This window comes from Anolis sagrei, chromosome 2 (assembly GCF_037176765.1).
Source record: "Anolis sagrei isolate rAnoSag1 chromosome 2, rAnoSag1.mat, whole genome shotgun sequence".
Classification (NCBI taxonomy): domain Eukaryota; kingdom Metazoa; phylum Chordata; class Lepidosauria; order Squamata; family Dactyloidae; genus Anolis; species Anolis sagrei.
The window spans coordinates 34,494,328-35,581,282 of NC_090022.1; the positions used below are offsets into that span (position 1 = coordinate 34,494,328).

Consider the following 1,086,955-nt stretch of genomic DNA (forward strand, 5'->3'; position numbering starts at 1 on the left):
GATTAAGACCACAAACCCATGAGGTAGCCACAGTTGGGAAATCTGTTCCTCTCTTAATGCTGTCGCTTCTTTTATTTGGTCTTGACAGCTTAAAAGGAATTTCACAGAGTGCAGACCCTCTACTCCCCCTGAAGAATACCCCCTGCTCAGGGGTTTAAGGAATCCATATTAGCCCCCCACCATTCTTCACCCTGGTAGATGGGACATGGTGGAACACACTAGTCTTTGGCTATTCCTTGGTTCCCAGGGCTCATAAAGGTCTCCTGCGTAGCTCCAGAATACAGGAAATGCAAAAGTGGTTTAAAGCCACCTTAATCCCTATTCTTGTCTAATTCTGAGCAGGGAGCCAGAATGAAGTAAACTGAGTAGCTAGCTTGGGGAAGGGGCTCTCTTTTCAATAGAGGAACCATAAATTGACTACATTGATCCTCCTCACTCTCAGCTCATTCATTCATAACAAATATCCTGAGGAGGGGTGTGTTTTTTTAAAAAAAATGCTCATTTGCATATCCATTTAGTATTGAATGAAGACCAGCATCTGCACATGCAGTCAGGCTCTTGTGTCAAATGCGTGGATACACAACATTCTACAAATGGGAAAACCCCTTCCCTATCGACTTTTGCCTAAGGGGATTGCATAGCTTCACTGAGAGATGAGCCAAAAACACTGCTCAAGATACAACTTTGGTCTTCTGAGGCGGAAGACAAGTTTCAGGAGATATTTCCTGGCTGGATTGTGGCCAAAACCATTCAGTCACTCATACTTTAAAGAGCTGTCATGTCCTCCATAGTTTCCAGGTTGATAAAATTAAGAGAAAGGAAATGAATAGCCTAAAAATGGAAACAAAATGATTGCTTAAATAAAAAACTTTTTAAAGATATTACAGCATACTTGGAATATATTCTGGACTGGTAAGTCTTTTTTTTTTCTTGAGAAATACATGAATATTGTTTCAGATGTGTAGAATGCCTTATTTTATACACAGATGAGACTGCTCCTCATTTTTCATTCAAGTCAGAAAAACTGTGACTTGGCAAGGCTGTGTTATGCAGATCCGCAACCTTTACAACTGTTGCTGTAATTTGATAGGGAAAATCCCTGATTCAGGGGCTGTATACTAACCTTAGAATGCTATAAAGAGAAAACATGATATATAAATGCTAGCTGTGTCTGCTTAACCCTGCAGACCCCTTGGATGTGCACTGTGGGCCTGAGAATGAGGATTTTCAAAAAATAGCTTAAGAACCATGACTTTTTTACTCTTGTGTTCAGGTCTGGTGCTTCAGGTGCTTTGAATGAGATTTCCCCCCTGCTTGGCAGGGGGTTGGCCTGGATGGCCCATGAGGTCTCTTCCAACTCTATGATTCTATGACTGCAGTATTCTCCCATGTTTAGAACTGCAGCTCATAACAAGAATTAGGAAAATTTAGGACTTAGGAAGATTTTGTTTTGTCTACATAGAAAAGAGTACCAGAATGATCTGAACTTCTTAGTCTTATGTGTAGTTCAAAATCTGTCTTAATAAATTACTCACATACATAGTGTATACTATAAAACACATTTAGACACATGTTTCTTGTTGATGGCCATAAGATCAGCTTCATTTACAAGGCCTCATTCATTCATCCCATGAATGAAAGACCTGTCATCAATAGGTCTTGCAAAATTAGGGCCACAGCTTCCTTGATGAGGGTATCCATCTGGAATGCGGTCTTGCTCTTTTCCTACTGCCTTGTACCTTACCAAGTGACATTGTCTTTTCCAGTGACTCATGACTTTTCATGATATGTCCAAAATATGGCAGACCAATTTAGCCACCTAAGCTTCTAGGGAGAAATCATGTCTGATTTGTCTAGCAAACATTTATTTCTCTCAGTTCTTGTGGGTTTTTTCGGGCTATATGGCCATGTTCTAGAGGCATTTCTCCTGACGTTTCGCCTGCATCTATGGCAAGCATCCTCAGAGGGTCTGGTTGCAATTAGTACAATGGGTTTATATATCTGTGGAATGGTTGGGGTGGGGCAAGGAGCTCTTCCCTGCTGCAGTTAGGTGTGAATGTTAGCTAATCACCTTCATTAGCATTTGAAGGCCTGCCTGAGTCTGGGAAAATCTGTTGCTGGGAGTTGTTAATCTGTGCCTGGTTTCTTCCTCTCTGATGTTTAGCTGTTAAAATTTTTGAGTTTTTTAAAACTGGTAGCCAGATTTTGTTCATTTTCATGGTCTCTTCCTTTCTGTTGAAATTGTCCACATGCTTGTGGATTTCAATGGCTTCTCTGTGTAGTCTGACATGGTGGTTGTTGGTGTGGTCCAGCATTTCTGTGTTCTCAAATAATATGCTGTGTCCAGGCTGGTTCATCAGGTGCTCTGCTATAGCTGACTTCTCTGGTTGAAGTAGTCTGCAGTGCCTTTCATGTTCCTTGATGCGTGTCTGGGCGCTGCGTTTGGTGGTCCCTATGTAGACTTGTCCACAGCTGCATGGTATACGGTAGACTCCTGCAGAGGTGAGAGGATCCCTCTTGTCCTTTGCTGAACGTAGCATTTGTTGGATTTTCTTGGTGGGTTTGTAGATAGTTTGTATGTTGTGTTTCTTCATCAGCTTCCCTATGCGGTCAGTGGTTCCCTTGATGTATGGCAGGAACACTTTTCCTCGGGGTGGATCTTCATCTTTACTCTCGTGGTTTGTTCTTGGTCTTGTAGCTCTTCTGATGTCTGAGGTGGAGTATCCATTGGCCTGGAGAGCCCAGTTGAGGTGGTTCAGTTCATCTTGGAGGAGGTGGGGTTCGCAGATTCTTTTTGCACGGTCTGCCAAGGCTTTGATGGTGCTTCTTTTTTGACTTGGGTGATGGTTGGAGTTTTTATGTAGATATCTATCTGTGTGTGTGGGTTTTCTGTAGACGGTGTGACCCAATTGTTGATCTGGTTTGCGGATGACTAGGACATCTAGAAAAGGCAGTCTTCCTTCATTTTCTTTTTCCATGGTGAACTGGATGTTTGGATGGATGCTGTTAAGATGGTCCAGGAACCTGTTGAGTTCTTCATCTCCATGGCTCCAAATGGTGAAGGTGTCATCCACATATCTGAACCATATCGTGGGCTTTTTCGTTGCTGTCTCCAGGGCTTGTTCTTCAAAGTGTTCCATGTAGAAGTTAGCTATGACTGGGCTGAGAGGGCTCCCCATAGCTACTCCATCTTTCTCTCTTTAGAAGTCCACAGGCTCTACAGAACTCTTATCCAAGACTACATTTCAAATTAGCTGATGTCCTTCCTATCACCTTTCCTCACTGTCCATTTTTCTCAACCATGCATAAAATTTGAAACTATGTTGCCATGGACAAATTTATTTTTCAATTATATATCTTTATACTTAAAGACGTTGTCTAGTACCCTGTTCTTCCAAGTCCTAGTTTTCTTCAGATTTCTTGACTGTGGTCTCCATTCGGAATAATTATTTTATTTCAATGTCTTCACTAGCTGCTTTACATGTATGCATATAATTGGACTGGATGGCCCATGAGGTCTCTTTCAACTCTTTGATTCTATGATTCTATGAATACAGTCTATGCAGGACACTCAGGCTTATTTCTTTGAGAGAGAGAAGCATAGTTTTTTCCATGATATCTGCAAAGCAAAGGTCGATTTTCTTCCAAAATGCTTTGGTCCATGTCATTATCCAACTTATGCTTCCAGTTTGGTCCTTAGTATTGCTATCATGCCTGAACCCAGCTTGATCATCTCATTTCATATATGGTAGAAATCTTTGTTATAGAAGTTTGATCTTTACTTTGCTTGCATGGAAGATTAATGTAATGGCTTCATGCTTACTGCAATTCATGGTGATCCCTTTTTGGGGGAACTGGAATGTATTTTGAGTGTTTTCTAAACCATGGATGGCAACAGTCTTGGACAGCAATGGCTCCCAAAGTGACCCATTTAAGGTGGAATCAGGTGTCAAACAGGGATGTGTTATTGCCCCAACTTTATTTTTCATCTTCATCACTATGATACTTCACCTTGTTGATGGGAAGCTTCCCACCGGAGTGGAAATCATCTATAGGATAGATGGCAAGCTGTTTAACCTCAGCAGACTGAAAGCCAAAACCAAGGTTACAACAACATATGTTATAGAACTCCAGTATGCTGATGGCAATGTCATCTGTGCACATTCAGAAGAAGATCTACGAGCCACTCTAAACACCTTCGCAGAAGCATATGAGAAGCTCGGCCTGTCATTGAACATCGAAAAAACCAAAGTGCTGTTCCAGCAACCCCTCTCCAATGCCAGAGATACAGCTTAATGGTGTAACATTAGAAAATGTTGACCATTTCCACTACCTTGGCAGCCACCTCTCCACCAAAGTCAACATCGACACCAAAATACAACACCGCCTGAGCACTTCAAGTGCAGCATTTTTCCAAATAAAGCAGAGAGTGTTTGAGGACCGGGACATCCATAGGGATACCAAGGTGCTAGTTATAAAGCTAATGTCCTCCCAACCCTGCTATATGCCTGCAAAACGTGGACTGTCTACAGACGTCACATGCAACTCCTGGAACGATTCCATCAGCACTGCCTCTGGAAAATCCTGCAAATCTCTTGGGAAGACAAGTGGACAACATCAGCATGTTGGAAGAAGCAAAGACCACCAGCATTGAAGCGATGGTCCTCCGCCATCAACTCCACTGGATCGGCCATGTTGTTCAGATGCCCGACCACCGTCTCCCAAAGCAGTTGCTCTACTCTGAACTCAAGAATGGAAAACGGAATGTTGGTGTACAGTAAAAGAGATTTAAAGATGGGTTCAAAGCAGAATTTGAAGAGGCACAAATGGAGGGTGAAAGAGAGAAACTTGTCAAGAGGAAGGCGTGTCAAGCCAACCCCAACCGACACTGCCTTCCACCTGGAAACCAGTGCCCTCACTGCAGGAGAAGATGCAGGTCATAAATAGGGCTCCACAGTCACCTACGGATCCACAAGAATACTGATCCTGGAAGACTATCCTACTCGTCCAATGAGGGATCGCCTAAGTAAGTAAACTATGGATGGTTGAATTTGTGGATACAGAATTCATGGATACAGATGACTGACTTTAGAGAAGATTATCATGAGAATGACTGAGATGCATTTAGTACCATCCATTTCATGTTATGAAAAAGTGCTCTAAAGTCAGCCATGCATGTTCCGTGTTAAATACTCATTTGTGTTGAAAAGGCAGATATTATGAAAGGAAGGCACTTACAGTACTAATTTTTCACACACCATTTAGTAATGAGGGTGAAAGGAAATTCCAGCAGGAAAAAACCCCCTCACAGATCCTTATTTGATTTTTTAAAATTGGCACGAGGTCCATCATTACTCCTTTTCCTAAACTGCATGTTCAGTCCCTTTTTAAACCCACCCAATCTCAAAATAATCCCACTCAACCAGATACCACATAAGTGACATCAGAACAGACCCCCTTAATGACATTTCAAACCACAATGTAGGCAATATGTGTTGTTCTCACTCTGAATTATCATCCTTGAAGGCAACTCATCTGACTGATTCTAAGAAAGAGCCCTCTTGCCATCCATTTGTCTGGTCATTTCCCAAACATTTGCCAAGGTGAGGAGGCATTTCAAGGGAGTTGGGGTGACTTTTTAATTTCAATGTGACCTTGTTTCAGCTCACCCTTAAAAATAAAACAAACTTAATTATTCCAGGAATATGTACAGTTAGCTAGCAAAGCCCACTTTGTAAATCTAGTTTTATAAACCAATTTAGCTTTCATCTAATAGGAGCTTTTCCTTCACTATAATCATATTGGTCTGCATTTTAGGTTAATAGAGATGAATATTACTGCCAGAATTTGTTTTTTTTTCCTTGCATGTAATCTAATGCCAGATGGTTCTGAACGGGTATTAAAACTCCTATGCCCATGACCTCCCAGAGGTTTTTTTATCATTAGAAGTTCAGCATAATTCAAGGAAGTTTCACTGCTCAGCTCTTGATCATAAATCTTCCTAATGAGGCACTGAAGCCAAAAAGAAAAATATTTCCATTAATTTCAGTTGTTCCGGTTTCATCAAATGAGTGAGAATTCACAACATCAGATATTGTTTTAAATAATATTAATGGAAACTGTAGTGATTAAACAGACAGGTCAACAGTTCAGCCTGCTACAGGGAGCTGGAAATGAGGAAAGGGCAAAGACCTGACCCACTGAGTACATTGCATTACTGAGCGACATCCACTGGTGATACAAGCAAATTCTGGAAATGGGAATGAGAAGGGTGTGATCCTCTACCACTTGCAGTTTTCTGGGGCCCTCAAATTTTTGAAGGTTGGTAAACCCTCCAGAAGAAGTTCTGGGAGGCATGGAAGAAGAGGAACAATGAATGGGGAAGAAAATTAGACTATTGGAAGTGTTGCTCACTTAAAAAGGGAAAGAAAGGAACACGGGATGAACTATTGCCCTTTCCTATAGCTTGTTTCCTCTTCCTTAATCATAACTCTATGATTGAGTTCCCCTTAGGGAGATAAAGTGGTGTATTATTATTATTATTATTAGTAATAATAATTTCAGTTATTTAAGCAATACTCTAATTTTGCTTTGCCACACATATCCTGGTTTTAATTGTGAAATGAAACAAAAGTTTGCCACTGTTCTGCCATGAGATGCCTAAGGAATGCAGTGTTTGTGATTTCTGATATGAACCCATTTACACATTACAAGCTAATGTGATAATGGGAATGCCATTATCCTTTGTGTTGTTGTTTTTTCTTATCTAAGGATGTTCCAATCAGTTTTTTCTGATTTGTCCATCCTGAGATAAGAACATAGTTTAAAGGATAACAGCATTCCTCCATTGAAGTTCTCTGATTTTTCGTTTCAAACCATTCTGATTAAAGCCCATGACACTTTGTGTCTGTTTTCAATGCAGGGAGGCTGATGTTTATATTGCTTTGTACATTTTTCAAAAGGTATACATTTTTGTATGCATCCTTCAAGTGTATGCACACTTTGATCCCATCTAATAGAACCGGCGTTGGGAACCTGTGGACTTCTCTCAATGTTGGCCTTTCTGACTAAGCTAATGGGAATTGTTGGGTAAAATAATGAAGGTCATTCAGCCTCTACAATTCTGCATGCATGTTCTTTCAACTTGTTATTTTGTCCACATTTTTCAAGTATACAATTATTCATTAAATAGAAATATATACTTTTGGGGCAAATCACACCAGAGTCTTATAATAGTGCAGAATTCAATATCTCAGTAGTTCTATTCAGCTCTGTACTTTCTTCTAGCTCACAAAATACAGATATTTTTTTTAAAAAAAACATGGCCAGTTCATGCCAAAATGGAACAAATGCTTAAAGGAACATATGTGAGACTAGCATAGTCAGGACATAGATTGATACAACCTTTCTAGTTCTTCCTTATTTACTGTTAGAAAACAGGTATTCACAGATCACTCATAAAAGTCAGTTTGAGATAAGATGTGCCTTCTAAAGTATTAAGTTACTCAGAATCTGAGTGCTAATTTTCTACCAGCAAAGTTTTTCAAAGGGATTTGTCATAGGACAAGTAATAGCCCAGAAAATAATCAGCAGGCAGTGCAGATCTTTCAGTATCAAAGTAATGATCTTGATATGATGCAGCAGTTAACATTTTAGCAACAGCATTTTGCACTGAAACTGCCACTCTTTTCAAAGGCAGTCCCACACAAAGCCCAATGGAGATATTACAGAGCCAAAGTACTTCCTCCTTTTCCCTTTCCACCACCTTAGAATGTATAAAAATATCTCTGTGTGTATGTGTACCTTCAATTCACCTCTTGACTTAAAGCAATCCCAATAATTTTTCATATAATTTCCTTAGGTAGTGAACACTAAAAAAAAATGGTTTTGCTAGTTCTTTCTTCTCCAATATGATTTCATTTTTTTTTTATTTTTTGCATTTGGTGGTTTGGCTGTCCTTGTACTGTTGTTTTTAATTCGATGTATCTGGCAGTAGAAGTTGTGCAGGGCAGTGGGAGATATGGTGATGGTAGGGTAACATACCCTTATAGAGGAGGAAGAGAAAGTTGTTTAGTACCTATTCCACCTTTCAGTTATCCTGCCAGCCTGAGGAACTTGGAGAGTGAGCCAGACCACCCACAAAACCTCACCTTGCTCTTAAGTCATGCCAGGTCAATTAAGAATAAGACACACATAATCTATGATCTCCTCAAGGATGAAGGGGCTGACCTGGCATGCTTCACTCAAACCTGGCTGGGATACTGTGTGTCACCTAAAGGATCACCTTTTTGGTACAATCCACCCTGCACACTTAGATCCTCTGGGAGCAGTTACTCCAACTAGCAAAATCCGACTGGCAACCACCACTCAGAGGACCTTTTCATTGGTCGCTCCATGACTAAGGCATGACCTGCCAATAGAGCTCCAACAGCTGGATCAGCTCCTGGAATTTCAGATTCAAGTGAAGTCCTATCTCTTCCAGCAGGCCTACCCAGACAGTTTTAATGATTAATTTCAAACTACACTGTATACCTAATTTCTATTTTGGGTATTTTAATATACATATTATGGAATATGTTTTAATATATGTATTTTATGGAGTGTTTTAAAATGTGTTTATGTTTTAGTGATGCTGTAACCCACCTCGAGCCATGAAGAGAGACGGGCAAGATATAAAATTATTCTTATTATCATCATCATCATCATCATCATCATCATCATTATTGCAGAGAAATAAATTCAATTTAATTCAGTGGAACTTCAAAGACAGAATATTACATCAATAATGTTGTGGGCATCTCTGTTCTTCAAGTAGTCAGAAGTACTCAGTCTCCTTTGTACTGAAGGTACTGGAGGTTTAAATACATCCAGCAACATTTATGTTTATTTACAAATACAGAGGTTGAGCACATATAGGTTTGCAGCATTAAACTAACAGAAGCCCCAAAGATTGGGAAATACTCATTTTATCCCAAAATTCAATAAGATGTATAGTGTGTTAGATTTCAGGAGATGTTTTGATTATTGGCCTGGGGGACATAACTTGGAAGAAAGATCTTAACTATTGTTGATTGCAAGATGGTCATACACTAGCCAGATGTGCTGAGATCAAAAAGAGAGCAAACATAATTCTTAGATACACTGGGGAAGACATTTCTAGTAGGCACAGAAACACATTAATTCCTCTGTAGAAAGCTAATTGACCAGAACAATATAGCTTGGTGGAAAACTTGCTTGCAAGCAGAGAATATAAGTAAATCTGTTTAAAGCCGGGGGGGGGGGGGGCTATGTTGGGAAAATATGCTATTGCTCTCATATGCTAGACATGCTTTTAATGTATTGTGTATGTGAGATTTCTCCTCCCCTTGGCACAATACAAAAAAAGCCCACACATTAATTCATCCCTGTAGTCCTATGCTTCCTGTTTATCCTCTGCCTCACCTTTCCTCAATTTAGAAAGATAAACTTATAAGAGAATGGAAAAGAGAGAGTTTAAAACTATATCCAGATTTAATAGCTTTTTATCCTGATCTTCAATTAAAATTCATCAAAGATGCTCCCATACAATAGAACTACAATATAGCATCCATGTAACATGCAAAAATGGAATCAACAGTATGTAGCTTTTTAAAAACAACAAAATCTGCTTGTCCAAGATCAAAATATCCTTTAGATGGCCTGGGCTCAAGTTACACTGAAGTTCAATATTACTTTTGAGATGAGAATCTAGAATAGATGGCAATCCAGTATAGTTGATTAAGAGACAAAAAGGTGGGCAGGAAAGATAAGAGAGAAATTGATGCTGTCAGATAGAAGTGTATGGATGATATTAATACATTCCTTAGCACAGTAATGATATAGCTTCTGTCATATGCTTCATTATCTCTTTTTGTATTTCTTGGGAAGCTTTAGGGATCCATATCTATTAGGCTTGTTTGATTTTAAAAAATGGTTCAAAACTAGTTTCGGATGTAGGGGGCGCTGGTGGTTTGATTCTAAAGTAAATTCCAATTTTCACAGGAAAAAATGTTCAAAACTTTTTGAAACTACTGAGACTTCCGAATCTTTCCTTAATGGTTTGAAAGTGTTTCATTGGGTGGTATTTACTTTGAAAGCAGTTGTTTTACTGCAGAAGCGGAGGGGGGGGGGGGGAGAGCAAAGGGAGGAAATTCATCCACTCTGGTTTAAAATGCTTCCCAGGCTTGAGACAGAAGTGGGGGGAGAAGAAGAGGGAGGAAATTCATCCATTCTGGCTCAAAACACTTCCCAGGCTTCAGACAGAAGCAAGGGAAGAGGAAAGGGAGGAAATTCATCCACTCTGGTTTAAAATGCTTCCCAGGCTTGTGACAGAAGCAGGGGAGAGAGAAAAGGGGGGAAATTCTTCCACTATGGTTTAAAACGGCTTCTCTGGCTTGAGCCGAGGCCAGGGATCAGAAGCGGGGAAAAGCTTAATCATTTCCGACTCACTTACTGCTTCGTAACAGAAATGGCAGAAAAAGCTTTGGAAGGGCAAAGGGACTTCCGGTTTCCTTAAAAACTTTGAAATCACTTCAAAAAAGAAAATCATTCCGAACGTATTCCAAATTACGAAGATTCCGACCAAACCTAACCATGCCTAATATCTATATGTCCCCTGTTGACTTTTTACAGACTCCATGAATTTCATATGGTTTTCTTAGGTAAAGAATACTCAGATATGGTTTTGCCAGTTCCATCTTTTCCCAGTTATACTGGAATCACATCTGAATACTTTAAATACAACCCACAGCAACTGGCAGTTATTGACAGTCTCCATCTACATACTAATCAGGGCTGAACTAGCTTAGCTTCTAAGATCAGATGGAATCTGATGCCTAGGGCCATTTAGGTTGGACCCATAGCTGTCTTTCAAATCTCTTATCTTGGTATGTCAGGTACATTCCATTGCTATTATCTCATCCCCAGTGGAATTATTTTTACAGCATTGATATTTATTATTTGACTGCTAGTTGTGCCCATAGGAGAAATAACTCATGATGCTTTGTTAGAGTATCTCAAGTTGCAATCCTATGAACTCAAGGTGACTTACTTCCAAGTAGTAAGGTAAAGGACTGCATTGTTAACTTTCTAGAATTTGAATCCCTTCATTTTTAGGATACAACTTCCTATTAGTAAAAAAAAAAATGTCTGGGGAACATGAAGGTGTCATAACATGCATCAGAACAGAGTCTAGTGTTGTACATCCTGAACAGTACTTTTATAATTAGGTAACTTTATTTCAGTAAATCTTTCAATTCTTGCACATTGGGATGTGGCAGGGGGTGCCTAAGTTGGCTATCTATTATTTGCTATCTACATTGAGGTGAAAATACTTCTTTAAAATTGCACATATAAGAAGTGTGAAAATTTTCTGATTTTGAACCTTTTTTTCAAATATTCATTTCATAAGCAATATTATCTCAGAATCATGTTATTTTTATCATCATTTTTGTCCTGCTCATTTGTTAATGTTCTTAGGGCAGGTAACTGTATAGATCAGGAAAAGAAAGAAGAAAATATAATACTGATATGCAGAATAGCTACCTTACTGAGCATGTCAACCAGTCATTAAAGTTTGATATGATCAAGACAGGATCAAAGAGCAGGCAATTATTTACAAGAGTAACTTGTCATGATATACATATACCTATTATCTACTAGTAAGATGATCCACTGACATATTTTAAACCTCCTGACATAACAATACCACACAATTGTATCTTGTGATTTCCATGGCAGGGAGACACTGAAGCCACTTTGGGCTTTATTCTGAATTTTAGCTGAACTAACCAAGGTGCTGAACCTCATTTCTCAATTGCTTCAGCATTTTGGATAGCTCACGCAAAGTGAAGTGAAACCCAAGTGGATTCACTATGCCACTCATATGGGTGCCATTAAACAGCACCGCCTTCATGCCAGATCAAAAAAAAAAAAAAAAGACCAAACAGGAGAATGTAGGAGAGATTGGTACAATGCTCCATAGAAGAGAGTGAAATCATCACCTTGTCCAGGGTCAAATGTTTTCACTCATATGGCAGGGAAAGATTAACCCATTCCACATTCCCCTCAACCAACCTGTTTGCATATCATGGAATGACATGTTAAGAATTTATTTGTTTCTCCAGACTGAAGGTAGGCTTTCAGATATGTGAAAATACATGATCTCACCAGCATGGAGTTTCTTGGGTTCCTTATACCTGTGGGTTTGGATATCAGCCCCTCCAAATTATTTGATGGCAATCAGTACAGAAAATCCTCAGGAAGCAAAATACATTTTTATAGCTCCATCTTTATTCATGACCATCTTTGAAGTATGGTCAGCAGCTTCAGTTTACACAGTTCATGTCCTGGTTGTGTTTTTCTTTTATTCTTCTAGTTAGCTATTGATGGACAGTTGATGAATGTTGCAATGTAACAATGTACAAACTTCTCCACCCTTGTTACATGTGTAAGCTGTTAACTATAAATTCATTACAGCTACTGCATAAAAGCAATAAACAGAGACAATAATTAACTTAGCACTACAAGGGATGACTAACCCCCACCATGTGTTATATGCATCACTGACTGGAATCTTGTTGGTTAATTCCAACCAAAGTAGAGCTATTCAATTAAAGGTTGAATAGTGATTCAACCTGGTAGTAAATCTAGGTGATTCAATGGCTCAGAGGCTGTTCTTTAAATTGGGGGGATTGGCATTGGGTGCTGTGATAGAAGAATATCACTCTGCACAATACCCTAAAAGGGTATAAACAAACCCAAAGGAAATTTATGCATACCCATCTCCCTTACTTAGGTGATCCCTTGGAAATACTCGTCTGAGTATGATGGCCTTCCAAGTTCTTGGAAGACACCTGTGTGAGAGTTTTTTTTAATGCATGGAGATCAGTGCACAGCCAATCAACACACAGTCTTCACATGGTTAACACGACGACAGTGGCTTCTCAATCTGTTGCACACTTCTTCCGCCTCCACAGCCATTATAATGTGCACTATGTTATGTTCCATGTGATACGCCTTTGAGGTCTTCAAATTGTGCTCAGTCTGGATCCTCCCCTACAGCTCCCCATGGGAATGCATGACTCTAGTGGTTACACCTGCAGGTTCATTGGAACACACAAGCTACCTCACCACAACAAGGTGACAATCCATAGAGGGGACCCATGTCCCTACTAGGGTGCCAGCCATAGTATGGTAACTTTTATTTTTTAAAGAATCCTGTAAAAGAGGTCTGAGACAAAGAGAGAGAGGGAGGGAGGGAGAAGGCGGGGGGGGGGGGGGAGAAGAAAGATAGACTGCTCCAAAGAATAGGTCAGGCAGATTGCCATAAGGGTTAATAAATGTCATGATCAGTCCTAATATAGCAGAGTGGGACTATCAGATTTTTTTTTTAAAACACACACACACACACACACAAATATTTGCAACATGAAATGTAACTTGGAAAGTGAAGAGTTCTTTGCAATACTAACCTATTAAATTCAGGCCTGGTGTGCTCCAGTGAATAGCATCTGGAACCCCTCTTGGGAACAACTGCTTTACTCATCCACAGTTAAAAAGGGCTCCAGTTATCAATGCACTCATTGCTGCATCTTAAATTATGTACTTATTGACAGGAATAAATTCTTACCCTGAGTGTGGGGGAAAGGTATTTTCAGAAAATTTTCCCTTTCCCAGATACCAAATTTCAAATCCTAAAAATAACACATTTGGTTCAGTCTTAAAGTTTGTCTTCATATCCCTTGGTCCTCAGACAACCAGGTACCCAGGCATAGAGTGTGCAGAGAGTTAACAAGTAAGTAAAGAGGCCAATAAATATAAAGAGTGTAGAAAAATCAAGGTTAGAGCAGGAGTAATTTATACCATCTGCAGCTCATTGTACCTTATCCTGCCCAGACTTGTGCTGAAGTGCTCTATGCTTAAAGCTATATATAGCACCTCAGCAAGACTTTACTGGGATTGTCCTTTAGCACAGTCCTTTGGAAACATTTCAAAAGATGTGCTTCTTCATCCCCACCCTACCCCTCCTCTTCCCCTGCTTTTGTCACGTCTTGAAATGTTTGTGTTTGGATTTGATTGTCTGATTGTGTGCACATCCATTCACCAATTGTTGGATCTTCTTCATTGAAAGTAAACATGTTATGAACTGCAGCAGATGCAGAAAATGAACACCCATTTGCTGTACAATTCATGTAATGGCACGGGGAAGTTCTGCTGGCTTTTCCACATCAGCAATCCCTATATGCACCATATGCTTCACCACTCCCAAAGGTCTTCAACAGAAGGAACATTTGGGGCGGAGGGGGGGGGGATTCAAAGTGATAGAGATAAAAGATTAAAGCAGGAAGGCCTTATCATCAATACAGATTCTGTTCCATTAGCAGAAAAAATACTAGGAGCCAAGCCAAAGCATCTTCCAAATTTTTTAAACAGAATTTGCATTTCATATAGAATACATCAGACATTGATGGCCATTTTTTCTGGTGGTGGTTTATACAAAATTAAAGTGAATAAGCTGGTTGTACTTTCCATTTTACACAGGCAAAAGAACCCTGTCTGTGCCAGGGCACTGGAGTCAGCAATTGCATTCAAGGAGCTGTAAATACCTCCTTGCTTTGATTGTATATTGTGGTAACACTGCTAGCAGTCTTTCATGAGACTATGAATTGGTCAAAAGAATGGTTAAGGTTCTCCCTGCAGTTTGGCACCTATTTGTTTACCTCTGCCATTTGTTGACCACTTAAGTTTAAAAGGGTTGGCAGTAAAGTGGCATGAAAACCACCTTTAAAACACAACCCTGTCCAAAGTATAAGAAAAAAGACAAACCACAAGTCTAACCTTCCCACATAGAACCACTACAGAAAGCTACCACATCCCAACAATGTTAAAGGCTGAAGCAAACAAAGCAAAGCACTTTGCTCAAAAATCTTGCAAGAAAGAGCCCAGGTAGAATCTCATTTGGTAATTGATTCCCCAAGGCTGGGGCTGCCCCTGAAAAGGCCTCTTTTAGGATTTCAATGGGGTTCATGGTATTCAGCTGTCAGGCCTTGACAGTGAACAAGATAGACTCTTAAGGAAAATAGAAGACATCATTAAAATACATATTTCTGTGCAATGATAATAATAATTATTATTTTATTTTTAATCCACCTCTCCTCATGACATATCTTATTTCCTGCATGGAAAGTACTGTTTCCTGTGTAGGAGATTATCACAAGCCATATTGGAGGCTCCCTAAACACAAATAACATTTACTACTACATGGTATCATCCGAATCTTGTCACAAACCAAGCTTCAACTCTGGTTGTTCTTGTTACGTTTATTAGGTTTAATTATACCTCATTTTGTCTCTTTACAAGGAGATATTTATTTACCATATTTTTTATATTTATTTACCATATTTGTATACCCTCTTTCTCAGTCCGGAGGCTGAGAAAGTCATATTAAATTAAAACAGCTTTCCTTCCTCTTTACCTGTTTTTCAACTCCTGAATATGCTTTCAAACAGAAAGTGGCTTTTATAATACTGTAAGACAAATCAATAAGAAGGCAGTCTTTAATCACTTAGAAAGGAATGCTGTGATTACTAAATCAACATGAATGTCTTAAAAAGAAGTCATGCCACACTAATCTCATCTTTTTCCCCCAATAGGGTTACAAGCTTGGTAGATGCAGGGAATGCTGTGGATGTAGTATATCTTGATATCAGTAATGCCTTCAACAAAGTCCCCCATGACCTTCTGGTAAGCAAACTGATCAAATGTGGGCTAGACAATACTACTGCTTAGGTGGATCTGCAATTGGTTAAGTGACCAAACCCAAAGGGTGCTCACCAATGGTTTACTTTATTATTATTATTATTATTATTATTAGTAGTAGTAGTAGTAGTAGTATGTTTATGTTTATTATGTTTATTTATATCCCGCTTTTTCTCTCCATACGGAGACTCAAAGCAGCTCACAACTAAAAGCATTGCAATACAACTTAATATATACAAATATACAAGTATTAAAACAGTATTAAACACAATTAACAGCATATAAAATTACAGCAGCCCCTGATGATATTAACAATCTTCTTCTTTAAAGCCTGTCTGAATAAAAAGTCTTTAAGCTGCCGCTAGAAGGACAGCAGGGAGGGGACCATTCTGGCTTCCCTGGGAAGAAGGGTGTTCCAGAGTCAAGGAGCAGCTACCGAAACAGAAGACCCACTATCGTTTTCCTACCAACCAAGCTTGAGATGGAGGTGGGGTTGAGAGAAGGGCCTCTCTTGAGGATCTCGGGGCCCTGGCGGGATCATACTAGGGGATATGGTCAGCCAAACAGCCTGGATCTGAACAGTCAAGGGTCAATGTGCTTTGAGCTTTTTCAAAGTACATTTGAAGATTATTTCTGCAATAAAAAGCGGCTAGATATTCATGCTCCCATCTTAGGCAAGATGGGTTTACCATGGCAGAAGCCATTTTAGGAACACATGTGATATGGTCCATAGTTTGAGTCATATTTTACAGAAAATGTGCATGTGGTTTGTTAGAATAGAAAGCAGCATTTTCACTGCAGGAAAAACCATCTGCAGTGCAGAAAATATGGCATCTGTGCAGAAATAATAGTTTCCATGCAGAAATTGCTACTTCCCGTGTTATTTTTTGTATTAAAAAGTGCAAATTTTGCACAGAATAAGTTTCAAATGGCAAAGATTCATGTCAGTCAAGGATTATCCTTCTCAGATCTTCTGTCACTCACACTTTCTAAACTATATACACACACACATATAATGAGAATATTATTTCCATATTTTTCCCACTACACATCCTGGGAGTTGCAGTTTGGTGAGGCACCAGCACTCTTGAAGAGAAGGCTAAAGATCTGTAAAGCCACAATTCTCATGAATCCATAGGAGTTAAAAAGGTGTCTAACTGCATTACTTCTACAGTGTAGATGCATCCTAGCTGTTGGCCAATCATGCCTGATAAAACAGTCTGTAAGACTGTGTATGCTCATTCTACCTTTGTTTCACAATTTTAATAGTCCAGATAAAAGGTATTTCCCAACTCAGCATTTGGATTTTGCCTGTGGACCACATGGTTACTTTTATGTGTTAATAGAGACAGCCATGTTTGTGGCATGCTCTGAAATTCACCACAAATTTGGCATCTGTTGCCGTTGCTGCTACACTCTGTTCTCACTTGCCAAAGCAGCACTACATGGGAACAACTTCAAATAACATTCCTTCCCCTAGAAGACATTAGACAATGAGTTTTGTGAATGATGTACCAATTTGTAGAACACATGTTGGTGATCATAAGAAATCCTGCCATTCCCCTCCACCCCCCAAAATGTTCTGATAGCAATGAAAATAACAAGTTGATTACAAGTTCAGAAGGAAAGCTGGCCTGGCAAGGGTCTAACTCTTAGAATAACGCATACTTGAGGCCTAAAGAGGGACAAATTACCATTTTAGTTTGATTGGTCTAACCACAAATGACCAGAGCTCTAACTTTCTCTTTTCTTCATCTCCAAATTCTGTATAGGCTGATGAGGTACATACTGAGTCAACCATTTAACATTTTGCATTTGGCCAAAGAATTGAGAAAGGAGGACATCTTTCAAAATGCTTTGATGTATTAATTAAAACCATGTTTTTTTCTGATACAAGACAGAATATGAATTTTCCCTGAGAATGGTGCCAGTGGAGTACATGACTCCCAAATGGAGCCAGCTGAATCTTGGGAGATTATCTAATTTAGCATTCAATGGAACCGTCTTCCATGCCTTTCCCTCTATTAGAGGGAATGCAGAAGACATCTCACTATCTGCAAAGGGAGGCCAGCTAGTCCAGAACTCTCTGAGACTTGTCTGAGGATGAAGAAAAAAGTTTAACTGAGGGCAAACCACTTTTCTAGGAACAATGGCATTTGCACGATATTAGAAGTGAATCTAAGCAATTAAAAACCTTTTTGTACAGGCTGATCATCTCTTATCTGGAATCTCAAAATCCAAAATATTCCAAAAATCCAAACTGTCCACTTGGGTCACTGAGCTTTATTTTCTGGGAGTTCACTGTATGCAAAGATTCTTTCACACATATATTTATTTTAAAATAGTATATAAAGTTATCTTCAAGCTATGTGTATATGAAACATAAATGAATTGTGTCTTTATCCTCCATCTCTAGGGTATCTCATTTTATGTTGTTGTTCATTCGTTCAGTCGTCTCCGACTCTTCGTGACCTCATGGACCAGCCCACGCCAGAGCTCCCTGTCGGCCGTTACCACCCCCAGCTCCCTCAAGGTCAGTCCAGTCACTTCAAGGATGCCATCCATCCATCTTGCCCTTGGTCGGCCCCTCTTCCTTTTGCCTTCCACTTTCCCCAGCATAATTGTCTTCTCTAGGCTTTGCTGTCTCCTCATGATGTGGCCAAAGTACTTCAACTTTGTCTCTAGTATCTTTCCCTCCAGTGAGCAGTCGGGCTTTATTTCCTGGAGGATGGACTGGTTGGATCTTCTCGCAGTCCAAGGCACTCTTAGCACTATCTCATTTTATACAGATATGAAAATACAAGTATTCCAGAATCTAAAACAGTTGTGGTCTCAAGCATTTTAGATGAAGAAGTAAGAAAATGGTGGCCATATCCATGCAAGACTGTTTCCTGTTGGTTTGCTACAGAAACTAGAAAAAATAGGATAGTGATACAAAAGAAGGAATTTCTTCTACAGCTATTTCTATAGAGATATCTGTCTCATAGGCCCAGTAGCTGCTGGCAACAAACTTTAAAGAGCTATGGCTGTGCAGCCTAGTGTGCTTACAAGACTCCGAAATCATTATATATTTAAAAATAGAGAAAAAATGAGAGAGCATAGGTTAACTCTAAACCATTTTGCAGACTTTATTTACTTCTCTTTGTGGAATGCTAGAGACCCCAAGGGGCTGGGGTAGGAGAAACTTTGTCCTGTCATTTCCAATGAAACTTTTCTCCTAAATCCCAGTGTACAGATCTAATTATGTTTATGTGTTACTAAGAAAGAAGGCAAGAAAATGTGATTTTTTTGGCAATTGCTGTGAATCTTTTGTAATGTCTAGTCCTGATTGAAGAACCAGTGAAGTCAATGACTAAAAGTACGTAGCCTGGGTTTGTAAAAATGGGTTAGTAGTAGTCATCCTTTCATAGAATCATAGAATCATAGAGTTGGAAGACACCTCATGGGCCATCCAGTCCAACCCCCTGCCAAGAAGCAGGAATATTGCATTCAAAGCACCCCCAACAGATGGCCATCCAGCCTCTGATTAAAAGCTTCCAAAGAAGGCACCTCCACCACACTCCGAGGCAGAGAGTTCCACTGCTGAACGGCGCTCACAGTCAGGAAGTTCTTCCTAATGTTCAGATGGAAATTCCTTTCTTGTAGTTTGAGGCCATTGTTCCACGTCCTAGTCTCCAGGGCAGAGGAAAACAATCTTGCTCCCCCCCTCCCTATGATTTTCTCTCACGTGTTTATACATGGCGATCATGTCTCCTCTCAGCCTTCTCTTCTTCAAGATATACAAGCCTACCTCTTTAAGCCGCCCCTCATAGGGCTTGTTCTCCAGACCCTTGATCATTTTAGTTGCCCTCCTCTGGACACATTCCAGCTTGTCAAAATCTCTCTTCAGCTGTGGTGCCCAGAATTGAATGGTATTGCTTTGCAACTTCCATTCCATTACCTCTAGCCCACATTCTCAATAATATCCTGATGCCCATTCTTGCTATACTGCTTATATACCTCTTTAGATGCAGGTTCATCTCCCTCCTATATTATAGTCATTCCATTAAGCTACAAGTACTATTTAAGACCTAGATCTTGTCTACATTCAGAGTAAAGGGTTGAAGGGAAAAGGAGATTACAATGAAGGTTTGTCTGCTGAATGTAAACACTGCTTGAATCTGGTGGGAGTTTTGCTTGCATAATAGCTGAAAAGGTCAGGTCTATAATTAACTAGGGAAGGGATAATTTTTCTCATCTCATTTCATGCTGAGAAGAAAACTAAGCAAATACCTAAGAGAGGTTCAAAATGCTGGGCTGTGTCAGTGTATCTGTGCTCAGTACAAACCAGCTCCTGTGAGGCTCCACAGGTAAAAGCATTTTTCTCAAAGCAGACTCTATATCAAGAGACAATGAGTTCACAGTCATAATCTCAGTTTATGTGTACAATATTTTACCAATTCCCAATGGGATTCCATCTTTAAAATATATGTATGACTGCTGACTAAACAAAACACATTAGAAAAAATCTGAAATGTTTAATTTTATTTCTGACACTGTTGCATTTTTTCTTGGTTGTATGCTTTGTATTTACATATTTTATTATGCAAATTCCCACTGCCCTTTTGTTGGGAATCATTTGAATTATTGTGTGTAATAAAGCAGTGAAACGAGCACATCTTGTGTTCTAGAAAGGCAGTTGTAAGTCACTAAACTTGCATTCTGTCTCCTCCCTTTCCATACATTCTGGTTTCTTTAAATGAGTTCTCTGTAGCAACCAGATTCACCTTAAATTGGTAGCAATAGTAGCACAGCTGAGTTTGATTTTCACTCTCGAAGTGTAATATAAAAGACTTTTTAGATATATGTTCCTCAAGGAAATCTAAAAACCATGCATTATTTAGTAATGCAGCTTGTTTTTTTTTCCTTCTTCTATGTAAATGCCAAGAAGAAAGATAAAAAAAAAACAATCTGTGAGTTGCAAAATAAAAATCTCAACCAAGTTCAATGTTGTCATTGCTATCATAGAATCATAGAATCAAAGAGTTGGAAGAGATCTCAAGGGCCATCCAGTCCAACCCCCTGCCAAGAAGCAGGAATATTGCATTCAAATCACCCCTGACAAATGGCCATCCAGCCTCTGCTTAAAAGCTTCCAAAGAAGGAGCCTCCACCACACTCCGGGGCAGAGAGTTCCACTGCTGAACGGCTCTCACAGTCAGGAAGTTCTTCCTAATGTTCAGATGGAATCTCCTCTCTTGTAGTTTGAAGCCATTGTTCCGCGTCCTAGTCTCCAAGGAAGCAGAAAACAAGCTTGCTCCCTCCTCCCTGTGGCTTCCTCTCACATATTTATACATGGCTATCATATCTCCAAGTAGATCTCCTTTGCAAGTGAGTGGGGCATCTGAAGGGCAGCCACCTCTACTGGAGAAATAATGTTTGTAGACAGTGTCAACAGCATTCTAAGCATGCACCAGTACTCCATGCTGTTTGTGGAATGCATTTTCCCAAACCTCCCAAGTGTGTCATACTAACCTGTATGACTTGCAATACAGTCTTGTAACACATGTGTGGGTGGGTTGAATTCATGAACTTCTCTAACATCAGAATTTGTACTAGTGAATTCACCTTTGTCTTGTATTGCCCCTATTACTTTCACAATTTCTAAACAGGGTAGAGGTTCAACTACAAGCGAGAAAAAATAAGGGCACTGCCTCTCCAAATGAGAATCTGGCTCCAAAAAGGAATTTTCATTCAGCCCCCACAACTTTGAAATTGCAGCGAGTGAGACACTAAAAAACATTCATACTCAGAACACTTCTATTTCTTTTGTAACACTTCCATTTCTTTTGTAACTTATCTGTTTTTTTTATTCTTACATTCTTCTTCTAAATGACTTAAGTTGCTTCAATGCTAGAAATTTGGGAGTAACTTAAGTCATTACAATGCTCCTGTTACATCTTGAATAGACTACTACAATTCACTCTATGTGGGGTTGCCTTTGAAGACTGTTCAGAAGCTCCAAGTAGACCAATGGGTAGCAACCAAAATTCTCACTGAAGTGATGTACAGGGAGCATACAACCCTCCCCCCCCCCCCGTTACATCAGCTCCACTGGCTGCCAGTTTGCTACAGAGCACAAATCAAAGTGCTGTCTTTAGGCTGTAAGGCCCTAAATGCTTCCAGCCCAACTAATCTGTCCAAACGTATCTCTCCCTAAGAACTGGTTAGAGAATTAAGATCTGCTAGGAAGGCCCTGCTCTCAATCCCACCCCCTTCGCAAGTGCAACTGATGGGGACGAGAGACAGGTCTTCTCAGTGGTGACCCTTCAGCTATGGAACTCCCTCCCCAGTGAGATTAGACTGGTCCTCTCCTTCCTAGTTTTCAGGAAAAAGTGAAGATGTGGCTTTGAAATGAGGTGTTTGGGTAGCACAATACGAGTTTGGCATAATGTAGCAACATAAATGATGACTGCAGGACTAGGAATCACATTTTAATAGTTTTGTGGTATTTATATGTTTTTATCTGTTTTATTGTTTATATAATTCTTGGTATTGTATCTTTGAATACGCGGCATTGCATTTTTGCCAATCTGCAAGCCGCTCTGAGCCCCCTTTGGTGTGAGAGAGAGTTGGATAGACATATAGTATTCTTTATTTATTTATTTATTTCACTTGTATACCACATTTCTCACCCTGGCGTGCGAAGGGGACTCAAAGTAGTTTCCAACATACGTATATATGGCAAAATTCAATGCCTCACATACATTAAAACCTAACATAAAACATTAATAACATACAACTATCAATTAAATCATAAAAATGCAATGACATTTAAATGTGGAGTTAAAAACATATTAATATAAATGTTAAAATAACATGATTCAACAATACTGGTGAATAAATAAATAAGTAAAGGGAAATTTAAATGGGAGTCAAAATTCATATGGGAAAAGGGGTGCCCTCATTGTTTCTCATCTCCCCGTACTCCACCCCTGGCTAGTGTCTGATTACTATACATGACTACAGCAATTCCATTTTTTCATTAATAAAATTATTAAAATATTTTAGGGTTATTATCTGCTTTAAGTCCCTATGGGAAGAAATATTAATTGTGCATACTAATTTTTAATTGCATAATAGTCACCATCACATAATCGTTTTAATGTGTTTTTATAATCTTGTTGGTTTGCTTAATGTTAATTGTTTGTACTGTGTTTTTTTGTTGGCATCTGTAATGAATCCCTTACCTTGGCAAGCTAGCTTAGGCCTAAGGAGAGTGGACCTGGTGAAGCCACAGCATCCATTTTGGAGAAGGGAGACAGGGAGACACCATCTTAGGTTTGCCTTAAGGGGCATGTTCTAGTCTTGGAGGGAAAGCTAGAAGGTAGGATTGATTAAAAGGATGGGGCGGAGCTTAAGAGATCTGGAGGAAAAGTTGACTTTTAAACTGAGGCTTGAGTTCTCAGATTGCCACTTGAGAGTTGAGAGTTGGAGCTTGGAAAGGGTGTTAGTGAGAGCAGTTTGGGGTTTTGGAGAAGAACTTTGGGTCAGTCTTTTGTTTAATATTTAGAATAGCTATGGAGAAGGATAGCTAGAATACTGTGAGGAGCAGCACCCCGTTAGTGGTCTGTTATTTTCCTTAAGGAAAGACTAGTTCTGGTTTTGGCTAGATTCTTAAGGAGGATTTTTGTGGGAGTTACTTTTCTGTGTGGAAACTTTAAGACTTGTAACTCAGAAGTTTTTAAGATCTCAAACTTAACCACAAGCTTTGTATGCCAGATTTTGTACCTAAATATTTGAAACCTGTTCAATGAATGTTCTTGTTATTTTTACCAACTTATACCAGCCTCAGTGTGAATACTTTTTTGGTAAAAGTGTTATTTAAGTCAGCTTTTTACTAGCCTCTAAGAAAACTAGAGTAACACAGAGTGTGTTACTGAACAACCTCTCAATAGTACCTCAGCCTGTTCCTTAGTAATATGGTGACAGCAGAAACCTTTTAAAGAATCATTTTTTTAAGTCTCTCAGTTCCGGTGGTTCCCAGTTCCTAGCTTGTAAATATGCAGTTGGTTCAACAACTATTCTCCCTCTATATTTTTGATGAGCTATTCTGGAGTGGTGTCATTGTTATAATTTGATAAGCTGCTGTGTGGTCATTATATTTTTAGTGAAGCAGCGTTGGGACTTTTATTATCGAATAGAGTTCCCTACTTTTCCCCACGGATCATTATAATTTGGTGGTACAGCGGTGTGTTCGTTATAGCATCTAATGATTGCCAGTTGTAAGCTGCCGTGAGTCCCCCTTCGGGGTTTGATAAGGATGGGATACAAATGTTTGAAATAAATAAATAAATAAATAAATAAATAAACTAACTTCTGGTCCCAAGCATTTTGGATAAAGGATACTCAACCTGTATTGCATTTTTTTCATCACTTGGGAAAGATGTCAACATTTTTTTTAAAAAAGTCTCACTCCAAGGTAAGAAGCATTATTTACGTTAGTCTTAGAGAAATTTTGCAGATTTCTAAGACTCTTTTTGCACAATGCCATAAAAGGCACAGTTTCATTATGAGAAATTGTGCATAGTCAGTAGAAGCATTTTATATTAAAACTAGAAAATGACAACATTCATATTTCTAATGCATGTCAAATATCCTGATTTCACAGTCCTATATAATCCTCTGTCATCCTACCTTTTCAACTGCTTTTAAAATGCCCTAGTTTTTCTCTTATCAGACTGAGGAGTCTTATCATGCATGTAAGCATTTTTGGATTTGCTTGGACTTGTGGGCTGATGAGGAATGCCACCTTCTCTCATTAATTTGAAATTGTTTATCTTGGCTTGGTAGATTTTTAACCAGTTGCAGGGGGAGTTTATAATTGCTAGAAATGACAAGGTTGTTCCCATGAGAGACTTGGTGCAAGAATGGAAATGAATAACTCCTGGGAGGTTTTGGTTAATAGTTGAATGAGGAAAAACCCCATCTAAAGAGGGAATGGTTTTGCTCATTGATAAATGCAAAGGGAGCCCGAAAAAAAGTGGAATTGCTTCACCTATATTGTGTATTCATCCTTCAGACCCAAAAACAAATGTACCAAAAACAAATGTACCATGATCAACTCTTCTGTCTTAGGCTGGATCTACACTGCCAAATAATGCAGTTTAAGCCCATATAATACAGTTTGAACTGTTATGAACTGCATTATAGTGGAACCTTGATTTTAAAGCATTTTGAGCTAAGAGCTGTCACTCAGCCCAGGTTTTCCTTTGACATACGAGCAGCATTTTGAGTTAAGAGCTGGTGCTAGAGGGAGCACTGGCTCCAGAGAGAGCACTAGCATGACAGTACAGGGCTTTAAGGAAGCAGCCTCCATGTCTTGTGCCTCTGTGCCTCATATTCTTGTCTGCTTTGGGAGATTGCTGTCTGGTTTGCTCTTGTCTGCTTTGAAGAACATTGGTTAGATGATTTTGTGTGGTTTTTATTCTTGGTAAGTCCTGCTTCATGAAGAGAGAGGAGAGAGTGAGCAAGAGAGGGAGGGAGACTAGAATGAGTGCAGTCTGAAGAAAATGATGCTTCTGCCTCTTCACTTTGTGCTTCCTTGCCACAACATTGTGCTTCTACCATTTAAAAGTTGATCTTTCTTTTGTTATTGTTCCATGTTAATGTGCAGGTTTTGTCTTGCTGTTACCCTGGCCAACACACATTTTGTTGCCTTAAATGTGTTGCCTTGCCACAAATGTGTGCTTCTACCATTTTAAAGTTGATCTTTCTTTTTTATTGTTACATATGAATGTGCATTTATACATTATTTGTTATTTATAAAATACATTTTCTTATTTAAAACACATAACAAAAATGTGGGGGTGTTCAGGGGTGGAACTGATGAATAGCATTTCAATTGGCAGTTTTGCTTTGAGATAAGAATTATTTGAGTTAAGGACTTTGCCACAAAAAGAATTAAACTCTTTACTCAAGGTATCTGTGTATATGGGTTTATACTGACCATGTAATGCAATTCAAACTGCATTATTTGGCAGTATAGGTCCAGTCAAAATAAAACTTCTAGGCTTTTAAGAAGTTTTGTTTTCTGAACTGGAATTTGTACATAACAGAGGGTGTCCATCTATGGCAGTGGTTCTCAACCTGTGGGCCCCCAGATGTTTTGGTCTTCAACTTCCAGAAATCCTAAGACCTGGTAAACTAGTTGGGATTTCTAGGAGTTGTAGGCCAAAACACCTGGGGACCCACAGGTTGAGAAACACTGATCTATGCATTTAACATAGGCTGTAGTTAGTCCCTTCAACATTAGGTGTTTTTGAAAATGCTATATTTTAAGAAGAAGTTGTGGGGGGTTTGAAATAACATGGAAGCAAAAAGTCACAGAGGCATCTAAGCAAGGGCCCTTGGGGAAGAACAGGGTAAATCCTTTCAAGAAAGCAGGATTTACTCAGAGCAAATGCATTTAAGACTGGGCTCAGAGAATGTTAAGTACATGAAATTCTGAGGATGTCTAAACAAACTGGATGCAATTCTCACAAATGCCAATGCATTGCCTACATTTATTCCTTTTACTGTTCAGTGTGCATAAAAATGAAGATTACTCAGTTCCTCCCACAAGTTGCATACTTCAAATTTCCCATATAAACCTGTAGGTTTGAACACAAAAAAGCACTGCTTTGTTTTGTGAGGCATTCCCCATAACTTGCTTTTCCTCACGAAGAATAGTACAAAGCATCATCTTGTTCTATATTGGAGGGAGGAGGAGGGAAAGAATGAAAGAGGGGAATCCTGCTGAAAGTTTACTTTGCTAAAAAAAGAAATAGAAATGAGTAGTGCATGAAGTAAAAGTAAAAAAGAAGTAGCAGTAGATTCCACTCAAAAAGGGTTGATAGCATATAAAAGTGGGAAGATATGTGGAGATAAATGGCCCTGCATTTGAGCTTACATAAATATCTATTTCAAAAGAACAGAGACCTAAAACTAACAGCTATTTCCAGAAAAAGTAAACCCATTGAATCAATCCCAAGTGGTAAGTCAACAGTTCCATAAATCCCATTGATTCAATGACTAAACTTTACTTGAGACTAGCAGTTGGATTTAGTCCATTCTCCTTAGCTGGGTCTGGAAAGAAGTAGTATGAGGCCAGATTATTCTTATTTAAACCTTGCTTTGCTTTCTACAATCTGCCACTTTTCTTATGTGTGCTTGTGCTAGAGAAAACTTAGTGGAATGTAATGGCACACACAGCCCCAAAGGCCCTAACACCACTACCTACTGGCATCTGTAATGAAAATGAAAGCAAATAGAACACAAATGATACTACAGTGAATTCCGCAAGCAACCAATCTGAAATAAACAGCAAAGAACAGAAAAAAATAGAAATGTGAAGAGTTTGATTTGAAGATCTGCTAGGATTTTCATACAGTAAATGGAGAAAATCCACTCTGTAACTCAGACCCCACCTACACCGCCATACACAGTTCAGTGCAGTTCACCAGATCCAGCCAGAGCCAGTAATCAGTTTTATTTAGCCAACAAACAATCTATACTAGTGGTTCTTAATTTCTGTGCCTTCAGATATTTTTGACTTCAACTCGCAGAAGCCTGAGCCAGCTTGACTGTCTGATAGTCAGAAATTCTTACAACTGAAGTCCAAAACTTGTGGAAGAGCAAAAGTCCATAGATCTAGAACAAGAATATAAGTTACAGCTTCAAACTGGGTATAGTGCCATGTGTAGTTGACTTGTAACACTTCAATTAAGGTCTACATTGCAGCAAGTACTCAATGATTTATTTGCTTTGGAAGCTGCCTTGGTTTCACATTGAGAAAAAGGCACCATACAAACTTTACTTTCTTTCCTTTTCCCCCTTATCCCTTTTTTCAAGCTGTTTTGCTTTGCAATATGTTTATCGGTAATGAGTTGCAGTATTTCTTACGAGAATAATGCAATATTAAATTGTTTTCTTCCGAGTATTTTGAGTTCACAATGTATCTGAAGAAATATTGTTGGGGTTCATTAATAAAGGAGATCTTTCTATCTTAAAAAAAAGAGAAAGAGAAAGGCACCATACAAATGCATTAAACAAAGAAATAATGATTCACCTCAAAATATACCTGCACAGATAAGATTGTCTGGGCATTTTCATATACTGTATGATATTATATGATTTTCTAATATTTTTATTTTATAACTTTATAATAAAATATTTTATAATATAATATTTTATAATAAAATATATGATTTTATAATATGAGGTTGAATGTTTTTAACTGTATTTTATGAATGTATGGCATAAAAGTCTGCCAATTCTGTAAGCCACCTTGAGTTGCTGTAAGGCTGAGAAAGGCGAGCTACAAATGCTGTAAATAAATAAATAAATAAATAATATATCACGAGAATTATCGCTTCTTCTATTGGGTGCACGTGTGAATGTCCGTGCTTTCAATGTCCGTGCTGGCCATTTATGATGATGATGATTATTATTATTATTATTATTATTATTATTAAACTTTATTTGTACCCCGCTAGCATCTCCCGAAGGACTCGATGTGGCTTGCCAAGGCCTCAATACACAACATAACAATACACTTAAAGCAAATTAAAAACAATTAAAGCATCATTAACAACAAGAACCACAAGCAATAAACAATATATCAAACAAGATAAAAACTGGGCCGGGCCAGAGTGAGGGGTACAAGATTAAAAAGTGCTGATGTGGCAGGTGATATGTAAGGATTATAAGGCAGTGCAATGTGCAGTGAGCGGCAGTCTTAATTCTAATAAAGTGCATCTGGGACTTGGTATTGGAGATTTCCTAACCGGGAAAGGCACATTGGAACAGCCAGGTCTTCAAGTTCTTTCTAAAGACTACCAATATAGGGGCTTGTCTAAGATCCTTGGGGAGAGTGTTCCAGAGACGGGGGGCCACCACAGAAAAGGCCCTGTCTCGTGTCCCCACCAAACGTGCTTGCGACGCCAGCGGGATCATGAGCAGGGCCTCTCCAGATGAGCGCAGTGAACGCGTGGGTTCGTAGACGGAGATGCGGTCACGCAGGTAGGCTGGTCCCAAACTGTTCAGGGCTTTGAAGGTAAGCACCTGCACCTTAAATTGGGCTCAGAAGATAAACGGCAGCCAGTGGAGCTCCTTGAACAGGAGGGTTGACCTCTCTCTGTAAGGAGCACCAGTCAACATCCTGGCCGCTGCTCATTGGGCAAGTTGGAATTTCCGAGCTGTTTTCAAGGGCAGCCCCACGTAGAGCGCATTACAGTAATCCAACCTAGAGGTGACCAAGCCATGGACCACTCCGGCCAGATCAGCCTTCGCGAGGTAGGTCGCAGTTGGTGCACGAGTCTTAGTTGTGCAAAGGCCCTCCCAGACACCGCCGACGCCTGAGCCTCAAACGTGAGCGATGAATCCAGGAGGACTCCCAGACTGCGGACCTGTGGTTTCAGGGAGAGTGTATTTCAACACAGGTTGCCACCCTATACCCCGGTCAGGTTTACGATCGACCAGGAGGACCTCTGTCTTGTCGGGATTGATCTTCAGCTTGTTCCTCCTCATCCAGATAGACACAGCGGCCAGGCACTCGTCCAGCACCCGAGAGGCCTCCTTGGAACTGAGTGGAAATGAGTAGTAGAGTTGTGTGTCATCTGCATAGAGATGGCACCCAACTCCAAAACTCCGGATGACCTCTCCCAGCGGTTTCATGTAGATGTTAAAAAGCATGGGAGACAGAATAGAGCCTTGCGGGACCCCACAGGTCAAGGGCCAGGGGTCCGAGCAGGCGTCTCCCAGCTTCACCAACTGGGATCGACCCTCCAGGAAGGTGGAATATGACTGCAAAGTGATTGCTAGCCACTGGACTTGTTGATTTTAACTTTAAAAGCACACATGGGAGACATATTTTCAGCACATTAATTTGCTGAGAAATTAGGAATTGTTTCTGTTGTCTGTGAAAACCCTATAAAATTCATGGGATTACCTTACGTTGGCAGGTGACTTGTGGCACACCCACAATCATATACATCAGACATGGACAAACTTCGGCCCTCCAGGCATTTTGGACATCATCTCTCACAATTTCTAACATCTAGTAAGTTGGCTGAGATTTCTGGGAGTTGAAGTCCAAAACACTGGAGGGCTGAAGTTTGCCCGTGCCTCATATAAATAATCTCAACTTTTTGCTGTACCTTACTTCACATTTTGATACTTGCTTTGAGTCCTAGGGCTGGGGGAGTAAAAATGGTTTAATAAAAGCAGAAACGGCCACAGAAGCAAATGGCCAAAACAAAAGCTAAAACTATCTGGTAAACTACTTCCAAAAAACATTAATTAGAGCAGGTGGTCCGTGTAACCTATTTCAGATTTGGATTGCTGCTCTTGAAGACTTCAAGGAGAGGTAATTCAACATTATGTGCTTATGTTTGGGATGTGTATGTGTGTGTTTTCTAAGGAAAAAGTCCAGAGACTCTGAAGGGAGCATGGGCTCAGAAACCCCTCCAAGGGAAGGAGGAACATATTAACCCAGGACAGCATTTTGACCCTTCTCCTCCTTGTTTTAAAGGGAAGCAAACTGAAGTGGTGTTGCAGGGAGGGATCTGTCCCTTTGCCTTAGGGTAAACTTTCATTCATTCCCTCCTTACTGTCACATTCTATGGGTGATATATCTGTTCTGAGCATGATAGGTTATCTAACAAATATTAATATTCACCAATACGGTACCAATACGCTATCAGCTTAAGGTGATGTGTAAGGTGTACAGATAAAGCTTCTCAGTGTACTCTGCAAATAAAAATACACATACATATATCTGAAGTCTAGTACGTCTTAAATGATTTCCAGTCTGATACTGGGGAAGGACAAGAAGGTAAATTTATAATTTTTTCCAAGAGTCATTCTAAGCTCTGTGGCTGTGGAAGTTTCTCTGACATATTCTTATGAACAATGAGTAGTTTCCATTTCTACCCAAAAATCTCTGGTTATTTCTGAATGATACCCTATTTTCATTCTAAGTCACACATTTTTCCTATATAAGCATTTCTAAAAATGGTGTGTGTCTTAAAATCACAGGTCTTTTCCCTATATATGCAGTATAAATAAATCTTTTTTTCCTCTGTTGGTCATACTGAAATAAGAGTGTGTCTTACAATCTATGGCATCTTGAAGTAAAGGTTTTCCTCTGACATTAAGTCCAGTCGTGTCTGACTCTGGGGGTTGGTGCTCATTTCCATTTCTAAGCCAAAGAGCCAACATTGTCAATAGACACCTCCAAGATCATATGGCCAGTATGACTGCATGGAGCACTGTTACCTTCCCTTTGGAGTGGTACCTATTGATCTACTCACATTTACATGTTTTCGGACTGCTCAGTTGGCAGAAGCTGGGGCTAACAGCAGGAGCTTATGCCACTCCCCGGATTCAAACCTGCAACCTTTTGGTCAGCAAGTTCTGCAGCTCAGCTCAATAACCCACTGCACCACCAGGGGCTCCTTATAATCTTGTAATCAAAGAAATACAGTAATATATCATTCCTATAGGAAACATGGAAAATAAAAATGGTGCCTGCCATTCACCCAAAAATTGCAGTTGTCAGTTTGCTTTTTAAAAAATGCACAAATTAAAGAGGGCATTGAAGAGGCTGGTGAAGGCATTCTTAAAAGTAAAGTTTTCCTGGGAGCAAATATATTGCACATATTCATATATACATCTAACTAGACATATATGAGATTGCATTATTACTTTAATTGTAAGAAAGAAAGGTTCACTCTTATTGCAATATATCTTCTAATATCTAAATTTTGCAGTCAGCTGGAGAACCAGGAGGAGGAGAGCCAAGGGTTTTTACTGCAATGAACTAATCTGAACTTTGTGAAAAATTCAATGTGTGCCAATACCGCAGTTTAAGAGAGAACTTGTAGTAACAGGACTGACGGAAGTTAGCCAACATGAACAGTCGCTGGCAGCCTCCACACTGCAGCTGTCATTGGGCCTTCCTAAAGTTACAACACAAGAACAGCAACTTTGCAATAAACTTGTTTTCTGGCAAAGGAGAAGGAAAGCAGCCACAGAGGATCTAATACAGTTCACCTCTTTTCTTCTCATTGAAATGATTATTATAATTACAGATCTGATCACATTACACTGTCATGAAACAGGATGAAGACAGAAGGATACACAATATCTGTGCATAGAAAAGGTACAGTCAAAAGATGAGCCAATTTTTAAATAAGTTTATCCAACAGACATAACTGCTTTCAGTGTAATAAACTATAGCTGTAGTTTATTCATGTGGAGCCATTGTCACAAGGCAATCATCTAAGACCATTGTTTTGTATCCAACCAATTTACTTCAGAGGCACGAGATAGATTTTTGACAATTTCTTCAAATTGCCGAAAACAAAATCCTCAGTTTGCACCAGCTGATTTGAATAGGTATAGCTATCCCAGACATGAAAACAATCACTTTATACCCACTTGCTGGAGAGGTATTAAAGATGAAGAGGAAACAGGTGACAACCCAAGCCAGCATCATATGATTGAAAGTCTCATGTAGACCTACTGAATCAGTTGAGGAAAAAAAGTCAACATGAATATAGATCCCACATAAATGGAGATCCCACATTAATAAAGCAATTTAAGCAAAGGATTCAAATATCAAACTAATATACTGTATTTACTTGAATCTAATGCTTACCTTTTTGTCTAAATTACCTTCCCAAAATTAGGGTGCACATTAGATTCTTGGTGCTGAAACAAAGCAAAAGACCACCTGGAGCTCCTATTTGAGGGATGTCATATTTAATTTAATGGTCATGGCTCAATCCCATGCAATGTTGGGATTTGTAGTTTGGTGAGGCATCAGCATTCATTGGCAGCCCCCATGATCCCAAACTAAACCTCATAGTATTGCGCCAGGGCAGTTAAAATTGATTCATTCTACAGCATTAGATGTATCCCAAGGTTTTCTTTTCCATTGCTGAAAACTTCAGTGTTCTAACACTTTGGTTTTTAAAGAAGGAATTATAAGCAAACAGTAATTATAATGGCCAAATTACAAACAGAGCACTTTTTGTTAATGCACATTACATTCACGAGAAAATACTGGTACTTTTGTTGTTTGTTTCAAAGTTTTGAAAATTGAGGTGTGCATTAGATTTGAGTGCATTACACTCGAGGAAATACAGGTAGTTTTGAGGTCATGGATTACAATATAGACAAATATCCTAGACTTGGAAGAACAAAGTTGATAGTTATGGCTTCTACAACACTTAAATATCTTATCAATTGGTATTGTCAAAAATATGAATTGTAATAAAGTTAGCACATATCCCAGAAATAACTGTCCAAATGAGGAAAAATAGGCCTGACTCCTATACACTCAATACTTTATAAGGACTCACATGCTAAGGTCATCTTTGAGTGCTAATATTAAAGTTTCACCACCATACAAATGAAATGAGAAGCAATTGGGATAAGGGACTTTTTATGGATGAGTCTATATAATGATATTCCCATAGAAGAGTGGTTCTCAATCTGGGGTCCTCAGATGTTTTTGGGCTACAACTCCCAGAAATCCCAGCCAGTTTACCAGGTGTTAGGATTTCAGGGAGTCGAAAGCCAAAAAACATCTGGGGACCCCAGGTTGAGAACCACTGCCACAGAAAGTCCACTAGAGGAAGCATTATTATCATCATCACCATCATTATCATCATCATCATCATTTTTAGTGACACATTTCGTTTTATTTTAATTTGATTAGCCTTTAGAATAAATCCAGCTCTTAGGCCTCCTCTTAACTGCCATATAAAATCCATATTATCTGTTTTGAACTGGATTATATGACAGTGTAGACTGATATAATCTAGTTCAAAGCAGATAATGTGATTATCTGTTTTGATAATCTGGCTTATATGGCAGTGTAGAAGGGACCCAAGTCTTCACTAGAGTAAATCCACTAAATCTGTGGAGGGCTTGTAAGTCAACAATTATGCAAATCTCACTTCTTCAGTAGATCCAGTTTAGTTCAGATTAACAATTGTTTTACACTTTTTGTTTTCATTTAGGACATTATCATAAAATGAAAACAAAGCTGGTTTGCCTGCATCAAAGCAAGCAAACCAGTTTAAAAACTTTTCCTTTCATGCACATCCCAGTACAAATCTACCTCTTCTCCATTATTATACTGCCCATCAATATTTTCCAAATCCACAATGTTCCCATAACTTACCTTGGTGTGATGGGTCCCTTCCACTTCTGTGATCGGACACCAACGGTAAAGTGATGTCAAAGGGCGGGATTCTTCTCCTCTCCCCCCTCTCCTTCACTTTTTTTTGTGACCGTGATTTTTTATTTTAAAATTGTAATATACCCACCATATACGTACAAATATATACACATGAACATACATTGACAACCCACCACCCACAGTACAATTACCCTTCAACCCACCCCCAGCCAAGGTAGTGGGTAGTACTGGGGGTGAGACTCTTTCACTATTAAAAACTTTTTTATTGGACTGTTTTGGTTTTCATGGCCAATCAGAGATGCAAACCCTCATCTCCAGAGTCATGCGGTCTCATCACATTGAGAGGGGAAAGCATGGGTGACCATTTGTTTATCATAGAGAATTGCACCTCTTATCAATCCCAGTTCGAGTTCTGTCTCCACTTCACACCCACACATGGAACCTGAAGAGCTGGCAATACAATCATCTTACATTCATTACAGGGTCAGTTTTTCATTTTTTGTTAATCAGAAGTAACCACAATATCCAAAAACCAAAAGATCCTTTACCCTGCCCAAAGCCCCTTACATTAAAGGGGACTGACACCAGTTTCAAACCATTGCTTTCTATGGGATCAAATAGTTCTTCCCCAAACCCCAAATGATACAAGAGGCAGTGATCCAGGTTAAAACTATTGCTTTCCATGTGGTTCTATTGTTCTGCATCAAACCCCATAGGATACAAGAGACTGTTGATGGTTGGGCAATGAAACAGAACTGAAAGAGGATGGGAAATCTTGATGGTTCCCACCCACCTGTTTTTTAGTTGTAATGATGGTAGTAAAGTAGCATAGGAAGTAGGAACTCTAAACACGATTGCCGGCCCGTGTTCAGAGCTTCCTCCATTCAGGACATTTCTGCCTCTTTTCAACCTTGGACCATGTGATCAGCTCTGTGCTTCTACTTGCTTGAAAAGCGGCTGAAGTATCCTATGAGGGGGAAATTTCTCAATGTGATGAGAATGTCAATTGCCAGAGTTCCCTTCTTTAAGGGCACTTCTGCCTCTTTTCAACCAAAGAGGGCTATGAATGACAGCTGGAAGTAATTCAACTCATGTGATGAGCTCAGTGCTTCTCCATGCTTGAAAAGAGGTTGAAGTGCCCTATTGTTGTTGATTTATTCAGTTGCTTCTGACTCTTCATGACTTCATGGACCCAGCCCACTCCAGAGCTCCCTATCAGCCATCACCACCTCCAGCTCCTTCAAGGTTAAGCCAGTTCACTTCAAGGATACCATCCATCCATCTTACCCTTGGTCAGCCCTTCTTCCTTTTCCCTTCCATTTTCTCCAGCATCATTATCTCCTCCAAACTTTCCTCTCTTCTCATTATGAAGTGTCCTACGACTGTAAAATTTCTCAGTGTGATAAGTTGCTTAGTCAATACTTCCAAACACATTCATTGACAATTTCAAATCTATTGATACTGATAGAAATAACTTTCAAGCAAACTTGCACAGGACTGCAGACTTGCTTAGATTTTTTCAAGGGAACTCAGCAAGACATATGTTTAGGAAGTGATGGTATTCACATGAAAAGTATTTTTTCCATACATTAGCCACTAGGGCACATTGTTTGTACTTGTTTGGAAAACAATGGATATTCCAGGAAATGTATGGCTTAACTTGGGGGAGAAAGAGTTATAAAAAGAGCATCAAAACCTAAAACTGTTGGAGCGTATTTGATTTGAGAAAACAGGCCCTTTCATCAGGTCAAGACTATGGGCAAAATCTTGAATTAGCCAGAGATCAGAAGTTTTGGTAGAAAATAGTATTTAGTACCAAAACCAAAAACAAATAAGAAATAAATAACAAACCACAGAGTAAAACCAAAGGCTAGTCAAGGATATATGGACCTTTTGAAGCTCTGGAAACTCTTGAAGGCCCAATTAACACAGGCAAGCATTTTGTGTCTCTTTTTCCAATAGGCAATGTCAACCCAAGGATTGAAGATCCATGATTGACAAGCTGCCACATTTAGTATAGTGGTTCATCACACAGGGCAGTTGTCCAAGGATCTTCATAACGTCCAACACACTCTTTTTAATACTGAACTATTTTTAACACCTTCAGCAACACAGCTGCTTGCTAATTAATTATTTTGTATGCAAACATTTCCCAGTCCCTTGGGTTGAAGGAAGTAGGGCAACATTTTAATGAAGACCACAGGTGTTTCAGAAACTTAATTAAATCTGGTGTTGTTACCCGATGCAAATGAGATTGTTTCCTATAGATGTCAACCTATCATTAGGTTCCTCACTCTCTGTGGTATTTAAAGGTATTTCCTCAACTCTATAAGAATATTAAATATATCTGTATATCTATAAAATGATTCCCTAATGTCTTATGCTTGCACTGCTATGGCAGTCCTTTAGCTGCTTATTTATTGTTTAATAACATATATTTTCTCCTAACACGGTCCACAACGAAACCTATTTGTTGCTTAATATTAGAAATGTCTCTCATCTAAGCTAACAGTTATAGACTTCTGTACATCTTGAAGGAGTACTTGAATGTACGTATCTTTCAACCAAATGATTATTCTGCCAGTTCTGTAACCAAGTAAAATAAAAAAACAGGTGTTTTGACAGTGTCCAGAAAAATAATATCACACCAAGGAGAAAAACTCTTTTGACTCTCTACCAATGAAAACTGAAACATAGTGGCTATTTGCAGCAGCCATAGCTGTAAGCAGAAACTATCTTTTCATCTACACAAATCCATTCTTCTGAGTAAACCTATATGCCTCAAAACACTGCAGAATATTGCTTTGAATTATTTCTCATTTGTTGCCACCACTGGCAGAGGTAGGCACAAAGGACAATTTTTCCATCTCAAGACATATTGTGTGCCATGCCAATGGGCAAAAGTAAACACAAATCCCAATAACAGACTCGAAGTCTGGCAATGGTTTGCTTGATGGTGGGTTAGGTTTGCAGGGGGGAGGGGCGTTGTGTTAAGTTTTCACATTGTTGCTCAATATGGTTTTCCTGTGAAAGGGGCATTGTGATATTTCAAGGAAGGGAGTAGCACAGTGGCACATGTCATCCGTGAGTAGCACTTTGCCGACCCAAATGGTTGTAACTAACTTTTCTCGCAAATCATTGTGTCTTGGAAACACTGACAGAATATGCAGCCTGATCTTTCACATATTTTCTCAAAATTAGGTGCCAATACACAGGAGGCCATTTCTAGGCAAACAATCATAAAACTGCAGCAAAATCAAATGATAAAGGTTCTCCATGCTTGATAGTAGTCTAGATGTCTAGCCACATGCAACTCTTGATTCTTCACTAATAGGGGCATGTTTTAGCTACAATTCCCTCCATCCTGTACAATGATCTGAGACAACTCATGTGTTCATCTGTTTGAACTTGGGAATCACAGAGAAGTAGAAGCAGTCTAGCAGGGTCCCTTCTAAACTGATCAAGATCATTTGGATCCTCTCTTAATAGACTACTGATATTTTTCACAGTGAAATCATTATCCTAACTATAGAAAATGTTGTTTCACCACAAAAGCCATATAATATAGATCTTCACTACCTTATCACATTGGGGCTTTTTGCCCCTTTGCAGCACTTTGGAGATGGTCCCTGTCGAGCGCCATCAAATGAAGCTCAGCAGGCCCTACCCTCCAAGTGCTGAGGAAGTACTGCAAGACACTTCCTTGGCAACAACAGAAGGGTAGGTGTGTTTTGGGTAGCTCCATTGGAGGAAAAAGCCAAAAAAAAAATGTGGGTAGCTCCATTCGAGTTACCTACATTTTTTTTTGCCCTTTCCTCCATCTGATAGGGGGGAGGGCAATGTGTGTTGCCATCCTTTCCTCCATCTGATGGGCACAGTTTCTAACTTGGGGATGGCCTGTATTTAAACTAGTGAATGTCCAGCAGACATTCCACATCAAGTTCCAGAAGTTTATGAATTTGCTTAGGTGATTTACTTAGGTGGGTTTAATCATATGAGCTCTTAGTTTTGATGTTATTTGGTTCTATAATTATCTTTACAGTTTCTCCAGTTTTCACCACCTCCTCTTTCCCAAGAATATTCCTCTAAAAATATTCATCTCCCACCCCCTTGATTAAGGGTTTTTTTTATTCAAACAAGTGGAAACATCACTATCAAAACTCAATAAGGAGAGGCTTTCAGCTGGAATCTTTTCTTTATGCTTTTAGCGAATAAATGTTTCAGCATGGTTAGAATTCAAGTCACTTTGGAAGATGGGAAATGTTTCCCTCATGTGAGATGAATCCTATTATATTACTGTCATCTCTGAAATTAACAATTTTCCCCTTTAAATTGAAATTCAAATGCATTTTTCCTTTGAATTATTTATTTTGCTCACTGCAAAGGTAAGGTATAATGCATATTGTCAAAATATCAGCTATGAGAAAATCTCTTGTGTGTATTCACACAACTCTCATCCCACCCTGGAATCATGTATTCAGCACACATACAGCTATTCACAAAGACAGTCATCCAGGAATAAGTGTTGAGGAATTGCTCAGATTTTAATTCTGTTAAAGCTAGAATTTTGAACCAAATCATCATGTGTCAAAAGCACCATAGTAGCCATTGGCATGGCTTGCTGATCATTTTCATAGTGTGGGAATTCTCCTTATTCAACTCCTGTTTTGAAATAAATGAGCTTTGATTTTGATATTTTGCATACCACACAATTGACTGTTCCCAATGATGCTTGTTGGATCAAAACAGTATTACATTGTTGTTTTAAACTATGTGTAGGTACTAAAAAGAACAAAACTAAGAAGTGGACATATTCACAATATAAGAGTAAATATTTTAAAGTTCTCTTTAACTTCACATGAATACATATGATTCACTAGAAAATGTTAAACAATGCAGAATGCTGTCTCTGAAAAAACATGGTAATCTCTGATTCAATATTACTGGCTGAGTATCCCTTATCCAAAAAGCTTGGGACCAAAAGTGTTTTGAATTTCAGATTTTTTCCAGATTTTGGAATACCTGTACTTGCATATGTATATCATAAAATATTTTAAAGATGGGATCCAGTCTAAATATAATTTATGTTTCCAGTGCAGTTTAAAAACATGGCCTGAAGATAATTTAATGTGCTGTTTGTAATAATTTTGTGCATGAAATAAAGTTTGTGTATGAAAGCAAAGATATCACTATATGCATACTTTGGGTTAATTGCCTCGACCTCCTAGATCTGAACACACCCACCGTTCTCAGCTACTGGTTGATGGTGATTGTTGTTTTTGTTTTTATGATGTCTGTTCTTCAGTTTTATTATTTTAATTATTGAAATGCAATGTATTTTAATTGTGCTATAATTTATTCTGTTTTTGTTGGGCTTAGTCCCCATGTAAACTGCACCAAGACCTTTCAGGGAGATGGTGGTGGGATATAAGAATAAAGTTATTGTTGTTGTTGTTATTATTATTATTTTACTGACACAAAACTTTTATTATTATTATTATTATTATTATTATTATTATTATTATTATTATTATTATGGTTTCTAGATAAGTATTGCTCATTCTGTACTACCAACCTTAATAATCCCAGGAGGAACATGCAAATATTTTGCTATATCTGCAAATAGATAACATAGCCATAATCATGTTCTATTTTCTGAACTGGAAAGTGAGGTTTAGTAACAAGAAGTCTCCAAAATTCCTTCCATACTGATTGAGGAATTTTGAGAATTGTGGTCCAAAAAGATATTTTTTCAGAAACTTACTATTCTATGGCTCCATTTCATTGGAGGCCTTAGTATTTGTTTGTTTTGTTTTCTTTTTATCTTTTTATGGAGACATTTATTCTGTGAAATATATAATGTCAGTACCATTGTTCAAGTTAAATTATTCCAGAAAATATTTCTTGCCATATGGCAGATGAGAACAATTGCAGGGCATTCTTATAGCATATGATAGACACTATGTTCCTTTGCCCTCATCATAAAGCTATGGCATCTGATATACTCTGTTCATATTGATGTTTAGGCGTATGATTTTCAGTGGAACAAAACTTGGATGCAGATGTGCATGTCCATTTTCTTATTTCTGTTATTATAGGCACCATGACAAGTACTACATGCAACAGTGGCAACTGGACCCAATCAGAGAATCAAGTCCAAAGGGGTTCTGTGGCATTTTATAAGGATACTGGACTGGAGATTGAGGTAACCACACAAAGAACTCTTGGCCTTTAATTCTTTCCAGATTCTGCTTGAAGTTGGCAGAGTATAAAGGTCAGTCAATGAACCAACATGAAGTCCCGAGGAGCTGTCTCCATTCATTCCTTTGGCCAATCACTTGCTGCTTGGGTCAACAGGCAGAATTGTGTCCCTGCTGCTATCTGGAAGCTGTTGTGCTGCTGAAGGTAATTTTATCTGAATACAATATTACAAACTGTAATCTAATCATACTAGTAGTGTAAAACAGTTCTATTCAGAGTGATGGTCCATGAAGTGGTGCTGGTCTGTGAGATCTTACATGCCGGTCTGCAGTGAGTTTCCAGGAAGGACAGAAACACTTATGGTTAATGGGCACAAATATGCTGGTCCTTGACATATTGGAGAGGGGGGGGGGGGCTGTCAGTCTTCCATATCAAGTAACTTAAGAAGCACTGAGACAATGTGTTTTATTGAGCTAAAGGTTTTATAGACATTTTACACAGCTTTTGATATCTTTTTTTGTTGGGCAGAGGAAGAAAGTGCTACTCTTTACAAATTCCTGATTGCTTTACAGGAGCACAGTATGCAGCACTATTCATCAATAGTGGTTTTCTATTCTTTTTTGAATTATATGGAGACCCACAATTAGAGCCACCATGTAACAGTAGAGGAGAGATGATGTATATGCCCCCTGACTTATTCAGCCATACATACTGAAGTTCTGTGTCTTGAGTGCATGCACAGTGGGCCCTTAGTATCTGCTAGGGTTTGGTTTCAGGATCTCTCTATGCACACAAAATATGTGGATGCTTAAGTTTTATTATATACAATGACATAGTAAAGCTTTATCCCTTGTATCAAATGACAAAATCAAAGTTTACTTTTTTTTTATTTTGAACAAATGTTCCAAGCTGTGAATGGTGGAATTTGTGGATACAGAATCTGTGGATATGGAGAACTGACTGTATCAGCAGGAATATGATACCAATGTTTGATCAGAAATTAAAAGTCCCAGTAGCAGATTTAGAGTGAAGGGGAAATATCAGGTTACATGAATTTATGGGTATAAGTCGTGCCAACGAGCACATAGAACTTTAGCATGATCAAAGTCATTTTCCCACATGTACAGTTCAAACCTGTTCATGGAAGATCTACTATGATCTGTTACTTGTTAGTCTTTCCCTTCGGTTCAATAGGCACTGGACCATAAGCTTCTGTTTAGTATACAATTTCTCTATTCTCCCTTCTGTTCTGAGATTTTTTTTAATATTAGTTTTTACTCATAGCATATGGGACTCAATGTTACATTCTGGTTCTGGAATTCAAACCAAGCTTTTGGGGATTACGTGTCCTAGGCTAGCGTCAGCTGTTTAGAATTACTTCTGAATTTGGTTAATGTAGGTGAACTAAAAAGAGAACAAAGGGTTTTGTATGGTTCTGTTTCTTGCTATTTTTCTTTTTAGAAAAACCTTCCCCTCCTCCTCCTGCTTTGTTTTTATTGGATATTGACTGGTATGCTTTAATTCAACAATATAAATGAAAATTCCAGGAAAGGGCGAGGAGAGCAAAATACTTAAAAGAGTTAAAATCACTTCTGCTCCAATTGGGAAACCTACTAATGGTAGAACGGTTTTTTTTTAAAAAAAATCTTAGCAGAAATTACCTTCATTTGTTCAAAATTTAAAATTGCAAACATAAAACCTGATGCTGCTGCATCAAACAATATTGTAGCTTGTTTTCAATTTATTTTGAAAATATTTCTGCAAACACATTTCTTCCCAACTTGTTGTTGTTTATTCATTCAGTCACTTCCAACTCTTAGTGACCTCATGGACCAGCCCATGCCAGCGCTCCCTGTCGGCCATCACCACCCCCAGCTTCTTCAGAGTCAAGCCAGTCATTTCAAGGATACCATCCATCCATCTTGCCCTTGGTCAGCTCCTCTTTCCTTTTTCCTTCCATTTTCCCAAGCATCATTGTCTTCTCTAAGCTTTCCTATCTTCTCATGATGTGGCCAAAGTACTTCATCTTTACCTCTAACATCCTTCTGTCCAATGAGCAGTCGAGCTTTATTTCCTGAAGCATAGACTGGTTTCTTCTCATGGTCCAAGGCTCTCTCAGAATTTCCCTCCAGCACTACGGTTCAAAAGCATCTATCTTCCTTTGCTCAGCCTTCCTTATGGTCCAGCTCTCACATCCATAGGTTACTACAGGGAATACCATTGCTTTGACTATGTGGATCTTCGTTGCCAGTGTGATGTCTCTACTCTTCATAATTTTATCGAGATTTGCATTGCTCTTCTCCCAAGAAGTAAACATCTTCTGATTTCCTGGCTGCAGTCTGCGTCTGCAGTAATCTTTGCACCTAGAAATACAAAGTCTGTCACTACCTCCACATTTTATCCCTCCTTTGCTGGAGCTTCCCAACTTGCCTAAATATAATAGTTTGTGATTGCGTAGAGTAGGACTACTTAATACTTAAATATGTTGATCCCAAGGACAAAAAGGAAGGCAATTTGCAGGGGAGGAAAGTTGTATATATGCACATTTGGAAATAATTACTACCATTAATGTAAAATTGTGATACAGCTCGCTATTCTCTGTCTCACCTAACTCAAAAACCTGTCTGTGTATTCTGTCTGTTGACCAGGTTTCAAACTGTGAAAAGCTATCTTCAAGGTCACTGCTCTCCCTTGTTATGATTCTTTCTCTTTAAATCAGACAGCTTCAAACAGAGAACTATCACCTGCCCTGTGTCCCACATGCATATTGATAAGTGCCTTCGATTCCATACTGTGAGCAAAAACATAAATAAGCAAAAGAACACCTGATCATCCCAAGTGAAAAAGAATAGCTTTATTTGAAGGAAGAACTCTAGCCATCCTCGCCGCTTTAAATTAAATAGTTCAGCACCAGAACCCTAAGTCTAGAAACAACTAAATTAAAGGTTTGGAAAAAGGATGAGGAAGAGGAGGAGGAGGAGAAGGAGAAGGAGGAGGAGGAGGAGGCTATTTCTAAACTCAGAATGGGATTGGGAATCACATGGCTCTCCAGATAATCATTCTATAACCCTAGTTGTGAGATGGAGTAGTTAGGAATACTGGGAATTATGGTCCAAAATTACTCTGAGGACTGCAGGATCCCAATTCCTGCTATGAAAATGCTAGCCACTGGAATAAGCATATTCACCAGACTAGAGTGTTACAGCAGCAAAGGAATTAATACATTAAAAATAAACAAAGGTTCAGCAGCCACGATTGCAGATATAGGCAAGGGACTTTGCACAGTCCTACAGCAGAAATGGCATTGGCCATGTTTCATCCCAGGGCACCACAAGGATTAAACGGGAGGTGGGAGTGTTGTTTTGCAGGTAAAGAATGCCTTATCTGAAATGCATAGTACAAGAAGTAGTTTGGGCTTCAGATTTGTTTCAAATTTTGGAATAATAGCATGCTGTTATCTTGGAGTCCAAGTCTAAACACACAGTTCATCAGTTCATTGATGTTTCATATACACTTTATACATATGGCCTGAAGGTAATTGTATAACCAATATTTTTATAGTTTTGTGCATGAAATATAATAATAATATAATACGAATTGCTTATATCCCACCCTATCTCCCCATGGGGACACAGGGTGGTTCACAGCAAACAGCGGCAAACATTCAATGCTGTAAAGTGCAATCAAAAATAAAACAACTATAAGTCAATAAAGCATATTAAACAAACATCAAGCAATAGTGAGACATTACAATAAATTAGGGTTGAAAAGGTTTGTGTACATTGAATTATCCAAAACCAAACATCTCACTCACTAAGCCACACATGTGGACAATTTGTATTTTGGAATTTCCAGATTTCAGATATGGAATACTCAACCTGTAATAATTGTTTTTTTTATTTTTTATTTACATTTTAATTGTATTTTAATTAAATTGTTTAAGAATTCTACTAGTTTAATTCTATTTTAATATTTACTTTTTGCATGTTTGCATAGTTTTTTAAAGATTGTGATCAGCTTTGGATCTTGATTCCTGAAAGGAATAATGGAATTATAACATCATAGAGTTGGAAGAGGCCACAAGTGCCATACAGTCCAACCTCCTGCCATGCAGGAATACACAATGAAATATAAATTTTGGGTATATTTTTAATAAATAAATAAATTTTTAAAAGATAATCATAAAAAAATAGTCAAATTATTTGTACTGGCCTGCCAAAATGAGATTTCTGAAGGCTTGCATCCCATTTCTCCATTGCTGCACTGGGAAACTAAGAACTGTAAATGAAAATATTTACACTTTAAATATTCATATTAACTAAGATTTTTTTTTTAAAAAATGACAGTCTTCTGCATTAATGGTCTGTGAAATTATTAATGAAACTTCTTTCTCAGGATTGGAAGCAGTAGCAGCTGGTGATTTCCATGTGAATGGAGTAGCAGGTCTGTCCTGGGTCCCAATCACATATTTATAGACATTATCCAAGGTGTTGATGAACAACTGCCCCAGAATAGCTTCAGCACCTTGGATAGTTTCTCTAAAGTTTAGGATTAAATGCAAAGCAGATACAGAAGATACATTCTGTATATTGGAGTATTTTGGCATTCTGGCTAAGGGGTGTTCAACCTGTACTTTGATGGGAGACCACCAAGAGTAAAAGCAAACCTAGGAAAAATGGATTCAAATGTGGAGTTCTGGAAGAGGTTAGTTGGAATATTTGTGTGAGCATCTATGGAAGAAAGTTTCACAATGTGCCAGAAAGTATGAGCAAATAAGGACAAGAGTTCAAAAAGTTCCTCTTTGGCATGGTAATTTCCAGGATCCCCCTTCAATTTCTGAGAATTATAGTCTTTTAAACCGCCTACTAATGTTTCCAAATTCTGGAAGAGAATACTAGTGGGATTGTAAGGAACACAATAGAGTTTAGCAAGAGTTTGGGTGCAACTCCATTTCACAATGTGCTATATAGGAGCATTTTTCCTCAGACTTCTGAAAGTAAAGCAATTGGGACAGACATTTCATTGAACTGGGGACTGATGCCTGGTGAGCCATAGACCAAATTCTACATAATGTAATTTAATCTTAATTTTAGTTTTTTGAACTATATACCTTTGTGTAAGAAGCATTGAATTCAGCCCAGGAGAAATGTGTAATATAAATAAAGTGATGATGGATGCATAGATTTTATAATAAGGCAGCTGTTTCTTTTTTTAAAAAAATGATTTTTATTAAAGTTTTCACAAATCCACACAAGGAAAGAGGGGGAACAATAACAAGAAGATAGAACAGTAGGAAAGGGAAAGATATACGAAAAAGACAACCAAAATATAACAAACACCTAATACAAACAATATAACTACCTAAACTATTCTAAAATGACTTCCACTCCAGCCTCAGGATCTTCTCAAAAAATTTCTTCTCCTTAATGTCTATTCTCATCCTAATACTTTTTCAACTTTCTTTTCATAGTCATATACAGAGGACCAATCTGTCCTCCTTAAAGTTTTTCCATTGTTCCTTCTCAACAGAAAAGTTAATTCATCCATATCTCTTATTTCTTTGATTTTCTTCCACCATTCTTCGATAGTTGGAACACCATCATTCTTCCAATATTTGGCAAAAACCATCCTAGCCGCCGTTGTACAATATGTAAATAGTTTATCTTCATTCTCTTCCAGTTTAAAATCAGAATCTGTAAATCCCAGAAGGTAATATTCAGGTTTCTTTTTAAATCTTTTTTTTAATATTTTTTGCATCTCCTCATGGATAGTTGACCAGAACTTAGATGTCTCTTTACATGTCCACCACATGTGGTAAAAAGTACCTACTTGCTCACTGCATTTCCAACACTTGTCTGATACATTTTGATACATATGACTGAGTTTACTCGGTGTCAAATACCACCTATAAAACATTTTATACCAATTTTCTTTTAGGTCCATAGCATATGTATATTTTAATTTTTTATTCCATATCGTTTCCCATTCCCCGAAGTGAATGGGCCTTCTTATATTTTCAGCCCATTTTATCATACAGGCTTTCACCTGTTCAGTTTCTGTTAGCCACTGAAGCAATTTATTATATAATATTGTAACTGTTTTCTTTTGTGTTTTTAGTATTTTGTCCCATATATTCTCCTTCCAATCAAAGCCAATTTTTTGGTCTTGTTTGAAGTATTCTTTGATTTGTAAGTAGTGTAACCAAGTTATATTGCCATATAAGATCTTTAATTGTTCAAAGGATTTAATCTCCGATTTCCCTTTCACTAGTATATCCTTATATCTTGGCCAAGTCCTCCATCCTAGTAATCTTCTTTGGTGTGCCTCCATTGCTGAAATCCATAATGGTGTAGTTTTATAAAAAAGTGCTTTATATCTCATCCATGTCCGTAATAGGGAGGCTCGCACAAAATGATTACCAAAGTTTTTTTCCTTCATCTCTCTATTATACCAAACATATGCGTGCCATCCCACTCTTAAATCATAACCTTCTAAGTTTAGGCACTTTTCTTTATCCAGAGTCATCCAATCCCTAATCCAAGATAGGGCACAGGCCTCGTGGTAAGTCTTCAGGTCAGGAAATCCCAGTCCTCCTCTCGTTTTCTTATCTATTAAGTTTGTATAGTTAATTCTCGGTCTTTTTCCTTTCCATATAAATTTCAATAGGTCTTTCTTCCAGTTTTTAAAAAGAGTTTGGTTTCTTATCACCGGTATATTTTGAAACAAAAATATGAGTTTTGGTAAAACATTCATTTTTATCAAGGCTATTCTGCCCAGGAGAGATAGATTCAGCCGGTCCCAATTCTGCAGATCCCTTTGAACAGTCTTCCATACTAATTCATAGTTATTCTTCAAAAGTTGGCCATTTCTAGCTGTAATCCAGACTCCTAGATATCTAATTTTCTTGACACCTTCTATTCCCACCTGTTGTTGAATCTTTATTTGTTTCTCCTTATTCACATTCTTGAATAAGAGTTTAGTTTTCTTCATATTCATTTTAAAGCCTGCCACTTTTCCAAAATCTTCTATTTTATTTATCCAATTTTGTAGGTTTTTCTCTGGGTCTTCAATTGTGCCTATTAAATCATCCGCAAACGCTCGTATTTTATATTCAAATTTACCAATTTTTGCTCCTTTAATCTTTTCATCTTCTCTAATTTTCTTCATCAGGATCTCCACTGCCATAACAAAAATCAATGGAGAGAGTGGGCAACCTTGCCTCGTACCTTTTGTGATTTCAAATTCTTGAGTCACTTGACCATTCACTTTCACTTTAGCCTTTTGAAATTCATAAATAGCATTGATTGCATTGTTAAATTTCTCACCCATGTCCAATTCTTGTATCAAAATCTTGAAGAAATCCCAATTCAAGTTATCAAATGCTTTCTCAGCGTCTATTGACAAAAGGGCAAATTCTTTCTGATGGTTAGTCTCATAGTATTCCAAAAGATCTAAAACGTTGCGTATGTTTTCTTTCATATGTCTATTTGGGAGAAAACCTGTTTGTTCTTCTCCAATCCACTTGCTTAAAAAAGATTTTAATCTTGTGGCCATAATATTTGCAAACATTTTATAGTCCGTATTTAACAAGGAGATCGGTCTATAATTTTTGATATCAGTTTCTAGTGAGCCTTCTTTATGTATCACAGTAATTTCTGCCTCCTTCCAGGAGTCTGGCACCTTTCGATATTTCAATGCTTCGTTCGCAATGACTTTGAAGATAGGTATCAATTGATGTTTAAACGTTTTGTAAAATCCTGCCGTGAACCCATCCGGTCCCGGGGCCTTGTCTGCATTCATTTTATTTATGGCTTTCTCTATTTCCTCTTCTGTTATTTCCTTGTTCAATTCTTCTCTGTCTTCATCTGTTATTTTATCTAACTTCATTTGACCGATATATTCCATAATGTCCTCTTTCTTTATATACTCCTTTGTGTATAGTTGTGTATAGAATCTCCTAAACTCCTCCAAGATTTCTTTATCCGTCTTCAGATCCTTTTCTTTGGTGCTTATTTTAGCAATATGGTTAATTTGCCTTTTTTTCCTGACCTGGTTTGCTAACCATTTACCTGGTTTATTGGCATTTTCAAAAGCCTGTTGCTTTAAGAATTTCATTTGTCTTGATTGAAGTTCCAACTCCACATAGTTTTTCTCTTGTTTCAGTGTCATCAATTGTTTCTCTATTCGTTTCGATGGATTTTTTTTTAGTTCCAGTTCTTTAGCTGCTATTTCTGCCAACAGCTCATTTATTCTTTTATTCCTTTCTCTGTTCCTTCTTGCTCCTTGTTGGATAAAATGCCCTCTCAAAACTGCCTTAAAGGCATCCCATACCACTCGTGGCTCCATTTCCTCCAATTTGTTTATTTGTAAATAGTCCTGGATTATTTTCTTAAAGTGTTCTTTATCCTCTTCCGTCTTTATCAGATTCTCATTTAATCTCCATTTTCTATGATAATTTTTATGATTTATAACCATTTCTAAAGGGCAGTGGTCCGATAAGTCTCGTGGTAAGATATTAATCTCTTTGACTTTAGTAGAGAGGTTCTTAGTGGTCCAAACCATGTCTATCCTAGACCAGGATTGATGTCTGTTCGAGAAAAAGGTATAGTCTCTTTTATCTTTGTTTCTACTTCTCCATATGTCTTCCAGATCAAAGTCTTTTTGTAAATCAATAAATTTCTGCGGGAGTTTACCTCCTTTAAGCTTCTTTTTCTTCCAACTTTTATCTATTTGGCAGTCAACGACCCCGTTAAAATCTCCTGCCAGAATCAGTTCATCAAACTCTATTTCTTTTAACTTGGCATTTAAGTATTCCGCAAATTTTCTCTTTGGTCCATTGGGCGCGTATATATTGCAAACCAATATTTTGGAATCTCCAATTATCATTTTCACTGCCACACATCTTCCTTCTGTATCTCTAAAGGCCAGTTCTGAATCTATTGAATCTTTTACATATGTTACCACTCCTCTTTTCTTTTTTTCATAAGCCGAATAATATTCCTTTCCTAATTTTTTATTCGGAAGGTGTGCCACGTGTTTATCACAGATATGGGTTTCCTGTAGCATTATTACATCAAAATTCTGTTTCTTCAAGCTCCTCCATACTTTCTTTCGTTTCTGAGGGGAATTCATACCGTTAATGTTGTTTGAAAAGCATTTTATTTGTCTCTCCATCATTTCATTTATTCTGATCTAGTCCCAATCCTGTGTCGCCAAAAGCCAATTCCCGGTTACCGGTTGTTCCAAACTCTGACCTCCTTTTTCTTCCTTTTTCCGTGGTGTCATTCTCTGTGGTTTCGGTTCTTTTCCCAGAAAGCCATAATCTTTTGGTGATTTATATCTTGCCTTTTTTGCCTTTACTCCTTTCCTTGGAGTAAATAATCTTCTTTCTTCTCCTTCCTCTACCTCTACTTCTCCTTCTTCTTCTTCTTCTCCTGATCCCTCTTCTTCTTCCTCTTCTCCTTTCTCTTCCTCTCCTTCCTTCTGTTTCATGAGCTTTTCGTAAAATATCTTGGCCTTATATTCAGATGTCAACCAATATCTTTCTTCATTATATGTCACCATTATCCCTTCTTTTCTTTCCCACCTAAATCTTATCATTCTTTTCTTCAATTCTTCTGTTAAGAAAAAATATTTTCTTCTTCTTGCTAAGGTCATCTGTGGGAATTCCTTCAGTACCGCAACTTTCTTTCCTTTATAAAAGATTGGTTTTTTATTGTTATTATAGAGCACATCATCTCGTACCTTCTTTCTTGTGAATTTCACTATCACGTCTCTATCTGTCTTATTTCTCCTGGAATAAAATGATGATATCCTGTAGACTTGATCGACCTCCTGTTCCAATTCATCTCCCTCACACTCCAAACAATCTGCCAGAATTTTGATTATCAATAATCTTATATCTTCTTTGTCATCTTCCATTATATTTCTAAGTCTTAGTTGAAAATCCATTTGCATTTGCAACAATCTTTCTTGTTCTAGTTCCATTTTTTCTCTTTGTCTGTCCAATCCTTTTATTTTCTGTGCCATCTCTGTTTGTGTTCCCTCGATTTTCTCTTTAGAAGCTTTCAATTCTTTCACTTCTCCATCTAACTGTGTTATATCTTTTCTTATCTGTCCGAATTCTTCTTTTATTTCTGTTTTCATTACTTTGAATTCTTCTGTCATTTTTGTAATTATTTCTTCTTGTTTCTTATAATATTCTTCATGTTTAGTCTTCACTTCCTCCTTCAGTTCTACTTTCAGAGCGTCTTGTTTTTCTGATATCTTTTAAATCTCTTTTAATAGGTTATCCATTTTTGGGTTTATATCCATTGATCCTCTTCGTGACTCTGGTTTACTTGGAGTTGTCATTTCAAATTTACTTCTTACTTTCCAAGAATCTTTATTCTATTAATATCTGCTTCAAATTATAGTGCTTTGATTCCAAGGCAAAGCCGTTAGTTAATTAATTAATTACGTGATCAATAAAGATATAAATTAATTTCAAACTTCTTATAATTCTTCAATTCAATTATTACAACTTATAAAACTAATTCATTTACTTATAATATATTTTCCCACTAGAATTTAATATTTGATATTTTAATTACTGATAACAGACAGTCTATTATTAGCCCTAATATTTTAGTAATTAATTTTATTTATTTAATTTTAATTTTTCCCCCTTATTTAAAAAAAAAAGAAAATATATACTTGATGAGATGACACTATTTTATATAAAATATAAAATCAATTTCGTGTGGTACTTAATATTAACTTCACTTCAATTTATCAATTTATCAAAAATACATAGTTTCTACTGGAAAGTACTATCTTCTTCTTCTTTTCCTCCACTTGGAAAAACCAAAATATCAAATTAATCCTTTACTTATCTACTTCTCTCTATATTTGCTCCTCCAATGGTCAGTTATCGTCTACTTCTCGTCCTCGTTATGATGACTTTTATCTACTTCTCTTCCTTGTCCGATGTCGTCTTCTTCTCTTCCTGGTCCGTCGTCGTCTTCTTCTCGTCCTCGTATCTCCTCTCTGTTACTTCTACTCGTGATTCTTATCCTTGCACCGCCGATCCTCTGCTCCTCTGCTCCTTCCAGGTCTCAATGTCTTCAAAATACACCAGTTTCTTCCCTGCCGATCTATAGCGTTTTTTCTCTATGATCCAAGATGGCGCCGTCTCTCTTTCCGCCCCGTCACTTCCTCCTTTCCATCCCTTCCGACCCCTCTTAGTTCCCTCCCTGTTTCTTGGTCCGTCGCTATCTCCTGCCTTCCGGTTCTGTCACTTCCTTTACTTCACACAGCCAGATTGTTTATAAAGAAGGCTGGGATAGACTCAACAATCATGGCGTCAAGGTCGGTGTTGTTTACATTTATTTCTTCAGTCTCCGGGTCCGAAAGATACCACGGGTGAGATTGCGTGGGGAGGCTCTTCGTCCTCCTTGCTTCTTTTATATTAAATTATGTTATATTTAAAAATTAATTCCCATAGATCGGCTTATTTTCCAATTAATTTAACCGAATTTCGCCAAATTTCCACTTGTCCAATTTATCAATTCACCTAAATATGGTTTATACTTCCTTAGTTCTCTTTGTTTCTCTATTTCTTTGTTCTTTGTTCTTATTACTTATTACTTCTCCAACCTTCCTTATCTTCCTTTTCCCTCTGTTTCTCCCTTCTTTCAATTGTTATCAGATTGGGAGCTCTCTCCCGTTACCTGAGGGTGAAGTCTTTCTTTTTTCTTTCCCCCCACTGGGGATTTCTTCAATCTTCCTCTTCTTCTATTTTGGAGTGGGTTGGCGGCGGTAAGACAAGCCTTGCGGCTTGATCCTTGCGGGGTGGTTCGCTTCCCCTATCCCGCTCAGACCCTCTCGACCTCTCCTCCTTGAGGGGGGAGAGATCTTCGGGGTCTCAAGCCTCTTGGGGTTCACGACACCTTTGCACTCAATCCGGCAAAGGGGGGAGCTTTTTAGCTCAACCTAACCACCACAACGCCGGTCCTCGTCGGGAGCTCTCTCTCGACGAGGCTATCCCGTCGCCATGTCCACCGGAAGTCAATAAGGCAGCTGTTTCATTTGTCTTTTCTGTAGGGGAAAATGTGATCTTAGCAATCAATGATTTTCTGAATTCCTTGTTTGAACACCTCAGCAGGTGTTGAAGTACATTTTAAATCCGTTTCAATGTAATTGAGAACGGCCACAGTAGATGAGATCATGACTCCAGCTTTCCAACTCAAAAGAGGTGCAATTTGCAGCAAGTACTGTACTAGATTTCTTGAGGGCAGAGCAATGACTAGAAACTCTGATGGTTGCCAGCAATAATTCAAAGCACTTGTTCCATAGTTTGCACTCGGGCAGTGTAGATCACAGCATAGTCAAAATTCTTTCACTTGCATCTCAGAGAACTTGCTAAAGTTGTAAAACCTTACACAGCAGGGATTGTATGGGCAAAGAATAACTTTAAAATAACAAGATTGAAAATGCCACTCTACTCCTCTGAAGAAGAAGCCTAGAACGTTTTAGTGAACAGGTATAATGAGTCATCTTCAACTGAAGGCAGAAAATCCCACAATATCTGCTTTGAACTGGGATATCTGAGTCCATATCTGCCACTGCCATATATTCCAGTTCAAAGCAGATAATGTGGAATTTTATTCAGATGTGTGGAAGGGGTCTGGGTCATTTAGCAAATTTCCCAAAAACTGAGGAGAATCTGCATTTCTCTGGCAAAAGCAATGTAGTCACTATTTCAGGTTCATAAACATTGTGCTTTGTTCTAATTATCAAAGGCTTTACTTCTCATTTGGTCATGGATAAATGGAATATAAGATATTCAACTGATTTCTCCTACCAGTTACAATGAGTCTACTTTAATTATGTGTGTGGTGGGAGTCGGAATCCAGTCTACTAGAAGTAATAATAATAAACTTTATTTATACCCTGCCACCATGTCCCCAATGGGGATTCATGGTGGCTCACATGAGGCCAAGCCCAGATATGCATTACAACAAAATAAAACCAAAAACACAAAATAAAGTAAGTTACAACCTTCCTATTTCTAGAGAAGTTTAGGGGCAAATTCAAAGCATATTGTTAACATTTTCCCAATGATCCCTACATGAAAAAATTATACATCAGTATTCAGTTCTCCACATGGGACGTCTGAAGAGACTGGGGAAACTGAAAAGCAGTAGCTTGTCTCAAACTGAGGTGGGTGCATCTCTACTGCACCTACTGTTTCTACTTCTCAGGGCTTGATCCCAGAAATAGCTGTGTCTCCCAGGTTAGCTGGGCACCAAATCCACCTCTGATTTTAATCCAGACGTTAAAGGCACTGTTTATGGTTCTGAACATCATTGCCAAAATATGTTGACTACCCTCTTTGAATCTATTTGAAATCTGAGGCAGATTCACTGCTCCCCCAACATAGGAGTCGCCAATTGCTTGCCCTGGGTCTCAATACATGAGCCCTCTTCTCTAGTCCTTCGGAAGAATGGGATGAATCTCATAGTGAAAGCAGTGCCTTGAAAAGTGTACATATTCCATCATTTTTAAAACTTGATATTCTTTATTTTAGTGGCGTGTTCTGTGCAAGTGTGAATGATGCTTAACTGTGGTGGACCCCTATTGTGTCTAATTGCATTACTGATTGTTGTGTCCTCTAATATCAGCCTTGTAGTATCACCAGATCCCACTTCCTGTGTCATCAGCAGGAGATGATTGTTATATCTCAGATTTGGCCCTGAAACCTCATAGCCGGGTACAACCATAATATAGAAATGCTAGGTTCACTAGATGTTGGGAGCTGCAAACTTCTTTATGCCTGACCATTTCCATGTTGGCTGATTATGATCTAGATTTGTGGACTATGATCTAGATTTATGGACTCATAATTGATTGTGTTAATATTTTAAGGGCTTAATGCAGCCCTGCAAGGGCATTTACCCAGCCACCATCCTTATCCTTTACCTTTGGGTCACCCTGAGTCTGAAATGACTTGAAGGCACACAACAACTGCAATCCTAATTAATTTGACTATCTCATCAGCCAAAGCAGGGCCACACTTCCCATTGAAATATTAGTAAGTTTATGTTGGTTTCATTTTAAATATTGTATTGTTCATTTATTTTTACACTACAAATAACATAGGTGCAGTGTGAATAGACATTTTTTCATTTTTTTTTCTGAGTGACTGTGAACTGGGCCTCTGCTCAAAACGTTTAAGGAATACACATTAAATGAATGCTGCTTTTACCTGGATGAGATCTCTGACCTCTGTATTGTTGTGTGATATACATCTCTTTGTGAACAGTCAGTTCGGAAGTACTAGTAACCAAAAACTTAAAGCCAGCTGCTTGACTCCTGGAAGAGACCAATCCATTCCTCCCACAAGGTGTGAACTGCCCTTAGGAAACCCGCTTGGATACTGGATAGATAAAGTTTCAAAAGACAGCTGCACAATAAATGTAGTTCCCAATGGATAGATGGGGAGGAGATAGTGTTTTCATTCCCATAAGACATTCAGTTCAGGAATGTTGACTAGTTTTCTGTCAAAAGCATTGGTAAGGCTTTTGTTGAAAGACAGAAGCTAGTGGGGGAAGGGATAGCCCTTGACCACCTCACATTTATAAATAGAAGGCTTCCCCCAAGCATTTTAGGCTGGCACCAGGCATGTAGCTGGGGGGGGGGCTCGGGGGGCTTCAGCCCCCCCCCCCCGAAATTCTCATGGTGGTTCGCGAAAAGGCCTTACTGGTACATTATTTAAACTGTTATGTTTATTCATATCATGATCTGATCACCATACTCAATATATCCCATATGCATGGGGGTATTGGGGTAATGATACAAAAGGTTTGCTAGGCTAGACCCTCTTTCACTCAGACTCAGCCCCCCCCCCAAAACCCCCCCTGAAATTTTTTTAGCCCCCCCCCCCCCCCCGAAACGAAATCCTGGCTATGGGCCTGGCTGGCACACAAACCTTGCAACAAGAATTATTTTATCCTTAGAGGGTAATTTCATTGCCAGAAATGAAACAAATATTTCAGTTCAGATTCTTTTTCAAGATACAATATTTGGTCCAAATATTTATTTCTTTGAAAGTTTGCATGATGTAGTATTTTGAGTGTTGGACAAGGACACTGGGAGACCAGAGATTGAATTCCTGCTTAGCCATGGAAACCTACTGAGTGATTTTAGGCATGACACACTCTCTCAGAGGAATTCAAGGGCTATCTTCCCTGAACAAATTCTGCCAAGGAAACCTCACAAGAGGATTGCCATAAGTCAAAAATTACTTGAAGGCACACAAAAACAAGTTTCTTTATCAGATAAATAATCAATACTCTATTTGTTGTTGGTTTTTTTAAAAAGCAACAAGAAAAACAAATACTATCTGTTTAGGTCCATTAAAAACGTGGTCCCAAGCCATTTAAAAACAAAACAAGATCTATGAGTCATTTCCCTCAATAAAGGGCTTCCTGGAAGCTTGTTGGGATCTATATCTGTTATGCAGTGTTCTTTTTTGTCCTGAGATCTTTCTACAGCAATTATTGATCCTCTCTATTTGCATATAGATGGACTTTCCTCACAAAGCACAGAAAAGCACCACACTTCCTCTCCCCATTATGATCTGTTAAGTACTCTGGTTAAGCACCCAGCTCAGGTGAAGTCGTGATTATGTGCTTCCAACACCTGTGAGCAATTCCTCAATTTATACTGCTGCCTTTTCTGTTCCTAGTCCATTAGAATCACCCATATAAGTCCCTTACGATTAAATCTCCCTAATTTGAAGGAGAAATATTAATCTCTGGCAACCAACAAGTGAATGGACAAATAATACCACTTCTTCTGTCCTCCCTGCCATACATAATAGTTTACTTGGTGACAAAAACTCACTCAATGGAGTATTTCTATTCCTCTGTCTCTGAGCTATGAACCCACCTAGAATTCCAAATATATACCTAATAGAATTACTCTTGTTTTGTTCTCCTGTGGAACTGAAATAGACACCCACAAATAGCAACCCAAATATTCAAAGGCTTGAAACAATATCCCTATGGGGAAATGAAGCACCACTTGGAGATCTTCAGTTAGATGGAGGAGAAGAAGAGGGAGCACAATGCATAGAATATAAGAAGAGTTTGTGCTTGTTTTCCAAGGATTTTACTTATTTCCACACCATACCCTTCCTTTTCAGTATTAGCTTATCCACTATTCAATCACAGGGGATGTGATATTTTTCATGGGTCAAGAAATAGGAGGACAAGCCTGCTTCCTTCAGCCCATTTACATGAATCTAATGACTTTATCACACAAGGCTTCTAATGTGAAATCACAGCAAGATAAATATGTCTGTTGATGGATTTACTGCTCAATGCTGTGGCTGTCCCATATTGTACTTGAATCATAATAGGATCCTCTGTTTTCACTGACAAGAAAAAAAACTTAACAATGAATCCAATAATGCTGTTATTCAATAACTTTCCCTGTGCTTCATCTGGAATTCCAGCATTGCAAAATGGAGACAAATGCTGAAACTGTGTGACTGTGCAGTTGTGAAAACAGAATAAATAAATAAATAAACACAGTGTGCATGTACTATTAGGCAACCACAAGTAGGAAGTGCAGTTGTGTTGAAGACTGGTTGAGGAAATTCAGATTAACACAATGGTAGCATTATGAAATTGCACTATGGTATGAAAGAGACCATTCTAATAACAATTTGTTTCCATTTGTTTAAGCAATGTAATTGGAGTGAGACAACAGGCTGGTCTGATAAAGGCATAACCTTATGTTTGGAGAAGCATGGGGAACTATGAAGTGCTGTTGTAGAAAAGCAAGTCAAGCCAAGTACTATAATGCCCAGTCTTTGTGATTTTCTATATTTGTTGTAGCATTATAAGGTCAATATATATGTCAGCCATATTATCCTAACTCAATAAATTAGTGTCAACAAGCCATTAACTAACTCCTAACAGGTGTGATTCTTAATAGAATAATTTATAACATGAAGTACAATGAAATGGTAACCTTTACCAGTGAGAATTTCAGAAATCTGAATAGCAAAGACTAGGAAATTGGTTGTAAAAACGTAGTGGAATATACTGAATAGATACGAAGGAGCATAATGACCTTGAAATAAAAGGATAACTTAGCAAGCACAGAAGGACAATGATGATTTATCTGGTTGCCTTACACAAATATTGCAAATCAGTTTTGAGGCATATGATAAATTGTGAAAAGACTTTATTAGATTCACAAAGAGAGTGTTTTTATAGGAATTCTATAGAGAGAAGAATTGTTATTTTTTTCTCCCTTCCCAACATAGAATCATAAACTCATAGAGTTGGAAGAGCCCACAAGAGCCATCTAGTCCAGCCCCATGCCACGATGGAAAACACAATCAAAGCACTTCTTACTGATGGTCTTCTAGACTCTCCTTAATAACCTCCACCATACCCCACCACACTCCAATATACTTCTCTTTCTTGCTTGTTTGTGGTGTTGTTGTTTTTTTTTGGGGGGGGGGGATACCTTTTGCTTGAAACTTTGGATACAAATCTATGCCTCGTTACTAAATTTCAAGTGGCTTATTCCAAACTGCATACCTATAGGAGTGCAGACTTATTAAATTGTATCAGTGTTGGCTATTAGGCCTGTCGGTTTTAGTTCGTTAATTCGTTTTTTCGTAATTTATTCGTTATTTTTAGCATATCCGACGCGATATCAAAACACTTTTTTAAACCCGGAAGGGTTTAAAAATATCGAAACAGCAGCCCCATTTTTTTTACGAGCTTCAGCTCGTCTCGTTAATGGGATGGAGGCTGCTGTGCTGCTGGTGCCTGGGAGCCAATCCGGCGCTCCCAAGCACCCCAGCAGTAAATGGGGCGGGCGGCGCGAAGGGGCGGCGCGAGCAACACAGCTGGGAGGAGGAGGAGGAGGAGGAGGGCGCAGCAGCCGGAGCCGATCGGATGGCGCGCGCGCTCCTGCGCTCTCCTCCTCCTCCCAGCTGTGTTGCAGGAAGTGTCAGGAGGAGGAGGAGGAGGAGGAGGAGGGCGCAGGAGCGCGCGCGCCATCCGATCGGCTCCGGCTGCTGCGCCCTCCTCCTCCTCCTCCTCCTCCCAGCTGTGTTGCAGGAAGTGTCAGGAGGAGGAGGAGGAGGAGGGCGCAGGAGCGCGCGCGCCATCCGATCGGCTCCGGCTGCTGCGCCCTCCTCCTCCTCCTCCTCCTCCCAGCTGTGTTGCAGGAAGTGTCAGGAGGAGGAGGAGGAGGAGGAGGGCGCAGCAGCCGGAGCCGATCGGATGGCGCTCTTGCTGTGAGTTTTCAGGCTCTTCTTTTGCTGTGAGTTTTCAGGGCTGTATGTATGACCATGTTCCAGAAGCATTCTCTCCTGACATTTTGCCCACATCTATGGCAGGCATCCTCAGAGGTCTGTTGGAAACTAGGCAAATGGAGTTTCAGTTTATCTGCTACTGCACCATTAGCTTCCACTTCCCAATAATTCCTCTCACTCCCTTTCCTCCCTAGCAACCCAAACAGCGCCTTAGAACTACGTTTCCCATGATGCTTTAGGGCACCGCTTGAGTAGCTCAGTGGAAAAGAGGCTGGGTTGTCTCTGGTGCCTCGGAGCTGCCTTTTTAGCCTCCCCGTGCCCCTTGGAACTACGTTTCCCACAAGGCACCGCTCCAACAATTCTCTGGAGGGAGGGGCGGGGGACGGGGGAGGGAATGGCTAAGATGGCGGCCGGTCTGAGGGGCTGTGTTGGGAGTCGGGGGCGTCGCGGCGGTCGGCGGCGCTGCTGAGGGGCAAGCAGCGCTCGGAGCAGCCGGCTAGCCATGTTCCAGAAGCATTCTCTCCTGACATTTTGCCCACATCTATGGCAGGCATCCTCAGAGGTCTGTTGGAAACTAGGCAAATGGAGTTTCAGTTTATCTATTAGGCCTGTTTGATCAAGAAAAAAATTGTTTCTAAAATGTTTTGTAAATATTTACGAAATTTCGTAAATAACAAAACATTTTTTTGGAAAGTTTTGTAAATATTTTAAATATCGAAACAAAAAAACACCCCAATTACAAATCGATTTTAGAAACAAATTTTTTCTTGATCAAACAGGCCTATTGGCTATGGTAGGTGCAGAGTAACAATATGTTTATTAGGGTAACTCCTGCAAAAAAATCCAGTCCTGCTAAATTTTAGTTGTAAAGTCATAGCAGCTTAAATCTCTCCTTTGCAAAAGTGGCAGATATTTCATTCCAGATCATCAAAAGCAAACACATCAAAATTATGAGCATTTCATTAGTATGTTAGATATGTGAGCTAAAGGCACATTACCTGCTTCTGAACAATCATATTTCATCTTCAGCCATCAATATGTAAAAAAGTGTCAAGATCCCATGTGCTGTTTCATCTTTTACATGGGCATGTGAACAAACCAAGAAGTCTTCACTGGTTATAGTTTCCTGTTACACCTGAACCAGGAAACTATGATGAAAAGGATATGAAGCAGTGGTTTTACGCTGGCTTAATATTGTGGCTTCACTGGAGGCCAACAACCTAGGTTCTTTTATTCCGATATAATAGTCTACTGTAACAAGTTGAAAACTTCATGGTTTTGGCCCTGGCTCACACAAAGGCAGAATAGCAGTGGTCCTATGTGGGAGGGTGGGCAGAGACAGTTTCAACATAGTGACTGTATTATGGGCTATTTTTCCTATGAGAGAAATAGCATAACTGTAGGTTTCCCTGAGCCCTGAACCTTAAAGATTCAAGTATATGTTGTCCAAGCAGTGAACACAGTCGGTGGTATTAATTAAAGAACTACAGCACAAGGACTCTAATTTGTCTGCATCACATGCAGTCTACTAAACTTTGGTGAGAACTTCATTGTGATAATTATGGACTGGGTCTACTTCATCAGATACATACAATGAAGTAGATCGAATCAACAAAACATATGCTACAAACTTCATTCTTTCGGGACCCTTCCACACAACCATATAATTCAGAATATCAAGGCAGATAATCCACATCATCTGCTTTGAAATGAGTCCACACTGCCATATAATGCAGTTCAATGTGGATTTCATATAGCTGTGTGCAAAGGGCCTCAGTTAGTTGCTACAATTTCTTCTTTATTATAGAGTTGGGAAACATTTATATAAATCAAGGAAGTTGAATAAATGTGTGTGTAACTAAATAAGGTTGCAATAGTATATAACTGGGAGACCACTGAATTCAATATGTTTTTACTTGTACACACAGGGCTGAAATTACAAAATGAAAATACATTTCAGAGACCCTTTCTCTGAGGCCATAAAGCTTTGCTCATCTTAATAACAGTTTGGATCATGCTGGATATCAATCACCTGAACCCTTGACTAATAGATTCAGCAATACAACCATTAAAAACTAATACAACTGACCGCAGGCATAATAAGCACATTTAATTGGCAGCATAAATAGCTTCCATAAATATTGCAATTAACTTCTCATAGCTACCTCTGAAAGGGAGGAGAAAAGCTTACCAGGGAAAAGGACCAGAAAAACCATTTAAATGGAAGTTATTCTTGGATGCAATATGATTGCACGAAATGGTTTCACCAGAATTGTAATTTCTTGTAATATTAATGTAACTATCCAAAGTATTTAGTTCTATATTTTAAATAGAATTGCTTATTTAATGGAATGGAAAACAGAATCACTATTATACAGATAAACACTTTTGGCTGCTTTAAAAGTGGGACAGTGAATGCCCTTTGATTCTTGTATCAACTTTGAGGGAGTCATCCTCAAAAATAGATGAATGGGTGGTTTGATTGATTTAGCCATTATCTTCAGAGACCAGCTTAACCTCCCATGGAAGGAGGTTAAGCTGGTCCAAAGCCTGAGACCACTCACTGAAAAAAAAATCTGTCTTCATCAATTGTGCCAAAGAATATCCAAAGATTCAAACAAAGTATGAGAAAGGAATTTCTCAAGTGTCCTGAAAGCTCACAGCCTTTTTCTCTTTTTATTCAGTACCCAGACTAAACCCAAGGTCTACATTTTAACCATCCCAATCATAAGGTCCCATGCAGCTACGTAGTACAGGAAGGTAGGGACAGATGACCAAATACTGCTTCCACCAGTATAGCCCATTTATCATGATGACATGATTCTTCAAGACATCCAGAGGAAGGTCCCAGAGTCTCAACATCAATGTGGGCTGGCAATAACTGCCAACATCCCTCCCTTGGACTGCCCCCCTCCCCACCACCTATATATCATCAGCAACGTTTACAAAGATGTTCATGCAGTGGAGAAATGATAGTTTACATTACTTCTTCTCCACTGCAGAAACAAATACTTAAAATCAGCACATCCCTATAGTCAACTCAGACCAAGCAGGATTTTATAGATCATTACCACCATCTGCTAGTATTGGGGAATATTCTATCTACTCACTAGGGAAGCATAAAGCTCTGTCAGTGGTCCAATGGATGAAAGCTCCTTTTCCTTCTGCTGCTTCAGAATCGCAGCTGGACAGCTTCTCAGTGTAGATCACGACATAGCTCCCTCCCCCAAATCCTACTCATCCCAGCCTTAGCAGTCTGCCTCTCATTAGCCTCTTTTTTATTGTTGCCCCAAAGTAACAGATTTCGGAAAAGGTTATTTATTTATATATCTCTACCTAATTACAAATACTACAAAGCCAACATCAGTTTCCAAAGCTGTCTTCTCTTAAAAATCAGCAACAGTGACAAAAAACTAGCCCCTGTAATGCTGTCTCCTGTTCCTTATATCACTAGTGTCAGAAGTGAAAAATTGTTCAATTGACAGAAATTGAGACTGAGTAGGATTGAACCAGGAAGGAGAAGACAGTGAGCTCATTCCTTGCAGAAACTAAAGTACTGCAGTAGCATATGAAGGATCTTAAAGTACAGTAAGTTCGAAGAATATAAAACAGTATTGAAGGAGAGTCTGAAGTCGGTTGCTCACAGTAGCAGTGGAGAATGAGCCATGGCTCATATAGCTGCTACAAGGAATAAGAATTCTCCTGGAGTCCAGCTACTCCGCATCCAGTTGCAAAATGTGGACAGCAGATCCCAGAATTCCTAAGACAGATTTTCTATGAGAGGAATGGGGGGTGGGGGTGGAAGAATGACCTTCCATTCACCCCCTTAAGCCTAATTCACAAGGGCTCTTTTTGTTTTCTTATCAAGTACAACATTAGTTTTTTCCCTGCACTCAACCAAATACAAGCATGACAAACCCTTTTATTTAATGTTCTCCAGAAATGGCATAGAGAAATATACTGCTTCTAAGGCTAGATCTACACTGCCCTATACCCCAGAATCTGATCCTGGCTTTGAACAGGATTATATGCGTCTACACTGCCAGATAATATGGGATAATCATATAATCTGCGATCAGATCCTGGGATATAGGACAGTGTAGATCCAGCTTAAGTTGATGCGTATACTGCCTGATTAATTAATGGTGATTACTTGATTAATTACTTGACTAAGTTTCAAACAGCCCTGGTCTGAGGCAATTAACACTGTACCCTAGTGGTATTCTCTAAAGAAGTAGGCCCATTGGATCAGTTGTTGAATGGTGAATCAAACTAGTATAAAACTCATCTGTCCAGTAGGCCTACTTTAGTTGATACTACTAATTGGATTAAACCACTATAATAAGCTTCTTATGCCCCTTCATCCAAGAATCTCCTCTTCCAAGAACTGTAATGACTTGGTAGGTAAAATCTCCATATGACAACTAAAAGAAGAGGAATACTTACCTACTTACCTTTAGGGGTGGGAAAAGGTTGCCTTTCCCTGTTGAGTGTGCCTGTGCCTTCAAATTGATTGTCAATGTATGGCAACCCTATAATTTTCATATGTTTTCTTAGGCAAGGAATACACACATATGGTTTTTCCAGTTTTGTCTTCTGAAACTAGCCAGACCTACAATACCAGGTAGGCATGTAGCCCCCAAATTATCAGGATGGCCCGCGGGAAGGCTTTACTGGTACATAGCACAGTGGCGTCCTTGTCCACGCCTGGGCCCTCAGCACACTCTCTTTCCTTTTCGGTGCCCCTGGTTTCAGCCTTCGGTGTCGGGAGAGGAAGGGTAGTGCACTGACAGCCCAGGTGCCAAAGAGGATGCCACCACACCACAGACCAATTGGAGGCTGCAATAGGCCTTTGCGGCCATGCACTTGGCAGGTCTTCATGCCTGTGCATTGAAGTTTTGCCACACTCGTGGCTGAGAGTGGTGTCAAGCCCGTTGGCTGCCTTCTGGGACTCTCTGGATCCAGGTAAGCAACAATTCCTATTTGAAAAAGGGCAATCATTCCCCAATTCCTGCCTCTATGCACAGTTGGGCACATTGGTTCCATGGGCCAAGTTTAGTCCAGATCCAGTGTTCAATGCCTTCTGGATAAGGGCACACTGCAACTCCCAGATCCAAGGTCAATTACCCCCAATCCCCGCCTGTCCTGTATGCACAGTTGGCCATGTTTGGTCCAGATATGATGCTGGCTGCCTTCAGTGCTTTCTGGATCCAGGTAAACAACAACTGCCATTTGTAAAGTGCAATCATTCCCCAATTCCTGTCTGTATGCACTGTTGGGCACATTGGCTCTATGTGCCAAGTTTGGTCCAGATTCTACTATCGGTCAATAAATTTCCTTTTGGCTGTGATAGCTACTCTACCAGTAGTGACATGCAATGTGGAAAGATTGTTTTCAACCATGAAGAAAGTGAAAAGTGTATCTAGAAATTTAATGACAGACCAGAGAATTAGTGGACTAGCAATGATTTTCATCCATTGGGATATCACTATCAAACCAGAAAAAGTAATTGACAAAATGGCTGGGGAGAAGAAAAGAAGACTGTTGCTGAAAAGTAAAAAAATAAGTCAAGTATTCTAAACATGTTGTTAAAGTAAATAAATAACATTTATTATTTAAACTGATATGTTTATTCATATCATGATCTGATCACCATGCTCAATATATCCCATATGCATGGCGATATTGGGATAACGATACAAAAGGTTTGCTAGGGTAGATCCTCTCTCACTCAGACTCAGCCCCCCCCCCCCCCCCGAATCCTGGCTACGGACCTGGCACCAGGTATCCACTGCCATTCTATCCTGCCTAGTTTTCAGAATTAGATGGCACCTGATAACTTTAGGGTATTTATAGAATTAGATGGCACCTGATAACTTTAGGGTATTTAAACCGGATGATACTAAACTACTATTCCCCTAGCCTGCATATCATATGATGAATGATTATTAGAGTCCAGGACTGCACTTTCCACATTATGTCATGGGAGGAGGGGGAAAGTATTGCTTACAACACTGCACTGCATAGGGATGTCAATGTCAGAGCTGTCCCTCTTGACAACGTGAACCTGCGCCAAGACTTGGATACATACGGAAGTAACAACTATAGGTTTTCTCAGTGCTTTGTGGTCTTGTGCCCATTCCCTTCACACGCCTAAAATCTATATCCGAGCATGAGCCCGTAACTCCTTACTTCTGTTCTCCGTACATTGCACTAGCCTTCTCCTTCCTGCTCCCAGCCCTCATCTATTTGCAGATTCATACCACAAAAGAAATATGAGAAAAATAAAACAAGCATTTATTTTAACTACATTTTTCCAGAAGCTACTGAAGGGGTAGAGAAGCAACAGAACCTAGAAAGTTGTGGTTAGTTATGAGTAACAGTACACATGCCCAAATGTTGGTGGATAATGCAAGGGATCTTTATGGCCCAGTACAGAAACAATATGATGGATTTCCTGGTAAATGAGATGTCCATATCGGCTATAATAATTTGGTATGCACTCTGCCACTTGGTTACTGTTGCCCTGGTTTTTTGCAAAACACTGTCCCCTTAGAAAAGTATCCAAGACATTTGGCTGGCAATTCAGCATTCTTTATTTAGAGCCTGATTGTTTTTCTTTCACCATCCGTTATTTTGCATTTTTGACAATATCATAAATATCCTAATGGAAAGCAAATTAATGTTGGAGTGATAGGGTAAGGCACAGTGATAGGAAAAGGCACAGAAAGTCCTTTGTGTTTTAGGGTTAGCAACAGGAAGCATCCCTCCAGCTGCTTTCTTATTTCTATTTTCAGATGCCTGTCTCCCTCACAGTCCTGGGAACAACCAAAGAGTGTACTGTAATCCTCCCAGCTGCCTTTTCCTCCTATTTCATGCTATGCATAGCTCAAATGTATTGCATAGCTCCAGCAATGACAGCAGATGCCTTAATGATGGATGTCTTTCTGCTACTAAGGATGGCTGACACAAGAGAGGCAAGAAAGGAGGGGTGGCAGCAGCAGCCCAAGGACTCATTTCCAGGACCAGGATGTTCTAAATCTTCCTCAGATTTAGGACAGAGACTCTCATGAGCCATTGTCACGAAGGGGTATATGAAATGCAATTTCCCAATGACTCCCACATCAATCTGTTGAATGGGGGGGGGGGGAGCAGCAAGTCTTAAAACTCTAAACATTTCTGGCCCAGACTATATGTTTGAACATCTCCTACTATGAATCATCATGAAGTTTAAGATCATCTGGAGAGGCCCTGCTCTCGATCCCACCTCAGTGGCAAAGACAAGTGGAGACAAGAGATGAGGCCTTCTCAACACTGGCTCCCCGTCTGTGAAATTCCCTTCCCAAAGACACCAGATTGGCCACTTCCTTCCTGTCCTTTAGAAGGAAACTGAAGACTTGGCTGTGGGACCTTGCGTTTGACCATTGAATAGCGGCTTGTATGACGAAGACATAAGCAATTTTGAAGTGACAATGAATTGACCCAGACCCAGATTTTAATTGGCATGTTTTAACAATTATTTATATGTTTTGTTTTAATGTATTTGTTGATAGTTTTTATCATTATGATTGCACCAAATGGTGTTTGCTGTGAGGCCGCCATGAGTCTTCCTTCGGGGGTGAGAAGTGTGGGGGGGACAAGTATAATAAATAAATAAATAAATAAATAAATAAATAAATAAATAATGTTCCCCAGTCTGTGTTGTGGTGGTAGTCTTCTTAGCCAACCAAAAATGGCAGGAAATTCTTCATGTGGGCATTTGAAGTTTCATAGCAGGCTGCATCATACTAAGCTGGTGAAAAAGCATACAGAGAAAGCGGAAGAGAGGATGAAGATGTTACAAGCACCAGGTCTACATAATGCTTTGATATAACACAGAGAAAGGATTTAAGTGGACTATAAAGAACGACCAACCCTTACCTCCCCCTCTTTTTATATAAAAAGGCTATTGAATGTTAGTTCCTCCGGCTGAACAGTTCTACCTCTGTACAATTCAAGGCTCAGTGCCACTTAAGGAAAAGTCTGGTGAAATTTTCTCATATCAATAGGACTAGAGAAAAAACTAGGCATACAAAAAACTTGCCAATATTAACCAAACTGGATTGTTTTATCTATAGGAGGAGAGAACCCAACTTGAGAAGAATAAAGTCCCAGTTTAAAAGAGCATAAGTTACTGTTCTGTCATTGTAGGATTTCTCTGCTGAATGGCTAAATTGGATATTCTTGAGTAATACAAAAGCAGGAGTGCTCATGTTCACCATTAGACATATTCCAAAGCCCATAGAAGAACCATTCCAAGGTTCATTAGGTTAACAAAAAGGGTGTGAAATTCCTTGTGCTAGCTTTCAAAGCTTCATAAACTTTTTCATCAAGTAAAGGTGGTTCGGAAAACATGCTGGAGAAAGAGAGGGAGTAAAAGACAATGAAGTGGTTACTGTCACCACGTCCAACAGGAATCCTCAGTGTGAACCACTGCTCAATGTTTGCATCTACACTGCAATTGCTTCATTGCTCTTAACACAGAACCAGGATTTTCCAGTTGCTGTACCTTCCCTGCTTTTTGCAAGAATAGTTTTTGGGACAAGGGATGTTAGTCTTTGGAAGGCTCTGGGAGAAGGCGGAGTAATGACAAGACATGTGAGCTTAGTTTGTAATGGCATAGTATTCCCTTGAAGCAGGGAGGCTTCTTTTCAGCCTCTCACCTTCATTTTGAATTTGGTGGTGCTATGGGTTAAACCTTTGTGCCAGCAAAACTGAAGACTGACAGGTCGGAGGTTCGAATCCAGGGAGAGCATGGATGAGCTCCCTCTGTCAGCTCCAGCTCCTCATGCAGAGAAGCCTTCCACAAGGTTGGTAAAGCATCAAAACAGCCGGGCGTCCTCTGGGAAATTTCCTTGCAGACGGCCAATTCTCTCACACCAGAAGCGACTTTCAGTTTCTCAAGTCGCTATTGACACACACAAAAAATACTGAAATTGGTTGCCAACAGTTGGAGTGATATGTATCTCCAGTGATGTTTTAAGGCATATGTATTAAACTCAAGGCTCATGAGACAAATCTGGTTTGCCATGTCATTTTACATGGCTCTCCAGATGGTGGACTACAATTCCTGTATTTCTCATCATTACACATAATGACTAGAGCTGGTGGGAGTTGAGATACAATAACATCTGGAAGACTGCATTTGATTCTATTTGGTCAAGATAGTGGGATCTGAATTTAGATGCAAGTCTTGTGGATAGGATGTCTCACTTTAAAATGTCCTTTATTTATTTTTCTCCAACCTCAGAGCCACAAGGGCTATTGAGTTGCAATTCCCACTATCTGAAATCTGCATGGCAGATAATAAAAACTAATGACAGCTGTCATTCAATAACATTTGGGCACCCAAACTGGGTAAAAACAAAAGAGCACTGACCACTATGTAAAGAAATAATAGTTGTTTCTCTGTCCATGGATTCAATTATCCTTTGAAGGCAATCATAAAGCTGATATGTGTTTTAATGAAAATCAGTTTGAAATACCCGCCTTAAGGGATTTCTTCATTTTGCCCAGGAGACTGTACGCTATTTCACCAAATTCCTTTGAAAAATGCCAGCTTCATCCATACTTCCAACAAGATTTCAAGAGGAAGTGCACAGTGACTGAATAGCATCAAAACACTAAGTGTAATGCAGAGGCAGACATTAAAAGATCCTTTAGTTTGGCCTTCTGCTCTAAACATGAAGTAGGAACAAGAGATGTTTGAGGAACATGATAATTCATGTTTATATGCCAGAGCTGTAATAGATTCAGAAGCAACCTGTAGTCAAAAGCTGCTATCATGAATATCTGACCCAGGCTAGGATCTGCACTGGGATTGGCTGCAAGCTCCATTGATATCACTACCTTCAGGTGTGGTTTCCTGTAGTAGAGAGAATGGCATCTTGGGATTGGTCAGAGTGAAGGACCAATCAGCTGTAAAGAAACCTCCTCTGGATCTCCGAGAAATCTATATAAATAAAAATGTAATGTTTGTTTGTGGGATTAACATAAGTCAAAAACCATTGGATGAGTTGCCACCAAATTTGGCCACAAGACACCGACTAACCCAAGGAGTGACCATCACTCAAAAAATTGATTTTGTCATTTGGGAGTTTTAGTTGCTGGGATTTATAGTTAACCTACAATCAAACAGCATTCTGAACTCCATTAATGATGGAATTAAACCAAACGTGGCACACAGAACTCCCATGATCAACAGAAAACACTAGAAGGGTTTGGTGGGCATTGACCTTGAATTTGAGAGTTGTAGTTCACCTACATCCAGAGAGCACTGTGGATTGAAACAATGATTGATCTGCACCAAACTTGGCATGAATATTACATATGCCCAAATATGAAGACAAATGGAGTTGGGGGGAAATAGACCTTGACATTTGGGAGTTGTAGTTACTGGGATTTATAGTTCACCTACAATTAAAGAGCATTCTGAACCCCACCAACGACAGAATTGGGGCAAACTTCCCACACAGAACGCCATGACCAACAGAACATACTTAAGGCCATCCAGTTCAACTAGCTTCACCAGGGCAAGAAAACATAATCAAAGCCATCCTGACAAAGAGCCATCCAGCCATAGATATACACAGATATATATGATTCACACACAGAGATATAGTATCATAGATTTGAAAGAGACCCCTAAAGATGGACATTTATATGTTGCATGTTCCAGAGTAGGCAAACCAAACAATCTCCACATCAACACTGACAAAGAAACAGCAGGAAATACTGTTCACCCACAAGCATAAAGAAATTACATATATTAGAAACCAACACTTTCTCATTACTTTATTTTCCAAATCACCAGACTAGGCTACAGCAACGTGTGGCAGGGGACGGCTAGTGTTTTTGAATAAAAGGAAAATCATATATTTATTTGTGGTCTCTTAGTGAACTATAAATCTTTCGAGCGGGGGGGGGGGGGGGAGGGGAATGTTATCATGGTTCAATAACACAAGTACAACAAAGCTAATACAGGTATACCCCTGACTGGCTACAGAATCCATCAGAAACAGATGTCCATCTTTCTTTCCTTCCTGAGCAACGTTGCCCTAACTGTGTAGATGTGACAACCTCATCACTTGTCCACCGAAAGTGTCCCACATCACTCCACTTCACCATGGGGCATGAGGAAGCTGATATTCCACACCTCATCACCGGCCTCCTCCTGCAGCTGATTCCATGGAGAGAATCATGGTGCGTGCATGGAACATACAGCTTTCCCCCATTAAAGTAAATGACAACACGGGAAGCTTGGTGGAGGCCCCCTTTTTGGAAGCTTTTAAACAGGAGCTGGATAGCCATCTGTCAGGGGTGATTTGAATGCAATATTCCTGCTTCTTGGCAGGGGGTTGGACTGGATGTCCCATGAGGTCTCTTCCAACTCTTTGATTCTATGATTCTATGGTTCCCATGTTGCTTCAGTAGCAGCAGCATGCTGGTTCACCCATGGAGCCAGCATGACGTATGCCAGCAATTTTAGCCCTGTATTATGAGATCACTAGTCTGTCATACAAAGTGTTTTCTTGGGAGATTGAGAAAATTGCTAATAGGAAGAGCTGCCTAGAATTGGATCAAATTCTCCCTAGCTATGTTTGAAGACTGGCTGTGGGAGGTGCGAGATTAGGTTCATTCCTGGGTATATTTTAAAATTTCTGTGATGCTTTTCACCTCGTCCCAGTTTTGTGTTCTACACATTTAATCTTTTTCTGTGTTAAAAATTAAGATCTAAAAATTAAGATTGCTGTTTTTTATGTGTCTCCTTGAGACAATATCATCGATGCTATTATTTCTAATGATAGAAAAGAGATCTTAAAATGCACACAAACACACATATTCTTAATCTGAGCAAATGTAGTAAAGGGGAGGTGGGTCAAAATGAGGACAGAGAGCGTCCTTTTTGCTACTATAGTGGGTTTAAAAGCCCTAACAAATTTCCTTTGGAATTTAAACTAGAAGTCTTTTTTTCAGTTAGGGAATGTATGTGTTTTGCTCATTTGGGCAAATTTTTCCATTATATAGAAAATATTTTCCATTAGTTTCTAAGGCCTCCAGTAAGAATGACTCAATGTAATAGAGTTCATCTCCAGGAAGGTTAGTGGTGTTTGTGAGGTTGCCTTGGCTCAAGAATCATAGAATCATAGAATCAAAGAGTTGGAAGAGACCTCATGGGCCATCCAGTCCTACCCCCTGCCAAGAAGCAGGAATATTGCATTCAAATCACCCCTGACAAATGGCCATCCAGCCTCTGCTTAAAAGCTTCCAAAGAAGGAGCCTCCACCACACTCTGGGGCAGAGAGTTCCACTGCTGAACGGCTCTCACAGTCAGGAAGTTCTTCCTAATGTTCAGATGGAATCTCCTCTCTTGTAGTTTGAAGCCATTGTTCCGCGTCCTAGTCTCCAAGGAAGCAGAAAACAAGCTTGCTCCCTCCTCCCTGTGGCTTCCTTTGTTTTCTGCTGCTCTGAGGACTAGTATATGGAGCAATGGATTCAAATTGTAGGAAAAAATTTGCTCTGAAAAAGAGAGATATACTGCACCGTGATTAGAAAACGGAGACACCTTCTGGAGTCAGTTCTACATTGCTTTACTTGGATTAAAGAATCTGGAAGTTCTTTACTGTGATCTGCTTTCTTCAGAGTATCCTGATGGGAATGGTCATGTTTACTCTAAGGTGAACAATTCAAACACACTGCCAAACCAGAGTTCGAATTCATATTATGCTGAAGAAAGAGGAGGAGGAATAATAGAATCATAGAGTTGGAAAAGACCACATTGGCCACCCAGTCCAACCTCTTGTCTTGGAGGAATACACAATCAATGAACCCCAACCAAATATCCATGCAGCCACTACTTTAAAACCTCCAAAAAAGGATACTCCACCACACTCCCAGGCAGCATTGTCCACTGTTGAAACTGCTCTTACTGTCATGAAATTCTTCCTAATTTTTAGGTAGGTAAAACGTAAAGGTAAAGATTTTCCCCTGACATTAAGTCCAGTCGTGTCCAACTCTAAGGGGTGATACTCATCTCCATTTTTAAACCAAAGAGCCAGTGTTGTCCATAGACATCTCCAAGGTCATGTGGCCAGCATGACTGCATGGAGCACCGTTACCCTCCCGCTGAAGTGGTACCTATTGATCTACTCACATTTGCATGTTTTCGAACTGCTAGGTTGGCAGAAGCTGCAGCTGACAGCTCATGACTGCTCCCCAGATTCAAACCTGTGACTTTTCAGTCAACAAGTTCAGCAGCTCAGAGCAAATTTTTTCCTACAATTTGAATCCATTGCTCCATATACTAGTCCTCAGAGCAGCAGAAAACAAGCTTGCCCCATCCTCAATACAACATCCCTTTGAATGGAATGAATTGCCATCCCTTTGAATGGCTATCGTGTCCCTTCTCAGCCTTCTTTTCTCCAAGCTAAACAGACCCAGCTCCCTAAGACACTCCTCACAGAGTTTGGTTTGCTGGGCACATTTTAGCTTGTCAATATCCTTCTTGAATTGTGGTATACAGAACCTGGATGCAGTATTGCAGGTAATGTCTGACCAGGAGGAGGGAAAAGGAGGAGACAATAAGCAAAAATAAAATCTGCTTTGACAGCAGAAGGAAATATTGGGGTAGTTCTACACAGCAGTCAAATCTGCTTCAATCTGGGTTTAAAAAGTTTGGGTTGGGGCAGACTGTAGTCTGCACAGCAGTGGCAAAAGCCTGTGCGTTTGCCACTGACTGTCTTGATTCACTTCTGGAACCTTCCAGGAGAACACCAAGACACCCTAAATTAGCCCAGAAGATAGCAAGGACACCAATCCCCCCCCCCCCCAGAAAAACCAATTTAAGGCTGGGTATGCAGATGACACCACCCTGATGGCCGAAAACGAGGAGGAGCTGAGGAGCCTTCTAGTCAAGGTGAAAGAAGAAAGCGCAAAAGCCGGGTTGCAGCTAAATGTCAAAAAAACCAAGATTATGGCAACAAGAATGATTGACAACTGGAAAATAGAAGGAGAAACCGTGGAGGCCGTGACAGACTTTGTATTTCTAGGGGCAAAGATTACTGCAGATGCAGACTGTAGCCAGGAAATCAGAAGACGCTTACTTCTTGGGAGGAGAGCAATGTCCAGTCTCGATAAAATAGTGAAGAGTAGAGACATCAGACTGACAACAATGATCCGCCTAGTCAAAGCCATGGTATTCCCTGTAGTCACCTACGGATGTGAGAGCTGGACCTTAGGGAAGGCTGAGCGAAGGAAGATCGATGCTTTTGAGCTGTGGTGTTGGAGGAAAGTGCTGAGAGTGCCTTGGACTGCGAGAAGATCCAACCAGTCCATCCTCCAGGAAATAAAGCCCGACTGCTCACTGGAGGGAAAGATACTAGAGACAAAGTTGAAGTACTTTGGCCACATCATGAGGAGACAGGAAAGCCTAGAGAAGACAATTATGCTGGGGAAAGTGGAAGACAAAAGGAAGAGGGGCCGACCAAGGGCAAGATGGATGGATGGCATCCTTGAAGTGACTGGACTGACCTTGAGGGAGCTGGGGGTGGTAACGGCCGACAGGGAGCTCTGGCGTGGGCTGGTCCATGAGGTCACGAAGAGTCGGAGACGACTGAACGAATGAACAACAACAACAAAGTTATTTTATTTTACAAAGGGGTTGGGGGCGGGGGGTTGGTGACCTTTCCATTTTCTGGGCTAATTTAGCCCAGAAAAATGTGGGACTACTGTCTGGACTGCCCCCTCAAAAGTCCAGAACTTTTGAGGGAGGAGTCCAGACAATGGAAATAGTAGGTTTGCCCTGTGCCTTCCAAGAAGGTGTGTAATAAATCCACTGACAAATTAATTTGCAGCAAACCAGGGTTTTCCTGGTCTGTGGTCTGTGGGATGTCATCTGGATACCCCACTTTAAAATGTGAGAACTCCCACTTTAAAAGGTCTGTCTGGATGTGCCCTTGGACTAAGCCAAAATATCCAAAGCAGTCAGTTATCTTTTGAGCTGTAGCTCTTCCATCAAGAACTTTCATGTGATATCACTCTTCATGCATTGTAATTGTTTTAGTAGTAGTTGATAAATGTTCAGACCATAGGCCATTCATGTACAAAATAAGAAAATGCAATATACAATACAACACAAAAGTACTACATATAATAATTGGAATATAGATCTTTCTTATTTTAAAAAATTAATACAGTTAAAATACAATACAATTAAAATACATTAAATATAAACAACAGTACAAAATTTAGATTAGATAAAAGTAAATTACATCAGCAATAGATTTTGCTTGAGTGTTCATTGCCTCCAGGGTAAAAAGAGAAACCTTGCAAATTAACATAAAATTGGTAACAGGCAGGAGATAGAAAAACTTGATTGTTGTGATGTGTATTGGAATTGTTATGATTGTTGGTCATACCTTGGGGTATGAGGAATGTGTACGCCAAGTTTGGTGAGTTTTCCTCTGGGGGCTTTCCCATTTTTGGGCGCCTAAGGACGCCCTTTACAGATTATTATTATAATATATATATATATATATATATATATATATATATATATATATGGCATGGGCAAACCTTTGGACACAGGGGCTGCATGCATTTTAAAATTTGATGGACAGTCTGGGCTAGTGGCAGATGGATGGTGAATGTTTGTGAACTAACTGAAAAACACATGAAAAAAATCCTATGCATACTAAATATATCTTGTTTGTAATGCAAAAAAGAAAGAAAGAAAGAAAGAAAGAAAGAAAGAAAGAACAAGCAATACAATATTTAAAATGAAGAACAATTTTAACCAACATAAACTGTGGAAGATCCCAGGAGCCATCCTTCTACCATGCACAGTGAAAGCACCCCCTTACCAGTAGGAGGGAAATATGGTTCTGGAAGCAAGGAAGGTGCTCCCACTCCCAGAAGAAGAACGAGGAGGAGGAGGAGGAACAGGAGGAGGAGTGGTGCTTTGCTATCCACAGTGGGATTTGTGAGGCCCTTCCAGTGGCCATATCCAAGCATGTCTCACCTCCCTTCTCCTCCTTGGTGGTGTCTGGTCAGGTGAGAGAGCAGAGGTAGGAATCAGAGAAAGGAGTAAGAAGGGAGAAAGAAGAAAGAGAGGCCCATAGCATCATGGCACAGAGCCCTCCTGCCTGCCACTGGCAGGAGCATGACTGGCCCTCTTGGCCCCCGCCATGCACTGAGCCTTGGGGAGTGCCTGGACCTCAAGGAAGGAGCAGGAGAAAAGAGGGCGGAAGCAGTGTGGCAGTGCTGCTGTGCACCCTTGGAGCTGAAGGAGGGAAGAGGAGAAGGAAAGCATGGAGCCCCACAGTATGCCTTGTAGAGTACACTTCAAGAACTACTGGTTTATCCACTTAGGTCTCCTCAGAGGTGACCCTAGGTAATTTTCAATGGTAAGCAAACAGTATTTTGGCGCCCCTCCCCCCCAACCAATCACTGATATATATTTTCTGTTCGTCGTTGGAGTTCTGTGTGCCATATTAGGTTCAATTCCGTCATTGGTGGAGTTCAGAATGCTCTTTGATTGTAGGTGAACTACAACTCGCATAGGTCAAGGTCTATTTTCCCCCCAAGAGCGCCTCAAGAGCGCCCCTGGGCAAAATCAACTATACTGCAAATGCTTACTTTGCGTAATGGGTTGAGCCGCCCCTGGGTCTCCTGCAAGATTCACCTAGGATCACATGAGAGATCCCTTGCACATTTTAATCTGCCCCTGAAGAGAAAAACCAACTCAAAAGCATGGAGAAGCTATTCCTCAGCAAATTATTGATAATAACAGCAGCCCTATTTTGAAGAGACCCATTGAAATGTTTAACTTCTTCTCCTTTAAACTGATCAAACCAATTAATATTTATTATGTACAAATCACCTCAAACCCTCAACACTGTACAGTTATGAAATTAAAAAGAACAGACCCTGTTGAAAGGCTTGTGAGCTGCAAAAATTATACAAATTGAAGAGAACAGAGCAAGTAATCCTCATTTTTTGCATTATTTAAACAAAACGCACTGTAGAGGCCGGCTGGGCCAGGAGGAGGGAGGAGAAATCCCCTCTGCTTCTTAATTAAGAAGCCAAGACTGCAACCTAATGAAGACTCTGATAAAGCAAATTGGTTCCTAGTCTAAACATTCCCACACTAGTCTTGAAATATCTGAATCAGCATAAACAAATGTGCAGCTACTGAGACAAGGGCAATGGCAAGTCAACTGGCCCCAAACTGTTCCCAGTGATTTTGCTTATCATGAGCAACTTATTGGGAAAGTATCCTCTGGAGAGAGATCACTGCAATATAATGCATCTCTGAGAATTATATTCTGATTCGCTGCCACTGCATTGCAAGGAAATTAGAAGACTGAGACTGTTTGTCTTGGCATCATGTGCTTCAAAGATTAATTTGTCCCCCTGAAATAATCTTTTCTTTTAAAAAAAATAAAATATTGTGTTCCTGATCAGCTAAATGTTGCCTAAATCCTTCATTCTCACTGGCTTTGATGTAAGCAATGTCTTATCCTATATATGATGACATACAAAAGACTGAAGCATCTGATTCAGGACTACTGAATCAGTACTCCACTCATTCTTTTCTACAAATGATTCCTTGCTCTCCCTATGGATGCCATGATGGTTGAATGCTGGCTCCTGAGTTATCCTCACATATTGGGCACAATACTATTAGTGACTCATTGCCTTCCATTTATAACAGTCTTTACGTAGTTCACATTTGAAATGTGGTGCTCAAGAAGAGTTCTGCAGTACCATCGACTGCTGAAAAGACAAGCAAATGGGTCACAGTGGTATTAATTATTATTATTATTATTATTATTATTATTATTATTATTATTTACAACATTTGTATACCGCTTTTCTCACCCCAAAGGGGACTCAAAGCGGTTTCCACATAAGTAATGGCAAAATTCAATGCCAGCACAAACAATTACAATTATACAATTACAGTTAGACATAAATCAAATTAAAATACATCCATAAACAGTAAAACAATGATTAAAACAGTAAAACAGTATTGATAAATAGAACTCCCAAATTATGAAATATATAAAATTATATTAAATAGAAACCACAACTCCACAAAACCCAGCTAGCCGCACTTTTGTCTTATATTAACCTCTTTGTGTAAATAATTTTGAAATGCAGTCTGGTCACATCTTAATGTCTATCATCGCTTCACAGTGGACTGAGAGATGGGGAAAATTACTCAGTGTACATACGTCAAAGCTACCCAAGTTTGTTTCTGCTCCTATTGATAAGAACAGAGCTATCTGTGGAAGAGATCTGGCATCCATGTCTCAAGCCAGCTTCACTTATTGAGATGAGCATCACCCCAAGTATTGGTTGTGTATATTGAACTAACCCTATTGTGCTAACCAGAACTAGCCCATGTTGCCATACTGCATTCCTTTGGGATTGGGCCCCTTTCAGAGGCAGACCATTAAATGGACCGACACTTCAAATGATCCAATTGAACTTCCTGGCATCCAAAGGGACAATCAGCAAAGACATCCAATGAAGTCCTCAGTCATTCAGGATGCAGATCCTAACTAGATGGTTTTTCAACCTGCCATGGGTTTCTTGGATTGCAGTCAAATGAAATAAAAATGCTCTGTAGTCATAATTGTGGTATGTCAGTACTTTAATTTCTCCACTGACATCCTCTTTGGCCATTGAGAACAAACTTTCTATCCTGTCTGCATCTTATTGGCCTTCTGGATTAGCCACACCAGGCTTCTGAGCCCATGAATATTGCGGTAACCAAAATCACTCAATAATAGAGCAATTCAAGTCTGAATTCTCCCTAGAAGACTAGATGACTAAACTGAAATAGCTGTACTTTGACCATATCAAGAGAAGGCATAGCTCTCCATAAAAGACAATAATGTTTGTCAAGACTGAGGGCAGTAGGAAAATATGAAAATCACATTTCAGGTTATAGCAGAATCCCTAAATCTCAACACCTGAGCAGGACATTAAGAAAAGGGTGACTTTGAGGTCTTTCATTCATAGGGTCATCATAAATTGAACATTTGTTGGCAGTTAATAACAAACAACAAAAATGGAAGTATCGGACGGCAGTATGGCAAGAATTAGATACCAAGTGAATATTCCATTTAAAGAAATATAAGCCCTACGGGAAATGGCTGAGGGAGCTGGGTATGTTTAGGTTGGAAAGGAGAAGACAGCAAGCTTTCCTCTGCTTCATATACAAGGACACAGAGCAATGGATTCAGATAACAGGAAAAGAGATTCCCCCTAATTGGGACAGCTGCTATTCTAGATACAGAAGTTACAACAATCCTCAAATACTTGGCACAGGAAAAGGAAATAAGACTGCTTTATACAGTTGATTGAGCAAAGAATTCATGCAACAGGGACAAGCTACATATATTTTCATATTTTTTTCATATATCATGCAGATATACCATCAATATATCTCTAGGAGATAAGTTTTAGGATAACTATCCTTCTTCTGGCCTTTGAAAATGGATATACCATTTCCTATTTAAAAACCACATACGTACTATCTGTAGTTGGAGAACAATGGCCTGAACCTTCCGAGTAAAATAGACTAATTGAATCAATTCTTGAATGGTGAAAATAGCAAGTAGGAAATTTTCTGTTGATTCAGATGAACTATTTTAGTTGGGAATAACAATTAATTTCCCGCCAGTAGGTTAATAATTCTGCAAAATCTGAAACAGAAAAAAAAAACTACTTTAAACTTAAGAATACTAATCAGCTGTTTAGGAGGTGGTCAGGGACAACTGACCAGCAAGATTGCCCATTATCCTATGCAGGGAAGACATCTTGGTTGCTGCAAGATGAGGTGGTGAACATAAAAACAGCACCTGGAGACTTTATTATTCCAACCTGCTGTTTTGCAACAGTTGCATTAAGAGAAGTATGGGGGACATGCCAAGTTGAGCACTGTGCCCCTCTTCAATAGTGTGATTGCACAAGTTCACCAATATTTGATCCCACAGTCGGTTCTACACCCCCTCATAACCTTCTTGTACTATTCCTCCCCAGCATACTTTGGTGTTCATTTATTTTTATTATCGTTATTTTTGGCACAAATGTGCCAATCTAACATTTTAAAATATGATCAAAGAAAATAAATGCAAAGCAAACATTTTGACAATAATGAGGAGGAGGGAAAGAGGAAGAGAGGAGAATAATCATATTACTTTGCAGCTGGGATGCCAGTACAGAAGCAGAAGGAACACACCACACTATGGTAGGTAATGTCAACATACTGAGATGGAGAACTATTGATGGGTTTTACCCATCAATACTTATGAATAGAGAATCCAAGTGGGGGAAGGTAAACCAGTAGTGGCATAGAGATGGCACCATGTGATAGAGAGTGCCACCAAAGGTGATGGCTCAGCTGCAATGCAGGTTTACCTATCTTGTGTGATAAATTCCTCAGTTTGAATGATTCCTCTGCTCAGCTAAAATTTGTGCACTAAAACCTATGCCTCCATGAACAAGACTGTTACCTGAAATTTTGATCATGCACCACTGCCTACAGCATTTCAGGCCCCAAAGTATAAGATTTGGAAAAGACTCCCGAGGCCACACAAAGTCATGAATCCATTTGGGCAGTGCATCATCATTACAGCTGAGAGCAGCAGCAAATTCTATACCAATCTGATTTGCAACTCAGCTGAGTTCCCCTGACAAAACACACTGTTAGGAAATCAGTGAGGTGGTGAAACAAATCAGGATCCCCCTGCTCACTCACACATCTAAGGTGGAGATGGGGCTTTGGGTTGGTGTGTGAATGCAATGAGTTATCAGCAGAGAAATGGAGAAACTGGCAGTCATGATGGGCTGGCACAGACAATAATCAGATGCCTCACTTCTTCTTACTCCTGGCTTCTTTCCCAATCCATCCAGATAAAGGTACCTTGAGTACAATGAGCAGCAGCAGACTTTATGCCAGCAAAGTAATGGATCATCCCAGCACTATCACCCTTTGAATGTATGAAGAAATGTTGTCCCCAACACCTTTATGAAAATTAAGGGTTATGGTGGTAAATATGGTGTCCAGTTTTATTGTGCATGTTATTTTCAGAGGATTTTTCTTGGCCCCTGCTTTGAAAAGTATGGTGAAAGGAGTTCCTTTTTGAAGAGCATTTTAGATGTCTTTTAAAGTTTTTTATATCGATGTATTCATTTAAATATGTTTATGTATTTATTAGGCCCTGGTGGGCTGAGAGGAAATTTTAAAATGGCAGAAGAAGAAGAAGAAAAAAGGAAGGAAGGAAGGAAGGAAGGAAGGAAGGAAGGAAGGAAGGAAGGAAGGAGATACTCTTTGGAAATTTCAGAATATTACAAACAATGTGATTATTTTAATTTTTAAATCTTCTGTCTTTCTCTCAGATTTAAGATTGTAAGATGTCCCTTATTTTAAGGAATGGAGGAGCCAGAATATTTGCCCTTCGTAAGGCTGGTGCTTGTTCCTTATTTTATGGAATACTTACTTACTTACTTACTTACTTACTTAGGCGATCCTTCGTAGCCCGAAGATGATGATCCTCCAAGTCTAGTTTCTTGGCAGTGGGTTTGTAGGGGAAAACAATTTTTGATCCGCATGTTCTCCCGCAGCAAGAACATTGGTTTCCAGGTGGAAGGCGGTCCTGGTCAGGGTTGGCTTGACATACCTTCCTCTTGCCACATTTCTCCCTTCCTCTCCCACCCTCATTTGTGCCTCTTCGAATTCCACAGCACTGCTGATCACAGCAGACCTCCATTTAGAGCGCTCAAGGGCCAAGGCTTCCCAGTTCTTGGTGTCTATGCCACAGTTTTTAAGGTTGGTTTTAATCCCTTTTATGGAATATCCCTTATTTGACACTGGAAAGGGCTTCCTTTTATGTAGACTGAATGAGATGCAAAAAATAAAATATTTAGGGCTGTGGACCCTTCAAAATGCTTAACTTCCCTGGAGTGTATATCTAGAAAAAAAAAACAAGATGATTTCAGATATGGAAACCAAGTCTTACAAAAAAAAATAGCTGGATATGTTTACTTTGGAGAAGACTGAGAAGTGACATGATAGCCATCTTTAATATCAAAAGTGATGTCATGTAGAAGTTGGGGTGAACTTGTTTTCTGATGCTTGACAGATGAGAACAGGAATCAAATTACAGAAAAGAGGTTCCACTGTAATATTAAGAACTTATTTGCTAGAAAAAAAACTGTTTGACAATGGAATGGTCAATGTGGAGGGCTCTCCTTTTTTGGAGGTCTTTAAACTGAGGTTGAATGCAGCTTCATTCAGGACTGCTTGAATTGTGTATTTATGCATGGCAGTTGTTGGACTGAATGGCCCTTCTATATCTAAGATTCTATAATAACAGAACTGTGTGCATTATCTAGGTTATGAATGTGGACAAACATTTCAAGATGTATTGTGAATAGTGTTCCTAGTTTTTCAATGAAGTAGGAAAGAAAAATCTTAAGTTTAGGTTAAAATCAGCATAGTTTAGATTTTCAAAGTAACAGTAAAGGGAAATCAACATTTTTCATTTTGACTTCCCTTTACTGTTACTTTGAAAATCTAGGAACATTACTCACAGCACATCCTGTAACTTTGCTAGCAATAGTCTATGCTGGAAAGAATGGCCTGCCTAATAATCTTAACCTCTGTGGCTGGGTCGGGAAAAAACGTTTCCAGCTTTAGCTTTAGAAATAGTCTGATAATGCTGAAGAAATAAAGACTGGTATAGCACCACAGTCTATGAAACACAGCTTACTGTTCCGAATCATTTGCCAGTACTGATGACTCCCAATTAGCAGTCGCTGTTGATTAAACTTCCCACTTCCTGGCAGAGCATGTGAGTTCACAAAAGGCAATTAGACTGGGATGCCTTTGGCATCCTGCTTCCTTCCTTGATTTGTTCCAGTTCTAGGACCTTGCTTTTGTTCTCCTATTCAACCTAGCCCTGAGTCCGTTTTGGCCTGACACCTCTTATGACTGTGGAACATAGGAAACAGTCTTAGATTAATGTGGGGACAATCAATGCCAGGCCAGGAACAAATTCAGAGAAGTTCTTGTTGGGGCTGTTCCCAGTGGTGGATAAAGCCAAAAACAAAACAAACAAAAAAATGAGGCACCATTTTTTTTGGATCAAAGTGCTTACTACCAGTAACTAAGTCTTTGGGGAGGTATTTTGGACTTTCAGGACAAGTGGGAAAGCAAACAAAATCTGGGAAACCATCAAATGACTGTGTCATGAAGAGTTAATAATGAAGCCATCTGGGGAATTCCCAGATTCCAAACTGCTAGATTGGGACCTTAGGAGGGTGAAATTCACTTCCAATTTCCTCACTCACATCGGATACCATAACACTGGCCAACCTTCTCACTCAGTATATTGTCCACCCTAACTAGTAAAGGTTCTCCAGGGCTAGAGAAAGTTTCCTTCAGTCCAACCTGAAGAAGGCAGAGGCTTAATCCAGGCTCTTCTGCATGCTACTGAAGTCTATCAATTCCAAGGTGGCTATGGGCTGTTTGTCATATAGGCAATCTACTATTGCAAGGGCTTCCATGTTTTCATATTGACTTATCTGCTAATATTCAGCTTTATTTTAACATATAATCTCTGCTCGTGGTTTGCTTAGCTCACATTCAGAATTCTGCATTGCTGCTGGCAAGTACATTGATCAATAATAATAATAATAATAATAATAATAATAATAACAACAACAACTTTATTTATATACCGCTCCATCTCCCCGAGCAGACTCAGAGTGGTTCCCAGGTAACATCACAAAACATACAAAGTAAAAAACAACATAACCATAAGATTAACAAAACAAAATATAAGCATAAAAATTGTTGTCATAACACACATATATTAAAAGAATCCTGCCAGTTCAAGGAAATTTAAAATTTTTAAAAGGCCGGGCCAGGATTTATGCAAGCCCAAAAATTCTATGTGAATGGACAGTGTATCTGCACTTCTCAGTGATAGCAGTTTGATGCCACTTTAACTATGAAGGGATGAAGAAGTAGAGTACATTTTCCTCACCTCTGTCCAAGATTATGCCCAATAGTCTTCTGTGAGTGAACATAGACTATGGAAAGCAAGTTTATATCAAATTATATGAGGCAGCCACAGTGCCATAATGGGTTAAAAACCTTGTGCCAGCTGAAATGTTGATCTGAAGGTCAGTGGTTCAAATTCATGAGACAGGGTGAGCTCCCGTCTGCCAGCGCCAGCCTCCTATGTGGGGACATGAGAGAAGCCTCCCACAGGATGGTAGCATATCTGGGCTTCCCCTAGGCAACATCTCTGCAAATGGCCAATTTTCTAACACAAGAAGCGACTTGCAGTTTCTCAAGTCTCTCCTGACGTGATAAAAAAATCAAATTGTATGTGCTCCCAGTCATCAAGCAACCCCTGAAAAAATTCCAACTATCCTTGGGCACTCCTGGGACAGTTTAAAAACTACTGGACTAGTTGCTGCTAGAAGGAAATACAGTCGGTCAAGCTCCATTTAAGCCTTGTGTTCAAGGACATTTATAGCTGAACTCCTGAAGTGATTTATCAGAGTAAACTATGAAACAACCTTAGATCCATGATTTATTGCTGGTGTATGTTGTGTATGTTTGGGAAAGATTGGGTTTTGGACTCAAGGGAGAGTGTAGTAGGCATTTTTAACATTAAGACAGGATGGCAGATTTCCAGAGGTGCAGAATAAAGTTTTCTTGTCAAATTACACTTCAGGGGCAGAATCCCATCTGCATTTCAGTTGATATTTCTTCCCTTCTGTTTCTCCAACAACAACAATACAAAACAGACCTTGTATAAGCAGCCATCAGTATAGCTTCTTCAAACCAAAGCTGTGCCACATGCCTCAGAGAATTATTATACAATCACTATATGCCATTGGATGCAATTTATAAATGCAAAAGGCCAGTTGTCCTCATACAAAGGGCTTAGCAGTTCTTCCCAAATGGCTTGTTCAATGCAAATAAGATCTCTTTCCCTTGCCCTTGTTCACCACATCTTTCTTGGCATGTTCTTATGATTCCCCCCTCCTCCCGCCGGCTCAAGTTTGCAACAGCTGTGCATAGTTGGCCATGCAATCTGCGTTGTTTTCCACATTTTTTCTCTTAAGGCTTTTCATCTCTCTATCCCAAGAAAGCTGAATATAAGTCAACCTGTTGCTTTTTACATAAGCAGATTAGTTCAGAACCCAAACATGCAGGCTCAAGCTTGGCAGGGTTTTTAGCAGCCAGAATGCAGAGTTCAAAAGAACCCATTTATTTTTCCACTGAAAGGATGTGACACTGACCGATATTTTGGGAGTAACATATTCAAACTTGGATATTATGCTCCTTACAATGCACAATGAAAATCCTTTCAAACAGGAATATGCAATTTCCTACTGGTTTGTGGTTTGACAGGTCAAAAGCTTCTAGCCAAAAAAATTCAGACATAAAAGGCAGATTGTCAGATACAGAGGTTCCTCAGAGAAGCATCTTTTAACCATAGTTTTAATTCAGAATCATTCCTCCATTTGTACATCACTTGGCAGTGGAATGAGAGACAAACAATTTGCATAGTTCTTTGTTTAAGGCATTTGAGTTTGCAATTTGTTTATTATTTCAGTTAATATTTTCCTCCAATATACCGAATGATTGCCTAATTATTTTTCTTCACATGATATGCATTTTATATTCTTCATTTCATAGAAAAGTGCTGTTTTTCTTGTACATCTTAGAATTTGGTCTTCAACCACTATCCTTGGGCTGTACTGGAGTAGAGACAGATCTAGAATATATAGAAAAGCATAAGATATTAATAGGCCAGTGTGATGAAGTGTAAATTTTAATCTACAGTTATGTATAATTATATATAGGTGTTTAGAAAGGTAAGCATTTAAACTAGCATAACTGGGGGAGATGGTAGCTAGCTCAGCTCACTTTGAGCAGGGTTGCCATGGAAAAAGGGGTGGAGCAACTGCCACTTGGCAAGGCAGCCATTTTAAAATAGTCAGTATGTAGTCAGCGAACTACAGGGAAGGCTGGTTCTGTTGTGTGTTGAGAACCAGGAAAGGTAGTCTGTAGTCTAAGAACTATAGGGAAACGCTGATTCTACTGTGTTGAGAACCTGAAAGGTAGTCTGTAGTCTAAGAACTATAGGGAAACGCTGATTCTACTGTGTTGAGAACCTGAAAGGTAGTCTGTAGTCTAAGAACTATAGGGAAACGCTGATTCTACTGTGTTGAGAATCAGGAGGATTTAGGCTGTGAGGTTTAGATGGGTCAGGTTGACTTATTTATATTATTAGTCAGTGTATGAGCAAAAAGGGTAAGAGAAACCCTAATAAGAATATTTACTGCAACACAAATAACATAAAGAAAGAATAAGCTTGTACCTGATGTAATCTGTTAAGTAAAGAAACACACTTTAAAGGAAAATAAGTTTAAAACCTGTTTAATGAAAGGAACAGTACTCTCAAGAGTTGTTTTATGAAATGTTATAAATGTAACCACTGAAGAAATATGCCTCTAAGAGTTAAGAAACATTGAAACCATCAAGCTTCTTCTATACTTCAATAAACTTGTTACAGTTTCTTCTAAAGCCAAGTCTCTGTTACAAATACTTTCAAGTTAAGCCACGCTACACATTGAAGAAAGCACAAATCAATATTACAAGCTATTAGTTGTGTTATCAATTTAGCAAGTCCTTACAAAGTGGTGGCTCCTTTACAAACCATTACAAACTGGTGACCTCTTTAAAGCCAGGTTTCCAGAGCAGCAGAAAAATGGTGTGATATAGTAATCCCTTATCTGAAATGTTTGGGATCAGAAGTGTTTTGGATTTCAAATTTGTTCAGATTTTTGGAATAATTAGACATCTTGGAGATAGACCTCAAGTTTAAACACAAAATTAATTTACACTTCACAGACACCTTATACACATAGCCTGAAAATTGTTGATGTTGTTTATGATGCCGTGCCTGAGCCTTTGGGGAAATTATATTGTCTGGCTTTACTCGGGGGCTATCTGATACTTTTTGTTAAGATTAAGACCTTTGAGGCAAGGTGAAAATATAACCAAATGAATTTACTGAAACAAGATGAATAAAAGGTTAACTCCACCCGGGGCTATGATAGAATAACTTAAAACTATATATTACAAAAGGAGAACTTGCTGGTTGCAGGCATCTTTCTGGGGTCTTTCCTGCCTCTGGTGCAAAGCGATGGTTAAACTGCCTTAATCTTCTTTCCTGTGAAGCTTGGCTGGCCGAAAGCTTCTTTTTATCCTTTGGACTGTTGGTATAAAATACTGCTAAATGCAGCAGCAGGAGAAAGTGCTAAGAATGACTGTTTTGAATTGCTAGGCCTAAGATTCCAAACAATATCCAGGCCTCTAAGGCTCTACTTCAGAAAAGAGGGGGAGTCCAGCAAAGACCTCTGTGCGGAAATGGAACAAACAAACTGAGGCAGGCCTCTGAGGGTTGTTTTAAGCTCCACCCAAAAAACTAATACAGAGGAAGGTCTCTACACTATTGGGAAGGCCTATAAGCAGGGGGAACTGAAGCAAAGGAGGGGAGGGCAAACTCAGGCACGGCATCATAAACAACATTATTATTATTATTATTATTATTATTATTATTATTATATACACAATATTGGTAATGAAGGTAATAGTGAAGGTAATGAAGGTAATAGTGTAGGATGAGCCTCTGTTGTAGAAGCTTTCTTCTTGGCATAAGAAGACTTTTATAGGACAAAGCTGAAGGCGTCTTGTCTTAAAGGACAATACGGAAATGGACCCAATGACCCTGAAGTCCATGCAGGAAAGTATCCTGGCAACTACTATCTAAGAAGGGCTTGCTAGTAAACCAAAGCCTGAATCTGTTTGGATGGGAAAATGTACTGAAGAGTTTTGATCAAACACATGGTGGAGACTTCAGGGAGACATAAGGCTTTGATTTCACGGTTCGAGAGAAGGTCACCATCACAGATGAAATCAGAGCCAAAAAACAAGCTTACACTATTTGTTGCAGAAAGAAATAGTAATCTTTGGCAGCACACTCTATTTAATTGAATTAAGATTTTCCTTCATCTCTACAATTGGACCAGCCACTATTAAAAGAAAGGGCACAATAATAATAAAATGAGGAATGAAGATTTCAGTGGTGTTCACATGTTTCCACAGAGGTGAAACTACACAACCATGACCTACTCAAGCTTGCCAGCTCTTTGACTTGTAGACACTTTTCTAGTAAGGCAACAGAAAGATGTGGAATCAAAGAAAATCTAATTTATTGTCAAGCAGGACTGGACATTCTTTATAGGTACAGTGGGCTGGGTTTTGTTAAGAGCTATGCAATATTTAAATCACAGTTTCATAAACTTGACTTTCAGGTCTATTTCACTGACCTTACTCAATCAACAATGCCAAGTTCATGTGCATCACAGATTTTTACCTCTGAAAGACGGCATGACAATTGGTTTCTATTCAAGTTCCATTCCTTAATTGCGAAATTGCTTCAGTGCTAGACTTTTCCTTATAACATCTTGGTAGTTGTTATTATTAATTTATTTATTTTAGTCATTTCTATGCCACTTCTCCTCCCCTCAATAATGAGTCATGAGAAAGCTTACAGAATATAAAAAAACCAGATTAAATTAAAATATATGAAAACACAAATAAAGTAAAGATAAATGATATGTTTACAGCAATTATCAGTATAGGATTTATAGAATTAAAAAAATCCACATTAAGGAAAAGACAGGATATAAAACCAATAACAGAACAGTTAACAAGCAGTTAATAAAAAGCCCATTGCTGTCACTTCCTAAAAACCTGTTGAAACCGGTAGTAGTCAGCGCTTCACAATCACTAGGGGCACAAGACTGCTGTGTGAGTGGGAAAAAAGCATTATTTTTACCTGAGAGAAAACCTTTCTAAAAATTTCTAGGTCCTCCAGCATGATTTTTTGGTCAAATTCCAGTGGAATCTGGCCATAGAATTGCACTGGAGGACCTGGACATTCCTAAAGATAACATTTTATTCAAACGTGCAAAAGCCGTTCCTGAAAATGTGGGTACTGGCTGTATTCACTTGATAGTGGAAGAAGCACAAGGGGTGAGCAATCATAGCTTCCCTATGAAAGGAATTCCAAAGTCTGGGAGCGGCCACTTAGAAGACTTTCTCCTTTGTACCCATCAGAAATGGTGGGATTGTAGGAATGGCCCAATGATCTTAGAGCTCTAGGAGACTCACAAAGAAGATACAGCCCTACAGACTATTGTATTTTGCCTTGGTTACTTGGTTACTTTGCCATGCATGTCATCTCTTCTACTTCCATCCCAGCATTGAAAGTTAGCTGTACATAGATGCATCAACAGAGAAATGTCATCTTTGGCTACAGGAAGAAAATAAGATAACTGAAAAAGAAATCTCAGAAAGACGTGTCAATTCATACAGAAAAGAATTTAATGAATTCTATCTGTTGAATTTTAACTACATGTGGGAATAGTTATTCATGCTGTGTGTTTTGGATCCTCAAAAGCCTGAAAGGGAAGACTACATCCATCCAGAAACCTGATAAGGCATTTATAACACCTTGCCCTCCCCTAGTCATGTCTGCTATGGAAATCTGTTTACCCATCTTGGACACAAGGCAAAGTGTTAATCCATTTGCTGAGGTCAGGTGCATGCAAATCCCATCAAATCCTGCAGTCAGTTTGAACTGGGATCTTAAAAGTGACTTGGTTGTGAATAATTATTCTGGTTCTGTACTTGGAATAGTGTACGATTAGATTAGTCAAGGTTATTTAGCATGACTGGCCATGTTTTGTAAAGAGATAAGGAAGAATAATAAGAAATGAGGAAGAATAATTTTGATGAGCTATACTAACATACTTATCTTTGATAGTCTGCACCACATTCGACAAGTTAATGCTTTTAATCCTCTTGTACCATGCAGAGATGACTAATTCAAGTACCTTTCCTCCCCTTTTTGTTTCCCTGTTAATAACACTCATTTTGCCAACTATGCAATATTTATGCTGATTGTCATGGCTTGAGTTGCTGTTTCTTTCATCCTGTTTTAGGAGGGGGATCAGAAATGACACAGTATTTCTTTTTTTAGACTCAAAGGATCTTTAATCTTTGGCACCTTTTCCGAAAAACAAACCATCGTCATCTTCTTACCAGTCCTATATCTTATGAATTTGCAAGCTGCAGCAACAACAGGAATAATACCATCAAAGCCATGTTATACCAAAATCTCAACTTCTATCACTATTTACAGTATTTTAAAGTCTGCTTGACTTTAGCTTTTACACAGTAATTGATAGAAATAGTCTCTGGGAAGGACATATGTTAGAGCACTTATTCATATTCAATTTGAATCCTCTCCTGATCTCTCATAGATCAAAATGTTTTCTTGACAAATAACATTTCAGCAGAGGCTGGTATTTTTCTCATTATTGTTTAGATTGAGTGTAAGTACCATAATGTTGCTGTTATTGTGTGTGCCCAAGTTGTTTCTGACCTATGGAGAACCACATGCAATCATACCACTGGGCTTTCTTGGTAAGATTTGCTCAGAGGGGTTTTTTTCCACTGTCTTCTCTAAGTGTGAAAGTGTGTGCCATGGCAGCTAAAGTGGAATCATAGTGCCATAGTTGTGTAGTGTGTTGAGACTCAAGAAGTAGTGCAATAATAGAGGATAGACACAAAGCTATTCAGTGATAGTGCACAGTGGGCTGGTTTGGCTGAAGACATGATAGAATAGGCAAGGCATTCAACAAAACTGAACAGTCACTTGTGAACTATCTCTCTTTCATCACAATTCTGCTCTCTTGCCTGGCATCATCATCTATGTCACTTACCTTCCCTTTGCTAGAATAGTACCACCAACATAAATGTTGTCACTGTACCTCGCTTGCCACTCTGGAACCCTGGCACTCTGCATGAAAACCCAGTGTTGCATTCAGTGGCCTCTGTGATGAGGAGAAAGGGAGGGCATGGTAAGGGTGGCTGTCTGGTAGTGCCAAACCAAACTCAGCATTGCTGGACACAGTGAGGACTCTATCCTCCGCATGGATGGGGGCTGGGTGTGGGGGTGGGGGTGGCAATCTAAACTATTCCGGGGCTAATCCAGAGTTTGCAATACCAGATCAGACACAGAATAAGAGGTCAGTGTGAACAATTCACACACTCGCAGGGCCCTTCCACACTGCCCTTTATCTCAGGATCTGATCCCAGATTATCTGTTTTTTTTTTGTTGTTGTTCATTCGTTCAGTCGTCTCCGACTCTTCGTACCTCATGGACCAGCCCACGCCAGAGCTCCCTGTCGGCCGTTACCACCCCCAGCTCCCTCAAGGTCAGTCCAGTCACTTCAAGGATGCCATCCATCCATCTTGCCCTTGGTCGGCCCCTCTTCCTTTTGCCTTCCACTTTCCCCAGCATAATTGTCTTCTCTAGGCTTTCCTGTCTCCTCATGATGTGGCCAAAGTACTTCAACTTTGTCTCCAGTATCTTTCCCTCCAGTGAGCAGTCGGGCTTTATTTCCTGGAGGATGGACTGGTTGGATCTTCTCGCAGTCCAAGGCACTCTCAGAACTCTCCTCCAACACCACAACTCGAAAGCATCGATCTTCCTTCGCTCAGCCTTCCCTAAGGTCCAGCTCTCACATCCGTAGGTTACTACAGGGAATACCATATCTGTTTTAAACTGGAATATATGAGTCCCCACTGCAAGATATCCTGGGACAAACAGATAATCTGGAGTCAGATCTGGGATATAGGGGCAGTGTGGATGTGCCCTCGGTCTAAGAACAAGGCAATCTAAAACAAGGCTGCTGTAAGTCAAAGTCAACATAAAGTCACATGTCAACAACAAGCACCCCCTTTTTAAAAAAACTGCCCCTTAAACAACCTTCCATTCTGAAAGTGTGCTAAGATAAAAGTCCCTTTATCTTTCTACATCCTATTTTCTTCATTGCTTGTCCAAACACTAATTAGCACACCAAGATTGTTAACTACACTGAAGTGCATTCCCAGAAGGGAAGAGTTAGGTGGCTCCAATGGCAGATTTGAGTAATACGGTTCATTTCAGGTCAACCTTCCCATAATAATCTGTTCCATTAAGAGGTGACCACCATTAGAACGTGTGAAAAAACAAACAATTCTGAGCCAAGAATGAGTTCAACAACGTTAGAGCCCATTAGTCTTTCTGTCCTTGAAAGAGTGATAACAGAGGACCAGAAATCAAACCCAGAATTAATAAACCATTTATCTCAAATAACAGGGTAGAAAGTTCATTACCCCATGCACTCTACGGCCTCTTTGTTGAGCCTTAAAGCCAAGGTTATAGCTTGGTTAAGCCAATTAGCAACTAATGTGCTATAGGACTGAAACAAATTCTTCATTCCATCCATCTTTCTTTACTTAAAACAGATATCTCCTCTAATCAGTTTGAAGGCAGTTTGTCACAAGACTTGATTTTTTCATGTGTATTATATTCAGAGTTACATTGCTGAACAGATTTGGCCTCCTTAAGGTACAAGTTAATAATTTTGGTACAGTTCCATTAGCCGGGTGGACTCCAAAAGGGGGTCTAGATAGAGAAGGAAAGTCCATTTTAGGAGGGACGGGATTTGAAGAAGGAAAACCATTTTCCCCATTTTGGTAGGTTATTCCCTCTCCCCATTTCAAAAATGAGGGTTGTTTCCATGACATGGGTGGGGGAAATAACAGGGAAACAGGGGGAAATGGTTTAACTTCTTCAACACCCTTTCTCCCTCTCTATTCTTCTCTGTGTAGTGCCTCCTTGTGGCCTCTGCCTGGATAATGAAACAGTACCATAGTTTTTTAAAATGCTGTCATAAAATTGCCACGTGCTTCCTGCATAAATATAAATAGCTCCCTGAATAGTTGTAGTAATCTAGTTTAGAGAGCTATCATGATATGGTGGTCTGAACATTGGACAACTCTGAAGACCAGAGTATGAATCCCTGCTCAGCCATGGGAACTCACTGGGTGATTTTGGACAAGTCACACTTTCTCAGCCACAGAGGAAATCATACACTTATTGACTAACTCTTGTTAAGAAACCCCCATGATGAGTTCATCTTACAGTCTTCATAAGTCAGATCAATATGAACATATCAGTGACAAATCTAGATTTGCCAATTAATCGAACTCCATGTATAGATTTATGAGGACCTGGTAAAAACTCCAGGAATAGAAAAAATGGGTTCCTTACCATGCAACTCTGCATAAAAATAATATTCCAATAGACCAGGCTTACCAGTGCAACTATCACTGCAAGCAAATGCTTTGGAAGATACCATCAGGGAGCATGGGATTTTCTCTGCTTCCAGAGAAAACTATTGTCAAAGCCCCCCTCCCCCCCCCCCAAAAAAAAAGCTATGTTTCTGAATCCATTCGAATATCATTTCCAAGGAATGGGCTTTTTCAGAGAAAGAGTTATGTTCAATCTGTCTTTCAGCTTTTGTTAAGAGTACTACCTCGAGGTATTTTTTCCCCTAATTATTACCCATGAAAGTTCACTGAGGAGTGTTTTCTCGAAGAAAAGCTGGGGATTGTATTACATTTCAGAGCAATCTCCAACCCCAGTTTCCCAAGGAACATTTTAAAATGCCATTTCCTCTTATCCATACGACATTTCATATTAAATAGTACCATGGCCATTAAATTTTAGATATTTTCCAATGACAGCCTTGTTTATCATAGTTGTCTCATTTACAGAGAAATGTAGATAAGTGAATTGTTTCAAGAGCCCTGCAACAAATAAACAGAAATTGCAAGACCACAGTTGCATTTAATTTACAACTAACTGTGGGTTCTGCCTTTATTTTTTATTCTTTATTTTTGCTGCGTTGGCCAAAATGTGCTCTTTAGCTCACTTTTTATTACTGCAGACTCAGCACTGAATTCCACAATGTATCACAGTCTTTTAAACTTGCTATTGTTCTAGTTGAGATGTGCCTTTATTAATCCAATAAACTGTTTTTGGAAAATGTATTTCCTTGAGGTGCGGTTGTCTAGCAACAACAGGGAAATAGTGGAGAGCTTGCGAAAAGTTTAAGAAAAGGGTACAGCCAAAACAGGACATTTTATTGAACAGATGGGATTTCCCCCTCCAAGATACCAACTAAAAAGGGATGTTCAATAGCAAGCAAATGAAAACCTCTAATTTTCTTTGATAAGCAAAGGATTCAGAATGCAGTGGAGTTTAATTAAAATTGTTTGACCCCCCAGCCATGATTATGATTCTAGAAACCTCAATATGATTATGATTCTAGAAACCTCAATACATTTTGATGTGCTCCATCATTCTACATTGAGAAGTATACTTAATAGACAGTATTTGGATCTGCTTCAACATCACAAATATCCCACTACTATGATGCTAATTTAACCTTTACAAACAGCATTTTCTCCTCTGCTGTTACAAAAAATATGATCTAGTATTCTACATCAGCTACGTAGTGACATATACTTAACTAAGTAACCTCTCCTGGCTCAGCCCACACCTCAAACCTGATGGAAATGCCATTTTCCAATGAGCAACAGAATGGACATCCTTCTTCCTCTGCAGCCCATGCCTGGTAAAGAGCAATAATCAATACAGAATAGTTACCCAGACTTACTCATTCATATCTGTTCCATATTCATGATCACTTAGTCACTTTGTGTCATCACTGGTACATTGTAAATCCCACATCTCAAACTACTTTATCATGTATCATTGTATGGAGGGGATTAGGCCCATTCTGCCAGGGATCAGAGAATGGGTAAATGATTGAATGGGAGAGGTTGCTAGGTTAAGTATACTTAGCATAGATATATTCGTATACTCAACTAAGTAGCTGGTGTAATATAGTGGTCAATATTATTAGCTGGTAATAGCATTAGAAGAGAATTTACCATGCATTACGTCATTGAGTTGTGATAGCTGAGGAGCCAGCATGGTGTAGAGGTTTGAGAACTGGACTTTGAAGATCAGAGTCCTTACTCATTCATGGAAACCCACGGGGTAACCATGGGCATGTCACACTCTCCTGGCTTCAGAGGAAAGCAAAGGAAACCCCCGCTAAACAAATGTTGTCAATAAAATGCTATGATTGGTTCACTTTAGTGTCATCATAAATCAAGATTTCATCAAATGGTCTTTCAGGCCCCACTTCAATGCATTTAGGAAACAGAGCCCCACAGGAGTCCCACAGAAGCCATCACATGACACTTCCATTGGGACTCTATGGCACTCTGTTTCTTGTCTTCAGGAAGTGGTGTTACCCGATTCCAAATTGGAGAAATCAGGGAGAAGAAGGGAAAGGCACAGAAAGGATGTGAGATGGCTGGCCATACCAGAAGATCAGGGGAAACTGTTCCCTTTGCTTTCACCCACTATCTTCTTGCCTGACTGTTGAAGTCCTCAATAATGACTTGAAGGTAAGCAACAAGGCATTATGATAGCTAAGCCAGTTCTGTAATAGATAGCAAGTCTGTACATCATTCTATAACTTGGGTTTACATAAAAGTTAATTATTAAACTTGCATTGATGCAGTCTATTTTAGTCAAATTGTGAATTGGAGTTAGGTCATTATGTCCATTTAGGGAGATTCAGTCATTCTACCGCAACAAATACATAAAGTCTATTCAGTGGGGCTGCTTTTTGCCAAAGAGAGCTCCACTGACTATTAGAAGACTGCAAACCCTGTAACTTAGCCACTCATTCAGACATCGGAGACAATCCCCCTAGGTTTCCCATCAGTAGACAATTCCACACGGTTCAATAAAGTTCCACTGAGGCTTAATAACCTACTGAGCATGCTTGAGTTCTAAATCTGCATAGCCATTTTTTAAAAAAATTAAAGCATAAAATATTTTTAATGCATGTTTTAAAATGACCTAGCAGTCAGCAGGTAAAATCCCTCTGGGGTATAACAGCGAATTGTCCTAAATTTCCATAGCACTGCTTTCCATTTCTTCATAGGATATTGACAGATACGTTCCATCTTTCTTTCTCTCTTTAGATATTTAAAGGATAGGATGTTTTCTCCCCAGATTTAAAAAGGGAGAAATTTCCACATGAGGAACTTGTTTAATGAACTCATCTATTCCATATGAATGCTTACTAAGCTTCAAGGGAAGGTAAAATGCTACAACAAATTTGGAGAGTACATGTCCATATTTACGTCCTTGTTTCATCTGCCTCTGCTAGTCATGTTTCTTCTTTCACATTGGTGGCTCATTAAAGGAGATCCACTGTACTGTTCAGAAATGTCCCTCTCTCACACCTGGCTATCTTATTTTCTGTAAGGTGCTTCTTAACTCTTAAGCAGCAGATTTCTGTGCTTCATTTTGGGAGGACTGTTAATATTTGTTTAAGCAACCACAGCTCGAAGTAACACAAGGATAACATTGGGCTACCTGAAACCATGATTCAACCAAAATGTAGCCCAATCATTCAAGGAGAAATAGTTTCATGAAATGATTCACCATCACCTTTTTTTCTGTCAGGACCAGCTGAAAATGGGAATAAAACGTCCATAAATTGTGCTCTTCCACCGTACTTTTCAGAAGAAATTTAAGAAAGGGTGTTCCTTACATTTAAGAAACAGATTGACTCATACAATTTTTCTGATTAAAAAAAAAAGTTTTACTCGTGAATTTTAACTGGTTAACCAAATCCCCATGCTACGTCTGTGAGAAGCAAAAATTAAATGAGTCCCCCCAGAACTGCAATAACTATCTCAAGCAAATTTTGACAATTTATTCACACTGTCATTACATGCAGCAATAGCTGATATAGTTGAAGCAACCCAGTTGGCCCACCCATAACTGGCAGGCAAAGCCTAAGACATGAGTGGTGGGTTTGAAGGCCTTCATAAAGGAGACCAGACTTGATGGTGGGAAGTTGACAGGGCAGAGCTGCAGGCTATTTCAGGCTGCTCTGTTCCCCTGTTGTGCTCTTTGAGGTAGGAGGCAGATTCCTAATGGGGAATTAGTCCAATGAGGCAAGAAAGACTGACTGGACTTGCACTCTTGATTGTCCACCAAAGTTTATCAATGGAGTCTAATTTCTGTCAAAATATAATGACACAGTTTTCAAGTGTTTCCAACAGATGTCATGGCATTTTTTGTAACTATAAATTACCAATTAACCATCATTTTTTCAGTTATTTTCAGACTTGAAACTATAACTTAAATAGAAAATTGATTTAATTTTGTCTATATAAAATATATAATGAATCATGCTATTTATTTTATGTTATGGAACTACTCTTCATGATTCACTAAAAACACAAATCACACACACACACACACACACACCCCACCACCACCATTACCACCACCTCCTCCCATCCATTTTTATGGCTATGGCCCTGATGATCACCATGTTTAAATATCTGAAAGGATGATATAAGGGAGAGCAAGCAGACTTGTTTTCTGCTACCCTGGAGACTAGGTGCCCTTCCACACAGCCCTATATTTCAGAATATCAAGGCGGAAAATCCCGCAATATCTGCTTTGAATTGGGCTATCTGAATCCACACTCAGATAATGTGGGATATTCTGCCTCATTATTCTGAGATATAGGGCTGTGTCGAAGGGCCCTACAATTTAGAGAAGTGGGTTCAAATTACAGGAAGGGAGATTCCACCTGAACAGTAGGAAGAACTTCCTGACTGTAAGAGCTGTTCAACAGTGGAGCTCACTCCTTCACTGTATGATGGAAGCTCCTTCTTTGGAGGTTTTTAAAAAGGCCATATATCAGGGGTTCTTTGAGTGTGCTTTTCATGCATGGAAGGGGGGTGGAGTAGATGGCCCATGTAGTCTCCTCCAACTCTATGATTTTGTGATTCTATGAGGCAGCCAAATCAAGCTATATAGAGTAGATTTGGCTAGATCTATCTCATCAGATCCAAATTACAGAGACAGATAACCAACCTAAATGACTGCATTTTCCAGAATCACTATTAATGAGGACAAAGTCTGCTGGTAGAGTCACATTATTTCACTGCAACAATGGGCATCAACAGATTTAGTCAAAGATCTGAAATACCAAGTGGAATTTGAGTGTTTCCTTTGAAATATGCATCACTGCCCTTTTCCTGTTTCAGAATCTGGTCTTGGTTGAGCAGTTCTGAATTTGGTCCTTTACTCATAACACAAGTGTTAACGGGAAGCTCTATGTCTTCAGGAGAAAAAAGCCCGCCTCACAGTACATTCCAATCCTGGAAAAAAGCTATTATAAGAGTTTGAGTGTGAGGACTGGTTTTTGGAGAAAGGTAATGCTTTAACTGCAGTAAAAGTTGAAACAAAGTGATTCAGCAGATTGATGGACTGGGTACACAGGAGCCTATTGTTAACCTTCCGGCTTTCTACTTGGAGGAAGCCTGGAGCATTTCCCTGCCAGTAATGGGATTCTCCCATTCCCTTAGGGAGATTACATATCCTCCTCACAGCTCATTAAAATGCCCTTGTAATGGATCCACTCCACCAGCTGGTCAAGGCATTCTCCCTTTTGTATACTTATTTATTTCACAATAATACATTTTCTATTAAAAAGACAATCTTTGCCTGCTGCTATCTTTGGCCTCAGAGCTTTAGTTGTTGTTTTCATTGTTACAATACTTTTACACATAATAAAAATACAAAAAAAAAACCCAATCTACATACTACATAAAACTGAGGGGGTGGGAGAGAGGTTGAAATAGAGGGCGGGGGGGGGGGGAGAATAAAGAAAAGAAAAAGAAAAGAAAAAGAAGGAAGAGTAAGAAAAAGATAAAATTGACTTCCAATCTTTTGCACAACTGCTGTAACTAAATCCTAGTTAATCGTCTCATTTTTTTATTTTTAAACTTAAGATAAAACCAAAACATTAAGCTATAAGCCAAAAATATACAGTACTCCTTTTTAAATTCTTTCAATTTTGTACACATATAAAAGATGCCATACTAAGCAATTATCCTACAGAAAGTTAATAAAACAACTATCAATTAGTAATAATATTAATTGTATTGTCGAAGGCTTTCATGGCCAGAATCATTGGGTTGTTGTAGGTTTTTTCGGGCTATATGCCCATGTTCTAGAGGCATTTTCTCCTGATGTTTCACCTGCATCTCTGGCAAGCATCCTCAGAGGTAGTAAGGTCTTCACTACCTCTGAGGATGCTTGCCATAGATGCAGGTGAAACGTCAGGAGAAAATGCCTCTAGAACATGGGCATATAGCCCAAAAAAACCTACAACAACCCAATAATATTAATTTATGTATATTGAAAACTTTAATTCTTCCAACTTTTATGATCTTGAAATGTAATGTTGAAACCTTAAAATGAGCAGTTTAGTATGCCAATTATCTATTATACTAATACCACGATGTTAATGCCTTCTCTATAACTAAAAGCGATTGCTTCCCCTCCCCCCCCTTTGTTTTAAAAGATTTTAAACACCAAAGATCAAGGAACACAACATTTTGAGCAAAACTGAGACGAGATTGGTTTTCTGATGCTGTCGCCCTCTATTTAACAACAGTTACATCTATTCTCTTTCAGTTCAGGAAGTTAGCTTTATACAGCTTCTCTCTCTCTCTCTCTCTCTCTCTCTCTCTTTCTCTGCAGAATGCACCAGTACTTTAGCCAGCAGCACAAAACATATATCTAACTCATATATCTTGAAGTCTTCTCCTAAAAAAAGACACACATTACCAGTTCAGCTGTAGTGGAAGGTCATACAATCCTAAACCACTCAGAGTGTTGACATACTCTTCTTGGTAACAAGAAGTTAACTAGCAAAGATACCCAAGCTCATGACCACCCAATTTTTTTTCTTCCCCTTGAATCTTCTGTGCATAAATTGGCCAGTATGTGAACATATAAAATCCTTTGCTCTGTCACAAAGGAACAAAATTAATTTTGCTATTATCTCATAGTAATCAAACTGGAGGACATAGCATTAATGACTTATGAAGGTGTGCCTCCAATTTACATCTGTGTCATAGAGGAGAATCCTTTATCAACCGCACAATGACTAACTACTTCATCACACTAGAGAAAAAATCCACTTAAAATCCGGTTTCTGCTCCTGCAGAATTCTGGGGTTTGTAGGTTAGGGAGGGGGCTTTAACAGTCTCACTAAACTATAAACCCCAGAATTCTGCAGGGGGCAGAAACCAGAATTTAAGTGTATTTTTTCTCTAGTGTGATGAAGTGGTAAATTCCTAATATGGCCCTTTACCGGCCAAGGGAATGAAGGGCCTCTGAGTGGATGCAAAGCAATAGCATCATCTCTTGGCACCTTCAGAGATCGCTTGAGAGGTCCCTCGGGATGTTTCTTGCTGGGTGTCCAACTAAATGGCCAACTTATTCTTCTAAAGGGTTACAAGATCTCTTTGTATATAAGTTAGTGATTCTCAACCTGTGAGTCCCCAGGTATTTTGGTCTACAACTCACAGAAATCCCAGTCAGTTTGCCAGTTGTTAGGATCTCGAGTAGTTGAAGGCAAAAAATTCTGGGGACCCAAAGGTTGAGAACCACTGCTATAGGTATAGTTTCATTCATGGTAATATTGGGCTCATTCAACATTCCATGGAATACATCCTGATGGTTTATTTGACTTGTAGACAAAACCACAGGATTTGTTATTAAAATAACTTTGATTAGTTAAAATTTGTGGCCAGACCAAAGCTTTGGCTTCAAACTATCTGGAGAAAAATTGCATATAGATTGCACATAGTTACAGGGAACCCAAGCATTTCCTTCCTGCTTGTTATTACAAAGAAACAAACAATTACTTGAAATGGTGTTATTTTACACTGATTAAGATTTATTCTTTTACTCTGTGAAAAGCATACATTCTGCCCTAAACATAATGACTAAATTGTTGATGATTTTGTTACAAATTATAAAATGAGCCATGATAAATTCTACTTTGAAAATAGGGTGATTTATATAGGTTTTCTTGAGAATAAAATATTGTAAAATTGACATAAAATTAATTACAATTTGAAAAGTGGGGCACGAAATCAAGGTTTATATAATGGTTGTTATACTTTCAGACCACCCACAATTTTGTCCAATTCCATTATAACCTACACACAAATAAAACTGCCAAATACATAATGAGAAAGTATGGGGGTGTGCCAAATAACATCCTAGTGTCATCGTTCACTGATTGTCTGAGCAATAAATAATTCATAAAACTCTATACCACTATGGCATTCTTTTTTGCTCACAGCTCTGCAATTCAGAAGTAGCTCTGATTTTATGACAACCACTTATTATGTGTAAACTGTTTTCTGTCCTCACCATGGCAGTACCTTCCTGCCACGGTGGGATTGGGTACTCATGCCAAGCAAGAAGTTATATGGATAGTAGAAGTGTCCCTTGTAAGACAGGCTTTGTTGAGCAGGTAGAAACTCGTGGGGAGTGGCACTGAAGGAGAATCTTTCAAAAACCATTGGCACTGACGCTATAGCTAACACTTGTTAGTGCTGTGCAAAAGGAAACACCAGTAAAGACTTTTGAATGTATTTTACCATATACACAAATCTACGTTGAGACAATTCGAAATTAAACAAATTAGTTCTTGAAGATAAGCTGATAGCTAACACTTGTTAGGATTGCACAGAAGGAGACACCAGTGAAGACTTTTGAATGTCTTTTAGCACATACATAAGTCCATGACGAGACAATTCAAAATTAAACAAATTAGTGTGAGAAGTTGACCCTCTCATGTGAGAAATCACTCAGGCTGGAATCTACACTGCCCTATATCTCAGGATCTGACCCCAGATTATCTGTTTAGAACTGGATTATATAAGTCTACACTGCCAGATGATCTGGGATAAGCAGATAATCTGGAATCAGTAGTAGGAAAAGAAGAAAACTGCATTGTAGATGGATAGACTCAATCAAGGAAGCCATGCTCCTGAATCTACAAGTACTGAACAGGACTGTGGATATCAAAGTGACTTGGAGACCTGGGTCACCATATGTCAAAGTCAGCTTGATGGCAGCTGACAACAACACCTGATTTTTGCCTGAGCTAACATATAGAAATTCTTTATTTTTTTATTTATCTATTACCTACTTTAAAGTTATGTAAAGAACCTGTGGTTATGACTTTTGGGTTGTTGTAGGGTTTTTTGGGCTATATGGCCATGTTCTAGAGGCATTCTCTCCTGACATTTCACCTGCAACTATGGCAAACATTCTCAGAGGTTTTGAGGACCTGGTAATGTGGTTATGAATTTTGTTTTCTTAATATTCATTGGTAACCCTGCTTAAAAACCTCTCGAGAAGGGCACTCTACCACACTTCAAAGCAGACTATTCCACACCCAAACAGCTCTTACCATCTGAATGTTCTTCCTTATATTTTGATGGAATCTCTTTTGCTGCATATTGAATCAATTGCTCCCTGTCACTCACCAGAGCTGCAGCTTGCCAACTCCACAATGTGACATCCTGTCAAATATTTAAACATAGCTAATCATGCCTCCTCTCAGCCTTCTTTTCTCCAATCTAACATACCCACCTCCCTAAGCCCTTCCTCATAGGTCTTGTCTTCCAAAGGGGACACCCAATTTTTTGATGTTTTACCATCCTTGTGGGAGGATTCTCTCATGTCCCCACATGGGAAGCTGAAGCTGACAAAGGGAGCTCATCTGCGCTTTTCCGGATTTGAACCTTTGACCTGTCAGTCTTCAGTCCTGCCAGCACAACCCACTGAGCCACCGGGGACTCCATACTCCATTTGGTGACCTCGTATAGAAAAAGTTGTTTGGGAAATTATATATCTATCTTTATAGAACAAAACAGACAAATCCTACTGGCATGCAAGGCAGCGGGGTGGAAGGAGAAACATATTTATGGACTCATTATGTGATAATCATTTTCTTATGTTCTTTGTAGAAATGCTACAGTAAGCATTTAAATATGTGGAAGCATTGCCTTAAAATAATGCAGTAATGAATACAGGTCAGCCAATTCTCTTCTCATATCTTTAGCAGCATTTCATTTGAAGGTTTGCAAGAGGCAATTAATCATACTTGATTTAAACAGCATGTTGTACATTTCCCCCATTTGATCTTCCACTGTTTTCTCTTACCTCCCCCAAAACATTGGTTTGAATCAGAAAAAAATGCTAGGGTAGGCCTTTCCTCACAGGCCAGAATTCCTGTTATAAAAGGGGGGTGGAGGTAGTGTTAGTTGCCTCCCGGTATGCTTTTAGACCCATTTATTTTGGGGGTTGTTAATGCCACAGCCATTTTTTCTCAATATGTTTTTCCTATTGAAGTCAGTGCCAGTTCATTTCTAGTACTGCCAAACGCAAATCAGGAAACTGCCCTCAAAATGAATTTCAAAACATTATTTCATTTTGTAAACCTTTAGGGCATAGTAACAACAAACTAGAGTCCCAAAATAGTTTGAAACTCAGGGACTGGCACAGAAAATCTGTCTTAGCAGAGAAAACAAGAGAGACGAGGATAATTGTGGTCCTAATTGGTAATATGATTCCTGAATTACAGAGTCTAATTCTACACCAAAATTACAATGGTAGCCCAAAGTTATAGACAACTCATTTTAAACATGAAAGTATAAACACTTATGTTTTGAGAAACAACGCGACCTGATAAAAAGTATGCATAAAAGTAACTTTTTATTGTTTATGTATGAGTTCTTTTTGGAACTACTGGCTGGGTTTTTTATAAAACAAAAAACCCTATAATTAGAGTGGTTACTTGAAATTCCTACACCTCCAACACACTTGGTACTTATTTTATGAGAAGTCACCAGCATAGTAATAGACATATAATTAGATAGCTGCCTTCTGACGAATATTATATTGTAATATAATATAATATAATACACACACATAACAACATACCATTTTTTGTAACCAGTGGCAGGAAGGGTCAAGAAAAAGCAGCTTTCCTTCCTTTTCATTTTAAATTCTAATTAGATTTGAGCATGGGAAAGAGTTGGAGAATTAATGCAAAGATAATGAATGCAAGGGCCTGCTGAAGCCATCCATAACTGAGCAGTGGTAGCACAAATGATCTGGATTTCACAGCATCAACATACCACTATTCAATTATTCACAGCTTTAAAATATCATTATATTGATTCCTTTTTTAAAGTAATTTTCCAAATTCTGCAGAGATGGTGGCAAATGGGATCTGAGAAATGTTTCTGAAATGTTGGGGAACTTCTTTCCCCAACCATTTAAGAATTACACAAATGGAATCCTAAAGATAACTATCAGCACCTCTTCTCTGTGTTTGCATATTTTGCCCAACTCACCTTTCCATCAATGTCTTGTGGGGTGAGTTATGGAGGCCTATCCATGAACGTATATAATTTTGACAGCTGATAGCTCCTATGTAAGCGGGGCAGTAAATCTGTCTGCATTTTATTCTGACCATAAGAGCAATACAAAATTTGTTGGACCTAGTTTTGAAGAAGATCAAACATGTTGGATAACATTTTAAAAGGTTGAGCCAAAACCTGGGCCAGAGTCATTGACTATTGAATTGAGGGCCCCCAGTCACTGCTGAATTTGGAGCATGAACCAATTGTTTCATTCTGAATTATGATTGAGTCATTCATCTTTCTAATAGTAGGAACAAAATGACTCAGGGGAGTATGGAGTTTTCTTTTCTGGCTGGCATACACAGGATTACTTTTTCTCAGATATGCAGTGTTCTTGTAGGACCTTTGAGATTAAGTGAGAGAAACACTGCTGCTTACAGATTTTTGCTACTGAACAGTGGCAGTAGCAGTGGCAGTGATGGTGGCAAGAGCCACTATCTCCAAGTCACATGGGCATCTTTATTAACATTGGTCAAGGAGTGTAGCAATGGCCAGGAGCTTTCCAGAGCTCCATGGACAACACTGTGATGATAAAAATGTCAAAGGTAAGTACCGTCCCTTTTTTTCCTGTACCATGTAATACAGGAAAGCTGAATGGTGGATTCTGGCCCATGTAAACATGTGGTTAGTGGAGCCCCCGGTTGCGCAGTGGGTTAAACCCCTGTGCCAGCAGGACTGAAGACCGACAGGTCGCAGGTTCGAATCCGGGGAGAGGCGGATGAGCTCCCTCTATCAGCTCCAGCTCCTCATGCGGGGACATGAGAAAAGCCTCCCACAAGGATGATAAAAACATCAAATCATCCAGGCATCCCCTGGGCAATGTCCTTGCAGATGGCCAATTCTCTCACACTAGGAGTCACCCATGAAATGACCAAAAAAATGTGGTTAATTCCAAATCAAATCCAATCCAGCTGTCCACACATACACCAAAGTGTATGGCTGCTCTATAACTTCAGGGAAGCTACAGAACACTCACTGACTTTTCCTAACAATGTATATATCTCAGGTATGTTGTTGTTACATCACCAAGCCACAAGGAATGGGATTTGGATTTAATGTCAATCAAGTTACTTCTATCTCTGTTTTTATTTTTTTTTAAGTCTACCATGTGTAGACTTACAAAATCAGTCATTCCAGGACAAAATTGGCTCTAGTTTTCTGAGCTCATCAGTCATTCTGAGACCAAGTTGGCTCTAGTCTTCTGAGCTTGAATTTGAGACACCACTTTATCAGTGTGCATGTGTGAAGTGTTCTAAGTCGAGCCAAATGAAACTAGATCAACCAGAAGTGTAAAACCAGTCCAATGTGTACATGATTTGGAACAGATTTTTTTCTCATTCTATAACCCATATTAATTGATAGTGTGTTTTTTTAAATTCTACAGAGAATATGGATTCTAAAGGATTCCAAACATTCCAAAGTTATTGCTCTTCAACAAATAAAAATTGAGTTCATTTGGTCAAATATCAGCTTCCATCTTGCCACTGTAATCTGATCGTTGATGACGTTTATATTGTGGCCCCATTCCTCTAATCAGGCTTTCTAAATTCATCCATTTCTATACAGAAATATGCTATTCAAACTGAAGAAATTAATCGATTCACCTTTATAAAGAATGTTTTTGAGGCTTCAAAGTGTGGTTGAGGTTGGGTTAGATGTTGACCTGCCCTATATGTTGAGATGTTATGCACTACCCTGTCCTACCTTTGCCATTTTTCCATTTTCCAAATAAAAATATTAGGAGGACAAAATATTATAAACTGGCCATCAAAAGAGAAGCGGTGAATAGAATCAATTATACTGTACCATTAATTCTTGATAAGGTAATTATTATAATCATTTAAATGAACAATATACAAGGTCTAATGGTGGCCTGATAATGCCACACTAAAAGATTAAAAATGTTCTGTTCACAAGTCTTTTATCTATGTAATTATGTGCCATTTCACTGAAATAGCAAACTATCTTTTTTTTCCAGAGAAAGATAATTTCTACCACATTTTTAAAAAGATGTATTGCTAATTCATTTCAACTTTATCCAGATAGCTCTTTACATATACATACTGTAATAAAATATATTCTTGCACTTACCATTTTCTGTGTTCTAATATACTAATCCACAGAATGATTTAACATAGTCACAGTTCTCTACAAAAACCTGTAAGAAATCAGATCTGGAGGCTTTGCATCTGTAATGGTTATCAGTTTTCAGTCTATAAAATATGTCTGTCTACACAGAGTTAAATACCATTGATGCTTCATTTTTTAAAATTTAAAAGTGTGCATTAATCTGTGCAGATAACAGAGTGCCCAGATTGTTACTCCAGACCCAATGCCATTTATCATCTAAGATGAAATAATCCTTTCTCCATTACACAAAATCCTTATCTCATATATTGTTTAAGCAACATATGGTCAGTTGTTTCTTACTCAGAAATACATGTTAAGAAGTGCTGTGCTGCATAGATTGCCACCTCAAGCTTTTCAGAAAATTGAACCAATATTTTTTTTAATGAGAGATAACTCCCAACCATGTATCAGTTTGACCCATAGAAGTTCTGTCTAGGCTACAAGGGTTTTTTTTTCCTGCTGTGGTCTCCAACCAGTGATTGGAGATCACTAATCTCCAGTAACCTTCAGAAGGAAGAGGAAAATTAAAGTCCAGGAAACCGAGCTCTGGTTTGCTCCCTTGGACTTACTTATGAGCAATCATGCCTACAATTCAGCTTCACTTTGCTGTGGGAGGAGAGAATGTCCAAATTGGAAAAAAAAATCATCCAAATTCAGCAAGTGCCATTAGTCATATTCCTGCATTCTTGGTGCTGGAGTGTGGCCCACAAAAGCCTTCTCAAATTGGATTTGGATCCTTGAGGCAAAAAGGCTGGTTAAGGTTGTAAAAGCACAGTCTTCTATACAGTATTGCAACATGGAATTAATCTTTCATTATACGATATCTCCCTGTTTTTCCGTTTACTGCTTTCCCAGGTTAAGATATCTCTACATAATATTAATCAAAGTTTCCTCTTTATGTTGTGTACATTTTAATAAAATAAGGGTGTGTGTATCTTTGCAAAAGAAGGATGGATTGGGTTGACTGGATTTGTTTTCTGCCTTTCTCCCAATATAGGTTCTAAATTGGCTTACAATGTAAGTTAAATAAGAATTGCTAGAATAGTATATTGTGCAATTTTTTTTAAAAAAAAAAGCATTAAACTCCCAATGCCATTAAAACACTGGCTTGCATCTAGTTGCAAATTTGCAACATCATACACCAATCTATGATTGTGCAGTTTAGAGCTCCAAAGTTGTACTTCCAGGAGAGGAGTATTGTCATATCTGTGCCATTCGAAGCTCTGCATAAAGGAAGCAAATGACATAGCAGATGCACAGTGGTCAAAATGCTCAATAGTACACCACTTTGGGAAACAACTGCCCATGTGGAAAGACAGCACAAGGGGGAGAAGAAACCGCTTCCAACAGAGCCATATTTCACTGCTAATTCAAAATAGAGAGCAGTAGAAATTTACGGGTGTGCTATTCTGGTTGGGAAAAAATGTTCCTAATTTTTGCAGAACCCTTTTGTGTGGTGAGAGTTCCCCCTTGTGCCTTTGTATAGTGCCCCATTTAAGCAAGCAATGAGAGCCCATCTGTTGCATGACAGTGTCATGTTATACTTTCTCTAATGAGGTTGAATGTCATATAAGTGATGTAGCTCCAACACTACAAAGTTACACATCACAACATACAATGTAGGATTTTGGCCATTTTTTTTTAAAAAAAAATACTTTTTAAAAAACTAAAATCATATAAAACTCATATTACATGCTCATCTTGTACTGCAAGCCAAATAAGCTGTTAATTATTGGTGTTCATTACTGAAAATATACTTTTTTGGGAAAGGCAGTGAATCCAAAGTCAAGTAGAAACTTTATTCAATTTGAATTGTGAATATTGTTGGCTTTGGGATGACTAACAATGGGAGAGTTTTTTATACCAATGCCCTCCAGGATATGTTGCCTGACATATCCTCTTCACTCTACCTGATGGCAGAGCTGGCTCTGCTGACATGGAAGTTATTTCCCACATAGAATATTCCCTTTAGGTATTCCCATGGGTCCTCCTCTGCGTTTCAGCACAAACAAAAAAGACAAATGTTGGCACTGTCTCCTTACATGGAATCTGATTCTCTGGTGGAAGCTTATAAAAGAGGCTGGATGGCCATCTAGTGGGGGTGATTTGATTATGTATTCCTGCATGGCAAAGAACTGGACTGGATAGCCCTGGTGATATCTTCCAACTCTATGAATGCATGGTTTTGATTCTTTAGATATTATGAGGTACTGCAGTGTGTCAGTATTGTAAGAAGAGGTTCAGCTTTTAAGATCCAGTGAGTGTTGTTGGTGGAATTCTTCCTTACCTCTTTTTAGAAAAAAACAACTTCACATACAGGAGGACGAAGTTACTGATAGGCATAAATTAAATTGTATTGCTAGTCTTGAGTATATTCATTGATTCAATAGGATTTACCTATGTGTTGATTTTCTAATCAACAGTTCATTCAATGGGTCTAACTAAACTCATTGGGACTAACTGTTCCATGAGTTACAAACATCTAACTTACAAATGACTCATAGTTTAAAAAAGTGGCTGAGACAACACGAAGTGTTAGAAATCTACTCCACAGAAGGGAAATTCACTCCTGAAAGTGTTATATATTGTATATACTCGAATATAAGCCAAAGTCTTTCAGCCTTTTTTTAGGCAGAAAAAGACCCCCTTGACTTATACTTGAGTCAAAGTTATTTATTATTTTACTCTAATATTATTATAATTACATTTATTATTTTCTCTATTTATTATTGTTATTACATGTATTATTTTACTACTATTATTATTACATTTCCATTTTAAGCAACTATTTTATTATTTATTTATTATTTTATTCTGGTATTATTATTATTATTACATTTATTATTTTACCCTCATTATTATTATTAGGATACATAAGAGAAGGTTAGAATAATGATTTAATCAGAGTTGGACAGTCTTATCTTAAATTATAGTTTTATGGAAATATTCAAAAACATTTAACCTACTGATGCCTCAATTAATGTAATTTCATTGCTATCTATTTTTATTTTGAAATGTACCAATAGCTGCTGCATTTCCCACCCTTAGCTTATACTTGAGTCAATATATTTTCCCAGTTTTTTTATGGGAAAATTAGGTGCCTCGGCTTATATTTGGGTCATCTTATACTCAAGTATCTACAGCGTGTGTGTGTGTGGCACTGGCTGGAGTAAGATTTTAATAATGTACCTGTTCAACTTGATAACAAACATACCAAACCTATCTTGTTCATAACTTGGGGACTGCCTGTAATAAGATTAAGGCTATGACATGTTTGCCCGAGAAATTTTGAATGGCAATGAGTAACTAGAGACTTTACATAAACAGTGCCAGGAATGTAATAATTAGCAAGAAGTAAAACTCTTCTAGACTTTACATGCACTCTGGTGAATGGCGCTTTCTGTTCCAATCAATACAAACAAGCACTTTTCATCCTTCATCTTTACATTTCCATGCACTGCATTGATTCCTTGGGGGCAAAGGAGAGTTACCCAATGCTTATAATCAGTGCCAATGGATGCAGTTTGAATTTATTCTCTGCATTACAAACAATAATTCTCATAATCTAATTAATTAGTTGACTTCCCTTGAGTGTATGTGTAATTACTTATTTGTAATACATATGCTTTCACTGGCTCTGACAGGGCTGTTTAATAGTATGGGGTATGCATGTCAGATTAGATGTTATTGCCAATATAACTACTTCAGGCAATATGCAGAAGTAAGATTTACTATTGGGAACATTTTAATATGAATTTCAAGATCTCAGTGAACTTTTGGTGTATTTTATTTATACATCCCCCCTCCCGTCCATTAAAAAGAACAGTAAATGGCAGGCTGAAACTGTCAGCAATAATCTTCAAAACAAACAAACATTTTTAATTACCATATATACTATTGTCCAAATTGATCTCATATATAAGTTATAGGCAGCACTGAAGGACAAAATTACAGATTTTGGTATTACCTGTGGATAAATTACAGGTTATTGCATGAAGAGGGGAAAGCACCAAAGACATGTCGGGGGGGGGGGGGGGGGGGAGAGAGAGAAAGCCACTGCCGTGGATACAACTGCTATTTCCCTGCCAAGATGTTCAAAAAACCCAGAACAGACAACACAGTGGAGAGAGTAGAGGAGGTCAGTGCTTCTTTTGCATTTATTTATTTATTTACAAGTATTTCTATTACACCCTTCTTCCCACCCCCCACCCCACCCCACCGAAGGGGACTCAGGGCGGATCACAGAACATATATAAAGCCAACATTCAATGTTGTTTATACACTGACAATGCAGACAATTGTATATAGATAGAAATAGAGGTATATAAGCTTTCCCCATCTTCGGCATCTTGGAGGCTTGTGCTCAGTTTGCACCATGGGAAGGGTAGGGTGGTGTTGCTCCATCTCCCTGCTGAAGAGCTTTGTTCGTAAACTTCCTCCCTGATTGAACTGCCAGCATTTTTCAGGCATTTCCTTATGGGTACCTTAAATACCTCCACGCTTTTGAGCAATACCTATTTATTAAGGTTGGTTAGGTTCTCTTTGTTTAAAACCCCAAAGTCGTAAAAACCTACCGAATTTGGGCTTCCAAATCATTTTTGAACCTTGGAGGAAAAGTAGGAGATGCAATTCCGAATTTAAACCACTTACCTTTTTTATTTGTAAATATTCCATAATGTTTGGATGTCTCCCAAGATTATTTTAATTTTCACAATCATTGTAAAGCCTAACAGTTTTAAAATCTCATGCTTCCCCTCCTGGGACGATGCAAGGGAGGGATGAGATGGGCATGACTAAGCACAGCCATTGTTGTAGTTTGTGAAGGGAAGGCCCTCAATGGTAGAGATTGCAAAAGGCCCTGTGGTTAAACTACATTTCCCACACTACCTTGCTGCTCATTAGCCAAAATGGCTGAGCAGCAGTCTTTGTCTAATACGGAGGTGGAGGAGGCTCCTCCTCCTCCGCGTAACAGCTGGATTCTCCCTCCGGAGCTGCTTGGCTCCTGCTGCCAAACTTCAGCCTGACTGAGGGGCTCTTCCACTCCAGGCCTGCCTCAGCTGTTAATGTGAAGGAGAAAGAGGAGGGAGAATCCAGCAGCAGCGATCACAGACACAAATGAGAGAGATGGAGAGAAAGAAATTGATTTGTGTAGCCTGAGTCTATAGGAAAGCACACTCTCCAGTCAAACCCCATCATTTCTTCGCAAAGCCCCCTCAGGATGGTTACCTCCCAATCTGATTCGCTTCACTCCCTTTGTGATAACCCTCCACAAAAAACAAAACAAAAAACAAAAAAAAACCACAACTCACCCTTCTGTTGCTAACTTTGGAGAAAGATAGTAAGAAAGGCAGAAACCAGCCAGCATGTCTCCCCCTCTTCTCTTTCTTCCCCATCCCAATTTCCAGATTAGAATGAAAGTGAAGAAAGGTGGATGGTTTTGGAGAGAATAAAAAAATGACGCTCCATGCAGTCATGTCGACCACATGACCTTGGAGGTGTCTATGGACAATGCCGGCTCTTCGGCTTAGAAATGGAGATGAGCACCAACTCCCAGAGTCAGACATGACTGGACTTAATGTCAGGGGAAAACCTTTACCTTTTTACCTAAAAAAAAATTGATCTAAGGATTCATGAAGGAGAAAGGAAAGTCAAGCTACCATTTATCAATTGTGAATGGCTCCCATGTAAAGCGATTTGCATGAGTCCTTCCCTTGAGAAAGATCCACAAATGGGGAGGGAAATGGGTTCTAAAGACCTCCAGTGTTCTTTTCCCTGGCTCTGAGGTTCAGCAAGATGCAATAGAAGGAAGGAGAGGAGGAGAAAGTGGCTTTGTTTGCATTCAAACTGAGCTTTCCTCACTCCCCCCCCCCCCCCGCCTTCTCACCCCAATCTCAAGGCTTGGTACCTGGGAGTTTAGGCAGGCAGGAGGCAGCCAACGCTCAACAGGATCAAGCCAATGCTGTATTTAAAAAAGGAAAGGGGGAAGGCAGGAGAAAATGGGGAAGGGAGAAAGGCGATGGTGCTTTCTGTCCTAGATCAGCTACACTAAAGGTGGATTGGGATATTGGCTAAAGAAACAGATTTTGGAAAAGAAGGAGAACCTGTCAGAAGCTCCTTCGGTCCAGGCGGATCAGGCAGATCTTATCGAGGAACTCGTTTACATGAAATTTGATGACCACTTCCAACTGCTTTGCCTCAATGCTACACAATCCTGGGAGCTGTAGTTTTGCATGGTTTTTGAGCCTCCTTTGCCCAAGAGCGCCATACTACAAACCCCAGGATCCCATAATATTGAACTTTGGCATGGTGCATCTAAACCAGGCCTGGGCAAACTTTGACCCCTCCTGGTGTTTTGGATTTCCACTCCCATTATTCCTAACAGCCTGAAGCCCAGCAGCGAGAGCCAAGTGGCACCTGAGGGGCGCATCGCTTCCTCCTCAGAATTGACAGTTGAGGCAAGCCTGGAGTGGAAAAACCCCTCGGTCAGGAGTTGCCAGAGTGGAAGAGCCCCTGAAGTTTCCCCAGTGCCAGTGCAGTTTTTTCCTATTGCACATGCATATCTGCCATTAACGAAGCTGTGTCGGAAGTCTCAGAAGTTTCAAAAAGTTTTGAATATTTTTTTTCTATGAAAATCAGAATTGATTTTCAAATTGAACCACTACATCTGAAATGAGTTTTGAACATTTTATCAAACAAGCCTACTATTTATCTCTACATTTTGCTTTTGAACTGCTAGATAGGTAGAAACTGGGCTAAAGGCCAGGAGCTCACCCCAACCCAGGCTTTGAACTGTCAATGTTTCGGTTGGCAAGATTTACTGCAGCTGATGGTTAATCTGCTGTGCTAAAGCTCGGTCCTCTTGGGACACAGATCTTACCTTTCACCATGCTAGGATGATTCCTTTTCAATAACAGCACTAACATTGACCCATAGTCAGTTCAGATTTTTTGGGTATAGTTTTTTTACTGTAATGTAGAGTGTTATACATAAGTATATAGGGTATATTGATTTGTTGTATAATACAGTACTCAAAACTCTAGTTTAAACCAGAGGGATAATAAAGGGAATACAAAATCCTAGAATGCTAGAGTGGGAAGAGACCACCAGGGCCATCCAGTTCAATCTACTGCAATGCAGTAACACAATCAAAGCCTTTCTGACAAATGGACTCTGTTCAAAAACCTCCAGAGAAAGAAATTTCACCAATGACTCTATGTCGGCTGAAACAATGGGCTGACAGAAGATTAACTAGGACTATTCCTGCTAAATTGGGACAATTGGGAGGTATGGTGCTGAATTGTTTGAAAATAGATTGAGAGGTATTTCTCAGTTTGTATGTCGGGAGAGAATCACTTGTTATGAGAGCCACTGTGGTGTAATGGTTTGAATTTTGGATTATGAATCTGGAGACCAGGATTCATAGCCCGGTTCAGCTATGAAAACTCATGAGTGACCTTGCCCAGACACACTATCTCAGCCTCAGAGAAAAGCCATGGCAAACCTTTTCTGAAGAAAACTGACAAAGAAAACCCAAGACAGAAAGGTCAGCACAAATCAAAGTCAATTTGAAGCTCCATATCAGCACAAGAAAGAATCACTTGACTATTTTAGAGACAAACTTTCATTAGCATGAATTATCTCCCCATATTTCAGTCTAGTGTGTTTGTCTGCCACTTTTTTCCCCTCTGTATTCTCCTCATTCTGTTATTCAGGTCACAATGGGAAAGTCTGCATTAAATTTAACCTTAGGACAGAAAGAGTGAGGCTGACATGTATTTTTTTCCCAGTCATTTTTCAGGACAAAGTAAAGAGGAATCACCTGACTATTAAGGATTTGGGGAGACAGAGGGAGGGGGAGAAGAGGACGCAGCACACAGCTGCAACTGGACAAAGGGCTATTTATAAAGAAATGAGTCATGACAGAATGACACTCGCTCTCTCCCCACAAGGCTTTATATGCCAAGCAGGCAAATAAATTGTGTAGATAATGTGCCTGCTTCAAAATGCATGGTAAGAGAATACCTTCTTTTTGTCTCCTAACTTCCCAAACAAGATGCCAAAAGAGTGGTAGAGTAAATGGTTCCTTGACTTATGTGGTGAATTAAAATTATGACTCCACTCTCACACCCCCTCAATGTCTCCATCCACAAAACCAAAAGTTTGTCATCTGGCTGCCTCTACTCTCCAAACAGAGCAGATTACAAAGGGGCTGAAAGGAGATACTTAAGGCCACCAATCCTTTTTAAAAACAATCTTAATGGTTTTCTAGTTATGGGTGGGAAAAAAACTTTTCTTTTCCTAGATTACAGTAGGAATTGTTAAAACTTTTTCAGTTAGGCTATAGTTTGTCCAAATGGTTGGATTGTCATGCATTCTGCTATTGATAATATAATAACAGAATAGTGGATTCCATTCATACTTCAGTTATCAGAGGCTGTTTCTACACAGCCATTTAATCTGAGTATGGAGGTGGATTAAAGAGAACCATTTCAGTGCAGAGTGCCTACATAGACACCCCATGAATCCAATTATTTTTCCCCCGACCTCCTCTGGCAAGACGCACTGATAAGAAACATTCTGACTGCTCCTATTGTAGTTTTGTGTGAACTTATGTTATTTAACATCTACGTCCGGCCACTTGCTGGACTGGTGCGGAGCTTTGGCATAGAGTGCTACCAGTATGCAGATGATACCCAGCTACTCTTGTGTCTCGAACCTGGGACAACCGCAATTCCTGAGAACTTTAGGCTGTGTTTGGAAGCAGTGATGAGTTGGCTGTGAGCGAGCAGACTAAAAGTGAATCCTGCTCAAACTGAGATACTCCGGCCTGGCCAGCTGCCAGAATTAATCCAGTCTCTGCCTGATTTCGATGGGGAAGCTCTGGTGATGGAGGCCCAGATAACTGCCAAAAGTAAGCAGGCCTTTTTTCATCTTCAACAGGAAAGAAATTGGCATCCTAGAAGCATTGGCAACACCACCCCCAGCTCCTTCAAGGTCAGTCCAGTCACTTCAATCCACACGACAGTCACCACGAGGTTGGACTATTGCAATGCCTTATATGCCGGCCTTCCGAAGTCAACAACACAGAAGATTCAGATGGTCCGAAATGCAGCGGCCAAGCTGCTAGTGGGATCATCTATTGTTGTTGTTCATTTGTTCAGTCGTCTCAGACTCTTCGTGACCTCATGGACCAGTCCACGCCAGAGCTCCCTGTCGGCCGTCACCACCCCCAGCTCCTTCAAGGTCAGTCCAGTCACTTCAAGGATGCCATCCATCCATCTTGCCCTTGGTCGGCCCCTCTTCCTTTTGCCTTCCACTTTCCCCAGCATAATTGTCTTCTCTAGGCTTTGCTGTCTCCTCATGATGTGGCCAAAGTACTTCAACTTTGTCTCAAGTATCCTTCCCTCCAGTGAGCAGCCGGGCTTTATTTCCTGGAGGATGGACTGGTTGGATCTTCTTGCAGTCCAAGGCACTCTCAGAACTTTCCTCCAACACCTCAGCTCAAAAGCATCGATCTTCCTTCGCTCAGCCTTCCCTAAGGTCCAGCTCTCACATCCGTAGGTTACTACAGGGAATACCATGGCTTTGACTAGGTGGATCTTTGTTGCCAGTCTGATGTCTCTACTCTTTACTATTTTATCAAGACTGGACATTGCTCTCCTCCCAAGAAGCAAGCATCTTCTGATTTCCTGGCCACAGTCTGCATCTGCAGTAATCTTTGCGCCTAGAAATACAAAGTCTGTCACGGCCTCCATGTTTTCTCCCTCTGTTTTCCAGTTGTCAATCATTCTTGTTGCCATAATTTTGGTTTTTTTGATGTTTAGCTGCAATCCAGCTTTTGCGCTTTCTTCTTTCACCTTGATTAGAAGGCTTCTCAGCTCCTCCTTGCTTTCGGCCATCAAAGTGGTGTCATCTGCATATCTGAGGTTGTTAATGTTTCGTCCAGCAATTTTTACCCCAGCTTTGCATTCATCAAGCCCCGCACATCGCATGATGTGTTCTGCATACAAGTTAAAAAGGTTGGGTGAGAGTATGCAGCCTTGCCGTATGCCTTTCCCAATCTTGAACCAGTCTGTTGTTCCGTGGTCAGTTCTTACTGTTGCTACTTGGTCCTTGTACAGATTCCTCAGGAGAGAGACAAGGTGGCTTGGTATGCCCATCCCACCAAGAACTTGCTAGAGTTTATTATGATCCACATCTATAAGATCCCATATTACACCGATTCTGCAACAACTGCATTGGCTACCAATAGAACATCAGATCTCTTACAAGATACTGATCCTGACATTTAGAGCTCAAAATGGCCAAGGACCTTTATATCTTAGAGACCGCCTCATTCCTTTTCTCCATCAGTCGTCACCTTGATCCACCCAGGAAAATCTCCTATATATGCCGGGCCCTGGAAGCTACAAGGCGTAGAGCGTAGAGCTTTTTCGACCTATGCTCCAATTCTGTGGAACTCATTGCCTCCATACATTAGAGCAATGTCGGAGTTGCGACCTTTTGTAAAGCCACTCAAGACTTGGCTGTTTGGTTGTGCATTTAAGTAATCAGATCTAATTTGCCAAATAGTCACTGTTGAATGTTTTTATGTTGAATGTTTTTATATTGTGTAAATGCTATTTTAGATTGTAAGTTGCTCGGAGCACCTTGGTGGAGAGTGACTAATTAAGAAATAAAGTGAAGTGAAGTGAGGAGTGAAGTAGAGATGTAGGGTATTTATTGTGCATAAGTTTATTATTTTACGTTCAAAGCTACATATAAAGGTCTAAGTTATTTCGTAAATTGTCACTGTTTCTAAAATTAACATTACATCATCAGCAAAAGCTCTTAATTATACTGACCTTCAAATTCAGACCTTTAGGGTGCATCCAGACAGCCCTTCATTGCAATAAAAAGGGGCTGTCCTGGACAATCCCGAATTAATTTGCTGCAAACCAAGAAAAGCCTGGTTTGTAACGAATTAATTAGATAGTGGATTCATTTTGTGCCTTCTTGGAAGGCGTGGGATAACTCACTACTGCAGTCCAGACACCATTCCCACAGTTAGTCCGGAAAACTGTTGGAATATCCTCCTCCCCCATAGCCCCTAAACCCCTTTGAAATGTAAGGAAAGCTTTCCCGGCCTCTGGTACAATGTTGTAGCAACTCCCCAGGCATGTAGAAATGATATGCCAGGAGGGCGGGGGGCGGGGGAGGAGAAATTTTCCTCCCTCCCCTCTCCAGACTCATCATGCTCTTTCTGGGGTGGATGTGGGCAGGCCCCCAGGGATAACTGCCTGTCTGAAACCACCCTGAATCTTCCTTCCTGCCTTTTGTTATTTATTTGCCAAAATGAATAACAATGGCAAAAAGTGGACAGACCTACCTTGTTTCTTTCTTCACTTCATAGTACATTTGTTAGCTTTCCATTGATCAAAACATCACTGTCTGATGTGCATAACTTACTTTTGTCCAGATTATGTAATTGCAAAATTCATTTTCTCCAAAATAGCAAACATAAAATCCCACGATAAATTGTCAAATGCTTTCTCTGCATCTAAGAAAATTAGTGCAGTTTCTTTCTCATTACATTTATTCAAATTCATTCATTTGCATATGAAACATATTTCAACTTGTTTCTTATTCCTTGCTAGGAAGTCAGCTTGGGTCTTCATTGATAAATTCTTGAAGTATCACTTTCATTTTTTCAGCTAAGACAATCATTGTCCAGCAATGAAATCAGCACATACTCTCTCTGGTTTGGCTTCATCATGACCTTGGATATAAAAGTTATCATTGCTGCTCCCCAGTAGTTTGGGATATCTTTCCCTTAAATAATTCAATTAGAAACCTGTTGTAATTGAATAGAAAGTTGTAATTCAAACTTCTTATAATAGTCTGCTGGCAAGCTGGCAGGTCCTGATACTTTTCCACTTCTCATTTTCACAATTATAGCTGAGACTTCTTCCAAACTAGTTGGTCTATTGAAGTGCTATTGTGGAATCTTTGTTTGATGATACAGGGTGCATCAACACTGTAGAATTAATGCAGTTTGACATCCCTTTAACTGGTGTTGCTCAATGCTACAATGCCTTGCTACAATGCCTTGTAACTGGTGTTACAAGGTTTTCAGCCATTGCTTATCAAACTACAAATCTCATGATTTCATCACATCGAGCCATGGCAGTTAAAGTGGTGTCATGCTACATTGATTTTACAGTGTAGATTCAGCCATAGAATCTGTTCTCTCAGATAATTACTCACTTCACTTTTCTCAATATGTTTCTTTTGACATAAACCAAACTAAAATCTAAAGAAAGGACTAACATTTTTCCATTATCTGTTATCAACTCTGTCACATAACTTTGAAACAGTTTTCTCTTTTTCCTTCTTTAAAACCGTATGTAAGCCATTTCCCCATTTTGCTTGTTTTCTCAGAACCTAAATTTCATGTATTTCATTTTTTCCCCACTGCAATCTTTGATCACTGTGCTTATAAGATCTTTAGTTCTTGCTATATGTTTCAATTGTTGGGGTCTTTTCAAAGAACATCTTCTTAATTCATTTCACAATTTCTTGATATTTATCTTGTTTCTTTTTCTTTCTGATCTTTTTTTATTTTTTTAAATGCTGTTTGGAAAGCTACTTTGCTGGCTTTGATATCTAAGCCTTTATCTAAGATATCAACAAAATATGATTGTAGTCTCTTTTTGTCTTTCTACTATGCTTTCATTATGTGAGATAGAAACATCCAGTCTCCAATTGAAGGAGGAGCAAATCTCCTTCAGTTGAAAAAAAGTCCTTGGCAGTTTAAGAGTTCTATTTGTGAACAATTTTGATAGCTATTCTTGAATGGGAATTTTATCTTGCTGAAAAGAAGGTGTATTCCATAGTCTTTTCCACCAATCAATTTTTTGGGGGGCAAGTTATCCTAATCCACATTAGTGTCTGTAATTGAGCTACTGAATGAGTTATATTAGAAAGAACTTTCTGAGATTCAAGTGTGAAACATGCTGCCTTCAAGTGTGGTAGACTCTCCTTTTCTGGAGGTTTTTAAACAGAGACTATATGACTACTTGTTGGGATTGCTTTGCTTGTGCATTGGAGTTGGACAATATAGCCCTTGTGGTTTATTCTATGATTTTGAGAAATTCATGATTCTAAGCAGTTTCAGCAAAACAAAGAAATTGCTTTTTGGTTTCATATTTTAGGAAGAAAAATTCTCTGTAGAAATCTATTTCACAGTGTAATCCTCTACAAAACATACTCAGAGGAAAGTTCCATTGACTTCAGTAGGATTTACTCCCAGGAAATGTATATAGAGTTGTAGCCTCAATTGCCTCATTATCATCCTTGAAAACCAAGTTCAGCAAAATATTCTAAACAGCTCAGGGAAAGCCCAACAAGTATTTTATTTAAAAAGCTGGAGACACCATGCTGTGTTTGGGCGATAAGCATGAAAGACAATTATTTGACCAAATATTTACACTGTAGCACTTTGGTGTGTTGCTTTTGTGATGAAATTTAACCCCCATGGGTCTTGAGAGAAGACAGTTGGTAAACCAGGGCAAAGGTACCACCTAACATTCTAATAAAATGATGCAAAAATATTCCTTTAAGAACCAAGAAAATGTTCCATTATAATCCCTCATATGTTTGTTTGTAAACAGAAATGAGAAAACTCTTTTTAAAACAAATCTGTGTGTGTTTTTAAAGATAATCTTTAAAGAGGTTGGAGATTTTTTAAATAAAGTGCTATGCAGGTAATCCGACAAGTGAAATTCTCAGAAGGGACTTAGAGAGAATTTTTGAGGTAAGACAATACAGTATAATAAACTCAGAGTTTAAAGAAGTTGATTTTTTAAATCTCTGGATCTTCATCTAGCATAACCAGTTGATCAAGTATTCACATGCTCTGAATGAACACTCTGTGCATATCTAAATGGTATTTGGTTCATTTTCCCACATATATACTGAGCAGAGCCTGCACAAGGTGAATATTTTAAGAAGCAAATGGAACAATAATGATATGATTGTTCCTGTAGGCAATATTGTATTTCTGCTTTTTTTATATTCTTTAATTTACGCTGAATCTACTTTGTGCTTATTTGTATTCTGTTTGCAGTCATTTAAATTGATAATGGCCCACATTGCTCTGCACACAAACTGACTTTGTTCAAGCTGAGTTGCAGCCCTCGGGAAACACTGACAATGTACGCGGAGAGCTCATCAATACCAGGCGGCTGATAGTTCCGCATGAAACAGTCAATGAACAACCCAAAGAATAATGACATCGGAAAATCCTTTTCCTTGTTCTTATCTCTTTTAGCCTTCCTCTCCATTAATCCTTCACCTGCCATTTGTGTATGTATTTAAAGGATAAAGCACAGCTTTAACTCTGTAATTTATTTGTCCAAGTTGTCTTTAGATAGTGTGTGAAAAAGTGTGCTCATGTGTATATCTCTATCTACATCTATCTTTTCAGGGTTACATTTAGATAACTATGAGTGAGAAAGAACCATTAACCAAAGTAATATATTTGCCCCCCTTCTAGTTTGAAAGCATTTTAGTAAAAGCCAACTTCAGAAAATGAATTGGGGCACTTCACAAGGAAGTAGATTGGCTTAATCATGGCAGAGTAATCCTAAATATATCTACTTAGACCTAAGCCCCAGTGAGTCCAGAGGATAAACATGCATACTATTACATCCTTAATGTTACATGTATCAAGAAAATGCATGCCTGTCTTGAGAAAGGATGCAGTAGGTAATTGATAGGGTCAATTAATGTTCCCAGAATAACTAGGAATTATTGTTATTATTTAGAGAGTCAGTATAGTGTAGTGGTTTGAGTACTGGACTACTGGAGGCAAGGGATTGATTTCTCACTCAGCCATGGAAACTAAACTCATTATGTGACCCTGGGCCAGTGACACACTTCCAGCCCCAGAAATCCCCATCATCTTAGGGATTCCATAAACCGGAAATTACTGGAAGACATGCAACAACAACATCATTATTTAATCCTTGAATTAGTAACCATTACATGCTTGTAGAATTCAAAGACATAGCCATATTAGTCTGGATCAGTATCAAAGGACTCTTGAGTTAAGTGTCATACTTCTCTTCATGTATCTGACAAAGAAAACTTGAGTCTATGAAAGTTACCAATGCCTCTCTCTAAATTAGTCTGAAAGATGTTACTTGATGCCTTTCCTTACATGCTCATCAAACTAGTTGGTGAAACAAAGAGGTGAATATTAATGTGTGTGTGACATTAGTTAAGATGTATATGAAAATGGGATAGGGGAAGTCCCAGATCTTCAATCACTGCCTATCCCTACTCTATACAGTTCAATCCCTCATAGATTTTATGTTTTTAAAACATGTACACATCCAAGAACAAATCAAGCCTCAAGCCTCGCTAGAAGCCAAGATAACTAAGTGAAGACAGCCATGCTTTGGACATATCATGAAAAGACATGACTCAGTAGAGAAAAAAAAACATACTGTTTGATAATATAGAAGACAGCAGGGAATGATAATACCCTTCAGATGGATAGATTTGAACATGAAAGTCAGCTCTGAGTCTGGAAAACTTGAGCTGGGGTGTTGACAACAGGGTGATCTGGTAGTCTCTCATTCATAGGGTCACCTTGTGTCAAAATCAGCTTGAAAGCAATTAACAACAATAATCTAATATTACTTTCCAAACAATTTCAGGATTTTACATTTCTCTTGACAAAAGTTTCTCTATTGCTGACTTCTGTGTCTTACCCTTGTTATCTCACAGCTCTCCTTTAGTTGTCATATGCGCTTGTGTTCTTCACCATTTCAGACCTCAGCAGACAGATGCAAGGTTCCAATGATACTTGATTTCCAAGTAGCACAGTCTACTCGTAGATGTTATTTACTAGAAACAGGAACCAGAAACTTGTCATTGTCCCTGATAAATAGGGTCAAGTGGAATGAGTAACACACACAATGTTCCTCTTAAACAGGTAATATTGGAATGTACATTGCAGCAATGGGAAGCATTTGCTTTCCTGGTACAAGCACTCCTGAAAACAGTGGGTGATATAATGAGCTCTCAGCAATAGTGGTAAACACTGATGAACATTTTATTAAGTGAGCAATAAGAAAATACTTTATATTATCATTTGGATAAGAATACAAAACAAGGAAACATCACAGTTTCAAGATGGAATCCTACTGGGAAATAATTACGCTAATGATGGGAGGATATAATATAGAAAATGAAGTCAAACTTTAATGTAAAGTTTGCTGACAGAGGTAGAGTGGCCATCTTATGAAAGGACTAAGAGCTGAAATGTGAACATCAGATCATAGAATTTTTTTTAGTCCTGCCTCCTGTTTCTACAGTGGTAAAGCAAATGCTCACAGGAACCCTCCCAACTGCTCCCCAGAAATTAGCATGTATTGGCAATCTGCCTATAATACACAAGGTAAGATATAGCTGTCATGAGTTGTAGCCTTATCTTCTCCTAAAGCCACCAGTCTCCTTTCAAAGCTGTTAACTTTGTGACCAAAACAAGGAAGAAGCAAAAGATTCCGTAGTCTGACTAGGTGCTATGTGAAGAAGTACTTCCACCTATCTTGGATCTACTACCATTCAGCTGTTGTGGTTTTTCAAGGACAACTGGATCAATGACTACTGGATGGATGCCATCTCTACCTGAAAATATGTTTTTCTTTAAGGTCAGAAAGCTTGAAAATTTTGATTCTTTTCATCACTATTTCCTTCAGGTACACTATTCCTCAAAACATTTTATATCTCAACAAGTTTGTGCTGTGTAAGGGTAAGCTGTTTGCTCAAAGATGCCCTGTAAGCTTCATGCCGAATAGGGATTTGTATATGGCTGTGAAATCCATCATTTGCTAAATCCAAATCTCTTTCTAAGTCATATGCTCTACACAAAAAGTCGCCAGCCTTTTCAAGGTCAGGATTCACCTTTTATTAAACTCCTCAGCACAGGAGCCATTTCTATGTTTATTTTAAACCAATTACGCCATCTTCATGCTTTTGATTTTAGAGTATACTGTTATAAGGATGTTCAGAAAATCTATGTCTTTAATAGTTGCATTCAAGGGAACTTTGACAGCTTTTAATGAATAGATAAGGAAAATCTCTACTTGATAAACCCCAACCCCTTTCAATAACTGTTAAAAAAGTAAGGTGCAGGAGGTTTATTCATTCATACATCTGATCATAGCCCAAAGCACAAAACAAATGCATATCCCAACACATTAGCTAAGTGTGTGTTCAGAGTCCTTCCTAAAAAGGTGTGATTTATTAGTTGTGTTTTTTTTCTTGCAACATGCAGTTTATTCCCACTTCATACTACTCTTTGTTTGTTTCCAAATTAAACATTTTTTGGATTTCATATCAAGCACTGGTATTAATAGACTACAATAAAATTGTGTTATAAAGGATGTTCCTAAGTAAAATAGAAATCCATGAATGTATGAGTTTATCTAGGTAATAATATAGCTAAGACACATTATTTCAACCCCAATAGCTTAATATCAATCAATTTAGGGCTTTAAAATGACAAATTGTGGGTGAAATGGCCATGTAAACCTTCTGCTAATCAAAGCTGGTGCAGAATCAGTATTATGAGTTATTTTGAGACCCATGGAGAAAAGTTAGAATAGAAATATTAATCAATGAATAGATAACTGAATTTGGTAGGAAAAAAACTGTATGTAGTGACAAGTTCTATTTGCTAGCATGGTGTGCCTTTTGCACTTCTACCATCCTACTAAGTGCCTTTCCACACAGGCCCAAAACCTGTGATGAGTTGTGGATTAACCTGACACCTCAAATTAATCTGGGTTAATCCAGAGTAAAGTGGGATATTCCAGTTTACTCCAGATTTTGGGCCTGTGATGGTTGACTCTCGGGACCGCACTCCATGATCCCAGGGTCAGTCCCCATTGCCATTCTGGTCCTTCAGGCTCTAAGAGCCCAAAGGAGTAGGTTGGCATCCCACTCTCCCCTCCCAGCCCCCGTTTTCCCTCTAAACTTACTGAAGGTGCCTGGCTAGATCTTCAGGCCCCTCAGAGGAAACTCCTGACATGTCAAAATGATGCATCAGGAGCTATGGAGGGAGAGAGCTTTTTCCAAGGGGTCTGAGGATGAGGCCAGACCCCTCCAGTAAGTTTAGAGGGATATCAGGGGGCTGGGGCCGGCTAGCAAAAATCCCCAGAGCAAAATCCCAGTGTCTGGGGCTGCTGTGTGGCCTCAATTCCTAGAGGAACTGGGATTTAAAAGCCCAGTTCCTCTCAGGATTTGGGCTTGTCTGTATGGCCACTAAGATCCAACTCAATGTACACAGTAGAGCCATCAAGTATTCTTCATTGTCATTTCTTGTTCCCCTGAGCTGGGCTATGGCCTTAAAAAAAATATCTGGGATTAAGCCTTGGCTCAGGCTGAAGGACACAACAGAATTCAAGTAAATCTTAGTAAAACATCATAGAGATGCAAATTATCAAACATTATCAAATCTCAGAGCCCAGATGGTTTCAAAAGGCATCTGGCAACAGTTAGGGCATGAGATTAGCAGACAGGTCTAAAGCTTTAGAGGGTAAGCTTAGCAGCCCTGACTAATAAGATACTGTGTAAGCAGCCCACCATCAAAGCCAAAATAAACTCTTCAGAAAAAATCCAGAGGAGGCACAGCTGGAAAGTGCATTGTGAACAAGCAGAATGCTCTTGCAAACATATTTCCTCCCTCATCACCCTGAATTGTTACGCTCTTTCCCAAATACTACCATTCAATTGCCTTTTTTATTGACCCAGAAGTGCTTTTTTCTGTTCCATTAGCACCTGAGTACCAACAACCAAATCGAGAAGAAGTTATACGGAGCAGCAAATGCTGGCAAATGTTATCCTGTCACAATAAAACAAAGCCTGACAAGGATTTTGAAATAAAGAAAAGAAAAGGTAGCCAAGGAGTGGAGATGCAACCAGCATTCCAAGTTTTAGGGTATTGCTTGAAAGGAAAAAATAGTCTTCCACTGAAGTTTGTAAAGTGCTGGTTCTAAAAGCAATGAAAAGAGAACATAGACAATCCCTGGAGGGCCAAAAAATCTAGAAGGCCAAAATTATAGCAACTAGAGAACTCTAGTTTCTCATCAATTCTCAGAATTCCATAAGATGGAACCATTACTACCATTATCAAACTGCTACACTTGTGCAGTATAGATACAACCTGTCATTCAAATTAATAAATGTAGAATCCAGGAGAAGGAAAATATTTCAACCTCTTCACACACTGGATGTGTAGGTAAAGACTGGACATACACTCTGAAATACGATGGTGACTGTTTAACCACAAATTCACAATGTGTCAAGGTATTTCTTTTCAGGGCAAAAAAAAAAGCTATTTGAACCATATGTAGAATGCATAGACATTATTCCTTAAGCTGAAATGTTGACCATTAGCTCTTAACAAAGTCATCCAAAAAAGCAGAAGAGAAGCATAAATCACAGGTAGTTCCTGCTTTAAATCTGATTTACCCCACAAGAGAGAAACGCTATGGGGTGGAGAGTGATTTGCTGATCCTTTCCAACAGGAAAGGGTCAGATTTATGTGGTCCTGAGCTTTTGAGTATTTAGGTCATGGCCCATCCTTCTGCTTTTCCTCTTATCTGGATCTATGGGCATCAACTCTGCTCTAAGGATTGCTGGGAAGGAAAGACTGGTGGCATTTCTTAATGCTTGTCATTCTTTTTGGAGATATCTACAGCAGCTCCCCTGTATGGCTGTTTTTCATGCATTGCAAACTTCCTGGGAGCAAAATTGATAACGTAGTTCCTCTCAGGGGCTCTGGTGCTTTTGCCCAGGGGGAGCTGGAAGATTGTTCGAAAGATTGTTAGGGTCTTGGTATCAAAGGTACATTTGCATTGTATTAAAACAAACAAACAAAAAACACAAAGTTTGAAAACTTAAATGTCCTTTGACCAGTAGTTGGCCACTTGGAGTGCTTCTGGTGCCGCTGTGAAAAGATCCTCCATTGTGCATGTGGCAGGGTTCAGACTGCATTGTAGTAGGTGGTCTATGGTTTCCTCTTCTCCACACCCACATCTCGTGGACTCCCCATTTCTTAAGGTTGGCTCTGCATCTCGTGGTGCCAGAGAACAGTGTGTTCAGTGCTTTCCAAGTCACCCAGTTTTCTGTTTGCCAAGGAGGGAATCTTTCATTTGGTATCAGCCATGGATTGAGGTTATGTGTTTTAGCCTGTCACTTTTGAACTCTTGCTTGCTGAGGTATGCCAGCAAGTGTCCCTGTATATCTTAGAAAACTATTTCTTGATTTAAGGTATTGGTGTGCTGGCTGATATCTGAACAGGGGATGAGTTGCCTTGGTTACTTCACTATTGGTTGCTACTTCCCAGTGGATGTCAGGCGGTGCAATACCAGCTAAACAGTGTAATTTCTCAAGTCATGTAGGGTGCAGACATCTGTGGTAATGTGGCACGTCTCATTAAGAACCACATCCACTGTTTCAGCATGGTGAGATGTGTTCCACACTGGAACACATCTCACCACGCCCCAGCTGCTCTCGTGTTAAGTTGATCCTCCCCATCCCCCAGTTATGCACATGAATAGAAAACCTGAAACAAAGGTAAAGGTAAAGGTTTTCCCCTGACATTAAGTAGAGTCATGTCCAACTCTGGGGTGTGGTGCTTATCCCCATTTCTAAGCCGAAGAGCCGGCATTGTCCATAGACATCTCCAAGGTCATGTGGCCAGCATGACTGCATGGAGCGCCGTTACCCTCCCACCAGAGCGGTACCTATTGATCTACTCACATTTGCTTGTTTTCAAACTGCTAGATTGGCAGAAGCTGGGGCTGACTGCAGAAGCTTACGCTGCTCCCCGGATTCGAACCTGCGACCTTTCGGTCAACAAGTTTAGCAGCTCAGTGGTTTAACCCACTGTGCCACCGGTGGGCAATTGTTAAAACAACCTGGCCCATATATTTCAATCCATATCTTGTGGTCTCTTTGTTCTGTTGGTTGGTCAGCAATGGGATGTTTTATGGCAGCCTTTGTGCTCCTAGAGCCACTCAAAGCACACAGAAATATCAGATTTGAAATCTCAAAGAAAATTATATTTGTCTAGTGCTAAAATCATTCTTTGGTCTCTTATTCAACAACTTTGAAAACCAAGGAACTGATTGGAGTGGTGGGGCAATGAACCACAATAGCTGACATAACTATATGTAGTTTAACAAATTTGGAAAAAAAATCTAAGCCTATGGCTATCAGTAACAGCATTAAAATGGAGCTTGGCAACAAGGAGATTAGCTTTAAATGGATGGTTGCTCAGGTTCTTGTCATCAAGGTGTGGACTCTGCAGACACTTTATCTGATTCCTAAGCTCAATTCCCATTGTGATAGAATGCTGCAATCTGAATTCTATGCAACGTAACATAAATGCAAAACTTAGCATTCCACACAGGGATTTCTGGAGATCTTGGTTTGTAACCACTAGTGCAATTCTCCTTTAGCATCATCTGAAGGTGATACTGTAGGAAATCACTTCTGCATGCCAAATGATCAAATACATCAGGTACCATTATGTACATTTAGACCATTCATAAATCACATCTCACTCTGGAGGCAAAAAGGAAGCCAGTACTCTAGTCCTGATGCTGAATTTGGATCTCTCTTTTGGCTTATGAACTTCAGAGGGGTCCATTTAAAGCAAGGACATATTTTAAAGGAAAAGAAATGGTGAGGGGATGGAAATGTGATGTGGAGAGAGATCAGTATGTGTTCTTAGTGATATCCTAAGGAACAGAATATGCATTTAATGTTATGGCCAATTATTGGGGTAAGGAGCACATATTTCTTGTAGTAAAAAGCAAATGTAAATAGAAAAGACTACTGTAATATATATCATCTCTTTCAGAAAACAGACCCTAAGAAATGGGACTGCTTTGACTCACTGACCAAATTCCTGGAAAAGGGTCTGGGAAATACCATTGCTGACAGCAGCAACAGGAGCTCAGTTTAGCCCTCTTCTTGTAGAAACATAACTATACTAAGAAAAAAATGTCTCTGTGTGGCGTTTTAACAGCAAAAATTGCTGAACCAGCACTGGTCACAGGCCATAGCTTTGTGAGGAATAGTGTTTGGGTTTCAGGGCCTGCAAAGTATCTTCCGGGCTCCAGGGGATTCCAAACCATTTAGGTAAAATAATTTCAAACATTACTGGTGGTGACCACATGACTTCAGAAGGCAAATGTCTTCAGGCTAAAACAATGCAGGTTCAGCTTCACAACTGACCTCTTCTCGATTTTATATTCATTCAAATTCCTCTAATCTCAAAGGTCTCCGACATAGATAGAAATGTTTTTTCTGAACCCATTTACTGACTGTCCCCATCAGCAACTATTTATTTTTCATTTTTTAAACATCCATGCTGTGTTTCAGTCAAAGGTTTCTCAAGTCAGCTTGTAATGCAACAATAACAGACACAAACCCTCCAAAATTCTTTTGCACAACCCCAAGAAACACTAGTCCTTTTTTGTATATGAGACCCCTACACACAAACACACACACATTTGGATTTTGCATAATTAGTGCTGGGTTTTTTTCCAGGAAGGAACGTATTCTGTAGAATTAATGCAGTTTGACAGGACTTTAACTGTATGGCTCAATGCTGTGGAATCTTCAGAGTTGTGGCTTGTTATAGCTCCAGGATGCATTTGAGGAGAAAGTTAAAGATCTTGTAAAACTACAACTTCCAGGATTCCATAGCATGAGAAGGGCAGTTAAAATGGTATAAAATGACATTACTTTTACAGTATAGATGCACTCTCTGAGCAGTAGATGTACCAGTGAGAATCATACCCTTTCCACATTGCTCTTGCTTGTGTTCTCTATGCTTTCATTGTATTGTATTTAGAGCTAACATGTGAGAGTTGAATGAAAAGTAACGCCTCCACCTTCGTAACTCCTCAACAGATGGCAGTACTGGTATGCAGCAGGTACTGGCTTGTTCAGTAGACTCTCCTCTACAGTTCCATTTTGGCAGGAAGCCTTAGCATTGAACAGTTGTGTTGTTAAAGTGCAAAGTATAGAATTCTGTGCAGATGGTCAGTCAATGCGATTTAAGCAACGTTCAGTCATTGAATTCTTGACAGCAGGAGGTGTTACCCCAAAGGAGATTCATCAGAGATTGCAAGCTGTTTATGGTGATTGTGTTGATGTGAGTACTGTGTGGCATTGAGAGAGTAAGTTTAAAGATGTTGAGGTAACACCTTCTGCTGTCAAAAATTCAATGACTGCACATTGCTTAAGTCTCATTGATCAACTGTCTGCACAGGCTTCCATATTTTACACTTTAACAACACAAGCGTTCAATGCTAAGGCTTCCTGCCAAAATGGAACTGTAAAGGAGAGCCTACTGAACAAGCCAGTACCTGCCACATGCCAGTAGAAGAAGAAAAAGAAGAACTTTAGTTTTCTACCCCACCTCTATCTCCCCAAGGGGACTCCGGGCAGCTTACATGGGGCCAAGCCCAAGGCAATAAACAATTAAAAACAGAACAATATCATATTAAAATAATATAAAACTGCATAAACAATAAACAAGCATCAAAAGCAACAACAGACTTGTTTTTGGAGAGGGGCCAATATGCGAAACTAGTTAAAGGATACGATGGTCAAAGAGGTGGATAGAAACGTATAGTGGCATAGGAATAATAGCATAGAAATAGAACAATTAAACAGGATCAATTCAGCTTAACTTAAAAATGTAGTAATGAAATATAGGAATTTGAATTCAGGCCATGATTCAAGTCATGATTCAGATCATCTGTCACAGGAGTCGTCAACGAAACATCTATGTCTTTAGTTCCTTACAGAATGTGGATAGGGAGGGTGCCAGCCTAATCTCCCTGGGGAGTTCCAGAGACCGGGGGGGGGAGGGGCACCACCGAGAATGCCCTTCTGTTGAGGAGTTATGAAGGTGGAGGCATTACTTTTTATTCAACTCTCGTATTTCAAATCTGCATGAGGCATCTCTACGTAACAAAAGTCACCAGGTGTGGCTTATTATAAAATGCCCCTTATTTGAGTGATGGTGTTGTACTTGTGTGCCTTCAAGTCATTTCTGACTTATGATGATGCTAAGGGGAATCTAGCACAGCATTTCTTGGCAGGATTTATTCACATGTTTGTTGCTTTTCTCTGATGCCAAGAAAGTGAGTGTGGTTCTGTGCAGATTATTTATCCTGGGGCTGATCCGGATGAGCAAGTACGAGATTGGCCGCAGGATGGTTTTGACCACCAGTACTCCTTGCACTGTGGAGGTTAGAGGGAGTCCTGCAACAAGAAAACCAGTTCAGATGGTCATCCTTATCACACAGATACACCCTGTTCTTGTCATTGCAGCTGCCAGTGAGTGTGACATTACTAGTTTCAGTCATTCTTCAACTGGCGTGTCATTGGCCAGGTCACGAGAGCAATGTGGACAGGGAGAGAGGAGGATTGACAGATGTTTTCATTTTATACAAAAATGAATGAGAAGCCCCAAAAATGTGATGTTTGTTTCCATTTGTTGCACTTTGTGAAGGTTAATAGATATAAATTAAGTATATCAATTTGCAGAGCAACTTAATTTTTAATGAGGAAAAATATGTTTCTCTCTCTGCATGTGTGTTTTGAATGACAAGATGGAAGCAACTGCATTTGTTACTTAATGCATAATACTTAATGACATCCCCAGGCCTTGCCCCATTATACTACAAAGACTTATCTCTCAGTCTCAGATTTTTACCACAGAACTCTTAAAGCCTGTGATGATCCTTATCTATCAACCCTAGTTGTTCCAAATCATAGATTCCAAATTATGGGGATTCCAATTCTGCTGTGATATCCACTTCATTCTTAATTCCTGTGGCTCCATGCTATGGAATTTACTGTCCAAACCCCAAACTTATGCTTCACCAAACAACAGATCTCAGTGTCAAGGTACAGATGTCACAAAGTCAGTCCCAAGTCCAAAGTAACAACAGTTTATTGAAGGTACAGCTCAAAAGAATAAAAAATGCTTAACAGCAGCAAAATAGTTTTCCAAAACAAAACACAGACCAATTGGTCAAAAAGGAGGCAAATCAGAGAGTCCCAAAGTCCTAAAAATCCCAACTCACTAACCAAAAAACACAGAAAAGCAAAGGACACTCACTATTGTTTCAGCAAGCACGTTCCAGGGTGTAGCAGAGTCGTAGTCAAGCTGGTCCAGGGGTCATCCACAGCAAACAGGATACCACAGCGTCAAACGTCCAATTCAAGGTCAGGGAAGAAGATCTAACGTCACCAGTGTTGAGGAAAGCCTTTACAGCTCTGCGCTTCCAAACAATGCCCTCAAACTGGCTAGAAGGGAGATATAAAGGGATCCCCCATGCCCAAAGGCTTTGCATTTGTGGCTCTGGGGATAAAGAAGATCTAACACACTATCTATTACACTGCTCTCTGTATAATGATCCCAGAAAAAATCTCCTGGGAACACTCCTTGAAGAAAGGGCAGCATGGCAAGAATCGGCCGTGATCGGTGACTTGCTAGCAGATTATGACAAAAATATAACACTAAAAGTAGCCACATTTGCAATTGCAGCCCAAAAGATCAGAGACAGAGTAGCAAAATCCTTGTTGGAGACCAGATAGGGAAAGGGAGAAGGTTAAGGAGGACACATACTACTGTTAGGTTTCTGCCAGCAAAATTTTAAAGATCTAGTTTTTAAATTTTGAATGGGTTTATTGTTTTATTGTTTATATTGGAATGTGTTTATAAAGGTTGTATGTTATTGATGTCATGGCCTATGGCTAGTGCAATAAACTTTATTCATTCATTCATTCAAGGTCAGGGAAGAAGAGTGAAGGCGATGTCCAGAAGCGATCCAAGGTCCAAGCCAACACAGTAGCAGAGGGTCCACGAAGTTCAGGAATCACAACCCAGCATAGCAGGCAACCCAGCAAACACTTTGCCAGTCACAAAGTCCCCATCGCAACCAACCCTCCTTATATTACAAACTTTCCTCTGAGCTACAATGAGACAACACCCCACCCTCAGCTGCCAGTTGTGCTGCCTGAGCTGCTCATTGCCTTGCCTGCCAAGAGGTCCTTCTCCTGCTTCTACTTACATCTCCCCAAACAGTAGACAAATCATCCTCCCTCCAAGTTTCATCCCCAGCAAACCCTCTGAATGTGTCACTACTTGTAGACTCCTCACATACTTCTTTCACTTCTGCTATTTTAGTCCTATTCAATTCCATCAGTGTCACTTCTCATAGAATCTGCTTCATTGCCAAACCCATAATCCCCATCAAAATCTTCAAAAGACTCTTCATCAGTGGGTTCAGTAAGTATTTTCTGAATTCTCTTCGGCTATTGCTCTTCAATAGATTCTTGCTCCCGAGTAGACCTTTTTGCCTGCCTAGTCTCCAACTCCCTGTTGTTACTACTACTCAGAAACTAATCCACAACACTCAGGATTCTATAGGATAGAACTGTCACTTGAAATGGTACCAAACTGCTAGAAATGTGTTGTGTGACACTGATAGACTTCTGCTCAGAAGAAGCACCAGTATAATATTCCTTGTGTCTGAAAAATAGTATGTTTGCAGCTAAAAGCAGACCACTGGGTTTCACTAGGAAAGATCTTAACCAAATGTTTAGAGCCATGGTCTTTCTCATGGCTAGAATGTTAAGACTGTGTCTCAGTCCATGTATTTACTGAATTTAAGACTGAAACACCTTAAATTTCCAGGCTTTACTTCCTAGTGAAACTCAAGGTAGGCAGTATTGCCCCTGGAATTTCCATACCACTCATAAATATGATATATTATTCTTGATTGCAGAGGGCTATTTGCCATCAGATTTGTCCCTGAAAAACTGTGGTCTGATATTAAAACCTTGGGAAATACTGCTGTGCAGAAGTAGGACCAAACAACACAAGACATTCATGGTCTTCAACCCATTCTCCACATTTAAAATATAAATATACACTTTACCCCTCTCCCTGGCACCCACAGACATGGCAAATGAATTAGAAAGCAAGTCATAAATGTCAACTTTAAAAGTTATAGAGAACTGGCAACAATGTTGAGATTGGTGCCGAATATGGAATTTAATTAGTCAGAAAGTGGTCCTTATCATCTGTCAGCACTTTCACAGGATGCTTAGGAGCAGCTATTTTAATTCCACTCCATTTAGATGAAAGTGGTCTCTTGCATTGTGCAGATTGAATGAATGGATGTGTTGTACTACAACAGCTGTATTTTGAAGGATGTTTTATTTGTCCCCTAGGACTTGCTGCAAAGTCACACCTATGGAATTTGCTTAAGTATCATTCTTAATGTTGTAATTCCATGTACCTCTAGCTGGGGCTACATCTATATTGGCATTTAATCCAGTGTAGAATTTATTTATTTATTTATTTATTTATTTATTTACTTTGCTTATACACCACTGTTCTCAACCCGGGGGCGACTCATAGCGGTGTACAACATTCCACGTCGTCTCATCGTTTAAACCACAATCCAGTATCATTTTCCGTTGTTCCATTCCTGTCATCATTACCAATTATTGCACTTCTTGTTCGAACGCCTTCTTGAACAGCCAAGTCTTTAATTTCCTGCAGAATATCATGAGGGAAGGAGCCAGTCTGATGTCCACAGGAAGGGTGTTCCACAGCCAAGGAGCCACCACCGAGAAGGCCCTGTCTCTCGTCCCCGCCAGGCGTGCCTGTGAGGCAGGCGGGATCGAGAGCAGGGCCTCCCCGAAAGATCTCAAAGTCCTGGTGGGCTCGTAGGTTGAGATGCGGTCAGATAGGTATCTTGGGCCGGAACCATTTAGGGCTTTATAGGCCAACGCCAGCACCTTGAATTGAGCCCGGTAGCAAATTGGCAGCCAGTGGAGCTGGTACAACAAGGGCATTGTATGCTCCCTGCGTCCCGCTCCTGTTAGTAACATGGCTGCCGCACGTTGGACCAATTGAAGCTTCCGGGCCATCTTCAAGGGCAACCCCACGTAGAGAGCGTTGCAGTAGTCTAAACGGGATGTAACCAGAGCGTAGACTACCGTGGCCAAGTCAGACTTCCTGAGGTACGGGCGTAGCTGGCGCACGAGCCTAAGCTGTGCAAATGCTCCCCTGGTCACCACCGAGACCTGGGGCTCCAGGCTCAGCGATGAGTCCAGGATCACACCCAAGCTGCGAACCTGCGCCTTCAAGGGGAGTGTGAGCCCGTCCAGCACAGGCTGTAACCCTATACCCTGTTTGGCCTTGCGACTGACCAGGAGTACCTCTGTCTTGTCTGGATTCAATTTCAATTTGTTCGCCCTCATCCAGACCGTTACAGCGGCCAGGCACCGGTTCAGGACCTCGATAGCCTCCTTAGTAGCAGGTGGAAAGGAGTGACAGAGTTGGACATCATCTGCGTACAGATGACACCGTACCCTGAAACTCCGGATGATCTCTCCCAGCGGCTTCATGTAGATATTAAACAGCATGGGGGACAGTATTGAGCCCTGTCGAACCCCACAAGACAAAGGTTGTGGAGTTGAACAGGTGTCCCCCAATAACACCTTCTGGGAGCGGCCCTCCAGGAATGACCGGAGCCACTGCAGAACAGTGCCCCCGAGACCCATCCCCGCAAGGCGCCCCAGAAGGATACCGTGGTTGACGGTATCGAAGGCCGCTGAGAGGTCCAGCAGCACCAACAGGGACACACTCCCCCTGTCGAGCTCCCGGCGCAGATCATCCACTAAGGCGACCAAGACTGTCTCAGTTCCATGTCCCAGTCTGAAACCATACTGTGCCGAATCCAGATAATCCGTGTCTCCCAAGAATACCTGGAGTTGTGAGGCCACCACGCGTTCCAGGACTTTGCCCAAAAAGGGGAGATTGGAAACTGGCCGGAAGTTGTCAAATTTGGTGGGGTCCAGTGATGGTTTTTTCAACAGCAGTTTTATTATAGCTTGTTTTAAGCTCGCTGGAATCTTGCCTTCCCGAAGGGAGGCATTAACCACCACCTCAACCCACTCAGCCAATCCCCCTCTGGCCTCCTTTAGAAGCCAGGATGGGCAGGGGTCTAGGATGGACGTAGTAGGCCTCATTCCTCCAAGTATCTTGTCCACATCCTCGGGCTCCACCAATTGAAATGAATCCATCAAAATAGGACAAGCAGGTGCTCGTGTTACATCCTCAGAGACTGCACTTAATATGGTGTCCAGACAAGAACAGATCAAAGTGAGTGATACTGAGTGATTCCGGCCATGAAAGCCTTCGACAATACATATTTGGCATTGTGCTCTACAATTTCAATTATTTAATGTGATTGATTTGTAAATAGGATTTAGCACAGCCATTGGGAATATGTGGCACTTCAGAAGTTAGATTACTGTTCCCATCATTCCTGGGCATTGGCAGAATTAACTGGAATTGATGGGAGCTGAATTGTACCTTTGTTTTTAAGGGTCATACATTTTCACTTTAATTTTAGAAGGAACCTATATAAATAAAAAGATCAAAGTGACTTTGTCTGCAAAGAACTGAGCAAAAGCTTCACAGTGAGAGGCCGAGTTGTCAGGGTTCCCACCTAGAGTGGTAGGATTTAAAAGGCCTCTGACAATCCGGAACAGCTCAACTGGACGGTTCTTTGCAGACGCAATAGTGGCCGCAAAGAAATGCCTGGATTCTGGCATCCAAAATCAGAGCCACTGACAATAAACACCGATAAGGCATCTGCAACATCTGACCCTGAGAGAAAACGGCTGAGGGGTTTGGCGGGTGGATTACACAGGATTTCACTTTTGGTGGGAATTGTTCCTTTGAATGTGGGGTAGGGTATAAAAGGGAATGCAGGCTGCTGCCTGGCACTCTCAGCTTCTCGTATGTCAATGCATGCTGTAGTAAACGTTTCCAGTGATACCAGAACACGTTCTGTGTCTTCAATTAGGAGCAGCTACAGTGAGCTGACAGCTCTGTGGAAGGGACCTGAAAGGAAGGTTCACTGATCTCAATGGGACTTACTGCTAAGTAGTTAGGGATTAAACTGTGCTATTAGTCTCTGCAGGATTAACACAGCGGTAGTCTTTAAAATATTTCACTAAAAGTGATATAGGTACAATATTGCTTCCATATTTCAGAATATCCATAATATTACGTAAAAAGCTGATATGACCTTTTGCTAAATTTACCCTTAATTAGAAAACATAAAAATTTCCTCCTTGATATGCCCTCTATATAAAAAATGATAAATAAATAAAGTTGACTTTCCACCTACCACCCAAAGACATTTATATGAAAATCTTTAGTCATCTTCTTGGTGCTAAATATTACTAAGAATCCTAATTTCTACCCTGTTCTTACATAATTATGTATTTTCAGCCTTCAGTCTTCAAAATCTACAAGCATCTGTATTCCCTTTCTTTTTAATAAAAGCCATAAAACATCCCCAATACTCCCATGCTAGTCTGTTCCACATATGATGCATTAAACTTATGCCAGCATTTCCTGCATCAAGATTTGCATAACGTTTCCACATGCTAATTTATGAATTTTATTATAATGTGAACAGAAGAAATATAGCCCACCACTCCATAGTAAGCAGGTGGTAACGTCTGAGTGGCAACTCCCCCCCCCCCCCCGCCCCTCACAGGCTGCCATATGTAGATGTGACTTCGGTTGATCAGCCCTTCAAATGGACTTGGTAGGCGTAAAGTGGTACATATGGCTATCTTTCATCCAGAGTTCTGATTGGTTTTTTTTTGGGGGGGGGGGGGAGAAGGGTACAGTTCCCAGAATCCCATAATTAGAAAAAAGCAAGTAATGCTCTCACTTGAAATGAAAAAAAATCTTCCCTCACTCTTCAAAATTTACCATCTTTTTTGTAGGTGATCAAGGCACATGAAGTATTTCTGTTATTTCACAGAACCATACAATCACAGAGTTGGAAAAGATAGCAAGGGCAATTTAGTCAAATCCCCTCCGATTCAGGAGTACTCAGCTAAAGCAATCATGGGAAATGGCCATCCAACCTCTATTCAAAGACTTCCAAAGATGCTCAGGAACAATAGCAAGATAACTTTATTGCTCTCATGTCTTTCTTTTGCACTTTCCAGTATTCTTGTCTTCCTTTTCTTGAGCTATGGCCTTCAAGGAATGATAGCTTCTTATCCCAACCTTTCTATCCCAATCTGTTGAAGACTATTTCTTGTAGTATATTTCTCCCCAAGAAGGGGCAGTGGTCACTGAACATGATGGCTTTATTACATGATTAATCTTTGACCTTGAAAGACAATATTCATCTTCAGACATCCTATCATAATAGAACTGCTTCTGTTTCTCTTGACGGGAATGACATACCACTACTGCATGTTTGTTCTTCCTCTAGGAACTGGCAGCAACCCTTCTGCCCACAGATAATACTGTACTTCATCTTTTTTAGATGCACGTTCCCTAAGAAGTCTCACAAAATATCTTGCTACAACAAAATGTGTAGAGATTTGGGCTGCAGCATGCATGGCAACAACAGCTCATGATTTCCCGTTCCCTTATCTATATTTGACTTTCCTGACAACAGCCTAAGGTGAACTGTGTGCTTTCTTTCATTTTCAGTTCCAAATCAATTGTTTTAAAAATGGTAAAATTAATCTTTCCTAATTCCTCTTTTTCTCCTTGGGGACATGGCACTTTGAAACTGGGACAGAGGAAACAAACATTAATGTGCAGGTGTGCTTAAAAAAAGAAGATGTGAACAGCTGTACCCTTGTAATACTGTAAGCTCCTGTATCCTGTACTGATGCATTTCTTTTTACACATCCCAATCTGCTGCATAAGCATTTTCCTTTGCCTTTTGGGAGGGGGATCAGCAAGAACAGCAGTAGATGGAAAATCTTGTGTTACACAACATGTGGCAATTCCTGGATTCTGGACACTGCTGATATAGATTTTCCTTCTGTATATGTGCTTTCTTAATAACATATCAAAACAGAGATATTACAAGTTTATTATTATTATTATTATTATTAATAATAATAATAATAATAATAATAAACTTGTAAGCGGCTCCTCCTCGGCGAGGCACCTTAAAACGGAAGCGCGGAGCCGGGCGGGGCAGCAGTTCCTTTTCGGGCCTCGCTTGACGCACAGATGGGCTCGGAGCCGCCGCCGAGGAAGACGCAGGAGCCCCCTTCGCCGCCGGAGCCACCCCCAAGGCCGAGAGCAGCCTCCAGAACCCGCCGACAGTCCCTCGCCCTGCCTGCTTGACTTCCAGCGCCATGATATATAAACCTAGTTTTTCCTAGTTCCAACAGACCTCATTACCTCTGAGGATGCTTGCCATAGATGCAGGCGAAACGTCAGGAGAAAAATTGCCTCCAGAACATGGCCATATAGCCCGGAAAAACCTACAACAACCCATTATTATTATTATTATTATTATTATTATTATTATTCTGTTTTTCTCTGCAGAAGGAGACTTTAAATGGCTTACATTAAAAGCATTTCAATACCATTCAAATTCTACAAATATACAAGCATTAAAACCGATTCAATTGTAACAAAAAAAAACAAACCCACAGGTAAAATAAAAAAATTCAAAACTAAAAACCATACCACTCTCTGACTTGATTTTAAAAACCTCCTTCTTCAAAAGGTGGCCTGAAAAAAAGTTTTAGTCTGCTGATGGGAGGACAGCAGGGAGGTGGCCAGTCTGGCTTCTCTGGAAATAAGGGAGTTCCAGACTTGAGGGGCAGCCACTGAGAGAGAAGGCCCACTCTCTTTTCCCCCCAACAGAGATTGCAATGGAGGTAGGACCAAGCAAAAGGCCTCTCCTGGAGACCTCAGGGCCCAGGCAGGTTCATACAAAAAATGGTTGTCAGCAAAATAGCCTGAACCTGAGCCATCTAGAACTTTAAAGATCATAACCAGAACTTTGAATTATGTCCAGAAACAAACTGGCAGCCAGTGGAGTGGCTGCAACAGCGGGTTGTTCGCTTCCTATAGCCTGCTCCAGTTGGCAACCTGGCTACAGCTCTTGGGACAAGCTGAAGTTTCTGAACAATCTTCAGGAACAGTCCCTTTTGACATTTTGTAAAAAAAGTTGCCAACTGTAAACCACCTTGAGTCGCCTTCAGGCTGAGAAAGGTGGTATACAAATATGGTAAATAATAAATAAATAAATAAATAAATAAATACAGTAATTCAGGTGGGATGTAACCAGTTTAACCTTAGCCATGGTCAAGGACACCACCATCATCACTGTTTCCTTGTGCTGATTAAAGAGGTAAAGGAATGGATCAGGCCCATGTTGCCCCCACCAGCACTCCTAGCAGGCTGTGAAATTTCTCCCAAGCTCCTTGCCATTGTGGGTGCCTCTGCTGATGTTAAAATGGAGTGTACATACAACCAGCAACATAGTGGGGAGCAACAAAGTGACTGGCCAGGAGTAGTGGCAGTGGCATGAAGGAGGTGATAATCTAACGGAGTGGGTATGACCCTTGACTGTCTGGGGAATAGCCCTGGATTTGCCATCAGATTGCTGCTGGGCAGATTTACACTATTCCAAGGCAGATTTATGCTGAGTTAATCTGCCCAGTGTATCTTCATCCCATGTCTACTTTCTCAGTACTAGATCCCTTTGCTTAGAAATAGAACAGGTCGTGCTAGTACCAACATGGGTGGAAAGTATTCTAGGTTTGCATATGATTACGTTTACAAGACTCCTCATCAACATTGCCACTAACATTATCTTCTTCTTCTAAGCTATTTTCCCAATGGAGCGGTTAGCGTTGTGCCTGTCATTTTCACTGAGCTTTGTTTTGGGCATCCTCAGGTTGACAGCATACATGTCTTCGTTGATGGTGACCATCCATCTTTTCTTTCGCCGTCCACATGGTCATCGTCCTGCAATCTCCAAATGTAGTGGTTTTCGTGCTGCTGATGTTACTTCTCATGACATGGTCATACCACCATAGTCTTGATTCTTGCATTTTCTTACTGAGCACTGTTATTCCTAGTTTTTGACAGATGTCATCATTTGGCACATAGTCAAGAGGTGTCAAGCTATGTGTCCATCTCAGCATTGTCATTTACGTTATGTATAAGGGCTTGTTCATTTTTCTTTGTTGTTGGCAGCACTCTGCCCCATAGAGGGCTACTGGGTGAAGAACTGTAGTATAGATCTTAGCCTTGAGTTGTTTAGGTATTTTTGAGTCACACAGAATGCTAGTAGTTGCTGCCATTTCTACCAGGCTGCATTTATTCATGACCATACATCTGGCATTGTGTTGCCATCTATGGAGACCAGTGACCTTAGGTATTTAAATTGTGTGGCCTTCTTTAGTGCTTGTCCATTAATGTGAATTATTGTTCCAGTTTGAAGGCCACATTCCAGATACCCTATTTTGGATATATTCAGTTGAAGTCTATTTTCACTGAGTCTATCACACCATGCCTGCAGCTGTTTTGGAGGGCTGCACGTTTTTGGTAGCTGAGTGCTATGTCATCTGCCACTAACATCATCATCTAATTGAAAAGCTAACCAGAATTTGGTACATTATCTATCTTGAAAGGGGCAATTCTCTGAAGGATTAATAAGGGTATTCCTTTATCACTGGTGTCCCAAGTGACCTCAGTGTTTCAGAATGCCTTTAGTTGGCTTGGAACAGTATGACAGATGCGGCCATTCTTGGACTGGATTATCTTGATTACAGTGGCCCATACATTGTTAGCCTCAAAAGCTGGAATATTGCATTCTGTTACAATATGTGTGCAGCTGCCATTAAGGCTGGTCCAGAAACTGCAGCTGAGACAGAATTTTTCATCTATTATTCAGAGCTGGCAAGCTGCTGCTAGTACATAATACCTCTTCTGAATGAATTACACTGGTTGCTTCTTTCTATAGGTCTGGTTTAAGGTGTTACTGTACTAAGCTCTAATATCTTGGAACATGATTATTGAGAGACCCATCACCTTCCTTATAGATCTGTTCAGTCATGTTGAAAAGCCCTTCAACTCAGTGGCATGGAATTTAGTGTGATAGTACCTACTTCAAATTCAAGATATGCCAACTATTTCTAGTTTCTGGCACATGTCAAACACATATTTAATTCTGTAAGTTTCACTGATTAATCCGACATAGTAACTATTACTTGGACCATATTAAGACTGTATTTTAATTTGTGTATTGTATTTCATATTTTATTATGGTGTATCACTTTGTACTTTTTTTGTAATCTAAATGATATATAGTAATTTGTAAATAAACAAAGGCCGAGACCCTACATTAATGAGATGTGAACTCACTGAGTTATACAAGAATTGTGCAATCTTACCTCATTAATGAATTACAGTGTTGCACAGTTAATTGTAAATGGTGCATTAATGTGTGATGCATGGTCATGAGCAATGAGACCATATATGTAACTCTGCTTCTATAACCTTGAACTTAACATGGCCATTCTTTATCAGATGAAAATGTCCAGTCATTCCCAAAGGGGACCTTATGCCTGTATTTGTCACCAATAGGATGGCAGCCAATGTTTCAACAATAATATCATAAGAACAGACAGTGAGAATAATAATCATTAAACTCATGCAGCTGATGCCTGCCTAAATGGGAAAACCTTTACTGTCAGAGAGGGAGCCAATTTAGCCTCCCAAGGGACAGAATTTCATTTAAGCTGGGAAATAATTATCCAACAACAAATGAATTTTGTCACAAACACTTATAGAGTGTTCCAAAAACTTGTAGTTACCAAAGTTATAATCACTCATTTAGCCATGGGCAGTGCACTAATGTGCTAAAAACCAGTGGCAGCTGTGGTACATATTTCAGCAAGGCAGTGAATCTGCTCTAAATTTTAGTCTGAATTTAAGAGATACAAAACAATACATAGAACCTATTTGAGATTGTATCTACACTGTACAACTGATGTAGTTAAATGTCATGATGTAATACTATGGGATCATGAGAGTTTGGTTTTACAAGGTCTTTAGCCTTCTCTGCCAAATAGTGCTGATACCTCACCAAACTACAGTGCTCATGATTCCATAACATTGAACCATGGCAGTTAAAGTGAATTAATTCTACAGTATAGCTCAGGCATGAACAAAATTTCTACTTGGAGCCCTTCCCTTCCCTTCCTCTTCTCTTTCGGAGGCAGAAAGTGAATGAAAGATGGGAAACATTTGGATTTCAAAAGGGTTGGCCATGGTCAGGATGAGATGGTGGACGGGAGAGAAAAAGTGTATCCATTAGACCCCATATTGCCTACTTCTGAGATGGAATCCTAGAGATGGAAGAGACCCCCAAGGGCCATCCAGTCCAAACCCCTGCCATGCAAGAAGACACAATCAACACACTCCCAATAGACAGCCTTTGCGGAAAAGCCTCCAGAGAAGGAGATTCCACAACACTCCGAGGCAGCCTATGCCACTTTCAAACAACTCTTACTCTCAGGAAGTTCTTAATCTTTTGTGTTGAATCTCTTTCCTTGCCATTTGAACCCTTTGATCCCTTGTGCATTGGTCTCTAAAACATCAGAAAGTCAGTTTTTCCCCTCCTCCTCAATGGGATACCCTTTAAAATCTTGAAACATAAATCTCATGTTCCCTCTCTACCTTCTCTTCTCTCTGTTAAACATCCCCCAGGAGGAAAGCAGAAAGGAAAAGGAGAAGAGAAGAAGGAAGAAAGGGAGGAAGAGAAGGATGGATGGATGGAAGGAAGGAGGGAAGGAAGAGTAGAAGAGAAGGGAGGGAGGGAGGAAAGAGAGAAAGAAGGAAAGACAAAAGGGAAGGAAAGATGGAAGGAAGGACAAAGGGGGAGAGGGAAGGAGGAAGCAAAGAGGGAAGGAAGGATGAAAGGGTGGAAGAGAAAGAAGGAGGGAGGAAGGGAGGGAGGTAAGGAGGAAGGAAGGAGAGAAGGAAGGAAGGATAGGATAGTGAGAGAGGAGGGCCAGAGAAAAGAGCCCAAGGGACAGCATCTGGGCCCCAGGCCTGCGTCTGCAAATACCTGGTATAGATGCACCCAAGAGGTCAGAACCTTGGACAGCTGCTTTAATATTCATAGAAGAACCTGGACTGGTCTATCATTCCACTAACATAAAGGCCACCAATATATTTATTATTTATTTTTCTTTACATCACACCTTATTTCACAAGATCTCAGGGTGGTATCCGAATGAAATCAAGCATAAAAGTGGCAATTCCTTTGGCCTCATTTTACAGGAGTCTTCTAAATGACTGCTCTTGGGCTCTAGGACTTCTATCCTAGGATGGTGAGCATGGCTGCTTTTTTTTTTTTTTTACTGTTCTTCTTTCAGCTGGTAAAGACTTTTTGATTGCAATATATTTTTGAAAATTCCATGTTTTTAAAGAAAGAGTTTATAATAGGCTGGTGTAATGTAATATTTAATTGTAGTATTATTAAACTGTGTTTCTTTATTTTAATTGTTAAACTTATTGGCAGGTATTCTATATCATCTACTTGCTTAAGTATACTTATTGAACTGCAGTGCTGCATAATTATGAATTGTGCATGGATGTGCATCGATGAGTGATGCATGGCAATGAATAATGAAATCATATTAGTAACCCTGCTTCCATCATTTTCAACTTAATACAATCAATCCACCATCAGCCACTCCCATAGGAGAACTGCACTCAACTAAGCAGCCTGTCTTGGTCCAAGTCTGCAAAACCTGGCAGAAGCTCACTGGCAGAATGGATATCCTTCTACACAGATTCCTTGAATGGGTACACAAAAGCACAAGTAGTAGTGAACCTATTTAATGAACAGCTCAGTTCAGAAACACCGATAGAATCACCTGGAATACCTACGAAATCTCAAGAGAAAATATGTTTTTTCATATCTGGATAAATGAAAGTGAAGGCAACCCCCTTAATGTCCTCCCAATAGATATGCATGATGAAATAGAAACTTGACACATGAGCCACTGGGTGGGCATCCTGTAGCCACTTAATGTTCAGAGAAGTTGCTATTCAGAAGTCCAGAGGTGGGATTCACACCACTTGTTGGTGGTCACAAGACAGGTGCATCCCACCCAAGAATATGCTGTTCAGTGTCAGGAATCCATTTCTGCTGCTCATCATTCCATACCTTTATGTGTGAGTAATATGTGAATAGGCTCAAACACAGTACAGACCTAGCCAAGTCAAAACAAATTATGGACAATTAGGGTGAAGCTACTAGGAAAATGCGTAAAAGAAAGGAAAGAAAAGGCAGCAGTAAGAAGTTTGTTTTTTGGTAACCACTTCTTGATATGAAGAATTCACAGAGAAACACTATGAATGCCACTCAGTCTGTTCCCATACCCCTTTCCCCTTTTCAGATGAATTATGTTGGTTACTTTCTTCCTTTCCTTTACACAACCCAGGGGTCCTGTTCAAACTGCAACTTTCCTACATGCAGAGGGCAGTGTTCACCTGTACTTTTTAGCCCTTTACTCTCAATTCCTTACTATGAAAATATAAGTAATTCTCATCTGTTGGGTATCAGAGTGAACCGTAGATACACTAAGCATATGGCACCCTCCAGGCACACCATCGGTATCATTATACTTGCTTCTTTTCCACAGTTTAAATTCTTTAATTCTTTAATATTTGCTTGAGAAATTGAATTTGCACTCTTTGATGCCTCGGGGCAGTGGAGAGGGGAGAGCAAAAAGAATACTTTATTTTTCCCTGGCCTCTGGAAAGTCAGTCAACTATACATATCCCTACACTGTACAGGATGTGTTTGTAAAATAATCCAGAACTAGCTCTGTAGCCACTGTCCAGTAACATGAGTTAAATCCACCACTTTAATTTTTGAAATAAGGAAAAGCTGGAAATAAAAGGCAGCACTGCATTCCACATTCAGCAGTTTTTACATACTTAAAATAATCCTAAGAGATCCACCTTCACTCATCCAGAAGCCTAACATAATGAATCTACAGTAGTGTCCCTGTTTTCTGCCTGTCTTCCAAAGGTTGAACTATTTCCATCAAAGAAAATCATTTGCAAATATATGCAATTATCTTCCCCCCACAACTACTAATTTATAGACATTATTAGATTCCTAAACCATCAGAGACTCAGTGGAGCATCTCATTTGACCTGCTTTCATTTCCATAATTCAGGTACATCAATGGTGCAATCCTATGAAATCATAGGATTCTTGAAAGTCAAGATCTGAAGGAATCTCACTGCTTCAAAGATTTTCCTGGAATCTGGTCATCTCTTGATGATGAGAATCCATTGAGAGTGTTCATCAGCTGTCTTAAAAGGTTTAGGCTCTGGTGTGAGTGAATGGAACATGGGTGTTTTGTTCTGGTTTCCATGTTTTGCACAGTTTATAAACAGAATTCAGGACAATATTCAACTATAGGCTTTGTATAAGCTTGGTTCTTTCATGAGCAGCCCAACAGGTCTAATACCAGATTCTGCTGAGGAGGAAACGTCCACAAGACATTTTCATCCTGCTAACTGAGAAGAGAAGGAGATAACAGTAATTGATACATTGTATATTGGAAGCATAAAGGTATGAGGCACTTCATTTACAACCGGTTCTTAATAATAACTGAAATAATAGTATGGATTACATATGCAGAAAGAATCCCATAAAATGCACAATGTGTGCTCATCAAAGAGAGTGCAGTGGCTTTGGGTGTTGAACTACTGTTAGATTCCCTGCTTGACAATGGAAACCTATGGGTGACCTTGGGTAAATCCTCCACACTCAACCCCAGAAAACCCCATAACAGGATAATTTCCATAAGTTGGAAATGACTTGAGGGCACACAATGGCTGTAACTACATTGCAGAATTACAGCGGTTTCACTTCACATTAATTGTTATGGCTCAGAGCTTTCAAATTCTGGGATTTGTAGTCTTGTGGGTGATTTATCCTTCTGTACCAGAGATCTCTGGTGTCACAACCAACTACACATACCAGGATGCCATAGGATGGAGTCATGTCAGTAGAAGTACTATCAAACTGCTATAATTCTGCATGTTGGCTGGCCTCAACAACAATCACTATAGAAAGACACTCCAAACAAGGAAAGCAAAACAAAAATTTGGCAAGTCTCACCATCCCACAGGAGGATTTCTTTTTTCATGAACTACTTACAGGCAAATCTCAACAGATATTATATTACAGTTTATTTCTTTGTATTCATCATCGGTGATCACTTGTGTCCAAGTGTGATTGTCTTCCAAGTGTTGTGTCTTGGCAGTGGGTCCGTAGGTGACTGTAGAGACTCTTCTTGATCTACATGTTCTTCCACAGTGCTGACATTGATATCCAGATGGAAAGCAGTCCCAGTCAGGGTTGTCTTAATGCACCTTCCTCTTGACATGTTTCTCCCTTTCACCCTCCATTCGTGCCTCTTCTAAATCCACAGCATTGTTGGACACACCTGACCTCCAGTTAGAATGCTCAAGGGCAAGGTCTTCCCAGTTCTCAGTGTCTATGCCACAATTTTTAAGATTTGTTTTAAGCCCATCTTTAAATCTATTTTCCTGTCCACCAACATTCCATTTTCCATTCTTGAGGTAGGAGTAGAGTAACTGCTTTGGTAGGTGGTGATCAGGCATTCAGATAATTTGGCCAGTCCAGTAAAGTTGATGGCAAAATATCATCACTTCAGTGCTGGTGGTCTTTGCTTCTTCCAACATGCTGACATTTGTTTGCATGCTGACATTTGTTCTGCAAGAGATTTACAGGATTTTTCAGAGGCTGGAGTCATTCCAGAATTTGGGTGTGACATGTGTAGACAGTCCACATTTTGCAGGCATATAACCGGGGTTGGGAGGACAATAGCTTTATAATCAGGCATCTTGGTCTCCTTACAAATGTCCCAACCCTCAAACGATCTCTGTTTCATGTGTAAAAATGCTGCACTTGCAGAGCTCAAACAGAATTGTATTTCAGTGTCAATGTTAACTTTTGTGGAGAGGTGGCTGCCAAGGTAGCAGAAATGGTCAACATTTTCTAACATTACACCATTACGCTGTATTTCTGTCATTGCAGAGGGATTGGCTGGTGTCTGCTGGAAGAGACACCAGCCAATCTCAATGTTCAGTGAGAGGCTGAGTTTTTTGTATGCTTCTGCAAAGGTGTTTAGAGTGACTTGTTGGTATTACATACTTTTTGGTGTGCAAGCTAAGGGGTGCTTGTGAAGGCTGAATGAGATGTTCTTGAAATGTTTGGTGGGTTGTTGGTTTGCATATGGATGATAACTAATTGAGAGAATGGTGGGAGGGACTATGTGAGGGAGGTTTGTGTTAGTATTATGTTATGTTATTTATTTATTTAAAAACATTTATATTCCACCCTTCTCACTCCGGAGGAGACTCATGGCGGAGCACAACATACAAACAGCAAACATTCAATGTTGGACATAAATATATTATACACATACATAAACATTAAATTATTTATCTCAACATTAAAATCCACTTTTTAAAATCAACCATTATTGGTGCTCTGTTAAAGATAAAGCAAGGGTATTTAATAACTATTACCAGTTGGAGGTCCTATGTCCTTCCACATGATATCTTGAAGGTTTGCATCTTCCCTGCAATCCCACACAAAAGCCAATTCCCCAATTCCCTGAAAGGGGCATGGGATATATATTGGTTAGTGACCTTAATGTTAGTGGAATGGTGAAAGTAGTACAGGTTTCCTCTGAACATTAAAGCAGCTGACCAAGGTGCTGAACTTTACTTTAATGGGGAATGGGGATATGGAGACTGTCTGAGGACATGGAGACATTTTTGGTTCTGGCCTTTTTTAGCATTAGATAGGCGCCCATTATAAATCCCTACTAAGAGGTAAGCCCCACTGAATTCAGCAGGGGCTGCTCCAAGGTAAAAAATGAATAATGCTGTTGCTATCCCTGCACAAATGCAAAGACATCTAAACCCTTGCTTAATGTTCTCCAAGGAAGCAGATTCTACAGCATCCTGAGGCAGGTTATTATTTTAAGCAATATCCTTATGTTTATGCATGTATTTAATCCCCATTGCCCTTCATTCACATCCCCATAGTTCAAAACTCTTGTTTCTTTTTCTACCCAACAGGGACATAAGATAAAAGGATTGACTGTTTTCTGCTTTCTCACATGTCCCCCTGAATTGTATTCTCTACACTGAAAGAAATGACAGAGAAATTATATCTGACTGTACGCAAAGATAACTTAGAATATCAATCCTGTTTTGGTTCATCGTTCTTAGATAGCCTCTGAGATAATACTTAACAACAACAATGTTTGTCTAAACAGAATGTGGTTTACGATGCCATAAAGAAAGAAGATCAGGAAATGCAGGGCGACCAAAAGGAAGGAGGAAATCCTGAGTCCCCTTTGGGGTGAGAAGGGCAGAATATAAATAAAGTGTTGTTGTTGTTGTTGTTGTTGTTATCAGTAGTAGTAGTAGTAGTAGTAGAAGTATTGACATGTGTGGGGCTTGCTGGGGAGAAAGGTTTTTCACATTTTGACACCCATTCTCTTAAAAAGCAACACAGGCTTGCCTTCTTATGTGTAATATTAAAACATAGTCACATTGTGTGGGCTGTTTGCATCCTTTAAATCAATTATTATGTTCTTCCACACTGTTTGTGTGTTTATACTAGCTATAGAAAGGGGAAAGTTCTTTTACTGAAAGACTTTTTAGAGAAACTGAAAAAAAATGCAGCTTCCCTGCTCTAAAAGTGCTTTGTTCCAAAAGATAAGAACGTCCATGGAGTTTGCAGAACACAAAGCAAAGTGTCTTACTATATCAAAATAGCTGGCCTTGACAAAAATAAACATAATGGCGCAATGCTTTTCCACATCCCTAGGTTTGACAGCTCTCCACACTGTGGGGCTACACTAACCCCAGGATTCAGTGAGGACTGAACCACAGTCATTTCAAAAACAAACAATTTTGGTTTAGCCAGTTACATAGGCACCCATATTTGACAACTCTGAATCTCACTTCAGGAAGTCCAGAGCATTGTCTATTGATGATAATTCATCACAAGTCTCTCAACCAGGGAGGAAGCCAAAGCAAAACTTCTTCTGAATAAACCTTGCCAAGAAAACCTGGAGAAAGGCACAGAGTTGAGGTTGACTTGAAGCCAAGAACAACTAGAAGTTACCATTAATTTATTAATTGTTTACTAACAACTACCAGCAAGGACAGGCATATCCCAGTAATTGCTACTCTCAAGCTATTTTTCAAAACCCTCAGAACTACTGAGAACTTGTTTCCTAAGACACAGAATCACAAAATGTTGTGAAAATACAAGAACAACTTCTGATAAGCCCCTCCTAAAAATGCAAGTACAACTAAAAAGCAGAGTCTAAGTAAACTATGATTTGGTATGAAACTAAGTGTGGTAATCTACTGGCACCAAAACTGATGCAGAATTGCTCATGGTCAGGATTTATTCCCACATCCACAGCAGCTGGGTGGCTGACAGGCAAAATTATTTAGGAGCTAGTCTTTACCAGAATGGTCTCTCCTCCTGTCCATTTCAACATGATCTGTGATAGAAACAACACTGCTATCATCATTTCCCAAAAACCTGACCTGCAGCTCTTCAGAAATGCTTTGGTTATGATGCTGCCTATCTTAAGAGGTAGGTTTGAGGTGGTTGGTTTTGGCAAAGGCAGCTACAATAATAGAGCTATGTCTGATGATGCAGGGTCTTGGCTGTAACCTTTTCATGCTTTTCTTGGGATAAACCCAGATCTATCTGATTTAATCCAACTTGATTCAGATCATAATTCATCTGATGCCAATGCACATTTATACAATGTTTCTTCTCCTGTTCAAGTCTTTAGACATATTAATGTTGACATTATTTTTCAATAACTTTTGAGGTTTTTTATATAATGCAATATAATAACTTTGTATTTATTGATATTTTATAAAGTCCTGTGCACTGCTTTTGATTATATTTTTGATAGAAAACCAAGACAGAAATGATTCTAAATAAATAAGCAAGTATAATGTGCTGCCTCAGGCTGAGCACCTAATGTGCTGGAACGTGTGACATAAAAATATGAAATACTTCTGAGCATTGTACAAAACCACATTTCTTCTTTTCACTGAGTGATCTTCTCTTTGTGAGGCAAAGTGAATGTCTGAAGTTATCGTTTCAGCCCTGACATCTTACATTTTTAAGAAACTGGATTTCTTAAAATTCCAGAAACCTGGAGATTCAGGTCAAGGAATTTCACCAAAAACATTCATTTCAACTAAAAATAAAAGATTAGCCAAGTATAGTTTCTTTGTAAGTGCATGTAGCTATAGCTTTATGAAGAGCAACTAAAGCTCAGTGCAAAGACACACAAAGACTGCACATACAGTCCTAGTTACAAATATTTTAAATCACCCCAAAATCTGTTTAGCTGCAATTCCAAGAGCATACAGCAGTGCAATGATTATTTATTATTATTATTATTATTATTATTATTATTATTATTATTATCCACCTCATCTACTTTTTAAGGATAACAAAGGCAAGATAAGACAAGGAACTGGGAATATGTTTAGTTCTTTGATTGAAAGCCCTCCCACATTTGGGGGCCTTGTTCCGGCATCATTCTGGTTACACTGACTGTTTCACTGTTTAGAATAGATGCTTGCATAGGGAGGCATATCCAATATCCCAATTGCTCTGCAAGACAATGATTCAAGCTCCATACTCATCCAAGTCTTTGATATTTCTTGGAATAGCTACCAGAATTACTACTAGTCAATCACCCACTGCCCCTTGCATCCATGCACATGAACATCATCTAAACATCTCATTAATTCTTCTCATTTCCTTTTAAAAATAAAAATTAGGAGCAATTTTAAGTTATTTTAAAAATAAAATCTAGACAATTTCCATATCTTGTAATGATATGGGCAAATGGGAGAGCAAAAGTACTAAAAACAAATTTTCTGCTCTTATCAATCTATTACTTGTGATGGGATGTGTTCACAATGAACTGAGGATGTGAAAATAGTCCTTTTCCGTCTATTGTAACTCTTGCTGAACTGTGGAAGTGGACAATCTCATCTCTTGTAGAATCAGTTCATTTTCTCTTGAGTGCCATCATCATATATGTGACATATAAAAAGTCTTTGTTTGCTGTGACTGAAAAAAAATGGAAAGATTGCCATCTAATCATTCAATTAGATAAAATTGCTACAAGTTCTTGGAGATTCAGAGTGCTAATTTGTTAGCAATTCTGAAAATCTTTTATATTGTTGGGCATGATTCTAACCAGCTACTTAGGATTTTGCACTTGAGGCAAGCTAACCAGCATAATAGCATCCCCACTGTTGGTCTACTTCCTCCCCATGATTAAATTGTTCCCCACTGTTGATAGACAAAATCCACCAATAGCTCTTAATGTTCCTATCACCTAACTTGTCCTACAGGCTTGTTCCACTTCTGTGCTGACAATAAAGTGACATTAGGGCTGAGATTCTCTGCCTCTTCTCCACCTCCTCCTTCCACCCATTATTCCTGAGTTATCTAATTTCTGATTATTTATTTATTTATTTATTTAAAACATTTCTATTCTACCCTTCTCACCCCGAAGGAGACTCAGGGTGGAGCACAGCATATACACAGCAAACATTCAATGCCGAAACACAAATTCATATACAATACATAAACATTAAAAAAACATTTATCAAAATATTATAATACACCATTTAAAACTGTTCTAGTCATCCGTGTCAAATCTAATTGGCCTGGTCATCTTTCCTATTGCCGCTTGATTGCCCTGCCCTGAAAGCTTGGTCCCACAGCGAAGTTTTTACCATCCTTCTAAAGGAAAGGAGGGAGGAGGCCAACCTGATCTCACCAGGAAGGGAATTCCATAGCCAGGGAGCAGTCACCAAGAAGGCCCTGTCTGTCATCCCCACCAATGGCTTCTGTGACAATGGCAGGATGGAAACCAGGGCCTCCACGGAGGACCTTAATCTCTGTGATGGTTCATAGGGGGAGATGCATTCAGACAGGTAATTTGAGCCGGGGCATTTTAGGGCTTTATAGGCCAAAGCCAGCACTTTGAATTGTGCCCGGTAGCAAACTGGCAGCCAGTGGAGCGGGCGTAACATGGGAGTTGTATGCTCCCTGTATGCCATGCCAGTTATTAACTTGGCTGACTCTCATTGGACTATTAGAAACGTCTGAGTAGTCTTCAAAGGCAACCCCACATAGAGTGTGTTGCAGTAGTCTATCCTAGATGTAACGAGAGCAAGGACCACCTTGGCCAAGTCTTACTTCCCAAGGTACTGGCGCAGCTGGTACACAAGTTTTAATTGTGCGAACACTCCCCTGGCCACCGCTGCATCCTGGGATTCCAGGCTCAGTGATGAATCCAGGAGAACTCTCAACCTGCGAACCTGTGATTATTTAATGCTGTTACAATTATATTTGCTTTTGTTTTTTATTGCTGAAAATATTATGGGGCCACAAATTATCGAATTGGCATGAATGAAGACAGGTGTGCTATTGAAGTTTCTCATCCCAGTTTGTGGATTTGTGCAAAGAATTCCTTAGTTACCTCATCTCATGGAAGTTTTCCGCCATTTTCTCTTTGTTTTAGCATGCTGCCAAAACAGAGTGCCACGGAGAGCATCCATGACATAGGGCCACTTCCAGTGCGAGAACCCATTTTGCTAATGTGCTAAAATTGAGAGAAAACTCAATTTTCAGGAGTTGGGTGTTACCTGACTCCTGATTCAAGAAAGTGAGGGAAAGCAGGAAGAAGATGAGAAAAGTATGTTGGACGCCTGGTGTTCCTGTATCCCTTCTGTCCATGGGGAGATAGGCCAATAGCACACAATCTGTGCCCTAGTAATGTGCTCTGCATTCCTCATCCCTTTTCCCTCAGGAAACAAGGTAGCTGGGCCTTGGCACCAAGGGGAAACCCCAGCACAGCCAGTCCCCCCACTTCCACTTGCCCCCCACTCGTGGACAACAAGTTAAACATGAGCCAACAATGTGATATGGCGGCAAAAAAAGCCAATGGGATTTTGGCCTGCATCAATAGGAGCATAGTGTCTAGATCTAAGGAAGTAATGCTACCCCTCTATTCTGCTTTGGTTAGACCACATCTGGAATATTGTGTCCAATTCTGGGCACCACAATTCAAGAGAGATATTGACAAGCTGGAATGTGTCCAGAGGAGGGCGACTAAAATGATCAAGGGTCTGGAGAACAAGCCCTATGAGGAGCAGCTTAGGGAACTGGGCATGTTTAGCCTGAAGAAGAGAAGGCTGAGAGGAGATATGATAGCCATGTATAAATATGTGAGAGGAAGCCACAGGGAGGAGGGAGCAAGCTTGTTTTCTGCTTCCTTGGAGACTAGGACGCGGAACAATGGCTTCAAACTACAAGAGAGGAGATTCCATCTGAACATTAGGAAGAACTTCCTGATTGTGAGAGCCGTTCAGCAGTGGAACTCTCTGCCCTGGAGTGTGGTGGAGGCTCCTTCTTTGGAAGCTTTTAAGCAGAGGCTGGATGGTCATTTGTCAGGGGTGATTTGAATGCAATATTCCTGCTTCTTGGCAGGGAGTTGGACTGGATGGCCCATGAAGTCTCTTCCAACTCTTTGATTCTATGATTCTATGATTCTAGGACAGAGTTTATTTCAGGAATCAGTATTTGATAGGATTTCCCAGCTACAAAGCAGAAGCACAGTGTGCATGAGCAATACCTAATATTTATGTTGTAATCCTTATCTAAGGTCTATGTGACTTTTGTCAGGGGTGGTTTGAATGCAATATTCCTGCTTCTTGGCAGGGGGTTGGACTGGATGGCCTATGAGGTCTCTTCCAACTCTTTGATTCTATGATTCTATGATCTGCTGTGACAGTTAGAAGCAGAATTCCTGCCATAAGTTTTACTTGCATGAGAGACCACTGGTCAGAGCATGTTGGAAACATCAGTCTGCTGTGCCCCAGGCCCCTTCCATACTGTCCCTATATCCCAGGATCCGATTCCAGCTCATCTTCTTATCCCAGATTATCTGGCAGTGCAAACTCATATAATCCAGTTTAAATCAGATAATCTGGGGTCAGATTCTGGGACATAGGGCAGTGTTGAAGGGGCCCCAGTCAGCAGGAGAACAGACCTCTGTTGCTCACAGGAGCCGCCGCCCAGTAAATCCAGACTAAGGTTTTAACAAACACCACGCATTCCTTATACTGTTGAATATGTAGGACTCACAAATATGAACAGTCATGAATGCAAAATTCCATGTTTGCATTTTTAACTGCAGTGTTCGATTCAAGCTATTGTCAGCAACATTGTGAATTACGTTTTAAAAGTAATTTTTCTAAGTTCTTCTTTTCCTGTAGGGTCATGTCTCCAATCCTTCAATTAAATATTTTGCATTGTAATGGCAAGACAAACAGAAATTTAGGTTTGTTTCGTAAAACTGAGTTTCTTGTGATATGTGTCCTTGCAATCTGACTTCATTAATTGGCAGCTTGCATCCCTTCCACCTTCCAACTGTGTTCACCTTTTACCTAAATAACTCTTCTTGATTTCTGTTTGAAATTCGCTGATCTTTGGCAGGCTTCCTCCCCAATACCCTTTTTGCTGGGCTGAAGAGATTTTATCTCTTTAATGTTATCTCATAAAATAAGCTGCCTCTTCCTGTGAGGAGTTCCGAAGATAAATGTAGTTTAAACAAATACAGATAAATGGATTGACTATGAATTTCTGGGCAAAGTACAGGGACATTTTCTATACCAGTGTATTGACATAAATTCTGGAAATCACTTGTCAGATGGATCAAAACTTTGTTGCCACTTTTAAGACCATACCTATGGGATTGCTCATGTAATTCATTGGAAGGAAGCTTTGCTTACATCTAAAAAAATGAAGCTCTCTTTTTACAAATTGAGTGCAGGCTAAATGTAACTGGGACTTTAATCACTGCAACTGAAATGTACACATGTGGCTACAATTTTACTACTCCTGCTAGAGCACCGCGGAGAAATGGATATCCCTTAAATCACAACTGTGTATAGTTTGCACTCAAATGCACAGCGACGTGTTTGGGAAATAAATGAGAATGTTTGGAAACCATTCCAGTCTTTCCAAGAGGTTCAGAAAGAATCATATTCATATTACTAAATATGCTTTCATACTAGTGCATTTTAACACTGTGGCAATAGATCTTTGAAGAATCATAGATGGAAGCGGTATTAAAACCGTGATTCCATACAGTGCTTAATGTAGTGTTAATTTATCCAGCCATACTACATACAGATATGAAGTGAGATGGGCAAAGTTAAGAACTGAAGGCTGAGGGTACATCTCCACTGTAGAATTAATGCAGTTGGATACTATTTTAGCAGCTCAATGCTATGGAATCATGATGTTTGGTGCAACACCAGCAGTCTTTGGCAGAACAGGCTAAAGGATTTGTAAATTTACAGCCCCCGGATTCCATAGCATTGAGCCATGATAGTCAAAGTGGTGTCAAACTGCATTAATTCTACAATGTAGATGCACCATGAGATGCACAGCAAGACCTTTTAATGCAGTGGTTCCCAACTTTTTTTGACCAGGGACCACTTGACCAGGGATCACATAACCAGGGACTACTTGACCAGGGACCACTTTGACCAGGAACCACTCTCCAACATTAGCATCAAAAGAGCTACAATTCAATTTTTGGTTAACTTTAGATTTTGTTTGAAGTGCTTATTCAGAAAATTACATTGGGTAGACCACATTATCTCTAGTTTCTGATACAGAACATATGCCATGGTCAGTGACAGGGAATGAGTGGCAGGTGGCAAGAAAGGAGTGGAAATAAATAAAATAAATAAAAAGGAAGGAGGCTCGCAAACCAGATTTTCATCCACACAGCCCACTGGTGGTCCGCGGCCCACAGGTTAAGAACCACTGTTTTAATGTGTTGATTCAGAAGGGCACAATCTGACCTCCACTAATCAGAAGACATATATTTGACCACACCAGCAATCTGTAACATACCTTCAGAATTATCATGATTCAGTAAAAGTCTCCTGTAGTATTAATTAGCAACTTCCTGTTTGCACATTGTGCTCTTTTCATAGGTTTCAGTTCTTAGATAATTACTGATTAATTGCTCTCTCATTTGTCAGTTTATTTGTCCCTTAGGAGGTGAGGGCATAACTGGTTCTTTTTTTTTTTTTACTTTTCTTTATTTTATGAATGGTGTGATTTCTCAGTAGAAGAAATAATAATGATTTTCATCATTTGAACCATCCTGAGCATGAACTAATTATAGGAGGAGAAACCCCATGAGTAAGTTTTCAATTAAAAGACACAGCCATCCTTCAAAACCTAATTAGTACTTTGTCTGTCTGCACTGGATCGTCTGGCATTGCAATTGCATTCTGGATCCAAAATCTATTACAACAAATCAGATACTTTAAGAAAATCACAGGAGAAAATGACAAAAATCACTGGAATGGAATGCTGTCACAATGACATCAGCTGGATTCTCTATGAAAAGTCAATGAAGAATGGTGGCAACGTATTGAAAAGGAACAGCGTGGAAAAGTTCAACGAGCCAGCTAAAACCTGAAATCCCTAACAAAGCATTTCATCTTAGCTAATACTACCCTACCTCTATATGAAACTTCATCATTGTGGTGTGACCTATCTCACTGACAAATAAAGTATTTCTATGTTTTGTCAAAGGCTTTCATGGCTGGAATCACTGGGTTGTTTTTTGGGCTGTATGGCCATGTTCCAGAAGCATTCCCTCCTGACTTTTTGTCTTCATCTATGGAAGGCATCCTCAGAGATTGTGAGGTCTGTTGGAAACTAGAAAGCATTTCCAGATTGTGGTATTAATCCAGGGGCTAAATAACTTGCTTTAAGCAGTGGGAAAGAGAGGATCCAGTCATTGAAGGAAGGATGTAATTTTCCACATAAGATGGTTGATGGGAGGGGAGGAAACGGGGCTGGGTCATTCTTTCCATTGAATGTTTTTTGTGAAATTTACACAGAACAAACTTCTGATGGCAATGTCTGGAGACCGTTCCACACCAAGAAAATCCAACAAATGCTACATTCAGCAAAGTACAAGAGGGAGCCTCTCACCTCTGCAGGAGTCTACCATATACCATGCAGCTGTGGACAAGTCTACATAGGGGCCACCAAACGCAGCAAGGCCCAAACACGCATCAAGGAACATGAAAGGCACTGCAGACTACTTCAACCAAAGAAGTCAGCCATAGCAGAGCACCTGATGAACTAGCCTGGACACAGCATATTATTTGAGAACACAGAAATGCTGGACCACACCAACAACCACCATGTCAGACTACACAGAGAAGCCATTGAAATCCACAAGCATGTGGACAATTTCAACAGAAAGGAAGAGACCATGAAAATGAACAAAATCTGGCTACCAGTATTAAAAAAACAGCAAAACAGCAGAGAGGAAACAACCAGGCACATCTTAACACCTCTCAATGTAAGATTTTCCCAGGCTCAGCCAGGCCTTCAAATGCTAATGAAGGTGGTCAGTTGAAACATTCACATCTAGCTCCAGCAGGGAAGAGCTCGTTGCCCCACCCCAGCCATTCCACAGATATATAAACCCATTGTCCTATTTCCAACAGACCTCACTACCTCTGAGGATGCTTGCCATAGATGCAGGCGAAACATCAGGAGAAATGCCTCTAGAACATGGCCCTGTAGCCCAAAAAAACCCCACAAGAACCACACAATACTGTTTGGTTTACGCATAGATGGCAAGAATTTACAAAAAAACATTTTGTATAAATGTGTTTCTTGAGTTTGTAGTTTAGGCAGGCCCAGGGTCTCTCTGGCTGAGCAGTTTAAAAGCCCCTCCCTAAACTATAACCCCCAATATTCTGCAGGAGGCAGCAACTGGAATTAAAGTGGATAGATGCTCTAATACAGTAGTTCTAATACTTGTGTGCAGTGGTTCTAAAATCCAAAGCAAACTGAGAGGCTGCAGGCTTTCCTCCCCACTGCTTTAGTCCAGCCTGACTGTTGTCCACACGCTGTCCCTGCATCCCTCCCTGACTGCTTTTGGGTAAAGATTGTCCCTCCACAGCTATTACCTGGACCTAGCACCTCTCTCTCTCTCTCTCTCTCTCTCTCTCTCTCTCTTTCTATTATTTCGCTCAAAGTGGTGTCCCTCCTATTTATTTAGTTATTTGTTTAGCTATTTATTTCACATATTTGTATCTTGTGCTTCTAACCCCCCGGAAGGGGACTCAGGGTGGCTTCACAACACGCATTCATTTGATGCCAACAACAGCAATAAATGATAAAAACCATTAAAATATAAAATTACTAGAACATTATTTAAATCACGCAGGTATGTAATCATAGTCCAGGTCAGTCCATTGTCATTCACACAAATTGGATCTCATTCTACTTTCTTTCCTCTACTGTTCGAACGTTTGGTCGCATAGCCAGGTTTTGAGTTTCATTCTAAAGGACAAGAGGGGGGAGGGCAATCTAATATCACTGGGTAGAGAGTTCCACAGGCAAGGGGCTACCACTACTCTTTCCTCCTCCTTTCCCTCAATGCTTTCCCTCCTCTTTCCTGCTCCTCTCCCTCCACACTCCTCTGTCACCAAAAGTCTTTTTTATCACCTTCCTCACCACTCAAATCCTTTTCCCCCTTGCCTTGCTTGCTTCCAAAATCCTTTTTCCCTCCCAGCACTCAGGGTTTTTTTTTAATTGTGTTTTTCCCACATGGCAAAAGCGAGTTGGACTGGATGGCTTCTGGGGTTTATAGAATCATAGAATTGGAAGAGACCTCATGGGCCATCCAATCCAACCCCCTGCCAAGAAGCAGGAAAATTGCATTTAAAGCATCCCCAGCAGATGACCATCCAGCCTCTGTTTAAAAGCTCCACCACACTCCGGACAGAGAGTTCCACTGCTGAATGGCTCTCACAGTCAGGAAGGTCTTCCTAATGTTCAAATGAAATCTCATTTCCTGTAGTTCTGTTATTATTATTATTATTATTATTATTATTATTATTATTATTCCTCCTACAAAGGCAGCATTGCCATCTGTTGGATGTGCTTTGATTACGACATTGAATGTTTGCTTTTTTGTCTGTCTGTCTGTCTGTCTGTATTTATTTATTTCCTGCATTTGTCACCCACTCTTCTCACCCCCGAGGGGGGACTCAGGGTGGACTCACAGCAAGCAACATCCGGTGCTGTCACAATTATAAACATTCAACAATACAATTAAAAACATTAAACAATTAGAACAGTTTTTTAAAAACAGTTAATTAAGAACAGTCAACTAAAACTATTAAAACACAGCAATTAAAATCCAAATCCAGGTCCAGGTCTAGTCATTACCGCGAGTTGCTTAAATCTTCTTCTCAGATTGCTGCTATTCAGTGGTCGAACACTTGGTCCCATAGCCAAGTCTTGAGTTGGCTATGTAAACTTCTCTGAGTCCCTCAGGGAGAGAGGGAAGTCTATAAATAATGTTGTTGTTGTTGTTGTTTGCTACATGGCAGAAGGGGATGGACTGGATGGCCCCTGGAGTCTTCCACTGAAATATTGTTCAGTTTATGTTGGTTAAAATTGTTCTTCATTTTAAATATTGTATTGTTCTTTCTTTTCCTTTCATTTACTTTTACTTCTACTTTTTTTTTTTTGCTCTGTTTGAATTAGTTCACAGAAACACCCACCTTCCATCTGCTATGGCCCATCCCATGTCTGATACATATACATTATATATAATACAGAATATAATATATAAACATTTCTTGGGGATCCACAAGAAACTTTTGCTTCAAAAAGGGCTCCACAACTGAAAAAGTTTGATAACCTTTGGTCTACTGTAATGAAGTCCCTGGACTGATGAGAGAGTCTTTGTAGTTCCATATTGTGCAGAATTTGCATGTGGACTTTGTATTCAGACAATACTTTCTCTTGTAGGATACTTTATATTCTGCACACAAAAAATACAGTGTAGATATTGCCCAGAATATGTGCCAAGCTGTGAACACTAGCTTTTGAACATTCTAGTTTTTGAAAACTTTTTTACAGCTGGAAGAAAATTGCAAAACATTTTTGTTGCTTCCTTTGTAAGTAGCAAAAAGTTGCATCCCTCGGGCACCTCAAAGATTTGTCTTTATGAAACCCATCAAATTCAGGGGAAGTAACAGAAATCTTGAATCAATGCCCTGAGCTCAGCAATGGATTGGATGAAACCAAATTGCATCTTGTTCTTGTTATGATTGTTATTGTTTATTTATATAATAAATAAATCAGATGTACATAATACATATAAGATAGAAGGCCAGCATAGGCTGAGAATATGGTTCACTAAAAAACAGAATAATGTTGGATTTAGATATCCAATCATTATTTTTGGTATTCTTGTCTTATGATAAATATTCTCCTTTTTTATTAACAAGGTAAGGGAATAGTGGAAGAGGCGGGTAAAAGTACATTAATCCCTGAAATCCTCCTGATAAAACTGTCTGTCCCTAGTTTACAGATGGATGATGTATAATAATTCAAAATTAATTACCTCCCCTGAGTTTATAGAGTTAATCTGAGAATACAGAAACATTGTTGTCTCAAATTAAGCCATTTTGATGAGCAATGCTAAAAATATATTTTAGTCTCCGAAGTATATTTTTAAAAATGTGTCACAGATGTGACAGAAGTAGACTGGCATTGTGTTAGTGCTGAACACAGGCGTAAATCAACTTTCTGCACATTTGGGGGGGGGGGTCAATACATAAATTGGTATTCCCTCTCTTCTTCCTCACTGACCATCCTCCCCCAAGACTTTCTATAGTGACATTGCAATATCCCCCATTCAATGACTGATGGAGGGGAGTGATGGGTTCAGAGAAGCATCAAGCTATGTCTCTGTAGCCAATAACAACAGCATTTTTTTTACTACCCTATCATTCAGAGCCCTTCCAGACATACGTAATCCAAATCTGACCATGTGGGTGGTTGAGATGGTTACATCTTTGCTTTCTGGTGATTCAGTGTATGCAAACTTTGTTTCATGCACAGTGTTATTAAAAATAGTGCACATAAAATTACCTTCAGGCTATGTGTATAATATATCTATAAAACATAAATGAATTTCAAGTTTAGACTTGAGTTCTATCTTCAAGATATATTGTTATGTACTTCTATGAAACTACAAGTATTCCGGAAACTGAAAAAAAATCCCAAATGCTTCTGATCTCAATCATTTTTTATAAGAGATACTGAGCTGCTTTGAGTCTCCTTGTGGAGAGGAAAAGTAGGATAAACATTATTATTATTTCCTTTCATTTCAGCAGTCATGAAGGAAAAGAAAAGAAATAATAACATTCTTGGAACACATCTAACCTCAAGAGGTACACCACACAGTGACTATTCCAAGGTTTAACTGATCTTCTCAGAATAACTACAAAATGCATCACACTAAACAGTTCTAGTGCTAGTTTGAAAATCTTATATGCTTTGGGTCCAAGTTCCCTATAGGATTGCCTTCTCTCATACAATCCACCCTGAAGACTTAGATCCTCTGGAAGGTGTTTAGTGTTTACTCCATCCTGCCAGCACCCGACTGGAGACCATCACCCAAAAAACCTTATCATCGGCTGCCCCAAGACTGTGGAGTGATTTGCTGGAAGAGCTCTGATAGCTGAATCAGTTATTGGAATTTATGATGCAACTGAAGGCCCATCTCGTTTGGAAGGCTAACCAAGCCAGTATTAATAATGAATTTTAACCTACATTTTACCCACAGATATGATATATATCTATAAGGTAAAGGTAAGGGTTTCCCCTGACATTAAGTCTAATCGTATCTGACTCTGGGGGCTGGTGCTCATCTTCATTTGTTAGCCAAAGAGATAGCATTGTCCAAAGACACCTCCAAGATCATGTGCCCAGCATGACTGCATGGAGCACCATTACCTTCCCACAGAAGGGGTACCTATTGATCTACTCACATTTACATGTTTTCAAACTGCTAGGTTGGCAGAAGCTGGGACTAGCAGGGGGAGCTCACCACGCTCCCTGGATTAGAACTGCCAACCTTTCAGTCAGCAAGTTCAGGAGTTTAGCCTGCTGCGCCACCAGGGGGCATGTTGCATAGGCCCCTTTTATACTGCCATATAACCCAAATTATCAAAGCAGATAATCAACATTATCTACTTTGAACTTGATTATATGAATCTACACTGCAATAAAATCTGTTTCAAAGCAGATTATCTCTATTTTATATGGCAGTGTAGTAGGGACCGTACTGTTATATGCTTTTCCCAGATTATCTGGCAGCATAATCCAGTTCAATGCAGATAAATTGAGATCAGATCCTGGGATACAGGACAGTGTACACCAGCCTTAGATTCCATGGTCAAAGAGCTCTAGTGCCCCACCAAGCTATAAATCCCAGGAAACTATAGCAAGGAACCAGATCATTGTGTGAATGACTTCAGGGAAGAACTGTTCTTTCAAACTCAAAGTCTAAATCAGCACACAAGACAGAACGTGATAATAAGACTTTATCTCAGGTGATAATATCAGGTATTTTTCATGTAACTTCTCAGTTTATAACACTTTGCTTTTAAAAATAGGAAAGAATACAGTGGGACTTTGGAACACTGAACATGAATGCATTTCCCACTAGTCCATATTTATTCAAATATTACACTTTATTTTAAAAGAAATGAGTTCTGAGCAGCTAAGAGAGAAGGCTATGGGATTTATAGAAGGAACAGTTTGTAAAAGGATCCCTTTGCCTTCACATATATTCCTTTTTATGTGGTTTTTAAAAACCAAATAACCATTAGGTCGATGTGTCCCTGTAGTAAGCAAGTTCTTCATGCTCTAGTTTGTCTTAGTACATTGTTTTTGTTAGCATTATTATAAACAGATGTAGTCTGAGCATGGTTCTTTGAAGCTGTGGTTGTAACATCTGATGTTCCAATAACCTGGGGAGGCTGAAAGTAGGAGAATAATAAAAAATATTTCATATGCCAAAAGTCATTTCAGCCCCCTCTTCCTTCCCCAATAAGGTTGACAAAAATCCAGAAAACAAGAAGCTCATTATGAAAATAAATTTACAACTCTATTTTCTTCCTTTTGGTTTTGAAGTTGGCTGTTCTCAGTTTTTTAAAAGAGTATATTAAGTCTGGTCATACTGCAGCAGTTTCCAGCATTTCTTCCCATGATAGTACACAGATTTAAAAAGCACTTAGAAAATGTTAAATTTTTGGAATACAATTCTTAGGATCCTTCAGTAGTCACTGTTGTAGTAGAACCTGTAAGTAATGTTGCAAACAGTAGTATGGGTGCCAGAAGGGGGAAAAGGGTTATACGCGAGCAGGAGTCTGATGAGGAACAACAGAGGAAATGGATCCAGGATATACTTATGGCACCTACAGATGAGGACTCATTTGAGGGGTTCTCTGGGGATGAAGGGTCAATGAGTGAAGGAGAGGAGGGAGACACGATGGATGGGAATAGAGGAAGAAAGAAGGTTACTTGGGAGCAGGAATCAGATGAGGAGTGACAAAGGAAGAGGATTTGGGATATACTTATGGCACCTACAAATGAGAAATCATTTGAAGGTTTCTCTGGGATGATGTGTCACAGAGTGGGGAAAATGGGGATGACACTGTGGATTGGACTAAGGTAAAGGAAGTGCAAGCTATTTGTGTAGAGCCAACATCTAGTGATACATTTATGGGATTCTCTGGAAGTGAAGACCGGCAGTTGGGGAATACAACTGAGTCTTGGGGAGATCTAAGTCTTGACAGGAGAAGGAGAAGATGGAGGGATGGGCATAGGACTTCACATGAAGGGAGCAGCTGCAAGGGATAATCATGGGGCGGTGGTCAGTTCATCTTCTGATGATGATGATGATGATGATATGTAATAAAAGTGGGTTCAGAAATGGGGAATCTTTGCAGAAGGCAAGGTGTTGTTATACGTTCGTGCATTGGGTACTGTCTGGACTTGTTGCTGCCTGTTTCATGTTGAGCATTGGGTTTGGGATCTGCAGGTTGCTGCTCCTGTTCGTGTGTGCTTTCGACTCGGACTGGATTCTCGTGAGTTTGGATTTCCCCCTTCCTTGACCTTGGACCGGCTTGACTACGACGCTGCTTCTGTGGACTTTGGAACTTCGCTACTTTGGATTCTTCTTGCTACGACCCTGGATTTTGCTTGACTACGCTTTCTCCCCTGCGGCTTCTCTGTTTTGTTAACCATGTGCATGTTGTGCCTTCTTTGTGTGACTTCGGAGTACTGTGTTTGATTTGGTTCTTTTATCCGGATAATCCGGATTATACTTTGGTTTACCTTTTGAACCAGGACTGGTTTTACCTTTGAGTTTTGACCAGTGGCATTGAGCTAAGTGTCTCTGAGTCTCTTTCCTTTGCTTTAATAAACTCTGTTTTGGAAATAATTCTGAGTCTGGCCCTTTAAGGCATCTGTGATTCCAACAGTCATAGCAAGTGGCCATGGTCTCTGGGCAATTCTTGGAGCAGTAATACTAAGTGGTAACTTTTCCAATCTTTTCTATTTTAAGACAGACCCAGTATCAACACATAGCATTGTTGCTGAACATCTTGATATTGACATTGAATTACAGAGGCACTATCACAAGGTTTAGCAAGATTTCTTCAATGAAAGTTGGCAACTGACTTACTTTGAGACTGAGGCCTCTTCTACACTGCCATATAATCCAGATTATCAAAGCAGATAATCCACACTGTCTGCTTTGACCTGGATTATATGTGTCTATGAGAAGTAGGCTGGCCTTTGTTCCCTTTAATTATTACCTAGAGACATTCTTTGTCTGGGTGGTGTTCATTAGTTACAGTCTTATTCTGTTGTTTTTCAATATTGGTAGTCAAATTTTGTTCATTTTCATGGTTTGTTCCTTTCTGTTGAAATTGTCTGTGTGCTTGTGTGTTCTCTCAGGACTAGCCTAAGAGAATTTATGGAGGCCCTACTCCCCCCTCCCAAGCCCCCAGACCCCTTAGAAAAGCAATGAATACTTACCCAGCCTCCATTACAAGCCTTGGCAATTTTCCTCCCCCCCCCCCCCCCCCCCCCAGCTCTCCTGGCATGTCATTTCTACGTACTGGAAGAGCCATCTGAAGCTTGTGATGGAGGCCGGGTAAGTATTAATTACTTTTTTAAAGAGTCTGGGAGCTTGGGGGAGGGGAGTGGGTATTCCCACAGCTTACTGGGCTTGTGGAAATACTGTCTGGACTGCAGTATTCTGCAGTCCACAACTGGAAATAGTGGATTTATCCCACGGCTTCCAAGAAGGCATGGAATAAATCCATTATCAAATTAATTTGCTGCAAACCAGGGTTTTCCTGATTTGTAATGAGTTTGGGACTATTCCGGAATGTAATTTCTTTTTTGTGATAGATACTATAACAAAGGTCCTGTCTGGATGGGCCCTAAGAAATCTTCATAATATTTGAAGAAACTTTTGGGGCTGTTTGGTACTGAGGAAAATCTCTCTCTCTCTCTCTCTGTGTGTGTGTGTGTGTGTGTGTGTGTGTGTGTGTGTGTGTGTGTGTGCATGTGTAGGGACGGTCTGCTGCCTGCTTCACTGTCCCTAGGGAAGGGATCCAGACTCTCATGAACATCCAAAGTCCTAGAACGCCATCTGTTTTGTGATTGAAACAGGAATGCTCAGCTTGCTGGTGCTTACATTTCTGCTGGCATCAACTAAATAAGACTTAGGCTATTTTGTAACCTGAAGGAAGATGTATATATGACCCTTTTACAACCATAGTATTGCTTGCTTAGAATCAAAGTTTTCCTTAAAAGTTTTCATCTTTTCCACACCCTCTTTATGTGTCTTTACTTGGTGTGCACATAAGTATTCGTATAGTACTCTCATCTCCCATGGGCAGGGAAGAAAAGTCTACGGAATCAGAGGATAGAAGAATAGAATTGAAACCCTTCAGTAGCTTTTACTAAGTTATTAAGTCAAGTGGGATAAATTAGTGATAGTGGCAATGGACAGAGTCCTTGGATGCTCTCTCCTACTGAAGAACAGAAGAATGTGAGAAGCGGGGGCACATAAGTGAATTGAAAGTACCACAAGTAAAACATATAGTGGATTGAAAATGCTGCTCCATAAAGCAAAGTTTAAATATGAATCTTTATTGCTGTGTGTGCCTTCTTGTGACGACCCTAAGGTGACTCTATCATGGACTTCTCTAAGACTGAGAGTACATAACTTGCCAAGAATCACTTAGTGGGTTTCTATAACTGAGTGGGGATTCACAGCCTGGTCTCCAGAGTCATAGTCCATTGCCCCATAGCCCAAACCACTACACCAGACTCTGAATTTTTAACTAGTAATAAAATTCTCTATTATTCACATAAAAGGATGCAATTGCCTATGATAGATGCACAATAGCCCTTCAAGTTGGATGTGGAAATACCAGCTCAGAACTGGAGAAGAATTTTGAGAAGGTGCAAGTTAATATTAACAAGAGAGCTTAATGTCAAATCATTCAAATTTTGAAGACACTAGCCTTTACGAATTTTAATGAATGGGAGCAACCTGAAAGAAGTGACAGCAGGGAAAATATGTTAATTGAAATTAGAATAACAGACCAAGTTCAGCTTTAGAAGAAAAGTATCTCTTGTGCCTAGTACAGTGAAGAAAAGGAAGCTGCTGACTTCAAAGCTCTCTATAATTTATGAGTCGAAGCTGACCGTTTACTGTTCCACTTAATCTCTCAGCCCTTTTTCATTAAGACCCAGACTTGGCACAAGACAGTCATTTGTGGCATTGCTTATGAACTAATGAAATTTGTTATCACTCTTTTACTCTTTGGAAAAGAAAAGAAAAAGAATAGCCTTTGGGGTAAAATAAATTTTAAAAACCAGCTTTTAAGCTCAAGCCTTTTCTATTGGAAAACATGAAATAATTTTTCTGAGTCACCAAGGTGACATGTTTGGTTACAGTATAATGCTTGGTAGTATTTCCCTTCTACAAAAATGGAGCATCAACACATAAGAAGACTCCCATCAAAGCAAGCCTTCATAAATCACCATCCAGGCCTCAAACATGTTCCAGGATTTCCTATCTGCACAGTGAAACCACTTTCTTCAATACACACTTGAACCTGCATTGAATGGTAGATGACTCCAGATGTCAAAACAGAGATGCATAATGCAGATAGGCATATCTTAAGACTTATCACACAAACTCACTATTCCACTACATAAGCGCTATCATTGATAGCGGGTCCATACTGGGTTGAACACCTTGGATATTGTACCTCTCTTCAATCACAGATGTGCATCAGCTCCTGCCATCATAATTCTACATACCCTCATAACTACCTTCCCACTGTCCTTAATTTTTAGAATCGGTTTAGACATATATTGCAACACTAGCTTTGGGGAGAAGTCAAATATAAGTACAAAATACACAATAAATGAAAATTTAACATTTCTGGAATAGGGGGGAGCAAAGGGAAATCCCACTCCCTAAAAACATTTCACTGCAAGCACAGAAATAGAGAGGACTCATTGCACTACACAGGTGACAGAGTTGTTGTAGGAATTGAATCTATTGACAAGTTGTACTTCTCCTCAAGGCATACCTGGGTAGGGAATGCAGGAATTACTATGGTGGTAGTACAATAATATGATTGCACCAAGGGAAGGCTGAAGTGCTACTACAGAATAAGTGTAACAAATATGCGAGTAGATCAATAGGTACCACTTCGGTGGGAAGGTAATGATGCTCCATACAGTCATGCTGGCCACATGACCTAGGAGGCATCTATGGACAATTCCAGCAATTCAGCTTAGAAATGGAGATGAGCACTACCCCTCCGAGTCAGACTCGATTAGACTTAATGTCAAGGGGAAACCTTTACCTTTAAACTGTAAATTTTAGAATCCCATAGGATGGAAACATGGCTTTTAGGTTAGATTATAGGGCTACAATTGTGTGGTGTAGACTGCAGCCATTTCTTCTAGATTTTATATTTCCTATTCCTTATAAAAAGGACTCTGAATAATAGAATTTAACTCTTACGAATGAACTCTATTCCATCCCATACACCAGGGGTCTTCAAACTTTTTAAACAGAGGGCCAGGTCACATTCCCTCAAACTGTTGGAGGGCCGGGTTATAATTTGAAAAAAAACAAACACAAACGAATTCCTATGCACACTGCAAGTATCTTACTTGTAGTGCAAAAACCACTTAAAAACAATATAATAATTAAAATTAAGAACAATTTTAACAAATATAAACTTATTAGTATTTCAATGGGAAGTGTGGGCCTGCTTTTGGCTGATGAGATAAGATTGTTGTTGTGTGCTTTCAAATCGTTTCAGACTTAGGTTGACCCTCTTTGAATTTATCCGGCCCTTGGGCCTTAGTTTGAGGACCCCTGCCATACACAGTACCACAAAACCATAGGTTTTATTTGTGTTTTCTGTAATTTTTTCTTTGCCACACTTCTCTGTGTAGTTTCTGCTCTTTCCTTTAAAACAAAATGTATTTTGGAGACTCTCAATTAACCAGCAACCACTGGGATTGGTAGGTGCCAAATAAATGTAGTTTCTGGTTGTTTGAGAATTACTATTAAAAATAGGTCTAAAACTATATGCTATACTTTACCACGATCTCGGTATTGACTTGATATTAATATTGAAACATAACAATTTAAAGCAAATAAAGACCAATAAAGACAAATTTAATGTAACACAGCTTCGAGAATGCAATATTATTTCGTTGATTGATTTTTCTGGTTGCTCGACAGTTTTGGTTGCTTGAGTTTTGGTTAATGGAAGAGTATTTACTAAAAGGTCCCCCACCACAGTATCAGGGTTCTGTCTGTCAGTCTTTATGTGTGACTTTTATTATTACAGGAGCCCCCGGTGGTGCAGTGGGTTAAACTGCTCAGCTGCTAAACTTGTTGACCTAAAGGTCGCAGGTTTGGATCCAGGGAGCGGCATGAGCTTCCGCTGTCAGCCCCAGTTTCTGCCAACCTAGCAGTTCGAAAGCATGCAAATGTGAGTAGATCAATAGGTACCACACCGGCGGGAAGGTAATGGCGCTCCATACAGTCATGCCGGCCACATGACCTTGGAGGTGTCTGCAGACAATGCAGCTCTTCAGCTTAGAAATGGAGATGAGCACCAACCCCCAGAGTCGGATGACTGGCTTTAATGTCTGGGGACAACCTTTACCTTTATCTTTATTATTACAGCTGCAAAACCAAAGCTTTAATGCATACACAAACAATTAAAGTGTTGTGAACCAGATGCCTTAAAGGAGCCAGACACAAAGTAAAGATCCAAACAAAGTTTATTAGCACAATAAAAATAGCTTAGGAACACTTAACTCAGTGTTTCTAGCAATAACTGAAAGTCTATAGCAAACTGCTATGCAAAAAACGTAATTTAGCAGATAATCCGTATTATACTGGAATATAATCCGGGATAACAAAAAGTTCAAGCAAACTGCTTCAAAATCACAGAGTTCAGCAAACACAAGGAAACAAGGTGGAAGCAAACAAAATTGTCGTCAAAAAACAGTCCCAAGTCAAAGCACGTCCAGAAGAAGATGGTTAAGTCCAAAATGCGATGTCGTCGTCCAAAAACAATCCGAAGTCAGAGGGGAAATAGAAGTCAGCACTTACGGGATTTCAGTCAGTAGAAGCACGGAAACACAGCAACCTGCAGATTCCAGGACCCAAGCTCAAGAGTAATGGCAGCACCAAAGTCCCAAGCATGAATACAACACTTTGTCTACTGAAAAGTCCCCATAGTTTGATACCCACTTTTATCCTATAACTCATTATCAGTTGATGAACTGCTCTTCACCCTGTCTTCATCACTCTCAGCTGCCTTAGCTTCCACAGCTGATCGCCACCTCCTGTCTCTCCAACTTTTCCATCGTCTATCAAGACTTAGATCACCCCATGTATTACCAGGTTGCCAATCTCCAGAGAAACCTTCAAACTCATCACTAGATGTTGGTTGGGTACATATGTCTCTGATTTCCTGCACACTGGTCCAATCCAGCCCATCCTCCTCTTCGATATTACTCCCAATCCCATCACTTCCCGTGAACCCCATAAAATCTTCCTCCTCAGTTGGAGCATTAAGTATTTCACAGATACGTTTCCTTTCACGTTCTTCATCTGACTCTTGCTTCCGAGTGACCCGCTTCAAACCTCTGCCCCCATCTCCCTCCTCCTCCATTTCAGAATCTGAGAAGCCTTCAAATGAGTCAGTATCGGTAGGTGTCATGAATATCTCCCTAATTCACTTCCTTTGCTGCTCCTGCTCCAACACCTGAGCAGCCCTCTTTCCTCTTCTACTACCAGTTGTAACTTGACCAGCACACTCTACTGCAACATAAAGGCAGACACAAATTCTTTCTTCTTTTACTAACACATGCAGCTGAACTGAATAGATACCTCATTTTAATCATATGTAAAATGGCAGGACATTCCTTTAAAGAAACTTTCTGTAGTGCTGCAATTGGGTATTTCTGATAATGTTTTTAAAGGCCTGGTAGCTTTAGCATACATCTCACACTTCTTGGGCTGGATCTGCACTGCCCTATATCCCAAAATATTATCCCAGATTATCTGGCAGTATAAGCTGATATAATCCAATATAAAACAGCCTTGGGCTACATCCATGAATACATACACATACATACATACTTTCTTCAGTTTGACGGTCTTTACCGGTCATTTGGAAGGAACCATATCACTTTCTCACAGTTCCAAGCCAGATTACTGGCTATCGTAGAATGCCCCTTTTCTTTTAAGAGAGATTAGAATTAAGCAATTATGAATAATTGAGCTATCAATTAACATAAATGTTCTAATGGAAATGGGTAACTTAATTAAATGTATTTTTAACTTAATTGATTCACTTAAGCTGTTCTTGTTGAATAAACCTAATTTTGGAATTAAGTTATGAATCAGTGAAATTAGAGGCTATGTTATAGAGCCAACAAAATTTAGTACTAGCTGGTTCTTTAATAAACATTGTTTATTTTCTCCCTGTGATTGGTTCAGTTAATTCCAAACTTAAAAGAATTCAAACATAAAAGTAGTGACTTGTACAGGGCCTAATTGTCTTCACATTCACTTATGATTCTTTCTTACCCTCTCCTCATGGATCCTATTCCAGGAATTTGTATTCTGAAGCTTTTATTCCAGGAGCTTGTGTGGGATCAGTTAGCTAAAGAAAAGGCAAGACTAAAGAGATAAAGTCATAAGGGTGGTAGAAAGCAAAAACACAGAAGGGTTTGGTGGGGTCGATGAGAAAAGGAATTAAAAAAAAATATCATGCACCCGCTTCCTTTTATTCCAAGCTCAAGAAAGGGCCAGGTTGGAGGGGAATGAAAACAGAAGGTGACATTTTTCAGCTGTATTCTAGCATGAAAATTGTGATGACATTTTCACCTTTCATTTTAAACTTAAACAGCAAATAACCATAGAGGCAATAGATCATACACACACATCTAATATAAATAGAATTGCATTAGATTTTTTTCAGTTTATAGTTCATAAACTATGGCTTTGATTCTAGATCAGCTATTTAGCTATATAACCACCTTATCTGTGTAGCTGTGTAGTGTCTCTTGGTCTGATTCTACTAATCCAGATTAACTGGGTACCAATAGCTGCGAACAACAGGGGTCTGTATCCCTGTCCATTGGGATGCAGAAGATTGACTTTTCCACCGTCTCCCCCAAATCCTTACCAGAATACCACCATCACATTAGAATATGGATCATGAATATGAATAGGTTACACATTCTCAACTGCAATCACAAATTCCAGCCTTAATCTATGTGTTTTGCCTCCACGAGCTGTTTATATGTAAAATGCCTTGATCGCAACAAGAAAAGATGGGAATACACAAATGAACAGTAAACAATAATTTAATAAACAACAAAGTTCAAATCCTGTCTCCTCAGGACTGATGATGATCTTTGTAAGAAAAGGTGACAGTCTTGCAGATTTGAGACTTTTATTTACTTAACTGTATCTTGTGTGACTTGTTCTTGTTCCTTTGTCTCTAATAATAGAGCTCCGATGTTAACGTGCTAATTGTACTTCTCTCCAGCATTCCTCTACACCAGGGGTCCACAAACCTTTTAAACAGAGGGCCAGGTCACAGTCCCTCAAACTGTTGGAGGGGCAGATTATAATTTGGAAAAAAATGAAGGAATTCCTATGCACACTGCACATATCGTATTTGTAGTGCAAAAAACACTTAAAACAATACAAAAAATAAAATGAAGAACAATTTCAACAAATATAAAATTATTAGTATTTCAATGGGAAGTGTGGGCCTGCTTTTGGCTGATGAGATAGGACTGTTGTTATTGTTGTGTGCTTTCAAGTCATTTCAGACTTAGGTTGACCCTGAGCGAGGGCCGGGTAAATGACCTTGGAGGGCCGCATCCGGCCCCCGGGCCTTAGTTTGAGGACCCCTGCTCTACAACTTTCAACTCCAATATGGATGATTCTAAGGGAGCAATTGGGTCTGGTTATGAGGCTCCACCCCTGGAGAGGATTCTTAAAAAGGCAGGGGAAGGGGATGTCTTAAAGGAAAGGGCTATAGTATCTACAGTTCCCTCCTATGATTATTATAAACAATATGTGAATCCCTTCTAACTGAAAGGAATTTATATTGGGGAAGATAGTGGAGGTTTCTGCAGAGGCATTACACTTCCTGCCTAAAATTTCCCATGGAATTTTACCCATTAATAATCACCAATTAATAACTAATCTAGTACAAAAGGTCAACTGATCTAACTAACAAACCTTTCAAACGAACAGTTCAGCCTGATGGTGTGTCAGATCTTGACTCTCTTAGTTTTGGAGGAAAACAAGAATGACAGTGTCTTGAACAAGAGGGGAAGAGGATGTCATAAAGGAAAGGACCCCCCCCCCCCCCGCCCCCATGATTATTATACACAAAATGTGAATCCCTTCTAACTAAAAAGAACTTAAATTGGGGAAAATAGTGGAGGTCTCTGCGGAGACATGATACTATGATTATGCTTAGATTACAACAGTAGCCCCCATTGATTCTTGTATGGCCTTCATAATCCAGTTAAAACTAACAATTGCATGTAAATCCATGTTAATTTTATTTCCACTTCTAGCTGTTGTGTTATTTCTGCAGACCCTGAAAACATTTCTAATTTTTGGGCTACAGTTTTTAGAAGCCCATAGTCAGCATAGTCAGGGGCAAAACTCTCAAGACTTTATTCCTGAATAAAGACTTTGACCAAAACTGAGAGTTGTCACACACAAATACAACATAGAAAGAAAATAGCATGAAGCTGGTTCAGGAGATACTTTATATCTTTGCAGAAAAAATACGAGGGATCAAACATATGACCTCTGATTTTGGTGATGAGAACCTGGTAGACTATCACCAGGTTCCTTTCCTCATGGATGACCACTTATTCCAAGAATTCAATTTGTTTACCGTAACAATTTCTCTGATCCAGAACTCAGACCAGATCAAAAGTTTCCAGTGCTTTATTACATTTTTCAGTCAGGGGATGACATTAACCCAAAGTATGAAAAAAAATCAAAAACTAGAAAAATGAGAAAGAATCATGCCAAGAACAATCTTGTGGGAAAGGCTTGGGACTTGTCCACTCTAAGATTCTGTGTTGTTCTATTTTATAGATATTCATTTTTATCAGAACATAGGACAAGAACAAAGCTTATGATCACTAGGGCTGCTGGGAGTTCCAACTGCATATGGAGTGCCCATTCTGGTCCTCTCTTGACATAAGCACTGGCAATGTTAAAAAATAAAATAGTTAAACTTTTTTGACAGAGCGAAAAGGGAGAAAGGAGAGACAGCAGACAGCAAAATGGTGACGTTATTATGGACACATTCCAACCATGACTTCTGTTTCTATCAGGCTCTCCCACCCCAAGGGGCCAAGCCTTGAGACTTCTGCACGTAGGAAGCTTCCATCAACGTCACTCTCGAAGCAGAAGTCATTGCTTGGAAAGCTTACATAAATAGACCTTGAGAAACAAGAGTGTAAAGTATCACATTGACAGGGCAGGAGAAGTACATTTCTAGTAATGGCTCTGCTCCACTCCTAATGTGCCTGGAAGAGGATTACGTTGGAAATAAAACAGATTGGCTTTGATGCTTTCCTTGGCAGTCCCATTTCAGCTGAATCAGGAATAATATAGGCAAGGCTTATTCTTTTATTACACTCCTAAGTGCAGGCAGAAGCATATTCTGCCTCATTCTATTATTTGTAACATTTTCTAAAAAAAAAAAAAAAAAACCACATTCTGTTTCCAGAAGGTCTGATGTTTTTATGAATGCTGCTGATATTTTACAAGGGTTTAATGCAATGTAATTGAACAGCAAGGAGTGATAGGATACACAGCTGCAGGGATTTAGTCTTTCCACAGTAAGTATTATTTTGGATTTCAGCAAAGGATACGGTATTTTCCATTATGAGCTGAACAACGTGCAGAGTGTTTACTTCTTCATTTCAATGGACAATGGCTACTCAGTATACCCTTCTCAGGCTTGTCAGGAGAAAAGGGAAAGCTGAGCTGATTTTTCTTGAGCTAGTCAATGATTTTCATCCTATTGGTACTAGTATTCCTAAAATGAACCAACATGGTGTAGCACATTTGTTTCCAATAATAGGGTGAATATAATTTTCTTTTCTGGAATTCAGAATCAAAGTTCATTCTCTAAAAATTGACTGAGGGGAAGACTAGGGATCATAGAATCATAGAGTTGGAAGAGACCTCATGGACCATCCAGTCCAACCCTCTGCAAAGAAGCAGGGAAATCGCTTTCAAAGCACCCCTGACAGATGACCATCCAACCTCTGTTTAAAAGCCTCCAAAGAAGGAGCCTCCACCACACTCCGGGGCAGAGAGTTCCACTGCTGAATGGCTCTCACAGTCAGGAAGTTCTTCCTCATGTTCAGATGGAATCTCCTTTCTTGTAGTTTGAAGCCATTGCTCAAACTACAAAAAACAAGCTTGCTCCCTCCTCCCTATGACTTCCTCTAACATATTTATACATGGCTATCATGCCTCCTCTCAGCCTTCTCTTCTTCAGGTTAAACATGCCCAGCTCTTGAAACCACTCCTCATAGGGCTTGTTCTCCAGACCCTTGATCATTTTAGTCACCCTCCTTTGGACAAATTCCAGTTTGTCAACATCTCCCTTCAGTTGTGGTGCCCAGAATTGGACACAGTATTCCAGGTGTGGTCTAACCAAGGCAGAATAGAGGGGTAGCATGATTTCCCTGGATCTAGACACTATACTCCTATTGATGCAGGACAAAATCCCATTAGGTTTTTTTTTTTTTTGCCCCTGTATCACATTATTGGCTCATGTTTAACTTAATGGAGTATCTTGTATGTGTCACTGTTGAACTTCATTTTGTTAGTTTTGGCCCATCTCTCTAATTTGTTAAGATTGTTTTGAATTCTACTTCTGTGTTCTGGAGTATTGGCTACCCCTCCCAGTTTGGTGTCATCTGCAAACTTGATGATCATGCCTTCTAACTCTTCATCTAAGTCATTAATAAGGATGTTGAACAGGACTGGGCCCAGAACAGCACTCCACTTGTCACTTCTTTCCGGGATGAAGAGGAAGCATTGTTGAGCACCCTCTGGGTTCATTCACTTAACCAATTACAGATCCACCTAACCGTAGTTTTGCCTAGCCCACATTTGACAAGTTTGTTTGCCAGCATGGATGATTGCTGAATGATGAGAAGGGAAATAATATTTGCAGATACAAAAATATTGCTGGTCCAGATACTAGAATTCAGAACCAATGGATTGAGATTGTATAAAAAGATATTCCATTTAAACTTTAGGAAAAAATTCTTGACTGTAAGAGTCCAAGAGTTTTGGGTGGTGATGAACTTTCCTTCTTTGAAGATTTTAAAACAGACAGCCATCTCTCAGGAGTGCTTTAGCTGTGTGTTCATGTTTGGCAGAGAGCTGATTAAGATAGCTCTAGCAGTGTCATCTAACTCTGTGATTCTTTTTATAAAGTTACTAAAGTTTGTGGATTTTATTTAGATCAAGGGTTTATTGCAGCTACACAGGCACACTGAGATTATTTAATTTCTTCAACCCATCATTTTTAAAAAAAAAACATTTATTATAGAATATAACTATACATTACAAGATATAAAGAAAAAAGAAAGACAGAAGAAATTTAAAAAGACTTCTGCTCTTCCACTCAGGATTATATATACATATGCATAATTCTCTAATTTTAAATAATCCATGCCACTGTGTGCCTTTGAGTCATTTCTGACTTATGGTGCCCCTACGGTGACTCTGTCAGGGAGTATTCTGGAGCAGGAGTGTGTGACTCACCCAAGGTCACCCAGTGTGTTTCCATGACCAAATGGGAAATCAAACCCTGATCTCCAGAGTCATACTCCATAGCTCAAACCATTACACCATGCTGGAGATAGATCCTGCTGCATCTGGCTAGACTCACTCTTAATTTATATTATATTAAGTATAATGTGTTTCAGTGGGATATTCTTCTAAACACAAGATTTCCTATGCACTAGTCTGGTTATCTGAAGCTGAGCACACTTGCTTGGGTTAACAGATATCCCCTTTCCAGAAGAGCACACAGGCTCTGTTCTTACACCAGAAAAGATCTATGTGATCAGACACATAAGTTCAAAGGACTTGATTATGTATTCACAAAGGGAAAGTGCCAGGTTCAAACTTTATGTCCATCCCTGTAAAACTGGAAATCCAATTATGTGAAGTTTAGCTTCTCAAAACAAATACTAGGGGAAATGTATGTAGTTTATTGCTGCTTCTTTAGTTAAAAGGTAATAAATTATCTAAACCAATTTGCAATATTTACTTCTATTCAGACAGTGTTTTTCCTCCTATTTGCCTCTAATGAATATAAAACCCCCTGGGTCTGATGGCTATTACAGTCTCATTACGACATTTCCATTCTATCAGAGAGTTTTGCTTCTTCATTTTCTTCGCCTTTTTGCAATATAGGAGGGACCTTGCTGAACTGAACCAAGAGCCTATCTACTTATCACACTCATCACTCCCAAGACCTTGAATTTGTAGGGCAAAATCCATCTCTCACCACAGAAACTATATTGACTTAAAAGAAATTTGCCAGTGTCATGGCTGCATGAAACCATGAATTGTTGTACACAATGGTCAATAGTAAAAAAAAAAAGGGGGGGGGGGATAGGAGCAACATGTTATTCCCAGCCTTGGTAACCAAGGCAGACTTTGTATTTTTTTCACATTGTTGGCTTTAAACCTTTGTGTCTAATATTTGGCATTGATGTGTTAGGACCTGGTGACAGACTCTGTGACCAACCAACGGCACATGTTGTTCCACACTTTACAGGAGAACTTATTGAGAAACTAAATGTTCTCTGCCAAAGAGAAGCCTGTGGTTTTAGAAAAGGTAAACATTCTAGATCCCAAGAGGAGTTACTTTATTGCTTGTAGGTAGTGTCTACAAGTATGAGCTGAGAGTACTTGGTTATTTCTCTCCAACACAGAAAAATGAAAGAAGAATGGGAACAACATCCTGAAGTCAGTGATCTCTCCAGGGCTTTGGTCACTGAAATGTATTCCTCCTAAGTTCCTGCATCCCCATTTGTGGTTTTCCAGCCCCTGACCAGAAATGCCTGTGATGGGGGTGTGACAGAGAGAAAACCTTCCCTTGATCTTAAATTTTGCAAAGAAATATGCCTCAAAGATCTGCTGCTAGTCATTGTAGACAATACAGTATGCCTCCTTTATCCATAGATTCAATACCCACACTTTCACTTATACATACTTCAAAAATATCCCTCCCAGCCCTGCAAGTGTTTGTGGTCCTCCCTCAGTAATCCAACTTGAAACTATGGTCCAAGCATATTCAAGGTATAATGTTTTAGGTATCCATGGGGTGGTGGTCCTGGAACACATCACCCATGGCTACAGGGGACATGGTCCAGCATGCGGCAGCCAGGTTGCTAATGGGAACAGTGAACGGATGAGGATTAAACATGAAGGCATAGTTTTAAAATTTTTATTGTTCACTGTTTTTATGCTTTTAGATACATTGTGATGTTTTTCTCTATTTTTATTGATGTATGTATTGTTATATGGCATCGAATTGTGCTGACTTGTTCACCACCCTAAGTCGCCTTCAGGCTGATATGGGAGGGGTAGAAATTGTGTAAATAAATAAATAAATAATGTTGCACAATGTTTTTACTAAGCCAAGTGGACCAATGGTTGAACTCAGCATAAGACAGGGTGAGGGCCTCTGAGGATGGCAGAAAGAAAAGAAACTCCACAGCTCATGAGTGCTCCTCCATCTTGAAGGATGTTTCTGTTTTTCTGCTCTGCTTATTTGTGTGGTGAAAGAAAAGCTGTTTGTCACAACTAATTATATCCATTGGGGAAAAGGCATAACCTAACCATCAACCTAAAGAATGAGACTCATTAAAATGTCTGGTATTCACATTTTTATTGATTTTATTTATACTTGATACAATGTAATAATTATATTGGGAAAGTTCATTTAATACAAAAATATAGATTTGTTTTATAACTTACAAATAATAGGTATTTGTATGAAAGTGTTTCCTTAGGTTGGTGTATTTTTGAGGTTAGAATTCTTCCTGTGTTATATTTTGAAATAATGACCTTATATCACCAACATGTAACATCTGCAAGCCTGTCTAAGTTTTGTGGAAGTCTCCTTCTCTGGAAGTTTTTAAGCAGATGCTGGATGACTGTCTTTGATCATTAGTTCCTGCATGGCAGGGGTTTGGACCGGATAGCTCTTGTGGTCTCTTCCAATTCTATGATCCTAAAAACAGGGTTTGGATTGAAAATGTTGAAGATATTACTACTGCTGAAGCAGAGCAGATCTAGTTTTGGAAGATGCTGAAGGAGAAAACTGTCAGAGAAATACATGTCAAGTTTCCTGGATTTATTGGAAGAAAATCTGTGTCAAAGAAGTTTTTCCCTACTTTAATCTTCAGAAAAGAAGAATCAGAAGGAATAGAAAATATATTATAACATACAAGTGCCTAGGGTTCAGTATTTGGCACTAGGCTAGGAGAGCATTCCTCCTGAGAACCCAGTCTGAGAAAACTAAAACTGGACTACATGGAAAGCTTGAACATGCTACTTTTTCAGACTACATCTCCTAGAATTCCTCAACCAGCATTATAGTTCAGAAGGGTAACATTTGCTTTGCTAAATAAATGAACACTCTAACTAGAGTTAAGAGAGCTTCCTAAAACCAAATGTGATTTTTACACTTCTGTACTTTTCAAGAGAAGCTGAGAACAAAATTTTGTTATTGGATTGCATTCTTAACAACAACAAAAAAACCAGTTAGGCCAAGGCTACCCATTTTGTATAGAAGTCAACTCTACATATTACAAGTTTCATTATGTCTTCCATGTCTGGGTTTTGCTTTAAGTCTTGTTTAAATGACAAGAACAGATGCAGAAGATTTATTTCAAGAATCTTTTCCTCCTCCCCCTTAATACTCTCTTCATGCACAAACTAGGAATCCTTGGGTTTGTTTGTTTAACTAAGTTTCCCTTGAGAACCAATGATTCAAAAGAGAAGGATTGGATTTTAAAACTCCAAATGTGAAATGTATCCCACTGCAACAATCCAAACGAATGGTTTATATACATAAAAACAAGCTGAAGCCATTAACCTCACTGCCTGAAAAATGCCATATGCCATGTTTTCTGTCAACTTTACAAATTGGTTGAAAATGTTATCCCCCTGCCCATCTCTTGGTACAATGTTTTTCTAAAATATAGCACTGAATCATATAGAGTCACAACTCTTTGAAGTATAAGTCATACACACCTTCCTTAAAAGATACAACAGAATGTTAAAAGAATGACAATTGACCCTCTATATCCATGGATTTGGCATCCACAGATTCAAAACCATTCATGGCTTGAGAATATATATATTTTAAGATTTTTGAAAAAGCAAATCTTGATTTTGCCATTTACTATCAAGGACAGCATTTTACTACACCACTGTATATAACAGGACTTGTGCATCCGGGGGGGGGGGGGGGGGGAGGGGGACGGGACACCAAGTTTCCATTTTGTGTGTGTGTGTGTTCGTGTGTTTGTGTGCGTATGAGGGACATTCAAGTAAATCTGGGATTTTTGTGTTTACAAAATAAAACAACAAATTTCAAAGAATAGAAAGGGTATTTATTTTTTGACATATTCCCCTGCTACACTTATACACTTGTCCCAGCATTTAACGAATGCCTGGAAAGCTTCTGCATAGAGACATTTGTCAATATGCTTGAACCATCCTAGAATAGCTTGCTTCGTTTCATCATCGGTGCTGAAATGCTGAACTCCAAGGAACTCTTTTAGGGGTCCAAATAGATGAAAATCACTTGGAGCAAGGTTCATGAATGATTGTGTTCATCGTGCTCACAGAAAAGTTTGAGTCTTGCAATTTCACAACAGGTTATGTGTCCATTATCCAGAATCAGGTGTTCCATGAACTTAATGTTCAAAGGAATGACTGCTGTGAGCTGAGAACCACCACAGCCAGGATCATCATCTTTGAAACATTTACATCATTCAAATGTCTTATGTGGCTGCGTGTCTCATCATCATACTGTGCTTGAAGGCTTCTGTAGATATCCATAGTTTTACACCTTCATTTACAAGAAAATTCATCACCACATTCTGTTTCATGTGCACATTACACTGTAGTCTGCTATCTTGAATAATGGTTCCTAAACTGGCCTGCAACATGTGCGCTGAATATCAATAGCAAAACATATTAGTCACTTACTACTGCATGTAGTACCACCACACTAGCATCCATTGTTACACCTATAAAATCCATGCAGGCCTTTGGCCAGAAGCGGATATATAAATATACTGTTTGGAGTCTAATCTGGTTGTTTTTGTTTGTTTTCTTCATCTTTGACTTATCTGTTTTTATGGATTTTTCACTGTATCATTTATTGATGTTTTATTTAATTAGGAGGCAGAGGTTGAGCATATCTTACTGGAAATCCAAAATGTTTCACAATCCAAAAATTATCCACATAGATGGCTGAGATAGTAATAGTTCTAGGACCCTCGTGGATGCTCAAGTCCCACAATGGTGTAATAACTTTTGCTTTCTGGTTGTTCAAGCTAAACAAACTTTGTTTCATGAACATTATTTATGTATTTATTTATTTCACGCATTTCTACCCCGCCCTTCTCAACCCCCGAGGGGGGACTCAGGGCGGCTTACAAAAAGGCACAATTTGATGCCAACACAAACAATAAGATAAAAACATATATCAACAGCAATTATAAAACAATTAAAACAATCAATTATACATCACAATCCATAAAAAATATTTATAAAATTACCTTCAAGCTATGTGTATAAGGTGTATATGAAATATAAATGAATTCCATGTTTCAACTTGGGTCCCATCGCCAAGATATCTTTTTATTTATAGCAAATATTCCAAGCTTCCCCACACCCACCAAGAAAATCCAACTTCTGATCCCAACCATTTAAATAACAGTTTTTCAATGTGTAGCACCCTTGGGGACCGTTACTGCAAAAGTAGGATGCAAATTCTCCTTTTCACCAACATAGTCATTATTATTATTATTATTATTATTATTATTATTATTATTATTATTGATCACATTCCATTAAAAATGATTGATGTGAAACTTTTAACACATGTTGTTCCAGCTAATTCCCTTTCTCTGGCATCATAAAACGCATGCCATCATAAATGTACACTGAAAATTCCTGCTGCTAATGACATAAGGCTAGGATGATATTTTCCTCCTTCCCTCCTTCTCATGTGAAAGCTTATTTTAAATTTTAAAAATGCGTTATAAAACCAAGTAAGTAATAACTCTTAGAAACCATGAAGATTAACATCACAATATGTTTCTAAAAACAAAATAGGTTCCTCTACAGCTCTATAATGTGATTATTTGCATATCTATCACATATTACTGTGCTCTTATTTTAAATTGTGTTTTAGTTTTAATTGATTACTTTGCTTTTATGTTTTGTGGGCATTTTGACCCATATGTAAGCCACCCTGGGTCCCTTGGGGGGGATGGTAGCAGGGTATAAGAATAAAGTTGTTGTTGTTGTTATATCCTTAATGTAAGATAAGAACTTAAAATATCACAATATTACTCTTTTAGGTTCTTTGTCTTTCCTCATCATTGGACTTAATGAAGCTCGTTCTCCTGGCAAATAGTGGTAGATAAGCACTATATATCCATGTACAGCAGGTATGGGCAAACCCAGGTCCATGGGCTGGATGTAATCCTTTGGAGTCTTACATCCAGCCCCTGTCTCAGCAATCTTCTCAGCATGTGGATGTGGTGGCCCACACCGCCTGGCTAAGAGGAGGGCTGAGGAAAAACATGTGGCTGGCAAAAGCTCTCCAGTGCTCTTGCCAGCCACGTGTCTCCTCCTCTTCTTCTCTGCCTAAGAAAGTGGTGAGCAGCCATCTCCCTAGGTGACAGCTGCTCACCACTTTCCTGAGTCCCCCTTCGGGGGTAGAGAAAGGTGGGGTATAAATATTTGAAATAAATAAAATAAAATAAAATAAAATAGGTGGAGAAGAGTGTGGAGGAAAGGCAGGCCACTGCCATAGAAATCTCCGACAACAGCCTGTCTCCTTTAATCCTCCTCTTCTCTGCCTGGGAAAGCGACGGAGCCACCATCTCCCCAGGCACAGAAGGATGTGCAGGGGAAGGCAAGCTGCTGCTAGATATCTCTCTGGTAACTGTCTGTCTCCTCCTCCTTCTCCTCCACCTTTTAGCCTGGCAACACAGTGAGTAACTGCCTCCCCAGGCTGGAAGGAACAGGGGAAAGAAAAGGTGTCACCAAGAGCTTTCTCTTGGCAATGGATATATCTCCCTTCTCCATTCAACCTGGGAATGTGGTGGGCCTCTGTGTCCCCAGGCTGGAAGGAGAGTGGAGGTGTTGCTGAGAGAGCGCTCTCGGCAACAGCCCAAGGAAGGAAGGCACCAGCTGAAATGGCTCCGACGTTTCAGCTGGTGCCTCCCTTCTCTTGGCAAAAGGAGGAGGCTCATCCCTTCCTTCTGCGGAAAGAACAACCTAAGCCAGGAAGACAGGCAGTGTCTCAAAGGGCTACAGATGTATAGTATAATTTGCCCATGCCTGAAGTATAGCATTCTCCTCAAATTTATAGAAACACAGTAAGCCCTTCACATTCACTAGCATTTAGGGGCACAGGACCCTGATGAAAGTTAAAAGCCGCAAATAAAGAAAATGTTATTTCTTTAACTGAGAGAACTGCCTAGGAAATGAAGGTCTTCCAGCATGACTTTTTGGTATGCTTCCACTCGAACCTGACTACAGAATTGCACTGGAGGGCATAGTGATTTCTAGAGAGCTGTTCTCTTTAAAAAAAATTCTAGGACTCACAGCATGACTGGAGAAAGTTGACTGGAAAAATCTCACTAGAACTTCCTAGACAGAACTTTTCAATTGAATCCCTGAATAATCACACCCACAAAACTGCAAATGTGGATGGATTCGTTTTTGTAAATCTATGCAGTTGAGAAGCAGAGGGATGTACGACTATTATCTGTTTAGATATCATTCATTCTTGTTTTGATTAACTGACTCCAAAGATAATGCTCCAGGAATTAAAATTCTTTTGTGCATCTCTGGCAGAGTTAACTCAAACTCATAATTCCTTTCTGACGCACATTCCCTGCAAAAACATCTTCACAACTCAGTTAACATTCATGACTTCATAACATTGCTGTGCTGGGACAAGAGGACTGCAACTATTTCTGAAACCTACGTCTCATTGGAAGTGGTTGTTTATATAAAAAGACTGAAATATTGCTCACTCTATCAGTTGCACATACTGCATACGCAAGCAAAATGACAGTGCCAAAGTATCCAGAGAAAACAGCCCTGCCTGTGTTCCTGGATTGCAATTATGAGTTTTGACCAAAATAATTAATCTCTCTGCTGGTTTTACTAAAAATTAAATAGAAGTACACATACATATTATGAATAACTTGAGGATATTGCAATTTGGCAACATGAGGCAACCAATATTTTGTCAATAAGGGGTTCTGACTATGTGGCACAAGAGAAAATTAAAGGAAATCAATTTGTGAGTCTCAAAATAAAGAGACTAGGTACAATTTTTTAGTTGACCTTTCAGCCCCTAGGTCCTTCGACCTATATAAGTATAGCAGTTTGGTATTGTTCACTGTTCACTGTTTTTATGCTTTTAGATACATTGTGATGTTTTTCTCTATTTTTATTGATGTATGTATTGTTATATGGCATCGAATTGTGCTGACTTGTTCACCACCCTAAGTCGCCTTCAGGCTGATATGGGAGGGGTAGAAATTGTGTAAATAAATAAATAAATAAATAATGCTGCACAATGTTTTTACTAAGCCAAGTGGACCAATGGTTGAACTCAGCATAAGACAGGGTGAGGGCCTCTGAGGATGGCAGTTTGGTATTACTCAAACTATCACAGTTGTATCCTGTGGAACTCTGGGATTTGAGCTTTGGTTAGACAGAATAGTTCTCTGGCTTAGAATTTGAATATTCTAGGGTTCAATGTAATGTTCAAATAATACCAGTTATAATTGTGTGGTGTGAATAGACAAAGCCAATTAGGAGAGAAAGCTCCACATGATAATATATATTTCAGCCACTAACAAAGTTTGCATCTAACCTGTTTTGGAATTTTTTGCATAATGTGTAGTTGATAAGGAAGGCCATCTCTCTTAACGTCCTTCCACACAGCCACATAATCCAGAATCTCAGGGAAGAAAGTCCCACAATATCTGCTTTGAACTGGGTTATCTGAGGCTACACTGCCATATATCCCAGTTCAAAGCAGAAAATGTGGCATTTTATTCAGCTGTGTGGAAGGGGCCTTAGTGGCAGAAGCATATTGGGCTTTTAAAAACAAATGAAGCAAATCACCATCTATCAGCACATTGAGCGTTGTCTCCTAATTGGCTTTGATTTTTCATATCTCTTCATCATTTCTCCCCTGTGGAGAGAAAGGAACCAAAGGGAATCTAGGACAATGTATTTCATGGAAATGGTGAAAGAAGAAAATAAAAGCAAGGAAAAGAAGAGGAGAGAGAAATTACATGTGCATGCATGTACATATGTGCACATTCATCTATTCTGTGTGGCGGAGGGTGACATTATCCTTGGGAACAGTAGTTTATGAAGGCACTGAGTGAACAGACAAAAGGCTAAAGAGAGGTTTGGACAAAGACAATAAATACCAAGCAGCAAGAGGACAATAATCTCTAATAAAAAGGTAAGGGAAACGTCCCATGGGTTTCGATGTCTTTATACTAATGCCCAAAGCATGGGAAATAAACAAGATGAGCTGGAACCTGTAGCCTGATGGTTCTTAGCTCATCCAACCCATTTCAGGAGGTTAAGACAAAAACAGATCAGGGCCCCCACTGAAAGCCAAATACGAAACGGATCAAGGTAAGGCCCAAATGCACAAGTCTACTAAGTGGTCAGTGTAGATGGGGCCTTCAAAAGAAAACTTTTCATTCCAATTGGGTCAAAAATCCCAATGATAAAGATGCATTCTTAGTAAAGATTTTCTGATATTTCAACTCAAGGAACTTCCTTTTTTTCAAATTTATATTTGGTGGTGGAAGAAGAGATGTGTTCCTTATTTTAAAATATCCACCAATCAACAACTGTCTAATTTCCTGTCCATTAAATCTAATCTAGTATAACAATCACCATCCCTCTTTTATTTCACTAAAGGTTTAAATAATTCACTGAGTCATTTATTTTTATAGAATGTGAAATTTGTAGCCAAAGCTTGTAGATTCAGTCCAAATACACTAAAAATAATTCATGAATAGCAGTGATGGTAAAAACAAGACAAACACATAGTTACATTTATTTTCATCTGTTAGAAAACAAACACCATTGAGCTTCTCTGAAATTCTGGTTTTCTATGCTATATGTTAATTTACTTAAGCTCATATCTGTTATTCAGTGAGCATGAAATAAATTATCCAATCACTTGACATAAATAAAGATGATGCTTAGATCATTTAATGCACCTCTGACTCCAGCTAAACAACATGAGTTTGGGAGTGTTGCAAGACACAGAGAATTATGAACTGAACAGAAACCATTAGACTCTATCCTGGGGAATTATACAAAATTCTTACCTTTGCAGATATACTATGCATAATGCATCACAGCACAGGAGCATAGCTATGAACCTCATTACAGAGAGCTACAGGGGAAATCTATACCTTACAGCAGCAATGCTGGAATTAGGGATGCACTAAAGCAACGATTAATCTTTACTATCGATGCGAAAAAAAAACCACGACACTTTTTTCAAACACAACTGGCAAGAGGAGAACAGCCAATAACTGTAGAAAAGCACAGAACGATTCACTAAACTGTCCTTAGGGGTTCTGATAGGGTTTTTAAAGCACTTAATGCCCTTGAAATTCAAATAACTCTGGAAATGAACTATGGGTCATTTTACCCCACCACATACAGCTTGTGTGGTATAGTCTATATTCATGAAAGTTTATTCACAGAAAATCCACAGGTGGACCAGTCCCCTAAAGTTCCCACAACCACTGGAAAAAATATTTTGGGTCAATTTAGAAAGAATTGAAGCCACCAAAATGAGCAAAACCACCCCAGTCCCATACAAAAAAGAACCCCAGCATAACCCAGCATGTCCAAATGCCTTGAGATTCAACATTCCCAAAATGGCAACAGGAACAGGTGCCATTTAGAAAGAGGAGGAGAAAATTAGTTATTTGGGTATAGTCCAAATAATGAGAATCGGAGGAGAAAACTGGCTCTTGGCTCACCCACGGTTACTCACCGCAGGTATATGCAAAAGGTACATGTGAAAAATATATTGGAGTCCTCATGGACAACAAGTAAACATGAGCTAACAATATGATGCAGCAACTCAAAAAGCCAATGGGATTTTGACCTGCATAAATAGGAGTGAAGTGTCGAGATCCAAGGAAGTCATGCTACCCCTCTGTTCTCCAGAATGCTTTTGTGAGCCATCCCAAGTCCCTTCGGGGAGATGGTGGCAAGGTATAAATAAAGTTGTTGTTGTTTTCAATTCTGGGCACTGCAATTTAAGAGAGATGTTGACAAGCTGGAATGAGTCCATAGGAGGGTGACTAAAATGATCAAGAGTCTGGACAGCAAGTCCTATGAGGAACATCTTAAAGAGCTGGGCATGTTTAGCCTGCAGAAGAGAAGGCTGAGAGAAGACATGATAAACGCCATGTATAAATATGCGAGGGGAAGTCATAGGGAGGAGAGAGCAAGCTTGTTTTCTGCTGCCCAGAAGATGATGGCTTCAAATTACAGGAAAGGAGATTCCACTTGAACATTAGGAAGAACTTCTTAACAGTAAGAGCTGTTCAGCAGTGGAACTCTCTGTCACGGAATGTGGTGGAGACTCCTTCTTTGGAGGCTTTTAAGCAGAGGCTGGATGGCCATCTGTCGGGGGTGCATTGGCTGCAATTTTCCTGCTTCTTGGCAATTTTCCTGCCACATGGCCCATTAGGTCTCTTCCAACTCTATAATTCTATGATTCCATGTGAATCCTGTTCTCAGTAATAAACTAAAGCCCTGTCCATGAAGATAGTAAATGTTACAACAAGGAAGGATGGCTTCATAAATATGCGAGGGGAAGTCATAGGGAGGAGAGAGCAAGCTTGTTTTCTGCTGCCCAGAAGATGATGGCTTCAAATTACAGGAAAGGAGATTCCACTTGAACATTAGGAAGAACTTCTTAACAGTAAGAGCTGTTCAGCAGTGGAACTCTCTGTCACGGAATGTGGTGGAGACTCCTTCTTTGGAGGCTTTTAAGCAGAGGCTGGATGGCCATCTGTCGGGGGTGCATTGGCTGCAATTTTCCTGCTTCTTGGCAATTTTCCTGCCACATGGCCCATTAGGTCTCTTCCAACTCTATAATTCTATGATTCCATGTGAATCCTGTTCTCAGTAATAAACTAAAGCCCTGTCCATGAAGATAGTAAATGTTACAACAAGGAAGGATGGCTTCATTACTAAAACAAAGTACTTAGCAATTGTGTGAATCAAACCTCCCCTTCTAAAGAGATACATAGACTGTTAAGTGATATAAACACTGTGGGTGTATATGATAACATATGCTGTTCTGAAATGCCTATGGGCAGTAGAAAATTTGGGAAAACTTGCTAGTTAGATACTGTTGTTATGACATGGGACAGATTGGAATCCCTGATGGAAAAGTGGCCAACTGAGCCCTATAAAGGAATATGGCTCTGTCTGGCAAAGCAAGCTATGCGTGCATCTTCTCTGTATAATTAAAGCAGTTTGACACCACTTTAAAAAACATGTGTGATAACCACACTTAATGAGATCACCAGGAGTTGTCCCTTTTTACCATATCACTAGGATCTGGCTGCCCTGACATGACAAATAAATACTGGGATCTGTTTTCTATGAAATCAAAGAAGGTGATCCTTAAATCTTGGATTTTGAAATCTCATGTCCTGTGATAACCCCAACCTGGCAACTCCATGAACAAAAGCATACAAATCCAATTGGAACCATCCATAGACACACACACACCCAAAAGCAGCCTCATATTACCCTTTCAGAAATGCAGAAACAGCCACAGGTCACAACACTCATTAACATTTGTACTATAAACATCAGGATGAACATCTGCTGTTTGACTGCCTCATAAAATAGTGAGCTATCATTTATTGGAGGTTTTAAAACAGAGATTGGAGGGTCATCCATCCAGCATGTGTATGCTGTGGATATTCTCCCTAAGCCCTAAATTACTATTATTCTAATCAGTCCTGTTGCTGTGAATCTTTAAGTATTTTCAGTTTATGGTAACCTTAAGGAAAACCTATCACAGGGTTTCCTCTGCAGAATTGGTTCAAGTGGATTTGCCATTTCCTTCCTTCAAGGAAAAGTATGGCCTGCTAAAGGTTATCCAGTGGGTTTCCATTGTCAATGGGAGATTTGAACCCTTGTCTTTTAGAGTCTTAGGGTGGATATACACTATAGAATTAATTCAGTTTGAGACTATGGCTCGATGCTATGAAATAAAGGAATTTCTAATTTGACAAGGTCTTTGGCTTTCTCTGTCAAAGTTTTACATGGTCTTTAGCCTGTCAAAGAGAGCTGTAGTCTTACTAAATTATAAATATTAGGATCACATAGAATTGAGATGTGGCAGTGATGTCATTCTCCAGTATGGATACACCCTTAGGCCAGCATCCAAACCACTATACCATATGACTCTCTTCTAGTCTGTCTAGAAGACAGATAAATCCTATATCCCAGGATACCTGGGAAGGTTTTCTGCTTTAATTATATGAATCTGCACTGCTAGATAATCTGGGATAAACAGAAAACCTGGAATCTGATCCTGGGATATAAGACCTTTCTGGTAGAGTCCTAGAACTCAGACAAAACAACCTCTGTAGTTTCATTTTCTTTCTTCATTTGAAGAAAAGGTAATGTGAGAGCATCTTTAATAATAATTGGATATTATTTCATATCAGCTTTCATGAATATTATATCCTATTACATTGTATCCGACTCCCTCAATTGTATAAACCCGGGGTCCTCAAACTAAGGCCCGGGGGCCAGATGCGGCCCTCCAAGGTCATTTACCCGGCCCTCGCTTAGGGTCAACCTAAGTCTGAAACAACGTGAAAGCACACAACAACAACAACAATCCTATCTCATCAGGCAAAAGCAGGCCCACACTTTCCATTGAAATAATAATAAGTTTATATTTGGTAAAATTGTTCTTCATTTTAATTATTGTATTGTTTTTAAGTGATTTTGCAGTACAAATAAAATATGTGCAGTGTGCATAGGAATTCATTCATTTTTTTCCAAGTTATAATCTGGCCCTCCAACAGTTTGAGGGACTGTGACCTGGCCCTCTGTTTAAAAAGTTTGTGGACCCCTGGTATAAACAAACATGCTTTATACCTGAGCATTTCTCACTCTGTACTGCATCTGAAGAAAAGGGTTTGTATTCATGAAAGGTCATGCTAAAATAAAAACCAGTCACTTCTGAAAGTGCTACCATGTTGTCTTCCCTTTCTCCTCTTTATGCCACAATTTACTATAATACTACTTCTTCAAAAATTCCCCATATGGGACCATCTTCTAGAAAAAGATCCTATGAGACTCTGCCCAAATCATTACTTTTTCCCTCTACATCCAAACCCTTAGGAGCAATGGTTATGGTTAGTAAATTCCAACTTTGGAAAAGCTTCTTAAGGCTGTTTCTAAACACTCAAGGGATTTTACAGTTTACTAATTAGCCAAGGCTTCTGGAAAGGAATCCTCTTCTGTCTGTGCAATGACCAAAATGAAAATGTTGCCCCTGAAAATAAGAATTCTGCTATTCCAATGATTTTTTTCTTCAGTCCTCAAATTTCTAGCACACAGTTAGTAATTTTGAACTTCAGTTCAGCATTTAGAAATATAGTTTAGAAATACATCTCAAGAAATAGAACAGGCAAATTTAGCACTGAATTAGAATGCTGCAAATAGTTTTAGGCATGAATGATTTTCAATGTCTCTTCCTGTCTGCAATGCTATAAATTTGGGGACCAAAGGAAAATTTCATGTGGAGGGCAGAATTCCTATTAAGGACAATGCTGTCATTCCACCTTCTATAACTAGACTGGAAATTATGTAGTTTCTCCATCAAAGTAGCTGAAATACAAGGACAAGTCCTTTACATGCCCTCAGGAAATGCTGCTAAAGTTCAGGAGCAACCTGTCTGACTATAGAAAGAGGGAAAGTGACCTTGTGCTTAACTTAAAATATTCTTGATATTCCCATGATAGGAGGAAGCATTTACATATACACCCCACCTTCACAGATCATCATTTGATTCACCAAGAGGACAAGCTTGTTTGCTTCACTGTGGAAACAAAATATAGACAGCATATGACTTCTGTTTTTTAAAATGTACTCAGATATAGTTGTTTTGACCTAGAGCTGCATGTACTCCCAAGGTTGGTTTTATAGCCCTCAAGCCATACTATCCTCTGCAAACATGAGGAAAGGGAGTTGGAATTGCTTCTCGTCAGAAGTGACAGTTCACATTTTAATATGTTTCATATCCTGCTTGATTTAATGAAAAAATGTTAACAAAAATATCAACTTTCAAAATTAGAAATGGACTTATCATTTCTACTTTGTTCTTTCACATTTTAATAGTAAGAGTGGTTCATAAAAGCTTCAGGATCACAAAATTAGCCCTGAAAGGTATTGCAAATCTGTGGACACCCTAAAAATATACAGCTTCCATATCAACATCAGAGTCATATTTAGCTTGAGGTTGTGACCAATGGTTATCATGTACTTCAGAAGCTCAATGAAGGCATTTATCCAGACATACCTAATTTCACAAAATCTCTGACAAAAAGCTCATTTTTAGGTCCACCAATTCCTCTTTTCTTCCATGTTCACTCTCTAGCCGGAAGTGCTTTTTGTTTTCAGTAACAGCATCACTGAAAGAATTATGAGGGAGAACGAGAGAAGGACATATTTCAGATGTTGGGTTGCAGCAGCATGTCCATAGGAGGCAATGCAATACAGTTTGAGTTGGGAATGAGAGGGATTCTGCTCTAGCCAAACCCACAACAGCTATGTGCCTGCCCACAACAGACAAAGTAAATAGTACCTACTTCCAAAATCCCTTACTGTGCATTTGTGAACATCAAGACATCAACAAAAGGGAAAAGCAGAGGAAGGAACTGTCAAAACCACCACTGGGGGTGCTTCCACACATCCCTTTATCCTAGGAACATTCAAGTTTTTAAAATGCGAATGTTCCTGGGTGCTTGCTTTCTGGGGTGGGTGTCCAGATGTTCTCCCAGAACTTTCCAGGAGAATGGCCGGACACTCTAACCCCCTCCCCGAAAGCCTCCAAAAGCCCTTTAAAAAACACCAACTCGACCTCCATTAAAGGATTGCCTGAGCTCTCCTGGCATGTAGAAATGAAGTACCAGGAGAAGGGGAGCAGGAGCAATTTTCCTCCACCCCAGCTCTTTTCTCCTGGCACATCATTTCTACATGCCAGGAGAGTTCTGGCAGCCCTCTAAGGGAGGCCAGGTAAGTTCTTTTGTTGTTTAAAGGGCTTTGATTTTTTAAAGGGAAGGGTTTGGTGATCTGATTTTTCAGGCTAATTTAACCCAGAAAACCACAGGTCTACTGTCTGGACTGCCCCATCAAAAATCCAGAACTTTTGAGGGAGCAGTCCAGACACTGCACCTTCCAAGAAGGCATAGAATAAACCCACTAACGAATTAATTCGGGTTTGTCCAGGATGTCATCTGGACAGCCCCCTTCTAATTGAGGGAACTCCCATGTTCAAGGGACTGTCTGGATGGGCCCTGGGTGTTCTTTGCCTAAGAAAACCCTATAAGGTCCATGGGGGCTACCATTCATCAACAGGTTGCTTGAAGACACATATAGCTACAGATAAGCCTGCCTCACGCGCTAACTCCAGCATATTTTTTTAAAAAAAATAAAGCTTTTAATTTGACAATCAGAAATCCATTTTTTTTTAAAAAAAGTAGAGGTTGGTTAAAATAAAACCCTGGATGTATTTTGGAATAAGTGTTTAAGTGATCTCTGGAGGGTTCAAAATGCTTTTATTGACTTAGGAAAGGTTTACCTGAGAGAGTTGTTTCTTTTCACATGTGCACATTGGTAGTTCTGAATAAAAAGTTTGCCTAGACAAATTGAACTGCTCTTCTTTTTTTTTTTCCATAGTAAAGGAACCTCTGGTACCAAATTTTCTTTTAAAGAAATAATATCCAGGAACACACCTATTTCATTAACAAAAGTATACTTGAAGTTATTTAAATCCATAACCCTGACAGATGGTCTAGAAGGAAAGTGGACATGCTGCTTTTAGGAATACAGTCGTGACCTGTAGATAAAAAAAAAGTCCAAGTACATTATCTCTGACTTTTGACACTAGTAATTGATGCCATATGTATTTCTGGCTGGTTTCTGATGCATGTAGATGAGACGTCATTTGAACTTATCATTTAATGGCGGTAAACCTCATTGGTTGTAATGTCTGTGGGAATTACTTCAATGTTCATTTTCCAGAGACTTTTGAACTTATTCCAGCTCTGATGTTAATACTGCGATTTATGTCCTTCCCTCTGAGTGATGCTATATTCCAGTGGAATCAAGACATCTATTAGGCAAGTTTTATTAGCTGGAAGATTTATAGGGATGATGTCAGATCAGTTGGCATTAATCTTCATATTGGTCTGTGCAGGGAGCTCCCTGAAAATCTTAACTAATGATTTTTCCAAGATTGCTATGCATTTATAGCTCCCCATCCAGCTACAGATTTGTCCATTATGGCCTTTTAGGCAGCAACCAACAGATGTAACACAATGCATGCATGAGCTAGCTGTAACTATCAGAAGGCTTAATTTGCCAAGACAGGGATAGTTAGAGATGTAACAGTAGCAGCTGCAATGGCAAAAAAAATGCTTTAAAAATACTACATCTAATATTACACAAGAGTAAGAGATGTTATACCAGAGTAACAAGAAGGTACACAAAAGTACATAGCAGGCCTGTGAGCTCATCTCTTTCCTTAGCATGTTATTTCTACTACAGGCAGATGCTAGACAGATATTTATGGAACGTCTAAAAGCAGAGCATAAAGGCAAAAGCTCTCCCCACTGTTGACCCCAACAACTGTATTATGAACAGAGCTTTGCAAAGTTACATACTAACTGGTTCAAAGAAATAATTTCCCGCAGCTGTAAATAAAAAAGGCATACTCCACCGCAACACAAAGGGACCTCTTAACTGCTGCGCCTAAGAACTATTGATAGAGCATAGATTTGTTAAATCCGTCTTTAAAGCCAATTAGGTCAGTGGCCATTGCCATGTCTTGTGACAGAGAACCATGAATAGTGAAAAGAAATACAGCCTTTTGTCCTTCGTGCTAATCAGTTTCATTGGACAAGCCCAAGCTTTCACATCAGGAAATGGGGAGTTACTCTTTACATGATATGCATAGTTGTATGAATTTCTATCATGTTTCTCTTCAGTCATTTTTTCTGAATAAAAATACATCATTTTAACCTCTGGAGAAGTTTTTTTTAGCCTAGTTCTACTTACTTAGGCGATCCCTCGTTGTCCGAGTAGGATAATCCTCCAGGGTGGGTCCGTAGGTGACTATGGAGCCCTATTCTTGATCTGCATCGTCTCCCGCAGTGAGGGCACTGGTTTCCAGGTGAAAGGCGGTCCTGGTTGGGGTTGGCTTTATGTGCTTTCCTCTTGGCACGTTTCTCTCTTTCGCCCTCCATTCATGCCTCTTTGAAATCTACAGCACTGCTGGTCACAGCTGACCTCCTGCTGGAGCACTCACAGGCCAGGGTTTCCCAGTTCTCAGTGTCTATGCCAGAGTTTTTAAGGTTGGCTTTGAGTCCATCTTTAAATGTCTTTTCTTGCCCACCAGCATTCCATTTTCCATTCTTGAGTTCAGAAAAGAGCAACTGCTTTGGGAGATGGTGGTCAGGCATCCGGACAACATGGCCGGTCCAGCGGAGTTGATGGCAGAGGACCATCGCTTCAATGCTGGTGGTCTTTGCTTCTTCCAGCATGCTGACATTTGTCCGCTTGTCTTCCCAAGAGATTTGCAGGATTTTCCGGAGGCAGCGCTGATGGAATCATTCCAGAAGTTGCATGTGACGTCTGTAAACAGTCCACATTTCGCAGGCATATAGCAGGGTTGGGAGGACAATAGCTTTATAAACAAGCACCTTGGTATCCCTACAGATGTCCCAGTCCTCAAACACTCTCTGCTTCATTCGGAAAAATGCTGCACTCACAGAGCTCAGGTGAGCTGAGCTGAGCCCTGAGCCTAGTTCTAGATCAAATCATATTCCCTTTCTTTATGTGTTGAGGTTCTACAATATCATCATCTTTTACTACTATGACTGTTATTACTATTTCCCACTTTTTTCCAAATTCAGGACTGAAGGCAGCTTGCAAAAGTTAAAACAGATAACGATTAAAAAGTTCACATTATAGAAAGGTCAGAAAGGCAATTAAATTATAAGTAGAATCAAAAGCAATTATAATCATGGCCATTAGAAAGAATATCTATAAATATGTACAATACGGTGATCCAGAGGTCAGCTGAATCAAAAAGGTTCTTACTTGGACAAGGAAAGACAGCAAGACGGACACGTTTCTAGGAAGGGATCCTGAAAGCACTCACCACAACGGTTTTCTCCTATGTTCCCACCAGATGTAACTGTGGGTATGGCGGGATAATGTGAAAGTCCTCTCAAGAAGATCTCAAAATATGTACATGTTTGTATAGGAGAATATGGTCCTTCAGATAAAATTGACCCAGGCTGTACAGTACCTACCGGTCTTCAGCAATATTTGTGGGATTATTACCTGTGGTTTCATTTATCCTTATCTGACAAAATATTCCTTTCTAGGCATTTTTCATTATCCAGCACAACTTGATGGTATTCTTGGGCTTTGTTGTTGTTGTTGTTGTTCATTCGTTCAGTCGTCTCCGACTCTTCGTGACCTCATGGACCAGCCCACGCCAGTGCTCCCTGTCGGCCGTTACCACCCCCAGCTCCCTCAAGGTCAGTCCAGTCACTTCAAGGATGCCATCCATCCATCTTGCCCTTGGTTGGCCCCTCTTCCTTTTGCCTTCCACTTTCCCCAGCATAATTGTCTTCTCTAGGCTTTCCTGTCTCCTCATGATGTGGCCAAAGTACTTCAACTTTGTCTCTAGTATCTTTCCCTCCAGTGAGCAGTCGGGCTTTATTTCCTGGAGGATGGACTGGTTGGATCTTCTCACAGTCCAAGGCACTCTCAGAACTTTCCTCCAACACCACAACTCAAAAGCATCGATCTTCCTTCGCTCAGCCTTCCCTAAGGTCCAGCTCTCACATCCGTAGGTTACTACAGGGAATACCATGGCTTTGACTATGCGGATCTTTGTTGCCAGTGTGATGTCTCTGCTCTTTACTATTTTATCAAGATTGGACATTGCTCTCCTCCCAAGAAGTAAGCGTCTTCTGATTTCCTGGCTACAGTCTGCATCTGCAGTAATCTTTGCACCTAGAAATACAAAGTCTGTCACGGCCTCCACGGTTTCTCCCTCTATTTTCCAGTTGTCAATCATTCTTGTTGCCATAATCTTGGTTTTTTTTGACGTTTAGCTGCAACCCGGCTTTTGCGCTTTCTTCTTTCACCTTGATTAGAAGGCTCCTCAGCTCCTCCTCGCTTTCGGCCATCAGAGTGGTGTCATCTGCATATCTGAGGTTGTTAATGTTTCTTCCAGCAATTTTTACTCCAGCTTTGCATTCATCCAGCCCCGCACATCGCATGATGTGTTCTGCATACAAGTTAAAAAGGTTGGGTGAGAGTATGCAGCCTTGCCGTACGCCTTTCCCAATTTTGAACCAGTCTGTTTCACTCCTCAGGATGTCTGGTTCTAATATTCTTGGGCTGGAAGTAGTTAATTCAATAGTTTCAAGAAGCCACAGAAAATCCATGAACATGTACCCCCCCCCCCTTCCAGATACGGGGATCATACTTTGTAGGACTTTATAGATTATAGCCAGAACTTTGAATTGAACCCAAAAATGTACCAGCAGCCACACTTTATCAGCAGCATAAAACAGAAATTCAACTCGGTAATTTTACACACCATCTTCTGTTATTTACAGTTGTCTCTAATCAAACCTCTGAATGACAAGCATACCAGACACAGGAAATGCAAACATTAATTTTCTTTTCAAAACTAGGGGTGACAAAATCATGAATTACACAGTAACATATTTATACAGGCAACAAAGACATGGGGGAAAATTAACATAAACTACATTGTCATTTAATCATAACTCTGAAAATGGTGCCAGGAACCATCTAGTCCAACTGTATGCTAGTTCAGAGATCCATAGCTAAAATACCCTTGAGAGGTAAATGTCAACCTCTTTCAAGACCTCCAAAGGACAGTCCACCCCACTACAAAATAGGCTATTCCAAGACTGAACAGCTCGTGGTATGAATAAGTTCTCCCTGATGCATGGAATCTTTTTTCCTTACAATTTGAATCCTTTAGTTTGTGTTCTTTTTGGAGCAGTAGATAACAAACTCACTCAATCTTTTATACCACACCCCTTCAGATATGTGAAGACAGCTCACATATCACCTCTCAAATGTCTCTTCTCACAGCTGACACACCAGTTATGCTGACCTTTTCATAAGAGAAAGATTACTCAGGAACTTCCTAAGGAATAAGTTACTTAGCTGCTTCTAAGTAACTGAAGACTGGGGTCATGATTGGCTAGGAGTCACTGCATAACCACATAATTATGATTGTTATACATTCATAACTCTCCAACAGAATTCTTACTAAAAACTTTGTTGCACAAGGACTTTGTTGCACAAACCTAGTATACCACTACAGTAATGCTATAATGAATAGTGGATACATACTGGGTTGATCACTTTCAATATTGCACTTCTCTTTAACTGTGCTGATAAACCAATTAATGGTGCTGTGATCATGCAACCATATGTCCCTTGTGACCATGTCTTCCTTCCCTACCACTGTACCATAATTTGTTTTTCTTTTTGCATAATTGCAAGATTTTGGCATTAGAAACAGCACGAATTTGAAGATATGTATAAAATAAAAGGAAAACTATCAGCTTAAATAGCAAGTAGAGAGAATCCTATCCCTTAAGGTCACATTACTGCCCGCATACTGGCACAGAAGTGGAAGGGAGCCATCAGATCAGATAGATGATAGGAACTTGCAGGATTGTGGGCTACTGACAGATTTCACACATCAATATATAGGGATGGGGTAATTCAGGAGTGGCATCCACATGGTGTTGTGGGATGGAGACCGTTACCTTTGGTGACAGCCCAACTCTAATGCTGGTTTGCCTCCCTCATGTGATAAAGTTCTAAGTGTGAATGCACTTCTTTCATGACTCTGTAATAAACTTCTGAAATTAATTGTTCTTACTATTTGTGCATGTGTGTATGTGTACATAATTATTCCTGTGTATTCTGTATACAAATCAACACTAATATGTTCACTGTGTTTGATGACGGGGGGTTTTGCTTATAAAACTCATAGGAATGCATTTCTTTGGATTTTAATTAAAGGTATTAGATGGCATTTATGATTCTGCTACAGCAGTGGTTCTCAACCTATGGGTTCCCAGATGTTTTGGCTTTCAACTCCCAGAAATCCTAACAGCTGGTAAACTAACTCGGGTTTCTGGGAGTTGTAGGCCAAAACACCTGGGGACCCACAGGTTGAGAACCGCTGCACTACAGTGAAGTAATGACACAACTCAAGGATTCACTTTGAGGTATGGTAGCACCAAAATTTGTTGACAAGAGACATATGATGATATGAGGCATTCTCCTGAGATTTCGAACAGATTTTGTGCATAATCCTGTTCATGGTCTTGACTAGAGTAGACTCACTGAATCAATGGGATTTAAATAGATATCGACATGCCATGCAACAATTGGTTGAATGGGTCTAGTTGGGACCATTAGCCTTTATGTGTGAATCAATCCAACAAACACACATCTTTCCAAGGGCACAAACCGTCTGATCTTGAAATGTTTTCATCAAATAATTGCTTAAGATGTAGCTCAGGTTTTGGAATAAAGTGAAGGATTTCTCTCAGTCTCAAAACACTAGGTCAGAAGAGAAAAAAATGAACACATTCCTTTTGTTAAATTACACTGTTTGCAGGGATGGTGTACAGATGGCCTCACCTTGCAAAACATCTGTTTCTCATAAAGTGTTAACAAACTAAAGGAGTCTTGTTGCTCATTGAGATATGGTTATCAATACTGCCTACCCCATTATTATGTGTAAAAGTAATGAAAGAAGGAATAATGTCATATATTTTGTTAATCCAAGTGCAGTTTTTGCACAGTTCCATTCCCTTTGAGCTTCCTGTAACTAAAATAATTATGCTTGTGTTGGCATCAATTCAGTTAATACAGAAATACAGAATTCCTTTGTCTCGTCTCTTCCACAGAGAGACTATTATATCATTGCAAAATAAATGTGGTTCCTCAAATATCTACAAATTGCAAAGCTCCTTAGCCTCAAACCACCTGATTCTTATTTTCTACTTCTTCATAAATCTTTTTAAAAATTACTTTATGATATCTGGGACTCATAACAGATGGGATATTTGCCAGGTGGAGTACAATGGAAGGAAATGAAAGATAAAAATTATTGGACAGGAATTAAACAGGAGATGAAATTACTCTCAAGTGGTTTGGCTATGAAAGAAGATCTATATTTTTGGAATACAAAATAAGCTAGATTTTCAAGACTGAATCTTTTAGGTGAGGAAGAGCTTCTATAGTGAAGATTATATCTACAATATCTTTATGTTCCAAGCTACCACATATGTGCAAGTTATTTTAAATAAAGATACTCATCTATTCTGGGTCCTGCATGACAACTTGTGTGGGTTTGTTAATTCTGAAATAAATTATATGTTCCTGTAATGAAAGTGCATGAAATCGAACAGATAGAAGTGGGTCAAGATGAGGTTGCAATGAAATATACATGAATCACTCAAGAGAAAAGTCTTCTCTTCAGTTGTAGTAGTATTCAAAAGGAGTCTATTTTATCATAAGTATTCTGGTAACATCTTTAACTGAGAAGAACTTACTTCTGAGTAAGTCTCCGCTTGTTCTTAGCTAAAGTATCAAGCTGCCAAGCAAATTAGGTTATAATATCTGAACTGATTTCTTTCCCAAGCTTCTGTCATTTTTTATTAGAATGCGGCTTCTCTATTCTTGGGAAGTTTGAGTGTATTGCTGTATTGCATTTCCCCCCATTTAACTTATCCAAAATTGTAACTGGAAAGATTAATAACCTGCTGCATTAAAATTATCCCCTGAGTCATCAGTGGTTTGAATGAGCTCTATTAGTGAAAATGTCATTTGCCTTACAACCTGATCTAAAATAATACTTAGCAGTGACCAGTAGTATTAGTCTTCTTGGCATAATAATATGAACAATAGATCCCAGTAAAGGCTGCTTGACTACAAGCCCAAATTCCAATACAATGTATTATTGTTATTGTTATTATTCTCTCCCCAGTGGCAATATTTGTATTAAATACTTTGCAACAGATCCAGATTCAGTTAGTTCAGTGGTTCTTAACCTGTTTTGGCCTACAACTCCCAGAAATCCCAGCCAGTATACTATCTGTTAGGATTTTTGGAAGTTAAAGGTCAAAACATCTGGGGATCCACAGGTTGAGAACCACTGAATTAGCTGAACTCAGTTTCCACTGAAATGAAGAAAAAAATGGTGGACCTGTCCTACTGACTTCAGTAAGAACTAATCTCAGCCAATTTATGCTACAATCCAAGCATTTGTTTATATTAAAAGGCTGCAAGGAAACTAGATTAAGGACTTATCTGCATATGCTACCCCCATCCCCACCGCCTATTCAGTGCAAATCCAATACTGTTGGATTCTGGTGAGTGTCCCAGGTTTTGGGTTTTAAGCTGACTTTGCCCCACTTTAGACAAAGTCAGGGGATACTTCATCTGTCTGAAATACAAAAGTATCCTGGAGTTTTGGGTAATCTGGATCTGTTTTGCTTTGGCCTGATCCTCTGATCAGAGCAGGAAAAGATGATAGCTCATGCCATATCACTGTCACTGCCTCTCCTAACTAGCCATGGTGCTCTATTCAAGTACTCACTTTTGTCAGAACAGTGTGCCCACCTTCTACTTGCTGATCATGTGGGTGCCCCATTCTGACATCACAAACATAATAGCTGACAGCTAGTGACTTGGATGGAGCTCTGTGGCTAGCTAGGACCAGTGATGGCAACACGGAAACTGATGCAACAGCCTAATGGAGCCAATGCATTTCCAGTCTTTCTGGATAAAAAGACCAGATTCAGCACATACATGCTGGATGTGGGGCAACTCTGGGCCAGATTTACACCAGACTAACCTGTCCTCTGTAAACAAGAACCAACAATGAAAAGATATATTATTTCTGTATTTATTTTACTAACTTCTACTCCTATCTTCAGTCGGCATTCTTTCAGAGCAAGTAACATAGCCTCAAAATAGTAAGCAACCAAAGTGAAATAATCAATCATGTTAAAACTGCAGCAAAAGACAATGGGTTGTATCCAGTGTTTATTGCCTGCCAACAGAAAAGTTCCATTAGCAGAAGGGGATTTCCCCTGCAGTCCTCTTTCATCCCTACTCCTTCTGCTCTGTTTGTTTCTGAACACGTTTAAAGTAATTTGTATATATGCATTCTATTCTTTCCCCCCACTGATTACACCTGAGATCTACTTATTAAAGTTTGACAACCTTTATATGCCTATGCTCACTAAATGGTGTTGGTTGCTGGAAATGGCAATGCCAACAACAGTTAGAGAGCTGAGTGATACATACACCTGTTCAAGAGAGTTGGGGATTCTCTGTAGCAGATTTGGACTGGTTAAGGGGCTGTAAGAATGAGGAGAGAAGGAAATAACTCCATTTCACAAGTGAATTTCATTCAAGATAATTTGGGTTTAAAATATACATGAAATATCTAGGTAAACAAAGAAGTTGAAAGTTGCTTAGCAAGGACCTCATCACACTAAGGTCCTCAAGCTGGGAAACAGCTGAGGCATTCATGGGGTAGTGGACAAATCTGGGTGGCAGCAGGTGTAACTGTTGTCTCACGCCCTATATCACCCGCATCATCCCTTCCCCATCCCATGGGGAAAACAGTCACTGCCTGGCTCCCTGCCCCCCTTGTGCTTTCCCAAGCTTGGGTAAAAGATAAAGATTTCCCCCTAACATTAAGTCCAGTCATGTCTGGCTCTGGGGGTTGGTGCTCATCTCCATTTCTAAGCCGAAGAGCCAGCATTGTCTGTTGACACCTCCAATGTGGCTGGCATTACTGTATGGGGCACCGTTACCCCAGCTTACTGAATAAGAACATGGAAGGCTCCTCCCTAGGACACTGCCAGGACACAGCAAGGATGGAGCCCCACTGGAACTAACCCTGCATCATATGATGTGCTCCAGTGGGCTCCATCCTCTCAGCATCCTGGCAGCTTCCTCATATTCATATAAAGATCTCTTTCTTCTAGAACACTGGTGCCCTTCTGATAAGTTGAACTACAGCTCCCACAATTGCTCAGTTAGATCTACTGTGAGAGTTGTAGCTCAGCACATTTGGAAAACATGAAAATGAAGGATGCTCTTCCATAATCTTTTTATAAAAGATGTTAAAAGATAGTTGTACTATGCTGGGCAACACCTCTTACATATCTAACTAGCCTTACATATGTAGCAATGAAAGTTTGTTTTTGTTTTTGTTTTTTAAATAGGGAAAACATTATTATGTTGTTCCATTTCAGAGGGAGAGTTGACAGGCAGAACTCTAATTTTCTCCATAGAAAGATAGAAGTAGTTGTGATCAAGCTAGCATTAGAACTCTGAAGAAGACCAATTTATATTCAAAACATGATTGCCATGTCCTCTATAAATGAGAATTTTTATTTCTTCACTTAAGGGAGTCATTGACTTTCTTTTCTAATTTTGTAGACTCTGTTATTTCTTTCTGCAGACTAAAGTATTTATTGAATATATTCATTCATTATTCGATATTACAGTGTATATCTGAGTTGAACTGTTGGGTACTTTGGATTAAAGAATGGAGCTAAGGCAGAATCAAGCAGGTCAGTGCTGGATGTTTAAGGAACACAGTTGGTTAGGCGAACAACCAGGATGGAACCAGGCAATTAATGTACACAATCTGATGTGTCTTGTGGTTGATGTACAAACTTAGCAGAATATGGAATGTTCTGGTTTTTAGTGCTGTTTGCTTGTTTTTTCACAGAACAAGGAAAGGACAAGTTTTATCACTTTGTTCTGAATAAGCCTCAGCATAACAGCATTTTTTTTCTATATAAAAAATGTGAGGGAAAAACTGCAACAAAGGCAGTTTGTGGAAAAGATGGGGAGATAACAGACAGCCTATTGCAAATTAGTTGTGTATTAACTATAACTTCTTACCATAACTGACATTATTTCTCTAAGAGATTTTCAGGATTTAAGCTGGCTAATGCTGTCATATCCACAACTCTTATCATACTAACAAATTTGATTTAGTCATTGGAATTGCATAACTATAGTTATTCAATGATTTCATAGAGGCTGGGATCACTCAAGAAAACAAAAATGAGACAGCACTAGAAAAAGCTTTGTTGCAAATTGAGGGCAGGGGGACTAACTTAAAAGTGACAGAGTGGACTATTTTATGAAAGAATGATTTTATAAATCAGTCTTTTGAGGTGAATGTTTTGCAGATCCATAATAAAGGAAGAAAAACTTAAAGCTGTTCGAGGATAGATGCCTATGGCATAGAGTTGGACTGGATTGTTGTTGTTTATTCATTCAGTCACTTCCAAGTCTTCATGACCTCATGGACCAGCCCACACCATAGCTCCCTGTCAGCCATGGCCACCTGCAGCTCCTCCAAAGTCAAGCTGGTCACTTTAAGGATACCATCCATCCATCTTGCCCTTGGTCGGCCCTTCTTCCTTTTTCTTTCCATTTTCCCCAGCATCATTGTCTTCTCCAAGCTTTCCTGTTTTAGCTCATTATGTGGCCAAAGTACTTCATCTTTGCCTCTAATACCCTTCCCTCCAGTGAGCAGTTGGGCTTTACTTTCTGGAGTATGGACTTGTTTGATCTTCTTGCGGTCCAAGGCACTCTAAGAATTTTCCTCCAGCACCACAGTTCAAAAGCGTCTCTCTTCCTTCGCTCAGCCTTCCTTATGGTCCAGCTCTCACATCTATAGGTTACTACTGGGAAAACCATTGATTTAACTATGCGGATCTTCATTGCCATTGAGATCTCTACTCTTAACTATTTTATCGAGATTGGACATTGCTCTCCTCTCAAGAAGTAAATGTCTTCTGATTTCCTGGCTGCAGTAATCTTTGCACCTAGAAATACAAAGTCTGTCACTGCCTCCACATTTTCTCCCTCTGTTTGCCAGTTATCAATCGGTCTGATTGCCATAATCTTGGGGTTTTTTTATGTTTAACTGCAACCCAGCTTTTGCACTTTCTTCTTTCACCTTGGTTAGAAGGCTCCTAAGCTCCTTCTCACTTTCGGCCATCAAAGTGGTATCATCTGCATATCTAAGGTTGTTAATGTTTATTCCAGCAATTTTAACTCCAGCCTTGGGTTCATCAAACCCCACACATTGAATGATGTGTTCTGCATACAAGTTGAATAAGTCGGGTGAGAGTATACAGCCCTGCCACACTCCTTTCCCAATCTTGAACTAGTCAGGTGTTCCGTGGTCTGTTCTTACTGTTGCTACTTGATCGTTACACAGATTCCTCAAGAGACAGACAAGGTGGCTGGGTATCCCCATACCACCAAGAACTTGCCACAGTTTATTATGATCCACACAGTCAAAGGCTTTAGAATAGTCAATAAAACAGAAATATATGTTTTTCTGAAACTCCTTGCCTTTCTCCATTATCCAGTGGATATTGGCAATTTGATCTCTCGTTCCTCTGCTTTTTCTAAACCGAGTTTGTACATCTGGCAACTCTCTCTCCATGTATTGCTGGAGTCTTCCTTGAAGGATCTTGGACTGGATGACCCTTGTGATCTCTTCCAACTCTATGATTCTGTCAACTCCTAACATTTAAGTGTATAAAATCTATACAGAGATAAGTATGTGTAGGACTGGATGACATGTTGGGAAACATAAAACAATAACAGTAGTGGTTTAAAAATAGCCACATATGCATCTTGTTTTGCGAGAGAAAGAAGAAAAACATCTTTACAGTAATTAAGAAAAACCACAAAGGGAGTATTAGGTACAAATTAGTTTTGTTTACTGCAGAACTTTAAACAAACAAGAACATAATATTATTTAGTTAACAAAGTTGGGGTAGGGGAGGACCAGTCAAAGATAATGAGGAATTAGTCATGGCCCACCAAGAGCCAAACAAAACATCAGTGTATTTTTTTTTTACAGATTAACGCATGGATTTACAAGACAGAGCTCAACCATTATTAAAGTAAAAGCACATAGCTGTCTCTTCAAACTGCAGTAAAGGCTAACTTACATACACATATAGGGCTTCAAAGAAAACAACTATTAAGACACAGTTGTAGGCATACTGAACCTTCAAATCTTTGACAGTTCAACATCATGCTTTATTTTACAATACAAAACCTTCAGAAGAATCCAGAGAATGACTGGATATAAGATCTTGTACTTTCCCTGGAGAAAGATAGCCTAGTTTTCAGTTCTCCTATCCAAGTCAATATGATTCATTTCTACTATTCATGCTGTTTATTCATTCCTATCTGAGACATGTTCCGAAGCTGCTTGTGGGACCTATAAGCAGATGCAGTCCCCTATATCTTTTCTCCACAAGAGGAAAATTAACTTAAAGAGTAAGGAGGTGATTTTGAGCAAATAGAGTACTTTCCTTCCCCATTACATCCCTTCATTCTCCTTTAACTGAAGATTCTGGGAGCACACATACAACAAGGGAAAAATCTTAAACCTGAACTGCATATGTAATTTGAATCTCAGATGTATGTGAATGTTAAAGTTTAAAAGAAACACAAACCATATCTATACAGTACTCTGCCTGTATATTTGACTTGTGCACAGATCTGTTTTAACCATTTTCCTTCTGCTTCTTCGGCTTCTCTGGATGGCCATAATGGCAAAGGCTCAGCCACCATGTTTTTTTTTCTTCCCGAAATGGCCTACATGACTGCCGGGCGAGGCTTCTTCCCTTCTATTTGGGAGTATGTGGTGCATGCCTCATTCATTAATCTCATTCCTCAAACCCAGGCTCCCTTGAAAGGAAAGGGTCTCAGGAAGGATGCTTCCTTAACCCCGTTCCTCAAACCCAGACCCCCTTGAAAGGAAGAAAGGAAAAGGGAATAAGTTCCCTATTGCCGCCAATTCACCAGATCTTCCTGGATCTTTCGGCAGCCTATCCAAAAACAGATTTTTCTATTAGCTGATTTATTCGAGGCTCCTGAAATCAGATCTGGGTTCCCAATAAAATGTGGATACCTAAAATGGATTGCCCTCCAGCTGAATTGCACAAGCCTACTGTATATGCAGTTCCTGAGTTGGATGGGGGTGCCCTTGGAATAACAGTGTGAGCATTCTCCCACCTCCATTAAGTTGGGTCTTGAAAAAAACCATTGTCCCTGAAGAGCAGTTCATCCCTGGGCAGGAACTCACACCTTATCTGGTCTTTCTTTATGTAGAAAAGCATCAATGAGCTTTCCCAGGAATAGAGTCCAGACTCCTCTATCACAGTGTACAGACATAACTTTACATATACTTAGCTATATAGCAAATGCACTGAGACCGTCTGTTAGTGAATTGCAAAGATGTATAATGGGACAATGCCAAGAGTGTCCCAATGTGTATTGGCATTCCCTGGCCAATGCAGAACGGGACTAATGCTCATTGCTAATGTGCATTGGTCACTTTGTTGATCCCCCTACACAGCAATGTAACAGTAGCCCTTTACCATATATAAAAATTGCAGAATAGCTTGATTCTAATTCCCACATACATAAGTTCCCAACAGGCTTCTAATTAGAATCTTAAACAATATCTGAAAAAAGGGACAAGTACCTTTCAAAGAAAAAAGTCTCTATTCCTAAAAAAAAAAAGTAAACTCTGACATCACTGCTTCCACTGCCAAGGCCTTGAAGGATTCATTCTCATGATGCCTCTAGTCATGCACTATAAAAATGCTCAATTGTTGCTCAGATAGTGCTATATCTCTATACAGCTCATTGTTTCTTGTTATAACCACCTCTTCTGCCATTTTGGCAACTGCCTCCTAGCATCTGACTCTTTTCAATTCAGTGCTTCCATATTTCTCATCTGTGATTCTGTGTGATTGAATCTTTACTTTCCAAAGCAATCCTTGTACTTCTGTAAATGTTTTCTAGTTATTGCTCTGAACTTTACAAATCTTGGCAACCAAGTTGAAATTTTCCAGACTTCCAGAAAACACAACCCGGCAAATAAAACTCAGTCACTCCAACTCACATCCCTCTGTTCCACAGGAATGCTAAATATATTCTTCTGATACTGCTGCATATTCCATGGTGTAACATGCAGGGATTGTTAGTTCTGCAACTAAGAGTCGATGTTCATCATGCCATCATAGCATGCAGGTCTTTGCATTCTCCAGATAAAAAAGTGCCAAATAGGCAGAAGAGCTGCTGCCAGTAAAGGTGGACAATTCTGGACTAAACAGACAATAGTCTGAGTTTGGGATGAGGCAGCTTCCTATATATTGAGTGATGTAAAACTAGTAGAAGAACTAGGAGACACCTTACTTTCAGTAGAAATGCTAAGTTTTTTTTTCTTGAGAACATACTAAGCAAATTTAGAGGGTTCTTCTTAGGAAAAATACCTGCAGAAATGGCGAAAGAAGATTAAACTGTATCACAAGATGAGAGGTACCTTACCCATTTGAAATTGTGAACATATACAACTTGAGATGTTAAAGGCTGCAGTTGTTTATTTTAAGAATATGACCATAGCCTATCTGATTAGGTGGCATATCTTGTTTTAAAAATCGAGAATTCACACCAGAACGTTATTAAAACAGCCATATTTTCCTCCAGCTCTTTTTCCAGCCATGTTTAAAAAATGAGTAAAAGACATCTAGTTAGCCTGGTAATTGGCCTTTGGATATCTTCCCATTTAGTAAAGAAAGAAAAACTCTTAGTACAACCCTAAAGAGAAGAATATCACTGAGCCCTCAACTTGTTTTATAGCTTTTCTATCTTTAATCAATTTTTACTCACGCTGACTGCTGGACAGTATGTCATCAGACACTGGAAAATGGCTATACATAGGCCATGTACACCCATGCATCCATCACACCCTCATATACATTAAATGTGTAATGAAAACATGTTAGCTTTATTCAGTTGTTACTGGCCTTATGGTCTGAAATCCACGTCATCTCATTATTGCTTTCCTCATGTGGAAATTGAAGCATTTAAAGAGGAGAGGTTCCTTTTATGGAAGCTCTCTGTCTGAGCATGAACATATCTGGAATTGTCTCACCTTCTACATATTGTGGTGAGACTTGCTTTAGTGTTGAGGAGATCATGGTGAGTAAGGACTGAACAGGGTTCTAGCTTTCCTTCTTTCTCAATCACTTGTAAGTAGTTACAAAAAGTTTGAAAATACAGTGTTAACTCACTTATCACGGGTATTACATTCCAGGAACAGTCGCAATAAGTGAAAATCTGCGATGTAGGGAAGCTCCTCCACTTCTCTCTCCCCCTCCCCCCTCTCTCTCATTCACTCATTGCTGGCCAATGATGGGCAGGTGGCAACGGCAGCAGGAGGAGCCGGAGGCCAAGTGAGGAAGACCAGCCCTCAGCCCAGCATGGAAGTGGCATCAGCAGCACCCAAGGGTCCTCCAAGGAAGAGGAGGAGGAGGAGGGGAGGGGGAACCAGGTGCTAGACCTTACCCTGGGGCTTGTCTCCAGGCTGCGCCACAGTGCAGCCCTTTTCAGCAGTCCTCCTTGTCACCTCCGCTGCTCCCTGCTCCTTCCTCGAAGGCCCCTTGGGTGCCACTGACACCACTGCCAGGCTAGGCCTTACCCTGAAGGTCTGCTTTTCTGTGCTTGTTGCTGAAGCCTTAGCCCAGCCTGACAGTGGTGTCAACAGCACCCAAGGGGCCTCTGAGGAAGGAGCGGGGAACAGTGGAGGCCCAGCCTGGAGACAAGCCCCAGGGTAAGGCCAGGGCCTGGCTCCCCCTCCCATCATTATAAATAACTCAGTTTCAGAAAAAGGCAAAATATTGTCCTTATCTTGAAATGGAAATCTATATTTCCATGTTGAAACAATTTGAACTATGTTGGCGAGTTCCTTCCAGAACAATGTTTCAATAAGCTGTTATCTAAAAGGAATACAATCTACAGATTCCACCAGCTTCATCAAATAGTTCCTCTTCTTAGCTAAGTTCAATCTTCATACCTCTTGGTTCTTTTGGAATAACCTTCTTCATTTTGCTGTGTAATACTGAAATTAGATGTGATCTCTGTGTGATATCAGCTTTACAAAAATTCAAAGGAATGACTCAAAATTGTAGCCTTGAAAAAAATTCACACACACGCATTATTCCAGAAGAATGAAACAGGATATTTTGAATGCAGTTGTTATCACATATTCAAAAGTCTGGTACAATGAACACATAGACTAGCACCTCTACCTTCTTCACCCTGATTGTTCATTATTCCAATATGTACAGAGAATATGCACAACTATGTACATAATTGTGCCCTTGGTGTCTTCTGGAGTCTGTCTCATAGGCTCCCATGGATACCAAAATATGTGGATGCTTAAGTCTCATTATAAGGCATTTCATAGTAAAATCATGTCCCTTCTATAAAATGGCAAAACCAAGCTTTGTTTTCGGGGGCAAATGTTTGAATACTTTCAAGCTATGTCTTTTTGAATCAGTAGACGTAAAACCCACGGAGATGAAATATCAACTTTACAGTGTTTGAGTGCATGAATGAGTATTCTGTAAAATGCAGAAGGTCTGATATTATTTCCACATGGATGATTTCTGAAGAATAATAGCTCAAATCCAATTGGTTAGTCCCAACTGGAATAGAATGGTTGAATTATAGATCAACACATAGATAAATCCCAGTGATTCAGTGGGTCTTTTCTAGGTGGAACTAACTACAGGATTGAGGTCAATGAGTACATAAACTTCAGGGAAAATATGTTTTTCCAACGTTCTCAATGGTCTAGATCAACATAGCCAATTTTTGTTTCTGCATCTTTCCATGCAACACAATCTGCCTCTCTCATCCTGGTATAGGAAAGATCATTACTCTTGCCAGGAGTCAGAAATTGCTGTCAGTCATGCTCTATATACATGGAATGTTGATCATATACATGGTCTCAGAGTAGAACTTTTCTTTCTTTTTAAAATGATACTTTCCCATAACTCTATCCATATTAGCTGGTATCCTGTTAGTGACATATGCCAGGGGAGAGCTAGCACATGCCTTTTTAGATCTGGGGGAAGGGGGTTATCCTAGAGTAAATCAATTGATATGAATAACCATCATTAATTTATATCTCTACTGTTTTCAGTATGTCTACTCTAAGTCTGAGCATGTCTGGAACCAACCTTATATGTTTAGCAAAACTTACATTGAATGTCTAATCAGATAGTTATTCCAAGAGTCAGGCATGTAGCTGGGGGGGGGGGCTTCAGCCCCCCCCCCCTTCGAAATTCTCATGGTGGTCCGCGAGAAGGCCTTACTGATACATTATTTAAACTGTTATGTTTATTCATATCATGATCTGATCACCATGCTCAATATATCCCATATGCATGAGGGTATTGGGGTAACGAAACAAAAGGTTTGCTAGGGTAGACCCTCTTTCACTCAGACTCAGCCCCCTCCCCCCCGAACCAAACTCAGACCCCCCCCCCCCCCCCGAAACAAAATCCTTGCTATAGGCCTGCCAAGAGTACAATATGAAGAATGCTGCTGAGGTCTAACAGCATTGTTCATATTGTACTCTTGGAATAACTGTATGCTGTGCAGCTTTGCCTATACGTGTGTGCATGGGTGTATGCTGTGCTCATGATATGTACTAGTGCTATAGTAGCTTTCTCTTTATTAAATATCATCATCAAAAACAAGGGACTCCTTCACCTGTACATAACATTTCATTTGTTTTATAGAATCAGAACATTTCTTTTGGCAAGCAGATTCTCCTCTATGGCCATTTTTCAAAAGAACTCTTGTCTGCATGTAAGCTTTTGGATGAGGGCCAGACTCTTTCTACACTAGCTCTTTCTCCCAAGAGGAGAATTGGTCTTCCACCCATTACAGCATCCCTTTTTAGATCTTTCAAAAGACTGCACATTTACTTTAATCTTCTTTTTCTTCTGGCTAACCCTATTCAGTTAATTCCAACATGTCTTTCTAGAACTGGAATTTGTAACCGATGATCATTCCCGCAGTATTCCTCTGAGAAAAGGGATCATGAAAGCCACTTAGAGGATGAGGAAACCACAGGCAACCCCCCTAATTAGTGGTAAAACATCCCAAAGCAATTTCTAATTCAAACAGATAGTTCTTGTGTTCCATCAAATGCGGCTGATGTTAGTTGAGTGCCGTTTGTATACAACGATTTGAGACATACTAAGATTGATGTTACATGCCTATTTATTTAAATGCAAATTGATTCTTTGAAATGTGTTCGTCAAAGATTAACACCTAACATTCACACTACAAACATGAGGCTAATTATAACATCTTAAAGCTGCTATTTATATTTTTTTTCTAGTGATCAATTTGCTTTGCAGAAACACATAAATCAATGCTTTCCACTTTTCATTAGCTTGTTTCTCTGGCTGGGGGCCTATTGCTGGATCCAATAGGTACCCAGCCCAATCTAGAGCACACTATTCGAATCAAACAAGTATTAATATAGTCACAAGTACATTTAGTCTTACTTTATCATTGACTTCAATATATCTTCCCCAGAATTAAGTTTGGACCCATTCCAACTTTAAAAGGATAATGGAGACCAGATTCCCTTTCTGCCACCAGCTATTATTAATGAACCTCAAAGGTTGGTTATGTATAACAGTTCTTTTCTCTCCAAATTATGGTTAAGCATTTGTTTATTTATTTATTTCGTATCAAAAGCATTGCATGAATAAATAAATATAAAACTGATAAAAATGGAAGGAACACAAGCGGCTTAAATATCTTTTGACAAAAACGGGCAACAGCAATGGCATTGTCTGTAGCCTCAAACAATTTGTCCTCTGTACATGAGGCAGGGCACAGTGGACAAGCATACAGATGTCCAGCTCCATAGTCACACAAGGTGGGGATTCTTTTAGGTAGTGCCATTTTGCCAGATTGTCTTTTGATCTGCCCACTCCACTTCTGAGTCTGTTCAGGGACTTACAAACTGCCCATTCTTGGTTTGCCCCTGGAGGAAGACCCTCGTGGAGGGCCATTCAATTGGGATTTCCTGGTTTAGCTGCCCATAGGGAAGCTCTTCCTGTTGCTGGGGGACGTTGAAAGGAATGGTGGTTCCCATGAAGCTTTTCCTGGTTTTGAGTCAACTGAGAGAAGGTTGATAGTCATACAGTGGATGGCTTTCACAGTGTTCAACCTTATTTCTCTCACAGTTAGCAGCAACTTCCTGTTGCACATCTGGGGGGCAATGCCAGCTAGCACGTAATGTTTATCAACAGGTGTAGGTTTAAGACATCCTGTGATTATCCTGCATGTTTTGTTCAATGCTGTGTTCACCTACTTTGTGTGGGCAGACTTGTGCCAAACAGAGCAGGTATACTCGGCAGCTGAGCAAGACAAGGCTAGGGCTGATGTTCTTATTAATTTTGAGTCTGCACCCCGTGTTCTGCCAGTAAGTTTCAGCAGGATGTTACTGCGTTCAGCTACTTTATGCTTGGTGTTCATGCAGTGATTCCTATATGTTAGTGTTCGATCAAAGGTGACACCGAGATATTTAGGATGGAAACAATGTTCAAGCTCTTGGCCTTCCCAGGTAACTTTAAGTGTAAAAATATATGTATCTGATATAAAACTGAACCTGGACAGACTTCGCAGTGTAACTTAACAGTTCACTTAATAACTGCCTTAGCTGGTGAGTCAAATAAATATCTTTTTCCACAAAGATAGTTGTATGTTTTCAAATCATTTCTGATTTATGGTGTTTTCTTGGCAAGATTTGTTGAGAGGAGGGTTTCCTTTGACATCCTCATAGGCTGAGAGAATATGACTGGCCCAAGGTCATGAAATATATATCCATGGAATAGCTCGTACCAGCAGAAAGTTCTTCTTGAATCTTTTTTCTTGCAGTTTCATTCCATTGATTTGTGTACCTGGAGCAGCAGAACATAAGCTCACTTCCTCTTCTATATGATACCACCATTGATATTTAAAGATGTCTAGCATATCAGTTCTCCATATTATCTTCCCCAAACTAAACATACCCAGCTTCCCAAGATATACCTCATAGGGATTGATTTCCACACCTATTACTATCCTGATGTATGGGTAGGCAATGAATCAAGCTGAATATAACCTGATCCATTTGTCCAGATGACCACCAAACCAAAGAACATTCATAGAATCATAGAATCATAGAGCTGGAAGAGACCTTGTGGCCATCCAGTCCAACTCCCTGCCAAGAAGCAGGAAAATTACATTCAAGGCACCCCTGACAGATGGACATCCAGCCTCTGTTTAAAAGCTTCCAAAGAAGGAGCCTCCACTGCTGAACAGCTCTCACAATTAGGAAGTTCTCCCTAATGTTCAGGTGGAATCTCCTTTCCTGTAATTTGAAGCCATTGTTACACATCCTAGAATGCTGGGCAGCAGAAAACAAGCTTGCTCCCTCCTCCCTGTGACATATTTATATGTCCCTCCCTCACATATTTATATATGGCCCTCATCATGTCTCCTCTCAGCCTTCTATTCTGCAGGTTAAACATGCCCAGCTCTTTAAGCCGCTCCTCATAGGGCTTGTTCTCCAGACCCTTCATCATTCCTGACTTGACTTACTTTTGCGAAGCTTCAGGTTGAGGGCTGAACTGTGTGGATGCTTTCAGAAGTAATTGTGAAGACTAGCTGAGTATTGTTTTGTTTTTTTAATTGTTATTATGTGGACATGGCCAAAGTCTGTTGTACAGAAGGCATGCCTAAGGCTCCCAGTAGCTGGAGCTTCATTCTGAAAGGGGAAATACAATCTGTCCATATCTTACAGCTGTGTAACACTGCTTTAGTATATCACAATAATCACTTTTCCAACCATTATACAGCGGGGTACCTTTACTATAATATTAACAAAAGAAAGTTAGTGAATCAGAAGAAAAACCAATCTGTTCAAACAGTGACCAACTAGATGCCTATGGAAAGAGCACAAGGACACTATGCATGCAACACCTTCATGCTTTGCCATCAATAGATCTATAATACATCTTGGCAAACTGGGCTATGCTGCTATGTATACGCTGTGAAATGACTCCTTTCAAAGACTCGTAAGGCACTGCAGAAAGAGAAGAATTCAATGAATTCTCCCCAAAGTGACTTATTCTTTTGGAGACAAGTCTCAGGATGCTGCCTTTCATTTTTATTTTAAAGGCTTGCTTAGCTCTTCACATGCCAGGACCCCAGCCTGTCACTCTGTGAAACTAGATTTTTAAACCGTGTTTTTAAAATGCCAAGTATTCTGGACTGTGATGGACAGCTGCAGTGTTTATTTTGTGTTTTTTTGGCAGAAGACCAGCACAGAGATGCCCTGGCTGTGCGGAATTGTATAAACACTATAATGAACTACTGCAGTTATTTCAAACTGACAAGTACAATGAAAATGATCATTGATCTAATTTTCCCCATGAAAGTCTATTCCAACTAGGCATACAAAGTTACATGTTTTATCTGCTTCCAGTATCATTTTGGAATTAAAAACATCAAACAATGAAACAACAAACACCTTGTAAATACAAAACCTCCAAAGTAAGGCCAAAACAGAATTTGTTATCAATACATAAAATCTTAAACTGCGAAATATCGGTTTGTCTTTCCTGTGTTCCTTAGATGAGCTGATAAGAGGCATCAAAAGAAGATGGAAAACAGCATAGTCAGAGATACATTGTTTGCATTACAAAAACCTTTGATGTTAATGATAAGGGTCATCATTCTTCAACTCATGACTAAATGTAAAGCATAAGTAATTTTTAGACTAAAAATACTCAGTATTTTTCTCCATATTGTAGAATAGCTAGTGTTGGACTGCTATTGTTGTCTGAAATCTTGGGGCATGCCAAGCTCTGATTGATTCCCAATGAAGACACAGGCTGGAACACAGACCTGTATTTGTACATGGCCAAAGTGGATGCCAAGGAAAGAGATGATTCCAGATCTGAAATGCATTTCAGTTGTAAGCATAGATATTTTATAGACATTTTACAGACATTAAAAGTAATGAGAAACTGCAATGATTTGGGTGGTTTCAGGATCCATGGTCCCATGGGTTAAAGGGACCATCTGTTCTTGGCTGCTGAGTGGTCAAGTGTTTAAAGATTCAGTCACCTTGACTGCTGATTAGCAAAGAAGTCCTTGTGCAAATTTCAATAAACTTGAAGTCTGCAATGTGATATGTTCACCCTCTCTGAGGGCCCTTCCACACAGCCATATAACCCAGAATATCAAGGCAGGAAATCCCACAATATCTACTTTGAACTGGCAATGTGGACTCAGATAACCCAGTTCAAAGCAGATATTGTGGGATTTACTGCCTTGATATTATGGGGGCCCTTCCACACAGCCTTATATCCCAGAATGTCAAGGTAGAAAAGGGGTTAATCTCCAATTCACTAACAGTAGTGAGGATGGCAATAACTAAAAATGGGAAAGAAAAGCATGATTTCACATTAGAAGATTGGTACAAAGAAGTATGGAATATAGCAATATTAAATTATTTTTGGAAAATATGGGGGAAATTTATAGAATATGTGTATGCTGAAGGGCAAGGGAGCAAACCTGCATTGGAAACAATGATGTTTTGGAAATAATATACCAAGCGGTTGGGTCCAGGGAGAGGTAGCATTTATTTGTTATTTTGAGGAGTTTATTTATGAATAATAAAACTGGTAAAAAAGTTGAAGCTGAACTCAACAGTGTGAAAACATAATAGAAGTTCTGTTATTGTCATTCTATAGTATGTATATAGTAGATTTACAAGCTTTTTGCATTCTTTCGCAAAGAATGCTGGTGCAAATTCCAAACTGCAAATTCCAGAAACTTTTAAACAGAGGCTGAATGGCCTTCTGTCAGGAATACTTTGATTGTGCTTTTCTTGCATAGCAGGGTTTTAGACTCGATGGCTCATGTGGTCTCTTCCAAATCTATGATTCTACGATGCTATACACAATCCCAAATTTGCTGACTGAAAGGTTGGAGGTTTGAATCTTAGGAGTGGGATGTTAGGCCCAGCGTCTGCCAACACAGCAGTTCAAAAACATGCACATGTGAGTACGTACCGCTTCTGTGGGAAGATAATGGCACTTCATGCAGTCATGCTTAGAAAAGTCTATGGACAACGTTGGCTCTTCATCTTAGAAATGGACATGAGCATCACCCCGCAGAGTTGGAGATGACTAGACTTAATGTCAGGGGAAACCTTTACCTTTACTATACTGCATAATTAATGCAGTTTGACCCCACTCCAGTTGTCATAGAATCCTGAGATTTGGGGTTTGATGAGGCACTCTTTGGCAGAAAAAGCTAAAGACATTATAAAGCTACAATTCCCATTTATTTATTTCGTATCAAAAGTATTGCATGAATAAATAAGTATAAAACTGATAAAGGAGCACAAGCGGCTAAATAATTTTTGAGCAAAACTGGCATCAACAACCACATTGTCTGTAGCTTTAAACAATTCTTCATCTGTACATGAGGCAGGGCATTGTGGACAAGCATACAGGTGCAGAGTTGTTTGTTCTGCTCCACAGTCACACAAGGTGGAGGATTCTTTTAGGTATTGCCATTTTGCCAGGTTGTTTTTTTTATCTGCTCACTCCACTTCTGAGTCTGTTCAGTGACGTCAAGTTGCCCATTCTTGGCTTGCCCCTCAGGGGACCCAGAAAGAGCCTCCTTGAAAACTGAGTAAACATAATTGGCTGTCCCCTGTGCAACCTTACTTGTAAACAACTAATCTTTCAAAATCCAAAAGCATTGGTTTTACAATTCCCATCAATTCATAGAATGTAGCCATGGCAGTTAAAATGGTGTTAAATGGCATTACTTCCACAATGTAGATGCACCCTTAGTATCACAGGTGTTATAAAATCCCTTTTCATACCTATCCAAAATAGCATAGTTATGGCTTTCAATTCTAAACCCAGATCTGGGGGAAATGATCTAGCACAGAGGAATTGCAGCTTACTAATGCATTTTATGACTCCAGGAACAAGTTATTAACAGACCCTCCTAGTTTGCTCCCACCCCAAACTTTGGAAAAATTCAGACAGGAGATGTATTTTAAGCACCATTAAAACCTACAATTTACAACAGCAAACACTCTTATTACAAATGTACATGCATGCACAGGTAGTAGTTTGGAAGGCAACAAATCCACTATCACAAAATACAGTATATACACATATATATTGAGAGGCCCCTCTAGCTGTTTGCAAATAAAACCCGCATGACTTATTCATCTTGCCTCTGGATCGAAACTGGCACAAAAGAGATTTTCTCCATCAGTTACTGTCCATGGGGAATTTGTATGTGAGCGTGGAAGCACGTGACTGAGAAAGAATTCAACCTGCGCTAATGAAAAAAGTTGCTTCACTTGCAAAACAACCAAATAGAAATTTGTCGGCATCAGTATAACTCAACTCACACACACACAGCTTTCCCTTCCAAATCAGAACTGCCTTGTTTCCAAAGTCTAATTAATAACTGTTATTTTTGTCTTTTCCTAATGTGAAAAACACGAGAGGTAACAAATCAATATTGCAGTCATTTACTCACATTGCAAAAAATATATATTCAGGCACAGGGCATGAAATATTCAGTTCCGCTCGCTTGTCAGATGAAATATAATAAAAGAACTGTAAAGATGTCAGCTATACAAGCAGAGATGGACAATTGACTGACCTAAGATGGTCTATCTGGTCTATACTTCAAGTCTTTGTGGCACACATCATAGAAGCCTCTGAAATATACTGATATTTAAGACTGGCCATGAAAAATGTAGCAACCAGCCTATACCTTCCTTGTCCAGCGCCCCTGGGAAAGGGGGGTCAAAGGACTTTGGGAAACTTCTCATTTAATATCAGGATGTGAGTTTTTGTTTTTCAGCCATACTCTGGACTGAAGCATTGGTCATCCTGACCCCTAGAACAGTGCTTCCCAAAGTGGTCAATATTGCCTCCTGGGGAAGTAGAAGCCTGGTGGGCAATTGAGGGGGTGGGGCATTGAATAAAAATAAAAGGGCAGTGGAAGCACAAAGAAAGAAGAGAAGAGAATTCTGATAAGAAATGTTTGTAATTGTTTCACCTGTTGTGTAGCAGACTTAAAGGTGCAGTGATAGCTTTACTTTCCAAATAAAGACACAAAACACAAGTTATAACCAATCAGGTTTGGGTTAGTCTTTTGTGAGATATTCAGAGTAGCTATTAGTAGATAGCTAGAATATTGTCATGTAACAGTACCCAGTTAGTGGACTGTTCAATTCCTAGGGAAGTCTAGTTCAGGGTATTTTTGGCTAGATTCCTAAGGAGCAGTTTTTGGGAGTTACTTTCAGGGATTAATTTCCTGAAGTAATTTTCTGTGGTGGAACTTTGAAGACTCGTAACCCAGAAGAGTTTAAGATTTTACTCTAATGCAACCATAATGTTTACATGCCAGTATTTTCTGAAACCATTAAGCAGTTGTACCTGAATTATGTCAAGCTTGTTCAATAAACATTCTTGTTCTTTTATTAACTTATACCAGTCTCAGTGTGTATACCTTTGCGGTCAAAGTATTTCTAAAGTCAGCTTCACACCAGTCACTAAGAAACTATAGTGGCATAGTGTGTGTTACAGAACAAACTCTCAATGTTACCTCAGCCTGATTAATACTGGAATGGTGGCAGCGGAATTCATTTGAAGAAGCATTTTGAGTGTCTCAGTTCTAGTGTTTCCCAGTTCCTACTCTTTAAAATGCTAAGTGTCTCTCCTCTTCTCTGCTCTAAACTCCCCTGATATTGATATAATCAGTGGGATATATTTCATCAATTAAACTAAAGAGAAATTTAAATATACAGCTGTTTCAACAACCATACTCCCGCTTCCTTTTGATAGCTTTATAATTTTAGTGAGCACACGTTCATATTTTAGGTGGTGCCTGTTCGCTATAGCATGTAATCATATTTCTTGATAGATTTTTTATATTTAATAATTTAATAACATATATATAGCAGAGCAAAGAGCTCTGTTTATTAATTTAATTAATACAGTAAAGTATAGCTTATCCAACCTTTGCTTATCCCACACTGTATTATCCAACGCAGTTTGCCTCCTGCCCAGATCCACAGCTGTTTCAATACATTGCGATGTTTTGGTGCTAAATTCGTAAATACAGTAATTACTACATAATGTTATTGTGTATTAAACTGTTTTTTTCTGTCAATTTGTTGTAAAACATGATGTTTTGGTGCTTAATTATTTGGTGTAAAATCATAATGTTATTTGACGTTTAATAGGCTTTTCCTTAATCCCTCCTTATTATCCAATATTTTCACTTAACCAACATTCTGCCGGCCCATTTATGTTGGATAAGTGAGACTCTACTGTATTTTAGTTTGCTTGATTATCTCCATCTTATGCAAAGATTGTTGTGCATCCTTTTTGTGAGCACTATTCTACTAGCACAACTATTTATTTATTTATTTACAATATTTATATTCTGCTCTTCTCACCCCACAGGGGACTCGGGGTGGATATACATGGCAAATATTCAATGCCATAGGTGCACAACATATATAAACAGAGACACAGAGGCTATTTAACTTTCAAACTTCACGAAGGTATGCTTTTTTCTTCATTCTGGCCACCAGGAGAGCTGAGGCTTCACCATTCACTTGTGACACCAATTGAGTACTTCCTCATTCTTTTTGCATGCTGCTGGAGAGTTTCATGGTGTTGTAAATTAGTTAAATTAGCCTCCCCGCATAAGCGGTACCTAAATTTCCTACTGGACAGATGCAACTGTCTTTCGGGCTCCAAAGGTCGACAGCAAGCTAGACAAATGGCTTGAAGCTCACTCTGACCCAGACTAGCTTCAAACTCATGACCTCTCAGTCAGTAGTGATTTTAAACCTGGCCCAACTATTTCAAAAACAAATTACACCAACATATTTCTATATTGTAGGTGAAGTAAAGGTTCCACCTTGACATTAAGTCTTATCAAGTTCAACTCTGGGGGTGGTGTTCATTTCCATTTCCAAGCCCAAGAGTCGGTGTTGTCCGTAGACACCTCCTAGATCATGTGACTGGGATGACTGCATGGAGTGCCGTTACCTTCCCATCAAAGCATGACCTATTGATCTACTCACATTGGCATGTTTTCAAACTGTTAGGCTGGCAGAAGCTGGGGCTAACAACCGGAGCTCACCCCATCCCATGGATTTTAACCACCAACCTTCCAGTCAACAAGTTCTGCAGTTTAACGGTTTAAGCCACTGCACCACCACAACAACCCCTTTATATTGCAGGACATAGGTAGAGCTATAGTTTCTCAAAAGAATGCAAATTTGTTATTGCATCTTTCTGCTCATTTTAAAAAGGTAGATTTCCAGGGGGTTGCTGAGAAAAAAATCTGAAAAGGGGGCAGTAGGTAAAATACATTTGGGAACCTCTGCTCTAGAGTATGGATGACAAGTTTTGAGTTTAGTCAGCCTATGCAGGATTTACTCCACACTTCAGACAGGATAGTGACAAATTTTTTTTGAAACATTCGTGGACCACAATCTATGAACATAGTCCAGTTGTGAGTAAGCAATTTGCTCCAATACTAAAGGGACCACAGTATTTCTTGCTACAATGAACTTAGAAACTTCAATCCATGGATGAGGAATTTCTCCAGCACCTTGGACTGTTGTACTCAGATATTTACTTAAAAGTCTATATTCTTCCCCATCCAAACACTTTTTTAATCTGAAAGAAAAAAGTCTTTCATGCCCAATAGGAGTCACTGGGTGCAATTTCACTGGGTTTTCCTCTAATTTTGATATTATTGATATTAAGAGTAAAGCTTTTTGCACAAAAGTACAGATTGGTATGACTGTTGGTTTGACAAGTCAACTTGAGCTTCTTGACAGTACTGAGAACTTTGGCCCAAGACACTACCAGGCAGAACACTAACAGTACCAGTCAGGACAGAGTTTATTTCAGGAATCAGTATTTGATAGGACTTCCCAGCTACAAAGCAGAAGCACAGTGTGCACGAGCAATACCTAATATTTATGTTGTAATCCTTATCTAAGGTCTATGTGACTTGTACAGAATGGCGACAGATTTCTCATTGTTTACAAGATTGTTATCAGGGTCTGGCACTGTAGGCATAGCATACAGCGTGGCCTTGGGCACATGATATTGCAGTTACATCATTTCTAGCACAACACAGATGGCAGAATTCAGCAAAACAATACAAGCCATGGGTGAGATGTCAGCTATCATCAAATTGGAGTTAATCGGGCTAATTAAAACACAGCAGTTGAATTTGTTATTCTTTCTTTATGCCAACACTGGGAGGTACCCCTGACTGACCTGTGAGCTATATTATGGACATTCAATTGATTTTTGTCCTATGGCTGAAGCTTTTGACTAATTTGAAGATCTATTAGCTCAATTGTGGAAAACGAGGAGGGCTGAAACTGAGGATTTTCCTCTTTTTTATCAAATAAAGAATCTATACAAATGAAGTTACTAGGATGGTCAAGAAAACCTTCTTTTGTTGACCTTCATTTGGCCTTCCACATTTGAGAATTAATCCTTTATGGATATGATTATTTGCAAGTTTGAACAATACAATTTCCCTAGGAATATCTATATGTATTTATATGTTCTCCACCATAATTCTATGGTCAATTTCAGAAGGAATAATGGACCAGTATTAATGGAAAGACACCACTCTGACCAACAGGAAGGTTCTCTCATGCTGTTCTGTTTCCATTAAAGCTGGAATGTTGGTGCCACACTGAGAGTGCAGATGAAAACGTTTCCTAAAACCTTTTTTAGGAAATCAACCTTAAATTAAGAGTTAAGCAGTTGCAGAATAAATCAGAAGGACAATGTACTCAAGAGGGTCATGATCGATCAGATCTTCTGTAAAGCATAATAAAGTCAACTCAGTAGCTGGATTTATGTGAAGCATCTTGTTAAGATGGGCTGGTGTGTACCAACAGAATGAAAACAGAGCTTGTGAATGCCTCTAGAGGAAATTAGTAAGTGTTATCTCCAACCTGCACATTCATAAGCAACAGATCATCCGTAAAGTCACACTCCATCCAGCAGGTTGAAAGCCTGGAGCACCCAGAGGGAGCTCTCCTCATTTATAGACTTTCAGAAAACATCTTGTATTCTGATCTTTTTCACAACGGGGTTCACAGAGCAGATAATGGAGATATTAGGGGTTTTTTCAGCACCACACTATCCAACAGGATTAAAGGTATTCAGCACACCTCTCCCCTCGAAATATGTCATGTGTATTTTTAAAAAAGAAAGGCAGTCTATCTACAGGATCAGATTTTTATTGAATCAGCCACATGCCATATCTTCATCTATATGCATTTCCTTGGGGAAACAAGCAGGCTTAATAATGGGTAGAGGTGAGAAGGAAAATGATAAACTAAGCCTTTTGGCAGCATTATTGCACAGTCTTTATAGTAGTTAGAAATCATCATGATTAGAAGAGTACTCCTGTGAAACATGGATCATTAGCTTAGTCCATGGCACTAATTATTTCCTTATTACCATATTTTTTTCACTGATTCACCACATGGTAAAGAAATGTTTTTGTGTGCACATAAAGAGTTCTTCAAGATAATAATACAAAGGCAGAAGATCATGAAAATGTTTTTCTAAAGGAAATATACTTTACTATTGGATGTTTGAAACATCCCAAAACAAACTTTGTAATGGATTACTTAGGGTAGAATCTTACATAGTGGGATATCTGTCCCTTGCTGACTGCAACATTAAATGCTTTTTCATGGAGTCAGTTCACTTGTGATGGAGAATAGGAACTTCTCATCATAAAAGTGTTGAGGTAACATTTGCCCAGCAGACTGCAGATGGAGAATCCAAAATCTGTAAGCATTTTCAAATCACATTAGTATGATCTATATTCTTATTCTCACGTTTACAAGTGAGGTCAATTCACAATCTCTTCTACATGGATAGGCCAAGAGATTGGGAATTGTTGATGTAAATTAAAATAAGCATGAATCCAATTCTCAGTCTTAGCTAAGGTAGACCCATTGAATCAATGGCATTTACCTATGTATTGATTCATAATTCAATAATGTGTTTGCCTGACATCACCATCACCAATCTTTCAACACATCCTCTATTATCCTTGTTCGAGGTTTTCTTTCTATCAAGTCCAAACAATTAACACCAAAGAATACAATGGAGGAGCAGTAAGAGCAAATCCATGGAAATGAAGGAAGTTCCAAAGTGATTGTGACATATTTTATTTATTTATTTGAATTATTTATATACTGCTTTTTCACCCTTGGGGGGACTCAGTGTGATTTGGAAAAAATAATGGCAAAATTCAATGCCCTACATAACCAAATCATAAATCAAACAGCATATGACTAAGCATAAGGTACAACAGGACAAATTCACCATAAGATAATTGGACATTTAAACATGAAGTATAAAAATTACAAACATCTAATAAAAACATTACAATCACATGATCCAAACTCATAGACCAGATCATTCCAGATGTCTATTACACATATTCTATGTTTACTTCTTTTACTGTGTTACTTTACTAGTCAAAATCTTGGTTCCATTGTTCTCTTTCTAAAAACCAGAAGTGAAGGCGCTGATCTAATTTTACTGGGGAGAGAGTTCCAGAGTCACCAACTGCACTTGTGAAGCAGGTGAGACCGAGAGCAGGACCTCCCCATCACCTCTGCGATGATTCATAGAGGGAGATATGTTCAGACAGGTAAGCTGGCCCAGAACTGTTTAGGACTTTGTAGGCTAAAGCCAGCACTTTGAATTGTGCTCAGTAGCAGGCTGGCAGCTAGTGGAGTTGGCGTAACAGAGGAGTTGTGTGCTCCCTGTATGCCGCTCCAGTGAGAAACCTGGCTGCTGCCCGTTGGACCATTTGAAACTTCCAAACAGTCTTCAAAGGCAACCTCATGTAGACCACATTACAGTAATCTATTTTCAATGTAACAAGAGCATGGACCACCGTGACCAAGTCAGACTTCGCAAGGTATGGGCGCAACTGGTGTACAAGAACTTCCTGACTGTGAGAGCTGTTCAGCAGTGGAACTCTCTGTCCGGAGTGTGGTGGAGGCTCCTTCTTTGGAGGCTTTTAAACAGAGGCTGGATGGCCATCTATTGGGGGTGCTTTGAATGAAATGTTCCTGCTTCTTGGCAGGGTGTTGGACTGGATGGTCCATGAGGTCTCTTACAACTCTAAGATTCTATGATTCTACAAGCTTTAATTGTGCAAAAGTTCCCCTGGTCAACACTGAAACCTTGGGTGTCAAGCTCAGCGATGAGTCCAAGATCACTCCCAAGCTGTGAACCAGTGCCTTCATGAGGAGTATAACTCCATCCAGCACCCTAGGCCTTTCAACTGACCAGGAGTACCTCTGTCTTGTCTGGATCCAATTTCAATTTGTTTGCCCTCATCCAGATCATCACAGTTTCCAAGCACTGGTTCAGGACCTGAACAGCTTCCTTAGTAGCAGGTGGAAAGGAGTGATAGAGTTGTACATCATCTGCATACAACTGATAATGAACTCCAAAACTCTGGGTGAGTTTGCCCAACAGCTTCATGTAGATGTTAAACAACATGGGGAACAATACTGAGCCTTGCAGGATCCCACAAGACAATGGTTGTCTGGCCAATCAGGTGTCCCCCAACAACACCTTCTGGGAAAGCCCCTCCAGGAAGGACCGAAGCCACTGCAAACCAAATAGAAGGATTGGGAGAGAAAGAGACAGAGACTAACTTCTCTCATATAAAGAGAAAGAAGGAAGTAAGAAAAGTTAGAAAAGACATACCATAAATACCAGAATAATCTGTCTGGGAAAAAGTGTCCAAAAGTGACTCCACAAGATGAAGTCACAGAGCTACTAAAATAAAGAGAGGGGATCTGACAGAGGACACCAGAGATGGACAGCAATGACCACACTGATAGTATCTGAAATGTGTGAAAAATTGAAGACTGAAAAAGATGAGTTGTGTGTTGAACAATATGACTGTCTAATTTCCCTACTCTGAGAATGCTAATATATAAGCAATGAAATGTACTAGAAGAACTTTGTTTAAATCATTTGAAAAACCATTGCTTATAATTAAAATGAATTGGGCAATGAAATTCACCCATAACAGCCTGTATGTCATTGGCTAGTTCTAGCTAGAAGAGATCTATTGAATTATTTATTGACTGGTGAGCCAAATCTCATTGCTTCAATGGATTTGCTGTTTTTAGAACAGTAGAACTCAGGTAAAAAACTTTTCTTCTAAAATATGATTGAAACATTGCGACAGGTGGAGGAAGAATAATTTGTTCAGATAGTGCCTTGACAACACAAACTTCAAAATGGCAGGCAAAGGCAAAATAATGATTCTTTTGAAAACTATATGAAAGGATTATTTAACCAACCACAAACAAAATTCAGAGCTGACCTAATAGAACCTAAAGCTGTCTAGTTCAATTGAATTGTTGTGAATGAGTTTCGAAAGTGATGTGCTTTTCTCTTCCATTATCTGTTAGAATTTCTATAGTACTCTTTTGTATTTGAAAGAATACATCCTGAGAAATGGAAGGAAGTCATTGAGGTCTTTAGAGGGAGAGACCGGGAAGAGGAACTGAATAACAGCAGAGTGATGGACCTCTCAGAAAACTAGCAAAGACTGAGCAATGCCAATATTACTGCTGAAATGTCTATTTCTCTGAAATGTTTTTGAAAGAATTATCCTTATTGACTGGTGTCTCTTCAAAGTAATATTTATTAATATTAAGAGTTGGAAGGATCTGCAAGGACCATCTAGTCTAAACCCCTGTCATGTAGGAATATACAACTAAAGACTCTTGAGATATGTCCATCCAGCTTGTGTTTAAGGTATTTAAAGTTAGCTATCATGTCATCTCTCTGTCTTCTCTTCTCCAAGCTAAACATACTCAGCTCCCTAAGTAATTTCTCATAAGACTTGGCTTCCAGCTTTCAATAATTTTGGTCATGTTCTAGATTGTCAATATTTTCTTGAATTGTGGTTTCCGGAGCAGGACATAGTATTAAATGTGAAGTCTGAACAAAACAAGATAGAGTGGCCTTACAACTTCCCTTAATCTGGACACTATGCTCCTGTTGATTTTGGACCTCATTCCATAGAGGAGGTCAGGTGGGGTGGGGGAAGTGAGGGGACTCGTCTTCTTAGCATAGCATTCCATGGCATTCCATTTCCAAAGAAAATTGAGAATTAAAAAATTTCCATCACACCTTAAAATCCAGAGTTTCTCATCCCACCTTAAAACACTTGGCTTAGCTGTTTTCTATGTGCATGGAGAGCAGTTGAGTAATTCACAATCCTCCAATTTCTATACACTTTAAAGATGGAATCTCATGGGCAACCACTGAGACTCTGTCTTTAAAGTGTATAGAAATGAAGGGAAGCCTGCAACTGATGACATAGCTACCACATCACTTTGTTCATTCTTGTTTTGCTTGTAGCCTATTAAGACCATTGGTTCCTTTTCACGTGTACTGCTTTCAAACCATGTGTCACTCAACCTATATTTGTTTACGTCATCTTTCTTGCCTGGAAACAATACCTATCATATTATACTATCTTTCTTGAAATCAATTTTGTTCATTTTGGTCTGCTCTCCAATCTGTCACGGTCATTTTGAATTCTCAACCTGTTCCCTGGGGTATTCAACAGTATGCAGTACTGGGGCTATGAATATACAGCTGAATCCTTTCTCCCTGTATCTTGCCAGCATTTAGGCCTAATTACCCTAAAGACAGCAGATCTCATCTCATTGTGGAAGCTTGCTATTTGGATAGGAGATTGCCATTGCATACCAGGCACTGTAGGCTATATTTCAGAGGAAGGAATTCCAAGTGCTGAAGACTATATTTCCGAGGGATGAATTGGCAAAACTATCTCTGAATACTCCTTGCCTAAGAGAGCTATATGAAATTCATTGGGTCACCCTAAATGAACAAGTGAGTTTAATGTACATAGATACATATTTCTATGCAGTAAAAGTACCATGATGGATTGTAAAAATATCCCTTCCTCTGGCAATGTGCCATCGCCCCTGAGGGCTATAACTCTTAGTGAAAGAGGCATGGATGTGGCATCTTTCCCCAGGGGATTGCTTCTTGCCCTCCTATAGGAAACTGGAACTCCCAAAGACCAAAACACAACAGATAACTCGAAATGGTATTTATTGTTCTCTTTTCAACTGCAATTTGTAATGTAACATGTACATTGTACCCAGCTAATTATACTCTGAATATACAGTTCTGCTCTCAATTCCCTACCACAAATTGCCTGGTTTATATAGATAATTAATCTGAGTGATCAAGGTCTGAACCTATCTCCAAACTCTGCATTCAGCTGTTCTTCTGCAGAGGTTAGCTGCATGGATTTTCTTAACATCTTTACTCTTGATCTGCCTGCACAGCTTCCAGCTCAACAGATGGTTGCCCAAGATTGGTGATAACAGCTTTCTTATAGCTTTCTTTTTCTAGTACTAAAGAATAGACTGGGGGTATCTGGGAAGGGGTTGGGAGACATGTACAAGTTCCAAACGAGAGGAAACAAGCACTGTGTATAAACAACTCGACTTTTAGCCTCAAGGTCCCCAAAGTAGGTTAATACATGCCATCAAGGGATAATAGAACTTCAAATTAATAACATCATAAAACATAATCCTATCAGTGCAATGAGAAGGAAAAATAGTAACAACTGTTTTTGGCCAATATAATCTTCCCAAGAGTCAGCGTGGTGTATGTTTTGTGTATTGGGCTACGATTCTGGAAAGTGGAATTCAAATGCCTGCTCAGATATGGAAAGACACTTGGTGACCTTGGGCAAATCACACACCCTAAGCTTCAGAGAATGGTAAAGGCAACCCCACCCTGAACAAATCTTGCCAAGAAACTCTTATGATAGCTTCATCTGGAGCGTCCCCATAAGTCAGAAATGTTTTGGGAGTAACAAGAACATTTTTTCCCAAGAGTCACTCTGTCTAAGAGTGGCTTAAGTGGTTGAATCAGATTCTGGGAGACAAGTGTTTCAATCCCAGCTCAGACATAGAAACCATTGGGTGAACTTGGACAAGTCACTCTCTTTCAGCCTGAGAAGAAGGCACTGCCAACGCCCCCTCCCTGAACAAATAGTTCCGGGAAACCCCTGTGATAAGTATGTCTAAGACGGTATAAATCAGAAATATCTTAACAGTACACAAATCTTTCCACTGAGTCAGAATTCATTCCAAAGATGGACACCTAATAATGTCTACTTTAAAGGCCTTCAAAGAAAGACAAGATACTTGGTGAAGGAGATACTTTCTAGGCAGCTGAGAGGATAGATCTTTATTATTAAATTTTGTTCGTTGTCCTCTGAAAAAATCTGCTATTGTCCACTCTGAAGAAGATGGTGCTCAATGGAAAGATCTTATGAAAGTAATTAAAGAGATGGAACATTTTATCCTGTTGAGACTCTCTTGTCCCTAAAATATTCCTTGTAGACTTCAGACCTTGAAGAAATATGAATGGCTTCTGATTAAAGAACAGATATGTCATTATACTTTTGGCTGTGACACAGTATTATTATTCAAAGTAGATGAGGCAGCTTGTGAGAGGAGATTGCCTGATGATGTGTTAAATGCAGGTGATGCAAATAGCATTGCTGCATAGTGATGGAAGGTTATCAGTGCTTACAAGAGTCAATAATGTAAGCCTGACCTACCTACTCTGCAACCTGAATAGTCCTCCTGTGGAACTTCCTTGTGGTGGCTGAGAGGTGGTCATCCACCTACCAAAGTTCTATTTGGATAGCACAGAATTTAGTTTTACAAATTTCTATTTTTAACCACTAAGGTTTGCAAGAGTTTTTAATAGTTTGTTTTCTGGTTGTTATGGAAAAACTAATTCATTTCATTATAGGTTCATAGAAATTACATTCCTTTTCATTGTTCTTATTCATTTTCATAATTTCTATTCATTTTCATTTTGTTAATGTTCCTTCTGCTTTATTGCTGACTCTAATGCCTGCATAGAGCTATTGTGAAAAACTCTTTTGTGTCATGTTGTCTTTCAGAAGACCAGAAGAATGCCTAAAATATCAACAGATCAGAAGAATGCTGGCAATGTCAACATGTTAAGTGAAATTGCAGCTTTGTTTTGCAATATGCAGTCGAAGCAGTTGCTGCTTATAGTCAATGAGTGTAAATAAGATCATGAATAGACAGCACTGAAACAAACATGTCAACTTTATCTATTTGCCTAGCACATAACTGTTTAAATTGGGGCCTGATTGAAGAAATCATCTCCTTTCTCTCTTCTGTTGGAGAGGATGTGTCTGAGCTACCATATTGCAGCATTCCAATGAAAAGTTAGCAATCTTGTCAATTTATGTTTTGCTGGCATCTGATCTAATCAATAATAACCTTTCTGTCTTGATTTTATTCTTTAAAATGGTTGTGTATGTCAAACCAGAGAAGTAGGACCCCAAATAAGTCTCTGGACCACACTATCTCTTGCAGCCAAACACCTCAAAATGACAGAAATCTAAGATTGTTCTTGCCTCTTCCATCCCACATATGCCAGAGGAGGTCAACACCCATGTTGTGCAAAGAAAATCACAATTCTATTTCAAATATTTTGATTACTGTAATCTGCCATAGAGTACTCCACTGCTAATGGCATTTTATGAAACCTAATTCAACGTAACACTGCCCTCTTGTGTCTCGTTTCATTAGAGGCATAGACTGTTTAAAGTTGGCTTAAAAGCAGAGGACTATGTGTGAAAGAGAAAGAGAGAAGGATAGAGAGAGAAGTTTTACTTTGATGGCCTTCTCTCTCACCTCCATATAGGCAGTCTAGACTTTTATTGTGACTTAGGAGCCCTATGGGCAAGTTTGATAGAGGACATCTGAGAACCTTTGCTATCAAATATTATCTGAAGTCCCTTCCACGCAGCTGAATGAAATCCCACATTTTCTGCTTTGAACTGGAATATATGACAGTGGGCTATATGGCTGTTTGGAAGGGCCCCGAGAAAAGAGAACAACTTAAGAATAAATGGGTTGTTGTGAGTTTTCTGGGCTATATGGCCATGTTCCAGAAGCGTTCTCTCCTGACATTTTGCCTGTATCTATGGCAGGCATCCTCAGAGGTTGTGAGGGCTGTTGGAAACTAGGAAAATGGGGTTTATATCTCTGATATAAGGATAGATTTAGGTATCTCCTTACATCCTTCCTAAGACAAAAGTCCCACTGAGGCTGGATCTACAGATTGTCAAAGCAGATAATCCATATGTGAGTCTGCATTGCCAGATAATTCTGTTCAAAGCAGATAAATTGGCCGCATAGGGAAGCTGATGAGGAAACATAACATACAAACTATCTACAGACCCACTAAGAAAATCCAACAAATGCTACGTTCAGCAAAAGACAAGAGGGATCCTCTCACCTCTGCAGGAGTCTACCTTTTACCATGCAGCTGTGGACAAGTCTTCATAGGGACCACCAAATGCAGCATTGCCCAAATATGAATCAAGGAACATGAAATACACTGCAGACTACTTCAAGCAGAGAAGTCAGCCATAGCAGAGCACCTGATTAACCAACCTGGACACAGCATATTATTTGAGAACACAAAAATGCTGGGCCACTCTAATAACTACCATGTCAGGCTACACAGAGAAGCCATTGAAATCCACAAGTATGTGGAAAATTTCAACAGAAAGGAAGAAACCATGAAAATGAAGAAAATCTGGCTACCAGAATTAAAAACCTCTACAACTATAACAGTAAATAAAGAACAAAACTCAAACACAGGGAATCTCCAGACAAGAAACAATCAGGAACACCTAATCACCTCAAAACAAAGGAATTTCCTAAGGCAGTATCAAGCCACACCTAAAAACTGTCAGGCCATCAAATGCTAATCAAAGTGGCCAATTGAAACATTCACACTTGCCTCAAGCAGACAAGAGTTCTGTCTCCCACCCTGGACCTTTCACAGATATATAAACCCAATTTTCCTAGTTTCCAAGAAACCTCACAACCTCTGAGGATGCTTGCCACAGATGCAGGAGAAACATCAGGAGAGAACGCTTCTAGAACATGGCCATACAGCCCAAAATACCTACAAAATTCAGATAATTTGGATTTCATATAGCAGTGCAGATGGGGCTTGGGTTCATTGTAATTGAATAGAGCACTACAGCCTTCGTTGTGTGCCTTCAAGTCATTTTGACTTCTGTTAACCCTAAGATAAGCCCATTAGGGGGTTTTCTGGGACAAAGAGCCCTTCTACACAGTCCTATATCTCAGAATATAAATGCAGAAAATCCCACAATATCTGCTTTGAACTGGGTTATCTGAGTCCACACTCAGATAATGTGGGATTTTCTGCCTTGATATTCTGAGATCTAGGGCTGTGTGGAAGGGCTCCGAGAGTGTGTGATTCAGCCAAAGTCACTTAGTTTACATGGTCAAATACAGAATTGAACCCAGGTCTCCAGAGTTGTAGGCCAGTGTGATGTTTGTTCCCATTAGAGCATTGGACAACACTAACAGCAGAATTAAGGTGGTATATGAGCTAGTGTTGCCTATGCCTGAAGAGGCCAGTCTTGAAACTCACTGAGGCCTCAATCTAGATTGCCATTTAATGCCATTTGAGGCTGCATTAGATGGTCAGTGTAGACCCATATTGCATCGAACTGCATTATATGGCACTATAGATTCAGCCTAAGTAATCCTGGAACCATATTTTTTCCCCAGCCTCAGGGTGTTTTTATGATTGAAGAAAGCAGAAGACAAGGTGCATTGCTTAGATCTCCCTGGATATAGGTGCACCATAGACTGGAGGTACATTAAAAGATAGGACCATTCTAAAAGGTAGAAACAGAAGGAAATAAAAATACCAAGTACATATAACCAAAATATATTATCTCTCAGAGACCAGTCATTGTAAATTGTTCGTTAGTGGGAGTTTCCTTGGGAATCATGCATTCTATCCATAAACAATTTTTTTTCTTAACAGTGATTAAGGTTTATTTTACCCAAAAAGAAAGAAAAATGGAAATGGCAAAAATGGCCACAGAAGAAAACAACTGCCTCTCTCTTTGGTGTACTAAGAAATTTCCAATTAAAAAGAAGACGTGAAATATTAACTCCAAGACAATTGTTCATATTGAGCAAGAAATTGAGGTTTTCATTATATGACTCTCCTGCTACAGTAGAACCTCACAGAAGAGAAAAGAGGAGGGGAATAATTAATCTGTGAATAAATCTACCAGATCCACTAGAGAGAATGGAGCAATCAGAGCAAATTAGGAATGAATTGCTATTTTTCTCCAGCAGGATAGCTACAGGATATAATTCCAGTTGCATAGACCTCAGCAATGCAAGAACATCCCTTTTCCAATCAGCAGCAACAACAATTCATTTTAGATACTGAGAAACCTGATAACAGGTGACTTCCATGTTTGCCCCTATTTTTTAATAAAGGAAGAACATCTACTTTGGCAAGAAAGGACCCAGAAATAAATACTGATGGTCAGAGTCCATGAAATCAGGCAAAATTGCAGAAATATTATTATGAGTGTAGATCTCATGCTCAGAGTATAGCTCATGTGGAATGAGTGAAAGACAAAATTCTAACTAGACAAGATCCTGAGGAGTATGCTAAAGTCAGGATTGTCTACATACACCATTGTATTTCCAATTTTATTTATGATTGTGACACCTGAATAGTAAAGAAAGCTGAGAAGAAGAAAAATACCAGTTCACTTGGAAGTCTCTCATTCTTTAGTTTTTAGTGATGTCAAGTTGACTTCAACTTAGACTAACTCTATTAATGAGAAACCACCCGGTCACCTTATTATCTGCTCAGGTCATATAATCATAGAGTTGGGAGGGATCACATCATCTGTACACGGATGATGTTCAGCTCTATCACTCCTTCCCACCTGTCACTAAGGAGGCTGTGAAGGCCCTGAACTGGTACTTGGCTGCTGTGTCGGTCTGGATGAAGGCGAACAAATTGAAATTGAATCAAGACAAGACAGGGGTCCTCCTGGTCAGTCAAAAGGCCGAACAGGGCATAGGGTTACAGCCTGTGTTGGACGGGGTTACACTCCTCCTGAAGACACAGGTTCGCAGCTTGGGAGTGATCCTAGACTCACCATTGAGCCTGGAACCCCAGGTCTCAGTGGTGGCTAGGGGAGCTTTTGCACACTTAAAGCTTGTGCGCCAGCTGCACCCATACCTTGGGAAGTCTGACTTGGCCAAGGTGGTCCACGCTCTTGTTACATCCTGAATACTGCAACACACTCTATGTGGGGCTGCCTTTGAAGACTGCCCAAAAGTTTCAACTAGTCCAACGGTCGGCAGCCAGGTTGCTCACCAGAGCAGTGTACAGGGAGAGCACAACCCCTCTGTTAAGTCAGCTCCACTGGCTGCCGGTCTGCTTCTGAACACAATTCAAAATGCTGGTTTTAACCTTTAAAGCCCTAAACGGTTCTGGCCCAGTTTACCTGTCCAAACATATCTCCTTTTATGAACCATCACGAAGTCTAAGATCATCTGGAGAGGCCCTGCTCTCGATCCCACCACCATCGCTAAAGTGATTGGTGGGGACAAGGGACAGGGCCTTCTCAGCAGTGGCCACCTATCTGTGGAATTCTCTCCCCAGGGATATAAGATTGGCCACCTCCCTCCTGTTTTTCAGAAGGAAACTCAAGACTTGGCTATGGGACCAAGCCTTCGACCGTTGAATAGCAGCAAGCACGAAGAAGATTTAAGCAATTGGCGACAATGAATGACCCGGACCCGGCTTTGGATTTTAATTGGCATGTTTAATTAATTGCTTTTTAATTAACTGATTTGATTAACTGTTTTAATGTTTTAATTGTATTTGTTGAATGTTTATGTGAAAGCACAGATCGTACTTTCTATGAGGCCGCCCTGAGTCCCCCTTCAGGGGTGAGAAGGGCGGGTTATAAATGTGGAAATAAATAAATAAATGATAAATAAATAAGGGCCATCCATTCCAACCCCAGCTACCCTAACTTTGAGGGAGTTCAAGTTTAATTTGCTATAGAATTCATTCCTTTTACTTTTTAGCAGACCACGGCATCCACAGAACTCCCCTCCAGCACCACATTTCAAAGGAGTTGATTTTCATCCAATCAGTTATCTTTCCAGCTTTCATAGCCATAGAAATTAGAGATATGATAGTATGGACTATTCTAAGTTTAGAACAATCATATACTTCAGGATCTTGTCTAGTTCCTCCATAGCTGACCTCCACTTGCCTCACAAAAGCATGCACTCCCACTACCATGAAGAGTAGTGCCATTGATGAGCTCTCATTCACATGAGCCTCACCATACGACAGCAGGTAACAACAACAACAACAACAACATTTTCCTTTTCAAAATGGAAAGCTGTAGGAGAAGAGGAAGACCAAATTATAAATAGATTGATTCAACAAAGGAAACCACATCCCTCAAATAGCAAGAGATTAACAAGGTGGTCAATTACAGAACCTCTTGAGGTTGTTGCATTCATACAGTTACCATCAATCACCATTAACTTGGTAACAATTAGCAGCAGCAGCAGCAACAACAACAAAAACAACAACAACAACAACAGTTTGTACAATTAATCCAACATCGGACTTAACAAAGTTGTGTGATGGCTGACACACATATTCACTATACCTACAAAATCAAAACATAATTTCTTTTTTGTGAGTACATCCTGTTCTAATAAACTCTGTCCTGCACTCAGTCGTACAGCTGCTGCAGCATGAGACACAGACTGACAGTCAGAAATGTCAGTTCCCTGCAGTATATTGAAATCTCATGTACATTAGACAGGTGTCAAAAAGATTCCTTCTTCTACATTGTACGCAGGGAGCAAAAATGAACACATAAAACAGAAAAGTGGGCTATGCTACACATATGGTGTTTGCTTGCCATGGTTTTAAATTAACTCCATCCTGAGAAATACAAATGTAGCTAGACTTTTTTTCATCCACTGCATGTACATTTGCTGTTTCAGACACATCTCCATAATCAGTATGAGATGTTGTGCCTGGTGGCATTCTATAACACTGACCATAAGCATAGCTACTACCAATCTAACATGATCTACACTGGTCTGGACATTCCACCAGCCCTCCACCCCATTACTCCTAAAAGAAATGCAAGAATGTAGAAATATGAAATATGCTTGTGGGGGGGGGGGGGGGATAAGATGCAACTTAATTTGGATGCTCTGTGAAAAGACAGAGGCTCCATGAAAAGACTGCAGCTTTTGGTCACAGTGTAAACCACTAACTATGTTTGACAGGATTAATTGATTGATTATGACTGCAAGAAATGCCACATTTCTTCCAGGGAGTTCAAGGTGGTGTGTGTAGCTTTCTTGTCCCTATTTTTCTTCACACAGCAACATTGTGAAGTAGGTCAGGCTAAAGAAAAGTGACTAGGCCAATGCCCCTGGTAAGTTTCATAATTCAATAGTGAGCAGAGTCTAGACCTTCCAAGTCCCGATCCAACACTACACTGGCTCTTTCTAGATATGGTCAATGCTGTTCCATCAGAGATCTTACAGCTCAATCAGGACATAAATTAAGTATCATATTTTTAAGAATGCAAACAACCAGATGGCACTAAATGAAAATTTCAGATCTCAGTTCTGTAATTATAATTATTATATTATACACCTTACAACTCTGGAATGCTAATGGTAGACTCTGACTAAGAGAGTCGTCTCTTATTTACAGCCACACAGCATTTTTACCACCAAGGATATCTATCAGTAATGGCCAATACAACCCATCATGGACAGAGTCCAGCACCATGAGAGTTCCTGTTCAGTTCAGTGTAGCTGTGGGAGGAATGGCAGTAAACTCATGGCTAGAATTGCTTTCCCCATTGCAGTGTATCTATCAGGAAGCCCTGCTTACCCTTCACTACCTTAAACAGCTAAATATTTATGATGCAGCTCCCAAGAAACATATCTTTACTTTCAGGAGTTCAACAGGCAGCAAAAGACTAACCCAAAGTTTTAGTCTGTCCCTATGTCCCAGGATCTGATCCCAGATTATCTGCTTATCCCAGATTATCTGGCAGTGGAGATACATATAATCCAGTTTAAAGCAGATAATCTAGGATCTGATCCTGAGATATAGGACAGTGTAGAAGGGGCCTAAGACAACAACATGGACAAAATCAGGGAAGAGAGGGGGAATAGAAATATAGACTGGAGTGGGAGAAGGAAATGGGCTGCTTTAGCTACCTCATATGATGTATATCTCTCATGCACATTGTAATATCAGCATGGAGGGGAATCTTTTAGCACTTTAGAGACTTTATTAGATGTATCTGGGAAGCAGACTTCATCTACAAAAGCTTATGTTACCATGGTTCTTTCTCTAACATGGTTCTCTCTATTAGTCTCTAGGGTACTAAAAGTTCCCTTTGCACACTGATATTCCTGAATAACACTATTATGTCTTTTTAATAATTACATATTTTCTTGAGGAATGTAATATTTTAAAATATGGATACAAATGTCCTAATTTATCCCTCCCAGACTAACATATAGAACAGAATGTAGAAATGTTGCGCTTCCTTGAATACTGAGGCATAACACAGATTAATGAGGAAATGAGATGGAATGGACCTTTCAGTGAACATATGCAAAAATGGCACATAGAAGAAACAGAGATTCAACAATGTCTTAAAAAACAGAATAATTAAAATAATGACACAGAGATCCTTTAACCTTTATAGCACAAATACACTTCTATATCAATAAGTAATTATTAATGAACAGTGTGAAGCCTAGTTTATACTAACTAGTTGTTCTGCAAGGAAAAGCAAAGTAATGGCATAAAAGAACATTTTCTGTTATTTGTGAACAAGAGGAAGAGACTTGGCCAAGGTCAAGTCTTCATTAATTAGAAAGTTGCAAATGGTGCTAATGGCAAAACCATGATCCAAGCCAAGCCAAACTCAGGAGGCTGAGCTAAGAAAGTAGAAAACATACAGGCTGTGCCTTATTCTATACTTTCTAACTCTGGTTCCTCTGAATTACTCAGAAGTGAAATGGTGATTTATCTCTGCCTAATAAACACTGGTTCCTAGAGCACTGAGAAGAACTGGGCAATGTCTAGCCAGGTGAAGAAACCATGGCTACGAACCTAAGATATTGTTATTGTATGCCTTCAAGTCCTTTCTGACTTATGACATCTTTAAGGTGAACCTATCATTGGGTTTTCTAAGCAAGATTTACTCAGATGGATTTGCCTTTGCCTTGATGCAGGGTAATCTCTGCATGTAGAAATGTACAATTGATTGTGCTATGCAACCTTTCCATTCTGAATAGTAATAATGTCCAATTGAAGGCACATTCAAATTACCGACACATACTGCAGTATAATGACACCACATCAACTCCTCTTCTGCAGCTTCATACTGAATGCAGATGTTCTACATCAAATAGAACCGCCCAACTCCCTCTAAGAGGAACTTATACATATGTAAGACACCAACAGGACACCAGCACTCACCTATTACAAATCAATATTTATGTCTGATTCCTGAGGTTTCTTGACGTAGCAGTAGAACTTAGATCTGTGAGGAAAAATAATTGCCATCACTTTTGCTACTCCCCAAATTTTTCTTTTTCTGCTGTTAATCTCCCTGGGAGAAGAGACGAGGAAACCAGCTGACTAACATCTAGCTTGATGAGAATACACCACTTTCTTTGAATCACTGTATAAGGCAGGTTACTCCAGCTTCTTCAAGTGTAGAACAATGCAAATAATTAGTCCTTTGCCATTCTTTTAATTTTAATTATCTGTACTAAGCCTTTATCATTATATTGTACATACTAACTCTTTGTAGAATTCTCTTTTTAAACTCCTTCACTTGAAATACCCCAAGTGGCATTCCACATGGTCAGCTATGGTCAAAAGACATTTAGTATAAAATTCGTAATTTTACGAATTTTATCGCTTAATGTCAACGGGCTAGTCTCGAATCTTAAGAAGTACCGGTTAATCAAATTAGCCAAAGCAGAAGGGGCTAATATAATCTGTTTACAAGAATCTCATAAAGACCCAAGAGATTCATGCCCATTACTGAACTCTAAGACCTGGCAAACAGTTATTGAGGCTAGAGGTACCAAAAGAGCCAGAGGGATAGCAATTCTCATGAACAACAACCTCAACTATGAATTGGTAGACAAATGTATAGATCCTGACGGAAGATATGTATTACTGAAATTTAAATTGGACAATAGAAAATTTACTATTGCCAATATATACTCCCCCAACAAGGGTCAACTACGATTCCTGAGGAAAATCCTGAAAAAACTTCATAACTTTTATGAAGGTGAGACTATCTTAACAGGGGATTTCAATTTAGATCTAAGTCAGCATAAACCATATAAAATAGGAAATTGGGAACTGAAAGATGCATTCGAGGTAGCTAATAAAAAAGCTAATCCTACATACTATTCTAATAGGCATAAAAAATACACACGGATAGATTACATAATGATTCAACAACCAATGGAAATGGAAATAAGAAATATCTATACACATGGTATTTGGCTTTCAGATCATGCCCCAATAATAATAGAATTAGAAATTAATAAGGAACAAAGAAATAAGGTATGGAATTATAACAATATAATTGCAAGGAGAAAGGAAGATAAAGAATACATGGCCAAGCAAATAAGATTTTATTTTCAAGAAAATAGAGGTTCATCCTCAGAGAGTATAATTTGGGATGCAGCAAAAGCGGTGATTAGAGGACATTGCATTCTCAAAGAGAGATTAATTAAAAAGGAGTGGTTTGCAGATAGACAAAACAAGATACAGAAGATAAAAAACCTTCAAGCCCAACAACAGAACAAGTTCAGCATTCAAACACAGAACCTGATTAAAACACTGAGAAAGCAATTAGATGAATTAGATTCCTTTACAATTTGGAAAAGGCAAAATTAGTTAAGAATGAAATACAGAGACCCAATATTAATTCCATGAAAAGGCTGGCAAAATATTTGAAAAATAGAAAGGAAAAACAGAATATTAAGGCTATAAAGACGCAAGGGAACAAAATAATTCATAATTCTGCTAAGATAAGAGAAGAATTTGCTGCATTCTACCAAAGATTATACAAGGAAGATAAGAAAGGTCACATGGAAGAAAGTCTAGATGTAAGGTTAGGAGAGGAGGACAAACAAATGTTAAATGCAGAGATCACAGAACAGGAAATAAAGGAAGTGGTAAAGAAACTGAAAAAATCCAAATCGCCAGGTCTGGATGGTTTTCCAGCTGAATTTTATAAAGAATTTATAGAAATATTAGGCCCTGAATTGCAAACGTTATTTAACAATATAATGAGAGGAGAAAAAGCCCCTAACACATGGAGGAAAGCTGAAATAAGAGTATTATTGAAACCTCAGAAAGACCCGAAGGAAACAGGTTCGTATAGGCCAATCAGTTTATTAAACCAAGATTACAAAATATTTGCCAAAATTTTAGCAAATAGATTAGGAAAAATAATACCAAAAGTGATAAAAGATGACCAATATGGATTTGTGAAAGGGAGGCAAATTGGACACCCAATCAGAAATATAATAAATATAAGGGAGCATAGGCAGGGAACGAAATTGGCATTACTAAAATTGGATATATATAAAGCTTTCGATACAGTAAATCATGAATTTTTGTGGGAGACATTGAACAAAATTGGAATAGGAGAACCAATTATAAAGGCAATAAAGGAATTATATAGAGAAAGCAAAGCTGTGGTAAGAGTTAACGAGGCCTTATCTAAGGAATTTTCCATTCAAAGGGGAGTCAGGCAAGGTTGTCCCCTATCACCACATCTATTTATAATGGGGATTGAGATTCTAGCAGAGAGAATTAGAAACAGCGTAAGAATTGAAGGTTATAAATTTGATGATGGAGGGGAAATTAAATTAAATTTATTTGCTGATGATATTATGATATTTTTATCTCAACCTTTAACTGGAATAAGAGAATTAAAAATTATATTAACAGATTTCGAAGAAAATACTGGATTGGGGGTAAATATAAAGAAATCAGAATTTATGTATTTTGAGGTAAGCAAAAAAGAAAAAAGAGAAATTGATAAAATAACAGAAATAGGTATGGGGAGGACAAAAATAAAATACTTGGGTGTAATTATACATAAGAATATGGAAAAGATGACAGAGATCAACTATAAACAGACATGGAAGAAAATTTCTAATAGTATGAAAAATTGGAATAAGAAAAATCTGGGTATTTTAGGAAAAATAAAGGCAACTAAAATGTTTTTGACACCAAAATTATTATACTTATTTCAAGTCCTTCCATTGGAAATCAAACAAGGACAATTTAATATTTGGAACAGGACTATAAAGAAATGGATATTAGGAGACAAGAAATCTAGATTGCCAAATAAACTATATTATATACATCAGGAAGAACTGGGATGGGGAGTTCCAAATCTGGAATTATACTACGAGGCTTTTCAGCTAAAACCTCTATTTGAAAATATGAAAGAAAATAGGGATAAATGGTTTAAGATTGAAGATGGAGTTAATAAAAGAGAGGCAAGCTTTGGAATCTTTACAGGGAATTTGGAAATAAACATTAAAAGAACAAGAGGCCCCAGAAAACTTGCATTAAAAATTTGGAAAAAATGGAAACCTAAATTGATGCCAGGAATATCAAAATGGACCCCGCTTGAGAGCCTTTACGAGAAGGAGTATGATTCGTGCTGGTGGAGAGAAATGAGGGACAAGGGATATTATAGGATTAAAGACATGTATGATATGAATGGCCAGCTTATCCCTATAAGCAGAATAATAGATAAAATGGGAAATAAAAATTGGATTAAGATATTAGGATTATATAATAAATTGAAACAGGGAAAGTATGGAGAATGTATAGGTAAGGAAAGTATAATGGAAGATATAATTAAAAAAGCCCAAATCTCAGAGAAAGGGTTAATTGGAGGAATATATAGAGGAATGATCAGAGATGAGGACTATATTATAAGAACACTACAAAATAAATGGGAAAAAGAGGGAGTACTCACAAGACAAATGATAGAGGACTTAATAAGAGAGGCTAGGAAAATCAAGATAGAGAAATTCAAAGAAATGGAAAGGAAATTCTTATGGAAATGGTATTGTACCCCAGCACAGTTATCCAACATGATTAACGGCAAAAGCCCAACTTGTTGGCACTGTGGCCTCAGCAAAGGATGGTATGCACATATGTGGTGGGAATGCCCAAAGGCAAAAACATTCTGGGAACAAATAATAGGTAAAATGGAGAAAATATTCAAGATACCACTGCAAATAAATATGGAGTTGTTGTTCATGGGAATATTAGGAAGCAGGAAGATTGATTCAAAATATCAGGATCTATTTAAAGCAATGATCCTTGCAGGGAAGGCTGTAATAGCTTGGGGATGGAAAGATGCAAAAAAATGGGATATGGTGAACTGGAATAATTATTTGTTTGACCAGGTCAAATCTGAAATTATTGCAACTGCAACCGGTGAAGATATGAAGGAAGATAAAATGAGGAAAATTAAAGAGAAATGGTTCATATATTCGGTATGGATAAAAGGAGGCGAAGCCAATGTAAATATTGTACAGAGATGGGAAAAGCTGAGCTCATGGATGGAGTTAGAGTTTTAAAGGAAATGTGGTAGGGGTTTGGGGAGGGAGAGGGAGGCGGGGGGAGGGGAGGGGAGAAAAAAACAAAAAACAAAGGAGTGAATGAACTCAGATATACGAGATAAGTGAGTGGACAATATTGAATGAAGGTGGTGAAGATACTGGAAGGGTGTAGAGAAATGTGATTATTGACATCTTTCATGTATTAATTGTATAAACCCATTCATAAAACAAAAGGTTAATAAACACTTTAAAAAAGAAAAAAAAGACATTTAGTATAATGCCAAGTTTTTAAACTTTGTGTTTTTTAAATATATTATAACTGTATCCTTGGTTCGCTTTTGATACGATTAATTAATTAATTAATTAATTAATACTTGAAATATATCCAGAGGAAGGTGAGCAAACTGGTAAAAGCTCTTTAAAGCACGTACTATAAAGAGCAGCATAGAGAGCTGGGTATGTTTAGCTTGGAGAAGAGAAGGTTAAGAGGAGACATGAAAACCATGTTTACATATTTGAATGAATACCACTTTGAAGATGGAGTAAGCTTGTTTTCTACTGCTGCAGAGACTTGTACATGGAACAATGGGTTCAAACTTCAAAGAAATAGATTTCACCTAAACATTAGGAAGAATTAATTGACAGTAAGATCTGTTCAACAGTGAAAAATGCTGCCTCGGGGTGTGGTGGAGTCTCCTTCTTTGAGATTGTTGAAGCAGATGTTGGATAGCTGTTGAGAGTTCTTTGATTCCTGTTCTCAGGAAAGGTGGACTGGATGGCCCTTGTGACCTCTTCAATCTCTCTTATTCCATGGATCTATGATTCTATGACGGCTGAGATCATAGGTGGTGAGATGCAGCACAAAGTTCCAACCAAGTGTCTTTCCATCACAACTCCCATCTTCCTCCCTCAGACTTTACCTTGTTTGTCTGAGGAGTGAGGAAACTCTGTGGCCATTTATGGTTCAATGGCTTGGGTGTGGAATAGAAGTCCAGAAGACCAGGATTCTAATCCTTACTTGTCCATGGAAACCCCAAGGTGAATTTGTGCACACATACTTTTTCATCCCCAGAGAAAGACCACAGCAAGCCTCCTTTGAACAAATCTTACCAAGAAAACCCTGTAATAAATTTGGCTATGGGTCACCACCACTTTGAAAGGACTTAAAGGCACACAGGTCACAGCAGAATGGGAGATGGCAGAGATGCATCCGGCTATGTCCCTGTAGCCAAAGACATAAAGTAGATCTACATCATGTGATGGGAGCCAGCAAGCCCCATGGATGAAGAGGGGCAAAAGCCACTTTAAAAACAAAACAAAATCCAGACCATATTAAGTGATACTTTAATTGCTGTATGTTCAGCTATAGGCACAACATCAGCTGCTTCTCCATCACTCTCCACCAGCCACTAACTTGAAATGGAAATGGTCTCCCACAGCAGAGTGGTTTTTGAGGGTGCTGATAGTGAAATTCCTCATACTACAATAACATAACATAATCCTTCTTCCCTACAAACCCCAGATTTGTGCTGATAGATGTCACCAAAAGGATACTAGCTGGTGTGTTTTAACTGGTCATTTTAAGCCACTTCAGATGTAACAACATCTGTAGGGAAGTAGTATAGAAATGAATTATATATTTTCCCTTACACATGAATCACATTTGTTGACTGTTTTCTGCTGCAAGATAAAGCAGCCATCTACCAAGCCAAAAGAAATGGCAGCTTAGGTAAGCAAGCTTTTCAGTGCCTCTGTTAAGAGAGTGATTAATAATTTGTCACTGATATTCTTATTGTCAGATACTTTGTGTATGTTCATTTCCACTGACACTATTTTGTGCCAGATTCTTGCAATCTTAACATCAACATTTCCGAGAATTATTGTGACAAATACTGAGATTCTTCAGAATGTAGCACAAAGGGGAGGAGGTAATTATAAAATGCTGGATGCGTTCAAGTTGGAGTTAGATCTTTTCTGAGGAAAAGCAGTCAGCATTCCACAGTTGTTCATAGCAAAATTGCAATTGACAATGTGTTCTTTCTATGTCAGGAATCTACCATGAGGCTAAGCATGCAAATGACTTTTGAAAGCACATAATGACAGGACTTGATTAATACCAGTTGACAGCCAGGTCCAGGCAGAAAAAGCAGTGGAATGATTGATTTACCCAAATGTACACAGGGTCGATTATATGACCTCAATTCCATTTCACAAAGTATAAGTAGAAGACCAAATGTTGAGCCTGAGGAAAGCAAGATTTCGAACCAGACAACTTACAGTAGTATAATCCACATACTTAACAAGGTAAAGAAACACAGTTCACTTGATCAAACGGTTCACAATTAAATTGCTATGATACAAGTACCATATCAATATTGTATGCAATTTGATCCACCCAGCCAATGAATCATTTCCATATTAACTTCCTTCTCAAGAAACCTATGTGTCTGCAATGGAAAAACCCATCATCATTACAGATGATTCTGAGTAATCTTTTCGTAGCTCACATAGTATACAAGCTTAAATGGATGTGGTTATTTCTCCACATGAATTAAGTAGGCATTGTACCATACATCTGAGTCTCCCTCAAAGCTGAACATCTTGTAAAACAACCTGTACTGAAGTCTTCTCGGGAACCCTGTCTTCTATACAAGAGATATGTTTTTCTTCTGTGGCACCAAAGTTATGGAATATTTATCCAAGGGAAGCCTGGCTCCATCTTTGTTGTTGTCATTCAATTATCAATTAAAAATACAGTTCAATCAACTGGTTTTCTTAAATTACTGTGTTAATTACAAACTGTTATGGGTTAAGGACCTCATCAGATTAAGTTGCCCCATGGCCCACATTACCCAACTTCCCCCTTACCTCATCTCAAGGGGGGGGGTGCATCTTCTGCCCAGCACCCCCACCCCCACCCCCAGTTGATTCCTATGCAACACTCGAAACCTCTCATTTTGCTGTCATTGCATTGTATGGTGATTCATCTCCATTTGCACCACAGAGCCCCCGCTGGAAGTAGATTTACATCATGGGATGGGAGCTAGTGGACTCCACAGCTGAAGAGGAGTGAAAGCAGCACAGGATGAGCAGTTTTGCCCATATGAGGAAGTGGTAAAGCCATCACTCTATATCTCTCACCACTTTATCACATTTACTCAATTCCACTGAGTTCTACACTTAAAATGTACTAAACCACTGTACTAGGTTGGGTTCATGTGTAGGATACAGCATTCTTGGCAAATTTTAAATGTGGGGGCCAGCATTCTTTTCAAACATTTCAAGAGGTGGTGGGGAAGTGGATTTTTGGTAATGGTCTGGATGTTTGGCCATTTCTGTAATGTGATGGCATTCATTGCTCCCAGGTTGAAAATGAAACGTTTTCCCAATTTGTGAGAGGGGAGATTGTGGGAGGAGCCAAGAGCACCCTTGTTAGAGAAAGCATTACCTTTTGCTCACCGAGTTTGTACTTTGCCAGAACAATTTCTTTTTAAAAATTGGCTTTTCTGGTTCTTTTCCTCCCCTTTTCTTCCCTTCCCTTCCCTTTCTTCCATGATATGTCTGTGCCTTGTATTGCACGGGAAAGCTAGGAGAGAATGATGATGAGGATGATGGTTATTATTATTATTATTATTATTATTATTATTATTATTATTATTATTATGCCATAACTCCATGCTGTATAGTCCTGGGAGTTATAATTTTCCAGGTTCCATACCTTTCTCTGGGTGCATTTACACTATGGAATGAATGCTCTTGGACACCACTTTAAATACCATAGCTCCATACTATGTGGCCCTGGGAGTTATGGTTTCCCAAGGTCCATATTCTGCTCTGGGTGCATCTGCACAGTGGAATGAATGCAGCTGAACCTTACTTTAAATACCATTCAAGGTCGCCACCATTCTCTGTGGGGCAGGAGAGAGAGGGAGGGAGGGTGAATCGCTGCTTTTCCTCCTTCCCTGCTTCCTTGCTTTCAGAATTGAAGACATGTGACAACTGACATGTGATCTAGCGTTAGTAGCGAAGCTGGGATTTCAAAGAGAGGAGGGTTTTTTTCAACAAAGAACATGGAGGAAGGGATGGTGGGTGGGGCCAAATCTCTATAGTGTGATGGAAAATACGGAGTACAACTCAGTATCACTGATCAATTTGACGGTATGATGAAGGTCAGGAAATCGTCTGTTTCATTTCAAAACTGAGCTCTACTCTAAAAACACTTCCATGCTTCAATGTAATGAAGTCCCCAGACTGACCTACGCTGTTCTGATTTACACGACAGAAGCAACTGCGAGCGACAGAAGTCTGTTTCCTGTCGATCAGGATGCAAGAGACTATAGGTGCATCTACACTGTGGAATCAATGCAGTTTGACACCACTTTAATTGCCATGTGTCAATGCTGTGAAATCATTAAATTGTGAAAAATAAAGTTTACACAATTGTTAGCGTTTGCTATCAAATACTACCGGTGCCTCACCAAATTACAACCCCAATGATTGCATAGCATTATATCACAACAATTAAAGTGTTGTGAAACTGCATTAAATCTACAATATAGATCCACCCTACTTTCCCACCCCTTTCTTTAGTAATGTCACTCCTTTGTAAAATGATTAACAGTAGAGCAGACCACCATTTCTCACAGTGGCATTATTGCATAATGGGGGAACTTTTACAATCTGTCCTTATTTTCTACACTATTGCACTATTGGCCTTTGTGATGAGGTCCTTTGGGGAAGAGTACTCCAGTCAGCAGTTGTCCTCAATGCCTTGGCAGTCTCTGCCTTTTCTACCATTATGATGCCTGCTCTGCTTTGAACCAATCGATAAAATGTCCTCACTGCAGTCATACCCTTAAGCCACAGGACAAGATCAAATGTTTCAAACTAAGTGCTCTGGGTCCAAGAGAAACTTCACAGCAACCTTTGCCGAAAACACATGCTTTCTCAAGTCACCAGGAAAAGGAAAAACATGTTTCCATTATGCTACTGGGTCATTAAAAGAAAACCTGGGGTTACTGTCCTAATCTGTAAGTCATGAGCTGGGTGAAATGTTCTTCACCTTGGCGGAAAGGTTCTTTGCAACCCCAAATAGTCTGTAATACTGTGAACATGAAGCAAGGCTTTGCCCCCCACACACATTTGCACCATAAGCACTGACTAAACACAGCAAGATAGCAATCAGCCATACACTGGAGTGACATAGCAACCCACAAGCCTACCTTCCAAATCAACTCCGACTGGAAACTGAATTGGAGACAGATAACAGCAATGTGAAGAGTCGGCTGGGTTTGACAGCTAAGATCACACGCACGCTAGAGGCATTTCCAAACAACTATCTGCAGAGAATTATAAAGAAATTCAAGTGGAGCAAAGGGAGAATTGTAGCAGGCAGAAGCCATCTGGATAAAGGGTGAAAGAAATAAAAAAGGAGAAAAAGATGGTGTGCATTGGATTAATGCCAGCAACTTCTTCCTGGTTTTAAAGGAGGAGAGCTTGGAGAATAGGAAGAGAATGTTTCAAAATAACATGGGAATAGATGCAAGTGAAAATATTGCATTAGTCCTGTTTGGGTTTTTTTATATATTCCCTACATGCTTGAGAGTCAAAATACACAGGTTACACAACTACAATCCCATTCCCTCATTCCCATTGCCCATTACAACTTGAATGTTAAATATTGGGATCCCTCCTCAGTAGACTCATGTCTAATGTTTAACTGTATTCATATTCTGTGCTATATGGACAAAGAGGGTCTTTGAACTTGTAGCACAGTACGTCACGATTGTTGCTGTACTCAGTCAAGGCACACACTCTCTTACAATCTTCAAAAATAGTCATTGTTAATTTATGGGCAGAGATCAGGGACTAACACTATGTTCAGACATTGAGATACAAAGACAAATGAGAAGAAACAGGTGTTGGATGGAAAACAAGGCATGTTCTCATAAAACCATGCTTTCAAGGGAGGATACCTGGATTGGGATGTTTCCGTAGGGCTATGCATTTTTCCGTTGGCTTTTATATGAAAGAAACAAATCCTGTACTTGATTTACCCAAGTACTAGAAATTAGCAGTTTTTGTTTGCAAAGAAGAGGCATATGCTTTTGCAGGTGGCTGGCAATGATTCCTATTATGCAGATTACTGCATTTAAGGGGCTAAAAAGTTAACTACATAATTTCTGTTGAGTCACCTTGGATCCTGTGAGAGGAGAAAAACGGGATATAAAAACAACAGCAGCAGCAGCAGCAGCAGCAACAAACCCAATATGACTGATGGCACAAAATTGAATTGCTCTATGTAAGTATTCATATGAGAGTAGAAAATGTGTCTTGCATACAGCCTTACCATGCACATTACATTCATATGTCAGATGTGCAACTCTGTATAGGGTTTATTTCTTGATAACATCAGAAACAAGTGTAACCAGGCTGAATCTGATAGTCCCTGGATAGAGTGGTCAGCCAGATAAGAGACAACAGACTAAGGCTCAGCAAGTAACTTTTTGTTACTATTGTCAGCAGGAACACCACTATACATAGATTTCAAGCAAAATAACTTTCTGGGTATGACAATCACTATCTCAGCACAGAAAGCTCTCTTTGATTTAAATATGTGACGGGATCACTCTTCAGACTATTGCTTGTACTGTTCTTCTACCACTGCTTCTGATTGATGACAGCAAACCTCACATCTTGCAAGATCTGGATATTAGGCCTGGGTAACAACGGAAAAATTTGTTTCTAAAATCGATTCGTTTTTTGGGGGGTTTTGCGTTTCGTTATTTAAAATAATTACAAAATTTTCCTTTTGAAAAGTTCGATATTTATGAAATTTCGTAAATGTGAAAAAAATTACAAAACATTAACGAATCGATTTCCGAAACAATAATGAATCGATTCGTTAATGGCGGACGCGACCGCGAAATATGCTAAAAAACCTCCAAAAACTTCTGAAGCTTCCCTCTCCCTCTGTTGTTGACTGTTGGTGTGATATTATAATTTTTTTTTCACTAATTAAACAAAAAACAACCATAAAACTTGCCCCAGACATGCGGAAATAATAACAAAACGACCTCAAAACAATAACGAAACGAATACAATAACGAAATACGAAGCATTTACAGAACTATTTAAAAATTCATTTTTAAAAAAAAATTGCTCCAGAATGGTTCGTTATCGTTTTGTAATTAAAAAAATTAACGAATTATTAACGAATTACGAATTAATGAAACGAAACCGCCCAGCCCTACTGGATATGCTATATCAATACAAGAAAATCAGTAATTGAATGATAGAGGATATGTGGTTTTGTTTTCTAGTTCTGGGAAACAAATTTTCTTATTCTTGATTAGGTTGCACAGAAGAATCTTGTGCATAGCCTGGGCTTGTCCCTTGTTCCATGTTTTTTCCCCGGAGAACAAAATGGCACTAGCTTCAGCTGGTATCAACATGATGGCTATCAACATGCCTTAGCTCACCATAACTTGACTGAAGGAGTCAAGGCATGGGTTGTATCATTGACCACATTGCTGCACTGCTATATGGGTGACTCCCCTTGGGGGGGGGGGGACCAATAAATAAATAAATCCATCAATAAATGATGCAAATGTTAAGTTATTGTCTGAAGCATCTTCTCAGCATCTGCTGAAAAAACTTCATTGACTTCTATTGTGCTATCAGGGCAGATTATAAGGTTCTGTTATTTGGGATAGAAAACTCTAAACAAATGGGGACTGTCTTATCAAGGATCACACAGTGACCATGTCCTCGTATGGCCAATGCTCAGCTGCTGTCCTCCCCAGAATTAGAACTTGTTGTATTCTCAATGATTTATCACACTTTTTGGAAATCTCTCTTACAGCTATGAAGGACAATGTTTTCACTGCTGTAGCACCAACTATTTTATAGTCTCCCAATTAACATTAGCCAGGAGTTTTGATTCTTAAATCCTTGTTTTATATATATATATATATATATATATATATATATATATATATATAATCATTCAGTATCTGATTTATGATATGGTTATGTTGGCTTTATCGATCAAGTAATTGTTTATAATTTATGATTTGCTATTTTCCTTTTCGCATTGTTCTATTGGGAGTTTTATGCTGTACTAATCTATAATTTTTTTTATATTCAATAGCATATACTGTTGGATATATGAATGAAGACCTTACTTCATTATACCTGTTATTTGAATTATCAGGACCTTGCGACTGCTGCCACTTAATATGGACATTGTTGTGGCCTCAACCTTTTTCTCAAATTAAAATAAAATCTAAGATATAAACGACACATGACCAATTAGCAACCACTTTGTGGTTCCTGTTTCCTCCTGACCTTGCAGAATAAGTGACTTCCTCTTGATAGGGTGAAAGAAAGAGAAAAATCATGTGGGAGGAATTCCTATCACAGACATTGCACAGATGGTGAGAATGTGGAATTGTAGTATGTAAACTTTCACTATCACTGCTGGCAATGATAAGGATAATGCTGATAATGGTGATAATGATGACCACAATGACTATAAAGACAGTGATAGTGACTATTTATTCACATACCCTTCTACTAAAAGTCAGGCTGAATCTACTTGCCCTATATCCAAGGATCTGATCCCAGATTATCTTTTTTGAACAAGATTATATGAGTCTCCATTGTCAGATAATCTGGGATAAGCAGATAATCTGGGATCAGATCCTGGGATATAGGGGCAGCATGGAAGGGGCCTCAGACTCAAGGTATCTTATAACAATTACAATAGATAAAAATAAAAAATTAAATAAAACCTACAAAATGATAAAATATGATGAAATCGTTTATGGCATTAAAATGATTTGAATAATTCTTTTAAAAGGAAAATGGTTTATAAAAATTCATAGAAAATCCCACTGTAATCCAGTAGTCTGGTGCAGTTTTGTGCCAGCAGCATGCAGAGGAAGATCCCTGAGGCATTGGGTGACTACTCGACCCCTCATAGAAGAAACCAGGAACAGCACAGAAGGAAGCATTCATGGAATGGCAGCCCACAATAGTATGGGAGGAAGCAGAATGCTACCTCTGGTCTCCCCCACTGGCCCCTGGCTTCTGGATCTCAATGTGGTGTCTTTGTTCTGTTCACTTTGTAGCTTTAAGAGAGAGAGTCTTCCTTCAGACTGCCCAAAATGTTTGGTAAACATTGGGTGCACTTCCTTGTGATTTCAAGACTTGTAACATTTGTGTAACATTTTGGGGCCGACCAAGGGCAAGATGGATGGATGGCATCCTTGAAGTGACTGGACTGACCTTGAAGGAGCTGAGGGTGGTGACGGCCAACAGGGAACTCTGACGTGGGCTGGTCCATGAGGTCACGAAGAGTCGGAGACGACTGAACGAATGAACAACAACAATCCAGGACACCATGAGAAGTGGATTTGTGTCAGAAGGTTTTGTTCCAGCACTCTACCAACATTTGTGTCATTTAGTCATGACCTAAGTATACAGACATTTTGACCTTATTTTGTTCCCAGTTGTAATGGTATCCTAGATATGTACCTTTATTTTCAATTTCTCTTTTCTCTTCCTGATGTATAGTTAAATTGTGGAGTAGAAATGCTTTCATGTCATCCCTGTCATCCCCACCATGAATCAAGCACATTACTTAGTATGATGTTCCTCCAATATCCAGATTCCTCATCTATTTAGTTTTTTGTGGAGGTGGGGCTATAGCTATAATGCTAAAGTAATATAAGGCTATACTCCTTTAGCACTAGAATGGTATCCTAGATATGGTAAATAGTGGGGAAGAAACATTCAGTCTGGTAACTAAAAATGCAATGAGGAAAAGATGTTCAGTGGAAAACCTCTGTGTCAAAGTCTACACCTCCATTCAAAATTTCATCAGTAGGACTTCCCCAAAATATAAAAAGAGAAACTAAGACAGTGGGTAAACACTTGTGACATTTATCTTAACCTGTATCAGGGTCTCACAGGAGATAGGGTAAAATAACCTCTCATGGAAATAAAAAGTTGTGGTTAATACTAGAAATTTATGGGGAAAACACTGTGATATAACAACCACCATATGGATAACAGAGGAGGGACCGAATAAGTCAAGCTAAAACTCCTGCAAATACCAATACTTTTGTTCAGAGCAGCTTAGAGACTTTCTAGAAAAACTATTCCACTAGCTTTCAGCTACAACATACCAGCCCCAATATAAATCTTAATAGAAAAACCTGAAATCCACAAAGCGCTGGACCAGTTATGGAAACCAGCCTGGAGGAAGAGCTAGAATAAACATCTTTACATAAGTATGGATTGGAGAAAAAAATTGACAAATATTTAACTACAAGAATCTCAAAGCTTTCTGGGCTCCATTCCAAAATGAGAATCTCTCAGTCACCAGCAGTATCTTTTCTACAACACATGCTTGGCAAAATTCACTTAGAAACTCAGTAGAGCAAACTATCAAGAAATGTTCATTGTCTCACCCTCCCTAGAGGTCTTGTGTGATGGATTGGCAAGCCCATATTTCTTGGTATGGAGAGAGGGGTAGTTGATACATATTTGCAAGAAAGAGGGCTGTCTTAATTCCCCAGGGTTGGTTGAGTTAAGAGTGGCAGCATTCACAACAACAAAAAACCATTTGTCTTTCTTCTAGTTAGAGCTATTTTGCATTAAAATGGTTTCAGGGAATAGGATAAACTCGGGAAATTATTCCTCATAAATTGATTGATAGTTATGTAAATGGAAAGCAGATACCTGTGGCTGAACTGATATTTTCAGGAAGCATTTCTGAAGCAAATACCAGTGACAAGCAAAATAGTTGTAGATCTTGCCTATAAATTGTTTCCTTTTTTAAAAAAAATCAACTGAATCTGGATGTTATCCATTCAAGAGTTCTTAAAGAACTCAAGTGCGACATGACTGAATATCTAATAAAAAGATGCAATATAGATCCAAGATCAGAGAAATGGAAAGTGGCCAATGTAACTTTTTAAAAAAAGGAATAAAAAAATTAAAAATACAGGTTTATTTATTTATTTATTATTCAAACTTATATGCCGTCACTCCCCTGGGGCTCAGAGCGGCTTACAAGAACAGTCTAAAATCTAACACAATTTAAAAACAATTTAAAACAATTTAAAAACAGCAATATCAAAAATCAAAGGCCTGTCAAAACAGATATGTCTTACATGCCCTGCGGAAAGCTGATAAGTCCCAGTGATAGCTTATGGACTAAACATTGTCAGACAGTGAGAGCTTATAGACTAAACAGGGGATGGGAGCGGATTTTACTCCCAAATTTCAGGACAATGTTTCCCCTCCCATTCCACTCCACTCAGAAGCTAGCTGTTCAGTTAGCTTAATATGTTTTTCAGATGAATTGTTGAGGAGTTCCGCCATTCAAAATGCCAGGTAGGGGCTCCCAATGTGACTATTCAGAAGCAATGTGACCCTAGGGATTGAAAAAGATGCCCCATCACCAGTTGGAAGTGTAATATGTGTACACTGGTGAGTTTTGAGATAAACATGTCTCTAGTACACAGAAAAAGGGTCCCTGAATTTGTGATCAATAACCCAATGACACTATTGATCCTGTGCAAGTTTTTTTTATGTAAAAGGCAGGTTCCACACTGGAGGTTATTAGGAATGCAATTAAAAATTAAACAGTCAACACCATAATATTTTTCTACAAATATTACCTTACTGTGTACATTTTTACCATTGCTACACACACCAAAGATATTAAAGATCTGGAAAGGTTACAGAAAAATGCAAGCAATAGTAACATGGGTTTTCTGCTATGAAGAAAGGTTAGAATGTTTTGAGTTCACCTGCTGATAGAGAAACCCAAAGAAAGGGATAAAGTTATGTGTAGTTTAGAGAAAAGAATTATTTATTTATTATTTATTTGCGGTATTTGTATACCACCCTTCTCAACCCCCGGAGGGGCCTCAGGGCAGTTCACAGTGTTAACAACAATTCAATGTCATTGAACCTCATCCAAAAACCAATAAAGACCAAACTTGGCACACAGAGCCCCGTGACCCACCCTCCATCCTGGTGCAGTTTGGAGGGGGATGGACCACAGATGATGGGACTTCACTAAGTTACCTTCACTAACTTCCTGAGACCATTGCGAGCCACTGAAATAACTGATAAAGACCAACCTTGATACACAATTCCTTTCTCAAATAACCCGGGCAGCGCCGGGTCCCCAAGCTAGTAAATAATAAATAAAACTTTATTTATACCCCACCACCATCTCCCGTAGGGACTCAGGACAGCTTACAAATAGCACACAATGGTACTATACAACATATAAAAATACAATATATAAACATTAAAACAAATAGCACATTTAAAACCAGACATATAACATTAGCAAGAGGATAGAGTCAATAAAATATGGCAATAGTAAGCCTTCCTCTGAACATCCCAGATAAGAAAACCCTGCGATGGGTTCACCTTTGGGTCAACATAACTCGGAAATTACTTGAAGGCACACAACAACGAAAAGATCTTTAGACTAATAATAACTATGAGCAATTGAGGGCTGTTCTTCTGTCTTGCTGATCCACACACACTCCCCCCATCCCCAGTGATCTCCTGTGCAAGGAGGAAGGGGGTGGAAACATCTGTATATTGTGCCCTGATCAATAGGAGAACAGATAGCTATCACTCATGGTGGTTGATGTCTGGATTGAGGAAGAGGCTGGTCCTAAGGCTGGTCCCAAGGCAGCATTAGTGTTCTCTCCTCTCTGTGGAATAGATCTCAACTTATCCACAGGCCATAGCAAAACCTAGAATAGTGGTCCCAAAAACTGCCCTTGAGTTATACATGAGGTTTAATGCAAATTATCCAGGGAATGGGAGGGGCTGAGAACTACAAAAACAGTCATATGGGCCTCATGTGGACCCATAGCCACTTATTTGCATCCCTTGCTCTATGTTACAACAGCCATACTCAGTTTTAGGCATCTTGCAAAAAGAAAATACAGTGATACACCACTGAGTCTTATTTCCAAGTCTCAATTTTTCATTTTTTAATTCTCTCTCGCTTGACTGAGATTTGTGCTTCCAAGTAGCTTATGTTCAGAGGGTCAGACCTTAAACGTTTCATTGTAAAAATGGATTTTAAAATCCTGGTCATCCTGCTTCATAAGCAGTAAACTGCACCCACAAGGTATTAGTCAAAATCTGATGTTCTGCTCTACTGCTTAAGTGTGATTTTATATATTTTATATTGATGTTTTATTATCCTCTTGGTTGAATACCAGCAACATTATATGTTGCTGAAGATAGCGCCGGATACCTAAAATAAATACATTTTCATTGTGTTCTTTGCCCAGCTGCACCAAGAAAGCTAGAATCTTATTGAGAAAAGAAAGGACAGCTGTGACAGAAATGACCATTGGTTATTAGGACAAGAAAAGACAGCCACCTCCCCCATCTCCAGCAGTCTGGATAAGAACTGAGCTGGTCTGTGCACACCATATATTTGGGTTTTACAGTGTATTAAGTTTAAAAGAACCTTCACCAGTACTGTTTGAACCACTCTTTATTCTCATATCCTTGCAAATTACAGAAAATCAGCTGAATTTATTTTCTTTACATAATATCTGGATATAGAAGCCCCCGATGGCTCAATAGGTTAAATCTTTGTGCTGGCAGGACTGCTGACCAACAGATCAGCAGTTCAAATCCAGGGAGAATGGGTTGAGCTCCCTCTGTCAGCTATAGTTCCCCATGCAGGGACATGAGAAAAGCCTCCCACAAGGATGGTAAAAACATCAAAATATCTGGGCATCCCCTGAGCAACATCCTTGCAGATGGCCAATTATCTCAAACCAGAAGCAACTTGCAGTTTCTCAAGTCACTCCTGACATGGAAAAAATAGCTGGATATTATCCTGCTTCAAGTTGTTCGGTTATAGTGGAAACTCTAGTCACATTCTAATAGTGGAATGCTATGCATATTTATTTCAAACTAAGGCCTGCCATGTTCAGTTCATCTTATTCCCAGGTGTGTGTTCATAACAGTTTTGTGGAGCCTTTTTGCTGGCACTGTACTCCTGTCCTCAGGAATGATCTGTTTGGGATACTGGTCAGCAGTGGGCAATTGTAGCCGTATGTATAACCAATCATTCTTGGTGAAAATTAAAGCACTAGTACTGCACCAAAGAACTTGAGCTGATTTAAATGGATATACAGTACAGAGAGATAGTCAGGTGGCCTGAGGCAAGTAACAATTTGTTTATAATTGTTATGAACAAGAATTGTTTGATATGTAGATTGTTACTCTCAGGCTCAAGTCTACTTTTGTGAAGGCTTGTTTATTGTTATTTGGCAGATGCTGTCTGACTTATGGAGAGCGGAATGGACAAGAGCTCTCCAAGATCTTTGGCCATCAACTGCCTTGCTCATGTCTTGGAAAGTCAGGGCTGTGGCTGACTTGATTGGATCAATCCACCTGTAGTGCAGTCTCCCTATTGCCTTCCATTTTGCCAAGCCTTAAATTGCTCTCCAGTGAGTTACATCTCATGATATGGCCAAAGAGCAACAGCTTCAGTTTAGTCATCTACATATTTAGTGAGTATTCAGGCTTGATTTGTTCTCAAACCCATTTTGTTGTCTTTTGAATGGAGGAAATCATAGAATCATAGAATCAAAGAGTTGGAAGAGACCTCATGGGCCATCCAGTCCAACCCCCTGCCAAGAAGCAGGAATATTGCATTCAAATCACCCCTGACAAATGGCCATCCAGCCTCTGCTTAAAAGCTTCCAAAGAAGGAGCCTCCACCACACTCCGGGGCAGAGAGTTCCACTGCTGAACGGCTCTCACAGTCAGGAAGTTCTTCCTAATGTTCAGATGGAATCTCCTCTCTTGTAGTTTGAAGTCATTGTTCCGCGTCCTAGTCTCCAAGGAAGCAGAAAACAAGCTTGCTCCCTCCTCCCTGTGGCTTCCTCTCACATATTTATACATGGCTATCATATCTCCTCTCAGCCTTCTCTTCTTCAGGCTAAACATGCCCAGTTCCCTAAGCCGCTCCTCATAGGGCTTGTTCTCCAGACCCTTGATCATTTTAGTCGCCCTCCTCTGGACACATTCCAGCTTGTCAATATCTCTCTTGAATTGTGGTGCCCAGAATTGGACACAATATTCCAGATGTGGTCTAACCAAAGCAGAATAGAGGGGTAGCATTACTTCCTTAGATCTAGACACTATGCTCCTATTGATGCAGGCCAAAATCCCATTGGCTTTTTTTGCCGCCACATCACATTGTTGGCTCATGTTTAACATGTTGTCCACGAGGACTCCAAGATCTTTTTCACACGTACTGCTCTCGAGCCAGGCGTCCCCCATTCTGTATCTTTGCATTTCATTTTTTCTGCCAAAGTGGAGTATCTTGCATTTGTCACTGTTGAACTTCATTTTGTTAGTTTTGGCCCATCGCTCTAATCTGTCAAGATCGTTTTGAATTCTGCTCCTGTCCTCTGGACTATTGGCTATCCCTCCCAATTTGGTGTCGTCTGCAAACTTGATGATCATGCCTTCTAGCCCTTCATCTAAGTCATTAATAAAGATGTTGAACAGGACCGGGCCCAGGACGGAACCCTGCGGCACTCCGCTCATGAAATTGGCCATGTGTATTTTCCCTTGTTCAATCAGAAGGGAGGGGAGGGGAGGGGATGGAGTGGGATTGCAGTAGCAGGAGAGGGAGGACAGGTGATACACAGGTCTCTAGGACAGGGAAAAAGGATTGCTTTTGCTCCCCGCCCATCACTGCTGCCATCTCACCCATCCACACTGACTCTGTCATCCTCCCCTCAACACTTTGTCCATCACAGAAATCCATGCACCAACAGTCCTTCTTCTTTTGTCTGCTCCCCTGTTGCTCCCTCCCACTTCCAGCCATCTGAGCAAGTGAGTGAATGTTGAGGGATGCATCCTCATGGGATCATACACCCTTCCTCCTCCTTCTCCCCCCCCCCATCCTCCCCCCCCCCTTTAAGCCACTCTTCCAGTACAAGTATGTATTAAATATGTTGGGTGGGGGGCAGGGGGTAGAGATATTTGCTATTTCTCTATTTTGTGAGGATCCTGTGTCTACCCCACAAAACTTCAGGGCTGTCTGTATATGGAGCCAGCTTAACTTTGGGAGTGAGTTCCACTGTCAGGGTGCTGCTACAGAGAAAGCCCTGTCATGTGTGCATAACCAATTTACCCTTGCAAGGTACTGGGATATAAAACAGAACCTCCCCTAAGGATTCAACATTTCTGGTAGGCTCATAGGGGACAAGTTGAACTTTCAGATATCCTGGTTCCAAGTTGTCCATGATTTTGTAGATCAAAACAAGTACTTTGAATTGAGCTCAAAAGCAAATTAGAAGCCAGTTTAGTTCTTGTGAGGCTGGTGTCTATATTGTCTATAAAACTTTCAACCACCATGATTGATTTATTTATCATGTCAGGAGCGAACCAAACAGTCGTATTGCATTAAAAACAAACAAACAAACAAAACACAAAGTTTGTAAGCTTGGTAGTTGATTAAATGTCCTTTGACCAGTAGCTGGCCACTTGGAGTGCCTCTGGTGTTACTATAAGAAGGTCCTCCATTGTGCATGTACCAGGGCTCAGGTTGCATTGCAGCAGGTGGTCTGTAGTTTGCTATTCTCCACACTCGCATGTTGTGGATTCCACTTTGTAGCCCCATTTCTTAACGTTGGCTCTGCATCTCGTGTTCAGCGCCTTCCAAGTCACCCAGTTTTCTGTGTGCCCAGGAGGGAGTCTCTCATTTGGTATCAGCCATTGATTGAGGTTCTGGGTTTGTCCCTGCCACTTTTGGACTCTCACTTGCTGAGGTGTTCCAGCAAGTGTCTCTGTAGATCTTAAAAAACTATTTCTTGATTTAAGTCGTTGATGTGCTGGCTGATACCCAAACAGATGGTGGGCTGGAGATGTCACTGCCTTGGTCCTTTCGCTATTGGCTGCTACTTCCCGGTGGATGTCAGGTGGTGCAATACCGGCTAAACAGTGTAATTTCTCCAGTGGTGTAGGGCACAGACACCCTGTGATAATGCGGCATGCCTCATTAAGAGCCACATCCACTGTTTTAGTGTGGTGAGATGTGTCCCACACTGGGCATGCATACTCAGCAGCAGAGTAGCATAGCGCAAGGGCAGATGTCTTCACTGTATCTGGTTGTGATCCCCAGGTTGCACCAGTCAGCTTTCGCATGATATTGTTTGTAGCGTCCACTTTTTCCTTGATAACCACCATTAGACTGCAGTATTTATTTATTTATTTACAACATTTCTATCCTGCCCTTCTCAAGCCCTGAGGGGGGACTCAGAGTGGCTAGGAGGCAACTAAGTCATGAATCATTGGAGCCAAATCTCCGCTGCCCAGGAAAGGTCACAGCTAGTGCATCCTCTGAAAATGGGTAAGGTCACTCCTAGCAATTTCAGCTACCTAGGTTTCCAGGAGTAACTATGGTTCCAAGAATATCTCCAAGCTACAAACCCAATCTTTTAAGGAAACACAAACCCATCCAGAAAAGGTGATGATTCCCACACCAGGTGAGCTTTCCTAGTGACCAACAGCGCCAGGACTCTTGTTCGGATGGAGCTTTGGTATGAGCCTGGGCATTTAGGGTTGTTCTACAGACCATGCAGTCTTTGCATTTTGGGAATCATTGCTTTTTGAGCTAGAGAGAAGGCCAGCACTTAATTAAAATATAAGCTAGCCATCCATAGAAATTTTCTATTAGCTTTCTCCAGCTGTGACTTGCACTAAGGGCAGCTCACACATGAGCTGAGCTCAGAATGGGCAAATGTCAATCCAACCTAGAAGAGATTGTTCAAAACAAATTGAAATTGTTAGTCACATCGAATCTTAGTGGCATGGATTTTAATGGCTCTTTTGCTGATAGAATTAATGTTGAATTTAGATATATATTTCTTATGATTCTAGAAGTTGCAAGCCCAGTTTAGAAATGAGAAATTTTAGAGTGTTTCTACTACACATGTAGGAGTTTGGTGACACTTGTAACAGTCATAATGCCTTCATATAAAATACCGGGACATGTCCTTTGGTGAACTCTTAGTCACTTCCTCTTGAGCTACAGTGCTAAAACTCTCTAGCAGAACATTCTAAGTCCCTCAGCAAACTAATTCCCAGGATTATTTAGGAGTGAGTGACATCAAACTACTATAACTCTAAAATGTAACTGCACTCATACTGAATCCAGTTTGCTGTACTCTGCACAGACAGTACAACGTCTTTACTGTTCAGGAATACAGGCAAGTGCCTAAGTTATGAACAAGACAGATTCTGTAGGTCCATTCTTAAGTTGAATTTGTTTGTAAGTCAGAACAGGTACATTTTTAAGTGTAACACCAGCTTTGGATAACATAAGGAAGGGTTAATACCCCCATGGTATTTGTCTTGCTGCCAGGGCCCCTGTTCAGAAGATTTCGCCTCACTTTCTGTCACTATGATAATTGGAGTTCAAAAAAATTAGCTTGTTGTGGAAACAAAGTGGGTGAGAAAGCTTCAGTTAAGATACCTTTTCCCTACGATTCTCAAGAGCCTTTCTGGGGTAGATTTCTCTCACTTGATGTTGTCCCACCCCCTTTTGTAACTATGAGTCATTTGTAAGTCAGATGTTTGTAACTTGGAGACGGCCTGTAATCGCTTTTCAGCAAGAGAGATGACTAGCACTTAATTAAAATATAACTTGGCCATCCACAGAAGCTTTATATTATGGATTTTCCTTTTTCAGCTGTGCCTTGAAACTGAATGATGACATAGGGAAAATTCACACATGGCTGCTTTGCCCATAGCTGGTTGTCTCTGCTCTTAGTTGGCTGTCTCTTTTCTTTTTTCATCTTTGAACTCAAGCTGCTGTGAGCATGGCAAGAAAATTGCCTGAAATGCATTCATCACAGACTGGATTTTACTGTACCAGTCAACCCTTGGCTCCTTTTTAACCCATGCATGATGAATTCTGCTCTGGCAAAATACTCAGGTAGTCATGCACAAACTAGCCATTTAAGTTGATCATCCCATCCTGAATCCAAATACATTTACCTGATCTAACCGAAATAGACTTTATTTCAACATAAAATCTATTTCCATGCTTGCCTGGCTACACAAATAAATAAGCCATTTACATATCTTCTGATAACAAATATGAAAAATATTTGTAATGGTAATTAAAAAAAATATCTTGACGATATATATCTCCTTACTGTGAGGAAATAATAATAATAATAATAATAATAATAATAATAATAATAATCTTTATTTCTAGTCCGCCTGCTCTCCCTGAAGGGACTCGGGGGGCTCACAGACACAAAACAAAAGGCAAACATTCAATGCCTCAACTGAATACAAACACATCAAAATAATACAAGGTAATGCACAGAAACAACAGTAAACTTACAACAAAGAATTAAGCATTGAGATGAAAATAATTAAAAAAACAATCCAATAAGACATAGTAAACAAAAACATGAGGAAAACATTGCATATATAACACTAGAAAGAGAAAGACATATTTAGATATAACCTTTTTTTTCTCTCTTTCTAAAATCTAGCTATTAATTAGCATGATTTTCTAAGATTCTCAAATACAGGAAATGGAGAAAACAATATATGACCAGTACACACTAGTTTATTGTTGTGTAGTGGCCATATATTTGGAAATATATTATCAATAGACAACATAAATTGGTTCACAGGCAGAAAATCAATACAGTTAATAATACTGGATTAGCACACTTGCATACAATTCAGTCCAAGAGCATACTTTGTCAGTCTGTGCACACAAAATTTACTATACATTAATTATGCATACATGTGGATTGTTGTCCACTGCCGGATGATTTGGCAACAAAATACTACTCTTCATTCCTCCAAAAAAGTAATACAAAGGACAAGCAAGAGAATGTGTTTCTCTAGAAAGGTATATGGTATAGCACATACCTGATTAAATGTGGAGATATATAAAAAGGTTAAGGTAAAGGTTTCCCCTGACATTAAGTCTAGTCGTGTCCAATTCTGGGGGGTGGTGCTCATCTCCATTTCTAAGCCGAAGAGCTGGTGTTGTCCATAGGTACCTCCAAGGTCATGTGGCCAGCATGACTGCATAAAGCGCCATTACCTTCCTGCAGAAGTAGTGCCTATTGATCTACTCACATTTACATGTTTTTGAACTGCTAGGTTGGCAGAAGCTGGGCCTAACAGCTGGAGTTCACCCCACTCCCTGGATTTGAACTGCCAACCTTTCAGTCAACAAGTTCAGCAGCTCAGCGGTTTAACCTGCTGTGCCACCAGGGGGCCCCTAGATGGATGCACACACAGAGAGACTATGTATATGCAAACGCCCATTTGTGTTTGATGTCTGAGAACAACAAAATCATTCACCATTCACTCACAATGCCAGTGGTCAAACACAATCAATCCCCTGCTTTTCTCTGAAATAATCCATAGGATTAGAGGATGGTAAGAAGTCAATCCATGAAAATTTAGATCCTTAAAAAAGCCCTGTTACATATCCCAGAACCTTGTGAAATTAGGTTGGTGGATATACTCAACAGAGCTTTTTCCATAGCAGCATCTCAACTGGAAACTTTCTGTCCAAGGACATTAAGCTGCTCCAACTCTGTTAAGCTTCCAGCAGACCGCTGAAACATTGCTGTTTCACATGACATTCAGTGTTGACATTTCTGTTTTAAATGTTTCAAAACTAGATTCTAAGAGTGTTTTTATAGTGCTTTTAGTTTATAAAGAGTATTTTTCTGTATTTAATTTTTTTTATCTTTCTTTGTTTTATTTGTTCATTGTCCCGGGAGCCTTTGTGTACTGAAAGGCAAAACAGAAACACTTTAAATAAATATGTAATTGACCTTTAACATTTAAAATACGGCAGCAAGAGATGCTAAACTTATTAAGATGTACCTCCTCTGCTGATCTCCCCTGTCAAATCTATAGATAAAACTCAACGAAAAAGCTTCTTTCATTCTTTTGAATTATATCTGTTACTATACCAATACATCCATTTGTTACTTAACATTACATTACTCCTACGATCTCCTACCCAAATTTCTTCAATTAGGTAACCTAGTTCCTACTGATTACTTACTAATATACTTGAAGTTTTATGTCAAGAAGGAGGAAGAGGGGAAAGATTTCAATTAATTAATACCTCCCTTGTCTCTCAGGGTGGAATCCAAGATGACCATCTTTAAGTGCACCTTAATAACTCAGCTGTGTTTAGCTCCCATCCAAGTAATTTCTGTTAAGAAAATGGATACTTTGAAGGTTATATTGAAGGTCTCAATAAAAGTGGGTTTTTCAGATTATATCTCTGACTTTCTCTTTGACAGCAAGGACAGAGGACGCTTGACAGTTGTTAAATTAGAAAGCACTCCTAACTCACCAAGGTGGTCAAGGTCAATCCTACCAGCTGAGTCAAGACTACGCCAGCTCAAGCTGTGCTGAATCCAAGCCACTCCCACCTACAGATACTGGCTGTTACTTAGGACTACTATAGACCTGCTTTAATGTGTGAGAATAGTGGCTCTGTTCCTGGACAGAGGAGAGGTTTGGTATAATTCAAACACTTCCCCAGACCACTCCTTCTCCATCCAATTTTGTTCTGCTCTCAACCAGAAAGACATTGTCCTGGGTCAGATAAACTAACAGAAGAGGTTCATGGTGACATAAGGGCTGTTAAGCCATAATAAGCCAGTTTAGCCATACAAGGAGCTGTTAACAGTGCTACAGCAAACACATCTTTGAGTCAGGATTGCACTGTTAGCTAGCAGTTTCTAGTAGATTTGTGCATTTCAGCTGACCCTCAATCCATTTCTGTTGGCCAGATAGTGGTAGACTCCCATATCAGTTTTTGTGTGCTCTCAAAAACAAGTGCACAGCTGGATGCCATTTTTGGACTGCAGCTGAAAAATACGGCTAGATCCGAACCATTGGTGGCAATGAGGGGAGGGGGCTTCCCGGGCTCCTCTTCCCGTCATTTTAGGCAAAGGCATTGTTTGTCCTTAATTGTTTTTCCTTCATTAAGACCTTGATTAAAAAGTATCAGAGTGAAGATATCACTCTTTCTGCAATGCTTTGCCTTTGGTCTATAGAGGAGACCTGGATTTAATGCTTCCTTATAGCTATTTCTACTCTAGAGGAGACAGGTGCTATAGGCACTGCAGGAGTGCACAATCTCTCCCTCCATGCAACTTTTCAAGGCTGTTTAAGGAGGCTTCCCACATCCCAGGGAAATAAGACCAATGACCTGGAGCTAGCCTATCCTGGGCTTCCCTTTTTTCTTCATTGCATTGCAGGCCGTGCCTGAAGTGTTGTCTGCCTTTTTCCCCACCACACTTTTCTGCTTTGGGTTTAATGCTTCCTTAAAGCTGTTTCTACTTTCCACTCTAGAGGAGAGGTAACTAGGTGGTAGTCATTTTCTGAGAATGAGGCTTTTCTTTTTGTTTGCTGGGATTACTATTATTACTGCCTTTTAGAAGTCTTTTCTGAAGGAGAGGAGGGGAGGAGAAAAAAAAGCTAAAAGGGTGACTCTCCAAGCCCCCAAACACATGCACACAGTTCATCCACCTGCCCCGTACGTTCCCAACTCCCAGTCCATCCTACTAAATAAAACGAATCAGGAAAATAAAGGAAAATAAAAAAGATTCAAGAGAGAGGCCAAGCCAGAAGCCAAGTCAAAAAATATATTGAAGCCAGGATGCAACTGTGATGCTGAAAAGGGGAAGAGGAGCCATGATCGGCTGTCACATGGTCCTGTTACAGGTGGGAAAACGTGACGGCCAGGCTCATGCCATTATGGCCATCTGATAGAGCCGAAGAAGCTGGTTTGGCTGAAGTAAAATGGCTAAAATGTATCTGTGCACAAGTCTAGTTTCTAGTAAATCAGAAGATAAAAACAATCTTCCAGAATTGATGTACTTGTATCTACTAGTGATGTGCTCGTTTAAATTATTGGTTTCCATTGGGGAGAACCAATATTTCAGTAAATTTTCTCCTCATGGCAGGAATGCCTCTGATAACTGCAGTTGTCAATGATATTCTCACAGGGAAGAAATAAGGATTTCCCCCCAATTCAACCTTTTACTGCCCCTCACCTGACACAGCTATGTCATGGTAGGAGGGAGAGTGGAGGAGTTCCAATATGTGGTGCATCACTATAATATCATTATTTTGGATCTGCAGAGGAACCTGGGATCTCACAAGGGATGTCTTCAATAATGTGTACCATCTGTCAGAACATAACCAGCATAAATGACCACATGGCTATCTTCTATCTCTTCCTCCAGATATTTCAGGTATGTCTCAGGTGAGGAGACTGGGAGAAAGCTGAGGAAGATTGATCAAAACTGTTGCTATTGTGATCCTTGTTTGGGTTATTGTCCCTCCCCTGATATATTAGCCTTCTAGGGGCTGGAGGGGACAAAAGGAAGTTGAATAGAGGTCATTGGACAACAAGGTAGGTTTCCTCCAAACCTCCTGGGGGCCCTTTGGAAGTCCCAGAGGATGAATCATCATTGTGTACAGAAGGGTGACTATCCTCATCTTTCTTCCAGCCACAATATGACCATGTCAGGTAGGCAGGAAAATGGTGAAGCTGGGCTAAGAAGTATGAATAGTTCTAAAGTCTCTTTTTAAAAATGGAATGAAAACCAAAAGAGGCTTCAGGGGGACACTTTTCATTGAGGTTTCCTGGCATTTGTGAAAACATTTTTCATGCCCCTCTCCCTGCTCAAGCCTTTGAATGACTGAGTGTCATAGCATATTGTTTCATCATATCAGTGGACTCTTACCTTTTCCAGTAGTTGTTCTCACCAAACTAAATGACATCACGCAGCTTAGTGAAATTCAAAAAGGCCTTGAATCTTGCTTAACTAAGATAAGGATTAACATAATTGTGCAATAGAGTAAAACACCTTCCTTTGTGCTATGGCACTTATTTTGGTTGATTGATTAATTCTTCCCTTTTGTTAAGCTCTTTAACAAACAACACAATGGCATTTTTAATAACCAGTTAACTGTCAAAACCAATTCCTTTCATCAAAGCTTTCTCTGCATACTCTAATCCTAAAGAAAGACATCAGAAACGGGTAAATGGTCAATACATCAGAAACGGGTAAATCAGAAACAAAGACATCAGAAACGGGTAAATGGTCAAACAAAAAAAGATTCTTCAAGGGTGCCAAGATTCAGGGTGTCTCTGTCTCACCTTGAATGAAAATCCGCATAGATATTGCAATGCCAGTAAATCAAATCTTAGCAGGAAGCATCATTAATACATTGCTGATGAAAGCTGCTGAGCTTACAAAGAATGGAGAAATCTCTTAGAAATCATATCATTTCTAGCCACAAACCATTAAACACCATTCTGCTTGCATCCTGGTTGTACACTTCCCATAAGCATCTGTTCAGCCACTGTGAAAACAGAAGGCTGGGCAAGATAGCCCAGCATGCTCTTCTTATGTGGTTCTGCCCTAGAAATGCCAGCCACTTTCAGATATCAAAGATGGCTCTAGAGGTCCTGCTGAGAATGATTGTGCTTTATATATTCCCACTAATGGTAAGGGGAAGGAATGAAGAAGAGATACGTGGCTTCTTCCTGCTTTGGATATTATACTAGTAAAGGTAAGGGTAAAGGTTTTCCCGAGACATTAAGTCCAGTGGGGTCTGACTCTGGGGGTTGGTGCTCATCTCCATTTCTAAGCCAAAGAGTCGGTGTTGCCTGTAGACACGTCCAAGGTCATGTGGCCGGCATGACTGCATGGAGTGCATTACCTTCCCACGAGAGCAGTATGTCTTGATCTACTCACATTTGCATGTTTTTGAACTTCTAGGTTGGCAGAAGCTGAGGCTAACAGTGGGAGCTCACACTGCTCCCTGGATTCGAACCTAAGACCTTTTGGTCAGCAAGTTCAGCAGCTCAGCCACCGGGGGCTCTAATGTTAAACTAGAAAAGCAAAAGTGTGTGTACACATGCATCAACTCTCCCTAGTTTGACAGCCCACCTGTGCCCTAGTTTTAAGTCCTAACTCTAAATCTGAGAGAAGGGTTGTTCCACAAGAGCATCACAAAAACTCTTCCATTAGGCCAGCCACATGCAATGACCTGGGCACCTAAAGTGAGGAAAATCCCTGGAACAATATTTTTTCTGTCATTACTTTCCCCTTTGTTTCCAGAAATAAATGTTGGCTCGGATAATAAACAGCAGCTAGTTTCTGCCAATTTCTTTCTTCTTCTTCTTCTTCTTCTTCTTCTTCTTCTTCTTCTTCTTCTTCTTCTTCTTCTTCTTCTTTTTTTGGGGGGGGGGTTACTTCTGAAAATGATGTGACATTACTGCAGCAGATTTATCTGAGAGAGGACCAAGTTTTCAAACAATAGGTGAAACATAATGTGTTGCTCTAAGAGCCTGATCACATTAGGAAATACTCAATTTTTGAGACTGTGAATTATTTTGAATGGGCCTCATCACATGATGTTGGCCCCATCCCATCAGTATTCAATTGGAATTCGACTGCAAAGCATCGCAGAAATTGATTATTTTCAGACAGAATTCTAATCGGGTTTTTATTTTTGGAAATACTAAAGATTCCTTTGATGCTGAAGCACTATTTTTGTGTGTGACAGGAAAATTTGTATGCACCCATCATCAACAATATGACTTGTCATCTGTGGGCAGAGTCTCATGACCACAGACCTTTCATGATGGAAACAGTTGCCATTTCTGTTTTGGATGTTGAAGGGGAAATATTTCCAGGTTTACTGAAATCACTAATTGCTGTTTTACCCCATTATTTTTAAAATGTTTTTTTTTTACTGAAATCTGTGCAAGTTCTTCCCTCCATTGCATCTGCATGTGTAACAGGATGTTAATATTTAAAAGAACTTTCATTAGTAGTAGTCCAGGTCTTTGAGGCTACATCACTGCACTATCTTAGAAAAAAACTTTTTAAAAGCTCATAGAATGATGTAGGGAGTGTTTTGAATGAGCCAGCCTTCTGTGGTGTGATGAGTCAAAGCACAGTATTTTCAAATCATAAGAATAGTAATAATCAGGTTTGCTGAGGCCAGTATGCTTCCCATCTCAATACAGTATACACCCAGTCCTAAAAATATATAGGATGCTTACTGATATTAACAGATTATATCCCAATATGATAAGATCCTAAAAGAAAACCGGGAAGCGTGCAGACCCAGGCTATGAACCGATCTATATTGACATTACATTATGTATATCTACTATACCAAACAATGAATCTAATGCAACCACATTTTGCACTCTAATTTTTGTTTTGTTGTTAAACGGTTCCTCCTCAGCTTACCTGTCCAAACATGTCTCCCTCTATGAACTATGTTGGAGGTCAAGATCATCCGGGGAGGCCCTGCTCTCGATCCCACTGTAATAAGAAATGCAATGTGCAGATTTGATGAATGTGGATTTGATATAATGATGTGTGGGAATGAATTAAAGAATGGAAGGATGTATGGATGGAGCTAATAATTTTAGAGATACCAAAAAAAAAAACCCCTTGCATAACTACAACTCCCAGGAGTCTAAAGCATTGAGCAGAGATAGTTAAAATAGTATCAAACTGTAGTAATTCTATTTATTTATTTATTTGATGCACTTATTAACCGCCATTCTCAGCCCATAAGGGCGACTCATGGCGGTGTACAGTACACATAAAAGACAATTACAAAAAAGCCAGTTTCAACAACATATAAACTATACAACAATTACAGACTACACTAAACATCCGCTTCGTCTCTTAGTGGAATCATAGCCAGTCTCATATTCCTTGTTCCATTCCAGTTCTCATTACCGTATTGTTTAGCACTTAATTAAATGCCCTCTCGAACAGCCATGTCTTAAGGCTTTTTCGAAAGGACATGAGGGAAGGCGCCTGTCTGATGTGTGCAGGGAGAGTGTTCCACAGCCGGGGGGCCACCACCGAGAAGGCCCTCTCCCTCGTCCCCGCCAGCCGTGCCTGTGAGGCAGGCGGGATCGAGAGAAGGGCCTCCCCAGACGATCTCAAGGTCCTCGTGGGCTCGTAGGCCAAGATGCGGTCAGAAAGGTATTTTGGGCCGGAACCGTTTAGGGCTTTGTAGGCCAAAACCAGCACCTTGAATTGGGTCCGGTAGCAAATCGGCAGCCAGTGGAGCTGGGACAACAAGGGCGTTGTGTGCTCCCTGCCACCCGCTCCAGTTAGTAACATGGCTGCCGCGCGCTGAACCAGCTGAAGCTTCCGGGCCGTCTTCAAGGGCAGCCCCACGTAGAGAGCGTTGCAGTAGTCCAGGCAGGATGTGACAAGAGCGTGTACCACCGTGGCCAAGTCAGACTTCCCGAGATACGGGCGCAGCTGGCGCACGAGCCTGAGCTGTGCAAATGCTCCCCTGGTCACCGCTGAAACCTGGGGGTCCAGGCTCAACGATGAGTCCAGAGTCACACCCAAGCTGCGAACCTGCGCCTTCAAGGGGAGTGCGACCCCGTCCAGCACAGGCTGTAACCCTATACCCCGTTCGGCCTTGCGACTGACCAGGAGTACCTCTGTCTTGTCTGGATTTAGTTTCAGTTTGTTCGCCCTCATCCAGACCGTTACAGCGGCCAGGCACCGGTTCAGGACCTCGACAGCCTCCTTAGTAGCAGGTGGGAAGGAGTGACAGAGTTGGACATCATCTGCGTACAGATGACACCGCACCCCGAAACTCCGGATGATCTCACCCAGCGGCTTCATGTAGATATTAAACAGCATGGGGGACAGTATGGAACCCTGTGGCACCCCACAAGTCAAAGGTTGTGGTGCGGAACAGGAGTCCCCCAATAACACCTTCTGGGTGCGGCCCTCCAGAAATGACTGGAGCCACTGCAGAGCAGTGCCCCCAAGACCCATTTCCGCAAGGCGCCCCAGAAGGATACCGTGGTCGACGGTATCGAAGGCCGCTGAGAGGTCCAGGAGCACCAACAGGGACACACTCCCCCTGTCTAGCTCCCGGCGCAGATCATCCACTAAGGCGACCAAGACCGTCTCGGTAATTCTAGATACACTATGAATCTTTAAAAGTTCACAAGAGTCTCTTTCAGCTCAAACAGTGTGGAGGAAACAGGTAGAGACTGGAAACATTCTTATCTTATTGGAATGGAAGTCTCAGAATCTTCTGTTCTATGTGGCCAGGGGTCATATTGTCCAGTGGGTTTGTGGGAGACATACAAAACATACACACCAAGCAACATTCCCAGGCTCCAGCAATCTCAATCCTTTAATTCTTTTAACTTGGTGGCAAACACACTTGCACAGCCGGATGAGTTGGCATCATTAAAGTGGAGCTAACTGGGACTGTTTCAAAACCTGTCCGATTGCAGAGTAGAGACAAGGTGGAGAAGCCAAAGTAGGCCGAGAAGCAATGCAATAGCCAAAGGTTCCCCGCAGGCAGGGAAGCTCCCACGCTGGGCTTGATCATACACTCCAGCCCTTAATAACTACTGTTCTGGATTGCAGTTCAGCCTTATCCATTACCATCCCACGTGTTCCATCCAGAGGAAGCCTGCGATGACAGCATTGGTTGACTTGACAGATTTGCAAGAAATGCCTGCTCCCAAAATTAATAAAGAAGGACCCCTTTCGCTGACTCATTTTGACTTTGATGGTGGAATACTAGTACTATTACTATTATTATTAGGCTTGTGGCAGTTTGCAAATGAACTCATTGCAGAAGAATGACCATGAAGTGGAGGGAAATTGCCTTACTTCTGTGTGCCTTAGCAACAGTGATCGCAACCCTCCTGTTGCCATAACAACTGCAGCGTGCACATCAAGGTCACCAAACCCACTTTGCTTCCTGCCTGCAGCTACATCTGATGCCTTCCTTTCCATGCCTCCTTTTATTGTAGATTTCATGAAGGAGGACTTGTTAGGGAAGGCACTCGTTTTTTCACCCAGTGTGTAAACAAGCATCGGAAGATGTGGGTTTACTGAACCACCGCCTTCTCTTTTTTCATGGGGACACGGCTGGCTTTTAACACGAGCAGAAATCAGTATCCATTGCAATTTCTTTCCACATAAAAACACAAGGAAAGATAAAGCTGAACAAAACTATATATATAAGATATATACACACACACACACACACACACCACTTTTGTCCCACCCTTTTCAGCCCGACGGTGACTCAGGGTGGCATACATATATATTTTTACATCAGAAGAAACTGCAAGTCACTTCTGGTGTAAGACAATTGGCCATCTGCAAGGACCTTGCCCAGGGGACACCTGATATTTTATGTTTTACAATCTTTGTGGGTTGCCCAGATGTTTGATATTTTACCATCTTTGTGGGAGGCTTCACTCATCTCCCCACATGAGGAGCTGGAGCTGACAGAGGGAGCTCAACCTTCTCTTCCCATATTCGAACTGCTGACCTGCCAGTCAGCAGCCCTTCCAGCACAAGGGTTTAACCCATTGCATCACCGGGGGTTCTGGATATAAAAATGAAATTTGCTGTTTGGATTAAGATATCTTTCCTATTGTTTCCAAATAAGTTATACAATCTAGACCAGGAATAGGCTAGTTGAATACATGAGTATTCTCCTTTATTTGACTGTATTTTCCACACAAGGCATTGGATTTTTTTCCTCTTTGTGTGGAGATTCAAAGAACATTAAAAACACATGATTTCAAGTTGGAAAACTTATGGCAACGCTATGGTAAACTTATGGCAAACCTATCACAGGGTTTTTCTTAGCAAGATTGGTTCAGAAATGGGTTGTCTTTGCAAGAGGTAAATAAGAGAAAGAAAGACATAGGAGGCAAAAAGGACACAAAGAAACAGAGATAAGGGTAACATACTGAAGTATAAGTCTATTAAGGGGTTACTTTGTAATAAGAAAGTATCCTTGGTTCTGGTAGCTCCTGTGAGGCTCCACTGCTCCTCTGGTTGGTCAGCCAGTTGAGCTCCAGCTCCTTGGTACTCTCTTTCTTGGAGAATGGAATGGGACGGGAGAAACTCCCAGAAGAATCTGGCTAGCAGAAAACTTTATTCCTTTGTCTGATCTAGGGTGTTCATGGACAAAAACATGTTTTCTTTGAGCAAAGAGAATTGGTACCATCTCTACAGCCATTTCTACACAGCCAGTAATGCCTATGGAGAAGCTTTTAAGAGTTTGAATGCAAGATAATGTTCCTAAATCCCACAACAATATGCAATGAATACATCTGCTAATTGCCAAAATTTGCAGTTCTAATCAAGATGTAGGATTATTTTCACTATTTTTAGGGTTCAGATAACATCTGTCCTTTTGAAAATCATACTGAATTCAAGGACAGACAGTGGATCTGTTACCACAGAGGTGGCAAATCCACTCTTGATTTTTGAGGTGCTTCTCCAACAGTTATTTTAGGCAAATACCAGTCATCCAAGTACTAAATCCTATCCAGAAGTTCAGCACTGAGAAGGCTTCCATAGTATCCGGAGCAACACCAGGAGGATTACTGTAAAAATTGCAGGCCCTTCCACACAGCCATATAACCCAAAATATCAAGGCAGATATTCCACAATATCTGCTTTGAATTGGATTATCTGAGTCCACACTGCCATGTAATCCAGTTCAATATGGATTTTATACAGCTGTGTGAAAGGGGCTGGAAAGGAGATTCACTGCAATACATTGGCTATGTCTGCTTGAAAAATCAAATCGATTGAGGTTATTTTAGTAAAGCAACCAACTCCTGGCACAGCCTGTGTGTGCCTACTGAGAAATCTGAGTTTAAGAAAGTTTAGTGGAACTTAGTCCCAGATACATAGGGGTCTTTCATTGTAGTCTGAAGTCCCAAAGCCCCAGTAAACTGCTTTGTTTGACCCATTTCACAAAGTACATAAATACACATTGTAATTTAATGTTGCAATTTTCAACTCACAGCATACAGTAATAAAAATGGCACTGGAACAATGGAATCTCTTTAAAGCAGTTACAAGGCAGTTCGCAGTTATGTTCCCTACAGTATAATTAACCAATATTAACCAAGATTCAAAGCTGTTTTTAATGCAGAAGTTTGAAATTGTATTTAATACTGCAAGCTTAACCACTTCATATAGCTGCCTAAGCAGGATTAAAATAGGGCAGAGGCGGCAGGAGAAGGGGTGGGGAGTACATTATTGGCTTGCCCACAGCTATAACTCCATGAAATAGATATTCCACAAACTAATTCCATGCTCCCCACATTAGTTTCAATTACAGATAATCCACAACCATGATTGTGCTATGTGAAGCACTTTTTAAAATGTTAATGTCCATCTGTAAAAAAATAAGCACAAATAAAAATGTGTATTCAGGTCTTAACAGCAGCTCAGTTGCACCTATTTCCCCATAGTGATGGTATAAAGAATTTTCTAATTTATTTTGGAGAGTTCATTTCCAAATACATATTTCTGCTGGGTGCTCTCACATGTCCTCATCTTCCAGAGAAATTCGTTTGAACACTGATCAATTGTTTGGCTGCTTTGTCTCCTTGGTCTGAGAAGCAGTTTCTTTCTCAGCTGTTTATAACAAGTCATTTTCATGAAGCAGAATGGGAGTTGGGCAAGAAGAAGACAAAAGTCTTCAAAGGCTTTTTACACATTCCTCTTCAGGGACCTTTTCTTTAAAGTACTGAAGAAGTTTCTCTTCTTGTGGCACCACATTACCAGCTTATTCTGGCTCACTTAAACAAAATCCTCTTCTGCATAAAAATGACTGAACTCTTTGTGGTAGGAGGAGCAGCAAAAAAAGGAGGCAGGGGAAAAGTAGTAGGGATGGTGGTAGTAGTAGTAGTAATAGTGCAGGAAGAGAAGGAAGAGAAGGAAGAAAAGGAGAAGGAGCAAGAATGTTGTATGGAGGCAACCAGACACTTTCCTGATTGTATACACACAACATTGCATGGTGGAGAATTTTGTCATGTGTTGGAAACTTCCATCTGTGTATTCTCAATTTAGAGAAAACCACATTTCAGGAAGTTTGCTGTACAGAATCAGTCACTGGCTGAAACCATTCCGAACAGCCACTATTAGGGTAGAAAATGAATTTGAATAAACCGATGTAACAATTGCAACAACAACAAATATTGCTGGCATTCTATATTGCTGTTATGTGTTCATAAGCTAGAGCAGAGTTCCCCAAACTAAAGCCCGCAGGCTGGATACGGCCCTCCAATGTCATTTTCCCAGCCCCCACCCTAAACATGAAACTTAGGGTCCCCTATGTCTAAAATGACTTGACAAGGGAGAAGAGCTGTTGCCTGCCTGCCTGCCTGGCTGGCTGGCTGGCTGCCTGGGCAGCTTGCTTTGCCGCTTGTGTGTTGCTGCTGTTGGGGTTTGGGACAGGTGGGCACCGCGAGGGTAGTGTGTGCGCGTGGCATGGGTGGAAGGAGCAACATGGAGGAACCAAAGCACTCCAACATTTTTGAGAGCCTAAGTGTTGTACCAGGTCTCTCTGGCCTCAGCGTTTTTTTTTATTTATTTGTGTTGCACATTGTCTAAAAAGAACTAGATCTCCCATCAGTTCTAGCCACTCTTTGAAGACAAACTCTCCTTCCTAAAGTTGTGAAATCAGCTTCCAGGGCAAAAAGGGCAGGACTGTTTGTTATTTTCTTTGATTGCTGTGCTTTGCCTAAAAAGACACTACAAATTCCATACATTCAAGCCCATTCTTCCCTAACTTGTGAAATCAGCTTCCAAGGCCCCAAAAGCTCTCAGGGTTGGCAGTCTGTTATTTTCTTTGTTTGCTCTGTATTGCCTAAAAGACACTGCAAATCCCATATTTTCAAACCTATACTTCCCTAACTTGTGAAATCAGCTTCCAAGGCCCAAAGGTCTCTCTGTGCTCTGTTTGATTATTTGTTTGCTGTGCATTGCGACAAAAGACACTACAAATCCCATACATTGCGCAATCACATCACCATTAATGAAGCAATTTGGAAATTTCAGTAATTTTGGAAAGTTCAGAATTTTTTCAGAAAATTTTGGAATTCAATTCTGAATTGAACCACCAGCGCTCCCTACAACCAAAATTAGTTTTGAACCATTTTTTTTTGGATCAACCAAGCCCAGTATATATGTATGTTGTGGTATCAAATTGTTGCCAATCTGTACGCCACCTTGAGTCGCCTTCAGATTGAGAAAGGCAAGATAAAAATGTTGTAAATAAATAAATATTCAATAATGCTACATAGTCCTACTACAAGATGTTTCCATGTTGTACCCCACCTTGAAAAAAGGTGAGTGAGAAAGAAATATTGTTGCTCTTGTTGTTGCTGCTGCTGGTGGAGCAGATGGAAAACGTCATCTTCCTTGCGCTCCAACCAATAGCTGAACATGTTTCCTTTGTTTGATATGGCTGCTGACTGTTCAGGTGGACTGGGAGGAATTGGACAAGGAGACATTACTAAGTTATGTAATTAAGTAGCCAATGTAGAACATTGACAAAAAATGTTCTGAATGTGACTTATGGGATTATAATAATACAATAATAACTTTATTTTTATACCCCACCACCATCTCCCCAAGGGGACTCAGGGTGGCTTACACGGGTACAGGGCCAAATCACAAGTAAAAACAACAGCATTAAAATCAATCAATAAAAACATAACACAAACACAACAACAGCATCATAAAAGCAATAACATGGCTGCAACTGATTACACAGTTCAACCAAAACTTGTTATCTGAGGTCCCTTCCACATAGCCATATAATCCAGAATATCAAGGCAGAAAATCCACAATATCTGCTTTGAACAAGATTATCTGAGTCCACACTGACATATAATCCAGTTCAATGTGGATTTTATGCAGCTGTATGGAAAGGACCTCAACTTTTAGACCTGTTTCTGGGATTAATAGGGGTACTGGTGGCCCAATAATTTGTACTGTATATGTGTTTTATGCTTTTAACTGAATTTTGTTTTTTAAATGTTGTAAACCGCAATGAGTCGCCGATTTAGGCTGAGATATTAGCGGTATACAAGTGCATTAATAAATAAATAATAAATAAATACTGATTCAGGAAATTGCATTGGATAGACGGTATCAGCTCTAGTTTCTTAGATATTGTTATCATGCTCTTCTATGGGTGATTGGTCAATGCCATATGTTCTGTGTCTCAAAAACTAAAGCTGATGGGGGAAAACTGGTGCCATTTTCAGATTCAGCAGATTGGATATACCCAGAAACAAAGCTAACATTTGAGGCACCAAAATGTGTGTTAGCCAGTGTTATCTATGAAAATATTTATATATCCTTTGCTTTCCACTGATTATATATATATATATATATATATATATATATATATAATTAGACACATGACTCAAAATTAGATTATTTGAAAATAAAATGTGCCTAATGACTCTTCCATAGTGGCAAGATGTACTGTATAAGAAAAATGCATGCATTAAGGTAAGTGGATACCAAAATATATCCAATTTTTATACGAGAATGAGAGGAGAAGAAAGAGCTAGATATTAATCTTGCAAATGCTTGTGAGATGCTGAGCAACTGACAGATTTTCACATTTCTGGCCTCCCTGCAGGTGCTTGTTTTTATTTGCCCTTTGTCTCACATCTCTAGTTTGCCATCATCATTGTGATTTATGTAGCCTTAGTCGGACAGAGCCTTTTACAAACACAAAGGTCAGTGAACTGAGAAATTTACAATGTAAATAACTTCATATTTTTAAATTAAAAAGCCCGTAGCACCAAAACTGGGATCATCGTGACACATACCAAGTTAAACTTTCATATTCATTGTTCATAAAACTGCCATTTTTTTCTTGATTGCCTCCATCCTCTTCCGTGCGGGAATGGGTTCAATCGGCCACTTTTCATCAAGTAAAATGCAGTCAACAGTTCCTGACAAGGGGCAATGTTTAAGAACTTAAGCAGGCTGGCAAAATAAGTACATGAGAAGAAGGTTAAGTGCTATGTAATTTATCTAATCATCATTTAATTGATCATCATCTGAAACAAGGCCCCAGCAAAGGGCATTGCAGGATAGGAGCTAAATCCCAAAGGTGGTCTTTCAGAAATTTACCACTCAGGAATTGAATTCCAAAAGAAACTTACAGTTCTTGCCGTTCAGCTTTAGTGCAGAAGATATATGTATTTGTAGCAAACTTCAGCCTCAATCAGATACCCAAATGATGGTTTTCTATTACCTTTAGCCCTCCACATTTGTTGGGGTTAGGAGCACAGAACCACAGTTAAAGTGAAAAACTGTGAATCAGGACATTGTTATTTTTTTGTACCAAAAAGAATGCTTTTCGAGGAATTTCAAGGTCTTCCAACATGACTCTAGAGTTGATATCTTCTGGAAGCTGACCAAAAGAATCATGCTAGAGGATCTAGAGATTCCTAGAGAGGTGTTCTCTCTAAAAATCTCTAGTTCCTCAAGCATGTCTAGAGGAAGTTGACCACAGAGTCACACTGGAGGATCTAGAGCTTCCTAAAAATAGCAAATCCACAAATAATCTAATACACAAAAGCCGAAACCATAAATGTGAAGTGACAGCAGGGTGTCTGCAAATCTTTTGCTTACCAGTCCCTCAAACGTTCTCCTTCCCACCCTTGCATATATTTTTTTTTCCCCTCAGCTATGCAGACTCTCAGATTTCAGAGTCCAGTTCAATCTTCTCTTGGTCTCAGGGAGAATAGTCTCTCTTAAAAAGAAATGCCTGATATCCACTGTCACTGGATGCTTTGACATGGCCGGTGTAGACTCTGCAGGGGATACAGATAGCCCTCTCTTCCTCTCCACCTCTCAAACTGTGGCTGGCACCACAGCTTAGTAGGAGGGAGAAGTCAACATGGGAAGCAGCCAACATGGCAGGCATCATGGCAGGGAGCAGTCAACATGGCAGGCATCCTCACAGGATCTCACAACCTCTGAGGATGCCTGCCATAGATGCAGGTGAAACGTCAGGAGAGAATGCTTCTGGAAAATGGCCATGCAGCCTAAAAAACTTACAGCAACCCAACATGGGAATTGCCGAGGTGCTTCAAGAAGAGCTGGATGTGGTACTACAAATTATTGCTTTGAGGCTTTTCATCTCTTGTTCCTTAACTGTACCAATTCTTTTCCTACCAGTTCTGAACCTTCCTAATCCTTGATGTGAGGCATATATGAGTTGTAAGCAAAAATCTTCCACTCTGCCACTAAATTCCTTTCTTTTTAAATTTTTGATTTTTTTATCTCTTTCTTTCTTACTCTTTCTTTTTCCTCATGGCTCCTAACTAAATGTCTGCTCCTTTTCTCTCCCTGATTATTACTTCTTCTCCATCTCCAAACCCTATTTCTACTTTGGCTGCAGTCCCTCTCTTAACTGTTCTGTTTCCTCTTCCTCCTCCTCCTCCTCCTCTTCTAACAATGGATTTCAAATGCCTTCTCTGATTTCTTCTCTGTTTTATACAGTATGATCCCTGTATCCAGGGGTGATAAATTCCAAAACTTCATATGAAGACATGAAATCATGAGTAATAGCAAACTCAATTGAATGGATGACTTCCGGCAGAGGTATACCATAAAGTTGCACTGGAGGACCTAGAAAAGAGATGTCCCTTTTAGGCCTCACTAGGTCCTCCAGTACAGCTGTATTTTTGCTTTTTTGCTTGAAATATGCCATAGAATCACCAGGAATTATCTAGAAAATATATATTTTGTCACTCACAGATAAATGAAACCAGTCACTGGTCTCATGGATATAGGGATCATACTATACTCTTTACCCTCTTTCCATTTCTTTACTCACAGCTCTTAGCTAGATCTCTTCCCTTCAATTTTTTTCACACAGTTGGCCAAAATATCAAGGGTACATATTATTTATATGATGGATAATTAAATTGTGGTACCCACTGTCACAAGGGGTGGTGATGACCACCAACTGAATTAGAAAATCCATGACAGATAAGGCTAGATAATGACACCAGTTTCAAGGAAACAAAAATGGGATGGTACCATTATTCCCATATTCTGTGTACAACTTCTTATATCTATATAGCTGGACTCTGTGGAAGAGTTGCTACTGAACAAGACCTTTGGCCTCTTCCAGAAACACTCCTATGCTTCTTAACTCTACAAGAGAAAGAAAATGGTGCCAGGAGCAATTTTGAGGCCCATGTGACCATGAAATAATAACTGAAGCACTGTCTTTCATATTTTAATGAAACTCTGTAAGAATGTATTGAGTTCCATTGGGATATCATTTCTGGAACCAGGATTATAGACAAAAATATCTCTGCTTTCCACTCCCAGAATATTCCAAGTGACTAAGATAACCTTTGGGTATTCTGTGATTCTATGTCATAACTTTGTGCAAAGTTCACACTGAAAGCAGAAATGAACATTCCTAGGACCTTATCACATTGAGATATAATCTGTTTATATCAGTATGCATCCCATATTTTTAGGACTGGATGCACACTGTATTGAGATGGGATGCATACTCTCCTCATCACCCCTGATCATTACAATTCTTTTAATTTGAAAATACTGTGCTTTGACTCATCACACCACTGAAGGTTGGCTCCTCCCAATCCATTCAAAACACCTTCTACATCACTCTATGATTTTTTTTAAAAAAGTATCATTGCTGATGGGATGCATACAGATTTTCCTATCACAAACAAAAACAATGCAGAATTGAATCTGTTGTATTTTTTTTAAAAAAAACAACAATTGGAATTCAGTCTGCAAATTATCTGTCTCTGGGATGCTTTGCAGACGGATTCCAATGGAAAACTGATGGGATTGGACTAATGAGACTCATTCAAAATCATGGAGCTCCTGGTGGTGCAGTCGGTTAAACCCCTGTGCCAGCAGGACTGATGACCGACGTCGCAGGTTCGAATCTGGGGAGAGGTGGATGAGCTCCCTCTATCAAGCTCCAGCTCCTCATGTGGGGACATGAGAGAAGCCTCCCACAAAGGTGATAAAACATCAAAACATTCGGGTGTCCCTTGGGCAATGTCAATTGGCCAATTCTCTCACACCAGAAGCGACTTGCAGTTTCTCAAGTCGCTCCTGACATGACAAAACTCTCTGCCCCAGAGTGTGGTGGAGGCTTCTCCTTTGGAAGCTTTTAAACAGAGGTTGGATGGCCATCTGTCAGGGGTGATTTGAATGCAATATTCCTGCTTCTTGGCAAGGAGTTGGACTGGATGGCCCATGAGGTCTCTTCCAACTCTTTGATTCTATGATTCTATGATAAGCTACTTTTAGTTTCCTTGTGGAGAGAAAAAGTGGGGTGTAAATAAAAATACAGTATAGTCTCGCTTATCCAACATAAATGGGCCGGCAGATCATTGGATAAGTGAAAATGTTGGATGATAAGGAAGGATTAAGGAAAAACCTATGAAATGTCGAATTTTGTTATGATTTTACAAATTAAGCACCAAAACATCATGTTTTCCAACAAATCCCCAGAAAAAGCAGTTCAATACGTGGTAATGTTATATAGTGATTACTGTATTTATGAATTTAGCACCAAAACGTCACAATGTATTGAAACAGCTGTGGATCTGAGCAGGAAGCAGACTGTGTTGGATATTACAGAATATTGGATGAGCGAAGGTTGGATAAGTGAGACCCTACTGTAATAATAAAATTATAGTTACTCATTCATTTTCCTTCCTTCCTTCCAGCGATCCATGAGACAGCTACAGGATCTGTTGAGATGAATCTAAATGTATCTTTTTTCTACCTTTTTTACAAGTATAAAACCACAAAACCAAAAAGGATTTGCTGTAGCATGACTTTATTTGCTGCTATATCTCTAAAGGCAGAAATTCCAGTAACGTCTCCAGTAAAATAATAGAATTGAAAATGCAACAGCATTCACAAATCTTTGTTTAGACAAGTCTTTATAGGCAGTCTTCTTGCCACTGAAAACATAAAGGTGGGCCAAATGCATGTGTTACTGTGACTGGTTTGTAGAACAAACCTTGCTAATGTGCCAGCTCATATAAAGTATTTATAACCCACCAAGTAAGTACCATCTATTATAGAATGCAGCAAGAAAAAGAAAGCAGAGGCCACTGCTTCCCATCTGCATACTCACTGATTGGAAAAGGGATATTTTTAAATTCAACTGGAATATAAAATATGGAGAGGCTTATCTTCACCTCCCTGTCAGGTCAATTTTTTCCAGGCGAGTAGCCATGGAGGGCTATGTAGGGTGTGGTGGTATGCAGGTAAGTATGGTTCAAATAAGGCAAGCACACAAAGGCCAGAGGATAATCCAAATATTTTTACCAAAGCTGAATAACCCTGTGCAAGATTAGGGATTACCAAGAAGGGTGCAGTCAGAACCAGCATCATCAGAATTGCTCTGGAATCAACAGTGACAGTATTTACCCTGCCCTTTGAAAAGCAGCCCAAAGCCACTAATACAAAAACAAAGGCAAGAAAATATAACAGGCAAAAACAGCATGGCGAATTATCTCACAAACACTACATGATGTGTGTGCCTTCAAGTTGCCTGTCACCTTATGGTGACCTCATGAATGTTGTAAGGTTTTCTGAGGCAAGGACTGCTTAGAGATGTCGGGTCTGTCCTTTGAAATATTGCCCAAGCCCCTGGTATTTGTTGGTGGCCTCTCATCCAAGTACTAACCTGAATTAACCCTGCTTAGATTCCCAGATCAAACGGTTTGTCCCATTAGGGTATTTACAGTAAACTTATATGCTAGCTTTTGAACCACATCTTTCAAAAACACTAATATATAATTAATAAATTCAAGTTCCAGAAACAATAAATAAACAGAGAAAGAATAATTCCTTGTAGATATTTTTAGTTAAGTTATACATTCATACCTTTTCAAGCAGCAAATGTATTAATATGTAACATGATTGTAGTTCCTGGGTTATAAATGTCATTTCCTAATTGGAGCTATCAAAAAAACATGGACAAGGTTTATTAAACTACAGAAACTTTGTTTTTGCGGTTTGCACATTGAAAGATTAAAAATAGCATATTTTCATTAAGGAAAATTACAAACAAAGTACTTAGACTGGAGGAAAGAATAGTACTACCCTCTGTCACAAAAATGAAGTTTCTGGGGTATAACAACTACAGTACTTTCAAAGTACCATACAATTAAACAGGAAATAACACTTTCAAACAGGATTTTTTTTTTCAAATTTTGTTACATAGTGTTATTCAGGGAGACAAATCCATAGTATAGGTAGTAGAAGTAAGCAACCAAAAATGCAAACTCAAAGCATAACCAATTAATATATGAACAAAATTACAGGATCTAAATTATTGACATCGTCTTTTTAAAATTTTCCCCTAAATTTGCTTATTAATCCCAATATTTTTTTCACACCTGTAATAATAATATTTGCAAATATCATTACATTCTAATCAAAAGCAGAGTGAACAACCTTCTTATGCACAATTCCCACCATGTCCCAATTTTGCCAAGCACAGCTGTTCATTGCATGGAGAAATCCACATTGTACCTGCTTCCTAAATAGTTGTTGAAACTGTCAGACAATTGCAGCTGCAGCCCACCACAATTGTGGTTGAATGGGATTCAAATTCAGACATAGAAGAATTGGGCATTCTGCCTGGATAGTTGAATATGCCAGTGTCACTTTCTTTCCCAGTTGTAAATGGGGGAAATGGGCATGATTCAGGACTTGGTTGTGGATAAGCATGCTAACTACTTGTATTACAGAGGCTTGACTGGATGAAGCTGAAAATGGGAAGTGTTAATCTCTCTCAAATCCATCTACATGGATATTCTGTGAGGCATTGGGGGGGGGGGTGCAGGAAGGTGGACATGCAGTAGAGTGGACTCTTGATATCTGTTGTCATTTTGGTTCTAGGATTCCCCATGGATATCAAAATCTATGGATATTCAATACCCATTATATACAAAGGTGTAGTGAAATGATATCCCTTATATAAAACAACTCCAAAAGTGCTAGAAAGAACCCAAGGATCGGTGAAATGGCAGGAGACTACAACAGGGGTAGCCTACACACAAGGATAATACTCAGTGTGCAGCACACTCAAGCTTTGCTTTTGGAATTTTTGTCTCAAATACTTTTGATGCAAGGTTGGTTAATCTGCAGGTCAATAACTCATGGATATGGAGGACCAATTCAAATCCATTGTGATTCTATCTTCCGCAACCAGGTGATCTTTTGTGATTGAGTGTATGCATTTGAATCACATAGCAGGAGCAGAATAGGGATTTGGTTGGTACGCCACCCACTCCACTTTACAACAATCTGCCTTCCTCAGCTGGTTGTGGCAATGGTGTTGGGTTCCCCTTTGCTCATTGTCCAAGTAGGACATCCATAGAAGTGTTTTGTTGGAAGCTGCTCTGGACCATGTTTTCCATGACAACAATGTGCTTATTTCAAGTTGTATCAGCTTATCTGGTCTTAGTTTTCTGAGCTGGTGAGGTGATAGTGCATATGGAGGAGCTTTCCATAATCAGTTGTCATGGACAGATCGCTCACTGGTGGGGATTAGTCTCACTGGGGCTTGGAGCATCTGTATGAGGAAAATTAAGATGAACTGGCCCAGGAGGCTTATAGATCTAGGTGGATTTCAGAAGGCTCTTGGCAAGTTTCCTGTTGCCATAGCAAATGATCCTGTTGGTTTTTGTTTGTTTTTTCGTTGTGTCAGGAGCGACTTAGAAACTGCAAGTCACTTCTGGTGTGAGAGAGAATTGGCCATCTGCAAGGACGTTGCCCAGGGGACGCCCGGATGTTTTGATGTTTTATCATCCTTGTGGGAGGCTTCTCTCATGTCCCCGCATGAGGAGCTGGAGCTGATAGAGGGAGCTCATCCGCGCTCTCCCCAGATTCGAAGCTGCGACCTGTCAACCTTCAGTCCTGCCAGCACAGGGGTTTAACCCACTGCGCCACCGGGGGCTCCTATCCTGTTGGTTATTACCTATAATGTCCTCTATACATCTTAGGCACAGATAATTGAAAGTCTATTCCTGGCAGCATTTTGCAATTGTTGTAGGAGAGTTTTCTCTCAGATCCATCATCTTCATAGGTCCATCTGATGAGGGAAATGGGAAAGCCTTCCTGGTGGCTTCTTCTAAGTCCATGGGAAGCTTCAAGCTAGCCAGCTCTTCTTTCACTTATAGGCAAACACTTTTTAACTAAGAAGGCATTTAATGATTACTTGGTTTTGGAGGGTTTTTATGGGGTGCTGTGTTTTTTATTTATGTTTTAATATGACAATTTTTAAAATTGTTTTGCACCAGGTTTTGTAGCTCTAGCTTGATCTAGCCATGGATCCCTTGCCAGAAGAATGGTGCCATCTTAATAAAAATCCAAAACAACACAATTTAAAACCTTGTGTTTATGTGTTGCTATTTGGAAAGTATATACATGAGATGGGCAGAATTCCTAACTCTCCAATTAATTTAAAGTCGGAAAAGAGGGTGATGCCAAATACACAGCCTCCAGGGGTAGGTATTTCCAGCAGGTCTGCTTGAGAATCACATATTATACCTCAGTTTTTAAATAAATTAGAGGAGGGAGCAGTTTATGCCATCCTCCGGCTTCCTGCTTAGATGCAGCTGCTGCTCCTTACTTATGACAAGACACAATAGGAAAGTAGGGGAATATATCCAAAGAAGCAGGAACAGAATGAGAATTAGTTCTTAAAATGTGAAGCTATGGCTTAGAAATAGGAAAACAGTATCATTTTCAGTCCATTTATGGATACACAAGTCATTTGTGATGGCATAAATCCCATATGCAATGCACTCTACATAATAAAACCATCTCAGATTTGAAACTGTCAGCACATAGTGTGTGATCAAGATTAAATTAAATTTTTGGATAATCATAAAATAGGCAGCAACACACTCCAGGGAGGGAGAGGTGAATGTAGAGGCAGTACTCTGCATACCAGAGATGGTCTGCAATTAAAGTGTTAGGTTACCTTTCTCCAAAGTGACTAGGTAAGGTGCACCCTGTGTGGTCAATAGACTGCCAGATTTATAGTTTGGTGAGACAGCTGCACTCCTTGGCAGAGAAAGTGAAAGCTCTTATTTATTATTTATTTATATTTATTTATTTACCTTACTTATATACCGCTGTTCTCAGCCCGAAGGCCACTCACAGCGGTTCACAACAAATACGAACAGCAAAAATTCAGTGCTACAATATAGAAACAGTTAACAACCTAACACATTACACAATTAATAAACAGTTACTACAATACCCATTCACTGTTGTCTCGTCATCAAAAACATGTTCCAGATTCGTCATCCATTGTTCCATTCCAGTGTTCATTACCATTCATTGTTCTTACCAAACAATGACCCAAAAAATTACTCCCATGACTCTATAGCATTGAGCCATAGCAGTTAAAGTGGTCTCAAACTGCATTAATTCTGCAGTGTAGATGTATCCTCCATTTGTCTGGTGTATACCATCTTCCAGGGGAAAGTGCTATGCTCTGTTACTACCCAAATAAGGCAATGATGTGCAAATATCCACTAACTTTGAATCTTGGTTCCAGTTGTGTAATTGTGAAAAGGTGCAAATTTTATGTAGCTAGCCATAGACATAGCCAGCATGGTATATTGGTTTTAGCATCTGAAGATCAGGATTCGAATCCCCTCTCAGTCATGGAAACCCACAGGTTGACATAGGCAAGTCACATTTTTTTCAGCATCAGAGGAAGATATAACAAACTCCAGCTCGACAAATATTGTGAAGAAAACCTTGTGATAGGTCACTCTAAAGACACAAAAGTCAAATATGACTTGAATGTACACAACAACAAAGACATAGTCATAAAGGGTTTGCTAAATGGTGCGTGTATTTCAAAAACTCTAAATACAAGGTAATATTCATTTTATTAATAAATTACAAAGATGGATGAGCCTTAGCTGGAAAACACCAGAAACTTTAATTGCCTCAATTATTTCAAGAAATATGGGTGGGTGGGGGTTTCCACAGTGGTACTTACAGCTAATGAGGTAGAGATGAATTGAGCTGGAGCTTGGCAAATCATTTGTACAAGGAAGAACATCTGGCACTCAACAACTAGACCAAGGAGGTCTCAGATTAATCTTTGCGGAGCAGTATGAGTCTCCGTTATTCTGTTTAGGCCTCTCTCTTTCTCTCTCCACTGTCATGACTGCCAGTACACAAAGCAGGTTGATGAGTGAACAAATGCAGAAATGTTCCTCTCATGAAGCACTCATTAGGTCCGCAATAAAGTGATATATCAAAGGTTTGGAGAGCAGCCATAAGCTTCGCCAGTACAACAGAGTCAAATATGATGCTAAAAAGAAAAATCTTACACATTTTTATTATAATCAAATAAATAGGTCTCCTCTGTAGTCATACAGATTCTGGCCACTGATATGAAGACCATACCATGCAGTCCTTCTTGATTTCTATTATATGCTGATACCCATCCAGATGTGATTCTTCAAGTTAAGCAGGTATTCAAATTGCAGTTGGATGAGACATTGAATTGGAGAATTTTTGCATGAAACAAGGGATACTAAATAGCACATTACTCCCTCTCTCATGCAGGGACTGTACTGACATTTGAGGGGGGAGGGTTACAATATTAATATGTTGGAAGCCGCTTTGGGTCCCTTCGTGGGAGAAAAGCGGGATATAAATATAAAAATATTATTATTAGAGAGAGAAACTTCTACAACTCTCCACCATGCTGCTGGCCACTTTAAACCTTGCAGCACAGACTGGTAAGAACAGCGGAGAGAGGAGCCTCCGATGAGTGGTCGCATTGGGCTGCCTCTAATGGTGGGACTTTCCCATCATTGCCCCCATCAACTGGACTGTAAGACCTATAACCATGCTTCAATGCAATGTAAGTTTGATATGTTTGAAATGTTTTAATATGCTTTAATCATTTGAAAGACTATTTAAATTGGTATGTTTGTGGTTTTTACAGTTTTATAATATTGTGTTCTATTGATGTTGTTATTATCTGAATCTGGCATTGAATTATTGTCATAGTTTCTAAGCTGCCCTGAGTCCCCCTTCAGCTCAGGGTATAAATACAGTAAATAACTAACTAACTAACTAAATAAATAAATATTATTTTACTGACACAAAAACACAGTATGTCACAGCAAATAAGTTATATATGCTAGATTTTGTATCACAAAATCTCAAGTCGAACACTTCCCAAGCATGTGTAATGTATTTTTGAATGATGCGTGCAGATCCAAGTAAGGTGGCTTTTTGCAGTTGACAGATCATGATTTTGTCAATATTTATTGTTTCCAAATGTCAGCTGAGATCTTTTGGCACGGCACCCAGTGTGCCGATTACCACTGGGACCACTTGTACTGGTTTATGCCAGAGCCTGTGCAGTTCGATTTTGAGGTCCTGATAACAGCTGTGTTTTTCCTGTTGTTTTTTTCTCAATCCAACTGTTAACTGGTATGACAATATCAATAATCCAAACATTTTTCTTTTCCACAATTGTGATGTCTGTGTATTGTGTTCCAAAACTTTGTCAGTCTGGATTTGAAAGTCCCACAGTATTTTTGCATGTTCATTTTCCACTACTTTTGCAGGTTTATGATCCCACCAGTTCTTTACTATTGGCAGGTGGCGCTTGTGACATAAGTTCCAATGAATCATTTGGGCCACAGAGTTATGCCTCTGTTTGTATAATAATAATAATAATAATAATAATAATAATAAGAAGAAGAAGAAGAAGAAGAAGAAGAAGAAGAAGAAGAAGAAGAAATAGTATTATAATATATTTAACATGCTGCATTCTGTGATTATGTTTGTATACACCAGTGCTGATATGAAACATAGCCTGTCCTAGGGAATTGCTCACACACATTGTTCTTTAAGATCAATGATCATGAAAATATCCTCCCACTGAGAAGATGAGTTCATACTCAATACCTGCAACTGTTTCACAGGAGTCCTTGCCCCAACAGCATCAGATCCTGTAACTCTCTGGCTGAGGAACCAAATAAACCAGCTTCCTGCCTTGCCTTTGGTGGCAATTTGCCTTGAAAGACAGCTGTTCATTCTTTATTCCTTTTCTTATTCCTGTTGTGCACATATAATGCATCTAGCCAAAAGAAAGCATTGTTTTCTGTTATTCAACATAGCCAGGTTGAATGAACTATTAATCAGACAACACAAGGAACCAGTGGGTTGTTAGGTTGTGTTACACATCCCTAGAATCCATAATGTTTTTTGTCTTTGAACAATTCAGATTTATTTATTTAAAGGGGTTGCCTTCATGGATAAGGACAGAACTACTATTTGTTAGCTTGCTGTGCTCTTTCTGGGTTGGAAACACTTGTTCTTTCTATTGTATCTTGCTAGATCATTTATGGGTTTTGCTTTTAACACACACTCCTTTTTTCCAGTTCCTGAGTGAGAAGAGAGGAATATGGAATGGCATGCCTAAAATGAACCTTTGAGCATGTTACCTATAATTAGGCAGAAAGCATCTCACCCATCCTGAAGGTTTAATGGCAAAAAGCTTCAGAGGTCTCTGCATAGATTCAGCCCACAATGGAAATGAAAACCAAAGAGTGAATGAGTGAGAGGCCACCAATGGGATTGTCATTCCTCTTCCGAAAGGTGAGGCACATCATAAAAGATTTACAGTTCTTTTGGTGGCAGTAATCAATGCAAAGTGCCATTTGTACACAGTGTACATCTGCCTGAATTAAGGCAAGCTCTGAAACACCCTTCCTAATGTTAAAGAGTAATTGCATTTTTATAACATCAATCACCTTTTATCATTATATATCAATTTGTTGAGTCAAATGCCACAGTTGCCAGCATTGGGCTTCTAGTACTGCTTCTGCATTAATTACTCTGACAGATGGAATTTGTTACCATGTTGTTCAGGTACAGCACATAAATAAACATAAGGAAACTTCATTTCCCAAGATTCTAATAATAGGTTAGGCCAGGACTTCTATTAATACTTGTCATATCATCCATAAGAAGGAAGACAAGAGCTTCTGGGGCAATCAGAAAAAAGGACAAAATACTAATACACAGACCTGCAAGAATCATAGATTAGACAGACAAAGTACCATCCTGCCTCTTTTACTAAAAATATGCTCAAGCTTGTGGGTGTGAGTGTGTAAATGCTGTGAGCTCTTTTAAAAGAGTAATGGCAAACTGGAAACTGTTCTTTCATTTAGGATTTGGTTATCAGAACATAGCGGTCCTAAGGCCTGTTGGAAAGGGAAGGAGTTATAGAACTGGAAGACACAAGACTAATTGAGAACAAAATGGCTAATTTCAATGAGATAGCTGTGTTGGTCTATTTGAGAGGTCAAGGACATCATTCTTGACTTGCTAGCATATTATAGAAAATGTGAAAGGTCAGATGGAGATTAACAGGCAGCAAATATAGCATTATTTTATATATTCATGGGGTGAATGAGAAAAGGGGCATTATTCACCTTGTACAAGAGAGAAAAGAGGTGGTGAATTGTGTCTAGGTCAAAGTGGGTAGAGTATTCTTTGTTTATGTGGATTTCCCTATTAGATTGAGGGAGGGAGAGAGATTTATTTATTATTTATTTACTTTATTTCTATACCGCTTTTCTCAGCCCTCAGGCGACTCAAAGCGGTGAACAACATCAGTACAAAATATCACAAAACAAGTATAGGGCAATTTAAAACAATTATCACATAAATCATTAACATCAGTATAACAATCATTAGCGCCTCAGCAGTAAAATCAGAATCCAGTCTTGTCATCCAATATTCCGTATTCCTATGTTCAATTACACTGTTTAATCAAATGCTTGTTCGAACAGCCAGGTCTTCACTTGTGAAGAGATGTGAAAATATGTGTCAGCATGTATTAGCTATGTGCACGAGAAAGAGAAAAGAGTGTGAGAGAGGAAACAGGAGCGCTCTATGTGGGGCTGCCCTTGAAAACGGCTCGGATATTTCAACTGGTCCAACGGGCAGTGGCCAGGATGCTAACCGGTGCTCCTTACAGAGAGAGGTCAACCCTTCTGTTCAAGGAGCTCCACTGGCTGCCGTTTATTTTCCAAGCCCAATTTAAGGTGCATGTGCTTACCTACAAAGCCCTGAACGGTTTGGGACCATCCTATCTGCGTGACCGCATCTCCGTCTATGAACCCACGCATGCACTTCGTTCATCCGGAGAGGCCCTGCTCGTGATTCCACCCACGTCGCAAGTGCGTTTGGTGGGGACATGAGACAGGGCCTTTTCTGTGGTGGCCCCCCGACTCTGGAACACCCTCCCCAAAGATCTTGGACAGGCCCCTACATTGGTAGTCTTTAGAAAGAAGTTGAAGACCTGGCTGTTCCGATGTGCCTTTCCAGAATAGGAAATCTCCAATACCAAGTCCCAGAAGCACTTTATTAGAATTAAGATTGCCGCACACTGCACACTGCACTTACCCTATAATCCTTTACATACCACCTGTCACATCAGCACTTTTAATTCTGTACCCATTACTCTGGCCCGGCCCAGTTTTATTGTGTCTTAGAGTATCGTTTATTGCTTGTTCTTTATATTGCTTTAATTGTTTTTAATTTGCTTTAGGTTTTGTATTGTTATGTTGTGTATTGAGGCCTTGGCCTTTGTAAGCCACATCGAGTCCTTCGGGAGATGCTAGCGGGGTACAAATAAAGTTAATAATAATAATAATAATTTGTATGGACCCTTCCAAACAGAGCCCAAAATGCAGGCCCTGATGGGCTTTTACCAGGGGTGTCCAAACAATGCCTCAGGTAAAAGTGAATTAATTCAGGACAAAGCAGGAAACCTCTGCTTTGTTCCAAATTAATTGGCTACCCCATTAGGCCTGGGTCTTCCTGGGGTATGGGCCTTGTAGATCTCCAGCTGGCCCACCGCATCCATAGGGAGAAGGCCTAGGTGCCCCCGCATCCATGCCCCTCACTCATTGGAAAGAAAGGACAGACTCCTGGGTCTGTCCCCACAGCCCAATTTGCTATTGGTGCAGCCTCATGTCAACCCAATAAGGATTGGGTTACCTTACAAGTGTGGTAGAGTCTCCTTTTCTGGAGGTTTTAAATCAAAGGCCGGATGGTCATCCATCCAGCTTTTGGGAATGCTTTGATAGGGTGTTCCCGCATGGCAGGGTGTTGGACTGGATGGGCCTCATGGTCTCCTCCAACTCTATGATTCTACGAGGAAGTAAATCGTAAGAAAATCCTGTGGTGTGAGAAGTTTTTTATGTCCAAGCCATTGATAAAGAAATAATGAAATTTAAGACATGTGATGACATAAACCCTCTTTAGACCTTTGTGTTGAACGCATCTTAGGGAATTTGCAATAGTAGGATTCAAATATTCTTTCATGGCTTTAACCTTTTTAGTTGAAGCAATACATTTGCAAACTTCTAGCAAACAACAGAATGCAACTGGAAACAATGGCAAAGGTCTATAGTGAAGGCTTGTTATATAGAATTTATGAGATAGCAAAAGTCTGAAAATCACATGGGCAATAATGCTAAAATAAGATAGAAACTGTCATGAGAAATCAATTACCTGAAGAAAATGGGGAGAAAACAAAAGAATCCCAGATGTATCTTGTAGATAAATTTTGAAAAAAGAGTCCCTGAAAAGATATTTCACATCTTGAAAGGGAAATAAAAAGAAAGAAATACAAATTATTGGAAAGATAATGCTGCTAAATAAGATTTCGTGCATGTTTGGAGTGATTGGCCCCACATTTAAAAAAAAATTAGTATGATATAAATAAACAACATGGGAATATAACTGGGTGTGTAATTCCACTGAATCCAGATAATATTTGAAATCTTATTCACAAAAGTGTGCCGCAACTACTAGAGAATACACTGCAAAGATCCTGCTTATTACTACACTAAAATCTTCAAGAAAATTCTGCAATAAAAATGATTCATTAAGGCATGACAAACATATTAATCATGAAACTAGAAACTTTGACAACACTTTATCTGCCATGGCTTAGTGCTATGGAGTCATGGGTACTTGATTTTTACAAGGTCTTTAGACTTCATCGCACTAGAGAATGAATCCGCTTGAAATTCGGTTTCTGCCTCCTGCAGAATTCTGGGGTTTGTAGTTTAGTGAGGTTGTTAAATGCTTCTCCCTAAACTACAAACCACATAATTCTTCAGGAGGCAAAAACCAGATTTAAAGTAGGTTCTTTCTCTAATGTGATGAAGTCTTTTAGCTTTTTTTTTTTTTGCCAAAGAGTGCTGTTGTATTCACCAAACTCAACTCCCAGCATTCCATAGCATTTATACATGACAGTTAAAGTGATGTCAAACAATATTAATGTTACAGTGCAGATACACCTGATTACTTACATTCTGTCTGGGCTCTATTAAAACTGTGACCCTGTCAATTTGCTGAAAATGTATACTTTAAGATAACTATGGAATTACACGAGGAAGCCTTAAGCTCATGTCTGTCCCATGGAACAGTATTATCAGAGGGCCCAAGACATGTGTAGGATCCTGTGCTGAATGCATAAAATTGTCAAGTTATGTTTGAGTACATTTGTAGGTTCGGGTATATTCTCTTTCTACACTTATTGGCTTTTTAAAACTACAGTTCCCAGCATTCCACAGATAGCATGGTTATTTACCATGCTAGTTGTGAGATTCTGGTCCAAAAGGAAATATCCCAAAACGGTGGACTCTTTATGAGCAGATTTTAAATGTTGATGAAAATTAGGGCCCCTTTTATCAGGCTGCTTTATAAACTATGGCTGATGTCCTGTTTAAGTAATGTATTGTTATTGCTTATGTTAAGGTTTATTGTGTCATTTTTAATTTATATTATGTCTTGTTTATTGGTTGGTTGTATTATATGGCATTGAATATTGCAGTTATATGTTGTTAACCTCCTCATCAGGGTGATAGGGTGGGATACAAATAAAGTTGTTTATTATTATTATTTTACTGACACAAAACACAGTATGTCACAGCAAATTAGATGTATATGCTGGAATATTTCCCAAGCATCCAGGACCGTGTGATGTATTTTCGAATGATGTGTGCAGATCCAAGTAAGGTGGCCTTTTGCAGTTGACAGATCATGATTTTGTCAATGTTTATTGTTTCCAAATGCTGGCTGAGATCTTTTGGCATGGCACTCAGTGTGCCGATGGCCACTGGGACCACCTGTACTGGTTTATGCCTTTGCAGTTCGATTTTGAGGTCTTGATAACAGCTGAGTTTTTCCTGTTGTTTTTTCTCAATGTGACTGTCACCTGGTGTGGCAACATCAATAATACAAACTTTTTTTCGTTTCCACAATTATGTCTGGTGTATTGTGTTCCAAAACTTTATTAGTCTGGATTTGAAAGTCCCACAGTATTTTTGCTTGTTCATTTTCCACTACTTTTTGCACGTTTATGATCCCACAAATTCTTTACTGCTGGTAGGTGGTACTTGTAACGTAAGTTCCAGTGAATCATTTGGGCCACAGAGTTGTGCCTCTGTTTGTAATCCATCTGGGCTATTTTCTTGCTACAGCTGAGGATATGATCAATGGTTTCATCCACTTCCTTGCACAGTCTGCATTTTGGGCTATCTGCTGATTTTTCAATTCTGGCCTTAATTGCATTTGTTCTGATGGTTTGCTCCTGGGCTGATGATGATGATGATGATGATGATTATTATTATTATTATTACTATTAAAATATTAGCATAGTATAATTCAGGCATACAACACTGCAACTTTCTTTTTTGATTGTAGATGTCAGAAATCTGTTCTGATTGTTTTTTTTTAATTCTTTATTGAGTTTTTTATAATACAGCGAAAGTGGGGGAATAATATAAGAAGATAGAAAAGTAGGAAAATACCCCTACCCTGATACCTGTGAAAGGGAAAGAAGAGAAAAAAGCGGGGAGAAAAAGAAAAAAGGGGGAAAAAGAAAGAAAAAATACACACCAAAAACCAAATTTAAAAAAGGAAAAAATCCAAAAAAGAAAAATCAAAAAGATCAAAGAGTCAAAACTACAAAAATACAAAAATTTAAAAAAGACAAAAAAACCAAAAAAACAAAACAAAAAGTGGACTCCCTTCTGATTCAGCGCGTCCAATAACTTTCGTCTTATATCTAATAAGTTCCATAACTTGTCATCCAATGCCCTCAAGTTCTTTGTATAGATTGATGTGTTGTTTCTATGTACTCTTCAACAATTGACCAATTTGTCTCTTTAATTACATTACCTGTATTCTTCTTTAATAAAAAAGTTAATATATCCATATCTTTTATTTCACTTATTTTGTCTGTCCAGTGGAGTTTTCCTGGTATTTCCTTCTGTTTCCACATTTTGGCGAAGACAATTCTGGCAGCTGTTGTCAAATATACAAATAAAATGTCCTCGTTAGAGTCCAGTTTAATGTCATCATCTGTAATTCCCAGCAAGTAGTATTCAGCCTTTCTTGGGAAGTTCTTTTTGAATATTTTTTGCATTTCTTCGTGTATTATTTTCCAATATTTTTGAGTTTCTCTACAGCTCCACCATAGATGAAAAAAAGTCCCTTCGTGTTCATTACATTTCCAGCAATTTTTCGATACATTCTTATACATGCAATTTAATTTCATTTATTTATTTATTTATTTATTTATTATTTATTTATTACTTGCACTTATTTACCGCCACTCTCAGCCCTGGGGGCGACTCGTGGCGGTGAACAACAACATAGAAAAGACAGTTTACAGTCATCAGAACAATACATAACATGCTACTACTACTAAACATATACTTATACTAAAAATCCGCTTCGTCGTATCGTGGGTCATAGTCAGTCTCATAGTCGTGGTCCATTCCGGTCGTCATTGCCAAGGATATAGTACTCAATTGAAGGCCAACTCGAAGAGCCACGTTTTCAGGCTCCTACGAAAGGCCATAAGGGAGGGCGCCTGTCTAACTTCGGCAGGGAGGGCGTTCCACAGCCGGGGGGCCACCACCGAGAAGGCCCGCTCTCTCGTCCCCGCCAGGCGTGCCTGTGAGGCAGACGGGACCGAGAGAAGGGCCTCCCCGGATGATCTCAAGGTCCTCGTGGGCTCGTAGGCCAAGATGCGGTCTGCAAGGTATTTTGGGCCGGAACCGTTTAGGGCTTTGTAGGATAATACCAGCACCTTAAATTGGGCCCGGTAGCAGGTCGGCAGCCAGTGGAGCTGGGACAGTAGGGGCGTTGTGTGCTCCCTACGCCCTGCTCCTGTTAACAACATGGCTGCCGCGCGCGCTGGACTAGCTGGAGCTTCCGGGCCGTTTTCAAGGGCAGCCCCACGTAGAGAGCGTTGCAGTAGTCGAGGCGGGATGTGACCAAAGCGTGTACCACCGTGGCCAAGTCAGACTTCCCAAGATACGGGCGCAGCTGGCGCACGAGCCTAAGCTGTGCAAATGCTCCCCTGGTCACCGCTGAAACCTGGGGATCCAGGCTCAGCGACGAATCCAGGGTCACACCCAAGCTGCGAACCTGAGCCTTCAAGGGGAGTGCGACCCCGTCCAGCACAGGCTGTAACCCTATACCCTGTTCGGCCTTGCGACTGACCAGGAGTACCTCTGTCTTGTCTGGATTTAATTTCAGTTTGTTCGCCCTCATCCAGACCATTACAGCGGCCAGGCACCGGTTCAGGACTTCGACGGCCTCCTTAGTAGCAGGTGGGAAGGAGTGACAGAGTTGGACATCATCTGCGTACAGGTGACACCGCACCCCGAAACACCGGATGATCTCACCCAGCGGCTTCATGTAGATGTTAAACAGCATGGGGGACAAGATGGAGCCCTGAGGAACCCCACAGGTCAAAGGCTGTGGTGTTGAACAGGAGTCCCCCAATAACACCTTCTGGGTACGGCCCTCCAGAAATGACCGGAGCCACTGCAAGGCAGTGCCCCCGAGACCAATCTCTGCAAGGCGCCCCAGAAGAATACCGTGGTCGACGGTATCGAAGGCCGCTGAGAGGTCCAGGAGCACCAACAGGGACACACTCCCCCTGTCTAGCTCCCGGCGCAGATCATCAACTAAGGCGACCAAGACCGTCTCGGTACCATGTCCCGGTCTGAAACCAGACTGTGCCGGATCCAGATAATCCGTGTCTCTCAAGAATACCTGGAGTTGTGAGGCCACCACGCTTTCCATGACTTTGCCCAAGTAGGGGAGATTGGAAACAGGCCGAAAGTTTTCGAATTTGGTGGGGTCCAGTGATGGCTTCTTCAACAGCGGCTTTATAATAGCCTGTTTTAGGCTCGCTGGAATCGTGCCTTTCCGAAGGGAGGCATTCACCACCACCGTTACCCACTCGGCCAATCCCCCTCTTAATTTTACTGGAGTCATGTACCACCTATGAAACATTTTCATCCAATTTTCCTTTAAATCCATTGCATAGGTGTACTTGAGTTTTTTCTTCCACATAATTTCCCAATCACACATTGCTATTGGTCTTTTAAAATTTTCAGCCCATTTTACCATACATCCTTTTATTACCTCAGTCTCTGTTGACCATTCTAGTAGTTTTTCATATAATTTAGTTATACATTTTGTATCAGTCTTTAGGAATTTGTCCCAAAATGTCTCTTCGACCTGGAACCCCTGTTTTAAGTCTTGAGTGTATTGTTCCTTTATTTGCAGATAGTGTAACCATGTGATTTTAGGAAAGCTCTGATTTATTTCTTCTTGGGATTTTAATACCATTGAACCCTTTTTTAAGAGATCTTTATATGTAGGCCAAGTTGTCCAACCTAGTAATCTTCTTTGTTTTGCTTCCATAGGGGAGATCCAAAGAGGAGTTTTAGAGTAAAAGTATTTTTTATATCTGTCCCAGATTCTGATTAGTGAGGATCGGATAAAATGATTACCAAAATTTCTTTCCTTCTGTTCTCTTCCATACCAGATATAAGCATGCCAGCCTACGCGTAGGTCATGGCCTTCTAATGTAAGAAGGTTTTCTTTTTTTAAAAACTATCCAGTCCTTTAACCAGATTAGGGCATTTGCTTCGTGATAAAGTTTAAAATTAGGGAATCCAAACCCCCCTCTCGTTTTTTTGTCTGTCAAAACTTGATATTTTATTCTTGGTTTTTTACCTTTCCAAACAAATTTCATTAAGTCTTTTGTCCATTCATTGAATTTCTTCACATTTCTGATTATTGGTAAGTTTTGGAAAAGATATAATAGTTTCGGAAGAACTGACATTTTAATCAGAGCAATTCTACCCAGGAGAGAGAGGTTTAGAAAAGAAATCTGTTCTGATTGTTCAGTGACCAAAATTCTTTCCAAAACTCACCTTATTAGTAGCACTTCCCTGCAACACATCCATTTTTTGCTGTTGAAGGAAAGGGTTATTAATCAGGATGCATCAAGCTATATGTAGCTAGACCTATTGCAAGTGGAATTCTATATGACCATTACGTACTACATAGGACCTTAATGTATATCCCAGCCACAACCCCCCAAACTCCATCTACCAATAAGCAGTCATTAGGATTGATGGGGTCCATTCCCATCATCAACAAGTGGGTGTCTGACATCCCTGCATCCTCCCATGAGTGATCTTCAGCATGATGGATAAAAAAGGGACCCCTGTTGCAAACACACACCCTCATGTTGACATATATGTTTAATGTATTTTTTTTATTGCTATTGACCTGTTTATGTTAATTGTCATGCTCTAACTATTTCTTTGTCAGCGTCTAATGACTGCCAATTGTAAGCTGTCCTGAATCCCCCTTTGGGGGTTGAGAAGTATGGGATGCAAATGCTCTAAATAAATAAATAAATAAATAAATAAATAAATAAATAAATAAGAGGACTCAATTAGGAAACAGATCAATATAGATTTTAGTGACTGATTACCAGTAAGTGAGGTTTGGAGGACTTTCATGATCCATATGTAAGTGCTACGTTATACCTGTATGCCTTCAAGGCACTTTCAATTATGACTTATGTAGACCAGAAGTTGCACAATGGGTTGTCAGCCATACATTGATTCACATACATTATGCTAAACTTTTATTAAGAATAGAGGATATGTAATGTAACTCTGTAAGCAGATATTTATGCTATATTGGTGCAGTATAAAATCTCAGTATCAGTTTTATAGAGTCTTCTGACCTCAGAGTGCTCTAGATTGCTATGTTAATGGTTATTCTGTTAAAGTTTCCTCTGTTAATGTGGCCATTTCACTAACCTGCAGTTATATTATGTTATGTTAATTGCTACCAATTGCTTTTAGTAAGCATGCCAAATAACAACCCCAATAACAATCTCAATCAAGCTTTTGGCTGAACGCGAGCAGGGCTAAAAGTGGGCATGCATGAAATCCCCACCATACAACATCTCCAAGATCGAAGATCGTAAACTGATCTTCCTTCCTTCCTTCCTTCCTTCCTTCCTTCCTTCCTTCCTTCCTTCCTTCCTTTTGGGTTTCTAGCCTGCTTTTCTCCCAAGATGGCATTCAAAGTGGCTTACAACAATTTAAAAACATTGAACAAATGTATTCATTATTTTTTATTTATTTCAAACATTTGTACCCCATCCTTTACAGGGTGACTTACAATTGGCAGCAATTCTATGCCAACACATACACCAAAAAATATAACATAGATTCAAGATTAATTAAAAAATTAAATTATAAAATAGCAATTTTAAACATTATTAATAGCAATAACAATATAACTGCATCCAAACAAAACCAGTAAAGCTGTAAGGGTACTTTGAATTATATCCAATAGCCAATAGAGCCATTTCAACATGGGAGTCACATGAACCCTTCAACCAGATCAACAACCTGGACACAGCTTTTTGGACCTGCTGAATTTCCTAAACAGTTTCCAAAAACAGCAAAATGTAGAGAGTCTTACAGTAATCCAAAGAGGATGTACTCAAGGCATGTGTCACCATAACCAGATCCGACTTTCGAGGAATGGATGTAGCTGATGCATTAGTATTGATTTTGCCAACTCATGTTTGATCCTTCAGATGTTTTGGACTTCAGCTTCCAGAAACCTCAGCTGCCTTGACCAATGGGAAGCTGAAGTCCAGAACAGTTGAAAGACCAAAGCTTGGGAAAGATTGATTTAAAACAATCATCTAAGTTCTATTCTAGGTTAAATAGAAAAGAATAGCATATTCTGTAAATGTTTTAAGGAGCTGGATCAATGCTCCTCTAAGTGGTAGTCCATGGTGATCCTTGAACTGTCCTTGGAAATTTTTCATGAAAGTTGGCTGATGTTCCTTGGCAAGTTTTCAGGAAGTAAAGACATAATTGTAGCCAATGGGCATAAATATGATACCATTCTCTGACACATTGGGAAAATGTGCCATTATCTATCATTAGAGTAGCAGTGAGCTTGATCATATGAATAATATTGGAACCAAAAAAATGTCTCAAAGCATCATTTTTTATGTATGAAATTTCATAAGCCCTCGAGCCTGACTGACATCACTTTCTTTACAACAGGAATGAAAAACATAGGGATGGGGGTGGGGCTTTTAATGCAACTGCAACTTATTTAAAAAGCATTTTATTATGTATGTAACAGGTGACACACATGTGATGGAGGTGTTTACAACTTGATGGAGCCAGAGAGGAAATGTTTTGAGGCAGGCTTATAAAAATAAGATTGTTCTGGGGCTTCAGAAGGTTTCTAAGTATTCTTTCCCACCAGCAGACACTAAAATGAAGAGCTGCATGCATAATTAACACAAAAGAAAGAGCAGGACTGGATTTGCATTCACCAACCGCACATATATTTCAGTGCTGAATCACACTTCCAGAAAATGATGCAGAATGCCACACTGATAATAGGAATGAAGTGATGGAAGATAAATCATGCAGGTGGCGTGAACAAAGCCAAGGGCACAAGAAAAGCCTTGGCTGGGCAATGTGAGACTCAAAACACACACCTGGTAGCTCAAATAGAAAGAGAGAAAGACATAATTCTATGCTGTTTAGCACTTTTCCTACTGTTCCTTATGAAGAGAGACCAAATGCCACAGCAGGAATGTGACAAAATAAACTCAACACGCTGCCCTTCTTAGTTCTTTTTGAGGTTGGCAAATCTCCCAAAAAGTGCATTTGGGTATTGCACTAGTGGGTATAAAGTTTGCCATAAGAAAACAGGAGCAATATTAAGGGAAAATTGCATGAAGATCTTTGTGTAATTAAAAGTAATGTTACCTAATGGAAATCCACTAGATTTATTTATTTATTTACTTCATTTATATCCCGCCCTTCTCAATCCCAAATGGAACTTGGTCCCATAACCACATTTTTACTTTCTTCCTGAAGGTCAGGAGTGAGGGAGTTGCTCTAATTTCTCTAGGGAGGGAGTTCCATAGTCAAGGGGCCACCACTGAGAAGGCCCTATCTCTCATCTGTGCAGGCGGTGGGACTGAGAGCAGGGCCTCCCCAGAAGATCTTAATCTCCAAGGTGGATCATAAATGGAGAAACATTCAGACAGGTAAGCTGGGCCTTAGGCAAGTCTCACTCTCTCGTCCTCAGAGGAAGGGAAAGGGAAAACCCCTCTGAACAATTCTGCCAGGAATACTCCGTGATAAATTAACCTTATGGTTGCCAAAAGTCAGAAATAACTTGAAGGCACACAATAACCAAAAGCAAATCAGCAAAGCCAACTCTGCTGTGGCATGAGGGGCAGGACCCTACTTTTCCATACTAAATATAAATAGTCATGTGTGCTACATTCATTTATTTTGTTTCCTATGTACACTGCCCTTCAACAGAAATATTCTCAAAGCAGCTTGTACAATAAAAATGAAAGAAATTATGAAACTACCATAACACAACAGTTGTTAAAAATTGAAAATCAGAAAACAGCTGTGTCTTCAAGACATTTCTGACTGATGGCGACCCTAAGGTGACTGAGCCATGAGATTTTCTTGGTATTTGATCAGAGGGGATTTGCCCTGCCTTCCTCTCAGTTTCAGAGAGCGTAACTGACCCAAGTCACCTAGTTAATCTCCATTGTCAAGTGGCTATTCAAACACAGGTCTGCAGAGTGGTGGTCCAACACTTAAACCTCTATAACATGCTGGTTCTCAAGATAAAACTTGCAGGTGCAAAATTATCTCCGTTCAACATTTAAAACCACATGAAATGAAAATATGTTTACTTGGCAATTAAAATAAATAAATTCAGACACTAGGGATTCCTCAGTTGGGGTCTGATAACTGAAAAGGACTAATCTTTGATTACTTCTTGACATACTTCTGATGATGAATACCATTCAGAGGAGATCTGAATATGCTGACATGCACAGATAGGCTTATATGGTGACATGCATTTCTGAATAAACGTGTACATTTTCTATTTCTTGAACTAATTGATGTGTTTCCACTGCAGGATTCATATCCTCAGTTTCCATAGCTGATTCCAGAGCCATCAAACGTCTTGCATATGAAGCAAACTTTACAACTAAATCAGAACATTGTCATTTTACTCAAACTTCTTTCAACTATTTATGTCTTTGATAAAATTCCCAGGAAACTCAAAATTCTCAGGAAAGCCAGTGAACAATTTAATCAAATTGACACACACCAAGTGGAATACAGAGTTAAATTGCCCTGTACAACCAGTAGAAAACTGTATAATCTAAATGCTATTTGCCCTAGCAAATAGACGATTTCTCAACCTTTGGTTCTCCAGATATTTTGGGCTTTACTTCCCAGAATCCCTGGGTATTGGGCATACTGACTAAAGTTTCTATGAGGTTTCTTTAGCTTTAGGTTTCTTTAGCTTGTATTTTCATTGTGTTTTCCATTTCTGATAGGAAAGAAAACAAAACAAGAAATATATAAAATGCAGCATGGATTGTATTCCCCTTTGAATCACAGTTTCTATTTCATTTGCATGTCTGGTGGAAAGGCCTAAGCAGCACATCAACTTTGGCAAATAAATAAATCCATTTATATCGTCTTTAACTGTTAGGGCATGCTTCATGTCAGTCGTAGACCAACTTCCTTCTGTCACACAGAAATGACAGCAGTAGGTGGAAAACCCAAGAGAAAAAATATAGAGAATTGGATAGAAACAATTGAAGAATTTGGAAAAGTTTTGGGCCTGAAGATAAATAAATCCAAAACTAAGATGTTAACAAAAAAAAAACATACAACAAAATACCAAATTGAACTGCAAGAAACAACAAAAAAAGTCAAATATCTTGGAATTATTCTGACAGCAAAAAAATCACAACTATTGGGAAAAAAACTACAAAATGAAATGGAAGGAGATTTAAAAGGAGTTAGAAAATTGGAGATACATGAATCTATCACTATTAGGAAGAATTGCGGCAATTAAGATGAATATTTTACCGAAAATGCTATACCTATTCCAAAACTTAAGATTCGGATGGCATTCATATTTATGGTATTAAAAGAGAAAAACAGAAAAAATTGGTAACCATTTTATCATTTTATTAGCTCTCATTAAAATATTGGAAAAATATAGAGAAAGATTTTATACAAAAACCACAATGTGGATATCTCCTCAAGAAGCAGACCAAAGAAGAGAAACAGCACAAGACAGCTGGCTAACATTTTGAACGAGACAAGGAGTACATACTGAAACCACAAGAGGAATTAAACACCCTAGACAGAAGAATTTCATGGTTTCAATAAAGACAAAATTAGAGAGCATTACATAAAGGACAAAAAAAAACAGGCTTCATGGACAAAGAAACATTTTGGGGCAAGATACTGATCTCAGAAAATAAAACAATAACAAACATTTACAAGAAACTACTAGAATGGTTCACAGAAACAGAGTTAATCAAAGACTGTATGGTTAAGTGGGCTGCAAATATTGGAATCAGAAGACTGGGAGAAAATATGGAATAAGAGAATATACATATGTGTCTGATCTAAAAGAAAATTAGCTAAAAATGATGTGCAGGTGGTACATCACACCTCAGAAACTGGCTAAATGCTATCCAAAAACCAATGATAAATGCTGGAAGTGTGAAGAACAAACTGGCTCTTTCTATCACATGTGGTGGACATGCAAAATTGCCAAATTTTATTGGAAAACAATTCGTGAAAAAATAGAAAAGATATTAGATATAGAAATAAAATTGAAACCAGAATATTTCATCTTAGGAATAATTGATTTTGAAATTGAACCAAATAAGGACAAACTTTTTAATTATCTGGTGACTGCGGCTAGAATAAACTATGCAAGATTGTGGAGAACGAAAGAGATCCCAACTCAAGAACTATGGCTAATGAAAATTATAGACATTATGAATATGGACAAATTAACCCAATTGATAAGTATAAAGCAGAATCTGAAAATATCAAAAACAGACTGGTCACCAATGAAAAACTTCATAATGCAAGAAAACCTGAAACGGCTAATAGATATAAGGTAAAAAATAAAACTAAAAGTTCTCAAGAACGATTACAAGAAGGAGCTAGCTAATTCATCGTGAGAGACTATATGAACAAAGAAAGATAGATACACCTGAAGTGAAGAAGACTGGAAGTCATAATATATACTAGTCCGTCCCCGTCCCCCCCCCAAAAAACCTTACCTTTTCCCTCCCTACCCACCCATTCTTAACCAACACTCCTCTTTACCTCTTGTTTTCACCCTTCTTGTTTACCCTATCACAATTTCCTACTTTCCTATATGACAGATATGTTCCCCCTCTCTTTATTGTATTTTGAAAACTTTAATAAAAATATATAAAAGAAATGACAGCTGTAGGTGTCGTATATGTCACAGTGGGATCAAGCAAATGTCAGGTTGCCACCATGCAATTCATAAGAAATACTTGGTTTATATGAATATAATGAAACACAAAAGAAGGCTGAATGCACTGTCAGGAGTCCACATGCAGTGGGATAACTTGAGAGTTTGACGTGAGACCAAGAAATGTATGGTTCAATAATGCTGCTGCTATGGACTCATATGCCCCTTATCAAAAAAGGAATGACATATTTGCAGAAACACGTTTCCAATATAGAGCTGCATGAACACTGCAATGCTCATTCAGTCACACTGAAGCAGCTCAAGATGGATATAGGCACCTGTTCAACTCAGGAGCACTGAGTAGTGGCATGGGGCTAGAGCTTGTTGTCAACTGCCATCAAGCTGATTTCAACTTATGGTGAGGGAGTTCCAAGTCACTCTGTCTTCTATAGCCCTGGCCATAGCTGTGGCTTTTGTGATTGTGTCTATCTATCTAAAATGTAGTCCTCCTATTTTCCTACTGCTTCTCCTTTATTTTTTTCCCCCAGTGAGTCATCTCTTCTGAAATATGGCAGGCTTCTAAGGAGAGATCAGGATTAATTTGCTCTGGAACTCCTTTTTTTTTTTGTCCATGCTTTCCAAAGAACTCTTCTCCAGCAAAAAAATTCAAAAACGTCGCATTTCTTCACTGTCCAGTTTTCATAACAATACATAGACAACGGAGATATGAAGGCATGGACAACCCTACCTTTAATTTTCACACTTCAGGATCTTGTCTAGTTTTCTTATAGCTGCCCTTCCAAGTATTAGTTTTATCCTGATTTCTTAACTAAAACCTCCATTCTGATTAATGACTAAGCCAAGGAATAGAAAATACTGGATTATTTCAATGTCTTCATTGGATGCTTTAAAGTTATACAAATCAACCATGTTCATTATTTTCATCTTCTTAATGTTCTGCTGCAAACACCTTGATTTTCTTCAATAGTTGTTCCAACTCTTTGCTATTTTCTGCTGATAGTGTGGTATCATTTGATTTTCTTAAATTTTTGATGTTATTTTCCCCATTTTTCACCCTTCCTGTGAGGGTCCTTCCAGATAGGCCCAATATCTCAAGATCTGATCTCAGGTTTTCTGCTTTAAACTGCTTTTCTAATTCAAATTTTTATTAATATACCACCCTGTCTCCTCAAGGGGATTCAGGGTGGTTTCCAAAATATAAGGCAAAACGTTCAATTGCCAAAAAGAAAAAACATACAAATAACTTAAAAATAAAATATATGTGTCTGCACTGCCAGATAATCTGGGATAAACAGAAAACCTGGGATTATATCCTGGGATAAAAGGTCTGTCTGGGAGGGCCCTGAGTGTAATGTAGCTTTATGCATAATCAGGATACAAGTTAAACAGATAGAATAATAAAATGCAGCCTTGTCTGAATGCCCTGCCAATTGGAAACAATTCATTTTGTCCATTTTCTGTCCTGAGAGTAGCCTCTTGTCCTGAATACATCAGGACAATCAAATGTTATGCTCTCAGCTAGCCCATCTTTCTCACATCACTGAATGTGATAACAATGCAATGATTTTGTGAGAAGTCATATTTGAAATGCATGTAATTAATTACATAATGCAGTATGACCCCTGTACTTACCAGGGATAATAGTGAACCTAACTGAAACGGACAACTTCTTTCTGTAGTTACCATAGACTTTTTCTGCAAACACTTCATTTGTTTAAAAAGTGGCATTTTATGTAAAAGTGGGTTTTGCATAACATGTTAATATCTTGTCGAAGGTTTTCATGGCCGGAATCACTGGGTTGTTATATGTTTTTCGGGTTGTATGGCCATGTTCCAGAAGCATTATCTCCTGATGTTTCACCTGCTTCTATGGCAAGCATCCTCAGAGGTTGTGAGGACCTCACAACCTCTGAGGATACCTGCCATAGATCCAAGCGAAACATCAAAAGAGAATGCTTCTGAAACATTACCATACAGCCCGAAAAACTTACAACAACTCAATTTCCTTTCTATCTTGATTTTATTCTTTAAAATGATTGTGTATGTCAAATCAGGAAAGTAGGACCCCAAATAAGTCTCTGGACCACACTATCTCAAGCAGTCTAGCACCTCAAAATGACAGAAATCTAGCATTGTTCTTGTCGTAGATGCAGGTGAAATGTCAGGAGAGAATGCTTCTGGAACATGGCCATACAGTCCGAAAAAATTACAACAACCCAATGTTAATATCTTCTTTAAACATTTCCAACTACAAATCAAAAGGAATGAAAAAATGGACAAAACCCTCATAATTACTGAATAAGGATAAGAAGATTTGCAAACACACTTTCCTTCACAATTCCAATGGGTTTGCAGAAGGACATTATGTGTCTCTAACAAAAAGCTTCCTGGTATTGTTATTTTTGTTGTGTGTCTTCAAGTCATTTCCAATTTATGGCAGCCCTAAGACAACCCTATCATACTGTTTTCTTGGCAAATTTTATTCAGAAGAGGTTGGCCGTACTCCTCCTTCATGACTGAGAGAATGTGACTTGCTCAATAGCAATTCTCCTTCTTGTGCTACTCTTGGGGGTGCAGGGAGTGGAATATGAGTGAAGTTTCATGGGAAATTCCTGCAAACAGAACCCAGCTCACAAAACTATTAGGATTTGTACCATTATGATTTAAGTGAGTACAATAATCCCTTATAAAATAGGATGCAAGTGGTTTTAAGTTCAACAATGGGAATGGTTGTGGGCCCAGAGGTAACACTGTCAGGATCTTTGTTGGATGAATTTCTATCCCAAGCCCTGCACACATTCCCCTCACCAATCCACAGTCACATATTGAACAAGAAAGTAATGATTATATTTGTAATATTGCATGGCAGCATTATTTGATTATTTGATGATTATCTTTTTACATACAGTGTCATAATATTTAAGAAGAGTCAACAATTTGGATCCCAAATTACTGAACTGAGGCTATTATACTTTGGACATATTAGAACATTTCCCACCAGCACCCAAATTCGAGTAACCTAAAATTTCAATTAAGCTTTTAGCCATACAGCTGAGACAACCAGGGAAAGGAGAAAAGACAATGTGACCAAGGGAATCCAAATCCAACAATCCCTGAAATTTGGGGATTGAGTGAAAGTTTCACTGGTGTGCATAAATCTTACTTGGAGTGGGCAAAGTCCTCATGTTCCCCCTCCCTATAGCAACATCCTTGTCTACACATCTACAGTGTCTGGGCAGAGATCAGAAGAAAGAACAGAACACAATATGAGGCTTTAGTCAAGCAGGAGAGTATAATTCATTTTATCTTCTCTGTCCACTTCCTTCTCCTCTTTCAGGGATAGAAACTGTATAGGGCCAATTTCCCTGCAAATTCCCCTGCAGGGCACTACATCCTTCCAATAAGCCCAAATATTTCTGCTTTCCTTTGAAGTCCCTCTTGAAATAGTGTTCCATAGTGGCTTTGCATAACTTCCAGTCACTATTTTGAGAAGGACTGCCGAGAAAAATGCAGGTATCTGGTGGAGAAATAGGCTTCTGGGATTCTTCTAATAGTGAATTGTTTTCAAAAAAGTTGGTGGCCCTTTTTTGTCCCCTAAATAATGCCATTGTTAAAAAAAAACCAAGGGTTTGAGAAGCTTTGAGAGAGTTTAAAGTAGTTTCATGGACCACAAAGTGTGGTTTGGAGGCCTCACTGTTCCTACCTCTTTTCTAGTTCCTAGATGGCCATAAGATATAGGATGCAGCTGAAAGACAAAGAAGATTTTGTATCAGCATGCATATGCAAGAGGACTAAATTTGTTTTGAATTTCTAAATATAAACGAACAACTGCACTCACAGTGCATCATCCACCTAATTCTGCTACTTGAAGAAGTCTGTTAGATCTCTCAGGCTCAGAGTGCCTTTTCGTCTGATCCATTTTTCCTCTTTCTTTTTTAAATTTAGGGTGAAACAAGATTGTTCCAAGAGTCCAACACAGCAGGTAAACTTGCTTTATGTTCCTGGATGCTTCTCTACAGCAGAGCGCATTTGCACATCAACAGCTTTGCACAGCAGCAGGGCTACCCAATGACATTATCTTCAAACGGTACTTCAAGGCCAGTGAAAGACTGCAGGGAGTCAGGCTTTAAGAAGAGGGTAGGGAGAAGGAAGAAAGAAAACCTCACAAAACACATTTATGCATTTCCCTGGCAGTGAAATTTCCTTGACCAGCAGAGCCATCACAAGATTTGGGTAAGAGAATACTGTAATTTTGGGACTTCAACAACTCAAGTTTGTTCAGTCACCTTGTTATGTATTAGAGAATTTCAGCATCCTTGGTCTGCTTTGGGAAACGTTTGACCACTATGGAGGATGCTAAAAGTAGGGCTATACTCTGTTTGGTGTCAGTTTCCATTCTGTGGTTAATTTTGGAGGAACAGATTTCAATTGTCAAAGAATTTGACATCCAGAGCTAGATCTGTGGGAAGCAGTCTGAAGTGAGCCAGGAGCTATGAGACAAAGCCAGGAATAAAGAGGGCTTCCAAGCCAAAGGACAAGCTGGGAGTCAGCACTGAGGAGCCAGCCGGAAGACATAATGGAAGAGCTAACAAGGATATCGGAATTTGTTGGACTTCAGGGACATATTGTCTTGCTTCAGATATAAAGTAGTTTATAATTGAGATTATCCACATCTCATCCTGCCTCAGTCACTGAATTTCAGGGTCTTCATCTGTCCCCTTGCTATGCTTCCCTTTTCAGTGTTTTTCTTATAATGAACAAAATCCTTTAAGAAGAAAAGAAAATTATTGCATTATGTTTTCTAATTGCTAGCATGATATGCTCAAAAGGTCTATGCAAAAACAAAAAAAGTAAGAGGGTCATAAGTCGTTAAAGTTTCATTAAATACATATTTAGGACCCGTGTTACGAAGACCGCACAGCATGTTCCCGGATCCTAGTCTACACACACCCCAGAAAGCTCATGCTTTCTGGGGCGTGTGTCTAGATGTGTTCTTGGAACTTTCCAGGAAAACACCTGGACACTCTAACCCCCTCTTCAAAACCCCCTTGAAAAATAAACAACTTTAAACATTTAACCACAGCATATTGGGTGAGGACTGACCAAAGCTAAATAGAGTGGTATTGTTACTTCCCTCAATCTCGACTACAGACTATACTCCGATCTATGTGGCCTGGAAGCACACTGGATTTTTTTTTTACTTTCACATTATTTATATTTTGGTGATGAAACTTGTAGATCTATGATTATTTATCTGGTGAGGGATGCTAATATTATTATATTATTTTGCCTCTTCTTTCAGGTTTGCTGTTCACATGTTTTTAGTAAGAGTTTTGGGAGACAGCTGCTCCTTACCTTGCCTGCTGTAAGCAAGTGTACATAGCTCCAGCAGGATTGGCTACAACACAATCCCATTCTTTACTGCAAACTGCTGCAACCCCACACTGAAAGTTTTTCCAGTCCCCGTTCATCATCCTCCCAGTGGTAATGCCACAAAAATATTCTAGCTGGACAGAGCACAAGAATAAAAGAGGACCTGGGGTATACAACATCTTAATAAAATAGAACTTTGCTGTCAGAGGGTTTGTTGAATGAGATAAACCTTTAATAAAGAACAAAAACAATATATTAAAAGCTAAACTAATTTCCCATGAGTTTCAATTAGGGACTTCACAATATATTTGAATAAAAAACCTGCCAGATTTTTCCAAGCTGAAATGTTCCACCTGGGTAAACAAACAATAAAAATAAGCCTATGCACAGTCACCTTGACAATGCCACTTGCTTTCCATGTCTTCTTTCTTCCTCTAATCTTTCATGTAACTCCAAATGGCTCTCGAATATTGTCTACATTTCCAAGAAGACCTGATTTTGACACAAATCAACCACCTCCTGGATAAACATGGTGAAGATCCTTCTAACTGGGAATGAACCCATACCGGGTTTCACACCCATCACACTGAAATGCTTCTTCATCTGCCTTTTTTCTTAGACAGGAGCTGAGGCAAAGCTGTCAACAGAAAAGCAAAGGCATATCGCTCAAAACTGAACACATGGCAGTTTCTGTTTTGAACAAACACTTGAATGCCTTCCAGTTTGGCTCAAGAGAACACAACAAGTAGAGTTAGAACTGAATCTTCACACAACCGAGCACAGAACAGCAGAGCAAGCAAAATGCTCTCTTGTCCCCTTGCGAAAGTAAAAAAGTAAACCCAGTCCTTACTCATTTTCCACGCTAGCAAGTCTGCCCTAATGTATTACCTGTCAGTTGTGTGATGACTTTACATCCCCTTTGCCACATTATACCAAGGCACAGCTGGCAGATCTATAACTCTCCGAAGCTTGCCAAGATATGTGACACAATGCTTGATAGAGGATTTCAATTATAATGCTCTAAGAAATGTCGAACATATCTGATCCGGCATAAAGGGTTCAAAAGCAGCTTGTGAACTGTGCTTAATACTCGTGCTGGACTTAAAATGGGGGCGCCTTTGCACTGTTCTACTTTCCCATTTGTCGACTGTAAGGCTATACCAAGATTCAGCTCTGTATTTTTTTTTCTCCCGGTGGTTCTTTTAAAGTGGATGTTATATTAATAATCCAAGAGATTTTTCTAAAAAGAGTTAACCTCTTGGGATAAACTTGGCACCGCTGCCAACAGAACATTTCTCATTCAGGTTGCTCTGCCTCATAAAAGGATGGAGGGGAGCAAGAAGTAAGATGGAGGAGAGAGAAGGATCAAAGAAGGAGGTGGCTTCTGCATGACAGAAGCTAGAGCAGGGGTTCCTTTATCATTTTATCATATTTTGACACCACAGGCAAGGTACCTAGTTAGCTAAAATGCTGGGGACTTGAACAGAAATGGGATGAAGCAGAAAGGACTCTGTAGCAGAACATAATGTCTTCATCATTCTCTGTACCCACCATTAGAGAATCCACAAGCAGATGTGTCAGGACAACCTTCAAAGATGAAAAAGGTGAGCTATAGTAAGTTCAAAAGAAGTGACAAAGCAAGGAATAGCTTCCACTTCCAATGGATTCACACATGCACACATATATAACCTCAAGTACTGTGAACTTAGTTTTAATAAAGAAAGCAAAGGGCTGGCTATATGTAAAGACTTTTCATGCCTAGCCATTCTTGCTCTCACGTGTTCCCCAGATGGAGCATGTCCTGTGACCAAGATCTGGATAATTCAGGGATGAAGATCTGGATTATTCTTTCTGCTAAAATGGCCCATTTTAACTACAGACACATAGTGTGTCTGTAGTTAAAATGCACAAGTTGTTTTTTGTGTTAAGTAAATAGAGGAATAGGGGAAAGCTTGAGGATTCATGGGAGCTTCCCTTAAGATGCATATAGCTGTTTCCGAAAGGATTTTTGATGGTTGGTCTAGATCACTGCTTCTTAAAACGTGGGTCTTAAATCGTGGTTCAATGTTGGGGTCCCAAAAGTTGGCAGCAGTAAAAGCTTTCTGAACTTTCTGGCTTTAGACATTTACACAATTTGTTGAGCAGTGTTTACAGTGAGTCAACAGAAGATGCTTCAGTTGTACTTCATAAAAAGGAAAATCAACCCGTTTACTAAGCCATGCAAATACTGAATTGTTATCAGTAAATGTTTGTGTTCTATACATGTATCATATATTATATATCTGAGGTCATGTAGAAAATTCAAGGGCTCATGAGTGGAAAAGTTTAAGAAGCTGTGGTCTAGATAATGGCAAGCAGAGGAGCAGCTTAATCTGCTTTCTGCCCCATGCCTGAGTTCTGGTGTTCACATTGGTCCTGTTCAAACCATACTTGAATTTCTTGATTGCACCATCCACAAGAGTGTGTCACGGGTGCTATGCAGTCATAAACTTCTGATCTTATGAAGTGACTCTATTAGATTCAGTTAAGAAAGTATCCAAAAACACAGTTGTGGTGGTCTTCTACTTGAAAAACAAAAGGTGATACTTTTATTCTTTCCCAAAAGAGCAGGAAGGCTTCTTTTCTCTCTTTTGTTGCAGCAGTACACAAAGTATATACAAAATATACGAACTTTACAGCTTCTTCTTTCTCACTACTCACATCAGTAGTTTTCCAACGCACTCTCCAAACCACCATCCATCCCTCATCAAACTTATGCAGTATAAATACAACCTATACTACTCCCATTGAATTAACCACCTCACCCTAATTACAGTGTCTCTTCTCTTTTACAAGTGGTTAGGCCAGAGGCATTAACACTGCTATTACTTAGAAAATGCCAGGTAATTTCCAAATCCTGACTGTATTGTAGACCAAATTCATTAAACTGGGCAATCTTTATCTTTCACCATAGTTGTGATTTATTAGCAATCCTACAGATTTAACGCATGGACAAATTTTCTCTCTTTGTAATTGTTCAAGGTAATAGCCACGTCAAATGCTTTCTAGTATTGCAAAGAATCTCGTGTCACCTTAGCAGCTTAGCAGATTTATTTTAGCATCAACTGTTGTGAGCTGCTATCCATTTGTACAATATTCAAGTACAATATACAGTCAGCCTTCTGCATCCAGAAACTCAACCATCCACAGCTTGAAAATATTCAAAAACATATTCCAAAAAAGAAAACCTTGACTGTGTTATTTTATATAGGTATGCCATTTTACTACACCCATTTTATATAATGGGATTTGTGCATACACAGATTTTGGTATCCATGGGTATCCTGGAACTGAATGCCAGCATGTACCAGGGGTCCACTATATGCAAAGCAAATATAAGAAATTTCAATGATTTCCAACAATGTGATGTGGCAGCAAAAAAAGCCAATGGGATTTTGGCCTGCATCAATAGGAGCATAGTGTCTAGATCTAGGGAAGTAATGCTACCCCTCTATTCTGCTTTGGTTTGACCACACCTGGAATATTGTGTCCAATTCTGGGCACCACAATTCAAGAGAGATATTGACAAGCAGGAATGTGTCCAGAGGAGGGCAACCAAATGATTAAGGGTCTGGAGAAGCCCTATGAGGAACAGCTTAAGGGCCTGGGCATGTTTAGCCTGAAGAAGAGAAGGCTGAGAGGAGATATTATAGCCATGTATAAATATGTGAGAGGAAGTCACATATTTATACATGTTCTGCTGGACCTCTCAGCGGCCTTCGATACCGTCGATCACGGTATCCTTCTGGGCTGCCTCATGGATATGGGGCTCGGAGGCACTGCTCTGCGGTGGCTTCGATCCTTCCTTGAGGGACGGACCCAGAAGATGTTACTGGGTGACACCTGTTCGACCCCACAACCGTTGTTGTGTGGAGTCCCACAGGGTTCAATCTTGTCCCCGATGTTATTTAACATCTACATGAAGCCGCTGGGAGAGATCATTCAGAGTTTCGGACTAAGATGCTATCTCTATGCAGATGACGTCCAAATCTGTCACTCCTTCTCACCTGTCACCAAGGAGGCTGTCCAGACCTTGAACCGGTGTTTAGCCACTGTATCGGACTGGATGAGAGCTAACAAATTGAAATTGAATCTAGACAAGACAGAGGTCCTACTGGTCAGTCGGAAGGCCGAACAGGGTATAGGGTTACAGCCTGTGTTAGACGGGGTTACACTCCCCCTGAAGATGCAGGTTCGCAGCTTGGGAGTTATCCTGGACTCATCGCTGAGCCTGGAACCCCAGGTCTCAGCGGTGGCCAGGAGAGCTTTCGCACAATTAAAACTTGTGTGCCAGCTGCGCCCGTACCTTGGGAAGTCGGATCTGGCCACGGTGGTCCACGCTCTTGTCACATCCCGGTTGGATTACTGCAACGCACTCTACGTGGGGTTGCCTTTGAAGACTGCTCGGAAACTTCAACTAGTCCAGCGAGAAGCAGCCAGATTGCTCACCGGAGCGGCGTACAGGGAGCACACCACCCCCTGTTGCGTCAGCTCCACTGGCTGCCGATCCAATTCCGAGCACAATTCAAAGTGCTGGTTTTGACCTATAAAACCCTATACGGTTCCGGCCCAGTGTATTTGTCCGAACGGATCTCCCTCTACATCCCACCTCGAAATTTAAGATCTTCTGGGGAGGCCCTGCTCTCGACCCCGCCAGTGGCACAAGTGAGGCTGGCGGGGACGAGAAGCAGGGCCTTCTCAGTGGTGGCCCCTCACCTGTGGAACTCACTCCCCGGGGAGATCAGATCGACGACTTCCCTTCTAGCGTTTAGGAAAAAACTAAAGACCTGGATGTGGGACCAAGCTTTTGGCCATGCTGACAACTAACTAAAGGACCTGTCGATAGACAAGGACAATGGAATGGAATGGATATATGGACTCTGATATATGGACTCTGACATGAGATAGTTTTTATGATTTTATTAGGTATTGATGTTTTATTTTAACTGTTGAATTGTTATATTTTGTATTGTTTGTTGTGTGATTTGGGCATCTAATTGTGCCTTTCCTGTAAGCCGCCCTGAGTCCCCCCCGGGGTGAGAAGGGCGGGGTATAAGTAGATGAAATAAATAAATAATAAATAAGTCACAGGGAGGAGGGAGCAAGCTTGTTTTCTGCTTCCATGGAGACTAGGACAAGGAACAATGGCTTCAAACTACAAGAAAGGAGATTCCATCTGAACATGAGGAAGAACTTCCTGACTGTGAGAGCCATTCAGCAGTGGAACTCTCTGCCCCGGAGGCTGGATGGCCATCTGTCAGGGATGATTTGAATGCAATGTTCCTGCTTCTTGGCAGACGGTTGGACTGGATGGCCCATGAGGTCTCTGCCAATTCTTTGATTCTATGATTCTATATGGAGAAATATGTAAACTCCTTGCAGAAATGACTACATGTGTCCATGTGTGATAAGGTCAAGATAGGTAGATAGATTTCTATTGTGTGTTCCTTTTTTCTTGTCTCCTCTGTTTCTTCTTCACCTGAAGACTGGCACCCTTCGATTTCACTTTACGTCTTCCCGCACCTCCCCTCCTTCCTCATCTGTCATGTAGCCAAAGGTGTTAGGCCCTGACTTTTATCATCCCCAAATATGGAGTTCACAATAGTATTAAAAGTTTCTCTTGACTCAAGATGTTCTTTTGTTCAGATTTTCAAAGATCAACTTCCACATGGGCTAAAACATTAAAGCATGAGTGGGAATCAGATAGTCCTCAAGAGGTTGGTGGTATGCAAGTTCAAACCAGTATAACCAGTAGTGAAGAATGCCGGGAGCTACATTTCAATAATACCAAATGGACCAGCATGTATCCCACCCCATGTCATCCACTGCCACAGGGTGTCAAACTCATTTTCACTGAAGGCCACATCAGCCTTATAGTTGCCTTCAAAGGGGTGTTTGTAATCACAAGACTGGATAAATGTAACTATCTTACCCTAGCATTGAAAGTTTCACAGGACACATACAACAATGTGTGGGCTGTATTCAGCTTGCAGGCCTTGTGTTTGATATGTGTACACTACCACCATCGTGTCCTTTTGCCTGCAAACATATGGCTAGATAGAGTCCCCATTTGAAAATTATGAACTTACCATGTGAGTTCACTCCTCCACCATGCCTGCCAATTGGTTAAAAAGAAGCTAGCAAAATCCAAACCGAATGATTTGATGGAAGAGTTTATTTCAACTGCTTACGGCACAGCATGGATGTTCCAAATGTTCCACCCTGTTAAATATTTTGCCTTTCAGAAAGGATAATAGGTTTTGCAGCCTCATGAAGCATGACAGATGCAGTCTTGCATCTTTTACACTGCAGCATTGACTAATAGATTCTCTGAGTTCTGTGGCTAAACTCAGCCAGAACGAGCGCAAGGCAGCGAGGGAGGGAGAGAAAAAGAGAAATGCAACATATTCCATTTTCTCTTCCATTTTCTATTTAGGATTATGTCATTGCTATGGCGATTCTCTGTGAGATTCACATTAAAGAAACATTTCAGTTTGGCACCAAAGGACACGCAAAAAGTTCAATTGCCAGATAAAAGAGACAGGCATTGGAAAGCTTTTGCTTTGTTGCTGCCACAAAAGAGGATATTTCCTCAGTTGTTTGCTTATTTATTTGTCACAGAAGTTTGAATGAAGGGCAAGAGTGAAGACAAACCAGGAAAGGGAAGGGTTACCACCTCATCACATTGAGAGGGGAAAGCATAGGTGACTACCCCTTTAAGAGTAGGGCCAATAGATCCCTTGCCCTGCCCAAAGCCCCTTACATTAAAGTAGATTGGCAGTTTAAAAACATTTCTTTCCATGAGATCATATGTTTCTACATCAAAGCCCATAGGATACAAGAGACAGTGATCCAGGTTAAAACCATTGCTTTCCATGGGATTTTTCTGCATTGAAACCCATACGATACAAGAAACTTCAGATGAGCAATCAAACAGGACAGGAAACTTGTTTTCTTTTTCTTTTTTAACTTTTAGATGTTGAACATTTGAGATACATTTAAATACTCAAAATCCCAACATTTTCAGCACAGGTGTATTCATAGCATGTTAAATATCTCATTTATAATGAAATAACCTTTACACATTTTTTTCTGTCTTGGATGTGATTGTATATGTGTATATCCTTCTGTAACCTAACAGTATTAAAGTAAATCTCCCTCTGAGTAAGTAATTAGTTCTTATTTTAAAATGGCACAATCAAACAAAGTAAATTCTTGATTTTAGATTGCCAAATCTTGATTTTAGCACTATTGCCCAGGAAATGGAATCCAATAGTGCCTTCCTTGCTACAGGACTATGTCCTTCATTTCAAATACCACATTTGTTAAACTTACTTTACATTTTCTGTTTCTTGCAATAACTCACTCAGGAATGTGGAAAAGATGCTGGGAGACAACTGTCTAACAATTCAGTAGGGATATAGTTGCAATCTAGGTGCTCTTCCGCTGGTGATCTAGGAACTGGTGCTGTTTTGGGATCCATCAGCTGCTGATCCCTGGTAACTTTCCAGGGGAAAAAATAAACCATTGTAGCCACTGGGCATAAATATAGTACTAGCCCTTTTCTACTGCTGTTTTGTGCCTTCATTTCAAGTCCGATTTATAACAAACTCAAGCATTGATCTTGCTGGCAAAATTCATTCAGAGGAGATTTGCCACTGCCCTTCTCAAAATCATAACAGATTGTTTCATGTTAAATCTTTTCTTCTACTGCAAAAATTCTACAATTTTCATTTAAATTGTTAATAGGTTAGTATTTATATTATTTATTTATTTATTTATTTATTTATCTATTTATTTATTTATTTACAGTATTTATATTCCACCCTTCTCACCCCACAGGGGACACTGGGTGGATTACAGTGCACATGTACATGATAAACATTCAATGCTATTTAGAAATACAACATATATAGACAGATATAGAGGCAATTTAACATTCCAGCTTTTCCAGCTTCATGAGGGTATGCTTGGTTCCAGACACATCGGGAGCTACCGCTTCACCATCCACTTGTGACACCGGGTCCTTTTATGGAGTACTTTCTCATTCTTCTGCATGCTACTGGAAGGTTTTATGGCATCGTAAATTAGTTAAATTAGCCTCTCCACATTAAGCGGTACCTATATTTCCTACTTGACAGATGCAACTATCTTTCAGGCTGCATAGGTTGACAGCAAGCTAGACTATTAATGGTCAGGAGTTTACTCCGACCCAAGCTGCCTTTGAACTCATGACCTCTAAGTCAGTAATGATATAATGTAGCTCACTACTAACTAGCTGCATCACAGCCTGGTCCTTTTATCATTGGCATGCTTTTTTTTCCCTTTTATATTACACCAAATCCATATAATTCCATATAACCAATCCTTTTATATAGCCCTTCTCAATGTTATTAGTTATGTTTCACAATATTTTTTTAATTTTTGGGTGGGTACTTAGTACTAAGTATGAGCACATACATACTTACAACACTAATAATATTTTCCATCTACACCAAGCTTTCAATTCTTCAAATATTGGAGCCCAGTTTCTCTTCAGAATTAAGAGGGGGAAATTTCTCATTGTGTTGAGGTTGATTGCCGGAGTCCCCTTCTTTCAGGACACTTCTGCCTTTTTTTCAACCTTGGAGGGCTATGCATGACTGCCAGAAGTAGCTCAGTGCCTTTCCATGTTTGAATAGAGGCTGAAGTATCCTACGACTGGGAAATGTCTCAATATGATAAGGTGGTTAACAGTATGGAACATCATGGCATCACAGAAGTAATATATAAGGTCAACAGAAGTGTCAGATGCAGTCAGAATGCAGAGGTGATAATGGTTACATTAAAATCATCTCCCACCAGAAGCAACTTGCAGTTTTTCAAGTAGCTCCTGACGTGAAAATAAAATCCCAAACAACTTTATCATTTGAGACAGAGAAATCAGCATCACAGCAGGACTGCCATCTATCACACAACACCACATGTATTCTGCTACCCTTCCCTACCCCATGATTCTCCCATCATTTGCTGTTGATAGGTAAATCCCACCAATACTCATCAATACCTTGGCTAAAACCTGCCAATAGCTCATCATCCTGCTATGCTCCTATTACCAACCTTGGTGTGATGGATCCCTTCTACTTCTGTGCTGGCATGCTGGCAGTCAATGGGCAGGATTGTTCCCTCTCCCCCACTCCTCTTCTTCGCTATTCCCAAACTGTTTTCCATCCGCATATATACACACACACATACACACGCTCAAACATACACACACACTTTTTGCTTTTGATATTGAAATTGTGAAATTGTACTAATGGTGATGATAATCCACCGTAGTGCAGGAAGATGGGGTTAAAATCCACAGATTTACAAATTAGTACAGTTGTGCTACTGAAGGGCAGTACAATATTGAAGGTGCTCGATGTGGAATGCTGTCATTATCTACTCTAATGTGACTATAGCAGAATAGTGGGTAAAAGTCCAAAGAAAACAGGTACTTCATATAGGGCTGCTCTTGTCATTATGTAGAGTAAGGCAGATGCTGAGCAATGGGAAACAGGCACAACAGTGCATGCTTGTAGCACGTGCCAACAAAACCATTTGATTCCAAATGTCATTGTAACAGGATAATCATAACAGTTCTGGCCAGAGTGCATACACATTAAAAGATTCAACAAATAAACCAGTATAGAGTTTTAACCTTGTAAGTACAGCAATATGTATCTTTCAGCTCGGCTCACAAACATGTTTTTGTAGCTGCAGGGATATTTTTTCATTTAAAAAAAACTCCTATCGAAACACTGCACAACAGTTTTACAGAGTATCATTTGGATTTTGCCCTCTCAGAAGGTGTCACCTGGTGTGAGTTGCATCCCTGCACTTGCCCTAGGGACCCTGCTGAATATCTTTTACTATGAAAATCCTTTGATCAGACAATGAAAATGAAAAAAAGGGACAGTTCTAGGAAAGGAAACCTCCAGTTCAGAAGGCACTCAGGAAGAGGAAGTTATGGCTTAGAATTTGCAAGACCCCAAGAAGGTTGTTCATAAAAGAGAAATTTGGAGGTCTTTCATAGGGGTCGCCATTAGTTAAAGTCAACTTAGTGGCAATTAGCAACAAAAATATTATTGCCTATGCTGGAAAGAATACATAGAAATCTCTTGTACTTCATCCCTTCACCCCATTGATATATCAGTTGCTGAAGCCAGGAAACAGGTGTCACTGACATGGCTGCCACTTATCCAGGCATTCCCTCCTCAGTTCTTCCTCTACCAGCCCTTATTCACTCCCCCTTGATCTCTAAGTTTCTGGCTAGACCAGGTTGCCTGCACTTCCACTTTTATGGACATTACAACAGCAATCTTTTTTCTTCTCCTTTGCCCTGCTGTTCCTGAGTTCCCAGTGGAGCACATACAGCATCTCCCTCATTTCATCTCTCCTGATCTCTGCTTGCTATTTCCTCTCAGGTCGATTCTTTTACTTGAGACTTTGCAGATCATCTCTCTCTTTATTTTCCACTATCCTTGTTTCTGTTCAGGAGTCTCTATTTTGATTGCTGTCTAGTTTCCTGTCTTTTTGCTCCCTTTCTCCTGCACTTTGATATGTCTGCTGCTCGTTGTCTTCACCCACAAAAGAAAAAGGCAGCACAAGGTAGCAGCTAAACACAAGACAATGAGCCATGCCATTCTTCCTCCTTCTCCTACTGCTGAAGCCACACACCCTGCCTATAAAGAATAATGAGAGAGGAACACAAACACTTCTTTATCCTTTCTAGGGTGGGCATGACTCCTTTAGTTATGACTAGAATTTGTCTCATAACATTGAGTAGAATAGGTGGTGGGCAGAGAAATGACTCAAATTCTCATGGTACGTAATGGAGTCAGACTGCTCTGAACCCCATCTAGACTGACTCCTTTAGTTATGACCAGAATGTATCTCTTTACTCTGGTTAGAATGTGTGGCGGGCAGATAAATAGTCAGATTCTGGTGGTAACTAATGGAATCAGGCTGCTCTGAGCCACATCTAGCATGACTCCATTAGGTACTCCCAGAATTTCTCTCATTATTCTAGGTAGAACATTTTGGTGGGCTGAGTAATGAGTCAAATTCTGGTGGTAACTAATAGAATCAGGCTAGATGGGGCTGTGAGCAGCATTGAAATGTTTTGTATCCATCTCTTAGCTTTGTGTTGTCCTGTTCAAATGTTGTGTTTACCTCTTAAGTAAGCAAGAATGGTGCTTGAATATTTAACATGTTTCTGTTTTGCTTTGTAAGTTACATTTCTTCTAACATAACTTAACTTGGGATCATATCAATTATGGATTCTGCATGATGTAAGCTGCATATCAGCATTAGGACCTATTCACATGGGGCAAAATAAACTCTCTTTTGCCACTTTTATTTGTGGCTTGGATGGGGCCTGCCGTGCACCATCAGACGAAACACAGCAGGCCCTGCCCACATTCCTCCCAAAGTGGAGGGGAAGCATTGAAAGGTGCTTCCTCCACCACCACAGGGAGGAAATTGTGTTTTTGGTAGCTCCAATGGAGCTACCTGCACTTTCCTCCCTTTTTCCATGTAAAATCGGGGAAAAGGATGACGGGGCAATGCACGTTGCTGCACATTGCTGCCCCTTTTCTCATCTGATGGGAACAGGGCGCCAATGCACCCTGTCCCATTCCCATCATATAATGGTGGAAGGAGGGAGGATGCATGGACACCACGAGCCAGCTCACATGCCTTCCTGGCATGTGAGAGAAAGGACCTTCTCGGTTGTGGCTCCCCATATCTGGAACTCCCGCCCTAGGGAAATTAGGCTAGCACCCTCCCTATTCACATTTCATAAAGCACTAAAGACAAAGATGTTCTGTTGTGTGTTTGATTAGACAATTCCCTGGACAGCTGTCCCTAACTATGGGCTAAAATCTTGTCCTTGCACCTTACTACTGTTCTATCCAAAGTCTTAATTAGGCAGTAGAAATTCTTTTATCCTTTTGCTGCTATATGACCCCTGCACATTACTCATTAGACCTATCTTTTAAATTGTTGTGCACCAGTCTGCCCTCCCATAACGAGACACGAATTATTATATTGATCGTTAATTCTGATGCTTGTTTTATTGTTCTTATAATATTGCTTCTGTTGTTTTTATACTGATGATTGCATTTCATACATTTTATGTTTTAATTGTTGACTGGGCTTGGCCCCTGTAAGCTGCTCCAAGTCCCTTCGGGGAGCTAGAGGCGGGATATAAAAATGAAGTTGTTGTTGTTGTTGTTATTTGAAACACAACAAGATGAGTCCACAGCAAACAAGATCACTCTGCTGGCTGTTGTATTGGATCACACATCGGACACTTCCCAAGTGTCTAGGACTGTGTGATGTACTGCCGAATAATGCGTGCAGATCCCAGTAGGGTGGCCTTTTGTAGCCTGCAGATGGTAATCTTGTCAGCGCCGAGTGTGTTTAAGTGCAGGCCAAAGTCTTTAAGCACTGCACCCAGTGTGCCGATCACCACTGGGACCACCTGTACTGGTTTGTGCCAGAGAATTATTATTTTATTATTATTACTATTCCCTTTCACTGGTAACTGCTCGTGTAATGGCATGGCCTGAAAGGGCCATGTGAAGAGGTCCTTAGACCACGATACTAAGTGTTTTTTATTGTAACCCATTTTCAAAGGTTGTTGTAGAGACAAAAAAAGTGAAAGAAAAGAACCATATATGCTGCGATGAGTTCTAAGAGTAATGGTAACATATAAATATATCTGTATATCAGATCTGACCATAGCAACACGGGCCTTGATTAAATCCCCAAGGAATTACAGTACAGCCCCCATATCCCTGGACCTCACATGGATACCTATAGAATAGATAATAGTGAACCCTATATTTTGTCTATACTTGGGCTGGAAGCACACCATAGAATCATGATGGAAGCCCTAGAGAGGCCCACAAACATTTTCTGGAGAGAGATATTTTTGGAAATGTAGGTCAGTGAAACCGTGGATCTTGATTCTGTGGCTAAGGGGGTCAAACTGTACTGTAAACTTCTAAAACTTCATTTGATACAAACTGATGCCACCTCAGGTTTGGCCAGGACTTGTAACAGGGAACATACTGTTATAGCTTATTGTTGAGACAGAATCAGTGGCTACTTGGTTGTTTCAGACTTAGGCCAAAATTATTTGAAAGACTGACATATGCTCATACAAGTCTGAAAATACTCAAGAGAAGGTTTCCACATATGCCATAAGTCTTTTAAGTAATGACATCTGTGAGCGCCTTCTTAGTAGTTGCTCCCAAGCTTTGGAATTTCCATTCCCACGGGAAGCTAGGCTAGTCCTTCTCCGTTCCACTTTTACCAGCATGCAATTTTTATTATTTAAACAATGTTTTGATGATGTAGACTTTTAAAAAATATGGGGGTGGGGATGCTGCATTTATTTTTTTACATCTTTTAAATCATTTTGTAATTTTTTACATTGTGGATGTTTTAAAATAGTAGATAATTTGCTTGTTGTTGTTTTTTAAACTGGTTTATGCTATGCAGTCTCCAATCCCTGACATTGGAGGGAACCTCCTCAGCTGCAGCAACAACTGCCAAAGAAGAGAAGTTAGGAAAGCCCATCCTTTGAAACTGTAAGAGCCAGAAAAAGAAACTAAAGACCATGGCTCAGAAAAACGGGATCCAACCATTTATTTATTTCTTATTTTGATTACTGTTATGGCAAATGATATATTGTTAAATATAAATGTCAATGTAAACATTTATTCTAGTCTTTATTCAGCAGGTACTTTCCTCTGTGTAATTGTATTACTTAAAAGCAGGCCATAACTGAAGTCAAACTTTTGCTTCAGGGAGATCTTCAGGTTCCATCTGGACAATAGAATTCTTTACTTCAGCTTAGGACATGTTACGAAAAAAGGTGGAATGGATGTCCAGACTGGCCTTGGAATATAACCCAGACTATGGGATATTAATTGTTGTTTTAAAGTGATACGTTATTTGGATGGTTTTAATGTTTTGTTTATCCATCGATGTATGTATACATGTGGCACTGAACTGTTGCCTTTGTAAGGCTGCCTTGACTCCCCTTCGGGGTTGAGAAAGGCAAGGTACAAATATGGTAAATAAATAAAAATATAAATAATGATTCCAGTAACATCTAGGGAAGAAATATTCAGAAAAGTTGTTGACAATGTTTTTATATATATATATATATATATATATATATATATCTGAATGAAGAAACTATGACAAGAGGAATCCAGCAAACTAAGTTCAAAGTGCAAAAAAAATAGTTTTCACTCAAGTTGGCGGCAGAGAGAGAAAGGGAGGCATGACACAAGATTCAGGCAAAAGAAACTGCTGCAAATTTGTTCTCTTGACCCCATTTGGATGTTGCTTGGCCATTATCCGTCCCAGTTTTCATCACTGAAAAAGTGAAGTGTATGCATAACTCAGTCACAACTGATAACATAACAGCAGTGCAGGCAAATAAAGCCAAGAACAGTGAAATAAGAGGAGGAGAAACATTGAAGAATAAACAATGATTACAATAGACATGTTATGAAGAGGTTAAACATTACACAAATACTTAGCAATTTATTTCACTATACCAAGTAATCTGTTTTCAAAATTAATGTAGAAAATCAGAATATTCTGTAAACTTCTAACCTGAATTCAAGATCAAATGCGATAGGGAGCGACCCATTATTGCAGCCTACTAAGCTATTCATAACCTGAACTCTTTAATATTCTGTTTATACAAGAGCTGGGAGGGGTGCAGAAGACATTTCATCTTCATACTAATTAAAAGAACATATGGAAATGAGCCATTGTCACATGCAGAAAACCCAGTACAAAGTTCTTCTTGAAAGAAAAATTCAGAACAACGCCATTCAGTTGGCTTTTTGATTTTCAAAGGCAATCAGCTATTCGATGAATTTGTGAATGATTCTAAACTCAGCTGTTGATGGGGGGAAATGAGATAAGAGAGTCAGATATCACAAACCTTCCCTAGTTTGACAAGCAGGTTAGTGGAAGAAAGGATTAACATCTGGTAAGCAAACCCAAAAACAAATTTTAAAATGCAACCTAAATAATGTTTTCTAATTTGTCTGTATCTTTTGATATTTACAATTTCTAAATTATCTTAGATGACCCAGCTATCTAAATCTAACATCTGTGAAGCTGCAGAATATAGAATCATAGAATAATAGAGTTGGAAGAGACCTCATGGGCCATCTAGTCCAACCTCCTGCCAAGAAGCAGGAATATTGTATTCAAAGCATTCCTGGCTGGATGGCCATCTGTCAGGGGTGCTTTGAATACAGTGTTCCTGCTTCTTGGCAGGGGGTTGGACTGGATGGCCCATGAGGTCTCTTCCAACTCTATTATTCTATGATTCTATATTCTGCAGCTTCACAGATGTTAGATTTAGATAGCTGGGTCATCTAAGATCATTTAAAAATAGTAAATATCAAAAGATATAGACAAATTAGAAAACATTATTTATGTTGCATTTTTAATTCTTTTAATTATGTCCTTTTTATTTTATTTTACATCTTTCTTTCTTTCTGATTTTTGATAAAGTATCAGGCTTGGAGCCACCAATGTTGTAAACCTTTCTTGCACACAATACTCCTCTTATGCTATTTGCTTTGCCTGCAATCCATGCCCACCTGTATTTCAGAATACTGGTTATTATCTTTAATGTTCCAAACAGCTTCAGTCTCCACTGGATCAGATCAAGACGTTATCATGCTAGTACCTGAAAGTGGGCAGCCCCACATTTCTCCTGCCTGCAAAATTCTGGAAAATGTAGTTTGGGAAGGCAAGGACCTCTGTAGCTGAGAATTCAAAAGACCCTGACCTAAACTACATTTTGGGACAGTGCAACAAAGCAGCGATACATTACCAGGCCAATTAGATTAGACACAGATGATCAAGACGGTTTTAAACAGTGTATTTTAATATTGAGACAAATGTTTTTAATGTTTATGCATGCATATAATGAATTATTGTCCCGGCATTGAATAGTTGCTGTGCTCTTCCTTGAGTCCCCTTATTTATAAATAAATAAATAATAAATTTCCCAGATTTCTGCAGGTGGCAGAAATGCAGGACTTCGCACTTTAAAGCCCTGATGTGATAATGTGGAAACTGTCTATCTATTCTAACATCCTTTTTATTTGTTGGTCACAGGCCATGAATGCAATTGATCCTTCATCTTACATTCTCCAGAAACTGAAAAGTAGAAACATAATCTGCAAACTTGATGATCCTGCCTTCTAGCCCTTCATTTATTAATGACTTAGATGAAGGGCTAGAAGGCAGGATCATCAAGTTTGCAGACGACACCAAATTGGGAGGGATAGCCAATACTCCAGAGGACAGGAGCAGGATTCAAAACGATCTTGACAGATTAGAGAGAGGGGCCAAAACTAACAAAATGAAGTTCAACAGGGACAAATGCAAGATACTCCACTTAAGCAGAAAAACAAAATGCAAAGATACAGAATGGGGGACGCCTGGCTTGAGAGCAGTATGTGTGAAAAAGATCTTGGAGTCCTCGTGGACAACAAGTTAAACATGGGCCAACAAATGTGATGTGGCAGCAAAAAAAGCCAATGGGATTTTGGCCTGCATCAATAGGAGCATAATGTCTAGATCTAGGGAAGTAATGCTACCCCTCTATTCTGCTTGTGGTGTCCAATTCTGGGCACCACAATTCAAGAGAGATATTGACAAGCTGGAATGTGTCCAGAGGAGGGCAACTAAAACGATCAAGGGTTTGGAGAACAAGTCCTATGAGGAGTGGCTTAATGAGCTGGGCATGTTTAGCCTGAAGAAGAGAAGGATGAGAGGAGATATTATAGCCATGTATAAATATGTGAGAGGAAGCCACAGGGAGGAGGGAGCAAGCTTGTTTTCTGCTTCCTTGGAGACTAGGACGCGGAACAATGGCTTCAAACTACAAGAGAGGAGATTCCTTCTGAACATGAGGAAGAACTTCCTGACTGTGAGAGCTGTTCAGCAGTGGAACTCTCTGCCCCCGAGTGTGGTGGAGGCTCCTTCTTTGGAAGCTTTTAAACAGATGCTGGATGGCCATCTGTCAGGGGTGATTTGAATGCAATATTCCTGCTTCTTGGCAGGGGATTGGACTGGATGGCCCATGAGGTCTCTTCCAACTCTTTGATTCTATGATTCTATAATCCTTCTGCTATTGCAGGACTAGAAGCACTTGATGGCAGTGCCATCACTAGGATTAGCTGTTCCAATCATATAGTTTATGATCCAGTTGACCAGTGAAGTGGGCATCCAAGGCAGTGCCCCTGCACGTCAACATTGGCATTTGCCCTCAAAAAAATCCCTCTCTTTTTCACTCCTATTTTCTTTGATAATGTCTGCTATAAGTTCCAAATTTTTACTCACCATCATATGCACCTTCAGGATGTGAGAAGATAATTCCCTCCCCCTTCTCCTCCCTCCACCCCCCGATTCGATTTTAGATAGGTAATTCTTTGCTTCTTCAGACTTCCATTCCTTTTCTCTTGCATTTTATCAGCCCAGCATGATCTCTCTCTTTCTTGATCTATTACCAATAATCCATCCACACCCCTTTCTTCACTTCTGCACAGCCCTATAAACCTTTTGGGTCTTGAAAATTAAGTTAGTATCATTAAACGTCCTCACTGTATCTTCCTATATCATTTCCACATTGGGGCTTTATTCGGCTTGACACATTATTGGGATTCATCTCCATACACTTGGAGAGAGGTGGATGAAATGACACAAAACTAGTTAGACTTTAATAAAGATGGATTCTGTCTAATGGTCTTATTGATATTCACATATTTCATTCAGTTCTTGCATATGTATTTTACATTCTATTTCACTGTTATAACAAACTGTAGTTGACTTAGACTAGGCAAGCATTTAAAAAGAGCAGTTGTTCTCAACCTCCATCCCTCCAGATGTTCTGAACTTCCATATCCAGTTTTCTTTTGTATGGTCCATGTTGGCTGGAGATCCAGGGATTTGAAGTCTACAACATCTGAAGGATATTGGGAACCTCTGAAAAAAAGATAGCTTGAAATAAAGAACAGTCACATAGCCACTATGTTGACAATCTATTGCATCTGTTGAAAGGTTTGAGACACTTATGCCTCAGTGAGTTTTTCTTCTATGTTTAAATGTATAAATTAAGCAAAGTAATTATTACTGAAGCTTAACTAAACCTTGTGCAAATAAAAGGCAGCTGATTAGCTTTCAGATAAATCCAAAACACAATTTGAATTTATGCAGTGTCTTGATTTAGTTTTTCCTCCTGATCTGACAAGTCTTTGGGATTTTGCACCAAACACATTTGAGGCACAATGGACACTTTGATGAATGCAGTTTGAAGTCGATTGGTATTCATTTCTGAAGTTAGACTTCTGAGGGGGGCTCTGAGAGAATGAATAATTAGGAACTGCAAAAAAGGTTGATCAAGACAAAGAACATGCTCAAAAGAAAGGATGGGTTAGAGGCCACGTTGATCAAAAATGGACATGAAGAAGGAAAGCAAACACACACACACACGATGGAGTTGCACAAAAGACATTTGATGTAATAGAACTAATCAAATTATCCAAAATGAGCAGGAAATACAGCAATGTTTTTGAAAAAAAAATATTTTATTTGGGTAGATGGAAATGTATTGGATTTACAAATAATCTTATTTTTTGTGTTTTTGTAAAGGTGCTACATAACATATCATGATAACATAGTGCTGGGGGGGGGGGGCTTAAATGTGTTAGAATGCATTAAAAATTTCATACACATTTTCCATTTGTCCAGGTCTATCATCATTTGGACTAGGAAGACAGGAGAGAAGGTACTTTGGTGATAGAACAGAAGAACACAATACAATCCCTAAGGGTCAGATCAAAGGCATACTTAGTTTCTTAGCATCAAACCACAGTTTCCATCAGGACACTAACTGATGACAGCCACCATGGATTTGTAGAAAAATCTCCCTCTTGAAAGTTAATGAGACTGGTGGTCAACACTACATTGATTTTGAAGCAACATTCCCATACTTCAGCTTCTGGACATAGCAAGAAAATGCATACTTTTGTCTTTCTAGGACCATCTACAATCCAGATTCATTGGCTAATCCCAGATTTTAGTCTGATGAAAGAGGGTGAAAACCTATCTAGCTATCTCCTCCACACCATACATTAGGGTGGACATAATACATCCCTCCATATCTTGTATGCCCTTGTCAGCATAGTCAGTAGAAGAATGGCTGAGAATATCTGAATGGATGCCCTTGTTCCAATACATAACAAGGAGCAATTATATATATCTGCATGATCCCAGAATATTGACTCAATATAACAGCATGATGCAACAGCTTAAAAATCCAATGTGAAGATTCTAGACTTCAATAGGAGTTTAGTGTCTAGATTGAGGAAAGTAATCTCTGGAAATTTGTAGTAGAGGCTGGATGGCCATCTGTCAGGAGTGCTTTGTGTATTCTTGCATGGCAGGGGTTTAGGCTGGATGGCCTTTGGGGTTTCTTTAAACTTTATGATTCAATGATTCTATGACTTGCATTTTGGTTTTGTTTATTAAGAAATTTATATCCACCATTTCTCAGTCCTAACTGGAAATTTCAGCTAGAGATGTCAACTTCTGTATATGAGGCATGTTCCTGCAGATGCATATTGAAGAAAACATCAAGTGCAAATTGGAACTATTCAAATTACAAATAACATAATGGATTGAAAAGGAGAGACCAAAGTCCAAGCTCTGAGAGTCACTGAGAAGATGCAAAGAAGGGCAACCACTGTCAAAATCCTCAGAGGATTGCCTGTTAGACAAGACTGAAATGTTAAGGTCACAGAAGCCACCAGCTATTAGATGAACAAAGAAGAGGCCTTGTGGTTTAGCATAGAGATTTTACGGAGCCAGATGAAGGAATTTAAGTGAAAACTAATCAATAATTAAAATTAGAGAGAAGAAACAAACAAGAAACAGAACAAAAATGAGAACATTTTCTCACTTTTGGAGGTAAATAAAATGTTTGAAAGTAAATAAAAACAGCAGGCTTAAATCAGAAATGACTTGAAGCCAGACAACATGAACATGAAAGCAAGAAAGAAGAACCCATGTTTGAATGAAAAGATTGCAATGTAAATATTTGGTGAATGAACAACATAAGCATCAGAGGATGGAAAGCATAAGTGATTTGAAAAGGATGGATCCATGCATTTTCTGCCACATGGTTTATACTGCTAAAAGAGTTATTGCTGGGAAGCAAAACCCCATTAACACTTTTCTTGGCCCCTTGATAGGACTCTAAATGCAGGTGGAAGATGTTGGCAAAGGCTGAAGTATTGAGCATTACATTAATCCAAAATTAAAGAAAATTGCTTTCCTAGATCAATGTATAATAAGAAGAATTATAACTCTAAGCTTAGACTGAAGTCTCATTAGATACTTTCTATCCCAGAAACAAGAAAAACAGCATCTCTAGGTGGTCTCAACATCTGGGACTGCTGGCTTCCTATATAATATGAAAAGCCCATCTGGTCTTTGGGGCTTGGACATGGAGTTAACATCATGAGAAGGCTTGACCCTAGGAGGTTGTATAAACCAGTCATAAAAAAGATATGGAATGAAAGTGACTCATAAGTTGGGAGAATTATTCCAGCATAACACTTCCTGTTTCTTCCTCACATACATAATGTTGAGAAAAAGCAAAATATCACACAGCCATTGAGCCTGTCATATTGGTTGATCCCTCAGCTAAATCAGCATCCACACACAAAATACAGTCTGTATTTTTGTGGCTGAAAAAACATACCATGTCCTTTGAAAATACCCAGGTTTTATATGTGACAGTTTCTCTTTTTAGTGCTACATTTAAAAACACATTGGATGGCATTCAGTCCCCAGGGGTGCCATTCTTGTGTGTGTGGAATACCTTAATCGGCAGTTTACAGGTTCTTAACTGTCTCCTGGTAGAAAAAAATTGTGAAAGAATACTGCACCAGGTTAAAAATACCAGGATTAACAGAACTCTTGAGAGTCTGCTGCATTAAAAATCCCCTAAGAAACTGCCTAATGACTTTGTATAAATGCCAACCAATGCTATGAGCTGCCCAGAATACCTAAAATATGTAGATACTAGATAGCATTCGAATGGCAAATCTGCATAGAGGACAGATTGCAGAATCTCATCCACGTGGAATTTCAGAACATTGTGGTGATGAAGAACCACAAGGAAGGTTTGGAGAAGTCATATAAAAAAGGAAGAGTCTGTGTTTTTAATTTTATTTTTGGATGTGATACATAAACAACAAACATTTTTTTCCATTTCCAGCAAGGATGAAATCCTGCCCCCCACCCCACCAGGGAAGAAATTCTTCAAAAAACCATTCTTGAAGGAAGCAACATTTTCTCCCACTGTGAGAAAATGTTATTCACAATTTGAAACTTTTGCATCAAATTTGCAAGTGGAAACAATATTAGTTTTGTTGAAGTGTGCCTTCAAGTCATTTCTGACTTATGGTGACCCTAAGGTGAACCTATCATGGGGTTTTCTAGGGTTACGAGTGTGTAATTCACTCAAGTTATCCAGAGCAGGGGAATTACACCGTGGCCTCCAGAGCCAATGCACAAGTCAACTCTCCATATTTGACTAATCTAGGTAACTGAATTCTACCTGCATATTTTTTTTAACTGACATTTGCGTAGAATACATCTTGAACTACAGAGATTCTTGTCAGTGTTTCCCGACACTGCAGAAACACATTATCCCAAATTGTTTAGAAAGTTCTTCCCATTCCTGCTCCTCAGTACTGCACACTCTCTTGCATCATTCCCAGTGTAAGGTTTCATTTGGAGCCAATAATTTGGGACTGGATGGCTCTGCAGATCTAATATGTCATGCATTGTGACCAACAGTAAATATCAGTGAGTTTAAGTAGGTATGGTTTAACTCCCTGTATGCTCTGCTTGAGCATTGTGTCTCATTCTGGAAAATGAGCAGGACTATGTCACATCAGATATCTGGAGTTATGAGCCAAACAGAAAAATCATTTGATCTGTGGGAGGAGGTTGTAGTCAATGTCACAAGATGTGGTGATGGGCATCAGCCTATGTAGCTTTTAAAAAGTGATTGAAAGGAACAGGTTCAAAAAAAGCAGAATGGAGCAGTTAATAGCAATTGGCCATGACAAATACCTTCCATGTTCAGTGACAGGGTGCTATTGAACACTGGTTGCTATGGAGCAACAGGAGTGGCTATTGCCTTCCCTCTCAGTTTATGGGATTTCCAATTATGTTCCCTTGAGACCTTATCAGACAAAAAAAGGATATGGCTTTCCTGTATGCATCCTGCAGGTTTTGGAAATGGAATACACACTACATGCAGACTAAACTGATCACACCTGTGGTTTTCTCCTTACTGTACCTATTCAAATAGTGCACTTTGACTGATCTCACAGCAGACAAAGGACTCATCCCAGTCAGTCTGATGTTCCCTTATGTCACACAGCTTCTGGAAAGAGAAGGGGCTGGGCCAGCCTGTCCCGAGTTGCTCTATCTAGTGCAATGCTGGGCATGACCACAGTAGCTGGAAAGAAATGCTTCCTTCCACAGTGCTGCTTGTAGGGGGGGAGGGAGGCATGGTGCCAGTCCCATCATTTTTATTGTAGGAAGAAAACCGCCCCCCAAACATGTCCAACGGGACATGTCACTGGCACAGCTGACAAGATGCATACAAGAGTAAGACCACACCTGGAGAAGTGTGGCTCTAGAGTCTGCCGAGAAAGAATGAATGGATGAAGACAAGCAAAAATACTATGGAAACTATTTTCTAAAAAGTTCAGGCTAAACATTCGATGTATATGTCTCTCCATGGGATGCAGACAAAAGGCGCAATGCATCATGTCACATACAGGGTTTTCTCTGTACGTGACAGATCTATAGTTACTTACTAAGATCTATAGTTACTGTGATGTACTAGATAGCAGAAGGCAGCCCCAGTGTAGTCCCTGACATCTCCACTTAAGGTGAAGAAAGATCCCTGTGAATTCATCAAAAGCAGCTTTCAGGAGGCCAGTGATATGTTATTATGTATTTATATAGTACCACTGATGTTGTTGAGTATTTATATAGCACTACTGATGTACAAATTGTATAAGGCTATTGGAATGTAGGCTCAAGCCCACCAAGATTAGGCTAGGGAAACCGACCCCCTGAAATGCTATGGCAAAATTGAACCTCAAGATCTCTTATATATAGAATTATGAATCACAAATATTCATATTAGTACAGTTATAGTTGTTGTGCTCTGCTCGTTTATTTGGGAGTAAGCGGCACTAAACACATAGAGGGCACTTCCAAGTGCACATTATGCTTGTAAGAATCCTCAGATTTATGGTAATTTCTGGAATAATGTATAGAGAAAGTAATTTGTTCTCTCCCTGCAAGTAGGCAATAAGAACCTACTTGCAAATTTTGAGTCAACCCTGCTTTAAAACAGTGCCAGGTTTCTTTCTTTTAGTCTCATCTATAAGAGATCTATGCATGTTCTAATGTAATATAATTCAGCTTCTTAATGGAAAAGCTTTGAACTGTCCCCAACAGTTCCAGCCCCCAGCCAATTGTACACAGCTGCCACGTTGTATTCCAGATCTAATGGTATGCACAGTAGTGGTGGGACTTTGTTCCTGACATCAACAGAGATGATGCCTGGAACATTTTATCAACCAAGACACAGAGGTAGACCCCAAATGGAAAAAAATAAAGTCAAGACTGAAGCAAAAGCACAACTGCAATCAAGAGACGGATCATTTGAGCATCCAGAGTTTGATGTTCAAACGATCAAACCACAGCTGTAGTAAAAAAAAAAGCAGCAGCAGTCAACAAAAGGAACTCCGGGATATAGCAATGCAACTTCTGATTTATCAGGTTGTATGCCACCTTCTTGTACAACTTGTTAGGCATCCTGTTTTGCACTTTGGCATAGAAAAACTTGAGTATAAAGAAATAAGTGTGAGTGGAAACCTTGCAGTAATGATCAACAAAGGTAGTTCCCCTCAAGAAGAGAAAAATTCAGAGATGAAAACAGGAACACGTGTGTCCAAGCAACATCACATTGCGGACAAAATGGCAAAATGAGGAATAACACATAAACTAGGGCAGGCTGGAGAAGTTTGCTCTTGGATGAACCTGAGTTGCTGAGTTGAGTGCAAAATAAATTTTTTGCATGTTGAGACCAATTTAGAGCAAGGTAAATGTAGCATACAAAGGAAGAATGGAAGGAGGAGATAAACTTGGACATTTTAAAAACATCTGAAAAGTGGGGCTATATAGAATTCATTAGGACTGTCTTGCCAAAACAGGACAATTGTGGAGTATGGAAGAACCTGATTCACATGCTCATGAAGAGCAGTCTACAAACTCAACCTATTGGGTTTTAATAAGCAGATTTCTATATATACCATCAGGAGAAAACATGTTGCCCCCAGATCTTGTTGGATTATGGTTCCCAGCATTCCTTGTCACTTTCTATACTTGCAAGGGTTGCTTGAAAATGCAGTTGAACATAATTGAAGACTGCTTGATTTCCACCTCTGCTAAGTTCCCTTTAAAGTTTTATTTTGATTTTCTTTCAACTGTCTAGCAGATCACAATATATCACTGGCTGATATGGTTAGTTTCCACGGAGGTTTCCATGAAGGGAGAAATAGTATGAAGATCTTAAGGCACTCACTGCTTTCTTTAATTTTTTCAGAGAGAACAAACTCATACTGGAAATATATAATATATTAACTCTTTGAAAGAACCAAAGCCAAAGAAATTGTGTGAGACACAAAAGTGACTATTATAGTAATGGAATTTAACCATGTTTATTTAGAAGATTTCAATCTTCTCAAACTGAGTTGCCTTTGTGGATTTGAATGACCCATGAAAATTACCTACAGAGGATGCAAACTGATGTCCCAGTGGACTGTAACACAGCATCTACTTTTAATTTATCTCTCTTCCTTTCTTTTAAATGAAAGGAACTGCAGACCCCATAGAGGGATCTTTCTAGCAAAGGACAAAAGCAACTTTGAGAAGCTTCAAACTTTTGCATCAAGAACAAAGGAAGATTGATTTTTTATCGATCTGACAAAGGCTCATTACTCAGGCTCTATATGATCTTTTTACAATAAAGGTTTATCCAGTTTTTAGACAATCTGCTGAATACTAGAATTGAACTAATTACATTTATCTCCACCTTAGGAAATACCTTAGAAGTCTTCTGTTACACTTCTCCTACATGGTTTAAATTTGACTGATTTTATTGCTTCAAGTATGGGGTAAACAACTATTCAGGTCTTGAAAACATCATGCCAAAAGAGCCTTAGAAACTGTTGAAAAGCAGTGCAAGAACTCTGGTTTCAACATTTGTAGAGGCAGAAGCATAGATCTAGAAGAATTAGTCTGTGATGACAAGGTGATGATTGATGACAATTATGGTTAAACTGACAAGTAAGAAAAGCCATTATTTTTCAGAACAAATGTGATTATAAAACAGAGTTAGAGAGGCAATTACAGCTTGATTTCTTTTCATTATGAAGGCAATTTGATCCTACTATAGAAATAGGAAATATTAAAATTGTTATGACCAACCAAAACTCTTCAACAGTCCAGGCAGTTGCTTATAAAGCTCCTTGAACAAGGACTAGTCAATATCACTGCATGTCAGTTGCACACCTTCCAGTTCCAGTAAATGGAAGAGAGAAGATGGGAGTAAAAGGAACATGGGATATAGAGCAGGACTTCTCAATTTTTTGATGGTATGTGAGAACTATTATTTTGTTACATTATGTATTTTGTTGTGTTTAATATTTTCAGTTGTTTTGTATCTTATTTTGTTGTATTATTTTTGGGCTTGGCCTCATGTTAGCCACCCTGAATCCCCATTGGGGAGATAGTGGCGGGGTATGAATAAAGATTATTATTATTATTAACACAAAAGCACAGTATGTCACAGCAAACGAGATCCCAAGTGTCTAGGACTGTGTGATGTATTTTTGAATGATGCGTGCGGATCCAAGTAAGGTGGCCTTTTGCAGTTGACAGATCGTGATTTTGTCGATGTTTATTGTTTCCAAGTGATGGCTGAGATCTTTTGGCATGGCACCCAGTGTGCCAATTACCACTGGGACCACCTATACTGGTTTAAGCCACAGCCTTTGCAGTTCAATTTGCACATCTGATGACAATGATATCAAAGCATATTTATGAACCTGTAATATTTAGTACTCTTACTCCACAAAAGAACATGCAAATGGAAATGGTGAACTCAAAAAATACATAATTAAACTACCATCCAATTAGAGTACTGGGTTGTGGAATATTATTACAATTTAATCCTTGTTGATGGCAACTCTGTACTTATGAGGATATGAAGCTCCTGTTATAGCAACATTTGATGAAAGTGACACTGGGCCTGGATTGCACCCATCATATACTAGGGCTGAAATAATTTTATACTCCTGTTAGTGAGGTAAAACAAATCAACTGGCCACCTTCCTTATATTTCTAAAACATTAGTATGTTGTTTGAATAATTAATTCAACCATGTGTTCAGTTCTTACACACATGCCTCAGTTTGCTTTTAAAGAAGTCCAAAGAGGCTTCCCCTGCCAGGTCGACTCTGATAATTATCCATAAAAGACAACCAAATGAAAATAATGCATTCAGAAGAGGTATGTTACTTTGAGTCAACTTACCTTCTTATTATTTACTGATTCACTGGCAGTCGTTCTCCATGGTTTCAGACAAGAGACTTTTCTAGCCCCAGGAACTAAACTTGATATACCTTTTGCTTGTCAATCAAGCAATTTGTCACCAAGCTAACATCATTTCCTTTTGCCATCCTTAGAACTACTGGTTGACAAGATTTAGCAAGACATTTGTACATGTCACACTAATATGGTGTCGCAGGGACTATTCTTCTAATTCAGGTGGTGGCAAATTCCAGATCTAGGAGCATATGCAGCCTCTCAAAGTCAGCAAGTTTCCCTCCAAACTTCTAAAGTACTGATATTTCCTGAAAATATCCAGTAATTTCAATAGAGCGCTGTGCTCCCTTCATTGTTTAACATAAGTACATACTCACAGGTTTGTAGATTTGTAGAGTTGTAAGAGAATCCCCACGTCCTACCAATGAAGGGAAACAAAACAGAGATAGCTACCCAGCCACTGCTTAAAACCTCCAATGTTGGAGAATCTGTCACTTCCCAGGGAGGTTATTCCAACATTTTTCACAACCAGAACTGGATTGGAGTTTGGGAGCATTGTTGTTCATGTAGTCCAAGGAGTGTCTCATTAATAGAGAATTGGTCCTGATCCCACTGCTGTCACTGTTCAAATACAACCAGTGCACACATATTTGTAATTGGAGAAGGCTCAACATTCTGGAGAATATTGTTGTGTTCCCAAAGGAGGTGCATGTCAAGCTTGTGCTACATACAATTTTTAAAAAATGGGACACAATGGGTTAACATGTGCTGCAATTCTTCCTTAATTTTACCACTACAATCACATATATGCTTTGTATGGAAATCTTTATTTGACAATAAAAATAGCATTCACAGACTCTTTCCTTCGCAGTAACTACATCATATACATTGTGTTTTATCCCAAGGAAAGAATCTTATACTGGGTAGAGTCCACATCTACTTATACTAATGTTATGTATAAACCCGAATAAGTCAAATAAAGTTATGAACAATGTAGTATTTATATATGCATAGTGTTTTATAAAAAAGATTGGCCCCACATACTGCTTCTCGTCAACACAGAAAAGAGCATGATGACTATAGCACACGGCAAGAAATGAAGACCAAAGACACAGACTGCACACAAGTGCCTAAGAGTCAGGCAGGCAGGCCCCCACCATGAGGAAAGATATGATATTCAAACCAACAAAAGTTTCAGAGTTACTTATATAGTCTCCTGTTTAAAACAGCTTTACATACCTGATTCAGTTTACATTAAAATATATTCCCATGAATCAATTTGTTCCATTTTTTCCAGAAATATAAACACTTAGCACATTCCTCACTGCTAAATTTTGTCATAAAGTCTCTTTTATACAAGAAAAAAGGCAACAGTTTTTGTTTGTTTGCTTTCAACAGGCTCTATTAATTACAATTTAAACTCTGTATACACAATGATTGGCCATCTTTCTTCTTTTTTTCTTTACAGTACCATGGCAACAACAGTGATAGACTTGCAATCTCTACTCTGTGAGTGTGTATGCATGTGTGTGTGTAAAAATGGTGAAACAATATACATGTACACATCAATGCACTGTAAAATAAAAAGCAGCAGTTTAAAACCTTTAGTGGTCCAACAGTATCGGCATTTTTTGGCTCAGCTAGGCAGAAATCCATTATTATCTCATATTAGCACTACAGCAGACTTACCACACAAACTTGCCATTAAAAAAACACAACAGAGCCTTATGTTGTTTTCTTCCATTCCTTACAGTCCAAAGTACAGCATAAATGATACCAACAGTCCCCCAATGAATCTTTCCAGCTTTGCTTCTGTTGACAATCCTTGATGCATCCCAGTTCATTAGAAATACATGTCTTCTGTCTCATGGTAAATGGCAAGGAGAGAAAAAAAACCACCAACAAAATCATGGAGAAACAGCTCCATTTGGCAATAGGAGTATTAAAACATATAGGTTCACCTGAAGGCATTAAAACCCAGTCAATGAAAGAAGCAGATGTTCCTCAAAATGCATCTTAGCCCAGGAACAAAAAAAATAATAGAAACTCCCATTCAAAGCAGACAAATGATACCATTCAGGCTCTAGTTTCGTCTGCACAGTTCTTCTTATTGAACAAAACCCGCAATGGAAGTTGCATATCTGAACAAACTGGATGGTTATCTCGTGCATAACACAATACAGGACGGCACTTAGTCCTTGGCCACCTTGCTTCCTTTTAAAGGAGACTCCAAAGTATACACTGTTCATGGAACACACTATAAATTCCTTAACTTGTTCTTCGTGGATTTGTATAAATATCCTTCATTCCACAACGGTATACTCTCCAATAGTTCTCTTAATTTGAGCCATACGTTATTTAAAGGAAAAAATCCTCCTTCTGATCATACTTCTAATTTTGACTGACCTTCTTCCTTCAACCCAAGATCTTTCAGAAAATCCAACATATAGTAGTATATCATTGCAGTGGATCCATAGTATTATGGATCACAAAATTGCTGTTGGCTTGCCCACCAAACAATTAGAAAAAGAACAATAAAGCAAAACCAACAAGAAAGGAAAAGTTGTTAATGTAAAAGGATTTATGCCCATTATGGTTGCCAATTGTGGAAGAACGCAATTGTCATAATCCTTCAGGATGAACATTTGGCAACTACGTAGTTTTAGGTGAATACATTGGGAAATACTTTAATGTTGTCATACACCAGGCACAACACTTTGTACATATTCTCATGACTAAATTTCATCTGTGTTGTTTTTGGGGACATCTTATATGATGAGCTAAAATGGATTTCAAGTTTGCTACATTCCTTTTTGGGAACTCTGAATGTTGGAAAGGCCGCAATAGTATTTGGGGCCTGGAAAAGCCACTAGATACTGAGGTCAGTGCTGCACTCCTTGTAGGGTCTCCGTCTTTGCTCGGGTGGCTGTCTGTTATTTTTGTTTGTGTCGTATTTCAGAGTGCGTTCTTCCTTTTCCCTGAAGCAGACTCGATCATCTCTGTTCCTTTTGTCAGGAGATCGCTCTCTCCTCCGTTCTGGGGTCCTCTCCCTTCTCCTGTCAGTTGACTTTGCCCTTCTTTCAGGGGGAGAGTTCTCTCTCTTCCTGTCGGGTGACCTCCGTTGATCCATTAGCCTTTCCAGAGACCTCCTCCTTCTGCTAGGTGAGCCATCCCTCCTACGAGTAGGAGATCTTTCTCTTCGTTTCTCTGGAGAAAAGTCTCTCCTCTTCTCATGTCTCTCCCTTCTCTCCAAAGTATTGTCAGCACTCTTAGTACCCTCCCTCCTCTTTTCAGGAGACTTCCGTTTTTGTCCATTGATCACCACCATCCTCTCTGGTTGTCGCTCTCGCCTCCCTTCGGGTGACCTGTCTTTCTTTCTGCCTGTCATGCTATTGCTGTTTTTAGAAGTTCCATTCCATGTGTGGTGCTCATTGGATTGTCTGCCAAATTCTCTACTGCTTTTTGGTTCCTTAAAATATATCCGTTTTTCTCCATGTTGTGATGATTTGTGAAGATCTGGTGGATAACTGGGCTCCAATGATGAGTGTTGTCGTCTCTCAGATGACATGTTTTTCATTTCCGATATGTTTTGTGAGCCTGTGGCTGGACTGTTCCTGTCACTGCTGGGGTCTGAAAAAAAGACAACAATGAAAGGTTTTGTACTAGTGACTTCATTTTAGAGCCTGCCTCTAGTAATTCATTCCTTAGACTTCATTAGTGACAAAAACAAACAATGTTAAGCAGTCAGTAGGAGACTCACTGAAGCTTAGTTAATTTCATCGTAATGGCAAAAGATAGGAGTTATGTATTAGTGCTGATGCTTGTCCTGTTTATGTCCATCTCATGTCAGAATCTGATCTCAACATCACAAATGGGAGAGTTTAAAACTTTCCCAGGTTCATAGGAGAATGTGTTGTCCTTTAGAATTAATACCTTCATATCTTCATTTTGCTTTCATGGCTGCCATCTCCCAGTGTAGAAAGATCATACAAAAGGAAAGTAGTATTTCAATTTCTTTTTTTAAAAAAGAAGAATAACACTGTCTTCTTGGGAAGAAGGCTTTTAAATTTTCCTTAAAACTTACAATATTCTTCCAAGTGTACAAAAATATTTCTGAGTGATTTGAAGATATTGTTTTCAGTGAGCAGTTTTTACAGAAAACCTTTTAGTGTCCATTGCTGGAAACATTGGGTATACGTTTTTAATATTTTTAATGAGAATGTACTGAGGATAGTTTTGGTTTTGCCACAATGATTCAACTTAAACACACACAATGAGAAGTGATGGAGTGGGGGAGGGTTCAGTCTGATTTGATTGAAGCAATGGAAAGCTGCTTTGAGCACAAAATGAGTGTTTAAAAATATGGAAGGCCACCCCCGTTTACCAGAATAGGGATGATGCAGGCTGGGCGGAAAAAGCAAGAAGTTTGTACTACCATGAATTTAAAATGTTATAATAATTTGTAATGAATGATTATGAATTATTACAAAATGAAAAATATATTTTTGAAAAACTACTTTGAGTAATTTAGGTTTGTAGTGTAGGTTTGTTGTTTTTTTTATTTCACAAAGTTGTCTGAAATACGACAGAATAGGTATGTGATCAAATAATTAGAATGAGCTGAAAAAGTGTTTTAGGAAAATTAAAATGACAATGGTTAAAACCAACAAATGTGTTGGAGTTCAAGATTTTTTTCTTTTCTCCTGAATGTTAAATGCTTTTCTCCAATAGAAGCTCTCTTCTTGATAAACTTATTTATTTCTGACATCGTGCAGGCCTGGTTTTTGTTTTTGGATGACTTAAAAAGCAAGAGGACTATATTTTGTTCTTCCAATAATGCCAGGTGGTTCTGGCATCCGTCAGCCTGTCACGAGAGACCATGATGCGCAGCGTACTTACAATTCAAGGAACTGTAGGATGCTCAGAATGAATTGCCGTATATACAGAGGTATAGCAAAGCGGAAAGCAATGTGAGAGAATTAGGCCACAGCACAGAAACACCTAATATTGATTTTAGCTACAAACCGTAGTTTGATTATGGCCCATAAGGTAGAAGCAAGACTCTCCGAGCTTGTCATTTCTCATACATGCAGCGATATTAGGAGGTATCATCGCTGAGGAAGGAAGAGCCCGGCACCAAGAAAAGTAGGAGAAAGAGAAAGAGAAAAGTAGAGTGTTTAGATTCCCTATAAATAAAGAGGAAAGAAAAAAATCTTCATTTTTTAAAAATCTTAGAATAAAGAAAATTTTATTTCTTTTTCCAGTCAGGATTGTCTAGGCATCACCCAAATATAAGGCTGCAGAGACAGCAGTTGTTAAACCAAGAGATTGTAATTAAACATTTTTAAAAGGTGATTAGATAACCCAGACAACAAAAGCATCCATTCTGAAGTGAGGGAGAGAAGAAGGCAGAGAAGAGAGAGAGAGAGGGAAAGAGAACGAAAGAAACAGAGAGAGAGAAAGAGAGAGAGAAAGGAAGGAAGGAAGGAACACAGCTGGAACAGTGAGACAGAATGTTAGAGGAAAAAACAGTTAACAGTCAACAACAAAAAGAAGCCCACTAAAGACCACAACGTTAAAAATAAGTACAAAACTCATTACAAAAATATACAGCCTCGTTAGAGAAGCGCGTTCCAATCAAATCAGAAAAATATTGGAACCTAACATCATTTTTGAAGCGACTTGTTAGTGAGCGTTGTGAACAGTACTGAAGAAGCAAAGCCCCCGAATGTTACAGGCATATGGCAGCACCCGCTCAGCCCCTTGCTTGACAATGGGATTCCCCCCCCCCCATTTTGTTATGAGATTTAAAAATTACTTGCAGCCAAAACATTAAAAAGAAAGAAAGAACAAGCAAAGAAAAGAAGCAGCTCCCACACCACGCCCTGGTGTTGGATTTTCATCCTCAGTGCAACAGACATTCTTGAAGATGTGAAGCACTTTTCATTTTTGTTTTTGTTTTTACAGGATATATTTATGATGTTTAGCATATGATACAATACTTTACAGCCAAAGAGCATAGGAAATGACAGAGTAGAAAGAACATTACACAGATTGAGTCCTGCAGAAAGATGGTGGTTTGTACAACAGAAGTGCAAACACAGGAGTTTTTTCCCCTCCCATAAAATAGTAGAAATGACTTTAAATAAGAGTACAGAGCAAGTCAGCCAGAGTGTTTGATCTGGGAAACTGAGTGTGAGGTCTAGAGAATGTTATAAATGAAAATAGCTTATGTGTGAAAGAGTCTTTTTAGAAAACAAGGTTTAGAATCAAAGGAATAACAAGTGTGTGTGGTCATATGTCTACCTATCTAGCTTGAGATACCGCTCCCAAACTATCTGTGCTGCCAAGCAGCCTTAAAACTACTTACTTTACTTGGGGAAACATTTCTCATCACACTTGCTGTGATACTCTTTCCCATATTCCCTTCAAAGATGTATCTGGCTGCCTCTGACCAAACTGTATCAGGAGTCTACTTCTTATGTTGGCTTTAAGTTTAAGTTTTCTTTTCTTTTCAACTCGCTAGGTTATTTGAAATCCACTGGTTTCACTTCATATCCTGCACTGGCAGCTTGACATGGGTCAAGATTATAACCTCAATTTCATTTCTTTCAGGAAAAGCTGCATTGACATCTGACAGGTACTGAACCTTTCACAAGGTCAGTTCAATTTGGTGCCAATCTATGCGTGAACATATGTGTGCTATGTGGGTGCGGGGGACAGCTTGTGATATTTCTTTTTTTTCAACATGTAAAAACAATTAGTGAGAATCAACCCACAGACTGTGCAACACTTCCCCTATAGCCACGTGGTCTTCAACCACCTCTCTTTCCTTTTGTTTTGGGAAGGACAAAAATAGAAAAGGTCAGTTTGGACCTTCCTATGTCCTAACTCCAACTGCTAGCCACAGTTAGGCAGGCCCACTGAGTTCAATTTACACTTGTGTAAATTCCATTCTTTCAAGAAATCTACTTTTATTGGGGTTAGCAATAGGATTTAGGACAAAGGATTTAGTTTAAATGATATATTATTATTATTATTATTATCCCAAATATGGGGAAGCATAAAGGACATCTCTTCATTTATGTGCTTATAAATCATAACTGGTTGAAAACCAATTATATTTGGGAAAGCCCTAGATTTAGGGCATATATTTGAATAAGCATCTCAAATAAATAAGACATAATAGTATTATATACAATACTAAGCCACCTAAAACCTTTACCTAGGGAACTCAAATATACTGCTGGACAACAGGGGCATGTGTGTGTCTTTGTGTATGAGTGTGTGTGTGTGTGTGTCAATGCCAGATGTATTTCTCTTGGCAAAAATGTAAGATGTGAGCTCCCCCTGTTATGACAAACACTGAGAATGGCAATTTGAATTTTTCTTAGATTACACATTTGTGAACAAACATACATACCAAGGGACAAGGGAGGTGGCAAGGGAGAGGGCCCAAGTGTATATAGTTTTGTATTGCATACTTTTAAAAAATAAATTTATAAATATTTACATAAATATAAGGGGACAGTAAAAGCCCAGACACCATCTTGGAATTCATGCCTACAGTTACAGACAAAAAGCCAAGGACAAAAGCCCAACAAAGGCTACAGTTTCAAAAAGTAATACAGGATTCCCATTTCTGCATGATCAGAAGACGAGAGAACAATTCATCCGCTGAGAAACAGTTTGGCACAGTTCAACAAACATTCCTTGTTTGGTCAAACAGGAGATAGTAGGGTTTTTGTTTTGTCTCTATGTTTTTTGCCCTCTCTGATCACCAAAAAATACTGCTTTGAAGATGATCTTGCCTGTACACTGTGCCCCCAGAGAAGTCCAAAGTAGCAAGCAAAGGATGAAAATGTGTAGAGAAAATTCAGCACAAGCGAGGCAATGGATCATTTGTTGCCAAGGTTGGTAAGACACTGGTGGAAAAAAAGAGAAAAAGAAAAGAGAGGGAGGAAAAAAGGATCCCCGCTTCAGATCTTGAGACATATCATTCATGGTGTGATGCCAGGAGGAAGGAAAGGAATGTTTTCATAGTTTGACCCACCATATTCTGGTACAGAGCCATCTCCACGTTTCAGAAACAGGCGAACTTTGCGACCACCATTTTTAATTAGTTCTATGGCTCGAGCATGCTTCATATTCTTTGTAGTTTCTCCATTGATCTCCAGGATTTCATCACCGATCTGTCACAACAATAAAAAACTTCATGATTGTCGAAGGCTTTCATGGCTGGAATCACTAGGTTCTTGTGGGGTTTTTTTCTCATGGCTCTATAGCCCGAAAAAACCCACAAGAACTTCATGATTACTGCAACATTTTGTAAGGCATGCAGAGCATAAAGGAGTAGGAACTGAAAGAAGCTGATTCTTTAGGTCCTACTGCTTACTCGGACATGTTTCAGCAGCACCAACAGAAAAAAATCTATCCATCCATCTATCTATCTATCTATCTATCTATCTATCTATCTATCATCTATCTATCTATCTATCTATCTATCTATCTATCTATCTATCTATCTATCAGCACCCACAATTCTAAGGCTTTTAGAAATGTTTGTATCGGGAGGGGGGGGGGGAAGGTGTCTTAGAATTGAAGGAATACAGTACACTCATACAATCACACCTATGGCAGAAGACAGTGAGTTCAAATGCTGAGAAGGATGTCATGGTTTCATTCACAAACCCAGTCCCCTCATCTACAAAGCTATACTCTAGGACCTTCCTTAGAATCTTGTCTGTTGGGGTTTCAGCAATGGTTTTTCAAAATGGCATTTGGAAATTACAAAGCACAATACTTGCATTTTCTAGAGCCCTAAGGAAAACTTTATTTCAAAGGGCAGATCATATAAAATGATTTCTATTTACAGACATACCCTCATTTTTCCACATCTCTCAGCAGGACCATCCTCTGCTAACCGCAACACATAGAGATCCATGTTATATTCTCGGCCACCTCGCAGACTAAAGCCAAAACCTTTGGGTCCTCTTTCAAGTTCAACTGTGTAAAAATCCTGGTCCGGCTAAGGGAAAAGAATAAGAAGTAATTTATAACCAATCTCCATCTTTTAAAAAATATTACATTTTAGAATACTTAATATAAATAATATATTATATCCGGCTTGTTTCCAAAGTCTATCACCTTGTAAAGACCTTGTTACCAAAATGAAAGTAAGTAGTCATAGCCCTAAACGGTTCGGGTCCAGACTATTTGTCTAATCACGTCTACCTATACAGGCCATCTTGTGCAATGCAGTCAATGGAGGAGGCCCTGCTCTCGTTCCCACCCCCATCACAAGCATGTTTGGTGGAAATGAGAGAGGGGGCCTTCTCTGTGATTGCCCCCCATCTATGGAACTCCCTCTCTAAAGAAATAAAAACAGCCCCCACCCTCCTCTCCTGAAAAAAAAAAAACTCCTGAAAACGCACTTATACACTTTAGCATATGGAGAGGAGGAGGACTAAGAGACTTAATTCCATCAGAATGCTGGTTAACTTATTTGTATTCAACTGCTGCTATGGTACATGTTAAAGAACAACAATGATAGCCATTTTTTCTGTATTTCAATCATTCTCTTAGGGTTTATGTCTTAATTGTTAATTAATTATTAGTATAATTATGTTTATTTGATTACTCATATTCTGTTTTTCATTTGGATGTTAATTTTCCTTTTGTTATAAATTTATGGTTATTATTTTGTATTATTTTGCATTATTTTGAGGTGTCTGAATCTGCTTATGGGCATTGAATGTTTGCCTTTTTTTTTTTGGTGTAAACTGACCTGAGTGTCCTCAAGAAGAGAAGGCAGTCTATAAATATATTATTATTATTATTATTATTATTATTATTATTATATTGCCTTTAAAAATAGTCTCATTGTTTACAAAGAATTGAAGTTAGCTGAATGGCTATCCTTGATGTATTCTCCGTGATCATCTACAATGAGAGATACTACAGAACATATACAGTAAATATACTTTGCCTTTGTTATTGTCAAATAGCAAAGGAAGATTACATCAGTAGGCAAAGCATTTACAGTCAGTGAAATAAGCACAAAACAAGTGGCATCACTAGGGAGGTATGTGTGTGGTGGTGGACTGCACTGAGTGACACCAACAGAGGAGGTGATATCAAAATGACTCTCCTCACCTTTTCATTGTGAGAGGGTGTGCAGACTTTCACAAATACACCACCAGATATGTGTGTGCTTGGTTTCTGTTCAGCACACTTACAGGCCCAGTGGGGAAGAGGCACATAAGTATGTGCATGGGGCCCTGTTAATCAGCACATGAGATAAGACTTCTTGAATTCCGGTTCTTGCTCTGCTCTCTTCCTACCTGGTGGATTGGGTCCTAATGGGTAGGCTTCACTAGATGACTACAACATCAGACTTTGCAAGAGCAGGCAACATGGCAATGTCCGGAGGAGATAGCCCAGTCAACATAGTGGTAAATGAAAGTCGGGTGGAGGGAGAGTGGCCTCTTTTTCCCCTCTCCTTTATTCTCCCCAAAATCCAAAAGCTGCTTCCCTGATTCTCCTCTACTGATACACTTCCTGCTCTGTTGGGAGGCTGATGCTGTAAAGTTACTGCACTGGGTGGCAACAATCCTAGCAACTCCCTGCATAAAGCCGCATTGGCATCTTTGCTGTGCTGCATTTCTGCCAATTAAATGGACCATATGAACACAATTTATTACATTGGTTAAACTGAAGTAACATCACGAGTAGTGTTATCATGTCACTTCTGCCTTTGGTTTTTATCCCAATGCAGTTTGGCCTATTTCAAGAAGCCTTTCAAGTAGACCCTAGAGGACACTCTATCAACATTAGTACATTTCTATCAGGGATCTATATTTTTCAAACTAGGAAAGGGAAAGTCCCCACAATGCATATTTCCTACAAGCAGGCACATTTCAATGAGCAAATGAAAATAGTAGGCAGGCACAATTGAAATGAATTTGAAAAAAGATTTCTCACCTGTGAGGTTGTGGGTGGTTTGAAATCAAACTGGGACTCCTGCTTTGGTTTTGTATTGTTTCTGTTCAGATTAATGAGAGATTGGAGAAAGGAATGAAAAGGGAGAGAGAAAACTATTAGTTTTGTGGCAATTAGGATCTATGGTAAATGCTAGGGGAAAACAAATCAACAGACTTCTGAAAATGAAGAAAAAGCTGACCTAGTCTCCTGTGGCATCTGTTGAGGAGTATGCGTGGTTGTAATCGTAGCTATTTTTTCAGCATTGGTCAATAAAGTTGCATTGGAGGATTCTGCAAAATACAATCATGTTCTTTGTGAGCCAGACTACTCCTGTGATAATGACATACACAACCTCTCTCCCTGCCATTCCAAGGTACCATCAAATACATTTTAAACCCCAAACTGCCAAGAGAGATACACGCTAGCTTACATTTCAGAAATCCGGTTGCAGAAAGTGGATTATATAAGTAGTTAACCATTAAATATTTATTTTGAAAGCACACTAGAGAAGAGATTGCTTACAAAGCTTTACTGTGTGAGAAAGAAATACGAAACAAGTAAAGCATCCTGAGAATAATAGTGGCATTTTCCCTTTCCTCATGGCAGCTGTCAACAGATAAATTCATGGGAGAACAATTCGACTTAGCTAAGACTATGTGTCTGGATTTCATGTTACTTTAATTGCCATTCGGGGATTTTTGATCCCCATCCCTACTGTGATAATAATTCATTGTCTTACAAGGTACTGACTGCAGTGAAGTCTGGATCAATTTTCTTAGACTTAAAAAACACACAGCAACAATAGACCTCATGGTTGCAAGGAAAAAAAATAAGTGGAAAGTTATTTCATTTTCTTCATGAACAGTAAGCAATATCAGGATGTTTAGTTGCCTTCTGCTGATGTGATGACACAGTTCGTGAAAAGGGACTTGCTACACTTCATAATATTGCAGTAATATATTGCCAAAAATAAAAAGCTGAAACTAAGGATGCAAGCATTCTCTGATTTTAATATTAACTTAACCAAAATAACACATGCTACCCCTCTGTTCTGCCTTGGTTAGACCACATCTGGAATACTGTGTCCAATTCTGGGCACCGCAACTGAAGGGAGATGTTGACAAGCTGGAATGTGTCCAGAGGAGGATGACTAAAATGTTGAAGGTCTGGAGAACAAGCCCTATGAGGATCGGCTTAAAGAGCTGGGCATGTTTAAATTGCAGAAGAGAAGGCTGAGAGGAGACATGATAGCCATGTATAAGTATGTGAAGTCATAGGGAGGAGGGAGAAAGCTTGTTTTCTGCTGCCCTGGAGACTAGGACATGGAACAATGGCTTCAAACAACAAGAAAGGAGATTCCACCTGAAATTTAGGAAGAACTTCCTAACTGTGAGAGCTTTTCAGCAGTGGAACTCTCTGCCCCGGAGTGTGGTGGATGCTCCTTCTTTGGAGGCTTTTAAACAGAGGCTGGGTGGCCATCTGAAGGGGGTGCTTTGAATGCAATTTTCCTGCTTCTTTGCAGGAGGTTGGACTGGATGGCCCATGAGGTCTCTTCCAATTCTATGATTCTATATACCATCCCCTTTGTCATACAGTCATGTTGTTTCAACACACTTTGGCACCATGCTGTTCCCCAAACTGCAAAGATTTTTTAATATTAGTTCTCTTCTCTCTTCACCTCAGTGCTGCCTGACCATGTTTGGCCTCATGAACCCACATTGCTATTGAATCCAATTGACTCTGGGAATGTATATGATAAACAGAGACTTTGGCACAATTGTGTTAGATAGAGTAACTCAATGTCTTTGATAAAAATTACCCACATTGGCCTTTATGGACAATTTTATTCAGTCAGTCACACGCTAAGGGCAAATGTGGTCATGAACAATGAGGGCAAAGAAGGGATACATAAAGAACTTCATTGCTTGGTTCAAAGCAGTACATGCATAGAGATTTGAAACCAGTTTATTACTTGACTACAGTGTCACAATGTATGTATAAATAGACTATCACAAATAAACACAAGTGGAACTACTCAGTACCACAAACACAATGTTTTTCAATTGTTCATGTGCAGATTCATCTGCTGGATTCATCTGGTATAGTAACTGAATGTACAAAAATCAAGTGAATTATTTTCTTACACCATGAAGTCTCCAGCAAACCTGAATGGAGCATTTCAGTGAAGGTACTTGGCCTCTTGGCAGTATTCAGTAAACTGTTCTATGATGAATACCATATAATCTTTAACATCAATTGTTCAATATTCATAATAGAAGTGAAAATGCAAATCTGTGGTTCAAAAACAACATTTTCTTACATAAGAAAGCACTGCAAAGTTGCGAACAGTAACCATCTCTTTGCTACTCTTGGTTCTTACCTTCTATTAAATATCATAACAAAGAGCACATAGCAGACATGGCAACATAAAAAAGATCTACTAATTATATTTGCGTGTGTGTATGTGTATATATATATATATATATATATATATATATATATATATGCACACATACTTGAATACTATGATAAATAAACTGAAGAAAGAGAAAAAAGAGCTGCAAGACCGAGAACAAGCCATGAGAGTAAAGACAAAGATCCATCCAAAGTGTTCAAAGTGCACCTGATGAACCAACCTGGACATAGCATATTATTTGAGAAACGCTGGATCACTCTAACAACTACCATGTCAGGCTGCACAGAGAAACCACTGAAATTCACATGCATGTGGACAATTTCAACAGAAAGGAAGAAACCATGACAATGAACAAAATCTGGCTACCAGTATTAAAAAAAACTCTAAAATCGCAACAGTAAAAAAAGACAGGGGAGCTCCAGAGAAGAAACAATCAGGGACAGCTAATCACCTCTTAACAAAGGATACCCCCAGGCAGTAAGAAGCCGCACCTTGAAAACTGCTAGGCCATTAAATGCTAATCAAAGTGGACAATTGAAACATTCATACCTACCTCCAACAGACAAGAGTTCTTTCTCCCACCTTGAACATTCCACAGATATATAAATCTCATTTTCCTAGTTTCCAACCAACCTCCAGCCTCTGAGGATGCCTGCCATAAATGCAGGTGAAACGTCAGGAGAGAATGCTTTTTGAACATGCCCATACAGCCTGAAAAACTTACAACAACCCAAACTGAAGAAAGTTTACAAAACAGCATTTTCTCCTCTTTCCCTTTGACTGTAGAGGCTACATCCCTCAAAAGCTCATCTGGAGAACAATGTAGGACACAGAGTAAGAGGACTTTGGGAAAACAGGAATTATCCTGTTTTCAGAATCCCATTCAATATGTTTCTCCCTGAATAACCCTGCAGACTAAAATACCATTTACAAAACGGAAAAGCTTGTGTTCTAGTTAACAGAGTTGTCATGAAGTTGAGGTTGTATCTAAAGATATCTTGGTACAAGTGGAAAGTAATTATGCTTCTGAAAGGTTACACATTTAATTCTTGTCAATCCTCCACTAATATATTTCAGCCCATTATGACCTACTAGATACTGTTCTCAAAGAATTCCCCAGGGCCCAGGAGACACCGGGGGGGGGGGGGGGAGGGGGGTGAAGGCTATAGTAGGTAAAAGAGCATTTTAATGCATTTATTCTATAATTTGGATTTATTTCTACAAGTGCACAGCCAAAAATTTTAAAGCACCCTTTTCTTGTTACAGGCCTTTTCATTGTTATTCCATTGGGGCCTGGGGTGACCAAGATTGATCTACAACAGTGATGTGTAACCTGTGGCCCTTCAGGTGTTTGGGACTCCAACTTCTAGAAGCCCTAGCCAGCTTGTCCCATTCTGGGACAATTCTGGTAATTCTGGGAGATGAAGTCCCAACCACCTGGCGAGCCACAGGCTTTGCACCACTGATCTAGAATAGGAGTCCCTGAGAAGTTGCTAGGGGTTTTAAGACAAGCTGTAAGTGGGAACCTCCCCCACATTTCTTGAGCTCTAACATAATAATTTTTAATACATGTGTTATCTGGGAGATGAATATTTTTTCAAGAGTAAAAAAAGGTTGAGAAAGATCGATCTAGAAGCACTCCCAAAATACACAGGGCTCCTTACCATATTTGGGTGCTCTATCTATATATTCGTGTATATGTCTAGAAATTTTAGTCAAAAAATCAATCCCCTAAAACTAACTTGACTCAGTTTTTTTTAAATCACTGAGAGAACTGTGCCTTAACTCTTATCAAAAAGCAACCACCCTCATCTATGAGTAGAGTGGTGAATGGGAAGAACTTAGCCTATCCAAAGAGAACCTTAAAGAGAGCACTGGTTCCATCTACTCCCTTTGCCTTGACATCCACTTTTTGAATGCCTGAGCAGGGAAGTGGCAGGGGTAGCCAAAGAAAGCTGACCCCCTGAAGCATGCTGGTGTTCCCTATCTCTGATGTGTCCCTTGACTTATCCATGGGTCATAACTAAATCTATAATTTTGACCTCAAACATTTTCCCCAACTTATACACCTGTACTTGTGGTCAACTTAAGATTGCCGATCCAATTCTTTTATAAAAACATTATAAAAACCTCATAAAAGCATTAAAGGCATAAAATAACAGTAACTTCCTATTAGCTCATTTTCCAAAGACATTGTCAAGCCGTTCCATGTTCATTCTTTCCTGGGTTCCATATTCATCCATTACATTGCATTTTCAAAGGCTTGTTCAAAAAGCCAGCTTTTTAAAAAAAATTGGAATGTCAGTAGGGAGGGAGCTGATCTAATCTCCCTAGGGAGGGAGTTCCATAGACGAGGAGTCACCACTAAGAAGGCCCTGTCTTTTGTCCCCGTCAGGCACGCCTGCAACGAAGGTGGGATCGAGAGCAGGGCCTCCCCAGAAGATCTCAAATTCCTCATCCATATACCCTCCACTGTATTGGGATTCATCTTAACTGTATTTGTTCTTATCCAGCCCATTACAGCATCCAGGCACTGGTCAAGCATTTGTAAAATCTCATATGACCTTGATGAGGAAGAGAAGAGTGATGGCATATAGTCCAGTGGCTCTCAACCTTTGGGTCCCCAGATGTGTTGGCCTTCAGCTCCCACAAATCCTAATAGTTGATAAACTGGCTGGGATTTCTGGGAGTTGTAGGCCAAAACACCTGGGGATCCACAGGTTGCAAACCACTGATATAGACCATAGAACAGAATTATAACCATGATGTTTCCGGTCTACTACTGTGTTTCTGATGTCGCAGTGAAGCCCAAAATCAAGATATGATGTTGCCTGCTCTTTTGCAGTGCTGTTCCCATGAAGCGTATACTTACTATGAAAACTGGAGGTTTTGCCATTCTCTGTCTGCCTAGAAAACATGCATACCTGTTTTTGTTGTTGCAATTTGTTACTTAACAAAGTTACTTAACATGAGAGAAAATGTAAGTTCCCACAAACTTCCAAGAGAATCCTAGAAGCGAACCCTCCAACAGTATAACTGGTATGCTACGAAACAAACAAATGAAACAATTGGAGAAATGTTCTTAAGAACATCAATCTAGCAACTCCACAATATTTGCAATACCTAAATCCAATATTTTGTGGGTGTTCCAGGATGAGATGACATTTGCCTCAAAGAAAATGCAGTGTGACCTCCATTATTTATTTATTTAATCCTGTAAACAGTAAATCCAGCCAACATGCATCACTATTACGATGCAGTTCCTACTGGCAAGACTCCATATCTGCAGCATTGGCTATTTTGTTACTTACAAGTGAAATGGCGCATTTGCCCAATCTTCTCAGGAAAAACCAAAACTCAGCTTATTTAAAGCACTGTACCCATACTGTAAATATATTTGCATCACATTCCTTTAGCAATACTTGATTAATTTTTGGCATACTGTACTGAAATCTTTCAAAAACTGGAGGTATTCCCTCCTCCTAAGTTTCTTCAGAAGTCTAAGCACCAAATGGGAAATCTGTGATTAGCCAAGGCCTGCTCAACATGGGATCTTTATCGACTATGTGTTTGCCCTACTCGCATAATGCCTGTTCAGAAACATTTCATATATCTAAATTGATTTCTGCATCCATCTATCCATGTGGGTAAGTGTTTGCATACTCCTACAATACCTATAAACACAAACTTAGTCATGGCCACTCTTCATGGAACAAGTAGGGAAACATTCAGTGGAATATATACAGAAGAAAAATGAATACATAAAAAAGAACTGCAGTTTAAGCTGTAATGAGAACAAATCTTGTTAGGATAGTCAGGAAGGAAATGAACAGGATACACAGATACCCTTAGGGTATCTAGACTGAAAGTGGGAGTGGGTGGGAATGGGGAAGGCATTTTAGATAATAGCTCTAAAGTGTCAAGACAAAACTTGGTGCAGCTGCAAAACTCATGTGTAATTTACAGAACCCAAAGAAGCCAGAAAATCAGTTCTCCCTTATGACCAATGGAAGGCATGCATTTATTTCTAGTTGGGTAGAATAAGTAATAGAAGAATGAAATAGCAGTGGAACACAGTTGGATGCCACATAAGGTAAAAACATCAACACACAACATGGTGAAAACTGTTTGAAATACTGTTTCGAGTGTATTGAAAAATTCATTGCAATGTTGGGTGACAATGAGTCTTATGAATATTCTGCACATAAAAGTCCAATTGTTCCTCCTCACCTGAGTTAAGCCCATTACAAGAAGTCAACATTCTTGTAACTTTTGTTTAATTCAAGAGATTTAATTTAGTTAACAATTGAATTTAAGCCAAGGCTTTCCTTTTCCTATCTTAAATTGATGACAAGAAAGGGAAATATCAGGGAGAAAACATGGTTATTATGCCAGACCACTCATTCCAGAATAGGAAGAAAATTTAAATCCCATTGAGTTTTAGTAACATGCAAACTTCAGAGTGTCTTATAAAGCAGCGGGTTAGGAGAAAGGGATTTAACATGTCCCGAGGAAAGATAAAGTAGTTTTAGAGATTATGGGAATGGACAATCCTTCCCGCTAACATTTATTCAAATAGCAAGTGTCAAAGCTGTAAGCTTTGTAGATTGATTTCTGCCCACAATGGCTTGCAATCACATATATAGTTCAGTATCCAACCACTATTCAGTTTGCACTTCAGCAATGTGTGCATATCCATCATGATGTGAACATAACAAAAGACTCTGTGAAATGGTCACTGCTAGGATTTATACCTCTAAAAGTTTCACTTTCACACATCAAACATTTGATATCTCACAGCCCTGTTGTGCTGGTACGACTGTACCAGGAACTCCAACTTCTTTTCCTTTCTATTGAGTGTTTGTATGTATTCCAAAGTTCCATGCATTTTGCAATAAGGTGGCTTCCCTTGGTTTGCAATAATAGGGCCAATGTCCCATCAATTATCATTATGTTCTTTAGTTCCACCCCTTTTTCTGGGTTAAGGAGGGAAAAGGGGGACCTCTAGTTCAGTTCACACAGAGAAGCCTTTCGTACAGGATGTGAATCAGTTCCACCTGTAGAAAGCTTAGTCTACAGATAACTATAACATAGCCTTTGTTGGGGAATTTAGTTCCACAACTCTACAGCCAGCTCTTTGCTGGAGAAATACAGCTCCACGGTTTTACAGCCAGGCATCACTGGAAATTGAAAGCCTTCTTTTCCCTTGGAAATCTACTAAAGGGCTCTATTTGGTAAGGACCACTCATGGCAGCCATAAAGCAATTTGGACCGGGTGTAGGGACCCACGCCAGCAGAGCTTAAGCCAGATTGCCCAGGGAGGGGTCAAGGATTTCCCTTGTAGAAGGAAGAAACAATTTATGAAGAAAGTTGCCTGTCCCTTGTGGACAAGATTTAAGCAAGCCACCAGTTGATTCAAAGCTTTGAAGTATTTGTTTGATTTATTGAAGATTTAAGCAACAATAAAAACTTTGTTGAACTTTCTAAGTCTTTAAAAGAACTTTCTGTGGGGAAATCCGAAAGGCCTCTCAGCTGAGGCACCCCCAGCATCCCCTTGGGCATTCAGAAAAAACATCCTGTCTACAGACTCTTTCACAGACCCAGCGCGTGACAGCACACCTGTCCTAAACTCACACAAGACTTGGCTTTTTTGTGGCTAAAACAAAAATTTCTAGATTACAGTTCAGTTGAAACCAGCTTATGAATGTTGTTATGAAGTGATATCCATGGGTGTTGAAATTTATAATCATTCAATAAGAAAGAGGTAAAATAAAAGCATTTTTCTTTCTTTTCTGGTGAGGATAACTATACGCACAATTTATAACAAAAGTCATAATGCATTAGTCTGAACAATGGATAAACGATAATAATCATTTCAATGACCTACCGAAATATTTTATAAAGCATGTTAAAATCAGTATTTGTGAAGAGTGGCCAAACATATTTCCCATCTGAATATTGTCAGAGATTAAGAAATAAAAGAATCCTTCAATTAACCCCCCCCCTCCCACTATTATATATATTTATGTTTAGTATCAATTGTCTATTACCCTAGTAAAGAAAAAAGTGACTCTGAATGTACTACTGAATTTCTTGGTAATTTCCAATAGACTAAGAAGGATATGTGTCAAGTATGTTTTGTTGTTCTATGAAAATCTGGAATACCCTCCAAATAATAAGAAACGTATTACTTATTTAGTTTTTTGTTTCATTTAAAATATTTTAGCCTCAAAAGAGCTCAGAGCAGTTAAAAGTCAGAGAGTTGTAATTTTACTGTTCAAATTCACTATTTAAAGTTTTGTTAGTACAGTATATTGTTAAAAATAAATGCTGAATCATTCAAACTCTGAAAAAGACAGAATCATAGAATAATATCCTAATGACCTGTTAATTTTTCTGCCTGATCTTTGAACAGCACTTCAGCCCAAGATTTCCAATGCTAAACAGCAAATACTCCCATAACAACAAAACATTGAGTCTTTTAAAGGCTCCCTAGCAGAAAAACAAAGCTCCTTTCAACTGGCTTAAAATAGACAATATCCCTTTTGCTTCCTAGCATTCCTTCCCGCACATAAAACTTCCGGATTACTATGCTGTGAAATGCAAAGGATGAGAATCAAATATTCCACTCCTGCACACATAGTTATCCCTTAAGGATGAAAGCAGATTCAGTGATGGATATTGTAAGCCTACAAACAGGAGGGACAGAGACATCAACAGTTCTGAAAAATTAAGGAGTCTGAGTCAAGATTTTTTAGTACAGTGCCTGGCAAGTTCATTTGAGGATTATAAATGTCACTAAGTGTGTTTTCCAGTTGATTCTGAATATGGTTTCTCCAGTCATGTCCCTCATGGGTATAGTGCTAAAGGCAATTCAAGTTTATACTCCCTACACTCAAATATTATATTTCTCTAACACCTGAACTGTTAATTTAGAATCTATTTATTTTGCATAGTATATACTTTCCTAAGAGTTTCATAGAGCACAGACTCTTCCATCTGTACCATGTTTGAAATCTAGATAAGTGATCTTTCTCTTGGTCCTACCACCTTCAGAGGCAAGTCTGATGAGGTTAAAATCTCATCCCTGTTGTCCTAGGACCTCGTTACATTAACATTGAAAAACGCTAAATCTGTACGCATCCTGTTGTATGCCTCATATGGGATGCATCAAACCCCATCACACTCGGCTTGTATCTTTTGAAAATACAGAGCACCATGGAAGGGTGGCTCCTCCTAATTCATTTGAATGCCTCCCATCACTTTTTTCCTCTTAATATTATGCAATGACAGCCTGGAAGTATCAAACTAGCATTCTCACAAGATTTTAGAAGAAGATTTTGCATCTGCATAGTAATAGTTTCCCCTGATCACTATCCTTTGGAACAATACAAGGGAGGGAAGAAATAGCTACAATTTCAGTAAACATTAAGGTAAAAAAGGTAAACCAGCAATTACTGACATGCTAATTCCAGAGGTCTTCCCCCAGCAGCCACAGAAAGAGAAATGGTGGCTGCTTCTGTCACAAAGACTCCTGGTGGTCAGCAGAATCTGCCCCAGACACACCCCCAAGGAAAACATTATAGTACAGCTGATAGAATGCATACTGTTTGTACCATCACACAGAAAAGTAGCTCCTCAGAACAATTTTAAATCAAAAATGTTTTTAGAATTCTATGTGCAATTACTCAATTTCTGAGACCATGGGTTGCTAATGGAAGGGGACAAATGTCATGTGATTGGACCTGTTGGGAATCACTTGCCATGGGTCTCAGAAATGGAATATAACCCAATGTGATAAGGTACCTAATGCTTGCAGGCAAAGACCTGTCAATTCAGGCAGACCTTCCATAGCTGTTTCCTAAACATGGAGAGTTTTGAAATAGATGAGCTGGATTTTTAAATATTTTATTTGTCTTATTATTACTAAAGTGTTTGGAACTGTTTTATTGATGAGCAGTTTAATTTGAATGACCGGTTAATTTGAATTTTAATAGTCATGGTTTAATAATATGAGCAGTTTAATTTGAATTTTAATCAGCATAATTTACAGGGTACCTGTAAATATGTTCAAAGCGACCTCGCATGCCACTCGTGGGAGAAAGGCAGAATGTCAGTCAGTTGATCAATCACACAAACAGTTAAATAAATAAATGTTAAAATACTGAAGACTAGACACAGTAAAGACTCAGAAAATAAGAGTATGTGGGTTGTGGTGAGAAAAACATACACAGTCAATACATAGTCAGCAGATAAAGAGGTGGATTGGGAGTTATAGTCATGAGTGAAAATTGACTGAATTAATTGCATAAGATTTCTGAAGCCTCACTTTGTGATCTAAGATTAGGTTTTAGTCATAATCAAAGTGTGTTGAAACAACATGAGAGAAGGTTAAGCAAAACAGTTCCTCCCCCTCCCACACACTATTACACTATCTTATTTCCATCACCCGCTTATGAACATGACACTCTTATCCATTTGTAGTAAGTCTCCGGTGAATAAAAAATCTGATTTCTCGGGTTTCCAACTCAAGAGGAAATCTGCTATGGATAATCTTCTTCAGATGGTTAAGTGTGTCTTTCCATGTGTGGATCCAACATGTTCAATCACAACTTAATATGGCTAATGTATAACACATTCACTTGTAAGTTTTTGTAAAAAAGGACTGTGTGCATCTCACTTTGTATTGAAAGATCATGCAACCATGAGGACGAAAAAGTGTTTTCTACCCATCTCGAGCCACAAGGAGAGGTGGGTAATAAATCTGTTGTTGTTTTAGAGGGGAAAGTAATATTGAGATTTCCAGAGTGCATAACATTCTACCAGATTATATTAGTCTGGAGAATATTGGGAGTGCTATCTGAAGTTAACTAGCCCAAACAGATGACACTAAGGGCTGTATCTAATTCTTAGATCTCACAAGAGCAGACTACTGAATCACAGGGATTTACATTAGAGCTGGGTAAACAATCCTCATCCATGTAGTAGGTTTCCTTTTATTGGGACTAACAGTAAGATTTGGCACCATCTATCTTTTTAAATTGTGCTATCGAACACCAACCAAGTATTTAATGTTGCTTTCAACATAACATGACATGACAAACAATGGTCTGAAACATCCGATCTCAAAAATGACTGATCATCATGCCAAAACATGTTTAAATAAAATAACCTATATATATATATATATATATATATATATATATATATATATATAGGTGAAACTGCTGTTGGTTTGTATTTCCAATCTACACAGGGTATGGTTTTTGTCATATTTTTGGTTGGTGGGGGGAGGCACTATTTGGATCTCTAAACAGCAAAGAAAAACTGGCAATGGCACTGTGAAAGCATCCAGATGCTTGGCAACATACTTGGCAACACATACTTGGCAACATTAGTGCAAGAAGGAAGAAAAAAAATGGGCTGATTGGGCAAAAGTGTATTCCAACTAGGAATCAATGCTGGAACATGCTCTTCTAATGGAATTAACTAAATAATTTATGTACATTCCACACAGAGGAGGTGACACAATCTTGAGGGAACAAAGTCTACTTTACTTCCAGCAGGTAGCATCACCTCTCCCAGTCCCAAACTAGAAAGAGCATTTTTATAAAACTAAAAAATGATAAGAGCATTGCACATTTAAAAAAAATAATACTCAGAGCCTAAGATAGAAGAAAGCAACCCACAGGTTATGTATGAAAGTCATAAGAAAAAAAAGAAAGAGAGAGAGAGAGAGAGAGAGAGAGAGAGAGAGAGATGAAGAAAGAAAGAAAGAAAGTATATATACTTTACCATCCCCTGGAATAATGCGTAGAGTGACCATATTTCCTGCTTCTTTAATTAGATTGACGATGTCCGAATGTGATTTGTTGGTGATGGAGCATCCGTTAACGGCCAATATCCGGTCCCCCACCTTCAGCTTCCCGCATCGGTCTGCTGGGCTCCCCTCAATAATCCGACCTATTTTGTGAGGCATGGCCACACATGCATTGCCTGCTTTTGTATTGAACATTGGTTTGTTTGTTTGTTTTGGGGTAGGGGTGCAATTTTTTTTCCAAAAAATTGTTTATATACGTTGGGAACATGGTGAAGGGGAAGGAGAAAAAGGGTTGAAAAGGGAAAGAGAAGGTTAAGGGTTAATTAATTAATGCATCAAGCAAAAGTTATTAAAGGATAGCTTTGCTGCCACTGTTCAAAACATTGGCAATTGACTCTGCAAGTGCAAATTGGCACTTGGCAAGTTGGCATTTCCTACATCTTGTTCCCTTATTTATATACACACGCACATTCTCTCCCATTAATATGGTAGAGAATGGCTTCTTTTGATGGGCTGCAGTTGGACTTAGCAGTACCCAAAATGAAATTACAGTAGATTTGAGTTGCAAAATTTGAAACTGTTAGATGGAATGCAACTCTTTCTTTCTTTATAATATTTTGTCTTTGCCTTGAGACAGTTGTTGTTACAGCTTCTGCCAATGTTTTGTTCTTTCTCCATTTTGAAAGAATTGTACTATTATCTACAGAGGAATAAGAGATTTGTTTGAATTTTGAGAACTCATAGCAATCCATCCTATAAAATGAACATGGCATGGATAAGACAGGTAGGGAATTGGACTGATTTTTCTACACTGGACAAGGGAACTATTTAAGGTAAGGAGCAAAATTGCTACAGATGGTAATGTGATTGCAATACACAGCCTTTCCAAGACAACTTGCCTATGAACAATTGGATAGCTCTTCCTTTTTTTGTGATCTGATTGATAATAATTAGAAAGACCCAAAGATTGCCTAAATGCCTCTACATTACAAATTCAGAAAAATGTATATTTTTGGCAATTCTACTGCATTTCACAAGTCTTCCCACACAAATGTATGGCTTGGATTAGAGGACAGGACCAGGAACCAATGGTCTGTCTGTGGAAATGGACAAAGAGTGATTCCTTTCTTGCTTTTATAGCCTCTTGTGAATAATTCAAATCTACCCCAATGTACCAGAAAGCCACTGGGGCAGATTTTAGACAATATCAAGGACTCAGAAGAGGAAGAAGGAAGGAAAAACAACATTGTATCAATGTAAATATAGTAGTGCAACACTGGATCCTGGCAAGGAACAGAGAAACAGGAAATGATCTGGGATGGATAAATTTATTTCTATTTGTGGTAATAACTTTGAAATGTCTTCAGATTAGCTTTGTTTGCTGTGTCAGAATTAAATCCATTTAAGGATTAGGAATGAATAGGAGTGGCAGATACTGTGAGGGACCAATTTTCAAGAAACACAGTGCTAAAGTGGAAACTAGGAGTGGGAATTAATATTTGTTATGCTTTCCTCCAGGTTGAAAAGCAGAGTTTCCAACAATCAGGAAGAAAAATTGACCAATGAGGATCTTGCACAAATTTATTCCAATGTTTGAACATATCAAAGTGTTGCAGAGGAATTATTCTGCATACAAACATGTGTCTTTGTGTGTGTGCAAATCCCAGGTTTATGCACACAAAAGAAGTTTCTTATGCAATTACTCATTTTCTGCAAGAAACCTTTTTCTGTGCATTCTTTTGCATTCAAATTCCATGTGCTTTTCTAGTTAGAACATTCCATCCACAACACTTTAGGATGTTCAGATATAAGAAGAATACTGCAGAAGAATACTGGGTTATACACTGCAAAAAAGCTGTTACAAAGAATGGATTGGGTAGCAGTTAAAATGGGGACAGAGTGCAATGACAGCAGTAAAAATGAAACAAAGTCCCAACAACTGTTGGAGAAAAGAGTGGAGACAAAGGAACTTATTTGCACACATGGCAATCACACTCAGTTGTCCAAATGTTTTGTATACACACTTTTTAATAAAAATTAATAGAAACAAAAATTAATAAAAATTAGCACTCTCATTATGTTTTTAGGAACACTGAAGAAAGATATGCAAGGTCCAAGTTATTCTTCAGTCTTAATCATTTATAGAATACAGAAAAAGAGAGTGCTCCTCACAGGATAGAACCACTTGAATACTGCAGGATATTTGACTTTATATGGCTTTGTTTCAGGTCATGCCCTTGGCTACTTTGACTTTCTTTTCACCTATTTCTCAGTCACTCTAGCCTAGGTAGAAGTCTGGCACTATCCTTTGTTAGCTCAGCTCAAGGTTGTGGGCTGACATTCTATGAACCTGACATTTAGGTTTGGCTATAAGCTTCTAGCTCAATTTGGCCCTTAACTTTAGCAATGCCCTCTTTAAAGTCCAAATTGAATTTGTCTTGACATAATTTAGCTTCATTGTTATCTTACTAAAAACATGATAGCTGGAGAAGACTAGGCACAGCTGGAGTAATGAACCTTGTCAGATCTCACTAGGCTCTTTTGTAAATGGGTAGAAATAAAGTTAATTCTAAGATACACCTATTTTAATAGTAATTTATGCCATCATAGAATCAAAAAGATCACAATGAAGGATAAGTTAATTTGCAATATGTGTCAATATTCACCAAAATAAGGCAACAAAAACTGGTAAGAGTTATTGCAAAATGTGTAGCAGTGAATCTGACCTCTCCTATATAATTTCTAAACATAAGTAATTTACTACAATGGGAGTCTATTTCTATCTAACAAAGGGGTTAATCTGGAACTAATGTGGTCCATTCCTGCAGATCATCTACACAAAACTACAAAAAAAATCTACTTTGGGTTGTGAAGGAAGCATTGTGCAACTGAGGACAGATATCTCATGCAGAATTGTGGGAAGAAATGCTTCATGGGAACAGGGTGGGAGGATCTGAAGTCAAGACATAATACCTTTTTTCACATATCCTTATATCTCCAACTACAAAAAGTCATTCTTTCAGAAATTAACACATTCAACTATTAAGATTGATTTAGAATATTCTAATTAGGATTAAGGGACTAGTCTACTTCATCATTTAAAACTGATAGGAAAAAATGTACGAACACTATGCACCCATGTGTTAACCCATCAATGAAAAAATATTCCCTTTATGGTAGCCTTCTGGACTGGGAGTGATTACTAATGTGGTAGGTCTTGACTGTCTTAATGATGGTACTGCCTCATTATCTTATCTATAACGATCATCTTTTAGCTACCGTCACAGATGGTCAGAGAGGCCTTTTAAGACTGAATAGCTACCATATGTCAGTCCAAGTGCACTTTGGTTTTCACTGCAGGAAAGAGTATACAAGAATTTCACCTCTTGGGTAATTGCCCAGGAACACTTGGCGAAAGTGGTTCAGGAATTCCTAATTAATTTAACAGCAGTATGTGCTAATGCTATGGACACTGACCTATAAGATGAAGCTCAGTTGCTGGTCACCCAGTGTGGTGTAAGCCATGCAATGTACTACTCAAACCAGATAATGCGATAAAACTAGGCAATGATACAAGCCTCATAGCTTGTACACTTCTTCTGACATAATGCTTGGACACACTGGACATGTTGCAATGTTTATATTCAGGTTGAAAACCAGATTTTTAAGCCAAAGAAGCTCTCCTAATGTCTTTTCCTTGTGCAAGTATATTTTACTTTCTTTGGAGCCTGTTCTCTCAGGGAGTCTATGATGCTAGAGACAGTGAACAGACTAAAAAAGTGCCATGAAAGTATCACAGACACAACTGAAGACCAGCTCCACTAGTCTTAATTAGCTGCTCATAATTCAGTGATCTTCTCTTTCCCTTTGCCCCCAACATGGAAATAATGAGTTCCTCCTTTCCTCTATGTGTTTTCCTTCATGGAATTCTCCACTACATGGGTGTGTCCCAAAGGTCAATTAATGAATACTTTTTTATGTCTAGAAATGAAAGGCCATGTGTATTCCTTTTTACAAAAATATGTTATTTATCTGATATAGCATAAAGCAGTCCTTTAATATTAAACCCCTCCTGCAATGTTCTAGGGACAGCCATCTGCTTCAGAGTCCAGTAAACACAATCCTAGCATCTCCCTCTCTGGAGAAAAGTTCACTAAGTGACAACCTTTTCTATTGCTGCTGTGACTGCCAATTATTCAAAGTCCAGCTAGTTTGTTGCTTTAAAAAATACATTCAGGTTTCGAATAAAATCTGGGAGGCAAACAGCTCCCAGTGCATAACTTTCCATTTAAACAAATTGACTGAATAGAAAAAGACATTACAGAGCAGTAATTGCTATCTTTGATATATGTATAGTGGCATATATCAACTGAGACTTAGTTCACAAGTAATGCTGGAATCAATGACATCTACTTCTGTTTTTTCAAATTGTAAGGGGAGGTTTAATATGAGATTTTCTGCAAAGTGCAGCTACACAGAGAAAATAAAGAAAGGTCAACCTATTAATGGAATCAACCAAAAAGCTCCCAAATTGATCTAGTTGTTTCCAGAGCTTGGGAATAGGAGATTGTGTATTAGCATATTGCCATCACACCGTTAAGGAAAGCTACTTAGTTATTGTTGAAATGTTGTAAAAAATACAATGAGAATTAATTTGTTATTTAATTCCCTAATTGTTAAATGTAATGACAACATTTAAACATAGAGTCAGCCCTCCACATTCCTGGTGTTAGGCATGTAGGACCCCCATAACTGCTGAAAAATACGAATAAAAGCAACTGCTTTTTTATAGCTAAGACAACATCTATGTAGGCATATCCAGCATGATTCCAGAAGAGTTTATCATACTGTCATACACGAGCATCTAGAGATTCCTAGACAGAATATTTTGACCAAAACTGGAATAATCAAACCTGTAAAAAGTAAAGGGCCAACTGTACCAGTAAAATTAAGAATGGGGCAAAGTGATACAAAATGTTAACTCTACTGCTTCTTTTACAAATTAATAAATGTTTTCATTTTTAATTAATTATTTTCAAGCTCTAACTCCTTCCTGGGGAGGAAAAAATATTGCCAGGGTTCACTCAAATAAAACAAGGGAATGAGAGGTAGTTCAAAAATATTCTGGACTTACCAAAAGTTGTTCCAGCTTCTGGTCGGCTAACTGAAGACACAATGACAAAGCCAAAGCCTTCATTTTCTCCCCGGCGTATTTCCACGTCATAGGGTTGCACCACGGTGCTGACTACGCCACTGCCACCACCTCCTCCGCTACCAATCCCACTGGTACTGCCACTACCCGAACTGACTGTGTTGAGGGAGTTTTGGCTGCCCTGTGGAGTGCGCTTCTCCTCTGTCAGAGAAGCAGGCTGGTTGCTGCTGTGATGAGATGAAGCTGGGGATGGCACCTCGTTCTCTGCTTTTGGAACTGTTTGAGAAAGATGTAACTCCTAGTTAAGAACATTCTCTTGACCTCATACTTTCAATATTATTACAGAAATGACTGGAGATGAATTATTAAAATAATCGCACTTTCCACCAACAAAACAAGGGATATTTTCTCATTAATATATCCTATAAACCACCTTTTCCCGACTAGATTTCCCCAAATGTTCCAGCATAGCCTGTTCAATGAAGACACCCATGTTGCATAATTTTCTCACAGGAAGACACATTTGGTAACATTTTTCATGAAATCTCAGCATGGAATTATAACTTTTCTCTCCCCCCCCCCCCCCACCCCAACTCCCATAGTTGATTTCAAGATGGTTTAATGTGCAATTTGTGTGTGTACGCATATTTTGTTGTGTACGTTCTATCTTGTGTTTTTATATAATTAATTTCAGCATCTCCTACCTTTCTGTAATCACTGCAGCTGTCCCTCCACATTAGCAGTTTTTCTTCCGTGGCTTTGATTATTCAAATATTTTATTTAAAATGTTTTTAATCCTCCAGTATGACTCTATGGTCAACTTCCTCCAGTAATGCTGGAGTACCTGGAGATTTCTAGAGAGAGCAACTCTCCAGGATCTCTGGGTTTGTCAATGTGATTTTTATTGTCAATTTCCAGTAGAAGTTGACCATAGAGATGTGCTGGAAGACTGCAATTTTTCATTTTCACAGGTGTCCTGTGCCACTAACCCCATTGATGTGGTAAGCTGGCTTTACTACTACTACTACTACTACTACTACTACTACTAATAATAATAATAATAATAATTATTATTATTATTATTATTATTATTTCTACTCTGCCACCATCTCCCCGAAGGGACTCAGGGTGGCCCACAAAAGCACTCTAGGATGCAACACATAACAATAGAAATACATAAGCATAAATACAGTACAATATAAATTTAAACAAATGCAAGAGAACAGACAACATCATAAAATGATAAATGCAGTAACACCTATGAATAGACTGGGCACTGCGAGAGTAACAAATATTTCTTACATGAAGCCACAGTGGACTACTCAGGGTCGAAAGCCCATTAAAAACATGATGTTTTTAGGTTAGACCAAAAAGTTTGCAGAGTGGGGGCTAACCTAATCTCTCTGGGGGGGGGGCATTCCAGAGCTGGGGAGCCACCACCAAGAAGGCCCTTTCTCTCATCCCCACCCATTGTACCTGAGACAGTGGCGGGACTGAGAAAAAATCCTCCCTGTTGCTACTACCATTAGCTATCATCATAATGATAGACCTGTTAAAAGAGAAAACAGTGTATGGCCCATATTTTGGTGTAGATTGTCTTTCCATTCTGGGACACATTGTTGAATTAATATGAAATATGTTAAAATCAGAATGCAAGTTTGCCCCAGATTGACTTTTTTAAAAAAACAGTAAACTGTATACCTGCTTCGTTCTGCTTATTTATTTATTTATTTATTTATTTAAAACTTTTATATCCCAATCTTGTCAACCTCCATAGAGGGACTCAAAACTGTGCAACAAAAACAAACACATTGAATTTTGCATTACATTCCAACAGGGTTAAGAAACCTTTAGTCAACCCAATGTTTTACACTAAAATCACCACAACCCCCTACTAATAACAATTTTCTCTGGGATTTCAAAGTCTGAAACATCTGGAGGGCAAAGTCCCCCCACCTCTGATTTTAAAGATTTTTATAGTTGATATACTATAGATATTTTGTGGAGAAAAGATGATAAACACAGAGAAAAAAATCTTGGCATGACCAGGGATATGTCTTTAAGAAATTACTGATGTACTCCTCGCAAATCTGGAATTTCAAACCTGTTTTCACCCCTTGTCATCTCTTGTGCAGATGGACATGAGCATGAACTCAGTGTGATCCACTCAATCAGACTTTTTGATACAGAGTTGTGGTGTGCCATGTTGAACCGGACATCCTACAGTTTTTAAAGGCATTTCCTGTACTTTGGTTTACCATTGCAGCCCCATAAACAGTTATTAAAAAAAGAGCTGTATACCAGATGGGAAGATGATAAACAAGAAGGATTGAATCTGTTACCTCCATGCCAGGCAACACTTCAGAAGAATCTGCTGGAAACAGATTGCTGGACAAATGAAATTTGTTCTGCCATAGGCTAGCAATTTTTCACATTAGAACCTTAACATGCTGCTAACTAATATGGTCCCTCTACATAAATAGTATTGTAAAGAAATCCTTCAGAACCCATTTAATTTCACAGTATTTTTTATTCTGGCCCAGCAAGAAAACAGCTTCTTGAAATGGAAATAATATGTAATAGGGAAAGTCATAATGTACCTTAGAAAGAAGCTGCATAACCTCTTTAATAATCAAAAGTCTACTTTTCAGCTAGAAAGATTTGGCTATTTATTCCATGCCTGGGAAGCTTTAGCAACAACAACAATGAAGATGGGAGGGAGGGAGCCTGAAAGTGTATATTGTTAAGATTTTTTTGAAGGAATTGAGTCTTTTGATCTTTAGAAAGTAGTTCACTTTCATCCCGAGGAGGAGTAAAAATAAAACATTCAAACAGTCACATTGCAACCTACCTGTGTACACCACTTTGCGCCTGACTGTTAAATTGACATGGCCTTGCTTTGCAGCCTGTTGCATAAGTTGGACTACCAGCTGGTGAGATTTCCCAACAACTGGCGTTCCATCTACACAGATTAATTCATCTCCAGATCGTAAGCGACCATCTGCATCTGCAGCACCCAGTGGCACAATGTGACCAATGTAAATCTGTGAAAATATATATATGGATAAGAAGAACTGATTATAGGAGTTGTAGAGGAGTCCAGTCTAAGACGCAATGCTCAAAGTGTGATTATATACTGGAGTAGGTTAATGGTGCCTTACAGATGTTTTGGTCTAATTCCTATAGTCCCCGACCATTAGCTATGACAGCTGGGACATATGAGATTTGCAGCCCAAGATATCTAGAAAGTACAGTATTTCTACTTGGAACTCTTACACAAACAATGTCTAACCAACTGGACTATGTAATCAGTTCTCAAGTGACTTCAGCTATTTCCCCTGTGGGTCATGTCATGTGCATTTAAATGACGAAGAAAGGTTTTAGAAAATCAGATCCAAAGAATATCAGAAAGTTACACAAAAAAGATAGCAGGAAGGGCTTATATAATTGCAATTTTACACCTAATACCAAATGCTAGTCTGGGAGGAAGGTGAGATATAAACTAATGTCTTGGAAAATTAACTGTATCTTGAACAATGAAAGGAAAGTGCATGCATTGAGCTTCTCCAGTATAGTATTTTCTGAGTTCTTCACCTACTTAAATTGTACTACTGAGATGTTATGCATAGATGTTGATATCTAGATCTATCTCAAAGAGCTTGGGAAATTATTTTAAGAAAAATAGACACAAATAGAAGTTGACCATTGGTAGGATGACCTACAACATCACTCTACTATTGTTCAGTAATGGATGGCTTCAATATGTCATATTCACTCTTCCTAAAATTATCTTTCAAAGCTATATTCTGACTCACATGTGGGTGGACAGGATCCATGGAATGGACTAGAATATCGACAGCTCTGCACATCTTACAGGATTCACAACATGAATCCTCCCCATCCTATCACCAACCTAGAGCAAGAATTTCTCAGAAGAGGCCGTGAAGACTTCCTCTCTCAGAAGCTACTGATGACAGCAACACATAGGCAAGATATTAGAAGAGGGGCAGGCAAAGCACAGGCAAAGCATAGCCTTCTAAGGACATCTAAGGACTCCATAGCAAGAATTTAATGTTTTGAAAGTAGTGATTTTTTTTTTGAATTCCACAATTCCTCAAAATCCTTTACAAAGTTTCAACTTAAAGGATCCCACACAGAAGAAAATATTGCTATGTTAGACATACTCAGGACAAGAATGTTCATACATTTTACATTCAAAACCAAAACTACTGTCAAATAATCAATACAGTGCTGTATAACTTTGTCCAAGGAAGTTGCTGATTTGTGTCTTCAAAGCATGTCTGACATGGAGATATTTAGATGCCATGGTGTCTTCCTGGCAAGATTTATTCAGAGAGCTTTGACACTATCTCTCCAAGGCCCAAGGTCACCCAGTGGCTTAGCAGGGTTTTGAATCCTGATGTCCCAAAGTCTTAGCATTACACGCTATTCATTTGGCTCTTGCCCAGGAAGGACCACTCCAAAAATTGGACAGAGTACTACGAATCATGATCCAAATTTTTAAGGATACTGTGTTGATATTGTTAGCAACTCTAACTAAACTAAACTAAGTGTCCCCAGGGATCCAAAGTACTTTTGACCAATTGTTAGCTAAAGCCTTAGGAGGTAAAAACTAATCTGGGCATACTCTTTGGTATCCCCAGGCTAGGTTTACTGCCCTTGAAAATAACTTGGAATCTTTTAGTGTAAAACAACAACCACAAGGTTGATGTAAAAATATTGTGGGGGGGGGGGGGGGACGGGACCATGGCCACATCTGGAAGAAATGGAGAGAAGGTTGGATATAAAAGTAATGAAAATACCAACCAACAAACTACATTTCCCCCCAAACCGCATCACTACATTTTGAACACATAGCACAGATCTGTGTTTGAGTTTCTGTCAATGTTTCATTTTTATAATAATAATAAAACTTTATTTATAACCCGCCCTATCTCCCCGGGAGGGACTTGGGACGGTTTCCAACAAAAGATGGCAAACATTCAATGCCATAATAAACAATACAAACAAAACAAATCAAATCAAATTTATTTAAACACTGTATTTATTAACTGTTATTAATATCACTATGAGATCTATCTTTAAAAAGCTTTATTTTTAATGGAGTAAGAAACTGGAAAAGTTTAGACCTCTGTTTTTTTACCCATGATTTTGTCATTCCTCCTCTAGTTAACATCACATCCAATTTCTTACAGAATTCTGTTGAATGAGTCTGTATATATACAGCTCAGGGACTGGTAATGAGATCAGAAGTCTTGGCTTGAGTGTGACCTAAATCAACAGCAGACCAGAGTTGCTAACATCTGTTTGACGTTCTGGTCAGTAGCTGCTACAAAACAGCTCAAGGGGCTAAGCCAGTTGCTGGTAGAAACAGTCATTTCTCATGTGAATACAGATCAACATTCTTAGCAACCCTAACTATTTAGCATATAGCTGGACATACCATTTTATTTTTAGTTCAAGAGTTGCACATGACACTAAACATAGATATAAAAATGAATAAATATAATGTTGAATCTAAAAAGAGGAATCAAGTATGACATTTTAAAATACTTACAGGCTCTCCTGGCTCATTTCCACCAAGAATCCTAAATCCAAACCCAGTTTCCTTTCTCCATAGAAAGATATCCTGCTCTTGATAATCTGGAACTGCAAATAAAATAAAATAAAATAAAATTTGGACATATTACTTAATAATAGCTGGGTACACAAAGGTTGGAATGTTTTGCACTTCGGATTATAAAACGTGTACACATTGTGGCATTACTTTTTTTTAAGACAGCTGTTTCGTTTACAGTGAATGGAAACATACAACATAATGTGTAAGGAATTATGTAGGGCACAGTATCTTAAAATGGTACATCCTCTGGGATTGTCTGGACGATGCTATTATGGGCAGCCTTGAAATTAAGGCCAAATAATTGCATTTGTTGCTAAGAGGAAAAAATTATTTTATTTCAATCTAAACAGTTCATTTCCTATTGTGTTTCAAACATACCACATAAATGGTCATGTCAGAATGGTGTCTTTGTTAGTAGCACAGCATAAGCTGTACTACGAGCATTTCCAAGTGTTAATGCATTGCCATTCTGGCACATATATTCAAAGGCTGCAAATTTATTGTATGGTAGATTTAAAGGGAAATGGCAGTCTATACAATATGGATCCTGCCCCCACAGTCTACATGTGCCAGAAATTCAAGGTATTTAAACTCATGAGTCATTGTGCCCTTTCTACAGCAACCAGAGAGCACTGCAGTGCCCACACAATCTTTCTTACAGTCGGAAAGACAATCTAATAGTTTGAGACATTTGTTTTGTTCTGACACCACTTCTAATTTAACTCATAGAGGAGACTTTCTCTCTTTGAGGAGTTGCAGTAACACTGCACTCTGTGCCTTCGATATAATATTCTTATCAGTTTGGAAAGGTATCCATGAAATACCTAGCAAATTTTGTTGTCCTTTTAAAGGAATGTGGCTCTTTCAGATGAGAAGACGAACAAACATAGAAATGTCTAACCTACACATTTCTCTGCAAGAGAGGGGCACAGCAAGAGAAGTTATCAAACTACTTGGGAAACAGAATTCTATGAAAGAACAAATCTCCTGAATCCATGTATCTTGGGTCACTACTGGCCAGCATTAGTGCAAGCAATTTTCCATCTGTATGTTTTCTTTTCTTTTATTTCATTTTTGTTAATGGATGTTAGTGAACTTTACTTTTTAGAGCTTTTTAAAAGGACTGTGATTAACCTAGCAGATTCTCAATAATATTTCATTTGGCTTTTTTTTTCCTAAAGACGACAACCATTTGTGAATTAAATGTTTGCTTATTGCTGCAAAATTAGAAGTCAGAGGCCTTCACCTCACTAATAAATTCAAAGTCCTTTTTGGAAATCATGAGTAAACAGATTTTGTCATTAGGCAAATGAAGATCTAGAAAAGAATATAACTCCATTAGTAACAGAGCACTGTTGATTTTCTTTTCATAAGATGACAGAGAGGAGAACAAACTAGAAGCTCTGTGCTAAAATTATTATTGTAATAATTAACATCTGCAGAGCATTTTGCCCTTATTGTCAGCATCATTCCTACTGACTGTACTATAAATAGATAGAGCTATTGGGCATAAGTCTTTAAAAACCCTTTCTCGCACAAGCTCAGTCATGCCTCTCCTGTATCATCACATTAATGCTAATAGTTGCATTGCATCTCTGCACAAATATTCACCTTCAAACACATTCAGGATGAAATAGTAGACTCCTAGGATGGCTGAAACGTTTGCCTATAATACTTTACATGTGCTCTTTTTAGCTTTTCTGCAGCTGGTTGTTTGCTATTGCTTTTCTTTCTTTATTTTCCCTCTTACCTATCAAATTGGGGAGCAAGTAATAAAAGTGCTACTATCCCCATGACACAAAGCTCCTCTGATTTAGCTGTATAATTATATACTTCAATGTGAAGGTGCTGATTCCAGGTTACCCCCAAATGTCCAACACTTTTACTGCTGGTTGTAACTCATCCTTCTGCCCGCTAGTATTTCTCAAGTATCTGTATGGGACATATTTGTATGGCTAAAATAATCTGGTAAGCATTTCATAGAAGTAATAAGAGAATTACTACATGTTATTTTTTTCTCCACAAGGTGATTTTATTGGGAAATGTTCATGAGCCATATACAAACCAAAAATATTTGAGACATGGCCACATTAGTTTGGATCTGTATGCAAAGGGATATTGTAGCACTTTTGAGACTGAGAGAAAGCAGCTAGTATCATAAGATTTTTGAGACTTCAGGTGCCTGGAGTGAAGGAGCAGACCTTTATAGCTATGAATGAGCAGGTTGTTTGTGTGAATAGCAATACAAATGCAAATCATCAGGGTCTGGTGATGAGGTGACAAGTATTAATGATAGTTATTGGGGGACAAAGGCAGGAGGAAATATGTTAACCAAAGCCAAGGTGAATAGATAACCATATGAATGGCGGAGGCAATTATTAGAATGAAGTGGCTGGGTACCAGAAAGGATATGGGATAAACTGGCCAAGAAGACCCTCATGAGACTGGGGCAATAACTATATGTGTAGTGTGCCAAGAAACCATTGCCTCTATTCAACTCACTGTCAATGGACTGGAGTTTCTGGATATATAAAAAAGAACAGAATTTGAATACGGTATATTCTAGACACTTTTTGAATTTGATGAAGTAGACTTAAATCTACAGAAGCTTATGCAACCAACTTTTTCTCAAAAGTGGTACAGGATCCTTTTGCATATATATATATAGTGAATGGAAAATTTCATCTTCAGACTCTGGACTGGATTGAATTAATACATGATTTGTTTAAAACTTAATCATTCAAAGGAGAAAATGAATATGGATTTTTATCAGATGACAATAGCAAAAAATAAAGTAAAAATGTACCCTTTCCGTGCTTACAGAAAAGGACTGTATGAAACATGTCCTTCTGTGAGGTTCACCTTTTATCGATCTTTCAATCCACCCCATCAAAGCTTTGGAACTTACTTCAGCATTAAATGCATTTTTATAACAGTATGTATGACATATTGCCTCTGAGAGATAATGTCTTGGCCTTAATTTGTTCTAGAAATGAGGCTTTGTCCTGGGGCCAGACTCAACAATTCATCTACTGCAGTTCATCAACCAATGAAACATCCAGATAAGTCAACTGATAATTAATATTTCAGATGCAATTAACAAAGGCAATTAAGAAAATGTGTTTTTATGCTTGTTTTATTCATACTGTAATTAAATATGCAAAATTGATCACACCTATTAAATAATATCAGAGAACTGCAGGTTCATTTAGTATTTATTAGGTTAGCTATTGCAGCATTTTAACGGATAGTACGATATATTGAAAACTTTCCCATGAAGTATAAATGTCAACAAGAAAGGCATTCTTTAGTAGAACAAATATCAGTATCTTGTATTTAAAACAACTGCTTATATTTATTTATCATTATCATTTATGTCAAGTCTCATAAAACTGTTTAATATCTATTTTACATACAAGTGGATAAATCTGTGTTAAGAGTGCTTGAAACCAATCAGTTTTTTAGACTTCAAATATCTCACATGTGAGTTCAAGTTGTAGTTTGTTAAGTGAGGACCTGATACCTATCAATGATCCTGCAACAATTAGCGTACAGTGTTAGATTGAGGGGAGTAATAATCCCACTATATTCTGCTTTGGTCAGACCTCACCTGGAATACTGTGTCCAGTTCTAGGGACCACAATTTAAGAAGGATATTACAAGCGAGAACATGTCCAAATAAGAGCGAATGAAATGATCAAAGGTTTGGAAACCAAGTTCTACAAGGAGCGGCTTTGGGAGCTCAGTCTCTTTAGCTTGGTGAAAATAATGTTGAGGGGACATGATAACCATGTTTACAGATTTGAAAAGATGTCACATTGAGGAGGGGGCAAACTTGATTTCTGCTGCCCTAGAGACTAGGACACAGACCTATGGATTCAAATGGCAGGTAAAGAGATTCTATCTAAACATTCGGAAGAACCCCCTGATGATAAAATTTGTTCAGCAGTGAAATGTGCTGCCTCCTTGGAGTGTGGTGGACCTTCCTTCTCTGGAAGTTTTTAAACAAAGGCTGGATTGCCATATGTCAGGAGTGGTTTGATTATATTTCCCTGCATAGCTGAGGATTGGACTAGATGGCCCTTGGAGTCTCTTCCAGCTCTATGATTCTGTGATTCTCTGATTCTGTGATTCTCTGATCCAGGAAAAGCCCAGATTAAAAAAACAAAACAAAATGGAGAAGAAATCAGTCAAGAGCACACATTTTCTGATGGATAGTGGTATACTGACTACTACCATTTAGCTGTGGAATCAGTGAATCAAAGGAAATGTGATTGATCACAATACCTATACAACTCTTTATCTTTTAACAAAAGGCTGAGATACAAATAGCTACCACACAAAAAGAGGGTAGATCAGGGATGTAGCCCTCCCAGTGTTGCTGGGCTGCAACAGTGAGGTATGGAGTGAATTGTAATGCAAAACATCTGGAGGGACACATCTTGTCCATCCCGGGACAAAAAGATTGAGGTATGCACCAAAAAAAAAAAAAAAAGGAAACAAAGATACTCCACCAACTCAGTTTATAACTCAGTACATTGCACTGATTCACCAACCATGCACCTGAACTTGAACATCTAACATCTTGGGATGATAAATATAGGACAGAGGTTATGGTTAGAATCACAATGAAGAACTCATCCAAATTGAAATTGTTTCCAAGAAGCACTAGCCACAGGGAGACAACTCAGATGCATTCTGCGTGTATGACAAGCTCATTCATAAAGATTCATAATTTGGAAACTTAGTGCTTAATACAGTTTGATCACCTTATGATTGAATATGACCAGTCTGAAGATCCAATCCATTTATGTGCACCACTGAAGATCTTTTCATTTTAACAGACATTTAATGATTCTCTGGTTGCAGAGTTTCTATTGTGTGTAGTGTATTTTTAACTTTTAACATGCTTTTAAAGATTTTAAAACAAAGAATACTGTATTAACATGACAACTTGTTTAATTTTGCTTTATTTTTTGGGGGGTGGTGGTGGTTTGTTTTATCTTGCATTAAAGGGGGGATATCTCGAAACCCATGATGAAAGACAGCTGGCACAGAAAAGTAAGTATAAATGATCAAAATGTAAAGTAAAATAAAGTATTTCTTTTATATACTGAGTTAGGTGGAAAAGTACCTACCAGTTAAGAAAAAAAGTGCAGGTTAGTACAGATATACCATGGGCCACCTTCCCGCTTGACCTACATGGATACCACAACCATCCCTTCAGCTTTCAATAGTTTTTTGTGTTGACACTCTTATGATTTGTATGTTGTTTGCATTTCCTCATTTGAATTCTGTTGATGTATTTTAGTCTTTCAACGTTTAGCAAAAATATTTTGTTCAGTCACAAAAAGGAGATTGAATACCTGTCTCTCTTTTCAGTATTTTCACCTTTAAAGCCAAGTTGCCACACTTTGTGATGTTGTGGCGTTGCCTCAGAAATATAATCAGCTTAAACAGCAAGTCCTCTAAATTCCATTTATTGTGGATTATATTACATAAAAAGGGCTATGCTGTCATCATCACTGAGCTTGCTGTTTATTCTCAGTTGAATTGGTCTGGCTGAGATTTCTACGTTACAACTGAATTTATTCAGATAGAAGTGCTAAATGGAACTATAAACTAAAAGAGCAGCAATGAAACAAGGCAAAAATGTGCTAGTTTCTATGTTTTACAGCCACTGATTTGTGTGTATATTTTGTATACATTATCATCTTAATTGACTGGTATTGAATTAGCTTCGGTACATTCAAAACCTACATGTATTAGTGCACTGAGCCATGGCTCAACCATTTTCCAAACACAATTACAGGCTAATAAGGTGAGATATATTATCAAAGAACATAATTGAAATCCAGTTGAGCCTTATCTGCTTGAAGGCCATCTGCTGAAACTGGTGACTTTGTCTTATAACAGCCTAATTTAAACAAAGCGAGAGGAACAGCATAACAATCTGTGAATGTTGCCACTGAATCCAACAGAAGGTAGATTATCTCCTCGGCTCCCCCTTGTCTTTTGGTAACAAAAGTGAAAGAAGGTAAAAGTTCTCTCCAATGCCTCATGCTGGAGGTCAGGTCAAACCGGTTAAGACCACACAGCTTGTCCGATAAAAGCAAAAGATCCTCTGCTGGGTACTCCAACATGGAACGTTTTTCCCTCAGCATCTTCTAGCATATTTCCATTTGTCAACTCTACAGTGCTCTGTTGACAAAGCTTTAGCTTTGGATTCTTCCTCAAACTCAAATCTATTGTGCAAGGATCTGGCATTGAACTGAAATGCCAGATCCTTGCACAATAGATTTGAGTTTATCTTGTTTTTAGTATTCATTCAACTAGAAAGGATTCACTGGACCTGTTCTTGAATAACACCCATTTCAAGGTTCTCACTCATAAAGAGTTTTCTTAAATGATAAAAGCAGCCTCACAGTACAGCTTGTTACATGTTGATTGCAGTTTACTATTCCACCATGTCTTTATTTCTGAGGACATGATTTGCTGCAGAGAAGATGACATTCTCAAGGTTAAGAAGCTTGTTCGGGGTTTTGTATGCTTAGCCACTTATTCCCCTTATATTAATGATTTATTCATTGATCCTTCTGCATTTCACAGAATCTCTTTCTGGATTTTTCTGTGTGATTGTTACAATCCATCTGCTGCTGTGAATTTTAATGTTAGGACACTTAATGGCTGCAACATTTAACGATAAACTTGCTTGGAAATAATTCAGTGAAAATCGAAAAAACAGCAGGGGTGACCCTAAGCCCTTATTTTCAGTGAGGGCTTCAGATCAATGCTGTAAGAAAGCATCACAGGGAAGCTTCTCACGCCTCCTCCTTTTCATTAAAGTTGGCATCACATAACATTGCATTTAGAATAAAAGCAGGTACTTTAAAGAGGACTCCAAGGCACAGTGAAACACAAACACGCACATGCACGACATGGACAAAACTGATGCAAAACTCTTTTTACAGCTTTCTGCATTGAGTGGCACCATTTTATGATTAACATTAGCATCTGGCCAAATGCTCAAACAAACATCTCCCCCAGTTACGACCAGCACAAATGGCTTCTCACATAGTTAAAAAGGCCATTAAATTGATAATGCAAAATGAGGTGGTCTTGTCGTCAGAAGGAAATAATATGGATCTTGTTGCATAGGGCAAGGGATCAGAATGTATCTGAAGCTTCCTCAGAGCATCCAGAGGAACTACCATGCAACAGGTGGCAAGAGTAGAAAACTAGCCATATGCAGAATTTTTTGAAAGGAGTTCCAAACTGCTTACAAATTATTCCTGATTTCAATATTTTTCCCACAGTAGGGTTTACTTTAAATTGCTGCTTTCATTAAATTGCACAACACTATTGGAAGACTAATGGCCACACTGCAAGGCTGCTTAATGTAATCATAAAACAGCGGAATCAAATTTGTCCTGATTAAAATAAAAGTATATTTGATTATTGTTCATTTCCCTCTCCTTTTTTTAAAAAAAGGAAGGATTTTGGTGTCTATTCTACAACAGCTTAAATCTTCATTCTGTCCACACTTTTTTCATGACAAAATTAACAATTCAAATACAAACTGATTTGAAGATAATGTAACTGACTCATTATGGCTGGTCCTTGAAGGACATCATTGCAACAACAATAAAAAGAGTTTTTCATAGTTAATGAGAAAGAATGACTACAGGTGAATACAGGTAAATATTAGGGTTTTTTTCTACTGACCAATATTCAGATAAAGCTTACAAAACAAATCCCAGAAGCTTGGAGTTTCCACCACCCTGATTTTGTTACTTGACATTGGAAAGCATTTTGGACTCCCATTACTCTTCATGCTCCATCCCCACCTCTCCCTTATGAATTGTCCCCAATCACAAACACCACCACAAGATGGACAACAAGACAAATAAAAAGTTCTCAGCTCAGCCTTACATTCTCCAAAATTCGTGGAATTGATTTCTCTCTCTCTTTCACCCTTGCTCAGTCCAGTCGCAGGCGAAGGAGACATAGCTGTGAATATTAATTTTAACATTTTGCAAAGCTTAATGTCTTTTTTTCCTTGTTGGTTCATTTCATCTTAGTGTTGACTGACAACAACTCTGATTCAGGTTTTATTCCTATTATCACAGAAATGTTTGCTGCTTCTAACAGATTAGAAGAGACCTACCTTTTTTGTCAGGTTTGTACTTACTGGCAATATCTGATGTGAAAACTAGTTTACTAAAATACAATATGCATCACTATAAATATGTCCAAATTGCATTTCATGGAGAAAACTTAATGAAATGTTGCTGTCGCCAAAGAGCTCACAGATGCTTGACAGCACACTTATCTACTGAATTAGACTGCAAAATCTATATACACAAGAAAATTACACTGAAAGCTTTTTAGTCAGATGGTGCTTTATGATGCTCTTTTAAAAATGAAAGGTAATCACACAAGCAGTAAGCAGGTGGGTAAAACTTTGTCTTGTGTTCTTTAAAACACTTCCTGTAACAAAGTAAGTGTGAAGGGAAGGTGATTCTCACATTATTTTTAGCAAAATCCAAAATACAGATTGTGGTAACGCCTTCAGAAAGCTAACCAAAAGCACAACCTAGTTTATTCAACTTTTGAAGCTTGCAAGCTTCTTTATCAGCCATGGATGTTAAAATATCATATTGGAAATGAAATGTGACTCTTGTGGGTCACAGAGCTGCATCTTCTTTGAGATGTTAAAGATGATGGTGGAAGGAAGTTTAATGCAGAGAAAGGCTACACCTCTTAATGGCATTTGCGGCATAAAAGCAAGGAAAGGCAGTAAACGCTACTCTCCATAGTTAGAAACTAAGGCAATTCCTTTGAGATCTAGCCCAGATCTTCCCTGTTATTTTAAACGTGTGTATTCATTCATGTGTATGAATTGTGAAACAAGTACCAAGTGTGGCTTTCACCCCAATATTACATGACACATAAATATTGCAGATTTCCCATTATGCAAATCAGCATTAAAATATACAACTGAAAGATGCACAAAATGTATAATTCTATCCTCACTTCCCATAAAGGCTTCTAAACTGTCAAATATGCATGCCTCCCCTTTTACACTTTCTTTTTCTGACTGAAATTTATATTATCTACTAAGCAATTCCACACTAAGCTTTTGAATCAGGAAGGACCTATTTTTAACTGCTTAAAAAAACTCATAACTACTGTATTCTGCCTTTGCAAACCAGGGCCTTTTTCCTAATAATCTGAAAATGCTGGATTTCTTTTAGCATGATAATATTGTCCACTTATTTTCAGTGAAAAAATTCCCTGTCCAGTCATGGCGACACTTGTGACCATAGTGAGTGATGCCAACTTTTCTTCCCTTGCCTCCATGCATCTGGGTGTATCAATTGCATCGTCTCCCACAAAAGTTTCTCAACACCTATAAGTAGATCAAATACTACTTATATTGTTTAAGTATTTATATTTTAAGTTGCACTTTATTTATTTAATCAATTTATATATTTCATTTGAGTCGCCTTAGGGCTGAGAATGGCGGTATACAAATGAAGTAAATAAATAAATAAATAAATTTGGTTATTTGACCTCATATTCCTGATGGATGGGGGACCTCAACAGCCCTGTTGACGTCTTGCAAATTCCAAGTAGTGGCTTTCTTTATTGAGTCAATCTACCTGATTGTGATTTTCCACTTTTCCCACTGGCTTCCACATTATTAAGCATTGTTGTCTTTTCCAATGAGTCAGGCAATCTTGTCATTATGCCCAAAATACAATAGTCTCAATTCAGACATTTTGCCAGTTCTCATATTTAAAACAAGCACATGGAGTCACAATGTCATAAAGAAAAATAAAGAGTAATTCCTACTTATTGGAGATTCCCTAATTAAAAAAAAAACCCATACTGACTATTTTTGTTATCAAGGCCACCTTGTTGATCGGAGGCTCCAGGATGGCACAGTATTCAGAAATCTACTTGGTCTAATAGATGTCATGTTAGTGGAGGGACATATATTTTACTTCCCAGAGTATATAAAATAATAATTCAATCTGCATCACTTGATCCTCTCAGCTCACAGATAGTAGTCTACCACAGTACTGGAAAATCCAACGTGTTTAATGAATAGGAAAGTACAATAAACTTAATTGAATGATTCTAAATAGATTTCTAGATCCCCCTTTAAAATATAATTAGAAAATCATCAATGCACACTAAATAGGCTGATCCTAAATTTTCTTTCACAGAGACATTCCTATACAGTACACTCCTGCAAATGGGACATATGTCCCTTCTCAATGGGTTTTCAATGTAAACAATAGTACACATGAAATTTTTAAGAGATGTAAGTAAGATTTTGGTATCTTGGAAGAAAAAGACCTTTTAGATATCTTACTCTGAGACATATAGAACTGAACAAGTGTAGCAAAGTCAGATTACCTGTCCGAATGCATCTCCCTTTATGAGCCAACAAGAGCTTTAAGATCAGCTGGGGAGGCTCTGCTCTCAGTCCCACCCTCTTCGTAAGCATAAATGGTGGGGATGAGAGTCAGGGTCTTCTAAGTGGTGGCCCCTCAGCTATGGAACTCCCTTCCCAGTGACATCAGGCAGGTCCCATCCCTCCTGGTCTTTAGAAAAAAGCTTATGATTTGGCTTTGTATGCAGGCATTTGGTGACTAGGGTATTATGGAATTAGATTTCAACAGCCTGAATAATTATTCTGGGTTTTGGAAAATGACTATGGATAAGTATGAGATCAAGACTCGACACTTTATATGGTTTTAATGTGTTTTATCATTTATGCTCATATTTAATTGCTCATACGTTTTAACTGTTTTTTATAGTTTGATGGTGTGTGTTTTATTGTTATGTCCATGCAACATTTAATTTTGCCGAAGTTAGTAAGCTGCCTTGAGTCACTGGGTGAGAAAGGTGGGGTGAAATGAAGTAAATCAATCAGCCAATCATTACATTAGTATATTTCCAGCAAGTTGCTAAAAACAATGGTTAAGATGCTATATTCTCTACTAACAGGAGCTTCCAAATACTCATCAAATTTGGGTGGTACAAGGTATTCAACTACCATGGACACTCTCTATGATGTTCTCACTGTGCAAGTTCTTTTTTTTCTGAAAAGCAGCTCTCAGTTTTAGAGTCCAGCAAGACCAGTTTAAAGGGCAGTAAACCTAACAGGACTTAACCTTTATTCTCAAGGTAAGACCACCATCAGATTGATCAATTTCTGGGGACCCAGTTGAACAAGAAAGCTCCAAGTCTCATATTTTGTTTTATATGGTTCAGTGTTTAGTCTTCCAGCTATAAATGTTTCATCCTATCCACTACCAGAATAATGTTTGTTTAAAGGCTGCCTGATCAAAATTTCCTAAGTTACACTGCATTCACATTTTCTAGTGATTTAATTATGGATGAAGAGATTGCTTCGTGTTCCTTTTATTTCATCTAATTTGCACACAACAAATCTATTGTGTGACTGAAAATAAAGGCCAAATATTTTTAAAAAATAACTGCAATATTTTAAAAGCTTTAGAAAGCTTCGGCCCTGTTCTCCCTTGCTTTTAATTAAAACACGGTTAAGCCCTTCAAAGGGGTCCATGTACACATCTGCAATTTAGATTAATTCATTTTCTCACTGCTGTTTTGACAGATGGCCATATGTAGTATATGACAGCTTTGCAAAGCATGCAGGCAGCAAAGCAACAGATTGTAGTGATCGTCAAGGAAATTTAAGATTAAAACAACAAAAAGAAAAAAAAACAGAAAAGGCACATTTTATATAATATATTTTTGAAAAAGAGGCCCTTTTTAAAGGAATAATGAACCTCTTTTTCATTGTCCTGAGTTCTCCCTATCTCCCTGAAAGATAAGGATATTTGAAAATAAGCCCATGTCCTCATTGGCAGACATGACACAGGTTTATAGTGGGCTATGCACACATACAAAAAAGAATTACTAAAAAACTAGTTGTAAAATAGACTTTCCTTGTTTTCTGAAGCTCCAAAATATCCCAGAACTTCAACTATCAAGGGCTGCAAACTAACTACATGTGTTCTTTAAGCAAAGTAAAGATCACTCTTATTCCCTTGAGTGATACAGTTTCCAATGTAAATGTACATTCGGCCACTTCTTTGTCATCAGTAATTTGGAACCTGGCTGTTTGCCTTTGGGATTTATTTTCAGAAAGTTAAGTTTTCAGAAAGTTAAGAGCTGTTCATCTGTGTAAGTTGCCCATTTCTTATAGCTATGTTGTTCTGAATTCTGTGGGTTTGAATGCAACACTTTATAAACACACCAAAAGGAGTCAACCTTTTGGGTTACCACTTGGCCTGGGGGGAAGGGGGGGAATGGGATGATGACACAGGGACAAGAGCACCCCTTCTCATGTCGGTGCTGAGCACCAGAGGGGCACAGCCTCCCTGTAATAAACAAGATCCTATGAAATAACATCATCCAGAGTGGGAGAGGCAGGGACTACAAGGTTAAGAAATGCTGATAATGCAAGATTGTAATACTTCTTGTCATTGGAATCAGCTGGGACTGTGCATGTGCTCAGCTACTGCCTGGATGTTATAATGGGCTGGATGATGGCCAATAAACTAAAGCTGTGTTTTGATAAGATGGAGACTGGTCGTTCCTGAATCCAGGAACTGTGTAAGCAATCTGCCCTGGATATGACAGCACTTCTCCTGAAGTGCAGTTCTATTTTATTTATTTAATATAGAGTTTATACTTCTCCCAGTACAGGACCCAAGGTGTACTGCTTGGAAGTATTCCTAGGACCAACTCTGTCCCTGGAGCCCCAAGTAGACTCCATGGCTCATGAGTGCTTGGGACCAGTTTGAACTGGTCTTTTATCTACATCCTTTCCTGGACAGGAATAGCCCTCCCTTATAGTTAGACTCCTGCAATGCACCTTGAAGAAGACTTGGCAACTGTAGCTGGAGCAAAGTGCATTATTTAGATTGCTGAGAGGAACAGCTTGTACATATCAAAAAACACTGGTTCTTAGAAACTGCACTGGTTGCTGAAACATTTCCAGTTTAAATTCAGTGCTAAATTTAAAGTGCACAATGGTAGCTGCAGCACAATGGCTGAAGAATACCCTCTCCCTTTGGAGATCTGATTGGCATTGACATTAGTCTCATTTTGGCAATAAATTAAAACCCAACTTTTTATCAAAGAAATTGCCACTCTAATGACTTTACCCAAGGCAGTCATTAGGCTGCAATACATGGTTTTATATAGTTTGAAATTCAACTTTTTAAACTATGCCATTCTATAATAAGTTTTCAGAATGTTTAAGTTATTTTTGTTACTTTAAATTTCACTGTGTTGTTTTATATTTCAAATTGTTAACTGATTTCATTTGCAAGCCATTATTATGGTAAATACTGGTCAAGGTGATGAAGCTACTTATTGACAATTAGTTGTTTGACTCCACATCCTCTCAAACTAACCACTGGCAAGGTCCAAGTGATCCTGAATTTGATGACATTTGCAGGCTCTTTGTTAATACACATGGGGATGGGGCTGTATTATATATCTATGCATATCTATAATGCCAGCTAATGCCTTCTGGAGCCAAGATGATAAAATTCATACTTATTTCTGCAAGGGCAGCCAGTGGATTCTTATCCCCTATTTTTATTGGTGGTGCTTGCTCTGTAACAGGATGCATTAGTAGGTTTATTGGGGTCAAATATAATATACAGGCTCAAATAAATACAGCGTGTCTTCTTGCTCTCTTTTCTGGCTGCTCTGCAACAGGAGATGACTCTATTGTGTGTTGTATTTTTCTTTGTTTACCTGGCTGTAAACCACTGGGTAATTTTACTTAATTCTCTGCTTAAATGTTAAGCATTATTACTATTGCTGCCGTATTGCAAAGCTTTGGTCACTTTGGTAGATGACCTACACAGAACTGAGCAGGAGGAATGCGTTCTTATCTGCTGAGCCTCTTGATGGCTTTCAATACCATTAACCATGGTATTTTTCTGGGCCATGCTGCAAGGTTTAGACCTCGAGACACTGCTTTTGTAGTGATTTTGGTCCTTCCTGGAAGGATGAACTCAAAATGTGGTGCTGGGAGACTCTTGTTTGATGCTGTACCCATTAGGCTTGCCTAAATCCACATTGTATTATTTAATTGTATTTTAGTTTTTGCATTCACTTTGTTTTAACTTCTGACCAAAATTTTGATTGTTAGCTGCCTTGAGTCCCCGTGAGGAGAAAGGTGGGGTATATATAAAGTAGATAAAATAAATACATGTAGAGCTCAGTCCTGTCATCCATGCTGTTTGACATATATATGAAACTACTGGTGAAGGTCATTGGATTTTTGGGATTCAGTATTACAAATATACTTAAGGCACCCAAATCTATCCCTCTTTTCCATCAGATTCCAGAAAAGCTGTCTCAGGACTGGACTGCTGTTCAGTAATGGACTGAATGAGGGCAAACAAATTGGAACTTATTCTAGAGGTGATCCTGATCAGTCAAAAGGCAGAACAGGGAATAGGGATTCAGCCATTGTTAAATGGGGTTACACTCCTCTTGAAACCTCAGGCTCTTGGCTTGTGTGTTCTTATATGATCTCATCAGACAGAGTTTCTTCCCCCCCTTTTTAGCATGTGGCTGGCATGGAGTCTGCCGGAGCCCATCATGTGACACAGGGCTACTTCCATCGGGGCTCTGTCCTGGCAACGTGCTAAAAGGGAGCCCTAAGGATACAGATGACTTTTCTTATTCTCATTGAAGAAGGCAGGGATAGAATGGGAAGAAGTCAGAGACAGCAGGAAACATCGTGGAATGGCAGCCCATGACCAACCATGATAAGGGGACGAAGCTGGCCACTGCCCCACAATTTCGCATGCTATCCCCAGGCTTCTGGACCTCCATGTGATGAGGTCCTTGGATGTGATGCCTGGTTTCAATGGTGGCTAGGAGTGCATTTCCACAGTTAGACTAGTAGGTCAACTGCACTCCGAAAAGTCAGATCCAGCTTTGGTCATCATCATCATCATCTTTATTTAAAACCCACCACCATTTCCCCAAAGAGGACTCAGGGCGGCTAACATGAGGCCAAGCCCAAAAATAACATAACATAATTAGACACAAAACAACAACAACAAAAAACCAAAAAAATCATAAAAATATATATGAAATAACAAATAAAATAAACAGGGTAACATAACATAGTATAATCAAACACACACATGCCTTGGTTACACCCCATTTGGACAAGTAAAACACATGCTATATGAGACTGTCTTTGGAAACTGTTCAGAGACTTCAGCACGTTTTAAATGTTCCAAGGCCCTTCCACACAGCCATATAACCCAGAATATCAAGGCAGAAAATCCCACAATATCTGCTTTGAACTGGGTTATCTGTCCTCACTGCCATTTATTAGTCCTCTGAGTCCTCACTGCCATATATTTCAGTTCAGAGCAGATAGTGCGGGATTTTATTCAGCTGTGTGGAATGGGGTTGCCTTTGAAGACTATTCGGAAACTAGTCCAATGATCAGCCGCCAGATTATCACTGGAGCGACATACAGGGAGCATACCACCCCCCTGCTAGGTCAGCTCCACTGGCTGCCAGGCCATTTTTTAGCACAATTCTAAAGCCCTATATGGTTCCAACCCAGTTTACTTGTCCGAACCTATCTCCCTCTACAATCCACCTTGGAGTTTATGATCATCAGGGGAGGCACTGCTCTCAATCCCGCCACGCTCGGAAGCATGGTTGGAGGGGACGAAAGACAGGGCCTTCTTGATGGTGGCCCCTCATCTATGGAACACACTCCCCAGTGAAATCAGGGTGACACCCTCTCTCCTTTCCTTTAGGAAAAAGTTCAAATCATGGCTTTGGGACCAAGCATTCGGGCAGCTGTCTGAACAGTAACTGCAATGACTCATGGCAATGAAAAATAGATAGACCTTGGACTGGAACTTTGGACTCTGAATTGGATTTTAGATTGGGCTTGGCTATGTTTTAATATTTTAAAGTTCTGATATTTTAATGTATATTTATAATTAATTGTCTATTTAGTGTTAATTTGCTTTATATTGTGACTGTTTGTTATTGCCATCATCTAATAGCTGCCAGTTATAAGCCACCCTGAATCCCCCCTCGTGGGGTTGAGAAGGACGGGATATAAATGTTTGAAATAATAAATAAATATAATGCAAATTCAAATATATTTTAAATAGTCAATGATGGAAATCGATTGTATGTTGGGCATAGGACCCAAAGCAAAGAATGTGACAGAATGAACTTCCTCATATTTCAGTGTTTAAAGCAATAGTCACCTATTAAGGAAACTGTACTGCATCTGTAGGGGGTTTAAGTTAATGACTTCTGAAGTACTTTCTAATTTTATGATTTTATAACTTTCTGAGGCTGATGCAATGTATTGATAAGTTCTGCTTCTGTTTTGCTGTACTATCTTGTTTTATTCTATATGTTTATGCTGTGTGTTTTCTGGGAACAAGGGGAAGAAAACCTGAAAGGAAAGGAAACTGGAGAGGTGAGCAGAGATGGTCATAGCACCAGAATGAAATCATGTGCTACTAGATAATAACAAGTAAACTCTCTTTTAACAACTATACAGCTTATCCCATTGGGAGTTTGGAAAGTTAACTGGAATCCATCTGGGGATAAATCCTACAACACCAACGGCTTCACTCAAAACAGTTCATGTTTACGAGGGAGTAATCTGAAGGAGTGCTTCAGCAGACTGCCTAGTACTTTAAGGAAAAAGTAGTGTGCTATTTTTGTTCTGCAGGATTAAGATATTGCCAGTATCCCTGCCTGAAATAAAGGACGGACTGCGAGTGAAAGTCGTTCCTGGGAAGATTGCCAGAAGGAAGGCATATGCAGACAGTGCTCTTCACCCTTAAGAGGATAGGGTCATTTGCCTCTGTAGAGTAAAGCTGCCTATCCCCCATTGCCAAGATGGATTTCAAACATCAGAACAGATTGTATTTATACATGTGGCTTACAAAGATGTTGCACTCAATAACCTAATATTGTAAGATGCACTTTGTTAAATGACTTATGCTGAATACTGGCTTGGAGGCTAAGACAGCAAAGGATCACATATATATGTCCTGTTGCCGGTGGCCCTTTAAAAGACTATCCAATTGCTAGTGCCAACTAGAGTAAGTCAACTGAATCAATGGTTGCTGACTAACCATTTAGTACTGTTTCAATAGACTTTCTTTATCTAGAAGTAGGAACCAAATTTAGACCTAACAAACTTATTATTACTAGAGCTCTGGTAGACAACAGCTCAGTTCGTCCGATGAACTGAAGCTTAGTTTTGGGGAAATTGACATTTATAAATGAAGTCATGTCTGTTTATGTGCTTTCAGGATTCCTGCCAATTTATGGTAAATCCATGAATTTTATAGGATGTTCTTAGGCAAAGAAAACTCAGAAACTGCCTTCCTCTGAAATCTAGCCTACAATACTCAGTAGTCTTTGGTGGTCTCCCTGATTAGTTGCCAAGATCAGATGGGACATGATGCCTTCAGGGTGTTTACATTAATATAATGAATGAGATGCCATTTAAGATTTGTCTACATAGGATCTGTAGGCTTGTTCTTAAAGTCAGTGACAGTGCGGCCTGAAAGGCTGACGTGATTTTTGAATATTGATTATTTTACAGTGCAATGCTCTTTCATTTCAAGCTGTCCTTTCTTTGAAAAGCTGTGCAAACTAAAGGCAAAGAATCATATGAAGAGAGACCAGATGTCATGCAATTGCTCATCAAGAGCAAGCTGGGAAGCAGACTGAGCAAGCATAAATCTCACCTGATCACAGTTTCTCTCATTTTATCAAGGTGTGCCATATTTCTGGTCCGACATACCTAAAGGCACCAGATCCCTTCTGATATTGGAAATCAGGAGCCCCTTCCACACAGCTTAATAAAAGCCCACATTATCTGCTTTGAATTGGGATATATGGACAGTGTGGACTCAGATAACCCACTTCAAAGCAGATATTGGGCCCTTCCACACAGCCCTATATCCCAGAATATCAAGGCAGGAAATCCCACATTATCTGAGTGTGGACTGATATAACCCAGTTCAAAGTGGATATTGTGGGATTTTCTGCCAGAATTAATCCAGTCTCTGCCTGATTTCGATGGGGAAGTTCTGGTTCCATCTGCCACTGTTAAAAGCCTTGGGGTTGTGTTGGACTCATTGCTGATGATGGAGGACCAGATTAAGTAAGTAAGCAGGCCTTTTTTCATCTTTGCCAGGCAAGGAAATTGGCATCCTACCTTTCGGTAGAAGCATTGGCAATGGTAATCCATGCAACAGTCACCACTAGGTTGGACTATTGCAATGCCTTATATGCCGGCCTTCCGAAGTCAACAACCCAGAAGATACGGATGGTCCAAAATGTGGTGGCCAGGCTGCTAGCGGGATCATCTATAAGATCCCATATTACACCGATTTTGCAACAACTGTATTGGCTACCAATAGAACATCGGATCTCTTACAAGATACTGATCCTGACATTTAGAGCTGAAAATGGCCAAGGACCTTTATATCTTAGGGACCGCCTCATTACTTTTTTCCATTAGTGGTTACCTAGATCCACCCAGGAAAATCTCCTATACATACCGGGCCCTAGGGAGGTACACCTGGAAGCTACAAGGCATAGAGCTTTTTCGACCTATGCTCCAGTTCTGTGGAACTCATTGCCTCCATATATTAGAGCAATGTTAGAGTTGCAACCTTTTGTAAAAGCGCTCAAGACTTGGCTGTTTGGTTGTGCATTTAAGTAATCAGATCTAATTTGCCAAATGGTCACTATTGAATGTTTTTATGTTGAATGTTTTTTATATTGTGAAATGCTATTTTAAATTGTAAGTTGCTCAGAGCACCTTGGTGGAGAGCGACTAATTAAGAAACAAAGTGAAGTGAAGTGATGATATTCTGGGATATAGAGCTGTGTGGAAGGGCCCATTGTGGGTTATTCTGCCTTGATATTCTGGGTTATATGGCTGTGTGAAAGGGCCCAGAGTCAGCCTTTGTTATTGCTTGAACGGGAAACTGCTAATGTATTCATTAGCAGTCTCCCATTCAAGCAATAACCAGGTGCTGTGGGCTATGTTTCAGAGTAAGGAACTGGCAAGACCACCTCTGAGAATTCTGTGCCAAAGAAAACTCTCAGAAATTCGTGGGGCTGGCATAAGTCAACAGGCAATTGAAGACATATACAACATATCCCCATGCAAATTTTAGAATTCTTTGTTCAATGAAAGTATTTTAGGAGCCCCCAGTGGCACAATGTGTTAAACCCTTGTGCTAGCTGAACTGCTGACTAAAAGGTCGGCAGATTGAATCCAGAGAGCAAGGTGAACTCCTATTTGTCACTTCTAGCTTCTCATGAAGGGACATGAGAGAGGCCTCCCACAGAATGGTAAAACATCTGGGTGTCTCCTGGGCAGACAGTCAATTATCTCACACCAGAAGCGACTTGCAGTTTTTCAAGTCGCTCCTGATATGAAAGAAAAAATAAAAGTCTTAAATTTCCATTCATCTTTGTCCTTTTTGGTGAAGTATTTTCTCTTTTCGGATGTTATGTAAATGCCCCTCTTGGAGAAAGCTACTCCCATAAGCATGATGAAGTTTATAAGTAAAAGGTTTCTTAAAACAGAGTTTGGTAGAAGTTAGGAAGCATATTGTTACTACAACTGATGAAAGTAAAATAACATGTCAGTGTGAATTAACTTATGCCACTTGTAAGTAGCACTGCATATTTTAAAATCTAAACTTTAGAAAATTCTATGTTCAGGATCAAATTATTCTGTTTATAATACAAATAACATACACAAGACTGAATAAGCTGAATAGAAATTTTGGAGGTTGATCCACAAATTAATTCTTAGAGGATTGGGCAGTTAGATAGGAATGGTTGGATTAAAACGTTTTGACAATTTCTTTATAATGATACCTAGCCCAAATTTTTATGTGAAAGGAATAACGGAAAATATGACATTTAATTTTACAGCATTTACTACATTTTAAGATAATATATTCAGAATGTTGGCAAGTGATGTTTTAGAAAACTCCGGGAAGTAGTGATCCAACAGAGATTTTTTTCCAAATTCTAAATATATTCTAGGAATAATTCTGTTTAAAATGAAACATTTTCAAAACATGTTAATTTTGTAGTACTGTAAATGGAAATAAGATTGATCACAGTAAAGAAAAAATAATAAGCATATACTGTGAAAATATTTTGGCTAACCAAAGGCAAAGAAAGGAGATGTTTTCAGAATCAATATTTCCATTCATATTATAATAGAGACAGCTATCATACTCTGTTACCATTGGTTGCAATGTATGATGTCTCCACAATATCCCTCAAGCTGTATGATACTGTCTTTGCAGTTTCGTTAATTGGTTTTCAACATTACTGACAGTATGCCCTCTATGATCATCTGGAGAAGCCCTTCTCTCTGTCTCAACAACCTTTCAAGCTCATTTGCTGAGTGGCTACTCCCAAGCTTTGGAACTCCTTCCCTAGTGAGGTCAAGATGGCCCCATTCCTGCTCACCTTTTGTCAGCATGTAACATCATTTCCCTAGCATCAGATGTTTTCAAATGGATGAGGCTTTTAAATGCTGTGTAATTTGGATTTTACAGTTTGTTTTACATTTTAATACATTTCAATATTTTAAAGTTTAATGGTTTTAACAGTACAAATTGTTTAATTGTACTGTTAAAACTGTTGATTAAATTTTCTATTTAAATTTTAATCTCTCTGTATTGTTTTTAATTACATAGCCCAACCAAAAACATTTTTCCTGGTGTCTTGGTTTTTAGGCCTGTTCCTGGAATTTTTTGGGGCACTGATTCAGAAAATTGCATTGGATAGACTACATCAGATCTATTTTCTTAGATATGGATATCATGATTTTTTATGGGTGAGGGGCTGAAGACTGGAATATAGCATATGTTCTGTATCTCAAAAAACTAGAGCTGGTAGGGGAAAACTGATGCCATTTTAGAATCAGCAGGTCAAATACACCCCGAAACTGATCTAATATTTGAGGCATTAAAATGTCTGTTGGCCAGTGTTGGCATTATTTTATATTTATTGTTAGCCACTTTGAGTCCCTATAACAGGGGAAAGATTGAATTAAATATACTTTTAGTAATATAATTTACAAATGTAAACAAATACATAGCAGTCTATATATTATTACTACAATTCCATTTTCAAAAATCAGAATCTTTACAATTCAGTGAATCCCCCTTTCTTCCTAAAATGTTCTATCTTTCTCACAAGAGTGTCGAAAGAGTTCTAGTGGCACAGCAATTATACAATGCCCTGCCTCCTAAAAGCAGAAGAGAGTGAAGTGAAGATCATAACTAAGGGTGGAAAGCCTTCATTGATCAAGTTACTACTACAGTTAAGCATATCATATAAAGAAGAAATACGTTGGGTTTTGCTGGATGTGCTGTAGATGTTTTCCCTTATCTTTCAGTTCCTCACATCCATGCCTATTCCACTGAAGGATATACAGAGGACTTTTGAGGCAGAGGAGGGAAGAAGTCCGATTCTACTAGAATGTGCTAAATCTTGATCAAGTCCTCAGCTGAAAGTTTTAGCAGCAAAAGATAATACATACTGAAAACAGGATCCATTGCCTAATGATGTACCCACAGATGGTTCACAAACAGTTTTCTAAAGTAACATATCCTTTGTTGTTGATATATTAGGTACTCCTTCAAGTCAGAACATTAAGCCAAAACAGAGACTTGAAAACTCAAGAAAAAGTACTCCTTGTCCAGACAAGGAGCCAGAAGTTGGAAAAGTTACTGTTTGGGATCAAAATCCCAGTACCTCCCAGTCAGCATGGTGAGTAGCTATGTAAAAAGAGTAACTCTTTCAAGCTCAATCCACTTAGTGCAGCATACTGTTTCCAGTAGCTTAGCCAGAAGCTCAAGATTTGTCCTGGATTAGACCCCTGAGTCTTTTCATACTCCAAGTGAGATTAATACTTCTAGATTAATACCCTTTATTCACGCCCATACATCAATCACAAATTTTACCCCTCAACAAACATATTAGAGGAAGTTGTATGCTTATTAGACAAAAAAAGGAAGCCACAGTGAAGTGATATCATAACCAATATAATGAAAGGGGGTGGGAGATAAGTAACAAAAAAGGTATATAAGGGAAATGTCAGAAATACTTTTCTAGCTTCCATTACCTAATGTATATACTCGTCTATCAACCTAGAAATTTTAATTTAAAAAATCGACCCCAAAATCCTGGTCAACTTACCTACAAGTCAAAGAAGGTACTGTACCATAACTATTTTTTTTTAAAAAGCCACCCACTTCCTGGAGTACAATGGCAAAAAGTGAGAGCTTAATAAATTTGGGGGGGGGGGGGGGGGGGCGAAAAAGTGCTGACCCCTATATGCTCTCAGAATTCCTTTGAGGGAAAGCACCATACAAAAAGAACAGAAGTGGCACTGCAACAGAGAGCCGATGCTTCTTGTATTAAGCTTTCAGCTTTTGCCATTCTACTTGGAGAAAGAGGTAGTTCCTTTTTTTGGTATGAGTTAATACTATACCTTAACTCTTATGAAAAAAGAAATTGTCATCATCTCTGGGAGACAAAGGGCCCTTTTGAATGACTGGGCAGGAAAATGGTGGCAGAGTCAGGGGTGACTGGCTCCACTGAGATGGTGCCAGCACTTTCCCCTCTCCAGAGAGTGATCTTCAAATTAGCCATGGGTCATATTAAAATCTTTAATTACATGAGTTCAACCTATACACAATATGTGTTGTTTTTCAAATGCACGATTGAAGGCAAAATAGATATACTCCCCCCCCCTTTTTTTTTTGGTTGTGTCAGGAGCGACTTGAGGAACGGCAAGTTGCTTCTGGCGTGAGAGAATTGGCCTTCTGCAAGGACATTGCCCAGGGGATGCCTGGATGTTTTGATGTTTTACCATTTTTGTGGGAGGCTGAATGAGGAGCTGGAACTGATAGAGGGAGCTCATCCCTGTCGGTCTTCAGTCTTGCCAGCACAGACGTTTAACCCACTCCACCGCCGGGGGCTACCAAAAATGTATACAATTTTACTGTATACATGTCTGTGGGTGAAGAAGTCACTGTGTCCTACAGCATCTTCCCCAAGACAATTTCTTCTAAAAAGTGAACTTGGGGGGGGGGGGGGGGGCACTGCTGAGCTAATCCTAATGACTAATTAGCTAATTTCTAATTAACTGTTTATCTGATAATGAATAGCTGAAGGGGGTCACAGACAATGACAGTAGAGGCATGCTGTTGGGGGAGGGAAGAGAGGCAAACATCTAGCAGTGGACAAAAGACTTTGCAAGTACTACAGCCAGATTACACAATAATTTGGACTAACACTGCTATCCATAATATTTCATATAAAATATTTTTGTTCAGACTTCTATCCTGTAAATTTTCTCTCTATCAAGTTTTGTGCACATTTCTTACTGCAAACAAATATTATATCCCAAAGCAACTCACATTAATTAAACAGAAATTAGGGGCTGGCCCCTTCCATCAAAGTTACAAATGGAAAAGACAAAGCTCACAAGGAAAAAAGAAGCAGAAGGAAAAGCAGGAAAGAAGATCAAGCCTTCAAGGCCACAGTAATGTGGTGATCTGTGCAAGGGCGTTTAATTTAGATCAAACTATGTTAGTTCGGAATTTGATTTCTATGGTTGTAGCTCCTATTCCTTTAGCACCCAATAGATCAAAACATAACATTGATACTCTCTTTGTTTTCTCCCATTGGAAATTAATGGATACTACTATTTGTAGGATTTAAATTTATTAATATTTGAATTACTAGGGTTAGTATGAAGTTATGGAAAGCATCTACAAGTCTCTTGTGAAAACAAGCTTTAAAAGCAGAAGAGCATGTGATAAAAGATTGTGTATGCATTATACATGCCATGTTGCTGAAAATGAAGTTAATTATATCAAGGAAAAAGATAAAACATGAGATGTTGCCAAATGCTTCCAGTTTCTTCTTTCCCCTTTCCTCATTCTCAGTTATATATCTTATATACCCATGTATAAGTCAAAGGTATTGGGACCAAAATTATGGATTTTTACGTGATCCATGGATAAGTCAAGACTTAGTCTGGAGAGAGGCAAAAGCACCAATGCCGCTTTGGGGGGTTAGGCACTTCTGGCTGTTGCTGCCATCACTTCCCTACCACTTTACTCAGAGAAGGAAATGATTCCTTCTTTTTGATAAAAGGTAAGGTATGGAAGTCCCTTTGACCAATAGAGAAGTCAACAGGCATTTCTTTTTTGGTGTTTAGACTTGTACATTAGTATATAGACTTATGCATTAGTATATAGGATACCTTGTGTACTGATTCTTTATTGGGCAAATCTAGCTCCCTATGAACTTCCCCAAGTTACGAACAAAATAGTTGCATTTGTTTGTAAGTCAGAACAGGTAAACAGGTACATTTTTAGTATAACAACAGCCACACACACACACACACACACACACACACACACATGGTTGGAGACACACATATGGTTGGAGACTCCTTCTTTGGAGACTTTTAAACAGATGCTGCATGGCCATCTGTCAGGGGCACTTTGAATGCAATTTTCCTGGTTCTTGGCAGGTGATTAGACTGGATGGCCCATGAGATCTCTTCTAACTTTATGATTCTCTCTTCCCCCTCTCCCCCCCTCTCTATATACACATATGTATGTATGTATGTATGTATGTATGTATGTATGTATGCATGCATGCATGCATGCATGCATGCATGCAGGCACACATGCTTTAGATAGCATAGGGAAGGGTGAACACCCCTGTGTTGTTTGCTTTGCTATCTGTGCTTCTGTTCAGAAGACCTCACCTTCACTTTCTGTAAGAATTAGATTTTGAAAAAAAATAGCTTGTTGTGGAAACCAATAATGGTGATAAGGCTTCAGTTGTTTTTTTTCACTTCTTGTTGTCTCACCTCCATTCTTAATTAGTCATTTGTAAGTTGGATGTTTGTAACCCGGGGAATGCCTGCAGTTCTAAATTATTTTCATTCTTCAGAATGCCATAAATTCTGGGAACAGTGTTTTAACAGAATGTAACTGAAGTATTAATTCAACTTGTAGAAAATGGGTTGATTAGAACCCATTTGTTTGTATTTTTAGAACACAGCGAAACCCTGCTGAATTAGTAGAGATTATCTATTAAAACAGAAATACAAGCTGCTTACTGTTATCTATTTGGCCTCTGCACTGTTGGAACAATACATAATAATAGGACAAGCATGGCTTGGCAGCATCTGGGTCAACTAGCAAATGGAGTGTTTTCTTAAATTTAGAGAAAAAAGAATGAATGCTGGCTTTAACCCTTACATCTCTAATAGATAGTTTTAAAGTGACTAGAACAATATAATGTAATAACTGAAGGGGCATAGAATACGTTGCCAACCACAATACCTCTTCAGAAAAGATTTGAACAACCAGAAACATGTTTTTAAATCTCCACTTGAAAATTGATTGTAAAGAAAGAAAGACAGGGATGAATCAATAAACACAGAACAGTAGGGGGATCCTTAGTACTGAAAATACTTGACTATCACTTCTTCCAATTATGCTGTAACTCCACTTATTCTAGTAGGCAATCAAAGCTCCTTCACTACTGGTAAAAATAATTAATGTCAACTATGTGTAATTTGCCAGTCACTGTAGCTTCTCAGTGTCCTCTTTCTCCATCCCGCCCACTCCAAGGCACATATAACTTCATTCACTGAATGCATCATATTATCAAACAAAATTACACATTTATTCATTTCCCAATTCCAGGACAATGCTCTTGAAACTAATAACAAAAGCAATGCTATTCACTAGAGATATTACTATACTAGAACTAACTCGGCTGATACTTACGTCGGCTTTCATACATGCTCCTGGACTGGGCCCAGATTTTGAATGGATCTGGCTTCTTCTGTCCAGTGTTGTCCGGTTGGTCCACAGGTGGTGCTTCAGTGGCAGGGTAGTCAGGAAGCACCTGAGTGCTGTGGACAGGTGATGCTGTGTGTGTGCTATGGTGGCTGGAGACACTGTGCTGAGAGCTGTTTTGGCTGTCTTTCCTTTCCAAGGGTTGCTGAAAGCAAGAAAGTAAGAAAAAAGGTGGGAAAGGTGGAGATGGGAGGAGAAAACCCCAGGAAGGTTAATGGTCTGTCAACAAGCGAGTCTCCTCTATGTTTTCCTTGAGGTTCAGCATTTCCATATGTTCCTAAATAAAGACATAAAGACACCTTTTGGCTTCAACTTTTTCCCAGTTTGTGCTGAGTACAAGTAAATTTCGTAGTGACGGAGAAAGGAAAAGCTGTTCCTCAAAGGGAAAAGTGGGTAACCCTCCATTTATAGAAAAAAAACACAAATCAAGGCTTCTTTGTAGATTAGTAACTCAATGTGTTTGCATCCTCTACTGAGAACAAAATCTGAAACTCAGAAGTGGGAAATACATTTGGGCAATACTTAACAATACAAGATACATCGATATGTCATTCTCATACATGTCTCAGAGTTATTTCTCTAACATCAAAAACAAAGCTGACTGGTAAACCTCTAAAAGAAAACCAGCCAGCTGAAACTGAAGTCAAAGGGCACATTCATCTTGAATATCCCATTTGTACTCATTTTTTCCCCAGGAAAATCTCTTTGGCCAGAACCTAAATCTTTAGGATATATAATCCCAAAAGCTGTGTCCTTGGTGACAGCCCAATAGACATACCCAAGGGATAAAATATGACCAGCTGAATAATAGTAAACAGAATAGGTGTCAGGCTTTGGGTCCCCATGACAGATTAAATATCTTCCAAAAGAAATTGAAATAATTGATTTTTAAATCAGGGACAAATATTTAAAACTGCTCTTAGGCTGAATCATACCAGCTGTCTCTGCAAGCCAAATTTCAATAACAAGCAAAGCAAAGACTGGAATTTCCATATGTCATGTTTTCTTCCACTCTTGTCAATTTACAATACACCATTAAGTACTGGATGAAAACTACATTATCAGAATTAAGTTGGATGACTGTAGTTAACACTTTAATAATGTATACATATCGTAGCATGGTTTAAAGGAAGCATTGGTGGGAAAGGGCAGGGAAAGTGCTTGGCCCCATTTAAATGAAATTAGGAGAGGAAGTTTTCATTCTACAATATGGAATACAACAATTAAGACAGACAATATGTATACTAATAATATTAAGCCTCTGGTGCACAATAGCAGTATGTCTAAATTCATAAGGTGTACTTAGAAGCAACAGCACAATAACCAGAGGATAAGCCAGAATCTGAATATAATGTTACATCTTCATTGCAAATAGTTGAATTTTTGCAAATTGTTTAGAAACACTACCTAAATTAAGAAAACCATCCAGACTCCTTCTACAGTGCTATATAATACAGATTAGCAAAGAAGATAATTCACATTATCTGCTTTAAACTGGATTATATGAGTCTACACTGCTAGTTCTGTCTGATTCAGTCCAAATCAGATAATATGCATTATATACAGTAGTGTTGAATGGGTCATAGTTTAAGTAATATTTATTCAAAACAGTGGTTTTTGTATGTTAATGCACACTTATAAATCATAATGCTGATTTATTATTATTTACTACATTTGTATAGTAGTGAATTTACTACATTTATATAGTAGTTAATGTGGTAAATAATAGTAGTAAATGTAGTAAATAAATGTAGTAAATAATAAATAATAATAACACATTTCAGCTGTTCCTCTGAGGACTACAACTAGTGTTACTGGATTACAGATGAAGATAAGATTAATCTATAAAAGCATGTGCCAAATTTAAAGGTGATCCAATCAAAAAAACTGGTTTAAAATGATCCCAGAACTTTAAAACTCTAACGAAATGCATGATAAATAGAGGGTTAGGAAAATAATAACTCCTCCAACTTCCAAAGAAAAGAAAAGAAACCATCATTCGATTTATGCACATACACACACACACACAGTAACTCTTATGAGGCACTGAAAACCCGGAAACCAGCTGCCATTAGCACTTTACAGCTTCTGTAAAAAGCAGCAGAAAGGTTTACATCTTTGAGGGCAAGCTCAGCTGGAAGTGTCCTCATTAGTATCTATATTGGAGATTGACGTTCTGCATTGTCTCTCTTTCCCTGTTGAAGAAGGGCAAAAAGGGGAAGCAAGGGTTGGAGGAAGCACATGGATAGATCATTCAGCCCAGTCTATTCCAATTGTTTAGGCAAAAGGGCAGGTTGGGTCAACTATGTGTGTGTTATGCTTCTTTGCTGAACACATTGTAACATCACTATGTTCAACATTCCATCAAATAAAGTGGATTGAATTTCTGCCTTCTAGGCTCCTGTATGAGTTTCCTAGGGTTCCTAGGCTCATACACCTATATATCTACCCACACATCTATGTGTGGGGGTGTTACTTAAGTATTTAAGATGTATCCTTCTACCCTGATTTCAGTGTAAAAATTGCTCTTCTTCCTCTTCTCCAGTACAGCATCCAGATGTCAATGCTGCGAAGACATGAAAAAAAGTAGCTCCATATGCTGATTCAAGAATTCTGGGGTCACTGATCCAAAAGTATCTTGTGGCAGGATGCATCTTGCCTACCTTAGATAACCCCCCCCCCCAAAAAAAAGAGAGTAAAAAAGAGGATTCTTTTCGGTTCTAGAGTAATCAAGGGCTTGTAGGATGTAGCACACAGGGAGGACAGTCCCAAATATTTGGAGAAATGTGACACAGAAATAAATTACCAGACATTGGTCTGAAAAATTGGATCTACAGAACTGATTCAAAGATTTCTCCATAATTAGTGGTGATGAGGAAGGGAAACTAGGGGATCAGTGCCAGTCCTTGGAGAATGTGCAGGTGATCTTGGAATATTCAGCACGGGGAAAAGCCCCTGCCAATTCCCAAAGGAAACATGTAGGAGTTGGTAGTGGACTCCTTGCTGAGTGGAGCAGAAGTAGTGGTTTACAGGCTTGGCAGGATATCTCAGGTTTACGGGCCTGACAGGATGTTTAAACATTTTAAAGGATGCTATGTTGAAGATGGAACAAGCTTGTTTTCTATGCTCCAGAGACTAGGCTACAGAGGTATGGATTCAAGCTACAGGAAAAGATATTCTACCTAAAATTTAGGGTGATCTTCCTGATAGAGTAAAATCTTGGGAGGTTTTAAAAAGAGGTTGGATGCCATTTGTCAAGAGGGGTTTGATTTTGTATTGCTGCATGACAGAAGGTTGGTCAGGTTGACGCTTGAAGTCTCTTTCAGCTCTATGTTTTTAGTATCAGAAATCATTAGTATTGTAATGATAATTTGTAATTTTCCTTCCATATTACTAGGAGTGTAGCTAAAATGTTCTTATCCTAGTTAATTTCTACTGTATTTTGGCTGAGAACTTTATAGCCACCATCTGTATCTTCCTCTCTCTATAGGTCAGTGGTTCTCAACCTGTGGCTCTAGAGCAGTGGTTCTCAACCTGGGGTCCCCAGATGTTTTTGGCCTACAACTCCCAGAAATCCCAGCAAGTTTACCAGCTGTTAGGAGTTCTGGGAGTTGAAGGCCAAAAACATCTGGGGACCCCAGGTTGAGAACCACTGCTCTAGATGATTAAATATGATTTTCTGTGGGTGAGCAGATGGCAACTACTGGATGGCATATGTTCTATATCAGAAACTATAGTGGATATGGTCTATCCAATGCAATTTTCTGAATCAGCACCCCAAATCTAAAGTTGACCAAAAATTGATTCGCAACCCTTTTGGTACTAATGTTGGAGAATGGTCCCTGGTCAAGTGGTCCCTGATTTTAAAAAAAGATTGGGAACCACTGCTATAGGTACGCCCACTCTCTGTTTACACAAAGCAGGAAAATGTAACATAACAACAACTTAGTTAGAACCCAACAGTAGTAGTAGTCCACTGTTATTTGAGTGGGATATCTGTTCCAAACTTTACTCCTAAATTTCAAAGCATTACCCATGGTCCTGAACCTTATTCTCCAAATGAGGTTGAGCACTTTGGAGAATTCCACTAAAATTGAGAGCAAAATCCAGAGTGGAGTCACTGAAGGGAACCATCTTATGTTACTTGATTCTAAAAAGAAAATGATAATGCACCTGTTTCAATAATGTAAGGGACTTCGTTCAAACATTGCCTCCAATAAATACTGTTCAACAGGCTATTCTTCAAGGTATTTTTTTAAAAAATCTCAAAAATGGCTATGAGAAAAAAATGTGACATTTCCTTATGCAATCACAAATTCCTGCATAGTTGTAAATGGGGGGTGGGGGGTGGGGGGGCACCCTGAGATCCAGCTCCAAAGACCAGTGGTGGTGAAATGTCTCTCCCCTTTCCTATGCATGCATCAGAGTTTGGAAAAAGTAACTTTTGAGAGACAACAACCACAGCTGCCATGGTCATTAGGAGATTCTGGGAGCCATGGACTAAAAGATCAATTTTCCAAGTTCTTGGGAGTGTGTGTATGTGTGTGCATATGAACATGTGTGTGTATTTGGATAGACAGCTCACTAGCTAAGTAAGTAGATTGATGGATATGAACACTTACAAGCACACCCACACATTCACACATACATTTATATCCTAGAAAGTCAAAGCAATGTATACATGGTAGTTAGCTTCATTTGTTCCACTTGAATATCTAATCCTACAAAGGTAAGATTGATCATTTTCCTCCTTTGCTCAAAGAAGCAAAAGAAAGAAGTGCCTTAAAATGTTCAAGATTTGAAAGCAGGAGGCCCTTTTGATCCATCTCACTTGCTGTTTAATATTTAGATGCCAGCTATCATGGATAGGACCATGATCCTTAATCATCAGGCTAGGGTATCACAAACTGGTTGAAGGGCTGCAATCAGTCATGTCCTCATGGCAGTACCTCACTATGACTCTTTTATAGTGTAGGCATTTCTTAGATAGACTCAAACAAGTGCTGTTTTAGCACTTTATTAAGAAAGATATTAGCATAGATTCAAAATGGGTCCCATTTAACCTTCCAGGATTAGAAGCACTTCTCGTACGAGCTTCTGTTCCTTATTAAATCAGGTATGATACAAAATCAGGAAAAGAATAGATGAAAGCCTAATCTTAAGATATGAAGATTCTTTTTATAGATGAAATTTAGTAAAAATCTATTTATATGGTCTACGTAGAAACTTCATTAAATTGGAATTTGCATTACTATAGAGCAATGAAGGATTATCCAAGAACTGAGTGTTTTCTACACACAAAAATCTGTTTCTCATAAATGTGCAAATAGAGATTTTGTCATTAGAATAACAGATAAGTTAAAAAGTTTAGAAATGATAAACATATCACTGACTTGACATAGACAGCTGTCATAGTTTTATAACTACTTTTGCCACAAGATCATAAGATGTTGAGGGTAAAAAGGCTGGCTTACCGAATCATAGATATATGAAGAGCCAAAGGCATGGCCAAGAATTTTTAAGATGCTATGTGTAATCGAACAGTGATTCCAGGCTGGGTAAGCCATCATCTACTATGGAGGAACATGGAATCCAGAAGAAAAATCTGGAGTCTTTGAACAGGATGCATGCAGCAAATCTACTTTACTTATCCTGATGTAACCAAAAGGCAGTTTACAATTTTCATATTTGCTGGGGGTGTGAAACAGGCTATCACTTCACACCCACTGTGTGGATAACCAGAAAAATGTTGTTAATGCTCCAGTTTCAATCTGTGCACTCTTACTACTAACCGTTGCTCAGAGAAGTTAGTAAGATATTCCTATATCACCTGTCTGAGACCTACAGAAAAACTTCATGAAAAATTAGAAAAATGTACAAATATTTTAATATGTTACTATGTCAAAGGAATTTGCATGATGTTCACTAAGTAATCTGAACAAACTGCTATATAGGAAAGATCAGCAAACTTGAGAACCATACAAGAACAAGAATATAGTGGTGAACAAATTTATTCAAGGGGTTGGTCATAGATGGTCATCTTAATGAAGTCCAAGCACAACATGGTAAATGCTGTGAGAGCAGAGAAGGTTTAGTAGGAAGTAAGAATGAGTCCGTCCCACCCCAATTTTGACTCTACTACAGCTTTTGAATAGTACCTGCCAGACTCAGATTATCAGATGGCCAAGTATAGCCTATCCATAACTTTTGGATATTGTCTTTTAATTATATACCCCCCCCCCCCAAAAAAAATAATAATCAGCATTCAGACTTTTATCCACAGGGATCTCAGACATGCAGCAGTGATCTATTCAATCTCTCCCAATTCATTTGTTTGGAAAGATGGAGACACTTGGATCTATGCTGGATTGGACTACTAATATTATTATTCTAGATCACAGCAGCAAGGAATATAACTAGTAAAACAGAAGGGAGTTCTAGCATAGGTTTTTTGCCTCACAGGCCTACCCCACATATAAAATATAGGTATAGGCCTAACCAGCTTATGTCAAGATAATGTGTACAGAATATTCACAAACATTTATAGAAACAGCTTGTATGCTGCATAAAGATGAGAAATTATCTTCCTCACATTTTGATCTCTCAATTGGCACTAGCCTCTTTCCTTTCAAAAAATGCAGCAAAACATCCCCAACCGTGAAACTTAATTTGAAATCACAGATGCATAGACTGATTCAAAGATCTTCATGTGACAAAGCCTCCCAAAGCAGGTACTTCTGTGAAATGTATTGAAAATATTGTTTTCTTGGCAATGCTATTCAAGCTGCCTGCCTTGAGACTGCAATGTTGCAAATGCTTTTTTAATGGGTTTATACCATATTTTTTCACCTGACTCAAAGGGGCTTTCAAAAATTTAAAATGAAGCCCAGCTAAAATTCTTATTGTATATCCAAAAAGTTAAAAAACCCCAAACAAGTCTATTTTTAAAGCTCATAGTTAAAACAGTTAAAACACATGTAAAACATAAAGGCACAGCAGGCTGCATTCAAACACCCTTCTGCTACATGATTTAAGCACCAAAGCCCAGCCTGAATAAAAAGGCTTGCCACCAGAAAAAGAATGGAGGAGGTGCCAACCTAATTTTCTCCAGCAGGGAATTCCATAGCCTAAGAGTAACTACTGAGAAGGTACACTCCTTTGTCCTCACTAAACAGATTGGAGATGGTAATGGAATGGAAAATAAGTCATCTTATACATGGGCCACTCCTATAGGGAGGCATGGTCTTTCTATAGTCTGGATCACCATTACCATCACCACAATCTTTTTTTCTACTTTACCTGTCTCCAAAATTGGAACTTAAGCCAGCTACCAATTAGTTAGTATCACATTATTTATCTTTGGGACTACTTAGTAGTATAGTATAGTATAGTATAGTATAGTATAGTATAGTACATATAGTGTAATAGTATAGTAAAGAGGCTGGATGGCCATCTGTTGGGGGTTCTTTGAATGCGATTTTTTCTGATTCTTGGCAGGGGGTTGGACTGGATGGCCCATGAAGTCTCTTCCAAATCTATGATCCTATAGCTAGATATGCAATAATCATCAACAATGAAATCATGGCAAAAATATACATTCACAAGCATCATCACAAACATTGAGTAATACCAAATATGACCTGGGAGCAGGTCTAACTCAGATATCAGAAGGTCAAGGAATTTCATGGCACTTCTATCAGCATGTTCCATGTAACTTTCCTTCTGAAAGACTTCTTCCAAGTCTCCCTCTATTCCTCAGTATTTCTGGCTTTTGTGTTCTCAATCAAGATGTATGCCTCTCTGGCAGAGGATTATGATCTATTGGAAGGGAGCCGGGGGGGGGGGGGGTCTTCTGTCTTACCAGTGATGCAAATACATTGTGTTGGATCATGGGAGAAGGCCTTCTCAGTCATGGCACCCTAAGTATGGAATGTCCTTCCCTTGAATGCCCAATTGCTATGGATACCAATCTCATTCAGGAGCAAAGGTAAAAGTTGGCTGTTCATTGAGGACTTGGGCCTTTCTAGTTTACCCCAAATACTGCTGCATGTCATTTTAAAATCATTAAAGTCTCCTAAATCTGTTTTTTAAAAACTCATGATGATATTCAATGTGTTTGAAACTATTTAATCATCTTATTATTTTAAAACTTTCAACTTGTTTTAATGCTATTTGTAAGCCACCCTGAGATCTTTTAATATTTTAATCCTTCTCCTCTAAGCCATAATATTACTAATTACCATTATTGTAATTACTACTAAAATTAATAATTACCATTAATGATAATCTTATACAAAACTATTAGTAGTACCTCTGCTGGAAGGAAAGGTGAGATAAAGCACAAATAAATAATGTTATAAACAAATAATACATCCTCGGATTTGTGTTGATTTGCCTTGATAACTTTATAGAACCAGTTGCAATAGGTAGTCCTGTTTGTCACCTGGAAACCCTTGAGATGAAGAGTTTTCATGACACCTCTGAGGCTCCCTGAGGGATCCATCACTAGCAGGACAAAAGTGTCAATGCCATCAGATGCTTCAGTTTGAGAAACAATCTGAGTAGCATCTAGGTGTGCAGGGATACATGGTCAAAGTGATCCCATAAGTCAGTTAACATATAAAATCTACATCCTCATTTCACATGTAAATGCTACCTCCTGTCTTATGACCGGTAATTCATTGGCTGGCATGGACAGTGTTCTCAAGCTGATAGTATTCTCCTGAAAACTATCCAAGCTGTTGGCGTCGGTAAATTTGTGGTATTTTCTAATTCCCACAACTGAAAAATATATGCAGCCCCCACCCCATTTCATGCCATGAGGGCTGCCTTAATATTGCTCCTGAAACAGCAACTAATCTATTATTGATTAAGTAATAATTGGTGTTTTATGGGATTCCTGGAGAAAAAAAATAACGAAAGGGGGAAAGGGAGGGTAAAAAAAAGAACACAATCATAAAACCATCCAAGTAGCCTCTAGGGACATCCAGGGCTGATGCTTTGGCATTTCCACTGTCTGCGTCATCCTCACACTAAGCTGTCAAGATGCAAGCTTCACTCGGTACCAACAGCCACTGGAACTATTTCATGACATTTCTGAGACATGGATTTAAGGAATTCCTATTTGGATTGCTACTGGGCATCACATGTCTGCAGGACTCAAATAAATCTACTTGCACTACAAAGTAATGTGGATGCACAGGGAATTTTATTCCCTGTTACCCTTAACAAGCAAACATTTGATGGTTGAAGTTATCATATGGCAAGTACTTTTATTTGTAATGATTGCTGTATATATATATCGCCCTGCCCTGTTTCTTTTCCAATAATAATATAGTATTTTTAAGCATAGTACAATGGCTGAGGTTGTGTCTGTGTGTTTTTCTTTTTTAAAAACTGCATTCTAACATTAGTTGAAAACATGTCCCATCTAAGCTTTTAAAATTGAGATATATAATTTTTGCAGATTTCCCTTCTATCTGCAGAGGTTGATCACTCATGGGTTGAACACATTCTGAAGGTAATGGAGAAAGGAGGCAAATGATTAAGCTTTCAGCAAGGCAATATTCAAGGATTCCCTTTTTTTTTCTTTGTAAAAATAACAGACCCCTAAGTCAAAACTAAATTCTATCAGGCCATTCCCCAAAGGAATAATGTTGTGGCAGGAGGCAAAGAGAGAAGAGAAAAGAAGGAAGGCACTCCAGAATGACACCTGTTTGTACACAGTCCCTTTGTTCACTAGGAGAGGATTATCTCTTAAAGGATTTGGGTTTCACACACAAGATTGTAAAGCTTCTCAAGAATCACCATCTATAGGAGAAGGGTTCACTGCCACTCCAGATCAGTAAACAAATTTACAAGAACTTCACCATGGGAAGAAGAGAAAAACGCTTTTCTTGTTTTGTTTTCAAATCAACCTTCTCAATCCAGATGCCACTTAATTAACAAGGATGATGAGACAAGAGGAGATTGAAAATCAATTTCTGCCCCTTTGCTCAGTTGGAAACCATTATCCCTCCCTCATGCCTCCCTTGTTTGTGTTTTACACACTGACTTCCATTGTAACCAAAGGCAAAATCCCTCCCTGACGGTGACACAGAAGTAAACCCATAAGGTCTGACATTTGTTGGATTGGAGGCTGAGCGCAAACGGCACTCTCCTCCCTCCACAACGTTAATACGAGCTGACAATAGTGGAAGGCCTGAGCTCACGTGACTTTAATCAGCCCGGCCCTAAGCCAGAAGAACCACATTAATTATTTCAGGGTTTCCCCCCCACAATAGTGCAGGGAAATTGAGAGCAGGGGGAGATTTTCTGCTCTTCACAAAAAGAAAGGTGGGGCCTCATATAGGTGGAGCTCCAGACTGGACTGTCAGTGAAGTTTTGCAGCATCTTGCATTACTGCAATAATCTCCTCCATATGTTCTGGAAATTGGCTGGATGTAGGCAACCGCTCTTCTTCCCTCTCCCCCACCGTCCCAGCTTCCTCCCATTGTAACAATTGGTAAAACTTTCAATATGTGAACTACAAACTCCCTCTAATGTCTGTTAATTTATGATGCATCCTTGAATGGAAAAAATCCTGTTTTAATTATAGTTTTTGGGCAATAATCTATGAGCTGTTAGCTACTTCAATCAGGTAAGTGCTCTGCAAAAGAACAGGATTAGCAACGAGAGCAAAATATCAATTCCGTCAGCCCTCCACCCCATCCTACCTCCCTGCTTTTGCCTCTAAAACAGCAATAGGAAAAGAAAATCCACACCTGCAGCATGATGCCACTAAACCACAGCAGAAACAACAAAGGATGCTCTTCACAGCCAAAGAAATTGTCTTGCACTCACATTGGAAACTATAATAATACCTTTGCACAATAGAAGGGTATTTTCTCTCTTTCTCACACACACATATACATCCTGACTTTCTACTGTTAGGAAACAAGCCTCCAGATTGTTTCTCCTCCTTGAATTATTCATCATATAGCGCATTATAAAATTGGAGTACTCCGCTGATAAGATATCCTATGGAGGTGGAGCCTCCACACACAAAACCATTTGGCAAAAAAACAATGGCATTTTTAAAGGCAAGGCAAGTAGAAATGTTTAAGTCTGAAACTGAATTCCATCTGTCTCCTCCCTCCCACCCACTATCCACTTTCTGTCCTGCATTCTTCTGGATGCTCCCATTCAGTAGAATTCTTGCACGGCAATTAGTGCAGAGACACAATTGTATCCGGCAACTTTCGCACAGAATGACCGGGGTGGGGTTAGGAAAGGAAAGGAAAGGCAAAGCAGCAGAGCTGGGTAGACCAGGTTCCCCACAGTATTTTTATTTATATGAGAAGAAACGCCCACTACCCATGCCTCAGACAATAATAATCAAACAGGTACAGCAGCTGAAAAAGTACTTACCGACTTGGGACTCTTCTTTGGGACCGGCAGCCCTGAAAAAAATGGCAACAAGGGAGAAAATATATTATTACCAGAGAAATCTTTACCTTCCTAAAGGGGAGGGAAAATCCTAGGTGTATCATCCGTATGTAGCCATCTGCAGAGTTATGTCAGATTTTGCTCTAGCATCGGAGTTGCCAGTCTGTTCATATCGAATCAAAGCACAGCATTGGTGTGTGTGGTGGGGGTGAGATGGAGAGAGGAGGGGATGGAGAGAAAGAGAGTGCGTCGCGGGGGGAGGAGATCTATCTGCATTAGCTATGCTGAGTTGTGCTGCAGCAGCCTGGAGGCTGGAGAAAGAAATTCACAGACCTCAGCGGCCTGGGAAATTGAACACTTGGACAGAATCTCAAATGCTCCCCTGGATTAAGAGAGATTTAGCTTACAATTAAGCCAAGGATATTACCTTTTGACGCGACCAGTGTGTCAAATTTATCAGACCAATCGGAACAGTAGTGGAGAAAAGCGATGGATAGATAGATAAGATAGATAGATACACACAGAGAGAGGCAGAGCTCTGTTTCTAGATGCTCTTTGAAAAGCAAGCTTTCAAAGCTTTGTATTTTCCTCCTTCCATCTATACAACAGCCCCAAGAAAACAAAGCAGAAATGAGAGAACAAAGGAGGTTTATCTCTAAGTAGGGTCAGTGATAAATATGGATGCTACTGGCAAAGCCCTAAGAGTGCTGCCAACTTCAGTCCGCATCATTATAGGCAGAGATCACCAGCCCCTTGTGCTCACACAGAGTGAAGGGATTCACAGGGAATGCAATGCTGAGTATTTGTGGATACGGAGAGGTGACTGAATGGCAAGGGAGCAAAGGGAGGAAGGGACCTCCCCCCCCCCCGCCCTCCAGCATTAATGGTGATGAAAATGTAAATGAGAAAGCACTTGAAAGCTCAGAGGAAAAGCCTAGAGGAGACTCTGCATTTCGGAGACAGACCCGTAATATTGCCGCATATCATCATTTCACTGACAGAGGGAAGTTTGGAGGAAAGGAGCCTCCTTGCTATCACTTTTTACAGCACAATGTCCCTTTGGAAACAGTTCATGGATATGACAAGGGGTGTGTGTGCAATAAATAAATAGCTTCAGAAATCAGAGGAAAAGGAATTGTTGAGTAAATTGATATACTGGCATATTTTGTGTTGAACTGTAGAGCTATTCTGTATGAAATTTTTGCTTATTATTACTTCTAAGCACTTAGTGTGCTTCATTTTAATAATTACTTGTAAATGTATTAAGGCAAAAATATGTTTTTGACTCAATATGATTGTTGTTGTTTGATGCTGATCTATAACTGATTCTGATATTTGGAGACCTTATCACAGGTTTTTCTGTGACTGTATTGAGAATGAAATACATCTCATGGATGTGTGGGGGAAGTGGGATAACACATATGAAGAAGGGCTTCTGGCGATGTGTAATCCACAACTGAACCACATTGTCATTCCTGTCTGATGGATTATGAGGGCACATGTGGCGAACTCAGATGTTCCTGTACTACAGTGCTTCTTAAATGGTGACCCTTGATACATCAGCATAGTGCTCCTCAGAGCCAATGAATGTTGAATGTTGAATTATAATGCTTTCTGCATGCTGATGCAACCATACTAAAAACAGTGCTGCTAGGATTACCACGCTCCAAGTCACTGTGTTAGACAGTCAGCGAGATGATTTGTCAACTCATGGACGGCCCTAAACAGTAGGGGGTCCTGATGAAATATCTCACTGGCAAGGCGTGTGATAAAGCCTGGCATCTTTAGCAGCACCATAGAAATACTGCATTTCCAACCTTTCAGCTGAAGCTCCAAAATACAACAAAACCTGACACATTGTTTTGCTATAAAAACATCATAATGCACAATGCTTTTGGGGTTCTATCACATTGGTTATACATGCTCCTGCTTGTTGTAATATGAAGAAATGGCACACATCCCTTGGGGCGGTGAAGGATCACAGCACAGTGAAACATGAAAACAGCTCAGATTAAATATCTGAATAAAATGAAAGGTGCATTTTGCTGACAAGTTACTGAATGCACAATAGACAAAAGTTGCTTCTAGTAATATCACAAAACCCACAAAATAGAGGATAGTGGCTTATTATTTATAAACAACTGTGCTGCTATATGGTGCTCCATAACTCAGACTTTACTCCTTCTGGAAGTGGACACAGGCAAAGTCACTCAAAATGTATTACAGTAGAAGAACCTAATACTCCAACTGAACCTATTGTTTTTCCTCTAACAAACCTGAATTAGCAAACCACTCTTCAAATTGTGGTTTGTTGAAATAAGAACAAGTGAGGGTTTAGCTGTAAGCCTTGCCTGGTTAAAATTCTCATTACTTTAATTGTTTTGTGTTCCAATCTATAAAAAAGGCAGAGAAGAAATAGAGCTATTCCTCTGGCTCATAAGAAGAAAACCAAATAGAAATGACCAGTGGTATGCTTGTTTGGGGAAAATAAACCAGTATTTTCAGCAACTCTGTCTTAATGTTTTTGTCCATATGAAAAACACTACACATGCCAGCTTTAGCTGCTGAAACTTATGAATAATAATGCTAATAATAATCATTTACATAGTTAGCTAAAATGCTTCACACACCTGTACACCCAAAACACCTTTATGCTGAAATATTTAAAGTATGCTTTACCTACCAAATATGAAAGTATTTCACAGTCCCCACATACTTCAAATAGAAAGACAAAAATAAAGAGCATAGAGCAATAAACTGTTCACATAATGTTAGGCAAAGATAGTCTCTGCAACAGAAATGGTGATGGTAGTAATGGGAAAAGGAAGCAACCATCCTGAATCAGTCTTTTTGGAAAGTCTAGGGTAAAAGCCATGGCACTCTGAAATGTATAGATTGGACAGCTCCATTCCAGTTGATGCTAGTAACGTATTTCCCTTCTGAGACATTGCTACTAACAGCAGAATCATGCTGAACCAACAAAGAGAGATGGACGTCTTAGTTGTGCCTCCAGTCCTCACTCCTCCTCCTTTGTATTTCCCATGGTACAAATCCTTTATTAGGATTAGTGTGATACACAGAAACTACCACCATCTGCCCAAATCCATACAACAGAAGCACAAAATAGTTCTCACAATCGTGGTCCCCAGCAAATTGCTAAGTGGATAACTCCTGAATTGTACCCAGTTTATTTTACTGGCTTACATGGTTATAAGAATTCACCTTTCTGTTTCAGAGTAATCTCATTTTGTAGCCTGCTTTAAGGCTGTGGTACAGTGTAAAACAGCTTCTATTAAAAATTATGACAGCACACTCAATGTAACATTGGCTATCCATGTAGCAAAATAGAAATAATTTTTGCCTTTCTGGTTCTTTTAGCAAGTATACCAGAAAGAAATATATTCTGATGGTTGTCCTTGCACCCTATCAATATTCCCCACCTATGTGACTTTATCTAGCAAGTTGGTTTCAATATAAGTACACATTCACATTACATGGCTGAAATCCTTTTGGTCAGTTGCTTGGTCTATAGTAGTGTTTCTCAAACTCTACTCCTCTAGGTGTTTAGACTTCAGCTCCTAGAAATCCCAGCCATCTTACCAGCTGTTAGGAATTGTGGGAACTGATGTTCAAAACATCTGAAGGAGCAGAGTCTTAGAAACACTGGTCTAGAGAAACCCATTCAATCAGCTCCTGAATGCTGAATCAACATGTAGGTAAATCCAGTGTGATTCAGTGGCCCTATGCTAGTTAGAATTACCACCAGGATTTAGTGCCATATACAGCTATCATCTATGACAGTCAGTATAATCCCTTTTTGGTAGAGTTGTAAATTAAGTCTTAGTCCCAACATAACTATGATCCTTGGTAAATCATTTTACTGGTCCCTAGTTTTCAGTCTTTGCAGAATTAAAATGTTACTGAATCCATTTTAAATTGTGAAGTATACTGCACATTAGAAAGCTAATTATAAATGCTATCCACACGAAATATTTTGTACACATGGTGTCAGCTGGCACACAGTTTCATGCATGCTCTGTCTTTGTCTCTCTCAGACACAAACAGTCTTAATGAGATATTCTCAAGAAAATTAATAAAAATGAAAGCTAGAAAAGAGTTTTGCATTTTTAAAATGAACCAGGGATTATCTTATGGCACCAAAGTTATTAAATGTTAAAATGTAATAAACATGAACTACTGAATAACCTTCCCTCTCAACGTCTGTCATTAATTCCAGCTGCTACACTCCAAAAAACAAGATTGAAAAAAAATCTAAGGAAAAAGAAAAATACACATCCCTACTGCTGGCAGCACCTTCAAAGGCCAATGAATCTTGTGAAGGTTGTGCTTTGGGCCAGAATATGCTGCAGAACAAGCAAGAGCTGACTTTTAACCAAAACTATTTCACATTATTCTTATATTAAAACAAAAATCATACATATAGTACAGGTTGCCTGTATAAATCACAAGAAATATCCTGGATAATGTATTCTTGCTCACAATTGTCTATTAAATGGGAGGCCTTGTTTAAAATCCAAGCATATTTACAAATGCAATTTCATCTATCAAGAACCAAGCCAAGAAATAAACGTGCCGCAATCTGCATTATGTATTCTCATCCAAAAGACAAGAGCAGTACAAAAAAATTTACTATCAGCAAATATGAAAACACAATTGTGGATATTTCTGAACTTAGATACTGGCAACATTTATGCAAATCTTTATACAATTACCTGTAATGTATGACTGGGACCTACTGGTGTGTGTGTGTGTGTGTGTGTGTGGAGTCAGCTGTAATGACACAGAGCAAAACCAGAGCAGAGAACTTCATTGCTTGCTAATCAGAACTTTTAAAAAAATCTCAATAAAGCTTGTTGTTTTGGAAAGAGTGCCATGTTACAGAAATAAACATTGTTATATTAACACTAGCTGTACCCACCACGCGTTGCTGTGGCCAATTTTCTCTCCCTTCCCCCCCTCCTTTCTTTCTCTCCTTCCTTCCCTCCCTCTTTCCTTCCTTTCTTGTCTTTTTTTCTTCCTTTCTCTGCTTTCTTCCTTCTCTACCTCTTTCTTTCCTTTCTTCCACACAGCCCTCTATCCCAGAATATCAAGGTAGAAAATCCCACAGTATCTGTTTTGAGCTGGGTTTTCTGAGTCCACACTCAGATAATGTGGGGTGTTCTGTCTTGATATTCTAGGATAGAGGACTGTGTGGAAGGGCTCTCTGCAAACCTAGTTTAAAGTACATATTGTGGGTTATTGTGCCTAGATATTCTGGTTATCGGGCTGTGTGGAAGGGCCCTGGTTTATCTGAGTCTACACTGCCATATATTCCACGTGAAAGCTGGTAATGTTGGGTTTTAACCAGGTGTGTGGAAGGGGCCTTAGATAGAAATGCAATCACAGAGCAAACCTAGAAAACAGATCTTATTTGTAGGTTGAAGACTGCCTGTAATTCTACTGCCTGTAATTTCCCTTCCTAAAAGGCCACAAGGGCTATAAAGTTGCCCCCACCAACACGCACCACTCTCCTGAGGCATTCTGTTGATGCTCAGGGGTGGCCTTGACCTGCCAGGCTCATCCTCCTCCTCCTGCTGATGCTAAAGGATTTCCTTTCTTCCTCAGTCATTTTATCTCTCTCTCTGTGGGGGTTAAGTGGCCTGTTCGCTCTCTTGCCTCTGTGCCAAGCAGGGATCCCTTTGGCGGTGACACCAAGCCCAGAAGAGAAAGGGATGGGATGGGAAGGGAGGGAAGAGACCTCCAAGGGCCATCTAGTGCAGCCCCTTCTACCATATAGGAGAAGCACAACCAAAGCACTCCTGACAGATGGCCATTCAGACTTTGGTTAATAATAGAATAGTAGGGTAGAAAGAGACCTCCAAAGGACATCCAGTCCAGCCTCCTCTGTCATAAGGGATAAACAGAATCAAACTACTGCTGACAGATGGCCAGCCCCAGCTTCATAATAATCTGTATCAGGCACATGCATATACACCTTTTTGGGGAAAGGGAGTGGGAGTGGTCAATTTTGTGCGGCTGCTCGGGGCTCACGTCTCCCCAAACCGACTCCCTCCTGCACTGTTGGAGCTGGCAGCAATTTAAACACTGCTCTGCCCTCACTGTCAGTAGCACAGCAGCCCCCTGTGGGGCTCCCTCCTTCTCTCCCTCTGAGCAGTGGGGCTTCTCCCCGCCTCCCTCCTTTCCTTGCTGGCTGCTGCGTCTTTCGGGGATGAGGAAAAGCCAAATGGGGGTGGGGAAAGCAAGTGGCCAGACCGAGGAGGACTGTTTAGCCGAGGTGAGAGAGAGACGATGGAGGAGCTCTTCTGTGCCTGTGCCACCTCCCCACCCCTGTGTGCATGTTCTGTGTTGTCCTCTCTTTTTTAAAAAAATGTTAGTTCTTTTTGGTGGTTTCTTTTAAGTTTTATGATTGTTAGTCATATCTTGGGGTATGAGGCATTTTGAGGCCAAATTTGGTGATATTTTTTAAGGTACCGACGACGACAACAGCATTTTTATATATAGAGATATTACTGCCAGGCCCTGTGAGATAAGACAGGACTAAAACCAGTGATACCACCACTGAAGCTGGAATAGGCTTTACAAAAAAAATTGGACAAACATAAATGGCCAGTAGCCAACTAGTCATTTGTAGTGATGAAAGAATCAAAGAAGAGGTAATTTCCTTCCCCAAGTAGAGCATTCAACATTATCCATCTCTCTTCCTCTCTAGCCCTCTGTAACACCCATTTGCTGTGAAATTACACGAAGAAGAAGCAAGCAAGAGCCACATGAGGTGATGGATTACACGTATCTCTTAATAAGCACCCAATTTGATTCTGGAGAAAAAGTTAAAAGTATCAGGAAAGAGTTATCCATAGGCTCAGAAATGGATTTCACAAATCATAACCTATCTCTAGTATGTCCAGATACACATCAAAACTTAGATTAACACATCCAGTACGTTGGCTGACAACACTGGAGAAAGAGCACACTAAGCCATTTTTTGCCATCAATTATTATCATCTTTGACAAACTCAGCATCAACAAGAAGCAATTAAACTTAGCAATTGGAATAAGCTGGTCATCTCCCTATTCAGAAATGTTTACATTGTCCTGCTGCCAGTGTAGTACAGTGGTTTGAATGTTGTCCTAAGATAACAGAAGGTCACCATCCAATTTTCTTCTCAGACGTGGACATCCACAAGCCATACTCTCTCATCATCACAGAAAAGCAATAGCAAATCACCTATTAAAAATCTTGCCAAGAAAACCATGTGATAGGTTCACCTTGGGAAGGACTTGATGACGCATTCAACAATAAACAACTAGGTTTTCATTTAATATCCCTATTTTATATAATGTTCAACAAATCTTGGTAGGAGATTAGAAATGGCATGCTTTCTAGCTGATTAACTATAAATGACCACTTGCTGGCAGTCTGGTAGTCTGGAAGATGAGCAGCAGAGATGTCCAACAGGAAGAAGGAAGGACAGAAATATTCTTAAACAAGAAGGCTTTTAAGAACCACACAAGAAACTGGAGAAGGAAGTGTTTTGGTAGTGGAGAAGTGGGAAGAAAAGCATGAAATAAAACTATGGAGCGGTATGTATTATGTGAAAATGCATTGGGTGAATCATCAGAGTATAAAATAGTGGCCACCATTCAGATTCAGAACAAAATAAAAACAGCCCAAGAAAGAACTTATATTCCTTGCAATGCTACAATAAGAAATATTCTATATTAAGGAAAGTTAACATATACTCCAGATGGAGTCCATATTCATATGCATGGGGGTTCAACAAAATGAAGGAAGCCAAATATTTGAATTAATCAAAACATTCTTCTCATTTTCAGATTTCAATAAAGCTATACCTATAACCAGATTCATCCAACAGCATACAGAACTTTGGGGAATCAGATTATTATAGCACATTAAGGGTTTTAAAAAATAAAATGATTTTTATTTTATTAGTTTTTTAAATTCATTGATGTTTACTATGTTACTGACAACAGATAATGCTGGGAATATTTGTGATATTAATATATTCCTTTTATGAAACATTTCTAATATCCTATTAAAAGAGAATTGTTCACTCTGTTTTGAAGTATGATATACTTCAAAAGTTGATGTCATGTATGTGTAAGTTGATGTCATGTATGGGTTGGGGATACATCTTTTGTCCATAATTATGGATTTTGATGTGATTGATACAAAACTACTCAATTGAGGAATGGCAGACTCCAAGATTTAGCTATTTTTCCTAGGTTTCGGCAGAACATTCAGAAACTCTTTCCCCCTTCATTAATTCCAGAGTTGATAGTTATTTTAGAATCTATAAAACTGAACATTTTCATGTTGGTGCCTGGCAATGCATCTTAAGGATTCTCAAATGGTCATCACTTTGGATTATGACCATTTTAGAAGGACATTCCTTCTAAAACACAATTAATCCACATGTCACATTTGTCCCCATGGATGGAAGCATGAATAATAGGGAAAATCAAATATGGATGTCTTTACATAGTTTTGTTTTGTTTTAGCTTCAGATGATCCAAAACTACAAGCACACTGATATCTACAGCTATGATTTGTGATATAAGAGTCATGATTTACTTTGGCATCAGCCAAACAATGTAACCACCATATGGGTTCACTTAACAGATAATCATAGACTCTATGGTCAAAATATGATGCTGGCAGAGAATAGATGTTATTGTCCTGTTGGTGTTTGGCTTTGGAATTTGTTTTCATATTTCATTAAGGATGGGTCTTTACAGAAGTTTGAAAAGAACTTTTCTAGTTTACAGGTTTATTTAAATGGTATTAGACTACTGAAAGAGACTTTTATGTTAGGAAATAGTGTATTTCTTTGAGTCTAAGATGCCATCAAAGAAATGGGGTGTTTTATTTGTGTTATTATGATTTTTAAGTAAAACAAGGTCAGATTTTCTATTAAGGAAACCCATATGGTGCTTGCGTTCTCTGTTCTGCTGGCATCTAATTTTTGACTGTACCAATTTTGTTGTTGTTAAGGAATGTTCTGTACTTGATGTTTGCTGCAAATTTAGTTTCATGGCATCTTTTGTAAACAATTTGAAACCCCATTGGGATCTATCTTTTGATTCAGTGTTATTGAACTACAGTGGGGATTGATCAGATCCTAGATTTTTTACTAAGCAGTGACATGACAGCTCTAATTTGATAGTGATTTAAGGGGGAAAACCCAGAGGAATCATCATGCTATTCAAAATAATTCCTCCTGACTATATGGGATTTACTTTTTACCCAAATCCTATGTAAAATCCATGTATGAATGTGTACTCACATATCACCATCTGATGCAATGAGCAATTTTGGGGATTGTTTCTTATTTCCTTCTTTGAGGGCTTTTAAGCAGAAGATGGATGGCCATCTGTCAGGGGTGCTTTGAATGTGATTTTCCTGCTTCTTGGCAGGAGGTTGGACTGGATGGCCCACGAGGTCTCTTCCAATTCTATGATTCTACGATTTCAATTTGTGCCAAGTGTTGAGACCCTTGTCCCAAAAAGTGCAGAGACAGAGCATGTGCTGAGAAGCAAGAATCTTGTATCTTCCCTTGCATTTTGGATTTTTTTAAAAAAAAAATCTTTTCAACATTGATCTTACAGTAGTGTATATAAAGTAAATAAATTAACATTAGAAAGGAAAAACAAATTTTTCTCCATGCAGTTGGGCAACTGATGTGGCTTCCTGTTACTCAGCAAAAGCACATCAATATTTTTGACTTCCAAGCGCAAAGAAAGAGTTCTTAATTATTAACACTAATGGACAATAATGTTCTTTGGAGAAGAAAGCAGGAGTATACTAAACTAACCCCACATAAAATGTTGCCAGCAAAATTTTAATAAAAGATTAGATTAATAAGCTTCATTCAAGGACTTGAAGAAAGTCAACCATTTCCAAACTTGATTTTAAAAAAAAGAGAAGGGGGAAGAAAATAAGGCTGCACTTTAATATACTAAAGCTTTGGAGAAAAATGGATTGTGTACACAAATTCATTGGCAGTGTGTGTGTTTAAAGAACATAAAAGAAATGCTGTGAGAGCATTTGCTTTTGACACATTTACACTGTAGAATTAATGGAGTTTGACACCACTTGAATTGCCAGGGCTCAATGCTAAGGAATCAAAGGAGCTGTAGTTTTACAAGGTCTTCTCTGCCAGAGAATGCTGGTGCAACATCAAACTACAAGGATCCCAAAATGTCTTTACCAATTTTTTTAAAAAAATAATTCAACATGCTTTAAACAGAACAAATCCATGTTCAAACTCCACTATTTCCACTGCATAGATACACCCTCAATCAGGAATAGGCAGATCCAGATCACCCCAATTTGCCCACATATTTTGATCCCTCCTTTGGGGCCTAAATGATTTTATACAAATCTTCACATATGCATGTTTTTAAATTTTCTTAGACTATTTTAGTTCATTTTAAAATTTCCTGTTTTAACTTGCTGTTGTTGTTCATTTGTTCAGTCGCTTCTGACTCTTCGTGACCTCATAGACCAGCCCACGCCAGAGCGCCCTGTCGAACATCACCACCCCCAGCTCCTTCAGAGTCAAGCCAGTCACTTAAAGGATGCCATCCATCCATCTTGCCCTTGGTCGGCCCCTCTTCCTTTTTCCTTCCATTTTCCCCAGCATCATTGTCTTCTCTAAGCTTTCCTTTTTTCTCATGATGTGGCCAAAGTACTTCATCTTTGCCTCTACTATCTTTCCCTCCAATGAGCAGTCGGGCTTTATTTCCTGAAGTATGGACTGGTTGGATCTTCTTGTGGTCCAAGGCACACTCAGAACTCTCCTCCAACATCACAGTTCAAAAGCATCTATCTTCCTTCGCTCAGCTCTCACATCCGTAGTTGACTATGGGGAATACCATTGCTTTGACTATGCGGATCTTTGTTATCGTGTGATGTCTCTACTCTTCACTATTTTATCGAGATTGGACACTGCTCTCCTCCCAAGAAGTAAGTGTCTCCTGATTTCTTGGCTGTAGTCTGCATCTGCAGTAATCCTTGCACCTAGAAATACAAAATCTGTCACTGCCTCCACGTTTTCTCCCTCTGTTTGCCAGTTATCAATCAAACTGGTTGCCATAATCTTGGTTTTTTTCAATGTTTAACTGCAACCCAGCTTTTGTGTTTTCTTCTTTCACCTTGATTAGAAGGCTCCTCAGCTCCTCGCTTTCGGCCATCAAAGTTGTATCATCTGCATATCTAAGGTTGTTAATATTTCTTCCAGCAATTTTAACCCCAACCTTGCATTCATCAAGCCCCGTATATCGCATGATGTGTTCTGCATACAAGTTGACTAGGTTTGGTGAGAGTATACAACCCTGCCATACGCCGTTCCCAATCTCGAACCAGTCTATTCTTCTACGATCAGTTCTTACTGTTGCTACTTGGTCCTTATACAGATTCCTCAGGAGAGAGACAAGGTGGCTTGGTATCCCCATCCCACCAAGAACTTGTCACAATTTATTATGATCCACACAGTCAAGGATTTAGAATAGTCAATAAAACAGAAATATATGTTTTCTGAAACTCCCTGCCTTTCTCCATTATCCAGTGGATATTGGCAATTTGGTCTCTCGTTCCTCTGCCTTTTCTAAACCCAGCTTGTACATCTGGCAACTCTCACTCCATGCATTGCTGGAGTGTTCCTTGCAGGATCTTGAGCATTACCTTACTAGCATGAGAAATAAGAGCCACTGTATGAAAGTTTGAGCATTCTTTAGCATTTCCCTTTTTTTGGTATGGGGATATAAGTTGATTTTTTCCAGTCTGATTGCCATTCTTGTATTTTCCATATTTGTTAGCATATGGCATGCATCACCTTGACATCATCTTTCAAGATTTTAAACAGTTCGGCTGGGATCCCGTCGTCTCCTGCTGCCTTGTTGTTAGCAATGCTTTTATGCCCATTCAACCTCACTCCTCAGGATGTCTGGTTCTAATTCACTCACCACACTGTCAAAACTATCCTTGATATTATTATCCTTCCCATCCAGATCTTCTGTATAGTCTCACAATCTTCTCTTGATCTCTTCAGCTTCTGTTAGGTCCCTGTCATCTTTGTTCTTGACCATGTCCATTTTTTACCTAAAATTTACTTCCAATGTTTCTAATTTTCTGGAAGAGGTCTCTGATCCTTCCTATTCTGTTGTCTTCTTCCACTTTCATGCACTGCTTGTTTAAAAATACTTCCTTATCTCTTCTGGCTAACCTCTGGAATTGTGCATTTAACTGGGCATATCTTCCCTTATTTCTGATTACTTTTGCTTTCCTCCTTTCTTGGGTTACATCCAGTGCATCAGCAGACAACCATTTTGCCTTCTTGGTTTTCTTTTTCTTTGGGACATACTTTGTTGCAGCTTCCTGAACAATGTCATGGACTTCTGTCCATAATTCTTCTGGGACTCTACTTACTAAATCTAGTCCCTTAAACCTGTTCTTCACCTCCACTGCATATTCGCTAGAAATGTTAGTGAGATCATATCTAACTGGTCTCTGTGTTTCTCCTGATCTCTTTAGTTTTATTCTAAATTGTGCAATACGAACTTCATAATCTGAACTACAGTCAGCCCCAGGTCTTGTTTTCACTGACTGGATGGATGTCCGCCACCTTTGGCTGCAAAGGATGTAGTCAATCTGATTTCGGTGTTGCCCATCTGGTGAAGTCCATGTATAGAGCCGTCTTTTAGGTTGTTGGAAGAGAGTGTTTGTTATACTCAGTGAGTTTTCCTGGCAAAATTCTATCAGCTTACGTCCCGCTTCATTTTGTTGACCCAGACCATGCTTGCCTGTGATCCCAGTTGTCATTTAACTTTAACTTGTTAGACTGTTTAAAATGGATGTATACTGTTTCAAGAATTTTTCATTATTTTTAATTGTTTCAAATTGGTTAAGATGATTTTGCTGTATGCTGGGTCACATGGGGAAGATGCTGCATTATACAAAACCTATGACATAGAATGTATCTTATAGTATACAATAACCATAATAAATAAAGAAGTAAACAGACAAATAAACATTTATCCAGCACTTTGAAAATGATAAATGTACTTTTCCTTTTCAGAAAGTGTGCTGATTTTTTGAAAGGTCACGTACAACGCTGTCCTCAGTTTAAGGTTTAATAAGGTAACAGATCCACATAATATAACTCTTCAATAATCTTAGAATATATATCAGTGTCCAAAACATACTTCAGTATGTAACTAAGCTGCCTTGAGTCCCTTTGGGTGAGAAAGGCGGAATAGAAAAGAAAGAAAGAAAGAGTAACTGTAATACGTTAAATGGCAGGCTATTTGTTGTGGTTACCCTGGTGGTCATGCTTACTTTAATCCACATGTCTTGTAGCCTACATTCCATGGCTAGTGCCAATCAGATTAGACCCATAGTATCATGTATGCCATCCCCTACTGATTCAATGAAGCCACATTGGTTGGGACATCCAACTGGATTCCTCTTTGATCTCAACTTAATGGAGAATGGTGGAAGGATAAATAACAACCATGCACCCAACATTCCACAGGTGGTCATCCATGTCTCTGACACTTAGCAACCCCTCCAACCCTGGTCTGGATGGCTCTGGTGGTCTCTTCCAACTCTATGATTCTATGACATGGCATGCTAGTAAATCAAGATTAAGGATTCGAATTCCATTCAGTGATTCAATGAGCCTAACTAACAAATAATTTCCTTCTATACTGAGCACACTTTTCATCCTATTGGTGTTGACTCTTTCTGAAGATATTAATCAATGACTGAACTGCAACCTTTTCACCCATAGTCAGGTGTAGTCTCAAGATTTCATATTTTACACATTACGCACTGAAATCATTTGTATTGAGCATGAAATGGCAATCTTTTAGGAAGCCAGAATGAATTATGGTTGTTCTTTTAGCTGAGAAAATCTAACGTCTGCTTGGATTTACTGGCATGTAAGAAATAGCTGGGAAAATGCAGAATCTCTTCTCTAGTTAAATCTGCCTTGTTTAGTGTACAATATAAGGTTCTGCTGTGCCACCTTGTGTTATATCATATCACATCTGATATAAAACGCCAGTACTTGGCTAGAGCTTGTAGCACTCTGGCAAGATTAGCATTTAGAATAATAACCACATTTTAACAGAACCAAAAGCAACACAAGGGGTTGATTAGCAGACTATCACCACTTTCATCATGACTTGATTAAACCTAGGTAACAAAGGATCTCGAAAAACAAAAAATTCCTGCAGCAGGTGAAAAGCTAAAAGACCAATTGTAGCATAAGACTTTTTAGACCAAAGCATGCTTATCAGGTATATAAATGAAAGCCTGTGCCACAATAAATGTGATTGTCACTGTGTGCTAGCAGACTTAATGCCGTAGTTGGCTATAACAGATTGATCAACCCAGCTACTCCTTTGGAAAATGTCTGAACTGTTTCCGTAGCAGAAGGTTTGGATTTAATCATCTGCTCCTTACCCATCCTGCTCAAAGGTCTGTAGAAAACATCTGATCAATTCCTCAGCAGAAGATCTCCATTTTCAATTACTTTTAACTAACAAACTGCCACCATAACCACCCAACAGCTGCACTCCTCGATTGTGTACATGTTGCACAACAACCATGTTACGCAAATGCCAGAGAATTTATTTCAATCATATTCCCTGCAGGCTAAAATTATTTTTCCATCTCAATTATACTAATTGCCTATTTGCCTAATTTTCGACAACAGACTCCTCAACACTCCATCAAGTTATGTAGTGTTCGTGCAAGTTTAGGGAATGATTGGAGATATTTGAAATTTAGAAATACAGAAACAAATGGAGCTTTGCGATTTTATAGAAAAGGGCTGGCTGGCTTTTGTTTTAGCAGTGGTAATTAGATCACATCAGCATCTGGTTAAATATTGATAGGATTCATATCTGCCCCACTTTGGTGAGAATGTGGGAAAGGAAAGAGATTTATTGTTATCACTTCCCTTCAAAATGGTGGTGGGCAAGGATAGTCACACAGCATCCATTGTTTGTGATGCTGGCACATGCTAAGAGGAAGAATATTGTATCTAGCTGCCCAGTTTTCCTCCCAACCCTGACCCTGAGCAAATGAGCAATGAGTGATTAACACTGTTACGCACGAGGGAGCCTGTGATAAGCACGACTGAACTGCTGGAAGTCACATTGTTTGTGATGATTTGATGTTAACAGGAAAATAAATTGTTTTCAAGGAAAATAGAATGGGAAAAGTATGGTAAGTAATTGAGGTTTGCTTTGAACACTGCAGAATACTTGTGTGGGAAAGCTCTTCTATGTGAGGGTTGGTACAGATTCCCTGTGTGTAACATGTGCTGAAATGTACCTATAAGCTTCTCCCCCTATTTACAAGCTTCATAGTTTGCTGTATGTTGGTGCGAGGAGGGGGGGGGGACTTTGGGGAAGACAAAAGTATTTTGGGGCATTATTTCCCCCCACAATGAGTCCAAAAATTCTTCTTGTTTTCTTTTGCCTTCATGATGATGCCATGTGAAGAGACTCATAATGTTGGCACCAATCAGAATCCTACTGTAAAGTGAAGGGCATAGTAAGAATTAAGGGTGGAATTGTTTGGGGCTGATACATGATCTTCCCCATTGCTCCTCCTTTTGAATTAGCAATGAAACAAATCCAGAAAGTGAAGTTCTTTGTAGTTTTCTTTCTCATCTCTTCAGATGCCTCATGCTATAATTCACAAACCAGTACACAAAATATCAGTTTAGTTAGATTCTGAATTTTGGCTTGTTTAGGAGTGAATAACCATAGTTTTGAGCCACTTTAAGTCTCCTTTGTGGATAGAAAAAAAGCAGGATATAAACATGCTGCTGCTGCTGCTGCTGCTACTACTACAGATAACAACAACAACAACAACAACAACAACAACAACAACATGAGTTTTCAATTAATTAAAGCAAGTCCTGGGCCAAAAGGAATGTCTGCATTTCAACATCTGATGCTTAGAGAAAACACAGTCACAATTGTGTCCATTATATTTTCTTTTAATGGGCGTGTGTAGGGCTCCTCTGCTCCACCTAATTTCAATCTTAGGGTGTATTTACACTATATGATTACTGCAATTTGGCACCACTTTAACTGCAATGGCTCAATGCTATGGAATTATGGGATTTGCAGTCTGATGAGACACCAGCACTCTTTGGTAGACGAAGCTAAAGATCCATAAAGCTATGCCCTCCATTATTCCATAGCACTGAGAAAGGGAATTAAAGTGACATCAAACTGCATTAATTCTCTAGTGCATACATACTCATTATCAGTTTGTAACTTATCTTACAGCAAAAATAAGACAATAACATTTTTGATAAATAACTATCTTTGACCCCTGATGGACTTCAGCAGGTTTTGACAGTATTAGAACCACTAAGCTCAATAATAATAATAATAATAATAATAATAATGATGATGATGATGATGATGATGATGATTTGTACTATATAACAAGGGTTCTTATTTTCCAAACAAAGATCCTTTTATCCTGTTACCTGATTCACATCATAATATGGATAAATTTCATGCTTCAAAATTACATTATGGAGTTGTTACTGGAAGCAGCCATCTCTGTGGTTTAATCAGTCACAGGTTTTAACCCATATTTTTGTGGTATTATTATAAAATGGGTAAAATCAGATAAATTACTTCATACAAAACATGACTTTTTGAGAACCTTGGACAGATGGTTGTGTATAAAATTGTAACCAGGGGAAAATGATTAAACACTCAAATATGCTGAGGTGCAAATATTCAATAGTATTTCTTTATCTTTGTATTATGTAATGAGAAGTCACGGGTAGAGGCTTACGGGGTGGGGGATGTGGTGGTGGTGGGATTGGGGTAAAATACTTGTATTTATACTGTTGAATTTTGAAGATTGTTTGTGTATGTGTGTGTGTGTGTGTGTGTGTGTGTATATATATATATATATATATATATATATATATATATCACCATGACAAGAGGTAGGACTGGATGGCCCTTGTGGTTTCTTCCAATTCTATAGTTCCATTATTCTAACCAATGCCACATGACTACAGTGGCCAAGAGAAGCTTATGACCTATGAATCAAGCTCTGTTTTACAAGTAACACTGAGGCAGCACATGATAAAATTTTGTAGTTCTCCAGGATTTTATTTTTGCAGCAGATACTTCTTCATGTTGCCTTTCCCTTCTAAGATATCTTTCATTCTCCACCTCCCTCTTTCTTAACCTCCTAGCAGCTCTAAGGGTCTGTTGGCAGAAACGCTCCAATTATCAGAAGTCAGAGCTCTAGCTGAAGCAACGTTATAGTAAATATTTTACAGGCTTCTCTCTCCCTGGCTATGTGCCTTGCATTTTAACAATTAGGCATAATTGTCAAGAGTACACCAATGGCTTGGAGCTGGCTGGGCTTTTCACATACATTACGCATCTCTTTTTGATATTTTTCTGCCTGATTAGTAACCGTTGCTGGCAAATCCTTTGGATAACTCTGAACACCAGCCTTTTGTGCCATGACGGAGGATGCCGCTGAAGCCTGACTGAACACAAACGGCATGTTAATAAAACAAATGCCTGACAGCGAGGCTTCTCCCTAGCACTCTCTCCTCTGGACAGCAGAGGGAGAAGGAGAGAAAGGCAACCGGCACAATTGCGTCCTTCAGGAGAGACAGGGAAAGAGTTTGATCATAAACTAGGAGCCAAATGCAGTTCTTGGAAGCAAAACAAAGATTATTCAGAGTGATGCATGACTCAGAGACCCATGCCTCTCCTAAAGGAACAGAGAAAAGTACAAAGAGATGGAGATTTAAGGAGTACAGTATAAGCTCCCTGTAACTTTTCTTATGGAGGACAGGAAATTTTTGTAATGACTTTGTCATCCAGAACTAGTGGCATCTGGCAGCATGTCCTCTTCGGCACAATTACAGAAAGGTGAAGGAGCTCTGCTATTTACTTCTAGTAATCAGGCTGCATATGGATACAGTAATAAACAAAGTCTAGAAGTTTCAATGATAACATTAAAACCTCAGATATATTGCTTTAAGACAGAATTGGGCACCTAATGAGCCATCTTTCTAGTTAGCACTAGATCCAAAGGTACTGTAGTCACATGCATATTCAAAATACATCCTAATGTGGACATCACCTTTGTCTCCACAAAATGGACCATTTTGTTCTGGCTGTTTTTATACAAAGAGAAAAATGAATGGAAGAAATAGCCTACTCCCCATTTTGGACCTGACGTATTATGTAGAGGACCCCATACCATTCTTGCATTCATAAAAATATTCCCCACCAAAGAAACTACTATAATGAAATTGTGTAGCACCTTTGAAATTAAATGAGAAAGTGTATTTTTTAACACAAACTTCTGTGGACTCTGGTGCACCTCCCTTTGCATCTGATGAGGTTGGCTGCATTCCATGAAGGATTACATTATACATTTTATTTTTGCCAACCCTTTCAAATGCACCATGGGAACGCTTTACATCTTTTCATTTTGATTCAACTATTTATCTCTTTAAGATAACTTTAAAATTGCATCATACATCTGATAAAAGGCTAATGCTAACATATCTCCCTCTATGAACCATCTTAGGGGTTAACATCTTCTGGGGAGGCCCTGTTCTCGGTCCAACCTGCTTCGCAATTGCAGTTGGTATGGAGAGACAGAGCCTTCTCAGTGCTGGCTCCTCAGCTCTGGAACTATCTCTCCAGTGAGACTAGAGCAGCACTCTCCCTCCTGGCTTTCAGAAAGAAAACAAAGACATGGTTATGGAACAAAACCTTTGATTAGTAAAGTAACACAGTACAAGAAATAACTATGGAATATGTGCAATTGATATTTGGAATGGCCCCGGTCTATGAGTTTGGATCATGTGATTTTAATGTTCATATTAAGTGGTTTTAATTTTTATGTCCTCATGTCTAAATATTGTTTAATCTTATGTTTAATTGTTTTATTGATTGTAATGCACAGTTACATGTTTTGTTTAGATTTATGATTTGGTTTTATATGTATGTGAGGCATTGAATTTTGCCATTATTTGTTGTTGTTTTTTGTTTGTTTTTTGTCGTGTCAGGAGCAATCGCTCCTGTTGTGAGAGAATTGGCCGTCTGCAAGGACGTTGCCCAGGGGACGCCTGGATGATTTTTGATGTTTTATCATCCTTGTGGGAGGCTTCTCTCATGTCCCCGCATGAGGAGCTGGAGCTAATAGAGGGAGCTCATCCGCCTCTCCCCGGATTTGAACCTGCGACCTGTCGGTCTTCAGTCCTGCCGGCACACTGCGCCACCGGGGGCTCCTGCTTTGAGTCCCCCCTGGGGTGAGAAAAGTGATATATGAATACAGTAAAGAAATAAAGAAATAATGCTAGAATTTTCATTATCTCAGTCTCAAAGGTGTTACAGGATTCCTTTGTATGTTCTTATGCTGAAACAGACTAATAAAACTTTATCTCAAATACTACCAAAAAAAACATAGAAAACTAAAACGGAGCAGTCTCTCAGTCACAAACATCTGACATACATATTACTCTAGTTACAAATGGGGGTGAGACAATAGGAAGTAAGGGAAATCTACACCTAAGAAGGTATATTCACTCCTGAAAGATTTACCATGGCGAAAAGGTGTCTCCACTGAAGCTTTATCACAAATCCTTGTTTCAACAATCCAAATTTTTCAAAATCCAATTATCACAGGGACAGAAATTGAGGTTACATTGTTCTGACTTACATATACATTCAATTTAAGAATAAATATACAGAACATATATTGCTGGTAACCCAGGGGCTGCTTGTGCATCTTTTTCTGAAACAGATTAACATAACTTTATCTTGAATACTTCCTAAACTCAAATACTTGAAAACTAAAATGGGGTAGTTCTAAGTCTATGTTTATGAACCATCACCTCTCATAATACCTAGAGCAAGGTCTTCACTAGGCAAAGTATTCCGAAATCTCTGTTACTAAAGTACGGCAAAAGAAGAAACATTGTACAAGTACAATGTAAGTTCTTTGTATAAACTCACAATTGGCATGCCCCTGAATAGCGAAGTCTCACTATGGGGACAAAAAGAACATAGCAGAAAACTGAGATACAGGAAAGATAGGGTCAGGAGACAAAATATTGGAAGCCGAGATAAACTGCTCCCTGCCTTGGGGCTGTGGAAAAAATGAAAACTTGATGAAAGTCCATAAAGACAGGCATGTAAACAATTGGGTGTAGCAAGGCATTCAATGGACAGATAGAGAGGCTGGATTGCAAAAATCCCTGGGAGTTAGCCAGAGGATACAACCAGTGTCCACAGACAATGAGGCTACACAATGTTTCTTATAAGTAAGGCCTGTGAAAAGGTCAGAGAGAGCCCAAGGAAACTTGAGAAAGGAAGGCAAGGAAGTTGGCCCTTTATGTACTAAGGAAAACACCAGCACAGACAACTTATGGAAAATGTACTTCGCTACCACATATCAAAGCACCTTTATCATGGAAGCAATTAAGAACCAAAATGAAATCATAGCAATTCTTTTCCTATGACTTGCGAAAAGATGATGAACTAAAAATGGTACCAAGAGAGAAGACAGAAATGAAACTCATTAATAAAAATCCAGCTGACTGACCATTTCAGTTTCTCATTAAATCGGGTAAGTTCCTGATTAAGACTATCTCATCTTATTTGGTCGACGAAGTTCAAATGTCAATTCAGACTCTCATAAATACATCAATTTCCACATGGCTTTTAATGTCTTATTTCTGGGAAGATTAATACCATACGTCATTTTCTTTTCCCAGTGCACTGATACAGAGGCATAAAAATCAAACAGCAGACTTAACCCAAAACATCATAGTGCAATTTAAATTAAAAGCTAATGGTTTTCCATTTTCAATCTATTTAGGTGGCTCTATGTATTTAAAACATGCAAGTTTAAGTAAGATGTATTGCTCTGTGTTGAACAAAAAGTTAAACTCATCAGACTTACCTCCTCGTTGCACAAGCAAAGTCACCTCACTTCCTTTAGGACATTCGATCAGCATATCCACAACCTGGTTGTGAGTTAGATTCTGCACATTCTTCTTATTGACTTCAACTATAAGATCACCTTCTTTGAGGCCTCGGCACCTTGGGCTGTCAACAATTTGTTTCACTCTCTGTCCGCCACCCCCAGGACTGTCTGCTATAGTAAAACCAAAGCCCATGGGTCCTTTGATTATATGTACAGTTATGAGTTCAGGTTGCGTTGCTATAGAAGATGCCAAAGAGACAGTGTCATTTGGGTAGCCATGGGATCCATTTGAAGACACTTCAGCAGGACTACTAGGCCTTTGCTCCTTCATTCCATTGACTTTCCCTGTTTTACTACCATGGCTTGCTGGGGAGTCATAGTTTTCCTGCCCATTCACAATGATCGGCTCTTTATCCAAAATGGCCACAGATGTCACGAGGCTTGTGTTGGGATCATCTGGGTCAAAAGGCAGAGGGTAGCCTCGGCACAGTTCTAGGTCCACGCTGGCACCAATGGGAATCGACTGGAAGATTTTCACAACTTGAGCATGCGTATGGCCCAGAACACAGGTGTCGTTCACACTGACAATAACGTCTCCTGTGGAACAAATTGATCAAAACACTGTAAGTTTACATAATCAAAAGCAGTGGTACTGTACACTATATATCTACAACTCAGGTTTGGGTATTCAATTGTACTCAAATAATATGAAGATATTTAATTCTGGATGTAAATTGATTTCAAACTCAGCTAAGTGTATAGTTAGTAGATTTTGTTTTTAAATACAATGTTCTTCTTTGAGAAGGGCACACATAACCCTTGCTATTCAACAAACTGTGTTTGAAAGTTTCCTCCCTTTCAAAACTGGAGTATGTCTTATATCACTGGGAGTAGAATGAGTTGTTATTTGATAATTATATGTTCAAACCTGTGCATAGCAGAGCCAGGCACTAAACTGGGGATCGCGGGATTGCCCTCCAAAAAGAGAGGGTTCAGTCCTTTCTGCCATTGGGTCAAGGAGACTGTCTGCTGGAGTGAATGGGAGGGACAATCTACAACCAGAGAAATATGTTGTTTTAGCTTAGGGTCTTTGAACATAGCTATAGTAAGTTTGGAACCAATGTGTTGTATACACATACTACATGATTGGATACAGTTTATTGTATACGCTTGCTACGCTTGTTTTCTGCTGCCCTGAGGACTAGGACGTGGAACAAAGGCTTCAAACTATAGGAAAGGAGAGTCCACCTGAACATTAGGAAGAACTTCCTGACTGTGAGAGCTGTTCAGCAGTGGAACTCTCTGCCCCGGAGTGTGGTGGAGGCTCCTTCTTTGGAGGCTTTTAAGCCTCCAAGAGTTCAGGGGTGCTTTGAATGTGATTTTCCTGCTTCTTGGCAGGGGGGTTGGCCCATGAGGTCTCTTCCAACTGTAGGATTCTATGAAATACTGATACTGAGCATTTAACCTGTTGGATGACATTAATTGGTAACTGGAGTTGCAAATACATGAAAGTTTACTGTGATTCCATGGTCACCCATGGATTTCGCTTTATTCAGGGCAGGTATGCTAAGTGCAGGTATGCAGCAATATGTCATATGAGATGCTTGTTCTCCACATATGTTATTGAAGATGTTGATTTTTTATACATTTTAGTTCAAATTTGTAACATATAAAGTTCTAAAAGACCCACATTCTTTATCAAGTGCCACTTGTCCCTTGAATTGACTTCTTTTTAAGTGAAGGACCAGTCAAGCTTAAAATTGTGCCTATATGAGATGAAAATTGATTGGGACTCTCTACAGAGCCTTTTCTAGAATGATCCCAGATATTATTCAGGCTCAAGTATATTATTCAGGCTCTGAGTTAAATTTTCATGTTTCAATGTACAAAAATAATAACCTTCACTGTTTTAAGCCAAGGATTGGGCAACCATAGCTTTCTATGTCTTTTGGGGCTGAAACTCTCTAATTAATGGGTTGCTGTGAGTTTTTCAGGCTGTATGGCCATATTCCAGTAGCATTCTCTCCTGGAAGAGAGAATGCTACTGGAACATGGGCATACAGCCCGAAAAACAGCAAACCAGTGATTTCGGCCATGAAAGTCTTTGACAACCCATCTCTAATGAATGATTCTGCTTACTAGTGTTGTTAAGGACAGTGTTGATCAAAAACATTAAGAGCACCAGAATTGCCTGCTTCAAATACAAGACTTAAATAAACACATAGGGTGAGTAGACCACAGGGGGATCTCTACACTGAGAATTACTGCTATCTGATACCACTTTAACTCCCATGGCTTAAAATTATGAAAACCTTGTTACAACTTTTACTTCCTCTAGATAGTCAAGTTTAACCATCTCCTCAGTGCTCCGTCAGGGCTGGAGCTGACCCCGGCGGGGCCAATCCAAGGACCTCACTAAACCCGTCGCCTCCCCCAGCTCCTTCAAGAACAAGCCAGTCACTTCAAGGATAACATCCATCCATCTTGCCCTTGGTCAGCCCCTTTTCCTTTTTCCTTCCTTTTTCCCCAGCATCCTTATCTTCTCCAAGCTTTCCCATGTTCTCATTATGTGGCCAAATTACTTCATCTTTGCCACTAATATCCTTCCCTCCAGTGAGTAGTCAGGCATTATTTCCTGGAGTATGGACTGGTTTTCTTGCGGTCCAAGGCACTCTCAGAATTTCTCTCCAACACCACAGTTCAAAAGCATCTATCCTCCTTCACTCAGCCTTCCTTATGTTCCAGTTCTCGCATCCATAGGTTACTACCACTTCTTTAACTATGCGGATCTTCATTGCCAGTGTGATGTCTCTACTCCTGTAAAACTACAACCCCACAATTCCATAGCATTCAGTCATGACATTTAAAGTGTTGTCAAACTGCATTAATTCTACAGTGTAGATGTACCCTTGGTCTATTCCCCATATGCTATTCCCCATATCCTATAAATTTAGAAAACATAAATGTTACAGATGCTTAAGATTTAAAGAATGTCATGGATCAATGAACATCATGGCTTCCAAGATAGACAGAGAACTACGTAAGCACTAATGTGGTGTTCTGTGCCCTAGCCATTTGACATTTTCAGATGTTGTTCATCTGAAATAGCTGCAATATATGCAAAAATGAAATATGGAAACCTATGCAGTGCTGGTTAGACTAATTCACAATCCCATGCAGACTTCTCAGCATACTACTCCATTCTTTCTCGCATCCAGGCTGGGACACATGCTGCATTGCAGTAAGCAATTAGCAGAATACATGCCAGGTAAGTGATCTGAACCGAGACAGAAACTGTCAAAACCTACAAGCTACATAAAAGGACCATCAAGTAATTGCTTACCCGTTCTCTTAGTTTTCTGTGTTTCAAATAGCATCCCATCTAGGTGACAACACCAACTACAACACTGCTTAGGAGCCACAGAAGTTAATGACAAGGCTGTTTACTTATTTTGTCAGGTACCAGAGTTTTATTGATCGAGTAGCTAAAAAATTATAGTCCACTTCTGAGTGTTTTAAAATCCTTAAGTGAAGACAGGTTTTATTGGTTTTGTTTTATAGATGCAAGATGGAGGTCAAAGCAATTCCACATTCCAAAGAACCTTGAATTTATGCCTGAATGTGCAGTTTGACCCCAGAGCTTCAAGGTCTCACATTCTAAAGAGCTCTGTTCACTGGACTATGATCGCTATTGAGAGTTTTGAATGGATGGTATTACGCAAGTGGCACACAGTTATTATTATTTTTCTTTTTTTCTAGAGCAAGAGAGTTACCTGTTTCCATTTTGCCATCCAAAGCTGCAGGGCCGTCAAGGACCAAACTCTTGATCTGAAGAAACTCATCTGGTTCATCTCCACCAACAACGGTAAAGCCAAAACCCCTGCTGCTTTTCCTTAGCTTGGTATGAATAAACTTCCCTTTCAGTTCAGATGGGTTCCGCGTGAAAAATGGTTTTCCGGCTGTGGAAGTTTCAGAAGTTTACCAATTTGCCAATATGGAAAGACAGGTAGATATATATATATATACACACACATACATATAAAATATTATTCTCACTTTTCTACTATCCTTCACTTCTCTACTATCCTTCCACCCATTTTGCCACCAATAAAATGTATCAGCTTGTAAGGATGAGGAAGAGATAAAACTTCACTGACGACGTTCTTTCAAAGAGAAGGAAAGCTCTCAGGAAGCTCAAAAGAAGGATCACACTCATCCCTCCTTGCCTGGAACCATTATACCAATTAATATACTCCATCTAGTGAAAAGATAACAGGCAGTGATATTATAAAACGCTATTGTAATGTACAACCTAATTACAATTTCTTTTAATGAAATGGCCTTATTAAGTACAACTAGTTCAAGTGCAGATCTTCCTTTAAAGTTGTTCTAGTTTTATAGTAGTATGGCTTCATTATGTCTTCTATAAATTGCATAACAAGATCAAACAAAAGAATCCAAAACAACTTGGCAGTGTCTGTAGCTGCATGTACGAGGAGGGAAAGACAGACGATTCTAAAAATATATTTATGGTTCTACAATTAAGATAAGAATCTCTCAGTGGTTGCCCTACCCCAAGTGCATGGGGCCCAAAACAACAGGTCTCACCAACCAAGGAGGGGCTCAGAGCCCATCCACCCTCACCACAGAAGAAAGGGAGCTTTCCCCAATACCCCTCTCTATTTTTGTTGGGGGGGGGGGATGTCTTTTTGAGCCTTATAGTGTATTGGGCAGCAGAGCTAAAGTGGGGTGAGCACAGGTTTCATGCAGGGATTCCTTGATTTGATTTTTGTAAAAGTTGTATAATTTTGAGTCTCGTAAATATGTATTGATTTTGGATGCCAAAAATTCACTGTAGTTTAATACTGCCAAAAAGGCTAATCAGAGGTTCCATCAGGTATATAACTGAATATTTATCTAGTTGCAGGGCATACTAGATACTGAAAATGTGTTTTGCACATGGGTTCACAACACACACACTGGCTGTCAATGAACATTCTCATGTGTAAATAATTATGTACTTATTATTACTGCATATGCATATATTTGACTAAGTTTCTGTGGGATTGCTCCGTGTGTGTGTGTTAAGGGAAAAACACCTGGTCAATCACAATTCATAGTCAGGTAATTAGGACAATCAAGGATAACAAACTTGAACCACTCCCTGAAAGGGGTATAACTTGGGGAATGTTTGTAATGGATTTTGGGACTTGCTGAACCACTTGCTTCAGAACTTACTCGGAGTAAGTTCCTGGCTGAGAACCTATTATTTATTTGATGCACTTATTAACCACCATTCTCAGCCCATAAGGGCGACTCATGGCGGTGTACAGTACACATAAAAGACAATTACAGTACACATAAAAGACATAAAAGACAACCTACAATGCTTGTCTCCTTGCATTATTAAATGAAAAAGAAATCTCCAAAGAAGATGCATGAATTTAATGCAAAGAACTTTATGTGAGTTTGTTGCTCCAAATGGACTGAACTATTTTGAAACTGGAGGTTTTGTGTTGTTTTGAAGCTGCTTGTTTAATTTTCTCCTTGACTCTGCCACTTAAGAGTAAATTTTGATTTTCTCATTTTCTTGGCTCATATTTGCTCATTGTGGATGCACAAAAGAGCTGGGGAAGTCTGGACAGGACTGCACGCATTTTGTTTGTTTTCACATAACCCGTAACACTTATGAGGGACTGCCCTTATTCCTTCTACACGGGCTGGTAGCTTCTGGCAATGATCATTATACATAGCAGTTGCAAATATGTGGAAAATGGATATAGCACCTGATTAACCAATATATGAAATTACTATATACACTCATGTAGAAGTCTAGAAATTTGAATCAAAAATTGACCTGGAAAAAAACTATTATAAAAAAAGAAACCATCCCCATCTCTCAGTAGAGTGGCAAAAGCCAAAAGCTCAGTTCAACGTAAAAGAAGCACCAACCACCTCTTCTTTTTCTGCCAGAGTGCTATTTCTGGTCTTTTTAGATGCCTGGGTAGGAAAATGGTGTCTCTTTAGTACTTTCCCTCAAAGGAGGGCTGAGAAAATAAAAGAGGTCAGTGCTTCTTTTTAAGTTCTTCCAGGATGGACTAAGACCTCAACTTTTGCCACACTACTCAGAGAAGGAGATGGTTCCTTTTTTTGTTAATATTGTATCTTAACTTTTATTTCTTAAAAAAAATAAGATCCATATGCTTTTCTAAGTGGAGGCCTTTTTGAATGCCTGGACAAGAAAATGTTGGTGGTGACATCCACAGGTAGTTGGCCTTCTAAGACTACACTGACGGTTTTCCCTCTCTTCAGAATGACCCTTGATTTATCCATGAGTCAAATTAAAAACCACATTTTTGGCCACAAAACATGTCCTCGACATATATGTGGGTTCAACTTATACATGAGTATATATGGTACCCTATAGCAAGCCAGACAATTAAATTTAAAGTGCTTGCTCTTTAAGGCATGAAGAACTTCATAATATCACTTAAGGTGTTGGAGACTCACCCATGAGCCTTATATATGTTTTCTGCCATCTACATGCATACTGTTGACATCAACAATAAAACATTTCAACACAAGCTTTTAAAGGCAATAGTAAGCAAGAGTGTGTGCTGCACATGGCTGAATTGAGAACTGTGTCTAATGAAATTAAAGCATGTACAATTGAAAAATAAACACAGATGTACTGTGCAGGGAGGATAAACAAACCATAATGTTAGGAAGGCATTGATAGCAAGCCCTGATAAATAAGACAAGTCATGGCTCCCCACAGATTAGAAAGAGAGCTGGAATCTGAGCAGAATATATTATAAAGTATCATAACATGCATGATAATAAATATGCCTTAATGTTTTCAAGTATGTTTTTAAATATAATAGATAATGCAAGAATGGATTCAATATTTATTTAAAAATGTAATTGCAAACATCAGCCAAGGTGACACAAATGATACAGAGTCTGATTCTTAGGGATGACTCAGAACACCTCAGCATTAAGTGATGCTAATTATTTTTAAATTTAAATACATTTTTGAGAGTGGAAAATTGCTAAGCAAGAAGATGAATATGCCATGGGTAATCTCCAAAGAAAACAGCTTTTCATATTAACTCAAATTAATTAGCAATGTGACAATTTGGATTTTTTTGCGTAGCAACATACACAAAAGTTCAATGCAAGAATGGAAAGCTGTTACACAAAATAACCTAGCTCTGTTTTGTATGTTTTTTATGCCTGGAAATCTAATTTAATCTCCTTTTATGTATTCAACATGAAATTTTTGCAGGGTCACATAATTGTTTCATAACTATGTCAATAAATTGTGATCTTTCAAATGCACCATCACACGTAGAACTAGTCTTGCAAATGGATCACTGGTTCAAGCTGTCAATCTGTTTCTTTGACAAGTGTATTGAATAGACTGAAAGGTAAGCTCCAATGATTGTGTCATGCTGCTCACACAGATGTAGATGAAGGAGTTTCAGAATAAGATCTGAAGTTGCTCCAAGGGTTCCATGGATGACAGAGAGAGGACAATGATAATCGATAGCAATGGCATGCTTTAAAAGGGCTATAACCTCAAAATAGATGTATTTATACAAGTGTCCCATATTAATTATGTTCAGACTCTATAATGGGGAAAACCTTAAAATCTTTTCAGCAGGATTGGTCCTTCTATATTTGTAAGGTTGTTTTGTGTAATACTTTGTTCCCTTTCATACAATGAAGCCACTTGGACAATAATTTACCTTGTACTGGAGCATCTCGAACAGTTTCCTGGTTGTTTGGAGCATGGTTTGGAACAGAGGGAGGAGCAAGAGGGGGGTGGTCTTCTGTCCATTCTGAGAAAAGAAAACTGAGGGTTATATTTCTCCTTAGACCACAGTAAGATCTATCATTGGAAGCGGGTCTGTTTGCAGATCATTGTCTCAAAAGAGGTGTCACAGTAGACTTGATATACATGTCTTAAAATGTAGCAGCACTGGAGAATGTATGCAGTTTGACACCACTATAGCTGCCATGGCCAAATGCTGTGGAATCAGGTAGTTGTAGTTTTACCAGTTCTCTAACTTCCTATGCCAAAGAATTCTGCTGCCTCATCAAACTACAGTTCCCAGGATTCATAACATTGAGCCATGGTAATATTAAAGTAGTGCTAAACTATATTAATTCTACAGTGTAGATGGACTCTTAGATTCTGCTCACACTGTGTGCAAACAAGAAAGGCTACAGAAAGTGAGCCATCTCTGTACACAAAAAACTATGGACAACAGTGAAGAACAGATCTAAACAAGGAGGTATTTGGTAATATGGAAAAAGGATGTTTGAAAACAACTGACACTATTGGTCACAGAGAACCGAGCTAGACAGAGAACAGAGCTAGAACAGAGCTTATCAGCAACACTGGCTTACATCATAAACAGAGCAGTATGTTTAATCTCTTATGAGAAACAGTGAAGCTTTTTATTGAACTTCATTCATTTTTTATCTCAGAAAATCTAAGGAAAAGATGAACAGTAAGTAGAAACATCGAATACTGCCCAAGACACTATCCATCTACTGATCAAATGATCAGGTAGTACATAGGATTAAGTCTCTACTCCTTGTTTCCTTAAGATTAATACTGTTGTGGGGATGGAGAGGAAGGGAATGTTCCTTCTTCCAAGTGGAAAAATACAATTTAAAAAGCATTGTTCTCTATAATTGCTGACTAGGGAACAGAGAGAAGCCAGATACAAGGGGAAATGAGTCAGTATCCTCATTTTTCCTTTTAATGGCACTGCTGTAGGACTTACATCTACTGGATACCATTTCCGTACCCATGAGGTTGTTCCTTCAGATAAGTGATGTTACTAAGAGGATCTCTTCTACCAGGATTGCTCACTCCTTTTACCACCTTGCTACAGGCTACATATTCCAGGCTACATATTGTTAGTGGTTATACTGATACATAAAATACATAAAGCTCAAATAACGTAATTTTTTTCCTTTAAAAGAATACAAGGATGACATACATTTTAACTATTTTTATATTGGGTAAATGGACATATCACATTACTCTTCACAATCTTTAGAAGATGCTCTTCTATTGTATGTGTGCACGGGAAGGGGCTCTTGATATTTCTCTGTAACTTAGTTGTTCCTATGACAACTTGTTTGGACTTCCTTCTTAGGCTTACTGAAGGAAATAATAGCTCGCAGTATTCAACAAGAAATGCTGGGTGTGTTTCATAATGATTAGCTATGGGCTCTTCTATACATGCAGTAAAACCCAAAAGCAACTGGAATAAAAGGGGTGGTAGTGGCTAAACGACACTTGGGGAAAGTAGGAGAAGAATCAAGTTAACAGTTGAAAAGCATGTGTTTAAAAAGTGCACTTAAAACCTGATTTCATCCCAAAAAGTGCAACTTTGCATGACTGTATATCCCTGCAGTCATGGAAAACACGTGACTTCCTTCCCATCCCCCTGTGAGGACAGCTCCAATACGCATGCATACTTTAAAAGCCTAAAACAGCGGATGGGGCTGTCAAAAAATGGAGCAACGGACAACCAGGTGGCTAAAAAGAAGCACAAATGGACAATTAGAACTATCTGCAACCATTCCTTTCTTTAGCTCTTTATAATATTAAATAGAGCTTGAACATAGAATTGTGTGAAGAGAATAAGGAATCTGCTTGTGTGTACTTTAGGATATTCACATAAGCGCATATGAGGTCCAAGACATTTTGGAGAGCTTTTTAAAAAATCTGCCGGATGTCCCCCATCCACCTTCTATCTTGATCCACTTCAAAGGAAGATGTGAGGATGGCAGCGGAGCACTTCACAGGGCTGACAGGTCTGTGTGTGAACCTGCTGTCAGGCCCTGGGATTTTTTGGCCCACTTTTTAAAACCAATATCCTGATGCTGTCTGGAAGTGCCCTAAAGCTCTATGTTTCTTTGCTTGGGTGAATGTTCACAATTCTGCAACTTTAAATATCTTTTTTTTTCTTATATCTTAATTACTGGGACTCAAGCATTATTTCTCTACATGAGATGGAACCTTGGGTTGCCTAAGTTAAATACCTAAATTCAATTGTTAATTCAATCGGAATAGGCCCATTGAATTAATGGGAACTTGGTAAATCACAAATTAAATTTCCTGATTCTGTGGAGCCACTGTGATTGCTACTAAACTAGATTTAGACAAAAACCACCATATAATATGAAACCTTTAAGGAATATAATACATGTGCTGTTTCAGAAACAGTTCAGTCCTAATGATTTTGCACAGACAAGTACTAACCTTCAGGTGGCTGTGATGTTGGTGGTGGTGGTGGTGGCGGCTGCTGCTGTTGTTGCTCAAGTTGTTTCTTCCGTTTAGCTTCCAGAACTGGATTCTCGTATTGTGTTTTCCTGTTGATATGGCTGGGGGAGAAAAAGATCATTGTAAATATGGGAACATTCATTCTGAATAGGCTCAAATATTCTGTTTACGGGGGAGGGGGGGGACACAAGTCAAATGAAAGGTCAGGCAGCACAATGTCCATTTACTTTGTACCAAAACAGTCGACTAAGAAGCAAAAATTAAGCATGGTGTCTCATCCTCTTGACCTCTTAAGATATATGGACATTTTTTAAAACAAGTTTATTTGCAAACAATATGATTAATAGTGATGGGATGCTATGCTTACGATTATGTATCCTTTATGGATTAATGAGATTCTAATATGTGCAAACACTCTTTGGCTCAGTTGATTACAAAAGGGAAAGATACAAGGTATGTAACCCTTGTTTTCATTACATGCACAACCTACTTATTATATTCTAGAAAAATGGTTCTCAATCTGTGGGTCCCCACTGCTCTAGAACAAAACTTTGCAAATACAGTAGATTGGAGAAAAAAATGTCTGAAAAGCAAGTCCTACAAACTAATAATAACCTTGTTCAAAATCTAAGTTGGCATATGATGCCTCCAATTTCTGTTATGTCTGCCCTGAGTCCACTCAGAAAGAGAGGGTGGAATATAATTTTTTTATTATTATTACTATTATTATTATTATTATTATTATTATTATTATTATTAAAGACATGATTGTTCAATACAAAAAAATAGAAGAATTCGAGGAATGGTTGTTGAAACTGACTAATTTAGTAGGGATTGATAAACTATCTGGTTTGATCAGAGAAAAATCACTAATGATATTTCTAAAAGATTTGAAGCCCTTTGTAGACTTTTTGTGAGGAAAAAATGACCTGATAATTTTGAGTTTTGACAATTAGTATGGTTTATACTGTATATTGAAAGAAATGTATGCTGTATGATTACAACCTATATATGAAAAACTACTGAAGAGTTAGAAGCCTTTTTTTTTTGTCCTTTTGTCTATATTTCTTTCTATATTCTCTTTTTTCTTTCATTTGGCCTTTGTTTTTAAACTCTGAAGAAACATTATACTTCAAAATAATGTTATGTCAATACAGGCAGTTCCCAAATTACGAACAAGATAGGTTCTGTTTGTTCTTTAGTTGAATTTGCATGTAAGTCGTAACAGGCATATTTTAAGTGTCACTCCACCCGTGTGTGAGTCTGTGTGTGTGTGTGTGTGTGTGTGAAGCTTGCTTTGCTGTCTATGCCCTTGGTCAGAAGATTTCACCTCACTTTCTGTCCCTGTGATAACTCGATTTCAAAGAATTTGGTTTGTTGTGGAAACAAGGATTAGTGATAAATCTTCAGTGGAGACACTTTTTCCCCATGGTAAATCTTTCAGGAGTGAACTTCCCTTCTGAGAGGTAGATTTCTCTCACTTCCTGTTACCTCACCCCTGTTCCTAAATATGAGTCATTTGTAAGTCGGATGTTTGTAACTCAGGGACTGCCTGTACAGAATAGATAATATAGAAAAAAATAATTCTGTAGTTGTAAAACCATTAATTATATCTAAAATCAACTTTTATTTACAATCAAATATTATTTATAAATATTACTTTTTAAAAAACCAAGAAATCTAAATATAAACTCTCTCTTGAACCGTTATGTTCCCAGAGGGCATGTACAACTTCACTGTTTTCAATGAACCTGTGCCAGAATCAGACAAACATTTTGCCACTCATCCTAAATGCAACCCTTTGGATTCCATTGTTTTATTACAATACTGTGATATTATGACATTGTCCAATTTCTCAATGGAACCAACCTCATTTAAAAAGACACCTACGCACATTGGAGAAGATGTCAAGTTATATGAACTATCCTCCGTCAGTGATAAATTAGTGTGAATTCCTAACATGATGGTTGACAGCCTCATGTCTCCCAAAACAGATGAACGTTTCCCTAGATCCCCAGATAAATTAATGACATATTTTAAATGTATATTTAGCTGGCTTTGGTCTCAAGAATTATAATGCATAAAACAGGCACAATTGCCAACCATGAAAACTTTTAAGGATATAAAAACATATTTACCTATTTACACAGTGGAAAAGAATTGTTTTTAGCACTGGGAGACACTCCCTTCTGAGAAAACTTGGGTGTAGAGAGTTCCTACCAGCTCAGGGTGTATGTTTTTTTCCCCACACAAATTTGGTCTATGCAAGCCATGTGGGGACATATTTTTGTCCCCATCCCCAAAACAAACAAACAAAACAAAACAGAATAAGATTCTCTGTGCAGGATATTGCAGAGCTCTTCTGTGCTTGTTGTGTGGATGTGTGCCTTCATGAAAGAGATTTTCCATAGAGAAGTTTTGCAAAATTGTGAAACCTTTTAATAGAAGAAAGAAGTGAACCTTGTCTCATCCTTTAGAGCAGTGGTTCTCAACCTGGGGTCCCCAGATGTTTTTGGCCTACAACTCCCAGAAATCCTAACAGCTGATAAACTGGCCGAGATTTCTGGGAGTTGTAGGCCAAAAACATCTGGGGACCTCAGATTGAGAACCACTGCTTTAGAGGAGAAAAGGCTGTCTGGCTATGTTCAGACAATTTATTTTGCAGAGAATGGAAAATTCAAGATTTCTTTACATCCTTTGTTCTGCAGGAGTCTTTTTGAATGTGATGAAAAAGTAGGTGATAAATACAGCTACAATGATCCAAGTCTGTCTGAAGAGGAATTCTGTGTACTGGAACACCAGTCCAATCCTATGTCCTGATGAGGGGACTTGAAAACCTTTTGATTTTTCAACACAATGGATGTTTTGGGGCTGGTATTTCAAAATAATAACTCAGTGCTTAATTTTGAAATTTATACTGTCCCCACTTCCATGTAGTGTCTCTCTGTGTTTATCTGTATGCGTGCATATGTATGTGGGGTCTTCAAAAAAATTCCATACGTTTATATTTTCATTGGCAATGATGCTATGGGAGTAGTAGTGATTAGTTGTGTCTGGGACTGCCATGTGACTAGTCTGTCTGGCAAGCTGGCTGACCTTGCAATTTAGTGTAAGAGTTGTCATGCTGTAGTGAAGATGGCTGTGAAATGTGTATGTTGCACCAAAAAGCACCAGTGTTTTGTCATACATGTTTTGTTAACAGAAAGTGTGCTGGGAGCACAAATTCATCTCTGCATCTCTCTAGAGCCATCTAGAAGTGGACTGTAGTGTTTGAAAATGGCTGTACCAGTGTGATGGATGCAGAGTGCTCCGCACGTCCAGCTACAGCCACAACTCAAGGAATGAAGAAAGAAAGAACTCTGGAACTGATACATGTCAGTTCATTACTGCATCAGTGCACTCAACCAAAAACATTTTGCTGATGGCATTAATAAGATTTTTTTTTATTGTGTCAGAAGTGACTTGAGAAAGTCGCTTCTGGTGTGAGAGAATTGGCCGTCTGCCCAGGGGACACCCGGATGTTTTAGCATTCTGTGGGAGGCTTCTCTTACGTCCCCACATGGGAAGCTAGAACTGAAAGATTGGAGCTAATCCTGTCTCATGGATTCCACAACCGCTGACCTTCAGGTCAGCAGTTCAGCTAGCACAAGGGTTTAACCCATTGCACCACCGTGGCTCCCTTTTAATACGATGGTGTGATGCTGGGAAAATGCAGCACAAAGGAAGATGACCATGTATTATTGGAAATTGTCTTCTACAGATTTGATTATTCATGTATTTGATTTAAAATATTATCTCTGAGAATCTCTAGATCCTCCAGTATGATTCTACACCTTCTTCAGTCATGCTGAAGGGTCTAGAGATTTCTGAAAAGAACAGCATCAAGTGAATACATGATCAGCCTCCAGCAGAAGTTGACCATAAAGTTGTGGTGGGTCAACGAGGAAGACCACCTTAGAGTTATTTCCATGCAGAAAGGTGGGAATATGAGGGAAGTTTTCAACAGATTCTGTACAGGACTAACACAGATTGAAACACTCTTCAAATCCAAAAACTATGAGAGGTGTTCTCTCTGGTTAAAAAAGAAAGCTTTTCTCTGGCTTTTCACTTCCATTGTGGTCCTGAGCTCCTGAGTCAAGTAAATGTAGAGGGCTGACTGTATTCTCTTTTAGTATACAGTTCAAAACCTAACGCTCTCTAGAGATCTCCTTGCATGCAGAGAATGGCATTTCCCTCTCCTATGCTGGCATGGTGATGTGTCCTCCATTGGCCACTAGGGGGAGCACAAGGGCAACAGATCACAATATCCATATTATAGAAAAAGCAAGCATTCACAGGCTTTTGCAGATCCCTACATAACAAACAAGGTGCTTAGTTTTCCAAGAATCCATGTGCAGTTGAAATAGATTTCCACTGGGAATGCTGTTTATTTGCAAAACATTATATGACACAAATGCATACAGCATCAGATAAACTTACTCTACATAGTAGACACCATATACAGGATCTTCAATCTTTTCCCAACCAGCAGGTAGTTCTAGAAAAAAAGGGACACAATTTCTTTTAATCGTATCATTTTTGCTTACAGATTTGTTCTATTTCCTCTCTCCCCTTTCTTGTAGCAACTCTTGCAAACTTTCCTTATACTTTATTTAACAACAATTTCTTGGAAAAGGCAAAAAAAAATTAAACCCATTCAACAAAAAAGGACATGGTTTTCTTTTCTTTTCTTTCAATCTATTCATATATAGGAATAGTGCTTTTTTTGGAAGTAGTGCCTACGTCTCTGCTTTCTCAGGTCACCTTGACACATTTTCCTAAAGAGAGTGAGAAGCATGCAGTCTCTCAGTCTGAGAGGGAGAGGTGTTAGTCTGTTGTAGTGAGACAGCAGGTCAGGAGGTGCTGGGAAGAAGAAGACAGCCCTTGCAGCAAAAGTTTCCATGCAGAGGCGCGAAGTAACATTTCACAAGTAAAACCACATCTCGGAAATGGCACATCAAGAAGGAATCCCATTAACATTGTATGTAACGCATTGCCTATCAGTGATAGATATTGTTATCGCTGTTGTCGTTGCCGTGTGCCTTCGAGTTCTTTCTAATGTATGGTGACCCTAATGTGAACCTGAGAGACAGCATGATGTGGTTTGAGTACTGGGCTATGACTTTGGAGACCAGAGTTCAATTCCCCATCAGGCCATGGGAACCCACTGAGTGACCACACTTCAGCCCCAGAAAACCCTATGAAAGGATCCCCTTAGGGTTGCCATACGTTAGAAATGACGTGAAGGCACGCAGCAGCAGCAGCAGCAGCAGCAGCAAGAAACCATCACAGGTCTTTCATAAGAGGGTTGCCATCACCTTCCTGTCAGGCTGAGGGGATATAATTTGCTCCAGGTGATTTCCACAATGAAATAGTTATTTGAATTCAGCCTACCAGTTCTAATCCAATACTCAAACCACTACACCACAGGGTGTTACTAATGCTTAATGGGAATTCTTTACTCCCCCCCCCCCCCCCCCAAGGATAGCTAACACTGGAGAAATATTTCCAAACTACTCCGTTAAGTAAGAATCCACGCTCTCCCTGGATTTGAACCTATGACCTGTCAGTCTTCAGTCCTGCCGGCACAAGGAAAGGAGCCCCTGGTGGCGAAGTGGGTCAAACCCTTGTGATGGCAAGACTGAAGACCGACAGGTCATAGGTTCGAAACCAGGGAGAGTGAGGATGAGCTCCCTCTATCAGCACCAGCTTTCCATGTGGGGGCATGAGAGAAGCCTCCCAGAAGGATGGTAAAACATCATAACATCTGGGCATCATCCCCTAGACATCATCCTTGCAGATGACCGATTCTCTCACACCAGAAGCAACTTGCAGTTTCTCAAGTCGCTTCTAGCATGGGAAAAAAAAACCTCCTAGGATCTTGCAAGTTTTTCATCTTAGAGTAATGGTTCCCAACTTTTGGGCCTCTAGGTGTTTTTGGACTTCAACTCCCAGAAATCCCAGCCAACTTACAAGTTGTTAGGAACTGTGGGAGCTGAAGTCCAAAAACCTGGAAGTCCAAAGGTTGATAACCACTGTCTTAGAGGAAAATTGAATTCCATTAATTTTACAAGGGTATCTTGTATGTTGGTGTACCAAAAACAAAAAAAAACTTTGGTACCAAATAACAAAAAACTTGATAACTGGACTGAAAATAAGAAATAAATCAAAAGAGGTTCATATTAACTGCTTTTATCTATGTTTGGCAGTTCATTCTTTGATGACTATCCTACTCATGATCTAGATACTGTAGAATATGGGTAACACATCCCGCAATCTAATGTGAATTATTCTCTCTCTGAATTGTCCAGCATCTGGATGCCAAGCCACATCATGATAATTAGAAGCAGGGCAAGTCTGCTGTGGCCCTCCAGCATCCAGCACCCTGCTGATGTAGTCTGACTCATAGGAAGTGTCTTTCAGAGACCTAAAATGCCTAGAAAGCTATCACAACTGAAATGAATCACAATCCTTCGAAGCTGACAGCGTAGGTCTCTGTGCACGTGGCAGTCATTTTATCATGTTACAAAACCTGTCACAAAATCATTATCCCTTAATCATACCGTAAAGTAATTTTCAGTTTTAAAACAACTGCAGGGAGAAAAAGTGCAGCAATGAAAGATGGAAGATTGCTCTGGAAAAGCTAAGAGCTTCTTGCCTGCCGGTTTGCTAACTGGAGGCGTAAATACGTCTATAAGCATAATTAGTCAATAAAGGAAAACCATTTGAGCGTACATTTCAGTTTTCCTTTTTTAACTCATCTGCTTTGTTTTCTCCTGATCCTTCAATCAAAAAGGAAGGCGTCAAAAGTCTACAACCATTGACACGTGATTGTATCTCAGAAGAACTTCCACTTAGTAAATGGAAATAGCTCTCAAAGCTCTAGAAAACTTAACACTGGGATTACTATAGGATACTGATAAGGGCAATCAGACATGATCCAAATACATCTACACATGTCTTTCATGACAGGCTTCGATACGTAACCTCAACACACACAAAATCCTCATTTTACCTTTGAGGACACCTGACTGTTAAATGCAATTTGGAGGCATAGTCAATTTGACAAGATTACTATATACACATGTGTATGTGTCTAGAAATTTTTATAGAAAAAGAATGGACTCCAAAAACCTGGATCAACTTATCTATGAATCAGTGTAAGTAATGTACCTTAACACACACACACACACACAAACGATATCCTTCTCTGAGTAGAATGGTGAAAGGCGAGTACTTAGTACATACTGGAAGAACCTAAAAGAAGGACCAAAGTGCTCTATTCCTTATCTCATGGCAGCACTTCTGGACTGTTTTAACAACCTCATCACACAGCTGCAGAAAGTGTGCCACTTCATTTCGTCTTGCTGCAGAGTGTGGGAAGCTGATCCCATGGGGGGAAGTGTGGTGTGCTCGGCTTCCCCCATGAAAGTAAATGGCAACACGGGAAGCCAACACAGGGCTGGTGCCACCCTCCTTCACCCACAGAGCCAGTGGAATGTCATGTGATGGGTGCTACCTGGCTCCATGAGTTACCAGGACTAAATTGGTAAATGCCACCAAATTTTAGCCTTGCATGATGAAGCTCTAAGTAGCATGACAAAAGTCCTTTTGAATATCTGGGTAAGAAAAAAGCAGTGGTGGCTAGGGGAAGAATCATCCGCTAGCTACCCATGGGTCATATCAAAATCTTTAATTAAACCCCCTCTCAATTTGATTTAAACACTAACATGTATTGCAATCTTCTTCGCCTAAAGCAAATGGAACCTCCACATCCCTGTTTCTGTATCTATTTTGATTATTCTATATAAATATTTTCCAATGTGTATGAAGCTGATGAGAAATAATTACACTCAACATATCAACTGGAAAAAATGCTCAAATATACTTATCTGAACATCTTACTTGATGTTGCAGTTGGGGGATTATGGCTTCCCATGTCAAAAATTACACATACACACACACACACACACACACAGAGCATTAACATATTAGGCAAGATCAAACCGGAACTAATTTCTTTTCACAGGAAGGGTGTTTTGACAAATTGTTGATTCAATTGCCCTACTCTTCCATGTGAGTTTCTGAAAGATATGTCCAATAGCGTTGCGATGGAAAACATGCAAGTTGTCATCTCCCTCGTCCCTGGACATTTTCAAAATCTCTATAAGAGCCCTACCCCTTCACTGTGGTAGTTGTCGTATTCTTAAAATTCTTTAAAAATCAACAGTCACCATGCATAAGCAACATTTGAAACAAGGCCCAACATCCTCAGCGCAAGAATATTTGTTGCATTTATTGCTGCAGTTCTGTGTCTGTATGTGGGGCAGATATTAATGTGTTCTCCAATTTTTGGATACTGATCACCCTGACCTACTAAGTGATGCTTAGAAAGCCCCCACCCCCACATACACACACACATCTGAAGAAAGCACTGTTTAATTCATGAGTGTGTATGTTTTTTTCAGCAGCAGAGAGATGCATTGATTCTTCTTATTTTTCTTCAGTGTAAAGCAAACTCCCAATGTTAAAAGTGTTCTAGGATATGAACAATAGTTGAGAGCTAGCATGGTTTGAGAGCTAGCATGGTGTAGTGGTTTGAGCATTGGGCTATGACTCTGGAGGCCAGGTTTGAATCCTCCGCTCAGCCATGGAAACTCACTCAGTGACTTTGGGCCAGTCAAACTCTCTCAGGATCAAACCCCTTCAGAACAAATCTTGCTATGACAGATTTGCCTTGTGGTCACCATTAGTTGGAAGCGACATAAAAGCACATAGCAATCATTATGGTTTAATCAATGTGAAACAGAGATTAGTTAATAGTGCAAAATCCTACACATGTCTACTCAGGGGCAAGCCCTACTGAGAGATTTAAAGCCAGTGAAATGTGTATTGGATTGTATCCAAAATTACTGATATCTGCTTTGCAGCTCATATATTCACAGAATTGTACATGAATCAATATCAAGCAGTTCTCCAGTGTGTTATCTGCAGGCGGCAGCTACAGTGCCATAAGGACACAAATAGCTCCAGAATGTAATGGGATGAAACCTTTATAAACACACATGGGCGAATTACTCAACGTTTATATTTGTAATCCAGAACTGGCTAAAAACCAAGAAAAATTATTTAATGAGTTGTCTTCCACATGTTCCCTGTTTGCAAATAAAAGGCAGGTTCCTCTCCAACTTCCTCCACCCACGTATTTTCATGTTATTCATCTGAAATGGATTTGGTTGCGTTGTGATACAAAGACAGGGAATGCAAGCCAGTGCTATTTGTAGATGGGGGTGGCAGGAGGTGATGAAAAAATACTTGGCAAAAATGGCGAGTTGGTCTTTTCTCCAGCTTGACATAACATGATTTCTTTCTGGGAATAACAGCTTTTGTGTAAGCTAGGACACAGTGATAAAAAGAGCTTTGAAAACTAGGATAAGACTTGGAAAACACATTTATGTTGCAATTTTTAACCCAGAAATAACTAGCACAATTTTTCTTTTTAATTTGAGATACATATAAATTCCAGAGGTCTGGGAAAAAACTCATTTGTCTGAAGTACTTCCAATCATTGTTATTTCTTGCAGGGTTCCTCCAGACCAACTCTGATGGACAGCGACCCCATCTAGGGTTTTCTTGGCAAGATTTATTCAGAGGGTGTTTGCCACAGCTTCCTTGGTTGAGAGAGTAAGATGAGCCCAAAGTCATCTAATGGTTCTCTATGCCTGAGCAGGGATTTGAAACATGGTCCCTTCAAGTCACAGTCAACTCTCAAAGCCATATATCACACTGGTTTTCCCAAAAATATGACACTTGTTTTAAGGCCCCCCTATGCAAGAGCTTGGTGCAATAAAGAGGCACAGAAGATCATAGTATCACTTATGGAGTAAATAACTTATCTTTGCCTTTTTTCACTTTTAATAGCTGTGTTTCAAAAGAATGGGATCTGAATAAATGTGACATACTCTGTAATGCTAGGAAAGCATGTCATTCTGAAGTCAATTATCTGTATGCTCCCAGGGTCCCTAATTAGAGACAGGTGCTCTTTTATTGCATTCAATCCTATTTCTATCCCTATTTTTATTCTTTCAAAATATCTCATGACAACTGTGTTACGAAAGGTCACCTCCAACTTTGGAGGTTTTTGAACAGAGGTTAGATGGCCATCCAATAAGAGTGCTTCAGTTGTGTATTCCTGTATGACTGTAGGCTGGGCTAGATTGTCTATGTGGCTCCTTCAACTCTAAGACTCCATATTTTTTGTGTTATTCTTCTTTGAGGTTCACAAATAATTATCAGTATGAAAGTGGAAATATGTGGCCTCTTGTATACATGTTCAGATACCACATATATTTATCTCTGCATTATGATCCTCGCATATGTTGACTTCTGCTAACAACTCATTTTAGAACAGGGTTGTGAGATCTGTGGTTGTTACACATTTGACTCCAGTTCCCAAGCAGCTATTGGCAGCCAGGAAAATGGTGAAGGACAATGAGAATGACCGCGTACCATTAAGAGGGAAGGGAGCAAAGGTCTCCCAGCTCTTTGCATGAGGACATAGACATCAGGGTGTCACTAGTGAAAGGTAAGATTTGTGTACCAATACAGAATAACATCAACACACTGCATCATCACAAATAGCCTTTATAAAAAAGTATGATACCCTATCTCTTGGATGCAGTAAACAAAAGTCAAGTCAAGAGCCTAATTCCATATAATAATTGAATATAAGAACTTCAACTTTTAACACAGCCAACCGAGAACAGTTTTTGTCCTATAGATCCCTTTGTCCTCTAAATATGTGTAAATTTTTTCAAACAATGGCATATTTTGGGGAGGTTGGAAGAGGCAGAATACTCCACAAGATTACAGGACAATGAGTTTGCCTGAAAATGTCATGCCAATGGAAATAAAGCTATGTTCAATGTGTAAACCCAGTTACATTTTGCTATCAAGACCTTGCTTAAAATTAAGAGAGAAAAGAAAAAGGAATGTGATATAAAGGAAAAAGGATGTTAAGCAGTTAATGGTGTAGCCCAACAGAGCAAAAAAAATGAGAGATGGATGGTTTACCTAGTTCACTGTCCAGTTCCTCCGTGTGTACCCCTTCTTCTCCAAAGGAAGAGCAGTAAATGAGATAGGAAAAAAATTAAAAGAAAAATTCAGACACCAGCACCAAGCAAGAAATTCCTGCTAGTATACAGCAGAACCAACACCAAGTTTTGTATCGATGCAGCGTAAACTCACACCATGACACCTTTTTCAGTTGAAAGAGTGTGGCCTTTGGCAACAATGATAGTAAAAATGTTTGGAGTTTCCTTTAAATAATAGAAAATATCTTCATTTATCTGTATCTACCCTAATCAAGGGAGCCCCCGGGGGCACAGCGGGTTAAACCACTGAGCTGCTGAACTTGTTAACCAAAAGGTTGGCAGTGAATATTCGGAGAGCGGGGTGAGTGCCTGCTGTTAGCCCCAGCTTCTGCCAACCCAGCAGTTCAAAAACATGCAAATGTGAGTAGATCAATAGGTACTGCTTTGGTGGGAAGGTAACAGCGCTCCATGTAGTCTATGGACAACACTGGCTCTTTGGCTTAGAAATGGAGAGGAGCACCACTCTCCAGAGTTGGACATGACTAGACTTAGTGTCAAGGGGAAACCTTTACCTTTACCCTAATCAAGAGTTCTTGGCGAAGCTTAGACACTGCTGCTTCCCATTCCCTTATGGGGTTTGGTGAAAAGTAGAAAGCAATATGGACACATATCCTTTTCGGAAAGGATATGTTGGAAGGGTAGGGCTTCAATGTGTTAATCTCAGCTCTTGTGTGAACCAGGTCTTGATGTATATTTGATTATTATAATATTGAACCTGACTATATCTACTATTAAAAATCCAGTTGAGCTAATGTCTCTTGAATAATAATGGAATTTTAATCCATTTTAAGGATTTTAACTGTTTATTTTTAATAAGGTTAATATTTTATTCTATTTTAATATTCGTATATTTTTAAGATTTTAAGTTGTATTGTATTGGTTTTACTGTACGCCACTTTGAGTCTCTTTTTAGAGAGCAAAAGTGGAGATGATGATGATAATAATAATAGTAATAATAATTCTCCAAATATTACTCCTGCACAAAGCGTACTGGAATGCATTGAGACTATGAAGAGCCAATGGTTGCTAGAAATTGACCTCATGGGTCTAGGTTTTCTCAGCAAAACAACTGTATAAATTCAAGTCAGCTAGTCAGGTGCTCTTCAAAGGGTGAGCATATGTGCTGATTTGCTGCACAGTCTTTAACTCTAGTCTAGGAAACACATGCCCAAAATATTTGCTTATAAAAGAAGAACCACTTGCGAAGAACAAGCTTATTCTAATCAAAAATATCACTTCATCATCCATTTATATATTACTCAGCATTTCCATCTGCTAACGATGGCATGAATGACTGGGAATGCTGTTTTTTCAAGAAACAAAATTGTAGCCAGCAAATGAGGGATGAAACAAAACTTGCAAGCAAATTATAAAAGGAGAATGGATTCAGTTTAGCACATGTCAACCAGATGTTCTCAAAATTTTTGCAAATGTAACATATTTTGACACAAAGGAACTGTTGCTGTCAGACAAAGCCATAAGGGTCCAAAATTAATTTTAAAGACATTTCTTAAAGAGCTTGTTGTGTGCCTCAAGTCACTTTTGACTTATGGCAATTCTAATCATGGTATATCTTGGCAGAATGCATTCAGAGGAGACTTATATTTGTCGTACTCTGAGGTTGAGAGTATGTGACCATGCCCTTTGCTCCAAATTTTCAAAGAGATTGGCAAGGTCATACAGGTTTTTTTGGATTTTTACATTGGCCAGCATTTTAAAAAGTCACCAAAGTTACCAAAAGTCTGTTTCCCTGGTTCCACACTCTGAAAGATCTCCTTTCCTAAACCTTTGAAAGTTTAGGGCAAGGGACATGATTTGCCTCTTACCTGATCCTATTACATTCCATCCACCCCCACAACTGCATAAACAAGCCTTATACCCAAGGCTTTAATATCACTCTGTACTACATTTGAAGATATGGGTTTATATCCACAAAAGTTTATGCTAAGATAAAAACCAGCTTGTCTTAAAGCTGCTGGTATATTCCCTTTTCCCTCTTCTCCTCCCTTCTTTTTTACAGCATGACCCTCTTATCCTTGGATTCAATAGTTCTGGTTTCATAAACCCATGCTTCAAAAAAATCCCCCAGGAAGTGTGTCTAGTCCTCTCTTGGTCCTCCAGTTGAGTTCAACAACCCAACCATAGTCAAAATATAGGGTGCGCTATTATCCACTCTTTCAAATATCCAAGGGGATCTTGGAATAGATACCCTGCAAATACGAGGGTTGTATTGTTTTTATTTTCGTGACTTTTATTTCCCCTTTTACTGTCTTTCCCCTAAAAATAAAACTACTGAAATGACATAACTAAAAACCAATTAAACCATTATACAGTAAAATAACAGTAAAAAAAAAACACTAAAACAATTAACACCCATAATCAATCAAGCTCCATATCCTCCTTTTTTGCTGTGTTGTTGGAAAGAGCTCTGGAAGTGAAAAACTTTATTGGATTTTTAGCATAGAAATTTTAGAGAACCATACAAGTTGGAGGAGTCACAGTTTTGGAGGAAAACACATTTTGCATACATAAATTCTTAAAACCAGCAGTAAGACAAGCACTAAAACAATTAACATCCATAACACGATGTAACACAATTTTTGTTCCTGGTTTATAAATGTAATTTCCTAATTGATTCTATCATAAAAACATGGAAAAAGTTTATTGAACTGCAAAAACTTTGTTTCTATGGTCTGCTTGAAGGTTACAATGGCTTATTTTCATTAAGAAAAATTACAAATGAGGTGCCTAGACTGAAAAAAAAAAAAGAATAGTACTACCCTCAGCCACAAAAAAATGAAGTTCGTGGAGTATAACAACTACTTTCAAAGTAAGTACTGCACAATTAAACAGGAAATAATACTTTCAAATCAGGAACAGACTTTTTTCAAATTTTGTTACATAGTGTAATCAATCCACATCCATATTGCTTTCTGTTATGATTTCTGGAAGTGGAAAATCTTATTGGATTTCATAGAATACATGCGAGTTTAAGTGGCCACAGTTTTGTTGAAAAGCACATAAAATTCCAGGCTCAATTCCAAGAAGATCTAGTTCAAGGATCCTCTGACAATGACTACCAGTTAGAGTACACAGTGGTGAACCCATTAATCAGACTCAATAAAAAGTGGCACTTTCTATTTCTTCATATTCTTAACTTGTCTTTTCACTGTAAGGTCAAATTACCACTCATTGAAATGAGCATTTGTTTTAAGGTATATAAAAATAAAGCTAATCAAAATTACAAACAGTGTAAAGCCAAATATGTTACCTATGAATTAAGGTGAGAATTTATATCCCTTGCTGTTAGAAATATTCACTGGCTATGAAATAGGCTCAGCAAAGAAAATGAGCTAAATAAATAAAGTTTCCATAGAAACACATAATCATTCAATGTAAGGGGGTGGGGCGCTGAAATTTATATCTACCTCTTGGGTACTTTAGTGGGGCATTCCTGCACTGGCAGGGAATTACACTGAAAGGGCCTTGCGACCTTCTACAAACCTATGATTACTGCTATATTACTTACGCCTATGAAGTTAATTACCTATCATGTCACATAATTTGTAATGGCAAAGTATGGTGATTGCAGAAGAAAGCATGAGACAGATTATTTCTAGGTATCATACAAAATGAGATTTCAGTGGAATGTTCATCAACTTGCTTTAATGAAGTTGTATAGAAGTGACTGTAACATAACCTAGTGGTTCTCAACCTATGCTCATCTAGGTGTTTTGAACTTCAATTTTCAGAATTCCTGACAACTGGCCAAGCTGGCTGGGGCTTCTGGAATTTGACATCCTAAACACCTGGAACACCAAAGGTTGGAACCACTGGCATAGTCCTACACATCTAAAAGGCACCAGAATGAAAGATCTATAATTTCAACACATAATTTGTAAGAACCAGTTTGGAAACAACTTCAAAATAGATACTTATGTGTAATTGTTTCTGAAGCACATCTGACAAAGAGGTTACCATACTGATATCCATTCTGAACACAATGGTATTGGATTTCTTTTTTCTTGAGTTAGATCTTCTGGCTTTGGCTATGGTGCTAATGACTGAGTTGGAGGGCCACATTGCCTCTTGGCAAGAGGATTCAATAATAACATAAAGAAAGTCAGGATAACTCCTGCAAATACCTAGATTTGCTAACTAAAGCCAAAGGAGGCAAGAAGGTAGCTGCCACCTTGTTCATTCATGAGCCTGCCTCATTTATATAGAAAGTGGGCTGTACTGTTTCCAATTTTAACATCAAAAAGGACTTGCAGGGGAAGGGAGCTTATTCCTTCACCCCTTATCATCTCTCTTCATCAGTTGCCTGAAGCCCTCTTTCCCTAAACCTGCTCCAATATCAGAAGTGAGCTGAACTATAAAAAAAAGGTTTGGAGAAATAGTGCTCCAATTTGACAAAAGAGACATAAAAGAATATGCCACTCTCACATCCGACCTGGCAGTTAACTACATGCTTAAAAGTAACTTTAGCATTTTAAATACACTAGCATATCCATTAGGTTTAGAATACATGTGTACCTAATTATATACTGTTTGTAAAGAAAAGGACCATGATATATTGTCTTTTCTGAATTCTGTTTACTTCCTTTCTTGATTTAGTCCATGGCTGTTGTTTTTCAAACAAATACTGTGGCAAACCTAATTTCCCCATCCCAAATTGAGAGAGCTTGATCTCTTAAATTGGACACTGGCTTGCATTTTTCAGTGTCTCAAAGGATTCAGAAATCAAATCACTGCCAATTATTATTTCAATAAATCCTGATATGGCAACTGCAAAAAGGAAGCAACAGAACGCCTTTTCTTTTCGGTCAATTAGGAAAGCAGTGATGACGTTAGGGTCAGAATTAAATGACAAAAGCACAAGATCCTAGAAAAGACTAATTGTAGGCTTCCATAACAAGGAAATAAATTGAAGTTAAATTGGGCATTACTTTTCTAGTGATTTCATCAGGGGAGAACTAACTATGTCATTGTGATTCTAACAACAGAATCCGTTCAGCAAACCAGAGAATTGAATCTTACGTATAACAATAACCATTAATATAGCATTAGGTTCCAAAATATAGTGGGTTAAAGAAAGCTAGATTACTGTAGAAGATCTTACTTCTGAAAATACTTTTAAAGCATAATCTATATCTCAATCCTGCACACAGTTCTACAAGCTGAAGGTATTTTGTAGAATATTTCATTAAAAAGCTCTCCTAGTACACATTACAGACATACACATATTCAGCTAGGCAGACTTGCAGATGTAGCTAATGTAGATGAATACCAGAATCACCATCTGCATCATGAAACAACTGGGACCAGTGAAGTGTCTAGATGATGTCCCTTTTGCTCTTAGGCCACCTTTTTAGGCAACAACCCATTTCCTGCATTTGATAAATCTGGATCAAGGTCTTAGAAAATAGCACACATTCAAAGCAACTGGTTTTGGAAGAGGATAGATGATAGCTAATCCAACATTGCTGTTGTCTTTTAAAAAGAATAACTCTCCAGTTAGGTCAAAGATTGTCCCAGCTTTCAAACACTGTACTCTTACCATCATCTTCACATTCTTCTAGAGGCTTTTGCTGTTTGTTCAGGCACCGTGGGTCTAGCCAAGACGTTGTTTTAGTGTTGTGGCTGCAAACCAAAAAATGGAAATGTGACCTTTTTAAAAGATGAAGTATCAGCAGCAGAAAAATAACGTGTCCACTGGTTTTATTCACCTGAACTGAGGGCTTATTAATCTAGAACACAGCCTATAACACAAACTCAATATATATATATATATATACTGCGACAAAGCAAATGCATCAGCATTTGAATAGGTAAGTATAGAACATTGGTAATATTACAGAATTAAATGCTCATACCAGTTTTGCAATAAATATATAATAATATGCACAGGTCTTAATAAACAAGTGGGGCCTGATCTGTTTTGTTTTTTAAAAATAACAAGGGTAAGAGATTTATTTCACATTTAATTTGCCAAAGGAAATTGGCTATGCATCATGTTCCACATATCAGTTGTATTCCTGTCCTCTGGGGCAGCAGAGACCAAACCTCCTGCATGGATTCTGCAGTGCTATCCCTCAGATAGCTGAGGCACACTATCACGTCTCTTCTCAATCCCCAGGCTAATATTTTAAAGCTTATTTAGGTTGTATTTTGGAGGAAACACATTCAATCTGTTTCTAGGCAACCACTCAATGTGTTTTACAGATCCTATGAGGGTAAAGAAACATCAGCACTTTTTCTCACAATGGTTTGAGCATAACAACTGAGGAATCACAAGAGGTGGGAAAATAAATGATATTGAGGTATTACTAACTCCTGGGGTTTGGGTAATTCAGGCAAGCGTAGCACAGCTAAGATTGTATAGAAACCAATCCCCAACCTTCTTTGAGCTGTAAAACTGTCATCCATAACAAATAACAGCAACTGCTGGAGAAAAACAAGCTGCTGATGGATCATAAGACGAGTTAAATGTTGGGCTGGACCAGGAAAGCCCAGAACATTTCTAGTCTGTTGTTCTGATTATATGAAGAATGGATCATGAATTATCTTCATTTATTCTAAAGAAAATTACTATGAGCTGAGGATGATGACCCATGTGTGATATGAGAATCTGGCAAAACATCCCAGCCAAAGACTATGCCCAAGAGTTCTGGCTAGCATGCATTCAGGGTGAATGGCTGAGTCTCTCAATTCAGGTGTGTATGCAATTTATTGTTTTGTTTTTAAAATGAGTCTCTAACTTCTGTTTTATGCATTGGAGGGATGAAAGATTGCGGGTCAGATACAATCTGGTAGTAATCAGTGACAAACTACAGATTACTTGTAACTCTCCCCCCCCCCCCCATAACAAAGGAATAGTGAGAAATAATGCCCTCCCTTTGTTGTAGAATGTGTCACTTCTTGGTTACTTAAAGCTCCAAAGATGTAACTTCATTAAATGGCAAGGGAGAAATACAACATGGTTCAAATACTGGCTCCTGCTCTGTTGTGAGTGTAGAGCTGTCACCAAGATAAACAAGAGGATAATGTGTGCTGTTTCAAAGAGAACTGCCTTACAGAAAATCGGTTTTAAAAAATAGCCAACAAGATATTGTTTTATTTATTTTTGAGAAGCAGAGGAAGCAAACAGTATCTGTAGAGGATGATCTCAGCAATATAATTATCACTATGGTATTAAATTATTTAATTTGCTGCCCAACCATTACATGAAATCTCTCCTAAGGAAGTTCTCTAAAAGTGGCACAACCAAGGCCTTCAGCACCGTGAATCAAGAGAATTGAACACGGAGCCAGATACGATTATGAGTAATTATTCCTTTCCCTAGAATGATTCATATGGTAGTCTGTGTAATTCCTCCAAAAGTTTCCTATTCTTGCTGGCTTTGACCATTTATTCAACACTATTCCTTCCAGCAGCTAAATACTCTTGATAAACAGAAAACTACAGAGTACTATTTATTACGCAGTAAAGTTTGAACAGCACAGCACCGCTCCTTTCCCAAGAATCCCTCCTGGAAATTTTAAGGGGAGAGAAAACTGTATATGTCCTTTTGATGAATTATCAAATAAGTAACAAAGAAGGCACTTCATAACCCTTCTATTCATTATGGGTGATGTGAAAGGTGGAGTGGAAAGTCATTGTTTCACACACTACTTTACCCACCCTCAGCAACACAGGATACATCAACCCATTTAATTCTGTTGTGTTCTTCAGGGCAATTAATCTTCAGCTAGTAAAGGAATGCAAAGAAGTCCAACAGGCAAGTCAAATTTGAAATAATGCAGTGAAGAAGGTCTGCCAAGGTGCAAAACATTAAATACCGGGTTTGGGGGGGGGGGTATTTTTGTCTGCTGTTTGGGAAACAATATGTTATAAGACCAGTGGTGGCAGAACCTCAGAAGCTTCTGTGCCACGTCAACAAGAAGCCAACTTCCCAGCTAGCCACACTATAATTTGTCTTCTAGAGAGGGAAATGATAACTACTGTAACATTAACATAACACTTTTTATCTCTGAATTGGAAATGTCTGCCCTATAAAAGAATTAATGTGGCTTTCATTTAGGCAGCAAGGTTATTATGTAAAGGAAACCATCTGAATTCTGCAAAGAGATGTTTTCTTACAGACATTTCTCACACAAAATACTTGTTTTCTGTTTACCATTTGTTCAAGAATTACCCGCTGTCATTCCTCTCCAACATTCACGATTGTGCCTTCACTGCCTTGTACTTCTGCTTGTAAATCTAAGGACCTTGTTGCTTAACTTTGAATGTGCTCAGGCAGACAGATCTTAACCTCATCAGAAAATAATATTTTGTACAAAAAAGCAGGATTAAGAAATATAATTAACTAAAAGTAATTTGGGCCTAAAAAAGTCTGAACATTTCAGCTCATCTCCAGTTTTTTCCCCACACATTTCAGAGAATGTCCAGTGGTAAACTTTTGGTACTTCAAGATAAGGCTCACCCCTGCCCTGCCGAAAATAGTATTAAATGATTACTCTATAAAGTAGACTTCTCCATTCTCTGTATAGGCCATCTCCCAGTTTTCAGGCAGAGGACCCAAGTTTTCCTCTGCACAAGGAGGTAGGTATTGAGGGAGCTTCTGAGAAGGTTCCGTGGTGGGAATGGTAGTGATGCTGCTATTCACAGATGAGGGCTCTGCGTCTCTTGTACTGTGTGTGTTGTGCTCGTCTTGTTCACCGGAGTCGGCTGCAAAAGGACACAGACATACACACATGTGCATACAAAATACAGAGATAGTATTAGCCACTGTTTCTTATTGACTTTTGATATTATACCACCTTAACTTTCCTCTGTTTTCTTACTGTCTTCATATGCTGGCAAAACGGAGTCCCATGGAGGTCATCCCATGACACACAGCTATTTCTGGTGGCTGCCCATGAGAATATGTCTTGCCACTATGCAATGATGGTAAGGAGACTCTATTTTCAGGAGTCAGGTATTCTCTGTCTCCTGACTGAAGAAAATGGTGGGAAATAGAGGAAAGTGGGAAGAAGGTGGGAAACATTTTGGGATGGCTAGTCATCCCTGAAGCTGGACCTTACCAGGGTAAAATGGGTCCACATTCTTTAAGATGTTTTACCCCCTTCCCTCCTGCCTGTGGGATAATGTCCTTTATCTCAGTTGTTTAGTTATATTATAACTCAACATATTTCATAAAACCACATCCATTCACAAAGCTGTTTTATAGTATTATCAGTTAGTGACAAAGATCCTTCAATCCTTCATAAAGTGATCATTGTTCTATTTGAAACGGAAGGTTTCAGTGCCCAGACAAACCTTAGCCCAGGATCAAAGGAGAGAGATATTTCATAGGCTCGAAATCACACTGATGTGCATTTTAAGAGATAGTTAAAAGGGTGCATGCTGACACAAAGTATAATGTACTGACTAATATGTGCTGGGGAAAATATAAGGCAACACAGTTTTAATGGTTACCAATGCCCAGTGTGGCCAGAATTACACTTTGTGAGCATGCATATTTCTAACTATCTGTTGAGATGCTCAACCTATGAAATGTGTTGCATTGTATGTTTCCAACAGTACATGTTCTTTCATTGCTATGCTCAAATGAGCCAGGTAAGCTCTGTATTTAGCTGTTGGATAGTCTAATCTCATTTTTAAACACCCAAAAGCTGTTTTTGAATACATCTTGTTGTCTGAACCAAGATTTGTGTAATAATCTGATTAGGGACTCACACAAGACCTAAGTCTCCATCAACTTCAGCAAATGAGATATGGCTCACATTGTAGGCATTTTTCAATCAATACCAAACACATTGCAATTGAGATCCATAACTATTGTGGGATGATATCATTTCTGAATGCAGGTGACAGATGTCCCTATGTTAGGAATATGAGGTTAGACTTGCTCAGTCTGCACAAGTAGACAATCATGAAGTGTTATATTTTACAAAATGTACAAGTATGTGTCAATTGGTCCTCAGAATGTTATGGTTTATGATGTTGTTTATTCGTTCAGTCATTTCTGACTCTTTGTGACCTGAACAAATAAACAACAACATCATAAACCATAACATTCTGAGGACCAACTTATACATACTTGTATATTTTGTAAAATATTATAACACTTCTTGACTGTTATGGTTTATAGAACTTGCAAATGACAAGTTATTTTCTATCTCTAAAATGACTAGTCAATCTGATATTCAAAATTAGCCTATGACAATTAAACAGAGTCCCAATAAAAATAAGTGGTATACATAACGTTAATTCACATAGGAGAAAATTAATTGTATAAGAGATGCCAGTAGTAGAGCCACATACCAGCAGCAATGGCCATATAGATCAGTGAGAATCCAAGTCAGCTCTTGGAAGCAAGAGTTTGGGCAAGTAAAATAGGAACATATAGCTTGATTAAGAGAAGTTATTGCTATCATAAACAGACACAAAACATTTTTTTAAAAAAACCCACCATCACTGAATATAATGTGATATTATTTCTTTAAAATTATTTTTTGCTAGAGTTAGGAAGATGAAGTAGTCTTTTGAGTATTCATTTTGCTTTTCAGGTAGCTAGGATATACATGACATTAACAAACCCAACCGTTACACATAATAGAGTGAAATGAAATGTAGCTAAAATCTACAGTGGAACAAATAAACTTTTATTGAATACAGCAGACTCAATACTATTACTCAAATGTATCCCATTTGCCAAATAAAAATTGCATCTCATTTGCTAGGTCTTGACCACCACCGCCCCTGGCTAAAATCAACATGCCTTTTGCACTTCCTTAGAATATGAAGCAACAGTCATACTGATCTCAGGGAATGAAATTCACTAGCTGAGTAAGGATTTCATTAACCTATTCCATTCTCAAGTGGGTCACAAAGACAAAATAACATGTATTGTTTACTGCAGGAGTGAAAAACCACAGTGTTTGCCAGTGCTAATTTTCAAACCCACTGTGGGCAACACTGTACAGTTTTTGTACCATCTGCACTTACAATTGTAAGTTCTAGGATCACTGGTGGGTTGGAATGGGTATTAAAGTTAATACAGGTTGAGCCCCCTTATACAGAATTCCAAACACCAAAATAGTCCAAAACTCACAAACTTTGTTTCATGAATAAAATTATTGTAAATTTTATATAAAATTACCTTCAAGACTACCTTCAAGATATCTTGGTATGTACATATATGCAAATACATATACATTCTAAGATAAAAATAAATAAATCCAAAACACTAATGGTCCAAAGCATTTTGAATAAGGGATAATCAAGCTGTATGCAGTTCTTAACATCCTCTAGAAATGGCAATTGACTATTCTGAGGAAGAAACTATTCTTTAAAAATTGAGATGGGGAAATATGATGAAAGCCTTGGGAAGTAAAAAGTCCCTGGAGAGCCATATACAGCCTGTATGATGAACAATCTATGGTGTCTAGCAAGGGTGAAAAAGAGAAAACAAAATGATGTCACATCAGTGAATTTTCCATACATGGAAACCTTGTTTTACCTTGTTTTGGGCAAAGGGTGTGAACCTACCATACCAAAATGATCACATGTTGGTGGCAAGGGTGCTCAAACCTCAATAATCCCACATAGCTGGGCTTGCATCTGGTTCTAGTTCATATTCTCTTTTCATTATCTCTACATAAGTTGCAGCATATTATGTAACACAATTCCACCCCAGTACAGATCAGCATCAGGTTCAGCAGTTAAGAAACTGTAAACTGGAGTGATTCTAACTGCCAAAGATTCACCTTTACTGTCAAGATTAGCCGAACAGGACCTCAAGCCCTACTTTTCACATCCTTGCAGTGCAAATGATGCTTTTCCAAGTCACTGAAGATTGGAATGCTGGAAAATGATATCCACGTCACACTTCTGCCTTTGGACAAGCAGTTGGGGTAGGACCTCAAGGGGTCTCTCCTCTTGTTTGTTTTCAAGGCACCCCAGGATTAGAGAGGCATTAGGATGTCATTTCCTGGCACTTCAATCCTCAGCACCTTGGAAATATTTTCATCTGGATACTGCCATGCTGTGAAAGGCAGTTTTGAAGGGGCACAATTAATTATAACTATGTAAACAGAGCTCCATCATCACAGCTGTAATGACCATTCAGGACCTCAGTCTTAAGTTCTATTTAAAACCACACTGGACAATTGAATTTATATTTCCAGTTCAATTTTGTTCCAGAAATAAACTGCTATCTGTGAAACCTGTCTTTACATAAATGTGCCTAGAATTATTCCAACCATGGGGTCGAACTATCATTTAAATATTTGAACCCTTAAAATTATTTGCTTGTCTTAATTGTAAGATCCCAACTCTCGATTGTCACCTGAGCTGTAATCAACAAAGATATTATCAAATGACCCTCAAATAATGTAACAAGGTCCACTCATGAATCTTTAAGGCAGTGGTTCTCAACCTGGGGTCCCCAGATGTTTTTGGCCTACAACTCCCAGAAATCCCAGCCAGTGTACCAGCTGTTAGGATTTCTGGGAGTTGAAGGCCAAAAACATCTGGGGACCCCAGGTTGAGAACCACTGCTTTAAGGGGTGTGGTTACTCCTCCTTCCTGCACCCCCTCAACAGAAGGGGAATCATATTTCTCTCTAGATGGCTGAGGGGAGATGATAGGAGGCTCAAAGAGAACAGGAAGAGTGCCAGAGCATGAGGATAATCCTATTCACCTTGGTAGCTTTAGTGTCTACCAAGAATCCTCCAACAACATTCTCTGATAAAGTAACATACTGATAAAGTAACATACTTGTGTAGATGAGAAACCCATCTACTAACTAGGATGCTACTTGTGACTTTCACCATATCACAAGTTTAATGAGAGCTAAAAAGTCAAAAGATAAAAGGGCAAAGACAGACTTCCTCAGACTCATTCCATGTGGTCTGCGAAAAGTTGAGGTTCAAAATGCAACAATTGAAAAGCATGGATTCTATTCTTGAAAAAAAATCTCCAAAATATCTCAATCATGTTATTCTGAAAAGGTTTCCAGGGGAGAGAAAGAAAGAAAAACTTTTGAATGTTTTATTTTTAGAAGCCAGTACAAAGCTCTAAAATCCAGATTATCCCATGGTTTAGGCAGATACTGAACATTTGAATGTAAAAATCTTCTTGAGAAGAATCACCAACATATACATCTCAATTTCCCACTCCTTCCCTCTGTCACTTTATGTACATAGACAAGAAAACATGTACCTGTAAAGCTACTGTTCATTTCAGGGACGTCATCCTCCTCTTCATTCTCTGTATGCACTATGCCCGCATTTTGCATATCATTGTAAGACTTGGTTCGTTTAGGGGTTGACTGCTTGGAGCCGGACTGGAGGTTTTGCAAAGCATCAGTGTTATTCACATTCCCACTGAGGGGTTGGCTGGGAGGTTTGGGTGTTCCATAATAGTTACCTAGGCAATAGAAACACATTTGCATATTGTGGTTGTTTTTTTTTTAAAGAAGGAACAGATTTCAACTCATCAAAGATTTTGTCTTTTCCTCCTCATTCACTACTTTCAATTTCACTCTCACCTAGAATGAACAAATATTCTTCCCAATCCTACATTCCCACCAGTGGAAAGAATCTCCACCCCCACAAAAGAAAGTAAACCCAATATGGTCTGATGTTTTTCTTTTTTGAAATTCATTCATGTTTACATTTAAAAGCAGAAGCAAAGCTTGTCTTTTTGCGGTGTGCCAAGCATACAAGGACTACAACAAAGAGAACGGTGCTGAATAGCCCGTCCTTTCCAAAAACCCTAAATCCAACAACATTCATTACATTTGAATTTCAATTAGCTGTAGTAGATTTTTTTTTAAAAAAAAAGGCATGCATGCTCCCACAGAATGCCGTGCCAGATTTAGAGCAAGCCCTACACAAAATAAAAAATTCATTACAACCATCACCCAGAAAAGTGATGAAAGATTGGGATGACCTGCTTTAATACACATCTTCTGTGGGTGGCAGCTACATTTTTTAACAGCAATAGTTCTTCAAAAAGGAAACTTTTGGGCAGAGGGGAGGGAGGAATGGTACCACTTGGCATCTGTCTTTCAAAGCAAGTTTTCAGCTGTCAACGTTGCAAGTTCTAATACAGCACAGAGAAACTGCTGTGGGTTTTCCCTACTCCTGCTGTATTGGCATGTGCCAAGAGCTTGGTGTGTGCCAAGATCTGTTTGCAGCTGCCCTGCATGGTGAAACACTGACCTGCAGATGGCAGTTCCTTGGGTTCTTGGTGCCATTCCACCTGGGCTGAGCTTCCTGATCTTGGAGAGCTTTGTTCAAATTTGTTCCTGAGCACTAACATACTTTTATGTCCTTGGTTGGTTCTCACTTCTCAATTGCTTCTTGATTTCTGCTCTGGCTACTGACTTGCCCCACTACTCCCAATTCGTCTAGCTACTGATCTACCCGAGTCCTCACAGTCTAGTATTAGAAGATTAAGATGATGCAGAGTCCTCACCTTCTTTTGATCCCTTAGCAGACATGACCAAAATCCCATCTCTATTTTCTTTTCTTTTTTACCTCATAATGGTGCTAATGTTACAATTTATTGTAACATTGTGCAACACAATTTTTATTCCTGGGTTATAAATGTCATTTCCTAATTGATTTTATTATAAAAACATGGAAAAAAATCATTAAACTGAAAAAACTTTGTTTTTGCAAGACATCCTACAGAACATTTTGCTATAGTTTTTCAATGAATATTCCATTGAGTCTCAACTAATTCAGCATAGTTTGTGGCAGCCACAAAAATGAAGTTTCTGGAGCATAACAACTACTTTCAAAGTAAGTACCTCACAATTGAACGGTAACCAGGAACAGATTTTTTTCAAGTTTTGTTACATATTGTAATTGGTAATTGGCCGGATATATTTATTAAAGGGCCTTTTCGCAGTATACAATAATAACTCTATGATTTCCCTTTAACAACCATGACAACAGTAAAATTAAATCAGATGTATAAAGAAGTATCAAAATCCTGTTGGAAATGCGATGTGCATGATGGAAGTTTCTTTCACCTATGGTGGAGTTGTGATACAACTCAAAAATATTGGAAAGGTATCCATGAAGAAATGCAAATAATATTTAAGAAAAATTTCCCGAGAAAAGCTGAGTACTATCTATTGGGAATTACAGACAGTGATATAAGTTTAGATGCAAATGAAGACATTTTATTTACTTATTTGACTATGGCTGCCAGAATTATATTCGCAAAATTATGGAAGCAGAAAGAAATCCCGGAGAAATTTCAGTGGATAAAGAAGATAAATGAAATTAAGGACATGGATACACTGACTTTTTTATTGAAAAAGAATACTGGCAACCCCATAAAACAGACAAACTGGTCAATAATTAATGAGTATATTGAAAATAGAGTAAAGGACCTTTAAGAAAATATAGTGCTTATTAGACAGACATGATTGGACATTTGAAGGAGATGGACAAAAAGGAAAAAAAACGTGCAGAATCAGAAGGAAGCCCAATTTTTTTTTCTATTTTTCTTTTTTCCCCTTTCTTTTTTCGGGGATTTTTTTTTCTTTTTTCTGACCCTTATCTATTATTCCAACTTTTCTATCCTCTTCAAATTATTCCCCCTCTTTCGTTGTAGTTACTGATATTTCAATAAAAAAAATTATATGCAAAAAAAAAAAAACACAAACAATAGCATGATAAATTACATAAAGCATAAAAATACAGCAAAAAATATATATAATTAACAACCATGACAACATTCTATAGGAATCAAGTTTTGTACTTCTGTGACTCACTAGAGTCACTGAACACCTTGGGATTCCATGGGATTCAGCTAAGGCCATTACAATAAAATCATGAGGCTATAATCTTGTATTGTCAAAGGTCCAAAGGCCTCTGATCACAAGGGGAAAGCCCATGCATGCATAAGTTGTATGCACACAGACTCTGAGTTCAACATGAAGAAGCCTGAAGTGGGGAAGCCAGGCACCCACAATTTACAAACACATGTAAACTGTGCTAAATTTTCACTGAACATTTAGTGAATATGTTACAAAAATGGTTGCTAATTGGGATGGAGTTATAGTATTTCCCAAAAAAATAACATATGCTAAAATTGCTAGCTGTTGTGTGTATTTATGATAAAATATTATGTTTATTAATTACCTTAAAACATTACTTTGGTAAAGTATTTGTCCAATGTATTTTAAGTATATTTTAGATAATTCAAGTAATGAAAAAAGTAAAGCACTACTCTTTAAACATGTAACAAAACCATACAATGACCATAAAGTATAAAGTATAATATAAACTATTAAGTATACTATAATAAATATGTCCCATGCCTTGCTCAAACAACAATAAGGTTTTTGAGAATAACATCTAATATATTTTAAAATGGTAAAACCATCAGTAAATATTCATAATCACAACTCTGAAAAAATCATAACAATTGTTATAAAACCCACCACTACATCAAATAGATACAGTGTGTGCTAGGAGAGAGGGCACTGCATGCCATAGGTTCACCACCACTGAACTATAACATAAAGATGGAACATATAATACATAATATATGTAAGGAGAGAAGAAACTGCCCTATTCCTTCATACTTTACCTCCAACTTTTAATTGTGGCAGGTGACTTTCTAAACTGAGAATTTAGCTCTTTATTTGATTCTGAATGTGGAAAATTAGTGTATGGAAATGTATGGAAAGCTTCTAAGGGCAGAGGCGTCTTTCCTCTTGAAAAATCCCTTTCCATGCCAAGAGGGTAATGAAAATAAGAATTGAGAAAATAAAGCTTGAACACTTCTCCCTTTTCACTTGTTTATGCTATACATATAAGAGTATCATAATTAGGGCATATGTTGACGTTGCATGTTACATTTATATTCCAAGTTTTTTGTTGTCATTGTTATTTTAGGAAGAGCCAATATGGTGTACTAGGTGCAGGACTAGGACTCTGAAGACTAGGTTTCAAATCCCTATTCATTCTGGTCAAGGCACACTTTCTCAGCCCCCTCAAAACAAAGAGTCCTGCATCTGAAATGTCACACTTTTTCAATATGAATTGCAGTAGTGAGTTATCTCTGACCTGGATAGGGTCCTAGTGTAGCAGAGCCTCCTAGCTCTCCAATTCTGTTCCAGATGCAGATTGGCCTAACTGCATCTACTCTTAAGTAAGAGCAGAGGAAAGAGGCTAACTACCAATTGACAGCAATATCTACTTTGGCGATTGACAGATTGAGAATTCCAAGCTAGAAGAATGACATCAGTATTTCTTCTCCCAAAAAGCTTATTTCTATGTGGTGGAATGGGGAGGGGTGGACACACTTGCTTTAAAGAATGAGTCCACCTCAAAGAGCCCTGTTCGGGCCAATACAATGGCTAATTCAAGTTTCAGCTCTTCAGGAGTAGGAACACCTTTAAACTCATTCTTCATTTTGAATCTTGAATGTGTGTGTGCGAGTGTGTGAATTATTGATTCCAACTAAATGACTTCTCATGGTAAAAGCCTTAAAGGAGATAAAGAAAGTTCGTACAGCAGCCTAAGCCTCTATTAGAAAAGATATTCTCATGCTCTATATAATGCTGGAGTAGCTAATAGATGGTAGAATGGAAAGAGGGAGACAGCAAAATAGAGAAAGAAAAAAGCAACAGGGAGAGAAGACAACTACCATTCTTTATGCTGCCTTCCGGTAACACTGCAGTATTGATCTTTCTTTAACTCCGTTCTGGTTTATAGAGGAGACAGAGGCTGACAGCCTGTAACAAATTCTTCAAGCTGGCTGCCCATTAACTGGCATAATCCCTCAGTGTTGCTCTAACTCAACTCCTCTACTTTTAAACAAGGCTCTGGATTTGTCATCAGTAGAAATCGATATCCAAAGAAGGATATTTCAGTTATTTGTTTTCCTTAGATTCAAAACATTCACTGTTCCAGTTGAAAGATCTTTCCATATGTTTTCATGCACACCAGCCTTCAAATCAATTGTTGACTTTTGATGATCCTATGAATTTCATATGGTTTTCTTGAGTGAGGAATATTCAAATGTGGCTTTGCACTGCATTGCAAGACAGCAAAGGGAAAATGGTATGCTGAATTCTACATGCCGACCTCTACTTCTGGGCTGGAGCAGCTAAACGAAGAAACAGAGTCAACACAACTGATAACTAAACTGAGATGATACTTCCAAAGGACAGCCAGGCAAATAAGGCTCAGACAGAGCCACCCCCGCCCCTCCACACACACACACACACAAAGTGGGGTGGAGATACAAAAGAAAATAGATTTGCAGAAGATATATATCTTCAAATTCTGATGTAATTATAATTAAATAGAAATAGAAATAAGAGATGTAGTGGTTTGAAAGTTGAATTAGGACTGCTCAGCCAAGGAAAGCCACTGGGTGACCTTGGACAAACATACTCTCTGAACAAATATAGCCAAGAAAACCCTGTGAAACAATAGGTTCACCTTAGAGCAGAGCTTTCCAAACATTTCATATTTAATGTATTGTCGAAGGCTTTCATGGCCGGAATCACTCAGTTCTTGTGGGTTTTTTCGGGCTATATGGCCATGTTCTAGAGGCATTTCTCCTGACGTTTCGCCTGCATCTATGGCAAGCATCCTCAGAGGTGGGGGATGCTTGCCATAGATGCAGGCGAAACGTCAGGAGAAATGCCTCTAGAACATGGCCATATAGCCCGAAAAAACCCACAAGAACTGATTTCATATTTAGACATGAATCATTTCATGACACAGTAATTCAGTTTTACTAGCAAATTGAAGGTTAAAACCAATCCCTTCTAAGAGATATCAACACATACATAAATAGTAATAATGAAATGTATTTACAGGCTAATCTGTAAACATATCTCATGTTTTTAAAAATATATGATTTTCTGATTATTCCAAATAGACTGCATTTACATGACACACTGCAGCCAACACACCAACATATCGGAACACAAAGTTTCCATAAATCAGAAATTACTTTTTTTATTTATCATGTCAGGAGCAGACCAAACAGTTATATTGCATTTTTAAACAAACAAACAAAACACAAAGTTTGCAAGCTTGGTAGTTGATTAAATGTCCTTTGACCAGTAGCTGGCCACTTTGAGTGCCTAGAGAAGCCTCCCTGCAGGATTGCAAGACATCCAGGCATCCCCTGGGCAACGTTTTCGTAGCCAGCGGATTCTCTCACTCCAGAAGCAACCAGAAGAAATTACTTGAAAGCACACAATAACAACAAAGAAATACAACAAATCTTACTGTGTTTAATAGGGAAGAATGTGACTAAATGAGCTGTGAAACTATGCATTCTGTTGTTCATGGTTAACCAAATAGCCATGGCTTGGGGAGCTTTCCAGTAGAGGCCTATCCCTGTTAAAACTTTGAGTCCCTGCATGTTTTGATAGGGAAACCAACAGATTCAAACATGGCCACCATTTACACTCCATAGCCCAGAGCTGAGTCTTCTGCTATACTTAAGGGAAAGATTTCTCAAAACCTTGGGCAAGGAGAAGAGATCTGAGAGGGAAATGTTATATGTACAGATGGTACTATCAAAACTTTCCCATTTTTGTGCAGAACATCCTTTGAATGTCCTGCTTTCTACCCAGTTCACTATTCTTCAATCCCGCTTTCTTTTTAGAAACGTCCTTCAGCAAAGCCTTTTCACACCTGGCTTCACTTTTAGTTGTAATTAAAGGTCAAGCTTGGTTTTCCAGCAGTGTGGAAATCCAAATGTCAAAACAGATGCCAAATATTTCATGTCTCTTTATATGTCACCCATCACAAGCAGACAGAGAAACCCCTTTACAACCCTTTCACATTCTTCCAATTCTCCCCCCATCCCTTCTCTTGATAGCTGACTATCTGATGGGGTAATTCAAATACTTTATCCACCATTAGAGTTCCTAATGGTAAGCTGGTGATCTCACTTTATATTAATAAATTTGATACGCACTCTTATTAAAATTAGGAGTTTTGATACAAATGGATGATAATATGGTAATGGTATGCACATCCGTTTTATACCATTTATAAAAACACTTTTATTTTGCTAGTTGTAATGGTCTACACTTTTTTATAAATTAATATTTGGATGACAAAACATAGATCTGATCCAGAGGTCTCTTGTTACATAGCAGATATTTGGTGGAACACTCCCTTGATTTCAATGTCTCCTCAGTTGTATTCCATTTGTTCTTTCACTTTCTAGTAATGTAAATTACTGCAGTCATCCACTCAGGGAATACAAGTGCTACCCTGTGATTTAGTACAGCACACCCACTACAAATAATGTGATCAGTCAAAGCGAAGCTGAAGTACATCTGATCAACCTAAAGTCTGGAGATTACTCTTTCAATGATAAGTGAAGAAGGTGGGGAGGGTGGTATTTGAGGAAATGAAGCATTGACACAAAACAATTTGAGATTTCAAAGGGGTTCAAATTTATCCCATGAATCTCCCCAATCATTTTGTAGGTCAAAATGAGTTTTTATAAGTATTGGCATATCCAAGCTCCTGGTATGCAACCACCGTAATTTTAAGGTTTAAAAAATCATCCAGTTTTTAATGATGCAGTGTAGCAGATCTTAAAATGCATAAGAAACAAACTTACTTCTTAGCCAAGAAAAACCAAAACCAACATCACAAACAAATAAACAACAAAACTCCATCAGTTTTCATGGTAGTTTCTTATTCTCTGTCAAACAGATTTTAAAAACCACATGTATAGCAAAAGCAATCATAGCATGGTCTAAAGATGGATTTCTTCCTGGGAGGAGTCCCTAAGGGATGTGAAAGCATTGTAAAACAAAGAAATTGCCAGGCATGCCCAGCAATGAAAATCAATACATTATTATTGCTGTATTTATTAAGTTTTTGTTCCACATTTTCCCTCTGACAAGTTCAAGGCAATAAACATGTCCTCGCCTCCCCCCAGTTTGATTTTCATACTATGAGTTTGTTTTAGATGAGACAGTGACTGACCGTGTCATCTTCTGGTTCTTAGGCATGACATGGTGAATTTACCCTACTAACTGCATTTGTTCCTCTTCCTCTTTTACACCATTGCAACAACTTGCTTGCCTGGAAGGTACTAGATAGGCTTGTGCATTTGGGCTGAACCTCAATCCGTTTCTGCTGGCCGAATTTTGGGAGACCCCTGGATTTGTTTTCACGTGCCTCCTGAAAAGGGGCAGATAGCCGTTTTTGGTCCTCAACTGAAAAAATGTGGCTAGGTTCGGTCTATTGGCAGCAATGGGGGGGGGGGGGGCTTCCCAGGCTCCTCTTCCCATCATTTTTGGGGCTATCGGGATGAAAATGATCACACTGGAGGACACATCAAACACTTTTAGCCCACCAAGCTTCATAACGTTTGGGTCATCCCCTGATTTTTAGGATTATTTTTCTTTTTAGTAGCAGCAGGGCACCATTCCTTCCTGCCAACTGCCAAAGATGCACTTCCACATCACATAGCCCAGTGCCCCACTACTGACAACAGCCAAACTATTACTAAAACAACTTTATTATTATTATTATTATTATTATTATTATTATTATTATTATTACTGTAAATTCAGAAGACAGAAGGCAGAGAGAGAAATATAAACACAGATAATTTATTTGCAAAAGAATGAAATTATAGGTAGGTAATGAGGTAGTAGTTTTCTGAGAATGAGGCTTTTCTGTTTGTTTACTGGGATTTATCATCATCATCATCATCATCATCATCATCTTTTAAAGCATTTTTCTGAAGTAGAGGAGGGAAAGAGAAAAATAAGCTAAAGGGTGACTCAAGGCTCTCAGAGCCACCCAAATATTTTTAAAGAAAAGCACACCAAGAGCAAAGAGATGCTCTTTCTTTCTCCCAAGTCCCCAAATGCATGCACACATTCCACCCACCTGCCCTGCACTTTTCCAACTCCCAGTTACTCTGAATAAAAAGAATAAGGAAAATAAAGGAAAATTTAAAAGATTCAATGCTAGGTCAAGCCAAACCATAAAATAAAGCTGAGAGCAAGCAGAAAGGCAATCGGACCGAAGCACCTCCCTAGAGCCAGGATGCAACTGAGAGCAATGGAGGCACTAGTTTCACTAAATAGACAAAGCTTGCATAAGACATGTCATGGCATTATTCTATTCTGATTGGCCTGACAGGCAGGGTTCACAGGGAAACCCCGTGCAAGCACAAAGCAGCCTCTTTGTGCGCCTCATGATACCGAATAAAAGGAGGAGCCATGACCAGTTTCAGCAAAAAGAAAAAAAAAGCCATGGTGGCTGAACCCTTACCGTTATGGCCAGACAAACAAACCAGATTGGGCAAAGGAAACCGATCAAACCGAATCCAGGCACACAATAGTAGATAATCAGGCTGTGGCATATTCTGCTCTAGCAACACATCTACAATGATCAGTTATCCTGAAAGCGGGGGCAATCAACTCTGTGGTGGCAAAATAATACACAGAGCTGATTTGGTTTAATGCATTCCAAGACCAGTTGACACAACCTTTGAACTGTATTAACCAAAATTGTGGTGATTCCGAATTCTACCTGAGACCCTGGAGCAAACCAAGAGTTTGAACCAGTGTTAGCAGTTAGGCCAACTCTGAAATGAATTCAGCACCGTTGAATGGTCAGATCTCCCTCCTGCCTCCCAGTACCTAGGCAGCTAGTGATCAAGCCCATCCTGGGATCGATCTGGCATCTGCCACTCTGAATCCGCCCTGGCATAAAGGCTTCATGTAGAGCCAACTCCAGGTCATTCCACATCCTGCAAATTCTGGGCAAAAATCTGAGATCTAGGGATGGACCCTTAGTTATGCACTATGCCTTAAGCGGCTACCACAGTTGTACATTGTTAATCATTTAAACACAGACTGCATAAAACATAGTTTCATGTTTGAAATTAAGACAGAAGCCCTTGCTAAAGGGGGTGTTCTCTGATCAAAGAGAAATGAGTGGCTTATCCCTTTTCACTTAACTGAAGGAGATGGGATGAGGAGCGTTTGTTTTACTAATAAAAGAAATACGACATACAAATTGCCCCAAATCAAGATTGACAGTTGGAAATTGAAATCGAGTAGGATGTGCAAATAGAAGCAAACTGAATGGCCAGCTAGAAGAGCTCTTTTAGTAACAGAGAAAAGGAAGGAGGGAGGGAGTGAGCTGATAGAAAGCCTTCTTGGCTGGAGATTTACACACAGGTAACCCCGCCCCCCCCCCAAAAAAAACCAAACAAACAAAAAACCACAACCCTGTTGCCTCAAGTTTTTCCTGAGAAAACTGGAAACTTGGGGTGAGGGAGCAATACTGATATCTAACAACATTATTTACAATGCAATTCACCTATTAAATCACATTCACTTTCATGGATATTCTACCAATGGCATTCTACATCATGGCTACAAAAATCACACATACATAGTGGAAGCATTAGCAAAAATATGCCAAAGCAAAGGCACTGTATGTGTGTGAGGAAATGAAAGGGAGCTTTAGTTAAATGTTACTTAAAACATGGCCCCAAATTCAGAAATAAGATTATTCAAATATGTTCTGCCTCTAATCTACTATTTGCCAACCAGCAAAGAAAATCTTGAAAATAAGGAAAATACTAAATTAAATAAACTTATGCCTCCATGTCTTTTATACCTTCTTTGGCTTCCACATACTAGTTGATGCTATTAGAAAAAAAAACCAAGTTACATACTCAAATTAGATTAACTAACAGGTTTTAAAAAATATAATTCCCAGAATTTTCAGAGAAACATTCATGTTAGCCTGTTGCTAAGGATGGAGTCTTTTGGTACCTTAAAAACTAACCAGATCTTAGCTGGAATACATTATACTGCAATAAATTACCATGACCATGTCTGAAAACATCCAGAGTGTAGACACCAGATGTAGTTAATTGGAGTAAAAATCCATCAGCTCACTTATGTATGCGTGCGTGCGTGTGTATATCTTGATACATTTCTTTTATTTGTCACCTTTCTCCCAAAAACAAATAGCGAGTTATCATTCTTAAGGGACTGAAGATTCCATTATGGGTATTTTTTTTTCTGTATCAGGAGTGACTTGAGAAACTGCAAGATATTTCTGGTGTGAGAGAATTGGTCGTCCGCAAGGACGTTGCCCAGGGAATGTCTGGATGTTTTGATGTTTTACCATCCTTGTGGGAGTTTTTTCTGATGTCCCTGCATGGGGAGCTGAAGCTGACAAAGGGAGCTCATCCACACTGTCCCCAGCTTTGAACCTCTGACCTTTGAACCTTCAGTCCTGCCAGCAGAATTGTTTAACCCATTGCACCATCGGTGGCTCCCATTATGGGTAATGAATCCTATGGACTATGCTTGGGAGATTGGGCAATATTCTTTCCACACAAAAAAAAAAAGAGAGAGAGAGAGAAGTGAGCCCTATCAGCAAACTGTGCAATATGCAAAAACATGGGAGAATATTCTCCCATACTAGCTGGCTTGTGTTTTCAGATCTTCTGAGAAAGTTTGTTTTCTGTCTCATAATGATCACAGTAATAATATACTTTATTTATATTCTGCTCTATCTACCCAAGGGGACTCATGGCAGATTACAGATCACATATACAGCAAACATTCAATGCTGTTATACAATTAACGAAGACAGATAGTACATAAACAGAGGTAAAGTTTTCCCATATTTTTCCATCTCTGGCATTTGGAGGCTATGTTTGACTCTGGCCACAGGGAGGTGCTGTCACTCCATCTTCCATTCCAAGGAGCTTTGTTGTCTGTAGATGTTCTCCCAATCTAATTGCCAGTATGTCTGCATGGCACCTTTTATTATCTCCCCACCAAAGCGGTACCTATTTATCTATTCACATTGCTGTTTGCAAATTGCTAGGTGAGCAGAAGCTGGGCTGACGATCACAGGTACATTTGATGACAACATGAGAGATGGCTTTCTCAATGGCGGCCCCCAGGATCTAGAATTCCCTTCCCAGAGAGGTTAGATTGGCACTATTTATTACCTAGGTAGGCAAATACCTTTTCATTCCAGCAGGGCTTTGGGGATTAACTTTTAGGGGAAACAAACCTGGTATAATGTGTAGGGCTTTTATTTGTCATTGTTTTAATTTGTTTTAACTGGTTTTAAATTTATAATGAGTCAACTGCTTTTTAACTTATGTATACTATTAATTTTTAAGTATTATTGTTTTAACTCTTGTAAACTGCCTTGAGTCCCAAGCTGAAGAAAAGGCAGGATAATTTATTTATTTATTTAGAGGATTTCTATACCGGCCTTCTCAACCTCCACGAGGGACTCAGGTCGGTTTACAGTACATATCAAATACAATCAGGATAAAGATAAATAAACAAATAAATAAATGTAAAAACAACACATCAACTATAAAGAGGTTAGATGTGAACTAAACACAGAGAATCTGTGATTCTCTAAGGAGACCAAATATCAGGTACAATTTTCTTCTCCAAAGAAAAAAGAATATAGGCCATCCCATCTCAAAAACTCATAAAATATTGTAATCAGTCTAGTCACGTTCTGGAATCTCCTCTTTCCCAGTGATATAGTTTGCTGAAACTTTAGAAGGGTCTTTTGTCAGAAGTCTACAGCTCAAGGAATATAGTTAAAACAGTGTTACCAACCAGAGAACAGCAACTTTTACAGCATGACAATGAAAGAAGAACTCTATGTGGGCCACACCTGAAGATCTGGCTATTGAACAGGATTTCTACATGGAGGTAAAATAAACAGCAAATAGAAAAGGCAGGACAAACTAAACCCTGCACAGAAAATAACAGAACGTCACAACATGTCAACTAGAAGTTATAGACTGAGACCACTCAAATATTTCATCAAGGAGCCACAACCCATTGTGGATTATAATACTGCCCTTTAAAAACTTTGACAAGTGCATGTCATACAAGATGTAGGATAAGACCCTGTTACAAACCTAGATGCCACCTCTAGTCCTATATGTATTCTGGCTTGTATTCTAACATTACTAGTAATGTATTCTAACATTACTAGGAACTTCATAGATCCTAGTAATGTTAAATACAGCAGAAGCATATTTGCTCATCTTTCTCAAACAATGCCCTCCTGTATTCTACACAGAACAAACACAGTAGCCTCTAAGCAAAATAATACGTGGACAGAAAACTGACATCAAAAATTTCAATCATGTTGGAACATTTATGTCTTCCAGGACACTCTGTCCCTAAAGTCAAGGTGATGGTTGTGGAACAAGGAAACTTCAAACCAGGGCCAAATAAGAGAGATAACTAGTATGGATTCTGGACTGTGATGAAGACATCTTAGTACATTACATGTATTAACATGGTGGTTTCATTACATATCTATATGTAACAAATAATAATCTTAATGAAAAATCTCTGGCTATTACATGATAAGATTTTTGCTTTACTTTCTTTTTGCATCTTATGAAGCTGAACCATCTTATGAAGCTGAGATTGAGGCTTATGCTTCAAGCCTCAATCTCTCAATTGCATTCAAAGCTGCTACAAGACCCCTTTTTGTATGTTTGCCCATTTATGCATGGCTGTGTGTAAACCTATAATCAATTGTTTTCTTTTCAACTAGTGAAAGATGACTCATGTTACTTTCAAATGGCATCTAATTAGTGCAGAAAAAAGGATCCCAGTGTACCTAGATCTTTAGTGAGATCCTGAACAGCTGCCATGAGGTTCTTATATTTTATTTGAGACTTATAGTTGTTCTGCTTTGGAATGCCTCAGAATTCCCCCTCCCCTCTATCAATATTTTTGTGGGTATAAAAAAACTAACAATATTGTTCGTAGCTTTTGCTCCTCCAGATGTTTTGGATGTTAATATCCAGAATCCTGGTTGGGACTTCTGAGAGTTGAAAGTCAAAACATTTAGTTGAGAACTGCTGCTATAAAACATTATATTACTGGAAAAGTAAAAATGCTACAATACATCGCATTTCAATTCTCTGCCTACACCCAATTATAACAGCCCCTTTTCACCTTGGCAGGAGAATGAACAATCTTTTGCTCACAAAAGGGAACTGTAACAATATATTATTTACAAATTCAACACTACTGAACCTAAAATGGTATGGTCAACTCATGTTGAAGTAAAATTGGTTGGTATCAGAAATACGGTGAAAAATCACCATCATTCACTATGAAGAAATAAAATATTTCAAATATTGTAGAGATAAGAGAACTAATGTAATCAAAAAGAAAACATTCCAAAAGGGACTGGTTAACACCTTCCCAAGGTCCAAGTCTCAAGCATTTGATCAAAAGGAGCTTAATCAAGAATACATTTTCCTGCCCTGATTACTATGACCCTGTTCCAATCTGACTGAAAGAGGTACATGCTAGACCTCAGAAGTGTGCAAACTGCATCACAAAAGTTGAAGGCCATTTCTCTTTCCCAGATCACTTCTTGGTCTGATCTAAAAGCATATTATTGGCAGATTACAGTAATTAAAGCTCAGCATGTAATGGTTAAACCATCAGTGTGATTGGTGTTCTGTCTGTATTTCACTTTGTTTTACTGAAATGGAAAGGATAACACATCTATTCTAGTCCCGAGAGTTTCTATAATTGTGCTTTTAGAGAGAAGATGAACCCTCAAAGAACACATGTGAGGCTTCAAAATAAAAACCGAGGGTTATACTATTCATAAATTTAAATCTACTGTGATATCTCAGAAATTGTATTTAAACACTAAAAAAAGTTATAGATTTTCAATCAATGAAATGACATTGCACAGGAAAAGAGCTTATGTTCATCTAATTTAAATAATGTAAAATGTTTCAAAGTCAGCACCTTAACCTGAATATATACATATATATATACATATACATATATATATATATATACACACACACACACACACACACATACATACACAAAAGAGCATGAAATGACATGTTTATCCACTAATAACAAGTAATAGATGACATAGCACTAACATCTAAAAATACAGTAGACTCTCAGTTAACTGCCACCCATAGGGACTAGTAGATGCCAGATAAATGTCTATGGTTGCTTGAGAATTACAACTTAAAATAAGCCTATTTCTATAACCTATATTATACCATACCATAAATTTTGTATTGACTTGATATTAATATTGACATACAGTAACACAACAATAGGACCCCCAGTGGCATAATGGGTTAAACCCTTATGCTGGCAGGACTGAAGAATGACAGGTCGTGGGTTCAAATCTGAAGAGAGCACGGATGAACTTCCTCTGTCAGCTCCAGCTTCCCATGCGGGGACATGAGAGAAGACTCCCACAAGGATGGTAAAACATCAAACATTTGGGCGTTCCCTGGACAAAGTCCTTGCAGTTCACCAGAAAATTGGCCCCCTAATTTAATTTACTATCAGCTCCTGCACTTTATCACTGTCTCCTGCCCTATAGATCTGGTGTTCTAAATAACCCTAATCTGGTGTTCTAAATAACCATGTTATTGGTTGTTTTATGATGTTGTTTTATGTTATTATGATGTTGTTTTACATTTTTTGTGTTGTTTTTAACCTATGTCTGGTCGAGCCTGTCCCCATGTAAGCTGCTCTGAGTCCCTTCAGGGAGATGGAGGCGGGGTACAAAAATAAAGTTGTTGTTCTTGTTGTTGTTGTTATCATTATTGCAGGTGGCCAATTTTCTCACACCAGAAGCAACTTGCAGTTTTTCAAGTCTCCCCTGACATGAAAAAAGTAATAAAACAAATAAAGACAAAGCTGATTTATGTAACACTGTTTTATTGTTTTATAAAAACAGCTTGAAAAGCATCATTTCTTCTCATTTTTGCCAATTGCTTGAGAGTTCCAGTTAATGGAGAGTCTATTGTAGGTATAGCTCTATTCTCAAGAGTTCCTATAAGCACTTGAACTGAGCAGACCTTTTTCAAAGTTATTTTTCCAATGAGATTTCTCCCTTTTACATAATCCACTTTCATTACACATCCTACTGTTGTATTACTTTTGGCTCTTGTTGCTTTTCCATTATTTCCTTTTACTTTTTTGTTCTTTTAAAAAGAAACCATCTTGACATTGATGTGAGAACAGCAGAAAACCTGAAGAATTCCTGTCAAGTTACCTCAAAAGTCCTTTAGTTACTTTGCAAAGCTACTTTAACTTTGTAAATGGCTGGAAAATGTCAGTCCTTTGCAGAGGAAAACCAAGTTGGCCATCACTTTCTTTTTGTAATATAACTTCATCTTAACTTTGTTTACCAACCATAAGTAAACAGTTACAAATAAATGAGTGATCTTTAAACTTGTTATTCTGTGCGCTGGGTTTTAGATGCTATTTGGATGGTGCATGAAAATTCTTTGCTCTGTAGATGGCAGTGTATAATTCCTTGAGAAGAGCAACCACTAATTCCCCATCCCTACTTATTAAGACCACAAAAACCCTTTGATTTAATTTATACTTCCTAAACTATGACTGCAGTGCTATAAAAATGCCGCAATTCCAACAAAATAAGATGCAGCTAAGTTATTTCTGTGCATAACTGAATGAAAGTAGGGAAACTCATGGACATAAATCAAAGGCAGAAAAGCTTTTTCCACCCAAGGGTCACAATCCTTTACGATTAACTGAGCGTTTCATGTCATCAGTAAGTGGAGTCTAAAACCCTGCACCTTAGAATTTCTCACATGTAATATTCAACACATGTGGACTGTACCATGACAGCTGATCTGTACCCATGAAGAGTTAATCAGATGTAATGGAATGTGCAAGCATATACCCCATACACTCATGTAACAGTTGAGAAATTTAGTCCAAAATACAACCACAAAAATCTGAGTCAAGTTTGAATATTGTACCTTAACTCTTACCAAAAAAAAAAAAAAACACAAAAAAAACCAACAAAAAACACTTATTCTAGGAGTTGAGTGGCAAAAGGTAGGAGCTTAGACCATCCCAGAAACTGAATATATCTCTCATTTTAAGTAAGAAAAATACGTTTCCAGACAAAAAAAAAATGTATTACATGAAGGCTCCTAGAATAGAACAGATCCCTCAGGTAATATACAAGCCTACTGTAATAGAAAAGTAATATGTTAAGCAAATAATAAAGTAACGAGTTACTTGGACAACACTGTGATAAGTAACAGAAATTTTCTAAACAGTTTACTGGATGATGAGAATTAAGTACTTCCAAAAAGCAACTTTCTCATCATGTTTAGTTCCAGTAATTTAAAAGGAGTCCACATAGCATAAGAGAAGAACAACTATTCCTTAGTAACATGGGTACTGTGCTTCCCCCCCCCCCCCCAATGTTACCTGCATGTCCTGCTCAGGTTAGTGGGAAACAACTGATAGGAGCAATAACTGTGGGTATATTTCCTGTCTGAAGCTCTGATTCTTGGTCTCATACTAACAGGAAAGGCATGGGAAGCCATTTATTTAGAAAGCATGATTTCAGAGCACTTGAGTAAAGCTATCTTTTATTTGGGGGGGCAGGCAGATTTCTAACTGGGCCAGTGTACAAGGAGCATACAACACCATGCCAGCTCCACTAGCTACCAGTCTGCTACCAAGCACAATTCAAAGTACTGGCTTTAGCCTATAAAGCCCTAAATGGTTCTGGCCCAGCCTAGCTATTCAAACGTATCTCCTACTATGATCCATCTCAGAGATTAAGATCTTCTGGGAAGGCTCTGCTTTCATTTCCATCTTCCTCACAAGCGCGACTGGTGGGGCCTTCTCAGTGGTGGCCCCTTGACTATGGAACTCCCTCTCTAGTGAAATTAGAGCAGCCCCCTCCCTCCTGACATTCAGAAAGAAAGTAAAAATGTGGTTATGTGATCAAGCTTTTACGGACTTGATTTTGGATGGTGTGGTTTTAATAACTGTTTTTAAATTGTGTTGTTTTAACATAAATGTTATTATATTATCAATGTTTAATTTTTTTATACTGTATGTTTAAATGTCTTTTTATGTTTATGTTTTAATTTGGTTAGGTTAATTTATAGTTACTATCGTGCTATTAGCTTTTGGTTTTCACATGTATGCACGACATTGAATTTTGTTTTTATAATGTCGGAAAGTGCTTTGAGGTCCTGTAGGGGGAGAGAAGCGGTATTTAAATGTAGTTAATCAATCAATAAATTTTATTTTACTTTATTTATATTTTTGACATGTGTTTCAGGGTTTGCAATAAGATTAAAACAAGGAAGAGCTAAAATTTGCCAATAAGGTTAAAACAGATTTATGCAAGCTCCTGTGTTAAAGCACCATTAATTTGAAAATCTGTGCTTTATAGATTATAGCAAAGCCTTTTATTTTGTAGATCATGACAAACTATGGATTGTACTTAAAGAAATTAGTGTCTGATTGTACAGATGTGTAACTGGTACTCAAGACAAGAGGCCACTATTAGGACATAATATGGAAAAACAGAATGGTTTCTAATTGGCAAGGAGAACAGGCAAGGCTGTATTTTATTAACCTGTTTGTTTCACCTGTTGGATGAACATATCATATGTAAAACTGGATTAGACCCATGCATAAATGTTTATGATATAGTTTACAACTCCAATGACTTGGGGTAAGTCTGCATATTTTTAACAGGTAGAGTACAATGGAATCTGCAATTAGATGTTATATATAATTAAGTGGCCAATTTATTGTTTTTGTTCATAACTAAATGGATTCTTCATTGTCTCTAATGCACAGTTTTCTATTATTTTGAAAGGTTGCCTTGTTACACTTAAAATTATGAAACTAATTAAGAACGATTTCCGCTTCCTTTGGAATGAATCTGTGTTATGCCCAGAGGAGGAACCACAACATTTTAAATTACTCTTGAATGTGAAAACTGGGCACAGAAAAAACTTTGCTGATGCACGCACACAACTCACCTGTCTTGACAAAAACATTCTATAACTGCACTTCTAATATACCTCTACAATACACATATCTTGTCTTTTCAGAACTCACATTTAAAGGAATGTGTGCCTTTATTTTTCACTTATATTTCTCTCAAGATTTTTGTATAGTTGGTTTCTACAATGTGGTGCATCAGGTAAACTATAGTTCTCAAAATAGTAAAAGTATACAGAACATTCCTACCAAACTTGCAAACAAAAGTCATGAGGAGCCCTGAATGTTATAGCAGTATAGACTGAAGTGATGGGTTTGTTTCCTCTAAACAGTATGTACTAGCAGTGCTTCACAATTCTCCACGGATTATCATAACAAACCTGAAAAAGTCACTATGACTCTCATTTCAGCCGAGGCTGAAAGATAGAGCAAATGGACCTAGCCTTCCAAAATCCATCCACTAGTTTGGCTTTCATTACTGTATTCATAGAATCATAAAGTCAGAAGAGACCCCAAGGGCCATCCAGTCCAAACTCTTGCCATGCTGAAAGATATAATCAAAGCATCCCCAACACACGGCCATCCAGACTCTGCTTTAAAAACCTCCAGAGAAGGAGACTTCATTACACTCTGAGGCAGAGTATTCTGCTATCAAACACTCCTATATTTGAACTCCTCCTATAGGTCTGCAAATGGAAAATGTTAGAGTCCTTGCTTCTCAATTGTTTAACTGAAAACTTCTCTAACTTTATAAAGAAGGTGTGTTCTTTAGCCTGGATAAACATGGAAAGGCTGAGATTTAAAAAAGCACACACATATGCATGATCGTTAACAAAATGACCTTATGCAAATAACATAAGGATTAAGTCCTAGTGGGTTGAGTGTAATTTTCCCCTAGGTGGTTATACATTGAATTTCCATGTTACAAGTGAGGAATAACCCCAACTGACCTGCAGCACCACAAACAAACCAATGCAATCTGATATGACATAGGTTTAAAGACAGTCCAAAATATTTAAATCCAATGTGAATAGCTTTGCACAGGTTGACTTCAAAGTTAACATGGGATCATATTCTTCAAAATGTGGAATAAGAATCACTTTTACTACTGCTGATTGTGTCTGTCTATATTACACTATGAGAAATGGTATACAGGCGTTCCAGATAAAAATAAAACCTGTGTCAGTGAATTTCCACAAGATGAACTTGTTGATGGCTTAATATTTAAAAAGAAAATTGAAGAGCAGGAGCAGTTTCTCTGTCTTTCAAACTTCTGGATCTACACTGCCCTATATCCCAATATCACATGCCAGATTATCTGCTTATCTCAAATTATCTGGCAGTGTACACTCTTATAATCCAGTTCAATACCGATAATATGGGATCAGATCCTGGGATATAGAACAGTATGGATCCAGTCTTAGATTACATATCTATGAAATGAGGATTCAAATACCCTAAAGACCAGATCCCATTGATTTTGGAAGCTAAGCAGGGTCAGCCGTGGTTAGTACTTGGACGTGAGACTGCCAATGAATACCAGGTACTGTAAGAAATATCTCAGAGGAAAGAACTGGTGAAACCACCTCTAAGTATTCTCTGCCTAAGAAAATCCTATGAAATTAATAGAGTCATCCTATATTAACAGATAGCCTGAAGGTACACACACATAGCCTCATGAGTAATAATAATAATAATAATAATAATAATAATAATAATAATAATAATAATTTATTTATTTAAAGACCACCCTCTCTCCCTGGAGGGACTCAGAGTGGTTTACATGTAAAACGCAAACATTCAATGCTTCAGAATAGGTGGAAACACATCAAATAACACAAAATAATGAAGAATAACAACAGAACATTTACGACAAGAATTTAAGCACCAAAATAAAACAAAAACAAAAACAATATATTAAGACATAAAAACTAAAATATAAATATTACAATGTACACCCTAAAAACAAATTATGAGACATTACATTAAAATGGCTGACAATGGTGTTACATTTAATACCTTTAACCTTCATTTAAAAGGGTTTAAACATGGTTTTTCTGGAGGCAGAATGAGAGTGGTGTCACAATAAAATACATTAAAGAGTATTCTCAAGAGTTTGGGGACACCTCATTTCATCACGTGTAAGTATGGTTGAGACTGCACATTCCTGAAACATACCTTCATAGGTTCCTACTTCAAGAAGAGTCCCGCTTTTCTCAAGCTCAAGAAACTCCTGCACAGTTAGAAAGTTGTAGTCCACACCAGGCACTTCACCTTCTCGTGGAGGTCGAGTTGTGCCTATGTAAGAGAAGGGGAGGAAAGGAAATATGACATCAGTATTCAGACTGAAGTACCATCAAAAGAAAGCCAACACTGCATTGTGATGAGACTGATGGAAATAATGCTGTCAAAACCTCAAATGAAACCTTCAAGAGAGATAAGACATGTAGTAAAGCAGATTATCAAAAATGGAGCACCAGTATTAATTTATGCTTCATACGTAGCCCCCGGTCCAAAAGTGGGGAGGTGGGTTGGTTGTCACGATATGTCTTCAAGTCATTCCAACGTATAGAAACCCTCTGGTCAATTTATCATAGGGTTATCTGAAGCTATGTGACTTGCCCAACGTCACCCAGTAGGTTTTGAAGTGAGACTTCAAATTCTATTCTCCGGAGCCGTAGTTCAACACTCAAACTGCTACAACATGTTGGTTCGGGAAAGGATTCTCAACTTCAATATGTATGAAGAAGCACCTCCTTTTCACATCCAGAGCCACTAGGCTCAGAAACAACCACAAATTCATCCAAAAAGCAGCAAAGCAATTTAATCAAGTCCAAGTATACAAAATAATACAACGCATTAAAATGTGTTTTGAAGTTTTTATATGTCTCCTTTAACCTAAAATGTTATCCTTCTTCCCCACCACAAAGTCATTTCACACAGGTAACCCTCTTTTCTCTGTCAATTTTGAGAGATCTTTGGAGTTGACCACAGCTGAAGGCACTCTGGAAACCTTGGATGGTTAGGAGATTTGCTTAATCGAATGTCATGCATCCAGGGCAGTTACCTTAAAAGTAACTGGTGACCACTGAATCACTCATAGTTAGGTTACCATGATAACTCAAAATTTGTGATGTAACTCGTTATTTTGCCTCTTTCCAAAAGCAGTTAAAACAGTCACAACAACCACAATGCTAAATGTTCCTGGTCTGTGTTACACAGCATGTTCATTCAGTGAAGCCACATACTTTCTACCAATGTAAAAGTACCTAAAATAGTCACAGTTACATTAATCTGTAATTAATAATGTTTATCCAATTGTAACTTATTTCTGCCTAGCCATTGAATTACTAAATTACTGGTAGGGGTGGGGGGAGGAATTAAACAAGTATAAGTCATGTATCATGTGCCACTTCTGTTTACAATCTTACAGCTCTTTCACTGTAAACTGAAAATAGCTCTCCTCTATCTCCACCTCTGATGCTTACAAGATAGAGAGATAGATAGATAGATAGACAGACAGACAGACAGACAGACAGACAGACAAGGAAAGATTTCCCAAGCTGCTTTTTATATAAAGGGTATACAAGATATCATAAATCCCAAATACCATAAATTGATTTATATGAAAAATGTGATTTAGATTTTCGTTATTTAATTTCACAAAGCTTTCCTCTATAAGTCAAAACTTGCATTAGAAATTTATTAGCATTCGCTCTCACATTTCCCACCTGTCTTTTTATGACAACGGGTGTAACTTCAACATTCCTCTCCACCTTTATATGTATTGCATCATATCAGTCAAAACTGCAGATTGATTTTCTAATATGTTTGAATAATTCTGTTTGTTTCATGTCAGTGTCCTTAATTTCCTGAGCAAGCTGAGATCTTAGTTGCAGCTGTATTTTGTTTCAGCAGAGTGTGACATCTTTACAGACACTGAAATAATTTTATGTTCAGAAAATTGTACATATAAATCAAAGTACATTTAAATTTACTAATCTCAGTGAGAGAACGGAGAGTATCCCTTTTCCAAAATGCATGGGACCAAAAATATTTTGTATTTCAGACATATTTAGATTTTTGAATACCTGTATTTGCATATACATACAAAACTAGGTATCTTGAAGATGCATCCAAGTCTGAACATGAAAGTCATTTATGTTTCATAGACACTACATACACATAACCTGAAAATAAATATACAGAAATATTTTAAGTGATGTTGTGCATGAACCTACACTGAACCATAAGAAAACAAATATGTCACTACTTTCGCCACTAATGTAGATAATTTTGGATTATTTTAGTTTTCAGAATTCCCATCAAGGGATACTCAACCTGTATTCATTTTGTTGAGAATTACTGAAATAGATACAAAGTGCTCAGATTTTTGTAGACAACTCCAAACATCATTTGGAGAGCAGAGAGAAGATAGAGAGACTCCTTCAACTGGGTCACAGATGACTATGTGTATAGTATTTGCATCACCATTGTGTTTTGAACTTTGCATCCTCTACTTCAGTAGATGGACACTGAAATAAATTCAAATGCATTTGAGTCAAATGGAATTTGTTCCTCCATGCACATGTTAGCCCAGTGCTTTTATCCAGGTCATCCAGAGAACAGGATTATCTGGGCTACAGATTTATTCATTCACACTTAGGTTGACTCATGCCATCTCATTGGGGTTTGCTTCTGCAACAAAATGGGAATGCACTTACAATAGCCTAGCCTAGTATCTACAAGAAATTGGCAAGGCAGAAACACTCACTGACATCATATGTAAAATACTACTTTCAGTGTGAATGCCTCTTGTCATTCTGTGGGTGCAGGGGGGGGGGTTACAAAACACCCACATTCCACATTGTCATATGGTGTGATGATGTGTCTTGGCTTCTTGCATCTAAGCAAATGTTCCCAGCCCGCCTTTCTGAAAAGGAGTAAAGAAAACAAGGAGAAGGGAATCCCCGCCTCCTCCTTTTCTTAACAAAATGACAGGCTGTTGGCTGGACACACGCCTGACAGATGGCATTTCAAAGGATTTTTATGAACCATCTGGGGTGTACACAATGAGTACAAACCACCCTTACTACCAGCCCAGGAGGGTTTTCCTGTTCAGTGTTATTTAAGAAAACAGTGGGAGGAAGGGAGGGAAACCCAAGGAAATTAAATTCAGTGCATTTTTTCCCCTTCAAGATTCATTGCTTTCTTAACTGGCATTCTTTTCTAGGCAAAGTTTCTGAACAGGTAAAAAACAGGATACAGTTGGCCTTCCATATCCATGGATACACACAGATTAAAAAATCAACAGTTTGAAAATACCACCCCCCAATAGGCAAACCCTGATTTTGCCCACCATTTTATACCATTGTATAAAATTGAGAGGGAGATCTTCAAGTAAACCCCCAACAAATACTGAGGGCTAACTTTACACAATGTTATAATGAATGTAGAACTTAATACTAGAAGTCAGAATCCCACAATCCCAGGATTATATTTCTAATGTTTTGAGATAAGGACTGGTTATGCAACTGAAAAGCAAATAATTTAATCACTGACTGTACTTTCCACATTTTGCTTCCTTCTGACATCACTGCTTATAATTTCACCCAAAGCATTTGTGCACTATTTACAGATGAACAAATGGGTCAGTTTTGTTTCTCCTTCTTTTAAATGTCTTAAATCATCCATTCTCTCCCCTCTGTTCAAAAAGGCATGTGCTACATTTTCAACCATCTGAATTGACCAGATTTAATTGGTACAGCCATTCCCAGCATGGATGATTTACACTGTACCTCCCTCCTATCAGGTAACTGTTAAAAATGAAGAATCTGCCAGAAAACAACAACAACAACAAAAGAGATGGCACCTGAAATTCAGCACCACAAGCATGGCTGATTATACAGGGATTAAAACCCAGATTTTTGAGTGCTAAATGTGCACAGCACTCCATCCGGATAAAATTAACCAGTCAATTTGCCCATGATCTAATTGTGACGTCCCACTCATTGCATTTTACCACCCCTAATATAAACCTGAAAATCTGTGATAACAAATCCTACATCTGATAAAATTGAAACTGTATACTATGATTAATCCATTAGTCTTTAAACTGCCACAAGATTCTTTGTTGTCTCTTTTTGAAAGTGTTTGTGAAACTGTAATTCACTTGAAGTTTTCCATTAAGAAGATCTAACTGACATCCAGCATATGAAACGTCAGTAGAGAAATGAAAAATTCAAAAACTTGGATATTGAATTTACAGAAGAATGATTCTGGGAAACCTTTTTAAAACTTTTTTTTGTAATGAGACACATATTGCTACCAAAGTGATAGGAAAACAACAGCCTTAAACTTCATGTGATCCAAAGGTTAGTTTTGAAACCAAGTTCAGATTATCACCCAACACAATTTTTCTCTGAAAACGAATGAGTGGCCTATCCTGGGTGCCTTTGGGAGGCAAAACTTATCTTTTAAATAGGTTGTAGCCTTTCTCTAAACTACTGTAGATAGAAAAAAATCTCAATTTTCCAGACCAGAGTAGACCAGACTGTTTGCAAATGATCACTACTTGCATGCAGACCAATACAGTGATTAGATTGGAGCTCTCCAGACTGGCATCCACCAGACAAGTTGACCTACAGTTGCTACTATCCCCAACTATCAGGTTCAATGGCTATGCTAATTGGAGCAATTGAAGCTGTAACTTAACTTATCAAGAGGGTGAAAAGTTACATTCACTTGTTTCATTAAGCTACATTAAAAAAAGAAATCTGAATAGTGCCTGGGCTAAAAAATGAAGTAAATTCACAGAGTGCTCGCATTAATTGTCTTCTACCTCTTTTGTTGCACAAAACTTCTTCATTTATTAGTTTAATACATGTTGACATCCTGAGGCTAAGTTAATCAGAAACTTGCTTACTATAATTTTTGAACAATACTTTAAGAAGCCTGCATTCAGTCACCTCAATTATTTAAATCTAAGACTTCATGCTATATTTAAATAATTACCTGATACTGAATCACAATTAAAGCATATAAACTGTGCTTGATGCCTGCCACAGATACAAGCGAAACGTCAGGAGAGAATGCTTCTAGAACATGGCCATACAGCCTGAAAAACCTACAACAACCCATATAAACTGTCTTCAAAACGTAGTTTCAGGGAACCAACAGTTGAGTTGGCTTATTTTCCTGGTGTTAATCATTTACCAGAGATGAAGTTTGCTAAAAAGGGTTCCAGGAAACGTCTAATTATAGAAGTAAAAAATGAGGCCTCTTAAAAAAGGTTTATCTCTTGGACGAGTCCCAAGTTGGGTAAGACAATGCTAATGAACACATTTCTAATGCTAATGAACACATTAGTTCTGAGATAAAGAGATATTGGAGGGGACCTCTTCTGTGAGGACAAGGAAGAGGGCTTTCTCAATTATGGCATCTTGATTAAGGAATGTCTTCCCTTGGAATCCCAAATGGTGCTGATGTTGGTTTCATTCAGGAGCCAATTTGAAACCTGACTTTTCATTAGTCAGAGAAAGAGGGCTATGATTTTATCCAAGAACAAAATTAATTTACCCAGAAATAAGTATTCTACAACATGCTAAATTGACTAATCAAAAGTTAAAGGAATCCAAAGCATAAAGGTTTTTAAAATTGTTTTGATGTTTACATTATTTTTATTATAATTTTAAAATGCTTATTTTATTGTAATTCTTTTTGTTCTCATTCTAAACAACTACTATTTATTTATAGCCCACTTTTTCACTATGAGACTTACGACAGTTACAACCAAGTGCATTATAGAATTATAAAGTTTGAAGACACCACTGAGGCCATTGGGTTAAACCCACTGCCATGCAGGAACACTAAATTAAACCACATCCTGCCTCTGTTTAAACACCTCCAGAGAAGAAGATTTCATTAATAGTTCATGGTTTACAATGACCATAAGGCCATCCCTATCATACTTTTCTTGTTCAGGAGAAATTTTGCGGTTGTCTTCCTTTAAGACTGCGGGAATGTGATTTCACTCAACATAATCCAGTGGATTCCATGGCTGAATTAAAAACGCTGATATTCAGAGTTGTAATCAAAAACTTAGTCTGCTACACTACAGTGGCTCTTGACTAACAAAATAGACAGATGTGTAATTAAACAATTAAAAACTGAAACCTATTTAAAACATAAATTATTTAAAAATAAAAGAAAATCTAGTACATTATGCAAAGAAGTCTTTCTCTGGCTGTGGAAAGACAACAAGGATATCAGTCTAACCTTGGTGGGAAGGAAATTTCAGAACCTGGTAAAGCCACCAAGAAGGCCCTTTCTAGTGTTCTCGCCAAATGTACTTACATGGTCAGTAGGAAAAAAAGAATGTGACCAGGTTCATATAGGAGAATAGAGTCCTTCAAATAATCTGGACCTGAGACATTTCACCTGGCTTTATTTTAAATTGCCCAGAGAGTTTATGGTACAGGGCACAATCTAAATATGTATACAAATCTAAACATTAAAGATTTTATTTTTTATTTTTGGAGAACTTGTCTATGAGCTTACAATAAGTGACACTGTTCCATTCCTAACTGGAAGCAACTGTGTGGGCTTCCCAATCCCCCCAATCTGCACTTTTGAACTGAAAATGAAATGATATTCTTGCTGTTCTTAAAATCTTCAACAACTCAGGGGAACCCATATCATTTAAAGGTCACACTCTTCTGCCATATCATCTGATAAGACTGAGAGTCTGATCAGCTTCATCTACATCTGTCACCTAAATCACAGCTAAGTGGAGGGCAGGGAGAGAACTGCAAATATGCTGATGGCAGCAAGAAAGTAGCAGAGACCGAGGGAACCTACTGCATCTCCAGAAATGCAACCTGAACAGTGGCCAAACATAAACGTCAACTAATCTGGGACACAGAAATAGCACAGTCCATTGCCACAAAACCCTGAAAAAAAATGCATCCATTGGGGATGCTGCACCACAAAGCTCTTCCAGTGACAACAGTGACATTCAGTGCTAAACTACCTTTTACATTACTCAAGTGAACTCAAAGTGCAATGGATGTATAGCAATGAAACAGAAAATGCCTTTACTCTGGAAATGGACACAAAAATGGAATCCACCTCAGTATCTAATGAACACATTGCTCATAGAGGACAGAGATTGAGAGGGCTGGAAGCTTGGCTATATCATTTTGTCCTAATTCATCCCTGTCAATTATGTTAGAGCTCCTGCAGTATTAAGGCAATTTAGGAGGCTGAATTTGAGAGGATTACACATCCTAGGACACATTGTTCCACAGATTTTGTCACATCTCATCACAAATGTCATGGGGGCCTATCTCTAATAGAGTGAGAAAGCAGGAATCTATGAATGCACTAGTGCATGTTATTCTCTTCCTGTGAAGCAGTGTTTCCTAAATTTGGGTCCCCAGATCTTGTTAGATTCCAGTATAGGGCCCTTCCACATAAGCACATAATATGGCTTGGAACCGACATGAAAAATGCTGCTTCCAAGCTGCACTGAGGTCACACAAGCTTATACTAAGCTGCCTCCATGGTGGAACACCAGACTGATAGCTCAGCCATATCAAACCCAGTTCAGCTGGGCTGGGCATAAAGTTAGTATTTCATTTTCCCTGCACCTCCATTCCCCCAAATGACAGAAAATATCCCCTTACCAGAACTGTTTGCTCTTTATGTCATGATTCTTTGTCATTCAGGAGTCAAAGGATCTTAGGATGAGTCTGCCCTCTGCTCTCCTCCAAAGCTTTTGTCCCCAAATGAGGAAAAATGGAGAAGTACAGAACAGGCAACAATGTTAAGGGGGGATTGTCTGTCATTTGGGAGGAGCAGGGACACCAGGAGGGCGGAAAGGCACTACCATCCCACCCTATGGGATGCGTGAGTCTGAGGACTGTGGGATGACTATGTGGACACAATCCTGGATCCCACACTGGAATCCCAGATGGCAGTTCGCATTGCCCCAACACCAGGTCCAGATCTTTCCTCAGGATTCAGTGCTTTTCCAGTGGTCTTTTTTTTAGCTCAGTGTCCAGCTGCTTAAAGTGGCTTAACCCAGGTTCAAATGCTTTAGCCTGTGTTCATTTCACGGAGCCACAAGGCTAATGCAATTGCTACACTGTGTTATATGGCAATAGTCAGCCCCCAGTGGCGCAGTGGGTTAAACCCCTGTGCCAGCAGGACTGAAGACCGACAGGTCGCAGGTTCAAATCTGGGGAGAGGCAGATGAGCTTGCTCTATCAACTCCAGCTCCTCATTTAGGGACATGAGAGAAGCCTCCCACAAGGATGATAAAAACATCAAAATCATCCGGGCGTCCCCTGGGCAACAGCTGTGCCTGTTGTTTGCTTTGCTTTATTTTGTTTTAATTGTTTGATTTGCTTGATTGTATTGTTATGTTGTGTTGTTGAGGCCTCGGCCTGTGTAAGCCGCATCGAATCCTTTGGGAGATGCTAGCGGGGTACAAATAAAGTTTAATAATAATAATAATAATAATAACATCCTTGCCGACGGCCAATTCTCTCACACCAGAAGTGACTTGCAGTTTCTCCTGACATGACAAAAAAAATGGCAATAGTCAATGGCCAGGGCTTGTGGACATTGCAATTCAACAGTATCGGGGGACCCAAGTTTTAGAAATACTGTTGTCCAAGCTGTTTTTCCACTCACTCTTCCTTTTCCTTCTTCTATCTTCCTTTGTCAGTCTTATCAGATACTGCCCAAAGCAGGAACAGGACTGGTTTCATTCTCCAATAAGCAGTAGCTTAGACTCCCCCACTTTCTTATTCCTTGTGGAGGTGGGAAAGAGAGATTGTCAGAGCCCTCTTCTCTCTCCCAGCCAGCATACAAATGAAGAGGGACAGCTGCCGTCTGGGGATGGGAGACTCCTGTTCCCCTTGACTCCTGGCTGGGATTGTGAGTGAAAAGAAGAACAGCTGTGGCTCCAAGGCAATTCATGCTCCTAAGGGCATTCCCCTTCAGAACAATGTCTGCACTGCAGTGTAGTGTACTGTCTGTTTGGTTCTTTGGCAGGGAAGCAAATTGTCCCTAAAGAGTGATAGAACTCACTACAGAAAAAGTTTTCAAAGTCAGTTGTGATTACAGGTTGACTATTATTTATTTATTTATTTATTTATGTATTCTTTATTTCAAATATTTGTACCCCACCCTTCTCAACCCCCGGAGAGGGACTCAGTGCGGCTTACAGCTGGCAACGATTCAATGCCCCCACATACAACATAATAAAATACAATAATTACATACAGGTCAATCCCTTATCTAGAATGCTAAAATCTGCATAGACAGCTGAGATAGGGACATCTTTGCTCTCTGATAGTTCAATGTACACAGACTTTGTTTCACACACAAAATTAATAAAAAACAGTGTGTATAAAACTCCCTTCCAACTACGTGTATAAGATATATAGAAAACATAAATTATAAAATTTTCCTTAATTTTCCATGTTTATATCTGGTTCCCACCTCCAAAAGTTCTCCAAAATTCAACTGATATAGAAAAATTGTCAGGAGTTGAAACAAAGGCCAGAAAGTAAAACCAAAAAATATGTATCAGAGATTCACAAAAGACTGGAACTGGCTTGAATTCAACTTGTCAAATATTGCTATTCAGATTCATTTGTATTAGGCAAACAACTTTCTTCATTATAGTTTGAAAGCACAGCCTCATTTGGGAAATCTGTGGTTTTTCATGTCTTTTCATTCATTTACATTGAAAAAGGAAGCGACAACTGTTGTATTTTATCTTCCTAACAGAATTATATTTGCAGTAATTTATGCCATTGCTCCATGTCTCAGTCTCTGGAGCACCAGAAAACAAGTTTGCTCCCTCTTCAGTTTGACATCTTTTCAAATATTTAAATACAGCAACCACGTCCCTTTTTTAACATTTTCTTCTCCAGGCTAAACATACCCAGCTCCTAAGATGCTTCTTATAAGACTTGGCTTCTAGACCTTTTATCATTTTGAAAGCCTTCAGCTTGAGCTGCAATACCCAGAACGTGACATAGTATTCCAGGTGAAGTCAGTGGTGTTTCTATAATAACATGTACATTTTCAAGCATATGTGTGTTTTGTGTTTTCTTCCACAAGCAGCTTTTTGGGAAATCATAGATGATAAGAAATTCAATAGTCATTTGACTATCTATCTGAATAACCAATTTAGATATCTGAAAGACCATCTTGAGACAAAATAAAGATTTTAGATTATAGCTTATTACTATTATATTATATACTTTTTAAAAAGTAAAACAAAATAATAAAAAGGAAAGGGAAGGCCACCTCATGGACTTCCAAAATTCAAAATATGGGCCAAAACTAACAACAGAGACAAATGTAAGATACTCCACTTAGGCAGAAAAACATGAAATGCAAATATACAGAATGGGGGACAATGTCTGGATTGACAGCAGTATGTGTGAAAAAGATCTTGGAGTCCTCACGGACAACAAGTTAAACATGAGCCAACAAAGTCATGCGGCAGGTTAAAAAGCCGATGAGATTTTGGCCTTCATAAATAGGAGTATAGAGTCTAGATCCAGGGAAATCATGCTACCCCTCTATTCTGCCTTGGTAAGACCACATCTGGAATACTGTCTCTAATTCTAGGCACCGCAATTTAAGGGATACATTGACAAGCTGGAATGTGTCCAGAGGAGGGTGTCTAAAATGATCACGAGTCTGAAGAACAAGCCCTATGAGAAACGGCTTAAATTGCTGGGCATGTTTAGTCTGCAGAAGAGAAGACTGAAAGGAGACATGATGGCCATGTATAAATATATGAGGGGAAGTTATAGGGAGGAGGGAGCAAGCTTGTTTTCTGCTGCCCCGGAGACTAGGAAGCAGAACAATGTCTTCAAACTATAGGAAAGGAGATTCCACTTGAACATTAGGAAGAACTTCCTGACTGTGAGAGCTGTTCAGCAGTGGAACTCTCTGCTTCAGAATGTGGTGAAGGCTCCTTCTTTGGAGGCTGGATGGCGATCTGTCGGGGATGCTTTGAATGCAATTTTCATGCTTCTTGGCAGTGGGTTGGACTGAATGGCCCACGAGGTCTTTTCCAACTCTATGATTCTATGATTATTGTAGGCTGAAAGGCGATTTAGTAATATTGAAAATAAATTAATAAATAATATAGGCATATCATTAAAACAACAACATATTCCATTGTGTTTTGTGACATGTATGAGGACAAGGTTAGAAATCTAAATCAATATATGAAGATCTAGACCTGCTTTACAGAGTTTACTCTTGCTCTGGCAGATGAAGAACACCACTGGGGTCTCTCTAGCTCAATGTTAGGGTCCTGAAAAAATTGGCAACATTAAAAATTTTCTGAAAGTCACCTAGTGGCTATTTTAGACATTTACACGAATCTCTTGTGTATTGTTTACGGTTGGACTATACAAAAGGTGCTTCAGCTGTATTTCATAAAAAGGAAAATCAGCCTCTTCAGCAAGCCTTGCAAATGACAATTTGTTATCAGTACATGTGTGGTTTTTATACTTCTTTTATAGATCTATATACCCGGGGACACTTAAAATTTGTCAGGAGGAAGGGGATCACGTCTGGAAAAGTTTAAGAAATAGTGATCTAGGGATGTATATTGGGGGGGGGGGGGGGGGAGAGAGAGAGAGACAGCATCCATTAGACATTTCAAGAGAAGCAAAGCCAATTCAATCCACAGAAGTACAGGCAAATGGTGGCAGGTTGGTAAACAGGATATTGACTATCTCCTGACCCAACTGTGAAATAAAAGATCTTCCTGGGGGGATAAAATGGGAAGATGTCCAGGAGGGGAACATATCTAACACCTTCCATTACAAATGTTCACAACTCTATAGGAGGGCTGCTTCACAAGCTGAGAACCTTTGATATGGTGACATCAAAAGTCCCAACAAAAACACCAAGCCACAGCTCACAGCAGAACACAGACTTGGAACACAAAAAGGTTTCTGACATCTCTAGATTTGTATATCCACTATAGAGAGTCCACAGGTTTCCCAGTCAAAGTAATACCCATTCACAATTAAATTAATATACATTTTGAGAGGGAAAGGGCAGAGGAAAAGGAAACAAAAAAAGAGAAAGAAAAATAATGGTAATTCAGCTCAAATACTAAACTAAAACACGAAGCATTGACACAAAAGGATTTTGGTCCCCCCATCCAAACAACAATGAACAGGGCAGGCTGTGGGGAAAATATATTATTCTACCATTACAAATCCAACTAAATAATCCTATTAAAATTACTCATAACTACCATCACAGTTTACACTGTTAGGCTACTTATTGCTCAAAAGTCCATAAATGGTTTCAGTCTTCAACAGGCTTGTGCATTAAGACCCATCTCAGTTTGAGAATTTAACAATTCACTCTTCCTTCATTGGTGTTATAATCTATTTCCAGGTTTAAGCAAACAATATTCTTGTTGCTGTTTTCATAAGACAAAGAAGTAAACCATACAATTCTTTATTCACAATGCTCAGCAAAAACATATCTGGGGATATTACAAAATCTATTTTTGGGGTTTAACGTGTAAAGATTAAACCAAAAACCTTTTCAAGTCTTACCACATATGGAAAAAGGAGGTTTCATTATCTTGACATCCCAAATATTGATTTGAAATATAGACAGGCATTTATGACAGATTATTTGGGGTCAGAAACCATCTACACATAATATTACACATTTTTCTGTTAAATTACTGGCCAAGTGAATTTTAAGTGCTTGGAAAACATTTTCCTGTGCATCCATTTGATTCTTGGTCCCCAAAATTTGAGTCTATCTTACTATGTAATAAAGGCTTGTTTCCTATCTCCAGTTTCAAAAGGCATTTGTACTTTTGTTTCTAATTCACAAGGTTATAATCCTTAAACAACTCAAAATAAAAACCCATTTTATCCAATCTCTATGGTTATATCTCTTATTTTTGTTAAATCTATCCATAAATTGCATATAAGCAAATTAAGTACTTTGCCTTTCTTAAGAAGCATCTGTATCGATTTAAAGGCTTAGCTGTCTTGTTCAAAGTCCATATTTCATTTCAAATTCTATCTCCAAGTTTTTTTTCCTGAAAAAGGCTCATGGTGATTGGGGAGGGAGGGGGTGGTAAAATCTTTGTGTTCCAAGAGTTTTTCATCTATAAGTAATATACATTCCTTCAACCATAAAGGAAAAGCTTACCACAATAGAATTTAATATCATGAATTCATCATCTGTGTTTCCTTGTCTGCCAAACAAAAATTTCCACCATTGCAAAAAAAAGTATCCAATTTCTTATAAGAGGGATCATTTGGAAGTAGAATAAAAGTATTGGTGAAACTTTTGCATTTATTACTGCGATTCTCTCTCATAGGGATGGGTTTAACTTTCCATATCTCTGAAAATGTTTGATCCATTGATATTGGAGGGTTCTAGGACCTGAAAAATCATAGAATCATTGAGTTGGAAGAGACCTCATGGGTCATTTTCTCCAACCCCCTGCCAAGAAGCAGGAAAATCACATTCAAAGCACCCCCGACAGATGGCTATCCAGCCTCTGTTTAAAAGCCTCCAAAGAAGCCTCCAAATACAAAATTCATGTATGTTTCATATAAACTTTATACATATGGCCTGCAGGTAATTTTATACACAATATTTTAATAAATCTGTGCACGAGACAAAGTTAGTGTACATTTCACTATCAGAAAGCAATGCTGTTAATATGTCACCCTTTCTTATAGATTAATTTGGATGTTGGAATATTTGGATTTTGAAATTCCAGATAAGGTACATTCAGCCTGTCTAATGCGAAGGCTAATGATGCCATACAAGATTAGTTTATTAACTGTTTGCTAAATTTCAAGATGCAAGAGTTACATTGCAAGGTTCCTCTTCAAAATCACAAAGGACCTTGGATTGCATTTCCGTTTCTTGGATCATCAGCTTGGGAACCACATGAAGCAGACGGGTAAATTTTAATAACTATCTGCATCATCACACCTAGTTATCCCAAAAAGAAAGGATTCAGAACTAATTTCTACACTCCATCTACACCAACACAATATACTGCTCAGAGAAAAGTAATTCCAGATATCAAAACTAAACGTTACAAAATGTAGAAAGAAAGAGGGCTGAAGAATACCTTAACTAACTCTAGAAGTGAGAATACTTTTGAGAAGGAACTTTCTAGATATTGTTGATAATACAAAACAAATATTGGAGTAATTGAGGGAAAGTGTAAAAGAGATACAAGGGAAAAGGAGAAAGTTGACAAGTTTAGATCAGGTCACGTAGGATGAGATCATGTGCTTTTCAGGAAAACTTAAAAGATTGTGCATGATTCAAGAAAAATTGAACCACATATTAACTTCTTCTGAAAAAAAAAACTCTCAAGTGAGCAAAGAGCAAGCATAAATACAAGAAAATTCAAACTATATTAAACAGTGGGCAAACACAGGTTGAGTAAGGGTACATCTACACTATACAATTAATGCCATTCAACCCCACTCAAACTGACATGGCTAAATTTATTTATATATTTATTTACAGCATTTATATATAAATGGTGTGGAATTATGGGAGTCATAGTTTTAAAGGACTTTAGCTTTTCTGCTCAATATTGCTGATGCCTCACCAAACTACATCTTCCAGGATTCCATACCACTGAACCAAGACAATTAAAATGGCATCCCAACACTGTTCATCACATATCCTGGCAAAATAGGACACTTAATAACCAATCATTCTGATGTTCTTTTACATCAAATGCTTAAATAAGCATTCAGTAAACAATCCACAAACAATCTGTACTGTAGAAGCCAAGAGGAAACTACACAGAAAAGATATCTAATTCTATAATGAAACACTAGGTCAACAAATGAAAGATTGGCTATCCCAAATGCTTAGGATTTCAGAGTCTTTCAGATATTGGAATATGTATAGTTGCATGTTTTACATAATGGGATCTCTTGGAGATGCTATCCAAATCTAATCATGAAATGTATGTTTCATAGACACCTTAAACAAAACTCTAAAGATAATTTCACACATAATATTTTTAATTTGTGTACACTGAACTATCAAAAAGCAAAGGTGTTATTATCTCAGCCATCTATGTGACCAGTTTTGTATGTAGGGGTATCTCAGAATCCTGGAAAAGGGATATTAAACTTAAACATGAATTGGTAGAAATCATCTTGTTACTAATATTAACACTCCTCAATGACACTTTTATAGAGGAAAGATACCAATTACACCTATTTACAGTAGGAAATGAATGCATCAGTGAGAAAGTTTCCAACTGATTATTCTATTTGCAAGGGGAATTGTGTAGAAGAGCCTTAAAATCTGACGTCCAACCAATATCAAGACATCTTGACAGAGTCCATTCTACTGCACACCTATTATATATGAGGAATCCATGCCTACAGTGTTTATAGAGCAGTTGAAATTCCATTAATTCTGGAATTTCTGACACCAAGCCATTACATTTAGAAGCCATATTTATAGGGCTGCCCCTTTTCAATGTATCCTTATTCATTTCCAGGCAATGAAGGCTGGAGACAACTTCTCTACAGTACCTTTTCTTCCCACCGTGCAGAAGCTGTGAAATGCTATAAACTTAATGGACTTCCAACTGGGATAACCTCACTGTGTTCTTACAAATCCACGGCTCCTGTGACATGCCAATTTTCAGCAAGACAGACATCTGTTCACTTCCCTCCCCTCCAGTTCAGATGGCCCCTGTTCACAGAGAAACCATTGTGCATCTTGGCTCAGACTATTTACAATTTTCTCCTTAAGCAGGATGAAGGAAAGGAGGAATGCATAATGTCTACAACAAGAAAGGGGTGGGCACAACTCCATATATATATATATATATATATATATATATATATTACAGACACACCATGCTAAACAAGTTACAAAAATAGAAGTGGCATCTCAGGAAGTGTTAGAGTCATTTGTTTTCATCAAACTTTTTTCTGTTATCATGGATTTGTCTCCCAAGCTTGGAAAATACTACAATTCCAAGAGATCAGTTACTTTCCCAAGCTCACAATTTTATATTTAAATTACTAAGAAACCCTCTCGTCCATATAAACCCTTAGATAAGAAAATGTATTTCAAAACTGCCCCACCGTTGAAAACTTCCTTCCCACTGTATTGTTTCTTCTTCTGGTTTAGGAAGGCCCGTAGGTAACAATCTCAGTTGGATTTTTCCAAGAAGCCAGTTCAATTCTGTCAGTGGGTTCTTGTTAGAGTCTTGCAAGCTTTCAACAATATAGAGACCAGGGAGCTGTGGACCTCAAGAATTCTTGAATGTGAAACCATATGTAATTGGAGAATAAAACTAATGAAACACAGCAAAGTGAAATAATTAATGAGCAACTGTGGTCTCCAACTAAATTACTCTCTTGCAACTACTTGTGGACTATTCCAGTTCAGGGCAAATAGTAGTTATTAATTTCTGGAGGAAAAAAAATAAACAAGATATCTGCTGATAAAATAAATAAAAATTGAAAAAAAATATTTATATCCTTCCTTTCTCACAACATGAGATCCATGGGGATTTATGACACAGTACCAATTCCACCTTTCTTTGCTTTCCATGCAGAAAATGTTGGAATGTATACACAAAGTGAATAATAACAATGGTGGAAGATAATGATGATAATGATAAATTGATAACTATGATCACAATGATGGCAGCATTGGACTAGGGAACTCAACACAAGGGTGAAAAATATTAATTTTGCCCCCCCCCCCATATAATACAATGATTTTAATAAGAAGATTGAATCTTGGTAGAAAGCAGTTATCTTCATACCTCAGGTATCATCAGTGGTGTTGCACCATAATTCAAAGGTAGAACCCATACACCTTTCAAGCAAAGTTCATCAGAGTATAAGGTGGGCCAAAAGTCACAAACGCGTCAGATGTTTCAATAACTTGAAAATATTTTACATGTAATGTAATACAATGTAATTTTATTTTTTATATATACTATATATGATAAAAACAAAAAAAATAAAGGAGTAATTAAATATTGAAACTCCTTTATGACTTTTGGCCCACTCTGTATATAACCTTGGAGACCTGTGTTGGGAAATAAGGAAAGTAGGGGGATTATATTTATAATGCTCAGCCTCTCTTGACTAGAGGTGGCTTTATACCTAAGAATCCTTGATTTCATAATAAGAATATTCCATCATGGTGAAGCTTTTCTCAAGGCCCATTTGGTTTACCTCTTTCGTCCCTTGTCCCTCTAAACAGATACAAGTTGAGTATCTGTTACCTGAAATTCTTGGTATCTGTTATCTTAAATTCTTCAGAATAGTTTTGAATTTCAGAATCTTTCAGATTTCAGAATACATGTATTTGCATATCATACATAATGATATATCTTGGAAATGGAATCCAAAATGAAATTAATTTACGTTTACTCTATACTCTGTATAAACACCCTTAAAGTATTTTTATACATTATTTTAAATAATTGTGTACATGAAACCAAGTTTTTGTACACATTGAACCATCAGAAAGCACAGGGTCATTCTCTGTCACCCAGGTGGCCAGTTTTGGATTTTGGACTATTCCAGATTTCAGAATTCCAGATACAGGATGCTCTACTTGTACTCATTTTGGATATACTGCAATTATGTTATCAAGGAAAAAAAACAATGTCTCAAGAATTGGGTTGGCTACAATAGAATCTGCTATAAGAGCTTTGACTTGACGATAATTTCCAGGTTGTCCCCTTATGGCAGGTCATTGTGGCAGAAGGTTCAACCCTTTTGCTATTTAGCACAGTCTTTCTTTCCTGCATTTGCACCATTTCTTCAGCAGATATTGAACAAAAGGAATTAAAGGAAGGAGAGTAAATTGGGAGATCACTGCTTGGTGTAGCAAAAGAACATGCAGGACATATGAATTCAATTTTAGCTGAGTTTTTAAGCTTTAAGGGTGGCAGAGTAATTATTCTTGTTCTTGCTGTCATTCTCACATCTTTCACATGGAAAGGGAGGAAACATGAACGCATATCTTTTGGCACAAGGATATGTTAATTTTTCTAGTAGGGAGAGATTCCATACACTTCTCAGTAGGTGGTCTCTTTAAGTACAAGTACATCAAACAAAAAGACTGCAGAAAGAGTATGCATTGATAAATTTACTGATAAAAGCAATATCTTAAAGTATAAGCAATTGCCTTGCACAATAAATTATTTACCATATCAGTTTGGGAGATGCTCCATTTTTCTATATTTTTTAGCCAGTTTTTTTTTAAAAGAACAATTATATCCCATGAAAAGGGAAGAAATGTAATAATGGTTCCTGACTTATAAATCCACTTGATTCAGCTGATACTTTTTTTCATTTGTAACACCTCCTTAGATAGTATAATATATACAGAACATACAGTCCACTGCATTTCTAAGCCACTATTTCACTTCATGCTATTGTATGTGTTTTTTTCAGATAGATGACTCATGTTAATTATTATTTTTACTCTGACTGCTAAACCAAAATAGGCAGCTTTTAGAGGTGAAGAGGAAAACACAATTATTAATGCTTCTAAACATTTGCTCAGGAAAATAAATGTAGGGAAGAGTTCAGGGAGTGTAAAGGAAATCTTTCCAGATAAAGCACTGGATAACATGATTGGCATCTGAATCAAATTGTTCCCTGCACTACTTCTCTGCTACCTCTGCATCTTACACAGACACAGTCTCCTTTAGACTAGTGCTAGTGTGTGTGGTCCTTGAAGAAAAACTTTCATCAGTCCTTTTGGGAATAGTTCATGGTGAATGAGATGATGGGGAAGTGCTGTCCAATAACATCTGGAGTTTCTCAGTCCAATTTATAGGCCAATAAAATAATAACATTCTTTGTAATACTACCCTAATGGACAAGATTATTGAGTTAAAACTAATGGAAGACATATATAGTTTCCCATCTGGAAAAATCATTTTCTTAATTTAGCCTACTTCATCAGGTTGCTTCAAAACTGAAAATGGACACCTTCAGTCTGCAGCTCCTTGGATAAAAATAACACATATATCAAAGTTAATACTGATTATGGTCTATAGAAGTACTACCAAAGTCAATGGTCCATAGACCAGTGGTGATCTGCACGTTATTGCCTGTAGGTCAGCACTGGGTTTGCAGGAAAGAAAGAAAATGGTTGAAGTCAATGAGCACGAACATGGTGTATGTCCCTGCCACACTATGAAAAACATTATTATCAGACTACTTAAAAATACTGGTCTAGAAGTTTTCACTCATTAATTAGAGAATTATGTTAAGAGTTGTAGTTGCCACTTGTAAGTCCCCACGTGCTGCTGGGTATCATCTCCTAGAAGCCCTGTTATCCTTGAACAATGCAACTATGTTTGGACACTTGATGCTAGAAACCACTGAATAAAGCATACATAGACTCACCATAGTATTTTAGAAGACCTGAATACCTAAAGGCACCAGACCCTATCTTATATTGGAAGTTAAATAGTCAGCTCCGATTGGATTTTAGATGTAAGACTACAGCAAATAGTAGGTGTTGTAGATTAAAATCACTTCTGTATATTCATTACGTAAGAAAGCTTTGAAATTCATGTGGTCACCATATTCCAGTAAGGCACTGGAATACTTAAAACAGTGGTTCTCAACTGGTGGGTCCCCAGATCTTTTGGCCTTCAACTCCTAGAAACCCTCTCAGCTGGTAAACTGGTGAAGATTTCTGAGAGTTGTAGGCCGAAACACCTGGGGATCCACAGGTTGAGGATTATTGACTTAAAATGTATGCAAACCATACATATCTGAGAGGAGAGTGTAAATGTAAATGGCAAAACCCTTTCTCAACCATCTATTCAGATGTTTGCCATACCTTGCTAACACAGGGAATAAAACATCTTCAGAGCTAGAGAGATTATCACCCCGTCCCAAACCTTAGGAAACAAACAGAATTATTGCCATTTTCCCACCATTGTTGCTGTTGTTATAGGCTTTCAAGTAAACTCTGAAAAACAATGAACCTGAAATGCCATGGATCTAAGTCCTGGTTCAGCTCTCAAATCAATGCAAAATGCTTTTTAAAAAATGTCATACATATGATTAACCAGTCAACACATCTCCTTGTGCAGAAGAACCGCCATTTTCATTTGGTTATAACATGGATGAGACTGTATTATAGGCAAACCTAAACCTAAAAGCAGAATATTTTGTACTAACCAAACCTTGTGGAATGGGATGGGCTTGCACCTCTTATCAAGTGCAGGGTATTGCTGTAGTTACAACTAAAATGGCTACTCTGTTTTGCTCTGACAGTTGTGCATATCCATAGGGTAAGGGTGCCAAACTCTCATTAGGAAGGCAACATAGATGTCTCTGCAAATAAAGGTTAGCCATAAGAAACTGAAGAGTGCAGTTTCCTGAGCCTGGATGCCAGGCGCAATCTGAGTTATTCACATCTCTGGAAGAGAACTTGATTTGTAATGCTTGAAAATGTCTTACTCTGTCTGCAAAGATTTAAGAGCAGAACATGGCATGTATCTTGCCACGGGCTAACTTGTCAAAGTGAAAGCTGTCAAGCAGAATGCCGAAGTTATGCAGAGTATTTAAAGAACTCTTAAATGCTAATACAGGATTTCCTCATTGCTTCTGAAGTCTTGTTTAACACACATACACTCATATCACCTCTTTCCTGTTATCCTGATGGCAATATATAATGCAGGGTTGATTTGTATGATATATATGTGGATCACTTTTTACAACATGCTCAATAATAAACATGAGCCAGCAATGTGATGAAGCAGCTAAAAAAGCCAATGGGATTTTGGACTGAATAAAAAGGAATATTGTGTCTAGATCCAGAGAAATCATGTTACTCCTCTATTCTACTTTGGTCAGACCACACCTGGAATACTGGAATACTTTGCCCCAAGGAACTGGGAAATCATTGTTTCCATTCGATGTTTGATGTTTTGTCCTGTGTCTGTTATAACAGGCTATGTTTTAAATTAAATTTTAGTTGTTAAGTCATAATGCATGTTTATATGTTGGGTTGTTTAAACTTTGTTAGTATGGATGTATTGTTGTTGTATAAGGGCATTGAATGTATGCCTTTTATGTTTGGAATCCGCCCTGAGTCCCTTTGGGGAAATAGAGCGGAATATAAATAACGTTGTTGTTGTTGTTAGTCACGTATATGAGAAAATATTTACAATAAAATAATATTGAATTAAATTCAACTAGGAAGTTTTATGTTTCAGGAGTCCAGATTCTGATATATAAAATGGAACCACGAGACACACTTTTTAGAGGAACCTCCAAGCATTTATCGTGGACACAGTCTAGGACTGAAGCTGAGAAATGTAGGCTTGGCCCATTCAGGGGTGCAAAGCCTCTTTGTAGTTAGTCCTATCAAGCTTCTCAAAATTCCAAGCCATCTCTGAAAAAGTGCCTCCTCATAAAACCACACAATTGTCACTCCTGAAGCAATAACTTTATTCTAAATCCTCCAACGTCTTCCCCTAAAGCCAGGCTAGAACTGGCCCGAGGAATGCCAAGTGCCCTGTGGCTGCTCAAGCACTGAAAACTGACTGTCACAATACAGAGGCTATAAAGGTTCAAAGTGTTCCTGCTGTAGTTCTCCATTCTAGGTCTCAGGTTAAAAAACCATGCACACACCAGCCAGACCTTTGAGAGTCATACTTTTGGTGCATGAACTCACAATGCCTTTAAACACAGCAGTCCACCGCCTGAATATAGCCTGCTCTAAAGTATAAAGTGTGTGGGCAAATCAGAAGTGAAGGGCAACCTATTTTCCAAGGAGGCTTCTCTACCATTATTTGCCTTCGTTTTGATACATTCTAGCTCAACTTCAGAGGAGCTACAGGGTTTCCAAGAATACAATTCTGAAGTCATCAGTGTCAGTTCAAAATGTTTAAGAATGGTGGCTGGCAGGCCCTCTTCCTCCCTTTCTTTGCACAAAAAACATTTTCCCCAGATCATTGAAAACAAGAAAAGTTGTATATGTTCTTTTTTATATAACACTTACAGAAACAAGCACACATAACTTTTCTTACTATCATTTAATGGTACAATTAAATAGGAGCTGAAAAGGATGTGAAAACATCAGGCCTTTGGGGCTTTGATCCCTTTAGTTTCTAATTATAGTCATCAACACTGGAAGGAGTAATGAAATAATAATATGTCACAACTCAAAGGTGTTTATATGCCTTCTGTTCTCAAGAAGCTTTGCTGGGATTGTTAACCCAGACAAAGACCCTTCATCAATGCAAATGGAAATATGGGCCAGCAATCAACATCTTCACAGGAAGTACTTACACATATACTTTTGATAAACATGACCTCATTTGAAAGCATAGTAAGCATTTAATTGACTCCAACACCAATGGGGGCAAGGGAAAGAAATTACATCACGTACCATTATATATAATTGTTCGTAGATAAAAGTCAGGGATGCTTCACCATTCTTTTCCTACTTATACAATGAGAAATAAACTGATAAAGCCTTGCATTTGGAAGCTTAGCAGGATGCCAAATAATGTGTGTGTGTGTGTGTGTGTGTGTGTATTCTTGTTTATTCATTCAGTCGATTCGACTCTTTGAGACCGCATGGACCACCCCACACTAGAAATCCCTGTCGGCTGTTGATAGCCTCAGCTCCTTCAAGGTCAAGCCAGTCACTTTAACAACCTACACTGGTTGTTGTAGGTTTTTCGGGCTGTATGACCATGTTCTAGAAGGATTCTCTCCTGACATTTCGTCTGCATCTATGGCAGGCCACCTCAGAGGTTGTGAGGTCAGACTTCACAACCTCTGAGGATGCCTGCTATAGATGCAAGTGAAATGTCAGGAGTGAATGCTTCTAGAACATGGCCATACAGCCCGATAAACCAACAACAACCCAGTGATTTCATCCATGAAAGCCTTCAACAATACAACATCCATCCATATTGCCATTGGTTGATGCCTTTCCTTTTTCCTTCCATTTTCCCCAGTATCATTATCTTCTCCAGACTTTCCTGTCTTCTCATTATGTGGTCAAAGTGCTTCATCTTTGCCTCTTATACCCTTCCTTCCAGTGAGCAGTCAAGCATTATTTCCTGGAGTATGGACTGGTTGATCTTGCGGTCCAAGGCACTCTAGGAATATATATACATACTGTAAAAATTATGGGTTTTTTTGTCTCTTTCTCCTGATGTTCATCACTTCTGCTGAAGCACAGCAGTTTTAACACCTATTTCTCCTGCTCTGAAGGATACTTTTTTCTTTTAATTGCTATAGATAAATTTTGAGGCATCACCAATCTTGGTCATATTGTTACTTGCCAAAAGTCAAAAACCATCTTATGTAACCCTCCATTATGTACCTGTAATCAACAGAAGGTATTAGTCCGTAATTTGGGTCGACATAAGATACATAAAGTTATAACCCCCCAGAATCGCCTTCACATTCCATCTCAACCTAACTGACTAACAACTGTGGCTGTGCAGCTGCTCCTCCCATATTCAAAAGTGAAGTATGAGAAAGTTGGGAGTCTGATTCCTGGATTGCTCCAGGCAGCTAGGCGTGTATTCCTACAGTGAAGCTTCCAGTTAATCATTTTTTGGGTTCCAAAGCTTTGGCAGGGCATGGGGAAGGAAGAATGTTTAAGAGTTTTTTCAAGCAGCACTGCATTCTATCAGTCAGATGATAAACACAAAACTAGATGAATAGTTGATTTTCATTAAAATTGTTACCATTCCGAAGAAGAAAACTGACCTCTATTAACTGACTACAAGAATCAGAGATTGTTAGACAAATACCGGCTCTTAATGAAAGGGTTTGTCATATGAGACATAAACCAAACAAAACAATGCCAAAACAAAACAAAAAAAGAGAAAGTGAAATTAATCTAGCAATAATTTGGGGGGAAATCAAACTTTCCCCACTAAAAATGTCTCTGAACCAAGTAAATGGTCAGGCTGCTATAGACCCATGTTTGTATTTGTATGCATCATAAGATGACTTTTAAACTTCCCCTATTAACTTCTAAAATTATAATACAGTAGAGACTCACTTATGCAACATAAACAGGCCAGCAGAAGTTCAGCAGTTGAAATAAAGTGTCCCAACCTATGGTTAAAAACATCCATATTCAGAGATATGTCATATGAGACATAAACCAAAGCCACAGTTCTAGGGCTCACACATACACAAACAGTAAAAGATCAAGAAACAATCAGGGCCAGCTAATCACCTCCCAACAAAGGCAGTACAAATCCAGATCTTGAAACTGCTAGGCCATTAAATGCTAATCAAGGTGACCAATAGAAACATTACCACCTAGCTGCAACAGACAAGAGTTATTTTCCCCACCCTGGACCTTCCACAGATATATAAACCCCATTTTCCTAGTTTTCAACAGACCTCACAACCTCTGAGGATGCCTGACACAGATGCAGTTGAAATGTCAGGAGAGAATGTCTCTGGAACATGGCCATACAGCCCACAAAACAACCCAGTAAAGGATCACTTCTGACAGATTGATCGAAGTGGAAAACCTATCCCTCCATCTCAATGATAGCTTCTAAAACTGATTGGGAGAATCAATTAATTCTGGAAATGTACCATTCCAGTTATTGTAGCCTCAAAAGACTTGATTGGTTCTTTCACAAGTGCTGTTGTGAGCTATTTTACAAATATAAGAAGAGTCCTGCTGGGCAAAACTATAGGCTCATCTAATAGCTTCTCCTTCTCACATTGGCCAGTCCAGGGTTCCTCTAGCTCAAGTAAGATTGCCATGAATAACAATATGTTCCCCACTGATGAGGATTCAGAGGCACACTTGAAAATAGTATGTATATAGAGATATACTGAAGAAGAGTGTGAAGTGTGCAAGTGAAGAATTTTTAATGGGGAAGAGGAGATAAACTTAAAATTGTCTCTCTCATACATACACATATGAAAGTATGAAATGAAAATACATCTGAGTTCTATTAAGAGACAAAAATTAGCATTCTTCTGAACATCAAACACTTTAGGCATGCAACTCAGGACACTGGCCAAGTGTCTTCTTTGGAAGATTTGACTTTGCATTTTAATTGAAATATTTAGCACTATGCATGTAATTATAAACCTAGCACATAGCCTGGAGAATAAAATCTAAATCTCAAGCAGAATTTTTTAAAACACATTTTGCTTCAGAAAGATTAATAAAAACTATGCACACTGTGGCTGGTTGCTCAATGCAAATTGCAAGCTTTGGGGTCAGAAATGTGGAAGGCGGCATGTCATGGTGTGTTCCAAAATCTGATAAAGAACATCTAATGATCTTGAATGGACAACAATATATAGTCTGCATCCCATTTCTAATATACTGCACACAGCTATGTGTTTCTGAACATTCACAACAAGCTATAAGAGCAACCCAATTATCGCTGCTGCTGCCATCATCCTCCAAGCAGGCATTGATATTTATAGTTATATTGCTATACTGATTCTGTAACTAAATATTAGATTTTATGGTCATAGCTAATAGATAAATCTAGGATTAATTTAGTCTATACACCCATCTTTCCAAATTCAACTGAACTAGTGGATATCACCGTACCTTGTGGAAACAAATCACCTAAGTTATGTTTCTGTAAGTTTTCCAACTTGTACAATTGCCTTTTAGAATAAAGAAACCAGAATTATATGAAATATGTTTTTTAAAAAATCTGCACCAAAAGACATAATAACATTGCACAGAATAGTAATTTTCCTCCACTACAATATATTGTCAGAGTATTCTCATTAAGCTTCTCATTGAGATATCTCTTCTCAGAGAATCTCAGACAAGGTTTGATTTCCAAAGTATGCAACGTTTACAAGGACAGACACTGAAGCACTATGTAGATATGAAATTTATATTCAAGATCCCCCTCATCGGTTATCACTCAAGCAAAGAAAACTGCACAGATAGCACTAATAACCAAGTACATAATCTAATAACTACCCACACACTTGGAGAGGTTTTATGGAGGAGCTTATATCTTTTGCAACATTTACTTATGCCTTCTGAGTGACACTCAAAGAATATTTTTGCACTTAAGAAAGAAGGGTAGATACTTATTGCCAGAAAAAGAGGGAACACATTACTAGAAGGAAAGAACATAAAAAGATACAGATATGCGTTAAAACTGCTAAGATCAAAATTCAAATCATATTGCTATTGGTTAAAAAAAACATAATAAACATCACCTTAATAGGAAAGACTATGGTTAGTCAAGACCATGGTTAGTCAAGACCCTTATACCTGTTCAGTCTGCTCTATGGGCAGCTCCTTACTCCCGATCTTGCTTCTTAATGGATCTTATCTTTGAACATGAAGAGGACAGACTTTCAAAGAGTACTGTCTTCTGTAAAGCAAGATGTTTGGATATCCCCCCAGCAAAAGTCTGAATCCCACTGCCAGTCCAAACTGGAGTAGATTGTGTCCACAAAACTTTTAATTGCCATTGATTTAGTGGGTTTGCTCTACAAATGAAGCAAAAGCTCACAGTTGTTTCTAATCTTTTATTGCAAGTAACTGAAAACTGTAATATTGTAAGTAACACAGAAAACTGGGTGACTTGGAAGGCACTGAACAGACTGCGCTCTGGCACCACGAGATGCAGAGCCAACATTAAGAAATGGGGTCACAAAGTGGAATCCATGACATGCGAGTGTGGAGAAGAGCAAACCACAGACCACCTACTGCAGTGCAACCTGAGCCCTGCCACATCCACAATGGAGGACCTTCTTGCAGCAACACCAAGTGGCCAGCTACTGGTCAAAGGACATTTAATAGAATACCAAGCCTGCAAACTTTGTGGTTTTGTTTGTTTGTTTTTAATGCAATACAACTGTTTTGGTTCTCTCCTGACATGATAAATAAATAAATGGTAAATTGAAACCAATCTTTTGACTTGTGAAGACTTCCTTGGAAAGATGTGAAGTTATTTGCCAGGCTGATAAGCAGGGGTCAATGTTGCCTTCAGATCAATGGTGACAATGGACTTATCCCTTCCAATTAACCACTTATTGTAGCAATGGCATCTAGGTGAATGGCAACAGACATATATGATTTAAAAACCTTTAATAATTAAGGATGGCACAAATTGAAGTTCATAATATATGCAGAACACCATGTTTAGGAAAGTTGATATACATACTTCAGTTTGCATCATACTTTGTCCCTCCCTTTTAGATTAAAAGGAGTTCTACAGAGAAATGTCCTCATCAAAGACACTTAAAATACATAGCTGTCAAAAATCATTGCCAAATAGTAAGTCCATATCTGAATACATCACACTGTCTCAATGGGCTCAATGTAGTTGGGACTAACAACAAAATCCAGGCCACTATGTGAAGCAAATATTCAGAAAAGTATTATTAACAGCAACAGCAGCATTTACTGAGCCCTGTACCAGAAACTGGATATCTGACATTAAACATCTCAAATTGGCTTTCATGTTCGAATTGGTGGCACCTTTCCTTCAATGGCTCAGCTCTAATACACAACACACCTATCAGCAATTGAAAGCCATAGGTCCTCATATTCACAGAATCAGTATCCACATCCAACAAAATATGTCCTCTCTAGATTTTTTCTAGATCCTCCAGCACAATTCTATTGTAAACTTTGACTAGAAGTCCTTTCTTCCCATAAGGTTTGCTATTATCCATAATTATGCATATTCATATGGAGACTACAACCTATCCCCTGTGGAAAAGAAGTCTGTACTGTATTTCAGAGGAACTAACTAGCAAAACCACCTCTCAGTATTCCTTGCTCTAAAAAACCAATAAAATTAATGGGATCGCCATATGTCAAGAAGTGATCTGAAACCACATACACACACACTGGGATATGATCTGTGAATTGTAGTTTGCCTGTATGTATGAGATAGACAAGTGAGATGTGATGGCACATCTGACCCTTTGAGGAAACTATATTGTCTGTCTTTACTCGGGGGGCTATCTGTATACCTTCTGTTAAGATTACGACCCTTAGCAGACAGAGGCACTTTAAGTAAAGTGAAAAGATAATCAAATGAGTTTACTGAAACAAAATGAATAAAGGGTTAACTCCACCCGGGACTATCAAAGGATAATTTAAAACAATACATTACAAAAGGAGAACTTGCTGGTTGCAGGCATCTTTCCGGGGTCTTTGAAAGTCTCTTTTGCCTCAGATGCAAAGCAATTATTATAAACTGCCTTAATCTTTTTTCCTGTGAAGCTTACGCTGGCCAAAAGCTTATGTTGTCCTTTGGACTGGTGGTATAAAATACTGCTAAATGCAGCAGCAGGTGAAGATGCTAAGAATGCCTGTTTGGATTGCTAGGTTCAGGATTCCAGACAATATCCAGGTCTCTAAGGTTCTACTGCAGAGAGAAGGAGGAATCCAGCAAAGAGCTCTGTGCAGGGAAAAGGAATAGACCAACTGAGACTGGCCTCTGAAGGGTGTTTTAGGCTCCACCCAGAAACTACACTATTGGGAAGACCTATAAACAGGGGAAACTAAAGCAGAGGAGAGGAAAAGGCAGAGCCAAGACTTCACAAGAGAAAACAGAAATGTTCAGTACTGTGTATATAACTTCCTTTCTGCCATGTCAGACAAATTTGAAAGACTATATTCAACTAATAAAACAGGACTGGTTATCTAAACATAAACCAATATGTGAAAATAACATAGAACATCACTATTCACACAAAAATTATAGTTATAAAATAATTATAATTATTTCCACATCTTGGAAGATGGGATCTTAGACACTTTCAAATCAAACTGGGGTTTTTGTTGTGCGAATTACAATCTTGGGACACGGTAGAAGTATCAGAGAAGAAAACACACCTCTGCTGTGATTTCCATGTTACAGATTCTCAACTCCACAGGGAGGAAACCTAGTCCATGCCTGCCTTGCCTAGTAGAGTAGGGATGAAGACAATTAAACACTGGTGTGCAATGATGATTATCAACAGTTAGAAATGCAAAATCCACACTGCATCCAGATGGAGCCTGGTGAATATTAATGCTTCTGAATGTTATTATTACTTGCTTCAGAATACAAATTTGCCTACCATGTAATGTACAGATGCAATATGAATTAAATATTTTTTCTCCAGTTCAAGATGTAAAACAAGATTTTGCACATGAGTTGAGAGCTGATTTTAATTTAGTTTCCTTGGTGTTTGAGTCTTGGTCTTCAGTTTTGTAGGCAGACAACCTCAAAATGGTAAATTTAGGAAGTCAACCAAAGAATCACATTTTCCAAAGACATGTTTCATCACCAAGCAAAGACTGCTTTTTAAAAAAAGAATACAAGGGGAAAGTTGGGGTGAGAATATTAGAGTAATGTAGTCTCCATGTCTTATCACCAGCATAATCTCCCAATCATTTCCTAAGGATCCAAAGCTATAAGTCAGTGAAGGTAAGGGGACCTTGACATCCCTGAGCTTGTCTTTCCACATCTTGAGGAAATGTCTACCGCTTTTGTAAAGGATTTCAAAAAGAGTCTTTTAATTATCTGTCTGGTTGTTTTTCTTAAATCTTTCATCTTGCCAACAACAAACACACAAATAAACCTCTCCTCCTAGAAGATTCGCTGTGTCAAATGCAAATATTCTACTGGAAATGTAAAGGAATGTGGGAATTAACAGTCAACTTAGACTTTCTGTGGGGAAAGAATGCTTTTGGTGTTCTCCAAAGATGCACTAATTGTTTGACCCATTTTTGAACTGAACTGGGAGAAGTTCACAATTCACTGCAGCTGAAGAATTTGCTCATTTACATTCCTTAGTAGGTTCCATTTACTGCAGTTTTTAAATTTACTGCAGTTTTTAAATCAACCTTCAAATTCCAGAATTCTGTAGAATCTGACAGCAGTTCAACAACACATACTCTACCATGTCATGTATCTGAGACAAAGCATATTTTCAAAATGTCAGTAGATCTCAGGTTATAATCACTTCCCAACTAGTGTTACTCAAACTGCTTTCACATGCAGACATGTTTATATGGCAAACAAAGCACATCACCAACAATTACTCAAGTTCTGTGTCTGATTCACATTTATGAATTGGACAACTGTGCATTATTAAAAGCATTGGCAACCTTACCATGTGGGCTCTTTCCTGAGAAAAAAATTAGAGGGTTTCCAATAACAGCTTGAGCCATCCACTGTTCCTTTGGAGATTGTTGTTTGTGAAATATCTAACTGAAAATGAAATGCTTGCTATTTTTCTGTCAACCGTCTCAACACATAACACAGCCAACATAATCTGTCACAAGAGCATACTTCCCAGATCAGCCTTGTTTCCCATTGGTAACGTTCTCAATGCAACACTGCAATTAGGCTAACAAGCTGTTAGGGTTTCTATATCTGCATGCAATTCTTTTTTTTTACATGCACCATTATGAAAGACACATACAATGAATCAATCCCTTTTTAGGTAATGTATTCATATGCCCCCATTGCCTGTAACTAATAGAGAAAGGAAGGGAAACATGACAGGGGAAGACATTGCATAAACACGAATGCTTATTATTTAGGGGAATACCTAAACTGCCTCTTCACAAAACCCCATATTCCGTAAAGTATTATGAGGTGAGTAAGTATACCCCCAGAAGGGTCTGAAGGCGAAAGAGCATAATCCAATCAGCAGCTGCTTGCTCCCAGTTTTGACATCAATCATCAGCCGCTGTTGACTAGCTACTGGGTGCATCACAGACAAGAGCAGGGAAACACAATAAGGTGGGGAGAGGGGAAAACACAACACATCTGCTCTCACCCCAGAAAGAAATTTAGCCAGAAAATGTGGGATGCACATATCCAGTTCATCTCATGCAATATTCCAAATTAAACACTAAATAAAAGCACTTAAATCCCTGCCTGCCTGCAGGATATTAGGGGTTTTGAAAGGCAACACAACCTCACCTCCCCGGCTTTCTTAGATATTTGAACTCGTCCAAGTCAGCTAGTCTGGGATGCAAATGCAATATCATAAATCTTGTCTGCGCGCCAACGCAAACTCCCCCCCCCCACCACCACCACCATCAGCTGCTGTGGCGTTTCACTGCTTTAATATCAAGGGAGAAGCATCCTCTTCTCTTCCCAAACATGCAATAACATTTCACAGTGGATCAGCATCATGAAGCTTAGATCTCTGCTGTTGGTTCTCAGTGCCTTTGGAATATGGTATTTTGAATGGGCTTCGAAGTGAATCATGCAGTTCCCACTAACCTTATTTGCAACGATTCGTGTCTAAAAATAAATTCAAATCAATACAGCACTTCACTGGTTTTCCCTTTGCCAGTTTTATGTTGATGTTCTTTACAGTCTCATTAATGGCTGTACAAAGGGGTTTTTCTTGTGGCTGTTTAAAACAACAATAACGTTTTTTTCCCCTCTTTTTGATGAAATTAAGCCTGGAGCTGAAATATACATTGCCCTAAATTCAACTGCAAGACTCAACTAAAAGTAAATCATATGATTCAACAGGGTTTTGGTAAGTCAACACTTACATAAGTTTCCTTGATTCAATGGGTCTATTGCATTTGAGACTGTCAACAGGATTTAGGTCATTATAAAGAATTCAACTTCTTAAGATCCAGAGTGGCCTTCATGTTCAATTTTTTAAACACTAGAGGTCACCATTATATTAAATCAAGGTTTATATTTAAAATGGAATTTTGTTTCAACAGAATTTTTTTGAGTAACATGGTTTTTTTAAAAAAAAAACACCCTCTTTTAAGATGAGTATCTCAAACATCTTTTTTGTATCAAGAACAACAGTGAGATCTGGACCACTAAACTGTCTGTGGGATTCAGTTCATGGTATAAATTTGCTTTTGGCAACATACTTTCAAGTCACTGTGACTTGTAAAAATATGAGTGACCCAAAAATGTGCTGATGTTCAGACACACTTCTGAATCAAAGCAGGAAACTCAAATGAATAGACAAGACTTTGCATTTGCATCCTTTATCTGTAGAGATCACAATGCATTACCTGCAGTAGCAATTCGCTCAAAAACAAACCTTGAAGACACACAAAATATATCAGAAAATCTCCATACTTTTTAAGGCTAACAAGGGTTAGTCTAGAGTAGTCATGAGTAACATTTTTGCTGTAACACCAACTGGAATTGATCCATCAATCCTAAATATGACCAACTCTTTTCAAAAGGAATTGGGGTTTCAATGTTTCTTTTAATTGAAGTATGACCCAAATGATAATAGTGAATACATTCCAAGATTTCCTATGAATACCTAAAACTGTGGATATTAATTGACCCTACATCTTTATTACACTTGAGTAAGACTCATACCATAAAATTGCTATGGAGGACATAGAAGAGCCCCAAAACACTTGAGAGATGGTATTTCTTAGAGTGTGGGTAAATGAAACCATGGCTATTGAACCCATAAGCATGGGGTCACACTGTATTCATCTTGTTATGTATCCAAATTTAGCAAGCTAATGGTCTCAAATGGGTCCCCCCCCCCCAAATGATCTTGTATGTATTTGTGCTCTACATAATAGTGCCACACGCTGCTCACTCTCTGATGAGATCTTCTGGCTTCATTTTAATATTTCCTTATTCAGGATTTCTGTGACTGTCATGCATGGAAAATATTTTGATAAGTGAATGCGCTGGAGAGGGACAGATCAAACCTCTCTTCACACCATGCAAGTCTAATCGAGATTGGAGTCCTGCATGTTTATTCCGAGCATCTACAATCAGGAACCTATGAAAATAGAAAGTGTAATCCCACCAAAACTCATTTGAGTGGTTTGTCCTATATAAGGAATGCCATCTTACTACACCATTGTATATAATGAAATGAGCATCCACAGATTTTGAAATCCTTAGAGGGTCCTGGAACCAAATCCCAGTGGATGCTGAGGGCCCATTGTGACTACAAATTCATCTTGTTCACCTATATCTGCGAAGCAGTTTTCAGTGGCGAAGAAAGGGGAAGGGAGAAACACATGTAATTGCAACTTTACAAGAACAGGGCAAAGATCTGAACTACCTTAATGTTTGCCAAAATTGCCCTTTTCAACTAAAACCCCCAGAAGTTCCACCTTCTCTCCTTCCACCTGTAAAGGCAGTATCCATGCTGGTTGGGAAGCAGTAGTCCAGTTGGAAAGCTAATATTTCCAAACTTTGTATGACCTCATATACCAAAAAGATATTGACTGAAGTTGTAAGTACCAGTAAATCCACCTAGCAGAGACAGAAAACAAGTGGAATGAGGTGCTGTACTGTTAAATTTTTGTGGTTTTATCTAGTTGATTATATTTTATTGCTCTGATCCAATGGGTGAGGGATACATCAAGTTCAATAGCAGACTGGGAAATGCTCACATGATTGATGGATTTTCAAGCTTGCAATTTTATCTCTTGGGAACTGATACAAAGAATAGTTAAAGAGTTGACTTGGCCCAGTATCACTTACAAAGTAAAGACAAATGAAGGAGATAAACTAAATACAGAGCAAAATCGGGAATGTTAAGAAGTTTCAGAGCTGACTGATATTCATTCCCAATATCTAATTTGCAATATTAACACCAAACATGAGTTGAATGTAGAGTCTCACTTATCCAACCTTCACTCATTTAACATTCTGTATTATCCAATGCAGTCTGCCTCCTGCCCAGATCCACAGCGGTTTCAATACATTGCGATGTTTTGGTGCCACATTTGTAAATACAGTAATTACTTCATAACGTTATTGTGTATTGTACTGCTTTTTCTGTTGGTTTGTTGTAAAACATGTTGTTTTCGTGCTTAATTTGTAAAATCATAATGTAATTTGATGTTTAATAGGCTTTTGCTTAATCCCTCCTTATTATCCAACATTTTCGCTTATGCAACATTGTGCTGACTCTATTTTATTTATTGTTTATAGAGGATGCACTGGGCTTCATAGTCTTAATATCTTCAGATTCCAACAAAATGGTTGCTATTCTCTCAAAAAAAATTGGCAAGTTCTCAACATGCAACTATGGGAAACCCCTGTTCAATCTGTTGCAAATATCTTTGACATGTTTTTTTTTTATCATGTCAGGAGTGACTCCTGGTGTGAGAGAATTGGCCGTCTGCAAGGATGTTGCCCAGGGGACACCTGGATGATTTGATGTTTTTATCATCCTTGTGGGAGGCTTCTCTCATGACCCCGCATGAGGAGCTGGAGCTGATAGACATGTAAAAGACGGACTTAAACCCCTTGAGGCTCATAATTATAGAACAGGTAAGAAATGTCTCTGTCAGACTTCGCCTAAGCTTTTCACTCAAATCAGGTATATTATATCTTCCATTTCACATGTCACATATTTTTAAGAATCATAGAATTTAAAGAGGTTCCATTGGCTGCTTAGTTCACTGCATGATCTCTAACTAAACATCCCCAGTAGGTATCTGTCCAGTCTCTTTTTGAAGATTTCAAGAGAATGAGAACCCACCACCTTTCTAGGTAATTGGTTCCACTGCCAAGCCACTCTTACTGCCAAGAAGTTACTTCTAGTGTTCATTAGAAATCTACCTTCATGCAACTTAAAACCATAAGATCTGGTACTACCTATGGGGCAGCCTAAAAAAAAGGTCCATCTTCTCCTCTGTGTGAGGTATTGAAAGAGTGTGATCACATCTGAACATGCCCAGTTCCTTCAGCCTCGCCACATTTTTTTTCTCCTTCATACCTTGTGTCATCATAGTTACCCTTCTCTGAACCAGTTCCGACTTGCTTATACCATTCTCCAAATGAGAACTTAATGCTATACTCACGATACAGTCAGATCAGAGCACAATATAGGAGATCTATTACTTCCTTCAATTTGGAAACTATACTTCTCACACTAATGTAAGTTAAAATAGCATCCATCTTCTTTGCCATAGCATCACACTGATGGCTCAAGTTCATTTATGATCAACAAGAATCCCAAAGTTCTTTTTTGCATCATAGTGCTGCTGAATTATCTATCCCTCATTCGCTATCTGGGCATGGTATTTGTTTCAGAGAAATATCAGTTGACTTCTCATCTCTGTTTGTTTGTTTATTTGTACATGTGAATTTCCCTTTGACATATAATGCTCCTTCTTCTCCTTTTCTTCCCCAGCTATTCTTTTCAAACAGAATATATCACTCAATAGCTATATTCCAGTTGTGGGAGTGATCCCACCCAGTCTATATAACACCTATAACATCATATTTACCTTCATGCAGTAGGATTTCATTGTCATCTTGTTTGTTTCCCAAACTCTGTATATAGACATTTTAGCATTGCTTGCATGTTTTGTTTTTTTTTAATTATTCATCCCTTCATACAGATGACAAAACAATACAATACAAACTTTGGCCATCTAAAAGACAGTATCAAAAACTGTTTACAATTTTTATGGCTAGGATACAGGTTCCAACTGTGCTTCCCTTTGCTGTATATCTTAATTATTTACCCCTTTAAACTCCCCACCCCATCCACCCATCCTTACCACCCTCTTCCCACCCACCCCCATCTGGGTTTACTTAAGTCAATACATTGATTTAATTGTATGGAAGGCCTGATTTAAAGTTCTGTACCTATCTTTTCCTTACGTTTTATTGATTAAACAAGACAATTTCCTATACCAATCTTGTCTTGACTGAATATTCAATTTTTTTTTCATAGATGAAGTCATTAATTAAATATTCAGAGAGATAAGACCACTAGGTTTTCAAGTCCCACCTTGTTTTATCTTTCCAATCTCTGACGATTGTGGCATGTATAGCGGCTATCATAAATTTCAATATATCTGACCATTCATTGTTCCCCTCCTTTACCTCTATGTTGAGGAAAAGAAATCGAGCTTTATTCCAAAGTAGTTTTTGCTCTATTATTTCCTCTGTTACTTCTCTAACAGTATTATAACAGTATTGCTTGTATGTATGCATGTATGTGTGTGTGTGTGTGTGTGTGTGCGCACATATATATAGAGAAAACTAGTTTTAGTGTGACTCCCATTATCTACCTCTGTTTCTGCTCTAAAATTCAGATCTTTATGGGATGCTGTGAGTTCTCCGGGCTGTATGGCCATGTTCCAGAAGCATTCTCTCCAGGAGAGAATACTTCTGGAACATGGCCAAACAGCCTGGAAAACTCACAGCAACCCAGTGATTCCAGCCATAAAAGCCTTAGACTCACATCATTCTGTTTAGAACTTTCTTTTGGATATATGTTTAAGCTATCATCTTCAACCTCACAAAGATTTCATTTAAAGCCCTCTTGATCAAATATCATGTGACAGAAATGCCAAAAGGATCTCCATCCTTCTTGTCTAGCCTGAAGAAATACCTTGAGCTTCATACAGATTAGAATAGCATGGAAGATTCTCACACTCTTCAAAGGTAGGAAAAGTCATGGCAACATAGGTGTTTAAGATATGCAGAATAATTCAGTAGTAAGTAATGAATCATAGATTTGGATGAGAGCTCGTGGGCCATCCAGTCCAGCCCCCTGCCAAGAAGCAGGAACATGGCATTCAAAGCACCTAATGAAGAAATGGTCTCCAGTTTCAGAGGGAAAAGCTTTAAGAGTAGATGGTTCTAGTACACCAAACATCACAAGCTGCCCACCAGTGAGAAGAAAAATTGGCTTTCTGTCTACAGATCCAAATATTTGTTCATTGCATGGTAAAAATGGAATTTTTACTGCCTGTCCAAAGAAATGCAGGATGGAATCTGGGACAAAGGCGGTATCCTTAAATTAGTGATTGTCAACCTTAATACAGTTCCTCATGTTGTGGTGACCCCCGACCATAAAATTATTTTAGTTGCTACTTCATAACTGTATTTTTGCTACTGTTGTGAATGGTAATGTAAATATCTGATACACAGGATGTATTTTTATTCACTGGTCCAAATTTGGCAAAAATACCCAATACACCCAAATTTGAATACTAATGAGGTTGGGGGTGGGAATAGATTTAGGAGTTACCTAAAATCAAAGAGCATTCTGAACTCCACCAATGATTGAACCAAACCAAACTTGGCACACAGAACTCCCATGACCAACAGAAAATACTGAAAGGGTTTGGTGGGCATTGACCTTGAGTTTTGGAGTTGTAATTCACCTACATCCAAAGAGCACTGTCCATTTAAACAATGATGGATCTGAAGCAAATTTGGCACAAATACTCAATATGACCAACTGGTGAGGTTTGGAAAAAATAGACCTTGACTCGCAGTCATGCGTTGAGAACACCTGCTCTCCCCTTCGTACTGTCTCAGAAACAGCCCTCCCGTTAGCTGAGAGGATTCACAATCTGTTTCCAAAAAGGAAGAAAAGAACAGGTGGAGACATCTTCAGCCTTCTTTGCCAAAGGGGTGTATAAGACCATAAGAAATATGTGTTTTCTGATAGACTTAGGCCAAAACTAACAAAATGAAGTTCAACAGTGACAAATGCAAGATACTCCACTTAGGCAGAAAAAAACGAAATGCAAAGATACAGAATGGGGGACAATGCCTGGCTCGAGAGCAGTACGTGTGAAAAAGATCTTGGGAGTCCTCATGGACAACAAGTTAAACATGAGCCAACAATGTGATGCGGCGGCAAAAAAAAAGCCGATGGGATTTTGGCCTGCATCAATAGGAGCATAGTGTCTAGATCTAAGGAAGTAATGCTACCCCTCTATTCCGCTTTGGTTAGACCACACCTGGAATATTGTGTCCAATTCTGGGCACCACAATTCAAGAGAGAACAATGGGTTCAAAGCTGGAATGTGTCCAGAGGAGGGCGACTAAAATGATCAAGGGTCTGGAGAACAAGCCCAATGAGGAGTGGCTTAAGGAGCTGGGCATGTTTAGCCTGAAGAAGAGAAGGCTGAGAGGAGATATGATATCCATGTATAAATATGTGAGAGGAAGCCACAAGGAGGAGGGAGCAAGCTTGTTTTCTGCTTCCCTGGAGACTAGGACACGGAACAATGGCTTCAAACTACAAGAAAGGAGATTCCATCTGAACATGAGGAAGAACTTCCTGACTGTGAGAGCCATTCAGCAGTGGAACTCTCTGCCCCGGAGTGTGGTGGAGGCTCCTTCTTTGGAAGCTTTCAAACAGAGGCTGGATGGCCATCTGTCAGGGGTGATTTGAATGCAATATTCCTGCTTCTTGGCAGGGGGTTGGACTGGATGGCCCATGAGGTCTCCTCCAACTCTTTGATTTTGTGATTCTATGATTCTAACCCCTCTGACACCCCCCTCAAGACCCCCACAAGGGTCCAAACCCCCTGGTTGAGAAATGCTGCCTTGGATACATATGAATACAATGGGATTAAAGTGACAGACCATATATGCATAGGGTTGTGCTAAAGAGAAAAGACAAAGTGTTGGTACAAAGGTCAGTGAAAATGTGTAGGTTCTGTAAACAATGATGCAAGACAGAAACTGGCGTTTTTATACTCAATATTTAGCCAACAAAAAAGCATCTCTTGTCAACTGGAGAAGAATTCTCTCACAACTCAAAGAGACCCTATAAATCCCACGTTTCTTCTAACCTTCTTTTATAAGATTGGATGGCTCCAGGCAGTGAAAAATAATTGAACCTATGCTAAGTATAGTTAAATACAGATCTAATACATTGAGTTTAGGAAAGAACACAATAACACAAATAAGGAATGTTGTTCTTTCTGCACTATGGGAAACCCCATGACATATTCCAAATGCTACCAGAAAAAAGAGAAAATAGAGAATATCCATTGGGTTATTTAAGGAAATTGCTTCACAGCCTTTCATTTCTCAGTATGAGAAACATCATTTCTGTTATAGACATGATTAGAGACAAAAAGTATACCTATTTATTTATTTATTTCCCACTATTCTTCTAGACAGGAACCCAAGGGAGCTCATAAAAATATAGGCCTAAACATGTTGATATTTTAGAAGCACAACATCGCTGAACCCCAAAGGGCAAAGATTAGGTTTTTAAACACTCCATTTGGAAAATACATTTTAAAAAATGAAGATTGTGGTGAAACATAATAAGTATATCAAATTGTGGTTTTAATGAAACATGCAACTCTCTTCAGTCTGCTTCATCAATTTATTGGTCTCATAAAATGCAGTCATATTTAATACAATTCAGACATTTTAGGAAAAAAATCCTTTATATCTTACTTTAATAACTTTAAAGTAACACAATTCCAAACTGATCAGCTAACATTCACACCTAACTGCAGCAGGGAAGAGCTCCTTGCCCCACCCCAACCATTCCACAGATATATAAACCCATTGCACTAATTGCAACCAGACCCTCTGAGGATGCTTGCCATAGATGCAGGCGAAACGTCAGGAGAAATGCCTCTAGAACATGGCCATATAGCCCGAAAAAACCCACAAGAACTGAACAATTCCAAACTCTTTTTAACAGATAGGAAGTAGTGTGCACATTCATACACTGCTTTTACTAATGTATTCAGGCATAATTGATAGATTGACATCTTCACAATTAGATATGCTTCATACACTCCATCTGAATGTAATCTCTTCCAAGACAAAGAAGATCCCATTTCATCAACTAAAAAATTGCTTATATCCCATTCCAATCCCAGACAAGAGTAGACCCATTGTTTCAACCGCCGAATGGTAAATCAACATTTATATACATCTCACTTGGTGTTTGGATCGCTTCTAATTAGGACTAAGCGTTTACCATACTCAGGCCTCTATCTGAGGGGAAAGGATATTTTTTTCTATAATTGAAAAAAGAAATATGCTGAAAGTGTAGTGGTCAAGACACCACAGACAAATATTCAAAGAAGTAGAATGGACAAACTATATTGTGTTGAGAATGACATTATTGTGTCCATGTCTTCTCTTATAATGGTGTTCTTTTTTCAAAAAAACCCTTTTTAGTAATAACACAAAATTCTTTTTTACGTTGTATTAAAAAAAGAGGGAAAAGAGTAAAAGGGGGGAAGGAGGAAAAGAAAAAAAAAACCCGGGCTATCTTGAATTTCTTCTACTTCTTGATGTACCCTATCTAATAAACAAGTTCTTAAATGAAAAAAGAGAAGTCGTTTCCTTTTCTTCTTTCCTTCACAACTTCCCCTTTTTTTCTGTAGTTACTTGTGAACAGCTATTTTCTTATGCATTCTTTCTAGTTTATATTATTATTTTCATCTTGGCTTTTTTGGATCAGCATTTCTCAGCCTGGGGATCGAGACCCTGTTGGGGGGGGGGAACGAGGGAGGTGTCGCCAAAGACTATCAGAAAACACAGTTTTTCTGTTCGTCATGGGGGTTCTCTGTGGGAAGTTTGGCCAAATTCTATCATTGGTGGGGTTCAGAATGCTCTTTGATTGTAGTTGAACTATAAATCCCAGCAACTGCAACTCCCAAATGTCAAGGTCTATTTTCCCCAAACTCAATCAGTGTTCACATTTGAGTATTCATGCCAAGTTTGGTCCAGATCCATCATTGTTTGAATCTACAGTGCTCTCTGAATGTAGGTGAACTACAACTCCAAAACTCAAGGTCACTGTCCACCAAACCCTTCAAGTAATTTCTGTTGTTCATGGGAGTTCTGTTTGCATTCCCAACATTTGTCTTATAGATTTTTGTAGCATTTAGACAAATTCTGTGGAGCGATGTACCATTCTATCTTGGTGTTTTTAGCAAGATTTATTCTGATACAATTGAGAGATTGAGATTTGCCCAGATCACCTTCTCATGGATTTCCGTGGCCAAGAGGAAATTCAAATCCTAGCCTCCAGTCATAGTTCAATGCTCAAACAATTACACCTAACTGTTTCTCTATGTTCAAGATTAATATCATATAGTTTGTGTACCACTGAAAAAGAAGGCAGTCCTTTAGTAAGCCACATTTGGTCACAGCTATTCTAAGTAGCCTCCAAAAGCTCATTTCAGTCTGAAACCGTTGTTATCTGTATCTATTGTTTGGTATGGCTGTAACCAGTCCACTGAAAAAACTGCCTGAGCAAGTTATGCATACCATTTAAAGCTTTATTTAAGCTCTACTGCTGCCAAGAGTTTTCCATGTTAATGGAAACAACTGGATGCCCAATAGGATTGGCACTGTGGCTCAATTTTGACTTTAGCTCATCCCAATGTTAGCTTGGCAGAGTTATGCTGAGCTATTTATAGGCATTCATTACTTTTCCAGTAGCCAGACTTTAATCCCATTCATATTCCTGGAACCAAGACTGTCCTATCTGTGTCTCTTAAAATTTCTAGGGCAAAGTCTCTCATTGTTCTAGGGCAGCTTTACTTCGTTTTAGGAAATTGTGTTAGGCAAGTCTGTTGTTACTGTTAAAAGCGAAATAATCTGGGTTAAAAAGTTGAGAGCACAAGCCTCCCAAAATTCTTACTTTGGATGGTAGAACAGTTAAAATGAGCTGATGCCACAAGATTGCTGGTAGAACATGTTGAAATCACAATCTGTTAAAGGAGTTTATAGTCCTTATACATTTCACAATGTTTTAAAAATATATTTTCTATATTGTCATCAAGTACTTTTGATGTTTTCTATGTGTGTTATGTGCCTTCAAGCCCTTCTGAATTCCACTCTATGTCTTCACCGAATTACTTTAAATCCAGATACAACTCAGTCATCTTACAACCCAATGTTAGTCTTTAAAATCAATAAAAATCATTTTATAATACTCACATAACATACTTTAAACCAGGGGTCCTCAAACTAAGGCCCGGGGGCCAGATACGGCCCTCCAAGGTCATTTACTCTGCCCTTGCTCAGGGTTAACCTAAGTCTAAAATGACTTGAAAGCACACAACAACAACAATCCTATTTCATCAGCTAAAAGCAGACCCACACTACCCATTGAAATACTAATAAGTTTATATTTGTTATATTTGTTCTTAATTTTAATTATTGTATTGTTTTAAAGTGTTTTTTGCGCTACAAATAAGATATGTGCAGTGTGCATAGAAATTCATTAATGTTATTTTCAAATTATAATTCGGCCCTCTGACAGTTTGAAGAATTGTGACCTGGCCCTCTGTTTAAAAGGTTTGGGGACTCCTGCTTTAAACCCTTCAAACATTGGTCCAGATCTCACTATTACCCATGATTTTTTTAAAACAACACACACACACACACACACACATTCTAAACAGTTTTTCTAACATGCAATAACAATACTCCATTCCATGGTTTCTTTTTATAAGAATTCTCTTTATAATTATAACATAGTACAAATCTTAAGTCTCTTTGATTACATATTCTTCTGTTGACATCTCCGGCCCAATCTCTGTTTGGATATCAGCCAACAAGCAAATGCCTTAAATCAAGAAATAGCCTTCTAAGATCTAAAGAGATACTCGCAAAAACACGTCAGCAAGCAAGAGTCCAAAAGTGGCAGGCTAAATAACGAAACCTCAATCAGTGTCTGATACCAGAGAGTCTTTATTCTGGGCACACAGAAGAATGAACAACATGGAAGGTGCTGAACAGACTGCAATCTGCACCACAAGGTGCAGAGCCAACCTTAAGAAATGGGGCTACAAAGTATAGTCCAAGACATGCAAGTGTGGAGAAAAGCAAACCACAGACCACTTACTACAATGCAGTCTGAGCCCTGCCGCATGCACAATGGAAGACCTTCTTACTGCAACACCAGAGGCACTCCAAATGGCCAGCTTTTGGTCAAAGGCCATTTAGTATAATGCCAAGTTTTTAACTTTGTTGAATACATTATAACTGTACTCTCAACTCACTTCTGACAACATCCTTCAACTTATTCTTTATTTTGTATTTACCTCTTAGATTTTTCTCCTGCCTCACAATCTTGAACCTATCCCCTTGCCATTGCTTAAGGCTCAAAGCAATACATCAGTTGTCAAAAACATTGTTTTGAGCAAAATATTCTTTTTCATAACAGAAGTTCTCCACAACAGTGTGAGATTTAGCCTCCCTATCATGTCATGTCTTTATCAATTTCACTTCATATCTTAACAAAACCATTTTGAGACAGAATACAATCCACATTCATCTCAACTAAGCCTCAATATTTACCATTCTTCTCCATTTTAATAGCTACTCTATCCATCAACTCAACTTCATCTTCTAAATACACAAGCTTCATAAACATAATGTCTGCCTTTGGCAATGCCAGAACACCCATGTCTCCCTCTCTTTTTAAAAATTTCAATTTTACTTCCCAAAATTTCCACTTTGTTTTTGTCTCCCAACCAACTAGCATGAGATTGGCCTTATTGATTGTGATACATAACTGATTGTTTTAACTGTTTATAAGTGTTTTAATTGCTGTTTATATATGTTTATTTGTACTATTGTGTAGGCATCGAATTGTGCCTTTTGTAAGCCGCCCTGAGTCTCCCCTCGGGGGTTGAGAAGGGCGGGGTAGAAATATGTGAAATAAATAAATAAATAAATAAATAGGGTTTTTTTCAGCTTTTTAATCTCCTTTCTCTATCTTCTTTCAATCCTTTTTACAAGTTCAGCATACTATCATTTCTTACAGATCTGATCTTTTCTGTAGCTTCTGTAACTCTTCTGGAGAAAGATATTTCACCATATTCAATACAGTTCAATATTATCCTTATAACAATGAACAATCCACAGCCCCATGAAAACACTTAGAGAAATGTTCTTCTCTGGGCCTACAGTGATTCTTTGATCAACTTCCAGTGGAGCATCCTGCTAAAGTTGACTTAAACACCATGTCCAAAACCTCAACTAAAAGTAATCCTTCACATGCAAAAGACAAATAGTTCTCAGGACACTGCCTGACTAATTGTAGGAAAAATATCACCTGAGTTTATGTTAGATTCATAAATCTAACTTGTTGTCCAGTGGGTTCTGACAACCATCTGAAAGGAGAAAGGTATTGGAATTGTATTGTCAAAGGCTCTCATGGCTGGAATCACTTGTTTGTTGTAGGTTTTTTGGGCTGTATGACCATGTTCTAGAAGCATTCTCTCCTGATGTTTTGTCTCATCTATGGCAGGCATCCTCAGAGGTTGTGAGGACCTCACAACCTTTGAGGATGCCTGCTATAGATGCAGGCAAAACGTCAGGAGATAATTCTTTAGAACATGGCCATACAGCCCAAAAAACTTACAACAACACGGTATTGGAATTCCAGGTAAGGGTTGACATTCCTACATAAACTCTATGATAGGGGGAACTTAAGCAACATAATAAACGAGCTATGAGGCACGTTCCAGCTGGCAGATATCTCTCAGGATAAAGAGAAGGCATGAGATTGGCCACATGTGGTCCAGAACACATGCTCCTTAAGAGGTCATGGCAGAAATCTGTGGTGGTTGAATCAGAGTTGAGCAGCAGGGGGACCTTAAGAATAACATCAGGCTCAACTTCCTAAGTAATCCTTTAACACACACAGCACCTCACTTTCTTAATCACCTTTAGCTATCCAATTTGCAAGCGAAGAGAGTTCTTCCAATTGAAAGTGAGATTGGAGTCTTGGTGAGTTGCCTTCTTTCTGCAAATTGGACCTGACAAAATGTTTCTACTTGCACTATTTAATAAATAAATAAATAAATAAATAAATAAAGTAAATACTTAGCTAAGTAAAAGGCCAGATTTTGTTGTTTGTTTGTTTTTGTCTTACAGAGCAATTCTGTGGTATGCTCCAACCAAAATAGCAAAACACTGTTTGTTTCAGTTAAGAAAAATGGGATTTTGGATTATACAAAAAATGTTTTATGTGATGAGTTCTGGAATGTATCCCTCTTTTTTTTATCTCAACCAAGAGATAACAGTGGGGTAATAACAACAATAATAACAATAACAACAACTAGTACTACTACTTCAGAAACTGCAAGTTGCTTCTGGTGTGAGAGAATTGACAGTCTGCAGGGACATTGCCAAAGAGATGCCTGGATGTTTTACCATCCTGTGTGATGCTTCTCTCATGTCCCTGCATGGGAAGCTCAAGCTGACAGACAGGAGCTCATCCCATCTCACAGATTCAAACTGCCAAACTTCAGGTCAGCCAGCACAAATATTTAACCCATTGTGCCACCGTGGCTCCAAAGGAGGAGGAGGAGGAGGAGGAGGAGGAGGAGGAGGAGGAGGAGGAGGAGGAGGAGCTCATAATATGTGCCTATATGTGCAAATTGCCTCTTGACTTATGGTCATCCTATGAGTTTTATCAAGAATGATTGACAACTGGAAAATAGAGGGAGAAACCGTGGAGGCCGTGACAGACTTTGTATTTCTAGGTGCAAAGATTACTGCAGATGCAGACTGTAGCCAGGAAATGAGAAGACGCTTACTTCTTGGGAGGAGAGCAATGTCCAATCTCGATAAAATAGTCAAGAGTAGAGACATCAGACTGGCAACAAAGATCCGCCTAGTCAAAGCCATGGTATTCCCTGTAGTAACCTACGGATGTGAGAGCTGGACCTTAGGGAAGGCTGAGCGAAGGAAGATCGATGCTTTTGAGCTCTGGTGTTGGAGAAAAGTTCTGAGAGTGCCTTGGACTGCAAGAAGATCCAACCAGTCCATCCTCCAGGAAATAAAGCCCGACTGCTCACTGGAGGGAAAGATACTAGAGACAAAGTTGAAGTACTTTGGCCACATCATGAGGAGACAGGAAAGCCTAGAGAAGACAATTATGCTGGGGAAAGTGGAAGGCAAAAGGAAGAGGGGCCGACCAAGGGCAAGATGGATGGATGGCATCCTTGAAGTGACTGGACTGACCTTGAGGGAGCTGGGGGTGGTAACGGCCGACAGGGAGCTCTGGCGTGGGCTGGTCCATGAGGTCACGAAGAGTCGGAGACGACTGAACGAATGAACAACATGAGTTTTATAGGGTTTTCTTAGGTAAGGAATACTCACAGTTTTGCCAGTTCCTTTCTCTGAAATATAGCCTACAGAACGTGCTCTTGCAGAAGTGACTCTATTAGTTCCAGCTAAGGAACAAAGTATCCAAAATCACAGTTGTAGTGGTCTTCTACTCAAACAACAAAACAAGAGACTTTTCTTCTTTCCCAAATAAGCAGGAAAGCTTTTCTTTCACCTTCATTTCAGCAGTATACAAAGTACAGTATACAAAATATATAAACTTTACAGCTTCTTCTTCCTCACTACTCACAGCAGTAATTCTCCAAACCATTATCCATCTCTCAACAACTCTCATCAAACTTACTCAGTATAACTACAACCTATATACTACTCCCACTGCATTAACTACCACACCCTAATCACAGAGGCTTAACTCTTTTACAGGTGGCTAGGGCAGAGGTATTAATTCTGCTGGCACCTAGAAAATGGCAGGTAATTTCCAAATCCTGACAGTTGCTCACCCATCCAAGTGGTAACTAAGGAAAATCCTGTTTAGTTCTCAAGATGAGATGGGATCTGGTGCCTTCATTTGGGCCTGTACTTCATAATATACAGAAACCCAATATTCCTGAACTGTGAGCTTTAATTTTGCTACCAGGATAACAGCAACCACATTCTTTAAAATTCTGTGTAATCTCATTTGAAGATATCTAAAATAATCAACACTTATGGTTGCAATTATTTATATATGTCCCAATAGTTACTTATGTTCACTCAAACAAAAACAAAAACATCATCATTATTATGTTACAAGCTGCTGATCTGTAGGGCAAAAGATATCTCATGCACAGCAATTATGTATTTTGAAAACAGGAAGGGGCACGATTTGTCCTCCTTTTTCTGGACATGCCCTCTTTTTCAAAGCTAAATTGTTTTGCCCAGGAGGCTTTTTATAAAATATTTCAATTTTCTTAAAAGGTCCCTATTCACTTCTGAAAACCGGAAGCAAGCAGGCTTTGTGAGTCTAATAACTGTGAATCTATGGGACAAAGAAAGAGCCATATAGAAAATATTCTACCATTAGAGATGGCCAAGATTACAGTTTGTGAATTCAACCTCATTCCGTTATGATGGAACGGTGGGAGATGAAAAGGAGAATGTCACTGCCTCTTGTGAGACAAGAGCTACTTAGTGATAAGGGGCGATTGTTTGCATCTTCCCCTCTGCAATATCCGGATGTTCATCCTATTTGTCCACCCATTCTTCATTTAAAGACCCTTCATCTGTGTTCTCTTTTGACATTCATAACTCTTCGTTTGGGTCCCATTGATAGTTTTCCCTACCATCACAGGGACAAACAACCGGCCTCTAAATCTCAGGTTCTGTTGAGATACTGCTGAATTAACCAACACTTAGTATTATTAAATGTATATAACCAATATTGCCCATGCATCGGCGAACTGATGACCCCCTCTGCTTTCATTTATTCCTTCTCTTTCCCTCCCTCATACCTTTCCCCTTTTCCTTTCCTTTCCTTTCCTTTCCTTTCTTTTCCTTCCTTCATCATTCTTTCTTTCTGTGCTCACTCCCTTACTTCTTCCTTTCTTCCCATTCTTTTTCTTTCTTTCCTCCTTACCACTTTTTCCTTTCTACTGCTCTGAGAAGGCCTACCCCACAATGTCTCAATGGAAAGATGGCTTTCTATCCCAGTGACATCACAGAGGGCCACTTCACCTGGCAACAGCCAATCCTTCACCTAGAAACAGCCAATCCAGTGACATCACAGAAGGCCACTTCACCAAGCAACAGCTAATCCTACATCTTTGCCTTTTTTATATAGAGATAATTAAATTAAAATGGTTAATTAACTACAAAATAGTTCCAGTCACCATAGCTTGTTTGCAATAGTCACTCAGTAAATGCATCCTGGTGGGGTTTTTTCCCCCTTTTCAAAATACGGTAACCCTACACATACATCTTTCTGAAAGTCCTCACATCCCAAAAGACTAAAATTGGAACAAACTATCTGGAATGTGCACGTCGACAATTTGATGAGAAAACTGTAAATAAGTGATGGAATGACAGTGCAAACCCCAAAGGGTTCTGCTGATATTGCAAAACAAATCGTCTCACACCATTGCATCACAGTGTAAGTTTCCCTATCCTGACAAGTCATTCATCACAGCTGCCAAATTTAGTGGAAAATAGCCGGTGTTATAACAAGCTGGCTTGAAACCCAGGGTGTTAGCAGACTTAAATTTTTTAGCTATTGAGCAAGCTGCCTAAATTCTCTACAATATGGGACGCACGTCTCCCAGCTCCCCACTCCAATAAACTGCCTATTTTTCATTATTAATCCTTTGGCACATAGAAGTGTGTTGAAATACATGGTCTATCAACCAATGTGCTTAACAATGCAGTAAAACCAGTTAGAAAAGTTATTTTTTGCTGTATTTTTTGAAAGGACTGTACTGTAAGCATCTGAAAAGCCACACTCCTGTGAGCGCAAATTATTCATGTAGGGTGTGGTTCTTTTTCAAGCAAACACAATCCAAAATTGTAAGAACAGAATAGCATCTAAAGAAAAAACACAAACTGTTTACTAATCAGGATTCCCAATTATTTTAATTCCAAAATTACAAAAAGGTGTGTTATTGTTGCTTTTTATTGAGGAATTAGAATAAAGGAAGAAAGAAGAGGGGGATATGCTGGTTCTATGTAGAAAGAAAGCTGTGAACTGCAGTGCTTGGCTGAATATTTTATGACCGGGATCCACTGGGTATGCAATGTAATTCTGAGAGCTTACATTGCTTTGTGTTGCCTGTATCATCAGTGCAATTTGCAATGACTTCACGGGGGACCAAACATAAATAAATAGGGCTACTTCCAGCAGAAAAGAATTCGCTTGATACAACCTGCCCAAATCTAAAATTCATAGGCAAGCCTATGTTTCTCTTTCTGGTCTTTTGGGAAAGATTGGCAAAATAGTATCTATATTTTAAAGAGAGAGAGAGAGAGAAAAGCAACTTCTCTTCCTATGTCCACTGTCCACTTATAGCCACTTACACCCAAACATGAGATGAAAGACCCCAGTGAATGTGTACGTATGTACTTTCAAGTCACCTGTCAAACTTGTGGTGATTCCCTGAATGTCACAGGGTTTTCTTAAGCAAGGAATACTCAGAAGTGGTTTTGATAACTTCATCTTCTGAAGTACAGCCTATAGCACCTGGTATTTGTTGGTAGTGTCTCATACAAGGCTGACCCTGCTTGGGTTCCACGATCTGGTGTCTTTATCGTGTTTGGCCACGTCACTAAACATTCATCTTCAGATAAACTACAACAAGGTTAGTGCCAAAATTAGTAGTTCAGGTCAGATATCATATTTTTAGTCTCAAAATGTGTGTGTGTGTGATTGAACTGTGAACATCTCTTTTACACTCTTCTTCTTTCATAGGCTTAAGAAATGACTTCTTAGTTTAATAAACTACAGTCTGTTGCCCCTGTGCAGAACATCTCACTGTGAATGAACACTATATCCACTCATGCTTTGCAACTCTAGTTTTTAGGATATCACAACCAGTTGTATATTAACAATCCTAGGAGCCTTATCTTCAATAAAGATATATAAAAGGAGGAAAGATAGGATTACATGTAGTCAGATGGCAATACCCTCATTTTGATAAACCATGGATTGTTGGACCAAGAACGCAATATCTACAATTAAGCCAGTGTATCATATATTGTCTCACCACTGAAGGCTAATTATTGTCTCACAGCAAAAAAAATGCAATTTTACTACAATATTGCATAAACAGCACTAAAAAACCCCAACTGTCATTAAGTTGAAGAGATAGGATATCATACGAAGATAGCATATACCAGTGGTTCTCAACCTGTGGGTCCCCAGGTATTTTGGCCTACAACTCCCAGAAATCCCAGACAGTTGTTAGGATTTCTGGTGTTAGGATTTCTGAGAGTTGAAGGCCAAAACATCTGAGAACCCACAGGTTGAGAACCACTGGCATATACCAATCTATATGAACTGAAAATGATAATTTCCATGCAAAAGCTAACACATCCTTCCAGCTAATCTCAATCACAAGATTCCAAATTCTGAATGAAAAAGAAGAGAGATTTTGAAGCTAATTATACAAAAGAACAACACCGAGAGCTAGCTTTTGAGAACAAGTGCATCCTTAAGAGTAGTCAGAACGAAATTACATATGTTTCTTTGAAGACCTATAAGGAACGGAAGAAGGAAAGGACTTCGTGTTTATGAACTACTATGGTTGTGGGAACCAGAGAACATTGTATAACTCTAGAACCAATGTAATGGGTGGTATCATAAATCAGAGTTTATGCTTTTGAATTTAATAAGCTGCATGTCATGCTGGATCTGAATAAAAAAGAACATTTTTCAAGAAGTAGTAATGCAATGTAATTCTGGGAGGTGGAATTATTGAAACTTGCCTCACCTAGCAACAGTGGTGCTACAATTTGGGTCAGAACACATAATGGCAGCATGACACATTGCATGTACGATATTGCCAAAGAATAAGGGAATGAAGGAAGATGTGTTGTGGGAAATAAATAGTTCTTTAGAAGCATTTCCTTGTCTCAAAGCGCCATTTCAACTAGTTAAAATTATCATTAAAGAAAATGTGTAATATTGCCAAAGAACCATAACACAGATTGAAGGAGTATATGTTAAGAGGAAAATACTACAGAAGAAATACTCAAAGTCTGATTTTAACCAGTTGAAGCTAAAATTGAAGGAAAATGCATAATAGTACGTTTTATTGATTAACCCATTGGCCGTATCAAAAACATTTGACAAACACAAACACATCCAGTGAAGGAAAATGCATTAAAGGAGATAGTGGTATTTGTTTGGTTAGAATCAGTGGTTCTCAACCTGTGGGTCCCTAGGTGTTTCAACCTTCAACTCATAGAAATCGTAACAGCTGGGATTTCTGGGAGTTGTAGGCTAAAACACCTTGGGACCCACAGGTTGAGAACCACTGGGTTAGATAGTAGCAAAATTACACAGACATTAAGATAATAGGTACAGGATTTCCCCCTTATGGATTTTGCTTTACATTGCTGTTCAATCTTACAAGACAAGTTAAAATGGGCAGGATCAACTATGTGGCAAAGTCAAAGCATAAGTACCTGAAAGTGTCTCTATGTGATGAGTTAATAAACCCTACTTTATGTGCCAAATCAGAAGACATTTACTTCTTGGGAGGAGAGCAATGACCAATCTCAATAAAACAGTGAAGAGTAGAGACATCACACTGACAATGAAGATCCACATAGTTAAAGCAATGGTATTCCCCGTAGTAACCTATGGATGTGAGAGCTAGACCATAAGGAAGGCTGAGCAAAGGAAGATAGATGCTTTTGAACTGTGGTGTTGGAGGAAAATTCTGAGAGTGCCTTGGACTGCAAAAAGATCCAACAAGTTCATACTTCAGGAAATAAAGCCTGACTGCTCATAGGAGGGAAGGATATTAGAGGCAAAGATGAAGTACTTTACTTTCGCCACATAATGAAAAAAACAGGAAAGCTTAGAGAAGACAATGATGCTGGGGAAAATGGAAGGAAAAAGGAGGAGGGGCCAACCAAGGGCAAGATGGATGGATGGTATCCTTGAAGTGGTGACAGAGAGCTCTAGTGTGGGCTGGTCCATGAGGTTACGAAGAGTCGGAAGTGACTAAACTAATAAACAACAACATGTTCCAATTCCTCTGAAAAAAAGCTTACCAAAATTCACTGGCTTAATTCTTTGACATGTTATTGTAGACAGCCATCAATATCTCAATCATGGACATTACTTTTATCTCTATCATGAAAATAACATATCCAGCACATATAGAATGATATCCAAGATATATTACACAATCATATCCTTCATTTTAGAAATTCTAAAACAGTGATCAGTCACTATTATGTTCAACCTGACCCCTAAAACACCATCCATATGGAGCTAGCTAAGAACATTCATTTCCATTCAAGTCCCTCTGGTTTTAATGCTGTGTTTAAAGGGCTCCTACAGAGGCTGAACATATCCTAAAATTATTTCCTCTGTGTGTTTTTCCTTCCCTGTAGACACAATTAACAGACTGAACAGAAGAAAGATTGTGGCGCATAAATTGATGAGATCTCATAAGGTTAAAACAAGCATTTCTTTTTAAAGTTGGCAGGGATGACAGAATGCAGGACACAGAATATTGCTGTGAAGTTCTGAAATGTTTGACCCAAATGCCAGATGTTCCTCATCCTTGCTTCAGATAGGCAAAAAAAAAAAAGGGGGGGGGGGCATTAATCAAACACTTATCCAATATACACATGTGTAAGTCTAGCAATTTTAGTAAAAATGATAAATCCAAAGAACCTGGGTCAACTTAGCCACAATTCAGTGTGAGTGTAATAGAATAACGGAATCATAGAATCGAAGAGTTGGAAGAGACCTCATGGGCCATCCAGTCCAACCCCCTGCCAAGAAGCAGGAAATTCGCATTCAAAGCACCCCTGACAAATGGCCATCTAGCCTCTGCTTAAATGCCTCCAAAGGTGGAGGCTCTACCACACTTCGGGGCGGAGAGTTCCACTGCTGAACAGCTCTCACAGTTGATAAGTTCTTCCTAATGTTCAGGTGGCATCTCCTTCCCCGTAGTTTGAAGTCATTGTTCCACGTCCTAGTCTCCAGAGCAGCAGAAAACAAGTTACACAGCCATACCTTAACTCTTATCAAAAAGGGGACTATCATCTTCTCTGAATAGAGTGACAAAACTAGAGAGCTTAGTCCATCTTAGGAAAGCATAAAAGAAGTACTGATCCCCTCTATTCTCTCTGCTCCCGATCTTTTTGAATACCTGGATGGGGAAATGGCAGTGACAGTGAACAGGGGTAGCTGGCCTTCAATTTGGCATTGATTTCCTCTCTCTGAGAAATGACTCTTGACTTATCCACAGGCCATATAAAAATTAATAACTGTGGCCCTAAAACCTGCCCTCAAGTTATAAATGAGGTAGATTTATACATGGGTATAAAGTTAAATATCTCCCAAGTCTCCCCCACATGCTCCTTTTCAATGTTCATGCTTTGTGTCCTCTTAACAATTCTGGACACCATTCTAATAGAACAGTGGTTCCCAACCTTTGGTCCTCCAGGTGTTTTGGACTTCAGCTCCCACAGTTCCTAACAGCTGGTAAGATGGCTAGGATTTCTGGGAGCTGAAGTCCAAAACACCAGGAAGACCAAAGATTAGGAAGCACTGTAATAGGACAGGAGAGCTCAGTCTCCCTTGAAAAATATTTGGCACAATTGATCATCTGTATAGAGGTCAAACTAGGGGAGAAAGTGGGGTTCAACCTATATAGAATGTCATATATAGAAACGGACACTTGAGTGTGTGTTTGATTTATATCCCATCTTTTACCCCAAATGGGATCCAAAGCAGCTGAGAAGTTAAAATAGAATACCTGTTCATTTACCTTATTTTTATCACACCTTTATCCTGATATAGTAAAAAAAAAAAAGCTTGCAAGTGGTATAAAAGCTTAAAAGGAAAATCATCTAAATTAAAATATTACTTTTAAATCATGAATCTGAAATAGTTAAAAACACGTTATTGTTGCAACCCAGCATCTCCTTAAAATTCACCAGAACTATACAACTGCCTGCAGAATAACAACATTGCGTAACACATGTCAATGTGTGTGCACGGCACCTAGTACCATGAACCATGTGAATAAGCAAAGCACAATACTGGATCTATCACTATAGCTAACTTAGTGAAATTAAGCAAATAATCAAACTTTTTAAAAAAATGCCACACATAAAGGTAGAGCTTCAGTGTATTTAGTTTTCCAATGGTATTTTGGTTTTTACATGACCACTGATGACTGGTTCACCAGGCAAAAATAGACTTCCTACCTTGTCACATGTGCTGCCGGAATTGCTGCATATTGCAGCAATCCCAGCAGTGCCCGCCCAGGAAGTGTGAGAACCTATCACCCCGCATCTCATGCTATTCTGGCTTCCTCCCTCATCATATAGGAAGAAGTATCTGCCGGTCAGCTTGCCCCATTGCAAGCAATGCAACATGGGAAGCTCCTATGTTGCCACTGGTGGCTTTTTTTTTTTGGCAGTGATTCCTTTTCTGCCATAGTTTTGTCCCAGAAGTACTTATACCACATGTAGTCAGGCTTTGTGGCAAAGCTGCGGCACAACTGGAGTTGCCGCCAAAATTTGCCACGTATGTTGAGGTTGTACGTCAGAAAGCTACCATGACCATAATACATTCATTTGGAACACACCTTGGATGTGTTAGTAAGCTGGGTATCAAAAGAACATTTTCAAAAGTTGTCTGCTTCTAAGCTGCCTTATACACACACACACACACACACACACATACACACACACACACACACACACTAAAGAATCGAGGTTGCCAATTTGTATATGGAGAATTTTGAAAAGAAATCACCTAGCTCAATGGGGAATTCAAGAAAAAGCTGGTATTCTGGGTAACAATTTTTGAAGCATGTTTTCTATATTTGGAGCGGTAATGTGGATGATTACAGAACAATTAATTCTATAAATATAAATATACAATCTGATTTCCAATTTAGCACATCCGAAGTTCGTTTTCTGGATTTGACATTTTAAAAAATGCAGGGGATTTGTTTAATTAGCTTCCTATATAGAAAACCAGCAGATTTGATAGCTCTCATAGTAGAACACTGAAATATAACCTCCCCTTATGGCCGATTCTGTAAGGGTAAAATAAAAGTGTTGTTCTCAAAATTCAGTAGCCAAAAGACTGAATAAGACAAATGAGAAATCTCGTTAAAAGCTGTTACAAAAAAAATAAAATAACAACTCCCAAAATGACAGACCAAACATTTTAACTATTCTCTCCCCTACAATTATATCACCAATGGATTACAATAACTCATTTTTAAAAAAAAATAGGTCTACAGGTCAGAAGAGTCACATTCATTAGGAAAAACAAAGATATATTTTAATTACTAGGAATATCAGAGAGATTGTGGTGAATATTAACATTAGGGAACATAAAAAATACCCAGCCACAAACACTCTGATACAATCAGACTCACTGGCCACTATAAATGGCAAGTACACTCTAAAAATGACTGAATTTGCAAGTCATATTGTCAAATGGAAATGTGTTTCAGCTCACTTCAGCACCTGTAATGACAGGCCTCATAAGTGTCATCTGGTGCATATACATATATATATCCCTAAAAAACATGTAGGTAAGCATTTGTTTGATTTAGAGAATGAAGAATGGGGGTTCCTTTGGTAAATCATTTTGTTACCTCAAATATTAGGTTTTAGGGTGTTAGAAATTATTATTATTATTATTATTATTGTTATTATTATTATTATTATTACCCCGCTTTATCTCCCTAAAGGGGACTCAATAGTAATAATGATGATGATGATGATGATGATGATGAAAAATCTGTTGGAAAAATGAGGATTTTATTTTAAAATGAAAATCGAAGGACTTAATTAAATGTATATTTTCTCTATTATGGTAAGGGCACTCTGTTTCATAAAAGACATAGATTACTTTTCAGCTGAATTGTATCAGACATCCTTGAAAATTGTCCCACCAATCTCTCTACACTCCTTTCTTTCTAACCATCTGTTGAAATGTATAAAGAAGCAAACAAACAGGATCCCACTCCACTATTTATTGTTTAACAGGTCATGCTTTGGTGAGGTATTTATTTGCTAATTCCAGAAATTTCTTCTCTTAATATATTGAATGGCATGTACATGTTTTAATATTAAGTATAATTGATGTGATTTATCAGGGTATTTGACATTAATGACACTTTTATGAGATGACCTCTTCTAGGGTTTGAAGCTTAATTTGTTATTACTTTTTGTGTTTGTATCTAAAGATGGCCATTCAGTTCAATGTATAGGCCAAAACATATAACACTTCTTACAGAATAGAATACTCATTAAAGCTTTTCATGAAATCAAATATAGACCACCTTAATAAGCATACAGAAATTCCTGTCTTCCTTTGTTGGTGCATCATACTATGTGTTCTCCAATATATGTTCATATTAAAGTCCAACACTCTTAGATGAGCCAAATCCCAAACCAACTACTTTTGTTTTTGGACCTAGACAAGAAATATATTAAAATTGAGTGTTTTAGGAAGAATAGAAGGGAGATATCATGGAAGTGCTTAAGTTTATTCCACTCAGCCTCTACGAATCCCAAAGGGAGACCTATATCACTCTTTGGGAAGCTTGACACTAACTCAGAAAAAACTGTCTAAGCTTTACCCAAGTGTAATTAGCACAAAGGCAGATGGTTGATGGGGTGGTTTTCACACTTCTTCTCCAGCCCAGAGGCAAACAGAAATAAAAAGAACTGAGGTCTACATGGGATAAAAATGCTCATCTCATGCAATTACATTGCTAAGGGTCTGACTTTTAAATAGTGTTAAGTTATAACCATCCCATATTATATATTAACAAAAATAAAGAGAGAATAATCTCTTCTATTGCTGTCGAGGAGCTGATGGGAAATTGCATTTTTGTACTACAATCAATGCCTAACCAAGGATATACAGTGAATAGAAATTTCTTCACAACCGCCATTAAACTTGATGGGAACACAGATATATGGCATGCCAAAGCTGAAACATGACTCCGAAGATGCTCTAGGGCAGTGGTTCTCAACCTGGGGTCCCCAGAATTTTTGGCCTACAACTCTCAGAAATCCCAGCCAATTTACCAGCTGTTAGGATTTCTGGGAGTTGAAGGCCAAAAACATCTGGGGACCCCAGGTTGAGAACCACTGCTCTAGGGCATTCGAAAGGAGACCCATATCAGTACAATTATCATTGCCACTCTTTTCCTCCTTAAAGTGAAATAGTAAAACTTTAGATTTCGAAACAGAAAAGCAATTTGCAAACAGAGGTTACATTTGTTGTGGGTCTGGAGAAATAATGCTGGAGAAAATGGAGCAGATAATGTAGTAGGGGAAATGCAGGATAGGATAGTTAAAGAGGTAGTACAGGAATAAGTGACCACTCTAAATGACTGTGAGAGCCGTTCAGCAGTGGAACTCTCTGCCCCGGAGTGTGGTGGAGGCTCCTTCTTTGCAAGCTTTTAAACAGAGGCTGGAGGGCCATCTGTCAGGGGTGATTTGAATGCAATATTCCTGCTTCTTGGCAGGGGGTTGAATTGGATGGCCCATGAGGTCTCTTCCAACTCTTTGATTCTATGATTCTAAAGTCTCCAAACAAGATGAATTAAATCCAAAAAATTGACAGAAGTAATCTCAGAACCACTCACAATAACCATTTGATTCCTGTTCTCCAAGAATTCTCAAATGTTGTCCTTACCTTCAAAAAAAAAAAAAGAAAAAGAAGGAGAAATCGGGGGAACCAAACAAGGCCTGTTCAGTTAAACTAACATCTAGGAAACATACCAGGAAAGATTCTAGAGCAGATAATTAAACAGAAAGTCTACAAGCACTTGGAAAGGAATGCTGTGATCACTAAAAGTCATGATGGGTTTCTCAAATACAAGCCCTAAACGGTTCCGGCCCAAAATACCTTTCTGACCGCATCTCGGCCTATGAGCCCACGAGGGCCTTGAGATCGTCTGGGGAGGCCCTTCTCTCAATCCCGCCTGCCTCACAGGCACGTCTGGCGGGGACGAGAGATAGGGCCTTCTCGGTGGTGGCCCCCCGGCTGTGGAACACCCTCCTGTAGACATCAGACAGGCGCCCTCCCTTATGTCATTCCACAGGAGCTTAAAGACTTGGTTATTTGAGAAGGCGTTTAACTAAGTGCTACAACAATTGGCAATGACGACTGGAATGGAATATGGATTATGAGATTGGTTTATGATTCTACGATGAGACGGCACGGATGATTTAGTGTAATTATATGATTGTTGTATTATTGATTGTTGATGTTGATATTTCATTGTGCTATTGCTTTATTGTAAACTGTGTTTTTATATGTTGTACACCGCCGTGAGTCGCCCTAGGGCTGAGAACAGCGGTCAACAAATGAAGTAAATAAATAAATAAATAATAAATAAATAAATAAATAATGCCAGACTAATTGTATCTTTCCTTTTTGATAGAGTGACAGACTTGATAGATGAAGGATATACCTTGATTTCTGTAAGGCTTCTGACAAGGTTCCACGTGACATTCTCACAAAGAAGCTAATAAAATGTGGACTAGACAATGTTACTGTTAGGTGGATTGGGACTTGGTTGACTGAACTGAAAGGGGTTTTATCAATAGCTTCTCTTTATCCTGGTGAAAAGTGACTTCTGAGTGCCACAGGGTTATGTCCTGGCCCAGTGTTAATTCAACATCTTCAACAACTGTATGAGTGAGAGAATTGAGGGCATGCTTATCAAATCAGCAGATGACATTAAATTAGATGGGCAGCAACACTCCAGAGGACAAGATGAGAATCCAATGTGACCTTAACAGAGCTGGTCTACACCAACGAAATGAATTTCAACAGGGGAAAATGTAAGGTACTACACTTAGGCATTAAACATTAAATGCAGAAATATAGGTTGGCTGACAGTTGGCTTGACAAAAGTACGTGTGAAAGGGTTTTGAGAATCTAAGGACCTAATCACATTGAGGTCCTTAAGCTGGGGGACAGTGGGGGAATCCATTGGGCAGTGGGGCAAATAGGGAAAGCAGCAGGGGAACCATCCTTAAGCACCCCGCATCATACAGATTGCGCCTTCCCCAGCACATGGGGGAAACTGCCACTGCCTGGCTTCCCCGCAGTACTATCCCTGGCTTAGCTAATGAGAACACAGGCAGCCACCCCTGTTCTCAGGTCTCCATCCTACAACACTGCCAGGACAAAGCCCCGAAGGAAGTAGCCCTGCATCATGTGATGAGTTCCAGTGAGTTTAAATATTTGTCAAATTAATAATGATGCCATCTTGTTTTCTACTGATCCAGATATTAGGGGTTTGTCTACACTATAGAATTAATGCCATTTGACACTATTTTAACTGCCATGGTTCAATGTTATGGAATCCTGGGAGTTGTAGTTTAACGATTTTACACTAATTCTACATTGTAGAAGTACCCGAGTACATGGACCATGGTATTATTAAACATTCCTGGTGGTAAGAATCGTTTGACATTGGAATGTGCTGCCTTGGAGTGAGATAGAATCTTCTTCTTTGGAGATGTTTAAGTACAAGCTGGATGGTTATCTATCAGGAATGCTTTAATTGTGTATTCCTACATGGATGAATGGAGTTGGAGAGAGGGTTGTATTGAATGGTGCCTGCAGTCTCTTCCAAGCATAATTCTACAGTTAAACCTAGCACTGCATTAAAAACTGATATCAGATTAATCTTTTCCCTTGGGATACTAACAAAGATAAAAGGAGAGATTGAGACACAGAGGTTTCACAATGCAAGTAAAACACATTGTAATTACAATATTATTCCATTTTGTATAAAAAAAACAAAAGAAAGATCTACAATCTACTCAAAATCCTTTACTTTCATATCCTTTACACTTCACTCACTTGGCTTTGAATTTACTGTGAGTTCAAGAACAAAGATTTAGCATGCCAGAAATAGAAGCAAAGTATTGGTCACTGCATAGTATTCAATGATAACCCTGGGCAACAAAATCATTCCAAATAGGAAGGCTGGAGAGGGGTCAGATCGGTCAGATCACTGGAGTTTTAGAATTCATTGCATAATACAGGGACTGTGTGCTCAGTGTTTCCTAACTCTCTCTCTTAGAAGACTATATTGTAGATTTTCTGAGGATTGTGTGCTGACATCCTCAAATACTGAATTAAAATATAAGGGGATATAATGTTTCCTTTTGGGCAGCCACAAAATGTTTCTAAAAGGATTGATTAAACCCATACCTAAAACCTGCTGTTGAAAGGATCTTGATAGACATACCAATTACTCATGAAGCCAAAGGTGGTGGGGAAATGGCTTCTCAATAAATGTGTGTGTGGGGGGGGGGGGGATAAAGTGGCAGTTCACATATTTGGCTAAATTACACAGCCTTCTTGGGCCCATGCAATAAACAAACAGTCTTTAGCTTGTGGATGGAACATATTTCAGTTTTCTGCCCAGACCACAAAGCTTTGCAATCCCATCTTTTCAGGCAACAGACAGTTAACTAACAAGGGCTGGTGCTCTCCACCGAAGCTGAAGGGATGGGGAGGGGAGCAAAGGGGGACAGCACAATAGTGGGGAACACAAAAGGCCAACCCTTTCATTCTGCCTGTCTCTCCATTTTTGCCAACTGAGAAGAAGCTTTATTCAAACAATGTGTTCAAAATCAGGAAAATGTACGGGGAAAAATTATCAGGAACAGCAAACAGAATGGGAAGGAGATTATTTCACCTTACTGTGCATAAGTGAACAATGTACATATATCCACTCCTCACTCCCCTCACCCCCAGAAATAAAATCTATTTCTCTCTCAGACACTAGTAGTATATGATGTTTCCATCTCCTTGGATCAAACTGCAAGAGTCCTCTCTTTCAAAGGATACACTGAGTATCCTTGCTTTCTCAACCAGAGCCAACACTGTAGATAATCACATGAAAAACATGGCTGGCTGGTGCATCGACAGATGCAAACAAGAACTTACCGACTGAGGCTTATTTAGAGCACAGCATTTTCACATACACACACACATACCACCCCCGCTGTTTCTGAACACGCCAGAGATTTCATTTCATTTCATCTGCATTTGCAATTGAAAGGCAGTCGGTGCTTACTAGAAAGGTCTAACTGGTATCATTGCAATCTTATTCATCACAACCTTGCTCATTCATTCATTCATTCATTGCATCTTTCAGCTGTCATTCAAGCAAAAGCGACCCACAAGGCCAAAACCGGAGATAGAAGGGAAATCCTTTTACCTGATTCAACGTAACTTCATGCATGAGTGAGAAGCAGGGATCCTGAAGGTGCCGGCGGAGAAAAAGTCTCATTAGGCGTCTCCCCCACCTCTCATCTTACACGTTGCAGTCCAGTCTCATCTACATGCATCAGAGCAAGCCGCTCCCCGCAGCTGCTTCTTTTTATTAAGCCCACAGGCACAGAAAATGAGTCCCCCTTCCCCGGGTATCCAGTGCAGTCAGTGTGAGCTATTCACACACCAAGCTCTTGTGTGAAGGCAGTCCCTCCTGTCCCCTTCGTAAGCACCCGCCCATCTCCACATGGCCTTTGGATAAACAAGACTTTCTCATTAACCACAGAGCAAATCACATGATTCTAGCAGACGTTAGAAAGGGGAGTGGGTGGGAAGGATACCCATCCCTCTCTATGTTTCTCTGCAAGTTGAAAGTAACACAGAACTGGCAAGGAAAAGACTGCTTTTGTTTTCAGTTGCTGGAATCAATCAGCCTATCTCTTAGTATGGCTCGCCACCTGGTTCACTGCAAACACTCTAGTCTTCATGAAATATCTAGCACACGGACTCAAGAAACATCACCTTGATGAGAAGTCAGCACCTAAAAAGCAGGCTGGGATGAAAGTAGAAGAGCTGAAATCTGAACTTGTCCAACCACAGCATGTACTTGCCCTTTCATGGAAAATTAGAAAACAAATTAATAGCTGTTATCTAACCTAAATCCTATCTGAAGGTTTGACATATTTGCAAGTGGAGTGCCTTTGGTAATTTTCTACCCAGCCCCTGGTCCCATCTATCTAATAGTTAAAACTGACTTTGAGACAGTGCACCTATTCTATAAGCAGAACCAAACCCACAATGAGATCAAACACTCCATTAAACATTCTCACCTTGGAAAGCTATAGGAAATTGTCATGGCAAGTTTGCAGATACAGCGGGCAATGTAGGACAGCCTAATAATAAATAAATAGTACTGCATACACACACAGAGTAGATAATAAATAGTGGGGGACTGGAATGCGGAAAGAGGTATGTTTAGGCTGTGATCTTTAGTGTGGCTGTCATGAAGCTGCTTTATGTCAGCTGAATTTACTTGCGCATGTAGTACAGCACTCTGTTCTGACTGGCAGAAGCTCTCTGGTATCTAAGGAACAAATGGTTAGTTTCCATCCTGCTATTGTTTTAAGAGGAGGTGTCAGACACCAAGTCTCAGACCTTAACCACACAAAGTATTGATCCACCCTCAAATTATGGGCCCTCCCTTCCATATCCATGGATTCTATATCCATGGATTAAACCATGCACAGTTTGAAAATGTCCCTTTCATTACTTGATTTTGCTATTTTATTTAAGGGACACCATTTCACTATGCCATTTTGGTATCCATGAGCATGTCCTGGGGCTAGACCCCAGCAGATATCAAGGGTCCATTACACACTATTCCAAACTCAAAATGTCAAAAGTTCTGGAAAAGCTTTCAAATAGGTCACCAATTTCCCTTGCAATATGAAAGGGTGATGCCCATCAAATGATAAAGCTTCACAATCAGGAACAGAAATTTCTGGATAAAGATAATACCAGGGAAAGTGTCTAAATAATTTTGAAGTGTATTTAACTTCTTCATAAAACCGGAAAAGAAAAGAAAAGAAAAGGATGACATACAATCTATACTAAAATCATACACATAACAAAAGGAATTAAGGTGTAAATCTCAACCTGTGGGTCCCCAGGTGTTTTGGCCTACAACTCCCAGAAATTTCAGCCAGTTTACCAGCTGTTAGGATTTCTGGGAGTTGAAGGTCAAAACATCTGGGGACCCACAGGCTGAGAACCACTGGTGTAAATGAACACATTAAAATCCATGACACAAAGCAAGTTCTGGTTTGAAAAACTGAGAAATGCAAGATTTCCCTGCTAACTCAGCATGAAGTAAAAACATACACACATACACCTACAACCACCCTGTTTATCAACTATACATTCACTCAGTGTAATGACAAGATTTATTTACCCATGGAAGAAAGCTGGATCCTTTACAAAATCCTGACAATGACAAGCAGCACAGGAACCATTTTGGCAGTATCTCAGAAATTCATATTGGCATTCTTTGCTTTGTCACAATATCAAACGTTCAAAGAAAAACACTTGTGCCTTGATGGTTTTCAATACAAATAAAAGCTTTAATGTTCTTATATCCCAAAAACCCACAGATTTCTAAAAACTACAAGGAAGTAAATTTGGTTCTCTTCACACACCAAGAAAAAAAATACTCTGTTATTCATATTTTTACTCTAGAGAAGAGGATCAGGCAGAATTCCAGATATTGTTGAACTCCTTTGTGATGCTGATTCAGGCTGCTGGGACAAGCTATAATAAATAGCAAAATCATAGAGTTGGTAGAGACCACATAAGTTATCTAGTCCAACTCCCTGCCATGCAGGAAAAGCACAATCAAAGCACCTCCAGCAGATGGCCATCCAGCCTCTGTTTAAAGCTTCCAAGGAAGGAGCTTCCAACACACTCCAAGGCAGAGAGTTTGACTGCTGAACAGCTGTTGCAGTGAGGAAGTTCTTCCTAATGTTCAGAAAGAACTTCCTGACTGTAAGAGCTGTAATAATATTTAAGGGCCACATGATTCACACGCAGGTTCTCCCATACCTCTATACATAAGATCGCATTATTAATTTGAAGGCAAGGAATTAAGGACTTTCAATGGCATAATCTCTAGATCAATAGCCAAGCCAAACCAGGGAGATGAAAAAATGTTATCAAGTCCTGCAGTATTCCACTCGGCTTTATTGAAAAAAAAACACATCCTATTTGTTGTCAGCATTTGCACTTCACAGCATGTTATCACCATACTCCCATCATGAAAGGAAATTGGTTGCTATGCTCTTCTTTAGCTGAATAGCAACACCACTGCTCACACAATAACACATTTATAATGAAATATCCCTCATTAAAACCTCTATCACGAGTCAAGAGTACGCTTGCCAATTCTGTTCAATATGTACCTATTAGACATGCTGATCAACGGCAGATTAAGATGCTTCTTCACTCGCATACTTAAACACTCTTGGAGCAGATCTGAAATATTTCCTCAATAGCCATTTTCAGCATCAGGAGCCATAAGTCATGACTACTTATATATTAAAATAAACAATCCAATACTTTATTTATAGACTGCCCTCTCTCCCTGAAGGGACTCAGAGTGGTTTACATATAAAGAGGCAAACATTCAATGCCATTGTCAACAAAAACACACAAATCAAGACAGTACAGAATAACATCAGTAAACTCAAATCAAAACAATATTTAAGTAAAATGAATTGCACATAGCACATTGGTTACTGATATGTTACTAATATTAGTTCCTAAAGCATTCTATAGTTTGGTGTGGGATAAGTAATTTTCTTCTGGGGTATACCACTATTATGGTAACCATCACACTGGTGTGGAAAAGGAGAAGTCACCAGAATCACTGCCTTTATTGTTCACATGGTCCTGGTCTCCAAAAAAAACAAAACCTGCTGCTAATCTCAATTAAAGCCTCAGTTGGGGATGTGGCTAGGAAGCCAATAAAAGAACAGCAGAAAATGCATGATAGAAAATGGGCTGCATGTGAAAATAGTCTCAAAGGAATATTACGTGGAGTGAGTTTTTATCTGGACTAGCTGACATAGGTACTTTGAGTCAGCTGAAAACTCAAAAGAGAACCTTGGAAAGGGTTGAAGACAAGTCCTCTTCCTAGTAAGAAGGCCTTACCAAGAAGCTAGGTTCGTCCTCCTGCAACCACTTAGCTTGTCAAAAACTGTATCCTGAAGATACATCTGGGACTTTTGATGCAGTCCTGTTATTTGGCTGAGGGTTTACTGAGTGTCAGTAATTTTCTTATTTCTATTTGAGAGGATTTGGGTCTATTTAGTAGGAGGTGTTTAATAAATCTCTTTCCAAAGAGGGTAAACTGGATCCTTCATGGGATTGTCTTTAGGAATACATAATAAGTGCTGAATGTAATGGCAAAATTAGTGACTTGGATACCTATTTGCTTGTATATAACACCTGTGATAGTAAATTCTGCATTGGCTATCAGTCAACTGCCCAACTAAGTTTCAGCTTGTTAGTAATAGTATGCAACAACTGATGAGGGATAGATAATACGTATAAGCTGAAAAATAACAGTAGATGCCAAAAGTTAAAGTATGGTAGGTTGTACTGAATATATTTATCTGCTGTAAAATAAACAATGTATAACAAATTTATTGGATAAAAATATTTTTAAAAAGGAATCAGACTAATACTACTTATCAATGGCAGGGTGTGTTGCTGTTTGCCAGTCTGCACAATACCTGGACAACGTTACCACCACACCCCTGCTAAACCACAGGATGGTCCCCCTCTCCAATAGGGGAGGGAAATTAAGCAAGCCGGTTCCAGGGCCCATGTCAAATGCCTGAAAGTTTGGACAAAGGAACAAACTCTAACAAAACGACCGAACAACATAACTTATGTGAAGGGTGGGCGGGCTGGGACAGCTGAAAGCTGTACTGGTTGGGAAACAACCTGACACAACCTTAAATAGGCTGCCTGCAGATTGCTGCAGCAGCCAGCCCCAGTCAATCCGGAGGTGGGGCAAGGCCAGTGATTAGCCAGCCAGCCACATGGCAGGAAATATGCCTAGCGCAGGGGGCTCCTGGGAAGAAGGAGTCCCCCAGGTACAATGGCGGGCAGGACGACACCCGCTACAGCAACATCCCTGCCCAGTAAGTCCGGCAGGGCATTTGCTGGCAACGCAGAAATTGACTTTTCCTGTCATATTCCCCATCTTACAAATGTGTTATCTCTACAGTATTATAGGACTTAACACTTTTGTGGTTTTGGCATTAACTGAAATATACCCTTTTCCTTTTTCTCCAGTCATTAACTGTCTTCCAGATTGTGTTATTAAGCTTTTACTGGATTATTTCATTGTTTTACAGAGCTGTGCTTATAAGAAGTGCTTTATTAATATCTAATAGATAATTTCCCATGTTATTTAAAAATAACTGAACGTGAGAATGGCTTGCTCAAGAGTATGCAATGTGCAAATATCAGAAGAGATGTTGAATCTAGGCCAACAAAAGAGTAGTTCATGAAATTCACCATCATACACAGTGATTATGGCTACTAGCCCATCTTGGGATATAGTAGGAGGGCTGATGATGCCAAGAAGGTCAGGGACTACTCAGCTTCTAGATGAGAACCTTATGTGCATAGCCATGGGTTGAAGAAGGGTAAATTATAAATGTCAATGAAACATTTATAAATAGCACTGTAAAACAATCTATGCTGCATTTACAATATTAATACTACACAGAATACCAATTTTGGGTATCCAATCATAGAGATGGACTTCATACCCTTCTTGTGAGCTTCCTGGATATATTTGACTAGCAAGCATGAGAAGTAAGATATTCAAATGAATGTTTCTTGGTATAATTCAGCTTAGCTCGAGTCCTATCACTGCTTTTGTTCTGTCAATGTTCTGCCCAAATGCAAAGCCAATGCCTATCTTGGTTCTCTAAACACCAGTTTTCAAATTGTTCAATTTGCTTCTGGGATTGTACCTAGACAGATTTAGGTCAAGCCTTTGAATCCCTGTTCTCCTCTATGTAACAGATAACAACTGAACTTGTTCATTCTTTTTATTTGTAACACGTGATCACTTTAGGCTTCCAAGACAAAATCTTGAAGAGTCAGACAAGCTCTACAGCTCAAATAATTCTCTAAAAATCTTTTCCACTGTTCAAGGCTTTGTTTCCTATTCTTACTACATTGGTTACCTTATCTGAATCAACATTATACTCTAGGGCAGAGCTTTTCAATCTATGTGTTGGCTACAATGTATAAGTGTGTTGCACAAAAAAAACAAGAATTCTCTCAATCTATGTGAAATAAGCAAGGAATCATATTTTAAAATATATAAAATGAAATATTTACACAAGATATTCAATTTAACCATCAATTTAGTTAATAAAACTAAATATGTGCCCGTATTGCTTATAAGGGGGCTGTGGTAGCCCAGTGGGTTAAAACACTGAGCTGCTGAGTTGCTGGCTGGAAGGTTGGAGGTTCAAATCTGCAGGGTGGGGTGAGCTCCTGTTATTAGCCCCAGATTCTGCCAAACAAGCAGTTCAAAAACATACAAATGTGAGTAGATAAATAGGAACCGCTCTGACAGGAAGGTAACGGAGCTCCATGCAGTCATGTCGGTCACATGACCTAGGAGGTGTCTATGGACAATCACTGCTCTTTGGCTTAGAAACTCAGATGAGCACCACCACCCAGAGTCAACTAGACTTAATGTCAAGGGGAAGCCTTTACTTTTACTACTGTTTATAAGGGGTTGGTTTAACCTCTGGTTTGCTAGAAAAATTGAATAACAGTTGTGAAATAATTCATGTCTGAAAAAGGTGTAAAGCTCTGTTCAAGGGTCTATTTTATACTACGCAGAGTAGTCACAAAGGGAAGCAATATTTATAATTCAAATGTGGATTGCTACTATTTTTCCCCGAAAACCTCTTTATAACATTCCAAAACAACAGAGAAACATTTGCAGTGGATGCTTTGAATGACCAAAATTGACACATGACAAAGCAATATCGGAGTGGAGCCAAGATGGCAAAAGTTATTAGCGAGGAAGAACATACAAGTAAAGAGAGGTTGCCATAATTTGCTTCGTCTGAACCAATTGAGAAGGATGCTGCTAAGTTAATTGAGTCCAAGCATTTTAAACTCAATATGCAGCCACTGAAGTTAGATGAGAACAAAGCTGGAAAGAAAAACTGGGGCATTTTAATAACTGAAAAAAATGGGAAGGCAAAGGAGCAATTGAGATTGTCCCTCTTCAATAGTTTGGGAGGACCATCAAAGAAAGGCAATGTTTATTATAGAATTGTGAACAAATCTGAGCCTCTTGAATTTGACTTGTATCAAGGCTGATCTTTTGTGGTGATAGTTTTGTGCATCATTTCAGAGAATGCCACTTGAATGGTTTGAAATGAATGGACAAAGCTCAGGAGATTCTAAAAACATGTGCCCTCCAAACGTGGCAGTGGAGAGAAAAATATATTTTAAAGCCACAAATAAAAAATAATCATCTCAAGCAAAGCAAATGAAAGTTGGAAGATTCCAGTCACACAATGACCTTGGCATTTTACTTAATGCAATGCACAAAGCCTATTTACTACACTTAAATGTTGGGAAATGTATGGCCATTTTACTATGGTGTGGCACCCAGAATTGCAGTTCAAAAAGAGATACCTAAACACCAATTTGGCGCTGTGATGTTTTTGCGAAAGACAAATGAGAACTCTCAAAATGGGAGCTATTACATTTGATGTCTTTTTCCTTTCAAAAGCAAATAAACTGACACCTACTAATGTGAGAGATGATATCTTTAGAAAAAAAATGAAATACAATTTCTCTATATCAGGCTTTAATGTAGATATTTTGACTTCTGTTTTGCTTTTCCCAGGTACAATCAGGCCTCTCTGTTTGTAGGTTTGACTTTTGATTATTAATGGATTTCATTAAAATACTACTTTTAGAAATCTCTAGGTCCTCTAGTATGACTCTGTGGTCAACATCCATTGGAAGTTTCCTTGAGAGGTATTGGAGGGCTTTGGTTGTGTATTCTTGTATGCCAGGTCTTAGACTGGATGGTGCTTATGGTATCTTCCAACCCTATTATTGTATATCCTTCCAGGTTAATAACATATTTTAAAATTTGCAGTTTTTCACTTTCACAGGAATCCTATACCTTAACCTAGTCAGGGGTTGTTAGGAATTGTGGGAGTTCAAAACACCTGGAGGGCTGAAGTTTATCCATGCCTGCCCTAACCTCAGCAACTACAGAGGGCTGGCTGTACTATGCATTAACGTTATTTCCTGACCATATACTCAGTTATGAACATTTCACTACAGCTATTCCACTGGTTGCCAATTAGTTTCCGGGCAAAGTACAAAGTGTTGGTTTTGAATTTTAAAGTCCTACATGGTTTGGGCCAAGTTACCAATAGCAGTGCCTTCTCCCATACATTCCACCCTGCACACTTAGGTCTACTCCAGCCTATCAGAACCTGACTGGCAACCATCACCCAGAAGACTTTTTCATTGGCTGCCCCAAGACTGTGGAACAACCTGCCAAAAAAGCTCTGACAGCTAAATCTGTCAGAATTTAAGATGCAATTGAAGACCTAACTTTTCTGGCTGGCCAACCGAGTCAATTTTAACTTATGGATTTTAACCTGCAATTTGTTGTTGTTCATTCGTTCAGTCGTCTCCGACTCTTCGTGACCTCATGGACCAGCCTACGCCAGAGCTCCCTGTCGGCCGTTACCACCCCCAGCTCCCTCAAGGTCAGTCCAGTCACTTCAAGGATGCCATCCATCCATCTTGCCCTTGGTCGGCCCCTCTTCCTTTTGCCTTCCACTTTCCCCAGCATAATTGTCTTCTCTAGGCTTTCCTGTCTCCTCATGATGTGGCCAAAGTACTTCAACTTTGTCTCTAGTATCCTTCCCTCCAGTGAGCAGTCGGGCTTTATTTCCTGGAGGATGGACTGGTTGGATCTTCTCGCAGTCCAAGGCACTCTCAGCACTTTCCTCCAACACCACAGCTCAAAAGCATCGATCTTCCTTCGCTCAGCCTTCCCTAAGGTCCAGCTCTCACATCCGTAGGTTACTACAGGGAATACCATGGCTTTGACAAGGCGGATCTTTGTTGCCAGTCTGATGTCTCTACTCTTCACTATTTTATCGAGACTGGACATTGCTCTCCTCCCAAGAAGTAAGCGTCTTCTGATTTCCTGGCTACAGTCTGCATCTGCAGTAATCTTTGCACCTAGAAATACGAAGTCTGTTACGGCCTCCACGGTTTCTCCCTCTATTTTCCAGTTGTCAATCATTCTTGTTGCCATAATCTTGGTTTTTTTGACGTTTAGCTGCAACCCGGCTTTTGCGCTTTCTTCTTTCACCTTGATTAGAAGGCTCCTCAGCTCCTCCTCGCTTTCGGCCATCAGAGTGGTGTCATCTGCATATCTGAGGTTGTTAATATTTCTTCCAGCAATTTTCACCCCAGCTTTGCATTCATCCAGCCCCGCACTTCGCATGATGTGTTCTGCATACAAGTTAAAAAGGTTGGGTGAGAGGATGCAGCCTTGCCGTACGCCTTTCCCAATCTTGAACCAGTCTGTTGTTCCGTGGTCAGTTCTGACTGTTGCTACTTGGTCCTTGTACAGATTCCTCAGGAGAGAGACAAGGTGGCTTGGGATGCCCATCCCACCAAGAACTTGCCACAATTTATTATGATCCACACAGTCAAAGGCTTTAGAATAGTCAATGAAGCAGAAGTAGATGTTTTTCTGAAACTCCCTGCCTTTCTCCATTATCCAGCGGATATTGGCAATCTGGTCTCTCGTTCCTCTGCCTTTTCTAAACCCAGCTTGAACATCTGGCAACTCTCGCTCCATGTATTGCTGGAGTCTTCCTTGCAGGATCTTGAGCATTACCTTACTGGCATGAGAAATCAGGGGCACTGTACGGAAGTTTGAGCAGTCTTTTGCATTTCCCTTTTTTGGTATGGGGATATAAGTTGATTTTTTCCAGTCTGATGGCCATTCTTGTGTTTTCCATATTTGCTGGCATATGGCATGCATCACCTTGACAGCATCATCTTTTAAGATTTTAAACAGTTCAGCTGGGATCCCGTCATCTCCTGCTGCCTTGTTGTTAGCAATGCTTCTTAAGGCCCATTCAACCTCACTCCTCAGGATGTCTGGTTCTAATTCATTCACCACACCGTCAAAACTATCCTCAATATTATTATCCTTCCTATACAGATCTTCTGTATAGTCTCGCCACCTTCTCTTGATCTCTTCAGCTTCTGTTAGGTCCCTGCCATCTTTGTTTCTTATCATCCCAATTTTTGCCTGAAATTTACCTCCAAGGTTTCTAATTTTCTGGAAGAGGTCTCTTGTCCTTCCTATTCTGTTGTCTTCCTCCACTTCCATGCATTGCTTATTTAAAAATAGTTCCTTATCTCTTCTGGCTAGCCTCTGGAATTGCGCATTTAACTGGGCATATCTCCCCTTTTCACTGTTTCCTTTTGCTTTCCTCCTTTCTTGGGCTACTTCCAGTGTCTCAGCAGACAACCATTTTGCCTTCTTGGTTTTCTTTTTCTTTGGAACGTACTTTGTTGCCGCCTCCTGAACAATGTCGCGGACTTCTGTCCATAGTTCTTCTGGGAGTCTGTTTACTAAATCTAGTCCTTCAAATCTGTTCTTCACTTCCACTGTATATTCGCTAGGAATGTTAGTGAGATCATATCTAACTGGTCTGTGTATTTTCCCTGATCTCTTTAGTTTTATTCTAAATTGGGCAATAAGAAGTTCGTGATCTGAGCTACAGTCAGCCCCAGGTCTTGTTTTCACCGACTGGATGGATGTCCGCCACCTTTGGCTGCAAAGGATGTAGTCAATCTGATTTCGGTGTTGACCGTCTGGTGAGGTCCATGTGTAAAGCCGTCTTTTAGGTTGTTGGAAGAGAGTATTTGTTATACACAGCGAGTTTTCCTGGCAAAATTCTATCAGCCTGCGTCCCGCTTCATTTTGTTCTCCCAGACCATGCTTGCCTGTGATCCCAGTTGTCATTTGACTTCCCACCTTGGCATTCCAGTCTCCTGTAATGAAAATAATGTCTCTTTTTGGTGCATTATCCAGTAGGTCCTGCAGATCCTCATAGAACTGATCTACTTCTGCTTCTTCAGCAGCTGTGGTTGGGGCATAAATTTGGATCACTGTAATGTTGAAAGGCTTTCCTTGCACTCGAATTGAGATCATTCTGTCATTTTTTGGGTTGTATCCAAGCACCGCTTTAGCGAATTTCTTATTAATTATGAAGGCTACTCCATTTCTTCGATGTTCTTCTTGTCCGCAGTAGTAGATCTGGTGGTCATCTGATGTGAAGTGGCCCATTCCAGTCCATTTCAGTTCGCTGACCCCCAGAATGTCTATCTTTAGTCTTGACATCTCACCAATAACAACATCCAATTTGCCCTGGCTCATAGATCTTACATTCCAGGTTCCTATGGTGTGTTGATCTTTAGAGCATCGAATTCGTCGTTCACCTCCAGTACCGTCGGCCGCTAGCCTTCCTTTCGGCTTTGAGCTAGCTGCGTCATCACATCTGGGGCTAGTTGAACTTATCCTCTGCTCCTCCCCAGTAGCATTTTGGCCATCTTCCGACCTGGGAGTCCCATCTTCCAATGGCATACCGACATATCTCTGGTTGTACTGGTCCATTTAGTTTTCTTGGCAAGGATACTGGAGTGGTTTGCCATTGCCTTCCCCAGGGATCACGCTTGGTCTGACCTCTCTGCCACAACCGTCCCGTCTTGGGTGGCCCTTCACGGTTTCGCTCATGACATCATTGAGGTGCTCAAGCTCCAGCGCCCCGACAAGGCGGTGATCCTTTGCTGGAGTTTTATTAGTATGTTAATACTGTTGTGTTTTATCCCTCTGTTTTAACCATGTTGCACCCATCTCAAACTGCAAGGAGAAGTGGATAATAATTTTTTATGATCTTGAGGATAAAGGCATAACCTCCTGTTTGAGAGAACTCCACAAAGGCAACATTGAATTATTCTGTTATTAAACCCATAAAGTTAATGGGATTCTATCTGACCAAGAGCAGAGCTAATCAATCTGAAGCAGCATGCATTTTTTTCTCCTTCTGGAAATAGAATACAAGCTTTTCAATGAGAAAGTCCCAAGCTTAGCCTTTTACTTGATGTCCCAGTTTTCTTTGTGCAGCAGGGGAAGCCTTCCAACCTACAGCATTCCCCAGGTGTATTCTGAACTGGGACAATCCCTGTAGAATTGTAACAGGCACTTTCCAAAGCCTTTCCATCAGCTCTGAGACAAGGGAAGGTAAGATAAAGGCAGAGTCAACATCCTCACAGGGCTCAATTAAGAATCACAAAAATAACATCTGATTCTAGTCACCCTAGACAACAATGAATTTGTGTCAGATCTCTCAGAAATATAGGTTTCCCAGTAGATGTGCAAGATATCTCACCCATGAAGGGTAATTATATCAGGCTTCTTTGGCAGAGACACTACCATGCATTTTATAACTATCAAGGTCTTACCTATAGGTGAAAGTCAGAGCAGGTTCTATGCAATTATATGAGATACCATTGACTAAGGGATTTTCAATTTATTTTACAAAACAAGCAAGGAAGCTTTCTGGCACAGAGTTATAAATCTTTGCGAAAATCCAAACTGCAAACTGTTGTTTTTAAAGTGACATGTATAACTGAGCAGCCTGTAGAACAGATATTCTTCTAATTACAGTAATTCCACATACCTTCTGGTTCCTCTTGTTTTTACCATGCCTTAGGACATTTTCCGAATCCTGCCTGTCACAGCATTATTAAAAAAGCCGGTGACATTTGCGAGCGTCACAGCAAAACAGAACAAAGCAGCCATTCCCACTGTCACTTTGCTGTTATATGATTAGGTAGCTAAACAATGCAAAACCAAGCTACTACCTCTCTAGAGGGCCCCAAAAGCATTCATGGTCTGTCATATGTCTTGTATCAGCTACGGTTAACTCAGTTACTCAGTGTTTTATACATTTTGAAAAATGAATGGATCCCGCCCCCCACAAAAAAAAATCAGTTATTGCTTCCATCCCACACTGACCTTTTAAGGCCTAAAATGCCTTTTTACACTCATCCAATTTGCTTCCGAGCACAATTTAAAGTGCTGGCTTTAGCCTATAAAGCCCTAAACGGTTCCAATCCAGTTTACCTGTCCAAACATTTAGGAGGAGGCTCTGCTCTCGGTCCCACCTGCCTCACAAGTGAGACTGGTGGGGACGCCCAGGTGGAGGCTTCTCTCATGTCCCTGCATGGGAAGCTGGAGCTGACAGAGGGAGCTCAACCTGCTCTCCTCAGATTCAAACCTCTGATCAAGTGTTTAACCCATTGTGCCACCGGGGCTCATTCTCCCTTTAATGACATTGCAGGTTATAGTGAGCGCTATAAACATGTACAAGAGCCCTGCCAATGTCCTCCACAAACACCATACTGCCCACTACCCAAGTGAATTCTTTCATACAAGGACAATATCATCCTAGATTTTACGTGTTTCCTTCAACACAGACATCCCAGTGTTTCTTACTTTCTCCATTGGTGTGGAATTTGCATGACCCCCCACACTGCCTCTCCCATAACCCTTTCCTATTCTTTTCTATGTCAGACAGCAAATAGAAGAATTGATGTTTCCTTCAGCTGAACTGAACATAGTAGAGAGATTTGGGGAGAATTCACCATGGTTTATAGGAGTTGTAGGTACTGGGATGCACAATTCACCAGTAATCTAAGAGCACCCTGAACTCCACCAATAATGCACGTGGAACTAACTTGGCACACAGAACCCCCATGACCAATAAAACATACTGAAGGTCTTTGGAGGGATTTATAGGAGCTGTATTTCATCTACATCCAAAGCGCACTCTGAACCCCAACAATGATGGATCTGGATCAAACTTGGCATGCATACCCGAAGTGCCCAAATTTGAATACTGGTGGATCTTGACGAGAATTGGCCTGGACATTTTGGAGTTGTAGGTACTAGGATTTATACTTCACTTGCAATCAATGAGTACTCTGAACTCCACCAAAGATAGAACTGGAGCAAACTTGGCACACACATTCCCATGACCAGCAAAAAATACTGGAGGTCTTTGGGGAAAATTCACCTTGATTTGGGCGGGGCGGGGGGGGGGTGCAGTTCACCTATATCCAGAGAGCACTGTGAACTCAAACACAGATGAATCTCTACTAAACTTGACACACATACTTGATATGCCTAAAATTGATTACTGGGGGTGTTTGAGGAGAAATGACATTTCTTTCTGGGTTGTAGTTCACCCACAACCAGAGGAACTGTGACCTCCACCGATGATGGACCTGGTTCAAACTTGGCACACAGAACCCCCATGATTAACTCAACCTACTGGAGGGGTCTGAGGGAACCGACTCATCATAATGGGAGTTGCTGTTTACCCTACAGCCAGAGAGCACACTGAATCTCACCAGTGATGTATCTAGAGCAAACTTGCCCAACATAACTTTAAGTACTGAAGTAGTGTCTTGAGATTAACCTGGTATGATGTGAGTTGTAGTTCACCCACAACCTTATACATTGTACAATTAAAAAACTGACTTTTTTTAAATAACCCAGGCAACACCGGGTACCCAAGCTAGTAATAAATAAAACTTTATTTTTATCCTGCCCTATCTCCTCATGGGGACTCAAGCTTTGGTATCAGCCTAAACGTCTTTGCAAGATTAGGTTCACAGGCAAATACTTATGGTTTATTTAGATCTTTTTGTGAGCAGTAAAAGAAAAACAGATGCAAAAAGGCTGGGCAACTTGTTTATGGTAAGTTAAGCCAGGATACCTAGTTTACTATAATGCTTCATGATAAATTACTTAATTCTGGAAAACTTATTGCAGATAAAACCTTAATAATTCTAAAAGGATTTATTTTATTTATGACTTTACTAGGCAGGGATGACTTTTTTACATATTAACCAAAGCCTTGAGATGGAGCATGATATACTTTGGAGACTGTATGATATAGATAGAGGTATAGATCTGAAATGACTTGAAGGCACACAACAACAATACAATAATTAGGAGGACTACAACCTTTTCAGCAATTATGTCATTCAACTGAAGTCTCTTATATCCAAATTATCAGACAACAGGGTGCATCTCCACCGTAGAATAAATGCAGTTTGACACTACTTTGCCATGGCTGAATGATATGGAATCCTGGGAGTTGTAAACACAATTAAATTAGACTTTTTACTTAGTAACAACTACCTAAGCACATTATTTCTTTTCTACAAAATGTCATTTTGAGTAATTGGGAGTCCATTTTATGTAATCTTATACAAGTCTATGGCATAGGCTAGGCTACATTTTATCATATGTTTATCCCATTGTAGGCCTTAAAAAAAAACTCCCACTCTGGGATTTATTTTTAAATCATCTAACCAGATGAAGCATTTTGGAGAAGTGGAAAATTTCCACAATATTTTGTTACTTTGAATTGGCCTCATAAAAGCACTGCCCTAACATGAATCTTTTCTTTCCTATGACCAATAACTATTTTTATTGTTATGTAACTACAAAATGATCTCCCTAGACAGGTGCCAGATGAAAATCTTTATGCACCCAGCCTCCCCCTTATTATTTTTATCTGGCTATTATTCCCTTGCCTTGATATTTTTTCTCTTTTGTCATACTTTTTATCGATTCAATAAAAGCTTTAAATGTAACTAACTCAGAGCTTTGGCTTAAAGAATATTGAATAAATATTTTAAATAAAATATATGCATGGAACTGAATTAGAAGGGCAAACTAGCTGTTAATTTATTTATTATTTATTATATTTCTGTCCTGCTCTCACTCTGAAGGGGACTCAGAGCACCTTACGGTTGGCAATATTCCATGCTGCATATTCAAAGCAATACACAATCACATAAGCAATAAAACAGATAAACAATAAAACGGATAAAAATCTTTTAAAACTAAGGCATAAAAGCTATCCACACTTCCACTTAGCTCAGGTCAGCATGCCTATAAATTACTACCAAGAAGCCTGGTAAACTGATTCATGCCCAGCATAATGACTTCAAGCATGAGATAACTTTTATAGTACAAGAAAAGCTGTAGGCTATTGTAAAACGGGCTATCACCAAAACTGTAACTCTTCTGAATCCTAAACTAGAAAGAAATGGAGAAAAGTCATAAAACTTCAACAAAAGAAACTCTGCTCAAAACCAAAAGGAGTATTGTTAGAAAATTAAAGGAATCTCAGTGGAAAAAATTAAAGACACCCGCATACATTTGATAATGTATAAATAGTCACTCTGAACAAACATGTGCATGTTGGGTTTTGGAAACTGGTAGCTTTATACCAGTTGTTCCCAACCTTTTTTTGACTAGGGACCACTCTCCAACATTAGTACCAAAAGGGTTACAAATCATTTTTTGGTCAACTTTTGATTTGTTTTGGTTATTTGGGATGCTGATTCAGAAAACTGCATTGGATAGACCACTTCAGCTCTAGTTTCTGATATAGAATATATGCCATCCAATAATTGCCATCTGCGCACCCACAGAAAACCATATTTAATAATCCAGATCTGATATGGTCCTGACATCTCCATTGCCTCAGCACTATAAGAGGGTTTCACGAGACTAGTTGCTCTCATCATCGTGTGGTTTCGAGGCAACCGTGTAGTAATGGTGAAACTGTGGACCAAATTTCTTCTTGCGGACCACAGGTTAAGAACCACTGCTTTACACCATGCTTCGTACAGTATTTGCTTTCCTGTATTACTGATCTTAGTGTGTGTGTTGCTGTTTTTAGGCTGTTATATTGTTTCATTGTTTGCTTTTAGTTTTGTAATCTGCCATTATATCTTTACAAACAGTCATACACAAACATTTGTAAAGAAAATTATACATAACTGAGTGATGGGTTTGTTTGGATTCCCATTCAATAAAAACTACGTTCATAATTTCAAGTGCATATATAATTTATGTTTTCTATATCTGGTTGGCACATTGGCTAACCTATCTATTCTGAAAAGAAAACAAAAGTTTTGAAGGAGGCCAGGAATGAAATACCTGGGGAACTATTATTTAATTTCTCTATGTACTCATGTATTGGGGCGTGTTTGAAGGAAAAGAAAATATGGATTTTGAGATGACCTCTAGATAAGTCATTCAGTGGAGTGAGGAAATCTCTAATGCTGCATCAGGAGGCTACCTGCCTGTGGCTGCCACTGCCATTTCCTGGACAGGGATTCAGTTGGGGCTGCCCTCATAAAACGTCTCCCAGTCAGGTCACAAAAAGACATCTCCAAACCAATCAATCTATGATCTGATCAAGTGTTGTGTACCCACCCAAAGAAAGATCAGCTAGTTAAGGCACTATCCTGGACACTTCTCATGGGCATAATTTCACATGCCACATGCAATTTTTTGGTAATACTCTGTCTTTAACTCAATGGAATCACCAGGAACCTCAATATACCCTTTCATTCCCCAGCATTGAATTGTTGCCCCTTCTGTGGCAGTTTTTCTTGAGCCACTGGTCCTTTTGTATTCTTTGTTTTAGAGTTTGTAACCACCCTTTGAGACTCAGCACATTCCTCCAGCATTATGGGATGCAGCCTACAAAGTCACTTTGCAGCCAGACTCTAAAACACTGGCCAGGGTTTCTCTGGTTCTTATGTTTCTTCTTAGTCCCCCCCCCCCCCAAATTCCACTTTTAATCTGTTTCCCAATTTCCTGCTTTAATCTCCTAATCTACTTCCCATATTTACAGGGTCTCCTTTCTGTTATAACCATGTCACTGCCTTGTTTGCTCGGCCCTGTTGCATGGAAACCCCTGATGAAGCTTCCATACATGACAGCCATACTGGACACTGTGAGCTCAATACATCTCTCTAGAAAGCTATGCCATTTTTGAGAGTGTGATGTTTTGTATTCATGGCTAATCTTAATCTCAGAATGTTTTTTCCATGTCAGGAGCAACTTGAGACACTACAAGGATTTATGGCACAGGAAATTTTGAAATTATGAACTTTAGGCTGAGAATCTCATGACAAGAAAAACCACCCATAACAACACCCTTGCTTCATTTCTCCTGTCCTTTCCTTATTTGCTATTTTTCTCAAAGAACTTCTTCTATTACTATTATAATCATTTTTTTAGCCAGGATTGAGACCCAAAAAGGCAAGGTTTGGGGGAAGAGCCACCATGTTTAGCTCCATATTCTGATTTCTATACTTATTTTAGTTTTCTTATAAGCCACCCTGAACACCACATCAAATCTGTACATTTTCTTTTCCACTTAAATTGCTCCAATTCTAGGGTTCCTAGTAATACCTCAGCCACACATTTGGCCTCTTCATCAACACACAAACCATGACTTTTCTATTGGCTGTTTGTAGATAACAAGTGTATTATCTGCAATTTTGAATTTGTCACTCCAGCCTGCAAACCAAAGGATAGTCTGTGGCCCGTAACTGCTTCCACATATGTGTGATCAACCAAAACATATGGGATTTTTTTTCACCCCAATTTTATTCTGGATGGGCTCTATGTTCTCCTAACTCTTCTTTAGATGTTACCAATCCTCATCCATTACGATTGTCATCTTGTTTACACTTGAGATTTCAGGGCTACAGAACCCCAAACTTTGCCTTCTTGTCACTTTCTTAGCATTCTTCCTGCTCTTTATTTGACAAATGCTGAATCTTCACATTCATCACTCTCTCACGTTTACCTGAAACAGTCTATTAATAAAGGCAACAAGAAGTATGTATGCTAATTAAACTTTCCTTTCATCTGTAAACTATTTTTGATAAAACAAACATAGTATTACCCATTCTTAGACATTGCTCTTGAGCTATTTTTCCCGAAGTTAAGAAGCAATTTACACCTCATTTGTTGCAGTGCACAATCAACTCCATGTTTTTCAATCTGTCTAAGAACGATCCATACACTCCTATGTACATTTTGTTCTGGATAGACGTCAGTGTGCAGATGCACATGCTATAACACTCCAGTGTAAAACCAGCAAGATTGTCCTTAGTAAGACTGCCAAGTCCAAATTATCCAAGGCCCTGAGATGACAAGGCTAAACCTGAAATCTCAAGGACAACATCTTATGAGATTATACAGGGACAAGTCTTTGTAATGCTAACAAGGGTAGCTCCTTGTTATGTTAGCATCAACCAAAGTTGCATAGAGTACACCATTCCAATGAAATACATCAAGTCTACCAAATGAGGGAAACTATATGCACACACTCTCTTCCTGACATTCCTCACCCTTGTCCTAAGGACTGGAAAAGAAACTAAGGTCTCTGAACTGATAATCCTAGTACCTAGATAAATTTAATATATAAAACATCACAATGTATCTGGCTTTTACACACACAAATCTGCACACATACTTTCAACTCTTTCATTACATTTAATTCAGTTTTAACCATATATATGGAGTTTGGTTCCAAAAGGTCCCAAATCCATCTGAATTTTATAGAAATTGAATTTTATAGAAATTGAAAAAAAACATGTTAAGTTCTTTTGCTACAAAATGCAATTTTCCAAACCCCATACCACAGTGATTTGATATATTTTGATAGATTTGATATGTGCATAATATTCTATTCCAACCCAACAAGGTGCTGCTACTTATAACTCATTTTTCATTTTTTTAAAAATGTGGTATCTTTTGGAAACAACTCTACATATATATTTCTTATCATAATCTTCTTATCACTAACCAATTTGAAACATCAAGGATTTTACACAGAGCCTGACTTGGAAGGTGATTTATGATAGTGAAGCCAGGTGAACAATAAGCACTGTGTATCAGGAGACCTGAGCTGCTTCCTTTAAGAAAGGAGATTTCCTAATAAGGCTAGCACAACAGAGAGATAGCACTACAACAAAAGAAAGAGAACCCAAATTAAGCTAAGTCAGCTCCCACCACATATCTTGAGTATTATTTATAGGTAACCTAAATATAGACCAACAAAGAAGCTAGTCACATGGATCTCATATAGTTTAACTCTTGTTTTGAAAATAGGAGAAGCACAACCCTCCAAATTTAGACTGCAACTCCAAGCAGCCCTAGTCAGCAGAACCAATGGTGAGGAATGCTGGGGGTTGCAATCCAGTAACATCTGGAGAGACAGCACTTTGCATAATGCTTGCATAAGCATGCTTTGGAGACAAAATAAACAATACTTTCTGACATTCATCTATCCTTATAAAATGGGTTTCAAAAACCTCTGAATGCTTGTTGTTGTATTATTATTTTATTTATTTATTTATTTACTGCATTTATATCCCATCTTTCTCACCCAGAAGGGTATTCGGGGAGGGTCAGAAAAATGCACAATTCGATGCCACATATACATATGTAAGATAAAACCAAAGATATACATTAAAAACAAATCATTAAAACATATTAATCTTAAACCAATTACTTAAAACCTCACAATCCAAAGGCACATTCCAAGAGCCATTCTGGTTGTGTATAGAACTATTCCATAGTCACTTATTGCACTGAGAGTTATTTTCCAAAAGCTTGGGCCCACATCTATGTCTCCACTTTCTTTCTGAAGGCCAGTAGGGAGGGAGTTGATCTAATTTCACTGGAGAGGGAGTTCCACAGCCGAGGGGCCATCACTGAGAAGGCCCTGCCTTTCATCCCCATCAGCTGTACCTGCGAAGGAGGTGGAATTGAGAACATGGCCTCCTCAGACAATCTTAACCTTTGAGATGGTTCATAGAGGGATATATGTTTGGACAGGTAAGCTGGGCCAGAACTATTTAGGGCTTTATAGGCTAACGCCGATGGTTCCTTGCCAGTTTGGGACTCAAAATGGCTTACAATATAGTTAAACAAAGCAATCCAACTATCAAACTAAACAATGAGACTATCATTCAAGTGTTGAACTGTCATTGGTTTTTTCTATCTCCTTCGCCAACAGTCTTTCGTTGGTTACTTACATGGCTTTGGATTTTTTTTTGTTTTACAAAGACCTCAGAAGAAAAATTTGAAAGTAATATTTTGAATTGTTTATGGGATCAAACTTAACAAAAGATAAATCATTATATATCTCTTCCATAATTCCACCTAACCTAAAATGTTCAAACATGCAAAACATAAAACTTCGCTAATATAATCAAGGGAACAATTTGTGACATTCTGTCAAATGGTTAATAGTGATACTCTTCTGCTTTCTTTTCTTTCTAACATATGCACTCTGTAATAAAAACATTATCAGATGTTGCTCCCAGGGAAAAATATTAAATACAAATTCCATCCTCCTGGGAACCCATTTAGAGAATTAATTACTTGTAGGCAAGCTCCTAAAACAAGTATGTATGTGAGCCCTTTTGACCTAAGTGTCAAAATCTGAAGATAATCAGAACATGGGGAAGGCATCCTTGGGTTTGTGTTCTTATTAAACGGTGTGCAAACAATTGTGCTGTGCAGTTTTTTTTTTATTACAGGCTATGGCATTCAGAGCTGAGCAGCCAACCCAATAACCTCCAAATTAGTTGCTTCAATCTTTCTCACAGTTTCCCCTTGCCATACATTCTCCCTTGCCCCCCTCCTGGGCTTTTGATATCATTGTCAACAAACAGTGCAGTCATGCAAAGAAAAGGGAGAAGGCTCCCCACATATCTCAACTTGTTTCTAGTCCATTTAATTAGGCAAAGAATATAAAAATAAATAAATAGATGCTTAGAAATAAAAAAAATCATGTTGGTCAAGCAGATTTCATCAAAAGCTGGGAACAGCAGGAAATGAGAACTATACCCCAAAGATGACTCAATTGTCATGGATATTTAGACAGCACAAAATGGAGGTAAACATCCTGAAACATGATTAGCTCTCATTATGGAACACTGTGAATGAGCTAGGGATTATTTTTGTCCATATAGTAAGAGGCAGCATCCTTTATGAAAACGTCATGCCTCCCTTTTGACTTTGGTGCTCAAGCCACTCTAAGGCCCCTTCCACACAGCTGAACAAAATCCCACATTATTTGCTTTGAACTGGAATCTATGACAGTGTGGACTCAGATAACCCAGTTCAAAGCAGATATTTGTGGGTTTTTCTGCCTTGATATTCTGGGTTACAGGGCTGTGTGGAAGAGCCCTAGGTCTCGGTTTCTGAGATAAAAGGAAGGCATAAGTAGGAGAAGGAGAAGAATTCAGGAGGTCAACAATCTATTACTCAATATTTCTAATCACAATCAAAGCAGTATGGACATTTCTCATAGCAATTACATGGATAATACAATTTTAGTACCCATATATGTGGTTACAAATGGCACTTGTATAGCAACATACATAGGTAGAAGTGTTCTAGATGTTCTGGTGCAGGTGCTGGAGCAAATGGAGAAAAATAGCTACAAGAAAGGTAAGAGAACACCAAAAGGGTTGGTTATGTAGCTTGTGCAGGTTTAGGCCACAGGACAGTCCTATTACATAATGCCCTGATGTTTATATAGTCTATGATAATATTAGCATTAATTCTCTCACACCAGAAGCGACTTGCTCCTGACATGACAAAAAAAATCTATTAGCTTTCATCATTGGTTGATGTATGCATACAATGTATGCCATACAAACACCATCTCCAAGTTACCAAAGAAGCTAGTCTCTTCTAAGTATTCAGAATACAACTCTTTTTTATCGACTATGGAAAATTCAATTTAGTGATAGCAAAAGAGCTAAGGAGAAAGGCACCACGGAGGCTTCTAACTGTCCCCAAGTTTCCTATAATGCAGGTTTCAGCTGCTGAATACTGATGGTTCAGGGGGAAGAAAAGAGTTGTGTGACTTAACCAATGTCAAGTTAGTATTTTGCTGCCTAATGTGAATCCTAACTGCTCCATATTCTCCAGATACAACATGCCAAAACTTTTTTATATATTGGGTTGTTGTAGGTTTTTTCAGGCTATATGGCCATGGTCTAGTGGCATTCTCTCCTGACGTTTCGCCTGCATCTATGGCACGCATCCTCAGAGGTAGTGAGGTCTGTTGGAACTAGGAAAGTGGGTTTATATATCTGTGGAATGACCAGGGTGAGACAAAGGACTCTTGTCTGCTGGAGCTAGGTGTGAATGTTTCAACTGACCATTTTGATTAGCATATAATGACCTCACAGTGCCTAGAGCAAACTTTTGTTGAGAGGTAATTAGATGTCCTTGTTTGTTTCCTCTCTGTTGTTGTGCTGCTGTAATTTTAGAGTTTTTTTTTAAAAACTGGTAGCCAGATTTTGTTCATTTTCATGGTTTCCTCCTTTCTGTTGAAATCGTCCACATGCTTGTGTATTTCAATGGCTTCTCTGTGTAGTCTGACATGGTGGTTGTGAGAGTGGTCCAGCATTTCTGTGTTCTCAAATAAAATGCTGTGTCCAGATTGGTTCATCAGGTGCTCTGCTATGGCTGATTTCTCTGGTTGAAGTAGTCTGCAGTGCCTTCATGCAGGTGAAACATCAGGAGAGAATGCCTCTAGACCATGGCCATATAGCCCGAAAAAACCTACAACAACCCAGTGATTCCGGCCATGAAAGCCTTCGACAATACATTTTTATGTATTGTTAATTCAAGCCTTGCTTTCATTTATTTCCACATCCTTTATAAACAAAAATGAAAGAAATGACGAAACAGGCAGAAAATTAAGACCACACTGCTCTAACATCCTCCCTTCTTCTGCTTACATCATTAACTGGGCCATATGCAGATAAGGTTAAACCTTAAGAACAGGAGTATTAAGAGAGAGAAAAGAAAGGAAGGCCAACCAAATGGGAGAGGGAAAGGATTGACCAGAAGAAAGGGAAAAAAATTAAAGCATAAAAAAGAAGAAAAATAAAGAGGTATATAAAAGAAAGCAACAGAAAAGGAAAGAAACAAGGAAAAAACCCAGCTGAAAAAGTGGAGAAAAAAATAAGTAGGAAAATCTAAGATTTTCAACATGACAAGCTCATATTGTACATAGCAGCCAGAACCTCAATGGCAAAGAAACAGATATCAGTCCAGAGACTCAATGACATTCTGATATGGTTGCTGTTGCTCTGGATTTCCTGTATCAAATAAGATGACCTACAAGGCCAACCCTAACTCTATGATTCTGTGCCTGCTGCCATCTCTTGCATATTCAAAGGCTATTCAGATCTTATGTATATTGTACTTCATGTAGTGTATGCCAATCAGATGGTTCAACTTGGCATTGGGGCAGTAGGATAATGGTCTTGTGCTGTTTCCATAATGTGCAGCCTGAATAAACTAGCATTTTTTTTTCCTTTCAGGAGTGACTTGAGAAAAAGCAAGTCACTTGTGGTGTGAGAGAATTGGCTGTTTGCAAGGACGTTGCCCAGGGGACGCCCAGATATTTTACCATCCTGTGGGAGACTTTTCTGATGTCCCTGCATGGGAAGCTGATGCTGACAGATGGGAACTCACCCCACTCCCCGGATTCAAACTGCTGACCTAATGGTCAGCAGTCCTGCCGACACAAGGGTTTAACCCATTGTGCCGCCGGGGGCTCCTTAACAAACTGGCTAGTATTACCTAATAGGACCAGTTCCTAAACAGCTTCTTAGCAGAAGAAATCTCATGATGGTGCTGAGGAAGAAGAAATCTAACAAGGGGGTCCTCAAAAGTTCGATAACACAAGAATTCCTTATTTGATACAGAATTTTATAGCCCTTCTATTACTGTCTTGGTTTTCCGCTATTTAGGACATGTCTTTAGGAGACCAATTTGATAGCTCTGCAGTCCCCTTCTTTGATCATCTAAATGAAATATGTGGACTGTGGGACTTCAACACCCTTCTAAGCCTTTATATTATATGGATTGTTTTTTTTAAAGTCTTTCCTGATTAAAAAAACTTTTGATTTTAAGAGTCTGTGCAGAAAAAGCTGCATTTTTAAGGTTGGCTAATAAAATATTACCATAATATGGACTTCTGCTCTTGCTGTTTTTATTATCATTGTGTATCACCTACAGTGTTTTGGTATGCATGTACTATTATGTATGCATATAGGGATATAACATTATGCCAAGTTCTTCTGGTGCATATATACTACTTAGAGCAGGTAATAACAACATCATTCATAAAATACAGAGCTATAGTAAGTACACACGACAGTTAACAGACAATACTATGTTTTATAATTAAAGGTTTCAACCAACAAAATTCCTATATGAAGTAGCGTTCCCTAGCCTCTAGCCTGCAATCCTTTATTTGGTGCTTGACATATAATTCACCAAAAGATTTATTGTGCTGGATGCTGTTCGGTGAGGTGGTGCTCCATTTTCCCCTAAAGCATTTTTGTTTTTCCTTTGTGGAGTGTTAAAAGTACAATGGGGAAAGACCTCCAGTTTTTGAGAAGGGATTCTTAATTTAGTAATTTTAACAGGAAAATGCAAAGAACAGAAGAATACGAAGATTGCTTTTTAATAACTCTGAGTAAAGACATATGCTAAGGTGCTGTTTACTGTATGTTTCTCTGCTGTATCCAGTTACTTTCAGAAAAATCAATTGCTGCCAAAACTATACTGCGAGGAGCAAATTATTAGATTAACTGAAATCAGTCAGAGACTTCACCCACTGATGTCACTGGCAAAATGTTCACTGACATCACTGGTGAAAGAATTAAGCAGGATGTATTTAGCAATCCCACCCTTGGCTTCTAGGTCAGTCATGGAATGGATAAACAGTTTGAGATCATGGTTAATATTAATTACTATGAGGAGAAGGCATTCAACTTTTATTCTGCACCACATACTGGGTCCAGAACATAATATCAAGAATACAGACATGGTGGGGGGAAATGGTTAAGTGCATAGAAAATATGTAATTTTTGCATATTTTCCTTCTCATATTAAATTCCTTTTATATAAGTATAAAAAGAGAGCCCTCGTACATGCAGTCTTGCAAATCTATGGATTTTGCATCCACAGATTCAACCATCCACAAAATATTCCAACAGGAGCAAATTTCAATTTTGCCATTTTATACAAAAGACACAATTTTACTACACCATTGTATATAATGGGAATTGAACATTGACTTATTTAGTAACCACAGGGGATCCTGGAACCAAATCCAAGTAGATACCTATGGTTTGAATAAAAGGAAACTGGGACGGGATATGGGGAAATGTATGGCAAATTCTGGCCCATCATCCTGAAGAGGGCAAAGACAACTGCTTCCCCAGAAAGTAAGACTACCTTTAAGTGGCTTAAGCTGCATTGATGTATAATGAGGAACCACCTTAACCTGAACAACAATTTTGACAATGTGACATACTTGCCACAGATGCAGAAGAGTGAAGATTACTGGTATTTCAGCTTTTAAAATAATCAAAATTAAATGCTCTTAAACTACAGTTTTTGTAGGTATTTTAGAAGGCTGAATACTATTTTCTAACAGCAAGTAAGGCAGACTATATGCAGCATATCAAGTTGCTTGTCACAACACCTTTCAAAGTTATGTCCACAGAAGACTATGCCATCTGTGCATTACCAGAGTGTAAGATAGAGAAGTAGTTGCAACCAAAGCACCAACTGGCTTACAAATTCATCCTCTACGAAGCTGATAATCTTTTCTCTGGCTTCTTGACCAACAAACCCTTGCCCAACTTGCCTGACACTGAAAGTGCCTTATGTGCTCATACATTAAATTACAATTTGTTTGTTTAAAAAACCAATCCAAAAACTTGTGCTAGCTTATCCACAGGTCAATATACAGTAAGTATTGGCAGTCCCCAAGTTACGACCAAGATTGGTTCTGTAGGTTTGTTTTTGTATGCAAATACACACACACACACACACACAAATTCTGGATAACATAGGGAAGGGTTAACACTTTTGTGGTGTTGTTTTGCTGACTATGTCCCTGTTCAGAAGATTTCATCTCACTTTCTGTCCCTGTGATAATTAGATTTTGACAAATATGGCTTGTTGGAGAACCAGGACTAGTGATAAAGCTTTAGTTGAGACACCTTTTCCCTGTGAAGATTCTTTCAGGAGTGAATTTCCTTCTAAGGTGTAGATTTCTTTCACTTCCTGCTGTCTCATCCCTGTTCTTAACTATGAGTCGTTTGTAAGTCAGATGTTTGAAACTTGGGGAGCACTTGAATTCTACCTTAATTAAAAAAAAAATGGAACTATCTCTGAGTAGAATGGCAAAGGATTAAAGTCTAGTCCATGTCAGGAGAATCTACAAGAAGCATTGACCCCCTCTTTTCTTTCCACTTTTGGCCTTCCTAATGGTTGTGGCCCAGGATAGCTGGCTCCATGAGGTGACACCGTTATTTTCCCACTCTATATGGAATGACCCTCAATTTATCTATGGGTCAAATGAAAATCCATATTTTGGCCCCAAAATCTGCCCTTGACTTATACATGAGGTCAATTTACATGTGAGTATATACAGCAGTTCACATCTTTCATAGTATATACATTTTGCCAAGAGGAGACATTAAAAAAGGAGAGCCATGACATTAAACATGGGAGTTTTGATCTAGAAAAGAAATGGGATGTTATATCAATGCAATAGTTTTAGAGAGCACCTATTGTCAGGATATTTATTTAGACATCTAAGTCTTTCCAAAGATTGCCATAATTTATGTGTAATGACTTGGGAGTGGGGCAGAATCCCACTGTTCAGAAACTAACACTGAAGGTCCTTAACTATGGATTACTTCTCACAAAAGTATAGAGAAGTCTACGTTTATGCCTGCTTATGCACTAGCATTGTATCATGGTTAAATACAAAAACATTAATGAATCCATCTGTATAAATGCATGTACGTACTTAACAGCTCAAGATTCTGAAACCTATTTCCTACAAAAGGAATACTGAGGAGACGTAATTGAACATCTGCCTATTTGTGAAATGCAGTCAAAACTGTATGTTTGAGGAAGCAAACTGCAGAAAATGAATCTTCTTTGTAATCTGTGGGCATGTCTCTTAGCACAAGTTCATGATGGTTTTGCCTTGAGGGGATGGAGTGGGGGAGCATTCAAACTTAATGGCCATGAAAATGATGAGGCCAGAAACAGAGTTGCACAGAGCTTGCAATTACATTACCTAAACAGCTCCAGGTCCCCAAGACAGACAAGCAGCTCTGACAAGCACCATTGGTTTTATTGCATTTATTTCCTTGAAGTTCTATTTTACCATTATTATTACTACAATAAACTTGCTGAATGAGTTAATTCTTCCCAATCTCAACACCTTGACAAACATCTCTGCCGCAGAATGAGAGTCGTTTCCCCCCCTCAACAAAACCTGCAACACTATAAATTATCACATTCCTTAAAAGTCTGCCATTCTTCTACTCCAAATTTTCCCTGGTATGAAGGAAAATAGGTTTCCAAATAAAAAATGACTCAATGCTGGCATGCACTATGTTATTTTTATTGCACAAGAATGTATTTCTGAGTAAGTAGTTCCAATTGAAAGCCAGTGTGCTCTTGTGTTGGACTAGGAATTCAGGGGACCGAAATTCAAATACCTATAGAAAGCCACTGGACAATGTTGGGCAATGCCTTCTTCTGAGGTTCTGTCAACAGCAATGGCAAACTCAGTCTGAATAAATATTTCCAAGAAACCCCTTTTATAAGGTTGCTTCTGTATGTTCTTTCAAGTCAACCTGTTGATTGGTAGTGACTCTCTGAATTATATAGGGTACTAACCATAGATGACCTTAGAGCCGTAGCAAACTACTGGAAGCGAGAGCGAGCTTGTGCTTGAGCTCGCTCCGAAGCCCCGCCTTTTTTCCCCCGAGGCTGCTCTCTCTCTTGCTAGTGTGCCTGTTTTCCCTTGCTAGGGAAGCGATGTGAGTGTACTCTCGCAGTTGGCAGAATTCAACTGTGAGCGTACGCTCGCATCCCTGCCCTCTGCAATGGAAAACAGGCACGCTAGCAAGAGAGAGAGCAGCCTCGGGGGGAAAAAAGGCGGGGCTTCGGAGCAAGCCCGAGCGCAAGCTTCCTGTAGTTTGCTGCAGCACGAGTGTATGCTCGCAACGCTGCCCTAGGAAAGGGAAATATGCGGAGAAAGAGGCGGAGCATCGCTCGTGCTGGCTTAGTTTGCTCTCGCAAAATCCTAGTTTGCTACGGCTCTTACATAGCTTTCAAGATGAAATAGGATCAGATGTAGCTGAAGCCTAGTGTTATGTTAATTACACTGGCGGGGGGGGGGGGGGGGGAGAGAGACAAGGACAGGGCACCAAACCACAACCTAGTAGGAAGGTCACAGAGTAAAATACCTTCGATAGGACTTCTCCCAGCAGTGGTAATGGGAGGTGGGGTGATTCTCCTTCCCATCTGAACTCCCTAAGAGATCCTTGGGAGCAGATTTTTGGAAGACAACAACGGGAGAAGGCCTAAGTATCTAATGGGCATGAGATCCCATCAGATCTTGGAAGCTAAGTAAGGTCATCCCTGGTTAGTTTGTGGTGAGACCACCATTCTACATAGACACACACACAATGAAGGGGGAAGAAAGAAGGCACCACCACCCCACCCCACTCCCCACCCTGTGATACATGCAGACTTATCACTCACATAATGTTGGTTCTTGACTCCAACCCACATCCCAAGGGAAAATATATGTATGTACTTATTTATTCAATTATAAAATATATTAGCCATCAAGAAAGTGTTTTCAGGGATAACTGCAAATAAAATACCAATGAAAAATAGAACATTTCCATACATAATACCACTATGAAATGCAGCACAACAATCCATTCAAAATGATCAAAGAGCACAAGCAACCACTCACCAACAGATTCTTTTTTTAAAAAATCCTTTAAAAGCTTCAACTGCCCACCGCCCCCCCCCCCCAGTTTGTTAAGTGGAACTAATTACAACTCCCTTGTTTTTCCACTGGTTTCCATTCTATTTCCAGGGACAACTGAAAATACTGGTGAAGTTCTATCAAGCCATAAAATAGTGAAATCTCTTGCAAAAAACTATTTTATTTATTGCAAGGTGGGACTTCTCATGTGGTGTCTTTTAGTTTACATAGATTTCTCCAGATTGTAGGGGGATAAAGGAAGATTAAGGAAGCTGGACAGATACATTAGACCATAAGATTCAGCTGACCATAGACCTCTTCGATGTCTATGCTTCCTACTGAAACTGGAGACCTGGAGGTGTATGTCTTCTTTCTTTTAGGAGGCAAAATGTTCCAAAACCCTATGCTAAGGGCCTTGAGCTTCTCCTCCCATTCAAGGAAAAGAAAGGAAATGCCATTTAATCAGAACTATACAATTTGATGTCTGTTAAACATTTTTGAAGAACATTTGGCAGCAATGTATCCTGTTATTAAAATAAAAAAGTGACTGTAGGTGAGAGCCTTTCACAGAAACCACATGAGGCCAGGAACACTGGTGGAGACTAATTTCACATTTGATAAGAGAAGCACAAAGTAGACATTCAGAGAAAAATTACAAAAACAAAGAATGACTCCATCTTTAACAAAATGAAAGGTTGAGTTTCCTTTATCTAGCAATCCAAAATACAATAGATCATTTACTTTGTGGTGCAGAACTCATGAAAATGTGGGAAAACCACAAATAAAAATACTCAGAAAAAACCTCTCTAGAAGTCTTTAAGTACAAAAGGTTTTGAGAGAGAGCATATTCATAAAATCTGCAAATAATCAAATAAAAAATAAAACCTGCAAATGTGGAGACTGAGCTAATTGTATTTTTTAAAAAACCCAAAACTTTTTGCAATGAGCTGCCAGTCTCTCACTTTCGCCTTTGAGAAAAGGAGGCTTATAATAAGTCCGCTGCCTGCCAGTAATGGCACACAGCAAGGTGGACATACTGGAAATACATGGCAAGGGTGGAACAACTATCTTGGCCACACTATATATGTGTGTTGAATGGGGGGGGGGGTGTCTTTCCTGCTATTTTGCTAACAAGTACAGTTTCAATGGCATGAAACATAGTTTTAGCGTCTGTGAAGTGTGCTTTTTATAGGGGGGTTATGTAAACAAAAGCTTCCCCTTCTTCCCTTCTTTTCTCACTCTTGGGGCTCCTTCAGGAAAAACTCAGGAAACACTAAATGTGTGACTAGCCCCCTTTCCCACCACCATGATCCCAGAATCATCAATGGGGACTAAGTTCACATTTAATAAATAGAACATGACATAGACATTCAGAGCAAAACTACACTATTTACAAATAGATACATCCCACATTTTATGGGGGGGGGGTATTCAAAAGGAAGATTGCACCCGTATTACGGTATGTTTCCTAGAGACATACTGGATTGTCCAGTAAGAAAGGTTTTTGGTTTTTTTCAAAGATGTAGAACCAGAAACATTTCTCTACAATGATCAAGAGAACTAGGAGCCTTTCACATTACATAATTATAGTGCTCTGGTTCCATTTTAACTGCCTTGGCTGTACTCTATGGGATCTAGAGGGCTTCCGTTTGCTGAGGAACAAGAGTTCTCTAGCTGACAATTCTAAATACCTTTAAATATAGTCTAAATAAATATCTTAGGATCCCATAGAATGGCAGTTAAAGCAGAATCAACAAACTATAATTGTACAAAGGAAAAGGGACCAGTATGGGTTTTGGGAGGGGTAAGAGGGAACTTTGGCAAAGGCATGTCTTATTTTCCTGAATGTATTCATCTCTTTCTCACTGCTACTGACCATTTGACTTTCTGTGGAACGGGCTGCTGTAGATTCAAAAGACTGACTGGCCTCTGGTGGCCTTTGACTCCATCTCTGGTGACCCCTTCTCTCTATCCCATCATCCCAGAAGTCACCAGCTGCTCCTGTTTTTAGTAGTTGACCTCAATTATATTTTGGGTTATAGATTTTTATGTTCTGATGTTATTATATCCCTCTTCCCAAATCACTCTCATTGTGTGCCACTGCAGAAATTCTTTCTGTCTGAAGTAACCCAAATGCTATTACAGTGCATCACCTTAGCATTTTCAGTTTCAGAAAATGGAGGAAAAGGGGCTGAGCAGAAAAGCAGATCAGAGAACTGTCATTGTTAAGCCAGTCCTTATCCCTCATTATGAAAGCACCTAAGGGAATCGTCACATCAAAATGTTCCCATATAAAGAGGTTTTTTTGTCATAATGGGGATATCTGGTTTGGGCCTTAGTGCAGTCAGACATTTTTAAAACTTCAGGAAATTCAACAACAGGCAGCTGTTTAATAAGGGGAAATCATGCAGCTACTAAAAGAATAGGTCAGCAGGTAATTCAATGGGAGTGAGTTACTTTTAAATATTTTATACTAAAGTAACCCCACTGTGATAATGGCATTCTCATTTTCCAACATATCCTTCAAGATGATATAACCAATGGTGATTTTTTAAAATCCAGACAGGGAACTTTATTAATACTTTAAAAAGAGGAACTTTATTAATAAAAAAACCATTAGCAAAAAACAAGAATGTGATATTTCCTGATAGACAAAGGGTGTAAAGAGCTTCAAAAACTTGGTCTGTATCTTAATATTCTTTTAAAATCACAGTTTCAAAATTCATTTCAGTTGGATTATAAATTAAAATGGGAGAAAGCATTATAATAATGAAATCCATATTAGAATATTAAGTGCCCAATGTTACATATGTGTGTTTCCATTTAATTTTGATTTCAAGGTGCTGGTGACAAAAAATGAAGTTATTTCAGTTGTTTGACAAGTCCTGAAGCAAGGATTTAAAGAATATGTAGTATGCAAGATCCAGATCTTTTTGGCTCTCTGTGTGTCCTATATCAGTGCTTCTTACACTGTGGGTCTTGACCTCAAATGGGGTCCTCTTAGCTCAATGTTGGGATCATGAAAATATTGGCAACAATAACAGATTTCAATGCATGACCCTTTTACTCAAATCTGTCAGTAATGATGTGCAGTGTTTACAGTGGAGTCTGCAGAAAATGCTTCAGCTGTACTACAAGAAAAAGAAAATCAGCCTGTTTAGCAAGCCTTGGAAATGCTGATTTATTATAATTAATGTTTGTTGTTTATATCAATTTTATATAACTATTAGCTAAACCCAGTCATGCTTTGCTGTGGCTCAGTCTGATATTAAATTAATGTGAAGGTAAATAAAAGTATTGTGATTCACTGAGGAAACACATCATTCAATTCAATACTCTGCCTTGCATTGCTGTGTCTATGTGGAATGAAAGGAAAGAAAAAGAGGATTTTACCAGAAATTATTTTTTATTGTAAAGCTAGTAGATTGATTACATTTTGGTTTGTCCATTTTCTGCATAGACATAAAGATCAGATGGTTTACTGACATGCGATGTATAATTGTCCATGAGAGAAGTAATTGTTTTCTAAATTCAAACTGCACACTTGCAAAGATTCCCCCTGAGTTTTATTGATAGTCATAGAGAACCCAAGGCATATTGGAAACTGAAGTTGTTTCAACTCAAATGCCATGTCAGTCAGAATGAGTGGTATTTGTGGAAGTAGTACATCATCACTTTTATGAGGTTCATTCAGAATTGTTGCTTCAATTAGATTCTTCATCAATTTTTAACTACTAATCATGTGCCACTGCAAATCCCATCATCCATGGTCTATCCTCCCCCTATTGGCACCAGGACATGGAAGTATGTCATTGGGGGGGGGGGGTCCTGTGTGTGTCAAGTTTGGTCCTGATCTACCATTGGTGTGAGACGCAGTGGTCTCCAGGAGGCATTTGAGGTGAAGGTACTGCAAATTCCATCATCCATGGTCCATCCCAAACCGCACCAGGATGTAAAGTAGGTCATGGAAGATTGGAATGCAAGGTTGTGTCAAAATGTCAAGTCAATCGACCAACTATTTGAGTTTTGTGAGCACAAACATATGCAGGCTGTGTTTTTATATATAAAGATTTACTTGGGGTCACCTAAAAATTTATCAGATGAAAAGGAGTCACAAGTAGATTTTCTGCTTGTGACTCCTTTCTGTCTGAGAAGTGTTTACGTGACCCCAGGTAGTTATCATAGAATCATAGGATCAAAGAGTTGGAAGAGACCTAATAGGCCATCCAGTCCAACACCCTGCCAAGAAGCAGGAATATTGCATCCCAATCACCCCTGACAGATGGCCATCCAGCCTCTGTTTAAAAGCTTCCAAAGAAGGAGCCTCCACCACTCTTATATAAAAGAGATATAAAAATCAAACATTAATGATAAATCAGCATTTCCAATATAGGACAACATGCAAGAAACGCCCTATATAACATCTATTTTGAGAGAATATATCTTCAATTTTCACACATTACTACATATATACCAGCTTTTGCTGGTTATTTTTGGTTAGGCAGAATCCACAGTCATCCTTCCCTTCATGGTGCATGAATCAACACCAACTTGTAGTTTATGGAAATGGTTGCATCCATAATACTCCTGCATCCAAAATATGATGATCACCAATTTCAGCAGATGTTATTTAACTTTTCATCTTCTACCAGCCCTTGCTAGCAGGTCCAATGGAGCAAGATTATGGTGGTTGAACTCCAAAAACTCTGAAGGGCTAAAAGTTCATCACACCTGGATTTTTTAAAACTAGCTAATTTAATAAATGAAATATCTATAACTATGCATGTGATGCAAAATAAAATCCAGTATCTTTTGGTGCAACAAGTGCCAGAATTTCTCCTGCTGAAAATCATTCCAAATGATGCCAACTTAACTCGTTTTCAGATGATGCACACAGGTGTCACTGTAGGAACTCCTGTTCTAAGAGTACAGTTGCCACCTGCCATGTGTGCAGCATTCCTATTTAAAAACCATGTTTATATTTGGATAGTCAAACTGCTCTAATCAGTATTTTGGCAACTGATACTTCAATATTTGACTGACAATGAATTTTTGCATTTGACAATATTTTATACTGACACAGTTTCATCTACTGTTTTACAATTGACAGTTCGTACTCTTTCATACTTGACGCTTGCCAGAATCAAAACACTCAAGAGATGCCAATACATCTAAAGCAACTGAATAGGAAAATAAAATGTGGTTCAAATTTTAAATTTTAAATTTGCCCTAAAATAGTTTTGGTTTCATTAGACTGTGAACAATTAAAGGAAAGGCTCATAATTTTGCTTCTGAGACAGAAAACCAATTAATGAAATGCTCTGCTGTTTAAAACTCCAACACATTAAATATGTAACTAGCAGATAGATCATCTGTCTGTCAACACATCGCTTTCTTGTTCAAAACAACTGACAATGTTACCTCAGTAAGTATGGAAGGCCATTAAAATACTCTATATTTAGCAATGGCAGTACCTTCCTCAAGAACAATATTGTTCTATTACTCAACACACCCTACAAGTTACATCCTCACCTAACTTCATCCTTGCAAAGTTCTCCCTACCCGCCATCCATGATAATTCATAAATGACATTTCTAATTGGAAGGAAGGGCAGAGCACTAGTGATCACTGTTTGTTTGACTATTTTTTAGCCCAAAAAGGAATTATGCATCCTACTAAACATTTATCTGTTGCCTTTCCTAACTTAGCAGCAACTTTTAACTCAATTGATAGAAACCAGTTGTGTGGCCAATGTTAATAAAGATAATCACCTATTGTTTCTAATCATGGAAGGCTGTTCCAATATGACTGCTACAATATTAGTTGACATTTACAGCATATTAACTCATCCCATCTCAATGAATTAAGGTGTAAAACTAGAATGGCACCATCACTCTTTAATTTAGATCTAAATGACATGCTCTCAGCACACTACAGCACAGATTTTTTTCCTGTCCATTCTTTTTGTATGCTGATGGTATGCTTTTTAATTTTACTTACTTGTATAGTTCTGTGAGAGCTGTTCTCAAAACTCAGCACTTTTGTTTCAAGAAAAGCTTAATATTAATTATACTAAAATAAAAGTGATGGTGTTGGGAAAATACAGTCTCATCTTTAATGGACTATCAATGGTCATAATATAGAACAATGCTAAGAAGTTCATAGGCATTCATTTTACAGATGTCCCATACAAGAACTTCTAGAGCACTGGTTTTGAGATCTACTGGAGCAATCCTTCCCTGTTACAACACTGCAGGGTGCCAAATGACTTTTTACATGACAAAGCTCATATTTCCAAAACTTAAGCAAGCTTTTACAGCCCTCTGCCTTCCAACCATGTTTACAGTTATGATCAATGGCAGATATACTCCTTTGGACCTCCATTTATGTACTATAAAATCACAGCAATTAAGGATTTGTGCCATTATTTGCTCTCCTAAGTATTATATTCTACACCAAGAATCAAATTCTTTGAATCTATTCTGTCTTATTTACATTTCAGTAATGTTTCAGAAAAGATTTTCTATCTTCTGTATGATACTGGCTCCATGGAAACCCATAAGGTTTCTCTTCAGCCTGGCAGTACTGAAAATTTGGACACAATTGATTGGAGGTGTTGTAGTCATTTTTTTTCTATTCTAATCTTATCTAGTATTTTTATTTATATTTAATGTATTTTAATGGCGGTGGTGGAGTGGGTTAAACCCCTGTGCTGGCAGGACTGAAGACCGACAGGTCGCAGGTTCAAATCCGGGGATAGGCGGATGAGCTCCCTCTATCAGCTCCAGCTCCTCATGCGGGGACATGAGAGAAGCCTCCCACAAGGATGATAAAAACATCAAATCATCCAGGCGTCCCCTGGGCAACGTCCTTGCAGACAGTCAATTTTCTCACAACAGGAGTGCCTTGCAGTTTCTCAGGTCGCTCCTGACACGACCAAATGGCATTAATTTTAATATTTTGGAGATCTAGCTGCCATTTATTTTATGTGGTTCTATTATAATGCTGCACTTTGATATTGTATTTATTTACTTTGCATGCAAATGGGTTATAGTTTAAGCATTAATAAATCACTATTATCACTGTTACTACTATAAGCAGTGGAAGTATGCCTGAACCAGAGTCTGGTAAAGTATTGTATATATTGTGTGATAAGTAACTGTTCTTGGGGCCTAAGGTTATATAACATTGTTACACCCTCATTAAATAAAATTTAAAAGTAAGTTATTGCCCATTGTAACAGATGGACATTGTGCTACTTTACTGATGTAGTTATATCCAAAAGCTGTTCATTTGCATCCTGTTTTTTTTTCTTTCCTCAGTACTGGGACTAAAAGTGTTTTAGGTAACAAAATAAGTTCCTTTTTCTGGACACTGAATTATAATTTAAATAATTTGATAGGCACATTTCATGTTTTAGACCACTGTCTCATCAATCTTTAGGTTTATCAAACAAAAAAGTCACAAAAGAGTGATATGCAGAGTAAGTAAGTTTAAAACATTTAAATTCCTTTCACCATCCTTTCTAAGATTGCCCTCTAACAAATTGACAGGCTTCAAGTGTTCCATGACAATCATGGATCTATCTCAAGTGGTATCCAGATCCAACATTTTTCTATTCTTGAAAGGAGGATCGTGACTTTAGGACGGAGGATATTTATAGAGTTATGCCATATTGTCAAGATGATTCATGAGCTGATGAGTTTTAGACTTGTTGGGATTCAGAGGGCCCTTCCACACAAATATATAACCCAGAATATCAAGGCAGAAAATCCCACAATATCTGCTTTGAACTGGGTTATCTGAGTTCACAGTACCATATATTCCAGTTCAAAGTAGAAAATGTGGGATTTTATTCAGCTGTGTGGAAGGGGTCAGAGACTCTCCAGGAGAAAACAGGAGAAATTGACATGGACTTTTCCAGGAGCTTGATCAGTTAGGATGGTTTCCTGAAGGCTCAAGCAGGTGATCGTTGTTGAAGCCTTGATAGATCTTTGGAATGAAAAAATGGCTTTACAAGAAGTCTGACTTTCTGGGGAGCTGGTGATGATGAAATGAGTGAAATTACAATCAAACGGAAGTTAGCTGAACACTTGGAACAATTCTCACTTAAGGAGCTGGGCATGTCTAGCCTGAAGAAAAGGAGGCTGAGAGGAAATATGATAGCCATTAGGGCTGGGCAACCACGGAAAAATTTGTTTCTAAACTCGATTCGTTTTTAGGGGGTTTTTGCGTTTCGATTTTTAAAAGAATTCCAAATTTTTTCTTTAAAAAAGTTCGAAATTTAGGAAATTTACGAAACAATTACGAAACAATTACGAATCGATTTGTTAATGGCGGACGCGACCGCGCAATACGCTAAAAAACCCTCCAAATGTTGTTGACTGTTGGTGTGATAAGTATTTTTTTTCACTGATAAAACAAACAACAACTATAAAACTTGCACCAGACATGCGGAAATAATAACGAAACAATTTCAAAACGATTTCGAAACAATTACGAAACGAATTGAAAAATTCGTTTCGATTTTTAGTTGCTCCTGAATGGTTCAATATCGCTTCATTATAAAAAAAATAACAAATTAATAACGAATTACGAAATTAACGAACGAAACCGCCCAGCCCTAATAGCCATGTATAAATATGTGAGAGGAAGTCACAGGGAGGAGGGAGCAAGCTTGTTTTGTGCTTCCATGGAGACTAGGACACGGAACAATGGCTTCAAACTACAAGAAATGAGATTCCATCTGAACATGAGGAAGAACTTCCTGACTGTGAGAGTTGTTCAGCAGTGGAACTTTCTTCCCCGGAGTGCGGTGGAGGCTCCTTCTTTGGAGGTTTTTAAACCAAGTCTAGATGACAATCTATCAGGGGTGCTTTGAATGCAGTATTCCTGCTTCTTGGCAGGGGGTTGGACTGGATGGCCCATGAGGTCTCTTCCAACTCTATGATTCTATGCGGACTAAAAATCAGAGTAATCAAGAAAAACAATAGATGCCTCCTCTGAGATATCTGCACTTGCAAAGACCCAACTATCATATCTGTTCAAAAACATAGCTCTGTTACTCTGGATTGGTATGCAAAGGAATCTTGCAGTACCTTTGAGACTAACAGCTCAAAGGTGCCCAGGAGGCTGAATGTTTTAATTGCCTGTAGTTTTCTATCAACTGTTAATGAATTGTTCTGACCTGTTTAAAATTATATATCTGTACACTGATCAAATGTTTCTATGTGTTGCACATCATCTCAGGGTGCAATAAGAGAGAAAAAGACAATAAATACATAAACCCACACATTCACCCTGGTCCATGAGAGATGCCAAACCAACAGCCCACTTGAACACTTTCTTATAGCACCTTGCAAGAAGCAGAATGCAGAACTAGACTGAACTCCTCTACATTGAAAACACTGTTATGTTTACCTAGGAAATGCATAACTATTATTAGAACAATGGGAAAAATTCCCAAAACATATCATATTTACAAAATAAAGCAGAAAGTTCTACAACAGAAATGTAATCAGTTATCATAACAAGACTGGATGATATGTTTTGAGCTCATGCTGAAATTACTTCAGTGCTGACATTAGTCATATCTATCCATAGATGATAGATAGATAGATGGATAAATAGATAGACAGATAGACAGATACACAATTCCATATAAAAGTACAGGACAGTTTGAGTCTTGGGCCTCGTGTCTGTGGACATTCCCAAACACTATCCCAGATGCAATGCAAAGTTTGGACCACTTTTCTGTCAAAGCTACCTAATCTCCAGGAGAGAGGGAAGCACTCTCCATTCAGACCCCTTCTACACAGCCATAAAAAATCCAGATTATCTGCTTTGAACTGGATTATATGGCAGTGTATGCTCACATAATCCAGTTCAAAACAGATAATCCGGATTATCTGCTTTTCTAATCTGGATTATTTGACAGTGTAGAAGGGGCCTCAGTTGTCACCTATATGAGTGAATCAGACTACCCTGGTGTGCTTATTATTTATTTAAAAGCCATTTATGCCACCATAAGAGGCAAAGCTTACAAGCTGAGTATTTTGAACAATGCAATATGTAGTAAAATGAACCAAAACAGCATTAAATATTTATTATAAGAGAAGTGGCACATACTATTTTTAAAGCATCCATTCATTTAAAATTGGAATGGAACACCCAGGTATTTAAAACTAGTTCAAAATAGTCCCTCTTCTACACTCAGCCAAGAAGTATGGCAACTTTTATGGCATGCCAGCATTGTCTGAGTGAAAAGCAAACCTTGAAAATTCAACCAACACAACTCATCTGGTTCAGAATAAAGCTGCTGATCAGCTCCCTTTAAAACAAATGTGCAATGCTATTTTAAATGCAAATAAAATAAAATATTTTTAAAAACTCTCTAGTATGGTGAAGTTAAATAGACAAGTCAAACTAAATAAAATGCTGCTTGTAAGTATAAATCTTGTGGATCCTTGTTCCTGAATGATAGTGATCCCAGGAGGGTTACTTAGCAAGAGTTGTTCAGAGAGGGTTCACTGCTGTCTTCCTTTGAGCCTGGAAGTGTGTTAGGTTTCAGGTGTTACCCAGTTAATTTCCATGACTGAGTAGGGATTCAAACCCTGGTCTCTAGAGTCCCAGTCCAGCACTCAACCAGTATACCATGCTGGGTCCCCCATGGAAGCCTCCCATAGAAAAGACTCCCCCTTTCCTGTTGTTAACTTTTCTTTTCCTACAAAGAATTGTCCATAGAGGAAAGGAAGACCAATTTCACTTTCTGCCGAGCAGTTGATGGAGTCATGAAAATGGGAGAAGGAACAAGTAATGATCCAAATATTAGGAAATCAAACCATAAATTGTGAATCCCTAACATGAATTTGTTCCTACTACACTCCAAACATCTAGAAAGAGACAAGCGGAATTCAGTATGTTGTGTGAATGGCTTGCATACTATGCCCTGATAGTAAATCACTTTTGGCTTTGCCGTGTGACCTCTGACCATGCTAACAACGATTATTTATTTATTTGTTTGTTTGCGGTATTTGTATAGCACCCCTCTCAACTCTGAAGGGGACTCAGGATGGTTCACAGTGTTGGCAACAATTCAATGTCATCTATAAAAAATAGTATAAAACATCAAAATTGACCCCCCCCCTGATAAAAAATTATTAAACACAGCACATAAAATAACATCACATATCACACAAAGACATAGCAATTGTCTGTAAACAGTCTTGGGTCACTGCACTTTGAACTCTCACTTTAACTTTAAATATTCCTATGATGGGCCGAACACTTGGTTCCGCAGCTAGGTCTTCAGCTGTCTTCTAAAGGTCAAGAGGGAGGGGGCTGACCTGAGCTCACTCGGGAGGGAGTTCCATGTTTGTGGGACCACCACCGAGAAGATCCTGTCCCCCATCCCCAGCAGCTGCACCTGTGAGGCTGGTGGGGCCAAGAGCAGGACCTCCCTGGAAGATCTTAATCTAAAAACTGGTTCATAGAGGGAGATACATTTGGACAGATAAGTTTGACTAGAACCATTGAAGGCTTTATAGGCTAAAGCCAGAACTTTGAATCATGCTTGGTAGTTATTGGCAGCCTGTGGAGTTACCACAACAGGGGGGTTACATTCTCCCTGTGCTACGCGCCAGTTAACAACATGGCTGCGGCGCGTTGGACTATTTGCAGTTCCCGAGCAGTCTTCTAAAGCAACCCCATGTAGGACTTTGGAGGTATAATGGGGCGAAATACCCATTGACATAGGCTGTAGAAAATGACCATTTGTGTATCAACTATTTGTGCATATTCTATGGCAATGTAATGCAACTCTCCAACTGTATTAGGAAATAAACTATAACAGGATACAAAGATTGTTTCTCTTCCCTCTCACTGAACTCACCAGTAATTTGCCCACCATACCTGATAGAGAAGGTCAGTTCAGAAAACCACTAAACGCAGGACAGACATTGTAGTCTGTTAGTCTTCCATAGCGCCTTGGATCTGTCAGGGTTTTTTTTTAATTAATTGGAGTCTTTGACATTTGCTCATATCAGTTTGGCTGGCAGAAAGGAGTGGCAAAATTAATGGGGTGTGGAAGACATGGGATAGGAAATCTATTTCTCTCCCCCTGACTCACCCAAACACTGAAATAGCAAACAGAATGCAATGATCCATAATTTTAACAGACTCTGCAACTGATTAGTTGGACAAAGTCTAGCCAATGGTTTCCTCTGCCCAAACACCGTGTCAAAGCAGTGAGTGCAAAACACAATCATTTTTATTTAAAAAAATCTATATTTGATTAGTTAGACAAAAGGGTAACACATACTGCAGCAAAACAGAAGAAAATATGCAGAACAGAGATTGAGAAGTTATTATCTGAACCAGTGCGCCTTAGAATATGCAAACAGATATAAAGGCAAAAGGGAGGGAGAGGGGGAAAAAACAGACAGAAAAATCTTGCCATCAATGACAGTTTCTCACCAAGACCTTATTAAAAGGCTGGGATGCTTGGGCTTTGAAGACATCAAAGTCACTGAGCTAATAAAACGGTTAAAACACAAGAAATTATTAGAGAGATAAATGGTAGAAATTCTGATAAAGAGGCTTCCCATCAAATAACTACTACAAAGACTAAAGATAAAATGGGATTAAAAGTTCTTTGCCATGTCACAATAATACACACACACACACACACACAAACCTTCAGAGTAATTATAATGGCAGCACTCAAGCTTCATGTTCAATTACCATAGGAAGTTTCAATCAGGAACCCGTTTTTTCTAATTGGGTAACTGGATGACTCATGGGCCTCAAGAGGTTCATGAATCGCTGGCTTATTCACAGCTCTGGCTCAGTGCTTTATTCCAGTTTGCAGTAAAGTCACTATCCCACTTAAATTATTATTATTATTATTATTATTATTATTATTATTATTAATCAACAGAAGCCTAATTCTGAACATATTAAAACATTATAAACACTGCAAATCTATCTATGCAAATCTATCTGGGTTGTATGTTACTGTTTCATTAAATAAATATGCAATTCCAGTGCATTGATGATAGATTGGCAAAAGAAGGAGAGATATAAACTTATCATTTTCATTTTTTTCTCACAAGTTGCTTATACCTCCCATCAGAGTCAGTGTGAGGAAGAGAAGTCAAGAGGATAGATTGGTAACCAAAAACCATAGAATGGAGCCATAGAATGGGTTGAATCCTTGTGCCAGGAGAATTGCTGACCAATAGGGGAGAGCGGGTTGAGCTGCCTCTGTCAGCTCCAGCTCCCCATGCGGGGACATAACAGAAGCCTCCCACAAGGATCGTAAAATGTCAAAATATCTGGGCATCCCCTGTCCTTGCAGACAGCCAATTATCTCTCACCAGAAGCAACTTGCAGTTTCTCAAATCACTCCTGACACAAAAACCAAAACAAAAAAAAAAGCCATAGAATGACTCCAGGTATTTGTGGACATTGTGTGGACACACAGAACCATGGATAATAGTAAACCTTATTGAAATGAAGGACTTCATGCCTAAAGAGACTATATATTGTCAGAAGTGGATAAATGAAATTGCAAATACTGGTCCTGCAGATACAGGAATTGTATTGTGCAGACATAAGGTGGCTGGTAAGTCAAGTTAGAATGTATAGATCCTGCCTAGAATGCCTTCCTGATCTTTTAATTTTCTTTCTCTCTCGGGTGCAAAGGAGGATAAAGGGGAGGAAGAAAAGGAATATAATAGCACCTCTAAGCCTGAATAGCTTTTATTTTAGCAGGAGCTTTCATGGATATAAACCCATATTTTCAGATGCAGTACGGAGTGATATCAAGGGCCAAGGGTTTAAAACATATTTACACAGTTGTGGAAGTGGGACAGAACATAAGATCCAGATTGAGGAAAATTGTGTCCTTTGCTCTGAATTTTGAAAGGGCTTGTTGAGGTGAAAGATCTTTCAGATCTTTATAATGATCAGCCAGTTTTGATATGTGAAAACAATGGGTATATGCCATGACTGAAAAAAAAACCCAATATTGAAACAAAGTAATAGGTTGTCTTCATGGAACTTCAGTCAATGTGGGACAGAAGCGTTTTGGCCATGCTCTATATCAGTGGTTCCCAAGTGTTTGGGACTTCAACTCCCATATATCCCAGCCAACTTACCAGCTGTTAGGAATTGTGGGAGCAAAAGTCCAAAACACTTGGAGGACCAAAGGTTGGAAATCACTGTTCTATGTAAAAGATCGGAAAACCTTTCCATCAACACATAGTACCAAACAATGGTTCAAAGGTGTCTAGGAAACTATCTGAATTGATGCACAAAAAACATAAGGATGTCAGGAATCAAATCACATGAGGATATGGGGGCAAAGGGAATTACTTTCCAGAACTGCTCACCTACAATATGTTTCACTTACTTCTTCTATTCCAAGACACCATCAATTGTAAAACACAGAATAATTTCAGTTCCACCAACAGAAAAAGAAGCGATATATATATATATATATATATATATATATATATATATATATATCGCCTGTGATTCCAAGACACATTTTATTTTAGAGATGGGGGGAAGTACATCTTAGAATCAAGGACAGACAGTAATATGGCTTTCTTAAGGGCTGTATGTTTGCAATAAATCTATAAGGAATTGGGTTGGAGAGAAGAATACATCATTGCTGCTTAAGCTAATACTTTAAGAATTCTTCCCTTTTTGTAATTATGGGAAGAAAACTAATCTGAAGCAGTATGCACAGAAAATCCTTGTTCTAGGATCCAAAAAGAACAGGAAGGGCAAGGCCCTTCACAGAAACAGAAGACGCCAACTATGACACCATTCAAATATAATTACATGTACTCAATAGTCTACGGGCTTTCACATAGCGGAAATAGCATCTTATGGGCTATGGAGGTTATATTTCAGATACAACTGTGTTCTCTCTACTATCTCACAGGTATTGTAGAAGTCTGTCTCATTAGAATTCCAGATATAAATATTCTTATGAAATAGCGTCACTTAAACCATTGGCTAACCAATTTCTGCCACCCTATTGCAATTAAGATAAATCTGCATGGCCTCTCTGCACTACCATAGTGAATTACCATTACACAGCCTAATATCCATTTACAGTCATACGTGTAGCAGATTTGTACGTAAGGGTGACTTGAAATCTCCACAATATAAAATAAGACATGAAAACCTAAAGACTTTGAACAGGCAATAAATTGCCTTGGCACCGGTTTTTATTGCTTTGGAAAGGCTCCTGAACACAATCTTTTGGCCTAATATCAATTTAACAATGCTACATTTTAGAGTAATTGATTTAAAAGGTTAAAAACTAATTAAGCCAGCGCACTGCACATGAATAGCGCATTGAGCATTTAATAATACAGCACACTCTTTAGACATCAGACAAACAGAAAAAAATATTATGTGGCCCAGGAGGTAAAATGGAGTTTGTTTTTTCATTTTGAACACTGGGGAAAACCACATATGTACATGTGGTATTTACAACCGATTTGTAGTCTTAATGAGACAGTCAGTTAATAATATTGGAAGATACCAACTTGCAAATGCGAGTATCCTTCTCAGCTTTAGTCTCTTTTTACTAGCGTGAAGGAGAGGTGGGTGAACAAGCTTTTCTGCCAAAAGCAGAAGGCTATAGGTAATGGAGAGAAGGCAGTCCTAGATATTAGGTACATTAGCATTCGTCTCTTTGGTTCCTCACAACCAGATATGAAGAAAAGTCCTATGTTTTTAAAATGAGGGAGAGTAGGCTAAGCAACAACACTACCAAGCCAGGGACAATTATAGATAAAGAAAAATCAATAATAAGAATGCATGGTGACCCTGGGAATCCCAGATAGAGATCTCACATTAACTATGAACACAGCTTATGGGCCTCTGGAAAAACTATTGATTCACTCTCTGCTCCATGCCTGAGTTTTTATTTACTTGGATTCAAATATTTTTTCAGCCATGGAAACTCTTAAGCAAATCACACCCTCTCCGGCTAAGACAATGTTTCTCAACCTGGGAGACGGGACCCCTGGGGAGGGGTCACAAGGGGGGTCAGAGGGGTTGCCAAAGACCATTAAAAAGCACAGTATTATCTGTTGGTCATGGGGGTTCTGTGTGGGAAGTTTGGCCCAATTCTGTTGTTAGTGGGGCTCAGAATGGTCTTTGATTGTAGGTGAACTATAAATCCCAGCAACTACAGCTCCCAAATGTCAAGGTCTATTTTCCCCAAACTCCACCAGTGTTCACATTTAGGCGTATTGAGTATTTGTGCCAAGTGTGGTCCAGATCCATCATTGTTTGAGTCCACAGTACTCTCTTGATATAGCTGAACTACAACTCCAAAACTCAAAATCAATGCCCACCAAACCCTTCCAATATTTTCTGTTGGTCGTGGGAGTTCTGTGTGCCAAGTTTGGTTCAATTCAATCCTTGATGGAGTTCAGAATGTTCTTTAATTGCAGGTTAACTATAAATCCCAGCAACTACAACTCCCAAATGACAAAATCAATCCCCCCAAACCCCACCAGTATTCAAATTTGAGCATGTTGGTTATTTGTGCCAAGCTTGGTCCAGTGAATGAAAACACATCTTGTGGATCAGATATTTACATTAGGTAGGTCGAGAAACACTGGGCTAAGATGAAGGCAAAGACTACCCTCCTGTAAACAATTCTTACCAAGAAAACCACATGATAGGTTTGCCTTTGGGTCACCATTAGTCAGAAACTACTTGAAGGAATGCAACAGCAACAAAGTTCTTTCTGCTAATCAACAAACACAGAAGTTTCAGGAAAGCTGTTGTTGTGGCTTTAAATGTTGATGGCTAGAAGAATCAAAGAACTAACTGCAGACAGTCTGAAAGATTTAAAAGTTTGTCAGGGGAAGGGGAGAATGTTGTTGTTGGTTTTTTTTAAAAAAAAAAAACCCTGAAGATTAGATAAGGACATTGCTTTAGGTTGCTTTAGGTTAAAAGACAGGTAAAACTTTCCATTGTTGAGCTACTCTTTCAGTTAGGATCACAGCGCCTCGGGGATGTTGTGGAATCTCCTGCTAAGCAAGAAAGCAAACTGGGAGGGACTGGTGAGCTGATAATCATCTATAGATGGAAAGAACACATCCCAGGCTGTATCAAGAATAGGGAAAACACACTTAAGCCTAAGGCTAAGTTTAAAGTATAAACTCTTTAGACCAGTGGTTCTCAACCTGTGGGTCCCCAGGTGTTTTGGCCTACAACTCCCAGCCACTTTATCAGCTGTTGGGATTCCTGGGAGTTTATGGCCAAAACATCTGGGGACTCACAGGTTGAGAACTGATGCTTAGACATTCAAAATACAAAACAGGTGAATCTCTTACTCCACACGACAAAGATAAATAATCTTTCCTCTTCTCTTTCTCCTGTTTCCTTTTTTGCCCTCCTTTGTCAAAACCTACCTTCTATCTGGAAAATCTCAGCAAAACACTAAATAATAAATTCCTTAAATTTCTCAGCATATAAGATTATGTTCTTAAAGATTAAACAGACAACAGCAACAGACAAACAAGACAACAAAAGCCCTGACACATCTCTTCCAAGGGTCTTTTATACTGGCCGACTCTTACCATGTAAACATCAGGTGTATCCCTTGAAATGAGGAAGAATCACCTCTTTCAATATCTCTGTATGGAATTAAACACCGGGTGACATTCCTATTTTTTTCAATCACATTAGGCTCGTATAGGTATTGAAGTTTCCTAAAACAAATGCAACTAACCACTAACATATTTGAATTGTAAAATTATAAAATAAAAGATCTTCAGAAACTGACTATTCTTTATCTAGAGGTATGAGTGATTTTCCTCAGGAGATCTATTAGAACTAGAAATTTGCTTTCAAAAGGCCAGATTTAAGGATGCAACTCTGTTTAAATGTTAAGAGAGAATCTAGTTTCATAGGTTGCTAAGCTATGTTAAGTGTCATGATCTTTTAAATATGTATTACACTGAGATAGAGAAATAGATAGATACAAGAACCACAGAAATGTAGATTATAACATCACTGGCCAGTCTTCTAAATGTCACACTTTATACTTCTATATAATCCTAAATTCATCAAAAAGATAGAAGTTATAAATACTGGAGTCATGGTAATAGGATCAGAGCTTGAATGTCTTTCAAACTTCTCTTGTTTGACACTTGTGATATAGCTCATTTCTTCATAGAACATGTCTTATGGATGGGGTTAGTCATACAAAATGCCAGCAAAGACATATCTTAAGTAGGAGCATAATTCAGTGATACAAATATATATGTTTTGCTCCACAGCCTCAAATCCAGTATTATGACTATACATTTATCATGCTGTTCATCTCAGATCCACTTTCCCACATCTCCATTTAGGTGACTGGGCCACTGCAAGTCATGGTAAACAAGAGAGATTCAGGGCCAAATGAGGGCACCAGCTCCCTCAAAGAGAATTCTGCTCTCCAATGATTGATTTCTTCATTTCCCACCACATTAGTCTACCTCTTCACCTCAGTAATATTTGTTATATGTATGTTATCTACTGATTATTTATTTATGTATTTATTTCCAGTATTTCTATCCCACCCTTCTCAACTCCCGAGGGGGGACTCAGGGCGGCTTACAAACCGGCCACAATTCGAAGCCTCAATATAATACAAACACAAATAGCAACAATTTAAAACAGTAAATAAAACATTAAGTTAAAAACACGTTAAAAACATTGTTATCAACCATATAGCGAATTTCAGTCTGGTTCAACATCTAAGGTGCTGTCTTGCTTATTGTCCAGAGGCCTGGTCCCAGAGCCATGATTTGACATTCTTCCTAAAAGAAAGGAGGAAAGAAGCCGACCTGATCTTTCTGGGGAGCGAGTTCCACAGGTGTGGGGCCACTGCCAAAAAGGTCCTGTTCCTCGTCCCTGCCAAGCACACTTGCGAGGCTGGTGGGACCGAGAGCAGGGCCTCCCCGGACAATCTTAAGCTATGAGGCAGGACACAGAGGGAGATACGTTCGGACAGCTAAGCTGGGCCAGAACAGTATAGGGCTGATTACAGCATTGACTAATGATATGAACTGCCTAAAATTACATTTCCCACTAGATTGACTTTAAACTTAATATTTCACTCTTTGTTAATCTTTGCCCAAATATTCAGCATGCTTCCGATGATCTGCTTATGGAAATCATGAGTTGAGTATTATGTATTCTCAAAATACTGCCTGACGTTTGCACCCAATCAACTGCACTGAAATTCTCACAACACACTTCATTCTTCCACTAAAATGATCTTTATTTCCACAAAACATTAACCCCTTTGTGGTGAAAGTAGTGCACATTGTCCCAAGAGAAACATCTATGGGAAGACCCCTAATTCCAGTGATCATTTTCACATAGCTATAAGCTAGGCTCAACTATTGATACTCTTATACAACCCAAACCTCAACCTAGATGAGCATCTGCCCAACAAAAAGATTTCTACATCCTTTTATCATCATCACCACCATCTATCTTCAGCTCAAAAGCCTTTGCTTAATGTTCTAGTCCCATGATAGAACCTGAAAGCAGAATTTAAGGGCAAAGCATAACATTATACAGGCAGAAAATGACACTGAGCCAAAATTCTAATGGATATTAAAAACGGGAGGGGGTTGACTCATTGCTGCATGCAAATAAGAGCAGCTCAGGATTAGCTGCAGACAGTGAGTCTATGTGGGATTAGCACAGTGAACCAACCATCATGCCTACTAGAATATTCAAGAGCAGCATATATATGCAGAGGATTTTCCAGAGAAGATTTGAGTGACAAAGAAATGGCAATTTCTTGACACAATCACACTGTGAACTGTCTTTGTCAACAGGAAAGATTTTTTTTTATTTTTAAAAAATCCTTTTTCCTGAAGCCATTTATAACATCAACTATTCCACTGGCTCAAAACCATCTGAAAGCTGCCAGGAGGGCATCACTGTAAGATCTTACCTATACTTTTGGGGTTTTTTTCTGATTCACTAGAAATGGAGTTTAAGCAGTTGGAACCCTGAACAGCTTGCATTGTTGAACTAATGCATTCTGCAGCTAACTACTTATCCCCAATTTTCAAAACAGACTAAAAACTACTATAAATCAGCTTTTAACATAGCACACTTTAGCAAACTATATATGCTAAAGTTGATTTCAGAATCTAAGTATACACACTTAAATCAATCAATGTAACTGTAGACTGGTTTGTGCACGAATTCAGAGTGGTCAGTTCCCTTCGGCCAATCTGGCTTGTTTGGCTTTGTTGGATGACCATAATGGCAAGGGGCCAGCCATCACATTTTTTCATCGCTTATAGGAATATCTGGCAGCCGACCACGGCTTCTCCCCCCCGCCCCCCCCCCCCATTCGACATTACACAGAGGTCTGCTCACATGGAGTTTCCTTCTGAACCCTGCCTGTTGGGCCAATTGGGATAGAAGAACACTGTGACATGTCTTATGCAAGCTGTGTTTGCTTCCTTAACCCCATTGCTGAAACCCATGCTCCCTTGAAGGGACCGTTGCTGAAACACAGGATCCCTTTAAGGGGAAAAAGGAAAAGATCCCAGGAAGGGGATCCTAATAAGTTCCCCATTGCCGCCAATGGGCCAAATCTAGCCGCATTTTTTGTCTGTTGACCAAAAACGGCTACCCAGTTACCCATGTGAAAATGAATATAGGGGTCTACTGGAATATGGACAGCAGAAATGGATTGAGGTTCCACCAAAACGCACAAGCCTATTGTAGACTGTAGTCCTGGGAGAACTTGGGGAAGCATAACAAGTGTGTGGGCACGAAAAGAGGAAAAAGCAAGATCAGGAAGCACATTCATAGTACAAGCCCATGAGTTTTGTTATGTGTGCTCCCAAATACTGGTTTCAAAATTCAAGTTTAGAAGTTGCAAATTATATTGGACCCAATACATGGGGTAAAAAATCACTTATGTTCAGATAAAATCATAAGAGGTTTCCAAGACAGCCAGCATGCCATGGTAGTTTGAGTGTTGGATACTAAGAGATAAGGGCATTTAATCATGTTCACTGGATGAGTGTGTGTACACCACACTCAGCCTTTGAAGAAGGCAACTGCAAACCTCTTCTGAATATATCTTGCCAAGCAAACTCTGTGATAGGGTTGTTCTAAATTGGACTCAACTTGAAGCCACAGAACAAGATTCTGAACACTGCCTATACACCAGATCATATATGTATTTATTTACAGTATAGAAATAGATATGTATCTAGTCTGTTGCTATTCTACAAATAAATTCTCAGTTTTAAGACTTGACAACCATCCTTAATTATGTTCTCTGTTGACAATTTGTATAATTTGATAATGTTAATCCTTGGTTTTTTTTCCAGCTGTGCTCCAGAAACAGAACATATGAAATATACTGTTCTTTGTACACCTGAATGTAGTTGATCCCTTTTCTCTAAAATTTGTCTAAAATGTACACACTTTTTTCACAAGACTAACTATGTGGAGTTAATGGGAAGCTATGTTATGCTGTATTTCTATACCACACTGAAAAGCATCACCTGGTTCCTGATTTTGTTGGAAAACCTTCTGTGTCCAGCCCCTGAGAGGGATGAACATACATGAAATCTGAAATCTATAATGCTCTCTCCTACCTTTATTCCCTCTTCTCCATCTCTCTCTCTCTCTCTCTCTCTCTCTCACTCACACACACACACACACACACACACACACACCAGTTTGAAATGCTCTCCCAATTCCTAGCTTCACAGTACGCAAATCATGCCTTTTAAATGCTGTAGCTCCATGGAAAGCTATTGCCTTTCTCTAAATGCCATTGCTTTTTGAAATTTTGATTTACCGAGTCTCTCTTTGGAGATTACCAGGTGCCACTCTTGGAAATAACAATCTCTTTTTAAAAAGCCCTGAAGGAAAACCGTGGAAGCATCAAGACGAACGGACTCTGAAACCCATAATTTTCCTCTCTGAAAAGTTCTTCAGAACCCAAGATGCAGGAGAGATATTTAGTGTCCAGATGTAAGCATGAGGTTATTGGGGAAAATCTTTTCTATATTAGAAACAATATTATAGTAGAAACAGTCTTCTATATTATACTGTTATTGGGCCAATCAACTTCATAGTTGTGAAGTCAGACTGAATCGACCTGGCCAGTCATGCAGCAAAGTAATTTTAGAACCTGGAACTAATGGTGTCGGGGGAGAAAAAGAGAAGACTGTTGGAAGATCATGTGGATTCCTTCAATACCGAAGCACGTTATTTCTTTACTGCTCATCACAAGCAATTCATGTATATAGTTGCTATATTCCTCATGTAAAAAACACCGCAAAGTTAAATGCTACAAATCAATTTGTTAATCTCACTTTTGTATGGTGTCTGAATATATAAAAACAGTAACCTCATAAACAGATTCCCCAAAGATGTTTGCACTCCTCTGTCGTCGTCATCATCATCATCATCATCATCATCATCATTTTATTTCTTACCCACCTCTCATTGGCTCGGGCAAGTTACACCATAGCTTAAAATCATACCCAGAGCCTTTTGGGTAAGAAGAGGTAATATTCTAAAGTTAAATCATTCTTATATAAGGAAAATGGCCAATTCACCCTTGAAAATAACTGCAGAATGAACATCAATGTTACAGATAAGTGGTGCCTTGGTAGATTCCTGGAATGTATAAGCAGGATGAGGAGCCAGGCAGAGAGAGACTGAGTGGGTTACAATCCCAAGGAGCAAGCAAAAAACTCATGCAAACCAATGGAGAGAGAATATTGTCCAAGGAATGTGCGAGTATGGTGTAGTGCTGGATGCATTGGACTACAACTCTTAAGAGAACAGAGTTAGAATCCCTATGCAGCCATGGGCAAAACACATTCTTTGCATCTCAGAGGAAGGCCAGGCAAACTCCATGGTCTACACCAGGGGTCCTCAAACTTTTTAAACAGAGGGCCAGGTCGCAGTCCCTCAAACTGTTGGAGGGCCCCATTAGAATTTGAAAATAGCATACATGAGTTCCTATGCACACTGCACATATCTTATTTGTAGTGCAAAAACACTTAAAAACAGTACAATAATTAAAATGAAGAACAATTCTGACAAATATAAACTTATTAGTATTTCAGTGGGAAGTGTGGGCCTGCTTTTGGCTGATGAGATAGGGTTGTTGTTGTTGTTGTTGTTGTTGTTGTTGTGTGCTTTCAAGCCGTTTCACAATGGCGAAGGGGGGAGACAGGAGAAACCCATAGTTCCCTGTGGCTGTTTGCAAAAGAAAGCCAAGTGCAGGATGACAGCACACTAAAACTGCTTTGGAAGCCAGCTGATTCCAAAGATTAGTCCCAAAATGCTCCCTGAATGCACTTGGGTCTTACTCACATGATGAAGAAATTGCCTTCCCTTCAACGAGTGAACCAATAATGTCAAGGAAGGGTCGTCAGTGGCATTACTTTCTTCTGTTGAAGCGGCCAGAAACTTTATTATGTTAAGTGTACTGCCCTAGAGGTTGGTTGAGTAAAGTTGTTGGTTGGATGTTCCATATGGCTAGTGTTGGTTCTGCCAGGCAAGTTAGAATGATGAGAGCAGAGAGAAACTGGGCCATTTCAACTGCTGAGCCACTTGAAGATGGGAGAAATGTAGCTTGACTACATATATGCTAGCACATGGATTCTCATTCATGGAAGCTAGTACAAGGATTCCCAGTCTCAGAGGAAGGCCAAGCAAACTCCATGGTTAACACAGTCACCATAGGTCCCAGTTATTGATTTCATAGATGTGTACGTACAAAGCTCATTGCAATGTCAAATGGAAGGGCACAGGATGGGACAATATCAAATGACTGGAAAGGGGACTGGAAGCCATCATCAGCCTTTCACCTTATAGCAAGGCAGCAAGGAAATGGGATCCACAATTAGGATGAGGTAGGAGCATGCTGGTGATCTGTGCATTGAGAACTGAGTGAGTGATTTCACCCAAGGAATGAATTAAACATACTTGTAATGCCTCTATCAACAGGATAGATTACTGTAATATTGTTGCACTTGATTACATGTGGAAACTCATGGCTCACCTCCTGACAGGTATGTATCAGTAAAAGTATATTATGCGAACAGACCAGCTTTTAAGCCAAATGACAGAATTAAAGGGGCAAACTATTGTTAAAGTTGGCCCTGGGCTTACAATTCACAGTAATCACCTGTTCTTCACTGTTACCTTGTCAGGGATCTGAAAGATTGATTAAAAATGGCATCCTAGGTTACTCATATATTTTCCAACTTGCAATACCGCAGGCAACTAGACATGCCTCTACTCTACTACAATCCTTGTTCCAGTCAAAGGATAATCATAAAGAACATTGAATTAAAAACACACATATTGTTTTGTCTGATTTCAGACCACAGTTAAGTCATCTTGAATCCATTCTCTCATCTGAGATAGAACAGGCAAGTAGTCACTTCTATTAAAACATTGGATGGTTTCAATTAATGATTATAAAATGCTTTTTGTAAGGAAAACCACTTCCATTTCACCAGGCTTCTGACCACAATTAAGCCATAAAAATCAAACTGTAATTAAGTCTGTCTAGTACTTGGATTGGGGGGGGGGGGGGTCTGCCAAGTAATACCAGGTGCTGTAAACTATATTTCAGAGGAAGGAACTAGAAAACCACTTCTGATCATTTTGCCTAAGAAAACCCTATGAAACACAGGAGGCCAGTCTATGTCAACAGGTGACATGAAGTCACATATGCACACAGTCCAACATCCTGTTTAGATAAGAAGGTAAGGATCTAAGATTCAAGGCCTAGACAGTCTATCACCCCATTCACATTACATGGGTAAACAGTGTGCCCTATGAGAAACATGGAGCAAGATATTAATAAAACTGCACTCTCCCCATCATGCTTCCCAGCAAATATTATGCAGAGTCCAATTATATCTAGTACTGAAAATGATATGTGACCATTCTGAGTAGCAATAACCGACAACCCCAATTTGTACAACCCCATTTTAAAACTGCCACAACAACATCCTGTAGCAGCCAATTCCACAGTTTTGCTATAGTCTTTGTTATTAAATACTTCCTTTTATCTATCCTCAAACCTTCCTCTCTCAACTTTGTTTGGATGGCCCTGCAGTTTAGTATTACAAAACCTTGGAGAGAGAAAAGCCTTTACAAAGCTCAGAAGCCAGGCCTGAAGTCAAGAAGCCTCCTCAACAGTTGGCTTGTAGCAGCTGCTACTCTGTGGCATGTGTATCATGAAAATTGCATAGAGCAATGGTTCTCAACCTGTGGGTCCCCAGATGTTTTGGCCTTCAACTTCCAGAAATCCTAACAGCTGGTAAACTGGCTGAAATTTCTGGGAGTTGTAGGCCAAAACACCTGGGGACCCACAGGTTGAGAACCACTGCCACTGAACTAACAGCCATCAACAGAATGTCCATCCTTCATAAAATCGTCCAACATATTATTTTAAAATAAACCAGAATTTTAAATCAATAAATGCCCTGAACATCTGACTGAGAGTCTATACATTTGATTACGTGGTTAGACTGCTGAATATAATACTCTAATTTGTTCAGCAGCAACAAAACATGCAATACGAACTCATCTGAGCTGTACCTTTATGACCAACATGGAGATCAGAGCATAAGCATCCATATATTTCACACATCTCTAATGTTCTCAGCTCAAAAATATTTCAAAGTATCTTTCAAAAAGCATATTTTGAAAGAAAACAGTCAAAATTGTGTTTTCAAAATATCCTCCAGAACTACTATTTCAATACATATTTTCATAAACATTTTTCTGTGATTATTTTACATTGCTAATTAATGTGGAAAGGAAGACAGGCTTGTGAATGAAACATGAGAAAATGACATGGAATGGGAAAGGATTTATCCGTCCATCCCTAACAAAAATAGCATCTCCTGGAGGTCACACTCAAGCAGCTGTTGATCCACTATTCTAGCCTTTTCCTGCATGTGTGTATTTTATGACCCACTTTCAAAGAGCTCGCCTTTAAAAGCAAAACATTTAAGCAGAGTATGCACAAAAGCAAGGGTTTATTCATCTTGAGAAGCTGTTGCCATTCATGTCAGCATTAAAAATGCATCACAGTTGGAAATATTGCCTGCTTGCAAACTCAAAATGGTATTTAAATAGTTCAATAAATAAGTAGTATTTGATGATGTGAGAAGTGCAGAATTTGGATGGCTCAATTGCGGTCAAGCTAATCTTGCCGGTTTAGTTTGGGCAGTTGTTCAAGATTCTGTTTGGATCGCTAAACCTTTTTTTTTTTTTTTGATCTTCAAAATAGATAATTTTCATTCCTCCAGATGTTGTCAGACAGAAGCTTCAACCACATTTGGATGGATGCACAATGTCTCCTCACCACTGACTGTATTGACTAGGACTAACGGGGCAACATCCAAAAAGCCATAAAACTTCTTTCCTCAATCAAATGTGGAATTTAATACCCCAAGATGGCCTAACATGCTAACATGAATGACTTCAAAGCTAGCCCTGATAAATGCAGATTTCCTCCAGTATTAGAGAGAGTTTGCCACCAGATACCTGTTGCTAGGGAACACAAGTGAGAAGATGCAGTTGCATTCATTACCTGCTTATGGGTTTCCCATAGACATTTGACAAGCCACTGAGGGAACAGACAGGCCTTTGGTTTCCTTGAGCAGGACTCTTAAAAGTCCACAACAGGCAGTGTTCCCCCACCCTCCAAACATTACTGGCAATTTCAATGTTAATTCATGTGGAAACATAAGAGGTAGTCTACAGCAGGCATAAATCAACAGGCCTTTCTATAAATTGCCCATCTAGTCACATAGAAAGCAGAATGCAAAGACTACTCCTTTGCCCATGGCTATTTTCCCCCTTCATTTTCACAAAAGCACTGATCATGCATGAAACCTCTTAACTCTCATCCTTTAAAAATCTAAAATGTTAATTCTTGGAAACAGTCAAATACCCTAAAGGGACCAGATCTCATCTCATCTTGGAAGCTAAGCAGGGTCACCCCTTGGATGGGAAACCACTGATGAATGCCAGATGCTGGAGGCTATATTTTAGAGGAAGGAACTGAGAAAAGCACCTCTGAATTCTCCTTCCTAAGAAAACCTATGCAATTCATTAGGTTGCTATAAGTCAACAGGCAACGAAGACACATAAACATATACAATTTCTGAAAAATATAAACACTTGAGCATCTTATACTATAGGCATTTACTGTAACAAAGGTTTCTAAAAGCAACAGTCCACCTTTAACTTTTTTTGTCAAATACAATATAGGATTCTGTGGTTTGCCTTAATGAGCAAAGAACAAAAATGTCCTTTTGCTATTTCTGCTCCATTCCTTAACACCGGAAAGCAACTGAAAGCACAAATTACAGCATTTTTTTGTGGAAGTAGAACATCAACACACGACAACTCTTTCTCCTTCTCTTCCCCCTCCTTCCATATTTGCTTCCCAGCTGTGCCTTGTAAACCCAGCTAACATGGTTGTAACTAACCAGGGCACAGAAATAAATCAAAGATTAGCCCTCCAAAAATAAACATCCTCAACAGGAAACCAAACGCAAAGTTTGATTCAAAACGATTTTCACCATCTTGAATATTCCAGATCATGCAGTGCCCGGTTTGTCAAAAACAGTGTTTCTTTTATTTTTCCTTTTTAAATAACAGATGTGAAGAGTAGCAAAACAAGAAATGCTGCCCTGCCTGCAGTTAGCATCTGCTTGGTCTCCCCCAACAAACAAAATCCACCCGACATTCCTAAAATATATTTATATTTATCTCCTAGGTTCAGTCACATACCTACCCTTTTGATATTTGTTGTAATACACCAATGAACTGTCCCTTTAAGGAAGAATCCAGCCTCTTCCAGCTTGAATCATTCGCTTGCCAGAATCAGGCACCCAAAGCAGGCAATCCGTGGAGCAGCTCACAGCTGTCCACCTCACAGATCCAAGCTCCTTTCACTCTGCGCTCTCATTCAGTCTGTCTCGCTTGCATAGAAGCACACCCACACCCACGTATACATGTACACCTTATTTCTTTACATACAGACCTCAGAGAAGAACTGGAAAGGTAGCTGACCCACTCCCCTTCCCGTGGAAACATGTCCTGATGCTTAAAGAAGCATTTGGAAGCATTTTTACTGCCTCCAAATTGCTCCACACACCAAGATTTTCCAACACATCCAGCCCCAGCACATCCTGCAGCCTTAGGCAAAGCCGCAGGAAGAACACAATGCAGGAACAGTACTTTTTTTTTTTGCAACACCTGCCTTAGTCCTATTAATATGCAGGGGTGAGGGGTATGTATTGATGGTTTCCTCCACCTACACTGAGAGACAGCATTGTTCTTCCACTATACAACCCATCAGCTGCTGCCTTCCTCTCCTTCCTCCCCCACCTTGTCCCCCAAGCTCCTTTGGACATGTTTCTGCCCCCCTTCTTCCCTTTCTTGGAACCAAGGGGGCCCTGCAAGGAGGGGAAGGAGCCGAACCACCCCAGGCTGACGACCACATTTTGGAATACACTTCATTAAAATATAGCTGCCCAATTCCAACCTGCAATGCAGAGGCAAGACAAAGCCAGCGCCACGCTTCCCCTTGCCTTGCTCTCAAAAGCCCCATTGTTCAGCAGGCATCTGGTCCTGATCTCAACCTATTCGTGCCCATTGACCCCTCTTTTCACAGTGCACCCGTTCACGAATGGGCCTCACGTAAAGCTTGCTTGATGAATTAAAAGAAAAAAAGCAGCACTAGCCATCTGTCCTCCCTGGCTGAACTCAGACAAGAGTAGTCATGCACAACCCCCACTGCCTGTCTCTCTCTATGTGTTTGTGTGTGTCTCCCTCCTGCTCCGATGCTGAGGAACCGGTGCTTTTTTGGCTCAGGAAATCCTGGCATGGCTCCCACCACTTGCTGCCCAAACATTTATTGCCTCCGCATCCCAAGGGGAGAAGGAATCCCCAGCCTTCCAAGGCAACCAATCACCCACACCCATAGCCCACATTCCCACTTGCCTCTGATTCCTTGGCAATTCAAGCCCAAGATTAATCCTTCCTTTGTGAGGTCTTGTCTCTAAAAGTCGTGGGTATGTAATGATCCTCAAAGCTGCAGTGAAGAAAAGAGGGCGGAATGTATATTTTCAAAAAAAGGTGCTAGGCTCACAACCATAAGAGAGATTGGGGAGGGGGGGAATGTTCAATGGGGGCGGTCAGGGCTTTTTTTGGCATCAAAGCTTCTGCCACATGACACCATGAAAAAATAAGAATGATGGGAGAGGGCGGGGGTGAAATGAGGAGAAGGCGCTGGTGGCTGGCGGCAGCCGACAGCACAAAAAGGGAAAACGCAAGAGCCTACCTTTTATATTATTGGTGACATTTCTAACACATGACAACAACTTCCATCTGTGTTTAAAGCTGAGAGTGCGAGGGGGGAAGAGCATTACATCACGGCTCCTTCTATCCCCGGAGGTGTCAAAGATGTAGGCCAGAGGGACTCAAAAGCCACCTGTGTTGTGTTGAAATGTGAAATGCCAGCAGACGGATTTGAGGGCAGGGGGGCTCCCATCTCCCTTTTAATTTTTTCCCTCCCTTTGTCTGAGAGAATGCCCTGAGAGTGTTGAAATGGTACTGCCCTCGTTTGCAAGGCAACAGAGCAAGAGAATGAATATATATGTACAGTATGCGTCTGCAGCAAATGCAGCAGTTCTAGGTTTTTTTTTCCTCCCTTGCTGGATTTATTTTAAGATCAAAGCAGGCACTCCCATGCATCCCAATCTTCCTTCCCAAAACATTTTGGCTTATCTCTTCGATCTGGAACTACCCCAACAAAGCTCCCCTTCTTCCTTTATTATATAAAGCTGTATAATTGTTAAAAAAAAAAGCAGGAATGTGAAAGGGAAATTGCTGTGATTTATGAGCACTTGAACAGATGGGCTTTTCCCTTCCCCATCATTTTCCTACAACTAGTTCAGGATGAGTTTTTGCTGGAGGCTGAATTGATCATATTTCAGGAGACTCTTGTCCCAAAGAATTTGCAGGTGCAGAACACTAGGATGTATAATACTCAAGTTGTGTTGTGTGCCTTCAGGTCATTTCCAATTTATGGCAAACCTATCATGGGTTTTCTTTGGCAGTATTCCATGGCTGAGTGGGCATTCGAACCTTAGTCTTTAGAGTCATGGCCCAGTGCTCAAGCCACTACACCACACTAGTAACACTAACTATTGAAAGATAAATCAATAGTTAGTGTTACTAACTATAGTTACTAACAATAGTTAATGTTACTAACCAAAATACAAAACAATAGAGTTACCAGTTGTCCTTTATTATAATATGTGTATGTTTGTGCCTTCTGGGTGCCTGTCAATCTATGATGACCCTATGAAATTCATAGGGTTTTCTTGGGAAAGGAATATTCAGGGGTGATTTTGCCAAAGCCTTCCTCAGAAATGTAGTCTACAGCACCTGGTATTCTGTGGTGGTCTCTTAATCAAATACTCACCATTGCTGACCCTGCTTAGCTTCCAGTATCAGATGGGTTCTGGTGCCTTTACAATATTTAGGTTCCCTCTTATTCTAACAGATGTCCTTCATTTAAGATCTGGAAAGCTTATCTTTGGTCAGACTAGTATAGTGGTTCTCAACCTATGGGTCCCCAGATGTTTTGGCCTACAACTCCCAGAAATCCCTGCCAGTTTACAAGCTGTTAGGATTTCTGGGAGTTGAAGGCCAAAACATCTGAGTTTCCACAGGTTGAGAACCACTGGACTAGCAGGTGTCCTACTACAAGGCATAGTCCATATTTGTGAGCTAGAAAACACTTCCTTTAGTAGATACCAAAAAAGACCCAAAATACCATATTTGTGGTAAGAGTCCTTCATAAAGACAAAAATGTGTGCATCCTGTAAATGTGAACAATGTTTTAATTTTAAAAAGAAACACATGAGTACATCAACTGAAATCAAATGTTTTCATCTGGCATTTAGGGAGAACTCAGACTTGTTAACAGCTAAATACTGAGTGTCAACATTGCACATTATAAATTTGGATTGTCTTTTATTGCTATTTTGAAAAACTGGCAACACTACCTCCCACTGAGCACAATTTGAAATATGTCTGAATTAGAATTGGTCACCTTGGGGTATTATTAAAAATAGTAGCAAAAGCTACATTATTCACATGGGCTTGCCAACCTAGGTGAAATCCAACAGTGAGGTCACAGTTCAAAAGCTGTCTCTCTCCCTCTCCCACATAGCATCATTTGTTCATTTGGTATCCAGATCTTGCAATCAACTTCCACTCAGAAGTCTGGAGAACCTTGCCATCTCTTAAATGTACTTGAGTCCAGTTATTTTTATGCTACTCTCAATGTGCTATTTGTGCCCTTTGGCACTGTTTCTTTTTTCCAGGAAACGTGCCACGAACCAGCAGTCAACAGCCCATGGACCACTGTTTCAGCCTAAACGTGGCTATACAGTATTTGATGGAATACTAAATGACTACAAAATGCTGGTATCTTAATGACTCTCCATAAGGACTGCAGAGGAGGGAATGGAAAACTTTATGAGGCTTATACCACAGAAAGAATTCCTTCTCCTTCTGCAACAGATTTATCTTGCAACACCAATGCCTGGAATACACCAATGCCTGGAACTTTCTTGGTCTCTGAAAACTTGCTCACAACTCCTGCCCCTTTTGAAATGGTTACTGTTTACAGGACCCTTTCTAAAACATTGTTTATATATATATATACACACACACACACACACACACACATACACCTCCAAAAATGGAAGGTTGGACACTGGCCAATAATTATCCATTATAGAGAGGTTTGGAGATGGCTTTTTAAAAATAGGCCTGGCAAATGCCTCCTTTATGCTGGAACCTTGCCTTGTTCTAAGGAGGCATTGACTACCACCTTCACCCACTCTGCCAATCTCCCTCTAGCCTGTTTGATCAGCTAGGAAGGGCAAGGATCTAGAATACATGTAGTAGCTCTCATCTCTCCAAGAATCCTCTCCACATCCTCAGGCTGCACAAATTGAAAGGTATTCATCAACAATGGACAAACAGGAGCCAAAGTTACATCAAATGGAACTGTATCAATAACAGCACCCAAGTCGGAACAGATATGAATGACTTTATCTGCAAAGTGTCATGTCAATTCATCACAGCAAACTGCTGAACGGTTAGGGATTTCTCCTTGAGGACTAGTATATAATAGTTTTCTGACCACCTGAAACAGCTTAGCTGGACAGTTCTTTGCATATGAAATGTTGGCAGCAATGAACAATTTCTCTGCTACCTGCATTGCCACAGATTAAGCTTTAAAATACGCTCTAGCCCATGCTTGGTCAGATTCGCTTCAAGTTATCATAGAATTAGAAGAGACTACATTGGTCAACGAGTCCAACCCCTGTTATGCAGAACACATAATCAAAATATCCCTGACAGATGACCATTCAGGCTCTGCTTCATTGCAGGATTGGTTTCAGGATCCGCACAAATATTGAAATTTTTGGATGTTCAAGTCTCTTGAGCTGTGGGAAAATAAACCAGACACAAACTGGATTAACTGGCAGTAAACTAGAACCAGCACTGCAGGCATTACAAAACTGATGGAGACCACCAAGGGCCATGCCACTGCATTCTTGACTCCCCCTCAGTGACACAATTCATTTTATTTCCAGCTTCCAAGAAAAACTAGAGGAGAGCTTATAAACCATTTGCCGCTACCCTTCACATTGTGTCATGATGCTGAGCACCATAAGTTTTCAACTCAGTCACCTGTCCATTGGCTTCAGCAAAATCAGCTCGTCTCCCACAATGATGTGCAGATTGAGACTCCTAAAAATTGGAGTCTAACACATCAAGATTATGGAAGGTTATACCAAAACTTTGCTTATTAATATCTATCTTCTGAACCATTTAGGCAAAATGTCCTGGAAATTCAAAGCTGCTAATATCTGCCTGCTCTGATTGAGTTCTCCTCCTCCTGGCTTGTTTTGCCCACCCTGGAAAACTGGCTCTACCTTCATCAAACTATCTGCCTGGAACCTGCAGCACTGTTTGCACTAGACAAAAATACATGGTACATTTAGGCACAACTATATATTTGGGGTCTGTTCCATTAATTACAGGAGCAATGTATACATACTGTGAAGACAGTGCAGAGTAAGGGTCATACTAGTGGAGGCATCTAAAGAACTGAAATGACAATTGCCACAGTCCCCGGGGCAGACCTTTAGGAGACCAAGGAAGTCAATTCACATCAACACCAATGGGGCATTCCCCCCTGTTAAAAGCAGGATCGGGCAATTGCAGGGGTTGCTTCCTTTTCTATGACCAACCTAAATTCACATAGCTACTCTTTTTTTTTTTTTTATCAAAATAGTTACTTCTGGTTTTGTCAGATATTCAGCTCGACAACATTAAAAAGGTCTGCATTGGCAGGTAACATTTCTGGAGAACTCCATCTCCTGAAACATGAGCCTCCATCTGGGGAGCAAAAATAGTTTAGGATGGGGTGGCCTACCCAATTCCTATTCAAGCCTTAAGCATCTAGCTGTGGGTGAGAGGGAGCCGCTTATAGGGTGGGAGATCATTTACCTATGCAAACTCAGGAAAACTAAGGAGTCTTGAGCTATTTATTCATTTGTTAAAGCAAGAGTATGAAGTAAAGCATACAGAGATGTACAACAGAAAGATATAAAATATACATGAAAATAACCCATTGCTCTAGTATGCTGGTTATGTAAAGTGAGGGGGGGGGGGAATTGCCAGGTATACATTTCTCACAGACAATCTTACCCAGATCTATAAATGTAGAGCCCTCTAGCCAGGAAGCTTTCCTTTTAACGCTTCTGTTCACATGCAGAAGCAAATGGCTGCATCAGTATGTGTTGGAACCAAATCACTTAGCATGTGGGAGCACCAAATGGAGAAACAAACTGTGAATTCACATTAACTGAAAACTCAGCAAGATGTGGAAATCAAACACAGATGGTTCATTTCAGATAAAAGGGTCAGTATTTTGACTTTTCTTCTCACTTTACATACTTTAGAATAACATTTGATAATCACACCCTCTTTTTTAAACAAGACTGATTTGGATACATAATCACTAAGGAAAGGCTAGAATGACTTTCCAAGCCATTTACATCTATGACTATCATCAGAGAGTTGTAAGGTATTTTTTTCTATATATGTCCTGTGGCTAAACAATTGTTCAGCACTACTGGAACACAACCGGAAGACCACACTCTCAAATAGTTCTGGTTTGGCAAGAACACTCCTGAAGTGTTTCAGCCTCTTCTAGTTTGTGCCTTCTTGAAGGATGAAGGAAAAGGCAGATAACTCTTTGAGATGCTGCACTTGAGTCCCAAGAGCTATCTGCCCCCAACTGTCATGATTTGGCAAGGGTAGTCCCAATTAATCTTCCATTGTCTGCCTTTACCTGTTTCTCCTCCCCTCCATGTCTTTTCCCCTCCATCCTCACTTATTCAACTGATGAATATCAGGAGTTGTAGTTTTCAATCAGTTGACTCATAGGATGGTGGTGGTGGTCAGAATTTCTGTAGATTTAAGTAAAAGCAAACTATTTCGTTATTTCCTGATTTGCGTGTTTTCCTTATTGACAACATTACCATCTTGACCAATGTTGTTTGACCACATTTGTCCTGGTATTATAAGTAAAACTTGAATTTCTGGCTGAGTGTGTTCTACTCTTCCTCCACTTCTCCCCTCCGGGGATGGTAAAGGAGGCAAAAAGTCAGGTCACTGGCTGAAATTCCCAATCTTCTGTCCAAATAACGCCTCAAGCTAGATCAAACAAAATCCACAAAAGTACAATGCATTTATTTGCCCACCAAAATGCATGAAAATACATCATTCAGGATAGGAAGGCAATTATGTTGCATGTTAATCCCCAACATATACATCAGGGCATTTAAGTAATTTTTATAGCAGGGAACCTATTCCTGTAGTCAGAAATTGGAGGAATAGGCTCCTTAAATAACCCCTACCTCTGGTTTAAGGAAACAAACTGAGATACCTCATTAGAGTTTTAAATTGAGTTGAACTGAGTTGAGTTTGGTTCGGTTGGGTTGAGTTGTTTCCTACAGAATAGTTTCTACTGGCCACACATGACTGGGATTTTGACTTACCTCAATCAATTGTATTATGTGAGCAATGAGAGCTTCTCCTCTCATTCTCATGGCCATGCAGGAGTAGGAGAGGGGGTGGGGAATGTGAGTCCAGAGGCTAAACTATAGTTGAGTATAGTGTTACACACAAACCAAGCCAATATCCACCTGATCATTTTACAATACATGTCTCATTTTCAAGATGTATTAGCCCTTCAAGGACCATTTATTATGCATTCCCACTTAAATAATAATAATTTTCACAATTCTCTGTAAAACAGATGTGTCTGCTCTTAAATCACTAATTAAGTGCAGCCTGGGACGTTACAGTGCCTTTAAAAGGCTATCAGAGTAAGAGCCCCCCTCCTGTTCATGCTCAAGCAAATCTGCTCTGGCAACTTCCCAGCAATCTTGACTTCATAACTCAAAGCTGCAATTATTCAAGAAGGACAGTCTTTGATTATGGATATAGTAAGAGTGGTATGACTTTAGCAGAGAGATTTATTTTCTCCTTTACAGGAGCAAAAGTGAAAATATTTGCTTTATGTGATAATTGATTGTTAGCACTTGAGTCTCTCTCTTTCTCTGCCTGGCATCCTCTCACAATCAAACTATTTTCTTTTGGATAAAGCCAACCTAGGCTTAAATCCCCATTTCAGCCATGAAATGTATTTGCCTGAAACACTGGAGGTAAGTGCACACACATCTGAAAGAGTCTGTAAATTCTCAAGGTTCATGACCGTGGAAGAAATTTTAATTACTAAATGACTAAATGGCAGAAACAAAATGGGAGAAAATATTAGTACAAACCCAAAGAGGGAATATTAATGTATAAGTGTACATATTTCTTATAATCTAATTTACAATCATATGGAAGGTGTGTGTATCTCCCCTCAGGGAGATAGGGTGGATTATAAATATAGTGTTGTTGTTGTTGATAATAATAATAATAATAATAATAATAATAATAATAATTGAAACACAACAAGATTAGTACACAGCAAACAAGATCACTATGCGGGTTGTTGTATCAGACACTTCCCAAGTGTCTAGGACTATGTGATGTATCGGCAAATAATGGGTGCAGATCCCAGTAGGGTGGCCTTTTGCAGCTAACAGATGGTAATTTTGTCAGCACTGATTGTGTTTAAGTGTAGGCCAAGGTCTTTAGACACTGCATCCAGTATGCCGATCACCACTGGGACCACCTTGACTGCTTGTGCCAGAGTCTTTGCAGTTCAATCTTTAAATCGTTGTATCATGTCAGTTTTTCCAGTTGTTTCTCTTCAATCCTGTTGTCACCTGGGATTGCCACATCGACAATCCAAACTTGGTTTTCTAACACAATCGTGAGGAAAGGAGTATTATGCTCCAAAACTGTCAGTCTAAATTCAGAAGTCCCAGAGGAGTTTGACATGTTCATTTTCTGTAACTTTTTCAGGCTTGTGATCCCACCAGTTCTTTGTCACAGGCAGGTGGTATTTGTGGTACAAGTTCGAATGGCTTATCTGAGCAACAGTGTTATGCCTCTGCTTGCAGTCTGTCTGCATGATCTTCTTGCAGCAGCTGAGGATGTGATCTATTGTTTCATCTGCTTCCTTGCAAAGTCTACACTTGGATCTGTTATCAACTTTTCAATTTGGGCTTTGATGGCATTTGTTCTAATATTATTATTTTACTGACACAAAAACACAGTATTTCACAGCAAACGAGATCTATATGCTGGATTTCTTATCACAAAATCACAAGTCAAACACTTCCCAAGCATCTAGGACTGTGTGATTTATTTTTGAATGATGTGTGCAGATCCAAGTAAGGTGGCCTTTTGCAGTTGACAAATCGTGATTTTGTCAATGTTTATTGTTTCCAAATGCTGAGGTCTTTTAGCACGGTACCCAGTGTGCCGATGACCACTGGAACCACCTGTACTGGTTTATGCCAGAGCCTTTGAAGTTCGATTTTGAAGTCTTTAACGGCTGAGTTTTTCCTGTTGTTTTTCATCTATTATTATTATTATTATTATTATTATTATTATTATTGTATGAGAGAGAAAAGATCCACACATTTTACTTTGTTTTCATTGTTAAACTGTAATACTGTATTTAATTACATCTAATGCTCATCTTTTTTGGTTAAATCATCTTCCCAAAATTAGGATGCACATTAGATTTGTGTAATGTGGTAACCTTAGTGCTGAGCCACAGCAAAAGGGAAAGCTACTTCAGGAGCACCTGGAGCTCCTACTTGAAGGAGGGCATCTCTAATTTTATTGCCATGGTTCAATGCTATGCAATGCTGGGATATGTAGTTTGGTGAGGCTTTAGCAAACTACAAATTAAGGCTCCTATGATCCTACACCATTGAACCAAGGCACCCAAGAATTTCTTTTCCACTGTTGGAAGCTTTGGTGTGCTAATACTTTTGTTTTTAAAGTAGGAATTCTAAGCAGGCAGCCACTGTAGTGTATGCCTTTTTTGGCCAAATGACAAAGCGTATATATTTTTCCACTGCACATTACATTTGTCAGCAAATGCTTTTTTTTTGTTTTTGTTTCATGGTTTCGAAGATTGTGGTGCGCATTAGATTCGATGGTGCATTAAGTTCAAATAAATACAGTAATATATGTGATATTTTTAAAAAATGGACCTAATTCAAAATCACCATATCTCTGCAACCACAAACTGCCACTAAATGAAACTCTTACCACTTGAAAGGATGAAGCATACATTTTTAAATGATTACCAGTAGATGCTTCTCCCAGCGCACAAACAGCCTCTGACCTCAGTCATTCGCATGATGGCAACCTATCAATATAAGGCATCTTGTGCTCTTCAGTTCAACAAAACTGAATCCATAATTGTGGTTCAGCATGTTTCAAGCACATTTTAGTTAGTAAAACTTGATAACTCATTGATAACCCATTAAGCCGTTTGTAACTTTTTGTGTCACTGTAACATATTGCCATCATGAAATATTCTTCTTAAAAATTGGGTCCATCATTTTGAAATCCTCTGTATTAAGTTCCTCATTGTGTTAAATGTAATTAGTTTTTCTCTGTTGAGTGCCTTGAGATCTTGTGATGCAGCATACACATGTTAATACAGAAACATATTACTTAACATATATTGTTATGCAGTTTTACACCATAATACACCACCACACTTGGTTTGGGATGTGGTACCACTCTAGCTGTCTACTCCAGTTCTGTCTCAATACATAAAACACTTCTGTTGATAGGACATTCAATCTCAGTGAGACCAGCTGGATTTACCTCTTACAAGGAGTGTGCTTAGTACTGCTGGCTAAATATGCAACTATGCAAACACTCAAGTTACACCGAAGCCACTATAAGCCATGGAAGTGAAAATATAGATATACATATTTATTGGGGGTTAGATTTCAATTGCATTTAAAAAAACCTCAGGTGCAATCCAATTACTCAGTACACAATTAACATAGAAAACAAAAAGGAGATAACAGCAAGAGTGTTAAAGGCAGAAAATGGAGACAAACCTACAAAAAGCACATAGGATGAGTTGCTACACAGAAAAGATAGTTTATCATCCACCACTGGTCCATTATACTCTCCTGTACTTCCAAATCACTGGTGATTTCTAGCTCAGATAACACTCTCAAAACCTATGGGAAATAGTGTAAATACCTGGAATTAATCCTTTTAACACTCCCCTGATGGCATTGTGTTGCCAAATTCCCACCATCTCCTGTAACATTGAACTCATTTTTCACCAAAAGGGAGCCACTCATTCAACCTCATAACCTTCATATTGTAAAGAGCTCTAATAACTGAGAATTAAACTCCAATTCCTTCTCTCTTGCTTAGTGGTTTTCAGTCTTAATGCTTTTAAGAACCACTTGAATAGTACGCATTGCAGATTCCTCCTAGTAAGGAGACAAAGAGGTTTTCTGAACCCCCTTGCATTCAGCCATCATGAGAGCAAGCTGAAGAGTACTGGGAATTAATAAAGAAACAAAGACGCCTCCACCATCAACTGTCTTCCCACACTATTGGGAAGCTTCTTGGCAAATGATATGGGGGGGGGGGGGGCTTACGAGCTGCTGAACCGCAGAAAGGCTTCACTTTGACTTTGTTGTATTCTTTTTAATCTCCAGCCAATTTCAAGCAAGATCAACTCCTTAATAATGTTGGCAAGCAGAAAGAGAGAGATTTCTCTTTCCCTCAAATTAAAAAAAGGAACTCTCAGTAGTTTGAAGAAGATACGGTACATGTTTGGATGAGATTTCCACAGGTCAATAAACATAAAAAGGAAGCAGAGGAAGTTAACGGAGTTCATCATCTCCAAACATTAGAAAATAGGTTGACATGTAGAGCATGTGTCTACTTCTTGTTCAATGTTACAACCTATATCCATAATACAACAAGCATGTCAGAGGAAAAGCATCTAAAAAAAAAATGTACTGGCCTATCTAGCAATTCTATAGGACTGCCTAGCCTGCTTTGGGCACTATCAGAATTGAGGATAAGTGAAGACTGGTGTGAGCACCTGGACAGCAGTAATCTCAAAGGTTAAGATAAGAATCTTCTCACCGGGACATCATATCGTTCTTCTCTTTGTTTCAGGAATCCCATGGTCATAAAACTGATGTGTGAATCTCAGGTCTCCTGAATTAAATCTAGATTTTCAGCTATACCACTTTGGGATGGAATGTTATGATACATTGGACTGAATTGTTCTCCAAACCATTTTCCTTAATAAAAATAAATTAACCATATAACGGTAGGAAGAAATGATCTAGCCCAGCTTTCTCTTTGAAACCTACTTTTCTGTACAGAGAAGTTGTTAAAATGGTTGCCAATGTTGTCATCATGACCACACCACCATAATTATCATCCACACAGTTTCCCTTACAAGAAATCTAGGTCTTGGGGAGAATGGATCTAATCTTTCTCTTTCATTAATATTCTTCTGTGCTGAGAAGTCATTACAATTGTTGCCATCATCATCAGCCCCATCACTATCTTCATTCACAATACAGATGAGTATTTAGCCAATTTAGCTTTATTATTCAAAGTATTTCAGATGTGGGACAGTGTGGTGGCAGCAGTTTGAATCCTGGACTTGGACTCTGGGATAACAAGTTTACACATTCATGGACACTTAGTCAGAAACCTTGGGCCAATCATGATCTCTCAGCCTCAGAAGAAGACAGTGCCAAGCTCCTCTGATCAAACTTTAACATAACACCTTGGGTCATCATATGTCAGAAACAACTTGAAGGTATGCAACAACAATGACAAAAAAAAACCTGGTTTAGGTCTTAGATAACATGTCCTAAGTTATGAAAACAACTGTCAAGACATCTCCCAAAAGGCTTGAAGACTGATAGTTTTTTTTCTTTTTAGTTTACTGACCCCTCAGAGACAGAACAAGAAAGGTCAGTAAAATGATAGGAAGTTCATTTCACATAGCATCTCAGAGTTGTACGCTAAAAAAAATAACCCTCCTTACAATCCCTCTTCAGCATCTTGGTGGAAAAGGCAACAGAAGTCATCAGACGCAGCCCATTTACTAAACAACTGTCCCAGAGAGTTTCACATGATATCATTTCTGCAACTCTTTTCACATCAGTGAAAGTTTTATTCACCAGGAAGTTTAAATAACTCACATATTTTGGTCTGCTCATTTACAATCTTCTCTGGTATTGCTGCTAGTTTTGCATATTTATGTGTGTGTCTCTCTGTGTGTGTATGGTTTGTTTTGCATTTAAATTGTGTTTTAAGATAGATTTATTGCGAGGTGCCATGCCTTTAAGATTACTGGTTGTTGTTGACTTTGTGGTTTAATTATATGTCTTTACACTTGAGGATTTCATCTAGTTTCTCTATGGCTGCCTTTCCAAGTTTTGACTTGTTCCCATTCTGGTTAATTACTCAGCTAAAGTGTAGGGAATCTTTAACATTAACTTTGATTATGATGCTAACAACAACAACAACAACAACAACAATAATAATAATAATAATAAGTCAAGTAATAGTCACCATGGATTTATCAAAAACAAGTCATGCCAGACGAATCTGGTCTCTCTCTCTCTCTCTCTCTCTTGATAGAGTTACAACCTGGGAAGACGTAGGAAACACCATGGATGTAGCATATCTGGATTTCAGTAAGGCTTTCAGCAAGGTCCCCTATGACCTTCTGGCAAACAAACTAGTCAAATGTGGGCTAGGAAAAACTATGGTTAGGTGGATCTATAATTGGTTAAGGGAACAAACACAGAGGATGTTCACCAATGCTTCCTATTCTTCCTGGAAAGAAGTGATGAGTTTCATCATGGACCCAGTTCTGTTCAACATCTATATTAATGATTTAGGTGAAGGGTTAGAAGGCATGATCATCAAGTTTGCAAGTTTGCACCAAATTGGGAAGGATGACTAATACTCCAGAAGACAGGAGCAGAATTCAAAATGATCAGAACATATTAGAGAGATGGGTTAAAACTAACAAAATGAAGTTCTACAGGGGCAAATGGAAGATACTCTACTTAAGCAAAAAAGAAAAATGAAATGGAAAGATACAGAATGGGGCATGCCTGGCTCGAGAGCAGTATATGTGGAAAAGATCTTGGAGTCCTCATGGACAACAAGTTAAACATGAACCAACAATGTAATGTGGTAACTTAAAAAGCCAATGAGATTTTGGCCTGCATAAATAGGAGTATAGTCTCTAGATCCAGTCATGCTACCCCTCTATTCTGCTTTGGTCAGACCACACCTGGAATGTTGTGTCCAATTCTGGGCATGTTAATAAGCTGGAATGTGTCTAAAATCATCAAGGGTCTTGAGAACAAACCCTATGAGGAGCAGCTTAAAGAGCTGGGCATGTTTAGCCTGCAGACGAGAAGGCTGAGAGGAGACATGATAGCCATATATAAACATGTGAGGGGGAGCAGGTTTGTTTTCTGCTGCCCTGAAGACTAGAATGAGGAACAATGGCTTCAAACTACATGAAAGGAGATTCCGCTTGAACATGAGGAAGAACTTCCTAACTGTGAGAGCTGTTCAACAGTGGAACTCTCTAAGCCAAAGTGTGGTGGAGGCTCCTCCTTTGGAAGCTTTTAAAAAGAGGCTAGATGGCCATCTGTTGGGGGTGCTTTGAATCTGATTTACTTACTCTTTAGCAGAGGTTGGACTGTATGGCCTACAAGGTCTCTTCCAACTCTATGATTCTAATAATAACAACAGTATTAATAATAATATAACAGTTAAAATACATCATAAATACATGCAATAAAATGCATATATTAAAACACATTTCAATAAAATACACATATTAAAATACATGGAACAAAGATTTTGAATTTAAAATTCATAGTTAAAATGGACTGGAAATAGAAAAGCAAAGCAATCCTCCAGTGATTAACAGCTCTGAAAAATGCATATATGGGCAGGCAAGAGCAAAGGATGGAAATCCACATTTTATGCAGGGGAACATTTTATTTCAGTGTGTGTTTTCTCACTAAGATATAATGGTTGGGAATAGACACTCGTGCCTTTGAACTCTCTTTTGGTGCCTTGCCTCACATTTAGGACCTTTACTTTGCTTAATATTGTAAACACATTCAGGAAACAAGTCTGTATGTGGTTCTAGAGAACAATTTACTTTAATGGCTTTCCTCTGTGAAACGTAGCCAACGGGGATGGCGGAGACTTTATGTGCTATCTCTACCGTGCAGTTGTTGTTGTTGTTGTTTATGAAAAATCTCTTCATGTAATTTATCCATGGCACATTAGAGCTTCCTATGTTCTGGCAAAATGCTAGACAATCTTCAACTGCTTTAGAGCATTCCTGAGAGCACAGTGTGATTACATTTATCTTTGCTAACATTAATGGATGATAAGGATACTGTAAAAATAGCCCCCATTTTGATATGCTGCTTAGAAAGCTAGGATAAATTGAGTGAAATAATTAATGAACTTGGCTACGATTATGGAAAAATGGAGATGTATGCCTTTGGTGTTTTTGCAGTAGCATTTGCCTCCATCAAGAATGGGAATTTATAACTGGAGAAAGAATGATAACAACATAACCTTGGAGCAACGTATGAAGAAGTGTTTTCTAAAACAACACATCTTTGGGTCATGACTGGGGATTTGTGGTCCTCAATATGTTTCTGAACTACAACTCCCAATGACTCTAAGCAGTGCATTCAATTGGGAGAAATTATAGTAATGTGTAGAATTTACTGTTTCTACAGTTCCTCACAGCTCTAGTAGTAACACGTACTACAGTTACAATTTTCATCACTGTCTAATATATTTCCCATATTGATTGTTTCAACTTGCATAATTACTGTTGATTTTCCTATTTATTCAAGAGGCCTAGAAGAAACCCACATGGTAATGGAAGAGGTTATTTTGATTGGTAACTTGTTGCTCTTTGCATTTTTGCTTATGTTGCTGGTTGTTTATTTATTTACTTCGTTTATACCTCACCTTTCTCACCCTGCAGGGGACTCGAGGTGGTGTACAGACTCTGGCAAAAATTCAATGCCGCATATAAACATAACAATAAAAGCATACCTCATAAAACTATAAAGCAAAACACATAAGCAGATAAAATACACAGAACAATAACATAGATTTAAAACATAAATTGCCGAATCTTGATTCCATATTTATTGACTGATCCATGGTTCTTATTCAGACTGTGTCGAAATCCTTAATATCTTATTCTCCAAATGTCTGCATACAGAGCTTTTTTTCTCAAGATCAGAAGGGATGAAGCCTGCCTGATGTCACTGGGGAGGGGGTTTCACAGCTGAGGGGCCACTACTGAGAAGGCCCTGTCTTTTGTCCCCACCAGTTGCAATTGTGACTGGTGGAGCATGAGAGCAGAGCCTCCCCAGCAGATCTTAAAGTTCTAGTTTGCTCATAAGGGGAAATGTGTTCGGACCGGTAAGTTGGACTAGAACCGTTCAGGGTTTTATAGGCCAAAACCAGCACTTTGAATTGGGACCAGTAGCTAACTGGCATCCAGTAGAGCTAATGCAACAGGAGTTGTATGGCCCCTGTATGCCATTGCCAATGTGTTTTCCTTTTTACGTTTATTGAAGGGTTCCTGTTTTTGGAGGGACAATATTGGGAAATCAACTAAATAAGCAAGCAAGAAAAGCCATAACAACACCAAAAAAATAACAACACTTTATTTGTATTCCGCCCTCCCTCCTCAGAGGGACTCAGGGTGGTTGCTTCCCACTTTCTGCTTTTCTTTGTTTGCTAGGTGGGCTTCACAAGTATACTTTCCTGTTTTCTTGGTGAGCTTGGAAGAGATCCCTTGCAGATATGAGGTCCATACTATATAATGGAGTACTGCTATCTGACCCCAGACCTAACATGCTAGTTGCTATGAGAACAGTTGTAAAGTAGTCACCCGGCTATTGCCTCTGATGCCAGTGCCAGTTTTACTGATGATTGGCTTTGGTGTGCCAACACAATATTCGTCTGACCTATCTTCTGTAAGGATTTCAAGGAAATAGTGCTGGACCTAGAGGTAAGAATCTGTTTTACATATTCTGGGCCATTAATCATCATTTCAGCACATCTATGGGTTTCAGCGATAACAATCAGCAGGCAGCCCTGCTCAGTGCAAGTGACCTTGTGAGCCGTTAACGTGTTTACCACATAATCAGCAGGGAATTCCATTTTCAAAATATAAGACTTCATAATCCATTAGCAATAGAGATTGGCCCAGAGCACTGGATTTTCTGGTCACGTGTATCAAAGAATAAAAAAAAAAGTATGCAGCCAGATTAAGCTTTAGCTTTGGGTTAAAAAAAAAAAAAGACACTCTTCCTCCCACAATCTCATGCCATCTCCAAGCTGCTATACATATAGTAGCTTCATTCACTTTCCATCCAGTGTATCTTTATTATATGCAAAACATGTAAAAACAGCTAACTTGTAGAAAACACAAGGAGGGGTTGAAAGAATGCTGTGTAAGTAAAGGTAACATGTGTAACGGCTAACTTTCCTTTTCAGGTTTCTCTGTTGGTTACATAACTAAGGCACAAATACATAGGTTTATATTAATAAGGGAACAGAAACATCTCTCATTCAGCATCACAACTCCATTTTTTAAACATTAAATTAAATAGCATGTCATTTTCTCCTCCCCCCCACACCTACACAAATCCAATTCTATAATCAGGGCCTTTGGTGAGATTAAAAAACAAGGAAAGTAGTTTAGTTCACAGTCAAGTCCAATAAATCAAAGAAAAGAATCAAGTCTAAAGCATTTCAGAACGTAACCTTGGCAACGCAGAAAAAAAATGCTTCAACAGAACTAAGGGTAATTTACTTTATTCGTCATTTCTAAAATTGGGGTTTTAAAAAAGGGGAAGATGATGTATGCAATGAAGTCAAACTACAGATCCAAAGGGTTCTGGTGGCAGTTTTCGGAGCACATGTCCTTATTCTGTACAAGCTCCAAAAACTGATGCTACATAATAACAGTAATATAATAATAACTTTATTTTTGTACCTTGCCTCCATCTCCTGAAGGGACTTGGGACAAGCCCAATCAACATAGATAAAATAACACATTAAAATTCATAAAAACAGCAACAAGCAAAATAAAACAATGGTATAACACAATATAAAACAATAATCAAACAGACAACCAGTAACCTGAAATACAACGGGCGAGGGGCCAATACAATCAGTTGTGAGGAAGAACTGATTGATAAAGTGCAAGTTTACCCTTTTATAACGATAGAAGCTGGTGTTGTTGGATCCATTTGGTTTTTCTCGTCCCAGCTATGAGAGCTACTTCTCTTTCCCCCATCAAATTTCTGATAGTGATGGAGTAAGAGCTCCTTAAGGAAAAACTCAGTTGGCACTGGATGTATGACTAATCCCCTTTACACCCTATCTCTCACTATTTAAATGCAAACAGAGTTATTCCAAATCCAAAAGGATCCAAAATATGAAACACTTCAGGTTTCAAGCATTGTAAATAAGAGAGACTCAACCTGTATTCCAACTTCATAAACATTTACCGCCCCCAACAAGGTCTACCAAACCAGGTTCAGCATCCCCATAATCTTCCCTGTACCCGCTCAGCATCTTATCTCAATGTCCACACCATAGTCTTTTTAGGATGCGAAATCTATAGATGAAGATCAGCAGTCTCAGAGTTCACAAACACTCTCAAAACAGAAGCTGCAAATATCAATCAAAATACACCATCATCGGCTATATGGACTGCTTCAATCTTCAGAGGAAGAAATTGTCAACTCATACCAACCAGATTTTTGTTTCGTTTCTTTTCTCTGTATCTCCCAGCTAACCAGTGATGAGGGGTTCTGGGAGCTCCAGGCCAAAAACATCTGAGGTGCTTAGACAGCCAACCATGTTCTTTATTGTTCTTTAACCCTTGATGTAAGCTGTCCTGAGTCCCTTCAGGGAGATGGGGCAGGGTACAAATAAAATGTATTATTATTATTTTCTAACACATCAGGCAGAAATATTTACTATTCCTTATTGCCTGATCTTCTAAACAGGGGATGTCAGGATATGTGTGATAGAGCTCTACCTGCCCACCATGAGATACTAGCTTTGAAACCACCATACACTGTAAAACCACCAATAATGCAAACTCAACATTTTCTCAGTTGCAACTAGAATCATTGCCATGGTATCAAAACCAGGTTTTCATATAGTAGCCCCACCAGCTGACATTAAAAGGTTGCCGTCAAAGGAAGCATGAGTTTTATTACACCAAATCCACTAGATGAGTTGTTAATTCACTTACAAGGCACAGCATGGCGATAAAGGTTATCTCTAATAGTCTGTTGCAGCTCATGATCTGGAGATCCTTTCTGAAACCTCTGGTTGAGATAATGTCTCAGATCTTTGTTCAGACGACTTCCTGCAGGAAATAAAGAAATCACAGTTGAGTATGAAAGGGATTAACATTTCCAGTCCAGGCACACACTAGACTTGCAATTTAAAGCTCCTCTGAATTATGGTGTGCTGCTTTTATGCATTTCTTCTGTAAATGGCTTATTACCAAAAATAACTTGCTGCAAACGTGCTATCTCTCTGGCTTTATAATTCATCTTTCTTCCTGCTGGTGTTAAAGAGATATTATTTCTCACTACTACTATATCGCTTTATTTTTCCTCCCTGGATGGAGAGAGAAAGGGCACAGATGACATGAGGAAAGGAAAAACTACTTAAAAAGAAGGCATTTCTTCTCGTCTTATATATCCCTAGAGAACAAGCAGAGCAAAAGGCAACACTAAATAATAATCCATCAGGCTTCAGAAATAAACAATAATTAATCCTGCAGTGTAGATGTACCCCAGGTTCTCACCTGTCACAGTTCTACCCTTTTGGTAAGAGTTAGCCGCACAACATTCATTGATCATGGGTAAGTCGACACAGGTCAATTTTCTGACTAAAATGTCTAAACTTGACTATAGAGTGCTGGTTTAAAAAAACCAGGTATAAAACAAATACCAAACAAGACGAGATGAAGACACAGGCCTGCTCATTCCAAACAACTACATTGATTTTGAACTCCACCACTTCCAGTGAAAGTTTAAACAAACACAGGCCAAAGAACTGGACCTTCATCTTGGCTGTCTTCTAGCCTCATCAGAAAAGTAAAAAAATAGGAGGAGAACAAACAGAATGTTTTCAGTGTAACAAGGGAAAAGAATGCACTTTCTTCTTTAAAACTTCAAATATCACACTTTTTCTGGCAACCAAGCTGGATATACACACGTACACATACATACGTATACATGTATATATATACATACATACATATACCTAGGTATTAGTCAAAATATTACAAAGTAATGAAATATTTGTAGAAGTAGGTGAAATATTAATGGGGTATATTGTGCAGCATCAGCATGTAAGATTTATGGAGAATATAAATCAAGGATGACTTCTTCTATGTTCATAATCATATACTTCAATAAGAGGACTCATTAGTTATTTGGTCACAGACCAGCAGGGACTTAATGTGCTGTAGTTAAAATGTGAATTTGAAACAGTTAATTAACAAATAATAACCAAGAATCTTCTAAGGTTTTCTATAGGAAGAGTTCTCCACTAGAGACTTCTGGGACTAATCACTGCTCTGGGATTTGAGAAAGAACAATTTTTATTAGTTCTGCTGAAACTCCACTAATTAGCTCCTGGCAGGGCAGAAGATCAGCCAACTTTTTTTTACTTCAAAAGGAACTCTTTGTCACACACACATCTACAATCTCCAAAGTTCCAGAAGTGCCCAAATTGATTTTCCAGATCATCATCATCGTCGTCGTCGTCGTCGTCATCGTCATAGGCTATCACTCGCAGTCAAGTGATTGTCTTCCAAGTGTAGAGTCTTGGTGGTGGTTCTGTAGGTGACTGTTGAGACCGATCTGGATCCACATATTTTCACAGTGAAGACATTGATTTCCAGATGGAAGGAGGTCACAACAACGGTTGGCTTGATGTGTCTTCCTCTTGACACGTTCCTCCCTTTTGCTGTTGTGACCTTGGTTTTGGAATTTCAGCCTGCAGAGGTTAAATAGTTTGCCATCTGTGTGATAGGTGATTTCCACACCAGTGGGAAGCTTCCCATCAACAAGGTGCAGAAACATGGCTATGAAGATGGACAATAAGGTTGGGGTGATAACACATCCCTGTTTGATACCTGATTTCACCTAAAATGGGTCACTTTGAGAGCCATTGCTGTCCAAGCTTTTTCTCTTCATGTCACCATTGGAGAGCAATACATTTATCCAGGCATTTTGAAGAGGATGGTTCAGAGAGCATTGTAATTCACTGTGTCAAATGCTTTTGTAAGGTCAATGAATGCCATGTACAGAGGCTGATTTTGTTCTTGGAGTTACCATGCAGTGAAGATCATATCTACTGTTTCTCTGGAGGACCAGAAGTCATTCTGGGATTCAAGGAGAATGTCTTCTGAGATAGGTAAAAGGTGGTTTGCAAGAATTCTTGTGAGGATTTTCCCAATGGAGGTTAAAAGGGAGATACCTCAATAGTTTCCACAACCTGTTCTTTCTCCTTTTTGGAAAAGGGTGATGATAGTGGCATTCTTGAAGTCTGTTGGGGTCTTCTCGGTCACCCATACCTTTTCAATGAGCTGGTGAAGTTGTTTCAGATCATGACTACCTTCTTTAAAGTTTTCAACAGGGATCCCATCAGGTCCACCGGCTCTGTTATTTTTTAATTGGCTAATGGCTTTGCTCACTCCTTCTAAACTAGCCAGTGCTGCAAGCTTCTCCCTGAGTTGTTGTTGCGGGGATTTGGAAGAGGACTTCTTTGGTTGTGTTTGAGCTGTGGTTAAGGTTATGATAGTGCTCTTTCCAATATAATGGAACTGATTTTTTGTCCTTTTGAAATTAGTACTATCTGATGAGTAAAGAGGGGGTATTCCATAACTGATCTTTAGATGATCTTTGTGGCATTTGATAATCCTTGTGTATAATGGAAAACTGTTAGGTGTTAGATTTTTTCAGCCTTTTTTGTCCACCAGATGTTCTTGAGTTCTCTGGTTCTTCCTTGGATCTCAGCTTTTGCTTAGCAGCACAGTAGGGATTTTGTTGCCATATTTGGAAGGTTTTCAGTTTCTTATTGATTAACTGTTGGATCTCTTTACAATTTCATCAAACCAGTCTTGATGTTTCTTAGGTTGGTATTCAAAGATTTCTTCACAGGCTGTAATTATAGAGGTCTTCAGTTTATTCCAATGTTCCTCAGCATTTTCAAAGTGTTCCATGGGTAGGTGATCCTCAAGTGTTGTTTGGAGAAGGGTTCATTTAGAGGGCTCGATAAAGGTTTAGGTGTTATTTTACACCTTATCTTTCTTCCTTGAAGTCTGTGTTTGGAGACAATCTTGATAGCCATTATGGATTGAATTAACCTGTGGTCTGTCCAGCAGTCATCAGCGCTTGTCATGGCTCTTGTAAGAAGCACATCACTGTGATATCTGTTACATATAATTACATAGTTTAAGAGGTGTCAATGCTTTGACCAGGGGTGCTTCCATGATACCTTTAACTTGTTTTTTTTTCTGGTAGAAGCACATGTTGGTGATGACATGGTTGTGTTCCACACATTTGGTGAGAAATAGGATGCCAACTGAGTTGCTGTTTCCAACCGTATCTTTCCCTATAGTCCCTAGCCACAGGTTGAAATCTCATCCAACTCTTGCATTAAAATCACCCAGGAGAAGGATTTTTACTTCCTTCAGTATCTCTGTTTTTCAGCTGTAAGTAAAACAAAAATCCTTTGTGTCTTCGTCAGCATCTAGTGTTGGTGCATAGTCGCTTATGATAGTTGTTGTTTGCTTTTGGCAAGATTAGTTTGGAGAAGTGGTTCTTAACCCGTGGGTCGTGGACTACCAGTGGGCCATGAGGACAAAAATCTTTTCTGCAAACCTCCTTCCTCTTTATTTATTTATTTTATTTCCGCTCCTTTCACAACAACTGCCACTCCTTCCCTGTCGCTGACTATGGCATATGTTCTGTATCAGAAACTAGAGCTGACATGGTCTATCCAACACAATTTTCTGAATCACCACCCCAATGTGAATCTAAAGTTGACCAAAAACTGATTGGTAACCCTTTTGGTACTAATGCTGGAGAATGGTCCCTGGTCAAAGTGGTTCCTGGTTAAGTAGTCCCTGGTCAAAAAACTGTTGGGAACCACTGGTTTGGAGGGTTGAGAGTCACTTGTTCTTACCAATGGGTGCTTCAGACAGATGATCCACCATGTTGTTCCAGATTGTGAAACTGATTCCATGTATTCTTCATTCTGGTTCAAGCAGTACCTTCCAGAAGAAGGTGTAGCCCCCTTTTTCTTCCAGCAGCTATCCCTTTCCTGATCTCTGGGTCTCTTGGAGTGCTGCTATATCGATGTTAAAGCTTTCAATAATAGCACTCCTGTGTTCAGGGCATTCGTTGTGTGTGCTATCCAACAGTGTCCATACATTCTACATTCTAAAATTCGGGGTTTTTTATTGCAAAGTGGTGACCTTGCTGGATGTGGTAATCTAGTCACAGATAAATGAGGCAGACTATGTTTCGGCCATTTTTAACCCCCTCCCCAAACAGGGGAGGAGAGTGAATCCTAAATAAGGCTGCTCAGTCATGGATACAGGCTGTCAGATTTCTCACCTGCCTCTGACTTTCATTTAGAATGACTTAATCCATATCCACCACCCATGTGCCAGTCTGTGGCTAGGGACTTCCAGATTTCACAGCCTTGCCCCCATCACCACTGACTGACTTATGTTGGTTTTCTTTTCTTTTTCTTAGAAGACACCTGTACATGAATTGGTTTTATGTGGGAAGATCAGTGCACACCTTATTAACAATAGTCTTCACAGAGAGTTCAGATCCATTGGTGTGGTTAACCTGATGACCAATGGCCTCCCATCTGTTGCAGCCTTCTTCCACCTTCAAAGTCATTGTAACATGTACCATGTTATTGTCCACCTGCTCCGCCATTGAGGACTTCAGATTGTGCTTGGTATGGTTCCTCCTCTGTGACCTTGCTGCCCTGTGAGACCCCCCTGGGAGCACATGACTCCAATGGCTTCACCCACAGGTTGGAACAAACAAGCCCCTTCACCATGATAAGATGACAATCCATGGAAGGGGCAATTTTCCAGGCACATAGAAGGATTAAGGACTAATAAAGCAAGCTCACACAGATTTGAAAATACTCCTTCAAAATCCTACCATCATCCTCTTTCAATTTCACAGTGCATTCACAACAATTTCACAGTAACTGCATAGGCACATGATAACACTTGTTAAATATCTAAAAGGCTATCATAAAGAAGAGGGGGCAGATTTGTCCTCCTGCTGCCCCAGAGAGTAGGAATAAGTCTAATGGTTTTCAATTACTGGAAGGTAGACTTCAACTGAACATTAGAATGAACTTCTTTTCTGAACTGTTTAGCAATGGAACCAATTACCCAGAGAGGTGGTATGACCTCTTTTCTGGATGTCTTCAAAAAAAGGTTGGATAGTGACCTGCTGGGGATGCACTTAGTTGGATTTTCTGCATTGATTAGGGGGTTAGATTTGATGGTCTACCAATGATTCTGTTAGTCAAATATTTTCTGTTCAACTAAATGACACTTACATACAAGCAGAAGCACCTGGGGGTTACCTTTCCGTAAAGAGATCCTGAACAGATTTGCTGTATGTTAATGATATAAATATACAGCAGACTGTGTGACTCTTGATGTGATTGTGTACTATATAAAAAACAAATACAGGCCTAGCAGACATGAAAGTAATTATGATTAAACATTAGGAAGAATACGATAGGAGTTATTAAACAGTTGAATATATTACTTAGGAAAGTTGTTGGCCATCTTTTTATTGTAGAGCTTTTAAGAGAGTATAAATGGCCATGTCTTAAGAAGTTGAGTCTCCTTAGCTTGTAGAGGAAAAGTCTAAAGAGATGATGTAATAACTATCTTTAAATATCTGAAGGAATGTCATGTAAAACATGGAGTCGCCTTGTTTTCTGGTGTTCTGCAGAAAAAACCAGGAATGAATAATTTCAAATAATATGAAGAGAGGTTTGACCAAAACATTAAGGGCTTCTTGGCTGTTGCTTAATAGTAGACTAGCTCAGAAGGTAGCAGCCTCTCCCACTTTGGAAGTCTTAAAACAGAAGTTTAAGCATCTTTCAGGACCGCCATAACTGTATGGCAGGAGATTTGGCGAGATGACCTTTGTGGTCCCTTCCAACTGCCAGATTGTATGAGTTGATGATTCACCCACAGACGCTTTGAATTCCTGCACCACCAGGGTGTTGGACAAGATGGTTCTTGTAAATCTTGTAAATCCCTTCCAAGTATTAGATTCAAAATTAGAATTTTTCATTATTTTTGGATATACAGAAGTAGGATGCATTATAGGGAAAGGATGCATATTTGGCTATCTGGAAAGGGCATCGTTCTTAAACAAAGATTAAATATCAAGTCGTTGCTAACTCCGTATGATCACTGAGATAAGCTAACTGAATAAACACAACAAACACCATTGATCAGCAGAGGAAAAAGTGTGCTGCTGCACCTATTAAACATTCAATGGAGAATCAAATGGAAATCTTGTCTTAGCGGATCACATTGTCAGCAAATCCTGGAATCAATGTTAACAAATGCAAGGATAATGGGGAAACCAGAGGAGAAATCACAGAGTTGAAAGAAGCCTATAACTGTCAATCCTGACTACAGCTTACTCACAAATGAACAAGTCCAAATCCATGAATTCTTCTTCAATCAGCCATTTTATTTTAAATATTTCTAAACTATACCCTTATTTTAGATTTAATATTATCAACACTGAGGGGGGCTTCTGACTGAATAAACACTGGTGGCTGGGGTTGTAAAAATGCAATATTATTATTTTCAACCCCTGACTGCTTTGGGATAAGAGATACTGAGGACTAATTAATATAATATAGCCCTGAACATTTCCAGTCATTGCTGGCTGTCTGCTGCTTTCTCTAGTTTCCTTTCATTTATCCTCTGCAGCAAGCATAATCAGGGTCATAAACTATACCCCTGAATAAGAAGAAAACTGCTTGTGCAGGGATAGGTCAAGGCCAGCCCACAATGGTCTGTGACCTACATTAGGGCTCCGCAGATAGATAATGCTCACAACTCTCCCCGCCTCTTCTTCTCTCAGATAAATGAACAGTTTTCATTGCTTTTCTGGAAAGTAAATGGCATAGTTTCCAAGAGCTAGTGTTGCATAGTAAAGCTGAATTTTTCCAGTGTGATTCTTATCAAAAGAAGCAGCAGCCATCTGAAGGTCTCAAGACATTTTTCATTGTGTATTAAGGCACTTATCGTTTAATATGGCATCTGAAAGACACCCATCCTCATCCTGCCTAGCATCCTTTCTCATTTTCTCCTGCAGGGATGACAATTTAAGGCACAACTGGTTCTTATGGAAATTAGAATACCAATCTTAGACCCACACATTTTCAGCTGGGAAGAATTATTTATTTATTTATTGACCTTGTTTTATACCCCGCCCTCACTCCCTCATTGAGGGACTCAGAGTGGCTAAGAATCATGATGATATTTATTTATATCCCACTTTTTCTCTGTTAAGGATAAGGCTGAATGTTCTATACCAAAGCTTTCCAAACTGTGTGTTGCAATACATTAGTGTGTTGACTACAGTGTCTAGGCATGTCATACGAACATAACTTGGAAATATATGTCATTATCTTACAAATCATATCTTTTAAAAATATAAATGAAGTGTATTCATGAGCTGTATTGTGTCCCCATACATTCCATTATTACAATTTAGGTATATGTCAATTTTTCTCATAACAGGCTGGTTTTACTTTCGATTTGCTAGTAAAACTGAATTGCAAAATGATGCATGACTAAAAAGTATGTCACCAAAATGAAATGTTCGGAAACCTCTACTCTGTACGTTGATAAAGTCTTTAAAAACATCAGTGTTTTCTGGAGGGTAGGTGGGGCAAACATCTTTAAAAGTAGCTATCTCTTTGCAAACCAAAAAGTCATAATCCAAAGTTCTAAACCTCAATTTAGCTTAAATTCTGCAAAAATACTATTTTTATAACTCCTCATAGCAGACATCTCAACTACTGCATATCTGCCCTGATGGAAACATAGGATAAGCTTTAAAAGAATAGTCATTAAAAAGAAAAACAATAGATATAAACAATGCGGGGCACCTGGCTTGAGAGTCAAAAAGATCTTGGTGTCCTTGTGGACAACAAGTTTAAACATGAGCCAACAATGTGATGCGGTAGCTTAAAAAGCCAATCAGATTTTGGTCTGCATAAATAGGAGTATAGTGTCTAGATCCAGGGAAGTCATGTATAAAGGCACATAGTGTGGCCAAACAATATAACTGTTATGAGGGAATGTCTCTCTATTTAACTTCCGCTGCCACCATAAACTGAATGAACAGGAACCCTCTAGCTGGTTAAACTATTAAAAAGGCTTTTTAGACCACCAAGTACTGTGTCTTTTAAATGGCTTCTCTGAAGAAAAACAGGTGAGGTTGAATAGGAAAAGGGACTAAATCCACAAATGTACACTGGACTCAGGCTTTTAAGTTTCAAAATAAACAAGGAAAGTTTATTGAATATAGTACATAAGAAAGTGTAAATGCTGTTTAATAGGCTTGACTGTTACAGATAAAATGTTCTGGTACTTGAAAGCATAACGGTTGCATGAGAATGGTTCTTTCTTTGTTACAAATATAAAAACCCAGCTATTTTCCCCCTAAATAGCTGTACCCAGTTTGCCACAGCTTACTTCGCTGCCAAACTTCAGGCAAACTGCCTATTCTTAACACGAACTCCTAAAACTTCTGTAATCCTGCTCTAACTCTAACATCAACAGACTGACTCACTGAAAAAGCTTCTTTCTTTCCCTCCAAACAGTCTAACTCTGCCCCCCTTTAATAAACCAATCCTGGCTGTTTCAAGGCTGGCTCAGGCCTAGGCCACTCCCCCTCTCTGAAATGGAGTTTTCCCTAAACTAAAATGGCTCCTGCTGCCCTCTGCCAGGCCTTCTAAGGCTGAAACTAACTAGCCTGCCTCTCCTAGGCCCTGCAACCCAGGCTGGTAAGGTAAGGGATCTTCACATCATGCTACCACTCTATTCTGCCTTAGTTAGACCACATCTGGAACACTGTGTCTAATTCTGTGCACCACAATTTAAGGGAGATATCAACAAGCTGGAATGTGTCCAGAGGAGGGTGACTGAAATGATCAAGGGTCTGGAGACCAAGTCCTACAAGAAGCAGCTGAAAGAGCTGGGCATGTTTAGCCTGAAGAAGAGAAAGTTGAGAGGAGACATGATGGCCATGTATAAATATGTGAGGGGAAGTCATAGGGAGGAGGGAGCAAGCTTGTTTTCTACTGCCCTGGAGACTAGGACATGGAACAATGGCTTCAAACTTCAGGAAAAGAGTTCCACCTGAACATTAGGAAGAACTTCCTGACTGTAAGAGCAGTGGAACTCTCTGCCACAAAGTGTGGTGGAGGCTCCCTCTTTGGAGGCTTTTAGACAGAGGCCGGATGGCCATCTGTCAGGGGTGCTTTGCATATGATTTTCATGCTTCTTGGGAGGGGGTTGTACTGGATGGCCTACAAGGTTTCTTACAACTTTACGATTCTATGAACGGTTTATGAAAGTGAGCAATCACCCTTCAATAAAGCCTGTAATATTATGCAGAGTAGTTGTTCACGTGCTGTTTTCACCCATTTGTATATCCTGTTTTTCCAGTTTAATTTCCTGGGAAGGATCCCCTCCCTTAAGAGTTCCTAATGGTTTATGTATCTGTGTGACTTTGAATGTGAGTTCCTATACAGATATGAATCAAATGCATCTCATAATAAATTACAAAGCAGGGCTGGTTAATACTCCTGAAACATGGGAAACTTTGTGTATACATTTCACACAGCTAAGGAGGCAACCTCTTGATCCATTGCAGTTGCCATCCTGGTCTAAGTGGAGGAAAAAATCACACATTTTGTTCCTGACTGAGCAAATGACAGTGTCACAAGGATTCTTCTTCGTTGCTAGGAATAAGATTTCTCCAGAAAGTGAAAGGCTTCAGATTACCAGCTTGGATACACAGAGAAAGAAAAATAGCTCAGGCACAATTACAGTATCCAAAAAAAGGAGCATCAAAGCAATACTTTTTCAGTATTTGTGTGTCTTTAAAGAATACAGGTTAGCATGTATTCTTTAAAGACACACCAATACATGGCCGTAAGCATCTAAAATATTGTGTCTGCCAAATAACTAATCCCAGGAGCTGCTGCACAAATGATAACATTTTGAGCCTATATTACTTCATTCTATTCCATCCTGGCCTTCCAGCTGCAGGCCAAAAGTGATTATAAGTAATGGGGCTATAAAAGCCATTCAATAATTAGAGCCCTCACTGGCCATATGCCAGCAGTGACAAAAGAGAGTGATTTATGTAAGTGAGGGATGTTACATCTGCCATTCCACAGTTTGCATAGCATTGTGGCTTTCAGGTCAAAGCTTAGTCCTGCTCAGTGAAGCATTTGCCATGGTAGGAAAAGGAAGGAAGGAAGGAAGGAAGGAAGGAAACAGCAATAAATGAGCTGACACTTGTCAAAGCTGTTTATTTTTTATCTTTTTAAGAACTAATCATATTGTGGATGATGGTGTTTGGTGTGGTTTGTTCACACTCAGAGGCTGGCTGCTCTAGTAATGTTAAAGAATAAATTTTCCCCCAGATCAAATCATACAGTGGCTTAGCTGACTTTTTTGACTCACATACCAGTAATCACGATACATGTTATCTTCACTAAATTGTATAGAACAGGAAAAGTTGGAGAATGGGAGTCAGCAGTTTTGAAACACATGGTTCCAAATGGAAGCAGAAGTCCATTCTCATCTATATAAATAAAAATGCCATGTTAGTTTGTGGGATTAACATAACTCAAAAACCACTAGGTGAATTGACACCATATCTGGACACAATACACCTATTAGGCCAACAAGTGACCATCACTCACAAAAACACTGAAAAACACAGCAGAAAAGACTTAAAAAGCCAAAAAAATAAAATAAAAAATACATTACAATGCATGTGCAAAACCACATATATACACATACATGCACACACAAAACACATATACACAGACTGGGCCACAGCAACATGTGGCAGGGGACAGCTAGATAGATAGATAGATAGATAGATAGATAGATAGATAGATAGATAAGAAAAGAGGCTAAAATCAGAGGTCAAGATTACACTAATTTTGAAAAATGGGGGGGGGGGAGCAAAGACATGATGACACAGAACAAGACCTGTTCACAGGGGGGAGCCCTGTCTGGGCCTTTAAAATGGTACAATATAAGAAAATTAAGAGTTACAACCCTCTTGTTGTTATATTTATTTATTCATATCCTATTATTGCTATGTAATTGAGACACAAAGTTACTCATTTTTCTGGGAGAAAAAAAAACCCTACCACTCATGCCTCTGTTTCTCCTCTCTTGATTCAGATAAACTATGCCCTCTTAGAAGTCAGTTCTAAAACCAAAGTTGACATTTGCACCCTATATGTGTGTAATCAAAGCCTTTCATGCTTATTACTATATGTCAAACCTATAGAGAAGTAATGGCCCCTTGGAGGCACAGTGGGTTAAACCACTGAGCTGCTGAATTTGCAGACTGAATGTTTGATGGTTCAAATCTGGGGAGCAGAGTGAGTTCACATTGTTAGGCCCAGCTTCTGCCGACCTAGCAGTTCAAAAACATGTGAATGTGAGTAGATCAATAGGTACCGCTTCTGCAGGAAGGAAATGGTGCTCCATGCAGTCATGCTGGACATATGATGTTGGAGGCATCTACGGACAACGTTGGCTCTTTGGCTTGGAAATGGAGATGAATACTAACCCTCAGAATCAGGCATGACTAGACTTAATGTCGAGATAAACCTTTACCTTTTCTTATAGAGAAGTAAGAACACTGAGAGGAATATAATTTAGTTTCAATACAACCAACAAAGATTAGAGATATTTAGAAGTTACTAAGAGATAAACTGATGTATATGGATATCCTGGATTCTTTGGTATTTATCCAAAGCAAGAAGCAAACTCTACCTCTGTTTGGGGAAGTGAGAAGACAGCAGATTTTCCCCATATTTATATGGGGAAATATTCTGCTAAGAGAGAACAGAAGTAACTGACACTTTTTTGGATGCCAAAGACATTTTCCCTGAAATCACCAAAAGCCTAAGAACTGTGACATTTCCTTATGCCTTTTTGCTTGTCCTTGGATCTCTTTGAAGTATATTCATCAAGCACAGGCCAACTTAGGAAAAGAAAAGGGACGCCTGTCTTCAAAACCTCTCTGGCTCTGACACCAAAGAGTAAAGGTGAGGAAAGATGAGACAAGGTTGTCTGAGGGATCACATTCAAGAGGATGATTGAAATGAAAATTTCTAGGCCAAGTTAAAAATCAAGAGTGAGCTGTAAGCAGATCAAAAAGTTCACAGCTGAGCATTTTGGGGGTGGAACAGCATTGGATAATGACCTGTGAGAATCAAAGGAAGGGAGGGGGGAATGACTATTAGACCAAAACATACTTTGGCAAGAAAATCAATTTGAATTTAAAAATAAACATTTGGTATTTACTAACTCTCTCCGGTCTTGGAGTACCTGAAAAGACGTGAACTAGCATTTTAGACATTTAACTGCAACATTATCAGGAGTCTACAAATTATGCCTGGCTGATTATGAATGGAAAGGTAGAAAAAAATAATGATTTACTTGCATAGAACAAAGCTTTGTGCATGCTCAGAACAATTCAAAACATTTATGTTAAGGAATTCTCTGCCCTAGATTCGCTGATTCATCTTTGCAGTCTGCTGGTTATTTCTGGACCTGCAATGGATTGGCATCCCACAGATCAAATAAAACCATCATTATTTACTAATTTTAGCATGACTCCTTACTAACCTTTAACCAAAAAAAAAAAAAGGTGGTTGAGGGGCGAATGAAAAGTGTGCTGGCGGGCAGGAGTGAGTGGAAATGAAATAAATAGGAGAAAAGAGATGGAGACTAATGGTAAAACTTAACAGAACAGACTTCAAGATGAAATCCCATTGTTTAGGTCAGGCATTGGGCAATTTTTTTGGCTTGGGGACGCATTGTGAGCCCAGCCAGGAGGGCCAGGCTAGCAGGGCAGGGGCCCCGGTCATCCTCAGGTTGTCCTGGCATAAGGACGGGGCTGTGCACCCCATCCTTATTCTGGAAGGAAGGCTAGACACATGAGCTGTCTTCTTGGCATTATGTCTGGCAGAGAGCAAGACAGGAGGTGGCCGAGAGTGCTCCAGGGGGCTCTCAGCCACCGCATGCCTTCCTCAAGCCATCTCCCAGCATAAGGATGGGGTTGCTCATATCGTCCTTATGCCAGGAGGAGGGCGAGACACATGATAGCTGAGAGTGCTCCAGAGGGCTCTCAGCTGCTACATGCCTTCCTCCCCCAAATTTTTGCCATAAGGATATGACAGGCTGCTATGTACTTTTGCCAAGAGGACTGGGAAAATAAGGAGTGCTTATGGTAATCACCCAGAGGAACATATTGAACCCCCAGGCCTTAGTTTGCTCATACCTGGTTTAGGCACATCTTTCCCAACCTGACAATTTCCAGGAGTGTTGAACTTCCACTATCCCCAGGCAGCAAATCTGTTATGAGCTATGTTGTCCCCTTGAAAAAATGTTGGGAAAATAACACTTTTGAAAGAAGCAAATTAAAAAGTGTCCCTGCAGGTCATCAGTGATAATCTCCATGCTATTCCGTACAAGTCCCATGATTATGTTTTCAAAAGTAGCATTTTAAGCAAAGAATTTGACAAACAATTGTGAAAGATGAATTATTAGGACGGGTGACAACAAATTACAGTAACCTCACTAACTTGTGATATTTGTTTGCTGTGGTGTGTCTTCAAATTAATTCCAATTGATGGTGAACCTATCACAGGGTTTTCTTGGCAAGATTCATTCCAAGGAGCTGGCCATTATCTTCCTCTGAGGCTAAGTGAAAAGAACTTACCCAAGGTCACGCAGTGGGTTTTCATGGCCTCCAGAGTTGGAGTCCACTATACTATGCTGGTTCTGTAATATTTACCATGAAGAAGTCAATCTCAAAACCTAGCTATGCTATAAACTGAATGGCTAAAAATACACAAATAGAAAGATTTGAGTCCGGCTGTAAAGATCCCCCAGATCGGGTTGCATAAATATTAAAGTCAAAGTTATACATGCTGTCCTAATGCTGTCCTCTGAAAATGACTGTAGCACACAGGGATCCAAATTTATGTTTCACATGCCTGAATATTAATAGAAGATTATCATATTATATAATGGAATAATACATGCTGGTCCCAAGTTTGCAAGGCTTTAAAAAGGACCAAAAGGCATACTTGTTATTTACTAATTTCTTTTTAAGGAGGTTTTATAGACTTCTGAAGTGGAATGGCTTTGGCTAAAAATGTTTCTTTATTGAATATTACTAGTTTACTGGGCTCGACATTAAAAAAATAGATCTCTGAAATAAAGAAATCATAGACTATATAGCAACATAAACAATAGTCTACATGAAGCCTGAACATCCCCCAATATTTCTATTTTTTCCCCTCTGATTTTGGAATAGTTGCATATTGCATACTTAGTGAGACATCTTGGAAATGGGACCCAAATCTAAACATGAAATTAATTTCTGTTGCATATACCCCTTATGCACTTGACATGGAGACAGTTTTATTTGCAAAATTTTAATACTTTTGTGCATAACACAAGATTTGTATACATTGAACCATCAGAAAGCATGTATCAGTGTCTCAGCCACCCACATGGATAGTTTTGTAGTACTTCAGATTTGGGAATTCCTGATATGGGATACTCAACCTAAACTCAAATCACTGGATTTTTGGCAATTACAACCACCAGAAGATCAATCTGCATTGCACTCACAAAAGGGAAAATGCCGAACTAGATGGGAATTTGGGCTGACCCAGTAGGGTTCTCATTATATTGTTAAAATGCACGGGATACAAATACATATTGAGATGCTGAGGATCCATGTTTTTATTGGTTTTTTATTGATTGTGTGGTTTTATATTTATGCTAAATATTTTTAATTGTGATTTATGCTGTTGGGGGCATTGAATTGTGCCATTGTATAAACTGCCTTGAGTCGAATTTGGGCCGAGAAAGGCGATATATAAAGATGGTAAATAAATAAATAAATATAACTATAGTATCCTATTTCTCAGCTGCAACTGATAACTGATCTAATTCAAACCAAGCAGGCTGAAAGGGGAGGGGAGTCATCAACAACTGCAGATCAGCACAAAAGCACTCAACTCCCCCTTCTGTTGAGCACAATGCAACACATTCATCAGCCAAGTCAGATTGTTTAATAACATACTACTGCAAAACAACATTACTGCTTTTATTCCCCCTCCCGTTGCTGCTTCTCATCTGGTTCAGATCTTGAGTATAAAATGAACAGGACTGCGGATATTTCTCCCTACTCCTCCAATCATTTGACTTGCACCCTGTACATGATTGCAATGGGCCACTGGTATCTCCTGAGCTTCAATTCCAGGATACAGAAATCTGTCGATGCTCAAGTCCCAGTATATACCGTGACATAGTGAACTGAAGTCTCTTATATAAAATGGTAAAATCAAGGTTTGTTTGTTTGTTTGTTTTGGGTTTTTAACAGATATTTTTCAAGCCATTTATGGTTGATTCCTTTGCATGATGTCCTGGACACTTTGTTTTTTTTCTCTTCCTTTTTTATGGTTTGTGCCTAAATCTGCTTTTAGTGTTTTGATTGTTTAATTACTTTTAACTTTTGCACATTGGAATCTTTCACTGAGTTTGTTTCAAATACTGTACACCGCTTTGAATCCCAAACAGAGAAAGGGGGGGGGGGGCATAGATGAATATAAAATAAATACAATAGCAGTAAGAACAACAACCACAAAATATTGTAACCAGGAATGTAATGTTCTTACAGCATACATATCCCCTTATCTTTTTACCCAAATGGGGAACAGGTTCATCTAAACTACAGAATACTTCTTTGAGCATATCAGTTAAATTTTAAAAGCACAGAGATGTACTGTCTCAAAAACACTCAGAAGGGAAAAAGTGCTGGATTGAAATATTCACTGCCTAGTAGATAAGACAGTGTGTGTATTTAATAAAGCAGTTAGAATCAAGCAAATAGCTTGTAGACTTGGCACCAGAGAGAGTTGACCAAGTAAATTGGAATAATAATAATAATAATAATAATAATAATAATAATAGTAATAATAGCCAAATGAAACCAGGTTTATTTTCAAAAATGAAATGTATTAATGTGAGGGACTCTGATATACTTTTAAAATAAAATATTGTTTTATGGAATTGCGGTAATTTGGTTTTGAATAACAGCAGTAATTGGGTAAGTAGGTGGCAGGAGGGGCTAAATGAATAGAATATTGGAATGGAGGTGGTGATTAGGATAATGTTTGAAGGAATCCGAGTAAGAGGTTTGAATGACAGTTGGTTTGGCCATTAGGAGTTAAGATTGATGTGGGATGAAGGAACAGGATTAGGGTTAAGAGAGTCAGACTAGATTAGGAATTATTGGATGCAGTTTAAGAATCATATTTTTAAAAGACGTGTATAAATTATAGTAAAATATTTGTTATAATTATTAATCTGTTTCATTATGTTCAACTTCTATCATTAATAAAGTATTATTTTAGTGTATCATATGCTTTTAACCTCCACCCACACTATACAAACAAAGATTGGGTTCAGACATTTAGCGGACATTTACGAAGAACATTATATCTGGTTGGGAAAGTGGTGAAACAAGGGAAGGGAACCTCACTTGTGGACAACAAGAAGAAATAATGTTTGATCGCTAGGTTCTAAGCTGCCATATGGTTTCAACAAAGAAGAAATGATCTCCATATTTTGAGTCTAGCTCCAACGCTCCTTGGTCTCAGAAACTGGTGCAAGACCAATTGTCACTGCTGTGATATTTGAAGAAAGGGAAAATAGCCAGGCAGAACTCCATCATGTCTTGGTCCAAGAGGATAATGAGAAACCAAGCCATCTATCATTGTTCTGGACTTGCAGGAAGAGAAGAACCAGCAGGTGGAGAATTATATGTATGATGATGATATGGATAATTCTAATGCTCATGTGCAAGGAGGGGACGCAGGTCAAGGGAGATTCCTAACCAGCCAGAGAGTCTATTTGCATGAGGATCGCCTTTTGCACAAATACCTGTATTCACACATCAAAATGAATGTATGAAAGTAAGCATCTGGGACTGGACCTACTGCTGTAGATCTACCTCCCTTCCTCCAAAAACACGTGAATTGAACATCTAAGAACATGTTCACTGCTGAACATCAAAATGGGACTCCGGATGGCACAAAGTGAGGATCACACAGGTGGTAAAGAAGAAAAGAAGACATTGTACTTATTTCCCATCATGTAGAGCATGTGATGTTATTAAAAGAACCTTTTCACAAAAGAGGGAAAAGTCTAATATTAGAAACCAATAATATCCAGTCACTAGAAAAGCAGGCCCTAGATATTTTTTAAAAAAATACACTAATTTATTTCTCAGGCAGTTAAATATTTATACCTTCAATGCTTAAAAGATCTGATCTCTGAACTGTCCTTTTCAACAAGCACTCAGTATCTGACTCAGTAGTATAGGATGTGCAGCTAGGTCAACAAAAATAAGTAGAATTAAGTTTTTTGAATGCATGACTGTACAAAAACTGTGAACTTTTTTGCATCAAAATAATATGTAAAGCAAACCTTGAAAACTAACTTTTTTTACTAGGTCTATATTATAGGTGTCCTACCATACTACACCCATTCGAATTAACTTTGTTTCCCACTGATGACCCCTTTAGAAAACCAGCTGTGATTCTGTGCTTTATAAGCCATGCTTGGTGGTATATTGAAGGAAATCATTAGGAAACAGTATTTCCCAGCACTGATAAGACATAAAAGTTCATTTATTTCAGGGTGGTTATACTTTTCTTCATATTTATGGGCTGTAATACTACCCTTCATTACCTTCCACCCGATCTGCTACTCATTGCTTTTTGGTAATGATTAATAACAACAGCAATGATGAGGTGTTTAATCAATCTTCCTTGCCACTGATGACTTCCTGCATCAAAAAATGGTGGCAATAATCCATTAAGTATAACTGCATAATTTATTCTAAATTAAATGTAGTAACATAAGCAGAGGAAGTTTTCCAGTTTCACTAGCTTACTTTCTATCATGCACAAGAATTACAGAATCTTGACTAAAACAGTCAAAACACTTGTCACTATTATTCAACATGCATTTAGTACGTACAGCAGTGATTCCCAAACTTTGGTACTACAACCATATTGGACTTTGACTTCCAGAAGCCCCAGACAGCTTGGCCAATAGCCAAAAAATTCTGGTGATTAAAGTCCCAAACATCTGAAAGTCAAAGGTTTGAGAAACACTGAAATACAGCTTGACAGAGCATTGAAACCCAAGACCTTAGTTAGCATCTGGTATGCCTTGGGCCTTGTACTAGTGGCCAGTGTGTTCCAAGGCTGATGGGAGTACTACTTAGCATGCTATCAATCAGAGAATCAACCTGAAGATACACAGCAACAACAATCCTAATTAACTTGACTATCTTATCAGCCCAAAGAAGAATTTTTACTGTGTGTGTGTGTTTGTACTACAAATAAAATATATACAATGTGGATAGGAATCTGGTTTTTTTTTTCAAACTATAGTCTGGCCCTCTAACAGTCTGGGGGACCATAAACCAAGCCTCTGCTTTAAAAGTTTGAGGACCCCTGGCGTATATGCTTCTGAAGTCCTTATCCCCAAAGTAGTGTGAGTGGGTGAGTGGAGAACAACTTCGTAGACCTTTTACCAAAATAGGAAAGCCTGAAGATATCTTGCTCAAGGGGCTCAAGAACTTGGAATGACCCATTCTGAAGATAAAGTGGTGCATTATGGGTAAGTGACTAAACTGTACTTTCTAATCATGCAACCCTTCAGATATTGGCAGACTACAAGACCGAGCAGCCTTAACTAATGAAAAAGTGGAGTTTGGTTGATGACCAGTCATAGCACCATTACTCCCCCCAGTAGGCCATTCGAGATCTAGACAATGAGTTGTCAAAGGCTTTCATTGACGGAATCTCTGGGTTGCTGTAAGTTTTTCAGGCTGTTTGCCTGCATCTATGGCAGGCAACCTCAAAGGTTGTGAGGTCTGTTGGACACTAGGAAAATGGGGTTTATATATCTGTGGAATGCCCAAGGTGGGAGAAAGAACTCTGGTCGGTTGGATGTTGGTGTGAATGGTGGCCAATTGAAACATTCACACCTACCTCCAACAGACAAAAGTTATTTCTCCCACCCTGGACATTCCACAGATATATAAAACCTAGTTTCCAACAGACCTCACAACCTCTGAAGGTGCCTGCCATAGATGGAGCCAAAACGTCAAGACAGAATGCTTCTGGAACATGGCCATCCAGCCTGAGAAGCTTATAGCATCCCAGAGATCTAAACAGCTTGAGAAAGAGATCTCCAGAGTCATCTACCTTGGTAAAAAGATCTGCAGAGCTATCTTTCTTCTTACATTGCCTTTGAGTTATACAGGCATTTTTTATCTCCACATTTTCTCCATATTATATGCAACCAAATTTGACCCAAGGAGATTACAGTATAGCAACTGATGTCAGTCATAGATGGGCAAATTTACACAGGTCCTAATCCAACAGCACAGACAACCATTAAACATGTCTGCAAAATGCTTACTATTTGAATAAACTGTTTACTAGTACTGTTCCTACTTGAAAGATCTGGCTAATGTTTGTATTGTTTCCCCAACAACAGTGTTTCCATATAACTAGTATGAGTGCACAATGGGGGCCAAACCTCCAAATTACAACTTAATATATTAGTATCCAAACCAAGAACGAAAGCCTCTGGCACAATTTGGATATAGAATGAAAAGGACAAAAACAAAACAAAACAGGGCAATGCTTTCCAAGATAAAAGAGGAAGAAAATTTTCCAAAAGACAATAGGGTGAAAGTTAATGCATTGTAAAAATGTTGTATTTCATATTATCTTCCTTTTCTAAAAAAGAAATGAAATGGCTACCAACTCTGATCTTTTGTACGTATGAATTAGAAATCTGCAATAAATATAAATCTAAACAAAGGCTGTTGTTTACAGAGAAGCAATACAAATAAGAACGCTATACTCTATGAGTGCAAAAAACAAAACAAAAACAAAAGCAGTCAACCAGAGATTATTGCAGAAGTAGCAAGAGGAGATACAGAATGGAGACAGCCAGAGATATTACAATGAATTTTAATATCCATCAGTATTACAAAGTGCTACTGTATCAGATACTTACCTTTCACAATGTACTTCAAAGGGAAGAACAGAAAGTAAAAAAAAATCCCATTTGAACTTTTCCTTTTGAATCAAAGTCTTAAAATATAATCTCTCTTTGATACACAGGACTACAATATATACTCAGGTATATGTGTTTGCCTCGCAGCTCCAGGGATTCTTCTATGACACTGATTATCTGGATTGATCGCAGTCTGGCTTTAGGCTTGGGCACAGTACTGAGATGGCTTTGGTCGCCATGGTGGATGTCCTCCGCAGGGAACTGGACAGGGGGAGTGTGACCCTGCTGGTTCTCTTGGACATCTCAGCGGCTTTCGATACCATCAACCATGTTATCCTGCTGGGGAGACTCGCTGGGATGGGACTCGGGGGCATGGTTCTACTGTGGCTCTGGTCCTTCCTGGAGGGTCATTCCCAGTTGGTGAAGCTGGGGGACTCCTGCTCGGACCCCTGGCCATTGACCTGTGGGGTCCCGCAAGGTTCTATTCTGTCCCCCATGCTATTTAACATCTACATGAAACCGCTGGGAGAGGTCATCCGGAGTTTTGGAGTACAGTACCATCTCTACACAGATGACACCCAACTCCACTACTCTTTTCCACCAAATTCCAAGGAAGCCCCGAGGATACTGGACCAGTGCCTGGCTGCTGTGTCAACCTGGATGAGGAAGAATAAGCTGAGGATCAATCCTGACAAGACAGAGGTCCTCCAGGTCAGTCACTCGGCTGACCGGGGTATTGGGTGGCTACCTGTGCTGGATGGGGTTGCATTCCCCCTGAAATCACAGGTCCGCAGTTTGGAAGACCTCCTGAATTCAGCACTGACGCTTGATGCGCAGGTGTCGGCGGTGGCCGGGAGGGCCTTCACACAATTAAAACTTGTGCGCCAACTGCAACCTTACCTCGTGAAGTCTGACTTGACCATGGTGGTCCATGCCCTAGTTACCTCTAGACTGGATTACTGTAATGCTCTCTACGTGGGGCTACCCTTGAAAACGGCCCAGAAACTAAAACTTGTCACAACGTTAGGCAGCCAGATTAATAACTGGGGCGACTTACAGGGAGCAGTCAACCCCCCTGTTTAAGGAGCTCCACTGGCTGCCATTTATTTTCCGGTCCCAATTCAAGGTGCAGGTTATGACCTATTAATCCCGAAACGGTTTGGGACCCGCCTACCTTTGTGACCGTATCTCCCTCCATGTACCATCTCGGGCCCTCCGATCTTCTGAGGAGGCCCTTCTTTTGCCCCTGCCAGTCTCACAAACTTGCCTTATAAGCACAAGGGAGAGAGCTTTTTTCTCAGTGGCTCCCCGACTCTGGAATTCACTACCTGGAGAAATTAGAAAAGCCCCTACCCTAGAAACTTTTAAAAAGAACCTCAAAACCTGGCTCTTCCATTGCGCGTTTGGAGAATAGGTATTCAATCCCACATTATCCCTCATGTGCAATGTTCTGTCACTGGAGTATACGTTTCCCCCCTTGTGGGTAAGCTTGATTCCACATCTCCCATTATAATGAGCCCTCCTCCACAAATAATTTGTTTCTCTTTTATCTCACCAGAGTTTTTAACCAGTTTCAATTAGTTTTTTTAACCATTACATGTAGCCCGCCCATTGTCACTGTGTTTGTGTTTATTGTAATTTTATATTGTTGTATATTCATATGTTTTATGTAATTATGATATTGTTTACTGTTTATTGTTTGCATTTTCGGTTTGTGTTTGGTTGTTCTTTATTGTAATTGTTGTTTGGGCTTGGCCTCATGTAAGCCGCTCCAAGTCCCCATTGGGGAGATGGTGGCGGGGTACAAATAAAAATTATTATTATTATTATTATTATTATTATTATTATTATTATTATTTGCCTTACAAAAACTGTAAGTTGGAAATGATGTGAAGGCATACAATCACATAACGGCCACATAAAACATAATGTTCAAGGCACTGCAATGGGGGACAAAAATAACTTGAACCATACATGTGTTTCATGAGGTTTTAAGTTTGGTGTAACCAACTCAGGAATACCTTTTAAGTAACAGTAAAAGACTCACTGAAAATGTCAGTCCAGTGTGCGTGCGGGGGCAGTTTTACAAAGGCTAATGCAAAGCTTGAAATTATTAAAAATAGCAAGCACTGTAATGGCGAGCTAATTTAGGATAGTATGTGATATTTTCTTTGCTCACCTTTAAATGGAAACAGTAGATGAATCATCTCCATTAATGAAGAAAGACTTAAATAGCTAGAGCTTGAATCTTATGGAATTAGATAATCAAATAGAGACTTAATACAGAACAAGCATGGAAGAAAAATCAGAGCCAGTGAGGTGTAGCAGTTTAAGTAATTGAGTAAGATTTGGGAGAGCAGAGTTTGACTCATATAATGCAGTTTAACTGCATTGAACTGCATGATGTTTATTTACACTGACCATATAATGCAGTTTCATACTGTATCATATCACAGTGTAGATGGGGCCACACTCTCTCAGTCTCAAGTGGCTACAATGACACACACACACCAGAACAAATCTTGCCAGAAACAACACGAAGAAACAAAAATAATAGGTGTTGTTGCAGGCTTTTATAACCAGAATCACTGGGTTACTGTGAGTTTTCTGGGCTGTATGTCCATGTTCCAGAAGCATTCTCTCCTGATGTTTTGCCCACATCTATGGCTAGCATCCTCAGAGGTTGAGACGTTGAAGGGACCCCTCAACCACTGAGGATGCCTGCCATAGATGTGGGCAAAATGTCAGGAGAGAATGCTTCTGGAATATGGTCACGTAGGAGCCTCTGGTGGTGCAATGGGTTAAACCCTTTTGCCGGAAGGACTGAAGACTGACAGGTTAGAGGTTCGAATCTGGGGACAGCATGGATGAGCTCCCTCTGTCAGCTCCAGCTTCTCATATGGGGACATGAGAGAAGCCTCCCCACAAGGATGGCAAAACATCAAAATATCCAGGTGTCCCCTGGGCAATGTCCTTGTAGACAGCCAATTCTCTCACACCAGAAGAGACCTGTAGTTTCTCAAGTTGCTTCTGACATGAAAAAATGGCCACGCAGCCCAAAAAACAAAAGGGATGGAATTCACTTTTTTTAGGATGAGGGCGATATTCCAGTTAAAAGACAACAAAGTAAGGTATCAACAGAAAATCCTCATATTGATTTCTGAATTTTACTGGCATAGAATATCAGAATGGAAATGTACATTTACAACATTCATAAAACCGAAGCACCTTAAGATAATTGGCATATCATTGTCTGAACCATGATATTTGAATGCCATCAATGAATATTGCATAACCTTGACATACATTTGGAGATAGCAGGATGACATATTTGACTGTAACTATACTGTATATAAAAAACATAAAACACCAGCATATCAACTGCACCATACTTAATGCTGAAAATCAACTTGGAGGAGATTTAGCTTAATCCTTCACATTAAATAAGTAATGCTCTCAACATTATATTCTGCTTGGCATGACTGAATGAATGCATACTCATATCTTTCTACCTTTTCTTTCTCCCTCAATTTCACATCGCAAGATGTTTTAAACCGTTATTTTCCAAAAGCTTTAATAGCCTTTTAGGCAATTGGGCACAAATAACTAATACTAGGTTTCATACTCCAAATGAACAGCCCACTTAACCTAGGCAGTCCTTTCTGTATCAAAAGACACATACACACATCCAACTCAATTGGAAATTAAACAGGTTTTATATTTTATCTGAAAATGAACTAATGCATTATATTTGCATTTGTAGCTCAAAAAAGTCAGATCAGGGTGAATTTTTTGCTCACATGTGAACTGTTGAAGATATTAAAACATTCATCATATTTAATGAATGCCTAGATATCCAAGTCTAGATATGCTGACAGTCAAGGCAGACCTGTCAACATCCTGCTCATGAAAGGTGAATAATTACAAGGTTAAAAAAGAACTATACTGACATTAATATTAATAAATATAAAATTGTTGAGCATGTCAAGAAAAAGGCAGTGGGACTGCACTAGTTCCCAATGCCACTAAATACTGCCAGTTGTATACAGAAAAGCTGAACAAAGTAGATCTTTTTCCCATGTCAGGAATGACTTGAGAGATTGCAAGTCACTTCTGGTGTGAGAGAATTGGCCGTTGGCAGAGGACACCCAAATGTTTTGATGTTGTTTTTAACCATTCTATGGGAGGCTTCCCTCATGTCCCTGCATGTGAAGCTAGAGCTGAGACGGGAGCTCACCCCGCTCCCTGGATTCAAATCACCAACCTGTCAGTCAGCAGTCCTGCCAGCATAAGAGTTTAACCCATTATGGTCAATCTACATTATAGAATTAATGCCATTTGACACCACTTTAAGTGCAATGGCTCAGTACTAAAGGAATCCTGGGATTTAGAGTTTGGTTAGGCACTAGTACAATGTGGCAGAGAAGGCTAAAGACTTGGTAAAACCAAAAGTCCCATGATTCCATAGCACTGAGACATGGCAATCAAAGGGCGCTTCCACACTGTACCAAAATGTGCATTTTAACCCAGTCACTTCCAGGTTCAGCCATATGTAGAATGGCCCAAAGTGGTGTCAAATTGCATTCATTCTACAGTATAAATGCATCCTAAGTCTCTGTGAAGTCGTTAAAATATTTATAAAGCTGGGACTGCACAAATTAAACACTCAAATGCAGTAAAAATCTCATTATGCTTAAGACAATAAGATTGCACCTTGGTTTCTACCTATCAATTCATGCCATTTTTTCCATTCCTTATAAATATTCCTTATTTTTATTTTTTGCATTTAAAAATAAACCTGTCAGGACCTCATTCACAGAAAAAGCAATAAAGTATGAACTGGCATTCCAGCCCAGTTTCCCTTCTATTTATGAATGTTTTCAATTTTCTAGGTAAGACCATTTTGGAACCTGCCAATAAATTTCATTTCCTCCTCCAACCTTTAACATGAGAATCAAGTAACAGTGGTGAAAATCTCAACAGCAGGTTCCTCACCGCCTTTTAAAAAATTCTAAAAGCAAGTTCTAATTTTGAAAAAAGGACAATTTATGTTTAAACTGACACATCCTACGACGCGTGGGTGAGTCAATTCTCTGGAATACGCTGCAGCACAGCCAAGAAAACAACACCCTGCCTTTACTTAAATAACTTCAGTAGGCAGTGCAGTGAGCAAACATATTTAGATTCAAGGGAGAGTGTTTTGGATTCTTAAAATAATACCCAGAAAAGTAAATGACCATCAGCGTGGTTCCTGTGTCTCTTGATGGGAAAACGATATGCACACGCACTTGTAGTATTTCATGTCTTTCAACCTCACTTGTAATTACTTGCTATCATTTTCAAGCTTTTAAAAAACTTACGTAAAACAACCTCCCAAGTAAACTGTTATGTTTGTTACTGGCCTTCTGGGCCTGTTATTAATGGTCACAGAGTACTGACACATGACTTAAATCAAGAAATAGTTTTTTAAGCTCTACAGAAATACTTACAGGAACACCTCAGCAAGCGAGAGTTCAAAAGTATAAGGCTAAAACCCAGCACCTCAATCCATTGCTGATACCAAATGAGGGACTCCCTCTTGGACACACAAAAGACTGGGCAACTTGGAAGGTGCGGAACAGACTGTGCTCGGGCACCACGAGATGCAGAGCCAACCTTAAAAAATGGGTCTACAAAGCGGAGTCCACAACATGTGAGTGTGAAGAGCAAACCACAGACTACCTACTACAATACAACCTGAGCCCTGCCACATGCACAATGGAGGACCGTCTTATAGCAACACCAGAGGCACTCCAAGTGACCAATTTCTGGTCAAAAGACATTTAATAGAATGCCAAGTTATTAAACTTTGTATTTTCTCAAATACATTGGTTCACTCCTTATACAACAAATAAATAAATAAATAAATGATGACACACAGAAAATGCCACTATCTTTGTTAAAGAGAGAGAAAATAGTAGGCAGCACAGACAAATCACTCGTTTTGCGTGTTTAGGCATTCATTTACCATACACAGTTTGAACAAGGACAGCTCAGAGTCAGTGGGAAATAGATGATGTTGTCAATGATAAAAGGATAAAGAATGACCTCTGAAGGCAAAAAATCCATCTGTTCGCTCCTTCTCACTTTCTTTTAAATTAAGTATGTGAGGCTCTCTAAGCCTTAAAATTAAGATCAGGTTTCTCAAAAAGGGAAAGAAAGGAGATTGGATCATGAGACATATGATGGAAGATACTTCCAAAACTATTTTATTCAATTCAGGTTAGCAAAATCTTAGTGGGCATGCATAATACACAACTGATTATTTCCTGGACAGTAGTATCCTACCATTGAAAATATATTAAATAAACCTTGCAAATAAGTCTGTGAAAATTATTAACCTTCTAATAAAACATCAGTAGTTTACTAAGGACTGGTTCAACAGGATGGAGAATTTATTCTTCAAAAGCTTAATGCTAGGCAGAGAAGTCAACAACTTTCCTTGCCTGGCAGGGGGTTGGATTGGCTGGCCCTTGTGGTCCTTTCCAACTCTATGATTCTATGATTTTTCTCCAGCAATACATTTGATTTCTATGCATTTACAGAAATTCAACAACCCACTCATCTCCCTTGGCTTACCTCACCTTCATGTACTTCTATGGATCTCCATGATAGCAAAAGATGGATGATAAACAATAGGAACACCTAGTGAAAATTGTTTTACGGAAAAATTGGAAGTCTTCAGATGCATAGAAATATGTTGATGCACCCCTACCCCCCAATTGGATCAATATTCTCTGGCACAACTGGCTTGAGCCTTTGTTTCTCTTAGGCTCCATCAATCTACATGAAGGCCCCTAGTTTTACTGCATCTGGTCTCCTCACCATATTTGTTTTGTCCTCTTTCCTCCCTTTTCTTTTAAGGTCACTTATCAGCTTATTTAATATTCACAAATCCAAACAAATTGCATAATAATGTTGATAGCAATTAACGCCATTATTTATAAAATATAATGTAACTCATAATCTAATTTAATAAAAGCAATAATGATTTACATAAATTAATCATTGTACAGTGACCTTCAGAAGTGAAACTGAAAGTTGTATAGTAGAGAAAGCCTGTACTATAAATTGCAAGTCACAGTAGAGGAATCCACTCCATAAGCTACAAACCAGAACTTTGGGAAGTTCCAAAAACTGAAACTGTGCAAGCATTTAAACATATATATTGCTATATATCTTCAATTGCAAGACATCACCTGTGCTGTCATGCGCTGGGCCTGTGAAAATGTCTGTAGACAGGACGTGTTTTCTGAATGCCCAAGGGGACGCTGGGGGTGCCTCGGCTGAGAGGCCTTTCGGATTTCCCCACAGAAAGTTCTTTTAAAGGCTTAGAAAGTTCAACAAAGTTTTTATTGTTGCTTAAATCTTCAATAAATCAAACAAATACTTCAATGCTTTGAATCAACTGGTGGCTTGCTTAAATCTAGTCCACAAGGGACAGGCAACTTTCTTCATAAACTGTTTCTTCCTTCTACAAGGGAAATCCTTGACCCCTCCCTGGGCAATCTGACTTAAGCTCTGCTGGCGTGGGTCCCTAACCGCGGTCCAAATTGCTTTATGGCTGCCACGAGTGGTCCTTACCAAACAGAGTCCTTTAGTAGATTTCCAAGAGGAAAGAAGGCTTTCAATTCCCAGCGAAGGCTGGCTGTAAAACCGTGGAGCTGTATTTCTCCAGCAAAAAGCTGGCTGTAGAGTTGTGGAACTAAATTCCCCAACAAAGGTTATGCTGTAGTTCAGCATAACAAAGGTTATGCTGTAGTTCTGTGTAGAGCCGTGGAACTGGATACCCCCAGCAAAGCTGTAAAAGACTAAGCTTTCTACAGGTGGAATTGATTCATGTTCTATACAAAAGGCTTCTCTGTGTGAACTGAACTAGAGGTCCCCTTTTCCCCTCCTTAACCCAGAAAAAGGGGCAGAACTAAAGAACATAATGATAATTGATGGGTCATTGACCCTATTATTGCAAACCAAGGGAAGCCACCTTATTGCAAAATGCATGAAACTTTGGAATACATGCAAGCACTCAATAGATAGGAAAAGAAGTTGGAGCTCCTGGTACAGCCATACCAGCACATCACCGATTATACAATGCACCCTAATTTGAGTATCAACAACAACAAAACATAAGATCTACTTGCAATTTTAAGACACATCCCATGTTTAGAGATGGTTATATAAAGAGAAAAGTGCATCTTAGAATTGAAGAAATACAGTAGTTTCTTTCATTTTTGGTAAGGCCTACAGAGCATATGGAGACAGAAAGGACTGGTACCAATTACTCATATGTACATGAGTAAAATGCACCATAGAATGTAATCGACATCTTAATTTTGGAGGTACACTTAACAAAAAAAATTGATTTGCCATCAAATGTAATGTGTCCAATGATACAGGCACAGTAAGTCAGGGAAATAGGCATCATAAATGAGGTCATTTGGGAAGTCACCCCCTTTTGTCAGGATGAGGCTGACAAGCTCGCTAGCCTCGCATGGTTCCCAAATGGCCTCAGTCACAAGGCCTTCAAAACTGGGAAATCGAATTACATTTTATTTTTTTAGAAGAAGGGCTTCTTTCAGAAGAAAGGGAAGGAAATGGAAACAAGTTTCTGTTATGAAATATGCTAACCAGGAATCTGAAATGATTAAACTCAAGTGACACTTGGGATTTTATTTGCTTCTTCACAGTCATGAAATATTCTTGTGTCATTTACATACCAAATGCCAAAAAACAACAATTTTCACAAAGCAGTTGAAGTACTGCCTTCAAGCCACTTAAGCCTTATCCTTCACTTTAAACTAAATACCTGTTGCAGCATTCGAGCAAACTAAAGGTACCAATGCAAAATGTTGCACACAATAGAATTACAGTTATATAAGGATGGAAGCATCCTGACCACATATAATCCAAACAAAAAGTAAATTAAAACATTGACTATATGTTCTAGATCAGTGGTTCCCAACCTTTGGGCCTTCAAGTATTTGTAGCCAGAAATCCCAGCCAGCTTACCAGCTATTAGGAACTGTGGGCGCTTAAGTCCAAAACGCCCAAAGGCCCAAAGGTTGGAAACCACTGATCCGGATAAAAAGTGTGGCTATTAGTGGTAGACTAAAACAAAAGGTGCTCCACATGACCTTGGGGGTGTCTTTGGACAACGCTGGCTCTGCGGCTTAGAAATGAAGATGAGCACAACCATCCAGAGTCAGACTTGACTAGACTTAATGTCAAGGGGAAATCTTTGTTGTTGTTCATTCGTTCAGTCGTCTCCGACTCTTCGTGACCTCATGGACCAGCCCACGCCAGAGCTCCCTGTCGGCCGTCACCACCCCCAGCTCCTTCAAGGTCAGTCCAGTCACTGGGGAAATCTTTACCTTTACCTTAAAACAAAACTACACCTTAGAGAAATGTATTAAAAGATCTTCTAATATAACGCTTTCAAGAAGGCCAAGTTATGTCGTATCTCCAAAGAAGTTATTAAATGTGCATCTACACTGTAGAATTAATGTAGTTTGATATCACTTGTTATGCCATGTGATGCAAAACTATAACTGCAAGGATTCCATAGCATTGAGCCATGGTCGTAAGCCAAGCAGCATCCATTCTACAGTGTAGATGTATTGAAAGACTCTTGTTAGGGAGCATTTGGTATGTAAATGACATAAGAATAATTCATGAATATGAATAAGTAAATTATGTTTACAATTAGCACCGTTTGTTTTTTAAGAATTAATTTCTGAACTGGCATGAGCAAAGAAATACAAGAATGCTTTCTGATGGTTCAGCTCAAACTTGGCTTATCTATCCTTATATCTCACTATAATTAATAACTACTATTAAAAATATTTATATCTCATCTTATATCGAAAGATCTCAAAGAACTTTATCCCACAAAATTTCCACTGTCCCTCAGGAACGAGTGGCCAGTGACATTTATATTTGTAGCCAAATCTGAAGGGAAACGTAAAGTATTTTAATGTAATTTTTGTATTTATATATATTATAAAAATATAATAAAATGTGTTCTCTTCACAACATTTCTATGGAAGGACAGAGAGGCCACAGGAAAGAAACAAGGTCAGAAGAAGACCATGCTCAGAAAAAGTTGAGAAACACTACTTAAGAGTGTTTCTCAACCCAGGGCTTGATTTAAGATACCAGGACCTGCCTGATAGAGGATTAACAAAGTCTAAAAACAAATCCAACAGAATGGCATGTGAACAGCGAGATAGATGTAAAATCCATTTGCTCCTTACATTGCACATGGCTATACTAAAAGTATTTCTTTTCCAAGAGTCCTAGGTCAACAGGCACCAGAGAAAAAGACAAAGTACTATCATACTGTAACACCCTCTACATTGGCCTTCCTCTGTCGGTGATCCGGAAGCTCAAGTTGGTACAAAATGCAGCTGCTTGGCTTCTTGCGGGAATTCCGATGAGATGCCACATAACCCCAATCTTACTACAGCTGCATTGGTTACCAATTGAGCACCGGATCACTTTCAAAGTGATAGTACTCACCTTTAAGGCCTTGCATGGTCTGGGGCCGATGTATCTGAGGGACCGCCTCACCCCCTACCAACCCCAGAGATCCCTCCATTCTGAGGACCAAGATCTATTGGAAGTCCCCAGTGTCAAGACCTTGTGTCTAACAGCAACCAGATGCAGAGCCTTCACAGCAGTGGCACCATCAGTCTGGAATACTCTGCCACCTGAAGTCCGTGCCTTGTGGGACTTACCAGCTTTCTGCAGGGCATGTAAGACATACCTGTTTCGACAGGCTTTTAATGTTTGATATTACTGTTTTTAAATTGTTTTAAATTGCTTTTAAATTTTGTTAGATTTTAGCCATCCTTGTAAGCCGCTCCGAGCCCCAGGGGAGTGGCGGCATATTAGTTTAAATAATAAATAAATAAATAAGGTAACAAAAGCAAGGCTACATCTGTTTTACTTACACTAGAGTAGGAACTCAAATTGGAGAAAAACAGAACAACTGTGCAATGAAGGATTCTGAAAGCAGAGATCCTCTTATTCAATATCCTTCACCACCTTAATCCAACTTTACAAATGCTTAAAGCAAACTAAAAGAGAAGTACTATACAAACATCTCTTACAGAAGTCCATCAATATTTTAACACAAGCTCCCAATTTGTACAGATGTGTGACATTTCCAATATTTGAACACCCAAAACAATTCAAGCAATGCAAATAAAGATAAGAAAGTTCAAATAAGTACCAAAAAATAAATCAAAGACTTTCCCAACAACTTGGAACTGCTGTACCAAAATGGACTCTTCTTACAAAGCATCTTATCTCCACACCAAGAAACACAAAATCCATGGAAATTTTGGCCAGAGTATGAGCAAACCTTGGCCAGCCTGCACTGTGGGATAGAAAAAAACAATTCCTCCTCCATTTCATAATGTCTGTATGTGTTGCAAGGCATTGAATGATTGTCATATGTAAGCCGCCTTGAGTCCCCTTCGGGGTAGAGAAAGGCGGGATATAAACAGGGTAAATAAATAAATATACCTGATTCTGGGAAAAACTTTGTTGGATGTAATGCTGAGATAGGCAACTTACTACAGCAGAGAGGTAGCTATAACAAATATATCCCAAGAACAACACTACGGAAAGGTCCTATGAACCAATATTGATGTCATATCACTTCCCGCTGCCATTATTCAATGGGAAAAGGCAGGAAAATTATTGATACAGTGTTCAAGAATTCACAGTGGGATACAAAGGCAAACTTCTGTTTCTGTCGGTGATCTGGAGCAATTTTCAGATGAAAACCTATCGCAAAATCAGGCTTCAAAAACCTGAAGTAGGTGAGAAGCTTGAATTGTGCCCAGAGGACTAAAATTGTCCTATTCTGTTCTTATAGGGGAAATACCCAGTTACATGGTAACCATGCAAAAGGCTCCTTCTTGGCTTTCTCTAGGTTACACCCAAAAAGATGGGGCTGCAGGGAGCTCCACAGCCTGAACTTGATATTCCAGAAGGCTAGGCTAGGTCCAAAGGCCAGAGATTTCCTCCCCTGCTATAGTCAAGACTGAGATAATGAACTCACTATGAATTTAGGTGAAGCATATACCTATGTATTTTTCTCTACTGGTTATTTTTTCTATTTCCACCTCCCTCTTCCCTCCCCTTGATATTTTCATATTATTATTATTATTTAATTTAAAATTTTATTGCACATAAAAGTTCTAACAATTATATAGACATATACGAAACAAAAGAGCCCCCGGTGGTGCAATGGGTTAAACCCTTGTGCCGGCAAGAATGAAGACCAACAGGTCAGAGGTTCAAATCTGGGGAGAGCATGGATGACCTCTTTCTGTCAGCTCCAACAACCCATGCGGGGGCATGAGAGAAGCCTCCTACAAGGATGGTAAAACATCAGAAAAAATCTGGGCATCGCTTGGGCAACGTCCTTGCAGATGGCCAATTCTCTCACACCAGAAGTGACTTGCAGTTTCTTATGTCACTCCTGACATACACACACAAAATTAAACATAAGGTCAACATTTTCCCCCTTTTATTTTTTTTTCATTCCTGTCCTCCCCTTCTCCAGTGCCATTTCTTCTTCTAAAATCCCACCAAAAGTTAAGTTCTTTGTGTGTAGGTAAATTCTCTAAAAAAATATTTTCAATTTATTTAAGATAGAAGATAAGTGTGAGTTTGGTAAAAAAAAAAACAAAAACAAAAAAACAAAGAAAAAACCTTGGGGAATCATTTCAAAATGTCATATTAATAGGGAAAAGGTAACATAGGAACTTCCCTTTGATTAGTTACAACATTATTTCATGGAGCCCACAGTATGAACTCTGGATGGAAGTAGCTTTCCAAGGTTTTAGGCATATTGTTTCCTGGTCCTGTACTCAGACTACTGGTGCTTTCCCATCCAAGTGGTAATCTGAGCTAACTATACTTAGCTTCCTAAATCTGAAGGTACTGAATATGTTTGGAGTGATATGGAGATAGTAGTGGACTATCTGCTAGGCAGCTATTGCAGCAATCTCTTTTCCTCTGCTTAAAAAAAAACAACTTATGAAATAGACCTCATAGTATGGGCCACTGTGGTAAAGTGTGAGTTTTAATCTACAGTTATGTATAATAATAGATAGGTGTTTAAAAGGGTAAGTATTTAAACTAGCATAACTGGGGGATGGTAGCCAGCTCAACTAACTTTGAGCTGAGTTGCCATGGAAAAAGGGGCGGAGCCAACTGCCACTTGGCAGGGCATCCATTTTAAAAGTTAGTCTGTAGTCAGTGAACTACAGGGAAGGCTGGTTCTGTTGTGTGTTGAGAACCAGTAAGGTAGTCTGTAGTCTAAGAACTACAGGGAAAGGCTGATTCTATTGTGTTGAGAATCAGGAAGGTTTTGGCTTTTAGCCTGTGTAGTTTAGACAGGTCAAGTTGACTTATTTATATTATTAGCCAGTATAAGAGTAAAAGGGGAGAGAACCCTAATAAGAATCTTTACTGCAACAGAAATAACGTAAGAAAAAGATAAGTAATCTGTTAAAGAAAGAAACACATTTTGAAGGAAAATAAGTTTGAAACCTGTTTAGTGGAAGGAATAGTCCTTTTAAGAGTTGGTTTATGAAATGTTATAAATGTAAGCTCTGAAGATATGTGCCTCTAAGAGTTAAGATACATTGAAACCATCAAGCTTCTTCTATACTTCAATAAACTTGTTACAGTTTCTTCCAAAGCCAAGTTTCTATTACAAATACTTTCAAGTTAAGCCACGCTACACATTGAAGAAAACACAAATCAATATCACAAGCTATTAGTTGTGTTATCAATTTAATAAGTCCTTACAAAGTGGTGGCTCCTTTACAAACCATTACAATTTGGTGGCATCGTTACAAACTGGGTGTCATATTTATAAACTGGTGGCCTCTTCACAGCCACTTATGGAACAAGGGCCAAAGGAAGTTAAGCTAGTACCATCTGTTTTTGATCTACCAATGGGCAGTTAAAACAGTGCTGTTTCTCATGGCCTTTAAATTTTTGAAACGGTTCTATTTTAAAACTGTATTTTAGAAATGTTTATATATTGTTGTTTTTTCAAAAACTTACTTCATCTTTTTAATTAGCTTTTTGAAATGTTATTTGTTCATTGTCTTGAGATCTCTTGTGGTCTAGAATGTGAAACACACACACACACACACGATATTTATAGCCCATCTTTCTCAGCCTTATGGTGACTCAAGGTGAGTCCTTCTATTTCAAAGAAGGAAAGAAATGTTGAAGTTCACAACTTAATCATATAGTGGTCTAGGGTGCCATGCTAGGACAAAAACTGGATAAAAATAAAATACTGAGTATTCCAGCACACCACCCATCTTTCAACATGCCCACTTTTGCATATTTACACTTATACTATATTAATGTAGAGGGGATTCCAGAAGAATCTTAATAGTAGACAATCTGTGTTTTTCAAAGGCTAGAATTGAGAAGTGTCTGTTTAATTCCCCTCCCACTCAAAAAAATAAAAAGATGCCCTAGGCAGCAAGGAGGCAGAGTTTTGTTGCTGGGCCAGCTGCTATTTATAGGCAAGAGGAACCTGAGCAGATTTAGACCTCTCCTGAGAGAAATCCCACCAGATTTGGGGCAAAAGCATTGACCATAATTGCAGCTCCATTCTACCACTTGAATACATAAAAGGAATATATATAACTGAACCGTCAAGAAAGCACTTGTCAGAAAAGTGTCTTAAGACCGGCAAGGGAAGCATTACATCCCAAAAGATATTAAGCATTGCAAATTTTAGTACTGAATATTCTCTGGCTTGCATATTTTTGACTCCAGCTGCTGAAATGTTATTTAGCACTTCCTAAGACTATGAAGATTTGCCTGCCATCTTTCTCAGGCCCTCAGCATTATCTCAATGGCCCCAACCCTGCACTTTCGACTGCAACATACACATAAATTCTCCCTCCAACAGACATTCATAAATACTGAGTGCAGCCCTTTGAACAATGATCTTATCCCTCCTGAAATTATCTGTAATCTTCATGCTTTCAGCAAATCATGGCTGATGAGATCTGTAGGTATATGGACACCAATTGTATAAGAAGTATTGTACTGGTTATGGTAGAGAAAAGAGCTAAAAGACAGGGATGGGGCTGGATCACAACTGAACTTTTAACATGAAGCCTAACAGCAATGGGGACAGGATACCTTCAAAATTAGGAGGAGTAGCTGATACCCTAGAGGACAGTATCAGAATCCCAAAATGACCTCAACAGATTAGAGAGCTGGGCCCAAATGAACAAAATGAATTTCAACAGGGAGAAATGTAAAATTTTACACTTAGGCAATAGAAATGAAATGCAGAGATATAGGAATGGTGACCCCTGGCTTGAAAACAGTACATAAGAAAGGGATCTAGTAGCTGGGAACCCTCCAGGAGCTGTTTTGCAGTGGAATATGCTGCCTCACATTGTGGTCTCCAGAGGACCCTTCCATCCAGCAATAAGAAAATAACAAGCTCTATGCTATGGCTTTCTTTAATTCTCTTGTAGTTCCTAGACCAATGGTTTTCAACCTGTGGGTCCCCAGATGTTTTGGCCTTCAACTCCCAGAAATCCTAACAGCTGGTAAACTGTTTTCTGGGATTTCTGGGAGTTGTAGACCAAAACACCTGGGGACCCACAGGTTGAGAACCACTGTCCTAGAATCATAGAATGATAGACATCTAATCCAATTACTTACTATGCAGGAACACCCAACTAAAGCAGTCCTGACAGATGGATATCTAATCTCTGCTTAAAAAGCTCAAAAGGAGGAGGGTTTCCCCACCCTCTGAGACAGCATATTTCCTTGCCAAGCAGAAGTACTGAGTTTCCTAGGCTCATAAGACTTGCATTTGTAACCTTTGATCATTTTGATTGCCCTTCTCTGGACACATTGTAGTTTGTCAGTATCCTTATCTCCAGGATGAGAAGCTACTGGTCAGCATCCTTTGGGTTCAACCAGCCAAACAATTCCCAATTCACCTAATAGTAGCATTGTTTAGCCCTCATTTTATTAGCTTCTTTTGGGGAATAGACATAGACATAGAATCAAAGAGTTGGAAGAGACCTCATGGGCCATCCAGTCCAACCCCCTGACAAGAAGCAGGAATATTGCATTCAAATCACCCCTAAAGCAGTCCTGACAGATGGATATCTAGTCACTGCTTACCTGGCCCTCGCTCAGGGTCAACCTAAGTCTGAAATTACTTGAAAGCACACAACAACAACAACAACAACAACAACAACAACAACAACAATCCTATCTCATCAGCCAAAAGAAGGTCCACACTTCCCATTGAAATACTAATATTTGAATGTCATGGGGAACTTTATCAAAGGACTTATTGAAATCAAGATGTGCTATATCCACAGCATTCCCTTTGTAATTCTATCAAAAAAGTGAGATAAGGTTTGTCTGACGTAACTTGTTTTTGAGAAACTTATGTTGACTTTTTGTGAGTACATCATTCATTTTTAAGTGCTTACAGATTATCTGCTCCAGAGTCTTTCCTGGTATTGATGTCAGGTTCACTGGGTAGTAATTGTTTGGGTCCTCTTTTCCCCTCTTTCTGAAGATGGGAACAATATTTTGCCTTCTTCCAGTCTGGTAGAACTTCTCCTGTTCTCCAGGAATTATCAAAGATAATTTGGAAATCACTTCCGTCCTAGTTCTAAAATGGCTCTAAAATCACTTCTCTCAGTTCTGAAATCAGTGTGCATCTTGCAATTAATAGTGCCTTGGAATAGAAGCAATACAATTGTTTCCTGTCTCCCTGGTTGTTTCTGTTGAATAGTTTTAACAACAATGGGACCAAACCTCCACTGGCACATCTCTGAACATTTGTGTACTGAGCATATGCTCTGAACATTCGTGAACTCAGCACATACTCGTTCAGCATATGCTTAGCCACTATTGCCTGGATAAAACTTGGCAAAACCACCCACCTTTATCTTTCTGAGTCATTTTCTCAGCTTTCTCACCTCAAGATCTGTGTTAATTTTTAGCTGGCTAAGTTTAGCTTGTGAAATAACACAGAAATTTCCTCTTCTAAGAAGCATGCACTCTCAGCAGTGGGATTTTGTGAAGTGCAATCAATGAAACACTCATTCTGAAGAATTATAATTTTGGTAAAAATTAGGAGGATTATACAATGTAACACAATTTGAAATGGTTTCTGTTCCTTGTTTTAAAGTGTTATTTCCTGTTCAATTGCATCATACTTACTTTGAAAGTACTTCCTATGATCCAGAAATTTTTTTGTGGCTGCCACAAACTATGTTGTATTGGTTGCAACACTGAGATATTCATTGAAAAACTATAGCAAAATGTGCTGCAGGATGTCCTACAAAAACAAAGTTTTTGCAGTTTAATAAACTTTCCCCATGTTTTTATGGTAGAACAAATTAGGAAATGACATTTATAACCTAGGAACAAAAATAGTGGGTTATTAAAAATACACATTTTCAGGCACTGTATTTCCTGTCTCCCTTGAGCCTCTAGCATAATGAGGATTCCGGTGACCAAATTACATCTAATAGTTTAAGTTTCATATAGTAAGTTTGTACATTAACTCACTCCCATGATAATGTACCATTAAAATGGGCAACCTCAGCATTTACACTGCATCCAAAGCATTTTCAAATGCAAATGACTTTAAATTAACCAGCATTGCTCATGAAATATCTTAATCATTTTGATAGAGAAGAGAACATTTCCAACTCAAGACCACCTATAGGGGGAACAGCCAATCTTTTCTTTTGTAGAGTAGTTGTAATACAAGCATAGAAAGAATATCAACATTTATAGGCCCTAGCATTTAAATTTTAGCTTCCCATGACTTTGTACAAGAGAAAAAGGAATCTAATCAACTTGACATCTACAGAAACTTTAAATTTGAGATGTAGTCTCTACCTGAGAAAAGGGATAATTTTACCAATCCCATCAGAAAGAACCTGTGGCTATAGCTTTGTGGATTAAACACATTACATTGAGCTTTGAGTATCAGGATGTTGCAAGAGAATCATAGGGTGCAACTATACTGTGGAATTAATGCAATTTGTCACCACTTTAATTGTCACAAGTCAATACTACGGCAATATGGGTCCTGTACTTTGGTGAAAAATAGCACTCTTTACCCCTGTAAAATTACAACTGCCATGATTCCATAGCACTAAGCCACAAAGTATCAAACTGCATTGATTCTATAGTGTAGACTCACCCACGGGGTGGTGATGTAATTTGGGTGTAAAGCAATAGTTCTCAATGCTAGGTCTTCCAGATTTTAGAACTTCAATTCCAAGAACGCCATAAAACTCTCCAGCAGCATACAAAAGAATGAGGAAATACTCCATCATTGTCACAAGTGGACGGTGAAGCGACAGCTCCCCCGGTGGCTGGAATTCAAAGCATACCCTCATGCAGCTGGAAAGTTAACTAGCCTCTGTGTGTCTGTCTCTATATGTTGTGTGTCTATGGCAATGAATGTTTGCCATGTATATGTACTTTGTGATCCGCCCTGAGTCCCCTGCAGGGTGAGAAGGGTGGAATATAAATACTGTAAATAAATAAGTAAATAAATATACGCCCAGCCAGCTTAGGAAGTTGGGAAGGATTCTGGGAGTCCAGGTCCAAAACCACTTGCAAACTAAACACTGTGAACCACTGATTTGAAATGAGACATATAATGTAGTTGAGAAAGCAACTAAGCAAAGAAACCACAACAACCTAGATGTTCACAACAAAAGTACCGGATATACTGACTATAAGCTGACTCGAATATAAGCCAAGGCACATAAAATGGGGAAACTGTATTGACTCAAGTATAAGCCGAGGGTGAGAAATGCAGCAGATGCTGGTAAATTTCAAAGAAAAAAATAGATGCTAATAAAATTACATTAACTGAGGCATCAGTAGGTGAAATGTTTTTGAATATTTACATAAAAAATGTAATCTAGGATAAAACTGTTAAACTCTGATTAAACAATTATTCTAACCTTCTTCAATGTAACTGTGCTTACATATCCTTCGACTAATAAAAGAGTAAAATAATAAATGCAATAAGAACAAAAATAATACAGCAAAATAATGGAAATGAAATAACAACAGTAATAATAGAGTGAAATAATAAATGTAATAATAACAACAATAATAATAGAGTAAAATAATAAATGTAATAATAATAGAGTAAAATAATGTAAAAGGAATAATAACAATAATAACAGAATAAAATAATAAGTGTAATAATAAAAATTGAGTAAAATAATAAGTGCAATAATAATAACAGAGTAAAATAATAAATGTAACAAAAATAATAATAGAGTAAAATAATGTAAATGTAATAATAATAATAATAATAATAATAATAAATAGAGTAAAATACAATAACCTTGTCTCAAGAGGGGGCTTTTTCAGCCTAAACAAAGGGCTGAAAAATTCGGTTTATACTCAAGTAAATACAGTATGTCTGGGAAAATGACTTTGATCACAATACACCCCTGTTAAAATAGACCCACTGGCTCTGACTTTGTTTTCAGTCACAATTCAAATGGCTGGTTATGACCTATGAATCCCTATATGCTCAGGCCAAGACTATTTGCCAGATAGTATCTCTCTGCATGTGCTTGCTTGGCTCCTGTAATTGTTTCATTCTATTTTAATGTTCAATATTTTGTTTTCAATTTGTATTTTTTTAAAAAAATAATTGTGAGCTGCTTTCAGTCTTAATTTGGAGCGAGAAAAGCAGAATTCTCATCCTCACTATCATCACCACAAACTCTAATTTAGAATATAACAAGAGTGTCACGTACAAAGCTGACATTTTGCTAATAATGTAAATTTTACTTTGATGGTATCACAAACAACTTCTTCAAGCTATATTAGCAAATTATCCTTTGTAATGGAACACACAAATACACTTATGTTAAGGTTGTGACTGGTATTTAAGCTATGCTGGTCGGTAGATGCTTTGCTGAGTATACAGTTTTGAAGGAAAGGCATCTGGAATTAAAAAGAAATAGCTGATTGTGTCCTCTGCCAAGTTTCAGTAACAATGTCTATATAACATTCTCTTGTTTGGCTTGATGAACAACCTCCTATCTGGAAAATGGTTTTAAAAGATGAACCCTGAATAACACAAACTTGGCTTCTTAAAGGGCATTGAGAAGCCGCCACCACCCGCAGCTCCTTCAGAGTCAAGCCAGTCACTTCAAGGATACCATCCATCCATCTTGCCATTGCTCGCCCCCTCTTCCTTTTTCCTTCCATTTTCCCCAGCATCGTCTTCGCTAAGCTTTTCTGTCTTCTCATGATGTGACCAAAGGACTTCATCTTTGCCTGTAATATTCTTCCCTTCAATGAGCAGTAGGCGTTATTTCCTGAAGTATGGACTGGCTGGGTCTTCTCGAAGTCCAAGGCACTCTCAGTTAAATAAACACTAATTGCCATTAAATATCTCTCAAACACACACACACACACACACACATATACACACATGCACCTAAGGAATAAGGAATTCATAGCACAGCAACAAAATCATTTCTGCCACCAGCATGGCAACTATAGTGAAATGAGACATATACTAAAATGTATTATTTATATCCCATTTTTTGCTGACCAATATGCAAAGCAGCCTAATCAGGCCCAGAAGAACAATATATAAAGCAAGGCTTCCACATAAAAAGTGAAATTTGATAAGAACAGCTCTAAAACAGCAACTTAAAAGCCAAATGCTACATATGGCAGAAAAACTCAAAATACTTTATGATGCCCAAAGCAAAAAATAGACCACTGGTGAGTCAACACTTACAGATTCCATAACCCATCATTAGTCTGGACTAACTAGTAATTTCTATTGTTTCAGTGAGTCTAATCTATAATGATCAACAATTACTGCATTCCATGGAATCAACATGTCTACCCTTGTTAGAACTAACAACTAGTACATCCTATTGATTCAGAACACCTTGAGTTGAATCTAACTGAATTTAAGACCTAACAGAGACAAAGCTCAGCAAAATTCTGTGACAAGGTTATCACACATGAGTTTTGTCACAGGCTTTTGTCCATCTAACCTCATACAGAGGGGGGCAATGAGGAGGCTGACCCAAAACACTCCTTGAAGTAACATGGTTGCCAGCACTTTATCATTTAAAAACTTAAATCTAACCTAATCTAACTTAAATCTTCTTAAATCTAACCTTTTGATACTGAGCTCAGAAATCAATCAGGTGTATTGAAGTAGATAAAAAATGTTTGACACTAGCGCTAAAAACATGATGAAATTAAAAATAAAACAAAAATTTACTTGCCTTGAAAAGCCTGGAGGTAGGTGCAACCATAGCTTCCAGGTGACAGGGATAAAAGGCCTAAGGAGGTCTTTCTTCTGCCAACAACTAGACTGAACTTCTTAAAACAGATGTGAGGGTTGTGTATCTTGACAGAAACTGTTGGTCATTATTAGTTATATTCTCTCCCCGCCCCCCCCCCCCCCCCCAACACACACACACCCCTCAGCATCTCACAATATCTGGATGGCCACAGGTTCTTCAGAAATAGTCCTCTCATACCATGTGAAATCAGACATGTGCATAGTCATACATACACTGACCTGGAATTTATGCAAGAATGCCATGGGACGCCATAAAAAAAAGACAAAGTAGATCTCATATCCTCCAAGAGTCCACTGGATCTGACAAAAAGTCAATGTAATCCAGAATCTATTTCAAAAAGTGTCCAACTTTATATACTTAAAAAGATGGAAATCAGAGTTTGAGGACAACAGCTTCCTTCCGTTGCTATCTCCCAGCAACTGGTATTAAGAGGAGTATTGTCTCTTCAGCTTGAATTTGTCTACAGCCATCATAACAAGTAGTCATTGTAATACTGGTTAAAGCCATCTTAAGCTAGGAAGTGGTCAGCCCATGTCTCTTGGCAGTGTACCCCATAAATTAATTGATGAATTGTATAAAGGACTGCTTTCTTTTCTTTCCCCAATCTCCGTCAATCAGTTTCACTGTGTGACCCTGAGTTCTCCTGCAATTACTCAGACACAATGATCTTTTGTTGCTCCTAATGCAAACTGGGAATAGTAGTTATATTTGGGGTCAGACCCTAGAAATTAGAAGAGTGTAAATTACAGCAATGATGACTGGGCAAAGTCTTTAGCTCAAATAAAAAAAACTGCATCATTGGAAAAAGTTGCAATTTAAATATAGTTTTCAAAATTACAAAAATATTTCAAAAATGTCCAGACTGTCTGAATCTCTTCTGGGTGGTCTGACGCCAAACCAAGCTAACAGAACCTCAAGAGGAGTCTGAATTACAATTATGTTTAACCAATTGTGCCAGATGAGAGATACAGGACACTTAGGAATAAATTCAATGTTTTCATTTAAAAGAATTGATGGTTCAAACTAGCACAGGGGTTCTTAAATTCTTACTAAAAAAATGTAGATTTCATTCTGAATTCTCACTTTTGACAAAGAGAGATATGTCACTTAAGGGCAAATTTACATATTCATTTCAACATGCATGATGTGTAAAGAATCAGAAATGGCATGCAAAAAATCACAAAAAATTACACATTTCAGAGGGGCATATACCTGTTTTGGTTCTTCTAACTTGAAAGACATTCTTTGGCTTTAGGTACATTTTAATCCTATGAAAACAGTGGATAAGTCTGTGTTCATGGTGACTTGGTGATGTTACCATCTCAAGAGTTACTTATTTATGTCCCACTTTCAGCTAGAATTGCCAGTGTAACATGGAGAAGGCGTCTATATCTTTAATGGTTGTGCAAGACAGGAGATTTGAGCAGGCACTGCTCGTCGTGACACCACATGGAAATAAACACTTGCTGAAATTCCATCTTCTACACAATCATGAAAGACACAGAAACCCTCCCTAGTTTTCACTCCAGCAATTTCAATGGGTTTGCTCTTGCTGGGACTAAAATTGGATCTATATAAGAAGGTGGTTCCTATCCTAATATGGTTGTAACAGTCGTTGTTTGTTTTATTGCTGTTCTCAATGCGATTTTCCTGCTTCTTGGCATGGGTCTGGACTGGATGGCCCATGAGGTCTCTTCCAACTCTATGATTCTATGATTCAACATATACCAGGCAACATAACAAGCATGTCTATGGGATGAGAGAAAAATACAAGTGAATAATTGTCTCCAAAAATTTACAGTATACTGGAGTATAGTTTATTATCCCTCTCCAGATATCTTTTACTTCATATGCAAATTTAAAAACACAGTCCTCAACTTGGCCACAGCTATGTAATAGTCAACCAGGGCTATTGTCTCTCCACCACCTACTGCTGCAATTTACCAGTTGTTCTGAAACTGGGATCATTTCTGGAATATCAGTTATCAAACTGAGCATTAATTGCTCCCCCCCCCCCCCCCCCGCCGTCTCTCTCTGACACACACACACAAGTATGTGCATATAAAATGGGGCAAAGCTTTTGAAACCCATAGAACAGATTAGGTTGCTAAGTTCTTGGCAACATTACTTTACTTATTTCTCTCTCAAGGGTTCTTTGTACAGGTTCTTTGCTCAGTAAGAGAAGAGTCAAATCAATATTGAATGAACTTCAGATGTACTGTGCCGAATTCTCTGCTGTGCCAAGAACCCTGCACACCAAATGCTGCATGATAACCTTGCTTCAAAGAGAATATTTTGTTATGTGAGATGTAGCAAGGAGCAGATTCAACTGAAAGCACTTTGCTTCCTCAAGACTGTTGCTTGGAAATCATTGAATGACCAGAACCCCTTCATCACCCTTCCCACCCCCTGTTCTACAAGCAATTGAAGAATGATGAGATAGTTGTAAATTGTATGCTGTCATAGGACATATAAATCTTGGTTGTGAAGCATAACACTCTTGACTATACATGAGGATATTGCTGTGGGAAAGGGGACAGTGAACTTGTAAGCCACCATCATAACCCACCCTGAAGACCAAATAGTCACAAACTCCTGGAGATTCCTGATTGTATCAGTCATACTTCAATTTTAGCCTCTCCCCCCCCCCCCGCCCTCCAGTCATTCAGTCTACCCTGAACCAAAAAGTATTTTAATGACCTTCAAAGGTGAAAAGGTATCCATGGCCATTTAAAGATAATCCAGTATCCCAAGGCCAATTTTTCAAGTGGGTTCTTTTTAACTGGTTTTTCTTTGTTTTATAATTGCTTTAATAATATTCTATTTTAATTTTCATCTATATAAATAAAAATGTAGTGTTCATTTGTAGGATTAACTTAACTAAAAAAACCACTGGACAAATTGACACCAAATTTGGACACAATACACCTATCAGGTCAACAAGTGAACATGACTCATAAAAACACTGGAAAACACAGCAGAAGGGACTTAAAAAGCAAAAAAAAAAAAACCCCAAAAAGATGCTTCAGCACATGTGCAAAAACAACCCCCCCTGGCAAACAAAACACACAATAGCATATCCACACTCTCTTCTGGACTACAGCTACCAGCACTCCCTAGACCAGGCCCTTTAGGAGAGGAGGATGATTCAAATACACTACTTCTAAGCTGCAAGCTTTCTTCTCCCTGCATTTCTTTGAGAGCATCCCAATCCCTGCATAGTTCCAATTTCCTATTCCTGGACTGCAACTCCCAGCAATCCTCCAGATAGATAGATAAGATAGATTTATGATTTACAGTATTGATATACTGCCTTTCTCACCCCTGGGGGGACTCAAACCAGTTTTAACTAGTTTGTAAATTTTCAGTTCTACATGCTTTACACATCCACTCATAATTTTTTTTAATTGCAGCATTTTAATTCCTTTTCTCTGTTCAGCTGTTAAAATGCTGATCTATATTTTAAATAGGTAGGTAGGTAGATCGATCAGGAGGACTGCTGGGAGTTGCAGTACAAGAATAGGTAGAGAAGCAAAATTAAGCTTGAAGAAAAGCCTGAGAGCTCTTTCATTCTACACAGTTATAGTACTATGGCTCCACTTTAACTTTCATGACAACATCTCATTGAATTCTGAAATTTGCATTTTCAAGAGGGGCATTTAGAATTCTAAACTGGAGAGCTCTCAGGCCTGACCAAACTACAAAGCCCAGATTTCCACAGGATGAAGCCACGGTTGTTTAAGTGGGACTATAATGCTATAATTACGCAGAAAAGCCCTTAAGAGTGTTCCAGTACAAGGTTTTCCCCACAAACCTAGTTGCAGCATGAAAAGAGTGGAGGTACAACTCTATAGGATTAAACCGACGTTCTTGCATTCTTGCAATTAACAGTCATCTGGGATCTTGAACAGGCAAGCATGTAAATTCACACTTATCAAAAATCTGAACATTTGCTTCCTGTTGGGTGAGATGATGAGTTTTTGCTCATTCTTCAAAGAAATTTGTTGAATACATAAGGAGCTTCAAACTTAACAACGGAAATTAATACACCAAACCAGAAGTCAAGAATGTAAACTAGTAACAATCTCATAATAGCATTCTGCTGATTTAGTGTGAAGTTTCTTTGAATTTCTTATTTATTTATCATGAACTGTGAAACAGTTATAATGTATAGAAAAACCACAAAGTTAAAAACTTGCCATTGTACTAAATTTCCTTTGACCAGAAGTTGGCCATTTGGAGTGCCTCTGGTGTAGCTGTATGGAGGTCCTCCATTATGCATGCGGCAGGGTTCAAACTGCATTGTAGTAAGTAGTCTGTGGTTTGCTCTTCTCCACACTTGCATATCATGGACTCCACTTTGTAGCCCTGTTTCTTAAGGTTAACTCTTTATGTTGTGGTGCCAGAGTGCAGTCTGTTCAGCGTCTTCTGGGTCGCCCAGTCTTCTATGTGCCCAGGTGGGATTTTCTCATCTGGTATCAGCCACTGATTCAGGTTCTGAGTTTTAACCTGCCACTTTTGGACTCTTGCTTGCTGAGGTGTTCCTGTGAGTATCTCTGTAGATCTTAGGAAGCTATTTCTAAATTTAAGACATTGGCTTACTGACTGATATCCGAACAAAGGATGGGTCAGAGATGTCAATGCCTTCATCCTTTCATTATAGGTTTCTACTTCCTGATGGATGTCAGCTGGTGCAATACCGGCTAAACAATATACTTTCTCCATTGATGTAGGGCATAGACATCCTGTGATAATGCAGCATGTCTCATTAAGAGCCATTTCTAAATTAGGGATTTCTAAAATAAGAAGATAGCCCACACAGAAGATAACCAGCACAGAATAATGGCACCTTATAGATTAAGTAAAATTTGTGCACACAGTTGACTATATAAGATGCATTAAGTGTTCTCCTCAAGTTGCAATAATTATATATGTAATGGAGGACATCATTGTGAAATTAAAGGGTATTGAAATTGAGAAATACAAAGAGTGATAATTTCAAACACAGTAGCAATTCAAATAAAAAGGTCTGGGATGGTAACAGATGTCCTTGCATTGAGGGATTGACTGGTATATTTAATGTAGTAAGCAGCCTTTGACTCTAGACAAGCCACATGAGAAGAGAGTGAACTCTTTGATAATTTTTTTGTGTGTGTAATTGTTGTTTTGCAATGGAGTATGTATGTAGAGTTGCACTGTTCAAGCATGACCATTTGAAAGTCACTGACAAGACTGTCCTGGGATGTTAAAATGTTCAGCCACCACTTCTTTATCACTGTCATTTCTGGTGTCATGTGGTTGTCCCTCCCTTAATTTCTTTGTGTAGAAACTATCAAATTGCTCCTCTGTAGAATGCAGTGAGGCATCACTGGCAAGTAATACTGTGATCACACTGGAAGTTGAGCAAGCATGTGAGTGCCATGGATCAGGTATGGGAATAAAATAGGCAGGGTAAAGTTCGGGACAGTTTTGAATACATGTTTTTTTCATAGCGTCCTCTACCCAAATATCTAATTATATGATTCACTGTTTCTTCTAAGTAGCTGTTTTTGGTTGAGAACCTACCTGCAAGCAAATACAACACTATGTCTCTTCTTTATTTAGGAAGGGCTAGGTATTTTGTTTGGCTTTTAATTACACCTAATAATATTATAATTATTATTTTCTTTCTTACCTGCCTCTCCCTGTGGCATCTACTATGTAAACTCTCAATTTTGATATCCTCTTACTCTATACCAATCTTAGTAAGGGATCTCCTGGAAAGTGGCATTTTTCCATGTTTTTAAAAAAACTATTTCATGAATGATACCAACAATAACTCAACCATATGAATGTGTTACATATTCAATGAAAATCCCTTTCGCCCTCCCCTCTCCCCGCTTCTCCTTCTTTTTCTCCCTGTCTTGCTATCAATTTCATGTCTCTCCCTCTCCTAAATTCCTGTTGCTACCAGAGACAGCCTTGGTGGCTGGCAAAGTTGATGGTTCCCTGGAGCGCAGTGCTTGGGTGGGCAGCAAGTGGAGGTCACAGACATCAAGCTGAGCTCAGTGGCTGTGAATTTTTTATGTACTATCTTTGAAACCATTGTAGCTACAAATATAGACTGCCTCACTTGTAGTTATGATGCTGGGTGAGACACGCAGCTGAGAGATGTATGGTAAGCCGGGGTTTCTTCTCTTTTATTCTTTGAGAATGTGTCTCACTGGAGACAGAGCTCTAGCTACCTTCTGTGTGAATGGAAAGAGGATCATTGACATTGTCTTGTTTGAATGTTCAGTTTTGCACAATCACACTCTCACTCACGAAGGACTGGAGGAACTTCTTAATATACAATATGATCCTGCAAGACCAGGAACATAATTTTATTTACTTACATACGACCAAACAAGTCTACTAGAGGAATTTTCTAGGTCTTCCAGATAGATTATATAGGATACTTCCATCAGAAGATGCCATAGATTCTTCCTGGATGACATTCATTGGGAGGATACCTTCTGAAGACGGAAGGAATTTCATACTAAGTTGTGCATGGATGTATCTACTGCTTGAAATGCTGACATTAAGTAAACTACAGCTGAGGAATTATTGTTCTTGGTAGAAGGCAAGAGAGACAATTACAGGCCCCCTTGAGCCTGAAGCTGGCATTTTACATTTTGAGAAAAGCCATTTATTCTGCAGTAATAAGACCTGCTATTAAAGATAGACGATAAAGTAATAATGGCTCTTTATAAAAGTGTTTCTCAAGCACAGCTCCCTTGTTTAAAAAAAATGAAAAGAAAGATTCTCTGCAACTTGCTTGATCAATCAAGGGTGGAAACACTTGTTTGGTGTCTGCAGCAACTTATAGGGGGAAAGCCCACATATATTACACTTTCCATAAAGAAAAATTCTATCTAGCTAAAGATGTATATAACACATTTTTTTGGTCATGGTGTATATTACTACTAGGTGGTTGCTGATGCTGGAAGTCCTCAGCAGACTGTTAACTGCATCTGGATGATTCAGGGTAATTCCTAACCATGCTTGATGGAAACAATAATGGCCACAATGGAAATCTGGATTATGATACAACAGCAGTGATACTGTTTTCCCTATTAGGTTAGGAGTAGAGTACGACCCTAGTTTCTTGGGGAATAGAACCATAGAAATAGAAAACCATAGATAATAGTAAACCTTATTGAGTCAATTAAGTTGTCCTAGAGGACTTAGAAAATTCTTTGAGAGCCATTTTCTCTGGGAATTTGCTAGGTCCCCCAGGACAACTCTTCCAACAGAAGCATGTCATACAACTGGCTGAAGATATGGGAAAATTCCTATATAAGATACATTTTGTCATGTGCATTTCAATGAAACCATGGGTACCAATCCATTATGGCAGCTTGTTTTCTCTCTCATTCAATTTGTTGTCAATTCACCATTTCTTACAATGTGGAGGCAAGTCATGCCACGTAATTATGACAGTAATATTCTACTTTATCTGCCATAGCTCCATGAAGAATCTTGAGAGTTGTGGTTTGGTGAGGCACCAGAGCTCGCTGGAAGAGAACTCTAATTGTCTCTTCCTGAACTGCCAATCCCAGGATTCCATAGGAATTTAAAGCGAAATAAAAGCACTATAGTTGTGTAATGTGAATGGTCCCAATGCTAAGAAACAAACTGGGAGGGAGGGAGAGAGAGAGAGAGAGAGAGAAAGAAAGAAAGAAAGTAAGTAAGTTAATATTTCAATACACCTTTTGCTATCAGAATTTGGAGGAGCCCAACCAAGGGAAACAGAATATAATTGCTCTTTTATCACAATCCAAATTGTCATTGTGGCCATTGTCACTTCTATCAAAAGTGAAAACATGGCTTTTTTAACAAGCCTTTGAGAACCTAATACAACAGATAAAACAAGGAACTATGTGAAATCAAATACTGGAACGGCTTAGATGATGTTTTTGGATGATGAGGCTAATAGTGAAGGTTGTGGTTTTATATGTTTTTAAAGGTTTTAATATATGTATTTTTATAATTCTGTTTTAAAGGTTTATTGTAGTTTTACATTGTTTTAACAGGATCAAATAGCTGCCTACGTTGTAAAGCCGCCTTGAGTCACTTTCAGGTTTGAGAAAAGGTGAGGTAGAAATATTGTAAATGAATAAATAAATAAATATCAACCCTCATGTAGAGATAAGCCCTCCATTGGGACTGTTAATTTTTTTTTTTTACCAGAAAAATGGAAAGGTCAAAGAGCTAGCACTATACATTTATAAAAATTTTGTTTTAAACAGGATGCTGGCCTGTGTATGCATGTGCCTTCAAGCTGTCTGTTGATAAATGTCCACACCATTAATTTCATAAAGTTATCTTAAATTATCTTATCTTGATGGCCGAAAGCAAGGAAGAGCTGAGAGGAGCCTTCTAATCACGGTGAAAGAAGAAAGCGCAAAAGCTGGGTTGCAGTTAAACATAAAAAAACCCCAAGATTATGGCAACCAGACTGATTGATAACTGGCAAATAGAGGTTGAAAATGTGGGGGCCATGACAGACTTTGTATTTCTAGGTGCAAAGATTACTGCAGACACAGAATGCAGCCAAGAAATCAGAAGATGCTTACTTCTTGGGGGGAGAACAATGACCAATCATGATAAAATAGTGAAGAGTAAAGATATCACATTGGCAATGAAGATCCACATAGTAAAAGCAATGGTATTCCCCATAGTAACCTGCAGATGTGAGAGCTGGACCACAAGGAAGGCTGAGCAAAGGAAGATAGATGCTTTTGAACTTTTGAAAGTTCTGAGAGTTCCTTGGACTGCCAGAAGATCCAACAAGTCCATACTTCAGGAAATAAAGCCTGACTGCTCATTGGAGGAAGGATATTAAAGGCAAAGATGAAGTATTTTGGACACATCATGACAAGACAGGAAAGCTTAGAGAAGACAATTATGCTGGGGAAAATGGAAGGAAAAAGGAAGAGGGGCCGACCAAGGGCAAGATGGATGGATGGTATCCTTGAAGTGACTGGCTTGACCTTGAAGAAACTGGGGGTGGTGACGGCCAACAGGGAGCTCTGGCGTGGGCTGGTTCATGAGGTCATGAAGAGTCGGAAGAGACTGAACGAATGAACAACATATTAAGCAAGGAATATTCAGTGATAATTTTGCCAGATTCTTCCTCTGAAATGCAGCCTACAGCACCTGTTATGTACTGGCAATCTCCAATTCAAGCAGATTCCAAGATCAGATGGGATCTAATGCCTGTAGGATATTTAAGTCACATTTTACTTACTGTTACTACAAATATGCTTAACTTGTACTGCTTGCTTTTGTATGCTGTTTTTCATGCAGTAAGGGAAATTACTGGTGTTGGGCACTAGAAGAAGCATATACACACTGTTGATATTGGCCAGTCTCTGGTGATACTGGGAAGCTATCAGAAACTACATTTCCTACATGGAGGTTAGAAATATATAAGATTGTGAGCATGGCTGTTTGAGGATGAGAAACTGCTGCTGTGTGGCTGGAAACCAGTGTTTACTTCAGAGGACTATTTACTTGGCCACTTCTGTGGGGAGCAGAAGTCTGTTACAGATTCCTGTTAGGCACCTTTATCTTTGTAAGCTCTTTAGAACAAAACTAGTATTTTCTTTTGACATAGCAATGCAAACCTTTACATGTTTATGGAGAAAGAGAGTGTGATACGTTCTGTTAGAATGCCTTATCCTAGTCTTTCTTGACCTGTTTGGTGCTACACCTCTTATGAAAATCTTACGAAAGGTATGGATCACTTCTCCAAGAATAAAGATCACATGAAGTATCACCCACACACATACTGTTTTATATTATTATATTTATTTTCATTTACATACTGGAAACTGATTTCCATCAAATAGTTTTACCTGGCATAAAAACATTTCAAAACCTGAAAAAAGGTTTCATTTTTACCTTAAAATTCACATTGACAGGCAAAAAATCAAAGAGAAGAAAAATCATTGCACCTGGTTCACAGACAAATCCCTTTGAAGAAGGTCCATGGAATTAAAGATAAAATCCTTACTCTGAGGTTGCTTTTCCTGACACAAAAGTGACATCCATGTCTACAAGAATTCTTAGAAATTGTCATTCTCAACCCATATTGTCCTTATTTTTTGCTAGTTGTGACTAAACACAACTCCACTACAGCAACAGAAGTGAGCACAATTATGGAATATTCACACTACAGTTATTTCTCTTACCCTGGAATTCCACAGATATATAAACCCCACTTCCTAGTTTCCAACAGACCTCACAAACCCTGAGGATGCCAACCATAGATGTGGATGAAACATCAGGAGAGAATGCTTCTGGAATATGGCCATACAGCCCAGAAAACTCACAGCAACCCAGTGATTTTGGCCATGACAACAAATTCCCACTACAAATGATCTAACATCAATATGGGCAAGTAGTGCAAACTGTAAATACTGCCTCCGTCATGATCTAACAAGCTTTCCCAAATTTTGGTCCTTCGAATGCTTTAGACTTCAGATCTAAGAATGCCTGACTGTTGGTCAAGCTGGCTGAGAAGTACAAAACATGAGGAGGACCAAAGTTTGGAAGCCATTATAAGAAGTGCTGTGGCTTCCCAGAAGTTGCTAAATGAAATTTTCACCATCCGTCATGATTGATTATGCCAGCTTGGGTCGATGAAATCTGAGGTCCAAAAACATCTGAAGGACCAACCATATATTCTCAATTCACTCTGCAGATCAAACCACTTCTAACTGTGATTATTTAAAAAATAAAATTCAACACCAAGATGGTGATCTACAAAGTGGCCACTGCATAACCAATCAATAGGATGCTGAAATGCAACACATTGTGTCTAAGCAAAGGCATATCTGTCCTCTGATCAATAGCTAGGTTGGATGGGGATTTGGATGCAAGCCAGATAGTTTTGGGTCAGTTAAAAATACAGGCAAAGACAACACTTGGTTCAAAATATCTAATAGCAAAAATAAAACTCTCTTTACATCAGCTGAAGGTCTCCTTTTTCTTGTCAGTTCTTAGCATAGGTTATTGCTAGAAATGTCATGTTTAATCAATGTTAGGACAGGGCCACTATTTCCCGCTATACTCTGAGGCAAGTTTACCTTCAACAATGGAAACTTCTGCAGCTTGAGCAATGAGGCATTCATTATCTTCCAATTTAGAAACTGAAAGTAATTAGGCTGCTTTCCTCCCTTAGCACCCAAGCAAGGTTTGGGATTCTGGCCCTAATGAGCTTCTCCAACACAAAAAAGTCATTTCTCAAAGCATCCTTCAGTTTTCATACACATTAACTCAGGTTTGGCAAGAATGAAGCATATTTTGGTTTTGCTGATACAGGAAAACTGTGTGCAATAACAGTATTATCAGTATTATACATTCAAAACCATGTAGATTTTAATACCCCCAATTTCTCATTCAGAGGTGGCCACTAAATTCTTAATTCTACCCCTCCATCATGTCCCCTAAAATCCTTACATCACCTTCAACCATGGCTTAGGTCTACCACCCCCTGACCTGGTTAACATCAAACTACAGTCAAGCCTCCGTCGTTATCTCCTGCCGATTTGATTACTCATTGATTGAATTAACGTTTACTCTCTAGGAATCTCTAGATCTCCCAGTGCAACTATGGTCAACTTCAACTAGAAGTTCATCATAAGGTCACCCTGAAGGACCAAAAGTTTTCAAGAGAGGTACTGTCATAAATGGACATAAACGCACATGCTTTATCAGAAACTCAGCTCAAAACAAAACAGCAGAAACAAGTAGGCCAGCCAAAAACCACTGTCCAAAGCCAAGAAGCCAAATAATACAGGAGTCCTTGAAGGTCAAACAAGGATATTCACAAGTTCAGCCTGACCTCAGAAGCACAAAATCCAAAAAACAAAAGTGTGATGCTTGAGCCAAAGACGAGATTCAAAGTCCAAGAAGCTGAAGTCAGAATTCTGAAGAAGCAACAGAGACAGGTCCGAGGTCAGGAACCAGAGGGTGTTGGATTCAATTCAAATAACAACATTGTCAGCAACATGAGAATTCTGGTGCCAATTAGATTTATAGCTATGGGTCAGGATCTCAGGTGCTGCCTGAACAAGGAGCATTTTTCAGATAACCTAAGAAACCTGTGAATCCCCACCTTCCATAACTGATGCTACAGAATATAGTATAAGGGTATAGGCATGTTTAACCTTTCTGAAGCTTGCTGGAGCTTCCCTCACTGGAGCTTGCATAGACTGCCAGTTGTTGGCCTCCGCGTACTCCACTGGACCCTCAAGTAACTCTTTGTCCTTGCTATCCAAACTAGCCATGACAGGTATTCTATTGGGTTAATTCATACACAAGTGGAGGGTTTACTGTATTTTTTTTTTATTTCTGAAGATGCAGAAACCTATATTTTGCATCTGGTTAGCAATTCTGGGTGATAGGGAACTGTGATTATTTCTGGCTACAATTCAGGTTGGTGATGAGGCAAGGAAGGTGAATAATAAGAAAAGACATCTTGCTGCAAGGATAGGGAATGCAGTGGCCCACCAAATGTAGATCAAATTCTCCTTCCATCACCACTTGTTACTAACTATGCAGCTAGGGATCCAGGGCTGGTCCATGAGGTCACGAAGAGTCAGAAGCAACTGAACAAATAAACAACAAAAACATCTGGGTTGTTGTAGGTTTTTCTGGGCTATATGGCAATGGTCTAGAGGCTTTCTCTCCTGACGTTTCGCCTGCATCCTCAGAGGTAGTGAGCAAGCATCCTCAGAGGTAGTGAGGGAAAGATTTCTGGTTACATAACAGTTGGCAGTGCAGTGTTTAGTTAATTTTACAGTAAAAGGAGTGTGACATCTACCTTGTTGTAGCTTCAATACCATAGCAAAGTATGAAGAAACATATCAGTTTTGAACCAGGTGATATTCCTTCTCCACTACTGAGGACATTTTTTTGGCCAAGGGGTAGACACATTCCTTCCCATGCCAAACCAACACTGGCACAAGGGGGTATGTCCACCACCCTCTTACCCTCACTCACCCTTTTTTGCCCTTAAAGGTATTAAAAAAGGGTTCTTAGTGAGCCTGGAGGCTCCTCGTTGATTCATGGTGACTCTCGAGGATGCATGGTGCTTTCAAGGAGGAATTTCCTCCTCCCTTCAGGAAAGATCCATTGCATCATTTTCAGGAGACATGAAGCAAGGAGTAGCCTCCCGGCCTCGTAAGGATTTTGTTTTTATACTTTTGAAGGGGGAGAGGAAGGTGAGGATGGCTCTGCCAGCCCTCCTCTGTGGACTGTTTGAGCCCGCAGAGGCATAATGGCTGTGTGGATTACTCCCAGGATCACGGGTTGCAATCCCAAGGGCAGTCTTCACACATTCCACATCTGTAAAGATTCTGACCTTATAGAAAGGTCCAGATCTTTGCAGGTGTATTTCTAATCTGGAATAAACTTGGATTTCCAGGATTATGGGTGCTCCAGGTGGAGGACCCATTAAGTTGGTCCGCCCCAGGAGGCTTATGGATCCGGATGGATTCCTGACGGCTCTTGGGGAATTTCCCGCCGCCTCGGTTGGTGATCCTGTCGATGCCCTGGTCGCTCTCTGGAATGGGGAGATGGCTAGGGCAATAGACACGATCGCTCCAGAACATCCCCTCTCAAGTAGCCGAGCTAAACCAGCTCCTTGGTTCACTGAGGAGCTGGCAGCGTTGAAGCAAAAGAAGAGGGAACTAGAGAGCGTGTGGCGTTCGAATCCGAGCGAGCCAAATCGAACACGGTTTGTGTCCTTTTTAAGGGCATATGCCGCGGCAATAAAAGCCGCAAAGAAGACTTTCTTTGCAGCTACTATTGCATCTGCAAAGAACTGTCCGGCTGAACTGTTCCGAGTTGTCAGAGGCCTTTTAAAACCCACCATGCAGGATGGGTGCCCTGATGACTCGGCAGTTCGCTGTGAAGCCTTTGCTCAGTTCTTTGCAGACAAAGTCGCTTTGATCCGCTCTGGTCTGGATACCATATTAACGGCAGTCTCTGAGGATGTAACACGAGCATCTGCTTGTCGGGTTTTGATGGATTCATTTCAATTGGTTCAATCCGAGGATGTGGACAAGGTGCTTGGAGGAATGAGAGCTACCACATGCATCCTAGACCCCTGCCCATCCTGGCTTCTGAAAGAGGCCAGAGGGGGATTGGCCGAGTGGGTGAAGGTGTGGTTAATGCCTCCCTTCGGGAAGGCAAAATTCCAGCCAGCTTAAAGCAAGCTGTAATAAAACCGCTGTTGAAAAAACCATCACTGGACCCCACTCAATTCGTCAAATTTCGGCCTGTTTCCAATCTCCCCTTTTTGGGCAAAGTCCTGGAACATGTGGTGGCCTCACAACTCCAGGCATTCTTGGTAGACACGGATTATCTGGATCCGGCACAGTCTGGCTTTAGGCCGGGGCATGGTACCGAGACAGCCTTGGTCGCCTTAGTGGATGATCTGCGCCGGGAGCTCGACAGGGGGAGTGTGTCCCTGTTGGTGCTGCTGGACCTCTCAGCGGCCTTCGATACCGTCGACCATGGTATCCTTCTGGGACGCCTCACGGGAATGGGTCTTGGAGGGACTGTTTTACAGTGGCTCCGCTCATTCCTTGAGGGCCGGTCTCAGAAGGTGTTACTGGGAGACTCCTGTTCAACCCCACAACCTTTGTCTTGTGGGGTTCCTCAGGGTTCAATACTGTCTCCCATGTTGTTTAACATCTACATGAAGCCGCTGGGTGAGATCATCCGGAGTTTCGAAGTGCGATGTCATCTGTACACGGATGATGTCCAACTCTGTCACTCCTTTCCACCTGCTACTAAGGAGGCTGTCGAGGTCCTGAACTGGTGCTTGGCCGCTGTGACGGTCTGGATGGGGGCGAACAAATTGAAATTGAATCCAGACAAGACAGGTACTCCTGGCCAGTCGTAAGGCCGAACAGGGTATAGGGTTACAGCCTGTGTTGGATGGGGTCGCACTCCCCCTGAAGACGCAGGTTCGCAGTTTGGGTGTGATCCTGGACTCATCGTTGAGCCTGGAACCCCAGGTTTCGGCAGTGACCAGGGGAGCATTCGCACAGTTAAAACTCGTGCACCAACTGCGCCCGTACCTTGGGAAGTCTGACTTGGCCACGGTAGTCCACGCTCTGGTTACATCCCGTTTAGACTACTGCAACGCTCTCTACGTGGGGTTGCCTTTGAAGACGGCCCGGAAGCTCCAATTAGTCCAACGCTCGGCAGCCATGATACTAACAGGAGCGGAGTGCAGGGAGCATACAACTCCTCTGCTGCACCAGCTCCACTGGCTGCCGATTTGCTACCGGGCTCAATTCAAAGTGCTGGCGTTGGCCTTTAAAGCCCTAAACGGTTCTGGCCCAACTTACCTATCCGAACGTATCTCGGCCTATCAGCCCACCAGGACCCTAAGATCTTCTGGGGGGCCCCTACTCTCTATCCCGCCTGCTTCACAGGTGCTGCTGGCGGGGACGAGAGACAGGGCCTTTTCTGTGGTGGCCCCACGGCTATGGAACGCCCTTCCCATGGAGGTAAGATCAGCTCCCTCATTGATGGTATTCAGGAAAAGACTAAAAATGTGGATGTTCGAGCAGACGTTCGGTTAACTCAGTGCAATAAGTGTAATGATTGAAGGACTGGCAATCTGGACGACGAAACTGGATCACGATTTTAGTCAAGAGATGAATTGGATTGTTTATTGATATATGTATTGTGGATTATGTTTTTATGCTTTTAAACTGTATACTGTTGTTTGTTATAAGTTGTTGTAAACCGCGTTGAGTCGCCAGCTAGGCTGAGAAACGGCGGTATACAAGTATAGCAAATAAATAAATAAATAAATAAAATTATTCTAGGTGAAGCTGTATTATCACAAGATGTTGTTTGGGCACATCGTGATAATGCAGCGGCTATACCGCATTTTGGTGCACTGTAGATGGGGCCTGAGTGAAGTCACACTCCTTTTACTGTAAAATTAACTAAACACTGCACTGCCAACTGTTATGTAATCAGAAATCTTTCCCACATAGGATTCTTTAACTTGGACATGCTACAAACAGGACCTTATGAGGAATCAGTTCTAGCTGCGATAAGTCATCTGCAAAAATCAAACTCAAACCTGTTCATGAAGAAAAACACAATCTCTAAGCAATCCATACAAAAAATAATTTTCCTCGAGCAATTAACTTCTTGAAATTTAGAATGCTCTTCATGCAGAGCCATGGATATCTGAAAACTGGCTATTAGTTGTCATGTAAATTATATTTGCCCAAAGCTCCATTAAATGAAATCGAGCTATTAAATATAGGCTTTTGAAACAGGCTCTTTGAATATAAAGTTTGAATGGGGTTTCAGGCAAGTCATTATTACCAACTAATATTAGACCAAGTTGAACAACATAATCATATGTAACTTCAAAGGTCCACATCTTCATAAATGGCTGACTGGCTTTGATATTGTAGGGAATCATAAGACTCGTACATGTAAAGAATTAATAGCACATGCCTCTGTTTTTTGTTATAATCAGATCATCAGGGAAAAGAGTTAATATTTGCCTTCTTTTATATCAATATCTCCACATCAGAAGCAATTTGTGAGAATTAATAAGAGAACAGAGTATAACACTGATCGGCCTGAAAAAATCTGAATGACTGGCTTTGTCAGAGAAAAAGTCATGATATCACATGCTATTGAATCAAGACAGGCCTTGAGGGGAAAATAAAATAGCAGATTGTTGCTGAAGAGAAATTCAAAAATCTTTTTTTTTTTAGAAAAACCCTGATGCTTTGATAACATTGAGTTTTCATTATATCCGTGTGCAATGGAAAAGAATATATTTAAAAATTATTATTATTGCATCATCTTTTCAGTTATAGCACTATTTCATATTCAATAAATGATTGTATAAATGTATTTTTACATTTTTATATCCAGGGTCACATGAAAAAGGTCCTGATTCACTTAAAGTAGATATTAATTATATGGTAATGATCCTCCAGATTTGAGAGGCATGCCTCTACGCATGCTTAATATGAACTTGTTTAATATTGTTCCTTATTTAAATTATTGTTACTGTTTTACACTTCTTTAATACCATAATATTGATTTTACTGGTGCACTACTGTCGGAACCCAGAAGCCTTAAAAAGCCAGACTCAGGAATATGTCCAAAAGAAACAGTTTATTGAATCAAACAAAAGGACTCAGAGACACTTACTCAAAAGTAACTGCAAAGATTAGCTCAAAAAACCAACTTAGAAATAATCCAGATTAAACAGAGATATAATCCAGATTAAACAGAGATATAATCCGGGTTAAACAGAGTAGTGTCCAAAATCACCCAAAATAGAGCAGCAGATAAAGGGTAAGCAAACAAAGGTCCGTGAAGCAAAGCCGTCATCCAGAAGCAGTCCAAAGTTGAAGAAACCCCAGTTGAAAGTTCCAAAGTCCAAGAGGCAGCGTCGTTGTCAAAAACAGTCCAAAGTCAAGGAGAGGGGAAATCCGCACTTATGAGAATCCAAGCCAGTCAGCACATGAAGTAAGAAGCAACCTGCAGATTCAGGACCCAAGCCCAACAAGAAAGTGGCAGCGACAAGACCCAAGGCATGAAACCAGCACTTTGCCTATTGCAAAGTCCTATCACTCCAGTGCCTTCATTTATCTTACAACTCATCATCCTCCACTCCATCCTCATCACTATCAGCTGGCTTAGCCTCTACAGCTGAACGCCAACACCCATCCTTCCAACTCTTCCACCTTTTGTCAAGACTTAGGTCTCCCCATGATTCCATGGTATCACCAGATTGCCAATCCCCGCCACCAGAAAACCTCTCAAAAGTGTCACTGGATGTTTGTTGAGTACACACAATCCGAATCGCCTGAACCTTGGTCCAGTCCAGTGGTTCCTCTTCATCCCCACTACCCCCAGACCCATCATTCCCAGAAAAGCCTACGAAATCCTCTTCCTCTGTGGGAGCAGTAAGTATGTCCCGGATCTTCTTTCTCTGACGTTCCTCATCTGACTCCTGCTCTTGAGTAACCCTCTTAATGCCTCTATTCCCATCTGAATCTCCTTCCTCCTCCTCACTCATTTCACTCTCGGAGAAACCTTCAAAGGATTCTTTATCAGTGGGTGACATAAGTATCTCCCGAATTCTCTTCCTTTGCTGCTCTTCATCTAACACCTGGGCGCCTCATTTCCCTCCTCTACCACAACTCTACTACAACTACCCTGTGTTCTCATGATCTTGTGGCACATAAATATTTACCGTATTTTCTGGCCTACAAGACGATAGAGAATATAAGTTGATCCCCAACTTTTCCAGTTAAAACACAGAGTTTGGGATATACTCGCCATATAAGAATACCCCTCTTCCAACACACACAAATAACTTTTTAAAAAATCAGATTTAATTTCAATATGGTAATTTTCCTATTACCATACCTCCTTCTCTGCCTGTCAGATCTTGCACATGCATGGCTTCGCTGCAGTCTTCATAAATGAGATCTGAGAGGCAGAGAATGAAGTATAGTAATAGGATACAAGGGTGGGCCAGATGGGTGAAAGAGGCATGTTTTTCTGGGCTCAGCGCTGCTCTATCTCTTTTTTCCATACCCCGAGCATCCCAGAAGCCTGAAGCTTGCACCTTCCCAGTGAAGCATCCCCTCACTTCGTCACTGAGACCACATTGCGTCACTTCTTTCCACAAATCCTGGTGAGTGGATTTTCTTCTACTGTACTTGTACAGCGCCACCCTTGCTACTTTCATACATTTGCCACATACGCGGGAATGCGGCTGCAGCAGTTTTTGAGCTCCCCATCGTATGCGGTGACCGCAGATTCTCCAGTCCAGCTCAGAAGATTCAGCACCTGCCCTAAGATGACACTCGGCGTGTAAGATAACCCTTGACTTTTGAGAAGATTTTTCTGAATTTAAAAGTAGTCTTAGAAGCTTAAAAAATACAGTATATAAGAGTTTGTAAGCACAACAGTGGGGAATGGTGAAGAGGAAGCTGACTCCATTGGCATACCATCAGAAATTCATAAACAAAATACCTGGCTTCTGTGGCTGGATCCACATTGCCAAAAAATAGATTATAGGGCAGTGTAGACAGATACAATCCAGTTTGATGTAGTTAAACCACATTCTGAAATTGGATTATAGGGCAGTATAGATCCAGCTAGAGTTAGCCCTTCTGGGAAGGCAGACTTAGAAAACTGTTATTTCAGGAATGGCTTCCTGTGACTACTCCACAATCCTGAAAAAGTGCACTAATCCAATTTAACAAATCACTATATCTGTGAAGTCCATCACCAGGATTCTAGATACTGCCTTCCTTTCTTAGTACAGAATCAGACAAAATGCTCTTCTATTTTTTTTATTCCAAAATCCCCCAAAATAACACCTCTGGGATGCCCGGGGGGGGGGGGGGGTACACTAGGTCCCTTAGGAGGATCACACACATATTTTACAGAACTTTAAAAATGTTCTTGCTCCCAAATGCCCTCTAGTGGATATAGCTGGTACATTTCAATGCCCCTCTCAACCAGGCATGCATAGAAGAGGCATCTTCTGAAATCTCCTGTCATTTTGTTTATAAAGGTGTTTCTTGACCCTAAAATGACCAAGATGTTTGGGGATGTTTTTTGGGAGAGAAGGGGGGCACTACAACACCCCAAAGTTTCTTGAGGATAATGAAGTTCAGTGGCCTTCCATAGTTGCCCACTCCCAGTTCACTATTTATTTATTTACCGCATTTATACTCCGCTGTTCTTAACCCGAAGGGGACTCAGGGCAACCTTACAACAGGTGGCAATTTGATGCCATACACTCATGTATTAAAATAAACAATTACAATTAAAACCAAACAATTTAAACATCAATTATTAAACATCAATTAAAATCACGCCATCCAAAAAATAATCCAGAGCCATTCCATTTGTCAATCACATTGATTGATAATCATTTATTGCACTGTTCCAATTATTTGTAAAAAGCTTGATCCCAAAGCCACGTCTTAAGTTTTTTTCCAGAAAGACAGGAAAAAAGGGCTGATCTAACTTCATTGGGGGGGGGGGGGAGTTCCATAGCCAAGGGACCACCACTGAGAAGGCAAGTAAGTACTATATGAATATTTTAAAAGAGAGAGGTCAAATGAGATTTTAAGATTTAAAACTGTTTTGTATTATATCCACATGAATACTTTTCTTGTTTGCTATTGACAAATTGTGTTAAGATAACATGCAGACAAACACAAATATAATTGATGTATTGTTGAAGGCTTTCACAGCAGGAATCACTGGAGTGTTGTGTGGTTTCCGGGCTGTATGGCCAATCCTCTGAAGATGCCAGCCACAGATGCAAGCGAAACATCAGGAGAAAATGCTGCTAGAACACAGCCATATAGCTTGGAAACCACACAACACTCCTACAATCATAATTAATTTAAAAAATAGAAAATAGATGAGACTAAAGCCAGCAATAAATGAAATATTTTATTCATGGCCCCTTTTGCCATGATCCAACATTTACCTTCTGTTATTATTAACTGAGAGTAAATTAAACGTATTGGGAAGATCACTCTTCTCTGTGAAATCTAGGGAGGTATGGTTGTAGAAGTCCTATGCCCACTTCAGGATGTGATTATTTCTCTAATTTCTAGATTACTATGCAAAAATTTACAGCAAAATCCTTGAAGCATGGTCCAGTGATTTACCATACCATCGGAAATCAGGATGCATCTACATTGTAGAATTAATGCAATCTGACACAACTTTTACCTGCCATGGCTCAAAGCTATCAAATCCTGGGATTAGCAGTTTGGTGAGGCATCAGCATTATTTGCCAGAGAAGGCTAAAGACCTTGTCAGATCACAACTCCCATGATTCTATAGCACCGAGCCATGGCAGTTGATATAGTGTCAAACTGTGTTAACTGCAATGTAGATGAACCCCAAGTCCCCAGAATTATTTTTTTGTGAAATGAAGAAAACCTGAGTCCAAGCAGGTAGCAATAGCTGTCTTTCTGTGGTTCTTGCTTGCAGTTACTTCTTTGTCTAGGACTCCTTTCAAACGTTTTCATTACTTTAAACAAAGGGACTATTCGGTCAGATATGAACAATTCAATGAAAAGGGATCATATGAATATAATCTTATATTTAGTCAGCAATCACTTTTCAGTGGGAATCTGTGGGTATTTTTAAAAAATAATTATACCATACAAATGTACTTAAAAGTAAATTTGAACAAACAATATTGTACATTAAAACGAGCATATGTGCCAGTTAAGCTACAAAGCCAGCACTTTCTTTTCACCATTTCCCTCTAATCTACAACTCTAAACACAGAAACAACCCATTCAAAGCACAAAGGCATTGCAGGGGTGTGATAGATCTCTGTATTGAGGCTGACCCCAAATCTCCAACCCCTCAGAATCCTGCCATTCACCCTGCCCATGTTCCTCCAATTATTTCCTTGTTGGATGGGTTCCTGGGCCTCAAGCTGACCCTTTAGATATGGATTTCTGACTGCATTGTTGTGTGGATTATTTGCTTTTGGCACACGTATCCTGACTCTAATTCAGAGCGAGAGACAGGTTAAAACTACAGCAATAATGGTTTTACTCCACAGAGAGTACTATATTAACTTCTATAATGCTATTCTTTTAGCTTTCTCAAGTAACAGGTTGCGCTCCCTTCTTCCTGAAATCCAAAATCCTGACTCTATCAACTCACGACCTTCACCAAGTCAACCTCTAATCCTGACAGTACTACTTGAAACCCTGCCTCAATTTCCCCAGGAACAAGCCTTTGCTTTTGGATGTATTATGTTTCCTTGCTGCCTTCCAGCAAAGTCTGTGCATTGCCTCTTTCAAAAGAGAAAAACAAGTTGGAGGTTCAAATCCGGGGAGAGCGCAGATGAGCTCCCTCTGTCAGCTTCAGCTCCCCATGTGGGGACATGAGAGAAGCCTCCCACAAGGATGGTAAAACATCAAAAACATCTAGGTCTCCCCCTTGGCAACGTCCTTGCAGACGGCCAATCATCTCATACCAGAAGTGACTTGCAGTTTCTGAAGTTTCTCCTCACACACACAAATTGAGGACTTCCAGTGGAAGTCATCCTTTTCAATAGGGTTCACTATTATTCACAATTTTATATTTTCACTGTATGTTCAGGACCGTATCCCACAAGGATACAGGGGTCATTGTGTAATACCGTAAAAGCAATTCCATGCTCTTCAACTGTCCCTAATTATTCCCACCACCTCACGTTCCCAGTTGCTTTTAAAATGTTCATTTTTCTCTCCTCCTCCCATTTCTTCATTTTGTCCTTATCTTATTCCAATAGCCACAAACTAAGTTTCATATGCAAAAGTACTGAATTGCTTCAGTTCTAGGACACACTCCTCCTACCCTCTTATAACCAACTCTAAAATGGGATATATCTTAGAATAGGTGGGAGATAGACCTTCTGTCACTGTACTGAAATTAGTATGCATCTTACAATTAATAGTGTATTACAATTGAAGAAATATAGTGGGTTGAACTTAATCAAATCAATAGGGCAGGGAGGAGAGAAGGGGGCAGAAATTTGTCCTTCCCGGCACGCACATTGCTCTAGCCTCTCCTAGATTCTAAGTTCTTTATCACTGATAATGTTTTCCATCATGATCGCACTCTGGCATTGTTTTGGCCACACGTGTCCTAGTTTTAATCTATGTAATGTTGAAAAGTATTCACTTCTAGTACTGCTCCCAATAGGTGTTGGAACTTGCCCTGTTGAGGTGGGTATTGACGCTATGCTTCATTTTATGCCTCTCTCTTGTCACCATTCTCCTTCCCACAATTGTGTATGTTCTACTACTAAGGTAGAAGCTATGTTCCCCCTTCCTCAATTTTAAGAAGCTGTTTTTTTTAGACAAAACAACATTTCCAATTACCTTGCCAAATCATAGATATACAAGAAGCTTTGGGATAGAAAGAATGGCGTAATTACACCCTTCCTGCTCCAGATGAATTAGAACAGTGGTCCTCAACCTGTAGGTCCCCGGATGTTTTGGTCTTCAACTCCCAGAAATCCTAACAGCTAGTAAACTGGCTGGAATTTCTGGAAGTTGTAGGCCAAAACACCTGGGGACCCACAGGTTAACACTGATTTGAAAGAAAGCCAAAGCTAGAGTTTTCTATTGCTTCTTTCCACTTTATTAAATGACTATAGAACAGGCATTGGGAACACACAGTTTCCCAATATTGTTGGGTTGCAATTCCCATCAGATCTTGCCATCATAGTAAGAAAGGATGGAACTACCAATAAGGCATCATCTGGAAGACCACACATTTCTCAACTCACTACATAAGATGTGCCCAAAACATGATTCTTCGTATACCTTGTCATTTAGGGGGGAAAAACATGCTTTATATAGTCCTATAATCACAATTAAATATGTTTTTGGGGGTGATTTAATTATTTTTCATTCTCCTGTCTTGAAATCCCGAAGCATTAGAAATAAAAGCATTCTCAATCTACTTCCATCATCATTTCTCAAGACAATGGCCTTGGTATCAGCAACAGTGATGACAAATATTGTTTTGACAAGCAACCAAATGTGAACTGGCATACTTAAGTATAAAAGATGTACATGTTTCAGTGAGTAATGATTACTGTGAATGAGATAAGCCTTATTTAAAAATAAGTCCCCAAAAAGGAGTTCAGAAGCAGAAATGCTGGGATTTCTGATTCTCTGGGGATGACAGTCATGATTTTTTAATTAAGTCCTATTAATCCTCAAGCACAGAGATTGAACATTTTTAAAGAAAATTATCTGGAAATGGAAGATGTTATTTGAATATGGAATGAAGCATCAATCTAGGTGCAGTTAAGTCTGATGAAATACTAATCGTTCTGTTAGAGAGAGAGAGTTGCCTGTCTCTCGATGTATACTGATTAGTCTAATTTGGGTGGATCTTCGAGGGCATAGATGAAATGCCATCAATGCCCCTGCCCAAAAAATGAAATACGAAAAGTAAAAGGCTTCTGGAAGTCAATTTCTAAACAAATGAGATTTTACAACCTAATTGAAAAAGTGAACTGAAACTTATGGGGGACATCCTAGAGAGTCAGGTCACCAACTCAACAGTGATGGACTGAGTGAAGGAATACAAACCCCGGACAAGTCAGAGACAGTCCTGGTGTGTCAAAGGGGACATAGTTTTTGCTGGATGGAGTTACATTCCTTTTGGAAGGAACAAGTTTGCAGCTTAGATGTACTCCTAGATTCAATATTGAACCTGGATGCCCAGGTTTTTGTGGTGTCCAGGAGTGCATCTACACAGTTTAGGCTTGTACATCAGCTGTTCCCAATCCTAGAAATATATAATCTGGCTGAAGTATTTTTTTTATTTATCACATCAGAAGCAACCTGAGAATACAGTTATAATGTATAGAAAAAACATAAACAAAGTTAAAAAGTTAGCATTATACTAAATGTCCTTTGACCAGAAGCTGGCCGCTTGGAGTGCCTCTGGTGTCACTGTAAGAAGGTCTTCCACTGCACATGGGGCAGGGCTCAGGTTGCATTGTATTAAGTGGTCTGTGGCTTGCCCTTCTCCACACTCACATGTCATGGACTCCACTTTATAGCCCCATTTCTTAAGGTTAGCTCTGCATCTCATGGTGCCAGCCCGAAGTTTGTTCAGCGTCTTCCAAGTTGCCCAGTCTTCTGTGTGCCCAAGGGGAGTTTTTCATCCAGTATCAGCCACTGATTGAGGTTTCGGGTTTTAGTAGACTGCAGTAACGCATGTCTTACCCACCAGAATTACTGCAACGTGTTCTACATGGGTTGGATTTTGAAAGTGTTTGGAAACTTAAGCTAATATAAAGCACAGCACACTAGCCAGACTGCCAACTAAGGCTAGTTACAGAGAATATGCAACTACTTTGTTAAAACAATTTCACTGACTTTTGGTCCATGTGACCTACAAAGGCTTATGACTCAAATCTATTTTATCTGAAGGACCATTTTCCATGGTATGAGGCTGCCTGCATTTTGAGAGCTATTATTCTACTTTAAAGTGGGTCCTGTACTCCTAACTCTGCAAAAGTGGAGGGCCTGATGTGTTATGATTTCAAAAATGAAAAAATCAGTGATTTTATTGGGAGAGGCTATGAACTTTTATCTTGAAAATCCAAGATCATGAGAAGTTGCGATACTATGAATTGCAACACATGAATCTCCTTATATGTGTGTATGCATCTATGTTCATGTGTCACAAAGAAAGAAAGCACAATATGAAGTGTATGTCCCATTGATTATTTTACAGCATTTTAGGGACTGTTATCCTATTTAAGGGAGCACATTGTAGCTTTCAGAAGTCACCTGATGAAACGTCACTAGAAGAGGTTTCCAGAACCCCTTGGCAAAATAGGAGGACTACATGCAAGTCCATCATACAATCCAGCACCCCACATATGATCTCCAAAACATAATTAGTATGAACCACAGTGTGACTACAGTGTATGCCCAGATGAAATATTAATGGTAGTAAACATGTTTGCCACCTGCTAGTGCATTATAGTGTAAAAACATGTTTCAGAGAATATAAACTATGGAACAAGTTTACAAGAGTAAATGATTAGAGATAAGGAGCGTTTTGTGCTAGTAAATGCAATTCTTCACACCAGTCAAAATTAATACAAACGTTAAGACTTACAGGCTGGTAATGTGTAGGCTATCTGGAGCCCCCTTGCATGAATAGTCAACCCCACTTTATGAACCCCAATATGTCAGTGCTTGGTTTCCTTTTTATTTCTTTTTGTTTTGTTTTGCTTTTTTTTAAAAAAAAACCCGAATGTGGCATGTCATGGGCATGAGAAATACTGAAAAGTCTTCCCTCTCTACGTATGTCAGTCTTTGGCACACAAAAAGCCATGTGTCACTAAAGTGAGGTGAATCAGATCCATTTTGCAGTTGGATATGCATGAAATGTAATTTAACATAATAGAGCAAAGGTTGGGCTATTAAATTAGCTCCACTTTGAAGGAACTAGGAAAAAACATGCACTTAGGCTTGGCAAAACTTTGCTTAGCACGTCAGATCTATTATGGTAAATAGGAGTTATTTTCAAAAGTTCTTCCTTGTATGAATGGAGTCAGTGAGGCACAGAGGTTTGGGATTAGGACACTGGGAGACTGAGGTTGGCACCACAATTCAAGAAGGATATTGACAAGTTAGAACATGTCCAGAGAAAGGTGATTAAATTGATCAAAGGTTTATAAGCCAAGCCCTTTGAGGAATGGCTGAGAGAGCCGGGTCTGTTTAGCTTGGAGAAAAGAATGCCGAGAGGGGACCTGAGAGCTATGTTTAAATATCTGAAAGGATGTCACATTGAGAAGGAAGGAAGCTTGTGTTCTGCTGCTCTGGAGGCTAGGACACAGAGCAATGGATTCAATTTGCATGAGAAAAAAAATCATCTAAACATTAGTAAGGATTTCCTGATGGCAACTGCAGTTCAACAGTGGAACAGGCTGCCTGGGAGTGTAGTGGAGTCTCTTTCTCTGGAGGTGTTTTCAAGAGATGCTGGATGGCCATCTTTTGGGGGTGCTTTAAGTCTGTGCTCCTGCATGGCATTGGGGTGAACTGGATGGCCCTATTGGTCTCTTCCAACTCTATGATTCTATGATTCCTCTGCTCAGCTTTGGAAACACATGGGCGAGTCTGAGTAAATCAAAGCCTCAGAAGAATGGAATAGCTAACCACCTCTGCACAAGCCCTGCCAACAAAATCCCCCTGTGATAGGCTCATCTTACAGCCATCAAAAAACAAAAATGACTTGAAGGCACATTACAAACAGAACAGAAAGGGGTATAAATAGCTGTATTGGTCAATTTTGGAGATGGGGATGCAGGAGTGTGGATTCATACTTGCACATTCAAATATGTTCACCCACCTAGCCTGAGTCAAGCCAGTCACAGCCCTGAGTGGGCAACTTCTGAAGAGAGATGTTAATAATGGGGTGTCTTGGAGATTTCTCATTCATGGGGCCACCAAAAGTTAGTTGACTTGACAACAACTAACAACAAATAACATATTTCACACAAAAGGTGTTGAGGATATGAGAAACAATACGCTTAATTATTATGAAATATAGCTCCCCATTCACATTCACAACAGCTTTTGTTTGCAGGAAATAATGCTACCACCTCAGTCGTTTAATCCTTTTCAAACTTCTGTTAACTAATATTTCAGCTTAATCGTTTTTTAAAAAAAATATTGTAAGCTACCTTGAATTGAATCTTAGGGAAAAGGAAGGATAAAAATTCAATAAATAAATAATCAACAAATATCCATTGTGCAGCTTGTTTATAACTCATCTGTTGTTGAAATTTAACTGTTACTTACTGTACCTGCCATGGCTGCAATCTGTAGAATAGAATCTTGTTTTGAAATTTCTTAAAGCTAAATAAATACATGTATGAACAGTAATCAGAAGGCTGAAAAATCTCCCAGCATAGTTCCATGGGTTGCCCTAAACATACTGTGGTACAGAAGATTTTCAGAACCATACATGAGTTATCCTTACCTCACTGAGTGGGATTCTTTATTAAGTGTACTCCAAGTGCAGTTTAAGAACACACAATGTACAAAACCTAGTATCAAGTTACATTTATTCTCAATTCCCATCTGTTTGATTAAAAATACACCACATCATCTATTACAAGTCTACAGTTCTGCTTGAGATGAAACAATCTGGGAAGATAAAATATAAAACAACGGTTTCTCCTATGCCTAGCAGATTTTTTTTTCTGAACAACACCAAAAATAGTAATGTTTCCAAATACCCACAAATGTATGCAGTAAACAAGTTGAATGGTGACTTCAGTGTACCAATTGCTGTATCTAGGCATTCAGATTCAGGGCATACAACCAATTGCACTTGAAGTTATTTTCAGAAAGCTGATGACTTAATGATTTCAGATTCCATTAAAAGTGGGAATCAGATCAATCAGTAAGACTAGCACAAAATATATAATTGCTGGGATCACTGGAAAAACAAGAACAGGAACAAAATATATGCAGGTAAATAAAGAAAAAGAAAGAAGGGGGTCCCTCCTTTCACACTACACATTTTATAGTGCTGTGAATTCATTTCAACTACCATGGCTTCATTATATGAAATCTTGGTATTCGCAGTTTTGTTTTTGTTATGTGCCATTAAGTGATATCTGATTTATTGAGACCCTAGGACAAACTTATCATGGGGGCTTTTGGGGCTGAGGGTGTGTGATATGCCCAGGGTTACATTGTGGATTTTCATGACCAAGCAGGGATGTGAACCTTAGTCTCCAGTCTCAAATGTAGGTTTGACTTTTGTGGAGTTGACTTTTGTGGATTTGATTGTCCATGGATTTGTTCTCTTTAGGAATCTAGGTCTTCCAATGCAATTCTGTGGTCGGCTTCCAGCAGAATAAAGTATAGTACTGAGCTGGAAGGCCTAGTAATTCCTAGAGAGGTGTTCTCTCCATTTTTTAATTCTTTATTTGTGGCTTTTCACTTTTATGGGGGGTCCCATACCCTTAACCCCAGCACATTTGAAGAGCTGACTTTATAGCATGGCAATAGTGTTTGCAATTTTTAGATAGGGGCTATAGAAAATGGGCTCAGCTGATTGTCCAAACTATGTTTTCTTTTAATTGCAAATAAGCCATAGTTTGTCTCAGGTTCACACATTCCCCAGCTTAGCTGTCTGAACATATCTTCCTCTATGATCCTCCTCAGGGGTTAAGATCATCAGGGAAGGCCCTGCTGTCGGTCCCATTCCCCTTGCAAGCGCAATTGGTGGGAACGAGAGACCGGGCCTTCTCAGTGGTGGCCCCTTGTCTATGGAAAACCATTCCCGGTGAAATTAGATCACCCCCTCCCTCCTGGCCATCAGAAAAAACTAAAAACATGGCTCTGGGATCAGGCTTTTGGTCAGTAAGGGAGCAAGGCAATAAGAAATTATAAATCAATTTAATGACAACCTGGACTGGCCCTGAAATAGTACCTGGATTATGTGATTTTAATTGTCGTTCTAATGTTATGTTTTAATTGGTTGGTTTTAATGTTTTCTTTTAATTAATTGGTGTATGTATACATGCGGCATTGAATTGCTTCCTTTGTAATTGCTTCCCCTTCCAGGTCGGGAAAAGCAAGGTATGGTAAATAAATAAAATACATAAATAGTGCTCTAACCATTGACTTACATTGCCTCAGATTTGGTTCTCACTGACTAACAAGGCTTCAAGGCAGTAAATGGAGAAAATCAAGTATTTAAACAGCTTGGCAAGTTAATAATGAATGATGCATCCCCTATTTACCAACATAGCTTTAAAAATCAGTTGCTCTTTCAAACCATTCTGGCTCAGGGGGACAGATAAACATGAAAAGATAAACAGAGTATTTTCTACATTTTCTTCCCTCCACTATGGATCCACTACTTTTCCTCTAACAGGATTCTACCATTTCATTATTTAAGACTGCTATGTTAAAGAAGAAGGGAATGAAGAAAAAGAAGGGAGGGAGGGAGGAAAAGAAGGGAATGAAGAGGGGGGAGGAAGGGAGGGAGAGAGGAAAGGAAATGGAAGAGGGAAAGAGAAGGAAGGAAATCGAGGGGGGAGGGAAGGAAGGAAGAAAATGGAGGGAAGGACAGAGGGAAGGAAACGAAGGAGGGAAGGAAGAAAAGGAGGAAATGGAGGAGGGCGGAAAGGAAGGAAATAAATAGAAGAGGGAGGGAAGGAGAAGGAAATAGAGGAAGGTGGAGGAAAGGAAACGGAGGAGAAAAGAAACTATGGAGGGAGGGAAAGGAACAGAGGAGGGATGAGGAAAGGATGCAAGCAAGCAAAGAGGAAAGGAGGGGTAGAGGGGAGGGAGGGAGGGAGGAAAAAGCTTAATAGAGGCTACTTTTTAGGTAGCTGCTTGTTTCTTTCAGCTCCAGTTTTAATGAACTATTGCCTTCCTCCCTTGCCCAGAAGTATCAAAGCTGCAATGATCACCATGGAAACTAGCTTCAGAATAATAATGGAGAAGAGGGGAGAGAAGAATCAATGCACTCTTGCAAAGCGAGTACACTGCCACCCACTGGGTGCTTAGATAAAAATGTCTCAAAGGGAGGGACGGACAGCATGCCTCTGGAATGGAGAAAATGCATATACATTTAGAACATGTAAGAGTTTCTATTATAATTTTGCAACCTTTTTTCCCTTAGTATTACGTGCACACTCGCTACAGCTAAAGCCCAGGGCTCTTCTCTGCTGACTTCCAGAGATTTTTCCATGCAAAAATATTCAGTCTTCCCAGACAAGACTTCAGATGTCACCAAAATAAATAAATAAATAACCAACAGTTAAGGCATGGTTTGATGTGATAACAAAATGGAGCAAAACACTATTTGCAACTGACCCATTTAGGTATCATGTCAATCAAGAATCAGAAGCTAAGGTTTGTTGTGCTCTTGCAAACTAAACTTTGTGTGAAGTATGGTTTATAAGAGAATCGCTGATCTAAACCACATCTGGATCTCAATTTTTCTGAACATCAGTTGCTAGTCCGCACCAAATGGACATGGGTAGCCTGATGGCATTCATGATATGCTGATAGGCCCCCTGCAAACAACTAGATGACAATTGCATGGACAGAATGCTAACCAGGATGGGTCGTTGGTCTATCGTCTTCATTTTCTTCATATACGATCCAAAACTTCACAGATGAAAACCAGGATATGTGAGCCCAAGGAACATCATAGGGTGGTCAAGTTGGCAAAACTTATCCTAAAGGAAGATTATACATGCCAAAAGAGGCTGCAGGAGTTTGCTTTGCCTAAGCCTACTGAGAGAGGCAAAAGTCTCCTCTTTTCTCTCACCTCTAAACCAATGGAGTGCAACCTACTTTTGCCCACTGAGCCCTCCCTCCCTCCCTCCCTCCCTTCCTTCCTTCCTTCCTTCCTTCCTTTTTTCTCCCTTTCCTCTTCCCCTTCCCTCCTTCCCTCCTTCCTTTCCAGGGGCTGGTGGATGGCCGGGGCAAGCAGCAGCAAGAGAAAAGGGTGGGCGATGGGTAAGTGGCTGGGGCAGCGGTATTCGGCAGGACAAACCAGTGGCTTGTGCAAGCCGCATGTGGCCTGCAGGCTGTATATTATGCAGGCCTGGTTTAGCGGCTCAAGTTTTTACATATTCTTGTAGGAGCTTATGTTGCACATCTCCCACATCATCTAAGTCAAAGCTCCACATTTCAAAAGAAAGTCGTAACTTTATGTTTGTATATCAGGCAAGGAATAGGAGCAGGATGGGAAAAGGAGACAACCACTAAATGTGGAATTTTTTTTTACTTTGTAGGACACATGCTTGCAAAAAATCCTCACAGCTTGCTTGTTCTCTGTTGTAACTAATTATTATGTTGTATCTCATACCATGTCAATAATTAATGATATAGGGACACTGCTTACAAAAATCATTTAATTGCACTGGTGAAGAGGACAGACTTGGCATGTACAACAGGAAAACAGTTTTGAAATATCTGGGTTTGCTTACCTGGGATTTTCTAATTTTGCATTTCCAGTGCTTTCTTAAATTAGATCTGAATTTCTACTTAAGGCTTTCAGTTAATTCTACCTTTTAAATCTTCATGTTCTGATTCATTCCTCAAGTTCCATGATCAATAATTTAGATCTCACTACCTCTGAGGATGCTTGCCATAGATGCAGGTGAAATGTCAGGAGAGAATGTCTCTAGAACATGGCCATATAGCCCGAAAAAATCTAAAACAACCAAATAATTTAGCTGTTCTGTCATACTTCCTGCATAGAGTAACACCCCCAATATCCATTAAAAGGCACAAATTAGTGTTCTATACTAGATTTCCGACCTCATGATCTATTGGTTTAACTCAGTAGTCCTTTGCACTGGGTTGTTAAGCAAAGTTAATAGATACTAGATAAGTAATATAGCAGTACATTATCTGAGAGAGGAAAGGAAGGGAATAACTGAAGAAAATATCATCTATATCCATTGATTCTGCATTTATAGCTATCACCATCCCTGGTTTGAATTTTTTTTATTTTTTTAAAAATAATTCCAAAAAGTAAATTGGTTTTGCCATTTTATATAATGATTGTTCCTCCCAAGCTAGCTTTAGAAGTAACAAACCTGGCACATGGAGGCAAATGGAGGAAAGGGGGTTGCATCTGAGGAGAAGTACGCCTGCTTATCACTCTTGTTCCACACAAAATATGTATTTCAGTGGAAGTCCCTTTTTCTAAACCTAACTGTAGAATGAGTGCAGAATTTTTCAATAGACATTGCATTGCCACTCTTGCAACAAAATGAGTTGTCAGCCTCTCCCAAAAAAAAAAAAAAAAAGCTTCTACCAATGTGTTCTTTAATTTTTCTTGAAGGCCTGCATTGCCACCAAACAATGCTATTTATAAAGTTTAGTTAGAAGATGGGGATGCTGTGAGTTAAAGTTCCTTAACACTGGATTCTGAAAGATGTTTTTGAAGAAAAGCAGCAACAACATGGACATCACAGCAAATTGTTTGGCATTTTATCTTTTTTTTAAAAAAAGATCTTATACTTTCACTCACAGCTGGTTACCAATTTCCCCTCAGTATGTGATTCATGTTTCTTTTGTTTTTCATGCAGATGAGTTTTATACCTGCACACCTGGCTTTACAGAGATACTTGGAAAACTGGCTACACATTCCATTTTTTAAAAGCTGGCCGATGATGAAAGAGAATAATTTTGAACTGTTATGCAAGTGCATCAAAGATCCATTGAAATTTATTACACAAATATTCTGGCAGGACCAGAACCTCCTGCCTTTTAATTAATGAAGCAAATCAAATGAAATTAAAACTCTCTATGAGAGGTCACAGAGAACTATTTATATTGATCTTGTAAACATATCCTTCGGGCCATAAACTCCCAGGAAATTTTATGATCTGTCAACTACTGTCCCTGACTAGTTCATACGGGGTTCTTCTGTAAGTTATCTCTGTCACCTTCAATGCAAGGCCAGAAGATGGCAAGGTCAGGCATCTGTCACCAGCATTGACAGAGCATCAACAGGACCACCGTTTCCACTTTTCATGAAGTGTCAAGGAAGGCCAAAGACAATGCAAAGGGATTCTGGTTTCCACATCCAATCCCTTCCGGCATTTATTGTATGCTTAGAAAATGTCACACCTCTATTGAGACCCATATTTCCTCCCACCATTTGTTTTACTTGGCAAAGTAAATGTTTTGACAACACATTTAATGACAAGATACTAATTTTCCCAGTCTTCCACCCACTTTCCACTCCCCCCATGTGTTTTTGTCTAGTTCAAAATTGCTGGTGTTACTGTTCAGTATTTTGGGGAACGGTATGGAAGGAGGCAAAACTAAAAAGGTGTGGAGAAGGTGTGGAGACAAAGCGGGAGAGAAGAGGAAAGGAAAGGAAAGGAAGAAACATGGAGTGATATAGTTCTTGTTCGTTGGCTTGTAAAGTGTGAAATCCTCAGCTGTTACTGTCACAGATCCTTTCACTTGATCTCCCCTTTCTCAGCACTGTAGTGATGAAGAAGTCCTCAGGTACACAGCAGCCAAACAGTAGGCTCCCCATAGTTTTTCCTTCAGGGAAGGAAAACAGAAGATTCTTTGGTCACTGTGAACGCATAATAATCATAGTACCTCAGGCATGCAGCTGACAAACCAGCATGTTTTCTGCCACCATTGCTAAGGATGAGTGGCAAGAGACTCGTTTGTCCATTTGCTGCCATGAATCCTGGAATTCATAAAAACATAGAGGTCCTAGACTACCAAGGCCAGTACAGAATTATAAAACCCAGGCTTGTCCAACTCACGACTTGTGAGCCACATACAGGTGAGGATGCCTATGAATGCGGCCCAACACAAAATCATAAATTTACTTAAAACATGAGGTTTTTGAAAAAAAATGTAACTTGACTACATGGTCCTCAAGAGCAAACTTTGGAGATGACAGCAAAATGGAATGGAATAATTAGAGTATACATAAATTATTTTCAGTGATCTGCATTATAATTGCAAACAGTTCAGCCAGAGAACCTACTTGATTATTTTAAAAGATCCTCAGAACTAGGCAGTGCATATCAGGATTATTACGCAAAGAATTTTTTTGCTTATATGTGTTGGCAGATATCATTAAAATATGCACTTTGTTTTGCTCATCAACTAGTGTTAGAGTATTTTATGAGAGGCCAAAGACAATTCTTCTTCCAACGTGGCCCAGGGAAACCAAAAGTTTGGACACCCCTGATATGGTCCTTGGCCTAGTGAAGATGTTGCTTTGCTATAGAAGCCACGCCATTCTCCCTCATCAATTTTACTGTATTGTTGGACTTCAAAATAAATAAAAGCATCACTACACAATTAATAACCTGTGAGTTGTGCCACTGTGATCTTCCAACTCCTCAAACATTTTGTCAAGTGACAAAACAAGAAGCCAGAATTTGAGAAGTTCAAGAATGAGTATAAAGAAAGTGTTAATCAGACAAGGTCATAGATCTCCCAGGATGAGATCCCGCACAGCTATGCAGCTCAATGGATATCGGACTACTAGTTTAGGATCACCACAGGCCCTAGGTTTTCCAGACTTATGGGCTGACTCTGGAGATGTCTTTCATCACTGTGCATTAAAACTATATGTTCCTGTTTGGAAATCAAAATAGGAATTCTTAACTCTGATCAAGGTGAAATGAAGGGATTATTCTTTTTCAGTTACTTAGAGATGGGATAAAAATATTTAATCTAGCCTGTTTGCTTCTAGCCAGAAGGGACTGGAAGAGCAGACAAGAAGAGTCCTAAAATTCAGAAATTCAAGGAAAGCTAAATAAATGCATAAATTGTTTGGAGATCCTTTGCAAGTTGCAGCAACAAATCAATTGAGCCTTGCAAATTATAGTTAACTGCTGCTCCACTAGTTGGGCTGGAGATTTTCACTATTCTCTTGCCTTGGGCTAAGTCCACCAAAGCCAGACGATCTGGACCTTTGTCTTCCATCAGGAGATGGCCAGTGAAAACTGGAGACCCAGGGCTAGATGCTGAGATCTGGCAACCCTAGCTGGGATGACCCATTTATCATTTGTGAACCCAATCTATCACAGATATTTGTTGTAGAAATGAAATGGACAGGCAGAAGGCAATACATACATCTCCGCAAAGGCCTGAACGTGTGGACAGGGTGGAAATGTAATAAATTCAGTGTAGCTTTAGGCCAGCCCTAGGCCAGTGGATTGCAAGAACTATTCTGACATATTAAAAAAAATCACATCAATACCAAAGCAGATGAAGTTTCAAAATCCTTTTATATAACATAATTGATCCTTATTGTAACTACCTCTTTTGTGTTACTATACCAGTTCTTTAAAAGAAAGATCTTAAACTAGATAAACATACTGGTAATCAAATTTGACAAGAGTGAACAAACTTCCCTGCTGATCTGACTAAGCTCTATGAATGCAGCACTAGCCAAACTAAATATCTCGCAAGGTTAGGGAATTGCTCTGAGGCTAAGAAAAAAAAATCTCTGAAGTATATGCTGAACAAGGTCAGAGTAAAACAAAAATTGCATCAATGATGTATTAGGCAAATATGAGCACCACAAAATCTATACACAAGTTACTTCATACTACATATTAATATAGTCTTGAGTCTACATTAAAATGTTTTTCATCCTTTAAATCAGGGCTCCTCAAACTAAGGCCCGAGGGCCAGATACGGCCCTCCAAGTTCATTTACCCAGCCCTCGCTCAAGGTCAACCGAAGTCTGAAATGACTTGAAAGCACACAACAACAACAACAACAACAACAACAACAATCCTATCTCATCAGCCAAAAGCAAGCCCATGCTTCCCATTGAAATAATAATAAGTTTATATTTGTTAAAATTGTTCTTCATTTTAATTATTGCATTGTTTTAAAGTGGTTTTTGCACTACAAATAAGATATATGCTGTGTGCATAGGAATTCATTCATGCTTTTCTCCAATTATAATCCGGCCCTCCCAATGGTTTGAGGGACTGTGACCTGGCCCTCTGTTTAAAAAGTTTGAGGACCCCTGCTTTAAATCTTTAATGATTTAACACAGCAGTATAGTATACAAGAAAGTTTATGTTTACTTAAAATGCATTTCCTCATTAACTATAAATTGTCTATTTAACCATAACAATAATCTTTTTGTGTTAATTCTTACTCTAACATTAACTTTAGCAAAACAAAAAGCTAATGCTTCTTTTATACTTTTTTCAGAGGAGAATATTAAAATTGTTATTGAAGAACTAATGTGCATTTGCCTGGCATATGTCTTTTATACAATAATTACATCTGGGGAGAGGCAGGAATTGAGACATTATCATTCGCTGGTTCACTGAATTATGGATTGAAAGTCTGTGGAGGAAACTGAGCATTTCCCTCAAGCATTACTTGCCTTGGCAGAATGCTACCTGATTTCATAAACCCATACTTTGCCAATTTAGGTATCACAACAAACTGGGATTTTGGGAAACTAGGATTTTTTCTGTGGAAATAGAAGAGCAGTGGTGTGTGAAAGTTATTATTTTGTTCCCAAGTCTCAAACCTCGACTGGATGCAACAGTGACATCTGAAAATGTTAAATGTTTTTACTTACGGTAAATCATAAAAAGAAAGCATTACATAAATACAACCAACTTCACATACTTCAAAAACCCATGGGTACATGAGAAATAGGATGAAATTTAGATGCATGATCTCTATGATTCTGTGAGGTCTGAAAAATGGAGGAAAGATTGCCACAATTCAAGATATGGATATGATCCCAAACTACTAGCAAAAAGTAGCAAAAACTTGGAATTATTATTTCAAGTTCCAAGTTGGAACTGGGGGGGGGGGGGAGGTAGCTCCAGATGGTTGACTTTAAAGTAGACAAGGAAAACACTGAGATAGACTAAGATTTCCTATCAGTCACCAATCAAAATAGAGACTGAAATCAAGAAATCAGAAGACTAAAACTAGGAAGAGCAGTGTGAAGCAACTGAATAAGATGCAAAAAGTCAAGATTAATCATTCAATATCAAAGCCACTATATCTCCAAGCTGTATAATGAGAAAGGGCATATTATAAGAAGATATGACTTGCTATAAAAGACAATGGTGCTTAATAAACTAGAAGGGAGTGGGTAAAGAAGATCACATTGCTGATAAAGAGACTCAATCAAAGAAGCCATAGTTCTGAATTTACAAGACTTGATTATTTTTTATTGACTTGGAAGACTCTTGTTCAAAGCTTCACCATAACTTGAAGTCAACTAGATGAAAGTTAACAATAACAACAGGATTCAACCTTCAGTCTTAATGTCCTAGTTTCAATGGTAGTCAAGAATAGATTTGCATAATCAAAGCTAGTACACAAGTTTTAGTTTGGAAGTATATAAAGAAAATAATACAAATGTAAATGTAAAAATTTAAATGCCTCTAGAACATGGCCATATAGCCCAAAAAAACCTACAACAACCAAATGTAAATAATACAATAAGTAAATAAATGCAAAAGATGATGGCAGTTGTAAGTGGTCATTAAGGGGCCTAAACACATGAAAGGCTACGGAGCCTATCTGATCTTGGAAGCTAAGCAGGATCATCTCTGGTTACTACTTGGATGGAATACTGCAAAAAAAAAAAAAAAAGACCAGATTGTATAGCTGTATTTCAAAGGAAGAAACTGGCAAAAACACCATAAGTATTGCCTAAGAAAAGCTTGTGAAATAAATAGGTTGACAGGTGACTAGAAAACACAACAGTCATGGGATTCAACTAGAAAAGGGCCTTAACAGTACTCCTTAAGAAATGTTCAATGATATTGGTAGATGAAATTAGTTAGTCCTTAGTGTATTTTCTCAAGTGTCCTAACAACTCCTTCAAGTTGACTTGAGGACATCAACAAGATTCACTATTCGCTTTCATGGTAAGTTAATATTATTTGCCATTGAATAAGCATGATTATTCCCACTGTAAAATTTTGTTGTTCATATGTTCAGTCACTTCCAACTCTTCGTGACCTCATGGACCATATTTGCTGGCATATGGTATGCATCACCTTGACAGCATCATCTTTCAAGATTTTAAACAATTCAGCTGGGATCCCGTCGTTTCCTGCTGCCTTGTAAAATTAATCATGTTAAATTTAACATAGATATTGGTTTAAAAGAGACACTGTATAATCACCATTTTGTTATTTTATTGGTGCCGTAATTATATATGTTCAATTAAAACATTACCACAAGGGTTATAAATTAAACTGAAGTCAAGCTCACTTTTTTTAAAAAAAATGAATCCATTTGGTACACAACCGCAATTTAATAACAATTGTGTTTATGACAAGATAGTGTGATTAAAGTTTGAGACCATTCAGTAAAACCACCTCAGAGATTCTCTCACAGAAATAGGATAACCTTAAGAGTTTTCACAAATGACATATTTTAGCCAGAAGCATCACAACAATTCATGCAGTTTTTCCTCTTTCTTCTTCTCTTTTCCTTTCTTTGTCTTGCAGGTACTTCTACTTATTATCTTCTGAAACAGCTTGACTTGGAGACACTAGACTCATCAAAGAGCAAAATAGTGGGATCATATCAGGATATGTTCAGATTCTATAGGCTGAATTCAGATCTCCTGAGCAGCCAAGCAACTACATATATGTCTACTGAGAAATAAGGCTCATTTGGATTTAATGGGAACCCTTTCAAGTATAAGTCTGGAGCCTTTAATCTTGTGGCTTTTAAGCCAACTTTTCATACATAGAATTTGAAAGTTAAACAAATCTATCTCTAACCAAGGCCTAATAAACATCTAATTTTCAAACAGATTGGCCAGCTGTATCTATCCCATTGTGAATCAAGCAAAGCTTGAAATAAAACTGATTAAAGTCACAGTTTAAAAAAATTCCATGTTGTCAAGCATTTCACCATCATAATAGACCAAATCTAAGCTCATTTAGCTGTTTTACATATGTACTCACATATGCTTTGTCACATAAACCCACTTCCCATATACATGCTCTACTTCCATCATGGCTCAAGTTTGTCCATTGTATTTCATATTTATGCAAAAATATTTGATTTATTAACAGGCACAGGGTTCCGTGATGCCAAATATTTCCTGACCATCTGTTCCGATGACAGCTTGCCTATATCTGCCGATACACTGCATAGCAATTAAAAAAGAACGAGAGAGAAATATTGACTGAGCCAATGTCTGTAACGGAATAGCTGGGCCTTAGCTGCAAATGTCACATTGCAAAGGGAATCCACAATACTGAATCATTAGCACCTCTCCTGACAGAGACATAGGCTTGAAGATATGCCAGTGAATTAATGAGTCAGACCAGCACAGCTCAAGCTCTTATCTCACATATCTCACATTACAAGCCCACATAACATGATATCAGGACTTGGTGAACACCTATGCACAATGTCTGTGTGTGCTTGGGTGTAAGAAGGAAGAAACCGGGAATGCACGGATAACTGGGAGAATGCAGATTTTGGCACAGCAATGTTGGTGTCAGTTGTTTTTTGTTGTTGTTGTTTCTTTTACTTTTCCACTTAGACACTTATAACTTAGATACTTATAACAACTATTCTGCATCAGACTTACACCTTATAATGTGAACTGATGGTTGAGTGAAAGTTTTATTGGCAACCGCTTCCAGACTCAGGAAAGAAAGCTAGAAGAGGGAATGGGACAGAAATAAATTCTCTTCTTTTCAATTTTTTATTGCTAACATGGACAGATGCTGAACGAAGGAAAATGGAGCAAAGAGATCTGGACAGAGGCGGGAAGAGGAATGGATTTCTTGCAAGTCCCTTCAGGGAGAGGGAACAGGATATAGGATATAGGATTAGTATTGCTGCTGTTGTTACTATTATTTGACTGACACAAAAACACAGTATGCCACAGCAAACGAGATCTATATGCTGGATTTTCCTATCACAAAATCACAAATCAAACACTTCTCAAGCGTCTAGAACTGTGTGATGTATTTTCGAATTATGTGCGCAAATCCAAGTAAGGTGGCCTTTTGCAGTTGACAGATCGTGATTTTGTCGGTGTTTATTGTTCCCAAATGCCGGATGAGATCTTTTGACATGGCACCCAGTGTGCCGATGACCATTTTGTTGTTGTTGTTATGGTTAGTGTAGTGTTGCAGTTTGAATGAAAAAAATATATAAAGTTGGCCTCAGAATTATTTACATTGTTCACTTCCTCAGCAGTGTATCTCTTATTGGTGCTATCACTGGTGCCTTCAACAGACTATACTGTCATTACTGAACTCTTGTACAGAAATGTTACATATGGATAAGTTTCTATAAACAATTACATTTCAGAGATTAATCAATGTATGGTGCCCCAGACTCATCAAGCTCAAGCTCAAGCTCTCTCTCTCTCTCTCTCTCTCTCTCTATATATATATATAAATGAAATTCATGGATATTTCAGAAACATGCACTTATAGCATGACTTAGTTTGTTCACTGATAATGATTACCAGAGGGACAAGAAAAAATCCTGCTGTAATTTATACAAATATTCCAAAAGATAGTAGGTGGACAGGTTTTTCTAGGATGTGCTGCTCATTCCAAACCTTGATTTAATCTCCAAACTTGTTGGAGTCAAATCACCCTTCCTACAGTTATGACAGCTTCAAAACTCATGATATGGTAACTGTAGCCCCAAGAAAAAATAGTACAGTTGGTTCTCCAAATTCATAACTCTCACATTTGCAGTTTCAGTTGTTCATGAGCTAGTATTTATTTATTTATTTATTATTTATTTATTTCCTGCATTTGTTGACCGCCGTTCTCAGCCCTAGGGCGACTCACGGCGGTGTACAACATATATAAAAGACAGTTTACAATAAAGCACATCAAAAAACAACATCTCACTAATACACACTACTATAATTACACTAAAAATGATCCGCTCCGTCTTATCGTAGAATCATAACCAAACTCGTAATCCATATTCCGTTCCATTTGTCATTACCAGATGATGTACACTCAGTTAAATGCCTTCTCAAATAGCCATGTCTTTAGGCTCTTACGAAAAGACATAAGGGAGGGCGCCTGCCTGATGTCAACAGGGAGGGTGTTCCACAGCCGGGGGGCCACCACCGAGAAGGCCCTCTCTCTCTAGTACCTCCATGCCTGCCTCCAGAACTTGAGACTGACATGTGAATATTCACCTGGCAGCCCCATTCTTGGGAATTTGGAAAAGGCAAGGGATTCCAGCTCCCTTTTCTCTTCCTGTGTGTGATATGTGTCTGTTTCCCCTGATACGTATGCTTCGTTGCCCATGCAAAACAGACTCATGCAATACACAGGTCCACAAGTTGCAGGTCCTACATACCACTGTTGCAGGTAACACCATTTAACCTGCTCACTGATCCCAGCTCTCTTCCTCTTCCTGTGTGTTGCCTCTGTCTGTTTAGGCTGGGCAGGGAGATACCGGATGAAAGAAACGCATGTGAGTGCTGGGCTCCATAGGGTAACTGGTATGGTGGTGGCAGTGTACAGGGCCTGCTTTTCTGCCTCCTCTTCCCTGGGACTACAGCTGTGGGCTGCATTGAAGGCATTTCATCCCTTCCCCCAGAATTATTCCCATAAGCCCTATGAAAATAGTGGACAAGCTGTAGCCAGTTAAAATACCACAATGGAGGGAATGAGTAAATATTGATACCTCTGCACTTCGCAGAAGCCTATAAAGTCAGCAGCCAATCCATCATGACCTTCTCCATGACATTCAGGTCAGTGCAAAACCTCAATCTCCATATAGTCACCACACTGGGCTCCCTGCACTGCAGACATTTTAAACCTTTCAAAATGTGAAGAAAATAAACAGTCTGGAATTACTGCTGATGATAAATGATGTATGACCAAGTCAATGAATTTTAATGTATCAGTTCCCCTCTGATCCAAATGCACAGCTAATGTAAAATGAAATTACTGAAAGGTGGTCGTATTCCACATGTTTTCAAGAAGTTGCAAAGAAGTAATCAGCATCCACTCAATTCAACAAATCTGCAGGTTTCTAGATGGCCTGTAGCTGAGAAATTAAAGGAAAGGAACATCAAACCTATTTCTAAAATGAAGAGGAAGGCAGTATTCACCCTTGAGCAAGGCACTGACTCTCACCTTCAGTGACTCTCACTGTTGCTATATGCCTTCAACACCAACACATAGTGACCTTATCACAGGCTTTTCCTGATAAGATTCATTCAGAGGGTGATTGCTATTGTCTGCCTTCCTCTTACGCTGAGAGGATGTGACTTGCCCAAGGTCACCCAGTGGATTTCCATGGCTGAGCAAGGATTCAAACCTTAGTATACCATACTGGCTCTCAATGTAGTTCCAAGGGACACATGTGTAGGCAGTTACATATTGAAATACAGTAAATCAGAAATTAAAAATGGGAATACACAAAACTCTATTGTAGAACACTTCAATCATCCTGGCCATTTCATGTTAGAACTCAGAATAGTAGTCTCTGAACAAATCAAAACAAAACTGCAAAGAAAGATCAGAAACACCAGAATTAGAATATATTCACAAACTCCAACTCATTGATAGTGGGGTCAAATGGAGACAATAGTTTTCTAGCACACATTTTCCAATGCCAGTTAGTACCCCAGCCTCATGACAGCTCTCTCAGCCAGTTTCTTACATCTCCTTTCTGGTTCCCAGTCACTATCACACTGCACTACAATAAAACCTTGCACCATTCGTGTAGCTATCTGTTCATTTTGTCTTTCAGCATATATATATATATGATCCCAATTACCATAATTACAAATGAACTTGACACCTCATCACCATCTACACAGGTTTTGTATTTCTATTGCTATTCACACATATTACCAGCTCATTCATAGCTATAAATGTCTTTTCCTAGACATTTCACTTTATCTGTTGAAGTAGAGTTAATCTATGAAAGCTTGTGCTACCAACTTCTTTTAAAGACATCTCTGTCCTTAACAGAACAGGAAGTGTCTGGGGCAAAACTGACAAAAGTAAATGAATGAGCATGAAATGGCAGCTCTCATTTCCCAGTTACGCCAACTGTCAGGTGAACTTATCACAGCGTTTTCTAAGCAAGATTATTTCAAAGGGGCTTTGTCTTTGTCTTCCTCCTAGACTGAGAGAGTGTGATTTTCCAAAAGTAACCCAAGAGTTTCCACAGCCTAACAGGTATTGAAACCTTGGTTTCTAATCCAATGTTTCAATCACAACACCACACTAGCATAATTTGGGTTTTTTATTTAAAGCTATTTCTTGACTGAATAGGGCAGAAAGGAAGAAAGGAAGAATTATGGGGTCTAGAAACAAAACCTTTAAAGAATCAAAACCGAGTAAGATGGGTTTGTTTAGTTTGGAAAATGGAACACTGACAAAGGATATATTACTGCTGTTGCTGCTCTTACTGCTGCTGGTGGTGGAGGCTCCTTCTTTGGAAGCTTTTAAGCAGAGGCTGGATGGCCATTTGTCAGGGGTGATTTGAATGCAATATTCCTGCTTCTTGGCAGGGGGTTGGACTGGATGGCCCTTGAGGTCTCTTCCAACTCTTTGATTCTATGATTCTATGATTCTATGGTGCTGCCATTTGTCATCATGTCAACTTTGACTTATGGGAAACCCATAAGTGGAACGCCTATATAGTCCCACTATCAATTTAGTTCTTCTTGGCACACCAAGAGGGAGGTATGTCAAGCCCACCTTGACCAGGACCACCTTCCAATTGTAAACCAATGCCCTCACTGTGAAAGAACATGGGGCTCAAGAAAAGGGCTCCACAGTCACCTATGTATCCACTGGCAAGACACTACACTTGGAAGGCCATCATACTCGGAAGAGGGATCACCTAAAGCAATAGTTCTATTCAACTCATCCAAACTGAGGCCTGTGACATTCTTGCTTGAATCTGTACATCTGTAATATGGTCTTCCTATTTTCCTGCTGCCTTCCACTCTTACAAAGTAGTCATGTTGTTCATGATATATCCAAAATATAATCTTCAAACTTATGAAGAATTGTCATGTGAGAACTTGGAACAAGCTGAGCCAAAGGGTAGGAGCTAAACCAAATTATTCAAGTTCCAAGGAAGAAAATTCCAAATGAACATTAGGAACATTATCATCTGACTGTAAAAGATGTATGACACTTGACAAAGTCTATCTTTCAAAGTAGTAAGTACCCCTTGATTGGAGATTTTTCAAGAAGAGATTGGATAACTGTCCCTCGAGGATGTTTTGGCTATAAACCCTGTGTTGGTGGGAGTTAGGCTTGATAAATTTAGGAATATCTTCCAACTATGTAATTCTGTAATTCTATTAAAAAAAACCTTTGCCTTCACCCACCTTTCTGTCTCTGCCTCATTTTTATTTCCCTGCATTTTCCATTTCCCATCTGGATATTACATAGAAAAGCACACAATGAGGAGAATTCTCTATTGTGCATTCATGGATCACTCCCTCATTTCATGAAATGTTTGAGATTGAAAAATCCATCACAGAAGAAAGAGAAAATAAAATGCCGGACCATGTTATTCTAACTAAATGGATTCATTATTAAAAGGATAAAAAGAAGACAGACAGTGATATAATTATATTTTTGTATAAATTCTTAGGATATTTTGGAAAAAGTAAGAACATAAGAAGACCCATGCTGTCTAATCCAGCAGTCTAACTAGTTCAGTATTTGAAAAGAAAAGCAATTTTGTATGTGAATTAAGATTCAAATTAGAGTAGGGAGTCATAATGTTCATGCTAACTTTTTCTTTTACAACCTCCTCCACCACAAGAACAGATAATACATGCATGCTAACTGTATGTTTGGTTAAGGGCCACTTTTTCCTTTTAATACCAAATTAGCTGTTTCCATGCTCATACCAGTGCTTCTCAACCTTTGGGTCCCCAGGTGTTTTGGCCTTCAACTCCCAGAAATTCTAACAGCTGGTAAATTGGCTAGGATTTCTGGGAGTTGTAGGCCAAAACACCTGGGGACCCACAGGTTGAGAACCACTGATACAATCAATGCCTCACCATCCACACAGAAAAAGGACGTCCTCCCAAAAAACCCTAGTTGAAGGGGAAGTCCTCCACCTCCAACACTCCATTTCTTTACTCATCTCAAAATGTCAAGAAGCCCTCACGTGCGCAATGGGTTAAAATCTTGTGCCAGCAGGACTGAAGACCGACAGGTCAGAAGTTCAAATCTGGGGACAATATGGATGAGCTCTCTCTGTCAGCTCCAGCTCCCCATGAAGGGAGATGAGAGAAGCCTCTCACAAGGATGGTAAAACATTGAAACATCTGGGCATCCCCTGGGCAATGTCCTTGCAGATGGCAAATTCTCTCAAACCAGAAGTGACTTGCAGTTTCTCAAGTTGCTCCTGACATGGAAAAAAAATCAACATGTCATGGACCACTTAAGAGTTCGAAATATTCCATTCTTGATTTAAATATAGCCATTATCTTATCTCAGTGGTATATATAGATTTTCATGAGGATTTTTTGGAAAAAGAACAAGGTCCAATTCTTGGGTTAAGGGTTTGGTAAGCATTTCATGACCATACGCAAGTTGTTGATCTGTGTCAGTACAGACCTGTTTCCACATAATGTTTCTCTTCCAAATCAAGAAGTATTTTTAAAAGAAATACTTACAGGTACCTAATTTCACAAGCTAGAACATTTTTGCATCATTTGGCAGCTTACAAATGAGAGTAAAGAAGCATCTGTCAACTCCCAAAGGGCAGCCCAGCTCAGTAGAATGCAATTTCTTACCTGAAAAACATAAAAAGAAATATATATATATATATATTTTGCAGAAATTAATATATCTACTGCTTTAAAACCTATATCCCCCAAATCAGCCCTTTCTGCCGAATTTGCAAAAGGTGCCTGAATCAACCATTTAGCACGGTATTTAAACTCTATGCAAATCTCTCAATTAAAACAACTTTAGAAGCATTTGTATCTTGCCAGGCAGGTAGCGTGGGGGAGAATGCATAATCAATACATTTCCACTAAGTATGCAACTCTGCTCTTCCAACAGATGTCAGGTAGTTAAATGATTGCTACATTTTTCACACTTTTCATTTTTCACATTTACAGAAAATGGGATTAACATATTCATTCAACTCACTGATCAGAACCTAAAATAAAATACTTGCAGAGAGAGCATCATGCTTGCAAATTGCCTGTCTGAATACAGCCTTGGTTATTAAGGCCTGGATTCACTTTGTCACGGGTCAGATTCAGTTACTGTTCAACTAATCCCCATCATTTTTCACAATTGGCTGGAATGAGGGCTGCTTGGACCTATAGCAATGCCCGAAAAGCCACATGTGTCCTACTCCTGCTATTGGCAATATCAATTGAAATAGAGTTATTGTATCGATTGTTTTATGGTGAGTCAATATTTTGGTTACTCTCGTTTACTCAATGGGTCTATTTTAAAGTGGACTAGCAAAAGAATTGAGCCTTAAGAAATTGTTAAGAACCAAGATCTCCTGGAAAGCGTAGTTTGGGAGTGGACACCATGGCCAGAGGACATGGGCAAAATCCAATAATTGTCCCACTCAAAGCCTAAAATGTCAGATTTAATATTAATTTGTTAAAGTTGGCCATTAGAAGCTCAAATATGAACTTGTCATTAACATTGAGACACAATTTAAATCACTGTACAAATGATTATTTAAGTTGTTAATTGGATATTTGGGTTTGAGGTTTTTATGAACATATTTTATGCCAATATTTCACATTGTTTTCTCTATTAAAAGAGAGAAAAAGGAAGAGGGAGAGCATGTCTTGTATCTGTTTCCTCTACAATCAGATATATTGCTATATGACTTAACAGCCCTGGGTCAACTTATCCATGAGTCAATGTAAGTACTGTACTTTAACTCTTATAAAAAGGAACCTTTTTCTGAGTAGAGTGTTGAAAGGCAAGAGCTGATTCCATCCCAGGAAAACCTGAAGCATGAACCACCATCTACTCTCCCCACCACAGTGCTGTTTCTGATCTTTTTATTTATTTATTTACTAAATGTATATCCTGCCCTTCTCACCCCCACAGGGGGACTCAGAGAGGCTCACAAAAGGCAGCAATTTGATGCCATACATATACATAAATATATAAATACAATAAAAATGAACATATGCAATTAAAACTCAAAAAACTAACAGAAGTATTTAAAAAACATTAAAATTGAATTATCCAAAGTCAAATTCAAGAAATTTTTAATTCCTAGGCAGGAAAATGGTGGCAGTCACTAGGGTGGTTGGCCCAATAAGGTGGAACTAGCACTTTCCTCTTTAGAATCATAGAATTGGAAGAAACCACATGGGTCATCCAGATCAACCCCCTGCCATGCAGGAAAAGCACAATCCAAGTACCCCATCCAGCCTCTTTTTAGAAGCCTCCAAAGAAGGAACCTCAACCAGACTCCATGGCAGAGAGTGCCCCTGTTAAACAAGAAGGTCTTCTTACTGTTTTGGTGGAATCTTCTTTCCTGTAATTTGAACCCATTGCTCTGAGTCCTAGTCTTCAGGGCAGCAAAAAACAAGCCTGCTCCCTCTTCCTTATGACATCCTTTAAGCCCTTGACTTAGATCAACTTATCCACCAATCATGGTGTTTTTTCTTGGCAATATTTGTTCAGATTTGCCATTGCTTTTCTAAAAGTTGAGAGCACATTTACTTCTTAAATGCCCATGATCATTTAAGAAGTAACAGCCAGTATTGAAAGTATTGACATCTCTGGCCCATCCTCTGTTCAGATATCAGCCAGCACACCAATGTTTTAAATCAAGAAATAGTTTAAGATCTACAGAGTTACTCACAGGAACACCTAAGCAACTGAGATTACAAAAGTGACAGGCTAAAACCCAGAACCTCATTCTGTGGCTGGTACAGGATGAGAAACTCCCTCCTGGGCACACAGAAGACTTGGCAACTTGGAAGGCACTGAACTGACTGTGCTCTGACATGACGAGATGCAGAACCAATTATAAGAAATGGGGCTACAAAGTGGAGTCCATGACATGCGAGTGTGGAGAGGAGCAAACTACAGACAACCTACTACAATGCAGCCCAAGCCCTGTGAGGACCTTCTCACAGTGACACCAAAGGCACTTCAAGTGGCCAGCTTCTAGTCAAAGGAAATTTAGTATAATGCCAAGTTTTTCAATTTGTTTGTGGTTTTTAAAATACATTATAACAGTATTCTCAGTTAGCTTCTGACGTGATAAATAAAATAGTGACCTAGCCAAGCAAGGATTTGAGTTATCTAAATTTCTGGAGGTGACGGAAGGGAGTGGGAATTCTGGTAAGTTTACATGGTGGAAAGTTGTCCCTCAGATATCTGAGTTTGTGACCCAAATCATTTATGTTGATGAACTTGTGCCCTCCCTCTCTTGATCTATTACAAACCACTTGAACACATACTGCATATTGTGTAGTTAATGTCTATGTCTTTAAACTGTGAATGAGTTGTGTGTGCATCACCCACACTTCATATGTTTGCTGCAGAAAACATCAGCATAAAGCATGGAACCATCTTGGATGGGTCTAAAACGTCATTGTGACCTACTTATAAACATAGTGCCCTTCTTCCCTCTGGTTGAGACTTTCCCATCAACTCATTTGCAGTACAAATCCAGACAGCTTTATGAGCTTGGAATGATTCCAAGCAATCATTGAGCGGTCATGAGCCAATAACTATGCTGCTAAGCTTGCAATGACACGAGCCGATCTAGTAATTAAGTTCATAAATTTTTATTAATCTTGTAAAGTTCTCATCGTGGCATGTAGCAAACATATTAAGTGATTAATAAATACCACAGACAAGAAGGATCAATAGCTTGTCATTAGTGCATTACCAGGAAATGAAATCCAAGGCAATGGGATGCAAGCAACAGGTTATGTTGTGAACATGCTAAGGGAATGTTAAATTCTGCCCTATAAATTACCCAAAATTCTGGTATTTGAACACAGTCAATAATGTGTAACTAATTATACTTCTTCATTTCAAAGACGTTTAGTCACACAGGAAAAAGAAGGATTGGGGGTAATCAAATTAGGCTAGCAAGATTGGGGAAAAATTAAACTGGCAGATTAGAAAATACATTCACAATGAGGTCACAGCTGTAATAACCACCTTTTAGACAATCTTCAATTTTGAAGTCTTGAATACTCGTTACTACCAAGTTGGATGGACACTTGACAAGAATAAACTTATATAAGTGATGACTTATATAAGTTTATATAATTAATTAATAAATAAATAAACTTACCAATTCATCATTAGTTCAATGGGTCTACCATGGTTGGATTTAGCATAGGATTTAGGTCTAAGTATTAATGGGAATTTCTCTATCAACTCATCTCGAGCCTTAAAATTAGAATCTTGTTACTCTCAAATAGAAGGTCAAGTTCTTTCAACTTCATTATATTCAGCTCCAAATACCAGTGTTCCATGGGCTGATCTCACCTGCTCCACATATTTAAATCTCTAGTGAACAATACTGGGGCAATACATTGGTTATGGCTATACTAATTGAAACCTAGGCAGCCATTAAAGCTTGGTTTTAACTTTAAGCCAAGACAAAAGTCACGTCAGTCATAAAATTGCATTGTGACCTAGGTAAGCCATATTCCCTCAACTTCAAGCTGTCTTCATCTACAGCACTGTGTGCCTACATTTCAGAGCTATTGCTAAGGATTTCTGAACTAAAAAAGCCATTGAAACATGTGAAAATACCCTAGAATACTCCAAACTTCAACAATGTCAAGTCTACATGACCTCTATAAATCAAAGTGGTCAGGAGAGGTGGGTGATTTCCGAACATAGGAGAGACAAAGAGATGCAGTTTACCATTGGCAAGAATGGTGCACCATTCCCCAACAATAGCGCGCTCTCTCTCTCTCTCTCATACACACACACACATGCACCAAGCCAGAAATCCAGCTCTCACTTCCAAGCAGCCCATACTAAGATGCTCTGAACTTTTGGAAAAGGGAGAAAGAAGCCAAAGATACAACAACAGCACATCCTTCAGTTACTGGAGAATCTACTTCATCCAGATTTTTTTTTTCAGGTGTCATATTATTTCCTTCACACTGTTGATTTGTTACGAACTTGACAGCCACACATTGGTGACCTTAATACAGCCCAGAAGCAAGAAAGGGCAACAATACCTTGCAACATCCTATAAAACAACCAAGGATACTTGCACTACACATAGGATAGTGATGTCTACAATGCCATAAACTTTAGAACCACTGGGGATTTTTGCTTGCCTCAGGCACAAAGTCATGGCTATGTTGAAACCCAACATTTAGCCATGGGCATGTAACTAATCTCATGTTCTGCTCTGATAAACATGAGACAGAGCAGACAACCACAGAGAATTCCCTTGCCACGAATGTCTTACTTGAGAGATTATTTGGTTCTCCAAGGAAGGGCAGATCCCTTGTTCTTTTCTTATTGTTTTATCAAGTGTTATGCATTTTGACCATCATCATATTGCAGCATCACATATGGCGTTGTTGCCCAGCATCCTACCTGCAAAATCAAAACTAACGAGCCCTTATATGGAAGCACCAGTATTTCTGAAATCCCTCATTGCCTTGCTGAACCACCCTCAAAGTAACATCAGTAGCAAATGAACATTCGGTTCACCACAGAAGCAGCCTTAAACTGTGACACCTCTTGTGTTCCTCCTACCAGTCCAACCCCATTCAGTCTATACTAACAGAAATTAGTACTGCATAAGGCAGAACAGTTCTCACGACCTGAAGCTACACGGCATACAGCTCAAGTGCTCCTCTGTCTTGAATTTCCCCCCATCATTATGTATTTTTCATCAAATGAATGTTAGTCCATTCTGTGCAATGTAACCTGATCAATTCATTATGCATAGCAGGTCTTCAGATCATGCAGTGCATAGATTGGCTTCACCACATCAGAAATATTGTCCAGGACACCTACATTTTCAAAGGGAAAAGATGAAAAAATGCCTAGGAGGGAGGGCAACGCAATCTACGATAGGGAATGATTTCAAACAAAGATGTGAACCAGAGTGTTCCCAGTGACTTCAATACAGTCAATTAAGAAATTATGTAAATGGAAACATGAAAAACAACAAGATTCTAATTAGAACACAGTATAATAAATTTCAAAGAGTACTTTTACCATCCATTAATAAGAAAGGATATTATCCAAAACACATCAGTTAGCATTGGATAGTAATTTGCATATTTTAAAGTAAATTGTGATCGTGCAGGCATACCTCTCTCCCGAAAACAAATTCTGCATTTTCCCACTTTAGTATCTTGGCATTAGAGGGAGAGGAGAAGTAGAAGCAAGAACAGCATAATAAAATGCCCTCCCTCTTTGGTGGGTCTCTTTCAACTCTAGAGTTCTGATTCCATGATACAGTCTTTTTGTTAGAGGCTGGATGGTATCTATCAGGAGGTATCAGATTGTGTCTTCCTGTTTGGCAGAAGGGCTGGGCTTTAGCACAGCTGGTTAATCACCAGGAGTAACAGATCACACCAATCGGAAGGTTGGCAGTTCTAAGCCCTAGTCAGGGTGAGCACCCAACCTTCAGCCCAGTTCACTATCCTCCTAAGCAGTTTGAAAACAGCTGTGAGCTGTGAGTAGAGAAATTGGGCACTGCTTAAACCAGGGAGGTATTTTGTGGCACCAAAAATAAAAAAGGAAATATCAGAAAATGCCGGTGATCAAAGGAAGGAAGACGTCTGTGATCAAGGGCTCTTCATCATAGAGGATGGAGCAATAGCAACCCCTGTGGCCGGAATAGAGTACAACCTCCAGGAAGTCGAAGTTGGAAAAAAATGCTGACATAATGCCTCTATCTGTTTTCTGTTCTCTCTTTTAATAGCACTGAATGTTTGCCATGTATGTGTTCTGTGATCTGCCCTGAGTTCCCTTCAGTGTGAGAAGGGCAGAATATAAATACTATACATAAATAAATAAATATATAAACATCCCGACTGCCATTACCCTGACCATGGAGAGAGCAAACAACCTGCAGTATCCCCTCTTCCACTACCATTCCCTTTTCTTTGTGTTTTTTCCCTTATTTAGATTGTAAGTTTACGGTCTAGGGACTGTCTGATTAATAATTCGTAAGCCGTGCTCAGTGTCTTTGTGGCTGAAGAATGGGATATAAATACGCAAGGAAAGAATTATTGCTGAGCTTCAACTCCCAGAACTCTATGCTTGCAGTCCAAGGGTTGCATGTTTCTCATGCCAGTATTATAAGAAGTGAAGTTTAGTCAAGAATGTTACTTTACCTAAACCTATTGGTGCTGTATATTGGAAAACCCAAGTCAGAACCCATGTCAGAACCTATATATGCAGTACTACACCCAAAGTATAAGAATTCAGAATGGTGGCCTAACAGACGCTGCTAATAATAATAATAATAACCAAAAAAAGTGAATGTGTGGAGGGGGGGAATGCTTTCATGCAGAGACATTGTTCAGCATTGAATATCATTATGTCTGGATTTGCAAGAGCTGCCATGCTCGATTCCTATTAAAGGTTTATATTTACATTATAACTCATCTTATTGCATTCCCCACAGAGTAATTTTAAACACTGATCATAGCCTTTAACCAATTTTGATAGGAAATTTAAACACTGAAGCATGGTAATAGCGCCATTAAAGTCATCTACATTTTTTTTCTCTTTCACCAAAAAAGTAATCGCATTCCACAAAGGCATGAAAGAGCAAAAATGATAGCAGTGTTAACCTGTAATAATTACCCTAATAAAGAGGAGAAGAGCACTGTAGTCATTACTGGGAGAAAAGAAATGCACACTAAAACATCTCTTTCTCAATAAAACACACATTCTTCTTTTCATGGGATATTAGCCTACAAGACACATTAAGCCACAATATCAGATATTGGGGGAAAAACTTTTATTATGACTACCATCTAGCATCATTTAGATGGGCACTCTGTTAAAACATTTAGTGGTGTTGAAAACAAAAATGTAAAAAGTGAAAATTAAAATGGGGTACTGTGGAACTTTGACTTAATAGCCTTCCAATTTAGAAGCATTTTGAGTTAAGGGCCATCGCTCGGCCCGGGTTTCGTTTTGACATACAAGCAGCTTTTTTTAGTTACAAGCTAGCACCAGAGGGTGTGCTAGCGCAACAGTACAGAGCTTTAGACCCGTCGCAAACCTTGCCAGCACGTCCCTGACGTCATGAGACTCCGCCTCTCGCCCCGCCCCTTTCTCAGCCTCTTTCTCCGTGCCAGAGTGGTTTTTCCTTTGGTAGGGCAGCATTGCCAGCATACTCTCTCAGTTGAATTCTGTGCCTTGTGCTCTCTTGTCTGCTTTGGGAGATTGCTATTTGCTTAGCTATTCCCACTTTGGGAGACTGTTGTCCACATTGCCCTTGTCCACTTTGAGGAACTTTGGATTCATTGATTTTGTGTGGTTTTTATTCCTAGTATGTTTGGCTTCATGAGAAGGAGGGAAGGAAAGCAAGAGAGGGAAGGAGGCTGGAATGAGTACAATCTGAAGAAAACGATGATTTTGCCTCTTCACTTTGTGCTTCCTTGCCACAACTTTGTGCTTTTACCATTTTAAAGTTATTTTTTTCTTTTTTATGGTTTGCTATTCATAAAGTACATTTTCTTATTTTAAAACACATAACAAAAATGGGGGGGGGTCAATTCAATGGGAAAATTCACTATGAGCTAAGAGCGATTTGAGTTAAGAGATCAGTCATGGAATGAACTAAACTCTTAACTCAAGGTATCACTGTACACAAAACCCTCCTGCAACTTGTTCAAATACAAGTGTTATGCCCTGCTATGCTTTGGCAGATAAAACCATGAGTTTAAGCAATTTTAAAAGATTTTCTTGATCCTGTAATAAAAGTGCAGCCTCTGATCTACACTGTAGCATTAATGCATTTCACATCAACTGAAATGGCTCAGTGCTATGGAATGATGCGAGTTATAGTTTATGAGGTTCTTAAATGTCTCTGTCAAAGAGGACTGATGCCTCACCAAATGACAACTTTCATGATTCCATAGCATTGAGCAACGGAAGTGAAAGTGATGTCAAGCCACATTAATGCTACAATGTAGATGAGATATTATAGCATCTTTGAGGCTAATTGAAAGAACTTGGTAGTATAAGCTTTCATGGGCTGTGTCATCAGATGCATGGGTTGAAATGAACCACATGAGGGGTGGATGCAGGAGGAGATTAAAATCATCTGGGGACACCCTGCTGTCGGTTTCACGCCCCTTGCAAGCACGACTAGTGGGAACGAGAGACAGGGCCTTCTCAGTGTTGGCCCCTCAGCTATGTAACTCTCTCCCCAGCAACATTACATCAGCCCCCCTTCCCCCAAACTTTCAGAAGGAAAGTAAAAACTTGGCTGTAGGATCAGCCTTTCAGAGAATAGTCCAGTGCAATAACAGATTTGGAATATGTGCAATGACTATGGAATGGCTTAGATTACGATTATGGATGGTGTGATTTTAATATAGAATTCAATAGGTTCTTGTGGGTTTTTTCGGGCTATAGAGCCATGTTCTAGAGGCATTTCTCCTGACGTTTCGCCTGCATCTATGGCAAGCATCCTCAGAGGTAGTGAGGTCATAGAATTCAATGTTTTTAAATATCCAATATGCCTTACTTTTTAATTGAATTTTTAATTTTAATATTATGGAATTTTATGTATTTTAAGGCATTGAGTAATTACCTCTGTTGTAAGCCACCTTGAGTTCCCTTCGGGATAGAGAAAGGTAAGATACAAATAGAGTAAATAAATAAATAAATAAATAAAATATGTTGCCTAAGACCAAGGAGATGTGATAAACTGTCCAAGAAAGCCTCTTTTCTGGTTCTTAGCCTGCATTGCACTACATTACAACAGCTCCTTCCAACATTCATATGGTTATCTACTCACCTTGGCTTTAGGCAACATCTTTCTTCCTGCCATTGTCCCTCAACAACAATCATAATAAAAACTGAATTTGTTGTTTTATCACCATACACAAAGGGTTTACATTTCTATTGCTGTTCACACAGAGAATCATAGAATCATAGAGTTGGAAGAGACCACATGGGCCATTTAGTCCAACCTCCTGCCATGTGGGAAAAACACAATCAAAGTATCCTTGACAAATGGTCATCCAGCTCCTGTTTAAAAGTTTCAAGGAAGGAGCTTCCACCACACTCTGAGGCAGAGGCAGAGAGTTCCACTGTTAGTTTTTCCTAATGTTCAGGTGGAATCTCCTTTCCTGGCATTTGAACCCATTGCTCTGAGTCCTAGTTTCAAGGGCAGCAGAAAACAAACCTGCTCCCTCTTCCTTATGACACCCTTTCACATATTTATACATGGCTTTCATGTCTCCTCTCAACCTTCTCTTCTGCAGGCTAACCATACCTAGTTCATACAGCCTGCTCATTCATAACAATAAAAGTCTTTTTCTATGTATTTCCCTCCCTGCATCTGATTAAGTAGACTTAAGTCCATAAAAGCTTATGCTACCAACCTTGTATTCTCAGTTAGTTTCAAAGGTGCTACAAGACCCCTTTGCATACTGATCAAGCCTAACCCAGCTTTACTTTGAAAACTATTATTTTAAATGAAAGACACCAAATTATCTGAAATTTCTTTTCAAGTATGTTACAAGCCAACTTGGGTCTCATGCTGGGAGAGAATGTGGGATATAAATAAAATAAAGTAGCTAAGTTAAAAAAAGAGCTGGGCCAACAGACATACAATAATAAATTAGGATCTTCCTATTGCTTTTGCCCTGGATTATGGTAATATCTGTTTAACAATTATATATACTTCCTAGTGAACAAAGCACATCACAGTGATTACCTAGTTGCAATACTTGGGACAAATCGATAAGATAGAACAAGACTGAAAGGTCAGGGATTGTGGCTACTCTATGACACTTCTACTAAGAAAGCAAACATTATGTTATGCCAATATCACAGGCTTACTACATACACACACTCACACATATGTGTGTGGGTGGCTTGGAAACACAGCTACCTTTGATTACAACTTCCAGAATATCCCCAACATGGCCCCAGTCATGATAACTGGGAGACTATGGGAATTGTGATCCATAATATCTTACAACAAAGAGACTCCCAACTTTCTAAGTCTTTGAAACAGATCAGCAACAGCTCACCTCCACAAAAATGCAGGTCAGACGGTTTTGCTCTGTGCAGAAAAAAATCCCACATATTTTAATTAAAGCACCCCTGTAGCAAAAGTACAAACACATACTGCCCGTTCCTTGTCACCGTTAAAGGTTGATTAAAGTTCACTCCCTGGATGCGACATTCTCAAGCCATTTAATAGCTTTCGCTCAAAAAATGAAAAAGGCATTAAGAGCAACATCACCCTAAGTCACCCAGCAAGGCCATTGTGTTTTGAAATGCAGTTAACTGTCAAATTTACCCCATAAACTGTCACACCATTGCAAGGACAAACTCAATTACCCAATAACCTTTTGTCATAAAGACTGGCATTGAGAGATGAGTTCACTGCCTTCCCAGGAAAGCAACTGGTGAAAGGGAGACTTTTAGTCCACAAGTCATATTGTACTTGAGCAAAATATTTGCAGTCAGTCCATCTGTGATGCCTCTTTGGAGTCAACTTCCTCACTCCCAAAAGACAGAAAGCATATTAATTGCCCTTGATAACATTCTTTACAAAAAAAATACACTAATTTCTGGATTTTCTATTATATGCCTAGTCTGTTAGCTTTAAAACACCTTTAAATCTTTGAAATCCCTCTTCTGTTTTGTTCCCTATAATTCACATGGTAGGGTGCATCTACATTGTAGAATTAATGCAGTTTGATACTCTACTGCTTTGGCTATTGGTTTTTGACAGTTGTAATTCTACAAGGTTTTGAGCCTTCCTTGCCAAAGGGTGCTTCTGCTTCACCAAGCCACAAATAATAATAATAATAATAATAATAATAATAATAATAATAATAATAATAATACTCTGAAAAAGCTTACACAACATCGTCGATGTCACAATCCCAGGTGATAGCAGGATTGCAGAGAAACAGCTGGAAAAGCTGACACAATATGAGGATTTAAAGATCGATCTGCAAAGACTCTGGCACAAGCCAGTAAAAGTGGTCCCAGTGCTGATCAGCCCACTGGGTGCAGTGCCTAAAGACCTTGGCCTGCACTTAAACACAATCGGCGCTGACAAAATTACCATCTGCCTGCTGCAGAAGGCCACCTTACGGGGATCTGGACACATTATTCGCCAATACATCACACAGTCCTAGACACTTGGGAAGTTTCCGACGTGTGATCCAATTCAATAGCCAGCAGAGTGTCTGCTGTGGACACATCTTATTGTGTTTCAAATAATAATACTCTGAAAAAGCTTACACAATATGAGAATTTAAACATCAAACTGCAAAGAGTCTGGCACAAGCCAGTAAAGGTGGTCCCAATGGTGATCAGCACATTGGGGTTGCATTGCCTAAAGCAGGGGTCCTCAAACTTTTTAAACCGGGGGCCAGTTTACTGTCCCTCAGACCGATGGAGGGCCGGACTATAGTTTTTTAAAAAAACAAAAATCAATTAAAAAATTCCTCTGCACATTGCACATATCTTATTTTGCTGTGTGGAAGGGCCCTTCGAGGGGGTTCTTTCTCGCCCTCTTTAGGCAGTAATTCCAGGAGCAGAGAATGGGAAATCTTCCTATTTCTAGTCTGAACAAAATCTGGCTACCAGTATTTAAAAAAACTCTAAAGTTATAACTGTAAATAAAGAACAACACTCAAACACAGGGGAACTCCAGACAAGAAACAATCAGGGCCAGCTAATAATCTCTCAACAAAGGATTCTCCCTAAAAACTGTCAGGCTATGAAATGGCAATCAAGGTGGCCAATTGAAACATTCATACCTACCTCCAACAGACAAGAGTTCTTTCTCCCACTTTGGATCTTCCACAATTTTCCTGGTTAAAGGTTTTCCTCTGACATGAAGTCCAGTCGTGTCTGACTCTGTGGTGCTCATCTACATTTCTAAGTCGAAGAGCCGGTGTTGTCCATAGACACTTCCAAGGTCATGTAGCCAGCATGACTGCATGTAGCGCCGGGGCAGCCTCCCTTGGCTGGCTCATGCTGTCCATCAGGCCTGATGGATAGCATGAGCCTGCCAAGGGGGGAGCACGCCCGCGCGGCCTACTTGTGAGTAGACCACGTGGAGCAGCCTCCCTTGGCTGGCTCTCATGGCCTACTTGCGAGTAAAGCACCTCACGAGGTGGTTTACTTGCGAGTAGACCACGCGGAGCAGCCTCCCTTGGCTGGCTCACACTGTCCATCAGGCCCCATGGACAGCGTGAGCCTGCCAAGGGGGGGGCACTGTGGGGTGGCTCCTCCTCCGCGGGCCGGATCGGGGCCCTTGGCGGGCCGGAAGTGGCCCGCAGCCCATAGTTTGGGGACCCCTGGCCTAAAGACTTGCCCTGCATTTAAAAAACAATTGGCGTTGACAAAATTACCATCTGTAGGTTCAAAAGACCACCCTACTCAGATCTGCACGCATTATTTGCCGATACATCACACAATCCTAGTCAGCATAGTGATCTTGTTTGCTGTGTACTAATCTTGTTATGTATCTAATAATAATAAGAGGAGGAGGAGGAGGAGGAGGAGGAGGAGGAGGAAGACCTGGTTATGGCTCACGTATGGAACCCTGAAGAAGGAGACAGAAGGCTTGATTTTTGCAGCCCAGGAGCAAGCCATCAGAACAAATGCCATTAATACCAGTATTGAAAAATCAGCGAATGACCCAAAATGCAGACTATGCAAGGAAGCTGATGAAACCATGGACCATATCCTAAGCTGTTGCAAGAAAATCGCACAGATGAACTACAAACAAAGGCATATCTCTGTGGCCCAAATGATTCACTGGAACTTATATCGCAAGTACCACCTGCCAGCAGTAAAGAATTGGTGGGTTCATAAACCTGCAAAGATCGTGGAAAATGAACACACACAAATACTATGGGACTTTCGAATCCAGACTGACAAAATATGCCAGGCATCATGATTGTGGAAAAGAAAAAAGTTTGGATTATTGATGTCACCATACTGGGTGACAGTCGCATTGAGGAAAAGCAATAGGAAAAAACTCAGCCATTATCAGGACCTCAAAATCAAACTGCAAAGGCTCTGGCATAAACCAGTACAGGTGGTCCCAGTGGTCATCAGCACACTGGGTGCTGTGCCAAAAGACCTCAGCCGGCATTTGGAAACAACAAACATTGACAAAATCATAATCTGTCAACTGCAAAAGGCCACCTTACTTGGATCTGCGCACATCATTCGAAAATACATCACAGTCCTAGATGTTTGGGAAGTGTTCAACTTGCGATTTTGTGATACGAAATCCAATATATACATGTTTCCTGTGACATACTGTGTTTTTGTGTCAGTAAAATAATAATAATAAGCTTTATTTATACCCTATCCCCTCTCCCCGATGGGACTCGGGGCAGCTTATAACAATCAACAGATTCAGAAAATAATATAACAATAGACCATAGACAGCAATAAACAATTATCACTATCCATGTCCCTTATCCAATCAAAATTTGATTTTAAATAGTTAGAAAATCTTCACTGCACATTCAAAAAACACTTACCATATATACTGATGTATAAGTCAAGGGACAAAATTATGGATTTAAATATTGGATGGAAATACTGGATGTCAATGAGTCAAGAATAATTGCATGGAGAAGAGAAAATGCCAATGCCACCATAGGAGATCAGTCTTCCCAGACACCACCGACTTTTTTCCATCCAAACAACCAAAAGGCCAGAAGTGACCCAATGGCAGACCGAGTAGATGGGCTTGATATTTCTTTTGAATTCTCCTGGAATTGACTAAGCTCTTGCCTTTCATCACTCTACTCAGAGAGGGGGTGGTCCATTTTTAGCAGGGTTAAGGTAATGTACTCACAGGGATCCACTGGTAAGTCAACCCACATTTTGGGAGTTGAATTTGTGACTATAATTTTTAGACTTATCCATGAATCTTAAGGGAATTATACTGGCTGAAATATGTTTTATTTTAAATGTGAAATACAAATCACCAGATCCATGTTGTGGCTACAGGACACAATAAGTGTGGTTTAAATATCTGATCAGAAAATCTCCCATATACATTCCCCAAATGATTATGCACAAATGGATTCACTAACAGGTGACAGAATACAAGGATCATGCTCAAGGATTTATCTGTGCTATATTGACACATAAATACAGCTGGAGTTATCACTTCATCGTCTGCATGGCATATGCAAGATACAGGTATGCATTTTCCCACCAGTTAAAAAGTTACACACTATCATGTTAACAATGATCAGATCTGTAGTCAAACCAAGTTCTTCACCAAACCTCGGGAGCCTGGCCAATTTAGATGGAGACAGCTTTGCTAAAGGCCATAAATCCAAGAACAAAGCACCGAGTAAACCAAGACAGATGGAGCACAGAGATGTGGAATGTTGAAACCCAATGACAAGAGAGGCTGGGAAGGTTGCAGAAGCAAAAGATCAAAATATTGCTTTGGTTTGTCACTGTTTTCCTGGAGCTCAACAGCAAACCCAAATACAGCACGCTCAATACCATATGACAGATTTGTGCATTACTTCTAATGAGTGTCATACAGCCCGCTCAGTAACAGAAAGCATATGCCTGAATGACAGCCTAAAAACGGGATTCTGAATTTCCGCCATTCATTTATCAGATTCATTTTTTTTCCTTAAGCACTAATAAATTTGGTGCCCAAGAAGAATCAGAGAATCATAGAATAATAGAGTTGGAAGAGACCACATGGGCCATCTAGTCCAATCCCCTGCCATGCAGGAAAAGCACAAAGTATCCATGTATACTTTACATTTAAAATAAATTTACTTTACATTTATTTTAAATATAAAGTATATTTAAATACATTGCAACTTTTCTGTACGGCAAAAAAGTTTGGCAGGGAAGGAGGTTATTCATACTAACATAAATTGATGGCATTTGTTTGACTATATAACCCAGTGGTTCTTAACCTGTGGGCCACAGATCACCAGTGGGCCACGAGGATGAAAATCTGATCCGCAAGCCTCCTTTCTCTTTATTTATTTATTTATTTTATTTCTGCTCCTTTTGTGCCATGGCATATGTTCTGTATCAGAAACTAGAGCTGATGTGGTCTATTCAATGCAATTTGCTGAATCAGCACCCCAAACCAAATCTAAAGTTGACCAAAATTTGGTACTAATGTTGGAGAGTGGTCCCTGGTCAAAGTGGTCCCTGGTGTTCAGTGAAACCAAAAAAGAGTAACAAAGGCAAGCTTTCTTTATAACCTTGCAGAACCTTTGAGGAAGTTCATTAGCTGTATGAAACCCGCTGTATGATATGACTGTAATCACCCCCCTGATACTCCCAACACTACCTACCTTTCCACTCCATTCCCCCCTACCTCCATTCCCACTCCAGTCCCATTCCATCCCCTCCCCTTATACTGTCGATGTATGGTATTTATTTCTGCTTGTCTGTTGTATTTGTATGTTATGAAAGGAAAAATCTACAATAAAGATTATATTAAAAAAAAGTGGTCCCTGGTCAAAAAAAGGTTGGAAACCACTGATATAACTCCATCACAATAAATTTCTTAGTTTGTTAAGGACTTTAAAAAACCTTGTACATACAAAAACGCCAAAATTACTGCATAGATACAAAACAGGCACATCTTGTTGGAAATAGTAATTATTTTGTATTTTTTTCCAAACGCTTCACTATCAAATAAAAAAGAAAACTAGTTAATGAAATATTTAACACTGCATAAATAAATAATATGGCTCACTGGCATGTATTCCTTGCAACTTAGGTATACACAATTCCCTTCTGCTGTGACAAAAGTATCAGAGCTCCAAACAGAACCTGGTTGAAAAACCAAATCCCTCTACTGGAAGGTAGGGTCATATTTTAGCATTTATGAATTTAACTATACATGAAATTAAATTTATACTTATTTATTGTTTATTTTATGCCGGCCACACAACCAGGAGTTGACAATGCAGGCAGGCTCCTCAGCTTGAAAATGGAGAAGAGCATCTCCCCAGAGATCAGCACTGTCTCCAAAGCTGGAAATGAAAGGAGAAGCTTTTGCCTTTGTCTGTGCTTGTGTGTCTCATTCTATATGATTGTAACTAAGGCATTTGCCTGTGTCTGTTTTATATATACTGTAATCCGCTCTGAGGCCCTTCGGAGAGAAGGGCAGAATATAAATAAAGTGTTGTTGTTGTTAAAAAAATTATAGAGTCATAGAATCATAGAGTTGGAAGAGACCTCATGGGCCATCCAGTCCAACCCCCTGCCTAGAAGCAGGAATATTGCATTCAAATCACCCCTGACAAATGGCCATCCAGCATCTGTTTAAAAGCTTCCAAAGAAGGAGCCTCCACCCCACTCCAGAGCAGAGAGTTTATTATTTATTTTGCATTGTTGTTCTTGTTGCTTGTTATCAAATTAACTTCTAATTGTGGCAACCCAAACCAAATCTCCAAAACCCCTGGTTACCAACTTCTCTGCTTAGACTCAATCTTTTACACAGTCTTGGGGATATGGCCCTTTGACAGAATCTTTTTTCATTAAGGCATTTAAACATGCACCTCTCTGCAGTTCCAGTTTCTGGGTCTTTTATAAATTTACTGTTTTTTCCTTTGGGAGTACAGTCAGCTACAACTCAGAAAAGCCGTCACACAAAAACAGGCACAAGTCTTCACAAGATTCTGTGATTTCCCTTTCCTCTTTTCTGTATTTCTTCCATGTGTCCATGTACAAAGCACATTTTTGTTACAATGTAAGCTAAGTGCTAAGGCTTTCTCAGCTCTGCATTTTACACTTCAGCACCCATTACTGCAAAAATGACCTCCTCCATCATGAGATGGTGACATTGGCACCATTGTTTTGATTGTAGAAGCAACCTGAGCAAATCAATCCACATTCCCACTTCAAAGCCAGTCTCAATTAGATTCTGGAAAGGTTTGGGTCTAGGCACAAAAGGTCAGAAAAGTCCATATCTTGTCAGCCAGCTAAAGGTTGTGATGGTTAGCGCTTGCAGCTAAATCCTACGCCTCAATCACTGCTTGTTCTGCTCAATATATACTCTGTTGGTTTATTGCTTCTGGGACAGAAAAGCCATATGTGCAGAAGCCTTGGATTCACTTTCCTACCTTTTCTTCTAACGTATCCACAAATCGGGGATCAGAAGTTTTTGGTCCCTATTTCAGTTAATCTATTTCAAGATTGTATATACACCCTAAATTATGTATAAGGTAAAGGTAAAGGCTTCCCCTTGACATTAAGTCTAGTGGGGGGGGGGTGCTCATCTCAATTTCTAAATCAGCGTTGTCTATAAACATCTCCTAGTTCATGTGGCCAGCATGACCACATGGAGCACCATTACCTTCCTGCCAGAGCAGTACCTATAGATCTACTCACATTCACATATTTTTTTACAATTGATTTTTATTGAAGGATTGGGTTAGGGGTACAATTTACGTATTGGTATATCATAAAATTATAAGTGCAATTAAACAGTGTGATACTACTCAGGTTTCATTTCCATTTTGATATGTAATATCTTTCACATATACTTGAACTGCTAAGTTGGCAGAAGCTGGAGCTAACAGTGGGAGCTCACCCTCTCCACGTTTCGAACTGCCGACCTTTCACTCAGCAAGTTCCGCAGCTCAGTGGTTTAACCCGCAGTGCCACTGCGGCCCCCAAAGTATGTGTACTATCAGGCAAATAAACACTGTCTGCTGCTACTAACCATAACAACTAAATTATGTTTTAGGATTAGACTACAATTGCAGAGGTTTAGAATTAGTCAACAGTTGCTGTTAGAAAAAGCAACAAAAGCAAAAGTAGGTGAATTCCACCAACTTTTGGCATAAAGGGAGATAAGAAAAGGGAAACAGTACATTGACGGTATAGAAGTTTTTACACAATGTGCACAAGGTCTTTTTGGAAAGAAAACATGATTTTTCACAGAGAAAGCAATTTGTTTCTACAAAGCATAGTATTCCTGTGCAGAAAAAATCTTTGAAAAAAATCTGTGCATAATAAGTCCTAACTTGAACAATTTCATCAACCCTGGTATTTCTTTACCACTAAATCCCAACAGTCAACAAATGTGTTTTTCACCCATATCCAGCATTTCCAAATATATACCACCATAAGTCACCTTCGGGTTGAGAGAGGTGGTATATAAGTGTAGAAAATAAATAAATATTGTTTCCATCTCAAATGCATTCTCAACTTTATACACAAGAACCAATTATTTATTTATCATTATGTCTGGAAAAGGCCATTTACTAAATTATGAAGCACATGAGATGTTACAACTACTCAAAAACATGTCATCTCAACCTAAAACACAACATATGCATTTCTTAATTTTTATTAATAACTTTTTCTATCTTGACCACATTCTTCTTTATGTTTTTATTGAACATTTCCATTTTTTCACACGAAAAGGAGGCTGGGAAGTCAGGGAGGGAAAGAATAAAGAAGATGGGGGATTATATATTTTTCTAGCCCTTTATCAGTGGAATTAAACAAGTTAACTCAGATCCTTTTTGCTGCCACAATGTTCTGTGCCCCTAATGTGTCCATTATACTTTATATCTGCATATTTCTCTTGAAGATGCAAATGTCACATATTTGAATATTAGGACGGTAGTTAGGACAACTTCAGAATTCTTTATGTCATTGGCCAAACTAAAAGAAGGCTTGCTAGTTATGGAGGATTTGCACAAAGGTTTAGTTGGGTTCTCACAATAGAAACCCATAGCAACACATTCAAAATTTGCAAGTGCTTTCCTACACCACAAGAGGGTGCTTTTAAAAAGCTTACTGCTAGAAAGACTCCTTTAGAGCTCCTATTTATAATGTGATCACATAAGAGAGATACATTAATGCACAGGATAATTGGGGAGTGAGGGAGATAAAGAAAGAAAACAAAAAGGAGGAACTTGGAGGAGAAAAGAATTCCACTAAGAATTGTGAGGAGAAAGAGAGACAATCAGCCAGAGTTGTGGGCAAAGGATGGGGAAAAATAAATGAAATAAAAAGAGCAAAACACAGAAAATAAGATAGGAATTGAAGGAAGGATTTGAAGAAGAGGAAAAACGAGTGAGGGGAGAGAGAAAATTAAATGAAAAATATCAACTGCCTAAGCAAAGTCAAAGAAGAAAGATAGTAATCCCCGGCTCTCCTGTACACACAAGATCATAAAAAAAGTAAATGGCCATTTAGAGTTATGGAAGAAGATGGGAACAGAATTGGGGAAGTAGGGGGGAAAAGTAAGAAAAGCCACAAAGTAGCAACCCTATAGTTCATGCATGAACACTCAGGTTTTAAAGATTAAGGATCTTCAAAATCAGTCATGAAAACAGCGAACACAGAAAACCTCAAATTCTTAGTTTCAAATCGCACTCTAAATCTGTTTATATAGTGAAAGAATATCCTCTAAAAATATTATTCATTAAAGTGGTGTTAGCAGAGATTTAGTGAACTCGGTGACAGGATGCCTAAGAAAAGCACAATGTGATTTTGACACACTTTTTAAAATAGTACTTTCTGGGATTCTGAAAGGTTACAGTCACTTTCAAAGATAAAACTGAAAAACTGCAAGGACGTCAATCAATCCGCTTCCAACAGCTAAAGATCCCTCTAAAAGAGAGAGAGAGAGAGAGACCTGCATTGATACCAGCTGCAGAGGGAGCCAATAGCTTATGTTTGCAAGACACAGTTGCAGTCTACTAAAGGGAAGAAAAAGAACTGCAACTGATGCTTGAGAAGCTCCACTTTATTTAGCCCAGCAGGTGAGTGTCAGGAAAACATAACCCTTCAAGATTCATGAATGGAAACCATTACGAATGCAGCAATTTATTTCGATTAGATACTGCACAGAACCGAAACTGTCCAGAATACTCAGAGTCTATTGGCTACCAGACAGTACAACCAAAATTATATAGAATTTTTACAAAATTCTGTCCTGGCAGCCATTAACTCACACAAGGCATTAATGGTCACAGGAGATCACTAATAAGGAGAAAGCATTATTTCCAAATTATACCATTAGACTTGTTTTTTCCTGTCTCATACTAGGGTTTTAGCTGGTATGCATCAGGACATATGTCAGAATGACTTGTATAACACATGCAAAACTTGAAATTTCCAAGATCTTACGCTGTTTTCTATGCCTAAGCAGACTTTCTTTTTAGTGTTTCTTTTGCTAACTTCAGCCTTCCAATCACTTCCTAACTATTCCTCTTCCGAGTCTTCCCCAAGCAAATACCCTTTAACTATTTTGGACTACTCTTCCCATGATATTCAACTTCTGGGACTGGAATTTGGGCTATGGACACTGAACTCTTCTCTCTGCCCCACTGGTTTCTGAAGCTCCATTGGTGGAAAAATTCATTTATTGGGTTGCTTTGAGTTTGCCGAACGTGTGGACATGTTCCAGAAGCATTCTCTCCTGACGTTTCACCCACATCTATGGCAGCCATCCTCAGAGGTTGTGAGTTTTGTTGGAAACTAGCCAAGTGGGGTTTATATATCTGTGGAATGTTCAGGTTGGGAGAAAGAACTCTTGTCTGTTGGAGGCAAGTGTGAATGTTGCAATTGGCCACCTTGATTAGCACTGAATGGTCTTGCAGCTTCAAAGCCTGGCTGCTTCCTGCCTGGGGGAACACTTTATTGGGATCTGTTATAGGTGAACCTGATTGTTTCTTGTCTGGAATTCCCCTGTTTTCTCAGTGTTGTTTTCTTTTTATTTTCTGTCCTGATTTTAGAGGGTTTTTTTAAAATACTGGTAGCCAGTATTCATGTGTTCATTTTCATGGTTTCCTCCTTTCTGCTGAAATTGTCCACATGCTTGTGGATTTCTATGGCTTCTCTGTGTAGCCTGACATGGTGGTTGTTAGAGTGGTCCAGCATTTCTGTGTTCTCAGATAATATTATGTGTCCAGGTTGCAGGCCAGTGCCTTTCATGCTCCTTGATTCGTGTTTGGGCCTTGCTGTGTTTGGTGGTCCCTATGTAGACTTGTCCACAGTTGCATGGTATAAGGTAGACTCCTGCAGAAGTGAGAGGATCCTTCTTGTTCTTTCTTTATGCCTCCTTTCTCCATGTGGATCCAAAGTGATTCACAACATTTTAAAATATACATGGTAGAATAAGACCATTACCTAAAACAAATAATCAAATGAGCCAGAGCATTATAAATAATAAAAGTTCCAAACAAAATTTAAAAAAAAATGAGAGAGGACTTTTTGGTGGCTGATCCCCAACATTGGCACTCCCTCCTCAGGGAAGCAAAGACAGTTGCCTCCTGGCTCTCTTCTACTAGAAAGTATAAAAATTCCACTTCCGTTTTAGAAAATGACTGTGATGAGCTTTTAAGGTTGTGCTTTTCTGTTTTGTTGAGATACATACATTATACACACAGTCTTTTTATGCATTTTAATGGTTTAAATTTACAAATTGCTGTTACAAGATGTATGCAATTGATATTTTCATCCAACTGTTGAGTTACCTCCAACTTAAAAAAAAAAGAAGAAGATCAAGGGCATTTTAAAATGTACGTAGATAAGCATCCTGAACAAGACTGGTGTTAAATTCACATTGAAAACCTAAATGACACAACATGAACCTTGTACACCTGGATTCATATTCCTACTGAGTCTATAAACTCATTAGGCAGCTTTCAGCATGCCTTTATCCTTGTCCATCCTTTCAGATCTAAATGATAGCAACCTACTGTGGTGATGAAGGTTATGCAGCAAACATGCTCATGATAGCTATGACAACATTATCACAGGCCTGCAAAACAGTGGGTCATAAAAACTTTTTAAGAACTGTATGCCAGAATATTTTATTGTTTTTAACATTCAGTGCCAAAATATATTAAAAACCTGAACGAGATTATTGAAGGCCAATATATTTCATAATCCAGTGGCGTGGGCCATTGCACAAGTAAGCAGAAAAGCCTGGCATGCCTTCATCAGTTAGTCCTCAGTATCCCTAAACATATTCTTGCTTCTCTGTCAGAACAGCATCTGGTCTAGCCTGGGAGAGAAATTGAACTTCTCTGCTTCAGTGATGACAACAACATCTTTCCCTAAGCAAGAGCAGATACATCATACTAGATCCCAAAGGGATGGTATTCGAAACACGCTCTTCTTGGTTTTGCAAAAAATGGAGTATGTAACTTACCAAGTCCACCTACTGCTAATGCCTGTCTTGGAACTCAATGGAAAAAACAGCATGTTTTACCTCACAGGAAAAGCACTAGCATATGTACATTTGAGGCACTGCAGAGCAATCAACCTGGCAGAAGATGTGCAAGGATGTGTAAACTTCAGAGGTGAATCCCGGCACATTTCTCTCCTTCACAGGGGTCCAGAAAGAGCTGCCAAATATTAACAGACCAATACTAAACCACACGGGACAAAAGAAAATCACATTCCCAAGTACTATGTAAGGCAGGCTATTTGCAGAAAGAGAGCTTTTTGTTGTTTCTAGCCTTGAGCAAGGCTAGGGGATCACATTCCTTAGATGATAATGCAACATGAGTAAACTCAAAGGTGGGTGAGAGAATCATGCTTATTCTTTTTTGGGTAAAGTCAATGCAGATAGAACTAAAAAGTGTTCAGTTTAATTGTACTTTTTGAAGGCCATTAGAACTGAGAAAAGACATCACACATTCAGTGAGTATCTCCTTGAAGGAACCTTGCTTTGGATAAAGATCAAGGGTAATTATTTTCTGTTCTTTCTGATGTGAAGCCTTGTTTAATCTAAAAATACACATATTCCTTTGTGAACATAAGTTCCTCTGGCCATTAGAAACCATCCCACGCCTTAACCAATTGTCCTTCCCCCTCCCCATTGCGTCAAGATTACTAGCAGATGAAAAATTGCTCAGACACAACATTCACTCATTAAGATATAAATGTCTTTCTTATAAAATGGGGAAAACCAACTAGAACATAAATTCCTTCCAATACCACCCAGAATCAACCCCACACAAAGAATCCGGCTTTCCCCTCCCTCCGCCTCCCTAGACCAAAAAGTAAAAAAAAAAAGAATAGGCTCTGATATTTTATGTTTTGCTCAATTACAGCATTAACTTTATTTGCAGTTGGTCTGGGAATGACTATAGTGAGGCTGTGCATGTGTACAGCAGTATTTCTGCTTATGAACAGATTTTTTTCTAGCGTTGATTAAGCCAATATTCACCTTCCAGCTATTCTGTAGATCAGTGGTTCTCAACCTTCCTAATGCAGTGACCCTTTTAATACAGTTCCTCATGTTGTGGTGAGCCTCAACCATAACATTACTCTCATTGCTACTTCATAACTGTAATTTTGCCACTGTTATGAATCGTAATGTAAATATCTGAAGTGCGGGATGTATTTTCATTCACTGGACCGAATTTGGCGCAAATACCTGATACAGCCAAATTTGAATACTGGTGGCGTTGGGGGTGGTTGATTTTGTCATTTGGGACTTGAAGTTGCTGGGATTTATAGTTTACCTATAATCAAAGAGCATTCTGAAGTCCACCAACGATGGAACTGAACTAATCTTAGCACACAGAACTCCCATGACAAAGAGAAAATACTGAAAGGGTTTGGTGGGCACTGATCTTGACTTTTGGAGTTGTATTTCACCTACATCCAGAGAGTAATGAGGACTCAAACAATGATGGAGCTGCACAAATCTTGGCATGATTACTCAATATGCCCAGATATGAACACTGGTGGGGTTTGTGGAAAATAGGCCTTAACATTTGGGAGTTGTAATTACCAGGATGTATAGTTCACCTACAATCAAAGAGCACTCTGAACACAGCCCGCAATGGATCTGCACCAAACTTAGCACACTACCTACACGGCCAACTTTGAATACTAATGGGGTTGGGGGGGGGGCTGTTTTTAAATTCTGAGAGATATAGTTCACCAAGACCAAAAAGAAAGATAAGGACAGAGAAGGACAGGTGGAGAGATCTTCAGCTTTCTCTGCCAAAGGGTTCCTAAGACCATCAGAAATTTGTGTTTTCTTATGGTCTTTGGAGACCTTTCCAAAAACCCCTCGTGACCACCCCCCCCCCCCCAGGAGTCCCGACCCCCAAGTTGAGAAACACTGCTCTAGTTATTCCTTAGGTAGTGCCCAATGCTCCCTCAAGGGCATGAAGAGTTAAAATCCTTCCTCAGAATGTGGAATTATTAAGTTTCAGTTGGGGAGAGAAGGATCTATCATGGAACTATCAGTCAACAAACTCAAATGATACAATATATCATCAGAATTGTGTGAATCATCTGATTTAAATGCTGTGCAAGTACCACAGCAGTGCAGTTATTCAAGCAACAAGAAAAGATGTTTCACTGGTAATAGACAATGGTTCAAAGGCTGTCAGTTGTAGCACACTGCTGTAGGAAGTCATTTCTGTCTGAAAACACAGCCAGTGGGCATGCACATCACTCCACCATGTACCAACTGTGCTTTTGAGTAACGCTTTTCAGCTCCTGTCTCATTACCACACAGATATGAAAGCATCATCTGGACCCATGGGGAGAAAGTTCGTGAAAAATGCCACTAAGGTTTTAAAAAACACTCACCTGGACTGGTCAACTGAGAAATTCAACTGGATAATATTGTTCAACTAGAAGATGTACATAAACAAACCACCTTATAGTAGAAAACCAGAAAATATAACCAATATATATAGGCCACTCTACACAGAATATACAAGATCCGCTATTGATAGCAGCCATCTCAAACCTGCTGTTCTCCAGAAAGAACTTCCATCACCTCAAAACAATCCATAGTTTCCTTCTACTAAAATAAATAAGACGACATGTGGACAAGACAGAGCAAAACTGACATTAGGAATAATCTACTAGAAGACAAAACTAGATCAGAAGGCAATAAAACATCATTTTAACCTATAGCTTCCAGTTAATGCCATTTTCCTAACACAGCTTGATCTACAGTCTGTTCTGGACCATGATGCTTCCATGTCATAGATGTAGGAGAATGGATGAGGTCACTTTGTTTAAGGATAGCTTTCCAACAGAAAATAACTCCTTGTGAGTAATAACAACAGGTCACCTAGCTAATACAGAAAAGTAAGGACCATACAATGGAAACAACTCTAGTTCTAAACTCGATCCCTGTATGTGCTCAGAAATTGCTAAGAGGAAAAATTGCAGTTTCTGCAAAGGTCATCCCATTATTAGATTACTTCAGTTTTCCAGAACTTCCATGGGCTTGAATGTTATAACTCTTCAATAGAAATGTTTGAAAGGATACTCAAATAGAAATGTTTGAAAGGATACTCAAATATACTAGCTCGGTTACAATTAAAATTCTTGGATTATTCATTTGAGTCTGAATCAAGTCAACATTTTCCTGTCCCATTACAAGTGGTAGAATAAGCATTACAGCTGAGCTAAACAAATTACTGCTCATTATTTGTTTTACAAGTGGTCACACTACACTTATTTTAATCTTAACGCTATTAACCCTTAGAATCATAAAATCATAGAATTGGAAGAAACCTCATGGGCTATCCAGTCCAACCCCCTGCCAAGAGGCAGGAAAATCATCTTCAAAGCACCCCCGACAGATGGACATCCAGGCTCTGTTTAAAAGCCTCTAAAGAAGGAGCTTCCACTAAATTCTGGGGCAGAGGGTTCCACTGTTGAATAGGGGCCCTTCCACACAGCCCTATATCCCAGAATATCAAGGCAAGAAATCCCACATTATCTGAGTGTGGACTCAGATAACCCAGTTCAAAGCAGATATTGTGGGATTTTCTGCCTTAATATTCTGGGATATAGAGCTGTGTAGAAGGGCCCTAGATCTCACAGTTAGGGAGTTTTTCCTAATGTTCAGATGGACTCTCCTTTCCTGTCATTTGAAGCCATTGTTCTGTGCCCTAGTCTCCAGGGCAGCAGAAAACAAAACTTGCTCCCTTCTCCCTATGACTTCTTCTCAAATATTTATATATGGCCCTCATCATATCTCCTCTCAGCCTTCTCTTCTGCAGGCTAAACATGCCCAGCTCTTTAAGACACTCCTCATAGGGCTTGTTCTCCAGACCCCTTATCATTTTAGGCGCCCTCCTCTGGACACATTCCAGCTTGTCAACATCTCCCTTCAATTCCATGTCTTCAGCAAACCAGTTACCATACATCTCTGTACTTGTAGGCATATGCTTGTACACATTGACACATTTCTGTCTATTGACAATAACACTTCATAAATCTTGTTACTGTGGACTCTGTGCCTTCAAAGCTTGTGCCATAATAAATGTGCCATGGTACTATATATTTCTTTTATTTACTAATGCAGTTCTATACTGCTTTTAATTATGAAAATCCCAAACTGGGTTCCAGTAAGGCATGTTACAACCTGCAAATTTTCTCTCCAGCAGATAATTTTTGTCTGTAGTTCTCACTATTACATACCTGTCAATTCTTTCAAATAGGCTCAGTGCTTGAAACACTACAGAGGAATTCATGTCTTGCAAGAACCAAAAGCAGATGCTGCTGATGCTAGTTAAAGGGGACTTTTAACTGTGCAACCCACAACCATGTGCATCAAATAGAAACCGAAAGAGCCAGCTGCCAGAGACAATACACAAGCCTTCAATTCGCCCAAACCACAAAACCTCAGAGGTTGTTCCAGAGGGCTTTGTGCCTAGAATAAGTTTTGATTCCTCTCTGATTCAATACAGCTGTGAAGCAGTGAGCCAACTGGCACTTGGCCTCATTCTTCTGACAGCTTTACTGTGGGACAGCCACCTTAAGTGGACAAGAGCGGTATGGCCAAACTGCATGTTCATGAGAGCTGATCAACCCTATACTTTAACCATTTGATGTATTTATGAGTCATGGATGATGTCTTGTGTGTCGAGAGAAAACCTAATTAGTATGCTAGTAGCTCCCTTGGTGGGAGAGGAAAAACAAAGCCTTAAATCCAAAGGGGAAAATTACATCCCGTAACTGAAACTAATGTGTTACATAAGAGTAGCAATACATTGCCACCTTCAGTGGTGCATAAGTGCAGCTGCATTCATTATGAACTCAGTTGGCCACTGTGAGAGCAATATGCTAGACTGGATTGTCTCATCCAGATGAGCTCCTGTCTTCTCCATTGTCATCAGTCCAGCCCATTAGCCCACACAGGCCAATACAGCATCCACTAACTGATCCTTCATCTCAGGCTGGATCTACAGTATCACAGAATACAGTTTTAGAATGCAGCTGAATTGCATTGAACTGGATTGTATGGCAGTGAAGACTCATAATACTGTTCAATGCAGTTAAACTGTATTCTGAAACTGTATTATACGGCAGTGCAGATCCATTCTCAGAATGATCTTCTCCAGCTCTGGTATCTGACATCCTACAGCCAGAGATTTTTATTTATTTATTTTGTCATGTCAGGAGCAGCTTGAGAAACTGCAAGTCACTTCTGGTGTGAGAGAATTGGCTGTCTGCAAGGACATTTCCCAGGTTGACGCCCAGATGTTTGATGTTTTTACCATCTTTGTGGGAGGCTTCTCTCATGTCCCCATATAATGAATGCAAGATACGTGCCGTGTCATTGATGGTCCTCAGACCCATCCACCCTCTTTGACATTTAAACAGGGGTTTCTAACCAAGCGGTATATGGCTATCTGTCAGATTTTAATTGTGGATTCCTGATCTGGTAGATTACCCTTTCAGTCTCTTCCAGTTCAAACTGTAGTATTACATGAAAACACCATCAATGTTCTCATCCATCACTACTAGTAATTACTACCAAGGATCATATTTACTGAAATACATATAAAAAAGACAAGATGCATTTATGTCTAGAGCTTGGGAATCAACCAAATTGGGATGGCCAATCTACAAGTTTCCACTGGTCATTTAGCTTCCAGTCAACTGAACTAACTCATTTGGCTTTTCTACTGATTTTGCTGGAGAGACTAGTAAGAGAGACAGTGGAAGACATAGCATTCCTTAAAAGAGCCATCCACTGAACCAACCACAGACTCATAGCAGGGAAGCATCTGGCCTATCACCAGGGCAGTGGATGATCTCACTCATTAGGGCACCCAAATATCTTAAGAAAAAGCAGAGTCCTTTCACAACTGTTCAGGGTTCACAATGCTATTTATGGACCAATACATCATTTTAACATCCAGGGAGAAATTACCTTACTCCTTAGAATTGCTTGCCACAATCAGGCAAGGGCAGGCTGTTTGAAATGCACAGAAACTCTGAAAACACACTAACAACTTCATAGTTTTGAAGGATGGGAAGCCCATCTCTAGCAGGATTGTGTAGGGGAGTTGTATTCTATTGCATTTTGGTGGAGAAAGGTCACTTTGTAATGTCTTCTGCATGTTTTCTCAGAATTTCTAGAGTACAAAATTGATTAAACTAAAGAGCATTTTCCGGAATTTCCCTTACTTTTGTTAATGATACAGAATCATCAGTTGTTCATTAGTAATTCTGTGGATCACCTTTATAGACCACAATGCCAATTTAAAACCTTGACGGATGAACAGAGTAATAAGTAATGAATTACTTCTGAAAATGAACATTCCAAGTTCTGCCTTCAACTAACTCATCAGATGCCTAGTTAGTTTGATTGCTGGTTGATTTTGGCTTCTAGTCTGCCATACCTGGTGTAGGTACATTCTCACGGATTTATACTTGAACTTAGACTGCTCTGACCCTGTCTTTAAAATCGCCCTAATCTGAACTTAATGCTCTTTCCCTAATTATGGTGTTGGCTGTTGGGATTTTGCTACCAGAACCTGTCTTGGGGAAAAATTAATATGTGCAGATAGTAATCATGTTCATTCTTTTCAGATGGTGACCACCATCTTACTAGAGATTTGCCATCAAATCAGACTGAATACAGAGATGACCAAGGACATAAAGAAAGTATTATTACAACATTGGGTATGTCAATAAATCTGTGTGGTGGGTAAATGAAAATTGTCATATAAATTGGAAATATGACACCTACAAATTAATAAAATAAAGCAAGGACACATTTATGCATTTCGATGTGTTTTGTTTTTGTCAGTGTAACAGTCAAGCCTTCCCTTATTTTATTATCACAATGTCCATGTATCATTCAGTATATCTATAACTGATGTATATCACAAATTCTTAAGCCTGAACCCATAGACATCAAAGAAAATTCCTTGGTTGCACATTTTATAAAAAAAGAAAGGAAGGAAGGATTTAGGCAACCGAATGCAGCAGTGATGTTTAATTACCATAGTTCAAACAATATCTGCAGCCTTGTTTACTTTAGGATTTATTCATAATTAGTTTACATGAAAAGAAGTTTTCAAGTTAAGAAAGAAATAAAAATGCTACTTCAAATATTTACATTTTTCTATTAGCTTGAAGAGACAATGGGTTCATGGATGTCATACCAAAGTGATGTTTTAAAGCTTCCTGCTCTGTTTGCACAGCATACACAAATCCAAAGACATTCAACAACCATGGACAAAGCTTCCTGCACCATTGATTAAGTAAAATATTCCCAATGGATTATGGGAACCAGATCATTGTTGAGGAAAAAGATATTGAGAAGGTTTATTAGAGAGGCCATAGGTTAACCTCTGGGTCAGTAGGCTGAACAAACAAATTGTCCATATCTCTATTTCAAATGAAATCCAAAATGTTAGTTTTGAGTTGGACTGAAAATAGAAATTTAACCCATTGTATATTTAAAGAGAGGTAACCAGTCATTATTTTGATGAAAGAAGACTGTCCACTGAAAGGAGCAGCAGGGACATGCCATTAGCTCTTTCCCCCCAAACTGAACTCTTTGCATCTATTGATCCCCATAAATAAACATGAATATGTACACAGGTGTAAGGGTATGAACACAGACTTCCATAGTAGCTGGAATCCTGATTTCACAGTGTCTTGAATTCCAAACACAATGTAGTACATTGAGTAGAAAGCTAAGACTTCAAATCCTTGCTCATCCACAGAAACCCAGTGGGTGGCTGACTGTGAGTACATCACCCCCTCTGTCTCAGGAATGGCAACTCTAATCTGAACCAAAAATTCCAAGAAAACCCCATGGCAGGATCTACTGAGGGTCACAATAAATTGAAAATTACTTGAGGGCACACAAGAAGGAGGAGGAGGAAGAGGAAAACTTTATTTTTATATCCCACCACCATCTCCCCAAAGGGACGGGGGGGGGGGGGGCTTATAAGCAGACCTAAGCCCAACATAACAGAGTTATTCACTAAAAACACATTTAAAAACATAATGAACATATCACGATCCGATCAACAATTTAAAAACAACCATGTATAAAAACCATGAAATGAATCAAAACAAATCTTACTAAGAGATTGGATTGTGATTCTATGATGAGACGTCGCGAAGGATTTAGTGTAATAGTATTATTGATAGTGATGTTGTTATTGTTGTTTATGAGATTGTTTACATTGTAAATTGTTTTTATATGTTGTACACCGCCGTGAGTCGCCCTAGGGCTGAGAACGGCGGTCTACAAGTGCAGTAATATAAAATATAACCAGAACCAGGAATAAGATGGGCAAGATCAAAAATTAGGGAAGACTGGGAAGGGGCTTGTTCAAAAAAGCAAATTATAGGGCCAGGGCTGCAGGAAAGTGCCGTGTTCACTCTGTCAATCAGGGCTGGGCATTCATGGACAGGGGCCTAATCATTATCAAATGCACACTGGAATATCCAAGTTTTGAGGTCTCTGCAGAAGGTGGACAGAATGGGTGCTAGTTAAATCTCCCTAGGGAGGGAGTTCCAAAGTTGGGGGGGCACCACTGAGAAGGCCCTCTCTCTCATCCCCACCAACCATGCTTGCGATGGTGGTGGGAGCGAGAGAAGGGCCTCCCTCCCTGGCACATCTTAAGGCCCGCACTGGTTCATAAGGGAAGATGCAGTCACAAAGGTAGGCACGACCTAAACCATTTAAGGCTTTGTAGGTAATAACCTACACTTTGAATTGGGACTGGAAACTGATGCTGAACATATGGACATGACAAGGCAGGGCTAACTTATCAGGAGTCATAGGACCACTGAATATTAAAGTTTCTCAAACTTTTTGAACCCACCACAATTTCTAGATTTCCTGTGCATCCCTACATACATCAACTGTCTCAACACAGCACAAATTAAAGAACTTATATAGAGCACATGCTTTTTGTATGTCACTGTGTGTATGCAACTATGGCCCCCTGACTTTGATACAAATCTAGACTCTAATTGTACCAATTGCTGTTTGCCTTCAAGTTGCTACAACTTATAAAAACTTTAAGGTAACACTGTCACAAAATTTTCTTGGCAAGATTTATTTGGGAAGAGTTTGTCTTTGCCTTTCCCTGAGGTTGAAAAAATGTGAATTGTCCAAGGTCACCTAGAGGGATTGGGGGTTTAAATCCTGGTCTCCAGAGTTAGAGTTCAATGCTCAAACCATTATGCCACGTTGACTCTCCACCAATTGTACTACAGAACAACAAGAGATTCCTTTTCCAAACCTCTCTAAAGCATTTACACAAAAGCATCCAAAGAATAAAACAGCAACACTTTCAAAGTGTCTTTCTTCCCAAATCACCTTGGGGTTAAATGCAAGGTGAATTAATAAAGGGTTGCTGTTCTGAAATGTGTGGACCATCCAGTCCTTCATTGACAAATGAGCAGGATCATCTCAGGGTGATAAGCCATGCAGAGAAAATGATGCTAAGTTAAAAGACACAGCAGCAATCCTCAAACACCTGCTTAAGAAACAGAAATACATTTTAGACTCAACAATGTCCCAGAGTGATTTGAGCAGATTTGCATGCAATTATTCCACTTTCAGGAACTTGCATGCTAAGGTTACTTCCACTGAAAGGCACTTCAAAATATTATCAGTATCAGCCCAGGGAGGCAAATGTGGAAAGCTATGGGCAACATTACCCCCCAAGAGATCTTGAGGCTGTATCCACTACAACACCCCTCGATTCAAAAAAAGTTTCACCCCAAATATTATCCAATGCTCTTCATGAATATTGCTGCTCTGAGTCCCTCAATGAGGGAGAGACGGTGGGGTATAAAACAAAGTAAAAATAAAATAAAATAAAATAGTTGTGGGGTGTATTGTCATCCAGAGGCTATTTTACCTCTTTTTTTCAGAACAGGAAGTATTGAAAAAAGAGTTTTTAAAGGGGGCTTTCCTGGGTATAAGATAGATGACAGGGACACAAACTAGGTGAAAATGTATTGTCGAAGGCTTTCATGGCTGGAATGGGTTATGTAGGCTTTTCAGGCTATATAGCCATGTTCCAGAGGCATTCTCTCCTGATGTTTCGCCTGCATCTATGGCAAGCATCCTCAAAGGTGAAAATGTCCCCACAATCCCTAGAGGGCATTTTGGGGCAAAACAAAAAATTGTAAACAAGGTATTTTCCACTTCTGGATGGGTACTGGAGGCCGCATTTGGCCAACAGACTACAGTTTGTCCACCCTGGGTATAAGCTGCAGAGAACTGGGAATAGATTTATTTTGGCACCATTGAGCAAAACATATTTTTCTAATTTAGCTGTGATCATTGGCTGATTTCACACTGTAGTTGATTGGTTTTGCCTTGAATTGTTCTGCAGAAGTCCACACAAACTACAGTTTCCTTTGCTCCGCACTTGTTTCTCTCCTGTGCCCTTTGCCAATTACCATATCAGACGAGGCTTTGGTATGAGCACAGCAGAGATAAGATATAGTACTGAGTTCCAACATGATGATTACCCATGGTTTAAATCAGCATTACACAAAATGCTGACCTCTGTACAGAAGAATTTCCAGTAATATTGTTGTAGTTAATGGGAACAAATACTTGACACATTAGGAGCAACCCTGCTGACCACCCCACCCCACCCCAAATATCGGCTAGCTTAAACTAGCCCACATTTCAAAGCCACCCTTACCGTTCCCATCAACCACTCAATGGTGAGTGATTGATGGGAATTGTAGTACAACATATCTGCAAGGACACCAAGTGAGGCAGCCTGTTCTAAGGGTAAAGCTCTGCACACTACGTAAGCTGGATGTCCCACATCCATTAATAAATAGTTTAAAGATGCTATGTGACAGCTTCAGAAGTTATCATAATGTTATAAATAGCATCAATGGTTTCAGGCCTGACTACCTAAGAGACAACCTGTCTTCTTGTAAAGCTTTTTGGATATTAAGATCTTCCTAAGAGCACCATTGCCAACAGAGGCCTATTTGACAGGCACGTTTTGAGTCGAGATTGTGAAAAACATTCCCTTCAGAGATGCAATCAGTTCTCACTCTTCCTTGCTTTTAGGAAGGGTGTGAAGGTACATCTTATCATTTTGACTTTTTGAAACTCAACTGTCCCTTACTGGTTTTAATGATTTGATTGTATGAATTGATTTTAGTAAATTTTAATGGATTTATTGTTGATTTTTAAGTGCTGCTAGCTGAATTGAATGCCATTTTGAGGGTAAAGGTGGAGACAAAATGTAGTAACAAATCAAAAACAGAAAAGAAAACTTTAAATGAACAAGACTTTTGAAGACATGCAATCTGAAGGATAAGGGACATGAAATTTATAAAGACTCAAAATATGCACAAGGGAGAGAGAGAAATCAATGTTTTCTTTGAAATTTTACTTTTTTTATTGATACATCAAACCACAGGCGCAGCTGGTTGTGAGTCAGCTGCATTAAAATCACTGCTGACTGAGAGGTCATGAGTTCAAAGCCAGCCCAGGTCGGAGTGAGCTTCCGGCCATTTGTCTAGCTTGCTGTCGACCTTTGCAGCCTAAAAGACAGTTGCATCTGTGAAGTAGGAAATTTAGGTACCGCTTATGCAGGGAGGCTAACTTAACTAATTTACAACACCATAAAATTCTCCAGCAGCATGAAAAAAGAAAGAGATAGCACTCCATCGGTGTCACAAGTGGATGGTGAAGCAACAGCTCCCCCAGTGGCCGGAATTCAAAAAGCATATCCTCATGAAAGCTAAAAGGTTAAATAAGCTCTGTGTCTCTGTCTATATATTGTGTGTCTATGGCATTGAATGTTTGCCATGTATATGTGCATTGTGAACTGCCCTGAGTCCCCTGCGAGGTGAGAAAGGTGGAATATAAATGCTGTAAATAAATAAATACAATTTGCCATTCTGAACACAAGATGACAGGAAAGGGATAACAAATGCACATACAATGACTCCACTAAGTCTGAAAAATCCACTCATTTGAAGACCATTGTGAAATTATTGCATGAATTACAATTGAGTTTTTATTGGGACCAATAGTTAAGGCTATTTTTTTCTTTCTAGTTATTACAAGGAAATTGTCACCTTTTATAATTAACAATGATACTAAGATTTGTTGATATTTTAAAACACATTTTCTTGAAAAAATATGTATGAATGAATACATTTTATATTAGGCTTTGCATTCATATATGTATTCTTTTCTTTGAAATTTTATTTAACCAACAATGTGAATGTCAACCTCCAAAAGCATAGTAAGGTTGTCTTTGATAAACAATACTATAGGCCTTGGGTAGGTCCAGCTGTCATGATTCAGGCTCAATAATCTATCATTACTGGTATCAGAATAATCCAGGATACCCAAAACTTGAAAGTTAAAACCCCAGATTCCATGTTTAAATGAAACTGGGAACTAGTGATTTCCATGGAAAACTTCCTTATGTCAAGGTGAGAGTGGGCAGAAGGCATGAACTCAAGAGCTCTTCATATGATAGTAGGGACAAGGCCAACAGGCTGTCCTATGACTCTTCCTTGCTTTTCCTTTATAAAATTTCCAAGACATTGTTGGAATGAACTACACACTTTTTTCTGTCTATTAATAGAAACATGAATAATCAAGCAACTTGACCAGGGTATGACTTTCTTCCAAATGAAGAAAGAGCAGCACTAAGGAACACGAAGATGAAAACAGGCACTTTTATTGAACCTGTAGATAAAAGGGAGGACTTATTTTGTTAAAAGCTGCTGACTATCTTTCTGAAGTTCTTTTTTGATGTAAAAACTTTAAAGTCCCTTGGCAGAGACATTACAGCACATATCAACAGACAGGTCCCCAAAACCCTACTTTTGAAAGCAGGAGGGGGGGGGGGGAGAATCTACTTGTCATGGAAACAGTTAATCTTTTAACCAATCCCACACCAAGTTTCATGTCAGTCTTACAGGTCACCTAAAACTCATAAACTGAGCAAACCAGGGGCATTCCATTGGTTTTCGTAACAATTCAGTTGTAGAGAAAATATCTGCTTTAAATAGGATAGTCATCTTTTAACATTGAGCACAATATTGATCAATGCTGCTATATTCTCTAGAGAAGGAATTTCCAAATTTGATCACACAACTATTTTGCACTTCGATGCCCAGAAGTCTTCACCAGTAGGGCCAATATTTATGAATGATTCTGAAGATTATGTCCAATGCACATAGAGAACCACTTCACTACACAATGTCTCCTCTACAAAAAAAGGCAGTAAAAATGGATCATTGATTTTGAACAATCAACTACCAGTTGTTTTGTAAATAAATCTAATTCTCAATAATTAATTCCTCACATTTTGCTTAAGCTATTCATAAGCCTCTACTTTCCATCAACAACCTATTCCAAAGACACCGCTAACAAAAGCTGTGACAAAAATACCTAATGGATCACTTCATGGCATTCCAGCACTGCATGAGTTGTGCATATCAGAATGGAACTATTATTTTCAAAGCAGAAGTACAGACAAAAAAACATGATTTGTAAAGCCACCAGTGCCACATATGTGACTGAATGCCAGCATCCCAGATTAGCATGCAATGGGTAAGAAAACCTACAATCAATCTGGTACAGAATTCAGGAACCACAAGTTAACAATCACTACCAAAAAGTTGGAGCAACATGTTACTAAATAGTTCAGTTCCGAGGGAAATAGCCTTTCAAACATGGCTTTGTTTTCTGTAGTAAAACTCCATGATCCAATCATTTTTAAGGAAAGAGAAAACTGCTTAATAACACAGGCTTGACACCATATTGTTTTAATTTAGAGGAAAAAAACACCGCTGCCTACAGCTCTATCCTCTGACTATGTCATCCTCGGATCCTGGAGATTCTTCAAATAGTCTTCTCCATTTCAATGAACATTGCCAAAGAACTAGGAAACTAAAAATATTTGATACTTTTACAATGTCTTTAGCCTTCTCTGCAAAAGAGTGCTGGTACCTCACCAGATTACAACTCCTATGATTTCATAACATTGCACCATGGTAAGTAAAGTGGTGTCAAACTGCATTAATTCTACAGTGTAGAGCCAGTTGGGGATGGATTCACAGGAAAGGGTATCTAATGAAATAAACATTGCCTCTGTGTCTTACATAGCTTTACTCAGCCACACTTAAAAGTGAGCTGAAAGCTAAAACTATATACTAGGATCTCATACGGATTCTACTCTGCTCATTATTAATTTCTCTGAACTTTACCAGTATTACCGAACTACCACAGACTCTGCTAAATTTATTATCCTTCTCATTGGTATTGATTACACATACCAACACTTTCACCTTCAAGGAAGAAAAAACTTTATAATTAATGCTAATTCTTTTCCAGAGTTCAAAAAACAGCAGAACTCAAGGTCAGCATGGAGCAATTCAAAGACCACAAATGATCTCCAACATATGAATCTCCAACTGTCATCAGAAAAATTTAATCATTCTGTTCTACCTCTCAGCACCATATCTCACTGCTGTTTCTTCTTCAGTCCTGACAGTTAGATACATAATATGCATTTATATGGAAAAGCAAAGGAAATCAAAAACATTTAGAGCACCATAGCCCTGTTTATATACCAGCTGGAGGCCCTAAAATGTTCACTTGCAACCAGAGAAGAATGAAATGCTATTTGGGTACAGCTTTTTTTTGTTTACCTTACAGGTTACAAAAACCAGGCAAAATTTGCTGATTCAAGCTGGAAGAAATCACTATGTGCCTCACTCCATTGGTGAATAATCAAATGTTCATGGACAATTTGTATAATTTTTTGCCTGAACCAATGACAAGAGAGGGCAACCAAGTGGAGGTTGTAAGAAATGGTTGAGGAAGACAATTTCTCCTTCGGCGAAGTGGTCTCTCCTGGGGTTGCCACGTTAAGTATCAAAATTGTGGAATAATTAGCCCCATGACACCTAGAGGGGGTTCGAGACATCTAATCCCCCCCCCCCAAACACACACACACACACCCTCCAAAAATAGGGAAGTGAACTGAAGGTACAACCTTACAAGGAATCAATTAAGTCCCCAAATCACTGAGATCCCTGACAGAGGGGAAGGACGGAGAGAAGCCAAATCTATGTTAAATACTCTTTACGCTCCACAGGCCATGTGCTACAGTTTGGATCAAAGCTTTGAAGTAACTATTTCTCAGTTAACAAGTGACTTGTACTTTTTTCCTCCTCACAGTGTTGCTATGACTAAGTTACATTATGACCCGGACTCAAGAAAGGTGATGTATAAATGAAGTAAATAAATAAATAAATTTGCAGTATAAGTGTAATTATATTTTTAAAGTTATACAATTAAAGAAGAATATTGCCTCTTGACTTGTGTGTATTTTGTACCAGTAACTTCTAGAAAAATAGCTACTACTTTTTTAACATGAACTAAAAAATTAACAAGAAAGTAACTCAAAGAAAAAAGTGGAACTGTAACAGTGACTACTTACAACATGCGTGGAAAAAGACTAGATGTTGAGAGATTATTGACAGACTGTCCAACACTATACTGCCACACCATCCATTTTCCCTGACCAGAAATGACATTCCAGACATGTGGGCTTGTACTCTTATTTATTTTGGGTCAGTGCACCTGAAACAATAATTAATTGCAAAAGTCATACTCCAGGTTTAGGGATCTCTGGAGGGCACAAGGTCTGCATCGGAAACACACACTTGAACCTGAGGAGTGAGGGACACATAATCCACACCCTGGATTTATTCTGTTAATGGGTCCATCAACAGGGTAGAATTAATGAACCTAGATTTCAGGACTTCAAGATTCCCAGATACCTATACCATGATATGTCTATGTTTGTACGGTGATGCTTTACAGTTTATGCAGCTTCACTGCAGATGTTTGTGCAATGCCAATGGCTGCATCAGATACAACAGAGAAGACTGACATACTTCATTGCAAACATAGCTCAGATTCACCAGTTCCTTAAGTGCTTGTCTATTTTCTACACCAAGGAAATGGAAAACAGGCTAGAAGCTCTGTGGTTTTGTTTTAGCAGCACAACATCTGCTTGGTACAGTTCACAGACTTTACTACTTGCTCAGCTGTGTTCCCTTGTCCCATCCCCTGCAGACACTCACTAAAGCCTTCATTTCTTCCAATTCCCAACACACATCCTGCTTTTATTTTTCCTCCTGCCTTATCTGTCTGGACCAGCTGTCAGGGATTGTGGGAGTTAAAGTTCAAAATAGCTGGAAGGCTGAAGTTTGCCCATGCCTGCAATAGACGATCTGCTCCTCTGGCATCAAGAGTCAACCTTGTGGCTCAAACTGTAAATGGCTGGTGTTTATAAAAAAAATAGGAAGTTGACTTCTTTTGTCATATTCTACAGTGAGCCAATTTTGGCAAGGAACCATTATGGTTCTGTAGAGATGTGTTTATTATAAATTGTTATTTATAATGTGTTTAAACTGTATTTATAATGTTTATTATAAAGTGTTATCTATAATGTGTTTGAATCTGTATTTATGTATTACATTAGTTGCTATGGCCTAACTGTAAGAGATAGGTTGCCATGGTAACAAGGCCTCAGAGGAGGTGGGCAGAGTTTAAGGAATAAAAGGTTTGAAAGCGACAGTTAATATTCAGTCAGGAGGATGAGACCCTGAGGGAAAGTAGCAGAGTCAAATAGGACTCTGGAATAATAGTTTAGTCCGGTGGATGAGACCCGGAGAAGAGGAGCAGAGCCAGTTAAGGGCTCTGGGAGATGTAGCAGAGTCGGGAAAGGACTCTGGGAAAAGTAGTTTAGTCCGGTGGATGAGACCCGGGGAAGAGGTTCAGAGTCAGTTAGGGCTCTGGGTTGTGAAGCTGTGAGAATTCAGTTAGTTCTTAGGATTTGTGAATATTTCTTCAGCAAGAGAGCTGAAGGTGTTACCTTGTTAGATTGCTTAGGTTAAAAGGATCTAACAGAAGGGGTTTTAAGGATCGCCATTAAGGAAAGACTGGTGATCAGTGGTTTGATCCGAGTATAGGACAAACAGTGTGGAATATTCACAATAGGGAACTCTGAAGTAATAAAAGCACTTCACTAAAGAAGGAGTTTATAGAATTGTAACATCAGAAGCTTGAATGTATCTCAAACTAGCCATTTTGTAACATCAAGCCTTGTGCCAAGTTCAAAGTCTCAAAACTGCAACAATTACGTTCTGTTAACAATAAAACTTGTTCTCTTTGTATTTCAAACCTGCCTCCTCTATTGCTTTTATGCTTGGTGCGTTCCACACTACCAGCGTCACCTCACAACACAACTAAAGATAAACAGAGACACAAACCAGCGTCTCTAAACATAATTTGGTGCCAGCAGCTGGGAGGCTTCTTCACAGTTCCTTATCAAAAGTACTGTTTGGTGCTTATATCTGTTCCCCATAATCCCAAGGACTTTATTAATTTTCTTACCACTACAAAATTCACATGTGGCTGTTGTGCACACAGGAAATTATATTTCTTTGCAGAAAGTGCTATTTTCTATGTAAATAGGCCACATCACCTTTTTTGCAAGTTAAATCTATTCATAATATTTTCTTCACAAAAATAGTATTTTTGAAGAGAAAACAAACATCTGCAGAAAATGCTGTTTTCTGTATAAAATAACTACACATTAATTTTGCACAGAATAACGACTAAACTGTGAAGATTCTTGCATGTCCATGATTCTTGTTCTCAGGACTAAAAACATGGTTTTGTCCATTTCCTAAATTTATAATTCTTCTTTTAATCCCTAGCTGGGATATCCCCAGGATGAGATGGAATAGGTATAAGCACCGGAGCCCTTATTTTTGCAGTATTTTTCCATAGCTAGTTTACCTACTTTGCCTACCAACACTGCTGGTGTTTTTCAGTTTCTCCTAATACACAAATTAATGTATATTTTGTTATTTCATTGTGTGCTTTTCTTTGGTATGGGTTGATGCCTCATTTTAAAAGTATAGAGATCTAGACTTTAATCCAATCTTGTTTTAGCACAACATGACCTCTTTACATTTCCTTCCTCTCCACAATCCTAATGAAAACCTAGTCCAGGGGATGGAGTATAATCCTCTGGAATATGTTTTGAGGAATGAAGAGCAGTCAAGGGGTAGAAAGAGAATAATCTCTTCCAACTCAACTATGAGAGCGCGTTTATCCTATAGCAAACTTTCATGGTCTTTATGGCACATTTTTGAATTGCCAGTCTTCATGAGAAAATTCCTCATGATTTGTGTAAATGTTAACTTGCCAGTCACAATTTTATTCAATGGGTCTACTTTGATTGGTAAGAGCAATTGGATTTCAACCAGTGTTATGATCTGGAACTAAGCTGAGATAAAGTTCATCAAGGGAGTATGTTTCACCACTATTTCTTAAGTATTTATTTTATTTATTTACAACCTCTCTACCTCACTCTTCTCAACCCCTGAGGGAGGACTCAGAGCAGCTAACACTGGCAACAATTTGATGCCACAATATCCAATATAACACAATATAAAACCATAAATACATAATAAATTAAAACAATAACATTAATTATTAAGTACTGTGTATACTTAACTATATATTGATAAATTTTGGTTTAAAAAATAGTCTCAAAATTTGATTGAATTATCCACATGTCAGTGCTGAAAACAAAAGATACTGACAATGGCTCAATGAAACCATTGTCAGGGGTACTTTGATTGTGCTTTACCTGCATGGTAAGGGCTTCGACATGTGGTCTCTTCCATCCCTATTTTTCTATGATTCTATGAAATCCCCTGCTCCTGCTATTTTGGCACTTGAGGTGGAGCAGAGCAGTGATGTTTAGAGTGACAAGAGTCAGTTGGCTACCATGTCCTTCCTCTCCAGTCATGGATAAATTTCTCCATCCCAGTTTGAGGAAGGGATAGTGTACTGTCGCACGCTGGGCATGTGCATAAGACCACACAGGACATAAATTCTGTGTGCCCAACGGGACGCCGGGGCTGCCTCAGATTAAAAACCTTTGGATTTCCTTAAACAGAGTCTTTAGATTGCTTAAAGGTTCAACAAAAAATGTTATTAATGAAAACAAACAGATACTTTAAGGCTTTCTTAACAGTATATTGGCTCCCTCTCAATCTTGTCCACAGGGAACAGGCACTATCTTCATAACTGTAACTAATGGGGAAATCCTTAACTTCTAATCTGGGCAGTCTGTCTTTGCCTCTGATGGCGTGGAGCCCCTACACCCGGTACCAACTGCTTCTGGCTTCTGCGAGTGACCCTTACCAAGCAGAGCTTTGTAGACCTCCAGGGGAAAAGGAGTTCAGGTTTCAGTGATGGTTGACTGAAGTCCCTCAGCAAAGGAGCTGTAAGGCTGTATGATCCTCGGCCAAGCTGTGGGCTGTATAACCCCGGCCAAGCTGTAGGCTGTATATCTCCCTGGCCAAGCCGTAAAAGACGAAGCTTTCTACAGGAGCTCTTAGTATTATGTCCTGCATGGAAAGCTTCTCTGTGTGGACTGAACCCAAACTGGCTCCTATTCCCTCTAAAAACCCAAAAGGGGGTGGAACCAGGGAACCTAACTATAATTGACAGGTGGCTTGCCCTGTGATTGCTGCCAAAAGAAGCCACCTATCTGCACAGTCCCTCAAACTTAGGACTATAACAAACATTAAATGCAAAGTAAACAAAATTGGAGCTCCTGGTACAGCTGTACCTGCACAAATAGGTAACAGGTGACATAAGTGCTTAGATATGGGCCTTGCCAGGGCAAAAAGGGTTTCTCATCTCAGGCCTTTCTGCTTAGTCTGTAGTAGAGGCAGAGTACTTTCCTTGTTCTTATCCACCTCCCCAGTCTTTCATCCCAGAATATATTCTTATTCTTATCCCTCATTTATATTCCTTTCCCTCTCTGTATTTGCTTTGATGTCTTAATATAAGAGCAGTGTAATTTAGACACACTCCCAATTATAACCCCTTAAATAAACAGAATCTCACTTTCTCGTCAGCTCTTCCTAAGTATTTCCCCTATGTATATTTAAAGGAAAGGAAAAGATTGGTTTCTTATATGTCTATAATTTTTACCCTCGACATTTCCATAGGTCAAAGCGAATTCCATAATTTGGGGAACGAAACTTGTCCTCAATTTAACCATGAGATCAACTTATACTCAATATATACATGGTAAACAAAAGCTCTACTGCATCTTTTTAATTACAATTGTAATTTCCAATAAAAGCTAGAATACTGCAGTCACAAAGCATATTAAAATGGAACAATATTAGCACCAACAAAAACTTCTTTAAAAGAACCCAGAAATTCTTCCCAGGCTTTACTTTAAAAAAACTGTAGAAGAATTTCCATCTGTTCTTTCTCCTCGAGGACCAATTTGCATTTTATTAACTGACAGCACAGAATCCCAGTGATGCAAACGGATAAGTGTTCTTTCATTTAGCATCAGCATTTTGTTTTCAAAGTAGAACTTCAGAATAACAAGCTTTAAAAGAGCTATCAACAGTAACTACAGCCCTAAGGTATCACTATGGTCCACACTCCAGCTCCAGTTGTATCAGCTTCGCCAACAAGGGAGAACAAGCAGAGCTAGATAAACCAAGGTATAGATTTCAGGAGGAGCAAAGGAACCCTGGAGGCACAAAGTCACTTATCAAACTCAGTATGTTATGGTACATCTACACTGTAGAATTAATGCATCAATGTACTGTCGAAGGCTTTCATGGCTGGAATCACTGGGTTGTTGTAGGTTTTTCGGGTTGTATGGCCATGTTCTGGAAGCATTCTCTCCTGACATTTCACCTGCATCTGTGCCAAGCAACCTCTGAGGATGCTTGCCACAGATGCTGGCAAATGTCAGGAGAGAATGCTTGTAGAACATGGCCATACAACCCAAAAATCTACAACAATCTAATTAATGCATCATCACAGTTGGAGTTTTAAAAGATTTTCAGCCCTTTCTCTCAAAGAGCTTTGTGCCTCAACTGACCACAACTCCCATGCCCTAGAGTGTGGTGGAATCTCCTTCTTTGGAGGCTTTTAAGCAGAAGCTGGATAGCCATCTGTCAGGGGTGCTTTGAATGCAATTTTCCTGCTTCTTGGCAGGGAGTTGGACTGGATGGCTAACAAGGTGGCTCCAACTCAATGATTCTATGACTTCAAATCATCTGTTGACTTAGGTTGACACTATGAATTTTATTGGGTTTTCTTAGGCAATGAATACTCAGTTGTGGCTTTGCCAATTCCTTCTTCTACAAACTAGCCTACCGTACCAGGCATTGATTGGCAGTCTCACATCCAAGTACTAACTGTGCTTAGATTCCAAGATCAGAGGGCATCTGGTGCCTTTATACCAGTGGTTCTCAACCTTGGGTCCCCAGATGTTTTTGGCCTTCAACTCCCAGAAATCCTAACAACTGGTAAACTGGCTGGGATTTCTGGGAGTTGTAGGCAAAAAGCATCTGGGGACCCCAGGTTGAGAACCACTGCTTCAGAGTATTCAAATGAGTTACTATATACCTAAAACAAGACAAATGCAAACCTAAAGTATTATGTCATCTAAATGTTAAGAGAAAGACATTTGACCTTTGCCTGTTGTGGAGAGTAATGGTATAATTTTCTGCTCCTAGTACTATACTGTCAGAGGTAGATATGTCACTTTGCATCATTTTCATATCCCCTAAGAATAAAAATAAGTTTTAGAACTTTCTTCTCAAAATGCTCCTGACATCCTTCAGAATGGTTCTGCTCAAAATGTCCAGTGCAGTCTCTGGCGTGTTTCTAAAAAAGAGCAAAATAATTGTATCCAATGGGCATAGAGTTAGTGGAACACTGGTGAAAAAAATAATTGCTCATCCCCTACACCAGAAGGTCTGAGAAGTACTCCTCTAGGGAACATAGCTTCAATTTCAATACATATTTCTCCTTCAACCCTCCCCCCCCCCAATCCCCGTCCCAGCTATTTTTTAGGCCAGAGATACTTCCTCCCCCTCCCTCCAAAAAATCAGATCACATTTGTTTGCAGGAAGAGAGCCTCAGCTGGCCACGCAGGAGGCAAAATTATGCTGACATTACTTCCTTCACCTATAAAATGAGAGGGTTCTAGATCTTGGAGAACTGTCCTGATTTCCAACTTAATGTGAAGCAAAATTGCTATGAGTTTTTCTTGGCAAACTTTCTTCAGAGTGGGTATCTCACTGCCTTCTTCTTAGGCTAAGTTATCCAGTGAATTTCCAAAAATGTGCAGGGATATTTCAGGCCTGGTCTTCCAGATACCTATTCCATCAAATAAATGTCAAGCCAACCCTGACCAATTGCCTTCTACCTGGAAACCAATGCCCTCACAGCAGGAGAACATGCAGATCAAGAATAGGGCTCCATAGTCACCTAAGGACCCACCGCCAGTACACTGATCTTGGAAGACAATCCTACTCGGACAACGAGGGATCACCTAACTAAGTCCATCAAATGAAAGGCTGTACCACCTTAGCTCTTTTTTGTACATTAATGTTTCAAATTTTTCACCACCATTTTGAACTTGAATATAACATCACTCATCACCACTTCATACACTCCATTTCTGCTGTCAAAAGGAAGAACTCACATTCAAACAAATTAATTTGAATGCCAATTATTGCCCTTTCACATGGCATCCAGTATTTAGAATGTTTTAGCCCAATGCATGGAAGAAAATGTAAAAGGATTTGTCTTGCCATAATGGCATCCTGCTAAACAGCATTACTGGCAAGCTAAATGCCACAGCTGATGTACCCCGTCCTCAAATTATCTTTCCCTGGTGGTTTATATTAATCTCCTTGAGTTGGAACACCTTAATTAAATGATTTGCTTAGTAGCATCCAATAATATTAACACATTTTAAAATAAGATCATTTGGAAGGAAGGTGAACAAGAACATGCCAATAATTGTTTTCATTAAGAGATGTACCACATACCACCTGGCTGTGGATTGTAAATGCAGGGAAGACAGCAAAGCCTACAGAACAAGAAGGATTTCAAAGTTGCAGTGAGTGATAGTAAAGCTGGACGCCTTTCCTTAGGACACATCTACACTGACCAATTAATGCAGTTTCAAACCAGTATTTAATAAAGTGGTTTAGCTGTTCAGATGTTTACATAGAAAATCCTGCAACTATTTTGAGGCCCAGATGGTGTCTAAACCACAGAGCACTGTGGCACATCTAGGGCTTTCTTTCACACATATTTGTGGGTAAGTGCTGGTTAACCAGCGAAGTTTGAAGTTAGCTTTGAACTGCATTAAACAATTAGTGCAGGTGGGCCTTTAGTGAAAAAGAAGGCTGGCAGCCCTGCCCTGAAGGACCATCATATCTTGAACTTGAAGAAAGGATGCTAGAGTCTGAGCTACTTCATCTTTTAGAGCACTTTTGACAAAACAGCAACAAAAGTACAGAAAAAGAGCATTCTCTCCTTTACAAGAAAAATGCCAGGACAGATGGCTATAAATTAATACTGCCAAAGTAATTTTCATGTTGCAAAGCAGCTCCACTATCTTTTGTAATGTTATCTGCTCTCTGGTCTCATGGGCTTTGCTTTTTGGACTCTTCTCCTTGGTTACTCCTTGATGGACTTTTGACCTTGTGTATACGGTTTCTCAGACACTTCTGGTGGGAGTCCATGGTACTCCATTTCATAAGCACATGGAAACTGAGCTCGAAGACCATCTTCAGTAGTTGTGTGTTACCCGATTCAAAGCAGCAGAATGTGAGAGAAAGTGAGGAAATAACATGGAAAGTCATGGTAAGCATGTGGGATAGCTGGCCATCCCAGAAGATGGAGAAAGATGGGAGGGAACGGGGCACGACAGTTCCCTCTGCTTTTCCTCATTTTCCCGTATCCAGCTGATGAGGTCCTTAGTTTTGTCTGATCCTGAGGGATGAGACAAAATTCCTTAGCCCACCTGACAGCCGCTTCCCCTTGCAAAATGATGAAACCTGGCAAGGATTGCTGACCTATGCAAAACACCCTCTCTTATTGTCAGGGTTTGGAGGTGTGTCATCTTCATCCCTGGGGGAAAGGGTTCCTGAAAATCATAGAAGCCCTATTATGTTTTGTGAGAGGCAGGATGGAACTAGGAGGAAGAGTTAGCTCTCCTATTTAGAGTAGTGATGTTGATTGTCATGTGTTAAGCCCCACCTTGAAAATGTATGGGAGGAGCAACCCAGCATAGAAATGCCTCCCCACAATGCAATAAAATGACACTGTTACCTTACCAACAAGGCTGGTTTTTTTATAGAAAATCTGGGTTCATCTTTCCCCCATCAAAAGCTTCTACAAACCAGAAAAACACAAGAAAACCTATACTTAAAAGAAAGAAAAGCATTTATAAATCCATTTTGTGCCGCTGGAGTCCCAAAGCAATGCATAATAAGATCACATATAAAAACTGAAGAGAACTGTGTACTGAGGAAACAGGCAAAACCATTTCTACACGGTACTACATATTTAGCACATAATTAACAACAACAACAAGATCAAGTCAGGAAAAATAATTAAAACAAGAGGTAAAACACCATTAAAAGACATACAACAAGATACACAATTAAAATACAAGTTAAAATCCACTAATAACATCCAGATTGAAATTCACAACTTAAAATTGACGGGGTAATATAGGGCATATGGTATATACAACCTCCCATTAATCCAACTTCTCTGTGGTTTTGAGATAAGCTGTTCTCAGAATTTAAGCAGCAAGAAAAAGATTATGGAGCAAATCAACATGATAAATAGCAGGTTTGTTCGGGCCCACAATATTTGTAAAACCACATCTCCATATACAAACCAGCGCAAGCTTTGCAATCCGCAGAGGAGGTTCTGCTCTCAGTCCCACCCCGTTTCAAGCATGGATGGGAACGAAAAAAGGGCCTGCTCCACAATTGCACCCTGCCTATGGAAGTCCTTCCCAAAAGAATTAAAAACAGCTCACTCTTTCCTCACCTTTAAGAAACTTCTAAAAACTCATCTATGAACTCTCGTATATGGAGAGGAGGAAACTAATGTGCCCGACTTACACCCTCACCTGAATATGTTAAATCCTGTCTAGAGACTGGAACTGACTTCAGCCTGCTGGTTGCTACATATCATGTCATTTTTATAAGGTTTTAGCTATTGTTCTTAGATGCTTTTATCTAATGTTAAATTTATATTAACCATTATGTTTGTATGGGTCATTTAAGTTTTCATTGTTGATTTTTCTGTTATGAAGTTTAGCATGCTTTTATATTGCTTGATGTGGTCTGTCCTGAAGTAATTTGTTTGTATGTCTTCCCTTTTGGCATTGAATGTTTGCCATACATATATAATAATATTAATATTAATAATAATAATAATAATACTTTATTTATATACCACTCTATCTCCCCGAGGGGGACTTAGGGCAGTTTCCAAGTAACATCACCCAAAGTAAACAGCATAACATAAAATTAACTAAACAACATAAGCATAAAATTATCACAATAACACATGTATATTAAAAATAATCCTGCCTATTAGAGCAATTAAAAAGCCGGGCCAAGGCTAGTGCAAACTCAAAATATGAGTGGGCTGGAAATTAAGTACAGTGCTATAACAGGCAAATGGCTGCTCATTTCCAAGGCCTATTAGAGGGATGACCGAGGTAATAGGTAAGAGTGCAAGACCATATTTATTTATTTATTTGCTGCATTTGTTAACCGCCGCTCTCAGCCCTAGAGCGACTCGCGGCGGTGTACAACATATAAAAAAACAATTTACAATAAGCTACAACGACAAAAACCAACATATCACTAATACACAATCATCTAATTACACTAAAATAATCCGCTCCGTCTTATCGTAGAATCATAACCAATCTCATAGTCCATATTCCGTTCCAGTTGTCATTTCCAGTTACTGTAGCACTCAGTTAAATGCCTTCTCGAATAGCCATGTCTTCAGGCTCTTACGGAAGGACATAAGGGAGGGCGCCTGTCTGATGTCAACAGGGAGGGTGTTCCACAGCCGGGGGGCCACCACCGAGAAGGCCCTTTCTCTCGTCCCCGCCAGACGTGCCTGTGAAGCAGGCGGGATCGAGAGAAGGACCTCCCCAGACGATCTCAAGGTCCTCGTGGGCTCATAGGCCGAGATGCGGTCCGAAAGGTATTTTGGGCCGGAACCGTTTAGGGCTTTGTAGGATAACACCAGCACCTTAAATTGGGCCCGGTAGCAGATCGGCAGCCAGTGGAGCTGGAACAACAAGGGCGTTGTGTGCTCCCTGCGTCCTGCTCCTGTTAGTAACATGGCTGCCGCGCGCTGGACTAGCTGAAGCTTCCGGGCCGTCTTCAAGGGCAGCCCCACATATTCAACAATGATTGGGCTGAACTAGAACTGGTCATTCTCAAAGGCTTGTTGAAACCACCAGGTCTTCAAGCTCTTACAAAAGGAGGGGAGGAATGGGGCCTGTTTTATTTCCCTTGGAAGGGCATTCCAGAGGTGGGGGGCCACCACCAAGAAGGCCCTCTTCTCTCATCCCCACCAACCGTACTTGTGATGGTGGTGGGAGTGAAAAGAGGGCCTCCTTGGAAGATCTTAAAGTTTGTGCCGGTTCATAGAAGGAGATGCAATCGCAGAGATAGGCAGGGCCTGAACCGTTTAAGGCTTTATAGATCATGATCTTTACATGTTGGAAACCCTCCTGAGTCCCTTCAGGGAGATAGAGTGGTCTACAAATTATTATTATTATTATTATTATTATTATTATTATTATTATTTTACAAGCAAGATACAATATTCGGATTTTTACCAAAGAAAATTTTCTGAGACTTTTCACCTTTCCTTAATACGGTGACCAATTCCTTCCATGCCTCTTTGCATTTCCATCAACTCAACTAGATTTGAGGAGATTGTATCAATATTCTTTGGATCTGAAGAATTCACTTTCACAATTTCAACCACTTAATGCTACAGCACATGATCACTGGTTATGAGTGCACTTTAGGCAACTATCGCCTTGATTTCATATATATTATTAAAGAAATCAGAGTACAAATAGTCATCTATTGGAAATAATCTTTCCATACAAGCCAACCTTATTAGGGGTGAAAAAAGCTACTGTGGTAGATGGGGAAAATGTTTATTTTCCAGTGTTGCTTTTGAGAATCATAAATCGGGGAAGTGATAGCCTTGACAGAACAGGGAAGGTGCACCTTGTAACAAAGATAAGGAAAGAAATAGTCATGGGACACATATAAGATCTTAGAACTGGTTTTGGTATGCCAGCACTATGTTTCAAGTGATATAAAATAAGAAACTTTAGCATTCCCAAGCAGCTTTCTAACCAATTTTGAAAGCACTAAATACAGATATATTGGTATTCTGGGATAATCAAACAACTTTGGATCTTGGCAAGTCCTCAAACCCACAAGCATACATTTCTCTCCATTAATCTTGTTATCTGCATCATCTTTGGAAGGGCAATTTTGCAATACTTTTCTCCTATTAATTTCCAGATGCCCTTCTCCCTCCACCCTAAAACCAGCCCTGCTCCCATTTCTTTTGCCTCATTATTCACTCCTACATCTGTTTCTCATTTGAGATCAACTACACTGCTAATGCATGCATTAGCAAAGATTACTAAATGCCAGTGTAATGGGTGGATATGCCTGGTCTGGTAACAAAAGCTGGAGTCCACAAAGAAAGGAAACTACAGTGAGAATAATATCATGGCTAGCCATTGGTCACAATTACACAGTCTTGCCATTGATATCACTTTAAGGTTATCAAGATATTGCCACAATTAGCCCACTTTAATAATGTGGTAATTAAATAATTTATTAGCTATATGTGATTGGAATAGAAAATTAGATCAAGATCAGATCAAGTGACATTTTGGTTAAATGACGAGGACAAAATATGTCTGTTATTAAGAAAAATAGATAATAGAGTATTTCTGGAACATGGCCATACAGCCAGAAAACTAACAACAACCCAGAAAATAGAGTAGATAATAATTACCTAGTTAAAGAAGGGTTTATTAAACTTTGCAATTCACAATGTCTTTCTGCCCAAGCAATATGTAGTTGATCCTAGATATATAGATATATAAAATAGGTAGAAGAACCAAACATTTACTGACACAGTGTAACAAAATTTGAACAACAAATCTATTCCTGGTTTGAAAGTGTTATTTCTTGTTTAATTGTGTACTACTTACTTTGAAAGTTGTTTTTGTGGCTGCCACAAACTATGTTGAATTGATTGAGACTCTTAAAAATATCGTCATTGGAATACTATAGCAAAATGTACTTCCAGGGATGTCCCACCCAAAAAACGTTTTTGAAGTTAATAAACCTTTTCCTCATCATATTATCTACAGTGGTGACTTTGCATGCCAGTGGTGCAATGATAGAATCAATTAAAAATGACATTTATAACCCAGGAACAAAAACCGTTTTACATAGTGTAATAAATCAGCATTTGTAAACTGCTAAGCTGTTGAACTTGCTGGTCAGCGGTTCAAATCTGGGGAGCAGAGTAAGTTCCCGCTGTTAGCCACAGCTTCTGCCAAACTAGCAGTTCAAAAACATGCAAAGGTGAGTAGATCAATAAGCACCGCTCTGGCGGAATGATAACGGTGCTCCATGCAGTCATGCCGGTCACATGACCTTGGAGGTGTCTACGGACAACGCTGTCTTAGAAATTGAGATGAGCACCACCCCCCAGAGTTGGACTTGACTAGACTTAATGTCAAGGGAAAGCCTTTACTTTTTAAGACTTGCTAAAAATGCTGATTTTCTTTTTATATTAAGTACAGCTGAAGTACCTTCTGCAGAGTCCATTGAACAGCACTTGGAAACATTCAGATGCCTTTACAATGGACTTTAGCTTTCCCCAAATCTACTTATTGTCTCCAGACTGCTGGATATAAAAGAGAAGAAACTGTGCTGTGGAAGGTATGTCTTCCATATCAGCTGGTATTGTGAGCATGTATTGATCACCACGAGTCACTGAGTTCATGGGCCAAGGCTATTAGATATGCAGCTGTGCCAATACAACCTACCAGTCCCAGGGAGCTTATGAGGGAGAGAGAAATTACGAGGAGCAACAGTGTGCTTCATGTGAGAGCTTAATATGGAAGTTTGAAGGACAGGTAGGCAAAGATGTGTCATAGGACAAAATACCATGGGCTGTGAGACAATTGCTAAGCCTTGCAGCTTCTGCATGATGTTTATTTTCCACCCCAAGGAAGCAATAAACTACAGCAGCAGAAAGCACAACTTGGGACCCAAAGCGGCTCACCATTTAAAAGGAGAACAAGTGGAAATAAACAGAAAGTAAACATTAAAACAGAATTAATCTTGCTGCAATTATTAAAACAATTACACTTAGCTAACACTTAGGCTGGATCTACACTGACTATATCCCAGGATCTGATCCCCTATTATCTAATTTGAACTAGATTATATGAGTCTATACAGCCTGATAATCTGGGATAAAAAGATAATCTGGGATCAGATCCTGAGATATAGAGCCGTGTAGATCCAGACTTAGACCCCTTCTACATTGTTTTACAATCCAATATCTCATCCCAGATTATCTGTTTTGAACTGTATTATACAGCAATGAGATTCAAGTAATCCAGTTCAAAATCGATAACCTGGGATCAGATACTAGTTTATATGGCAGTGTAGATTCAGCCTAAGGCCCCTTCTACACTGCCATATAAAATCGAGATTATCTGCTTCGAACTTATATGGCAGTGTAGACTCATTTAATCCAGTTCAAAGCAGATAATGTGGATTATCTGATTTGATAATCTGGATTTTATGGCAGTGTAGAAGGGGCCCTTGTTGCTGCTGCCTGTTATCTAACACTACTCACATTTTCATTAGCTCTGAAGCTACAAGTACACAGCGATATAAAATATCTATTGCTTACAATGAATAGCATCAATATGACCCTACAGTATGGATATACCAATAAGGTGTGACCGCATGACAGATCCTGAACATAGGATTCTGACAAAAGGTCCTCTCCAGAGGATCTCAAAACCTGAGCTGTCTCAAAGAGAGTTTTGATTTGCCAAATAGCAACTATTCTAGATCCATTCAAAAGCCATTTTCATGTATTTCTCTCATTTTTTTAATTTACTTGAATTGTTTGCAATTGTGTCTTTATTGACCTGTTTTCAGAACATTCCAGCACACTGTTAGCTTCCATTTCCTTGAACAGCTCCATCCTTTATGGAAACTAGATTTCTTAAACTTTAATTCAATCCACTAACTGTTCTTTCTGTGAACATTCTTGTTCATTTGTTTATAACTCACCTTTCACCCGGATACTAGAACTATGTTTAATTCATCAGTAAAGAATCCTACATGGAAAGGTTTTTAGTTTGCAAATAAAATTACAAACCTTAATAACCAACGTGTGTCATTAGAAAACTGAATGCAGGTATGAGAAAGAGATAGGGGCTGCTCCTTTAAAAAACTCCACCAATGTTTTGAACTGTTTTTGTTATATTTCAGCCTCCACCAAATTACAAACCCATAATCATGACAGTAAAACAGCTCATTACTTGCTGATTTATGGTGCAGGTGCACAAGACAGAATCTAGTTTAGTTTTAGAAGAACAAGAAATACAGCCCGAAGGTGACTTTTGTGCATTTTATAAGAGTTTAAAAATGGGCTGGAAGAGAATCAGAAAGGCATGATAAAACAAAAAATAAATGTCACTGGCTTACTTTAGGGTTGTTAATTCATGGTTTATGAAAATTAGGTGGGGATGATGTAGCCTTCCAGATACTATTGAACCAAAATGCATGGCCATTCTTTATAGAAACATAGATTTGGAAGAGACCTCATGGGCCATCCAGTCCAACCCCCTGCCAAGGAGCAGGAAAATCACATTCAAATCACCCCCGACATATGGCCATCCAGCCTGTTTAAAACCTTCCAAAGAAGGAGCCTCCACCACACTCTGGTGCAGAGAGTTCCACTGCTGAATAGCTCTCACATTTAGGAAGTTCTTCCTCATGTTCAGGTGGAATCTCTTTCCTGTAGTTTGAAGCCATTAATCTGTGTCCTAGTCTCCAGGGCAGCAGAAAACATGCTTGCTTCCTCATCCCTATGACTTCCCCTCACCTCCTGATACATGGCCATCATGATTCAGTCTTCTCTTCTGAAGTCTAAACATGCCCAGCTCTTTAAGCCATTCCTCATAGGCTTGTTCTCCAGGCCCTTGTTCATTTTAGTCGCCCTCCTCTGAACACATTCCACGTTGTCAACACCCCCCTTCAATTGCAGTTCCCAGAAATGGTCACAATATTCCAGGCATGGTCTGACCAAGGCAGAATAGAGGGGTAGCATGACTTCCCTGGATTCAGATACTATACTTCTATTTAGTTCTGCCTTTTCCCTACCCCCTGTCAGCATTGCCCCTTGCGGACCTTTTCCCTACAGGTGTTGGCTATTTGTTTGAATTCTTCTTTGGTGATTTCTCCCTTTTTCAACTTCTTGTGCATAACCCTGCGGCACTCCGCTCGTCACTTCTTTCCAGGATGAAGAGGAAGCACTAGTGAGCACCCTCTGGGTTCGTTCACTTAGCCAATTACAGATACACCTAAATTGAGATTTTCCTAGCCCACATTTGACTGGTTTGTTTGCCAGAAGGTTATGGGGAACCTTGTCTAAGATCTTACCGAAATCCAGATACTCTACATTGACAGTGTTCTGTATATCTACCCAATTGTTACCATTGGTTGCAATGGCGATGCCTGGTGGAGGTTGCAATTCACATCTAGAGAGCTGCATAATCTCTATTTTCCAAAAGCAACTGAATAAGGCATAAAGGAACTGTGTTTTAAGAGATGCTTTAGTGCATTTGTTGGTAGCTTAAATGACCTCTGCATAACGAATATAGCAAGCAGGAAGGAAGGCTGCATTAATTGGAAGCAAGTATGGTAAGAATAATTCATATTCTATGAAAGAAAAATACAGCAATTTTACAATGCTTTGACAATCACTTGAAATTGTTGATTGCTTTTTGAAATGCAAATTTTAGTTCTATACCATCAACAATGTGACATCCCAAATTTTCATTTTCCACACAATGCACCTGAAATACTTCAACAGGAATCTCACTTATAACAAACAATAGGGGCTTCCTTGCCAAGTTGTTCATCTTTTGCTATGAACCAGCTCCACAACATATAAAGCTATCTAGTGAAATGACAGATTCCAAGAGTTATGATTAGGAAGTAGAATGACATTCCTGAAATGAACTGCATCTGAAACTGAAATGGACTGACTGAATCTGGAAACTCAAGGTTTCCTCACCTCTGATATATACGAACAATTAGAACAGGAAATAGCATTCCGGATCAAGGAAGTGATTAGACATTAAAGCTTATGGTACCAAAAATGTGGAAGTCTTCAAAGTTTCAGAAGAACAGTGCTATCCTTTTCGATGTCACGTCTCTACCTGGATATATCTGAGGATTACCTTCAAAGGAATCCCACTGGAGCATTGCAACACACCAAAATACCCGAGGGATACCCTGGACCATGCTCTGACTTATTTATTATTATTATTTCACAGTTTTCTATACCGAGCTTCTCAACCTCATTGAGGGACTCAGCCCGGTTTCCAGCCATGAAAACATATACACTCATTAAAATATCATATATCACAATTACAAAAACAACTTTAAAAACACTATATATAAAACTACAGTGGTCAGTTGTCCTAGAAGCACTTCTTGACTATAAAGCAAAAAGTGGGTGCTAGAAATAATATCATATGAAAGCTGACTGGCACAGCCTAGGGATCACAACCAAATACAGTGAAGACATCTGCCCTTGTGCTTTGCTACTATGCTGCTGAATATGCCTGCCCAGTGTGGAATACATCTCACCACATTAAAACAGTGGATGTGGCTCTAAATGAAACATATCCCATTATTACAAGATGCCTATGACTTGCACCACTGCAGAAATTATAATGTTGAGCTGGTATTGCAACACCTGACATCTACTGGGAAGTAGCAGCCAACAGTGAAAGGACCAAGGCAGTGACATCACCAGCCCATCCTCTGTTCGGATATCAGTCAGCATACCAACACCTTAAATCAAGAAATAGCTTTCTAAGACCTAAAGATATACTCGCAGGAACACCTCAGCATGCAAAAGTCCAAAAGTGACAGGCTAAATCCTGGAGCCTCAATCCATGGCTGATACCGGATGAGAGACTCCCCCCGGGCACACAGAAGACCGGGCAATGTAGAAGGTGCTGAACAGACTGCACTCTGGCACCACAAGGTGCAAAGCTACCCTTAAGAAATGAGGCTACAAAGTGGAGTCCACAACATGTGAGTGTGGAGAAGAGCAAACCACAGATCACAGCGACATCAGAGGCACTCCAAATGGCTAGCTTCTGGTCAAATGATACTTAGTATGATGCCAAGTTTTTAACTTTGTTTCTGTTTTTAAATACATGATAACTGTACCCTCAATTTGCTTCTGATACGATAAATAAATAAAAGCCAATTTCTATGGCAAACTCAACACATCTGATAGAGTTTAAGGAGGAAACAGTTTCTTTTCTTCTCTCAAAATGTTTGAAAGGTTAGATACAAGCAATAAGCATTCCTTTAAATATGATGATGAATTAAACATTTTCACACATTGTCTCAGTAATCCAATTGTGTGTATTGCTCTCCACATTTGAGTTGGAACTTGAAATCCAACAGATACTTGTTGCATGCTGAATCCATTTGAAGCCATTCCAAAACAAAAACCAAGTCATTTATAATTGCCCGTTTTTTCCTTGAGACGTGGATTCTCCAAGGTCTCTGTTCCAAATCATAATTGTCACGGAAACATTTAAAAAATGCAAGCTTGCTTCCCTGCTACAATTAGTCATGAGTTTACAAAGTGTAAAGCTTTAGACACACACACTCCAGCCACAAAGAGCAAGTGCATAATTTCAACATGACAGTTTGCTGGGAGACGGACAGAAGCCAAAGCTCCAACGGCTCAGGGATTGAGGATTTATAGCTTTAATTCTAGTGTTGCTAATAACAACATTAAGTCTCAGGCAGATGTTTGGACACTAAAACAAAGGGATCAGTAATGGTATGGCTAAACCCAGTGCCACACTGCCACAAAGAAGAGTCTGATGTGCTGAAAAATACACATAAAGGCCAAGCGCGGTCTTTAAAACAATATCATAAACAGTACAAATACTTCTAAACAGCATGGAACTTTTATTTCAATGTATAGTTAGTACTCCTGAATGCACGCTGTTCAATGAATAAAACTGCTTCATATACAAAGTAGTTTTAGATCATATAGCAGACAACACCTTTAAAAACCCAACCTGTGCTTATTCCATAAACTAAAACAAAAGTTTGTCAAAATCACTGCTTCAACCTACTTATAAAGCATAAAAATATCTTTGTATAATTCCTTCACTGATAATACACTACCTAAGAACAAGGATAGACACTATCCATTTCTATCACCAGTGTGCTACCATCCACTATCAACTATGGTTATCCTTCCACATTTGCTAGGATTAGAGGCACAGAACTCCTGTGAAAGTGGAAAAACCACAAACGAAAACAACCCCAATGTTGTTTTTTTACCTGAGATATTGTTGTTTATTTGTTCTGACTCTTCGTGACCTCAGAGCTCCCTGTCGGCCGTGGCCACCCCCAGCTCCTTCAGAGTCAAGCCAGTCACTTCAAGGATACCATCCATCCATCTTACCCTTGATCTTGCCCTCTTCCTTTTTTCTTCCATTTTCCCCAACTCCATTATCTTCTCCAAGCGTTCCTGTCTTCTCATTATGTGGCCAAAATACTTCAACTTTGCCTCTAATATCCTTCCCTCCAGTGAGTATTCGGGCTTTATTTCCTAAAGTATGGACTGGTTTGATCTTCTTGCAGTCCAAGGCACTCTCCAAATTTTCCTCCATTGTCAGCTGAGTCTATCTGAATAAACATCTCATTAAGAATATCTGGGCCATCTAGGACAACTCTATGGTCAACTGACACCAGAAAATGACCAAAGAATCTGCGGGAAAACCCAAACACACCTAGTGATGTACTATATCTGGAAATCTCTAGATCCCCCAATACAACTTTGGGGTCAACATTTTGCCAAAAGTTGACCATAGAGTCACAGTGGAAGAGTTAAATGTGAAGACCACATATGTGGAGGACCAACTGTAGATGAAATACTGTTTGTCTCCCTTTCCACCAAAAAAAACCTCCCTCCCACTGGGTTCCCTTGCTCTCTGCCTTCCTTATTCTTCATATCTCTCTTCAAAACTCCCTTTCATTTCTTGTTTTAGGCAAGCTTGTCATCAACCCAACCGTTCTGATCTCCCACAGGGACCCCTGCAGACTGTTCAGCAAAGGCCAGGCAGGGCTTAGCAAAGCATTCTGATGCCAGAACGGAGTATTAGGATTCAGAAAGAATAAAATACAATGAAGCACACAAAGGCAGCATTTTTCTAATCCCAACCAGCCTCCACAGCCCACCTTTAACAGCAGAATACAGGAGGGGGCCATATCTCAGCATATGCTCCAACTACACTCAGTCTGCTTTCTCTTCCTGCAACTCCTGTTTCCAAGCAGCCCACTTGACAAAGTATTCCCTTCTTTTTCCCTTTTTAAAAATCAACAAATGCATTTAAAAAATAACAAACACAATTTCAGACCAGCTTCTTTGCTTAACTCAGTAGACTCCTACAACCAACATGGTTCTTAAGCAATATGAGAGAGAGAGAGACATCTGTATAAAGGTTTTGCAATCAGATTGACACTGTTCACCAAGGGACCCAGCACCAGTCATTTTTGATGAACATAGCCTGTCACACAAGATTACTTGGTGAAATGGTCCTGTGTGCAACATTATAGCCCTCTATTAAGATTGCTTTTTTCATGTCAGAAATTACTTGAGAAACTGCAAGTCACTTCTGGTGTGAGAGAATTGGCCATGTGCAGGGACATTGTCCAGGGAATACCCAGATGTTTCACCATTCTGTGGGAGGCTCCTCATGTCCCTGAATGGGAAGCTGGAGCTGACAGACAAGAGCTCACTTCAGGTCAGCAGTTCAGCTGGCACAAGGGTTTAACCCTTTGTGCCACCACAGCTCCTAATATTAAGATCATTAAACACACACACACACACACAAATGGTCCTGCAGCAAATCTAACCTTAACTCACAACAAAGCAAAGATTACTAAACTGATCAATCTTTGTAGATATCATGAGATGATGTGGCTTAACGGAAATGATGGTAATGCTTGGGAAATTAGAAGGGAGGAGGAAAGCAGGGAGACCCCCACTACAGCTAGATTAATTCAATGAAGGAAGCCACATCCCTGAGTTTGCTAAATCTGAGAAGAGCATGTGATGACTGGGTCTCTGAGATTTCTCATTCATCAGGTTGGTGTAAGTCAAAGTCAACAATAAGAATCATACATTTAAGGCTGCCAGGGGACCAATAAAGTATGGTCCAGTTAAAATCAAGTTTAAGGTTAAGGAACCAGAAAAATTAAAATTGGGAGCCACCGAATTTCTCCCTTCGCAATTAGCAGTGTTGCAGCAGTGGATTGGAAAGCAGGCAGAGAAATCTACTGGATCTCTGTCACACTATACATTTATAGCACCCTGATACTACTTTGACTGCTCTGGCAACATCCTATGGAGTCTTGGGCTTAGTAGCCTGGAGGGACACTGGAGTTCTCCATCTGGGAATCTCAAGCAACCTTCCCAGGATATCATGAGATGTTAATGCTATAATTGTGTGAGAGGGCTCCTGATCACAGTTCTCCTGCGTATGTTTTGTTTTGTTTTGTTTTTTGGAGTTATTTATTTATTTATTTACAACATTTATAAGCTGCCCTTCTCACCCCAAAGGGGACTCGGAACAGCTTACAAGATCTCCAGGGCAGCAGAAAACAAACTTGCTCCTTCCTCTCTATGACTTTCCCTCACATATTTATTTACACATGGCTGTCATGTCTCCTCTCAGCCTTCTCTTCTGCAGGCTAAACATGCCCAGCTCTTTAAGCCGCTTCTCATACGGCTTGTTCTCCAGACCCATGATCATTTTACTCTCCGTCCTCTGGACACATTCCAGCTTGTCAACATCTCCCTTCAGTTTAAGTGCCCAGAACTGGACATAGCATTCCACCAAGTTAGGCTAGAGGGGTAGCATGACTTTCCTGGATCTAGCCACTACACTCCTATTTATGCAGGCCAAAATCCCATTGGCTTTTTATCCTACAGTTCTATCTTAATTGAAAATAATTATTGCTACATGAACATCTAAATCAATAAATGGGCATATGCAAAAATAACATGGATTCATGTTCTCTCTTATTCTCTATTTAGTTATGCATATTTGGGGGGGGGGCACCATTGTCATGTTATGAGGATACAATGGAAAGGGGTATGCTGTAATCTGATCTCCTTGCAGAAATGACAAGCTAAAATTCACTAAGTTGAAATTCTGTCTTTGAGAACAGAAATATGGTTGCTTGTTTAAAAGTAAAATGAACGGGTGGGTTTTCCTCTGGGACAGGGCTTTGAGTATTGTGGCTTGCATGGCTGAACTGGAGGATAAAGCAGAACTCTTTATTGTACTGAATTTAAAACAGACATGTGTTCAGAATGTTTTTTAGAAATGCAAAACATTGCTGCACGAGTACTGCTGAATTTCTAACTTTCATACACGGTTGGATCATGAAAGCGCTGCCCTAAAGCAACGGCAGAATTTGAGAAAAGTAAAAAATAGTCATCTTTCTCTTCTAAGCTTTCACCTAGATAATGGCATAATAAATACCATGTTCTACACAAGAGGGGAGATTCTAGTTGACCTCCATTGGATTACAAATCAGCTATAACACACTTGCATGTTTCCATCTCTCCCAGGAGACCAATTACTAAAATGCTTATAATGAACAAAAAAGATCCTGCTCTTTAATTAAAATGAGTAGCAATACACACAGTATAACAGATCACTGAGGTTATTCTAAAAAGTTTGGATTTTCATCCATATGTTCGACAAGCCTCTTTATTAACCAATATTAACCCCTCTTCTAATTTTGCCTGAGGAAGGGTGTCTACTTGAAAATCCACAGCCAGTGATAGCACATAGCAGCAATATAGAGAGCATTCCTCTATTCCTCTATCCAATTTTTAGGGACTGAGAACACATGAAGTGCCTTGTTCATCTACTGCCACTGAAAAGCACATAACAGTTCTTAAAACCATTGTCTAGTCTCTCTCCAGTAAACAAATATTTGCTGCTCTTGAAGGACTTACATGAATGAGAGGGATTTTTTTTTCATGTCAGGAGCTAGTTGAGAAACTGCAAGTCACTTCTGGTGTGAGCGAATTTGCCATCTGCAAGGATGTTGCCCAGGGGACGCCCATAGGTTTTGCCATAGTCACTGCTGAATGTTTTTATGTTGAATGTTTTTATGTTGAACGTTTTATATTGAATGTTTTATATTGTGTATAAGCTATTTTAAATTGTAAGTCGCTCGGAGCACTTTGATGGAGAGCAACTAATTAAGAAATAAAGTGATGATGATGATGATGATGATGAAGAAGTTTTTGATGTTTTACGATCCTTGTGGGAGGCTTCTTTCATGCTTCCACATGGGAAGCTGGAGCTGACAGAGGGAGCTCATCTATGCTGTCCCCAGATTCGAACCTCTGACCTGTCGGTCCTCAATCCTGCCAGCACAAGGCTTTTACCCATTATGCCACCGGGCTGTGAGAGCAAGAGAAAGCAGCATGCGAGAGACCAACTTCTGCCGGCTGCACAGCAGCTTTAGTAATCTAAAGCAACCTGCTTATGCAATGTTCATGTTAAATGGGGCTGATTGGAGTTGTAATCTCAAATATCTGGATGGGGAAGGCAGCTTCAAGAGATTTGATTACTTTTTCCTGTACTCGCCACTTCAGAGAAACTGGTGGCTAGTTATGTTATCCACAATGGTGGCTTTGTATGCCAATGGTGCAGTGAATCCACACTGGAGCTTAATTTACACTTTAAAGAATCTATCCAATGTGCTGAAATTTATTTTACCCACAAAAGCAGGTTTGGCACATTATACTGCTTTTACTATATAAGTACATTTACCATCCCACTTTAATTTATTTATCGTGTCAGGAGCAACCAGACATTTGTATTACATTTTTAACAAAACAAACAGACAGACAGACAGACAAAAGACAAAGTTTGCAAGCTTGGTAGTTGATTAAATGTCCTTTGACCAGTAAGTAGCTGGCCACTTGGAGTGCCTCTGGTGTTGCTGCAAGGAGGTCCTCCATTGTGCATGTGCATTGTGCTCAGGTTGCATTGCAGCAGGTAGTCAGTGGTTTGTTCTTCTCCACACTCGCATGTCGTGGATTCCACTTTTTAGCCCCATTTCTTAAGATTGGCTCTGCATCTTGTGATGCCAGAGCGCAGTTTGTTCAGCGCCTTCCAAGTCGCCCAGTTTTCTGTGTGCCCAGGGGGGAGTCTCTCATTTGGTATCAGCCATTGATTGAGGTTCTGGGTTTGAGCCTGCCACTTTTGGACTCTTGCTTGCTGGGGTGTTCCAGGGTATTAAAGTGGGGTGTCCCACTTTAATACAAGTCATCATTAATGACTAGGAGCCACGGTGGTGCAATGGGTGAACTGCTGGCCTGAAGCTTGGCAGTTTGAATCCGCAAGACAGTGTGAGTTCCCGTCTGTCAGCTCCAGCTTCCCATGCAGGGAGATGAGAGAAGCCTCCCACAGGATGGTAAAACATCCAGATGTACTTTGGGCAATGTCTTTGCTGACATCCAATTCTCTTACACCAGAAGCAACTTGCAGTTTCTCAAGTTGCTCCTAACATGGAAAAAAATCAAAATGTCATGGACCACTTAAGAGTTTATGACACACATAAAAAACCATCAATGCCTGAATATTTTTGTATTTTAACAAAATACATAAAGAAACACAGTTGGTCCTTGGTATCTGCCAGGGATTGATTGCAGGATTTCCATGAATACCAAAATCCATAGATGCCCAAATACCATTATAAACAATGGAATAGCAAAACAATGTCCCTTATAAAAAATGGGGGGGGGGGGGACAGGGACAAGCTTTGTTTTTTGGAATTTATTTTTTGGGGGGAATCTTTCCAAACCATGGAATGTAGAATGTAGAATTCATGGTTACAGAAATCACAGAGGGGTTGACTGTAATACTGAGACTACTGCTTTTAATAATGAATTTAATATGTTATCAAAATGGAAGCAAATTGTTTAATTCAATAGTTTGTTAATTAAACTGGGCTAGATCCAGACTAACTGAAGTCCTATTAATTTTCATTAGGTCTGCCAAGTATGACTAAGTTTAGATTCAGTCCATGTTTTGAAATGAATCTGAATTCGAGTACAATGAATTAGCTTGAGTACTTTCATGTTAAAGAATTGGGAATAAGAAAAAGAGAAACAGGACATGGTGACATCAAGACATGGCTACAATGGGAAATGTTAAAGGCTCAATCTCAGTCATTTCAAGGTCTATCTGCATAAAACCTACCTCTGTTGTAGATCCCATTTACAACCAGAGGGCTGCCAAGTTTCAAAACAATTCACTAATCTACTGACTTTTTAGAATTATTTTAAGTTTTAACCATAACATTTGTTCAAAATAAGAAAAACCGCAAGAGAGCATTCTGGGAATTGTAGTCACCAGTTGTGTTCATTCTCAGCCAATCAGAGCATGGACACAATCAGGCTTTTTATTGGCTAAGAAACAGAGAGAGAGAGAGAAACTTAAACACCCATAATGCTCCGAGAGGAACTTTTCAATGCCCGCTCTATGCAAGTGCTGCTGGGAAAGCAAGTTCCCAACACAGCCCTCCCTGGAAGAAGAGCCTAGGAAACATTCCAAAAATAAATGGGGGGGGGGGACACTGCTGCTGCTGGGGGAGGGAGAAAAGATGCGGCAGATCCCCTGCCTCAGGTACATTGCAGATGAAACTTCCTAGCCAGGAACCAGATAAAATCCTGCTCCCTCAATCCATTTTGTCGGGCTTTTCGACTCCCCTTCTTCCCATTCTGTTTTTGGAGATTACTGACTACTACAGATGTTTTTCATTCAAACTGATTCAGGTTCAAGCCTAATATTTAGCATCCCATGTATTTTTTTTCAAAGAAAATAGTCTTCCACCCAGTAGAATATTAAACTTTTTAAAAAAAAACTTCTCACTCATATGCATATATCTACAGATATGAGGTTGCATCTTTTGGCTGCTTGACATTCTGAAATTTTACTACAGAATTGCAGAAGTTCAGTATATGACAGATGGGATTCTGATTAGCTCCCAAGGCGTTGTTATGTTGAAAAATGTGTTGGTGCAGAGGGCTAATTAACATGAACAGATTATGTCTAATTTAAAACTCAAAGACACAGTTCCACGCTGGTGATTTCTCTTTCTGCCGTAAAGGCCTCTTAACAAACAAATCTCCATAGGTTTTGCAAACGAATCTTTCAACGAAAGAAAATTGCTTCTTATTCATGATTACTTCATTTGTTACGGCTGGTTTATGGATGAAATTGTGACTAATATGGAGTCGAGAATTTATTAGTTCACTTCTTCATTCTGCCATTTGCTAGGGCTGTACTGTAGTTCATTCTTAAAAAGAAGAAAACGCTGAAAAGTTTTCCAGCATTTCATGCCAAGGAAGAAACACACATTCTGAATGCTAATTAAATTGCGTAAATCATATGTAAGTTTACATATAATGAATGTGCTTGAAAGAAATTTTAAATCTCCTGTATATTTATAGTAAAAACAATGCTCACTTCATATCATATATTATACTCATGTATAAGCTGACCTCATGTATAAGTTGGGGGCAGGATTTGAGGACCAAAATTGTGGGTTTTGATATGACATGTGGATAAGTTGAGGATCATTCTGCAAAGTGGGAAAAAGCACCAGCACTCCCTCAGAAGGCTAACTGACCAATGTCCACCATCATTTCCCGCAAAGATATTTAAAAGGGGCAAAAATTACACTATGGTGCTGGGGTGTTTCTAGATAGGTATTCCAAAGATCAATGAAGTTATTATATTTAGCCACACTGGTCAGATATTGTTCTCTTTTTTATGAGAGTTCATGTACAGTACTTCATATTGGAGGAAAGTGCTGAGAGTGCCTTGGACTGCGAGAAGATCCAACCAGTTCATCCTCCAGGAAATAAAGCCCGACTGCTCACTGGAGGGAAAGATACTAGAGACAAAGTTGAAGTACTTTGGCCACATCATGAGGAGACAGGAAAGCCTAGAGAAGACAATTATGCTGGGGAAAGTGGAAGGCAAAAGGAAGAGGGGCCGACCAAGGGCAAGATGGATGGATGGCATCCTTGAAGTGACTGGACTGACCTTGAGGGAGCTGGGGGTGGTAACGGCCGACAGGGAGCTCTGGCGTGGGCTGGTCCATGAGGTCACGAAGAGTCGGAGACGACTGAACGAATGAACAACAACAACAACTTCATATTGACCCATGGGTTAGTCAATCCAGGTTTATAGGGTCAATTTTTGACTAAAATTACTAGACTTATAAATGCATAGATACAATTGTTTCCAGATAAAACCCTACCTATACATAATCAGTGCTCTCCAGCAGAAGTGGAAAATGTATGGTCCATTGTTGCAGGATATCTGCAAGGGTGGACAGTGAAGTTACCAAGTTTCTATCACCTTTAGAAGTCTTTGGGGATGGCGTTTCTTTAGACTTTGTTTCAATGCAACACCTCTCCCAAATCTTCTAGAGTCCAAAATAGGGCCTTTCACTGAACTAAACTGGAATTAAATGTAGAAAGGGTCATACCAATAACCAATGGCTGGGTAATTTGCTGTGAGCAGAAATTACCAAGTTTGAGGAGACATGCTTTTGAACCAGTGGAATGTGAGGCCATTTGGAAAAGCTAAACTGGGGAGATTCAGGAATGATAAAAGGAAGTGTTTCACACAATGCACAGGGGAAAGCATTACTACAAGTTATAATAATGCCTCCGTGCGGCACAGGAACACGGGAATCAGCCTAATACAGAGTCAAACTCTCAATGCATCTGACTCAGTATTGTTAGCCATAATTAGAAATATGGCTCTCTATGGTTTCAGGTAAGGGACTTTTCTAGAACTACATGAAGATCTCTAATATTCTACCACTGTATTTGAAGTCTGAGTGTGTTTAGGGTGGTATTTATTGCTAGAGAATAGAGGATAGTATGACTTCCCACAAGAAATTGGCCACTTTAAGAAACAGAAACCAAAGCAGAATGCTAGAGAGATGTTTGATAGGACCCAGCACAGCTCTTTCTGCATCCTTAAAAAATAATTTGTTGTTGTTGTTCATTCGTTCAGTCATTTCCGACTCTTCGTGACCTCATGGACCAACCCATGCCAGAAACATAGTAACTCAGAAACATACTAACTCAGAAACATGGGGTGCATCTATGCTGTAAAATTATTGCAGTATGACACTTTATCTGACACAGCTCAATGTTATGGAATCCCAGGAGCTGGTTTTATAAGGTATTTAGCCTCCTCTGATCCCATGATCCCACAACATTAAACCATGCCAGTTAAGCTGGCCTTCAAATGCATTAGTCTAAAGTTTAAAGTAGACAGTATCCTGCTGAAAAATGGAGGTTCTTCCATTTTGTTCCTTCTTGCAATGAGGCCAAGCTTGATTCATAACTGTGCAGTGAGATATTGTCCAAGGAGCCCATCCCAATTAATAACTTGATTGAATTTGCTGATAGTTTCCAGATAGTTTGAACTGGAAATTCCAAAGATAATCCATTAACTTTGGATAACTGTGGAAAAAGCTGTTTGTGAATGCCAGGTCTTCCTATGGCAAAGAGGACTGGAAACCACCAAGCAAAAACTTTGTCAATCAAATTCTGCTATTGAACCAAATATTCTAATCAATTTATGCTTGGTCAGGTCTAATGACATCCCACTGCCAAGATGTTGCTGTCTCATTTTACCACTATTTCATAAAAAATACATTCACAGCTTATGCCATTCAACCTCCACATTAAATACAACTCTTGGAAAAGGCCACTGTATTTTTGTTCCTGCAGGATATGCCAGAATTTATTTTTATCATAGAAGCAGCAGGAGACAGCAGGCCATAACATTGATGAATGCACATGGTGATCAGTAAAACCCCTTATTGGTACAAAAGACCCGAACACCTAATTTCTAAGATGCTGACAGAGCACCCCTGACAAATAAAAAAAATCCCCTCCTGCACATCTGAGTAATAAGCATATGAACACAAGAGCAGCCACTCCTTAGGTTTTAGGAAGAATGATTATCTGGACAACACTATTGTCATAGGTAGAGGATGTGGATGTTTATTTTACGTTTCCTTCACATTATACTGGTTTAATACCCTGTTTCATCAATTGTAAGATGTTATCAATTGGAAGATATACACTAATTTCAGTACCAGCCACAGAATGTGTGTGTGTCTGTGTGTGTATGTACACATTTATGGCCACTTTTTGAGACGTTTATAAAGGGGAAAGTGAATCTTGGAGTTGATGAAATGAAATACTATATTTGTGTGTGCAGATATTATTTGATATGATTGCTATGACAGAAAAGCCAGTCTCTCTCTCTGTGCCCCCCACCCCCCCACACACACACATTTGCACGAAAGCATACACACACAAACACAAACACACACACGGGCCTCCTGGTGGCACAGCGGGTTAAACCACTGAGCTGCTGAATTTACTGAACAAAAGGTCAGCAGTTCAAAAATAGAGAGTGGGGTGAGCTCTGCTGTCAGCCCCAGCTTCTGCCAACCTAGCAATTCGAAAATATGTGTGGTGGAGGCTCCTTCTTTGGAAGCTTTTAAACAGACGCTGGATGGCCATCTGTTGGGAGTGCTTTGAATGAAATTTTCTTGCTTCTTGGAAGGGGTTGGACTGGATGGCCCATGAAGTCTCTTCCAACTCTATGATTCTATGAAATGTGAGTAGATCAATAGGTACAATTCCGACGGGAAGATAATGGCTCAACATGCAGTCATGCTGGCCACATGACCTAGGAGGTGTCTATGAACCACGCTAGATCTTCAGCTTAGAAATGGAGATGAGTACCACCCCCCAGAGTCGGACACGACTAGACTTAATGTAAAGGGGAAACCTTTACCTTTTATATACACACACATGCATACACACACACCCTGAAATTCCATTATTCAAGGTATGCATTCATTCCTTCTCTTTCTACTTTCTCGAACCTAATTGTTTCTGGAATTTCAGGATATTTTATAATAGGACAATATGCAGGTGGTTTTGTACTGTTTCTTCCTATTTACTAAACCAAGCAATATTTTATATATATACTCTCTTACTGGGGAGGATAACTATCTCACATAGATAACTCATTGCCTAAGCATGAAATTACACATCTCAGACAGGCAGTTACATATATTTCACTTCTGGTAGTTTTTGTAACACATACTATGCCATTGTTCAGAAGGTTAACTTGTATCTGTTAGACACAACAAGGAAGTCTCATCAATTCAAGGGATTGATCAGCAAGTGGCTTCTTCTTTGGCTCAACCATGAGACTGGCCCTGTTTCATTTCATTATTTCTGTATTTTCATCACTATCATCCAGTTTGTTTACTGGAACTGTCTAAATAGATTTAAAAAAAAAAACCTCTACAGTTTTATCAGTGGCACTGATATTTGAATTTGGCCCTCTGGCTGAGTTCCCTTTCACAGGGTCCTTATCTCTCGTCAAAGAGGAGACAGGTTTCACAGCTCAGAATCAAATGCCACCTGTTGACAAGCATATATATTTGCTTCTTTCTACATCTATAGCCCATTCTGTTGGTGGTATTGCAGTTTTCTTTTTCATAATTGACTAGAATTATTTGTGGCAAGCTGTTTCTCTAAGATGGAATAACATTCTGACTCTATCAGTCACTATCCATTAACTACTAAACAATGACAGATTATTTTTACTATTGTATAACTACTATGATGTGATATTTTTACTATTAATAAACAGGTTTCAGGACCTGAAACTGACAATATATATTGGTCAGCCAGTAACATGAGTCTACAAACCCCCATTTTGTCTTCTGCTGCTGAATTTTCATTAAACTATACTATCATTGGACAACCTCTGCCAACAAGAGAGATCATAAAACAGAAGGCTATCAGGAAGGATATTGTAGAGATGTTAGTTGGAAGTTGCAGTGAGTGGAATCACATATATGGCTTATTTCTAGAATCTTGCTTATGACTTGATTTTGTCAAAGTTAATGGATACAGAGTTCAATAAAACAAAGACATCACACAGTTAATGATTTGGCCAAGATTCCCAATCTGACTTATGGAGTCATGTTATGAACATTTTCACATGGCTATTGTGTTACAAATTTTATCTACCCATACAAGTAATAATTAAATGATAGCTTAATGGGGAAAAAATAAATTTCCACTTATACAAATGTGACCACATCTCATGCTAACTGAGGTCAAGGTGAGAAATTCTTGTGCTCCATGGGGTTGCATGGATTGTCAAAAATGCCCTTAAAAAGAAAAACAAAACCAGAAGTATCCAAAAATGCAGTTCTGGTGTTGAAAATCTTTTATACAATGTGAAGGGACAAGCTGTTGGAGCATGTAAGAAATCAGTTGGTGTGTCTATAAAATGCAGAGTACAAAGCTGATTGGTTGAGCCATGCCCGGTGTACTAGCTGAGCCTGGGAATTTTGGTTGCAGTTACATTTTTAGGCTTGAACTGTGCATGTGCTTGCAGATGTAGAGAGAGGCAGTTTAGAAAGTGTTCTTGCTTCATGAGCTGCTGCAAGGAGATCTTCCACATGGAACAGAAAAACCATTTTGAATCTCTCTAAATGGATGCTGTGTGAGTCAATGCAACTGATTACATGATATTATATATATATATATATATATGTATGTATGTATATGTATATGTATATGTATATGTATATGTATGTGTGTTGTTCTAAATTACGAAGAGTAAACTACTTGTTCTTTATTGATCATTTGCATGGCATATTTCCTTTCTCTGGCAAGACAGTGTGTGAACTGATTAAATTTATTTATGTATGTATTTATTTATTTATTTTATTTACTGCGCTTATATACAGCAATTCTCAGCTCCAAGGGCGACTCATTGCGGTGTACAACATGACGAAAAACAAGTGCAATCTACAAAGCATAGTGCAAAACAGTTTACAATTCATCATAATCATAAAAACATCTTATTAGACAACAACATTACTACAAAATTACTACTACATTCCGAGTCGTCTCATCGTCAAGCCACAATCCGATCTCATTTCCGCTGGTCAATTGCAAGTCCATTCCTATGGTCAATTGCAAGTCATTGCACTTATTGATCAAATGCCTTCTTAAATAGCCAGGTCTTTAACCTCCTGCAGAATATTAGCAGGGAGGGGGCTAGCCTGATGTCCATGGGAAGGGTGTTCCACAGCCGAGGAGCCACCACCGAGAAGGCCCTATCTCTCGTCCCCACCAGCCGTGCCTGTGAGGCAGGCAGGGCCTCCCCGGAAGATCTCAAAGTCCTCGCGGGCTCATAGGCCGAGAGGCGGTCAATTAGGTATTTTGGGCCGGAACCGTTTAGGGCTTTATAGGCCAATGCCAGCACCTTGAATTGAACTACATGTGATTTTTCATTATGCCACACAGGCTACCTATTTAAAAGTTGAATCGGTGCTCTTGGAGGCTTTCAGGAGAGACAATTCAGCCTTTCCTTTGCCCGGAAAAGATGATCCCTGAGAATTTGGGGTGGTTCAGACACCAAATAAAAAAAATAGCCTCATGGGACATGTGGCTCATTTTCTGCAACCCTAGAACAGGAGGCTACATTGTTGTTGTTGCTTTTGTGATCTTCCCTGAAGAATAAGAGAATGTGACTTGACCAAGGTTACCCAATGGGTTTCTGTGGCCAAGTGGGGGATTCAAATCTGAGTGTCCCAAACTCCTGCTCCAATATGCAAACCATCTCATTCTTTAAAAAAAACTATTTCACACAATCCCTGCAAACTATTTTTGCTATCTTTTAAATCATCTTTCACAAATGTTTACCTCCAGTGGGACCACATTAATTGGTGATGAGTCAACTACATCAACACTCCGGGGATGAAGAAAGTGGGTTCATCCTCTGGAGTTTGCAAAGTTGCTGATTCAAGAATTTGGGGGGGGGGGGGGGTACTTTTCACATAGAGGAAGAATGAAGGAGAACTGTGCAGTGAGATATTTATTTAGAAGCACTTACCTCCCATGTGGCTATCCATAGCTGTTTCTCCACCCTTTAATTTTGCAAGTCACCTTCCTCAATGCCATTGCATCTCACAAGCTTTGCAAAACTAAAACTGCCTCTTCAGACTCAACAAATTGGGTGGTTTTTAAAATACTTATATTTACAAAGAAGAACAAATTGGTTTTCTTCTTGTTACCAATTCTCATCAATTGTTACAAAGGGCAGACAAGCCAACATTGTGCTTATGCTGCTGAAATTTCCCTCACTCGCTGTGCAAGCTTTGTAGGATGTTATCTATTAAATATGATACAGCTCTTCCATGCCAACAAGGCAATTTTACTCCAGGAAACTGTAAAACTATCTTCCATGGTGAAATATATATGGAACCCTGAACAGCTATTCAAGGGTCATGATCCTGAAGGCCACTCAAATTATTATGGCATATAAGGCAGAAGTTCCCATAACCACCTGTAAAATAAACCTTGTAAGCCATGAAATCCTTTAGTTTTATGTAAGAAAAAATTCAAGGCATCCTTCCACATTTGAAGTTTTGACTTCGGGAGATTTGATTAATCATGGTTTTAAGTACGTGGGTTCCCTTTAGGAACTTCTAGGTCCTCCGGTGTGACTCCATGGTCAACTTCCTCAGCCAGGATGGAGACCCAGAGGACTTCTAGATAGAACAGTTCTCTAGGGACCTCTAGGTTCTCTAGTGGGATTCTATGTTTAGCTTTCAGAACATGTTGACCATGGAGTCATGCTTGAAGATCTACAAATTCCTAGAGAAGTGTTCCCCTCCTGTTAAAAAAACCGAATAGCAATATTTGCAGATTTTCGCTTTCCCTGGTGTCCTGTGCCTCTAACCCAGGCATGGGCAAACTCCAGCCCTCCAGGTTTTTTAGACTTCAACTCCCACAATTCCTAAGAGCCGGCTATTAGGAATTGTGGGAGTTGAAGTCCAAAACACCTGGAGGGCTCAAGTTTGCCCATGTGTGCTCTGACCCCAATGAATGTGGAACATAATTGTGTTTATATACAACCCCTCACACATTCTCATATCCTCCAGAAATATCAGTAAAGCACATAATAATTCTTCCCACTCTCTCCTCCCCTTAAGCCTCTCGTAACAACATGGTAAAATGTGCTCATTCATCAGTGCTGTGGGATTTATAGATTTCACTGGTCTAAATCCACTACACTATGCTGGTTCTCTGGTGCTCAGATTGTATTCACTGGTCAGCCAACACCTTGCTTTGTGGTTCCTGGTGCACCTCTTCTCTCTCAAAGGGGGCACTGCATGTTTGGAGAGAACTTCCCTAGCTTCTTTAATATCAGAGGCTTAGATGATGACCTTGCAACCAAAGATTTCGCTGCCTTAATTGGGACCTCTGTCCGCAGTGAAAACAAATGTCATCAAGGAAATACCAGCAGGAGGGAGCAGAGCATCAGATGGAAAAAGCTCTCATGCCATTAAGTAGAATCACTAAGCTATTAGCCTATTTGGAGAAGAGATGAAAGGATAATGGAAAGGCTTTGCGCTGTCCCCATTGCAGAGAAGCATGCTACATTTATGTTTGTTTAAAAACATTTGCTTTTGATAAATATTGAGTTTCTCATTTTATTTTATCCAATGTGTGTATGTGTTTGTGAGAGAGAAAGAAGTAGCAAGTTATTTGGTAATGTGTATCGTGAATCCCGCGCTGCTTATCAATCAACCCAGATAATACGTGTTGTTGCTTTTTTCAGTTCTATAAAAGCTGAAAAGAGAATATTTAGGGGGAGGCAACTGGCACAAGACTGCACCTCCATTTGAGTATGCCAAGATACTTCTTTTTCTTATATTTCCATGCTAAAATGGCAGTCACAATGTTGGAGAGAAAACAGAAAAGAAGGTACAGTAGTGGGTGGAAAGCGTGACATTTCTTTCTTTTCTTCCTTTATTTTTGCATGTTTTTCACATAGGGGGAATTTTATAGGGAAAGTAGGAGAAGAAGGGGGAAGGTAGGGCATTTTAAAGGAAGTTGAAAAAGTGGGATGACAGAATATTTAACAGGACTGTTTCTGGAAAACTGTGACAATTGGAGGATATGTGGAAGGGGCTTTCATGCACCAGGGGCCATGAAAGTGGAAAAACACACTCCTTGTCCCTGGTTTTAGCTTAACTTTAGCACCACTCTCTAGAGGTGGAGTTTCCACAATTGAAGAAAAAACAAGCTCCCATTACAAAGCAAGCAGGAGAAAAGCAGATAAAAGTAACTTCAGGTTATGGGCAGGATGTCAAATATTCCTCCATGTTTGGAGACCCCTGTTATTGTGCACATAAATGATTGAATTGGCAACCTAGCTTCTGAAAATGAAACAGAATTGAGGGCATCATCTTATCCTTTTCATCTAGCAGCAAAATATCTTGGGACAACTCCAGTGGTCCAAGATGTTTTGTTGCTAAAAGGAACACACTTACGAGATCATGCAGAGATTCACCCCAACACAGAGAGAGGGAGGAAGAAGGGGAGGTTAAACAAATTAGGCCTTCCCATTCTGCAAGGTTTTAGGATGGAGGATCCCATAAAAGTGAATAAACCCTTTTTTATATAAAAAAAATCCTTTTTTTGGTTACCAGTCGAAGGGCCAACTGTATAGACACAGTATACCCAGCAATACTCAGCAAGCAAGTACAGGATGTGATGAAATCAATTGTAATTTCTTCTGTGTATTCTGAAATTCCCAATCCAGATTTTATTTAGAGTCAAACTATAGGAAGGAAATCGTTCAGTTCATATGCACCCCTTTATTACTGGACTTATCTGTTCTTCCACTTATTACAATCTTAATTCACATGAGTTATTTGGTGTACTCTTCTCACTGATAAAGAACAGGCATCAGTTAGTAAGCTATAATGAAATATTGTCAATGTAATAAATCATTTTCTAGACCTTGGATTCCTAAATAATTACAGAAGTACCTTTTGTGTCCATTTTTAATTGAAGTATTTGATTGATTTTTAGCACTGGATAATGACTCCGGATACCCCCCCCCCCCCGAGTGGCACAGCAAGTTAGACTAATAAGCTGCTGAACTTGAGGACCAAAAGATCGACGATTTGGATGTGGGGAGCAGGGTGAGCTCCCACTGTTATACCCAGCTTGATGAGCACCACCCCTCAGAGTCGGACATGACTAGACTTAATGTCAAGGGGAAACCTTTACCTTAGTGACTCTGCAGACCAGGTTCCGGTCTCCACTCAGCTATAGAAGCCCACATTGGGAAAGTCACACTCTTTCAGTCTCAAACAAATATAAATAAACAAATATAGGTAACTCTCTGTACCAATCTTGCCAAGAAAATCCCATTTCCAGCATAAGTTGGAAATAATTTGAAGGCATATAACAAAGCCCAGTAGCTAGAGTGGTGGATAGGATTCTGAGAGACCAGGGTTTGAATCCTTGTTCAATCTTGAAAACCCACTTGGTGACCTTCAGCAGTTCCCACTCTTTCAACCTAAGAGGAATTGAAATTTACTGTGAACTAATCTTTCCAGGAAAACTCTTTGATAGGATCACCATGTTGGAATTGACTTGACAGCATATGGCAACAACTAAATGTGGAGAGAAGAAAATACCTTATCCAAAGCACTACTCTGCTATCCAGCCCCATCCTCAACTTCTCCCCATGTAAAACATGATGCTTTCATGTCATTAGAATTTACAAATGCATACTCAGAAATATAATTTATTTAATAACCAGTCAAGTGGGATAACAAAAACCCCAATATATTTTTAACCTGCCCTGGTAATAATCACAAAAAATAAATTCCCAGATTGTTCCCCACTTAATAGGAATGTTGTCATCCTAAGAATTCCCTTTAATATTGGTTTGCATTAGAAGCATTCAACCTCAAAGTAAGGAAATGATAATGTTCCCCTGCTGGGCATATTGAAACGGCACCGCAAAGGGCAAGATGAACTTACTGTTACCCATTCCAATCATTCCGTGTGGTGGTTATAATGAATTTTAGCCTTCCTTGGATTTGACTCCAGCCTTGGCAGCCTGCCACTCTACTCAGCTGCCAACAAGAGATACAAAACGGCGATCAGATTTGCAGAATGTGGCTGAAGAGCACTGCCAAATGCAAGTGTTCAAAGATCATGAGTCAGCCAATATATATTTATGAAATGAGCGTCTTTTCAAAAACCCAATGAGATAATAATGCAAAAATTCTTTCATCTGCCTACTGAATCCTTGCATGCATATTTGAACTTTCAAGGCTTCACACTGAAAACTGCAGATACAACAACAGTTACGCACTTCTTTATCAGTACGATGTCTTAAAATGTTTTTCTGCAGAGTCTTGTCTACTTCTTGCTGGTCTAGTTCCTTGGAGACTGCGTGATTCAATGAAGATCTAGTTACTCCAGTTTTATTAAACTATTTATTCCATTGATATAATACCCTTCTGCAAAAGCACTCCATATGTTACTGTTTTATTATAATAACAGTGGTTGGCAAATGTTAGAGACAGGAAAGCAGATGCAGATAACTGTTTCATAGCATCATCTAAACAAAAGAAAATGCTGACCAGGCCGCTTTCTCATACTACATAGTTATACCACTTTAATACCAGTAGCAATGGTTTCTGAGGAAAAATACCATAAGTGCCAAATGCCTTGCAAAACTACAATTCACAAGATTCTATAACTGTTTCTCAACCTTTCTAATGCCGTGGTCCCTTAATACAGTTCCTCATGTTGTGGTGACCCCCAACCATAACATTATTTTCGTTCCTACTTCATAACTGTAATTTTGCTGCTGTTATGAATCGTAATATAAATATCTGATATTTTCATTCACTGGCCAAATTTGGCACAAATAGCTAATACGTCCAAATTTGAATACTGGTGGGGTTGGGGGAGGGGACTGATTTTGTCATTTGGCAGTTGTAGTTGATGGGATTTATAGTTTACCTACAATCAACGAGCATTCTGAACTTCACAAACAATGGAATTGGCAAACTTGGCACACAGAACTCCCATGACCAACAGAAAATACTGGAAGGGTTTGGTGGGCACTGACCTTGAGTTTTAGAATTGTAGTACACCTACATCCAGAGAGCACTGTGGATTCAAGAAATGATGGATCTGGACCAAACTTGGCATGAATACTCAATATGTCCAAATGTGAAGACTGGTGGAGTTTGGGGGAAATAGACTTGACATTTCGGAGTTGTAGTTGCAGGGATTTGTAGTTCACCTACAATCAAAGAGCATTCTGAACCCCACCAAACTTCCCACACAGAACCCCCATGACCAACAGAAAATACTGTGTTTTCTGATGGTTTTTGACAACCTCTCTGATATCCCCTCGTGATGCCCCCCAGGGGTCCCGAACCCCAGGTTGAGAACACTGATCTGTTCACTTTTTCTTCCTATTCCTTACAAGCACTTGGAAGAATCCCAAAGAACTAGTAAACATTAAGGTAATCTTGCATTATTTTTAATCTGTCAGCTGTGCTGCATCCAGGGTTATTTCAATGCTTCTAGGATCACTAACTTGTGAAATCTTTTTTTTTAATTTATTGGTTAATTAAATGCTTTTGTCTGAAATGTTTTGTTTCTTCTGTAAGTCTGCACCTTTCTGGGTTGATTTACTCCTTAATTTTAACACCATGCAATTGGAGCATGATAGCTATCTGCTAATGGTCTAATTAATAAAAAACTTCGGACATCAATTATGAACACCCACAGACTTTTCCAAGCATTATTCACATTGACATTTCCACACTTACATCCAGGTTCTAGATGATACAGATCTTGGATGAGTAAGCTTGATCTTAACTCTTCCATACCCCAATCTAGCCCAAACCCACTGCAAAAACATTGGGTGTCAAGCAGCACTACTTAAACAGATTTAAAACATAAAGATCAAGAACTAACCTTCTTTTAACACTTTAACAATATATTGGCATTGTGTAAAACCAATTAAATTGCAATTGAAAACTTTTGTATTTTGAGACTGTAGATTGACATTGTTTTTTCATCTTGTATATTTTGATTACATGTATTGGTCAATTTGCTTTGTACTGCTCTGGTTTTGGTGTTGAATTTTTTTAGTGGTGTCCAACCTTTGGTCATCCAGTGGTTTTGGACTTCAGCACCCAGAAGTTTTAACCATGGGACAAACTTGCCAGGGCTTCTGGGAGTTGGAGTCACAAACACCTGGAGGACCAAAGATTGGACACCACTGATCTAAACAATTTGTTTTGCACTTGCATGGTATAGTTTTATGATTCAGCACTCCTCTTTCTGTATGTCTACGTAAGGGGCTACACACATATCTTAGATTGTATGCTTTGGCAGAACCCACAACTAAAGTGCCATGCACATTTGATGGCACTATCTAAACAAATGATAATAACAACACAGTTGTAGATAACCTATACTTGTACAGGACATTGGTGTTTTAACTATCCTTGTCTAAGGACATTAGAATGAAAGGAGGCCATACAGCAGGAATGGGCAAACTTCAGCCCTCCAGGTGTTTTGGACTCCAACTCCCTCAAATCCTAACAGCCTCAGGTCCTTTCCTTTTTTCCCCCTCAGCCACTTATGGGACTGAGGGGAAAAAGGGAGGGGCCTGAGGTTGTTAGGAATTGTGGGAGTTGAAGTCCAAAACACCTGGAGGACTGAAATTTGCCAAGGCTCTGATGTTGGTTTCTTATCATGGGGTACATGCTGATCTTGCCTATTCTTTATATGGGGATCTCATATCGTAAATCTGTTAATGTGAAGTAAGTGAACACTGCACTGAATGAAACATACAGAATAATCACAGGATGTCTCAAACCTACAACTGTTGATAGACTCTACAAGCTAGCTGGCACTGACCCCCCCCCCCAATGTGCAACAAGAAGTTGTTGCTGACTGTGAGAGAAATAAGGTTGAACACTGTGAAAGCCACCCACTACATGGCTATCAGCCTCCTCCCAGTAGACTCAAATCAAGGAAAAGCTTCATGAGAATCACCATTCTGTTCCCTCTACAACAGCAATAGCATCTCTCTGGGCAGCTAAACCAGGAAATACCAACTGAATGCCCCCCCCCCCCAAGAATTGGCAACCAGGGGCAAACCAAGAATTGGCAACCTGAAAGGCCCTGAACAGACTCAGAAGTGGAGTAAGCAGATCAAAAGACAACCTGGTAAAATAGCACAACCTAGAAAAGTCCTCTACCTTGTGTAATTGTGGAGCAGAACAAACAACTCTGCATCTGTATGCTTGCCCATAATGCCCTGCCTCATGCACAGAGGAAGAATTGTTGGAGGCTAGAGACAAAGCGGTCGCTGTTGCTCGTTTTTGGTCAAAAATTATACAGCCACTTGTGTGCCTTGTATTTTTATCAGTTTTATACTTATATATGCAATGCTTTTGATATGAAATAAAGGCACACCATTCTGGAACTGGAAAGGTTATCTAAAAAGAATAAAGGATTTTTAATATATAATTTTTTTTTAAAAACTGATCTTGTTTAGTAGAACAGCTTTCCCAATAGGTAGAAGAATCCAACCTAACTTAAACATCCTACGATACCTTCCCCAATTGATTCATTGGACTCACTGGCGTCACTAAAATCAGAATTTAATAACTTACAATTATTAGGAGGCATTAGTCAGGAAGGGAAGGAGGAATGGAGATGCAGAGACACCCAGTGGGAGGGTTTGGGAAATGGGTCAAGATGGAGAAGAGAGGGTATTAATAAAAGGAACTTGGAAGAATGGTCTTCTGAATCACAAACCGCTCCCAGATTCAATTGTAAGGGCTGGAAAATATGCACATAAACAGCTGATAACCAAGGGATTCATTCAGACATCAGCAGACAACCATGATTTAATGCAAATAAAAAGCTTATGACATTTTAATTCCCCATCAGAAGGGGAAAGAAATAAATCTGCTAGAATCTATGAGCTCAGACAATTCTGACATTTCTCACAAGATATTATAGTCTCTACAGTTGATATTAAAAAGAAACAAAGTTCTCCCTGACAAGCCTTTCATGAAAACACCAGTGTGGAAGTAATGAATGCCAGAGACAGGAAGACCTTTGACTTCCCTATTGACTGGAGAACTTCCTCAGTACAAAGTCACCTTATGTACAAAGGCTCCGGTGACACGAAACCCACTGACACAGAATGCCCAACACCTCATGGTAAAAGTATGCCTTCAATATGCCAACTGGCAGTCTCAGGTCTAGCAGAAATGCTGTAACTTGTAAGCTGCAAAGAGTGGCCATTGTAAAATGACATAAGCAACCACACATCATTACAGATATAAGTTTTGATTGGAAATTCTGACTGAATCAGACAAAACAATAATGTTGGCAGAACCTGCTGCCTCTTTGTATGACTGCAGGCTGAGGGGATTTTGAAACATGGAATTGAAAAAGCAACGTTTCAGAACTTTAAAATGGTGCATGCTGCAGGTAATGCCCTTTCCCTCCAGTTTTATTTTCTGTACCAATCATTCTGATATTACTATCTCATAGCCAGGCTATCAGCAACCACACATGAGAAAGTAATGCCAACAAGGAAGGACCAATGGCTGTTAAGTGACACCTGTAGCCTATTCACACTTTTTGTTGTTTTTCATTCATTCGGTTGCTTCCGACTCTTCGTGACCTCATGGACCACCCCACGCCAGAGCTCCCTGCTCTCTTCCTTCGCTCAGCCTTCCTTATGGTCCAGCTCTCACATACATAGGTTACTACGAGGAATACCATTGCTTTAACTATGTGGATCTTCATTGCCAGTGTGATGTCTTCCCTATTTTATTGAGATAGGTCTCCTCCCAAGAAGGAAACATCTGACTTCCTGGCTGCAGTCTGCATCTGCAGTAATCTTTGTGCCTATTCACACTATAGTACTACCTTCTACTTTAACTATCCTAAACCAAACAAAAATGCTTCAGATTACCTGCAAGCAATTAAAAAGCGTTAGGACTGGAAAGGTACAGGCAGCAAGGACTAAAGCAGCCCCTTCCACAGTTGCTCGCCCTGGCATAAATGACAATGATTTACAGGAGTAGAACAAACATAAATAAACAAAACCATACTCAAAGAAAAAAAGATATTGCAGGAAAACCATTGCAGTAAGAAGTACTGTACAGCAAAACTCATTTTCATAGAGACAGTAAACCTGTATCTCAGAGACAGTATCTTGAACTAAATTTAGGAGGGGGGGGAATCACATGATGGAGTATTCCTCCAAAGAAAACAGTATGGGATTCAAGGTAATTCCCATTTTTAATGTATTGCAGTGATATTATTAGGAATTAATTAAAGAATTGATTCCTGTGGCAAAATGTAGCTTTTTAAGGAAGGTATTCAGTTGGTGAACCATCCAAAGACAGACAGGGACAGTCTAATACTGACTGGCCCCATCTATCCTGACCAGGGTGAGGAACGATAGGAGTAGTCTTTCACTGACATTTAGGGAGTCACAAGTTCCTGCACTCTCTTTTATATTAACTTTGAAGTCAGTCCTCTTGAGAACAACTCTGTTTGAGTGTTGACTTCATGCATTCCTAGCTAGGTATGGGATTTGTGAAGCAAAGGAAATGGGTGGGGTGGTTTTGTTTATTTGTACCAATGCAAGACAATACAGAAAAAGGCCACAGTGATAAAGAGGAAATATATAGAAAGGTGGAGCAGTTATGATGCCACAAATGACTCACCCTTATAATGCACATTTTGTAATTCAGAACTAGGAAGGATAGGAAGGAAAGGAAATGAAGTCAATAAAGAAAGCAACATTTGGGAAAGATTTATGGGTTTTTCGCTACAAAGTTCTTCTTTTGATTGCTTAATCTAAATTTTATGCAGTTTCAGGGTGCCAAGTCTGCAGCTTAGAACCAAAATCAAAATGGAATAAATTAGCTACTTAATATCTCATCAAGACTGCTGCCAAAATTACCCTCAGAAATGACAGCTAAATCATATTTACTGTGCTGCCTACATTCATATAGTCATAATATTTTTGCTATCTTTCTTTCTCAAGTATTTGGGGTAGTTTTTTATATGGTGCAAAGGAGACACAAGGACAACAGTATTTTGCTACCAATCTAGTTAAAAAGGTAAAAGCTGAACAGACACCATGGAGCAGATTACAAGACAAGAAGAAAGGTATAATTTCCAAACAGCAATATGACCCATAATAACACTAAGACTGGAGTGAGCAACCCATTAATCTAATTTTCACATGGCATACTTCAAAATAAATACATCCTCCATTTGATGGCAACCATTTGGTAGACAGTTTTGTGACTCATAGTTGAAGAACAGCAAGGTTTGACCGTAGTATCTAGCAGTCTCACTTATCCAACTTTCGCTCATCCAACATTCTGTATTATTCAACACAATCTACCTCCTGCCCGGATCCACAACTGTTTCCATACATTGTGATGTTTTGGTGCTAAATTCATAAATGCAGTAATTACTACATAATGTTACCATGTACTGAACTGCTTTTTCTGTCAATTTGTTGTAAATCATGATGTTTTGGTGCTTAATTTGTAAAATCATAACATAATTTAATAGGCATTTCCTTAATCCCTCCTTTTTATCCAACATTTTTGCTTATCCAACATTCTGCCAGCCCTTTTATATTAGATAAGTGAGACTCTATTGTAACATCAAGTAAAGATCAAAGAGAGACAGTTAAACTCTAATTATTACATTCATATGCATTTAAATGTTTGCTTTCATCAAATAGATATGCACTTGATGGAAAGTATACAATACATAACACTGAAATTTAATCAGGAAAAATTTGTCATCATTTAATGGGACACTGTTCAGAAGAAACGGCTACAAAACTTTGTCAAAACATCTCTCAAGATACCACTTGAGAGAGTCACACCATTTATAACATGAAAGTTGTCCCATCTTGAGTATGAATTCTACTTGTAAGCTGTAGAATACCCCAAAGACTTGGATTTCAGATTCTTGCAGGGTTAAGTACAAGGGTTTAGCAAGAGAAAGAAAAATACTGACTGTAGCACTCAAGTCAAATTCCAAAAACTGGGTATTCAAACCAATGCTTTCAGGGCTTTTTCAGTCTCATATTCTGAGCTCTGCATTTTAGTGCCAAATCTACAATATAAGTAAAAAAAACCCCTAAAATAAGTGAGCTGATCCCTGGGGGATCAAATACACTCAATGAGCACATTTTATATCCCCCAAGCACTCAGAGTGCTATAATACAAAGGTGCTTTTAGCAGAATCAAATTCTGTTTAACACAAAACACCAGTATTAAAATTCAACCATCTTCTCATCCATGAGCTTTCCTCAAATGTATTTCATTGTAATGCCCTTAATAAATTAAGATCTACATTACAGGTTTAGTGGATATCTAATCTGGGGATGACTTGATAAATAAGCCTCACAATAACAATATAACTAATCTTTAAGTGTGGCCCGCTTAGGTTTCTCATCTCTCCCTTTCTTCCTTGCTATCACCTACATGGTTTTCTTTAAATCGTAGTTTCCACAGAAGCAGAGAGTTGGAACCTCTCCGCTGATTATTTTTACCAATGACACGATATCGTGTCATTGGCTCCCCTGATTATTTTTAGGCTGGAGATTAAGATTTATTTTTATTATATTAGATTTTTTTAACTTATGGATCCATTAAGTGACTTTGGGCAAGTCACACTTTCAACCTAGGCAACTCCTTGATAGGTTCAGTTCACCTTAAGATCACTGTAAGTCAGAAATGACTTGCAAGCACACTACCACCACAACTACCATTCTTTTAATGCTCCCTGATTGTATAACTTTTTATAAATGGTGTGACTCATTGGAAAGGACAATGCCTAAGCAGGACAACAGATGATCTTGGAGGAGTCTCATTCATAGAACACTATAAATCAAAGTCAACTTGACACCATATAACTAATTAGTATTTTAGGTGTTCTATTCTACCCAGAAGCCCTTGAGAACAATATATAAATAATCTTACAGTTACTGATGAGTAGATCAGATTAAATGAAAGAAACATGGATGATTATGTTAAGTGTTTAAAAACACAATGAAATTCCATATTAAACAATACAAAATTTTGATAGCAATATGCACAAAGTTACCTAGAAAAAGTTATAGTGAATATATCCTCATATTTGGAATATTTTTTTGCTCTGTTGGCTATTGGTCACTGTTGTTGTTGTTTGCCATAAAGTCAACTTCAACTTAATATGACCTTATAAATGAGAGACTTCCAAGATCCTCAGTCATCCATCACTTGTTCAGGTCATGAAAACTCAGCCCCTCCTTGACTGAATCAATCCACCAATAGTGGGGATTTTTCTAGTGCCTACCACTTTACTATTATTATTATTATTATTTTTGCAATGAATTATATCATCTCATGATATGTCCCCAATTTAATCTTCTTCAGCTTTTATTGAGAGTTCAGGATTGATTTGTTTTAAGTCACTGGCCCATCTACATTGACCATGTAATGCAGTTCAAAACTGTTGAGGCTAGACAAGGAACACCCACATAATAAGAAGATCATAGTATTTTGTATGGTTGTAAAAGCTGGACATTGAAGAGACTGACAGGAGGAAAAGGAAAGGACAAAGAATAAAAAAAAGAATGAGAGGATTGAGAATTACCAACTATTTCAAAACAAATGTAGAGCATTCAACACTAGGTGTTTTTAATAACTGTTTCCAGGGAAAAGATATGCAACATCAGCAACTATCACAGATGATATACAGCTCTCATTATTTTGTTCTCATTGAGTCACATTTCTACTACTAGCAAGGTAGTTGTGCAGCATGTCTGCTCTGCTGACATGAAAGAGATGCATTCTGGTTTCTCTCTCCTTTAATCACCAACCACCAACACCCTTCAAACCACATTGTTGAAATGCACTGGGAATTCCTAACAGTTGAAGTTGGTTTCAAAAGTATGAAAAAGTGGAGAAAGAAAGGGGGAAGAGAAAATACTTGACAGGAATTATATTTGTTTAGTCTTCCTCTTTACATTTTTGGGAAATATTTATTTAATATATATATACTGTCTTCAGCAAATAGGTCATTACATTCCTTTGATTGTTACCTGCCTCCCCAACAGATAAAGGCAAAGAACAACAATAGGTCTAAACTATTTGAAGGGTTTTATCTTTCTTAAGAGGCCATGAGAGCTCTAAGATCTTTTCGGGAGACCCTTATCATTATTCTACCAACCTCTACTTTTGCTGGACATGAGAGAAGGTGTTCATAGTGGCTGATCCCAGACTTTAGAACTTGAACCTGGATAGCTCCAACTTTGTCCTCCTTTTGTCATCAAGTTAAACAGTTCCATGCTATCAGGCTGTTAGTAACTGCATCAATAGGAGAATGGTGTCCAGATCAAGAGAAATAATGAAATCAATCTATTCTGCTTTAGTCAGACTTCACCTGGAACACTGTGTCCAGTTTTGGGCACCACAATTCAAGAAGGATATTGACAAGCTTTTAGAAGAGTTGTGAAACCATTCAGATCAAGGAGAACTGTAGCACCTTGCTTGCCAGAAACAGCACTTCCATCCTGTCTAAACTGAGTTAATTGAGCTTCCCATGGGGGATAATTGAGCTTCCAATGGGTTATATGAAATGAGAGAAAGTTGACCATCATTAGCATACTGACAACACTACTATGATTTCAAAATCTATGTTTTCAGAATGGTATGGTTGTTCAAATTGTTCAGATGCCACAGCAATGAACTACTCTATCAAGCTGGAAAAGAAAAGAATCATCATAATGCAGTGGTTCTCAACCTGTGAGTCTCTAGATGTTTTGGCCTTCAATTCCCAGGAATCCTAATAGCTGGTAGACTGGGTGGGATGTCTGGGAGTTGTAGGCCAAAACACCTGGGGATCCACAGGTTGAGAACCACTGCCATAATGGGATATTAGTGTTACCAATTCCCATGAAAGGCAAAAGGGTTTGGAAATATATCAGCAACACTTAGATGAAAACTCCATCAAAAAAGCCCAGGAATGTCTACATTTTCCCCATAGTTATCTTGTTGTTCAGTATGATCAATATAATTAATCTCCTCCTCTGTTTATTGGCCATTAATACACAAAAACACACAAGATAACATATGTTCTATTATCAAGCAAAAATGCAATTTTTTGTTATAACCGTATGTTTCATGAAAGCCGAGATAAACATTTATCACATAGTACTGGGTACTGGGTAACACAATTATCAATACCTGTTGTCACATTGTTTCAACAAAGGTTACTCATCAAAGCCTTCTAAGAAAACAAAATGCAATGTCAACTCATTTCAGTCGTATTCTAAAAATGTCCAGAAGGGTCAACTTATTGGGTCTGTTGCAGAGTAAACAAGAATAAGACGGATCTATTGGTAGCCAAAGGCCTAAGAAAAACTGAACTTCAACTGCACTTTTAATTGAAGTTTTCTCAAAACCATGAACTGCATTCACTTACAATGAATAACTATCTAAGTATCTAGTACCCTATATTTTTTATTAAAGCAAAAACTGCACATTTAACCCAGACTGCAAATCAACATTATAAATACAGTAGAGTTTCGCTTATCCAACATAAACAGGGTGACAGAATGTTGAATAAGCGAAAATGTTGGATAATAAGGAGGGATTAAACAAAAGCCTATTAAATGTCAAATTACATTATGATTTTACAAATTAAGCACCAAAATATCATGTTTCACCAAAAATCAACAGGAAAAAAAAACAGTTCAATACATGGTAACATTATGTGGTAATTACTGTATTTACGAATTTAGCACCAAAGCATCGCAATGTATTGAAAAGCTGTGGTTCCGGGTGGGAGACAGACTGCATTGGATAATACAGAATGTTGGATGAGTGAAGGATGTATAAGCAAGACTTTACTGTATACAGTAATTAATCCTAATTCAGAAACAAACAAAAACAGTACAATGTAATCCTTATCCCAATTCCCTACAGCTCTCAAAAATGAACCATACATCTCATTAAAATTACCAGCATAAATTTTAAATTTGAAGTTGTTTTTTATTTTAAAAAATTGCTCTTCAAAAGCACAGTAGAACTTCCCCAAATTTAAGTCCTTTTAAAGCAACGCAAACTGCCAAACGAGTAACTCATCAAAAAGAAGTGTGTAAAAACTGTGCTTTTAAAACAAAATCAAGCCACCACATAACTGCAATTTCATAGCAGAACTTCCAGCTGCACAAACGCACGACTTCATACTTAAACCCCACAAATAATAAAACCTTGTAAGTGATTCTCAAGTGCAGAAACTGAATCATGCAAATAGTTCAAGCCCCATAAGGTAAATTTTCAAGACTTTTTAATGGTTGTTGGTTTTAACATGTTCTATTTTTCTTCTCTGTGAACACATTCAGTGTTTTAAAATGTTTACAGCTATTACAGATATAGAAGTCGAGGGAGAAATCTAGATTTTTTTTTGTCTGCTAGTATAACTTTGATTCACCTGTTTTGATTCAACTTTGATTCACCTGTTTTACCAAAATGGAAGCAGGTTAAAAACCAAACAGGTTGCCCCTTCAAAAGAAATATACTGGACAAATGAGAAAAAGCAAAATGCAATCTCAACCCACATATTAATATATATATAGCAAAAATAAAGAACTTGATACCCCTGTTATTATACCCAACATACTCTGGCATACTTTTAAAACCACTAAAGTTATAAAAGTCTTCACCACCTGATCACCATAACACAACTAAAGTAGGAAACACATCCCATTTAAAAAGCATGTTGCAAATGTCTGCAAGATGGCTTCTTCACACAAAAAAGTCAACGTGAATATTTTTAAACATAAAGCAAGAGCCAAGGAATTTTTCAAAAGTGTTTAAAGAGTGTTTCCTCAGAACACCTTTCTGCAGATGCCTTCCATTTCCTCTTAAGAAAAAAGATTTCCTTATGTCCCATGAGAAGTCTTTTGGAACAGTAATAAAAGATTCTTACCTGTTTCTTTCTGCACCTCTAGGGTTTACAACCAAAGTCTCCTCAAGTTACTTAAAAGAAAAGAGAGAAGAGGCGTGTTTCTTTTCTCTTTTTCTCCTTCCTTTAAGGAGATACTGAGCATGCCTGCCCTACAAGTTAGCTTCTCCAAAAATGTGGGATGGGGAGGGTTTGGAAAACAGACAAGCACAAAACCGCATGCTGGCTGTGAACGCCAGTGAAGAGCGGGTTGAGTGTTTTCTCACAAATCCCTAACATTGCATCGTTACTCTCAACATGGTAATACATGTTAAATCTTTCTTCTGCTGGCACTCCATCATGTCTCACAGGTATTTCGTACTTGTCCATTCCTGCCCTGTTCCAAACATTCTTGAAGAGCTATTCTGAGATGATTGAATCCCACTGAAATCTCAAAGGTAAAGGAGATTTGGAAATAAAAACAATAATCTTTTACAAAATTGCACAGCAAGTTGGATGGGGCAGCCGGTCTTCCAAATTTTTCTCATTCAAAATTGCCTATCTAGTTTTAACATTGTTCTATATGTCTAACTGTTGCTTGTCATTCAGGAATGATTTCTCATATCTTAATGCACTGCAACTCCTCATCATTCCTCATCACTGGCTTTGCTAGCTAGGGCTATTGGTAGTAGCAGCCCATTGAGAGGGCCACACAATATCAATCCTCAACCATACCAATTTGTAATGTGAGTCTTTCACATGAGGAAAAAAAATTTCTGCCTATAATCCCAATAGCAGTATACCAAAAGATAAACTTAAAAGATAAATCACGTAGAACCAAAACTTAAGATTAAAAATTCAGACGGAAATGCTATTGGTAGGTTTAACTGAAGTATAATTTATTTGCCACATATTTGTACCCCGCACTTCCCAACCCCAAGAGGGACTCAAAGCGGCCTTATGTATCAACAATAAACCAATGCCATAAAAACAACATACAATTAAAACTATAAAGAATTGAAACAACAATTATTAGAACCATACAATCCACGATTGTAGTCCAGAGTCATTCAGATTCTATATTCATTTGTTGCACTGCAGTTAATAGCCCAAAGGCTTGGTCCCATAGTTAAGTTTTTAGTTTCTTTCTGAAGGTTAGGAAAGAAGGAACTGATTGAATATCATTGGAGAGGGAGCGCCACAGCTGAGGGGCCACTACTGAGAAGGTCCTGTCTTTCGTCCCCAACAATTGCACCTACGAAGAAGGAGGAAGCGAGAGCAGAAGACCTTAATCTCCAAGGTGGTTCATAGAAGGAGATATGTTCAGACAAGTAATATGGGCCAGAACCTTTTAGGGCTTTATAGACTAAAGCCAACACTTTGAATTGTGTTCAGTAGAGGACTGGCGGCAAGTGGAGCTGGCGTAATGGGGGTTGTGTGCTCCTTGTATACCACTCAATTGAGGAATCTGGCCGCTGTCTGTTGAACCACTTGAAGCTTTCAAACAGTCTTCAAAGCCAATCCCACATAGAGCATGTTACAGTAGACCCACAATCTTTTCAAACTAAAGCTTATGTCTCATGGGTGTTCGTAATGTTTTAATTGTGTTGTGATACTATGTATACTGTTTTGTTGGAAACCGCCTTGAGTCGCCGATATGGCTGAGAAAGGCGGTATACAAATACAGTAAATAAATAAATAAATAAATAAATAAATAAATAATAGAAGGATCTGCTATGCTTTATGGGTTTTTTTAATGGTTCCATGTTACACAATTTATTGTAAATAACACTAAAACATTAACAATATTCAAATAACAGATCTGATTTAGCAATTTGGATTTGTATTGTTGAAGGCTTTTATGGCTGGAATCACTGGGTTGTTGTAGGTTTTTTCAGGATGCTTACCATAAATGCAGGTGAAACGTCAGAAGAGAATGCCTCTAGAACATGGCCCTATAGCCCGAAAAAACCTATAACAACCCAATTTGGATTTGTTCCCATTCTTCTCCCAAGAAGATCTCATTTAGATCTAGTTCAGAATCCAAATTCAAATTGTCATTCATTTAAGGATGCCCATACTTAAATGATGAGACTCAAACATTTAAGACTGAAGTTATCTCCTCCCCCCTAGTCACACTCAACCAATTACTGATTACCTGTCTTTATTTTCACACAAAAGTACAGTGAATGGAATGGAGGAATAGCTTTCCTATTGCACCCAGCTGAAATAGACAAATGTGCCAAATTCAACCACCCAAGAGTAGGAATGAGGTGGGATGGATCAAGTCCAACAAATAAAATCTCAGCACAGATGGACCGATGTGTGAATGAGATACAGGTGTCTCATGTCTAGACATTGCCAAATGATTAGAGTGATTAATTTCTCAACAAACAGCAACGGAAAAAGACTAATGGGAAGAAGAGAGAAGAAAGAACAATAGGCTAACAATATCTAGCCTGAAATAAATATTATAAGGATAAGCTGCAGTGCTGCTAATAAAGATTAAAAATTTCTTTATTTTTTTATAAATGGTTTCTCAAAAACTAAACAAATCACATATGATTCCCGTCTCCCCCTCCCAATTAAATCAGACACTTTTTTCTGCCCAAATGGTAGAATAAGCCAAAAATAATAGAAAAAAAGAGGCGACCCTCTTCTATGTCAATGAATGCCTAACCAGCTGGATCAAATGGGGTATTTTGAAATAAGCTAGAAAAAATTAAAAGATCTCACAAACACACATACCATTGAGATAGTTAAAGGAAATATCTTGACAAAACAAGAAACCAAATCTCACAAACACCCAATGAAAGGAATTCCACAATCTTAACAGTAAAGCTTCTTAAAAGAACAAATTACACCTAAGGTACACAGTTTTCCTTTCAAAAATGACCATTAACTTTATTAGACACCTTAGTGCTGAGCACACTTGTAAGCCATGTGATAGGACAATGAGGAAACAAGAACATACATGACAATAGTGCTGCACTTTGCAAATGCTAAATTTGGAATTATTCTGGGAAATTATTTCCACAGATTGGAAGACAGACCTATCACCTCATCATCTCCCCAGGAGTAAGGGATGTAGTTTCATGATCTTTTTGTGATATTCAGAAATGGATGTCAATTTGGAATGGTCAAGAAACCTTTTACAATACAAACTCCATATCTGTGGGGGATATATTCCTAAACTTCATGGGGATGCACAAAACCGTGAATAAGAGTGAAACCTATTGAAATAATTCCCACCCAAATATACAATAGAATCACACTGGAGAATGTAGAGAGGGCATATGTGGGAGGGGGTGGATAAATGAAACAAAGGGTATTGGTCCCATTGATACTATTTTCACTCAAGAAGGGCAGTGTGATCCAGAACGGAATCTACTAAATGCAAACTGATCAGGATCTAGCCCAGATAGATGCAGCAAATTTATTGGGTTTTTGGTCAAACTATTTCCAAAAGTCATTTGAATTCAGCTACACTAAGATATTGCTTTCACTTCATTAACTCAAATGATCAAATTATCCTCCATGAATATAATAAATTTTGCTGATAAACAGCATAAAGACCATAAATATTTTAAAAACCATAAATACAACCCATCAAATTGTGCATAAAATGTTTTCAGGCTCTAAAACGCAAATGTATCAAAGTCGAATATAAAAGACGCCAATAATTTTTCACCAACCAATATTTCACATCAGATAAAACTCCAGATATCTAGCAATGTCTTGATTATATCTTCTCTTCATAAAACTGATTAATAGCAGCCAGTTCTCACAAAATGTTCCTATCAATTTGCTTTCCTTTGATAGGAGGCATTCAAACCTTCTCTGCAATACACCATTGAGACCACCTCACTGCTATTTATCCATTTGATAATGTTACGTATTTTCTTCTGCATCAAGCTAGTTCTGAACTTATTCACAATATATAACTCACATTGTAGAGATAAAAATGGTTTACATTCAGAATTTGAAGGTGGCTGACAACCATTTGAAAACATAGTTTTCAGAACTTAACTCACAGCAGCAGGAATTCACAGCCCCGGAGATGCACGCTGCTCACCTCGGATCAGTCATTCCCAGTTCTTCACCCTTTCAAGTTCCCCAGGCGGTCCTTAAAAAGTGTGAACTGATTTTTCTTACTTTTCTTCCAGTTCTGGGGAGTTTTTTATGCCACCCATCTGTCAGAATCTTAAGTTTAAATCCTACCACTCTTCTTGGGGATACACCATGACTAAATTATATTGCATCTGTGTATCTGTTATTGCTTCTAAGGCTACTGGTTAATGAGTGTGGTTATGTTTATAACATGCTAATATCACTTAGAATCATATCACCAGATCTGCTCTGGGTTGTATTCAGCCCTTGCTGCTCTTTCAGGTTGAGGACAGGATATTTCCTCCTGCTCTTTTCAGAGAACCAGATAAGCTTAACAGTTGGAAGAGACCCTGAGGAACACACAGTCAAAGTATTTCTGACACATGGCTATCCAGCCTTTCTTGAAAAACCCTCCAGAAGAGACTCCGCCATGCTCCAAGGCAGCCTATCCCACTACTGAACAGCTCTTATGATCAGGAGGGTCTTCCTAATATTTAGGTGGAATCTCTTTTCTTGCAATTTGAATCCATTGCTCCCTGTCCTATAGAAGAAGAAACAAGCAACCCCCCCCCTCCTCAATATGACATCTTTTTTAATTTTTGAACATTAGCTTTGGTACCCAGCATTGCCTGAAAAAGTATTTTTTTTATTTTACAAAATGCATAAGGTTGTGGGTGAACTACAACTCACATCATGCCAGGTTAGCCCCCTGAAACTCCATCAGTAGTTAAAGTTTGTCATGTTCGGCAAGTTTGCTCTAGATGCATCATCAGTGGGGTCCAGGGTGATCTCTGGCTACAGGATAAACTACAGCTGCCACCATAGTAAGTTAGTCCCCTCAAATCCCTCCAGTAGGTTCAGTTGGTCATAAAGGATCTGTGCAAGTTTGGTCTAGATCCATCATCGGTGGTGGTCACAGTGTCTCTGGATATAAGTGAACTACAACTTCCAGAAATGAAGGTCAGTTCCCCCAGAACCCCTCCAGTATTTTCAGTTGGTCATGGTAGTTCTGTGTGCCAAGTTAGGTCCAGGGCCATTGTTGGTGGGGTCCAGAGTGCTCTTTCGATTGCAGGTGAACTATAAATCCCAGTACTTACAACAGCTACAAATCAAGGTGAAATCCCCCCCAAACCTCTCCAGTATTTTTCTTAGGTCATGGGGGTTCTGTGTGCCAAATGTGTTCCAGGTCCATTGTCAGTGGGGGTCACAGTGCTATGACTTGATGAAGGGTGAAGTACAACTTCCATCATGTGGCGTCAATCCCCCAAACTCCTCCAGTATGTTAAGTTGCTGTTTAGTTCTGCTCCATTTGTTGTGCAGACAGAGTTGAAAAGAGTAGGAAAGGGTTGAGGGAGAGGCAGTGGGTTGGATCATGCAAATTTCACACCAATGGAGAGAGTAACAAACACTGGGATGTCTGTGGTGGAGGAAACATGTAAAATCTAGGATGAAATTGTCCTCGAATGAAAGCATTCCTTGGGTGGTGGGCAGTATGGTGTCTGGGGAGAACATTGCAGGGGTTGGGCCATATGTTCATGGTGCTCACTATAACCTGAAATGTCATTGGAAGGAGGGCTTTTGGTGGCTCCTCGGCACTGTAAGTTAAAGCTATTTGTGGAAGTGGGCACCCCAGCCACAGAAACACATACATATTTTTACGTTTATTATGTATATAGATATAGATAGATGGCTAACTTGTCCCCTCTCAGTCTCCAAGTTAAACATAACCAGCCCCCTAAGCCGCTCCTTTGTTTGGCTTCCTGTGGTCGCTGGTCTCAGGACACATTTCAGATTGTCAAAATCTCTCTTGAATTGTGGTGACTAGAACTGGACACAGCATTCCAAATAGGAACGCTTATCTTTATTTTGGCAGATTCATGAGTCTGCTATGGGAAGTACAGCAGCCCCAAGGCAGTTCCAGTAAGAGACTGGTACAGCGGTGAGCTAAAAGGTGCTGTGATTAATAGGCCAATGAGGAAATGATTGCAAAAGATGTAATAAATGCTGCATCTTGACAAATGAGTTGAAGGTCGCATATTTTTAATTGTATTATAAATATATAATGCTTTTAATACTCATCAGTCCTGACAACAGCAGTAGAATAGATCAACTCGCTATTCACTTTCGCATAATAATAATTGTGTTATTCCATCCATCATGTTAAGAAAGGATGGCTGACTTCTACATTGATTTTACAGTCATCCCTCCACATTTGGGTTTTTTACTTTTGCAGATTTGATTAAAGATGCTCTCTCGAGGAATCTCTTGATCCTCAAGTATGATTCCATTATCAGCCCCCTCCAATCATGCTTGGGGACCTAGAAATTTCTAGAAAGAATACATTTGTTGGAATCTCTAGGTCCCCCAATTCAATTCTATAACACAGCCCCAAAACAACAACAGAATTATCAATGTCTTGATTTTTAGACCTGTTCTTGGAGTTATTTGGGGCACTGATTTGGAAAATTGCATTGGACGGGAATGCATCAGCTCTAGTTTCTCAGATATGGTTGTCAGGATTTTCTATGGGCAAACAGAAGAAGATTGGTATATGGCAAATGTCTCATGTCTCAAAAACTAGAGCTGATAGGGGAATCAGCAGGTCAAATATACCCAGAAAGAGGTCTAACATAAGAGGCACAAAAATGTGTGTTGACCAGTGGCAGCTTCTAGTGGATGTTGATCACAGAGCCATGCTGAAAGACCTAGCATTCCTACGGAGGTGTTCTCTTGGGTTAAAAAGTTAGTAATATCTTAATTCAATTTTTTAAATTATTTATTTATTACATTTATATATCGCCCCTCTCAGTCCAGAGGTAACTCAGAGCGGTTCACAATTGGCAACAATTTGATGCCTCAACAATTATAACAAATAAATCTATCATAAAATACTTTAAAAAAACATTAGCATACAATATAAAAATATAAAAAATCATACAAAACCTTAAAAACATTATCATGAGCGTCTCCATGTCAAGTCATTATTCAATTTTCACTTTCATGGGGCCCCATGCACTTAACCCCAGCAAATGAGGAGGGCTGACTTTAGTCCCCCGCCAGTCACATAACTTTTGGAAATGGTGAATATACAATTCTCTAAATGTTTCAACCTCCGTCAAATTCCAGTCAGCCCAGCTAATGGTAAAGACTGGTAGAAGCTGCACATTGGAAAAACGTGTATTTGCCATTCCTGTTACAGACAGTTTTTTTTTTGTTCCTGGGTTATAAATGTCATTTTCTAATTATTTCTATCATAAAAATACGGGAAAAGTTTTATCAAACTGCAAAAAAAACCCTTTGTTTTTGCAGGACATCCTGCAGCACAGTTTGCTATAGTTTTTCAATGAATATCTCATAGTGTCTCTACCAATTCAATGTAGTTTGTGGCCGCCACAAAAATGAAGCTTCTGGAATATAACAACTACTTTTAAAGTAACTACTACACATTTAAACAGGAAACAACACTTTCAAAGCAGGAACAGAAAACTTTTCAAATTTTGTTACATAATGTTATAGAAGTCCTTGTAGGAAGGCAGGGCTGAAATGTTGGCACAAATAAATCCATGAAGGATGGCACTGATGCCCTATCACTGTAACTCATTCTCTGTCATAAAAGAGAATGAACAGACTGTTCTGCCTGATAGGTCACGAAAGTGAGCTCCACACAAGCGGAACAATGGTGGCACCAGTCCACCAGCACTCAAACTTCTGATTTGTGTCAACACCCTACAATGACTTGCCTGCTGTATTAAGTACAGGAAGAAATAACTCGACCCTGTTCTACATCTCATAAAATAGCTTGAAGCTTTCAGTGTGTGTGTCCTCGTGTCAACTCTCCCACCATCTCATTAAGATGCTCCTTTGTGCCGCAGCTCTTCAAACATGGAAGATGACTAATAGTCTCTCTGCCAATCCTGCAAAGGCTTAATGCTTGGCGACAGGCGGGCATGGATGCTTGCTTCCACGGGAAAACAAACTGAAGCAGATCTGCTTCTAAAGGATCCGACAGCTCCTGATTCAAGATTATGTAATTTGACTGCTAGGCACAACAAGAATTACCTCTTTCCTTTGCAGGAAATAGTAGCTGCTACACAACCAAGACAATGTAAACTACACACTCACATTTTTGACTTGTATCTATCCTCTCTACATATTAATAAGATTTCTTTCTGCCCCTACTCTCCCAATGGGGCTCCCATCAAGATACATTCATATGTATGAAATGCCACTCTTCACTAGCACCTTATACAAGTGGCCTGAAGCACACCGTCAAGCCATATATTTCCTTTCGGCTGATGTCTCTGGGTTGTGACAAGGGTGAGAGGGTGGAAACAAAGAACCGTGGCCCATGTTTTCACTGATCTGGTGCCAATTGTACTTGTAAGTTCTGGCTATGTGACAAAAAAGCCATCACTGCAAACCAAGTCACGTAAAATTTCAAGAACACAGTGTGTGAAAACACTCAGTCCTCCCAAGGCCCTATATAGTGGAAGTCTGGGCCAACTCCAGTGATGTAACTGTTTTCCTACACATTTAAATCCCAGCTTCTTTTCTTGGTTTGTTATTATGCCTTTTTGTGTAACATCTAAGTCTATGCAGTTTCATACCAGCAAACTATTTAAAACACAATGCCATGAACATACTGATTTCAAAGGAACATATGCAAAATTATCTCTGTACCAAGTTTTAAAATGTACAAACACTATATTTACTTCTCTTCAATACTGATATTTACTATTCAGTAGGCGCTCTTAGTGGGATTCATATACACTGTGAAATTAGACATCTGTATTCATGCACGTGTATGCACATGCATGGATTCTTTCTTAGTACAACCTCCTAAGCTAATGAACTTCTTCCTTTGTGTAGGAAGCATCTCTCTGCTACTCTAAAAAAACATGTTTTACATCCTAGTTACCACAAAATCCAGCCATTTGCTCCTTTTAAGAGAAATTATGTTTCCCATTTTTGGAATGAAAATATTGTGAAGCCTAAAATATGGTATCAGCTACAAATTCAGCATACTAAACATCTCAGCTTTTTTTTAAACAGGAAAATAGGAAATGGAGTACAGAAAGCTGACTTTTACAAATGTGGCATTGCTCAGTCTAGTTTAATATTGAGCTAGACCTCACTTGGAGAGGTTGAACCAGATATCTTCTATGTGTAAAGGAGATGCAAGCTGAACATTCCTTATCTTGGATTCTAACACACGCACAAACACATGGTCTTTACAGCAAGATCACAGCATAGGCATATGCAACAAGAGGAAGTTATAGATCAAAAAGAAAACATATTTAACAGTTACTAATCTCAAGAATAAAATTTGCAACAGTCTCACAAAAGAATGTATCTGAATTGTTTAGTAGTTATGGAATTTTATAACACCCCAAAAATATTCAAAAAGTTTGGAAATTGTACAAATGGTAGCTAGGGACCTCTTAGCTTTCTGCTGGTTTAGTGTACACAAACTTGTTAAAATATTGTATAAAATTACCTTCAGGCTGTGTGTATAAGGTGTATCTATCTAAACACATAATAAAAGTGAAAATGTGTGTGTGTGTGTGTGTGTGGCTGGGGTGCCCACTTTCACAGACAGGCTCCCAATTCCACAAACAGCTATGATACTCACCTATGAGAAGCCACCAAAGGCCCTCCCTCCAATGACATTGCAAGTTATAGTGAGCACCATGGACATGTACAAGCCCTGCTAGTGTCCTCCACAAACACAGGACTGCCCACCACCCAATATGCCCAAATAGGAATACTGGTGGGTTTTGGGTGGCATTGCTCTTGACATTTGGGTGTTGTAGTTACTGGGATTTAAAGTTCATCTACAATCAAAGAGCACTTTGAATCCCACCAAAGATGAACCTGGAGCTAACTTGCCACACAGAACCCCCATGACCAACAATAAATAATGGGGGGCTTTGGGGGGAAGCCACCTTGATTTGGGGGAGTTGTAGTTCACCTACATCCAGAGAGCACCATGATCCCAAATGATGAAGGACCTGAATCAAACTTGGCACACAGAACCACCATGACCAACTGAAAATATTGGAGGACATTGGAGGGGAACTGACCTTCATTTCTGGAAGTTGTAGTTCACTTACATCCAGAAACACTGTGACCACCACCGATGACAGATCTGGACTAAACTTGGAACACAGAACCCCCATGACCCACCGAACCTACTGGAAGGATTTGAAGGAACTGACCCACCATGGTGGGAGTTGTACTTTTATCTTGCAGCCAGAGATCACACTGAACCCCACCCATGATGCATATAGAGTAAACTTGCCAAACATGACATACTTTAACAACTGATGGAGTTTTGGGGCATTAATCTGACATGATGTGAGTTGTAGTTCACCCACAACCTTATGGATTTTGTAAAATTAAAAAAAAAATGACTTTTCAAATAACCTGGGCAAAACCGGGTACCCAAGCTAGCATGAAATATAAATGCATTTCATATTTAGACTTGGGCCTCATCTCTAAGCTATCTCATAATGTTGTACATACATGCAAATAAAGTATTCCAAAATTTGAAATCCAAAATACTTCTGGTTCAAAGTATTTGGATAAGGGATGCTCCACCTGTACTTCAAAGCTGATCAACAGCCCTTCTGCCACAAAACCTCCCATTAGTTTTGGCTCTTAACGTGGCCTTCCAACCTTTCCCTCCATGCCACAGGTAGGATTAACAGAATTATGCAAATCAAGAAGAATAGCTAACATTGCAGAATGCAGCTGCTTTGATTAACATCTTTGGGCTGCCTTTGCACAGAAATCAGATACTTCTTGGGCCAAGTACACAAGTCCTAATTTAGAGATCCCAGGCATAATTGCTGACATGACACTTTCCTATCTGTGTTCATAAGCCTTAAGAAGAACACTCTGCTGGAAGTCATTATCTATGCACTTGGATTAGACCAGCCGATATCAATACAGCCAGCTGAAACAAATAGGACTTTCCATTTCACTTCTCTTTTCCCTGAACAAAAATCAGATAATGAAAGTTATCGACTAGAGTGACCTAAGGACAAGAGTAATTAAGAGAAAATGTCTAGAGGCAAGGAAAAACCTCAATGGGAGTTTGGCTAAAAGATTCAGTCTTATGGAGAAAATCTAAGTGAATTCAGTTCTGTTATGTTTTCTTTCAGCTCTGTTTCAAAAATCTTCCACATCTCTTTCTCTCAGCCTGTATCATCTGGCTATAGGCAGTTTAAATACTGCCCTGTTAAAAATTGTTTACCCATTTTTATATACACATCACAAAAAACTCAAATGACATTTCCAGCAAAATGTTGCTTGTTTAATACCCACTTTTGTGCCCTTCAAAGCCCTCAGCTAGTCCCACAAAGTCCCCCAACCTCTATATTTTGAAGAAAAAAATCAGTGAGTTGGGGGTGTGATTTTCACTCTAAACTGTGCAGAGTGTTCTTCAAATGCACTGAAATTGAAATAGCAACAGCAGCAGCCATACTCTCATGAACTAGCCTTAAACAATCATGTTGTCGTTGTACTCCCTCTCAAAATAGCAACATAAAGTGACTCTGTTACAATTTTGGTTATATAAAGTGACTCTGTTACAATTCCACAATTCCATTTTGAGAGGAGTTGCAGACAAAAATGCATGTATTTTGACTAGCTGTGGGGACTAAGGCCTATGAGGGGCAAGGAGAAAATTGGTCCCTGATCCCCATAGAGTTGCCCATCTATGATGTGAAGCAACACGTGCATAATTCATAGAAGGGAATAATCATTACAAAAGACAACCAGCACCTGTTAGTCATGTTAGTAAGACTTCCTTCCAAACTTATGTGGACATTCAGAATTTTATAGCACTAGAGATGCCACAACTTTTGAAGTTTTGCCCATATCTATGGTAGGCATCCTCAGGGCCTTTCACACAGCCCTATATCCAAGAATATCAAGGCAGAAAATCCCACAATATCTGCTTTGATCTGGGTTTTCTGGGTCCACACTCAGATAATGTGGGATTTTCTTCCTTGATATTCTGGGATATAGGTCTGTGTGGAAATACACCCAGGGGTTGTGAGGTCTGTGGGAAACTAGACAAGTGAGGTTTATATATCTGCTCCAACAGATCTCACAATCTCTGAGGATACCTGCTAAACATCAGGAGAGAATGCTTCCAGAATACGGCAATACAGCCCAGAAAGCTCACAGCAACTCAGTGATTCTAAACAGGAAAGCCTTTGATAACACAATAATAGTAATAATATAATAATAATATTCACTGAGCTAGAGCACTTCTTGTGACCAGTTAAGAGGATTCTGTGCATAGTTATCAAGGAGACAATTCTCTTCTTTGCCTCCTGAGTAAACCTGGAAAATATTTACTTGTTCAAAGCATGCCAAAGGTAGTCAGAACAAACTGGTTCAACAAATAGGCAGCAAAGATGCCATCAATATCTAGCCATATTGCCATAAAATATAAAAACAAGAAGTTGATATCCTGAGAGAAATACCCTTTAGCTCATGATTATATTTCACTGTGACTGGAACTTGACAGCCAAACAGGTTCTGTTACATGCAGTGAACTCTCTCTATATGGTAATATTCTCTCCTCCTCTTCCTTGTTTTTGCTCTGCTACCATTTAGTCAACCACAAATCGATCTTCCATTTGGCAGCACTGCGTAACACTGTTCCAAGTGTATATTTGTTTTGGTCTCGGGTTTCACCATCTCCTTGGCAGCCCAGGTGAGTTCTTATCTTGCCCAGATATTTCCTTTCCTACCGCTAGAGGGTGCAGGCAGAGCTCGGATGAAAATAAATTGTTCTAGGTTAATAAATAATAGTTACAGTTTTAAAAAAGCAATGAAAATGTTCAACTACCCATTAAGCATACCTAGAAATAAAATCATCGAACAGCCGCAGATTCAAACCTGTCATAAACATAAACTACAATACCAGGAGACACCTGGGTGTCCTGTTATATTTGTTTGCTTGAGCAAACAAAACATTACAGCACATGGTGCAATTTGTTTTCAGCACAAAGGGAAAAAGGAAGATAGAAGAGGGAAGATTGCCCAGATATAGAAAATTTGAGCTAGCGTGGTATCATGGAATATGTTTAGTCTCTGCAGTTAATCATTTTTATTAAGCATTCAAATGCACATCTAGTAGCTTCTAGAGCTTGAGACATAACTTCTAAAAAGTAATTATTTCCAGTTATAGGACCAAAGCCCAAAACATAGCCTGCCATGGTTACAGTTGCAATATTTTAAAAATAATGTTTGTTATTTCCCCATTTCTCAAAGGGAGCTAAAACAGTGGGTTTTAGTTACTTTGTAAATAAATTGCCAAGTCCCTATATTACACTTAGAAAACACATTCTCCTTCCAGCTGTTCCCTCACTGTCACAGCCTCAAAAGCAAAGCTCAAGCCAACCACACGCCATCTGAGATGGGAACTATTCCTCCTCAAGAGTTTAGACAAGAAGCCTCGCTCACATCTATAATAACAAAAAAAAAAACCCACACAGAAAGAGCTGAGATATCCTCCATGATATTCTAATTTAGCCTAATGTAGTCACACCTTTGTCACTGGAGGACAATAATAATAAGTACGTAGCTTTTACATTCATTCTTGTACTAAGTCCTACAAAGTAAATCCACTTAATAGTGGCAGAATTCTCTCCTTCCTCCCAGGCCCCATCTACACTACCATATGAAATCCAGATTACCTGCCTGAACTGGATTATATGGTAGTATAGACTAATATAATCCAGTGCAAAGCAGATAATCTGGATTTTATATGGCTGTGTAGATGGAGCCCCAGACATGTATTTCTCAATAGTTGCAGAGTTACCCAAATAGCATAGTAGTTTGAGATTCAGACTATGGTTGGAGACAACATGTTTTAGAGCAGTGATTCTCAACCTGTGGGTCCCCAGATGTTTTGGCCTTCAACTCCCAGAAATCCTAACAGCTGGTAAACTGGCTGGGATTTTTGGTAGTTGTAGGCCAAAACACCTGGGTTTGAGCAATGGACTATGTCTCCTGGTGAAGAGAAAGGTTAATGTGTTCAAACAATCTCTGCTGGCTTTTAGGAACTGTTACTATGTTTCTGAAGACCTGGGTTTGAATCTTCACACAGCTATGGAAACCCACTGAGTGATCTTGGAAAAATCACACACCCTAACCCTAACCCTTGACCAACAGGCAATCATAACCCGCCTCTGAACAAAATTTGCCTAGAAAATTCTTCAATATCTTCATCTAAGGACATATTAAGAAAGAAACCACTTGAAAGCACAGAACAAAAACTGAGCTGAGAATTATCTGGCAGAAGTGTTGAATTATGTTATTCAGAAACACACACTATGACTAAGTTTGAAAGACGAAAAACTTAAGTCATAGGGGAGATGTGGGACATAAATCAAAGGAATGAATGGCTGAGACTGGATCTACAGTGCTCTATAATCCAGGTTCTGATCCCAGATTTTTGGCTCTGAAATGGATATATGAGTCCCCACTGCCATGTAATCTGGCATAGGCAAAATAATCAGGGATCAGATACTGGGATATAGAGCACTGTAGAAGGGGCCTATGTTTGGTCTGAATGGACAAATGGATTATCTTTGGGCTGTTGTTTTGGTGAACATCTCAATTTGTTTTGGGATGGTAGAGAAGCTCAGGAAATGTTGAATTCTGTATACTTTAAGTATATTGCTAAACTAGTGGGCTTAAATTGTGGTGCCCAGAATTAGATGCAGTATTCCAGGTGTGGTAACATGAGGACCTTTGTACACTGCAGAAAAAGGAAGAGAATATTAATTCTCACTCGGCTCCAAGAAAAGAGATCCCCATGTGTAAGAACAACCTACACATGCTACTCTTCCTAACTGAATAATTCAGCCAACACTTTGCTTATACTGTACTGTATTCCTTTTGCTTTGCCTGCTGCAAGGGATAAAGGGACACCTCTTGGGAAACATATCAAAACCTGATGCAAATTCCGAAGCGCGATCAACCACAGAATGGAACACATTATTGTAGTTCCATTTGCCACGCTGAGAAGCTGGGGATGTATTAAATAGCTATTTTCTCTTGTGATCTCTAAGATCAAACCACAGCATTCCCTTAATATCCTTTCTGGCTATCTCTGATACTTCAGAGAAAAGAGGCCGAAATACTTCGTCGAAGCAGATTGGAGAAGAGAAAGGCTAATGTGTTCAAGCCATCTCGCCTGGCCTTTAGAAGCTGTTACTATGTCCTTCCTCTTTCTGTCCAAGTAGTAGACAAGGAAACAGAAATCAAAAATCTAGCTGCACTATAAGAAGACTGCAATACTATTGTGCATATGTGCACATCTACAAATACACACAGCATTCAGTAGTATCTAAATATTTGGAACAGGCATATTATTTTCTCCGCTTTACTGAATTGAGTCTATTCAGCATATGCATGTGTATTATTGCTTCATAAGACGTAATTAAAAAAAAAAACAATTTAAAGGGCAAGTAAGTCAGGCTTGTTTAAGTTTGTGTGTATAAGATTCGGGTGAGTGGCTTTTATCATGCTGGAAGTACCACTGGAGTTGATGGAACGACTCCAAAAAGCAGTTTAATACATTCTTCTGGGAATAGGTGCATTACTAATGTTATGACTGGTCGCCAAAACAAATAAATGAATTAAAAGTACAGTTAATTGGCTTACGAATCAGGATTTTATTTTATTTTTTGCAACTGTCTGATGTGGAAGAGAGATGATCTGCTAATGTTTTTCACAGAGGAGCATTAGTACTGCTTAGTCATGAAAAGTGAAGTGAATACTACTGAAAGAGTTGAATTATGCCTATAACCATTAAATACTACTCTACTTTTCTGAAAAATGCAGCCAAAGGCAAAGGGGATTTGGAGCCACAGGGGCTCATCTATATATTTACTCCTAGAAAAATCTCTTTGTAATACTATTTGATCTTTGGTTATGTTTGTTCAGGACTATCTTTGCCTAACACCAAACAAACCCAGAGTTCTTGCCCCCAAGTAAAGAGCATATATCAGTTGCTCAGCAATAAACAGGTATGGGGAATGGGAATTTGAAGTTCAGCAGCTGTTGAATCAGTCAATCAGGACTGATTTAACAGTCGTTTGGTAACAATATATTCTCTGCCTTCTTCCCTAATTGTATTTAATGTACTCTCACTCTCACTTACTCTCCAAGAAAAGTGGTATATTTGGCTGTGAAACTAGGCCTTCGGAGAGTAATTCAGTGCAGTAAGCGTATATGAAATAAATGCAATATGACTGGAATGGCTCCTAGACTACAACTTTGGATCTGCATGGTTTTGATATTTGGTTTTAATGTATTAATGTTTTTTAAAAAAATATGGTTTTTAAGGTATATGCTTATTGTATGTATGTTTGTTTACATGGCACTCAATTATTGACAACCTGGAAACTGCTCTGAGTCTCCTTTGGAGTGAGAAAGAGCGGAGTAAAAATATAGTAAATAAATAAATAAACAAACAAAATATTTTTTTCCTGTCAGGAACAAGTTGCTTCTGGTGTGAGAGTATTGGTTGTCTGCAAGGGCATTGCCCAGGAGATGCCTGGATGTTTTGATGTTTTACCATCTTTGTAGGAGGTTTCTCTCATGTCCCCTGGAGCTGACGGGGGAGCTCATTTGTGCTCTCCTGGGATTCAAACCTCCGACCTGTCAGTCTTTAGTCCTGCTGGCACATTAACCCACTGCACCACCAGGGGCTCCTATATTTAATGATGAACAGTGCAATGTGAAAGCACTTTATAAGTTGGAGACCTGTGTACATCCAGTTGCTGGCTTGCAGTAGCCAACAGCCTACACCATGGGATATGCTGGCTATTCTACTGTGGCAGATCTGCAGTCCAACAATATCAGTGTAGTGTCACAACTTCCCCACCCTACACAACATTGCCATTGGCTTCTTCATCCTGTCAAACCTCTCAGCAGTATTCTCACATGTGTGGCAACTCCCTTTCTACATAACAACCACAGATTATGCCTGTAGGTTTGCTGGCTGCTACAATGGTTAGATACAGAGAAGGAAGAACCCTAACATGGGAACCAAAACAAGGGAATGAACATGGCTGATGGTTCTTCCTGAGGTTTGTTACATATTAGGAAAAGGCAACCTGAGTCCCTCCAGATATTTTGGATACATAATCCCTGAATACAGTTGTCTACACTTGCTGGAGTTAAGAGAACAGAACACCCTTGAAAGTGAAAAACCATAAATACCATTTTTAAATCCTCTGAGGATGCCTGCCATAGATACAAGCAAAATGTCAGGAGAGAATTCTTCTAGAACATGGCCATACAGCCCAAAAAAACCCTACAACAACCCAGTGATTCCAGCCATGAAAGGCTTTGACAATACAGGGAAAGGAATTGCCAAAATATGTCTTTCTTTTGCTTCCTCTTGAAATAATCATGTATAATAAAGAAATCGAAGCCCAGCCTTGCAGCATGTATTCTCTTGACTATATTTTTCTCTCAGGATATTTCCTATAAGGATGGACATTATGTATTATGTGGCCCTTCAGACATTGTTGGACTGCAATTCCTATTTTTCCATGAAAGTCTGTAATTTCCAAAGAGCTAGCAGCAACAAGAGATGGAAGCTTGCTATTTGAGACTTACTTGGGGTGGGAGTAAAAACTGTATTAGTGAAGCAGTTGCAAAGGCAAAGGTCTTTCTTTTCTTTTCACTAATTGAGCTGATTCTGGCTAAGGGATTTGTGTTGTACGGATGCGTGACTGTTTCTCTGTATTGAACTACTGCATCTGTAAACAAACAGATATTATGGAAGCAACGTAAGTCTCCGGGCCCACTTATCCAGAAGGAAACCATATCATTAAGATATATCTCTGGGATTCCTTTCTGCTCTTGACTTGGGTACATGTAATGTGATCTTCAGAGGGGAATTGTGCATATTTGCACATATATAAACAAGAGGGATTGAACAGAACAGTACAGGTGCATCCTGCCATTTTAAAAGTGCTTCCGTTATACTACAAAGACATTGTTGGAAATCAAGATCCATGAACTAATAAGTAACTCCCAAGGTCATTGTCTATCCTGGGGATTTAAGTATTCCTTTATTTGTAGACCACAATGAAGTATGTAAGGAGGCCAATTAAAATCTAACTAGGAAAGTCTGAGAGTAGAAGTTCCAGTTATATAGTAGAGCCTGGATACAAATTTTCCAGTGCCTCCAAGCAGAAGAACAGAAACTACAGTCCTCCAGATGCTGTTGGATTACATCTCCCATCGGCCTCAGTTAGCAGAAACAATGTTCAAAAGTAGTGTGAACTAGAGACCAGAAATATCTGGATAGCTGTACCCTCTCAACCTTTGATCGAAAAATGGTAAGAAAGATCGTGTACAAGAAGACTGTCCTCTGCATCTATCTATCTATCTATCTATCTATCTATCTAGAGAAAGAGAGAGAGAGAGAGAGAGAGAGAGCTTGAGAGAGAAACTATTACGCTGTACTCTGGTTTGACTGTGAAACTGAGATAGCTTCCCCATTTCCCAGAAGACAGTTTCCTCCTAACATTTTCCAGGGTTACAGTTCCATGCATAACAGTATTTACGCCTACATTGGCAGCCAGAGGCTATAAATTAAAATTTGAATACACAAAGAAGAACATAAATTCTTAGCTATTATGAGCATGAAACATGTCAGGGTTATCATCAGTATTAATTGAATTTGGGTGTACCATTGTGCTCAGTTTCGCCAATTTTAAAATCGTCTTTTCATGTGCCTCCTAGACAAGTCTTTCTCCAGTTGCCAATTTACCCCCATAGCTTTCTTCTCAGTTTATAACACAGACAGAGGAAGCAAGCATTCAACCATGCAGCATGACCTTCTATGAAATGTTGTAGGAATCATAATTCTACAAGCACACCAGTTCCCAACTCTTTTCCTCCCAGCTTAATGAAAGTTTTAATAGCATCAGAACCTTCTACTATAAATTTCTCAGCACAGGCTATCACGCTATTTGGTGATCAAAAGTTGGGCAGAAAAATTTCTTACTGCATGGAAGCACAAGTTTGACACCATGTTGTAATGTCTGTCATCATCTCATTACCCAGTAATAGTGAGATGGAACTATATGTAAGGACAACAACTAAGACACCTCTCTCCAAAATCTGCAGCCAACCCAGTTGCTGTCTATCCCATGCTCAATCAAGTTGGCATGGCTACACTTCATGGGGAAGATCTGTATATTAGATGCTAGTTCAGTTCACTCTTATGATTTATTACCTTAACCACCACCTTTCTGGAACCAATGGCCACATCCAATGAGCCATACACAAAGACCTCAATTTATTTATCTGGGGTCAATACACACATGCTTCTCAGTTCACTCCCACCTCCTAGCAATTGATCAAAAGAGAATACTAAAACTGAGCAGGTTCTAAGTATTCATAGTTGGAAAGGACTGAAATATATACTATATCCTCACAAGTAGGACACAAAGCTAGGATTAGTCGTAAAACTGAGCAGGAAGGCAAATTGACAAAAATTATTAACTTTGGCCAAAAGAACTATCAAGCCCCAGCACTAGCTTCAATCTAACTTATGCAGAGCACTGAGTGAGGGCACATCCAGGCATTACCTTTATCCCAGAAGCTCCCACAGCAAACAGGAGGGTGGCCAAATGTCATCCTTGTAAATGCGGAAGCAATTACTACAAACAGTAAAAAAAATGCAAGATTTCCAGGAATATCTCAGTTCTGAGCAGGAAATCCACATCTTCAAATGTCTGTATGCCCCTGCACTTGGAAATGACAGGATTTTTTATCAGGGTTTGTTCCTGGGTTTAAGATGTCTTTTCCTGATTGGTCGGTTTCTAGAAAGAAGGTGGCAGATGAGTAGAAGGCAAAACCTTTGTTCGTGTGCCAGAAACTTCATGAAACATGTGGAGGTCATACTTTTTCTGGCCAGGATAGAGTTGTGGTCCACTAGTCCATGTTGTACATCTTCTCACAATAAGACTAATCAGGAACAGACATGTATAACCCAGAAACAACACTCTGTCCGCACAAATGGCCCTGCAGCTTATATAACCCAGAAATGGAATTTATACAATGATTTGCATGTTCACATCTCACTTAAAAAAAACTGCCAAAATTTCCTGCCAAAAGTCAGGTAGCAGTCATCTTGGGGGCCGCAAAATCCTGCAACAAAGCAGCAAGTGTCGATGACATAGTCAGAAATCCCGGGACCAACAGGTCTGAATTTGGACATCTCAGGTCCCCCCCCCTTTTTTTTTTTGCCCCTGATGAAAGCATGCAATTTGGTGCTGTCTGGAACCACCCTGTGACAGATAAAAGGTATTTCAAGGATCAGTAATTTACAGAACTTCCGAGTTTTGCAAAAACAAAGACTTAGTGTGCAGGAGAGATATCTGATACATATGTAGTAATCCTTATCGTAGGTCTATATGACCAACACAGAATGTAGCTAGAGCTTGTTTGAGGTTTAAAAGAATATTCTCAGGGTCTGGCACTATATGTAATCATCATAACTTCTGGTTGTTGGCCCTAAGAACACAATATTGCAGTTATAGGGTTTCTAACATAACAGAAATGACAGAGCTCAGAAAACAATATACTGTAAATCAGGCTCTCTAAAACAGATCAGCATACAATTGAATATTTTTATTGTATGGCAACTTTATATTTATATCTGCATAAATCTATCAAAGGCCTAGCTAATGTCATTTAAAAAATACTATAACTCTTCTTGGCATCCTTATAATTTTTTTAAAAGTGAGTAGAGGACAGAGCTTTTTTCTAGAAAACTAATTTTCCTCCCTTAGTTTTCAAGGTATTATTTTGTAATATCTTATTGTTATAACACAATGGCAAAGGCAAAATGAGATAGTAAGTTGGCTAGCAAAACAAAAAAAACCACATAGGCCATTAAGTGAATACAAGCAAAGGTTCCCTCTTCAAGCAATATTTCTCAATTTTGAATAAACAGGCCTCTAGATGGAGAGTATAGTTAATTAGATCATACAAGGGAGATATCTTTGTAGCCCTGAGAAATAAAAAAAAACTACATCATTAGTGCGTAATGGTAGCTCTTTCTCTTATAAAGCATAGTATCTCTAAGGAAAATAAATCTCCAAACAGGCACATTCCCAATGTAAGATCCTCATATGTTGGCATTAGGGTTTTTTTCCTCTTGATGAATTAAAAGCCTATTTCCCCAAATAACGCAAGTTCACTGCATGATACCCTAACATTCCCTTGAGTTTCAGTCAATAATTAAACATCACATTTTCACAGTCCAAGCTTGAAATTCCACTTCCAGCTATAAATAACAGCTCTGCTCCCTCCCTGGGATTTCCCCAATTAAAATGAGATCAGGGAACAGACAATGCTGGGCTAACAAACAAGTAGTCCAACGTGTTTTAAGGCAGCTTCATAAACACATCAGAAATAGACCTGGTGTGTCAAAGCAAGGGAGGGCTGTCTAGTTTAGTATTCTCTTCACACTGTGGCCAACGAGATGCCATTGAGAAATCCATAAATTAGACACAATAGTTATACTATCTGCATGTGCATATTGTAGATGGCAACTCATATGCAGAAGTATCTTGCCCTATGATATTGGAGGTATCCAATTCGTAAGACAAATATAAAGCAGATTAATGACATTCAGCCAACTTTTTCATCTGTATATAAGACACAGGAATAGCCACCACACATGTATTTTGGGCAAATTTAAAGTCTATACAAGAGTTTTCACAAACCTACTGGATTATGAGAAGCAGAAATGAACACAACACACACAAGTATATGAGCAAGGATGGACATTCTTTGTATGTCTGCTCTTTGGTTCCACTACAGATTGTGGCAAGACTCATGTAGAGGTTCCAAGACATAGCTGAGTTGCAAATACTGTTTTTGTATTGTCGAAGGCTTTCATGCCCAGAATCACTGAGTTGTTGTAGGTTTTTCAGGCTGTATGGCCATGTTCTAGAAGCATTCTCTCCTGACATTTTGCCTACATCTGTGGCAAGCATCCTCAGAGGTTGTGAGGTGCTTGCCTCTGAGGATACTTGCCACAGATGCAGGCGAAACATCAGGAGAGAATGCTTCTACAACATGGCCATACAACCCGATAAACCTACAACAACCCACTTTTATTTTTGTTGTCACCATCACCATCATCATCAAGAGGACCAGACTGGGGAACAGCTAGTTAGTAGCCAGCTGCATTAAATCACTACTGACTGAGAGATCGAGTTCAAAACCAGCCCGGGTAAGAGTGAGCTCCTGACCATTAATACTCTAGCTCGCTGATGACCTATGCAGCTCGAAAGACAGTTGCATCTGTCAAGTAGTAAATTTAGGTTCTCCTTTATGTGGGGAGGCTAATTTAACTAATTTACAACACCATAAAACCCTCCAGCAGTGTGCAGAAGAATGAGGAAGTACCCCATCAAGGACTCGGTATCGCAAGTGGACGGTGAAGCAGTAGGTCCTCTTGTGGCAGGAATTGAGCATACCCTCATGAAGCCTGAAAGTCGGAATGTTAAATTGCTTCTGTGTCTGTCTGTATTTGTCATATAATGTATAATGGCATTTAAAGTTTACCATCTGTATGTGCATTGTAATCCACCCTGAGTCCCCTACAGGGTGAGAAGGGCAGAATATAAATACTGTAAATAAATAAATAATAAATAAATATTTATATAGTGCCACCACTATTCAAGAAAATAAAACAAGTTATCCGATCTCAAACCTGAAGACAGCACTCACAAACCGAAGGGAAAAGATAACTGGCTCTTTTTCTCCCCCTCTGAGGAAAGAGCAGTGCCATTTGGGAAGGAGAGAGGGCCTTTCATCTTCTTCTCAGCCAGGCATGATGGAGTTGTACCTGCCTCTTTTCATCTCCATCTGTGGCAAGAGCTCAAGTGGAAGGAGGACCACTCATTGACTTCTGGACCAAGGCATGATGGAGCTAAGCTGCCTCTCTTCTCTATCTTCAAAGCCAGGACACTGAAAGTTGTGATGGAGGAAAAGCTTTTCATTTGCTTCTCAGTCAGACACAATGAAACTATGCCCACCTCTTTTTTCTTCCTCTGTGGCCAAAGCAATGGCGGTTTGGATGTAAAGAAGGTCTTTTGTTTACTTCTGGGCCTAGGCATGCTAGAGCTCTTCTTTTGAGGCTAGGACAATGACAGTTCTATCCAATATAATGAATGGTTGGGAATGCTGGTGCTTGTATTTCAGCAGCATATGGAGAACTGCATGATTCCCATCTCTAATAGACAGGTAGATATTTCAAATGGGCTCTTCTCACATCCATTCTGCCTCTAGGCAGAAAAGTTGAAGGAATAAAGCCTATAAGCTAAATAAGGAAGGTAGTCAATCAAAATGATATGGGTAACTGTAAGACAATTGTGAGAACACAAGTTATTATTTTCTATTCCTGCACCTCCTTGGTCTCATGGACTAGAATTAATGTTCAGTAGCAATATATTTTATGTGATGTGTTTAATAATGTTTAATGTTTTATCAGGGGAGGGTCAAATTTGATGCTTTATACTGTTTTCTATTGATGGCATTGAATTGTTGCCAATACTGTGAACCACACTGAGTCCCCTTCAGAGTTGAGAAGGGCAGTATACAAATGCCGCAAATAAATAAATAATAAAAATGCCAATATTTTAAAAGTCATCAATTCCCAGTACATTGAAAGTGAAGGCAGATATCACCAGGTCATTTTCAAGGTAACAACCCTAACCATTGATGATGCCAAGGCTTTAGGAATTGCCATAGCATACAACATTATATTGTTCCTTTTTATTAAAGAAAAAAATAAAGCAACAACTTAAAAAACAGCAGTGTACATTTGAACTTTGAAGCAGCGTCTGGCCATTTTAATAAACTATGTGATTTTTTTTCTACCTCTAATCTCTCTCTTAAAGCTGCAATAAATATTTCAGTTGCAACTCAATTAGCTCCATCATGTTGTCATCTCTAACCAAACTATTTATGAAGTAACATGAGAGCGCAGTCAGTGTTTAAAACACAGCATGCAATAAAGTGTGACAAAATAAAAAGCTCTACCATTTTCAGACACTGAATGCTTACTTTCTCCAAAAATAATACAGTTTCTCCTTTCCCAAGTCAATGTTTCTACATGGGCATGTCAATTTCTGGATGTACATTTGAACTTGCCCATAGACTTATAGAAGTACTGTATACTCAAATCCCATCTTTTTGTCTGGGGGTCAATCTATATGTGATTTTAACTATTTTTTGAGTGCAAACATCTTTCACACACATTATTTATCAATATTTATTATTTATTATTTTATTTCATCTACTTATACCCCGCCCTTCTCACCCCGGGGGGGACTCAGGGCAGCTTACAAAGGAGGCACAATTAGATGCCCAAATCACACAACAAACAATACAAAAATATAACAGTTAAACAATTAAAACAAAACATCAATACCTATTAAAATCATAAAAACTCATAAAATACCAGTGGAAAAACCTAAGGAACCATTTATAAAGGGCCTCAATGTTTCAGAAATGTTTTGTTTTTCTTCCCATGGAGCCTTACTTCATGCTGTTAATTTCTCGTTCAACACAAAGTCTCACATTTTTCTCCACCATATAACAGAGGCCGGTTCATCTGCTTTGTGTGTGTGTGTGTGTGTGTGTGTTTGTGTGTATGTGTGTGTCAGGAGCAACTTGAGAAACTGCAAGTCACTTCTGGTGTGAGAGAATTGGCCATCTGCAAGGACATTGCCCAGGGGATGCCCAGATGTTCTGATGTTTTACCATCCTTATGGGAGGATTCTCTCATGTCCCCACATGGGGAGTTGGAGCTGTCAGAGGGAGCTCATCCACTCTCTCCCCAGATTCAAACCTCTAACTTGTCTGTCTTCAGTCCTGCTGGCACAAGAGGGCTCCAGTTCATCTGCTGATTTCCATCAGCATACCTTCTATAAAAGGTATTGTCAATGAAAGCCTGAGAGCAAAGAATTCTCAAATTACAATATTTCATCGCACAATAGTCACACTTTATTCCCTCCAAAATGGGAGAGTGTGACTATTACATGATGAAAAAAGGTAAGTTGCTCTAAGAGTATTTTCAGTGGAATGAAAGGGTATAAATACTTTTTAAATGTTTAGGTTCTTATTTCTATCCACAAACAGAATAGCAACAACAGCCAATCACCCTATTCAATTTGTTGATTGCTACTTTGGCTTATATTGGGTAATATTTATTGCCAAGATCTGCTCATTTGGAAATATGTGATCCATAGATGCTATAAAGTTCCCTTTTAATAACATCCCCTTTTAAAAAGTAGGAAGATGGCAATGTCAATGCAGGCCAATCCAACCAGTGTTAGAGGTCACTTATAAACAGTTTTCTTTTACAGACACAGGAAGAGCTTTAAAAGAAATACTAGACCAAACATAACCTCAGTCTTTTACCAATATTTGAGTATCCAAATCCAGACCATTACAGCTTGGACAAGGTTTTATACAGATCATCCAAGATTGTAACATACAGTTTTATACTACACCTAATAGAATGGGTGGCAGCAAAGTTTTAAAGGTTGTGATTTATTTATTTATTTATACGCTTGTATACCGCTAATATCTCAGCCTAAGTCGGCGACTCATTGCGGCTTACAACAATTAAAAACAGTATTCAATTTAAAACATAAAACACATATACAATACAAATTATTGGGCCACCAATAATAATCCCATGCATCTCGTAACTAAAAACACAATCCAAAATTCGCCGTCCATGATTACCAGTCCTTTAGTCATCAAAATTCGTTGCAACGGAATTAACCGAATGCTTGTTTAAACATCCTTGTCTTCAATCTCTTCCGAAACATCATCAGCGTGGAGGCTGATCGTACCTCTATAGGGAGGGTGTTCCAAAGCCGCGGGGCCACCACAGAAAAGGCCCTGTCTCTCGTTCCAGCCAGCCGCACTTGTGAAGCCGGCGGGATAGAGAGCAGGGACTCTCCAGAAGATCTTAGGGTCCTGGTGGGCTGATAGGCTGAGATACGTTCGGATAGATAAGTTGGGCCAGAACCGTTTAGGGCTTTAAAGGCCAACGCCAGCACTTTGAATTGAGCCCGGTAGCATATCGGCAGCCAGTGGAGCTGGTGCAGCAGAGGAGTTGTGTGCTCCCTGCGCCCCGCTCCTGTTAGTATCATGGCTGCCGCCCGTTGGACTAATTGGAGCTTCCGGGCTGTCTTCAAAGGCAACCCCACGTAGAGAGCGTTGCAGTAGTCAAGACGGGATGTAACCAGAGCGTGGACTACCGTGGCTAAGTCAGACTTCCCAAGGTACGGTCGCAGTTGGCGCACAAGTTTTAACTGTGCGAATGCTCCCCTGGTCACCGCCGAAACCTGGGGTTCCAGGCTCAGCGATGAGTCCAGGATCACACCCAAACTGCGAACCTGCGTCTTCAGGGGGAGTGTGACCCCATCTAACACAGGCTGTAACCCTATACCCTGTTCGGCCTTGTGACTAACCAGGAGTACCTCTGTCTTGTCTGGATTCAATTTCAATTTGTTCGCCCCCATCCAGACTCTCACAGCAGCCAAGCACCAGTTCAGGACCTCGACAGCCTCCTTAGTAGCAGGTGGAAAGGAGTGACAGAGTTGAACATCATCTGCGTACAGATGACATCGCACTCCGAAACTCCGGATGATCTCGCCCAGCGGCTTCATGTAGATGTTAAACAACATGGGAGACAGTATTGAACCCTGAGGAACCCCACAAGACAAAGGTTGTGGGGTTGAACAGGAGTCTCCCAGTAACACCTTCTGAGACCGACCCTCGAGGAATGAGCGAAGCCACTGCAGAACAGTACCTCCAAGACCCATCCCCGCGAGGCGTTCCAGAAGGATACCGTGGTCGACGGTATCGAAGGCCGCTGAGAGGTCGAGCAGCACCAACAGGGACACACTCCCCCTGTCGAGCTCCCGACGCAGATCATCCACTAAGGCGACCAATGCTGTCTCAGTACCATGCCCCGGCCTAAAGCCAGACTGTGCCGGATCCAGATAATCCGTGTCTACCAAGAATGCCTGGAGTTGTGAGACCACCACACGTTCCATGACTTTGCCCAAAAAGGGGAGATTGGAAACAGGCCGATAGTTGACGAATTGAGTGGGGTCCAGTGATGGTTTCTTCAACAGCGGTTTTATCACAGCTTGCTTTAAGCTGGCTGGAATTTTGCCCTCCTGAAGGGAGGCATTAACCACCACCTTCACCCACTCGGCCAACCCCCCTCTGGCCTCCTTTAGAAGCCAGGATGGGCAGGGGTCTAGGATGCATGTGGTAGCTCTCATTCCTCCAAGCACCTTGTCCACATCCTCGGATTGAACCAATTGAAATGAATCCATCAAAACCGGACAAGCAGATGCTCGTGTTACATCCTCAGATACTGCCGTTAATATGGTATCCAGTCCAGAGCGGATCAAAGCGACTTGGTCTGCGAAGAACCGAGCAAAGGCTTCGCAGCGAGCTGCCGAGTCATCAGGGCACCCATCCTGAGTGGCGGGTTTTAATAGGCCTCTGACAACTCGGAACAGTTCGGCCGGACGGTTCTTTGCAGACGCAATAGTGGCCGCAAAGAAAGTTTTCTTTGCGGCTTTTATTGCCGCGGCATATGCCCTTAAAAAGGACACAAACCATATTCGATTTGGCTCGCTCGGATCCGAACGCCACACGCTCTCTAGTTCCCTCTTCTTTCGCTTCAGCGCTGCCAGCTCCTCGGTAAACCAAGGAGCTGGTTTAGCTCGGCTACTTGAGAGGGGACGTTCTGGAGCGATTGTGTCTATTGCCCTAGTCATCTCCCCATTCCAGAGAGCGACCAGAGCATCAACAGGATCACCAACCGAGGTGGCGGGAAATTCCCCAAGAGCCGTCAGGAATCCATCCGGATCCATAAGCCTCCTGGGGCGGACCAATTTAATGGGTCCTCCACCTCTGCGGAGGTTAGGGGGTGCAGTGAGTCTAAAGCTGACCAGGTGGTGGTCGGTCCATGGCAACGGGGAGATGGATAACTCCTCAACACCGCCACCTTCCTCCCATCCCTGACAGAAAACCAAGTCCAATGTATGTCCAGCACTGTGGGTGGGGCCAGATACCTGTTGGGACAGCCCCATGGTTGCCATGGTAGACATGAAGTCCTGAGCCGCTCCCGATAAGGCGGTCTCGGCATGGACATTGAAGTCTCCCAGCACAAGCAGCCGTTGGGACTCCAACGCCAGGTCCGAGACCACCCCCGCTAGCTCAGTCAGGGAGTCTGTAGTGCAGCGAGGTGGACGGTACACTAACAGAATCCCTAATCTGTCCCAGTCACCCACCCTCAGGTGGACGCATTCAAAATTTGTTGACTGCGGGATGGGGGCCCTGGTCAGAAGAATGGAGTCTCTATAGACCACTGCAACTCCGCCTCCCCACCCTCTGGATCTCGGTTGGTGCTGCACAGAGAAACCTGGTGGGCAAAGCTGGGTTAAATTTACACCTCCCGCTTCGTCCAACCAGGTCTCTGTGATGCACGCCAGATCTGCCCGTTCATCCAGGATTAAATCCTGGATGAAAGTTGTTTTACCGTTGACAGATCTGGCGTTCAACAGCACCACTTTCAATTCGGAGGGACCGCCATCCTGGTTACACCGACTTACCATATCAGGAGATCGACTTGGAATTACTAATGTTGTTCGACGTTCCCTAGGCCGAATTAAAGGTCTCCTTTTCCCGTATCTCCCCCTCCCCACCACGACTTCTATGGGGGCTCCCCGGTTAACGGAACCCTCTCCCTCCTCCATGACGCATTCAGTAGCCAAGATATCAGCCCATAATTCATTGTAAACTGTATGGTATGTTATAGTTCCAAAATACCATAGTCCTGCCTTCCGTTCATTTCCTACTCCTATTATATTAAACTCCGGTCTTTCTAATCTACTCTGTTCCCTTTCTCTACCAAGAACAATTAGCACCAAGATTAACAGATGCCAGGGGAAGGGTAGTGACATGGATAGTAACTATTAACACTGTCAGCGGAGTTCTTAAAGTGCAGGAGTTAAAGTGCAGGAGTTCTTAAAGTGCAGATAGATAACTGAATCAGCATACACGATGGTATCAAAATTAAAGTGCAATAGTTTGGTCAGTTGGCTCTAAAGTGCTCAATTAAAGTGCGTCATGGAGGACTGACTTTAATGCTAGACGGTTTAGTCGATTAAAGTGCTGCGGCTCAGTAAGGCTAATATATCGCTGAGATAGTGAGTTAAGGTGCTGGTAAAGTAAGTGCTAGGGTCACACAAGATATTTGTCCACTATGCTTACCAACGGTACAACAATTAGTTCTTAAACTCTCAGTTCAGTCAGCACAATGGTCAGCACAGTCAAGGATAGTGGTCAGCACAGTCAGAAATGAACAGCACAGTCGAAAGAGGTCAACACAGTGAAGATGGTCAGCACAATCAAAAGGGATGGTCCACACAGTTAAAGGAGGTCAACACAGACGGATAGTGATGGTCAACACAATCTATCCAAAACTGGAAAACGCGAGATGCCAGAAGATGGTAATAATCAGGCCAAAAGGTGGTCAACAAAGTCTTCCGGAGTTGATGGTTACCAAACGAGGTGATGGAGTCTCGTGCGATGGCGGCAGATTGAACCCGGGAGGGCGAGGGGAGCTGGAGCGCTGGGCGCCGGCACACCAGAGGTCAGCTCGATGGAAGAGCTCAGCTGAGTGCTAGGCCGGAAGGCGGCAGCCACTGGACCGGAGCTGGGATGCCAGGGGAACAGCGGAAAAACAGTAGGAGGCAAGCGCGCACTGACCGGCGCAATGGAAGGCTTCACGATGGCCACCCAGCACTGCAGGCTCCCTCAGGCATGCACCAGAGCCAACATCCACCGGCGATGAAACACAGGGGCCAAGCTGATGGGCGGCCCTGCTCCCGGTGCGCCTTCTTGCCTTCATATAGCTAAATTATAGACTAGCAATAATCTATACAGTATTTTCCTGGAGTTTTTCACTTTTGGTAAGTGGACAATGAAAGGTTGCCAAGGAAAAGGTGAAGCCAATCTGAACTGGGATCACAACTGACACCAAATAATTGAAGCCCTCTATTTAACAGTGTGCATCCTCACATTGGCAATGAGGAGGTTTGGGGGAAAGTGGGTGGAATGGTGAGCTGCATGCAATGACAGATGTAATCCTTAAAAATGCATGTAGTTTGGCTATGACATTTACTGGTGTCACCATTGCGAGGCCTCCCTTCACAGAATGACTCCCTCACAACCGGCTAGTATTAAGATCTCCCTGCCAACTTGGCTATGAGATAGTGATGACAGAATGACTTGCAGGAAGAAGCAGACACAAAGTATGTGAGTGGGTGAGGAAATTCCCAGGGTGTCTAGAGTTTGGAAGAATGACTCCCAGAACCTCTGAGCCCTGGCCATGTTTGTGGAAATATTTGGACAGATTTAATTCTAAAAATGAACTTTATAAAGCTCCTCATCCTTTACGATGCTGCTGGAGAGAGTTCTTATACTTTTTAACGACTCATGTCTTTGTATGGCTTTAGCTAGCTTTCACTATATAAGCAGGAAAGCAAAATGCAGAAATATGGAAAGGGTGGTAGGCTTCATCAACAGTGTCTCGATGAAGGGAAGAAATAGTACCACTCTACTCTGCTTTTGTCAGTTATCATCTAGTATGCTGTGTCCAGTTCTGAGTACTAAAGTTTTGATGTTTTTCCATTGACAAAATGCACTATCAAGCATTGCAAGACAGAACTAGGAAGTGAGAAATAAGGTGTGTGGGCAGTATCAGTAGACAAATAAGCAAATTACATCTGACTATTGGAACCTTTCACAGCACTGAGACTTATAATTGTACCTATTTTGGAATATGACACTAACAGATTTCACTATCACAGAGAACCTTGGCTTTGATTAGATAATGAGAGACCACTATTGAACCTCTGGTTGAGAACTATTATTGTATTTGGGCTCTGTTAGCCCATGTTAGTCCAGTTATCATCACTGGCCACACAATTAAGCCAAATAACATTGTGAACTTTAGCTGGCTCTGTAAATCAATGTGGATGTTTTATGTTCAGATTTTATGGCACTATATAATTTTGATTGATTGTGTCTTATTTAATTTATAGATGTTAGGGCCTACGTTGTTTTCATACATGGGGTTATGCTGGATTACTATGTCGGCACTTGTTGTTTTACTGAGGCATTAAATGTTTGCCTTTTTGTATGTTGGAATCAGCCCCGAGTCCCCCTGAGGAGATAGAGCAGAATATTAATAAAGTAGTAGTTGCAGTAGTAGTAGGAGCCTTCCCCTGCCACGCGTTCCTGTGGCCCAGTCTGGTGATCTGGAAAATAAAGTAATTAGAAAGTGTTGGTCTCTAAAAAGGCAATGTCTTTATGCTTGTTGGTAAACAGTATTTCTTTCTGTTTCTTTGTCAGTGTTAATGTGGTGATTGTCTGGATGGCTCTTTTTTGGGAGGGCTTTGATTATGTTTTCTTGCGCTGGTGAAGGGAGTTGGACTGGATGGCCTTAAGTATTTTCTGTTGGTCTTGGGCTTTCTGTGAGGGAAGTTTGCCCCAATTCTGTTGGTGGTGGGTTTCAGCATGCTCTTTTATTGTAGGTGAACTATAAATCCCAGTAACTACAACTCCCAAATGTCAAGGTCTTTTTTCCCAAACTCCATCTGTGTTCATATTTGGGCATATGGAATATTTGTGTCAAGTTTGGTTCAGATCTATCATTGTTTGTGTCCACAATGCTCTCTGGATGTAGGTGAACAACAACTCCCAAAGTCAAGATCAATGCCCACCAAAACCTTCTAGTGTTTTCTGTTGGTCATGGGAGTCCTTTGTGCCATGTTTGGTTCAATTCCATCATTGGTGGAGTTCAGAATGCTCTTTGATTGTAGGATAACTATAAATCCCAGCAACTACAACTCTCAAATGACAAAATCATATTTTTTGAGTGATTGTCTCTCCTTGGGTTAGTAGCTGTCTTGTGGCCAAATTTGGCAGCAATTCATCCAATGGATTTCGAGTTATGTTAATCCCACAAATGAACATTACATTTTTATTTATATAGATCATCATTATTACTTTCCTTGTATCCTCCAAATCAAAACTGAGAATTCGGAATTAACCCACAATTCAACACTTCATAATAACCTCACACATTAAAGCATAACTAGGGAATTATAAGAGAGAAAGAAACACACACATGTATACCAAATGGTGTGACAATTGGCCTTCATCAGTGGGCCAACAAAATGTACTGCTCTCCAGATATTCAGGTCAAATAGGAGAGTATTTTATAGCATAGAAGGTTCCAGGAATTTACCAGAGTTAAAACATACTAGTTATTAACAGCACCTAAGAGAGAGGCACGGAGAGAGTGCATTCAATCGATTCTCACACCGCAAATACAACCTTCGACTTTTGTGAGTAACTGTGGCACTCTTTTATACCTTAACCTTGATGTGACCAGCCACATGAGCATACACTTTGTGACTGCCATACTTAAAACTCACCTTGTAATCTGCGATAAAGATCAATTACAGTTTCACTGGACTTTGTTCAAGTCATTTTGTCAAACAGACTCTCCTGTTTCAGAAACTAGATGATACAGGACAAACGGTATGCTTTCCCATTATGGAGAACAACTCTGAGGTGCATTCCTGTTGTCAAATTCACAGCCCATTTCTAAATATCTTTTGAATTGATGAATCACACTGCTTAAAAGCAGTCGAACCAGTTGTGAGGTGTGGGGAGTAGAGCAACATTATTTTTAAATTGGTATTTCTATTGTGCAGAGTGAAGATAATAATTAACACAAGGGCACCAATGTGACAATTTCAAAAAAGAAAGAAAGAGGTGTTTGAAAGGCCAACATTGGCCAACATTTCTGGACACAATCCATGAAGGCTGATCATCTGAACATTTGAAATCTTATATATATATATATATATATATATATATATATATATATATATATATAATCAGTCCATAAGTCTCAGTAATTGTGGGGGAGGGTGGCTTAGCACAATTCAGAGATAGAGAAATGTTGAACTGCTTAGCTCCCTGCATGATCCAATTGCCTGGGATTTCCCCAGCCCTAGTTACAAGAAGAAGAAAAAGGAGGGGGTAACAGAACTGCAGTATTTCAGTATAAGCCCATATTCTTAGATTGTCATCCATTTTCCTTGATGTAAAATACACTGATGTGAATAGACAGTCTTTGCTTGCAAGGAAAGCAAATGGCACAGCTGGGCAAAACTTTTATTTGGAATGACAAAGTGTCAAACAGCACTTTGACACTGGGCAATTTTTTCCTGAAAAACTCTTTCTCAGTCTAGGACATTGAGCAAAACAAGGGAGGGAGATGCTGAACACTCCATTTTTCAACAAACAACATGCTGCCATTTCAGGAAAGTAGGCCAAACATAGGCATCTTGGAGAAACATGCCCTGCTACTGACCCTGGGAACCAGGTCAGAATGCAGGAAAATGTCTATATGCTCAGAAGCTCAGTTCATCAAGCTTAGTGTGTGCAGACTGTGCAGCAGCTCTCTAGGATTTCAAATTGAGGCCTTTCCCAGCCCTACTTAGAGAGGGCAGGAATAGTATCTACAACTCTATTGATGCAAAGCATAAGGCCTTACGGTACTTAACTTACAATTGGAAAACCATAGTTTCTATGCAGAACACCTTGGATTTAACATTTGGCATGAGAAGGATCAAGCACCAAGTACTGAGGAAGCCATAAATCAGACAATAGGGAAAAGTTCTGCTAAGCAGAGGAGTTGAGAAGATTGCTTGGGGGATTTCAATTTCCCAACCAATATGTCCAGGCAGCATTACGTCTGTGAGTAGTCCCAAAAAGTTGTTTCTTCAAGCACTGCAGTAGGCTTGACAGACAGACAACATGACATCATATAAAGAAATGTTAATATATAGCTATGGTCTAGTTCAGTTGTCCCCAACCTGTGGTCTGTAGATCACCAGTGGTCCGCAAGAACTAAAATATGGTTTGCAGCCTCACTGTTAGTACACTGTTGCAACAATAGTGACTGGTCTTACGAAACCCTCTTATTAAATATGGCTTTCTGTGGGCGAGCAGATGGCGACTACTGGGTGGCATAAATTGATGTGGCTTATCCAATGCAATTTTCTGAATCAGCACCCCAAATAACCAAATTAAATCTAAAGTTGATCAAAAATTGATTTGTAACACTTTTGGTACTAATGTTGAAGAGTGGTACATGGTCAAAGTGGTCCCAGGTAAAAAAAAGTTTGGGAATCACTGGTCTAATTATTAGTTATACGTATAACTTATAGTTCTTCCAATGAACTCAAGAAAGAATGATAGGTTCACTTTACTTGTCAGGCTATCAGAATATAGCTGGTCCAAGCTATACATGAGGAAGAACTTCCTAACTGTGAGAACTCTTCAGCAGTGGAACTCTCTGCCCTGGAGTGTGGTAGCGTGGATCGCCTAAATCACAGTTTAAGGATAATTTTGAAAATCAGAGCTATAGCAATCTGGTACCATCTTACATAACATGGCTGCAGTCTGAAGACTCATGTGACTGATAGATTGGTGGTGTGCTAAATCTCTCTGTGTGAGATTCCAAATATTTTCCAAAACTAAAAATCCTGGGATTCCACAAATTAGTATCATGGCAATTAAAATTATACGAAGTGTTGCAACTGTGTAGTGAGAAATGAACCTGGGCACTCTGGGCATTTTATGACACTGTCTTTTTATAGATATTATTGTTTTTGTTGTGTGCCTTCAAGTTGTTACTGAATTATGATAAAATAATAATAATAATAATAATAATAATAATAATAATAATAATAATATATTTCTAGACTGCACTCTCTCTCCAAAGAGGACTCAGGGCAGTTTGAATACACATAAAAAGGCAAACATTCAATGCCATAATTAAATGAACTTATCACAGGGATGGACCTAGACAAATTAATGAAGAAGATTTAACTTGTAGAAGAGATAGTTAAGAGGGAACACGAAAACCAGGTTTAAAAGGATGGAAGCAAGCTTGTTTTCCACTGCTACTGGGCTTAAGGACAATTAATCATAGAATCATAGAGTTGGAAGAGACCTTGTGGGCCATCCAGTCCAACCCCCTGCCAAGAAGCAGGAAAATCACATTCAAAGCATTCCTGATGGATGGCCATCCAGCCTCTGTTTAAAAGCCTCCAAAGAAGGACTCTACCACACTCCAGGGCAGAGAGTTCCACTGCTGAAGAGTTCTCACAGTTAGGAAGTTCTTCCTCACGTTCAGGTGGAATCTACTCATGTTCAAGTTGAATCAAACTAGAGGAAAAGAGATTCCACCTAAAATTTAGGAAAATCTCCCTGACTGTAGGAGCTCTTCCAACAAGGAATAGGCTGCCTGAGAATGTGGTGGAGTCTCCTTCTCTGGGGTTTTTTAAGTAGTGATTGAATAGCAATCGTCAGATGTGCTTTGATTTTCATTCCTACCTGGTAGAAGAATTCAACAGGATGGCTTTTGTGATCTCTTCCAACTCTATGATTCTTTGTGATCATCTAATATTGATGCTGATGTGTTTAAGAGAGACAATTTTTAAAAAAAGCTGTCTCACCTCCCAGCTCAGAATGCAGATATCAAGCTATGTTCAATTTTTGCCAATTGTGACATTTGATTTCTTATAAGGGCCTGGCACTGCCTGCAAAAGGAATTCCTCCAACTCCCTATCCTACCTCAGAAAGAGAACAAGGATATGTTCTCCTTCCAAGATGGTCCCCAAAATGAAACTTTTTTTCTTTCAGCAGAAACTGAAACTTTTTTTCCAAAAAAGGAAAGAAAAGCAATACTCATTTGTATGAATTCCCAAAATCCCAGTTGCTATGGATTTTGAAAAAAAGTGGGTTTCTCCCAGTGGAAATTATTGAGATATGACAGAAATTTTAGCTGAACAAAATTTGCCAGAGAGTCTTAAAAAGAGGACGCAACAATATCCTTCCTGCAGCAATGAGATGAACCAGGGGTACATTTTTGAAATGATGGTATCAATGTTTCGGTTCAGTGATGCAGAGAGACAGTGGGTTGCAGGAACAGCGGGAGGAGCCCACTCTGATCTAACAAACTCAAATTGAGATGACAACGACGTAACGTGCACATTAATCTTCAAAACAGAATTCAAATCTTCAAAAGGGGTAACTAGGGGGAAACAAAGATTCTACACACAAGCAGAAATCTTCAGTTAAAAGACACAGACATGCAAATCCATGAAAATCCTTCTAGATGATGGGGCAGGCAACATTCTGCCTACTATAACAGTGGAAGATAATCATATTAGGGACCTTTTTCTTGCTCATTTCCAGATGTAGCTTCTTTTTGCACACCTCATCTCACTGCAAAAGTGGTTCCTTCTTTTGTGATTCTCTGGCTTTCCTCATTGCTCAGTTTTTGCCTACCGAAGATGACATGTGCCAGAGCCCTTGGCTTTGTACTCACTTTCATGTCGAGGCTAGATTCAGCTACACTAGTCACTGCTTTCCCTAGATACAAGCTGGAAAAGCAGCTGCTTCCTATACTGGCAAGGCTACACAGAAAGCTTTGAAGATTTGGGAAAGGGAAGAATAAGGTCATTTGGGGGGAACTCTAGCAATGTCCTGTCAGCCAAAGAAAACACTCATTATTCGACTGTACGATTCAGCAACGCCCAATTGCCAGGAACTCAGGGTCTCCAAGGGCGCTTCCAGATGGACAGCTCCTGGCAATACCAGCCAACAGACATGGCCTGGCTATTCCACTTTTCCTCCTTAATAGGCTTTTTTTAAGAGAAGGGAAAGAAAACAATGGGGAAACACCATAGGGTTGCAAATACTTCCCAAAACTACAAATCCCAGTATTCCAAAAGTTGGTACAGTAGCAGTTAATATAATGTCAAAATGCTGAAACTGTGCGGTGTGAAATGTCTTCCCTCCCTACCCATAAAATAATGAGAATGAATCAGGGAAAAAGGAGCACCAGATTTTTGTAGGTGGTTTATGAGCACAATTGAGGCCCATTTTACACTGCCATATAATCCAGTTCAAAGCAGATAATCTGGATTTTATATGGTAGTGTAGAAGGGGCCTCAGATATGCTATTCCTTTGCCCTGGTTGCTGTTGTTTCTTTAAATTGAATGCAATTTATGGCGGACTTACCCTAGAAATATTTTGATAGGTTTGTTCAAAGGAGGCTTACTACTGCCTTTCTCTTCGGCTGAAAAAGTGTGATTTACCCAAAGATCACACAAGAGGTTTATGTGACTGAGCTGGGACCCAAACACTGGTCTCCTGGAGTTCTATTTCAAACACACAAGGCACTACCTGACATTGGCTCTTTGTAGGCATTCTATATTGTATGACTATACAGCATTTGTATACCATAGTGTCTCCCTATTTGTGCACATTATACAGTAGAGTCTCACTTATCCAACATAAACGGGTCGGCAGAATGGTAGGTAATCAAAAATGTTGGATAATAAGGTGTGATTAAGAAAAAGCCTATTAAACGTCAAATTATGTTATGATTTTACAAATTAAGCACCAAAACATCATGTTTTACAACAAATTAACAGAAAAAACAGATCAATACACAGTAACATTATGTAGTGATTACTATATTTATCAATTTAGCACCAAAATATTGCAATGTATTGAAACAGTTGTGGATCTGGGCAGGAGGCATTCTGTGTTGGATAATACAGAACACTAGATGAGCGAAGGTTGGCTAAGCGAGTCTCTACAGTATATTGTACAAACTGAGCACCTCAATTCTACTGCTATATGACGGTCAAAATTGTTTTAGCAGAACCAGCTTCTATTTCATTAATTTTCCCCAAAGATGCCAGAATAATAATATATTTAAAAGCGAGGGGGGAAAGAGAAAATACAGGGACAACAACTGTATCTCAGGTTCTACACCCTCTACTTAAAATATGAATAGGAATCTAATGTAAGAACTGCACTGAAAGGAACTATCCACAACTTTGCTCAGGGTCTTCATAGATCTATCTTATGTCTCTTCTGTCACTCATGTTTCTCTCTCTCCCTCTCTCCCCCTTTTTTCTCTTTCTCACTCTCGCTTCCTCTCTCTCTTACAAACTTACAACTAAAATCTTACTGCTATACAAAACAACAATAACATCAATTAAGCAATCAACAGTTTTACAATAGGCACTTATACTACAGGAACCAGACCTTGTCTGAGCTTGGAATGCAAGCAGGCTTAGCCTCAGTAATTACTTGGATGTGAGATCTCCCCTCCCCTCCCCCAACAAAAAGTAACAGGCAACATAGACTATATTTCAGAATTGGAAAATTACCTCTGAATTAGAAAAACCTATGAAATTAATCGGGTCACTATAAGTTGACACACAATTTAGACTTTCACCATTTCCCCCTTCAGGAAAAACTACCTATTGTCTGACATCACAAACATAATGGCCCTTCTTCCTCAAACAGACAGTAATCCACTGTGCTATTTGAGAACCTGCCAACCTCATATATTTCTCTTTGAAAGACAATGAAAAGAACAGCAGGAAATATCCTGTCCTCAAACAAAAAAGGGCAGCAAGGGCTGTATGCAAACCAGAGCAGCTCTGATCATGTGTAAGACTCCTCCTCTCAGTGAAACCAAGAGGAACTTTGTAATTGCACAACTGTTAATAGGCCCATTTACTCTTTAAATAAGTTGTAAGACATCTATATCCATACTGAATTCAGCACTGAGTAGTTCCCACAAGAAGCAATTAGGGTTGCAATGCAGTGGAAACCTGGAGACCAAGCTTGCTAAATGAATCCATTCTGCACCCACTGGATTTGTTTGCTCTTCATCTCAATGGGCTGAAGACTTCACAGCCGTATTATGGACCAAAAGAGCAAAAATCTTGATTGGTATGCCACACAGTCAAAAAGATGACATTACCAGATATTTGATATCCACAAAAAAAAGTAATTTGAAGTACTACGATGACCACTGGGAAACTGCCACCAGTCATTAATCCATTGAAGAAATTCTGTTTGGGACACGTGTACACATAAGTGTCTGTAATCTTTGCAAATGTCCTTTTTCAGATACTGCTTTTCCTTCTTCCTACTGCAGCATCTATTCCCCCCGCCGCCCCAACTTACTTTAAAGCCGCATTCAATGCTTTGACATGAGAAGGCAGGAGCGGAGAAGCATCAAGCTATAATTCTAATTGAGATTTGTCGCAAGCCTCCAGGGGTCACAGCACTGATGTGATCATTGTGCATCTGGCTACAGAGACATAACCAGACACTTCTCCCATCCTGCCTGCTTGCTGTGTGTATCATGCAGGTCAGCCTCAGGAGCTTTACAAGAGGTTTAGAGGAACATATAATTCAGCATCATAGCCCACGTGTGAATACTGCATTGAAAGATGTTGAACTGACATATGAAATCTTTGTTCAATTATATAAGTTCAGGATGCTGACCACAAATGTTGTCTCTTGGCCTCAGCTTGCCAGAAACTTATCAGAGGCTGGGTGGCCATCTGTCGAGGGTGCTTTGAATGCAATTTTTCTGCTTCTTGGCAGGACGTTGGACTGGATGGCCCATGAGGTCTCTTCCAACTCTATGATTCTATCAAATAGATGCTTTTGGAGTGTGAAATGTGGTAAGATTTATTAAAAATAATGAGAATGATGCTACATAACCAACTAGTTTTCAGCATGTGTGGCGTTTGGAGCCATTGGTGGCACAATGAGTTAAACCCTTGTGCTGGCAGGACTGAAGACTGACAGGTCGGAGATTCAAATCTGGGGAGAGTGTGGATGAGCTCCCTCTGTTAGCTCCAGCTCCCCATGTGGGGACATGAGAGAAGCCTCCCACAAGGATGGTAAAACATCAAAACATCCAGGTGTCCGCTGGGCAACATCCTTGCAGACAGCCAATTCTCTCACACCAGAAATGACTTACAGTTTCTCAAGTCACTCCTGACATGAAAAGAAAAAAAAAACATGTGTGGCAGAAAAATAAATTTGTCAGTCAGTTAGCATTTCAGCAAGGTAGCAACTGTTTCATGGTTTCTCTGAATCATCTAAAGCATTGCTATGATTATCTTCTACCATAAACCTACATCTTATTTTCCAGAACCCAGGGAGACTTCATTTTAGTCTATATGTCCACTTCAATTTCAGTTGTCAAGAACTACAGGAAATGTCTGCTCAACATGACAAATCACCATGGTCAAAGGGTGAATTATTTGTTAGAGACACTTATTACATTTTTTTATCAAAGGAGTGCAGGTTCTTCCCAATATCAGCACATCTATTTTAACCCTTCACAGCAGCACTGTTTAGGAAGAGAAGGGGAGAAAAAAAAGAGAGTGAAATGTGGCAGGCCATTTAACAATAACTTGTTTTTGCTAGAGTTTTCTTGGATATAAAGCCATGAAGTATCAAATGGATCCAAAGACATGGGCTTATAAGCATCAAAGTTCACGCAAAAGCAAAAACCAGTTAGTCTTAAAGATCTAGCAACATTTTTCTCTCCCCCTTCCTTCCTCCTTGTTATGCTGGAAGAGACTAACATGGTTACTTGTTGAAAAATGTTTATTGTATATTTACTAAAGTATTTATATTCTGCCCTAGATCTAAAGATCTCACTACAGGATACCAAAACTAAAGCAACTGAGTATATGAGACAATTTAAGAAACATCAACGAGACAAAACAGGATGTAGTGTCACAAATTCAGAAATCTGCCATCAGAAGACTGGATTTTTTGCTTGGTTCCAAAATTAGGCTAGCACTGCCCTCTAAGGTGAACAACAAGGGTGCCACAACAGAGAAGGCCATCTCCAGTATTTCCAAAACTTTTCCCTCTGATGGGACAGAGAAGATCTCTCTGACAAAAGATGTATGAGTGATAGTATGCAATACAGATTGGCCAAAAGTCACCTTGTTATGTTCACAGCCAAGCACAATCCTAGAATGCATCTACGTCGTGCAGTTATAACACCTTGGTCAACGTTCCTATGGAATCCTGCAATTCTTAGTTTGATGATTTACCTAGTATTAACTGCTGGAAAACTGTTTTTGTTGCTGTTGTTACATACCATCAATTGCTCTTCAACTTATGATAACCATGTGAGTAAGAGACATTCATGAGCTCATCTTGTCAACAGCCCTTCTCATGTCTAAACAACTCAGGCTTTCTTGGAGTCAAAACATTTGTAATGTGGTCTTCTTCATTTTCTGTTGCCTTCCATTTTACTAAACCTGATCATCTTTTCTCAATCAGTCATGTTGTCTCATGATACATCCAAAGTACAACCAGCCTTGCTTCTAAGAAGAAGTCAGACTTGATTGCTCTCAGGCCCATTTATTTGGTTTCTTTAGAGCTCTCCTATGGCACTGCATTATAAATAAGTTTATTTCCTTCCTGTCAATATTCTTTTGTGGCCAAACACAGAAATCTAAAATGCCTGCATAGGATTAAGCATTGGATAATTCTAGGTACCTCATCAAACTGCAAATCCAAGGATTAAATCTGATGGAGCCATGGCAGTTAAAATAAAGTGTAGATTTAATCTCCAATTTGGCAATCACTACTCTATTCTGGTTCCCCCGTAGACATGACTCTCAGGATTCTAGCTCCTGTAAACTGACATGTTTTATTCCCATTTTTTCCAAAAATTACTACATCTAACACTTTGTGGCTAGTGCTGATGTAACACAATGTTCAACATTTGAATCTAATTCAGTTATTTTTCATCCCAGAAGGCTTAGTAAAAAAGGATCAGCCTTTTACTCCAAAGTTATATGGAAAATCTGAGCTATATGATATCTGCTGACAGTATGAGCTGGTTTTGTGTGAGTAAGTGGGACAGGTATGGAAGGCCCCCTGATCCTTACCAACATGTAACATTACTTCTGTTTTGCTGGCAATAAAATTGCCTTTACTTTTTGAAGGTTTGTTTGTGCAGATAATTACATATTGGTATTAGCACACCTCCATCTATCATTTGAATACAAGCTGGTTGGCTTAATACCATGGTCAAGACCCTAAAATATGTATTATAATAATAATAATAATAATAATAATAATAATAATACTTTATTTATACCCTGCCACCATCTCCCTAAGGGAACTCGGGGTGGCTAATAGTAACATATTAATAGTGACATATTAATATCCATGTGCGTGAAAGAAGTACATGGAGTAGCCAGGGTCACAATCCTGGAAATAATGAGAAGCATAGCATGCATGATCATAGACAGATCTCATTTAAATACCCACATGAGCTCAGGTAGGGGAAACATGTGGCTGGTAATGCCACTCTCACTTTGATTTAACAAGACACTAATGCAGTTACTACAGACCATGAAAATGTAAGCCAAAGGAGATGTTTTGTGTGTGTGTGTAGACAACGCCTAAGATAAACTGTGATCTGCTTAAACAAAACTTAAACAACAATGAGGCAAAGATCCAGTTCATTCCAAACCATCTTCCTTGCTAGGTAATCTCTTAATTTATGTAGATCATCCTGAGTTCAAAAATATCAAATTATTTAGGGTATTCAAAAATCTATATCCTGATGCTGGAAACCCCTTTCCTTTGCCCAGTATAATATGCCCTTGACTGCTTTTCCAAAATCCCTTTAAGGCCTCCAGAATACAAGCTATGGCACTGGCAAATTTAATTATACTGTGATCGTACACAAATAATGAGATTTACAGAAACAAAATTAGGACAGAGACAAACAAAAAAAGGGTTTCGCTGGCAAGAGATACAGCCATTAAGCTCAACCAGGAATACATCAGGAAATTAAAAGATGGATTCAAGTGACTGACTTGTAGTAGTTAGCAGTCTTTCATCAGCCAATGTTTTCTATCCAAAATAACTTATTGGGAATCATATTTAGTCAATGAAATTTACGACAAATATATATACGCAGAACAATGTGACCATGCCTGGCCTCCTGTACTACGTCACGGAGGATATCTAGCTTTGGTCAACATATGTAAACTGTCCTTATAGTCTACTCAGTCCTGAATCCTACTGCTTCACCCACTAATCACTGGCTTGATGATGATATATCAATGTTATGTAAATCCCATTGCTTCCATTAGTCTATTCTGGCTGGGAATAGCAATTGGAGGAAAGGTTCTGTGTTTAGCTTGCACTAGAAGTAGGAATTATATGATCTTATAGTGCTGTTGGATTACAACTCTCAGCATTCCTCACTGCTGACAAGGCTGACTACAACTGTGGGAGTTGTGGTCCAAAACCATCTGGGCAGTAACATGATCCCTAGCCCTGTGTTATGACTTTCAAGCTTTCCTACTAGGTGAAGTGTCATGCCAAGATGAAGAACTGATAATTTCTCAAAGCCAAGATCACAGCTCAATGTCACTGACAATAACTTTAGGACAGAGATAGGAACTTTTCAGATATTGCTGGACTACAGGTCCTAGCCAGCAGTGAAAAATACTAGAAGTAGTAGGGCTATATTAGCCCCAACACTGACTTAAATCAAATCTCATTTGTTTCAATCATATATGTTTAATATGGTTTGGTTGTATAACAGTATTTTAGTCTCATGGTTGTGATACTGTAAAATAGGAGTGATTTTGTTGTGACGTGTTGTTTTTAGTGATAGTATATTTGTATATATAGTTTATAGTGGATTTAATATTAAGCTTTTATAGAAATTTTTATTTTCTGATTTATTTTGCAAAACTAGTATCCCAACTCTGTGTCATAACACAGATTTTTTTGGGGGGGGGGTTATATTTCTTGTTTATTTTTATTTGCCTTATATTAGACTTCAGCTCTCATTATAACATCAACATAACCCATGACTGGGAACAACATAAAATTTTAGTCCATTAGAGCATGATACTCAACTTTAGTTTTCCAGGTATTTTGGATTTCGGCCCCAGAATTCTTAACCATTGATCAAACGGTCAGTAGGGGCTTCTAGGTCAAAACGCCTAGAGAAAGAAAGTTTGAGAACCTGATTTAGTGTAGCATAGGTTCCCTACCTCTGACTGAGAGATTCTAGGATGCCACAGCCAATAAAGTGATACCAAAGTGCTACAACTGTGCAGCATGAAAGAAACCTCAAAATCATTAAAGCCTGAAAGCAAACCAGCATGCACCTAACTGAACATTCACGAACACATCCCCGATAACCAAGATCATTGTGTGCTGCAAATTCTACAGGAAGGTTGTTGTTGTGGTGGTGTGCCTTCAAGTCATTTATGGCTTATGGAGCCACGGGGTTTTTTTGGGTAGCTGATCGATATTCAGCTTCACATTAATAAAGGAAAGATGAACAGCTGTAATTACACTTTTTTTCTCAGCAGTAAGGATAACCATCAACATTTTCAGTGCATGAAGCTGGTGGAGAGATAAGCAATGACTTCCAAAGTCTAAAATATACTGAAAATATTTAATAGACATAGCCAGACAGGCAAATTATAAATATATCCTCAAAGCAAAATTCTCTGGAAAATGGTACTGAAAGACGACATCATGCATAATAGGGCGAATGATCAATTCTGATCCAAGTCTGGTACTATTTAATACTTTTGTAGAGAACAACTGGAAATATCCTTTTTCCTTAACTGATGGCTTTTGCGTTGGGTGCAGACCGTTTAGGAATCACTCAGCACAAGGAATTTCCTGAAAAACACACTCTATAAGCATGATATTGAAAATTATGAAGAATAGGCAGAATGGAAAAAAATTAACTCACCAAGTTCATCAATCAAAAGGGCAAATCGAACCAGACACATCTTATGTTTTCAAGAAGTGGTGGTCAGACGTTAGATCAGAATCTCCTGAAAGAACTCTTGATGGTTTTAGCAGTTTGGAAATAATTTCTGATTTGCATATGTTCAAGACAAGGATCGGAAATATACAGTTGGCAGGCTATACGTGGCCTACCAAGGCTTTTTATGTGGCCTTTGGAACTCCTCAACAGCAAATGCACTCATACAAACACATGTACACATACACACACACACCTTCCTCTGAGAATTGTGCTTCTGGAAGAATTTGAGGGTGCAATTCTTGGTTAAAATAAGGCAGTGGGATCACTCCCTCCCAGTATCTTGGCTATACCCACATATTAAATTTTATGAAACTGGAAGTAACTTTCCAATTTCTCGCTGATTCAATAGAAATGGTACGCAATAGAAATAGAAATGGTATGGGGTATTTGTCCTAGCACCTTCCTCATTTGGCAATAGTAACAATACTATACAGGTTGAGTATCACCTAATTGGAAGTATCCCAGAAGTTTTTTGCATGAACTTCAGCCTCAAGTCTGCCCACCTCAGTGATATTATAATGTTCAATTACATATACTAACAAATAGCATAGGTAGGAGACTACAGCCAACTTGTCACCAGTCATGCAAAAACTTCAAAACACCTCTCCTCTTGAAATTCAGAGTGACAGAGCCAGGAAGTTTGCTTGATTTGTTTTTAAAGCCCTTCCCAAGGCATGGCTGCTCCATTACGTTTTGGAAACAGCATGGCCAGGTGTTCTTTCAAGGCTCAATGGGACAAGCCTGTTTATAGGGGAAACACTGCTGTATATTAATAACAATGGCCTTGAGTGTTATGAGCATGACACCAACCTTCTTCCTGCCTCGGGGAGCGGGGGTGACCTCTCGTTCATTTGCCATTTCACCCTTCTGCAGCAGTCCCCCTCATTTGGAAGCCATGACTCAATTCCTGTTTTCAAAACATCCAGACCCCTGTTGTAAGGATAGATGTGGCTTCTCTGATGTATGATTTAGAAATTTACACAAAACAGGAAAAACAGGAAGCAACACACATTAGAAAGGAGCAGGCCAGTGCTGAAGAGATGGAAAGAGGAGAGCAAGCTTGTTTTCTGCAGTCCTGGAAACTAGGACATGGAACAATGGCTTCAAACTACAGAAAAGGATATTCCACCTGAACATTAGGAAGAACCTCCTAACTGTGAGAGCTATTCAGTAGTGGAACTCTCTGCCCCGGAGAGTGGTGGAGGCTCCTTCTTTGGAGGTGTTTTAAACAGAGGCTGGGTAGTCATCTGTCAGGGGTGGTTTGAATGTGATTTCCTGCCTCTGCCAGGATTTGATGGCCCATATCATGCTGATGGTCTTTTCCATCTCTATGATTCTATGATTCTAGGTCGAACAATAACTTTTTTAAAGATTGAAAATAGCTTTTACATTTCAGCAATGAGATAGTACCATCACACAAAGCAGTGGATTTTTATTCAAATCCTATTTTAAGGCTGAGGTTCTAAATTCAATCTTGAGATCACATGAAAAAATGATAGTCCCACAAGAGAGAAATTAATGTGAAATGGGGTGCCCTCTATGAAACCTTCATATTAGACCATTCATTCATTTAGCTCAATATGGTCTATAATAACTGGCAGTGACTGGCAATCTTTTTCATTCCTTCCAGTAAATATCAGAGTCTGAACCTAAATCCTGTTACATGAAAGACTTCTGTACTACCACTGAGTGATGGACTTGTGGTGAAGGTATAGTTCTTGTATTTCAAAAAACCTGTTTAGCTCCTGAAACAGCATTCAAGCAGGAAATTTAATGAAGACACAATCATGAATCTCATCTCCAAATTAAGGGCTTTTCAAACACTGTGCTTTCCTAACAATAATGGTTTGAGAACATTGTTTCAGAATATTGAAGCTTGCAAGAAACGGAACCCCTAGAAACAACAAAAGCAAATTGACATTTCTTGCTATTTGTTTGCTATAATTATTGATGTATATTCATCCATGAAAACTGAAAAAGAGAATATGACCTAACAGGACTTACTTACAAAAACAAAAATAAAGCAAAAGGCAATAATTATATTTATCAAAGTAAAAACATTTCAGCATGAATAAAAATTATAATGTTAAGATGGAACACTGAAAATAATGATTTGTTGTTGCTTGTTCATTTGGTCACTTCCGACTCTCCGTGACCTCATGGACCAGCCCACATCAGAGCTCCCTGTTGGCTGATAATTGAGGATAGCTTTGATGGTGTGGTGAGTGAATTAGAACCAGACATCCTGAGGAGTGAGGTTGAATGGGCATTAAGAAGCATTGCTAATAACAAGGCAGCAGGAGACGACTGAATCCCAGTTGAACTATTTAAAATCTTGAAAGATAATGTTGTCAAGGTGATGCATGCTATATACCAGCAAATATGGAAAACACAGGAATGGCCATCAGAATGGGAAAAATCAATTTATATCCCCCTACCAAAAAAGTGAAATGCTAAAGAATGCTCAAACTTTCATACAGTGGCACTTATTTTACATGCCCGTAAGGTAATGCTCAAGATCCAGAGAATTGCTAAATGTACAAGCTGGGTTTAGAAAAGGGCACAGGAACAAGAGACCACATCACCAATATCCGCTGGATAATGGAGGAAGGTAGGGAGTTTCAGAAAAACATCTTTCTGTTTTCTTGACTATTCTAAAGCCTTTGACTGTGTGGATCATGATACATTGTGGCAAGTTCTTGGTGATATGGTGATACCCAGTCACCTTGTCTGTCTCCTGAGTAATCTGTATAACGATTATCAAAAATAACTATAAAGTATCTTAATAGGTGCCGCTCCGGCGGGAAGGTAACGGCGCTCCATGCAGTCATGCCGGCCACATGACCTTGGAGGTGTCTACGGACAACGCTGGCTCTTCGGCTTAGAAATGGAGATGAGCACCACACCCCAGAGTCAGACATAGAGATGAGCACCACACCCCAGAGTCAGACTTAGTGTCAGGGGACTACCTTTATCTTAATGTGGAGAAAAACTTTCAGTACCTATCTAAAAACAGAAGCACTCCAGTTTAGGGATTTTCCCATGGAGAACATTCCATACATATGGTGCTGATACCCAAAAAGACCTCCCACCGATACCAGTCAAACTGATTTGCTGATAGGGCTTGGGTAAGTTCCTCTACATTCACCTTTAAGCATGGATTCTCATGCCAGCATGTATAATTTATTTAAACTAACACCAGTTCATATTTTTAAATACTACAGAGTGGATGTGGCTCTTTGCCATCAACTGAACCATTAAAACAACATGCAAAAGAAGATCCATGAAATTTGTAATTTCAGCAGGATGTTGTTTAAATCACATTTCAGTTCCAAAGAACTGCCTCTGAACAGCAAGCCATCTAGAACACAGAACACAGAACACATAAAGGCACTGTCAGTTCACAGGGTTTATGACTATGCCTGCTGTCTCTTCCCTACATCAGATGGTATGGAAGAGAGAGAAAAAATCTATAAAATAGATTTTAAATATGTGGGGTCTAGGTTTTTACTCCAGAGTACAGTCCATAAGAGCAAAGTAGTATTAGAACTGTGGAGCTTCAAACACCTCTTGAGCACTAAAAGCCTAGCAAAAACCACATTCAGTTGTTAATTCAACAAGGAAAAAAAGGGGGATGCTGTGGGAAACTCTCCGCTCACTAGATTCACTGCACCACAGGTTCTAGCAGCCTGCACAGATGCTGATCGCTTTTGCTGCTGAGTGAGGGAAACAGGTTTTAGAAACTCATTTACCTCTAGTCTGGGAATAAGGGCGTTTCCTATACAGGAAATAATGAATTTCAACTCTGCTTCTATCCTGAGTATTTCTCATTGCCATTTGTTTGCCCACCAGCAAAGTCCCAGCTGTTCAAGTTAAAGATTTCTTTTTCAGAATGATCTATTTATTTTCAAATACAAAAAACAGAGAGACAAGTAAAAGCAGTCAACACAAACAAGATGTCTCTTCAATCTTCACATGGTCCTTGGTGTTCTGGGGTTTATTTACTCTGTAGAATTAATGCAACTTGACACCACTTTAACTGCCATGGATCAATGTTATAGAATCATGGGAGTTCTAATTTTACAAGGTATTTGGCCACCTCTGCCCAAAACAATGCTGCTGCTTCACCAAACTGCAGCTCCCAGGATTCCATGGCATTGAGCCATAGCAGTTAAAGTGGTGTCAAACTACATGGGTTAATCTACAATTAACTCCAATTAATTTGGAAAGGAAAGTTGAGCTTCGTGCACTGGACAGGGTTAGCTCTATGGATTGAGGAACAGAAATAGCTAGCAATTTATTTCAAGTTTTGAAAAACTGCTAGGTTCTCTGGGTTGCTGTAAGTTTTCCGGGCTGTACTGTCATGTTCCAGAAGCATTCTCTCCTGAAGCATCTTCTGCCATAGATGTGAGTGAAACATCAGGAGAAAATGCTTCTGGAATATGGCCATATAGCCCAGAAAACTCACAGCAACCCAGTGATTCTGGCCACAAAAGCTTTCGACAACACGTTGTTAGGTTCTCAATTTTAAGTACTGCTGGATGACCCTGCAACCTATATAAGGGGTGAATCACCATACAAGCTTCCAGGGGCCCTTTCACACTGCACAGTTGCCCCACTATAATTCCACTTTAAATGTCATGGGTGCAAATTCCAGGATTCCAAAAGGTGGAAGCACTGAAGCTAAGGTGACTTCGTGGTGCTATAGTGATGGACATATCTTCTGGGGGTTGGCTGCAGGGCTTCCTGTGAATACCAAAATCTGGCATAGCAGATGGTGTCCCTTATATAAAATGGCAAAATCAACTTTTATTATTTTCAAGAAGTAGATGGCTGAATCCATGAAAACAGAACCCATGGATAGAGAGGGCAGAATGGAATGTGATGAGGCCCAGGGTAACTTCAAATTATGGCAGGAACAAAGAGAAATCTAGAAAGGTTAATGCTCTCCCCACAAAATAGGGAGAGAACAAGTAGCCCAAGGGTCATACTTTAATAACTCCTGCCTGAGATTATGAAACTATAAGCTCCTAGTGATATCGTATGGCCTAGAAAGAACAGTTCTTTTTTACAGAATTTTACAGTTCTGTTGCAATTTGCTGTCAAATTAAGACAAAGGATCAAGCATTTGTAATGATGATGCAGCCTTCGTGGGACAGTTACGCAGGGGAATATGCTAAAGTTACAGATTTATTTAACTAGTACCACAACTGGTTCCTTTCCTCCTGATATCTAAACTGTGCTCCAGACTTGCAAAGAAATTAGGTAAAATTCAATGAAAAGTGATCCATCTGAGATATAAAAAGTTGAGATGAAAACAGCAATTTGGGGGGGGGGGTCCAGAAAAATCCAGCAATATTTTTGCTCAGATTGTCCCTCAAGAGAGTAGTACTGCCATATCTACAACTCTGTTAAAATGCCAGCTCAATAACAGCTTTTACATATCAGGAGATTTCTGCATTGCAGAAGCTTTAGAAGGAAATGGCATATTCATCCTTTACTGCAAAGCCGCACAGACAGACTTTTAACAACATTTCCGGACTCTGAGTTTTTGCAGAGCTGCCAGAAGGGAGAATAATATATACCAGAAACAGTTACAGCCATAACCACAACTGACCTCCTGACCATAAGGGGAATCTTTGGCAGACTAGTGAGAAGAATCAATGCCTCCCAAAGAGACTATCTAGGTTTCTAGTGTCATATCCAAGTGCCACCACAAAGCCTATTTATCGGCATATAGCCTTGAACAGTTAAACAACGCCAAGACAGGCTGAGAAAAAAGACAATAGGAGCAAAAAGCAAGGCATAATTATTTCCTCATGGGAAGCTGAAGAAAGCTATTTTAATTCTGCATGGAACCAACACAGTAACCCACCACCGATGGTGGCTACTTAGGCGACAACAACGCTGATGCCATGGTCTCAAGAAGCAAGACGTCACGCAGCACAGGTTGGTGGAATGGAGTTGGAAACAGTTGCCTTTATGGATGAACCAGGAACCAAAGACTTCCAGCTTTTGTTTTTATTCTATTTTAAGTCAGTGCCTTGTAGAAGCTGAGATATGAGGTTAAATGTGCCGGCATCATTTTGCAGACCCATATTGCAAGTAACCAGCCTCTTCCCATAATACTCCAGTGTTTGAGGCAATAAATGAAGTTATACCAATGTCTGGCACATCCTGTGTCAGAAGGAATAGCCTGCTACATTTTATAACCATGTTGCAGTAATCTTCCTAAATGGAAAGTAACTGATGCCTTGCTTATAAAAAATCAGAAATCTAAAATGGCAGTGTAACCAGAACAAAATACACCAGTTCTCAAATCTTTTCAGCTGTGGGGCTCTTTTTCTCGTGGAGCCCCAAGAAATGTGTATACAAGGGTATACAAGGGTGGGGTTTTTTTGCACTACGAATAAGATATGTTCAGTGTGCCTTGGAATTCATTCATGGTTTCTTTTCAAATTGTAATCTGGCCCTCCAACAGTCTGAGGGACTGTGACCTGGCCCTCTGTTTAAAAAGTTTGAGTACCCCTGCTATAAACCATGTAAGTTTTATTAAAAGATATTTATTGTTTGTATTTTTAAAAAATCTTGTAACCTTACTTTCCAGATATTATATATATTATGTTGTGTTGTGTTGTGTTGTGTTATGTATATATATCTGGCATGGGCAAACTTTTGGATGAACTGCATTTTAAAATTTGACAGACAGGCCGGGCCAGTAGTAGATGGATGGAGAATGTTTGTGTGAACTAATTGGGGTGGGGGTGGGGGGACAAATTCCAATGCATACTGCAAGCATCTCATTTGCAGTACAAAAAGAAAGAAAGAACAATACAATATTTAAAATGGGGAACAATTCTAACCTACATAAACTTAACAGTATTTCAATGGAAGACCCCAGGGGCCATCCATTCCATCCCCAACCCAGCCTGAAAATAGGTGCTACAAGGCCAATTTTTCATTCCCAAAATGCTCAAAACCAGACAGAATGTAGAAAAAGTGAATGGAGGACAGTTGATTTTTTTCAAAGTTTTTGGAGAATTTGGGAATGTGAACCCCTTCTGCCCTCTTCTAAGAGAAAACTGTCACTATCAAAAAGCTCCAGGAATGGGAAAAGAAAAATTGTAAAACAACAACAGCTTCATACTGAGAGGGAGAGAGGTTCAGGGCAGCATAGTGACAAAAACGAATTGAACAAAATGAAGTTCAACAGTGACAAATGCAAGATACTCCACTTTGGCAGGAAAAACGAAATGCAAAGATACAGAATGGGGGGTGCCTGGCTCGAGAGCAGTACTTGTGAAAAAGATCTTGGAGTCCTCGTGGACAACAAGTTAAACATGAGCCAACAATGTGATGTGGCGGCAAAAAAGGCCAACAGGATTTTGGCCTGCATCAATAGGAGCATAGTGTCTAGGTCCAGGGAAGTAATGCTACCCCTCTATTCTGCTTTGGTTAGACCACACCTGGAATATTGTGTCCAATTCTGGGCACCACAATTCAAGAGAGATATTGACAAGCTGGAATGTGTCCAGAGGAGAGCGACTAAAATGATAAAATGTCTGGAGAACAAGCCCTATGAAGAGCGGCTTAAGGAGCTGGGCATGTTTAGCCTGAAGAAGAGAAGGCTGAGAGGGGATATGATAGCCATGTATAAATATGTGAGAGGAAGCCACAGGGAGGAGGGAGCAAGCTTGTTTTCTCCTTCCCTGGAGACTAGGACGCGGAACAATGGCTTCAAACTACAAGAGAGAAGATTCCATCTGAACATGAGGAAGAACTTCCTGACTGTGAGAGCCATTCAGCAGTGGAACTCTCTGCCCCGGAGTGTGGTGGAGGCTCCTTCTTTGGAAGCTTTTAAACAGAGGCTAGATGGCCATCTGTCAGGGGTGATTTGAATGCAATATTCCTGCTTCTTGGCAGGGGGTTGGACTGGATGGCCCATGAGGTCTCTTCCAACTCTTTGATTCTATGATTCTATGATTCTAGGGGTTGATGTTGTATGCAGCTTGTGGGCCATAGTTTGGCCATTCTTGTTGTCATACCGCCTTTGGTAACAAAAGCATTTCAAATCCTGAAATCCCGAATTCATGAATTCAGTTCATTTTGGACTACATTTTAGAAAATGTAGTCCTAAACCTAATTCTTCTAAGCTCTGCTAGAATTCATGTAGACATAAAGTTCAGCAATGCCTTGGTTTTCAACATGTAAATATGAGATGCCACAAGTGCTGATGAGCTGTTTATTTAGAAGCAGAAATTAATCCAAATTTGCCTTAAACTTTTGCTTCCTAGGTGCACACCAATGTAATCTATTCTTCTAATATTATTGGGTATGGAGGACCTTCTTATTAGGAAACATTTGAACATTTGGGTCTGAGCCATTGAAAAATCCACACAGTTTCCTCATTTGAATTCATGTTTGCAAACAGATGCACAGTTAAGTATTGTTACATATGGAGATATGTTTGCAATGATGCATGTACAAAAGCACTCCATGAGGCAGACTCTCTCCTTTATTTTATTGTACACTTTTTGTGAACATTGACTGATGTGTCTTTTTTGCACACTTCTTTCCAGGTGTGCAAGAAAGTAACAACTGATCAAATCAGAAACACTGTAATTATGAGACATCTCAGTATTTTGTCTTTGACACTAAAAATGTAATCTGAACAACTTTTTTTTATTAGAGATCTTATTTTGAAGTTCAAATGCTCTCGTCCCAGGGAGGAGAATAAATTGCTCTGTTTTCAATTCTCGGAAATTGGAATTAGCCAATGACCAAAATACAAAACACTGTACAGTTTTTAGAAAATTCTGGCGTAGGCGTTTGCATTGGGAAAACCGCCTTACTCCACCTCATTCATTTCCCCCCGTGGCTTCTTGAAAGGCACTCAGTATTGGCTGCAAGACCTCGACTTGGCAAGTCACAAGATCCCAGTGTTGTCTCAATGAAATACGATCCACCTGTCTAGGCAGCAGACCTGCCATATGTATCAAAAGAAGGGCAACTCCCAGGCTTGGCTGTTTCTAGGCGGCCACACTCTTTGGCTCACATGCTGTTTTCAGGCTGCTGCCAAGCTGAAGGATTTCTCAACATTTATTTTTAACCCAGTTCAGAGGCAAAGCTCTGTGCACAGGTGAAACCGGTCAAACCCGTCCACCTAGGGGATCAGGTGCACCGCAACAAGAGCAGCACTGGGAAATCAGATGAAAAACACAGACAACGCTGCTTAAAGCGCCACATATATCCCCTGGGAACAGCTAACGCAAGTGATCTGATAAGCCCCGGTGGAAAAAAGATGAAGACTCAAGGCGAATACTCCAGTTACAAAGAATATGAAAGACTTCCAGTGAAGGCTGAAAAACTCAAGTTATTCCACTCTCACACATAGGAACAAAGAATTTCAAAAGTTTTCTCCCCACTAGTAGGGATTATAAGCATTTTTGCACATTCTTCAATATTTTTCAAACTGCAGGGTATTTTGGCAAAAAAATGTTAGCATTTGTCCTGTCAAACTTCAGGACATTTTTTGCAAAGGACATAGAAAGTATTGGGACTTTATATAGTAAACAGCTGGTTCTGCATCTTTAAGGTTCATTTACTATAACCTCCTGATTTATTTAATTGAACCTCCTAATCCATGGATTCAATATCTATGGCTTTACTTACCCACACTCCAAAAATACCACCACACCACCTCTGAAGTGTTTGTGGTTCTTTCTGGGTTCTCCAGTACCACTCTATGAGATGCCTTGAGCCCAAGTATACTCAAAATATAGAGTTCATTACTATCCATAGTTTCAGGTATCCATAACAGGTCTTGAAATGAAGCTACTGTAGATAAGAGGATTGCACTGTATCATACTAAGCATTTCCTAATTATATTCCTCTGATTATCGCTCAGCTTCCTGCTGAACCACTGTATCAATGTGAATGAACACTAATTTCACCATTAATTTGAAAATGTAATAATGTTCTTTAAACAATCAGCCATTAAATTGAATCATTAAATTTCCTACTAGCTCTCACCCAAAAGAAAACACATTCAAAAACTGAGGAATGTATTTTTACAAAGTGAACACTAGGCTTCTAAGTCTTGGCCTTACATATTAATTGACTTATTTATTACATCTATATTCTGGTTTTCCTGCAATGAGCTCAAGCCTTTTTATTCTGATAATAACCTACCCAGGCAGGTTCAAACTGGGAGAGAGAGCAGCCTAAGGCCACAAAGTGGGTTCCATGGCTCATTGGAGACCTGAATCTGAGGCCAAGATCCTGCATATGTTGTAACATAGTATCTCTAAGTGTACCTGAGGGTGTACCCACATCTATGCAACAGATTCTTGATTGCCCCTGTTGTGTAATAGATCCCCGCCCACCAATTAGATCCCCACCCACCAATTAGATCCCCACCCTCCAAAATGTGGCTGAACTTTGGATGAACTAGGTACAAACTCACGCAGCCTCAGAGAAGGCAAAACCACTAGTTTATTGACTATAAGGGCCTAAGGGCAACAGATCTTGTCATATCTTGAAATCTAAGCATGGTCAAGCCTGATTAGTACTTGGATGTGAGACCACCAATGAATATAGCTGTGGGCTATCTTTCAGAGGGAAACCTGGGAAACTTGAGGATTCCTTGCCTAAGAAAACCCTCTGAAATTCATGGGGTAACCATAAGTCAACAGATGCCTTGAAGGCACATACACACAAATACTGCTCCTACCAGATGACAGTCTGTGTCTTCAAAGTACCAGTTCAATACTCTAAACAAGATCCTAATAAATTCTCATAGTTTAATTATTTGTAAAAGTGAAAATGGTGCATGACAGCAAGAATGTCGAAAAGCATGTTTCCAATGGCCCTGTGCCATAAATTCATAGTTCCCATGGAAAATACACCAGGGTCCTGATCTCTGACTAACTACCACCCTTATTTTTTAGGGCAGGAAACCACACATCCAGATGCCACTATGGATGGATGACCCTTGAATGGGTGGACGTTGACAAGGGGACAAAATGGAGCCATCACCCTCTTCTACCCATTCAATGAACACACAAATCAGAAAAACTATCTGGGGTCCTCAAAGAGTTTGCTGCCTTCTGATGAAATAGGGTATGGACAGTATTAGCTACAGAAAAGGCAGTGCAATCAAGATCCTATATGTGTGCGCAGCTCCACACATGAACTTCCACACCCATTTTCAGCAGAAATCAAGTCGTTGGAGGGGTGTGTGCTGTTCTTGAGAGGAAGGATCAGGCCATGCAGATGTGATCTCAAATGGAAGACATTTTCTTTCTCTTGAGAGATAAGGAGAACAAGATAACTGTCTTACTTGTTCTCCCTGTCTTCTATGCCTCTCACAACTTGACAGATACCAGGCATGGGCAGTTTATGGATGGAGAGCTTGAAACAAGAGAACAGTCCTCTTTGGCCTCTCCACATGGAGATTTACGAGCAGAAAAATAACTAGCAGGACAACAGCCTGAAGAGGCGGGATCTACCCTGAATGTGTTTCTGTCAGGAGTGCTTCTATTGTGTATTTTTGCATGGCAGGAGATTGGATTTAAAGGTGCTCGCGGTCTCTTCCAACTCTATGACTCCATGAACACGATGGCTGTTCCAGTGTGCCTTCCCTGAATAAAGGAAACAATTCCCTGCAAAATGTCCTCAGAAGCATTTTAAATGTCCTCAGAAGCATTAGGTTGCTCTAACTACATTTCCTTTAAAACCCTCCTGCTTAGATACATCCTACCTCTGTTCATGCCCAGTGTTTATTTTTAAAATTTTAAACTATTACAGGTGGCCTGGCCATAGGTTTTTTATTCTTTTTAATTTTTGCATGTTATTGTTTATATGTGAGTTATATTAATTGCATTGTTTTATTTGCCTATTGCTTTGTTGTTTACTGATGTGTTGTTGGGCTTGGCCTCATGTAAGCCGCCCCAAGTCCCCTTGGGGAGATGGTGGCGGGGTATAAATAAAGTTTTATTATGATGATGATGATTATTATAAACCCCTATTGTTTTGGTACAAGGATATCAACAAGGAGAAACATCGGAGAAGGTTACTATGAGTTCTTAACATATATTCAGAATGTTGTGTCCTTGAGAGACTTACAAGAACTAATGGTTTGCCTCAGTCATATCAAACATAGAATGATAAAGATCTGAGATGTCAGTCCTTGGAGGGAGGGGGAGAAAATAGTTTTGTTCTCAAGCTATATGGCCCTTTTGGCTTTTAACACACAAACAGTGTGGTATAAAACAAAGAGCAGGCGAAGGCAAGTGTAGCAAATCCTTGATCCTGACTATGAAGAAGATGGCCTGATCTAATGGCAGAAGTGCTGGTTCTCTACCACAGGAAAGTTCAAAAACAAATCTAGAAATCTCACATGAGGTCTTAAACTAGAGCTTTTTTTAAAAAAATAAAAATAAAAATTGTACATCAAGAAAAAGCTACATACAGCCTGCACTTTCTACAAGTTATGCCAATGAAGGAAGTAGTGCTTGGAAAAGTTACATCTTGCAATTCTGGAAATTCTTTATCCAAAAAGTAATTAGCTCCAGCTGGAAGAGAAAGTGTTTGATTCTAGTATCATTTTTTAGACACAGTCATATATTCAATTTGCTTTGGCTGGGTAGGAAGGAAGAAATAAGCAAATTGCCAAAGCTTTTCCACCAAATTGTTTAGCAATTTTTCACCCACTGATCACATGCTCTCCAAACTGTTTTCATAGTTGAGAGAGGTTAAAAGTTGTCACCAAACCACAAGCAAATGAAGCCAAGTCCTTCATCCAGTGCCAGAGCCCATGCATATTCCAGGATTCTCACAGAAGCTTTGGAGTTATCTGAACCACAAATGTCTATTGGCTTAAAATCAATTGTAACTATTGTGACTTCATCTGTGAAACTCTGATAAGGATGCCTAGGATGTATATAGTAGAAAGGGGCACTTAAGATAAAGGGAAAGGGAAAGAGAAAGGTTTTCCCCTGACATTAAGTCTAGTCATGTCCAACTCTGAGGGTTTCTAAGCCGAAGAGCAGCCGTTGTCTGTAGACATGTGGCCCGCATGACTACATGGAGCATCGTTACCTTTCCACCGGAATGGTACTTGTTGATCTACTCACATTTGCATGTTTTCGAATGGCTAGGTTGGCAGAAGCTGAGGATAATAGCGGGAGCTCACGTTTCTCCCCGGATTCGAACCTCAGACCTTTCGGTCAACAAGTTCAACAGCTCAGCACTATAACCCACTGCGCCACCAGGGGCTGGGATGCCTGGGAGATAAATAGTTGAGTGGAGCACTTAAAGCATTCTTTTATAATAAGGAATTAGAATTCTCAAGCAGGTAAATTATAAATACAGTATGATCTCTACACCTATAATATTTGTACCCATGGTTTCACCTCCCTGCACCTGCTAAGATATGTCCTCGCTAAGAATTTTGTAGGTCCTCCAGACAATTCTTTGGGATGTTTTCACCAGAAGTTGTCATGGAGCCCCGGTGAAGGATCAGGCATATTCCTAGAGAAGAGAGCTCTCTATGAATTTTCTGGTCCTCTGTGGTAACTTCATTTATTTCCATTGAGTTTGCTATTATCTATTGTTGCTTGTTTCAATAATAATTCCTCCTACTCTCTCTCTCTCCCTCTCCCTCCCTCTCTCCCCCCCACCTCTCTCTCTCTCTCTCTCTCTGTGTGTGTGTGTGTGTGTGTGTGTGTATGAGGGGGTGCTCCTTCCAGGACCAAGATGCCAGCATGTATTCTTTGGGGCTCCATGGAGGAACTGAAAAATGTAAGGTAATTATCACCAGGAGGAACAATAGCAATACAGAACTGACAGTGGCACGAAGGGTACTCTCCCCATTGAAAGATGGATTCAGTTAATTTTGACCTACCAATTAGCCCTACCCATTCCCCAATACTACCTACTTATAGTCCAATATACCAAAGGGGCAGGATTTCAAATCTGTTTTAATTAGAACTACATCCTTTTGGTCGAGGCTGAAACCTTCTCATTTATCATGTGCAAATTGTTGGCATAACCTGCACCTAGAGATGGATTAGAGCACCCTGTGATTGACCAAATGAACTTGGATTCTGATTCACATCAGACCTTGTCAGCATGCCTATAGTGAAATATAATAGAACTGATCAAGTTCAGAAGGAGCCATAGATTTCTGAGTGTTGATCTCAAAAGTTGAGGAAAATCAAATCTACACAGTGTCCTTGGTTTTCGTTTCAGGATTCCTCCCTCCCACATATATCAACATTAATTGATACTGAAATCCATTTTATACAATGGTGTAGTATAATGGTATCCTTTCTATCAAATGGAAAAATCAAGGTTTACTTTGTAGAATTTCTTTAGGGAAACATTTCCATCCTGTGGATGGTTGTATCCTCAGAATCTGTGGCTACAGAATCTGTGGATAGGAAAAATGGCCTATATTGCGCAATAAGAACAATGATGATAATGTGTTGATACACAGAGAAAACAATCAAGCGGATTCTTAAAAAAACAAGTGAACTCCTTTGTGATGTTTGCATTTGTTTAACTTCTGAACAGTCTTAGCAAAATATTCAGGCTTCCAAAGGGCCAAGAGTGACAGTTTGGATTCTGCCCAGTTTAAGCAGTTTTCAGGAAAATTGTTCCAAAGAAGGGGCAAAAAAACCTTGAGTCTACATTTGTTATATTTCTGATATGAAATGCTTTAATTGGCAGAGACCAAGTTTAGTTAGTTAACATGTATGCTCTTTTATTTTTAAAGCTTCTGGTGTCATTCACAGTTTGCGTTGTGGGGGAAAAGCTTTCACAGTAAAAGCCGCCCATACGCTAAGTATGTGTATTGCAAGATCTTTTTTCTTTAGCAGCCGGAGATTGAGCAGAAAAGTAAATTTACCTAAATAACTGTTTGATCAAAGCTTATACTGCCTAACAATTCAATAGTTATAGAAGGAATATAGAATATTAACTGACAGTTCCAAGTATCCCCTAGCCAGCATGGTCAGTACATGCCAGCATTTGAAAATGTTACTCTTAAATAAGCAACAACATACAAACCAGGATTTAAATTGTAACAAACCCTACTATATTATTTCCACAATTTCTCAGTCAACATACATGATGGGCAGGTATTCCCACAGCTAAATGGTGGTTACATATCTTAGCTATTCTCTGCTTCTCATAGGTTGGTAAAAGAAAGTTTGCACTCAAAATAAATATTCAAAATGAAGAGAGAGATAACCCTCAACACCTTAAAAGCAATTTTTCTAGAAGAAGGAAGTTTAAGCAATTTTGTAGCATGCCAAAGGGTTTAACCCAAAGCAAAGGAGAGAGACCATTAATCATCCATCATTTACCATCTGCAATTTTTCCCCTCTTTGCTGCAAATCAGTTTTTGACGATATTTGTTTCTTCTCCCTTAAAACTGTGCTGATCCAACAGGTGATAAACTCAGTTGGCTGGTAGTGCATTAGGAGCATCTAATCCATTAAAATGCCATCTTCAGTAGAAGCTCCACTGTGAAGATGTTCAGAGAGGAAATTAAGTGCTACAAGTTTCAGATTATCTTGCAAGGGGGGGGGGGGAGAAATTGCAACATCCTTACAACAAATAGAGAATTGGTTGCTCTACAAAATCCATTAGGAGACTTTCTTAATGTGTTGAGGAATATGACAAAGGAGATGTTAGGAGCCGAAGATGTTACCCTTCACAATCTGGCAACTTCACACTGCACAAATGCAGAACTTCAACTCCACTTTAACTCTCATAGCGGCATCCTATGGAATCTGGAGATCTGGTGGTGAGCATTAAAACTCTCCAGCTGAGAATCCCCTTGGCTAGCAATCCCATAATGCTGTGAGATTTTGCCATGGCAGTTAAAGAGGAATCAAAGCGCTCTAACTTTGTAGTGTGACATTTAGGATGAAGGAAAGGAAAGACTGGGGAAGGAAAAGGAGATTGAAGTGGGGGGGAAGGAGATGAACAGGAAATGAGAGACTGAATGATGGTGTCTTAAAGGAGTAATAAATCTATTGAAAATATGGCATAGCAGGTTAAACTCCGGTGGCACAGCAGGTTAAACCACTGAGCTGCTGAACTTGTGGACCGAAAGGTTAGTGGTTCGAATCTGGGGAGTGGGGTGAGCTCCTGCTGTTAGCTCCAGCTTCTGCCACCCTAGCAGTTCAAAAACATGCAAATGTGAGTAGATCAATAGGTACCACTTTGTCAAGAAGGTAATGTAGTCATGCCAGTTCTTCGGCTTAGAAATTGAGATGAGCACCACGCCCCAGAGTTGGGCATGAATAGACTTAATGTCAAGGGGAAACCTTTACCTTTACTTTTTATGGCAAATATATGAAATAGAAGATTATGTGGACCAGATTCCACTTCACCAGATGCACAGAATGTTATTATAATGAGGCCAGCCAACTTTTCATTGTACCTTTACACTACAGTCAATTTCTATTGGAATAAGCTCCCTAAATGAATGGTCTGACATGAAAGTTTAAAAATTGACACCACTTATTACATTTTTCAGAGAAGGTTCTCACGGTGTACAAGACTCTCATGCCCCCATCTCATCATCCTTAAACAGGCTGTGAAATAGATTAAGGTGATAGATTATAACTGCCCCAATGTCACCAGACTACGAATTTGAATCTTTATCTCCCTGATCCTGATCCAACATTCTAAGCATTCCTTCCTTAACCTGGTAGCTTCCAGACCTTGTGGATGATGGTTTGAGTGTCTAGAAGATACCAGATTGGGGGAAGGGACGCTAGCACATGGAAGCTCTCCAAATAGCCATGCCAAATAACTTGCTACAGGGGTTCAGTTATCCAAGATTAGCACAAATCATACAAAACTTAAAGACTGTCCTGCGTATCTCTGCAGTTTAGTACTATCTGGTATAAAAGGCACTATGAAGTAGTCAGTTTTCATTCCAGATAATGAAATGAAAGGGATGGGAAAACTTTTGGTCTTCTAAAATTTGCTATACTGCAACTCCTATCATTCCTCACTATTGGCTTTGCTCGTTGCGGCACTCCATAAAGATATGGAGGATTACCTCTATCTTATATATTAATTCAACGAGGCGAAGATAGGAAGTACCAAATTTCGGTTCCACTCTTGCTATATTTTAGGAATTTTTCTTTTTCTTTTCTTTTTTCTCTCTTCTTCTTTTAGAAATTAGCTTTATTTCTTTATTTCTGACTTTATTTCCCATGAAATGTTCCCCCTCTTTTATTGTATAACTACATTTTTTTTTCTTCAGAATAAAAATTATAATTAAAAAAAAGATCTGGAGGATTACAGGAGTTTCACCCAGCATATCCTTACAAAACCATGATTCACTGAATTCAGGATGTCTATAATTCACAAGACACAAAGCACCTTAATAATTTGTCGTTGCTTTTCACAGGCAGTCATACACCTATACACATACACAATACACAAGTATGTGTCCAAGCATCCATATATGTGTGTGTAATGACACACAAATGTACAGGGAGAAAATATATCCCAGGGTTAATTCCATAGGGGAGAAAACCACTGTCTCACCTCTCACAAACCCCCTATTCCCTACCACTGCCTCACCTCTCACAAACCCCCTGCCTATTCCCTACCCAGACTTGCTGCAGGGAAGTCTTCCATCATTCTTTTCCCCAATGTAAATTTGCAAGAAACGTCCCATGCTTTAAATCATACAGAATCCATTCTATGGCTGGCTTCCAAGAACACCAAAGATCAGAGCGAGAGCGCTACAAAAGAAAGCAGAATTTGTTATGTTTCTCCGCTCCCCCCCTCCCATCCCAACTTTTGACTGACTGCTAAAATTATTGCAAGAGAAGTCTGGAATTATTAGCGTCACTGGGATCTCAGGGCATACAAGCTATTTGTATTCCCTACTGATCTAGAAATAAAAGCTCACGCTCATTCAATGTGTCTCTGTTGCACCAAATATGGTTTTTGTTTCTCCTTAATTAACAAAGATGGGGGGAGGAAACATCCAAATGTACAGGCAGGATACAATCAAAATCCCTATAATTTCAAAGGCATTTGCTCAACAAGGTTTTCCCAAACAAATCCCTAGCAGCAACTCAGAATGTAAAACAACTGTACAAGGGAGGATGGGGGAAGAAGAGGGGAAAGCCCAAAGAACATCATTTTTTGTTTCAAAGCCGAACCACAAATCTGATCAAACAGAGAGCAAATCTAACCTCACTTTTCAAACACAAGGAAACATAAAATTAACACTGAAGCTCCAGTTACCTAACCCCTGTATATCTCTCAGTACTTTCAGCCATGAGACCACCCAATGCCTGGAAACCCCTGGAAAAAAATGGCTAAGCCCAGCGGGTTATGTTAACAATCACTCAAGACAGGATATGTGGCTGAAATTAAATACACAGAATATATACACACCAAGAGTGCCACACTTTACATTCATTCTTTTGAAAACCAGAGAATCATGTTAACCTGGTAGAACTTCTCTCTCCCTCCCTCTCTCTCTGTTTGGAGAAAGACAGACATATCAGGTTCAAGTTGCCTTGTTTGTGGCTACCCAAAGTTGTGTCTCAAAAAGGGAAAGGGGGAAAATGGGGGAGAAGAAAAAAATAAACCCATCCTCCAGCAGTTGATGGAGCTGTTGGAAGCTGCAGGTCAAAACCCCCAAAGGCTCCAAGATTCACCACAGATTGGATGCAATGCGTTTTTACAGACTATAGACCTCAGCACATTGATGTCCTCAATGTGGGGGACAGCGAGGGGGTAGGGCAATGGGGCAAATTGTGGGGAAGTGTGGAGAATCTGTTGCCCATTGTCTGCGCCATCCACTTGCCCAGCATAGCTTTCCAGCATGTGCCCGTGTTACCCCCATGATTCCTAACCTGAACACAGATGGTCTCCTGTGTTAAGAGTTCCCCTTCCTATCATGCTTTATCAAGGTAGCCAGCAAGGAGTTCCATCAAAAGTAGTTGTACATTGTAGTATGAGATCCGGTGGGCTTTAGGCCAGCTGTATCGAAGCAGTGTCCTACTATGACAGTGGTTCTCAACCTTCCTAATGCCGCGACCCCTTAGTACAGGTCCTCATGTTGTGGTGACCCCCAACCATAACATTATTTTCGTTGCTACTTCATAATTGTAATTTTGCTACTGTTAAGATTCATAATGTAAATATGCAGGATGTATTTTCAGTCACTGGACCAAATTTAGCACAAATACCTAATACGCCCAAAATTTGAATACTGGTGGAATTGGGGGTGATCGATTTTGTCATTTGGTAATGCTGAAGTTGCTGGGATTTATTGTTCACCTTAAATCAAAGAGCCTTCTGAACTCCATCAATGATGGAATTGAATCAAACTAGGCACACAGAGTTCCCATGACCAACAGAAAATACTGGAAGGGTTTGGTGGGCATTGACCTTGAGTTTTAGAGTTGTAGTTTGCCTACACCCAGACAGCACTGTGGACTCAAGCAACGGTAGATCTGGACCAAATTTGGCACAAATGCTCAATATGCCGAAATGTGAACACTGGTGGAGTTTGGAGAAAATAGGCCTTGGCATTTGGGAGTTGTAGTTGCTGGGATTTATAATTCACCTACAATCAAAGAGCATTCTGTACCCCACCGATACAACTGGGCCAAACTTCCCACACAGAACCTTCATAACCAAAAGTAAATACTGCGTTTTCTGATGGTCTTTGGCGACCCCTCTGACACCCCCTCGCGACCCCCACAGGGGTCCCGACCCCCAGGTTGAGAAACACTGTACTATGAGGAATGTGATGAGGTCGTTAAACTACCAGAATATCCCATAAGCAGAAAAAGAGGAAGCATTCAAATGTAAGGTTTTCAGGAATTTCTTCCCATGGGCTACATGATGATCTGAATGCAAACAGTGTATGAGGCCATGTTTTACGACAGTTCTCACCATAGGTTATTGGGCACTGTTTTGAGTTTAAATCGTTGTTTTATATGCTAGTGGTTTTATCTTTTACTGTACTGTGTGTTTATTTTATGCATTGTTCTAGGCACATTGTACCATACATAAGCTGCCCGAAGTTTCTTTGGGGAGATGGAGGTGGGGTAAAAAATAAAGTTATTATTATTATTATTATTATTATTATTATTATTATGTCACTTTGAGCCTTTGAAAAAGACAGGATTTAAATGTAACAAACCTAGCAAATTGACATTTCAACCCAATGAAAAAATACATTCAACACTGTAGGTCTGTACATGAAACCAGAATATATAATGTTCAGAGCCAGTACTAGCAGCAATTATGTGGGACAATATGGATAAAACGGGTGTGGGAAAAGGGGAAGATCATACTTAAAGTCAGGTGTTTCTGTTTCCAAAGGTGACCTGAAGTCAACTGACCTAATACTGTTTGTCCTCACATCTAATATATCACTATACCACCCTGAACATCAGATTTCAGAAGCTAAATAGGTTCCAAACAGGTAGGTACCGCCAAAAAATAGCAGGGATATCCAGGTAGGACTAGGAAAGAATTCTGCCTGAAATACTAGGTAGATCTTGGTTGTAGAGTTGATAGTACTGGGTGCGATGAACCAATGGTTCGTCTCAATGCAAGGCAGCTTCCTATTGTCCTGATAATCAAGCGCATATTTCCTCTTAAAATGGAGGTTTCATTTATCCATCTGATAAATATGTGAATGAATAAAATGTAGGATTGTATAATATGTGAGGAATCCCTTTCGTACTGATGGCCATATTTAATTTCAGAAAACTTGTGGGGGAGACAAAAGTGGAAGTGGGACCAAAAAAACATGTTTTTGCTATGAAATCTTACTTTCCTCAACTAAGCCTAAGGAGAGATGTTTCAACTTTTCAGAACAAGTAAAAATGTGCAGATGCTGGGCCATCACCCAACTAGAAGACAGTAGAGAGGGGAATATTTGGCTGACTAGAGACCCACAGAAGCCCAGAAGCCCAAAGGCATTAGGTCCTCCACTCCAGTTATATTATATTCATACATTATGCAAAATAGCTCAGAAGACACTAAACTGTGTGGCTCATTGCCATGGTTCATGCCCTCCTGTAATGCCAACCAACCAACCAATATTTAGGAAGCATCTTTTTTTCTCCATGGGAACATATAATCAAACAATGGAGTATCTAGGTGTGGATCCATTTTAAACAAAATTGTCTGATATGAAGAAACCGTGTTATGGTCCATTTATACTTTACTACAAAGGGGTGTGCCGCGTCAACGAAAAAGGTACCGTAATTAACATTAGAATAAGCTTCAAAGCAAATCAAGACAACATTTTGGTTCCTCTCTCTCGAATTATTTTTCTAACTGGCTTTTAGAAAAAAAAATCATGGTTTTGGGACCAGGCCTTCAAGCAGTAGAAGTAAATGTATGCAGCATTTCAGAAAGACAATGACTGGAATGGCGATTCGATGGACGAGACTGGTTTATTATTTTAATGGTTGTTTTATTGCTTGTGGGTGAACTGTTTTTAACTTGATTTATGTCTAATTGTAGTGTATAATTGTAATTGTTTGTACTGGCAGTGAATTTTGCCATTATGTAAACCGCTTTGAGTTCCCCTTGGGGTGAGAAAAGAGGTATACAAATACTGCAAGTAAATAAATAAATAAATAAATAAATAAATACTCTTCATCTTCTTGTGTCACATTATAACTCTGCTTTGCCAACACTGAAAAGTGGGCAGCAAAAAAGAAGGGAGAAGAGAAGGAGAAGATAATGACTAGAAATTTAGAATGTTAGCAGATTAATTTAAGAACCCAATGAATTAAACTAAGGAGGTCCCAAGAAGGCAACAAGACCTTCTTGTAAGTAAATATGCCTTAGGAACAAAATACTGCATCATTTAAAAACAAATATATGCATTTACAGGTCTATTTCCTTAGAGCTGCTTCTTCAAACAGAACCATGCAAATCTGTAGGATTAAGAAGGATTGGGTTTTTTTTTACAGAGTCCCTATAGACTCTACATTTTGATGTTCACCTACCCTAATCCAAGGCAAAAATCAATCTGCTTAGAATGTTCTAATAAGCTCCCAATTCAGTTCATAAACTACCAACAAGCCAATGAAAAAAATGGGAACAATGAACTTCAAAGCATCACAGAACAGTAACAGTACCCATGTACCCTGTTATACAGTGCTTTGTGCGCACAGCAGCCATGAGTTTTGCAAGCATCCACTGTGCTGACTGGTACATTCACATACATTTGATGACCTTGAAGATGGATTTTTAAGACACTGACCGTTTGCTGGAAAACTGTGATAGCATTCAACTACAAGAAAACAACTCCAAACCAAATGTCATGCATGGAAGTCATGATCAAGCAGATCAAATAAAAACCAAAAGTGCTGTGTGATATTTTCATATTGACAGATAAATATTCTTTCTTTCTGAATCAATTCGCTGGAAAGAGACATAATATTGTAGGGGCTCTCATCCTTCATGAAGGGATGCGCTAATGTCTAGTGATAATGGGACAAAGTGGTGTGTGAACAGCCCACTCAGAGCAATAATACCAGGTAGAAATAATAGAGGCAAAAATATAGCATGTTTCTTCAGGATGTTGATAAATAGGCATTTTAAAAACCAACATAAGGCAATTGCCACCAAAAGTATAGCAGTATAAAAATTAAGCAAACTTCTTAGATTTTTGAAGTTTAAAACAGAGAAAAGTGCACATTATATCATATTAGGATGCTGCATTTATTTTGGTACATTGGGAACCAATCGAAATAATTGATGAAAACACATTTTAGGTCATTTGTATTCTAGATATTATAAACATGTGGTGATTCTTGTTGTTCTGGCCCTTCAAAACAGTGACACACTTTTAAGGTGTTGTTTTGGGGGGGGGGGGGGGGTTGGTAAGATTTCTCCAAAGAAGTTTTGCCATTGCGTTCCTCTTTGGCTGAGAGAGTGTTTCCGAGGTCAACCAGCGGTTTCAATGACTGATCACTAATTTTAACCCTGGCCTCCTAGACTACAAATCCGGAAGTGAAACCACTACACTACTGCGACTCACTTAATATCTATTAATTGTAATGACTGTGCTGATAATGTACATCTCTTGATCTATTATTTCATTAACTACCAGATCATATGTCTTTCTTCACCGCCAAACATTACATTCAACACAGGAACAGGGAGGGATGTCACCTGGTAGTTTTTCATCAAAGAGGTTGAAGAAACTCTCATGACTTTAACACCAAACTAGCCATCAGTTACCTTGGTTTGAAGGAAACAGCAGAAGCACCAACAAAAGGCATCATATTTGCATCTCAAAGGAGCATGTTAACAGGTCTAGAATTCATTTGCCACAATCTTGACATCCCTTTATTAATGCAGATAAGTCTGGCCTGATGCTTCCTAAAGTCATTTGGTGGTTTTATCAAGATGCAAATATGGCCAAAGTTGCTCCTTGCCTGTAAAAAGACACAGATATCCACAATGCATGGCCCAGTCAAACAGTAATAGGAAATAGGTGGCCAACTTAAACATTCACACCTAGCTCCAACAGACAGTTCTTTCTGCCACCCTGGACATTCCACAAATATATAAACCCAATTTTCCTAGGTTTTAACAGACCTCACAGCCTCTGAGGATGCCTGTCACAGATGAGGGTGAAACATAAGGAGAGAAGGCTTCTAGAGCATGGCCATACAGCCCGAAAAACCTATAACAACCCAGTGATTCTAGCCATGAAAGCCTTTAACAATACAGTAATAGGAAACACTGGGTCCCTGAAGACTGGCCTCCTTGTATACTTCCTTGCCCTATTTTCCCTTCTCTTTTCATTGTTTGCACTCTTTATTTGCAGCAGCGTGTCACTAAGCAACACCCCTTGGCCAAACTAACATATTTTCCTATTAGACAGCTCAGCTCTTGCCAAGATGCTAATTTTGTTTCTATCTCCAGAGCCATTTTCAGAATAACAGAGATCTTGGGCCCACCCATCTTCCAAGGTCTACCATGAATCAGCATCTTTTGCTTTGCCAGTATTCACACAAAATGATTTACAAATCAAGTCTGGTTCACATCACTTGGTTTCCAGCTGAACATGTCATCTATTTTCAATAAAAATGGCTGCATATGAGAGGATAAAGGTGGAAATCTGAAGCAGGTTGCCTGCTCCTGATGGCTCATTCACACTTGAAAGTTGTCACTTTCATCAAAATGAAGAGATGCTTCTTTATTGCACATATTTGGGGTTAAGGATATATTAGATGCTCTCTTCAGCAACTCATTTTTTCTTCTGATCTCCTTCCATCAGTTTTGATTTGCCTCCATTTGACATTTTAAATCATAGCCAGCCCTCCACATTCACTGTGATTAGGGGCACAGGATGCCCATGAAAGGAGAAAACTGCAAATGATAAAATTGCAGGGGTTTTTTTTTACCCAAAAGAACACATCTCTGGGGTTTTCTAGTTTTCCAGTACAAATCTATGGACAACATCTGCTGTTAGCTGACACATTGGAAGACCTTACGATTCCTAGATATATGTTCTCTCTAGAAATCTCCAGGTCCTCAAACATGACTGGGGGGAAGTTGATACTAGAGGTCCTAGCGATTTCTACAGATATATTTTTAATCAAATCCATGAATAATCAAATCTACCAAAATCAAAACTGCAAATGTGGAGGGATGATTGTATACCACTCACAACTGCATTTAAACAACTTAAGACAAACGAAAGAGATCTGCAGCCAAAGATTCTACAGGTAATTAATTATACAGAAGAAAAGCATATTTTCTCGAACAGCGTGAGTCACACTGAGGACAAAATTTGTCCTGCATCAGGGAGGATGGGCCGCAGTAACAGGAGGAAGAATTTACCTGGTGCACCTCATTTGAGGTACACAAGAGAAACACAAACGTCTATGATCAAGTATGAGTGATGGGCACAAAATCGGACATCGCTTGGTTGGGTTTCCTTGCCACAGTCTCCATTCCAAGTCTATACAGGTTTGTAGCATCCGAGCAAAACTAGCATTTTATGGAAGATGACATACCTTCATCTTCCAGACTTGGAACATTTCAGAAATGACAACAAAGCAGCTAAGCCAAAAGATAATTCCCCTACAGCAGTGGTTCTCAACCTGTGGGTCCCCAGGTGTTTTGGCGTACAACTCCTGGAAATCCCAGTATATTTGGAGATAACAAGGGAGATGTCCTTCTCCATGGCTTCTCCTACACTCTGGAAATCTCTTACTAGTAGAACTAGCCTTGCTCCCTGTCTGCTGTCCTTTCAACATCAAATGATTTTTTTTTCTATTCAAGAAGGCACTTGAGTATGGAGTGCTTTATATAATGGGCTTTCTGTTTCAATGTTGGTTAACCTATGCTTATAAATTAATGTTTGACTTGAATTTAATTCCACAAACAATATTATCATTTCATATATATTTAATTACAGGTGGTTTAATTTCTATGTTTTTCTTTTTAAAAAATCTGCCTTGAGTCTCACTTTGGGAAAAATGGATGATACAAACACCATGAAGAATGTGTAACCAGTTTGCAATTTTATTAGATGCAGTGGCCTTTTTCAGACAGTTCAAAAAAGCAGCTGTCAACTCTGAAAACTTCCACTTTTACAATCCTATTGCAGGTTCTGTTTACACTCACTATTTCCATCACAAGCATGTACTTGAAGTTCCCCATTATATACTAGCATTAGCAGAAATTATATATTTTTGTCTTGCTGCAACCTTGAAACTGTCTTTTGGCCACTTTCAGGCGGCAATCCATCTCGGAGCTTTTGGTATCATTAAGACAGCATGCCATCATTTTTAAGCAATTATTTCCTTGCGACACTAGAGAACAACGGTCAGACAGCTCACCTCCTGGGCGACTCTGGAGTGCCCAGCTCAGTGAAAAATACCAGTGTCATTCAAACTGTCAGACACAGCGGTGCATCACATTTTTATTATGACTAGCAGAGCTGATTTTTGCCCTGGCAGAATGTGAGCAGAACACTGTTTGATCTGTGTCTTCGAGTCACCTGTCAACTTATGGCGACCCATGAATTTCATAACAAGACATACTCAGAGGTAATTTTACCAGTTCCTCCATCTAAAATAAATCTTACAATACCTGCTATTCATTGACAGTCTCCCATCCAAGTGCTAACCAGGGCTGACTCTGCTTAGCTTTCAAGGTCAGAAAAATATCAAAATACAGCCTTTCAAATATATTTGTTTCTCAGCCAGTTTCTGTATTACCGGAAATGGTAGCACAGTATTTGCTCCCATTCCTCAAATAATGTGTTTAAAAACCATTTGCACATTTTTAATTACACCTATATTAATTTCCTTGGCAACTGAAAGCTAACTTTCAGATTAACAGCTCACACCATCCCCTCTTGCAGAATAAAACTTGGAAGCATATTCACTTTCTTCATGATGGATGGATTTAATTAGACTGCATTCCCTTTGAAGTACTGGGTTCATCGGGATTCTAGAAGCTTTCCTGTTCATTTCCAGTGTAAAGTATATAGCGTTTCACCTTCACGTCTACACCTTTCAAGGTAATGATGATAGACTTAATTTATTAATTTTATTTTATTTATTCAATTTATATTGTACTTTTCTCCTGCCAGGGAACTCAATGTAGCTAATATACACAAAGAGATGCTTTAAGATGCATGTCCAATGTGACAAGAAGAGTCATTCCATACATTTGCTGGAAGAAAACACAATCAATAGCATTTATGAACCTATCCAATAATATTACCCGGCTTCCGGATATCAAATCCTTGACAAAGTACAGGTTGAGCATCCCTTGTCCAGAATTCTGAAACCTGAATACTTCAAAAACCAAAGTTGTCTACATGGGTAGCTGAGATAGTAAGACCTTTGCTACACAAACTTGTTTCATGATCATAAATTCAAAACACATATATTTATAGGTATACATGTATGTTCAGGCCCAGCCTACTTGAGGGACCGCATCTCCTCCTATCAGCCCACATGAGCCCTGAGATCATCCTCTAGGTCCCACCACCGTCACAAGTACGATTGGTGGGAACAAGAGAGAGGGCATTTTCAGTGGTGGTCCTGTAGCTCTGGAACTCCCTTCTCACATTCAGCCCCCACATTGTTGGCCTTTCGCTCCCAGGTGAAAACCTTTTTATGGAAGCAGGCCTTCCCAGACAACACATAATAGCAGCTAGGTTGGCCAGACTACTCACATGGCCAAAGACTTGAAGCCTTGAGTCAGTTAGTTTGATGTTTTAACTTGTTATGACAATCTCAGTGGCCTGAGATATAGGGATTTTAATGACAACGATGTGTAATTATTTTATTGCTTATTTATATTTATGTAACTTATTTTTATGTTTTATGTAATAATATGCAAATAGAGATATTCCAAAACTGAAATTAAGACTGGAATTTAAGATTGTAAGGGGAGGCCCTGCTCTTCGTCCTGCCCTCTTCGCTAGTGCATTTGGCGGGGATGAGGGACAGGGCCTTCTTGGTGGTGGCTCCCCACTTGTGCAAAATTAGATCTGGCTTCATCCCTCCTCTCTTTTAGAAAGAAGCTCAAAACATGGTTTTGGGACCTGGCCTTTGGACAGTAGGTTTGGCAGTATTCACAATGCCTGAATTCTTGTCAATGACAGGCTTTGGACTGAGTAGTCAGTCGCTAAATCAGATTTAGACTCAGCTATATGATGACTAATACTGTTTTAACATATTTTAATCCAATGTATTTTAATATATTTTAATCCAATGCTTTTTCTTGTGTGTAATGTTGTTGTGTTCATATGTTGTCGACATCAAATTGCTGCCGTGGTAAGCTGCCCTGAGTCCCCCTTTAGGGGTTGAGAAGGATGGGGGTAGAAATGTTGGAAATAAATAAATAATCGTTACAATAGATAATAGGGAGAACAGAAGATTATGTGCTCATAGATGGATATGCATATGCTCCCACTACAGTCCTTTGGGGTCTAACAGGTGAATCCATCAGTTGGTGGCTCAGATCGTCTCTCCATTCACTTTCTTTTCCCCAGGACTGGGACATAGACCTCAGAAAATGCTGGAGTTCAGTTCTCATGAACTCCAGCCCACAAGACAAGAGATGAGGCAAGAAGGAAGTAATAGCTGATCAACAATATCAGGTCGTCTCTGATATCAACAATATCAGGTCGTCCCACAGCAATCTGGCTTCAGAAAAGGCAAAAGCTGCACATCGCAAGTGCTGAACCTGACTCATCACATAGAAGATAGCTTTGAAAGGCAGCAGATCACAGGAGCTGTCTTCATAGACTTGTCAGCAGCCTATGATACTGTGAACCACTGCCTCCTCCTGAGAAAAATGTATAATATCACAAAGGACTACCACCTCACCCGCCTCATAGGTAACCTGCTACAAAACAGGAGCTTTTTTGTTGAGTTCCAGGGCCAGAGAAGCAGATGGCGGAAACAGAAGAACGGCCTGCCTCAGGGGAGCGTGCTTGCTCCATCCATGTTCAACATCTACACAAATGATCAGCCACTGCCAGAAGGGACAGAGAGTTTTATCTATGCTGATGACCGTGCCATTACTGCTCAAGCAGGGAGCTTTGAGATGGTAGAACAGAAGCTCTCCGAAGCTCTAGGTGCTCTTACTGCCTATTACAGGGAAAACCAACTGATCCCTAATCCATCTAAAACACAGACATGCGCCTTTCACCTTAAGAACAGACAAGCATGCCGATCTCTGAGGATTACCTGGGAAGGAATCCCACTGGAGCATTGCAACACACCCAAATACCTGGGAGTCACTTTGGACCGTGCTCTGACCTACAAGAAGCACTGCCTGAACATCAAACAAAAAGTGGGCGCTAGAAACAACATCATACGAAAGCTGACTAGCACAACCTGGGGATCACAACCAGACACAGTGAAGACATCTGCCCTTGCGCTATGCTATTCTGCTGCTGAGTATGCATGCCCAGTGTGGAACACATCTCACCACACTAAAACAGTAGATGTGGCTCTTAATGAGACATGTCGCATTATCACAGGGTGTCTGCGCCCCACACCACTGGAGAAATTACACTGCTTAGCCGGTATTGCACCACCTGACATCCGCTGGGAAGTAGCAGCCAATAGTGAAAGGACCAAGGCAGAGACATCTCCAGCTCATCCCCTGTTTGGGTATCAGCCAGCACATCAACGACTTAAATCAAGACATAAGTTTTCTTAGATCTACAGAGACACTCGCTGGAACACCCCAGCAAGCGAGAGTCCAAAAGTGGCAAGCCCAAACCCAGCACCTCAATTCATGGGTGATACCAGATGAGAGACTCCCCCCTGGGCACTCAGAAGACTGGGCGACTTGGAAGGCGCTGAACAGACTGCGCTCTGGCACCACGAGATGAAGAGCCAATCTTAAGAAATGGGGCTACAGGGTGGAATCCTCAGCATGCGAGTGCGGAGAAGAACAAACCACTGACCACTTGCTGCAATGCACCCTGAGCCCTGCCACATGCACAATGGAGGACCTTCTTGCGGCAACCCCAGAGGCACTCCAAGTGGCCAGATACTGGTCAAAGGCCATTTAACCAAATACCAAATTTGCAAAAACTGTGTGTTTTTTTCCTTTTTCTTTTTAATCTGTGTGTTTGTTTTGCTCTGTTAGAATTGTGATACAATGGTTGCTGATGACACGATAAATAAATAACAATATCAGGAGGATTATAAAGTGCCTCCACATTGATGCAGATCCCAATTTCTTAAAAGGAATGGTGTACTATAGAAGACAAGACAAAGCTGCATGGTAGGAAACAAAAGTCATAAATCACCTCTTCACCACTCTATCCACGCCCAAATCTGGATCAAAACTGTCTTTCTAGCTAATGAAGTTTCCCTCGCTGCTCCCAAAACACTGCTTCTTCTAGCAAATATCACATATCTCCATCAGTTCAGCTCTTTAAAACACTGTAGACAAAACAAAAGCAGATGGCTTCATAAAGGACTGCTTGGTTTGTCAAACCACAAATCAATAATATGCTGGTTGCTAGATCCTTCACAGTCCCCCTGCCCCAGACGCTTTATGGAAGGTTTCAGCTTTCTCTATGGAAGGCACAACTTTTGTTTTGTAGTATGTTTTCCTCTGTTGTGTTCTTATTGCTCTCCATGGTGCTCTTGTGTATTTCCTCTGAAGCAATGTAACCCAGCAACCCAGAAGAGGCCACAGTTAGCTCTTTTTTCATAGCTGTAGGGATATCACAGCAATACTTGCTTGCCCTTTCCTCAGGGAGACTCAAATCTCCAAGGCATTGCCTTTGACATACAATTCTCTTGCAACACCAGAACGCAGTTCTCAAGAAAAGCTTCTCCTTCCTGTGAACAGCTTGGTTTAAAAACCTGTCACTCATAGACTAGGAGGAATCAGGCATAAAAGACGGAAAATCAGGAACAGTTCATGCTTCGGGAAGCCAGCTGGAAAGCCATTTAAAACACACCTTCAAAACAAAAACAAAACAAGACAAAACACATGCCTGTACAATGCAGATCTGCTTAGGAGATTATGCATGATGAAGCAACACGGTACTGATGAGCTTGACTGTATGCAGGTAACAGAGGACAACTATCAATCAAATATTTATTTTATTTTATTTAGAGACAACAAAATTAAATATTTAACATATGAGCAGAATGTTTAATTGTTTAAAAAAAGGCCTTTTCCACTAAAAATGAATAGCATACTAATATAGTCTAGTAGGTACACCCTATTAAAAAAGCATTCTTCTGTTTTGAAAAGTTAGATAAGCATAAAATATACCATTGTATTTTCGAAGGCTTTCCTGGCTGGAATCAATGGGTTGTTGTGAGCTTTCTGGGCTGTACAGCCACATTAGAGAAGCTTTCTCTCCTGATGTTTCACCCACTTCTATGGCAGGTATCCTCAGAGGTTGTGAGCTCTGTTGGAACTAGGAAAATTGGGTTTATATATCTATGGAAGGTCCAGGCTGGGAGAAAGCACTCTTGTCTGTTGGACCTAGGTGGGAATGTTTCACCTGGTCACTTTGATTAGCATTTAATTGTCTAGCAGTCAAATGGTGCAATGGTTAAACCCTTGCGCCAGCAGGACTAAAGATTGACAGGTTGGAGGTTCGAATCTGGGGAGAGTGCGGATGAGCTCTTTCTGTCAGCTCCAGTTCCCCATGCGGGGCATGATAGAACCCTCCCACAAGGATGGTAAAACATCAAAACATCCGAGTGTCCACTGGGCAATGTCCATGCAGATGGTCAATTCTCTCACACCAGAAGCGACAGCGACTTGCAGCTTCTCAAGCCATGAAAAAAGTTTCAAGGTCTGACTACTTACTGCCTGGGGGAATCCTTTGGTGGGAGGTGATTACCTGGCCCTGATTGTTTCTTGTCTGGAATTCCTGCAGATGTGATAGGATCCCTCTTGTCCTTTGCTGAAGATAGCATTTGTTGGATTTTCTTAGTGGATCTGTAGATAGTTTGTAGGTTGTTTCTTCATCAGCTCTCACCTCTACTGGAGTCTACCATATAACCATGCAGCTGTGAACAAGTCTACATAGAGACCACCAAACACAGCAAGGCCCAAACACGAATCAAGGAACATGAAAGGCACTGCAGACTACTTCAACCAGAGAAGTCAGCCATGGTACCTGATGAACCAACCTGGATATACCGTATTATTTGAGAACACAGAAATGCTGGACCATTCTAAGAACCACCATGTCAGGCTACACAGAGAAGTCACTGAAACCCACAAGCATGCGGGCAATTTCAACAGAAAGGAAGAAAACATTAAAATGAACAAAAATCTGGCTACTGGCATTAAAAAATCTCTAAAATCACAACAGTAAATAAGGAACAACACTCAAAAACAGGGGAAATCCAGACAGGAAACAAGCAGGGTCAGCTAATCACCTCCCAACAAAGGATTCCCCCAGGCAGTAAGAATCCAGACCTTGAAACTGCTAGCCCATTAAATGCTAATTAAGGTGGACAATTGAAACATTCACCCCTACCTCAAACAGTCAAGAGTTCTTTCTTCCACCCTGGATATTCCACAGATATATAAAACCAATTTTCCTAGTTTCCAAAAGACCTCACAATCTCTGAGGATGCCTGCATAGATGCAGGCGAAACATCAGGAGAGAAAGCTTCTGGAACATGGCCGTACAGCCCAGAAAGCTCACAACAACCCATTGATTCCAGCCATGAAAGCCTTCAACAATACAATGATAGATTTTATTCTTATCTAATTTTTCAAAACAGAAGAATGCTTTTTTAATAGCTCACAACAACCCAAAATCTACCATGTTCAAAGCAACAAATCAGTCACAGATAATTTGTAGCCGTCAATATGTTGTTATACTGCAACTACTAAAATCCACCATCAGTAAGCTATGCTGTTTAGGGCAGATGGGTAGTGGCTGATCATTATTTACAAGGCTGTATTAATCTCATATCAGATTTAGGCAAAATGTAGTACCCCAGCCTTACTCCCAATCACACTATAGCAGTATAGAAAAAAGAATGGAAATCAGCTCCAGTCCCTCTTTCTTTCGGTCCTCGTCTCCACGCAACCTTCTTCACTTTGCTTCTTGCTCTGCAGGGAGACTGAAATTTACAGGAAGATTCTCCCTCAGGAATGCCAAGTGACAGTTCTTGCTGGCACCTGAGACACAGAGCACAGCTGGAAATCTAATTTTAGGTCCTGTAAGAGGCACTTTAGGATAAGAGACCTGTGCCAGGAAACTCATCCCCACTCCAGAGGCTCAATCCCAAACTTCTACATTGCTTGCAAAGTATGAAGCCAAGTGCTGAGAATCAAAATGGAAAGAGTATTCTTTGCTATTCATTTGTCAGTTGAGGAAAGGGTTTCTAGGCACATAAGACATTCCACAGGGAACAGTAAGATAGAAACAAGACTTTTGCACAGTCTTTCTTCTGGTATTTGCTTGTCCTGAAGTGTTACAGAGATAAATATGATTTTTCCATGTACAAATCCCCATATTTTCCTGCAAATAAAGCATGTCCACATATAAAACAAGTCCATATTTTTTATGAAGAAAATCAAATCTGGTTCTGGACAGATAATTTCAAAGCATGCCTAGGAATGTGCAACTATGGAGAGAGTTTTGTGCACAAATATCAATTTTTTTCATATTGGGGAAAGAACCAGAAGGCAGTTTGATTTAAAGGGTTGAAGTTTGGACCAGGACACCAGGGTTCAAATCCCCATCCAGCCATGTAAAACTCAGTGGGTGACACTGGGCAAGTCATACTGTCCCAGCAGGCATGTAGGGGGGGGGGGGCTTGAGGGGCTTCAGCCCCCCCCCCCCGAAATTCTCGTGGTGGTTCGCGAAAAGGCCTTACTGGTGCATTATTTAAACTGTTATGTTTATTCATATCATGATCTGATCACCATACTCAATATATCCCCCCTCGATGGACTGTCACCTTGTCGTGGTGAGGGGGCTTGCGCGTTCCGATGAACCTGTAGGAACAACAACTGGAGTCGTGCACTCCCAGGAGTGGCCGCGGGGGAGGTTCCAGACCAAGCACAGTCCGAAGACCCAACGACCTCAACGGCGGAGCAGGCGGAGGATAACATGGTACATGTTACAACGGCTGCGAAGGCGGAAGAAGGCTGCAACAGACTGAGAAGCCACGGTCATTGTGTTAAACTACATCACCAGTGGAACCTCACTCTGTGAAGTCTGTGTGTTGATCAGTTGTGCACTGACCTCCACACATTAAAAAAACCCACGCACAGGCGTCTTCCAAGAAAAAAAACAAACCAACCAAAGCCCCATGGCGATCAGCGAGTGGCGACGGGGGCAGGACTGTGAAATCTGGAAGCCCCTAGTCACAGACTGGCACATGGGCGGTGGGTACGGACTCAGTCGTTCTACCTCAAGGTCCGAGGCAGTTGAGTAGTTCGGCAGCTGTATCCGCGACTGAGCAGCCCTATTGAGGACCCACTCTGCTCACCCCACATGGGGAGGGGGCTAGAAAAGGTGCCCTAAACATAGTCTGCCTCACTTATCCCTGACTGGACTGCCGCGTCCAGTGGGGTCACCACCCTGTGGCCAAAAAAGGAAAATGAACTTCGGTACGTGGAACGTACGGACTCTGATGGACAACAGTGGCAGTGAACGCCCCGAACGCAGAACTGCCATCATCTGCAAGTGCAGCATTTTCCAGAATGAAGCAGAGAGTGTTTGAGGACCGGGACATCCGTAGGGAGACCAAGGTGCTTGTCTATAAAGCTATTGTCCTCCCAACCCTGCTCTATGCCTGTGAGACGTGGACTGTCTACAGACATCACATGCAGCTCCTGGAACGTTTCCATCAGCGCTGCCTCCGGAAAATCCTGCAAATCTCCTGGGAAGACAAGCGGACAAACGTCAGTGTGCTGGAAGAAGCAAAGACCACCAGCATTGAAGCGATGGTCCTCCAACATCAACTCCGCTGGGCCGGCCACATTGTCCGGATGCCTGACCACCGTCTCCCAAAGCAGTTGCTCTACTCCGAACTTAAGAACGGAAAACGGAATGTTGGTGGACAGGAAAAGAGATTTAAAGATGGGCTCAAAGCCAACCTTAAAAACTCTGGCATAGACACTGAGAACTGGGAAGCCCTGGCCCTTGAGCGCTCCAGCTGGAGGACAGCTGTGACCAGCAGTGCTGCAGAATTTGAGGAGGCACGAGTGGAGGGTGAAAGAGAGAAACGTGCCAGGAGGAAAGCGCGTCAAGCCAACCCCGACCGGGACCGCCTTCCACCTGGAAACCAATGCCCTCACTGCGGAAGAAGATGCAGAGCAAGAATAGGGCTCCACAGCCACATACGGACCCACAAGGAAATCCATAATGGAAGACCATCTTACTCGTCCAACGAGGGATCGCCTAAGTAAGTAAGTAAGTGCTCAATATATCCCATATGCATGGGGGTATTGGGGTAATGATACAAAAGGTTTGCTAGGCTAGACCCTCTTTCACTCAGACTCAGCCCCCCCCCCCGAAATCCCCCTGAAAAATTTTTAGCCCCCCCCCCCAACGAAATCCTGGCTAAGGGCCTGTGTCTCAGCCTCCGAGGAAGGCAAAGGCCTTCTAAGCAAACCTTGTCAAGAAAACCCTGTGACAGGTTTGTCTTAGAATCATCACACATTAGAAATGACTTGAAGTGGAGAGAACCATAGACATTATTTGCCATTTAATGCAAAGGCAAAACATGCAAGATTTATATATCCAACAAGAAGAAGACAGTGACAGTGCAATAGTAGAGGAGATGCTTGATTACTACCTCTCCTTCTGAACCGGCTCCTCAGGTTGCTTGACTCACCTGGCCAGATGTCCTAGATGAGTGAAAGTATAGAAGGAAAGTGCTAAAAGTAGCAAAGTGAAAAGTAGGGAGATTCATTTATTCCCTTCCATTGCTTTTATGATTCTATTCCATCAAAGAATATCCCCCAAACTCAAAATTTCCTCTTTGTACTAGAAACCAAGCAGTGCCTTTTCAGTAGAGACCATGTATAAAGGTCTTCTGACCTTTTCTTACCTATAGTGACTGCTAAGCAAACTTCCAAATTTTTCTGGTGGGGAAAAAAAACTTCACAAGTTTTATGCAGAGCTAGGCAAAGTTATTATCTTGGACCAGAATTCCTAGAACCCTTGCCAGTTCTGCTGGATAAGATTCTGGGGAATGTAGTCCAGAGTGGTAAATCTTCCACAGTTCTTGTTCAAGCTGAGCAGATCCATCACTGCTTCATGCCAGCTCTACTGAGAATTAGCACCAGACATGAAACTTTCTATGTAAAAAGATAATGGTTTTACCCTGGCATTAAGTGCAATCATATCCGACTCTGGGGGTTGGTGCTCCTCTCCATTTCTAAGCTGAAGAGCCAGCATTGTCCATAGACACCTCCAAGGTCATGTGGATGGCATGATTGCATGGAGCACCATTACCTTCCTACCGGAGTGGTACCTATTGATCTACTCACATTTGCATGTTTTCAAACTGCTAGATTGGCAGAAGCTGGGGCTCAGTAGGAGCTCATGCTCCTCCCCGGATTCAATCCTGCGACCTTTTAATCAACAAGTTCAGCAGCTCAGTGGTTTAACCTACTGCTCCACCAGGGGCTCCTGAAACTTTCTTAAACAAACAAATTCAAAGAAACCATTTGACTAACAAAGAAGGAAAAGGGACAAATGGGAAAGGTGAGAGAAGCAAGCAGCAACAGCAATTCCCGAGAAGCCAAACACAACCAAGCATAGTTGTACCATTCCACTTTGGCTGGCACATCTAAATATTTGAACAAGAGGGGAACAATTTCATCGCCCTTTTCTGTCCAGCATCCCCCGCCCTGGCCCCCTGCCTTGTCTTACAGGAGACGCTGTTGTGTCTGAATGAAACCCAGTGCAACCGAGTAACAAGGCCCTATTGTTCTGCAGCAAAAGGAACCAGCTGGGCAAAAGAACAAACAAGAGGAAAATGGCAACAACCCCAAAGAGTTCAACAGCAGATGAAAAACTGACGCCTTTACTGAACCGTGTTATTTTATTTGAGAAATAATCCTTTAAGAATTGGTGATCAGTAGTTAATGGCTGGTTTGTTACTTACAAGGCTTCAAGTGAGGCACAAGGTGGCTTACGGTCTGACACGCTGTGATAATAAGCAAATATAAGGAGATTACGATCATTATAAACTAATCATGGGTGCTTCATATATTTTTAATTAGCGTCTGCACAATTTACGGATTAGAGCCCTGCCAAACCACTCCAGCTACTTGAGACGAAACGTGCAGTATATACACAAGTATAAGTGGTTCTCATGTATAAGTCAGGGACAGGTTTAGGGACCAAAATTGCAGATTTTGATATGACCTGTGGATGAGTTGAGGGACATTCTGAGGAAAGCAGAAAGCACCAATGTCACCTCCATTTAACTTCCCAGGCATTCAAAAATTACAGAAGTGATCCCACAACAGAGAAGGTAGAAGTGAATAAAAGGGACCAGTGCTTCTTTTAGTTTCTCCAAGCATGGAATAAATTCTTGCATTTGCCATTCTGTTCATAGAACCGAATGTTTCCTTTTTTGATAAGAGTTAAAATACAGTATTTGCACTTACCCATGCTCAAGATAACCCAGTTAGTTGTTGTTGTTTTTTGACTAACATTTCTAGACTTATACATGTATAGGATAAGCAATGAAGGCAATCAAAAGTTCTGTAAAGAAAAGGTGGCAGGGTAGAATAAATCCCCAGATAGAGTGGATATAACACGATGTTTCCTTTTCAGCAATTTTGTTCAGCTGCCCTGAGCTCTTATGATCCAATTCAAACTATTGCTGCTCATCCTTAACAGCAGCAATAGAGCCCTGTAGACCCAGACCAATTGTCTCTCTATTCCATGCACAATTCTGGTCCCATGGTAGACAACAAGATGTCTATCATATACCATGGCCACATCTTGAAAGTCTTCAGGCTGGGTGTGGGAATCATGTGGCCCTCCAGCTGCAATTCAACTGCACCTTCCTCACCACTTGCTAAGTTGGCTAAGTCTGATGGGATCTGCAGTCCACTTAGTGGTATGCTAACTTTTGTATAGGATTGTCAATTTCTTCCCACCATCGTGCCAGGTACTGGTACATCATATTCGTGTCTGCTGACTACAGAAATTTTCCAGGGAGCAGTAGCCAATATCTTGGGGACTCACACTGGTCCAAAAACCATCACTTTGCTTTAGATCAGTGGTTCTCAACCTGTGGGTACCCAGACGTTTTGGCCTTCAGCTCCCAGCAATCCTAACAGCTGGTAAACTGGCTGGGATTTATGGGAGTTGTAGGCCAAAACACCTGGGGACCCAGAGGTTGAGAGTCACTGTTTTAGACAATGCCTCGCTCTTTATGTATCCCTCACAAAGTCATGGAGACTTTTCACACTACAAAATTATATTATTATGATTCTACTCTAAGTATCAAGGCTGCATCCTGTGAAATCTTGAGCTTTGTAGTTTGGCGAGGTACTAGATCTCTCTGGATAAGGTTCTGAATTCTAATTCCCCCTCCCTCAACTGCAAATCAAAGTGGTTTACAACATAATAAAAGGCAAATTCAATGCCCCACATATATATAAAAGTATCACATATCTAAATCAATATAACTTTTTCAGAACAGTGACCCATTCACACTCCACAATTATAGCACTACCACTCTATTTCAATATCATATAACTGTAGATAAAAACCATTACAACTATCAAAACATCAAACATAGACATATGCATGAAACATATTATTGCTACAATTAACAATGTAGACCCCCTCTCTTTCCCAAGTTAATGTATAACCCTAAGTCATATTAAATGTGCCCCCTCTCCTTCGTAAAATTAAGATCTGCCTTTTGTGGTGTCCAACACTTCTCCAAACCACATAAAAGATTCCTAAAATGCTTCCCCGTGATTGCTGTAAACAGTTTAGCTTTTGTTTATAACACAGAGTGCTACAAGAGACTTGTATTTGTGTAAAGGACTTTAAGGGGGATTTGTGGCATGTACTGGAATGAAAAACAAAATGGTTGTGAGGATTCTTATACTATCAAGAGGCTTCACTCCAAGAGCAACAAAAATCAACAGATATCCACACAGTTTTTAGTAATTCTGTCGAATTGAACCATCATAAGGAAGTTATGTTGTAAGGTCTCAATCCAAAAAGTACCAAAAAAGACTTTATAGAGTTTTGATTTTTCTCAGCCTATTTTTCTCATCCCATCTCAGTGGCACAGTAGGTTAAATCCTTGTGCCAGCAGGACTGAAGACCGACAGGTCACAGGTTCAAATCCAGGGAGAGTGTGGATGAGCTCCCTCTATCAGCTCCAGCTCCCCATGCGGGGACATAAGAGAAGCCTCCCACAAGGATGGTAAAACATCAAAACATCTGGACGTCCCTGGATATCTCTGCAGACGGCCAATTCTCTCACACCAGAAGCAACTTGAAGTTTCTCAAGTAGCTTCTGACACACAAAAAAATCCCATCTATCGCACATGAGCAACCTCCACACATAGGGGCAACAAAACGAAGTACTGCAGTGAATAGGATTATTCACCTTCAGCACATTCACCCAGCCCATGTACAGTACTTGCACTAGAGGGAGGAGTATGGGTGCAAACCACATTTAGGCAGACATCTGGGACTTGTCCATGTGTGGTCTGAACTGCATTCTTTAAAAGGCAGCAACATTTCTATACAGTTCATGAAAGTCATTCCATTAAGCAGCAGATGCCTTACATAAAAGCATTAACTATTTTGCCTCCCAGTCAAGTTAGGCAGAGTAGTTTCCATCAACAGAGTCTCCATTATAAGTAAGCTGATGAGTTTTGACCCGGGTTACTGGCCAAAATTTACGCTGAAGCCTCAGCTTATCCATATTTGGCAGAAGGCAGAAAAGAGGGGTAGTCTTGTGCACAATACTGAGGACATCTTTAAAGGGCCTTACATGTCTTTTGTCCATCCTGGAGGACAAAATCAGGACTGGAATAACATCGCATGTTAACGCCTTCCTGTCTTGCCAACCCTCCCCCTGGAATTTTGAATAAATGTAAACCATGAGACAGAATATCATAGTCTCATGAATTTTTCTACTTCTTCAAGCTGATGAAGCAGAGAGGGAGAAACAATGCACTAAATATGAGTATAACTACCAAGTGGGCAAAATGATGGCATTGCCTCTCTAAAAAGCATTTTCCTTAAGTCTGGTAGACTGTTAGGAATTGTGGGAGTTGAAGTTCAAAACACCTGGAGGGCTGAAGTTTACCCATGCCTGGTATAGATGCAACTGTACTGTTGGAAGGGACTGCAAGGGTCATCTAGTCCACACACACCCCAGACACACACACGATGCAGGAATACCAAGTTGTATTGTAGGAAATATTGGTACAGTAGAGAAGTTGAAGCCACTCCACAATGCAAAGCCACTCCACAATGCAAAAAGATATTGCATTTGGAAGCTATCAGATCAAAATAGGGATTCTGCACAACTGTATTCAAGATTTCTGTTAAAAACAAAGGATCATGATTTTAAAAATAAAACCCTCTAAAATGTATGTCTTTGTTTTACTTTTTGAATTAACTAAAATAAATAAATAAATAAATAAATAAATAAATAAAAACAAATCTATTAAAAATTATTCAGCTCCCATTGTATACCTAAGTCATGCTTCTAAATGCTTTGTTGCTGCAATGCTAGAAATTTGGGGAATGAATGAAAATTTCATGGTGGGGGAATTCCTAAACAGGCAGTACTCAATTTTATTTTCCCACTCCAGTAGGAATACTCCAACTCTGACGTCATTGTAATGCAAACTATTAGAGAAAGGAGATGCAGAATTTGCTTTCATATAGTGCCAGGCTTTGCCCCAAAATGAGAAAAAAAAATCAAGCATATGTTCTGGGCAATAAGCCACAAAGCCCAAAGTGTGTTTTGGAAGCCCACACTCCTAATGACTGCTTCTTAAAATATGCAGTGTCAGAAGGCTGCACCTTTCAGGAGAACCACATCTAAGATGAATCCAAGTCTTTGTGGATTGCCGGGAATGTTGTTTTACTACCACTGAAACAGCTCAGGTCAGCTTCTTGAGTTCAAGAGGACATAAAACTTTCTCTTGAAACTGGCCAAGAGTTATTTGTTTTTCTCCTTTGTAAGTTGTTGCATGCCTTCAAATCATTTCTGACCCTAAAGTGAACCTATCGTAGAGTTTTCTTTGCAGAGTTCATTCAGAGGGGTTTCCCCTAGCCTTCCCTCTGAGGCTGTAAGATTGCAACTTGCTCAACATCACTCAGTAGGTTTACATGGCCAAATTAGGATTTGGACCCAGTTCTCCCAGCATCTTAGGGCACTTCCAGACTGGACTTAAACTCATGACAAAGTGGGTTTAGTTCCTCACACGCTTGCCAAAAACCTGGGCTTTCTGGTGGGGGGGGGGGGGGTGGGCATGCCAGCACAGTAACTACCAGGAAACCTGAACTTATTTATGAGCAAAGAGCAAGTGATTGAAGACTATCAGGCAAATAGCATTTCAGTTTTTTAAAAAATTACAAAGAGAAACCAATACATGCAAAGGCATGCACCATTTCCACATCACACTTCTCCTTCTTTAGGACACTTCAATGATCCCAAAGCCTGTTCTCATTATGTCTCCAATAAGAAACTATGGTCAGCAGGTTCTGAATGAGCCTCAAATTATGGTTTACAATTCTGGATCATTCCAAAATATAGTTTCACAGTTGTTAAACCATACTTCCAATTGTGTAATAACCATAATTATACAATTTCTGAGGATACAGTATCACACCAAGAAGGAATGATGGAACGGTCTATATGTAACAAAAACTCATTCATTTCTCTCCTTATTAAGCCACAGTCTAGGTTCTCCTTTAACTTTTCTTTTTAAAACAAAACCTAGGCAAGTTAGGCAAGGGACTTTTTAAAAGAATACTTCATTCTGTCTAGTGCTAAAAGCCTAGGAGCTCATAAAATGGTGGTAATAAACTTTAAAAGATATACTATTTCACTGGGCTACTTCTGGTGCATTTCTATTACCTGATACATGTAATACATCCTCCACAGTTCTCTTACGCACTGTATTTCCAGTCATCTTGTTCCTCAATAAGAACCATGCATCAAAAACGTCCATGCATCATAAATTTTATATGTATTTTTCAATTCTGAAGAACCCATGATGATCTAAATAAAAGTATTTTGTCATTCTGAAAGAATGAGATGCATCTAAATTTTAACCTTCCAAGACAACTTTCTTCCTAAATCAAGTGGAAAGACCCTTTTTACCACCAAAAATGACAACCTCTCCTATCACTGTATTCAATGATTGTCACTGCAACAGCAAATAGCAAAATTAAAATTCTATAGGGTTTAGGCGAGGACAAACCAAAGGGGTGTAGCCTTCACAGGATGATAAGGAATAGGCAGGTAAACAATATTATGGTCTTCTTGAACACCCACAAATAAATTAGTACATCTTATTTTTTTAAAAAAATAGTTTATTTGTAGCCAGTGCTATCTCCCCAGGAGGACTCAAGGTAGCTTCCAATATAATAAAAGCAAACATTCAATTCCTGCATAAAACAAACAATACAATAATAACAACGTTTATTTATATGCCACCCTATCTCCCCAAAGGGACTCAGGGTGGTTTCCAACTTATAGGACAAACATTCAATTGCCAGAAAGAAAACCATACAAACAATTACATCAAAATAAATACATTCGACAATATAACACAATCTAATTTAACTTAACAAACAAAATAAGAATTAAAAGCATCATAAAGTAACAAAATCCTGTCAAACACACTAAAAAATGATAAAAACCCATTTCACCGTAGCTCTATCAGTACAGGTTCAACAAACCAGTGGCCAGGATTACACAATGAATTGAAACAAGTAATTGAAATAATTATCATTAAATAGTAATCATTAAAGCCATTAAAAGCCAGCTAAGGTTGAGTTTTTTTGTTGTTGCATTTCTGTCTTCACGTTATTTATGACTTAAGGAGATCCTAAAGTCTGGCCAGTCATCTGGGGTGCCTTGCAAAAGGAAATCTATCATGGGGTTTTCTTGGCATGATTTGTTCAGAGAGGTTTTGCATTTTCCTTTCCCTGATAAAGAGGGAATGTGACTTGCCCAAGATCATCCAGTGGGTTTCCATGCACAAACAAGTATGTGAACCCTCGTCTCCAAAGTCATACCTCAGTGCTCAAACCACAACATCACGGTGGCTCTCACATTGCAAACTTTCAGTCATGTCACCCTTTTGCTCTGGAAATCATAAAATCATAGAGTTGGAAGAGACTTTGTGGACCATCCAGTCCAACCCACCTGCCAAGAAGCAGGAAAATCGCATTCAAATCATTCAGATCTCGCCCCCAGATCTGCCTTTGGAGACAGTGAAGCTAGAAGCTTAAAGAAATGTAGGGTTAAGATTCATCTCAGTAATGTCCTCACCATTTATAGTCGCACAATGACCAGAATCAAGTGGAAAGAACATTGCCTAAAGGAAGATATTGGCATCTGCATATGAGCCAAAAGGCAATTCCAACCAGACCCTCCTTTACGGGCTAAATCCCTCCACAGCATGCCCAAATGCCTCCATTTTTCTTTGCAATTCTTCTTAAAATGGTTACAAGAAGTAATGAAGCATCTTGAAAAGTTTCACCTTAGCATCACCATATGTCAGAAATGAGTTGAAAGATACTTGCTATGGAGCAGAGGGATTATTTTCACATGTTTGCAACGTTTTGTAACCTTTATATGAGGTTTGAGGACAAAATGCACCTGAAAATGGTGCCAATAGAGTTTTATTTTTAAAAATGAGGGGTTGAAGAGCTTTGCAAGACTTCAGAGCACCCAAGTAGAGTCCAAAAACCACTTATGCAGAACAAGGACCATGCTGTATCCACAGTCATAGATCACAAGTCAATCTTAAAAGCATTCTGACCAAACTGGGAATGTACCAGAAAGAACCAGGACATGTGATTAGATAAGAACTGGAGTGACACAGGCTCTGAAAACCAAGCCCTCTGAGGAATGTCAACATTCTCTGCATGTTTAATGCAGAAAACAAAAACTCATTCAAAATACATTGCCATCTTCTTAAGGATTTAAGTGTTGCACTTTGAGAATGGAATTAGGTTCTCTCTTGAGGCACAAGTTAGGACTGGAATCAGTGGACAGAAATCACAAGGAAGCATGCTTTAACTAAGAATGAGCGTGTTTTGACAGTAGGACCAAATGTCTTGGGAGAAAAAAAGACCTCACCTTCACTGGAGGCAATTAAGCAAAGTCTGTCCAGCCATCTGGCAACAATGCTTTTATTCCAAGATTCAGCTAGACAATTTCCAACTTCTTTTCCAAGCTTAACTGGGTAACCTTGGCCAGTCAGTGTTTTTCTGCTGAATTTGTCTCACAGGGTTGCTCTAAGGGCAAGACAGGGGGAACAGTAGCACTCTGAGAGGCCCTGTGGAGACAGACTACTGGGACTGTCTGGGACACTATTCTGTCCCACAGCTCAGTTTGCTTCTTCAGGTCCCATCTTTTGGATGTTTCAGGTAAAAATCCATCAGGGCCTGGGATATGGGCCCTGTCTAGAATGACCCTGAGTTGAAAGAAAGAGAAGTGAGATTAAAATGTAATATAACACATACTAGGAAATTCAGCCATAAACTAAGCAAACAGTTCCTCTTATTTCATTCCTCCCATCTGCAGTATGTGAACAACACTCACCAGCCTTATAGGACTAATTATAAGGGCTACAACAGCAGCATTTTTAGATCATAAACCTGATGGCAAGTACTGTCTCATTATTATCTGGAATTCCAAAATTTGAAATACTCAACATTGTCAACATGAGTGGCTGAGATAGTGACACCTAATGGTCCAATGTTCATAAACTTTATTTCATGCATGAAATCACTGCATACATTGTAATACATATATTGCAGATCTAATATGACAAGAAGTCTCAGTTACTTGGTCTGTTGACTCATTAACTTGGAAGAATACAGTCAGATCATTCACAAATCCAACAGTACAATCTGGCCGTCCAAATATCTAATCACTGACGAAATACATTGGTGTATAGAATTCTGAAATTTGTAATACTCCAAAAACCAAAGCTGTCCACATGGGTGATAGTTCAAGTTACGCAAACTTTGTTTCATATAGAAAACTGCTCAAAATATTGTGTATATGTAGACAATATGGTTGCTGTGTCTATGAAACAGAAAAAGAATTTCACATTTAGATATAGCTACCATCTTCAGGATACCTCATACTGTATATGTATATAAACATACATATTCCAACCTCCCCCTAAAAAAAATTCCAAAACTTCTGGTCCCAGGCATTAGGGATAAGGGATACTCAACTTGTACAGATTCTTGTAAGCCACTTTGGGGGAAATTTTCAGCAGAACAATGGGATACAAAATGAGCCATACAAAAATAAGGAAAGAAAATAATGAGGATTCAAGAGCACTATCAAAATAAGAAGTATTATAATGAAAAATTAAATACAATCCCTGGAAGTACCAAGTATGTTTGGTTTGCCCAACAATCAGAAAAACAAAAAGGTCATCCACCAGGGCATTTCCTCAGCAAGACCTATGAAATTAATGGGAGAGGGAATAAAACGAGAATCATTTCACTGTTCTGCCCAAGGCCAGAAAACAATGTGTGTGTGCCTCCATTAAGCCAATGAACTACTTTCTTTTCCTAGCTTAAACCTGTTTGAGCCTTGAATACAGTTTGCTGGCCTGGCTCTTTTTTTAGATACTTGCAACAATTCAATGACTTCAGTCGAGTTAAGAAAAATTCAAACCATATGCATAATGCTGTGCTCCCAGAATCACCAAAGGGGGAATTTTATTAAGTTTTTTTAAAAAAACGGGGATTAATGACATTTCCCCCCAGGAGGAAAGGGAATGTGATTAAAAGCACTTTCTTCTTCTTCTTTGAGTAAATACTAGTGTAAACACACATCTCCAAATCTCTCGGTCTTATGCGAAAGAATAAAAAGCAGGCGAGGTCATATGTTACTGAGAATTAGAGGGAGGAAAAAGAAAGGGAGGGAGACAGATAAGGAAGGAAATGAAAGCAATTTTCAGGCTGTTACGTAACTGGGACTGAGATTTCATAATTGCCGACATAGGAGTATTTGATTTTAATAGCAAGAGATAAACAGCCAAAGACAAGCTTTATGTCCAATAAATAAACAAATAGACAAATATTACATCCAATACTATTTGGCTTAGCAGAACTTACAAAGGGATTAGGCAGGGATGAAGATAAAAGGCATGGTGAGTTATGTGTAATAATAATTAGGCAAACGAATAGTAAAGCACTTACCGGAGAAAGCATACATTATTTCTGTCCAAAACAATAATGTAGTGTTTACTCCAGGTCTCATGCATGAGACATTATGAGTGCCACTTATCATTTGCTCATTATTACTTTGAATTAACTACTCTCACAAACAGAGTCAAGGTGATCCAGTTGTCCTGGTATGAGTTATCAAAACTATCAATCCATCTAAAGCCAGTGGTTCTCAACCTGCGGATCACCAGGTGTTTTGGCCTACAACTCCCAGAAATCCCAGCCAGTTTACCAGCTGTTGGGATCTCTTATAGTTGAAGGCCAAAACATCTGGGGACCCACAGGTTGAGAACCACTGATCTACACTATGGAATTAAAGCACTCTCACACCACTTTAACTGCCATGACTCAATGCTATGGAATCCTGGGAGTTGTAGTTTTAAAGAACTTTAGCCTTCTCTACCAAAGACTGCTGGGGCCTCAACAAAATACAACTCCTATGTCCCAGAGCACTGAGCCATGGTAAGTGGTCTCAAACTGAATTTATTCTACAGTGTAGATACACCTTATGTTCTTCAAATCGTCAAGATCTTCCATGAAATCCAGTTGAAACAGGAGATGGTCAGATATATGTTACATGTGTACTACCACATATTTACAATTCATCATTTATTTTACATAAAATGTGTAATTTTTTTAAATATTAATAATGATCTGCACTGAATCTGCTCAGAAAATGCAGCTTCCTGTGATATAACTGTGCAAAATGTTAAATGCATATTTTTCACAGAATAGATTTGTTCAGGACTCTCCTCTTCTGAGTTTCCCAACATTCTAAAGACATATCTTCTTAAATATTTCAAATATTCTGACCCATTTGGCCTAATGTATATGCTGTATTAAGTAGAAATCACAATTTACTCAAGGTGCCTGCCACTCAGCTAAATTGCTCATTAAACCTACTATTTTTATTGCAACACAAATGTTTAAAAAGCCACCAAATTCACATGCATGGCAATCATCAGTCACCTTCTCCCCAGAAAAAAAAGAACACATATCATATTAGTGCTGTGTTAGGAGGAATCACTGCTGATGGAGAGGAATTAGTAAAAATAGAAATGACAAGCTACGTTGTGCCTTCAAGTTATAGCAAAGACATCTGGAATGTCCTCAGATCACCTTGGTTCAACCATTCATGGTGCTTCTTGCAGCAAGATTTCCTCAAGCATCAGAATAGGGCAAGACTCAGATCCCATACGTTTATGCCATGCGGAAGAGTGAACCTCTCAGCCTTGTCTTTGGACAACCCCAGGCGCTGCCCAAGTACTACAGCATTTTTACATTAGGCTCTTTCTGCACAAAATTATTTTCCACTTGCATTTAACAGACCGAAATTCACATCCTGCTTCTGTAGCATAATGTCAATTTTAGGACAGGAAGCACCAAATCCTCCAGGAAAAATGTACATGGCCACACAAGTCACACATGGCGTAAGAGATGTGCCTCTGTTTGAAAGATGAATCAGACCTAAAAGCTTGCATTAAATTTTATTAGCTAGACCCAAATATTTTTAATTACAGCCTATGCTACTTTCAGTACATTGAACTGATCATTTCTGGCCATACAGCTAGCTTGCCTAATTTGCAGTGCTGCAATGCCTTTGCCTTAAGCAACCAAGAAACAACATGATGCATGAAAGTAAAAAGATGTGTATTCTGATTCAGTGCAGAGGAAAAGCAGAGAATCAATCTAATCAATAAAAAAGAATATTTACAGTAAAACCCCAATCATCTGCAAGGGATACATTTCCTGATTCCCTATGAATGCCTGAAACTGTGAATAGTACCGAACTCTACACCAGTAATATATCTGGACTGTGGTTGATCACGAGTATCTGAAAAAACGGAAAGCAAAACCACAGATGCATGGGGGTAACAACATAATATGTTCAAATTGTGGTTGACTGGGTAACCAAAACTGAAGACGTGAACCCACAGATAAAGGGGGTCTTACAGTAAAAAGATGGCAGACATACCATTACGTCCTATGCTGTTGCATAGACAGGATGGAAAGCAGGTGTGCATACATTTCTTGTTTATTTATGCCTTTGTGTTAGTGGGATCTCTTCCCTTCTCTTTTTAGTTCTTACAACAATTGAAGGGTGGCATGTGCTCACCTCTGAAACAACAATGGTTTGATCAAAGTTTTAAAAAAGCCACAATTGTGGAGAAATTCAAAACAGAGCTGCTCCAAGTCCTTGTGGAGAGGGGGCGGGATATAAATAAAGATGATGATGATGATGATCATCCATGATAGCAAGCTCCCACCATCCTACAACAGCGGGAGATGGCACCGAGGTTATAACCCAGACCTCCTATTTGTGAGCGACAGCATCGTACAGCAATGCACCAAATCAGTGGGACCACCAATCCCAAACACACAGCACCGACCAATAATATGCCAACTGTTCCCAACAATAAGGCCTCAGGAAGTTCGATTTAAACGAAGATACAACTTCAGAAAGGCAGATTGGACTAAATTCTCAGACATGTTAGACGACATGATCACATCGGTCGCGCCAATCCCTGAGGAATACGAACATTTTATTGAAATAGTGAAAACCTGCTCACGGGCCTCCATACCAAGAGGCTGCAGAACCCACTACCTCCAGGGCATTACTCCTGAAACAGCCGCCTTGTTGGAAAACTATTACAGGCTCCACAACGAAGACCCATTCAGTGAGCAGACTCTTCAGGCAGCGCAGAGCATTGTGTCCTCCATCTCTGAAGCCAAGAAAGAACAGTGGATCAAGTTGATCACAGAGGTCGACATGGGCAGGAGCAGCCAGAAGGCGTGGAGGCTGCTGAGACGGCTGAGCAACGATCCCTCACAAACTAATACCCATGCCAACATAAAGGCAGATCAGATAGCACACCAACTCTTGAAGAATGGGAAACCCAACCTCGCCACCAAAGTAGGAAAGAAACCAATAGCCAGACAACCAGAGATTGAGAACAACAACCTCCATGAACCCTTTACATCTAATGAATTGGACATGGCCCTCAACAAATGTAAGAATGGCAAAGCAGCTGGCTTGGATGATCTACGGATGGAACAAATCAAGAACTTTGGTCCAAAAGCAAGGCGCTGGCTGCTGGAGCTGATGAACAACTGCACGGCATCCTGTCAGATCCCCAAAATCTGGAGGAAAGCAAGAGTCATCGCCATCTTGAAGCCAGGCAAAGACCGTAATGACCCAAAAAGCTACAGACCAATCTCCCTGTTGTGCCACCTCTACAAAGTTCTGGAGAGACTCATCTTGCATAGAATTATGGAAAAAATAGACCCCTGTCTGATCCCACAGCAAGCTGGCTTCAGAAAAGGCAAAAGCTGCACATCGCAAGTGCTGAACCTGACCCAGCACATAGAAGATGGCTTTGAAAAACAGCAGATCACAGGAGCTGTCTTCATAGACTTGTCAGCAGCCTATGATACTGTGAACCACCGCCTCCTCCTGAGAAAAATGTATAATATCACAAAGGACTACCACCTCACCCGCCTCATAGGAAACCTGCTACAAAACAGGAGCTTTTTTGTTGAGTTCCAGGGCCAGAGAAGCAGATGGCGGAAACAGAAGAACGGCCTGCCTCAGGGGAGCGTGCTTGCTCCATCCATGTTCAACATCTACACAAATGACCAGCCACTGCCAGAAGGGACAGAGAGTTTCATCTATGCTGATGATCGTGCCATTACTGCTCAAGCAGGGAGCTTTGAGATGGTAGAACAGAAGCTCTCCGAAGCTCTAGGTGCTCTTACTGCCTATTACAGGGAAAACCAGCTGATCCCTAATCCATCTAAAACACAGACATGCGCCTTTCACCTTAAGAACAGACAAGCATCCCGAGCTCTGAGGATTACCTGGGAAGGAATCCCACTGGAGCATTGCAGCGCACCCAAATACCTGGGAGTCACTTTGGACCATGCTCTGACTTACAAGAAGCACTGCCTGAACATCAAACAAAAAGTGGGCGCTAGAAACAACATCATACGAAAGCTGACTGGCACAACCTGGGGATCACAACCAGACACAGTGAAGACATCTGCCCTTGCGCTATGCTACTCTGCTGCTGAGTATGCATGCCCAGTGTGGAACACATCTCATCACACTAAAACAGTGGATGTAGCTCTTAATGAGACATGCCGCATTATCACGGGGTGTCTGCGCCCTACACCACTGGAGAAATTACACTGCTTAGCCGGTATTGCACCACCTGACATCCGCCGGGAAGTAGCAGCCAATAGTGAAAGGACCAAGGCAGAGACATCTCCAGCTCATCCCCTGTTTGGGTATCAGCCAGCACGTCAACGACTTAAATCAAGACATAGTTTTCTTAGATCTACAGAGACACTCGCTGGAACACCCCAGCAAGCGAGAGTCCAAAAGTGGCAGGCCCAAACCCAGCACCTCAATTCATGGGTGATACCAGATGAGAGACTCCCCCCTGGGCACTCAGAAGACTGGGCGACTTGGAAGGCGCTGAACAGATTGCGCTCTGGCACCACGAGATGCAGAGCCAATCTTAAGAAATGGGGCTACAGGGTGGAATCCTCGGCATGCGAGTGCGGAGAAGAACAAACCACTGACCACCTGCTGCAATGCACCCTGAGCCCTGCCACATGCACGATGGAGGACCTTCTTGCGGCAACCCCAGAGGCACTCCAAGTGGCCAGATACTGGTCAAAGGACATTTAACCAAATACCAAATTTACAAAATCTGTGTGGTTTTTTTTTCCCCGTTTTTTTTCTTTTTCTTTTTAATCTCTGTGTTTGTTTTGCTCTGTTAGAATTGTAATACAATGGTTGCTGATGACACGATAAATAATAAATCATCATCATCATCATCATCATCATCTCTTGTTCATGGCTGTCTCCTGGTCACTATTTCCACCTCTCAGACAAAAGGATCCACTATGAGCAGTAGTGCTGAATGAAGGAAGTGATGACTATGCCATGAATATTCCACTCTCCTGAAGATTTCAGAACATAGGGGTGGAGAAGAGGGAGGAACACAAAGCAACTGCTTTATTTTAATTTCACTATGGAGTATGGGATTTCTGATGAAACGTTACATCATACAAAACCTGCTGTAACCAATTTAGGGACCTCAGACCCATTTGTAGTATCATCACCATGCATTTGCATTACAGGTAAGAGTAGGAAAGCATGCTCTACGCATCTGATACAATATCTAGATGGGATGGAGGAGGTAGACTGAAATTTCTGGGAAAGCAGCAAGAATGATTTCTGATACTCAGAAATATGTCTGAGCCCAATGTCCTTTGAAAATATGTTATTTCTTCTTCTTCTTCTTCTTCTTCTTCTTTTTGAAGAGCAGCACAGCAAAGCACAACCTACATAAATATTTGGTTTCCAACTTTTCATCTGGTCCTACTGTTAAGTCAGATGTTATCTGTAGCATCAGATGCTTGTGTACAATAACCAAAACCAAGACATTCATGAACTTGTAAAGTATCTTCAAAGCTAAAGGATTTTTCTCAGACGGAAGAAAAGATGCTGTCCTCATAACAAGGTTAAAGTAAGGCTCAATCCAAGGTTGGAGAAAATAATATTTTCCCCTCAAACAGAAAAAGGATGAGAGCCAAGCTGACACAAAACTGCTGACCCACAAAAATAATTTTCACTGGCTTCTCTACTCCCCAGGTTTCATGTATTGGGCATTTGGCTGCTAGGCCATATCATACCATATAGTAATCATATTGCAAATTCAGTCCTAAGAAAACCCTAAGCACTCTAAGTTAGCAGGCAACTTTGATCTCTTACATAGAGAGATGCATGTTGAACACCGCTGTGTATAGGGCCAGGCAAAATAAAACGATAAAAGTGTGGATATCACCTGGCTCTTTTTACAAGTATGCACATAGAAAAAAAGGGGTTGAAGTCACTGTTGTTATTGTGGACCTTCAAGCTGACTCTGCACTATGGTGATCATATCATAGGGTTTCTTCATTCTAAGAAGGGGGCAATGGGATGTCAGAAAAGACAACTCGTTTTAGAATAAATATTGGTTCCCATGTCCATGGCTGACCTTGGATTTGAACCCTGGTCTCCAAGAACGCTAGCACAACACTCAAACTGCTACATGATATTGGTATCCTTCAGGTAAGTCAAAGGGCTTGAAGTCAATATGAACTACAATGAGGATAAATCAAACTGTAGTTTAGAGGTACAAAATTGTAAATGGAAATCTTTGTGTGGGTGGGGTGGTTATGAAAAAAAAGGAATTGACATATATATAAACTTATGTAAACAGGATGAGATAGGCTTGCATATGAATACATGATAATGCCATATGTCCTTCTGTCTGATGAAAAATATGGTGCTAATATATTAAGCAACTTCTATTCATTCTGCCTCTTAATCCAGTGGATTTTTGCATTTTTTAGAAATAAGAATTAAAATACTTAAAAGCAGTATTCTTTCAAATTTCAGTAAGTATGACATACCCACTAGATTAGCCATTTTATACCTTTTTCACACTTTCAACCAACAAAATAGAATTTGGAAGATCTAGAGATACAGCAACATGGGCCACATGGGGCAGGGAGGCTGGGAGTTGGGTCTTACATGGAGAGATCCAACAAAAGGTTAATTGAAGCGAACATGAGGGACAATGTGTGAATATTAGACATAGTCACGCAGAGACCACAAACGCATAAGCTTTAGGTCAGAGACACACAAGTCAAGCACACAAATGCCTTCCACATGCCCCAGATTTAGGAAGAGAGGACAGCAAAGAGAAGTCTTTTAATAATTAAAAACGATTAACATGTACACTGAACCATTTGTCATTTTAGATCGACATGCCTAGTTCATCAACAGCTCCCTCAAAATGCTGCAGCCTATCAGATTTATTTATAGGTGTAAACTACAAAGGCTTTCAAATGTTGTTTAAAGTTTAATACCGTTAATTTGGAAAGGAAGCGGAATGCATGTACAGAAAGGAGAAAGAGGTCCCAAATTAATCTTAAAGCTCCAGGACCAGAAAGAGGCAAAAATGGGCAAAGGTACAAAAGCAAGAAACTCTGAGTCTGAACTCTGAGTGTGTTCAGGGACTTCCATTCTTCCATTGCCCATTCTTAGTTTGCCCCTGGAGGCAGACCTTCGTGGGGGGGGGGGGGCATCCATTTGGGATTTCCTGGTTTAGCTGCCCAGAGGGATACTCTTGCTGCTGCTGGGGGAACATTAAGAGAAGTGGTGGTTCTCATAAAGCTTTTCCTTGATTTGAGTCTACTGGGAGGAGGCTGATAGCCATGCAGAGAGTGGCTTTCACAGTGTTCAACCTTATTTCTCTCACAGTTAGCAGCAACTTACCGTTGCATATCGGGGGGGGGGGGGGGGATACCATTTTGCTCACCATTTTGACTGGGATATGGTAAAAAAGAAAGTATTTGAGATTTGAGAGGAATTTTTCCCCCTCACATTTCAGCACATTTGATGACATCTAGATGCTATCTTTGGTCAAATTTCATTGAAAAGGTCTACCAAAAATAGAAGTTTGAGAGTGGTTCAAGTGTCTAGAGTGCACAAACAACATGTGGTGCCCAGGCCAAACTTTTCCTACCCATTTGTATCAATCCTTTATTCATAACAGCACTTAATGCAGCATTTAAGGCAGGATTCTTTAATATATGTGTGTTGTGGTAACAATTTTTATGCTTATATTTTGTTTTGTTAATCTTATGGTTATGTTGTTGTTGTTTTTTACTTTGTATCTTTTGTGATGTTACCTGGGAACCGCTCTGAGTCCCCTCGCGGAGATGGAGCAGTATAAAAATAAAGCATTATTATTATTATATTATTATTATTATTATTATTATTATTATTATTATTATTATTATTATTATTATTATTATTATACAGCTTCATGAAATGTGACGGTATATTGTAGAGATCAATGGATGCTTCCATACTAGCTCAAATATTGTTACTGGGTACTTTCAACATATGGAGAGCCTAAGATGAGCCTATTACATTTTTTTCTTTAGGAATAACTTTGTTCAGATAAGGTTTTGCACTGCCTTCCTCTGAGGTAGAGAGAGTTGACTTGCTCAAGGTACCCAGAGGATGTCCATAACTTGTGTCTGGGGTCCTAATCCAACATTCAAATCACATTGCAATATCTGAGACGCTGAAAATAAACAGGGAAAGAATTCAAGTAAAATTCAAATGAGTAAATGGTAGCCCTGTGTGGATCAAAATGCTACCTCCCCCCCCCCACACACACACACACTCAAGTGCCACCAGTGCAAGACAGAACATTTGTGTTCACTCACCCTCTCCAACCCTATTCAACCTCCCTATTCCAAGTCCTGCCATGTATGAAACTTTTCAAACAAAAAGTGAATGTAAGATAAAGGTGGTTTCTTTTTCATTTGGCCACTCTACACTATAATATGTTTTCTAAGAATGAATCAAATCCAAAATGAAAGTGAGATAGCTATGTGCTACCCAGCTGACTTGTTAATATTAACTTTTGTGAACATGACAGTTCAGAGTCTTGTTTAACTTAGTGCGCTGTGATATGTGAAAAGCTGGTATCTCCTTTGGAACTGTTTGCCTTCCTGGTCAGAACAGATATCCCCAGCTTTTTATCTCACTCTCATAGGCTTGCAAAATAAAAATAGCTGTCTGGTGACACAATAGAAGAAGCTGAGTTGTAGGGGGATAGTTGAACAAGAAAGATGCCAAGCAGCACTATTACAAATGAATATCAAGGTATCACCTTTTTAATCATTATGTGAGAACTCTGGATGATATCCCCACAAATTACCAAATTACAAGTGAGCATTGAGTAGTTTGCTCATTTACAAGTTAACGTTCAGTTCTGTTGATATGAAAAGAATGACCTGTTGACTCATCTACCAGAAACGTATTCAATACTTTGTATATAATACAAAAAAGAAGAGGGCAATGAAAGAAGAGGAATCAGAAATGCAATTAATCTGTACCTCTAGATTTCATGCATCCAGTAATCTTGCAAACTGAAAGCAAATTAATTATCTTGGCAAAACTTCTTCCTATTAACCCTTCAGACAGAATCTCTACCAGCTGTGATGAAATATCCATCAAGCCTATATCAAGATATTGAGATTATTTTAATCAGGCACTAAGGATGAAAATATTTTTTTTAAAAAAAATGGTCACAAGTCATGTTTTAACAAGTCATTGTGAGAATTATCTGAACAGCCAAAAATCTTTACAGTTTGGAACTTATTATGTGCAAAATTCACACTATATTTGTATAGTGCTGAAATAATCATTTTCAGCATAATAAACAGCAATTTCTGTATGGAAAATAATATTTAAATGAAGAAATATTCATTTCTGTGTAGAAAATATTAGTTTTATGTGGAGAAAATAGCTACAACTAAGAACTTACTCTGCAACAAATTTGAAAGTGGTAGATTTAGACAGAAAACAGAATTTCTTGCACAGAAAACAATATCTGTGTTCCTGAATTGCAAATAGCCTTCGAAAAGTGTACTTTCATAATATGATGAAAATTGCTTGAATTACTTATTATTACATTTGGGAAGAAGCATAGGATGCATATAGCATTGTGTCATAGCTGTTAAACTGGTGTCAAACTGCACTAATTTTACACTGTAGGTGCACATAAAGGGTGTGTGTGCATGAACATATACACACACAAACTCCTGCAGAGGGTGAGGAATGCAATCTATTCTATAGGAAATTACAAGAAAAGGTTTGCTGTTTATCTCATTGTCTCCAGCTCTTGCTCAAAATGTGTCCTCCCAGCCACTGATACAAAGCAGAATTTTCAAGAGCAACAAACATTTCAGGAATGGCAATTGCTCAAACCACCTATATCTGTGAGCTCTAAAAATTCCTCGTCAAACCGCCTGCTAGTCACCAACCCAGTCTCCCAAGGTTTTCAAGACTGCAATACTTAACCAGATGTCTGCTTGTTGTTCACCTTGACAAAATCCAACTGCTCTTTCCATTTGCTGTTGTGCGCCTTCAAGTCCTTTCTGACACTAAGATATTGAGAACCTACCACAGGGCTTTTGTGACATAACTTCTATTCAAATCCTGGTGAACACTTCCAAGGCTTTCCTACCAAACCACGCAATTAAATTCTGAAGGACACTGGGTAGCTGCCCACCCCAACTTGAGAGCTCCACTTAATGCACCTTCACTTGTTCTGTGTCCTCGAGTTTACTCCCATTAATGTACGAACTATTCTAAATGTTTCTGAGCCCTCTTCTCCACTACAATATAATCCAGATTATGAAAAGACAATCCATATTACCTGCTTTGAACGGGAATATATATATATATATATATATATATAAACTGGAGTGTGGTGGAGGCTCCTTCTTTGGAGGCTTTTAAACAGAGGCTGGATGGCCATCTGCCAAGGGTGCTTTGAATGCAATTTTCCTGCTTCTTGGCAGGGGGTTGAACTGGATGGCCCATGAGGTCCCTTCCAACTCATATGATTTTATATGAATCTACACTGCCATATAATCCAGTTCAAAGCAGATAATCTGGATTTTAAATGCAATGTACATGGGGCCTTAAGACGGATTTATTCAGAGGAGCTTTAACTGTCTTTCTCAGAGGTTGGGAAAATGTGGCTTGCCCAAGAACACCCAGAAGGGTTTCCTTGGCTGAGAAGGTATTTGAACCCTGGTCTTCTAGAGAAGTTGACCAAAACTCAAGACAAAAAATGACACTGTTTCCTCTCTCTCTCTCTCTCTCTCTCTCTCTCTCTCTTTCTCTCTTTCATGGCACTTATCCCATATACGCACACAAAGATAACAGTAGTATACCACTAAGAAAGAAGCTGTAATCACAAAGGTAATTTTGAGACCTACTAGATCCATTTTATGACAGATCTGAATTTTTTAGACTAGTGCCATATGAGGATTTATTAGTTTTGGGGAGCAGATAACAAGTATGCTGAAGTCATGAAATATCAGATATTGAGAAAATCAATGAGCAAGACTAATATTGCCATATAAAACAAATTTAAGATATGGATACATGCTTTTATCTTTGTATATGAACATATAAAGTAACGGATAAACTCCATTAAGCAACAGCACTCTCGGTGGTGAAAAATTACTGTAAACTATTTATCATTTCAAGTGTATGTTTTCTTTCTTCCTCTGCACACTTTTACCATCCTTTTAAAATAAAACCTAGTGCTTACTGCAGGCATTTTAAAGTCACAGGAGATTATTCAATATTTCTTTCACAAAACCCATGCTTCTGGGAAATGGATCTTAATCAGGCAGAATTTTCATATGCTATTATGGGATGCATACTTTCCTGTTCCATCTTTTCCATTATTGATGGGTGGGCAGAGTATGAAACTGGGGGCACACCTCTGCCCCAAAACCTTTTTATGGCCCTGAAATATATATATTATAGGTGTAGGTATAGATACACACAGGCTTCCCTGAACTAATTTTATTCTTTGTTGTAATTTAGCATCAAGTTGACTTTGACTTGTGATAACTATATAAATGACAGACTTCCAAGAGTTCCTGTCATCAAACACTCTGCCTAGGTCCAGAAAATTTAGGATTCTGGTCTCCTTGACTGAACTGAGCAATCCATCAATCAATCAATCAATCAATCAATCAATCAATCAAAAGGGGACAGAAAAAGAATTGTCTCAAACCCTATTGTAAGAGAATCCCTTTTTCCAAAGGTGCATCTACTGACTGTAGAATGAATGCAGTTCGACACCACTTTAACTGCCATGGCTCAATACTATGGAATCATGAGAGTTGTAGTTTTGCAAGTTCTTTAGCCTTCTCTGAAAGAGTGTGCTAGTGCCTCACTAATGCTATAAATTCCAAGATTCCATAGCATTGAGCCATGGCAGTTAAAATCACCATTTTCCTGTATTCATTTGACTGTGTCAATCCACCTCAAGGAGCCCCCGGTGGTGCAGTGGGTTAAAGCCCTGTGCCAAAAGGACTGAAGACTGACAAGTCGCAGGTTCGAATCCGGGGAGAGGCGGATGAGCTCCCTCTATCAGCTCCAGCTCCTCATGCGGGGACATGAGAGAAGCCTCCCACAAGGATGATAAAACATAAAAAATCATCTGGGCGTCCCCTGGGCAATGTCCTTGCAGACGGTCAATTCTCTCACAACAGGATGCTCCTGACACGACAAAAAAAAATCCACCTCAAGCCAAAAAAAGGTTGATGGCCTCTCCTAGAGGTTTCTGAGAATGGTGATTCCCATTTAAAATAGTTTGTCTTAATAAATTATTATTATTATTATTATTAATAATAATAATAATAATAATAACAACCTTACTTCCTGCCACTATCTCCCCAAAGGGGCTCGGGGTGGCTTACAAGGCACTCCAGGATTTATATATAACATACAACAGGTAAAAATGGTACAAAAGTATAAAACAAGTCACATAAAATTGTAACAACAACCCTTAGGTTCAGGCTATCTGAAAAATCTTCCACAATGATCCCACTAGGGATGGCTTTGCCTCCTTCTACAGAAGTGTATAAAATCCAGATTATCTGCTTTGAACTGGATTATATGGCAGTGTAGACTCAGATAATCCAGTTCAAAGCAGATAACATGGATTATCTCCCTTGATATTAAATGGCAGTGTAGAGGGGACCTTTGTTTCAGTCCCTCTTGACCAGGGACCACTTGACCAGGAACCACCTTGACCAGGGACCACTCTCCAACATTAGGACCAAAGGGGTTATGAATCAGTTGGCTTTTAACTCCTGTCTCCTTTTCTTAAAGAGCTGCATGCATTTGACACTTCACTTTCAACTTTAGATTCGGTTTGGTTATTTGGGGTGTTGATTCAGAAAATTGCATTGGATAGATCACATCAGCTCTAGTTTCTGATAAAGAACATATGCCATCCAGTAGTCACCATCTGCTCACCCACAGAAAACCATATTTAATAAGCCTCAGCACTATAAGAGGGTTTCACAAGACCAGGCACTCTTGTTGCAATGGTGTAGTAAGGGTGAGGCTGCGGATCATCTTTTAGTTCTTGGGGACCACTGGTGGTCCACAGACCACAGGTTGGGAATTACTGCTCTACTATCACAGGAATGTTTGTTGAGGATAGAGGAGAGAGCTTTCTTAGGGCTACTCTCAGGCCCCTTCTACACTGCCATATAAATCACATTATCAAAACAGATAATCCACATTATCTGCTTTGAACTGGATTATATGAGTCTACACAGCCAGAAAATACAGTTCATAGCAGATAATCTGAATTTTAAATGGCAGTGCAGAATGGGGCCTCAGATTATAGCATTTCCTTCTGTGGGAGGTTTGGCTGGTTCCCTCTTTGCTCTCCCTCTGCCAACAGGAAAATACATTTCTGTTCATCTAGCCATTTGAGTAATATCCGTCTGGTACAGAAGGTCTTTCTACCTGAATCCTGGCAAAGAGAGAAGGAAGTTCCTCTGTCTTAACAGCTACGTCATATAAACCTCTATCCAAATCCAAGCATTAGGATTTGCTTTTTATGCACCACCACAAGCTTATGCAGCAAAGGTAAGAGGCGTACACACTGTTCCCATTTCATGGCATCTCTGCTATTGCAAAGTCATCCGTTTCAATTAAATTAAGCTCATCCTGCTATGCAATATCTTTTACTTAGAAGTGCGAGCCAGCACATTTTCATTGTGTCCAACAGTGTTTCCCTCCACAAAGTGAAACAAGCTTTCCATCACCTTCAAAGTAATACACGAATGCTTACACCGGCCTCCCACAACTTGGTGCTCTGCAGATGAGCTAGACAACAACTCCCCTTATGCAACCAATGGTCATATTGGAGACATGTAATCCAACACATCTGAAGGTTAGGTGTTGCTTAGACCATTTGGCTTGCTGTTTCTAAGGAGCCAGGTCTATCAGGTATGAAATCACTGGGCTGCATGCAATCCTATGCAATCTTTCCTTAGAATAAGCCCCAATGAACTCAAAGAGTTATGACTGAGTCGTAAAAATACAGCTATGGGAAACGTAGATTGCTTTAACTTATATTCATAAGCCTACAATATTAAGCTTATCTGCTTCAAACCAAATACTCACTGAGCCGAAAAGGCATATTTTTCCAAATAAATATTTTTAGTACCAGAGTGCAACTGTCATTCATTTTTAAGGAAATCTGCATGCATCAAACCTGATTCATATCCCATGAATTGTACAGAAAAAAAGATTCTGAGGCAGTGGAAGGGAAAAACAAGAGTTGAAGCACAAACAAGAAGAGTCAACATGGTATCGTTGTTTGAGTGTTGGGACTGTGACTCTGAGACTCCCCATTTGTCCAATAAAATCCATTGGATTAAGTCACATTATTTTCAATATTAGGGGGTCACAATGGTAACCCCCATGAAGAAAGCTTGCAAAGAAACCCCTACAATAGGTTTCACCATAAATAAGAGTTGACGTGTAAGCATATAACCATAAATAAAGCAAAAGTAAATTTCTCTCTTCTGAAATCCTATTGAGTAGGTAGTGATGTGGTATTTATTATGTTTTCCCATGGTCCTTCATTCCAAAACCTCGCAGGAATGCATAGGCTTCCAACCCTGATTTAAACAACAGTTATATCTGCATGGCTATGTCATGAGATCCATCAGACCACAATTTACTAGACCAGTGGTTCTCAACCTGTGAGTCCCCAGATGCTTTGGGCTAAAACTCCCAGAAATCCTAACAGCTGGTAAACTGACTGGGATTTCTGGGAGTTGTAGGCCAAAACACTTGAGGACCCACAGGTATACTAGGCCAACATCATACCAGTCTAGATCACACTATGATTTAGCATTACAACTATGAGGAGCAGGAAGCTTCAAAAATGTAAGTTGAAGTATGAACAAAGACCCTGTGAGTTGGGGTGAGCTCCTGGCTGTCAGTGCTGCCTACGTAGCAGTACGAAACCATGTCATGCAAGTAGTTCAATAGGTACCGCTTCGGCAGGGCAGTAAAGGGTGCCCCATGCAGACATGCTGGCAACAATTGGAAAAGTCTAAAGACAACATGCTCCTCGGCATGGAAAAATGGAACAGGAGCACCTTCCCATGGTCCTTTTCATCTCCAGATGCTAGAGATAGAAAGGGGCAGACCTTTACTTCTGTTTGTGTATTGTATGTCATTGTTCACTGTGTAAAAAGGAAATGAATGTTTGCCTTATATATGCAAACTATAATCTGCTCTGAGTCCCTCTGGCGAGATAAAGTGGAATATAAATAAAGTATATTATTATGGATTATTGGTATGTTTCCTTTGAAGAATGTTTTTGAGATCAAAATGGACATGTCTAGAATCCAAAACTGCAGGTGATCTCAGCTATGGCTTCATAGCCTCATAAACTATGGTTTGAAGTTTGTTTATTCTCACAAACCACAATTCAAAACAATTCCATTTTGTCTTGAATAGTGTGTGTGTGTATTTCCATGTCTTAAAATTGTACTAGTCCACATTTCTAGGGATAGCATCAGATACCTATTATTTAAATACCATACTAGAAATCTTGGGGTTCTCTAGCCCTAAGTCTGTAATATTCTAGTAAACATGGCATGCTTTAAGTTCAGACACATTTATGGTGAAGAGTAAGGGGAAAAGCCAATACTGCACACACGGCAGCATAGTCTTCATTTTCTTTGTTAGTGTAGGTTTTATATAAGCTATAAAAACCAATCTATGGGAAATGATATAACCTTTTCACATTTATAGCCATGGAATTTAGCTGGATATATACTACTTCATTCAGATCCCTAGTATGATACAGAGAGTTTGGCTCCAGTTGTATTCCTCCCTGTCTCTATCTATCAGCCTCTAAATGGTCACTGGCATCCCAATGTTCTTCTCTGAAAATCAGTTTACAATCAAAATGTACATATGGTCAATAAATAAAAATTAAGAAGCTAGTGGTATAATTGACCTATTATGTTCCAGTCACTGCACTGCATCTATTCTCATTACTGGAAGCTGACTTCCACAAGATAAGAACATTTCTAGATGCCCGTGATATACTATAGTTGAAATAGTGATGCATGGCAATTTGGGGAGGGGGGTTGGTAATGACTACATTTGAGAGTTCGGTGTGACTGGAACCAAAAAAAAGTATCGACAAATGCATTTTGCTAATGCTAGATTAGCCCCAGAACTAATTAAGTCACTCAATTGCATTAATGAAAGAAACTCTGAGAAAAGCTCTGCAAATCTCAAACCCAGGATGCCTTATGCTATGTGTGAAAAACATTTATTTTGCCACAGATGAGCAAAATACTTGGGGGGGGGGGGGGGGGAGTATGCAAATATTTACTCAAATGCTATCAAGATTTTCTCCAGATTTCAAAGAAAAGGTCTAGTAGGGATCCATGTCAGTTCCTTGATAATTTGCAGCTGGATATGCAGTGCTTAAGAGGCTGGAAACCGGGATGAAAATACACTGTTCTTCAGATGACACCTAGCCGGTACAAACAATGGAGAGGAATGGTGAGAGCTCCAATCCAACAATGTTGGAGGGCTACATGATTCCCACCACTATTGAAAGGCATAACCATTGTTCTTTGTGTCTTCCCTATTACTCATATCATGACTAGTGTTCTTTTGCCAACTGGCTAGGAAAAACATCCAGCTTTGCTCTGCTGCCTTTAGCAAGCCAGTAAAAATCAATAGATGCATTTTTGGCAGCACAGAGTTATGCCAACCAGTCAAGCTACTGTTAAAAGGAATCAAGGAGCAACAAGTTACTGTAGTGTGTGGAATATACTAGCCTACCTAGACCCGTGAAGGAGGTATCAGTTGAGTACAATATATAATCATCATGACAGTATGCTTGGCTCAAGATTGCACCCAAATGTTTGGTGTTTAATATTTCTTATCTATGACACTGCTTCTTAAACTGTGGTCCTGACCACAAATGGGGTCCCCTTAGCTCAATGTTGGGGTTGCAAACAAATTGGCAACAGTAGAAGGTTTCTGAATGCCAACCATTTACATTAATTTGTTAGCAATTTGATTTGTTTACACACGGATTCTGCAGAAAATGCTTCAGCTGTACTCCAGAAAAAGGAAAATCAGCCTGTTTAGCAAGTCTTGTAAATGCTGGCTGCTTCCTGCTTCTTGGCAGATGGTTGGACTGGATGGCCCACAAGGTCTCCTCCAACTCTATGTTTTTATGATTATCAATGTTTTTTTTATTTTTATACCTATTTTATATACATATATACCTGAGGTCACTAAGAATTTCTCAGGCAGATAGAGATTGTGGATGGAAAAGGTTCAAGAAGCCCTGCTCTATGGCATGCCCAAGATACATAGTATGTAATACTCCCTTGTCTTTAAAAACATACAGGGTACTGTTGTGGGAATATCAATGTCCTCTCCACACACTCGTATTTAACCACAAAGTGGAGAAAGTGTGCCCACGGTATCTTCTGGGGTTTGGTTCCAGGACCCCTTGTAGAAACTAAAATCTGTGAATGTACAAGTCCCATTATATGCAGTAGCATAATATGATTGTTGCCCTTATATAAAATGGCAAAGTTAAGGCTTGCTTTTCAGATCATTAAACAAATATTTTCAAGCCATGGATGGTTGTATCCCTGGATGCAAAATCAATGGCATTGGAGGGTTAGCTGCTTACATCATCACTGGGCAACTGCCATACACAACCAAAACATCATCTCTCTACCTCTGATCACAACGGCATTGCGAGCTGCACCAAGAATCTACCAATGTAAAAGGGTATGGGAAAGAAAATAAAGGCTACAATCATGATTTTACTTTAAAGGTGTTACCTTTACCTAATATGGAATCATTTCATGTTTTCTTTGTGACTTAGTTCTGCTTCATTAACATCATATGATATCACTTCCAGGCCAGGCGTCATAAAGCCACTAATCTAAAGGTTGTTATCAAAAGCCACAATGCTTTCCAGAGCCTCCAGATCTTGAAATCAGGGTGAGACAATGGAAGAAAGTGAAGCATTCACATGACACTGCAAAGAACAATGGCAGTATTCTCCAAGGACCATAGCTAAACGCAACACGATTTAAACAGATTTCTTCAAAACCAAGATAAAAGCAAATTGAGATTAAAAACAGAATAAAATTAAAATGCAAAACATAACTAAACCAACCAGTTAGCCCTCTATATCTGCAAGTTTAATGTTTGTGAATTTGATTATTTGCAGATTTGATTAATCTGCTCTCTTCAAGGAATCTGTAAGCCCTCAAACACAATCTCTGCTGTACACAGAGAGTTTCCACTTTTGCAGAATTCTGCACTCCTAGCCCCAGCAAATTAGAATATTACCTAAAAATTACTTTACTGAAATCCATCTAAACCAGTGGTTCCCAGCCTGTGGTCTATGGACCACCAGTGGTCCGCATGAACGTAAATATGGTCCACAGCCTCAACATTACTACAGCATTGCCTCAAAACCACGCGGCCATTCTGCTCTCGCAAAATCCACTAATAGTACTGAGGAAACAGGGATGTCGCGAGGGGAGAGGTTGACTACCCATGAAAGATTACTACTACCACATCAGTTCTGGATTTTTAAATATTGTTTTCTGTGGGTGAGCAGATGGCGACTACTGGATGACATATGCTCTGCATCAGAAACTAGAGCTGATGTGGTCTATCCAAGGCAATTTTCTGAATCAGCACCCCAAATAACAAAACTAAATCTAAAGTTGACCAAAAACAGATTTGTAACCCTTTTACGAACATTGGAGAGTCATCTCTGGTCAAAGTGTTCCCTGGTCAAAGTGGTCATAGAATCATACAGTTGGAAGAGTCCTCATGGCAACCCCCTGCCAAGAAGTAGGAAAATCGCATTCAAAGCACCCCAGACAAATGGCTATCCAGCCTCTATTTAAAAATCTCCAAAGAAGGAGCCTCCATCACACTCCAGGGCAGAGCGTTTCACTGCTGAACAGCTCTCACAGATAAGGAGTTGTTCCTAATGTTCAGATGGAATCTCCTTTCCTGTAGTTTGAAGCCATTGTTCCACATCCTAGTCTCCAGGGTAGCAGAAAACAAGCTTACTCCTTTCTCCCTATGACTTCTCACATATTTACACATGGCCATCGTAGGGCTTGTTCTCCAGACACTTGATCATTTTAATCAGCCTTGTCTGGACACATTTCAGCACCTCAAATAACCAAACTGAATATAAAGTTGAATAAAAGCCGATTTGTAACCCTTTTGGTACAAATGTTGGGGAGTGGTCCCTGGTTAAAAAAAAAAGGTTGGGAACCATTGATTTCAAAGGAAGGAACACACAAAGTACAGCATCAATCAATTACTCTCTCCACTTTCTCAATTGCTAGTCAATTATCAGAAGTTCACATCAATAAAAATGCCCCTACCTCCAAGAGAAGGACAATAAGGAGGGAGGCTGGCAAGCTTTCAGTGGCAGGGAGTTCCACAGCCTGGATGCAACCACTGAAAAAAAAACTCTCTCTTCTATCACTATGAAAAACTCAGAATTGAATAGCCTAGTCATTCAATCTGTATTATCTTTGAAATGTGCAAACTGAGTACGAGCTCTCAAAATTCCATTGAAATTTAAGAGAAGAGCCTTTGACAGGAAACAAAAAGAGTAAGTTTTAGTGTTCTTCTGCCACCATCCCAACGTAACTCCTAAATAATGAATAGGTGCCCTTTACTCCTAGAATGAAGTTGCAGATGTATAAATAATGAGAATGAAGTCTTCAGCATAGAGATGTTACTAACTCTTTAATTCTTAAAGGACTTGCATTCAGAATGTGGTCCCACTGCAAGACAAACTTATTTGCCTCCCCAAATGACCTTTTCTTTACACCTAGCCATGCCAAAACTATGAAAGAAAGTTTAAAGCTAAAAAGAAAATAACACTATTTGTTATTTTTCCAAAAGCGTGCAAATGTTTGACTTTTATTATTCAAAGGTACATATATAGCTGGTGGAGAGTAGCATTAGCACCGTCTTCACATTGGGCATGAAGCAATTATCTATTTCTAGTATTAAATCTGTAATAATTCCCCCGTTAAAATCTTTGTTAGAAATAATGGTGAACATTACAGTACTTTTAAATTTGATTAACACTTCTCTCTTTGCCCTGTTCCAAGGACTTAGGACAGGTCTGAATGGATTGCTATTTCCCTTTTATATCCTTAATCCTCGAGTGAGGTAGTCTACTTTGCCCAAGGTGACACAGGAGTCAAATAGCAGGGCACAAATCATTTAAATTTAAAAGAAAAGGCTTTTCTCCACATAGTAATAGAGTACAAATTTGATATGAATTTTGTTGTTCGCGCACAGCAAAACAGGCACAAATAATGCCTCCACATCATGATGTGTATGCAAATCTTAGAGAGGATATAATCTTGATTGAAAGACTCAGAAGTTAATTTTAAAAGATAGCAAGGATTTGAAAGTACTTGAACTTGGCAAATCTAACCTCATTTTGCAACCCCTCTACACACTGCTGCAAACATTTCAAGATATATCATATCTTCCAGGAGTTTAAGCTTTGCAGTTTTCCATTATGTTTATTCTTCCATACAGAGTTTGCAGGATGATTTTCAGTACCACATCACATCCTCGTGGATAGGATTAGAGTGAAGAACCAAGGAGGCACTAGATGCCATTCTTTTCTCCTTAAATGTCCCTGCACCAGGTCCCCCATGGCACAATAAGTTAAAACCTTGTGCCAGCAGGACTGCTGACCAACAGGTCAGTAGTTCGAATCTGGGGAAAGCGGGTTGAGCTCCCTCTATCAGCTCCAGCTCCCCAAGCCTCCCACAATGAGGGCATCCCCTGGGCAACGTCCTTGCAGATGGCCAATTCTCTCATACCAGAAGCGACTTGCAGTTTCTCAAGTCGCTCCTGACACACACATACACACACACAAACCAGACTTTGTAAGTGCATCTTTTGAAGCAACAAATCCCAGAAACCTCATGACAACTGCCAGTCAGGCTGGCGGAGTGTTTTCAATAGCTACAAACACAAAACAGTAATTTTATCTTGCCTCCGCCGCTAATCATAAATTTGACATTTAATCACAAATACTGGTCCATTTACAGTATAAAGTGAGTATGGATTATAGCACTCTCAATGCTATGCTGCTCAGGCCACCTGAAAGTGCATTTGGTTATTATGCTGACTTTGTTCCAGTCAATGAGAGTAATCCAAATAATTATACTAGTACATCTCTACTCATATTATGGGAAACCATCCAACCACCCCCCACCCCCACAAACCTTATATCTGTTCTGGTGAGTTTCCCTGGGTGTGTATACATTAATACATTTATGCAGTTTGATAACACTTGAACTGCCATAGTTCAGTACTATGGAATCCTGGGAGTTGTAGTTTTTGAAGGTCTTTAGCCTTCTCTTTCAAAAGCTGTTTGTGACTCACTAAACTACAAATTCCAGAATTCCGAAGAATTGAGCCATGACAGTTCAAGTGTTATCAAACTGCATTACTTCGACAGTGTAGATGCATGCCATGCGTCTGAAGCTAATCTGAAGGGGTATGCAAAGGGGATTTGTTCCATGAGTGGAGTCTAATGCCATGGCTAGCAGTTACCATTGGGTACAACCCAACAAAATCGGACTGGTAAAATACTTTTAAAATATATTAAAATACAAGGCGAAAGCTCAGTGTTCAAATACATGCTATCCATATAAAAGATTAGAAAATGATCTCAAGTAATGACAAAGACAAAGTTGGTGGAGATGACAAGTGGACAACAGAAGGTAACGTTAAAGTGATTTAATTCGAGGAAGCACATTCTTATTTGAAATTCAGCCTTTTTGCAGATAAGAAAAAGCCTGATTATTCAGGTCATCTGGATTGGGGTTTGAATGCATAAATAGCACTCACCAATTCAAATTAAATATATATACCATATTTAAATGATTTTTAAAAATAAATTAATAAATATGTGATTAGTGTAACTTGTTTCTATGTGATTATTTATATCTTGTTTTTCATTTTGATGTCATTTTGTTATACAATAAGTTCACTGTCATTATTATGTTTATATTACATTATTGTAACTGGTTTTTTTGGTTTCTGTTTTTTGTTTTTGTTTTTGTTTTGTTTTTTTGTTTTTTTTTTATCTGGGCATTGAATATTTGCCTCTTTGTGTTGTAAACTGCCCTGAGTTCATTCGGGGAGAGAGGGAGATTCAGAAACTGGATTATATGGCAATGTAGATGGGGCCTCAGTTTTGATGATAATAGGTGCTTCGGAAGCATTTGCAAAGTGATAAAATATCAGGGTGAAAATAATCTATACATAGGACCACAATAGCACAATTACAAAAAGTGACACTATGGGCCCATCCAGACAGGCCCATATCCTGGGACCTGTCTGGGTTTTTAAAAGGGACATCCAAATGATGCCTCAAGTAAAAATGAATTAATTCAGAATAACCTTGGCTATTCCAAATTAATTAAATACCCCATTAGATCTGGGCCTTCATGAATGGCCTGGGTCTAATGGGGTATTGGGCCTATGTGGACTCACCTGTGTGGACTCCCGGATAGTTCCAGGTGACTCCCCATTTGCCATACTGAGCCTTTTGAGCTTCTGGAACCCAAAGGTCTGGGATGGTGCCCAACCCTTTCCTCCCAGCCCCCAAAACAACTCTTAAAAACTTAATGGGCCGCCATTAAGGTGGCCTTTGAGTCCTCTTGGTTCATAGAAACGACACCCCACCCCACCCCAGTGTCCTGTTGCATCATTTCCATGTGCCAGGAGGACACAAAGAACACCTCAATGGCAGCCTGATAAGTTTTTTTAAGTTTTAAAAGTTGTGGGGGGGGGGGGCTTTGGGGTGTCTGCACGTCATCCTGGTGATTACCTGGATGGCATTTAGCCACCTCCCTCCCACAGGAAAGTCCAGGTTTGGAGAGGGAGAGGGGTTAACCCGTTTTGTTGCGCACTTAAGTCTAGTATGAAAGAACCCTATGTTATCATTCCTTGCTGATTGCTAAACACCTACAAACTATCCAAATCATTGACTGTCCAAATTCCAGCCAGAAAAAAAAATAGAATGTAAAATCAAGAATAAAAGTAATAAGGGCCAAATGTCTAACAGTGCCACATTGTTTGATATTCAGCAATAACTGCAATGGCATTATTTTTGAATTGAAAAGACAAGACAGTAAATCTCTTCCAACAAGGAAATTCTATTAATTAAGGAAGCCAGGCATCCTTCCAGAAAGGATATCACCTTTTCTTGTCATTCACTGCCTTCATTCAAGTCACACTCCAAAATGGCAGATAACTCAGGTACGGAAAGTATAATTGGTTTCGTTCCAGTATAGGAACAAGAATGCCATAACGAAAATGACAGCATCTTACATACACACACAATCCATCTATGCAGGAATAATCGTTCCAGGCTTTCTGGACAGGAAGAAATGTTGGTTGTCTTTGTTGCGTCCCAGACTAAAAATACCATAATTTCTTGAAGACAAAGAAATAAATTACAGCATATATTTTTGTTCCTCTTCTTCTTGTGTGCTTTCAAATTGTTTCTGATTTATGTGACCCTAGGGCAGGTATCCTCAAACTGTGGCTCTCCAGCTCTTTGGGCCTCCAATTCTCAGAACTCCTGACTATTGAACAAGATGGCTAGGGCTTTTGGAGATTGGAGGCCAAAACAATTGGAGGGCTGCAATTTCAGAATGCCTGCCCTAAAGTGAAGCTATCGCTGCGTGTTTTTGAGGTTGTGAGGTTGAAACATTAGTGCCAAGTTGTCTGGGGTCACCCAATGAATTTCCATGGCTCAGCAGGGATTCAAACTCTGGTCTCCAGAGTCACAGTCCAACACTCAAACCACGACATCATTTTGACCCTTATCTTCATGGAACAGGACTCATTTAGTCTACAAAAATTTTTTTTTTTGTTATGCGCTTTCAAGTAAACTCTAACCTAATGGCAATTCTATAATCATGACTCTTTCATAGGATTTATGAAAGATAATTTGCCATTGCTTTCTTCTAAGGCATGCTTCATTTTGCGACACAGTAATACAGTTTTACTAGCAAACTGGAAGTTTAAACCAAGCCCTGATAAGAGAAACAGACACAGACATAAATTGTAATAATGAATTGTATAGGGACGCAACATATCTTATGATTTATTGTTTATTTCACATACACTTAGAGGTTACATTTGCCTGACACACCTACATACTGTAACCAACACACGAATGTGTTGGAACACACAATTTGGTATGCTATCAGAAATCTGGGAACAGTGAGTTAAAAGTGCTGAATTCCAAAACCATGTTTTTTCAGGAAACCAAAAACAACTATACAAATACAAACTTTATTCCCGGTTAGGAAAAAATGCCACCCCAAATAGTTATATTATCTAACATCCCATATAATAACAATTTTCAGGCCCTATTTGTAATTAAAACTGTACTGCACTACAATTCAACAGTCCCTAAATATAACAGCCTGAGTTATGATTTCATAAGGATGCCGAAAGATTTTATCTTGCAGAACAAAATGTTATCCCATTTGGGGATCATATTAATTCTAAAAATAATTGTAAACAGAAAACCTGTTGAAACCAACACCGAACCGTACAAGGCAAGAATGTTAAATTGCTCTTTGTAGCAGCCAACATTAGACCATGTGCATCAGTCGCTTGCTAATGTTTTCACCACAAAACCGGATCATTTTTGCACTGTGGTCCTAGTAAGTGCTCAGAGGGAGCTTTATCTCTGGTATTTTGAATACAGATGTATTGTCTTAGGTTTCACATCACATGCTTGACAGCATTGAGCTCACTGGGTGCGTCACACAAGCATTTAAAAAGTAAATGCTGCCGTTATAACAATACACCATTTTTTTGGTTCAAAAGCTGTAACATTTAATTACAGCTGATTTCCCATGAAAAGTATGGTCATTGACAACACTATTATAAATTTATGTCATTTGCTATAAAGCAGCTGTTGTCATATGGTACATTATGAAGCCTGAGTAAATGGCAGAAACTTAGAAAAACAGACTACCAACTTCTGGTAAACCAAGCTTTGCAACAATTTCCCTTCTGTCCAATGGTTAAAAGAAATTCACAGCCATTTGGGAGAGGTTGCTCCAAAACAGCCCCCCATATACACTATAAAATGTAAAAAGCTGCCCAAGGAAACCCCATTCCTTCAAATTTTAGAATCTAAATTATTCTAAATGAAGATTTAGCATCTTCAGATGTTGTTGGGCTATAATTTCTTGGCCCATACGAGGGTGATAAGAAGATAATAGGAGCTAAAGTCTTACAATTTCTCATCCTTGTTCTAACTGTATGCTATCACATTCCTTGTTTTGAGTACTTTCAATAATATACACAGAGACTTCAAACAGGCTTCTTTCAGCAACACCTGATAAATCTCAAACTAAGTATATTCTGCTGTCCCATCTTGATCTGGCCTCTCATTCAAAGCTGCTCTATCTGCTGTGCTTCTGCTCTTGCCATGGTCACACACTAGATCTTATTATCACACTGAATTGATCTGTGTTGTGTCAAATGGCAACAATGCAAAGAAACTGACAAAAGTGGCAGACTAATGCCATAGTACAGACACTGTACTGTGCCTACAGCTGGCAAGTGCCAGAAAAAGCCAGCAGAAAGATTGGCCAAGCAATCGTTGGTATGACAATACAGTCCAAGACATAAATAAGTACTCAAGGGTGTTTGCTGAGGTTGAGTCAAGGTGCAGAATCCATCACATGATGCCAGCAGTCATGATTGCCAAAACCACAGGGGGAAGGACATGAAGCATACACCATAAACCAGTCCAGACACCAAGAACCTAAACAAATTCAAGAGACAAACAGTTGGGAACAACAGAAATAGAAAGAGATTCCATCTAAAACACTAGGAATAACTTCCTGATAAGAACGGTTTGACAGTGGAAGATGCTGCCTTGGAAAGTGGTAGGAATGGTTCTAGAACATGGCTATACAGCCCGAAAAACTTACAACAACCCAGTTATTCCGGCCATGAAAGCCTCCGACAATACAGTGGTGGGAGTCTCCAACTGGAGGGTTTTTAATCAAAGGTGGGATGACCATCCAACTCAATGACCCTGTGGTCTCTTCCAAATCGATGATTCTATGAGCTTGCAGCAACTGCTGGGAAATTTAGAGTCACTTGATCTTGAGATATTGGGTGCTTTTTCTCAGCATTTCCTATTTAATAGGCATTGTCTCCTTCACAGCTGGTCTTTGTCCTGACAATGTTCCACAAATGAGGAAGATGTTCTTCAGAGTTTCTCAGCTGTATCTGAGGTCAGAGACCACATTGTGGAAGTTTCTCATCAGCTACTAGTGGCTCGTTTTCAGGCCAGTGGAAACCATCAGAGGTCCTTCTATATCTGTCTCCCCTGTATCAGATTCACTGGACTCTGTAATAGAGTGAATTATGATGAGGATTTCTATAATAATCTTATCACAATCTTGTGGAGATTTCGTCCTGCATTATGACCCCCGTACTTGTGGGACCAGTACCTACAGTTTCACATACTTGCACTCAATGAAGTATATTTTCTCTAGGAATTTTCTAGGATCTCAAGTACAATGTGCTCCCTCCACCCCACTATCAACAGAGAACCATCCATTAACTTGCTTTGGAAACAGGAAACTCTGGATAACAGCAAACCCTATTGAAAGGAATGGTTTCTGACAGAAGTTACCCTACAATCATACCAGTATGTTTCTGGAAAGGATACTATTCTGGGAATTTTCTAGGTCCTTCAGCATGACTCTTTGATAACTTCTGGCAGAAGCTATTCATTGTATTGTCGAAGGTTTTCATGGCCAGAATCACCAGGTTGTTGTAGGTTTTTTGGGCTATATGGCCATGTTCTAGAAGCATTCTCTCCTGACGTTTTGCCTGCATCTATGGCAAGCATCCTCCGAGGTTGTGAGGTCTGTTGAAAACGAAACGAATGAGGATTTTTGAATCTAAGCCCGGATCCTGACAGGCATTTGTGCTAGAAGTATCCACGTTAAAAAAACACGGATGTTTCTGTGGGCCTGTACACACCCACCCAGAAATCATGCGCTTTCTGGGGTGGGTGTGCAGACTAGCCTGAGAGAACAGCCAGAGACCCTCCCCCCCCCCCTCCTAGTGCGTCATTTGTATGTGCTCGGAGAGCTGTTCCGAGGGTTTAATGCAGGCCTGGTAAGTTCTTTTTACTTTTCAAAAGGGTATAGCAGCTTGGGGAAAGTGGGTAGGTATTCCCATGGTTTACTGGGATTATTTAGCTCGGTAAACTGTGGGAATGGTGTCTGGACTGTAGTCCAGACACCGGAAATAGTGGATTTATCCTGTGCCTTCCAAGAAAGCACGGAATAAAACCACTATCAAATTAAATCACTACAAACTAGGGTTTTCCTGGTTTGTAGTGAATTAATTCAGTACTGTCCGGAACATTTTCTGAGCAGCCCCTCCTTTATTGCTGTCTGGACAGGCCCTAAGTCTCTCCAGTCCTAGCCCAGCACTTTAAGCACTAAACCACATTGTCATCCAGCCACAATCTGTGATGTGGAAAAAGATTAAAAACAGCCTGTTTGTTGATGGTGAGGAAAACTGTACAGTTAGATTCAGAATGAAAGAGCAGGCTAAGAAAAAGGAAAGCAAGTGCATGGGTCAGGACTGTGAAGATTCCCATTATATATTTGATGATGACTGTCCTTTAAAGCTTATTCATAGCATGATCGCTGCTTAGAAAGCTCCAGAATTGCCAACAAATATGAAAACAAGAGGAAGAAATCTTTAAAAATCCAAATATGCAGGATGGAAAAATTAGTCAAAATTCTGATAAAGAACAAAGGCACATTGATGAGAGCAACACTGAATTCAAAACAACCCACCACAATATTGATTTTTCAAGTCTTCAGTGTGATTACTGAAAAGGGGAGGAAACAGCTTGTAGACTAAAATAAGCCATCAATCATGGCACATAACTACAGTTTCAAAAGCATGCACTGTAACCTGGTACCCTGAGAGCATCTCAACTTGGCTCTGCAAGTTTTGCATTTGAAAGCAAACAAGGATAGCTGTAATAACAGAAATCAAGAAAGTAGCCTTTTGAAAGCAACTTCAATTTCCAAGCAATAACATCATTCTAAAACCCTGATTGTGTCATGTTTAAATACACAGATGACAGTGAGAAGAGACACATCAGAATGTTCAAAGCAAGGGGGAAAAGGATTTTGAACCTATTAATATATACTTACAATGGATCTTTGGAAAGACGAGGCATCACGCACCTAGTTCTACACTTAACAAAGTTATGCATCACTGCCTACGTACAATTTTCATGCCAACCAGCCATGATTCTAACCTATTTATCAGAAGGGTGCTTTGAGTTATCCATTAACAAAGCTGTATATAGAAAGTTGCTGAACTCGTGCAAAAATGCACAGAGGCATTGATAATTAACACACTCAACATATCTAACTTTTTCAGGGGTTTGCAAAGCAGAGGCAAGGAGGAAAGCGGAATGCAGACTGTTGAAGCCACCACATCCCTCCCAGACACCCTCAGGGGAAAGATGTCAGAATAAGTGTACAGGCAAATAACTTTTAAAGAGCTTGTTTCATTCGCATTGGTAAATGTAATTGAGCCTAGCATTCCACAGCTGGTTTGGATAATTAATGCCAGCCCTGCACAGAAATCCACCATCGCAGACCTCTGCTTTCAAATTCATCTCCAGGTCAAATTAATATTGTCAAAGCAGTTGACATGAGAGCAAGAAGTAGAGAGAACCACTGCCTAGCTCTGCAGGCATCCTGAGTGACATTTCTTTGTCCTTCTCACTTTTTAAAGCATCCCAACACAATCTAAATGTATCTGTATGAAATGCAGTTTAACACCACTTTCAAATATCCAGAGCTTAATGCTATAGATGTATGGGGGTTATTGTTTACACGGTCTTTAGCTTTCTCTGCCAAAGCCTGCTGGTGCCTCACCATGCTACAAATCCCATGTTGCTTTGCTGCATTAATTCAATAGTGTAGACCAGGCATAGAATCATAGAGTTGGAAGAGACTCCATGGGCCATCCAGTCCAACCCCCTGCCAAAAAGGAGGGTAATGAATATAAAGAGCAACACTCAAAAAACAGGGGAACTGCAAACAAGAATCAATCAGGGCCAGCTAACACCTCCCAACAAAGGATCCCCCAGGCAGCAATCACTCAGGCTTTAAAGCTGCAAGGCAATTCAGTGCTAATCAAGATGACCAATTGCAACATTCACATTTGCCTCCAACAGACAAGAGTTGTTTCCCCCACCCTAGACATTATTCCACAGATATATAAACATCACTTGCTTATTTTCCAACAGAACTCACAACCTCTGAGGATGCCGGCAATAGAGTGGGTGAAATGTCAGGAGAGAAAGCTTCTGGAATATGACCATACAGCCTGGAAAACTCACAGCAACCCAAAACAAATACAGGTTGACACTCCTTCAGCTGCCATGGCTCAGTGCTATTGAATCAGGTAAAACTGTTGCCTTGTAAGGTCTGGAACCTTATCTGCCAAAGAGAGCTGGTGCCTCAACTAACGACACTGTAGCATTGAGCCAAGGAAGTTCAAAGTGGTGCCAAACTGCCTTTGCATTACCCTGTGGATCAGGAAATGGCAAACTTCAGCCCTATTGATCAGGCATGTAGCCGGGGGGGGGGGGGCTTTAAGGGGCTTCAGCCCCCCCCCCCCCCGAAATTCTCATGGTGGTTCGCGAAAAGGCCTTCCTGGTGCATTATTTAAACTGTTATGTTTATTCATATCATGATCTGATCACCATACTCAATATATCCCATATGCATTTGGCCGGAGGGCCAAAGTTTGTAGGATGTAGACACATCCTTGGGTAGACAAACCTTTTTTAGTTGTAACTTGTAGATTGGTTGATTCCTTGAATTTTGTGTATGTGTGTGTGTCAGGAGCAACTTGAGAAACTGCAAGTCTCTTCTGGTGTGAGAGAACTGCAACGTTTGCAAGGACGTTGCCCAGGGGAGGCCCGGATGTCTTGATGTTTCACCATCTTTGTGGAAGGCTTCTCTCATGTCCCCACATGGGAAGCTGGACCTGACAGAGGGAGCCCATCTGTGCTCTCCCTAGATTTGAAGCTCCAACCTGTCCTGCAGGCACAAAGGTTTAACCCATTGTGCCACCAAGGGCTCCTATTATTCCTTGAAATGAATTAGTATATATGAACACATTGACGTTTTAAAAAGAGCACCTCCAAAAAAGTGATGGAGATGGGAACTTGGAGAATGAGCTTGGCCACCCACTGGCAGGTCGATTTTGAACTATGAATTTAAACTGGCTTGTTGTTGTTGTTGTTGTTGTTAATACCCGGCTTTTTCCCTCCACAAAGGAGACTCAGAGATATGAATTATATTAATGTATTGTAATCTTAGGTGTAGGTCTTTTAATATATGTTTTAATTATTTTATATTTTTATCTACACATTTTAACAATGTTGTACCCTGCCTTGAGGAGAGCCGAGTACAAAATAAAAGATGATGATGATGATTAAGAATATTATTACTATTATTATTAAAAGAGTTAAATGTGTGGGTTTTTTAAGTGACAAGCAACTACATGTCATCTCATTAATATTTTATAACATTAATATAATCCTCTCTTCTTTCCAAATCCAAAAGATCAGCCAAGATACACAGTTCTGAAGAGAGTGCCAGAGTGTTTTGGTATCAAGGCTTTCACATACACCTTATGATAACCCTGTTATGTACAGCAGTAACAAGTCCATTTTGCAGACGAAGGCAAGAAACGATGTTGAATAACAATGGCTTGCCTAATGCCAACAGTTGCACAACCAAAAGATATATGAACTTGAGGTTTTCTAGGTCAGAGTTTTAACAATTACTCCACATCACATCTTGGAGATTGCAATGGCATCCCTACTAAGATCAAAAGGCTGGCTGAGCACATCACCAGAATACAAGCATGCATCGCTACTACTGAACCAACTGCTTAAAATGAGAGGCTTTCCCTTCAAAACAATTCAGTTTTCCACAGTCTGGAATGTAAAACATGAGTAAAACAGAGCCAATTTATTTTCCGCTGTAAAACAGACACACATTAACTCCTGTTCCAACACTCCCTAATTTGTAGTCTCCAATCTACAACCAAAAATAGATTTTACATTTCAATCAGAAGAACAACTAGCAAAATCAGGGCTCTCGAGTATGGATTTTAATCCCATTTTCAGGCTTTGCCCTTTTATCCCCATGCAGCAAGGCTCAGTTTCATTCCATCCCTTATCAGTTTCGCCAGAGGGTTTTTAAAGCCTCAGCCTCCATACGGCAAACAAAAGTGGAGAGTTAAGTTGTTTGGTCATTTCATCTGTGGACATTCAAAGCACTCCATTGATTTGTAAACCTGTCTTTATAGGGAAATGTATTTGGACTTGGAGCCAATAATCGCTCAGCACTATCCCTATAAAAATGGAAATGGATACGTATTTCTGGGTCAGTTCAATATATTTAACAAGTACCTGGAATTTCCTGAATGCTTTGGGACCCCCAAGGGACGGAATCCAACAATTCCTCAATTTACTCACAAGGAGAGTTCAAATATTGTCCCAAGAACAAGTTACAGAGAAAATCCAAGTCACTGTAAAGCAGTCATCCATAACCTTTACAAGCAGCTCTTGGGAGTATTATGGGATATTCTTGTAGTTGTAATCCAAAACATCTATATGTATGTCCCCCAAAAATATCTGTGCCTTTAAAAGCACTTGTAACTCTGGAATTTAGTTTTTACATTTTTTTCAAAAATGTATACACACTTAACAGGATTAAAGACTGCAACTGTAAAGAATAGAAACTTTAAGTGAGGTTTGCAACTCTGTGCCTCAACAAGGCAACCAGTGAATTGCTACGTACTAGGGACACCAATCTGAACACCTTACATAAAATTGTAATTTAAGATGTAATGTGTAACTCTTGATTAAATTGTTCCTTTAACATTCATTTTCCAATGGATTTACAGTCTGCCCTCCACATTTGCTAAGGTTAGAGGCACAGACCCCCCCCCCCCCCCACACACACACACAATAGTGAGGAAAACTAGAGTAAAAACACAACTTGTTTTAAAACCTGGGAGAACACTTCTCTGGGAATCTTTGGTCCTTCAGAGCACTTCTCCCAACTTCCATTGGATGTTTACCAAAGGATGATACTAGAACTGTCAAGACCCAGAAGCCTCAAGAACGCTAAACACAATATAAAAGGTCCAAACTCAGGTTTATGAAACAGGTTTATTAAACCCTCTTCTCCCTTCTACCGGTAGTAGTAACATTACTATCATGCTGTACTACAACAAGAACAGTGGTTCTCAACCTGTGGATCCCCAGGTGTTTTGGCCTACAACTCCCAGAAATCCAGGCCATGTGACTCTATGTTATTATTAATCCCAAAGAATGTACCACTGTGGTTAGATCCAATTTCTTTTTTTAAAAAAAAGGCACAGTTGGCACACTAGCTTTAATTGTGCAATAGAACTGGTGGTCTCTACTGATACCTGGACCTCCAAGTAAAGGACCAAATCCAGGAGGACAGTCAAACTCAACCCTGCATTTTCAATGGGATTGACCCCATCTAGCATAGGCTGGATCCCTACTCCCAGGTCTGACTTTCAATTGACCAGGAACACCTCTGTCTTGTCTGGATTAAGATTCAATTTGTTTGTCTATTACAGTCACTAAGCACTGGTTAAGGATCAAAACAGCTTCCTTGACTTTAGGTGGAAAGGTGTCATCTGTGTATAGAAAGCACCATATTCCATAACTCAAGATGACCTATCCCAGTAGTTTCACGTATACGTTGAACAGCATGGGGGACAACACGGAGCACTGAGAGGCCCCATAGGACATTGGCCAAAGAGTTGAACAAGAGTTCCCCAGCACCACCTTCTAAGACCATTCCTCAAGGAAGGAATAGAAGAACAGTACCTCCAAGACACATCCCAGAAAGGATACCTTGCTTGATGGTATTGAAAGCCACTGAAAGGTCCAGAAGTACAAACAGGAACATACACACCCTGCACAATTTTCTGTGTAGGTCATCAACCAAGGCAACCAAAACTGTCTCTATCCCACAACCAGGCCTGAAGCTAGATTAAAATGGATCTAGATAATCTCCATTCAGGAACCCTTGGAGTTGAGAAGCCACCAGACACTCTACCTTCCTCAGCAATGGGAGATTGGAGACTGGTCTGTAATTGTCCAGTATAGTGGGGTTTACAGAAAGTTTATTTAGAACAGGTCTCATCACAGCCTTCCTGAGGGGGTCTCCTTCATGGGACTTTAACTCCAAAGGAGAAAAACAAGTAGAACTTGTTAAATCTGCCCTCACAAGCAGGCTCTAGATTCTTAAAGAGTTGGAATGGGTTCCATCTAGTGCACCAATCCACCATGTAGAAACATCAAAGTTTATTATTTATTTATTTATTTATTTATTCTCTCTCTCTCTATATATATATATATACACACACATATACACACACACACACACACACACACACACCACCCCCCTCAGCCCACAGGTGACTCAGGAAAGATAAATACAAATGAGAAATACAATTGGAAAGATCAATACAAATGAGAAGTCAACGTGAGGGCAAGTTGTTGGGAGTGCTTTGATCAGGTGTTCCTGCATGCCAAAGGGTTGGACTGGATGGCCTTTATGGTATCTTCCAAGTTTATGTTGCCATACATCTGTGAAAGGAAAGAAAGGCACCCCACAACACAAACAATGAATTTGTGTAACTATCCAATCAAAACAGGAATGCTACACAACTCTATTCTAGATTTTTATGTTCATTTTAAAAAAATCCCTAAAATGTATGTCTCTCTGTTCTTTTTGAAACAGAAATGCATTCACTAAAACAAATTCAATAAATTAAAATAAATCTAATATAGTAAAAGGTTTATGTAGCTCCAATCTCAGTGGTAGCTGCTTCAATGATTCTCCTCATTGTTTGTACTGAACCATCGAGAATAAACACTTAATCACAAACTCTAAAAATCCTCAAATGTGTTTCCTTTCCATGGCTACTACCCCTCAAAGATACAACCTATAACATATTATGCACTCATAAAGCTGGAAGCAAAGACAGAGCATGCAATTAAGAAATGGTGGTCAAGCAGGATAGTAAATACTGATGAAATGGGGCAAGGACAGGACCTTGGGGTACCTATTGTCCCAAACTTTGGGGAGGGGAGGGGGAGTCAGAAGTTTAATCACCTAGCCCTTCTACCTATCTATCTGAAATGCTGTTGATTTCTTGCTCAAGAACATACCTTTCATCTCAATTACACCCCCCCCCAAAAAAAAAAGAAGAAGAAAGAAACAGCATTGAGGGAAAGGAAAGTGAGGTTTTTTTTTCACTGCCAAAAAATTGAGGACTTATATATAAACAAAGCACCATACTACATTTCCCTTTTAAAACATTTCATGTTTATATAGAGAAACCTCCGTGGTGCCTTCTATCTTCCCAGAAATGGCCTATAGGAATTCCAATGAGACTTTTTAAAAACCCAGTAAATGTAAGAGGTGCTCCTGCAAAATAAAAAGTTTTCCTGAAACTGGGTAGATGCAGGAAATGCTGTGGATGTAACGTACCTGGATTTCAGTAAGATCTTTGACAAGGTCCCCCATGACCTTCTGGCAAACAAACTAGACAAATGTGGGCTAGGCAAAACTATTGTTAGGTGGATCTGTAATTTGTTAAGTTAACGAACCCAGAGGGTGCTCACCAATGCTTCCTCTTCATCCTGGAAAGAAGTAACGAGCAGAGTGCCACAGGGTTCCATCCTGGGCCCAGTCCTGTTCAACATCTTTATTAATGACTTAGATTAAGGGTTAGAAGGCATGATCATCAAGTTTGCAGATGACACCAAATTGGGAGGGATAGCCAATACTCCAGAGGACAAGAGCAGAATTCAAAATGATCTCAACAGATTAGAGAGATGGGCCAAAGTGAAGTTTAACAGTGAAAAATGCAAAATATTCCACTTAGGGTGAAAAACATGAAATGCAAAGATACAGAATGGGGGACGCCTGGCTCGAGAGAAGTATGTGTGAAAAAGATCCTGGAGTCCTCATGGACAACAAGTTAAACATGAGCCAACGAGGTCATGCGGCAGAAAAAAAAACCCAATGGGATTTTGGCCTGCATAAATAGGAGTAGTGCCTAGATCCAGGGAAGTAATGCTCCCCCTCTATTTTGCCTTCGTCAGACCACACCTGGAATACTGTATCCAATTCTGGGCACCACAAATGGAGATGTTGACAAGCTGGAATATGTTCAGAGGAGGGCGACTAAAATGATCAGGGGGCTGGAGAACAAGCCCTATGAGAAGCAGCTTAAAGGGCTGGGCATGTTTAACCTGCAGAAGAGAAAGCTGAGAGGAGACATGATGAGGGCCATGTATAAATATGTGAGGGGAAGTCATATGGAGGAAGGAGCAGGCTTGTTTTCTGCTGCCCTGGAAACTAGGATGTGGAGCAATGGCTTCAAACTACAGGAAAAGAGATTCCACCTGAACATGAGGAAGAACTTCCTAACTGAGAGCTATTCAGCAGTGGAACTCTCTGGCCTGGATTGTGGTGGAGGCTCCTTCTTTGGAGGCTTTTAAGCCTCCAAGTGTGCAGCGATGCTTTGAATGCGATTTTCCTGCTTCTTGGCAGGTTGGACTGGATGGCCCATGAGGTCTCCTCCAAATCTATAATTCTATGATTCTTTGCAGCTCTGATGTACTTTAAAAAAGTTACCCACACCTGCACCTTTACTCCAATTCTGCTAAGTCATGTATTAAAAATTCTGGAAAGTTTCATTGTTTTGAAAAAAAAATGAGACATGCACTATAATAAAACAAAACAATGCACCTGTTTTTAACTAAGAGTTTTGCTAACACCATGTTACAAGGCTTCAGATACCATCTCACTCAGATAATGCTTTGAAAAAGGTATTGTTTTCAGATTCTGAAGATTCACTCCGCTTCAAGCAAAACTCTCCAAAGCATCAAATCAAGGTCTCGTGGCTAGGCATTCCTCTACAGATAAACGACTGTATATCAAGTTTCAAAGAACTTGTTATATATCTATTTATACTCAAAATGCCCGACAAAATTTAAGAGTTCACATTACGTGTCATTTCCAGTAACTTCCATTTGGCAGACATTCATTATGGTGGAAGAGTTCTTCGCTCACAATTGTGTACATTCATCGCACAATAGGGTTTTCAAGGTTTTTGTATCAATTTCTATACTTGTTTCACTCGCAGACTGGAAAAGAAGTTATGTGTCTACAGAACATAGGAAGTGAAGGTTCTTTTCAAGGTCTATCTACAAGCCTGAGGCCATGATACACTACGAAACATATCACACATCCAAAGGTGACAGAAATCAAGTGCAACCACTGCTTTTCAAGTTAAGGGCAATTGATAGGTTGTCCCATATCAACCATGGAGATATCATGGTTCATTTCTTGGAAGAAAAAGATAGCTCGGCAGCCTTGTGCATATCTTTCAGAGCTGGAATATGATTTAGTCAAGAGCTTTCCAAACTGTGTGTTGTGACATGTTAAGGTGTCAGTGCATCATGTGAACATAAAAAGAAACCTCTAGGTCTTTGTGAAATAAGAAATAAATCATTTAAAAATAATAATAAATGAAAGGTTTCCATGAGATATGTTGTGCACCCATACATTTCATTATTACAGTATATGTATGTGCCCATATCTCTTATAAAGCATTTGGTTTAATATCCAGTTTGCTTAGTAACAGTCAATTACCGTGTCACAAAATGATGCATGTCTAAAAAGTATGTCACCAACATATGTTTGGAAAGCTCTGATTTAGATTACTGTCTCCTACAAAATTCTGCTTCAAAGTGTCCCCACATAAAATCAACCTTTGTAAAAATGAAATGAGAAATGTGACTTTACAGTTGACTTCCTTTCTATAATAATAATAATAATAATAATCATCATCATCATCATCATCATCATCATCATTACTATTATTATTTTGGAGCACAATACTCCAAAATAATACACCTCACAATCGTGTTAAAAAACAAAGTATGGATTGTCAATGTTGCAACCCCAGGTGACAGCAGGATTGAAGAGAAACTGGAAAAGCTGACACGGATATGGGGATTTAAAGACCGGACTGCAAAGACTCTGGCACAAGCCAGTAAAGGTGGTCCCAGTGGTGATCAGCACACTGGAGGCAGTACCTAAAGACCTTGGCCTGCACTTAAACACAATCGGCGCTGACAAAATTACCATCTGCCAGCTGCAGAAGGCCACCTTACTGGGATCTGCACACATTATTTGCCAATACATCACACAGTCCTAGACACCTGGGAAGTGTCCAACATGTGATCCAATACAACAGCCAACAGAGTGATCATGTCTGCTGTGGACTCATCTTGTTGTGTTTATAATAATAATAATAATAATAATAATAATAATAATAATAATAATTGTATTCCCCCCTTTCTCACCAAAAGGACTTGGGACAGATTCCAGCATACACAACACAAAGGCAAACATTCAATGCCTAGAGGGGTGGTGCTCATCTCTGGCTCTGGGGGATGTTTCTCATCTCCAGCTCTGGGGGGTGGTGTTCATCTCCATTTCTAAGCAAGGTCATGTGTCCAGCATGACTGCATGGAGCGCCATTTACCTTCCCGCCGAGGCGGTACCTATTGATCTACTCACATTTGCATGTTTTCAAACTGCTAAGTTGGCAGAAGCTGGGGCTAACAGTGGGAGCTCACCCTATCATGCAGATTCGAAGGGGTGGGGTGAGCTCAGCAAGTTCAGCAGCTCAATGGTTTAACCCATTATGCCAATGTGGCCCCTTTTTTCTAGAAACTTTACAGCTTTCCAATGCAATTCTATGGTCAGCTTCCAATCACACAGCCATTTTAGTGGACCTAGAGATTCCTAAAGAGGTGTTCTCTCAAGTTCAAGAAAGGCTTTTTTTTATTTACAATTTTTCACTTCTGGAGGGGTCCTCTGCCCCTAACCCTAGTGAATGTAGAGGGCTGACTATATATCCAAATCCATTCTTCTGGACTAAGAGTGAAGGTCAAGTAGCAGAAAAAGAGATGCATTAACATTTTCTAGCAAATTTAGCAGCTGACACAATTTGCCAACCTCCTGAATACCTCCCAGGCTATGAATAGTGATCCATCAACTATGGCAGATTCCAGAGAAAACCACTCACAGCTATGTAAGTAGGTCTACACATTGTGGCAGTACTGCAGTTTGTAATGAATTCTGGCCTTTTGCCCTTAGAAGTACTGTATTCTAACGTACTGACCAAATTATGTTACTAAGTTGTGTTTCAGCTGTTGTAGTAAGCAATGACAAGCTTTGGTTGGAATACAAAAAGAATACTAACAACATGTTAGAGAGATATGAACAAAAAAGAGAAACATCTCATTGCACATGTGTTAAATCATAGATTTGTCACTCAAACATTTTAGAAAGCTGAGGAAAAATTGCAACATGTATGCAAGTGGGCCAGACATGATTTATGTGGCAAACTGACACCCCATACTTCCTGCCTCAAGAGAGATGCTAAATGCAGCTTACATCCTTCAAACAACTATTGACGAAAACCTCAAAACCCTCCGGGGGAAAAAGAGGAAAAAGTCTTCCTTTTTATATGATACAAGGCAAGGATGTGTCAATAGGGAGCCTCTAACTCATTTTGAGAATTGCTCAAAAACCCCTAAAGTGCACTTAGGATAATATAAAGTCAATATGCCTGGCAACAGTTACTCACATTCATGGTAAAACCCGAAGATGAAAAGAAAGGATCAAAAGGTCCCTTGGGAGTCAGGAATGGGGAAGCTTTGGCCCTCCTTCTGGTTCTGGACTTTCGTTTCTCAATAGTCCCAACCAACACAATGGTGAGGAACTGTGAGAGTTGAGACTCCAAACCACCTGAGAAAACCAAAGGGTGCATCTACATTGGAGCCCCCAGTGGTGCAGATTTAACCCTTGTGCCAGCAGGACTGAAGATGGATAGGTTGGAGGGTCAAATCTGGGGAGAGTGTGGATGATCTCCCTCTGTCAGATCCAGCTCCCCATATAGGGACATGGGAGACGCCTCCCAGAAGGATGGTAAAACATCAAAACATCCAGCCGTCCCCTGGGCATGCCCTGGCAGACAGCCAATTCTCTCATACCAGAAGCAACTTGCAGTTTCTCAAGTCGCTCCTGGCATGGAAAAAATTGACATTATGCAGTTTGACACACTTTGTGCAGTTTTACAAAGTCTTTCACCTTCTCTGCCAAAGGGTGCTAGTCTCACTAAGCGACAGCTCACCAGGACCCCATAACAATGAGCCATGCCAGTTAAAGTGAGGCCAACCTGCATTGATGCTACAGTGTGGAGCAAGCCAAAGTTCTCTGCTCCAAAGGCAACTGAAGCAGCATTTCACAGTTTGCAAATGGAGCACCAGCTAAGAATAGTCAAAAACTGCCCTGTTGGACTATGACTACTATCCATCTATGGCTCTCCATGACAACCAGGGAGAGTTCACCAAGGCTGGATCTTCACTGTCATATAATCCAGTTTCAGAATGCAGATTAAATACATTGAACTGGTTATATGGCAGCGTAGACTCGTATAATTCAGTTCAGTGCAGTTAATCCGCATTCTTAAACTGGATTATATGGCAGTTTAGATCCAGCCCAAGCTACAATTTCTCTACATACAGAGGTTCTGCCTAATGATTGCAACTAATCATGCCATGATGAGATGAGTACCAGTACAATATAGGAATGAGATGAGTACCAGTACAGACAGATTTGTCCTACTCTTATTCTACAAGATTCTGTTTCACAAAGGAAGCTGTCCTGAGATGCCAATAAGGAGAACATGACCAAACTACAATACTGAGATGTTCAGGTGATTTCCAGCAGTGGCCATTACATCTTATAAGTATGGGACGCATGCCAATGCTTGCCACCATTCTGGTAGGGAACAGTGACTTGGTTGGCTTCATCACCAGATCATAGAGGACCTGCTGGCTTCCCTGGCCACTGCCTGGATGCAAAGTGTCTGTGTCAAGGAGTGCCCTTAAGGAACAGTCCAGAGAATGACGCATCAATTATTTCCACGCTTACATGCAGTCCGGTTACTAGGGAAGCCTGAAAGAAGAAATATTTGGAATTTCAGCAAAGCAAGAAAAAAAAATAAACCATTCCTGGCAGGCATAGGGGGAGGGATGGGGAGAAGGGGGATAATCCATTCCCCATGCAGAATTATACCAACCTTTTGACACAAAGTAAGGGAGGCAGCTGGCAATCACATGCTTACACTTAACACACATACATACAGGCATTAGTCATCTTTCAGCAAAGCAACCAAATGTTCCAATTCAGAGGAATACATCAGCACAGAAGGAGTCAAACTCTCTGGAAATTCCGCTTGGTCCAGTCAAATGAAATATTCGTTTGACTCCCTTAACAGAGTTTGCCACCAGACCCAAGGACTCGCCATTTGACAAGAGTGTGAAACAACATAGTCCTTCCCATCTGTGGCCAAGGGCTCTGGTGCAGTTTCTAAAAAGAGCATCTTCACAGAACAGGAGCCTGGGGACTAAAGCAACAAACTTAAAAGTCGGGAATTGTGAAGTGGAGGCAAAGAATAAGAGGGTTCTGGGAAAAGCTGGACTGATCTGTGGTTCCTTTACAAGAAAGAATGAGAAAGAAAAAGTTCCTTTGCCCATTGCAAAAAAATACTGAACAAGAGAAGGGAAAAAAGCAAGCCAGTCTTCCCTCCTTCAAAGCACAGAAGCCTTTGGAGAAATCAAAACATTATTTGGAAGTATCTTCCCAGCACCAAAGAACTTCTGAACTGCTCCAACCAACAGAGTTTCCTGGTGCTTCCCCGCCTGCGCGATCTTTAGACCAATAAATCCCCAGTTTGAGGTTGATAAGCATCTGAAACTCACACACACCCTCCATTGCCTAGCAATTTTCGTTCTCGCAGAAACCACCCTCACCTTTTGCAAACACACTAACCACAAGCTCCCTGAGATCCCCACAGCTAAGAAACCCAACCTGAGAAGAAAACAAACCTCCCACGCGGCTCAGATAAGAGGAAAAAGACTCCTTTGGTTTGCCATCGTCAGTAGGACGTCTCAGCAGCTCTCGCATCCAAGACAACTTCGATGGTTCATTTTGCCCAGGAAATGTCAAGCCAGCCTCCACCAGAGCAGAAATAGCAGCTTCCTCCAAGGAAAGGATTTATTCCTAGCATGCATCCAATGAAATAGACTCCACTCCACAAAAGTTTACAGCACAGTAAGTTTAAGGATTCACCCTGTTTTCTCCAATTTACTAGTCCACACGGCTGATGCTCTAGAAAATGAATGACACAAAATGCACTTGTCCCAGTGAACCTGTCCTGATTTCATTCTGAAGATTCACATCATGGCATCACATCATATTTTGAAACAGGAATTTGCCATCAATCCATAAAGAAGACACAGCTATTATTTCATTTTTCTTCACGGGGAAAGAGCACAGGCTGTTTTCCAAAACCATAGATTCCAAGGATATACACAGCTTTCTGGACGATAATAAAATGCAACCAAGCATTCTGCTTTCTGTTTAGTTTTACTGTAATAAAACAACTTGCAATGAGAGTTTCAAAAGTAAACCAGACACCAGCTTGCCCCAGGGATGGAACAGATTATAAATTAAAATGCAACTCATTCATTGCTCACGTCAACTCCGTTACACTCTGATAGGTATAGAGCTGAACAGACTTCATCAAACTCTCCAAACTACAATCCAGAATCCTCTTTCATACCTCAGCAAAACAACCTGAATCAAACTGGGATGAAGTTTGCACATATACAAATCTTAAAGAAATATATAGTAGGGTTGCTGAACGTTTTTTGGGCTGCATGGCCATGCTCCAGAAGCATTATCTCCTGATGTTTCACCCACATCTTTGCCAGGCATCCTCAGAGGTTGGAGGTCTGAGAGTGCATCAACAGCAGGCATGGGCAAACTTCGGTCCTCCAGGTGTTTTGGACTTCAATTTATACAATTCCTAACAGCCGGTAGGCTGTTAGGAATTGTATGAATTGAAGTCCAAAACACCTGGAGGACCGAAGTTTTCCCATGTCTAATCTACAGGGTAGAAGGAATGCAGTTTGGCACCACTTTGAACTTCCTTGGCTCAATGCTACAGTCTTGTTTGTTGAGGCACCTGCTCTCCTTGGTAGAGAAGGCTCCAGACCTTGTGACAGTTCCCCTGATTCGTTAGCACTGAGCCATGGCACTTCAAGGGATCTCAAACTGCATTCATGTGTATGGGGAAGAAGGGCTCCGGGCCTCTTGGGCCAAAGAGAAAGGACCGGGGGGGGGGGGGGGGAGACCAAGGATGCTTCCAGACAGGCCTTATATCCCAGAATAGCAAGGCAGAAAATCCCACGATATCTGCTTTGAACTGGGTTATCTGAGTCCACACTGACATATATTCCAGTTCAAAGCAGATAATGTGGGATTTTATTCAGCTGTGTGGAAGAGGCCCAAGTCTAAAGAGAGGAAGACCTGAAGCTGCAAAGTCAAGAAGCTAAGGACTCTTCCATACAGCACAAAACCTGGAATCAGATCCTGGGGCATACGGTCTGCATGGAAAGGCCCAAAATTGCCACCCAAGGCCCCATGGTGATTGAGGAAGACACCAGGAATGCAAAGCCACACAAACAAATAAAGGTGCAGCACTATTGTAGAATGTAAGCAGTTTGGCACCACTTGAATGCTCTGGAATCAGAGAAGCTGCAGTTTTGACAAGGTCTTCTGCCTTCTCTGCCCAAGAGTGCCAGTAACTGACTAAACTACAGCTCTCAGGACTCTTCAGAACTGAGCCATGGCAAGTAAAGTGGGGTCAGTGTGTTGTTGAAGGCTTTCATGGGTGGAATTACTGGTTGCTGTGTTTTCTTGGCTGCATGGCTGTGTTCCAGAAGCATTCTCTCCTGTCATTTTTGCCTGCATCTATGGCAGGCATCCTCAGATGTTGTGAGGTCTGTTAGAAACTAGGCAAGTGGGGTTTATATATCTGTGGAAAACTCACAGCAACCCAAAGTGGGGTCAAGCTGCATTTATCTTGAGAGACCCTCAAGAGAGGGAAGTGTGAATACTGCAGTGGAGCACCTTGATTAGCATAGAATAGCCTTGCAGATTCAAGGATTGGCTGCTTTCTGCCTGGGGGAATCCCAGGTCAATGGATACTCCACCACAGACATCAGAAGAGCTGCAAGACCAAGAACAAGGCATGAGAGTAAAGGTGAGCAAGGTGATCAATTGCAGCATTCACACTTCCCTCCAACAGTCACGAGTTCTTTCTCCCACCCTGAGCATTCCACAGATATATAAACCCCACTTGCATTGTTTCCAACAGGCCTCACACACTCTGAGGATGCCTGCCATAGATGCAGGTGAAATGTCAGGAGAGAATACTTCTGGAACATGGCCATACAGCCCGGAAAACTCACAGCAACCCAGTTATTCCAGCCATGAAAGCCTTCAACAACACATTGTTGAAGGCTTCAATAACACATTGACCCAACTTTACTTGCCTTGGCTCAGTTCTGTGGAATCCATACAGCCTCACAGCAACCCAAAGTGGGGTCAAGCTGCATTAATCTTGAGGGGTCCCATGAGAGACCCTCAAGAGAGAACTCAAGAGAAGGGACTGAACTCGAAAGAGAACTCATGAGAGGGAAGTGTGAATACTGCATCTGAGCACCTTAATTAACATAGATCAGCCTTGCAGCTTCAAGGCTTGGTTGCTTCCTGCCTGAGGGAATCCCAGTACAGTGGATCTCCCAACCTCTGATGATGCCTGCCATAGATGCAGGAGAAATGTCAGGAGAGAAGGCTTCTGGAACATCGCCACACAGCAACCCAAAGTGGGGGTCAAGCTGCATTCATCTTGAGGATGCCTGCCATAGATGCAGGCGAAACGTCAGCAGACAATGCTTCTGGAACAGGACCATACAGCCCGGAAAACTCACAGCAACCCAAAGCGGGGTCAAGCTGCATTCGTCTTAAGGGGTCCCACAAAAGACTCCAAAAAGAGAACTCAAGAGTAGGAAGGGTGAATCCTGCAATTCAGCACCTTGATTAGCATAGAATAGCCTTGCAGCTTCCTGCTTCCTGCCTGGGGGATCAATTGCAGCATTCACACTTGCCTCCAACAGTCAAGAGTTCTTTCTCCCGCCTCATGAGAGGAAAGTGTGAATCCTGCAATTGAGTGCCTTGATTATCATAGATCAGCCTTGCAGCTTCAAGGCTTGGCTGCTTCCTGCCTGGGGGATCAATTGCCGCATTCCCACTTGCCTCCAATAATCAAGAGTCCTTTCTCCCACCTCATGAGAGGAAAGTGTGAATCCTGCAATTGAGCACCTTGATTAGCATAGAATAGCCTTGCAGCTTTGAGGCTTGGCTGCTTCCTGCCTGGGGGAATCCCTGGTCAATGGACCTCCCAACCTCTGAGGATGCCTGCCATAGATGCAGGAGAAACGTCAGGAGAGAAGGCTTCTAGAACATGGCCACACAGCCCAGAAAACTCACAGCAACCCAAAGAGGGGTCAAGCTGCATTTGTCCCATGAGAGACCCTCAAGAGAGAACTCATGAGAGGGGAAGTGTGAATCCTGCAATTGAGCAACGTCAGGAGAGAATGCTTCTGGAAGATGGCCATACAACCCGGAAAACCCACATTAACTCAAAGTGCATCCGTCTTGAGGGTCCCACGAGAGAGGGGGGACTGCCGCCCAAGGAACCGCAGCGCCTGAGGCAAGCACAGGGAAAGAGCAACCTCGAGCCCCATCTACTCTGACATAGAGTTCAACACCGTCCGGACCCACACGGGATCATGTAACGCGGGCTGAGAGAGGGAGCCAAACGGGAGGGTGCCGGGTCGTGTACCTTGTCTGACGGCCTTGAGGAGGATGGGCTCCTTGCAGCTGCGGAGGAGGGCCAGGACGTCGTAGCGGGGCAGGCCGGAGACGGGCAGCCCTTGGACCTCGAGGAGGAGCTCCCCTTCGCCCAGCGGGGCTGCTTCTCCTCCTTCGCCTTCTCCTTCCCCGCCGGCTCCTTCCTCCTGGCCGTCGGGGCCGCCCACGTAGGCGAACTCGCCCTGCTCGGCGCCCCCCAGGACGGTGAAGCCCAGGCGGGCCCCTCGGCGCCGGATGGCCACTTGGTGCACCTTGGCCGCCCAGTGGTGCTTCCTCTGGAGCACTTTCGACATGGCCAGCGAGGCAGAGAGAGAGAAAGAGACCGAGAGAACGAGAGAGACGGGGGAGCCTTCCCGGGAGAACTTTCCCCTTCAAGCCATCACTGCGCAAACTTTGCCCGACGCCTCTCCGCAGCCTCCTCCAACAACATGCTGCTTTGGCTCCCCGCGGTCCCTTCCTTCTCCCCTCTTCTTCTTCCTCCTTTCCCGAACTGTAATCCTCGGCTCGCTTTTCCCACGCTCTTCTGGCCCCGACCTCTTCTTCTGGGCCACTTTGGCCACCTCTTCTTCTCTTTCCTGCCCGGCTCTTCTGGCCCCGACCCGCCGCGGCTCCTTTAAGCGCCGACAAAGCCGACTCTTGTTTTGTTACATTGCGCTCCTCGTCGAGACAAGAGGGGGGGGGGGGCAGGCGAGCGATAGGAAGCGGTGGCGCATGCGCACAAGGGCACTCCCCGCCTCCCTTCCCAGCCAGGCTCTTCCTCCTCCTCCTCCTCCTCTTCCCAGGCTTTTCCGCGCTCCCTTTTCATTCCTGGACAGGAATGAAGAAAAAAAACAAAACCTCTCAGACCAGGACAGTCAGTAAAGAACAACGCTCAGAACAAGAGGGGAATTCCAGACAGGAAACCAGCAATCAGGGCCAGCTAACACTTCCCAAATAATAATAATAAAACTTTATTTATACCCCGCCAACATCTCCCCAAGGGTAAGGTAAAGGTAAAGGTAGTCCCCTGGCATTATGTCCAGTCATGTCTGACTCTGGGGTGTGGTGCTCATCTCCATTTCTAAGCCGAAGAGCCGGCGTTGTCCGTAGACACCTCCAAGGTCATGTGGCCGGCATGACTGCATGGAGCGCCGTCCCCAAGGGTACAACAATGCAAATAAACAACATACAGCGACAATAAAATATAAAAATAAAATACAAAAAACAATATAAATAAGCACATCAAACAATTTAAAATCACAATAATTAAACACTGAAAATCAATCCCAATGGACAGGATCCAAATAAAGGATTCCCTCCGCCCAGGCAGGAAGCAGCCAGGCTTTGAAGCTGCAAGCCTATTTAATGCTAATCACGGTGGCCAATTGCAAAATTCAACTAAAACAGACAAGAGTTCTTTCTCCTAGGAAACAACTAACACCTCCCAACAATCAGGGCCAGCTAACAACTCCCAAACAAAGGATTCCCCCAGGCAGGCAGTAGCCAGGCTTTGAAGCCACAAGGCTATTCAATGCTAATCAAGGTGGCCAATTGCAACGTTGAACTAAAACAGACAAGAGTTCTGTGTTCCGGGAAACAACTAAACACCTCCCAAGAAAGGATTTTCCCAGGCAGGAAACAGCCAGGCTTTGAAGCTGCAAGGCTATTCAATGCTATTCAATGCTAATCAAGCTAGCCAATGGCAACATTCAACTAAAGCAGACAAGAGTTCTCTCTCCCAGGAAACAACTGAACACCTCCCAACAAAGGATTCTCCCAGGCAGGAAGCAGCCAGGCTTTGAAGCTGCAAGCCTATTTAATGCTAATCAAGGTGGCCAATTGCAACATTCAACTAAAACAGACAAGAGTTCTTTCTCCTAGGAAACAACTAACACTTCCCAACAATCAGGGCCAGCTAACACCTCCCAAACAAAGGATTCCCCTAGGCAGGCAGCAGCCAGGCTTTGGAGCTACAAGGCAACTCAATGCTAATCAAGCTGGCCAATTGCAACATTTAACCAAGGAAACAACACCTCACAACAAAGGATGCCCCCATGCAGGAAGCAGCCAGTCTTTGAAGCTGCAAGGCTATTCAATGCTAATCAAGGTGGCCAATTGCAACATTCAGCTAAAACAGACACGGGTGCTTTCTCCCAGAAAACAACTGTTTGGCAGTGGAAGAAGCTGCCTTGGAGCGTGGGGAAGTCTCCTTCTGTAGAGTTTTTAAACAGAGTAGAAGTATATGAAAATAAACATTGTTTCCTTACAATTTGATTTGTATCATTCCAAAAACTATTTTATTGTACAGCTCATTATTATTTATATTGGATATATATTTATTTTTATTGTTTATATTTATTTATATGTATATATTTCACGTGTGTGTGTGTAAACTAAAAACCTGGCTGTGGAACCAAGCTTTCAAAGAGTAGCACAGTGCAAGAGGCAGCCATGAAGTGACTGTAACACAATTGGAATGACTCCTGGATCATGACTTTGGATCTTGTGTTGTTTTAATAGTTTATTTTAGTGTATTGATTTGTCATAATTTTTAATGATTTTTTAAACTGATTTTCATGTATGGTATATGTTATTCTTATATGTTTTTGTTTGTTGTGGCATTGAATTATTATCAGCTTGGAAGCTGCTCGGAGTCTCCTTCGGGGTGAGATAGAGTGGGGTAAAAATACAGTAAATATATAAATTGGCACCAAAATATTTTCAGGACCTCCAAAGTTCACCCAACCCTAGTTACACCATAATGACTTCTTAAAAACTGTGCAGTATAAAGTTATAATTTGTTATAGAAATATTATCTTCAGTGAGGTATAGCCACAAAAGCATTTCACATGATCCCTGTTTACATTATCGTCTTGTCAATATCCCTACAAGGAAAAAACATCATGCTGATTTACTTTTTGAACTTTCTAATGCGCATGTGCTTAAGGCAGGGCTGTCATTATTACCCAATTACAATGACACTTGGAACTGCAGGGAGTTGTCTGCATGCACTGTTGTGTTTGCTGCTGCTGGGTTTTTTAATAGTTGCTGATTTTGTCAACTTTTGTGGCATTTTACCTATAATATTGTAGTGCAGTCTGATATGGGAGGAGGTCCATGAGAGTGACACTGTGTGTTATTACACAAAGTGACACCAACTCGAATGAGTTTATCCAGTTCAGGGGGGCATCTGCTTTGTGGCCTTTCTTCCAGGGCTGTTGCAAATCTATTTGGCATGAACAACCTGAAAAAAGTGGCTTTTAGGGGATTTTTAAAAAACCATACCCGCCTCAAAGTTGCTATGAATCTTACAGCAGGGTCAATGCAGGTTGGAAAAAAAGTGGTGCTGTACATATTGTTTTCATTAATATAGAAAATCCATTATAGGTACTACTAATAATAATAACAATAATAATAATAATGCACTTTATTTATATTCTACTTTATCTCCCTGAGGGGACTCGGAGTAGATTACAGTATCCACATATATAGGCAAACATTCAATGCTTTTTGTGATGGCATGCCCGAGCCTTTGGGAAAACTATATTGTCTGGCTTTACTTGGGGGCTATCTATATACCTTCGGTTAAGATTAAGACCCTTAGCAGACAGAGGCACTTTAGGTAAGGTGAAAAGATAACCAAATGTGTTTACTGAAACAAGATGAATAAAGGGTTAACTTCACCCGGGACTATCATAACAATACATTACAAAATGAGATTTTGCTGGCTGCAGTCAACTCTCTGGAATCTTTGAAAGTCTTTTGGCTCTGGTGTAAAGCACTGGATTATAAATTGTTGCTTGCAGTCTGTCTTAATCTTCTCTCCTGTGAAGTTTAGGCTGACCAAAAGCTTCTGTTGTCCTTTGGACTGCTGGTATAAAAATACTGCTAAATGCAGCAGGTGCTAAGAATGCCTGTTTTGATTGCTCAGGCCTAGGATACCAGACAATGTCCCAAGCCACTGTTCTCTGCTGCAGAAAAAAGGAGGAGTCCAGCAAAGGAGCTCTATACAGGAAATGGAATAGACCAACTAAGGCTGGTCACTAGGGGTTTTTATGCTCCACCCAAAAACTAATACAAAGGAAGTTAGAATATTGTGGTGGCCTATAAACAGAGGAAACTAAAGCAGAGGAGAGGAGAAGGCAGAGCCAAGACTGCACACCTTTTATATAGTAAGCAATGACATACAATACACAATCAAAGGCAAAAGTTTCCCTTTCCATCTCCAGCATCTGGAGGCAATGCTGGACTCTGGCCATGGGGAGATGCTCTTGTTCCATTTTCCATGTCAAGGAGCCTGTTGTCCGTAGACCATCCTGGTCAAGTTTGCTGGCATGGGTGTCTTTTACCTTCCTGCCAAGGTGGTATGTATTGATCTACTCACATTATGTGTTTTTGAACTGCTAGGTTAGCAGGAGCTAGCACGGCTTTGAACTGCCAACCTTTTGGTCAGCAAGTCTTTCTGCAGCTGCCGGCAGGCCCGTAGCCAGGATTTTGTTTCAGGGGGGGGGGGGGTTCAGTTTGGTTCGGGGGGGGGGCTGAGTCTGAGTGAAAGAGGGTCTACCCTAGCAAACCTTTTATATCATTACCCCAATACCCCCATGCATATGGGATATATTGAGCATGGTGATCAGATCATGATATGAATAAACCTAACAGTTTAAATAATGTACCAGTAAGGCCTTCTTGCGGACCACCATGAGAATTTTTTGGGGGGGCTGAAGAACCCCCCCCCCCGAGCACCCCCCCCCCCCCCCCGGCTACATTCCTGGCTACCGGTTTAACCCACTGTGTTAACAAGGCAAGAGATCATAATAATAAAGAAATAATAATACATTTTATTTGTTATCTGCCTCTCCTCATGGTCAACATGGTTAAAACGCATCACCATAAATACATACAATAAAATACATACATGCATTTCTATAAAATCCACATTACAAAAATTAAAATATAATAATGATAGAATATACATTTAAAATCAGTGGTTTAAAATTTATACCCTGCTGCCTAATGCATAGCATTGTATGATGTTCTCCTTTTAAAGACCAATGGCCTGCAATTTAAAAAAAAAACTTGGTTTCAGTACTGTAGCAGTTTTTTTGGGGTGTTGGTTTTACACTTGATAATAGCCAAATGGCCAAGAAGCAACCGGTGCTGGTTATGAAAACACAATAAAAATGTCATACTACACAGAGGCCTTTCACAAAATTGATTTTTTTATCAATTCCATTGTTGCTCAGTTTTGATTGAGAGCAGAGCCTTATGCTCCAGTGTGATTTCTTTTAGTGCTTTTGAACAGAGACTTGTTTGATATCAGCAAATCAAAGTGTTTTGGAAGTCTGTGAGACAAGTTTACCCCCAGAGAAAGCTTACTCGGGCTTATAGTACAAAATACAGTCAAAGCAAGTTGTACAGAAAACCCTGTACATGATGGAGCAAATCTGAGGTCATTTTGAGATTTAGAATACCAAATTTCTCTAAAACCATCATAAAGGGCATCTCAGTAAACATGCAGAGGATTAGTTGCAGCACAGTCCTGATCTACAAAGTCTTAAACTGATTAGAAAGCCGTATATCCTACTAAATTTCATGTGCCCCACTCCCAAGAAATTGTTCATAGGATTACAGCAGCCATTAGCAACATAGTTAGTCTCTAAGGAAGCATGACATTTTGGAACGGATTGGCCAAATGCAAACAGAAACAGGAGAGCTTGGAAAAGTTACCTTTGGAGGCAACAACTCCCTGGGTGTATGGGAAATTCTGGAAACTGCAATACAAAAAATGACTTCAGCAAAAGAATTGTCTATGTATCACCTGCCTGGGTGTGCTCAGATGGAAATGAAGGTTGATAGTCTGGTGTGATATTTGCCTAAATACCCTAAATCAGGCATGGGCAATCATTTTTGTCTTGGGGCCACATTGCAGGCCCAGCTGGGCAGGCCGGGTCAGGAAGAAGGGGGTCCAGGTAGATACTGGGTGGGGCAGGCCTGGGAGGGGATGGGGCCAGGAGGGGGTAGGACAGGGCCTGGGTCATCCTCAGGTTGTCATCACAGCATAAAGACAGGGCTGATCTCCCTATCCTTATGCAGGAAGGCAGGACATGCAGCAACTGCCCCAATCCCCCTCCCATCCCCATCCTCCTTCCTCAATCCTCAAATTGTCCTTTTGGCATTATGCTGAGAGAAGAGCGAGACAGGTGGAGGTTGAGAGTGCTCTGGAAGGTTCTCAGGTGCCGCATGCCTTCTTTGAACCACCCTCCCATAAAGATAGGGCCACTGGCACTGTCCTTATGCCGGGAGGAGGTCAAGACACATGGTGGCTAAGAGCACTCCAGAGGGCTTTCAGCTGCTATGTGCAACATGGTGGGCTGCCATGTCCTTCTCTCAAGAGGACAGGGAAAATGAGGAGGCCCGGAGGTAAGTACGGCCTCCGGGCCTTAGTTTGCCCATGCCTGCCCTAAATGTACCAGATCCTATGTGATCTTGGAAACTAAGCAGGATCAGCCCTGGATGCGATAATACTAGGTGCTTTAGACGAGGGGTCCCCAAACCTTTTAAGTCGCAGTCCCTCAGACTGTTGGGGGGACGACACTATATTTTGAAAAACACATGAACAGATTCCTATGCACACTACATATACCTTATCTGTAGTGCTAAAAAAAAAAAGAAACTGGATGTTGGTTGGAGTGAGCATAGATTAAACCCCACCCGATAGGTCAGGGCTCAGCAACCTTGATTGTATTAATGTCACTGGGTGGATATCAACCTGGCCAATGTTTGCTTCAGCAAATCTGGAAAGTAAAAACGGATGGATCTCACCTTTGTTGTTTATTCGTTCAGTCGCTTCCGACTCTTTGTGACCTCATGGAACAGCCCATGCCAGAGCTCCCTGTTGGCTGTGGCCACCCCCAGCTCCTTCAAGGTCAAGCTAGTCACTTCAAGAACACCATCCATGCATCTTGCGCTTGGTTGGCCCCTATTCCTTTTTCCTTCCATTTTCCCCAACATCATTATGTTCTCCAAGCTTTCCTGTCTTTTCATTATGTGGCCAAAGTACTTCATCTTTGCCTTCTCTTCAGTAAGCATTCGGGCTTTATTTCATGGAGCATGGACTGGTTTGATCTTCTTGTGGTCCAAGGCACTCTCAGCATTTTCCTTCAGCGCCACAAGTCAAAAGCATCTGTCTTCATGGATGGCCCATGAGGTCTCTTCCAACTCTATGATTCTATGGTTCCTTTGCTCAGCCTTCCTTATGGTCCAGCTCTTGCACCCATAGGTTACTACAGGGAATAGCATTGCTTTAGTGGAGTGGATCTTTGTTGCTAGTGTAATGTCTCTACTCTTCACTATTCTATCGAGATTGGTCACTGCTCTCCTCCCAAAAAGTAAACATTTTCTAATTTCCTGGCTGCAGTCTGCATCTCCAGTAATCTTTGTGCCTAGAAATACAAAGTCTGTCACTGCCCCCACATTTTCTCCCTCTATTTGCCGGTTATCAATCAGTCTGGTTGCATGCTGCAAGTCAGATACAGTGAAGGCATCTGCCTTTGTGCTTTGCTACTCTGTTGCTAAGTATACAAAGGCCGGTGTGGAACGCATCTCACCATGTTAAAACAATGGATGTGCCTCTTATTAAGACATGCTGCATTATCACAGGATGTCTACTCCCCATCCCTCTGGAAAAATTATACTTTTTAGCCAATATTGTACCACCTGACGTCCTCTGGGAAGAGGCAGACAGTAATAAAAGGACCAAGGTAGTGACATCTCCAGCCCATCCTCTGTTTGGGTATCAGCCAGCACGCCAATACCTTAAATCAAGAAATAGTTTTCTAAGATCTACAGAGATACTTGCAGGAACACATAAGCAAGCAAGAGTCCAAAAGTGGCAGGCTAAAACCTGGAACCTCAGGCCATGGCTGATACAGAATGAGAGACTCCTTCCTGGGCACACAGAAGACTGGGCGACTTGGAAGGCACTGAACAGACTGCGGTCTGGCACCAAGAGATGCTGAGCCAACCTTAAGAAATAGGGCCTCAAAGTGGAGTCCATGACATGCGAGTGTGGACAACAGCAAACCACAGACCACCTATTACAATGCCATCTGAGCCTTGTCACATGCACAATGGAGGACCTTCTTATAGCAACACCAGAGGCACTCCAAGTCAAAGGACATTTAGCAAACTGGTCACAGGACATTTAGTAAACTTTGTGTTTTTAAATACATTACAACTGGAACCCCAGTTCACTTCTGATAAGACAAATATATAAATAATCAGTCTGGTTGCCATAATCTTGGTTTTCTTGATGTTTAACTGCAACCTATCTCACCTAGGTGGGGATATTTTGGACACATCTCCAAATAATTCATGTACAACTGCCTACCTCCATGTTACTATCACCATTAATTATTTAAAAAAATTACTTCCTAAAGCAGGAGAATTAGCTCTGTCCCGTGGACTGGTTGCCACCATGGGAGATGATGGTCAAAGGGCCATTTTGTCCCTTTCTCACTGACTCATTGATTAGCATCAACTTCACTATCCAGTCAAGTTTTCTGCAAAGAAATGGGGTAAGAGGAAGTCCAGACATTTTATTTTTCACTCTTGAAAAAAAATCACAGTTCATAAAAGCAATACCAAATCAGTTACTTGGGGGCAAAGTAACATTTCTCTACATATTTATTTGTCTCTTCTTTTCATGTCTAGAAGAGCAAAGTACAGTCTGAATACATACTTTTAAAAAAAATCATAAAGGTGCTGTGTGATCAGAGTGAATACAACGGTGCGACAGCTGGCAACAATTACTCCAGCATTCCCCACTTTTCTGGAGTTTTCATTGTAGGGCTTGTCCTGGAGAGGAAAGTTCGCTGAAAGAAAAGAAAGAAAGAAAGAAAGAAAGAAATTGTAAGATATCTAGACATTTGCAAATCCATTTCCCAGCGTGTGGGGGGGGGGGAGGTATGGGACGACTTTGATGCTGTGCCCCCTTTCTATCTCAGAAATAATGGAAAACAGCCAGTGGGGAAGGGGGGAAACCCTTTCACTGAGCAAGCACCATCACAATGTTTGGCTTTCGTCCACCTCGCGCCCAGCTTCTTCTCTGTTTTAAAATGCACTTGAGCAATAACTGGCACAGATTTGCCTGTTCATTATTTATTGATTTATTGTTTAGGGGCCAAGCAGTGGTTAATAACATTGCAAAACGACGTCCCCTGAGACAAGGTTTAACAAATGGTTCTTTAAGAGAAATCTGCAAGGTGGTGGCCACGGATCTCGTCTTCATCCCTCCGCTCCCTGGTTTTTGGCTTGGTGCACAAGGGTACATACCACTTGCTTGCTCATGTGTACATGGAAAGTTGCATCAGAGAAGGAAACCGTCCAAAGACTTTTCATTAGGACACCACTTGCGCTGCAAACCCCAGAGGCCGGCGTTCAATTGATAGCCCTCACTATAATAGATCCATTGCATCAGTGGGATTCGCATAAGTATTGACTTAGAAATGGGTTCAGTGAGTGTCCTCTCTCTGGGACCAGCAACTGGATGTAGGCCAGCCTCTCCAGGCATGAATTTAACAGTGAGCAGAGGAAATCTCAGCTTCTATGGCCTATGAAAAATAAGAGAACGGGGAAACCTCAAAAGCAACTCTGACCATAGTAACAGATGGAAATACTGTGGATTTGGCTAAGGAAAACTCAGCCTTGTGTTTCTAGCAGGACAATCAGAATTTTCTGTACAGATAAGAGGATGGTATAAAGGTTATCCCAAGAAGGATCACACTAAGGGCCATTTAGCAGGGTCTTCTTTTAGCAGGGAGAGAGAACAGGAAATTCTGAAAATGTGAACCCCACAAGCTACCAACCTTTATAAGGAATATCACAGGGGGAAAATGATAAAACAGGGAAAGATATAACCATTAGGCCTGTTTGATCAAGAAAAAATTTGTTTCTAAAATCGATTTGTAATTGGGGTGTTTTTTTGTTTCGATATTTAAAATATTTACAAAACTTTCCAAAAAAATGTTTTGTTATTTACGAATTTTCGTAAATATTTACAAAACATTTTGTAAGTGTGAATGTTGCAGTAATGGTCACCTTGATTAGCATTGAATGGCTTTCATTTCTCCCACCCTGGACATTCCATAGATAACTCCATTTGCCTAGTAGTTTCCAACAGACCTCTGAGGATGCCTGCCATAGATGTGGGCAAAATGTCAGGAGAGAATGCTTCTGGAACATGGTCATCCAATCGGCTCCGGCTGCTGCGCCCTCCTCCTCCTCCTCCTCCTCCTCCTCCCAGCTGTGTTTCAGGAAGTGCCAGGAGGAGGAGGAGGAGGGCGCCGGAGCCGATTGGATGGCGCGTGCGCGCTCACCCTTACACCCAGCCTCCGCGCGCCATCCAATCGGCTCCGGCTGCTGCGCCCTCCTCCTCCTCCTCCTCCTCCTCCCAGCTGTGTTGCAGCCAGGAAGTGCCAGGAGGAGGAGGAGGAGGGCGCCGGAGCCGATTGGATGGCGCGCGCAGCGCGCTCACCCTTACACCCCGCCTCCGCGCGCCATCCAATCGGCTCCGGCTGCTGCGCCCTCCTCCTCCTCCTCCTCCTCCCAGCTGTGTTGCAGGAAGTGCCAGGAGGAGGAGGAGGAGGAGGAGGGCGCAGCAGCCGGAGCCGATTGGATGGCGCGCGGAGGCCGGGTGTAAGGGTGAGCGCGCGCGCGCCATCCAATCGGCTCCGGCGCCCTCCTCCTCCTCCTCCTGGCACTTCCTGCAACACAGCTGGGAGGAGGAGGAGGAGGAGGAGGGCGCAGCAGCTGGAGGCGATTGGATGGCGCGCGGAGGCCGGGTGTAAGGGTGAGCGCGCGCGCGCCATCCAATCGGCTCCGGCGCCCTCCTCCTCCTCCTCCTGGCACTTCCTGGCTGCAACACAGCTGGGAGGAGGAGGAGGACGAGGAGGAGGGCGCAGCAGCCGGAGCCGATTGGATGGCGCGCGGAGGCCGGGTGTAAGGGTGAGCGCGCGCGGGCCGGGTGCCCAACAGGCAGGGGCGGTGCTTGGCTCACTGGGTGTGCGCTCGCGCCGCCCCTTCACCCCGCCCACCCCATTTACTGCTGGGGTGCTTGGGAGCGCCGGATTGGCTCCCAGGCACCAGCAGCACTCAGCAGCCAGCCTCCATCCCATTAACGAGACGAGCTGAAGCTCGTAAAAAAAATGGGGCTGCTGTTTCGATATTTTTAAACCCTTCCGGGTTTGAAAATATGTTTTGAAATCGCGTCGGATATGGTAAAAATAACGATTAAATTACGAAATAACGAATTAACGAACTAAAATGGACAGGCCTAATAACCATGTATAGCTATATTTGAATGATGTTTGAACTGAGAGGTTTTGTAACTGTTTCTTCAATTGGGGTATGCTGCCACTTTATTGCTTAGTATTCAGGCTGAGTTATGTGTTTGGAGAGGATACTTAGGAACACCCTTCTGTGTTACTATGGTGTTTATTTTCCTCAGAGGGTTTAAATACCAATGACATTCACACACAGGCTGTTGTAATGTGTTAACTATAATAAAATATTTATTTAACAGGCTTAAACTCTTCTGGTACAAATGCGTAATGGTTTCTGTAAGTTAATGGCACAAAAGCTTTTGGTTACGTTTGATGTACAATTCTTAGATGGGTACTGGGTTCAAATCTAGAGTTAACAAACAGGAGATTATCTCAGGAAATTAATCTTTGATGATAATTCCAAACCAAATTCCCACTTTCTGGAATCTAGCCAAACAACCGTGGATTAGCCTTCCTCAGGAATAAAAGAAATAGAATACTACAAAAGATTAACCCAGTTCTCCAATCTAGTACTATCCAACTGTGAACACCAACCAACTACCTAACTCCCAACTGACAAATCCCAACTGCCAAAACTTAAACCCTTGTGCCAGGAGGACTGAAGACTAACAAGTCGGAGGTTAGAATCCAGGGAGAGCACAGATTAACTCCCTCCATCAGCTCTGGCTCCCCATGCGGGGACATGAGAGAAGCCTCCCACAAGGATGGTAAATTCTCTCACACCAGAAGCAACTTGCAGTTTCTCAAGTTGCTCCTAAAACTAAAAAATAAACAAAACAAAATTCTGTGTTCATTTAGAACATACAAAACATAACATGTACAATATGTTCTAAAACATACCAGAAATTCTAGAAAACTGTCAGGCAAAAGGCACTGATTTTGGAAGAGATTTGATGTTATTATTTTTGGGGGCAGTAGCTCCCATGATCATGCTAAACTCGGAGAGGTAGTTCCAAAAATGAACTTTTTCAAGAAGTAAGTCACGCTCCATGAATACAATACTGAATAGTATAATGATATCATAGCAAATAGGACAATAAATACCAAATAGTGAGCTCTCACTAGAGGATAAAACAACTAATATGAGACAACTGTATTTTGGCTACATAAAGAAGTGACATGATATAAAGTTGATCATCCATCATGATTTGTGAAGTTGAAACCGGTAGGAAATCAGGTGGATTTGACTGAGATTGCATCTACACTGCCGTATAATGCAGTTTCAAACTGCATTGTATGGCAGTGTAGATGGGGCCTCGAAGAAGCTACAAAGTTTGCAAAGCTAGAGCAGAGTGAACAATGACTGGGGCTCTTGGAGATCTGTCACTCAGGCAAAGCTGATTTGACAGCAGTTAACAACAGTAACAAATAATAAGACAGGTCAATTTGTGACAGTGGATCTGGGCAATTTGTCACGAGTTTTCAGAAAGTGAGTCCCCGCTTCAAAAGCGTTCACAATTGGGACCATTGAACCCTGTTCTTGTCCACCAGACAGCCTTATAAATACATCCTCATGAGCTACTGAGGTGGGACTTCACACATCCAATCTGTTTCAGCCTCTGTCCCATCCATCAGGCAGACTTTCTTTAAAATGCTACAGAGCATTCATGGTTTTAGTTCACTGAATCTTAATATATTGGAAAAGGATTGCAGGAGAAAAAGAAACTTGTTAGAAGGCATACTGACACAGAAAAGCTTTCCTCCATAAATTCTGTGTGCCTATGCATAACTTAAGTGGTGGAATTGAGAGTTTTGCTTTCAGTGCTAGGAAAGAAAGTTGCTAGGACCAACACCTGTAGGCTTCCAATATAATGAACACATTGTCCTGAATCTAATAGTTCTAACTAAAGAAGAACCATTGATACAAAAGAAGTTGCATAAACATTGATCCATCATGCAGCAGTTAATTCAATGGGTTCATTGTCTCAAGGACTAGTAATTTGTAAGCTCACAACCTTTGAGGATGCCTGTCATAAATGTGGGCAAAACATCAGGAGAGAATGCTTCTGGAACATGGCCATGCACCCCGGAAAACTCACAACAACCCACTAGTAATTTGATTTGAGACATTGTGAGACCAGAGGAAAGGGACACTTTTATTGAACCAATATTAATACATATTGATAGCAACTGTTAACAATATTATCACCTGCACTTCACCTTTATTTATTTGAAATATTTACATTGTAATGATCAGACGGAAGCCCTAGAATGACTGATAGCTCTCTGGGTGATGGACAATAATACCTCCCTCCTTCTCCTACTTTAAAAAATAGCAACAACAAAATCATTTCTATCCAGAGTTTCCTGAGTTTTTACATACACCTGGACTTGACTGGCTCATATTTCACTGCAAGTACTTTTTGCTTCAGGAGCACAACCTGCTCACCATTCTGGGATCCTTATGGAATTCTATTGTAGTCAGCCACCTGCTTGAATACAGTTAAATAAATACTGCATAGTCTGCACTTCATCCCATTTTAATGATTTGCCTTCTCAAAGGTAGGCCTCTTTGTGCAAAAATCAGGGCAGAGCTAGGGCCCTATCTACACTGTCACATAATGCAGTTTGAAACTGTTTTATATAGTCAGTGTAGACTCATGTAATGTAGTTCAATGCAGTAAAATTGCATTATATTGCATCTATATTGACTAACTTGTATATAATGCAGTTTTAAACTGCCTTTTATGGCAATGTAGATGCGACCTAGGAGAGAGGGAGGAAAATGTGGATATTGTCTCTCAAATAAGAATTCAGCTTCCCTCAATTAATTTTCTTTCAGTCTCCAAATTTCTCGCAGCAACCAAAACCTTCAGTCAGGTCTTTAGAAACTCAAATTTATACATCCAAATAAAAGGGATCGACAAAGTTGCCAAGGAAATGCGAAGACAGCAAAGGTGTAAATATTTTTTAATGTCTCACTCTTTGCAATACTGAAGGAAAATTGAATTGATGGGAGAGAATTAATATTGGGGAACAATGCCCCTATTCCATCCCCATTCTGTGACTGACTGCATTCCTGCATAGCTCATAGCCAGGAATGGGAATTAGTGGAGCATGTACTCTTCTTTCTTTTTTGACATATTGGAGTTCCGCTGTGCCTTTGACTAGGTAGTTCCAAAGAATTGACCCAATGTTACCTAAGTTCCATCACTTTATTTATTTATTTATTTATCTATTTATTTATTTGCATTATTTCTACCCCGCTCATATCAGCCCGAAGGCGACATCAGCAATATAAGATATGTAGACGACTTTAGCATGCTCCTCCGCTCTACAATCCTGACATTTTAATGCCTGTGAACATTATCCTCTCAGCCCTGCCTTTTGAATTTTGCACTTTCCCTTAGATCTATCTAGGAATTTGCACAAACCCTGAGCCCTCTGAACTCAGAACTTTTCTTGTTCTGCATCGTACCGTTTATATGATATTATGTTTTATTGTGATATGTTTTTATTTGGTTTTGTTTTGATGCTATGTGTTATGCTTGTCCCTTTGTAAGCCACCAGAGTCCCTTAGGGGAGATGGAGGCGGGGTTTAAAATTAAAGTTGTTATTATTATTATTATATAAGTCTGCCAATTGATGTCTTTTCTCTTATTGTCCACTTTTCTTAGATGATCTGCCCACTTTTACTGTACGTTTTCATGGTCAGAGAAAGTTGTAGAGATGGGATCCATTCAAATTCCAACAAAAATGGAAAACAAAACAAGGGCCCAAAGACTCAAAGTTTCAATATACATTCCAGTTCCCAAATAAGGGGACACAAGGATTATCACAGCCATCATTCTTTTACACTGACCTCTCATGCAAGTAAAGTGGTGCTTAATATTTTTTACAGGTTTTTTACTATATATGAAGTGAGAATGCCACATATTGGGGGCCGCAGTGGTGCAATGGGTTAAACCATTGAGCTGCTGAACTTGTTGACCTGAAGGTTGGCAATTTGAATCCATGAGACAGGGTGAGCTCCCACTGTCAGATCCAGCTCCTGCCAACCTAGCAGTTCAAAAAATACAAATGTGAATAGATCAATAGGTACCACCTCAGCAGGTAGATGAAGTGGTGCCCCATGAAGTCATGCTGGTTATTGTCTATGGACAATGCAGGCTCCTTGGTTTGGAAATTGAGATGAGCACCTCCCCCAAAGTCGGAGATGAAAGGGGAAGCCTTCGCCTCTGTCTGTGTATTTGTGTTTCATTGTGGTTCAAAAGGCATTGAATGTTTGCCTGTGTGTGTGTGTGTACACACACACACACATATGCTGGAATCTGCTCTGAGTCCCCTCGGGGAGATAGGGCAGAAAATATTAATGAAGTGTTATTATTATATTATTATGTTAGATCTAGGTTTGGAAAAGGAAACGGCACTAGAGATTATATTATAATCATATGTTGAATAGTGAGATGCTCCAAAAAGTTTCAGAAGAAAATTAGCTTATACTTTATAGATTACAGCAAAGCCTTTGAATGTGTAAAGTGAAAGAAGATATGGTTTGTCCTATAAGAAACAGGATTGTCACAACATCAGATTGTTCACAATACAAAGAAATAGAATGGTTTCCCATTGTCAAGGGGATTGGACAAGGTTGCTTTTCACATTCATTACATGTACAGAAAGTGGGATTAGATTCAAAGGAGACAGGTGTGAAAATAGTGGAAGGAACATCAACAATTTAAGATATGTAGACGTCATTCTATAACTTGCAGAAAGTAGCAAAGACTGGGAATGATGACTAAGGAAAGTTTAGAAAGAAGGGGAAATGCAGGCGAGTATTAAGAAAACATAACTTTGTTTACATAACTTTGCAAAGAGTTCTCAACTAATTTCACAGGGATTTCTTATACTATTAACCAAAATGGAAACTGTAGTCAAGAAAACAAAGAAAGGGTAAAATTGGAAAGGAAACCATGAAATAACTAAATTAAGTCCCCAGTTGTAAAGTTTTTGTTGTTGTGTGCCTTCAAGTTAATTCCAACTTATGGTGATCCTAACGTGGAACTTTATTGGCAAGATTTGTTCAGAGGTGAGTTGTCCTTGCCTTCCTCTGAGGCTGAGAGAGTATTATTATTGTTACCATCATTATTTTTTCAATAGCCCACTTTGTCTCTCTGGAAACGAGACTCAAAGAGTTTGAAATTCTCAAGATCACCCAAGAGGTTTCCATGTCCTAGACTGACATACAGACAAGCACCATGCTGGCTCTTAACATTATAGAAGTGTGCTTTCAAAACCAAATCAACCCACGTGAAATATTTTAATTTTTTTCCTTGAAGGGCTGAAGCATCCTGTATAGGAACAGTACGTTATTGTTAAAAGAAGAGCACTTAGGAAAGGAAATGGCAAACAGTACACAGAGGATAAAGTCATAAAGACTCTTACCTGGCAATTTCACTGACATAAATAGGACTGCAATAACCTGACCATAGTGGGATGAGAGGGATTATTATAGTCTGGAACCAAACTTCCTTTCTGTTTATTATTCTTTGCTGTTCTGTTTAGTTAGCCCATAAATAAAGTGAGTAGGAGGCTCTCTCTCAGTGTGAATGTTGGAGGTAAGCAACATTGTCCTCCAGATGTTATTGGATTACAGCTGTCATCAGTGCAAACAGCAGAGGCAATAGTGGGGAATCTTGTAAGTTCAGCCCAGCAACATCTGGAGGACCACACTTGCTCACCCTGGACAGGGAGAAAGTATTAGACAATAAACTCTCAGTTGCCTGGAACACAAGTGGCAGAACTCTCAAGCAATGGCCAAAATAATACTTTTAAAAGCCATTTTTATAGTATAGTAACATTGTGTTACACTGTTACTTAATTTGCTTTTACTGATTGCAGTTCAGTATTAATGTCAAATAAATACACAGGTTGTGGTATGGTCTACTGTGGCTTATATATAGATTATATGTATATATAAGTATAGTTAGTTAAAGGTAAAGGTAAAAGTTCCCCCTGACATTAAGTCTAGTTGTGTCCGACTCGGGGATGGGGGGTGCTCATCTCCATTTCTAAACCAAAGAGCCAGGGTTGCCCATCGACACCTCCAATGTCATGTGGCCAGCATGACTGCATAGAGCACTGTTACCTTCCTGCACAAGCAGTACCTATTGATCTATTCACACTTGCATGTTTTTGAACTAGGTTGTCAGAAGCTGGGGCTAACAGCAGGAGCTTACCCCACTCCTTGGATTTGAACCACCAACCTTTTGGTCAACAAGTTCAGCAGCTCAGTGGTTTAACCCGCTGCACCACCAGGGGCCCCAAGAATTAGACCAATTTTAATAGTACCTCCCAAGTAACCAGAGCTACATTATCTGGCACCTACCTATCACCATGGGTGCCAGTTAACTGAGAGTGTACTATATAGCTCTCACACAGGCAGTGTACACACACACTTCTGTGACTGGCATCCATTTGGTGACTTGTACACATGTAAATCTCTTTTTGGATGGGATTCACATACTCACCATTATAGATGGTAAAATGCTCACTCATTCACTCAATTTAGCATCTTTTTGATCCCTAACACATCCACGTATTTAATGTTTGCTCAGACTTATCAACCAGAGATGGAGGACCTTGCAGATGTTCTTTTACCACAGCTCCCATCAGGCCCGTAGCCAGGATTTCGTTTCGGGGGGGGGGGGCTAAAAAATTCAGGGGGGGGGGTTCAGGGGGGCTGAGTTTGGGGGGGGGGGCTGAGTCTGAGTGAAAGAGGGTCTAGCCTAGCCAACCTTTTGTATCATTACCCCAATACCCCCATGCATATGGGATATATTGAGTATGGTGATCAGATCATGATATGAATAAACATAACAGTTTAAATAATGCACCAGTAAGGCCTTTTCACAAACCACCATAAGAATTTCAGGGGGGGGGGAGGGCTGAAGCCCCTCAAGCCCCCCCCCCCCGGCTACATGCCTGGCTCCCATCACTCCCAAATGCTGGTCAGCACCCAATCCAATCAAGAGACAAGATGTAGCTGATGGAATCTGGAGTCTAAACAATTTTAAAGCCACTGCGGTTTTGCCATCCCTGCTAAAAATCCCAGGATTCCTTTGAGGAAAAGGAAGCCATGTAACCACTATACCAGTTTTATACCTGTTTACAAATTCTCCAGGCAAACACAACCTCAAGTTGCCCCTCACCTGGGGAAATCCACCTGCTAAAATGGGACGACGGACACAGTTATGCTATACTAATGTCCAGGGAGCGGAATAATCCCCAGGAACAGAAGACAAAACAGGGATGTGAGTTAACCCACTAGCCTTTCAGGCCAGTCCTTGTTTATGTCTTTCTCTTCCTAAGCTTTCCCTGCAATCCTCTCCTCCCCCACCTTCCTTTGTGGCTTTTGTTTTGCTTTGTGCTTTATTTTAATCCTTAATTACAAAGGCTCTGCTGCTGCTGTTGCTCTGAGTTTGATCTCTACGCCAGTGACACTGGGATGACTTTTCTCCCTCCCGCTCCAAGTACAGTTAGGAAAATAGATGTGTTCCCGGGCTTTACGTCTTTAGCAGAAAAATTGGTACCAGAAGCAGAAAGAACAGAAGAAGAATGGGGATGCTCCACTGAAAAGATTGGCAATGCAACCCCAATGTATGCTTTTTTGAGGATAGGTGCTGAGGCAGGCTTATCTGTTTTCCCCTTTTCACCCTCCCTTTTCCTGTAATGTTATAGCATGGTTTCCCCTTTGCTTTGACTACTATGGCTGCATCCCATGAAATTCTGCAATTTGTAATTTAGAGGGGCTCAAGGACTCACTGTTTGAGAACTTGGCCTTAACAACTACACTATCATATAATGCAGTTTGAAACATTGCAACTGTACATTGTAATCCGCCCTGAGTCCCCTGCGGGGTGAGAAGGGCATAATATAAATACTGTAAATAAATAAATAAATAAATAAATAGACTCATATAATGCAGTTCGATGCAGTTAAACTGCATTATATGAGCAGACACTGACCATATGGCAGTGTAGATGGGGTCTTCAAAATGCCCCTCTCTATACTGTAAATGTTAAGATTCCATACCAATTTGCCATGGTAGTGAGTGGAGTACAGTCAGCCCTCTATGTTTGAAGATGTAACTTCTGCATTTTTAATTATTCATGGATTTGACCACTTCTGAAAGTTGACCATACAGTCACGCTAGAGGACATAGCAATTCCTAGAGAGAATGCTTCTCTTGTCAGTTGTAGGTCCTCCAGTAGAAGTCTGGGTTCAGCTTCCAGTAAACATGAAGTGTAGAGTAAAACTGGAGGACCAAGAGAAGTAGTCTGTCAGGTTTTTAAAAATAGCATATTTTAATTCATCCCCTCCCCCCCCCCCCCCCCCCACTCTTGTAGAGGTTCTCTGCTCCTAAACCCTATGACAGTTAAGGACCTACCCATAATACCGCTACAACAGATGCAAGATTAGCACAGTGCTCATATCTGGCTCTGGGGAGGTGCTTCCTCCATTTTCAAGCTGAGGAGCCTGCATTGTTACCTCCTGGCTGTGTGGCCAGCAAGATTGCTTGAAGCGTCTCTGCCTTTTCCCTCCCTACTCACATTTTGTTTCCAAATTGCTAGGTTGGCAGGAGCTGGAGCTGACAGATGGGAGCTCACCCCATTTCTCAGATTTGAACTGCTGACCTTCAGGTCAGCAGTTCATCAGCACAAGGGTTTAACCCATTGTGCCACTGCAGCTCCCTAAGAACTCAGTTTTACTGCCATGACTGAGGTTAAACCAACCTCTTATAAGAGATACAAACACATACATAAATTGTCATAATAAAATGTATGGAATCACAATGATTTTTTTTTCATTTCTACTTTTTAAAAATATATGATTTTGCTTATTTTTCATATACTCAGAAGTTTCTTATTATATTCGTGCGACACACCTACACACTGCAGCCAACACACTAACGTGTCAGAACACACAATTTGGAAAGCTCTGCTCTACACACTTCCCTCCATGAGGGAATCTTACTGGGAGCACCTTTTTGCCCATCTTGAGAGAATCTTCCTTTCTCATACTGGGGACTACAGCACTCTACCGTCACCAGGCTATCAACAAATCAAGCCAACCAAACTGGTTCCACTACTCAAAGGACAAGCACTAAGGAGATCCAATCAAGAAGCAGATGCAACAGGGGCCAGTATGGTCTGGTGGAAACAGAGGGAGGGAAGGAGGAAGGAGGGAGGGAGGAAGGGTGGAAAGGATGTTGTTTTCTGGCTGCCTGCAGCATAAGCTCTCAGATATAAGGGTCAGAAAAGAGACGAGCAACAGACTGGAGGCAGAGAGCTCCTCTGTTCCTTCTCAGACAACCGATCTGTCATTATCAGTTCCTGTGACTTCGCTTGTGACAGCTTTGGCTGGGACTGCAATGCCTGGCTAGGCTGCAGTGGAACGCTGTTCAGTCTCTCTCTTGCACGCACTGAAGGGGACAACAGCAGCCTCTCAGAAAACCATGACAGAAGACAAGAGATCAGACCGAGGGAGAAAGCACAGCCTTAGGCTGCAAGTGGCTCTCCAAGGCAAATTTTGGAAGTCCTTTGACTCCTCTTCCAGAGTCCCTAGGCTACCCTTTTTCTGCCCTCTTCTTCCAAAGTGAGAGAACTGAGGTGCCCTTTTTGTAAATCACTTCATCCACAGTGATCCTCAAGAATTATAGTATCATAGAGATGGAAGACACCACAAGTGTCATCCAGTCCACCTGTATTTTGCTATGCAGGATACACAATCAAAGCTGTCCCCAAAGATTGACACCCAGCCTTTGCTCAAAAATCTCCAGGGAAGGAGACTGCCATACTCCAAGCAGCATATTCCACTGCTGAAACAACCATGTTTAAATATTTGGAAGGATGTCAGATTGTGGAAGGGGCAAGGTTGTTTTCTGCTGCTCTAGAGACTAGAACACAGAGCAATGTATTCAAATAGCAGCAAAGAAGATCCCACCTAAATATTAAGACTTGTTCAGCAACAAAATACTTTGGAATGAGGCGGCATCTCCTTCTCTAGATGTTTTTAAGCAGAGGCTGGATGGTCATCTGTTGGAGGGTCCTTTGATTGTGCTTTTTCCTTCATGGCAGAGGTTTGAACTTGATGGCCCTTCTGATCTCTTCCAACAATATTACTATGCTTCTTACTGTCAAGAACAGTGGTTCTTAACCTTCCTAATGCTGCAACCCCTTAATACAGTTCCTCATGTTGTGGTAACCCCCAACCATAACATTATTTTCATTGCTTCTTCTTAACTGTAATTTTGCTACTCTTGTAAATTGTAATGTAAATATCTGATATGCAGGATGTATTTTTATTCATTGGACCAAATTTAGCACAAATACCTGATATGCCAAAATTTGAATACTGGTGGGGCTGCGGGAGATTGATTCTGACATTTGGGAGTTGTTGTTGATGGGATATATAGTTAACCTACAATCAAAAGGTGCTTTCCCCCCTGCCTTGAAGGAATGTGAGACTCCCTCCAGCCTCGTGTGCTCTCCTTCATCCGGACATGCGTACCACACTGCCATGTGCCTAGCATGCCTACTCTCCACTCCCTGCTTGGAGTCTCAAAAAAAGCCCTTCCCTTGGCTGAGAGGCCAGCTGAAAGGCTGGCTAATCACAGCAGGAGGAGGGCTTTCGGTGGGAGGATTTGCCATTTGTTTCCAAAAAGGAAGAGAAGGACAGGTGGAGAGATCTTTAGCTTCTCTGCCAAAAGGGTTCCTAAGACTATCAGAAATATGTGTTTTCTGATTATCTTTGGTGACCCCTATGAAACCCCCCTCGTGACCCACCCAGGGGTCCCAACCCCGATTGCAGCCAAAAGAAGCCACCTATCAGCAGAGTCCCTGAAACTTAGGACTACAACAAACATTCAGTGCAAAGCAAACAAAATTGGAGCTCCTGGTACAGCTGTACCTGCACAGTGGTCCGCAAGAAGGCCTTACTGGTACATTATTTAAACTGTTATGTTTATTCATATCATGATCTGATCACCATGCTCAATATATCCCATATGCATGGGGGTATTGAGGTAACAATACAAAAGGTTTGCTAGGGTAGACCCTCTTTCACTCAGACTCAGCCCCCCCCCCCAAATCAAACTCAGCTCCCCTCGAATCAAAATCCTGGCTACGGGCCTGGTGGTACTACTACTTCTTTCAGTCTAGACACTGGACATTTATTGATGCAGCCTAGACTCACATAAGCTTTATTAGCTGCCTCATCACTTTGTTGATATCTTCTCAGCTTGTGGTCTACTAAAGCTCTTAGATCCCCCTTTCATGTACTTGTGTCAAGCCAGGTGACAACTTGCAGCCTTCCTCCACCATCACTTTACATCATTAACTACTCATTTAAAAAAAATCAGTAATGATTTCAGGTGACCTTTAGTGCCTGCCCCAATTTTGGGGCATTATTGGCAGTCAGTGTGAAAACAGATCTGTTGTCCAGCCCTTCTCTACAGGATGAGAATTTGCTGGTTTGTTTGGCTCATCAAGCAAATTCCTGACAAATGAAGAACACGACACATTAATTTTGAGATAGGGCTGATTCTTGAAGTGTATGTTTATGTTTACTGCCTTGAGAAATGAGAAGGAAAAGGGAGAGTATGTCTGAGAGTATACAGAGTACATCTCTTGTCTGCTATAACTTCAAGGCCATAATATTTCTTCTTTAATGCACTTCTCTGTGTTTCTTTTTAATCCATGATGGAAAGCTAGTGGTGAAATATGCAAAGTTTATGCATATGGATATGCAAAACTCATAACCCATGTTTTGCAGCTCCTCTCATCTTTGACTTTTATCACACATCTAATTCATTCTACCTACATTCTACAGCATCCTGGAATACTGTGTACTTACTATTATCACTTCCATCCTATATAGACAAGTTTGTTCAAAATATTTCCTTACAAATGAAGACTAATTTGCACATGACGTCCCTCCTTCCCTTATTATCTCCATATGCTTGATTACGCATAAAGATACACAGCCATGTGGAAAAAATAATCAGGCCAGCATAAGAGGCTGCAAAACAGATTGCTAGAATTATTCTTCAAACTGAAAGAGAAGGAGAATGGGAGGAGGAAAACACAGGTGCATTCAGGAAAATGGCTGACATATAAACTTCTGGGACTTGATTTGTCTCCAAGTCCCAGTGGAAACAGGTCTGGGGTAGATTGTGTTCCAATGCTACTTCTTTTTTGGATCAGCAGCAAGACTGTCCCTTTCTGAAGATATTTTCTATGTTTAGAAAGAGAAGAGTTAATGGAACTGAAACACAGTGAAGGGGGACTGGGCCCACTTGCCAGGTGCATCTTTTCTTGGGGAAATGTTCAGAGAGGTGAGCAAATCAAGCCTGCACCCTGTGTGAAAGTGATGCTGCCACCCATCTAAGCCGCTTAGAGTCTCTTTGTGGAGAGAAAAAGCAGAGTATAAAACATAACAACAACAACAATAATAATGTATTGTCGAAGGATATCATGGCCGGAATCACTAGGTTGTTGTAGGTTTTTCCGGGCTATATGGCAATGTTCTAGAGGCATTCTCTCCTGATGTTTCACCTGCATCTATGGCAAGCATCCTCAGAGGTAGTGAGGTCTGTTGGAACTAGGAAAGTGGGTTTATATATCTGTGGAATGACTAGAATCTTGTCTGTTGGAGCTAGGTGTGAATGTTTCAACTGACCACCTTGATTAGCATTTGATTGCCTGGCAGTGCCTGGGGCAATCTTTTGTTGAGAGGTGATTAGATGTCCTTGTTTGTTTCCTCTCTGTTGTTTTGCTGTTTTAATTTTAGAGTTTTTTAATATTGGTAGCCAGATTTTGTTCATTTTCATGGTTTCCTCCTTTCTGTTGAAATTGTCCACATGCTTATCGATTTCAATGGCTTCTCTGTGTAGTCTGACATGGTGGTTGTTAGAGTGGTCCAGCATTTCTGTGTTCTCAAATAATATGCTGTGTCCAGACTGGTTCATCAGGTGCTCTGCTATGGCTGACTTCTCTGGTTGAAGTAGTCTGCAGTGCCTTTCATGTTCCTTGATTCATGTTTGGGTGCTGCGTTTGATGGTCCCTTTGTAGACTTGTCCACAGCTGCATGGTATATAGTAGACTCCTGAAGAAGTGAGAGGATCCCTCTTGTCCTTTGCTGAATGTAGTAGATGTTGGATTTTCTTGGTGGGTCTGTAGACAGTCTGTATGTTGTGTTTCCTCATCAGCTTGTGGACAATTTCAGCAGAACAAAATCTGGCTACCAGTTTAATTACATTGAATTGCCTTATAAGTCTAAAAGTAAAGGTCAAGCTTTCCCCTGACATTAAGTTTAGATGTGCCCAACTCTGGGGGGTGGTGCTCATCTCTATTTCTAAGCTGAAGAGCCGGCATTGTCCGTAGACACCTCCAGAGTCATGTAGCCAACATAACTGCGTGGAGCGGCGTTACCTTCCTGAGGAAGTGGTACATATTGATCTACTCACATTTACATGTTATTGAACTGCTAGGTTGGCAGAAGCTGAGCCTAACAGCGGGACTTCACTCTGCTCCCCAGATTTGAACCGCCAAACTTTTAGTCAGTGAGTTCAACAGCTCAGCGGTTTAACCCACTAAGCCACCATTATGAGTCTACACTGACCATATAATGCAGGTTCAAACTGCATTATATGGCAGTGTAAATGGGGCCATGGATGTGCATATGCATGCAGGCACACACAATAGTAGTTGTGAAATATAATAACATGAAAAATCAGAAAACAGCAGTACCTTTATCGAGCTAATCAAAAATGCATAAAATACATGACGTATTTTGGGTTGGCCCAATAACGGTATTGCTGTTTTGTGGATATTTGGTGTTATTATATTTTTCTGTATAACCAACACTACCTTTGATATATTTATTAGATGTTGTAGTTTTTTGAGAGACAAGCAGACTGGGTTTTTGAATGTCTTTGGAGGATTGCCATTCTAGAATTCTAATGCAGGGCAGTGAGATGTGGCTCTAGTAAGAATTTTCCCTTTACCTTCACCTTTTGGTTTGTGGACTTGTAAATAAAGCAAAATGTTGCAAAAGTCTCTTGTGATCTCTTCATCTAAAGGAAACCAAACTCAGGTAAATGATGCAGTTCTGCAGTGTGTTTAAGCTCCTGGTAAATGGAAGCAGGATGGACACAATGTTTTCCACAGTGTTGCTTTCAGATAACTCCATCTTAGTAAAGATTTTCACTTAGTAGACCCTTCCTCAATAGCCATGCCAACTAGGGGTGATGAATTTTTTTTCCAGATTGTCAGTTGATCTTGCAGATGGTTGCTGACTGTTATCCATTCCAGGCCTTTGGGATACTCTCTTGGGCTCTCAAGTCCACCTAGGTACCAATTGGTTTTTCAGACCAATGCTTAGTCCTGCAATCTTCTCTTCTTCCACAATGGATGCAGCATCTTTTTAAGCCTATCCATTGATGTCTAAATGCAGCTTTTGGTGCTTAATTTGTAAAATCACAACATAATTTGACATTTAATCTCTCCTCATTATCCAACATTTTTGCTTATCCAATGTTTTGCTGGCCTGTTTATATTGGACAAATGAGACTCTACTGTATGTGTGTGTGCGTGCGCTCACACACACACACACACAGAAAGCAAGACATATGGAAAGATAGGATTACACGGGTATACAAAAGTATGATCACAAAGCTACAGATAGCCAAATCAATGCAAATGTGTGAATGAAAAATTATGTGTATTGAAGGTGGTCATCCCAGGATGCATAAGCTATCAATGATTGTGTGACTATAATAAAATACCAGATTCATATGATAAAGTCCTGATGGGTTTTTGTCAGTCTGCCATTGCAGCTACATATTTCCTAATAATCCTGTATGTCTGATAGGAGGGATTTCCTGCAAAGAGATGGCTGTTGTTACCTTGCAGGAGAATGTCATTAGTACTCAGGACGCTTGAAATTTGGCTCTCCTCCTGCTCGTCTGGCCACCTCACTTAAGCTTGGAAAAGTGATCTTTTCTTAGGATTTCAGCTCCCAAAATCCATGCTGATGGCAAAAACCACTGACCTTATTGAAGTAGCAAAACCCAGGAAGGCATGCCTGGGGACATCCCTTCTGTTGACCTCTGCTACTGCTGCTTCTGCTGAACAGCAAACGCTCTGAAGCTGACCGTCTCCCTGACCGTCCGTGTCCCTTCCAGTGCCCCGTAGCTCACATTTACATATGTCAAACAAGGATACATCTGAGCTTTTCCTCAAGAGTCAAGTAAAGTACTTCTGGCATCCACCATGTGGGAAGCCTGCCCAGGGAGACAGCAGCTTGCTTTTAAGCAGAATGGGGAAGCAATAATCTCACAGGCCATTTCCACAGCTAACCATCACTGTGCTAAGAATAGCATTTCCTACTTGCAACGGGGCATCAGAGCACTTTGCAAACATTAATTAATGACGCTCCACAACACATGCAGTGGGATAGTTAAATGTGGTCATTAGAGCAAGGAGATGCTCAGCACTTTTCCTTCTCAAGGGGAAAAGCTGAGAGCTTTCGTCTAAAGAATGCTCTCTCAGCCTTATGCTTGGTAATTAGGGCCAGTCCTACCATCAGGCAGAGTGAAGCAGCTGCCTCAGGGGGCAGATGATGGGTGATGGAGAGGGCTTGCAGATGCCTCATGGCCATTCCTCTCTGTTGGAGGACAACCCTCCATATGGCTTGCCTCCTTCCATTCCACACCCAAGTCCCAACACCACTGTAGAATGAAAGTTCAGCTGTCAGCCTGGATTGCGCTTGCAGTTGGAAGTGAGCCAGTATGATCTCTTCCTTTGCCTTAAGCACTTAAATATCGTGAGCTATCCCTCCTACTAATAAGTCTTCTGCAGAGTATAAATGAAAATTTGAACAACTAACAAGTTGGTAAAATATCAGCTCTAGATCCCTCTTTTTTATTTGTATCTTGAGGCCATGAAAAGTCGGAAGCGACTGAATGATTAAACAACAACAAACAGCTTGTTTATTTTAACTGTGAGTTGTATGCTGTATGTGTTAAGTATTTTGATATGGCCAATAGGCTAATCAATAAAATGAACTACCCTCTTCATTTGTCCTTTTACAGCACAGTTTGTTTTCTATGCTGCCAAAGGAGTGTGGAAAGGCAACGAGAGAAGCCATACATATTTAAAGGAAATTCCATCCTCCTGACCTGGAGTCTCATAATCAAAGACAGTAATGTTATTTAAATTGTGCTCAAACGCTGTGAAAACACACATTTGTTTTTGTTGTGTGCCTTCAGGTCAATTCCGACATGACAACCCTGAGATGGCCTTACCATAAGAGTTCCTTGGCAAGTTTTCTTCAGGGGATGTTGCCTTTGTCTCCATCTGAGCCTGAGATAATGTGACTGTCAAAATCATCTGATGGGTTTCAATGGCCAAATGGAGACTTGAATCCTGCTCTCCAGACTCACAGTTCAATCCACTGCACCAGACTGGCTTAGTCACACACCTAAATATTTTCCCATCGGAGTGCTTTGAATGCAATTTTCCTACTTCTTGGCAGGGGGTTGGACTGGATGGTCCATGAGGTCTCTTCCAACACTATGTTTCTATGATTCTGTATTTCAGTGTACCCTACAAAATCAATAGAAAGCTATGTGTCTGCAACACATAATTGCAAAAACCTATTTTTAAATTTTATGCCAAAATGGGACTAACACTAGCACTAATATTACTTTCAATGGAAGGGGACATTTTCAAGGCCACCGTGCCCAAATACAGCCATAGTATGTACAAACAGTCCCAGGTCTAGCCAAATAGCCCACAAAGATATCAAACACTCAGAGGTCTACACAAGAGAAAAATCCAAATGTTAATTCCAGGTTCAAGAACCAATTACCAGGAATATCCAAGATGCAAGGTTGAGTCTACAATCCCAAAGCCAATGTCCAAAGGTAGTCCAGGTTTCAGGGAGCGTGAAAGATCAAGAGTCTTGAGTCTTGGCTCAGGCACTGATGTTGCAGCCAACAATCAGGTAATGAACTCCAGTCTCTTAAAGCTTACTTTCACAGGTGTTAATCTGTTGCTGTCTCTTCTCAGCTAGTCTCAGTGATCTTTGTAGCTGATACTTTTCTTTCCTTACCTTCACAAATGCAGGAACAGCTAACACATCCTAGGCCTGCTTAGAAGAAGTCTCTTGCATCTGGTGAGCTAGCTGAGTAGTCATTCCTTCTATATATGCTCCTTCAGGACATGACTGAGATTCTACTGCTGCATCTTCTATCATCTATCTATCCTCATCCAAGCTCTCCACGCATGACAGACAAAACCAGTGATAATAGGTTTCTTTCCAAGTTCTCTTACACAGCATTGCTACCACTGGAATCCCCTCCACAAGATTAGAGACCCCTTCCACACAGCTGAATAAAATCCCACATTATCTGTATTGAACTGGAATATATGGCAGTGTGGACTCAGATAACCTAGTTCAGATAACCTAGTTCAGGAGAGTATCGCTTATCCAGCTTTGCTGGATAATATTGTGGGATTGTCTGCCTTGATATTTTGGGTTATATGGCTGTGTGGAAAGGCCCTAAGACTGGCCCAAAATGAGCTTCATAGCTTAGGAAGGACTAGAAACTGAATTTCTCATGTCTCAGTCCAAAACAAGTTCACCACACTGACTGCAGGGAAGAAAGCTTCCAATGGGCATTGTGCCTTAGGCTTCCCTGTGCCTGAAAATTGACTTTTATTTAAAAAGGACACACTGTTATGGACAAAATAGTGCTCCCTTGTTTTAACTGAAGAACTAATATTTAATGTATGTTACTTGTTACTGCTTAACTTCGTTATGTAAGATGTGGCATTCTGATCTGTTTTCTCAGCAGGAAAATAAAAACCTCTTGCTCTAGATTGCCCCAAGGGCAGCTGTCTTTACCATAGACCAAGGAGTGTGAGAGGCTATTTTTAAAAATAAATTTTATTTCACAAAAAAGAACATAGTAGACAGTCAGTAATAATGCAAAGACAATTTTGTAATATATACTTAATACTAAAACTGCACAGCTAGAGATTTAAAGAAGGACTTAAAGTTAACCTTAAAAACCGTGGCATAGACACCGAGAAATGGGAAACCCTGGCCCTTGAGTGCTCTAACTGGAGGTCAGCTGTGTCCAGCAGTGCTGCAGAATCTGAAGAGGCATGAATGCAGGGCAAAAGGGAGAAACATGCCATGAGGATGGTGCATCAAGCCAAACCTGACTGAGACCACCTTCCACCTGGAAACCGATGTACATGCGGGTCAAGAATAGGAGTCTACAGTCACCTACGAAACCACCACAAAGACACTGTACTTGGAATGCCATCATACTTGGACAAGGGATCGTCTAAGTAAGAAATAAGTAAGTACAGCTACATTCTACAACTACATGCCAAGAGGAAGGTGTGTCAAAACAAACCTGACCCGGACTGCCTTCCACCTGGAAACCAATGTCCTCACTGTGGAAAAACATGTGGGTCAAGAATAGGGCTATACAGTCACCTACGTACCCACTGCCAAAACACTACTTGGAAGGCTATCATACTTGGACAATGAAGGATTGCCTAAATAAATATGGTAAGTAAGTACAGCTACATTCTACAACTAACTACAAAAGAACAGACATACCTACACACACAAACTAAGCTAACAAGAACAATACTCACTATCTGATGGCTTTTATCCCTTAATATTTTACTCCCATTAAATGGTGCTACATAGCTACCTTTCTTGAGAGCATGATTGAAAACCAAATATATTTTATGGGAGAGTAGATGTTTTTGGGCAACTGATAACACTTCTGAAAATCTATTATATATTTTGTGCATTGGTATAATCTTGGTTCCTAACAGTTCAAAGAGACAACCAGGTATATCAGTCTAAAAGCTGAGAAACCTAAATTGCCTTGCATAACTACATGTGGATATTTACCACTGAAGAGAAGATTCACTTAAACTAGTTTTTATCTCTTCTCAGGAAGATCATACTTTACAAAAAGGTTATGATTTTCAAGTGGTTGTGAATGCAATTTTTCTCTAAATGGTTATGGAAATTCTGGTTTTCCAAAAATCACTAACTCCTCTTTCATCTTTCACCTATTGCTTATTATGTAATGGTAACAAATCATTTTAGGCAGCTATCTAGACTTCCTATGACAGGTAGAGTGTCCTATTAAGTGGAATTGTTTCATATACTGTAGGGATTGTGAAACAAAAGCTCCATACTTACTCTAATGGGCTATCTTAAACAAGGGGAAAAAATGGGGATGAGCAACATAATGACCAAAGCAACGAATAAGCTTCTTTCATGGCTTGGTTAATTATAATGATAACAGCTTGCATTTTCAGCACCCCAAATGAGTAATGCAACAGTCTATTTTAGGAAAGTAAATATTCCAAGCTCCAGTATAAGGTCCATGAGGGGCAAGAATGAAATAAAGCTTCAGGTGACAAATACAGTGAGTCTTTGATATCTGTGGGGTTTGGTTCCAGAGCTCCTGAGGATACCAAATGCCATGGATGTATCCTATCATATATAGTGGCATAATAAAATTGTATTTTTATATATAATTGCAAAATGAAGGTTTGCTCAGGGTATTTAAAAAAAATCAAGCAATGGATGGTTGAATCCATGGATAAAGAATCCATTGATATGAAGGGCTAACTGTATACTGCAGACTGAATGCACCTTAAGAAGAGAAGCAACTTAAAGTTATTTATTTATTTATTTATTTACCATATTTGTATACCGCCCTTTTCAGCCCGAAGGCAACTCAGCCAGAAGGCGACTTTCGTCTAATAAATTTCTTTTATTAGACGAAACTTGTGATGTTGTCTTATCTTATTCTGTAATTAAGTCTAGTCATGTTTTAAATAGTAAAATACAAGACAAAGATCAATCTCTTCATCATTGCAAGACACTCCAGGGTGTGTTTTATTAAGCCATTAATACACTTCTTGGGTGGTGGAAGTCAACCATGGTATAAATTAATGGTTCCATAAAATATGCCTAGTAAGCCTTAACTTAAATAAAACGCACAATAGATGGCATATTGGGCAGTCAGAATCAAATGAGGAAGCAGGAAATGTATAGCGAAATAGCATTGAGATAGCTACATTGACTGCTACTAAGGGTAATGGATAAATTGTATACAACTCAAGAAACACGTGTCTTATTTCTTCTGCGAACCCATCATCCTTCAGACAAAGATTCCCATCTGCAAAATGGGACTAATAATGAGGATAGTGTTTTGTAGGAGTGGGTAAAACAAATAACACCAACGTAGTAAAAATTATGTAATCTTCGCTAGACCAACTCTGTCCCCCAAATTGATGGAAATATCATTCATGCATCCTCTGATTGCCAGCTGAATGTATCTCGTTTTTCCCATATGGCTGATACCCAGTAAAACTATTGTCATGTATTGTTGAAGGCTTTTACAGCTGGAATCACTGGAGTGTTGTGTGGTTGTATGCCATGTTCTAGCAGCATTTTCTCTTGAGGTTTCTCCTGCATCTGTGGCTGGCATTTTCAGAGGATCTTCAGATTTCAGTGAGAACAATAGGTGCTTTTCCCCCAGGATGGAGACTGCTGCTCCAAAAGTCTACGCTGAATGATTATGAATTTGTTGTTTAGGTCACTTCTGCTTTATGGCAACTGTAAGATAACCTATTGCAGGGTCTTTTTAAAGTAGAGAGTGTACAACTTGCTTAGAGTTGTTGTTGTTTATTCATTCTGACTCTTCATGACCTCATGGATCAGCCCATGGCAGAGGTACCTGTCAGCCGTGGTCACCGCAGCTCCTTCAAAGACAAGTCAGTCACTTCAAGGATACCATCCATCCATCTTGCCCTTGGTCGGCCCCTCTTCCTTTTTCCTTCCATTTTCCCCAGCATCATTGTCCTCTCTAAGCTTTCCTGGTTGGATCTTCTCACGGTCCAAGGCACTCTCAGAATTTTCCAGCACCACAGTTCAAAAGCATCTATCTTTCTTTGCTCAGCCTTCCTTATGGCCCAGCTCTCACATCCGTAGGTGACTATGGGGAATACCATTGCTTTTACTATGCGGATCTTCTTAGCCAGTGTGATGTCTCTTCACTATTTTATCGAGATTGGTCATTGCTCCCCTCCCAAGAAGTAAACGTCTTCTGATTTCTTCAGTCTGTGTCTGCAGTAATCTTAACACCTAGAAATACAAAGTCTGTCACTGCCTCCACATTTTCTCCCTCTATTCGCCAATTATCAATCATTCTTGTTGCCATAATCTTGGGTTTTTTTATGTTTAACTGCAACCCAGCTTTTGCACTTTCTTCTTTCACCATGGTTAGAATGCTCCTCAGCTCCTCCTTTCTTTTGGCCATCAAAGTGATATCATCTGCATATCTAAAGTTATTAATGTTTCTTTGCCTACACTTCTTCCTTAGATGTGTCCTTTGTGTTTAACCTTAACTGTACACAATGGCTCTTTTGTCAGGTCATGCTCTCTTTTGAATTTTCAGGTTTGATCTTGACTGTTCTTTGGAACTGCTTTTTGGGTTTGATTTGTCACCTGACCACTAGGAATTTAATCAATTTTTCATTGTACTTTGGGTGCTTCTGCTATATAGAACTGATGCAGTTTGACACCTCTTTAATTGTCATGACTCAATTCTATGGAAACCAGGTAGTTTTACTAGTCTTTAGCCTTCTCTGCCAAAGAGTGTTCTCACCAAACTACAAAATTTCTCTGCACCATTTGACTCAGGGGTCTATCTTGGGCCGAGCTCAAAGAGGATGGAAATATTTACTTGGACACTGTATACAGGTACAACCCTCATCCTAAATCAAGATATGCCTATTCACGTTTCTATAGCTCTGGATTTTTTTAAAACTGATCTCCCCTTGTCTTTTTTTATCTTATCTTTATTTTGAAAGCAGATCTCTATCTAGGCAGATATCAGGGCCTCCTTAGAAACAAGGCATGCCAAAGCACATTAGCAAGTAAAATATCACCATTGTTGAATTGTCTAAAAGCAAATTGGACTTCAAAGAGCTCAGGAGCCAGTGGATGATATATTTAGAGGTTCTTTTTTGTCTGATTTCCAATAATACATTACTCTAACAATTGGCTTAAACATCATTTTCCCTTTTTTTTACAAGCAGAGCCATACAAACCCACATTCTTGTGGGGTTAATATTTTCTATATGAATGGCTTTCAAAAGAAAGCTGCCTACAAGGAGGGCCTGGGAGCTGAATTCCCAAATGATCCAGAATGCATTGCAGTGACTTGAAATGACAGCAAGTGTTATTACTAGAAATATATCTGGCCCACTGGAGGCATTTTTTTCATGTGATGTTGTGCTTACTACTTCTTCCATCCATTAAAGTCCACTGAATCTGTCCTTGAAGCTTAACAATGCTCAATTTATATAGTCAGTATTACATTAATTTATATCCCACTTTTCTCAACCTATCTAAAAACAATGCAATTAAAACTATGCAGAAACATCAATAAAAGTATAAAGGCAAAAAAACCCACAAACAATTGATAAAATTTAAAACATTAAACATTTAAAAATTACAATGTATTTAAACAACATAAAAACTTTTAAAACAGCACCATACAGCACTGAAAGTACACAAAGTCGATTTCCAAAAGCTTGATAGTATCCAAACATCAAATCTTAAAGACAGAAGAAGAGCAAGAATGGAACCGTTCTGACATTCCTAGGGCCCTTCCAGACAGGCCTCAAAATGCAGGGGCTGTTGGCCTTTTAACTGAGGCATCAAAATGACACCTCAGGAAAAAGCAAATTAATTCAAGACTAAGCAGGTAAAGCCTTCTTCATTCCAAATTAATTAGATATCCCATTAGATCTGGGCCTTCCTGAAAGGCCTTGGTCTAATGAGGTATTGGACTCATGAGTCCTGGGATTACCTGGGCATCAGTCCCCATAGTCATATCACTTCTTTGGGCTTTCTAAAGCCCAAAGGAGCAAAATGGCACCCATCCCCTCCCTCCTAAACTTTCTAAAACTGCCCCCAAAACTTGTAAAAACGTAACAGGCCAGCATTATGGCAGTCCTAGAGTCCTCCTGGCATGTAGAAATGAATTGCCAGGAGATGGGGGTGGGGTGAGGAGGAAAATCACTCCTCATTCCTCCCCCCGCCATCTTCTGGCACGTCATTTCTAGGGCCGTCATAGGTTTTTGCAAGTTTTAGGCCAGTTTTAGGGGATTTGAGGTGGCATATGGACACCCCACCAGGAAAGCCCAGTTGGGGGGGTGTATGCCAAAGTGAGTTTAAGCCCTGTCTGGAAGTGCCCCTAGCGAGGAAGCTCCAGAGGCTGGAAGTAGCTGCAAAGAAGGCCCTACACTTTTCTCTGCAGATAAACCTGGAAAGGTGGTGGGATAAAAAGAAAGGCCTTTCCAAAGGATCCTAGAGCTGTAACGGGCTCTTAAAGAATGATAAAGTCTTTCAAACACCATCACCAGTGCTTTGGACTGTGCCTGGGAATGATCTGGCAGCTAGGGGAGCAGCAAGGGAATTGTGCAGTCCCTATAGTAGTCAGATCCCATTATCCAGTTGCTGCTCTTAGGGCCAGCTGACATTTCGAGTATTTTTCAAAGGCGTTCCACATAGGGTGCATTATAGTAATCCAAACAGGATGTAACCAAAGCATGTGTTCCTGTGGTCAGATTCAGTTCGAATGCACTCCTGGACACAATAGCACATGCTTTGGTTACATCCTTTGAGGGTTACTATAATACACTCGATGTGGGATGCCTTTGAAAAATGCTCTTGTTGCTCCACTGTCTGCCAAACCATTCCAATCCAAAGTGTTGATGATGCTGTTTGAAAGACTTTATCTCTCTAAACATGGGCCTCCTGGGCTCAGGGCTAAATCCAGAAATGCCTCCAAACTGGAAACTTGTGTTTTCCAAAGGAATGTAACCCTAGTCTAACTTTGTCTGAAGCTTTCCCAGTCTTATTTTTCTATTGACCAGCTGCACCTCTACTTTGTTTGGATGAGGTTTTAATTTGTTTGCCCTAATTCCATCAATTATAGCTCCTAGGCACTGGTTTAGCATACAAGCAGCTTCCTTGGAATGAGATGGAGAGGGTCAATAAAGCAGTGTATCATCTGCATACTGTTGACACCTGATCCCAAAACTTGGGCAGTTTTTCCCAGCAATTTCATGTATACGTTAAGTAGTGTGTTGGGTGGGGTGGGGGGAGCCACCACTCCAAGAAAGGATGAAGCTACTCTAAAACAGTGCCTCCAAGCCTCAAGCAGGCAAAGTGACCCAAAAGGTTGCCATAGTTGATGATATTGAAAGCTGATGAAAGGTCCAACAGAACCAACAGGGGCACATTTGTCCAGTTCCCTGCGTAAATAATCCACTAAAGGTGACGAAAGCTATCTCCATCTCATAATTCGGCCTAAAATCAGACTGAAATGTATCTAGATAATCAGCTCATCTAAACCCCTAGAGCTTCTGTTGTAGAGCTATGGAATTGCGGGTGGAATCTCGAGCAGCTTTCTTGAAGCACTTTTGAAAAGTGCTGTATTAATACATTGCATAGAATAATAGCGTATAGTAGCAGTAGTTAATTTATCTGCCTTTTCATGGCTGAATCTGGAGTCATAATTCTCCTGACAATGTGTTCTCCTTGTTCATGAAAGATTTTCTTATTTTTTCCCCTCTTGGGCCCAGGAGGAAGAAGATAGAAAGATTGAGAGAGCAAACATTATTGGACAGCAGCTGTGTGAACAAAAATGCACCAAACACAACTGGTTCAGTCAGAAGGTATTATCTGAACCACATGAGATCACATCTGATTTGTTAGTCAAGTTTAATCATCACAACCAAATTCTTAAGGATGCCTGAACCCACACACTGTCTCTCTCCTTCTGCCAAGAAATAGCTTGTTTCTGCATGAATCTCCAGTATTTTTACAACAATGTTCCAGCAGAACAGGAAAGGCAAATGTAGTGTTGCTGCTGGCATTTGGATGAATTCCGAATATTTTCTCTGTGTGTATTGACAATGCATTCACTTCCATTCTATAGCCATCACATTTCTTTATCACTCTCATGGTGAATAGTTTAACTATGAAAAATACAGTATAAAAACTCAATACTTCTATGTTTATGAACATAATTCTCAGTACATCTGGACTGCAATAGTCCTGCAACCTATACAATGCTGCATCTGATTTTCATTTGCTGGCTGTAGTTCCTTCCTGAAATAAATCTTTTAATGCTGCTTTGAAGGCATGGAGAAAAGACTGCAGCACCGTCTGTTTCTTTTTGCAAGACTCCGTAGCTCTAACCACTGATTGGACAGCCCTCTGCTTTTTTCCAATGGTCTCTGCTCTTTGAATGTCTGTCCCTACATGAAAATTATCTTGGAAAGATATCTGGTTTAATTCTAAAGTTTGCCAAAGTTTTGCTTTTGAATTACACATCCCAGAATCCCCTAACTGGCTAGCAGATTGTGAGAGTTGTACTTCAAAAAAGTAACTTTTCAGTTCTCTAGTCCCTTTCTGGTAGAAGGAACAGAGTTTCATCTATGCTGACGATCATGCAATCACCGCCCAAGCAGGGAGCTTTGAAATTGTTGAACAGAAGCTCTCTGAAGTTTTAGGTGCTCTTACTGCCTATTACAGGAGAAACCAGCTGATTCCTAATCCATCTAAAACACAGACGTGTGCTTTTCACCTTGAGAACAGACAAACTCTGAGGATAACCTGGGAAGGAATCTGACTGGAGCACTGCAGCACACTAAAACACCCAGGAGTTACCCTGGACAGTGCTCTGACTTACAAGAAGCACTGCTAGAAATAATTTCATACAAAGGCTGACTGGCATAACCTGAGGGACACAACCAGACACAGTGAAGATATCTGCCCTTGCAGTTTGCTACTCTACTACTGAATATGCATGCCCAGTGTGGAACACATTTCACTATGTTAAAACAGTGGATGTGGCTCTTAATGAGACATGCTGCATTATCACAGGATGACTATACCCCACACCACTGGAGAAATTATACTGTTTAGCTGGTTTTGACATCCGCCAAGAAGGAGCAGCCAGTAATGAAAGGACCAAGGCAGTGACATCTCTGGCCCATCTCCTGTTTGGATATCAATCAGCACGCCAACACCTTATATCAAGAAATAGGTTTCTAAGATTGGCAGAGATACTTGCAGGAATACCTCAGCAAGCAAGAGTCCAAAAGTGGCAGGCTAAAACCAGGACCTCAATCCATGGCTGATACCGAATGAGAGACTCCTTCCTGGGCACATAGAAGACTGGGCAACTTGGAAGACACTGAACAGACTGTGCTCTGGCACCACAAGATGCAAAGCCAACCTTAAGAAATGGGGCTACAAAGCAGAGTACACAACATGCAAGTGTTGAGGAGGGCAAACCACAGACCACCTACTACAATGCAACCCGAGCCCTGCCACATGCACAATGGAGGACCTTCTTATATCAGCACCAGAGACATTCCAAGTGGCCAGCTACTGGTCAAAGGGTATTTACCATATATATCCGAGTATAGGCTGAGTTTTTCAGCCCCTTTTTAAGGCTGAAAAAGCCCCCCTCGGCTTATACTCGGATAAGGGTCCTGGCCAGACCCTCACCTCTCTCCACAGAAACCCAGATCTCCTTACCCCATGCACACCTTTCCCTCCTTCCTCACCCCGCATGCCTTTCTCTCCTCTCTTGGCAGAGCAATCAATTGGGTTGCCCTGCCGAGAGCAGAGGAAAGACCTTGCTCTCCCCAGTCCTTCGCACCTCAGTTTTTCCCCTCTTCCAGTCCCCCTTTCCCACCTGTCTTCCTTTTTATTCTCTTCTACCTCCCCTTTTCAATAATATATTATATATTTTTACATTGTGTGTGTATATATATAGATAGATATATCCACACACACACACACACACACATATATCCAGTTATGCATTTATATTTTTTATATATATACACTTTTGTGTGTGTGTGTTTGCGTGTGTATACACACACACACACACACACACACACACATATATACATATAGTTTCTCAAATCGCTCCTAACATGAAAAAAAAGAGGTGAAAACTGATAGACCCGAAAAGCTGTTTGTGGATAGGCAACACCAGAAAGACTGATTAAATTTCACATTTGAATTGGAGTAGCTGGGTTAAATGCTGATGTATTTTAAAATCACAGTGAATAGGATAAAAGGAATGTTTCTGGATTCCTGATTCAGTGTCCTCAAATTCCGTTCTGGTTTCATCTTCACCTTCAAAAAGAATATTGTCAGGCAGAATCCTTGGAGCGTGTTGGAGGCATTGCATCCAGATGTCGCCCAAGCTCACAAGTTATGCCTTCACCTTGATGTGGAAACCACCAGTTAATAAAACAAGGCATTAAAGGCATGTAGGACATTGTTCCTATGGAAAATGCTAGCTATAAAACAAGAGGGCAAACCATGCACTTGAGTGAAGTCTGATATCCATGTTTAATTAATAAAAACCGTCTAAAATGCAAAACATCTGTAACTTATGTTCCATGTTAAAACAATACATTTGGGTCTGTATGTTTTTTAAAGTGGCTGCTAGATTTTTAAAATTAGTACCTGCCTAGAGGATTCTCCAAAAAGTAACTTTTCCAAACACTGAATTGAAGGCACCCCAGATCCTCAAACAAAGTATTTCCTAAGCTCTGATTAAATCTATGTCACAATAATATCAAAACTGCACAGCCCTCCAAATGTTGGACTGTAACTCCCACAATCCTTATCCAGTATAGTCCAACAACAACTTCTTCTCCTCCTCCTCCTCCTCTTTACCTCTTCCAAAGAAGACTCAAAGCAGCTTAACATAAAAACATTAGCATACAATTTAGGAGCCCCTGGTGGCGCAATGGGTTAAACCCTTGTGCCGGTTGAACTGGATGACTGAAAGTTTGGCTGTTTGAATCTGGGGTGTGAGGTGAGCTCCTTTCTGTTGAGTGCTAGCTTCCCATGCGGGGACATGAGAAAAGCCTCCCACAGGATGGTAAAATATCAAACATCTGGGCATCCCTTGGGCAACATCCTTGCAGATGGCCAATTCTCTCACACCAGAAGCAACTTGCAGTTTCTCAAGTTGCTCCTGACATTAAAAAGGCATACAGTTTAAAAATATACAATTATGCAAACATTAAAACAGAATTAAATATAAACAGTATTGGAAAAAAATCATAGTTAAAATCCATTATTCCATAGTCCAACAACACCTGGAGTCCTGTATTATTCACTCACATGGACATTGATATGGCTCCTCAGACCTCTTTTCTACTACCCTAGTTCCCCTGGAGGGCTTTTATCTTAAAACAAAATAACCTGGGTGGTAGACCCATTAGCCTTACAAAAAACCACCTCCAGGTGAAAATAAAAGCTGCCCAAAGTAGTTGATTGATATGGGTAGGTAGGGATTGCTGCTTTAACCCTGAATCAGCCAGAACGGCATCTTTTTTTGTTGCTAATTGGTGGAAAATCTCAGATACAATTGGCAAGAAGGTATAAAGTTGAGGACTTGGAGACAGCTCCTTTCATCCCCCTGCTGTCTTAAATTGATTGATCTGGAAGAACATTCATATAAGGGTGCATACTTTGTAAAATCAATGCAATTTAACACAATTTTAACTGCCATGGTTCAACACTATGATATAGTAGTCATCGTTCGGTTGTTTGTTTGTTCTTTCTCATTTCAGGAGCAACTTGAGAAACTGCAAGTCACTTCTGGTGTGAGAGAATTGTTGCCCAGGAGACGCCCATATGTTTTACCATCATGTGCAGGCACGTAGCCAGGATTTTGATTCGGGGGGGGGGGGGGGCTGAGTCTGAGTGAAAGAGGGTCTACCCTAGCAAACCTTTTGTATTGTTACCCCAATACCCCCATGCATATGGATATATCGAGTATGCTGATCAGATTGTGATATGAATAAACATAACAGTTTAAATAATGCACCAGTAAGGCCTTCTCATGGACCACCATGAGAATTTCGTGGGGGGGGGGGCTGAAGCCCCTCAAGCCCCCCCCCCCCCCCCCCCCGGCTACATGCCTGATCCTGTGGGAGGCTTCTCTCATGTCCCCACATGAGAAGATGGAGCTGGCAGACAAGAGCTCACCCCACTCCCTGGATTAGAACTGCTGACCTTTCAGTCAGCAGTCCTACCAGCACAAGGGTTTAACCCATTGCGCCACTGGGAGCTCCAAAATTTAATATAGATTTTTTGTGTGTGTCAGAAGCAACTTGAGAAACTGCTGCCGTAGTTTGGTGAGGCACCATTACTCTTGTCAAACTATAACTCCAGGATTTATAGTTTGACAATTGCAATCAATGTAGTGAGCAATGACAGTTAAAGTGGTGTCAAACTGCACCCTAGGTGCTGACTGTATAGATTCTGGCTCATAATAAATGTTCTACATGTCAGATGGTATGTAATAAGGCCATCACTTGTATAAACAAGAAGTCAAGCCCATGTGTGAATTGGCCTCCAGTCATTCCAGAGGCAGGCAGCTATTTAAACAAAGGATCTTGTTGCCAAATTCCAGCTCATTCCAGAACCTTGGGTGGTGGAGTGAAATCCTTTTTTGGAGTGAAACCAGAAAATAATCACATGCTGCTAGCATGGCAAGTGGTTAAATACTTTCCCCAAGCCCTCATGCCAGAGGTCTGAGCCAGACCTTAAGGTGGGGTCCTCACTTCTAACGTGACTGGTTAAGCCCCCAATTCATATGTCCCCAAGACTCCAGCAGAACCAGAGATCAGTATTGGAACCATGTGCTTTAATTCATATTTCCAGGCATAATACAAGCATTACTGCAGATCAAGTTAGAATACTGAGACTTTTAAAAGAACTTGGAAAAGTTAGTTTGTTGGCAACAGCTCCCAGAGTTGCCATGAACCAATGGTCAAGTTGGTTGGAGGATTCTGGAAATTGTAGTTCAAAGATTAATGCAAATAAGTGAGTGTATTGGATATTCTGTTTAAATGTATTAGTGTTACAGTACATATGTAGATATAAAAATATAGATTTTTAGATAGATGAAAGACAGGTAAATAGATAAGATATATATCTTAATGGAGCTCCCAGTGGTGCAGTAGGTTAAACCGCTGAATTGTTGAACTTCTTGATTGAAAGGGGGAGTTCCCACTGTTAGCTCCAGCTTCTGCTAACCTAGCAGTTTGGAAACATGCAAATGTGAGTAGATCAATAGGTACTGCTTTGGCGGGAAGGTAACAGCACTCCATGCAGTCATGCCGGCCACATGACCTTGGAGGTGTCTACGGACAACAATGGCTCTTTGCCTTAGCAATGGAGATCGGATTCAATTAGACTTAATGTCAGGGGAAATCTTTACCTTATCTATATTTCCTAATATGTACACATGTTTAATGTAATGATGCAAATTAAGCATCTGATACCTAAAATACTTGGAACCAAAATGCTTTGCATATGGGTTTTTTTTTGGGGGGGGGGGGAGGTTGGAAGACTTGTATTTGCATATGAATACATAATCAGGTAGCTTGTAGATGGGACCCAAGTCTAAATACAACATTCATTTATGTTTCATATATGCTTTATATAAAAAGCTTGGAGGTAATATTTTGAATAATTTTGTGCACAAAATCAAAGTGTTTAATACACTGGTGCATCAGAAAGCAAAGATGTTGTTATCTCAGTCAGTCATGTGGCAATGGATTAAACCTTTGTGCCAGCTGAATTGCTGACTTGAAGGCTGACGGTTCGAATCCACAGGATAGGGTGAGCTCCCATCTGTCAGCTTCAGCTTCCCATGTGGGGAAATGAGAGACGCTTCCCATAGGATGGTAACACATCTGGGTGTCCCCTGGGCAATGTCTTTTTATACAGCCTATTCTCTCACACCATAAGCGATTTGCAGTGTGTTCTCAATTTGCTTTTGACATGATAAAAAAAGTTTGGATTTTAGACCATTTTGAGCATTATTGATTTGAGATTTCCAAATAACAGATGCTCACCCTGTAACATAACCCAACTAAGATTTTAATAGACTGCTGTCTTGTCTTAACCAGATCAGTAACATTGAACAAGACTCACAGTGCGCTGACTTTTTTACTAGTAATTGTAATGATACAGTCAGTCTCCCACTCCCCGCCATGATTTCTTCCAAGCTTACCTACATTCCTCAATATATGTTGTGATATATGATGTTATGGTATGTAATGTTGCAAATTATCTTGGTTTAGCTTGGCCTTGAATGATCATGCATCTTAGACCTATTAGCTTGCCAAAAGTCCCCCTTCTGGTGAAGATGAAAGGTGGCAGATGACTGATATGGAAGATGACTGCATTTATGAACAATTTTAGGTTTGTGCCCATGGTAGTGTCATGTTGAGTGCTTGCAGTTCAAAGTGTACTATAAGTTGAACATCCATGATCTGGAATTTCAAAATCTGAAATACTCCAAAATTATTCCATGCAGACAAGCAAAAAAAATTGGGGATGCCTACAGACAGCAAGCTCCTCCAGTGTGGAAAATGGAACAAGTGCACCTCCTTATGGCCGGAGTTGCGCATCACCTCCAGGCACCGGAAATGTGTATTGTATATCGTTGTTTGTGTAAAAGGCATTGAATATTTACCTTATATGTGTAGTGTAATCCTCTCTGAGTCCCTCCAGAGAGAGAAATGAAGTGAATTGTTGTTGTTATCATTGTCATCGTCATCATTAAACTTTGTTTTATGGATTAAACTATTAAAATACTGTATACAATTACCTTCAGGCTATGTGTCTATAAAACATTACTGAATTTTATGTTTACACTTGGGTCATCTCTCCAAGTGATACTCAATATGTACTACAGCACTGACTGACAGACCTTACTGAATGGAGTAAGTGGAGGAAATAACTGAAAACCAGAAGAAAATATTGTAGTAAGATAATGTAGTGCGTTTTATTTATTAGCCCATTGGCTGCATCAAAACATTTGAAAAACACATTTAACACACATACAGCATACAACCCAACTTTTAACATAAGTTAAAATAACAAGCTGTTAACAAGGTCCTAATCCACCTCAAATATCTGCATCACCTCTACAGTTTACCCCAATTGAGTGGAAACCTCATTGCCTGGCTTTATGGAATACACTTACACTTATTTCAGGAACAACAAGGTTTGGTTTTATTTTGATGCAGTAGAATACAATGGCAAACTGCAGTACATTTTGGATCCCTTTATTTATACTAAGCCATAGCCACTGAAGTATGGAGAAGATCACACTGGATTGCATTGTTACTTTCACTACTCATACTGTTGTTCTTGACTTTAACAGCAGGGAATTCTCACCCTCCCTGTTTTTCAGAGGCTAATCATGTTAAACCCTCCAATATATCTTTGTCTCATTATATTTGTGATTCTGATTGCCATCCTGACTGTTGCTGTGACACATGGCTTGATCAAAGCGATTAGCAGTTCCTGATTGCTGCTGCTTTGATTGAAGCAAACTGAGAAATGCTTTCACTTAACATCATTGAGCCTTTGAAAAGCCAACTCACTTGAAATTCATTGCTTTGAGGGAAACTGTCTATGGCTGTCTCTAACAATAGTATGGATGCAGTTTGACACCACTTGAACTGCCTTGGCCAGTACAATAGAATGCTGGGATGTGCAGTAGTTTGGTGAGGCACCAGAATTCTTGGGCAGAGAAGGCTAAAGATCCTGAAAAACTATAATCTCCTTGATTCCATGACAAAGCATTGAGACATGACAGTTAAAGGGCTGTCAAGCTGTACTCATTCTACATTGTAGATGTACTCAATGTCTTTCTTTCCTCTGTCTCTCTCACACACTTTGGAGGAAAAAACTAGTTATGTGACAATCTCTGGTTGAGAATGAATACATTTCAGTACATTCTCTCAGGCTGCATCTACTCTGTGGATCTAGCTGCTCTTTTCTCCTTGAAAGACCACAGCGGTAGAAGTTAGCGTGCAGTGAATGCCTTTCTCCAGCTGCTAAGAAGAAGGCACAGTGGAGCTGTGCCAAGCTTTTTTTCTCTCTCTCAAAGGCAAAGGATTGCCAGAAGGGAGGGTCAACTTGTTGCCAGATACGAGATGGATAGAACTGATATCTGTAATTGGACATTCAGGAACCTCAGTGACTGCTCTATGAGGATAGAAAAAGATTATTACTTGGATACAACAGGAATCCACACTGCTAAAGAGCCTGACTGTGAGAGCCGTTCAACAGTGGAACTCTCTGCCCCGGAGTGTGGTGGAGGCTCCTTCTTTGGAAGCTTTTAAACAGAGGCTTGATGGCCATCTGTCAGGGGTGATTTGAATGCAATATTCCTGCTTCTTGGCAGGGGGTGGGACTGGATGGCCCATGAGGTCTCTTCCAACTCTTTGATTCTATGATTCTAAAGTGACAATGTTTGGTCCTTCAGATATGGTTGGATTCCAACTCCCATCAGCCCTTGCCAATATAAGCAATAGTGAGGGATGGTGATATCTGCAGTCAACAACATCTAGAATGCCCTAGGTTCCTCATATCTAACATGTTGGCAGTCATGATCATGGACATATTTTCTGGAATTAGTCCATCTTGGTCAGATGAAGGGCCCTTCCACACAGCCCTATATCCCAGAATATCAAGGCAGAAAATCCCACAATATCTGCTTTGAACTGGGATATCTGAGTCGACACTGCCATATATCCCAGTTCAAAGAAGATAATGTGGGATTTTATTCAGCTGTGTGGAAGGAGCGAAAATGAGGTAGTTCAGCAAGAGTACATATTCATAGTCACTTACTACCAATGAGGTTACCTCTTGATAGTTTCTAGGGAACCTGTGGACCACAAAGATTCCTCCTACTCTGCCTCTTGAGGCAGGAATTAGTCCATCTCCTGGAAGGTGTGGTTCTACTACATTCCCATGCTAAACTCCCAATCTGGATCATATCCCAACACTTACTTTTGAATAAACAGGGGCTAAATTGTGGTTGTTAACCATCTTGAGTCCCCATGGGGGAAAAGGCAGGGTATAAATAAAGTAAATAAAATAAAATATTAAATACATTTCAATAAGATGAGTTCTGCAGATAAAGGCTCCCCAAGTCAGCAAATTAGATATGCAGCTTGTTTTGGATGAGGTTGTTTTCCCTAAAGGAATAGGTATGTATGCATGTGCGTATTTTCAAGTTGTGTTATGGCAGTGTTTCTCAACCTGGGGGTCGAGAGGGGGATTTCAGAAGTTGCCAAAGACCATTAGAAAGGGCCTCTTTTATTGGAGGTGAACTATAAATCCCAGCAACTTCAACTCCCAAATGTCTAGGACTATTTCCCCCAAATTCCACTAGTGTTCACATTTGGGCATATTGAGTATTTGTGCTAAGTTTGGTCCAAATCCATCATTGTTTGAGTCCGCAGTGCTCTCTGGATATAGGTGAACTACAACTCCAAAACTCAAGGTCAATGCCCATCAAACCCTTCCAGTATTTTCTGTTGGTCATGGGAGTTCTGTGTGCCAAGTTTGGTTCAATTCCATCATTGGTGGAGTTCAGAATGCTCTTTGATTGTAGGTGAACTAGAAATACCAGCAACCACAACTCCCAAATGGCAAAATCAATCCCCCCAACCATACCAGTATTCAAATTGGGGTGTATCAGGCATTTGTGTCAAATTTGGTCCAGTGAATGAAAATATATCCTCTATAACAGATATTTAAATTGCAATTCAGAACAGTAGCAAAATTACAGTTCTGAAGTAGCAATGAAAACAATTTTATAGTTGCGGGTCACCACAACATGAAGAACTGTATTAAGGGGTCGAGGCATTAGGAAGGTTGAGAACCACTGTGTTATGGCAACTGCTCATCATGTAGTTCAGACTTTAAAGTAGCTGTCCCGCACATTAATTTAGCTGCCTAAACAGCTCCTTCAAAGTTAAGAGTGAATCTTGGAATACATTTGGTTCCTCATTTTTGTCAACACTGAGTATGAAGAAGCATTAATGGAATGCCCTGCTCCCATTTGCAGTCTGGAGAGCAGCAGATCAGATACAGATTTACAACCTTAGAAAGAAAGACTTCAGTTTTATGAGTTAATTTTTCCTCTTCTTCTACTCCTTTCTAAAGCTGCTGACTGATTGAGTCTTAGGAGACCTCTAAGGTTTACGTCTTGTTTTAGATTTCGAAGAATGTGCTATAGAAAGAAGACAGATATTTTTAAATAGTTCATTCAGTTATATCCCTCATGCAAAGTTATTTTAAGGGGTTCTCTCTTCCAGTATTGCTCCTTTACCTTAATGGCTGTTTCTAATGTAAGATAGTGACTGCAATATCTTTTTTATTACCAGAAGAAAAGTCAATAAGATGTAAATGTAAAAGTGACAAAAAAGTAAAATGATAATGAAAATCCATTACTATGTATACTAAATCCACTAAATAAATAGTCCTGCGGTAGGGGTTATCAATGAGGAAATGACTCAAATTGCCAAAGAGCATAAGAGGCACTGAACTCTTGGCAAACACATCATTTCCAAGCTATAAAAATATAGTATAAATTTTGGAGCACGTGCCCAAGATTCAAAAGTCAACTCAATATTTTTGAACAATTGTATTTTTTTTTTTTTGGTTTTGCATAAAATCTACTTATCATTGACATGACAATAGTTGGTATGTATAGGAAACAAGCACAAATATATCAGACCTTTGAACCGCTTCCCTTTCATGGAATCATAGAGTTGGAAGAGACCTCATGGGCCATCTAGTCCAACCCCCTGCCAAGGAAAATCGCATTCCCACATATAAGAAGTTTATACAAATTATAAATCAAGATGCTTTCACTGTATGTATTGCTATCACCACAGGTAAATCGGGCTGTTGTTTTCGCTATATATGTTCCTTTTCCACATACAGAAGAGGTGGAAAAGATAGTATTTAATGGCCAGGGTAGGTCATGGCTGAAGGAAAGAAACGTCTCATCAGAAATAGAGGTATAAGGCAGTCTTTTTATTTCTGTCACTTGCTATCAGTGATTGGTAATTAATGCTCTGTTCTAGGTTATTACAAATAACCAGCCAATTTCAGGCATTTGTCATTGTTGTGTGCCTTTAAGTCATTTCCAGCCTAAGGCATCACAGGATTTTGTTGGCAAGATTTGTTAAGAGATTTGCCATTGCCTTCCTCTAAAAACTGAGTGTGTTGGACTTACCTAAGGTCATCCAGTGGGTTTCCACAGCTATGCAAATATTTGAACCCTGGTCTCCAAAGACATAACCCAGCACACAAACCACCACACCACACAAGTATACTAACCTGAAATATCCAGAAGGATATCAAAATCAATATTGGAAGCTGGCAGAAGGTGGGAGTGTGAATTGAATAATATAAATAAATAATAAAACTTAATTTATATTCCACTTTATCTCCCCAAAGGGACTCAGGGCGCATTCCAAACATAAAAGGCAAACATTCAATGCCCAAATACAACAACAATACATCCATACTATCAAAATCTATACAACCCAACATATAAACACGAATTACAACTTTACAAACTAAAATTAAATAAAAAGCACAGCCTGTTATAACAGACATAAGGCAAAACATCAAAATCAAATGGAAACAATAATTTCCCATTTCCTTGGGGCAAATAGATTAATCATTGCTCAAGATATCTATTGAACTGGTGGTTATAGTTCGTAAGAGGTAAGGGATAGTATGACAAAACAAAGATAGTTGAATGTAGATGAGAATTTCATTTTTTTTAAAATAATTAAAGGATTAAAACTAAAATTTTATCATTACTTACCTAGATCTAAGCCCAATGTAGTTCAGCCTGTCTTATCCCAGGAGCTCCCACAGCAAACTGGAAGGTGGCCAAACACTGTTCCCTGTAAATGTGGAAGCAATTGCTACAAATGGCAAAAACCGCAAGATTTTCAGGTGAGGGAATATCTCATTCTGAACTGAAAATCCACATCTTTGACTGTCTTTATGTTCCTTGTTCCTGAACTCAGAAAACATAGGATTTTTTAAATCTGGGTTTGTTCCCAGATTGTTTGTTATTGATTGATTGATTGGTTCCTATACAGAAGGTGACAGTTGAGTAGAACACGAAAACTTTGATTGTGTGCCATGAAATGTGTGGGGGAAACATTTTCTCTGCCCAGGACAAAGTTGTGCCCCCCCCCTCCCCAGTCAATGTTGTATATCTTTTCACAATAAAGGCAATCAGGAACAGACATGTACAACCCAGGAACAACACTCTGTCTGCACAGATGACCCTGCAGTTCATATAACCCAGGAACAGAACTTATACAATGATTCGCATCTTTGCATTTTTGCATCTTAATTTTTTTTTTAAAAAAAGGGCTTTAAAAAAACTGCTGAAATTTCCAGTGGAAGTCTCTCAGCGCCCATCTTGGGGCTTGCAAAATCCCAGGACAAAGCAGCAAGTGTGGACAATGGAGGCAGAAATCTTGGGGCCAACAGATCTATATCTGGACCTCTTCTGAGGTCCCAGGTGTTTTTGCCCCTGACTGAAGTATGCAATTTGGTGCTGTCTGGAACTGCCAGGAGTTACCACTGAAAAGGCATTGCTTGATGCATTGAATCTCTGATTTATGAGGGAAACTCTCCCAGTTTAAGAGTATATTTCACTGCCCATGAAATTCAATAATACGTATTCTTGCAGAAGCAGAGGCTGGTGGATGGAAAATTTCCCATTCTTGAGGATTTCAACCTTAGGCATATTTCTCTGGAGTTAAGCCACAATGTAACATGTACAGGATTGTACTTTGACAGAAGGAAACAGGTTACCCTGAAATTATTTTATTTGTATGCTGCCTTTCTTCCAGAGTGTGACCTTCACAATAAAATTTAAGAACAGTTACAATCACCACATAAAACATAAATAAAACATCCCAATAAGAAGCCCCCCCCCTGCTTACATATTAAAAGCCTGTTTAAACAAAAATATCTTTGTCTCCAAGTGAAGACAAAGGGAGGGAGCCAACTTAGCTTCTCATAGAAGGAAGTTGAGGAACAGAGGTACTTCCCCATTGGTACATAGGCTTCCAGTGATTGTATAGTTAGAGTAAATACTACCTCCACATAGGACTCAGGTGCAATCTTTAATTCAGTGCACCTGATACCCACATTTCACACAGTTGTTCCCACCTGTCTTCTGAGAAGGGAAACTGCCTGGATCACATTTCTGGCATAACAATTTTCAACAAGCAAAGAAGGTTCCCTTGGTCTGTGCTCATTATAGACAACAGGTGTCTGTTTGCCTTGCACTAAGTTTATGCTCAATTTAGGTATGGGATTATAAAGGTGGGAAAGGTGTCTGTTTGCCTTGTACTAAGTTTATGCTCAATTTAGGTATGGGATTATAGAGGTGGGAAAGGATGCTGGAAAATATTGTGTGAAGCAGAACAACGCTTGGTTTATGGCTGAGTTACGTAACTGCCAAAACACTGGTGAAAAATTAAAGAGAAAGAAGCACTCTAAAGTGCAAGAAGCAGCTGAGCATGTAGAAGTTTGTCTCAGTGGTATGTTCACTCCACCTTCCCTCCAAGGATTTTGAATTGCAATTATTTAATGGCACAGCAATCTATGCATCTTGGCCACCCACTGTGCTTAAGTATTTAGGCCTGATTTTTCTCATCGACCACCATTTAAAGTCACTGTGCTGTGCTAGCCATACACCTTCCCATGGGGCATGTTTTACGCTGATCCTTTTTTGGAAGTGGGGGCAAACCGGCTCCCTGGTGACTGCATGATGCATAGATTTAATTTGGGTGAATATAGGCTAAGGCTGCATTAACCAGCCTTGAACCACATTAACAGAAGTCACAGGCTGCTTCGGATTCTCCCAGAGAAATCAGAGGAAACTGCAACTCTGGGTCTTTTTAAGCAGTTGAACCAGTTTCGAGATGGAACAAAAACAACTGTTTATACAGCAATCCTGTATCCCCCAAGCTCAGGCAGCCTTAGGACAAAGGATGGTACTCAATACATTATCCCCCTCCCATTCTCATCTTAGCAGAAGCCATTGGGGGAATGGATTTAATTGTGTGTGGATGCATGCACCACACAATTGAGCTGAGGGGGGAGAGGAACATGCAGGGTGACGAGTGGGCAGATGAGCAGAGAGGGGTGAGCAAGTGGTGGGTAGGTAGGCAAGTGAGCAGGGGGACAGAAAGCAAGTGAGCAAATGAGCGGGCAGGCAGCCTGGTGAGTGGGCATGCAGCAAGTGGTGAGTGACCAAAGGGGTGGGCAAATGGGTGAGTGAGCATGCAGGATGATAATTGGGGGGGGGGGGGGGGAGGCAATGGTGCATGTGCCAAGAGAGAGGGTGCTGCATGCCCCTTCTGGCACACGTGCCATAGGTTCACCACCACAGTTTCACCACCACTGCCATGTCACACTTGCTGGCCAATGCTATGATGAGAATGAAAAGGTGTAATGGAATATCTAATTATAATGTAAGTTTTAAATGTGTTTATTAATGTCAGTATATGTCAAGCGCAGGTCAGCCTTAGCTACAGCTGATTAGTTGATGCATTGCCATAGTAGCGAAGCTCCTGCAGTAGAAATGTATCCATTTCAGCAGAGCTAGGAGAAAATGGGGCAGAGCTAACTAACAGCAGAAGAGTGAACATTTTAAAATATGAACCAGTCTTTAGCTGGTTGAGCTAAAGGGAAATTGTCTCTGGCTATTTGAGAATTGGAGCAAGGGTTTATAAGTTAAAGTCTTCAGCCTTGATATTTAAAGTGTTAAAGGAACAATTTTTGAAGTATAATCTAGCCTGTGAACTAGGAGAAAGAAATTCCCAGTAATATATTGTGCCTTCAGTGGCAGAACTGAACTAAATAAAAAAAAATCTGTGCATAAGTATCAGTCAGTGAGACTGAAGAGAAAAGTATTTTTTGAGAAGTAAATTTACAGATAACCTATTGATAAGGTGAAGAAACTACAAGATTTATGTGACCCAGTCAGGAGACTGAGAAAGAATTACATTTTAAAGTGAAAGAAATTACTAAACTAAGTAGGCATAAGATAAACCATTCTGAATGTTGTATAGTAACAGTATTGTGTGTTCCTAATAATAAAAGTCAACTGTAACAATATCCAGGAAGTACTGTGAAGAAAATACTGTGTAACCAATATACTTTGTGTGTCTGAGAACCCATAAATAAACATTTCCTTGTTCAATTCTTACAAGACTTGTGTCAAGTTACTGAAGTGAAGATATTCTACAGGAATACAGCTGAAGATCAATTGGAGCTGAATAGAGTACAGTATTGGGCTGCACATTAAAGTGTCACATACAAACAGCATTTTAAAAGTCAAACCTCTCACACAAACATATATACAATATAAAGGTACCCAGTCCCACACCACACTCCTCTCCTCATTGCCCCATTTGTTGTTCCAAAGGGGAATGGTAAAGGTAGCCATCCAGTGGCGCTAGACTGGGTTATGCACCACTGGATGGTCAGGGCTCCTTCCCTACTTTGCAGTGTCTTGGGGACTGGCTGTGAAAGCCGTGCAGGGCTAATCTGAAATTCATCACACCAGATCAACCTTAGGATAAAGGGTTGGTGTACATCTGCCCATGGGCATCAGTGAAGGCAACTCTGTGACCTGGGGAAAGGAGGGGCAAAGAAGGATGCAGTCCACCTCCTTTCTCCAACTCATGCAGGTACATTTGCTGATGTCAATGAAAACACTCGACGATGGTCAGAAGCTCTCTGGAGCTCCATGGCTGCTGCCACTGTACGAGCTCAAGTAAGTTGATTAATTTTGGAGAGAGCATGGTAGAGCAGTTTGTACATTGGACTAAAACTCTGGCGATCAGAATGTGAATCTTCACTTGGCCATCAAAACCCATTGGGCAAGTCACATTCTCTCTGCCTCAGTGGAAGGCTTGTCATATCTCCTCTGAACAAATCATTCCAAAACACCCTGTGATGAGTTCATCTTCAGATCACCATAAATTGGAAATGACTTGAAGACACATAGCAACAACAACAATTAATTCAGATGCAGATGGAGAAATGCATACCTAGAAAAATATGCATTCAATTCAGAATTGATTTACAGAATTCCTGTTGGTATATACATGTACAAGGAAAATTATGATATAGTAGTAATTTAGAAAATACGTAAATTATACTAACTTGCCACTCTGTTGTTCCACTGCTCCATATCTGCAAATACCCTTGGTTATATGGTGTAATAGGAGCACCCAATGGCTCAATGGGTGAAACCCTTGTGCTGGCAGAACCACTGACCAATACGTCCGCAGTTTGAATCTGGGGAGAGCAGGTTGAGCTCCCTCTGTCAGCTCCAGCTTCCCATGTGGGCACATGAGAGAAGCTTTCCACAAGGATGGTAAAACATCAAAAATCCAGACATCCCCTGGGCAACATCCTTACAGATGGCCAATTCTCTCACACCAGAAGTGACTTGCTGTTTCTCAAGTCACTCCTGACATGAAAAAGTGTAATGAATTGTTTCCTGAATTTTTCAGATCTGAGTTGAATACAAGAAAAAACTAGACAGTAAGTAATACTTCTCAAAATGTGCTTGATGGTGTTGTTACATTGGTTTTCATATTTTACATATCCTCTTTTAGTTGGGAATTTCATTTGTACACCACAGCCAGTTTTCTTGGTAGAGGGAAAAGGGAAGAACCTCTAAGTCCCACATGTGCAAGCAAGCAAATTCTCCCATTTTTCTTCCTTTGCAAAATATTCTGAACCTAGCATTTCATCCATCAAAGTATTTCCTTTCCTGTCACTCACTTTTTGCTATCTGTACTTGAACCATGATGATTAAGAATTTAGGAGATGATATGCAACAGCACCACCTGCTGATGTCTACCATAGCAATGTTGTTGCTTTTATTACGATTTTCCCTCCCAAACCTGCAGACCTCACACATTTTCAAATGGTTATGCTTGCAGAACAGTTTTGGACACTGACTGGATGAGGCATTGCCATGGAAAGGAGGTGCACATCCTGGGGACTCTTTGCTTTGGTGCAAATATGTAACACTGGAAAAGGAACTTACATGGTCAAGGAAGCAGGTAAGATTTTTGATATAGAACCAGCCTGAACAAGCCCATTACAAGTTCCTTTTGAAATGCTACATAATATCAAAAAATCCAGAGGTGCGATCCCTTTGCCTTGTTGCTCACACTGCCTTCAGTTCATGCATGAATCCCACCAGAATGGTACTTAAAGCACATGGCCCAGTGACTTTGAACAGTGATTTGGTAGATGCAGGGAGAGGCCAATTCCCTTGCAACACTTCGTGGTTGCAAAAAAAGTGTTCAAGAGAGATTCTTCATTTTCCATGTAAGCGAAATAATTTGATAACTGGAATTCAGCCAGATCTAACAGTGTGGATGTGCTGCATCAAAGGCTTTTAGAAAATCAGCAAGAACTCCTATCAGCTGCTAGCCGGGAAGAATTGCTCAAATTCTGATCCTCTACAAAACAACTGATGCTCTGGGTCCCTAAAAGGGCACAGTGGGGCCAGGCACCTAGATGGTTTCTAGCCACTATGAAGCACCACAGCAGGACTAGACTGTAATGTCCAACCTGAGACCTCTTACTGCTTGAGGCAAATAACCATGGCACTTTCATTCCCTTGTGCCTTGTACAGAAGGCATTTTATTGGTCTACTCTCCAAGAATGTGGAAAGGTCAAGGGGGTTGGATTGCTGCCTTCCATCATCTCAGGCAGTTTCCTCACTTGAGTCCCCCTGGGGAGATAGGGCAGGCTACCAATACATTATTATTATTATTATTATTATTATTATTATTATTAGTGGGTGCTGCAAGTTTTTTGGGCTGTATGGCCATATTCCATGATCACTGTATGGCCATGTTCCATCACCCAGTGATTCTGGCCATGAAAGCCTTCAACAACACATGATGATGATGACGATGATGATGATGATGATGATTAATGGCTTCATTCATCTGTGTGCACTGGTGGCAGACGGAGCCAAAGTTTTCACCTCATAATACTGGTATTTACTTGAGGAATACCTGGCCACTCTAAATGAATTCAATCCCCAGGGCTAGATCAACTATTGTAGGAAGTAGTAAAAGTCATTTCGGAACCACTGGCAATAATTTTTGAGAGTTCTTGGGGAATGGGAGAAGTCCCAGCAGATTGGAGGATGACAAATGTGGTCCCTATCTTCAAAAAGGGGAAAAAGGATGACCCAAACAATGACTGTCTGGTCAGCCTCACAAGATTCTGGAAAAGATAATTAAGGAAGTGGTCTGCAAACACTTAGAAAGGAATGCGATCATTGCCAATAGTCAACACAGATTTATCAAAAACAAGTCATGCTAGATCTCTTTTTTTGATAGAGTTACAAGCTAGGTAGATGCAGGGAATGCCGTGGATGTAGCGTATCTGGATTTCAGTAAGGCCATCAACAAGTTCCCCCATTACCTTCTGGCAAACAAGCTAGTCAAATGTGGGCTAGGAAAAACTCCAGTTAGGTGAATCGGTAATTATTTAAGTGAAGAAGCCCAGAGGGTGCTCACCAATACTTCCTCGTCATCCTGGAGAGAAGTGACAAGTGGAGTGCCACAGGGCGCGGTCGTGTTCAACATCTTTATTAATGACTTAGATGAAGGGTTACAAAGCATGATCATCAAGTTTTCAGATGACATCAAATTGGGAGAGATAGATAACACTCCAGAAGACAGGAACAGATTTCAAAATGATCTTAACAGATAAGAGAGATGGGCAAAAACTAGCAAAATGAAGTTCAGCAGGTACAAATGCAAGATACTCCACTTAGGCAGAAAAAAATGAAACACAAAGATAAAGAATGGGGGATGCCCGGCTCAAGAGCAGTACATGTGAAAAAGATCTTGGAGTCCTTGTGGACAAGTTAAACGTGAGCCAAAAATATCATGCAGAGGCAAAAAAAAAAAAAAAAGCCCCAAAAAGCCAATGGGATTTGGGCCTGCATAAATAGGAGTGTCTATATCCAGTCATGCTACCCATTTATTTTGCATTGGTCAGACCACACCTGGAATACTGTGTCAAATTCTGGGCATCGCAATTGAAGGGAGATGTTGACAACCTGGAGGGTGACTAAAATGATCAGGGGTCTGGAGAACAAGCCCTATGAGGAGGGACTTAAAGAGCTAGGCATGTTTAGCCTGCAGAAGAGAAGGCTGGGAGGAGGCATGATGAGGGCCATGTATCAAGATGTGAGGGGAAGAGGAAGCAGGCTTGTTTTCCGCTACACTGGAGACTAGGGCAGGGAACAATGGCTTTAAACTACAGGAAAGGAGTTTCCAAGTGAACATGAAGATGAATTTTCTGTGAGAGCTGTTCAGCAGTGGAACCCTCTGCCCCAGAGTGTGGTGGAGGCTCCTCCTTTGGAGGTTTTTAAACAGGCTGGATGGCTAACTATCAGGGGTGCTTTGAATGTGATTTTCCTGTTTCTTGGTAGGGGGTTGGCCTGGATGGCCCATGAGGTCTCTTCCAACTCTATGATTCTATGAAATGCCCACCAGACCACTCAGCCAATCAGCAGTCAAGATTTGTGGACTTTTAAACTTCGAGTCAATCCATGGCTAGGAGTGGACAAGCCTCCACACCCAATGAGACCTCAGATCCTGAAACTTCGCCATCACTTCTGTTCTTCACATTCCTGAATTTTCTACATTTTCTATATAATTTCCATATTTGTGCCAGGAAAGCACACTGGATTTGGTACTGCCCCAGTATCCACTCTGTCCAGAATTGAATAAAACTTATTTCTATTCCTGCCTTCAACTGTTTGGGGCAATTGGGAGTTGTTGCACTTAGGGAAGAACCCAAGATTACAGACAGCAAGCCCAAACCTCTCTGTCTCAGGCTATCAGAATTTAGCACTGCAATCCCATTTGTAGAACCAAGCGTACTTTTTCTCCCTTTCTTTCTCTTTCTGCTAATACAAAAAATACAATTAGGAAAGATGACACTGTCACTCTCTTTACAGATTATATCTTGAAAATCACTTTCCTCATACTGGCACTGTATTCATTTACTATAGCTTATATTCTGACCCAATGCTGTAGGATTTGCAGATGATTAAACATATACTCTTGGGGTCTGAAAATGGCATGCATGCAGAGGCCCGGTTAATGTGAATCAGAAGGTATCAAACTACACATCCTCTCGAGTCACAAGTGAAATCAATACATTGTACAGATTGAGGGAAGGAAAAGGGTCTTAATGAATTCAGTCTGACACACGCTTTAATTACTTTTTTATTATTTTAAGGAGACTGTCTTGCCAGCACACTTGCATTCTTGTGTGTGGAAAGATTCTGGGAAATGTTTCAGGAGACTGTGTAGACAAGAAGCAATGTGATACACAGCCACAATCAGGGGAAAAAGTGTCTGATTAGGAAATGTATTGCTGGTTAGTTGTAAAAGTTGGGATATTGTGATTAATTATTTTCTGTGGCCATTCACTGTTGGATGATTGCTGTATTTTTGTGATGTACAGAGGGTTGGGGGAGGGCAGAAGGAAAGAAAGAGATGCCTTTGCCTCACATAGCATTGAAAACCACCCTAATCCAAAATATCAATAAAGTGTCATCAGGAAGTCAGTTTTAGAGTAAAAGAATGATGGAGGAAAGTAATGACTGGAAACCAAGAGGTCCTCCAGATGTTCTTAGACTGCAAATCCCAGCAATTGTCTGTGATCTAGAAACTTGCAATCCAGCATCATAAGGACTAAATAATTGTCACTCATGGAATAAAGCCTTAAGAATATAAGAAGAGTCATGATGGATCAAATCAATGGTCTTTAATCTCCAGCATTCTATAAATTTCATTTATTCTCTTTCCCTTCATGACTGGTTGTTGGGATTAATTTCACCATCTTGAGTATTTATTTGCTTTATTTCTATACCGTGTTTTTCAGCCCAGTTAGGCAACTCAATGCGGAGTCACCTAAGTAAATGCATATCCTTCTCCTGTCCAGGTTTTGCAGCCACTAGGACCTAAGTATGAATCATGTATAAAGTCTATTGTGGCATCTCTGATCATGAGGATCTTCTCATAATTGTCTTCTCCATGTTCCTACACAGATCCCCACCAGTTACCTTTACCTTCAGTTAAATTACACCATTCCAGTCATTCCACACCTGCCAGTCATTGCATACACACATCATATAAATGAAATATACTATGTAAAGATACAAGTCCATAGCCCTTTCTAGACTGGCTTTCTACACTGCTTTGAACTGGATTATATGAATCTACACTGCCATAAAATCCATTTCAAAGCAGAAAATCTGGATTGTAAATGGCAGTGTAGAATGGGCCCATGTGACATTATATCACAGTACATGAAGCCCATGTACAGCACATGAATGAAAACTTTTAAGTTGTGTGTCCTATTTCCACGTCTAGACATACTACTTCTCATCCAGAATAAATATATAGTCCCCTTTTAAAGCTGTCCACATTGCAATATGACAACAATTTTTCAGTGGTGATTATGCATTTCCAAAGTACTACAGGTACTAAGTCATTCCTGTGATCTATCATTCTCTCAACATTCAGTTTCAACAGATCGCCCTTTCCTCTACTAAGCTAAATAGTTCCATATTTTGAGACTCAAGGTGGGGAACCTTCAAGTCCTCTCAGCTTTACCCAGCATGAAAAATCTTTATAGGAGTTGAAGTCTCCTTGGATCCCATCCTGACAGAAAGTTGGAATATAAATTCAATCAAGTCTAAAATATCTGGAGGAAGAAAACATTCCCTGCCCCTCCACTAAGTTCTCTTCAGAGGAGAGGCTTCAGCTGCCTGATGAGTTTGGCCTTTAGAAGAACCTGGACAATTTGTCACACTTCCAATGTAATGGACACCACAAAAGTTAGTTGTGATTGCAGTTGCAATGTAACTCTTTTCCATTCTCAAAGGTAACTGGATGTTTTCCCCTTACTTAAAAAATAACATCTGAAAGCTGAAAGTTGTTTCATTGTTGGCTTAGCACCTACAACTGAGTGTAAGGCGATACCATGAAGCACAGCACAAGCCAGGACTTGAACCATTTGACATTTCTCCTTCACTACATAGTTGCAATACTTTGTAGCTATAGAAGTAACCTAAAGTTACAGTTTTATCATGAAAAGATGAAGATCTTGATCATTCAGTTGCAGTTTGATGTAATTTAGAGAGGCCATAAAGCAGTAGTTCCCAACCATTTTTTGACCAGGGACCACTTGACCAGGAACCCCTTTGACCAAGGACCACTCTCCAACATTAGTACCAAAAGGTTTACAAATCAGTTTTTGGTCAACTTTAGATTTGGTTTGGTTGTTTGGGGTGCTGATTCAGAAAATTGCATTGGATAGACCACATCAGCTCTAGTTTCTGATACAGAACATATACCATCCAGTAGTCACCATCTGCTCACCCACAGAAAAACATATTTAGTAATCTAGAGCTGTGGACCTCATTTTAGGTCTTGCGACCCACCAGTGGGCCATGGCCCACAGGTTGGGAACCGCTGCCATAAAGACATCAGGTGTCATATTATCATCTTTTCCAATAATTCATGTCACCATATAATATACCCAGATCATGATAGTTTCAATTTGGTTATCTTGGCTTCTAGAGAGAGTTCAGGCATGTTTTGCTCCAGGACCCATCTACTTGTGTGTTTGGCAGTATATGGTATTCACAGAACTATTCTCCAGCACCACATTTCTTCTCAGATTTCTTCACTGTCTAGCTTTTACCATCATATATAGAACTCTGGGAAAGTTACATGAAAATTCAAACAGCTTTGAACCCCCCCCCCCCAAAGCTTGATTTAAATAGTAAAAGGATAAGTGAAAAGGAATTCTGAACTTCTCCACCTCTCATTTTTTATTTCCTTACATATTCTCTACCAAAACACATCCCCATCCTCATTGAATTCCAATACTGAAAGTCAACTTACATAAGTAAAACATCCCAATAAGAAGGGAAAAGCTACAGAGAGATATATACCAAGTTAAGGAGATATCAGTGGAATTTCTGGTGCTCAATTCTTGAGATTTTAAACTTATAAACAAGCATAAATAAAATTATTATGATGGAATCATTTCTAAAACAGCACAAGTACTTTGATCCTTGCGTCAAAATTCTGGAGATGTCCATCCCTACATACCATAATGTTGATTCCAAAAACATAACAGCAAATAGTATCACTATTCACTCAGACCAAGGGAAACAGTAACGAAAGTCAGCCAAGATATTCTGGTACAATAAGCCCTCCAAGGACCAGTTCCCATCCCTGTCAGTAAAAACAGAATAATGAGAAGTTAAATAGAATCCAAGAGTTGGAAGAGACCTCATGGGCCATCCAGTCCAACCCCCTGCCAAGAAGCAGGAATATTGCATTCAAATCACCCATATCATTTTTATTATATGTATTAACTGTTAGTTTGTCAATTTCCTGTCCTTAATAACACATTAAACCTGTGGTCTGAAGTGTCTGTCCTGGATATACTACAGTGTAAGCAGTGTAATCAATTTTGGAGGTGCAAAATATCTAAAAGGCAGAAAAAAACATTTGCTGTCATGGTACTAAAATTCTCTCCCTCTCCCCCATTTCTCCCAATGCCTGCCTCTAGCTCAGAGCTTTCCAAACTCTGTGTCATGACACGTTAGTGTTTCAGCTGCAGTGATTAGGTGTGTTGCGTGAACATAAACAGCAACAGCAAATGTAAAATACAAAAATAAATCATATATATTTTAAAAAACACATATCAATGAATTTTTTGCGATATATGTTGTCACCTGATACATTTTATTATTACAATTTATGTATGTGTCCACATCTCTTGAAAGGGATTGATTTAACTTCAGGTTTGCTAGTAAAACTGAATTACTGTGTTGTGAAATGATGCATGTCTAAAAAGTGTGATACCAACATGAAATGTTCAGAAAGCTCTGCTCTAGCTTAATAAAAATATGTGTCCTTGCTTGTATCATTTTTATTATATGTATTAACTGTTAGTTTGTCACTTTCCTTGAACTGGGCATCAAGTTTGGCTCTCCAAAAATAAAAAGATCGGCTGGTAACAGTAACAGGCCTTGCTCCAACGTGGGCAGCATACCAAAGAAGTACTATAAAGGTAATCAATAGAACAGAGGAAAAGGCTTGCGACTAATGTGAACACCAGCGTGATAACACAGCTTGATTTATGAGCCCAGTTTTAACATCTCCTTCCCCAGTTATGCAGTTTTTCACAGCACAGCAAAGGTTGAAGTAAATGCCTTTTTTCACTTGCAAAACTTTTGCTCAGTTTTAATTGCATTGCTCAGATGGCAAGAGTCAGTGTCTTGTTAAGACACACAGGTATTCAAGCTTGTTCATTTTTGGCAAGAACAGCATTTCATGCAGAGATACTTATCGGACAGCTGAGGATTTGGGTTTCCTTGAACACAGAGATGGGAAATATGCTGCTCTACAGATGGACTGACATCCCCTCAGCCTTGCCTATATTGTATAAGTAGTCTGTATAAGCATCTTGAGGGCCACAGCTTCCCACTTCTGGTATCATATGTGATGAGGGCTTTTTCCAGAAGTCACAACAAATTCAAAATTGGCAGACAGGGTTTCTGCCTTTGCGAGACCACAATGCCTTGGTCAAGAAAAGAAAGATTGGAGGAGAAACAATCTGTTCAACAAAGAAATGTTTTGATGTCCTCTATGGATTGGATAGTTGTGTTTGAGCCCTGTGAACACATTGAGACCAAAGACTCTTTCATGCAACACAAATATAGCCATTTGATAGCCCTTTAATAGTGATACCTCATTATCTGAATCTGGGTTTTGTAGTTTCTTGAGGCATTTAAAATGCACTTCCAGACAGCTTTAGTACTTCACCAAACCACAAATTCCAGAATCCCATTGGGAACTGCTGCTGTTGCTGTGTGTCTTCAAGTCATTTTTCACTTATGATCACTCTAAGGCAAATATATCACAAGGATTTCTTCACAGGATTTGTTCAGAGAGGGCTGTCTTTTCCTTGTTCTAAGGCTAAGAGAGTGAGATTTGCCAAGCAGGTTTACATGTCTGAACATGAATTCAAACGTGGGTCTCTAGAGTCTTAGTCTAATGTTCAATCCATAACACCATTGAAGTGCTATAACATCAAATCTGGTCACTTGTTTGAATGACACAGAATTAGGATGTGGATTAAGCAGGATGACTAAATCGATAATATAATAACATTTATATTAAAGCCCACTGATAAGCAACACATTTTAAAAACAGCTATTAAAATCACGCTATTTGAAATCAAGTCTGCAGTTGTTCCATTGGTCCATTCACTATTCCTTATTATCTTATTGCACTATGATCTTTGCCGTCCAAAAGCTTGGTCACATAACCACATTTTTACTTGAGGAAGATTGACATATAGCCTCACACTTGTCCCTTCCTACAGCGTTGCAGGCCTATAATTTAGTGTCATTTATTCAGATCCGTTAACTTTTGTCACTCACAACCATTCCAATGCAACACATGTTGCTATGATTTAGTGCCTGAATAGATTGTATGTTTTACATGACAGTTGTGGTAACACAATAGCCTCAGTCAATGGAAAATCCAGTTGTCCTTGCTTTTTTCTTAAACGATGTACATTCAACCAAATCCTCAAGACAAAATAATTACTTCAGAAATTATCATGAAACTAGACACGTGTTCATCACTAATGCAGCTAGAAATTCAACACACAAATTTTAAAATTATAAGGGCCCTGATGCCATTGTAAATAAACAGTAATCAATGGTACCCTCAGATGGCTTAAATTGTATATGGTTTACTAGAACGTTCCTTTTCCACTGCCAAAAAAGCCATTTAAAAGCTTTACCTGCACTAGAGAGCTGGTAATTTATTTGATGTATAGTTTTATGCAATGCTTGAAAAGAACAGTTCAAAGCTAATTATGGTATGTAGTGATGGACATCCTAATTTAGCTCAGGTGTATGCCTATTACAAAGCTACGTGTGACTCTTTGCAAAGAAAGATTTATAGTGTTTAGTTTAGAGGACTTTCCTCCAAACTATTCTTGTTTTTAAACAATGTTGGGACAATTCAATGGCAAATGGCAGGTATAATCTATCAGTCTCAATCAGTCTCAGATCTGTATTCAGTGTGATTAGATCAATGGCCACTTTGGTTCATCTTGACTCAGCTCTTAATTAAATTTGCTCAATCACATTTGCTTATTATCCATTTCACAGAGATATGGTTTATCCCACAAAACAACGTAGTTGTCTAGTGGTACATGTCTATAGTAGTTAAGTTATGGCGATTCAATGCCATAACAGTACAGTTAAAAACAATTATAAAAACAATTCAACATTAAAAATGTAATATAAAAGAAACAACAATATCTATAAAAACAAAATCCTCAGTGTCTCCTTACTGAAATCGTAGTCCAATTGCATCGTCAGTCATTCCATATTCCATTTTCGTCTAATTATGCTCCAGTGGTAAAAGCTTGCTCGAAAAGCCAGGTCTTGACCATCTTGCAGAATGTTAGAAGGGAGGGAGCCAATCTTATATCCCTGGGGAGGGCGTTCCATAGCCGAGGGGCCACCATGAGGGGGTCCTGAAACCAAACCACAGCAGGTACCAAAGGCCCAATATACTTTATTTCTGCCCCACTCATACCTACCACAGTTGCCTAAGCCTGCCATAGGACAAAGGCTGCTTGCATTATTCTTTTCTTTAAAGCACCAAGGCATGAAAATTCCCTTGATGTAACTTACCAAGGCTTCATTTAATCTCTCTTCTACTGCCCCTTCCATTATTTCCCACAACTTACCCATTGGCAAGTAATATAAATGGTGGGGTGGCATTGATTATTATGTTGGCTCAAATATATATACATTATTCTTTAACTAGAATTGACAGCCAAGTCTAATAAAACATCATTGTGGAAATCAATAATAATTAAGGGCCTGCTCAGCTGACAGAGTTGATAGATCAAGAATAAATTTAATGTTCCTTTCCACCTCTTGGAGCCCTTTCCATTTCCCTGGAGGGGAAAAAGAAAATGCATGGCTTGTCATCATTTGCAACAAACTTCACTTACTTTATTCATTAACTTGCTATTCAGAATAACACTAAATACCCACAATCATTCCCTCTTTTTCTCTCTCCATTGTATAGCTATGCAATATACTGCCAACAGAACATTAATTGCCCTCCTAGATGCTTCCTGCTGGCTCATTTGTGGTCGACATATGCAATCCAGATGTGTAATTTCTTTATCCCAGCTTGCTCACGGAATTTCTTTCCACAGCCACTGAATACCATGTTATATTATGTTACAAGGAATCACCAAAATTTGGTGAATGGTGATATTCATGCGTAAGTTCGGACAATCCCAGGTGAGTTTCAGGAATGTCTGAAAACAGAAATAATCAAACTTTTCAGCCATGCACCAGTGAATGCTGACAATTGCATTAAGATGACTGTCAACATTCACTGGTGTTTCACACCACCGCAGTGAGGAATGAAGATTGAATTGGCCATAATTTCATTAAATAACCAGAGCCTGGAAAGTAATTGATTATTTTTTGCACTTCCCACATCCACGCCAATTACCTAGTTGAAATTCTAAGTATAGTTTACAGAGTAACTCTTTGCTCTCTCGTTATTCAAATGTAGGCTATTCTCAATTATTTCACTACATGAAAGAATGCAACACTTCCATAACTACAGTCAGTTAAAGTTACATCACAAAAGGAGCCAATCCACCCATTGTTATGCAACAATTGTAATGTAACTGCATTAACTAAGAGTTGAACAACTTGTTGCATCTTTAAGTGATAGAATTATGAAGAGAAGTATATCAACAAATATTAAAAACAGTACTGTTAATAATTTGTACAGTATAAGATTGCTAATGTTGTATGACTTCATGTCATTTTTTTCAAACATAAGGTACCCTTAAGGCAGCGTTTTGTGTGTGTGTGATGAGTGACTTGGGAAACTGCAAGACACTTCTGGTGTGAGAGAATAGGCCATCTGCAAGGACATTGCCCAGGAGACGCCTGGATGTGTTACCATCCTATGGGAGGCTAATCTCATGTCCCGTATGGGAAGCTGGAGCTGACGGATGGGAACTCACCCCATCTCATGGATTCAACTGCCGATCTATCACTCAGCAGTTCTGCCAGCACAAGGGTTTAACCCACTGTGCCATTGGGGGCAATGGGTGCCAAACTCATATTCGCCAAGGGCCACATCAGTCTTATGATAGTCAAGAGGAAATTCACATCCTAGTTCCCTGAGAGTAATTTCCCTGAAGGTGCAATTTAACACCATTTTAACTACCACGACTCCATGCAGTTGTAGTTTGATGAGGCACTAGCATTATTTGGCAGAGGAGACTAAAAAGTAGACTTTATAAAACTACAGTTTCCATAATTTCATTGCATTGAGTCCTGGTGGTTAAGGTTGTGTTAAACTGCATTAATTCTACAGTGTACAAATACCCCTCAAAGCACTATACCATGTTTGTTCGCTCTCTCTCTCTTTTTCATTCTCTCTCTCTCTCTCTTCCTATCCCTATGGACGGAGACCTGCGTGGATTATAGCAGTGTGCCATTTTGCTGTTTAAAAGACAGAACCCAATTTTAACTCGCTAATATTTATTTAGTTCAGACTGGAAAGCTAGCACATGCATCTGGGAATGAAGTTCTCGGGATTCATTAAATTCTGACTGCCATTTGAGAAAATCCACAGATAACATTTTCTTCCTGTACAGAAGAAGCATGCTTTGGTGTCGGCTACATCAGGCCCACTCTCTGTTTTCACTTATGGAGCTGTTTGACCCTTTTTCTAAAGAGTAAAGGGGAAGTATGGGCTACATGGTTGTTTTTGATAGAAACCAGAACACATTTTGGAAAAAAAGTACTGCTGAGATGTGGCCTCAGTAACAGAAGGATAATGTTTCATTGAAAGAGAGTTTGGATGGTTTCATGCTGTCTGTATTCCCCTCATGTCTCTCACGGATTCTTAGTCCATACACAACTTAGGCCAAGATACACAAAAAGGCTGTAATTCACCGTTGGCTTCCCCTTGTTCTGTTATGGTGTGAATATGCTGGGATCAATGTATTTAAAGTGTTCATGAGGCAATAATTAATTCTGCCTAGATCTGGGCTACTGCACTGAAATATTCATGTTGCCAAGAGTTCTTTTTTATTTAAAGAAGGAAAGGCAGACAAAACTGCTACACCCATAGTATTGAAATGGCAGGGAAATAGGTTTTTGAGGAAAGGAGAGACAATTACCATGAGACATCCTTTCGGGAGATCAGAAAAGAATGACTTTATTTCCAGCTGGCGACTCTGGTGTGGAGTCAACTCCCAAAACCACCAGAGCCCCGATCAAGGTGTGGACTGCCCTTATATAGTCTCCAATCGGAATGAAACAAAGAACATACGTCTTCATACAATCATCATCGTCCCTACGTCATCCTGGCATCATAAGAATATCAGGTTCCAACCTCCAACATGCAAAAAGCATGTCTGTGTGTCTAGCTGGAGAGCAAGCATGGAATGTCTCCCTCCTTCTTGCTTGTGCTTACATTCATCCATCAAAGAGGCCCTCTGACAGGTCAAGAGGCTTCTTACTTAGAGGGGGCCTTCTCGTACCAGCCCGTGTCTTATCTCTCTTCTGGAATGCATACCCCCCTTCCTCTTCAGCCCCTTTTGGAGACAAGCAGCTTGCTTGCTGTTAGCATTCTTGCTACACAAAGGGAACTAGATTTTCCTATACATTTAAAGTACATATGATTTTTATGCATAAATCAATCAATAAATATCTGTTTTTCCAATATCTCCTCATCAGTATAATAACGAGCAATTAGGGAAAGTGTTGTACAAGTATAATAAAGAGCAATTAGGGAAAGCATTGTAGTAGGTACAAGAAAGTTGTATTTGTTGCTGTTGTAAACGTTAAAATCTGATTTTGGTATTTTGTTACCTCCAGTTACTCTCACTTCCTCTCTCTTATTCTACTCAGCAAAAGTAGATGGAGCCCATGGTGGCACAATGGGTTAAACCCTTGTGCTGGCAGGACTGCTGACTGAAAGGTTGGTGGTTCACATCTGGGGAGGAAGATAAGCTTCCTCTGTCAACTCCAGCTTCCCATGCAGGAACATGATAGAAACCTCCCACAGGATGGTAAAACATCCAGATGTCCCTGGGCAACGTCCTTGCCGATGGCCAATTCTCTCACACCTGAAGTGACTTGCAGTTTCTCAAGTTGCTCCTGACATTAAAAAAAAAAAGCAAATGGAGAGGACAGCAGAAGACAGATGCTTGCATTTCCCAACAGGATCACACAATAACAAACTGCTGAAGCCTCTTCTAGCTTGTGCGTCCATTCTCAATAATAATTTTAACCATCTTGACCATATTCTACCATTGCTTAGTCACATCTGTAAAAATGTGGGAGGGCATGCCATTGTATGATGTAATTAATTATGGTTATAAACTGCAACAAACAAACTTTGCCTACCAAGTAAAAGAACACTTCCATAGGGAAGCCACTTCCATGTCACTTACCACTACTAAAAGGCCTCACGTGAAAAAAATATATAAACTTTATGTGGTCAATCTAGAACCCAATCTATAATTCTTACTGTGGTCTCATCTACAGTGAATATTTAATATAGTTTCAAACTGGTATTTAAGAAAGTGCTTTCACTATGAAGATGATGACATACGAAATCATGGAACTAGTTTGAGGCCTAGATGGTGTTTATACAAACCATGGAGCACTTATACGCATTAACAGCTTTCTTTTGGGTGTTTATGGGAGTTTGTTGTCTGGCTGCCACAGTTTGAAACTAGCTTTGAACTGCATTAGACGATCAGTGTAGATGCACCCTGTGTCATGCAGGGATATTGAGCTACAGCCTCACACCTACTCATCCATCTCATCCAGGGTTTTAAAAATCCTATTTGTTGTATTTGGCCCTGTCCACTTGGCTATTATTTTGTTATTTATATTATATCTTGTGTTTATTTTGTATTATTTTCTATTGATTTTTAGTGTAGTCTAGTTGTTGTGTTAGTTTATTATTTATGTTGTGTTCTTTTGCCTTGTTGTAATTGTTGGGCTTGGCCTTGGGGAAATGGAGCAGGGGTATAAATAAAGTATTATTATTATTATTATTATTATTATTATTATTATTATTAAAACCGCCTCACGTTGTATGTCATAGGCATCCCTGAATTTAGGCAGTACACATCAGGTCTGCCTTGCAGCACTCATGGTTATAGATGCTTTTGCACTGCGATGCTGGAGGAAAATTCTGAGAGTACCTTGGACCACAAGAAGATCAAACCAGTCCATACTTCAGAAAATAAAGCCCAACTGCTCACTGGAGGGGAAGATATTAGAGGCAAAGATGAAGTACTTTGGCTATGTAATGAGAAGACAGGAAAGCTTAGAGAAGACAATGATGCTGGGGAAAATGGAAGGAAAAAGGAAGAGGGACCAACCAAGGGCAAGATGGATGGATGTTATCCTTGAAATGACTGGCTTGGCCTTGAAGGAACTGTGGGTGGCAACTGTAGACAGGGAGCTCTGGTGTGGGCAGGTCCATGAGGTCATGAAGAGTTGGATGCGACTGAATGAATAAACGAAAAACAACAACAACATCCCAGGTATGCCTTGCAACACTCATGTTTATTATGCTGCAGCAGCAGTCTCACTGAAAAGTCATGGATTTATGGTGCCCGTGTTCCTTCCAATAAGTTGCATATTTTACTTAGTTTTCAAAAAATCCTATCTGCTCACTTTCATAACAATTTGTTATGAGTGATTGATCCTAAAGTAGACCACCAGCTGTTCTTCTTGTTATGAGTGATCGATCCTATAGTAGACCACCAACTGTTCTTCTTACCTCACTGCCCCCAAAAGGTCACAGCTCTCATAGATCGCTCATCTTCAGACAGGCAAGATGATCAAACAGTGGATTCAGACTACAATTTGCAATATTAAATCACATGGCATGGCCATGTTTTGTGAAGCATCAGTAACTATTTTGGTATGATGTATAATTTTAATAGTCAACAAACACAAGAGAAAATGTCTATGAATATTGTGTAGATCCTTGGATGTTAGGGAGAAAAGAGTAATGTGATTCAGCCAGTTGGCTTAATCTGCATAGAAGCAAGCATCTAAAATGCAGATTCTATCATCCTAATGAAAGAGATGTGTTTTAGCACTGCTGCCAAGTCCCAGCAATTTTTCAATACTTCCTTTCACAATGTGTCTTTGACAGATTAGAAAAAAAATTAATTGCTGATTCTCCATATCAGTTAGCCCGAGGAGCACTCCTCTACTCTAGGTTGGAGTTTGAGGTGAATGGGCACTTTTCATTTCTTTTAGTTGCCAAGGTGGGTGCTGCCTAATCATCCTCAGCCATTAAGTGACCACTAAGATTGTAGGTTGGTGCCATCTAGGGAAAGATATTGCACAACATGGTGTTTGATACTTCCTTTCACAACATCCTACAAAATACTGTACACAGGCTGAATAACCCTGGTTACATCAACACACATTCCCAAATAGGATTCCGGTCATAGGCTGAAAAACCATATTTAAAAGCCAATACACCAGGAGTCCAATTCAGAAGAAGGAAAGGTTTTCTAACGATGAGACACTGAGATTTGTATTTATGCTTTTAATTGTTAATTGTTTATTGTTTTATATGGTTATTTTATATGTAATTGTTTTGATTACATTTTTATCTTGCAGGGCATTGATTGCCAAATGTCAACCGCTTCGAGTCGCCTTCGGGCTGAGAGAGGCAGTATACAAATATAGCAAATAAATAAATAATAGAAAATTCATTGGTACAGATTGCCACTTTCATTTCTTCATAGTCTGGAAGCCAAGTCACATAAATATGGATGTATTCTTGATTTGCTAGACTGTGAACACCTGTCCAGAATAGGTTTTCACGCCCATTTATGAACCAATCATCAAGACTCTCCCTCTGGGAAACAATCATACTTGGCCATGATAGATTGTCCAGGAGGTCTGTGGAGCCCCACCAGAAGTAGCCCTGCATCCGTGATGGGCTTCTCTGCCTTCATCTGATGAAGTCTTAAGAGCAGTATAAAGCAAACACCCTAATTAATATGTAGTGTTGCTACCACTTAATATGAAGCAGACCATGCAGGAAAATATAGGTAGAAATCTTCAGGGGGGGATCTTTATTTTATTATCCCACTGCTGCCACCAATAAATATATGTACAGCAACCAGAACTGTTGTGGATGAGTAAAATGGTAGTGTGGGTAGCTTAGATGTGGCTGAGCAATTTATTTATTATTTATTTGAGTCTGTATGTTTGAACGAGGCCAGAAATGCTGATGTGAGGCTTGACTTTTAAAATGTTTTTACCTGAGGTACTTGAGAAAGGAGTAACTCATTACCCCAACCAGAATCCTTTCTTCCAATATCTTCAGCCTCCTTCTTCTGAGGTAAATCCTCTCCTCAATAACTGGACACGAGTCTTTATTATAAAGAACTGAACAAGGAAATATTTATTCAAGGATTCATAGGTGTACAAAGTTTGATGGCTACTCTGTATTTCCTTATATGTTGTTACAGTTGACCTTAGTTAACACAAATACTTATAACAGTTTCCAATATAACTCTCAGTATGGCTTTTACTTCCACCAGACTGGTTTTAAACTTATTTCTCTTCAAAGTATCTTTCCTTTCTTGACTGACATTCAAGGCACTGACTTGCCTTTTTCTCCCTTCAGCTATCCCACTGAAGTTATGGATTACTACTGGGGTTTCTTTCCCCTTAACTAAACAGTTAATTACAAATTTAAACAGGTTCAATTGACCCTCTAAACACACAGGCTGAAGACTTAAATCCCTTGGTTCGGTTTCTCAACACACCAGAATCCCATTGGCTTTTTTTGCCGCCACATCACATTGTTGGCTCATGTATCCCCCAACACATCACCACCAATTCATGATCCCACCAAAACACCACATTTTAACACTATGGGATATGACAATGTCTATGGCTTTTACTAACTTGAAATGTATCATGACAGAAACACATCTGCAACATTAATCGAACATTAAGTCTTTTATGCTATTTTTTTAAAAGAAAGCATACATTGTGATGTCTAAAGCTGGCAAAATACGGGTTTGGTTGAAGTGAAGTAAATGATTTACTCTCAGCGTTGATGTTTGTTAGATATGTCAGTGTCTTCTAGGCACTCCAGGGATGGTAATCAGATCCAGAACCTGTTTTGTGACAGCCACTAATTCAAATGCAGTGTGGGCTTTTGCTACATAGGGCTGTCTGAATGACTGTATTTTAATCTCTGTTTTATGAAAAACAGAAAATAGATCTACATTTTACTTTTCTGAAATGTAGCACAAATATTCTGTACCAGACTAGGCAGGTGGTAAGCAAAGTAAATGTGTGTCTCACATACCATGCAAGATGAAAACACACAGAGACAACAATATATTTTGAAAGATACTCATGGCACTGGGCTCTGAAATAAATGACTTTTCTGTAATGACCTGTAACCTGATTTTACAGCTGTTAAAGAAAACTCTGAAAAGGGGTCAGTATTTCCCCATATACCGTATCCATATACTGTACCTGGTGTTCATTTTATGTTAGCAGTTATTTTCAGAGGTGTCACTGAAGAGCTATTTTTGTAATATAGTTGACTTATAGTAGTAGCTGCCTTTGATATATACAGGCACTGGCTGTCTAGTAGCTTGCCCTGACTTGAAGAGGTTCTGGTTCAGGTTTTCAGTTTATTATAAACTGAAATAAGAGTATTTCCCATATTGATCTCTATCCCCTAGACATTTCAAAATATATCTCTTGTTTTAAGTTCCTATATGTTTAGTAGTAGTTGTTGTTGTTATTGTTATATCCTATTTTATAACTTGATTTCGTTCTTACATTACATCTTTTTGTGAGCTGTCTTGGTCCTTGTGTTGTCAAAGGTTTTCATGGCTGGAATCACTGTGTTGCTGTGAATTTTCTGGTCTGTATGGCCATCTTCCAGAAGCATTCTCTCCTGGCATTTTACCTATATCTATGACAGGCATCCTCAGATATCTTTACTCCAGTAAAACAAAGGCCCTTCACTTTTTCAGGGATGGAAAAACTGTAAATTGTTTTGGTTTATTTTTTAACCAAGAGGACATCTTGCTAAAAATCTCTAAGCCCTCCAGTATGATTTTATGGTCAACTTCTCCTGGACATTGACCACAGAACCATGCTGAAGGTCATAGAAATGTCTACAGAAGTATTCTTTCTTGGAATTTCTAGATCTTTCAGCATGACTCCATGATCAACTGCAGCAGAAGTTGATCATAGGGTTGTGCTAGGGGACCCAAAGATTCCTAGAGATAACATATTATTCAATTCCACAAGTAATCAAATTCTCAAAAGTTAAAGGCTGATTGCAAACAAAATAGGAACATATCCCCAGGGAAAGGATTTTTGTTAGCTTCCATTACCAAATACCCTCTTTGCAGTATCAAAACAGAAACTCCTCACTAAGGACAACCTTTGTGACTACCAGTCTGTTTCTAAAGGAAATTCTTTTTTTCTTTGTCAGGAGCAACTTGAGAAACTGCAAGTAGCTTCTGATATGAGAGAATTGGCTGTCTGCAAGAATGTTGCCCAGATATTTTTGTTGTTTTACCACCCTTGTGGGAGGCTTTTCTCATGTCCCTGCATGGGGAGCTCAAGCTGACAAACAGGAGCTCATCCGTACTCTCCCCAGATTTGAACCTCTGACCTGTCAGTCTTCAGTCCTGCCAGCACAAGGGTTTAACCCATTGCGCCACCAGAAAATTCAGTGTGTTGGTTATGAGGAACCTATAGGTATATCTGAAAGACTATTATCTCCTCATATGATCCTACCCAAGAAGGTACCATCTTGGTCTCACTTCAGAACTATGTTTGGCTGAGGACATGGAGCAGGGAATCTTCTTGGGTTTGTTTGCAGGTTAGCTTTCTACAGGAAAGCTAACCTGGTCTCCTTCTGCTGGCAGGCAAAAATGTTGGCAGGTAAAGTTCCTAGACTCTGGAATGACCTTCCTGTGGAGTCTAGAATGGTGCCCATGCTGCCTTTCAGTCAGCAAGCATTTTTTTTTCCTAATTGGTCTTTAAGAATGGCTCTTAAAGGAAACAGCTGTTAAGAATACCCTGTACATCTTCAATAGTTCTGCTTTAAAACTGCCTGTAAACCTTTTAGATGTGTGTTTAAATTGTTTTTACTGTTAATAGTGTATTTTAACTGTACTATGCTTCTTTACTCCACAACTCGTGTGCCCCAGTTTATGTGATAAGGCAGATTATAAAGAAAGATGATCATAGTAATTGTTGTTGTTATTACTTTATAGGTTTAAAGTTAGACCTTCAAAGAAGAAGAGTGCCCTGCCCTGCCCTGCCTTTCCATATTTTCAACTGCTGATCAGATGAGCAGTGCTTTGTCCAGGGAAGAAATAAATCCTGGGTTCAGATGGATTCCAAATCAGTGGCTCTCAACCCAGTGGAGCTTCATGGTCTCCAGTGCAGATTGCAGGCAGTTTGTTGGCTGTGTGGAAGCAGCCTCAGTCAAGGGATACTCACAGGTGGCTTTGTCAGTTCCTCTGAAATATAACCTATAACATCTGATATTCTTTGGCAGTCTCCCTTCCAAATACTAACTAGGACTGACTCTTCTTTACTAACAAGATCAGATGGGATCTGATGCGTTTAGAGTAAGCAGCTACTTAGATCAAGAAGCATTGACACGAATTGCTATAGGACATAAACTTTCAATCTCAACAGATGGGGTACTTTTCAGCAGCATGTGGTGAAGTCCACCGGCTCCCATCCCATGATGTACAACTACTTCTGGTGGGGCTCCATCATAAAACTATAGAGGAACCAGTGCACACATGAGGCTTCCCATGTTCAATTGAAGTCAATGGGAGGGGAGGGGAAGCCAGGCGATGGACACTTCCCCTAGTAGGATGACGTAGGGCGGAAGTCAGGTGATGCGGGGCATGGGGCGACAGGTTCTTCACGTCCCATGCCAGGCACCACCAAATTCAGCATGATGCATGGCGATTCCAGTGGGCCATCTGATGAGGTCGTAAACATTTCTTATAGGAACTCTCACAGGAAAGCTCTGTACGGGTGTTAGAGTAAGCTAAGAATAGGAAGAGGTCAAGCTTTTACATAGGGGGCATTGAAAAAGCAAAGGGGAGGCAGAAAGAAGAAGTGAAGTGAGCTCTGAGTAAGTGAAGTGAGCTCCGAGGATCAATTTAAGTGAGGTTAGATAGGCAGATAAAACATGAGGAAATTTTAAGTCACCGAAACACTATTTAACCTGATTTTGGCTGCTCCCTCTAAGGCACATTTAACTCTTGCATTGAGTGTTGTCACATTTCTACCACCCACCACTCTCTGAGGCAAAGAGTCCTATAGCAAATAACATGTTTAAGTGGAATATCTTTTATTGTAATTTGTGTCTATTGGTTTGTGTTCTATTCTCTGGAGCAGCAGGAAACAAACACTCCATCTTATACATAACATCCCTTCAGATATTTAAAGATGGCTACCATGCTGTTTCTTCTTCAAGCTAAATATTCTCAGCTTTCTAACAAAGCTCACTTTCCAGATCTTTTCCTATTTTGGTTCTCCTCCTCTAAATATGTTCCAGCTTGTCAATAACCTTTTTGAACTGTGGTGCTCATAAGTGAACATAGTATTCCAGTATTTTTATTGTCCTCAGTGTTGTACACAATCATTTATTCGGGTTTTTTAAAGCAATGTTGCAAGCCACTTTTATCCTGCACTGAAAAAAAGGTTGGATGGAAATGAAATTTATATAAGAACATTTCAAATATTCAGTTTCACCAACAGTATCGTTGACTATTCAGCCTTTCATCCAAAGCTTGGAAAAATACTTTTTTGTGTGTGGGATAAAGTGTTCCCTCGCTAGTTCACGATTAGGTTTTAGCGGACTCGCTGTTTCACTGGTTTTTGAAAATATTAATTAAAAATTAAATATAAAATATTTACGTCCAGTGGAGGCCTGGGACCCCAGAAGTGTGACGGCCTGAAGCAAGGCAGGGAAGGTCTGCCTTCCTGGCCTCCACAGACTCTGTAAGTGCGGCGTCCTGAGGTGTGGCGGGGAAGGCCTGCCTCCCTGGCTTGCTGCTGCCTTTGTTGCTCCAGAGGCTCTGCAGGGGTCTGCAGAGGTCAGGGAGGCAGGCAGGTACCCTTGGGATGGGCCAGGAGGCAGGTAAGGTAGCGCAGGTAAGAAAATAATATTTAAAATAATGTATAAATATTAAAATTAATATGACGTCCCTACTTCACGGATTTTCACTTTTTGCAGGGGGTCCTGGAACGGAATCCCTGCAATATGTGAGGGAACACTGTACTTTTGAAAATTCTCCATTTTGCCTGGGATTCTGGCACTATTGTATAATAAAACACATTTCTAAGCTCTACTACCAGCTGTTCCACTGTCCTTCTGTGAACTATCCTGCAAACCATACACTAACATGCCTGTGAAAAATTATAGGTTCACATTTATTTTGTGAGCTGTGCTTATTGCAGTATTGTCAGTAAAACAATATTAGACAGCAGTACCATGTTGACATACATCACCTGGAGAGGAGCCCAGTTAAAAACACTGGCCTCTTTTGACTCAATAGAATTCTATATCTTCTTTTATGCTTTCTTTTATGCTTTCCTGCGAAGAATCTATATGTGAAAAAGTACTGCTACTAACTATCATGGCCAGGTATTTGCATATTAGATTTTTAAGGACAAATGTATTTTGCATTGCTTTGTAACAAGGAAAATAAAGACTTGCTGTTGTCCATGGTATTTCCTCCAAGTTAGAAAACTTTGGATGTTGAAGAACAGAACTGACTTGATACAGATAGAGACTGAGCAGTTAGTTCACATGACACCAAAACTGCGGTGTTGGTTGCCCATGTATTTCTGTGCCAAGTTAAATGTGCCAGGTTTTCTTTCCTTATATGGTTTGGACTTAAGTTAATTTAGGGTTTGACATGGGGTCACAAACCCTGAATTGAGTCAGAAGTAGGTCCTGGTCATTCAGGTGATGTCCATGAACCTCTGGCCTCGAATGCAGGGTAAAATCAGTTAACTCAGTTTTCTTGCACATTAAGAAACGTTGGGAGTGCTCTGGAGCTTCCTTGAAAGTCTGGAGCAGAATTGCACATTGTGATTGGTGTGAATAGTAGGACCAGGTCTAATTCAGAACTGCTCATGATTCTCACATGGGCCAGTGCTGCTATCAGTGCTGCTATCATGTTTTTCATACACTTCATGGTGTGAATAAAAGGGGGTGGTACTTACCTTTTGTGTCATTTGCCACTGCAACAACATCCACAGGGTGCCAGGGCAAGAAAGGCACCCATGCAACTTGGAATGAGGAGGGGGGAAACATGTGCCTTTGCTGACGTTGGCAAAAGCATTTAACAATGGCCAGGAGTTCTCCAGAGCTCCGTGATGACTACTGTAGGTATAAATGATGCAATGAGGGATCTTTCCCCAGGGTTGAACTGGATTCAGCCTTACTTTATGGTCAGGACTCTGCTTCCACCCCTACTAGGCTTTGAGAGTGGAGACATGCATACAGCTCAGCAAAATCTGGGGCTGGTCACTCATTAACCCTTTTCACTTTCCTACCACCATGTACAATTAAGTATGTGAATAGGATGGGTTCTGTTGTAGCACCAAAGCTCTGGAATGAGCTTTCATTGAGGATTCATTAAATCCCTTCTTTTCCGCTCCAAAGTCATGATTGTTCATTGATATATACTGTCATTGTATTGTATTTTTTTAAACTTTTGTATAACACTTGAGGAGGTTTTAGCCATAAAGACAAACTGAAACATTTATTTTTTTTTAAAAAAAATTGGTTATGTCTCATGAAGATGTAAATGTTGATCTACATAATTCCATTTACTTCAGTGTACCAATAGGAGCCCACTATAATCACTGTCAAGATAGATTGCTGGTAGAGAGCCAAACTATTGATGCTGGCCAGGGATGACTCATTAGGGAAATCATCTCATTTGTAGGCATTGAGTTCTAAAACAGTCAGCTGTGCTAGCTACAGTGCCTTTATTACTTCTCTACACTGGCATCTGCCTGCCACAGAGATGTTATATGATAGTGCACGGAGAGAAATGCATGCATAAGAAAGACCTTCTCTTCTCTAAGATGTGGTTTATCCTATTGAAAAAGAGAGTAAGAGAGAGACATGGAAAAATTAAGGACCAATAAGTTATGAAACATTCTTGAAATTCTAGAAGGAAAAACTTTTGCAGATGTTTCTCCTGCTCTTTATTGTCCTTTTTGTTAAAGAAGGGGAAAATTGAAACAGAGCACAACAGTGTACCACACTAGCAGTCCAAATGCACTGTCTGTTATTTGTTATTGTCATCATTAGCTTTAATTTTAGCAGAAGGGTAAAATTACACGGTCTCTTCATTCACTTCCAAGTCTAAAATTGCAACATAGGAGGCATTTATAAAGCCATGTATAAGTATTAGACAGAACAGTCTGTCATAATATGTCATGAAAATTGGAAGACACATTGTCCCAAAAGTCCAAGCCATGCTCGAGTTGAGAATTATGGCTTTATCTCCACACAACTTCATTGAACATGATCCTCTTGAAAGTTTGAAAAGAAAAAGGTAGATGAGAAAGAGAGATAAAAAGATTGGGGGAAGGGGTTGGATCAAAATGAAAAGAAATCAGAAACCGAAATTCTCCTCATGGCAATCATCTCTGCATTGATTTTGTTTTTATTTTCAAAACTCAACTCAGGATGGCGCCTAATTTATTGGAATGCAAATGCCCAATCAGAATGTATCTGCTTTTCCCTCATTATAAAAAGGCCCTGTTATGAAAAACACCCACAAAGGAAGGGAAGCAATATATGGTCATTGGTCATCTGCTTCAGCAGAAAAGTAGTAGAAATTGTCTTCATATCTGGTATTATCTGGCAATGGTCTAAACATTTGGAGTATGCCTCTGGATACCATGGTTTGAGTCCCTGCTCAACCACAGAAACCTACTGGGTGACCTGGCAGAAATCCTGAGAGGGAGGCAAAGGCAACCCCCCTTTGAACAATTCTTGTGAAGAAGACCCCATTCTCTTAGGGTTGCCATAAGTTGGAAATATTATGAAGGGATACAACAGCAACCGCAATTTTGTGTAAGCAACTCTGGAGCAGATAATGTCAGTGCCATCTTAACACACGGGTACACTGGACACAAAGGAGCCCGATGAGCATAGGTACCCCATGCTAATCTATCCTCAGGCCAAAATTTAACATGAATTTTCAGATTATCCACCTCAACATTGAGATCTCCCACTAACTTGGTAGAAGGAGAAAAATGATGATTTGCAGCAGAGAGCTGACATGTCTGCATTTGAAAGAGAAATTTTACCATGTTTATTCCTTATAACATTATGAAGTAGAGTATTGTAATGGATTCATGGGAGGCATTTAATGACTGGGGACCATTGCTGACAGTGTGCCTTTCCATTACTGCAGTGATTCCAAACATTTCTTTTTGACCAGGCACAACTCTCCAACATTAGTATCATAATGGTTAAGAATCGGTTTTTGGTCAATTTTAGCTTTGAATAGTTATTTGGGATGCTGATTCAGAAAATTACATTAAATAGACCACATCAGCTCTAGTTTCTGATACAGAACATGAGCCATCTAGTAGTTGCCATCTGCGAACCCACAGAAAACCATATTTAATCATCTAAAGCTGATGTAGTAACAGTAATCTTTCGTGGGTAGTCAGCCTCTCCCCTCCCAACATCACTGTTGCCTCAGCACTATAAGAGGGTTTTGCAAGACCAGTCACTCTCATTGCCATGTGGTTTTGAGGCAATGGTGTAGTAATGATGAGGCAGCGAACCATATTTTTGTTCTTGCGGACCACTGGTGGTCCACAGGTTGGGAACCACTGCATTACTGGAAGCAGAGCTTCCACTGTTTGTTCTCTAAGAACTCTATTTGTGTGGTGAAGGGTTAGAAGAAGTGTAAGAAAGTGAAGTGAGAAAAATAAACTGTGTAGATTTATTATGTTGTAATAATAAATATAAGTTTATTTCATCAATAATTTGCATTCCTATTCTAAGGGTGGTTGTGTAGGCAAGGTTCATTGCAATACTCTATCTAAGGGCCTATAATGTTGTCAAGATGGTCCAGGATAATGTTCCATCTCAGCACCACAAGTTGGTATCCCAAACATACGTTACTTTTGTAAAAAAGAAAACGAAGCATAAGAGCTTTAGCTGAGACAGAGTAAAAGGAATTTCATATTCATGCTAGAGAGGAACTACCTTGAACCAGTGCATATGTTGTGCTGTTGCAATATTGGTGTCGTTAACCTTGTAGCGCCTCAAATTCTAAGAATGGATGAGATGATTCTCAGTCATTCCAACCCATACTACATCAGAGAGCTTAAAATGGCTGGATATCTTGAGATTCTTGTTATTGGATTGGTAACTTTCCAAGTTTTGATTCATAACTCTATCTCACACACGTCTTTAAAACTACAGTCTCAGCCAGAGTTACCAACTTGTTAAAGAGACCCCCTATAGCTATCTTTTAAACAGCAACAGCATCTGGTTGTCTGTGTTTATTTTATGCCATGAAACACTTCCCCATCTGAGCTCACGAAACCTCTCTTGGAGCCACAAGAACAGGCAGGGCCATTTGGCAACGCTAGTCCAAGCCTACTTTACAAATGGATTGACTTTGTAAGTGTGCTGGATTGGGAGAAAGCAGCTGGTAATAAAATTGTGACAAGCATAAGTCTGCAGAGAAATGTCCTGAAACCCAGGATCCTTTTTTAACATGCTGAGGTCTGAAAATTGAACATCAAAGGAAGAGAAATGGAAACACACACTATCATTGTTAACCGTTGCTCTTCCGACAATATCAACTGGAGGTAGGGTTACCAGATTCAGACCTTGTAGGGCTCTTCAGTCTTTTAAGTGGCATACGAGCAAAAATGCACCTGGTATGGCATTACTCATTTAGACAGCACTGGAAAAATATAAAAGTATCTTCACATAATCTAAACCAAGGGTGGGGATCCTGTGTTCCTCCCCTCTCCATCAGGCTCCCTAAAGCTGATGGCTCAGATTTCACTTCCTTCCCTAGCCGTGTGCTTAACTCCAAAGAGGCTCCTATTTCAACAATAGCTATATATATATATATAAATTCTTCAAGGACCCTACCAGCTTCATTCATTAGTATTTGCAAAGCTATTGTTAAAGGACAATGGACAAGTTTGGGAGTTTCCTTTGGTAATCTTACAACACTTTCTCTGAGATACAGAAAAGTTTATATTCTAGGAAGAATCATTTGGAAAGTTTATATTCCCTTTGGAATCCAAATCTCTTTTTAATTGTTTCTTCTTGTAAGGGATCCAAAACATGTTTTGCAAAATTTCTACTTAAGGCACACACAAGTTGAGAAAATTATGAAAAATAACTATTTCAACAGAAGAGAAAAGAAAATGTGTATTTTATAACGAGGATCAGTTTAAAGCATAAAACGATGCATGCTCAGTATAGTTCTCATCTGCCTGCCTCTCTGTCTATCTGGTATAAATCTGTATTTGGCAAACAGGAGATTGTGTGTTGCTCTAAAATACTGGGAGTGTTGAAGCAATTGTAAAATATGCAATGACTGTTGGATGGAAGGAGAAAAATTTTACATATACACTTTGTAAATGAAGTAATCCCCGTGGCCATCCAATGGAACACTCTCTCCATTAAGGTTGGGCATTTCTGATCCAGAATTCCAAAATCTAAAATAGTTCAAATAGTTGGCTGAAATAGTGACAACTTTGCTTTCTGATGCTTCAATGTACACAAGCTTTGTTTCATACAAAAAAGTATTGAAATATTATATGAAATTACCTTCAGGCTATGTGTGTCAGGTAGACATGTGCACTTGGGGTAAACGTTGTCCTGTTTTGTGTTTCGGCTTTCGTTGGGGGCCCCAATCCATTTTTGTAAGCCTCCTGAAATTGGGAGGGTTGTTTTCAGTTCTTTTGTTTCAGGGCCAGAAAATCAGACCATGGGGGGGGGGGGGTAGCTTCCCACCCATTGGCTCCCCTTTCCAGCATGCATTCTTCTTACGTGGCACCTGCCATTTCTACTCTAGAGTAAGAGGTGCTTGGCTGTAGGCACTGGCAAGGGCACACCTCTTACTCTAGAATAGGAGGTGCTCAGCTGCAGGTGTATTTTGGGCCTGCCGGCATGCCCCATAACACACGCCCCACCAATCAGAGAGAGTGTGTGTGGCGGGCCTGCAGCCAAGCTCCAGGCCTACCTGCCTGCATGCCCTACCACACACGCACTCTCTTTCCAAGGCAAGGAGGCACATGAAAGCAGGCTTTCGTGCAGGGCAGATTTTTATGTGGAGAAGGGGATTCCCATTTCGTACTTCCAAAGAAATAAAAGATACGATAGAAATGGTAGAAATGGTAGGAACTAATTTCACACACATTTGTAGTGTCAGGTGTAGATTAAGCTTGGGTCCCATTTTAAAATATCTCATTATGTAAAGATATGCAAATATGTATATTCCAACCCTCCTTGAAAAAAAGCCCAAAACCCACAACATTTGTATCCCATGCATTTCAGATAAGGGATACACAATTTATCACTAAAATTTGAAAGTGACACATATATCAGATCATACTTAGCGAAGTAATTTCTCCTGGCCAGACCATAACTGTTTTTTATTCACAATCTCAACTTAGTCAAATTTATTAAATGATTGCCGCAATTGTAGCTTTCATACCTCACTGCTTTCAGCTGCTTGGGGAGAAGGAGATCCATTTTGTCAGTGATCAAAACATGACTGATTGATGTTTCTCTAGTGGGGAGTGGGTCAAGTCAGGATAAATGACTAGGGCTGGATCTACACTGCCATAAAATCCAGGTTATCAAATCAAGTGATCTAGATCTGGATTATATTACTCTACACTGCCATATAATTCAGTTCAAATCAGATAATCTGGATTTAATGTGGCAGTGTAGATGGGGCCTTAGTTAAGTATAAGATGATACAGAATTCCAGACATCAACTTTAAACAAATCAGTGAAGATTTCCCAAACATATGTGGAAATATGGAGAATTTCTCAGGTATGCAGGAAGTGCATATTTCATGCCTGTTTACAAGATATGAAATTCTATGACTGTCTTCTCTCTTGCTTTCCTGCTTATGCGCGCATGTACGCATAAGCAGGAAAGAACAAGATTGCCAGTTATTTAATGGCATGTGCTATGACACTTTTGCCCTCTGCTGGATGAAACCAAATCTGCTCAAATGTTTCTGATTAAGGTGTTCTCACATTGACCCCATCCCATATACTGGCACACCCCAAATACTTAAAATCTTTGCTAAGACTGACTACACCCACCTTATAAAAACATTTTGCTCCATTATTTCATTTGGGACTTCTCTCTGGGCTCTATTGGAAAAATCAAATGGGTTTTCTTCTATCTAGCAAAAATAAAATAATGTAAAAATACCATAATACAGACATACCTTTAAAAGAGATTTAAAGGAACAAATAATTTTAAAGAAACAAAGGGAACTGCAATGAAAAGGCTTTTGGTAGTATAGACATAAATCAGGAGTTACTGAATGAGGATTTGGCTTGTTTGTGTTTTGCCTCTGGTTAATGTTGTTAAAGATAAGTGTCCTTGCTATTCTTTATTGATTTTCCTTGCCAAAAAAAGTTAGAGTGACCATGCGAGGATCATGAATCAAAACTCCACTTGGAGGTTATTGATTGAAATAAAAAGTTAAATAAATCTTCATTTGGATCCCCTTTGCAGACTTCTCAAAGTCATAAAAGGAAAACCATTCCAAACAAATAGGGGGGAATAAACCTAGGGGTGACAAATAATGTCTTCCCTTCCCATTCTCAAGTGTATTAGTTTGCCTGATGAGAGTCATCCAGGTCAGAAAATGCAAGTTTAGGGTGTTGAAAGATCCATTGGTCTAGGGTGCTGAAAGATCCATTTTCTATTGGCCCATTATGGGGGGGGGGGGGACTTCCCAGGCTCCCCTTCCTCTCATTTTAGGCATTTCAGCTGTTTCTACTCTAGAAGAGAGGTGCTACAGGCAGGTGTGCGCACTTGCTTTCTCTCCTGGGCCTGCATGCCACATGCACCCTTTTCAAGGCATTTAAAGGAGGCAAGTTCTTAAAGCTGTTTATTACTCTAGAGGAGAGAAGCTGAAGACAAGTATGTTCTTTAAGGATGCTTCAAGTTTTTATCTGTTTCTACTCTAGAGCAGAGGTGCTGGGCTGCAGGCAGGTGTCCGCTTTAAGGATGTTTCTTGTTGTTAAAGCAGTTTTTCTACTTTAGAAGAGGTGCTCGGCTGTAGGCAGGCATGCACGCTTTAAGGAAACTTCTTACCTGTTTCTATTCTAGTGGAGAGGTGCTCGGCTGCAGGCAGGCACACACGCTTTAAGGAGACTTCTTGTTCTTAAAGCTGTTTCTATTCCAGAAGAGAGGTGGTGCAGGCAGGTACATGTGGGCTTTTTCTCCCAGGTCTGCGCCACACCAGCAGCCACACACTCTTTCCAAGGCATTTAAGGAGGCTTCCCCCTTCCAAGTAAGAAGGAGCAATGACCTCCTGGAGCATCCTCCCTGAGCTTCCCTAAAAAGACTTCTTTTTTTCTTGGCACACTTCAATCTCTTTTCTGCTTTGGGTTTAATGTTTCCTTTCAGCTGTTCCTACTTTCTACTCTAGAGGAGAGGTTATTGATTGGTAGTAGTTTTCAGGGAATGATGGTTTTATTTTTGTTTGCTGGGGATTAATAAAAAAAGATTAAGCTGTGATTCCGAAAAGCAGAGGAGGAGCTGACCTCAGCTCCCACTTGCTTTCGTTGCAGATGGGTTTTCATAATGGAAGTGCCTTTACCATTACTGGCTCCTGAAGTACCAAAGATACCAAAAGAAATGGAGGAAATGGAAGAAATGAATTCCACACACAAGTCTAACAGGCCTAAGTTCAAACATCTGCCTTATAAACAACTCATACAATTGTGGCTCAGCAGGAGCCTCAGGAAGAGCTGGAAGAGGATTATGGGTTTCAGATTCCTGAACATGTTCCTATTGTTGATACAGATGATGCTGATGCTGGTGCTGATGCTTAAGATGAGGAGTTCCAGTTTCCCATGGGAAGGGATGTTGTTTTAGAAGATGTTTCTGATCTTAGTGAAACTTCACAGGTGCAGGCGGAGGAGGCGAGTCAGCATGGCAGCTCTCTGCCTGTCAATTGTTGATTCCCAGCTCCAGGATGAGTTATTTGACCTTGAAGGCTCTCCACAGTTAGTTAGGGAGAATTGCTTGCAACCCAGGGTTCGCCGTAGTACAAGGCTTGCAAACAAGAGAGAGGTTAGAGGTCAGAGGAATGCTTTCATGCTGGGAAAGTACGTATATTTAGTGAGCTGATTGAAGGCAACCTTTTGTCAGTGCACCTTCAGCGAACACCCTGATAACTTCTTGGGATTGCCTGAGTTTTTGGGCAATGCTTTTGGCTTCTTGGGACTTTGTTGTGGATCTTGGCTTCTTGGGACTCTGTCATGCTGCCATGGAATCTTGTTTGATCAATGCTTATGGATTATGCTTCATGTTATTTGCCTTTGGACTTTGGAAACTCTGCCTTTACATTTAAAACCCTGTTTGACTATTGAACTCTGGCAACTTTGCTTTTGTGTTTAAGACTTTGCTTTTTCTTTAATAATTACAAAACCTATAGCCTTGGTGTGTGTGGTGTTCTAAGGAAGGTGAATCTACCCTGAGGTGTGACACATACTTACAAACTGGGATGAGAACAGGAATTGAGAGGAATCTACTCCAAGGATGGGAAATACACTTCTGGAAGAGTTATCAGGGGAGAAAGGTGTCTCCACTGAAGATTTATCACCAATTCTTATTTCCACAACAAGCAATTAAAAATGCAATTCTCACAGGGACAGAAAGTGAGGTGAACTCTTCTGAACAGGGATACAGACAGCAACCCCACCCCCAAACACCCCCAAAACAAAACCACAGGATGTGAACCCTTCCCTATGCTATCCAAAGCTTCTATCTATCTATCTATCTATCTATCTATCTATCTATCTATCATCTATCTATCTATCTATCTATCTATCTATCTATCTATCTATTTAGAATTACACTTAAGAAATGTACCCATTCCAACTTACATACAAATTCAACTGAAGAACAAACCTACAGAACCGACCTTGTTCATAACTTGGAGACTTTCTGTACATAAAAGATAACTTGGAGAGAAGAACCATGACTAAACATAAAATACATACTCTGAAAGGTTTCTTCTTTAAAATATTTAATAATATTGTGCATAAAACAAAATTTGTGTAAAAGGAATTAACAGAAAGCAAATATGTCACAATATGACACCACCAATGTGATATTGGAGGATTTCACATTTCAAGATTCTGCATACCTATACACATGACTGGATGTAGGGAGGAATTTTCAGTTTATCCTCTACTGATCAGGAAGTTTTGGCCAGAATTCTCTTGATACAGCATTCAAATGCATTTAACAAAAAAAAGTCATTTATATTTTATGCTTTATAACCACACTATTTAAGCTTCCAGATGTGAAAATATTGTACACTATAATCAGTGCTCAGCCTGTATCAATATGCCAGATATTTACACTTTTTACAGTGTCACACAATGGTGCTGAACAAAATTTTGAGAAGTCTACTGCAAGTGAAATACTGTCAATAAATAAATTGTGGGTTTTTTAAAATCTGGACGAACATCTCTCTATGAATCTTTAAGTTCCCCAGTATGGCTCTGTGGTCATTTCCCACCAAATTTATAGTTTAGCCTTTAGGTTTCTCAGCTAGAGAGCTTTTTTGCCTCACCAAACAACAATAGGCCAGACATATGTTGTATGTTGTATGTTGTGTTTGCACTGTCTGTTTTTGATAAGGCCAACTGGCTAATCAATAAAAATTGTTGTTGTTGTTGCCTCAGCAAACAACAAACATGGGGATCCCAAAGAATGGATCACATAAAGTAGAATGCAACTTTGTAGTGTGAATGTGCCCCTGGTCATGAGTGGTCGTTGGCTCCCATGCTATGGGGTGAGACTTTAGACTGATTTTCAAAAGAATTATCCAAGGTGTTTAACTTGTTTGTGTAATAGGAAATAATTCCTTTTATTCTTCACAGATGGAGGTCTTTTCAATTACAGCACCTTACTATCTTTTAACTGCCATGATTCTGTCCTCTGGCATTTTGGGGTCTGTAGTTTAGGGAGCAGTTTTTAGAAACAGAGACTTCTAGTGTTTCCCCAAGCTATTGAGCCCAGGATTCACTAGAATACCACTGCAATAATAAAAGTGAAATTATAGCATTACCACTGTATAGTGTGAAATTAATGCAGCCTATGCAGTCCATTTATATTCACCAATTAATAGGCATGAAAAAATATTTACATTAGTCTCATAGTGCTAAAGGAGACAAATATGCTTGTTTTTATTTTTACAAACACCCGTCATTAAGTTTTGGAATCCTAAACATTTGGAACTGTAGAGTTTGGAGTTTTTCTTTATTATAGTCCTTAATTGCTATATGGAAAAGGGAACAATCTGATAAATAATCACAAAGTGTGCCAGATCAATGTATCTTTATGAAGTACCTGTTTACCAAAGATGATCCTATACCTCTGGCTGTTCATAATGTGCTGGCAGAATTAAGCAAGCTGAATATGAATATTTTTATAGCTTCTGGTACATAATGTGCTTGGCTCCTCTTTCTTTTCCTTCTGTCTCTGATCTCATAGTTCACCATTAGCTTTTTTTATGGCATGCACAGTTCAAAATACAATTTTACTTTTTATAGAACTTTCAGGTAAGAAGGAAACCTGGACAACACAACCTAAATAGTTCAAAATCACAATATATACCCATTTGGGATTTCCATTTCCATTTTCTGGATCTTGATGCTTCATAGGATCTCATCACACTAGAGCTTGGATCCACTTTAAATCCATTTTCTGTCTCCTGCAGAATTCTGGGGTTTGTAGTTTAGGGGGGCTTTAAACATCTCAGGCAGGCTGTTCCTGGGACCCCCTAAACAACAAACCCCAGAATTAGAGAGTCAAATTAGAATCACAGAAGAAGATGAACCCTGCAAATGAATGCTATAGAATTTTATTCTGAGAAATGCTGGGCAGACTATATCTCCTTTCCTCCTACTTTATCCTTATATCTAGCCAGTGAAAAAATGTTACGTCCAAGGTCACAATCTTCCTGTCTCAGCAAAAATGTGAATCTCAATCTCTTCAGCCCATCAACAAAACTGCTACTTGCCATGCCATACTATACGATCTGGTTCATTCAAAATAAATTTAGAAATTGTGTTGTAGTCACACCAGGACCCACTGCATCATCGTTGTTGTTGTTGTTGTTGTTGTTGTTGTTGTTCTTCTTCTTCTTCTTCTTCTTCTTCTTCTTCTTCTTCTTCTTCTTCATTGTCGTCATCGTCTTCTTCTGTTGCTGCTGTTAATTGCTGTCAACTCGACCTGGACTCATGATGACCCCATTAATAAGAGACCTCTAGGTCATCCTATCCTCAGTAAGCTCAGTGACTGCCCAGAGGCTCCAAAACATACTTGGCACTGCAGGGCAATGAAGACTCCCTCCTTCTTGGTGGCTTGAGAATTGCCTGTGGGGGCTCTTTTCTGGGTTGATCTGGCATCCAGCATCCCACATAGGGAACAGTGTAGATGTGCCCTTGGAGATCCTGTCCTCTATTGCACTGCTCAAATCTTGCTTACTCAGGGCTTTCTTGAACCATTCAGCTGTGAATGGAATAAAGGCTTTGACAGGCCTCTCATTCCAATAATAATCACTATCCATCTACTTTAAACAAAATCTATTACCTGTAAGGCAATATTTCTCCTTTTCTTTCCTCTTTCTCTCCCAGTTTACCCGTTTTCCTAAAAAAAAAACCAACTAAAAAAACCCCCAAACCCTTGCATCAATTACAACACCACAGTCTAGTGTCTTAAAGTCCTTAGTCACAAAACTACCATAAGATCCCTTTGTATAGAGTTCTGTTGAGTTCATATGCTTCCTATAGGCATCCACTTTGACACTGTGGGAAACAAGATGAAGATATGTCCTCGATTTGATTAGTATGGTTCTTCCCACATTCTTATGTCCAACGAAGTAGCCTAGATATTAAGATTTGAATGTAGTCTCTCCAGAGTTAATTCTTATTTTGGAGCTGAACTTCATATGAAAGTTTAGGTCTACCCATACAGGAATTCTGTTCTAAAATCCATGCATGTCCCTTGGAGTCTAACTGTATTAATGCAGCTAACTTCCCTGTCACTCTGTTATTAAAGGTCATTTCCCTAGAAATTTATAGTAATGGAGAAAGCAGTGAGCTATACTTTGACAGTAATGTTATTTCCTCATTACCATTTATAATGCTCTAGCAGGAAAGAGACACATACATTTCTCTGTGTTGTCAGAAATGAGTTCAGGGGAAGAGACGTAGTTCAGAGAGTTTCTTGAAAGGGAGATGACAGAACTTGGAAAATAGTTCTCTGCAGCCGTATTTAAACAGGTCAATGTACTCATCTGCATTTAACTCTGACAGCTGTACTTTAAGAGGTTTCATAACACCATACACTTTACTTGGGTGCAGCCCAAGACATTTTGCTGCCAGAGGGAAGGGGAGAATGATGTCTCTCCTTATTTCAAATATGGAAATCAACTGGATTAACTACTGAATCATACTGTGACACTGTGAAATGGATAAATGGGCACATAGGAGAGATTAGGTGATAATGGGCAGACTGTGGCATATGGAGTTAATTTCCTAGGAGGGATTCTGTGCCATTATCTCACCCCCACCCTTAGCATCTACTATCTAAGGTAATTTTCCCACTCTGATAAATTCAGCCCCAACTGTCCTAAGCACATCTCACATCCTATGCTATCATAGGTTACTAGGGTAGCAAGAGATCCAGATGTTCTAGTGCCAAAAAAGAGAGGCAGGGATTTAATCTCTTTGCCCCTATACATATTTCTCCCTTCTCCACTCCACACCATAAATACATGTTGAATATTCACCACCCAAGAAGAAGTTATATTTCTATAGAATGCCATATCTGTCGCAGAATAGGTTCACCTTGCTGAAAACACCAAACTGCACACAGCCAAAAGTCTTTATAGTTTATTAAAAAGTAAAAGATAAAAGTTCTTAAAAGCTAAAGTAATGTTCTAAAAGATCAATACAAAATAACACTTTGAAGCATGATCCAAAAAGGCACCAGCAAAAGCAAAATCCCACGAGAACATGACTGAGTCCTGATACCATGAACACAAAAACTGCAAGATAATCCAGACAAGCAAAATGCAAGTTTCTTGGTTAAACGAAAAGTTGCTCTGACAAAGGTTTGGTCCCAAACACACTGCTTAATACCCTTTGCAAAACATGAAGGTGTTTCTTTGGCCTCTGACCTCCTTCTTGTTAGCTATTCTCACACTCCTTCGAACTCTGAATTCCAAACGGTCAGCACAATCTAAGTTTCCCGTTTTGTCAAGGTCAGTCTGTTCGTTAGTATTATCCAGTTTGCCTTCCTGCTCATTATCAGGCTGAGAACTGTCCTCCTTTTCTGAGTCAATTTGCACCTGCACCTGGCTAGTTTCAGTATCAACAAACTCATTTATTGCTGTGGGAAAGTGAACTTCCACACCCTGATCCTCATTGACTCTAACAGGGACATTTTGAACCAGATTGTGAATCTGAATCCCATTATCCTCATCAGAGGCGCTCCAGCTGAGTCACAACAATATCTGACATCCAATACGTGACATCAGGAGAGGAGATAGGTCTAAATATAATTGTTAGTGCCAAATAAATTAGAATAATTAAATCAGAGGAACAGACTAAAGTCCTAACTCACCAGGTCCCTATTGATTTAGTTAGGTTAACAGGGAATTGCAAAATCTTCTGGGTGCTGAACTGCAATTGCCAGCAGCCCTATTCAGTATTGCTCATGGGGAGAAAGGCTGAGAGCTGAACGTCAACATCCAAAGGACCGCACAATTCCCATCCTGATTTACAGTCAACCAGGACAAGCCATGCTTTCTGAACATTATTCTTTTATTCAGTTATCAATGATGCAGGAGCTCTGATCTCCACGAAGTGCCAGGAGCCATGCATGTTCTCTTCCTGCCATCAACTTTATCTTCCCGCCAAGGCCACCTAGTGCTGGAGGGTTTGAACCCAGGTCTCTATAGTTTTATTCACACTATGCCACCCTGAACAGAATTACATTCGTATTTCTGTTCAATTGCATGTTCAACCATGCTTTTTTACTATATATCATGACGGAACATTCTTTGAGTATGAATCCTTATCTAACCAAAGTAGCACCATTCATGCATAAGAAAAAGTACATGCAGATTGAGCAGGTCTCAAGTTTGTGGATATATATATATATGGGGGAGAACATTCCAATGAGAACTGAACATGTTTAACAAACACAGAATTCTGTCTTTTGGAAGGAAAAAGTGAAAACAGAATAGAGAAAATGGAATGGAGTATCTGAAGAGAATGTGGGTGACTGGCAGACTGAACAAAAGTATTTCACAGCACAACATCATTCCCTCCAACATTTCACAGAGGATATGTGGGAAACATAGCCAAGCAACAATAGAGTGTACTCATGATAGCAAAGATATTAAAGGGGAAGAACACATAAGCTAGAAGAGGCTGCAACAGTTTGCTTTTTTTCTGAACCTACTGGGAAAGGCAAGACGTCACTCCCTCTCGTTAGTTAACTTTATTGTGAATTAATTTAGCACTTTAACCTTTGTCTGTAGCATTGATGTAAGGTGAGGAAGTGGATCAGGAGCAAGAAACCGGGGGATTTTAAAGTGGCTGAAAAGTGGTACAATAGAGGGTTAACTGGGATTGCTCATGGCAAACTGGAAGAGTTGAATGGTATGTCAAATTCTCCTGCTTGTTTAGCTCTCGTACACTGCTGGCCTGGGTTAAAGGCATCTCATTGTGTCCCCTGGCAATCTTGGGTGCCAAAATGACCAGAAAGTGAAAACAGAAATCTATACGCCCTCCACTGATATTTCATACTGATTATGAATGCTGGGATGAGACTGAAAAATGAAACACACACACACACACAAATGAATTCCTTTTCCATTCAATTGCAACACTGGAACATGGCATATTTACCTGTCATCATGATGAAGATTAGCATGAGAATGCAAACACAGTAGGATAGCATCTCATTCCAGTCCCGAGGCTGTAATTTCAGTCCCTCTTGGCAGTTGGCAGGCAAGCCGTCTGCAAGAGGGGTATTTAAAATTCATGGCCTTTGCTCCAAGCAGTTAAAGAATTGTCAGGAGATCACCTTGAGAAATCTCAGGCCTACAGGGCTATGCAAAGTTTCTTTGCACCAAATTTTACATGCCGTAACTAGTTTCAGCATGTATGACAGCCATCCATGGTGCCCTCTTGCTTTCTCTCTGCCTTTTCCTAAAACTATTTGCTGGGCATGAACCTGTGGCTGGTATCCCTTTAACATTGAAACAGACTCAAAAGTATATAAACACAATCACATTTTAATCCTACAGAAAGGAATGTATTTTATTTATTTATTTACAGCATTTATATACCGCTTTTCTCACCCTGAGGGGGACTCAAAGCGGGTTTAAAAGACAGTTATTAAATTGCACAGCTGTTTAAAATATGACATAAATGAGGAGGAAATATAGGAAGGAAGGAAGGAAGGAAGGAAGGAAGGAAGGAAGGAAGGAAGGAAGGGACTAATCGGACCAAGGACAAGCTTTGAGCACAGGACAAAGAGGAAGTCTGTCAATATGGATTTGATGCATCTCCATACCTGTAAACACAATTACAAAGGGGGGAAAAGGTAGAGATCTTGGACCAGTTTGCACTACCCAATGCTAAGTCTGTTATCCTTGTATCACTAGCATGAATTTGTCCTATGGAATCCTGGGAATGGAAGTTCAGCGAGAGCCTCTAAAATTCTCAGTCAGACAGCTCTAGTGCCTCACCAAACCATAAGCCCTAGGATTCCATAGCAAGAAACCATGGCAGCTGAAGTGGAATAACATTGCTAAAATCCTGTAGTTCAGAGGTAATAAGGCTCTGTTTCCAAACAAACAATGGATAACTAGATAACAATTGTGTTTCCCATTTCAAAATACGGTTGTGAAAATGGGACAGAGGAGAAAGCTGGTAGGAAATAAGAGTGGATCTACACTGATGTGTTATCCAAGGGCAATATAGCATGGTATACATTAGATTGGCTTTGGGATGTCTTACATAGTCACCACCCCTGCTTGCAGGGATGTTGGCCAGGGCACCATAGTAATGAGGGAAGGGAAGTGGAAATATCAGCCCCTCGTCTCCCTTTCCTGGTGGCTGATGGACAAGACTCATGTCACCCCTGCCACCCCTTCCAACATCACTGAAGGTGACGGTCAACTGGCAGGACCCATGTTGGACCTGGAAACCACCATAACGCAGAGAACAGGATGGGGTAAAGAACTATAGCAAAATGTTCTGCAGGACATCCCGCAAAAACAAAGTTTTGACTTTTTTCATGTTTTTATGATAGAGCCAATTAGGAAATGACATTTATAACCCAGGAACGAAAATTGTGTTACCTAGTGTCATTCTACATGTAGATGCTTAGTTGTACATAGTTATAAGCTATAAAAAATGAAAATCAGTGCCACGTGCCAATTTTAGCCCAGGTCACCCATGAAGTCAGTCGGCTCCCATCACAAGACACTGTGCCATCTCTGTGGGTAAAAGAATATGGTGACAGTGCATGGTCCCATGTTGCCATGCAATTGATGGAGGGGGGGGGAGCCAAATGCATGATGCGCGCTCACACTTCCCCCATATGATTGCCCTCACTTGGATCTAGGCGATGTAGGACATGGGGTGCCAGATTCCTCATGGCACTATACAAACCGGAGTACTGCCGCCTATGGTTGCCAGTCGTCTGATGAGGTCGTAAGTATAGGTAAATGAGCAGACAATGTAGAATATAGCCCTTTCCTTTTAATGCACTTACTAAACAGTTTTGGTTAGAGAGTGTTCTAAAAATAAAGTAAACAATTTAATGCTATATGTTTCAATTCCCTTACCCTTTCTCCCTTTAATACTATTTTTAATATGACTTATTGAGTACTGTATAATTTTTATATGCCATGACTCGAGGGCAAAATTTTGATTGATTCAATGGCCCTAAACTGCACTTTTCTATTAATGGGAAAACGTTTACTTTCTCAGTTGGCTGTCAACGTTTGGTGAGATCTATCTGTCACCTACTGCACCATTTTGAGTTTGATAACGGCGAGTTCCTTTACTCACTTTCATGTATAAAAATAAAACTCATACAGCAGTCTAGTTAGAAAAAAAATTGAAATATCTAACAATTCTCTGCTGTGCAAAAACAAAATATGGTCCTGTAAATATGCTTGAGATATAGCAGAATGCTATGCATAATTACTCAGGGGTAAGACAACTATTTACATATAGGTGAACACAGGTTAGTAGCTATGTTACTTATAAAAATGTGGTCTGATGGAGTTTCCTCATCAAAAGCATATGATGTTTTAGAATTATTTGGACAGGTCAGAAGGTTGTCCCCCTAGATTTTGCTGGACTCTAGCTCCCAACACCAGTAACCATTGCCACACTAGCTGAAGCTATTAGAGAAATCTCCTTGCCACTAAAGAATCACATTTTGCTTCAGCTTTCCCAGACCAAAACTCTAAAATGTTTGAGACTTGAACTCTGATCAGTCCCAGTTAGTAGGATCTAATGTTGGACCATGTAGGTTCAAAGATATCAGGAAGTGATGTCTGTTTTGGATTATAAGCTTCTTGAGGCAGAGACTTATCTACTACAGCAAACACAATACACATTAATGGTGCTATATAAACAGACATTTAACTAAATGTCTGGCCTAACATGTATCTAACAACCTCATGAGACAAGGTTCCTTTCAGCAGTATGCACCAGTTTGTCTTCACTTTTGCAATGGAGTCCATTGGCTCCCATCCCACAGCACAGAGCTACTTCTGGCAGTGCTCCATTGCAAAAATAAAGATGAACTGGCACATGGGTTGTTGTAGGTTTTTCAGGCTGTATGGCCATCTTCTAGAAGTATTCTCTCCTGACATTTTACCTGCATCTATGGCAGGCATCCTCAGAGGTTGTGAGGTCAGAAGATGGCAATACGGCCCAAAAAACAACAACCCAGTTACTTCAGCCATGAAAGCATTTGACAATAAACTGGCACATGCTGTTGCCACAGCAACATGGGAGGCTTCACATGTTGTAATGGATGAATGGGGGTAGGCAAACAGCTAATGCTTCTCTCCCCCCCCCCCTGTAAATCAGGCAATGTGGGGCATGGGGCAAAGGGTTCTCCATGCTCCCCAAAGGGCACTGCAAGATTTGCCACGATGTATGGTGATTCCAGTGGCCCATATGATGAGGTCGCTGGTTCTTAAGAAGGGAGATCTGAGAAGTTACAAGCTAATTACCTTACTTGCTATTCGGAGACAGTGGTGGAACACATTATTCAATTCGTGAAATGTGCAAAACAGGAGTGAGAGGTCTGTAGCCTTCCAGACATGGTTGAACTATATCACCATCCAGATGTTTTGGTTTACCACTCCCAGAAGTCCCAGCCGGATTACCAGCTGTTAGGATTCCTGGGAATTGAAGGCCGAAACATCTGGGGACCCATAGGTCGAGAACCACTGATCTAGACATTTAGCCATATATGATAAGTTGTGGGCATTTTCTCTGATGAAAGAATGACGAATCTTACTTTTCCAGTGCTTAGAAACTTATTTTTTGGAGTACAACTGTGAGAGTCCTTCAGCCAGCATGAAGTTGGAGTTTTAAAAAAGGTAAATTTCCCAAGTTCTGTTTATTTCCCATAGGAACCCCAATGTACAAAACTTCCTGTTTACTGCACTGATAAGTAGACGACATTCTATTGTGCTTTGAGTCTCTGTAGCAGAGATATTAATATTCTGAATTTAGTTGGCCACACACATCTTGGTTTCCATGTGGGAAACACTGGAGAGTCTTGTAAATCATGAGTGATGTTATTTCTCATATCCCAGCAAACAGAGCAAAATATTTGTATTATTTATTTACTTACTTTATTTCTACCCTGCCTTTCTCCCCATGGGGACTCAAGGCAGCTTACAAATTACATGACACAACCCAATATATTTAAAAACAACAAATGCAAAAATTAAAATCAATTTTTAAAAAAAGCACTTTTGTGATCTGTATCCAAATTTCTTTGAGATAGAGGACATTTATTAAAAACAATTAAAAACAATTCAATATTTGTGTCATGGATACAGGTTAAAATACAATTAAGATACAATTAAGAAATACATGTACAATTAAAATCACCTTTACAATTAAATAATTTGTGGCCCATTAAAGTCTAATACATATATTGTAGGCTTAGACTTTCATGATATAGAGCAGACATGGGCAAACTTGGGCCTTACAGGTGTTTTGTACTCCAACTCCCACAATTCCTAAGAGCTGGTAGGCTGTTAGGAATTGTGGGAGCTGAAGTCCAAAATGCCAGGAGGGCCCAAGTTTGCCCATGTCTGATATAGAGTATACTCAGATGCACAGGGAATGGAGGTAATTCTGGGTACCAGACTTATGTTTTAAAGTTTCTACTAGTTGCAAGATCAATGTACCGCTTTGGTGGGGAGGTAAACGGCTCCCATGCAGACATACAGCAATTTGATCAGGAAGGCTTCCAAAGACAACAGCTCCTTGGCACAGAAAATGGAACAACAGCACCTCTCCATGGCCAAAGTGGAGCACAGCCTCCAGATACTGGAGATGAAAAGGGGGAAGCCTTTGCCTCTGTCTGTGTACTGTCTGTCTTTGTTGTTAATTCTATAATGGCATTATGTATTCTATAATGGCATATGCGTATTCTGTAATCCACTCCGAGTTCCCTTGGGGAGATAGACAGAATATAAATAAAGTATATTATTATTATTATTATTATTATTATTATTATTATTACTACTACTACTACTATTGAATAAAAATACACAAGATTGTGCTGCTGTTAATATTTTGAGCAGCATGCATCATACCCCACAAAAAATGGTTTGCTATGCATTTTAGGGATACAAAGATTCACAACTAAATTCTTGTAGGCATTGTAGTAGGTGAATATAAAATTCATTGATCAAGGTCATATAAATTGTAGAGATTGAAAAACCTCCAGAACTTATATGCCTTTAACCAATGAATGCCAAGGGCTGATACCTTGCTTAGCAATGCCAGTAAGTCCTATACAGAACCAGGAATTCTCAGCCAAAATCCCAGATTGGAAACAATTGTAGTTCCCCTGCCATCCTTATAATAAAAGCAGTGGCTTTGTACAAAGAGAAAACCAAGCAATCAGCAAGTCCAGCTCCCATATGCTCCAAAAGGCAATGAGAAGTAGCAGAATGGTACTTCTGGACATCACAATTGTGGCACAATGAAGTGACTGTGTTCTTCTGTAGAGGGCCCATACTTTTTCTTTACAATGATCTTCCCAATTATACTGTAACATCCTATGTATGGTAGTTACGTTTCCAGACACTTTGGGAGACTAAAGCCATTTAAAATTAGCACCTTGGGGGTCATGTAGACAAAAAGAAAACAAAAACAGCCAGGCGTCTTTAGGTTTTTATTGCTCTTTTCTCTTTTGAGATAAGTAAACAACATGGGAGCTGATGGGAGTTGAGAAAGTGCACACAAAAAAGAAATGGTGAATAAAACAGCCATTTCCCTTTTATGTATTTACAGGACTAATAAATTGCTCTCTGAGGACCTAGCTAGAGTGTAGGTGCAGTATAAAAAGTAGCTATAACACCTGTGCTATCAAAGAAATAGATATGTCATTAAAATTTCATCTCTTTCCCTCTCTCATTATTAGCTATCATTTGGATGCAAGAGGCTCTTGCAGCAGCTAAAATCAGGCAGGCCTCCAGATGTCATTGGACTGCAATTCCTAGCATACTGGCAAGCTGATGGGAGTTGCAAATCAGCAATGGCTAAAGAGCTGTGTGATTCCCACGCTGGGATTATCACATATTATTTGAAATACAGGGGCTTGATGAACACGTTTGAAAAAAATCCAATTTTTGTATTTGTTGTTGGTTTTGTTGGGTTGTTGTAGGTTTTTTTGGGCTATATTGTTGTTGTTGTTTATTCATTCAGTTGCTTATGACTCTTCGTGACCTCATGGACCTGCCCACATCAGAGCTCCCTGTCAGCCATGGTCATCCCCAGCTCCTTCAAAGTCAAGCTAGTCACTTCAAGGATACTATCCATCCATCTTGCCCTTGGTCGGCTCCTCTTCCTTTTTCCTTCCATTTTCCCCAGCATCATTGTCCTCTCCAAGCTTTCCTGTCTTCTCATTATGTGACCAAAATACTTCATCTTTGCCTCTGATATCCTTTCCTCCAGTGAGCAGTTGGGCTTTATTGACTGGAGTATGGATACAATCACATGATGGAGCAAAATTTTCAACCAGTCCTTTTCACCTGCCTTCTAAAACCTCAGTTGGTATAGCTTTGTCTAGCACAGCAGTGTATATGCAGTAGACACATTATAGTCAAAGGACTAATGCAAAAAAAGAGCTTTGTGGACTTATTCATGGGTCAATGTTTGTACCATTCCTTAACTATCATTTTTTAAAAAGGAATAATCTCTTTCTTGGAGTAGAGTGTAAAAGGTGAGAGTTTAGTCTGCCCTGGGAGAACCTAAAAAAAGCCCAAACTTGCTCTAATCTCATGCCGCAGAGCCTTTTTGACTGCCTGGGTGGGGAAATGGCAGCGGCCTCCTAAGACAGCACTGACACTTTCCTGTCTGAAGAATGAAATTCGACATCCGTAGGTCAAGTAAAAATCCATAATTTTGGCTCTTATGCACCTCATGCATATGGTGACCTTGACTTATATATGAGGTCAATTTATACACAATATGCCGCATCAGAAGCAAAGTGTGATTCTGTGTTTAGGGTTGGAACAGGCACTGAATTCCCCTGTTTTTTGAAACAGGGGAATTCCAGACAAGGATCAATCAGGGCCAGCTAACACCTCCCAACAAAGGATCCCCCCAGGCAGCAACCAGCCAGGCTTTGAAACTACAAGGACATAAAATGCTAATCAGGGTGGCCAACTGCAACATTCACACTTGCCTCAAGCAGACAAGAGTTCTTTCTCCCACCCTGGACATTATTCCACAGATATATAAACCTCACTTGCCTAGTTTCCAACAGTTCTCACAACCTATGAAGATGCCTGCCATAGATGTGAGTGAAACGTCAGGAGATAATGCTTCTGGAACATGGCCATACAGCCCAGAAAAACTTCCAGCAACCCAGATATTCATTTTGCATTAATATTTTTCATACAGAAAATGATTTGACTCACAGCCCCTGATAGTATTCCTGTCATGAAACATTTATATCAGTTAACATCTTGCATATGTGACACTGGATTTGTGTTCCTTTGTTGGTGAAGGTGTATCCTGTGAATATATGCTGGAAACTCAACAATATTCAGCACCTAAGGCAGTGGTTCTCAACCTGTGGGTTCCCAGATGTTTTGGCCTTCACCTCCCAGAAATCCTAACAGCTGGTAAACTGGCTGGAATTTCTGGGAGTTGTAGGCCAAAACACCTGGGGACCCACAGGTTGAGAACCACTGTCCTAAGGAATTAAAAGATATTTCAAGGTGTATCTACACTGTAGAATTGATATGGTCTAGTCTGCCACTATTTTAACTACAATTGCTAAATGCTATGGAATCGTGGAGCTGAAGCTTTGCAAGGCCTTTAGCCTTCTCTGCAAAATACAAATTCCTGGGATACCATAGTATTGAGCTATGATAGTTAAACTACAGTGGAGATGCACCCTTAAGAAAGAACAGCAGTGACAGGGTTAAATATTTTATTTCAGTAGCCCAGAGTCTTCGTAACTTCTCTGAGATATTAACTGTACTCTGAGAGACCTTTACACCTTTTCTCTTCCCACCCTCTTATACTCCCCATGTACCAAAAGTGAAACAATCTTACTTTTGTGTTAACTTTAGCACCATTAAAGAGCTTTCCTATCCTTAATGGAATTCTTACCATAAAGCCATAGTTTGTTTCTTTAGCCGCTGGTTTCTTTGCTCTCCAATTAGACTTGTTAGCTGCTGCACAGATGCTTTCTCCATCAGGGAGTTCACTGCCACATGTAAACTCCAGCATAGAGAGTGTCAGCAATATAATCTCTAATTGGTAGGCACTGGAAGAATTTCCTGAGCGGTTGCAGGCACATCCATTGTTTCGTTTGTTGCTTTTTGTCTTTGGGAATTACTTTTAAAACAATTCATATAGAATACAGAACAAAGCATATACATCACTTACAAATATATCATAGAACAATTAGTCTCAAGACTAACAAAAGTGTCCTTCCAAGATTTGTCTGTCTGAATTTGAGATTTCAACAAGGGACATATATTTGCACAATGAGAATTACATATGTAAAAATTTCTTAGCAAAGACTTCAGAATTTTCCAGTTTTGTGCATCGTCTTCCCAGGAAGCCATTAACAACGCTAGGATTATATCCTTATTATACAAGTTTGTTTGTCAAATTCATTGCCATCTGTCATGTTTCCTTCCCGCATTTCTTTACTGAGCATATAAGGGATATGGGGACCATTCTGTTGTCAAAGCAGCACATTAACTTGGTGCTGGCCCTTCATTCCACTTTCTGTGGCCACTATAGCACTCTAGTCACCCTTCCATTATTTTAAATAAATTAAATGTGATTTTTCAGGCTGTATTTGCACTAAAGCCATGCGGCACGCCCTTCTGACATGTGAGAAGATTTGAAAACTGGGTTGCTGTGAGTTTTCCCGGCAGTATGGCCATGTTCCAGAAGCATTCTCTCCTAATGTTTCACCCACATCTATGGCAGGCATCATTAGATGTTGTGAAGTCTGTTGGAAACTAGCCATCATTAGAGGTTGTGAAGTATGTTGGTTTATATATATGCAGATTGCCCAGGCATTGAAATCAACAAGCACAACTGTAAAAATGAACAAAACCCGGCTTCCAGTATTAAAGAAAAGCTCGAAAACCAGGACAGTAAATAAAGAACAACATTCCGAAAACAGAGGAATTCCAGACAGGAAACAATCAGGGCCAGCTAACACCTCCCAACAAAGGATTCCCCCAGGTAGGAAGCAGCCAGGCTTTGAAGCAGCAAGGCCATTCAGTGCTAATCAATCTTGCAAATTGTAACATTCACACTTGCCTCAAACAGACAAGAGTTTTTTCTCCCACCCTGCCAAGTTTCCAACAGTCCTCACAACCTCTGAGAAGGCCTGCCCTAGATATGGGTGAAACGTCAGGAGAGAATGCTTCTGGAACACAGCCATACAGCCTAGAAAACTCACAGCAACCCAGTGATTGCAGCCATGAGAGCATTTGACAACAGACTTGAAAACATCTTCACCTGACCTCACAAGCTTTCCCAAAGCCTACACTATTCCTAAACATTTTCATTTTTATCTGCAGTCCTTCTTAAAATAGCAATTACAAGTGAAATCATATGGCAAATGACATATGATGGCACTTGCTATCACTATTATGAGAGCAACTGCTTGAAGAAAATTGAAGTATTTAGGATTGCTACCTATCTGGGGGACTTTGGGGGGGGGGGCAGCAATTGTCCACCCTAGACTATATGATTACTCCATATTTTGTGAAAGATAAGAGAGGGAATGACAGGAATTAATATCTTGAAGCGGGGTTTCAATATTTAAAATATTCAAGAAAGAAGACTTAATTATACATTGCACGGTTGGGATTCTCAAATAACAGGTGGTGTTTGAACACAGGCAGCTGTCAAAGTTACATGTGTGGAGCCTATATGAAGCCTAAGTCTTTTAAAAGAAGACGTGTATCTCTATGTGTTGGATTAGAATTCCCAGGGTGTTAGCTCCTTTTTTCGAAAAGTTGAAGACTAGTTCAATGAAGATTCCTTTATCAGAGTTCACAAGTGGAAGCGCTGAATTTTTAGAGTCTCTCTGAAATGGGCTGTGTTTCAGACCAGAAGGAGATCTCAAGTGAAATGCCTTAGGGTTCAATCTTAGTACCAATACACATCAACATTTTATCAATAACTTCGGTGACAGGGCGGAAGGAATCCTTAGCAGCTTTCCTAATGGCCCAAGACTGGGCAGGTTGGCTAACATGTTGGCTGGTATGAACAGAGTTTTAAAAAACCTTAAAAAACTAGAAAATTGAGCAAATGCAAAATTCTATTTAAGCTACAAAGATCAGATGCAGAGGTATAGGATGGGGCATACATGGCTCAGCAGTATTACATGCAAAAAGGACCTTGGGATTATTGTTGATCTAAAATTGAACAGGAACCATTAGTCAGATGCTGCAGGAAAGGAAGCCAAGGTTATTATAGCTTGTATTAATGGAAGCAGTTTCCAAGTTAAAGGAAGTAATAGTGCTACTATATTCTGCACGCACTGGTCAGCCCTTAGCTAAAATACTATGTTTACTTCTGGGAGCCTTGGTGACATCCATCTTGGTGAAAGGAAGACCAAGGGTGACATGAATGCACTCTTTAAATACCTGAAGGGGTGCTGGAAGATCTGTTTTCTGTCTGCCCATTATGGAGGGGGGGGGGCTTCCCAGGCCCCCCTTCCTGTCATTTTAGGCATTGAAGCTGTTTTACTCTAGAGAAGAGGCACTTAGCTGGAAGCAGGCATGTGCTTTAAGGAGGCTTCTTATCTGTTTTTTTCTACTCTAGAGGAGAGACACTTGGTTATAGGCAGGTGCAGGAGCTTTCTGGACCTGTATGTCACACACACACACATTTTCTCATTCCAAGGCAAGGAGGCAAGTTCTTATTCTTACTCTAGAGGAGGTGCTCAGCTGCAGGCATGTGCCAGAGCTTTCTCAGCCTGCATGCCACACACGCACTCTTTTTACAAATCAAGAAAGCAACAGGCAAGTTCTCTTTCTTACTCTAGAGGAGGCTCTCGGCTGCAGGGAGGAACACACACTTTCTGGACCTGCACACCACACATGCACATACTCTCTTTCCCAGGCAAGGAGGCATGGAGCACCTCATGGTCACGAAAAGCTCCTGCTTGCTTTCGTGTCTAGCTGATTTTCCTACCAGGGGCTTCCCGTTACGTGCTCCCAAAGGTAATGAAAGTAACGAAAGAATGGATGAACTGAAGAAAAATATTTCTGCGCACAACTTTATTGTCTAGAGTGGTGGCATGGTCTTCTTCTCTGAACATCTTTAAAAAGATACTGGACAGCTGCTTGTTGGGAATGCTTTAGGTGGAAATCCTATTTGAGGAAAGGGTTGGACTCAATGACTCACAAGGCCTCTTCAAGTTCTATGAATTTATGACTCTATAATTCTATGACATCAAAAACTAAGTTAAACAGGCTGTACGCATAGCTTAAATGGAATTCCAGGTTGCGAAAGAGCCATTTATTTTTTAAAAAGGGAAACTTTGATTGAATTAAAGAAACTGTACTGTTGAACTATGTCTTGGGGAATCTGTCAGAGTTCAGAGAAACACAGAAATGTTTGGTAGTAAAAGATTGTTTATCTGTGATAAAGGAAATGAGTCCTGCTTTGAGGGAAACGTAGATGTGTTAATGCAGCCCATCTGCAATCCAAGTTCTTCAGATATATCCACCACTCATTGTTGTGGGTGTTTTTTGGTTTTGGCAAAAGTGACGTTTTCAGAGTTTGTATTAGTATCATGAATCTTCCTAAAGAGAAGTGAACAGTTGTGAAGGGGGGAGAGCATCCTTTTTCCAGTCTTCATTTTCTAGATGGGTTTAGAGTGGGACAAATTAGAGCACAGAAAAGCAGCTGCCTCAAGTAGATGTTATGGCAAAGTGTCAGTTATTTCATTTGTTTTTATCAGATTTTCCTTTACTACAAGTAAGTGGGAAAATGCTTGCAGAATTTTCTGCCTCATGTGCCAAACTAATTTGGATGGCGTTTTACTAACATGACTTGATTTAAATAGTTGAGGACACCAGCTGCTGCTTTGCTTTTATGCAGCAAACTTTCATGGGTTGGGCCTTCTTTTTTAGTATACCTTCAGCTTGAGTATGTCATTAATTTGCTATAGTATATATTGTTATATTAGATGTCAATATTGCTGTGTGCTTAGAATCCATAGGTTTCTATGGATTCTAAAAATCTCTTTGATTCCCCCCCCCCCCTTTCCTTTCAATACATGTGTGAATTTGAAGTTTGAATATGTCTTTTGGTTTTGATTTCAAAAAAGGAAAATTGGTTCTGTTCTGACTAAAATCGGGTACGTGAAGGCTACACTGTTCCCAGGCTACACTGTTGTTGTGTGCCTACAAGTTTTTTTTCAACTTACAGTGACCCTTAGGCAAACCTATCATGGGTTTTCTGAGGCTGAGTATGTAATGCACCCAATGTCTCCCAATACATTTCAATGACAGAGAGTAATCCAACACTCAAACCACTCATAAATATATTATACGAAAAATAAATTCCATTGAGCTCAGTGAGGCTCACTTCCGAATTGACATGTATAGAGTTGTTCTGCAAGACCTTACAGCAGGAGTAGAATCATAGAGTTGGAAGAGACCTCGTAGGCTATCCAGTCCAACCCCCTGACAAGAAGCAGGAAAATCGCATTCAAAGCACCCCCTACAGATGGCTATCCTGCCTCTGCTTAAAAACCTCCAAAGAAGGAGCCTCCACCCACAAGTTGTATATGACTGCCAGTGTCAGGGCTGTTTTTGTGGCTCTTCAGAAGAAAAACTAAACATTAAAAACAAAAAAATTCTGAAAAACAATTTGCCCCTCCCTATGCCTCCTCTATACTCCTTGAGCGTGGGGGACAGCTTAGTTCAATTATTGTCTCTTTAGGCAGATTTGGGCTTTGGGGGGATATCCCCCCCCCCAAATAAGAACAGACTTTTAGGGTATTTTCTTTTTTGTGGAAAAAGGCCTCTTTTTGCTGTAAAATGGCTGAACCTGGAACCCCAGGCTTCAGCAGTGGCCAGGGGAGCTTTTGCACAATTAAGACGTGAGCACCAGTTGCTCTCATAACCTTGCAAAGTCTGACTTGGCCATTGTGGTCCACGCTCTTGTTACATCCTGTATGGACTACCGCAATGTGCTCTATGTGGGGTTGCCTTTGAAGACCGTTAGGAGGTTTTAAATGGTCCAATGAGCAGCAGCCAGGTTTCTCATCAGAGTGGCATATAGGGAGCACACAACTCCCCTATTATGTTGGCCTCTGGCTGCCAGTCTGCTACTGAGCACAATTCAAAGTGCTGGCTATAGCGTATAAAATTCTAAATGGTTCCAGCCCAGCTTACCTATCTGAACGTATCTCCCTCTACGAACCATCACGGAGGTTAAGATCTTCTGGGGAGGCCCTGCTCTCGGTCCCACCTGCTTCACAAGTGCAGTTGGTGGGAATGATAAGGCTTTCTCTGTGTTAGACAACAACAACAAAAAAAGAGCTGGCCCCCCAAATTTTTTACCCTCTTGTTGCCTGGTCCTTTTGACCAAACCCTGATCCTGCTCAAGTACCTGCATCATAGGACCTTATCACACACATCAGGAAGCCGCAGTGGCACAATGGGTTAAACCTTTGTGCCAGCTGAACTTCTGACCTGAAGACTTTGAAGGTTGGTGGTTTGAATCCACAAAATGGGGTGAGCTCCCATCTGTCAGCCCCAGCTTCTCATGCAGGGACATGAAGCCTCCCACAGGATGGTAACACATCTGGGCATCCCCTGGGCAATGTCCTTGCAGGCGTCCAATTCTCTCACACTAGAAGTGACTTACAGTATATTCTCAAGTCACTTCTGGCATAATAAAAAAACACACATACACATCTCAGAAAACGCATTTTTAAGTAGCCAATCATTGTTTGAGAATATTAGATGAGGGCTGGATACCTATTCTCTCCATGACACACACCTCTCTCTTTTCCATATTTAATATTGAGCCTTTGACTCATCAAATGGCTGAGGGATAACTTCTCCTAATCTCTCGGATGTTTCCCTATGTCACTGTCTCCGCTCCCCCAGGATTTTTTTGGCAGTTCATGCTCAACTCTGTTCTATTGTTCCATCAAAGAAATGTTAAACTTTCTTTAAGATCTACAGAGCTGTGTAGTTTTGGAATTTTTTTAAAGGAAAAAAGAAACAAGTAAGGGAAAACAGAAAACATTTATGGCTTTTCTCATGATCTTTCTCTGACTGCCACTGAAAGTAGATTCTCATCCATTTCAACAAAGGAGAATTGAACAGAGTGAAAAAGCCACCGCCAAAATATGTCCCAAAAAACAAATCACTGTTGTTGTTGGGGGCATTGAATTATGCTGATTGTAAACTGCCTTGAGTCGCCTTTGGGCTGAGAAAGGTGGTATATAAATATGGTAAATCAATCAATCAATCAATCACTGACACAGAGGGTGTGCCGTGGGTAGCTGTGCCATCCCACACACAAAAACTCACCTCTGATGCATACAGAGAAATTACAGGATAAATTAAGTCAATTCTTTCTCATTTTAGAAAAGATCCTGATGGCAGATTCTTTCCTTTGCCAACAGGTTACTGCCAAATGGACCTTCTGTCATGTGATAGGACTTGTATGTACCAGTAGGCAAAGTGCATCAGAGATTGTATATATGACTGTTTGATAAAGTCCCTAGTTTTCATCAGCGAACCACTGGAAGATATGTGTTACTAAAATTGTCAAAGTGAAAAATGTATCTGTAATGGTTGTGCAGAAGAGGGAATTTCAGCAAGTGTTCCTTGTGACATGGTTGCATGACAAACAACACCTTCTGAAATCTCCTCTTCTACACAACCATTAAAGATACAAGAGTCACTTCACTTTTCTCTCTCACATCTCTGGATTTCATAGACATCACAAAGGGATATAAGTGACTTTCATCTTGCTCAGAATCCAGCACCTTACCCAAAGACTCTATCAGGATGGGATTCTAACACACTGTAAATGGAACATTGCAAGGACACTGAACTCGTGACTGAATTGTGCTCTGCTTTTCTTATACTGGCTTTCACCCTTTTTTTCCTTTGTTCCTTTTGCTTTCTTATTTTTTTCTTCTATGACTGAAGCCTGGGAAAAAAATAGGCATTCAATTTTTGAAATGGGATTTTGTGGGTTTAATAGCTTTTTGTTTCCTTATTCAACTCTGTATTTCTAATGTTTCCATTGTTCTCGTGTTCCTTAAAAGTCATCTTGGAATCGGGTTGCTGTGAGTTTTCCAGGCTGTATGGCTATGTTCCAGAAATATTCTCTCCTCTCGTTTCACCCTCATCTATGGCAGGCATCCTCAGAGGTTGTGAAGTTTGTTGGAGATTAAGCAAGTGGGGTTTATATATCTATGGAATGTCCAGGATGGAAGAAATAACTCTTGTATGTTGGAGGCAAGCGTGAATGTTGCAATTGATCACCTTGATTAGCATTGAATAACCTTGCAGCTTCAAAGCTTGGCTCCTTCTTGCCTGAGGAAATCCTTTATTGGGCAGTGATTGATTAGCTGGCCCTGATTGTTTCTTGTCTGGAATTCCCCTGTTTTTGAGAGTTGCTCTTTATTTACGGTCCTGATTTTAAAGGTTTTTTTTTAATACTGGTAGCCAGATTTTGTTCATTTTCATTATTTCCTCCTTTCTGCTGAAATTCTCCACATGCTTGTGGATAAGGATATCAATGGCTTCTCTGTGTAGTCTGACATGGTAGTTGTTAGAGTGGTCCAGCCTTTCTGTGTTCTCAAATAATATGCTGTGTATTTTGGAAGTCTTCCTTCCACGCTGGAGACAAAATGAAGTGGACATTAAGGTTTTTTTAAGGGCTTTTTCCAAACCTGGTCTTGAGATTAATTAAAGTAGAAATAGGGTCTACGTTCTGCACATATTTAATGATGGATTGTGAGAGCCCATTCACCCTGTTGATTGCTTCCCTGATGATTCAAACAGCAGCCTCTTTGGCATGGACCAAGGCTCTTAATCTTTTTTCTTGTGATGCTTCGGCTGGCCAAAAGCTTTGGATTGTTAGTATGATAATGCTGCTAACTGCAGCAGCTAAGAATGCCTGTTTTAGGTTGCTTGGCCTAGGATTACCAGACAATGTCCCAAACCAATATTCTCTGTGACTCTGCTGCAGAAAAAAGGAGGAGTCCAGCTCTATGGAATGGAATAGACGAGCCAAGGCTGGCCTCTAGGGATTTTTATGCTCCACCCAAAAAGCAGTACAAAGAAAGTTATCTATACTCTTGGGAAGGTCTATAAACAAGGGGAACTGAAGCAAAGGAGAGGAAAAGGTAGAGCTAAGATGTCACAAAATAATAATAAATCAGTGGTTCTCAACCTGTGAGCTCCCAAGTGTTTTGGCTTGCCACTCCCAGAAATTACCAGCTGTTAGGATTCTGGGAATTGAAGGCCAAAACATCTGGGAACCCACAGGTTGAGAACCACTGCTGTAGATTCAGGCACAAACAAACTGCTGCAGCCTCTCCTAGCCTTTCTCATAGCCCTGCCTATCTTGACCACACCCTAAGACCCGTCGCAAACTAGGCTCCTGCGGGAGCAAACCTTGCCAGCACGACCCTGACGTCATGAGACTCCGCCTCTCGCCCCGCCCTTTTCTCCGCCCCTTTCTCGGTGCCAGAGTGGTTTTTCCTTTGCTAGGGCAGCATTGCCAGTGTACTCTCTCAGTTGGCAGAATTCAACCGAGAGAATACGCTGGCAATGTTGCCCTAGCAAAGGAAAAACCACTCTAGCACGGAGAAAGGGGCGGAGAAAGGGGCGGGGAGAAAGGCGCAGTCTCATGACGTCAGGGACATGCTGGCAAGGTTTGCTCCCGCAGGAGCCTAGTTTGCGGCGGCTCTAATGTTGCTTGGCGACATGTGTCCTAGTTTTGTCAGTGAAAGATTGGAGTTTATGATATACTTGAGTGCTTATTAATTACTTTATTCTACCTAATTTGCATCTAGTTAAAATATTTCAGTGGTCAGGGCTTGCAAGAAAGAGAAAGAAGAGCTCACACAAAAAAGTTCTTAACCAGACCCCTCATAGTCAGGCACTCAATCAGTTTAAGAAGCAGTTTATGTGATTTACTGTAGATTGCAGGGCTTGGTTGTTTTCCCATTAGATCCTGAAATATCTTATTAAAGAAGAAAAAGACAAACGGAGGCCAGCTTTAGCCTGGGGCGGATTTTATTCCCCATATCTTTACAAACCTGGACACCATCGGAATAACAAAGGCTGCTAAATTTCAAGTAAATAAGATTTTATGGAGAAAGGCATAATACTTGGGAACTATTTGATCATCTCTCCACCTATTTTTCACAGCCACCCCAACATTTTGTCCCACTCTCCAAGAGAATTAGGCAGCAAACCACAAGATTTGCAGCTTTAATTAAGGGGTTCATAGGAATCAACCCTTCCATAGGCTTATTAGGTCAATAGAGTTTTGGATGGGAATGCATGCAGTGATGCACATAAGTATATCACCAGTTTATTCTATCTAGTTCTGGCCATTCTTTAAGCCGGCTTTGCATGGAGAATGTCGCTTCGCACCTAGCATGAAAGACAACAACAAAGGGAAATAATTCTCTAACTCTTTCTTCAGTGCATTATCTATAAAACAGCAGAGATTAGCTTTCTTTCTGCTGTGCCTACTTTAATTAAGCATGCTGTTTTTTAATTTTCCGGCAGTAAATTCTCGAAATATCTTATAGGTGCAAAACAATGTTCATTTGTATTATTAACTAATCTTCCTATCTTTTTTTTTTAAATCCCTGGCCCTCTATTTAATAGGACAGAACTTCATTGATTCTGCAGTGGGGCAAACACTGACAACAAAGATGTTGGGAGGGAAAAAACAAAAACAAAATTAGTTTACTCAGGGAAAAGCAAGAGCACTTTGAAGGAAGGAAAATTTGGTACAATTTGGTACAATGGATGTGCCCTACAAAAGGAAAACGGGGCTGATATATCTACTAGAGATCTGCAATGTTTTCTTTAGTCATTGTAAGTCATATCAAATTCATTAAATTCATACTTATGACATGATATTCGATGTGCGAGCACCAAAAACTTAAGAATCAAAATTTACCCTATACTTTTTCATTTGCATTTTGTAAATTTCGGAAGCCTCCCTAAGTTAGTTTCATCTTCAGCGCAAGCAAGCAAAGCAAAGCCAAAAAGGCTGCCATTCCTCTTTAAATTAATGGCCTCTCACCATTAAGAGAGAGAAGCAGAGAGAAAGCAGGGTTCACTGAGAAAGAGACTGAGAAAGCACAGAATTCTGGGAAATGTCGTTTGGGAAGGTGAGGAGTCCTATGCAAGAGATTTCAAAAGGCCCTGCCCTAAACTACATTTCCCAGAATTCTGCTCAGCATCAGAAAACCCCCGTCAGGATAGGGGAGATATTTGTCTCTCTGTAGCAGCAGCCAGCCATAATTCCAATAAATTGTTGAATCTGTAAAGAGGAGGACTGACTGATACTTTTAGTAAGTAAATCTCTGTGCTGGGCTGGGAAGAAATCCCTGAATGGAAGTTCTATTGGTTAATATGAGAGACATCCAATGAGATAGTTGTTGTGGTTTAAAAAAAACTGATGTTTTTGTCAGAACTTTAAGGAATTCCTTAAAATCAGTAGATGTATGAATATTTCTGAAAGTTGGGGTGAATGAACCCCTGTTATCTTGTGTCATTGTAGAGAAGATTCAGAGAGATAGCTGTTGTAGTTTCCTTTAAAAATGTTGTTTGTAAAAACTTTGAAAATTCTCCAAAACTATATAAGTGAAATGTTCTGAAACTCAATGGGCTAACAGTGGTAAATGTGTTCTACCATTATAGCACGTTTCACCCCAATAGCTGTAAAAATGAGGGAGAAAGGAGCCCCTGAAGTTTCCCCATTTCTGCCATTGCTTTAACGAAAAAGTAACAAAATTTCATTACTCTTTTTATAGTAATATTTTCACTAATGATATTTTAAAAACACTTTAGAAACAAAACGTAAGCACCCCCTAATTTTGTAATGACTTTTGAAACAGTTTTTATCAAACACATGCCTAATGCCTACTAAACTTTCACCATAATACCCAATGAAGATTTCATTTGAGCATGAAACTCTTCTATATATCTCCATTGGTTTTAGCCTCACAGCTTCTGACTGATATTCAGCCTTCTATGTCTTGATTGCTAACCAACCATATGACTTCTTGGGCCCCATCTACACTGCCATATAAATCCAGTTTCTGGATCCAAATTATCTGATTTGAAGTGGATTTTTAGCAGTGTAGATTCATATAATCCAGTGTAAAACAGACAATCTGGATTCAGAAACTGAATTTTATAGCAGTGTATATCCAGCCTCAATTCCTCAAGAGAATAGTGGGCCCTTTCACACTGCCACACAGCCAGAATATAAAGACAGTGTACTTAGATTGAACATGATGGACAACAGTGGTCAATGGTACAGCTAGACCATTTGAAATACAGGTTGAGTATCCTTCATCAGAAATGCTTGAGACCTGTAGTGCTCTGAATTTTGGATTTTTTTTTCAGAGTTGGGAATACTTTTATTTGCATATACGTACATCATGAGCTATCATGGAGAGGGGACCCAAGTCTTAACAGAAAATTCATTTATGTTTCATGCACATCTTATGCACATATTTTGAAGGCATTTGCATACACAATATTTTTTACAATTTTGTGCATGGAAAAAAGTTAGTGTGCATTAACCCATCAGAAATCAAGCTGTCCCTAATTCAGCCACCATGTGGGCAATTTCAGATTTTTTGTATTTTGGAATTCCAGATATGAAATACACAATCTAGACTTACTGGGGAGAATGGTGCTTTAGATGGCTACATGTATTACTTTATTTACAATGCATACATATTACATTCTTCCTTTTTTCCTCCAACAGCCATTGCATATTTTTCATTTGCTTCTACACTATCAACACTCCAGATTTATACCAGGCATGCATAGTTTTATGTTTCAAACTTATTTAAATCCTAGTACAGTCCTGCCTACAGGTGTAATATAAACCTAAATTGTGCCATCCTGAAACTCAGCTTATTTTTCTCCATTGTGTCTTGAAGAAAGAAAATGCATTTTCAAAGCAGCATTAAACATAACAAAATGAGCATCTGTATGCATAGCCAGCCATCTTCCTGCTAGAAAATGGTTGGTTTGCGTTTAAATCAGAAACACAGGAAAAGCAGTTGTTATGTTCACCCTGAGGTCTCCCCATCCCATGTTACTTTCCCAGTGGTCAAATCCAGCATTTTCAGCCAGGTTTTCAGTCCTGAAGTCCAAGCTGCTTTATTTTGAACAAATCATAGAATCATAGAATCAAAGAGTTGGAAGAGACCTCATGGGCCATCCAGTCCAACCCCCTGCCAAGAAGCAGGAATATTGCATTCAAATCACCCCTGACAAATGGCCATCCAGCCTCTGCTTAAAAGCTTCCAAAGAAGGAGCCTCCACCACACTCCAGGGCAGAGTGTTCCACTGCTGAACGGCTCTCACAGTCAGGAAGTTCTTCCTAATGTTCAGATGGAAATCAATATGTGGTGAGCTGTTATGAGCTCTCCACCAATTCACATTTCCAACTATGGCCTCTGTGGGACATGATGAGATAAAGTATGACCCTCAAATCTACGGCACTGATACCCAGGGTTTCATCTATCCACATCTGATAAAATATGCTATCTGTAGGAATGTTCTGTGTCCTCCATATGATCCTGTGGTATACTTCTGCCAGAAGCTACCCTAGAGAAGAGATGTCAAACTTATGGCTCTCCAGATGTTTGGTACTCTAAGTCCCAGGATCCCTAGTCAGCTTATCCACTGGCCAGGAATTCTGGCAGCTGAAGTCCCAAAAAGAAAGGGAGGGAGGGAGGGAGGGAGGGAGGGAAGGAAGGAAGGAAGGAAAAAAAGAAAATAAATAAATAAACAAACAAACAAACAAATTCTGGGTTTCTGGACAAGAAGGTGCAAGTTATAATTATTAGTTTTGTGATTCCTATTTTTAGAAAGCACCTTCTAAATTCACCTCTGTCCAGTGGGATGTACATGCAATTGTTCTTTCTTTAACTGACACTGAACTTGGCTCCTAAGAAGATGGCTACTAGAAATGTGTCAAAGACAGAAATGGATAGAACATTTTTGTATGGAGGCAAGAATATTATCTAAAATTATCTTCATAACTTTACAATTTCTCACAACTCTGAATTATGTTTCACGCATAAACACTGAGATAGATATGAAACATTTTTGCTGTTCTTCAGAGAGTTGGCATGTATTCATTTTCCAGAAATAAAATATTGGTTGGAAGAAATATTCCGCCAACTGGAGCTTGCCAATGCTAAACCAATACCTGTTGCTAAGTGATATATCTCACATCAAAGATCAAATTAAATCTAAAACTAGATTTTTCAAAAGAAAATTTGGCCATGGTATTTGCGACAGTGTGTGGTTACAACTGTGTTGATGATTTTATGGAGTTCCATTTCAGTTATCCTCAAAAGGGGATCTCAGAGAGAATTAAGACAGATTGTGTTGTACTCTGACTCCCATCAGCTCTACCAAGGATGACCAGTGGTCAAAGATGATGACACATGTTGTCAAATACATGCAAGTATACAGACTTCCAGAAATGCAGTACCTATAGCAGAAAGAGAGACATAGTACCTTGGTGACAGTGTGGCCTATTTTCTTTCATGTAGACAATCTTAAGTATGAAACTTGCCCTATGTATTCAAGGTACCCTTTACATGCTTGTGAAAATGCAGTTGGACCTGATGTCAAAATATGGCAACATAGCAGGTGTCAAGAAACACGGGGAAAGAAGACAAGTAGAGACCATCTTCTGAGCTCAGGAATCACTATACAACCAGAGAAAATGGGGGAAAACACGTGGGATAGGATATGTCAAATTTGCCCATGTTGAATTGCTACAGTGACGTGGAGTAAGGGGTGTTCCAATAGCCATTCTTCTACCAAACATTGACATTTCTCTGCCAAAATCCTGCTTCGTGAACCTGTCATGGTACTTTAAAAAAATAATCTAATCATTCAAAATTCTGGAATTTAAAAATATCACCACTTTGTTTTTCCTGTCATTTTCCCTTCAATATAATCTTGGCTTTCGAAATTGCTCTATGGCTAGCTTGTGAGGTTGGGAGGAAGGAGAAGAGCCCTGGGGAGGAAGGACTCTTCCCCTTCTTCCCAATCTCACAAGCTAGCCATACAGCAGTGCCTTCTTTCTCCTCAGGAGTTGCAGGTTTGGAAGGGAAAACCTAAATCCCCACAGTTTTTTCCCCCACAAGGTTTTTTTGTAATTGAGTGGGAGAGAACTGCACTTGCTCATGTGATAAATCTGAAAAAATGATGATTTTATGAGAAAAGACCAGAAAGAACAAAGTGTGATGGGTTGTGCGAAATATGATTTGCTTTCGAATGTAACAAGACATAACACCACAGATATATGATATATGATGTCCCCCACCCCAAATGTGAGTTCACATCCTATGAGAGAGAACGTAACTTGTATTCTCACTTCAGTTTTGTTCATTAAAAAACCAATTGCACGACAAGTTTTAGACTGAAATTGGAAACTTGACTCTCTTTTCTTTGGAGTATGGCTGCCAAAAATAGGGAGCCAGATTATCCATGTGGATTTTGGACATTACACTTTTGCTTTTGTGATATGGCACAAACACCTTAGCTCTAACATCTCAATTTTGTCTCAGAAGGCTTGAAAATCAAAGGAGGTTGAAAATCAGAAAGGGCAGTGGGGCTACAACATGGACTGCCAGACCTCTTTCCTAATTAGATACAGCAAAAACAATGGCATGCAAAAAATGCAGTCAAGGTAACTTGCAAATGTCTTTCCGGCTGTTGAGTCATTATTTTAATCAAACCACTCAAGATGAATTTCAAAGCAGCCACAGAGCCCTGGCAGGGGAAAAAAGCAAGCTCTGTTCACTAAATACTGCCAACACCACCACTGGTAAAGTCATTAAATACTCACTAATAGCCAAATTTTACAAAGGAAAGAGCCTTGAGAAAAATGGCAAAACCCATATTGTTTTAATGCTTTTATTAGGCCAACTGAAAGGTCAGAAGAGAAAAAATTGCGGGCTTTCTGGAGTATGTCATATTAACAAGATATTACAAAACTCAGATGGCTAGATAGCAGGATATGAGGCAGCAATGTTGATATACTGAGATAGAATGAAGATCCACAACCATCCTGGTTTGAAAGGACAGACCTGGTACATTATCTGCTGTCCCATTTTCTCAGCTGCTTTCAAAAATGTCCCAGCTTGTGTCTTTTCCTCTTCCGATATGATGTGGACATGCATATTTGTAGTAGTACAAATAAAAGAAAAGACTGGATAATGTTAACATATTGTCATGCACAGGGTCTTCCAGATGCAATTGCATCACCCCTATTTTTTGCCTTCAGTTTTTCACCAAATGCAAAAAACAAAACAACCCCCCCCCCCTACATATCTAGGAAAAAATCACACACTCAAGAATCAAAATGATCTGATTCACAAGATATGATGCAAAGGATGCTAAGGACAAATGGCAGCAACTGAAATAACAGGAATACAGAATAAATATTTTATTATAATTAGAAAACAGGCTACTGCAACTGTCTTTCATCCATTTGACTTTTAATCAAAATGTACACATGAAGCAGATCATCTATACTAGGATGTCTGTTCTCCCACTGAATTATTGTTTGTTAATGATGGTCAGGTTTTTTTTACACTTTCATTCCCTTTCACCCAGCTAATTATGTCTTTCTTCACTTCATGATTCTAATAAAAATAGCACACAACACACTGCAGTTAGCTTTAAAGGGTAAACAGCAAATAGTCAACTGTAGCTTGTGTGTACTATATTTATTTGCATTTCTTTTAAAACATTGCCATAAGACAACACTGGAAGCAAGCTGAAATTGCTTGCTATGTTGGAAGAAGGTCAGGAGGAATGGGTTTATACTCTTATAATGCTCCCATTAAAACTGTTCTTGGTTCTACTAGGCAAAAGGATAATGTGATAATAATAATTAATAATAATAATACTTCATAGACCACCCTATCTCTCTGAGGAGGCACAGGGATGTTTCCAACACACATGACAAGCATTCAATGCCAACAAAGAAGCATATCAACAAATTACATCAAAACGAGATAAATAAAACAATATAAAACAGCCTAATTGTAAACTTAATACTAAATAGGAATATATCAAAAACTTGAACTAACAACCCTAGCAAACATAATCTCATCATATACATTTACACAAAATAAAACACTTAAAACTACTGGATCCATATTAAGAGGTAGGATGGTTTCCAACAACTGATAGGCTGAGGTCAATTCCAGTATAGACAGAATTTAATGTATCTAAATAATGGTATATGTTGGGGTGCATTAGTATTCCTCTTTAGCAAATTTTAAAAGGCAAAGTGAGAGGGGGTAGTTTTTAGTTCATTTGGGTGGGAGTTCTGAGAGCAGGGCCTCCTCCACTGATCGCAGTGCTCAAACCGATTTGTAAACAGATATGCTATTCTGCAAATAGTCTCGGCCTGAACCATTTAGGGCTTTATAGGTAATGACCAGCACTTTGTATTTAGCCCAGAAGCACATCAGCAGCCAATGGAGCTGCCACAGCATGGGAGTTGAACTCTTATGATACGGCGCTCCAGTTAGTAACCTGGCTGCTGATCTCTGCATTAATTGCAGCTTCCAACTAGCTTCAAAGGCAGCCCCATGAAGAGAGTGTTGCAGTAGTCTAAACGGGAAGTACCCAAGGCGTGGACTACCATGGCCAAGTCTGGGGTCTCAAAGTATGGGCACAACTGGCACACAAGTTTTAATTGTGCAAAGGCGCTCCTAGCCACCACTGATACCTAGGGTTACAGGGTCAACAATGAATCCAGGATCATGCCCAGACTGCGAACCTGTGTCTTCATCCAACACAGGCTGTGATCCCACAATCAGCCTTCCACATTCACTGGAGTTAGGGACACAAGACCTCCACAAAAGTGGGAAAATCATAAATAAAAGACTTTTTTTTTCACTCGAGAGAACATCTCTCTTGAAACCCCTGTACTTCCATTTTTCACTTCTTAACCTTTTGTAGGAAAAAAAACCATGGTTTTTAAAATTTCACATACTTATACTGTTACTATTGGATAAGAAATTTGCTGAAACATGTTGAACTGCTCTTCCTTGGTAGAGTGTAATAACCTGTCCCTGATATTTCCATGTCATTGCTGCCTCTGGTACCAAATGTTATGTTTAAAAAAGCCATAACCTGGAACACTTCCACTTCATTAAATCAGCTGTACCGGTATATGAGGTATGTAAACTTTAGAAAAAGTGATAATAAGGAGGGCAACAGCTGCCACATGGACTGCCTATAAAGTTCTGTATTGGTTGAAGAGCTCTAAGGTCTCATTAAGAAGAGATAAGTTTTCTGGTTTAGAATGCAAGGCAAGGGCAAAATCAGGGAGGTAAGAGAAAAACAGGGAATGTGTTTATTTGGATGGTTCAGGCCTTTTACCTATGCCCTAGAGTTTTGTCCTGAACGAATCAGCTCCCTCTTTAGAAAACCAGTCTCTCTCTATAATCTTTGAAACAGATTAGCCATGGTTCAAGGTTCAGGGAAGGGTGCTGCAAGGGTTGCAAGTGTGGCAAATTGTGACATCTATCTTCACCCCGCTCTCTTCTAATTCAAGATCTGCTCCACACTCTGCCACCCCACAATTTAGTGGCCCAGACTGTTGAAAATTCCTTGTTGGTATACATTAAGATCTGAATAACTGACTTCCTTGTGGGACCATGTCTTCAGTCTCAAGGGCAAAGCACAATATTAAGAAGCTTCTTCTCCCTCCAAGACCTCCTTTAATAGACTCCCCGCTTCCTCCCCGCCACTCCAAGTGACTGATTCACAGGCAGCAGCCCTGGCTAAATTATCTACAACTTCTTTCTGGCTGGGGGATGGATTGTTCATCTTCTCTTTCTTGATCTCCATTTTTGAAAGCATGTGTTGATGCCAGATCTTTAATTAAAACTTTATCTATTTATATGAGTCCTGCCCCACCCTTTCAACACATTCTTCATCTCTTTTTAAAAGGGGAACATCTCCAATATTTCAGCTTTGTCATAAAATAACACTCCAGTTTCTTATTCAATTTATTCTGTGCATCTCTCTGATTAAAAACCCAGGATTAAGAATGTCCATCCTGTTGGCTACAAGAAACCCTAACCCCCCCCCCTTTTTTTTTTCCAGCCAGCCCTGCAAACCTGTGATTCCTAGAGATTCCCTGGACTAGGGCCCCATCTACACTGCCATATGAAAGACAGATTATCTGCTTTGATAATCTCCATTAGATCCATCTGAGGATTATTGGGTATTCCTTATTGTAAGAAATGTCCTTTATCTAAGAGTTGAAAATTTATGTTGTATAAGCATTAAACAGAATGACAAAGTTACTGTATTTTGAAGGCACATGGTCAACACACAGTTCTCAAATTGCACCCCAAACACTTAGGTCTCATCTAGGCTGGATTGATACTGCCCTTTATTCCAGGATCTGATCCCAGATTTTGCTTCTCCATAATACCATTTTCCAGGTTCAAATTTTATGATTGTGTCTTTAGCCCTGTCAGACCTTTATAGACCTCAGCCAGACCCCAATAATACAATTTCATTCATTCCATCTGTGGTTATTGTGGGATGTGAAATCTTTTGGAAGGCTGGCGTTCTCACAAGAACCCCTCCTCTCATTAGACATAGACCTGCCTTACATATCTCAGCCAGTTTCAGTATGGCTGCCAATAAAGTTGTAAAGTTTGTAAGTTAGCTTTCCTCTATGTTGTCCAGCCACTGGACAAGTGCTAGGCAAAATTCATAAAGGGGGGGGGGGTTTAATGCATGCAATAATACTGATAACTTACTTTGTTTTGATATGCAATTTCAGTAAAAGTATGATTGCTGGTATCGAGTGCTGGTAGTGCTACACTGATTCTGCAACTGTGGTTGTGAATGAGGAACACGTGTGTGACCACGTGGTTGCAAGAACAAGCAGAGTGAGACCTGGCATAGTGTGAGACAGTGGCAGGACACAGATAGTTTGTAGGAATGGAATTTGAGCCAAACGTGGATCAGAAAGGGGGGGGACAGAAAGGGGAGTGACAATAAACAGGGAAAGGTTGATTCACTGTTATCTGCATTCCACCTGCATTAACTGGGTTCAGTGGTATCCTCCCGCCGGATTGCACTATCAGTGTTGGCAAAGTAGCGTTCCGGAATCAGCGAAGCGCTACCAGCACTTGGTACCAGCTATCATACTTTTACTGCAATTTCATAGAATTGTAGACTCCTAGAATTGGAAGGGATGATAAGAGCCACTTAATGGAGGATTCACCACTCACTGAGAAAGTTGATTTTAGTTTTACCATTCTCTGATGCAATCTACTCCATATACTGGAAGCATAGACTGGACCATCACACAGTGTCCTTAAAGAGACCGGGTATGGCTAAAGTGAGCTGTTTTATCCTTTAGAGCAGTGGTGCACAACCTGTGGCTCTCCAGATGTTTGGCCCCTGTCTGTGGAACTCTCTCCCCAGGGACATCAGATTGACTACCTCCCTCCTGTCCTTCAGAAGGAAATTCAAAACCTGGCTATGGAACCAAGCATTTGAATAGTGGCAGCAACTGAGAATAAGATAAGTGATATTAATGACAATGGACTGACCGGGACTTGATTTTTAAACCTGCATGATTTTAATAAATGTTTTAGTAATGTAATTGTTTTAAATGTAATTTATGAATGTGGAAGGCTAATTTATGAATAGTGCTTGTTGTAAAGCTGCCCTGAGCCCTCCCTCGAGGGTGAGAAGGACGGGGTACAAATGTTTGAAATAAATAAATAAATGGACCAACTCTCAGAATTTCTGACCATTGGACAAGCTGGCTAGGGATTCCGGGAGTTAGAATCCCAAACACCGGAAGGTCCACAAGTTGTGCACTATTGCTTTAGAGCAGGGGTCCTCAAACTAAGGCCCGAGGACCGGATACGGCCCTCCAAAGTCATTTACCCGGCCCTCGCTCAGGGTCAACCTAAGTCTGAAACAACTTGAAAGCACACAACAACAACAATCCTATCTCATCTCATCAGCCAAAAGCAGGCCCATACTTCCCATTGAAATACTAATAAGTTTATATTTGTTAAAATTGTTCTTCATTTTAATTATTGCATTGTTTTTAAGTGTTTTTTGCACTACAAATAAAACATGTGCAGTGTGCATAGGAATTCATTCATGCTTTTTTCAAATTATAATCCGGCCCTCCAACAGTTTGAGGGACTGTGACTTGGACCTCTGTTTAAACAGTTTGAGGACCCCTGCTTTAGAGTGTTGCAACTGAGCATGAATTTTAAACTTATGTCCTGTGTTTTGGTCTCTTTTCTGTGAGATTAATGTGTATTTTATAGAAATGCTTTAATATGTGTCTCTTATGCAACTGCATTTTAATATGTGTGTTTGCAGAATTTTGATAACATTTGCATGTTTTTGACTGTGCTGTGACCTGTCTGGAGCTATGAGATGGGTAAGAAATAAAATTGTTGTTGTTGTTGTTTAAAAGGGCAACAAATGGATAGGAGAGGGTGAAGCCTGCCTTAAAAGGAAAATAATGTGATAATGACAACAATTCCTGCTAAATTATGATTGGCAATAAATTAGCACAACAAAGCTAATTTTTGCACTGAAAAGCTAAATTTCCACTAGTTGTTATATTGCAAAATTCTCCATTATCAATATTTTCTAAACTTTGGCTTTCTCGTGGACTTTTTAGAAACAGGCTTGGATTGCTTTTCTTGCTTATAGCCCAGACTGCTTGGACTACTCTTCTGTGCTGATGGATATTCTGTGTACGATCCTGAACTGGCTTGGTTTCTCCATTGTTTGTTTCTTGATCACTCCCCTGAGTAGCTATTACCCTGAAACAGGATAGTTATACATGGTAATATTACTTCACAAATATGTTGCTTGTCACTCATTGGATGTTATAAGAGGTATGCCCTCAATTGTTTTGATTAACGTAATGCATTACTGTCCAGGTTTTAAAACTTTCCAACTATAAAAATTACTCAAAGTGGCCACTGCAGCCCCAAATCTTCCTACAAGAATGTTCTGTACTAGCAGTTAAACATTATTTGTTTTATTAACACTTTAATAGCATTTGCATTTTTAAAAGTGGCTTTGTTACTTTTAGTTATGTTTTAAAATAATGAATATTGGAAGGAACAGAGAATGTGATATGTTTCCTTACCATTTTTAATGCCCAGAACTGGTCCAAGACCTAGGGCGGACATTCTTACACAGCCGTGTATATTGTATAAATCTGTACATGGCCACACATACATACAAGGCTATAAAACAGGAATTGCAATTTGCTTACCTGTTTAATTTGTAGCCCATCATTCAACCAAACAGATTTTCCAGATGGCTTGCCTTAATAGGATAAATGAATGCAACAGTTAACATCAATGAGAAATAAAACTTCAAAGACAAGGCATATAAAATGCAATTAAAATAAAACTAATGACTAATTTCAGAATTAAAAACATCAACCCATTTAATACACAGATTGTTAGGAATACAGATGTGTCAGCCAGATTCAGATCAATGCTTTACATTGGTCATTTTGTTGGAACAAGGCACTTTTTTGAGTGGTACATAGCAGTAGTGGTGATGAAAGGCTGAAAAAGTCATGTTCTTTAGCAAACTGCTCTAGAGCTCCCTTGATGCAACAACTTCAACCATCTTACTGTTTCTACCATGTCCTTGCGCTTTGCTACTCTGCTGCTGAATACTCATGCCCAGTGCGGAATGCATCACACCACGTTAAAACAGTGGAAGTGACTCTTAATGAGACATGCTGCATTATCACAGAATGTCTATACCATATATCAATTGAGAAATTATACGGTTTAACCCAGCATTTCCCAACCTGTGGGTTGCAAGGGGTGTATCAGAGGGGTCGCCAAAGATAATCAGAAAACACAGTATTTTCTGTTGGTCATGCGGGGTTTGTGTGGGAAGTTTGGCCCAATTCCATTGTTGGTGAAGTTCTGAATGCTTTTTGATTGTAGGTGAACTATAAATCCCAGCAACTACAACTCCCAAATGATAAAATCAACCACTTCCTCCCCCCAAACACCACCAGTATTCAAATTTGGATGTATTAGGTATTTGTGCCAAAGTTAGTCCAGTGAATGAAAACATATCCTGCATATCAGATATTTACATTATGATTCATAACAGTAGCAAAATTACAGATATGAAGTAGCAACAAAAATAATTTTATGGTTGGGGGTCACCACAACATGAGGAACTGAATTAAGGGGTCACGGCATCAGGAAGGTTGAGAACCACTGGTTTAGCCGGTATTTCACCACCTGATATCGGTTGGGAAGTAGCAGCCTGCAGTAAGAACCAAGGCAGTGACAACCCTGGCCCATCCTCTGTTCGGATTTCAGCCACCATGCCAAAGATTTAAATCAAGAAACAGCTTCCTAAGATCTACCGAGATACCTGCAGGAACATCTCAGCAAGTGAGAGTCCAAAAGTGGCAGGTGGAAACCTGGAACCTCAATCAGTGACTGAGACCAGATGAGAAACTCCCCCCTAGGCACACTGAAGACTGGGCAACTTGGAAGACATTGAACAGACTGTGTTCTGGCACCATGAGATGCAGAGATAACCTTAAGAAATGGGGCTACAAGGTGGAGTCCACAACATGCAAGTGTGGAGAAGAGCAAACCACAGACCACCTATTACAATGTAGTCTGAGCCCTGCCACATGCACAATGGAGGACCTTCTTACAGCAATACCAGAGGCACTCCAAGAGGCCAGTAACCTTAATTCGCTTCTGATACAATAATTAAATAAGCATGCCATCACTTACCTTTCCAACTAATCTATAATGGGGACTTCACACTTAGTTTGTTAACCCCACAATAAGATATTTATTTATTTATTTATTTATTCCAAACATTTGTACACTGCCCTTCTCAACCCCCGAAGGGGGAGTCAGGGTGGCTGAGTGTCTGCCTTGGAAAGAAGCTTCAATTAAAACAACAAGAATAAGAAAGGCAGAAAAAAGCACTTGGACAGAGAATTCCACTTCTAATCACTTTTATTATTAGTGGATGATAAAATGAACATATGGATATGTTTTTAAAAGCACTGTGTATTCAGAGGAAGGACTGGCAAAACCACCTTTGTATATTCCCTACTTAAGAAAACCTTATGAAATTAATGGAGTCGTCATAAATTGACAGGTGACTTGAAGGTACGCACATTGCTAACAGAACTTACAAGCGTCACTGTTGTTGTTAGCACTCTTGGTATTTCCTTATTTTACAAAGTACTGTTAGGTCAGGGTGGATATGAACATGATCAGTTCCATGACATCTCTGATTGCTGACCCCAATTAGAGTAAACCCATTTAGTCAATGAGATTAGCATTCAGCAGTTGGATCAATGGTCTGTTCTAATTGGGATTAGCAGGTGGATTCGGGTCCATATTCCTGGTGAAAAGCCCACCTGCTGAGCTGCTTTCTGTCATCTTAAATAAGAGGACACAATATTTGGTGTTAAGCTGGCAAGTGTACACAGTCTTCTAGCAATGGTAGCTGTGGATCTGATACCTCTTCCACCCAGCTGAATAAAATCCCACATTATCTGCTTTGAACTGGAAAGCGGATATTGTGGGATTTTCCACCTTGATATCCTGGTTCATATGACTGTGTGGAAGAGCCCTTATAGGTCTAGAAAGAATGCATCAGATCAGTAGCTGTCATATCTAGAAGAGTGTGTATATTTGCTAGTTTCAGACCAAAAAAGTATGCCCTCTTATTCAAAATGCAGACCACCTGGGGGGCTTTTCCCCATCATTATGGTATAATATGATTAGGCTGGTTTTCCATAACATGGCATTCTTTAGAGCTGTTGGACTACGATCTCCATTATTCTTAGCCAGATGGTGATGTGGATTGTAGTCCTGCAACTCTGGAGGGCTGAAACAGCTCTGGAACTGAAATGAATCTTCCCTGTTCTGTTGCCAAAGGCAAACTCAAATACATCAATTTATTCATTTTATTACTTTTTTAACAGTGAATTTTTCCTTCAACTTAAATTCGGTGCCTCAGATCTTAATGTGAGGTGACCTGCGAAACGACTCAATAAATTATGGGATCTGGAAGCTCCAGGCCAATAGTGTTGTTCAGGCATTAAACAGGAAAGCTGTGAAATTTGGGGAAGCTGTCATTTTTAATGTCCTAGTCAATGATGCACTAAAATATCAGTAAATTCTGGCTTCACGGACAGAATCATAGCTCAACACCAAACATCTGAAGCAGGAATGAAGATGAGAGTGAATCTGGAGCAGTTTAGTTGTTAAAATGTTTAGAAGTTTATCCACCTAGCAATGCCTAACGTTTCTGGAAGAAGGGGCGTTAAGGAAATTGATTTGAGATCATTCCCTCCAGCTTTGCAGGCTGTAGTAGATGTATGTTTTTGCTAATGTTAAGCTTTATTTCTTCATGAAGTATGCAAGTCAATAATGAAGCACAGCATTTTGTCAATAGCCATAAATAACAAAAATTCCTTCTTAACCGAAACAGAAAAAGAGTAATTGTCTACTAGGACAATGGGCCTATATTTTATCCAATACAGAAGGTCACTAGAAGCACTAAAGCTTCCATGGTGATAAATTTAGGAGGATGTTGCTCCCAAGACACTTGGTGTTACTGGTGTGTGCCTTTGTGGGTGTGCACAACCCATAGGCACATCTGACAATTCAAGTAATTATTTGATCAGCCCTCTGGGGTGGCTAAAGAACCCACATTTTGGATCTGAGTAGATAAGGCCCCCGTTTCCAGAGTTCCTAAGACAAACTTCTGAATGCAGTTAGAGAATCTGAATTACAATATCTTGGCCCCATCAACCCTGACCATTTAGTGTAGTTAAGCTAGCTTCAAACTGCAGCAGCCAGACAACTATCTCCCACAAAAGTGCCCCAAAATTGCCCTTAATGTATATCACTGCTCTGCAGTTTTTAGTAATCACTATCTGAGCCTCAAACTGGTTCCAGGATTTCCTATGTAACCATCAGCATAGTGAAACAATTTTCTTCAATACAAGTTTGAAACTGCATTAAGTGGTCCATGTAAATGGGGGCCATAGTCCTGTTCCTGACTACAGTCCCAGGAAGTGTGTTGAAGCAGAATATTTTTTGGGAATATGCACTCATTCTGGAATTAATATTTGCCCCAGAAAGAATGACTTCTAATTTCAGATCAAAGATTTTTGTTTTCTTTTTCTCTCAGCTACAGTTTTTTCCCCCTTAGTGTGATTATAAAAAAAAAGTGGTGATAAAGCACAATAGAGGTGTCACTAAAGAAGAAGTAGTGGAGCTAATTTCCTTAGGCCAACAGTATCTGCAAGGGAGATAGTCTCCTTTCACAATTGGTCCCAATATAATTGATTGAACAATCAGCAAGTTAATGAAAGAAAGAGGCTTCTGGTTGTTTCTATTTCTTTGCTGGATGACTAGTTTCTTCCAGTGGCAACCCTTCATGTCAAATGGAGTCCTGCTGCTTTAGAAAACCTTGACAATTTGCAAAGTTTTGGCTGAGGCACAGAAGGAATGCTGCCAGAAAGAGAGGGCTAAAAATCTCTTGGTGCATATTCTAAACATTGTGGCCCACAGCTTTATCTTTCAGATATTTTGGACTTCCCTGGTCATTTCTTCTGGTGGCTTGGGCTTCTGTGAATTAAAGTCCCAAAACACTAGCCTAATCACTAATCAGAGAAAATCCATTGCCTGAACAGGAACTTGGTAAGTGAATACTTGTGCAAGTTCCATGTGTCTGACCACTCGAGATTGGACTAACAGTGTTCTGGACATACATGGTGGATAGCACTGTTGGGGAGGTACCAATCTTTGATGGCCTCCAGAGGAAGGCCATCTGACCACCCCAACATGCCATATCATAATGTGTGTGTGTGTGTGTGTGTGTGCGTGTGCGTGCATGTGTGAAGACATAGGAAAGTAAGGTCTGCTCATATCTCCATGTGTTGCTTTTCATGCCTGGTTTCGTTATTCATGGTAGGTCATCAGTAATTGGAATTAGACACCTGGTTGGCTTTTTGGAGCCCAGCCCTTATGGGTATCGCCACATGTTCCATAATTTTATCCAGATGCACTTATACTTCAGATTCTCTACTTTTATCTTATGTATACTGACTGGTCTACAACTCATCACTGCATTTCAGATAACACCATGTTCTCTAGTGGGAATCCCTTTGAACTGTGTGATTTAAATATCAGTTTTGAAAGCAGCTTCTTATAAAAGAGAGAGAACAATGTGCTTTGTGTGTAAACATATGGAGCATTTTTAAGCCAAGTTATACATTCAGTTCAGCATTCCTTAAGATATACCATTTTTGTATGTTCTGTCTGGTTAGCGGTGAGCATTGTGCTAGGCACAGCTGGACTGGGTTTCCACCCTGCAGTGGGACCAATGCACTAAGCTCTTCTGTTTGGTTGACAAGACAACTGCTGATATTTTGGAAACCAGTGTCAAAAAGAAGAAAGAATTGCTTACAGCTCAGGCACACTCTCTTTCAGTGTTACAGTAAATAATAGCTTATTGTAGTTGGGGTGGTAAATATTGTCAGTAACCCCCAATCATCATCATTTGGTCACTTTTTTATTTCTACCCACTAAATAAATGAATCTTGTTTACTTGCTGATCATGTCTTCACAGAATAGGTCTTTCCAGTCTTTGAAAAAAGATAGATAGCATTTTTCTTTCTTTCTTTTCTTTTCTTTTTTTACTGTGCACGGCATATTTCACTGGAAGTACATCTTGGCATGTTGATAAACAGTTATCTCACAACCATGTAGCATAATGGTAATTTACAATGGTCTTGAATTGCCTAATAGCAAGAGACCATTGTTTTGGGCTGAGGAAGCAACATCAATCAGAGACAAAATGTGGTGCAGAAATTGAAGTGCTGAGGTATTTGCAAAAAGAGAACTGACAGAGTGATATCAGGTCTGGGAATATGAGGTTTGTTTTCCCAACAGTGGCCAACCAATAAAAAGGCCTGCCCATTGGGAGGCAGAGAAGCTCCCATCCAGGAAGGAGAATTTTCTTCTGCTCTTAGCTCACTCTAAATGTAAAGATGGGAGGGAAATATTATCAAGAGTTATAGTTTAAATCCAATTGTTGGGCAAATGAGCAAAGGTCTATTGAATCGGTGGCTGAATGGTAATTTGACATGGATATAAATCTCATTGACTCAGTATTTCTACTCTAGTGAAAGATTTGCACTGGATTTTTTCCTTTTTAAATCAGATTGATTGGAATTAGTCTGTTACGTTTTAATCTGTCTGATGCCTAGGTCATGGGTTTCTAAGTTTAGGTTCCAGTGATATGATTGTCTAGGTCAGTGGTTCTCAAACTGGGGTCCCCAGATGTTTTTGGCCTACCACTCTCAGAAATCCCAGCTAGTTTACCAGTTGTTAGGATTTCTGGGAGTTGAAGGCCAAAAACATCTGGGGACCCCAGCTTGAGAACCACTGGTCTAGATGTTTACCTAACAATAAGAACACAAGAAAGAGCTTACATCTTGTTCTGCCTTGTGTATGTGCATATACATTTGTATATCCTAGGTGTGGACAACTATGGAAGGCTGTGGAAGCAGATAGCCTTACTACAGATTGTTTGAGTTTGATTACTGATCTCAGTATAGATACTTGGTTTCAATGCAAAACCTGGGGGAATCAACATCTTCATTCCTTTGTTGTGAGAAGAGATTATTATTTCTACTTTCTTCTTTTCAAACCAGTTACTCATGGAGGAAAGGGCCACCCACTTAACATGTTGTTTTGTCAGCAACTTTTGACAAGCAGCTTTGACAAACTGCTTTGCAAGTAGAAGAATACAAGGCAACTGGCAATGAGATAATGTCACATCATAATTTATCATAGCAGACTTTCCCATGAAGAGGTCCATGGTGGGGAGGAAAGGCACAGAACAGTGTTTGTGCTTCATAGGGTTTCACTAAGAAAGGAATCTTCAGTATCTCTTGCAATATCTAGTTCTATCTTCATGTTGTGTGATTTTCAGCTACTGCACATAGGGTTGGGACCCTGTGGGTCAAGCTCCCAAAAGATTCAATGAGACACAGACAAAATGAAGACAAGGAACAGAAGCTTTATTCACCTTGGCCAAATGTGGATGTCAGCAGAGTCTGTGCTACAAAGACTCACGTAAATGCAATTGCAAACATACAGATTTATTTATAGCACTTTGACAGCTATTCCAAACAAAGAGACTCTGCTGCACCGGTTGTTGATTGGCTAGGATCCGCTGCCTAGGATTGGCTCCCTGATAGGTGCAGGAGCGCCATCTGTTGAAGCTGCTATCTGGCTCCAGGCATGGCGGGAAATTTAATAAACTGTTGTTTGCTGAATTTGAAGGCTAACAACTGTTCTTGGTCCATCCATCCAGGGAAAGAGGTGCAGGAGGAAAAGAATGTGGCTGGGGTGGAGGTAATGGGATTTGCTGACTTTGTTGCTGCCTGGCTGGAACGGGACAATGAAATCATACAGTGGGTATTGAAGATGTTGACACACTGAATGGGATCTCCAGGGAGGGGGCCCAATTTGGAATTTGAGATGAGAAACAGTTTCAAGGAATAAATTGAGATAAAATTGGGAAAGAACCCTATACCTCTTTCTAAGCCCCTTATGTGTCTCCCCAAGCATTATGAAGGGATTAGGGTTTTCCCTAAACTAAATGTTAAAATGTGCATGTGCTTGTGCAAGCTTTGGCAAGTTCATTGAGGAGTTGTCTGAAACTGGGGGGAAAGTAATTATCGGCTCAATTGCTGGTCCTTTTGGGCTTCTGGTTTTTGACAATATTCATATAGAAGTTTTTTTTCTTTAAAAATACATTATGCAATAAGTTCCAGACAGATCAGCAAACAGGAACTTGTAACTTGTAATGTTTAGAAATCCATTTTAAAAATAGAGAGGTACAAGTTAGTCGTACTGTCTAACATCCGAGGGAGAGGAGGAGAAGAAATAACTTCATAATGTCTCCAAATGTATTTCGCTATCCAGAGTATCGAAAAAGATAACAAACCTTACCTCTAAAATATCAAAAAAGTGATACCTAAAATGCAAAAATGTGCATTGTGGTCTTGTTGCTCCAAAAAGTAAGGCATTGCTGCCAACAAAACATGTTTACTCATAGATCTGGTGATATGTGAACTGATACTCACCATAACATACATATAAAAAGTATAACTGATCTATAGTGCAGTCGTGGGAATCATACTTCAAATTCCCCTATGAAAAGGGATTCTTTTATAGAAGTATCCCATAGTATTTTCTCTAATGCTCTCCACTCTCGGCCTGACTGTCAAGCACTTATGGCAAATGGAGAGAGGGGAGCTTTCGACCTCCCAGGCATGTGTTTTCAGTTAAATCTTTCTCCACAGGCTTCAGTCCAAGGGATGCACTAGTTAGAAGTTTTAACAAAGTGTGGGATTTAGTCTTGGGCAGGACGGTGTTAGAGTTTGCAAATGCTGTTATGGAATTCAGCTTGCCAAGTCCCTAAACCTCCATACTTTTAAAAAATGTGAACAACGTGTCCAATGATTTCTGAACTCAGTTCTTCATCTCTTAGCTAGCAGAAATGTTTTATGTTGTACAGAGGGCAGGAAGAAAATAAAGAATAACCACATAAATTGCCACTGGAAGCAATTTCTTCCCTGGCTGTCTTTTGCTGTCTTATCTATTCCTAAAGGGACAGTATATATAGATTCTAATCAGGCCTGCCTGTTCGTGTCAGGCATTTCAACAAGACCAGCAAGAAAGGAGGTGCAGCTTTCTTCTATCCAGAACCTCGCATTCATGTTCAGAACAGTTCCTGAAGGGAAATCTTTACTTCCTTAAATTGGGGTGGGGTGTGTTATGATTTTTATATGCACCGTCTAGCTCTTTTGGCTTGCATTTTAGACAGAAACCATGTGGTATGTATGTGCATCTGTGAGAGGGAGAGAGATACTAAATAAAGTATAGCCCATTGTTCACACAACCATATGTTTTCAACTGTCTTTTAAAAATTGCTTTAAAATTTCAAAAATATGTCTAATCAGATACTTTTGCAGCATCGCTCCCAATAATTTATACATGGGGTTCATTTATACAGGAGGCTCTCCAAAGACAAGAAAATAGCAAGCTGTTTCAAATATGCAGATTGGGACCAGTTAGTCAGTAAACATCATCTTCATAGGCGATCCCTCATGGCCGAGTATGATTGTGTTCCAAGGGTAGAGTCTTGGTGATGGGTCCATAAGTGATTTTAGAGACCTATTCTGGATCCAACTGGTCTTTTGCAGTGAGGACATATATTTACAGATAGAAAGCACTCCTGACAAGGAATTGTTTGACACATTTTTCTCTTGGCATGTTTTCCCCTTCATTCGTCTTTGAATTCCACAGCACTGTTGGTAATAGCTGATCTCCAGTTAGAATGTTCAAGGGCCCACACTTCCCAGTTCTCTGTATTAAAATAAGCAGATGGACAGAAGAAAGGCAGACACCATATACTTGGACTTTCACAAATGTTCAACCACGTTGTCAACCTGTGGGTACCCAGGTGTTTTGACCTCCAACTCTGAGAAATCTTAGCCAGTTTACTAGCTGATAGGATTTCTAAGGGGTTGAAGACCAAAGCATCTGGAAACCAACAGGTTGAGAACCACTGCTATAGGTGGACATAGACTTTTTGATCCAGTGGTTGCTGCCCATTGACACTAGACTTGAGCCTGAATCAGTTTCAACAAGAATTATTTGTAATATTAGGTGGGCCGTTTTGTATAATATCTAGAAACAGAACGGGGAGGAGGAAGCTGCAAAGTTCGGTAAAAACGGATTAAGGGAGCCAGAGTTTATCCGTTCCTGGAGAGGAAGGAGTTAAGTCTGCATAGTGAAGTTTGAGCTTTAAAATGACTGAAGATTGAGCCTTTAAAATTTCCAGTTGTAGCCAATGGGCCAAATCTTTGCTGAATGAAAATGACATCACCCTTCCCAATTTGAGTAACTTCCCGGCAAACAGAATAGGGGGCAGCTGACAATGGAACCTAAAACAGCATGCCTTTTGGTTGAATTGTACACCTCCAATTCACACTAGGAAAAAGTGCAAAAAATTGTTCAGAAAATTAGTAATAGCAAGAGAACATGAAGGTAAAGGAACTTCCTTTTGTTTTGGCTTTAGCGCTTTAAAAAAGCCTAGTCTCTCCTGTTGTCTTCTTTTGCAGGTTCAGGAAAATGGACTAGCTATGATAGGGAAGTCTTCTGCGATCTGTATAAAAAGGTTTTGTAATGCTATGCTAGATAAATCCCAGTTTCATCCAGTGTTTCCCAGATCAAAAGCAGAGCACATGTGGCCAAACAACATCAGGAAATGGTCAAATGGAGATGAAGAATGCAAAATTCTGTTTTTGTTTGAATCCAAGCAAAGCAACTCCATTCCTCTCCTCTCCTTGCTGCTGAGCTAACTGAGTGGAATCAACTCATTCATTTTGAACATTTTCATAAATTGGAAGATACTGAGGACTAAGGAGGAAAGGAGAAGGAGAGAGAAGCTGGGACATTTAAAAAGCAGCTCAGAAAGTGGAACTAGAGGATGAATTGGGACTGTCCCCGCCAAGCTGGCACAGTTGGACGTATGCAACTTGGATTTCTATTTATTTATTTACCACATTTGTATGCCGCACTTTCTCAGCCAAAGGTGACTCAAGGCAGATTGTGGGCATAGGATGTAGGAATGGTTACTGTGGTCTCAGTTCAAATCAGTTCCCACTGTAGTACTTAAAGGTTTCCCACTGTCACTAATCCAATATGCTTTTCATAGCTCACACGCATAGCCCAGTTCAAATAGGCATTTATGCTTAGAACAACTAATATTATTTTATGCTTTCCTATATATAATTAGCTTTGGATCAGGTGCACTGCATGCATGGAGGGAAGGGCTAATCCATCCCATGTGCTATGGATTCATTGGTATAGATAAGTCTTAAAAATTGTGAATTCAGAAGTGTACCCTTCAAAAAGTTTTAATACTGCAGCAACCCATGTAAAAGCAAATTGGTGAAGCTAAAAGACAAATACACTCCTCTGAACCTACAATTTTATGTTTCAATGGGACTCCCATTTAAAGGAAATTCAAATCAATTTATTCCCAAATTATTTCCATGAAATTTGTTAGGGAATCATCACACCCCCCCCCCCCCCAGTGCTTCAAAAGAATCCCAATTTAAAGGAAATTCAAATCAATTTATTTTAAAATTATTTTCCTGAATTTTTTAGGGAATCACCCCCTCCTGAAAGCGCACAAATAACCCACCCCTTATATTCCTACATACAAAAACCTAATATCTTCATATAGCAACATAATTAATTGCAATAGCAGAACTAGGCTTTTCTCATATCCAGTGCACCTCCATTTCAATGTGTGTGCTCTTTCCTATGTCCCAATAACCATGCTTCCTAATCACTCCATATATATGCCTATTTGCAACATCATAAATGTGTCAGATTGGAATGAGACACTAGGAACGGCTTTACAGAACAGAGAAACGGAAATGGATAATGGCAATGATAGTAGAATTATAGAATCCCAGAGTTAGAAGAGACCTCATAGGCCATCCAGTCCAACTCCCCGCCAAGAAGCAGGAAAATTGTATTCAAAGCATCCCTAACAGATGGCCATCCAGCCTCTGTTTAAAAAAACAGAGGAGCTTCCACCACAGCCCAGAGCAGAGAGTTTCACTGCTGAACAGCTCTCAGAGTTAGGAAGTTCTTCTTAATGTTCAGGTGGAATCTCTTTTCCTCTAGTTTGAAGCCATTGTTCTGCATCCTAGTTTCCAGGGCAGCAGAAAACAAGCTTGCTCCCTCCTCCCTATGACTTCCTCTCATTTATTTATACATGGCCATCATGTCTTTTCTGCAGACTAAACATGTCCAGCTCTTTAAGCCACTCCTCATAGGGCTTGTTCTCCAGATTCTTGATCATTTTAGTCACCCTTCTATGGACACATTCCACCTTGTCAACATTTCCCCTCAATTGTGGTGCCCAGAATTGGACACAATATTCCAGATAGTAGAAGGATCTTCACAGGGTATTTGGTTAGTTTTAGTGAGCATGATATGGACTATCATCATTCGCATCTTGCTTATTTGCTAATCTTTACTCCATTATTGTATGATATTCTGGCAGTATTGAAAAAGTATGGCAAGCAAAGGAAGAAAAGAAGGCATTCCAAGAACAAACTCAAATGTTGTGTGTATGTGCCTTCAGGCTGCCGTATTCACTTATAGCAATCCCATTAATTTTATATGATTTTGTTAGGCAAGAAATACTCAAAGGTGGTTTTGCCATTTCCTTCCCTGAAATATAGCCAGCAGCATCTGGTATTCATTAATAGTCTTTCACCCAAGTATTAACCAGAGTTGACCCTAGTTAGCTTCCAAGATCAGACAGGATTTGGTGCCTTTAGGTTAAACGTTACTGGTCTATAATTCCCAGAATTTCTATTCCTCTTTGTCCATATTCAGCTGATTTCAGGTTAGTAGTGGAGATCTTCTAGCAGACATTATGGTTGCTGTGACAAGGAGAAGTCCAAAAATGTTTGCTTATATAACACAATGAAGGGCACCAACTGTTGTAATCTCTTGAAGTGTTTGGCTGTGTTTACAGATGGATGATTAGACGTTAATTAGCACATAGACGGGGAATCAGATGGGCTGCTTGTTCCCAGTTTTCTGTCCTTGCGTCATTTGGTGACCTTGGGTGAGTCATTTTACCTTCCTGGGCCTATTTTTCCCCACCCACAGATTCACCGGCTGGTATTTTCCACTCTAATTTTATCTATCTTATCAAGCAAAATTAATTAACTGGAAAAGAATATTTAAAAAAGTCCTATGGGATTATAGAAAAGAGATTATTTCCCATCTGCTTCATGCTGGGTCCTGGTGGTTTCTTGAAGCATCAGAAGCTATAGGTTAGCAACATGAGTTAGATGACAGATCAGATGTGCTCAAGCACAGCTCAGGAAAGTTGAAGTCATATAATCATAGAGGTGGAAGTGACCACACAGGCCATTAATCCAATCCTCTGCCATGCAGGAATATACAACTAAAGCACTCCTGACAGATGCCCCATATAACCTCTCTTTCAAGATCTCTAAGGATGAAGAACCCACTACCCACTTAGGCAACCTATTCCATTGTCAGACTGCTCTTATAGTCAAGAAACTCTTCCTAATATTTATGTGGAACATAAAATTGAGACAGAGCTTGGACTACAATGGTCAGAATTTTCCAGTTAATATCAGCAATGACCACACAGTGGCTAGGGATTTTTATTTTTAAATAACCTTTCCAAGTTCTATTTTCAATCACAGCTCCAGGACTGAGGCGCCATTGCAGAACTGACTCCTACTCACTTATAAATCCAGAAGGAGTTTTAATGAATGTCAACCCCAGACATTTACATTTTATAGTCAACTCGTATGAAGGTTGGTAAAAATAACCCAATTCCCTCTCAAGATTTCTATTTTAGTAAAAATAATTAAAATAATCTAAGATAGGGATATAGAGTCGGGGCAGGATCAGGGGCATCAGGAAGCAAAACATAAGCTAAGTATTCCAGCTAGGCTGCAATTAAGAACTGATGCAATTCAACTGAGGAGATCCAATTGACTTGCTGAGAGGACAAACAAGTGAAATCACTTGGGAAAGTGGCATAAGTACCTTGAGACTGGGGCCCCTTCCACACAGCTGTATAAAATCCACATTGAACTGGATTAAATGACAGTGTGGACTCAGTTAACCCAGTTCAAAGCAGATATTGTGGATTATCTGCCTTGATATTCTGGGTTATATGGCTGTGTGGTAGGGCCCTGGATCAGCTAGGTTCTGGAAGTAATGTCAGTGAAATTGCTACATCTCTGCTGGTGAACCTTGACTTGACTGGACCTTGACTTTAGTGTGTGGATTATGTTTTGACTTGCAGCCTGCATGTTCATTTTTGAAAGAACTTTGGACTTTGCACACAGACCTATATCCCAGAATATCAAGGCAGAAAATCCCACAACATCTGCTTTTAACTGGATTATCTGAGTCCACACTCAGATAATGTGGAATTTTTTGCCTTGATATTCTGGGATATAGCGCTGTGTGGAACGGCCCTCAGATAGCAGAAAATAACACATACTTTCCAGAATTTAGAAAAAATGGACAGTATAATATATGAAATCCTTGCTCTGACCAACCTATTCTAACTTGAAGCAACAGTCTGCAGCAATTGAAGAAAGCCGGGGACAAAGGCAGAGGAAAGAAAAATTGCAACATTTTAAAAAACTCTAAAATTGCAACAGCACAACAACAGAGAGGAAGCAGACAGTGACATCTAATTACCTCTCAACAAAAGTTTGCTCCAGGCACAGTCAGCCCATTGTATGCTAATCAAGGTGGTCAGTTGAAACATTTACACCTAGCTCCAGCAGACAAGAGTCCTTTGTCTCACCCATGTCATTCCACAGATATATAAACCCTTTTTCCCACTTCCAACAGACCTCACTACCTCTGAAGATGCTTGCCATAGATGCAGGCGAAACGTCAGGAGAGAATGCCTCTAGACCGTGGCCATACAGCCCGAAAAAACCTACAACAACCCATTTTAAAAGCAGTTGAAAAAATTGGACGGCAGAGGATTAAATTGGCTTGAGTGTGCTAGCTGGACCCCATGGGAAGCCAAGGAACTTTGCAATGACCTACAGACATGTCATCTTGTAATCCTGAAGTCCTCTCTCACCACCCGACAATCTACTTTTATTTTTGGTGGTCTCTTATCTAAGCAGTAGATTAGTATGGACAGTGACAAATCTTTTGGTGCTTTGCTTTTGTGTTATGCAGTCTTCCTTCTCTGATAAAGTTGCACTGGGGGAATAGAGGAAAGGAGAGAGACAGAGAGCATATAGAGGGCTTTTGGCTGACTCACCTCGGATAAATGATGTCTTGGAGGCATAATGATTTTTGCATGATTCAACTGCTTGCCGCACATTAGGTGGGAGGACAAAATTAATTCGCTTCTGTTTTTTGACTTGAGCATCACCTGCTGGCTTGTAATTGAATTAACACCATTAGCTGGATATTGAAATCTCTGCAGTCCAGAGGAATGTGCCAGGTTTTTGAATCCAGATGCTTGAATGATGTTGGAGGAGGAAAAGCATGGAAAGTATAGAACAAGAACTCTGTATGAGTTCTTACTCTTGTTCTGTGTTTCTGAAAGACAGGGTTGATTTGGATTGAAAGGACACTAGGGACTGTCATGGATCACGGCGATTCTGGCAGTACACGTCCAGGGGCATGGGAACCTATTGCCCCACACCCTGCACTGTCCTGGCTTCCTCTCTACCTCATCACATGGAGGGAAGCATTAGTTGGCCAGCTTGCCCCGTTGAGAGCAATGTAACCACCAATAGCCTCCTGTGTTGCCTCCACTGACTTTTTTCAGTGGCAATTCTGGTTCTGCAGTAGTTTTGCCACAGAGGTGGCTGGAAGTACTTCCCTGGTAAGTGATGGGAGCTGGTGAGCTCCATGGCAAAGCTGTTACAGAATGGACGTTGCTGCCGAAATTTGCCCCATGTGAAGAGGTCCCAGGACATAAAGTCAAATGAAGAAAGGTGCAAATCAGATAACATGGAAGTACTTTTTTCTGTAGCTAACACTTAAATCATAGAATTCATGGCCACAAAGTGTGGCAACATTCAGCAATTTAGTATTAAACAGTAATTAGGTAAATCCCACTTCTGACTACTTTATGTTTCCTTCAAGATTAAAGGCATCATATTTAGGGTGCATCTATACTGTAGAATTAATGCAGTTTGATGCCACTTCAAGTGCCATGGCACAATACTATGGAACCCTTTATTTATTTCTAGCATTCCTACCCCATTCTTCTCAACCCCCAAAGGGGGACACAGGACGGCTTACACTTGGTAACAATTTGAGGCTGCTACATATAGCAAACAATAAAATCACAATTAAAACAATAAATAGAACATTAATTAAAACAATAAAAACAGTACTTACACCATCACATAAAAGTCACACTCCCAACTACCCATTTTTTGGGGGAAAAGAGGGGTGGGTGCAACTATTGTGCGATGGTGACTATTACATGGTTAAAAAGCCCCATGTGAGAGGCTTCTTTCATTGTGTAATAGTGAGGGCACAGCCACAAGCACAAGTGATGCTCCATTTACCCACATTTACCCACAAGGAAGCACTTGTTCTGGGAAGAGGAGAGTAACCTGCCTGTGTGACTGCCTGCCAAAAGGGAAAGAGAGTGGGGGAGTGTTTTCTTTTTTGGTGCTCCACAGCACCAAAACTGCAGTTGCCCCCTTAGTTCACTTGCCCAGGTCTTCCCCAAAAACTTTTTTGCGCTTCCCAAAATGTGACTGTTATGCGATGGCAAGTATTGTGCAATATATATGGGTAGTTTTGTGAGGCACCAGAATTCTTTAGGAAAGCTAAAGACCTTGTAAAAATACAACCTTAGGATTTCATAGCACTGAGCCATGACAGTTGGAGTGGTATCACACTGCCTTAATTTTACGGTATACATGCATTCTTAAACCACAAGAGTGAGAGAAAACTATGGCCTTTGCGTCCTACTTCCGAGCTTTATAGAAATGTCTGGTCAACCATTTTGAGTAAGAGGGTGCTGTAGGGAAACTATAGGGCTGTACTGTAGGTCTGCTACACTAGGGCTATTCAACTGTGTCTAAATCATGCCTTCTCTGATCTGTTTAATTCTCTTTTGTCATCACACTTAACTCAGCAGTAAGGAGAGGAGCGGACAGAATCTTGTCCTTCCCTGTAGGCCAGTGGTTCTCAACCCAGGTGTTTTGGCCTACAACTCCTGGAAATCCTAGCCAGCTTACCAGCTGTTAGGATTTCTGAAAGTTGAAGGCCAAAATATCTGGGAACCCACAAGCTGATAAACACTGCTGTCGGCTCAGGCCAAGGGAAGCTGCTGCAGTCCTCCTTGCTTGTGTATTCTTCCTTGTTAATACTTTTAGCCATCTTGACCACACTCTGATGATGTGTGACCACATATGTCCCATTTTTGTCTTGTGAAATGTTGGAGAATATGGAATTTTACACTTGGGAGAGTTAAGAAAAGGTTACCATAGCTGTGTGCTGAAGCTCCAATTCAGAATGTCTTGCCTGGTTAGGGCTCCTAGGGCTGTATGGTTTTGGAATACTGAAATTGCACATCTGATCCCTTAAATTGAATATGCACTACTGCCATATACTGTTGGCAGAACGATAGCCTGCCTGGCCTATAACAATATACTTTGTCAGGAGTCATCCAGGGTGCCAGAAAGGGGTCATTCTTAGACTCTATTACTTAAGGTTTTTTTTGACAAGAGATGGACAGGGGATGGCCCTGGGACCTCAGACATGCAAAACAGGTGCTCTTTCACCGATTTATGGCCTTCTTTGAAGTGCAATGTTGTTAAGAATACCTGGAATCAATATGATAAACTCTTGCTGAACATAACCTCTGTCTTTGCTGTTTGTGCCTTCATGAGTGCATTGTTCCATAAACAACATCCTTTTTTAACATCAGATCAGAATCCTAAAGTTCTGGGTTGATCTTGTCCTGTTTCAAAAAGTATAGTCTGATATTTAAAGAAGCTTTTGTTTAAAATTCTCCTCTACCCGAGGAGCCATCCAGACCAAATACAAATATTAAGACTCTAAGAATTTTATCTCACTAGCGGTAATCTTATGGCAATCGTGTCGTTTAAGCAAATGAAAACATACCATTATTTGAATAATCACTTCCACATATCACTGAAATGGTGTTCTGGTGATGGGCATTCCCATTATCAGTCTTCTGCATAGCCTAGCTTCCTGCCTGTATTTGTCCTACCCAGCACCAACAGGTTTTAATTTTAGTTTGCTGCAACTGCACAGTCGTGAGACTTTTCTCTATTGCAAAAGACATAATGGCAGAATAACAATGATAATGGATTCTTTGCTGGATGTGCAATGCATCTATGGGACTGACACAATGTTGTGTGATGAGCCCTCACCAAATTGCTTTTATCCTGCCATATTTGCACTTTATGAGAAAACAGCAGCTTTGATATTGCCCATTAGATGGTACAGGAGCCCCTGGTGTCGCAGTGGGTTAAAGCACTGAGCTGCTGAACTTGCTGACCGAAAGTTCGCAGGTTTGAATCCGGGGAGCGGCGTGAGCTTCCGCTGTCAGCCCCAGCTTCTGCCAACCTAGCAGTTTGAAAACATGCAAATGTGAGTAGGTACTGCTCTGGCGGGAAAGTAACGGCACTCCATGCAGTCATGCCAGCCACATGACCTTGGAGGTATCTATGGACAACACCAGCTCTTCAGCTTAGAAATGGAGATAAGCACCAACCCCCAGAGACAGACACCACTGGAATTAATGTCAGAGGAAAACCTTTACCTTTACTATTAGATAGTGCAGGTAACCAGATCACTCAATCAGTCCTTCCCACTATGAGAAAATATATTGTTATTCCATCAGAGAAATAGTTTCTGTAATTATAGTCAATATAAACTACATTATTTGAAGACTGTTCAGTTTCTGAAGCCATTTGAAAGTGCAACCATTAACATTTATATCCCTTAAACAGCTTGGGGACAGGTTCCCTCAAGTAACATCTCCTATACTTACATGTCCATCTTGGTGCCCCTGCCTAATGGGGTGAGGTAGGAGGGAGACTTTGTTGCCACACAATTGAGTATTGTTTGCTGCAGAGTTTGGTCTGGTATTTCAGTGTTCAAAGTATTGAAACAACGTTAGTGCTTTTAGCTCTTTGAATTGTTTGTTTTGCTGGTGGCTTTCCTTTGCTTTAATTACATGCTGCACTATTGTTGCTGCTGCTGATTTTATTTCGTGCTTCTTTTGAAAGCACAGCAAATGATAAATTAAATGCTGCCTGGTTTCCAACATGGGCTGAATGAAAGCAAACAAACTGGAAATAAACCCTAATAAGACAAAAGCTGGTCTGTCATTGGTGTTGGTATTCAACCTCTATCAAGGGAAGTGGTGGCCCCCCAGGAGATGAGGTCTATAATCTGGGTACTATCCCTATATCCATGGAGGATATTTTCCAAGACTCTCATGGATCCCTGACACCACGGATTATAGCAAATCCTATATGTTGAATAGGGGCTGTGGCGGCACAATGGGTTAAACTACTAAGCTGCTGAACTTGCTGATCGGAAGGTCAGCGGGGGTGAGCTCCTGCTGTTAGCCCCAGCTTCTGTCAACCTAGCAGTTCAAAAACATGCAAGTGTGAGTAGATCAATAGGTACCACCTCGACGGGAAGGTAACAGCACTCCATGCAGTCATGCTGGCCACATGACCTTGGAGGTGTCTACAGACAGCACCGGCTCTTTGGCTTAGAAATGGAGATGTGCACCATCCTCTAGACTAGTGGTTTTCAATCTGTGGGTCCCCAGGTGTTTTGGCCTACAACTCCCAGAAAACCCAGCCAGTTTACCAGCTGTTAGGATTTCTGGGAGTTGAAGGCCAAAACATATGGTGGCCCACAGGTTGAGAACCACTGCTCTAGAGTTAATGTCAGGGGAAACCTTTACCTTTACTTTACCTATTCCAGGTGAAGTCTAACCAAAGAAGAATACAAATGCACCATGACTTCCCTTGATCTAGACACTATACTCCTTTTGATGCAGCCCAAAATCCCATTTTTTTTTAGCTGCAACAACACATTTGTTGGCTCATGATCAACTTGTTGTCCATGAAGACTCCAAGATCTTTTTCACATGTACTGTTGTCGAGGCAGGCATTTCCCATCCTGTATTAAGATCTAGAGATTCCTACAGAGAACATCTTAATACAGGATGGGAAATGCCTGCCTCGACAACAGTACATGTGAAAAAGATCTTGGAGTCTTCATGGACAACAAGTTGATCATGAGCCAACAAATGTGTTGTTGCAGCTAAAAAAAAATATGGGATTTTGGGCTGCATCAAAAGGAGTATAGTGTCTAGATCAAGGGAAGTGTGACCATATGGTCAGCTTCCACTATATGTTGTGCATGGATATGGAATAGTATTGAACATATATAGGTCCTCCAGCACTATTCCAGGCATTTGTAGGTCCTCTAGTATAAGTGACTATAGCGGCACACTAGAGGACCTAGAAATACCTAAAGAGAAGTTCTCTCAGACTAAAATGTAACTTTTTAAAATTTGTTTATCTCCCGTTTTGCCAGGTCCTGAGCCCCTAAGCCCGGCAAAAGTGGAAGGCCAACTGTACTATCATTTTTAAAGGGAATCTTTATCCTTAAAATATGGTACAAAGACAGAAAGTAAGTCCCAAATGTTCCCGAATGCATTTTTAAAAAGCAAAGGAGTTTTAGTTTTCAGCTGGCTGGAGTGTCAATATCCTACCTGTATTTTCTCAAATAAGTCCCAGCTCTTGAAAAGCATGTTTTAGTTAAGAAGATTATGATTAAATCTTATTTGTGTATTTTAAGCATTTTCACACCATTTCTGCCTTCCCCAAAGGAAGATAAAATATCGACTGGACAGCTTGCAGTTGCCATAGTGACAAGCAGCAAGATCTCCTTGCTTAAAGAAGCAGTAAAAAAATGCCATTTATGTCTTTTCTATTGCAGTCCATCACTGCTAAGTTTAAGGCAGTACTGCAAACTGCAAGCAATGTGACTGTCACCCATGCTGTGACTCTAAAATATATGTATTCAAGTCACTGTTTTACAATTCTAGGCAAAGATGGATGGCCTTGTTGCATCTATACTACAGAATTAATGGACTTTAGCTTCTGTGGTTTAGTAACATGGAAACCCTAGGAATTCCTAGGTCAACCAGTTTGACTCTACGGGCAATTTCCATTGGAATTTGACTCTAGAATTGTGTTGGAGGACCTAGAGAGTCCTATAGACTATAGTCCTATAGGCGTTATATATGTTGTTTGTTGATTTGTCGTGTCTGATGTTAACTGTTGTGGAACGACGTTGTCGTCCCTGTTGTTATATTGCTGTGTTTTAAAATTGCACTGTAAACCGCATTGAGTCGCCTGTTAAGGGCTGAAAAATGCAGTATAAAAGTGAAGCAAATAAATAAATAAATAAATATAGAAAGGTGTTCTCTGTAGGAAACTCTAGGTTCTCCAGCATAACTTTATGGCCAGCTGAGGGTTAATTGTAGACATCTCTTGCTTTGTTGCTCCCTACTTTTTTAGGCATGTGAATCAAGAACCAAGTTCGCTTAGAGCCCTTCCACACAGCCATAAAACCCATAATATCAAGACAGACAATCCACAATATCGGCTTTGAACTTGGTTATCTGAGTCCACACTGCAATATAACCCAGTTCAAAGCAGATAATGTGGGATTTTATTCAGCTGTGTGGAAGGGCCATAGATGCATTTTTAACAACATTCAGTAATAACAGGAAGAAAAAAAATATGCAGCCCAACATTATTTTTCTTGGTATTTTGGTTTTTAGACATATTTCTAAGTTTTTTTGGGTTGCTAATTCAGAAAATTGCAGTGGATGGACTGCATCAGCTATAGTTTCTTAGATATGGTTTTCATGATTTTCTATGGGCCAGCAGGTGACTATGGGCAAATGGGATATGTCCTGTATCTCAAATGCTAGAGCTGATAAGGGAAAGCTGTTGCCATTCTTGGAATTAGCAGGTCAAATATATCCAGAAACAGGACTAATGTTTGAGGCATCAAAATCTGTGTTGTTGGGGGAATAGGGGAAAAAACATTGCGAGAAAGAACTAAGTTTTTATTCCTGGATAATCTTGCTCCCATATAACATTGCAGAGCATAGAATAAAGCTTCAATAATCCCCAAATCAACATGACCAGGGACTGTTACCTGACTACAGTGAAACATCTCATTGGCACAAGATGTTAACAAGAAAGTAAAAGTTCACAAGTCCCATCTTCCTAAATGTCCTATTTATATTTCTTTTTATCAGTGGTGGAAACTGTATGGGCCATGGGAAGGTCCACTATGGCCACTGGAATCCACTTATGCTTGCCCAAACTGCAAACTCCTGGATTACCAATCTATGAGATCTTTCATACTATGCATTTATAGTAGTAGTAGTAGTAGTAGTAGTAGTAGTAGTAATCTTTTATTTATATCCTGCCACTATCTCCCAAAGGAACTCGGCGCAGCTCACAAAACATTCAAGGTGTGACATGAAAAAGACAAGTGCAAAACAAAACATACAAGTACACAATAAACAAGCAACACAACATCATAAATTCACAGTATCCCCAGGTAAAAACAATAAAATACAGCAATTGCTGTAGATAAAGCACTGTAATTGTCATAGCAACATCCTGTGGAATCCTGGGGTTTGTTGTCTGGGGAGGATTAGAGACCTCTGGTTAGGAATTCAAAATGCCCCTTTATAAACTGCTGAACCCAGGATACAATAAAATGGAACATGGCTGCTGAACTGGAATTGCAGTAATATAATCATGTAGTTTGAAAGTGTCACAGGTCAGGATACAGGACATGGATACTGATGTTCCATTCGGTCACTACCAGAACTGGCAAATTATATTAGCAGTTCAGGGAATAGTGGAAGGAAGCAAAGCCCTGTTTCCCATCCCATAGATGCTTTTCCTTTTTCAGGCATAAACACTTGATTTAATTTACTGCAGAGCGCAGAAGGAAGAATTCTCAGGTGACTCTTTAAATACGAAGATACTTGTGGTGCTGTGAACAATATGAGAATAAAATCTGGACATGTTGACATCTCTTCCTCTTGCTGATAAACGTTCATAGCTGGGGAATACAGCAATCAGAATGATGAGGAAAGTAAACACAAATGTCAGATTAGAAACATAAATCCCTTCTGGGATTTCTAATGTCTCGAATCATTCTTGCCTCGGACAGGATAATTATCCAGGTGCAACACAGAGATATTGGCCTCTAAGGGGAAGGCTGAAGCATGAATGCCACCTGCCCTAAATTTTTAATAACTCTCTTACTGCAGGAGTGTACCAGAAGGGTGTGAAGGAAGGATGACATACATGGACCATCCTGGACCATCGAGGGGCAAGGCCTTTCTTACAGATTTTTGGTTCACTTTTCCCACCCTCCACAGAACACCGTGTTGTTATCCAGCCATGATAGATTTTCCCCTTTTGCAAACCTTTTTATTCACTCTCAACAATATTTATTCCACTAGTGGTGTTCCATAAACAAAAGCAGAATGGAAATGCCACAATTCATTTGGTATTTGCATTTCATAACAAGAAAACGTATATTGTTCTGAGGGAAGCAAGTTAGTAATTTCTCAGTAGGCTTCTTTGCAATCCCAGTGAAGTGAATTAATCTGTTTTTGTTTGAGAACTTAAGGTAGCAGCGATAAAACAGTTTAATAAAAGGGTGAGGAGAAGCTGGAATGGGAGAGGAAGGAATGGGAAGGCAGGGTGATGATGGTTGGAGCTGTGGCGCAGTTCCAAAAAAGGCACCCAAGCACACACAGCATATGTGTGAGTCTTTTTAGTAAGGATGGCATGTAGGTTAAATGAATATATACATCAATTACAAAGCCCCACAGGCCACTGTACAAAATCTTCACCTATGAAACCATTTTCAAGACTCTGAGCTGTGGTGAGGAGTTCAGGACTGGGAAGAGGAGAACGAGTGTGGAAAGTTTAAGAAGGCACAGGAAGGGGGCAAGGAAGGGAGAAGGAAGTGAAGTGGATGAGATGGAGGAGGTAGGAAGCAAGAAGGATGGAAAGGAGGCCTCATCACACCAGAACATGGATGCAATTTCCATTCGGTTTCCGCCTCCTGCAGAATTGTGGGGTGTGTAATTTAGTGAGGCTCAAGACCTGTCTGACTGAGCAGTGTAAAGGCCCCTCCCCTAAACTACAAGCTCCAGAATTCCACAGGAAGCAGAAATTTGATTTAAAATGGATCCATGCTCTAGTGTTTTATTGTTCTTATTGTTTCTATTGTTTTTATATGGTTTATATTATATGTTAATGTTTTTAATTATATTTTATGTTGTTGGGGACATTGAATTATGCTGATTGTAAACCACCTTGAGTTGCCTTCGGGCTGAGAAAGGCGGTATATAAATTCAATAAATAAATAAATGTTATGAAGTCACTGTCAGAACAGTATCTGTGCGTCTGTGCCTTCACGTTGTCTGTCAATGTATACCTCTATCACCACATTGTTTTATATCTCTGTTTCAGGTATTTATAGTCCTCCCATAATAAACTACCACCTTAAAGTAGTTCACAGTATGATTTTGAAAATTTAAAAAATGCATCACAATCAGCTTTGGATCCCAGAATCTCTCTTAGCCACTGTGGGAGAACTCAAGATGCACAGGGCAAAAGAAATGCTGTTTCCGCATTGACTTATTGGGCAGTGGGGGGCGGGGGAGAGAGTTATAGTTATCTTTCTTAAGAGTACAAAAACACCTCCACCAAAGGTCAATGTGCTTTCCAGGTTTCTTTGCCCCCTTTACTGATACTTCCTCACAAACACCTAGAAAAATATTGTGTATACCTGTAAATATTGTATATCCCTGTATCTAGGCTTGGCCTACTGTAGGTAGTTTCTGCTCGCTCTTTCAAAAACTGGAAATGAATGTGGAAATATTATTATTCCCATTGATTCAACCCAAACTGCATCAGAATGCAGGAGAGCAAGCTTTATCACCAGTCACACACCAGCACCCACCACACAACTTATGTCCACTAGACCTGATTGTACATTGTGCTGTGATTGCCTTCCCTTGACAGAGCACCTCAGCTATCCAAAGTTTCAATCCTCCTGACAGCAGCATGACTTTATTTCCCTCTTTCCTCCTCATTGAGATGCTGAGGGTATTCAGGTCATACTTCTGTCATTCACACAAGAAGATTGGAAAACTTTACATTTCATTTCTCCAAGTCTCTTCCTTTTCTCTTCTAATCTGATTCTAATTTCTTATAATATTATCCCCGAATCTTCAGATGCTTGAGAAAATAAGTATCCAAGGATTTTTAAAAAGGAGATCTCCATGTATTTTGGCTTTTTTATTTTATTTTTACACACATATACATAATTGCTGTGCAGCAAATGGTTTATACTGATAGGAGATTCTTGGCATTAGTGTGATTTCAAAGGTTTAGCAACAACTGTGAAGCAAATAATAATCCTTACTGCTTACACAGCACTTTTGAGTGTTCAGAGCGCATCACCTAACACATCTCAACCATTCTTCAATCATCCCCATCTAAGACATTGTGCTGCCTGATGCAAAACAGATGATGGAAACTCTCTCTCACCAGTCCCTTATACAGGAGCCAGTTGGGCTGACTGGTGAATCTCACTGTAATATTGGCAATGCAATGCATCCTCCAGTTCACCTAAGCAATTTAGGGCCCTTCCACACAGTCACATAAACCAGAATATCAAGGCTTTGAACCAGATTATCTGAGTCCATAATGCCATATAATCCAGTTCAATGTGGATTTTATACAGCTGTGTGAAAGGGGCCTTTAGAGGGACAGGGCAGGCTGTGTGGCACAAATAATAATAATAATAATAATAATAATAATCATCATCATCATCATCATCATCAATGTTTATTTATAATGTCCTTTCTATAAGGATTAAACATGGAACATACAATAAAAGACAATAAAGCCCGTGGTGGTGCAGTGGGTTAAACCCTTGTGCTGGCACGACCGAAGACTGACAGGTCGCAGGTTCAAATCCGGGGAGAGCGTTGATGAAGTCCCTCTGTCAGCTCCAGCTCCCCATGTGAGAACATGAGAGAAGCCTCCCACAAGGAAACATCCAGGTGTCCCCTGGGCAATGTCCTTGCAGACGACCAATTCTCTCACACCAGAAGTGACTTGCAGTTTCCCAAGTCACTCCTGACACACACAAACATAAAAAACAGTAAATTCTCAAGATCCCACCAGTCACTGCTCACTCCACCAATCTCAGGCAGAATTTAGCAGCTTAATCCAGTGAATCAAAAAGAAAGAAGATCTTCAGTCCCTTATAGAAATGTTTGAGATCTCTCCAGTCAGAAATGCAAAGGAAGACTGTTTCACAGATATGGAGCCAGATATTGAAAGTCTCACGACCCTGATAGAGACATGCACTTCAGGGGAACATACGATAACCCTTTGCCTGTGGATCTCAGATTCCTAGCTGGGAGAGATTAGAAACCAGACTCACCAGTTTTAAATAGCCCTGGCCTGAACTGGAAGCCAAGGGGTCCTCTCAGAGTGTGGAGGAAGAAACACATGAATATTAGGGAGAATACAAAAAACCTCGATGGCTACCATGGCTCCATGCTAAAGAATCCCAGGAATTGTAGTTTTACAAGGTCTTTACTCTTCTCTGCAAAAGAGTGCAGGTACCTCATCAAACTACAAATCCCAGGACTCCATAGTATTGAGTCCTGGCAGTTAAAGTGGTGGCAAGCTGCATTACATTTACAGTTCAGATGCATCTTTCATCAAAGTATGACAACTAAGCCTGTTGTCAAGTGACTAAATCACAAAAATATGCCAGTTGGAATCTTGTAAGTACTGTATAGGCACCGTTTCTGCATGCTAGTCTCTCTTTCCAGTTGAGGTGCAGAAGTTGGGGAGTTTGCACCCATTCCACCCCAGCAGCTGCTCCAAAGGTAGGGAAATGAGGGGAGTGCACCCTGTTTCCTTCCCCTAGCAGCCCAGAACAACTACATTAGCTTTTTCTGAGGGCCCTTCCACGTAGCCATATAACCACTGTGAACTGCCCTGAGTCCCCTTTGGAGTTGAGAAGGGTGGTATACAAATATACAAATAATAAATAAATAAATATCAAGGCAGAATAACCCACAATATCTGCTTTGAACTGGAATATCTGAGTCCACACTGCCATATATCCCAATTCAAAGCAGATAATGTGGGATTTTATTCAGTAAGGGGTCTGAGTTTCTTTCCCTCCTCCTTCCCTCAAGTAAACAGTAGTGGTGGCAGCCCTAGACTGGGTTGACAGTTGTTGGGATATAGGTCGACACAGAACTGCATAGATGGAGTATTATGCATAATACTACTATGCAGTATTATGTATAGTATTTTGGAGTATCATGTTCCATCTTATGCATCTGTTACTGTCTACACATCTCTCTGCCACCTTTTTGGGAAAGGACACAAATTAAATAAACCAGTCACCGTTACATGGGCCCTGTAGCTTGCCCTCTTCACCTTGTTCTCGTCAGCATTAATCCTTACCACAGAAAGGAGGGCAAGGGATATGGAAGACAAATTGGCTGTTTCTCCAGATCAATGGATGACAAAGCCAATCCTTGGTGCTAGCTCTGTGCCAGGCAACTCTTTGGTCAGACCCAGGAGACAACTCCTTTGCAGGAATCAAGAGGGCCAAATAAATAAATAAAACTTTATTTGTAACTCACCACCATCTCCCTGAAGGGATTCGGGGCAGCTCACAGAAAGTACTCAATAGGGCAACAAAATACAAATTCAGCAAAATACAGAAAAATAAAATTAGTAACAATAAAATTGACCCAATTTTCCTTAAAACAGCAATAAACCCCCTTTTGATTTGAAAGATACTATAAAACCAAGCAAATGACAAAAATGACAGCTGTGTACAGTATTAGTCCCCATAATATGCAGAAGTGAACACTCACTAAGTCCTTGAATAAGGCTATAATCCCAAAACATGGTCAAAAGCTTGTTTTAAAAGCCATGTTTTCAGGTGTTTCTGGAAAACTTGGAGAATGGGGCTAACCTATTCTCTTTAGAGAGGGCATTCCAAAGCTTACAAGCCACCAATTAAAACTTGTGCACCAGCTGCGGCTGTTCCTTGGGAAGTCTGACTTGGCCAAAGTGGCCCATGTTCTTGTTACATCCCGAATAGACTACTGCAATGCTCTCTACGTGGGGCTGCCTTTGAAAACTTCTCAGAAGCTTCAATTAGTCTAATAATCAGCAGCCAGGTTGTTAACTGAAGCGGCATACAAAGAGTGTACTACTCCTTTGTTGCGTCAGCTCCACTGGCTGCCTCTTAGCTTCCGGGCACAATTCAAAGTGCTGGTTATAACCTTTAAAGCCCTGAACAGTTCTGGCCCAGATTACTTGTTCGAACGTATTTCCTGCTATGAACCATCACAAAGCTTAAGATCGTCAGGAGAGGCCCTGCTCTCAATCCCACCACGCTTGCAAATGCAGTTTGTGGGGACGAGAAACAGGGCCTTCTCGGCAGTGGCTCCCTGTTTGTGGAACTCCCTCCCTGGGGACATCAGGTTGGCCACCTCCCTCCTGTCCTTTAGAAGACAAGTGAAGACCTGGCTCTGGGGCCAGGATTTGACTAGATGATAGTGACAATAAGAAAAGGAATTTTGGGTTTGCGATATTGGATTCTTGGCTTGTTTTTTGGTTTTACTGGCATGCTAATATTATTGTTAAATGGATTTATTGGTTGATTTGTACAGTGTTTTAAAATGTTTATACTGTTTTAACTGTTATTCTTATGATGTATATGTTATAAGCATCGCTGATGCCTATGTGAGGCTGCCCTCAGTCCCCCTTGTGGGGAGAAGGGCGGGATAGAAGCGTATGAAATAAATAAATAAATAAGAAGGCCCCCTCTCTCGTTCCTACCAACCATGCTTGAGAAAGAGGTGGGACTCCCCGGTAGATCGTAGTGCCCCTGTAGGTTCATAAAAAGAGGTGCAGTCTCAAAGATAGGTTGGACCTGAACCATACATACAGTGTTCCCTCACTACTTCGCGGTTGGCTTAAGGCAGGCAGGCACCCTTGGGATGGGCCGGGAGGTGGGTAAGGAAGTGCAGGTAAGAAAATAATATATAAAATAATGTATAAATATTAAAATTACTATGGCATCCATACTTTGTGGATTTTCACTTATTGTGGGTGGTCCTGGAACGGAACGCCCACAATAAGTGAGGGAACACTGTATTGGAGGTGCCAAGTAATGTCACCATATGCAATCAAAACCACCTGTTTCCATGCTGCCAAGTTCTCTCAACACTTTTCCTTTCTGGATTACTGTGGCAGTAATTGCTGAAAGCGTGGACTGTGTTGTTTGTAGATTTAATAGCCAGATCCTGCCAATCAATACTTAATCTCGCAGGGCCCGAGAGGAAGTAATTTTCAATATGTTTGCAAGGTACAGCATGCCTAAAATGATTTGTTCTATGAAAGGGATTAGTGAATGAAAATGCCATCTAACACATTGCTATGCAGTGCTTTCATGGCCTTGGAATTGAGAGCTACAAAGTTTGCATCTTTGGGGGGAAAGTTCAAGAGGGAAAGCAGAGTCAAACCCATTTGTCCAGTTTATCCATCTCCTAGGGAACTCTCTGTAGTATGATAATTGGACACAAGTGTAGCTCACAAAGAAGCTCATAATGAGACATGAGCTGCATCTAGTGGCCAAGAAATATAATGTCTAAATGCATGGTTTCTCAGAAAAACCTCTACTAATACTTTCCTTAATCTTGAAAGTATAGTCCCTAAAAATACCACATTATACCTAAAATTCTTTAATCCAGGTAATCATCCATCTTATTATTATTTTTTGCTCTCAAATGTTAAAGTTTCTTGATGTACAGTTGCTTCCAGAACATCAAGGAGTATGTAAGTATGAACCACCTCGGAGATTAAGATCGTCTAAGGAGGCCGTGCTCTCCGTCCCGCCTTCCTCACAAGCGCAGCTGGTGCGGATGAGGGACAGGCCCTTTTCAGTTGTGGCCCCTCGGCTATGGAACTCCCTCCCCAGTGACATTAGATCAGCACCCTCCCACCTAGCCTTCAGAAGTAAAGTAAAAAATTGACTTTGGGATCAGGCTTTTGGAGAATAGTGCAGTGCAATAAAGATTTGGAATATGTGCAATGACTGTGGAATGTCTTTAGATTACAATTATGGATCGTATATCGAATGTAATGTTTTTCAATATTTTAAATGCTTAATATGTATTGTTTTAATTTAATTTTAATTTTAATGTTACTGGAATTGTATGTGTGCTGAGGCATTGAATAATTGCCTATATGTAAGCCACCTTGAGTCCCCTTCGAGGTAAAGAAAGGTAGGGTATAAATGGAAGAAAGGCAGAAAGAGATGGAAACTGACACTGATCCAGTGTTGGGTGAAGCACTATCAAATATGATAATGTCACATAAATGCAAACTAATGAAGGGAAGAGACATATATTTCAAGGAGATTCAAGTCAGGTCAACTCCTCTGATATACTGAGGGTATTGCAGACTTCAAAGTTGAGCTCTGTTTCTTGCCATGTGTTTGGTCCATTCCCACAATTTACCGGGCTTATTTAGCAATAACAGTGCATTTATTCCACACCTTCTTAGAAATTAATTTGCTACAAATTAATTTGCTACAAACCAGGGTTTTCCTGGTTTGTTGCGAATTACTGCGGGACTACCCAGAACATCATCTGGACAGCTCCCTTTTTATTGCGGTAGTTTCCACAATAAAAGGGCTCTCTGGACGGGCCCTGACATAACAAAACATAATCAAGTGGCAATTGGGACACCAGAAAAAGAATATGTTTCACTGTCTAAAATGCACAGACACTCAATTAAACAAATTAATAAGAAAAGCAAATAAAGATTCAGCTAAGCAAAACAAAAAGAAATTAAAAGACTAATAAAACCCAAGTTAGATTACAATCAACAACTGTGCACCCATCACTGTAGTTTTCCATCTGTTCCTAAGACAGAATTAGCAGATAATTGATTATATAGCTTCAGTAACTTCATACAATCCTGTCGTAAAGTGTGATTGTGTGGGATATATATAATAGAGCTGTTGACTGGCAAAACATGCTCTTGTTCTCCTCCTCTGTGTAAAACAATGTTGTTGTTGTTTTCATTTATGGTCATATTGGAGATATATTATCTAGCATTTTATTTTTAATGTCCAGCTCTTCAGATTAGTCCAAACTTATTTTAGTTGTGCCTATTCTGTTCCAGAACTGAACTGGATCATTTCTTTCTGATCGAGAGTTCATACAAATTGGTTCAAACCAGTCAAATGCATTGTCTTATTTAGAATAGAATGGAATAACTTGGTTGTCATTGCACACCATACAATGAAATTAAATGCCATCTCCAATCACATTATATATGTAGGATGACAAAACAAAACACCCATTCTTCCACATTCTGATCACTATTGCACAATCCCTGAATCAAGTGCACATGCTCGATTTTCGTGCCTCTGAGTCATGGCAGGAGAGAGGGAAAGGAAAGAGATGCAGAAAGAGGAAATAAAAAGGAGGGAAAGGAGTGAATGTGGCCTAGGATTCTCTGTGATATCTTCATGCCACTGGTGTCAGAGAGGTATACACTACAAATGCAAGACACAAAGCTCCCAAAGATGCTTTAATAACCACCCACCAACTGTACTTTGCAGCAGCTCATTTTACCGGCCACAATACATTCATCTTAAGCATTTTAGAGGGATTTAAACGAGAGGAGGAGGGGATGAGAGAGGAAGTGTGATGGTGGAGAGGGAGAAGATGGAAAATGATAGAGAAGGAAAGGAAAGGATGGGAGCCATTGGGAAATGGAGATGATGAAGGGGATGGGGGCTAGAGAGAAGAAGACAGATTACAAAGGAGGAAGAGATGGTATGACAGTAAACACATCCTCTCTTTGAAGCAAGCATCACAAAACTTAGACTGTGTTTACTCCCTTTCCTTCTTCTCCACCCCACCAACCTCTCCATCTTCCCATCCTGGGATAGAGGTACAGCAGCCAGTTCTGGAGAAGTTGTTGAAGCCTCCTCTAGCTGCTCCTGCCACCTTTTTGATCTTCAAAACCTTTCTATATTTTTCAAAATCTACATTTGACCTTTAAAAAAGTACCACTTCCATTCTGGCGGAGGGATGGGCAAAAAGGACAGAGCTTTTCAGACTCCCAGTTGGACTCTCTCAGCTTCAGCAAACATCATTACTTAGATGAGAGAAAGTCAAAAAATGATTCTAAAGCCTCAGTATAGTAATTACAGTATGGTCCTGAGACTGAGGAGATGTAATGTCAAGTCTTCATTAAGCCATAAAACCCAGGCCCCTTCTACACTGTCATATGAGCAGGTAATCCACATTATCTGCTTTGAACTGGGTTATATGAGTCTACACTGCAATGTAATCCACTTGCAAACAGATAATTTGGATTTTATATGGTATTGTAGAAGGGGTGTGAGGGCCCCTTCCACATAGCTGTATAAAATCCCACATTTTCTGCTTTGATCTGGATTATATGGCAGAGTGGACTCAGATAATCCAGTTCAAAGCAGATATTGTGGATTATATGCCTTAATATTCTGGGTTATATGACTGTGTGGAAGGGCCCTTTGCATATCAGGACTCTGCAGGGGTTGGTTCCAGGACTCTTTTGTAGATTCCAAGATCAGTAGATGATCATAACCTGTTATATACAATAATGTAGTAAAATGGTGTCCTTTACATAAAATGGCAAAATCACTGTTTACTTTGGGGATTGTCTTTTTGTGTGGGATATTTTCAAGCTGTTGATGGTGAAATCTGGATGCAAAAGCCCCCAAAGATGCTTCAACAACCACCCACATAGGGATGCCATGTCTTCATTCCTCAGGTTCTGCTCTTTAAAAAAAAGAAAAGAAAAGAAAAGCTGCAATATCTCACTAAAGCACTGGATGGCAGCATTTGACCAGACAAGAACTGGCTCAGAACCATTCGGTCTTTACAATTTAAAGAAAGTGGGATATATATGCATTGAGTGCCATCCTCTAAGCAACAAGGTGATTTAAAAAAATTGAAATACCAAAGGCAAGGAATGAAAAGTGTTTCACAGCTGCATCACTTTCTTTATCCGTTGGCCCTCTTTTTCTAATGTATGACAAACATACACACATATGGTGTATTTAAGTAAAATGTGTGATGTCAAAACAAGGTTTGAATAGGAAAGCAATCTTTGATCCTGAATTCATTGGAAAGAGTAAATCAGAGTTCATATTAACCAGATTAGTACTTCATGTGTAGCAGTTTTATATGCTACTTCCAGAGAAGGGTGGAGCAAATGTTCCAGTTCATCCAGTACAAGAGTCCAACAAGGTGGCAACAAAATGTCAATAATTATTTTTTAATGTGCTGTTGAAGACTTTCACGGCCAGAATCACTGGGTTGCTGTGAGTTTTCTGAGCTGTATGGCCATGTTCCAGAAGCATTCTCTCTTGACGTTTCGCCCACATCTATGGCAGGCATCCTCAGAGGTTGTGAGGTCTGTTGGAAACAAGGCCAATGAGGTTTATATGTCTGTGCAATGTCCAGGGTGGGGAAAAGAACTCTTGTCTGCTTGAGGCAAGTCTGAATGTTGCAACTGGCCACCTTGATTAGGATTGAATGGCCCTGTAGCTTCAAAGCCTGGCTGCTTCCTGCCTGGGAGATTCTTAGCTGGCCCTGATTGTTTCCTGTCTGGAATTCTTCTGTTTTCTGAATGTTGTTCTTTATTTACTGTCCTTATTTTAGAGGGTTTTTTTAAAAAAAATACTGGTAGCCAGATTTTGTTCATTTTCATGGTTTCCTCCTTTCTGGAGAACAAGCCCTACGAGGAGCGGCTTAAGAAGCTGGGCATGTTTAGCCTGAAGAAGAGAAGGCTGAGAGGAGATATGATAGCCATGTATAAATATGTGAGAGGAAGCCACAGGGAGGAGGGAGCAAGCTTGTTTTCTGCTTCCCTGGAGACTAGGATGTGAAACAATGGCTTCAAACTACAAGAAGGGAGATTCCATCTGAACATGAGGAAGAACTTCCTGACTGTGAGAGCCGTTCAGCAGTGGAACTCTCTGCCCCAGAGTGTGGTGGAGGCTCCTTCTTTGGAAGCTTTTAAACAGAGGCTGGATGGCCATCTGTCAGGGGTGATTTGAATGCAATATTCCTGCTTCTTGGCAGGGGGTTGGACTGGATGGCCCGTGAGGTCTCTTCCAACTCTTTGATTCTATGATTCTATGAAACTGTCCACAAGCTTGTGGATTTCAATGGTTTCTCTGTGTAGTCTGACATGGTGGTTGTTTGAGTGGTCCAGCATTTCTGTGTTCCCAAATAATATGCTGTGTCTAGGTTGGTTCATCAGGTGCTCTGGCTGACTTCTCTGGTTGAATTAGTCTGCAGTGCATTTCATGTTCCTTGATTCGTGTTTGGACAATGCTGCATTTGGTGGTCCCTATGTATACTTGTCCACAGCTGAATGGTATAAGGTAGACTCCTACAGAGGTGAAAAGATATCTCTTGTCCATTGTTGAACGTAGCATTTGATGGATTTCTTTTTTTAGTGGGTCTATTGATAATTTGTAGGTTGTGTTTCTTCATCAGCTTTCTTAAGGAGCCCCTGGTGATGTAGTGGGTTAAACCTTTGTGTCGGCAGGACTAAAGACTGACAGGTCAGCAGTTTGGATCCAGGGAGAGCATGTATGAGCTCCCTCTATCAGCTCCAGCTCCCCATATGGGGACATGAGAGAAACCTCCTACAAAGATGGTAAAATATCGCATCACCCGAGCGTCCCCTGGGCAATGTCCTTGCAGACGGCTAATTCTCTCACACCAGAAGTGACTTGCAATTTCTCAAGTCTCTCATGACATGAAAAAACAAAACATCAGCTTCCCTATGTGGTCAGTGGTTCCCTTGATGTACGCTTTTCCTCAGGGTGGATCGCTTTTCCTCAGGGTGGATCTTTGTCTTTACTCCTGTGGCTTGTTCTTGGCCTTGCAGCTCTTCTGATGTCTGAGGTGGAGTATCCATTGGCCTGTAGAGCCCAGTTTAGGTGGTTCAATTCACCTTGGAGGAGGTGGGGTTCACAGATTCTTTTTGTATGGTCTGTCAGGTCTTTAATTGTGCTTCTTTTTTGACTTGAGTGATGGTTGGAGTTCTTAAGTACATATCTATCTGTGTGTGGGGGTTTTCTGTAAAATGTGTGACCCAATTGTTGATTGGGTTTGTGGATGACTAGGACATCTAGAAATGGCAGTTTTCCTTCATTTTCTTTTTCCATGGTGAATTCGATGTTTGGGTGGATGCTGTTGAGGTGGCCCAGGAACTTGTTTAGTTCTTCTTCTCCATGGCTCCAAACGGCAAGGGATGCATCTGCACTGTAGAATGTATGCGGGTTGACTTCACTTGAAATGCCATGGGTCAAGGTGGATGTCAGAGTCAGGACTTCCATTGTAGTTGCAGCATCCTCATATGTATTAATCCCTACACAGGGATTTAATACTTCACAAACCAGACCCCAACGAAATCTCTGCCTATATACTCACACTGTGGCACTATTAGATTTGTTCATTAAAACCTTTGTATCTAACATGAGAGATAGGCAGAAAGCAACCCACCCGCCCACCTCCAATCTTTAAGAAAGAAAATAAAATCATTTACATTCTGTGGAGTGAATGGGAATATAATGCAAGGAGAAATCAGAAATACATTAGTAGCAGCTTGGCCATTTCACAGTTTCAACAAATTGCAAGTTATTATTGATTTCTACACATAGGCTACAAAAAAATTACATTTTCCCCCAGGAGACTAAAAAGCCAATATCGACCAGCCTACAATGACATTTCGGAGAGTGATACTTAGCTGATGAAAATAAATAGCAGTAAAACAGCTTCTCACTAGTAATTTTTATCTAATATTGTATGAGCTCTGTAGCCCTTTGCCAGTGTCATCTCATGCATCATTGCTGACTGAAGAAACATGTGTAGCATGAACAAAGGACAGGTGTTGAGGACAGGGCACTTGAAAGCATGCAGAAAGCTATTAGCTTGATAGATGATTTTGTGGTCATTAAAATACAATAAGGACTAGAGTGGGTTTCTAGGGTCCCTTCCCTTACCACATGTCCTCTAGTTAAAGGCGAACTACCTGAGTGACAGCAGACATTCCCATCATATCCTTAGTTGGAGGAAGAACATCATATACAGAACTCTTTTGATGGTTCTTTTTAAATAGTTTATGATTTAGAAAGGCTAATAGGGCTTAGAGTCTAGAGCATCCCATAGACTGTTGTCTCCTGATATGATTATGTCTGGTAGATGTTGAGATTCATAGGGGCTTCCCTTG

The 1,086,955-nt window shown here is 39.6% G+C and overlaps 1 protein-coding gene across 15 annotated transcripts; it reads right to left on the minus strand.

The window, feature by feature from the left end:
• Positions 1-335,933: 335,933 nt before the first annotated feature.
• MAGI1 (membrane associated guanylate kinase, WW and PDZ domain containing 1) lies at positions 335,934-931,529 on the minus strand. Of its 15 annotated transcripts, XM_060766418.2 has the most exons (25): positions 930,833-931,529; positions 620,274-620,390; positions 483,172-483,291; positions 462,369-462,575; positions 457,658-457,868; positions 454,699-454,781; positions 449,059-449,094; positions 442,426-442,483; positions 437,926-438,047; positions 435,389-435,481; positions 431,411-431,596; positions 427,614-428,234; positions 406,565-406,596; positions 395,084-395,300; positions 377,070-377,147; positions 369,075-369,166; positions 366,348-366,540; positions 363,479-363,772; positions 358,320-358,523; positions 346,308-346,398; positions 346,109-346,169; positions 344,007-344,153; positions 343,179-343,317; positions 340,151-340,239; positions 338,612-338,755 (listed from the first exon to the last, which is right to left on the minus strand). In XM_060766418.2, the coding sequence occupies exons 1-25, from the start codon at positions 931,152-931,154 to the stop codon at positions 338,699-338,701; spliced, it is 3,870 nt and encodes a 1,289-aa protein (XP_060622401.2). In that variant the 5' UTR covers positions 931,155-931,529; the 3' UTR covers positions 338,612-338,698. The 15 variants fall into 15 exon arrangements, with proteins under 15 accessions (XP_060622398.2, XP_060622389.2, XP_060622392.2 ...); XM_060766415.2 differs by lacking the exon at positions 340,151-340,239 and having other exon boundaries at positions 335,934-338,755; positions 358,320-358,487; XM_060766406.2 differs by lacking the exon at positions 340,151-340,239 and having other exon boundaries at positions 335,934-338,755.
• Between the last annotated feature and the right edge of the window lie 155,426 nt (positions 931,530-1,086,955).

Excerpts from the sequence above, each read along its gene's own strand:
- MAGI1 (XM_060766406.2), bottom strand. The coding sequence starts at position 931,154 with ATGTCGAAAGTGCTCCAGAGGAAGCACCACTGGGCGGCCAAGGTGCAC. Across the intron at positions 457,869-462,368 it reads AATGAACAGTAGCTTTACAG|CCGACTCCGGTGAACAAGAC; the intron begins GTACATGTTTTC and ends GTCCTTTTGCAG. Across the intron at positions 338,756-343,178 it reads TGGCTCTGTACCAGAATATG|ACCCCAGCAGTGACAGGAAC; the intron begins GTGGGTCAAACT and ends TCTTTTTTTCAG.